This window comes from Symphalangus syndactylus, chromosome 5, assembly GCF_028878055.3.
Source record: "Symphalangus syndactylus isolate Jambi chromosome 5, NHGRI_mSymSyn1-v2.1_pri, whole genome shotgun sequence".
Taxonomy (NCBI): Eukaryota; Metazoa; Chordata; class Mammalia; order Primates; family Hylobatidae; genus Symphalangus; species Symphalangus syndactylus.
In genome coordinates, this window is record NC_072427.2 from 153,268,339 (window position 1) to 154,421,771 (window position 1,153,433).

The window sequence follows — 1,153,433 nt, forward strand, 5'->3', positions numbered from 1 at the left end:
GCTCGTGGCCTGGCTGCATCGTCCCTACAGACATTTTACCCCTAAGCAGCCTCCTTCCTTCTTCCCTTCCTTTCGCCCTTCCTTCCCTCCTATTTTCTTCCTTCCTTCCTTCCCTCCTTCCTTTCTTTCCTTCTCCCTCCCTTTCTTCATCCCTTCCCTCTTTTCCTCCTTTCCCTTCTTCCCTCCATCCTTCCTTTCTTCCCTCCTTCCCTCCATCCTTCCTTCCTTTTTTTTTTTTTTTTTTTTTTTTTTTTTTTTTTTTTGAGACGGAGTCTCGCTCTGTCGCCCAGGCTGGAGTGCAGTGGCGCAATCTCGGCTCACTGCAAGCTCCACCTCCCGGGTTCACGCCATTCTCCTGCCTCAGCCTCTCCGAGTAGCTGGGACTACAGGCGCCCGCCACCACGCCCGGCTAATTTTTTGTATTTTTAGTAGAGACGGGGTTTCACCGTGGTCTCGATCTCCTGACCTCGTGATCCGCCCGCCTCGGCCTCCCAAAGTGCTGGGATTACAAGCGTGAGCCACCGCGCCCGGCCTTCCTTCCTTTTTTATCTTTCTCCTTTCTTCCCTTTCTTCCTCCTTTAATTCCCTCCTTCCTTCCTTCATCAAATGTTTGCTGTACTGCCAACAGAGTCCATGCTGTGCTTGGTGCAGACAATTCTGTAGTGAACAGTGCGACAGATAACTGGTGCTGCCTTCAGCAAGCGTACAATCTAGCAGGCATCCTACAGTGAATCGGCCACTAGATAACTCAGCACCCATTTCCAGAGACCATCTCTCTCTCCAGTGGCTCCAACTGTAGCCGCTCTCAAGCCTCCACCATCAAACTGTGTCCTTTAGAAAATCATTGTCTTCTCCCCACCAGAAGAGACAGCTGCTAAGTGCTCTGACCCCCTTGCTTCCAGCACGTTAATACGAATTGGGATTTGGTGGCCTCACACGCATAGGCTCACGATCCTCACAGGGGAGAGGGAAGACGCCACGATTTGCATTTTACCGACAGGAGGCGCAGGAACTTGCCGGAGATCGCAGAGCAGGTTCGTGCCCAGGTGGTGGGAAGCGACTCTCAGACTGGGAGAGACACTGCCGCCCTGTCCAGCCAGTTGTTTTCCCCGGGGCTCCTGCTTCCGGACGGCCTTCCTAGACAAGAGAGCAGGCTGGGGCGGCCCTGCCTCCCAAGGGCCGCGCTGAGTGCCCAGTGCACCCCTTCACTCTGCACTCTGCCCCAGCGGACCCCCTCGGCCGCCTCAAGTTCACGGGCAGGTGCGCTGGGGGGCGGGGCACGGAAGAGCGGGCAGCTCCTCCCGGTTAGAGGCGCTCCTCCCGGCCAGGCCCTGGGCCACGAGCGGTAAGAAAGGCAGGGTCCCCATCCTTGCAGCTGCTGGGTGCTCGGCTAACCGAGCTTCAGGAAGCTCTGCTTGTGCCCTGAGGGAATCTCACGGAGGGCGAGCGGAGCACACACCGAGTCCTCTCTCCCCACAGCGGACCTCTCAGGAGGGAGGCGGGAAGTGAGGAGGGGGAGGCGGGAAGTGAGGAGGGGGAGGCGGGAAGTGAGGAGGGGGAGGCGGGAAGTGAGGAGAGGGAGGCGAAGGGGCGGCGGAACCTCCGGAGGCGCAGCTCAGGCAGAGCAGGCCGCGGCCACAGAGGGCTGGGCCTGGGGGCGAGGGGAAGCCCGGGAGGGGAGAGGAAGACAGCGGTGGGGCCGCGAGGCCAGGAATCAGGAATCCGGGCAGGGGCAAATTGGCCCAAGTCTGGTCGTTCTTTAGCCACCTCTGCAGTGGGAGAAAACAGGAAGAGAGGGCTGGACAGCGGGCGGTGCAGCGGGGGAAGGGTGAGAGGATGCACGTGTGACTCGCTCTGCGCCCGCGGAGGTGCCCGTCCGCTGGCATGGCCCCGCGGGGTGGGGAGTCGCTGCATACGGCGCCTGAAGGCAGTTCCCGGCGAGGGAGGCGGAGCCATTTCCCGAGGGCGGAGCTGCGGCCCAACCTCCCGCCTCCCGCCTCCCGCCTCCCGCCTCCCGCCTCCCGCCTCCCGCCTCCCGCCTCCCGCCTCCCGCCTCTCGCCGCCCGCGCCAAGTCCGCCGCGAGGCCTTCGAGGGGAGAGGGAACTCGAGGCTGCTGCTGGGGCGGGGTTGGGGTGACTGGCAGTGGGAGAGCCAGGCAGGGGAGGGGCGAAGATGAAGTCAGGGAGGGCACACAGCTCCGGGAGGGCCGTGCTGAGGCGGAGGGCACAGCAACGGTGGGGGTCGCAGTGGGCCGCAGCGGGGGCGCTCAGCACGGAGGCTTCAGGTCCCAAAGGAGCGATGGCGCGGTGACAGGGGCCCAGGCGCGGCTCGGCTCGCTGGCGGATGAGGGGTTGGGAGGAAGACGTCCGTGCGCCCCTGACCCTCCGTGCTTTGCAGGTGGGCGGAGGACAGGGACCCAAATGCAGAGAGGACGGTCCGGCTGGAGAGACGGCTGAGCGAAGGGCTGCAACAGTGGGGTGCGAAGACCCTGAGAGCAGCACCTCCCGCCCACGTGGGGGTGGCCAGGAGGCGAAGAGCCTTTACCCAGAGGGTTCTCAACTGAATGACATTGTCAAAGAAAAGCCAGGATCCACTAAGGCAAGAAGTATTAAAAGTATTTTAGGGAAAGTCATTTAAAGCTCTATAAGATTGTATTTTTATGGAATCTTCTAGATTCTTCCCCTGGAATCAGAGTTGGATTTTCCATTAAGTGAATGAAGCTCAAGTTTCAGGGCCTCTCCCTCGCTTTCTACGGCCTGTTCATAATTCCCTATTTGTAATTATTTAAACTGCCCCACCCTGATTATATAACTTTTAGGTCCCACAAAAGCTTAGCCAGTCTCTGCCTTTGAACTCCACGGGTTGGGAGGATGAACGAACTTCCACGTTTTGATTTCCAAACAATTTCCCTACCCTTGCATTGTTAAAAGATAAGCAGGAATAAGTGTTCTAGCTGTGAGTGAATTTTTTTTCTTAACATGTTTTGGCCTGGATACTATCTGAAGGTCTTACCCAAGCAGCTGGGTGACTTTGGTGAGGACACAGTTACCCCATACTCCCCAGCTCAGGGTGAAGGTTAGGTGGCACGTTGGCAGGACATGTGACTCACATGTACAGGTGTGTTCCGTGGGAGGAAGGCTTGGAACAGGCACCTGTGTGTGCCCAAGTGTTTCTAGCAAACACGGGGACTTGAGTGTCTAAGCACAGGCCCACTTTACAGGGGTCTCCTGAGAACTCCTCCCCCTCCTGGGAACTGTGCCTTCCCAGCCAGAAGTCACTCATACAGAATGTTCCCAACTTATGAATGGGCATTGTTCTCAGAAAGAGAATTTGTACGGGAAGGCATCTCCCCAGATAAACAAGTGTATGTGTGATCTTTGTTATTCAGGAAAGCCTAAAAGAACATCTTGTGTCCCAGAAATCAAGGACTGTACAATGGTAACAGAAAACTCCAGCTGGTGGAATCATGTGGCCCTCAGAAAATGCCTTCCAACTTCTAGCCTGAGATCCTGGGAATCTTCTCTGCTGTCACAGACCTTCTGTAAGGAGGGACGCTTCCCAGCTCCACGTCCCTGATGTGGCTGCCATGGCCTGGGGCAGAGGCCAGTGAGGAGAAGTAGCTGGGTGTAGGCAGCCAGGCCCTGGGGGCTGGGGGGGCAGAGTCCATTCCCAGAGATCCTTTCAGAGTCCGCTCCCTGTCCATGTCCTCTGAGGGCCCGGGGTGGGCCTCCTTGCCTTTGCCTTCTTGAAGTTTCCTTGGCCGGGAGCGGAGGCTCATGCCTGTAATCCCAGCACTTTGGGAGGCCGAGGCGGGCAGATCACTTAAGGTCAGGAGATCAAGACCAGCCTGGCCAGCATGGTGAAACCTCGCCTCTACTAAAAAAATACAAAAATTAGCCGGGCGTGGTGGCACGTGCCTGTAATTCCAGCTACTCAGGAGACTGAGGCAGGAGAATCGCTTGAGCCTGGAAGGCAGAGGTTGCAGTGAGCTGAGATCATGCCACTGCACTCCAGCCTGGGTGACAGAGTGAGACCCTGTCTCAAAAAAAAAAAAAAAAAGAAGATATTTCCTAAGTCTTTGATTCTTAGGACAAAGTGGTAAACAGACTGGGGACTTAAGAAAAAAAAAAAAGACTCCCATGTGGTGGGGGTGGAAGGTGGAATGCTCATTTTTCAGGTACTGGCCTCTTCTCAGGAAAGACCAAGACCAACATAGAGAAGGATGGTGGATTTCTGGGTATACAAAAGACCAAACAAATCCAGATCATCAAGGTTAGACCCCTTGCATTTGTGGTTGGCTTCAGTTGAGATGATTCCCAAGAGCTTACATAATAAACTTTACTTTTTAAAAAAGCATATTTTCATTGATCTTGCCATGATATAAGCAAGCTATATCTTATACACTTATCTGTGTCTATATAAGATATACCATTACCCTTTTCTTTTTTAATACAGGGTCTTGCTCTGTCACCCAGTCTGGAGTACAGTGGCCCGATCCTAGCTCACTGCAACCTCAAACTTCTGGGCTCAAGTAATCCTGCTACCTCAGCCTCCCAAAGTGCTGGAATTACAGGCGTGAGCCACCATGCCCAGCCTCAATATTTTAAAAGTTTATATTTTACAAAAGGCTTTCACATCCATATGATTTAATTTGAGGTAGAGAGAGTATTATTTCTGTTTTATTGCTGAGGAAACTGCCTGGAATCACTTAACTAGTTGGTTGGGAAGCCAGGTCCTCTGTACTGAATCCTGTGCCCTTGCTGTTTTTAGAGGCTGATTAACTCCTGAAAGGGAGACGGGACACACAGAACCCTCTAGCTGAAATGAATCTCCAGAGAATGTCTGGTTTTCTCCCTGGCTCTAGACTCCACTAAATTCTAAAAACATCTAAATGCTCTTATTTTCTTAAACTTCTCTGGGGAATGAAATCTATCCTCTCAGTTACCTGTCCCAGCAACAAATAGCCACTCCGTTTAGAAATCCATGCTGTAAGGCCGGGCGTGGTGGCTCATGCCTGTAGTCCCAGCACTTCGGGAGGCCGAGGTGGGCGGATCACCTAAGGTCAGGAGTTTGAGAGCAGCCTGGCCAACATGGCAAAACCCCATCTCTACTAAAAATACAAAAATTAGCCAGGCGTGGTGGCATGCGCCTGTAATCCCAGCTACCAGGGAGGCTGAGGCAGGAGAATTGCTTGAGCCGGGGAGGTGGAGGTTGCAGTGAGCCGAGATCTCACCACTGCACTCCAGCCTGCGCAACGAGCAAGACTGTGTCTCAAAAAAAAAAAAAAAAAAAAAAAAAAGCAAAAAAAGAAAGCCATGCTGTGTTTCTACCTTTGGTTTTTTTTGTTGCAAAACAGAAAAAAAGTTTGTTTAGCAGAGAAAGTGTTTTTTTTTTTTTTTTTTTTGAGACGGAGTCTCGCTCTGTCGCCCAGGCTGGAGTGCAGTGGCGCCATCTCGGCTCACTGCAAGCTCCGCCTCTCAGGTTCACGCCATTCTCCTGCCTCAGCCTCCCAAGTAGCTGGGACTACAGGCGCCCGCCACCACGCCCGGCTAATTTTTCTGTATTTTTAGTAGAGACAGGGTTTCACCTGTTAGCCAGGATGGTCTCGATCTCCTGACCTCGTGATCCGCCCGCCTCGGCCTCCCAAAGTGCTGGGATTACAGGCGTGAGCCACCGCGCCCGGCGAGAAAGTGTTTTTGACTACTTTGTTGGAAAAAAGCAATAAGGGGCTTGGAAAACAAAGAACTAGCCTGTGGTTACTGGGTCAGTTCACAACAGTTCACAGCAGAACTGAAATAATAATGAATGCAAGAATGGGATCATATACATTTTCCAGAGCACTTTCTCACTTCCTATGGCAGCTAAACTTTGCAAAAACCCTGAGCTGGCACCGGGAACTGAGGAGCAAATAAAGCCTGGAAGCCTGATCCTTCTTCCTCAGAGGCTTTTGAACAATTTGACAACAGAGCCAGGGCTACAATTCTGGTTTCTTGACCCTGGGATTAAAAAACCACATCTCTGACCTGGCACCTGGCATGGTGGTTTATGCCTGTAATCCCAGGACTTTGGGCTGCCAAGGCAGGAAGATTGCTTGAGCCCAGGAGTTTGAGGCCAGCCTAGGCAACACAGTGAGACCCCAGTCTCTACAAAAAATTAAAAAAAAATAGCTGGTCATGGTAGTGCACACTGGTGGTCTGAGCTCCTTGGGAGGCTGAGGCAGGAGGAATACTTGAGTCCAGGAATTCAAGACCAGCCTGGGCAATAGAGTGAGACCCTGTCTCTACAAAAAAATGAACAAAATTATCTGGGCGTGCTGGTGTGCACCTGTAGTCCTAGCTATTGAGGAGGCTGAGATGGGAGGATCTCTTAGCCCAAGAGGTCAAATCTCCAGCGAGCTATGATTGAGCTACTGCACTCCAGCCTGGGTGACAGAGTGAGACTCTGTCTGAAAATAAATAAATAAATAAACAAAGCAAGCCAAATTTCTCTGCCCATCAAAAAGTCAAATTGACTTTACCGATTAACACAGTTTTCACTTGGGTGAGTTCTTAATTCAGCATGCAGCCCAAGTTCCCAAGTTCAGGACTGCCGAAGACAGCCCCTGGGGACTTTCTCAAGAGAGAAGGAGAAGCCCCAGCTGGATTCTGGGCCGGTCCTAGGGCAGAGCCAGCAGCATGTGTGCAACTGGGTGGTTGCTGGCTTTTCCCTGCTTGGGCCTGCATGGGAGCCAGCGACATTCAGAGGCTTCGTTTGAGACATGATCCTTCAGGTCTGTCCAGATTTGTGAGCTGCGTGATCTTGTGCGGTCTGATTGCGAGGCTGTTCGGATGCACGTAGTCTCTTGTGCATCTCTCCAAAGCTGCAGAACCAGGTCACAGATGCAGACCAAGCTCAGGGCTTGGGTTTGCCTCACAAAACATTCCCTTCCTCATCTGACCACCTAATGCTGGTCCAACTGACCACACTGGAGGTTAGAAACAGATCCAGGCCCTGGCTACATTTCCTCTAAACCCAACTCTGCCTGCAAATGGCCATGTCACTGCATAGAAGGCTTGGTGTAGTCAAATGTAATCACATATCAACAATCCCCTATTATAGCTGCTAAGCAGAATCACCCAAGGCATCTTTTTAAAACGCAGAGTCAATCCCAGACCCCACCCCAAATTGGCTCAATCAGAATCTCAAGGCCTGGGCCCTAGGAATCTGATGTTTTTTCAATAGAGACAAGGTCTTACTATGTTGCCCAGGCTGGCCTCAAACCCCTGAACTCGAGTGATTCTCCTGCCTCAGCCTCCCAAAGTGCTAGAATTCCAGGCGTGAGTCACGGTGGCTGGCAGACTCTGAATTTTTAAATCTCCCCAGATGATTTGAATTTAGCCAGATGAAGGGATGGAACCAGTGCCTAGGATGCATGCGCTCCCTCCTTACCAGGACCACAAAAAGGGGAAAAAACCCACCTCCGTCCCCATTGCCACACATTAGGTAGCACTTGAGACTCCTCAGACCGAGGTAGCCAGGTGCAGCCCAAGCTCTGCTCCACACCCCAGTCACCTTCCCTCCCCCATAACATGTGAACACCTCCTCCCCTCACCTGGGCTCATTTTTCTCTGAGCAGGTAGAGACCGTGGGGCCATAAGGAGTCCCAAGAGCTGCTCATTCCACCTCTCTCATCTAAGACCCTCATCCCTCCACTCCCCTGCTCTGAACCCAGAAGCCCCAGGTGGGAGCTGAGTCACATAAAGACAGGAGCCACTGTTCCTTCTCTTGCCCTCTCGGTGGGTACACCAGGAAGCGAGCACTGCATTCTCCCTTGGAATCCCAATACCTACTTCTGCTTCCTACCTTCTGTCCCAGCAGAGCCTCTCGTAGAGTCCCCTGTTCCAGCACGACATGCAGTTTCAGTGCTGTAACTGGTGGGACTGCATCGCCAGCGTGTCACAGTGCCAGGGCCACACTGAGTTTAGGGATGGGGCCTTTGAGAAGCTGAAAACATGTCACTTAATTCAAAAATATTTAAGGTTGTCTCCTTGTGATAGGAATTATGCATTTGTGATGGAGTTGAGTCCTGGCACAGAGATCAAGAGGCTGGAAGAGCAGATTGGAAAAGGGAGTTCAGAAGCTTAGTCCATGGCCCTATCCGCTCAAATCAGACATGTTTGGAGCTCTTCTGAATTTTAGTCTTCACTCTTATTCGAAACCACTGACTCTTAATGCCTGGGAAAGCCAGTGGAGACAGGGCTTCCCTTTGAGTCAATTTGAGGGAAGCATGTGGTAGAGAATGCCCATGGCTGTCTTGTACAATGAAGCCCCCAGGCACCAGCTCTAAATTTCCTACCGAATGTGACTTACCCATCTAGTTCCATTGTCCAAGGCACCAGTTTTCTCTTTGTTTCAATATGTACATCAATATACTATCTTCAACTTTTGCAGCATTTTCTCTGCTGTTTAGCCCTGTATGCTTTATGTGTTTCCTTTTTTTTGAGACAGGGTCTCACTGTAACCCAGGCTGGAGTGCAGTGGCGCGATGTTGGCTCACTGTAGCCTTGAACTCCTGGGCTCAGCAATCCTCCCACATCACCCTCCCCAGTAGCTGGAACTAAAGGTATGTGCCACCATGCCTGGATTTTTTTTTTTTTTTTTTATACAGGGTCTCACTGTTACCCAGGCTGGAGGAATGCAGCGACGTGATCATGGCTCACTGCAGCCTCGACCTCTTGTGCTCAGGTGATTCTCCCACTTTTGCCTCCTGAGTAGCTGGGACTACAGGCAGGCACCACCATGCCCAGCTAAATTTTTGTGTGTGTTTTTTTTTAATAGAAATAGGGTCTCACTATGTTGCCCAGGCTGGTCTCGAACTCCTAGACTCATGCAATCCGTCTACTTCAGCCTCCCAAAGGGCTGGGATTACAGGCGTAAGCCACTGCATTCAGCCTTTTTTTTTTTTTTTTTTTTTTGTAGAAACAGGGTCTCACTATGTTGCTCAGGCTGGTTCAAACTCCTGGTCTCGAGTGATCCCCCTGCCTCAGCCCCACCAAAATCTTGGGATTGCAGGCCTGAGCCACCACACCTGGCCTGTTTACTTTAGATTTGGGATCCCCAAGTTCCCCCTGCCATATGCCTCTACCAAATGAAATCTCCCTAGTCATTCAAAATTCTCCCTTCTCATTCAAAATTCATGGTGGCAAGATGAAGAAGATTATTGTACACTCCCCGAGACTTAGAAGGAAATGGGCACCTGTTATTTCAGCTGACTAGATTCCTTACCCAGAAATCCACTTAAATTCCTTACCCAGAAATCCACCTGAAAGAGGTCTGGAGTCAGCATGAATTATTAGCCGCGTGAGGTGAAGGATGCCGCTTCACCGCTCTGAGTGTTAGCTTTCCCATCTGAAACAGGTGGATAATATTGGCTACACTGCAGAGGCCCTGAGAGGATTACATGTAATGTATGTAAAGCAGCTGGTACACAGTAGTACTCGATAAATGGTAGCTATAATTATTACTCACCTCCTTCATCATAACCTTCAAGCACGAAAAGTACTGTGGATGTCTTGAGGGTCCAGCCGAGTAGGACAAGGCATTCCTTTCATGTTTTCTTTCCTAATTGCATTGCCCTCCTCACTCAATCTTTTAAAAATAAGTAAAATAAGACTGACCTAATTATTCCCACATTTATCCAAATGAAAAATCTAGAAGTCAGCTTTGCTGCTGTCCAGATTCTGTTTTCTGCCATCAATCCGCAAGGACCCACCACCCCACTTTTTTTAAATTTACAATTTTTTTTTTTTTTTTGAGACGGAGCCTTGCTCTGTCGCCCAGGCTGGAGTGCAGTGGCGTGGTCTCGACTCACCACAACCTCTGCCTCCCAGTTCAAGCGATTCTCCTGCCTCAGCCTACTCAGTAGCTGGGATTACGTGGGTGCAGGCTACCACACCCCGCTAATTTTTTTGTATTTTTAGTAGAGATAGGGTTTCACCTTGTTGGCCAGGCTGGTCTCGAACTCCTGACCTCAAGTGATCCCCCCCCCCCCCCGCCTCGGCCTCCCAAAGTGCTGGGATTACAGGTGTGAGCCACCGCGCCCAGCCAAAAAAAAAAAAAAAAAAAAAAATTTTTGAACCAAGATGCGAGCCGGAGCTATTCGGCTAGAACTGAGAAGATAGCGACACTGTGTGGTCACAGGCAGAACTGCAGACCAGTCTGGAGTAGGTTCCGGGCTGATCATCTGCTCCGACCTAAGGCTGTGTTCTCTGTCAGATGAGACGTTGGGTCCATTAAAAAGTTTACTTTCATGTTAGAAAATAAAATGAAGGGCCGGGCACAGTGGCTCACGCCTGTAATCCCAGCACTTTGGGAGGCCAAGGCGGGCGGATCACAAGGTCAGGAGATCGAGACCATCCTGGCTAATACGGTGAAACCCCGTCTCTACTAAAACTACAAAAAATTAGCCAGGCATGGTGTTGGGCGCCTGTGGTCCCAGCTACTCAGAAGGCTGAGGCAGGAGAATGGCGTGAACCTGGGAGGCAGAGCTTGCAGTGAGCCAAGATCGTGCCACTGCACTCCAGCCTGGGTGACAGAGCAAGACTCTGTCTCAAAAAAAAAAAAAAAAGAAAGAAAAGAAAATGAAGGAAACATAGCACCTAAAAAGTGTGAGTGTAATTATTTCCTATTTCACAAATGTGTCCTGCCTGTCATAGCATTCAAGGTCTATATGGCTTTTGCTGTCAAAACAAAAAGGACAAAAGAAGGCCAGCCACAGGGCGTAAGTCAGTTTTCTTTCTTTCTTCTTTTTTCTTTTTGAGACAGAGTTTCCCTCTATTTGCCCAGGCTGCTGGAGGTGCAATGGTGCCATCTCAGCTCACTGCTACCTCCGCCTCCCGGGTTCACACCATTCTCCTGCCTCAACCTCCCGAGTAGCTGGGATTACAGGCACCCACCACCACGCCCGGCTAATTTTTGTATTTTTAGTAGAGATGGGGTTTCACCATGTTGGCCAGGCTGGTCTCGAACTCCTGACCTCAGGTGATCCACCTGCCTTGGCCTCCCAAAGTGCTGGGGTTACAGGCGTGAGCCACCACACCCGACTGTAAGTCAGTTTTCAAATGCCTGCTGGGTGTCCCCAAGAGCTGTGGAAGATTTACAGAAACATCCTGGCAACCCTCATCCCTCTCAGGTCTTCCTTTTTGGCACACTCAGGCCTTGAAGAATGAGGAAAATGTATGAAGGAAGCAATTGATACTGTAGAGTGGTCCTGTCAGAGGGAAAATAACTTATATCATCCACAGGAACGACTGGCCTTCAAATACAGCTCAGTATTGAAAAATGAATGCACCTGTAGGGCGGAATGCCAGCCAGGGGCTGTCACTGACTCTAGTCTATTCTCTGCTTCTTAGCAACTCGGCTCCCTCAACCCTGCAGGGTAGATGAATGGGTGTGTGTCCCATCCTGGGTTATTCAGAGAACAGAAGCCTTCCTCTTCACACTAGTGGGCTCAGGTTTTTCCTTATTTTAGACAATCCTCAGGACTTGTTCCATAATTATGCATTTTCACAGATAAAAGACTCCTCAGTAAAGATATCATGAGAATTTCCAGAGTAAGTACTTAGGGGTCTCATTCACACCAACCGGATTATGTGTTCTCTAGATCTAACCATCTGCCGAGGAATTTATGAGAACGTGAGGAGCTCCTCTCACCTTGATGAGCTCTTCAGCCCCTCCACTCGTGGACTTAAACCGCTGCAAAGTCATGCAATGGTGGACGCAGCCCTGACCAGAAGCCCCTCCTGGGAATCTGGGACGAGGACCAGGAGAGATTCAGAGTCCCTTCCTGGGGCTGCAACCGCGTGAGAGAGAGACACCTCAGAGGAGAGAGGAGGAAGGGAGAGAGATCCAGAGGTGTCCAGGTCAGCTCCTGAAGACCCTGGCGTCTTTGAGACTCTTGGGACCCTCATGTCATACTCCTTCTTCATAATCTGCCTCAAATTGGTTTCTATTACTTGCAATTTTGATAGAACAAATGAGATGATGGACCAGGCAGTTAATCACATCATGCCTCAGTTTCCTCGTCTGTTCATGAAGAAACATCATTCATTATTCACTCAGCAAATATCTATTGAGTGCTTTCTTTGTGCTAGGCCTGTTGTGGGTGATGGCAGGCATAGCAGGGAACAAAAGAGATATCAGGAATTCCTTTATGAAATGTAACTGCTGCTAAGAAGGTCTCTGCAAATAAATACACGAAAGACAGAACTTTCAAATCAGGGACCAGCCGAAGAGCTGGCTGACCCAACAGGCAGAGCACCAATATGGGATGGGGCCAGGGCCACTTAAACCAGTACTCACTGCTTTTGGCTTCACAGTAAGATTGGATCAAAAGGGTTCACCTTTTCTATAGTGTCTTTTCTTTCACGTCTTTCCTTGGGCCCCTGCTGAAGGCCCCTCCTGATATTCTGTTGAAAGCCTCCCCACCACCCGGTTTCCACACCAGCAAACCCTCTCTTGCCCCGAGTGATTTGAGTCTGTTCTTTCTCTCTCTCTCTCTCTGTCAATACTGCAGTTGCCTTCTGGCTTTGGCTGTGAGCAGCTTTCAGTCTATTTTCAGTTCTCCTGTGGAGCAGCAGATAATACACATACATCTGTAATTCTTAAAATCTCATTTGAACCATCCCTCCTCCCACCCAGTTGTTTATCAAAACGACTTAGAAGGCCTAAATTAACTGATTTGGCTCTGTCTTCTGCTGCTGCTTCTGGTAGGGTTGCAAATGAGCAGCGTGAAGGCCAAAAGGCCTGCAGCAAGAGGGAGGAAGCAAGGACTGGAGAATCTACGTGAGGAATGCCCAAACTCCAACAAGCTAGAAAATTCACTGTGGATGGGCTTCCGTCTTCCACACTGCCCGATGCCTGATCCTCACTGCCGGGCCCAAATCTTCTTACTTCAGAGAAAAATGGGCAAGCTCCCATACTTCTTATGTAAAACCAGAATTAAAGCACCCACCCTTTACTTACTGTTTTAGTATAAACACAATGCAGAGATTCTTACATAATAAAAAACTAACAGTAACACTTAGCAACCATGGCTCACAGCCCTTCTCAGCTCCCCAACATTCCTTCTAGAGATATGAAGCCTGTCATCACCAGCCAGGCAGAGGACAAACATTTCCAATAAAGACAGACAACCCAGGCTCTGCAACGTCTCAGCCAGAAGTGTTGAGTTGTTTTTAATGTTTTACATACTCCATGCCTCTGGTGCCTCTCCACCTCCACCCCCAAATTAATGAAAAGTATTCATTTCCAGACACACACACACACACATACACACACACACACACACACACACACACACTGAGGTTCTCCCCAAATCCATGTACCCAGTGTCAGTGGTGTCTGGCAATGGAGCAGAGCCTGTTTTAAGATGGAAACACTATTCTCCAAGCTGTCAGGGTGGTGTGGCTCTCTGCCAAGGAATAGGCTTGCCTGATAAACTACTGCACCTGTAAGATCTCTGTCTCATGGAGGACATCTTGCTAGTTCCTAAAACTCCAGGGGATGACAGAGCTTAAATAAGATACTAATGATTAAAGAGAGGAAGCAGGGCAGAATTTCCAAGGCAATAGCCAATTTGAGGTTTCAATACAAAGAGCAAGTTTTGTTTCTCACCTCCAAGGATGCAGAGTGGAAGAGAACAAAATGGGCTCTCCATGTAAGGACTTTGAATCCAAGTTCTGGAGAATTTGTCCACCATGCTTGGATGAATGGAAGCCTGCCCTAACCTCAACCATACCTGTGACTGCCTTCCTATCCTCCCATCCTCTAGCTGTCCATCTGTCTTTTTATTAAATGGAGGCAGTCAGGCATACCTTTCTCTTAACTTTTGAAGATAAGGCAAAGACAAATAGCTTATCACCTATTTGTCTTTGAAGATAAGGCAAAGACAAAGAACATATCACCTTATGATAGACATTCAGGAATTAGATCTACCCATCCTAGGCAGAGGAGGTGGAACGTCCCAGGGCAAATCAGTTCTGCTCTGTACCAGAAAGCTCTTTCCAACACATCAGAAAGGTTCCCTGGGATGGCTGGGACTGCTTGGTCGAGGCATTACACCCAATGCAATGATCTGGTTAGACTACATGTTGATTATGACACATTTCAGGTACTAGGGAACCCTGCCAGGGGCTGCAAAGAGCACTGGGCTGGCAATCAGGACCAGGCTTTCTGCCTCCATATCTGCAAGTCCAGTGTAGTCTTTGAGCTAACAGCATCGGATCCCTTCAGGTCCCAGGCTCTGCCCCAGACCAGCTGAATATGAATTCCTGGTGTTGGGGACCCAGCACTCTGCATTTTTACAAGCACACTAAGGTGTAGGACCTGCGCAGGATCTGGAGGTTCTCATCTGAAGTCCCAGAAGCTTAAGCTGTGATTGCCATGTTCCCTTCCTGCCCCAACATTCTGTGACTCTCAGCAGAAGCTCACTTGCTTTTCTCAGGCTGGTTTCCACATTCTCCAGCCACATTCCTACAGCGTCACTGGTCACTTCACAGACAGCTGTCAATCCACTAGGATTCAACAAGCAAGTGACAAGTAACTATACCCGTATGCCAACCTACTTAGAAAAATAGGTCAGTGGATGCAACAACCACGCTGGTATTTGAGCACAACTTGCTCCCACATCAGAAAGAAAACTGATTTACTCCACCACTTGCCATGACTCTGCAGAAAAACCTTACTCTGATAAGGATTATCCATCTCCCTCCATGAACACAAAAGTGACTTCTGGGGATTGTGGACAATCATTCTCAGCTAATTTCTGGGGGCTCCTAAGAACAGGTTAGATTTCAGCTCTTAAACAGTTTGAGTATCTGATACAAAGTAATTCCCCAAACCTCTAGAACTGATGTGGGGAAGAACAGTAATGTTAGCTAGTGTTTCAAAACTCTATTATCATGGTTGATCTGTGCATCTGGATAGTTATGGTTAAAGGTGGTTACGATGGTTAAATGTCAATGAATGAAGACAAGGATATGGTTTTCATCTTTTGTAGACCAATTAACTTCAATCTTTTTTTTTTTCGAGATAGGGTCTCATTCTGTTGCCCAGGCTGGAGTGCAGTGGCATGATCTTGGCTCACTGCAACTTCTGTCTCTCAGGTTCAAACAATTCTCCTGCCTCAGCCCCCGAGTAGCTGGGATTACAAGTATGCACCACCACGCCTAGCTAATTTTTGTATTTTTAGTAGAGATGGGGTTTTGCCATGTAGGCAAGGCTGGTCTTGAACTCCTGACCTCCAGCGATCCACGCACCTCAGCCTCCCAAAGTGCTGGGATTACAGGCGTGAGCCACCCTGCCCGGCCCTAACTTCAATCATTTTCTTTCATGAAAATGAAATGTCACCTTGAAAGTATCAACCAAAGGAATCTGGGTAACAGTGTGAGTTAGCTACAGGTAAAATAACTCTAGGTCTGAGGTTCTTGGTTGGGTCAGAACATTCTCCTTCAGATACTAAAGAGACAGGTAGTATGTATGGCATACATGCCCTCAGGCAGAATCTCTTTTAAGCAGTTTTGCAATATCATTTGCTCATTATAACCCAAATTAACACATTAATTATTTCTCCAGAAATAAAGTTTTCTAGAATAAAACTGATGTCTTTCTGTAATTACCGACTCACCTGCATGCTGGTCACTCTACAGCAGCCTGGTTCCGTGTCTCCCTCAATCACTCCTTCCTCCCTTTTTAGGATAATAACATCTCCCTTCCTAGATCCCCAAGCTCAGCCTTACCCTCCTGGCCCCAGATACTGGAGTCCAAAACTGCAGACAGCAACACAGAGGAGACAGCAAAGGGCATCCCGTGCTTTACCAGTGACCCAGGGAACAAGCCAGGGTTCGCTTGGTAGGCTATCAAACGGGGGAAGGGAAAGGGGGAAGTCAACGTGAGGTTTCAACTTAAATCTCTGAATTCCCTTGTTCATAGTAGTAATATTAACGGCTACCACTTCCTGAGTGTTTAACTGTGCTAGCTCTTGGGGTGAATGCCTCAATGCATCACCTTATTTAATTCTCAAAACATTCTTCTGTCCCTCTCCCTAATCACCAGACCCTATAGTCTAAGGAGTCTCAATTTCCTTACCCTCAGCCGCACTGCAGAGTTCTAAAGATCAAATAAAAAATAAAAGGAGACTCATGAAAGATCAGCGTGGGTCCAAATAAGGAAAGGGAGCAAAACCTCCATGAAGGGCATTTAATGTCAGAGAGAAACCGCACACCTGGGGCAGAGATGATGAGCGCGCCGGGCCCGCCAGCCTGACCCGTTGCAGTGTCCTATGGTTTGTGAGGCCTCCCTCGGTGGAGGAGTGACAGCAGCAGCTCAAGCTTCCCCTCCCCGGGGGGGAAGACAGTGTAACGTCCACGCAGCCTGGTCATGCACCCTGGCTTCTGCAGCCCAGGCGCAAACATTCAGTTCAGGGCTTTCCTGACATGTCAGGTCAAACGGCCCCCTTTCCTCTCCAGGCAGGAGCCAGTGAACTGTGGAGGATGAAGAATTCTCGCTGGAAAGGCAGGCCCGAAGTCCGGGAGGTGCAGATCTCTCTGTGGTCACCGGGCCAGAGATGACCTTGGACTTCTCCTTATTTTAGGGAAGGAGCCGTTCCTGCTGCACATACGCACGTGAATGAAAGTGTAAGAGAGCACCAGGCCGCTTATGGAACCCATCTACATTCTGGGCAAGACCCTGAAGATATCGAGGTTGAAGGTGAGTTCCCGCCACCTTCATAGGGCCTCTTGGCCTGGTGGCCAGGGTCACAGGCAGTCATCTAACCAACAAAGACTCTAGACTTCCAGACAAGATCATCTCCTCCATCCAACCACAACCTCCCTCCTCTAGGCCATGGTGGACAGACGGTAAATATTTCCAAGTCCCTACATCCTGAGAGTCCTCGCCAGAGGGAGAGAAAAAGCCCCGTCTCCCACCCACCAAGAGGAGAGAACCAGCAAAGTCCACTCCTCGAAGATCTCCAGCGTCTCTTAAATAAGCTTTTCCTTTCCATTTTCATCTTTTCATTATTTAGCATCCATCCATTTATTTATACAAATATAAAATAGATTTATATAGATTTATATAATATAGACCTTTGTGAGGCAGAGTGCAGGGGGGCCGGGAGCAGGCCCTCCGGCTATTTACAGATGTACTGGTCCACGATCTCCGTGCACTTCTTGCACTTGACGAAGCAGCACCAGTGGAACTTGCAGTGGCAGCGCTCCACCTGCACGCTCTTGAACTGGTTGTAGCCGCGCCCGCAGCACATGAGCTCACAGCCATCCATGCCCTCTGAGGTCTTGTTGCAGAGGCGGCCCTGCGTGCCCAGGGAGCCCGTGCTCTCGTTGCGCAGGCAGTAGTCGGGGCTGGGGTCCACGTAGACCAGGTCCTCCGGGGTGGGCTGGGTGAAGCGGCTGTTGACCAGCTCCAGCCGGCCCTTGCGGGTGACGCGCATGGCGGCCGCACTATCGTACTTCTCCTTCAGCCGGTCCCCCACCTTGCGGAACTCGGCCAGCTGCAGCCAGCAGGTCTTGAGGCTGCAGGACCCCGAGACGCCGTGGCATTTGCAGGCTACGTCTGCCATCTTATACACAGCCTAGGGGAAGAGAAAGAAGGGAGTAAGAAGGAGGATCCCGGCGGAAGAGGCCCAGAGGGTGGCTGGTAGCCACAGGCCTAGTACACAGGAGGGGCCGGTAGGGTAGGGGATAGATAGCTTTTCAAATGCATGCAACGATCTTGCCAGGATGCTCGGGTGCTCAGGGGGAAAACATAAAAGACGCACCACAGAAAAGAACCCTGGGGCAGCAAGGCGACTTGTTCCCATCAGCCGGGAGGATGGCACCAGGCACTTTCACTTTTTACTCTACTAGTTTCTCATTCCTCAAAACCTGTTACAATCAATGCATCCTTTTCACAATCGGAAAACAAAGATATCTCCATCTTGATCAAAGCCTCAGACAAATAAATAATAACCAACAAAATAGAGCCAGGCACTGTGGCTGCTGCCTGTAGTCCCAGCTAATGGGGAGGCTGAGGAAGGAGGATCACTTGCGCCGAGGAATTTGAGGATGCAGCAAGCTATGCTTGTGCCACTGCACTCCAGCCTGGGCAACACGGCAAGACTCCGTCTCTAGAAACAAAGCAAAACAAAACAAAACAACAAAATGTGTCCAGCCTTAATAGGAGCATAAGTCAGAAAAAGAATCCAATTGTATCACAAGCCTGTCACAGAAATCACTGGCATAGCCCTGGTTAGCCCCAAACTCTCCCTGATCCTGTCGAATGCCTGAGAATTAAATGGCCCCTTTCCCCATGTTGCCATGTAGTCACTAACTCCATAGAGTCATCAGGAGTCTTGCCATACGCCACCCATTTGTAAGCACGACCACTTTCTTCCTCCCTAGCAGCCCCCAGACACCCCCTTGGGAGAGGCGGAGTAACACCGTGAAGCAACGTGCAAGGGAACTGCAAGGAGCTGGGCCTGCCTGCAGAAGCAGTTCGTCTAAAACAACGGAAGTCACGGAACCACCACAACTGGAGTAGATTTGAACCTGAGTGATCCCAAACCAAAATGTAAAAGCAAGAACAGACCAGAAAGCTGCTTACGAAGTGCTTTTCAATGGCAGCATACTGACGCACCATGGCAACCAACCCTGGCAGCAGGCCCAGACGTGCAGATGGCGGGTTGAAAACGCAAGCCGGCTGCAGAGCATTTTCTTATGCACGGCTATTGTCACCAACTGGGTCAGGACTCGTTTTTCAAGGGTTTCTCTTAGATTTCTTTTCAAGAGCCCCCAGATTGTGTCTTTATTCAGAGCTAAGCAGAGACCACTGCAGGTGCAAGAGACAGCACAGCCATCATCAGTGCATATGACTGTTGGCAAAAGTCTTCCTCAGTTTTTTCTGGTATGGAATTATTCCCACTATTTTATGGTGGAGAAACTGAAGCTCTAGAGAGGCTCACTAACCTCCAAGGCCACCCAGAAAGGACTCAGAATCACAAGCACTTATCCACTCCAATCTCGGAGCTTAAAGTTGGCTTAGAGCAGAGGAGGCAGGAAGGCTCTTCCCAAGGTTAAAGGCACCAGCACTTAGCCAGGCAGCTCCAGATCCAAGACATAAAGGAACTGACACCCCATCCTGACAGACACTTCAGAGATGGGACCTGCAATTTCCCTTCCGTCCCAAGTGCCCTGGGTCTGAGCTGCAGCCTGACATTCCTCTGGACATGGTCCTTGGTTTAGAGAGGGATGACAGGCGTCTGGCACTGCTAAGAGGAGGAAACATTAAGAGTTGGAAACTGCACCTTGCCACTTAGCAACTCGGAGCACGGATAAGCATCTCTTGCAGGGGCAAACACGCAGACAGAGTTGGGGAAGGGGAGTCGGAGCAAGACTCTGCAGGGCAAGGACCAGAATTTTAGGAAAACAAATCCAAGAGGAAGTGCACCAGTTTAAACACCCCCTCCATCCTTCCCCGAATTCAAAGACATTGTAGAGATAGGAATATCTGCATTTTTTAAGTATTTTACTATTGATTTTATATATATACATATCTCCTTTTGTAGATTTATATATATATATATATATAGGCTCCTTTTGTAGGCGATAGGGGGAAATGCTGATTTTCAGCCCAGACTGCTAATTCAACAATAAAAAAAAAATGCTTTAAAAAATGTTTTAGTTCTATGATCTGTCCCTGGAAAAGCCCCCTCTCAGCTCCTCTTCCACTTCTATCTAATGGTGTGCTGAGCCTGGTGACAGACAGGAATGTTACAGGATTAGGCACCAGGCTTTTATCTGGAAAATGCTTAGAAATCCTTGAGTGGCAAAACAACATCAGCCACTGGTGTTGCCGCCACTGTCTAAGGAGGAGCTACTAGATGCTCTTGCAGGCCAAGAGAAACTTCTGGCAACGTAGCCTAAGATTTACTCTGTGTCAAGACATCAGATCCTGGATAATCTTTTTTTTCTTTTTAATCTGGTTCCAAAATAGTTGTCTATTTTCCATCCCAGCCATCACTCAGTCCTTGCTGGAGAACTTTGTGTGTAGGTGTGAGGAGGCAAGCAGTGAATACCTCTAGCCTCAGATGGTGACTGATGGCCGAGGCCTGTTCCTTGGAGAGAGGATAAAAAATAAAGAAGTCCAGGAATTCCCAACCTGAAGCAGGCAGAGGCAAAGGGAGAGATAAGGAGTTAAGGAAGAGGAGAGGTGTGGGGCCTGAAGGAAGGGGCTAAGCGGGGAGACAGACAGGGAAGGTGTGCAAGCCAGGAACAAGCCCGACGGGAGGGAAGGCTGCCAGATAAGGGCCCGGACAAGACAACAAACAATTAAGGGCAATAAAGTGAGACTGACCCAGCAGCAGGGGAAAGGGGAAGAGTGGGTGTCACCTGCCTGATCACAGGCACCTGCGGACACCACAGCACAGCTCAGCAGAGCCACAAGCAGCCTCCGTGAATCTGACCTCTCCTGAGGAGGCAACACGGAACTCCTCTGTGCATATCCATTTGCCCCACCCACATACAGCACACGGAGGGTTGAAGCAAAGGGGCAGAGAGGGCGATCCCTGCCCACAGGAACCTACCGCCAACCTACCAAGGCAAAGGTAGAGTAAGGAATACCTGAGAAGAGCAAGAACGCCCGACTGAAGATCAGGCAGGAGAAAAACTACTAACAATGGGAACTGGGGAGGGCAATGTTTCAACTAAGATCTCAAAAACTGGATCGACTTTGGGCATTCAGGAGATAAAGTGCGGATCTTAACCCCTTCACTGACATCTCTACTCCTCAGGCTCAGACACCCAAAGACGGGGGCAAATGGACTGGGAGACAGCCAGGACGCCTGACAGAGCAGGTGGCTCCACACACGCCCTGAGCAGAAGTCATCTGAGATGGCTCCAGTCTCTCTGCCCTGGGTTAGCCTATCATAATCACAGATGAGCGATTACCAGAACTCCTAACATCACCACAGACTGACACCACCTTACACACACCCTTTTCTGGGAAACAAAAGTAGCCTCTGGATAGGGAAGTGTAAGGAAGACCCTGGGCATATAACCCACTCTGGTCTCTACCTGATGTCCTATGGCTGATGATGCTATGCACACAGGTGCACCACATTCCATCTGGCCAATACTACAACATCTCCATTCAGACAAAAGACACTTCCTATTCCATTTCTTTGATATGTGCTCCAATATATGAGTTCACATTTTTTTTCTTTTCTTTTTTCTGAGACAGAGTCTCGCTCTATTGCCCAGGCTGGAGTGCAATGGCAGGATCTCGGCTCACTGCAACCTCCGGCTCAAGCAATTCTCCTGCCTCGGCCTCCCAAGTAGCTGGGATTACAAGCGTGTGCCACCATGTCTGGCTAACTTTTTGTATTTTTACTAGAGATGGGGTTTCACCATGTTGGCCAGCCTCGTCTTGAACTCCTGACCTCAGGTGATCCACCTGCCTCAGCCTCCCAAAGTGTTGGGATTACAGGCATGAGCCACCGTGCCCGGCCTCTCATGAGTTCACATTTTAAGATTTTGCTTTGTAAAGACATTTTGAGGCTTATATTCATATCCTGTTACTGAATCACCAGGGTGCCACCGTTAAACTTCTAAGAAATTGCCATTCTCATTTTTTTTTTTTTTTGAGATGGAGTCTTGCTCTGTTGCCCAGGCTAGAGTGCAATGGCGTGATCTAGGCTCACTGCAGCCTCCGCCTCCCAGGTTCAAGCAATTCTCCTGCCTCAGCCTCCCAAGTAGCTGGGATTACAGGTGCCCGCCACCAAGCCCAGCAATTTTTTGTATTTTTAGTAGAGACAGGGTTTCACCATGTTGGTCAGCTGGTCTCAAGCTCCTGGCCTCAGGTGATCCACCTGCCTTGGCCTCCCAAAGTGCTGGGATTACAGGCGTGAGCCACTGCTCCCGGCCACCATTCTCATTTTTGAGTGAGTTCATCTTTGTTACAATACCGCGCCTGGGAGCCAGAGCCAGCTGGCTTGACATAGACCCGCGTGGGGACAACACTCCGAGAAAGAAGTCCGTGCTGTTTCCTGAGAGCCCTTTTACCAGGAGAAAGAGCCTCTCACCACCCAGTGCTCAGACCTCAGACCTTTCTCAGGGGAAACCCGGGTGGATACCCATGTTGCCCTCCGTCCCTGTCAACACTGGCTATGCAGAAGCAGCAAAAGGCAGAGCTTCCTGCGGGACAGGCCCTCCAGTCTCGTGTGGCAGAGGCAGCCATGATGGGGGACAGCAAAGAAAAGAGCAGACTGGATGTGTGCTCAGAGGAGGGGTTTTCAGGAACAAGGTGCAGGCAGAGAGGCTTCACGCTTTCCCGCACGTCACCTAGGGGCCCGGAAGCTGCTGCCCAGGTGTGCTCTGCACGTACAATGAACCCAGCTCCCCTCAAACCTGCATTGTTGTTTCTGCTGAAACTGAGACTTAAAAGGCAGTTACATCTTACATGAGACTGGAGAGGCTGTTTCCTTGAGCCTTAAACAGATGGCTTCCACTTATGTCTAAAAACTCCTAGCACAGAAGTGTGTTTGTCCATTAGTACTTGAATGTGTTTTTTGACGGGGTTTCTGGATACGTGTGATAGCAGTTCTTGAAGGTCGACTCTGGTTTTACCAGAGCCTTTAACAGAGCATAAACCCTAGATGAGGTCCAATGGCCTGAACATCCAATCACATTATCTATTCAAGTCGCAAAGGAGGGGTGGCCAAGACAAGAGCTCTGCTGTAATCCTTATGTCTGGAATTCTGATCCAAACATTGCACCTAAGTCCTCTAGGAACTGTGAAATAATAAAGTAAGTAAAAAAAAAAAAAGAAAGAAAAAGCATATATGTCCATTGGGAAGTGGGGCATTTTGAAAAGGATTTGTTCAATAATGTGGACATCTAAATTTGCAACTGTAGGTAAGAATCCTCACGGTCAGACTAACCCGTTTCCTTGATGGCCAGGCCCCAGCTGGTGGCACAGCCCGGGAACAGCCCCGTAGGTCTGCAGTGCTGGGGAGGCCGGGGAGGCCCAGCTTACCCTGCGACCGGCCTCGTTGTTTTGCAGGTTCATGAGCACCCGGCCCTGCTCCTCCGACCCTCTGGCAAAGTTCTTCTCTCGCTCCCGGGCATCCACAAACTCCTTGGCGAAGCGGTAGCCGTACTCCACATTGTCCCCACAGCCACCCCACAGCCAGTCCCGGGGTAGGTGCTTGGGCCGCGCTGTCCGGCTGCAGCCGCAGGTGGAGAGCTCGCCCTCGCGGCAGGCCCGGCTGATGGCGTTCACCACGCCTGCGGCGCTCACCGCGTAGGTGAAGGCGGTCTCTCGGCTACCTGCAAAATGAGGCAGGGGCAGTAAGGGGGTGCACTGTCCTCTCCCGGAGACCTGGCCTTCTCCCCATCTCCCCCGACTGACGTTCACACCACAGCCTCCGCTGACACTCCTGGGGCAGAGGGCTCAGGCGGAGCGCTTTTCGCTTCCCGTAGCTCTAATGCTTCCCGTAGCTCTAATGCTTCCCGTAGCTCTAATGGGCTGAAATCTGCTCAGTTTTACTTCCGCCTCTTGGCCCTAGCTTAGCCCTATGAAACCATCCAGAATAAAACAAGTCCCTGGCCGGGCGCGGTGGCTCCCGCCTGTAATCCCAGCCCTCTGGGAGGCCGAGGCGGGTGGATCACGAGGTCAGCAGTTCAAGACCAGCCTGGCCAAGATGGTGAAACCCCGTCTCGACTAAAAATACAAAAAATTAGCCGGGCGTGGTGGCGGGTGCCTGTAATCCCAGCTACTTGGGAGGCTGAGGCAGGAGAATTGCTTGAACCCAGGAGGCGGAGGTTGCAGTGAGCCGAGATCATGCCATTGCACTCCAGCCTGGGCGACAGAGTGAGACCCTGTCTCAAAAAAAAAAGCTGGGTGCGGTGGCTCACACCTGTAATCCCAGCACTTTGGGAGGCCGAGGCGGGCAGATCACGAGGTCAGGAGATCGAGATCATCCTGGCTAACACTGTGAAACCCCGTCTCTATTAAAAATACAAAAAAATTAGCCGGGCGTGGTGGCGGGCGCCTGTAGTCCCAGCTACTCGGAGAGGCTGAGGCAGGAGAATGGCGTGAACCCTGGAGGCGGAGCTTGCAGTGAGCCAAGATCACGCCACTGCACTCCAGCCTGGGCGACAGAGCGAGAGTCCGTCTCAAAAAACAAACAAACAAAAAAAAAAACAAGTCCCTCCGGCCCTGGCCTGCACTAATATCCACTGTGGAAGAGCCTGTGTGACCTGCAGATTCCTAGGAGGGAGACCTCAGCGGAGGGAAGAATAGGCATTCAGAAACACACAGAACATGGGAGTCGAACAGAATGAGGCTAAGGAAGAAATCATGGGATCAAGAGTAGGACGTTGTATCCTAGCAGAAATGTCTCCCTCACAGATGCCATTTCTCACGCTCCATAAGCTGCACATCTGCACATCTGTCTGTCTGTACTGCTGCCATTATCTAGCTAGACAGTGGCAGAGGCCAGGAGTCAAAAATGAACTAGAATTACAATGTCTAGAAAAATCCAAGCTGTCTTCCTCTCTCTTCCACAGGATCCACACTGCCTCCTAACTCAGAAGAACTGGGAACCACATCTACAGCACCTACAACTCCAGACACTCATCACAGTCCCTCTAAACACCCAGATCATTTTCCAGTAAAAAATCCCAACTGTGTTTCCCTTTACTGCTGCGGTGAACCACCTAAACATACAATGTATGTTCTATTTCAGTAAAATGTCTGTTTCAGAATGCTCAGCTATCAGGGACACGCAAGCCCAAATCACATCCACTAGGATGGCTATCATCAAAAAGACAGCCAATAACAAGTTGGTGAGAATACGGAAAAACCAGAGGCCTCCCATACTGTGGGTGGGAATGGTAAGCGGTGCAGCTGCTTTGGAAAACAGTCTGGGAGTCTAAGGCTAACAGTCACAAGGTTAAACGTAGAGTTCCCATATGACACAGCAATTCCACTCCTACGAACACAGGCAAAGCTCCTCGTTTTATTGTGCTCAGCTTTCTTGTGCTGTGCAGGTGCTGCATTTTTTGTTTTGTTTTTTGTTTTTTTGAGACGGAGTCTCGCTCAGTCGCCCAGGCTGGAGTGCAGTGGCGCGATCTCAGCTCACTGCAAGCTCCGCCTCCCGGGTTCACGCCATTCTCCTGCCTCAGCCTCCCGAGTATCTGGGACTACAAGTGCATGCTGCTGCGCCCGGCTAATTTTTTGTATTTTTAATAGAGACGGGGTTTCACCATGTTACCCAGGATGGTCTCGATCTCCTGACCTCGTGAGCCACCCGCCTGGGCCTCCCAAAGTACTGGGATTACAGGCATGAGCCACCGCGCCCGGCCAGTGTTGCGTTTTTTACAAATTGAAGGTTTGTGGCAATCCTGCTACTATCAGTGCTACTTTTCCAATAGCATGTACTTACTTTGTGTTTCTGTGTCAGCATTTTTTAGCAATAAAATATTTTTAATTAAGGGATGTACCTTTTTTTAAGATGTAATGTTATTACACACTTAAGACTATAGAATAGTGTAAGCATAACTTTTATATGCACTGGAAATCCAAAAAATTCATGCAATTCACTTTATTGCATATTCACTTTTTTGCAGTACGGTGGAACCAAATCTGCAAACCCGCAATATCTCGGAAGTATGCCTTTATACCCAAGAGAAATGAAAACGTCCACACAAAAACTGACGTAGGAATGCTTCTTGCAGCATTATTCATAACAGGCAAAAAACGGAAACAACCAAACTATCCATCAGTGGGAAAATGGGTAATCAAAATGTGGTATTATCCATGCAATGGAATATTATTCAGCCATAAAAAGTGCCCGGGCGTGGTGACTCACACCTGCAATCCCAGCAATTTGGGAGGCCGAGACAGGAGGATCACTTGAAGCCAGTAGTTTCAGAACAGCTTGGCAACATAGCAATACCCCATCTCTACAAAAACATTAAAAAAGAAAAAATTAAGCTGGCTGTGGTGGCTCATGCCTGTAATCCCAGCACTTTGGAAGGCCAAGGAGCATGGATCACCTGAGGTCAAGAGTTCGAGACCAGCCTGGCCAACATGGTGAAACCCTGTCTCTACTAAAAATACAAAAACTAGCCAGGCAGGCACCTGTAATCCCAGCTACTCGGGAGGCTGAGACAGAAGAATCATTTGACCCCAGGAGGCAGAGGTTGCAGTGAGCCGAGATCACACCATTGCACTCCAGCCTGGGCAACAAGAGTAAAACTCCATCTCAAAAAAAAAAAAAAAAAAAAAAAATAGCTGGGCATGGTAGCATGTGCCTGTGGTCCCAGCTACACAGGAGGCTGAGGTGGAAGAATTGCTTAAGCCCAGGAGTTGGAGGCTGCAATGAGCTATGATTACACCACTGCACTCCAGCCTGGGCAACAGAGTGAGACCCTGTCTCAAAAAAAAAAAAAAAAAAAAAAAATATATATATATATATATATATATAGACTGCAACACAGACGAACTTTTATATATATATATATATATATATAGACTGCAACACAGACGAACTTTTAAATCATTGTGCTAAGTAAAAGGAGCCAATCACCAAAGGCCATGTATTATATAATTCCATTTATAAGAAATGCCCAGGATAGGCAAATCCATGGAGACAGAAAGAATAGGTTGCCTAGGGTTGGGGGCTGGGGTATGGAGTGACAGTTAACGGGCATGCAGTTTCTCTATGGAGTGGTGAAAATGTTATGGAATTAGATAGTGGTGATGGTTGCACAACCTTGTGAATATGCTAAAAGCCACTGAATTGTACACTTTAAAATGGTGAATTTCATGGTATGTGAGTTATATATCTCAATAAAGTTGTTATAAGAAATAACAAATGATACTTATAGAGACTTAGATATGGAGAGAAGGGAGTGATTCTTAGCAGGAAACAGATTCAATCCTGATCTCAGAGATTAAACCAGGCAGAATCCCAGAGTCTTGTCTTGGAAGGTAGAAAGGGAAGCAGTCTGAAGTCTGAAATCAATCGATAGGTCTAGAGAAATCTCCCCCTTGGCCCTACTTCTTGATTATCTATCTGGGCATGACACAGTGGAGTTTACAAACAGACCATGCTGAGTGAGTCCATTTTGCTCTATTAACTACTGGCTGCCTTCTGGTCAGTTGTGAAATAGGAACAGCCCAAGAAAAACCGAAATGATGGCAGGAAGTTACACTCATGATTCGGCCAATAGGACCTGGTCTACGGGGCTCAGAATGTGACAAGGAGCACTGGGGATGGTAAGACGGCCAAAGAGCCTCTCAAGGAGGAGGGTCTGGGCCCCACTTTGAGGAATGCATCTCCTTAAAATGCAGCCTCAACCACCTGACATGGCATCCTGGAACGGAGGGAGCCTCCCAGGCTTCAGCCCCGAGCTATCCTCCATATCCACCCGAAGCTTTCCCTCTACAGAGTTCCCCAGACAAGTGGGCTGGGTTTTCAAGGCAATCCATTCCATCTTTTTAAAATGACTCTAATCACCAGAATGCTCTTTCTTGTATTAAGCTGAAATATGCCTCCTTATGATTCCTGCCTGCTGCACTTGCACTGTGCCCTAATCCCTTTCCCATTTGACAGCTCTTCAGTGTTTGAAAACAACTATTAAGCCTTTTACGTTTTCACTTTTCCAAGCTACATATGTCTGATTTATTTCTATCATTCTTTAGCAAACATACTTTTCAGAGTTCAATCAGCCCTCTCAGAATTGCCTTCTAAGATCATGTGCCTGCAGCTGAACTAACACACCAGACATTCTGTGCTCTGACAGTTCTAACCTATCATGACTGTTTGGGATCCTGACTTGTCCTCCGGTGCGCTGTCTGCCTCTTTCAGTCAGGTCTTCATCAGAAAATGAGAGTGGGCAGCTCTGCCTTCAGGGGGCAGCCTCTGGGCCCTTGGGTAAGCCTACTAAGTGCCATCTACTGTTGCTACCTTCAGCAAGAAAGAGATAATTCAGGGCTTCAGAATGGATATGCAATGTGGGGGTTTCTCTATATATGCAACAGTTCAGAGTTGAATCTCTAACCATCTCAAGAATAAACAGCTAAAAAAAAAAAGCAGCCATGGAGCTACTAAAGGGACATGCGTCTTTTCCCTACAGGAGACAGCAGAGCAATTTCATGTCCTGTCTGTTCCATAGCAGCCCAAGGTGCCTCCAGCCTCCCTAGGCAGAAGCTGGGCAACGGGCCGAGGCTCCTCCAAGCTGCTCTGCTGCCCTCTGGTGACCAACTTTTGCAGCGGCTTCAAAGGAGAAAGGAAGCCTTAGTCATTCTCAAGACAGGGAGAGGCAGGACTCACCAGGGGCTACTCTGGGCTCAGGGGGGAGGAAGGGAGGACAGCCTCCTAGGTAGCATAAGCCTTCAGTGATGCTATAAAAAGGGAGGGGGAAAATTAGGCAAACAGAAGGGTTCCATTTTGTAACAGAACAGGGCACAGAGAGATGGGCTCTCTTCGACAGGGTTTGCTTTCGCTAGGTACCTATTGCACATCTGAACCCAGCGGAGTGTCTTTTCCTGCCAACCCCTTTCTTTCCTAAAGTATAGCCTCATTTTGGGGCCTTTATGCAAATGAAATACACATGAAAAGGATCTAGCCAGCATCAGGCCTGCATTAGGCCCCCAGTAAACATAAACTCCACTGAAGAGATGAGAGGAGACTCTGCACCTGGACCGTCCTAGTTTCCTTGCCCAAAACACAGGGCAGGGAGTGCTGCCAAGATTTTCGCCAGAAAGAAGAGACAAATGCCAGGTGGGTTTGAGAAGAATCAATAAACTGTGAGTAAATCCCACTAACCCCCCAAGTCCACTCTTTTGGGAAAGCCGCCCCAGGAACACTAGGACCTTCCTTTTATGCACCCTGAGTTGATACTGAAGGAAGCAAGAGAGCAGCAAGTTTCAATGTGTACTTTTCCCATCTTTAATTCCCTCTCTCTCTTTAAAAAAAATTTTTTTATAGAGACAGAGGTCTCACTATGTTGCCCAGGCTGGTCTTGAACTCCTGGCCTCAAGGAATCCTCCTGCCTCAGCCTCCCAAGGTGCTGGGATTACAGGCGTGAGCTACTGCGTTGGGCCTTACTTCTCAATATTGGGACAGAGAGGGTAGGGAAGGAGGTCTGGAATAACTGGGAGGGGGAAGGAGCCTTCCAAGTATCCTCCCTAAGAGAGGAGCACGAAGACTCCCCTCCCAGGCTGAAATCCCTCTCTGGGGAAACTCCAGCCTCAGGTAACCTATTGAAGGGAGGTGTTCTGGGAGAATGTCAGGCAGAAGGAACACAGCATTCTAACACTTCCCTTTTATGGCCCTGGGGATAAGACCCAGTAGAATAGGGCCGGATTTCTCAATTTCTTGCCAGAGACGGGAGGATTGCATTTCAAAAGGACCTAAAACAATTAGACCTCCGATCACACCTCCATCTAAGCAATAGGGTGGCCCAAGAATCCTTGGCCAGCAGTGGGAGAGGGGAAGGGACAGGAATCCAGAAGACTTGGCCCTCTCCCTCTCATCTTTTCTGGCCCCTTCCCCCACGTTCACACATCCCTTTCAAATGAAAAAGCTGGGACTGGATGGGGTTGGGTTAGTGACAGCTATCACCACTTTGGCCGACATTTCTATCTCTCTTTCAAAGGTTCAAGTGGAAGAGGCAAAAATCCAACAGACATTCAGGGCTGCAATTTCTAGTTCTCCACCCAAGGCTCTTTTCTGCACTGAGACACAAAGGCAGTGGCGCTGGGCGGCTCTCCTAATCCACTCTAGGTCAACTCAGATGTTCTGCCCCCTCTCAGTGAGTCCCAAGCAGCCTGCCCCAAGTGAGGCTGGAAGGCAGAGGGCTAGAGGAACATCAAGCGTGTGGTTTCTGCAGCCTCCTAGACCTGCTTCCTCGTGTGCCTCTCTCGGTGCACACTGCTGCCAAGCCTAGAGAGCCCAATTAGGCTGCATTTGGGTTCTCCCTGTGCCAGTCCTGAGAGAGCTTAATTGCTCCCAAACAAGATGAAGGCATTTCCTCAGCGGAGTCCTCTTGTAATGGCCTCTTACCTATCTGCATGACTCTCCCAAAGACAGACGCGTTGTCCACGGTGCTGCAGTTCCACCGCCGCTGCCGGAACTGGTGCTGGCATTCCTTGATGCCAGTCTTGGCTCCCTCCCCTATGTAGGCCATGTGCTCCTGGTACAATTGGCACAGCTTCCTCTGGCCAGGGGAGAGCCCGGGAAGCTGACTGCACACGGGCTGGGCACCGATGATAAACATCTCGGGTCTCTGCACCGGGTTCAAAGCTAATGACCTATGACAGCAATCCAGAAAGGGGAAAAAAAGGTCCAGGAGTGAGCATACACCTTTGTGCAGCATTAAGTCATTCATTCGGCGCATTTATTGAATGCTTCCCTGTGTACAAGGCCCTGGAAAGAAAAATTAGTAAATCAGAGTGCTGGCCTTCAAAGGACAAACTGAAGGAATCTGAGGCACAAACACAAAGGACATGGCAGATGCCAAATGTCCCAGATTGAGCTTCTGGATCTGCTGTGATCAGATAGGAAAATAGCTCTTATGGCTGAAGCGAAGCCTTTATAAGGAAATGGCCAGAATGTGAACTGGGATCGCTTCTTGGCCTTTTGGCTAAGATCAAGTGCAGAATGTGAACTGGATCTTAAGAAGTGGCGGGTGGGGGAGGTCAGGCAGGTAAGAAGACAAAGGGTAGGGAGCAGCTCTTCATTTTAAGTAGAGGGCAAACAGAGCCAAACCTCAATGGGAGAGCACAGGCTTCATTCAATGAGTAGGAGTGACTAGTTCAGTGCAGCCCAAGTACATGATAAGCCATGGAAAGCAATCAATTCCTTTGTGTGGTACTCCCCTTGTGCCTTTAAAATCCAATCACTTGGCCGGGCACGGTGGCTCAGGCCTGTAATCCCAGCACTTTGGGAGGCCGAGGCGGGCAGATCACCAGGTCAGGAGATAGAGACCATCCTGGCTAACACGGTGAAACCCCGTCTCTACTAAAAGCACGAAAAATTAGTGGGGCGTGGCGGCGGGTGCCTGTAGTCCCGGCTACTTGGGAGGCTGGGGCAGGAGAATGGCGTTAACCCGGGAGGCGGAGCTTGCAGTGAGCTGAGATCGCACCACTGCACTCCAGCCTGGGCGACAGAGCGAGACTCCGTCTCAAAAAAAAAAAAAAAAAAAAAATCCAAAAAAAAAAAAAAAAAAAAAAAAAATCCAATCACTTTACATACACCACGATCTAGTCTACGTGTTTTCACTGGCATGTCTCACTTTGAGCTTCCCCTCATCCACTCTCCACCAGTTCAGAGGCTCTCCCTGTTGCTCATCATCTACCAGCCATATAGAGTGTTAGATGAGAAGGCTGCAGATTTGCCATCTGAGTAAAAATGCTAGTGGCAGAGACCATGCAAAATAGGTGGTGATCGCCTGCCATTTCCATGTCAACTTGGCAATGACAATAGCCTTTAAAACACAAGAAGAAAGCCAGCCACCCACGGTGCTGTGAACCCCTCATCTGGCCTTCAGACTTATAAAAGAGGAATTCTATCTCCTACCAGCAAAACACACAAAACAAAGGAACAAAAAACTACCAAGTATTGATATTCTTGTTGACTCAACAGCAATTTCTAACAATTCATGGGCATGAAGGGAAGGTCCAAGGAAAAGGCATGTGGACAGGATTCGAGAAAAAAATCAAATGAACGGATCCTTTATCCTCAGGGAACCCTTACAAAGATAAGGGTTGAGACACAGAGCGTTCTTAGTTTTCCTGGCATAAAAGAGGCCCTTAGTACTCCTAGGAATCAAGGTACCATCGTGACACACGGTGCCCTTCCTCCTCATCTCAGTCGCTGAAGGAGGCCTCCGGCTGTGCAGGCAGGACCTCAGCCCCTCTCACTCACCACCAGGAGTTGGCGTCTGTCAGAAGCTGAGCCCAGCTGGACAGCAGAGCAGCCGTGAACAGCAGCAGCAGGCTGGGCATGGTCGGCCTCAGCCCTCCCCAGTGCCCTGGGACTGACAGCTTCCAGAGTAGGGCTCCCTGGAGAAAACAGAGATGGAGAGTCAGTGTGGAAACTCAGCGGATAAGGGCAGACCAGGAGCCGGGGTGAGGTGGAGAAAATTGCACCGATGCTTACATGCTGCGTGCTCCCCACAAAGAAGCTCGGCCTCTTTCCAGCCTTCACCTCCCCCGGCTTATCTTCCCACCCTAGGACTACTGTCTCTTACCCCAAACTGTGGGAACCCCTGGCAGGACCTAATTTCCAAAGAAATAATGAGCTGAGAAACCAGAAACAGAAATGAAAACAAGTAATTTCAAGAGCGGAGCTTGCTGCGTTCCTCCGTTCCGCATCCGAGAGGCCACTTAGGCTGTTGCAGCACACCTGTGCTTGCTGGAGAACATCCAAAGAAATGAGGACCATCCTATCCACTCCCCCATGTCCCCACCTCTCATTCCAGCCCAGAGACTGATTTCTCTGACCCTCAGGCTCTCCTTTGTGGGATTAAAACATTTTGGTGAATTGGATTTACCTGCACCCAAGGAGGAGTTTCCCCTCTCCATCTGTGCCCTTCTCACCCTCAGCAGGTTTTCTGAGTCCCAACCCTTGTGTACAGATCAAGGACTTTTCACTTTCTCAAGGCACGTTCTCTGAGAAATGTAAAAGCCACACCGCGAACCGCCCGCCCAGAAAGCTTTGGTGGCTGAGGTGGTGGCTCCCTAGGCGGCCCTGCCCCTCCTGGCACCGTGGTCCTCCGAGGGTGGCACTGAGCACCTTGCCCAGCAGCTGCACCGGGGACACCGCCAACGCCAGGCGGCAGCTCTGGCATCAAATGCCTGAGCTGAGGACGCATCTTCCAGATGCCACACCGAGCCTCCCACCTCTTGGCCTCCTGTCTGCTGTAACTCACGCCTGTTCCTCCATCCATCCCCGAGAACCCCTGTCCCCAGACCCTCAGACACACAGTAGATCCGTGCTGCTGGACCCTAGAGCGAGCCTACGCCTAGAGACACACGCCCCCTGCGGCTCTCCTGCGGTCCTCTGGGGCCTCCGTCTGGGAGTGGCCCGCGCCTCCAGCGGCCTCCCCGGGGCCCCAGAGGCCCCGGACCCGACGCGCGCAGCCCCGCGCGCCCCGGCTCACTGCGCCACTCTCGCGCGTCGACGTCCCCAGACTCTCCAGGAGCGGGCGGCAGGTGCTTCGGGTCATCAGCCCAGGAAGTATTTTTGTCCTGGGGCCACCAGGAGAGGAAGGTGGCCCGAGCAGGATCCAGGAGAGCTGGGACACAGCCTTTCCCCAACCCCCTTTTGATTTTCCTTCTGGAAGTCTCAGCTGGGGCGGGCGCACCAACAGGCAGGTGTGTGGGGCCGGCAGGGGGCAGATCAAAGAAGAAACTTGCTCCTTCCCTTTTGTCATGCAGAGCCAGCTCGGAAATGAGCCGGCCTCCAGCCCGGGACTAACAGCTTCCACACCCGACTCTCCTCAGACCTCCCCTCCTCTGAAGGATGCCCCTCCCCCTCTCCTCTCCCCCCCATAAATCCTCCTCGTCCCCCAGGGCAGGAGGTCTGTGAATGCACCGACTGGAACCACGAGAGATGGAGCAGAGATAGGGCTGGCACCAGGAGCTAATGGTTTTATGGAGGGGAGGGGACCAGGTCCCAAGTAGGGAGGACGAGAGAAAAGCTTCAAAGCGTTTCCTTGTCCAAATATCCTTAACTCCACCTACCAGTCCTTCCCGGGATTGCAGAGCTAGGGCTGCTCAGGCCCTCCTGCTTCTCCAGCCTCCTCCCCGCGGCCCCGAAGCCTTCTGCCCAGCCCATGCCCAGCCCACCACCCTGCCGCCTGCAACACCTACTCTCCCTGGGGACTTTGATCCTCACACATTTCGACCACCAGATAGCGGAGTTCTTCCTCCCCTCCTGTGACACTTGTCCCTCACACCAGTGCCTCTCACCTCTGTCACCCTTCCATCAGGCTCCAGTGAAATCTCTCTGGTCCTGCAGTTCCTAGGGTCAAACTAGGCTACATTGGGGGCCACCGTCTCTGAGCCAAAGACAGGCCTGGGTGCCTGCTAATGGTCACTGTGGCTTTGACTGCCCCCAGGACAGGCTGACACGGTAACTAGGGCCAGACTTCCCAGGAGCTGCTAATCCCGCCCTCAGTGCCTTATAAACATATATGGAGACAAGAATCACTCCCGCAGCTGTTTCTACTCCATCCCCCGCCCCGGGCTTTCCACCAGGCTCTCAGCCCATTAAAAACGTTTTTTAAAAAATTGCCCCCCAAAATGGCTCTAACATGTGCAGTGGCTTCTTTCTCTGACTTCCAGATGTGTGGTACCTGAAACTGAACTCCCCCATACACACATGTGCACGCGCGCGCACGCACACACACACACACACACACCAACCCCTCAGGATGCTCTCTGTCTTGGCAGACAGATGCGAGCCACAGTGAGGCCAGGCAGCTGTTGGCCCTCTCTTACATTCTTGTGCTGGGGTGGGCTGGGGTGGAAGGAGAAAGGACCCCTTAGAAAGGTAAATGCTGGCGACCAGTTTCATCAGCATGGGCAGAATGGAAACTTCTTGCCTCAACCCGACTGGGGAGGCAGGAAGCTGTATGGGGACTGATGGTTTTGTGTTAATGAGCAGGTCACATTGGGACCGCTGTTTGTGGGTCACTAGTGAGATTTATAGCAGGATTCAACCAGGGGAGGCTCTCCTTGTGTAGGAAGAATGTGGTAAATGCCCAACAGGCAGGGAAAGGCCTTTGCAATAACTACAGATTTCCCCAGGGTCTAAAAAGATTCCCCTTCCTAAGAGGCAAGTGTCAATTCAAACACACCAAACACAGTAGTTAAAAATGTGGGGCTCTTCGGGAGGCTGAGGCGGGCAGATCACCTGAGGTCAGGAGTTCGAGACCAGCCCGGCCAACATGGTGAAAGCTCATCTGTAATAAAAAAGTATAAAAATTAGCTGGGCGTGGTGGCTGCACACCTGCAGTCCCAGCTACTTGGGAGGGTGAGGTAGCAGAATCGCTTGAACCTGGGAGGTGGAGGTTGCAGTGAGCCAAGATTGCACTACTGCACTCCAGCCTGGGTGACAGAACAAGACTCCATCTCAAAAAAAAAAAAAAAAAAAAAATGGGAATCAGGGTCTCTATTCTTTAGTAGTAGTGACTAGGAGGCTGTGGGGAGGGAAAGATGCAAAATTCCCTATCAGGTTCCTTCCAGAAGCCAGAATGAGCTGGTCAGACATCTGCTCTGTTCCTCCTCTTCATTCATCCATTCAGCCATTCAATACATTCATTAATCAAATGAATTACACACTGGGTGCCTAATATGTGCCAGTTACTGCTCTAAGTGCCAGAGACATGGCAGTGAACAAATACATAATATGTTAGGTCCAGTGAATATTATGAGGAAAATAAAGAGGGGACCAGAATCAAGAATGGGAAGGGGTGGTAGTATGCTTGATGTAGGGTTCTTGGGAAGACTACCCTGAAATATCTGTGCCCCCAAAACCACTGTGTAGGCAGGATGGTGGGAGGGGATGTAACGCTGCTACACCTCCAAGACCCCCTCTAGGGCACATCCAAGGTCCCTGCTGAGATGGCACTGTCCCACTTCACCATCACAACCAAAGAGGTGCGTGTTGGAAGACAGGAACTCCAAGATCTCCTCCTTTTTCTGCTAGGACTCAGTCACTCACTTTCATTCCCTTAAGGGGCCACATCCATCCAGCCTGGAGTTAAGAGACCAAAAAGAGAGACTGGGACACGTAAAGCTGAGACCCCAAGCAAATCTGTGCTTTCCACCATACTTCAGAGCAGTGCCTGAAACAAAATCTCTGCCCCACAGGGCGAGGGGTTGATTTCAGGTCATCAGCCGTTCACACAAACCCACTGACGTCTAGAACTGACTCCCCAGCACCCAGGGACTCAAGCACCTCAGGACTCCTGCAGGAAATGGAGCCACCTCCCACATCCGCCCTTCTCCTCAGACAGGCACCCTCACACCCAGAAACCTATCCAGAAATAGCCACGAGCCTAGGTGGGGGCCCCTTCAAGGGTGCTGAGCAGGCTCCTTTGTCACTGAGGTCACACCTTCCAAGACGCCTTCCCTGACCATCCCTCCCAGAGAAGGCCCCCACCGCCATTATTCTACTTCTAGCTTCTTGCATGTTTTAGCCACAGCATTTAATGTGACATGGAATAGTGTGGCATGCTCATCTGTTGTGGTTTTGTTTCTTTCCCTCATATGCTCTGGAAACTGTCTTATTTACCATTTTTCTCCCCAGTGGATAGGATAGTACACAAGGGTATGTGGGAGGTGCTAGAAAAATATTTGTTGACTGAAAGGAAAGAAAAGCACTCTTACTTGGTCACCCAGTGGGGAGCTATAGAATGTGTAATTTAAAAATACACTTGGTGGCCAGGCACGGTGGCTCACGTCTGCAATCCCTGCACTTTGGGAGGCCGAGGAGGGCTGACCACGAGGTCAGGAGATCGAGACCATCCTCGCTAACACGGTGAAACCCCGTCTCTATTGAAAATACAAAAATATTAGCCCAATGTGGTGGTGGGCGCCTGTAGTCCCAGCTACTCGGAGGCTGAGGCAGGAGAATGGCGTGAACCTGGGAGGCGGAGCTTGCAGTGAGCCAAGATCATGCCACTGCACTCCAGCCTGGGCGACAGAGCGAGACTCCATCTGAAAAAAAAAAAAAATACACTTGGCCTGGACTAGTGGCTCACGCCTGTAATCCCAGCACTTTGGGAGGCCACGGCAGGCAGATCACCTGAGGTCAAGAGGTAGAGACCAGCCTGATCAACATGGAGAAACCCTGTCTCTACTAAAAATACAAAATTAGCCAGGCATGTTGGCACATACCTGTAATCTCAGCTACTCGGGAGGCTGAGGCAAGAGGATTGCTTGAACTCGGGAGGCAGAGGTTGCAGTGAGCCGAGACTGCGCCATTGCACTCCAGCCTGGGCAACAAGAGCAAAACTCTGTCTCGAAATAAATAAATAAATAAAAATACACTTGCGGCCAGGTGCAGTAGCTCACACCTGTAATCCCAGCACTTTGAGAGGCTGAGATGGGAGGCTTGCTTGAGCCTGGGAGTTCAAGACCAGCTTAGGCAACACAGTGAGACCCTGTCTCTACAAAAAATTTAAAGTTAGCTGAGCGTGGTGGTGCCTGGGAGGCTGAGGCCAGAGGATCGCTTGAGCCCAGGAGTTCAAGGCTGCAGTGAGTTGTGATTGTGCTATTGCACTTCAGCGTGGGTGACAGATTGAGACCCTGTCTCAAAAAAAAAAAAAAAAAAAAAGAAAAGAAAAAACAACAGGCCGGGTGTGGTGGCTCACACCTGTAATCCTAGCACTTTGGGAGGCCGAGGCAGGTGGATCACTTGAGGTCAGGAGTTTGAGACCAGCCTGGCCAACATGGCAACACCCGTCTCTACTAAAAATACAAAAATTAGCTGGGTGTGGTGATGCGTGCCTGTAATCCCAGCTACTCGGGAGGCTGAGGCAGCAGAATCTCTTGAACCTGGAAAGTAGAGCTTGCAGTCAGCAGAGATCACACCGCTGCACTCCAGCCTGTGTGACAAAGTGAGACTCCGTCTCAAAAAAAAAGAGAAAAAACAAAAGAATAAAAGTACATTTGCAATTTTGTTAACATTCCTGGCATAACAGGGTAAACCATCTTAGCAGTTTTTGGAAAGGAAATGCTTCCATTTGTGAACTCCTGGCTGCATTGCTGTTGAAGGGGGGGCCTCAGACTGAATGATTTCCATGGGACAGGCGAGGGGCAGGTGGAGGAGGAGCAGGCGTTGCGAGCTGGGGTCCTGTGGCTTCTCTCCCTTTGGCCATTCATTTCTCTTACTGTAGAGAAAGACTGTTTATGGACCTCAGAACAATAGACAAATACCTCCTAAAATGTACATCAGATTCACTCATTTCCTTCCCAATTTCCAGGTGAGTACTCACCCTTCTGGCATCTGAACACCAGAGTAGTTCTTCGTGGTCTCACTCACAAGTGCACATAGATACAATACCAGTTTTCCCTAAAATACTAATTTTATATCATAATATTCCCCTATTTAAAAACGTATAGTGGTTCCCAGTTCTTTATTTCCAATTTGGCCTCATCTTACGTCTCATTGTTTTCCTGAATTTCCCAACATGAGGTCTCCTTTCCAATCTCCTTCTAATCCTAGAACAAACCCCACTTTTCCCCCGAGACCTCATTCTGATCCTCTTCCCAAGGAAGCATTCTCCTCTGCTCTGCAGCAATCCAGATCTTAAACTACTTTCACGTCCATGCTCAAGATTCACTCCCTCCATAAAACTGTGCTTAATTAACCTCACCCCATGAGAATCTCATTCCCTGAGACCTCTTCGGCCTTTATGAATCCATGTATCTGGTCTGCACCTCCCTACCCCACTTATGCAGCCTTGGGCTGTTTTTCAGGTGAAGTATATACTTCTTACTTCTCTAGTAGATCAAATTGCTTCCTAAAGGTTCAAACTTACCTTGTCTACTTTCTCTGTGAGCCCCTTTGTGCCCAGTATGGTTTTACTCAGCAGTAACGAATGTCTTTTGATTGATAACCAGTGACAATAGCTAGTATTAATCACCGTTTATTGAGCACCTCCTAGTGCACTGCATTAGGTGTTTCACATCTATTTTTCTCATTTAATCTTTACCAAAATTTGTGGCACATGCCATTATTATTCTCACTTTGAAAATAGGGAAACTAAAATTAAGTAATTGTTCATACAGCAATGGAATGGTTGGCCCTGGCTTGGAATCCAGATCTTTCTCCTCTTCCCCAAATAGAGGTCCTCCCTGTCACTAGAGCATAACACCTTCTCTCCTTTCTCTTTTTTTTTTTTTTTTTTTTTGAGACAGAGTCTCACTCTGTTGCCCAGGCAAGTGGCATGATCTCAGCTCACTGCAACCTCTGCCTCCCGGGTTCCAGTGATTCTTGTGCCTCAGCCTCCCTAGTAGCTGGGATTACAGGCACCTGCCACCACGACCGGCTAATTTTTGCATTTTTAGTAGAGACGGGTTTCACCATGTTGGCCAGGCTGGTCTTGAACTCCTGACCTCAGGTGATCCACCTGCCTCGGCCTCCCAAAGTGCTGGGATTACAGGCATGAGCCACCACACCCGGCCTGCTTTCTTTTCTTCATTGCACCATTGCCCTGTTACTAAGGCTGCGAATAGTGTGAAAGTCAGAAAACGACATTCTGATATAGAGGAGATAACACAAAAAGCAAAGTTTACAAAACATGCAAAGTTACTAGTATTAATACACACACTTAGATACACACACAGCCTTGTGGGCAGAAAGAGCTAGACTTCTCCCCTAGCCAAAATGATATGTGGGTTGAGAACAGGCCAGGCTGCTTAATGCTGGAGGAATTAAAATATAATCGTTTTCAAGAGTTGGTACTTAGTTTTACTTTCGGATGGAAAAGACAAACCAGGTCAAGAGCTAAGGGTCTGGAAGGGTGGATCCTAGTTTGGTGTGAAGGGCTCATGGGAGACACTGGCAGAGGTGAGGTACAGAGTGAATGTGAAGAAACAAGATTTGGAGAGAACGTGGAAGGACATTTTAGATTAGCCTTAACAGTGAAACTCACCAAGAAACTGTGTCCTCAGCAAGAGAAGACTCTTACTTCGACAGCACAAAATTGTCTTGCCTTTCAGTAGATACAGCCATCAAGGAGCTCTGTTCAAAGCTTAGATTTATACGGGGCTGGGCGCAGTGGCTCACACCTGTAATGCCAGCACTTTGGGAGGCAGAGGCGGGTGGATCACAAGGTCAGGAGATCGAGACCACCTTGGCAAACACCGTGAAACTCTGTCTCTACTAAAAATACAAAAAATTAGCCAGGTGTGGTGGTGGGCGCCTGTAGTCCCAGCTACTCGGGAAGCTGAGGCAGGAGAATGGTGTGAACCCGGAAGGTGGAGCTTGCAGTGAGCCGAGATTGCGCCACTGCAGTCCGGCCTGGGCTAAAGAGCGAGACTCCGTCTCAAAACAAAACAAAACAAAACAAAGCAAAACAAAACAAAACCCTTCAAAGGTATCCTATCTCCTAAAGGATGAGTCATAACTCCTCACCCCATTACACGACGCCTTCCAGAATCTGGCCTCACCAACCTTTCCATCCTCTTTAGGATTTCATGTTGTGCTTTAGAACCCCAAACTCCTTATACCTCCTTACCCAAACCCATCCTGTTTCTCCCCGCTGTGCCTTGCTGACTTCTGGGAATGGTTTCTCCTCTCTCTGTGCAGAGCAGGCTCCTTTGTCATTAAGGCCACACCTTCCAAGAGGCCTTCTCTGACCATCCCCCCCAAAGAAGGCCCCCAGCAGCATCATCCTATTTCTAGCTTCTCACATGTTTTAGCCGCAGCATTTAAAGTGACATGGAAGAGTGTGGCATGCTCATCTGTTGTGCTTTTGTTTCTGTCCCTCATATGCTCTGGAAACGGTCTTATTTACCATTTTCTCCCCAGTGGATAGGATAATACACAAGAGTAGGTGGGAGGTGCTAGAAAAATATTTGTTGACTGAAAGAAAAGAAGAACCCTCCTCCGGCTCTCAGGGAAAGAGGAAGCAGGCCACGAAGGCCAGCCTCTCATGAAGACAAGGAGAGGCCCTTCGGCTTCCATACAACTTTGTCCATTCACTGTGAGCAAGCTGCTTGACTGTGCCTCCCCTTATCTGAGAATCCACTGCTAATTGAGATTTTGGAGATTCCTGGTCCCAGACATAACTCTCTGTCTTTTCCTCAAAGACATGAGTAACATTCAGCTTCTAAGAGTAAAGTCCGGCACTGCTTAATAAGATAATGTAAAAATGTGTAAGACCTTGGGGAGTGCCCCAAGGTGCATTAGTTTAGCTGGGGAAAACAGAATATCTGCCCAGAAAAGCATACTATAAGAAGTGTCATCTACTAAAAATACAAAAAATTAGCCGGGCGTGGTGGCGGGCGTCTGTAGTCCCAGCTACTCGGGAGGCTGAGGCAGGAGAATGGCGTGGACCCGCGAGGCGGAGCTTGCAGTGAGCCGAGATCGCGCCACTGCACTCCAGCCTGGGTGACAGAGCAAGACTCCATCTCAAAAAAAAAAGAAGTGTCAGAAAAGCCTAAGGGAGCAGCTGTAGTCAGGATGTGGGATTTGAGTAGGGCCTTGAAGAAGGTGAGGGCTTTTAACAGGAGGAAAAGAGCAGAAAGGATTTCACATGAAGATGCGGTTTGGTCAAAGAGAAAATTTCAAGGTGCTGTTGGAAGAAGAGGAGAGATAGTGCAATGAAAGAGGACTTCAACAATTTCCAATGTTTTCAGAATTGCTTGTTTGTGAAATTTATGTAGTCCCTCCAAAATCTAATATGGGGCCAGGCATGGTGGCTCACACCTGTAATCCCAGCACTTTGGGAGGCCGGGGTGGGGGGATCACTTGAGGCCAGGAGTTTGAGACCAGCCTGGCCAACATAGTGAGGCCTCGTCTCTACCAAAACAAAAAACAAAAAACAAAAAACAAAAAAACAAAAAACGAAAGCTGGACACGGTGGCACATGTCTGCAATCCTAGCTACTCAGGAGGCTGAAGCGGGAGGATCACAGGAGGTCAAGGCTGCAGTGAGCTATGATTGTACCACTGCACTCCAGCCTGGATGACAGAGGTCTCTAAAAATAATAAAAGTTAAATTAGGCCGGGTGCGGTGGCTCACGCTTGTAATCCCAGCACTTTGGGAGGCTGAGGCAGGCGGATCACGAGGTCAGGAGATTGAGACCACAGTGAAACCCCGTCTCTATTAAAAATACAAAAAAATTAGCCGGGCGTGGTGGCGGGCGCCTGTAGTCCCAGCTACTCGGAGAGGCTGAGGCAGGAGAATGGCGTGAACCCGGGAGGCGGAGCTTGCAGTGAGCCGAGATTGCGCCACTGCACTCCAGCCTGGGCGACAGAGCGAGACTCCGTCTCAAAAAAAAAAAAGTTAAATTAACATTAAAAAAAAATCTGATTTGGTATTCTCACTGATAATTCAGTATCAATTACCCAGGAAAACTCCCATCATGACGTGCTTCCAGTTTCTGGGGGCAACACTGCAGGAATGGGGTCAAAAACATAGGGGACCAGTCACCCTGGATACTGTCCTTTTGATCATAAAATGTGGATTGAGTGAATCTTCCTAGAGAGCCAAATATAGAAGTTAAAATGCTGATCGATTACACACCTTCATTTCAATCATGCATGTTCTCTGTCTTCCAGTTCTCTTCCTGGATCCAGGCCTGAAATCTTGGTATCCTTTGTGACTCCTCCCTCTCCTTTGCCTTCCACGTCAAATCAATTGCCAAGGTCTCGTGATTGTATCTCTATAGTGTTTTTTGAATATATTCCCTACGCAACATTCCTACTGTCGTACTATGAGCTACTACAAGAGCCTGCTAATTGACCTCTTTTTCTCTAACAAATCGCAAGTATCTTATGTCCCATTCTTATCTCTTGAAAGAATAAATGAATTTCCCCACGACAGTTCTCTAACTTTCAAAGTAACAGGGCCTGGCCTGGTGGCTCACACCTGTAATCCCAGCACTTTGGGAGGCCGAGACGGGTGGATCATCTGAGGTCGGGAGTTCGAGACCAGCCTGACCAACATGGAGAAACCTCGTCTCCACTAAAAATACAAAATTATCCGGGCGTGGTGGCACATGCCTGTAATCCCAGCTACTCAGGAAGGCTGAGGCAGGAGAATCACTTGAACCCAGGAGGCAGAGGTTGCAGTGAGTCGAGATAGCGCCATTGCACTCTAGCCTGGGCAACAAGAGCAAAACTCAATCTCAAAAAAAAAAAAAGTAACAGCCGGTAACCAGTTTTCTCAAAGTGTGGTCCGCTGTACCTGCATCGTTTGGAAACTTGTTAGAAATACAAAATCTTTTTTTTTTTTTTTTTTTTTTAGACGGAATCTTGCTCTGTCGTCCAGGCTGGAGTGCAATGGCGTGATCTCGGCTCACTGCAACCTCCGCCTCCCAGGTTCAAGCGATTCTCCCGCCTCAGCCTCCCAAGTAGCTGGGACTACAGGTGCAGGCTGCCACACCCAGCTAATTTTTTGTATTTTTAGTAGAGACGGGGTTTCACCGTGTTGCCCAGGCTGGTCTCAAACTCCTGAGCTCAAACAATCCGCCTGCTTCGGCCTCCCGAAGTGCTAGGATTACAGGCGTGAGCCACCACGCTCGGCAGAAATACAAATTCTTAAGCCCCAGCAAGACCTACTAAATCTGCAGCTCTGTGGGTGGGGCCTAGCAATCCGTCTTAACAAGCCCTGCAAGTGATTCCGATGCCCATGAAAATTTGAGAACCACTGTAATTTAAGCCATCCATAGAAATAAGTAATGAATTAATACACTAAGGCCTTCAAGTAACACATATGTATTTTATCTTATTATTTATGTATTTGTATATATATATATATATATATATATTTTTTTTTTTTTTTTTTTTTGAGACGGAGTCTTGCTCTGTCACCCAGGCTGGAGTGCAGTGGCACAATCTCGGCTCACTGCAAGCTCCGCCTCCCGGGTTCACGCCATTCTCCTGCCTCAGCCTCCGGAGTAGCTAGGACTACAGGCGCCCACCACCGCGCCCAGCTAACTTTTTGTATTTTTAGTAGAGACGGGATTTCACTGTGGTCTCGATCTCCTGACCTCGTGATCCACCTGCCTCGGCCTCCCAAAGTGCTGGGATTACAGGTGTGAGCCACCGTGCCCAGCCCCGTATATATTTTTGAGAAAGAGTCTCACTCTTGTCACCCAGGCTGGAGTACAGTGGTGTGATCTTGGCTCACTGAAACCTCTGCCTCCTGGGTTCAAGTGGTTCTCCTGCCTCAGCCTCCCAAATAGCTGGGATTACAGGCACCCACCACCACACCCGGCTAATTTTGTATTTTTAGTAGAGACAGGGTTTCACCATGTTGGCCAGGCTGGTCTCAAACTCCTGACCTCATGTGATCCGCCCACCTCAGACTCCTAAAGTGCTGGGATTACATGTGTGAGCACCACCACGCCTGGCCTGAACTGTATACTTTAAATGGGTGAACTGTATGGTATGTAAATTATATCTCAGGAAAGCTGTTACATTTTTAAAAAGTGTTTCTGATGATGCAGTTAATTCCACCCCACTAGAGATGTCTGTACATCAGGAAATTTGTCAAGAATAGGAACACTCTTGACCGGCCAGGTGTGGTGGCTCACGCTTGTAATCCCAGCACTTTGGGAGGCTGAGGCGGGCAGATCACGAGGTCAAGAGATCAAGACTATCCTGGCCAACATGGTGAAACCCGTCTCTACTAACAATGGAAAAATTAGCCAGGCGTGGTGGCACATGCCTGTAGTCCCAGCTACTCGGGAGGCTGAGGCAGGAGAATCGCTTGAACCCGGGAGGTGGAGGTTGCAGTGAGCCAAGGTTGTGCCACTGCACTCCAGCCTGGCCACAGAGCGAGACTCCATCTAAAAAAAAAAAAAATTAGCTGGTGTGGTGGCGGGCGCCTGTAGTCCCAGCTACTTGGGAGCCTGAGGCAGGAGAACCACTTGAACCCAGGAGGCAGAGGTTGCAGTAAGCCGAGATCGCGCCACTGCACTCCAGCCTGTGTGACAAACTGAGACTCCATGTCAAAACAAAGACAACAATAAAAGAATAGCAGCACTCTTAATAGCCTCAAACCAGAAGCAACAATATCCATCAACAATGGAATGGATAAAACAATTAACTGTGATATACTACAACAAAGAATTATTATGCAGGAAGGAAAACAAACTACAGTTACATGCAACCACATGCATGGACCCTCTGAACATAACATTGAGAAGAAGCAAGTCACAAGAAAGTATATGAACTATGGTTCCATTCACAGCAAAACTATCTTGTCTGGGGACCCACACATTGGTGGTTAAGCCGCAAAGAAAAGCAAGCAAGGAAATGGTGACATCAGGGAGTGGTTTCCAAGGGAGGGGGCCGTGATGAAGAAGGGGCTCGAGGAAGTTCCTGGGATACCAGCAGTGTTCTATTTTCCAACCTGGTGATGGATATGTGGCAGTTCACACTACAGCAGTTTATTAAGTTGTGCATATATTATGCTGTATGCAATTTTCTGCATTATATTATACAACAAAAATATTTAAAAATAAAAAAGTCTTATTAATACCTAATGGCTTGAAGGTCTTTATATATTATATTTTCTTGGCGGAAAGTACAATTATGGTCTCATGGGGCATGTGACCTTTTTTATTTTTATTTTTTGACTTAAAAAAGAAGATTCTCATACTCAAAAGGAAACATATGTTGGGAAATTTAGGTACAGAGACAACCACGTGGGATCACTATTTGAGGGCAGGTGGGGCTGGTGGGAGGGAGTTCTGTGCAAACCACATGGGTATTGCACACGCAGTGCCAGGCCTGGATCAACTGCACATGAATGGCAGCCACTACGCCAGGAGCCGACTCAGCATTTCGCTTCCTCTCTTGCTCAGTCCAGGAAATGAGGATATGGCAAAATCACCCTCTGTCTCACTTTTTTTTTTTTGGTCAGTTATTACTATTTAGTTCTGTAGCTATCTGTTTCTCTTGCATGAATTTTTTTCTGGATACCATTCTTCCCCAAAAAACATTTTTAAAAAGTGGTAACCAAAGATGAATCCAATAATGTACCAATGACTTTATCTGCAAATTCCACCACCTCTTACAAGAATTCCCGGATGCTCCTCTTTCTTCTCAGCTCAATCAACACAGCCTTTCCCTGCCAGCCTTAATTATTTCTCCTGAGGGTCTCTGTCTCTAGGTCTCTGTCTCGTTCCTCCTTCCAAGCTTTGCTCAATGAATCCTTCTAGCCCTGAGGCACAGTATTCCTTTGTGTGATCTGCTTGTGTGTGTGCATAATCTACAGTTGGTAGAAATGAAAATAAAAAATTGGGCGGGGAGAGGGTTGTACCAGCTCCACCATGATTGCAGTAGTCCTTTGGGAAGCCTCATCTCCCAAATATTCTGTGTCTTTTCTCATTATTTCTCTGGCTTGCAGGAGAAGAAATGTCTTGGGGTGGGGACGGGCTGGGGACTTCGTAGGAGTGATGAGATTTAAATTCTGGCCCTTAAGAAAAATGGTAAACTACCTTTTCCCAGAAATGTGTGTGCCATTCCCAGTGATAATGTACACCATTTGGGAAGTATATAGCAAAACAGACCCAATCACAGTGCAGGGTGGCAGGGGCGCAGAAACAAATCCTGAGGCCTTCACACTAAAATCTAGTGCTTGATGTTCCAGAGAATAGAGCTTCCCAGCTTCCAGCTCCTGGTGCCTGGAGCAGAGTGAAAGTCACCAACTCATGCTCTGTGAGAATAAATTCCACAAAGTAGGCAGAGCAGATCCCCAAGACTCTGGAACCCTGTACAATTCCCAGAAATGGCAGATCCCGGATGACTCATCTTATTTGGAAAAGCACAATTTTCTCCCCAGGTATCAAGCAAAAGTCCACTGGAAGTCTTATTCTGTGCAGATGATAAGAAAGAGGAAGTTCCCTTCTCCTGAATACTAATAAAATAGTTTTAAAATATGCTCTAGAAAAGAAGGTAGAAGTGTATGGGTCACAGGTCAGTGTGGTTTAGGAACTGTTTCAAGAGAACAAGGCTGTGGACTTTTTTACAAGGGCTGGAGGACTGAGGGGTGTTTAGATGCTCTTGTCTTGCAAGTAATCTATTTTCACCAGATCTAGAGTTCAGGGTATTGTACTATAGGGGAAAAACATTTATTTGTGCAATTGCTACTGTTTTCTGCAAATTCCTGTCTACTTAGAGTGAATGAAGTAAATAAATGGACTTCTGGATCGCCACCAAGGGCAGGTGGATAACCTCTGTCTATGCCATGCACTAATTAGAATAAAAATGTGTCTTGTGCTACCAAGTAGATGTACTACTGTGTTTGCGAAATGGAGCATATTTTTAAAGGACCTGGGGAAATCATGCAACTTTTAAAACCAAGATCACCAACTGGCAGACAGTCAGCTGTCTTTTCTTCTCGTTTTTCGAGACATCGTCTCACTGTCACCCAGGCTGGAGCATAGTGGCATGATCACAGCTCACTGCAGCCTCGACATCGTCTCACCGTCACCCAGGCTGGAGCACAGTGGCATGATCACAGCTCACTGCAGCCTCGAATTCCTGGGCTCAAGCGATCCTCCCACCTCAGCCTCCTGAGTAGCTGGGACTACAGGTGTGAGCCACTGTGTCTGGTTAAGTTTTTAAATTCTTTTGTGGAGATGGGGTCTCCCTATATTGTCCAGGCTGGTCTTGAACTCCTGGCCTCAAGCAATCCTCCCTCCTAGGCTTCCCAAAGTGCTGGGATTACAGGCATGAGCCACTGCGCCCAGCCCAAGTGTCTTTGACTAACACAATGTTTAAAAATCTTTGGAATATGAATGTCTCGGTGGGTGGCACACAGGCTCTCTAACTTTCCCAAATCCCCACTGCTCTCTGTTGTATTTCTCCTGGCTACTTCACTCATTCATTTTGGAATGTTTAGAGCATTCACAAGTCATGTTCCAAAAGACTTTCAAATTTGCCGTGTGGTTGTTTTTGCTTTTTCTTTTCTTTTCTTTCTTTTTTTTTTTTTTTTTTTGAGACAGGGTCTCACTCTGTTGCTCAGGCTGGACTGCAGTGGTGCGATCATGGCTCACTGCAGCTCTGACCTCTCTGGGGTCAGGTGATCCTCCCACCTCAGCATCCTGAGTAGCTGAGACTACAGGCACATGCCACAATGCACAGCTAATTTTTGTATTTTTTTGTAGAGTTTCACCATGTTGCCCAGACTGGTCTTGAAATCCTGGGCTCAAGCAATCCACCTGCCTCAGCCTCCCAAACTGCTAGGATTATAGGCATGAGCCAGCCCATCATGCTGTTCTTTAAAGGGGCCTCAATATACATATTATATATATATTTTATATATTACATATATGATAATCATTGTACTAAATGCATAATCACCATTTATAAATCTGGATTTTCACAGGTGGTGTTTTCTGAAAGTAGTTATATTGACTGTTTTTCTAGACAATTCTGTAATTCCACCCCAGAAACTCAGTTTAGATAAGAAGTGATGGCCTCACCTGATTCCAGTCTTCTCACTCTCTTGAAATCTTACAGAAGCAGTCAACCTTCTGCTTCAAAAATTAGCAGTTTCCATTTGGAAGAATAGGGTAATTGTTTCATTTTTGTAAACAGGCAGGAGATGAATGTTGCAGTGAATGGAACAGCGGAAGTACAGCACCCCTGGGTCCACAGCGCCTTCAACGACAAGCCCCAGGGTCTGTCTTCATCAGTCAGGTACCCAGGGGCAAGCGGCAACACGGGGGCCGCAGCTAGAGGGACCCTAAAGGCAGAGCATAGCTGAGAGGCTGCAAGCGAATTCTCCTCGACACTCACTGCTCATGCAGAAACGACACGTGGGTTTTTATCTGGGGGGAAACCAGTATCTCTAAGTCATGTGGGTCTCTCTAATGCTGTCCCCAGCTGTCACCCCTGTGTCTCAAACTGCTCCTTCGATTGTGCGGGGCAGACCTTCCAAATTCTCTGAGAGAAGAGGAACCAAGCAGCTTTCTAAAGAAAACCACAGGCAAAACAAGTTCACGCCCACTCAGGCACAGCACCAGTTCCTTGCTCACCGATGAGAACATTCAAAGCCAAGGTGGTCACCTCTCCTGTCTCCCCCTCCAATGCTAAGCAGCTCACATTCCCTTTGCCAAAACTAGAGTCCCTGCTAGCAAACCTCAGGCCAGGTTTGTGGGTCTCACAGGCCCTAGTTTTGAGAATTAAATAACTTCTGTGGCTGCCTCAGGCAAAAGCATGATCACCAAATTCAGGCCCGGGCAGGTTACAGAGGCTTTTGGTTCACCACCAAAATTCTTTAGTTTCTTTTATGGCTCTGCCAGGCTTCTTTTCACAGAACGCCTGGCCCTCTTGCTAAATTGCTCCCTCGGCTGCCTGTTTTCTTGGTGAAGGCTGCAATGATGGGGGTCAAGCCTTGCTGTCTATGCTGCCCCAACACGGGGCTCTACAGAAAATGAAGGTAACACAAGGACAGCCTCTGGGAAGCACCTAGCATTCAGCAGGCACTCAATAAATGTTAACTGTTCACCATTTAACAAATGCTTATTGTAGGTTTACTCAATACACAGTACTGTATAGGATACTCCAATAAATTAATAAAATGCTACTCTCATAGGAACTCGATATCACTGCCCAAGATGGTAGCCACTGGCCACATGTGGCTATTTAAATTAAAAATGAATTCAAATTAAATGTTCAGTTCCTCCATTGCAGAAGCCATGTTTCAAGGGCTCAGTAGCCACAAGTGGCTAGTGGCTATTGTTTCGGACAGCACGGGTTATAGAACGTTTCCATGATCACAGAGAGTTCATGGACTCTCTCACAGTGCTGGTCTGGAGTGGAAGCCAGGAAGAAAACAAATCGTCACTTGTACAAAACCAAAAGTTCCATTTGAAATCTATTGTTTAAACGTAGTGCAGTAGGAGCTTTAACAGAGTTACTTGCAAAGTACCATGACACTCAAGGTAAGGGTAGCAAACTCTAACCTACCGCCCAGGAGCAAGACCCCACCTACCAGCCATGGAGACAACCATTTTCTATTCCAATGACAACCTATACTTCCCATCACTACAGGTAATCTTTAGGAAAAGCAGTCATTCTGCAATGACCTTGAGAGCAATTTCCCAGGATCAGAACCAAATTGTTTGCTAAACAAAAAAGTTCAGACCCAGTAAAAATGCCAAAAAGTAATTTAAATGGAATTCTTTCTGTGACTCTTAATTTAAATCAACTAATATTATTGAGCATCTATTAGGTCTTACTCAAAGTTGAGTAACAGGAACTCTTAGTTGAGTAACAGGAATCTTGTAGAGGTGAGGCAAATGGATGTGATTATAATATTTAGCAGGGCAATACGTTATAATGGAGGTATCAATTACTACCCAAACACCTGAGAAAGACTATGTCGTTCAAACAGTGGGGATGCTTTCTGGGGCTGATGGTATTTGAACCCGTCCCTAAGAGGACAGGCAGGATTCTCACAGCTGGAGATAGGAGAATGAGACCCGCCCACAGAGCAAAGGCACAGAGGCCTGAAAAACGCATGACACGTAGTTTCAAGTCCAAAATTCAACTTCAGAAGACAGAAAAGGGAAGGTGGAGAGAAAGAGAGACACACACAGAGAGAGAACCAAAGTCAAAATCTAAAGACAAAAGTCATTAATTCTTCGTGAAGCAGAACCTTCCTATTGGGGCCCCCTTATAAGGAGTCTGGGTGTCTCCTGTCATCTGCAGGAGACATTCGAGGCATCTGAACAGGGGAGAGGCATCATCAGATGTGGATTTAGAAAAGCTCTGGTAATCGTTTGCTCCAATAATGATGGACGGAGTGTGGAGGGTAAGCATCTGGAGGGTGGGAGCCCAGCTGGGAGGTCTGATTCAGTAGAAACACTACAAGGGGCAGAAGGAGAGCATTGTCAGCCTGAGTGGAAAGGAGACGAGGAGGTGTGGTCTGTGCCTTACGCAGCCAAGGGATGACAAATGTCAGCAGCTGGAACAAACCACCAGCGCAGGCCTCGGGCCGCTGGTCACTGCTGAATGGAGATGAAGAGTCCTGACTATAGTCTATCCGCATGTGGCTTTGGGGAGGGCCCACCGTTTCTGTGGTCACCTCCCAAGCTGCATGAGACGGCTGGAACAGGTGTGATCTCCATGGGATCCGGCTATCTTGTAAGCACAGGCCATGGATCAGAAAGAGTCACCACTCCTGAAAACACAAACAAATTGAGATACATATCCCACCTTATTTTTAGGAATTCCTAAAATTCCTGAAGATTATCTGTAATATGTAAGAGATACATAACCCTCTTATTAAAATTAAGACAAAATGACTGTTAATAGTAGAAATAATTATTAATTATTTCCGCCCTCCTAGGCATGTGTGTATTTGTCCAATAAGTTACTTCATTCTCATATGACGTCCTCCTCCTTTGGGCCCGCAAAGCCCATTGTAGCAGAGATCACTTGATGGCCACTAAAATTGCATGCCGCTGGACTACATTACCCAGCATCCACTGCACCAAGAGGTGGTCATATGACTGGGTGCTATCAAAAGGTATGCTAGAAGAAGTGATGTCTGCAATTCCCAGGCCTGGCCTCTAAAAATCTCCAACTAGGAGACCTCCAAGCTTGCTTTTCTCCTTTCAGCTTGATGCAGACAAGCATGGTGGCCTTCAAAACCAGGCCAAAGGTAGAGTGATAAATCAGAAGAAGCCCAAGCCCCAAAATTACCAGGGGGAGACCTGCCTGATAATAATGAACACCTATTTTGGCTTTTACATGGGCTAGAAATAAATTTCTGTGATTTTAGAGCCAATTTACATTTGGGAGATTTGTTTGTTACAGGAACTGCAAGACCTTAACTAATACAACCTCTTACAACACTTATTCTGTTTTGTATTAGACTTACCTATATACTTTTTATCCCCCTTTTAGACTGTACATGCCTTATTTTTATTTGTAGTTGCTCAAGAGGTTTCTAAGATTATCAAAGGGACATCAATTGTGCAAGGATTATTATCCCCATTAAACAGATCTAGGCTGGATGTGGTGGCTCACGCCTGCAATCCCAGCAGTTTGGGAGGCTCAGGTGGGAGGATCGCTTGAGCCCAGGAATTCCAGACCAGCCTGGGGAACATAGTGAGACCCCTATCTCTACAGAAATAAAAACATTAGCTGGGCATAGTGGTGCACACTTGCAGTCCCAGCTACTCAGGAGGCTGAGGTGGGAGGATCGCTTGGCCCAGGAGTTGGAGGTTGCAGTGAGCCACGATCATGCAGCTGCACTCCAGCCTGGGTAGCAGAGTAAGACTGTATGTCAAAAATATTTTTTCTAAAGATGTAGAGGTATCCAGCCACTTGTTCATCTAAGGACAAAGAATAAATGAGGGAACAGTGCCTGATGTGAGGTCTCGGATATCTTGTCTGTCTGGAAAGACAGGGAAGCACAACATCCTTGAGGTACTGAAAACAAAAAGTTTAATCCTATATGAAGCTATTTGCTGAGAGCAAGATCTAAATAAGAACTCACGTTTTACTAATGCAATTCCAGCCTCCATACAACTGTGAGACCCTAGACAAGTCACACACCATTTCTAGGTCCCAGCTTTCTCAGTTAGAAAATGACAGGGCATCCATCCTGGTGAACACGGTGAAACCCCACCTGTACTAAAAATACAAAAAAAATTAGCCGGGCGTGGTGGTGGGCGCCTGTAGTCCCAGCTACTGGGGAGGCTGAGGCAGGAGAATGGCATGAACCTGGGAGGCGGAGCTTGCAGTGAGTCAAGATTGCGCCACTGCACTCCAGCCTGGGAGACAGAGCGAGACGCCGTCTCAAAAACAAAAAAACAAAAAAAGAAAAAAGAAAAGAAAATGATGGGCAGAGCCACATAAGCCCTAACGTCTTTTCCAGTCCTAACTTCTCTAGCATCTATTGACCACCCAACCAATAGCTTAAATTAGACCATTAAGTTTGTTGGGCCATTCATTACTCTTTCAAAATAAGTTATTTTTAGAATTCCCAACCTTTCATGAAAGTGAAGTCTAATAAAACACTAAACTGGGTGTTAGTTTTAAATGACAAAAGCTAATTAAGATGTTTGGATATTATCATTTTAAAATGCTATCAAATTTTAGACTGCCTTTCTTTGATTATTTGTGAGGGCATACATTTTTTAGGTGTTAACTAATCACTGGTATTTCCTCTTTCATCGTTTTTTTAGTTTTAAAAGCAGAACACTCACAGTAGGATAACAGGAGGAGGTATTACTGCCTGCATGTTTTAGCCAGCAGCCAACTAAAGAGGACTAAAGTATTTTGCCCAGAATTGTCACTAGCTCAACCTACTTGGAATTGCAGGACTCCCAGCATTGGTTCAGCTCTGTGCCTCTCAGGGTATGCCTGCCTTTCATTATGTGCGAAATTCAATGGAATAAAAGTGGCCGCAAGCATAGCATTGTGGGGTTCCATATTTATTCTCTTTCTGTGACAGCCGCATCCAATTTTCTCAGTTGAGAAGTCAAAGGGGTTACAAATTCCACCCAGGACCTGGAAATCCAGCTGAGCTGTTTGAGTTTTCTTCTACTTCTCCATGAAGAAAGATTCTACAGAAGGGCCCTAAACAAACAATGCTGCTAATGATGTGTGAGGCAGATGGGTCCTCAAACGCAACTGGCCGGGGGGACGCTGGCTTTGCCTGGCTAACTCCAGTGCAAAAAATTGTTTTTGCCAAAGAAACCTTGTAACTAGATATGTGCTTAAATCACACAGAACGGAAGTGTTGAATCAGAAGGCATTTTTTTTCCCTGCTGCTTTTCCGAACCTAACCATGCTTTGTGGCCACAGCACTGTCCTGAAATCACCCTCTGTTTCTAGGTGATATGGTGCTTGTGCAATGATTCAAATGATGGAAGAAAAAAAAAATCCCTCCTCGCATCTGGGTTCTATCAGCAAAATAAAACAACACTGTTAGTTTCAAAAGCATTTAGAAATTTAGTTTAAAAAATAGGCTAAAAAACTGACAGAAAGAGAAATTCTAATGCGTACCCTCTGCAAAAAATGCCCAGTGGCCGGTGTCCTAAAGTTCAAGTCCAGGAAACATGAGTAAGGGTCTCCGGCAGATCTCAGCTACTGGAGCAGGAATAAGGGAGGTGTGCTCTCTGTCTCCTGCAAGAGGGCCTCATCCTTGTGGATGTTACTGTCTGGGATGGCTGGATCTGAGGCTCTGATATACCACAAATAAATGCGTGCTGCTGGCACACGGCGTCACCGCGGTTTCCTTGTCTCCCGGGCTGCCTAAGAAAAACCTTGCTTCTCCTACTCGTATGTAAGCACATTCACTGTTCCATAGAAAGCCTATGCTCTGGGTGGCACCCACAGATGAAAGTGAGAACAGGAGCCGGGCGCGGTGGCTCATGCCTGTAATCCCAGCACTCTGGGAGGCCGAGGCAGGCAGATCACAAGGTCAGGAGATCGAGATCATCCTGGCTAACACAATGAAACCCCATCTCTACAAAAATACAAAAAATTAGCTGGGCGTGTGTTGGGCGCCTGTAGTCCCAGCTACTCGGGAGGCTGAGGCAGGAGAATGGCGTGAACCCAGGAGGCGGAGCTTGCAGTGAGCCGAGATCACACCACTACACTCCAGCCTGGGCAACAGAGCAAGACTCTGTCTCAAAAAAAAAAAAAAAAAAAAAAAGAAAGTGAGAACAGGAATGTAAAAATGCATCCCAATGACCATCTCCAACTCAAAATGACTGAACCCCTAGGAAAATCTCAGTGGTACAACGTATTCATGTTTGTGTGAAAAGAAACCACACACCCAACACTAAAAGCCAATATCAATAACCAAAAAGTCAGTGGAAAACAGCACAGTATAACATAGCCAGTGTGATATGACCCGACTTGGTTCAGTAGGGAACAGCATGGGAAGGTATGTGGCAAACGACAAAACTATTGCATTTTTCCAACATTAAGAAAACATCATCAAATACAGAGGCGAAACCAGAATGCCTTGTGCTCTTCACCCCAGCTCCTACGCAGCCCCAGACTTCTCCCCATCTGTACATTAGAAACAATCTCCCTTTCTCCCTTCTTTCCCACACTCACTGCCCACCCCAACACATATTTATTTTTAATTATTTTGAAAAAAAAAATAAGAGACTAGGTCCCACCGTATTGCCCAAGCTGGTTTTGAACTCCCGGGCTCAAGTGATCTTCTCACCTTGGCCTCTCAAAGTTGTAAGTTTACAGGCATAAGCCACCGCACCCGACCCCCAACACATATTAACCAGAGAAAAATAATCAAAATTAGAGTCAATATTTATGGAGTGCTAACTGCATACTTTGTATGGGGGGCTGAGGGATGGGATGAACAGAGGCCTGGCAAGGTGAAGGGTAATGAAGAGAAACAAAATCCTTGCCCTACGTCAGCGGTGAAAGCAGCCAGGCCAGAAAAGGCCAGGGAAGGAGTGGTAATCACAGGCAAGAGAAGGATGCAGGGTTCAGGGATACGGCCATGCTCCCATCTGTGTAAAACTCTGGGCAGCAGCCACTGTAGAATCTGTCCCTGTTTGGTTACCCCGTTTGAACAAACAGACCTTGAGATAGTTCGTATGCACAGAAGTAAACTCTTCTTGACCCATTAAACCCCTTCTGACTTAAAAAATAAATAAATAAAAACTTTTTAAAATTGAAACCAAACACACAGAGCAAAATGCATAAGTCTTAAACATACAGCTTGATGAGTTTCCACATATGCATAGACCCATGAAACTAAGACCCAGACCAAGAACCACCTAACCATGGGCAAACCAAATTGATATGCTGCAGATAAATGCAAGAGTAGAATCTAGTTGGATCTCTAATCTACCTTTTAAAAGTTGTTTTAGCTGGGCACTGTGGCCCACGCCGGAAATCCCAGCATTTTGGGAGGCTGAGGCAGGAGGATCCCTTGAAACCAGGAGTTAGAGACCAGCCCGGGCAATATAGGGAGACCCTGTCTCTACAAAAAATTTTAAAATTGGCTGGGTGTGGTGGCGCAAGCCTGTAGTCCCAGCTGCTTCTACCAGGAGAATTGCTTGAGACCAGGAGTTCAAGGCTGCAGTAAGCCATGACTGCAGCACTGCACTCCAGCCTGAGCAACAGAGTGAGACCCTGTCTCAAAAAAAACTCTGGGCAGCAGCCACTGTATAATCTGTCCCTGTTTGGTTACCCCGTTTGAACAAACATACCTTCAGATAGTTCGTATGCACAGAAGTAAACTCTTCTTGACCCATTAAACCCCTTCTGACTTAAAAAATAAATAAAAAAAAACTTTTTAAAATCGAAACCAAACACACAGAGCAAAACGCATAAGTCTTAAATATACAGCTTGATGAGTTTCCACATATGCATAGACTCATGAAACTCAAAAAAAAAAAAAAAAAAAAAAAAAAAAAAAGACCGGGTGCGGTGGCTCACGCCTGTAATCCCAGCACTTTGGGAGGCTGAGGTGGGCGGATCACGAGGTCAGGAGATGGAGACCATTCTGGCCAACACGTCTCTACTAAAAAAAAATACAAAAAATTAGCCAGGTGTGGTGGCAGGCGCCTGTAGTCCCAGCTACTCGGGAGGCTGAGGCAGGAGAATAGCGTGAACCCAGCAGGCAGAGCTTGCAGTGAGCCAAGATCGTGCCACTGCACTCCAGCCTGGGCGACAGAGTGAGACTCCATCTCAAAAAAAAAAAAAAAAAAAGGAAAAGAAAAGAAAAATGAAAATATAAAAGTTGTTTCATTGTTGTTGTTTATTCTGATATTTAGAGACAGTTTACTCCTTCTGGGGGTTTGTGGGTGGGAAGTCAACTAGCAAGGATCTAGGAAATACTAGGAAATATTCTCCTAGCAGGCACACACACACTCATTCAGGATGGTATTTTCTACCTGTTGGCTGGGCGCAGTGTCTCACACCTCTAATCCCAGCACTTTGGGAGGCCGAGGTGGGCGGATCACCTAAGGTCAGGAGTTCGAGACCAGCCCGACCAACGTGGAGAAACCCTGTCTCTACTAAAAATACAAAATTAGCCAGGTGTGGTAGCTGGCTGTAGCGGAACTACTCGGGAGGCTGAGGTGGGAGGATCGCCCCAGGAGCCCAGGAGGTTGAGGCTGCAGTGAGCCATGATTGTGCCATTGCACTTCAGCCTAGGCAACAGAGTGAGACCCTGTCTCAAAAAGAAAAAAAAAAGAATTTTCTACTTGTTTAGGCATCTCTCAGGATCCCTGACATTTAAGAAATATTTAGGAAACCAGGCTCTGACTTACTGCCACCACGTACTTTGCATCCCTAATATTTAGGAACAGGGCATGAAGCAGTTGACTTTTATATGTAATCTGGGCGCTTCCTCTTACGTAACACCACAAACTTCTCGTTCTCTCCAACTATTTTTTCCATTTATAAGACATTTCTCTCCCATGGTAGGACAGTGACAGTTGAGAGTGCTTTTTTTCCAGATCTTCCATTCTTCTTTTTCTAGCTTTGTCTTAGAATTAAAATGAACAGTTTCAAAAATAAACTTGATTTTCTTTAAAAGAAAAAAACAAACAAAAACGCTTAGTTTGGAACACAACCCATAGTTGGAAGTGAACCACCTGCTCTCTCCCAGAGCCATGGATAATTCAGTGTTAACCATGGGATAATGCTGGCCCAGGATTTCAAAATGCTCATATTTTAAGCACTTACTATCTTATATTATATAACACTGAAAAATACTAGTTAGCGTATTAATTCATGTAGTAGCCCCAACTTTCTGTCAGTTTGTGACATCTTACAGGGTGTTTTTAATAAGCAATATGTTTACAATGAAAGTTGTGCTGGTCAGGATGTTAATATAGCGTTAAGGAAGCAAATGTGTATTAAACTTGATTAGCAGCTCCTGGGCATTTCCTGTAGTGAAGCTTTACAGACTAAGACACGTTTCTGATTAAATCACAAGGCAAGCTGACTCAATTTCACCTCTGCCAGTGGTGACAATTTCTTAGTATACTATTGTTTAAAGTATGGCCTACTTTTTAAAGTAGATATAAAAGCAGGAAAATGGCTGAAAGAGGGATCCCAAAGATTGTGTTTTCCATTTTTCCATAGCACTTTAGCAGCCACTGACAATGCCTGGGGACATCCATAATCACTCCATTTGAAATTTCTCCTTTTCCTCCCTTATTGCAGGAAGATCACTGAGCAATCCTAATCACATAGCAGTCTAACTGATCAAACTTTTATGTACTGCAGCGAAACCATTCCAATTGCTCACAAATTTATTGAAATATCAAGTAAAAAGGCAACAATAGGCCAGGTGCAGTGGCTCGTACCTGTAATCCCAGCACTTTGGGAGGCCGAGACGGGTGGATCACCTGAAGTCAGGAGTTCAAGACCAGCCTGGCCAACATGGTGAAACCCCGTCTCTACTAAAAATACAAAAAAAAAAAAAATTAGTTGAGCGTGGTGGCACATGTCTATAGTCCCGGCTATTCGGAAGGCTGAGGCAGGAGAATCCCTTGAACCCAGGAGGCGGAGGTTGCAGTGAGCCGAGATCGCGTCACTGCACTCCAGCCTGGGTGACAAGAGCGAGACTCCATCTCAAAATAAATAAAGGCAACAATAGCAGATGACTGCAATCCTGAGTGTGCGCCTAGGTGAGGGGACTCAAAGACGTTCGGCAGGTCGGAGGAGAGATGCGCTCAACCGGAATTGTTCCCATGACCCTGAGAAAGTGACTTCTCATTCTATGCCTTATTTTCATTTGTAAACAAACAAACAAAAAGCAAGCAAACAAAAAGCAACCACTGTCATTAAATGTCTACACAGTGCTTTTGTTAAATATCTACACCTGCTTTGAGTGTCATCTGGTTACTAAGATTTGCTATTATGTGGCAACTCTCATTTAGGTTCCCTGAGCCAGTTAAATTAAGGAATTCTTTTTTTTTTTTTTTTCTTTCTTTCTTTTTCTGAGACAGAGTCTCGCTCTGTCACCCCGGCTGGAGTGCAGTTGCGTGATCTCAGCTCACTGCAACCTCCGCCTCCCCAGTTCAAGCAATTCTGCCTCAGCCTCCTGAGTAGCTAGGATTACAGGTGTGCTCCACCACACCCAACTATTTTTTGTATTTTTAGTAGAGACAGGGTTTCACTATGTTGGCCAGGATGGTCCCGAACTCCTGACCTCGTAATCCACCTGCCTCAGCCTCCCAAAGTGTTGGGATTACAGGCATGAGCCACTGCACCTGGCCCATTAAAGGATTCTTGATGGCTACAACAGTAGCCACTTGATTTCTTATGTTAGTTACTTGAACTCTTTGGCCTTCAATAGTAAGTTAGTTAGTTAGTTAGTTAGTTAGTTTGTTTATTTTGAGACGGAGTCTTGCTCTGTCGCCCAGGCTGGAGTGCAGTTGCTCGATCTCAGCTGACTGCAACTTCCACCTCCCAGGTTCATGTGATTCTCCTGCTTCAGCCTCCTGAGCAGGTGGGATTACAGGTGTACACCACCACACTGGCTAGTTTTTGTATTTTTAGTAGAGATGGGGTTTCACCATGTTGGCCAGGCTGATCTTGAACTCCTGACCTCAAGTGATCTGCCTACCTCGGCCTCCCAAAATGCTGGGATTACAGGCATGAGCCACCGCGCCTGGCCAAATAGTTTAAAAATAAAAAATAAATAACAAAGAATCTCACTGAAGCTTGAGATTGAAGCTCAGTCTGAAGCCCCAGGCAAGCTGTTCCAACTTTAGAGAAAATGTGGACAGGGCTTTCATGCCTCTTTAATTTCCTGCACACAAGGCAGAAGGACAGTGCTTGGTGTTACTGATCTCTTTAGGAATGGCTGGATTCAGGAAGGCAGTGGCATCATGTGACATAAAGGTGTGGTTTTATCTCAGAACCATCTTTTCTGGGGTGTGAAGAGTTAATGCTAGCAAGGCTGAGCCTTTGCTTTTCTGCCCCCTGAGATTCTGGCTGTTTTTTTTTAAACTTTTAACCCTATCCTCTTGGCAGAAAAGGGGGACCTGGCTGTGAACTCTGTAGCTGGGCTGATCCCTAAAGCTCCTCTGAGTCTGACATTATGTAAGAAATGTAAATGCTCTGGCTCATCCAGATACGACTTTCCAGCAAAGCCTGGCCTGGCGCCAGCACCGTTTCAAAAAGGGAGTACCCTTCGCACTCTGGCTCAGTCAGGCCTTGGGCGGCAGCGTCCCGCCTAACGCGGAGTTCCAAATCCGCTCTGAGTAAGACTGATCTTGATTCCCCCTTGTCTTTTGAAATATTTATCAACATGCAAAAGCCTATGAGGATCCTGATAAAAATGACCTTTACTGGCAGAGAGAACATAGCCCCAGGCTAGGCAGAAGCAGCCAAGTCAGCAGTCCACTCCACGGTGGTGAACGCTTGGAATTTAGTCAGCTCTAGGCAGTCTCTAAACCTGTGCCTACTTCCCTTGGAAAACAGAATTGAAACTGCTTCAAAACACTGCTTCTCCACGCCCTCAGTACTGACATTCTGGAAAGAGCTCTAGCTGCGGTAATCATCCCACCCCACAAACATAAAATGGCACTTGACGAAAATTGACATGCAAGAGCCTCCCTTGAGAGCGCCTTCTCTTCTCTCCTCTCCAGATGCTGTGCCTCGCCTGCTTCCCCTTCTGCTCTGCAGGGTTTCACTAATCATTAGTCCTGGTTGTACTTTACACTCTTCCCAGGCCCTGTCACTCTCTTCATGCCCAGCCACACCCCGCTTTTCCCAGCACTGTCCCTCCATGCCAAAATCTCCCTGAAGTTCTGCTCCCGGGCTCTCACTGGGAAGAGAGGTCACCGACACCAGAGTGGGCTTTTCAAGGATAAAGGGCTTATAGGGAAGTCACCGCTAGAGGGTGACATAATTACACACAAACACATTCCTGGTCATGCAAGGCCACAGCCAGCTGTGGGCCTGAAGGCATAAAACAGATATCAGCATATCTACCCTGCAGTACACACACTCACACAGGCACAAACACACACACACACTCTGTCACACAAACACATTCACTCTCTCACACCCACACACACACTCTCTCTCTCACACACACACTCATCCCCGCCCCCCACACACACTCTGACCTACTTTGGCTAGCAAACCAACCAGAGCCTTCGAGTGATGCGTGATCACCACACCTCACCGTGACCAGGTCCTGCTCACAGTATGGTCAATATCACACTCACTGTTAACTCCTGTTAACTCTATTTTTTTCCCAAGCCAAAGGTACTTTATGAGGAGTTGTTCAAATACATAATGGGACAGCAGTACTCCTAACAAGCAAAACATACCACACATTTACATGGCACTTAAAGATCTCAAAACATATTTGCACAACTTTTTTTTTCCTTTTATTTTCGGTTGGCATGTAAAAATTGTACACATTTATAGAGCACAGAGTGCTATTTCTATCCATGTATGCTATGTGTAATGGATCCAATCAGGGTAATCAGCATATCCATCACCTCAAAAACCATTTCTTTGTGTTGGGAACACTGAAAATCCTCTCTTCTAGCTTTTTGAACAAATAAAATAAATTGTTAACTATATTCGCCCTACAGTGCTTTAGAGCACTAGAACTTATTCCTCTGGTCTAGCTGTAATTTTACATCCATTAACCATCCTATTCCTGTCCTCCCCTCCCTGCTGCACTTCCCAGCCTCTTTCTTTCTTTCTGACAGGGTCTCCCTCTGTCACCCAGGCTGGAGTACAGTGGTGTGATCATAGCTCACTGCAGCCTCAACCTCCTGGGCTCAAGCAATCTCCCCATCTTAGCCTCCAGAGTAGCTGGGATCCCTGGTGCACACCACAATGCCAGGCTAATTTTTGTATTTTTGTAGAGATGGGGGTCTCCACATGTTGCCCAGGCTGGTCTCAAACTCCTGACCTCGAGTGATCCACCCGCCTCGGCCTCCCAAAGTGCTAGGATTACAGACATGAGCCACAGTGCCTCACCCCTACTTCTATTTCTATGAGCTCAGTTGTTTTTAGCACCCACACATGAGTGAGAACATGTGGCATTTATCTGTCTGTGTCATGGACCTCTCTTTATGTGGCATCATAGAGTAACTGCATCCTAGCAAGGCGGACTGCTAAACTTATGTTGTTAACACAGCAAAGCATGGTGGCCAGGATACGGGCTCTAGATCCAGATCACAAAATTCAAATTCCAGTTCGGTCAGCTGTTTGGTCTTGAGCAAGTCACTTCTCTGGGCTGTACTTTCCTCATCTGTAAAACGGAGATAGTAATGAACCCTCTTCATAGGTTGTAAAATGAGCTGTTGTGACAATTAGGGAAGTTCATATATGTAAAAACCTTAAAAGAAGGCCTACTACTCAATAAATGCTCTGTAAACATTAGGCTGTTTTCATTATGGTCTGTCACTGTACTAGGAGGTTACACACATTACCCCAGTCAACCCTCACAAAACTCCCAAGATTTGGAAATCACTAGTTCCATCTCATAGATGACACAATTGAGGCTCTTAGTGGTTAAATAACTTGTCCAGTCACAGAGCTAATAAGTGACAGAGTCAAGATTTTATCCTAGAATTCATCTGACGGTAAAACCTCAGTTCTTTTCACCATACCACTGGAGAAAATTTCAACCTTTGTAGCAGAGGAGCTGATGATCTAAAAGACAGAAGACGGAGGGGGGAGGGGGACTATAGTTTTTTCCTATATTATTTTTATTTTGCCAAAAAAGAGAGAGCTTTTAAGAAGTATAATTTAACAAAAGTTTTAAAGAAGGAAAAAAAAAGATGGGTACTAGGAGGTTCTACCAGTGATTCCCAGTTCTGTGATCCCCAGTTCCCAGGTGATGCTGACAGCAATGTGAGAAATGCAAATTCTCAGGCCTCTCCCCAGATATCCTGCATCAGGAAGCCCTAAAGTTTATTCTGATGCCTAGTCAAGCTTCAGAACCACCGCTGTAAGCAAAAGAAAGAGTAACAGTTGGGTCAGGTGTAATGACTCACGCCTACAATCCCAGCACTTTGGCAGGCTGAGACGGGTGGGTCACCTGGGGTCAGGAGTTCAAGACCAGCCTGGCCAACATGGTGAAACCCCATCTCTACTAATAATACAAAAGTCAGCCAGGCGTGGTGGCAGGTGCCTGTAATCCCAGCTACTTGGGAGGCTGAGGCAGAAGAATCGCTTGAACCCGGGAGGTGGAGGTTGCAGTGAGCCGAGATCGTGCCACTGTACTCCAGCCTGGGCGACAAGGTGAGACTCTGTCTCAAAAAAAGAAAGAGTAAGAGTCGGTAGTGAAACCATAGGTCCAAGGCCACAAGACGGATGGATGTCTGGCAGAAGAGGAGTTCTGGCTATTTCTTTGCGGGTGAATGGAACATGCTACCCTTCCTGACTTACAGAGGAGAAGATGAGATGCAAGCAGACAGCTGGCTCTACCTGAAAGATCATTCTCTTATGTGCCTACACTTTTGTTATGTTTCCAGTCCTTGAACCTGTACATTTCTTTCTTTTTTTTTTTTGAGACGGAGTCTCACTCTGTTGCTCAGGCTGGAGTGCAGTGGAGTGATCTCGCTCACTGCAACCTCTACATCCCAGGTTCAAGCTATTCTCCTGCCTCAGCCTCCCGAGTAGCTGAGATTACAGGCACCCACCACTACGCCCGCCTAATTTTTTGTATTTTTAGTAGAGACGGGGTTTCACCAAGTTAGCCAGGCTGGTCTCGAATTCCTGACCTTGTGATTTGCCTGCCTCGGCCTCCCAAAGTGCTGGGATTACAGGCGTGAGCCACTGCGCCCAGCTTCGAACCTGTACGTTTCTTTAAAACAGGAACTAAAGTTTAAAAAAAGTTTAACTGTCGGCAAATGTACATCTGTATAATTTTGAGGCACATCTGTATGGGTTTTTTTTTTTCTTTTCCAAAGTGCATCTTTATAAAAGAAAAAAAACAAAAACAGCATTTACTAGGTCCCTACTATGTGCCAGGTATGCACTAGGCTTTTCCTTTCTCGTGGACGTTTTCTTAACGAATCTCACCACAGCTCTGTGAACGGCAATCACTTTCGTTTTATAGATGAGGAAATTGAAGCTCAAAGAATTGAGTGACTTTGCCATAGGTCATGCAACAGACTACAGTGGGAGGGCAAGGATTCAAACACACAGCTTCAGACTCCAAGTGTGGTGTGAACGCAGCTCACGGGAAATGGGAACAGAAGGCACGGGCACGTAGGGGAGAGTCACACATGGACGCCGCAGGCAGGACATCCTGAACTCCTCTCTTTTTCCATCCTTGTCTGGTTCTATTGTTAGAGAGAAGAATGGGGCACATGAGGGGAGAGCTGACTAAAACAAAATTTTTTTTTGAGGCAATCTCGGTTGTAAAAACAGTTGCAAAGTCCAGACCATGAATTAAAATTTTCTGACTTCAGATACTGAATTCCAATTCCAGATACATAAGAGTTAAAATAAAGGTTTCTCTCTTTTCTCTCCCTCCTCTCTCTCTCTGTTACCCAGGCTGGAGTGCACTGGTGTGATCACGGCTCACTGCAGCCTCGACCTCCTGGGCTCAAACCATCCTCCTACCTCAGCCTCGTGAATAGCTGGGACTACAGGTGCGCACCACTGTGTCTGGCTAATTTTTTAAATTTAATTTTGTAGGGATAGGGTCTCCCTGTGTTGCCCAGGCTGATCTTGAACTCTTGGGCTCAAGTGATCCTCCCACCTCAGCCTCCCCAAATGCTGGGATTATGGGAATGATCCACCGTGCCCAGCCAGATCGCTTATTCTTTTTTTTTTTTTTTTTTCCCCAGATGTCTTATTCTTGGGAAAAATAAAAGCTAAGAATTCTTTGGGAAAGTGATTTTTTAGATTTTTTAAGTTAACTGATACCTCAATATGGAAGATCCATAACAATGTATGACAATACATGGTTGCTATTGTAATGTTCTTATTTTTTTCTAAGCAATATAAAACTTCAGCCTATTCTCTAAAAAAATTTCCACTATAATGTAATGACATTCTTCCCATCAACACCTATTCAAATTCTAGGTTTCACTATGGATCCTCCAAACTGAGAACTTTATTTCTATCACTCTGCTGGCACTTATAACACTAACAAATACTGTCACTGTCACAGGTATTTTCTAGCTCACCTGCTGGATCCCAAGTTCTTAAAGGCAAAAACATAATCTTCTACATCTTTGTTTATTTCATAGCACAGAGCAATGTATACAATTTGTATTAATATTTTCCTGAATTTCTTTTCTTGAGAGATGGTCTGGCTCTGTCACCCAAGCTGGAGTGCAGGGGGGCAAGCACAGTTCACTGCAGCCTTGACCTCCTGGCCCAGCGGTCTTCCCGCTTGCCTCAGCCTCCTGACTAGCTGGGACTACAGGTGCATGCCATCATGCCTGGCTAATTATTTTTATTTTTATTTTTTGTAGAGATGGGACCTTGCTATGTTGCCTAGGCTGGTCTCAAACTCTTGGAATCAAGCAATCCTCCCACCCTGGCCTCCCAGAGTGCTGGGATTACAGCCACCCTGCCCAGCCTGAATGACTGAATAAATTGAAAACCCATCTTTCTAAGTGTTCAGTGACCTGGAAATGGCTACATTTAGAACACATTTTATTTTTCTAGAGTTGTTCTATCTACCTGTTTTGTAACAAGTACCTAAGGTGTTTGTCAACATTGAACAAACAATACCTGATATCTGAGATTATTCTATTACTGTATTTCTAATTCTTTGGTTAGGTGCCTGAAACTACAAAAACACCTATTATAGTTAACACTCAAAAGCTGCAAATAACGAATTACAAATGGCAACCCCATTTCAAGAATAAAAGGGCGTGACCATCCATCCAGAGTGAATAGTAATAGCACAGCACCCCCTTTCACCTCCACGTGTTTTCCAGTGAACCCACATTCACCCTCACGGGAAGGCTCTGGCTACCCAGATCACAAGCCCTTATTTTTACGGTAATGGATAAAGATGATCCTAAGCCTACATTTACAAGATACAGCAAGCTAATAATTTGGGGGAACATCTCAAATATCTCAGGGGGTTCTTGGCAATCTGTTGATGTGAGAATACTTTTCACCTATTTTTCTCTTTTTTTCTCTCTTTATTGCAAAATGTTTGTCCTGCTAAAATCTTTTTAAAATTTTTAATTGTAAAGTACACATAATATAAAATTTGTCATCTTAACCATTTTTTTTTTTTGTTTTTTTTAGACGAAGTTTTGCTCTTATTGCCCAGGCTGGAGTGCAGTGGCACGATCTCAGCTCACTGCAACCTCCACCTCCCGGGTTTAAGTGATTCTCCTGCCTCAGCCTCCTGAGTAGCTGGGATTACAGGCAGACGCCACCACGCCTGGCTAATTTTGTATTTTTAGTAGAGACGAGGTTTCTCCATGTTGGTCAAGCTGGTCTCGAACTCCTGACCTCAGGTGATCTGACCTCCTCAGCCTCCCAAAGTGCTGGGATTATAGGCGTGAGTCACCGCGCCCGGCCATTTTTAAGTGCACAGCTCAGTAGTGTTAGGTATATTCACATTATTGTGCAACCAATTTTCAGAACTTTTCCGTCTTGTAAAACTGAAACTCTATACCCATTAAACAACTCCCCATTCCGCATCAACCCTCTCCCCAGCCCCTAGCAATGATTATTTTTTCTGTTTCTATAATTTTGACTACTCTAGATACCTCATATAAGTGGAATTGTACAGTATTTGTCCTTTTGTGACTGGCTTACTAACTTAGCCCAATGTCCTTAAGGTTCACCCATGTCGTACTATGTGTCAGAATATCCTTCCTTTTCAAGGCTGAATAATATTCCCTTGTGAGTATATACCACAATTTGTTTATCCATTCGTCAATGGACATTCGGGTTGCTTCTAACTTTTGGTATTATGAATAACGTTACTATGAACATGGATGTACAAATAGCTCTTCGAGCCCCTGATTTCAATTCTTTTAGGTACATACCTAGAAACAGAATTGCTGAATCGTATGGTAGCTCTATTTTTAATTTTTTGAGAAATGGCCATACCATTTTCCATAGCAGCTGCACAATTTTTTATAATAGAGATGGGGTCTTGCTATGTTGCCCAGGCTGATCTTGAACTCCTGGGCTCAAGCAATCCTCCTGCTTCAGCCTCCCAAAGTGCTGGAATTACAGGTATGAGCCACTGTGCCTGGCCCACAACTTTACATTCTCACCCACAGTGCACTAGGATTCTACTATCTCCAGATCCTTACCTATACTTGTTATTTTCTGTTTTATTAATAGTAGCCACCCTTATGGATATGAGGTGGTATCTTACTGTGGCTTTCATTTGCATTTCCCTAATGACTAATGATGTTGAGCATCTTTTCATGTGCTGTGGGTCATTTGTGTATCTTCTTTGGAGAAATGTCTATTTAAATCCTTTGCCCATTTTTAAATAGGGCTTTTTTTGGTTGTTGTTTCTGCTTAAATCTTTTATTTGCAATCAGTGAATCAAATCCTCACCCTCTCTTATCTTTAATATTCTGTCACCAAGAAGCGTCAAGAGAGAGATGCTCTCCTACTTAGAAATACTTAGCAATAGAATGAATGTTACTCTCAAGAAACCTTGAAGTTGGAAAGGCAGCATTTTATTATAAACCTCAGATTACTAATGGCTGCCCAGAACTCTCGAAGAAGTTTCGATACGTATGAAGTCTTTCATAAAGAGATTATTATTTATATTATCCATCTCATTCACTTCAGTTCAACACTGACAAAATGTCTACTACATAGCAGGCATTGTGCCATAGACACACTAGAGTTCAAGGAAAATAGACACAGAATATTTTAACTTTTTTTTTTTTTTTTTTGACAAGGTCTCTTGCTCTGTCGCCCAGGCTGGAGTGCGGTGGCACAGTACCAGCTCACTGCAACCTCTGTCTCCTGGGTTCATGTGATTCTCATGCCTCAGCCTCCTGAGTAGCTGGGATTACAGGCATGTGCCGCCATGCCCGGCTAATATTTTTGTATTTTTTTTTAGTAGAGACGGGGTTTCACCATGTTGGCCAGGCTGATCTCGAACTCCTGGCCTCAAGTGATCATCCCGCCTCAGCTTCCCAAAATGCTGGGATTAGAGGCATGAGCCACTTTGCCCAGCCTATTTTAACTCCTTTGACCCAACCCATAAACTAGACTCTGGGCCACTATTTTTGGAGAGATATATGTATACTTGAATGAGGAGTTAAAAGCTACAGAGCTCTTCTGATTTTTCCTGCCAGGTCTTCCCCTTCTGAAGGAGAAAGTACGAATCCCTAGGTAAGCCTGATCTTTGGATTGGGCCTCTCAACTTTCCCACCCTACCCAGGTGAAAAGCACATTCCATCTGAAAAATCTAGAATTAAAAAAAAAAATTCTTGGTAAGGCTTTGGAGAGACTCCTTACACAAGGCTATCATTTCTGCTTTTAAATAGTCTATAGTTCATTCAGAAAAAACCCTCTGGTTGCAACTTGTTAAATCATACACAAAAATCTCAACCAGTTTTAAAAATATGAAGAGCAAGCCACGGGATTTTCTACATTGGTATACATCTTTGCCAGACAATCAGAGTCTCCTGTTTATACACACTCTCCATATATTTTTGTGTCCTAAGTCTGAGCATAACCCAAAACTCCCAAGAAGTTACTGTATTTGAAGTTATTCTTAATATCTGGAGCCTGCATTAGGAACAATGTCTAATTCCATGGGCTAAGGAGACGACAGTATGCTAGGCTCTTGGCCTCACAGAGTGTTCCCACTGGAAAGGTCCCTGAATCACCCTGGTGTTACACAAGAAACCGAGACCCAGAAACGAGAGTCGTTTCTTCAGTAGCATAAAGTCACCAGGTGTTCAGATTCTGCATAGCGCTCATTCTATGCCCTAGTTCCTTTTCCCCAGGAATGCTTTTTCTGTGATGCTTCTTGATGCTATATTTTCCTATTTATTGAAGGTGAAAAGTCATATTGCTGAAAATCCTTATAATATATACTTGAGTGCCTTAAATAAAAGGCTCTGTGTTAATAAGATTCTAGAATTCAAGCAAGAAAAACTGTTGCTAGAACGAGGACCAGACGGCCAACTTCTAGTGAAAATGCTTCCAGACACCTCTGAATGACTCTTCAGATTTGAGAACAAAGGCCTTTCTAGAGAAGGAAAACCATTAGGCTCCTTCTTAATCCGAGGCTGGTCAGGCCCCTTGTCTAAAATTCCCCCCAAATGTGTGGGGTACTTTGGTTTTTATTAAGCAGGATTAAGTTACACTGAGGTGCTTTGGATTAAGGCCTTGACATCAACCCAAACACATCTAGGTGCACAGAACAACCAAAAAGTGACTTTCACGCAGAATTTAAGGCAAAAGTTTAGGCAGAAGTGACTGAGAAGAATAAAAGCCTAGATAACCCCCAGGAGAAGAATGAAGCCCAGGCATACCCCAGAATCGTGACACTTACTACCACCGTGCATCTGGATGTACTGGATGACTAACAGTACAGTCTATTTTTTCAGGAGGGTTATAAAAATCCATGGGCTTCACACTGCGTGTAATGTGGGTGAGGTAACAAGCTGGCGAGAATTTTTGCTTCTGCATTTCCTGATTTAGGAAAGAGGAGTGGTAGGGGTGTAAAAGGTGTATTATGCCTATTACTGAATCTGTATGTATTTGGTCTAATATTGGTTGCTTGGGCAAAAGTTACTCTCCTACACTGAATATGGAACCCCTTCCGAATCTTGTTCAGGTCCTCAAAGAATCAATGAAACCATTTTCCCTTTCTGATAAATCCGCTTGTCTTGTATCTAGTTGTGTGGATCTATACATCAAAATACAGAGGATCATTTTCTCTGATCCAAAAATTCTTGGTTTGGGGGTAGTTAAAATGAAACTTCTGAAATTCTATCCTTAGTACGGACATTTAGGACCCAGGGGCTACATCCTAGAATGGAATTGTGCCCTGTTTCCATAAAACAGTTGATAAACCAAAAGACACGACTGGATTGTCTTAAACCAAGTTCAACTGTCATTCCATTTTAATCAAAAAGTAAATTGGATTCAGCATATACGAATATATCAGTACAACTGAGCCATACAACTGATAGTCTAAGGCTGATGACAAGGAAAAAGCTCCTAAAACAAGGCTTAGGGAAGGCTGTTCCCCTCTAAGCAAAGCGGGCTGAGGGCATTGGTGGCGCAGCAGCGTGCGTAAGTAGAGGGAAGTTTTGATGTATCAAGTACCGAGGGAAACACACACAGCGTGTCTGGAAACCATCAGAAGATGCTAGAAGGAAGTAGTCATGCATAATTCTAGAAATTTCTAGAACACCGACTGGAGGGGGTCATTGTTTAAGATGAGTAAAGCCGAGTTTCTCTCCAATTTGAGACACAAGACTGGAGAGAAAGGAGTCGTAGTAAACAGCCCCAACCGGGGGAGCAGGGAGTGTGATGATGAGACGTGTTAAGGGGCATTAGGGGCAGTAAGAAGAGGCGGGTTGGGGTGATGATTATTGAGCACTGCTATAGGAGGAGGCTCTCGCAGGGATAATCAGGGGAGAGGGGTGTGAAGTAAGCGCCAGGAATTGTAGGAGTAAACTGTGGGAAGGGGCTGCGCAGACTTCAACAGCAAAGAAAAAGAAGGAACAGGGCTGGGGCGTGGCCCAGAGAGCGAACGGCTCACTAACGGGCTACGGGGTGAAAAGAAGCCGGGCGGGGAGGTGCTCTGCTGACAGCTGCCGCTCCCCCATGGCGCCCACAGGGTTAAAAATCAGGGGCCACGGGACCAGGCCGAACTCGGTTTCCAGGGCAACGGCTCCACAGTTCCGGCAGCGCAGGCCCGTACCATTGCGCGGGCGCGGGGGAGCGGCAGCGGCGGAGGGGACGCGCTGCAGGGCGGCGGAGCCGGGGCCGGCCCGGGCGCTACCAAACGCGAGGCCCGCCTGCTCGCCCGGGGTCTGCGCCGAGCCGCGCTCCGGCCGGACGGCCGCGGCGTCCTTGGTGCGGGGGCCGGCAGCTCCCAAGTGGCCGCGGACGGCGGGGGAGAAGGAACGCACGCCGCCGGCCGGGATTGGCCTCCTGGTCCCCCCGCCTGGGCGGCGGAGTGCGGGCGGCCCGGGGCTGGGAGGTTTGAAAAGCGGGCGAGAGACAAAGGCAGCAGGAAGCCTCCTCCGCGCCCGGAGCCCGTGCGCCCGGCCCCCGGGGCCCCCTCGCCGCCCGCCGGCCCGCGGAGCAGCGGCGGCGGCGGCAGGAGGCGGAGGATGCGGCAGGGGGCGTGGGCGCGGCGGCGCGGGCGGAGCAGCGCGGCCCGGGCGCGGCGTGGGTAGAGCCGAGGCGGCGGCCGGCCTCCGGGAGCGAGAGCGAGGCGCCTTCCCCGCCCGGGATGTGAGCGCCGTGCGGAGCCCGGGGCGGGGGAGGGCCGGGCCGGAGGCGCAGCCGGCAGGAAGGAAGGACGGACGGACCAGGAGGAGGAGCGGCGGCCGGAGCCGGAAGGCGGGGAGGGGCCGGCCGTTGGGCCCGAGGCGGCGGCGGCGGCGGCTGGGGAGAAGCGCTCTCGTCTCCTGCCCGAGGCCGGAGCGGCGGGGCCCGCGCCTCCTCCCCCCAGCGCCGCGGAGGGGGGAGGAGGAAGATGGAGACCCACATCTCATGCCTGTTCCCGGAGCTGCTGGCCATGATCTTCGGCTACCTGGACGTCCGGGACAAGGGGCGCGCGGCGCAGGTGTGCACGGCCTGGCGGGACGCCGCCTACCACAAGTCGGTGTGGCGGGGGGTGGAGGCCAAGCTGCACCTGCGCCGGGCCAACCCGTCGCTGTTCCCCAGCCTGCAGGCCCGGGGCATCCGCCGGGTGCAGATCCTGAGCCTCCGCCGCAGCCTCAGCTACGTGATCCAGGGCATGGCCAACATCGAGAGCCTCAACCTCAGCGGCTGCTACAACCTCACCGACAACGGGCTGGGCCACGCGTTTGTGCAGGAGATCGGCTCCCTGCGCGCTCTCAACCTGAGCCTCTGCAAGCAGATCACTGACAGCAGCCTGGGCCGCATAGCCCAGTACCTCAAGGGCCTGGAGGTGCTGGAGCTGGGGGGTTGCAGCAACATCACCAACACTGGCCTTCTGCTCATCGCCTGGGGTCTGCAGCGCCTCAAGAGCCTTAACCTCCGCAGCTGCCGCCACCTTTCGGATGTGGGCATCGGGCACCTGGCCGGCATGACGCGCAGCGCGGCGGAGGGCTGCCTGGGCCTGGAGCAGCTCACGCTGCAGGACTGCCAGAAGCTCACAGATCTTTCTCTAAAGCACATCTCCCGAGGGCTGACGGGCCTGAGGCTCCTCAACCTCAGCTTCTGTGGGGGCATCTCGGACGCTGGCCTCCTGCACCTGTCACACATGGGCAGCCTGCGCAGCCTCAACCTGCGCTCCTGTGACAACATCAGTGACACGGGCATCATGCATCTGGCCATGGGCAGCCTGCGCCTCTCGGGGCTGGATGTGTCGTTCTGTGACAAGGTGGGAGACCAGAGTCTGGCTTACATAGCCCAGGGGCTGGATGGCCTCAAGTCTCTCTCCCTCTGCTCCTGCCACATCAGTGATGATGGCATCAACCGCATGGTGCGGCAGATGCACGGGCTGCGCACGCTCAACATTGGACAGTGTGTGCGCATCACGGACAAGGGCCTGGAGCTGATCGCTGAGCACCTGAGCCAGCTCACCGGCATAGACCTGTACGGCTGCACCCGAATCACCAAGCGCGGCCTGGAGCGCATCACGCAGCTGCCCTGCCTCAAGGTACTCAACCTGGGACTCTGGCAGATGACGGACAGTGAGAAGGTCAGGTGAGGGCGGCAGCACCAGCTCCCCTTGTCCCGCCCTGTTCATCCTCCCATTACTACCGCCCCCACACACTCACACGCACACTTATGCACAGATCATGACAGCGGATGAGATGGGGCTATGACAGAAGCCCCAGGCTCGTCTTCTCCCTCCTCCAGCCCCCTCCCGGCTTCCAGCCCATTCTCTTTGCAGCTGGGGTTCCTACCCTACCCTACTCCCAGCTCCTTTTCCCCGCGGATGGAGAGATGGACTCTGCTGCTTACCCACCCACTCCCCTGCAGGGGGTGGAGGACTGATTCAGCTACTGTATCCCCACTGCTGTGACTGGAAATGGGGGTGGGGAGTGACTGGTCTTTTCAACCCTGGGGAGTTGACGAAAATGTCTGCCTTCACTTCAGCTTTCATTTGAATACTGTGATCTGGTTTTTATTTTGAAATGTGTAAAAAGCAAACCCAGCTACAAAGGCCTTTTCACCCTTCTTCCACTTTGTAACTAATCCCAGTCTCTTCTCATCACTCCTCCTCTTACAGTACTCTGCTATTCATGCTCATTTCATTTTCTTAATCTTCTTTCCTCTTTAAAAATGTTTTTTTGGAAAAAATTTGAAATCATGGTCCTTTTTTTCTGCTGAATATATTCTATATATTATATATATATAAATTATATATATATATATACATATATATGTCTGGCTACCTCGTTTTAGTTTACTTTTTTTCTGAAGCCCTGGAATTCTACAAGAGAGATATTTTGAGACGAAACATGTTTGTGCCTAGACTGGAAAGATGCCCTTGGGTTTGTCCGTCTTTTTATGTTGGCTTCTTCCCAGCCTCCATCCGTCCAGTGTGCCCCACTTCCACATTCTGGTTATAATTTCCTTTTTCTCCTTGTTCATTGGGATTTGAGGACCTGTTTCTAAATCTTAATTTATAGCACAAATATGTGGGAGCAATGAGAGTCGAACCGTTGTTTCTGTTTGAGATGCAGATTGTGTCTTGAAAATGATGATTATATATGCAAATTCTGCCCTACCCTCACCCTCTTCCAAGTTGCCCCCCAAAAAGGTCACACAGTGCGGCTTCCTGTGGGAAGCAGGAGCAGAGCTGGCCTGCAGAGCCCCTGGGGCTGTGATGAAGCTCATGTCTTATCTCTGTTCTATTAACAAAATGGGAGTTTGTGGGTTTTAAAAAATTCTGTTTCTAAATGGAGGAATAGATGACTTTCTTTATTTTGGTGGGGGTTGGGACTTGTGGCTTTAAAGAAATCACTTTTGAGTAGGATGTATATTTTTGTTGGATTTTTGTTGTTTATTTTTTTAGAATCCTCCACAGCAACATGCGAGACCATGGAGTTAAAGAAACCCAGAGACCTTTATCAATTATTAATTGTACTGTTTGTGAATTTGTATAAATAATAACAAAGATCCTCTTAAAACGTTTATATTCTTACAGTAAAAGGTTAAACTGATATTTATATAATAAAAGAGGAAATATGAAGTATGTTTTTGAAAAAAAAAAAAAAAAAACAACAGCCTTGTATCTGCGAATTATTTTTAAGGCATTGTGTGCTTGGGTACATGCCAAGGTAGGAGGTGTTGTTTGTATACTCTAAGAGGACGCAAGGTGGAGTTTGGTGCATCCTATGTAGGGGTGAGCAGCTCATGGGTAAAATTTTATTCTGTATAAGGTTTACTACTGAAATGTTTTGTTTCTAGAAATGTGATTAGACTGGAGATTTATATAATTTTTGGCTTTAAACTGTCAACAACGTGGAAATTTAAAGAAATTGAACAAAATGAAACTTTTTAAAAAACCAGATTTGTATGTAAGTCACAGTTTCCCGGAGTGGCCAGTTTTTCTTTGGGTGAAAATGAGATCTAGGGGTGATGTTGAAAAGTGGATCACGAGGTGGGCAAGAAAGATGGATTTCTTTACCCTGAGAGTGGGAGTGGGGAGGATGTGAAGGTGGAAGGACTGAAGCCATTGTTCAGAAAAGTTAAAAGAGCGCTGTCCTTGCGTGCCTGCCGGCTCAGTCATGCATACTGAATCTCCCAGTGTGAGCGAGGGTCCGGGTGGAAAGGAGGAGGGCAGCTCAAGCCCTCTTTTTAACATTCCCCTCCAGGCCCGGCTGTAAGGAAGCACTTTCCTGGGGGATGGGGAGCTTGGCCAGGATTTTGCACATTTGCATTTTAGCACTTCCAACAGCTGAGGCTGGCCGCTGGATCCACTCTGTCAAGGGTTTTTAGACTGAAATCGGGGCAGATTAATGAAATGCCAACAATTCCAGCAAAGAGTTCCCTTTGGTAGACAGTAACAAAATAATCTGACACCCTGTGGTTTGGCTGTGGAGACCTATGGGTATGAGTGCGCCAACAGGGGAGTGGTTCATATTCCTGGTTTCACATTGGTCTTGGTTGTTTCTGAGATTGTTAAAAAAAATACTGATCTCAGCAAGAGCTGATAAGAGTAGTATAAAAACTTTCCTGGATCAACCCCTCTTTCCAGGAAGAGGGCTGGAACCCAGGTTTCTCTTGGGATAAGATTGTTTTGTAAAATGTCCAAGCTTTCTGCCTGAGCATATCACAAAAGCCGCATTGTTCCTTTTTGGAGAGTCATCACAGTTGGGTCTAATTGAGCCTGACACTAGATCCATCTTCTGTTTCTTTGGGGAAGGTGTGGATCTCTTTCTTCCCACTTAGGTTACAGTGCTTAATGCCTGGAAAAAAAAATGTGTGAAGTCCCTATTAAGAAGTAGGGACTCTAAATTAGGGTCAGCTTTCTTTTTTTTTTTTTTTATTATGATTATACTTTAAGTTTTAGGGTACATGTGCACAACGTGCAGGTTTGTTACATATGTATACATGTGCCATGTTGGTGTGCTGCACCCATTAACTCATCATAGGGTCAGCTTTCTAATCCAGCATTTGACACAACTCCTGAAGGTTACACGGTTGTGGGTTCTTAGTCTGTTTTTCTTCCAAGAGACTGCATGGCTGTACAGATTCAATTGATAAAGATTTGACCACCCAAGTCTTAGGCTCTGTATTCACATTCTTCATTTTAATACACAAAATATTCCTACCGGCTGTAACGTGAAGCACGTTCTTCTGTTTTGTCTCCTTTTTATGTTAAATGTTAAATATACGCTTGACTAAAGGTCGGCAAATTAATGTTTGAAAGTTAAGACCATGGCTCTATCTATATCCTTATCCTGAATGAGGCATACTTCATATAGCTGGAGCGTCTCTGGAAAACATGATAAACCACCTAGAGTGGTTGGTGAAGGTCAACTGCTAATCTCTCAACCTTTTTGGATGGAAAGCAATTAACGTATTGAGAACCTATGTGTGTTTTACAAGGTACTTGTAAGTTTTAATCTTCAAAGCAACCTGCTGAAACAGGTATTATCCCTGTTTTCCAGATAAGTCGTAATTCCTGCCGTAAGTTACCCAACCAGTAAGTGAGGGAGCCAGGATTCAAACCTGGGCTCCATTTCTGCATTTCCCTTCCTTCCTCCCTCCCTCTCCTCCTTCCTTCCTGTCTTCCTACCTGCCTTTTTTTTTTTTTTTTTTTTTTTTGAGACAAGGTCTTGATCTGTTGCCCAGGCAGGAGTGCAGTGCTGCAATCACAACCCACTGCAGCCTTGACTTCCCAGGTTCAAGTGATCCTCCCACCTCAGCCTCCTGAGTAGCTGAGACTACAGGCACACACCACCATGGCTGGCTATTTTTTTTTTTTTTGTATTTTTTTGTAGAAACAGGGTTTCACCATGTTGCCCAGGCCAGTCTCAAACTCCTGGGCTCAAGTGATCTGCCCACCTCGGCCTCCCAAAGTCCTGGGATTACAGGCGTGAGCCACTCTGCCTGGCCCAGGCTCCATTTCTAAAGTCCAGCTCCCTTCTGCTTGATGAGAAGATTTAGTTACTCATCATACCTTGGTTTCCAGTAAGGTGACCCTCATAGAAGTGAACGGTAGCTGTTTGAACACCGTATGAACAAGCTTATGCCATAGGACAGTACTTCAAAGGGAATAAGGGTGATTCTTGGTGGTATGAAAAGTTGATCCCCACCATACCTACAGGAATGGGAGAAATGCATTGAAGAACAGAAGAGCTAAAGGACATGAGTTGATAGTACACTTTGTGTGGTGGCACAAAAGTTAAAAGGCACTCCAGGGCAGTTCTTAGAATAACAGAAAAAACTTGGTTCAGGTATTTGCTGAAACTTGAGAACTGAAAAAACATAATGTAAACTTCGTGTAAATCTTATCATCTAGAAGTAATAAACCTTAACAGAAACTGGGTAGTGGTCAAGGAACAGCTTCATTTCCCTTCTTTTTCTAAGTGTCATTGTGCGTAGCCCTTCAATGTTCTTACTGCAAAGATTATCTATAAATCACCTGTGGGGCTCGGCCAATTTCTGTAGCTCCCAAGCTAGGCCTCTAACTTGTCCAACTTAACATTTACTAAAACTAAAAGCCGGTACCAGTATAGCCTAAAAATAAACTCCAACTGATCATGTTCTTTCATGAGTCAGATGAACAACAAAGATCTAAAAAAGCAAACGTTCCTTTTTCTTTTGAAAGGTATGCACTTTCTCTTACATAAGGACATATGATATGTAAATTAAAGCATGCCCTAGCTCCCAAATCCTGCTGCTTTCCCGAAGTGGTTACTAGATAGATGCTGGTCTTAGAATACAAACAAAACCTTTCACTTTTGACTTAGAGAATTCGAATTCAGGTTTTCAAAGGGAAAGGGTAGTGGCCCCCAGGGACCACTGTGTTTCTAAAGAATAAGAACCTCTTGATTAAAAGATCAGATTTGTAAAACAAAACCAAGACCTCATGCAGCTTCTGACAACTGTCTCTTCCCAGTTCTATGAAAGGGAAAGCCCTGGCCTCTGATCTCTGCTGTGTTCTGCGGTAGAAAGGGAGGGACTATAGTAAGTCATGTAGTGGTCCCCTCTCTCTGTTCTCTTTCTCTTCCCTGCATCAAACATCACCCCTTTTAAAAGTTAATTCCATCCCTTTAGTAGAGGGCAAGACCTAAATTTTGTGCCATTATGAACCCCTGAGGAGTCAGAGGGGTGAGGCTTTTTGATGAAATAGTGTGGATCATGAGTAAAGCACAGGATTAGAAATTAGAAAGCTGCATTCAAACCGAAGCTCAGACTTGGGCCACATATTTACCTCATTTCTGTCAATGTACTTGGTCAACTATTAGGCAGCAAGTTAAATTTTTTAAAAAGTTGTAAAACAGATGGGACATGCATATTTAGGTCAGTGCCACATATTAATAATTTACTTAATGAAGTATCAAAGGTAAGTGCACAGCTGGAATAAGAGCATATATTCTTAGCTCTTGTATGGAATTTCTAGACAATTGGTAAATTTAAATGTCCACAAATGATCAGTTTCAGTTTTTTCCTCTTTTCCAGGGATTGCTCTGATTTTGCCTGGTGGAGTTGCCTTTACCAACCCAGAATATTTGGTCGTATGTAAAGCCAAGCCCTCCAGTTGAGGTGCAAAAGAAAGTAAGCTTGAGATCTTAACTGAGCAGCACTAGAGTGGGATATGTTAAACCTCCACTCCCAGTAAAACAATAGAAGTGGAATTCCTCTGCCTGCTATTTGTTAACCCAGAAAAGTGCACATATTTTCTTTAAAAAGAAGACTTAAGTTTCTATTATTTCATTACTCTAATGTTTTTTTTTTTGAGACGGAGACGGAGTTTCACTCTTGTTGCCTACACTGCAGTGCAATGGCACGATCTTGGCTGCCTGCAACCTCCGCCTCCCAGGTTCAAGTGATTCTCCTGCCTCAGTCTCCTGAGTAGCTGGGATTAGAGGCATGCACCACCACGCCCGGCTAACTTTGAATTTTTGGTAGAGATGGGGTTTCTCCATGTTGGTCAGGCTGGTCTCAAACTCCCGACCTCAAGTGATCCGCCCGCCTCGGCCTCACAAAGTGCTGGGATTACAGGCATGAGCCACCGCACCCGGCCACTTTAGTTGTTTAAGGAACAAATGCTTTATATCCTTATAACAAACTTACAAGGATACTTGCATTTGTGATAGTGGAAACAAATGAGTCTCAATTACAAAGAAGAAAACTGGGTCTGCAGCTGTGGCGCAGCAGAGAAACCCGAGAGAGACAAGGTTAGGAATGCGAGTGTGATCTGCGGAGAACTCAGTCATAACACAGTGTTGGGTTTCTCTGTCTCAACATTTTTGTTTTCCCAAATCTGGCAGATGTGGTACATTTAATTTTATAAATAGGGAAAGACGCCTAACAAAGTGGAAAAGATTTTGCCTAGGTAATTAGAGGAGAACCTAGGGTCAGAACCTGGGCTGCTCTAGACTTAACGACCAATGCAGGAGGTGACCAGCATGGAGGCGGCTCACAGAGGCACTGCAAAGCACCACCCTGTCTCTCTTCAGAAATGTGCTGCACCAAGCCAGGCACGGCACACATCTGTAGTCCCAGCTACTCACTAGGCTGAGGTGGGAGGATCACTTGAACGCAGGAGTTCAAGACCAGCCGGGGCGACACAGCAAAACCCCATCTCTTAAAAAAATTTTCTTTTGGTCTTTTTTTTTTTTTGAGACAGAGTCTCGCTCTGTTGCCCAGGCTGGAGTGCAGTGGCACGATCAGAGCTCACTACAATCTTAGACTCCTGGGCTCAAGGGATCTTTGTACTACCTCAGCCTTAAAAAAAGTTTTTTAAAAGGTGCTACACCAAAGCATGTCATTTTCATTAGGAGTAAAAAAAAAAAAAACCCAAAATGCTAAAAGTTATTACTATTTAATATGCACTACATTATGCAAACTTAAGACATGTTTGCAAGCATTATATAGGGTTATGCAGGAAACTGAAAAACTAGTACATGTTGTTAAACGGTCTATAAGGTACTGAAGTAGCTAACTGTGTCAAATCTGTTGCCTGTTGCTCTCAGAGGATTTGAGCCAGTTTCCAAAACACTGCTTTGTCACACATAGTAGTGCGGAATATTAATGCTGGGAGTACATGCTTATGAGAGCTTCAAAGCTAGGAACTCACACATATTTCACATGCTATAAATACCTGCCACACAATCCTTTTATAAAGTAGAATCAAGTTGCAAAAACTTTAGCTATTTTCTCTTCATTCAAGGGTAAAAAGGCTTGACTTTACAGATGTTTTAGTTACAAATCCCACTTGTCCAGAAAGAGTAAAAGGGTCTAATTTGTTAATACTAGGCACCTTCTTATATTTATTACTCCCCCATTTACGTAATCCACACTCCAGAAGGATCAGACCTACCACACAGTGGTGTGTCAACAATTACTCCTTACACTATGGATCTGAGACACTGGAACTGGACTGTGGGAAAACAGTTCTTTGAGACCAGGTTAATTTTTCATAAATATTAATGTAGAATTACTTAATATGGCTTGGAAAACATTGTTTTTCTCATCTAAAAAGGATATGAGGAAATATTTACTACCAAGGCTTATAATATTTCCCCTTAGGAAATCTTGACCTCAAACTAGCATTATTTATGTCCACATCTGCTACCTTTTTCTTTTTTCTTTTTTTTTTTGAGACGGAGTCTCGCTCTGTCGCCCAGGCTGGAGTGCGGTGGCGCGATCTCGGCTCACTGCAAGCTCTACCTCCCGGGTTCACGCCATTCTCCTGCCTCAGCCTCCTGAGAAGCGGGGACCACAGGCGCCCGCCACCACGCCCGGCTAATTTTTTGTATTTTTAGTAGAGACGGGGTTTCACCGTGGTCTTGATCTCCTGACCTCGTGATCCGCCCGCCTCGGCCTCCCAAAGAGTTGGGATTACAGGCGTAAGCCACCGCGCCCGGCCACACTGCTACCTTTTTCTAGCCCAAGGCAAGGCTTTTTGAGAAGTGGTCACTAAACAGGGAGGGGCCAAAAAAATTAGTCCTGCTATTTCTCAGAATCTTTAGAAAAATCACTGAGGCTAAAATTGGACACATGACTAAAGTAAGGGAGAAACTGTAACAGTTAAGCCCCTCAAATGCCCCTCGAATAAATGCTTAATGTTCTTAGATGGAAGACAACCATTTCTGCTTTCAATAATTTAAACCTTAACTTCATTGCCCAAAAATCCACTGCTGTGAACAACAACAAAAAGACGGCCACTAGGTGTGTCTTAAGCAAACAACATGAAAATGACAAGATGAAAGTGACAATTTTTACCTTTCCTAATTTATTTCAAATGCACAGAATTTAGCCAGTTTTCAGGAATCTGTAAAAGCAGGATGGTTAAGTTCTGTGGCCCCCTGAACTTCATCCAGCTGACAGCTGACGGTTGCAGGAAGCAGAAAAGGTCTTCAAGTTTCCAGAGCCTGGAGTAGATAGAGGATTGGCTCTTCCAGTCCTAGCTGATGTCTGTGCACTTGAGACAGATGCCCTGCCATTGTGCTCAGGGTCAGATGTCAACAACCAGAACAGCATGACCCACAGGAAGGCAGCTGGCCTCTCTCTTCCCTACACAGAAGGGTCTAATTTTCAATGGAATCACAAGAGGAACTGCAGAAACTCATTAACGTATGACACAGGATTTAGCAGCAAACAGCTTCATCACTGCTTTATTTATTTTTAGAGTTGGGGTCTCGCTCTGTCACCCAGGCTGAAGTGCAGCGCTGTGATCATAGCTCACTGGAGCCTCGACTTCCTGAGCTCAAGCAATCCTCCCACCTCAGCCTCCCGAGTAGCTGGGACCACAGGCATGTGCCACCATGCCCATTATTACTACTATTATTATTTTTTGTAGAGACAGGGTCTCGCTATGCTGCCTAGGCTGGGCTCCAACTCCTGGGCTCAAGTGATCCTCCCATCTCGGCCTCCCAAAGTGCTGAGATTACAGGTGCCTATAACTGCTTTCTTTAGAAATAAAAATGTGCATATGTGGGTTAAGAGGTAAAAGTCAAGCACTACACATTATTGAAAGGTAGGGCTGGGAAACTGTTACTGTCTCCTCCTGGACTGTTCCTTCAGCCTCCCCAGCCCTTTAAAAAACAACAAAAAACCCTCTTACACACGATTTACCTTCCCCATTGTGAAGCAGCTGTGCATCACATCCAAACCTGTCCTGGAGGTATTAAAGCTAGGAGTCCGACCTTGTGTTTTTCTTTACCCCAAGTTTATGAAAATGATTTTGGGGTCCAATATAAGGTAGCACAATAAAGTATGGTTAATGCAAAACTAAATATTCTCCACTGTGGAAGATAGAAAAGTGTAGAAACCCACAAAGTCTGCAAGTCCCATGCCTTGTCAGTAGGTGGCAGCATTGTCTGTGAGTTGGAAGCTATTTCCTGTGGGGAACCACAACCTCCTCCCATCTAACAAATCCCCTCTGGTCCTTTCCCTTTCACCCGCACCCGCAAAGTATTTCCTCCAGGCGTAAGAGTTGACAAATGAGGAATTTCACTTCCTGGAAAAGATGAAATTGAATTTTAAAATATCAGTGAGGTTACTCCCCAGAGCCAGGTGTTAGTTTGCAGCTCTCTGCTTTTGGAGATAAGAGAATCAAACATCAACGTCTAATGCTTTTTTTTTTTTTTTTCTCTTTAAACTTCTAATTCTTCTTAAAGGGCACTTCACACAAATCCTTCTTAGATTGCCATATCTGGGGAGTTTGGGAGGAAAAAAATGGGGAAAATTTTAGTCATACATGGAGGTACCAATTTAAACAGCAAGAAAAAAAGCTAGTTTTTTATTACAAAAGAAAATTCAAAAGTGTATTGTCTGCAATGAAAAATTCTAGAGAGAGTTTGAGGAAAAGCAATTTTAAAATTTTAGGAGTATCTTTTTTTTATTTTTTAAATTTTTATTAAAAGGAGTATCTTTATTGCCCAGATGAAGAAATCTTCATAAAATATAAGAGCGTCTATGAAGATGAAAATAATAAGAGCCCTGATGAAGAAGTAAAGTTGCTTGTTGTGACCTAAATTCCTCCTACAGCAAACTGACATTAGGACAAGGTAGCAGAACTTACAAAAATAACTTCTGAGCCAGTGTGGCCGGATTCCGTAGAATGGCACAAGAAGAGAGAGGCTGAGGGCAGAGAGGCCTTTGGGTCTTGCCCTCCTGGTACTCAACAGCCTGGCCTCAGGGAATGAAAGTGTGAGTGGGAAGGGCAGGTGTAGAAGTGGGAAAAAAGGTGGAGGCAGTTATCTCCTGCGGATGCCTCTACCAAGCTGTACTGGCCAGAGGAGCCACAGTTGATAAGCTCTGTAATATAGACGTCATTTTTGGTTAGAGAATGAATAAAAAAGGAAAAGTTTCAGGGACCTGGGGACTATGCATGAGGCAAATTATATTCCTGCACCATCCATGAAGGTCTTACGAAAGCAGAACATCTCCCTGGGCAACTTTTGGAAAGTAATAGCTGAAATATGCCATTCTTAGTGACTACACTGAAAGAATACAGATTCAGGGAAGACACCCCAAACAGAGAATACAGGTTGTAAAGGAAAGAAAAGCAAACATGTATCACCCCGCACAAAGCCAAGAAGAAGAAAACGGGGCTGGCTGAGGAGCCAGAATGAGAACGGAGTGAGAGGAATGTGTGAACGCTGAGGACCAGCAGTTCCTAAAGCTGCTCCTCGGAAGAACTGGGGGGGGCTGCTCCTTGATTCATAGCCTCCAAGAACGGCTTTCTGGGACTTCATTTCCTTCCTTCCTTCCTTCCTTCCTTCCTTCCTTCCTTCCTTCCTTCCTTCCCTTCCTTCCTTTCCTTCCTTCCCTCCCTCCCTCCTTCCTTTTCTTTCATCCCTCCCTCCGTCCCTCCTTCTTTCCTTTCTCTCTTTTCTTTCTTTTTTTGAGACAGAGTCACTCTGTTGCTCAGGCTGGAGTGCAGTGGCACAATCTCAACTCACTGCAACTTCTGCTCCCCGGGTTCAAGCAATGCTCCTGCCTCAGCCTCCCGAGTAGCTGGGACTATAGGCACCCGCCACCATGCCCAGCTAATTTTTGTATTTTTAGTAGAGACGGGGTTTCGCCATGTTGGCCAGGCTGGTCTTGAACTCCTGCCCACCTCGGCCTCCCAAAGTGCTGGGATCACACACGTGAGCCACCACGCCTGGACCTGGGCTTCATTTTCAAGAAGGTAGGCCCTCTTCCTGTGGTTGTTTGAATTTGACTCTAGACAAATCTCTTGCGAATGTGGCCACCAGGCTGGCATGAGGATGTTCGTGTGACTGAGACCTCTGCGGTCACAGCACTGTAAGCCTGAAAATGTCCTACGGGAGACATGTGGCTGTCACTCTAGTTTTGTGCTCACAGCAGTCAGGACCAACGTTGTTTTCATCCACACCCCGTTTTTGCCGGGAAGACGAGCTACAGCAACAGTGTATAGAGGACAAATAGGAAAAAGCATTTCCGGGGCAGGCCGGCTCCGACATTCCTCACATGGGTCCTTCAGGCAGCAGTTACTCTACTGGCTTCAACAGTCTCCATCCAACGCACGTGAGTCCATTTTCTGTGCTCCGTTTTGCAGAGGAAGGTATAGCTGAGGGCTCCAGTAATCCCAAGAAGACGCACGTTTCTGTTTTAGGGGACCTTTCCCAAACCCTCTCCCCAGGAGGCTCCCGTGGCTCAGTCTGCAAATCCACACAGCGTGGACACTGATTTGCAGGCCGACAGCCACTGCTGCTGCTTTCCTAACCTTCCTCTGTACTCTTTTAGCCCCTACCAGCACACCCACCCCACCCTAAAGGTGTCCATTCGCCCGTTAAAGGACTCCAGCATGGCCACTTCCCAGTTTCTGACTTTCCTATCTCCGTCTATGGAGGCTGTTGAGAGGGGTCGGGTGCTGCGGGTGGGGGATTCCAGGCGACGTGGCCACACATAACAGCAAGGAGGCCAGTCCCACGGCCGTCTACACACTGAAGCAGGTATCAACAACACCTTGCAGTCCTTCCTGATTTGGGCTGCCTTCCACTGGATGCTTCAGAGGTAAAGCCTCCCTGTGCCATTTTCAAGCCTGTTAGTTCCCACTCCTGTATTCATTCCTACCTCTGCACCTGCCAGGAACTTGCAGAGAAACTAAGGAACTTGTGTGCAAGTGGCTGCAAACACCTTCCCGCTCCTCCACTGGCGCCAAAAACAAGCCCGCTAATGCTAATCTACCCCTCACTTGCAGCCCAACAGCTTTTCTCCTCTAAGCCCCTGATAATGGTTTTACTAAAATCCCCTTTTGATGGGAAAAATTCCCAGCTGGACATTTCAGGCCCCAGCACAATATACAAGTCTGCAGGTCCCTTTCCCCACCTCACAAAGGCCTCTAATCAAGTGGAAAATGTGCTGGAGGCCAGAGGTTTGGGTCCGCAATTATTTTTTAAGGGATTACTAGAGAAGAATAGGGGGCAGCAAGGACCTCCCCCCCTACTTTGTTTTCCATTTGGTCCTGTTTTTAGACACACTGAGCCAGGAGTAGCCGTCCAGTTCTCCAATCACAAGAGCTTCATCTCTCTCTTCCCAGGTGGAAGGATGTCGTCTTTGAACACTATTGCTTCAAAAAGATGTAGAGCGTTTGGAAGCAATATGTAGGTCCTTTTCTGACCCCATTTAAGCCCTTATTTATAAAACCGCTATTGAACGGGATCCTGAGTGTGGAGAGAGCACCCATTCATTAACCTCTAACCTCTGGTCTGTATTCGGAGGGGAGAGTTCGCTCTGTGTCCATACACTGCAAGATTGGAGGTATTCACTGGGGCATCCCAGGCTTTGGAGGGCAAGAGGTCACGTTCCCAACCCTGCCAGACAGCCTTCTTCCCAGCGATACACACTGACCCTTCCCTGGACACTGAGCAAATGTCCACGTTACTCTTAATGTTTAATCTTGGGGCAAAACATGGATAAAAATGCAAAATGTTAACTTTGTATCGGTCTATTGGAACCTAAAATGTTAACTATGTGTATCGGTCTATTGGAACCTTCCTTTAAGAATGTACACTATGGAAGCCGGTTTGTCTTCCCTGTACATTGCAAAGGACCTTCTTTGATGTCATCTATGCATGAGTGTTCATTAAGGATTAATCGATGAGGATGAACATTTCAGGCTGGCCCTGAGTTCTCATCATTCTATTTCAGCATCGAGAGACTGCTCATTCCAATCCCAGCTGGTTAGTGATGTATGCAAATACCCAGTAAAAAGGAAATGACTGCAAATTCCTAAACTCACTCTGGAATGATCAAGGATGACTGTTCAGCTCTGAGAGTTAAAAGTCAGCAAAGTAAATACCAGCCTGAGTAATAATTTTCAGGTCCTTTCTTCAAAGTTCCTGAAATACTTTTGGTCAAAAACAAAAAATTGATAACTACATTTTTTTTTTTTTGAAATGGAGTCTCACCCTGTCACTGAGGCTGGAGTGCAATGGTGCGATCTCGGCTCACTGCAACCTCCCACTCCCCTCAAGCGATTCTCTCACCTCAGCCTCTCGAGTAGCTGGGGTTACAGGTGCGCGCCATCAGGCCCAGCTAATTTTTGTGTTTTAGTAGAGACAGGGTTTCACCATGTTGACCGTGGCTGGTCTCGAACTCCTGACCTCAGGTGATCCGCCCACCTCAGCCTCCCAAAGTGCTGGGATTACAGGCGTGAGCCACCGCACCCGGCCCAGATGATTTTTTAAAACCTCTGGTTTTGTTTTCATCAGTGTGATGCCTTATTGACATATTTTGCTTTACTGACATTTTTGATTTGCCCTCAGAAGATTCCTAAACAACTGAGAACTGGATAGAGTTAAGCACAAATACTACATTGAAGGTATTATATTTAATACTTAATGCAAATATCATATTTGTATTTTATGTCGGCTTTCATACTTCTTTTGGGGAGTGTTACAGGAGGAGACCATGTCATTTCCCTAAAGAAAGCAAATAGAAGTGGGTTATCTGGAGCCCCCTCCCCAGATAATGACAGGCTCGCTGAGGCACACCTGCTGCTTGTCCCAAAAATGTTGTAACAGCTTTCTCCAGGAGTGAAAAACCTTCACCCGACTTTAGATGAAGATGAGCTCCTCTAGAAAGCTGAAGGGATAGTCACGAGCAACAAAACACACAGTGGAATATCTCTAAAGCAAAGCCCACAGTGGTCTGACTCCTTAAATGAGGAGGGAACCTTGAGATAAGTCTGCGTTACAGGGAGAGCTGCTCTGAAGCCGCCTCTCATGGACACCCCTCCTGAATCACTGCACAGATGCCTGTTTAGTTCTTTGCTTATCATCGTTATTTTAGTCTTCATCATCATTCTTCAGCTTCTCTGCCCTTTCAACATACCATGTTGGACAAACTATTGATTGTTTTATTTTAGAGATGGCGTCTTGCTCTGTCACCCAGGCTGGAGTGCAGTGGCGCAATCTTGGCTTACTGCAACCTCTGCGTTCGGGTTCAAGTGATTCTCCTGCCTCAGCCTCCCAAGTAGCTGGAATTACAGGTGCCTGTCATCATGCCCGGCTAATTTTTGTATTTTTAGTAGATATGGGGTTTCACCATGTTGACCAGACTGGTCTCAAACTCCTGACCTCAGGTGATCCACCCACCTCGGCCTCCCAAAGTGCTGGGAATACAGGTGTGAGCCACCACGCCCAGCCAATATCTATTTTTTTAAAAGTCACTCTTCCTACTAGAAGAGTAAAACAGCATTTTAGAAACAATAATTTGATAAAATAGTAGCAAGCAATGCATCTCAGGTCTTTTAGGGCCATTGAAAATGTTAGTACTGTGGAATGTAATCATCTTTCAGACCCTCTATTAGAGGTAGCTAAATAATTCAAAAAACAAGATGAACATAATTAGAATTAAGTATAAAATGTGTGCTTTCCCATTAAAGAAAATTGTGTTCAAGGTCTCAAAATGGAAGGAAACTATATCGCAATTATGAAATGTTGTCAGTCTAAAGTTCACTGTGTCAAACTGGCATACCTAAAACAGGTGGGAAATGCCCCTGAATCCACGGAGAAAAGAAGTATCAGCTTCTCCCGGCCACACTAGGTGGGGTAACTGCAGGGGGCAATGCAGCCTTGCTTCCCTGCAGGTTTTGTTAGTTCCTCTGTTTATGCTCGTGATACCCAAGAGCTATCCACACTGAACTCCTCACTCAAATATGTTTAGCCTTTGTTGTATTGCTTCCAATTTCTTTTCTTTCTTTTTTTTTTTTTTTGAGACGGAGTCTTGCTCTGTCGCCCAGGCTGGAGTGCAGTGGCGTGATCTCGGCTCACTGCAAGCTCTGCCTCCCGGGTTCACGCCATTCTCCTGCCTCAGCCTCTCGGGGTAGCTGGGACTACAGGCGCCCGTCACCACGCCTGGCTAATTTTTTTTGTATTTTCAGTAGAGACGGGGTTTCACCGTGTTAGCCAGGATGGTCTCAATCTCCTGACCTAGTGATCCGCCTGCCTCGGCCTCCCAAAGTGCTGGGATTACAGGCGTGAGCCACCGCGCCCGGCCATATTGCTTCCAATTTCTAAGCGATCCCGGTTCACTCTTTTCCCATCATTTTGGGGGCATATTTATCTGTTTCACCTGCCATCTCCATGCCTGGTCACCTGAAGTCAGCATCTGCAGACGCTGCTTGGGATGGTCTCTGCACCCCTACGGTGAGCTCCCTGCTCACCCTGCCCTGCCCTCAAAGCCCTCTTGGGCATCTCCCAGCAGCCATGAATGCTCCAGAACCATTCTAACTCTGCACTCTGTTTCCTCCAGGCTGGGGGCAGGGGCAGGTGAGTGATAATGACCATCACTGTATTTGACTGGCAGTCTCTGCACCGCAGGGTTAAAAAATTATTTTTACTAAAACATGCCTGCCTATTTAAGGCTGCTCTTTAAAATAATACATAAGTCCTTTTTTTTTTTAAATCCTTATTTAAAAATCCCCCAGAATAGGACAACTAGATGATAAGGCAAAGAGGAGCTCTTGAATCTTCACCTAACCCCACTGCCCTTCCCCGAGGAGGGGCTGCGTCCTTTGGCTCCAACTCCAGAGTTCCAACAGCAGTGAGGTGGCCAGTGCCCCACACTCAGTGCTGCTAGGAGACTCTTGCTCTTGGTTTGCATACGATCATGAAATGAAGCATTTGTCTGCACAGGGCAGGCCTCCCGAGGGCCTATGATAAGCAGGCAGTATCAAGATTCTGTCTTCCCTGACCTGCTTAAGCACTGCTAGAAGTTTCTTCCTGGGAAGGATGAGGAGTTCATCCAGGCAGTGCTGACAGCCAACGGCAGGACTGATAAAGCCTGTGGCTGGCTTTATCAGTGACACAGCTAAGACAACTTTAAGAGCCCATAAAAATGCTAACAAATATTCCTGCTGACCAACGCATTGCAACAGTTCCACAATCACAAAATCCCGCCGGTTTATTGGGATTAATTGCTAACTAATAGTTAAAATGCTAACGTTTATGAATGACTTTTAAAAAATACAAATTAGTGTGGATTCAGGGCTATCTTTCACTTAGTAAATATTTATTTGGCAGCTTTGACAGGCCGAGTCCCACGCCAAGGGCTGGGGCGACAGAGCACCATCTCCCACTTACTCGTATGGAGGTCTGCTTTCTTGAGTGGGAGGGAAAGAAGTGGAGTTTTACTGGGAACTGCGCCCAACCCACAGCCTGATTTATCTGTGCCGCAGCCTGCAATCTAGATATGCCCCATGGGAGTGCGTCTCGTGTATTTTAGGGGGAAAATAGTTGGGAATTGCTGCTTTGCAGAGCTGGGTTTCAGATTCTTGGCGCAGAAGGGAGCCAGCCAGTCCAGATAAGGAGCGGGAACTGAGGTTAACATGTATTCAAGACTGAATTCCTTCTCAGTCCCCGAGCAGTAGCTCCAGAGGGTGACAGCCTCTGCACTGCTGCCCTCGTGGTCTCTCCTTACCTTCTTGAAGCTGCCCTCGATGTCAGTTTCAACCTATTTTACTGGTACAGAAATATGGAGGAGTGAGGGGCCAACCCAGCACTCAGTGACTGACAGTGCCCGCCCCCACGCTGTCCACCCCACCACGGGCACTGCCACCCTGCCTTCTGCTCTGGTCGGTTTAGCCTGTAGAGACGTTATCAGCATAGCACAAGCTAAAAAGTCTTCCAGGGAGGCCAAACCAAATCAGGTCCTTGATTTAAAAGACGATTTGAATCACTCCCTTCTTCATCTGCAGTAATTTTGTTTTATTAGATAAAGGGTTTGTGAGAAGAAAAGGAAATATTTAAGTTTCCTCCCGCTGTCCAAGGCTAGTTAAGTGTAAACAGAAAAACCTGTTGGGCTGTGCCGAGGCATTGCACACAATTTGTCATGTGCATCTCCATGAGGACAAAAACACACACACAGGCAGGCTTCATCAGCAAGAGAAGTGCCTCTGAGCATTTCCTCAGGACAGGACCTTTCTACTGAGGATCCTGCGGAGGGAGAAAGTTCAGAGTTCATGCCAAACCTGACCCCAGGATCCAGGCAAAGACGGTTCCCTAAGGACACTACCACAGAGACAGTCACCCTCTCATGATGCTTCCTCAAACATGATCCTCAAACACGATCGCACACACTCCACGCTATTTTCCTACCGAGAAACCACCAGGTGCCTTCCTAAGCTCCCACACCTGTCAGCTGCAGATCCCGACCCACAGCATGGGCAGAAGCCAACAGCAACCTCCTGCAGCAAGGATCCCAGTGTGCTTGGAGCTGGAGAGGGCTGATTCGGAGGATCCCAGAGTCCTACAGGGGCTTCAGACAGGAGATTCCGAGGGGGCGTAGAGCTGTGAGCACAGGATTATCACTGACCGATGAGGAAGAGGGTGTTTCCCCACGGGACCCTGAGCCGCACAGGGTCAGTGTCTGCTCAAAGGCCATTAACCCCAGGGATGCAAAAGATCTACTACTTATGGCTGGAATATGGAATATTCAAAACCAGATGGACAGATAGGTCGATAGATAAGACAGTAGATAAGATTAGAGAAATAAGATAGATTACATTGATAGAGACAGATTTAGACAGACATAAATACTTTCTTTTTGTTCAACTCTTAATCATCCAAACTACTTTTATCTCAAAATGAAATACAGCAAACCCAGTGAGCAAAGGAGGATGGAGCTGTAGGGGATCTTTATTTTTATTTAAATAGAAGTTTCTTCTCCCTTGGGGTTTTGTTTATCTGTCCACACGCATCCATAGAAAAATATTATTCTTAGAGTCCTGAGGCTGTTCACATTTGTTTGCACAGACTTTAAAGGGCAAATAAAAGACAAGCAGAGATATTTTTCAGACATACTGTTGTACTTAGATGATGTGTTTAGATCCCTCCTTCTAGTTCAGGAGCAATTTGTTCATCATTACTGTCTAAAAAGTACTTTCAAAATATTCTACTAAATTTATCAAAGATAATTTTTTTTTTAAAAAAGCTCCTAACTTTTCAAATAAAGTCATACCAAATCCTTTCCAATAGCCACAGTAATACTCACATGACACCGAAATGACCCTCAGGACACCAGGGGCTGTGACGAGAGCAAGTCCCCAGAGTAAGGCGGGATTCTGCTGGCATGGCCCGGTCCCACAGCCCCCTGCCCACATCCAGTTGTTCAAGCAGGCACGAGGCAGGACTGCAAAGCTTCCTGAGGTTTTGAACACTGATGATCTGGGGCATTTGAGAACTTGAATTTCAGATCCCTCAAAAGAAGGTTCTGCAAACTTTCTGGCTACTTAGCAGGGTGGCCTTTATCAGCACTCAGTTGCTATCCTTGTCCCTGCCTCCCGAGGTGCCTCTACTGCCACCAGCCTCCCCCACCACAGCCTCCATCCACACTGCTGCCACCAGCCTCCCCCACCACAGCCTCCATCCACACCGCTGCCACCAGCCTCCCCCACCACAGCCTCCATCCACACCGCTGCCACCAGCCTCCTCTCACCCCAGCCTCCACCTATACCGCTGCCACCAGCCTCCTCTCACCCCAGCCTCCATCTATACCGCTGCCACCAGCCTCCCCTCACCCCAGCCTCCATCCACACCGCTGCCACCAGCCTCCCCTCACTCCAGCCTCCACCCACATCGCTGCCACCAGCCTCCCCTGACCCCAGCCTCCACCAGCCTACTCTCACCCCAGCCTCCATCCACATGGCTGTTCCTCCAGGTAAGCTCTCTGGATGACCCACAGGAGAATCACTGGGGTACTGGCCAAAACTGCATTTTTCAGGGGGCAGGTTTCATCATCTCTGTATTCTATCCCCAGAGATTTCATCCTAAAAATGTCAGAGGATCGTAAGACTATCTATCTTGTTTCAAAGTCTCCACTCACTTCCTGTTTCATAAAGAACAAAGTCCTAACCCCATTACAGTGGTCCCAATTACACCCCAAGCTACATCTCCTGCCAGTGCTCATCCTCCTGAATCGCAGCCTCTTATTCTGGTTACACACAACCATTTCACTCTTTTTTTTTTTTTCTTTTTTTTGAGACAGAGTTTCCCTCGTTGCCCAGGCTGGAGTGCAATGGTGCGATCTCAACTTACCAAAACCTCTGCCTCCCAGGTTCAAGCGATTCTCCTGCCTCAGCTTCCCAAGTAGCTGGGATTACAGGCATGCGGCACCACGCCCAGCTAATTCTGTATTTGTAGTAGAGACGAGGTTTCTCCATGTTGGTCAGGCTGGTCTCAAACTCTTGATCTCAGGTGATCCGCCTGCCTTGGCCTCCAAAAGTGTTAGGATTACAGGTGTGAGCCACCACGCCCGGCCTCTTTTCACTCTTTTGTGCACTTATGTATGTTGTACCCATGGACATAGAATGTTCTTCCCTCCCTGTTTGACTGGAGAACTCTTCCTCACCCTTTAAGTCCTGGCTTGAATGAACACTGTGCAGCCTTCCATTGCTACTTCTGTGCCCCTCAGCGGCCTGGGGCTCCGGTATTGGCACTTCTGGCCCTGCAACGTTACATCCTCCCTACATCACTGCTCTCCCTAGAAGGACCCCCTAGTCGTGCGTAGTTGGGGTGGCATTCAGCTGACAAGGTTGAACGTATGTGCTGAGCTTCTACGAGGCACCCTGTCCTGTGATAGGTGCTGAGGATACAGCAAAGAACAGACCTTGGTTCCAGCCTAACAAAGCTTCCAGTATTGTGGAGAAGACAGACAAAAAATGTAACACCAGATACTAATGTAACCCAAATCAGGAGGCCCTGACCTGGTCTAGGGGTCAGAGAATGCCTCCCAGACGGTGCCGGCGTTTACCTTTGCATTGCTAGCACTGTGCCTTGAACTCTGGAAGGCTCTGAGTCAGTTTTCTTAGGTGAAGTGTCACTCAAATGCTAAAGACCCTCAAATATTCAGCCCAGACCTCTGGACCCACAGACCCAACTATCAGACATCTCTACTAGTGTATCCCACAGACATAGGAGCCCAAAATTAAACATATTTCCTCCTAAATCACTCTACCTGCCCAGATTTACAGCCTCCATAAAAGGCACTGCCTGGCTGACCACACGGTCAGCCTGAAGTTATGAATAACTCTTCTCTCTCTTACTACATCCTGTGCCCAAAGGATTGTCCCAGCTCTGTTGATTCTGCCTTCTGGATTCTGACTGCATTATCTCCTCTCCATCCCTCCCTCCACAGCCACCGCCCTAAGTCAGTCCTCATCATTTCTCATTTTGACCATTTTGACCCAGGTCCCAAGAGTGATTTTTCCAATGTACAAATCTGATTCTATCACTTCCTGGTCACAATCTCCAGTGGGCTCCTTCTTGCCAATAGGTTAAAATCTAAATTCTGCTGCACGCTGTCCGGGATCCTCGATAACCTGGCCCTGCCTTCCTCTCCACTGCCCCCCCCATCCCCGACCTGTATGTGCGTCAGGACTGAGCCCCTGCAGTCATGGTTCCTCCAGTGACAGACCACGGCCTCTCTGGGAATGGGGCGGGCCCCCTGGACCTGGGTCTACTAGCATATGGACTCAGACCTAAATATTAGGGTGCCTGGTGCATCTTACTTGGTAACAAAAAAAGCCAAATCAAAATGTGCTTGTGTTGAAAGGGGCACATTATTTGCGCTAAAACATACCCTGCATCCAGTTGCAAATGTACAGTAGGAAACTCTTGGGAGCCAAGAAATGTTCTGTGTTGTGACTGTGGTGCTGATTTCATGGGGGTATGCATCTGTCACAACTCACCATATTGTGCACTTGAGTGCAGTTTGTTGTACATAAATTATACGTCATAAAGTTATTTTAAAAGTTCCCTTGATCAACACTAGCTTGCATGAATTGTCATACTCTCACCTAAAATGCTCTATCTTTGCCTATCTGCATGTAAATCCTACTTTTTTCTTCACTGCCCCCTAAAGCCTTTCCTGACTCCCCCACGTACACGTGACTGCCACTTCTCTTGTTCCTCACAGTTTCAGTCATCCCTCCCCATCCTTGGTGGTGAAGCCTCCTAATTCCCTCGGTGGGAATTTGTAGTTAAGGAACTTAACACTTCATAGAAATAACAGGCTTGGGGTGGTGGGGTCTCCAGGGACTAGAGCACAGCACTGTCTTCATTCTGGTACTCCCTGCACCCAGGAAAGTGCTGGGTATATAGTAGGTGTTCAATCAATATTTGAGGAACAAGGAGATGGGAAGATCTGGAGTTGATACACTCACTACATTAGGCTCAGCTGATTCCTACCTGAGGAAGACAGACTAAGCTATTAGTAGTGACTTCAAATGGGATAGGGACAATCTTGCAGTAACCTTGCTGGTGAGAAATCCATGAAAACCCCAGCATCTGTTAAAAAGTCACTCTTTGATAACTGCTGTGTCCCTGTCCCAAGGTAATCATTTTAAAGTCAAATAAACAACATTTATGATTTGGATATTTCAAGTCTCTTTTTGAAAAGCACTATCTCTGTTTATGAAACTGAGGAGCTGTGTTGCTTAAGCTCTGATAACTAAGAAAGTACTGTTTTATACCGGTTGGGCGTAGTGGCTCACTCCTGTAATCCCAGCACTTTGGGAGGCTGAGGCAGGCGGATCACCTGAGGTCAGGAGTTCGAGACCAGCCTGACCAACATAGAGAAACCCCGTCTCTACTAAAAATACAAAATTAGCCGGGTGTGGTGGCGCATGCCTGTAATCCCAGCTACTCTAGAGGCTGAGGCAGGATAATTGCTTGAACCTGGGAGGCAGAGGTTGTAGTGAGCCGAGATCGTGCCATTGCACCCCAGCCTGGGCAACAAGAGCGAAAACTCTGTCTCAAAAAAAAAAAAAAAAAAAAACCCACCAGAAAAAAGAAAGTGTTTTACACCTACTGCCATGCAATAGCATGCTTTTGATCCATGAGTATATGTATAAAGTATAAGACATATACAAGATTCTAAAATAGTGGCTGAAGGACCATGCAATCAGGCAGTCATAGCAATGACCGATTATTAGTGATAAACATGCCACACAGAGAAAGGCCTATGGACAATAATGGCCTATTTAACCTACCGCTGTCCTGCAGCAACTGCTCACCTGGAGGAGCAGCAGACAAGGGTAGATGGAGCTGCATTATATGGCGGCACTAGGCAGCTTGGTCCACACCATCACTGCGCCTCCCATCATGACCACACCACCTGGGAGGCCCACCAAAGGGAAAAAGACCAAGAGAGACCGAGGAGAATTACTACCGCTTGGTCTCGATGATCACGTCATCAAAGATTCATTCACTGACTATTCAGTGTATGCTCTAAAATGGGCAAAAGTGATCGAAGACACTTGGGTTCTGTTCTGCTTTGCTCACTTAGTCCTTAACTTGACTGCCCTTCCCCTGCCTCACTTTTTTCACTTGCAAAACCAGACAAAATGCTAGACATTCTACTCACCATCAGACCCAGGAAAGCCTACAGGGAACCACACGGCGTGAAATCAGCGTCAGCTCAGCAGGCAGGCATTTCAGGCAGAGCACACAGCCATGCCCACCCACATTTCCTACCTGCACCCTTCAGGCACAAGACCCACCTTCTGACCACCAGCTCCTGCACTTTTTTGCGGAGCCCTCTTGCCCACCCTGGTAGGAAGGAGATGCCAGGGATGAGTGCTCCCTGTGACAGCCCTCAACCAGGGACAGGCAGGAGCCGTTGTATAAGGACACATGTTGTACCCCGACTGACTTCCCCAGCAGGTTTGGCTCCAATGGCCACAGCCATAACCGGTGTGATAACCCACTCCTGATTGGCTGTCTTCCCTTCCTTGTCTCACTTTCCCACTCTCTGATCAGTAGCTCCTCATGTCACAAGTAACCTACTGGCCTTTGAGTCACTGTTTCAGGGTGGGCTTCTGGAGGAACACAAACTAGGACAACAGGTCTTCTCCGGACAGGACACCACACCAGACAAAGCTGGGCGGGGTTTAGACCAGAGGGGAAAAAGAATTCAACTTCTTACATGCAACAACAGCAAAATTGGTTCTCTTGGAAAGAATCCGAACCTCATAAAAGCATCCTTCTTCTGTGAAAAGCTTCCTTGCAGAAGGAGCTCAGTGGGTCTGAGGGCAGGAGTGCAGCTCTCCAGGGGATGCTGGCTCTGCAACGGGCACGTGGTGTGCCCTGCCCTCCCTTGGCTCTGTGTGAGCCTCCCTTCCTTTGCACAGGGGACTCTGGGTGAGTGGCACAGCCTTCAACAAAAGTGGCTCTGCTCTTTGGCAATAGTCAATAGACAGCATAAAATGAGCATTAAACAAATAGGCAATAGACAGCATAAAATGAGCATTAAACAAACTTCGAGGATGAGCTATGCTCAACAGCTATAAAGAACCAAGTGGTTTCTTATTTAGCACATGAGAACGTGGGGTTGAAGAGGGAAGAAGGAAGAGGAGAAGCCTGGTGAAAAGGAGAGGGAATGGGAGGGAGAGGGAGAGAGAGAGAGAGAGTTAGACAACATCAGACATTAAGTGGATAAAAGTAAATGACCGCTTCACAAACAACCACTACCTTTCCTCAACCTGGAAAGGAAAATGAAAAGGAGAAAAAAGAGAAGCAAAGCAAGCATTGATTATATCAATTCGCATGTACAGAGATAAAGGTGCACCAGCTTTTCCTTTTTGTTCTGTGAAAACTTCAATGTATTCTTTATATCTCAATCCTATGAAAATATTTGTGAGATTATAATTATGCTTATATTATTAAAGATAATTATTCTGGGTTATTCTCCATGTCTCAGGACTGTGCCTTTTGCTGGTCAGCCTAAAGTGACCTCACAGAAGCAAAATTTATATCTGAAGTGGGTTTCTTGTAGACAATATATAGCTGGGTCTTATTTTTTGACCCACTATGACAATCTGTCTTTTTTTTTTTTTGAGATGGAGTCTCACTCTGTCGCCCAGGCTGGAGGGCAATGGCGCAATCTCGGCTCACTGCAACCTCCACCTCCTGGGTTCAAGTGATTCTCTTGCCTCAGCCTCGCGAGTAGCTGGGATTACAGGCGCTCGCCACCACGCCGGGCTAATTTTTGTATTTTTAGTAGAGAGGGGGTTTCACAGGCAGTATAACTTTCTTATAATAACAACATAATCCTAATTCCTCCCCCCCCATCCCTTGTAATATTGTTGTCACTCATTTCCCTTATATATAAGTATATATGTAAGGGTACGTAATTGAATACATTGTTGCTATTACTTTGAACAGTTATCTGTTAGATTAAGAATAAGAAAAATAAGTTATTATTTTGCTTTCACTTATTTCTTCTCTGCCCTCTTTCTTTATGTAGATCTAAGTTTCTGACCTATGGCATTTTCTTTCTCTCTGAAGAATTTCTTGTAACATTTCTTGCAAGGCAGGTCTACTGGCAACAAATTCCCTGAAGTTTTGTTTGTCTGAAAAAGTCTTTATTCTCCTTTACTTTTAAAGGATAATTGTGCAGGGTTCAGAGTTCTAGGCTGGTGGGTTCTCTCTCCACCCTACCTCTCACTCCACTCTCTCCTTGCTCACCTGGTTTCTGAGGATAAGTCAGGTGCATTTCTTCTCTGTGCTCCTCTACAGGTAATGTGCTTTTTTCACTCTGGCCCCTTCCAGGATTTTTTCTTTATCTTTGATTTTCTGCAGTTTGAAAATGATATGCCCAGGTGTAGTTTTTCTGGCATTTGTCCTGATTCTCTGGGATTCCTGGATCTGTGGTTTAGTGTCTGACATTAATTTGGAGAAATCTGTCATTACCATTTCAAATATTTCTTCTTTCTTCTTCTCCTGGTATTCCCATTACACATGCTACACCTTTTGTAGATGTCCCACAGTTCTTGGATATTCTGTTCTGTGTGTGTGCGCACGTGTGTGTGTGTGCATGTGTGTGTGAGTGGGTTTTCTCTTCGCTTTTCAGATGTGGAGGTTTCTATTGAGATAACCTTATGCTCAGAGATCCTCTCCTCAGCTGGGTCCAGTCCACAAATCCATCAAAGCCCATCAGTGGCATTCTTCATTTCCATCACTGTGCTTTGCTCTCTGCCACTTCATTTGGTTTTTTCTTAGAATTCCCATCTCCCTGCTTTCATTGCCCACCTGTTCCTGCGTGCTGCCTACTTTATCCATTACAGCCCCTCACATTAATCAGAGCTGGTTTCAATTTCCCGCCTGGTAATTCCAGCATCCCTGCTGTCTCTGAGTCTGGTTGTGAAGCTTGCTCTGTCCCTTCAACATGTGTTATTTGCTTCTTATTTCATTTTATTATTATTATTTTTGAGACGGAGTACCACTCTGTCACCCAGGCTGCAGTGCAGTGGCGTGATCTTGGCTCACCGCAACCTCTGCCTCCCGGTTCAAGCGGTTCTCTTGCCTCAGCCTCCTGAGTAGCTGCGATTACAGGTGCTTGCCACCACGCCCAGCTAATTTTTCTTTTCTTTCTTTTCCTTTTTTTTATTTTTTTATTTTTAGTAGAGATGGGGTTTTGCCATATTGGCCAGGCTGCTCTTGAACTCCTGACCTCAGGTGATCCGCCCGCTTTGACCTCCCAAAGTGCTGGGATTACAGGCGTGAGCCACCGCACCAGGCCCTATTTGCCTTTTAGTATGTCTTATATCTTTCTCTTGATAGCGGCTCTGACTGGGTAAAGGCAACTGCTGTAAAGAGGCCGTGAGTGTGCAGTGGGAAGGTCTATTCTATAGTCTACAATCAGGCCTTAGAGTTTTGGTGAGCCTGCGCCCCTCAGCTGAACATTCACAAATGCGTCTCAGTCCTCCCTCCCACCCCCACCTGCAGTGAGCCAGGAGATGGCTTGAGTGGGCTGGCGTGGCGGTTGCCCTTCCCCCAGGTCAGTTAGGCGCTGATCAAGCTGCAGTGGGGTTAGGGGAGGTGACCTTGTTAGGAAGAGCAGAGTGCTGCAGCCTCTTTCAAAATGGTCCTTTTTCTTCTTCCCACTGCAGGAGGCACGAGGGGATTTTTCTCCATTATTCACTGTGAGAACTCGGGGAAGCTCCAGAAGGTGAGGGAGAGGGGACGACGACTTGGTTCCTGTGGATCTTGAACTTTCAGACTTGACCGCTCTGAGCCTCCGGCACTCTGGCGTGACAGCTCAGGTTGCCCTGCCCTCTGGCACTCTGGTGGCACTCTGGCGTGACAGCTCGGGTTTCCCTGCCTCAGCACCGCCTGGCAGAGGCTGCTGCCCAGGGTTTCTCCTCCCGCACCTTGGCAAGCTGCATTCTCCTGCCGGTGTCTCCAGTTCTGGAGACGGTGGTTTGCTCTGAGACCTCGCTTCCCTCATGGATCCAAGGAGACTTGCTTTTTCAGTTTGTTCAGCTTTTTACTTGTTAGGATGGAATTGCAATTTGCAAGCTTCTTCGACAGGAAACTAGAAGTTCCACACTTTAATTTTATACATATAAATATATACATGTGTACATATATCTATGTAGAGGGGTATTATATATATACATATAAAATGATGATATATATGATGATGATATGTATTACTGAGAACGTAAAATATAACTACATACTGATAGCTGGACACACAAGGAATTCACAACTCCCCAAAGAAGATACATCTGGATGGCCTGCCTAGCAATTTCCCCATGAGATAGAGGAATGTCTCCGTATTTCATTCCCTGTTCCTGCTCTGAAACAATTTCAGTCACTTGACAAATCATTATCATTCATTAATAATGTTCACTGAGTGCCCATATGTGAAGGAAATCCACTCTACATTCCACAGATGCATTTCCTCTCCCCACGGGGTTTCCATTTTAATGGGAACAATGTAGAATATATCTGTCTTCCCTTTATAGATTCCGTTTGGGTTTTTTGTTGTTGTTTCTCGTTCTCTCTCTCTCTCTCTCTGGTCCAGAGGAATAATTTCCTGGTTTTGTAAACTAAGCCGGATCATTTCACTTCCACGAATCAGGCAATACTTTATGAAGGAATAAGGATTTACAGAGGACTGGGGATAAGAGATGGAGGGAAGCTGAACAGAAGGCAGACGAAACTGGCTGAGCCTCTTCAGAACAGAGGACAATTCCTGGTGGTGAGTCAGTTTGGATGGGGGAACGGGACACCTTACATGGGGATCAAGGAAGAATCACTGGGGTCAAGAAGAGGTCAAACTGATGACAAGCAAATGTTGCCCCAGTATTACAATTCCTGTTGCCCCATCTCAAAATTACCCTGTCAGTTTGATGGTATAAAATTCTCAGACCCCATTTCACACCACAGACACCGAGTCCCTATTCCACAGCCTAGAAGTCCGAAGAAGTAGACGGTATGTGTGTCTTCCAAAGCTGCCTACCAGAGACGATCAAGGTGTTGGAGAACTTTGTCTCTCTTAATTGTTCTGCTGTGTACAACGAGGCTAAACACTCACTGATAAGAATTCTCTCCCTGCTGCCCCAGTGCAACTTCTAGATCGTACACTAGTACACCAGTAACGCAGGAATTTGCCTACAAGCAGAAACTGGCTGACCTGGGCTTTGGGTGTAGGAACCCTTCCTAAAAACATGAGTATCATCCAGGAGTCTAAACAATTTGATGGGCAGACCTTATACTGAATCACAAAGGTTTAGGAGTAGGAATTAGCTAGTCCAGTGGGTTTTTTAAAAAAAAATTTTTTTAAAGAAGTAGAACTCCATCTTTCCACTAAAATCATATGTTGAAGCAGAACAAATAACATTTATGTAGTTGAAAATTGGGGAGGAAAAGAGATCTCCACTGGCCCTTAAGTAAGAACTGTCTCAAAGTTCTGTCTCAAAAACCACTTATCTAGCCCAATTCCTCAATTTTTATTATTTTTATTTTTTAATTTGTATTATTTTTATTTATTTATTTTTGAGACAGAATTTCACTCTTGTCTCCCAGGGTGGAGTGCAGTGGCATGATCCCTGCTCACTGCAACCTCCACCTTCTGGGTTCAAGTGATTCTCGTTCCTCAGCATCCTGAGTAGGTGGGATTATAGGCACATGCCACCCCATCCGGCTAATTTTTGTATTTTTAGTAGAGACAGGGTTTCTCCCTGTTGGCCAAGCTGGTCTCGAACTCCTGACCTCAGGTGATTCACCCACCTTGGCCTCCCAAAGTGCTGGGATTACAGGCATGAGCCACCGTGCCTGGCCTATTTTCATGTTTTTAAACAAGGTGTTGCCCTGTCACCCAGGCTGGAGTGCAGGGGCACTATCATAACTCACTGCAGCCTTGAACTTCCCACCTTGGTCTCCCAGTAGTGCTGGGGTTACAGGCACGAGCCACTGCACCCTGCACAATCCCTCCATTCCTATAGGTGAGGAAATGGGAACACAAAGAAGGCAGGTAAATTACCCAGGGTTATGGGACTAGGGGTAAATCTGGTTCCTGATGCTTAATCTTTTGCTCTTTCTACTATAATACCCTGTCTCTGAGAATCTATTCTGAACCCATGGAACTACACGTGGCGAGCTTAAGCCACAAAAATTACTGACACAGTGTTTTCATTAAGGACTTCCCCTGCCCTGTCCATTTCCTGAGAATGAGAGGTTTCTAGTTCTTTGTACCACATTAACTCCAATTGGTAATTTTGAATTCCTTCTTGGCAGAAGTAATATAGATCAGATTCCATTAAACATACTGCTACAGTGAAAATTTATTTAAAAAAAATTCAAATCCAGCTTATGGTCTACAGACTTTGGTAAGATTTAATCAGCAACAGTTTAGTATTATACTGCAAAAGAATTTGGATGGTGTTTGGGATTTTACTATAAATAGGTTTCGCCTATATTGCGTATATTGGCCTCATGTTGGCACCTTCAATAATTCTGACAGCAGTTGGCTTCCAAATCCCTCACTATAAAAGTGGTCGCATATTACGAAATCCAACACTGATATCCCAGCATCCCAAGGCGTTTATCCCTAGATCTCATTTAGTTATCTTCCAAGTAATCTGCTGTGATATGCAGTTTGTTACCCTGGCACAGAGAGGAGGAAAAGAACCATTAGCCACCCTAAGCCTGGAGTTCTGAGGCTCCCCCAAGGCTTCCATGTGGCCTTTCTAGGAGGTGGCTCTGTGATTCCAGCTTCATCACCAAGGAATCTTGGGTTATTTATGAGATCAGAGCCCTTATTAATATAATTCTGTTCAAGGCAATTTAAACGAATGAAATAGGCACGATGGTGCACGCCCATGGTCCCAGCTACTTGTGATGCTGAGGAGGGAGGATTGCTTGAGCCCAGGAGTTTAAGACTGCAGTGAGCCACGATGGTGCCACTGCACTCCAGCCTGGCAACACAGCAAGACCCTGCCTCCAAAAAATTTTTTTTAATTTAAAAAAAGAAGGGAAGATAAGTGAGAATTTGAAAGAAATGACAAACATATTTAAAGCTGCAGGGGCAGGGTGGAGGCAGCCATGGAGGACACGGCGGGGCGTCAGCTTGTGGGGCTGGAAGTTCCATTGTGAGCACCTAGAGCGAGGTCTCTCATACTCGTTCCCACACCACTGAGACTGGCGTTTCAGTAAGGACTGATTGAGGAAGCAACAGAATGAAAAAGAGGCCACAAAGAATGAGGAAACTGTCTACATGGACTACAAACTCAAGGCCAGCATCCAAGTAAAACATCAAATTGGAAAGAAAAAATCAGAAACATTTCATATGGCGACGCTGAAATTCAGTCTCTGGGATGTGGCGACTTTGGTCTCCGTCTCATGCCTGACAGTGGAGTCAGAGCCCTGTCATTTTTAGAGGCTGGGTCCCTGGCACGCGATGCCTCTGGTACAAAAGAACCCACTCACTGTGCAAGTGGTCTGCGCAGGGGACCAGGTGTGTGGGGCCAACTCACATCCCTGACTCCTGTTTCTCAGCCATCAGCTCATATCTGAAACCTGGTATCAGAACAGTTCATGTCGGGACACTCTTTGAACTCTGTTTGCCCTAGTCCTGGCACTGCTGCCCTACAAAGGGAGGAGAATTTTAATAGCATTTTTAAAAAAAAGGGAAAGAGGATGAAATACTTGTAAAGCTTTTGATAGTATCGAGTCATATACATGGAAGTATGCAAGTGGTAAGAGTACTGAATGTTCTAGAACATACACAATACAAGTTGCAGTAGAACTACCTTTTATATTACCTCATGGAGCAGCAAGGCTATGTTACAGCTGAGAACAAACCTGAGGCTTCTAAACATTTGGGGCTTTTGAATACCTCTCCCCATATATTGTTTTGGAGTGACCCCAGCTTTCTGAAGAGCATGGAGGGTGGAGCATGGCCATCCTGCAGCACTGTAGAAAGAGCAATGGGCTTTAGAGCTCAGTTATGCTGATTGTTTTCTGCATGTCACAGAGCAGATGACCTAGCCTCTGGTCCTGTTTCCTCATCTTTATTTATTTATTTATTCATTTTTATTTTTTGGGGATGGAGTGTCACTCTGTCACCTAGGCTGGAGGGCAGTGGCGTAATCTCGGCTCACTGCAACCTGCACCTACCAGGTTCAAGCAATTCTCCTGCCTCAGCCTCCCGAGTAGCTGGAATTACAGGTGCATGCTACCGCACCTGACTAATTTTTCTATTTTTAGGAGAGATGGGGTTTCACCACGTTGGCCAGGCTGGTCTCGAACTCCTGACCTCAGGTGATCCACCCACCTCAGCCTCCCAAAGTGCTGGGATTACAGGTGTGACCGTGCCCGACCGTGCTTCCTCATCTTTAAAATGAGAATATGAAAGCCTTCTTCACAGGGTTGTAGTTGGAATAAATGAAATGAGATGATGTATGTAAAGCTTCTACTATAGTGCCTGGCATATAGCAGATGCTTCGTTCATTTGATCAATATTAATTAAGCACCTTACAATGTGCCAGGCACTGTGTGAGGTGCTGGATATAAAAGTTAGTATGAACAGACCTGGCATCTGTCTTCTTGGAGCGTGCAGTGTAGCCACCCATTGTGTCATTAGCAGTGGCACTTACTGTGAATGGCCTGCCTTGACTGAGGTGCACAGGTGGTACTTACATAGGTCACAAAGATGAGCAAAGTACAGGCACTGCTTCTGAACTGCTTAAATCTGACTAAAAAGCTAGGACAACCATAACCACATAATTGGATGGCTCTGCCACTAATTAAGTGATCTTGGGAAAATTATTTAACAATTTTGGACCTCAGTTTCCCCATAAGTAAAATGAGGAAGTTGGACTGGATTAATGATTCCCAGACTTGGCTGAGTATCACAATTGCCTGGGGAAGCTTTTAAAAGTACATATTCCAGGGACCCCCCCCCCAGACTTGCTCATCAGAATCTTTAAATGTGGGGCTCAGGGATGTGTAGAAATTTTTAAAATGTCCTCAAGTGATCCAACACAGGTATTTTGGTCTTAGTCCATATGTCAGATCCCTTTTAACAAAAGAGTTCTGGGATAAATTACTATAATCCAAAGCCGAAGCAAAGAGTGCCACAGAAAAGGCACCAGTACGATGCTATGAGAGTTAGGAAAAGGCAAACATCTCGGGGGAGGCAGCAGCACTGAAGTGGAACTTGAGCTGGGCCTTGGATGAGGGCTGGAACCTGAACTTGAGGGGAGAGAGAAAGGGAAGAGGATGGAGAACTGAAGCCAAACATTTGGTGGAGGACAGACTGCTCGAATGGGAATGATGGGATCTAAGGTTGGCAAGGTAAATCAAGACAAACTCCCTTAGTTATTCCATCCATCTGTCCGTCCATCTGCCCATCCGCCCATCCATTCATTCATTTAAATGACCGTCCATCCAGGCATTCAGGAATGTCTGGCAGTGTGAAATATGTACTGTTCTAGGCCCTGAGGGTGGAAAGATAAAGACATAGTCCAGGCTGACCTAGCAGGGCTACAGACACCCAGGCAGTGACAGAAGCTAATGGTGCTAAAAGAAGTGCAGGGCAGGCTGGGCACAGTGGCTCACGCCTTTAATCCCAGCACTTTGGGAGGCCGAGGTGGGCAGATCACAAGGTCAGGAGTTCAAGCCCAGCCTGGCCAACATGGTGAAACCCTGTCTCTACTAAAAATACAAAAATCCGCTGTGTATGGTGGTGCCTGCCTGTAATCCCAGCTACACTGGAGGCTGAGGCAGAATTGCTTAAACCCGGGAGGCAGAGGTTGCAGTGAGCCAAGATCACCCCACTGTACTCCAGCCTGGGTGACAAGAGCGAAACTCCGTCTCAGGGGAAAAAAAAGTGCAGGGCAAAGGCAGCCCAGAGAAGACAGACATCTGAAAGCAAAGGAGAGATAACTGGGTGTTACAGGTTCAACTGTGTCTCCCCAAAATGATATGTTGATGTCCTAACTTCCAGTTCCTCTGAAAATGACCTTAGGGAGTATCTGAACACAGAGACAGACATGCACTGTCTTTCTGAAGACAGTGCGAAGACAGAGAGAGAAGGCCACATGAAGGTTGGGGACTGAGTGATGTTCTGCAGTCTAGGAATGCCAAAGACGGCCAGCAAATCACCAGATGGGGAGAGAGGCCTGGAGCGGCTTCTCCTCACAGCCTCAGAAGGAACCAATCCTGCCAACACCTTGGTCTTGGACTTTGGGCCTCCAGAACTGTGAGAAAGGAAACTTCTGTTGTTTGAAGCTCCCCAGCTTGGTGGTATTTTGTTCTGCAGCTCTAGGAAACCACACATAAAGCAGACGCAAAAGGAGAGCTGTTAGAGACTGCACATTGTAGGTTTGGCAGCTGACTTTTGAATTGTTGGGTTAGCCAGCTAATTAAGCAGCTAGAGTGGTGCCTAGCACACAGCAAGAGCTCAATAAACACTTGCTGGGTAACGAATGGGAGGCTGGGGAGAAGGAGTAAAAATGGGTTCCCAGGGAGAACGCTGAGATGTGGAGGAAATGCAGTCCCAGTCTCAGGCACGTTGAACCTCTCCAGAGAGAGAGATCCAGAGGCAGCTGGAGCACAGCAGTGAAGCTCGGGAGCCAGAGATCAAGTTTCCGGAATCATCCATATAGAGATAATAGATTAGATGCAGCTAAACATTATATAGAAAAAAGAAACGAGCACTACAGGCAGACACATACTGTAATTTAGGGTCTCAGAGAAGGACGGAGAAAAAGTAGAGGAAGACACAAGTCCGGCATCATAGAAGACAGGGGTGGAGGCTTCGGGGAGGAGGACCCAGCTACAAGAAAACAGAAAAGGAAGACCTGTTTCAAGTGATCTGCTTTCCATGTCACAACTGCTGTGTTGTTTTGTTTTGTTTTTAACCTAAGCCCATGACAATTCCTGAATGGTTTCCAATAGAGCAGCTTTTGAATTTCTTAAATTCAAGAAAGATTCTGGAGGAAAAGATGAAGATGTTAGTACTTTAATCCTGAGTGTTTCAATAGCAATCTCAGCCTGAGGAGCTCAACGACTGTGGGATCAGGCAAACAATCTAGGAGTGAATATTATGTCCCTAATAAAAAGGCTTGGCCGGGCGCGGTGGCTCACGCCTGTAATCCCAGCACTTTGGGAGGCCGAGGCGGGTGGATCACGAGGTCGGGAGATCGAGACCATCCTGGCTAACATGGTGAAACCCTGTCTCTGCTAAAAATACAAAAAATCAGCCAGGCGTCGTGGCGGGTGCCTGTAGTCCCAGCTACTCCGGAGGCTGAGGCAGGAGAATGGCGTGCTGCACTCCAGCCTGGGTGACAGAGCAAGAGTCCGTCTCAAAAAACAAAAAAGGGTCAGAGAAGTAAAAATTCGTGACTTAGTTTTAGGTAGAAGATCAGGTTCCAGTGAAGAGCTGGGTTCTGATTCTTGGGCAAATATTCAAATCAGAGCACCAGCCACTTATTCATTTAACACATTATTGACCACCTGGCACTGAGCTAGAAGCACAAAGGTGAATAAACTCATCAAGGAGCTTACAGTTTAATGGGGAAGACAGAGACATTATCGGGTACTTAAAAAATATGTTGAAGACCTTAGCTAAAGAAACTTTAGAAATCAATAATATGGAGGTTCCCCCCAAACTAAAAATACTCTGCCCCACTGTGTTCACAAGATCAGCATCAAGCAAAGATTAATCTCAAGCCTTGTTGTTTTTCTTGTTGGGTTTTGGACTTACTTGCAACCCCTTTCTTCTTATTTCTCCCTTTTGGAATGAGAACATCTGTCCTATACATGTCCCATCATTGTATTTTGGAAGCACATTAACTTGTTGGATTTCATGGGTTCACAGCTGGAGAGCAGTTTGCCTCAGGATGAAACAAACTTTGAATCTCATCTGTGTCTGATTTAGATGAGATTCTGCTTTTTGGACTTCTGAGTTGGTGCTGGAAGAAGTTAAGACTCTTGGAGGGGCACAATGACTCAGGCCGGGCGTGGTGGCTCACGCCTGTAATCCCAGCACTTTGGGAGGCCGAGGCGGGTGGATCACCTGAGGTCGGGAGTTCGAAACCAGCCTGACCAACCTGGAGAAACCCCGTCTCTACTAAATAGACAAAATTAGCCGGGCATGGTGGCACATGCCTGTAATCACAGCTTGGGAGGCTGAGCCAGGAGAATCGCTTGAACCCTGGAGGCGGAGTTTGCAGTGAGCCGAGATTGCACCATTGCACTCCAGCCTGGGCAACAAGAGTGAAACTCCGTCTCAAAAAAAAAAAAAAAAAAAAAAAAAGGCCAGGCGCGGTGGCTCACACCTGTAATCCCAGCACTTTGGGAGGACGAGGTGGGTGGATCATCTGAGGTCGGGAGTTTGAGACCAGCCTGACCAACTTGGAGAAACCCCATCTCTACTAAAAATACAAAATTAGCCAGGCATGGTGGCGCATGCCTGTAATCCCAGCTACTCGGGAGGCTGAGAAGGGAGAATTGGTTGAACCTGGGAGGTGGAGGTTGAGGTGAGCTCAGATTGCACCATTGCATTCCAGCTGGGCAACAAGAGCGAAACTTCGTCTAAAAAAAAAAAAGACCCTTAAGGCTACTGAGATAGAACGAAGAACAAATGTATTTTGTATGTAAGAAGGACATGAGTTTAAGGGGGCCAAGGCTGGAATGCTATGGTCTGAATGTACGTCTATACCCTCCAAATTAATATGTTGGAACTTAACCCCCAAGGTGATAGTACTAAGAGGTAGGGCCTTTTGCGAAGTGATTAAGCCCCTTATAAGAATGGCTGAGAGGAGTGCTCTGGCTCCTTCCCTCTTCCACCCCTTCTGCCATGTGAGGACACAGCAAGAAGGCACCATCTTGGAAGTGGAGAACAAGCCCTCACCAGAAGCCAAACCTGCTGGTGCCTGTCTTTTGAACTTCCCAGCCTCCAGTACTGAGAAATGAATTTCTGTTGTTCATAAATTTTTTAAAGCCTAAAAATGGAATTACCATATGATCTAGCAATCTCACTTATGCATATAGATCCAAAATCATTGGAATCAGTATGTTGAATAAATATCTGCACTCCCATGTTCATTTCAGCATTATTCATAATAACCAAGATATGGAGTCGACCTAAGTGTCCATCAGTGGATGAATGGATAAAGGAAATGTGGCACGTATACAATGGATTACTAACAGCCTTTAAAAAGGAGGAAATCCTGTCATTTCTGACAACATGAATGAACCTGGAGGATACTGTGCTGAGTGAAGTAAGCCAAGCAAGAGAGATAAATACCATATAATATCACTTATGTGTGGAATCTTAAAAAGTCAAACTTAGAGAATTAGAGTGTAGAATGGTGGTCACCAGACACTGGGGGTGAGGGGTGGGGAATGCAGAGATGTTGACCAGAGGGTAGAAAGTTCCAGTTAGACAGGAGGAATAATTCTTCAAGATCTATTACCCAGCATGGCAACCACAGTTAATAATAATGTATTATATATCTCAAAATTGCTAAAAGAATAGATTTTAAATGCACTCACTACAAAAAAGGATAAGTATGTGAGGTGATAGATGTGTTAGTTAGCTTGATATAATCATTCCACAAGGTATACATATATCAAAACATCACATTGTACCCTGTAAATCTACAATTGTTATTTGTCAACTACAAATAAAAATTGAAGTTAAAAAATAAAAAAGTAATATTCTATTGGGGAATAAATAAACAAAATGTTGTATACACACACAATGGAATATTATTCAGCCTTAAAAAAGGAAGGAAATTCTGATGCATGCTACGACATGGATGAAATATTGCTAAGTTTCATCCATGGATGAAACATGGATGCTAAGCAAAATAAGCCAGACACAAAAGGACATATTTTATAATTCCACTTCTAAGAGGTATTTAGAATGGACAAATTCATAGATAGAAAGTAGATCCACATGTGGTGGCTTGTGCCTGTAATCCTGTAATCCAGCACTTTAGAAGGCTGAGGTGGAAGGATATCTTGAGCCCAGGAGTTTGAGACCAGCCTGGTCAACATCTGTCTCTACAAAAAATAAAAACTAAAAAATTAGCAGAGTGTGGTGGCACACACCTGTAGTCCCAGCTACTTAGGAGGCTGAGGTGGAAGGATTGCTTAAGCCCAGAAGTTTGAGCCTGCAGTGAGCTGTGGTTGCACCACCGCATTCCAACTTGGGCAACAGAGCAAGACCCTGTCCCAAAAATAAATACATACATACATACACAGGAAAGTAGAAGTAGACAGAAAGAAGTGCTTGTCAGGGGCTGGAAGGCAGGAGGGATGGGAAGTTATTGTTTAATGTTAATTAAACAATAGTGTTAAATCTGAACAGAATTTCAGTTGGGGAAGACCGAAAAGTTTTGTAGATGGACGTGGTGATGATTACACAGCAGTGTGAATGTGCCCAATGTCATAGAACTATATACTTAAAAATGGTTAAAATGGAAAATTTTGTTAAGTACATTTTACCATAAATTTTTAAAAACCAATAATGTTTGTGAACTTATTTGATTATTGAAAAAACAGAAGGTCTTTTTCCATGAGTCCCTATTGGAGCATAAAGCTTCTTCAGCTCAGTGAATGACTGAGCAGATACGAGGCAGCATTGAAAGGAATGCATCTCACATTTGACTGCTCAGTTTGATAGCTAGCAGCACCCCATGGGTCAAAAGACATATGAGGCCAGGTGTGGTGGCTCACGCCTGTAATCCCAGCACTTTGGGAGGCCAAGGTGGGTGGATCACCTGAGGTCAGGAGTTCAAGACCAGCCTGGCCAGCATGGTGAAACCCCATATCTAGCAAAAATACAAAAATCAGCCAGGCATGATGGTGGGTGCCTGTAATCCCAGCTACTCGGAAGGCTGAAGCAGGAGAATCGCTTGAACCAGGGAGGCGGAGGTTGTAGTGAGCTGAGATCGCGCCACTGCATTCCAGCCTCGGTGACAAGAGAGAGACTCCATCTCAAAAAAAAAAAAAGACATGAGTCCTTTTTCGACTGTGACCTTGTGTAGCAGGTTTTACCCTGAACCATTAGGGACCAATGAAGGTGATAAATTGTTCCAGTGGGTTAAGAACCAATGCCCATTATCAAAGAGAAATAAGCACCCTCCCAACCGGCCCCTTCCCTCCCACTGCTGCATAAGGGAAACTTCTACCATTGCCCCTCAGAAAGAGACCAAACTCAGACTGCAACCCCTGCCCCCCTGCCACTCAGGCAGATGATCTGGAAGGGTCGAGGGGCTTTCCCAGCATCTCAGTCTGTCAGAGGCAAGTCAGAATGAGAATCCAACGCCTACTCAGCCACCAGAGCCTCCCTGCCACTCTAGTAGCCAGGACGACTGGAACTATTGCCTACCACAGCCTCTGGCTAAAAATACAACCTCCTCTGAGATGGTTTCAGTTATTTAAATGTTTGAGAGTCAGGCAGCACCTGGCCTGGGAACTCTACAAACATCTGGGCGCGGGACCTGCCAGAAAACCACTGGGCAGCTGGGGGTCGTGTGGGAACTGCACCCCTGCAGCTGCATGGCCCTGTCCCCCTCTCGGTACTTCTCCTTCAAGGCCTTCCTTCCACCCTTTCTTCTGCCCGATCGCTGGTCTCCTTCGCTCCTCTGCCCCATCCGGCTTCTCTGCTCTGCCCAGGATGGAATCTCTCCCACCATCTTTGTTTCTTTATTCCCTGCCACACCTCTATCTACCTTTCCACTCTACCTTCACCTGGAAGGGGTTTTCCCTCTCTTGCTTGCCAGGCCAGGGGTTTCTTCCAAGTCCTTCTCAAATGCCATTTGTCTCTGAAAGGCTTCCACAAACCTCCCACATGGGTAGCTCTCCTGCAGCATCTGCTGGCCAGTCAGCCTCACCAGGGAGGACTCATTCATTGAACAAAATCTGCCCTAGGCCGGGCGCGGTGGCTCACGCTTGTAATCCCAGCACTTTGGGAGGCCGAGGCGGGCGGATCACGAGGTCAGGAGATCGAGACCACGGTGAAACCCCGTCTCTACTAAAAATACAAAAAAAAATTAGCTGGGCGTGGTGGCGGGCGCCTGTAGTCCCAGCTACTCGGAGAGGCTGAGGCAGGAGAATGGCGTGAACCCGGGAGACGGAGCTTGCAGTGAGCCGAGACTGCGCCACTGCACTCCAGCCTGGGCGACAGAGAGAGACTCCGCCTCAAAAAAAAAAAAAAAAAAAAAAAAAAATCTGCCCACACCTGCTCCGGGCCGAGCCCTTCGTGAGGGCAGGGCCACGGGCACAGTAGTATATGGAAGGGGGTTTCTGCCCTCAAAGATGGGGGTCCGCTGAGGAGGACAAACTAAAACCAAATAGTTAAAGGAATGCACTAGGTTTTATATCAGGATTTTCCTGTAGCGGTGTCTTTGGGAGCTCTGAGGTGAAAGGAGCCTGCTTGGAGAGGTTGGGAGGTGTGAATCTTGAGTAAATGTGGTCGTCCCCCAGGCTTGTGGCTGCAAAAGGGCACTGCCAACAGCAGCAAGGCATTATGAGGACCACAAGTGTGGCTCTTCAGGCGCCATGCTCAGGAAAACGGCAGGCGGCTCTGACCGGCCGTGAAGCCGTGCTCATCCAAGAGAGATGTGGGAAATGGAACTGAATCGGAAGGGCTTGGAACTCCGTGCTCAGGAGTGAGAGTCCGGCTTCATCCTGGGGCCACAGTGCGCTGCTCACTGCTCCCTAGGAAAAGGGGTGTCACCGGATTGCATGTCTAATTCTTATTTTTCATTTGGGAAACTTCAGAGCAGTTTTCCCTTGGCATCAGTTCACAGCAGAGCCAAAACTTTTGCTAAACGCATGGTTGAAGATTCACACACATCACAGCAACTGGCACTGTCGCAGTGGCTCCTGCTGGAGCTACAAAACAGTCCCCGGAGCCGATGTAAGATGAGCAACCTCAGTGACTGACGTCAGACGCTCAGGGTGTGCAAGTGTGCTCGTCCACTGAACGTGGCAGAGGACAGATTGATGGCGCGCTCTGACGAAGGGTTCCATGGTCAAATAAGCATGGGATACACTCCCTCCTGCTCCTGAGGGAGTCACATGGCATATGAACACATTAAAGCTCTGTGGTTTTAAAAAAATGTGTTTAATTTGGTGGAAACCAGCATTTCTCAAACTTACTGGATCACACAACCTTTTTTTCCTTCAAGTGCCTATTAACCTCTCAGGAAGAACAGATGTTGGGAAATGCTGGATTAGATGATTTCCAGCCGACCTTTCAGCCATTAAAATCCACTGCTTTATGGCTTGAGTGTAAGTCACTGGGCTGGAACGTGAGTAACCAAAACATAATTGAGTTTTAGATATACTAACATTTATTCCGAGAAGGCCTCAAAACTGGAAATGGGCATGACTTTACGAAGGGATGTGATGATGACGAAGGGTCCACAGGGGGCTGGAGGGTCACGTGTGGGAGAAGAACACAGAAAGCAGGAGAAAGAAAAGGCCTGAGAGGAAGGCAGACGGTTGAAAGATTCTGATTGGAAGAAGAAAAGGATCTAGTTAAGTTAGGAAAGTTTGGAAAGTGTGAGACAGCTTCACAGAAATTATTTGGGCACCGAGAAAGGCTGAGATAGGGATCAGGAGGCCGTAAGGAGAATGGCCTCTACTTCACGGCAGAGGAAACCTGTTCCCTTGGGGGACACTGGAATGGAGAGAAGGAACCATGGGGGAGCATGGTGCGCAAGCTAGGACAGCCTAGCAGGAAAGCACACTCAGATGCAAGGAGAGAGGGACCAGATCACCGGGGGTGAAAAGGACGGAGAATGGAAGGGCTAATGAGCACCTCAGCCCACATGAAGAGCAAAGGGCTGGCTGCCTGTCATCTACCCACATAGCATGAGTAATTCCAGGCTAACTCCGTCACCTGACTCTCAATCCCTTCCCCTCTTGTGGCTGCTGGGACCTTGCCCCACGAATCACCCTCCTCTCTCGCACATCTTAGGCCCTGGCCGACCTGCCTCCATATTTCCTTTGACACTGCTGCTCCCTCCAATTACTGCCCAATTTCTATTCTTTGTCAAACTTCTTGAAAGAAGTTCCAGTGCCATATTTATAACTGCTTGGATAGACTAGCCACCTCAAAGTCAGCAGGTCCAAAAGTGGCTCCATCCACCCTCCTTCCATCCAGCCCCTAACTTATTTACACAACTGCTACAGCTATGTGCTGCCAGTCAGCCAGACTCAAAGCCACAGCCACCTCCCACGTCTAATTCAGTGACAAGTCTGACATCTTCCTCTGCAATAATCTTTTACATCCGTGACACTCTGCCGTCTCACTGCACTGCCCTGACCCCAATTACAGTGGTCTTCTGAATGTTCTCTAAGGCTGGGAGGGCAAATCCTCATCCTCACACACATGCCCCACTTCTTCCTCACCTGGAGACCAACTGGAGGACATGAGTGATGGGGCAATGGAGCTCTTTCCCATGGATGGACTCACAATCCTCTCAAATGAAGTGCATGGTCCTGGGAGGCCACCACCGGTCAGCTAAAGTGGGCATTCAGGATGACACAAGCACACATCTCATCCCAGCTAATGACTCCAAAATCCCAATAGGAATCTCAATGCTGGCAGTCAAACCATAGTCATGACACAGTTGTTACTGTCTCCAAATGGCAGAACTTGGTCCTAGTTGTCCTGTTCTTGTCACTCCAACTGAGTAATGTGCTTTGGTGGTATATACATGCTGAGTTTAATTGCCATGTCACCAAAAAGATGACAGCACGATTCAGCATTGAAACACAGTTTCAACTGTACAAAGAAAGGCATGAGTCTACATTTTACATTAGTGAATCAAATGTTTTGATTGAAGAAGTGACCAAAATTCCATTATTTCACTTCAAATCAGCAACAAAAAGCTTCTTGAGACATAAGAAAGGAAGATACCCACAGGTAGAGAAGCCTTGTTACCTCTCACTAAGATCTGCTTATCACAGGCTGTGGCTCATGGTTCTGCGGGCTGCCCAGGCTTCTGCTATGGGAAGGCCTCAGGAAACCTACAATCATGGGGGAAGGTGAAGAGGAAGGAGGCTCATCTTCACATGGCAAGCAGGAGAGCGGGGGAAGAGGAAGGTGCTACACACTTTCAAATAACCAGATCTCAAGAGAACTCTATCACAAGACAGCACTAGGGGGATGGTGCTAAACCATGAGAAACCACCCTCATTGATCCAATCACCTCACACCAGGAACCACCACCAACATTGGGAATTACTATTCAATGTGAGATTTTGGTGGGGACACAGAGCCAAACCATATCATTCTGTCCCTGGCCCCTCCCAAATCTCACATCATTTTCACATTCTAAAATGCTATCATGCCTTCCTAACAGTCCCTCAAAGTCTTAACTCATTCCAGCATTAACTCAAAAGTGCAAGTCCAGAGTCTCAACCAAGATAAGGCAAGTCCCTTTCACCTATGAGCCTGCAAAATCAAAAGCAAGTTAGTTACTTCCAAGATACAGTGAGGGTACAGGCATTGGGTAAATGCTTCCATTCCAAAAGAGAGAAATTGGCTAAAACAAAGGGGTTATAGGCCACACAGAAGTCTGAAACCCAGTAGGTCAGTCATTAAATCTTAAAGCTCCAAAATAATCTCCTTTGACTCCATGTCTCACATCCAGGACATACTGATGCAAGCAGTGGGCTCCCAAGGCCTTGGGCAGCTCTGCCCCTGTAACTCTGCAGGGTACAGCCCCCATGGCTGCTTTCATGGGCTGGTGTTGAGTACCTGCAGCTTTTCCAGGCACACAGTACAAGCTGTCAATGGATCTACCATTCTGGGGTCTGGAGGATGGTGGCCCTCTCCTCAGAGCTCTACTAGGCAGTACCCAGTGGGGACTCTGTGTGGGGTCTCCAACCCCACATTTCCCCACCACACTGCCCCAGTAGGTTCTCCATGAGGGCCCCACCCCTGCAGCAGACTTCTGCCTGGACATCCAGGTGTTTCCATACATCCTCTGAAATCTAAGCAGAGACTCTGAAGCCTCAACTCTTGCCCTTTCCACACCTGCAGGCTTAACACTACATAGAAGCTGCCAAGGCTTGCGGCTTGCACCCTCTGGAGCAGCAGCCTGAGACATATCTGGGGCCCTTTGAGCCACAGCTGGAGCTGGAGTAGCCACAATGCAGGGTGCCATGTCCTCAGGCTGCACAGAGCAGCAAGGCCCTGGGTCTGTTCAGTGAAGCCATTTTTTTCCTCCTAGGCCTCCAGGTCTGTGATGGGAGGGGCTGCCACGAAGGACTCTGAAATGCCCTAGAGCCATTTTCCTCATTGTCTTGACTATTAACATTTGGCTCCTCTTTACTTATGCAAATTTCTGCCACCTTGAATTCCTCCCCAGAAAATCTGTTTTTCTTTTTTACCACATGGTTAGGCTGCAAATTTTCCAAACTTTTATGCTATGCTTTCCTTTTTTTTTTTTGAGACAGAGTCTCACTCTGTCACCCAGGCTGGAGTGCAGTGGTGTGATCTTGGCTCACTGGAACCTCTGCCTCCTGGGTTTAAGCAATTATTGTGCCTCAGCCTCCCAAGTAGCTGGAATTATAGTCATGCACCACCAGGCCTGGCTAACTGTTTGTATTTTTGGTAGAGACAGGGTTTCATCATATTGGCCAGCTGGTCTCAAACTCCTGACCTCAACAGATCCACCCACCTCAGCCTACCAAAGTGCTGGGATTACAGGCATGAACCACTGCACCTGGCCTGCTTCCCTTTTAAATATAAGCTCCAGTTTCAGATAATGTCTTTGCTCATGAATAAGAGCATATGCTGTTAGAAGCCAGGTCACATCTCGAATGCTTCGCTGCTTAGAAATTTCTTCTGTCAGATACCCTAAATCATCTCTCTCAAGTTCAAAGTTCCTCAGATCCCCAGAGAAGGGGCACAATGCTGCCAGTCTCTTTGCTAAAGCATAGCAAGAGTGACCTTTACTCCAGCACCCAACGAATTCCTAATCTCCATCTCAGACCACCTCAGCCTGGACTTCACTGTCCATATCACTATCAGCATTTTGGTCACAACCATTCAACAAGTCTCCAGGAAGTTCCAAACTTTCCCTCATCTTCCTATCTTCTTCTGAGCCCTCCAAACTATTCCAGACTCCACTCGTTACCCCATTACCCAGTTCCAAAGTTGCTTCCGAATTTTCAGGTATCTTTATAGCAATACCCCATTCCTGCCAATTTTCTGTATTAGTATGTTCTCACACTGGTATAAAGATATACCTGAGACTGGGTAATTTACTTATTTATTTTTAAATTTTTATTATTTTTTTTTTAGATGAAGTCTCACTCTGTTGCCCAGGCTGGAGTGCAGTGGCACGATCTCGGCTCACTGCAAGCTCTGCCTCCCGGGTTCACGCCATTCTCCTGCCTCAGCCTCCCGAGTAGCTAGGACTACAGGCACCCACACCACACATGGCTGATTTTTTGTATTTTTAGTAGAGACGGGGTTTCACCGTGTTATCCAGGATGGTCTCAATCTCCTGACCTCGTGATCCGCCCACCTCAGCCTCTCAAAGTGCTGGGATTACAGGCGTGAGCCACCGCGCCCAGCCGAGACTGGGTAATTTATAAAGAAAAGAGGTTTAACTGGCTCACAGCTCTGCAGGCTGTACAGGCTTATGCTTCTGGGACGTCCTTAGGAAACTTACAGTCATGGCAGAAGGCAAAGGGGAAGCAAGCACATCTTCACATGGCAAGCAGGAGAGGGGTGGAGAGGTGCCACACACTTTCAAACAATCAGATCTTGTGAACACTCTATCACGAGACAGCACTGGGGGTTGGTGCTAAACCGTTAGAAACCACCCCTATTGATCTAATCACCTCCCACCAGGTCCTATCTCCAACAGTGGGAATTACAATTCAGTGTGGGATATGGGTGGGGACGCAGAGCCAAACCATATCACAGGCCAAACAATATGTCTGGAGGCAAGAGAAATGGACAAGTCCCCCAGCAGAGACGAAAGAAAGTGCAGAGCAGGAGAGGCTGGCACAGCTAACTCAAGTGTTTGAAAGTACTCTCTTAAAGGCATTATTTTATAGGGAATTGGCACTCCCTATAATTGTGATATAGAAAATAAAAGTAAAGTATAGACTAAAGGCATTGTAGAGTCAATGAATTTGGTTCATGTTGTCTTTAGCATTGTAGTAACTTTTACATAGTCTCCAGGCCAAAAGAAATACCTAGTATTCTCATTTATTAAGTAGTGAAATACAAACAACTTAATAAGTACTTATGTCCCAATAACATAGTGGCCATCTGAAAAGACGATACACATCAACTGAAAGAAAAACATTCTTATTCCACTCTTAAGCAACTTCATAATAATGCTTTGAGGTGAATTTTCATAGCCCGTTTAAGGATGAGGAAGTTGAAACTCAGAGAAGTTCAGCAACTTTCCCAGGGTCTTAGAGCTCCAAAATGGTTCTGCCTTGTAATATAGTACTGTGTGTAATTTTAAACTTTCCTTTTAGAATATAAACTCCTGAAAGGCAAAGACTGTGCTTCAGTCATGTTTTAGAATCTTGCCACAGAATAAAGAGTAAGAAAATCTCTCTTGGATTAAATCCTCTCTACGAAAAGCACCCTTCTTCTTATGGCACCTTTTGCATTTTTAGTAGCTAACTTTGTGCCTGCCACATTGAAGAGGATAGTGAGAAAAAGGTAAAAGGAAGTGGAAAGAAGAATGATTGTAGTACCCTGGATAGAGGTGGCTAACAGTCACCCAAGTGGTGACCCCTCATTGCTAGCAGCAAGCACACCTGGGAAGCCTTAAACTCACGAGCCACTCCTGGGCTGCGCGGCCTCCTCACATCCCCACCCGTGGTGCACCAGCCAGCTCTGCAGCACCAACATGAACAGAAGGAGTCTTCAGCCCCCCACGATGAACACCCTCAGGGTAAAACCACATCGGTGTGACTGCCAAGGAGTTAACCTCATGGATGCTTAAAGCAAGGTGCACCAGAGGACAGAGGGCGGACAGCAGAGGCTCAGCTCCAATGTCAGACACCCGAGTCTCCTCTCCACAGCAGTGTTCAGGGTCTCTGTGAGGGAGACTGAGAATTTACTGGTCGGTGGAAACAAAAGCTTCCATCACAACTATAACACGTAAGCACTGTTGCCGCAGGACCCTGACAAGGCGATGCATTGCTGAGCGGCACCAGCTGCATTTCAGGAGACCGATTTGGCTTCTGCTGTAACAACCAAACACAGTACAAGCTCGATCTTACACACTAAGCTGTGGCATGGGTGTGAGCCACACTGCCCAGTTATCTGTCCTAAAAAGGGCTTTTATTTCTCCTCTGAAGAGAGATCGCCTTTGAAGAAAGTGCAGAGTATGGTGGAGGGCAAACAGCTCTTCACAGGAATTGGTTTAATTCACTTCACGTCACGCACCCTCCTACATCCTGAACCCGAGGTCTGTGTGTGTGTTTAATACGGGGGGCTGACAGAAAATCTGTCCCCAGGGACACAGCCAAGGAGGAACTCCGGAAGGATTAAATGGATCCACCGTGCCGAAACACTGACAAACCTCTGAGGTTCTGAAATGACAGCAAGTTAAGAACACAGGATTCATAGACCTCCTGAGACCGCAGAAGCCACCCAGTGGAAGTTACATGTGAGGCAGAATGCTCAGTAAACAGGACTGGACAGAAACAACCTGGGGGCCACACAGCCCATCAGCTTGGAGACCTTGTGAAAATCCTGAAGGGGGACGCTCCCTTGTCCTTCTCTCAGGCCTCCCGCTTCTCCAGCTGCCCGTCCCCATAGGGGCAGTCAGGGCGGGCGACCTGGTGGAAAATAAACCCAGCAGCATGTCCATGATGCTTCCGGTTTGTGGGAATGGGTGCGGCGTTCAAGGCACTCTCACGCGTATCCCTTCATTTGATCCTCACAGCACCTCAGTGAGACGGCAGAGCACACATTAGCCCCCAAAGAAACTGCTACTCACAAAAGCCAAGTGTGAGCCTCAGGTCAGACCACTGAATCTCAAATCCACATCTCCTCAAGTCAAGACCTGTCTACCTCATCTTAAATCCAAGCTCAAGGCATTCTTACCACCACGCCAGCGGGCAAATGGCAGGAGAAAGCGATTTGCTCAAGTCATGCACACACACAAAGCATTATCATCTTATTACCTGCTCTTGCAAAATTCTTCCCATAGACTCCAAGGTTGCTGGCTGATTGAAAGGGCAGGCAGGGCCAAGTGCAGTGGCTCACGCCTGTAATCCCAGCACTTTGGGAGGCTGAGTCGGGCGGATCATGAGGTCAGGAGATCAAGACCATCCTGGCTAACAAGATGAAACCCCGTCTCTACTAAAAATACAAAAAATTAGCAGGGGGTGGTGGCATGCACCTGTAGTCCCAGCTACTTGGGAGGCTGAGGCAGGAGAATTCCTTGAATCTGGGAGGCAGAGGTTGCAGTGAGCCAAGATCGCGCCACTGCACTCCAGCCTGGGTGACAGGGCGAGACTCCATCTCAAAAAAAAAGAAAAGGGCAGCCATGCATGGAGATGGAGCCCTCACCACCAACAGGCGTGCCGTTGAAATGTGACTCCTGGAAATGCGTTTCAGGGTGTTTACAAGATAGTAATGTTGAATTAGAAGTTTGTATTATTCCTGATTAGCTCCAATTATTTTATGAGGTATTGAAATACAAAACTAAATTAATTTCCATTCTTCTCTATTTATTTATAAGATGGTCTTGCTCTGTCGCCCAGGCTGGAGTGCAGTGGCACAATCATAGCTCCCTGCAGCCTCGACCTCCTGGCTTCAAGCAATCCTCTTGTCTCAGCCTCTGAAAGTGCTGGAATTACATGTGTGAGCCACTGCACCCGGTTAATTTTTTTTTTAACTTTCTTGTGGAGATGGGGTCTTGATAATCACATTTCCTTAAAAGACACACACCATGTAGTATTTTGGGAGAAGGGACAGCAGAGCTGTCACAACATATAATGATATTTCCTTCCATTCCAAAAAGTTTGCTTTTATTTTTGGAGGACTTTCACTTCCGCCTAAACTTCTAAAATTGTGAAAAGATACTATGGGCATAAATTCAAATTACCATGGAATTTGAATATCCCTAAAATCCCTGAGGTCTAACCAGCAGGTGTCTCACTTAGTCAGTGCTCAGATTCAACAAGCCAATTGTCAGACGGGGCTTTGATACACAAGTCATCTGTCCCAAAGGAAAGTCCTCAGGTTTGTGAGCTCCTGAAACCCCAGTGATATCAGTTGGTGATGATTTATAGTATTTTCTACCTTTTTTTTTTTGAGACGGAGTTTCGCTCTGTCACCCAGGCTGGAGTGCAGTGGCGAGATCTCAGCTCACTGCAAGCTCCACCTCCCGGGTTCACGCCATTCTCCTGCCTCAGCCTCTCAAGTAGCTGGGACTACAGGCGCCCGCCACCACGCCCGGCTAATTTTTTGTATTTTTAGTAGAGACGGGGTTTCACCATAGCCAGGATGGTCTCGATCTCTTGACCTCATGATCCGCCCGCCTCAGCCTCCCAAAGTGCTGGGATTATAGATATGAGCCACCGCGCCTAGCCTGTATTTTGTACTTATTATATAAGGAAACAATATTAAATATGCCAAATATATGAAGATTTACATTTTGTCAATTTATCACAGCTTGACGAGATTGTCTAAAGATATTCAGGTTACTGGCCGGGCGCGGTGGCTCACTCTTGTAATCCCAGCACTTTGGGAGGCCGAGGCGGGCGGATCACGAGGTCAGGAGATCGAGACCACGGTGAAACCCCGTCTCTACTAAAAATACAAAAAAAATTAGCCAGGTGTGGTGGCGGGCGCCTGTAGCCCCAGCTACTCAGAGAGGCTGAGGCAGGAGAATGGCGTGAACCCGGGAGGCGGAGCTTGCAGTGAGCCGAGATTGCGCCACTGCACTCCAGCCTGGGCGACAGAGCGAGACTCCGTCTCAAAAAAAAAAAAAAAGATATTCAGGTTACTTCCTCCACCAATAACTAATGCAGGCTACCTCACAGATCTATATTAGCTACCTAACATGTTGCAAACTTTCGTCTTCAGTGGAGCAAGCAAGGTACCCAAAAGCAAGTAACCCACAAAATGGGAACAACTATTTGTGAATTGTGTATCTGATAAGCTACGATATACTAAGAACCCTTACAACTCAAGAATAAAATCTAATTTTTTAAGTGGGCAAAGGATCTGAATAGGTATTTCTCCAAAGAAGATATTCAAATGGCCAATAAGCACATGAAAAGATATTCAACATTATTAGCCATCAGGGAAATGCAAATGAAGACCGTAATGAAATACATTTCCTATCTGCTTAGGCTGCCATAATAAAATGTTTACCCACAGTTCTAGAGATTGGCAGTCTGACATCATGGTGCCAGAATGATCAGCTTCCAGTAAGGGTCCTCTTCCTGGCTTCTCACAGTGTCCTCACAGGGCACTACTCCCATCATGGGGGCCCCACCTTGATGACCTCATCTAACCCTAATTACCTCTCAAAGGCTCCATCTCCAGATACTATCACATGAGGGTTAGAGTTTCAGCATATGAATGTAGAGGGAACACAATTCAGTCCACAGCAATACCCTTTAGGGAGGCTACAATAAAACAGATAATAACAAGTGTTGCCGAGGATGTGAAGAAACTGGAACCCTCGTACACTGCTTGTGTGGAATTGTAAAATGGTACAGCCACTTAGAAAAACAGTTGGCTATTTCCTCAAAACATTAAACATAAGAGTTACCATATGACCCAACAATTCCATTCCTAAGTATTTGCCGAAAAGAAATGAAAACATATTTCCACTTCCACATAAAAACATATACGCAAATGTTGATAGCAACGTTATTCATGATAGCCAAAAAGTAGAAACAACCTTAATGTCCATCAACTGATAAAAAGATAAATAAAGGCCGGGTGTGGTGGCTCATGCCTGTAATCCCAGCACTTTGGGAGGCCGAGGCGGGCAGATCACCTGAGGTCAGGAGTTCGAGACCAGCCTGACCAACATGGTGAAACCCCGTCTCTACTAAAAATACAAGAATTAGCCAGGTGTGGTGGAGGGCTCCTGTAGTCCCAGCTACTCAGGAGAGTATCTCCTGCTGAGGCAAAAGAATCCCTTGACCCTAGGAGGCGGAGGCTGCACTGATTGCACCACTGCACTCCAGCCTGGGCGGCAAAGGGAGACTCCATCTCAAAAAAGACAATAAAAGGTAAAATCTCTATTCAATAAATATTATTTGGCCACAAAAAGAAATGAAGTACTAACACATGCTATGACATGACATGGATGAGCCTTGTAAACATTATACTAAGTGAAAGAAGCAAGTCACAAAGACCACATGTTCTATGGTTCAACCTTTACGAAATGTCCAGAACAGGCAAATCCATAGAGGTGGAAAGTAGATTGTGGTCAGGGAGTTGGAGAGAAATGGGGAGTGACTGTTAATGGGTATGAGTTTCTTTTGGGGAGGATGAAAATGTTCTAAAATTGATTATGTCAATGGCCACACACTTTGTAATACATTAAAAGCCATCCACTTGTACACTTTAAATGGGCACATTCTATGGTATGTGAAGTATATCTCAATAAAACTGTTACATATTTTAAAAAGTAAGTAGCAGTTAACACCCCTGGAATCCAGCTGAGACACAGTAAGCATAAGAGTAAGGACCATGGCCTAGAACAAGACATCATCTAGACCCAATCGAATAAACTCTAAAATCACTAGACCAGCAGGGTGTGGTGGCTCACCCCTACGATTCCAGCACTTTGGGAGGCCAAGGTGACAGGATCTCTTAAGCTCAGGGGTTTGAGACCAGCCTGGGCAACCTTGTCTCTATTAAAAAAAGAAAAAAATTAGCCAGGCATGGTGGTGCGTGCCTGAAGTCCCAGCTACTTGGGAGGTTGAGGTGGGAGGATCACTTGAGCCTGGGAGATTGAGGCTGCAGCGAGCTATGACTGCACCAGTGCTCTCTGGCTTGGGTGACAGAGCAAGACCCTGTCCAAAAAAAAAAAAAAAAAAAAAAAAAAAAAAAAAAAAAAAAAAAATCCCTAGACCAATAAATAAATAAATAGGAAAATGCTGAGAAAAAATAGTCAAAAGATACATGACTTGACATGGCCTAGATGTTGAACTTAGCTGACAAAGACTTAAGGCAGCTATCAGAAATATATTTAAATAGGGAAAGGAAAATATATTCAAAGAATTTTATAAAAATATGGTCTTATTATAGGAATAAACAGTGAATTTCAGCAGAGAAGTGGAAACTATAAAAGAACCAAATGAAAATTGAAGAACTAAAGAGCATGACAACTAAAATGAAAAATTCACTGGATTATCTTAACAGGAAATTGGAGATGATACAAGTGTCAGTGAACCTGGAGATATCAACAGAAATTACTGAATCTGAAAAACAGGAGGAAAAATGTATTAAAGAAAAATTAACAAAATTTTGGGAACCTGAGTGACAGTCTAATATAAGTAGAATGGGAGAATGGGAATGAGTTAGAAAAAATTTTTGAATAAATAATGGCAAAAAATTTACCAAATTTAATGAAAACTTATAGATCTAAGAAGCTCACCAAACTCCAAAAAGTATACACCAAAAAAACAAAACAAAACAAAAAAAAAACACCATGCCAGGCACATCATAGTCAAACTGCTGAAAAATAAATATAAAATCTTGAGGCCAGGCATGGTGGCTCACGCCTGTAATCCCAGCACTTTGGGAGGCCGAGGTGGGCGGATCACGAGGTCAGGAGATCGAGACCATCCTGGCTAACACAGTGAAACCCCGTCTCTACTAAAAATACAAAAAAATTAGCCGGGTGTGGTGGCGGGCGCCTGTAGTCCCAGCTACTTGGGAGGCTGAGGCAGGAGAATGGCGTGAACCTGGGAGGCGGAGCTTGCAGTGAGCCGAGATCGCACCACTGCACTCCAGCCTGGGTGACATCTCAAAAATAAATAAATAAAATAAAATCTTGAAAGCAGAAGTGGAGAGGGACGACATATTGTGAACAGAGAATGATGATTTAAAAGAAGACAGTTGACTTATTAAAAACCAGAGGCTCTGGGGTTTTGTTTTTGTTTCTGAGACAAGGTCTCATTCTGTCATCTGGGCTGGAGTGCAGTAGTGCGATCTCGGCTCACTGCAGCCTCGACTTCCCTGGGCTGAAGTGATCCTCCCACCTCAGTTTCCTGAGTAGCTGGGGCCACAGGTGTGCACCACCATGCCTGGCTAATTTTTTTTTTTTTTTTTTTTTTTGAGATGGAATCTTGCTCTGTCGCCAGGCTGGAGTGCAGTGGCGCTATCTTGGCTCACTGCAATCTCTGCCTTCAGGGTTCAAGAGATTCTCCTGCCTCAGCCTCCCAAGTAGCTGGGACTACAGGTGCATGCCTCCATACCCGGCTAATTTTTGTATTTTTAGTAGAGACGGGGTTTCACCATTTTGGCCAGGATGGTCTTGATCTCTTGACCTCGTGATCCGCCCACCTCGGCCTCCCAAAGTGCTGGAATTACAGGTGTGAGCCACTGTGCCCAGCCTAATTTTTTTTTTTTTTTTAATAGAGATGAGATTTCACCATGTTACCCAGGCTGATCTCAAACTCCTGGGCTCACGTGAGCCAACCACCTCAGCTTCCCAAAGTGCTGAGATTACAGGCATGAGCCACCGTGCCCAGCCCAAAAACTAGAGTTTTGAAATAACACTTTTAAAGTGCTGAAAGAAAAAAAGTTTATATCCAGCAAAAATATCTTTCGAAAACAAGGATGAAATAAAGATGTTCTCAGATAAATGAAAGTTGAGATAATTTGTTATCAGCAGATCTGCACTACGAGAAATGCTACATATGGAATACCCATCAGGCTGGAAACTTGGATCTACAGAAGAGAACAACAAGCACCTGAAATGGCAAATAAGCCGGTAAATATAAAATACTTTCCCGTCCTTTCATAATTTACTAAGAGACAACAGACTAAAGCAAAAGTAAACATTTAGCAGATTGTCAGACATATCTTTTAAAATATGACAATCAGCTAAGTGGGGGGAGGTAAATGGAATATACTAAGTTTATTACATCAGGGACGTGTGACCTGGGAAAAGGTACAACGCTGATTCTAAATAAACGCTGAAAGTTAAGGATGCATGTAGTTAGTCCTAGAACCACCACCATAAAAAAGGTGTGGTGGGGAGGGGGATGAATGGAAATCAAATAGCAACATGGCAGACAAACAAAACCATATCAAAAATTACATTAAATGATCAAAAGTTAACATCACCAGTAATGTCAACATCACACACTCCTTGATAGGATGCACTGAGAAGGATACAATATCCACTCATGTGATATTCTTGCCAGAACTGTATAACTACATTCTAATCATGAGAAAACATAAGACAAGCCCAAATTGAGGGAGGAACATCTTATAAATGTATCTTCAAAAATGTTGGCTGGGCACAGGGTAGATCACCTGAGGTCAGGAGTTCAAGGCCAGCCTGGCCAACATGGTGAAACCCTGTCTCTACTGAAAATACAAAAATTAGCTGGGTATGGTGGCACACACCTGTAGTCCCAGCTATTCGGGAGGCTGAGGCAGGAGAATTGCTTGAATCCAGGAGGTGGAGGTTGCAGTGAGCCGAGATCGCGCCACTGCACTCCTGCCTGGGCAACAGAGGGAGACTCTGTCTTGAAAAACAAACAAACAAAAAAACAGTCAAGGTAATAAAAGACAAAAGTAACACCAAGGCATTGTCACACACTGGAAGAGATTAAGAAGACATGACGACTAAATTTAATGTGAGATACTTGATTGAATTCGGGGCCAGAAAAAGACATTAGGGAAAAACTGATGAAATTGGATGAAGGTCTGTAAATTAATTAACAATACTGTAACAATGTTAATTTCCTGTTGTTGATCATTGTGCTATGGTTATGTAAAATGTTAGCATAAGAAAAAACTAAGTGAAAGGTACTCAATAATTCTCTAGGCTGGGAGCCGTGGCTCACACTTTGGGGGCCTGAGGCAGGAGGATCGCCTGAGGCCAGGAGTTTGAGACCAGTCTGGACAACATAGTGAGACGCTCTCTCTACAAAATTTTTAAAAATTAGCCAGGAGGCCGGGCGCGGTGGCTCACACCTGTAATCCCAGCACTTTGGGAGGCCGAGGCGAGTGGATCACGAGGTCAGGAGATCAAGACCATCCTGGTTAACATGGTGAAACCCCGTCTCTACTAAAAATACAAAAAATTAGCTGGGCATGGTGGCAGGTGCCTGTAGTCCCAGCTACTCAGGAGGCTGAGGCAGAAAAATGGTGTGAACCCGGGAGGCGGAGCTTGCAGTGAGCCAAGATTGTGCCACTGCACTCCAGCCTGGGTGACAGAGCGAGACTCTGTCTCAAAATAATAATAATAATAATAATAATAATAATAATAATAATAATAAATAAATAAAAATTAGCCAGGCATGGTGGCATACACCTATAGTCCCAGCTGCTCAGAAGGCTGAGAGCAGAGGATAGCCTGAGGTCTGGAGTTTTGAGGCTGCAGTGAGCCATGATTGCACCAATGCACTATGGCCTGGGTGACAGAGCAAGATCCTGTCTCAAAAAAAAAAAAAAAAAAAGAATGAACTACTGATATCTGCAACAACCTAGATAAATCCCACAGATATTATGCTGAGCAAAAGAAGCCAAACACCAAAAAGCTGAAAAAAAAACCCATAATTCTGGTATAAATTTATTCGTGTGAAATTCTAGAACAGACTAAAGTAATCTCGAATGACACAAATCAGGTCAGTGGGTGCCTGAGTTGGGGTGGTGGTGGGGTGTGGCTAGAGGGAAGGAAGACAAGGAGATTTCTGCAGAAGCAGAAATATCTTGATTGGGGTGGTGTTGCATGGGTGTGTATATGCGTCCAAATTTATTGACCTGTACATGTACAATATGCGAATTTTATTGCATGTAAGTTATACTTCAATAAAGTTGATTAAGAAGAAAAAGCCAATAGTACCTCCACCATTCAGCTGTGGCAACACAGGGTGGGGAGTGGAGAAAGAAATACAGAGAGGGCAGAGTGTGTGAAGCTAATGAATTTCACACAGTGCACGGAGCTAATGAATTTCACACTGTAAGACTTTCCCTAGCCCTCAACTGTGAAAGTAGGTTCGTGGTAACTTCTCAGAAGTCCGTATGCCATACTGAACGAGAGAGATCAGCAGGACACCATCTCCCCACAGCACATTTTTTGAGGGCAGGTCTCCTACGCTTTTTTTTTTTTTTTTTTTTTTTTTTTGAGACATACTCTTGCTCGGTCGTCCAGGCTGGAGAGCAATGGCGCGATCTCAGCTCACTGTAACCTCCACCTCCTGGGTTCAGTGATTCTCCTGCCCCAGCCTCCCGAGTAGCTGGGATTACAGGCACCCACCACCATGCCCGGCTATTTTTGTATTTTTAGTAGAGACAGGGTTTCACTATGTTGGCCAGGCTGGTCTCGAACTCCTGACCTCAGGTGATCCACCCACCTTGGCCTCTCAAAGTACTAGGATTACAAGCGTGAGCCACCACGCCCGGCCATGTCTCCTAGGCTTTTAAGCATAAAAGTAGGATGCTGCTTAAGACTTCAGCACATGGAGTGGGTAACAGTGAACTTCAAGAATCTCATTTGAAAGGAAATATTTTAAAGCTGTTTGGTAAGGGTCCGACCAGGATTCTTGATTTGGTTACTGTATAACATGCTGTATGTGTCGAAAACGCAATATTATTTAGGTCAGACTATTGTTAAATCGACATGTTTGTGTAGCTTATTAATGCCAGCATTAAGCATGAAAATAACACCACTTCATTCCTTCTTCCCAGACATAACCAAGCTTTTGATTCTGTCAGCAGAACCAGTCACTGGCAATTACACAATAGCGTGTTTTGTGGTTGTTCAGAAGCATAATTAGAGCCAACATTTTCTGGTGCTTTCTAAGTGCAAGGCTCAGCATGCATTTATAATGTAAGTGCTTTCTGTTCATTTCATTTCATCCTCACAACAGCTTTTTAAGATTTTAGCAGATGAGGAAACTGGGGTCAAGAAAGTTTGGCTGACTTCCTTCAAGGTCACCTCTGTGTGGTGGTCACACTGCCATGAGGTTTTGGGGCGAGGGTTGAGCCAGCACCTGTTGCACTGCAGAACTTTTTTTTTTTTTTTAGACGGAGTCTCACTCTGTCGCTAGGCCGGAGTGCAGTGGCACGATCTTGGCTCACTGCAACCTCTGCTTCCCAGGTTTCAGCGATTCTCCTGCCTTAGCCTCCCGAGTAGCTGGGACTACAGGCACGCGCTACCATGCCCAGCTAATTTTGTATTTTTAGTAGAGATGGGGTTTCACCATGTTAGCCAGAATGGTCTTGATCTCTTGACCTCCTGATCCGCCCGCCTCGGCCTCCCTAAGTGCTGGGATTACAGGCGTGAAACACCACACCTGGCCAGAACTTGATTTTTTTAAAACACTGTACATAAGAGATTAGACTTACTCTTCATGATAAATATATTTGTGTTAATGTTAACGATATTTTACCCCATATTTTCCAGTGCCAAGGCAGTGAAACAGGAAAGTATAAAATGAAAAAAGAAAAAAAAAAGCTTGCATTCTATTTATAGGATGTAATTTCTTTTTGATCCTTTGCGATACTATTTCATCTCACCAGACAAGCTTCTATAATTTCAACGTCTCTCTCCTAGAAATAGACAAATAAGAAGATAAGTGCCAGGTATGACTCAACACTGAGTCACCTGGGGCTGTGTTTTGTCAGTGAATTTAAACAAGTCTTTGGGTTACAGTTCCCTTCTGCATAGCAGGTAGGAACAGCCCTTTGTTGTTCTTAACGTTGGTTATAAAGCACTTCCCTACACACCATGTTGCTTGACCATTGCAATTCTATGAGATAGGAAGGGGTTACTTGTGTCTCCATTTACCAATGAGAAGAGGGAGACTGGCAGTGATAAGCACATTTGCTCAAGATTCTCAGTAATGCAAGGGCAGAAATCCTGGACTGCTGATTCCCAGGTGGCCCAAACAGCAGGCTCAAACATCAGGGTCCAGGGTCCATGGGACATCCAGTTTTTGCCTAGAATTTCCTCTCTCGATTTTAACATGGTTAATAGATGTTCAACTTGAAGGTGACAGGAAACAAATATTCGGTTTGGCAAAATACAAAAGTGCATTTCCAAGTGAACACCAAGGTAGGCACCAGGAAATGACAACAGGTCCCCTTAGTAAACAGTGATCAATTACCTTATTTCACCAAACCTAAGATGCTACTGGTTCTAGAATACACCATTATTTTGTACCACTAAGAAAGAAAAGTACTTGTCATCGAACTATCATACAATATTGATTCTGAGATGCATTCTGACCTCAGATATGTTGAAATGCATCTTAATATCGATGAAACGTGGTAATTATGGCTGGATTTCTTGAACCGGGGATGATAACCTGTTTAGAAGTCACTAGCTCATTAACTTGTCAATATGGCTGAGCAGCAGCAATGCTGAGTGGTGGGATTATCAGTGAGGAGAGAGGAGCCCAGACAAGCAGACATCCCTCCTGCCATCCAGGAACCCACCTCTTGGTCGGGAGGACTGTCCAGGAGCCTGGAGCTGCAGACCCTCAACAGCTCTTCGGTGAAAGCCGCTATCATGGAAGTGAATTCTCAGGTCTCCTCTGTCTCCTCAATTGTCAAAATAAACCAAATTATAAACCACTCAGTTCTTCTGCCCAAATTCTGACGAGGTATTTGAGAATCTAGGGGTCAATTTCTTGACACTTTTACTTTTTTTCAATGACGTGTTAAAGAGGGAGCCAACATTGACTAAGTATATGATATATGTTAGGCATTGCCCTAATTCACAAAATTATCACGTTTCATTCTCAAAAATGAGTTGGGCATTATTATCCCTGTTTAAACAGTGAAGAAACTGGAGTTCAGAAAACCTAAATGCGCAAGGCAGGCCAGTGAGGCTTGAACAGCTGAGTTAGTTTAAACCAAAGTCCACCTGAGCCTCAAGGCCATGCTCTTTCCACCGACAGGACGGACAGCACGGGCTTGCGAAGACTTGCAAAAGCTTGAAAATCACCGCCAGACTAAACCAAGGAAGGCTGATACCCCAACTACACAGTACATACCAAAACCTCTTCTGCTACAGGACACCTCGTTCAACTTGAGGACCTGTTTAATCAGCAGGGTGGCCGTTCATGGGTGAAGAGGGTAGCAGCATGGTCCACCTGGGAGCAGCAGGGGAGATGGGCTTGTGGGGGTGGGCCCAGGGACAAACGGCTAGTGAGAAAGCTGCTGCCATAATTCACGTCAGCTCCCCAACGGCCTGCCCTCAGCAGTAGCATGGAAATAGGATGTAAAACGGATAATAAATCCACAGGATTTAGGAGAAACAAAAACAAGGGAAGACTGTCAGGAAAAAACCAGAGGCATTTTGGAACAGCAGTCGCCTCCCAGGGTGACTCTGCTCCCTCCCACCTTCCCCAGGGGACATTTGGCAATGTCCAGAGACGTTTTTGGTTGTCATCCTTCGGAGTGGGGTGCTACTGGCATTGTGTGGGTAGGGGCCAGGTGTGTTCTCAGACATCCTACAATGCACGGAGCAGCCCTCTTCAACAAAGAATTATTGGGTCCAAAATATCCCTAGTGTCGGGGCTGAGAAACCTGACCCTGGAACAACCTTAGGGAAACAAAAGTGGTGGAGACATTGCCCTTACCCAGCAGCTCACGAACCAAAAAGGCAAAGAAATCGCAGGACTCCAGGTGCTCACCAGGAAACAGACCACGCACTTGTCCAGCCATCCCTGTGATCTACCACTGTGCGCACCCGATCCACGCCAGGCTCGAGAGAGGAGCTGGAGAGGAGGAGAACAGGCATGGCGCTGGCCCTCAAGGTGTCACCGCCTGTCCGGAGGAGACAGGCATGTGTGGAAACACGCAGCTGAGCCTGTAAATACATGTGTGCTTGTACACATAGGCAGAAAAAACCGAAAAGGAATGCACCAAAATCCTACCAATGATAACTCAAAATCATCATTTTCTTCATATTTTCAATGAAAATATGAATGAATTAAAAAATGAAAAAAAGCCAGTGTTTTTCAGCGAACATGTTATACTTTCATCAGTTCCAATAAAACAGGTATATCCCAGGGCCACATGTTCTCGCCAGCTGCCCCACCTCTGTGGTATGGCAAAGGAGGCCAAGATGGGGAGGGAGCAACAGAGCAGAGGAAGGACCTACGATTTTGTTTGCTTGTTTTCAGACAAGGTCTCCCTCTGTCACCCAGGCTAGAGTGCAGCAGCACAGTCATAGCTCACTGCAGCCTCAACCTCCCAGGGTCAAGTGATGCTCCCACCTCAGCCTCCCAAGTAGCTGGGACTACTGGTGTGCGCCACCACACCCAGATACTTTTTTAAATTTTTTGTAGAGACGGTGTCTTGTTATGTTGCTCAGGCTGGTCTCGAACTCCTGGCCTCAAGCCATCCCTCCCAAAGCACTGAGATTACAGGAATGAGCCACCACGCCCAGCCTGTTCCCACTGTTAACACTCTTCCCTGCCAACAGGTGAAACCGTTGTCTTTCATCCACTTAAGTCCTTCAGCAAATGTTTACTGAACACTCACTGCATGTCAGGCACTGTCCCATGTACTTAAGATACAACAGTGGACAAAATAGACAACAACCCCTGCCCTTGTGGTGTTTCTATTTTAGAAAGGGGAAAGCACACAGAGGACCAATAAGGGAAATATAAAATACCTGTATGTTCCATGGGTATAACAGAAAGAAATAAAGCAGAGAAGACGGCTAGAGAATGGTGAAAGGGTTATGATCTATATAGGAAAGTCACAAAAGCCCTTGCTAGGGTGAGGTCGCAGAGGTAAGTGGGGGCTGCCCACCAAGGGCTTGTAAGCCAGTGTGAGAACTTGGCTTTCTCCTGCATGAGATGGAAGGCTACTGGAAGGTTTTGAAGAGAAAAGTGACAAGATCTGACACGTCACACAGGATTGCTGCCCCAACTAACTCAGAAAGACCAACTAGGAGGTGCCTCCTAATGAGCCGGGATGAGCTGGGATGACCCGGGATGAGCTGAGATGGGAGGGGTAGAGGAGGTGAGAAGCCATCAGGGTGCTGAGAATGTTCTGAATTTGGATTTAGCAAGAATCACTGATGGATTCGATGTCGGACAGGAGAGAAGGGAAAACTCAAGACTGACTCCAGGGTTTACAGCACGAGCAATGAGGAGGATGAGATGGAGAAGGCTGTGGGAAGGCAGGGACGAGCTCAGAGGCATGTAATTCTGCAGAGGAGGTGCTGCTTCAGCAACACCGGTCTGGAGTTCAAGAGAGAGGAGCAGGCAAGACACAAAACCATGAGGTTCCTAAGGGTAGAGACGGTACTTACAGCCATCAGAGTGTACAGTAGTCACACGTTGCCTAATAACAGGGATACATCCTGATAAACATGTTGTTAGGCAATGTCATCACTGTGTGAATGTCACAGAGTGAACTTACACAAAGCTAGATGGTAGAGCCTACTATACACCCAAGTGAGATGCTCTAGCTGATCGCTCCTGGGCTGCAAACCTGCACAGCATGTGACTGTACTGAATACTCTAGGCAGCTGGAACACAGTGGTAAGTATTCGTGTATCTAAACAAACCTAAACATAGAAAAGGCACAGTGAAATATCTTATGTGACCACTGTGGTCCATGCAGTCCATCATGAACCGAAACATCTTTATGCAGTGTATAACTGTACATAGAGAAGACAAGAGGTCCAAAGAGATAGAGAAAATCAGGTGAGCTGCTGCCAAAGAGAAGAAGGGACACTGGAAGAGTGAGATGCTCTGGAAACCAAGTGAAGGTCGTGCAGCAAAGGGGAGGCAATGGGCCAGGAGTGGAGGCTCACACCTGCAATCCCAGAGCTTTGAGAGGCCAAGGTGGGGGGATCACTTGAAGCGGAGTTCAAGACCAGCCTGGACAACATAACGAGACCCTATCTCTACAAAAAAAAATTAAAAATTAGTCGGACATGGTCGTGTGTGCCTGTAGTCCCAGCTACTCAGGAGGCTGAGGCAGGAGGATCACCTGAGCTTAGGAACTGGAGGCTGCAGTGAGCTGTGATTGAGCCACTGCACTCCAGCCTGGGCGACAGAGAGATACTGCTAAGAAAAAGGGTGAGCAATGATGCCCCTGCCCATGAAACTGGAAACCTTTTTCCTATTAGTTATTTTCTAATCATATTTAATAAGACTTTAGTGAATACTGCTGCTGGGCAACCTGGAACCAAACAGATGAGTTAGAGATGGTGACGACAGTCTGGAATGAGGGCCTCGAATTGTTTCCTTCAGCAATGACTGAAAGCCTGTGATGTGGGGCACTGGGTATGGAGCCACGGAACCGCAATCCAGTTCCTTTCACCACTTCCCAATCTGATCGCACAGATGGGTGAAATAGATTCTACGAGTAATGGCAGCACCTGAGGACCTAACCTGAGCAAGGGGTCAGCTCTGTGCTTCCTCCAGGTTCTACTGCTTGGCCTGGGCAGCTTCCTCTGGCTTCCTGTTCTCTCTGCATTTCTACTCTATACTGAAAACCACCTTCCATGTGTAGCATCCCAAGTTGATCTTAGGCACAGGGTATGGGCGAATGGGAGACTTGGAAGCTTTTGGAATCCTGCACACTTGCTACTTGTACATAGTAGAAGTTATGAGAACAATAGCTCCTAAAGTTCAGGAGCTATATATTTTTCCTTTTTTTCTTTTTTTTTTTTTTTTTTTATTTTTAGAGACAAGGGTCTCACACTGTTGCCCGGGCTGGAGTACAGCGGCACTATCATAGCTCACTGCAGCCTCACACTCCAAGGCTCAAGTGATCCTCCCACTAGAAGAAACAGACAGGAACAGAGAGCAGCTGAGGCCCGTGGCTACTCCCAACACAGGGCCGTTTTGAGACACCGAAAGCTGAAGGGCAGGGAGGAGCCATGCCAGCACAGAGGGGAGCAGGGGCAGTCTGAGCAGAGGGAGCACAGATGCGAGGGCCCTGAAAGAGCATGGGGTGTTCATACAACTTCAAGGAGGCCCCCTATCAGGAACTGGGTGGGAGGGGGCACCGTGCAAGATGAGGTTGCAGAGGCAGGGGAGGCAGGCTGTGGAGGGCTTGGTAGACTACGGTGCCACGTCTGGGTTGTGTTTTAAGCTGCAGTGATGGTAAGGAGGGCATTCTAGGGAAGTGTGAAATCTCCCTATCGATATCAGGAATGACACACAAAACTGGCAGGAACGAGGACTAACTGTGTGCTTGCTCAGTACTTGATACCTCCATAAGAGATGCCATTCGCTTAGAGAAGCTGGGAGATTGGTTAGGTTAGAGCAGGGCTGGGAACAGTTGTTCCCGGGCCCTCACAAGTTAAATGACCTGATCCAACCCCCTAGATCAGGCACTCACCTCCATGCTGGGAAAGGGCCTTTATCAGGAAAGCAGGTGGGTCCCACTAGTCAGCCGGACGCCAGCTGCCTGGCAAGGTGCATGATCACTAATGAAGGCTCCCTGACAGCACCCAGCCTGTTGCCGGGTGTTTGGGTGTTTGGTAGGGCTGACTCAGTGAGTGCTCATAGATGAACCAGATGCCTTTAGGTGGAAACGCATGCGCAAGTTGGCCACAGGGAGTGGCCCTCCATTCCCTCTTGTATTCTAAGCCCTCTCCTCTTCCCTCACTCAGTTCAGCCACCCACCTGGCTCCTGGGGCCCCTGGGTGGGAGGTCCTCAAACTTTTCCCTTCACAGGCAAACTGCTCTGTCTCACGGGGTAGGCGGTCCTGGTTTAGGGGAAAAGGAAAAGTCTCAAGTAGGGTCTCCCCCACCTAGTATTTAAAGTTAATTTTTTTTTTGAGATGGAGTCTTGCTCTGTTGTCCAGGCTGTAGTGCGGTGGCGAAACCTTGGCTCACTGCAACCTCCGCCTCTGAGTTCAAACGATTCTCCTGCCTCAGCCTCCCGAGTAGCTGGGATTACAGGCACCCGCCACCACACCCAGATAATTTTTTTGTATTTTTAGTAGAGATGGGGTTTTGCCATATTGGCCAGGCTGGTCTCGAACTCCTGACCTCAAATGATCCTCGGCCTCCCAAAGTGCTGGGATTACAGGCTTGAGCCACCTCGCCCCACCTAAAGCTGATTTTAGATATGACTTCACAGAGGTTACCTTTTTAAGAATAACAAAATGCAACAAGTCAAGATTTTGGGTGATTTCCAAATCCAGGGAACATATCAGCATTTGCTTAGTTAAAACGACAGATGCCTCTGAGATGGCGGCAGCAGGACCCCTTCCTTTTCAGCCAGGGACTTGCCGGATTCTCAACTGCGCAGGATGACGCCAGCATTGAGCTCTCCTCTCCCATCAACCTGCCTCCCTCTTCCTTCCCTTCATGGCAGCCCACCCTGAGCATCTGCGCTCTCCCAGTCCTTCCACAAACCTCTCTTCCCATCATGTAATGATCAAAATGACTCCTATGCCTGATGGGACACAGTCAATGTCCGTGAGATGCATTTCCCTGGAGAAGGGCGAGGCATGCTGAATAAGCAGTCGGTGATGCTAGCGTCCCACATAAAGCAGCCTCCATCTTTCAAGGCAGAGCAAGTCCAGGGCAGGTGCCAAGGGATTCTAGCAGCCCTGCCAGCCAGCCCCCATCAATATCACCATAAAAGCTCTTGCGTCTAGAACCCCACAAGGCTCCAGGCATGGTCCAGATGCTTTATGTACACTAGTCCTAACCACCACACACCACATAGCAACCGTATGAGATAGGTATAAAGTTACTGTTTCCAGTACACAAGGAAGAAAACTGAGACACAGAGAAGTTAGGTAACCTGCCCTACCTCAGGTGACGCAGCTGTGCTGGGGTTTGCACCCAGAAGTCTGCCTCAAAAGCCCTCCTTGTCCCAGCATACACCCTGCCAGTGCAACTGAGAATGCCCCCTCTTCCCTCGCTCACCGGCCCCCGCTCCCAAGGGTGATATTCTAGTTCTCAATTTATATAAACAATCTCTTTAAAAGTTTAATTGCTTTGATTGCAGGTCTCATACCCCCAAACAAGATTTCTAAGGAAATTCAGTAATTCTTTACTCAAAATTTCTTAGGAGAAACTTCTCAACAAATACAGGTGAAATCTATAACCTTAGGGACGAGTCTATGACAGGCACTCAACTTTGCCCCAACCTCCCAGAGCAAGACAAGCCTCCTGTCATCTGGGGGATATTCACCAGTGAGAGAAATGTGTGTGGGGCCACTGGCCTCTTGCCCATGTCCATCCACTGGTTAAGTTCAGGAAGTGGCACCACTGCAGGCACGACGCCAGCAAGAGCCCAGGAGCTCTGGGCTGCTCTGCGGCTGTGCACCTTCGGTTCTGGGCCTGACCTCTCTAAGAGGAACCAGACTGAGAGCAGCAAACAGGACGGCCAGGAGCTGGCCTCAGAAAAGCTTTGTTACATTTTTCATAACATTTTATTTTTATGTTACAATTTTTGCTTCCCCAACAGGACTCAGAGCAAATCCAACAATTAATCATTTGCAGATAACTCTAAAGTGACCTTTGGGGGCTAAAGTGTGTAAACCAAGAACTTTTGAGTCCACTGCCTTTTCTAAGCCAAGGCCAGCTATCGTTTCCAAGGCCTCAGCAAATCCACTGTATAAATTAGACAGGAGTAACCTTTCAGGAGTTAGCATTTCTGGGGCTCTAGGAGGCTACAGAGGAGAGGAGGCTGCATATCCCTTTAAGAACGGTTGGCGTGCCTCCCACCCAGAACTCAGGCACCAGCCCCAAAGTCACCCAAAGCTGGAGACAGAGGCTTGTCATAATCTCCCAGATGCCAGCGAACCACAGAGGCCCCTGGCAGGCCCAAGCCCAAAGCCAGGAGCACAACCTGAGCCTCCAGCTTGACCACAAGCCTTGCCTCTGGGACCACAGCTGGTGAAACAGTAACTCTGTGAAAGCAGCAGGCCCAGAGCACCCCCCACCCCTCTGGTGGGGACACCCCAGGCCTGTCCACAGCAGAGGACTCCCAAACCTGACAGAGCTCAAGCTGTTCAGAGTGACAGGATGTTAGAGCTGGAAGGGGCCTCTGGGACCAACTAACCCAGTGCTCTCACTTTATAAAAAAGACAAGCAAGGATGGGCAAGGTGGCTCATGTCTATAATCCCAGCACTTTGGGAGGCTGAGGCAGGAGAATCACTTAAGCCCAGGAATTCAAGACCAGCCTGGGCAACATAGCGAAACCCGATTTATACAAAAAATTAAAAAAAAAAAATTAGCCAGGCATGGTGGTGCATGGCTCCTACAGTCCCAGCCACTGGTGAGACTGAGGTTAGAGGATCGCTTGAGCCCAGGAGGTCGAGGCTGCAGTGAGCCACTATCATTCCACTGCACTCCAGCCTGAGCAGCAGAGAAAGATGCTGAAAAAAAAAAAAGAAAGAAAGAAAGAAAAGAAGAGAAAAGATTACTGAGACCCAGAGAGAAGCTACCATGTGCCCCCACCCACTCAAACACCCTCCCCAGCAAAACCTCAAGAAAAGACAGTGAGGCAAAGAACAGGACATCCAGGTGGGTTGGCTTCTTAGGGGAGTTGGAGGTTTGGGGTGCCAAAGACCTTCTTAGAGAATGTCCCTGTCCCTTTAAGGGCTGCACTGCTGCCAGCACCCTACGTGCTTGCTCAAAGGGGATCCAAGAGCCTGGCAGCCAGGCTGGGTAATGATTACAGTCAGCACAGCCCCCTGAGGACCTTAAGTGACAGCTTGAGTCTAGGCTGCCTGAGATCTCCGTGCACAGTGTCTGGAAGGGTTAGGGGAGAGCATCTTCCCCCAGTACCGAACCAGGTTCCAAATCACCCAGGAGGAAACAGTTGGGAGGAAAGCCACATGGGTGGAGAAGCAGCGGGGAGCGAGACCAACTTTAGAAAGTCTAGAAGAGGATTCATGCAGCACAAAGAGACCACACTGCAACCACAGGGGCGAAGAAGTCAGGAAATGCTGCCGCAGCAGCCAGCCCAGTGGCAAGACCGCAAGCCAGTGGGTCAAACTGGGATGGAGGGGGCGGAGGTTTAAATTTAGCCAGGTAAACAGAGCCGGGCCGGGGTGGAGAGGGCCTGGTAGGGGCTGTGCAGTCACCTGCTCTCCAGAGTTGGGGCATTTCTCGCTGAAGGGAACAGTTCAGCCAGAACTGTACCAAACAGAAGATCTGTTTTCAGGGTTCCTCCAGCATGCTGCTTGGGGGAGCGCACAGGCTGCACCTCAGAGATGGACAGAAGGTTAGTTTTACTTTAAAGGGTGGCTTAGATTTAAAATGAGCATGTCTCTTCATCTTGATGGCAATATCAATGCACAATCCCTCTGCTGGATGTTTCTGGACTCGTAGATACGGTGAAGACGCTCAACAGAAACCCGCCAAGGCTGCCCTTAAGCCGAGCTCCCACATGCTCTCATTGCCCAGGGGGCTTTTACATCTACTGCTGTTGAGTGTCTTCAGAGACCTGATGGAGTTACCAAACAACCACTAATGACCACCACGACCAAACACTCTGAGGACTGCCCTCAGGAGTGGCGCTGGAGCAAAGGTGGGCTCTGAAGACCCGGTTAGAAGATTAAGGAGATAAATGGCAGGTGGTTTGAAAAGGAGCCAGAGAGAAAAAGCTCTCATGGACACGAGAGCTTTTGTGGACTGACTGGTTTCTATTTCAGAGAAGACAAGGTCTGTCACTTCATATAAAAACTTTCCTCCACGCTAGAGAAGCCAGGCTGCGGCAATCCAGACACCAGCAGAACCATCCTAGAATTAAAAATTAGAACAGACCAGCCTAGTCCTCTGCCTTTCTTGATCTTGAAGAAGAGCAAACAAAAAATCTTTCAGCTGCCACTAGAGTCAGAGGGTGAAATACACAAGGGAAGAAGAATCCCAGATTTTTTCTTTTCGCAGCATACGGCTCCCAGCAATTTTGGCAATATCCCTTTAACTTATGCTTTTCGGACAGAAAAAAATTCAGAAAAGGGTAGTTTCAAGTCAATAAGAAAGCCCTGGTGATATTACAATCACCAAATGAACTAAACAGGGGACCGCTTTCAGACACCTTGGAGAAACACACAGACACACACCCTCAATCACCTATTCATATTCAAATACATATGATATCAGAGCCTGGGAAAGTACGAAATCCATGGGTGGAAAAAGACCAGCCAGCTCCTCCGAGCCTGGCTCCTGCTCCCCTAGCAGGCAGATCCCACAGAGCGTCGCACGCTCTTGGCCTGACTGTCTTTAAGAAGAGAAAGAAAGGGAAGGGGAGATGTCTCTCCTGGCTGCCTTTGGGTATTGACCCATCCATTGTCGCTTTAGGTTCCTTTACTCCCTTCACCTCCTGCCCTGTTGTCCGCGCCACCTGCATCTGTTAGTAAAAAGCCCTGGTTTTAATTGTGACCCTTCCCTTGGACTGCTGGACTTGTCATCACCATGAAGACTCCAGCTCCATCACTCCTCTCACAAGGGTGCCTAAGAGGTCTCTTTCAGCACTGCCATCCTTCCAAGGAGACACACCTCCTCCTTCTTGCTATTTATAACCACAAATCTTGTGTGTCAAAGCGAGAACAGACACTATTTTGAGATGCAGGAAAACCACCCCTCAGTCTTCCACCTCTAATAGGTCGGCGTGTTTGCCAGGACCTGTGTGTGTGAGCCTAGGGAGGGGCGCGGGTGCGAGCTCCAGGTCTGGCATCCACTCGTCTGTGCCTGAGACGGGGAGTCTTGCCTTTGCATAAGTGAATTCTGCCGGTTAATCGGATGGCAGGAGAGGCTGGGTGCAGGAAAGGGTCCTCAGGCTTTCTGAGGGCGTGCCGGCTGCTGCCTGGGCTCTCTGTTGCCTTAGGGGCCAGCCACAGGAGGGGGCTCCCTAGGCTTCCCCCCGTGTGCCTGGATCAGTGCTGGTGGCTGGCTAGCAGCTGACCCTGCCCTGCTGAGCCAGAGTTTTCGGCTCCACACTGACGGCATGGGCACAGACGTCCCATCGCAGCTCCGGTGAGTGGGTACACTCCGGGGCCCCTGGAGCAGTTTGGGGGGTTGATTGCATGATCCCTAGCTTTTCTTCTCCAGGTACCAGGCTGAACCTCTGCCCAGGGGAGTAGCAACTGGAAGCTGTTGCCAACGTGGCCAGGTGGCAAAAGCAGTGAAGAAGGGCCCGGGTAAAGTGGAGAGCAACACCCAGCACACATACCCCTTCAGCTGAGTAACCAACCCAGGGCCGGAGCCACCTCAGTTTCCCTCCCTGTAAAACAGAGCCAGTCAGGCTCCTCGCAAATTGAACCGCCTCTCCCAATGATCTGCAGCGTGCAAATACCCGGGAGTTTGGCTCTGACTGGAGCGCGGGCCACATGTCCACCGAGGCTCCAGGAAAGTGAAGGAGGAGGTCACGTCCCGCCTCTCCCACGGCCCCGCGGGGAGCGCTGCAGCAACCGGAGAAACACAAAGCTGAGCGGCGATCGGGCTCTACCTGCCCGGCCCAGGCGGAAATGCAGGCACCGACTCGCTTCTGGCGGGTAAAGTGATCCAGATGTGGTCCTCGAGCGGGGCTGCTCGATGCCGGCGCAGACCTCGGCGGAAGGTCCAGGCTGGGCCCGACCAAACCCGGGAGAGCGAGCGCGAAGCTCAGAGGCCGCCCCTCCTCGGACAGCCGCGGGCAGTGCCGCCCCCCCGCCTGCGCTGCCGCCCCCGGAGCCCACCTGCCCGCGCCGAGCGCCCGGCGGTCCCCAGCTTTGTTCGCTGCCCCGGCCCGGGGCGACTCCCTTCCGCCCACCTGACCCCGCCGTCGCCGCCGCGGCCCACCCCGGCGCTCCCCGACCCGACGCCCGCGGCGCGCAGACCCACCCGGCGGAGACCCAGCGGGGCCGGGAAGGCGGAGGAGCCGCGCGAGGTTCAGCAGCCGGGGCAGCGGCGGGGCCGTCCCCGGGGGCGAGGGCCGCGCTTACCTGCATGTCCCGCCGCTTGTCAGGACCGCGGGCTCCGGGCTCCGCTCGGCCCGGCCCGGCTCTTCCTGCGTCCGGCTGCGCTGGGTCGGGGGGCGAGACGCGGCCCGCGGGGGCGCAGGAGGCGGCTGGCGGGGCCCGGGGCAGACCCTGCCCGCTCCTCTCAGCGCGCGGGCCGCTCGGGCCGCCGCATCCGACTCTTCATCCGCGGCCGGGGCGCAGGGCTGGCGGCGCGGGCGGGCGTGCTCAGCTCCCGGGGTCCCGCCGAGGCGTCTCGGGCCCCCCAGATGCCGGGGCAGCCTCCGAGGTGTCCACCGGAGCCCGGCCAGGCAGCCCCGGCTCTCGGAGTCTGCGCGCCCTCCTGCCGCCTGGAAGGCTCCGCGCCGGGGACCCCCGAACTCGGCCGGCGGGGACAGTCGGGGGTGCGGAGCTTGCGGCCGATCCGCGGGGAGGCCCTGGGCCCGAGGCGCCGGCTCGGGCGGCCACCGTCGGTCTCCCTGGGCTGCGCGCCCTGCTCCGGAGCGCGGGACCCGGGGAAGTTTCGGCCCAAGTTGGCTGCGGGGCGGGTGGCGGCCGCGGCTCGGAGTGCAGGGGCCGGCGCTGGGCGAGTGGATCCTGGGGGCGCCGCCGCCTCCGCCCCGCCTCCCGCGCCTCCTCCCCGCCCCCCGCGGCCGCGCCGGCCCCGGCTCGCTCCTGCCCACCAGCCGGGCCGCGACACCCTCCCGAGGGCTCCTCCCAGGCGCTGGGACCGTGACCTCCGCACCTGCCTCCCGCCCGGTTCCCTCGGCCCCTAAGCAGAGCAGCCCGGGGGCCTCGCCGGGGGGTGCGGACAGGGAGTCTCCGCCGCCCGGCCCCCTTCCCCCGGCCCCGCACGCCTGCTGCCTCCTTCTCCTGGAACTTGAGCCGGTCCTCCGAAGAAACCGCGGGTCTCATCCCGGCCAGCAGCCCCCTCGGGGCGCCCAAGGAGCCCGTACCCGCGCCCCGCGATCCTGGCACGAACGCCCACCTCGGGGTCTGCGGGGCCGGAGGCTCTGAGAGGGGAAGAGAGTTATGTCCGCTTTCTTGCTAGGCCTCCTTCTTTGAATCCCCCAAAGAAGTAGAGTGACCCGGGAACTACTTTGCCGGTTTGCAAACCCAGGTCATCCCCCTCGCAGTCCTGGGCCCTTCCCTACAGAGCCCAGCTCAGAAAGATCCCCAGGTTTGGGAAAAATGAGGCAGAAAGGTTTCAAGGAGCAAATGTGTTCTCTCAATGCTTTTGTCATGGATATAGGGCTAAATAATTCTCCTGATGTTTTATGGAGAAACTGAGGCACAGAAAAGTCTGACGACCAACCCATAGTCACTGAAGGGGCTAATAGCTTGAGAAGGTCACTAGAGTCCAGAGCTCGGCCTTAGTTCAGATCCAAGTTTAAATACTTTTCTGGAAGTCCCATATCCTTTTGTAGGTAACCTCATAGCACCCCTGGGTCAGCTGCCCAAGAGGGTGTCCAAGGAGGTGAAGTGGGTGAGCTAAGGTCCCAGTGGAGGCAGGAGCTGCTGGTCCCTGCTCCAGGCCCAGGTAACAGGGACCAACCAAGAGCAGCCAGCAGGATCCCAGGCCTGCCCTCCAGCCCCTTTGCTTTTACATTCTGAAAAACCCAGTCTCTTCCCTGAGTAAGAGGTCGCCCTGCTAAAGAAATTGCCTTCGAATGCAGTACAGTGAGGGGAGGGAAAATACAATAGCAATAATCAAAGGCTTTGCCTTTTTAAAATTAGTAACCAGACAAGGTGACAGCCTCCCCCTTTCAGTGGGGGAAGGGGCAGCAGGGAGGGTCAGGGAATGGATGGGACCAGGAACCCACCACATTGGCCAGGCAATAAGGAGCTATTGTCCTCTGGATTTTACAATAGGAGGGTAAGAGCTGTTGTAGCAAATACCCCACTAATTAGAGGGCAAGGCTTCCTTGGAACTGTGCTGGCTTGGGCCGGAGGTGCACTGTGACTTTTCTCACCTCAGGTGCACTGTGACTTTTCTCACCTCGGAGTCAATGAATGGGGTTTATGAGACCAGGTCCAGCAACCATAAATGAATGGCCTATAATTGTTGTGGGGAGCCTGCCTGCGCTGGAGGGAAGCTAGTTCAAGGCTTTATCTTGGGGACAGATGGTATAAGGAGAGGTGGCCTAAAGCAAGCAAAAAAGCTTTGAATCCACTTTGCCAAATTTCAAACAGGCTCAGTTTCTCTCTTCCTCAGAATAAAACATCAGTTCTAGTGTTAGGGTCTTTTTTTTTCTTTTTTTTTTGAGACAGTTTTGCTCTGTTGACCAGGCTGGAGTGCGGTGGCACAATCTTGGCTCACTGCAACCTCCTTCTCCCGGGTTCAAGTGATTCTCCTGCCTCAACCTCCCGAGCAGCTGGGATTGCAGGTGTGCGCCACCATACCCAGCTAATTTTGTATTTTTAGTAGAGATGGGGTTTCACCATGTTGGCCAGGCTGATCTCGAACTCCTGATCTCAAGCTATTCACCTGCCTCGGCCTCCCAAAGTGCTGGGATTACAGGCGTGAGCGACTGTGCCCGGCCATGGTGTTAGGGTCTTTGTGGGAGGTCAAGGGAAAGTCTTGTCCCCGGACCCTGATTACTCCAGAATGCAACATGGGAGAAACTGAAGATTCCCTTCATTTGTTGAGCCCTAAACACCCAGAGATGAATGAGACCAGTTCGCACCCTCAGGAAGTTTACGGTCTGAAGAATGAGGTGTGGGGAGGCCGACCTCTAATTTGAAGCTTAGAAGAAGCGACAAGGGATGACTTTGTTTGGCCCCGAGCTGACAGTCTAGGATGAGAGCAAGTGACAGACGACAGCAACCCCAGATGAATGCTCTGTAAGTCCCCTACCTCCCACCATCTCTGTCCAAGATGAGTCAAAACTTGTGGCGCAGGGAGGGAAGCTGCAGTGCCCCCAGGAAAGGAGCTTGTGGCTGAGTAGCTGGGAAAACATTTGAATGAGGAGACAGCAGAGACGTGGGCCAGATTCCCCAAGGGAAGTGGTGAGCACCCCATAGCTTGAGTCACTGGACTGCTGGGGCATCTACCTCCAGCTCTGAAGGCAGGCACTGATGGGAATGCAGACAAATCTCACCCATGTTTTGTCTGTGACTGTTGGGTGGGGTCTCTTGCCTTCTCTCCCAAATAAGGCATATCCCAATTTGGCATTTGTGATTAAAAAGAAAGGGCACAAGAAAGTAAGGGAGGAAATAGAAGAAAAAAAAAGAAAAGGAAGAATATTTGGCCCTATGCAAATGTGTAATGATCAATGCTCTTTTTATTGAGGACACTGCCCCCCGCTCCTGGTCATGCCCTCGCAGGTCCCCATCCACAGTCAGAGAGATCCCTTCCCAGCCAGAAAGTCTAACGAAAACCCTATCAGAACTAGTCAGAGAGGAGGCTGAGACTCCTGCGTGGCTTAGATCTCAATGGCTTTCCTGCCGGGCACGTCTAGGGCTGAGTGCTGGTCCTCAGGCATGCTCTTTGGTGGACTGCTCCGTTTCACCACCCCCAGTGCCGGGGGAGAAGCCTGAGGAACACTGCTGTCCAGCCGCTTCTGGGTGCAGGAGGAAAGTACCCCTGTTGCAGGGCAACCCTCTACTCCATCCCAGTGTGCTTCTCTGGCACCTTTCAAAGGTGTTCTTTAAGACGCACAGAAGGCCGAGCGCGGTGGCTCACACCTATAATCCCAGCACTTTGGGAGGCCGAGGCGGGCAGATCACGAGGTCAGGAGATCGAGACCATCCTGGCTACCACGGTAAAACCCCGTCTCTACTAAAAAGTATAAAAAATTGGCCAGGCGCGGTGGCTCACGCTTGTAATCCCAGCACTTTGGGAGGCCGAGGCGGGCGGATCACGAGGTCAGGAGATCGAGACCACGGTGAAACCCCGTCTCTACTAAAAAAATACAAAAAATTAGCCAGGCGTGGTGTCGGGCGCCTGTAGTCCCAGCTACTCGGAGAGGCTGAGGCAGGAGAATGGCGTGAACCCGGGAGGCAGAGCTTGCAGTGAGCCAAGATTGTGCCACTGCACTCCAGCCTGGGTGACAGAGCGAGACTCCGTCTCAAAAAAATAAAAAATAAATAAAAAAAATAAAAAATTAGCTGGGCATGGTGGTGGGCACCTGTAGTCCCAGCTACTCGGGAGGCTGAGGCGGGAGAATGGCGTGAACCCGGGAGGCAGAGGTTGCAGTGAGCCGAGACTGGGCCACTGCACTCCAGCCTGGGCGACAGAGCCAGACTCCATCTCAAAAAAAAAAAAAAAAAAAAAAGATGCACAGAAAATTTCTTGGGGGAACTGATGAGCCTTCAAAGCCCAGAACAAGACCGAGAGGCAGAGCTAATAATAACCTTTTATCCCAACAGCTATTTCACAGGCACTTGACCCCATTGCCGGTGGCGCTGTGTTATTCAGTGTTGTTTCTGCTTGTTGTCTGGATGTAACATAGAAGTCATGGTTTTGCTAAGAAAGAGGGCTTTTTAAAAATGGGTAGAATCTGACCCAAATATCCAGATGCTATCCATAGATTACCGCCACAGACTCACAATAGCCAAGACAATTTGAGACAGCTGGATTGGGGGAATTCTAAGTGCTGAAGGCAGCAGGGTTGGTAAGAAGGAAGCTGCTATCATGAGTTCTAATCTGGCTCTGCAGTGGACCGCTAGAGGAAAAAGTTCATACCAGGATGTCAGCAGCATAAAGGAATTTTTATAAAAGCAGAAGACAGGTCTTAACACCTCATATGTGCATAGAGCTTACCAGTTTATAAACTGCTTCTCTTTTTTTTCTTTTTTTTTTGAGACAGAGTCTTACTCTGTTGCCCAGGCTGGAGTGCAGTGGCATGATCATGGCTCACTGCAGCCTCAACCTCCCAGGCTCAAGCGATCCTCCCACCTCAGCCTCCTGAGTAGCTGGGACTACAGGCACATGCCACCATACCTGGCTAATGTTCATATTTTTTGTAGAGACAGGGTTTTGCCATGTTTCCCAGGCTGGTCTCAAACCCCTGAGCTCAAGCGATTCTCTCACCTCGACCTCCCAAAGTGCTGGGATTACAGGTGAGTGGCTGATATGGTTTGGCTGTGTCCCAACCAAATCTCATCTTGAATTCCCATGTGTCGTGGGAGGGACCCGGTGGGAGGTAATTAAATCATGGGGGCAGGTTTTCCTGGGATAGTAAATCCCACGAGATCTGATGATTATTATAAGGCCCAGTGGGAGGTAATTAAATCAAGGGGGCAGGTTTTCCCCATGCTGTTCTCCTGATAGTAAGTCCCATGAGATCTGATGGTTATTATAAGGGGAAGTTTTCCTGCACAAGCTCTCCTTTTGCCTGCTGCCAACCATGAAATATGTGACTTTGCTGCTGTGTGCCTTCTGCCATGACTGTGAGGCCTCCCTAGCCATGTGGAAGCATAAGTCCAGTTAAACCTCTTTCTTTTGTAAATTGCCCAATCTCAGGTATGTCTTTATCAGCAGTGTGTAAACGGACTAATACAGTGGCTCTCTAGCTTCATCTTAATGGAGATTCATCAGAATGATGACAGCCTTACTCATCTCACTTGGAGGGCTCTCCTCGAACCACCTCTCCCCAAAAGAGAAGTTAGTGTCCCTCCAGCGAGAAGACAGCATGGTCGCTGAGCAGGGCGCCAGGTCAGTCCTCACAGGTGAAATTCAGACTCACCACCTGTGTGATCTTCAGCAAGACACTGATCTCTCTAAGCCTCAGTTTTCTCATCTAAAAGGTAGTGGTGGTAAGATGACCTACCTATGGCAATGTGAGAAGTCGAAGAATACACATAAAGAATCCAAGTACTGGCAGGGCACGGTGGTTCACGCCTGTAATCCCAGCACTTTGGGAGGCTTAGGGGGGCAGATCACTTGACCTCAGGAGTTCCAGAATCTCCTGGGCAACATGGCAAAATCCTGACTCTCCAAAATCACAAAAATTAGCTGGGTGTTTTGGCATGCACCTGCAGTCCCAGCTGCTCAGGAGGCTGAGGCGAGCGGATCACTTGAGCTCGGGAGGTCGAGGCTGCAGTGAGCTGTGTTTATACACCACTGCACTCCAGCAGCCTGGGCGACAGAGTGAGACCCTGTCTAAAACAAACAGAAAAAAGGAATCCAGTACTATTTCTTACATATAGCATATATTCAATCAGTATTAATAATTGTATTATTATGATTAAATAGACACGACCTCATTTTCTGTTGTCCACTCTAATGGAATGCTCTATCCTTGAACTCCTGGATTTTAATCCCTATTTTTTTCTTCCAAGAGAAGACAGAGTCCTAAATTGTCCCTTTAATGAAGTACTGGTTTACTAATACCTAGAATGAAGCAGTTGAAGGTGTCACTAAAAACTGGCAAAATCTGGGGACTCTAGCCAACTGCAGCGGGAAGAGTTTCATCATTTCATCAGTACCGCTCGTCAAGGTCCCACAAAGAGAAAATGGGGGCCAGTTGCGGTGGCTCACGCCTGTAATCCAAGCACTTTGAGAAACTGAGGTGGGAGGATTGCTTGAAGCCAGGAGTTCGAGACCAGCCTGGGCAACAAAGTGACACCCCCCCCCCATCTCTTAAAAACAAGCAAACAAATAAAAGAATGGCGAGCAAATGGGAAAAACTAATGAATGCGATCCTGTTAATGAACTACTCAAATGCTTGACCAAAAAACAAGGCACTCTTTGGAATTATGATTGACAAGAAGTACCATTTTCCCTTTGGAGACTCTAACGTCCCCACATGCCTCCTCTTTTTCCCTCATCTCAACTTTGACTGAAGCCCTTTAATGCTTTCTATACTGAGGGACATTTCAGAGGAAACGGAGACAGAGTGCCTGTCCTCAAGGAGCTTTGTTCTTACGGTGGGGCCAGGACACAAGCAAATGGAAACAAAATGAACATCAGATGCCCAGGCCACATGCCTCTGGTGCCAGAGCCCCTGGCGGCTCAAGGCCATCAGGACTAAGGGTGGTGGCCGAGCTTCTCCTTCCCTCTCTCTTACTAAGGAGCTGGTATCCCCCGGGGAAGGTCACTCTCCTTCTTGGATCCTCACCTGTAAAGAGCATGGGTCTAAATACTCCCCAAGGGTAAACAAATCGATGATGGAGTCAAAGGGGAAATGGAGAAAGATGGAGGTTTGAGAGGAAGACAGTGAATCTGACGCTAAGACACTTACTTTTAAGGTCAAGGGGGCATTCAAGTGTTGATGGCAAGAAACAGGGAATGTAAGGAGCGTTGTAGGTCAGGGTGGCTGGAGGTGCAGTTTCAAAAGTGAACTGATAAATACGAAGGCCAGAGGGCAAGGCGAGAGAGATGGCAGAGTGAGCAACCTGTGTAGACAGGACCCACAAGTTTAGGAAGAGGAGAGGGCAGACTGGAGGGTGCAGGAGGGGGCCCTCGGGTCGAGTGATGTGTGCTCCACAATAAGGGAGCCACAATAAGACATGCACAAAGGCAGAGAGAGGCAGAGCCAGGAGCATCGGCTGTTCCTGCTGGTAGAGGGGCTGGGAGCAAGGAAGAGAGGGAGGCAGGAACTCAGCAGGGGGCTGGCATTCCAGAGCTAGAGCAGCCCCTTCTTCCTTCCTCTCCAGAGACTGTTAGGATGGCAGAAAATGCAGATACCAAAGGAGAGGCCAGCAAGGAAAGGGAGAAAGGATGGCCACATTGCTCCCACAAGGACACTAAAGTGGCCTCTCCAGCTGTCGGGAGGCTGACCACTCCGATGTGGCTGTCCAGGGTGGGAGGCACACCTGTGCCAGGTGACCAGAGGGTGTCTCAAAGTTGTTCACTCACAAACAGCTCCTTGAGGGGCTTCCTAGTGCACTGAGGGTTGAGTCCCTGGTGTATCAGAGTCTCCTGGGAAAGAATGTTTAAAGTCCAGTTTCCAAGGCTGTGCCTCTGGTCTGTGACTTTTAAGGCTCCACAGGTTATTCTAATCCTGAACTCAGCCAGGGATCCCGAAGGCCCAGCAACCAGTGAGGCTTGCAGGAGGGGAAAGGCTTGCTAACAGGTACAGGGTAGCCCGGAAGAGCCGTGGCACCCCCTGCCCCAGGCCCAGGAAACACATCACTTAAGTTCCCTGGGGCCACATTACAGTGGAGGGCGGCAGAGGGGCGGGTGAGAACTGGAGTCTGCGAGGTCTTCCACCATCCTGGCTTCTTCCTACTTGGCCTTGCCAGGGACCAGGTGTGCTCAACCTGAGCTGAGACTGGGTCCTGGGTTCTGCCATCATGTTAGCTTTTGCTAAATGGTACTAACAAGGATGATAAAGGAAACCCACGGGTAATCCAGACGTCTCAAGGAAGTAATGGTTTGTCTCCTGACCCAGGATTATTATCAAAAGCATTTATAGGCCAGGCGCTGTGGCTCACACCTGTAATCCCAGCACTTTGGGAAGCCGAGGCGGGCGGATCACCTGAGGTCAGGGGTTCGAGACCAGCCTGACCAACATGGAGAAACTGTCTCTACTAAAAATACAAAATTAGCCGGGCGTGGTGGCGCATGCCTGTAATTCCAGATACTCGAGAGGCTGAGGCAGGAGAATCACTTGAACTGGGAGGCAGAGGTTGTGGTGAGCCGAGATCACACCATTGCACTCCAGCCTGGGCAACAAGAGTGAAACTCTGTCTTGAAAAAAAAAAAAAAGCATTTATAAACTATTGAATTCCACCCTATGAGCTGTGATCTTTGCTAGAATGTCTTATCTGAAGCACTTGTTTGGCTTCAGAAAAAAATGATTGTATCACCAGAGACAAACAGTAATAAGTGAAAATGCATCATTGTAATGGACAATTGCTTAACAATTGAAGTTTTTAAATATTCAAATGTTAAGCTTAAAGCATTTAGCCTGGCACTCTTCTTTTCTCTCTGATATTTTTCACTCTATGTATTTAAACAATTGGCCCTCCCTATTCATGGGTCCCACATTAACAGAGTCAACCAACCTCAGATTGACAATATTTTTATTTTTTTAATTTATTTTTTTGAGACAGAGTCTCGCTCTGTTGCCCAGGCTGGAGTGCAGTGGCACAATCTTTGCTCACTGCAGCCTCCGCCTCCTGGGTTCAAGTGATTCTCTTGCCTCAGCCTCCTGAGTAGCTAGGATTACAGGTGTGTGCCACCACAACCAGCTAATTTTTTTTTTTTTTGTATTTTTTTTTTTGAAACAGAGTCTCCCTCTGTCGCACAGGCTGGACTGCAATCTCGGCGCAACCTCCGCCTCCCGAGTTCAAGCAATTCTCCTGCCTCAGCCTCCCAAGTAGCTGGGACTACAAGCGCACACCACAACGCCCTACTAATTTTTTGTATTTTTAGCAGAGACAGGGTTTCACTGTGTTGCCCACGCTGGTCTCTAACTTCTGAGCTGAGGCAAGCCACCCACCTCGGCCTCCCAAAGTGCTGGGATTACAGGCGTGAGCCACCAGGCCCAGCCTAATTTTTGTATTTTTTTAGTAGAGACGGGATTTCACCATGTTGACCAGGCTGGTCGCGAACTCCTGAGCTCAAGTGATCCACCTGCCTCGGCCTCCCAAAGTGCTGGGATTATAGGCTTGAGCCACTGCACCCAGCCTGAAAATGTTTTTAAAAAATAAAAAAATAATACAACAATAAAAAATAATATAAACAAAAAGCAATACAGTATAACAACTACTTATATCACATTTACATTGCATTGGTATTATAAGTAATCTAGAGATGATTTAAAGTATTTGGGAGGATGTGTGTAGGTTATATGCAAATACTATCTCATTTTATATCAGGGACTTGAGCATTCATAGATTTTCATAGATTTTGATATCATCAGGGTCCTGGAACCAATCCCCCCGGGGGTACCTAGAGACAACTGTACAAGCATCTGGGTCCTAATATGTAACTAACATTAGCATCCTTTGTTAACTGTTGAGGTTCCTAAGTATGTTGGTCAATGAAATGGTTCATAGAAAATAGCAGTCACTGCCAGGCTTGGTGGCTCACGCCTGTAATCCCAGCACTTTGGGAGGCCGAGGTGGGTGGATCATGAGTTCAAGAGATCAAGACCAGCCTGGCCAACATGGTGAAACCCCGTCTCTACTAAAAATACAAAAAAAAAAAAAAATTAGCCGGGCATGGTGGTGCACGCCTGTAATCCCAGCTACTCTGGAGGCTGAGGCAGGAGAATGGCTTCAACCTGGGAGGCAGAGGTTGCAGTGAGCTGAGATCGTGCCACTGCACTCCAGCCTGGCGACAGAGCGAGACTCCATTTAACAATAAAATAATAATAATAAAAAAGCAGTCAGCTTTAATGCTAATTAGACCCTAACATTCCTCCATTCCTAGAAGTCCTCCCCGAGACTTCATGCATTGGCCATAATAAAGAAGGTGAGGGCCAGGCATGGTGGCTCACACTTATCGTCCCAGCTACTCTGGAGGCTGAGGCAGGAGGATCACTTGAGCCCAGGAGATGAAGGCTGCAGTGAACCAAGATTGTGCCACTGCACTGCAGCCAGGTGACAGAGCGAGACTCTATCTCTAAAAAGAATTAATAAACAAATAAAGAGGATGATATAGACAAAGGTGATTACCGAAGAGATGGAAATTATATCCAGTGATTTTTTTCATTTCATGTTTCAAATTATGAGCCTTGAACGCCTTTGTGTTCTGACAGAAGAATGAACAGATAAATACCATAGGTTTGTAGAGGCTTAGAAAGGTATTGGCGGTGCTGATTTTCGTGCCCCAAACCTGAGTCGATAGGAGAGAAACAGATAAGGAGAGAACAGGGCAAGAAGGAACTAGCCTGGGAGAGAGAAGCACCATCTAGTCACTTTGTCCACCTGCAAAGTACTGACGATCTCTTGTACACCCATATGCCTATGTCCTCCCCGCCTCAGCTTTTTTTTTTTTTTTTTTTTGAGACAGGGTCTCACTCTGTTGCCCAGGCTGGAGTGCGGTGGCATGATCTGATCTCGGCTCACTGCAACCTCTGTCTCCTGGGTTCAAGCGATTCTCGTGCCTCAGCCTCCCAAGCCGCTGGGATTACAAATATGCACCACCACACCTGGCTAATTTTTTGTGTTTTTAGTAGAGACTGGGTTTCACCATGTTTCACCATGTTGGCCAGGCTGGTCTCAAACTCTTGGCCTCAACTGATCTGCCTGCCCTCAACCTCCCAAAGTGTTGGGATTACAGGTATGAGCCACTGTGCCCAGGCCCTCTTCCCCACTTTTAATTTTCCTTTTGCCTTTCTTGTAGCTTGATAACATGACCTGTATCCCCACCTGCCTGTTTTATTCTTGGGCTGACATTTGTGGTGCATTTTAAGCTGGAATTTCTGGAAACAGAAAGCTACAAGATCCACAGCAAAAGCTACAAAATGCAGAGGTGGAATTTCAGGCACCAGGGTATCTGCATGGAGGAGACATTCCAGGGCCCCAGAGTGGGTGCGGAAGCTGCTGAGAACCTTCCAGCACCTTCAGACCCTACCACCCAGGCAGCAACATGCCCAGAGTCCACTCCCTTAGGCGACTCCACTTAGGGCTCCCCCATCATCTAGCCGGTGGCAGGCAGCCAGGAGCTACTCGCCTTCGTTAATTTAAATGTACATCCGGGTTTGCAGTAAGTTACAGGGACAAGGGTCTCCAGGAGTCCACCAGGGAAGGCCCTGCCCAGGTAACCAAGCCCATGTCAAGCAATCCACAGTCCTCAGAATTCTTCCTCCATGGGTTGGGTTTTCAACTGTGTGTTTTAAAGATGCCTTCATTGTAACAATTAAAGGATCAGAATAAATCTGACCACAATCAGTACTTTAAAACCTTCTTGCTTTGCACTTAGAGAACCCTTGGCATGGCCCTGCTTGCCACGGTGACTGACAACAGCGACCCAGACAGACAGAGGACACTGACTCGCTACGAATGCTGAGCACATAAATATTTACTTAGGTACAAGCAATGGCCTGAGTGCCTTTTATGTGGTGGGGAGAGAGGAATGAATCATGCAGGTTGGCAGCTGGAACAAGACGGGGAGAGGAAGGGGAGTCTCTTCTCTGGGGAGCAGCTGTCTAAGAGCTGTCAGAAACAGGAGAGGGAGGACTGGAGCTGGGGGAACTTGAACATGGAGAGCCCTGAGAGGATGCGAGAGAGGGTGACCGGTGGGCAGCCCTGGAAGGACCCAACCTCTGCCTGGGAGGAGCCTCAGGCTGCTGCCTGCCAGCCAATGCCAAGGGCTGGAGGGGCCCCGGTGGAGTCTCACCACTGTTTGGAACAAAGAGTAGTAGAATCTCAGACCTGCTCCCAGAGGGCGGAGGATGGGAGGCAGGGAAGAGTACACCTGGGGAGGGAGGGTACACCACGGGGCCCCACGGAACTGCCAGGGGCCTGCAGTTCCACCCTACCCAGTCCTGGGCTCCAGAAGCCATCTGCCAAGAAGGTGGCCAGGTGTGCACCGTGCTGCAGAGGGTGTGTCTTCTCCCACGCCAGTAGCACCATCACCCCTATTCACACCCCGCCCCCAGCCTAGACCTGGTTTTTCCCACAGAACCCCACCAAGACTTTATCTTCCATCTCACTGGGGTCAAGGAGTGGCTGACTGCCTGGTAGCAACAAAGGATGTTTTGAGCCGCGGAATCCACAGGTATCAACTTGGATCCTGGGGCTGGGAACAGAAGTCCCGACACCAGGTAGGGGGCGGCCCCAGGACAAGGTGGGGGCAGCCCAGTGTGCATCCCTCCTGTCTAACTCCTCATCACTCGGCTGGTCCACCAACAAGAACTGCTTAACCTGGGGCTGCTTCTGTGACTCCCCATTTGACCACTTCTCTGCCCCAGAGGGCAGCTGAGAGAGAAGGAAGGAAGAAAGTAGACTCTCTTCGGTCCTTGCTCCCGGCTTGGGTAAGAGAAAGGAGGTGTTCGCTCCTCCTGAGCCAGGCCCTGGCCACCCCCTTTCTGCTGTCCTTCAGCAGACACCTGCGCTGTGATCCTAGGCATGGTGGCTGTAGCGGAGGTGGAGGTGACGGGGTCATGGGAGGGAACATCTCCAGCACAATGCAGCTTTAAAACCACTGCCTCTGCAGCACAGACTCTGGAGTCCAGCTCCCAGGAAAAGCTTCAGATTGGGATATTTCTATTGTTACTACATGTAGGCACTTGGTCAGTTGCACTGCAGCTTTTCTATACTGTACTGGCATGGGGTGTGAAGAAGTTAGGTGCAGGGACAGCTGCTCCCACCCAGGACTAACTTCTGCAGGAGAATTATGATGGCATCGGGAAAACAACAGTAATGACCCATTCTAATTGCGAGTTTATGGTGTACTAAGGAATTTAGTACAGCAACACGATGAGGTCGGCTGTATTATCCCACTTCACAGATGAGAAAACTGAGGCTTAGAGAGGCCAAATTACCTCCCACAATCACACAACTAGCGGGAGTCCAGGTCAGGCTTCACAACCAGTTGTAGAAAAGCCTGTCTGGAGACGCTTGCTGCTGTTTAGGCCAAATTCTGCCTCCAACTACCACAAACTGGGAATTGGTTGGTTCTTTATTCCTACTTTTCAGAGCCTACCTTCCTACAATCACTCAGGACAGGAAATCTACCACGCTGGCCCTAATTCTATAGATAGTGGAAGAGGATGCGTTGGCTGGAAAGCTTGAGAGAAATGTATACGATGAAGTGCGTTTTATATAATCTGTTCAAGTTCACAGTGAGGCAGGAAACCAATTTTCCCCAAACTGAGAACGGAGGAAAGGGCTGTCATTTGATTCTTATCTTCCTTTCTCACCCCTGTGGCCAGAGAGGTGTTGCTTTTAATAAAGCAATTTCCAGGTGGTGCTTGGAACTCCACGGAACAAAAACCCACGAGAAATGGCTTGGGGGGTGGGGGCTGCCATTTCCTTTATTTTTCTCTGTTTTCTTTTACTTCCACCAAGCTGGAGATCACAAACCAAGCCAGAGACCCCAACAAATCCCAGGGTGGGGAGCTCCCCCTAGTGGCCCAGTGGGCCGCCTTGTAGACCCCCCTGGGGTCTTGACGAAAGAAGGGAAAGGAGAAGATGTTTGGTCTAGAGTCTTGTATGAGACAGAATGGTCCACTCCTGGGCATATACCCAAAGAATAGGGCAGGGACTCAAAGAGATATTTGTACAGCCGTCCATAGTAACGTTATTCACAGTGGCCAAACAATCCAAGTGTCCATCAGTGGATGAGTTGCATAAACAAAAATGAGGTATAACCACACAATGAAATATTATTCAGTCTTAAAAAGGAATGAAATTCTGCCACAGGCCACAACATGGATGGTCCTGAAAGACGTTATGCTAAGTGAAGTAGTATAATTCTACTTATATGAGGTACTCAGAGTAGTCAAACTCAGAGATACAGAAAAGTAGGATGGTGGTGGCCAAAGACTTGGGGGAGAAGGGAATGCAGAGTTACGGTTAAATAGATACAGAATTCCAGCTGCGGATGATTAAAAATTTGGGAGCTGGTGGTTGTGCAACAATGTGTGTATACTTAATGCCACTGAATTAGACACTTAAAAATTGCTAACATGCTAATTTTATGTTATGTATCTTTTATCAAACACAAAAAATAAAAATAGAAAAGAGAGAAAATAGTTCCACCAATTTTTGTGGAAAAAGTACATCTTTTTCCAGGTTTCTAGAAATTTTGCCAAATCACTCAATTTAGGTTGAAATTCTCTATACTTAGTCTCAGCCTGGAATGAAATCTAGGGTAAATATTGTACTGAAATTTATTTCATTTAGGAGAATAAAATGTGGTCTTAGGCTGGGTGTGGCCAGCAATTTGGGAAATTTGGGAGGCAAAGGTGGGTGGATCTCCTGAGCTCAGGAGTTCGAGACCAGGAGTTCGAGACCAGCCTGGCCAACATGGTGAAACTCTGTCTCTACTAAAAATACAACAACAACAACAAAAATTAGCCAGGTGTGGTGGCATGCACCTGGCTACTTGGGAGGGTGAGGCAGGAGAATTGCTTAAAACTGGGAGTCAAAGGCTGCAGTGAGCCAAGGTCACACCACTGCACTCTAGCCTAGGCAAGAGAGCAAGACTCTGTCTCAAAAAAAAAAAAAAAAAAAGTCTTAGGGAAGGATAGACAGGTCAATGGAACAGAATAGAGAACCCAGAAACAGGCCTACACAAATAATGCCCAACTGATTTTTGTCAAAGGTGCAAAAGAAAATCAATGGAAAGGCCAGGTGCGGTGGCTCACGCCTGTAATCCCAGCACTTTGGGAGGCTGAGGCGGGCGGATCATGAGGTCAGGAGATCAAGACCATCCTGGCTAACACAGTGAAACCCTGTCTCTACTAAAAATACAAAAAATTAGCCGGGCGTGGTGGCAGGCGCCTGCAGTCCCAGCTACTCGGGAGGCTGAGGCAGGAGAATGGCGTGAACCCGGGAGGTGGAGCTTGCAATGGGCCGAGATTGAGCCACTGCACTCCAGCCTAGGCAACAAAGCGAGACTCCGTCTCAAAAAAAAAAAAAAAAAAAAGAAAATCAATGGAGGAAAAATTGTCTTTTCAACAAATGATGCTGAAGCAATTTAATCCACAGATGAAAAATATGAATCTTAACCTAAACCTCACATTTTATACAAAAATTAATTTAAAATGCATCATAGATCTAAATGTAAAATATGAAACTATAAACTTTTAGAAAACCAGGGGAAAATCTTTAGGACCCAGGGCTAAATAAAGGGTTCTTAGACTTCATACCAAATGTATGATCCATAAAAGGAAAAAAATCAATAAAGAAAAAAGCCCTGTTAAGAGGATGAAAAGACAGGTTACAGACTAGGAGAAAATGTTTTCAAACTATATCTGACAAAAGTTTATCTAGAAAATAAGAACTCTCAAGACACAACAGTAAAAAAAAAAAATCCCATTAGAAAATGGGCAAAAAACACGAACAGGTATTTCACTAAAGAGGATATATGGATTGCAAATAGGCACACAAAAGGACATTCATTGTTAACCATTGGGGAAATGGAAATTTGAAATCACAGCGCAATATCATTATACATCTATTAGAACAACTCAAATAAAAACAGTGACAACACCAAATGCTGGTGAGGATGTGAGGAAACTATATCTTTCACATATTGCTAGTGGAAATGTAAAATGGTTCAGCCACTGTGGAAAACAATTTGGCAGTTTCTTAAAAAACAGTTTCTAAACCTAGACTTACTATATGATCCATTAATTGCACACCTGGGCATTTACCCCAGAGAAATGACAACTTATGCTTACACAGAAATCTATACTTAAAAGTTCATAGCAGTTCTATTTGTATTAAGTGAAAATTGGAAAAAGCCCAGATGTCCTTCAGTGGGTGAATGGTTAAACAAACTCTGGTACATCCATATCATGGAATACTACTGAGCACAAAAAGAAAGGAAAGAAAGAAAGAGAGAGAGAGAGAGAGAAGAAAGAAAGAAAGAAAGAGAAAGAAAGAAAAGAAAGAAAGAAAGAAAGAAAAAGAAAGAAAGAAAAGAAAGAAAAAGAAAGAAAAAGAAAGAAAGAAAGAAAGAAAGAAAGAAAGAAAGAAAGAAAGAAAGAAAGAAAGAAAGACTATTGATACACACAACAATTTGGATGGATCTCAAGAGCATTATGCTGAGAAAAGCCAGTCTCCAAAGGTTACCAGATGAAAGATACTCTATGATTTTTGTAACTTCCTGTGGATCTATAAGCATTTCAGAAAAAACAAAGACTGGGATAACACCCACTGCAATTCTGCAAGACAAGGAAGAGAAGGGAAGTAAGCTTACGAAGCATTTGCCCTGTGCCAGGACGTCCAGCACGCGGGCCAGGCAGTCTGCATGGGTCATCTCATTTGATTCTTTCAGAGTCCTGTAAAGTTATGCAGCATCCCATATTACAGACAAGGAGATCAAGGCCTCAAGTGGTATAATTGTGTTTCAAACGAAGTCTGTCTGACCCTAAAGCCTCCTCTCTTTTAGGGAGCCAAAGTGTGTATGAACTTTTGAAGCTAAGTAGTCACATCAAAGAAAAATAAGTTTTGTGTTGTCTGCCAAAGTTACCACCATCTCAGAAGTGAGCCTGCGCACTTTATTTCGATCAGTCATCATTGATTGACTGGTTCATCTCCAGTTTATTCTGTTTGATATCATCCACATAAGCTAATCACAACAAAGCCCTGCCTTCTGATAGTTTATGTCCTTCCTTAAATGCCACTTTTGTTATGTCCCTCTCTAGCCCAGAAATCTAGGGAACTATTTTTTCTTTTATTGATACATAGTATTTTATATGTTTATGGAGTACAAGTGAGTGTTTGTTACATGCACAGAATACGTAACGATCAAGTCAGGGTATTTGGGGTATTTATCCCCTTGAATATTTATCATTTCTATGTGTTGGTGTCATTTCAAGTCCTTTCTTCTACTTCGAAATATATATAATATTGTTGCTAGTCACCCTATTCTGCTATCAAACATGAGAACTTATTTTTATTTATTTATTTTTTTTTTGAGAAGGAGTCTCGCTCTTTCACCCAGGCTGGAGTGCAGTGGAGTGATCTCGGCTCACTGCAAGCTCCGCCTCCTGGGTTCACGCCATTCTCCTGCCTCAGCCTCCCACGTAGCTGGGACTAAAGGCGCGCACCACCTTGCCTGGCTAATTTTTTGTATTTTTAGTAGAGACGGGGTTTCACTGTGTTAGCCAGGATGGTCTTGATCTCCTGACCTCGTGATCTGCCTGCCTCGGCCTCCCAATCTTTTTTTTTTTTTTTTTTTTTTTGAGATGGAGTCTCGCTCTGTCACCCAGGCTGGAGTACAGTGGCCTGATCTCGGCTCACTGCAAGCTCTGCCTCCCAGGTTTATACCATTCTCCTGCCTCAGCCTCCCAAGTAGCTGGGACTACAGGCGCCTGCCACCACACTCGGCTAAATTTTTTGTATTTTTTTTAGTAGAGATGGGGTTTCACTGTGTTAGCCAGGATGGTCTCGATCTCCTGACCTCTCGTGATCCACCCACCTCGGCCTCTCAAAGTCCTGGGATTACAGGCGTGAGCCACTGCGCCCAGCCTTATTTCTTCTATCTAACTATATGTTAGTACCTATTAAACGACCTCTCTTCATCTCCGCTTCCACCGACCCACCCTGCCCATTCTCTGGTACCTGTCAATTCTACTCTCTATGTCCATGAGATCAAGTTTGTTGGCTCCTGCAAATAAGTGAAAACATGCATTATTCGTCTTTCTGTACCTGGCATATTTCACTTAACATAATGACCTCCAGTGTCATTCATATGGCTGCAAATGACGCGATCTCATTCTCTTTTTATGTCCAAATAGTATTCCATTGTGTGTATATATGACATTTTTAAATTCATTCATCTGTTAATGGACATATAGCTTGTTTCCTTACCTTTGCTATTGTGACTAGTGCTGCAATAAACATGTGAGTGAAGGTATCCCTTTGATATACTGATTTCTTTTCCTTTGGATAAATACCCAGTAGTGGCATTGCTGAATCAAATGGTAAATCTATTTTTAGCTTTTTGAGAAATCTCCATACTACTTTCCATCGTGGTTGTACTAATTTACATTCCCTCCAGCAATGCTTGAGAGTTCCCTTTTTTCCACATCCTCCTTAGCATCTGTTATTTTTTTACTTTTTGATAGTAGCCATTCTAACTGGGGTGAGATGGTATCTCTTTCTTTGTAGTTTGGTTTACCTTTCCCTGATGGTTGGTGATATTGAGCATTTTTTCATATACCTGTTGGCCACTGTATGTCTTTTGAGAAATGTCTATTCATATCCTTTGCCCATTTTTTATTTTTTTGTTATTTTATTTTATTATTATTATTTTTTAAGACCAAGTCTCGCTCTTGTCACCCAGGCTGGAGTGCAGTGGCACGATCTCGGCTCCCTGCAACCTCCGCCTCCCGGGTTCAAGCGATTTTCCTGCCTCAGCCTCCTAAGTAGCTGGGATTACAGCCGTGGTGTACCATATGGTCTATTCTGGAAAATATTCCACGTACTGATGAGAAGAATGTGTATTCTGCAGTTATTGCATAAATGTTCTGTAAATATCTTTAGGTCTATTTAGCCAAAAGTCCAGCTTAAATCTGATGTTTCTTTTTGAATTTTCTCTCTAGATGATCTGTCGAATGCTGAGAGTGGGGTATCAAAGTCCCCCACTATTACTGCATTGGAGTCTATGTCTCTCATTAGATCTAGTAATATTTGCTTTATGTGGGTGCTCTAGTGTTAGATGCATATATATTTAGAATTGTTATATCCTCTTGCTGGATTGATCCCTTTATCATTATATAATGACTTTCTTTGCCTTTTAATTTTTTTTTTTTTACTGTTTTTGACTTAACATCTGTCTTATCTGATATAAGTATAGCTACTTCAGCTTGCTTTTGGTTTCCATTTGCACAGAATATCTTTTTCCATCCCTTTACTTGCAGTCTTTATGTGTCTTTACAGGTAAAGTGTGTTTTTTGTAGGCAGCATATAGTTGGATCATTTAAAAAATCCATTCAGCCAATCTATACCTTTAAGCAGAGAATTTAATGTATTGACCTTCAAGGTTATTATTGATATGTGAGGTTTTGTTCCTGTCATATTGTTAGTTGTTTTCTGGTTGTTTTGTATGTTCTTTGCTCCTTTTTCTTTTATTGTTTGTCCCTATGGTTGTGGTTTTCTGTAGTGACACCCACCACTTGAGTCTTTTCTCTTTCTCATTTGTGTGTTTGTTTACCAGTGAGTTTTACACTTTTGTGTGTTTTCATGATGGTAACTGTTGTCCTTTGCTTCCAAGTACAGTACTCCTTTGAGCATTTCTTGTAAGGTTGACCTAGTGGTGATGAATTCCCTCAGCTATTGTTTGTCTGAAAAAGACTTTATTATCTTTCATTTATGAAGGATAATTTTGCTAGATATAGTATCCTCTGGTGGCATTATTTTTCTTTCTTTTTTTTTTTTTTTTTGAGACAGGGTCTCACTATGTTGCCCAGGCTGGAGTGCAGTGGTGCGATCTTGGCTCACTGAAACCTTCACCTCCCGGGTTCAAGCCATTCTCCTGCCTCAACCTTCTGAGCATCTGGGATTACAGGTGTGAACCACCATGCCCTTCTAATTTTTTAATATTTTTAGTAGCAACAGGGTTTCACCATATTGGCCAGGCTGGTTTTGAACTCCTGACCTCAAGTGATCTGCCTGCCTCAGCCTCCCAAAGTGCTAGGATTACAGGCATGAGCCACCACGCTTGGCCATATTTTTAAACGCTCAACATCTCTAATCATCGGGGAAATGCAAATTGAAAACACAACGAGACATCACCTCACACCTGTTAGAATGGCTATTATCAAAAAGACAAATGATAATTATTAGTGAGGCTGTGGAGAAAAGGGGGCCGTTGTACACTCTCGATGGGAATGCAGGTTAGTACAGCCATTTTGGAAAACAGTATGAAGGTTTCTCAAAAAAATAAAAATAGAATTACCATATGATCTGGCCACCCCATTTCTGGGTATATATCCAGAGGAATTGAAATTGATATGTTGCAGAGATATCTGCACTCCCACATTCATTTCAGCATTATTCACAATTGCCAAAATATAGAAGTAATCTAAGTGTCCATCAATGGATGACTGGATAAAGAAAATATGGTATCTATAGACAACGGGATACTATTCAGCCTTTAAAAAGAAAGAAATTCTGTCATTTGTGACAACATGGATGGAACCAGAGGGCATTATGCTAACTGAAATAAGCCAGGGATAGAAGGACAATACTGTATAATCTCACTTACATATGGAATCTAAAGAAGTTGATCTCATAGAAGCAGAGAGTGGCAGGGCTGGGAATATGACGGGGAGGGATGGGGAAAGGGAAGAGGTTGATTAAAGGATACAAAGTTCCAGTTAGACTGGAGGAATAAGTATTGGTGACTGTTCTGCACAGTGACCTCAGTTAATAATAATGTATTGCATATTTCAAATTGCTAAAAATAGATATTTAATGTTCTAACCACACAAAAAAATGATGTTACTGAGGTAAGGGAGTGTTATTCAGATTGATTGAATCTTTCTATAATGTACAGATAGATCAAAATATCTCATTGCACCCCATAAATATGTACAATTATTATTTGTCAATTAAAAATAAGTAAAAACGATTTTAAAAAGGAACTTAAGTCTCTAGCACACAGTAGGCACTCAATACAGGCTTGTCGAATAAGTTCATTATGAACCTATCACATACGGACTTTTATTCGCATTAAATGTGTATTTATGAATTAGTTTTACCTTTCTAACCAGATGCTAAGTTCCTTGGCTCACACTGTTTTATATTCTCAACAGCACTTAGCCCAGATTGTTAAATGATTTTAAAACATCCACTAATAATGAGGGCTCATTCTCACTCTGAAACTGAGTATCCACTCTCACTGCAGTCATCTGTGTGGATGACCTTGCTTCAGACACAGTCACTGCTGGGGTGCTGGTGGCCTCGGGGTCCAGCTCACTGACTTTCTCCTCGTTCCTTCTCTGCTTTTGTGGAGAAGTTTGAGTTGCCAAGGGCCCAAGACACACAATCTCTTAGCCATCGCGCATCCACCCACCTCCCTCCTCAGTATTTCCTTCAGCAATTATAACCGTCCTTAGGGGGCTGACTTGCCTCCTTCAGTTTCAAGCCTGCATCTGGAATGAACTCAGACACCAGAGCTCACAGCCCTGGCCATCCATCTCTGGGGATGAGCACATCAGGAAGGAGCCATGGAAAGCGTAACTGAAGAAGCATGGGTTAGAGGCTGGGGAAGCGGCTGGGGCTGTTGCCATGAGTGGGCCTGACCTCACGGCCTTTCATAAATCACATTCACTGGACTGAGGCTTGAGAGAGACATGCCAGAGGGAGGAAGGTGTTTGGGAAACTCACATGACTGTGGAGAATGAGCTTGTGTCAGAGGCGGTGAGTGGGAAAAGCTGCCTCTCCTTTCCGTTACCCAGGTTCTCGGAGCCAGCATCACGGAGCCCTGGTGACCCTCCTGAGCCGGTTAGACCTTGAGGGCATCTGCTCAAGGGGGCTTTTCAGAGGGGTGTCCTGAGTGGTCTTGAGCCTTGGAGCACAGGAGTCAGGCTGGGTTTCTAGCATCCAACCTCATTCCCCAGGAAAGCACCGTGGGGTCCATGCAAAGAGGCTCTGGTGAAGGACTTGGCCACGTGCGTCTTGCTGCTGAGTCTCTGTTCAGGCAGAGGAGGAGAACCAGGATCACAACCCTGGAGACCAGAGTGACTCTGTAGTGAGAGAGGAAGGGGAAGGGAGTAAATGGCTGGACGTCCGTCTCTACTGTGATCATGTGGGTCAGGTCCAGGGTGTCAAAGGAATAGGTGCTGCCGCAGGTACATTTCCCCCGTCTCACAATAGTGTAGATACACGCAACTCTTGGTTCTTGATAACACCTCATTCCTGTGCCCCAGTGGGGCAGCACGTTAGCATAAACTGTGCAGAGCAGGCTTCATAGATCCCCAGGAGTCTAGGCCACCATGCAGAATTGCAACAAGAGGAAAATTATGGTATCCCCAAATGTTTCTTTAGGGCAGGGGTTGGCAAGCTACGCCTCCCCATCCAAATCCAGCTCAGTATCTATTTTTGTACAGGCTGCAAGCTAAAATGACTTATATTTTGAAGTGGTTGGAAAAAAATTTTTTTAAGAATAATATTTCATGACGTGAAAATTATATGAAATTGAAATTTCAGTGTGCACAGATAGTTTTACTGCAACATGTGCAATCTTTTATACGTTGCTTTAGTGCTCTGAAAATGGCATCGGAGACCGTATGGGTTTCATATGCTAAAATCAAGACTGGCCACATAATTTGAGATACAATATGCAAATGTAGAGCCCCTTGTTTAAAAAAATATTAAGAATTCCACGATGGCAATAATTGAGGATTAAACCAAGTGTGACCCCTAAACCCAGAGTCCTGGGTGACTGCCTATTAATCCAGCCCTGACTAAAATATTTACTCTCTCTCTGGCCCTTTACAGAAAAAAATTGCCAACCTTTGCTGTAGGGGCTAAAATACCAACAAATGTTTTCTCTTTTTTTTTGAGACGGAGTCTCACTCTGTCGCCCAGGCTGGAGTGCGGTGGCACCATCTCGGCTCACTGCAAGCTCCACCTCCCGGGTTCACGCCATTCTCCTGCCTCAGCCTCTCTGAGTAGCTGGGACTACAGGCGCCCGCCACCACCCCCGGCTAATTCTTTGTATTTTTAGTAGAGATGGGGTTTCACCATGTTAGCCAGGATGGTCTCGATCTCCTGACCTCGTGATCCGCCCACCTCAGCCTCCCAAAGTGCTGGGATTAAAGGCGTCAGCCACCGCGCCTGGCCGTGTTTTCTCTTTTCTTTCATACTATTAATGTTAATCTCCAGCAAAAAATCCAGGGGAAATTATTAAGGTATTTCTAGATACTTTGAAAAGGAGTTATTAAATACTAGGACCCAATACGGGTTGAGTAAAAACAAATAATTCCGAATTAGAGTCATTTTCTTTTCTGACAAAATGACCTATTGGGATGGGAGGGTGTGTAAGGCTGAGCAGGGGACTGCCATATACCCGTGTAGCAGTCCTTCCCCTCAGGCAGCCATCCACATTGATACCAAAACTATTGGGAAAACTGTGTAGTGACAGTTTCTTCATGCATGAAGTTAAATTCAATGTGTAAATATTTCTTCTTATTTTTCAGTCACCTAATAGCTCATTCAAAAGTACTTCAGGCCAGGTGTGGTAGCTCATGCCTATATTCCCAGCACTCTGGGAGGCCGAGGTGGGCAGATCACTTGAAGTCAGGAGTTTGAGACCAGCCTGGCCAACATGGTGAAACCTTGTCTCTACTCTACAAAAATTAGCCGGGCATGGTGGTGCATGCTTGTAATCCCAGCTACTGGGGAGGCTGAGGCAGGAGAATCTCTTGAACCTGGGAGGGGGAGGTTGCAGTGAGCTGAGATCGCACCACTGCACTCCAGCCTGGGCGACAACAGTAAAACACCACCTAAAAAAAAAAAAAAAAAAAAGAAAGTTATTTCCAAGTCTTGGGCTTTTTCTCAAGCCATTTTCAGAGGTTGTGAATGAAATTGAATGCATATGAGCATTTTTGTTAGATGCATTCATTGGATTTGGTACTTACAAGGCAGCAGATACAGTTTATGGCTCCAAAATGGGGAATGAGTGAATCCTGATCTTCATCCCCAAAGGCTCATGTCTATACTTTGTAGTTGCTGAATTTTAGAATCTGAGTGATGTTATCAGTTGGAAGCATCACACAGTCTTTTGCTGTCTCCACCAGATGACATCAGCTTATTAAATAAAATGTGAGATGCAGTTTCTGTAGGAGGTCACAATGGGGAATTCAGTTCTAGTTGGAGCAAATGGTATTGACCTTTGCTGTTATTTCTGATAGAACAGATTCATGCTTGTTGAGGTAGAAACGGGATGTGGGATGGGATTCAGGCTCCACCTATGACAGTGTTTAGTTGCCCCGCTCTGGAGTCAATCTTAGGAAGACGCGCTCTTCACTTCCTGTGGACAAGCAGTTTTCCAGGGCAGGGGAGCACATTGTCAGGGCTAAGGCAGGAGGAAGAGCTGGCTGCAGGGGAGCGCGCTAGCCGGTGTCCAGGTCACCCGGGGCCAGGGTGCCCCAGCTCCGAGATATTTTGCGTGCTACTTGTGGGAGCTTGGGGCCGAGGAGCAGGGTCCGGGTGCTGCCACGCATGGTCACGTGACCTTGAACACACGGCCACATATTTTGAGGCCTCCTTGTGTTTAGAATGAAGAGACTGTACAGGATTATTTCTAAGATCCTTTACTGCTCCAGTCATCCATGAGTGTTTAAGGAAGACTTTTTTACATAAAAATCTGTTCAAAAATAGAACTGGGCTGGGCATGGTGGCTCATGCCTATAATCCCAGTACTTTGGGAGGTCAAGGTAGGAGGGTCACTTGAGGCCAGGAGTTTGAGACCAGCCTGGGCAACATGGTGAAACCCCGCCTCTACAAAAAACACAAAACAAATTATCCATGTGTGGTGGCATGTGCTTGTCATCTCAGCTACTAGGGAGGCTGAGGCAAGAGGATTGCTTGAGTCTAGGAGGTCAAGGTATGATCGCGTCACTGCACTCCAGTCTGGGTGACAGAATAAGACTCTGTCTCAAAAGAAAAAAAAAAAAAGACTGGCTGCCTTCATGAGGTGGAGAGGATGTATGCGTGGAGGGGATTCTTTCAATCAGAGGGAAGTTGGGGTGACCCCCACTGCCCTCCTGCAGTGCCCTTAATAGAAAGCAGCCTTTTCTTTGTTCTTATATAAAATGAGTTTCTCAGGAGGTCTGTGCTCTAAATCAAACAAATCGAATAAAAAGTCGTTTACTCAACCTCCTTGTGCCCTATTCCCCGTTCAGAAAACAGAAGACATGTTCAGAGATGCTTGTTGACTAGGCGAGAGGGAGCCAACACAGTGGCTAGACAGCCTGGGTCCGCAGGGCTGGGGAGGTGCTGCCTCCGGACTGTGGGAAGGGCTGGGCCGGGCTTGGGGGCCAGCAGCCTCTGAACAGCCCGGGGACACCACCCTCAACCCAGCCCAGGGTGGGTACCAGTGCTGGCAGGCCCGGGGGTGCTAGGCCAGAGGTCTATCAGGGGAGAGGCCTTGGTGCCAGGCTAGCAAATTGGCTTTTAAAATTCATTAATCTTTTTTTTTTTTTTTTGAGATGCTGTAACCCAGGCTGGAGTGCAGTGGTGCAATCTTGGCTCACTGCAACCCCCGCCTCCCGGGTTCATGTGATTCTCCTGCCTCAGCCTCTCAAATAGCTGAGATTACAGGCATGCACCACCACGCCTGGCTGTATTTTTAGTAGAGACGCGGTTTCGCCATGTTGGCCAGGCTGGTCTTGAACTCCTGACCTCAAGTGATCTGCCTGCCTCAGCCTCCCAAAGTGCTGGGATTACAGGGGTGAGCCACCGTGCCTGGCCTGAATTCCTTAACTTTTTATTGTGGTAAAATGTACATAATATTTATCATCTTAGCCATTCATAAGTACACAAGCACACCAGGAATACATTTAATGCTGTGGCACTACATTCATTCATGATGTTGTGGAAACATGACCACAATCTGTACCCAAAACTTTGCCCGTCATCCCTAACAAAAACTCTACCCGTCAACCAATAACTTGCCCTTCCTCCCTTCCCCTCACTTGCTTTCTCTAGCTACCTTTCATTAAGTTTTTATTGTGAAAATTTACACAACACAGAAGTTATCACTGTAGCCATTTTTAAGTGTACAGGTCAGTGGCATCAAGTATATTTACATTGTTTGCAACCATCACCACCTTTCATCTCAGAACTTTTTCATCTTCCCAGATTGAAACTCTGTGTACTTTCAACCCTAACTGCCTGTCCTGGCCTCCCCCAGACCCTGGCAAGCAGGGGTTATACGAGGTGTATGTGGGCAGAAAGACTCCTTTGTATCTCTGTGAATTTGCCTATTCTAGGTAGCTCATCTAAGTGGGATCATACAATATTTGTCCTTTTTTGTCTGACCTGTTTCACTCAGCATGTCTTCGAGGTTCGTTTTTGTGTGGCATGTGTCGGAACTTCAACCCTCTTTGGAGACGGAATAGCATTTGTGTGTCTACACCATAATTCACAGGTCCATTCATCTGTAGCTGGACACGTGTTGTTCCACCTTCTGGCTGTTGTGAACGAGGCTGCTATGGACAGGAGTGTAAGTATCTCTCTGAGACCCTGCTTTCAATAATTTTGCATTATGTGCCCAGAAGTGGGATTGCTGGACCACAGGGTAATTCTATGTTTGATTTTTTATTATTATTATTTTTTTTGAGATGGAGTTTCGCTCTTGGTGCCCAGGCTGGAGTGCAATGGCACAATCTCGGCTCACCGCAAACTTCGCTTCCCGGATTCAAGCAGTTCTCCTGCCTCAGCCCCCCGTATAGCTGGGACTACAGGCATGCACCACCATGCCCAGCTAATTTTGTATTTTTAGTACAGACGGGGTTTCTCCATGTTGGTCAAGCTGGTCTCAAACTCCTGACCTCAGGTGATCCGCCCACCTCGGCCTCCCAAAGTGCTGGGATCACAGGCGTGAGCCACCGTGCCCAGGCTGTTTGGTTTTTTTTTTAAGGAACCACCGTATCATTTGGGGGTGGTCTTTGAAAGAGCACCACAAGCTACACCCAGAGAAGCTACCGCAGATGCATGCAAGGTGGCGAGGAGGAGCTCTGGCTTGGGTGCAGGAGGCCTGGGCTTCAGTCAGCCTGGCCGCTGCTGGGCTGCTTGACTGTGTAAGTGGCATTGCTGCTCCGGGCCTCAGCTTCCCTCGTGCTCGTTTATGGAAAGGCATTTTTATTGAACACCTAGAATGCTCCAGACACTCTCCTAAGCACAGGGATGTACTGATGATAAAGCAGATGTGGGCCATGTTCTCATTCAGCTTTGCATAGAAGGTGGTAACAGATGCAAAGGGCAAGCTCAGCCCTGACCCATCATTAGCATTTCGTGAACTCGGTAGCTGGGAGGGCGTGTTGGTTGATCAAGGATACTGTATGTTCTCATATGAATAACCTCCTGTTGTGGTTTTCACATAAATAACTCCCTTCTAATTCCCATTTTTAAAACTCAGAGATAGCCACTGTGAAAAAACACAAACAAATCTATGGGGTGCTTGGTGTGGAGCAAGGAGTCGTCTGTGTGAAGGCGCTGGGTGAAGACCATAGCACCTCACGCACAGCCTGCCGGTGCGGGCCGCCTGCGTCCACATGGGTGCGAGTGGCAGGAGGTGGCAAGGTGGGGGCCGGCTGGCCCGGGCTTGTTTGGTCACTAGAGTCCCTGACAGTGCAGTGGCTGATGCAAACCTGGGACAAACACACACCAGCAAACCTCAAAGGGCGTCTCAACAGAAGCTAGTGAGGGACACAGAACGTAAATCATGGGGCTTGGGTCAGGAAACTCTGCCACCAACCCAGCCCAGCTGCAGACAGCTGCGATTTTTGTGTCCTGGAGACCCAGGAGAAATTCCTTCCAATCTTGAAACCCGTCCTGATCAGCACCCGAATAAGGAGAACTCTGGGCCACAGGCCCCCACAATTTCCACCCTGCGGTTTCCTGATCCCAGTTGATACAAGTGGAGGAAGAGAAGAAAACATTTTTGTGGTGGGATCTTTTTAAGCATAGGAAAAAATAGAAGAGAAAGAAAACAAGGGCAGCTCTGGGCAAGTCCCTGACAGGTTTGGGGCTGGAGATGCATCCCCCAGAGCCCAACTGGCAATTATCGGGCAAGGGTGGGTGCAGGTGAGGCAGGCACGGGCGAGGTCATGCAGGTGAGGGCAGGGCAGGTGAGCCGGGGGCGGGTGAGGGTGACGGGGGTGCGGGTGAGGCAGGTGCGGGTGAGGTCATGCAGGTGAGGCAGGTGCGGGTGAGGTCATGCAGGTCAGGCAGGTGCAGGTGAGGCGGGTTTGGGTGGCGGGGGTGCAGGTGAGGTGGGTTTGGGTGACGGGGGTGCGGGTGAGGGGGGTGCGGGTGAGGGGGGTGCGGGTGAGGTGGGTTTGGGTGACGGGCGCGGGTGAGGGGGGGCGGGTGACGGGTGCGGGTGAGGGGGGCGGGTGGGGGGGCGTGTGATGGGGGTGCGGGTGAGGGGGTGCGGGTGATGGGGGTGCGGGTGAGGGGGCGAGGGTGAGGGGGCACGGGTGAGGGGGGTGCGGGTGGGGGGGTGCGGGTGAGGGGGGTGCGGGTGATGGGGGTGTGGGTGAGGGGGGTGCGGGTGAAGGGGGTGCGGGTGAGGCGGGTTTGGGTGACGGGGCTGCGGGTGACGGGGGTGCGGGTGAGGGGGCTGCGGGTGACGGGGGTGCGGGTGAGGGGGGTGCGGGTGAGGGGGGTGCGGGTGAGGGGGGTGCGGGTGACGGGGGTGCGGGTGAGGCGGGTGCGGGTGACGGGGGTGCGGGTGAAGGGGGTGCAGGTGATGGGGTGCGGGTGAGGGGGGTGCGGGTGACGGGGGTGCGGGTGATGGGGTGCGGGTGAGGGGGGTGCGGGTGAGGGGGGTGCGGGTGATGGGGGTGCGGGTGAGGCGGGTGCGGGTGACGGGGGTGCGGGTGAAGGGGGTGCAGGTGATGGGGTGCGGGTGAGGGGGGTGCGGGTGACGGGGGTGCGGGTGATGGGGTGCGGGTGAGGGGGGTGCGGGTGAGGGGGGTGCGGGTGATGGGGGTGCGGGTGAGGCGGGTGCGGGTGACGGGGGTGCAGGTGATGGGGTGCGGGTGAGGGGGGTGCGGGTGACGGGGGTGCGGGTGAGGGGGGTGCGGGTGACGGGGGTGCGGGTGAGGCGGGTGCGGGTGACGGGGGTGCGGGTGAAGGGGGTGCAGGTGATGGGGTGCGGGTGAGGGGGGCGGGTGACGGGGGCCAGGGTGCAGAGGGAGGGCAGGCGGAGCATTTCTTTCCTTGCTGCCGCCTCAGTACGGGGCGTATTCTGCCAGGGTCAAATGCAAGTACGAGCAGCCACTCCAGCCTGTGTGAGCTGTCTCGAGTCTCTTGCTATTAAGGAAGAGGAATTAAGAGGAACTCAGGAAGAGGGAGTTCACTGAATAGAAGCCCTGTTTTGCAGACGCTGATATCCAGTCAGGAGTATTTAATCGCTGTCTACAGAGACACCCACATACACACACGGGTGGGGAATGAACCCACAGTCTTTAGGTGAAGTCTCTCAGGGCCCACCCCACGCCACAGACCTTCCTCGGTTGAAGAAATTCTGGGCAAAGCATGCATGCTCTCATGAGATTATCCTGGGGAGATTTGAAGAATTTTGTGGCCAGTGCCAAGCTGTGCTGATAATTTTTAACACCTAATGCTACTACCGATACTTTTGTTAATACAGGAAAGACTGGCCAGGCGCGGTGGCTCATCCCAGCACTTTGGCAGGCCGAGGCGGGCGGATCACCTGAGGTCAGGAGTTCTAGACCAGTCTCAACATGGAGAAACCCCATCTCTACTAAAAAAAAAAACAAACAAAAAATTAGCCGGGCGTGGTGGTGCATGGCTGTAATCTCAGCTACTTGGGAGGCTGAGGCAGAAGAATTGCTTGAACCTGGGAGGCAGAGGTTGTGATGAGCTGAGATGGCACCATTGCACTCCAGCCTGGGCACCAAGAGCGAAACTCTGTCTCAAAAAATAAAAAAAAAAATAAATAAATAAAATAAAACAGGACAGACCAGTGGGTCTCCTGAAGCCATTTGGCCACTGAAGTCTTTGTGGCCAGAGAAAGACCAGCACAGAGCTGTGCCCACCACCAAGACGCCCTCCCTCCTTCTTTCGTCTTCACTGCCTCCCTCAGGCCAAGGAAATCACAGATGCCAGCTCCACGGAGGGACCGCTTTGTCACATGTAGGATGGGGTGGTCCCTGTCCCGGGTGCCACGAGGTCCTGTCCTTGGCAAGCTTATGTCGGATCGTGGGGATGAGATGCAAGTTCAGTGATGCAGAATCGCAAAAGCCCCTGGTGGTGCAGAAACGTTCATCATCAATTCTAAGCCTTCCGGAGTTGAACCGCCGAGGGGGTGACACTGAGTGGGTGTGGGGGCAGGTGCCTGAGGTGGCAGGGCACTTGTGTGGAGTCGTGGAGCCCAGTCTGGGTGGAGGTGGAGCCGGCTGTTTGCAGTGTGAAAGCTTCTCTGGCTGGTCTGTCACGCTGGATCCTGTCCCAAGCCACATGCTCACTGCGGAGTCGTGTCTTCATTCTGGTTCCTGCCCTGGGTGTGACACCCTCACAAGCAGGGCTTTCCCGTGTGTGTCTTGTGGGAGGCTGGCATGGTCCCTGCCGCTGCTGGAGCAGCACCTTGTGTTTGGAGGAGGAAGGGTGCCTCTGGGTGGGGGGTAAGGAATGGGTGTCCTTCGTTGGGGGGGACCCACTGGGACTTCGTTCTCTTGCTAGTCTAGCAAGTGGGCAATTCTGGCCAGTTCTCAGTCTTGCAGGGCTTGGCCCTCCCTCCCCTGCCTTGCTCTGGGCCCTTTAGGCGTGAAGGAGGCTCCATTTGCTAAGGAAACAGTATGAGGAGAGCAGAAGCAGGAACAGCTTAGAGGTCTTGCCAGCTCCTGCGCCACCCTGCTCTGGCCACGGGGTGGGTGGCTGTGTCGGGGCTGCGCCTCGCTCTGCCTGTCCTGGCTGGACGTGTGGGCTCACCCCCATCCTGCCGTCTTCCTCCACTCGATTCCTTCTGGATTAGCTCAGTGTAGCATTACCCCAAAGACTCCGTCCAAATTGGCAAGAATCGCACATTGGGCTGTTTGGCTTTTAATAAAGTTTATGATTTAAATCTTGTGCTCTTAACGCCTTCTTTGCAAGCCTCAGAGGGAAACAACAATATTGAAGTTGTTTACTCATTTCCTTCGTCACATGGAGACCCTCATGCCTGGCCAGGGCCCGTGTGTGCGTTAACACAGAGTCAGGTTGTGTGGCTGTACACACACACACACACACACACACACACACGTGCACTCAGAGGAGAGGAGGAATCTTTGGGAAGACTGGCTGTATTTCAGTACCTGGCAAATTCCCAGAACATCAAATGAGCCCTTAGGCAGGAAGACTCCCCTGCAGAACTAACACCTGCAGCAGATTCTGAGCGTTTGCCTCCTCACCAGAGTCAGCACTGTTTCCCTGGAAGTAAAGAAGGAGACTTATCAGGCCTCTTGTGTGCCCCTGGGAGGAAATACAAGTTCGAAGCGCACCAGACGATTTCAGTGTAGGGGAGCAAGGAGAGGAGAGGAGGCCGTGGTGGGATCCTCACACAGCTGCTTCCCTCCCGGCTGCTTGCACTGGAGATGCAGTCAGGCCCGGCATCAAGGCAGCTAAGGCTGCAGCAGACCCTGCTGTCCTGGACCCTGGCCTCGAAACAAGGAATTCTGCAGAGGCAGCAAATGGGATTCCCCTTGACATCAGGTAGCCACAGCGTAGGCTTGCACTGACCTGTCCCGCCCACAGGGGAAGCTGGGGTCATAACGGATGTCCAGGCTAATATTTCAAGGCCTGACACATCTCCAATGACATGGGCTAGAACTGTGCCAGCTGCGGAAAAGAAGGTCCTGGAATACGAAGCCCTGGGAAGCCTGCAAGTCGTCAGATCAGTGCTGATCACTTGGCAAGGTCAGCGTGTGTACAGGCATGCTCAACGGAGTCTGCAGGGGACCCAAAAGCAAGAACAGACACATGCCCTGCCCTCAAGGGGCTTGCAGTCAATGAGGGGACAGGAGAAGGAAAGCAGGCTTCTGTTTTGGGTGGGAGGCAGTGGAGATCAAAGTGCTGTCTCCCCTCGGAGGCTGCCTGGGGACTCTTCAAGGGCCTTTCTCGACGTTTAGTCCGTGTAGGGAGAGTTCAGAGATACCGGAGCCAGGGAGGGCTCGCATGCTGCAGCCTGAACCCCATGACGTGACATCCTGACAAAGAATCCAATGTTGGGCTCCAGTCTCCCTGGGTCCCCTTTGTCACAATCACTGACAGACAGGGCAGACAAGGCTGTCATTCAAGAGACCATCCCAGCCGGGTGCTGTTGCTCATGCCTGGAATCCCAGCACTTCGGGAGGCCAAAGCAAATGGATCACCTGAAGTCAGGAGCTTGACATCAGCCTGACCAACATGGTGAAACCCCATCTCCACTAGAAATACAAAAAATTAGCTGGGTGTGGTGGCAGGCACCTGTAATCCCAGCTACTCGGGAGGCTGGGGCAGGAGAATCGCTTGAACCCAGAAGGCAGAGGTTGCAGTGAGCTGAGATTGTGCCACTGCACTCTAGCCTGGGTGACAGAACGAGACTCCATCTCAAAAAAAAAAAGATAAAAAATAAAGAAAAAATAAAAAAAGAAAATAAAAAAATAAAAATAAAAATAAAAAAGAGACCATCCCTGCAGGAGGATGATGCGGCTCCAGATGGCGAGGCTGGTGGATTGGCATCTGGGCTTTTTTTCCCTCCTCAAGCAGAAACAATCTGATTGTTGGTATCTGACTTCTTGGGGGTGTGGTGGGGTGGGCACCACAGCCCTGCCCGGAGTGGCCTCTCAGGAGGGCAGGCCCAGAGGCCTCTGTGAGGGCTGGAGTGGGTCTTGGAGCAGGGGTAGCGTGAAGAGGCCGGCAACACCCTCACGGCTCCAGGAGAGCTCCCATGGCAGGCCTCAGTGCTCCGGTCTCTAGCTGGTTCCTACACCATGGAGGATTTTAGACGCAGGGAATGGCCCTTGGAATAGGGTCTGGTCAGAGGGGGATGACCTCTGTAAGGGTGATGGTCCTATTCTCAAGATTCTAGGCTTTAGGACAAACGATACGAGGGTTTCCTCACAGCCCCTGGGGATGATGCCACCGAGATACAGCAGACACCGCCCAGCAAGTTTCCAAGCAGGAGCCAGCCGGCCAAGGCCGACTGAACGCAACCATGGGTGCCCGGCCCCGCTGTGTGCATGTCGGGCCTCACGTGGTCCCCTAGTCCCTTGCCCACCGCCTTCATGTTCAAGGCCAAGGTTCCCACAATCCAGGCCCCACTTTGCCCTGACATGGAGAGCTGATTCTTTGCCATTCTGCAGGACAAGCATCCTGTCCCCCACTATCCCGGAGGCCCCACAAAGGCTGTGCTGGGGGAGGAGCGGTGAAGCGGGAGGCAGCCTCCCCTGAGACAGGTCAGTCCCCCTGGAGCCAGCCTCCCCCCATCCCCTGCAGCCAGCCCCATGGGAGTGCCCAGGCGTGACAGTGGGATGAGGAAGCCAACTGGCTTCCTGCCTACAGGGCCAGATGGCTCCTCAAAGCTGCCAGGTCATCCCGACATCAGTACTTAGGATAAAAACCAAGAACTTCGGGATGGAGAAACGTGGCACGCCTCCCGTCACCTGGACCTGCCCTGCTTGTCTACGGTCACTGCCTGTGTCCTGGGGTTTACTGCTGACCTCAAGGCCTGGCCCTGGCTGCTGCGGGAGGCACGGTGGCGGCCAGGCGCCGTCGCACGGAAGTCCTCGTTCCTGGGTTGTGTTCCCGGCACGGGAGTGCTGCACAAATGCAGAGGGAGGAGTCCAGGCACATCAGCCCATTACATCCTGCACACAGGCCAGGTCCAAGTCAAGATGCAGATTCCCACAACCCTGAAGAATGAAATCATAGTAATAAAAAAGTGTAAGCCCAAGACAAACCAAGCAGGAACCATCTTTCGAGTGTGAATTCTTTCAGATGCCAGAGAGGGCTGTTTGTTATGGAAGTTTCTCAGACATTCGATGCATTTTTTTTTGCCCACGTCTGACTCTCCCTCTTCGAAGGAGCATGGCTCAAGTTCTTCATTTGCACGACGAGCAAGGCTGAGCCGACCAAGTGCTGTGGAGACTGAGACCGAGGGGCCGGGAAGGTGCCAAGGTGGCCAAGACAGAACTGAGCGTTAACTCGGGAAGGGAAAGATGAATGTCGCACGCTGGAAGCAGCAGGAAGAGTTGGGAAGAAGAGTGCTTCACACCTGAACCCAGCCGAAGGCTGCGGATGTCCCAGGTCACCCTGTAAGCCATTGTCTATGGCAGGGGATGGCTTCTTCCCCAGACGACATGGCAAAGGAATGGTCCCTGTGGACAGGGAGGGCTGGAGTGGCATTACCAAGCCTGCAAATCTCATTCCTGTCCCATCAAGGGCCTGGAGGAGAGAACATTCATAGGGCTTCATCGCCTCATTCCCAGGAGATAAACTGCCCAGAGCCAAACGGAGCCTGAAATCCTGATGTGACTCACATCCACCGTAACGGTGACCAAGCCACGCATGTTATTTTCCTCTTTCCTCTGAAGCCCCCAGCCACAGTGTGGCCCTGATGCCTCAACCCCTCCGAGGTTGGGCATCCCTCTGGGGCCAGAGAAAGGTTCGGAAGCGATGGACCCATTCTGAACCCAGGTCCAGTTAAGTTGCTGTATAACTCAGGGCAACTTACTCTTTCTAGTTTCTCTGCCAGAAAAGCAGGTGAAGGGAGGCAAAATACATACCTCGTGTTGAGTAACTGAAGATTAAGTGATGCCCTTTCAAAAGGGCCCACCTGCCTGGATGCAGTAAAAACAATGTCACATGTCAGCTGGTGCTTTGGCTAACACCTATACCCCAGCACTTAGGGAGGCTGAGGCGGGAAGATTGCCTGAGCTCAGGATTCAAGACCAGCCTGGGCAACATAGTGAGGCCTCATCTCTACAAGAGTTTAGAAAATTAGCTGGCGTGGTGGCACACACCTGTTATCCCAGCTCCTCAGGAGGCTGAGGCAGGAGGATCACTTGAGCCCAGGAGGTCGAGGCTGCGGTGAGCTATGATTGCACCGCTACACTCCAGCCTGGGTGACAGAGGCAGATGTGTCTCTCAATGTATCAATAAGAACATCCTCCTTCCCTTAGGGAAGCACAGTCCCCTCACGTAGCTTCTCTGCACACGGCCTGGGGAGCCTCCCTCAGGTCACAGGCTGGCAGCTCCAGAATGGATGTGCCCAGGTGTGTTTCCTTTGCTTTTTTATATCAGCCCCTGGGGAGGTTTTCTTCATCGGTAGCTGGGGAGGGGTCAGGACCACTGGGGCTGTGAGATCGTGTCTCCCAAGCTGGCCTCCTTCCTACAGCACTGGGGACCCCCTTTCATGCTGCACCTGTGGCCATGGCCGCACCTCGTCGCTCTGAAGCCAGGCAGTACGCACGTCCTCTGTCCACACTGGCCACTTGCTGTCCCGAGTGCCCTCCTTGTGCTTTCCTACCTCCCTGGTCTTGCTCATCTGTCTTTTTGGCCTCCCTTCACCCCCTTTTCTGGCAAAATCCACCTGTTGAAGTTGTGTCACGAGCACTGCCTGCTCTCGTGCCCCACTGCCCTTCACTGGGCTTAGCTGTCCGCAGCAGACTGTCCTCCCCGGGAAGTGCCCACAGCAGTGGGCTGAAGAGCACGCATTCTGGAGACAGAGTCGGGTGTGAATTCCAGTCTCATCACTAACATGCTGTGTGACTCTGGGAAGGTCGTGCGTCCACTTTGTGCCTCTTCTGTAAAGGGGGGTAACAGTACCCACCTTGTAGGACTGCTATGAAGGTGAACCGACACCAAACCTGTGCAGTGCTCAGAACTGAAGCTGGCAGGTGGTCCACATGTCACTAGCTTTTATTATTTGTAGCCTGGAGTCTAGAACACAGGGAAGTACAAATTCTGAACGGAGCGCTACGGTGGCCCTTTGTGAATGCAGATTGCTTGCATCTTCGGAGGAAGAGGCCTGTATGGGCAAGTACAATTGAAGGATGTGAATATTTAACTGATGCATGAAAAATTCAAACACAAGAATAAGGAGAATGGACTTACAAACCCCATGCACCTAGTTCCCCAGCTTCATAATTACCGACCTCTGGCCCATCTTTTTGTCTCCACATCCTGCTCCTCACCCTCACTCCTCCCCGACAGACACACTGGATTATTTTTAAGCAAATCACAGATGTGAAGAAAGCAATTTATGCTCTGTAGTCTTAAAGGAAATTTCAAAAAGGAAAAAGATCACCCTATGGCACCTTCATTATGACTTAGGCTGAGGACAGGGATGAAGGAGGCATTCTTCCAGAGGGGAAGGAGAGGCTGGGAGGTCAAGGGGCGGCCCAGGGCTGCAGTCTGTGAGTGTGGGCCCTTTCCAGGACACCAGGGAAGGCTCACAAACCTCACACCAGCATACCCCCAGCCCCAGAGCCTATTTATTTTTTTTGAGACAGGGTTTCTCTCTGCACCTCTAGGCTGGAGTGCAGTGGTGTGATCACTGCAGCTCACTGCAGCCTCAATCTCCTGGGCTCAAGTCATCCTCTTGCCTCCAGAGCAGCTGGGACTATAGGCACATGCCACCATGCCCTGCTAAATTTTTAATTTTTTCTAACGAGAGAAGTCTCACTATGTTGTCCAGGCTGGTCTCGAACTCCTCGCCTCAAGTGATCTTCCCACCTTGGCCTCCCAAAGTGCTGGGATTAAGGGTTTCAGCCAGGGCACCCAGTCCCTAACTAGTTCCTAATTATTTTTGAGCCAGCCTGAGATATTCTACCTCAAAAATAAAGTACTAGTGATTTTTTTCTCAATTCCAAAAAAAAAAAAAAAAAAATCAATGGATGGAATTCTTGAAGTTTTCACATATTTTCCTTAAATCTATCGTCTGTGTCCACTTGCCTGCAACTGGGTGCTGGTAGAATGCAGGGTGAATAAATAGTAAAAAAGATGAACGGGAAACCTTGGAAACAGCTGACCAGTGTAATCTGACAGCTTTCCGTGGACACATCTGCTTGTGGTTGTGATTTTATATTGTGCAGAATAATACATGCTCTGCTAGTAAAATTGTTCCTGCTTCATGATGAAAGTACAAGCAACCTCAGCCCTGCGGCCCTGTCCACAGCGCCCTGTCTCGCAGGCACGCCTCCCCTGGCAGAGCTTCCCAACAGCTGCTCTGGCTGCAGAGAGGGAGGCCAGGGTGGGACCTGGGCACTGGGAGGGCCGACCAGGAAGAATGAGTTTGGACTCTCTTGCTACAATTCCCAAGAGCCAACACTCAGTGTGTGTGACAGAATTTACACAGGAGAGAGAAGGCATGCAGCAAGCTGGCTTGATTCCTTTCTCGGGTAGACACAGAAGTGTGGCTAAGCGGAAAAGTAATTCTCATAAAAGGAATCTCCCAGAGTAATTTCTTACTGAGCCTAAGGTCCAAGACACATCCAAAGCTGGGAATGACAGCCGTGTCCAAGCCCAGGGTTTCTCGGCTCCTTTTACTCTTGGCACTCGCACTTTGTTAACCCAGCCTGCACGCCCCAGAGTCAGTGCCTCAGAACACGCCCGCTGAAGCTTGAGTCCCAGTCCTGGGCAAAGCCCTCCCTTGATGGCCCACCCTTATGGCTCTTCTATCTTGGCACAAGAGCAACACCATCCCTCAGCGCTGGGCACCTACTCTAAGCTCTGGAACAGTGAGATCCGACATGGATAACCTGGCCCGGGGCTGAGGGTATAAAGAAGGAAAAAGGGAACCGGGAACTAACTTTTAAAGCTGCAAACCCGGAGATCAGGTGGGAAGGGAAAGGAGGCTCACTCCTCCGACGTCACAGCAGGCTGGGGGATGTGGCACCATGCCCGTCAGGGCTGTGTGGTGACTCCCACACCCACCGTAAATCCTGGGACCCCTGGCCCTTGGGCTGCCTGCCATTGGAGTTGGCCTCTTGGGCACTGCAGACTTTGTCCATCTTTTCTAGCATCTGGAGGACACATCTTGCCTAGACGATCAGCTGGGTGAGACTCAAAGAAGGACAGAGCACACAGTTTTTAAATAACTTTATAATTTCCTGGTGGATTTAGTTTGTGAATAAAAAAGAAAAAATGAACAAAGTGTTTACAATAATTATCAAGGCAAAGTTGAATATAACACAATTTCTTTGTAATGTCATTATCCTGTCAGTAACACAACTCCAGCAGGAACACACACATACAGTTGAAGGCAGCGGGTGCATTTGCATCACAGACACCACCATGGAGGCTGCTACTGTTACCAAAAGGAACTCAAGCTACAAGGGGGCAGGTGCTCCTCAGCTCCTCCACTAAAGTGCAACACTTCTCTTCTGATGCATAAGGGAGCAAGTCACAGGCCCCACTGGACATCCTGCAGTGCCCGGCAGGTGCCCGGGCTAGTCCTGCGATGGGCCAGCAGGCCAGAGTGGGTGGTGCTGCCCTCAGGATGTGTAGCTGCAGTAGATGGATGCAATACTGGCGTGGTGTGGAATGAGGGGCTGGACCCAGAGGGCCTGCTTTGGCCGGGGTGGATTCTCTGGCTTCAGCAGGGTTCACTTCCTTTCTCGACAGTGGCTTCTCTGGGGTCAAGAGAGAGCCTGGGCCTAGGAGATCTGGGGTCTAACGAAGCTCAAAGGGAAAGAATTGAGGGCCCGAAGCCAGAAGGAACTGACATGGAGGACAGTCTGTTCCACCTGGATTGCAGGCTCCAGGCTGGCCAGTGCTCACCCGTGCTGGGTGGTCACTGGATGAGATAGCACCAAGTGGGCAGGAGAGGTCCTGTGGCCTGCTGGGCAGGGGCTTCTGGGTCAAGCCCAGGTTACCAGGCAGTGTTAGGCACACTGAGCTAGAACCCACATGGGGTGAGGGTGGCTATGGGGTCACAAACTGTGAAACCTCTACCCAGAGGTCCTGAGCAAGTACAGGAAATTCCTGGCACAACTGCAAGGCTCTGAGCCCCAGATTCTCGTTCCTTTTGCTCGGCAGGTGTCTCTCGACCAGGCAGGCACTACCGTAAGTGTGCTCCATGCTTCCTAAGCTGCCAGCCGGGGGCCACCTATGCCAGCCTGGGAGGAGGAGGGGAGTGTGGCTGCCCCATAGCTTGAATTCCTTTATTAACAAGATATTGGTTTGCATTTTTAAAACACAGCTCTTTAATTTTTCATTTCTACAACTACGTTTTAATCTTTTAATAATCTCAACAACAGACACAATGTAACTGCCCCATTTCTCTGAATCACACAGACGATATCGACAAGCAGAGAAAGAAGAGGAGGTGGGATGGGACAAAAACCCGCTCCCCCAAGTCAATCCCTAAAACCACTTCTCCCCCAAGAGTCAGGAGAAGCACCTACAACAGGGTCACAGCACTTGCCAAACACATTGGAAAAAATCAGGAGACAGTTGGTTACAGTTTTGACACTAAAAAGTCTGGAGACAGTTTTTGCTTAAAAAGAGTAGGTAAAGACAGCCATTTTGTTCAGAAGGATTTCCCTGTAATGTACGTCTTTTCTTGCCTAATTCTTCCCTAATGTGCATGGGGGAAACTCCAGATTCTCTTTAAGACATTCCTTTGAGTGGTTCACGTCCCCTCCTGGCAGCCCAGGGCTGGCAGTGATGGATGGGCGGCCTTGCTCTGCGGAGGGCGCCTGCTGCATTGCAGTCTCTTCTCATCCTTCCTCCTCAGTTCCAAACCCAGGCAGGTGAAGATGAGGCCAGAAACAGATGTTAAATTACTGGTATTTGCTGACACAGGGTCCGCTGGGCTTGAGAAATGCCGTGTGGTGTCACACTCCACGCAGCGAGGTCTTCTTTGCTTGGCTCTTTCCTCAAAGACTCTGAGGGTAGCTGCCGGGCCTACACTCAAGTAACATGGTCAACAGGAGGGCGGGATGGTTCTGGGAGGAACAGGACTTTGGCAGCAAATCCAAATGCCAGTGGACGGGCAGCTCAGAAACATTTATATTTTGGGGTGACACATGATGGTTCCCTCACAACCCTGACCCTCAATAGGGGAGGGATTAGTTCAGCAGGTGGCTAAGACCGTGTCTGTGATGACTTCGCCTTCCTCTTCTCTCACTCTGGGGGTGGATGAGCCTGCAAGTTCCTCACGGAAAACCAGACTTCAATGACAGAAATCAAGGGGCAAGTCACAATGCCCCTCTCGACACTGAGGGCGGCCTTGGGTCCAGTCTGCTTTACAAGTTATTTCTAAAACCCAAGTGTGAGGGAGTCTGAGAGCCGCAGGTAGATCTTTAGATTGTAAAGTGCAAGGACAAAGGTTAAAAGGTTAGAGCTGAGATGAATTTGGTGATTCCCATCCATATATATATGTATATATTTAAACGGAGGCTCTGTCAGCCAGGCTGGAGTGCAGTGACACGATCTCGGCTCACTGCAGCCTCTGCCTCCCAGGCTCAAGCGATTCTCCTGCCTCCCGAGTAGCTGGGATTCCAGGTGTACGCCACCACGCCCGGCTAATTTTGTATTTTTAGTAGAGTCGGGGTTTTTGCCATCTTGGCCAGGCTGGTCTCAAACTCCTGATCTCAGGTGATCCGCCTGCCTCAGCCGCCCAAAGTGCTGGGATTACAGGCATGAGCCACCGTGGCCGGCCCCATCCATATTTCTTAAACATGTTAAAGCTCGTTCAAAATTTTTCCATTTCAAATGGTATCAAAATCCTTGCAAATCTCAATTGAGATACCTCATCAATGATTCAATGAGTACCGGGGGTTAGAGGTATACGAAAAGATGAGAAGCTCACGCTGTACTTCTTCAGTTACAAAACCCTGCTGGGATCACACCCACTCTTCTTCTTGCCCTCTTGATGGTGACATTGATTTGGGGTGCAGATCTTTAGGTGCTAAAGGGCAACTAGACTTGCCGATGGAGGGGTTTGGAGAAAATTAAGGGCAACCTGCATTGAGTTTTCAAGGCTACATAACTCCAGTAGCAGTTGTATGACCATATGAAACCATGACTACTAGGAGAGGGGCATGGAACGACAAGTCCTAGTGTGATGGGAGTGGGACATTTGGTTAAGTGTTGGTTCAATGATCTAGACTCAATGAGATACTCTGAAAGCTACAAACTGCATCCACTCTGCCCTACAGCCCAAAGGCAGGCCATGTTTATTATTGGACTCTTAGCCAGTCTCCAGTGCCCGAGAAGGGTCAAGAAGATTCCTTGCTGTTCATAGAGACCAGACAGATGATATCTGTCCCAGAAACTTTTCTTCTCAGAAGCACTCACAGAGGGCTTCCTTCCATCAGTTTTTCTGGAGGGGAAGTGATGGAGAATGTTGAGATGAAGAGGAGAGTCACACACCCAGTGGCTGAGAGTGGTAGGTGCTGCACCTGATGAGAAAGGCCACGTGGGTGGGATCTGGGGCACCTGCTTGATGCCTTCCTGGATAGACCAGTGAGAGAGCAGCTGGCCAGTGCCCGTGCCAGGCCACTCATTTAGGCACGGCCTCGCCTGCTTTCTTGGTTCCACCGTGGCCCTGTCAAGGCTGTTATCATACCCCAGTTCTTTATATTATGGTGGATAAAGTGAGATTCTAATACTCCTGCCTTTCAGTACTGGGAGCTTTCTACATGGTTTATGGGCACTGCAATGAACAGAACTGAGGTAATTGACCACAACGACCACCACTTACTATCTAACCCCTGCACCCCTCTCTGGCCAGCCTGGCTATCAGGAAGCATCTCAGTAAGAGGTTTATGAGCAGAGTCCATTTAACCTTCGATAAGAAACGCTCCACAGTTTCCTCTCACAGGGAGAGGGATTGTTTTACAGCAGGGAGTAGGGGGAGCTGGAGATCTGACCATGTAGGTTAATGGGACAGTCAAGGGCTGGTGGGGGGAAGTTCCTGGGCTGATGGGGCTGTAGTGACTCTACAGACTTTCAATTCTCTGAGTAAGTGGGGAAGGAGAGGAGAAAATGCAAAACAAAAACACTGAGTCCAGCAACTCTTACCAGGAGATGTGTCTGCTGGGTTCTGGTGGTAGAGGTGGTCACAGAACTAGATTTGGGTTAAGTGGTTCACTTCTTCATGCCTAATGATTTACGACTGCTGTTGTCTACGCTACATCCTTAACAATGCCAATACCTTCCTTGATCTGCAGTCTTGGGGTCAGCTTTCTGATTTGCAACATGAAGCTGGCTGAATTCCACGAGGTACATGCAGATGTCAGGAAGTGGCCACCCACAAGTAGATACTCAGAGCCTCTCTAAGGGCAACAACAAACAGCAAAAATCCAGAATCATCAAATGGAATCTTACAGGCAAGTGGGTGACTGAGCACCCCCCAAACTCATGAATTCCATTAGGGAACTTTTCTAGAAAACACACCTTTTCTTAAGATCGGGGAGGGGAAGGACATGCTATTTACTGCTTCGACGCCAGCAGGTATGTCTCACAGAATCCACCACACCTCTCCCTCACTGAGAAGTGGCCTTTCCAAGGCTGGATGACTTGCACACAGTAGGCATTTCATACATATTCTCTGAATGAAATAATCGAGGAAGGAATGTGTGTAGGACGAAAAACCTTCATTTATGCCAGAAGAAGGTTCCAGGCAATGCGCGAGGCTGAGGTTCTGAGAAGACGGGTCGAGGGCAAAGCTAGCAGGGTGAGCGAGGGATCACTGGGCTGCAGGCGCTCGGGACACGGGTGCTGGGAAGGCAGGCACCTCTTGGAGGTGTTCAGGGGAAACCTGCCCAAGAGGAACAGGCATCTGCTACTGGGGCAAAGCTGCAGGTGCGGACAACAGGGTCTCATATGTCACCTTTGTGTGTTCTCCTTTAAGTTTTTTGTAGAGACAGGGTCGTGCTATGTTGCCCTGGCTGGTGCTCTTTCAACCTCGTATGCTCTTCAATTAGAGATATCTGATCTAACACCTCAGTATGATAAGGTCAACAGTCTCAAACAGGAGAGACTGGTGGAGAACACCTCACGCCACCTTCTTGTTAACTGGCTGAGGAACAGAGTGAGGAAGGCTGGGACAGACAGGCAGGGCTGGGTGAAGACTCAGACCTTGGGGGACGAGTGCTCCCAAGCCATCGTGAGGCCTGCTCACAGCTCCCCGGTACAAAGCATCTCATGTGGAAAGTAAGCAGAAGAGACAGTAAAAAGAAGAGTCAATTTTCTCTTCCCTTCCCCCCTTCTCTTTTTCTAATCTTTTTGAGATTGTTTTTTAGGAGAAAGCACCTATTGTGATATTAGAACACTCAGCTCTCTGGTCCACTGGAGGCCTCCTCTCAGCCTGTTGAACTCCAAGTCCATTCCTGGTTTCATTCTCATGTCAGAGGACAGGAGGTGAGAGGCTCCTCTGCTCCATGGCCCTCTGTCAGGGCAGAGCCACCAGCTCCCACAGTTCTCCACTGCTGATGACCAGGTGGCAGTTTCTCAGAGACATTCGACCTTTTATCTACCCTGGACATCAAGAAGGTTAGTGTAGAGACCACATCCAAAGCAGAAAGGCAGAGTAAGATGGCAGATGTAGAAACGGTGCTGGAATCACACTTCTTCAAGTGAGCAAGTTGGGATGAAGTTTGTAGTGACTGGTGCCAAGAAGGTTCCGGGCGCCTGTTCCTCATAGTTCTCCTTTCTTGGCTCCTGGGTTGACTACCTCAGGCTTCCCCACAAAGCAGGGTCAAGAGGACTCTTCCAGGGCGTTGACCACTTGCTCTAGGATGTCAGGACAATGGTCTGCTATCTGCTGAAGAATGGCGTTGGCAAACTCTTGCAGTTCTGCATTGTCCCGTTCACCTTTCTCTAACTCATCCTGAAGCTGCAAGGGAAAGGAGAGATGGATTTCAGATACAACAATCCCATCTGCACTGAGCTAAGAATTATTTTTCATCAATAAATGACAAAGGCACTTTCTATGTGAAGTCTCTCTGCATCAAAATTAGCCATAAGAAAAGTGTAAAAGCAAATATCAAATGTGTCTTCACGAAAGTGAGGCCCAAAAAGTTAGTCACTGGTTCCAGGCCCAAAGCTGATCATTTTTTGCAGAGCTGTGACTTCAGCCCTGGCCTCTCACTCTAAACAGAATGTTCTCTCCACCAAGTCACAGGGGCTCACTAACGTGCATGAGAGCAGGAGACAGGGGCACGCGATCTCAGATAGGATCTTAACCTCGTGGAGTGGCCCTCGCCCTAAGGGAACTTAACAGTTTAAAGGACTTCTCCATTTGCCGCGTATCACTTTCATTCGGGACATTAGCCTACCCACCTGAGGCCTGCTAATTTAGCCGAAGAGATTACTTTGAGAAACACAAGATAATCCCTTTGCTTAGAAGTAAGTATATTTCTAACTTCCTGTTGTTTTTAACAACCTCTTTCACATTCCTTCAAGCATTTTAACCAACATTTATTGAGCGCTACTCTGTGCTGGGTGCTGAAAGCTGAAGGGATTTGGTCCTTGTCCTGAAGACCCATTTAGGTTAATGGAGACAAGCACGTAAACACATAAACGACCACCCAGCAGAGTGAGGCCACAGCTGAGGCTTGAGCATGTGCTGTGGCAGCCCTAAGAGTGTTTGTCTCACCCTGGAGGAATCTGAGGAAATGCCGCTAAAGACGCATGGGGTCTGGGTCTTGAGAGCTGACTAGAGTCTGTCTGGGAGATCAAAGACAAAGGAGGCTTAGCGCAAAAGACCAAAGGCTGATGCATGGAGCTAGGACAGGCCTGGCCCAGATATTGCAAAAAGGGAAGCCTCAGGATGGCAGGAATGTAAGGCACAGGGAGTGGGTGGAGAATGACAGGAAATGGAGCTGCAAACACACGTGAGGGCCAGACCGCGCATGTGAAGTGAGGGCATTCCAGTGTGATCTGCTTAAAAACCAAACCAAAACCAAAACCACAAAAAAAGGAAGTCCATCCATTTTTAAATGGTACAGTGTCATGAGCACCGTCACTTTCTTAGACTGAGCAGAAGGAAGAGTCCACCAACGGCAGCTCCTGCTCCCAGCCCAGGTGGGGGCCAGGCGGGGCTGACGCAAGGGAGGGTCGGGGACGTGGAAAGAACAGGCAGGTCTCAGCCTCTTCAAAAGGCAGGACTAAAAGGGGGAGGTGTTAAGTGAGAGAGAACTGGAGAATCATTTCTGACAATTCTAGCTGGGGATATTGGACAAATAAGACCAAAAACGAAGGACACAGCAGGTTTTAGGAAAGAAAGGAGGAAAATTAAAAATGGAATATAAAGCAGTTAAGAACATACGCTCCGGAGTTAGGCTGCCTGGGTTTCAAGGTCAGTTCTGCCAGTTAGTCCATCTGACCTTGACTTCTCTGAGTCTCAGTTTCCTCATCTGTAAAATGAGGCAGTAATAACCATGTCAGGCCAATGTTTTAAATTTTAATTTTTTGGAGAGATGGGAGTCTATGTTGCCTACGCTTGTCTTGAATGCCTGGGCTCAAGTAATCCTCCTGCCTCTGCCTCGGCCTCCCAAAGTACTTATAGTTGTGAGCTTCTGTGCCCTACCTTCTCAGGATTTAATGAGATAGTCATATAAAGTGCAGTGCAATGCCTAACAGAAAATGCTTGACAAATATTAGGTGTTCTAACTGTTATTAAATGGGTAAGATCACCCAGCAAGAGCATATAGATTAAAAAGCAAAAAGGGAGCTGCGTACAGTGGTGCATGCCTGTAATCCCAGCTATTTGGGAGGCTGAGGGTAGGGGGATAGCTTGAGCCCAGGAGTTTGAGTCCAGCCTGGGCAAGATAGTGAGACCCCATCTATCTTTCTTTTTATTTATTTATTTATTTACTTTTTTTGATTTTTTGAGACGTGAGTCTCGCTCTGTCACCCAGGCTGGAGTGCAGTGGCGCGATCTCAGCTCACTGCAACCTCCGCCTCCCAGGTTCATGCCATTCTCCTGCCTCAGCCTCCCAAGTACTTGGGACTACAGGCGCCTGCTACCATGCCCAGCTAACTTTTTATATTTTTAGTAGAGACGGGGCTTCAAGGATGGTCTCGATCTCCTGACCTTGTGATCCGCCCACCTCAGCCTCCCAAAGTGTTGGGATTACAGGCGTGAGTCACTGCACCTGGCCTCTTTCTCTCTCTCTTTCCTTTCTTTTCTTTCTTTCTTCTTTCTCTCTCTCTTCTTGTTTCTTTTCTTTCCTTCTTTCCTTCCTCCCTCCCACCCTCCTTCTCTCTCTTTCTATTAATTTGAGACAGGGTCTCCCTCTGTTGTCCGGGGGGGGAGTGCAATGGTTTGATCAGGCTCACTGTGGCCTCGACCTCCTGAGTCATGTGACCTTCCTGCTGCAGCCTCTTAAGTAGCTGGGATTACAGATGTGTGCCACCATGCCTGGCTAATTTGTGTATTTCTCTTTTCTTTTCTTTTTTTTTAGAGGTGGGGTCTAACTATGTTGCCCAGGCAGGTCTTGAACCCCTAGCCTCAAGTGATCCTTCTGCCTCGGCCTCCTAAAATGTTGAGATTACAGGTGTGAGCCACCACCCCCAGCTGAGATTCCATCTTAAAACAGGCAAAAAAAAAAAAAAAAAAAAAAAAAAAAAAATCTAGATGCTTGGCACCATAAGACAGGGAAAGAAAAAAAAGAAAAGAAAAAAAAGAATCTAGATGCTCTGAGTCAAGAATTAGCACAGTGCTTCTTAAATATACCAAAGAGTTAAGAATAGACCTAGCAATCTTCTTTCTGCTAAATGGTGACTAAAAGACCAGGACACTGAGGGGCCAGATTTGGGATTACAGGCGTGAGCCACCATGCCCAGCCTGATTCCATTCTTGATGAAATTCCAGAGTAGCCAAATCCAGAGTTGGGAAGTAAGAGTAGCAGCTGCTTGGGGCTGGGGTAGGATGGGGTGACTGGCAGTGACTGCTAATGGGTGGGGGCTTCCTTTTGCGGTGACAAAAATGTTCAAAAATTGACTATGGTGATGGCTGCACAACTCTGAGAACACACTAAATCTACTGAATTATGTACTTGCAATGCGTGAGTTGTATGTATGTAAATCATATCTCAGTAAAACTATTTAAAAATTGGCCGGGAGCGGTGGCTCACACCTGTAATCCCAGCACTTTGGGAGGTCGAGGCGGGCGGATCACTTGAGATCAGGAGTTCGAGACCAGCCTACCCAACATGGTGAAACCCTGTCTACCAAAAATACAAAAAAATTAGCCGGGCGTGGTGGCAGGTGCCTGTAATCCCAGCTACTCGGGAGGCTGAGACAGGAGAATCGCTTGGACCCAGGAGGCGGGTGTTGCAGTGAGCCGAGATCGCGCCACTGCACTCCAGCCTGGGAGACAAGAGCGAAACTCCATCTCAAACAAACAAACAAACAAACAAAACAACAACAAAAAACTCTTTAAAAAACTGACTGAGTGCTCTATGCAAAACACTCTGTAGTAACTGCCACAAATAGGTAGAGATAAAATGCTACTGCCTTCAGTTTGGACAGAAAGGAAGGCAGGGTTGCGGGGGGCAGGTATTTTGTTGACAGCAGGGGACAGAAAAGGGTCATTTCAAATGGAAACACAGTATGAGGTGAGGCACAAAGGAGGAAAGGCACTGGGCTGCTCCCTGCAATTCTGGAGCACAGGAATTGCTGGATCTTGACGGAAGCAATTCCAGCTCTTCAAGACAGACAAAAGGCCCCTGGGCTGGCCAGACATGGGCATCACTCCTCAGCAGACCCCCATTCCATTACACTGTTTCAGCGAGGCCACACCTAAGGGCACTGTGTTCCGTTTCAGACACCTCATTACCAGAAAAATGGAGACAAACTGAAGTAAGTTCAAAGAAAAATGGCAGCATGACTAAGAAGCTGAAAGAATCATTTTATGGGCAGGATTAGAAAAACTAAACATGGAGACCCGAACTAAGTAAAAACAAAGGGCAGGGAAATGTGATTATTACCTACAAATGCCAGGAGGGTGTAAACAAGAAGGGGGACGAGTGATTTAGCACTGGAGGAAGAAGTAAAACAAGAAGTGGTGGAGTAAGATTAAGGAAAAAACAACCAGAGGCAGACTATAAGGCTACGCTTTTTCCAGGGTCTAATGTATGCTATGCCTGGGAAAAGGTGTTCAAAAATAAGGGAATCACAGAATCGAAAAGTTTGGAGAAGGAGGTGTTCCTTCACTAGCTGGAGTTGCTTTCCTTCTGGGAGGCCTTTCTCTGTTCTCCAGGGATTAGGCATCGTTCAAATTTTATCTGAAAGCAGCACTAAATGTGGGCACAGCTGAGCAGGGAGAGATTTCACTGGCAATTGATCCATTCTATTTTTTCTTGGCTTGAAAGAATCTCAAGATCAACTTCTCTTGTGTAACTGTGATTACTTTTAAAATGTGATTTTTATTTTGTTGACTTTGATTGTAAAGCTTTAGTCATTCTGAAGTCAAAGGAGGACAGGCATGTGTTGTTAAAGCTTTTAGATTGCTGAGGAAAGAGAGGCAATGTGAAGAAACCAAACGAGAAACTTCGATGAATGTGTTACACAGCACAGGTGTGAAAACAAAACCTGAAATGGATTAGTACCTCCTTATACTAAAATACGGCGGCGCCCCCTTGTCCGTGGTTTCCCTTTCCACGGTTTCAATTACCCTCAGTCAACTGCAATCTGGAAATACTAAATGGAAAATTCCAGAAATAAACAATTCATAAGTTTTACAGTGCATGCTGTTCTGAGTATTGTTATAACTGTCCTATTTTATTATTAATCTCTTACTGTACCTAATTTATAAACTAAACTTTATCTCAGGTATGTATGTATAGGAGAAAACAGCATCCATAGGCTTCAGTACCATCTACAGTTTCAACATCCACTGGGGAGCTTGCAACAGACCGCCCAGGGTAAGGGGGACGTCTGGGGGCGTCTCCATGTCCTTACCATGCGCATCACATGAAAAAAGGCAGTTTTTGCACGGCTTTGGGATGCAATGGATTCCATGGATAAGTTGGGAAAGATGTATTTTAGTGTCTGAAACTTCCCCTAACAGATACTACTCGAGATATTCCTGCTGTCTTCGACCCCCTGCCCGCTACCCACACCCCCTCCCACACCTGCTTATCTTCCTCACCTCGTCTTCAAGGCAGGCCCCTTTAGGCTTAAAACCAGAAAAGAATTTCCCAAAGAGTACAAATTAAATTGTGATTTAATGAAAGTGCTCATTACATTCTAGTTACAATGAATTGATTCCTTCTTTTCCCTTCCTTTTATTGCCTTGTTAAGTCTACAAATCCAAACATAGTAATGTAAGAAGGAGTAATCCAATGAGATTTTCCATTTCCCATTCTCCATTTTCTAACACTGGCAAGTAATCCCACCACTGCAACTATTACGGTGAAAAATACTGGCTTCTTGGTTACCTTCTTAAAAACACCGTAATTATGGGCAGCACTTAAGTTTACCCAATCAGTTCCCTAGATATCATAGATATCTGTGCCATTTTCTGTGCATGTGCTGAAAGCTTTCTATCTAAAAACAAACAATAACAAAACATCTAAAAACTTCCAGAGTAAACCAATTTTCACTAACTGCAAAACAAGTTTGTTCCCATGAATTCTGCTAGCCCTTTCTATAACTTCAGCACGAAGTCTCATATCTCAGCACCTTAGTTTCCTCCATATATAACATTTCCACTACAAAATATTTCTCAAGCCTCCTGGGCACTGCAAGATTTTATTTAAAAAAAAAAAAAAAAAAGCCCCTTTCCACCAAACCTTACTTTAACTAAGATACTCTGGAGGAAAGGACTGTTGGAATGACACATGTACAAGTATGCACCTTCGGCAGAGAAAATGGAATATGCTGTTAAAATAACATGTGCTATATTCCAGGGCCTTGGAGGTGTGGATGAGGACAGCCGCGAGGGCAGCAGGGCTTGCTGCTGCTCTCAGTGCAAAGGGCACGGCTCACGACAGCTCCGTGCTGTTGACTATGTGAGCACCCGGGGAGTCTGAGGTAATGCTGTGCTGGACCCATCCTGCCTCAAAATGACCCCACCTGGCTTCTCCAGGCTAGCAGAGTTCCACACTCCTCAGGCGTACCCACACTCCAGAGCTAACTCTCCATGTCTCTGTCCCTTCAATGAACTCTGTTTCCAACCCCTCCCCTCCCTGGGTCTTTCACTACAGCTTCTGAGGGCACTGAATCCTGCCCGTCCTGAAAAGACTTTTGGAATCTGCAACTCACAAGCTAGTAGCAACTTTTCTCTTCCTGTAACCAAATTTCTCAAAAGAATAGTCTACATGTGTTACCTGCATTTCTGAGTTCTCTCCTTAATAACTAAGAATTTAGTTTTTGCTATTTCACTGAAATTGCCCTCTCGAAAGATTACAAAAGCCTCTATATTGAAACTATAAAATATCTGGAGAAGTTAAAAATGTCTTCAATGGAGGAATAAACATAATTAAGGATTGGAAGCCTCAATTCTGTAAAGGTGTGAATTCTGCCTCAACCAATCTATATGGTCGATGCAAGCCATATCAAAACTGGCAGGTGTGTATGTGAACAGATGAGCTGATTCCAAAGAGTAAGTGGAAATGCAGAGAGCCAAGAACAGCCAAGATGGCTGCCAAGAACGAAGCTGTACAAACGTTCCTCTCTGGAAGAAGACTGTCATTGCAAGGCGGCAGCGATGAACACACATAACACTGGCACGAGAGCAGACAGACCAATAGGACAAAAAGAGAACACAGAAAAAACCCTACACATATATGGCCACTTGATTGTGCATTGGGAAAGGATGGTCTTTCTGATAAATGGTGGGGCTATATGCAAAACAAATTTGGATTTCTACCTCATACCATTAACAAAAATCGATTCATGATGAATACATATATAAATGTGAAGGGTAAAATAATAAAGCATTTACAAGAAAATGTAAGAGACCATCTTTAGGGAATGTAAAGATTTCTTAAACAGAACACAAAAAGCAATAATAACAGAAAGAAAAAATTGATAAACTGGATCTACATTAAAATTAAGGATTTCTGTCTCTCTCTCTCTCTCTTTTTTTTTTTTTATTGAGATGGAGTCTCACTCTGTTGCCCAGGCTGGAGTGCAGTGGCGCGATCTTGGCTCACTGCAAGCTCCACATCCCGGGTTCACACCATCCTCCTGCCTCAGCCTCCCGAGTAGCTAGGACTACAGGCGCCCGCCACCACGCCCGGCTAATTTTGTTGTATTTTTAGTAGAGATGGGGTTTCAATGTGTTAGCCAGGATGGCCTTGATCTCCTGACCTCATGATCCGCCTGCGTCAGCCTCCCAAAGTGCTGGGATTACAGGTGTGAGCCACCGTGCCCGGCCGGATTTCTGTCTCTTAAAAGACACCATTAAGAGAGTGAAAGGGCACTCCACAGGAGAAGATACATATCTGATATATGCATATCCATAATATATAAAGAACTCCTATAAAGTAGTAACAACAGTTAATAATGAAAAATAGGCAAGACACTTGAATGACCACAAGAGTACACTGAAATGGTTAACAGACATATAAAAAGGTGGATAACTCATTAGTCATCAGGAAAATACAAGTTAAAATCACAAGGAGATACCACTAAATGACCACCAGAATGGCTAAAATTTAAAAAGACAGACAGTATCAAGTGCTGACAAGGATTTGGAACCACTTGGCCTCTCCTACACTCCCGGTGGGAGTGTAAATGGGCACCACCACTTTAGAAAAACATCTGGCAGTATCTACTAAAGTTGAATGCCAAGGCTGAACAAGTGGACTTGTAGGTATATATAAATTCACCTGAAGACACTGATAAGAGTATTAAAACCTGGGAACAACCCAAATGTCCATACTGAATAATAAATAGATGATAAACAATTTGTGACACATTCATACAATGGAATATCATACAGCAATGAGAATGAATGAACTGTATGTGTAACAAAACAGATACAATTCATAAACATGATGTTGAATGACAGAATCCAGACACAATAGAGTCTGAAACTCAGTAGAGAAAGAAGCTAGAGTTAGAATTGTGTGAATCCACACACAATTGGTATGGTGTGATTCCAGGCATAGAAAGTTTAAAAACAGGCAGAGCTCATCCGTGGTGTTTGAGGTCAGGTTATCCTTGGAGGATGAGGGGTGACTGGAAGGAGGATGACAAGGGGCTTCTAGGCACTGGTAACATTCTGCTGCTTGTTCCAAGAATTTGCTATATGAGTGTGTAATTCAGCTATATACATAGGATTTGTGTACTTTTCTGTATGCACGTTATATTTCAAAACTTAAGAGAAAAGCTAAGGACCCCCAAGGATTATCTAACTGTACGATCCAATCTGACCCTGAAAACAGCTGCTAGGCTGTCTGCCCTCGAGGCCCCTGACACCCACATGTTTCTGGTTCTCCTCTGCCTGCCCCAACATTTCTTGCCTGTCCTGGTGTTGTTCTTTCTGCTCAGTCTCACACATGCAGGGGTTTCCTGAGGTCTAAGGAGACTGTCCACTTTTCTTTCTTAGATCCTCTGCTTCGCGAAACGTGTTTACCTTTAGCTTTAAAAGGGGGGGGGTGATAATAACAGCAACTAACTTACTAGGCATTTATTATGGGTCAAGTATTATTCTAAGTGCTTTAGTGCATTAACACATTTAATCCACTTTCTTTCAAATTTATTTCTTTTGAGGTAGGTGTTTTTTCTTAAAAAATTTTTTTTATCACAGAAAATATCACATGTATAATAACTAGCATAATAACTCTTCTACGTCCATCATCTAAACGTAACCATTATGAAGGTGGATTCACACAATTCTAACTCTAGCTTCTTTCTCTACTGAGTTTCAGACTCACATCTTTCCAGTGTCTGATAGACATCTCTTGGTGAATGTTCCCTTCACACATCAAATCATACTGTTCATACTATTTAACGAATTGTTCTTTTCACCCAATAATTAAACAGTTTTTCATGTGATAAAATATTCTTCTAAAATAATTTATAATAGGCTGCATTGTAATCCATTTTATTAATATATTGTAATTTATTTAACTCCAATAGACAGTTTGTTCTCAAGTTTTCATTACTATAAATATTAATGTATTATATTTTCCCATACATAAATCTTTGCATGTCTATGATTTTTTACTTAAAATTCCTGAGTCAAAGGGTATAGACCTGTGTAAAGCTTTTGACAAGTAACCAGGCCATTCTAGAATAGCTGTACTAATATGCAGCCCATAAGCAAGAAACAAGGGTGCCATTTTCGCACTCTCTGAACATACTGGGGACTCCAACAAACCAACCAATCCCAGCCTTCCCAGTATGACAGCACTGTTTTCATTCGTAGTTCTTCCCATCTGCAGTGAAGCCAAAAATTGGGGTAAAACATTAAAAAATATATTTATTGGCAACTTCTGTGAGTTTCCTATTAATGCTCTTTCCAGACCAGGTTTCTTCTAATTTAGTTTTTTCTTTCTTTTCTTTTGAGGAGAAAGAGTCTTGCTCTGTTGCCCAGGCTGGGGTTCAGTGGAGTGATCACAGCTCACTGTAACCTCTAACTCCTGGCCTCAAGTGATCCTCCTGCATCAGCTTCCCGAGTAGCTAGAACTACAGGAGAGCGCCACCAGGCCTGGCTAAGTTTTTTTTTTTTTTTTTTTTTTTTTGAGATGGAGTCTCGCTCTGTCACCCAGGCTGGAGTGCAGTGGTGCGATCTCAGCTCACTGCAATCTCTGCCTTCCGGGTTCACGCCATTCTCCTGCCTCAGCCTCCTGAGTAGCTGGGACCACAGGTGCCCGCCAGCACGTCAGGATAATTTTTTTTGTATTTTTAGTAGAGATGGGGTTTCATTGTGTTAGCCAGGATGGTCTTGATCTCCTGACCCTGTGATCTGCCCACCTCGGCCTCCCAAAGTGCTGGGATTACAGGCGTGAGCCACTGCGCCTGGCTTTTTTTTTTTTTTTTTTTTTGAAGAGATGAAGTCTCACTATGTTGCTAAGGCTGCTCTTCAACTCCTGGCCTTAAGCAATCCTCCCACTTCAGCCTCCCATAATGTTGAAATTACAGGTGTGAGCCACCACATCTAGCCTAGTTTTTTCATTTCTGAGATCCTTGTTAACAATCCCAATTCAAGCTCTCATGTCCTACCATCTTGCAATAGCTTCATAACCACTTCAACCCTGGCGTAAGAGTAATCTTTCTAAAACAGGCCGGAACAGTTCCCTCCTCCTCTTCCAACATCTTCAATGATTTCCTTCCTACAAAATAAAAGACTAAGCTTTTTGGCATGGGAGCTAGTGCTCCAGTTTCATCTCCTGGTACACACCTGCCATTCCCTGTCTTTGCTTTTCCTTTTCTCTCATTCTAGAATGTGGACAACCTTACTTCCTACACATCTTTCTTCTCTATCTTTCTTATCCTTCACGGTTGAGCCTCTTTTCTCTGTAATGCCATCCCCAGTTAGAAGTGTAAACTGCTACAGTATTCATTTTGTCCCCTTTCAATAGTTGGTTATATGTTTAATTCCCCAACTGTTCTTCAAGCTCCTTGGTGAATTCTTTTTTGTATACCAATGTTGCCTTGTAACAAAAGGCCTGCATGTAGCAGACAATCTGAAAATGGTGAATGAAATAAAGGAATAGATACTAATTCTGGGGAAAGGCCTTGATAATGTTCTAAAGAGCTATTTAAGTTCAAATTTGAAGCGTGTCCATACCAAAACAGTCTGATGATACGGGCCTTTGGTAGACAGCAGGGCACATAAACTACACAGTGTAGCACCCCCTCTGTTTAAAGTTCTTAAGGGATGGAATACGGGACAAGTACAGGATACAAAGGTGGCCTCTGGCAGAAATTCCCTGGCTTTTGTGTGTTGAATGTTATTAAAATGCATTCTGTTCTTAGTAGCTGTTCCAGCCCTCCTTGAACTCAGAGTAGTACTATGATTTCTAGAGGGACCTGAGCCAAGAATCACAAATGCAACAGCAACTCAATCTGAATGCTCAAAGCAACATAGGCTGGAAGCATATGCAGCAGAGGGAAGGGGAGAATGCCTCAGCCCCTACCACTGTGCAGGGAAGAAACGGACAGAGGAAGCGCAGAACGGGAACATTTCAGAGATGAGGCTCTCCAAGCACATGGCAGACAAAAGCTTGGTTACGACTGGCTACAGGGGAAACCACTCAGGCCCCCTTCCCTCTTTCAGTGTTAGGATAACTGCCAGAGAACAAGCTGACAGTCTAAAGAATAAGGAATGCGAGGGGGCTGAATGGAGAAAGAGAAGCAGAGTTGAGGGGTGGGCTGCTTGATTCAGGGAGACTGCCCCAAACATTTACTGCTCAGCACAAGTCATGATTTTAGAACAGAAACAACATTTTCTCTCTAGGAAAGATGTTAGAGAGAGCTACCAGAACTCCGTGAAGTAAATTTGTAAAAGAGAAAAAACAGTTAAAAGTTCTGTGGACTTGGCCTGATTTCAAGGTAAACAACTCTATTCATAGTCACAAAGCATGAGGTGAAAGGGAGGATGTATTGATGGGTATAAAGAAGGGACGGTTACAAAAGGGGTCAGTGAATGAATTCCTCTGTGGTTGGCAGTGACTCAGATTAATTCCTTTCTGCAGATGGTTTGGTGGAGGGCAGGAAATTATTCAGAAATGCCTAGTTTGGTTTAAGTAGACAAGAATCTAAACTTGAGGTTCTAACAGCTAAGTCCCAGGATGTGTCACAGGCCATGAGGTCTGAGCTGTAATCTGGCATGATGGTCGGAGCCTTTTGGAGCTGACAGATCAAGTGGAAATGGTGCTCTTCCTGGCCAGGTCTGGCCCACAAGCCCCTAGCTTGAATCTGCAGGCTTCTTAGGAGACATGAAGACATAACATAACTTCCTAGTTTGGAATTTCACGCAACTGGAATAAATGGAAATGTATTTTGCCCTAAGAGCATCTATTGAGTAAGACATAAAACTTACACAGGGGGATCTGGAATCCCTCTAACCCTCTGCAATCCCTCTAAACCTCAATATCTTTTGCCCAGGCATCTATTTTTCTACAGGCATCTGGTCACGTTTTGACTCTACAGAATCCCTTTAGCACTTAGTACCAGGGAAAACTAAAATTGCTCTTGAAGAATTTATCCTATGGTTATTTCCCACTGATTAAAGTTAACTCCAAAGTCCTCTGTTCCTTTCAAGTCTGCCCTTGCAGCAGACTCTGTGCAAGTGGGCTGGAAGTGGTAATGACTGTGAGGCTGCTGTGGGGCCTTCTCCTTCTCCCTCCCTGTCCTTTTTTTTTTGAGATAGGGTCTCATTCTGTCTCCCAGGCTGGAGTGCGGTGGCGAGATCACAGCTCACTGCAGCCTGGAACTCCTGGGCTCAAGCGATCTTCCTGTCTTAGACCCCTGAGTAGCCGGGACTATGGGTGCGCACCACCACACCCAGCTCCCCTTCCTACTTTGTGATGAACTTCTTTGCCAGGCAATGTATGAATTTGTTTCTATAGGAAGGAAAGGCTGTTGCTTAGACCAAAAGTAAATAAGATGTTCCTGCTCTCCCATAACTAACTTTGAACAAAATGGCATAATAAAAACGAGAGTTTGGGCCGGGTGCAGTGGCTCACACCTGTAATCCCAGCACTTTGGGAGGCCGAGGTGGGTGGATCACGAGGTCAGGAGTTCAAGACCAGCCTGATCAACATGGTGAAACCCCGTCTCTACTAAAAAAAAAATGCAAAAATTAGCTGGGTGTGGTGGTGTGTGCCTGTAATCCTAGCTACTCAGGAAGCTGACGCAGGAGAACTGCTTGAACCCGGGCGGCGGAGGTTGCAGTGAGCTGAGATTGCACCACTGCACTCCAGCCTGGGCAACAGAGTGAGACTCCTTCTCAGAAAAACAAACAAACAAACAAACATCAACAAGAGTTTGGCTCCATTCGGGCCTGTCTATCCGAAGTCAAAATTCCACCGCTTAACAATTTGATAGTTTGCAACCATCTCCTCCAGATTCAAGTGGTGACATAGAGGGACTCCCTCCTTTCTTCCCCTCATGATAGAAGATGGGATTCCCTGCATGGGAGGGAAACTCAAGTATGTAATGACTTTCTTGTACTATCAACAACACTTTATGCCTGGCATGTAATAAGTGTTCATTAAATATTTATTGAGTGAATGCTAGCCATATGCCTTAGGGTAGCTAGATTTATCTTCCTTCCTTCCTCCCTCCTTCCCTTCCTTCCTTTTTTCCTTTCCTTTCTCCCTTCCTTTTCTCTCTCTTTTTTTTTTCTTTTGAGACAGGGTTGCACTCTGTTGCCCAGGCTGGAGTGCAGTGGTGTGATCATGGTTCACTGCAATCTCTACCTCCTGGGCTCAAGTGATTCTCCCACCTCAGCTTCCCAAGTGGCTGGGACTACAAGGACATGCCACCACACCCCGCTAATTTAAAAATTTTTTTTTTAGAGAGGAGGTCTCTCACTATGTTGCCCAGACTGGTCTTGAACTCCTGGCCTCAAGCAATCCTCCCACCTTGGCTTCCCAAAGTGCTGGGATTATAGTGGGGAGCCACTGTGCTCGGTCATCACATATTTCTACCATTCATTTTCAAAGGTTAAAAACAAAACAAAAACAAATCAAGAGCTTCTCTGCTTCCCAGCTATGGCACTGACAACTCTGCAACGGACACTGGCAGCCCCCAGCCCTAAAAGAAATAAAACAGTCAAGATTTCTAGTGAATCTATATAAAAACATAAATTATCGTTTAGTTTTCTACCCTGTCCCCTGTCCCCTGTCCCCAACCTGCAGCTCAGGCAAATACCCAACAATGGAGCAACGAGACCTACAAATGCTACACCCAAAACAGGCCAATTCTGAAACTTAGACTCATCAGCCCGGAAGGGAGCTACAAGAACTACCAGTTCCATTCTCTAACCTTACAAGTAAGACAGTTGAGGTCTCAAGAGGTACAGGGCCAGGTACACAGGTTAGACTGATAGATCTATCTGTTGTAGGAAAACTTAGTATGTATCTATCTAGCCTGGCCAGTGGTTAGAGGACCAGGCTCTACCGCATCCAGGTGCACAAGCTTTCCATGGAGAAAAAGAAGAAGTCTCCCTTGCCTGAGAGGAAAGCTTTACAAGGAATCTGGTCTTGCTAGCTGTCAGACCTCTTCGAGCTGTCACATCACTCACAGTTGCTTATTATTCTTTGGAAGGTTACAGTCAACGATTATTTTGTGAAAGTCAACAACTGAGAGACCAAGTAACCCCAGCAAAGGTGGACAAATGAATTGGGGTCAGTGGCAATCTATAGGACCAAGAAACACGTGTTGCTAACACCTGTCACTCCAAATTAACCTCGTGCATAGCAGGAGCTGGAACAACGCAGTACAATAGATACAACAATTCAGTTTTAAACCGTTATCTGGACAAAAACCAGCACAAATGTTTGCTTTCTGATGATTATATTTTGTATTTGCAGATGTCACCAACATACTCATATCTTAATTTCTAACTTACTTATGTCTAGACACTTCTAAAATTCTGGCTGTCTTCCTGCCTGAAGCATTCTTCCCTAGCTGAGATAATTTCAGTTTTTTCTATGTGATAGTCTGTGCCTACAGCAACTTTCCAGATTATTCTCTTTCCTGAAAAGTTATACCTTTCTAATTTTTTAGAGGAAGGGTCTCGCTGTGTTGTTCAGGTGGGTCTTGAACTCTTGGCCTTAAGCGGTCCTCCTGCCTCAGCCTCCTGAGCAGCTGGGACTACGGGTGCGTGCCACCATGCTCAGCAGGTTTTATCTTGATGTGGGTGTTATGCCTTCTCTGAACAAGCTGGGAAGGGAGCTGAATAGAACAGGAGTTTGGCAAGAAAACAGAAAACATGACTATAAAAGACAAAAATGGGAATTAAAAAAATAAAACTCAACAGGAGATGTACATTGGTCTGATAAGCCTCTATACACTAAGAAAACAGGGGACCATCTCTTGTGTAGTAATGTCCCTGGAACACCAAAGGGACTGTGACGTGGTATCCTACTCAAAGAACAAGCCAGTTACCCTTCTGTGTGGAATGCTGGGATGAAGTACAGTCCTGAAGCAAGAGATGGATGGATGGACTCTAGAAAGCTTTATCAGGCCAAAGATTTGCTGATGCAGGCTTGAGAAAGTGTGGACTATTCTAAACAAAGAAGCAGATTTCCCAGTAAGGCAGATTTTTAATCCGGTTGTCTAAGTTGATTTGGTAAATATCTCACATTATTTCTTACAAATCTATTAACTGAAGTGAACAGAGACATTCAAATTAAGGGCTTGTCATTATAAAAATGGAGAAAAATTTCCCTCCTTACCAAAGGGACCCATCAGAGCAGCAGCAGGGCTCTGGCAATCGCAGACACAGCCAGGTTAGCTAGTCCGCCTAGTGTATTTGGTTTGGCTCTCAGAAATGAAAAGTGTCAAAAGGGAGAAGAAGAAGAAAAAAAAAACAACAAAAAAACCCCCAAACCCAAACAACTAATAAGAAACCTAATGCTGAAACTGTCAGGGCGGTAAGAACAAGGCTTTGTTGCAGTCGAGATTTAAGTACTAAACCAGCACAAAGCCTGATCCATGTCCAGCCAATCTCTCAGGCCAGGCAGCAAGAGAGAAGGAAGTTTCCCCACAGCCACAGTGGCACGTGCTCAATGCACCCTCTATGTCCAGGGCTGCACTCTGCTATTTCCAGTGCACGGCATCTGATTCTAGGGCCACTGTGACAGGGAGAGACTGGAATGGCTCCCACAGAGAGCTATGGATCTTGCTGGATTTTCTTTTTTTAGTATAAATCTGATACATTCTCTGGGTGGTATCTCCTGACTCCCTGGTGAGATGACGAAATGACCCTTTAATGTGATATAAACTCCTGGCCCAGTAACTCACAAGGGCCATGGAAGGGGTTCCACGGCTGCCAGAGCTCTAGGGTCCCGTGGGCTGCTCTGAGTGACCCCGGGGCATACCTGCCCAGTTCATGGCACACCACAATGACATGGCAAGTTGTGTCTGACTTGGCTGACACTGAGGAGGATGGGGGTGGGGTGGGGTAGGGCCTGGAGTTGCATGTTACTGATTTTGGATTGCCAAAGGGAAAACACTATGTGATGTGATTTGAAAGCTCTTGGGGAAGGTTGGGGTTGAAGGAAAAATATTCCCACAGCCCCCTAAAGCTCAGAGAATTTTGCTGTGTGTTTACTTAGGTGAAGAAGGGGTGAGAATGAGGGACTCCGGGATATTTCCAGTCCAGTCTGGCTCAATGAATGCTTAAGGCTCACCACACACGTGAGCGTGGTTCCCCCAGAAAGTGTGGGTGAAGCCACGGTGCTCCAGGCCCCACATGGCTTCACACAGTTTATTCCCACACGGAGGACAGGCGAAGCCCGCACCATAGCAAGCACTCTGGAAGGATCGCCAGGTCTTTCTTTGCCTCTCTTCCCAAGAAAACAGCTGGAGAGGGCGGTGGGCCCACCCCTCCAAAGGAGCCAAGAGAGAGAGCTCCACACAGGCCAGAGGCATGGAATCACACACTGCACACAGCCCGTGGAGGCTGTTCCCAATCAACAGCTGCCCCAGCCACTCCCATGTTGCAGCACTTTCCAACGATCCCAATGCCCATATGACAGCTGCTGGCAGGCTGCAGGGTGCTACACCAGACAGTGCTCAAGAGCTGGGCTCAAGGCTCCCACCAGCAGGACAGGGACAAGAGAGCTGCGTGGAGTCACAGCCCTGCAGGAGACTCTTAATAAGATATTCTTAGTTATCTGCAAATTTAGTTAACTGCAAATTTCTTGCAGTTTTCTCCCTGCAAGAAATCCACAGTGCTTGGTTAGTGCACAACACCTAGCACAGACACGTATCTATCTGCTGTTATGCATTCCTGAAACACTCTGCTTGAGAAGGCCAATGTCCCTGCGGCATCCTGCAGAGGAGTTCATATTCGTGAAGGAGAAGTTACAGCCAGAGATGCCTCTGACGGGCTGAGGACTTTCTTCCCAAGGCTGCACAGGGAAGAAGTGGGACAAGGTCTGAAATGGAAGAAACGTCCAGTTCTAACTCTGCCATTTAGCTTTACCATCTTGAGCCTCTCTGTCCTCAGCTTCATGATGTGTACAAAGGGGAGATTAGATGATTTCTAAATTCTTTCCAGATTTAATAATCTGTGGCTAAATACAGCTCATCCCTGGTTTGCCTTATAAAATAACAGTAGAACAGTGATCCCTAACTGAGAGCCTGCAGGCTCTTTCTTTCCTTTCCTTTCCTCTCTTTTCTCCTTTCTTTCTTCCTCCTTTCCCTTCCTCTCTCTCTCTTTCTTTTTCTTTCTTTTTTGACGGGGTCTTGCTCTGTTGCCCAGGCTGGAGTGCAGTGGCATGATCTCAGCTCACTGCAACCTCCACCTCCTGGGTTCTAGCGATTCTCCTGCCTCAGCCTTCCGAGTAGCTGGGACTACAGGTGTGCACCACGATGCCCGGCTAATTTTTGTATTTTAGTAGAGACGAGTTTCACCACGCTGGCCAGGCTGACCTTGAACTCCCGACCTCAAGTGATCCACCCGCCTTGGCCTCCCAAAGTGCTGGGATTACAGGTGTGAGTCGCTGCACCTGGCCCCTGCAGGCTATTTCTAGTTGGAGTTTTTTGCTTTCGTGAAGACTTCCCCCTGCAGCTTTTCTCTGTCATATCATACAGTGCTAAGAAAACTCATTACTCCATCTTTTCCATGAGTCTTTACCTGCTTGCTAGTTGTATTCTGACATCTATCTGTGGCTTACTTACTTTTAGAAGTATTTTTTGATTCAAATTTAGGCTCAAACCTTGTAAAAGGTTGATGTGATTTCTCATATACTCTAGATCGGGAATCCCCAACTCCCAGTACTGGGTCCGTGTACTGGTCCAGGCCCTGTTAGGAAATGGGCCACACAGCAGGAGGTGAAGGGCTAGCCAGGAAGCAAAGCTTCATCTGTATTTACAGCCGCTCTCCATTGCATGCATTACTGCCTGAGTTCTGCCTCTTGTCAGGTCAGCTGAGGCATTAGATTCTCACATGAGCACAAAACCCTATTGTGAACCATGCATGGGAGGGATCTAGGTTGCGCGCTCCTTATAAAAATCTAATGCCTGATGACCTATCACTGTCTCCCATCACTCCCATATGGGACAGTCTAGTTGCAGGAAAACAAGCTCAGGGCGCCCACGGATTCTACATTATGGTGAATTGCGTAATTATTTCATTATATATTACAATGGAATAATAACAGAAATGAACTGCACAATAAATGTAATGCGCTTCAATCATCCTGAAACCATCCCTTCCCTGCCACTCCCGTCTGTGGAAAAACTGCCTTCCGTGACACCAGTCCCCGGTGCCGAAAACATTGGGGACCGCTGCTCTACATGTATCAGGTAGCCGCCTAAAGCTGGAGAATCCTAAGAATAAAGATGCTTAATCATCAGGCCTGGGATACAATGAAGAGGTTAAGCTGGTTTTTAATCTGGCCATTGGGTCCCTCCCTTTTTTGAACCCCCCTTTTCCCAGTCTCTTCCTGTTTGTATCATCCTGGGTACACTGGGCATGCTAAGCAGAAACTGACAACACGCTGCCCTTCCTAGAAAACTTGCACTTACAAAGGCAGTGCCTCAGAGAGATGCCTCATTCAAAGGAACAAATCGAACCACTGAAATTTCAGGCACGCAGGTCGGAGCCTTATCCCGTATCCCATCACACTTTTCTGTTAAGTTGGCATTAAGATGTTAGGGTCTGAAGTTTGGTTTAGAGTTTACATTAGAAAAGAGTAAGATGTTTCCAGTCTGATAACATTAAAAACTACTATTTATCTTTAACAAGAACACCACGAGAAATCCCATCAATCACAACCTGATCTTTAGGGCTATTAAGCATCATTGCACTTTACAGCAAGATCTGTTATCTTTAGTGTTAAAATTAAAGGCTCTCTTTCACTCGTTCAGCCTATGCTAGGTAGGGGCACTTCCTTTTGTGCCTAGGTGGTCTTTTGTATAAAAAGAGGTAAACAAAGCAGGAAGATAGCATTTATACAGTGTAGAAGAATACCACAATCTTATCTCTGGAAAATTCCTGATTTCATTCACTTGCTAAACAAGCATCTCCTTCATATTTTATGGCTTTATGTCTCTTACACAACTCTTTTAGAAAGGGCCAGAGACTCAGTGCTTTTCTTACAGCATTCTTTATTGAAGTAACCAGCAGACTCTGAATGGCCCCTAGGGAGTATTCAGTAATTAGTGGACATAACAGATTCGCCAGGACCCCCTACCCTTTAACAGGCAGAGCCCCATAGTTTATTTGGAATGCAGCTTCCAGAGCTTGTTTGACAGTCAGTTATTCTGAAACCCTTAACAATTACCCAAGTAGTAGTTAGGTTTGGAAGTTGTTGCCTATTTTACCCATAATGTTTGTGATGGGCTGTGCTGTGTCCCCACCAAATTCATAGGGGGAAGCCTAAATCACCAGAACCTCAGAATGATGTGATTGCATTTGGAGACAGGGCCTTTAAAGAGGCGATTAAGTTAAAATGAGGCAGGTAGGGTGGTTCCTAATCCAATATGACCGGTATCTTTGTAACAGGAGGAAATCTGGACATACAGAAAGACACTGGGGTGCACAGGAAGAGAGGACAGACCATGTGAAGACACAGCGAGTGGGCAGCCACGTGTACACCAAGGAGAGGGGGCCTCAGGAGAAACCAACCCTGCCAACCCCTTGATCTCAGACTTCCAGCCTCCAGAGCTGTGGGAAAATCAATTTACGTTGCTTACGCCACGCGGTCTGTGGTATTTTGTTATGGTGGCCCGAGCAAGCTAATTTAGCGTTGTTGGTGTGCAGTGCCATAGGACCTAACCACCATTTCGTAACAGTTTATACGCTGGAAGGCGCCTTCTGAGTTCCAACTCCAGACATCAGGATATGTCTTCACTTGTCTCAGTGGCAACAGAATTAGCCTGGTCCCATCTTTCCTACTTGGCACCAGAAGGGGGTCTGGGAGAAAACCCACGACTGTGGCAGTGGCCCCAGCATCAGGACATTCTCACAGGGCATGCAGGAGATTCTCCAGAAGGCTGAGGGAGTAACAGCAACAACAGCAAGGAGGCCTCACTAGTGCTGCTGTGGAGGGCTGGGACTTTTGGGACCAGGTGGTACTGCGGGGAGACAGGCTGTGGCCACATTGCCGCCAACTCTCTAGGGGAAGCGGGGCTTTCAGGCATGGGCACAGGGGAGTCAAGTGGAGAATGGCAGCAATGTCTGTCTGTAAACTGGAGATGGTTTGTATTTCAGGGTTCCTGTCTGATTTTACACCTGGGCAGTTATGCCCCACTGGAAGAAGGGTGTGTGGCCTCACACCTTTTTGTTTAAATTGACATTGGTTGTCTAGAGATTACTGTTGTACATAGCTACTGTTCCTACAGGAGCCTCACATCCTTCAGGTGTGCTGAGTGCCTCTGGCATGCACCACTGTAGACACTGTAAGAAATTTCAGGGAATAGGAACAGCTCCGGTCTCCAGCTCCCAGCCCCAGCGACACAGAAGACGGGTGATTTCTGCATTTCTGCTTGAGGTACCGGTTTCATCTCACTAGGGAGTGCCTAACAGTGGGTTCAGGACAGTCGGTGAAGCGCACTGTGCGCGAGCTGAAGCAGGGCGAGGCATTGCCTCACTCGGGAAGCGCAAGGGGTCAGGGAGTTCCCTTTCCTAGTCAAAGAAAGGGGAAACAGACGGCACCTGGAATATCGGGTCAGTCCCGTCCTAATACTGCGCTTTTCCAACGGGCCTGGAAAACAGCACACTGGGAGATTGTGTCCCGCACCTGGCTCGGAGGATCCTATGCCCACGGAGTCTTGCTGATTGCTAGCACAGCAGTCTGAGATCACGCTGCAAGGCGGCAGCGAGGCTGGGGGAGGGGCGCCCGCCATTGCCCAGGCTTGCTTAGGTAAACAAAGCAGCCAGGAAGCTCGAACTGGGTGGAGCCCACTCACAGCTCAAGGAGGCCTGCCTGCCTCTGTAGGCGCCACCTCTGGGGGCAGGGCACAGACAACCAAAAACTCAGCGAGAACCTCCACAGCCTTAAATGTCCCTGTCTGACTGACAGCTTTGAAGAGAGTAGTGGTTCTCCCAGCACGCAGCTGGAGATCTGAGAACGGACAGACTGCCTCCTAAAGTGGGTCCCTCACCCCTGAGCAGCCTAACTGGGAGGCACCCCCCCAGTAGGGACAGACTGATACCTCATTCAACCGGGTACTCCTCTGAGACAAAACTTTCAGAGGAACTATCAGACAGCTGAATTTGTGGTCTCACGAAAATCCGCTGTTCTGCAGCCACCGCTGCTGACACCCAGCCAAACAGGGTCTGGAGTGGACCTCTAGTAAACTCCAACAGACCTGCAGCTGAGGGTCTTGTCTGGTAGAAGGAAAATTAACAAACAGAAAGGACATCCACACCAAAAACCCATCTGTACATCATCATCATCGAAGACAAAAAGTAGACAAAATCACAAAGATGGGGAAAAAACAGACCAAAAAAACTGGAAACTCTAAAAAACAGAGCACCTATCCTCCTCCAAAGGAATGCAGTTCCTCACCAGCAATGGAGCAAAGCTGGATGGAGGATGACTTTGATGAGTTGAGAGAAGGCTTCAGACGATCAAACTACTCTGAGCTACGAGAGGAAATTCAAAACAATAGCAAAGAAGTTAAAAACTTTGAAAAAAAATTAGAAGAATGGATAACTAGAATAACCAATGGAGAGAAGGGCTTAAAGGAGATGATGGAGCTGAAAGCCAAGTTTCGAGAACTACGCGAAGAATGCAGAAGCCTCAGTAGCAGATGCGATCAACTGGAAGAAAGGGTATCGCTGATAGAAGATGAAATGAATGAAATGAAGAGAGAAGGGAAGTTTAGAGAAAAAAGAATAAAAAGAAATGAACAAAGCCTCCAAGAAATTTGGGACTATGTGAAAAGACCAAACCTACGTCTGACTGGTGTACCTGAAAATGATGGGGAGAATGGAACCAAGTTGGAAAACACTCTGCAAGATATTATCCAGGAGAACTTCCCCAATCTAGCAAGGCAGGCCAGCATTCAGATTCAGGAAATACAGAGAACGCCACAAAGATACTCCTCGAGAAGGGCAACTCCAAGACACATAATTGTCAGATTCACCAAAGTTGAAATGAAGGAAAAAATGTTAAGGGCAGCCAGAGAGAAAGGTCGGGTTACCCACAAAGGGAAGCCCATCAGACTAACAGCTGATCTCTCAGCAGAAACTCTACAAGCCAGAAGAGAGTGGGGGCCGATATTCAACATTCTTAAAGAAAAGAATTTTCAACCCAGAATTTCCTATCCCGCCAAACTAAGCTTCATAAGTGAAGGAGAAATAAAATACTTTACAGACAAGCAAACGCTGAGTGATTTTGTCACCACCAGGCCTGCCCTAAAAGAGCTCCTGAAGGAAGCACTAAACATGGAAAGGAACAACTGGTACCAGCCCCTGCAAAAACATGCCAAATTGTAAAGACCATCGAGGCTAGGAAGAAACTATAGCAACTAACGAGCAAAATAACCAACTAACATCATAATGACAGGATCAGATTCACACATAACAATATTCACGTTAAATGTAAATGGGCTAAATGCTCCAATCAAAAGACACAGACTGGCAAACTGGATAAGGAGTCAGGACCCATCAGTGTGCTGTATTCAGGAAACCCATCTCACGTGCAGAGACACACATAGACTCAAAATAAAGGGATGGAGGAAGATCTATCAAGCAACTGGAAATCAAAAAAAGGCAGGGGTTGCAATCCTAGTCTCTGATAAAATAGACTTTAAACCAACAAAGATCAAAAGAGACAAAGAAGGCCATTACATAATGGTAAAGGGATCAATTCAACAAGAAGAGCTAACTATCCTAAATATATATGCACCCAACACAGGAGCACCCAGATTCATAAAGCAAGTCCTCAGTGACCTACAAAGGGACTTAAACTCCCACACAATAATAATGGGAGATTTTAACACCCCACTGTCAGCATTAGACAGATCAACGAGACAGAAAGTTAACAAAGATATCCAGGAATTGAACTCAGCTCTACATAAAGTGGACCTAATAGACATCTACAGAACTCTCCACCCCAAATCAACAGAATATACATTTTTTTCAGCACCACACCACACCTATTCCAAAATTGACCACATAGTTGGAAGTAAAGCTCTTCTCAGCAAATGTAAAAGAACAGAGATTATAACAAACTGTCTCTGAGACCATGGTGCAATCAAACTAGAACTCAGGATTAAGAAACTCAGTCAAAACTGCTCAACTACATGGAAACTGAACAACCTGCTCCTGAATGACTATTGGGCACATAATGAAATGAAGGCAGAAATAAAGATGTTCTTTGAAACCAACGAGAACAGACACAACATACCAGAATCTCTGGGACACGTTCAAAGCAGTGTGTAGAGGGAAATTTATAGCACTAAATGCCCACAAGAGAAAGCAGGAAAGATCCAAAATTGACACCCTAACATCACAATTAAAAGAACTAGAAAAGCAAGAGCAGACACATTCAAAAGCTAGCAGAAGGCTAGAAATAACTAAAATCAGAGCAGAACTGAAGGAAATAGAGACACAAAAAACCCTTCAAAAAATTAATGAATCCAGGAGCTGGTTTTTTGAAAAGATCAACAAAATTGATGGACCGCTAGCAAGACTAATAAAGAAGAAAAGAGAGAAGAATCAAATAGATGCAATAAAAAACGAAAAAGGGGATATCACCACCGATCCCACAGAAATACAATCTACCATCAGAGAATACTACAAACACCTCTATGCAAATAAACTAGAAAATCTAGAAGAAATGGATAAATTCCTCGACAAATACACCCTCCCAAGACTAAACCAGGAAGAAGTTGAATCTCTGAATAGACCAATAACAGCTTCTGAAATTGTGGCAATAATCAATAGCTTACCAACCAAAAAGAGTCCAGGACCTGATGGATTCACAGCTGAATTCTACCAGAGGTACAAGGAGGAACTGGTACCATTCCTTCTGAAACTATTCCAATCGATAGAAAAAGAGGGAATCCTCCCTAACACATTTTACGAAGCCAGCATCGTCCTGATACCAAAACCTGGCAGAGACATAACCAAAAAAGAGAATTTCAGACCAATATCCTTGATGAACATTGATGCAAAAATCCTCAATAAAATACTGGCAAACCGAATCCAGCAGCACATCAAAAAGCTTATCCACCATGATCAAGTGGGCTTCATCCCTGGGATGCAAGGCTGGTTCAACATACGCAAATCAATAAATGTAATCCAGCATATAAACAGAACCAAAGACAAAAACCACATGATTATCTCAATAGATGCAGAAAAGGCCTTTGACAAAATTCAACAACCCTTCATGCTAAAAACTCTCAATAAATTAGGTATTGATGGGACGTATCTCAAAATAATAAGAGCTATCTACAACAAACCCACAGCCAATATCATACTGAATGGGCAAAAACTGGAAGCATTCCCTCTGAAAACTGGCACAAGACAGGGATGCCCTCTCTCACCGCTCCTATTCAACATAGTGCTGGAAGTTCTGGCCAGAGCAATCAGGCAGGAGAAGGAAATAAAGGGTATTCAATTAGGAAAAGAGGAAGTCAAATTGTCCCTCTTTGCAGATGACATGATTGTATATCTAGAAAACCCCATTGTCTCAGCCCAAAATCTCCTTAAGCTGATTAGCAACTTCAGCAAAGTCTCAGGATACAAAATTAATGTACAAAAATCACAAGCATTCTTGTACACCAATAACAGACAAACAGAGAGCCAAATCATGAGTGAACTCCCATTCACAATTGCTTCAAAGAGAATAAAATACCTAGGAATCCAACTTACAAGGGATGTGAAGGACCTCTTCAAGGAGAACTACAAACCACTGCTCAATGAAATAAAAGAGGATACAAACAAATGGAAGAACATTCCATGCTCATGGGTTGGAAGAATCAATATCGTGAAAATGGCCATACTGCCCAAGGTAATTTATAGATTCAATGCCATCCCCATCAAGCTACCAATGACTTTCTTCACAGAATTGGAAAAAACTACTTTAAAGTTCATATGGAACCAAAAAAGAGCCCGCATCGCCAAGTCAATCCTAAGCCAAAAGAACAAAGCTGGAGGCATCACGCTACCTGACTTTAAACTCTACTACAAGGCTACAGTAACCAAAACAGCATGGTACTGGTACCACAACAGAGACATAGATCAATGGAACAGAACAGAGCCCTCAGAAATGATGCCGCATAGCTACAACTATCTGATCTTTGACAAACCTGACAAAAACAAGAAATGGGGAAAGGATTCCCTATTTAATAAATGGTGCTGGGAAAACTGGCTAGCCATATGTAGAAAGCTGCAACTGGATCCCTTCCTTACACCTTATACAAAAATTAATTCAAGATGGATTAAAGACTTATATGTTAGACCTAAAACCATTAAAATCCTACAAGAAAACCTAGGCAATACCATTCAGGACATAGGCGTGGGCAAGGACTTCATGTCTAAAACACCAAAAGCAATGGCAACAAAAGCCAAAATCGACAAATGGGATCTCATTAAACTAAAGAGCTTCTGCACAGCAAAAGAAACTATCATCAGAGTGAACAGGCAACCTACACAATGGGAGAAAATTTTTGCAACCTACTCATCTGACAAAGGGCTAATATCCAGAATCTACAATGAACTCAAACAAATTTACAAGAAAAAAACAAACAACCCCATCAAAAAGTGGGCAGAGGACATGAACAGACACTTCTCAAAAGAAGACATTTATGCAGCCAAAAAACACATGAAGAAATGCTCCTCATCACTGGCCATCAGAGAAATGCAAATCAAAACCACAGTGAGATACCATCTCACACCAGTTAGAATGGCCATCATTAAAAAATCAGGAAACAACAGGTGCTGGAGAGGATGCGGAGAAATAGGAACACTTTTACACTGTTGGTGGGACTGTAAACTAGTTCAACCATTGTGGAAGTCAGTGTGGCGATTCCTCAGGGATCTAGAACTAGAAATACCATTTGACCCAGCCATCCCATTACTAGGTATATACCCAAAGGACTATAAATCATGCTGCTATAAAGACACATGCACACGTATGTTTATTGCGGCACTATTCACAATAGCAAAGAGTTGGAACCAACCCAAATGTCCAACAACGATAGACTGGATTAAGAAAATGTGGCACATATACACCATGGAATACTATGCAGCCATAAAAAATGATGAGTTCGTGTCCTTTGTAGGGACATGGATGAAACTGGAAACCATCATTCTCAGTAAACTATCGCAAGGACAAAAAACCAAACACCGCATGTTCTCACTCATAAGTGGGAATTGAACAATGAGAACTCATGGACACAGGAAGGGGAACATCACGCTCCGGGGACTGTTGTGGGGTGGGGGGAGGGGGGAGGGACAGCATTAGGAGATACACCTAATGCTAAATGACGAGTTAATGGGTGCAGGAAATCAACATGGCACATGGATACATATGTAACAAACCTGCACATTGTGCACATGTACCCTAAAACCCTAAAGTATAAAAAAAAAAAAAAAAAAAAAGAACAAAAAAAAAAAAAAAAAAAGAAATTTCAGTTACTTGTATTTCTAGGCCGTTTCAGTAAGGTTGGTACCACCAAACATTTTGTAAACAATTTAAAAGTTTGGAAGAAAGAAAACTGTGGGCAATTTATTTCAGATGCTCTGACCGGACCAGACAACTGTCATTTCCAAAGTTTCTAGTCCCACTGGCTTTAGGTTTGCAGCGTCTGTGCAGGTCACATCCGTGTCTCTGGCATTCTCACAAGGACTCATTTTCTTCTCTGCTTAGCTGGGGGAGCATCATCTCTGGAAGATGACACAGGCGACGACCGACCGGCATTCAATGTCCTGGATCATAGTCATTGTCGAGACTCATTAAAGTTCCAGGATGGTAACTAATTGTTCCTGCAGGAGCTCAGCGACTCGGGGCGGGGCGGGGGGGGCGACTTTCTTCTCCCAGGGGATACTTTCAACACAAAGGAAACAAGCAATTAGGGCAGCTAAAACACACTAAGATCTCCATAAATGCAGAGCTTTGTGTTTTATAAAATATTCCATATTCATATTTTAGGACTCTAAAGACTCCAGTGTGAGGCCAAGCTAATAAAAACTAGATTTAAAAAGGCTTTTGTGGCCATGCACGGTGGCTCACACCTGTAATCCCAGCACTTTGGGAGGCTGAGGTGGGCAGATCATGAGGTCAAGAGATTGAGAACAACCTGGCTAACACAGTGAAACCCTGTCTCTTACTAAAAATACAAAAATTAGCTGGGCATCGTGGTGCACACCTGTAGTCCCAGCTACTCGGGAGGCTGAGGCAGAAGAATCGCTTGAACTCGGGAGGTGGAGTTTGCAGTGAGCTGAGATTGCTCTACTGAACTCCAGCCTGGGCAACAGAGCAAGACTCCATCTCAGAAAAAAAAAAAAAAAAAAGGCTTTAGCATTCTTTGCTGCAAAGCTGAAGGTACGTGAGAACTGAATTCACAATAGGATGTTTTTATGTTCAGTTTTATTTAGACCTGGTGAGTCTGGGGTAGGTACCAGTAATGAGGATCAAGAGCTGCCCTAGTTGAGAGGTGGAGGGGAAGACCCGATAGACGAGCCACGCAGAACTCCCCTTCTCTAAGCTATGGAAGGAAATGACTGGAACAATCTTTTGTATCATAATGTTTTGGTCTACAGAGGTCTCCTAATATTTTCTCTTTCTTTCTCTTTCTGCACAAACAAGATTATTCTACATTTAGCACAAGGTCCCACATATACACCAAAACTCCATGAGCAGTTCTCATATCCATCGGGAGTGAATTGCAAATAATACTTAATATCTGTGTAATTTCAACTATGTAAAAGAGTTTCTTATCTCCCTTATACTCACATCCTCATTTCCTCTTTCTTTTCCCAACTTCATTTGAGGGGATTTTATCAGAAGCAAGGCAGCCATTTTGCATCGTAAGGTCCAACGTAGTACCCTGTCTTCCCCTGGACCTTTGGTATGTCTGCCCAACCTTCCCCATATTCCCTGCCTCCTTTTTTTTTTTTTAAAGCAAGCTTTTCCTGGCCAGAGATTTCAACATCCAATTGGCAAGATACCCTTGTCTTCGCATTAAAAAGTTAATGGCAGCTGTCACAGGAAGAAGAAAGTGCCAGACTATGTGAGAGCGGAGAGGAGAAAACTACTCTACAGTGTTTCTCATCAGTTACAGTGTTTCTCATCAGCTTGTCAAGACACACACACACACACAGTGTTTCTCATCAGTTACAGTGTTTCTCATCAGTTTGTCGACACACACACACACACGCATGCACACACACAAACACACACACACAGTCTCAGCCCCCCAACCCCCACCCACACAGTCTCAGCCCAACACAACACACACACACACACACACAGTCTCAGCCCCCCAACCCCTCTCTTCCCGTTCTCCAGCGCGACACACACACACACACACACACACACACACACACACACAGTCCCAGCCCCCTAACCCCTCTCTTCCCGTTCTCCAGCCCAGTCCTGATACGGACACACATTTATCTTCACAGTTCTGCAATTCTTTTTGCTGGATTGCTGGACTTGCCTCCCACAGTCTCTCACACTATGCTGCCCTTAGGTTTTTTGGACAAGAGTTCAGCATCTGAGCTGAGGAAACAAGTTCAAACATCACAAAAAGAAGAAAACCAGATCAGAAACATTCAGGCTGGGAACCAGAAGAAAGTTTGCTGCCCCACAAAGAACCATTCTTTTTTCTTTCTTTCTTCTTTTCTCTCCCTGCTGCCCCTCAGACCCTGCCCCCCAACAGCTACATCCACTTGGCTACTTGAGCGATACACGCATCTGTGCAGGCGCGTTCAGGAGGGAAGAATGAACTGTCATGTCTGCGACTGATGACTGATGCGGTCCCTGAGTGAGGGAGATGACTTCTAGGTTCTGTGCCTAACAGTGCCCCAGCATTAACACCCCCTAATCCACCACCTTGGAAAAAGAGGGGTGCAAGTTAAAGAGTGAGTGTGCAAAACCAAGAAAACAAATGGAGAAAGGAATCCAAGGACAGGATAGGTGTGAGCCAAGTTTTGGAACAATACTTCCTGCAAATTAAAAATGGGACTAAGTGCTGGGAAAGGCACCCGGAAACCAAAGCTCAATGACCCACAGAGTGGGCTGGCTGATGAAAGTTCATTCCACTGTGGTTCAGCCTCCGATGGGAGGCTGGCATTTATGGTGGAAAAAAAAAAAGAAATTTGTACTCTAGGGAAAAATTCTATTTTTAGCTTTTTAGCAGAATCTGCCTATCAGTTGTACTACTTCAAACAGTTCAAAAGGAGATTGGAGGCGGAGTACTTTTTTAAAACACTGCCATATAACAAAATGTACAGATCTTTAGGTGTACAATTTAATGGATTTTGATGAATTTATCTACCCACATGGCCATCTCCCCAGTCAAAATATAGGACATTTTCATTATCCCAGAAGGTTCTGTTTTATCCTCTTTCAGTCAATTCCTGTAAGTAATACTGTTCTAATTTTTACCACCATAATTTATTCTGTTCCTGAATGTCATATAAATGGAATAATACATTTAGTACATAAATTTTGTGTGTGTCTGGCTTCTTTTGCTTAACACAGTGTTTCTGAAGATTCAGTTGTTTGTATTAGTAGTTCATTCTTTTCTGTTGCTGAGCAGTATTCCATTACATGATATATGATCATTTAAAAATACCTATTCTCCTGTTAATGGACATTTGGGTTGTTTCCACTTTTGGACTTTTTCCAATAAAGCTGCTATGAACACTCCTGTACAAGTCTTTTTGTGGACATATGCTTTCATTTCTTTTGAGTAAGAATAGGATTCCTGGGTTTCAGGATAGATGTACATCTATAAGAAACTGCTTATCAGTTTTCTAAAATATTATGCCATTTTACCCTCTCATCACAATGTATCAGAGTTCCAGTTGCCCCATATCTTCACCAACATTTGCTACTGTCAGTTTTGTTAATTTTAGCTATTTTAGTGATATTGTAGCTCTTTGTAGCTTCCATTTGCATAAATATTTATTCACGTGCTTACTTTGTATATTTGGAGAGTCTGTTCAAGTCTTCTGGTCATTTAAAAACTTATGTTGTTTTAAATATCTAAGAGATATTAAATATCTATTAAATATCTTTTGTTACTGACTTTTAAAATATCTTCTCAATACAAGTACTTTGTCGTGTGTATATGTGTTTTTGTGTGTGTATGTATGCATTTAGTGAGTATTTTTTCCCAGTGTTGATGAATAGAAGTTTAAAGTTTGATAAAGTCCAATTTACCATTCTGTTGTCTTAAGTTTAGTGTTTTATGTCTCTATGCCTGCTGAATTGGGGGCAGTTTTAGCAATATATGTTAGGTGCCTTTTGGTTAATATCTGGAATTAAAACACATTTCTTTATTAAGGCTTAAAACAACCACCCATTGCTACAAAGGCTCAATGTTATTTTATTGTTATTATTATTTTTTGAGACGGAGTTTCGCTCTTGTCTCCCAGGCTGGAGTGCAATGGCCGCAATCTCAGCTCACTGCAACCTCTGCCTCCCGGATTCAAGCAATTCTCCTGCCTCAGCCTCCCAAGTAGCTGAGATTACAGGTGCCCACCATCACACCGGGTTAATTTTTGTATTTTTAGTAGAGACAAGATTTTCCCACATTGGCCAGGCTGGTCTCGAAATCCTGACCTCAGGTGATCTGTCTGCCTCAGCCTCCCAAAGTGCTGAGATTACAGGTGTGAGCCACTGTACCCGGCTCAAAGGCTCAATTTTAGAACCAAAAACATTGGCTTTATCTAAAATTCCTGGGTGATAAAGGTTTTAAAAACGAAAGCTGCACTTTCAAAAATATTCAATCATTCAACATACAGGTCATACATGTCTCATACTCATATATATTCCATATGGCTAATTGTATGAGATGATCTGTATCAAATGTGTACAATATTGACAAGTATGGTGAGGTTGGGTAGGGGGCACTAAGTGATGGGGATTCAACCTTAGTTTTAAAACTCTCCAAAAGGAAATTCTACAACATCCTTTTGAATTTTTTCCATGTTGCTTAGTTTTATAGTCAGACAGCTGTTCCCTATGTTTAACTAAAATATTTCTTTTTGTAATTTAGTATACTATCTTGGTCTATCCTAAGTGGAACTAGAAAAATGAAAACAAAAAGGGTCTCCTCATCGTTTAGGCAAGTCTTTATCCATGAAAACTGCCTTTTCAAAACAATTGTTCATTTTTCATTCCTCCTATCTTCCCCTTTTCAAGTATTTTACCGAGTTTATTTTTTATGGAGTTCGAGTTAGGATGTCACATTCAAATACTGTCCTAAAATTGGGAGGAGGGGGCTATTATACATCCCTGTTATACTAGATAATAGATAATCAGGGTTAGAAAAAAAAACAAAAACACCACCACCTTAGAAACAAGCTGACTCAAATCATCTTGCAATCCTGAATCCTTTTTATAACCCCACTGAGTAGCTTCTCTCCAGTCAGAAGAACTCATTTCAAATATGGCTGCCCATTCTTTTTGTGGAGAGATCTAGAAAGTTTCACTTTCTGTTAAACTAAAACCTGCCTTCTTCTAATGTTTACAATTGAAGACTGTAATGGTAAAGAAATGGATGTTGCGTTCAAACATATTTACCTCTTGTAATGGTGCAGTGATGGGTGGAGTTTGGTGTAACTGGCAGCACTGGTCATGGGGTAACACCGACTCAGTCCACACAAAGCTCCACGTGTCACGGCACCATTTTGCCGCTGCCTGTGGGTGTTACCCTGGGGTTGTCTATTTAGGCTAATACTTGTATTTTCAATACTCCTGTGCCTCTCAATTTTCACAAGAGGATTAAAATCTTAACCCTAGTTTACTAAGTTTTTAAAAACTTTTTATTTTAAAATAGTTTCAAAAGAACATCTTATACCAGAAAGTAAGGAAGTTTTCCAAGAGTAGTGGGCATATATTAGAAGGATGTGGGAAACATCTTGGAGAATTTGAGCATTGAAGTAAATGATTATAACATAACTCACTGAATAAAACAGAAATCTTTAAGTCTATTCTGGTATAGATTTCACCTGGATTCCTTAACTGCTAACATTTTACATTTGTCATATCGTTCATTAATTAATTCTCTATCTCGATAAATACACATGTGTATACACATCTGTCTCTATCTGTATCCTTATCTGTGTCTCTATCTATATCACTCTATGTATGTTTCCTGGTGTAAATTCAGGTGATGACTGTTTGGCAAGAGTCCCACCTGTGTTCTTCTCTGTGCATATGATGAAGAGGCACATATTGATGTGTCCCACTATTGGAGACGCTAACCTTAATCACTTGGTTTAGATGGTATGTGTTAGATTTTTCCAATATAAGTTAACTATAAATATTTTGTGCTAATTAACTGAAATACATTTTTGTGTGTTTGTAGAGATACTTTCAGTCTATGTCAACAGTCTGTTCTTAGTAAACCTTCACCCGGTGTTTTCACATTCATTGATGACACTTGCCCAAATCAGTTACTACTATAATGGTGACAAATGCAGATTCTCTAATTCCATAATTCTGTCTGCATTATGCTGGCATTCAACTACAGGGTAGAGTTTTCCTTTCTCCCCCATTTACTTGTTCATTCATTCATTCATTCATTTCTTTATACCATCACAGACTCAAAGATTTCTATTTTATTCAATAGAATATTGATTATTTCTAGTCCAGAGATCTGAAAGAAATTTCTCCCCCTGGGTCCTCATGAAAAATCTAATTGTAAGCAACATCTTCAGCATCCTTTCCTATATATAGCCATGAGGTTCAGAGATTTCTTTTTTAAAAAAATCTCAGCAGTATCATAATGTCAAAGTTCATTTCATAGAAACCATTTTCTAGGAGACCTTAAACTAAATATTGCTGCCCAAGTGCTCAGAAATCTAATGTATTATTTAATACAGGAAATACATTTTCAAGTCTTTGGGAAGATTTAGGCAATACTCTCTCTATATTAGTTGTTATAATCTGTTACTATCACTACTTATTTTGATGCTCAAATTCCTCAAGATTTTCCCCATGTTGTTTTGATATATCCCCACCACTCTTCGAATGCTTCCTTACTTTCTGGTATAAAACTGTTCTGGGATTATCATGTGCTTTCCCACACACACCCTTCGACTCACTCATTTCCCCAAAGAGCTCTGGTTCCTTCTGGTGGGAAAAGGCATCTAGAAACCAACGTTTGAGTACTAAGTGAGCTCTCTGTTACTGGGTATCACTGCTTCTAGGTCCCTTCAGCAGATAAGGTTAGAAAATACATACATGCTTTGGGAGGCCAAGGTGGGTGGATCACCTGAGGTCAGGAGCTCAAGACCAGCCTGACCAACATGGAGGAACCCTGTCTCTACTAAAAATACAAAATTAGCTAGGCATGGTGGCGCATGCCTGTAATCCGATTCAGTTACTCGGGAGGCTGAGGCAGGAGAATCACTTGAACCTGGGAGATGGAGGCTGCGGTGAGCCAAGATCGTGCCACTGCAATTCAGCCTAGGCAACAAGAGTGAAACTCCATCTCAAAAAAAAAAAAAAAGAAGAAAGAAAATACATACATGCGTATATATGTACACACATATACACATATATAAACACACACATACAGAGAAATCTAAATCTATCCATTAAAAACCATGAATTCATATCAATACCTCTAAAAACAATCCAATACGATGGAGTTTGTCTTCACCGTTTCTTTATCTGGTACTTTTATCTCCTATAATGACAAACACTATCCTCAATATATTAGCCCCAATATATTTACTCATTTGCTTGATCTCCTGGTATGTAACCAGTCTCTCAACCATGTGGGCCACCTTCTTGGCCCTGGCCTGCTATTTCCACTCATGCTAGCTGAATCCGCAGCCCTTGCCTCCCAAAAATATTGGCTATGTGGGTTGGTTTCTTGGTCCCAGCATGACGAACACACCAGCTATGCTAGCAGAATCCACGGTCCTGCCAAATGCCCAGGGCATGATCCTGAGGACCAGCTCCACTACCAAATATGCCAACCATGCTGGTCAAACCCAGTGCTTTTGTCCTGCCAGTCATTTTGGCTGTATCACTTGAACACTTGGCACCAGCCTCACTGACCATGCCAGCTGATTCCTCAGCCACAATTAAGGGGAAGGGGCAGATTGACTAACATTTTTTTCTTTTTCTTTCTTTTTTTTTGAGACAGGGTCTCACTCTGTGGCTCAGGCTGGAGGGCAGTGGTGCCATCTTGGCTCACTGCAGCCTCAACCTGCTGGGCTCAAGTGACCCTCCCACTTCAGCCCCCCAAGTAGCTGGGACCACAGGCATGCACCCCCATACTTGGCTAATTTTTTTTTTCCTTTTTCGATTAACTTTTAAAGCGTATGACTCTATACTTGAACACTGAATAGCTACATTCTGGTATCTGTCAAAGACTAGATCCTAAACATATTGCTGCTTAACGTATAAAAAAATTTGGTTGAGACAACTAGTATTTCGAGAGCATTGCCTAAATCTTTCCAAAGACTTGAAAATTTATTCCCCATATAAATAACATATTAGATATCTGAGTACTTGGGTAGCAATATTTAGGGTCTCCTAGAAAACGGTTTTTATGAGATGAACTTTGGCCTTATTACATTGCTGAGATGTTTCTTAAGAAAAGAAGTCTTCTGAACCTCATGGCTGTACATATGGAAGGATGCTGAAGATGTTGCTTATGATCAGATTCTTTATGAGGACCCATGAGGGAGAAATTTCTTTTTCTGTTTTTGTTTTAATATTGTGGGGTACTATAAACTGCATACTACAGACATGTCACTTAATGGTGGGGATACATTCTGAGAAATGCATCGTCAGGAGATCTTGTTGTGGGAACATCATAGACTGACTTACACAGATCTAGGTGGTATAGCTGCTACACACCAAGGGTGTATGGTACAGCCTATTGCTCCTAGGCTACAAACCTGTACAGCATGTGACTGTACTGCATACTGTAGGCAACTGGAACACAGTGGTATTTCTGGATCCAAACATATCTAAACATAGACAAGGTACAATAAAATATGGTCTTATCTTATGGGAGCACTGTGCAACATGGGGTCCATCATCAACTGAAATACTGTTAATGTAGCACATGACGATAATTAAATCTCTGACAGTGCCTGTGAGCTCACTCCCAGCTTCACCTTATTTTTTCTCTCTTCATTTTCTCTAGATTATTAGAATCACGGGGATGGGAATGCAAGGGAACAAAGCTCTTCTGGTGATTCTGATGGCCCCACCCTCTCTGAGAGCTGCCACCCTCTTCGAGAAGCACAGCTCCAGAACCGCTCACTGCATCTGGAGAACCATGAGACTCGGACCCGAGCTTCTGCTTGCTTATTCCATCTTCTGATGTGTGCTCTCCCTTGGCCTTACATTACAACAATACTATAAATGTAACTTCCAATTTTATATCCTTCAAAAGAAGTAAAAAACATAACATGAACTAGATAAGAAAATTACCTTGAAGAGATAAAATAATGGCTGTTCTTTCATATATACAAGATATTTAGAAATAATATCTTCTTGGTCATAAGATGTCTCAAATCTGACCTGACCCAAGTTTACTTAGCTGCTGGGACTTGACAAGATTGCAGCTAGGGGTAATGTGGCCCTGAATTCATTATTTCAACAACATATGCTTGGTAGAATCTACAGACAGGAAATCCAAAGAAATAGAAACCAAATACTTAAGCCTTCAAAAAATACCTGCAAACCAAAATATTTAAAGTGTGTAGAATTAACTACATATAGGTAGCCAAAACCAAATCTATTTAATCAGACTATCTGACTTTGGCCAGTTGGTGTAAAATCACGATACATAAAATTTCTTCAAATTAGGATACTCTGACTGCAAATTGGTCACCACGTTCACTTGATAACTACATGAGCCGTTGCACTGGTGACAAATGGAAAAGTTGAAGTTTATTGTTGCAGGGAAATTGTGTTACACAGCACAGTGGTGAATGAATAAGACAGCCATAGGAGGCCCATAAATGTTTCCTCACCTCATTGGAAAGCTGAACACAGTCACTTGCAGCTATGAGAAAGATCACACACATGAGTGTGGTCTTTCCAATAGCTGCACCTGTGGATATCGAACTTTCCCATTCCGTCGCAACTTTCGAAACTAAGGAATTAATGTGTAGCACATGTTCAGTACTGCCTTTTAAAATCATACACAATGTTTATGTAAAACTCACTGTGACCCCTCTCAAAGGAAGCAGGACTCAAATCCTTGAGTTCTATGAAAAAGCTTGAAATTTTGAAAATGAAAAACGGTTCGCATTTATATATAAGGGAAAGGCTATTTGTCAAAAATGTTCTCATTGAAGTTTTCTCACAATTTTCATGGAGTTTCTTAAGAGCCACTAACGCAACTCCCCGAGTAGATGTCAGTTCCATGTTAGCTGACGTCAGTGCTGGATTCATGGAGGCACTAACAAGGCTTCCTGTCCAAAAGATGGCAATAGGGCTTGGCGGTGCAACAAGCACATCTTATACATGAGGAGAAGTTCTAAGCGCAGTGCAGAACCCCTGGACCTGGAATTTCAGTGATCGGTGATTCTGAAAGCTAACTAACAGTGGTCAAATACAGGAGCATCCTAAAGTAAACAGAGAAGACGCTTAAATCTAAAACTGAACGTGAGAGGCCAGGAAGGGGGTTGGGGCATGCTGAAGAGAGGCTGATTAATGGGTAAAAATATAGTTAGACAGAAGTAAGACCTAGTGTTCCATAGATCAATAGGGTGACTACAGTTAATGTTAATCTGTTGTACATTTTATGAAGATTAGAAGAGAATTTCAAGGTTCCTAGCTTTAAGAAAGGAAAGTATTTAAGGTGATAGATATCCCAATTATTCTGATTTATCTTTACACAGCATATGAATGTATCCAATTATCCATACTCCAAAAATATGTATTTCTATTGTGTATCAATTTAAAAAACTCCTGAATTTAATAAAACCTTTTTCTTAGTGCTAAGTCTAGACACTTTGTACCATAATAGTGTTAGACCTTGACAATACCTCCATCTATTTTCTTTAAAGAAGGCTTCTTCAGGGCTTAGACCATTAAAAAAATGGTCTAAGAATCACCCTCTCTGAAAAATTTCAAGAATATGTTTTCTTCTATTATCAAATGACTAGAGGGCCTGAGTTCAGTAAGTAATAATGAACTGACAGCCTAAGTAGTATGAGAGCACGTATTTCAAATTTATATCACACTCAACAATATTGTACCTTGTTTATGGAAACGTATATGTATTAAAAAGATAAAAATACGGACTGTAAAAATGCACACTGATTTAGGACAGTGGCTGCCACTGTAGTTGAAAAAAGAAAAATACAGCTGAGAAGAGATATAAGGAAGACTTTAATTATTACTAGAGGCAGGAAAAAACAAAGTGTTTTTCCTAATCTCACAGAATCGGCACAACTCTTCTGACCCAGATTCTCCAGCAGACACCAACTGGGTGTCCTAGAATTTAATTCTGATACTAGTTACCTGGAGACAGTGTCAGACTCCACAGACTAAGGGCTCAGTCCCACAATATCCACCCTCCAGCTTCAGATGCCAATCACAGGTTTTGACCTGTGCTTCTGACTGACCAGCTATAAACCGGAGTTCCCAAGATCCCTTCCTCGGATTAGGTTAATTTGATCGAATGGCTTACGGGACTTGGGGAAACACTTTACTTATGTTTACCCATTTACTACAAAGGATGTTTCAAAGGATAATACAAATGAACAGGCAGATGAAGAGAGGCATAGGGCAAGGCATGCGGAGAGGGGTGTGGAGCTTCCATGATCTCTCTGGGCACCACCCTCCAGCACCTCCGTGTGTGTGGCTGGCTATCTGGAACCTATTTGGACACTATCCTTTAGAGTGTTTATGGAAGATTCATTAAGTAGACATGATTAATTACATCACTGGCCATGGGCAATCAACTCAACCTGCAGCTCCCCTCCTCTCTCTAGAGGCTGGGGTGTGGGCTGGAGAGTCCCAACCATCTATCACAGGGCGGGTTCCCTTGGCAACCAGTCTCCATCGAGAGCTCCCAGCCACCAGTCACCTATTAGCATTAAAAAAACACGCAGCACTCAGGAGGTTCCAAGAGTTTTAGGAGCTGTGTATAAGGAACTAGGGGCCGAGACCAAATATATATTTCTTATTATATCACAATATCATATGATATTTAGCATTAAAAAGGATCTGAAGCAGATAGGACAAAGTAATATTTGTTAATTCTGGGTATAAAGGTAATGTTATATTAATCTCTATATTCTTCCAAATGTTTGAAATATTTCATTAAAATTAATTTGATACAATCACATGCAATAAAGAAAAGAGCCTGGGGACAAAAATAGAAATTATATATATATATATAAAATGTAAAAAATGGTAAGAGAAGGTTTTCACAGAGGAAACCTTCTGGAATCCTCTGCAAATAATTTTTTGTGACTCCTAAAATATGCATGTTTAAGACTGCTTTCTTCGATCACAACATGGACACAGAATGACAGGGAGCTTGACATTAAGAAAGCCCAGAAGTGAGAAGATGTAAGATCAAATTTTCCATGCTCAACATTCTAGAACAAGGGAAAATTCCAAGGTTGATGTGGGGCTATCAGGCTGCTTCTTGGGAAAATACTAGCTGAAAATGATGATGATGATGATAAGAGCAATAACCACTACCACCTCTAAGCATTGTAATTCTCACAACAGCATTATGTCCACTGCAAGATGAAGGAGCAGATATAGAGATGTGAAAAAATTCAGATCAAATAAGAAGTCGAGGGCAAATAAAGCAAATTCAAGTCTGTCTGACTCTAAAATATGCGCCCTTACCTTCCGTCATGCACTGAAGTGGACACCACAACAAGTGGCACTCGTGTACGTCTGTCTGCCTATCATCCACGTACCCATCTACTAATTCAATTCAATCCAAATGAATATATCATGCCCAAAGAAAACTCCAAAGAGTAAAAATTTGGGGGCCAACTTACAAAATGCAAAAATGAAAAGTCACTGCTATGAACAGATTCAAGGGAGAACCTAGAAAGAAGTTCACCGTACTCTGCCAGCTAGCAATCCTGTAACTGTCATTAACTTACCACAGGAAGTCTGATAAAAAAAAACTTAATAGTTCTAAGGGTTAAATAATCTAACTTTCAAAAATGGAACGTTTCACTTGGAGTAAATCGATGCCAGTTCAGTCGACTGTATAGCACCAGGAATGAAATGACAGCAATCGTCATATTTCCTAAATGCACCATTATGGAATTCCAACACAGTGGTAAGTCTCTACTTCCTAATTCCTTCTCAGGCTCTGCCTTGAATCTATTCATAGCAGTGAGTTTTAGTTTTTCAGTATATAACTCTGACAAAAAAATGTATATTCTCATCTCTGATTTTAAGAGACAGTGTCTCACTCTGTTGCCTAGGCGAGAGTGCAGTGATGCAATTATAGTTCACTACAGTCTTGAACTCATGGGCTCAAGTGATCCTCCCATCTCAGCCTCCTGAGTTGCTGGGACTACAGGTGTGTGCCATCACGCCTGGTTAATTTATTTCATTTTTATTTTTTGTAGAGACAGGGTCTCACTATGTTGTCTGGGCTGGCCTTGAACTCTTGGCCTCAAGCAATCCTCCCGCTTCCGAAAGCGCTGGGATTATAGGCATGAGCCACTGGGGTTGGCCTAGGCTTTTTTCTTTTTTAAAGATAAGATTTATTCATCTTTCCAATCTATCTGAATTATTTTTATTCTTTATGATACAATAATGGGTTGTACAAGAACAAGTGCCAAGTGTACAACTGTCTTAAAAAAAAAAAAAAGCTTAAGGAATTGAGAAAGCTTAACTAGTCTATAGGGAGAACCTCTGATAAAGTGATTCATGATTGAACATATGGCCTGACATTCACTTGCTTTAATACACTACTAGAGGGTGTTTCTTTGTAACTATTTAGGTAATAATATCTCATTAGGCCTAAAGCAATCCTGGGGGCCAAGTATTATCCCTATTCTGGAGTTGAAAAGCCTAGGGCTCGGAAGGATTAAGAATGTTCCATATCCCAAAGCCAGAAAGTGACAGAGCTGGACTTTGAACCCAGAGTCATTATTTTTCTACTGTGCCACTCTGTGCGCACATGTGTGCGTGCGTGTGTGTGAGGGAGAGAGAGAGAATGAATATGTGTAAGATGTGGGGTCCATTCACTTGAGTATGTTCCTGGGGTTTTATTTTTACTTGGTCAAAAAAGATTTTTCAAACCGGTTGAGCAGAAGGAACACCTCAACCAGCGTTGGTGGGGGGGTGGTGGGGAGCAGAGTCTCACTCTTTCCCCCAGGGCTGAGTGCAGTGGTGTGATCTCAGCTCACTGCACCTTCTGCCTCCTGAGTTCAAGTGATTCTCCTGCCTCAGCATCCCAAGTAGCTGGGATTACAGGCGTGTGGCACCATGCCTGGCTAATTTTTGTATTTTTGCAAACAGGAGTTTTGCCATGTTGGCCAGGCTGGCCTCGAACTCCTGGCCTCAAGTGATCCGCCCGCCTTGGCCTCAAAACGTGCTAGGATTATAGGCGTAAGCCACCGTGCCTGGCCTCATACTATCATTCTTTAAGGACATGAGATGTTACCATGTTCTCTCTCTGGCTCTTCAAATAGTCCACCTCTCCTATCCAAGTAAGCACAAGTTAAAAGTACCAGTTATCTGTCAGCACTCGAAAAGCTTAAGAATGCATATGCAACGGACTGTTTTCATCATCTCTCTTTTATATGTATTCTATACAGAAATGTATTAAAAAATCGGCACATAAACTTAATAGACTACAGCTGTTCAAGTAGGCAGAGCTTGAGGGTGCTGAATAAAGAGAACTTTGTGTAAACATGTGCAAAGGACCAGGAGATGCTCAAAGCCTTAAAATAATGCCCTTTGTGTATTTTCTTCTTTTACCTTGCAAACTGACAATAATCCAAGTTTATAGGGAGTTCCATTTCTGCACAGAATGTAGAAATCCCTAAAAGAACACTGTTCTCACACCAACAAGAATATGCTGGACAATCCACAAAATCAAAACAATTGTTTTTAGCTCATCAGAGTGGCAGTCCCAAGGTGACTAGGTGAACTGAATTCACAGGTAACGAGCCCATCTGAGGAGAGATGGGACACACTCTGGTAGAGCACAGGAGGAAGAGGTGGCAGCCATAAAGTGGGTAGGAAGAAAACAGCTTGACAGATTCAAATCCCGCAGAGCCCCAGACACCCACTATCCAGCTCTTCCACTGGCTCCCGCTGGCTTTGCTGGAAAGACTGGGTGCAGGGCAGGAAACTGACAGCACTCCCTCTCTGGTGCAGAGGTGTGGGCCTGCCAACACTGAGGGCAGAGTAGGAGCACGACAGAAATGTAGCCATGCTGTGGCCTGCATGGGCACAGGCATACACGACAGAAATGTAGCCATGCTCTGGCCTGCATGGGCACAGGCATACACGACAGAAATGTAGCCATGCTCTGGCCTGCATGGGCACAGGCGTGCATGACAGCAACGTAGCCATGCTCTGGCCTGCATGGGCACAGGCGTGACTGGCTCCAGTGAGGACAGGTCCATGAGTTCCACCTGCACCCTGGGCTTTCCTTTGATATGAAGAAAAAAAAAATGTGACAGGGAAGAGACTTTCCAGATCGGGTTAGCAGAAAGAACATCTCGTTTCCCTTCTGATTCTCAGGCTATCATTGTTTAAGAACACGAGACCCAGAGAAGGGCAAGAGAGACTTCAGTGCCTGGAGCCTGGCCCTGCTGTGACAGGAAAAGCTGTGTGCTGCTGGGGTAGGGCAGCAACCTTCATGGCCTCTGTTCCTAGGCTAGAGAAAGGGGACAAAATCTACCCTACCTCTTGTGCTGACATTAGGCAAAAGCAAACTGCTGCCAGGAAGGAGACAGGGAGTCCAGCAGGCCCCCAAATTATGAACGGATTCAAACTAGAAGTCTGCTGCTACTGGGGAAGGGATAGGAAATCAGCCGACAGTCTAGACCTGTGCTGAGTAGGGGGAGATGCTGTCTGTCACTGGGGGTGGGACAGAAGCACCAAGACCAAGACTGGAGCAGGAAAATGAAGAAGCCACTCCTGCCCGACCCGGAGTCTGCACTGAGTAACAAGAACAGTCTACTGCTTAGAGAAGGACAAGAGCACGGAGAGAGGCCCTCCACAGTGCAGGCACGAAGGACATGCTGAAAGCTGAGAGAGAAGCATGAAACAGAAACATCGGCACCACAGAGCTCACATTAAGCGTATGAAAGTGGCAATCCACCACTGAAAACCTCAAGGCCTGTGGCACAATGAAGGTAACTAGAGTGGAAAGAAGCCCAAACCCAGCTCAATTAGTGAGTTATTTGACTCAGTCCCCAATGCTAATGGCCTGACAGAAGAGGAAAGTGTATTTCCAGACGTAAGTTTTATTTACCTTGGTTTCCACTGTTATTTTTACTTAGACTACTTAACATTTAATAAAAAATTATGACACACACACAAAAAGAAAGGGAACTTAAGTATAGATCAATATAAATTATCCAAACTCATAACAGAAAACTTCAAGTATAATAAGAAAATACAGAAAACAAAACAAAACAGAAATCCAAGAGATATGGGACAGTATCAAATGATCTAACAAACACGTAATGGTAGTTACAAAAGGAGAAGAGAGAAGTGGGCAGAAGATACATGTGAAGAGATAATGGCCAAGAATTTTCCAAAATTAATGAAAGACAACAAAACACAGATCCAGAGAAGGAGCTCAGAGAATTCCAAACAAGATAAATATACAGAAAAACACAACTAGGTACATTATCATCAAATGGTTGAAAACTAAAGATAAAGAGAATATTTTGAAAGCCTCTGGAAAAAAAAGAACATGGTATATTAATCAACCAACCCACCCCACTCACCCCAAAACAAAGCTACGTGAATACAGCAGACCTCCACAGTAACTACACAAGCCAAAAGAAAATGGAACCACATCTTAAAAGTAAAAAAGAAATCTCTGTCAACCAAGAAATCTGTGCCCAGAGAACATCTCAAAAACAAGGTGTACAGTTTTCTAGGGCTGCCATAACAAAATACCAGTCTGGGTGGCTTAAACAACAGAAGTTAATTTTCTCACACTTCTGGAAGCCAGAAGTCCAACACCAAAGTATTAGCAGGTTTCATTTCTTCTGAGGCCTCTCTCTCCTTGGCTTACAGATGGCCACCTTCTTGCTTTACCCTTACGTGGTATTTTCCTGTGTGTGTGTACCCTGGTGTGTCTCTTAAAACGATATCAGTTACAATGGATTAGGGTTCACCCTAATGGCCTCATTTTAACTTAATTATCTCTTTAAAGGTCTTATCTCTAAATATAGTCACACTTTGAGGTACTGAGGGGTAAGACTTCAACAAAGGAATTTCAGGAGGCGGGACACAATTCCGGCCATAACAGATGGTGATAAAAATACATTCCTTCAGACAAATAAAACACAGAATTCATTACCAGCAGACGTGTACTACAAGACATTTAAAAGGAAGTTCTTTTTTAAAATTTATTTTAAATTTATTTTTAATTTTCTGAGACAGGGTCTCATTCTGTGGCCCTGGCTGGAGTGCAGTGGCGTGATCATAGCTCACTGCAACTTTGAACTCCTGAGCTGAAGTGATCCTCCCACCTGGGCCTCCTGAGTAGGTGGGCCTGCAGGCACACACCACGGTATCCAGCTAATTTTTTAAATTTAAATTTTTGTAGAGAGAAGGGTTTCACTGTTGTCCAGGCTAGTCTTGAACTCTTGGCCTCAAGCAATCCTCCTGCTTTGGCCTCCCAAAGTGCTGGGATTACAGGCATGAGCCACTGCACTCAGCCTCAGTAAGTTCTTTAGAGAGAAGGAATATGATGACAGATGGAAACTCAGACATACACAGATAAAAAACAAAGATTTTTGAAAATGGTAAACACATGAGAAAGATATTATTTTATAATCTTAATCTCTATAAAATATAAATGATTAAAATAGGCAAATGGGACTTCACGAAAATAAAAAAAATTGTGCATCAAAAGACACTATTAACACAGTAACAGTAAGAAGGTAACCACAGAATGGGAGAAGATATTTGCAAATCATATATCTGATTAGGGATAACTATCTAAATATGTAGAGAACTTCTAAAACTCAGTAACAACAACAACAGAAAACCTGGTTTAAAAATAGGCTGAGAACTTGAATAGCTATTTCTCCAAAGAAAAAATACAAATGGCCAATAAGCATATGAAGAGATGCTCAACATCATGAATCATTAGGGAAATGCAAATCAAAACTATGTGATGCCACCTTACACCCACTAGGGTGGCTACTATTTAAAAAACACACCAAAGAGTACAAAATAACAAGTGTTGGCCAGGATATGGAGAAACTGGAACCCTTGTGTACTGCTGGTGGGAATGTAAATCGGTGCAGCTGCTGTGGAAAACAGTATGGTGGTTCCTCAAAAAATTGAAAACAGGATTAACACATAGTCCGGCAATTTCTCTTTTGAATTTATACCAGAAGAACGGGAAGCACGGTCTCGAAGAGATATTTATACACCCATGTTCATGGCAGCATTATTCGTGATAGCTAAAATGTGGAAGCAACCCAAGTGTTCATCAAGGGAGGAATGAATAAGGAAAATGTGGTATATAAAACAGTAGCCTTAAAAAGGAAGGAAATTCTGACACAAGAATTTCCTTAAACAAGGTACAACACAGATGAACCTTGCTAAATGAAGTAAGTCAGTCACAAAACGACAAATCCTGCATGATTCCATTTATGTGAAATCCTTATGGTAGTAAAATCAGAAGGCAGATGGAACAGTGGGGCAAGGGAGAAAGGGGAGTTATTGTTTAACAGGTATGGAATTTCAGTTTTGCAAGATGAAAAGAGCTACACAGATGGATGGTGGTGATAGTTTACGTTATGAATATAACATTGAACTGTATGTGTAAAAATTTTTAAGATGGTAAAATTTATGCTGTGTATGTTTTACCACAATAAAACGATAGAAAAAGAACTGATTTAAAGCAAAAACAGTAACAATGTACTATGAGGTTTATAATATATGGAGGAATAAACTGTATGCCAATGACAGCATAAAGTTTGAGACAAAGGAAATAGAAGTATACTATTGGCAGATTCCAATACTATACCTGAAGTGGTATATTTTCAAAATTTGACTATGATAAGCTAAAACTGTACACTGTAAACCAGAGTAATCACTTAAAAGGGGTGGGGAGTTGAGCTTTAAGCCACTAGTGGAAATAAAATAACAAAAAAAATTACTTTAAAAGAAAACAAAAACAGAGGAAAAAAATAGACGAAATAAATAAAGATGATAGGTTTAACTTTACTATGTCAATAATTATATCAGGTGCAAATATTCTAAACACTTCAATCAGAAGACAGTTACTGATTTGATATATGTTCTCTACAAGAAATCCACCTTAAATAGAAAGACACAGTGTGTCAGCCCGTTCTCACGCTGCTATGAAGAAATACCTGAGACTGGGTAATTATTAAAGAGGTTTAATTGACTCACACTTCTGCATGGCTGGGGAGGCCTCAGGAAACTTGCAGTCATGGTGGCAGGAGACAGAAGTGCCAGGCAAAGGCAGAAAAGACCCTTATAAATCCATCAAATCTCATGAGAAGCCACTCACTATCATGAGAACAGCATGGTGGGTAACAACCGCCATGATTCAATTACCTCCCACTGGGTGCTTCCCATGACACGTGGGGGTTATGGGACTACAATTTAAGATGAGATTTGGGTGGGGACACAGCCAAACCATATCATTTTGCCCCTGGCCCCTCCCAAATCTCATGTCCTCACATTTCAAAACACAATCATGCCTTCCCAACAGTCTCCCAAAGTCTTAGCTCATTCCAGCATTAACCCAAAAGTCCAAGTCCAAAGTCTGATATGAGGCGAGGCAAGTCCCTTCCGCCTATGAGCCTGTAAAATCAAAAGCAAGTTAGTTACTTCCTAGATACAATGAGGGTACAGGCATTGGGTAAATACACCTATTCCAAATGGGAGAAACTGGCCAAAACGAAGAGGCTACAGGCCCCAGGCAAGTCTGAAATCCAATAGAGTAGTCATTAAACCTTAAAGTTCCAAAATGATCTTTAACTCCATGTCTCACATCCAAGTCACGCTGATGCAAGAGGTGGGCTCTCAGGGCCATGGGCAGCTCTGCCCCTGCGGCTCTGCAGGGCACAGCCCCCTCCCAGCTGCTTTCATGGGCTGACACTGAGTGCCTACGGCTTTTCCCCGTGCACGGTGCAAACCAGCAGTGGATCTACTGCTCTGGGGTCTGGAGGACGGTGGCCCTCTTCTCAGAGCTCCACTAGGCAGTGCCCCAGTGGGGACTGTGTAGAGGCTCTGACCCTACATTTCCCTTCTGCACTGCCCTAGCACTGAAAAAGACAGACAAACTTCTTGTCCTGTCCTCATGGGGGTGGTGTTGGTGGGAGCATGGTGGCAGTGAAACGCATTGGAGATATGAGGTGAAAAATGCCAATGTCAGGAGCAGAAGGCTCTGCATCACAAAAACAAAACTACAAAACTGTAAACAACACACACACACAAAATAAACCAATATGCATATTTGGCAGTGACTCACATCTTCTGTTTCTTGGCCTTCAAAGCTGAAGTCAAACTCTGATCACAATACTTTCATAGGCAAGTCATTTTGTATTGTTAGCCTACATTACTTCCTTAAATTCTTACTTGGGGTAAGGAAGCAGGAAATGGGTTGGTTTCTCCACCAATCTTTAGAAGCTATGAAGAAGCTTATAGCAGGGGTTGTTAGTTATTGTATTCCTCTGTAGATGACCCATGTCTCTCGTTTCGCAGGGACTACTGGTGAGAATACAATTTCACACACCTCAAACAGTAACTTCAGTAACTGAAGTACATTCTCAGTTAAAGGGAAACATGACCGTATTAACAGAATTCATGTGTGTGAGTACAGTTGCTTTGATGAGCGCCGTAGCTTGACTGTAACAATCTGCAATGGGGAGTCTACTAATCAGGTTTCATTCACTCAAAACTTGCTGAAAAATCCTTCGTTTGAAATTTTCTATCTTGGTATCACCCTGAAGATTTTTTTTTCCCCTTGGTAAGATTAAGTAAAGTCCATCTAGGCATATTGAAAATACAGGACTGAGCAAAAGTATCTTTTCCATTTCAAAGACAAGCTGGGCAGGCATGGCCACTCATTCCTGTAATCCTAGCACTTTGGGAGGCCAAGGCAGGCGGTCTGCCTGAGCTCAGGAGTTCAAGACCAGACTGGGCAACATGGTGAAACCCCATCTCTACTAAAATACAAAAAATTAGCTGGGCACGGTGGCGCATGCCTGTAGTTCCAGCTATTCGGGAGGCTGAGGCACAAGAATTGCTTGAACCTGAGAGGTGGAGGTTGCAGTGAGCTGAGATTGCGCCACTGCACTCCAGCCTGGGTGACAGAGCGAGACTCTGTCTCCAAAACAAAAACAACAACAAAACAAAGACAAACTGTTTTACAAAGGAATAATTTAGTGCCAGTTAAACTTTAATACATTAATAAGCACTGGGTTTTTTTTTGTTGTTGTTGTTTGTTTGTTTTTCAGATGGGGTCTCGCTCTGCCACCCAGGCTGGAGCACAGTGGCACGATCTCAGCTCATTGCAGCCACGACTGCCCGGGCTCAAGCCATCCTCCCACCTTAACTACCTGAGCAGCTGGGACTACAGGCGTGTGACACCATGTCTGGATAATTTTAATTATTTGTAAAGATGAGGTCTCGCTATGTTGCCCAGGCTGGTTTTGAACTCCTGGGCTCAAGAGATTCTCCCACCTCAGCCTCCCAAAATGCTGGGATTACAGGTGTGAGCCACTGTGCCCAGTAGCACCACTTTTAAGAAGCATTGTTTTTCTGCAAAATTCTGAAGCAAAAGTCTCTAAAATGAATAGCCATGTGCCTTGTTTCCAATGGGCTTTTGGTTGCACTGTAATTATATATGTATTTATTTCCATTACATTTTTACTATATGGTTATCAATATCAAAAAGAGCTATTAGGAATTGAATTTAATACTGTCCTTTTCTTTCTTTCTTTTTTTTTTTTCACTTTAGAGATAGGGTCTCACTTTGTCACCACCCAGGCTGGAGCACGGTGGCACAATCATAGCTCACTGTAACCTTGAACTCCTGGGCTGAAGCAATCCTCCTGCCTCAGCCTCCTGAGTAGCTGGGACTACAGGTGTGAGCCACAGCACCTTGCTGAATTTAATACTGTTCATTAAATTTTTTTCCTCTTTCAAGAAAGAAAGAAATTAAAATTCCTATGGCAACATGCTAAATTTGAGAAGTAGGCCTTATCCTTACACATCAAATAAATGATGGATAACTAGTTAGGCTGTGAAATATGTCTGTGTACTACTAGGCAATATCCACGTCATGGGAAAGGAAGCACAGCTCTAAGCCTCACCAGTTTGCATTTCTTGACTTATGGGTTTTCACTGTCATCTTTAATATCACACCACAGGAAGTTCTGTATTAAATACAATTTACCTTCACACACAAGTAAACAAACAATATTTAACAAATAGAAAGTATTTAGCTAGAAATAGTGCATAGCTTCAAAGTTCTGATGAAGAGTTTTAGTAAGTTTACAACACCTGTGCATTTCTTTAGCCTTCTGTTTGTAGGATTGAGTCTATGTGGGGTAAGAAATCACTGACTTCCACGAGTAAACTAGGAGCAAAAGGAGCTTTAAGTTAATATTTCAAAAACTGACGTACTTTTCTCTTTTTTTATGTCTCAATGTTTATTTACTTTTTCTTTTCTTCACTTTCCATGTCTGTACTCTATCCCTATTCTCATCCTGTCTTCTGTTTCTTTTATTCCTGATATTTTGTCTCCAGGCTAGCCTTACCCTGTCTTTTACTGCATTAAAAATCACAACATGTAGAAAAGAGAATCACTGGATTTTTACAGGTGACAGTAAACAGAAAATGTAGTATAGGGAGTACTACAGATGGAATGTTTACCCTCCTCCCCTCAATTCATATGGTGAAATCCCAACCCCCAACGTGATGGTATTAGGAGGTGGGCCTTTGGGAGGTGTTAGGTCATGAGGTCAGCAGTATACAACAGGACAAGAAGAACCAGATACCCGCCATGCTGGGGCCCTGATCTGGGACTTCCAGCCTCCAGAACTGAGAGCAATAAATGTCTGCTGTTTATAAGCCACCCAGTCTGTGTTACTTTTTTTTTAGCAACCTGAATGGTCTAAGACATGGGATTAACCTAAACTACTCAGACTCTCCTTCAGCGGCTACCACTTCATGGAATAACCTATGGCAATGTTAACAGATCGTCCTTAGCCTTCTCTCTTATAAATCAGCCCTTTTGGATACTTGAGTAAGTTACACTCAGGCAAGAATCATACTACCTTCAAAAGGTAATTCCAAATATCTGTTCAAGACTATTCATTGCCAAGTCTTGAATCTAAGAGGAAAATGGTGGTTACCAGGGGCTGGAAAGATGTTGCTGAAGGTTATAAAATATCAATTAGACAGGAGGATTAAGTTCAAGAGATCTAGTGTACAATTGGCCAGGCGCGGTGAATCACGCCTGTAATCCCAGCACCTTGGGAGGCCAAAGTGGGTGGATCACTTGAGGTCAGGAGTTTGAGACCAGCCTCGCCAGCATGGTGAAACCCCATCTCTACTAAAAATACAAAAAACTAGCCAGGCGTGTTGGCACATGCCTGTAGTCCCAGCTACCCAGAAGACTGAGGCAGGAGAATGGCTTGAACCCAGGAGGCAGAAGTTGCAGTGAGCTGAGATCGTACCATTGCACTCCAGCCTGAGCAACAGAGCAACACTCCATCTCAAAAAAAAAAAAAAAGGATCTAGTGTACAACATGCTGACTATACTTAATAACAATGTACTGCTGAGAGTAGATTTTAAAGTGTTTTCACCACACGCACAAAAATGGAAAGTATGTGAGGGAATGTATGTGTTAATTAGCTCTATTTAGCCATTCCACGACATATACACATTTCAAAATTACATGTTGTACATGAGAAACATACATTTTTAATTGGTGAATTTAAAAAATAAAACAGTAGGCCGGGCATGGTAGCTCATGCCTGTAATCCCAACACTTTGGGAAGGCTGAGGTGGGTGGATCACAAGGTCACAAGATCGAGACCAGCCTGACCAACATGGTGAAACCCCGTCTCTACTAAAAATAGAAAAATTAGCCAGGCGTGCTGGCATGCGCCTGTAATCCCAGCTACTCGGGAGGCTGAGGCAGGAGAATTGCTTGAACCTGGGAAGCGGAGGTTGCAGTGAACCGAGATCGTGCCACTGCACTCCAGCCTGGTGACAGAGCGAGACTCCATCTCAAAAATAAAATAAAATAAAATAAAATAAAATAAAACAGTAAAAAATCAATTAAAAATCAGTTTAAAAATGGTATCTGGAAACCCCTCCCCACCCCTAAATCGTGAATCTAAACATGGAATTCCCCAAGGTAGCTCCCACTGCATCAACCTACATAGCAGCTGGATTTTCACAGGCTCTTTTCAAAGTGTGAGTGAGAGGCTCACCTGCACCTGGGTCATCTTCTGCAGCTCATTCTCCCAAGCCGCCTGGTCATCGTCCAAGTTATAGGAAGCTGGTGGAGTGAGTCCACGGAGGATCAGGGGGTCTCGGTCATGGCAGAGGGCTGTCAGGTGTCCAATGTACAACTTTAATTTACTTCTATTTTGGTCAAGTTCTAAGAGGGGCTGGATGATCTAAGGCAAAAAAATAAAAAATAAAATGAGGAAAGTCAAGGTCAGTCTGAAATGAGAGGTTCAAGTATTCTTTATGCTTTCTAAGTAAAGAAAACTGACCAGACTAAAGCTCTTCTAATCACTACTGAAATCTTCAGGATTACAGAAACATTTTCACATACTGTCACACATTTACACTGTCACACCCAGCCGCCCTTCTGGGAGACGGGAAGAGAATGCTGGCTTAATATATCCACACCAGACGGATAGCTCTGTATTGAGGCAGGGATTAAGCACAGGACTAGCTTGTTTTTACAGAGATGCTATTCCTGATACAGAAAGACTCCAGTTACTTCACAATTTCTCTTTTCACTTATTTATGAGTAGATTACAAAAAACTGCTAGTGAAACTGCTCATCTGAAAGCCTGGACTACATATACTTCAAGTTTTCCTCCGCCTCCTGGAATGGAAGAAAAATTCTGTCTCTGGAGAAAGTGCATGTTTTTCTTGGCCAAGAGATGTGATGAGGGAACTCATTACGAATTCTGTCTCATCCTGGCTTATGCTCCCCTCATTTATTTCACAGAGGTTATCCGATGTTCTTCTGAAACAGTGACTGATAAATCCCTATATAACACCAAACACCTGACTCACAGCCAAGGACTCTGAAATTCTTAGCTGTAACATGGGTTCTGTGTTTTTCTTAAGTAACAGACTTGCTCTACGTTTTTTCTTTTCTCACTCCTTTCCCCTGCTTGAACAGCTACTCCTTTGATTCCTTCTGGAAGCACATTAAATGACTGATGACTCCTGCCCCAGGATTTCATTTGACAGCTCTCGTGACAATAGTCTGGCCAGGTATTTGGTAGTCGGTCAAAGCCTGGAGTGTTGAGGAAGACAGTGGGGCCAGACCTCACATCACAGAACACTGAAGCATTAGAGCAGCACCTGCTTGACACACAGAAGCTCTGAGCACTGCGAAGCACTGCCAAAACGCTGGCAGTTCTCAGTGTGTTCCCAGGGCTCACACAGCAGGTCTGCACCTGTTGCATGTCACCAGCCTGGCAATTTTCATGAACAGGACGCCTCTGGGCTAACTGATGAATTGGGGGCTCAATAATCTTCAAGTCGACAGAAGCAACGCCTGTACCACAGGAACGCTGATTCCTCCTCGGAACCCTCAGAGGACTGCTCCTGCCACCTTCCTTTATTTCTTTTTAAACAAGAGTTTTTTAAGCAAATAAAGTTTTATGTTTTTATTATGAAAACAATATATATTTTACTCCAAAAAATTTGGGGAAAAAAGAAAAGTGTAAAGGAAGTAAGACTTTTGCATACACTTCCGTCGAGAAGTAATCATTTGGCTGGGCGCGGTGGCTCACGCCTGTAATCCCAGCACTTTGGGAGGCCGAGGAGGGCAGATCATGACATCAGGAGACTGAGACCATCCTGGCTAACATGGTGAAACCCCGTCTCCACTAAAAATACAAAAAATTAACTGGGCATGGTGGCGGGCGCCTGTAGTCCCAGCTACTCGGGAGGCAGAGGCAGGAGAATGGTGTGAACCCGGGAGGCGGAGCTTGCAGTGAGCCGAGATTGCGCCACTGCACTCCAGCCTGGGCGACAGAGCGAGACTCCTTCTCAGAAAAAAAAAAAAATTAGTAATCATTTGTAACATTTTGGTAATTTTCCTGCCAAGTCTTTTAATAAATTTATATAAATCAGCTTCTAACAGTATCATACCTCACATTTTGCTTGATACGCTGTTTATCTATTTAACACTATATGATGAGTACTGTTCACTACATTATATATGACTGAAACTATGTTTTTCATGGCTGCATAATAAATACAGCACATTTCCTTTGTTTCTAATACTATTTCCAGGAAATAATTAAAAGAGAATAAAGAGCCAGGGCTTAGTGGCTAAAACAATCTTTAGCTTACTAAAAAGATCAGAGTTCAGTTTAGGCCTATACAGTATATAACACAGAAGCTGGAGCCTGGCTAGACAAACCAGAGAAGATTAATCAATTTAGCATTACTTTTGTTTTTAAAATTCTCTCTCTCTCTAAGGATAAACGATAAACACCAAAGTGCTGCTGTGGAAGGCTCCTGGGCTCTGTAAGAGACTCCTAATCAGCAGGTTTACGGTACCAGTTCTGTGCTGGAATTTCCTACCTATGACAGGCATGTCAACACAGCCAGTCACAGAAGGAAGACAGTGTTTCAACCAAGTAGAGAATTTAGAGTGGGGGAGTTGGACAGTCTTTTGCAAACAATATCAGCTTTTCAAAAATATTGCATTTTATTTCTGGGCATGCATGTATACTTGTGGTCGGGCATGGTGGATCACGCCTGTAAACCCAGCACTTTGGGAGGCCAAGGTGGGCAGGTGACTTGAGGTCAGGATTTCGAGAGCAGCTTGGCCGACATGGTGAAACCTTGCCTCTACTAAAAATACAAAAACTAGCTGGGCGTGGTGGCGTGCGCCTGTAATCCCAGCTACTTGGGAGGCTGAGGCCGGAGAATCGCTTGAACCCGGGAAGCGGAGGCTGCAGTGAGCAGAGATCGCACCACTGCACTCCAGCCTGGGTGACAGAGTGAGACTCTGTCTCAAAACAACAACAACACAACAACAACAACAACAAAAAGTTTACTCATTGTGGAAAATTTAAAAAGGATTCCAAGTGCAGTCTTTAAAGGTAAAATTACTTTAAATGCAAATACACTTTGTGCGCCAATGACAAAACTGTCTAATCATGGTTCTATTACTACACTCCCATGATGCCAAGTAACATATCCCTATTTCATTCCTCATTTTTTAAAAGCTTGGTTTTCTCTATCTTCTTTCACGAATACATTGATTTTAAAAAATCACTTTAGGGATTTTCACTGGATTTGTGCAATTTATTCCCATTCTCTTAGTGCACGTGCGCATGTTTGTGGGTATAGAGCTGCCATCACAAATGCCACATCTGGGCTGCAAAGGCTGAAAGAGCTGATTATCTTAGGTAATTACTTTTGACTGACAAACTGGCAGAAAAAAGTATGACCACGAAGAAGGGGGACAATGTGATAAATGATCATACTGAGAAGGTCAAATTCCTTACAGTAAAACGGAATTTAAAAAGATATTATTAGCTCACTCCTACTACTACTATGACTGCAGATGCTGACTTTTTAGGTCCTTATAGTTAATAAAAAATAAATTTCAGCCGGGCACGGTGGCTCACGCCCGTAATCCCAGCACTTTGGGAGGCTGAGGCGGGTAGATCACTTGAGGTCAGGAGTTCGAGACCAGCCTGGCCAATATGGTGAAACCCCAACTCTACTAAAAAAATACAAAAATCAGCCAGGCATGGTGGCGTATGCCTGTAATCCCAGCTACTTGGGAGGCTGGGGCAGGAGAATTCCTTGAACCTGAAAAGGGGAGGTTGCAGTGAGCCGAGATCGCACCATTGCACTCCAGGCTGGGCATTGCAGCAAGATCTGTCTCAAAAAAAAAAAAATTTCAAACTGATTTAAATGCATTTTATGCTGATGGCTAATTGATTAAATAAACATGATGGCATTTGGTACTCTGAAAAATTTCAGAGTCCAATCGGAAACTTAAAAAATAAGGCTGAGGTCAGGTGTGGTGGCTCATGCCTGTAATTCCAGCACTCTGGGAGGCCAAGGTGGGTGGATCACTTGGGGTCAGGAGTTCGAGAGCAGTCTGGCCAACATGGTGAAACCTTGTCTCTACTAAAAATATGAAAAGTAGCTGGGTGTGGTGGCACGCACCTGTAGTCTCAGCTACTCAACAGGCTGAGGCATAAGAATTGCTTGAACCTGGGAGGCGGAGGTTGCAGTGAGCTGAGATCACACCACTGCACTCCAGCCTGGGTGATAGAGTGAGACTCCATCACAAAAAAAGAAAAAAAATAAGGCTGAGGCAGGGGGATTGCTTAAGGCCAAGAGTTTGAGACCAGCCTGAGCAACATAGCAAGACTCTGTCTCTATTAAAAAAAAAAAAAAAAAAAAAAAAAAAAAGGCCAGGCGCAGTGGCTCACACCTGTAATTACAGCACTTTGGGAGGCCGAGGAGGGCAGATCACAAGGTCAGGAGATCGAGACCATCCTGGCTAACATGGTGAAACCCCATCTCTACTAAAAATACAAAAAAAAATTAGCCAGGCGTGGTGGCAGGTGCCTGTAGTCCCAGCTACTTGGGAGGCTACGGCAGGAGAATGGCGTGAACCCAGGAGGCAGAGCTTGCAGTGAGCTTTCTTTCATAAAGAAAGAAAACTTTATGAAATTCTAAATTGTTTATCCAGGATAAAAACTCATTTTACAAAGAAAAGATAAATGTTTGAGGTGATGGATTACTCTGATTTGATCATTTACATTGTATAGAGGCATCAAAATACCACATACACAAAATATGTACAAATATATCAATAGAAATACAAACCTCTACTCCAAAACAAAACAAAAAAAACCTCAGTCCATGCAATGACTACAGTGTCTATTCCTTCTTCCCCTGTCAAAGGGAAATGTCTTAAAAACAAAACTATGGAGCTTACTTTGTGAAACCATATGAAACTGCCCAACTAGTATAGTCCCCAAATCTATCCGTAAAAAAAACTACTTAAGCCTCTCGGAACACATGAACCATGTCAATCATGTGGGAAATGCCCTTATCTCTTCTCTTTTCTCCCTATGTAATTTGAGCAGTCCACTTAGAAAAGAAACTGTTTCCCACAAGGTAGAACTGCCACTGCCTAATCTCAAGAGGGAAGAGGGACATTTGCCAAGTAGAAAGAGAATGCCTTACAGGACCCGTAAGTTATAACTTTTTTCCACATACAACCTCAATACATTGGCAAGGGGTCCTACTAAAAATCATCAGATATGTGGTCAGGCCAAATTGGTTGTACAGCTATAATAAACTATAGTTAAATATACTTTTCTGCACTAGGAAAAAAGAAGTTAAAAAATGAACTCGTCATGATATTTGCTTGTACCAAATATGATGCCAAAACGTCATTATGGCCCCAATGCTACATTTACAAAATTGGTGAGGAAATTTAAATTATAAAAAGGGATGAGACATTTTTGGTTAAGTACTAAGAGCTTTGTTTCTTCTTATAAGAATGTATTTGTTTATGTATTCGATTCTCAAACAGGTTTCAGAGGCCAGCATTTCATGGCATAGTGACAAGACCAGTAATCTTCCAAAGGTGTTTATTTTAACCTAGTTTCCACTTAAGTGAGGTTAGATAACTAATGGGCTTTAGGAAGACAGGTAAGGTGTTCCTATATCATTCAATACTAATAGTAACAGAAGATTCTACAGCATTCCATTTCTGCAACTCATTCATCTATGAGATCTAAACACACTTTCTTGGGCCATGTGACTTCAATACCTGGATGAAATGTGCAGAGTGAAACGTCTGTCCAATAGGCTTTTCTCTTCCCACTCTACTGTTTCTGTGCCAGATAGTTACTCTAAGAACTATTTTGAGAGGTACAACACAGCCTCCTCATAAAGACTAGATGAATAGGTACTGAATATTATTTGGGGCTTAAGGTATTTTCTCAAGGGGTACTAATATTTTGTCCTTTGAAAGATGTCATTTTTTATAATAATTTTTTTTTTTAATTGAGACAAGGTCTCGCTTTGTCACCCAGACTGGAGTGCAGTGGTGCAATCACAGCTCACTGAAGCCTCAGCGATTCTCCTATCTTAGCCCCCAAAGTAGCTGGGACTATAGGCATGCACCACCATACCTGGCTAATTTTTTAAATTTATTGTAGAGAAAGTGTCTCACAATATTGCCTAGGCTGGTCTTTAACTCCTGGGCTCATGTGATCCTCCTGCCTCAGCTTCCCAAAGTGCTAGGATTACAGGTGTGAGCCACTGCACCCAGCCCGAAAGACGCCATTTTTTAAAAGCTAACATTTATTGATCACTTATTGTCTTCCTGGCAAATTATTTTTATATCTGCTATGATTCTTCTGTGGCTAGCTCAGAGCCCTGAAGTGGCTACAAAATCTTTTTGTTCTTTTTACCTGCTGAAGTCTTCAGAGGCAAGCTCAACTGTCCATATATTAACTGCATAAATGTTAGTGGTAGTTTTGATTTCTTATTGGACTGTCATTGTACTGCTGTCCTCAACATAGACTACATTAAGAAAATCCCAGAATAACAGATTAACTTTCCATAAATATTATCATCTTAGAATGGCATTCTTGTCCAGAGGCCCCAGCTGAGAGCTAAACTCTGAAAAGTAAAAGATGCAAGAAAACAAAATTCATTAATTCTGCCTCAAAGTCTTTACCCTCAATAACTAAGATATTTTCTTAGTCAATAACGTACTTCAGGGTCAGGAAAATGAAGGATAGTGTTTCAAGCCTCGTCACAAAGGTTTGGAGCAATGTGTTATGTTCTTATTTAAACACAGCTATTTTGTGAAAGAATAGAGTTCACAAAATCATATAATTCATTTGCCACTAGGAGTTCAGGTCCAGGCACCACTAGGTCACTGAGATGAATAAATGTTAATCAGAAATCTCACTACTAATAGAAATATCTGGTTCTAAAAGTAGAAACTCTCTCCAAAGGTTTCAGATTGAAAGGGTTTTATGGTCTGTCAAAGTGTAAATGTGCCTATGAAAACCACAAAAGACTATAGGTTTTGAAATGCAAAGAAACATGAGAATCATTTTTGAAAATAACAAATGATCATTTCTTCTTAGTTTTACAGCTCACAAATCTGTTGCCAGTTTTTCTTTAAGGATGCATTACCACTTTAGCAAACAAAACAAAACAAAACATCCTTTATTTCTGGACTCAGGTATGACGAGAAAACATTATGTCCTCAAAGCTGTAAGGAGATATGGAACAGCATTCAGAATAAAATAAATCTTGAAATCTCAACTATAGAGCCACTAACTGCATTCTGCCTATTCAATCTTCATTCAGTTAAAATCGCTTTTACCTTATGCATTATAACAAATGCTACTCAAAAGAAATCTAAGGGACGTGCATAGGGAACAGAAAGAAATCTAAGGGATATGCATAGGGAACAGACTGTCAGGGGCTTGCCTACCCGTAAGGGAAGGACATCTCTGGCTGAGCATATCTATGTTATCTCTTCATGTGCTACAAAGGATGTCAAGACTGTAGGCATCTCTACACTTGCTTTAGTACTTGGAAACTTGTAAGATACATTAAAACCAGGTCATTCACCACCAGGTGGGCTAACATGTATATACAGATGAGGACAGCACATAGAACTGGGGTGAAAACTGAAGAGAATGCTGCTAGGAGGCACAGAAGCTATTATTACAAGCCAAGCAATCAAGGGTACATACGGTATACACCCTGAAAGCATGGCTGCTGAAAAGTCGATGAGATAACCAGAATCAAGAAGTCAAGAAAGCCACTCAGAAAGCCACTTACTGCTGCACTCAGAAATTCCAGGAGCAGAAATGTGTTCCAAAATTCTTTCTTGCTGCTAAGAGTTAACAAAGGTGAGAAAACACTTTCACTTCAGTTCTTGGCTTGAGGCTTGGCTCCCCACACAAATCACTCATTGTGTTTTAGTGAAAAATGGAAGAGTTAAATATAAGTGCATATATATATATATATATCAGAATGGCTTCCCTACTGTACAGTACAGTTCCAAGGCTACAGATTTATGAATGAGACATTAGGGGCAAAAATCTAGGCATGTGGAAGAAACAGGAGGCAAAAGAGGGAGAAGAGACAGTCATACTTTTGGAGCAGGCCAGCCCAACAAGGACTGACGCTGGATTTCAAAGGAAAAGCTAGGCAGGCAGTTGGTCACAGGGAAAAATGGTGGCTTTTAACTCCCTGCATGCCTGTGTGAACATGTAAACTTTGAAATTGATAACTCACACTCTATTCTGACCCTCTGAGGCCTGGTGCCTCACGTGCTGTAACTGCTGCAGTCAAGCACAACAGCACCTTTTGGCATCATCACATGTCTGCTAGATAGATGGATCCGAAAAACAACAATAGGCTTATTGCCCACAGGGCAAAACAGTGTGTTAACCTCATAATCACATTTTATTTTCTCCTTTCTCTCCTATGGCATTGGGAATGGAGGGGAATGGCAAGCGAAGTTACCCAGGGTAAACAAAAGGGACCTCCTGACCTTGATAGCATCTCAATAAACAAGAAACAACATAACAAAGATGTGAACTAACATGACGAGGAACACATTTACTGGCTCCTTCTCAGTCCGTAGGAGGACTACAAAAGAGAGCCAAGTATGATTGTCTAGTCACTATGAGATTTGATAGCTTATCTGTACAAAGGCTCCCAAAGACAGGCCAGTCTCTGGAGGAGACTCTTCTGTGAGTGGTAGCTATTTCAAGGTCAGGATAAGAGGGTGTGTGTGTGTGTGTGTGTGTGTGTGTGTGTGTGTGTGTGTGTATACGTGTGTGTCCATCTGTCTGTACATGGAAGGGTTGGAGGAGTAGGCAGAGGCAGTTTGCAGTTAGTCACCTTATTATTTGAACTCTAGTGTCAAACCAAACACAACAGACTATGCAGATATGAGTCTACCGCCGAGTGCTCACAGATAGGCCATAGCCACTGAGGGTCTCACTGCATGTCTGGAGCCTGTGATAGACGTGGCTTCTCATCAGAGTGCTTAATAAGAACGTGGCCTAAGAGGGCACAGGTGGCAGGGAAGAAGTGTTAGCTATCACCCGAAATCCAAGAGAAACTATAAATATATCTGTAGCTGTGTGTAAGTATCAGAAACGGGTAACTTTCCGTTGAAGAAAGGCAAGTCACATGCAGAAATCTGATCTGTTAATGCTAACATCGGAAACAGCCAGAAAACTGTGTCTCACTGTAGCAGGTGAGAAATGGTTGTGATTTGGTGTTTAAGAATGCATGGGGGCACGAAGTCCAGATGGGAGGAGAGATCTGAGCAAAATGGCCCTCAGCCAATATTTTCAGCTTAGTATAGCTAGTTTTCTCTGAAAATAGTGGCACAAGAAGTTTGTATCACCAAGAGGATGAGGAAATGTTTCTGTATATTGTAAAAGAGCACTTCAAGAATGAAAACAGTACCAGGACAGAAGGCACTAAAAGGGTGCCTCCCTAGCTTCTTCCTCTCAGTACTATAAACTAAAATAAAGCTGGTTTTTCAGGCGGACAGCAGCTAATTCCAGGAAAGCCATGGGCATATACCTGCCTCCCCCGACCCTAGCAGCTTTGGTTTGTTTCTATGTACTATTATTCTCTTCCTTTCTTCTCCTACCTCCCCTCTCTCCTTCTGACCTGCCCACGGGAAGAACCTTTACTTCCACTCCACAAACGCACTGAAAAATCTCATACATCTGAGAAGCTAATAAGGATCTTGGCTGCTCTGACAGAGTTGTACTTCCTGGATTTATGTTTGCTATAGTCAATCAGGAAATCATATTTAAAAGGCAAATTCTTTCTGAAAATTTTATATACCATGAACAGATCTCATGGATTAACGATTTCCAGACATCACCCCTTTCACCTTGGGAGTAATCCAGGCTTTGGGTGGAAAAAAAGATTTGGGAAAAACAAACATGAGAAAGACGGCTTTCTCTACCAACTTCCTTTATCTGAGAATAAAACCTCCCATGCAGTCACTGAATTATTCTCTCTCTCTCAAAAAGTTAAACTGCGTAGCACAACACAAACTCTGATGGTCATCACCACTTCAATATTAATAGTTGTGGACGCTTAAGCAAAGCTTTATTATTTGAAGATATACAATTGACTACGACAAAAGAGGCTCAGCACGGTCAATACCAGAGATACTACAAATGGTGGCTGATGTTTCAAGATTAAACAACCTGGACCATGATCAGCCTAAGGATCTCCAGTCAGATGACCCTTTGGGTGTACATAACACCCATCTCTGGAAGAAGGACCCACGTGCTGTTTCCCTCTGCTCCAAACACAGGATTATTAAGCAGGGACTGGAGATCAATTCTGAAGGGTAGTGGCAAAGTGGGGCAGCCCCACTGGGAAGTGGGAAATGGAATGGACAGAAAGAACAAACCCTAGCATTTGACAGACGGACTTGATACTCATGGGGGAATAGCAGAGTGCCAAGCGGCCACAGAAGGAAGTTCCAAGGGGTACATGGTGTACACATCTAGACTGAGGCACAGGTAACTACATGAGTCAATAAAGAGTAGGTAGGCTCCTAGTTTAGCTGTAAAGTGACTTGATAGTAAAAAAGAAAAAGTTAAGCTTATATAGAATCTCCATATATCTATTTTTTAATCTCCCAGGCTCTCATACCAGTGCCACCTTTTAGTACTCATAAAAAAGCTACTGCACAACGGAAGCCATGTCCAATTTTAGTGAGGAAATCCAGAGGATGGAGACCATGTTTTTGATATAATCAGAGAATCTAATATATTACGGGTGTTTAGAAAATAGGAAAACAGAATAAAGAGTGAAATGATAAAATCTAACGCTAGAAATCAAGCAAAGAAAAGGGACAAGAGGAAGCAGAACGTGCCTTTTCTGTACCATGTTAATCTGCTCTTGTTTGTAGCTGCTTTTCCCTGGTTCTCCTACCAGGGAGCATCCTTTTTTTTTTTTTTTTGAGACAGGGTCTCACTCTGTCGCCTAGGCTGGAGTGCAGTGGTGTGATCACAGCTCACTGCAGCCTCAGCCTCGGGGAGTATACTTTTGACAGCACAGACACATACTTTCACAGTAGCAATAGCTCTCTTCATGCTTTAACCAGTCTGCCCAAATATACACAACATACAATTTTGAGGAATTCTCCACACTCAGTTGCCTTGTGGGCTTCAGCAACTGTAATCTTCTTGCATGAGATGCTACTGCTGACAGGAAATAGAAAGCCTTTGTTGGACCATTCAAAGGGAGTAAAGTCTCTGCCATCTTGTTCATTTAAGCAACAAGATCTCATGCCACTGGTCAGATACACTTCTAAGAGCCAGGCTCCTCTGAACTAGGACTCCTACCTCTGCCATCTCTTGGAGCAATTACAACTTGTACCTTCCAGGAAAGCACAGCTGTTTGCCTGGATGCTTGCCCTTATCTGCTCTCATGTCAGTTACTTCCCTCATGAAATTTTTAAATTAGCCTGGAATTAAATTAATTTAGGCGATCCTCTGCTTCTTATAATCTTAACTAAGAATTGCATCTACCTAAACATTTCTTTGGCAACAGATGCTGTGGCATCACAGCACCTTGCAGTACCACACTGGATGCAGACACAGTAGTCCATCCTTTAGTACCAGGCAAGGCACAATGTGGCTCCTGTGGCTATGGCCATTTAAACACTGTACAGCCAGGAGGATGCAGGCGGTTGGCTGGTGACATCATGTTAATGACTGGGTATTCAGTTTCAGAGACTGTGGTGAAAAAAGTTTTTTCCGGCTTTTGTTTTTTAACCCAGAGGCTACCCTCACTAGAGACAGATATGTATCACTTATGTGCTATGACATCTTTGCACTGTATTGATAATTCTGTGCAACAGAGCAGAATTCTACAGAGTGATACAGTGGTGAAGAGCATGGGCTCTGGAGACACACCACATGGCTTCATTCCAGGGTCTGTTACATTCGAGGTAGGAGACCTGGAACAAGTTGTTTTGGTAACAGTATATTAATGGGGTTGTGATAATCTACGTGCCTGCCACATAGTTAAGTTCTTTAATAATTATTAACTACTATTATTTCCAATAACCTGTTTTGTCATCTGTAAAATGGGAATAATTATGCCCATCCTTGTGAAGATTACGGTACATGTAAAGACAAGTTATTCTTGGTAACTACCTGACATCCTCACCCTGACGACATTTTAATGCCACCACATGTGCTTGGCCTCACCAAGGATTGTGGATGGCTAGGGAAGGCATGTAAAATGATAAGAAGCACAACAAGAACCAGATAAGCAACACAACACTACAGTCCATGAACCAAATTCAGCACCGCCTTTTTTGTACAGCCCATCAGCTAAGAATGGTTTTTATATGAACATGAGATTTCAGTGTCTAAAGTTTATTAGTTCATAGCCACAGTCATTCATTCACATATTGCCTGTGGCTGCTTTCCCACTACAACAGCAGAGGTGAATTGCTTTGGCAGCAAGTAACAGTTTGCAAAGCCTAAGTATATGCTATCCCAGCACTCTGGGAGGTCGAGGTGGGAGGACTGCTTGAGCTCAGGAGTTCAAGACCAGCCTAGGCAAAACACGGGGACTCATCTCTACAAAAAGTTTAAAAAATTAGCAGGGTAAGGTGGTGCATGCCAATAGTCCTAGTTATTCAGGTGGCTGAGGTAACAGGACTGCTTGAGACTGGGCAGGAGGTTGAGGCTGTAGTGAATTGCGACTGCACCACTGCACTCCCTGTCTCAAAAACAAACAAAAACTGAAAGTGTAACTATATACTATTTACTATCTGGACCATTAAAAAATGTTTGCCAATTTCCATAATAGACCAATCTCGGATAACAGCATAAACATAATATTAAAGAGGAAATTCTTATAATTTTCCAACAGATTATTTTAAAAAGGAATAATAATTACTATCTTAAAAAATCCATTCACAATAAAAACTACTTGTATCAAGAATAACGTTAACACAAAATAAAACATTGGCTAAATGGAAAATTGGATTTGGCAATAGGCATAAAATGAAAACTGACAGTTACAGGGAGTTCTAATTAGTAAAATCTATGTAAAAACTGATAAGTAAAATCATTATGCAATTTAAATATGAAAAAGAACTGACACTAATTAAAATGATTCCATAGGATAAGAAAATTTAAAAATCTGAACATTTTCAACTACATGTATAAATTGATCAAGATACTAAGTTAATTTAGTTTCAGCTCCAGAAAACACTCAGTTAAAAATTCCTTGATACTGATACAACATGAATTAAATATCTGTGAACAGGTTAAATGTTTCTATTGGGTCAAATGTTCTCAAGATTAGACAAGTCTAAAACACTAATTGGATCAAAACAGCATCCTGTACTCATTTTGAGTACAGAATACAAAAGATGGAAGGAATTTTAGAGATATCTGCCCCCTTCCCCTGCCTAACTTTCTAAATGAAAAATTCAAAATCCTGAGAAGTGACTTGATCTGTAAAGATGACGAGGAGCTGAGTTCTCAGTCGGCAACGTGCATCACAGCTTGTGTTCTCCCCTGGAGCGGTTACAGAACTTTCATTCAGGCTTTATTTCATTGCTTTTCCCTGAGTAGTTCCTGTGGGCAAGTTAACTTTCTGAATTATAACTGGGCATTCAGATGGTGTTCTCTATTTTCTCAACCAAGAGAGACTGAAAACCATTTGGGACATTTCCTATAAGAACCAGAGCTTCTTGATAATAAACATATTCTCACTTATAAACTCTTCTATCACTGCACCCCTTCAGCCCCTCAGCAACACTCTCCAGGACAAAGTAGCAAGCTCTGAACTGGCTGTCCTGTTTCCAGTACTCTGCCCCGTGTACCTCCCTCTCCACCTGTCCATCCTCTACAGACTGCAATGGCATGCTGAGGTCTTCGCGATCCACCTGCTGCTGACTGCAACCACCTAATGGCTTGTTTTTCCCTCTCTGACATCCTGTAGTAATTGAAAAAATAAACCTGAGGCTGGGCGCGGTGGCTCATGCCTGTAATCCCAGCACTTTGGGAGGCCAAGGCAGGTGAATCTCTTGAGGTCAGGAGTTTGAGACTAGCCTGGCCAACATGGTGAAACCCTGTCTCTACTAAAAATACAAAAAAATTAGCCAGGCATGGTGGTGCATGCCTGTAATCCCAGATACTCGGGAGGCTGAGGCAGGAGAATCACTTGAACCCAGGAGGCGGAGGTTGCAGAGAGCCGAGATCAAGCCACTGCACTCCAGGATGGGCAACAGAGCGAGACTCTGTTGCAAAAAAAAAAAAAGCCTGAAAATTATTTAGCGTTCCTCTTTTCAAAAAGTGGTGCCTAAGCCCTAATACCCCACTCAGTGTGGGATGGTCTTAGTGACTCACTTCTAAGGAACAGAATGTGGCCAAAGTGATGTTGCATAACTTATGATTCTAGGTCACAAAAGGCATTGTGGCTTCCTTCTGGCTCTCATCTCTTGGATCACTCATTTTGGGTGAAGCTGGACTCCATGTCACCACATCCAGGAGCCCAATGGACAGGTTCCATATGGCAAGGAACGGAAGGTTCCTTCCAATAGGTAGCACAAACTGTGGGTGAGCAATCCTGGAATTGGCTGTTCTATCCCCAGGGAAGGTTTTAGATAATTGTGGTCCCATGAGAGACCCCAAGTAAGAACTGCCCAGCTAAGAAGCTGCTGAATTCCTGACACATAGAAACCATTGAGATAAAAATCATTTATTGTTGTTTTATGCTGCCAAACTTTGGGGTAATGTGTAATGTTGCAACAGATAATTGATATACACCCTAACTACTACGTATAATGAGCTACCAAGAATATACTAAATTTGTTATGCTGCTTATGCTTCTATATCTTTGCAAATCTCTTTATCTAAAATTATATCTGCCTGGCAAATGTCTACTGCTCCTTCAAGAGTTAGCTCAGGTGTCACCTTCTCTGTGAACCCCTGAATCTCTTTGGAGACCTGGGTTTTTCTATTGCATCTTGTATAATTTTTCTCTGTTGGAGGAAATCCATCATTTAGCATTTGTTTCAATGTCTTGAAACATGTATTTTTTACCATGTACCTAATGCAGTGTTAGGCACATGGTAGACGTCCCAAAAATATTTTTGAATTAATCTTATTTCTCATTTCAGTTTTAAACCAAAATAATAAAAGTTTCATATCACATGGAATTATTCTACATGAACTTGAGGATTCAGATGTAAACGATAAAGGAGTGTGGAGAATGTACTTTTCAGTTAAAACATGAAATCAGAGATAAACATCCTGGTTCAATTCTTAGAAGACAAAACAATATGAATACTAGATTTTTAAATAGTGACCAACAACAAAATGATTATGTGACCAAATGTAAGATGTTTTCATTTGATTCTAGAATACCAAAAGCAAAATTTTAATAACTTATTTCATATTCACATGAAAACGCAGACAATCTAATACTCTTCTCGGCTTGCCAAATCCCTCCTCCTGCAAAGTCTGTGATCCTAGCCTTGAAATTCAGGAAGAAACGGTGCTGTGTGTTCAGTAGTGACTATCTATCAATGAAAAGAAATGAAGTTTTGCTAACAAGTGTTTTGCCTTAAAACCTGAATTTTCACCAAAAAGAAGAAGCCATCTGTTTTGAATATTTTACAGACCAAGCCTCTATTTGTACTTTGCTTTGATCTCCTAGCATAATAGGAAGCCAGTGATACAGTCCAGCTACCCCTCAATCAAGTGTGCTCATTTAATTTCTCCCAGAAATGCCGAGCCAGATCCAGCTGGAAACTTTAGCCTCATCGTCCTAGGATCAGGAAGAAGGAGGAAGACACACCAGGGAGAAGAGCTCTGTTATTTTGGTTGATAATGCAGTTCTGTGTCTAAGAAAATATTCCTTTAACCCAAAACAGATAGTAATCCTGAAGACAGAGAGTGTGTATAGAAAACAACAAATTAGCGAGGAGCTGAGGACAAGTTAATGAAAGCAGTACTGTAGGGTCCTATTGTAAAGGGCCTGCTGTTTAGTATTTCAGATAAAACATGAGTTGAATCATATCCTCCACAACGTAACTCTATAAAATCAAAATGTGACAGAATACGCAAGTGTTAGGCCTGTCTTCCAAAACTGGTATTAAAAAAAGGTCAAATCGTAGGCTAACTGAGGGAGGTGAGTAATGAACTTCATGATCTAATATTCTAGAAAGCACACTAGGTATTTACTGGAGCTAAGATCAGCCTGGGACACTAATACACATGAATGGAATCCAATTATAGGATTACCTATTAGGGTGCAGGGAGAAACCGAAAGTTTAAAAATAGCTACTACACTGCAGAAAACTGTAAATAACATACATGCAACTTTTCTTTAGGGTAAAACTCACCAATGTTTTCTTTTAATAAATATTTACTGAGCCCTGTCAGGTGCCCACATTTTCAGATGACTGTGTGGGAAACAAGTAATAACATGAAGAGTTTTATTTTGTACAAAGTACAAAGATATTTTGTTGTCCAGGAAGAATGTCTAAATCACAAAAAACACCACAAATAGGGGAAGACAGCTCTTCCTCATTAGTAAAATGCCCATAATCATTAAGATATGAACCCACGGATCTGAGTGCATATGTTCCAGAGATGCTTCAAATGCTGTATAATTTTCAGTCTAAGAAATAAATCAAGTGAGTCCCAGGACAATGCCACCTTAAATCACTCAACAGAAACCACAGAAATGCAGGATCTACCTATGAAACACTATAAATGTCTTAAAATATATTAAGTAAAAGGTTCTACCCCAAATTACTTACAATGCACTCATGTAGCCTAAGAGGTCTCTGCCTCAATGTCACCCTCACTGTCATTTATTGAGCACATCCTATATGTCAGGCAAAGGGCTGAGTGCACTGACTACATTATTACATTTAATTCTCACCATAACCTTTGGTATAGGTTTTATGATTGCCGTTTAACAAACGAGGAACCTGATGCTTAGAGAAGAAGTGACGTGACTTGTGGGCAGTTACACAGCCACCACGCTGGATTCAAATTAGGTCTTAGGACAAAGCATACTCTTTATCACCAAGTTAAAAGGCCCTCAAATAATACAACTGCCCTGTAGGGGAAGCAAAAGAAAATATATTTTGCCAGTTATATAGGTGGGATGCAATATATTAAAAAAAAGAAGACAGGAAATTTATAGTTGCACTATTGTCACGTATCACAATTATGACACCACCACATAAGAGAAACAGTAATGCTGATCTGTGATACACCAAAATATTCACTGAGATTGCATCGGGGTGATGGGATTATGGGCGATTCTTTTTCTTTTCTATTTTCCAAGTTAAGTGGTTACTGTTGACTATAAATCTCTATTCCAATCCAACTTCCTTACGTAAAAGTTCTGATATGCATCGAGGTACCCAGGTTTCACACAAAGGAGGCCCCCAGTAGTGGTTTACACAGTATGTGTGGTGTCTGCCAGGTAGAGAACACACGTTATAAATCTAGGAGATATGGTGAGACCTACTCCTTTCTTGTCTGCTTGAGTTTGCTTTTGTCTTGATGGTCATCTAGTTCTGGAAGGGTCTGTCTGAGATTTAAGAACACAAAGAGTAGGTGAAAGCAGGTCTGAGACACTTCTAGGCTGGTGTCCAGTTATCAGAGAAATTCTAGTTAAGAATAAAGTATATAAACCTGCATGTAGTGTCCCAGGCCCTGCAGCTCTCCGGACATATATGTTCTAGTGGGCCACTAGAAGGAGGGCAGACACAGCTGTTTTGAAGGAATCCCAATGGTTTTGATACTTATATGGAGAAAAAATGGTTTTTACGAAAAAAGTGGAAGACGGAATGTGGCCCAGTCACAACCACTCTAAATTATAAAGAAAAAAAGAATGACACATTGAATTTAGAGGTACGAAGACAGAACATGGTAAGAAAAACTGGGGTAGAATTAGGAAATAAAAGCAGCATTCCAATGATATGATAATGTTGACAGAGCTTTCAAATCTGAAATAGTATGCATCACTATTACCACATTAGATGAACTACTGTAGTCCACAAAACTATTTGAAAGTCCCTAGGTAGGGGGTTAGTTGGTGGTTACTGATTGGCCTAGAATATGACTGTTTACAAAGAGTTGGGTTTCAGTTTGTTTATGTAGGAACTCAGGGCATTGGAGCCACCTTAGCCTAATGACCTCCCAACCAAAATTACACTGAGTTTGAAATAGGATTATGAAAAAATGCTGAGCATTACTAATCATCATGCAAATGCAAACCATGATCAGATACCATCACACACCAGTCAAAATGGCTATTATTTAAAAACCCCAAAAAACAAAAAATAACAAATGCTGGAGAGGATGTGGAGGAAGGGGAACTCTTACACAGTGTTGGTGGCAATGTGAATTAGAACAGCCATTATAGAAAGCAGTATGGAGGGTTTTCAAAAAACTCAAATACAACTATCATACGATCTAGTTCTTGGGGAAAAAGTACATCTGTAGTATACTAATCCCAAAATGCATTATCAGAAAGATTAAGGTCAAGGTCAACACTTAGGAGAATAGTTACAAATTAGTCCAACACACATACATTGCTACCATGGGGTCCTTTTCTACTCAGATTTTAAAAGGAGTTTATTGTTAGTCTTCATTATTTATAATTGGATATTCTTATGGGAATATTCTTAGGGGAGAAGAGATTTTCTTTTTTCATCCGCTGCTACGTTAATGGGGGGAACCCTAGAACAGAGACTAGCAAGAGAAAAACACACACGTTTATTTACTGTAAGTTTTTAGTAACATGGGAGCCTTCAGAAATGAAGAGCTCGGCTGAGCTCCGTGGCTCAGGCCGGTCATCACAGAACTTGGGAGGCGGAGGTGGGAGGACTGCTTGAACCCAGGAGTTTGAGACCAGCCTGGGCAACATAGTGAGACCCTGCTTCTACCAAAAAATACAAAATTTAGCAGGGCATGGTGGTACATGCCTGTAGTCCCTGCTACTCAGGTGTCTGAGGCAAGAGGATCCCTCGAGCCCATGAGTCAGTCCGAAGCTACGGTAAGCTATGATCATGCCACTATACTCCAGTCTGAGCGACAGAGAGAGACCCTGTCTCTAAAAGAAGAAAGAAAGAAAGAAAGAAAGAAAGAAAGAAAGAAAGAAAGAGAAATGAAAACTTCAAAAAAGAAGGAAATCTGTGTATTTTTATACTAAGATGAACAGGAGACAGTCATGGAGAAATGGATTTGAGGACAAAAGTGTATAATCTAATAATAGTAATAAACTGGGGGAATTTAGCAGGGCCTGTTTGTTGTTCTTTGTGTTCCTCTGTCTTCAGAGATAAGGACATTCTTTTCCTTCACCTATGGGGTGGGTAGCTCTGCAATGAAGGTTTTATGACTTACTTTAGAGGCAGGTCAGAAAATTCCTTTATAGCTTGCTTCAGGCAAGAAGGGTGAGGGGAAGGTCAGAGAGAGACCTTCCTGCTTCTGTTGTTGTATCCAATGCCAAGGTGCCATATTTTGGGGTAGCGTGTCCTGAATTCCATCATTTACTCTCCTCTCTCTTGTAATCAGTATGAACACAAAGGCATAATAACCTCTTTAAAAAATGCTTCTAGCTATGTATCCTTATCAGAGGTAGGTCAAGTTTTGACATAATTAGACATATCTGGCTTCAAATTTGGCTTCTACTGTGTACCGGGTATGTGAACTTGGATAAATTAGCTGACTTCTCCATGGTTCAGTTTCCTCAGCAGTAAAATAATGAAAATGGTATCTATCTCTTAGGATTGTGACACTGGTTTCAATGAAAACACGCTTACAATGTGCTTATAAACTTACAACTTAGTGTTTAGCACTTAGTAGGTATTCTTTAAATGGTAACTACTAGCACCACCCATCATTTAGTCTTTATTTCCCAATGCCTTTGTCAAAAGTAACTCTCTTTTCCAAAATCTTTTTTTTTTTTTGAGATGGAGTCTTGCTCTGTTGCCCAGGCTGAAGTACAATGGCACAGTCTTGGCTCACTGCAACCTCCGCCTCCTGGGTTAAAGCGATTCTCCTGCCTCAGCCTTCCAAGTAGCTGGGATTACAGGCACATGCCACCACACCCAGCTAATTTTTATATTTTTAGTAGAGACAGGATTTTGCCATGTTGGCCAGGCTGCTCTCGAACTCCTGGCCTTAGGGTGATCTGCCCGTCTCGGCCTCCCAAAGTGCTGGGATTACAGGTACGAGCCACCGCGCCCGGCCTCCAAAATCTTTTTTGAGTTGACATAGGTTCAAGCTGCTTGGGACCAGGAAAAAAAAACGGCAGCAGTAGCAAAACTGTTTATGTGTTTCAGCGTATGCTCATGAGATGAGATGGTGGCTTATAGGAGACAGAAGCCCACAGGAGGGACCTGCTGAGTATGGTGTGCAAAAAGGGCTGGCAGAAAGCTTGGCCTTTAATAGCAGATGGCAGAGTTCTGAGACAGCTAGTGAGAATCCAGGACAGAAGGATGACGTGTAAAGGGAGTGAACCCTCTGGAAAATAGTGAAAAGCAGAAATGAGGATTTTAAATTTCTTTGTGGAGGGCAGGGAAGGAGAGAAACCTGAAAAGCAGAAAACAGGGAGTGTGCCGAGGTCAAACAATAAACTAAAGACATTTCTGAGCACGTAGAGGAAGCACTATCAAACTGGAGTTCAGGTGATGCAAGAATAGTTTGAATCCAGAGCTGAAGAGTAAGAACTCTTCTTCAATCCTCCCACTAAATGAGAGCCAAGAGGAAGACAGAGAAGGCGAAGAAGGGAGGGGAAAGAGAAAAGCGGGAGGGTATTCATGCTGTAAGTGGTCAGCTTGTGCCTTCAGGTTAAAGTCAGCTACTAGCTAACATTAACTGAGCAACTACTAATATGTAAAAGCACTGTTCTGTTTTAAGGGCTTCATGTTACTTCATTTAATCATCAAATAGCCCTCTGAGGCAGGTATATTATTATCCTGATTTTACAAATGAAGAAAGTGAGGTACACAGAAGTTTGAAACCAAGTAATCTGGCTCCAAAGCCCACCTCTGACTAGGACCTGAAAGCAACAGAACTAGATAAAGGGACAATCAACTTAGAAGACAGCGATTCAGACAATGTCCAAAGGAAGCTGATGACTACTTTAATCCTCTGTAAAGCTCAATATGTAACTGTTCTTGTGAAATCCTCACATTTGTAGTTTGTCTCTTTGAATTATGGGTGCCCAATATTAAAACAGAAGTGTGGGTGGGGGATAACCATGGAACAAATGAAAGGACACACACACCCTCTGTTTCAGATGGGCTGTTTCCTCACCAGCCCCTACACATCATATTCTCATTCTTAGGTTGGAACCTCCTTGAAGTTAGTTCCTATCTGAAAATTTTTCTTTTCCTGTTTCATCTTCCCAAACTTTACTCAACCTCCAGGACCTACTTTTTCTCCCTTCTATGGTTCCAAATTCCTCACTAGATTCCTGGTTAGTCACATTTATCAGTGAACTCAGAAACCACTTAGTTTCTTTTCAGTGAGGGGCTGTCCTGGGTAACCTACAGATATTCCTTACCAGCAAAGACTATTTTGTTATTTCCCCAGTGAGGACTGCAGTTCAATTCAACACACTTCTATGGAGTGTCTACTATGTCCAAGGAACTAGACTGGAAAATGGAAGACTCCTCCTTTGGTATGGTGTAATGGAAACAGCAGGGGGTCTGGAGTCTGTCCTGGGTTTAAATATCCACCACTTGTTAGCTGTATAATCTTGGAAAATTATTTAACGTCTCTGAGCCCTGTATGAGATAAGATATATGAAAGTGCTGGGCCTACAGTAAATGCTTAATAAATGTTCATTTTCTCCCTCCTATTTCTCAGCAGCTAGATCCTTGTGCTTCTTGAATTCCACTGGCTTTGTTCTAAGCTTTCCAGGAAAGAAGTTTCTTGCTAAAATCTCTGATCCACTTCTGAAAATAGAGGATCAAATTCTTCCTTGTCTGTCAATCAAAAGGCAGTCCTGATATTGGCCCAAAGTGGTTTTGGACCATTTTCTCCATACCAAGAAAACAGTGCAATTCACTGCACCATTTAATTCTGCAAGATAATTTAACACCTCCCTCCTGTGGACGCATTCTCTAGAGATTTAAGGCTTCCCTTGTTGCACTATTGCAATGAGAATAATTTTAGGATGTTTCAAACTGATAAGTACATGGACAACTCCACTAAGACGGACAAAAAGGAAATGCCACAAGAAAAGGAGATGCTTGTTTCACAACACTTGTCTTAAAAGTTTGTGATAATATTTACATCACCGCTAATGAAAAAGAAAAGTGTAGCATACTGGTCCAAATCCTGTTTGAGACGCTACAGTGTGATCTAACAGGGAGGCCATTTCCAGATTTTAGTAAGTGGCATGTTCTTACACTAAGACCAACTTCTAAGCCCCTTGGTAGGTCCATCCTTTACTGCAGGGAGCTAGCACCAGTTCACACAAACCACTCCACAGCGTGAAGTCCAGAAAGAGCATACACTGCTCTTCTTGATGGCTGAGAACCATAGGTCACTCGAAGGAAAGTTTCTACCCGAAGGATTTTCAGCTGGTAAATGAAAAAGATTTCAGAATGACATTCAACTCCATTAGATTCAGTGTAAAATTTTAGGAGGCAGACTCTAGGACTTCATTGTGATTTTCCTTTAAATTCTCAACATTTCTCTAAAATTCTTTTGTTTCTATTCATCTTTCTTATCTTCCCTTTCTAGTAATAGCAGTGCTGATAATAAAGCTAACAACCAATTTCTATGCTCCTGGTTTCAATGTAAATTTTACTTTTACTTTTGTGGATTTTTGTGAATTCAGCAGTTAACTAAATAAATACACACACACACAGACATACACACATATATATTTACTGAGGACCTACTATATGCTGGGTATTTATTTAAATGATGGGAATACATAAGTAAATATATTAAAGTCCCTGTCCTCATGGGGCCTACATTCTACCGTAAGGAGGAAGGAGGAGGAGGGAGGGTAAAGGGAGGTGGGGAGAAGGGGAAGAAAGGAGAAAGAAAAAAGAAGGAAACTTACAGTAAGTGGGTAGAGAGTAGCATGGATAAACTAACTTATATAGGAAATCTTTGCTCTGGAACTCCCTGTTGGGCTGAGACTAAGTCACATTTGCACCACTGAGTTCTATGAGTCAGCAACGTCATTGCTATGAATTGAATGTTTGTGTTCCCTCAAAATTCGTATGTTGAAACCCTAATCTCCAAAATGATGGTATCTGGATGGCTTTGGGGAGATTATTAGGTCATGAGGGTGGAGCCCTCATGATAGAATTAGTGCCTTTATAAAAAGAAACATGAGACAGTTTGCTTCCTCTCTCTTAGCCCTGTGAAGACACAGTGAGAAGCCAGCCATCTGCAAAGCAGGAAGAGGGCCCTCACCAAACATCTGACCATGCTGGGGTCCCGACCTCAGACTTTCAGCCTCTAGAACGGTAAAAAATAAATGTTTGTTGTTTAAGCCAGGGGTCTCCAACCCCGGGGCCATGAACCAGTACCCGTCAGTGGCCTGTTAGGAACTGTGCCGCACAGCAGGAGAGGAGTGGCGGGCAAGCGAGCATTAGGGCCTAAGCCCCGCCTCCTGTCAGATCAGCCGCGGCATTAGATTCTCATAGGAGCGCGGACCCTACTGTGAACTGCGCATGGGAGGGATCTAGGTTGCGTGCTCCTGATGAGAATCTAACTGGTGCCTGATGATGTGAGGAAGAACAGTTTCATTGTGAAGCCATCTTCCCCAAGCCACCGTTGTGGAAAAATTGTCTTCCGCGAAACCGGTTCCTGGTGCCAAAAAGGTTGGGGACTGCTGGTTTAAGCCATCCAGTCTACGACATCTTCAATAGCAGCCTGAGCTGACTGAGATAGTCATATAAGACTTCATGGCTATTGGACCCAGTGCAATTGAAACACATTACAATACAGACATGTATTCAAGTGATTTACTGAATAGTTATATAACTTATCAAATCATGCTCAAATTCTACTTAGTTATTGAACTTAAAACACCTAACATGAATGTCTGAGCAGAAGGACATGTGAGAGAGAGAACCAATTTATTTTATTTTATTTTATTATTTTTTTTGAGACAGTCTTGCTCTTTCACCCAGGCTGCAGTGCAGTGGCGCGATCTCGGCTCACTACAACCTCTGCCCGCCAGGTTCAAGTGATTCTTGTGCCTCAGCCTCCTGAGTAGCTGGGACTACAGGTGCCTGCCATGACACCCAGCTAATTTTTGTATTTTTAGTAGAGATGGGGTTTTGTCATGCTGGCCGGCCTGGTCTCAAACTCCCGGCTTCAACTGATCTGCCTGCCTTGGCCTCCCAAAGTGCTGGGATTACAGGCTTGAGTCAGCGAGTCTGGCCCTCACATGGATTTTTCTATAGGCCAGGAGGAGAGTGAAGGAACCGTTATTTTTTTTATGAGTGGAGGCAGTCCTTGCTTCAGTCTGTGTCTTAGGAGGGCTGCTTGACAGCTAATTCTTTCAAAGATTTCACTGACTAAATGTCATATAATAGGGAATTTCTTTATAAAATTCAAGGTGTTTTCCCAAAGGAAAAAATTCCTCAACATATAGGAGATGAAACTTGTGGTGATGGAAGAGAGCTATCACCATCAATATGTCTTCACTATCTCTTTTACTCTCAGATCCTAGTTCTTCCTTCCAGACCACAGAAATGCCTGGGGACCTTAAGTCACAACTTTTAAATCTTTGTTTTGCATCCTGACCTATAAAATGAGGGCACTGGATTAGATGATGATGTTAATAACAACAGTAACTAACATGTATTGAAAGCTTACTATTTCCTGGAGATGGATCGAAGTTAATGATGACAACAGCAACAACATAACAAAGGCACGTACAGTACTGTTCAAAGCATTCTACAGATACCAACTTATTAATCTATCCAATAATCCTATGAAGTAGGCATTATTAATAAACCCATTGTTTAGATAAAGTAACTGGGGTTCAGGGAGTTTAAGTTACTTTCCCAAGGTCACAGGGCAGGTGGAGAGGTCTAGATTCAAAGCTGTGCAGTCTGGCTCTGGAGTCCACGTGTCTCACCACTTATCTACTCCCCACAACCACCTCCATCCTAAAGATGAAGAAACTGAAGTACAGCGCGATTACATACCTGTCCAAATCAGAAGCTAGTACATGGTGGTGTTAGAATCTGAACGTAGGCATCCTGCTCCAAAGCCTACACTCTTAAGCATTATGCTTTACCACCTCTCCTGAAATGGCCTAACTCCAGAACCCTTTTCAGCTCAGCACATCTATGATTCTCTTCCCATCAATGGATTATATCAAGTAAGGCTCATACTTGATCAGTATATATTAGTGTCCTAGAAAATGTTTTAGATGCAAAACATATGTTCTTAAGTTTGATAAGGGGAAATCATCAATTTCAAAAGTTTGAATTTCTAAAGAAAATCTATTTTCTGTAAAATTAGTAAGGAAACAGAAGAAGGCAAGTGGATAGCCAGTCAAAACTTCTGCAGTGTTTTAGGGGTCACTCATGCATTTCTTTAGGTAAAATCCTTATGATATAATGAGGTTTACAGCACATTTTATAAAATTGGAAACACCATATCATAGAAACTCCAGTTACAGCTGGCTAATTGCAACTGCATGGTGTTAAACCAATGAAAGTTAATATATTAGTGCAATATGCTCAATAGTGTGATAATTGGAAAAAGCAAAGAGTTATTCTATTTTGGTAGAGAAAGGAAAATGAAGATTTCAGGAACAAGTTTATGTACTGATTTGTTTACTTTCTAGTCTCCTGGTGAAGTTACCTATGGGCCTCTTTCCTAGAATACCAACAGGCTTCCTCTGATTGGCCAGAAAAAGGATTTGCAACAAAAATATAATCATGTCCACATATATGGTGCTTCCAGCTGAGGGAAGCTAAGAAGCTCCTATGTCCTGCCAAAATAGACAAGGTAGGGGCACGCTCATTTCTAAGAGACCAGTAAACTACATCCAGCTACTGCACGGCCTCACCTGCTTGATGATGACAAATACCTACCCTTGCAGAGTGCAGATAAATTAGCACACTGATTGCTCTCAGCTTTAGCTTTCTCTGACATGCAGCATTCTAACCTGAAGAGCTTTCTGGTTGATCCAGTGCATTTCAACTTCATTCATGCCCTCAGGATAAAGCCATCTGGACAGCTTCCCACCTCACAGCGCACGGCCCCCTTCCACAACTTACCTCTCCATCCTTCTTGGTTGTGCCCAACAGTTAAGAGATCTACACGTGTCCTCATCATTTTAAGCAGTTTAACACCAAGACAAAGACATTTCAGGGAGAACTGACTCCAGGGGAGTGAGATCACCGATAAGCATGGGCAGTGAATCCAGGGAGTGCAAGGCCACCAAATATGTGTGAACTTATTAATCATAATTATTACTTTTTCTAAGAAAAGGATTTCCTTAGTCAAACCTCAAGGGCATCAGATCAAAGGGAGATACTGCCACAGCTGGACTGTACTTTCCAGCCAATTGTCCTGAAAAAGAGAATCTAGACAGTGTCCTGGCAACTGTTGAACACAGCAGCAATCCATGAAAAGGGAGGGAAAAGAATTTTTAGAATGACTTCTAAAAAAAGTCTTCCTTCACTTTGCTCCTCCCTATTTTTAGGGATAGTTTGAGGGTAATGTCAAAGCCCCCGGGGATGTGTCCTAGGTGCTGACTGTGAGAGCTCATTCTTCTATAGATAGAAACAAAAGGAGGTTTTAGTTCACAGTACGGTTTTTTTTTAAACACCATGTATTTATAATTAATCATCATAAAAAGTATACCTCAAATTTAGGCCAATGAGCAAAGTACTTGATCAATTTTCTATTGCCAATTTCATATGAAGTTACTATAAACCTTGCCAGGACACTGTAAAATCACCCTAGAAAGGGTAATTAATAAAATCACAACTGGAGAAATTTAGTTACATGTCCTAGAAGTTCTCCCAAAAATGTATAAAAAGAAATTATAGAAGTGACTATTAACACACAATGAGAAAAAAAAAAAGCCACAAAATCCAAACCCCACTATGTCAGAAGCACAGCAATACACACAAGAATCATGTGAAAATGAAAAAACAGAAAGCACACCAGGGATTTCATGAATTACAGAGAAATGAGATGTGAGAGTTACTGTGTAAAAAGAAAAATGAAAACAAACAAAAAACATTTCTATAGTTAAGGAAAGCTGTTTCTCACCGTTCTGAACAAAATGGCTGAACTAAGCCTCTGATTGGCTATGCCCATATACCCTCCTCCTCATCCTACAGGGAGAGAGATGACAAGGGGGCAATGCCCCAGGGCAGCATGGAATGAAAAAGAGGTGGTTAGTATTTAAAACAAAGACATAAGCATAATGTAGCAGAAGAGAATTTCTTGACTCTTTTATACAGATTCTAATTCCCTAAACTATCAAAATTAGTAGCTAATGTTGGTCCTCTGTATCTGCGGGTTCCACATCTGTGGATTCAATCAACCGTGGATGAAATATATACATATACATACATATATATATATATATATACACACATATATAAATCAATAAAAATAACAATGCATTGATAATAAACAAAATTTTAAAAATACAGTATAACAACTATTTACATAGTATTTACATTGTATTAGGTTACAAGTAATCTAGAGATGATTTAAAGTATATGGGAGGGGCCGGGCGTGGTGGCTCATACCTGTAATCTTAGCACTTCGGGAGGCCAAGGCGGGCAGATCACCTGAGGTCAGGAGTTTGAGACCAGCCTGGCCAATACGGTGAAACCCTGTCTCTAACTAAAATACAAAAATTAGCCAGGCGTGGTGGCAGGTGCCTGTAATCCCAGCTACTCAGAAGAGTGAGGCAGGAGAATCACTTGAACCCAGGAGGCGGAGGTTGCAGTGAGCTCAGATCATGCCACTGCACTCCAGCCTAGGCAACGCAGCAAGACTCCGTCCCAAAAACAAAACAAAACAAAACAAAACAAAACAAAACAAAACAAAACAAAACAAAAGAAAACAAAAGTATACGGGAGGATGTGTGTAGCTTTTATGCAAATACTATGCCATTTTATGTAAGGGACTTGAGCAACCATGGATTTTGGTATTTGTGGGTGGGTCTATCCTGAAACCAATGCCCTGAGGATACTGAGGAACAACTGTAGTTTGTTATTACACTTCTTTTCTTCCTACTTTCCAAGATGCCATCTCTATCTCAGGGCTGGATCTGGGCAAAATTATCAAGTTGGAGGTTTTTCTTTATGTTTTGCTTTACCTTAAACCTTTCTCCGTTTGCCTCTTCCTACTCCAGGCATCCAGTTCTCTCTATTATCAAAAACCTGTTTTCATGAGGAATCAAACATGCATCTTATATACCCTGGCATAAATTCAGTTCCAGGTATCAGGAAGCAGGCAGAAAAGGTAAAATGATCTCTTGGCAGGGAAAGACTGCTGACACCAAGCAGATAGTTCTCCATTTTGCCCACATTAAATATTTATATTGTTTTCCTTCTAAAATACAAGGCTTGCCTCAACTGGCTTAGTAAATGTCATCATAATAGGACTATACCTTCTGAATCTTAGACGCAACAGCAATTTGAATACCATTGCTGCTTTCATCTGCACTATTTCTGCTGCTTCTGCTAAGACAATGCCATAGCTGTTATTTAGTGGAGATGTTTAGCAGGAAAGTTTTCCTTGATGCTTTAGTCATATGGATGTAATTACCTGACTGTTTTTTTTTCCCTTAGCTATATATTTTAAGACTTGGTGTGATAGAGATGTTAAAATTTGATTTCTGGCAATGGGATATGAGGTAATCTGTTCACCACTCTCTCCCATCCATCATTTTCAAGATTTGGGGAGAATTCCCTTCTTCCAAGAAACTAGAATTGAATATGGTTCCCTTCAGATTCATCAATGTCTCTTTTGCATTGATGAGAAGTTGAAGGCAACAATTTTCCTTAAGCACGACATGCTGGAGGGATCCACAAGGATAGGGCGTGAAGAACTAAGTTTCAATCTTCACTTTTAATAGGTAACGAGCAGAGAGTTCCTAATTTGCAATTAAACAGAAATAACCTCCAAACTGTGCCTCACTAGGCTTGCAAGGAAAGTCTTGTTTTTCTAATAAGGCACTATTTCTTTAAAAAGAGAACCAAGACAGTTAAAAATTAGTAAAGACAGTTAAAAATTACATATTATTAGTATGTATCTCTGAGAAGGTTAATTTTTTTTTCTCAACCCAATTCAAGGATTCTTTATTGTTCAAATCTTTCAAGTATCTACTCTTAAAATATCCATCACCAACTTTCTATAAAGAAACTGAATCTGTGATTTTTTTTGAAAAGAACAGTTTTCAGAACTGAATTAGCTATTCATTTTTCTTTTTCTAACTTACATCTCAGAATTTGCAACATGCTAGTACAAAACATTTCAAAATTTAAGTGTGTGGGTTTTTTAATGAAACATTCCAGAGCCATCTTACCTGGTCTGGGGAGGGCTTGTGGTTTGTCTGGTTGGAATGGGAGGGTTTGAAGTGGTCACCCTCGTAGTTGTCGGCCATCAGCTTCATTCGATTTTGCGTCTAGGAAGAAATTATTCATAAGGTTAAATTTAAGTAAAGTTTCTATGACACACTGTAAAGTAACGAGTATTTTAAGAGTTTCATAAGAAAGGATAAAACTAATCCTGTCTGCAATAAAATAAACTACATATGGGATTTCTGAGGATATTGGAAAGAGTTTAGCCAACACTATGGGCTGAATTGTGCCCCCCCAAATTCATATGTAGAACCCCTATACCCCAATGTTACCATAACCAGAGATAGGGTCTTCGGGAGGTAATTAAGGTTAAATGAAGTCATAAGGGTGGGGCCTTAATCTGATAGGACTGGGCTTTGTAAGAAGAAGAAGAGAAAAATAGAGGGATTTCTCTTTATTTCTCTGCCATATGAGGATCCAGTAATTAGGCAGCCTCTGCAAGCCAGGAAGAACCTTCACTACGAACTGAATCAAACACTACCTTGACCTTGGACTTCCCAGTCTCCAAACTGTGAGAAAACAAATTTCTGTTTGATTAAGCTACCCAGTTTATGGCATTTTATTATGGCAGCTTGGGCTGAGACTGGCAATTAAATTGATACAGAAATTTTTAGGGAAGAGGCAATATCCCCAAATCAAGCACTTCATGAATTGACTTTTAAAAAAAATAAAAATAAAAAAAAATAAAGAGACAGGGTCTCACTATGTTGCCCAGGTTTGTCTCAAGCTCCTGGCCTCAAGTCATCCTCTGGCCTCAGCTTCCCGAGCAGCTGGGACTACAGGTACACGCCACCATGCTTAATTTTAAAATTTTCTCTTGTAGAGAGAGGGTCTCACTAAAAAAATCAATTGAACAACTATTACAATTTACTACAGAGTTCAGTGAGGTGTTCAGACAGAAGCGCTCTCTCTCTCTCGTATGTGTGTGTGTGTGTGTGTGTGTGTGTGTGTGTGTGTATATCAATAGCTTTTCTTTATATCATCAATAAACAATTCAGGTCTTAAAAATAAGTAAAAAGTTCTGAAATCCTTCTCCTCAACCCTAAGCCAGAAAAGGACTATAATCCCATTGTCTCTTCTCCGTCTTTATCAAAAAGGAAGACTGGATTAGTGATTCTGTGTGGGTGGTTAATTTAGGCCTTGAATAAACGAATAATATATTGAACATTTTAGAAAATTAACTCTGCAGAGTAAGCAGCTTAGAAAATGCCAGGGCACGTGATGCATAAAATCAAATAGCAATATGTTACACTAGTAACATATTGTTAAAACTTGAAGTTTTAAAGCATTAAAAATAAACTTGCTAATACTGTATGATTTGAAAATGCTCATTATAGATAATTTGGGTTTTCTTTGTTATATTTTAGAGAGAGTCTCATTCTGTCACCCAGGCTGTACAGTACAGTGGCATAATCACTGCTCACTACAACCTCAGACTCCTGGGCTCAAGTGATCCTCCCAACTCAGCCTCCTGAGTAGCTGGGACTACAGGTAGGCACCACCACATCCAGCTAATTAAACATTTTTCTTTTGTAGAGACAGGGTCTCACTATGTTGCCTAGGCTGGTCTTGAACTCCTGGAATTATAGATAATTTAAAAAATAAAGTACAAACAAAAAAGAGAAAAATCATCTATAATTCCATCAGTGATTATCACTCTTAATATTTAGGTGTATCCATTTAGTCTCCTCCCTGTGAACATAAAAAGTGGCATGCTCTTCTGATTTATTCTATTTCTTCTCTATTTCAGCTACACTGTGATATTTTAAAAATTACTATTATCTTATAGCATATTTTCATACCTGGTAGAATATGTCCACCAATTCTACTTTGTCAAAATTTGATTGGTTATTTTTAACACATTTTCTTTTCCAGATGAATTCAAAATAGTTTGTCTAGTTTCATAAAAAAATTAGCAGAGATACGTAATGATGTCTGAGCAAGGGATTTAAAAGAGCCAAATTGCCTGAGTTTAAATTCTAGCTCTGTCTCTCACCAGCTGACTTTAGGCAAGCTACGTAAATGCTATGAGCCTCAGTTTCCTCACCTTTAAAAGGGGGATAACAATAGTTTATCCTACATAAGACTGCTGCGAGGATTAACCTGTTGAATTAACACAAGGAGAGCACCTAAAAAGGTGCCTGGCATAAAACTGACAGCCAATACATTTTAGCTATCATCATTATCATGACCATTTTTTCATGTCATTAAATAGTATTCCAAAATACAGTTTTAAAAAATTACATATATATGTATATGTGTATATTATGTGTGTGTATATATATGTATATATATTTATTTTTTGGTTTTAGAAAGTTTATGTATTTTTTTTAGAAACTTTAGAAATAGGGTCTTACTACGTTGCCCATGCTGGTCTTAAACTCCTGGCCTTAAGTGATCCTCCTGTCTTGGCCTCTCAAAGAGTTGGGATTACAGGCATGAGCCACTGTGACCAGCCTAAAATCTACTCTTAACTGGCTGTACAGCGTTCGGCTGAATAGATATCCATTTATTTAATTTGTTTTTGAGATGGAGTCTTGCTCTGTCACCCAGAATGGACTGCAATGGCGTGATCTCGGCTCACTGCAACCTCGGCCTCCTGGGTTCAAGTGATTCTCCTGCCTCAGCCTCCCGAGTATGGCTGGGATTACAGGCACCTGCCACCACGCCTGGCTAATTTTTGTATTTTTAATAGAGATGGGGTTCACTATGTTGGCCTGGCTGGTCTCGAACTCCTGACCTCATATAATCCGCCTGCTTTGGCCTCCCAAAGTGCTGGGATTACAGGCATGAGCAACTGCACCCAGTCTCCTGAATGGATATTTAGTGAGTCCCATATTGTTGAAGATTTAGGTTCTTTACATTTTCACCTAATAATGTAAGCACATTTTAAAGTCAATTCCTCCCTCTAGTATATAACGATAGAAAAAAAACCTATTAATAAATTATCTGTGAATCAAATTTCTCTTTTCTAGGAGGACTCCCAGTGACCTTTGCTGTGGTCTGAATGTTTGTGTTCCCCCCAATTTTATTTTATTTTTATTTATTTATTTATTTTTTTGAGCCGGAGTCTCGTTCTCTTGCCCAGGCTGGAATGCAGTGGTGCGATCTCGGCTCGCTGCAACTTTTGCCTCCTGGGCTCAAGCAATTCTCTTGCCTCAGCCTCCCAAGTAGCAGGATTTGAAGCACACACCACCATGCTGGCTAATTTTTTTGTATTTTTAGTAGAGACGGGGTTTTGCTATGCTGGCCTGGCTGGTCTCAAACTCCTGACCTCAAGTGATCAGCCCGCCTCAGCCTCCCAAAGTGCTGGGACTACAGGCATGAGCCACTGCGCACGGCTCCCCCCAAATTTAGATGTTGAAACTTAACCTTTGACTTGGTGGTATTATGAAGTGGGGCCTTTTGGAGATGATTAGGTCAGAGGGTGGAATCCTCATCAATGAGATTAGTACCCTTATAAAAAAGGCCTGGGGGTACCATGCAACATACCCAGGTAACAAACCTGTATATGTATCCCCCGAATCTAAAATAAAAATTGAAAATAAAAAGAAAATAATGAGGAACAAGGTTCTACGGCCAAAGTTTGTACTTTGATTTGGGAGATGTAAATATCTAGTTGTATCACTGGTAGGAAACTGAACTCCTAAAGAGGACAGTGTCTCACTCAGAAGAGAAAATATGAAAACAATGTTTTTCTTCTGTTTTTGCTCTCTGAGCACACTTTGCTTGTGAGACCAACTATAGATTTTTTCATATAGAACTGTTATCTCCATTATCAAACTGGTGGCAAATAACATACTTTTTTTTTGCAAAGAGTAGTTGTTCAAAGGATAATTGCAAATGAATGAATAAATAGATGGATGAGTAAATAAATAAACGTATCCATTATACTTGGAAAAAGGCCTGAGGGAACCTGTTTGCCCTTCTGCAGTGTGAAGATGCAGCGAAGCAGCACTATCTATGAAGCCGAGAGCAAGCCCTCATCAGACACCAAATCTGCTGCTGCCTCGATCTTGCACTTCTGGTCTCCAAAATGGTGAGCAATACATTTTTACTGTTTATAAATTACTCAGTCTGAGTTATTTTGTTATAGCAGTCTGAATGGACTAAGACAATCTTGAAAAGATGTAGGCTAATTTTTCTTATGGCATGTGGTATTTCATGGCAACGTCTTCGCAAAGCAGCTCTCAGAAAAAAGGAAAATAGAAGAAAGGAAAGAGGCATATACAGAAAGTGGGCAAAACATCTGTATCATGTCATTCAATTGGTTAAGAAACCTTTCCATGTTGACTTTAATAGGAATGTGGGTGAAAGTAGACTTGGCTAGTTATTTTCTTAGAACATGAGACAATCTTTCATATCTGATATCTAGCATAAGTTTAAAAACTTAAAAAGAAATCCTAATAAAGTACACACAAATCCATTTTCAAGGCAGAATGCATTTAAAGTACTTCTTAGGAATAAGTACGTATGCCTGCCTGAAAAAACTGATCCAAGTGGACAGATAAGACCAAAGATTACTTATTTGATCCACGTCAGAGAATGAAAAAAATAGTTTAAGAACTTACTTCTCCATTTCCAAAAGACACGAAGATGATCAAAGTTTAGTGTTCCTAGGTCTAGTATGAAGAAACTTGGTGTGAAGTCTGTTCCCTGCATAGTTATGATGCTGAGCACTAAATATCTGACAGCTCACAGAGCATTAGATGTTACACAGATCATATAAATGACTCTGTGCTCTTAAGGGGCTCTCATAGTATGCTCTTCTCAAGATAAGACCAAAAAGCAAAAGGAGTAATTCCTTCATGTTTTACTGACATGAAAGATATTTTATATCCAAATGTTTTTCCTCTTGAACCGTGCCAGGTGCATGTGCAGGGAGATGAAACCCTTGGTCCCAACGACATAAAGAATAAGATTGTCTGAAGGAAGGAAGGAAAAAGAAAAGAAAAAGGAAGAAACTTGCTGAAATAGACTTCTTTAGCTATCAATGTATATCTCCAGGTATACATACCCTCCCAGAGTTAAAAGGAGTTAGTTTTCTATTCTGTTAATCTTTTCTTCTACGACAAAAATGTCAACGTTCAAAATGTTAAAATAACTTGTTACAGAAACTATATTTCATAGAAGAATACATAAGCTAAGAAACAGGATAGGCTATCCAAACCCAGCTACTAAAAGAAAAAGTTTAAATTCTAATCAGATTTATGTTTTAGTATTGATAAAAAAAATCTGAGAGCTCAGCTGCAGGTTCTATTAACCAGAATAAAAGCAGACTAATTCTTTAGTAATAGAAGTCTGAAGGGACATCAGATTAAGTCATTGTTAAAATTATTATAGTATCTGGTCTTTTCTTCATGAACAATCTGTCCCACTATATATTTCACATCTGATTAAGTCATTAAATCCTATCTCCAAGAACCAGCTTTTAGTTTCACTGATCTTCTCTTATAGCTTGTTTTCCATTTCATTTAATTTCTGTTTTTATTTTCTTTGTTCTTTTGTGTGTGTGTGTGTGTGTGTGTGTGTGTTGGGGGGGGTTACACAGATATTCTTTTTCTATTTCTTGATTTGTATGCTTAGCTCATTAATTTTCTTTCTTTTTTTCTTTCTCTTTCTTTTTATTGAGATAGTCTCTCTCTCTGTCACCCAGACTGGAGTGCAGTGGTGTGATCTCGCTTCACTACAACCTCCGGGTTCAAGCGATTCTCTTGCCTCAGCCTCCTGAGTAGCTGAGATTACAGATGCCTGCCACCACGCCCAGCTAACTTCTGTATTTTTAGTAGAGATGGGGTTTCATCATGTTGGCCAGGCTGGTTTTGAACTCCTGACCTCAAGTGATCCACCCGCCTTGGCCTGCCACAGTGCTGGGATTACGGTGTGAGCCGCCGCGCCCGGCCTTTTCATTTTCAATTTTATGTATATGTTAAGAGTATAAATTTTCCTCTAAAACTGCTTTAGCAGCATGTCACAAATTTTGATATATAGTGTTTTCCCTGTTCTAAATATTTTGCAATTTCTCTTTTTTACAATATTTGCAATTTCCTTATTTTCTAATTTGCAAAATTTGTAATTTCCAATTTTTTAAATGTATACTTTCCTATTTTGCAATATTGGTCCTTCTGAATTTCTCCTATGGTCTTTCTCAAAACTCCTATCAGATGAATGTACCTTCTCAGTCTGTTTTCCATGCCTCCTAATCTCTCTTTGATATTTTCAATTTTGTTTTATCCTTCTGCACTGCATTTTGGATAATTTTCGCAGTGTTATCTTCAAGTTCATTAATTCTCCTTTCATATATGTTAACTTGCCACTAAGTTTTTAATTGAATAACCAGATTTATTGATTATTTGGTAAATCTACATGTACTTTTAAAAATACTTTTTTTTTCCACCGCCCTCCCTTCAAAAACAGTCAATTTCCAAGCCAACATTTATTGAATACTTACTAAGTGCCAAGAATTATTCTAAGAGCTTTAGGTAATTTAATCCTCATAGCAACAATATGAAGTTGGTACAATTTTCATGTCAATTTTATTGAAGTACAGAGAAGCCTAAATAACTTAGTGACATTCATATGATGAATAAGTCACAGGGCTAGAGCTCTAATACAAACAGTCTAGCTTCAGAGCCTGTTCTCCTTTTAAAACTAAAATAATTATACTTTATATTGAGAATTTCCAAACATACACCAGAGGAAAGAATAGACAAAACCCCATATATCCACGTCCTCCTTCAGAAACTGTTCTATTGCTCTACTTGTTTCCTTTATCCTCCCTTCCCTTTATTTGCTGCAGCATTTCTTCTCCTACTATTATGACTACTATTAGTGCTACTTCTGTTACTGCTTCTTCAATTTTTGAGAGAACTGTAAATTCACATGGGGTTTTAAAAAATACAATAATAGCCAAAACAATATTGAATGAGAAGAATAAAGTTAGGAAGACTCATACTTCCTGATTTCAGAGCCCACGGTAAATAGCAGGTTTACCTACAGTGTGTTATCAGCATAAAGATGGACAAAGAAATCAATGAAACAAAATTGAGAGTCCAGAAACAAATCATCATTTTCTTATGGTCGACTGATTTCCGGTAAGGGTACCAAGACAATCTAATGGAGAAAGAATACTCTTTTCATCCCATGGTGTGGGACAAACAGAAAGAGACATGCAAAGAAAATGATGTCAAACTCATTAAGTCTCAGTCTCAGAACATAAAAAAGAATAAACTCAAAATGGGCCAAAGACCTAAATGTAAGAGCTAAAACTATAAAACTCTTAGAACAAAACAGAAGAGTAAATCTTTGAGGCCTGGGTTAGGCAGTGATTTCTTAGATAAGACACCCAAAGAGCAAAAGTGGCGAGAGAAAAAAAAATAAATTGGAACACATCAAAATTTATAAAATTTTATGCTGTAAACAGTATCAACAAGAAAGTGAAAAGAGAACGACAGGATGGGAGAACATATTTATAAATCATATATATGATAAAGGACTTGTGTCTAGAACTCTTACAACTCAATAATAAAAATACAAATACCCCAATTAAAAATGAGCAAAGGATTTGAATCTTTTCAATCAACAAAGAAGATTCACCAATAGGCAGTAAGCACAAGAAAAGATGTGCAACATCAACAGGGAAATGCGTATCAAAGCCACAGTGACCTACAGGAACAATGGAGAAGCAATACAATATAAAACAAAACAAAACCCCACAATGAGATACCACATCACATCCACCAGGGTGGCTATTAAAATAACAAGTGTTGGTGAGAATGTGTAGGGACGGTCATATATTGCTTGTGGGATTGTAGAGTGGTATAGTCTCTTTGCAAAACATTTTGGTAGTTCCTTAAAACAGCAAACATACAATTACCATATGACTTAGCAATTCCAATCCTAGGTATATACTCAAGATAACTGAAAACATGTTTCCATGCAAAAAAGTACCCACAAATGTTCACGGATCATTATTTATTATAGTCAAAAAAGAGGAACAACCCAAATATCCAACAACTTATGAATGGATACATAAAATCTGGTGTATCCATATAATGAGCTATTAGCCATAAAAAGGAATGAAGTACTGATACATGCTACAAATATGAATGAACCTTGAAAACATTATGCCAAGTTAAAGAAGTCCTGCAAAAGGCAACATAGTATATTATTTCACTTAGATGAAATCTCCAGAATAGGCAGATCTATAGAAAGAGAAAGTAGATCAGTGGTTGCCAGGCCTGGGGGAGAGGGACAATGGCTAAATTGAACAATTTGAGCAGCAAAATCAATAATACTTTCAATTTGTCAAAATGTATTTAATATATAAAAAGCAATGACACTGAAATAATACTAGAAAAAGATACTTTAAAAAATAGGGTATTGTAGTGATGGTTATACATTTCTGTAATTTACTAAACAATATGGAATGGCATATTTTAAATGGGTAAATTGCATGGGAGGTGAATCGTATCTCAACAAAGATATATAAAATAAGACAATGTGCAGCCATGTGAGTAAATAATGCTTTTGCTCTTAAAAAACAGTAAGAGAGGCCAGGCGTGATGGCTCACACCTGTAATCCCAGCACTTTGGAATGCTGAGGTGGGAGGACTGCTTGAGCCTACAAGTTTGAGACCAGCCTGGCCAACATAACCAGACCCTGTCTCTACAAAAAAATAAAAAAAAATTGCTGGGCATGATGTCACATGCCTGTGTGTAGTCCTGGCTACTTTGGAGGCTGAGGTGGGAGGACTGCTTGAGCCCAGAAGGTCAAGGCTGCCTTGGGTCCTGATCACACCATTGCTCTCCAGCCTGGTTGATAGAGTGAGACCTTGTCTCAAAAAAAAAAAAAAAAAAAAAAAAAGTAGGAGAAAAGAAAATAAACTCATTTGTCAGCACTGAAGTTTACTAGGGAACTCATTAAATAAACAAAGGAGTAAATGAATAGATGTGTGCAAGGACACGGCGTTCCTGCCCTCTGGAGGATACAGCAACAAGGTACCATCTTAAAAGCCAAAAGCAGCCCTTACCAGACAACCAAACCCGCTGGTACCTTGATCTTAGACTTCCCAGTTCCAGAACTGTGAAAAAATAAATTACCTACCGATTTTGTTATAGCAGCATACCACACAGATTAAGTGGGAAACCACCATCTGGCTGCTGGGGTGTTTATTATTTATCATTTCTTCTAGTATGGTTCAGTCAGAGATAGGAAATAAATATTTTTTTACAAGGGAGAAAATTACTGCTTAACAGTAATGTTTTAAATTCATATTTAAGATTACAGATCTCAATCTTGAAGATTGGGTTTACTAAACTACTTTGATTTTATACTTTATATTTTTTTCTCTTATGCTGAAAAATTTTGGTTCCTAACAATAACATAATTACTTGTTATTTGTTTTCTCTAACAATATAATGCTTTTAAAATTCCAAAACCAATACAATTACTATCAATATGCCTTCAGGATGAACTCTAAAATCTATTTAGGCTAAGCACGGTGGCTCATGTCTACAATTCCAGCACTTTGGGAGGCTGAGGAGGGAGGATCACTTCAGCCCAGGAGTTTGAGACCAGCCTGGACAACATGGTGAAACCCCATCTCTACAAAAAATACAAAAACTAGCCAGACACGGTGGCTTGTGCCTGCAGTCCCAGCTACTTGGGAGGCTGAGGTGGGAGGATCAATTGAGCCTGGGAGGTTGAGGCTGCAGTGAGTGGTGATTGTGCCACTGCACTCCAGCCTGGGAGACAGAGTGAGACTATTGAAAAAAAAATCTTTGCATTTTTGTTTTTTCACTTGGAGTTTATCCTACTAATATGTACAGAGAAAAATCTGTATTATAAAGTTAGCTGAAATAATTATTTGCTCAGTGTGAATGTCAACAATTTAATATATAATTAGATTCATTTGTTTCTGTTTGTTTTTAAATTTCAAGGACTGCTTTTTTCCTTTTTTCTGATCTAATTTTATTTTTGATTATGTAATACATTCATTTGATTCTAGAGTCAAAACTGTATAACTAGGTATAATCACAGAAGCCTTGCTTCCACCCCTGTCTCCTCTATCCTGTTCCCTCCTTTTTATAGGTAACTTTTTTGGGTAAATTTTTGATTTGTCCTTCAATTGTTTCTTCTTGCAATTATTAGCAATCATATACTCATATAATTGCACGTTACTCCTTTTCTTACATAAAAAGTAATATGTTAAATACGCTATTCTGCATCTTGTTCTTTCATTGGACAGTACGTTCCGGGAGTCGCTCCATATCACTAGAGATCTTTCTCATCCCTTCTACAGCTGCACAGTATTCCACTCTGTTGGATACACTATAATTGACAACAAATATCCCACTGTGGCACAACTGGGTTATTTTGAATCTGTTGCTATTACAAATATTATAGCAATGAATTACCTTGTGTATATGTTATTTTGTATTTTTGAAGATGTATCTGTGGGACCAATTCCTAGAAGTAAATCTCCTGGGTCAAAAAGTCAACGCACAGATAAGCAATGTTACTACATATTGTAAAACTGCCTCTGTAAGAGGTCTACATTGTGCATTCCAACCAGTAGAGTATCAGAGTTCCCAATCTGCACAGCCTGCTTAATTGAGTGTGTTGTTAAATTCTCGATTTTGGCCAAAAAGCACCTCAGTTTGCCATTATCTTATTAAAAATGAGCTGAGCATCTTTTCATGTGTTTAAGTACCATGTACATTTCTTTCTTTGTGATCTTCAGGTAGGAACTTCCCAGACAAGTAGTGACATAAATTTTTAGTCTAAACCTGGGGAAGGTACAGGCTTTATAACTTTGGTTTCTTAGAGCCGACTTTGGGCTCCTTCCCAGAGTCAGGGCAGAGAAAAGCTTCTTTGTCATCTATCACTGGTAGAAGTTTGACTGAATGAGTCTTGCTTTTCTGCACAGCAAGCCTCTAATGGATCCATCTTCAGCAGAGGTTCGGTTCCAACTCCCCACCTCTTGTGAGCTCAGTGCCTCACCTCCATTCTCTGTATAGGCATTTTGTAAACCCAAGTCCTTCTGGTCATAACTAGGTCTGCTAGCCCCTGGGCAGCTGCTGCATATGCTCACACACCTCATCTTTATCTTTCAGCCCCCTCTTTGATTCTGACACCATTCTCTCACATGAGCTCAACCACACATCACACATTTTTAGAGGTGGTAAAAGTTTTTGCAGCTTCTTGAGGTTTGGAACAAAAGGCTTTCGGCGTTATCTGAAACAGATTCTAATCATCTGTTTACATATCTTTTCTTTCAATAGATTTGAGTTTATGAGGGCTGCGACAAAGTCTCATTCATCTTTCTGTCAACTCAGTACCTAGTAAAATTGCCAGCTTAGATAAAATCCTTAATATGTATGTTTGTTGAATTCAAGAATCAATTTTCCATGATGGGTGCAAAACAATGATAGGTTTGTAGCTCCCACCTTTCCTACCACTAAGAACTGCATATATTTTTTGGCAATGAGTTTAACATTTTGAATGCTTTTTCTATAAAACTCCCTTTATTAAATAATTCATTTTCCTCTTTGTATTAATCAAAAATAGATAGTTACCAATCGGAATTTAAAACCCAGTGTCACCACAATGAGTTATCTCAGTCAAAAGAAAAGAAAACAGACATTTTACCTAGCACAGTTTTTTCTCAGATAAAAAGACAATTTCTGTTCCTTACATTAGTTTCAAAAAAGAACTCTAGAATCCAAGGACTCCAGTTTACACGTATTTATAAAGTTTTCTCCTTCATTTCCTTCCACACGAATAGATTTAATATGAAAAGGAAAAGTTTTGATTATGGATATTCACTTACTTACTTTAGGACTCAGTGATTTTTTTTTTTAAAGACTCCATGCAGTTTTTCTTATCTCAGGGTATTCTTGGGCACATCACCATTTATGGAATTAAGCTCACAAAACATCTGTTCTTTCAACATATTCTGTATTTCCCATGAAAACTACTTTTTTTCCCCTCTCTTGGTAGAAAGCAAATAAAAAAACTTTTTTTTTTTTTTTTTTGGTCTATCTGCTCATTCTTAAGAAACTGTTCTCTTCCATCTCATCATGACCATTTTCGTAACCCTCAGAAACGCTTGTACGGGATTCCTGGCTTCTGTAACACAGACACATAACCTAGCTGGGCGGACTTACAAACATAGCTTATAGTTTCCTCTGAGCTGAAGATATTCCTTCTTAGCTGCCAGAATCAGTATGTTCATCTCAATGGTTAATTCCAACTACCATGTATATTTAGCACTTTCCCATATGCTGTGCAGACTTTAACTTCGAACTCTGGAGAAGAGCAGCTTATATTTTCTCTCTTCAAACATATATTAACACAAGGTAAAAACACATTCAACATTTTAAAACTGAAAAAAAAATTACAAAATTTCTATTCCACTCCTAATTTTTGAAAGATTTCCTGTTTTCTGGCAAGGCCATGGTATATAATTATGGTACATTCTGGTGAAAAAGTAACAGTCGGATCTAAAAAGCCATTCCTAAAAGCTGGTCATGAACTTAAGTTCCAGGAGTGAAGTATCTTTCGGGCCAATCTGCCTATAATGGCCCAGTGCAGTATCTAAAATGAAACTGTTGAAAAACAGAGTGATTGAGCCTTTGCTCCTGATCACTGCCACACTTTGGAGTACAGATCTCACATCCTTGCAATAAACCGAATGCAATCCAATTCTAGTTTTAATGTCATAGCATCATTTCTCCCAGCTGTATCTGTTCTCAAAGAACAGAATGTTTAAAGGGAATTATTAGCTGGATCCAGTGAGACTCAACACCATCTCTAAAGAAAAGAAGAAAATGTAGGCAAGTGTTTTCCGTTATTCTAAAAATCGGTGAACAATGGCCAGGATCCAAGAACATTTACCACAGTTTGTCTGTAATTTAGGTCATCTGAGTGGCTGAGTGTATTAGTCCGCTCTCACACTGCTGTAAAGAACCACCTGAGACTGGGTAATTGATGAAGAAAATAGATTCAACTGACTCAGTCCCTCAGGCTTCACAGGAAATGTACTGGAAGGCCTCAGGAAACTTACAATCATGGCAGACGGCGAAGGGGAAGCAAGCACCTTTTCTACAGGTGGCAGGTGAGTGACAGCACAGGTGAGGGGAGAAGTGCCGCACACTTTTAAACCATCAGGTCTCAAGAGAACGCACTCACTCTCATGAGCACAACATGGAGGAATGCTGCCCCCATCCAATCACCTCTCACTAGGCCCCTTCTCAGCACTGTGAATAACAATCAACATGAGATTTGGTTAGGGACATAAAGCCAAACCATATCACTGAGTATACAGTTGTATTTTACAGATACAGAGGCCATGAAAACAAGAAGTAATACTAAATTTCTTTGTTTGTTGTTTTTTGAGACGGAGTCTTGCTCTGTTGCCCAGGCTGGAGTGCAGTGGTGTGATCTCGGCTCACTGCAAGCTCTGCCTCCCGGGTTCACGCCATTCTCCTGCCTCAGCCTCCTGAGTAGCTGGGACTACAGGCACCTGCCACCAAGCCTGGCTAATTTTTTGTATTTGCAGTGGAGACGGGGTTTCACCATGTTAGCCAGGATGGTCTCGATCTCCTGACCTCATGATCTGCCCGCCTCAGCCTCCCAAAGTGCTGGGATTACAGGCGAGAACCACCGCACCCAGCCTAAAAAGTTTTTTTTAAAGTGTGATCATTTCCTTACTAAATATACAGAAATTAAATTGCTTACTGCTTTTTTTTTTTTTTTTTTTTTTGAGACTTAGTCTCGCTCTGTCACCCAGGCTGGAGTGCAGTGGCGAAATCTCAGCTCACTGCAAGCTCTGCCTCCTGGGTTCACACCATTCTCCTGCCTCAGCCTCAGGAGTAGCTCAGACTACAGGTGCCTGCCACCACGCCCAGCTAATTTTTTTGTAGTTTTAGTAGAGACAGGGTTTCACTGTGGTCTCGATCTCCTGACCTCATGATCCGCCCGCCTCGGCCTCCCAGAGTGCTGGGATTACAGGTGTGAGCCACCGTGCCTGGCAATGCTTTTTATAATCACATAAATACAGCATATTTTCTCCTGCTTGAAGAACAGCTAAGCAAGCAGAGAAAGTGACCTTCAAGAATCCAAGCACTTTACACACACACACACACACACACACACACACACAGTGTGTTCTCTCTAAAGGGAAAAAAAAAAAGAACTTTAGATCACAAGTAGTCCAAGCTACTCTCAGCATTGTCAACACAAGGCTCCCCAAGACCTGTCCCCTCCTAGCTCTGGAGTCTCACGTCACTGCTCAGGAGTAGTGCAGACTTGGTAATAAGAAGCCTTCTATGGCTCCCTGACCTCAGGATGCTTCATGCTTCAGCACCCCTGGCCACTGTGATCCCTCTGCCTACCAGGCTCCTTTTCTAGCTCATTCATGAGGCTCTTTTTTTTTTTTTTTTTTTTTTTTGAGACAGAATCTCTGTCGCCCAGGCTGGAGTGCAGTGGCGCGATCTTGGCTCACTGCAAGCTCCGCCTCCCGGGTTCATGCCATTCTCCTGCCTCAGCCTCTCCGAGTAGCTGGGACTACAGGCGCCCGCCACCACGCCTGGCTAATTTTTTATTTTTCTATTTTTAATAGAGACGGGGTTTCATCGTGGTCTTGATCTCCTGACCTCGTGATCCGCCCGCCTCGGCCTCCCAAAGTGCTGGGATTACAAGCGTGAGCCATCACGCCCGGCTGAGGCTAACTCTTACTAGTCTTTTAGTATTCTCCTTTCTCCAAAAATATTATTTAACCTCTTCTGCCCCCAGGCTGTCTTAAGAATGTCTTCTTTGCATATATCAACAAATGCTAGTGATTAAGCAGAGATAATGTATTCACCTTTCTCCTTCAAATGAAGGGGAACCCTAGTACATTCAGGGGCAACATGTTACCTACTCCATGTGTCAGTTTCCTGAAGCTGCCATAAGAAATGATCACAAACAACATAAACACAACATAAATTTACTCTCTCACAGTTCTAGTGGCCCCAAGTCCAAAAGTACGGTGTTGGCAGGGCCAAATTCCCTGTGGAGACGCTAAGGGAGAATCCTTCCTTGCCTCTTTTGGCTTTAGTGACTGTGGACATTTCTTGGTTCATAGCCACCCAGTCTAATCTCTGCCTTTGCCTTTATATCACCTTATCTTCTGTATCTGTCTTCTCTCTGTCTCTCACAAGGACTTGTCATTAGGGTTAGGGCCCCACCTGGATAATCAAGAATGATCTCTTCTTGAAATCCTTAATTTAATCCCATCTGCAAAGACCCTTTATCCAAATACATTTACATTTACAGGTTATAGGAACTGGATGTGGACATATGTTTTTTGGGGGCTATATGTTTGGGGAGGGCATATGTTTTGGGGGGCATTCAATCTACTACAGCCTGCCTTCTAGTCCCACCAAATTCTTATCTGTCCCATACACAAAATATGTTCACCCCATTCCAGTATCCCCAAAAATCTTAACCCACTACGGCACAACTCTAAATCCAAAATTCCATCTAAACAGCATCACTCAAAAGTCCCAAATCTCCTCATCTAATTAATCTGAATTGGGTATGAGGGAGACTAAGTATGATCCATCTTCTCCATCTGTCAATATGCGAAACAGAAAACAAGTTATCAGGTTCCAAGATACAATGGTGGGACCAGTATATGATAGACATTCTCATTCCAAAAGGGAAAAACTGGAAGAAAAAAAGGTGTCATCAGTCCCAAGCAAGTCTGAAATCCAGCAGAGAAAATTCCATTAGGTTTCAAGGTCTGAGAACAATCCTCTGGCTCAAGGCTGTGCCCTCTGCCTGTGGTGACTCCCTTGGCTTCTGCCTCTGGGTCCCTGGTTGCTCTGTTGACATAAAATCTTTAAGTTTTGATTTTTTAAGATACAACTAATTAATACTGTCAAAATTCAGTAGAGTAGTTACTCCTGCAGGAATAGGCAGGGGATGGTACCTAAAAAGGGAGTGTGTAAGAACTGGTTGCTGGGGTGTCAGCAATAATCTGCTTCCTGGATGTAGATGCTGGTTACGTAAGTGTGTAAAATTTCACTGACATGTATATTTAGACGTGTACTTTTTAATATATGTATTTTTTTTTTTTTTGAGCCGAAGTCTTGCTCTGTTGCCCAGGCTGGATGGAGTGCAGTGGTGCAATCTTGGCTCACTGCAACCTCTGCCTCCTGGGTCCAAGCGATCCTCCTGCCTCAGCCTCCGGAGTAGCTGGGATTACAGGTGTGCAACACCACAGCTGGCTAATTTTTTCTATTTTTAGTAGAGACAGGGTTTCACCATGTTGGCCAGGCTGGTCTCGAACTCTTGACCTCAAGTGATCCGCCTGCCTTGGCCTCCCAAAGTGCTGGGATTACAGGTATAAGCCACCGTGCCTGGCTGCATGCATTTCAATTAAAATTTTTTTTTGTGACCGGACGCAGTGGTTCACACCTGTAATCCCAGCACTTTGGGAGGCCGCGGTGGGCGGATCGCAAGGTCAGGAGTTCGAGACCAGCCTGGCCAATATGATGAAACCCTGTCTCTACTAAAAATACAAAAATTAGCTGGCCATGGTGGTGGGCACCTGTAGTCCCAGCTACTCAGGAGGCTGAGGCAGGAGAATTGCTTGAACCCAGGAGGCGGAGGTTGCAGTGAGCTAAGCTCGTGCCACTGCACTCCAGCTTGGGTGAAAGAGCAAGAATCCATCTCAAAAAAAAAAAAAAAAGGCTGCACTGCAAGAAGCTTTAAGCAACAGAGGAAATGATCTCTGACAAGGAGAGTAATTTCTGTCAATCATGGCTCATGTTTTTTCTTTTCCTATAGTTGTATCATTATGGTAATAAAAAGAAGGATATTTAAATTATGGCTCATCTTACTAGACGATATAAAAGTGAGGGACCCACTTAGTCTCATCTCAGATTGTTAAAATATGTATTAAGAGAAATAGTTATTTCGGTGCACAGCCATAAGAAGAGCTGCAAGTCAGTTGCTGGTAATTTCATCTACCATTCAGGAGGACAATGTGGGCTTAGGGAACATTGCTGTGACTGATGTCTTGATGTCTAAATACAAAGAGAGCTCTAGACGGCAATTAGCTGAACTAGAACCAGCCTTAAAAACAGGTTTCCTTCAGTTCTTCCTGGCTATTGTTTCTCAATAATAAGATAGATAGGAGCCAGGCGCAGTGGCTCACGCCTGTAATCCCAGCACTTTGGGAGGCAGAGTCAGGTGGATCACTTGAGGTCACGAGTTCGAGACCAGCCTGGCCAACATGGTGAAACTCCGTCTCTACTAAAAATACAAAAATTGGGTCGGGCGCAGTGGCTCATGCCTGTAATCCCAGCACTTTGGGAGGCTGAGGCAGGCAGATCACGAGGTCAGGAGATCGAGACCATCCTGGCTAACACGGTGAAACCCCCGTCTCTACTAAAAATACAAAAAAATTAGCCGGGTGTGCGCCTGTAGTCCCAGCTACTCGGGAGGCCGAGGCAGGAGAATGGTGTGAACCCGGGAGGCGGAGCTTGCAGTGAGCCAAAATCGCGCCACTGCACTCTAGCCTGGGCAACAGAGCGAGACTCCGTCTTAGAAAAAAAAAAAAAAAGATAGGAAGGTAATTGTGAGGAAACTTGTTAGGAAAAGAAAACTTGATTTATAAGAATCTTCCATTTAGCAGAAATTGAAATTAAGAAATGTTAAAACACTGTAGACTAGGGGAATATGATGCAACTGTGTCCTTTCACTGGCTTCAGGCCAATGACTGAGAACCAATCAGGCTTCTCTAAGTGTGTTTTATAATCTGAGTCTCAGGAGACAGTTTGATATTTGTTTCAGGTGTGCAATTTGGGTGTGCTCGTAAAGTGCATATGTCGATTTAAACACAGTAATAGCGATTCAATCTCTTTGTATATTTCTAATGAATCAGCTTGTTAAAAGTTAGGTAGGCCCGGACTGTACATGTTCCAAATTATTTTCTGAGAACTCATAATTTTAGATTTAACCATTAGTAGGTTGCAATTTTATGCAAGACCAGGAAAAACATCATATCCAATTCTAAATGCTCCATTCAGGAACAAGGCTGGCAATACCATAAACTTTAAGCATTCTCTACCCTGAAAATCAACTACCACAAATACTGTTTTAGTATTAAAGCTCGGCAATTTATTTCTATAAATTCTTACATTTCATATAACTTTTGAAATACAGGGGGAAAAATATTGAACTTCAGGTATGATAGATGTTCCTTCTTCAACAGTCACTATTTTCTATGAACTTTTCAACAGCTTTCCAATCACTCATCTCTATGAGCTCTTAAGTATGCAAATTAATTGATTCTTAAAAAAAAATGCTGGCGGCTAAAAGCTATCTTAATAAATGCTGTAAAATACTTTGGAGCCAGATTTGCATACATCTTGTCTATGTATATATGACAGTAATAGTATTTTAATAACAAAATTATTTCCAATGTAATTTAGGGTTATTAGCACATGGATTTTCGAACTTAGCTGCTTAAAAATCAGCTTATCATTTTACCCTCTCCTCTGCTGTATAGCTGTTCATTAATCCAGTCAACTATTTATAAGGTAATTGTTAAAATTAGAAGACATCTTTTTAATGCAAGATTTAGAAAACAGTTTGACCTGTCAGGATTCTGAATTAATTTTTTAAAACTGGGGGCAGTCCTTTACAGTAATGTATATATATTTTCACTGTAATTTATAATAAGGGTAGATTAAAGTACTATTTATTACAACAGAGTATGATGGGGTTATTAATAATATGGCTGAAGGCTATTGAAATCTCTTACCAAAAGCACATACTGTAATGATGGTAACACATTTTGCTATAGTGATTAGGAGTGTCAGCTCTGGAGTGATATGATTTGCTCTGAATTCTGGCTCAGTCACTCATGAGCTACGTGACTCTTAGGGCAAGTTACTTAACCTCTTTCCCTCTCTGTAAAATGAGGATAACTCCACTTCTGAGGGATGTAGTGATGACTAAATGAATTAATTCACATAAAGAACTCAAAATAGGGCTCAGCTGCCTAGACATTAAATAGTATCTTCTTGAGATGACTAATGGCATTAATACTGTTTTTTGGAAAGTCATGTGATAATACATTTGGTCATGTAAATTACAGCTTCTGAAAACGGCACTCAGTGACAGCTAATATTCTAGTTTAACCCCCTCCTATTATCCTTGAATGCAAATATCATTTAATTCCACATTTGCTTTGTGTGTGACAGAGTCTTGTTTTGTCACCCAGGCTGGAGTGCAGTGGTGTGATCTTGCCTCACTGCAGCCTCCGCCTCCCGGGTTCAAGTGATTCTCCTGCCTCAGCCTCCCGAGTAGCTGGGATTACAGGCACGTGCCACCACACCTGTCTAATTCACATTTGCTTTTAATGAGTATCTACTTTAGTTCAAAAGAGACCAAAAGAGGCAGCAGGAACAGATTTTTGGAATATATTGGTCTGACTGGTTCCCACCAAGAGAAGTTTAATGGAGGAGGGAACGACCCTCAAACTAATCTTTCTAGTTTTACATATGCTTAATGAGATCCTCAGACCAAGGTCAATGAGCATAGGAAAGGCAGCTATAAATCATACCACCTGACGGACACAGAAGAAACAGGGAGAGGAGGGCACCAGCATACAGGCAGGAAACCTAGGTTGATTTATCTGCATTGAGACAATTCAAGAGGGATCAGGAAACTCAGAAGATTTATAAATTAATTCCCTGTGGCATCATAAAAGGCAGCAGTTTGACGATAGGAAAGGCAAGTTAGATTTGATGCTAGAAATGAAGGGAAGAGTCTTATCAAATTGTTGTGAGGGATTTTCCTACATCTGGAATTGATGACAAAAAAATGCAACAGATGGATGAAAGGAGACTGGGATGAATCCAAGTTTCCCCACCTTCCCAGCCTTTGGATTTTTTACTTATTAATAACTCCAATCAAGCAGAATTCATCAAAATATGATCTACTTCTTTGAAGTATTCAAAAAAACCAGGATTTTTTCATCTTCAAAATGCGATACTTTTTAATAAAATAATACTTTCTTTTAAACTCTTAATGTCAGCATTTAGCAGATGATACAGCTACAGGTAAATATGTTGATTTATCAAAATACAGAAAATAACGAATTTTAGACTTTAAAATCATTTGATCTATCCACCCAATAATATAGATGAGGAAGATAAAGCCCAAAGAGGAAAGTTAGGCAGCTTGTGGCCTTATTTGTGTTAAAACAAATACAATTAAATCAGCCTTGTGGCCTGATTTATATAAAAATAAAAAATACATTAGCTGCCAACACTTAGACATAAAGAGATTTGTATAAAAATCTGAATTCTCCAGGGAAAAAGGGATGCCTGAATAACACAAGGCTCACATCTTACATGGTCACAAGAGCTGGCATTAGAAGTGCCTGCCTCTTTAGACAACACCATGTGGCCCCTAGTTTATCACAATTCTCTTTCTCCTGTGGCTTTAAACCACCTCACTCACTCCTTTTATTTATAACATCTGCCTGGCCCATACAGCCCTAGGGTTAGGCGCTATTAAGTATCTGAATAGTACTTTGTAAAGTGTGAAGTGTTTGATATTCGTTGATGGTGTTATTACGTTCAAGATTATATACTTAGTTATCGATGGAGTTGGATCTAGAGCTCAGGTCTCCTGACAGTTTAGTACTATTTCTATTGTGCCACGCTATACACACACACAGGAAAGCAAGACAGGAATGCTTACAGAATGGGAATTCTTACATTTGAACAAATAATCACACCAACAAGAATAACCTGGCTTAACATGAAGAATAAATACAATTAACTCTAGTCCAAGTGAAAAGTTTTTCTCTTTCTCTCTGCTCCCTCCCTTCCTCCTTTCTTCTCATTTGTTCAACTTAAGCCCAAGGGAAAATGAATATGTGAATGAAAAAAAGCACAGAATGGCTTTGCTAATGATAAGGAAAAATAGTGACTTCAGGCTAGGAAATTCCAACCTATGATGATGAGTCTTGAAGAGAAGTTTAAAGTGGAGCTTGAGCTGGGGAAGTGCAAGGCAATTCCAGAAGTGAGGACAGTGAATGAAACGTGGTTTGCATCTAGTTCCTTTCAAAACAATCTGGATACCATCAGTAGGAACAATCTAGTTGATCTTAGTGTTTGTAATGGTTCAGAGGAAGAAGTATATATATTTGAGTACTTAATATACACAAATTTAGGGTTGAAAGGAAGTAAAATAATTTTTAAGAGATTAACATTTTTATCTTAACTAGTCAATAGGGGCCACTGAGGCTGGTTGTGGTGGCTCATGTATGTAATCTCAGCACTTTGGGAAGTCAAGGTGGGAGGATGGCTTGAGGCCAGGAGCTATGACTGCACACTGCACTCCAGCCTGGGCAACAGAGTGAGTCTCTGTCTTTATGAAAAATAAGTAAGTAAATAAAAAAATAAGGGCCGTTGAATTATTAAATATAGACTGAACTGTAATCTTCTGTTTTTTTTTTTTTTTTTTTTCAGAATTGTATTCTTCTGTCAAATTCTGAATATTCTAACCAAAGTTTTCATTTTCTAGGATAAAACAACAGTCACCACCAAGGAGATAATATCATGCAGGACAGCTGGGAGGTTGATGCTCATGTACACAGCAGATACAGTAGGGACCATCAAGGGCAAGGCAAAGGGTTTTGGGGAATGTCTTCTCAGTCATAAAACACGCACCTGGCATTATAAATGACAGATTCATATATAAAACTAACGAGTACATAAATGCTCTCAGAGGCTGGCCTCATTATCAAGAATTTAAACTAAGTGAGATGAACAGATGTTTACAACATTTTACTTTCCACAAACAGATTCTGCAGCACTAAAGCTGCTGTAACACTTGCTATTTAATTTTCCCTTTATTCACTAACAACTCAGGAGCTCTATGTAGTTTTATTCTACCACTGTTATCTTCTTTTAGAATGTAAAACAGTTTTAATAGTATGATGAATGGGCTTTTCCAGTTGTTACAGAATTGGTGACCAAGTCCCCAAGCAGGTGACAAAAAAGAGCTAAGCAACCAACATGTATAAAGGCAGCTTAGTGGCCAGTGGCTGAAAAGGCACCACTGTCAGCAGTCCATTGCCTCAGCAGGTGCCCCTTCATCCATCTAAGACTGGTGTGAGCGTAGGGCTACTGCTGGAAGAAGGACTTGTCACATGGAGAGTGATCATTCCCAAGAGAGTCCCCTTTGCCTTAGCTAAGAGAGAGAGGGCTTAAAGAGAACCCCTCCTAAAGACTGAGTGTGTGTACAAGTCAAGGAGACTGGCATCTCATTCCATCAGACTTGTTGATTTGCCTTGTGCTTATCTGAGAAGGAGACAGATGGCAGATGGAAACAGAAGAATTGAGGCGGCCTATTTCTCACCATTTGGCATGGCAAGGATGCATGCGCTTTCTGTGGGTCAAGTGATGTTACAGAAAGCTGTCAGGTTTGCGTCTTCTGGCTGCTGCTCCGCCCCAAAGGAAACAATGTTGGCCAGAGAAGCAGCATCAGAAGATGAAGAAGGCAGAGGAGAGAGAATGAGGAGATGAAGAAGGCAGAGGAGAGAGAGAATGAGGAGATGGAGAAGGCAGAGGAGAGAGAGAATGAGAAGATGAAGAAGGCAGAGGAGAGAGAATGAGAAGATGAAGAAGGTAGAGGAGAGAGAATGAGAAGATGAAGAAGGCAGAGGAGAATGAGAAGATGAAGAAGGCAGAGGAGAGAGAATGAGAAGATGAAGAAGGCAGAGGAGAGAGAGAATGAGAAGATGGAGAAGGCAGAGGAGAGAGAGAATGAGAAGATGGAGAAGGCAGAGGAGAGAGAGAATGAGAAGATGAAGAAGGCAGAGGAGAGAGAATGAGAAGATGAAGAAGGCAGAGGAGAATGAGAAGATGAAGAAGGCAGAGGAGAGAGAATGAGAAGATGAAGAAGGCAGAGGAGAGAGAGAATGAGAAGATGGAGAAGGCAGAGGAGAGAGAGAATGAGAAGATGAAGAAGGCAGAGGAGAGAGAGAATGAGAAGATGGAGAAGGCAGAGGAGAGAGAATGAGAAGATGAAGAAGGCAGAGGAGAGAGAGAATGAGAAGATGGAGAAGGCAGAGGAGAGAGAGAATGAGAAGATGAAGAAGGCAGAGGAGAGAGAGAATGAGAAGATGGAGAAGGCAGAGGAGAGAGAATGAGAAGATGGAGAAGGCAGAGGAGAATGAGAAGATGAAGAAGGCAGAGGAGAGAGAATGAGAAGATGAAGAAGGCAGAGGAGAGAGAGAATGAGAAGATGAAGAAGGCAGAGGAGAGAGAGAATGAGAAGATGGAGAAGGCAGAGGAGAGAGAGAATGAGAAGATGGAGAAGGCAGAGGAGAGAGAGAATGAGAAGATGGAGAAGGCAGAGGAGAGAGAATGAGAAGATGGAGAAGGCAGAGGAGAATGAGAAGATGAAGAAGGCAGAGGAGAGAGAATGAGAAGATGAAGAAGGCAGAGGAGAGAGAGAATGAGAAGATGAAGAAGGCAGAGGAGAGAGAATGAGAAGATGAAGAAGGCAGAGGAGAATGAGAAGATGAAGAAGGCAGAGGAGAGAGAATGAGAAGATGAAGAAGGCAGAGGAGAGAGAATGGAGCTTGTCCCTTTCCCCTGCAGCCCTCTCAAGTGAGCTGATGAGGGGAAGAAAAGATGAACTAAGTTCTGCTTTGTTGTCTGATCTGCTTTCTTACACTGTGTAGTATGGTGGAATCATACAGCATGTACTTTTCTGTGTCTCCATTTTTGCTCGGTGTGTCTTTGAGATTCGTCCAACCTGTTGTGTGTATTTGTAGTTCATTTCTATCTACTGCCGAGCAGCATTTCATTGCATGGACATACCAGATTTGTTCGTTTATGCACTTGCTGCGGTAGTCAGGCTTCAGGACGGCTCGCAAGGGTCTCTGTCCCCGCATTCGCGTGATTGTGCTGTCCCCTCCCATGCTATGTAAGCGTTGGTCTGTGTGATCAACAGAATAAGGTAGAAGTGATGGTACGTCACTCCTGAGGTTATGGAAGACGCTGCAAATTCCATTTTGGTCGCTCTCTTTCTCTCTCAGGTCACTTCTGGAGAAGCTGGCTCTCATGTCCAAAGTAACCCTACAGAGGACCCCGAGTCAGAACCACCTACTAAGCTGCTTGCAGATTCCTGACCCTCAGTCACTGTGTGAGACAATAATTACTACTTTAAGTCACTAAGTTAAGGGTAATTTTTATGCAGTAATAGATAACTAATAGATTTTGGTATAACTGGGAATGGGGTAACACTGTAACAAAAACTTCAAACGCCGGTGTGGCTTTGGAGCTGGGCAGTGGGTGGAAACTGGAAGACGTGGAAAGATTCTAAGGAGAGAACTAGTGCAAACCTCAAGTGCCCTGAATCGGCTGTTCGCTGAAATAGGGGCTTTTAGGAGACTGCCACTGGATCTTCAAGGGAAGCGAGGAACTTGTTACTGGGATCCTTGATATGCAGTACCAGAACTTTAGCAACAATGTCACCTACAGTGAAAGTGGAGAATGTACTGAATGAACTGAGAGATCTAGCTAAGTAGATTTCCAGTTAAAGTGCTGAAGGTGTGGGCCTGGTTTCTTCTTGCTGCTTATGGCAAAACATGAGAGGAAAATACACTAGTGTGGCCACCCCAAAGACAGCTTAGCATGGTCCTTTTATGTATTTATGGGAATTTACAAACACAGCGTAAATCTAAAATACATATATTCTAAAAATTCCCTATGTGCATTACAGCAACAAACTGAAAGTGAAAAATTAGACCAAAGTATCACACAATATATTCCCTAAATTAGTCAATATTTGACTGCAAGTAGTGTTCTTTGTGATGTACTTCCCTTTGATAGTGTATTTGTCAAAACCATGAAGTCCCATAGGTATTTTATACCTACGGGAATCACAGGTATTTTATACCTACGGGAATCACAGGTATTTTATACCTACGGGAATCACAGGTATTTTATACCTACGGGAATCATAGGTATTTTATACCTATGGGAATCATAGGTATAAAATATCCTAACTATGCAATTTATTTCAAGATGTCATCTGAAGGTTCAGATGCAATAATATAACAGTCAACAAGGTACACTCTACCCTCATATTCCTTAAATTTTAAGTCTTAACTTCCTGCCTCTGTAAGAAAATTTAGTCCTCTGTTGGTTCAGAAAATAGGACAGAGAAAAGGAAGGGAGGACTGCTGTAGAAAGTAGTTAATAAAACTGACTAGACACATGTCTCTCTGGCTGACCATTACAATACAGAATAATGGCAACTTGAAGTTCTACATCATGTATGTGGCTTTAAAGGTTGATTCTCTATTATTCTTATTGGCAACAAGCTTCCATCATGGATTTCATTTCTAAGGAAAAGGCTTTAAATCACTAAGTAGACTACAGACAGGTTTATTTTCTTGGCTAGTGAGAATTTTTCATATAATTTTTTTTCATAGAACAGAATAAGTCCAAAAAGGTGATTTTCATCTAACTGGGTTCATATTAGATTATTAGTATGTCTTCACAAGATTTTAGCTTTGTTCAAAAACAATTCATGTATACTACAGACAGCCAACAATCAGTTTGACATTAAGAATCCAATTATTTATTGTCTTCCAACTTGGTGGTCCTAAATATTGCTCCAATGGGGACCGGTCAGGGCCCTGGGCTAAGACTTTGAAAATCAAATTTGAGCATTTTTTAAAAAAAGTATCTGACCCCTACATTCTTCAGATCAATGTTAAGCCAGTTCTTCCCAAATTTTAGTAAATAAGAACAAATCACATTTCAAACCAGTAAAATGATTTGAGTTTGGCTAGAGAAGAATTAATAATAAAACTGCATTTTCTCCCATAAAAGCTGTGATCAAAGAACATGTCCACCAAAACTGAAAGCTGAAACAGATACTTTATTGTTGTCATAACCGACAGTTCCTTACAAAGAGAGTTTACTGAACCTTCAAAAAGGTATTCACCTTTGTACCATAAACAAGCCTGGGAAATTTTGGTCCAAATAATGATTTATTTGGAAAGTTCCAAGTGGCTAGAGTGATGATGATAAAAGTGTCTTTTCAACCGCAACTTCATAATTAGTACACCATGCTTTCTAGTAGCCTTTAATGCCACGAGGAGGAACAGATAGATCACATACAGCCATTTAAAGGTGGGTCAATGGCAGCCCTACACCATGTGAGAAAAAAGGTTACAGTCAAAGTAAGAAAGGCATTAACCTATATACATTTTCTTTTCACTAACAACGAAGGAGTAAAATAACCCTAAATAAATGAATCAAAAGATGGCGAGTCCGTATTACAGGACAAATTGTTTCTGAGTGGGATATGTGGACAGAGCATTGAATCCTGTTCTTATGGTAACCGGCATTCGAATAGGGGTGGGGAGGTGTAAAAGCATGTACAAATGCGGGTTCACAGATGAGTGAATGTGTGCTAGAATGTCTGCTAGATTGCAGAAACAGCCAATTCAAAGCATAGGCTGGCTTTCCTGACCTAATCAGTGAACGTCAAAGTACTCAGCTTCACTGAGGAACAAGAAGTAAGAGTCAAGATATCGTACAAGGTATCATATGCAGCGCCGCAAGAGAGACTGAAAATTGTTAACTAGAGAGTGGACAGAAGCTAATAAAAGACAGTTACTCAAAATATTATTCACTTGATTCAGGTATTTTTTCATACCATACCTACTGAAAGTACTTGGGGCAATGGTGAAATACTCCTTCCATCAAGAACTTAGTGATTAGGGAAATAAAGCGGTCTTGGGAGGATTAAGCAAGTAAAATACACATAACAGTAGAAAACTACTGTATGAAAATGCCTGACTGAAGAACATGGGATCATTCTCAAGACCAACTGGATCACCTGATGTCACCTCAAGGAAGCAGTACTGGGACGACGGGACAACCACCGCGGGTACCGAAAGGTGACGCTCAGCCTGGAACAGCGAGAAGGAAAACCCAAGGGAAACAAATCACACCACTTCTTTTTTGTTTCTGGTTCTTTATAGACAGAGAGGGGAAGGGCTGGAGTATAAATAGATCCCCTTTTCTGTCTCTCGGGAACAAATGAGTATCATAAAAACATAAAATAGCATTGTTTGTATTATTCTAATTCTAATACAATCTGATTACCAACCATCTGGAATCTTCATGTAAGACGCTAAGAGTGAGAAGAGAATCAGTTCTAATTCTGGCTCCACCACTTCGTCTTCTTCATGGACATTTAGCCACAATTTTAACCTTTTTGGGTCTGAAGCGCTTCCCCAAATAATGAAGACACTCTCCAGAGCTGAGGGGAAGACCCGGTGATATAAAACCCCTGTGCCCCGCGCACTACAGTCTGGTGGTACGTGGTGGCCATTACTGTCACTGCTCTATTTTCACAGAATTCTGAAAAGTTATACTACTCGGGGATATCCAGAACGGGCAGGTAACACGCGGAAAATCACAGAACTAGAAGGCGAGTGAGATGGGATGTATGCTTGGGAGTTATCATTTTCCTAATGTTAAGGACTTCAGCCAGATGGGCATTTAAATGTTCTTCAGTGATGAAAATGTAAGATTTAAGAAAGACATATTAGAATTTAGAATTATTTTTAAAAAATTCTATATTAGAGTCATATCATTAAAAAGAACAGGTGGAAAAAGGAAGGATAAAAAGTACCTCTACCTCTTTTTCCTAACTGCCCTGAGAAATATGTTCTTCCTGAGAGGAGTGGAACGCCATGTGCTAATTGTGTAATTCTGAACACTGTGTGAGTCTGCACATTTAAATAAAGTGGCTAGAGATAACCAAGAAGTAGAGCCAGGCCGGGCGCGGTGGCTCACGCCTGTAATCCCAGCACTTTGGGAGGCAAACACAGGTGGATCACGAGGTCAGGAGTTCAAGATCAGCCTGGCCAAGCTGGTGAAACCCCATCTCTACCAAAAATACAAAAAATTAGCCAGGCGTGGTGGCGGGCACCCATAATCCCAGGTACTCGGGAGGCTGAGGCAGAGAACTGCTTCAACCTAGGAGGTAGAGGTTGCAGTGAGCCAAGATCGCACCACTGCACTCCAGCCTGGGCAACAGAGCAAAACTCCATCTCAAAAAAAAAAAAAGAACGAGATCCATGCTTACTGAGACTACCCCTCCCTCAATGTACTGTGTGTGACCTGTGGTGCCGTTCTGCCCATGAGCACAGCTATCAGTGATAGGGAATGGAAGTGGGGATTCTAAGCACTTTAGGTGTGCTATCTTATTTAATTTCACACCAACTCTGTGAGGTAAGTCTGAAGTGAATGGGTAAATAAGTTACATAATGTTTGGATGACCTGCTAAAGCTGTCAGCAGAAAAAGTTGGCAAGGCCAGGACTACCTTCTACAGAACGTGATAGGATTTGGCTCTGTGTCCCCACCCAAATCTCACCTCGAATTGTAATCCCCACGTGTCAGGGGAGTGGCCTGGTGGGAGGTGATTGGATCACGGGGGCAGATTTCCCCTTTGCTGTTAAGATAGTGAGTTCTCACGAGATCTGATGGTTTAAAAGTGTGTGGCAGTTCCTCGCTTGATCACTCGCTCTCTCTCCTGCCACCATGTAAGATGTGCCTTGCTTCACTCCGCCATGATTGTAAGTTTCCTGAGGCCTCCCCAGCCATGTGGATCTGTGAGTCAATTAAACCTCTTGTCTTTAAATTACCCAGTCTCAGGTAGTACTTTATAGCAGTGTGAACGCAGACTAATACAGAATGTCTGCCAGATGTCTAGAGCAACCAGTGTTTGATGCATTAGCCTGTGAGTTCCTTTAAGACGAGTACTGTGCCTTTGTATCCCTCACGCCTACAAAACACTGGAATCAAAGAATATATTGTGTGACAATTAATTCTAACGTAGAGGGTTACGAAATTGTAGTTGTAAACAATCTAGATTCAAACCAGATCAGTGTAAGTTTGTAGCCTTTACTTTTATACTGTTATAGTTGACTCTTAAAAAACAGAAAAAAAAAAAAAAAAAAAAAAAAAAAAAAATCCCAGCCTGTCCTGAAAAGCCCAGCCCGCTTATGACACATCTGTGTAGAGCACACGGGGCAGAGCCAGACTTCACACCAGCAACCAGCACAATATGGAGGTTGTAAAATTCTGGAGGTGAAAAGAAGAAAATAATGCTGAGAGAAAGGCCATCTTGTGACGGCTGCTGTGACTAAACAGATTGTATTAATGCTTTCCAGGGTTCTATCTGAGTTTACATTAAATCTCGTGCGGAGGCCTGACAATCACAGTGGGGCTTCTTCATGACTTAAGGTCTGAACACACTGGTTGGCACCCACCACAGAACATCTGGAGTTTGTTAGAGAGCCTTTAGTTTTTATTTTTTTCATTGGCCCTGGCCCCTTCCTCTGATGCAGCCTCTCCAAGTGCTGCTTTGCCGTGAATGAGTCAAGGAGACAAGTTACCCTGTAGGGGGTTGGGTGGGGGGTGGTTAGAGGGGATAAGTAAATTGGGACCATATTAGAAGGTGACCCCCAAATCTATATATCCCTCATTGCTTCACCTCTTTCTGACAATAGGAATCACACGTGAACGCCAAGCGCCTATCAGGCAGTGGCAGCTCCATTTGCTGGAAAGCCTGGTCAGTGCTGACTGCTTCCCTGTTAGGAAATAGCCTTTAGATTGAGGCACATTCCAGCAATTCATGGACTAGAAGCTTTAAATTAAAACAACATTGATGCCATATCCTCTTTCCAAAAGGCCTCTCCCTCGTCCAAAAGTTAGGACACACTCTTGGAGGAATTAAAGAATCAAATGCCTTTGGCAAGACTCCTTCCTTCTTGCTCACAGCATCCAGATACATTTTGAAAGGGCAGGAACGTAAAAGGGAGGCAGGAGATGACTGTAGGAAGGACTCCTGAGAACTGTTATTATTTTTCTCTTTATACAGGACACATCACTACAGAAAATTCAAGGCATATGGTTTGACATAAAGACACTGAGAATTTTTTAGCTACTTCCTTCTAAGGTTATAAGCTCAGAGATTAATTAATTTCCTTAATTTTCTTTTCTTTCTTTTTTTTTTTTTTGAGACGGAGTCTTGTTCTGTTGCCAGGCTAGAGTACTGTGGCGTGATCTTGGCTCACTGCAACCTCCACCTCCTTGACTCAAGTGATCCTCCTGCCTCAGCCTCCCAAGTATCTGGGACCATAGACGTACACCACCACATCCAGCTAATTTTTGTATTTTTAGTGGAGACGGGGTTTCACCGTGCTGGCCAGGTGGTCTCGATTTCCTGACCTCATGATCTACCCGCCTCGGCCTCCCAAAGTGCTGGGATTACAGGCGTGAGCCACCACGCCCGGCCAATTTCCTTAATTTTCACATAATGAAAACACGTGTTCTTCTGAGGCCAGTAATCAAAAACCACTGTGAATGAGGTATGGTATTCTGGTCTGCTAGATATTCAATTCTATTTGGTGTCTTAAGTGAAGTGATCATGAACTGCTGAAATCATAGGCCTATGTATTCAAGCCTAACTACTTAAGATAACTGATATCGCTAAATATATAAACTCGCACAGCAGTGAACTCCTTTCTCCAAAAATATCCTCCAATTTGCTATTATCAGCTTTGATAAGCCAAATTTCAGTTTTCAGCTACTGGATGGATGTCTTTAATAATAAGCATATTCTTCCTATTTTACATAACAGGTAGTCAAAATATTAGACGACGTCCTCTTCTTGCTAAAAAGTATTTTAGGACCCTGGAAAAATTTTATTTCACTTGTGAATAGGCAATGGGTTACTTTCAGCTGGTCAACTATCCATCCTGCAGAAAAAAGACATCTTTTGGTATTTTCTCAGCAAAGTGTGCAACATAAATACATACAAAGTCTATTTCTGGCTGGGCGCGGTGGCTCACGCTTGTAATCCCAGCACTTTGGGAGGCCGAGGCAGGTGGATCACGAGGTCAGGAGATCGAGACCACAGTGAAAGCCCATCTCTACTAAAAATAAAAAAATAAAAAAATAATTAGCTGGGCGTGGTGGCGGGCGCCTGTAGTCCCAGCTACTTGGAGAGGCTGAGGCAGGAGAATGGCGTGAACCCAGGAGGCGGAGCTTGCAGTGAGCCGAGATCGCGCCACTGCACTCCAGCCTGGGCGACAGAGCAAGACTCCGCCTCAAAAAAAAAAAAAACCCCCCAAAAAAGTCTATTTCTAAGCAGTTTTAATTTGATCCACAGAGAAAATAACTTCATTGATTAAATATTGATTCTTGTTAATATAAACATTATGCCAAAATACCATCAATTGACGACTGACCTCCAAAAATAGAAGAAAAGAAATTTCTTTACTTGAAAAGCTCTTTCTCAGTCTCATTACTTGAGGGCGAAGAGCACACCTGGGCAGCCAAAATGTACAGACAACGTGACTGGGAGCACAGGAGACGGCCGCAGAGGCTGGGACGCGGATGCTGCACACAGCCAGGAGCACTCAACCAGGGGCACGGCCGCTCAAGACGTAAACATCCAGCACTCTCCTTACCTTCCAAGGGAAATGTTTTTCCCCATTTCTTTATTGTGGTACAATATGTCTAACATAAAACATTATCATTTTAACGATTTTTAAGTTGATGGTTTTATGTATTAGGTACATTCATACTGTTGTGCAACCATCATCAAAGGGGAAACTTTTAGCTTTTATTTTCATAAACAAAAGGTGTTACATGAGTATTAAGCATTAAATTTTGAGAGCATTTAGGCTGGAAAAGAAAAGGGCCAACCTTTGTTCTTATCTTCAGAGCTTACCCAATCCTGAATAACTGAAAATCTTTCCATGAGAATATCCTTAGTGGCTGCTGTCATAGAAATCTTGCTGGATGTTTTAAAAAAGAAAAGCCTTTTCATGTCAAATGGGCTAATTACACTAATTTCTACAACCCATTGTACAAAGTTAAAAAACATTCTCATAGAAGACCCGTGACATTGTCCAAAACAGCCCCCTTACCAAGAATGCTCTGCATCTCCTAGACACAGATTTGTGGGGATAAAATGTCTCTTATGATGGAAACTAGCTCCAATGATCAGATGTCTAATATGAAACATGAGACCTTCAAGTACAAGCTGGCAAAGACCTGTGTAGAGAACGGTGTGAAAGCTGGCCCCACTGACCCTCCTCCTGGCATTTAATAATACCTGCTGCTTAAGCTGCTGTACCAGACGATCCTTCTCCCGCTTCAGTGCAGCCACTTCCTCTTGGGTCTTTTTCTTAGAGGATGAAAGCTCCAAGAGAGCTATATTGGCATCTTTTTCACTAATGGCAGCCAGAAGAGCTTCTTGTCTGTAAAAGAAAGAAAATGCCAACAGTGTGATTTACCCCTTCTAACAATTCTTTAAGTTACTATTATCATTACCCCCATTTTAAGGGTAATAAAACCAAGACTTTCAGAGTTTACACAGCTTGCCCAAGTTCACACTTGGAGTAAATGGTACAGCCAGGAATCCCATTCAGGCTAACGTGACTCTAAATTGTCTTTATCATGTTGTTATATTGCTATCTTAATAAGTTCCCCTATATTAGACTAAGTTAAATAAGCCAGTCACAGAAGGACAAATACTGCATGATTCCATTTACATGAGGTATCTAAAACAGTCAAACTCAGGCAAACAGAGGGTAGAATGGTGGCTGCAAGGGAGAGGAGAGAGGGGGAAATGAGGAGTTCCTATCAGTAGGCATAAAGCCTAAGTTACGTAAGATGAGTAAGTTCTAGAGATCTGCGGTATGACATTCTCTCTATAATTAACAATACTATATTGTACAGTTAAGTGATTAAGAGGGTAGATCCCATGTTAAGCCTTCTTACTAACAATAAAATAAAGTTTAAAAAATATTTAGGCCAAGCATGGTGGCTCGCGCCTGTAATCCCAGCACTTTGGGAGGCCGAGGTGGGTGGATCACTTGAGGCCAGGAATTTGAGACTAGGCTGGGCAACATGGCAAAACCCCACAAAAATTAGATGGGTGCGGTGGCACACGCCTATGGTCCCAGCTACTCACTACTCGGGAGACTAAGGTAGGAGGATCTCTGGAGCCTGGGAGGTGGGGTTGCAGTGAGCTGAGATGGCGCCATTGCACTCCAGCATGGGTGACAAAGTGAGACCCTATCTCAAAAAAAAAAATCAATGAAAGTTGTTAACCTTTAAAAAAAAAACTATATTAGTAAGAACTTAGTATTTCATTTTATATTTTAAGAGTTCCTATAGTTGTAGTTGAACTTGAAAAGTAAACGAAGTTACTTTCTGTAAGAATAATCCTGTCACTTACATACTTTATCCATTTAATTTATTCCTTTGATAATTATTCTGTAGCTTCCAGACCATTTGAGGCATTACTGACACTGAAGACATTTTCATGCATACAGTGTACAACAAACTGCAAACTTTAATAAAGTGGATATAGAAACACAGCCATCTATTCCTGGTGCATTATGAACCTCAATCATTCTTTTTATCTCATCAATGCAAATAAGTTTGCAGTTGTGGCTTTATCAGCAATGATCTGCACACTTTGAAACAGTAATTTAAACTTTAGAGATTCCTTGTCATTTAGCTAATAATTACTTTATGGTTTGCGTCCAAAGGAAAAAAAGGTGGATTTAGTGGGGAGACTGACGTAAGAAATTTACAAAATAATCACAATGAAGTTGGTGAACAATTAGTTTCATAATCCAAAATGCATTTCTCAGTAGCTCATCTTTTATGAAAGAAGACATATTTGATTTATAGGAACTATATAAGTAGCCTGAGCTTTTGACCTGAGGAAATGCTGAATCTGAGAATGCATTGCCCAAGTTTAACCTTGCTTCTGTCTTTTGTTAAGATAATTGAGCTTCAATAGCAGTCATATGGAAGAGTTTTAGTTTAGCCACAGACTGGAAGACTGTCTACTGAATATTCTAACGGACATTCTTTATTCTGGATGCGTAGGTCTATTCAACTCTGAAAGCAATACTAACAAATAGAAGATGTATACCTGGTTTACATCGTGGAAATAAAGATTTGTTTCACTAGTTTTGCTGCCGGAAGAGGAGAGAAGATTCTCATCGCACTGTTCCCACACTACGTAATTCTAAGAAATGGCAGGCAACTTATACCACGAGGATCCAGTCAACATTAAAGGGATGACAGTCTAAATATATCCACTGACCACTTGAAAAAAATATGTTAAGTGGTGAAATGAGCTTAAAGGTGAAAGGGTTCAAGAAGGTCTAACTATGCAGTTTCCTGTTGACTGCGGTCATCTGTTCCCTTTCGGGAAGCTCAAAGACTGACCAAGCTGGAAAAGGCAGCATGCTTTCCCAATAAGGGTGCTACATTTCTGTGCACCAATAGTCAGAATCACACATTTAGTAGCAGGCAAGCAGGAGCAGGTGAATGACAGACAAATTACTCTATCTAATTAGATTGAAATAGCAGCAGCAGATGAATGACAGATAAATTACTCTATCTAATTAGACTGAAATACCAGCACCTTTGCTGAATGCAAAATACAAAGGTGATCGGACTTGAGGCCTATTTTGTGCTTAAGGGAAATACTGTAATATGACATAGTAAAAATGATTCCATATTGTTGAAGCTTCTTGACTGAATTCCAAACTCTTTCATAAATGGTATGCTTGGACAGCTAGTGTGGTGCAGTTAATCTCTGGGGTAAAATGTCAAATTTGCAAATCACAATATGAAATAACAGACGACAATTTAGATTTCTAATTTCAAAGTTTTGAGGAATGTGGCATTGGAGTCTGAGCCATTTGAATAATGTCTTTTTAATAAGATATATAATTTGAAGTATTTTTTATGCAATTCAAATAGAGATTTTATTTCATTGATGCTATTTTTTTTTACTAAGCAATGATAATATGCTATGGACTATACAGAATCAAACTGTCCTATGACCATGGCTCTCATCCTCAAAAAATTCCCTAACAGATCATCATGTCTTTGTCCTTTCCATTTAAAACGTATACTCCTGATATTGATTTCTACATGTATAGGCGCCTAAGAAGGAAATTCATAGTCAAGAAAATAAAATGTTTTGATTATATATTGTACATATAATCATATGAATTCTGAGTAATGTCTATCTTTGATAGGTATACTAACTTTTAGGTTTTTCTTTTATTTTCCAAAAGGGACAAAGACAGTATTGTTCTCTTGGTTACAATTCTGGTAAATTTGAAGTGGATAGTATGAGGGAGAACAATCTCTTGAAAAAAAATTGGAGGATAGTGAAGAATGTGAGAGCTAGTAAACAGTAACAGCAAAGATTTTAGGGAATACGAAAAATTGTTGTTCCTCTAATATATCTCACAGAAAAGACCATACGACATAGTTGAACTTACCTGATGAAGTTTTACATGGCACACTTGAGAGTGTCTCAACTCAAAAATGTTATTAAAATACTCTGCTTTTCAGAGGGAAGGGAATTCACAGTGGAAAAAAAAAGCAAATTGAAAAAGAATTTTATTTTAATAGCTGTCTACTTAATATAATTGCTTCTTTGAAAAAAAGTATTTTCTGATAAAAGTAGTACACAGTCATTGAAGAAAAACTGAAAGATACAGAAAACTACAAAGAAAATAAAAATTACCAGAAATAATTTTTTATAACTTCTTTTAATCTGAGTCAATGGTTTGAGATCACCTATTCTAATACCGATATAAATATTTTAAAGAAATTGAACCTCAAAGGAATTAACCATTGACTTTAAGAGCTTTACTAACTGAAGACTATCCACAGAAAGGGGAGGCTTGCTAGTGCAGCACATTCTGACTTCATTCCCACGAGTCCCCAGGGAGTAATACAAGCACATAAAATGTGAACGGTAATATATGTATGCCACAAGCCCAGGGCAAAATAAGAACGGCAGTGCTTTTCCTGTCAAATTACTCTCCTTGTTCTGTTCCCTTCTTTTCCACAGTTTAAAAAAAAAAAAAGGAAAACGTGGACACGAAACCTTTCAAAGTGATTAGTAATCCCGCCGCCCGCATGACCAACATGCACATTACTAGCATAATGAGTAGGTAGCAGCAGAAATCCAACTTTAAGTCATTACAGTCGTCTATTCACTCTATCCCTGGTGCTTTAAACTACCAGGCCAGTTGAACCTGCCCTTTGACCTGCAAATTCTAATAGAATCAAGATGTCTCTGAAAGGACTCTGCGGCGGCATCTGGGCTTCAGGAAATAGTAAGACCACCCCCTCTATCCCCTTCCCCCATCTGGGCAAATTTCAGAAACTGGAGGCAAACATCAAAGGCGAATGGAGCTCAAAATGCTTTTGAATAACATTCCTGAATCCTTGAGAACACCACAACATTAGCCTTCTATTGCTAGTAAGTAAGAGATCATAATTAGCGTTGGAATATGGTGGTTAAAAATCTGAATGAGTCCTAAGTACGTGTGTGTGTTTAACAGAAATGCAAGACAAAAAGAGGAGTATGAATGAAGGGATGTTACCAAGGTTTGTTATTCGCTCCTCCTCCAACTGAGTATGTCAAATTGAATGATTGCGTAATCATGTTCTATCCATTCTATAATACTGAAAACACGTGGAAAAATACCAGATTAAAACTAGAACAAGATTAAGTAGCTTTGGACATTTTAATGTCACGGACATGTAGGAATAGTTTAATTTAATTTTAAGATAAATCTGAAATCTAGATCATCTTACCAATGGACTAAATAAACCTTTGATTCTGCTACCTTCCTTGTTACTTAACCAATTAACTATCCAGAATGAGTAGTAAACTACCAATATATCTCTTCTACTCTTCTCTTTTCCTGAAGAAATCCTCTAATGACTAGATTCTTCAACTTCCCTTGCAGAGGTTTCAGAGATTATGGTAGATACACTACTTAAATAAACTCTGTGAAAACCATAGACCATGGGAGAGCCTCTGTGGGTGGACCTCACTGAAATACCTGCCCTCGCAAGCTTTGGTCCCTGTACATCTTATGTCTTCTGTAGGTCATGTTTATTAGGTACCCAGAAATATCTCTTTAATGTAAAATGTCAACACTAAATTAACTTTTCCTTCCACCGTAACAAATTGCCCTTTTAATGTTAATAGAGCCATCATATTCCTGGATCCACAGGCTGACAACATTTAGTTTTTAACAGACCCACTGTTTTGTCTGTGCACGTCACTCCCACCCTTTTATCTTGGGCCTGCATTACTCTTAAAGCCTCTTCTCTGATTTCTCCATCATTCTATACTGTCCTACTTCTCCAAGGTCATTGTCATTAGGTCTCTTGCCATAGAAAATATTTTTGCCTAATATTCAGGATCACCTACAATTTTTTAACCCATTTCTTCCTTATTGTCTTCCAAGGACTCTGTCATAGAGCTGCTGTGTGTTTTCACTTGGGTTTATGTTATGTCCTCTGCCTGAAATGCCTGTAGCTTTCTCTCCTTCAAAATCTGGCTGCTCACTTAACTGCTAACTTCTCTCCATTCAGCATCTCCTTTCAGCACTTACACAATTTGGATGATATTAACAGGCATTTGCTCTGTAAATGTTTTTTGATTCTTTTACATGGGTAGGGTCTGTTTCTCTGATTATAGTATGTTTATGATTTACCTCTTCAAAATTGATTGTTTCTGGTTTATTGGTCTTTCTATTTATTAGCTCATTAATTTTTATCTTTCAGGTTTTTTTTTAGTTGTGGTAAAACACACATAAAATTTAGCATAACCATTTATAAATAAACAGTTCAGTAAAGTACATTTAGATTGTTTTGTGACCAACCTCCAGAACTCTTTCCATCTTACAAAGGTGAAACTATACCAAGAACAGTAACTCCTCTTTTCCCCTCCTCCAGCCTCTGGCAGTCATCATTTACTTTCTATCTCTATGAATGTGACTTCTGTAGGTACCTCGCATAAGTGAAATCAAACAGTATTTGTCTTTTTGTGACTGGCTTATTTCACTTAACATGATGTTTTCAAGGTTCATCCATGGAGCATGTGGCAGAATCTCCTTTTTCAAGGCTGAATAATATTCCACCACATGCACACACCACATTTTGTCTATCCATTTATCCATAGTGGACACTTGGGTTGTGTCTATCTTTTAGGTATTATGCTGCTATTTTTACATTTTAAAAAATGTCTTCCTTCTGGAGTCTTGGTTCATAAATTTGAAAATTAAAAGCTTTCAAATATTGTTAATGTTCTGCATTGCATTAGCCTAAACGGCTTAAGCTTTCTTGTTTCATTTTATTTAGGGCTGCGGTTACTCTATATACTCTATACTCAATACACTCTGATATTATTTGCTAGTCTTCATTGTTTGCCCAAAGCGTGTGCTTAGGAACAGGTGGAATACACACTCCACAAAGACAAGATCTTGTCTGTTTTATTCCGTAATGTATCCCAAACACTAAGAATAGTTCCCAGCACAGAGCAGGCTCATAATCAATATATCGTGAGCCAACAGCACCTCTGATTCTGACTTCATTTCTATCTGTTGTGGTGGTTCCCAGCTGTTCAGTGTTTTCACCTATTCTGAAGCTGTATTTCACTGTACTTTTAAGGCATTTTTTTTTTCCAGGCCAGTACCATCTAGGCAAGTGAGCAGAGCGTGTAAGGAAGATAAACATAGACCACAACTAGAAAGAAATGATGAGCTTTGGGCAATTTACATTTCATTTAAAGAAAAAAAGAGTTGTGTTTTTCTCTAACTGAACACCTGACATCTAGTTCACTAGGTTCAATTCTATATGCCATAATTTAAGAGGGGGTACACAAGTAGAAGGTATCAAAGGAAGATGACATAGTGGGATTATATAAGGGTGTGTTAATCTAAAAAGATCTACTAACATAGCACAATCATCGCTACCAAAATTTTTAAGGTAGGCTTTGCAAAAAACAGAACATTGAATCTGTGTTTGTCCAGAGGGCACAATTGTTACCAAAGCGGGGGAAGTCACAAGAGAGAGATTTTGGTTTATAAAAGGAACATCTAGTGTATTAATATTTGTAAGTAGAGTTGGAAAGCTAAAAAATTATAGATCTTCCCATGACTAGGTGTTTAAAGAGATTATCAGAGATACTGTGTAAGTAATTTTGTTTTCAGTGGTGAGACTGTCCTTGTCAACTCTATGATTTTAATATAACTAATGAGATGAAACAATAAATGATAAATGCCAAATATACTGTACGGGCAGTAAATGCTGAAGTAGTACAGCAGAGAGAAATCACCTTAGGCTAAGGATGTGGGAACTGAGATGGGCCCTATTTTGACAGAGAAATAAGAAAGACAGAGTGGCAAGTGTGAAAGCACCAGTCACATGTGAGGGCACATCGTAGAAATGGATTAGAGAGTGTCTACAGGGACAGGAAATGGCAGAGAAGCTGAAGAGGCAGCTCTAAATCAGAGTAGAGATGGTCTGGAATGGTGGCCTAAGGAATAAACACAGAATGTGAAACCCTCCAGGGTTCTAACCAGAGCCCAGCAGGCAGAGGGTACACAAAAATGCCGAATGAGAAGTGATTTGATTTTGTGCGTAATATAGAAATACCAAAAGTTTTAGAGAAGTAAAGCAAGGTCTTAGAAAGACTGAGTTGAAGGTAATGAGGAGAGATTAGAACATTCTGCAAAGGTTAAGGCCAGGATGCTACTACTGGAGATGTGTTAGAAGTAAAAATCTTACATTACAAAAACAGTTTCTAAAGAACGAAGAATAAAACGCTGCTGTCTGACTCTTGGATTCAAGAATTGCAGGTAGGACTCTAAATGAAAGACTGCTATGCTAGTCAATGAATATGCAACACAAAATAACTATCACATTTATGCTTAAATGCTACAAAGAAACTTTCAAAGGTCACCAAATATAGACTATTTTAGGACATTGTTCCAACAGTGCATGCTGGGGTCCTGCCTAGCACAGCCTTCCTGCAGCACAATGGCCAGTCCTGTGCAAAGCACAATGTCCAAGTTTTCTCATTTGCTGCTCATCTCATGTTTTTCTATCTCCTGAAACAAGGGAAAGGAACTGACCTACAGTGAGAAATACACTCATGGTTGGGCTCGGTGGCTCACAATTTGGGAGGCTGAGGCGGGTGGATCGCTTGAGCCAAGGAGTTCGAGACCAGCCTGTGCAACATAGTGGAACCTCATCTCTGCAAAAAATAAAAAAAAACTAGCTGGGCCTGGTGGTGCATGCCTATAGTCCCAGCTACCTGGGGACTGGGGTGGGAGCATCCTTTGAGCCCAGGAGGTCGAGGCTGCAGTGAGCCGTGATCGCACCACACTGCATTCCAGTCTAGGTGACAGAGCAAGACCCTGTCTCTAGGGGAAAAAAAAAAAAAAAAAAAAGGAAAGAAATACACTCACAAGGGAATGGGTAGAGAAGTCATCCCAGTATGGACTGACTTCCATTTTTCACGAGTTCTTGAAAAAAGATCAAAATTAACATTATAAAGGCAGAAACTGCTGGTGATTATAGCTTAGTAAATGACGCTGATTGAACAAAACTGTGGGTGGAAAACTTGCGTTCAGTTTTTTCCTTCACCTTTTCTGAAAAATGAGCATGTTCATAAGATTATGGCAAGTTTAGAAGACTTAGTTTTACTGTGCTATTGAGACTTTTGCTGTAAAGCCTCTACCTGCTCCTCAGATGGGCAGAAACTCCACATCTGTATCTCCACTTGTTAAAAAACAAAAGTTTATACATTCCAAATTTGTTTAAAAAATATAAAAATGAACTGTATTCTGTTCCACAGGGATCACAGGCAGATCGGTCGTTGCCAGGGACTGCAGTGGGAAATGGAGAGTGACTGACTAGAAAGTGACTAGAAAGTGACTAGAAAGCTCCTGGAGATGAATGTAGCTTGACAAACTCACCAAAATGTACGTCTAAAATGTTTGCACTTTATTGTACTTATATTACTCCTCAATCAAGTTACTTTAAAAACCACAAAATCTTCTGAATGAGGAATGTTCTCATACAGCAAACATGGTAAGTATAAGCACTTTTTTTTAACCTATGGTCAAATATAGATAACATAAAATTGACCATTTTAAACCACTTTAAAGTGTATATTTCTGTGGCATTAAGTACACTGATATTGTTGTGCAACTGTCACCACCATCCATATCCAAAGATTTTTCATTTTCCCAAAAAGAAACTCTACACCTATGAAATGCTAACATCCCTCCTCTGCCCCTTCCAGCCCTTGGCAGCCACCATTCTACTTTCTGTGTGTTTGAATCTGACTACTTCAGGTACCTCATATAAGTAGGATCACACAGCATTTGGCCTTTTGTATCTGGCTTATTTCACCTAGTATGATTTGAGCACAATGTATTTTTATGCTTCCAAATTTAAATAATGTGGAAGATACAAATTACCCTATGAATATTTTTTCCTCCAGTCTTCTTTTCCAATTCTGAGAGAGAGAGAGAGAGAGACAGACAGATCTGAAGATCAACGGTTCTTATCTAGCCACTGCTGGACTAAGAAGGCAGAGCTGGCAAGTGCCGAAATCAGATGGACAGAGCAGATGACAAAAGGTCTAGGGCAGAAGAACTCCTAAGACCTGGTGAATGCTGGCAACTTTGCTGGGGTCCTGATGTCCTTTTTCATTAAGTCTAGTTAAAAATATACAACCACAGCTTCAGTGCTGTCAGACTGAATATGATGCAGAATCTCTGTGAATGACTTGTTTTTGGCCACTTAGTGTTAAATAGCATTTACGGTGATACTGAAAATTTGTTCAAGAAACGAGATATTTATAGGAATTCTAATATTTGATTAAAATTCACATGCACAAATAGTGTGTCTTATCTTCTACAGGGATGTAAGATAATGACATCTGAAGAAATACTAGCAACTACATAAAACAACTTGGAGATAAAAGGTCTAAAAGCAAATAACGAACTGCATGGAAAAACAGAATGACTTTAAGAAGCATTGGAATCCAGGTGCTTTTCCGTGAATACTTTAAATAAAATTCAGCCCCATGGCTCTAAAGAAGGTCCCAGTGAACTCTGGACATTCTTTTCACTCTTTCCCCCATACTTCATACGGAAAGTCAAGCTGCTAGTTTCATCCCATACTGTTGATGAGTTGATAGTAAGTAAAGGCCTTCCAAAAATAACATCCTGTTTTTAAATGAATAATCATGGTCTTATCAATGTGGTGCTCTGTGGCCCAACGTTCCAGAGTTTTGCTCTCCTGGAGGCACTTTCATGAAAACCAACTTCATGAGAGATTTTCATTCCATATTCATGACGGTGGAATGCGAATTTAGGCTAAGTTTTTAGATCTAGGTCTTAGTTTTAGTGCTCAAGATTAAGGAGGTAGCAGGGCTCCTAGTATGTAAGCACAGTTCTAGCTTCCCTTATGAAGGTGGCACCCAAAACTCATTTAATCAAATCATGCATTTCTACAAATTGTTTACTAGTTTAATAAAAACAGGCAATTATTTTATTTTTTTATGTTTCTTTTTTTATTGTTATTATACTTTCAGTTTTAGGGTACATGTGTACAACGTGCAGGTTTGTTACATTTGTATACATGTGCCATGTTGGTGTGCTACACCCATTAACTCGTCATCTAGCATTAGGTATATCTCCTAATGCTATCCCTCCCCGCTCCCTGCACCACGCAACAGTCTCCGGTGTGTGATGTTCCCCTTCCTGTGTCCATGAAAACAGGCATTTTTTTTTTTTTTAGGCCAGAGACTGATATAGCATATCCTCAATTTTGTGGGTCTATCTTTGAGTATCTTCCATTCATCTTCTATGCCCACCTTTTTTTTTTTTGAGACAAAGTCTCACTCCCATCACCCAGGCTGGAGGGCAGTGGTGAGATCACAGCCAGCTGCAGCCTAGATTTCTCAGACTCTGGTGATTCTCCCACCTCAGCATCCCAAGTAGCTGGGACTACATACCAAGTAGCCGGCATCACCATACCCAGCTTGTTCTATTCTATTCTATTTATTTATTTTTATTAGAGAGGGGGTTTCACCATGTGGCCCAGGCTGTTCTCTGGGGCTCAAGTGATCCTCTTACGTTTGGCCTTCCAAAGTGCTGGAATTACAGGTGTAAGCCACTGTACCCAGACCTGTATTTCCTTAAATGTTACTTTAGCAAAAGGTATCTAGCTGCTTCCTTTATAAAATATACTTGTACTTATATTTGAAATGAAAGATATGTTCTTCAGGGAATTAATTTTGGGAAGTTACACAAAAATTTATTCTAGTGATGCTGCCAAATTTCTCTTTAAGCTGGCTTCACAGTTTTATTGCATTATTTAAATATTTGGAATTATGACAAATATCCTTTTTATTAACTGAATTTTAATTTTGACACCAAGTCTTGTGCACAATGAATCAGAATGATATGTTTTGGATTACAGTGAAGTGTAAGTACACATTTATTTTTAGGGGCATCCTGCAAACTGGCTCTGAAAGCAATTTCCAAGAAAAAGATCACAAATATATTTGAGTCATGACAGCCCCAATGAATTAAGTGTAAAATCACCTATATGACTATTGTGAGACTCTATTGGATCTTAAGTTCCAACATTCTTATTTTTTGATAGAAAGATTCTTCTACTTCATAGCCAAGCTTATTTTCTTCATGACTAGAGAGTCCCTTCTGCTGAATAGGACATCCAGATCCTTGTTTATATTCTAAGCTTCTTTACTTTTGAATTATACTTAATAATGTCTGACAATAGTAAAATAGACAATATAACTGAAATAAAAAAATCAGAAGAGAAATTAAGAAATTACAATAAGCCTCAGAATGCCTTCTTAAACAAAGAAAGAAAGAAGATGCCAGAGGAGAAAGGAGTACCTTGTTACGACAATGCCTGCTCATTTGGTATTTACTGTTTAGAATAAGATCCACTAAAAATTTTTAAGATTTACATTAATTTGCAAAATAATGGCACATAGTGTCTTTCTTTAAAAAAAAGCCTAATCCATAGAATTAGTCAACTATCAAATTGTATATAAAATGTATCTATATATTCCGCATGTTAGAAGACTCTAAAGATGATGTAACTCTTGTGTGATACACAAATATATACAGACCAATAGTCCTTTCAATATAATATGTAGGGAACTACAATTTATGGTGAAACACTATAATAGAAAGGAAAACAACATCAATTCAGTGACTGGGCCAAGGTTTGACTATTCCCTCCCAAACTCATGTTGAAATTTAACTGCCTTTGTAACAGTATTGGTAGGTAGAACCCTTAAGGTATGTGAGGCCATGACCACTGTGTCTTCATGAATGGATTAATGCCATTATTGTAAGGGTACGTCTGTTAACGAGGAAGCGGGGTCTCTGTAAAAGAAGGAGTTTGGCCTCCTTTTACCTGCCTTCTGCCTTTCTCTTACCCTCTCTTTGCCCTTCCACCATGGGATGACACAGCAAAAAGACCCTTGCCAGGTGTCGGTTCCTTGCTTTTGGACTTTCTAGCTTCCAGAACCAGAAGCCAAAATTTCTGTTCATCAGAAATTACTCAGTCTGTGGTACTCTATTACTGCAGCAATAAAATGAACTAAGACCATCTTAGACTGTCCCTACAGTCATAGTTCTAGTGAGTTGTCTCTGTTTCTGTTGAGTGTAGAAGTGATTCCTGGATTCTACCTAATGTCTACCAATTTTGACAGAACTCGTATAGCAAATATGTTTAATTTGACCTAAAATGATTGATTATTCAACCCCTTACCATGCTACAATTACTGATGCTCAGGGAGAAAGCCTCGATGAGCCTACTTTTCCCTAAAGCTGTTATGCTTTCTCTTTCCCCACCTTGGTCAAAGTTTTGAGGACTCCAATATAGTACTAATGACAATTTTGGATTCCTGACTTCAAGGCAGCAGAGCAAAGACCTATAAGTGACATTTTCCTCCAGAAAATTACTCCCAAACACCAGAATGAAAAAATGAAGCAAACCCTATCTTTGTCGATGTAAGATTTATGTCATGCCAAACTATAACGGTTAAAGTGAAAATGGACATGGAAATTCTATATGATTTAGTGTATGAAAATCAATCCAGAGTGCGAACCTACTACTTAGCTTCATCTCTTGAGGCTCAAGCTCAGCTTCCCCTCCTCCAACTTCATCCCCAGATCTCCAGCACAGAACAGTGGATTTAAGACATAATTCAGTCTATGAGTGGGAAGGAGCTTTCTCCTGCAGAACCCAAGAAAGGCTCAGAAATAGGTCGATGGCTGTGGAGTGTTGTATAGCTTATTACATGGTATCAGATTTGCTTTACAATGGTGGTTCTCAAACATGAAAGAAATTATTCAAAATGGAAGTCTGTGCTCTACTCCAGACCTACTGAGTTTCCGGAATGGACATCTATACTTGAGATCCACTGTTTTCGAGGAAGATGAGCTGATTTAAAAGACCAACAGTAAGGTATTGGATACCTCTGACTCCCTACATCCTTGCCAAGACTGGATTTTTAGCATTTGTATGTACTTTCCTAATTCAATAAGTATATAAAAAGAATCTTTCAATTCCATAGTGAAAATGATCAAGGGAACGTTCAATTCTTAAATTCTGATGATATTGCAGGCACTCATAATGTTGATCATTATTGGACTTAAAAATATTATGCAGAGATGACTTCTGTGGGTTGGTTTTATCTAACATATTATTTAAAAAAAAAAAGAAAAGAAAAAAAGTTTAGTTTTTTTTTTTTTTTTTAAACAGACAAGGCCTTGCTATGTTGTCCAGGTTGGGGTGCAATGTTTTTTCACAGGCATGATCACAGCTCACTGTAGCCTCAAACTGCTGGGCTCAAGCCATCCTCCCAAGAAGCTGGGACTACAGGCATGTACCACAAGAACATCCTATAACACATTCTTGGGCAAATCTCCTCCTATTTTCCTGGCAAGGGCTATCACAAGACAGATAGGCGAATTTAGGATCTTCTGCTTTCTACATATCTGCCTTTAAAAATAGCTGGCAAGCCAAGGGAGTTTCTGTTAGAGATTTACTCAAATCCTATCAAAATCTCTACTGAATTATGTCTTAAACCCACTGATCTGTGCTGGAGATCTGGGGATGAAGTTGGAGGAGGGGAAGCTGAGCTTGAGCCTCAAGAGATGAAGCTAAGTAGTAGGTTCACAGTAACATCTGGAGATGGTCTGATAAAAAGATTTATATTGGCCTTTTCTCTCATTTTGTCTTTATTATTTTACAGCAGTATGTCCTTTACTCTTCATGTTTGATAGTGTATGTAACATGAACAGAAAATTTCAGAATACAATCTTCCCATATGAAGACATAGTCCCTTCAAACTAAGGTACACCTGTTGTTATATATGTCTACTTTTGGACTACACCATTTATCTTGTCTTCTTTCCTTAGGAAGTCTCTGTCTCCAAAAGAAAATAAAGTCTTCTTACATTGTCTCTCAGAACTCAAACTCCAGAATGCTTCTACTTATTTAGATGTCTGTTTTAAGAATTATTGAATGCTTTCAGCAATTAATCTCTGCATTTTGTCACTGTCCCACTGTTTATTTAACCTTTCCCAGTTTTAGATGGAGAACATGTCCATACCAGCTGTCCACACTGTGCTACTGAGGGGGCTTGCTTGCCTTTCTTTAGCCTGTGCTGCGTTCCACGTCTGTTTGCTATGACATTTGCTAGAAGAATGCCAGCAGTGTCAGGGCACTCAGTTCTCCACCTCCAGCAAAATCAAGATCGAACTGCGTCTTAATCCATAGAATTGCCAACATTATATAGAACATCCAATTTTGGGATTTGTGGTACACTTAAAAAAAAAGTAGGAACTGCTCCAATGAGTAAGTATCCAAGATATACTCCTATAGCTGTATAGGAAGCTTATGAAAGCTGTCAGGGATATATACGAGTGCATGCTGGGATGCTGAGAGAGAACCGAAGACATTGGGGCTACTGAGATCTTGGAGGTCACCAAAAACATTTGTCGACCAAATGGATGAAAACAAACCCGGTAATTTATTACCTTCTTGCATTAATGATTCAACAATTTTATTATTCATCAGCTATCAATTTGTTGGCAAAAACTGTAAGAGTCCCTTTTCTCTTACACAGGTTTGGAATGAGACACCTGGTATGTAAATTCTGTGGGAATGGGCAAATGACTATGCTTGCATCAGGTAGATAAGTTATCATCAGCTGGGATGGTCCCATCTTTTCTGCATCCTCCTATAGGTTCTAGCTGCTTGCCAAATGCCAGACAAAATTTAAAAACAATGTTTACTACACCAATTTTTCCTTTTAATAAGGGGCATACGGTTAAAGTAGGCATAAAAAGATGGGAAGTGCAGACTTTTAAAATTAAAGTGTTTTTGTTTTTAATTTGAAAGTTCTCTGCTTAGCTAATAAATGGCATTATTTTTATTAGGGAAAAATATGCTCAAAATAGTAAAGCAATAACCTTTACTGCCTACTGAGTCACACATCCTACTTCTCAAAGATACAAAAAAAAAAAACCCAGCAACTGAAAATATTATTTCAAAGCAAGTTTTAGAATTTTATTATACATAAACTCAATTAAGTTTTAAACTTTTGCATATTTCAAAACAATAGCAGTAAAGATGTCAAAACTATAGAAATGAATACCTATTACTGTGTATATTTTGCATATGACCTCTGGATCTCTTCTTCCTCTCAACGGAATATAAATATATAAATATATACACACACACACACACACTTTTTTTTTTTTTTTTTTTAAGACAGAGTCTCACTTTGTCACCCAGGCGGGAGTGCAGTGGTGTGATCTCAGCTCACTGCAGCCTTGACCTCCTGGGTTCAAGTGATCCTCCCACCTCAGCCCTGCAAGTAGCTGGAACCACAGGCATGTGCCACCAGGCCTGGCTAATTTTTTGCGTATATTTTGTAGAGACAGAGTTTCATCATGTTGCCCAGGCTGGTCTTGAATTTCTGAGCTCAAACAATCCACCCACCTCGGCCTCCCAAAGTGCTAGGATTACAGGCGTAAGCCACCGCACCCAGCAGGGACCGAACATTTTATCTCACTCAGAGCACTTCTATTTTACCTTACATTAAAGCCATTTTTCCCATTTCTGAAGCTGGTTGATGGAATTAACTTCATCATGTCCACCCTCAATTCAGCCAATCTTCGACTCAGCTTTAGTGGTTCACTGGTGCCCACCTCATAGAGTGAATTCAGTTTCCCAAAATACCATTCTGTCTGTGACCAGTTGGAGCTGATGATCAGAGGAAGAGGAATAAAGACAAGATGCTTTCTCTTATTATTTACAGTCTGCTCCACAGGCCAAACTTTACCTCTGGCATACATAGCTATTCTCTAGGTCAGTATTTCTCAAAAGCACATTCCACAGAAGTACAGCAAGAGATAGTAACAAATAAGCATGAGAAAAGATTTCCATGGTCAAATATGTTTGAGGAACACTGGTCATAATAGCACTGCTGCAGAACTTAGAAAAGCTTTTTATGGGGTAGGTTGCATATCTTTAATAGGAGGCTATATTTTAAAGCAGGAATCAGCAAGCTACTGCCACTGATTGTCAAAGCCGGCCCATGGCCCATGAGCAAAGAACGGCTTTTCCATTTTTAAATGGTTGAAAAAAAGAAAATAATAATCCTTTTGTAACCCCAAATAATATAACATATAATAATTACATTTTGTGAAAATTATATGAAATTCAAATTTTAGTGTCCACAAATAAAATTTTAGTGGAACAAAACCTTGCTCATTTGCTTACATATTTTCTATGGCTGCTTGCGTGCTACCAGAGATTTGAGTAGTGTTACAGAGACCAAATGGCCCACAAAGCCCAGTAAGTTTACAATCTGGCCCGTGAAAAAGTTCCAACCCTACCTATAAAGTATTTTCCAAAGTTAATTGATCATGGAACCCCACCTTCTCTTTTTTCTGGGTGGAACATCACTTAACATCTTGAGGGATACTAGTACACAAGAAAACCGTTTGGAAAGTGGTGATTTAAAGATAAATCAGTGGGCAGACGGCTGTAATCCCAGGATTTTGGGAGGCTGAGGTGGGCGGATCACCTGAGGTCAGTAGTTCCAGACCAGCATGGCCAACTTGGTGACACCCCGTCTCTACAAAAACACAAAAACTAGCCGGGCGCACTCCTGTAGGCTCAGCTACTCGGGAGGCTGAGGCAGGAAAATCAACTGAACCTAGAACACGGAGGCTGCAGTGAACTGATACTGTGCTTCGACACTCCAGCCTGGATGACAGAACAAGGCTCCGTGGCGCCCTGACCCAAGAAAAGGATAAATAAATGATTCTTCAAGAGTATGAATGAACTGGGTAAAAACTCACTATAATCAGCATTGCCAGAATGATTACTATAGAGCCAGATATTCTACTAGGCACCTTCAACTAAGTAATTTTTTTTTTTTTTTTTTAAGATGGAGTTTCACACTTGTCGCCCAGGCTGGAATGCAATGGTGCAATCTTGGCTCACTGAAACCCCTGCCTCCCAGGTCCAAATGATTCTCTTGCCTCGGCCTCCTGAGTAGCTGGGGTTACAGGTGCCTGCCACCATGCCCAGCTAGTTTTTCTAATTTTAGCAGACACGGGTTTCACCATGTCGGCCAGGCTGGTCTCGAACTCCTGACCTCAAGTGATTGGCCCACCTCTGCCTCCCAAATTGCTGGGATTGCAGGCGTTAGCCACCACACCTGGCCTTAACTAAGTAATTTAATCTTTACATCAACTTTATGAATTTGGGGAGATACCTAGTAGGCAGTTGTACTGACATTCCTGCAATCAGGACCCGATTAAAGACTACGTGGGAATGATCAGCACTGAAAGTAATTGAAATCACAGGAGTACACGAGACCACCAAGATAAGGTGGGGCACACAGCACTGGCGGAAGAAGTCTATGAAGAACTGAGGGGGAATGGTCTTAGAGGAAAAAGAAAACAAAAAGAAGGTGGTCCCTTGGAAGCCAAAGATGAAGAAAGTTTCCAGAAATAAGAAGAGATTAAACATGTTAAAGATTCACAGGCAGGTCAAGATAAAGAATACAAAATTTCCACGGGATTTAGCTTTTCGAAAGTTACTACTTTGGAGAGTAGTTTCAGGGCTGGAGGCAGAAGCTATATTGCAATGGGCTGAGCAGAAAACAGCAGTGAAGTGGAAAGAGACCATAAATCAGTCTTTCAAGATCACACAAAACAAAACCAGAATCACAAACTCTTAGCATAACAAGAGACCTTACAGATCAGATCCATTCAAGAAAATCATGGCTTTTGTTCCACACCACATGGCTGCCAAGTGACCCTCCAGCCCATGTTTAAACACACTGAATGAACCGGGCCTATACCAGCTTTGACAACCTCTTAGAAATTGCTTATAGAACTGATCCCAAAAGCTCCCCATTTTTAAGTTTTATTTATATTTTTTATTATCTTGCATAATTATTAAGACTGAAAGAGCTGTCTCTTTGTAACCTTAGTTCTATTCCTTTAAGCTCCATGAAAGAAGTTCAATCACTCTTTCAAATAACTGTCCTTAAAATATTTGAAAACGTTCTCCTGTCTCTTTAGTGTTAAGGAATTATTTGTAGGCTGGGTGCGGTGGCTCACGCCTGTAATCCCAGCACTTTGGGAGGCCGAGGCGGGCGGATCATGTGGTCAGGAGATCGAGACCATCCTGACTAACACGGTGAAACCCCGTCTCTACTAAAAATACAAAAAATTAGCCAGGTGTGGTGGCGGGCGCCTGTAGTCCCAGCTACTCGGAGAGGCTGAGGCAGGAGAATGGCGTGAACCCGGGAGGCAGAGCTTGCAGTGAGCCAAGATTGTGCCACTGCACTCCAGCCTGGGCGACAGAGCGAGACTCCGTCTCAGAAAAAGGAAAAACAAAAGAAAAGAAAAGAAAAGAAAAGAAAAGAAAAGAAAAGAAAAGAAAAGAAGAAAAAAGACTTGATTGCTTCTCATGCCCAATAAATTTTATCAAGGTGAGAGCTAAAAGATCTGACTGAATATACATGCTTAAATCACACTCATCTATATTTTTAAAAGAAAAAAGCCATTTCAAACTTAAAGTAGTCCTATTCTAGAGTAAATACACATCCCCTTACATAGGATATAATGAATATGTATTTGTATGTACTTTGAAAGAAACAAAAAGAGAAAAAGCAATAGAAAGAATAAAGTAAAAACAAGTGCTACAGTCTCCAATAACAATCTCTCATTAAACATATTATTTTCATTCTCTCAAATGTCTGCGACTGCTACGTGCATGTGCAAGTGTACTACAGAAAACTGCATTAAGAGCTCAGACTGAAGGTCAATGAGGACAAGAAATTCTTCGGGGTGGGGGGTTTACTGACAGATTCAATGTGATGTTTTCTGAATTAAGAAGATAAATTCTAAGAACATTCTAGCTATTACAATATAAAAATTCACCCTTCTATGAGAAAGGCAAGTATATATAAATACATAAACTATACATGATGACATTCAAATCATTTGCAGTTTGGCTCCAACTTAAATTTTCCAGCCTGATGGTCCAGTGATTTGGAAATTTCTCATATTCCCCCAATACATGCTGCCTTTCCCAGTGTCTTTTTAATCCTTTTCAATTAAAATGGCAGTCTTTTAAATCCCTTTTGCCCTTGCTGGTTCAGCTCAGTTCAGCACACATTTATTAAATGCCTTCTGTGTGACAAAGGGCACCAGGAACACTGAGAAAACTAGGATGGGCGCTCAATCTTGAAACGCTATCCTGAGAAAGCTCCTAAGCAACAGGAACAGGGTGATATGACGAAGGCTTGTGGTAGAAGGAGCCTGGTGAGATCTAAGAGTCCTTGAGGCAATGAGATGGTTAAGGCCTGGGGACTCTTGAAACTCTGGGGAGAATTGGGTATTTCAGAATGCTGTGCTGGGTTAAAGCTGGAGGCCTAATGGATCCTTGGGCCCTTCGAAGCAGTATATACTCAGCAGTGATTTACTTACCAACTGTTTAACCATTATTATAAATAATGTACCACTAATTTATAAATAATATGTGTTTAAATATTCAAATATTAAGAGAATGAGAAGATAAGCCACAGAATGGGAGAAAATACTTGCAAAAGATACATTTGATAAAAGACTGTTATCCAAAATATACAAAAGACACTTAAAATTCAACACTAAGAAAATAAATGATCTGATTAAAAAGTGGGCCTTATGATACACTGCATGTATTAAAACATCACTATGTACCACATAAACATGTACAATTATGTTGTATCAATTAAAAATTGAAAATATTATAAAAAAAATAAAACAAGATAAAAGGAAGAAAATGCACTAGAGACGTTAACGGACACCTCACCAAAGAATACACACAGACGGCACATAAGCATGCAAAAAGATGCTCCACTTCATATGTTATCAGGAAATGCGTATGAGAACAACGAGATACCACCACACACTTACTACAGCGGACAAAATCCAGAGCACTCACACTACCATATGACGGCACGAATGCTGAGCAACAGGAATTCTCACTCACCGCTGTGGGAATGCAAAGTGGTACAGCACTTTGGAAGACAGTTTGGCAGTTCTGTACACAACTAAACATACTCTTAAGATCTGGCCATCGCACGCCTCAGTATTTACTCAAAACATAGAAATTATTTGAAAAACATGGGCAACACTTTATAGAAATAAATCCAAGAGAAAATACCAGTGACAACAGGACTAGACTACATTTCAGAGCTATTCTTTAGATTTGTAAGCAGTAAATCAAAGACTGGATAAACACAGCACACAAAAAGTCCAAGGATATTGCTATGGTGTGGATATGGTTTCTCTGTCCCCACCAAAACTCATGTTGAAATTTGATTCCCAGTATGACGGTGTTGGGAGGTGGGGTCTAATGGGAGGTGTTCAGTTCATGGGGGGGCGTGAATCCTTCAGGAATGGCTTGGTGCTGTTCTTGTGGTAGTGAGTGAGTTCCCACTCTGATGAGACTGCATTAGGTATTGCAGGGAACAGATTAGTTCCCAGGAGAGTGGGTTGTGATAAAGCCAGGACGGACCCTCAGGTTCTCCTGTTTGCATGTGTCCCCTTCCCCTTTGACCTTCTCTGCTATTTTGTGACGCAGCATGAAAGCCCTTGCCAGAAGCCGGGGCCATGCCCTTGAACTTCTTAGCCCGCAGAACCATGAGCTAAATAAACCTTGTTATATTATAAACTACCCAGGCACAGGTATTCTTTTATAACAACACACAACAGACTAAGACAGATACACTCTAAGAAGGATGAACTTAATTAGCTCTAGAACTGTTAAGTCCCTATAAAACAGGCAGAAATCTTGTACACGACATGAGCTCCTGCTGGCTCTGTCCTATCTGACTTCATGGATTTATGGCAGTTTCCCAGTTAAAGGCCCATCCCATAGACCATGTGTGGCTTACATATTTGCCATTCCTACTGTGGTATGGCATAAATAAATCATGAGGCTTGGGTCAGTACAGCCAGCCTGTAAAGTGATTCATGGAGCCAGAAGTACCATCCCCTAGGACTGTGTACTTTATTACAGTAAACCTCAGAACAAGATACAATTTCCTGACTTAAGCAGCTGCCTTTAAATCAGGACACCTGGACAGCCTTGGAACCACTTAAAAAATACAATAGGTCTCAACCCACCACTGTTTCTCAGTGCTGGCCTACGCCTGCCGCCCCAGGCCTGTTCTTTTAACGCTAACTACTAAATTCAGAATGAGTCCCTTCTGGGTGAATTACTGTGGTGAAAGAGCTACAGAATAAATTTAATGCATCCCATCCTCTTATCTCCATTGTTTTCTGTTTTTCCCTGACTTCACTTACGCACTACGGAAAGTAACATTCCCCATGACGAACTTTTCCCTCACCCTTTAAAACTCATAAACCAGGAGGAGCCCCTTTTGGTGCCAAAAGAAGAAAGCACAACACTGAACCTAGTTTCCCTCCTCAGTAAGGAGCAGTAGAGTGGACCTGGGGACAAAGCTGTCAGAGCGTTCTCTCCTCGGAGATCTATGCTGCAGTCAGTGCTATTTTATGTAAATCACATATACTTTAAACCAACACTGGCAAGAGCGCCATACTCTTGTTTAGGAAAGCTGGAAGTCTAACCAGTTGTAAAGGTTATGTGTTTGATGAACTCCTAAAAGGTTTTTAAGGTCTAAGTATAATCAAGCTATCTTTTACGTTCTCAACTCTTTGAATAAAATGCTGGAAGCAGCTAAAATGGCCAACACATTCCAAGGTATCAAAAAGAACTTTTTTTTTTTTTTTTTTTTGAGACGGTCTCACTCTGTCGCCCAGGCTGGAGTGCAGTGGCACGATCTCGGCTCACTGCAACCTCTGCCTCCCGGGTTCCAGCAATTCTCCTGTCTCAGCCTCCTGAGTAGCTGGGACTACAGGCACATGCACTACACCCGGCTAATTTTTGTATTTTTTAGTAAAGACAGGGTTTCACCATATTGGACAGGCTGGTCTTGGACTCCTGATCTCATGATCCACCTGCCTCGGCCTCCCAAAGTGCTGGGATTACAGGCGTGAGCCACTGTGCCCGGCCAAAAAGAACTCTTTTTAAGCCAAGATCTCGAACACTTTTTAGCTAGGACAACAAGCTATTAATCCTAATCAATCTCACTTTACGGATTTACTGAAGCCTCGAAGCCAAAGGTCAGTCACATACGAACACTGTTTTATGCTTCTTCTTGTAGAAACCCTGGAGAAAAAGAAGTGTTGGGACTCTGTTATAAACATGGAACTGACTCCAATGTCGTCGTTTTCTTGGGTACGACTGAGAAAATTTCTTTTCAATAGATGTCTACTTGTTGAATATGTTTTGAGGACATTCAGCCAACAATAGACACAAAAAAGACACAGTGCATTACTACATTCCTTTACAATAAGAACACAGGACAGGAGAAAATATGAAGTCTAGCTCAGCCTCTTCACACCTCCCCATCAAAATGACTGGACTGTATAAGCGCATGAGGTGTGCAGAAATGTGAGCACGGCAATGGGAAGAAAAAGTATATGCAAAAATCAAATCAGAAATATTTCAAGGCTTGAAGCTTTCCAGTGAATCACAAAATAGAGGAAGGAAATGAATGTAGGAATGCTCAGCAGTTACCAAAAAACCTACATACTGGTGACCCATGTATTTTAAGAGACACAGGTCTTTGTAAATCCTGAGTAGGAAATCTTGTTGCATTATATTGTGAGACATTATACGTTTTTTTTTTATATTGAGACATTATACATTTTTTTTTTTTTTTTGTGAGATGGAGTCTTCGCTCTGTTGCCCAGGCTGGAGTGCAGTGGCACAATCTCGGCTCACTGCAACCTCTGCCTCCAAGGTTCAAGCAATCTCCTGCCTCAGCCTCCCGAGTCACTGGGACTATGTGTGCCTGCTATCACGCCCAGCTAATTTTTGTATTTTTGGTAGAGACGGGGTTTCACCATGTTGGCCAGGCTGATCTTGCACTCCTGACCTCAAGTGATCTGCCCGCCTTGGCCTCCCAAAGTGCTGAGATTACAGGCATAAGCCACCGCGCCTGGCTGGACATTAAGACATTTTTTCCCCTTAAGCTGATTCTTCATCACTGGCCATACAGGCAATGTATGGTTCACTAAGTTTCCTAAAAAGAATTCAGTAACAAAAATTCTTTAATGAATAAATATAAACACTCTTGGAAACAAGAGTGGCAGACATATTCCTTCTTAAAGATGTCTGGCTCACTTCTTATATCCGTATTTTGCTAGGAAAGAAATCCAAACCAGGAAGAGGCAGTGGTAGATCATTTACACTGGTCACATAGTGGTTCCTTATTAGCAAATGCTACCAACCTTTGTAGCATGCCAGACAATGTAAATAAACACTGCAGACAACACATTGTAAAATGTATCACACTCTAGAGAATCAACTAAGTGGAGAGACATACAAGAAACCTGTGTTCATTTTTAATTTTAATTTTTTTTTTTTCTTGAGACCGAGTCTAACTCTGTTGGCCAGATTGGAGTGCAGGGGCACCATCTCTGCTCACTGCAACCTCTGCCTCCCGGGTTCAAGCAATTCTCATGCCTTAGCCTCCTGAGTAGCTGGGACTACAGGCATGCGCCACCACGCCTGGCTAATTTTTGTATTTTTAGTAGAGACGGGGTTGCATCATGTTGGCAAGGCTGGTCTTGAACTCCTGACCTCAGGTGATCTGCCCGCCTCGGCCTCCCAAGTGCTGGGATTACAGGCATGAGCCACTGTGCCCAGCCCTGTGTTCATTTTTGTAAGTCTTGAATTCTTAACCTGGGAGCAAAAAGGACAATTTATGTGGCTAACGTGAAAACTGGTATCAATCACAAAATTAATACTGTATTTTCTTGGAAATACATCTTAAGAACCTTCAAAATAGACAAGCCTGAGTTCTACAGATTTTCTCTATATAGAAATTACTACATCTTGAAAATTGCTGAGTATAGATTTTAAGTGTTATCACCATGAAAAATGATAAGCATGTGAGGTAATGAATATGTTAATTAGCTTGATTTAACAATTCCACAAAATGTACATATTTCAAAACATCATGTTGTAGATGATGGACATACGCAATTTTTATTTGTCAATTTAAAAAAACTGTTTTAAAAATAAATTTATTTTACAGCAATTCTGTACCATATTATCTCCACTTCCCTTTTCAGCTGATCTTAGCCAAATGGCCAAGAAGCGATCAATTTCCCTTTTCAAATAGTTAATTTTGATTAGGATGCATTTTACACTGACTAATAAGCATACTGTGAAACAATAAAATACCTAAAATGTACGCTAGTATTTCAATCATGCATTTCAACGAAGGTACATTTGAAAATTGCCAGGAGTGACTCTCGACAAAGATAAATAATTGTGTTTGTCTCAATTTTATTATCTTGTCATAATTCTAAATACCTTCTCTGTACAACATACCATCCTCAAAGGATCAAAACAAACAAAACCCAAAAAACCTGAAAATCGTCATCTCTTAAATAAACAAAACACGCTCTGTTTCCTATACACTATAATAACTGACTGATAGAATCTATTTATTCTATTAGGGTCAATCAGTTGTTCTCCTAGAAATGAAAGAAGGTTTGTCAGTGTTTTTGTTGGGCTGCAGGTAAGAAAATCAACAAAAATTTTGGTGAAAAATAGTGTTGCTCTTTACCCTATTCTAATCCCAGAAACAATTCAGAAGTGCAGTGATAAAACTGTGAGAATTCCCAGTAATATCCCCAAATGTGGAGAAAAACAGATAGAAAAGGGTAGATTGGTGGTTTAAGAGATGAGTCAGGACAAAACATTTCACTATGGCAACCTCATAAAGGAAGAAAAATTACTAGGATATGCTGTTTTCCAGCAATCTCTAAAGACCTTCAGAGATGACCTGAACCTACTCATGCTTACCAGGATGAATACAGGGTATTTATCAAAATTTCAGGAAAAAACAAAACAAAACAACAACCTGAGTCCAGGCCTTCCACAAAGACTGTGGAGATCCCTCGCCGAGCATAGTCCTAGCTCCTCACATTTCCCAGGCTACAGAAAAGCAGACTGAAGGCAATTCCTGGCCCTTCTGTTCTAACTCAGAGGGGTGACAGCAGATACAGTGATGGTAGGAAGAGAGCATCAGGGAACATTTCATCCACTCAGCATTAGAAGAACACACCTAAGAATTTCATAACCAGCTAAGTAATACTTCAAGTAGAATGGCAAATAAACACTATCAAGCATGCAAACATAAAACAAGAAAACCAGAATTCAGCATCAGTCTTTCTTGAAATAGTCAAGTGAAGATAAAATTAAATAAGCAAAACAATAAAGCAAAAAATTCAGGGATAGAGAAAATGTGGCAAAAGGTGTTAAGTGCTGAATTTAAGCAGCCTGGGAGTTATAAAATAAGATGTAAATGTTATAAACTTTGGTAAAGCTGATATAAAACTATATCATTAAAAACTGGTGAGAAGTCATAATTTCTTCATCTTTTAGAGCATGGCATGAATTAATACTGATTAAAATAAAAATAAAAGATGCTGTTGTAAAACATAACCCCAATCTCTATCTCTTTTCTTAAACTTGGAAGGATGGCTTAGGAATTCTCCTTTATAGTAAAGAAATATTCTGGCCAGACGTGGTGGCTCACGCCTGTAATCCCAGCACTTTGGGAGGCCGAGGCGGGCGGATCAAGAGATCAGGAGATCGAGACCATCCTGACTAACACAGTGAAACCCCATTTCTACTAAAAAATAGAAAAAAAATTAGCCAGGCGTGGTGGCAGGTGCCTGTAGTCCCAGCTACTAGGGAGGCTGAGGTAGGAGAATGGCATGAACCCGGGAGGTGGAGCTTGCAGTGAGCCCAGATCACACCACTGCACTCCAGCCTGGGCGAGAGAGTGAGACTCCGTCTCAAAAACAAACAACGAAAAAGAAATATTCTGCTGAAATTCTCTGTTTATTCTGCTAATGTCAAGTAAAATTAAATTCAATTTTTATTTAAAATGGCATGTTATATGTTAATTGTTTTCTATATGTGCATAGGAATGACAGGAATCCTGCTTACCTACTACAAATAATGATGATTTTCTAGGCAATTGACTTTGGGGCTGTTTTTTTTCTTTATTCTTTCTACTTTGTACTACTGATTAAATTTACAAAAGAATAACAAATAAGTAAATCGTCTAAGTGACTGAAGGAGCACAAAACACACAAGAAAAAGCATGTGCTCTGAAGCTGGATAGTGCCACTTACTAGCTGTATGACCCTAGACAAGCAGCTTCCTGAACTTCCTTGTTTTTATCTGTCAAATGGAAATATAAACGTGTCAACTTGCCAGAGTTGTTATTAAGATTGAGATAGTATAAAATAATAATTATACCTCTCTTACAGATAGGAATCTGGCACATGGCAGGCCCTTAACAAATGTTAGTTTTCCTAGAGAGCTCACGTTCCAACAACAGAAAGAGAAAGAAAAAGTGGAATTACCACTCTGGGTTTTAGATTTCCTTTTAATTGTATCTTTTAACCTTTAGTCAAGAGTTAAATGAATACTTGTTTTAGTTCCCAAGATTTGTGTGGCTGAGGATTGTCAGCTTTGTTAAAACACAATGATCAAAATGTACCGTCAAGGTTTCAGGGTTTCACAGCACAAACCTTCATGTGGTTCCAGTCTCTCCTTTCCTCCTTGAGAGATCAACAGCTTCTTCACTCAACGGAAAGAGAATATTGTATTAAAACCCCTCTTTCCCCCACTGAGATGCTGACTGAATCTGCTGCATACTCCAAGTAAAGCTCATGATTAGCGAAGAAAAGCCACACCACAGAACTAGGCCAGATATCTTTCAAAAATAAGGAAATAAATGACAGACCCCACCCCAACCCTGACTCCCCTCTGAGTCCCATAAAAGTATTGTTGTATAATCAGATGTCTTATTTATAAACAAAGATGAAAATGTTTTTACAGGCTGAGTGCGGTGGCTCACGCCTGTAATCCCAGCACTTTGGGAGGCCGAGGCGGGGGGATCACAAGGTCAGGAGATTGATATCGTCCTGGCTAACACAGTGAAACCCTGTCTCTATTAAAAATACAAAAAATTAGCCAGGCATGGTGGCGGGCGCCTGTGGTCCCAGCTACTCGGGAGGCTGAGGCAGGAGAATGGTGTGAACCTGAAAGGCAGAGCTTGCAGTGAGCTGAGATGGTGCCACTGCCCTCCAGCCTGGGTGACAGAGCGAGACTCTGTCTTAAAAAAAAAAAAAAGAAAAGAAAAGAAAAAGAAAATGTTTTTACATATGAAATCTACAATGTAAATGATAAGCTTCAGAACATACTTTATTTCAGCATACTGGCATGTAGTTTAGAAGCCTTAAAGGAAAGTCCTGTAGTCACTGGCATTATATGATGTGTTTAATCTTTCCTAGTAATATAAAGAATGAAAAAGCATCTAAGACTTGGGTGAGAAGTGAGACAGCATAAGTGGCACAGATGTTCAGAAAGGGTAGTTAAATGAATGAGTGATGAAAACACTGAGCCACTAACCGCCACAGAACTCTCTAAAAATAACTCAATATCAATACTAAGATAAACTCTTAAGTTACAAGAGAATCTGCTTCAGGGAAGAACAGACATACGGTTTTTGTATTAGATACGATATTCCTGGTGCAGCTCAGAGCAACCTTTTGAATTAAAAGCAGCATGATGACTGTATGGGATATTTTCATGCCAAAATAATCAGCGGAGCACTGGAACTGAAATATAAAGACTAACACCAAAGCTGCTATAATTTGAATGGCCCATGAACTAATGTAGCATTAGTGATACGGATAGAAGGGGGGAAAATACTAGTTGGGACGAATGGCACTCTCTTTTGAAGGACGAAGTCTATAATGGAAAAGAAATGGTCATTTGCTTATGATGCTTGTTTGCACAGGGCTCTGTTGGCCTCACGTTCCCTACATGAGAGAACCCCAGAAGAGCTGTAAAGCCTGCTTGAAGTCCAGGTGCTCCGACTCCTGTCTGTCAAAACAGGACTGTTTTCTTAATAAACATTTCAAAGCTGTCTAATGCCTGGACTGATTAGTTTAGGAGCTGGAAGGAGTTGTGAGGACCGCATGAGTGACAGGCAAAAAAGGCAGATAACATAGATACTGGTATTTGTTTCATTAAGTGTGTTTAATAAATTTTGAGAGCATTACTGTCTGCATTCATGTAATGGATTATAGCGTCAGCATGATCTTCCTGAAGTATGGATTGGATCACATCACTTCCTTGCTACAGAATAGCAATTTAAATTAGTGGCATGGCACACAAAGCCCTTCTAGCCTTTTCCCTCAAAATTTTCCTCAAACATTCTTTGTTCCAGCAATACTAAATTTCTTATAGTTCCTCAAATACACATTAATATTAATATTTCATACCTCTGTGACTTTTCATCTGCTATTTTATCAACTAAGAATACTCGCAATGCTCTCTTCTCTGATTTACCCTTTAAGAGCCAGCTGAGACTAGGAGGGTCTGTACAATACCAGGTAGACGTGGGATGATGTCCTCTCAGATCTAGTCTAGGTTCTACACTGAAATTCAGCACTTATCATCCTTTGCCATGCTTTCTCTATCCCTCAATTTTTTGCTTTATCTCTCTTTTTTTTTTTTTTTTTTTTTTTTTAGACAGAGTTTCGCTCTTTGTCACCTGGCCAGGAGTGTAATGGCGCGATCTTGGCTCACTGCAACCTCTGCCTCCCAGGTTCAAGCGATTCTCCTGCCTCAGCCTCCCGAGTAGCTGGGATTACAGGCGTGTGCCACCATGCCCAGCTAATTTTTCTATTTTTTTAGTAGAGACAGGGTTTCACCATATTGGCCAGGCTGGTCTCAAACTCCTGACCTCAGGTAATCCACCGGCCTCGGCCTCCCAAAGTGCTGGGATTACAGGCGTGAGCTACCGCACCCGGCCTGCTTTAACTTTTTGCTTACTGAATTTTATCTTTACTTGATTTTTTCAGGAAAAACTCTCTCTACAAGCTCCCAATGAAACCTGTTCATACCTCCTTTATATTATTACAGTATATTATTATTATAATCTCCTGTTTTGTGTATTTCTCCATAGATTTGGAAAGGTAAAAACCATGCCCTTTCATCTATGAATTCCCAGAAGAGAGTGGAAACTGTTTACCATTCAGTGAAATATAAAAAGAAATTCTTATTTTTCTTAAGTTCAAACGAAGTTTTGAATATCCATTCAAAGTGATTCAGCAAGAAACTGTCAACAGAATTTATGCAAAGTATTCCAGGCTGATCTCAAAGCTTCAAATTTCTTTTTTAAAAAATTATACTTTAAGTTCCAGGGTACATGTACACAACATGCAGGTTTCATACACAGGTATACATGTGCCATGTTGGTTTGCTGCACGCATCAACTCTTCATTTACATTAGTTATTTCTCCTAATGCTATCCCTCCCCCAGCCCCCCACTGTGCCACGACAGGCCCCGGTGTGTGATGTTCCCTTCCCTGTGTCCAAGTGTTCTCATTGTTCAATTCCCACCTATGAGTGAGAACATGTGGTGGTTGGTCTTCTGTCAAACATTCTTTGCTCCAGCAATACTAAATTTCTTATAGTTCCTCAAATACACATTAATATTAATATTTCATACCTCTGTGACTTTTCATCTGATAATCAGCGGAGCACTGGAACTGAAATATAAAGACTAACACCAAAGCTTCATCCATGTCCCTGCAAAGGACATGAACTCATCCTTTTTTATGGCTGCATAGTATTCCATGGTGTGTATGTGCTACATTTTCTTAATCCAGTCTATTGTTGATGGACATTTGGGTTGGTTCCAAGTCTTTGTTATTGTAAATAGTGCCGCAATAAACATATGTGTGCATGTGTCTTTATAGTAGCATGATTTATAATCCTCAGGAGATTGGGACCATCTTGGCCAACGTGGTGAAACCCTGTCTCTACTAAAAATACAAAACAAATTAGCCGGGCATGGTGGTGTGCACCTGTAGTCCCAGCTACTCAAGAGGCTGAGGCAGGAGAACTGCTTGAACCCAGGAGTCGGAGGCTGCAGTGAGCCGAGATCGCGCCACTGCACAGCCTGGGAGACAAAGTGAGACTCTGTCTCACAAAAAAAAAAAAAAAAAAAAAAAAAAAAAAAAGAATAAATGGACATTCAAGGAAAAATAGAAATGTTAATATTCTGTGTTTTAAACCAATCTGTATTTATTCCTCTGGAAGAAGGTAGAATATACTGGCAATATACCCCTTAGAATGAAAATAACAAGAACTGGAAAACACATCCTTAAAAGAGAGTACTAGGCTGGACACGGTGGCTCATGCCTGTAATCCCAGCACATTGGGAGGCCAAGGCAGGACGACTGCTTGAGCCCAGGAATTGGAGACGAGCCTGGGCAATATGGAGAGACTCTGTCTCTATATTAAAAAAGAGGGGAAGGACAATAAAGCCTACTAAAAGCAGCCAGGTGGAACAGCTGCCAGCGAGAAACCGAGCTCGGCAGTGAGAGTGGATGGAGGGAACACACAGGAGCTAGGCTCAAAGGGGAGGATGCTGGGAACCCTGCACCGGGCTACTGCACACAGGGACTCGTTCCTAGCCCCCAGTGACCCTGAGGGAACGAGTGAGTTGTACTCACAAACAGTAATCTGCTCTTGCTACGGGCCTCTGGAATTCCAGCAGAAGATGACCCTCAACTCCCACAGACCCTGACTTGGCAGGGAGAGCTGCTTAGAGAAGTAGGGGCAGCGCATCAGCTGAGGTGGAACCCAGAGGGTTTGGTGTGGTAGAGTCTGTAGCGGAGCATGGCTTGGGAAGCCCATCTCGCTAGGCTTGACTTGTGCCCATAGAGACTTTAGCCCCAGGCGAACAACTGGACCCAACCTCTGCAGGACCTGAACACTGGAGGTCTTGCCCATCAGATGGGGCTGGTCCAACCTAAGCACCCCTTGTTCTGCTGGACTCTCTAGGGACCACAGCCTAGCTGTGCCTGCTTGCAGGACAGCCTTGGGTACCCTGGAGGCTGTCATTATAGCACCTGTGCTGGTGCACTATGCCTGACTGGCAGAGAACTCCAGCAGGCTGGGGCCCCCACGGTCACACACTGGCCACGCACCAGGCCTGCCCGCTTTCTCCACACACTGCAGCTTCCCCCAGGCCTACAGCAAGCCTCCACATCTCTTTGCCAGCACATGTTTACGTGGGCAGATTTTGCTTTCCCTGCCCTGCCAGTGTGCATATGTGTGCGCACCCTACCCCCTGTTCCCCCTCTGCTGGACCGTCACTGTAGTTGGAGCCTTGGTGGGCACAGAGCCAGCCAGCCCTGCCCTTGTGCCAACACTGCCATGGGAGTGAAACCAGGCACAGAGGACAGCAGACCCTCCCCAACCCTGAGCAACCACCCCTGCCCGGGGCACACAGAGACCAGTTCCCACCAGTAACCCTCATCCATGTTAACACAACCACCAGTGACATCACATGCACGGTCACCAGCAAGGGCTCCCTAGCCCCCCAAGCTGAGCTGCCTCTGCCACTGCGGTGAATGCCTACATGGGGGCAGGCACCCTGGTACCTGCTAGCACCCTGTCACAGTCGTCCAGCTGAGCTGCCTCTGCCACTGTGGTGAATGCCTACATGGGGGCAGGCACCCTGGCACCTGCTAGCACCCTGTCACAGTCGTCCAGCTGAGCTGCCTCTGCCACTGTGGTGAATGCCTACATGGGGGCAGGCACCCTGGCACCTGCTAGCACCCTGTCACAGTCGTCCAGTGTGCACTCTGCTGCGCTGCTGCTGTTGCTGGCATGTGCAAATGAGGACGGATCCTGCTGCCACCACACTATGAAGCACTTTGGCAGACACCACCCATTAGAGTGTAGTGACCAGTGATCGTGGAACACCTAGGCCCCACCAGCACAGTGGACTCCTAACCTCAGAGGAGCCAGAGAACAAAGTCATTGCCCAATATAAGTCCCCCAAAGTTAGAGCATACAGTCTAGAAGATCAGAGCTGAGTGTTGGCCCCCTAAAATCTTCCAGAAACAGTCAGTTGGCTGAATCCACCTTATACCACAATCAAACACTGAAGGTCATCAATTAGTATAAAAGAAGAAGAAAAAAAACTATCCAAAGGTCAGCAAGTTCAAAGATTGAACAAACATTAGCCCAGAAAGATAAGAAAGAACCAATCCAAGAACTCTTGACAACTCAAAAAGCCAGAGTGCCTTCTTTCCTCAAAATGACTGCACCACCACTCCAGCAAGGGTTCTGAACTGGGTTGAGATGGCAGAAATGACAGAAACAGAACGCAGAATATGGATAGGAATGCAGATCGTTGAGATGCAGGAGTATGCCGAAACAAAATCAAGGAAGCTAAGAATCACAATACAACAACATAGGAGCTGACAGACAAAATAGCCAGCAAAGAAAAAAATGTAATCAACCCGACAGAGCTGAAAAACACGCTATAAGAATTTCATAATGCAATCACAAGTATTAACAGCAGAATAGACCAAGGTGAGGATAGAATCTCAGGGCTTGAAGACTGACGTTTTGAAATAAGGAAGTCAGACAATAATAGAGAAAAGAGAGTATAAAGGAATAAACAAAACCTCCAAGAAATGTGGTATTATATAAAGAGACCAAATCTATGAATCACTGGTATCCCTGAAAGAGATGGGGAGAGTGTAAGCAACGGAAAACATTATTTCAGGATATCATCCATGAGAGCTTCCCAACTCTAGCTAGAGAGACTAATATGCAAATTCAAGAAATGCAGAGAACCCCAATGAGATCCTTCATGAGAAGGACATCCTCAAGACATAATAATAAGATTCTTGCAGGTTAAGATGAAAGAAAAAAATGTTAAAGGCAGCTAGCAGGTAAGGTAAGGTCACCTACAAAGGGAAGTCCATCAGACTAACAGTGGACCTCTCAGCAGAAACCCTACAAGCCAGAAGAGATTGGGCACCAATAACCAACATTCTTAAAGAAATTCCAAGCCAGAATTTCATATCTGGACAAACTAACCTCCATAAGTGAGGGAAAAATCAGATCCTTTTCACACCAGCAAATGCTAAGGAAATTCATTACTATCAAACCTGCCTTACAAGAGCTCCTTAAGGAAGCACTAAATACGGTAAGGAAAGACCATTACCAGCCACTTCAAAAACGCGTTTAAGTAAACACATGAGTGACACTATAAAGCAACCACACAAACAAGTCTGCATAATAACCAGCTAACATCATGACGACAGGTTCAGATCCACACGTATCAGTATAAACCTTGAATGTCAACGGGCTAAATACCCCTATTAAAAGGCACCAAGCAGCAAGCTAGATAAAGAACCAAGACCCATCAGTGTGCTATCTTCAAGAGATCCATTTCATATGCAATGACACCCACAGACTCAAAATAAATGGAGAAAAATCTACGAAGCAAACAGAAAAAAGCAGGATTACATCCTAATTTCAGAAAAAATAGACTTTAAACCAACAAAGATTAAAAAAAAAGAAAAAGAAGAGCATTACTCAATAGTAAGGGGTTCAATGCAACAAGACGACCTAACCATCCTAAATATATATGCACCTAACACAGGAGCACCCGGATTCATAAAGCAAGTTCTTAGAGACCTTCAGAGAGACTTAGACTCCCACACGATAATAGTGGGAGACTTCAATACCCCACTAACAGTATTAGATCAAAGATTAAGGCCAGGAGGAGTGGCTCATGCCTGTAATCCCAGCACTTTGGAAGGCTGAGGTGGGCAGATCACTTGGGGTTAGGAGTTTGAGATCAGCCTGGTCAACATGGCAAAACCCTGTCTCTACTAAAAATACAAAAAAAAAAAAAAAAGCACGCATGCTGGTGCATGCCTGTAGTCCCAGCTACTGAGGAGGCTGAGGCAGGAGAATTGCTTGAATTCGGGAGGCAGAGGTTGCAGTGAGCCAAGATTGTACCACAGCACTCCAGCCTGGGCAATGGAGCGAGACTGTCTCAAAAAAAAAAAAAATTAATGAAGATATTCAGGACCTGAACTCAGCATAGGATCAAAGGGACTTGACAGGAATCTACAGAATTCTCCACCCAAAAGCAACAGAATATACATTCTCACCTTCACATGGCACATACTCTAAAACTGACCACATAATTGGACAGAAAATACTCCTCAGTAAATGCAAAAGAACTGAAATAATAAACACTCTCACAGACCACAGCACGATCAAATTAGAAATCAAGACTAAGAATTTTGCTCGAAACCATATCATTATATGGAAATTGAACAACCTACTCCTGAATGACTTTTGCATAAATAATGAAATTAAGGCAGAAATCAAGAAGTTCTTTGAAACTAATGAGAACAAAGATACAACATACCAGAATCTCTGGGACACAGCTAAGACAATGTTAACCGGGACGTTTATATCATTAAATATCCACATCAAAGAGTTAGAAAGATCTCAAAATAACAACTTTACATCACAACTAAAAGAACTAGAGAACCGAGAGCAAACCAACCTCAAAGCCGGTAGAAGACAAGAAATAACAAAAATTAGAGCTGAACTGAGGGAGACTGAGACATGAAAACCCATATAAAGGATCAATGAGTCCAGGAGTTTATTTTTTTAAAAAAATTAATAAAATAAACTGCTAAATAGTCTAGTAAGAGAGAAAATCCAAATAAACACGATTAGAAATAACAAAAAGGATATTATTACCGAACCCACAGAAATACAAACAACCACTAGAGAATATATGAACACCTTTATGCATTTAAACGAGGAAATCTAGAAGAAAGGGGTAAATTCCTGGAAACATACACCCTCCCAAGACTGAACCAGGAAGAAACTGAATCCCTGAACAGACCCATAATGAGCTCTGAAATTGAGGAAGCAACAAATAGCCTACAAACCACTAAATAAATAAATAAATAAATAAGCCCAGTACCAGATACAGTCACAGCTAAATTCTACCAGATGTACAAAGAAGAGCTGGCACCATTACCACTGAAACTATTTCAAAAAAACTGAGGAGGAGGGACTCCTCCCCAACTCATTCGATGAGGTTGGCATCATCCTGATATCAAAACCTGGCAGAGATAAAACCAAAAAAAGAAAACTTCACCCATATCCTTGAGGAACGTCAATGCAAAATCCTCAACAAAATCCTGACAAACTGAATCCAGAAGCACATCAAAAAGCTTATCCACCAAGATCAAGTAGGCTTTGTCTCTACGATGCAAGGTTGGTTCAACATGCAAAAATCAACGTGATTCATCACATACAAACAGAACTAAAGACAAAAACTACATGATTATCACAACAGATGCAGAAAGGGCTTTCGATAAAATTCAACATCGCTTCATGTTAAAAACTCTCAATAAACTACGTATTGAAGGAACATACCTCAAAATAATAAGAGCCATCTATGACAAATCCACAGCCAATATCATACTGAATAAACAAAAGCTGGAAGCATTCCCCTTGAAAAACTGGTATAAGACAAGGATGCCCTCTCTCACCACTCCTATTCAACATAGTATTGAAGGTCCTGCACAGGGCAATCAGGCAAAAGAAAGAAATAAAGGACATCTAAATGGGAAGAGAAGAAATCAAACTATCCCTGTTTGCAGATGACACAATCCTGTATCTAGAAAACCCCATCGTCTTGGTCCAAACTCTTCTTAAGGTGATAAAAAACTTCAGCAAACTCTCAGGATACAAAATCAATATACAGATATCACTAGCATTCCTATACACCAACAGTCAAGCCAAGAGCCAAATCAGGAATGTAATTCCATTTACACGTGCCTGAAAAAGTATAAAATACCTATGAATACAGCTAACCAAGGAAGGGAAAGGTCTCTACAAGGAGAACTACAAAACACTGCTCAAAGAAATCAGAAATGACATAAACAAATGGAAAAATATTCCATGCTCATGGATAGGAAGAATCAGTATCATTTAATGGCCACACCGAACAAAGCAATTTATAGATTTAATGCTATTCCTATCAAACTACCAATGACATTCTTCACAGAACTAGAAAACTATTTTAAAATTATATGAAAACCAAAAAAGATCCCCAATAGCCAAGGCAATCCTACCCAAAAAGAACAAAGCTGGAGGCATCACGCTACCTGACTTCAAACTATACTACAGGGCTACAGTAACCAAAACAGCATGGTAACTGGTACAAAGACACATAGACCAATGGAACAGAAGAGAAAGCCCCAAAATGAGGTTGCACATCTAGAACTATCTGATCTTCAACAAACCGGACTAAAGAAGCAATGAAGGAAAGGACTCTCTATTCACTAAACGATGTTGTGGTAACTGGCCAGCCACATGCAGAAGATTGAAACTGGACCCCTTCCTTACACCCTATACAAAAATTAATTCAAGATGGATTAAAGACTTAAATGTAAAACACAAAACTACAAAAAACCTGGAAGACAACCTTGTCAATACCATTCAGGACACAGGAATGGCAAAGATTTTATAACGAGGATGCCAAAAGCAACTGCAACAAAAGCAAAAATTGATGAACAGGATCTACGTAAACTAGAGAGTTTCTGTACAGCAAAAGAAACTTTCAACAGTATACAACCTACAGAATGGGAGGAAATTTTTGCAAGGTATGCAGGTGACAAAGGTCTCATATCCAGGATCCATAAGGAGCTTAAACAAGAAAAAAAAACCCCATTAAAAAGTGGGCAAAATACATAAACAGACGCTTTTCAAAAGAAGACATACATGTGGCCAAGAAGCACATGAAAAAAGCTTAACATCAGGGATCATTAGAGAAAAAATTGAAACCACAATATTATCTCACACCAGTCAGAATGGCTTTTATTAAAGAAGCAAAAAATAACAGGTGCTGGCGAGGTTGTGGGAAAAGGAACCTGAACACTTATACATTGTTGGTGGGACAGTAAATTAGTTCAACCATTGTGGAAGACAGCATGATGATTCCTCAAAGAACTAAAGACAGAAATACCATTTGACCCAGCAATCCCATTATTGTGTACATAATAAAAGGAATATAAATTGTTCTATTATAAAGACACATGCACGTGTATGTTCACTGCAGTACTATTAACAATAGCAAAGATACAGAATCAACCTAAATGCTCATCAATGATAGACTAAAGAAAATGTGGGGCCAGCTGCGGTGGCTCACGCCTGTAATCCCAGCACTTTGGGAGGCTGAGATGGGTGGATCATGAGGTCAGGAGATCGAGACCATCCTGGCCAACATGGTGAAACCCCGTCTCTACTAAAAATACAAAAATTAGTCAGGCGTGGTGGCACATGCCTATCATCTGAGCTACTCGGGAGGCTGAGGCAGGAGAATTGCTTAAACCTGGGAGGCAGAGATTGCAGTGAGCCGAGATTGCACCACTGCACTCCAGCCTGGTGACAGAGCGAGACTCCATCTCAAAAAAAAAAAAAAAAAAAAAGGAAAATGCAGTACATATACACCATGGAATACTATGCAGCCATAAAAAAAGAATGAGATCGTGTCCTTTGCAGGCACATGGATGGAGCTGGAGACCACTATCCTTAACAAACAACACAGGAACAGAAAACCAAATACCACATGTTCTTACTTATAAGTGGTAGCTAAATGATGAGAATACATGGACACATAGAGGGGAACAATAGCCACTGGGGCCTAATGGAGGACGGAGGGTGGGAGGAGGAAGAGGATCAGGACAAGTTATAAAATACCTAAAGGGTACTAGGCTTAATACCTGGGCGAGGAAATAATCTGTACAACAAGCCTCCATGACTTAAGTTTACCTACATAACAAACCTGCACATGTACCCCTGTACTTAAAAGATTTAAAACAAGTCTATTTCGAATAGCTGCAATAGTTTCCCCTCCTCACCTCCCTACGCTCTTATATAGGACATGCAGTTTATTATTTTCCCCACCTATAACAAGTAAGCAAAGAAACCTGAAACGATCTTTTCTATGATGCTAAATAAACCTACTGAAATGATCTAGGACTGCTTATATCACAGTTGGTGCCCCAGAATAAATCCTTTTCATTCTCAAATTTCGGGGGTGCCTCCAACCTAACAGTGGAACCACACCATCCATCCTAAAGAGACGTCTACCAATGGACAGGTTCTGCCAGTTATACAAAGCTGCTAGTCAGCAGTATCGCCCAGAGCAGAGGCCTGGCAGGGAAGCAAACCTGCAAACACCACCAAAGGAATTTCAATTTGGCCACGTACCACAATCAATCCAGTTCTCCTTAAACATGAAGGGACAATGAAGAATTGACTAATACATGAAAAACCTCTGAAATAAAAGAGAAGATACATGAATCTAACAACTAAGGCTGTAGGAAACACAAATAATTCAGGAAATAGAAGAACATTTTTTTAAAAGGTCTAATCAATTTCCTAAGAGAAATCTGAGAAGAGACTAAAGCTACAAAACAGACACAGCAGGCTATGAAAAAGAACATTCCAATTGTAAGAAAGTTAAAATGCTCTTTAGCAAAATAAAAAAATTCAAAAGTACTGTAAGATAAAGTCAAGGATATTTCATCCCCCCAACCAAGAACTAAATGAAGAAAAGGAGATAAAAAATATGGAGTATAAAATTTAAGAGAAATCTAAATCCAACAACTAAAAGTTTTAGAAGGTGAGAATAGTGAAAACGAAGGAAACGACCAAAGAAGTAATACAAGAAGTTTTCTGAGCTTAAACAAAGGAAGAAAAAAAGAAGCCATAAATACATCCCTAAATCCAGGAGTCTTCAGATTCAAAGAAATACTTCTGGTTAAGATGGTTTAGTAAAGTCATGCTCTGAGATATAAAATACACAGCAATGATTATAAGGAGAGATCTAGAAAGCTATAGCTGGGCTCAAATACAACTTAAACGTATGTGTGGTGCATAAATGGAACAGAGTTAGCCTGCCAGGAATATGGATCCGAAAGCAGCCTTGGGAGCTAGAAATCTCACTCCTACCGGATGATGGGACTAACGACACTGTATAGAAGATACACCAGGAACTACAACTGTGTACTCACCTCCTGTCCCAGTTACTAATTATTTGTTAGGACCAGGGCATAACGAATCAAGCAGATGGATTAAGAACAGAAACAGAACCAAGATATCTACCGGCTCTGTGACTGGATCTCTGTGACAGCCTCACTATCTCCCTGGGTCAAGAACCACTACTGTACTGGGAATGTTCATGGTGCCACTATCTGTAAAAGCCCCAAACTAAATGAGCTCTGTCTCCATCAACAGTGAATAAATAAGTAGATGGATAACTGCTAGACAAATAAATATTGTATAGTCACCCAATGTAATACCATATGAGATGAGATTGAAAGAACTATTGGCTACATGTAAAAACGTGAATAAAACTCACAATGCAGAGTGAAAGAACCCAGACACAAAAGAGTACTTACTTGATAACTCCCTTTATATGTAACACAAAACAGGCAAAATTAAAATATGCATTCAGAAGTCAGAATAGTGATTACTCAAGGGAGGTGTTACTCACTGGAGGGAAGCACAAAGAGGGCTTCTGGAGTATCGGGAATATTCTGTTTCTTGATTTGGGTGTCAGGTTACATAAATTTTTCAGATTGTAAAAATACAGTGAACTAAACTGATAGTACACATATTCTTTCAGAGGTATAGTATACACTTCAATAAAAAATTTCACAAATATGTTAGTAAAATTACAGACAAAAACTGAATAAGCAGGCGACAGTACACTGAATGTAGCTGGAGACAGAATCAGTGAGTTGAAAGATAGTACTAGGAATTTACTCAGAACATGGAGCAGAGACATAAAGAGATAAAAAAGAGAAGATAAATTAAGAGACACGTAAAAAAGACAGAGACTCTAAGTCTACTAGGAGTTGCCGAACAAAACATTGGAGAAAACAATATTTGGGAGAATTGTTCATAATTTTCCAAAATAGAAGGACAAGATGAGTCTTCAACTTTAAGATATTGCTGCATGTCCTGTGTAAATGAATAAAAATAAAAATTCAACTGTCAGAAGTTAGGGAAGGGGAAGAGAGAAGAAGGGAGGGGAAGAAAAGTGGAAGGAAGAGTAGAGGTACTGATAACCTTATTTTACATGGCACTAGGCAGAGAGCCTGTGGGAAGATGATAAAGAGAAATTAGAGTTTTAAGTGTATGATTTAAAGTTACAAAGGTAACGAACAGGAGTAATAAAATAATGATAATAATAATAATACAAAAACTGGGAGAAGAAGTGAGGGAAAACAGGCAGCGATCTAAGTAAGCTAAATATTGACTGTAGCAAGGAGTCAATAAAAAATAACATTATGAGTCTAAAGTTTTGAGTGATGATTGCTTCTCAGCCTTAGCTAAGAGCAAGTGCAAAGTTTTGAGTGAAGAAAGCTCAAAGGATCATTCACTCTAGGATGTGGAAAGGGGTACAGAAAGGTAGAGGTGTTGGTGCTTTTCCTTATAGGCCTTTCTGTACTATCTGACTTTTCACCATTATCGTGTATTATGTTGTTTATGCATTTCACAGAAGAAAATAAAATGTTCGTCCTGTAAAAGGTGAACTTGCTCTTCCTAGTTAAATAACATGATACTGGTTCTTAGTCATAAAACAAAGGATACTACTTGAAACTTCAGGGTTGAATCCACTGCTGCTGGCTCTAGGGTTTAAATATTCCCATCTCAGCTTTTGTAATTTACTTCCATTGGGAACTGTTAAACTATTCTCCAGAATCTTTTTAAAGGAGAAACCAAGCACACTAGAAAAGTGGGGTCAAAAGTCCTGGGAGCTTTTAGCTTAAATCATCTTTAACTCCTCCCTTTCCTTCAAATTCCACATATCCCTTTGTCATTAAATCTTCTGTTCATTCTACCTCCTCAATATTTCTTTATCCTCCACCTCTGACATAACCCTAATTCATAATTTCTTGCCTGAATTACTTTAACATCCACTTATTTTGGTATCTTATTCACATTTTCCCCTTCCCCAGCTAGGTAAGATCTGGAGGAGCAACATTAGATAGCAAAAGGAGACCAAAGTTACGGATCTGTTCCTTTCCATTTATTAGTATAACTGGGAAAATTACTCACCTTGTTACAGTCTCAGTTTCCTCAACTATAAAACGAGTATAATGAAAGCAGCTTTCTCACAGGCTCCTTGTGAGGCTTTCATAATATATACATGGAAAATGTAAAACAATATTTATTATTGTTCTATTTATTGCCTCACTTTGCATCCCAAATAGGGATAGAAGGCCATTATTAATATGTGTGTAGTTGATTTTATTTAGGCTATTATAAAATTATTTTGAGATTAGATGAATCTATATTGAAAAATTTAGAAAAAAATATAACCTTTTCTAAGGCTTTTCTTTTTTCTTTTTGATACAGAGTCTTGCTCTGTCGCCCAAGCTGGAGTGCAGTGGCGTGATCTTGGCTCACTCCAACCTCCGCCTCTGGGGTTCAAGTGATTCTCCTGCCTCAGCCTCCCAAGTAGCTGGGATTATAGGTGTGTGCCACCATGCCTGGCTAATTTTGTATTTTTTAGTAGAGATGGGGTTTCGCTATGTTGGCCAGGTTGGTCTCAAAATCCTGACCTCAAGTGATCTGCCTGCCTCGGCCTCCCAAAGTGCTGGGATTACAGGCATGAGCCACCGTGCCTGGCCTCTAAGGCTTTTTTTTTTTTTTTTTAGTAACTTTTAAATAGACATTTATTTATTTGTCAGATCACCTCTAAAAAGTTCCAAGAATGAAAAAGACAAGGACCCTCCCTCCCCAAGAACAGAGGCTGTCTTATTCCAGGTGATACTGCTAACACATAGAACCATGTCTAACACGGAATTAGATGCTCCTAATTCAACAGAAAACATGGACACAGATATTTTAATCCATGGTAAGAAAAAAAGAAGCAGCAATAGGAGAGGTTCAAAGCAAACTCAGAGAAAGAAATGACTTCCTGCTGTAGCATCATTTGTCATGGAAGAAGTAGCATCTTAATTGAGGGAGAAAACGGGAGAGGGGGGAGAAAGGAAAAAGGGCAAGAGGGGGAAAAAGTGAAAGAGAGAGAAAGGAGAAAAGTGAGGTAATACGGATGTGGTGCACAATAGGAGGAGCCAGATTATGGGGAACCTTCAACGCCAGGCTTAGGAGTCTGAATTTTATCCTGAAAGGGTAAGAAGCCTTTGGAAAATTTTAAGGGGAAATAACGTGACCATATACGTGTTTTCCAAAGTATTAAGGGCAGGTGCAGTGGCTCATGTCTGTAATCCCAGCACTCTGGGAGGCTATGGTAGGAGAACTACTTGAGCTCAGGGGTTTGAGACCAGCCTGGGCAACGAAGTGAGGCTTCATTTCTAACAAAAAAAATTAAGCTGGGCATCATGGCATGCATCTGTGGTCCCAGCTACTTGGGAGGCTGAGGCAGAAGGATGGCTTGAGCCTGGCAGGTTGAGGTTACAGTCACCAGTGATTATGCCAATGTACTCCAGCCTGGGTGACAGAATGAGACACCATCTCCAAAGGAAAAACAAACAAACAAACAAACAAACAAACAACCAAGTATTAACCTGGAAGAAGCAGAAGAAAAGGACTGGCAAAGGGTAAAATTAGTTAGAAATTAGCTAAGATGCTGTTGCAAAAACAAAGTGATAAAACAGAATAATTCCTGTGAAGAGAGAAACAAAATGATGTGGAGATATGTCTCAAAGGTTGAAAAAGCTATGAGAAGCAAGGGAAAAAAAGTTGTTAGGAACAATTTAATTAGTTTCTGGCTTGAACAACTGAGTAAACTACATTTATTGATGATGAAAATACTGAGGAGCATATTTGTAAAAAAAAAAAAAAAAAAGATGAGATGATTTTAGGTATGTTGAGATTGTTTATGGAATGTTCAAGCTGTCAGGCGCAGTTGACAGTTGATAGGGGCCCAAAGTTGGGAAGAGAGATATGGGCTAGAGTAAACCACCTGTGTATTTATTTGTACTTGGACGTCGTCATGAGCATGTATCAATAGCGGCTGATGCCACTGAACAGATAACACTACTTTGGAAAAAATATAGGGGAAGAAAGTATAGAAGGAGAAGAGAAGGGAGCTAAAAGTGGACTCAAGGTGACCATCGGTTGTAAGGGAGAGAAAAAGGAGACTTTTAGGGAATGGCTAAAGACGCAGGAGGAAAATCAAGGTAAGTATTGAAAGAGCCAAAGATCAACTGTCACGTGCAGGCAACGTGAAGAAGTTCCTACGGAAAAATTTATTTGGGAGCTACATATCGCTTAATGTTATATAATCATGGGAATAAAAGACCTCCAAATGCTGTAGGTAACTCTAAAACACTTATGTAAATATATTAGGTTAAAAAAACTTCATTGTTAGAACATAAAGATATAAGACATGACTCTGGGGGATGGATCCACAAGACACATAAAAATCACTCATGACTTTAATAGAAATGTCTAGTATTTTTCTTTTCCAGAGTGCGCCTCAAATCATAAAGAGGTTATACATTTGAATTAATATGGTAATTTGTAACTTAGGACACAAGATTTAGAATCAAAACAAGGCCAGTAATGTGGTAGATGAAATAATGTTAAATTGTGTTAATTTTTAATATTAGGTATAAAAAGAGTTAAATTAAAAAACCCCAGCATTTATGAACCAATGACTATTAATGAGGTAACATGTTAAGACATACATTTGTCACAAACTGAAATACCTTAGTTCTAGTAGGATGTACATCAGCTTATTATACATTATCCACAGATTTTTGGCATTATTAAAAAAAATCCACAAAGTGTCTATAATTGAGCCTAGAGTAATGTGACTACGTCACACACTATTTCAGAGAAAAACATGCAGAGACAGGGAGTTCTACTTTCTGTTGGCAATCTATAACCTTTCCAAGAGGGAGAAATAATGAGTTTAAAATGACTGACAACACTACCCTGTGAACTATTCATAAACAGGGAAACTAAAAAATATCAACTTTTCAACCTAAAACATTTGCCCTCATAAGCAGTTTCTTTCAAAAACTCAAGGGAGACTTTTTGTCTCTACGTCTAAAATATCACCTTTCAAACACCAAGAATTATAGTACCTAGCCTGTTCTTAATTCTTCTTGCATATAGTCTTTCTGGCTTTGATAAAGAATGCTGGACAAGGTATAACTGGAAAATGGTACTATCAGGCAGGATCAAAACTTAGTTTGCATCCTTTTTTGACGCAGATGAATTGCTCTTCTGCTTCACAGGGTGAGCTTTGTCATGAATGCCTTCGGCACCGTAGATTCATGATTATCCCAGTCTGACTAGAAGTTATCACTTGATAAGCAAAATTGGAGAAATAATGGGACTTAACGCAGTTCATAATTAAATCTAATTTGAGAGGTCAAGGACTTGGGCCAGACTCTGACTTACCTTTTTAAATTAGTGGTCTTTGAGTAAAATGTCTTGATTCTAACACCTTGTTCACTTCACCAGAGTCTGCAAATCAGTAAAATGGTGAGGATTTTTCTACCTTACTTTTGGAAAATAAGGATTCAAAGATAAACTGGTGAAAGTTTCTGGCATTCTTTCATGAAAAGAAATCAAAACTTATTTCCAGGATGACTACTAACTTAGGCTCATTTTCTCCAAGGGAACAAGAAGTTTTTGAATCATGAACGTCAAAGTAGAAGATTGGTAGTTTCATACCACAAGCACATCCCTGAAACCAGTAAGGTTTATCTGACTTCAGCAAATATCCAACTAAAGAGACTGTATACAACGGTAACAATTGATCAAATAAAGAAATCAGTCACAACCAAAGATGCAAACAGGTTTGGAGAAGCAAAAAGGAATGAACAGACAAACTGGTGCATATCTTGTATTATAAAAGAGAAAAGAGAAACTGTACTCACGAAAGAAACGAGTCAAAACTATCATCCTTAGATTACTCTTTAGATGTCTACAAATTTTTGTTTATTCTATTTGTTTTTCAAGAAAGAGGATAAATGGTAGGGTCAATTCTAAGAATTACAATCTGAAATACCTAATTTGAAAAGTGAATGGAATCAAAGGAAGTTAAAATATATATAAAATTTTCTTTATTGAACTGTCTTCTCAAACTTCTGTCCTTCTAATATTAAATTTATAGAGTTTTAGGAAACATGCCTCATTCTTATGCTTACCAATAAAATCAGTTGTTGTGGTTCCTAAGGACTGTTTTCTGACAGCAGAGAAAATGCCAGTTAAACAGGATAAAGAATAAAGCCAAACTCAATGGATACTTGGCACAACTAACAATGTTATCCAAACCTCTGGATACAAACTCTTCGCATTTTTTCAACCTCGAAACTGGTTAAAAATAGTACACTGTGTGTTCCTTGAAATTTATCATCAAGGGAAACTAAACCAGAAAGGCCCTGACAATTCAGCAATACAGACTCCCAGACCATTGATACATTTAATTACAGCTTAAAGACAGAGGGAAACATGGGTGGGAATAATATAATTTTTAAAACTTCTCAAAGTCCATGTTCTGCCGAAAACCGAAAATGGGAAGTTGAAGAGCTTCTTGAAGACTACCCCAAAGCCAAGTCTTTACATAAGGAACGCTGCGTCACAACAACAATAATTCATTTTTTTCTACAAACGATTATTTTTAAAGTTTACAGACTTTAAAAACTCACCAATATTCTATGTTTAACACACTTCCAGTAATTAACTGAAAACATTTTATGCATTCACATTAAGTTGCCTCCTGTGTGGGCTACAAAATGTATGTGTATGAGGGGTGACTACCAATGTGAAGGGGGGATGAATAGACTTGAAAATACTTCATTCACTTCTGACACCTGAAGAAAAATAGGCAGTGGAAGCCTAAACTGAATTTGGAAAATGAAAGATTCGCCGACATTCATAACTGGAATCAAAATTGGAAGATTTACCTTAGGTATACTCATTGTCTCCAATTAAGTTTGAGACTGCTAAGCAACATTCTAGGAATCAAATAAACAGGAGTAGCAAATAATTCTGGAAGGTCTAATCTGTCATACCGTATGTATTGGATAATAATTTTAATGGAAAGAAGGAAAGAGTTACTTTAAAAAATGAACTTTGTATTCAAGCCCTGTTTCGGATGCTTCCTCTCTGACTGGATTACCCCAGTGACCGTCTGAGACTGAGGCCTCTGGCTTGTTATGTTGAGAGAAATAAAATATATATTTGTCTTTCGTATCCATGAATGATAAGTTACACTTCTGACATGCATCCAGCAAAGTCTACCTGTTAACCTCCTTGAAATGAATTCTACGAAAAATAAAAAATCCTGGCAGGCTCCAAAGTGAGACATGCCTTCTGTCTGGGTTCTTTTCCCACCAGTTGCTCCTAGGGTAGACTTTTGAGTTCATTATCACCTCATCAGTAGGTCTGTCAGCTGCCAATGACAAGAGAAGACTAAGCCAGTCACTAATTCCTGGCCCTTTTGCCTTCTCCAGAGCAAAACCAAATCCAGAATAGATGGATACGTTTTAAACCCACTATATTCACTTGCTCATTGTAATTTATCAGATCAATTAGCTTAACTCAGAATAGGAAATGACTGACATTAGATATTCCTCTAAAGGGGCACTGTTCAAATACAGTTCAAGAACATCAAGATATGAATTAGCAGGGAGACAAGACCACTGACCAATCTTTGACGTACTGCTAATAACAGGGAGGCGGGAGGGCAGGAGGTGGTTCAAATACGGTGACAAGGGTTCACAGCTTAGAAGGTAAAACAGCAGAGGTGAAATTCCAGTAAAAAGGGTGAAGACGTTGGGAAGCAGCAACAATCAGCCATACAGCTTTCAAGGTAAGGAGTGGTTTCATGTTGCACATTTAAAAGAAAAAATTGAAAAGACAAAAACAAAGAATAATCATTCCTTCTAAGCAAAATATTTTCCTAATGCCTTTTGTATTTTGGAATGTGGCTTCAAGTCTTTAATTTTTCCCCGAGTAAAATGTGGTCATAGTTAATTTTCTGCAACAAATTTGCTATACTTTACCTGACCATACTCAGAGAAAAAAACTTAAAAGAACAATGAGAAAATGAACTCTAGGTATAACATGTAAGTGAATGTATTCTAGGTATGATTTGTGATTTCCTTGTACAAACAGCATGTGAGTCTCAATATTCACAAAACTCATGGAGTAATAAATCTCTGTGGCCTTCTTCAAATGGTGTGGCAGTATAAGAATTATAGACAGTGACCATTTCTTTATTCTGAAATATAATTTATACAGATACCACATGTGTACAAAAGTGCCTTGAAAAACTGCAATATGTAAATATAAGAAGTTATTTTCCATGTTAACTAATATCTTACATTGGCTGACAGGAAAGCTAATATTCAAAGTGAAGGTACAACAAATCGCATGTAATTTTATGTAACACAATACCTTTGGTTGTAGGCTTTTTTTTTTCTATTACCAGCAAGCACCATACTTCAACTCATCAAGTGCGTTGACATTAAAATTAGAATTATTCGGGTTTTAGACATTGCACACTTACGTCCAAAATTATCTGTCAAACATTGAATAGTCACATAATTAATTCCTCACAAAATATATAGTCTATACCAATTTGAGCCCTCTTTTATAAGACATAACATTACAACATAATTTTTCCTATCATAGTGAGGAAACAGCTTGGCGATAAGAAGAGAGATGGAACAGAAAGCAGGTTTCCCAATTCCTAGGTCAGTTTTCTTTCTATCATCCACGTTAGGGCATACAAACTCTTATTAATCTATAATCAACAAAACTAAGGAAAATCAGGTGTGAAAAGAAGTCAGAGTTAATTTCAGATAACTGAATTAATCCAGCAAAATCAAGGATATTTTGGCTGTTCTAAAATGGACAAATCAAGGTTGCCAAGCTGGAGAACCAAGTTAAAAGTTAAGTTTAGAAAATATAAGCATGCTCGGAATGGAAGAATGATGACCGAGACAAGTTACATCACATTTCAATCAGGATAAACAGCTTAGAATTGGAATATTTTATCAGGTGAGAAAAGGTCAATCTAAAAGAAACAGCTGAGAATTATGGAATTATCATTATTAAAGATGTTTATACTAGAACTCAACATCCACCTCTCTGGCATAGGTTTATGTAATAAATGCTTACTTCTAAGCAATTTCTGTAAGTGCTAGATTTTATCAGGATTGAAGAAAGATGAACTGATAGCTGCTGCTCATTTTTTCTCATAGAAAATTGTACAAATGAAAATAAATTACTATGGATGCTGCTTGGCATAATGGAAAGAATCTAGCTGTAATCACAGTGATGGATCCAGTCTCAGCTCTATCACTAAACTGGCCTTTTGACTATGCACAGATCACTTAGCCATTCTGAATATCAGTTTTCCTAAGAGAATGGAAAGGAAGAAGGAAAACCAGCATGTAGTGAGAGCCTACTATCTACTGTACATTCTCAGTTAATAATACTCATTTTATGTTTACAGTATTCTTATGAATTAGTTATTATTATGCTCCTTTTAAGTGATAAAACTTGGTTCAAAAAGACAGATTTGCCCAAGATCACACACTTTTTTTTTTAAACTGGTGAAGTTTGTATTAAATCCAGAGAAGTAAAAACCATATTGTGAGGAACTGGGGGATGGGGCCACCAAGGAGTGGGAGTCAGGCCACCAGGGGAGTGGGGATGGGGTGACTGAGGACAGAGAATGGAGCCAGGCTGGACTGGCCACCAAGCTCACACTTTTATGACAGGCAGCTGAGCAGACTTTGTATCTTATCTCTGTTTTTCTCTGAATTCCATAATAAAATATTAATTGCCTCTTAACAGCCCCCAAAGGTACCAGTAGCCTTAATTCTCTGTGGTTTTGCTGGTTAGAGATTTGCCATCCCTACTGCCATCAAGAGTTTTCTACTGGCATACTCTGTGCCAGCTCTGAGAGGGTCTCCTGTTCCCAGTCAATAACCTCCCTCATTTAGTTCTTACACTGTTACCACAGTGATACTCCTATGAAATACGAATGTTTTATTTTCACATCCTTGAACAAAGGCTCCAAAGATAGAAAAAAATGCCAAAATCTTTGGAAACACATATGAATGTCTTCATAGTCCGTTTTCAACTCTCCCTCCTAATTTCACTGTGATGGTTAATATTAGGTGTTAATTTGACTGGACTGAAGGATGCCCAGATAGCTGGTAAAGTATTGTTTCTGGGTGTGTCTATGAGGGTGTTGCCAGAGGAGACTGACATTTCAGTCAGTGGACTGGGAGAGGAAGGCCCACCCTCAGTGTGGATGGGCACCATCCAATTGGCTGCCAGCATGGCCAGAATAAAGGAGGCAGAAGAAGGTGGGATACGCTGGCTCAGTGAGTCTTCTGGCTTTCATCTTACTCCCGTGCTGGATGCTTCCCGCCCTTGGGCATCAGACTCCAGGTTCTTCTGCCTTTGGACTCCTGGACTTACAGCAGTGGTTTGCCGGGGGTCCTAGGGCATTCAGCCACAGACTAAAGGCTGCACTGATGGCTTCCTTACTTCTGAGGCTTTTGGACTTGGACGGAGCCACTACTGGCTTCCTTGCTCCTCAGCTTGCAGATGGCCTATTGTGGGACTTCACCTTGTGATTGTCACTGTGAGTCAATTCTCCTCCATAAACTTTTCATATATACATATATGCTATTAGTTCTGTCTCTCGAGAACCCGAATACATTCATCATCACTCCAGTCAAAATGACCTATGTGCTATTGCCAGAAAACATCTACGCCTTTAGGAAGGCTGAAGATGTGCCTGGCATGCCGTTCCTCATGCAACCAGACAGAAAAAACGTCCTTGACTTTTAAGTGTAGTCTGTTTTTACCAAGGACTGTAACTTCCTCCATGCAATCACCATGCTGACCAATCCAGACTGTATTTCTTCCTCTTCTCTACGGCAAAATCTCAATCTTCAAAATGCTACTCAATTGTCACCTCCTCTGTGACTTTCCCCTCCAAACTTCCACTGAGCTGATTCTTCCTCTGACCTTCCATATAGCATGTCATGCATACCTTTATAAGATACTATCTTACATTAGTTTTTGAGCCTGTCTTCTCTATTGTTCTCAGGCTTTTACTTATCTTTCCATTATTGTCCTTCTCTTGTCACCCAGCAGTGTCTAATAAACAATAAATATTAAATTTAAGTTTGTTAAATGAATTAACAAATTTGGAAAGGATAATGCTTTCCTTATCAGTAAATATTACTTCCTCATTGATACTGCAGTGGCCCCATTTCCAGCAAGACATCAAACCACAAGAGGTCAAAAATCATCTTGTTTAGGATGTATGTGTATATGGTGCAAGAGTAAGGGGAGAGAGAGGAGGAAAGAAAAGGAAAAAGGAGGAGGAGCTACAAAGACGGGCTAGGAACAAATTGTGCAGGGCCTAGTGAGGTTAGAGAAGGGACACACTGCAGGGGCAAGGAGGGGTGGTCAGGAGTAGGAATCAAAGTTTTAAAGTTTAGGGAACTGGGTGGAGGTTAGTACCTTTTCTTTTTTGAGATGGAGCCTGATAATAGCAGAGGACAGTTTCGAGACGGCTCGTGAGAATCCAGGACAGAAGGATTAGGAGTAAACGGAGTGAGTGTTCTGGAAAATCACGAAGAGCAGAAGTGAGGATTTTAAATTTCTTTTTGGGAAGTGGGAGAAGGAGAAACAAAGGCAGAAAGCCTAGGACAAAGAATAAACTAGTTAATGACATTTCTGAGAGTACACAGGAGACATTATTATATTATTATTATTATTATTATTTTCCCGAAGACATGGTCTCACTCTGTCACCAGGCTGGAGTGCAGTGGCACAACCAGAGCTCACTTCAGCCTTGAACTCCTGGACTTAAACAATCCTCCTGCTTCAGCCTCCTGAATAGTTGAAATTACACATGTGTGCTACCGTGCCTGGCTCATTTTTGATTTTAATTTTTGAGATAGGGTCCTGCTCTGTCACCCCAGGCTGCAGTGTGATGGCATGATCATTGCTCACTGCAGACCTCCCAGGTTTCAAGAGATCCTCCCACCTCAGCCTTCTGAGTAGCTGGGACCACAGGCAAGCACTACCATGTTTGACTTATTTTTATTTTTTTGTAGAGACAGGGTCTCAGTATGTTGCTCAGGCTGGTCTGGAACTCCTGAGCTCAAGACATTCTCCCGCCTTGGCCTCCCAAAGTGCTGGGATTACAGGCATGAGGCACAACGCTGGGCCTAATTTTTTATTTTTTGTAGAGACGGGGACTTGCTATGTTGCTCAGGCTGGTCTTGAACTCCTGGCCTCAAGTGATCCTCCTGCCTGGGCCTCCAAAGCACTGGGATTACAGGCATGAGAGCCACGGTGCACAGCCAATACCACTATCTAAGATAGGAAATACAGAAGGCAGGATACATGCACAGGCAGAAATAATGAGTTAAGCTTTAGTTTAAAATTCCTGTAGGGCACTTATCTGAAAATGCCCAATGGCCATATGAAAATTTAAGTCCAGAGAGCTTCAGGATAAAAGGTTTGGAAGTTATAGATACATACATGGCAGCTGAGGGTGAAGAAGAAAAAAACAAGCACTATTATCTGACACTGAATAAGGGCTTTCTAATGCCAGGCATGATTCTAAGAACAAACGGGGATCAATGCATTACATCTTTAGACTACAGGAAGGAATTTTTATTATCCTCATTTTAAAAATAAGGAAATAGAGATGAAAATATTTCTAGTATTATCTTGCCAAGCTTACATGGTTAGAAACTGGTAGGGCTGGTATCTGAACCCCGGCAGTCTAGTTTCAGAGATCCCCTCTCTAACATAACTTCTGAGTAGTTAGTATAAGAGAGAAAAAAATGTCCAAGGTGAACCTGTACATGGGAGATGAGCAACTCAGGCTGGAAGGGGAACACCAGCATTTAAGGAGTGGCTATAGCTCACTTCCATAAACATTTACAAAGCATCTACTACATAACAATCAATATGTTCTAGATATTGGGAGGTAAAAAGATAAGAAACAATGGGCCAGGCGCAGTGGCTCAGGCCTGTGATCCCAGCACTTTGGGAGGCCAAGGTGGTCGGATCACCTGAGGTCAGGAGTTTGAGACCAGCCTGACCAACATGGAGAAACCCTGTCTCTACTAAAAATACAAAATTAGCTGGGCGTGGTGGTGCATGCCTGTAATCCCAGCTACTTGGGAGCCTGAGGCAGGAGAATTGCTTGAACCCGGGAGGTGGAGGTTGTGGTGAGCCGAGATCGCACCACTGCACTCCAGCCTGGGCAACAAGAGTGAAAACTCCATCTCAAAAAAAAAACAAACAAAAAAGCAAAAAAAAATGCACAGTTAAATAGGAGAAACAGACTTCTAAACAATGAACTAAAATACATAATGATGATTCAGTAAAAAAAGGGCCATTATCAAAGGATTAAAAGGAATAGTTGAAGTATGAGAGTGAGGTAACACAGAATCCAAGGGAGGAAACAGTTTCAAGAAAACATTTTAAAAAGAGTATTTAGTGGGGTGGCAAATGATACCGAGTAGCCACATAGAATGAGAATCACATAAATGATATTGGGCTGTTTCTTAACTTTTGAAAGGAAACACGTTCTGAAAAAAGCGGCATCTCTGGTTAAGTATTTTCTCTCAGGTATAGATTAGAAATTCCTGGCTGGGCGCGGTGGCTCACCCCTGTAATCTCAGCACTTTGGGAGGCAGAGGCGGGCGGATCACGAGGTCAGGAGATCGAGACCATCCTGGCTAACACAGTGAAACCCCGTCTCTACTAAAAATACAAAAAAATTAGCCGGGTGTGGTGGTGGGCACCTGTAGTCCCAGCTACTCAGGAGGCTGTGGCAGGAGAATGGCGTGAACCCAGGAGGTGGAGCTTGCAGTGAGCCGAGATCACGCCACTGCCCTCCAGCCTGGACGACAGACCGAGACTCCGTCTCAAAAAAAAAAGAAATTCCCATTATTCTAAACCCTACATAATAATTAATTCAAGCATCGAAGACTTTAACAATATGGGATCTAAGTTGTACTGGTTTCCTCACTTGCATCAGTGAGGTATATTATCACTTAAGTATATATATAATCCTGTGTGAGCACAAGGACACTTATTCAATCTACTATCACAAACTTAAGAGCAGATGACTGCTTCTCAAAGCATCAAAACACAGAGGATGCCTTGATTAGTGGGTATAAAACATATTACCACTGCTGAACGTGGTATGGAAAGATGGAAAGCTGTTCACCTCTATTTCCTTATTTTTAAAATGAAGGTAGTAAAAACTCCTTCCTGTATTCTAAAGAGGTAATGCATTGATCCCCGTTTGTTCTTAGAATCATTCCTTTCAAGGAATATGCTATGAACTTGGGAGTAACTTCGTCTTTTGCTTAATTTTATTAGCACAAAAGGAGATAAATGCTTCTCACAGCATAGATGTGTACAGTGAATTCAATAAACTTACAGAAGAGATGTAGGAAATGGTTACGAAAGCCAAACATTCTTTTTATATTGAACACTCAAGTATTATTTATAAAGCCTTCTAAAGCAACTGCATGCTTTCCCAGTATATCACCTGAAGCCATGAGTAAGATACTCCATTTGAAGAGCCCAAAGAGAACATTCATCAGGAAGAGAACAAGCTTTAGAGGTGTCAAGTTTCTAGGAGCGAAGCCATTTTGCCTTTAAATTATACTCAGAAGTAAAACATAATTCAAAACAGAAGCTGCATTTTCCATGCTGACAACTCTATGTATAATTGATTAAATAAAAGCATCATTGACAGGTAGGCTCCGCATTGTATGAATACAACAGGCAATTGCTACCTTTACAAGAAATATCTGTGCCACATATGGCACAATATAGAGCAAAAATATACATATAGAGAGAGAGAAAAAAAATTAAGCTGGAGAAAATCTGACACTGAGAAAATGAGAATGTATCTGGCTTATAATACCAGAAGTAAGAGGCAATCAAATACCACTGATGCTCCTTATCCACGATAGCTATGTTATATAACATAGCCATGAACACTGAATTAGCAAACACTGAACCACTGGTCCTACGGGAAACACAGGATTAGGTTCCTGGAAGCCACTCGCCACAACTTTTCTGTCATTCCATCAATGCATAACCTTGTTTTATATGTGCTTCTGTTTAAAAGCATCTTATTTAATATATGTGTGCATGTATGTGTATATAAAACATATATATTTGATACATTTGAAATCACAGCCAACAGCACTATAACTCATGCGTGAAAGAAGCGTATTTAATACCAGTGTTTTCCCTGTAAGGCACATATCAGAGCCTTCCTGTGCTTACGAAGAGTAGATCGGCCCTTCAGCGCTATGCTTGGGGGCCATTTTTTAAACAGGGAAATCACCAACAAAACATGCAAATAAGAAGTATGTGAAAATGTGGTGCTAAACAGACCATGAAAAGGACACTGGATTACTGAAGGAGAGCTGAAACAAAAAGGCAGAGCATCACCTTGGGTTTGTTTGTTTGAGACGAAGTCTCGCTGTGTTGCCCAGGCTGGAGTGCAGTGGTGCGATCTCTGCTCCCTGCAACCTCCACCATACGGGTTTAAGCAATTCTTCTGTCTCAGCCTCCTGAGTAGCTGAGACTACAGGCGTGCACCATCATACCCGGCTAATTTTTGTATTTTTAGTCGAGACAGAGTTTCACCATGTTGGCCAGTCTGGTCTCGAACTCCTGACCTCAAGGGATCCGCCTGCCTCGGCCTCCCAAAGTGCTGGGATTACAGGCTTGGGCCACCGCCCGTCTGGCTCATCACATTGTTTGACTGCAGCTGGGAACATGAACGTTGAGGGACCCAAAATTTTTTGCTGCTCTGCCCATGTACGTGAATGGCTGTGAAAACATGATGAGTATTGATTTGGGCATTACAAATACATTTCAGCAACAAGGTGAATTCACAAATAAGAAATCCACAAATAATGAGGATTGACTGTACTTGTTTCTAAAATGTATCCCATAAAAACAAGCTTTAATTGATTTTCCACCCCATTAATCAATACTGCTTCCTATCAGAGTGACTATATCTGACAGGGCCCACTTCCTCTTTCTGCTTCTAGTTTAGAAAAGAAGCAGTGAAGCTGCATATCAAGAAACTTGTCCTAAGTCTAGGACAAAATATCTGAGGGATCTACCAGAACATCACAAAGTCATGAATAAGGACATGTAAAAAAATTGTGGGTAAATAAAGACCAAATGTATAAATGGATCCAAACAAGAAATTAGAATTCACAATTCTTTACTCCCTCAGGTTACACTTCACATGATAAGGATTCTCTTCTGCCAATTCTAAGATAAATTTCACTCCTAGTGGATTCTTGATAGAAAGGTTCAGAAAGGTAAAGGTCTGATCACAGCTGTTATCAGTGTTCTTCCAGCAACTGTAAGAGGTTAATTTTATAAGTGAATACTCTACCACGGATTTCATGTAGCCAACTTTGCTTCTAAGTTAGAAATAAAAATGTGTTAAATGGTCGTAAGTAATAGGAGAATTTGGTTAAAATATGGAAAAGTTGCTGTTTAAACAAATCCCTACTGTTTACTAGAGAGTTAACTTTTCCATTACAAAGCCTATAAGTGAACATAAACTACAGTAAAGAGTCTGAGAAACAGTGCAGAATTTTTTAAAAAAATTACCACTCTAAGAATGGCAGTGGGTATTGTCTAATTTCTTACAACAATAGAGTAACCTCCCTCCTCTTTCCCTCTATTCTTTCAGAAAACACTCTTTGCCATTTAATGCACTAGAAATCAAAGTTACAAAGATAAAAATAACATGCCTTCAATAAGCTCAGAATCTGTTGGAAAACACTATAAGAGGCAAATAAAACATAATGTGGTCTATTTGTATTATGCCCAAACTGCAACAACTCAAATTTCCATTTATGGTTGAATGGATAAAGTGTAGTATAGTCATAGAGTGGAATACTACATACCAATGAGAATAAGTGAACTACTATTACACATACGGGTAGCAGAAAGCAGGGACGTATCACAAAGAGGTGTATATGCATATCAAGAAAACATATTTATTTATTTATTATTTATTTACTTTTCGGGTGAGAATGATGACAGGGGCGATGGGGATACAGAAAAAGTTTAGGTGGAAGATTCAGCATACCTGAATTTTATGCCAGTAATGTTGGCAGGCAATGTGAAGAATTTATCACAATGGGACAAGAAGACCCATTAGGAGGCCATTAAGGAAATAAAAGCTAGAATGATCATGAAGACACAAATTCAGTGGTGACATCAAGGACTTGTTTAATACTGGAATCTGTTCTGTAAAAGTATTTTTGAATGTTATATAAATTGAATAGTTCTTCTATACCACACAGGTAGAATGGGACAGAAATAGGAGAACTGCATACCTGCTCCATAATTGTGTATGTATGTTGTAGTCCACATGCAAAAACCATAATATTTATAGAAAACCGAACTATATGCAGGCTGACCTTATATGGATAATATTTGAAAACCACTGAAGCTACATCTTCAAAGAGTTATTAACAATAGAAATACTGGTCAGCAGAAATTGTGATAAAGTAAAGAACATGGTAGTATCCGTTAATTCAGTGCAGTTCTAACTATATTAAAACACATGAAACAATACCTGAATGTTCTGCATGTAGACTGGAAAAGTATTTCTTAAAACCTTTTTTCAGAAATATAGAAATGTAGTGTGTGTGTATACATTCTACATTCAGATATTTTACTGAATTTGAATAAAGGTCATCCAAAAATTTATAAGAAAAGTAGATACTATATTTAGAATAAGTTACAGTGTTTGCATATGTTTCTGAATATGAATTGTTGTAACATTTCAGAGGAAGGTCTACAGAACAATCAGATTAATGGTTTATCAAGTCAATCTAATTATGGCACCTATAATCACCTTCACCCTGTTCTTTCAGCAGTAAATATAAAAAGAGGGGCTTTCAGACCAGGCACGGTGGCTCACGCCTGTAATACCAGCACTTTGGAAGGCTGAGGTGGGCGGATCACCAGGTCAGGAGATTGAGACCATCCTGGCCAACATGGTGAAACCTTGTCTCTACTAAAAATACAAAAAGATTAGCTGGGCGTGGTGGCGTGCACCTGTAACCCCAGCTACTCGGGAGGCTGAGGCAGAAGAACTGCTTGAACCCAGGAGGCAGAGGTTGCAGTGAGCTGCGATCCTGCTACTGCACTCCAGCCTGGTGACAGAGTGAGACTCTGTGTAAAAAAAAAAAAAAAAGGGGGGGGGGTGGTGGCGCTTTCAGAACTACACATATATTTGTGTCAGTAAATAACTCACTATTACAAATTCTGACTATCTGAAGTGGCAAAAAGTTATCAGGTAAGAGTGGACTGGGTAATCTGAAGCATATCCAAGCAAACTGATACAGAGAAAAAAAAGATAAAAATTAGTATAAAATATACAAAATTTTAGCAAGAGCAAAAAGGAAAAAAGAAAGAAAAGAATTGCACTAGAAAAAAACTGCACTCAGGGTTTCTTCAATTCTTTTGGGTTGGTAACTATGCTCAAGGGCAGCTTGGATGTCAACAAACATTGCTAGGAATAAACTTTTTAGCAGTCTTTTCTAATTTGACATCTTTGTCAAGATAAGTTTTATGAAGTCTTTGTGATTCAAATGATTTGGAAGGGAAAGGTAAAGGAGTAAATCTGGAAGAACACCAGACATTTAAAAACACTGTTAGTGATAACATGCACTTGTTATTTAAGAGAGTTGATATTACTGCACTGTGTGTGTGTGTGTGTGTGTAATTCAAAGTTTATTTCTGTAGGAATTACCCAAAAGCTAAACTGGCTAAACTGCACTGGCTTATAAGCAGATCCAGTTCTCCTGTACACACACACACACACACACACACACACACACACACACACAATTCAAGAGTATATACACATGCCTGGTAACCTATGAACCTGGCTTAAGGATTGCTTGCAGAAGCCATAGCTTCTGAGTAGGTGTTTTCCTCACTGAAGTACTATACCAGCTCTATTCTATACTCATTTTTTTTTTTTTTTTTTTTTGAGATGGAGTCTCACTCTGTCACCCAGGCTGGAGTGCAGTGGCGCAATCTTGGCTTACTGCAACCTACACTTCCTGGGTTCACGTGATTCTCTTGTCTCAGCCTCCCAAGTGGCTGGGACTACAAGTGCTTGCAGCCACGTCTGGCTAAATTTTTGTATTTTTAGTAGAGATGGGGTTTCACCATATTGGCCAGGCTGGTCTCAAACTCTTGACCTTATGATCCGCCCGCCTCAGCCTCCCAAAGTGCTGGGATTATTGGTGTGAGCCACCGTGCCCGGCCTCTATACTCATTTTTAGACCTATCAGTTTCCTACTCGTGTTCATTTTTCCACTGTCTGGTAACATTTTTATGACTTCTTTTAAAGTCACTGTCTTGCTGCTTTAGTTTTTTTTTTTTTTTAAAGACACTGTCAAAATCAAGTCAGGGTTAATGGCCTCCTTATCCATATTTAAAAAGAGAAGACTAGATAACAGACATTCCGTGACTAAGTTTTCTCTCTCTAAATATAACCTCTCAGGGATTTCATATTACAGAAATAGCTTTGGCAGAATGAAAGAAATCTAAAAGAACTTACTATTTACTACATGTATCATATGCTGGTCACTGTGTCACATAATTTCACATACAATTTTGCATTTAATTCTCATAATACTATCAAACAGGCATTTACTGGCTTCATTTACATACATGTGGAAACTGAAGCTCAGAGTAAATTAAATGTTTATGTTCTGTTGTGACCTAAGTCACACTGTACCCTTAATTTTAGTTCTAACTTCAAAGCTCATTTTCCTCCGCACTCACCGTGTTAACATGCATGCCTGCACATGGATATTCTTATACCATTCCTCTTGTAAACAAATGGTAGCATACTGTTTTCCATCTTCCTTTTCCATTTAACAATACCAACTAGAGGCTGGGCGTGGTGGCTCGCCTGTAATCCCAGCACTTTGGGAGTCCGAAGCGGGCGAATCACGAGATCAGGAGATCTCGTGGCTAACACGGTGAAACCCTGTCTCTACTAAAAATACAAAAAATTAGCTGGGCGTGGTGGTGGGCGCCTGTAGTCCCAGCTACTCGGGAGGCTGAGGCAGGAGAATGACGTGAACCCGGGAGGCGGAGCTTGCAGTGAGCCGAGATCACGCTACTGCACTCCAGCCTGGGTGATAGAGCGAGACTCCGTCTCAAAAAAACAAAAAAACCCCCCCAAAAAACAACAAAAACCAAAAAACACTATCAACTAGAATTACAAATACATACTCCCTCTGTTACATTTTGGAATTTATCCTGCAGACATACTTGCATACATGTGAAATGACTTTTGTAATAAGGTTATTTTTATACTTATGAAAATTTTGCATTACAAATTTGTTAAGATTTTGTAGCATCAAATGTAATGGCAAACTGTTAGAAGTAACTTAAATGTTCATTAATGGAAGACTAATTAAATATAATACTATGCAATACTACTCTGCTGGAGAGAAAAGAGTGAGCGATGGTGTAGAAAGATATCTCAAATATAAAAGTCAGCCAGCAAAAATGTAAAAGATGGATAGTATCCACTACACCTAACAGTGTAAGGAGATGCACACTCTCACACATTTGGGTGAGAGCACATGTGGGGTAGAGCCTTTTATAAGAGTGCTTGAGCAACATTTTCAAAATAAAATATGCTATTGTGTTTTGACCGAGCAATTACATTATCTATCCTAGAAAAATATGCTTACATATGTGAAAAGACGCAAGTACAATGATTTTCTTTACAGTATTGTCTACAATATTACACAACTGGAAATAACCTAAATAACCTTCAACCAAGAAAGGATTAAATAAATAATGCAATATCTATACACTGGAACACAAAGCAGTTGTTAAACAGAATACAGCAGATCTTTATGCTGACATTAAAAAATAACCATGAATATTCTTCCACTGAAATGTAAACTGCAGAACAATATATCTAACATTGTCTATATAAAATCAGAAAAACAAAAGGTAAAAATAAGAATCCCCCACCCCCCCGCATACAAACACACACACAAGTATTCTACACGCTATTCCATTTCTATCATAGCTTTAGATACTTCGAAAAGTTATTACAGGTAAGGGAAAAAAATACAGAATTTAAATATGCCAAGCACATTTTTGTGATGGTCCAAAACAATTACCAAAATTCTGAGGCTTTCATTTTCTAATGATGAACTCAATTCATGAATTTGTTCCAATAATGATACCAAAATGTAACATATATGAACCTAAATGGAAAGACAAATCTGAAATACGTCATTACAATGAAGTCTTGCTAATAAGATAATCCAAGTGATATTTTAGTAATAAAATTTATGGGACTGACCAGCTATGCATGGATATTGGTTGTTTATTTACTTGAAAAAAAAAATATCTCATATCGTACCTAACAGTATCCTGCATATACAGAGAGCTTAGTACATAAATAAGAAAAAGCAATGTAAGAAACAGAAATCGTGTAATATAGAAGCTCAAACTGAATCATGTGATAACAGGCACATGCTTTGGGGGTGAATGAGAATTTTTCTATTTGGTATATGAAGGAAAGCAGAAAGCTATCAAATAGAGGTAAATACTATCCTTAAAGCGAATATAAAAAATATACTCATATATAAATAGGATGAATTAAAATCAAAATTTATTCTTAAAGTTTCACTCTTAAGCAGAACTGGATAGTATCACTGTTGACTTTTAAAAATTGGCAATAAAACTGACACTGACTTGAGATGAAGGGATGAAAAATGAAGAAAATATCACTATAGAACATAAAATAGCAGAAATAATAAGACAGCTATCATAAAGCAAGCATCAGTTCAGAAGTCAGGAACATGGAATAAATAGGCCAAAGTTCTGTGCTTTGTGAACCTTCCCCCTTTATAGGGGAATGGCATTTTCTGACACATAATTACTCCCACAGAGGAAATGCTTTTCCATAACCTCTTCTTCAAAATTACAAAGATCTGCGAATTACACAGTAAATTTTTGGCAGTTAACTTGGAGAGACTGTTGCTTGGAGCTGCTGCACCCAAACACTGAGCTTCTCAGCAAACATGGCCTGCTGCAGCCCATAAACTAATCTCTGTGGAGGGCCCCACTGAGAGACCCACATGTTCTGCAGCTCAGTGCCAACACCCCTTTCAATACTCCAAAGGTTCACTTGCAACTCTGCATAAATTGCCGGTTTCTCTTGGCTCCAGAGACAGCTTCACCTGCAGGGTTTCACTTTTCTGTTTGACACCTTAATGTTGATTTTCCTATGCACTACAAAAGAGCCCTCTCCAGTGCTTCTCACACAATTACACAATCACTCTATTGTAACTCAGAAGAGGATTAATGATTGAGTTTTATTTGATTATAGTCTTGATTAATCTTGACTTTGTTTAATTTGTGACCTTTGCTGGAATCCCAAGGGCTGGGAACTAGAAAATGCACACTGTGCCACTGTACTCTGAACAGTCTGAGCTTGCCAATTTATTTCATGCCTCATTAGCCACAAAAGCTATAAAATTTTAGTCCAAAAACAGTTCCACATTTTTTCAGAGTACGGGTACAAAATTTTGTATGAGCTTTTCATTTTGATTTAAATACAGTAAGCCAATAATTAAGTCTACCCTAGTTATACCCATAGGGTTCTAATTCCAACTGGCAGGTATCTCAGCAAAATACCAAATCCCAGGCAAGTCATATCATGATACAGCTGCCCTGATTTCCCAAGGCTCAGAATTAGATTTTCGGAAGGGCAGAAAAAATAAAATCTGCTTTTAAAAAATCCTCCCCAATTACAATACTCTTTGATAAATAAATCTTAAAAAAGATATCACATTATGGAAATTTTAGTTCTAACTTGAAAGCTCATACATACTTATTTACTATTTGAGAATAGTTTTGTAATTTTTTAGTTATTTACTATTTCAGAATTAGGTCTTTTAAAACATTTTAATAAATAATTTACAATATACACATGCTATATAAAATATTTACCTTTTAGAGTTCCCAGAATCAGCAAATTAGTTATGAGAAACTATAGAAGAAGCCCTTTTATGTGACACTCAAGTCTGCTGGCTGATTAACTAAAAGATTTCTTAAAGAATAAAAAAAGTATATGGAGAAGTGTTTTGCTGCTTGAAGCTGCTTTGCTGGTTTTTCATGTAGACAAGATCCAAAGATCACCACATAATCTGATGACTTAGGTTCAGTATTGTCTTTTTCACATCCTTTTCAGTTCTGGTTTTGTGAAAGTGGGGCTAGTCAGTATGTAGCCATTTGAAATCCAATGCCAGTTTCAAACTTTAAGGTTTCAAAAAGTCTCCCAATATTCAGTAACTGTTATCTAATTCAACAGCAGCAATTTTTTTTTTGATTTAATTTTTTTTAAAATTATACTTTAAGTTCTGGGATACACGTGCAGAACGTGCAGGTTTGTTACATAGGTATACACGTGCCATGGTGATTTGCTGCACCCATCAACCCATCATCTACATTAGGTATTTCTCCTAATGCTATCCCTCCCCTAGCCCCTGATCCCCCGACAGGCCCAGTGTGTGATGTTCCCCTCCCTGTGTCCATGTGTTCTCACTGTTCGGCTCCCACTTATGAGTGAGAACACACGGGGTTTGGTTTTCTGTTCCTGTGTTAGTTTGCTGAGAAACCACTCATTCTTTTTTATGGCTGCATAGTATTCCATGGTGTATATGTTACACATTTTCTTTTTTTTTTTTTCATTTTTGAGACAGAGTTTCTCTCTTGTTGCCCAGGCCAGAGTCCAATGGCACGACCTCGGCTCACTGCAACCTCTGCCTCCTGGATTCAAGCGATTCTCCTGTCTCAGCCTCCGGAGTAGCTGGGATTACAGGTGCCCGCCACTATACCCGGCTAATTTTCGGTATTTTTGGTAGAGACGGGGTTTCACCATGTTGGCCAGGCTGGTCTTGAACTTCTGATCTCGGGTGATCCACCTGCCTCGGCCTCCCAAAGTGCTGGGATTACAGGCTTGAGCCGCCACACCTGGCCATGTGCCACATTTTCTTTATCCAGTCTATCATCGATGGGCATTTGGTTTGGTTCCAAGTCCTTGCTATTGTGAACAGTGCTGCAATAATAATCATATGTGTGCATATGTCTTTGTAGTAGAATGATTTATAATCCTTTGGGTATATACCCAGTAATGGGATGGCTGGGTCAAATGGTATTTCTGGTTCTAGATCCTTGAGGAATCGCCACACTGTCTTCCACAATGGTTGAACTAATTTACACTCCCATCAACAGTATAAAAGCGTTCCTATTTCTCCAAATCCTCTCCCACATCAACAACAGCAATTTTTAAATGACTTACCTGCATCCTTTTTCCAAAACATTTTGCTTTATTTCACAGAGATATTTTTTCATATGAGTATGTCATTGGTTTCTTATAATAATAAAAGTAAATAATTAAAATGTCAAGAATAGCTGGAATAAATAACTTTTCAGCAATAATACAACTCAACAGCTTAACAGAGCCATGCCTGCTATATGTGACAGTAATCTAGTAGCTTTTCCAGCATGCTCTGGGCAAAAATTGGCATGGTTAACAGAGAAAAGAAAGTCTCAACCTGGCAAGTAGTTATGAGTTAAGTGGAAGGTGGTTTAAAAAGCTTCTCATATATTTAATAGTGTTCACTGCTCAGTTAGCCTAAAAGTGCCCATTAGCTATAAAAAGATGTTTACCGGCCGGGCGCGGTGGCTCAAGCCTGTAATCCCAGCACTCTGGGAGGCCGAGGTGGGTGGATCACAAGTCAGGAGATCAAGACCATCCTGGCTAACACGGTGAAACCCCGTTTCTACTAAAAATGCAAAAAATTAGCTGGGCGTGGCAGTGTGCGCCTGTAGTCCCAGCTGCTGAGGAGGCTGAGGCAGGGGAATGGCGTGAACCCGGGAGGCAGAGCTTGCAGTGAGCCGAGGTTGCGCCACTGCACTCCAGCCTGGGCGACAGAGCGAGACTCTGTCTCAAAAAAAATGTTTACCATTTCAAACTGTACATTCACGTTTCTAGAAATGATACTATTATGAGTTTTGTAAAGTGATGAAACACCCATGATTCACTTCACTGTCTTTCTATGAACTCAATTATACCATCGGTCCCATCTTGTCTCTTCTTTCCCCTTTCTCCCTCTCTTTGGTTTTCTCTCTCTCTAATGTGCCATTCAGAAATAAAACTAGTAAAAAAATAAATCTGAGAATAAATTTGGGAAGAGGCACAATTTCATGTTTTAAAATACTGTAGATCCGCCCACCTCAGCCTCCAAAAGTGTGGATCACCGGAGGTCTGGAGTTCGAGATCAGCCTGGCCAACATGGTGAAACCCTGTCTGTACTAAAAATACAAAAATTAGCTGGGCGTGGTGGCGGGCACCTGTAATCCCAGCTACCTGGGAGGCTGAGGCCGGAGAATAGCTTGAACCTGGGAGGTGGAGGTTGCAGTGAGCCAAGATCACACCATTGCACTCCAGCCTGGGTGACAGAGCAAGGCTTCATCTCAAAAAAAACACAACACAACAAAACAAAACAAAAAAACTATAGAAAACTTCTGAATATGGGCTAGGTGCAGTGGCTCACTTCTATAATCCCAGCACTTTGGAAGGCCGAGGTGGGTGGATCACCTGAGGTCAGGAGTTCAAGATCAGCCTGGACAACATGGTGAAACCCCATCTGTACTAAAAATACAATTAGCCAAATGTGGTGGTGCACACGTGTAGTCCCAGCTACTTGGCAGGTTGAGGAAGGAGAATCACTTGAACCCAGGAGGCAGAGGTTGCAGTGAGCAGAGAGAGTGAGACTCCGTCTCAATAAATAAATAAAAAAGAAAGAAAATTTACTGACTAAAATCCAATGAAGACAGAAGCAGAAGTCTTTATGGCATTAGACCACTAGGCAAGTTTCATTTGGAAATACTTCATTGACATAGTTAGAAAACTACTTCTGAAAGTTGGGAGAAGAGTTAGGAAGACTGGTAAAGATAGAGCCCAGAGGTAAAATAGACAAGACCAAAATGGACAGACAGATTGAAACAAAAATAAAGATATGAACAAAGAATTTTCATTTTTAAAAGACTGCCATAATCTTCCTAATACAATGTAAAAGGAAAACACATTAAATGTTCATGGCTTAGATTTTCTAAAAGAAAAAACTTTGACAGTAAATTACATATGTACTTCTTAGAAAGCTTCACACAAATTACTACAGTAAAGAAAAAACTGGCTGGAGTTAAAAATACCTTATGTCAATTTACCAGGGTCAATCATTGTGTGCTTGTCAAAAATTTAGGTAGGAAAGTTCCCCAAAGTAGAATTGCAGGGTCAAAAGTTTTTGCGCATTTTTTAAAACCTTTGATAAATACACCTAGTTGCCCTGGTTTACTACTTCAGACTATCTTTACACTAAAGTACTTGTTTCTTTATATTCTTATTGCCACTGGGTATTACATCTCTGCTACTATGTTACATTTTTAGAAAGGGACTTTTTATTTAAATTTAATCTTCTTTTGTCATAAGTGAGGCTTAATATTTTCTTATAGTTTTACTGGTCATCTGCGTGTATCATTTTGTGAATTGATTGATTATATTCTTTGACTACTTTTCTATTATGATCAATGTTCTCATTTCACAGATGGAGAAACAGAGGCCCAGATAGGGTAAGTATTTTTCTTAAGGCTCTACAGTAAATGAATCACCTCTATGGAGTTAAAATTTAAGGAACCTTCTCATCTTTCTAATACAATAGGAAATACTGATGAAGTAGACAGGATGTGGGTTACCATGTCAGCAACACAGACTCACCATACCCTCCAGCCCATTACCACTACCACACACAAAAAAGAAAAAACAATTTTATTTAACTTATTATTATTATGTTTTTAGACACAGTCTCACTCTGTTGCCCAGGCTGGAGTGCAGTGGCGTGATCTGGGCTCACGGCAAACTCCGCTTTCCAGGTTCAAGCAATTCTCCTGCCTCAGCCTCTTAAGTAGCTGGGATTATAGGCGCCTACCACCATGCCCGGCTGATTTTTGTATTATACTAGAGACAGGATTTCACCATGTTGGCCAGGCTGGTCTCAAACTCAAACTCCTGACCTCAGGGGATCCACCCAGCTTGGCCTCCAAAGTGCTGGGATTACAGGCATGAGCCACTGTACCCAGGCAAAAAAACAATTTTAGAATATTTAATACTTCCAGAAAAATACTGAAATGTCATGGGATAAATCAAAATGTTTTCGATCTTTACATGTATTTTTTTCAATTTTTTGTACAATTTGATTTACATATGGGAGGTGATTAGCCTCTTTTCAGTGGTTGGTTAGTGCCTCTAAAGGTCTGATTCTAGTCTTGTAAGTCTATCTAGGATAGACAGAATTAAAGCAATATATGGAGTTATACCATGTTTCTGAACAGGAAATCTGCATCTCTGTTTAATATCCATCCACTCCATCATCAGCCTTTACTAATGGGATCTGGATTTTGCACTGGATAGTCACTGCCCAACTAAAACGTGTGTATAGAGGGTGGGTCTTTGATATGGCTATTGTTGTTTAACCAGTTGGCCCGCCCCTTTTTCCCCTTGTCTTTCTTCATATTCTGGAATATGTATGAAAGGCTTCTGTTTGCCACCATTTTGCAAGCAGGAGGAAGAAGGCCATATACTAAGGATAGTGGGAAAGATAGAGCTCAGAACCATTTGGTATCATGGAGCCACTGCAGCAGCCCCAAATTGCCTATTAATAGAATAAACCCTTATTCTATTAATATTTTCTTATGCTTTTATTGCAATAGGAGCATCTTTTGGATTTTCATTAAAAATGAACTAAGACAAGCCTAAGTGATGCTGCTGTAACCTGTCAAAAGTAATGGCTGAGAGTTAAGAAGACTGGCCGCCAGGAATAACATGATAAATGTCACAGTGAGAGTGGCTGCAGCAGAAACAGAAGGGGACTTTAAAAGTAAAACTTTTAAAAACAAGCTCAGCTCATGAAAGAACTGACCAACTCATAAATATAGTGGATGATTCAAGCCTAAAAATAAATGTAATTTAACAGAAGCAATTATCTTGGAAGTGAGGTAAGAATCAACCAAAGTCAATATATTAAATGCCTATATTTAAAAAAAACTGCTTTGGCCAGGTGTGGTGGCTCACGCCTGTAATCCCAGCACTTTGGGAGGGCAAGGTGGGCAGATCACTTGAGGTCAGGAGTTTGAGACCAGCCTGACCCACATGGTGAAACCTCGTCTCTACTAAAAATACACAAATTAGCCAGGCATGGTGGCAGACACCTATAATCCCAACTACTTGGGAGGCTGAGGCATGAGAATCGCTCAAACGCAGGAGGTGGTTGCAGTGAGCCGAGATCCCGCCACTGCATTCCAGCCTGGGCGACAGAGGAAAAAAAAAATTGCTTTACTTCTCTGAGAGACAAATAATACAATGTCAAGGAGTCAGAGGTGCCATCAGTGGGTTAGGAGGACACAAGCAAACAGACTGACTCTGGCAACCGATTTTCTTTGAGACCTTTGCTGCTTAAAGCTAGAGGTCAAGCTCGAGGTATTGAAGAGGCAGTCAGCAGCACTAACTTCAAAACAGAAAGTCAGTATGGGGTATGTGATCATACCACTGATTACAGAGAGATGTCAGGAACCCCACTTCTTCCTGTAGCTGTTGATGAAAAAATAGAAATAGTAGCTACAAGCAGCAGAAAATGTGTTTCTAAGAGAAGAAATTACGCTATCCAACCCCTGCACTGAGATGCAAAAGACAAAATTATGTTCTTCAGGAAAAGTGGGGATATAGTTTTCAAATAATAAACTATATATTGGGTAACATAAGAAACAATTAGTTTAATTTTACATAGTGGAAATTCAATCATATAAAGCCAATGGGAAAGTTTTCATATTGGTCAAATTTTATCAAAGTTCCTATCATCCAGCTGGTGAAAAGACTTAGTTTTGGCCATGTATCTCCATAGAAAAAAAGACAAAGCACGGCTACTTCAAGTGAAATAGCCAGAAAAATAACTGATAACTCTGAGTAAAGCAATCGCATCTTTTGAGGAAACAATAGAATAGGGCTTGCAAATTTTATGCCAACTGGATCGGTACTATTTCCAAGAATTTCTGGTCTAAAATAAGTTGTTAGTTGCCCGATACATGAGAAAAACTATTACCACTTCACATACATAGAAAAAAAAGACTGTTTCAGATGCTCACAGGAAAAAAAGGTCCCCATTAATAGGACAACTATGTATTTAGGTTAGAAGTTACAATAAAAATTAGGTTAATAAATTATTTTCCTATAAATAACAAACATCAAAGGCATATCTCTCTTGCTATCTTAGGCATATAAAATCCTTCTTACTAATCAACTAAGGCTGATCTCATACCTCTAATCAACTAAGGCTGATCTCATACCTCTAACACTACTGAAGTTTGACAAAAACAAACATTGATTAATTTAATGTTGTATCAACAGAACAGGGGAGAGAAGTCAGTGGTCAATTTTTCTTGCAAAGTAGTTTTGCCTGTTTTACGGCTCTTAGAAATTCTAGGATGCCTGAGCCAGTGCAATTAAGTGACACAGGCAGAATCCAAACCCTGGTGTATCTGTTTTTAAAGTTCATGCCAGAAATGATACCTAACTACAGAAAGTTACAAAACACGAACTTGATTATGGGCCTTCTGTATCCTTATAAAATGTTCCCTTTGTTAAGGTGATATTCTCATTCTTCACATTTCTGTGCCTATGTTTCCAGTCTCCCTCCCCTGTGAGTTATATCATTGGCAGATTTTGAAGAAAGAGGTGAACACACTCAGTTCAGCCCCTTCTGCTCTCCTCTCTTCAGACCTGGCTGCCTATGCAGAAGGTCCATCCTGTTCTACTCTCTGCCATGCAGTAAGAAGCCTGCAGTTACTCAGCTCTGCTGGTGGGCAGATCTGTCTACTTCAGGAGTGATATACTAGTGAAGCTACTTGGGTGCAAATATAAAGTCATGTTCTCTAATCAGCTTTGTCAGTAAGGATGATAGTATTTTCATCTCCCTTATTTTGACTCCCTTTTACTACTCAACTGGATCCAGATTCAAGAGGAAAAATACGGCAAATCTTTGGCAAGGGAGACACAATCTATCTGCTCGAGAGTAGAAATTCAGAAAAGCCTTTTGACTGTATGTAGTACCCTTTAGAGCATAGAACTACTGCATCTCTCTAATTTCCCAAATGTTTTAGCCTCTGATTATTCATTGAGATTCTAGTAATAAAGCAGTAATTACTGATCAAGAACTGTTTAAATGGCCAGGCGCGGTGGCTCCTGCCTGTAATCCCAGCACTTTGGGAGATCAAGGCAGGCAGATCACCTGAGGTCAGCAGTTTGAGACTAGCCTGGCCAACATGGTAAAACACCACCTCTACTAAAAACACAAAAAAATTAGCTGGGTCTGGTGGCGCACACCTGTATTCCCAGCTATTTGGGAGGCTGAGGAAGAGGCAGAGGTTGCAGTGAGCCGAGATCATCCCATTGCACTCCAGCCTGGGAGATTAGAGCAAAACTCTTCCTCAAAAAAATAAAATAAAATAATAAATAAATAAATAAAAAGAACTGTTTAAAGTGTTTTATATGTATTAACTTCCTTAAAATTCCCTCAGCACTAACACGGTGAAACCCCTTCTCTATTAAAAATACAAAAAATTAGCCAGGCATGGTGGCGGGTGCCTGTAGTCCCAGCTACTCAGGAGACTGAGGCAGGAGAATGGCGTGAACCCGGGAGGCAGAGCTTGCAGTGAGCCGAGATCGCACCACTGCACTCCAGCCTGGGCGACAGCGCGAGACTCCGTCTCAAAAAAACAAAACAAAACAAAACAAAACAAAACAAAACAAACAAATCCCCTCAGCAGTAGGTACTATTACAAATTACCATTCTATAGACGAGGAAACTGAGTGACTGAGAGGTTAAATATCTCGCTTACAGTCACATAGATAGGAAATGGTGAAGGCCATTTTAAAGTCAAGTCAGTACCTCGAGGCTGTGACCTTAACTAGTTTTCGTCAGTTCAGTAGGTCTTAAGGAGACATTAAAAAAAAAAAAAAAAAAGAGTGCACATAGTAAGAATATTGTTTTGTTAAATACTTATTTCATTATGTGTGCGTCTGTTAGAGTAAGAGTGAGAGATAAAGAAGAGACAAAAAGGCAGAGAGAAGGGGGAAGGTACAGAATACTTTTCTTATTGGGGTCAGAGTAAAAACATAGGCCATGCTGTCTCTCCACAGGTGGGTGAAGAAATTCATAATCATTCTGATAACAACCTAGTATATGATTTACTCACTTCCCCTATAGTCTGACATACTAGTAATTATTCCTAAACTAAGATGCCACCAATACTTATTATTAGATAATCTTACTATCTACAATACTACCACAGTTCCCAAACTGAGCACTGCAGCACCCCAGGGAACTCACAGGGGTACCGCAGAGTATTTTAAATTTTGAGAAACACAGTGCTGTCAGACAGTGTGCAAATTACTAGCTTGTGGTATTTCACAGCTCAGTACGACATTATGCAAAATTATTGTTCATGATATTTCATCTCTTCGAAATTGAGTTTTTGATGGTTGCTGAGTATCTTAGTCTATTCAAGCCGCTGTAACAAAATATCATAAACTAGGTAGTTTATAAACAACAAAAAATTACTTCTCGCAGTTCCAGAGGCTGGAAAGTCTAAAATCAAAGTGCTGTAAGATTCAGTATCTGGTGACAGTTCACTTTCTGGTTCACAGATGGCATCTACTCACAGCTTTTCTCACATAGTGGAAGCGGCAAATGAGTTCTCTGGGGTCTCTCTTACAAGGACACTAGCCCCATTCCTAAGAACTCCACCTTCAAGACCTCATCACTCCCAAAGGCTCCGCATCTCCTAATATCATCACCTGGGGGGTTAGAATTTCAACATATGAATTTTGGGGAGACATAACCATTCAGACCACAGCACTGTGACTAAAAGCACAACACAGTTCTGCACAGAAATTAGTATGGAACAAGAAATGAAGTTGGCAGTGGCCAATCTGATTCCAAGGTTTAAAAAACTGTGCCATGCCCAACAAGCACACATTTGATTAGTAAGTAATAAGAAATTAAAATATTTTCTTTCAATTTATTATTACTAATATGTCGATTATTTTTTGACATGATTATAAACTGTTGGAACATAACAAACTGTTAGGAACTGTTAAGTATTTATTTTGGCCTAAAAGTCACGAAAAATTTAGTGATTGTGCTAGAACCAAGTAATGTTGGGAACCTCTGTCCTACTGCAAAGAAACTGACTTCCTTTAAGAAAGCTGTGAGATAGTGTCTACCATTCATGCAAATAATAACAATAATAACAGCTAAAGAAGAAACAGAACCTCAACTACAAAAACATTACTATTTGGCAGCCACTGATTCTCATCTAACCTCTAGCCCTGTCAGAGGTTAGGACACTGCCCTATCTTAAGAGCAACACTGCTATTTTTAAAATAATAAAATAATGTCTTATATGCACAATGACCATTCACACAAAGTGACCTCTGAGGTTTATCTCCTGATGTTTTGAACTATGCTGTCAGTATTCAGATGGGATTTACAATGAATCAAAGCTACTACTGTTCACACTACATTACATCTACAATAGAGTGCAATGAGATACCATAATATTTTCATTTGGTACTTTTTATTAGCCTACAGTTCAGTTCAGTTCAGTTCTAGTCAATGAAATACACAGTACTTTTTAGGTTGAAATCCTCTATTTATAATATTGCTTTAAGAAGCTTAGATGGAGGAGGAATACCACAGAGGACATTGATCCTCCGACCTAAAAAGCAAGTTAAAAATGCTCAATTTTAAATAAAAAAATCTTGGGTAGCATAAAGGAATCATCAACTTACCTAAACAGTGATTGGTGACTAACTAAAGGGGCGCTTGGGCATTAGTTTAAAGCAGAAACCAAACACAGCTCTGGAACCATCTTAGGTTTTAAAAGTGAAAACAGGAATATAATTTTTAGCAGGATGCAGAAAGGATGCACCCACAGCTAAAAGTAGTAGGAGGAGAGAAGCAGCTGCAACAAAGAAACTCCTTCAAACCAATGACATCCAAGTTAACTGTGCAGAAAAGTCACTTCACTCAAATTCAATGTGCAACTTTTATTTAATCCCAACTACTAATAAACAACAAACACCTCATCTAACATGTTTACAGGGCCTGTGGACTCATTATTCATACACCACCACAAAGTAGGCGGCAGGGAGTTGAAAAGAAAGAAAATTCATGCCAACTCAACCCAGGGTCAAATCACAAAGAACTTATTTTACGCAATACTTATTAAACTCAATTATTCTTTTACTTATTGGTCCAGAATTAAATGACCTGATTAGCTATCTTCAGGAAAAAAAACAAAAAACAAAGTTGATTCATCTTTCCCTTTAAGACAATCAACCCAAAGAAACTGAAAACAGCTGAGCTTTATAAAATAGCTATCTTCTTGGCGATCAAAGAGATGAGACACAAATGAACACTGGCGTGTCATAAACAGTCTCCAGGGCCTCACTTGCTCTGGAGCCCGTCAGCACTTCCCCAGGATGCCAGCTGGGAAGAAGAGGGCATGTGCCACAGTATCTCCATGTAAAACCTCCCAACTACAACCATGCCAAAGTTCACCTATCGTTTGCCTGTGATGTATCCATAAAAGTTTATATACATAAACTTTGCAATTATTTGGGTACTTTCTAACAGATGAAATTACAATAAAGTGAGTAATTAACCCACTGAAACATGTATATGTGTCTGGTCAAAAAACTTTCTGGGCCGGGAGCTGTCTCAAAAAAAAAAACAACTTTCTGATTAGGCCTCTTCTACAATTGGAAATTACTGACAGCTTCACAGTATATTATTTCATACAACAGGATCTCATCCCTAGCAAGCAGAGCTGCAGCATCTACTTAATAACATAACAATTTCATTCATCTCCTGATGTCTTAAATTGAAGCACCGAGGGGTTTAGCTACATGAAGTCTGCCAATAAAATAAAACAACAACAAAAAAATCAGACCTAGAAATAAAAAGAAATGTTTTCCAATACAGTTTTACATGGAGAGATGGAAATACACAAGCACAGTGTGACTGTCTTATCTCCGCAGGAAATTAGCAACTGAACGAGGTTTACTCCTCCAATTTCTACTTCAGTATTAACGGGTTGAGCAATTGCCACATGGAACAAGCCCCTTTAATACCACCTGGTCTACTTCCCAGCAGTAAGTTCCACTCCCAGGCCTGTCATGGCTCATTTAAATAGTACAGTATGCTCCCTCTGTAAGTCTGCTCCTAGAGCTTAGAGAATTTAAGATACAATGAGATACGAAGGTGTTTATCATGAGGTAGAATGGAACTCCGAGCCAAAGCAACAGGAGCTGGATGTCATGAGCAGGCTGAGAACAGAAGGTTTTTTTTTCTTTAAAGTATACTGGAAAAATAAACTATTCCAGAAGACATCATAAAGTTTGAGTAAAGGCAGAAGTTTTAAGCAGAAGTAACTCTTACAGAAACTCAGGGAACAAAATAAGATTTCAGAAATAGAGATGAAGAGCAGGAAGTACATCTTTCATCATTGCCTTCTGCTGTCTTTCCACAGAAAACTGTTGTTTAAGAGAGTTGTAATTCATCCCATCCCATACGCAATGGCAAAAACTTTGCAACAGATATATATCTAAAAAGCAACAATCAAATCCATCTGATGGATTTTGAAGACTTCAGGAAGAAAAAGAATGATTATAAAAATAACGGCTGACAAAAATTAGGAGAGAAGGGGAAAAAAAAACCTAACAGACTGAAAATAAATTAGTTTAAATTGGAACTTGTACTTGTGATAAATATTGTGAAGGAACCCAACATGACCCTCCCCTCTTGCTCCAAACTCATAAAAATAGTGCATAAAAAGAAAATAATAATTAGGTATTGAGCTTTAGCCAAACCAGGAGAAGTGCTAATAACAAAGAATTCAGTTATAGCTGACGAGTTTAAGTGGAAATAACTTATGGGGGTGGGACGAGGGAGCGGTAGGTAGAAAACTGGGTTATAAGCCTTAGGGAGGAGATCCCAGGATCGGGGCTCAGGAGGAGATGGAACTAACCTTTCTGCGTAAAGTTAAAGAAAGTCACAAAGGTTGACTACCCCTGTAAAAATAGAGACCTTTAGAAAAACGTTACTTACTAGCCCAATGAAGCAACAAAGACTCTTAGGCTATGGGTAGGAATATAATTACTCATTAGAAATCATGGATGCATGAGAGACACACAGAATCCCAAGCATAGAAATTAACATAAAAACTAGTCCAGAAAGAGTGAGTGTACTAAGTCCCCAGAGAGAGAACCTGGAAGCTGCTCTGAAGGAACAGGACTCCCAAGGAAAGTAGCTCCACAGAAGCACAGCTACCAAAGATTAGAAAACAAGTCGTCATTTAAGAGTTACAACAAACAGGCCGGGCGCGGTGGCTCACGCCTGTAATCCCAGCACTTTGGGAGGCCAAGGTGGGTGGATCATGAGGTCAGGAGATCGAGACCATCCTGGCCAACACGGTGAAACCCCGTCTCTACTAAAAATATAAAAAATGAGCCAGGCATGGTGGTGGGCGCCTGTAGTCCCAGCTACTCGGGAGGCTGAGGCAGGAGAATGGCGTGAACCCGGGAAGCGGAACTTGCAGTGTGCCAAGATCACACCACTGCACTCCAGCCTGGGCGACAAAGCAAGACTCCGTCTCAAAAAAAAAAAAAAAAAAAAAAAGAGTTACAACAAACAGAAGACTTCACATTGTAAAAACTAGAAATAATAGAACTGTGTTAAAGGGCCTTTAAATAAGTATAACAGAGGTTCTCCTAACAGAATGCCAATTATCAGACTCTCCAGATCAACCAATATTCTTTCTCCCTCCCAATAAATTGGCTGATACTCAGGCATGTTGAAAGATAGCAACTCAGAGACAACTGAAGACTCTTTTGGCTGCTTAACCAGTTGTGCTTCCAACTGTTTTTCATGCATCTCGCCTTCGCAGAGTGCCTTAAAGACTATCTCTAAACCTCAGAGGTAGGTGCTGATTAGATTAAGCCAAGAACAATAATCCCACTTTCCCTCCTCAATGACTTGGCATGGGACTCTGTCTAGCCTAACAGATGTTGAGTAAAAGTCTACTGTTGGGGGAAGCTGGATATCAGGACTTCTGAGAAACATTTTCAAATATCTAAGGAAGAGACTTAGGAACACTCAAAAGGATGGCATCACTTGACACCAGCCTGGGGACAAAAATCAACAGATAGTTCAATGCCAGTACATCTGGTCAGTGGATAGTTTTTAAAATCTTGACTGTAGTTGTATTTACACCTCCTGTGCTTTCCTTTTATAGACTATGTTTTTTCACCACAATACAATAATACTGTGAACTCCACAACAAACACCTCTCTCCCAACTCCCAATTTTATGAAATGAAACCACCACACCCTAGATAGATTAAAAAGAAGCACTCAGAAATCCAAAGACTTCATCATACATGAGAAAAAAAAAATCTAGATAATATATAAAACCTTGGATATAGTTAATGGAATTCTTTTTTTTTTTTTTTCTGAGATGGAGTTTTGCTCTTGTTACCCAGGCTGGAGTGCAATGGCGTGATCTTGGCTCACCCTAACCTCTGCCCCCTGGGTTCAAGCGATTCTCTTGCCTCAGCCTCTTGAGTAGCTGGGATTACAGGCATGTGCCACCACACCCAGCTAATTTTGTATTTTTAGTAGAGACAAGGTTTCTCCATGTTGGTCAGGCTGGTCTCAAACTCCCGACCTCAGGTGATCCCCTGCCTTGGTCTCCCAAAGTGCTGGAATTACAGATGTGAGCCACCACGCCTGGCCAATAGAATTTTTTTTTTTTTTTTGAGATGGAGTCTTGCTCTGTCACCCAGGCTGGAGTGCAGTGGCGAGATCTCAGCTCACTGCAAGCTCCGTCTCCTGGGTTCATGCCATTCTCCTGCCTCGGCCTCCCCAGCAGCTGGGACTACAGGCGCACGCTGCCAGGCTGGCTAATTTTTTTTTGCATTTTTAGTAGAGACAGGGTTTCACCGTGTTAGCCAGGATGGTCTCCATCTCCTGACCTTGTGATCTGCCCGCCTCGGCCTCCCAAAGTGCTGGGATTACAGGCGTGAGCCACCACACCCGGCCGGTAAAGCAGCATCAAGATTGAGAGATTGACTCCGATTTTGAAGGAAGTTCTACTGTGGGTAAAATGCTTATCAAACAGCATTCCACGCTTCAGAAAAATCTTTTGTGAAAGGAAGAGTCCATTGATGTGGCAATTTTATCACTGTCTTATTTTAAGAAACTGCTACAGCTACCCGAACCTTCAGCAACCACCACTCTGATCAGTCAGCAGCCATCAAGAAGATAGAGGCAGGACCCTCCACCAGCAAGGCTCAAGATGATCAGGAGAATTTTTTTTTAAATAAAGCATTTTTAAAGTATGCACATTTTTTAAGACACAATGCGATTACACACTTAACAGACTATAGCATAATGTACATATAACTTTTTCTTTTCGAGACAAGATCTCACTTTATCACCCAGGCTGGAGTGCAGTGACGTGATTACAGCTCACTGCAGCCTTGACTTTCTGGGCTCAAGCAATCCTCCCACCTCAGCCTCCCAAGTAGCTGGGACCACTGGTGTGTGCCACCATGCCCCACTTTTTATTTTCTTCTTTTGTAGATACAGGGTCTCTCTTTGTTGCCCCGGCTGGTCCTGAACTCCTGGGCTCAAGCAATCCACCTTCCACGGCCCCAGAGTGCTGGGATTACAGGCGTGACCCATTCCACCCTGCTTACATATAACTCTTATAAGCACTGGGAAACTAATAAATTTGCATGACTCATCTTACTACAATATGCACTTTATTTCAGTAGCCTGGAACAAAACTTGCAGTATCCCCAAACTATGCCTAAAATGCCCTAAATAACCATGTTTATGAATACATACGTTTTAGGATTTTCTTTTGAATTTTATTCTTTCTCCCTCCTTCTTTTCTTGCATTACTAGGATCTCCAATATAGTATGGAATAGGGGGATATAGACATCCTTATCTCTTTCGCAATCTCAGGGTTCAGCATACATCATTAGGTATGACGTCAGCTGTAAATTTTTCATGATGCTCTTGAGCTGAATTACTTTCTATCTCTAGTCAGCTATTTTATCATAAATAGGTGTTGCCTTTTATTAAAAGCCTTTTCTGAATGTTCTCAGGTGACTAAAGGATTTTTTTCTGTATTTTGTCCAGGTAGTGAGTTTGATTCATTTTTGAATACTGAACAAACCTTGCATTCTAGAAATAAGGCCAACCTGGTTGTGATATATTAGCTTTCTTATTTATCTTGAATTCAAGTTGCTAAGGTTTTGTTAGGGACTTTTATGTCAATGTTCATGAGTGACACTGACGTGTAATTTATTCTTTTGTAATGTCTTTGTCAAGTTTAGGCAGGAGGGTCACAATGCTAAGCTGACTTGGTAAGTATTTCTATAATGCCTTCTTTATTTTGTGAATGAGTTTCTCTAAGACTGGTATTACATCTTGCTTACACATTTGGTAGAATTCAACAGTAAAGCCATCTGGGCCTGGAGTTTTCTTTGTAGGAATGTTTTTGATTATAAATTGAATTTTTCTTTTTCTTAATTTTTAAGTTCAGCGGCACATGCGAAGGTCTGTTATATAGGTAAACTAGTGTCATGAAGGCTTGTTGTACAGATTATTTCATCGCTCAGGTATTAAGTCTAGTACTCATTAGTCATTTTTCCTGATCCTCTCCCTTCTCCCACCCTCCACCCTCCAATAGACCCCAGACTCTGTTGTTCCCCTCTATGTGTCCATGTGTTGCCATCATTTAGCTCCCCTTGTGAGAACATGTGGTATTTGGTTTTCTGTTCCTGCGTTAGTTTGCTAAGGATAATGACCTCTAGCTCCAACCATGTTCCTATAAAAGACATGATCTTGTTCGTTTTTGTGGCTGCACAATATTCCATGGTGTGCAGGCACTACATTTTCTTTATCCAGTCTACCACTGATGAGCATTTAGGTTGATTCCATGTCTTTGTTATTGAGAACAGTGCTGCAATGAACATATGTCTACATGTGTCTTGTTTTATTTCAAATAGCTTTTGGAGTGTAAGTGTTTTTTTGTTACAAGAATGAGTTATATAGCGGTGAATTCTAAGATTTTAGTGCACCCATCAACTGAGTACTATATATACATGGTACTTACTATATAGTTTTTTAATCCATATCTTCCCTCCCCCACCCCCTCGGAGTCTCTAAAGTCAATTATGTCACTCTGTATGCCTTTACATACTCATAGCTTGGCTCCCACTTTTAAGTGAGAACATAAGGCTTTTGGTTTTTAACTCCTGTGTTACTTCACTTAGAATAGTGGCCTCCAGCTCCATCCAAGCTGCTGCAAAAAACATTATTTCGTTACTTTTAACGGCCGAGTAGTATTTCATGATGTACATATGACAGAACGATTGATATTCCTTTGGGTATATACCTAGTGATGGGATTGCTGGAGCAAACTGTATTTGTTTTTAGGTCTTTGAGGAATCGCCACATTGTCTTCCACAATGGTTGAACTAATTTATCCTCCCACCAATAATGTATAAGAGTTCCTTTTTCTCTGCAACCTCACCAGCATCTGTTATTTGACTTTGTAGAAACAGCCATTCCGACTAGCATGAGATGGTACCTCATTGCGGTTTTGATTTGCATTTTATCTAATAATCAGTGACTTTGAGCTTTTATTCATATGCTCATTAGCCACACGTACGTCTTCTTTTGAGAAGTGTCTGTTCACGTCCTTTGCCCATTTTTTAATGGGGTTGTTTTTTTCTTGTAAATTCGTTTAAATTCCCTATAGATGCTGGATATTAAACCTTTGTCACATAATTTGGAAAAATTATCTCCTATTCTGTAGGGTGTCTGTTTACTCTGTTGATAGTTTCTGTTGCTGTCCAGAATCTCTTTAATTAGATCCCATTTGTCAATGTTTGCTTTTGTTGCAACAGCTTTTGGCATCTTTGTCATGAAATCCTTGCCTGTGCCCATGGTACTGCCTAGGTTGTTTTCCAGGGTTTTTATAGTTTTGGGTTTTACATTTAAGTCTTTAATCCATTTTGAGTTGATTTTTGTTTATGGTGTAAGGAAAGAGTCCAGTTTTAATCTTCTGCATATGGCTAGGCAGTTATCCCAGGACCATTTATTGAATAAGGAATCCTTTCCCCCACTGCTTGTTTTTGTCAGGTTGGTGGAAGAGCAGATAGTTGTAGGTGTGCAGCCTTATTTCTGGGTTCTCTATTCTGTTCCTTTGCTCTGTGTGTCTGCTTTACGACCACTACCATGCTGTTTTGGTTACTGTAGTCCTGTAGTATAGTTTGAAGTTGGGTAGCATAATACCTCCAGCTTTGTTCTTTTTTTGCTTAGGATTGCCTTGGCTATTTGGGCTCTTTTTTGGTTCCATATTACAAATTCAATTTCTTTAATAGATAAAGGCCTGTGCAATTTTCTATTCCTTCTTGAGCCAGTTTTAATAAATTGTATTTTTCAAAGAATTTGTCTATTTATTAAATTTATTGGTATAAGGTTGCTCAAAATATTCTCTTATCTTTTTACATGTCTTTAGAAACTGAAGTGATAACCCCTCTCTCATTCCAGGTATTGGCAATTCATGTGCTTTCCTTTTTCCCTTGATCCATTTGGTAGGGACCTATCAATTTTTTTAATTCTTTAAAGAACCACAGTTATGAATTTTGTGAATTTTCTCTGTTGATTCTCTGTCTTCTATGTGTTTGATTTCTGTTATCTTTACTATTTCTGTTATCCTACTTACTGTGGTTTACTCTGCTTCTTTTTCTGGTACCTTAGTGTAGAAACTAAGATCAACGAATTTCAACTTTTCTTCTTTTCTAATATAGGTATATAAGGGTAAAAATTTCATTCTAACCACCTTTTCAACTGTGAAACACAAAATTTCACATTTGAATTTTCATTCAGTTCAAAATGATTCCTAATATTCCTCTTCTCTAAGCCATGGTATTTAGAATTATGTTATCTAATTTCCAAACATTTTCTAAGTATCTTATTAACTTCTAACTGAATTCTACTATGGTTAGAGAACAACTTCAACATATCTCAGTCTTCTGAGACTTACTTTTAAGGCCCAGCATATGTTCTGTATCTGTGAAACTTCCATATGCACTTAAAAAACATATATTTTCTTCAGTTGTTAGATGTAGTATTCTATCAATGTTAAATAAGTTAATAGTCTTTAGATCTTCTATATTTCTGATTGCTTTTGTTTGTTTACTAATTCTATCAGTTTCTAAGGAATAGAGGTCAAAATCCCCAGTAATGACTGGTGACCATAGATTTGTTTTACCTTCAGTTCTGTCAGTCTGTCCTTCATGAATTTTGAAGCTCTATTAGATATATATTTATTAGGATCATTATGTCATTTGGATGTGTTGTCCCCCTTATCTTTATGATATGCTCTTTTTTATCTCTGGGAATACTCTTTGTATGGAAGTCTCCCTTGTCTGATATTAATATAGCTATGCCAGGTTTCTTAGGATTACTATTTCCAAGAACTACCTTTTTCCGTTAATTCCAGCCAGTGTTTATGACAGTACAGGTCTTTTATGTACAGCATACAGTTGAGCCTTGCTTTTTTTTTTTTCTAATACATCCATTCTAATATCTCTGTCCTTTATTTCGTGTGTTTACTATATTTCATTTTGCCATAAATATTGATATGGTTGAATTTATGTCATTCATTTGTTGTTTCTGTTCTTTGTTTATTTGTTGTTCCTTTTCTGCCTTTATTGGTTGGATATATGAAACAATTTTTAGCATTGCACTTTATTTCCTCTATTAGCTCTTCAGGTGTTTTTTCTTTGGTTTTTTTTTTTTTTTTTTTTTTGTGGCAGAGTCTCGTTCTTTCGTCCAGGCTGGAGTGCAGTGGTGCCATCTTGGCTCACTGCAACCTCTGTCTCCCAGGTTCAAGCAATTCTCCTGCCTCAGAATCCCGAGTAGCTGGGATAACAGGCACCCGCCACCACACCTGGCTAGTTTTTGTATTTTTAGTAGAGACGGGGGTTTCACCATGTTGGCCAAGCTGGTCTCAAACTCCTGACCTCAAGTGATCTGCCTGCCTTGGGCTCCCAAAGTGCTGGGATTACAGGCATGAGCCATGGTACCTGGCCGCTCTTCAGGGTTTTTAAAATTTTTGTTGTTATTATTTTGGTAGTTGCTCTACAGCTAACAACATGCACCTTATCAAAGTCTATTTAGATTAGAAATTGTACTACTTCACATCTAACACTTCATAATCTATCTTTCTTTCTTTCTCTCTTTTTTTTTTTGTTAGAGACAGGGTTTTACTCTGTCAACCATGCTAGTGTGCAGTGGCACAAACAGAACTCAGTGTAAACTCAAAATCCTGTGCTCAAGTGATCCTCCAGTCTCAGCTTCCCAAAGCACTGGGATCACAGGCATGAGTCACCATGCCCAGCCAACACTTCATATTTTCCACTTCACGAACGTAATAACCTTACAATTCTACCTCCTAATATTTTGGGATACTGTTGTCCTATCTTTCACTTTTACACATATTATAAATGCCAACTCATCATGTTATTTTTGCTTTAAATGGTTAGTTGTCTTTTAAGGGAATTCTGAGAAGAAAAAATACATTTTCTATATGTATCAACTGATTTACCATGTCTGTGTTTTCTTTTTTTTTGGTGGGGGGACAGAGTCTCACTCTATCACCCAGGCTGGAGTGCAGTGGTGTGATCTTGGCTCACTACAGCCTCCATGTCCTGGGCTCAGGAATCCTTAGTCTCAGCCTCCCAAGTAATTGGAACAAGAGGTATGAGCCACCATCCTCAGCTAATTTTTTTTTTTTTTGTAGAAACAGGGTTTCGTCATGTTGTCTAGGCTGGTCTCAAACTCCTGGACTCAAGTGATCCTCCCACCTTGGTCTCTCAAAGTGTTGAGATTACAGGCATGAGCCACAGTGCCTGGCCCATGTCTGGTGTTCTTCATTCCTTCCTGTAGATTCATGCTCCCATCTGGATTCATTTCCCTTCAGCTTGAAGAACACCCATTAGCATTTCTTGTAGAGTGCTTTCTAGAGATGAATTCTTTTCATATTTGTTTATATGAAATTGTCTTTATTTAATCCTACTTTTTTTTTTTTTTTTTTTTTTTAGTACCCTGAAAGAAGTTCCATTGTCTTCAGGTCCTCACTGCTTCTGATAAGGACTCAGCTATCATAGTTTCCCTTTATGCACTGTGCCTTTTTTCTTAGGCTGCTTTTATTTTTCTCTGCATATTTTGTTTCCAGCAACTGGATTATGATATTTCTAGTTGTGATTTTTTATTTTGTGTATTTATCCTGCTTGGTTTCACTTAGTTTCTGGGATTTGTGAATCAGAGATTCATGGTTTCAAATTAAATTAGAGAAATATGTTGGTCATTTTTAAAAACTATCATCTGCTTCATTCTCACTCTTTTATCCTTCTAGTGTTCCACATGTATGTTAACCCATTTGAAATCGTCCTACATGTCATTGAGGTTCTGTTCATTCAGTAAAAATCCTGTCACTCCCTGTTATATAGATTGAATAATTTCAATTGATCTATTTTAAAGTTCACTGACTCTTTCTTTTGACAGCTCTAATTTGCCATTAAGACTATCCAATAGGCCAGGCGTGGTGGCTCACGCCTGTAATCCCAGCACTCTGGGAGGCCAACCTGAGGTCGGGAGTTTGAGACCAGCCTGACAAACATGGAAAAACCTTGCCTCTAGTAAAAATACAAAATTAGCTGGCTGTGGTGGCGCATGCCTGTAGTCCCAGCTACTTGGGAGGCTGAGGCAGGGGAACTGCTTGAACCCAGGAGGCGGAGGTTGCGGTGAGTCGAGATGGTGCCACTGCACTCCAGTCTGGGCAACAAGCGCAAAACTCCATCTCAAAAAAAAAAAAAAAAGACTATCCAATAAACTTTTCATTTCTATTTCAATTATCAAATTTCCATTTTCATTTTATGATTATTACTTTTTTGAGATAGGGTCTCGTTTTGTTGCCCAGGCTGGAGTATGGTGGCACATTCAAAGCTCACTGCAGCCTCAATCTCGCAGGCTCACGCGATCCTCTCACCTCACCCTCCCAAGTAGTTGGGACTACAGGTGTGCACCACCACACCTGGCTGATATTTAAACAAATTTTTGTAGAGACAAGTTCTCACTATGTCAAATTTCCATTTTAAAACAGTCTTCCTTTCTCTGTTGAGATTTCCTATCTATGCCATCACCAACATGACATTTTCCTTAATCCTCTGATGTATATTTTTAGGGTGAATTTAGTTTCTTCTGTTAAACCAAAAGGACTCCTCAGAGGTGATTTCTACGGCACGCTCCTTTTCTGCTCCATAGATCGTATATTCCCGATTCTGTGCCAGGTCTGGATTTAACCTTTCATATGCTGATCTGCTGACAGCTCAGGATATTTCCCAGGCTTCTCTATCTCAGTGAGACTCATCGTCCAAATTTGGTCTACCCTGTAACACTTAACTGAGGCCTTGTTTCACTAGTCTTAGCCTGGGTCTAGGGTAGGCCTTACATTAGAGCATGGTCCTTGTTCCTAAAACCTATCTTTTTTGTTATCTCAGCTAGAAGATAACTGAAGTCAGCAAGGATTTCTCCATGCTGACTGGGTTGGAACTCCAGATTCCCCACTGCTCTATCTCTAATACTACAATTCCACTCTCATTCTGCAGCATCTAATCTCTGGTAAGCCTTGAGCAGTCTCATTCAGTGAACACGGAGCCTAGTCCTCAGCCAGGAGTCATGCTATCTGGCCTCCAGCTTCTCCTCAGTATACTGTTTGTATGTGAATTACTTCCCTGATTTACACAGGACATTTACAACTACACAATCAGGGACCTCAGGAGGTCATCTGACCAAAGTACACGATTTTTAAACCGATGGGGGACCTTAGAGATTTAGGGAACCCTTTCGAATCTGAGTGAGAAGACCGCAAACCTGAAAAGTTAAGTGATTTCTCCAGGTACCAACACAAAAGTACAAACTGGATTTTCAGCTGTAAATATCATGCTTTGCAAGCATTCAGCTTTACCAACTTCAACATGTTTTTTTTAATCTCATTTGATCCTTACAACAACTTCATGAGGTGGGTCTAAGTATTATTATGCCTGCTTCACAGGTAAGCAAACTGGCTGAAAATGTAAGCAAATCCTTTGCTACACAGAGCATCTTTTAATCCTCTTTTGTTCAGTAACTTCTGTAAGAAAAGCTTATGATTAAATGGATAGATTACTATCTTTGACATCCACAGCTTGAGGGGAGTTTCACCTATTTGGAGAGTGAGTAGCTACCTATAGGGTACACTCTGGAGGACAATGAAAAAGATGGTCCTGAAAGGAAAATTAAAAAACAAAAAACAAAAACATCAAAAATCCAAACAAAACCAAAAAAACCTGACATACTGGTAAATTATATATCAGATTTTCTTCAAATGGGTATTGCAATTAGGTTAAGGCATCAGGTTACCTACCTGCAATAATTAACCTTTTAAATGATTCATTTATATTTAACAAAAGGGATCAGGGTTGATCCTGTACCTCCAACAGAGAAAAAAAGAAAAGATAAGGAGAAAGTAGGACAATAATCTCACTTCCTTCCTCTTGTGAGGAGTAGATGACAGACAGTCTCAATTTCATCTCTACACAGGTAAGCACATTTTTACATGTGAACCATATATTGATAGAGATAGAGAAAGAATTTTGAAAGCTGAAAACAAGAGGGACTTTCGGGGCCTTTACCTGAAAAGTTTAGTTCTTTATTTGTTATTTAGACCTTATTCCAGCCACTTGAGGCTTTTTACATAAAAAAATGATTAGAAAGCATGGATTTTTTTTTTTTTAAACATAGTTTCTTCTATTTGGAAGTTATGTCTGATCTTAAAAAGCTAAAATGTGGAATAAGTTTAAAATTTAAAGAAGGAGAAAGGCAAAGAACATTTAGGGTTATTTGTAATTTATTCCAATTCAGGTCACAAAAAAGTAAAGAATTTCTATAGGGTAGGCCGTATAAAAGCACTCAATATCAGGGCAGAGTAAAAGGGGGCAGAATGAGAAAGTTAAGCAAAACTGAGGAGGAGTCCCAAGGGATAGTTGATTGTAGACAGAAACTTTGCTTTATAATTTTAACTAGTCCCAGACCCACCAATGCTATTTGTTTATAGCTACACTATACAACATATTGTTTTCTTTTTCAAGTGTAAAATAATTTTATATTAATTTATGTGGGTTTCCTACATAACATTCAACCTCAGTATTCTAGCCCATTGTGAAAAATGCTTCCAAGTCCACTAAAAGTCCTTTATCATATGTCTACAGACTTTAAAAAAAAATGGCTTTTGGTGGAAGGATAAATAAATATGGCTTTGTGAAGAGTAAACATGCTCTTATGTAACTCAGAATGCATTTTCATTTTTATTTTCCCCCCTAAATTGTTACTAGGATATAATTTGGATAACTATTTACAATTTTGTGGTTAATTTGGAACACTATGTCATAAATCCCTAATGAGATTTTTTTTGAATGTGAACAACCCCACAATTTTTTTTTTTTTTTTTTTTTTTTTTTGAGACAGAGTTTCACTCTTTTTGCCCAGGCTGGAGTGCAATGGCATGATCTCGGCTCAGTGCAACCTCCGCCTCCTGGGTTCAAGTGATTCTCCTGCCTCAGCCTCCTGAGTAGCTGGGTTTACAGGCATAGACCACCACGCCTGGCTAATTTTTGTTGTTGTTGTTGTTTTCTGTTTTTTTTTGAGATAGAGTCTTGCTCTGTCACCCACGCTGGAGTGCAGTGGCGCGATCTCGGCTCACTGCAAGCTCCACCTCCTGGGTTCACGCCATTCTCCTGCCTCAGCCTCCCGAGTAGCTGGGACTACAGGTGCCCGCCACCACGCCCGGCTAATGTTTTGTATTTTTAGTAGAGACGGGGTTCACTGTGTTAGCCAGGATGGTCTCGATCTTCTGACCTCGTGATCTGCCCGCCTCGGCCTCCCAAAGTGCTGGGATTATAGGCATGAGCCACCGTGCCCAGCCATGCCTGGCTAATTTTTTTTTTTTTTGAGATGGAGTCTTGCTCTGTCACCCAGGCTGGAGTGCAATGGCACAATCTTGGCTCACTGCAACCTCCGCCTCCCAGGTTCAAGTGATTCTCCTGCCTCAGCCTCCAGAGTATCTGGGATTACAGTGTGCACCACCACACCCAGCTAATTTTTGTACTTTTAATAGAGACAGGGTTCACCATGTTGGCCAGGATGGTCTCGAACTCCTGACCTTGTGATCCACCGGCCTCAGCCTCCCAAAGTGCTGGGATTACAGGCGTGAGCCTCCGCGTCCAGCAAATTATTTTATATTTTCAGTAGAGACGGGGTTTCGCCATGTTGGCCAGGCTGGTCTAGAATTCCTGACCTCAGGTGATCCACCTGCCTCGGCCTCCCAAAGTGTTGGGATTACAGGTGTGAACTACCGTGCCCGGCTTGTTAACAGCTCTCTTAATCACAATTGTACTCTACTTTTCTCTCCTAACAGTCAATAATTTTTTAAATGTCAGAATTTAGTACTGGACTCTTCTTAGGTACATATGAAAATTTATTCTCTGTTTCTGGGAGACCTTTTTTTGGCCAGAAAGCATCTCATGAGTATATAATTTAACACAGAGATACTTGGATTTCGCCGCCAGCTTTACTTGTTTCCAGAGAAGACCAGTCTTCTAAACATGTCTGTCTAGTCAGTTCAAGAGATTCTAATATTTTTCATTTTTCACCTGTGTTGACATCATCTTTTAAATCATATTTATTTATTTTTTAAGCTCCCAATGAGCATAGTGATTTGTTTAACGTCTCCTCGTTGGTTTCATTCTTTAAATGACTTACAACTAACTGCCTGCATATAGGAGGCTACATATTGAATAGCTCTAAACTCTCAATGAAACCAAAGAGCTCTGCCACCCCTTCCCTGAACAAACCAGTTGTCAGGGCAGTCAAATTTACAGCTTAATAAAAATTTTATTAAAAATAAAAAATGGATCTTATAAAATTTATTCTGAATGCTAATGTAGGGTGGGACTGCAGGAGGAGTTTGAATGCAGGGCAGTGTCGAATGAACTAGCTCATCTACAATTCTTAACAGTGAACCTTATGACCTCAACTGATACTTAAAATTTATTACAGTTATTACAGTTGTTATTTTATTATTTCTCCCCTGCTCCCTTTTATCCCTTCTTTCTTAAGGGAAAAAGGCTAACATAAAAGCGGAATAAAAAAGTAATGGTTAACAAAACCACAGCATAAGGAAGAGAAGAACCATTGTCGGATCTGCCAGTAAAAACGTTCCTTCTCTTCAGGGCTGGCTAACCAACGCAAATGTTTCTAATGCACCACTGGCAGGCTACCAAGTGAACCGTTTTACGTCTCCCCAAACTTACGGTCACCATTTATCTGTAACAGATGCTCAAAAATTACATTAATATACACTAGGAATGGAAAATAGCTATTAATTCATTTCTCTTGGCTTGATGAGGTCAGGATTATTCCAGAAAACAAAGCTATTCCAGTGCTTTGCTGAAGAATTTTCTATACAAATGGGCCAACCACCTTTTCCTCCGGGAAGACTCTGTCTTATTCTAGCTCCCGAGTCACACATATGCATGTTTCAGTCTCCCTGCACATTTCATGCCCCTCATATTTCTGCCTCTCAAGTTCTCTAGGTAGACTAAGTCTTTTTACTTGTTCGATGATCAATAATTGAATAATTTAAACCTTTAAAATATGGTGGGTCCTCCAGTGACTACAGAGTGAAGAATCTAGTGTCATTGCCAACAGCCACAGGGAGGACTTAGATTCTCCACTTAAATTTGCAAGCTTTTTTCTCATGATGCTACTCGGAACTCTAACCTCTCTTAATTCTCCCCCATGCCAATCCACCTCCGGCTTCACTTACGCATTACTTCCAAGACATATCACTTGTAATCCTTTTATAAAAGGATAGAATCTCGTAGCCTTGCACTATAGCCCAAGAATGTGAAAGCACAGAGGACATCTCAATATTCTTGGGTTGCAGTCACAATATCGCAATCATCATGTCCCATGAGAATTCATGCTAAGGTATCATGGCAAGATTCTGTACAGCTCTATTCTTCAGGTTTAAAACTTCAAAGTTTATTGATAGTTCAAAGTAGCAGAAAAGTAAACTGATGTCAGTTTAAAGCACTAGTTGGAGTGAAAAAATTTTATTTTAGGCCAAAGACAGACTGTGCATTTATGCAGAGAAGAAGTGAGCAAGGATTATGTGAGAGAGAACTGACAGCGAAAGGCTGCTGAGGCAGGGACTTAAAATCTGTGACAGAAATAAGACTCTGTCCTTATGAAGGAGAAAAAAACCTATCCTCTGAGACAGAAAAGAAGATAACAAAAATAAAGATAACTGCTGACATAACGAAGGTAACTGAGGGATCCCAGGATAGACTTGGTTTCAGTAAAATAGCAGTAGGGCCTTTAGGTAAGGGGAAGGGTTAGGAATGGTAAATGAGAGGGTACAACTGGATTTTCAAAAGAGACGTTTGTTTTAAACAGAAGGTCACTGAGAAGAAAAAGCAACATCTACTATGTATTAGCAGACGTATACATGCTTCACAACAGCTTATAGTCTCAGCAACCTACAAAATGTGGGGGAAGCAGGAAAATGTTTATAGCAAAGTTCTGCTAAAAATGACAATTTTCTAAAACTTGGCTTCCAGTGTGTCAAAATGCTAAGTATTGAATCTTGGAGACAGGTATATGGGGGTTCATTCTCTCTACTTGTGTGTACCTTTGGAAATGTTTACAATAAAAAATGTGTTTAAAAATTGCCTAGTCTTCATACCACTTCAGAACCAACAGCCCTCTTCCCCAGTAAGCTCGCCATTTTGCCTGAACTTTCCAGAAGATTTTAGGAATTTCAGAGAGGTAATTACACACAGATATGTATAAGCCAGAGGATTTAAAAATTCATTAAAGAGGAACCAAAAATATTTCTATATGATCAGGATTTGTTCCACCTTTGACCAAATTTATTCTAGAGAGTGAGAAACACAAGTTAGCATTAAAATTAAGTAAGTGTATTGGGGTAATAAACAGAGCCAGAAGATGAATGCAGGGAGAAAAGGTATTTCCACTAAGCATATGCTTGAAGAATAAGACTACAAACACTTACTTCATCTCCAGAACTTCCTCTAAGTGTTTCCTTCTCTCCGCCCGAAGATTAGTCAAGTGAGTTTCCTTTTCTGCCAGAGACTGCTGGGTGGAGGACAGCTTTGCTTTCATGGATTCTAGTTCCTGCTTTACTTTCTCCATGGCCATCAGTAATTCCTCCACCTACCATAAATATGGGAAAGAGAAAAATAGAATATCTTGATCAATTAAAGTCAGAGGACCTGGGTAACAGGCAACTCCTGGGTCCAGAAAATTGAAGAGACACAGGAACACATTAAAAATTCTGTACTCTTTCTGGATCAGATATGTGTATGTATATATCAAGAATCAATACAGCAGATAATAACATCCCTACAGTATAATTCTTTTCAGTTTAGGTCAGAAAGAACTTAATATATGCAAGGGCATACGAGTCATCAGTTTAAGAAGTTGCACGCTGCCACAGACAATACCTTTTAAGGAAGTTCTTTGGAAATAACCCAGAAATTTCCATGGAAATAATACAATAAAAATATAAATATAAAAAAATACAGAATGATTTTAGGAAATAAAAGACATAAACCTGACAAATTCCTTTATACATAGATTTCCTTTATACAGATTTCCTTTATACAAAGATGAATAATTTTTAGTCCTCTAAACTAAAATTTTCCTATTTACATCATTAAGAAGAATTTCTTTTTAAAGAAACTGCTAGCATTCAATCAGACAATTTCTTGCTCTAAATCCAGGTAGGTAGGGTTTCTTTTCTAAGGAAGGCAGGAAGGAAATATATCCCTATATACCTATATAGTTATGTGTGTGTATGTGTGTGTGTACACACACACACATACACACACACATATATATATACCAGATAGAAAGGAGACAGAATGCTTTAAAAATGACATGGAAAAAAAAAAATCCTTGACAGAAACAGACCTGAAAAACAACAAACAAAAAACCACCAGAGAAGAAAGACAAAATGCTAAAACATAAGGAAAAGAAACTAACAGAGCAAGGTAAGTACTTTATCAGTAATTTCCACTTATTCCAGGTGGCTACCAAAACAGAATTATTTAAATAAACCTGTTCATTTTAACTCAGAAGCAAATGTAATCAAACAGCCAACTGCATCAATTACAAGAGTCTATGTTAGGTTGTTAATTGCCAAGAGATAATCTTGGTAATAGCCAGTCTTTTCAGAAGTAAAAGGTAGGGCAGGTTGAGGTGGGGCATTTGACATGCATTGACTCCTACATAAACCCCATTTGTGTGAAGCTAAAATAGAGAAACCTGGAGTCAAAAATCAGCATGACAAATCAAAGTTGTTTCACTGACCCTTGGCAATTAGTGCTTCATACCTAAACAAAGTTTCCATGTTGATTGGTTAACAGCTGTTAAACAATGACAGTAAGCAGATACATTTAGTTTTTTTGGCACCTGAATTTTTTTATCCTTCCAGAAGTGAGCAAGTTAAATGTCTTCAGCTAACAGCACCCTCACAGTCCCAGCTGCCATAAGAATACATTGTTACGGCCGGGCGCTGTGGCTCATGCCTGTAATCTCAGCACTTTGGGAGGCCGAGGTGGGTGGATCACCTGAGGTCAGGAGTTCGAGACTAGCCTGGCCAACATGGCAAAACACTGTCTCTACTAAACAAACAAAGAGAATATATTGCTATGTAATATATTGGGATATGTATTCACACATCTGCAAGCTTTACATGAACATATACCATTGATTCCATTTTACCAGTTTAATTCATGTAAAATTTTATCTCAAATTGGGTACAAATAATACACCAAGCTATCTTTTTATAACAAAGTCAGTAATGGATAAGAATCATTTATAGGAGCTCCAACACATAAAGCATAGGATGTGTCCATCTTTTATGAACTTAAACAGATCTAAAAAAAATCTTCCTCCCATCCTGTCTTTTGCCACTCCAGGCAACCAACATTGTCACTTTCTTACATAACTTGGACAGATATTTTACATATACACAAGCAAGCATGTACAAATAACCTATTCCTCCTTTTTCTACACAAATGGAAGCCCATTCTATACATACTCCTATGCATTTAAACATTTTGGGAAACTTTTTATTAAAATACAAAATAAACATAGGAAAATACACAAATAATAAATATACAGCTTTAAGAATTTTCTGAGTGAACACACCTATGTAATCAGCACATAAAACAATAAACTAAACGTTACCAGTACCCCAGAAACTACCTGCATATCCCCCTTCCAGATAAAGAGTAACTGGAGTAAAAAATTATTCTGCCTTTTAACACTCTAGATTAATTTTGACTGCTTATTTTTAATTTATACAAATGAAATTATGTAGTATATAATTTTACAGATTTTTAAACTCAGTGTACTATCTGTGAGATTCATCCAGGTTGTGTGATGCAATTATCATAACTGTATGGTATGCCACTGTGTGAAAATACCAACATTTATTTAAAGCACTTGTAATAATGAGCAGTTCCTAATTTTAATGGAGTTTAATCAATTTTCTCCTTTATATTTCTTATATGCTCAGAGCTTTTCGTATACTGAATAAGATTTTCTCTACTTCAAGGTCATGAGAATATTCTTCTATTCTTATAAATTCTTTATTGTTTCATGTTTTCATTTACAATATATATGCAACCGATTTTTGCATACATTGTAATGGTTAAAATTGATTTTTATTAGTATGAAGATACAATTTCAAAAGTCATGGTTAGAAGAAACTTTCTATCTACTTTGCAAAATATTATAGCTTTAAAGAATACTTATAAATTGTAGGAAAAAATGTAGGGTCCAGCCCTACCAGGCCTGTGGGTTTTCTCTGTGTGCGGAGACGAGAGATCGTAGAAATAAAGACACAAGACAAGAGATAAGAGAAAAGACAGCTGGGCCCGGGGGACCACTACCACCAAGACACGGAGACCGGTAGTGGCCCCGAATGCTTGCACACGCTGCTATTTACTGTATTCTAGGCAAGGGGGCAGGTAAGAAGTGTGGGTCATCTCAAATGATTGATAGGGTCAAGCGAGTCACGTGTCCACTGGACAGTGGGCGTTTCCCTTTAAAGTAGCCGAGGCGGGGAGGAAGGACAGCATACGTCAGCATTTCCTGTACGCACTTAACAGAAAGATCAAAAGACTTTAATACTTTTACTAATTCTGCTACTGCTAAGAGGAGGAACCAGGTGTACAGACGGAACATGAAAGTGGACAAGGAGCGTGACTACTGACAGCACAGCACCACAGAGACACGTTTAAGCCTCCGGATGACTGCGGGCAGGTCTGGCTAACGTCAGGCCTCCCACAAGAGGTGGTGGAGCAGAGTGTTCCCTAACTCCTCCAGGGAAAGGGAGACTCCCTTTCCCAGTCTGCTAAGTAACGGGTGCCTTCCCAGGCACTGGTGCTACCGCTAGACCAAGGAGCCCACAAGCGGCCCTTATCCGGGCGTGACAGAGGGCTCACACTCTTGTCTTCTGGTCACTGCTCACAGTGTCCCTTCAGCTCCTAATTCTGTATGGCCTGGTATTTTCTTAGGTTATAATTATAGAACTGAGGTTATTATAATAATAAAGAGTAACACTACAAGCTCATGATTTATAATATTCATACATAATCATATCTATATCCTATTTCTAGTATAACTTTTATTATTCTAATTATTTTCTTTTTTATACTGGAACAGCTTGTGCCTTTGGTCTCCTGCCTCGGCACGTGGGTGGCTTGCCTCCCACAAAAAAAGATTTAACAATATTTTATATTGCATATAACTACCTCAAATTTTATGAATAAGCAATGTAAAATATTGCATGCAAAAAAAGGGGCCTACCATATGCATGTATTTTAGAATCAAGAGCAAAAGCACCCATCTATATACTTACTACCCAGGAGCTTTGCAAATGCAGTTGCAACTGTATCCCGCTGAATCTCCCATGAAAGGTAATCAGCATTCTTAGTGTTACTTATTCCCTTACATGTCTTTATTTTTACCTCTAATGTATATATGCCAAAATAAATCAGATTATTTTTATCAGTTTATGAACTTCATATAAACAGCATTTTCTTATTTCATCCAACATTATGCTTTTTTGATGTGCTTTTTTTTTTTTTTTTTTTTTTTTTTGAGACAGAACACTCACTGCAACCTCTGCCTCCTGGGTTCAAGCAATTCTCCTGCCTCACCCTCCCGAGTAGCTGGGACTACGGTGCATGCCACCACGCTTGGCTAATTTTTTTGTATTTTTAGTAGAGATGGGGTTTCACTGTGTTAGCCTGGATGGTCTTGATCTCCAGACCTCGTTATCCGCCCACCTTGGCCTCCCAAAGTGCTGGGATTACAGGCGTGAGCCACTGCGCATGGCCGATGCATTTTTTTTTTAAAGGCTCACCGTACGTGAATATCCCAGAACCAAGAGCAAACACACACCTGTGTATTCACCTCCCAGAAGCCAAAAACAATTGACCACACCACCACCCAGATTATGGTTTGCCATTAAACTGAACAGGCTCCTTAGAAAAATGACTGAGTCCAGATTTGGAGCAGGAAATTTATAAGATGAACTTTGTACATCTTGTGCTGGAAAGCAAGAGAAATAGGGATCATGGCAAAAGGACACAGAAACCCTGATACCAAAACCAGCCAGGAAGGAAGGGAACTAATTGACTACAGAGGAATGTCTCCTATACAGATGCAAAAATCCTCAACAAAATATTAGAAAACCAAACCCAACAAACATGTAAACATTGAGATTTATCCCAGGAATACAAAGGTGGTTTAACACATAAAAATGAATCAATGTAATTGGCCTGCTTTGAATATCTGTCCCCTCCAAACCTCATGTTGAAATTTGATTCCCAGTGTTGGAGGTGGGGTGCCTAGTGGGAGTTACGCGGGTCATGAGGCGGATCCCTCATGGATAAATTAATGCCCTTCCTTGGGGATGAATGAGTTATCATTCTATTAGTTCACTGAGAAAGACCTGGTTGTTAAAAAAGAGCATGGCACCACCCCGTCTGTCTTGCCTCCTCTCTCACCATAAGATCTCTGCAAAAGCTGGCTCTGCTTCACCTTCCACCATGAGTGGAAACACTCTGAGGCCCAAACCTGGTACAGATACCCGTTCTTGAACTTTCAAGCCATCCTGAATCGTGAGCAAAAGAAACCTTTTTCTTTATAAATTACCTCACCTAAGGCATTCCTTTATAGCAACCCTAAATGGACTCAAGGCTACTGGATATCACATTAATAATACACTGTATTAATAGAATACAGGAAAAAAAACTCTATGATCAACTCAATCGATGGAGAAAAAGAGTTTGACAAGTTCTAACATCCTTTCATGCTAAAAACACTCAACAAACTAGGAATGGAAGAGGACTTCCTCAACTGATAAAGGGCATCTATGAAAACCCCACAGGTAACATCATCCTTAATGATGAAAGGCTGAACGTTTTTCCTCTAAGACTAGGACCAAGAACAAGACCAGAATATCTACTGTTATCATTTCAATTTAACACTGTACTAGACATAATAGCCAGGGATATTAGGCCATATAAAAAATTAAAAGGATCCACATTAGAAAGGAAGACATAAACTGTCTTTAGCTTACAATGACATGCTCTTGCACACAGAATGATCCTAAAGAATCCACTAAAAATCACTTACAATAAATGAGCGTTCAAATGTTGCAGGGCACAATAGCAATATACAAAAATTAACTGTATGTCCATACACAGCAATGAAAATGAAATTAAGAAAACAATTCCATTTAAAAGAACATTAAAAAGAATGAAATATCTAGGCATAAATTTAACAAATGAAATATAAGATGTATATACTGAAAATGACAAAGCATTGTTGGAAGAAATGATAGACTTAAATAAATGGAATCTTTATGCTTATGGATGAAAGACTTAATATTGTTAAGATGGTCAATACTCTCCAGGTTCAACATAATCTACACTGATCTACAGGTTCAACATCATCTCTATAAAAATCTGAGCTGTCGTTTTTTTGCAGAAATTGACAAGCTGATTCTCAAATTCACATAGAAATAAAAAGGAGCCAGAATAGCCAAAAACATCTTGAAAAAGACAAAGCTGGAGGGGTACTCATACTTCAAAACATACCAGAAAGCTTCTGGGTTGGTACTGGTTTAATGATGGACAAAGATATCAATGGAAAAGAAATGAGAGTCCAGAAATCAATCCTAACTTTCTAGGTCATAATTTTGACAGGGGTACTAAGCCAATTCAATGGGGAAAGAATATTCATTTGAACAAATGGTGCTTGGACAGATGCCCCAGTACTTCATACTTCTAATTTCTTAATGGCATTAACTTCCTGATGACACTGGGTCACTTGTCCTGTACTATGTATCACATTCTGGATTCCACTGACTATTTCTTTTTTCTTTTTTTTGAGGCAGAGTCTCACTCTATCGCCCAGGCTGGAGTGCAGTGGTGCAATCTCAGCTCACTGCAACCTTCACCTCCTAGGTTCAAGCGATTCTCGTGCCTTAGCCACCCCATCGCCAGCTAATTTTTGTATTTTCAGTAGAGACAGGGTTTTGCCACGTTAGCCAGGCTGGTATTGAACTCCTGACCTCATGGGATCTGCCTGCCTTGGCCTCCCAAAGTGCTAGGATTACAGGTATGAGCCACCGCACCCGGCCTTTGTTGACTATTTCTTAATGGTACCATTTAATCTGTTCCTCTTGTCCTCATTTTTCTTGTAAACTGAAAGATTTAAAGGCGTTAAGTCTTCGTTAGATTTTCGTTCTGTATTTTTGGTCTTTTTGACAGTAATATTTCATAAGTAAGGCTGTGTAGTCATAGTATATCACACGAGATACATAACTGGTTTTCTTTCCCATTTTTAACAATAACATTGATTAGTGGGTTCAGGTGACAGCAGTATGATATAAATATTTTTTATTTTAATTAATTAATTAAATTTTTTTTACACAGAGTCTTGCTCTGTTGCCCAGGCTGGAGTGCAGTAGTGTGACCTTGGCTCACTACAACCTCTGCCTCCTGGGTTCAAGCAATTCTGCTGTCTCAGCCCTCCAAATAGCTGGGATTACAGGTGCCCACCACCACACCAGGCTAATTTTTGTATTTTTGGTAGAGAAAGGGTTTTGCCATGTTGGCCAGGTTGGTCTTGAACTCCTGACCTCAGGTGATCTGCCCGCCTCAGTCTCCCAAAGTGCTGGGATTACAGGCATGGGCCACCACACCCAGCCTGATAGAAATCTTCATTATAAATTTATTAATTAATCTTTTGTCAAAGTATTTAATCATCTAAATAATAATCAGTGAAGTTACACGTTTTATTTGTTTAGGAACCATTTATACTTCTTCTTCCTTCAAATTCCTAGCCACATCTATCCCCACACACCACCAACAGCTTGTTTTCCTTAGTCTTGTTGATTTAAAGGAGTTATAAACATATTAATGAACATATATTCTAGATAACCACCCTTTATCAACTACATGTGTAGCAAATTTATTCTTCCAGTTTATGGCTTTTTCTTTCCATTCTACTGGTTTTTGATAATCAGAAATAAAGTTACATACTACGTAATGCTTTACTCAACAATGGCCCACATATATGATGGTGGTCCCATCAGATTATAATGGAGATGAAAAATTCCTATTGCCTAGTGATGCTGCTGCCATCATAATGTTGTAGCACAATGCATTACTCACGTGTCTGTAGAGACGCTGGTTAAACAAACCTACTGCACTGCCAGTTATATAAAAGTATGGCACATACAATTATGTACAATACTCAATGATAATGAACTGTTACTGGTTTATGTATTTATTGTACTATACTTACTACTTCAGAGTGTACTCCTTCTACTTATTTTTTTAAGTTAATTGTAAACCAGCCTCAGGCAGGTCCTTCAGGAAGTATCCAGAAGGCACTGACATCCTAGGAAGATGACAGCTCCCTGTGTGTTACTGTCCCTGAAGGCATTCCAGTGGGACAAGATCTGGAGGTGGAACATCGTGATACTGATGATCCTGACCCTGCGTTGGCATAGGCTAATGTGTGTGCTTATGTCTTAGTTTTGGGAAAAAAGTTTTAAAAGGTCATAAAAAAGTAAAAATTTTTTAAAATAGAAAAAAGGTTATATAAAGATATAAAGAAAATTTATTTATGTATTTGTACAGCAGTACAATATGTTTGTGTTTTAGGCTAAGTTATTTTGTGTTTTAGGCTGTTATTACTATAATACTATAACAAAAGAGTCAAAAAGCTTTAAAAAATTTTTAAGTTTATAAAATAAAAAAGTAAGCAGCTGGGCATGGTAGCTCATGCCTGTAATCCCAGCACTTTGGGAGGCCGAGGTGGGCAGATTACGAGATCAGGAGATCGAGACCATCCTGGCTAACACGGTGAAACCCCGTCTCTACTAAAACATACAAAAAATTAGCCGGGCGTGGTGGCGGGCGCCTGTAGTCCCAGCTACTCGGGAGGCTGAGGTAGGAGAATGGCGTGAACCCAGGAGGCAGAGCTTGCAGTGAGCTGAGATCGTGCCACTGCACTCCAGCCTGGGTGACAGAGCCAGACTCCGTCCCAAAAACAAACAAAAAAAGTAAGCTTAGTAAGCTAAGGTTAATTTATCATTGAAGGAAGAAAAACATTTAAAAAATAAGCATAGTGTAGCCTAAGTGTTCAGTGTTTATAACGTCTACAATAGTGTATAGTAATATCCTAGGCCCTCACATTCACCCACCACTCACTCACTGACTCACCCAGAGCAACTTCAAGTCCCACAAGCTCCACTCATGCTAAGTTTCCTTAACAGATTATCTTTAAAAAAATCTTTTATATTGTACTTTTACTGTACTTTTCTATGTTTAGATGTTTGAATACTAAAACACTTACCTTTGTGCTACTACATTATTCGGTACAGTAACGCTTTCTACAAGCTTGTAGCCCAGAAGTGAAAGGCTATACCATATAGCCTAGGTGTGTAGTAGACTGTATCATCTAGATTTGTGTAAGTTCACTCTATGATGTCTGCACAAGGAAGACTGCCTAACAATGAATTTCTCGGATGTAATTAAAGTCTTTGTTGTTAAGCAATGCACGACTATACCATATATTAATATATTCAAATTTATCAGACATTTATTTTAGAATGTGTGACATTTACATTCTGTTTAACAAATCCTTTCTTGTACTCAAAGTCATATTTCCTACTTTTATACTGGTTTCATTGGTAGACTAAATTAGTGGTCTCAATTATTCATTCCTTTATAATAAAAATGTACATCTATATCCTTGCTAGGGGCTTATGATAGGCAAAGTACCCTGAGTACCTTTGGCTAGGCTATGTGACTTGCTTTGGGTAAAGAGATGTTTGCAGATCTGACAGAAGCTGAGGCTTACAGTCTGAGTGGCTGAGTTGCATTTCTACCACTGCCAGGAGAACAACATTTTGCATAGCTGCTGCCCCTCAGTTGGGCCCTAGAAGGAGCCACGTGGATCAGAGCCACCCGAGTTAAAACCTAACTCAGAGCCAACCATGCTCACCCTCCATGTATGTGAATGAGAAATAAATGCTTGGTATTGTATGTACCTTAGTCAGAATTCTCCAGAGAAACAGAGTGTATATGTGTAAATAAAGACTCATTATAAGAAACTAGCTCATAAATCACAAGATCTATAGGGTGAGCTGGCAAGCTGGAGACCCAGGAAAGCCGATGGCATAGTTCCAACCCAAATCCAAAGGCTTGAAAAACCAGGAGAGCCAATGGTATAGTTCCAGACTGAAGGCTAGCAGGCTCCACACCCAGGAAGAGCCAGGGTTTCAGTCTGAGTCTGAATGAATGCAAGGAAAAGCTAATGTCCTAGTTCAAAGGCAGTTAGGCAGAAGGAATTCTCTCTCACTTGGGAAAGATCAGTTTTGTTCTACTCAGGCCTTTAACTAATTGGATAAGGCCCAACCACATCAGGGATGGCAATCTGCTCTACTCCATTTTGCTGACTTAAATGTTAATCTCATCCCCAAATACCCTCACAGAAACACCCAGAATACTGTCTGAGCAAGTATCCGGGCACCCTGTAGCCAGTCAAGTCAACATATAAAGTTAACCATCACAATATGCTACCGATATTTTGTGGTTGTTCGTTATATGATATCTGATTGATAAACTTTGTAAGAGTTTTAAAGTATTGCTTTTCATGTTTAGTCCTTAATCTATCTGGAATTCATTTTTGTATACGGTATGAGGCAGGGGTCTGATTTCATTTTTCCCCATATGGATAGCCAATGTGCAGTACCATTTATTTAAAAATCTATTCTATCTTAACCTTTGATATATATCAAGTATACTCATAAGCATGGATATTTCTGCACTTTCTATTATGATCCACTTTTTGCCTATTCCTATACCAATACCACATTCATTATCTTAATTATTATCACTTTATAAGGCTTAATATCTAATAAAATAAGTCTCAGCTTGTTCTCTTCAAGAGCATCTTAGCTATTCTTGAACTTCTGCAAAAATATTTAGATTTTATCATATGCCAGGTGCTGTTCTAGAATAGGTAATGAACTGGATATACTTTTAGAACTTTAATATCTTTCATAAAGTTTAATAATTTTCTCATTAAAATGTTAAACAGCCTAATAATATTTATTCCTAGGTACTTTATATGCTTCTTAATTTTCTAGTAAATAGTATCGTTTTTACAAAAAATGTAAATTTTCTGCTTAGTGCAGATTATGGAAATTGAATTTTTTATATTGATTCTGTATCTAGCAGTCTTCTTAAATGCTCTTACTGACAGATTTTGAAGTTTACTATATAGACAAATATGACAGTTTTCTTTCTTTTCTTGTAATTCTTACAATATTCATTTCCTTCACTTGCCGTGCTGCATAATCTAGAATGACTACTACAACGCTGTACAGACATGGTGATAGCATGCATTCTATTTTATTCCTATCTTTAAAAAGAATCCTTTATAAGTTTTATCTATAAGTAGTGTAATTTTTAATAGATACCCTTTATTAAGTTAAGGAAATTCCCTTGTATTGCTAAGTAGTTAAGAATTTTTGAAAATTATAAATGAATGTAAATTTTCTGCATTTCTTGAGATGACCACTTAACTTTTCTTCTATCATCTTTTACTGTGGTAGATTATAGTAATTAGTTTTCCTTTTTTTTTTTTTTTTGAGACGGAGTCTTGCCCTGTTGCCCAGGCTGGAGTGCAGTGGTGTGATCTCAGCTCATTGTAACCTCCGTCTCCCCGGTTCAAGCAATTCTCCTGCCTCAGCTTCCCAAGTAGCTGGGATTACATGTAGGCACCACCACGTCTGGTTAATTTTTGTGTTTTTAGTAGAGACGGGGTTTTGCCACATTGGCCAGGCTGGTCTTGAACTCCTGACTTCAAGTGATCCACCTGCCTTGGCCTCCCAAAGTGCTGGGACTACAGGCGTGAGCCACCGTGCCCAGCCAGGATTACAGTAGTTTTCTACTGTTAAGCCAACCTTGAACTCTTGGAATAAAACTTGCTCATGCACATTTTTCTTGTGTACACTAATTTTGGATTGGGGTGATTATGTTTAGGAATTTTTCTACACGTTCAGGATTGAGACCGGCCTAAGCTTTTCTTCTCCTGTATTAACTTGTAAAGTTCTGATATAAAGTTATGTGAACCTTATTAAATAAGTTGTTGAGTGATTGTTCCCTCTCTTTTATATTTCCAAATTGTGTCTAAGATTGAAATTATTTGCTCCTTGTATATTTGCCAAAAGTTACCAATATAAATCTCTGGGCTTGAAATTTGTAGGAAAAATTTTTATTACTGCCTCATTTTTCTCAGGTTTTCTTTTTCATATTTAGCTGGCTTTGCTAAGTTCAATTTTTCTTGGCATTTGGTCATTTAGTCTAAATTTTCAAATGTGCTGGCAAAGATATCTTTGTATCTTTCTAGCACCTACAAGACTAGTAGTTGTCAACCCTCTATCATTCTAAAATAAATATTGTTCATTGTGCCATCTTTCTTTTTTTCTTTTAGTCTCACCAAAGACCAGTTGACTGTCTTGGTGTTTTCAAAGAATGAATTTTGGGCTTTGTGGATTTGTTTTATAAAAGGGTGAGAGGGATTTGGTTTCCCACTTGACTATCTTGGGCTGCCTTGATCTTTTCTTTTATCCTATGAAGATATAAAACCCAATGTTCAATAGTTATCAAGTACTTATTTTTGAATGCCCTACCTGTTCATCCCTTGACCTGAGAATTTCTCACCTTTTTGCCAACATATAAATGCAATTTTATTGACCATCTTCAATTGTTTCTGTGAAAGTTACTTCCCCAGCATCAAGTCTGTCGTTAGACACATTTTACCCTTCATTCAAAACTCTTACATCCAAAACAAAAAAAAATTCGATTAAAATATAAGCAAAAGATCTCCATAGGCATTTCTCAAAAGAAGACATAAAAATAGCCAAAAGTTATATGAAAAATGTTTGACATCACTAATTATCAAAGAAATGCAAACCAAAACCACAGTGAAGCTGGGAGTGGTGGCTCATGCCTGTAATTCCAGGAGGCCAAGGCAGGAGGGAGGGGTTTGAGGCCAGCCTAGGCCACAGAGTGAGACTCCATCTCTACAAAAAATTAGCCAGGCACGATAGTGTACACCTGTAGTCTCGGCCATTCTGGAGGGTTGCTTGGGCCCAGGAGTTTGCAGCTGCAGTGAGCTATGATCACGCCACTGCACTCCAGCCTGAGTAACAGAACAAGACACTGTCTCTACCTCAAACTACTCCTAAAAAAACCCCACAATAAGATACTATCTCATCCCAGTTAAAATGGCTATTATCAAAAAAGCAGAAAGTAACAAATGCTGGCAAGGATGCAGAGAAGGGAGAGCACTCACACACTGTTAGTGAGAATGTAGTACAGCAACTATGGAAAATAGTATGGTGTTTCCTTAAATAACTAAAAATAGAACTCTCTCATGATCCAGCAATCCCACTACTGGGTATATATCCAAAAGAAAGGAAATCAGTATATCAAACAGGTATTTGCACTCCCATGTTTACTGTGGCACTGTTCACAATAGCCAAAATATGGAATCAACCTAAGGGTCCATCAGTGGATGAATGAAGAAAATGTGGTATGTACACACACACACACACACACAAACACACACACACACGAATACTATTCAGCCATAAAGAGAATGAAATCCTGTCATCTGCAGCAACACGAATGAACTAGAGAACATTATGTTAAGTGAAATAAGCCAGGCACAGAAAGACAGATGTTGCTTGTTCTCACTCACACGTGGGAGCTAGAAGAAATTCGATTTCATGGAGGTAGTGAATAGAACGGTGGTTACCAGAGGCTGGGAAGGGTAGGAGGGAGAGGGGGATGAAGGGAGGTTGGTTAATGGGTACAAAATACAGTTAGAAGGAGTAAGTTCTAGTGTTCAATAGCACAGTAGGGAGACTACAGTTAATAATCATTTATCGTGAATTTCAAAATAGCTAGAAGAGAAGATTTGGAATGTTGCAACACAAGGAAATAATGGATGTTAGAGGTGATGGATACCCCAGTTCCCCAGATTTGATCATTACACATTGTATACATATATCAAATATCACATGTACCCCATAAATACGTACAACTATTACATATTGTTAAAAAACTTAAAAATCTCTACCTTCCAGATTTCTGTTAGTAAAATCATTTTCTTAAAGATTGCTTAATTTTCCCAACCATTTGAGTGTCAGACCCTCAAAGTATTTCTGCCTCAGATTATACATATATCCAAGTAAGTCCTAAAGCATTTTGGTATTCAAGGCAAGAATGGTACCATAAACCAGGATTTCCCATCAATCATCTGATTTGCTCTCTGGCTCTAAGCCAGGGAAACAGTTTCAAAGTCAAATTTAATTACTTCATTTTCTGTTACGTTTCCACAATCTAGGAGAACACTTCCAGCTAGAATCATCTGGTTCCATTTCATGCCTACCAATGAGCAGCTGTACAGCACTGGGTACAGCCAGAGAAATGAGCGTAAAGACCGATGAGTAGAAGAAAAGAAGAGATAAACCCTACACTAAACAATGAAGAAATTATCCACACTTTAAAAATATACTCCAGGTCACAGCACAATTTTCAAAAGCAGACGTTTTAAAACGCAGAAAAGCTCAGGCCAGAGCTGGGACTCAAATATGTAACTTAACTGCCTCCAGTAACATGTTAAGGAGAAAGCACGGGGCTTGATAGTGTGCAGTGCCAGCAGGACCAGATGGTTTGCTTAAATCACAAGCTAATAAACCTTTTGCTCAGAATAAGAAGGGAACAAATTATGACTTTACCACAGACCTATTTTCCTTAAGAAAGCAGCACAACAGGGGGCTTCAGAGGCTGGCAAAGCCTGCTTCTCCAAGTTTCCCACCTTCTTCTGTTCCACAACCAGGAGAAATATACTTTTTGTAGTTTCCAAGACGCGTATGGAAAATCTTGTTATACTCTCTCGGGAGAGTAAAAGGCATAAGTCTCCACAGGAAGAAAACAATTAGAAGAAAAAGGGAGTGGTACAAAAAGATTATCTAGAGGTTCAGCAGTCATCATGCAAGCCAGATTGTCACTTGAGAAGTCCACTGGTTTCCCTGACTAGAACAAAATTCCAGATTAAAACCTACTCTCTGTTTTATAATTACGAAGAAAAAAAGGTAACAAGCTCTTGGGTTGAGGAGCATTTTTGAAGTATTAGTGAAAACATATATACATATATACCTACATACATAAATTCTATCATCCTTTCCTAGGAAATTCCTTTAGGGGATCTCACAATCATTGCTGATGAAAATTTGAATTTACATTTTCCAAGAGAGCTTTAGGCTATTATTTACATTAGAAATCTCTTTTTTCCAGTGTGTTCTTTTTGCCAACTCATGGTAATTCTTTGACAAGATATATTCCAGTAGTACAGTATTTTATAAGCATGGAATAGCTATAGTTATTGCAATAATAATTACTTACATTATTTGACTACTTTGAAGTACACTGTTCTAAGTGCTTTAGATGTATTGTCTCATTAAAGCCTCAAAATGATCTTATATGGCGGGTATAAAGCATTATTAACCTCATTTTTATGGCAAAACAAACAGGGTTAGTGGGTTTAAGTGCCTTGTCCAAGGTCATACAGTCAGAGAAGGCAAAGCTAGGATCCCAAGCTAAGTAGTCCAACTCCATCCTGCTATACACACTGAAGTGCTGCTTTGCTATAATGTGTCAGTGTTCACCAAAATCATCCACAATGGTATCTAATGAGTCACTCTGGGGAGTATTCCCATTCCCCCTCTTTTTAAAAGAGAGTGGAAACATATTAGTGTGAAAGAAATGCTTCTTTTTCAAGCCATTTCAATTTTCCTTTTCTTTTTAAAAAAATCAACTCAGAAGGCTTAGGCAGATAAATCCCGTACTAAGCACTCATCATTCCTAAGTAGGGCTTGAAAATCAGACACAATAAAATGTGGATGCACATTTTCAAAGCAAACATCACCCTGCTGCTATGACTCCCAGTATCTTGTGCCACTGACGTTAGGAAGAGGCTAAGATGGGCCAATGTTTCATCACTGCCAATTCTATTTAGGTGACTCTCGCAGCATAGCATCAAAACTAAAAAATAAAAACCTGAATCAATGCACTGAAAACAAACTATTTTTTCAGCAGAATATTATTTATTTCATTTTTCCTATTTTTAACTCAGCCTACATCATGCTTTGACAGCAAAATATTATTTATCTCCCAAGATTTGCTTATTTCAGCAACCGATTGTAATGGAATCAATTAACACTAAAAATTAATGATCTACTGGGTACACATAAGCTCCATGGTTCTTCTTTCCTCCTGGAAGAAGGGAGGACAGAAATAATCTCAGTAATAGACTGCATTTTCTTCCTCCAGCACTAGTAACAAAGATGATGTGACAACCACCATTTTATGCTTTCTTCTGTATCTGGGTCTGAGAGCTCTTAATATTTCATTAGGGTTTGTGACAAATGTCTAATTTAGGAAATGAAATATGAATAGAGGTGGAATGACAAAGACCATCCCTGTAACTCTGAGCTCTGATAAGTTCTCTTCTGAAAAGGCATTTTTTTTTCCTGCTTTGCTAGGGAGTTAAGACAATAGAATAAAGCAGGTGTTGAATGGCTAATTTGTCCAGGTTTTGGAAAGAAATTTCCTTCTTAGTTGAAATAATCTAATAATCTCATCATCTCAAATGCAGAAAATATTTATTGCATTTTATTCGGAAAACAGCAAACAAAACAGATAATGCAGGGATTCAGCCCTTCTTCTAAGATCAAATGAAATAATGTGAGTAAAACAGACTGAAACTCTTTCCTTAAGTTTTCAACAAAAATAAAAGTTCACTGCCATTTTAACTGGAAATTTTAATTCTTCTCATTTGCAATGGTGAAAAAACCAAACTGCTACCTAGAAATAAATAAAGTTGACATTTCATTAATTAGACACACATTTTGTGGAGAAAATTTATTTCAACATAACCCTGGACAGTTGTTAGAAACACAATGTTAGCAAATAAAATGACACTTACTTGACCTTATCAAAAGTATACTATTAGCCAAGGGAGAAAAGTAAAAGGATGGGATTTTATGTCTGGTAACCCTAGGAGACCAAGAGGGAAACTCATAAACATCACGTAAGTGCGTGTATTAATATGTGTATGTATGTGCATATATGATACATGCATGTTTGTGCATGTCTGGTGTGTGTGTGTGATTTTTGGCCATAAGAAGGCTCAACACTTGTATGCTGCCTTTATAAGCTACTAAAACCCTTGCAAATACTTATCTCAATGTGAGGTAGTGAGTGGATACTTGTGGGGATAATAATTTCTTCCATCTAGGTGAGGTTACAGATACTTGGAGAGATTACAAAACTTATGCCAAATCACTGTCAGTACACAGAACAAGGATTAGAATCCACGTCACTTGACTTCTAATCCAAAGCACTTTACATTAATTTTATTGCATCTTTATTCATTTATTAAAGAGAGTGGAGGTAAGAGGAAGGGACAACTGAATGTCAAAATAGGGCTTGGGACATGACACACACAAAAACTATCTGTTGAATAGGATAAATCCCACTGTGCACATTTCTCCAGAAAAAAATATCTTTCATTGAAACATCCAGGAAGACACAGCCAAGGAGAATATAAACTGCATATAAAAATCAGCAGGAAGCCATCTGGCTCCCAAGGCTTTACTTTCAGCCGTATCTTGGATGACTGCTTCTATAGATCAATAACTTGGTTTATCAAACTTCTCAGTAGGAGAAAAGAAATAGGAGCCAAACACCCCAAGAACTCATTACAAGTAAATGATATATCCCTTGTTACTGATCCACCACATAGACTCCAAGAGTGCTTCCTGGTACAGAAGTTGTTCTGCAGTTTAGATAGAGTATAGGGTATAAAAACATGTCTGGTCGGGCACGGTGGCTCACATCTGTCATCCCAGTACCTTGGGAGGCTGACGAGGGCGGATCATGAGGTCAGGAGTTCAAGACCAGCCTGGCCAACATGGTGAAACCCCGTCTCTACTAAAAATACAAAAATTAGCTGGGCGTGGTGGCGCGTGCCTGTAGTCCCAGCTACTTGGGAAGCTGAGGCAGAAGAACTGCTTGAACCTGGGAGGCGGAGGTTGCAGTGAGCTGAGATGGCGCCTCTGCACTCCAGCCTGGGCAACAGAGCAAGACTCCGTCTAAAAAAAAAATTCTGCTTTGAAAACCAGTATCCATAGACTTCTGGCAGTCATTGCTGGGATTTAATTTTGGATGTGCCAAAGGTTTGTTTCCACTGTAGTTAATTTTTTCACATAGCTGTAACTTTTGAAAACACAGATATAGTCCTTTTGCTGAATAAAATGAAAACTTGAGCCTAAATTTAAAGGCATAGATACTTCCTGAACTTCCAGGACAGTATTATCATGTACTACTTTGTCAAACAAGTTTTCTGGAGGTTTTTCTAGAGGAAGAAACTAAGATAACAACAAAAAAAGACAAATCCAAATGCATTACTTGAAGAGCGACTACTCATGTTTCTAGAGAATTTTTTGGTCATACCATGTCATGGGGTTATTTCCTGGGGCTTCAGTTCTGCTTCAGAATTTCTTTAGTAGTTATCTACTGACCCCATCTGGCAAAATTATAGAGGAAGTTATAGTTGTTAAAGCTTCTGTCAACTTGATTTCTAAAAATTTTATGTAAAGAGAAATTTTAAGAGAAATAAGAAAATAGGAGATCAGGGCAAATGAATCTAAAGATCTTTAGCTTTATCTTCCTATACACATAGGATGAGAGAGAAAACATACAATTAGGAAAAGGTCATGCCATTCACTTAGAAGGAGTTTAAATTGCAACTAATTTACACTCCAAGTTCATATCACATACAAAATCTCCACTTTTTTTTTTACCGTTATATTATTTATAAAGTTTTCTGCTTTCTTTTTCAAGTATACTAAACATTACTCCATCTTTTAGGGCTATCCGTATTCTAAAAGAAAGAGTTCATGTAGCTGCCTTTTCCCTTGTAATTCTTGAAGATGATTGTTAGTACTCTGACCTTTTATTAAGGGTTCTATTAAAACTCTGAGGCTTTTTTTTGTTGTTTAATATAAACACAAGGTAATTATTTTAAAATTGTATTCAGCAGAAAGGGATGAATATAACTTTAAATATAGTAAAAGGTAGCTTTAAACTTTAAGTACAGAGTTACTAAAAGTGGAGAAATGTCCGTTTTAACCATGAAATTTAATCTTATGATTAAAGATTTGTGTTGTTTTCTAATCTATCAATGTTCAGAATCTGATTCTATTAAAAGGGTTAAAAATTACACGAAGAAACGGAAAGTTTTAAAAACACACTGAGTTTCATTTTCTTCCATACTATTTCCAGATTTTTTAAGGTGGCTACAACAATACTATGAAATTTCAACTCTTTTTTTGGACAGTCATTCTCTGAGACATAGAGTTTTTAAACCTCCTGTAATTAGAACATATTTGGGTAATTTCCATTAATAAATGGATCAAAATGCAGAATGCTGGGCTGCCATCACTAGACTTTGTCATTCCTCTAACTTAAGTCATTTCATACATCTTCCGAAGATCAAAAGAAGAATTCTAAACATGGAGACTTCTGGTAGGGCAGGGCACAGCCATTTAACAACTTCTTTCAACAAGCCAGAGATGGCAGAATTCTCTTTGAAGTGGCAGCCCCGTTGGCCTTTGAAGTCCCTTGTCAATTGCAGAATGGCTGTGGTGGGGTTTGTTTTGTAACCAGCTGTCACCATGAAGGCAGACATGACGTATTTCCAGCAGTCTCACTTCAGGGTCTGTCAAGTGACTGATTTCATAACCAGTCACCATAACAAAGGGGATTCAAACTCCTTGACAGTAGAGCAAGAGTCTACAATTAAACCTACTAGGTTCCTCTTGACAGAATTTGATTTAAAGACTGAACTGATTACACAATGGCAAAGAGAAAATGATTGTGAACTTAACTGTCATATCTCTTAGGTACCTGAAACATTAAAAATATATTTTCTATATGCCTACCAATATCATGTTCCATAATAACATCTTACATTTTAAAAATGAAGTATCTTTGAACAACAGTATCTACAATCTGTGCATTGACCAAACATGATAAACTTCTGCAGAAACCAGTAAACTGCTTTACAAGCACAGTTTATGTTACCAACTTAACACTACATATTTTTTGTAAGACAGAATGATTCTACATAGTTCTGAATAACGTTTGTATCTGTAACACTTTTGGACTGCTTAGCTACTCATTTCAAGAATCTCTCACAGAAATCAGTTTAAGACTTATAAGACCAAGCAAAGAAAATGAATTTAGGATATGTTAAGAAGAGATTTCTGTAAACTATTAAATGTAACCCATTACGGCACTATATGAAATGAACCAGTCTTAATAATATTATGAACCTATTTCCAAGTCCGGGAAAGATGAGGTAAATCTTGAAAAACCTAACGTCAAATTTACCAGTGATGATCAGAAGCATCAGTCCCACTAAAAGGAAATAAAGTAGGATCAAAAAGATTTTCAAACTATTCTAATCAGTTTATATCTACTCTGCAGAATGTTTTGAATTATTACATGTTTTCATAAACATGGTGGCCTGGTATTTCAGAGTGGAAGGCTCACTGCTACATAAGACTTTCAGCTAGTTCCCACTAGCTAAAAGGTCAACAACAGTGGGCCTAGAATTTCGCACATTCACTTTTTGAGACATATAAGCTCTCTGTTTTCCCAGTGAAGGACAGGTCAGGGATAACAATGATTTCTAAATTTTATTTTTCCACTCTGGCTACCATTCTTTAAAATCAAGCACAAAAAATGTAAATAACTTTCACATAAATATCTATTCTAATTCTTTAAATCTACAATTCTGACACCTTTAAGTTCTTCTGTTCAGATGAAGAAGTACTTTATCAAATCCAGTGGAAAAGCAGTTGCAACAAAGAAAACATTTCAAAACACTGTTTAGGTAAGTATAAAAATATGATAAAATTATCATTAAATCCTAAGTTGTTTAGTAAGTACAGTGATGCTGCAAACATTAAGTCAGAACAAATTTCATTTATTCACTCATAATTTAATTACTTAGTAAATATTCATTGAATGCCATTGTGTACTAGGCACAATAGTAGACATTGAGGATACAACAGTAAATAAGACACAGCTCCTGCCCTCAAGGAGCTTTCATTCTAGGAGACAAAATGGAGACAGTCTCTTAAAGCAATAGGTAATAAACACGTAATAATAATGCAGTGTTATTAAAAAAAAAAAAACAGGACTAAGTACAAGTGCAGTTGAAAAATGAGAGGCCGGGCACAGTGGCTCATGCCAGTAATCCCAGCATTTGGGAGGCTGAGGCGGGCAGATCACCTGAGGTCAGGAGTTCGAGACCAGCCTGGTCAACATGGCGAAACCCCATCTCTACTAAAAATAACAAAAAACTAGCTGGGTGTGGTGGCAGGTGCCTGTAATCCCAGCTACTTGGGACGCTGAGGCAGGGATAATTGCTTGAACCCGGGAGGCGGAGGTTGCAGTGAGCCGAGATCATGCCACTGCACTCCAGCCTGGGCAACAGAGCGAGACTCCATCTCAAACCAAAAGAAAAACAAAAACATGAGAGAGACATGTAACTCAGACTTGGAAGGTCAGAAAAGGTTTTATGGAAGAAGTAGGATTTTTCCAGACAAGGGAATAAGGTAAGGTTGAAGGGACTGCTTCACTCAGAAGGAACGTGTAATTTAAGACATGTAAGCCATTCTTTACTCTTCTGAAAAAGGACCCAACAAGAACTGGCACTTGTTTTCGACCTAGAAAATATTACATATATCTGAGAATCTGTTGTTTAACAACTGAATAATATTACAAAGAAATTATGTATCACAGTGACTGGCAGACAGTAGGTAATCAGTAAGTGTCAGTAAATCTACAAGAACTGTAGTTTGTATTAAGAATAAAAGGTACTCTGCCTTCTGACACAAGTGGAAGCCTCAGACCCTCACCAGAACCAGATGCGGGCATCATGCTTCTTGTGCAGTCTGTAGAACCATGGCCAAATAAACCCCTTTTCTTTATAAATTACCCAGCCTCAGGTAATTCCTTTATAGCAACACTAAATGGAATAAGACGACCATCCACTTAAAGATCCTCATGAGAAAAAGCGTAGAAATCAACCTTGCCACTTCCCTCTCCTCTCCCTCATCATCAACATGCAATCGACCAGCAAATCTTGCTGAGTCTATCTCCAAATAGACCTCTCCATCTCCTTTGCCATCACCCTACGTGTCCTTGGATTATATGTCTTCCTAACATGTCCTCAGCCCTTTCTACCCTTACTCCCCTATTTATTCTTCATATAACTGCTGGAATACTCTTTATTTTTGAGATGGCGCAATCTCGACTCACTGCAACCTCTGCCTCTTGGGCTCAAGTGATTCTCCTGCCTCAGCCTCCTGAGTAGCTGGGACTATAGGCATGTGCCACCACGCCCAGCTAATTTTGGTATTTTTAGTAGAGACGAGGTTTCACCATGCTGGCCAGGCTGGTCTCGAACTCCTGACCTCAGGTGATCGACCTGCCTCAACCTCCCAAAGTGCTGGGATTACAGGCATGAGCCACTGTGCCCAGCCTGCAACACTCTTTTTAAAACAGGAAATAAGTCTTACCACTCTTTGGCTTAAAATTACTTAAAAGATAACCACCGTGGTTAAGATAAAACCTAAAATCATTAACGTGACTATCCTATATATTCTGGTTTCTGCCTACCTCTCCAGTTTCATGCCACACCATCCATTCATTCACTCATTTATTCAATCACTCGCCTACTATCCATAGAGCTACTGGCTCCCTTTGACTTAGTACACTCCATGAACTCTGGTTTTCTTTTGATTTCCGGACTATGCCAAGCTATTTCCATCATTAGGGTCTCCACACATGTGGTTCCTGCTGAAGTAAACTATCTGCCATTCTTAATTTCACTAATTCCTACTTACTTTTCATTTTCATTTCTCAATTTAAATATCAATGTGTTAAGAGATGCCCTCCAGCTAGGCACGGTGGCTCACACCTGTAATCGCAGTACCTTGGGAGGTCAAGGCGGGCGGATCACAAGTTCAGGAGTTCGAGACCAGCCTGAACATGGTGGAATCCCGTCTCTACTAAAAATACAAACATTAGCCGGGTGTGGTGGTGCATGCCTGTAATCCCAGCCACTTGGGAGGCTGAGGCAGGAGAATTGCTTGAACCGGGGAGATGGAGGTTACAGCAAGCCGAGATCGCACCACTGCACTCCAGCCTGGGCAACAGAGCAAGACTCCATCTCAATAAATAAATAAATATAAAATAAAACAAAATAGAAGAGATGCTTTCCCTGACCACTCGCTCTAAATGAGGTCCCCTGTTATACACTTTATAAAATACTATACTTTTTTTATTTGCATGGATCAAATTTTAAAGCATATGTTTATTTCTGTGATCAATCTCCCCCACTAACATATAAGCTCCATGAGGAAAAGGACCATACTCATTTGGTTCAGTAAAGGAATCTCAGTTTCTAGGAGGATCTCGATAAACAATGAATGAATAGTGAAATGAATGGATGATAGATAAACTTTTAACAATGCTGGGGTGGCATGCTCTCACTATGGACATCTAATGTAGATGACTCTCATTTCTGTAACTATTCTACTCCTTTTTCCTCCACTAATTCCATCACTCATGTCATAACTTTAAGCATCTACATGATGCTACTACATGAATATGGAAGAAAACACTCATATACAATTATAATATCCCTTGAAAGTGATCTAGTCTTCCACCATTATTTCTTAAAGGAAAAATTACTTTTGACAAACATGGTTTTAGGTCACAAATGTTTTTCCAAAAACAAAAATTTAAAAAATGACCAACAACTATATCAGAAAATGCTTGTATTTGAATATCCTAGTATCACAACTCTGTCAGGCTTAGGAGGAAAAACTAACTAGTATCTACTAACTATGTATATGTAGATAGATAGATATCCATGTATCTATCTGTCTGTCCATCCATCGGACTGTCTGACCGACCATCCATCCATCTATCCATCAATCCATCCATCCACCCATCTGTCCAACATACTATAGAGTTGAATTGTCCAATATAGTAGCCACTAGCCAGATACGGCCATTAAAATTTACTTAAAATTAAATAAAAGCAAAATATCAGTTTTTCAGGTGCTCTAGCCACATTTTAAGTGTTCAACAGAAACGTGGCTAGAGGCTACCATCTTGGTAGAACAGACATATAACATTACCACTGTTTTAGAAAGTTCTATTTGACAGTGCTGCTATAGACTACAGAGGTTTCAGAAGCCAATAAGCACTTGTGAAGAAAAATGTATACTTACAATATTCACTTTATGCCAAAAAAGTAACTTTTGTTTAGATTTCAAGTCCTTCTAATATTGAATAGTATTTAGAAACCATATCTGACCACTACAAGTGAGCATTGCTACTAAGAAGATGATTTGTTTTCTAGGTATTTGCAGTACATAGGAAATGCATGTATGACTGTGTGTTTAAGAGAAAAAAGTCATAAATTTAAACAAATGTTTCCAATTCCAATTTAAGATTACAGAGACTAAACCCTTAAAACATTTTTACAGTTTTAAAATTTCTGTATCTTCTTGCTTCTAGGAATAAGATCTAAGGATAATGTTCTAAAACCAATACTTTGTTTTAAATAATGCTAAGAAAGTATTTTCCCCCTCTCTCCCTTCCTTCTGGAAACTATAGAACATCTGGCTTAGTAAAACTGAAAGACAGTATTAGAACTGGATTTTATAGCATATATTTCTAGCAGTTTACTAAAGCTACTCAAGCTTTTTTTTTTTTTTTTTTTTTTTTTAGATGGAGTCTCACTCTATCACTGAGGCTGGAGTACAGTGGCATGATCTCAGCTCACTGCAACCTCTGCTGCCCTGGTTCAACCAATTCTCCTGCCTCAGCCTCCCAAGTAGCTGGGATTATGGGCACCTACTACCACGCCTGGCTAATTTTTGTATTTTTAGTAGAGATGGGGTTTCACTGTCTTGGCCAGGCTGGTGTTGAACTCCTGACCTCGTCATTCACCTGCCTCAGCCTCCCAAAGTGCTGGGATTACAGGCATAAGCCACAGCGCCCGGCCTACTCAAACTCTTTTTATGAGAAGACCATGGATGTAAAATGGGAAATAATGTACAGATTAAGAACCTGTATTGATCTAAGACAGACTCTCAGAGAATAAATAAACCAGTGATAAGAACAATGTCCATCTGATCAACATATTAGGTGGCTGTGTTATTCTCAGTTGATGCAAATCTACAACTTCTAGAACATGAGACCAGAATGAGGAGAGGACAAGAATTTCCTTGAGTCACAGTATTAAAACTTGACATATGTAAATTAGAATTTAACAGTAAGTTTGTCACTGCTGGTGCTGAATCAACCAGACAGGGTCTAGAAATACGACATTTCTCTGGGGCCTTAAGCCAGCCGGTGAGAGCAGTGCCTCCCCTTGGAACCACAGAGGGCAGTGGTGGTGACAACAGAAGTACCAATAGTGGTAGATGTTTACTATGGGTTTACTATGTGTCAGAATCTGTTAAAGGTGCTTTATACAGATATCATCTCTTTAATGTGGCAGATGTAATAACTATTTCTTTTACAGCTCAGGGAACTGACCCACAAGTAACTTGCCCAAGATCATAATTTGTAAGTGGTGGAAGCCTAATTCCAACCAAGGCTTCTAACTCCAGAGTCCACTTTCTTCGCCATTATGGAATATAGCTTCCCTAAGGTTCTGGAATGATCTTTTGAACTGGAAAACCACAGTATAAAAATTTCTGTACCTAACTATCACTTCTGCCTTTCTCAGACTCGACTTCCCTCACATTCAGTGAGCCTACTTTCAGCTTTGTAAGATTACAAAGAAGTCCTCTCAGATGAGATGAGCAAGCCTGGGGGAAAAACTGATTTGAAGGCAAGAATCAAAAGATTGAACTTAGTTTCTGGTTATCAAGGAAATATTGGTGTAAAGATATGAAATGGGATGTTGTCTATTTCATAAGTTTGGATCTCAGAAGAGAAAACTGGGCTAAAAATATAAATTGTGCACGCATACAGTCCCAGCTATGTGGAAAGGTAGCTTGAGCCCAGGAGTTCGAGGCCATAGTGTGCTATAATCATGCCTGTAAATAGCTACTATAGTCCAGCCTGGACAACATATCGAGAACTCATCTCTAAATAAATAATAAAAATATCTGATGTGATAACAATTCTAAAACTGACGATAATGTAGCTACCATTTCTTTAATACCATGTCTTGCTTCTTGTCCTCAAACAAATTTTTCCCTCAGGCTTTCTCATCTCAAAAAATTGTACCACTATTCTCCCAGTTGGCCAACCAGAAATCCAATGGCCATCTTTGTTTTCTCTTCTATCCTTTATCCATACATGTAATTCACCAAGTCCTTTTAGCTCTATTTCCAAAAGACATATTAAATCCATCTATTTCTCTTTATCTCCACTGTCACTGTGGAATCTCTTCAGCTATTGCCTGATCTGCCCAACCTCTTGCATAGACCAAGAGTCTCTCTACACGTTTTTGCTTGTTTACCTCCTAAAAGAGTTTATACAACTATGATTTTTTAAATGTATTTTTTATACTTCTTTTTTTCTGCTCACAAACATACTGAGACAGAATGATTTTAACTTGATATATAAATTTTTTACATTGAAAGTTTAAAGAGTCACAAAGATTTAATTTCTTGGGTATTAAAGACTGTTTTTAAAAAAGCATCATTTTTTTTAAAGAAAAGGAAGTATCCAATAAAATACAAATACCATACTTGATATCCATCATCATCTATTCAAAAACTGTAAGGACAAATTAGTATTTACATTTTCCTTTTTCTCTTTATGTTCTCTTTATGTTATGTTTCCATTCTACTTCTCCTTAGAATTTTATACTAATGTAATTTGCTCTGTGCTAGATGGCTTGCACGGATCCTTCCTTGTACTTTTCTCAATAAAAATATTTATATACATGTAAATCTGATATTTTAATATTTTCCTGTGGTCACAACCCTTAAGAATTCTTGTGGACTGAGTTATCATTAGAATCACTAGTTATATAGCATCAATCAAAACCAATATATATAGTCAATATTATAAGAAAATAATTATTAAACATGAATACATTTTAATTAAAATGTATCTTATTAAACATATTTATCTTAATGAGATTAATGGGGCTTTTATACTTTTATTAGTTTAGATATCCCTCGTTAATATTACTATTAATAGAAAGATAAAAGTTCAGGCCGGGCACAGTGGCTCACGTCTGTAATCCCAGCACTTTGGGAGGCAGAGGTGGGCGGGTCACCTGAGGTCAGGAGTTTGAGACCAGCCTGGCCAACATGATGAAACCTCGTCTCTAACAAAAATGCAAAAAAATTAGCCAGGCGTGGTGGTGGGTACCTTTAGTCCCAACTGCTTGGGAGGCTGAGGCATGAGAATCGCTTGAACCCGGGAGGTGGAGGTTGCAGTGAGCCAAGATCCCACCACTGCACTCCAGTGTGGGTGAAGTGAGACTCCATCTCAAAAAAAAAAAAAAAAAAAAAAAAGATAATGGTTCAGCATCAATTCTATTGGTATGTTTCACTTTTACAGATGTAAGCACTAAGAAAGCCTCATCATATAAATGGATAGGAATGGAAGGAGTTTTGTTGTAGCAATATAACTCTTTGCATTCTTTCAGAATTACATGCCCCAAACCAGATAGTAACCCATCATCGAAAATTATTTATAATAATCTACCAACTGGCAACTTAATTAGGTTTTATTTCAATTCTGCTGAAAACAACCTGAGGGACTTATCCATTATCTTAACACCAATACGCTGAATGGTCCCTTTGTTAACATTCCAGAGTTTCTTCGCCTCTGAGGAACAGAGGATAGTAAGAGTCAGGAGAGTTGTAAAGTGAGGGGTGCAGAACCATGAAGGGGAAAATGAGAAAGGAGAATCTGCACACCTTAGGTGCCTTTTGAGCAGATTCATTTCAGGGATAAATTTGTTTAGAGGCTGAGAGCCTGGTCCACATGCCTTTTGGGAAAGTGTTCATGCACTTTCAGGTGTGTGCATACCTCAGTTAGAAGACGTCCAGCCTAGGCTACTTTAATAGCCCATCTGATCCTCCCCCTTCCAATCTTACCCCCTTCTAATTCACCCTCCGACGCCCAGAACGATCTTTTAAAAACATCAATCAGATGATCACGCCCTTTTTAAAACTCTTCAATGACTTCCATCCCTCTTACGAAGCACAAACTTCTGCCATGGCTTATATAAAAGGCCCTGCATAGCTTGCACTGTTCTTGCCCGCCAGTCCTATTAGTCTTCCTTAGACATGTTCAGCTCTTCTCCACCTTATTACCATTCTAATTGCTGCTTCTGTCCCACTTGTCACATGGCAAGCTTCTTCTTAGCCTTCAAGTCTCAGGACAAAGTTACTTTCACAGAAGACCCTCTCTGAGCACTTCATCTAAGATAGCTGCTAACCCTCCAACTTCCAAGAAATTACTGTGTATTTCTGAAAACCTGTTCCTTTGTCATAACTAGTAATTAAATGTTATCTGTTGGGTTAGTGTCTGTGTCCCTATCTGAACTGTAAGGTCTCAGGCAAGAAACTACACCTACTTTATCAGTAAGTATTATCCAGGACTACCATAGCACCCACTGAATAAGTTATAAAGATCTGTTGAATGAATGAATGAGCAAGTAAACTAATAATAAATATTGTTCTTTGCTTCAAAGGTTCTCTACTTCCTTGAACATAAGCTTGAACATGCTTCATTCAGCATGATCTGACTGTGCACACCGGTACAAAGGATCTCTCTTACTGTCTCATCTTTTTCTCTTTTTTACATAGTTCTTGCCATTCCTATTTACACTCAACTGTAGCTACTAACCACAACTTGGTTTCCTAGACGCTTCCAGCTTTCAGCTCTGTTCCCTCTACAAGGAATACGTTGAACATCTTTCACTTCTTTGCCTAATTCTTTCTTTCTTGTTTTTTTTTTTTTTTTTATACGGAGTCTCGCTCTGTTGCCCAGGCTGGAGTGCAGTGGCGCGATCTCAGCTCACTGCAAGCTCCGCCTCCCAGGTTCACGCCATTCTCCTGCCTCAGCCTCCCGAGTAGCTGGGACTACAGGCGCCCGCCACCACGCCCGGCTAATTTTTTAATTCACACATAGACATCTCCTCCAGGAAGTCTTCTGTAGACCTCCCAAATCTGGATTTCAGGCTTGCCCCTCTTCTTCTATTCTTAAAGCTCTGTATTAAGACCTCTACCATGGTAGTTATCAAACAGAACCATAATTGTAAGTTCATTCTTCAGTTTTTCCCAATAAACTACAAGCTTCTTGAAGACAGAGCCTGTATCTATTACCTTTTCATTTTCAGTGCTTAATGTGGCATTTGGAAAAGCACAAGATATTTTTTAAATGTTGGCAGGAAAAAAGGCACAAATGAAAGTATAATTTTATTTTCAGAGCATCACTGCCATTTAATAAACAATGAGGGAAATATAACTTAATATTCAGATCAGTAAAGAATTATGTTTATAAAAGTAAAGAATAAATTGTACACTCTGGAAATTGCTAAAAGTAAAAAAGCCAATAAGAAAGACTAAGGAATACAATTATAGTTCTGTTAGTGCACATCATCTTCTACAGACATACCCTCTACCAGTTCTGCTTCTGTAGTGGCAACTGTTCATTCTGAAAATGAACTTGGGTATTCTGGTGATAACTGCTGCATAAATGACAGGGGAGATTTTCGGCCGATTAAGAACTTTATACATTAACAACAACAAAAAAATACGTAATCCTTAAAAATGCTCATTAATGTATAATTACCTAGCAAACCACAGATATAATCCTATAACCTTGAACATCAATAATTTATACTTTATAAGCCAAATAATGTCAAAATGGCAATCTGAAAAAATATCACTGCTTATCACTGAATATCACTGTTAAAAATGGGGCTTTTAAAAGAAAAATTAAATTCATATGTGCAAACATGTTGTTATTATTATTATTTTTAAAGACAGGGTCTTACTCTGTTGCCCAGACTGGGATGCAGTGGTACAATCATGGCTCACTGCAGCCTCAAACTCCTAGGCTCAGGTGATCCTCTCACCTCAGTCCCTCAAGTAGCTGGGAATATAGGCATACCCCATCATGCCCGGCTAATTAATTGTTATTTTTGTAGAGACGAGGCCTCGCATTGTTGTACAGGTTGGTCTCGAACTCCTGGCTTCAAGCAATCCTCCAACCTCTGCCTCCCAAAGTGCTGGGATCACAGGCATGAGCCACTGTATCCCGGCCCAGTGAAGATATTTAAATCACTCTTTTAAAATGTTAAAAGAAAATTCAAAAATTTAAAGTTCATAACATCATAGCTGAACTAAGCATACTGCTCCTTAGCCCCTGGCAATTCTGAGACTTGTTTAGGAGAGACCTTGTTTAAGAAAAGTGACACTCACATTCAATAAAACACAAAACCCACCAAAAGTTAAACAGATAAAGCTTCCAGAAATAGAATCCCCATGTGGAAAGGGACAAACCAAAAGTAAAGGAGCTGTTGGGTTCTCCCCTGTGGGGATCATTCACTTCCATCTCTCAATTTGCTCACACAGGTTAGGGGGCACCTTCCTTCATTAGGTCATTACACAACTTCTCTAAATTTCTAGCATGGGCTCAGTGTGGGGCAGCATGTATTAGGAATAAGTAAACTGTACTGGGATTCTGTGAGAATAAAGAAAAGGCATCAAGAGATGTTTTCTTAAGGGAGTTCTTCCTTGCTTGAACTTTGGAAGGTTCTACATCTTATATTAATAAGAGCTATGGCTCCCAAAGAATTTTACTTTGTTCTTGGAGGAATTAAGAGATGTAGATATCCTACCTTTATCAGAAAAAGTCATTCTTTCCCAGAAGCTAAATTTAAGTGAGAAACAGGTAACTTCTGAATCTGAGAAAGGTAATAAGAATAATGTTCCTAAACAAAAAAGCCTCATTTAAGCCATTTTGAAAGAACATTTGTAGATTATCTCAGCACATATAATTAACATACATAAGTAAAATTAATAGTGGAGCTAAAAGACGGGCCGAGCGTGGTGGCTCACACCTGTAATCCCAGCACTTTCGGACGCCAAGGTGGGCAGATCACTTGAGGTCAGGAGTTTAAGACCAGCCTGACCAACATGGTGAAACACCGTCTCTACTAAAAATACAAAAGTTAGCTGGGCGTGGTGGCACATGCTTGTAGTCCCAGCTACTTGGGAGGCTGAGGCAGAAGAATGGCTTGAACCCAGGAGGCAGAGGTTGCAGTGAGCTGAGATCATGCCATTACATTCCAGCCTGGGCGACAGAGCAAGACTCCATCTCAAAAAACAAAAAAAAACAAAAAAACACACACAAAAAAACCCAGGAAATGATAAAAATAATAATAATAAATGGGAGAGGAGAGGACAGTAGATGAAGGCTGTAAGGCTTCAGAAGTATAAACGTAAAAGCAATTTCTTCATACCTTGAACCACTTAAAGTTCAAATAACTGGTCTCATGCAATATTTCACGCAAGAGGTTCAGATAGGCAGTGAGAAGCAGAAAGGTGGAAGACAAGAAAACAGAAAAGAAAGAAGTATGCAATTAAAAGCAAAATATATACAGCCACTTTGGGAGACTGTTTGGCAGCTTTTTCCAAAACTCTTACCATATGATCTTACCACAGAATCCAGCAATCACACTCACAGTTATTTACCCAAATGAGCTGAAAACTTATATCCACATAAAAGTCTGCACGTGAATGTTTACAGCAGCTTTATTCCTAAGTGCCAAAAATTGAATAGTACCAAGATGTCCTTCAACAGCTGAAGGAATGAACAAACTGTGGCACATCCATACAATGGAATATTATTCAGAGATAAAGAGAAATGAGCTATCAAGCCAAAAAAGAAGAACCTTAAATACAGATGCTAAGTGAAAGAAGCCAGTCTGAACATGCTACATACTATATGACTCCAACTATCAATAAAGAAAATGGCAAAACTACAGAGGCAGTAAAAAGATCATGGACTGGGGAGATGGGGGAGGAATAAATCGGTGGGGCATGGTACTTTCAGGGCAGTGAAACTACTTCGTATAATACTGTAATGGCAGATACATGTCATTATACATTTGGCAAAACTCATGGGAGTGTGCATCACAAAAAGTGAACCCTAAGCTATGGACCACACAGTTAATAATAATGTATTAAAACTGGTTCATTAATTTTAACAAATACTACACTAACACAATATGTTAACAATAAGGGAAACTGAGGTAGAGAAAGGAGTAAATGGAAGCTCTTTGTACTTTCTGCTCAATTTTTCTGTAAACCTAAAAACTGCAAAGTCTATTAACCATAAATAAAACACACCCCTAAAGCATATTATAATCAATTCACACAATAGCCTCAAAAAGGAAAATTCATAACAGAAGTCTATATCCCATAATGACATGATCTATTATTAATTGCCAAAATCTCTGCATGATCTCAGATGTTTAATACTTGTCAATAAATAATGAGGCCAAAGCAGAAGAAAAATCTTTATTTGAAAAATAAAGGAGAGAATATAAAAAGGGCAAAATCAAGATTAAAGGAAATTCCTCCCCACCCTTGGGTGACACAATGGCTGTCACCATCCCTTCTCGGAAGCTCTCCACTACCCAAGCTCTATGCGATTGTGCATTAGGAACGTATTTGAAGAAAGAGTAGACAAGGTATTTATCTAGGAACAGGGCACTGAAAGGCACTCATTCTGCAAAAAGTTCATTCTCTCTCAGCTTTGCCAGTGAAGCTGGTCTTTCTATACTTGACACAAAAGAAGCTGTATCTTTGTATCTCACAGAGCTATGAAGGGACTCCCTGGGGCACATGCTATGTCTGCCTTGGAAACATACCCTTCTTTACTATAGCTACCTTAACTCAAAGTAACATCAGTGGTCTGACCAAGGGTTCCTAGAAAGATTCCTGCCACCCTCTCATTGAGTATTTTTTTCCTGTTTAACATTTATAGTTCTCCCACAAAGAAATGGAAAGGAAACAACTACTGCAAAATTAAGTGTTATGAACCTCTGTGTCAGATAGATTTGAAATCTTTTCTTTTTTGTGAGACAGAGTCTCGCTCTGTCACCCAGGCTGGAGTGCAGTGGCGCGATCTCGGCTCACTGCAAGCTCTGCCGCCCAGTTTCACACCATTCTCTTGCCTCAGCCTCCCGAGTAGCTGGGGCTACAGGCGCCCGCCACCACGCCTGGCTAATTTTTTATATTTTTAGTAGAGACGGGGTTTCACCGTGTTAGCCAGGATGGTCTCGATCTCCTGACCTCAAGTGATCAGCCCACCTTGGCCTCCCAAAGTGCTGGGATTACAGGTGTGAGCCACCATGCCAGGCCTAGATTTGAAATCTTCAATCACATTCTCATAATGGGAGCTGGGATTATAACCTTCACTTGTTAAAGCTATTTCTTCCATTCACATTTCCCATCTGTAGTTATTCTTCCTAATGAAAAGTCAAAAGCAAGAGTATGGAGATCCTAAAAGATGCAGAATATATATAAAACAAGCACCACAAATTGCCACAGCAGCACTCCAGCAAGGCCCTCCGAGGCTGAGACATGCTTATCTGGGACTCAAGTGCATGGTTTCCACGTCCTTCATACTCACTGTTAACCTTGACTTGTTACAACCTTAACTCTTCTCTTCAATGAGGCAGGATATGAAATGAATAAACTATTAGCTATTTGAAATTAACATTTTTCAGTCAGAAATGTTCATGTCTTTTTTTTTGGCCGGGCACAGTGGCTCACGCCTGTAATCCCAGCACTTTGGGAGGCCGGGATGGGTGGATCACCTGAGGTCAGGAGCTCGAGACCAGCCTGGCCAACATGGTGAAACCCCAACTTTACTAAAAATACAAAAATTAGCTGGGCATGCTGGCAGGTGCCTGTAATCCCAGCTACTCGGGAGGCTGAGGCAAGAGAATCACTTGAATCCGGGAGGCGGAGGTTGCAGTGAGCTGAGATCGCCCCATCGCACTCCAGCCTGGGGGACAAGAGCGAGACTTCGTCTCAAAAAATAAATAAATAAAATAGAAAAAAAAAAAAAAGAAACGTTCATGTTTTTTCTTTCCGTTTTTCTTCCCAGGGTTGTGTCCAGTCTTGTAGCAGACAAACAAGCTCCATTTCATCTAGTCCAATATATTAGCACATGCTACATAAATATGTATGGGATCAGACTTAAGTTATTAATGCAGAGACTTCTGTGTTAACATGAGTCAATTCTCATACAACCTTATTTCAATTCTTATTTAAGAAAGAGTAGACAAGGCATTTATCTAAGAACAGGGCACTGAAAGGCACTCATTCTGCGAAATGTTCAATTCTCCCTCAGTTTTGCTAATAACGTTGGTCTTTCTTTCTATACTTGACACAGAAGAAACCATATCCTTGTATCTAATACCGCTATGAAGGAACTCCTTGGGACTTCTCCTCTATGAAGTGTTTTTGAAACCCTATAAACATGCAATATGTATAGTTTACCTAAACTATACTGGTTGTGTTTTACCGTTTGGTTAACCAGCAGCATTGCTTGGAACTGTATAAAATAGCAGACCTGTTTTTCAGCATTGGTCCTGGCTGATTCCTCTTGTGCTAGCACCATTTCCCGCTCTGCAGTTATCTGTACACTTTCTCTTAGTGCTTCTTCCAGCTCTTCAATCCTGTCATCCTTCTTACGGAGACTGTCCTAGAAAATGATGGAAGACTAGGTGAAGTAGATTAATTACTTAACCGAGGGAGAGCCTATTGATTAAGAAAGGGCTGTTTGCTTATTAAATGTTCTTGCCATCAGAAGCAAATCCAGGTCAACAAGATATCGTCACAGATGACACAATAAAGAAGGCAAGGAAAGAAAAGAAGTAAAGGAGGCTGAAGAAGTGTATTATTAAGAGCAAAGGGTCAAGTTAGTTAAGCAAGATAAATGTGAGGAATCTGCTCTCTGTAACAGAGAGAATAAAACTGTGTTAGACAGCAGAGGTGGCAAGGGCTTGATTAATTAAAAGCACAAAGTTGTTTTTGAACTACTCTCTAAGCATAAAGCCAGCTTTGATGAGATAGTAATTAGACTGAATATCAAAACATTCTCTTTTCCTGCAGTTAAGCCTAGATGAAAAAAATGCAGTAAACAGCATGATCTTTCACATTATATTCTTCATAGACGATTGTTGGCAAACAATTTCTTAAAAGACATTAAAAAGCAAGTGATGCATCCTAATATTTCAAGAATGTATGGTTTTCTCATAATCTCATAGGAGAAAACCAAAAATGACAACTGGATATAAGTGACCGGTCTGGCTAAGAATGAGCAATTTTATTAGCCAACCAAGCAATTCCCAGCCCTGATGTTCTACACAAGTTTAAAACACAGATTCTGGAGAGGTGAATGTTGATCTATCAGAAAGTCAAACAAAATCCTACAGAACGTTGAGTTCATGTAAGATAGGAGAGATCTTAAGAAGACAACATGAAGAAGAGTTCAAGTGGGATGGAAAACTGGAGTCATCAGGTTATTATAAGCACTTCCTTCTTTAACTTCCTATGAAACTAGAGGATTAAGAATAAAGTGCTTCCTTTTAAAAATCCATAAAACAAAAGAACAAGATTTGCTAAACCATTCTCTAATTTTCAGAATACTCACATCAGGAAGAGATATCCAAGAATTTTTTATTTTATCTAAGAAACTCAATTATACCACAGCCCACTTTTGTAAGTCCTTTTTGACAACTTCACCTTCAAAAATCTAGAACTTGAAATCTTTCAAAGATAAGTCAGATTTTTCTCCCCACTTTGGAAGGACAGCATCTATTATTTAACATTCTTCTTAATAAACAGTTGATAAATCTTTTGCTCTCTCATTTTTCTAAATTTTTAAAAAATGAGAGAAAAAAATCCACATTTTGGTGATGTACGTTATGTTCATGTTAAAAGTTTTCATTCTTCTCAGAGAACTGTGGTTCTTCACAGTTATAAAATACTGTGATCTATTCCCATAAGTAAGGTTCTGTTTTATGTAGGGCAGTTTAGCTGTATCCAAAAAACAAAACAAAACAGAACAAAAAACGCTCTTTGTTGAACTCTTCGTTCCCTCTGTTGACTTGCCGTGAACAGCAGAGTACAGAGGAGGTTTTTAAAGGGATGCCACGCAGACAGACAAGGAATGACGCCCGTCAAAACAAAGGCCAAGGTGGTTTCTTCAGAATCAAAGAAAACTAAACATAAAAGAAGGATTATGAAGTAAGAGATGGATGAAATGATTACTTCAGTCTTCTCAAACCCTCTAATGAATGAGAATGACTATTTTGGAGTAATATGGGATTCTAAAATACAGATTGCTGTAAGTATAAAGAAGCATAAAGAAACATTATTAACACATAAAGTTGACGTTTCTCATTAGCAACTTATGGAAAACTCAGTATTACGTCTTTGTGCAGTCTATCCCATCCCACTCTTAAACTGTCTTTTGGAAGTCTCCTGAGAGACTTCTATTATCTAAATCGAGGCTCGAACAGTTAATTCCAAATAACTTCCCAGGAATCTATTTCAAACAAACAACATTACTTGTACATCTGCATAGGGTAAAAATAGCTTTGTGGCTGTATCAATAAAAAAACTTTTAGGGAGAAAATGATTAGTAATTTGTCATAATGCAGAGAATCAAGTTTTCATAATATTTCATTATGAAACTCATTTCATAACTTTATTTGAAACCAGCAGTGAAACTAGAGTCTACCACATGAGCTTAGTGTTCATGGCCTTATTTAAAAAAAGATTTCTGGAATTAATGGCAAAGCCTGGTTCAAAATCTTTCTCGATAATAAGGATGAAAAACAAAAGCCAAGTGAAAGTATAAATAAAAGGAAATGGCTGATAAGTAATATTTATGTGATATCATAAGTCACATAACATTTCGATGTAAAGCTAAGTATGGAATCATTTGCTCTAACACAACTGTATCAAACTAGGATAGCATAATACAAGAGAAAAAAGACAGCAAATATCTCTCTCACCTTCATTTACAAAGTCCAGAATTACTTAATCTATCAAGTGGGTAAAATCTGGCACCAGTTTTAGTTTTTGGAATTTTGAGAGCTCTACTAAAATAAACCAAGGAAGTTTCTCTTGTGTTGAACCACAGCTTGAATCTCCTATTTAATTTAATAAAATGTTGAGCCACTGTAAGAAATAAACAGGAAAGCCTTTGAGTCCTACAAATACCAGAGTACCAACAGCATTGCTAGGTAATATTTATAATCATTCTTTCTCATCCTCGCTCCTGCAAAAAGATTAAATCCACCATTTGGTGCTTAGATGATAATATGAATACTCTTTTTTTAAAGTTTAGAACACTAGAGGAAAGAAAACATCTTGAAAACTTTTAGAAAGGCCAAAAAATGATCACTTGTCAGATCAAAAAAATCAGAAGACATTGGAGTTTTTAAAGGCAACACAGGAAACTACAAGACAATCTGAGCAACGCTTTCAAAACTCTAAGGGAAAAAAAATGATTACCAATCTAGAATTCCGTATCTAAACTACCAATCAAATATGGGAGTTGAATGCAAAATCCCCCCCAAAAAGTATCTCACTCAACAACTCTCTCAGGAAGCTACTACGGTATACTCTATGAAAATGAAGAGGTAAACCTGGAAAGAAGATGTGGGACCCAGAAAAAAGGAGCTCTACCACAGGTGAGTGGTGAAGGGAACCACAAGGATGACACAACTTAGAGACTAAGTACACATTACAGCAGAGAAAGGAAATGAATGTTTCCAAGAAAAACAGCAGATGTATAGATTATCTGAGGGAAATTAGTAAGGGATGATGTATTTTTACTGTAGTAATGATATTGGGAGGAATTTTACGGGTATAGAAAGGAATCTGGGAATAGATACCCAAGACAGGAAAAACAAGAGGAAAACTAAAGTACCCTAGGAAAAACCAAAATGTAAATCATAATATACTATGTGCCTCAGTTTTAATAATGACCTAGATATAATTATATTGGAAGGATAGAAAGAAGGAAGTGTGTGTGCTGGTTTGTGTAAAAACACTAATTCCTCATCATCTATGATAAGACGTCAACAGATGATGCCCAAATAAGAAAAATAATAGAACAATAATATAAAAATGTCATTTGGAAAGATAAAAATAAACAACAGTAAAAACAACCAAAAGAGATGAAAGTGGTTATCTCAGAGGAAGAGGAATCAGAGTTAGACAAGAATAAGTGACTATTATTCTAAGACATGTAAGTATTATTTGTGTAAATAATATAAAATACATATTGTTCTAATATAAAATCAAAAGCAAATTGAAAAATATGTTAAGAGAGTATCTTGCACTGCAAAGAAATCAACAGGGATATAAAGACCTTCTGGAAATAGTTACAAGTGTCATTGTTCAGGTAACTGACATCTAAATATGTAAGTTAACTGTTGACTGTGAAAAGAGAAAAGCAGAGCAGGCAAACACATCCTCAGGCAGCGCTCGTGATCAAAGCAAAGGCAGAGAGAACAAAACACGTATGGATTATACGTCATTGTGCTCTTCAGCTTTTTATTCAAAAGTCCTGTGAATTTCTTCACAGCAATATTTTACAGAAGTGGGTCAGAATTATGATAAGAAATTCCTTTCAAGTCTTTTGATAACCATGGGATATTCTAAATAACAACATCTTTTAAAAGGGACAATATTATCACAGTAAGTTCTTCCATAAATTCTGAAGATTCTGAAGATAAATCTCAAACTTAAAAAGAAAAACCTCTAATCTGTCAATGCCAGACTTTGAGCTGAAGAAGTGACAGTTATCACCAGCTTCCTTGAAAGGGAGTGAGCCAATAAGATGTCATATTAGGCTTGAGAATTATGAAATGCAACAGACTTCACATACTTCTGCTCTCAGGACATCTGATGAAGTAAGGGGATGTGCTAGAACCCCTGGAAGGTGGCTCAAGTGCAAGAGTGATTATACCATGTGTAGCCTGAGGCTTGGAATATATGATTTACATGCTAAAGTACATTTTCTCCTTCAAAAAGTCTATATTCACCAACCTTCATGATAAACTACGAGACAGTAAAAGCCATTCTGAGTCTGTAATGCTGAAGAAATCTACATATAACATCTACTATCCCTAATTCCTCCTATCCCTATATTCCTTAGGTTTGAAGGATCTGAAGCATCCGGAAATTAGGAAGTTGACTTACTGGAACTAAATCTAGCTAGAGATTAAGGCAGGACATGCCATACTTAATTTGAGAAAATCATACCTGTTGTTTATAGGCATTCTTAATCTGCTGCTAGCTTAGAAGAAAATATTCTTCTTTGGCTAATATACTATTTGTACTGTCCAATGCAGGAGCTAGCAACAAGTAGCTACTGAGCGATTAAATGCGGCTAGTCCAAATTGAGATGTGCTATTAACGCACACTAAATTTCAAAAACTTAGTCTTAAAAAAAGGAGGTACAACACTTCTTTAATAATTTTCATATTGATTATATGTTGAAATAATATTTTGGACATATTTGATTAAAGAAAACTATTAAAATTAGTATCTGTTTCCTTTTAGTTTTTTTAATGAGACTACTAGAAAATTCAAAATTATACATGTGGCTCACATTATATTTCTACTGGAGAATGTGGCACTAGTTAGAGCAGTTTTTACATATGAAATAAATCTATAAAAGGCTATATGACACATCATGTTTTACATACATTTGTAACTCTTTTCCCAGCTTACAGGCTATCAGCAGACAAATATGAGTTATATAGGTGATAAACACCAAAAAAAGGCTCCAACGGTACCCAACCCTGATAATTACCATGGTGATAATATGAATAAAACAATTTAAAATAGCATTTATTACTCTAACAGAGAAAACTAAACTGTGGATTTAGGGGCGAAAAAATCAGACTATGGTAGATCACCTTAATACTAAAAATATAAAATACCTGTAATCATTGTTTATTGTTGTATTAATGAGTTACTTCAAAACTTAGCAGCTTAAGACAACAGTGAATACTGATTATCTCAAACAGTTTGTGTGGGTCAAGAACTTAAAAGCAGCTTAGCTGAACAGTTTTGGTGCCAGGGTCTCTTATGAGGTTGTAGTCAAGACGTCAACCAGGCTTCAGTCCTTTCCTTCCACTGAGATGGCTGGCAAGGTGGTGCAGCTATTGGTAAGAGGCCTCTGTTCCTCTCCACAGGGCTGCTTGAGTGTCACTACAACATGGAGGCTGGCTTTCACCAGGGCAAGTGATTCAGGAGTGCAAGGCAGTTGCATCAATGTCTTTTGTGATCTAGCTTCAGAAGTCGGAGCCATGACTTCTGCCTTCTTGTACGGTTCATACAGACCAATCCTGACAGGGTGTGGGAGAGGACTACACAAGGGCATGAACACCAGGAGGTAAGGATGATTTGGAGTCAAACTGAAGGATGGGTATTATACAACCTGAAGATGTAGCTCCAGTAAAACAAAACTGGATTATCGATGAAGACAAAATTTCTTCTCAAAGAAAAATGCCTGTTAGGCTAACAGGACCTCAATTACAAAAACACAGCTGTTGGTATGAGACTATATTAAAATGGAACCCAAACATACCTAAAATATAAAGGCAGATATTATGGAGACTACAGAATTGAGATATGGCTCAGCATTTCACTGAATGTGAAACCAGCAAGATATGCATTACATCAGGAATTATTCAGAATAAACTCTGCAAATGATCTGAATTCTAATAAAATATTTTCTTGTGACTATGATTACAAATTAGAGTAATCCAACGTATTCATAAATAGTTCAACACCAAGAATACTCAGTGATAGGCCAATCATCAAAGTTCAGCTGAAAAAAAATTGGGCAAATGTTTTAAGAGATATACAACGGAGGTTTATCAATAAGCTTAGTCATCACATTTGAGTGAATCTTCACATTTGACTGGGGAATCAACTTTTTTTTTTTAAAAGAAATATGAGAACGAAATACTCAGAGTCTATTGGCCCCCAATGAATAAAGACCCTCTTTAAACTCCTGTTTCCTCATGAATTTTCAATATAACTGCTTCTAGTCTTAAAGTAGATAAGGGAAAAAGTTAAAAAAAAAAAAAAAAGCCAAAAAGAGAGTCTAATTTTAAATTACAACTGTGTATTTCAAAATTGTTTTTAAAGAAGTAGATTTCATCAGAGTGAACAGGTAACCTACAGAACGGGAGAAAATTTTCGCAATCTATCCATCTGACAAAGGGCTAATATCCAGAATCTACAACGAACTTAAACAAATGTACAAGAAAAAAGCAAACCCCATCAAAAAATGGGCAAAGGATATGAACAGACACTTCTCAAAAGGAGACATTTATGCAGCCAACAGACATATGAAAAAATGATCATCATCACTGGTCATTAGAGAAATGCAAATCAAAACCACAATGAGATACCATCTCACACCTGTTAGAATGGTGATCATTAAACTCACACCTGTAATCCCAGCACTTTGGGAGGTTGAGGTGGGCAGATCACGAGGTCAGGAGATCGAGACCATCCTGGCTAACATGGCGAAACCCCGTCTCTACTAAAAATACAAAAAAATTAGCCGGGAGTGGTGGCGGGCGCCTGTAGTCCCAGCTACTCAGGAGGCTGAGGCAGGAGAATGGTGTTAACCCGGGAGGCAGAGCTTGCAGTGAGCTGAGATCGCACCACTGCGCTCCAGCCTGGGTGACAGAGTGAGACTCCGTCTCAAAGAAAAAAAAAAAAAGTCAGGAAACAACAGATGCTGAAGAGGTTGTGGAAAAACAGGCATGCTTTTACACCGTTGGTGGGACTGTAAACTAGTTCAACCACTGTGGAAGACAGTGTGGTGATTCCTCACGGATCTAGAACTAGAAATACCACTTGACCCAGCAATCCCATTACTGAGTAAATACCCAAAGGATTATAAATCATGCTGCTATAAAGACACATGGACACGTATGTTTATTGCGGCACTATTCACAATAGCAAAGACTTGGAACCAACCTAAATGTCCATCAATGATAGACTGGATTAAGAAAATGTGGCACATACACACCATGGAATACTATGCAGCCAGAAAAAAAAACGATAAGCTCATGTCCTCTGCAGGGACATGGATGAAGCTGGAAACCATAATTCTCAGCAAAATAACACAAGAACAGAAAACCAAACACCTCATGTTCTCACTCATAAGTGGGAACTGAACAATCAGAACACATGGACACAGGGAGGGGAACATCACACACTAGGGCCTGTTGAGGGGGTTTGGGGCTGGGGAAGGGATGACATTAGGAGAAAATACCTAATGTAGGTGATGGGTTGATTGGTGCAGTAAATCACCATGCCACGTGTATACCTATGTAACAAAACTGCACATTCTGCACATGTAACCCAGAACTTAAAGTATTAAAAAAAAAGTGGATTCGAGATGTTCTCACCACAAAGAAATGACAAGTATGTGAGGTGATGGATATGTTAATTAGCCTGATTTGATCATTCCACAATGTATGCATGTATTCAAACATCACCATACATACGTACGATTATTTGTCAATTAAAAATTAAGCTTGTAATCCCAGCACTTTGAGAAGCCAAAGTGGGTGGATCACCTGAGGTCAGGAGTTCAAGACCAGCCTGGCCAACATGGTGAAACCCCATCTCTACTAAAAATACAAAAATTATCCGGGGTGGTGGTGCACACCTGTAATCCCAGCCACTCGGGAGGCTGAGGCAGGGAGAATTGCCTGAACCGGGGAGGCGGTGGTTGCAGTGAGCCAAGCTTACGCCCCTGCTCTCCAGCCTGGGAGAGGGAGTAAGACTCTGGCTCAAAAAATATATATAAAATAAAATAAAATAAAAATAAAATTTAAAAAAATTACAAAGGGGAATTATTAGGTTGGTGCCAAAGTAATTCTGGTTTTTGCCATTAACACATGTACTGTTTGGAGATAAGCCATTTTATAGCACTCATTAATTAGAAAAAAGCACCAAATTGGCAGCCTAGGGGAATAAGACTAAGTAGAGAGACAGTTTTATTTCATGCACCTGCCCTAACTTGGCTATTTTACTCTGCTTAAACAATTCAGGCAACCCAAAATTTAGAAATGTACTGCGTGTCACAGACATCTCACTTAATAGCTATCTAGAGAAAGTAAAGGAACACGCTTTATCATTTTAAATAGTTCATATCACCTAAAATGAAAGCAGTATCTTTAGAGTTTTACTTCAACTGCTATTAACCACATTTGCACTCACCAAAACGAACCCAGATCATTTTCCTACCATTGGATTAAATTGTAACTGAAACCTACTTTTGCCAGCCTCATATATTTGCTGAAATCAAATACAAATACTTCACTCAGAGTATAGGGTTCACGGCAGGAGGTTTGTGTGACTACTTTGAGGGGTCTGGTAGAGGGAGAAGAAGGAAGATCTTTCACAGAACTCCTCATCTCCTTAAAGAAGAAGCCCCCTATATTCAGAGACTAGGGCAGAAGTCAGGACGGCCTAACTATATAGCTCACTCAGGGGGTTAACAGGGAGAGACTGGACTCTACAGCAACTCCCAGTTGGGACGGCCTAACTATAGCTCACTCAGGGGGTTAACAGGGAGAGACTGGACTCTACAGCACCTCCCACGATACCACTTCCAATACATCTCTCAGAACTTTACTTCTTGATGTCAGCTCTGTCAACACCAATCTACACGTCACCGCAGCTGTAGGAGTCTAGCCTCCGCTGCCTTTTTTTTTTTTTTTCTTTGAGATGCAGTTTCCCTCTTGTTGCCCAGGCTGGTGGAGTGCAATGGCGTGATCTCGGCTCACCACAGCCTCCGCCTCCCGGGTTCAAGCGATTCTCCTGCCTCGGCCTCCAGAGTAGCTGGGATTACAGGCATGCACCACCACGCCTGGCAAATTTTGTATTTTTCGTAGAGATAAGGTATCTCCATGTTGGTCAGGCTGGTCTCGAACTCCTGACCTCAGGTGATCTGCCCGCCTCAGCCTCCCAAAGTGCTGGGATTCCTGGTGTGAGCCACTGCACCCAGCTAGCTGCCTTTCTTTCCAATCAAACATTCAATCAGAAAAGCAAAGGCAAAGGAGAAACTGCAATGAAAATTTAATTTGTTCTTCCCTCAAACATCTCCCTCAAAAATTGTTAACGAGGCTCTATAGTATAGTAACATAAAAAAGAGCTACCTGATAATGGTAGATCTTCCTATGCTTTTGCATTTTTCTGCGGCAGAAAGAAGGCCAATTCAGATTTCACAAAGATTATCCAAAGTAACAATCTCTCACATTCTCTCCTCCCTCTCCCAACTCTCATTCTGACATGGTAATGGAAGTCATTTATTTGAATTAATAATAAGAGCTGCTTCCTTGGAAGTAAACACCACTTACCAGACAGACTTTAACCTGTTCTGAAAGATATTAATGTTAACTGTTATCCATTATCCTTAATGTAAAGAGACAGTAATTCTTTATTACCTTCAACCCCACTGCTTATTCTGCCTCCCTCTTCCCCATCCCCTAAGCATATATACACATCCAGAAGATTTCATTAAAATCATTCAACATGTCAGAATTCATTTACCAACTTCTCAGATGCTTTGTGGGGAAAAAAATTGAAGCCAGATGCACTGATGAAGTGAAAGCTAGCATAACACAGAGACAGAATTTGGTTACACACCAACTACTTTAAGGCAATACTGTGGGTTAAAATTTAAAAATATTCTCTCCCTCCTTCTCTTTAAAACTCCTCAAATATCTCCCCTCAGTTAAGAGTGGTGCTCTGTTATAACCTCAATTGTTAAAAACCAAAGTCAAAACAAAAGCAGATGTATTTCATTAAATAAACAGAAAAGTACACATATAAAAATGATGCTTTATATCAATAAATTTTACAGCGCATATAGTAGAAATATCCCATATAGACTGGGAAGGTTCTCATTTTGAAAATCATGGTAGCTGAGTATGAGAAACGTGGGCAAGGACATGGAGTTTACCTAATCCTAGGACACTATAAATCTTTGATCTGTAATGCTTATAAAAAGAACAAGCATACCTTTTCAAAGTCTTTACCAAAAAATCCCAAAAATATCTTTTCCTTAAAATAACGGACAACTGATGTGGTCCATAAGAGGCTGACCTTTGCCTCTGAGGTCTTAGAAAACGGACTATTTGCATACCTGCTTCTGTTCTCTTAAAAAATAAAAGGACTAGTATTCAGTGGCATAATAAGGCAACTATAATTAACAACACTTCGTTGTACATGTTAAAATACCTAAAAGAATAGAATTACAATGTTCCTAACACAGAGAAATGATACATGCTTGACGGGATGAGTACCCTAATTACCCTGATCTGATCATTACACATTACATGCTTGTATCAAAACATCGTGTGTACCTCGTAAATATGTATAACTATTATGTATCCATTATAATTAAAAATAAAGTTTAAGAAAAACAAGAATCTCCTTGGAGACTTTTCCTTCCAAATGCAAACCAAGAGGAGTTCACACAACACAAAGGAGTAAACCATTCATTTCACTAAAGTGAGAACTTGGTAGTCCACTTTTTAATAATGTTAGTGCCTAATAAAATTTTATTCATCATTTTACGGAGAGCACATTAGTCCTATCAATAAAGTCTTTCAATAAATTTCACTGCTATTAAATTGAACTGACATGTGGCCAGAGGGAAAAGTACTATAGAGTCCATTTCGAACATTGCAGAATTTTAAAAACTAATGTTAAGACGTGTTTTTGCTTTCTTTCTAAATGGTAAAAAGTGGCCCAGTTTGAGATAGGAGTTTTTAAAAGCTGCACACAATTTGTGTAGGTGCTTCACCTGCAGTAAAGGAGAATTTTCATGCGTAATTTCAGCAACTATCCACAGGGATGTAAAAACAGATGCTGATTTATATGCACACTTTTCCATTGTGATCCGTTACTCTAATATTCATTAAGAACACCATAAAAACTCACCTATGACAATATTCTATATAGAAAAAGCCCTGTTTTACTAAGAAAAAATTTTTATTAAAAAAGAAGAAATGATACAGGATTAAACATTTAAATAGGTGAAGGAGAAGTTCTAGAAACAGGAAATCAAAATTTATTTTTGCAAAAACATTAATATATTAGCTGTATCTAGCATGTGACAAATCACATACTATTTCTAGAAATAGTATTACTAAAAAGATGTCAGACAATCTTAATTTTTATAAAAGGCTTTCTTAAATAATTATCCCCCAATCTAAAAATGAAGGATAAGTAGTGTTCATCTCAGAAAGGAAAAAAATCTCTTATCAAAATGAAGAAACTGTTTTTGTAGACAGAGTTAAATCAAATTACAGAGAAAAACACAAATGTTTCATTGACTATATATCTAAGAAGAGAATATGCTTAAATATATGTAAAGCTGATTTTCCCCGTCTCTATTTCCATTGTTCTCACTTTCTTTGAACTTTATTCTTAATATTCACTGGTTTCGGGAGAACTGACTCACAGCACCACAGCATTCTTTCAGCAGTTCCACGAATCTCTCTCACAACAACCTCTTTCAAGGTTAAATTCAGATACTTATCTTTGTTATAAAGAAAAACAAAGCCCCAAACCACTATGATAGGAGCCTCCTTTCAGTCCACTCTACTTTGCATTATTAGGATGTGACTAAAACTTACAGCCTTGTTGAAAGGTATATCTGAGTGTTACTGCCCAAAGAATTAATATTCTCAACTAAGGGAAGATGGCATTTCCTGTGTTAAAACATATAAGGCTCTTAAAGGATGGCCTACAGAATTTTAGAGAATATTTATTAGGATGCTGAACGGAATATCATTCAGTTCCAAAAAAATTATAACTAAATTAAATTTTATTATTTATAACTCAATAAGTACAGCTATAATTAATGAACCTATGTAAAACAATGTTAGGACTTCATGTCTAAAACACCAAAAGCAATGGCAACAAAAGCCAAAATTGACAAATGGGATCTAATTAAACTAAAGAGCGTCTGCACAGCAAAAGAAACTACCACCAGAGTGAACAGGCAACCTACAGAACGGGAGAAAATTTTTGCAACCTACTCATCTGACAAAGGGCTAATATCCAGAATCTACAATGAACTCAAACAAATTTACAAGAAAAAAACAAACAACCCAATCAAAAAGTGGGCAAAGGACATGAACAGACACTTCTCAAAAGAAGACATTTATGCAGCCAAAAACCACATGAAAAAATGCTCATCATCACTGGCCATCAGAGAAATGCAAATCAAAACCACAATGAGATACCATCTCACACCAGTTAGAATGGCCATCATTAAAAAATCAGGAAACAACCGGTGCTGGAGAGGATGTGGAGAAATAGGAACACTTTTACACTGTTGGTGGGACTGTAAACTAGTTCAACCATTGTGGAAGTCAGTGTGGCGATTCCTCAGGGATCTAGAACTAGAAATACCATTTGACCCAGCCATCCCATTACTGGGTATATACCCAGAGGACTATAAATCATGCTGCTATAAAGACACATGCACACGTATGTTTATTGCGGCACTATTCACAATAGCAAAGACTTGGAACCAACCCAAATGTCCAACAACGATAGACTGGATTAAGAAAATGTGGCACATATACACCATGGAATACTATGCAGCCATAAAAATGATGAGTTCGTGTCCTTTGTAGGGACATGGATGAAACTGGAAAACATCATTCTCAGTAAACTATGGCAAGGACAAATAACCAAACACCACATGTTCTCACTCATAGGTGGGAATTGAACAATGAGAACTCATGGACACAGGAAGGGGAACATCACACTCTGGGGACTGTTGTGGGGTTGGGGGAGGGGGGAGGGACAGCATTAGGAGATATACCTAATGCTAAATGACAAGTTAATGGGTGCAGCAAAACAACATGGCACATGGATACATATGTAACAAACCTGCAAATTGTGCACATGTACCCTAAAACCTAAAGTATAATAATAATTTAAAAAAAAAAAAAGATTTTTTTTGAAAAGAGGTTTAAACAACAAAATGTAATAAATTTCAAAAGAAAAATGACTGAAAAAGAAAAAATACATAACAATCATCATTCCTTGATGTAATTCATAACATATCAGTTCAAAGTAGGTGATATGCAAAGATCTTCATGATAGGTAGCAAATGTAATTAAAATTTACACAGAAATTTCAGATAATAAATCATTACATGTGAAAAATGGACAGTGTCACTGAACAAATAAAATATAATAACTTGAAGACACCATTATATGTAAAATGAGCAAAAAATTAAATAGAACCAAAGTGGCTATGGGGAAAACAGAATGCCTGCAAACTGCTGAGGGTACTATAAATTAGCTCATCTTTGGTAATAAAAATTGAAGAAAAGCTACAATACTTCATATACTTTGAGTAAGTTTGCTCTGAGTAATAGCCAAAGGAAACCACCAAATTGGGTACAATTTATCTGTACAAATTTGCTCTGTGAAAACTGAAAATTAAGAAATGTCCAGAAAAAGAGGAACGTGTATAAAGCTACTGAACTCTGGATTCAACTGAAAATAATAAGTACAGGCATCATTATGAAACATACAACTCATGGAAATGTTTAAATGACATAAAGTTTTTAAAAAGCAAAATACAAAAGAGTGTATATATATTACTATTACAAATAAGTAAAATTAAAGTTTAAAAGAAAATGTAGAGGGATGTAAACAAATATATATTATGGATTAATTTTTCTAGTATGTTAATTAAAAGTTATAATTTTTAAACGAAAGCAAAGGTATATGACCAAAGGTATATGACCTTCAGTTTAAAAACAGAAGAAACCAACTCTATGAAATTCAAGCAAAGATAGGAAAAAAGAAGTTACTTGGAAAATATAGAAAATATTTCTCAAGTAAAGGGAAAACACAAATAAGGAGTTTGGCTAAGAAATGAAGCCAGAGTCAAAGGTTCCATTCCAGGGCTACGTAAATATGGTTAAAAAGCTAGCTTAGAACTGAAAGACACACTAAAGTCTAAGGAGTGAAGTCTTATCTGTCTTAAGACTTATTTTAGAGATATGAAAGTTTCAAGGGGTTAAGTGATATCTTTCTTTTTCAGCATTTTATTAGGGACAATTTCAAACATGCAAAAGTATAGGAAAGATAATATCATACACCCCATGTCACCATCACTCAGCTTCAATAAACTATCAAAAAATGGCCAATGTCTCCCCAAATTTTAAAAAGTAAATCCCAGTGTTAGGGCATTGGTGTCCCAGCAATCTCCAAATTATTTTTATAGTCTCACCATGAAGTTTCTGGATTTAAAAATACTTTATTTGTCTTAAACAACTGTACTCATTAGTCTTTCTTATGCTCAAACTGTCTATCCTAGGCCAGTGATAGCCCCTTCATTCTTGCTCCTCTGTCCATCCTTATATGACCCCAGTAGTCTTTGATAGGTTCTTAATTTTTCATATTGCATGATGCGATAGTGCAGTGATTTTTCAAAATGTGGTTCCTGGTCCAGGAATGTTATCATCACCCAGGAACTTATTAGAAATGCAAATTCATGGGGCTTTCCCCAAACTTACTGAATCAAAACCCCTAGGGACAGGAGACAGCAATCTATTTTTCTAATAGCCCTCCATGTAACTCCAACGCACACAAGTTTGATAACCACTAATTTAGGTTTATCTTGTACATTTCTTGCTCTAATCCTGGCATGAGTAATTTCTCCAAGAATTCTTAACTTCTTTTATTTTTATTTATTTTAGAGACAGGGTCTTGCCCTGTCACATATGCTGGAGTATAGTGGCACAATCATAGCTCACTGCAACCTTGAACTCCTGGGATAAAGCAATTCTCCAGTTTCAGCCTCTAAAGTAGCTGGGACCATACGTGTACGCCATCCTGCCAGGCGAATTTCTTAAATTTTTTTAGAGGCAGGGTCTGTGTTGCTCAGGTTGGTCTTGAACTCCTGGTCTCAAGTGATCCTTCATCTCACCTCCCGAGTCACCAGGATTAGCATAAGCCACGATGGCCGGCTCTATTTCTTTATTATGTTGTTGTAAATGACAACCCGGTGGTAGGGAGTACCCCTAACACCCAGATTTCGATCTCTAAATATGATCCATAGGGCCAGGCACAGTGGCTCACGCCTATATTCCTAGCACTTTGGGAGGCTGATGCAGGAGGTTCATAGGGAGCCAGGAGTTCGAGAACAGCCTAAGGCAACATAGTGAGACCTTGTCTCTACAAAAAATTAAAAAATTACAAGCCTGCAGTCCCAGCTACTCAGGAGGCTGAGACAGGAGGATCACACAACTGCACTCCAGCCTAGGTGACAGAGTGAGACTGTCTGTCAAATAAGTAAATAAATAAATAAACAGAAATATACTCAAGTAACTGAGTAGTTAGTAAAAGAACTGAGATCAGATCCTAAGTATCCTAACTTGTAGTCCAGTGCTCTTTTCATGGTATTTGAATGAATTACATCTCTGTGTAACTTGCACATGGCCATCAGCTATCTTTTTCATAACATTGATATCTATCTTTTACTTACACACCCTGGGGAAGTCAGTCATCCACTCTAAATTAGTTTTCCCTGTATGTAAAATATAAATAATATAATCTATCTTATTTATCCTTTAGTTTATATAAAAAGGAAATAAGAGATTACATATGAAAGCACTTCTGGTGTTATAACAACTGACAGAAGATTAGAAGAGTATCTTTGGTTTATAAAGACAGACTGCTAAAAGAAAACATTAAATGATGAGCAGGGAAAGAAAGACAAATGAAACAGTTAAAGTGCTAACATAAAGAGGGGCTTGCCTTATCATAAAATAAATACTTTCCACAATTAAACAACAATGAGGCCATAGTTCAAGAAGGGAGGTTAAATTGAAATCCTAGAAACAGACTCATCATCAATTTCATGAAATATAAAGACATCAATTCAAGTTTGTGAGCAATGAAATAATTCCCTATAAACATTCTTGTGAAGTTGTTAGCAATAAAGAAAAAATATCCTCACCACACAAATACCATAAAACGAATTAAAAAGTAAAGGTAAAAATATGAAAGCACAGAACAACTTAAAAGTATTTATGTGTAAATATATACCCTCAAAATGGGGATAAACTAAGCAAAAAATCCATGGGAGGAAAAGTTAACAATGGAAGAGAGATTTAAATTACATTAACAAACAAAAGAAAATTCAAGACTTGAAAAAACAATGTCATTGGTAATCAGAGAAATATAAATTAACACAAAATGAAATATTTTCCACTCATCAGATTCGTATTTTGTTAAAAAAAAAAAAAAAGGAGGAAGAACAGAAAGATGAGAAAATTGCCAATATTAACTGTTATTGGCAAGGATGAGGAAAAATGGGCATGCTGCTTTTTTCAAAATTTGGTGCATTTGAGGAAATTTATACTTTTTCTATAAATGTAATCAGTAAAAGTTACATAAAAGAGGAATGAGAAAAAGAAGTAAAAAGTAGTCTTCTTCATATGTTAAAAGAATTTGTTGTAAAGCCTCAAAATGGCTTCTACACAGTAACTCCTCCAAATCTCTCCAGTAAAGATTGTAATTGTGGCATATACACAATATCAGACCCAATTAGAAATTGTTAACTAGAGAAAAACAATCTGGCAGTGGCTTAGTCTTAGCATGAGTTTCAGAGACTCCAGCACGTTTATGGTATTCTTCCCTATAATCTAAACCTTCATTCGGAAGCATTATGATCAAGACAAAGAGGACACTCTACAGATTCAGGAAGTCCCAGTTAAAATCATGGCTGAGCCATTTAGAAGTTGTGTGCATTTACATCAGTAACGCAATGTCTCTGAATCTATTCCCCCCGGTGCAAAATGTATACAATACCACCTGCTCCACTTGAATTACTGTGAAGGTTAGAATAAAATGAATGACCAGAGCCTAGTTTCAAATACTGAGGACCTAACTGGCACTTATAATATGGTAGCTGCTACTGCTGTTATTGAGTAGGTTTAATTAATCTGTGAATAATTAGGTTTAGGCATCAATTATCACTCCACTGAAGTGAAAAAATACAGTTTATATGTCACATTCTGTATGACTGTAAAATATTCTTGCTAAATTGAATATTTAAAAAGAGGAAAGGAAGGAAAGATGGAGGGAGGTTAGAGAGGTAGAAGGAAAAGAAAAAGGAAGAATGGAAAAAAGGAAGAAAGACACAAACCAAGATTAGCAATCCATTTTAATGAATGGAACTGGCAAAGAGGTATACTGACAACCCTGAAGCCTAATATAACCCACTCATTAAACTGTCATTGAACTTACCAATTAAGTGTGATCAACTTGAAGCAAGATGAACTTTCTCCTATGCTGACGTGTCCTCAGAAAGCTGTGGAATAAAACTTGCAATTTCTATTTAAAGCCATTCCTTCATTGCTAAACAGTTGGTCTGAGAGGAAGGCAGCAAGCAGGGTTAGAAAGAGAAAAAAGAGGAGGATAAAGATGAAGAGAAAAACAACATGCGATTATGGATCAAATGTCTTCACCCGATCCTTTCAGATTCTCCTTGTGTTCTAACCTGTAGCTGCTGAGAGCTGTCGTTGAGATTGTCCTCCCGTCGTCGCGCCTCCTCTAACATTTGTGCACTCTTCTTTTTTTCCACCTGTTCCTTGTGCTTCAGATTTGCTACCTTCTTATTCTGGTCTTTCACTTGCCTAATGACAGAAGGAGAAAAATCAAGCTTTGCATATGTATGCATAGAAACAAATAGTTTATTTAGAGACTTACACCAGTGACAATAAGGAATCGTTGAAAACCAACAAATACATGCTGCAAAATTGTTCAACAATTCCAAATTCGTTCCTGTCAATGGTAGCACATTTGTTTACAAAAATAAGTTTTCCCATGAAGAACATGTATTTCAGCATGTACTCTATGAAGAACAATGAAATCATAAAACAAAAGAAAGGCATGGGATAATCTGAAATGACTAAAAAGAAACCAAGTCAGAGATTCTGGAAACACGGAAGCAGTCTCCTGACACTGACGCACTAAAATATTAGAATGGCTGACAGAAAAAGAAAGCTTTGTAAAACAACTCCAATTTTACCGTTATTAAATATTTCAAACATTCAATACACTGTATATAATGTAGATGTGTATGAAAATAATGACATAAAAATCTATAAACCTAGCTTAAGAAATGGAACATCCTATTGACTTCTGAAGGTCCCTACTGCGTCTCTCTCTACTATCGGTCTCTCCTCCATTAATAAGAACAACCTGTATCTCAAAATTTATGTTTAAAATCCCCTTGCTTTTACTACTGTTTTGCTACATATATATATATATATATATGAACTGTTCATTTACAGTTTACATGTTTTTGAGCTTTATAAAGATAAATAATTATTCGTTTTTCTTTTTAGTACAGAATGATATTCAATATTATTCCCTTTCAATAGGTTTCGAGACTTAGACCATTCAGAGTGTAATTTATCTTTTAATCTTCTCCACTTTCACTGAGGTATGAAATATTATATGGCAATCATTTTAATCTACTCCCCAGAAGATGACAATTGAGTTGTTTCCATTTTCTTGCTATTTTAAATAATGCTGCTAGGTGCACTCTGATATACCTGGGCAAGAATATCTCTAAGGTATAGGCCTAGGAACTGAACTACTAGGAAATACAGTAGGTACACCTTATTTTATTTTATTTTCCAAGAAGCTATATTAATTTATATTCTTGCTAGCTGTGCATAACAGTGGGCATTATACCTCTCCACATCCATTAACACATGGTACCGACTTTCTAAGTGTTTCCAATCAGGTAGAAAAAAAATAGCACCTCATTATAGTTTTAAAATGCATGTTTCTAACCACCTAGGCTGAATATCTTATACAGTATTTGGTCATTCCTGTTTCCACTTCTGTGAAATAGCTATTTGTGTCTTTTGTCCATTTTTTAAATTAACATATCTTTTTCTTAATGACTTGTAGGTATTCTTCATACATTATAGATAATAATGCTTTATCTGTTTTATGTTATGTAAGTATTTTCTTCTAGGCTATGATTTCTTTATATCTTTTCATTGATAGAATTCAATTTTATTTTTTTTCCGAGATGGGATCTAACTCAGTCGCCAAGGCTAGTGTGCAGTGGCACAACCTCAGCTCACTGCAGTCTTGACCTCCCAGGCTCAGGTGATTCTCCCACCTCAGCCTCCTGAATAGCTGGAATTACAGGCACATGCCACCACACCAGCCTATGCTGGTCTTGAACTCCTGGACTCAAGCAATCCACTGGCCTCCGCCTCCCAGTGTTGGGATTACAGGCATGAGTCACCATGTCCAGCCTAAAATTTTTAATTGTTTCATATGTATCAATCTTCTCCTTTATAATATACGATTTTGTGACATTTCCACAAAATCTTGTCCATCCAAGTTCATAAAGATATTCCCCTAAAACGACGTTAACTTTGTCTTTCACATTGTAGTCATTAATCCATCTGAAACCGATGTTGTATATGTTATGAGGTAAAAACATACTTCCATTTTGGAGGGTTTGATATAAGAATAAAATTCCATATTTTACATGTATTTATCATGAATTTTCCCAGGAATATTTACATGCATTGCCACTTCCGGTGTGTACCAAGTTTTTATATGCATGTGTACCTGTTTTGTGGCTATGTTTGTGTATTTCTGTGCCAGATCTATACCACCTTAATTACTATACCTTTACAAAAAGTAATTAGTAAGGCAAGGCTCCCTACCTTTTTCTTCTTCAAAACTGTCTTGGCTATTCTTGGTGCTTTATGCTTCTCACAGAAATTTCAGAACTAGCCCGTCAAGTTCCACCAAACCAATCAACCAACTACGGCAACAAAAAACCCAACAGCAGCCTCTGGGATTTTGATTCCAATTACATTGAAGCAACGTCAGTTTGGGAAAAACTTCATGCTTTTGGATCTTTCAGTTCATTAACATACTACAGATGCTCCTCAACTTACCATTGGGCTATATCCCAATAAACCCACCATAAGTTGAAAATATCCTAAGTCCAAAATGCGTTTAAAACACCTAATCTGGAAAGTAGCAGTTGTTTACTCTCCTGGTTGTGTGGCTAACTGGGATCTGTGGCTCACTGCCACTGTCCAGCATCACAAGAGAGTATCATATTACATACCACTAGTACAGGAAAAGATCAAAATTCAAATATGGTTTTACTGAATGTGTATCACTTCTGCACTATCGTTAAGTTGAAAACTTGTCAGTGTGTTTATCTATTTGTTTAGGTCTACTTAAAAGGCTTCTAACAAAGCATTGTATCTTCCTCCATAAAAGATGTGTGTATATTTTATTCCTATGTACATCATACGTTTTGCCATCATTTAAAATTCCAGACATCATGTCATTACACCCTTATACATGCTTCCTTATGCATCTCCAAAAAAGAGCACTTAACAATGTAAATTGTAACAAAATTAACAATTCCTCAATATCAATATAATATACAGTCCACATTCAAATTTCCCCATTCGTATCAGAGTTTATTTTTTTACAGCTACTTTATTTGAATCAAAATACAAAAAATACCCATACATTGTGCTTATTTGTTAGATCCTTCAAATCCCTACTAATCTAGAGAAAAGTCTCTTACCTCCTCCAATGTACCCTTTTTGAATGCCAGTGATTTTTTTTAAAAGGAAATCAATTATTCCATACAACAACTCACATTCTGGATTGTACGTTTGCTTCTTCATGATGAAATTCAACTTGTTTCTCTATATCTCTTGCTTTTTGTTTGTTTTGACACTGAATATTAGCTTTAAAGGGTTGAATATATTCAATTTTCATTTTTAGGTAAAAATAATAATTAATGGTGTTGTGTAACTGACATTGCCTCACATCTGAGAGCATATAATATAATGTCTGGTTTTCTTACTCTTTTTTTTTTTTTTTTGAGACAGGGTCTCGCTCTGTTGCCCAGGCTGGAGTGCAGTGGTGCAATGTTGGCTCACTGCAACCTCCACCTCTCGGGTTCAAGCCATTCTGGTGCCTCAGCCTCCCAAGTAGCTGGGATTACAGGCATGCAACACCCCATCCAGCTAATTTTTGTATTTTTAGTAGAGAAAGGGTTTCACCATGTGGGCCAAGCTGGTCTCAAACTCCTGGCCTCAAGTGACCCACTTGCCTCGGCCTCCCAAACTGCTGGGATTACGGGCATGAGCCACTGTGCCTGGTCCTTGGTTTCCTCACTCATAAAGAGGCTAAGATTAACCAGTGAGTTAAGGCAGCGACAGCCTGGTCTCTTCTGTGTGTAGAGTTCACCTTTTATCAATCTTTCACCTAATGGCTCCATGCACTAATGAACTTTCCCTGAATAAATTATTTTAATAACTTTTTAAAATTACATTTTCTAGTGGCTTTTTGCTGGCATATAAGCAGGAAGATGATTCCCATATATGGGTATTATATCTAGAAAACCTGTTAAATGCTCTTGCTAATTCTAATTATTTTTCTATAGATTTTTTTTCGATTTTTCTATGTATTCAGTTTACAGTTACACATCACGAAGTAAACCAGTAAACCCAGAGGACTATAAATCATGCTGCTATAAAGACACATGCACACGTATGTTTATTGCAGCACTATTCACAATAGTGAAGACTTGGAACCAACCCAAATGTCCAACAACGATAGACTGGATTAAGAAAATGTGGCACATATACACCATGGAATACTATGCAGCCATAAAAAATGATGAGTTCATGTCCTTTGTAGGGACATGAATCAAAATGGAAACCATCATTCTCAGTAAACTGTCACAAGGACAAAAAACCAAATACCGCATGTTCTCACTCACAGGTGGGAAATGAACTATGAGAACACATGGACACAGGAAGGGGAACATCACATTCTGGGGACTGTTATGGGGTTGGGGGAGAAGGGAGGGATAGCATTAGGAGATATACCCAATGCTAAATGACAAGTTAATGGGTGTAGCAAACCAACATGGCACATGGATACATATGTAACAAACCTGCACATTGTGCACATGTACCCTAAAACTTAAAGTATAATAATAATAATAGTTAAAAAAGAATTCAGCCACAGACAATATAATAAAATCAGCTATCACTAGAGGAAATAAAAAGAAAAATCATGTTTATATTTATTCTCCTTACTCTATAATTTTTTATTTCTCATTTTAACAATCTGATATCAATCATATTAACTAATGAAAAGGCAGACTGGCTCCTGGCATTCGAGAAGACAAACAAATGGAGAAAAATTCTGTTTTTATGAATCAAATTGCTTCTTCTCAAAATTAAGTTCCTCATAACATTCATTTACTAGATGCAAAAATTTTGCTCTGTTTTAAGAGAGAGAAAAAAATTTAAATGGTGCAGAAATTCCTTTCACCTTGCATTTGTGAATTATTCCAGATGGTGCTGGCAACCTTTAATGCCAATAGCAGTAGCCTGCTTATTTGGGGCATTATGACACATGGAATAAATAACTGAATTAAAACTACTAGACTATGTTTTGGTTGGAAGGTAGATATTTAATCCAATCAAAGCCAATTTCATTCCTCAGCACTTTTCATCACAATTATATCAAAGAGTAAGCGATTTTAAAAATCCTACTTTACCTACAAATCATAAAGCTAGGTTATGGTGTTTTTAGTCATGTTTCAGAAAAAACAATTCAAGAAATTCATTACTCTCATCCTATCCAATCAACCACTCTGTGCGTGTGTGTGTGTGTGTGTGTGTGTCTGTGTGTCTTTATGTGTGTTTGTTTTTTAAGAGACAGCCCCATTTTGTTGTCCTGGCTATAGTATAGTGGCGTGATCATATCTCACTACAGCCTTGAACTCCTGGGCTCAAGTGATCCTCCTGCCTCAGCCTCCCAAGTAGCTGGGACTATAGGCACACATCACCAAGCTCAGCTAATTTCTGTAGAGACAGCACCTTGCTATGTTGCCCAGGCTGGTCTTAAACTCCTGGCCCCAAGTGATCCTCTCGTCTCAGACTCCTGAGTTGCTGAGAGTACAGGTGTGAGCATTCCACCTGGCTTACAGACATACTAATGACTATCTCCATCAACTCCAAAAAGACATAATAAAATGAGAACTAAAGAATACAGAGCATGATCCCAAATGTATGCATATACACACATATAATGAAGAATATTAAGATGGGCAAATTAAGCATGTTTTTTGAAAATTCATTTTTTTTTCTTTCTTTTTTTTTTTTTTTAATACAAGGTCTCACTTACTCACCTAGGCTAAACTGCAGTGGCACAATCATAGCTCACTTCCCAGGCTCAAGTGATCATCCCATGTCAGCCTCCCAAGTAGCTGGGACTATAGACGTATGCCACCATGCCTGGCTAATTTTGTTATTGTTGTTTATTTTTTGTAGAGATGAGGTCTCACTATGTTGCCCAGGCTGGTCTCAAACTCCTGGGCTCAAGCAATCCTCTAGCCTTGGCCTCCCAAAGTGCTGGGATCATAGGAGTGAGCTACGGTGCCCAGCCTATCTTTTTTTCTTTTTTATCTTTTTTCTACAGTTTCTAAATTTTCTACTTTAGACATAAAATATTTTAAATTTTTCTTTAGAAGTTGTTTTTAAAAAGAGATACGGTTGTATCTCAAAATAGGTTGTTTGCCTATATCAGACTAGATATACAAAGCAGTACAGTATGGCACTTTTTTTGGTCTTTGATTCTTTTATTTTCTTAATCCATTTTATTTTCATATTTTAAATTTCCTATCTTTAGTTTCACCACTATTATTTCTTCACCTTCACTCTACAGGCTAAAGGATGACTATCAAGATAAAATGGTTTTATCTATGAGAGGCAACCAAGAAAAGTACAGAAAATTGTGAGATAATTAAATCAATCTCTTGCCTACCACCACTCTTGTCTTGTGTATGCGTGTCTGTGTACGTGTGTGTGTGCATGCACGTGTTTATGAATGTATCTATAGTTCTGAATTCATGAATTAACTAGAAAAGATGAAAACACACAATGATTTTCTTGCCTCATTATTATCCTTTTCAATATTGTTTCTCTGGGAAGAGATATAAGAGGGAGTATCATCTAAATACACGTTAAAAGAGTAAAAGGAGGGTATTTCTGGAATGTATATTTAGGAAAAAACATTCTGAGACATAACAGAACTTGTGAAATGAGGAATTTCCTTCTTTTTCCTTATAAATAGATTAACATCTAGTTTGATTTGAATCTAAATTCTCAAGAAATCTAGATGTTAGTAAATTCCTATCGTGAGGTGCCATAGATTTAATGGTTTAGTAAATTTATTAAAACTCTCTCAACTGCTGTTTTGCCTGAACTAATCTGAATTTAATTCAAAGTGAATGTAGAGGTTTTACTATTCTTCAAGCAGGAAGAGGAGAAATTAGAGCAATTCATAAATAAATTAATGCTTTAAAATTAGATTCACAATTGCTAAGCTCCCAACTATTATAACAGTGAAATGATGAATAAAAGATTTAACTCTCTCCACCAGCACACAGACGTAAGCAAACAAAAGTGTAAGAGAGAAAAACAAAGATGGGAAAGAAAACAGCAGTTGAATTTTCACTGGTTTCTGCCACCAGAAGTTTTACAAAATGTGGTCCGTCATCTTTATCCATGAACTTATATCACGAGTATCACCTTAGTGCTTGGTAGAAACACCCAATCTCAGGTTGACGCCAGACCCATTAAATCAGAATCTGCGCTTTAACAAGGTTCCCAGGGGATATGAATACACATTAAATGCACACTGTTAAGAAACAACAGTCAGTTCAGACTATGCCAGGCAGGCTTTGCCCATATTTACTTTGTTATTGCCGCCCTAAGCCTCTGTCTCTTCAAATCCAAACTCAAATTGAGGTAAATCTATTAGATCACAACTATTACGGCTGCTCCTAACTCCAATACCACTTCAACTGAATCTATCTTATGACATGTTCACTTGTTCTCCGTATTAGGGGAGGGAGTCTACATACCTGTCTTACTGTACTTTATGGACACGCCTTCCTAGAGGTTAAAGTCCTCCTCTGATATATTTTCAAAATCCACAATTCCTAGCACAGTTCCTTGTGGTTTGTAGGTGCTCATTAAACATTTGTTGAACAAATGCATAAAAAGGAAACTAATCATACCCTACTGATAAATCCACCCAAAACAAAACTCTGAGGGAAAACACATTTTGTTTGAAGCTCTAAAACAATGGAATTACTAAAAAATAAATATCTTCCTTATATCTTAAACACCTACCAAAATTAATTGGTAAAGGAATTTTTATTATCTGTCTTTAACTTACTCCTTCCTCTTAAGAAACTAACATTTGTCAGAGGCTACACTTCTACTGGCTGTTTTGCTTTACCAAAAAGAAAGTTACATATAGTTAGCGTCATATGTTACTATACCATAAAATCTCCCACACAAATTTAAGAAAAAATAGGATGCTTCTATTGTCAAATTTAAAAAAATATTATCAATCAAATTTCAGTCAGGTATTTGGGTTTTCACTCAAGAAGGGAAGCTTAAGCTAGGGCTTAAATATACAATAATTAAAAATAAAATGACATTGCTAAAGCACTGTGTATATTACATATAAACATCTACAATATTTATAGAATGTTACATATAGAGAATATGGGCCAGATGTGGTGGCTCACGCCTGTAATCCCAGCACTTTGGGGGGACAAGATGGGTGGATCACTTGAGGTCAGGAGTTTGAGACCAGCCTCAAAACCCCGTATCTACCAAAAATACAAAAATTAGCTGGGCATGGTGGCACCTGTAATCCCAGCTACTCAGGAGTCTGAGGCACAAGAATTGCTTGAACCCAGGAAACGGAGGTTGCAGTGAGTCAAGATCGCGCCACTGCTCTCCAGTCTGGGTGATAGAGCGAGACCCTGTCTCCTCAAAAAAGAAAAAAAAAAAAGAGAATATGTACACTCATAATAGTCATACAGCACATAATGATAATGCTTTGGTCAATAATAGACTGCATCTTATATGCAGATGCATATAAGATTATAATACTGTATTGTTACTGATGTTTACATGTTTAGGTACACAAATGCCACTGTGTTGTGCTGCCTATAGTATTCAGTACAGTAACATGCTGTACAGGATTATAGCCTAGGAGCAATAGTCTATACCTTACAGCCTAGCTGTGCAGTAGGCTAGACCACATACGTTTGTGTTAGTATACGCTATGATATTTGTACAATGATATCACATAGTGATATGTTTCTCAGAACCTATCATCCCCATTATTCAATGACTCATGACTATATACATTGCACACGTGCACGCACATACACACACACTCTCTCTCTCTCTCATTTTACCTTCCCCCAAAGAGCTCCACTCACAGGTAACATAAAAATTAAGACATAAAATTTTATAATACTACCTAAATACCTAACTGTAGCTTTAAAAAATACCTGCCCAAAAAATAACCAAAAGACTAAAAATAAAATGCTAATAGTTTCACTTGTTATTTATCTAATTAAAATGCTTTTGACTATTTCAAAGCCATTTTAAATATGGGTTTTATTTTCATGGAACCATATCCCTAATTGTCTAAAGAAAATAAGTCATAATGAAAAGGAGAAAAGATATCAATACAGAACATAAAACTGTTAATTACTTGGAGTTTTACATAAACACTTTTAACTTCTGCAAAAATATTTTAAATGATCAATTCAACATTTTTTTAATCAGCAAGGAAACTGCATGATAATTAGTCTCATCTTACATTTAGTGTCTTTTATTTCTATGCTTATTCTCACGACTACACCGATTTATTTGAAGACAAGGACCTGATTTTATACAACTCCATAGATCTGAGATGAGGACTGTCTTATGGCAATTAATCAATGTTTACTGAAGTGTTTTGACTTTTTTTGATGCTGGTTCTCAAGATAACTTTAATCTATGACCATTAATTCAACAAATATTTAATAAAACCTTCTTATGGGCCAGATGCTATCTTTGAAAATATGGCCGTGAACAAAACAGACAAAAATCTCAGCCCTGAGTTTACTGTCCACTGGAAAGAAAGAGAACATAAGTAAAATACATGGTATGTCAGACAGTGATAAGTCCAATGGGAAAAATAAGAAAGGAGATAAGGTGTGTAGGAATGGGTGGTGGGATTGGAATTTAAATCAAGTGCTCAGGAAAGGCTCCACTACAAAGGCAGCAGCTAAGCAAAGAGGTGAAGAAAGTAAGGGAGTGAGCCTGAGTCTTCCTCACGAAGGAAACAGCAAATGCGAATGGGCACGAGGCCCAGGTGAAGCAGACGGGAGCAGCAGGCCACTAATGAGGAAGGCAGGTAATGAGGGCCACCGCCTCCAGCAAGGGTTAGCAAACTTTCCTTGTAAAGGATCAGAGAGCAAATATTTCACATTTTGTGAATCATGTAAAATCTGTCTCAAATATTTTTCTTTTTTTGTTACCCTTGAAAAGTGTAAAACCCATTCGTAACTTGCGGGTTTTACAAAAATAGGTGCCAGATGAGCTGTAGTTTGCCAATCCCTGCTGAAGAGCTTTGCAGGTCACTGGAAATGTCTTTTTCATTTGGAAGCAATTACTTGTTATCACAAAGTACAAAAGAATTGCTCAAAAACATGAATAAAAATAACAGTAACCTAATAAACATTCAGGTTTCTCTCAACTGATGTAAAGCCACATATTTGTCCATAATTTAAAACTAGCATGCATTCTCGACTGTCAACTTTTTCAGAAAAGAGCCAGCCCTCGCTCATCTATTCAGCAAATATTTACTGAATGCCTGCCAAGAGTTAAATACAGCTAAGGAAGAAAAAAGAATACAATGTCCCCACCCTCAACAAACATATTGAACTTATTTTTAAAAGGGGGAGGCGGGAACATAAACTAACAAGAAAGTACGTCATAGCACAATGACATGTGCTAGGAAAAAAATCAAAACAGGCAATGTAATGGAGACGCTGGATGTGACAAACAGTGTATTTCAGCTACAATGGTCAGGGAAAAGACATATAATGATCTAGGAGAAGAGGCACAGAGAATCATAACTACAAAGGCTTTGAGGATAGAAAATACTTAGCTTGTTTTAACAACAACAAAAAAGCGGATAGGTGGAGTATATGGAAGGGGAAGTTGAGGCGGGGTTATAGAGGTGGCAAGAAGCCAGAGGACGCAGGGCCTCAGCTGTGGAAGGAGCTTGGGTTTTACTGTGTATGATGGGAGAACACAGGAAGGTTTTAACCAAGGAGTGACAGTGTCTAAGAGTTCAGTTCAGGCCAGGTGCGGTGACTCACGCCTGTACTCCCAGCACTTTGGCAAAACCCTGTCTCTACAAAAAAAACACAAAAATTAGCCAGGCATGGTGGTGTGCACCTGTAGTCCCAGCTACTTGGGAGGCTGAGGTGGGAGGATGGCTTGAGCCTGGGAGGCAGAGGTTGCAGTGAGCCAAAATTACACCAGGGTACTCTAGCCTGGGTAACAGTGAGACCCTGTCTCAAAAAAGAAAAAAAAAAAAAGAGTTCAGTCTGATTGCTACAGAGACGGGACTAGTACAGAAGTATGACATAGAAGCAAATGGCCATGGGAAACGGCTGCAGTAGTTTTGAGCAAGGGATAATGGTTCATAGAGAGAATTGACTTAAAGATACGTTTTTGAGGTGTGATCGGGCTTACTAATAGACTTAATGTAGGGAGTAAGAAAAATCAAGGATTGCTTGGTGATTTATTGCCTGCACAATGAGTGAATGGTACTACCATTTATCGAGGGTGGGAAACTGGGGAAGAAGAGGTTTTGAAAAGGGTGGGCCAGATCAAGAGATCTGTTCTGAGTAAAATTAAATTTGATATTTAACTAAAGACATTGTGTAGGTAATGAGTAGAGTATCCTGGAGCACCTTGTATATTATTAATCTGGTAGCTATTGCTGTGTTTTTGATAATGAATGCCTTAGACATGAAGAAGTCTTGAGGCCAGGCATGGTGGCTCACGCCTGTAATCCAGCACTTTGGGAGGCCAAGGCAGGTGGATCACCTGAGGTCAGTAGTTCAAGCCCAGCCTGACCAACATGGTGAAATCCTGTCTCCACTAAAAATATAAAAATTAGCCGGGCGTAGTGGTACACGCCTATAATCCCAGCTACTCAGGAGGCTGAGGCAGGAGAATTGCTTGAACTTGGGAGGCAGAGGTCGCATTGAGCTGAGACGGCACCATTACCCTCCAGCCTGGGCGACAGAGTGAGACTCTATCTCAAAAAAATAGAAGTCTGAGAATATATATATATAAAAAAGAGAACAGGACTAAGAGTGGAGCCTTTTAGAGGTCTAGAGGAAAGTGGTAGAATCAGAAACACCACAAAAGAAATGACAGGTGAAAGAGGGAGAAAATAAGGAGACACTGGTATCAGAGATACCAGAAGAAAACGGTGTTTCAAGGAAGGAAATGTGTAGAATCATGCTGAAAGGTAAAGTTAAGATGGGGCCATGGAAGTGATTTTTGTATTTGGTAACATGGATATTCATGATAACTTCACAAGAGCAGTTTCGTAGGAGTACTAAAAATAGGACCCTGATTAAACAAACTTGAAGAAAGGTAAGGAAAGGCAGATAGCAACTACAGTCAATTTTTTAAATAAGATTTGCTGAAAAGGGAAGAGAGAAACAGGGTGGCAACTAGAATAAGACATCACATCAAGAGAACGATTTTTTTTTAAGACGTTAAGTGGAACTCTAAAGGCAGGTTAGTGCACTTGTGAACCAGGAGAAGCAAAAATCTGAAAGGAGGGAGAAGGATAATGAGGGAGAAGCATCTTTAGGTTGGGCAACTGGGACAGGATTAAGAGAAAAGGCAGCAGAGGTGAATTTAGGAATAGTGGCACTATTGAGGCAAAGGATACAGGTATAGATGCAAGTAGGCTGGTAGATTTGATGAGGAGACACACTGGGTAGCGTCCAATTATTTTAATTTTCTCAAAGTAATATCAAGTGAAGCCAGAAACTGAGTGGAGGCGAAGGATTTGCAGATTTGATAAGAGAAGAGAATGATACAGTCACCTCTGAGAATGGGAAATCAAATCTAACAGTCCTCTTAACTAGGACTGCCTGCAGAATTAGGAGCAATTTGAGATCTGTGGCCATAAATTCAATGTGAGCCCTGTCTACAAAGCTTTGTGACTCTTCTTGCCCGGTAATACGCAGCTGCTCAGGGCAGAGGCAGTGTAGGAAGACACTTGCTTTAAATCAGGATTGAGGTTTTGCAAGCAAGTGTGACAGAAGAGAAAAGCAATTAAGTCAAGGCGATTTAGAAGGGAGTGAATATAGCACTGGACCATGAAATCTGACCCAGGTAAGGAAGGAAGTGTGAGGCCATCCGAGGTTCAAAACAAACAAAATTAGTAGGTTGTTGTTTCAAGGTCCTAATTAGATGGAATAATTGGAGTGGAGACGAGAGTAAGTCAACTGGGAAGACAGGAGGTGTTGGCCAGAGCTGAACTGTATCTTTCAGCATCTCCATTCCGCGGTGGAGAATTCTGACGGCTAACAATCTATTCCACAGTTAGGGCACGTTTACTCTACCCAGAACAGTTACACAACGCCCTAAATCAGAGAAATGACACTATCTAGGAATGGCAGCAGACTAGAGGAAAAGCAAAGCAGAGAGCCCACTCCCACTTATCACAGCACAATTTATAGAGCTGTTTTTCCAAAACAGTCATTGTCCATTTCCCAAACTGTGTAAAGATAAGAATCTAGTACTGCTGGTATAGTCAGAATCAATTTATAAAGTCTGATAAAACAGACCAAGGATATGACACAATGCTATGACTGTACTGTGCCAAGAAATTTGAAGATGTGGTTGAGAAACAGAAAACCAAAGAAAACCCTGCATTAAAATGCAGACTTGGCTTTTTGGATCTATGACAGAATAAATATACTGTCAACTTTTTTCACTGTTTAAAAAAAGGAGGAGAGGGAATAGTTTTATGTTGCTCACTTCTGGATTTCTTGCTGATTAATTCATAATGACAGAGGAAAGCATTGAGCACTTTTATGGAGCAAAGCACCCATTTCTGTTAAGCATTATCATAATTTTTATCACGGTATAAAAGAAGACATGCAACCTTACACTTCTGAGTAAAATGTTCATAGTAAGAGAAGTAAGTGTATATAACCTCTTCCTCTACCTCTATTATTTTCTCCCTTAATTGTATTATTATTCTCTAACACTCCTACTTCATTTAATTTTCCTCTCTCTTTCATGTTTCTTGTTTATATGCCTCAGGCCTCACAGGATCAACCAGGGATTCAACCCTTCTTGGTAGAAGTCAGACATACAGCGGTTGCTAGCCCCATAACTTTGGAAAAGTAATGTACTAGTTAATACGGCCTTTTATTTCCTGTTATCTTGTTTCACTCTTCCCAGCTGAAAAGTGTTTTTGTAGATATCATTCCATTTACTCCCCCCTCCCGCCAACGCTATGTCAATGATGAAAGTTGTGAATGCTACAGTTTAATTATACTGCACCAATAGCATATGAAATTGTATATGCAGGAATAATATGCCATCCATATTTCTCCACCTGGTGATTTCACAGGCTCAGCTTAAAAACTAATTTAATTTGGACATTTCACTCTAACATGCATAATACAGAAGTAACAGCTGGAGGCTAACTGTGGGAAATCAAGGCATAAATAAAATAATTAATAAAAGCAGATTTATTAAGTAAATAATAGTAACACCTTTTTCTGTGCAAATAAATATTAGCGATCAGAAAATCTCATATGTAGTTTTCTCAATAAATATTAGTTAAAATAAAATAAAAATCATTAAATCAAATGGGTAGAAGACTATTAATCGCTAAAGTATCCCAGTGAGACGGGAGAGAGGAATAAAGTTACCAGTTTCTGATTTCGTTATTAAAGGATGTGCCTAGAGGAAAAGAAGGAAAAAAGGGATGAACGGAAAGAAGGAAGGAGAGGGGGAGACCAAAAAAAAGGTAACTTATAAATCTGAAAATTTGGGGACAATTTATTTTCACACAAAAACATTTACATTCCATTTCCAAATAGTCTTTAACCAATAAGATTCTGGTTTCATGTAAAACATGACTTAATTTACAAAGATTCCATATGCACACAATTGAATTATAAAAGTTGTTTATATTCCCAAACTTTTTGCTTTTTTTGGATTCATACTAACTACGTAATAAAATCCATATCCCTTAATTAGCACTAAAGGTCTTTAACAATCACCTGTATTTTTAACATTCCCTCATGCGGTAAGCATGAGGAAAAGATTCTTTTGTGTTTTTGCCTTTTCAGATGTCTTCATGTCCCTGCCCTTTCCCTTACCCTGTCTTTGCCCAGCATAAGAGCATACATGCACTCATTCTGCAAGAAGCAGCTTAAATGGCAGTATCTTGGCAAAGCTTTCCAGCACTCCCCTAAACAGAACTAATTCCTTCATCTCCATGAGCTAAAGGGTCTGTATCTAGATTACAGTATAATATAGTATAATTGTAAAAGAAAATATTTTCTAGATCCACTGATAAATTGTAATACTGTAAAAAATGCAAATATTAGATCTAGAGTTCCCAAATTAAATGCAATTCAAACCAAAAGACATAATGCAGAGTACCAGTATTAACTGAATATGCTGTTAAATTGCTGCTCACAGTGCACTCATGGTGCTTATTACTATGGTCCAAGTTGTTTTGTTTTGAGCCATAAGATGATCCAACTGTCTCAGAAATTTTGTCAGATTACTTTTTTAAAAAAGTTTGCTGCTTATAGTACATTATGACATCATTTGAACTCTGCTTGGTTAAAAAGCAACAGTATGGATTAGGCCCACCACTGTTCTTTTCCCATTGGCCCATGACAATTACAACAGTAACACCTGAAGACAATGAGATGATATCCATAAATATAAATGAAACTACATAGGGTATTTCATCGTAAGATATTCACCCAGGTGATCCAGAATATGTATATAAACTTTTTTATTGTCACTGAAATGAAAATACAAAATCATAAAATTTACATGGTAACTTGTAAATCTCAGAATATGTTCAAGGTCTCCCAAGGGATGTGAGGACCCCTAACAGGAATACAAATGGTAGAGTGGTTAAAAGCAAAAGTTTTAAGGGCTAAAGAGCTCTAGGTTAAATGTTGGTTCACTATTCATTATCTATATGATCTTTAGCCTCTCTAAGCTTCAGAGTGTTCTTACCTTTTTTATTTCTGACATGGGAACAATGCCCATCTCTTACAGAATTGTGAGAAGTAAATAAAATAATGCATGAAAAATGCTTAGCGTAAGATTTGGCACACTGCCAGAGGTTACTAACATATCCTTTCTCTCCTCACCCCAAACATGTATGTGTGTGTGTGTGTGTATATGTATACATATACATAAATATGTGTGTGTATACATATACACACACATATTTATCTGTTTTATATATTAATATATAAATTTAAATATCTAAATTTGCCCTTACATTAAGATCCAAAGAAACATGGAATATGCTGCTTCTTCACTCTTTGAGGGGAGGCAGGGAGGGGGGGGAGTGGAGGGAAGGAGGATACTATTGAAGTTATGTGTTATATGTTTATATCTAACTCTAACGCTATGCTAAATACTATAATAACCCTTTTAAGTACTTATTATATACTAAGCACCTTAATGTTTATCACAGCATATTTATCATCTTATTCAAAATGTTTTTAAGGTTTTATTAACTCCACATTAAAAATGAAGAGCAAACCTTCAATAAAATTTAATCATTACCCAAAATCAGTTTTAAACATCCTAGAACTAGTACTCAAACTCAGGTCTGTCTGACTGTAACTATGATACTTTTAACCTCTCTGCTATAGAAATTATGAGCAAACACTGTTCACCTGGGAGATCTGATGCCAAGTATTACATGAAGATGGCGCACATAGTACATAAATCAGAAGCAGAAACCCACTGCTCTGCAGAGTTGTTACCTTACCAGGACTCTATTACCACGGTTAACAGCACGTATTCCTCTGTTCTTAGGAAATTTCATCTCTCAGTGTCTTTTTTCTTTCCAAAAGCGCAGCATATCCAATGATGGAAGTACCCTGGCATTCTCATATGGATTCATTTCCTTTTTTAAAAAAACTTTTCCTTTTTTTTTCTTTTTTTTTGGAGACAGAGTCTCATTCTGTCACCAAGGCTGAGTGCAGTGGTGATCTCAGCTCACTGCAACCTCCACCTTCTGGGTTGAACCGATTCTTGTGCCTCAGCCTCCCAAGCAGCTGGGACTACAGGCATGCACCACCATTCCCGGGTATTTTTTTTTTTTTTTTTTTTTTTTGAGACGAAGTCTCACTGTGTCACCTAGGGTGGAGTGCAGTGGCAGTGATCTTGGCTCACTGCAATCTCCGCCTCCTGGGTTTGTGACTCTTGTGCCTCTGCCTCCCGAGTAGCTGGGATTACAGGCATGCACCACCATGCCCGGCAATTTTTTTTTTTTTTTTTTTTTTTTGAGATGGAGTCTCGCTATGTCACCTAGGGTGGAGTGCAGTGGCAGTGATCTCAGCTCACTGCAACCTCTGCCTCCTGGGTTCATGAGATTCTCCTGCCTTAGCCTCCCAAGTAGCTAGGACCACAGGTGCCCACCACCACAACCAGGCAGTTTCTGTATTTTTAGTAGAGATGGGGTTTCACCATGTTGGCCAAGCCAGTCCTCAAACTCCTGAGCTTGAGTGATCCGCCCACCTCGACCTCCCAAAGTGCTGGCATTACAGGCGTGAGCCACCACACTCCATCTTAAAACTCAACTCCTCTGAAAGCAAGCTTCGACTCTAAAACAGTATTTCTATGCACTTTTCCTTTTAAAAGCTACCACTTTCTTTCCACTTGAAATGATGAGTATGACCAGATGAGTTCAGTTCTTCCATAGAACGTAACTCTTCACTCACATTAGATGGTGAAAGTGAAAGTGCACTTTAAGCTACTAGATACTAAATAAATGTTAAGACACTATGGGCTTTTTTTCCCTCTTTATGTGAATAGTCAAAACGGAAGCCAAAGGATTTAGGCAGAAAGAGTCAGGAAATAATTTTACATCTAGAAAAAACTACCGGTAAGTCAGAAAACTAGACTAAATGCTAGGTTACAGGTAAAGGTGAAGAAGACTAACCTCACAAAGGGCAGAATCACGATTACTAGACAACTAAAAAATATGCTTTAGGCATTGCCCAGGAGAAAATAGGCTCTGGGATGTAAGAGGATCGACATTTATCTAAGCTTTGACAGCCTGCTAAGTTTTTTACATATTCACTACTCATTAAATAGACAAATATTTCATTAAATACTACCATTATATATCAAACGCTGAGGATATAATTTGGAGAGAGCCAGGTAGGAAGGGGTCCCCAGAGAAACGCCAGCCAGTGGTGCCCTGGGAGGAGGGCACAGTGGGATGGAGCCACAGAAACGCCAGCCAGCGGTGCCCTGGGAGAAGGGCGCAGTGGATGGAGCCACAGAAATCCCAGCCAGCGGTGCCCTGGGAGGAGGGCACAGTGGATGGAGCCACAGAAACGCCAGCCAGCGGTGCCCTGGGAGGAGCCTGGCCCCTCCTTTTCATGGGTGTAACCTGGGATTCGATCTGCAAGGCAGGAAGCACTCTAGCAAGGAATCTGGCCTGTGGAGAGGCCCTGTTCCCCCCTTTTCCTTTTCACCCAATAAAACCCTGTCCTACTCACCGTTTGAATCGCATGCAAGCCTAAATTTTCGTGGCCGTGTGACAAGGACCCCGTCTTTAGCTGAACTAAGAAAAATTCCTGCAACAATTTCATGAATAAAAAACTGTTCGTGCTCTCAAATACTTCCCAGGCATCTAAGGAAATACAGTATATAGTAAGTGCTGTTAGAGTGGACAGGAAAGAGACCTAAGCTAGTCTGGAGGTGGAGGTGGTGGTGATGATCAGGAAAAGGCTTCCTGGAAAAACAATATCTGAACTTTCCTAAGGGATTAGGTCCAAGTTACTAGGCAGGTGATCCAGTACTAGGCAGAGAAAAACTATGAACAAAAACCTGAGGAAAAGAAAAATGTGTTACCTTGAGGAAAACCTCACGGTTCAGAATGACTATAGCTTAAAGTTGGAGGAGAGAGTAGAGAAAAAGGAAGCTAAAGGCAAGCAAAGCCAAACAATTATACGTGAAGCAAGGAATCTGTAGCTTACCCAAAGTATATAGGACTTATATAAAGAAGTGATATAATCAGATTTCCCAAAATTTGGAACAAGCTGAAAGGGAAACATAATGAGAGTGGACGGGAGGATGCATTAGATAGCTTTTGCAGTAATGTAGGAAAGAATCAACTTACTCTACTGTTGCATCAATCAACTAATAATGACAATAAGCAAGCTACTATGGTTTATATTTAATTGACCTCCTTAAATAAGGTAAAGACAGCCTGTGGTGAATTTCCCTCTCACAACACATTGTATAAAACTTCTGATTATGGCTGGGCGCAGTGGCTCACATCTGTAATCCCAGCACTTTGGGAGGCCAAGGAGGGTGGATCACCTGAGGTCAGGAGTTTAAGACCAGCCTGGCCAACATGATGAAACCATGTATCTACTAAAATACAAAAAAAAAATTAGCTGGGCATGGTGGTGAGTGCCTGTAATCCCGGCTACTAGAGAGGCTGAGGCAAAAGAATCGCTTGAACCCTGGAGGCAGAGGTTGCAGTGAGCCGAGATCGCGCCATTGCACTCCAGCCTGGGTGACAAGAGCGAAAATCCATCTCAGAAAAAAAGAAAAAAAGTTCTGATTATATCCAAGCTATATCATTATGATCACTTCCCCAAGCCAATTGCTCCTTCTAGTTTTCTTGGAAAGTCATCTGCAAAGTACTTTCCTTTTAACATCTCAACTTAGGCCAGGTGTGGTGGCTCACGCCTGTAATTCCAGCACTTTGGGAGGCCGAGGTGGGTGGATCACCTGAGGTCGGAATTCGAGACCAGCCCGACCAACATGGAGAAACCTTGTCTTTCCTAAAAATACAAAATTAGCCAGGCATGGGGGTGCATGCCTGTAATCCTAGCTACTCCAGAGGCTGAGGCAGGAGAATCGCTTGAACCCAGGAGGCGGAGGTTGCGGTGAGCGGAGATTGCGCCATTGCACTCCAGCCTGGGCAGTAAGAGCGAAACTCTGTCTCAAAAAAAAATTCTCAATTTAAAAGATTGCATTTGAAGAGGATTATTTTTCACTAACACTTTCAAAATAGTTGTGCAACATACTTAAGTGATTTTTGAATATAGAAACCTACAATAACATTGAAATTTGTAATATCTAGGCCAAACAGCTAGCTAAATTTTTTTTTTTTTTTTTTGAGACAGAGTCTCACTCTGTTGCCAGGCATGACACAATCTCAGCTCACTGCAACCTCCACCTCCCAGGTTCAATAGATTTTCCTGCCTCAGCCTCCTGAGTAGCTGGGACTACAGGCACGTGCCACCACACCCAACTAATTTTTGTATTTTTTAGTAGAGACGGGTTTTCACCATGTTGGCCAGGCTGGTCTGGATCTCTTGACGTCGTGATCCATCTGCCTCGGCCTCCCAAAATGCTGGGATTACAGGCGTGAGCCACCATGCCCAGCCCTAGCTAAAGAATCTTAAAACTGTCTTTTGTAGCCATTGAGAGCAACTATCCCAAACACATCAGAAAATAATAACAATAACAATCCCATATTAATGAATGAAAACGAAGTAAAGAAAAATTAAACATGCATTTCTCTCCTGCCTATGACAGAAGTCAAGTTCTGAATCCCATTACACTATACCTTAAAGATGAGATCTGCTTGCAAAAAGAACTAGTTTTGCGATCTTTGCTCTCACGCTCAAACATCAGACAACCCAGACAAGAGCTGAAAGGTTAAAAGAAAAGAATACAACTTCACCAACAAAGAAAATGCCAACAGTGGATAAACACTCTAGCTTAAAAAGACCGTCTTAAAGACAGAGCAATCCCGATATACACACAATTAAACCAAATCACTTAGAGGTCTGCTCGCTGCCAGTGAAGGCCACTGACTTCCTCATCTGTTTCTCCCAAAGTACAATCTCAAATTCTGAGACCTTAAAGCCACATACATGGATAACAGAAACTGGAGGTTGGAAGGAAGGTTTCTGCGAAAGCATAAGCCATACCCAAGAAGCCAACTCAATAGTTTTGAAGTCTGTGACTCTTTTCTCCAGTTGCCTCACCCTAAATTTCTTGTCACTTTGTTCCACTGCTCAATATGCTTTTATACATTTAAAGTAACAAGGCAACAGGTGCCAGTGAAAACAGTGCTTTTGCTCTAACATCCTGAAATCTTAACCTGACTCTTGTACCCATGCCAACAGAAAAAACCTCAGACACCCTTTAACAAAGGCAAACAGTCACCTTGATATCCTAAACCCAAGGAAAGGTCGATTTTTATAACAAGTTCAAATATGAGTTAGTATAAATAAATCAACAGAGATATTGTTAAATGTTTGTGAATTTTTTAAAAAAGGAGAAAAATCTATTCAAATTTTTTTAAAAAGGGGAAAAATCTATGCAAAAACACGTTAACTCACTAAAGCCTTGTGACTCAAAGCACACTCCACAGACCAACAGTACCAGTACCAACTGGGAGCTTTTGGAAAGGTAGAAAAATTCAGGCCCCAACCAAATCCATCAAATAAGAACTGTATTTTAACAAGCTCCCATCCAATTTGTATGACACTTAAGTTTGAGAAGCACTGTTCTAAAGGATCTTATAAAATAATCAAATTACCCAATATCTGAAATACAAGTTGTGTTATAGAGCATTTCTTGAGCAAGGCAGAAAATGTTGATAAATAGGACAACACAAATGAAGGAACTAGTCAATACTACAGGAACATCTCATACAACAGGCTATAAATGGTGACAGACTAGCCAATCTCACCTAAGAATTAGAGCAAAAAAAAAAAAAAAAAATGCTATGAAGAAATCCCAAACATTACTACACGAAAGCATAAGTTTGTTTAACTGTGTGAATTCCAAATGTATTGATAATCATAGGGAACAATACATACCAATAGCCCCCTTCAAAATAAAGCCATCATGAGACTGCTTTAAAAACAGTTTATCACGCCTGTAATCCCAGCACTTTGGGAGGCCGAGGTGGGTGGATCATCTGAGGTCAGGAGTTCAAGACCAGCCTGGCCAACATGGTGAAACTGTGATGGGCGGATCATGAGGTCAGGAGTTCGAGACCAGCCTGAGCAACATGGCGAAACCATCTCTAGTAAAAATACAAAAATTAGCCGGGCGTGGTGGTGTACCCCTATAATCCCAGCTACTCAGGAGGCTGAGACAGGGGAATCACTTGAACCTGGGAGGTAGAGGTTGCAGTGAGCTGAGATCACGTCACTGCACTCTAGCCTGGGAGACAGGGCAAGACTCCATCTCAAAAAAAAAAAAAAAATTAGTTGGGCGTGGTGGCAAGTGCCTGTAATCCCAGCTACTCGGGAGGCTAAGGCAGGAGAATCACTTGAACCCGAGAGGCGGAGGTTGCTTGAAACCAGTGAGCTGAGATTGCGCCACTGCACTCCAGCCTGGGTAACAAGAGAAAGACTCTGTCTCAAAACAAAACAAAAAACAGTTTAATTGCTGATTGTAATATCATTATTTTATTCAGAATTAATCAATTTCCCATACAAGACAGGCTTAGTATAATCAAAAGAAGACACAACTGGAACATGCCAACAGCTGCCAAATAAGAGATAGAGCTGCACGCAGTTTCCACTCCAAGAACACACATTCTGCTTCTCTGGATACTGTGCATACCAAACAATACAAGTAATCCAACCCTCCACCCCATGCTCCAAGGATCTAAAAAGCATAAATTTAAAAAGGTATTACAACCTACATGTCATCTCTAGATGTCACAAAAACATAACAGAACAAGATATAGAGCAGGGGTGTCTAATCTTTTTGCTTCCCTGGGCCACACTGGAAGAGTAAGAATTGTCTTGGCCCACACATAAAATACACTAACACTAATAATAGTTGATGAGCTTAAAAAAATGCAAAAAAAAACTGATAATGTTTTAAGAAAGTTTACAAATTTGCGTTAGGCCACATTCAAAGCTGACCTGAGCAGCATGCAGCCCCATGGGCTATGGGCCATGGGTTGGACAAGCTTGATACAGAGGAAACGAAAGTGTGAAGTAAACTTGAAATCAGACAAACTAGATTTGTACCCTAGATTCTGCCGCTTAGTAGCTATGACCCTAAGTAAATCATCTAATCTCTCTAAACTCAATTTTCTGATCTGTGAAATGGAAAAATGTCATCCAATTCATATAGTTGTTACGAATTGAAGTGAGATAAATAATGTGATAACATTTTTAACAGTGTCAAACCATAATTAGAAATTAGACGTGTTTCTGTGGTTTTATTGAGATGGGGGGGTTGCCAGAGTAAGTATGGCCCAATAGTTATTATAAGACATACTAAAAGATGATTTGTGGTTTATATGAAATTTAACTGGGCATCCATATTTTTATTTGCTGAATCTGGCAACTCTATAAAAACTCAAATTTTGGCTAATTTAAAAATTATTCTTTCTTCCCTTCTCTGTTGAATTTGCCATCTTCAGCTGATTTACAGAATTTGTGGTGATCTACAACCATGGTGATCTACAATTGCTATCTAGAAAAACATTTACCATTTATCAATGCATGATAATATAAAACTATCATTTTCAGTAGAAGAGTTAGGAAGATCAGCACAAGTCTGCATTCACATATTTTTTTTCCTACCAATGAGTTATTCAAAAGAGTACACTACTACACCAGCAGATGTTATTTAACAGAGAAGATGCTACACTTGCTTGTGCAGACTATTACAAAAACACTAGGCACTATTATTTGAAAGAAAAATAATAAGAAATACACTCCTGAACAATAGAGTTGCTTAAGAAAGCTAAAGGAATGAAAACTGGAAGCTAAAAATGCAAATAATAACAGATCATTCTCCTGGGTTATAAACTCTTGCCCATAAGTCAAACTCCTTATAAATAGATTTTATGGGGTCAGAAATTTTCTAGGGCCTATAAAAAAAAAAGCTTTAGCTAAAAAAATAAGAAATTAACCCTTTCAAAAATAGAATTACATCTATTTTTGTGAGTGATATATCTTATGATAAGGTTTTAGCAACTAGTGCCTTTTCTTAATGAAATCAGACAATAATGTAAAAACTCTTTTAAAGTGTGTAATCAGAGAAATAACTATCTGAGTTAGATTTTAGAAATTAATGTGAAATGTTTTCATCAAACTATATAAAAGAGACTATAACAATGAGATTTTTGGGGGGGCAAAATATAAAAGTATTTTAACTTTTAGCAACATAGGGACTCTGGTCTTAACCCATTTATGCCTAGTGTTCTATTATTGGAATGCTAAGCTTGTGGGAGTTATTTATATCCTACTGCTCAAGGTCATCACGAAGCTCTGATTTTTCACACACAAAAAATGTGCAACCTCTGGTATAAATGGGCTAATGAAGTTGGTAGGAACTGTCACACATATTCCAAACACTTGTTTTAAAAACAAGTCTACAATGGTAACTGATAATTAAAACATAGATATTAATAATATCGAGCTCAATTTTAGACCTAAGTGTTGAGAATAAAGAGATGACATTTATAGCTCTCACCTCTGAATGACCATTAGCCAAAAGAAGAATTCTGAACCAAATCATATATTTTCATCTATACATGGAATAATTTCTTTGTATTCACTCTCTGGTGCTAATATCATTGAACAGGAAATAAAAAGACGTGTATGTCTGAAGACAGAAAATGTGAGTCTTCAGTCAGTATCACTCTAAATAAAATCTCACTACTCTGTACGGAATGCAAAGGAAGACAGAGGAGAGCAGGGGAAGAAGACAAGGGAGAAGAGAGGAATAAAAATAAACCTCTGCAAAATAGAAACGTTTAGTGGAGACACTAAAATACAAACACTACAGCTAAGCATCACTATTAACACAAAACAAGTGGTTAAAATAAACATTGAAAGGTTAAGTATCTTGCCCAAGGTCATATAATGAAGTCACCCAAACAATCCAGTATCAAAGCAGTAATAAATTACACTCTCTCTATGACCTATTCAACTGGACTTGTCAAAACCATAATTAAAATGGTAAAATGTTTCTATCTAGAAAAAAATACTGCACTAAATCATAATCTGGAATGAAGAAAGACTTTAAACTTTTGCATACTACAGCTAAGATGATCTTTGCCACTGAAAAAACAATGACTATTTTATTTTGTATTCCTTGGAAAATAAACTTATTTAGAAATAAGTATGATTTAATGGCATTTGCTGCTGGGTAAAAGTTAACTAAAATAAACCAGCTAACAATATTATAATTAATATAACCTGTAACTCAGTGAATTATGTATATACCAATGGCTTCACGGTCAAATTCTTCTGAAGCTTTTCCCAGGGTTTCATTTAGAGAGACTGAGAGCAAAACCAGTCATGCAAAGGACTAACTATGGGACAAATGATAAAACTTCCCACTAAAACACGCGTCAGCTTGAAGCTTAAGTTAGAGATGAAAGCTCTCTAAATACAAGGCAAAACACTTCATGAAATTTTTATACTAAAACTCAACTGCTTTCAGATTTTGCCACCTAATTGGAATTACTTAAGTGGTACCCATACTGTTCTACTACATTATGTGGAGAAAATGTTTAGAATAGAAATGGGAAAATCTATTTTTTAAATGCAGTATTTGTGTTTGCTATTTTTATTACAAACACTTTAAGATTTCTTCTGTAATGAATACAGCTTACTCAAAATGGGGGGGGGCACAAATTTTTTTCAATTTATTTTCTTTTTTGGGGGGCTAGCTCTTTAACACAGTGTAACCCATATGCTAGCTGTTGAGAGTCAAAAGAGATGCTTTTATAAACAGCAAATATATATATATATATATATATATATATATATATACATTACACACACACACACACACATACACACACACAGATATATATATATACACACACATATATACACACACATATATAATCACTATTATTATTAGGTAGTTGCTAGGTAAAACACATATGATATTAACAGGCTCATTTCTGAATCCTATCAGAAATCCTCACACTTTATATTGCCACAGCTCATATGCAAAATAAGTAACTTTTTAAATGCAGATTTCTGACTGTTTTGTGCCGCTTCTCTTACTATTTACTTACTAATGAAGATGGGCAAGTTACTTAATGGTCTCTGCACTTGTGCTTTTTCACCTAAAAAATCAAAATAATAAATCTCTATTCATAGTTGCTAAGATCAACTGAAACAAAATATGTTCTGCTACAGTGCCTCTGGCACACATTAATAGCAGTAATGGTTGTTGTTTTTGTTACCACTAGTTCTATCACCCAGCAGAGTCACAAAATGAAACCAAAATTTAAAGGATATGGGTGTGCGTGTGTCTGAAAGTTTGTCTCAGTAAATAATTCAGCGTTTCTTCTATAAAGCTATACAGTTGTGACTTTCCCTCCATGATTTTTGCTGTACTTTATCCCGTTTAATAGCCAGAATGTCTCTATTGAATGTTTGATTAAATTAACACAATTCTTTTTCCCCTCCTCTTTCCTCTGATTGCTCTTTTCATCTCCACTTTTCTCTCAGTCAAAACCTGGCCATCTGGTTCTTGCTCTCTGACTACTCACACTACCTTTTCAAAGCACAAAAATCTGAACACACTCTTCTGATAAACCCAACACCCTTGACGTTTTATCCTCACAGCTAGATTTCTAGATATCTCTCTCCTGAAATATGTTCAGTTCCCTATAAGAATTCAAGATAATGTTAGCAAACAATGCTCCATCACATAATCTTTGTTTTAGTGCAAGCATACTGACCTTGAGGTGAGACTGAAGGAAACAGCAAATCCAGGAAGAAAATGTGAAAAAGAAAGTTAGAAAGAATTAATAAGGACAATATTCAGAAATATTATTCATGGACATCATAAAATGCAGGATTAGAGAAAGGAAGGAGTCACAAATTCTATACAGGCACTAAAAAAGAATTATTTCAGATTTTCAACTCTCAACAAATTTACTTTCTTATTAGATTACACCATTGTATTTTAATGAAAGTTTCTAAAGCAAAAAAATTTGTTTGAAATTTACCATTTCCTGGGGCAGGAAAAAAAAACAATTTCTTAAACACTAAGAAAAATAGAGACGGTTAGCCATCTCATTCTAAGTAGTCAGAGCTGGCATTGAGTAACTGCACAATTTTAGTCTGCTTAGTTTTATAGACACCCACCTTATAACTAACTATGCCTTAACCACCCCATTCCATTAAGAGGATTCAAGTTATCTAAAAGCAAAAGCAGAAAAACACAGCTTCTGTAGAATACAGAACTTTAATTTACTTGGAAGAACTTGAAATAATTTTCTCAAATGTTAAAACATAATTTTCTCCTAATAACAACTAGTATTTCTCACTCCAAATCTACCAAAATCCTCAAATGGTGCAATCTAAAAGCAACAATGAACAAGAATACACAGGCCTGTTTACATCAATTCATTTCCAATGCTGCTGAGCAGTAGGAGATTTAAAGCAGTCATACTCAATATTCCCGCATAGCATGCAGCCCTTACAGTTCATTACTGCCTTTTGTAACAACAAGCAGTTTTTTTTCTTTTTTAAAAAGTAATCAGTTTCACTGAAATTAGTATGATCCTCCAAATAGTTAGGGCTTCTAATGACCAGTACCATCTGGATTATCTTCATGGTCTAAATTTTACCTTAAGAATCTGAAACCAAATATTTATTTCTTGAATGCAAGCACCATTTCCATTTATACTTTAATGTTTTCTAAAACTTAGTGATTTCTTGCAAAAGTATAATTCAGTACTTACAAGTTTTAAAATGTCATTGTGAGAATAAAAAAAGATAAGAAGGACAAGATTTGTTACCTTGTAACATGAAGAGATGAAAAACAGAAACAAAACAACTTGCTGGCAATCACATGGTGTGTGATACAGAATAAGAATGTAGCAGCCGGGCTGGCTCAGTGGCTCACACCTGTAATCCCAGCACTTTGGGAGGCCGAGGCATGCAGATCACCTGAGATCAGGAGTTCGAGACCAGCCTAGCCAACATGGTGAAACCCCGTCTCTACTAAAAATATAAAAATTAGCCAGGCATGGTGGCACACACCTGTAGTCCCAGGTACTCAGGAGGCTGAGGCACAAGAATCGGTTGGACCTGGGAGGTGGAGGTTGCAGTGAGCCGAGATTCTGCCACTGCACTCCAGCCTGGACAACAGAGCGAGACTCCGTCTCAAAAACAGTAAGAATGTAGGTCTGCTGACATCTCACCTGGGTACAATTTATATGTTTTATGATGCTTCCTTAGAAATCTATAAAACTCCATGAACCTTTAGCAGCTATAACGCAGTGTAAAATGCAGACAATGTTCAAAGGCAGAAAGAAGCCAATCTCTAAATGATTGTTCCCAATGATCCTTTTTGTTTCATTGGTCATGACACAGGAAGTCAAAATAATTTTAGATGAATAAGGACATTAACTGAATCTTCTTTGTATGCAAGTTTTTATATAAAACATAGGTAAATCCATGGGAAAAAACTGAATGTATTCCTGCCAGAGAGCAACTTTAATTATTAATTTTTTACCTATTTTATTATTCATGAATCATATTTCACTTTAGCGTCAAATTACAACTCTTTTTTTTTTTCCCTTTTTTGAGACAGGGTTTCACCTGTCACCTAGGCTAGAGTGCAGTGGCGCAATCTTGGCTCATTGCAAACTCTACTTCCCAGACTCAAGTGATCCTCCCATCTCAGCCTCCCAAATAGCCGGGGCTATAGGCAAATACCACCACACCTGGCTAATATTTGTACTTTTTGTAGAGACGAGGTTTTGCCATGTGCCTAAGCTGGTCTCGAACTCCTGGGCTCAAGCAATCCACCCACTCCCAAAGTGCTAGGATTACAGGCATGAGCCACCACATCCGGCTAAACTGTAACTCTTGGGAAATAACTTTAGGAGAAAAAATCTGTACATCGAATTATATGTAATCCTGATGTTCATACTTTTAGGTAAAACATTACAGTAGCCATTAAATACAGATTCCTATAAGACCACAGTAACAAATTACAAGGTGCTGTGCCCACAGGAAACTTTGGGAAGATAACCTAACAGAACTGACTACAAAAAGCTTTGTAACTTATTCTTCTTTTAAAGGAAATCTATGATATTCATCAAGGAGGAGGAAGAAAGAAACAAGCAGCTTCCTCAGAAAGCAAGCTGAAGCAAGCAGTATCAGACAAAGAACCAGTCATTTTCATTTGTAATATGCTGGCATCTTTCTTTTCCTTTTTAGTTTTTGCATTTGTTTACACACAGACCATTCTCCCTCAAGCAAGAACACACATTATAGAATTACTCTGAGCCACCATCCGCAGCCCCAGTCATCTCTCTTCCACTCTAACCACATTAAGGGCATATTCTCCGACACTGTAATACTTCATGGACTGAAGATGCATATCCATAAATTTAAAAGTAAGAATATTTTTCTCTAAAGAGACACTTTCCTCATATAGCAGTTTATGTCAAACTTGCATACGGCTTAATTTCTATATGGTAGATCTTTGAAGACACAGTATATGAGTATCAATTCAAAATTTGAGGAAAAATATTTACAAGAATAAAGACTAAATACCTAGGTTTACATTTTCAGGTCACACTATGCAATAGATGTCTGAATATAATGTGATACTAACATAAAGTAATATCATAAAGCCCATTTTGCCAATGAGATGGTCCAAAAGAAACCGTTTTGGGTCAACCTAAATAAACAAATTCAGCATATAGGTAAACCAGTCAAATATCTAATTTATAATTTACACTAGTAAATACATTCACTTGGTTACTACACGTACATTTAAAATGAAATATATGACAAAATAATATTAATTTAGAAATACTACTTTCTCCTACTCCCACATTCAACAAAACAATTTAATTCACTCTTTGAACGCATTCTTAACATCAATTAACCAAGGATAGAAGATGCATCATAGTAAAAAGTATTTTATATTACTGAGAAAGAAAAAAAGTTATACCAATTAGATTATACCATGCCATTTATTGTATGTGTATCCAAATTTCAGAGATGTTAAAATACAAAAACAAGGTCAGAATTGGCCTTTCATTGTGACAAAAAGGAGAAAGGGAAAGTTATCTACACTTTTGTTTAATCTACAAATCTAAAAGTAATTCAATTGAATTATATTAAATTGTATAAGAATATAGGCATATGAATGTACTTACATTTGTATAGAAGGAAAAACATGTAAATATATATGTATGCATATATAAGCATGTACATGTGTAAACATACTATGTACATATAAAAGAAATATAAAAATATTTTCAATATAATATCAAGGTATGGGAGACTACTGAATCTCTTTTTAATTTCTAAAGGGTCTGAATATTATGGGCGATGGTAAGAAAAGGAAATGTGGGCCGGCGTGGTTGCTCACACCCGTATCCCAGCACTTTGGGAGGCTGAGGCGGGCGGATCACGAGGTCAGGAGATCGAGACCATCCTGGCTAACACGGTGAAACCCCGTCTCTACTAAAAATACAAAAAACTAGCCAGGCGTGGTGGTGGGCGCCTGTAGTCCCAGCTACTCGGGAGGCTGAGGTAGGAGAATGGTGTGAACCTGGGAGGCGGAGCTTGCAGTGAGCCAAGATCGTGCCACGGCACTCCAGCCTGGGCGACAGAGACTCCGCCTCAAAAAAAAAAAAAAAAAAAGAAAAGAAAAGGAAACGTGAGATGATTAGATAGCAGAATGAGAAAAGAGTGCTACTTCTCTTTTTTAACATATATACATTGGTCTCTCTAATGTACAGTCACAGGACAGAATGTGATAGGTACTACTGGAAGGGCACAAGTAAAGGAAAGAGAGATTACCAGCGAAAGGAGGTCAGTAAAGTTTTCTTTTTCAAAAAAGTAACAGTTAAAATGGGTTAGATTCTCACAAACAAATAAAGGGAACAAAACTTTTAGTCAAAGAGAAAAGAATAAGCAAAGACAGATAAGAAAAAAAGCATTCATCTTCAAAATTCGACTTCTACTTTCTAAGAAAACAGCAAATTCTTCTCGGACTATCAAGCCAAAAATTGGTAATACCATCCTATAAACTAGTTCAAGTTTGCCAACACATTTTAGAAGATTTATGAAAACCTCCATTTTCATTGTATAAAAATTTTAGAAACTACTTGTAAAACCTTTAAAAGAAAATTCAAGAATTCAAAAGGCAATAATCTTTAGGAATTAAGTTGAAGCCTAGCAGCTATTTTCCCAAATGCCATCATAAAAGTTCTCTTTCTCTTACACATACACACGTGCAAATAACACTCCCAGATTAAAAATCACTACTGCCATGAGAGGAAAATGACCTCATTCATTCTTTGTGTTCCAAAAAAAAAAAAAAAAGTTATGTAATCTGTTCATAGGATTTGGGCTAATCGTTGATTTTTGTTTTTAATCAAGGGTGTTCTTAGTATGCTCAGAATTTAGCCCAAATCTTATGAACAGATTACATGACTTTTTTTTTTTTTTTTGAGATGGGAGTTTCATTCTTGTTGCCCAGGCTGGAGTGCAATGGCGCGGTCTCAGCTCACTGTAACCTCTGCCTCCCAGGTTCAAGCAATTCTCATGCCTCAGCCTACCAAGTAGCTGGGATTACAGGTGCCTGCCACCAGGCCCGGCTAATTTTTTTTTGTATTTTTTAGTAGAGACAGGGTTTCACCATATTGGTCAGGCTGGTCTCGAGCTCCTGACCTCAGGTGATCCACCCACCTAAGCCTCCCAAAGTGTCGGGATTACAGGCGTTGAACCACCACGCCTGGCCATAACATTTTTTTAACAAAGTCAGTTGTTTATAAATCAAAATATAGCTCCCTTAAAAACAATACTATAGATACACACTAGGTTGTCTTGGTAGTCCACAAAACTAAAGTTTAATCATGATGTAAAAGCCAAGAGCTAATAGTTCCAGATGAGTGACATGGTTTGGCTCTGTGTCCCCACCCAAATCTCATGTTGAATTGTGGTCCCCCGTATTGGAGGTGGGGTCTGGTGGGAAGTCACTGGATCATGAGGGTGGTTTCTAATGGTTTAGCATCATCCCCCTAGTGCTGTCTTGTGATAGAGTTCTCACAAGACCTGGTTGTTTGAAAGTGTGTAGCACCTCCCCCTTTGCTGGCTCTCTCTCTCCTGCCGGCCATGTCACCTTCTGCTATGACTGTAAGTTTCCTGAGGCTACTCCAGAAGCAGAAGCCTGTATAGCCTACAGAAACATAAGCCAATTAAAACTATTTTTTTAATAAATTACCCAGTCTCAAGTATGTCTTTATAGCAGCATGAGAACGAACTAATACAATGAGGTATGGAAAAGATGGTTGGCAAAGAAGATAAAATTCACCACCATAAAGTAGAAAAACAAAGTTACCTCCATCATAACTACTCCCAAGGCTAGCCCTAAGAATTTTATGTATATATGAACAACAAAAATGATCTCCAGTTCTCCTATCTTTCTCAGAATAATTGTAGCAGTGCAATATCTTGGCTTTCCCTCTGTATTCTGTATCTCTCTACTAGAGTTGGAGGACCTGAAATTAGTATTAATAGTTTAGGATCCAAAATTACTTATTAGCTTTCCAACCAAATAACCTCCCAAGCTACTATCATTTAATATTGGCTTCAAAAATGGAAAGATCAAAGACTTAAGAGTCCAAATTTCAGGGCTGGATGCAATGTCTCACCTCTGTAATCGTATCACTTTGGGATGCAGAGGCAGATGGATCACTTGAGCCCAGGAGTTCGAGACCAGCCTAGGCTATATGGCAAAAACCCATCTCTACAAAAAAAAATACAAAAATTAGTTGGGCATGGTGGCATGCGCCCCTAGTCTCAGCTACCCAGGAGGCCAAGGTGGGAGGATCACCGCTGAGCCCAAGAGGTCAAGGCTGCAGTGAGCCGTGATAGTGCCACTGCACTCCAGCCTGGATGACAGAGACCCTGTCTCAAAAAAAAGAAAAAAAAAGTCCAAAGTTCAACAAGTCCTTTCTTTTTGATACTGCTACATTCTGCACATGATAACTGGGATGACCAGCCTCTGCAGTATGTTAAGTGATACCTTCCAGTAGAGCTCAACCAGACCTTAAGGAACTAAAATTTCATCACTGGAATTTCTAGCTACTGGACAAGCTATAGATAAACGCCAATGCTAGCATAATCTGTAAGTGCAATGACAATAGCTTCTGTATTGATGGAGTCTTAGTCTCTTTGAGCCAGATGTATCCCTTTAACTGAGTCCAGACTGAGAGAGGCACTAAAAAGTACACGTGTAGAAAAACTGGCCCCTAGCAGCAAAACAACCCACATGCCAGTTCCACAGTACCTGTCCTGTAAGTGGGCACTCCAGCATGTGGGAAAGACTTTGGCCTCAGTAAGATCCTCAGGTGAACAGACTCTGAATCGTCTGTCTACAGCCTCCTCTTCTAGGAGGTGAGGTCATTAATGAAAACTGAACACCTGAAAAGGATTTCTTTTCAGGAAGGAGAGACAGACACTGGAATTGTTAGACATTACTCTGCTACCTACTTACGTAATGCAGGACCAGTCGTTTAACCTCAAACATCTGTATAACAAAAATCTAGGCCAGGCACAATGGTTCATTCCTGTAACCCCAGCACTTTGGGAGGCCAAGGCAGGCGGATCACTTGAGGCCAGGAGTTTGAGACCACCCTGGCTAACATGGTGAAACCCCATCTCTACTGAAAATACAAAAATTAGCTGGGCTTGGTGGTGTATGCCTGTATTCCCAGCTACTCAGAAGGCTGAGGCACAAGAATCGCTTGAGCCCGGGAGGTGGAGGTTGCAATGAGCTGAGATCATACCAATGCACTCCAGCCTGGGTGACAGAGAGAAAATCTGTCTTTAAAAAAAAAAAAAAAAAAAATATATATATATATATATATATGTAGAGAGAGAGAGAGAGAGAGAAATAGCACGTGCGCACGCACACACCAGGTGTGGTGGCTCATGTCTGTAATCCCAGCACTTTGGGAGGCCAAGGGGATCACTTGAGCCCAGGAGTTCAAGACCAGCCTAGATAACATAGTGAGGCACCATCCCTACAAAAAAATTTAACAATTTGCTGGGCATGGTGGTGTGTGCCTGTGGTCCCACCTACTCAAGACACTGAGGTGGGAGGATCGCTTGAGGCTGGGAGGTCTAGGCTATAGTAAGCTGTCATCATGCCACTACACTCCGGCCTGAGCAACGGAGTGAGATTCTGTCTATAAAAACACCTACATAAGAAACCTTTCCAACACATACCCCCAAAACCCAAAAAGTCATGATGTAGATGGGGCAGCAAATATGAACAAATATAACTAAACAAATTGCATTAAAATTTTGGGATATCTTTCTTAGATTCAAAATACATCCCCCTTTAAAGTAGTTGCCTGCCTAGTCGGAGGCAAAAATCTGCTATATGTATTCCTCTCAAAAGATGAAAGGGTGAGATCTGTTCCAGGCATTTGGGTGGGGGATGAAGTGGAGGCAGAGACAAAGGAGAAGAAAGAGGACTAAAACAAAGGAAAAGTAGGACTGACACCTGAGTGGGCTGATTTGAAAAGAATGGCACAGAATAATCTAGGACTGGTTTAACTGTTACCCTCAAATTACCACCTTATTTTAAAAGAACCAAAATCAGCACAGTGAGGAAGTTATTCCTGATTTGGGGGAGTAATTAAAATACTAGGGAAATTATTTTTTGATTTCGAAGGTATTAGGTAGACAAAGAAATCCCAATTTGGTCAGGGCCCCTGTGTTGTCCCGGCTTTCAGCAGCATTGATCCTTATTTGACTTACCAAAAAACTTTAACTCTTTTCAAAATGATTGCTTCCATTACAAAAAAAAAAGGGGGGTGGGGGTGGAAATAAGTACATAATTATATCCATTTGAATGCACTGGGTTGCAAGTGACGGAGAACCTGATTCAAACTGGCTTAAACAATCAGAAATTGTCCTATCTCACGTAACAAGCAGCACAGAGGTAGTTTCAGGAATATCCATTTCAGTTCCAACTCTGTTTTGCTGAGATTTTGTTAACTGTCACTCTCTGGATGCTGGCTTCATTTTAGGTTGGTAGAAGTAGCTGCAGCAATTATGGGTATCACATCCCGACAAGATAATGTTCAGGAGAAAGGGGTCATCTTTCTTCTTGCAAGTCTGTCTTATAAGAAAATCATTCCCAGAAGCCTCGCTGTGGCTTTTCCTTCGAATCACTAATGCGTACGTGCTCAATGCGTAACTAGTCACTAAGAGAATGCCATTATCCTGATTGGCTTTAAAAAATCAGAATCTACTTCTGGAGCTGAGGAAATAGGGAATTACACACACTTGTGGTTGTATTAGAATGGGAAAGTAGAAAACTAAATGTTAAGGCTAAAGGGAGAAACTGAAGTTTAATGTATAAAATTAATTTTAAAAGTAGGTCTCAGATCTGCAGAGGCTGGGACTAGGGTTGGGAAGAGATTTGCTGTAAAGGGGCAAAAGGGAACTTTTGGGGATGAGGAAACGTTCCACATATGCTGATCATGTAAGTGTATAGATTTGTCAGACCTCAAACAATCAGCCTAAAATGGGTGCATTTTATTGCATGTAAATTATACCTCAAAGTTGTTGAGGTCTTTTTAGGGGCTTCTGCGGACGTCTTATAGAGCCCCTCCTTCAAATCGCTGCTCATCTATCAATAACTTTATCAGACAGGTCTTTCTCGACTATCCCATAAATAATCACTTGGCTGAATTTCAAAACAGACCACCCCCCAACATCTATATCCATTAAAATCCCGGTTCTTATATTCCCTCAAATCAGGAAATATAGTAAATCCACAATTCCTACTAATCTTTAGATCACACAATAATAGACTCTACTATTCTTTGGATCACTGAAAATTTCTAACTTTGATAAACCAAAGGCAACCTTTGTTATCTAAATTATGTGAAAATCAGATGGCTGCCATTCTCTGAATACAAGATTTGAATGGCATATTGAATCTAACAATCTCATATTAGAGTAAAATTGAGCATTTCTGCTGCAAACACTAAACTCTGTGAATCCATTAGTCATGGTATTAGAAAAAAGGTAACAAAGCACATTAAAAAGCAAAATTATATGGCACAATACAATATACGGCACATGGGACAATGTTCCCAGTGTGGTGCCATAACATAGGCACATTCAGTCAAGAGGGACAGCACGAGTGAAAAAGCAGACAGCAAACAATCCTGTATCAGCCTCCGGTATGCTTTTAAGTACTTTATTTTATTATTTTATTTCATTTATTTTTTGAGACAGAGTCTCACTCTGTCACCCAGCCTGGAGTGCAATGGCGCAATCTTGGCTCACTGCAACCTCCGCCTCCTGAGTTCAAGCGATTCTCCTGCCTCAGCCTCCCCAGTAGCTGGGACTACAGGTATGTGCCGTCATGCCTGGCTAATTTTTGTGTTTTTAGTAGAGACGGGGTTTCACTATGTTGGCCAGGCTGATCTCAAACTCCTGACCTCAGGTGATCCGTCTGCGCCAGGCCTCTCAAAGTGCTGGGATTATAGATGTGAGCCACTGCGCCTGGCCACTCTAAGTATTTTAAACATTATACCAAAGAAAAGCCTACTCACTATTAATCTAAATAGAAACTCTAATATGCTCATTTTAGGAGAGAAATTCTCAGTTACATTCAGGGTTCCTGAGGCTAATCTAAATTTACCTACTTATCTAACGACTTTTCAAGCTCTGGTTTGTTTGTTTTTTTCTATACTATCTAGAACCATCAGATGATGACTTTTTTGAAACATTAACTTGTCTATGTTACAGTGCCCAGTTACTCCATCAAATATTAATCTAGATGGTGCTTGTGAAGGTAGTTTGCTGACATAATTAAAGCCGCTAATCAATTTAAGTAAAAAAGACTATCCTAGATAATCCCAATGGGCATAAACGAATCCTTTGGAAAGATTCCAAAACAGGGCTGAGGTTTTCCAGGAGAGAAAAGAAATTCTGCCCGTGGACCACAGCTTTGGCTTGTGCCTGCAACAGGTTCCATCCTGCTCATGATCTTCTCTTCCTGATAGCCTGCCACAGGGATTTCAGTCTTGCTTAGCCAGCCCCACGATTTTACAAGACTATTCTCTGCAATAAATCTCTTAATATATGTAGGCCTATATTAATATATATAAATACACGTATAAATCTCATAATATATGTATGCTTCTGTGTGTGTTTATATATGTGTATGTATATATGTATTTATCTATCTATATATGTGTGTGTGTGTGTATATATATATATATATATCCTACTAATTCTGCTTCTAACTGAATTCCAACTAATATGCACCACAGTATGGAATGTGAATTTAGAAGTACTACTTCTTAGATTTAATTGGGGAAAATATTTTATATTTATAGATGTATTAATGGGCTTATCCAATCCTCTTTTTAAAATTGCAGTGAGTCAAGACAGTAGTACAACACCATATCACCTTCTGACAAGAACTACTATTTTCTGTAACAGCCAGCATGGGAAGGAACTATTCATTTATTTCTTTAGATCACAAAGAACAGGCCTGGGAATCCTTCATATTACAATCTGAACCATTTAATATTGGAGATCCTTTTATAAGAAGCAATATAAAATGCAAAGAATACCAAGGATTTTCTTGAGTTCAATTATTGTAACAGTCTCCTTTTATTTTTGCACTTAGTGGGTTGCTGAACACCCTTAAGAAATTAATTCTACATGCTGAATCTACAGTGTGGCACTACAGTTACATTAGTTGAGGAACTATTTAAAGAGTAAAACAAAGACTAAAACAATCACAACTGGCAATATCAGAACTTTACCAGAATGAACACAGACTGATTTTATCAAAAAGCAGGGTACCTAAAGAGGTATAGTTCAACTTGACACATAATCAGCTGTTCTTTAATTCTGATCAAGCAAAATTCCAAACAAGCCCCAGCAGTAGCAAGAACAGCAGCAGCAATTCACTCTAGTATAAGACTGTAGCCTTATATAACACCCACTTTCCCAGGAAGTCCCGAACAAAACCCCCTGATGGTACAGGGACAGAAACCTGGCATGGAGGGTACAATGTGCACGAGACTGGCTTTCTGAGAAACAGCCATGGCCAAGGGGCAGAAGGAGCATACACATATAAACACACAGACACCAAAAACCCCAGTGGAACAGGACCATGGTAAGAAAAAAAGAAAAATGAAGAAACTCAAATGATAAATTACAGGGAGCCAGACACACGCATAGGAAATAGTGGAATGGCAACATAAGAAGCAAATGATTAGTAAGAAACACAGCAGCCACACACATACAAATCAGTACTAAATCTGGGAACAAGAGGTATAATATAATCCCAACTGTCTTTGACAAAGAATGCACTGATTATCTCCTAAAATAAGCAGAGCTCAGTTTATAAAAATGGCATTCAAGAGCATAAGTGAACCCAAAATCTACCTTAGTTTGTAAGCAAGCCATAATACTAAATATAATCACTTCTACTTAAGACTTTGGGTCCAGATGGGGTAAAAGAATAAATCACCTAAGGGTAGGGAGCCTTCAAATAACAGTTGCCAGGAAGTCCAAAAAGCACATAACCAGCCTTGGCAGAACAGAAAGAAAATTGATTTGGAATTTACAAACCTCATTCTATTAGCTCTGGCTTAACCACTGGGTCACTTCAGCAATAACTTCTCTGGGTCTCGGTTTCCTCTTCCATAAAACGCCATGCTAGATCACTTTCACAAATTCTACGATTCTACTGTTTATTCAACATCTTAAACTATGTTACCAAGTAACAAACTACAAAGCTGGTAGCAAAAGCTGAGTTATGAAAGCTGTTTCCTTTTTTTTTTTTCCAGTAGCCAAGAAACTGTGTTAAATCCTAAAACAAAATTATAATGCTCTAGGGCCAGAGGACAGAACTGTACAGTGCTTTTTCCAACTTTTATAAGAGTTACATTCTGTGGAAAGAATAGATCATTTACAACTCTTTCTCAAAATGTGAGAAATATAGTGGCTAATAAAAGTTGCTATTTGGTGTGCTCTGGATATCAAATACAGACTTAGTCCTATTTCTTACTCTCCTTCAGTTCACATGCATCTCCCAAAATCAATATTGGCGCCAAAAATGAATCAAAAACGTTTTCAAGCAAGCTGCCTGGAATAGCAAGCAATAATTTCAAATGTAGATTTCTAATAAGAAATCAAACCATAAAATAAAACTTATTCAAGGAATTTCTTTTCTCAAATATATTTAGTGGGAAGTCACTAATCAATCAAAAGCACCACATTTTTATATCTGTGCAGTACTGTTGCAGATTTCAGGCCTTTCCAAAAGCAAAGAGAGGCATGTATTCACGTAAGTACGTAATGGGTGAGGAGGTATATACACATGTGAATGTGTGTGTTGTGGGGAAGGGTGCAGTGCAAAAATGAAGACATAAAAAATGCACATAATCTAATCTTGAGGCTATGGTAACTTTAAAATTCTGACTTAAAGAATTTTATCCATACATCTTATCCAGAACTGAACGAAATGAGTAGAGCTAATACCAAAATAAGAGGAAATAAGTGAGCAGGTAATCAGCCTGTGTTATTTACACTTTCAGTACAGTGAAGGAGAACTGTGAAGGTTAGACTTTATGGTTTTGGTTTCTTGAAAATTAAAATTCTATGACTATAGAATAGGAAAAAATAATACCTTCAGAGGACAGTATCAAGTCTACCACTAACCCCAAAACTTTAAAACTTAGTAAAAAATTTATGGAAGTACTCTAATACTTCTCAGCCTTCAAGATCATAAAAAAAAAAAAAAAAAATTATTCTTAAGGATCAGTCCCCAAAAGGCCAAGTAGATTAGTGACGCCATTCTGTCACTGTCAGTCTTTCTGGCTGTTCAGAATATAGGTAATTAACAAAGTTCTACTGGCAGAGTTGTTTCTGCACAGTTGTACATTTATGTTAAATATGTGGTGTAAAAGAAGAGGTCAAGAGGCACATGCTTGACCTTTAGCATAAAATATTAAGAAAACACACCAAAAAAATTCTAGGAGACCTGTCTGCCTAGATCTGTTCAAACACGGAATATTCTGAAGAATTCCAAGTCAGAGACAGCTTCATTAAAAACATATCCGTGGCTCCGAAATTGTCCTCAAAGTGTCTCTCCTCCTAATTTTGATCTAATGCACTGAAGTAGCAGCTTGCTTTTCAACAATAAAAACTGTGAAAAGTCTAAAAATTTATAGCCCAACAGAGCACAAGCTCAACAACAAAGGTCTAAACCAGTGACAGAAGATTAACTTCTTTGCGTGAGGATCATTTGCTCATTATATAGAGAAATTAAAAAGTAGACATTTGTCCTCTCTTGATTTGCCAGTAAAAAAACTTTAATTTTAAATTAATGAATACTCTCTTTTTGCCAATCAATGATGTTACAGCCCATAGCTTCCCAATTTGTTCCCACTCTATGTTGCCTTTCAGCTACCACAACAAAGAACGTACACTGACCTAGAAAAAAGGCAGCCAATACAGTAATAGCAAGAATTCGAGAACCTAAATTCAGAGTCAGATATATTGAAAAAGTATGTCCCCAAAAGTATACTTTTAAAACCATACTTAAACCTTATGAGCCCCAATCAGCTTCACTTTCTTACCTTTCCAACTCAGCTATCTTCTTATCTTTGTCATTCTTCTCATTTTCCACCTCCTTCAAGATTTCTAAGAGTCGATCAACTTCTGCCTGGGCCTTACTAGATTCATCTTTGTACCTGGTGATCTCTCTCTCCAAGTGCTGTATTCGGTCACTCATCTCTGGACTGGCTCTGGCTTCCAATGCTGCCTCATGTGCCTACAAAGAAAAGCATTTCAATCCTATCAGATACACACAGGTGGCAATGGGCAAACCATGTTCCAAATAATGATTTATATTCTAATTTAAGTACAGAATTATCAAATATCTGAACAGTTAGTTTGTAATTTATAAGGTTTTTATCTGCTTAAGTATTATATAGACAAATATTAGTAATAAATGGAGAATTATCTTAGGTTCCAAGTAGATTAGTTGTTTTAAATAATACATCTCTGAATATTATGAAATCAAAAACCATCATAAGCCAAAAGATGCTTCAGAGTTTAGTGAGACAAACTAACAAGTCATTGGACTGTTGCTACTGATCTCTCCAAGAGAATATCAAAAGGCAACACCAGGGACTCACTGCTGATCGGACAGCCGGACCAGTGCAGAGACCTAATTCCCACTAGACCCTAACTTCCACTTCCATTTCCTACATACTGCTTTACCTAACGTGTGAATCACATGGCCTTGGGCATCTAGAATCATACAGAAACTGTGAGTGTGATGCCATAAAAATGTGAGTTAGGTTAAGAAAATAGCTGCTACCATCACACAGGTACCTCCCTCATGCAAGGATTAGGGAATTTACAAAATAATATGGGACAAACAAATGAATTCAGAAATCGAGAACCACACTTAAGGATGGGCTCAGTGGCTTGAGCCTGTAATCCCAGCACTATAGGAGGCCCAAGCAGGGGGATTGCTTGCGGCCATAAGCTGAAGACCAGCCTGGGCAACACAGCAAGGCCCCATTTCTATTGGAAAAAAAAATGGTTTAAGAAAAAATTTTTTAAAAGAACCACACTAAGATCTGAGAAAAAATTTTTATTCAGGATCCTACAAAAGTCAACTAATATTGTTAATGCATTGTGGAATACAAAGCAGTTTCAATAATTACAAACTAGTTTTCAAGTCCTTAGCTGTCTTCTGGAGTCTCTAAAGCCAAGTATGTATAATGTGTTTAACGGGAAGACAAAAGCTAAGACGTTTTATTTTTTCTTATTCAATAGACAACAGAATATATTTAGTCCCTTAAAATGGTTTGAAAAAATATTAAAGGAGAAAATATATATTTTTAGGCAATATTTCAGAAAGCTCTGAAGCAAAGTACCTTGAGTAAGTGAGAAATGTTTATATAATTGTATTAAACGCTTGGTGAAAGTAACAGCTATACTCTTCAGATAAGTCCTTTCCCAAGTTGATTTGTTTAAGGCTTCACACATGTAGAAAAAAATCTTTTATCTCTCTTAAATATAGGCTTCCCTAACCCTTAACCTTGATACACACATGAAGTATATTTTAAGAAACAAAAACCATGTAAGTTTGGACGGTAGGAAGAGAGCACTGTTCTGCACTCAATGTTGTCAATGTCTAAAACCAGTTGTTTCACGAGGTTTCCCAGTTTTTGAGTTGTTAATTGTAGGAGGGAAATTCCTGTAGCAGTCAATCCTTCATGGGCAGGAGAAGGCTATATATAAATAATAAAATAAAGGCTAGAAAAGGAGAGAGGGAAGAAGAGTATAAGGAGTACCAAGATCAGGGGATACTTCAATAGAAAGCTGATCATATTACACATAAAGAGAGGGGACAACAAAGGGGAAGAGATTGAAGATGCAAACAAAAGCAGAAGTAACTGAGAAAATTCTTAGTATCCACAAAGAAAGAAGGTGATGAAATAGGCAATAGGAGGCAGCTTGATGTAGGGGCACAACAGATGATGGTGTAAACAAACGCGACGGCCAGCTGCCATTTAATGTCACTGAGATAATTCTGATTTCTAATAATTTATTATAAATTATTTATTATAACTCCACAAATATAAATGTAACTACTGCATATCTGCACTCTGGGCCTTCATACATGCTGGTGAGTCCTTACTTTGAGGTCTCAGCTTAGAAAGTGTCACTTTTGTTAGAAGGTTCTCCATGACCTTGACCTAAGTTAGTTCTCCTTGATATAAGCTTCCCTCACACCATGTGATTGACTACAATTACCTTGTTAAGTGTCTATCTTCCTGATAGAGGCTATAAATTATATGAGTCAAGGGACAGGTCTGTCCTGTCCACCACTATATATCCTCAGTGCACAGTGTGGTAACTGACAGAGTAAAAACTCAATTATTTGTAGAAAAAATGAATATGCAAAAGCAGTGGGCTAGTTTCCATTTGATTTAAAACAGCCCATAGGCCTAAACGGTGGGAAAAGAAAAATGATTGGGAAGAAGAGAAATTATCAGTAATTAAATATAAGTGCAAGATTAAATGTAGCCGGAATATTATTAAGAATATCAAATGAGGCCAGGTGCAGTGGTTCACGCCTCTAATCCCAGCACTTTGGGAGGCTAAGCTGGGAGAATTCCTTGCCCAGGAGTTCAAGACCTGCCAGGGAAACATAATGGGACCTCGCCTCTACAAAAAAATAATAAAATAATAACAATAAAGATAATAAAAGAATACTAAATGACAATCTTTAAAGACAAAATAAATCAAGCTAGGAAAAAAAAAAAATCAAAGATACTATAAACCTTCCCTTCCCTTATGACAACAAATTCTATATCAGCGTAGTTTATATCTAAACTCTTGCTGAGTTAATTTGTACTTCAAAATAAAATTCTAAGAATTTTAAACCACCTTAAAGACCTTTACAACTTTATAAATTATAATACAGGTGCAGTGAGTGGCTCACACTTGTCACCCCATCACATTGGGAGGCCGAGGTGGGTGGTCACCTGAGGCCAGGAGTTTAAGACCAACCTGGCCAACATGGCAAAACCCCATCTCCACTAAAAAGTACAAAAATTAGCCAGGGGTGGTGGTGCACACCTGTAATCCCAGCTACTTGGGAGGCTGTGGCACGACAATTGCTTGGAACCCAGGAGGTGGAGGCTGCAGTGAGTCGAGATTGTGCCACTGTGCTCCAGCCTGGGTAACAGAGTGAGACTGTCACAAAAAAATAAATAAAGATAAAATGGATTTCTAAATTGTGGAATATGACATTAATTCAAGATGTTAAGCATTTCTTCTGTCCGTAGAGTCACTTATCGTGGTATCAATATGAAAGGTATTTTCTGGATGAAGGTGTTTAATTTCATGCCTTCATTTTCTTCTCCCCCTTCTTACCCATTAAGTTCTAACCATACGTTAACCTATGCTTTAAAAATGCAGATACTCTCTACACCTTGCTTTTAGAATGTGAAAAGGTTAAGAACATTCAGAAGCAAAAGCTGCAAACTTTAGTGAAATAACAGTATTTGTATAAAATATCACCTTTGGACAAGAGAGACACATAACAGTGAATAATCCTCCTTAAAATACTGAGTTAAAGGTTAAGCTCTCCATCCACAGGCCTTGCTCTACTGAAAAACACCTACCTTTAACATTATTAAAACCTCAGTACTCATACACTGGAGGCAAAGATTCTGTTCTTTTGTATTTCATACATGTCACAGTAAAACACGTAAGATTACAAAACCATGCAGATAATCATATTCCCACAGAAATCAACATTTTCACCACATAACCTATTTAATGAGAAAGTAAAGACTAAGACAAGTTTTTTTCCTTATTCAATAAACAACAAAACATATTTAGTCCCTTAAAATGGTTTCAAAAAATATTAAAGGGGCAAACATACATACTTAGGAAAGCTCTGATTCAAAGTACGTTGAGTAAAAGAGAAAGGTTTATGTGAATTTTGTTAAATGCTTTGTGGAAGCAACAGAGGTACCTTCAAGATTAAGTCCTCTACCAATTTCTTTGGTTTCAGGTTTCATCAGCTGTCAAAATTCAGTTACTAAGCACGGCCTTTACAAAAGACTCTATTGGCAGATACATATTTTAATGTGTTAGCAAAACTGTACCCTAACCTGGTGTGGCTAAAAGCCACAACATGGTGGAAATAAAAACAAAGAGAAGCAGTCCTGAATGAATTAACTCACTAGGAACAAAACAAGGTAAAAGCAGCAGAAACGCAAACACTTTCCAAAGTCTGAGGAAAAATTTTGGTCTTAGAGAAGCCTTTCTATTTTGTAGTCACCTCAATATACTTCAGAGAGGAATCATTTGAAAAAACAACAACAACAAAAAAAACCCAGAGTTCCTATTTCGGGAAGGGAGAGATGAGAAGGTTAAGTATATTCATTTATCTACAGGGTGATAAAAATGTCAGTCACACAAAAGCCAGAAAAAAAACTACCAACTGGGACTTAATGACAACACTTGGCTAGGTCACTCACTGGCTTGGATGAGTGCCTCCACACTATTCCAGGATGCTAAAGACAGAAGCATCAGGGAGAAAAGAAGAAAGAAAAGTAAAGAAAATGGTTTTAAGAGTAGGATAATCAAGGGAAAGAAAATTAACGGTTTAAAAAAATGGTGAAAAAAAAAGCAATAAAAAAAATTAGAGTACAGAAATAAATATTTCACTCTACAAGGAAAAAAAAAAGAATTAAGCATTTTTAAAATTCTGGTAACTCAAGGCTGAGCACAGTGGCCTTCCTCCCAGCAGTTTGGGAGGCCGTCGCAGAAGGATCTCTTGAGGCAGGGGTTTAAGACCAGCCTAGGCAACATGACAAGACCCCTCTATTTAAAAAAAACAAAAGGCCGGGCGTGGTGGCTCACGCCTGTAATCCCAGTACTTTGGGAGGCTGAGGCGGGTGGATCATGAGGTCAGGAGTTCAAGACCAGCCTGGTCAAAATAGTGAAACCCCATCTCTACTAAAAATACAAAAATTAGCCAGGCGCAGTGGCATGCACCTGTAAATCCAGCTACTCTGGAGGCTGAGGCAGGAGAATCACCTGAGCCCGGGAGGCGGAGGTTGCAGTGAACTGAGATTGCACCACTGCACTCCAACCTGGGCGACAGAGTGAGACTCCATCTCAAAATTAACTTAGCCAGGTGTTGTGGCATGGGTCTGTAGTCCCAGCTCTTTGAAAGGATGAGGCAGGAAGATCACTTAAACCTAGAAGTTTGAAGTCACAGTAAACTATGATTACGCCACCACACTCCAGCCTGGACGACAGAGCAAGACCCTGTCTCTAAAAAACAAAGAAAAAAAGACAAAAAAATCTGATATCTCAAAAGTTGAGTTTCAATCCTTTACTTAATAAATTCTGAGGATATTATCTCATGCTGAAGACATGGAATGCCAATATTCAGATACAGGACATAAATTCTTAAGCTACAAATAGGTCAAAAATGACTTCAATTATCATTACCTCAAGACCAGTCATTTCCTACTCCAAAGAAAACAGAGAAGAAATCTACTTTAAAAATTTCAATGATAGGACAGGCTTTTGAATAAATGTAAATTAGAACACTAATAATATACCAGTAATAGATTCCAAGAAGAAAATATGCCAAATAGTCCTTCATGTAAATCTACACATAAGCTATAAACCAAAAAATAGACCCTAATGTAGAAGGTGAAGATAACAAAATTCTAGGACCAATAAGATGCTAAGAAAAATTAAAAATATAACAAATAAAAAAAACTTTCTGACAATATGTGCCCTGTCTTTAAAAAAAATGCTAGGAAATTAACATTCTCCAAAATGAGATAAAATCTGAAACAGGATATTTAACAATTGTTCTGAGTCTCAGATCTTACCACATATGTTAAATTAGAAAATATGCTCTCACTTATTCTCTTTTTTTTTTTCTTTTTTTTTGTGAGATAGAGTCTTGCTCTGTCACTCAGGCTGGAGTGCAGTGGCGCAATCTTGGCTCAATGCAAACTCCGCCTCCAGGGTTCAAGTGATTCTCCTGCCTCGGCCTCCTGAGTGGCTGGGATTACAGGCCTGCGCCACCGCACCTGGCTGATGTTTTTGTGTTTTCAGTAGAGACGGGGTTTCGCCATGTTGGTCAAGCTGGTCTCGAACTCCTGACTTCGTGATCTGCCCGCCTCTGCCTCCCAAAGTGCTGGGATTACAGGCGTGAGCCGCCGTTTTTTCTTTTTTTAAGAGATGGGGTCTCACTCTGTGGCACAGGCTGATGGCCAACTCCTGACATCAACCTCCCAAGTAGCTGGAATTACAGGCACAAGTTACTGCACCCGGCAGAAGTCTGATTCTAATGGAAGGAAAATATCAGGTAACTGAGATTTTTACACTGTGGTCTCATATTTTACCCACAAGGGAGTTGCATATTTCAATCTTTCTCTGAACTGTCAATTTTCGAAGATGTGGGGATTATCTTGAATAAAATAAAGTAGGATAAGAATGCTAAGATAACTAATTCAGGTATACATGGTATTTTAAAGTTTGGGGGATTATTACTCCAGTGGTAAATTATTCCATATAAACATGCTAAGGTTATCTACTATGCTCTTATTTAAAGCAAAGCAAAAAAATGTGAAAATTTTTCTTTAACCTTTTTCAATTGTGATTCCATTTTCAGACACTCCTCCTTCTTCTGCTCCAAAGCAATCTCTAGTGTCTTAAGCCGTGAGTCCTTTTTCAGTCCTGAGGATGCCAGAGAAGAAGCATGCTCTTTCAGATCCAAAAGTGAAGCCTAAAAGAAGAAACACACATCTAGAATAAATAATTATAAACAAAAGAGAGATTTAAAATTTTAAATTTATTGTGGTAGCTGTAATTTCCTTTCCATTACCAAATGCTGACATATCTCCATTTCAAGGAAATTCATTCACGAAATATAAAACAATATTAGCTCTAGCCTTCAACTTTTAACAAATAAGATGGATTCTCAAGAAATATCCATTGAACAGTGATGTAAAGAGTTCTGTCAATACATAATAAACCAAAGTAGATGAAGCTTTGTGAATGTAAGTAGTCAAACCTCAGTAGCTACATTAACTTAAACAGAAAACATTTTTCGGCCAGATACCTGTAAACCCAGCATTTTGGGAGGCTGAGACAGGGGGATCACTTGAGGCCAGGAGTTCAAGACCAGCCTGGGCAACATAGCAAGACCCTGTCTTCACAAAAAAAAAATTTTTAACTTAGCTGGACAGGGTAGTGCACACATATAGTCCTAGCTACATGGAAGACTGAAATAGGAAGATCCCTTGGGCGCAGGAGTTCAAGACTGCAGTGAACTATGATAATGCCACTGCACTCCAGACTGGGCAACAGAGTGAGACACTGTCTCTTAAAAGAAAAAAAAAAATCACATTTTTCCCTATTAAAAGAAAAATCTACTAGGAATTTAAACTTCCGTAACATTTCCTAAAGATATTAGAAAGAAAATCCACAGAAAGATGCTAAAGCTCATGCATTATCATCATCTGATTACATAGCATGAGGCATCTTTGCTATTTAGCTCATATTAAGAGGATTCTCCAAAAACAAGATCAAAGTATATTAAGTCACCTAATTTAATAGCTGTTGTGTTGATAGTTGCTATACATAAAATTTCCTCCTTTTGCATATTCCTTTTATCTGTCAACTTTCTTACCTTTAGCACACTATTTCTCCAAATGTATCTGAGCTTCAGTTATTTTAGGTCTATAAAAATATTATTAAGTAAAAAACCAACATAAAACATAGTGAGTAACACTTAGAAAATGAATGAACTAATCCACTATGTCTCCGCAAAGCTTTCTGAAACATTCCTTAAGGTACTCACAAAAGCCTGCTAAAAGAATATTAAGAAAATCTTCCATCGAATACTTTTTTACATGCATTATGTAAACACCAACAACATACAGAGACATGCAATGATTAAGCAAACAAACTAATTCCATTTTGGGGAGCTTAACCTCTTTCTCTGAAAGGTCGCCTTGCAATAGGCTGACTTTTTCCTTCAAGTCTTTAAGATCTTTTTTGTAGTTATCAATTTCCTCTTGCTTCTCTCGCTCATCTCTGTCCCTCTGCTCCTTTAAGCGTTCAATTGTCCGCTCCTGATGAGAGAATATATCAACATGTGAAGAAATTCCCTTTTGCACTTATATGACTGTAATTCTGCTTTTAGTAGAATTTCAAACTTCTATATTCAAAAGACAATGGTAAGTTTTTAAAGAATCCACTTTTTTTTTTTTTTTTTTTTGCGACAGAGTTTCACTCTTGTTGCCTAGGCTGGAGTATTAGTAATGGCACGATCTTGGCTCACCACAACCTCTGCCTCTTGGGTTCAAGCGATTCTCCTGCCTCAGCCTCCCAAGTAGCATGCCACCACCCCTGGCTAATTTTGTATTTTTAGTAGAGACAGGGTTTCTCCATGTTGGTCAGGCTGGTCTTGAACTCCCGACCTCAGGTGATCCACCCGCCTCGGCCTCCCAAAGTGCTGGGATTACAGGTGTGAGCCATTGTGTCTGGCCAGAATACACTTTTTAAATAATTCATCCTTCTTATTCATCTTGCCATAACAAGGATGTAGGTTTATTCATTTTAATCCCAAGGTTTCTTTTCTTATAATCTCAACTAGTATTTGATATCACTAAAGTATTCTTTTGGAATACTTCCATTTATTCAATTTCCAGGTAACTAAAAGCTTATATATACACCCTAACGACAATAACTAACAAATATTTCTTCTCTATTTATTATTCACATGTTGCCCACAAGGCAATGGAAACAACTCACAACTCACACACCAAAAAAAGGGGGAATGGGAAAGATTTTGATATATTGAGCTTCAAATATAAAGGAAGGTAAAGAAAAGAGAAATCATCAAAACTTTCTGTCAACAGATACCCAAGAAGTTTGAAGATTAGAGCAATTTGGCCAGGTGCAGGGGCTCATGCCTGTAATCCCAACACTTTGGGAGGCCGAGGTGGGAGTTCAAAACCAGTCTGGCCAACATGGCAAAACCCTGTCTCTACAAAAAATACAAAAAAGTAGTTGGGCACGGTGGCTCATGCTTGTAATCCCAGCTACTCAGGAGGCTGACGCAGGAGAATCGCTTGAACCTGGGAGGTGGAATTTGCAGTGAGACAAGATCCCGCCACCGCACTCCAGCCTGGGCACAGAGTGAGACTCCATCTAAAAAAAATGTTTCCCTTCACACTACGTATGTCAGCAATAGCATACAGCAGCTCTTTTCCCTTGCGCCCACAGGGATTTCTTTTGTATTCTATACCCAGTCTTAGATTAATGAGAAAGCAGAAAACATGTATGGAGAGTCGGGGCCAGTCACTCACTTTCTCTGCAAGGGCCTCCTCCAAAGTTGTCAAAGCAGTGTCAGTGTTGGTGGTGTCAGCCTGCAAGGATTTGACCCGTTCTTTCAAGCTGCTCATCTGCTTTTCCTTGTCTCTAAGCTGCTCTTGAAGATTTTCAATCTAAATGTACATAAATATTTAAAGGAAAAGAGAGGACGTTTATAAAAAAACAATAGCACAATCAAAATCATTTCAATTTGAAAACAGATAGCTCAGGGTTGTCTGTGTGTGTGCATTCTGTAGAAATCATTTAATCCTAAGAGTTTCAAAATTACGTGCAAAACCTTAAATTTGTAGGCAAATTAAATTTGTAGGAATTTGTAGGCAAAACAAAAAAAAGGTACACACGTGTATGGACACACACACACACCCACACACACACACACACACAAATCCCTAACAAAATAAGAAAAGTATTCAGCAGAAAAGATCCAGTATAGAGATGGCCATGTGGCGAGGAAAGCCATGAGGACTAGGATGACTTCTAAAATGACATTGTAAATGCCAAGAGGGATTTCTTCACAAAGAACAAAGGGAGGACAGAGAACAGAGCAGCTAAACAGTGAGAAAGACAAATCAGCTATATAAAGAAAAGGCTGTTCTTAAAGGCTAGTGTTATGTTAGTTTTATACCATCTTTTATCTAAGCAGCAAACATTTTCTTAGCCATTCTTTCATACATACTTATATGCATTCATTTACTTATATCATCTTTTATCTAAGCAGCAAACATTTTTGTGGCCATTCATTCATATACACTTATATGCATTCATTTACTCAAAAAACATTTGTTGAATTGTGTATTACACGTCAGACACTATGGATATAAAGAAAAATGAATAGACTCATTTTTATTCTACTATGAGATAGTAAGAAAATGCATCACTATACAGCTGAAGCCAAGCTATAAAACAGCTTGTGTGCCAACCTAAGGAGCACAGATTTTATTCCAGAGAGATGGAAGCCATTACAGATTTTTAAGCACAGAAATGGTCTGGCCAGTTCTGTACTTTAAATAAGTAACAGTGCCAGTGTTGGCAGTGTCAGCATGCAAGGATCTGACCCATTCTTTCAATGAAATTTTAAGAGGACTCACATATCGACATGGAAAACCATTGGAGTTTGTATCAGTTCAGGTAAGATTATGGGGACTCAACATACTGTGAGAGAACACTGTGGAAATAGCATGTTATCACTTGAGTACAACAAGCAGCATGTTATCACTCAAGTACAAGGAGACTCAAGTACAGTAAAAAATTATTATTCAAGTATAATAAAAAAATCAAGCAAACTATGAGGAAATTCTGAGGAGCTATCCTTAATAAGCTAAAGGAAAATTATAAATAAACCAACTACTCACAAAGTTCATTCATTCACTATATACACACGAGTTCAAATTCCACCACAGATCAGGCACTTTTCCAGTTGCTGAGGAAACAGTGTAATGAAAACAGACCAAATCCCTGCCTTCATGGAGCTTACATTCTAGTAAGGTAGACAAATAAATGATGGAGGGAGGGAATGAGTGATTGAACAAATGAATGAATCAATATAGCATAGGGCAGAGATAAGTTCTATGGAGAAAAATGAAGCAGGAGGATATAATCACCATCTCCTCTTGAGCTGACACTAAAACTACCTGATTTTTCTACATGGTTTTCAAAATGCAAGATAAACATTATCTCCTCTAGGAATAGTTTGTTGCCCTCACCCCCACGAGAAAAACCTGATCATTGTCTGTACCCCATTAATGACACATATACATGTATATATTACGTATAAATACACACTCCTCCATTCTTCCACGTATCTATATATTGATCACACATCTCCATTCCTCCATCTATCAATCATTATAGCACTGATTAGTGTATGTAACCATATGTAATTTGTTTTATACATGTCTCCACAAGTAGACATGGATCCTGCCCCTCCACCTGTTTTGTACCTTCCTATACAGTACACCTCAGATCATAGTAAACATTAATCAATAAATGAATAAAATATAAGTTTGGACTTCCATAAACTATGTTCAGGGATTCACAAAAACTCCTGCCAATAACGGAATTACAAAACAATCCTGGATCCAATTGTCAGGTAGTTTCTTACATTAATAAATTTAGTACAAGCTCTTTAAGGTACCTCTCTAGAGTCAAGAAGAACTCGACAGGCAGAACAAAAAAGCTAAGAAAGAGATTTGGTAAGTTTAGAATAGGGCACGTGAATATGCTGAAGCTTACATTTCCACTTTTTAACAAAGAGATAATCATATGGGTGAACCACGGAATTGCCCAGTAAGAGACCAAAGCCCATTGTAAGAATTGAGTTCATCCGAGATGGAAAGCATTAGTCTTCCCTTGATTTAATCAGACACTACTATTGAAATCTCATATGGATCAACACTTAGGTAAACTCATAACCATTAAAGAGAATTTTGCCACTCAAAAATTCAGTACTCCATACACGGGTATACCTTGATTTCTTATGCTTTGCTTTATTGCTCTTCACAGATACTGGTTTTTTACTTACTGAAGGTTTGTGGGGACCCTGCATCGAGCAAGTCTATCAGCACTACTTTTCAAGAGCATTCTAACTTGGTGTCTCTGTCACATTTTGGTAATTCCTGCAATATTTCTTTTTCATTATTATTGTATCTATTACGGTGATCTGTGATCAGTGATCTTTGATGATACTATTGTAATTTATTTGGGGTGTCATGAACTCTGCCCATATGAGATGGTGAACTTAAGAAATGTTGCATATGTTCTGACTGTTCCACTGATCAATCACTCCCTCTTCTCTCCCTCTGTGTCAGCCTTCCTATTCCTTGAAACCCAACTACAATGAAATTAGGCCAATTCATAACCCAACAATGGCCTCCAAATAGTCAAGTAGAAGGAAAAGTCGCACATCTCTCACTTTTACTCAAAATTTAGAAATGATTAAGTCAAATGCTACGTGCAGAGTTTGAAAAGTAAAAAAGATTAAGCTTAGTGAGGAAGGCACGTCAAAAGCCAAGACAGGCTGAAAGCTAGGCCTCTGGAACCAAACAGTCAAGTTATTGAAGGAAATCAAAAGTGCCACTCCAGTGAACACACAAAAAAGAAATCAACCTTATTGCTGATATGGAAAAAGTGTACTGGTTTGGATACAGGATCAAACCAGCCACAGCATGCCTCAGGCCAAAGCCTAATCCAGGGCAAGGCCCTAACTCTCTTCATTTAAATGAAGATTGAGAGAGGTGAAGAAGCTAAAGGAGAACAGTTTCAAGCTAGCAGAGGTTGGTTCATGAGGTTTAAGGAAAGAAGCCGTCTCCATAATATAAAAGTGTAAAGTAAAGCAGCAAGTGCTGATGGAGAAGCTGCAGCATGTTATCCAGGTCTAGCTAAGACAATCAATGAAGATGGCTACAACAAACAATGAATTTTCAATGTATTTAGCTGGTGCAAAAGTAATGGCAGTTTTGCCATTGAAGTTACTTCTGCACCAACCTAATAGATGAAGCAGCCTTTTATTGGCAAAAGATGCCATCTAGAACTTTCATAGCTAGAGAGGATAAGTCAACGTCTGGCCTCAAAGCTTCAAACATTAGCCGGGTGTGGTGGCCCATGCCTGTAATCCCAGCTATTCAGGAGGCTGAGACGGGAGAACTGCTTGAACCCGAAAGGCAGAGGTTGCAGTGAGCCAAGTTCATGCCACTGCACTCCAGCCTGGGCAACGAAGCAAGACTCTCTCTCAAAAAGAAAAAAAAAAGAAAAAAACAAAAAAAACAAAGCTTCAAAGAAGAGGATGACTGTCTTGTTAGGGGATAACGCAGTTGGTGACTGAAAGTTGAGGCCAGTGTTCATTTATCATTCTGAAAATCCTAGGGCCCGTAAGAATTATGGTAAATCTACTCTGCCTATGCTTTATAAATGGAACAATGAAGCCTCGATCACAACCCATCTGTTTACAACATGGTGTACTTGGTGTATTAAACCCAATGTGGAGACCTACTGCTCAGAAAAAAAGATTCCTTTCAAAATATTACTGCTCACTGACAATGCATCTGGTCACCCTAGAGCTCTGGTAGAGAGGTACAAGGAGATTCATGTTTTTCTTATGCCTGCTAATACAACATCCACTCTGCACCTCATGGATCAAGGAGTCATTTTGATTTCTAGTCTTACTGGTTAAGAAATACATTTTGTAAGGCCATAGTTGGTGATTCCTCTGATGGATCTGGGCAAAGTAAATTGAAAACTTTTTGGTAAGGATTCACCATTCCTGATGTCATTAAGAACATTTGTGATTCACAAGAGGAGGTCAAAATATCAACATTAACAGGAGATTGGAAGAAGTTGATTCCAATCCTCATGGATAACTTTGACAGGCTCAAGACTTCAGTAGAAGTAGTCACTAAAGATGTGGAAATAGCAAGAGAACCAGAACTAGAAGGGGAGCCTGACGCTGTGACTGAACTGCTGCAACTTCATGATAAAATTTGAACAGATGGGCCGGGCGCAGTGGCTCACACCTGTAATCCCAGCACTTTGGGAGGCCAAGGCAGGCAGATCACTTGAGGTCAGGAGTTCAAGACCAGCCTGGCCAACATGGAGAAACGCCGTCTCTACTGACAATACAAAAAGTTAGCCAGGCGTGGTGGTGGGCGCCTGTAACTCCAGCTACTCGGGAGGCTCAGGCAGAAGAATCACTTGAACCTGGGAGGCAGAGGTTGCAGTGAACCAAGATCATGCCATTGCACTCCAGACCGGGCAACAATAGCAAAACTCTGTCTCAAAAAAAAAAAAAAAAAAAAAAAAAAAAAAAAAAAAAATTTGAACAGATGTGGAGCTGCTTCTTCTGAATGAGTAATAAGAGTGGTTCTTTTTTTTTTTTTTTTTTGGAGACAGAATCTACTCTTGGTGAAGAGGCTGTGAACATTGCTGAAATGACAACAAAATATGTAGAATATTAATAAACTTAGTTGATAAAGCAGTGCCAAGGGTTGAGAGGATTGACTCTAATTTTGAAAGAAATTCTACTGTGGGTAAAATGCTATCAAATAGCACTGCGTGATTCAGAGAAATCTTTTTTGAAAGGACGAGTCAATTGACGCAGCAAACTTCACTGATGTCTTACTTTAAGAAACTGCCACGGCCACCCCAACCTTCAGCAACTACCACCCTGATCAGTCAGCAGCCCCCAACACAGAGGCAAGACATTCCACTAGCAAGAATATTACGAGTTGCTGAAGGCTCAGAAAATTAGCATATTTTGCAATAAAGTATTTTTAAATTAAATTATGTACATTTTTAGATATAATGCTATTGCATACTTAATAAACTACAATATAGTATAAACATAACCTTTTGTATGCTCTGGGAAGCCAAAAAATTTGTGTGACTCGTTTTATTGTGGTGGTCTGGAACTGAATCCACAATATCTCCGAGGTATGCCTGTATATACAGAACACAATGCCTTGCTGTTTACATGCTTAACCAGCTGTGCAGGTCATTCCAGTTGCTAACATATAGGTCTTACACAAAGAAAAGCTACGGTCATGCTGTTGATTAGACTTCCCTGTCAAGAAAGGGCAATACAAGAAACATTATTTAAAATGACATTTCACAGAACCAACCAAGTTTTACATACAAGAAGACAGATTTGTTTTATGAGCCTACCTAATATACAAACACCCCTTACATACATAATAAGGATAATACCCTTCTTTCTACTCCATCATCTGCATCTAGGGAGAAATTAAGGAATTAAAATGTTAACAGTTTCACTTTTATACCTTATATGTAGTTAAACTATTAAAAGAATCCATTATTCTTTGCTAGTAAACACTTCTGCTGATATACTCAGGTGCAGAAGCTGCTGAAACAGGTAAAATTCCGTCAGCAAGTTCTCAGCAAGCTACTTTCTTTTTCAATTACCCACTCTAGACAGGCTGACTGTTGAGTCGGAGTGTAAAGGGATGGCTACTCTTAGACTCTTATTTACTTCTAAAAGAGGAGAAACAAACATTCCATAGTGAAAGGATCTCACAAAATAAAAAAATAACAGTGGACACTAAGATTACCTCCTCTGACCAAGCTGCCATCAGTGAGGAAGACCTGAAATAGACACAGATGGGTGCAAACCAGCTGTGTAAGCACTGAACAAACCTGAAACACACAGGGGGTGGGAGGTAGGTGTGTTGGGTGAAATGTGTGTCCATAAAAATACTTCTCTTTCCGTTTATCCAGCATCATGATGGGTAACAGGTGAAGCCCACTGAATCCAGCATCATGATGGATAACAGGTGAGGCCCACTGAATCCAGCATCATGATGGATAACAGGTGAGGCCCACTGAATCCAGCATCATGATGGGTAACAGCTGAGCCCCACTGAATCCAGCATCATGATGGGTAACAGCTGAGCCCCACTGAATCCAACATCATGATGGGTAACAGGTGAGCCCCACTGAATCTAGCATGATGATGGGTAACAGCTGAGCCCCACTGACTCCAGCATCATGATGGGTAACAGCCGAGCCCCACTGACGGCTCCTGTGACATATTCTCATTTTCGTTGTGATCAAGGACCTCGGTTTATATGTGTCACTAACCAGCTGAAGAATGAATGTTACCACATTATTCTTGTCATTATTCTCTTCTTTTTCACCAAGCTAATGCTGAGGTTATAAATGTTTATCTGATAGTCCCATATTATATTATTTCAGTATGTATTATGCCATTTTTATAAAATATTCAGCAGAGATCCTATTCTATACTAAGTACCCATAGGATCTGAAATATAAGATTTATAAGAAGCTTTGAACAGCCAAGAGAAAAACTGGATCCATTATACACATACTAGAACATAAAGATAAAAATGATTGTTCAGAATCGCGTTTAGTGGAAAAATACCCTTTTAAATATGAATACCCAGTTTTTAAAAACTCTCCATTGTTTAGGACTATAAACCACAGAACCCCTAAAATACAATAACAAGAACAACAATTATAACAGTGGTGGTGGGGAGGCAGATTACAGGTGCAGCCAATACTTAAAAACATGCCAGGTACTGATGTAAGGACTTTATATGTAACAATGATTTAAGCATCACTACAAGACTATGAGAAAATCACTAGGCAGTCTAGCTCCAGAATCTACTCTTAATTACCACCCTATAAATAATATGTTCTATGGTGAAAAACTGAAAAAGTAATCACATAAAGCATCTTTCCATAAATGATTTCTTATGATTATAGTGTTCATTAATATAGTATATCATTACTACGATCATGTACTTAAAATGTACCCCCTACTGAAGCGAAGAATCAAACGAACCCCCAAAGAATGAGGTACCAAACCACTGCAAATGGAAGAGTACATCCTTCATGGATGAAACATGTATCTAATCACCATACACTAAAGCTGGTGGACAGAGCCAAAGATGCTTGACATTAAGGATTTCAGGACCACGACGTTATGAAAATAATCTGTGTAGCCTAACTTTCAAGGTTAAAGGAAGCTAGTTTATTTACAGACAGGCGGACCAAGGAGGACCTTACAATAAAACATTTAAAAGGTTTTTCTTCTGTTACACAAATTAGTTTTAAAATTGAAAATTAATAAAATAATCGTTACAGAAAAGGATACATTTTATAATCCCATGGGGTTTTTTTTGTATAAACTCTCCCTGACATAGAAAGAAATCACTACCTATTAGCATGTATTCAATTTCTGTACAAGCAAAATTTCGTAGTGATCAAAGGAACTGGCACTTATTCTACACATCTGTGCTGTCAATGATAACAGAAGGGGGGTGATATCAAACAGGTTTATATATACAGTTTACTATCATAGATAATTATCATTATTGAGTAGTAAACTCAAGAAATACATATTTGTTTGTTCTGTTTCTGAGACAGGGTCTTGCTCTGTCACACCAAGGCTGAAGTGTGACAGTGGTGTAATTGCTGCTCACTGCACCCTTGAACTTCTGAGCTCGAGTAATCCTCCAGTCTCGGCCTCCGGAGTAGCTGAGACTACACATGCATGCCACCACACCCAGCCAATTTTTAATTTTTGTAGAGATGAAGTACTGCAACATTGCCCAGGCTGGTCTCAAACTCCAGGCCTCAAGTGATCCTCCCACCTTGGCCTCTCAAAGCATTGGGATTACAGATGTGAGTCACTGTACCCAGCCCAAGGAAGAAATATTTTTAAATTAACTGTCTGTAATCATGGTACAGTTCTGTTTACTAGGGTGGAAAGAAACAGAAATAAAATGGTTATTTTATATAGAGGCTTTCTTGTCCTCGTACAATTTTTATTTTAACAAGAAAGAAAAACTGATGAAATCAGAGGAAGTCTAATGCTGACTGAAATGCTACATAGTGAATTAATCAAATCTGCATACTAATTCCACATTGGCACAGATTTATTGACATCTTTTGTTTTGGCTTTTATCAGCACTGCCCAGTTGTCAGGAGCTATCATGTTTCAGTGTGGGTGATTTATTTCTAGTCAAGTGGAACTGATTACTCTGCCTTTGAGGCCCAAATCACTGGGCAAGTGCAGAAGAGACTTCCTCTAAGACACAGTTCTGAGGACAAGACAGCTCAAAACACTTCTTGCAATCACCTGGCTCACTTTAAATACCATTTAAAGGAAAGGAACATTTTTGAGGGTGCCTCCACAGCTCTTTTAAATAGCCATCAGCATCAAATTTATTGTATGAAGTCAGTTATTCAAAAAGGCTCTGACCTTTACCTTCTTGGTTAATAATACCTTTCAGTATTGATGGCAGAAGTACAGTCTGGATGAACTGGTCATAATCAGTTGGCAAAGAGGGATCTATAGTAATTAATAGTGAATTTTTCCTTTTCAGGTTCTAAGTCCCCTGATTTCTGGTCAACAGTTTGTCCACCATCAGACACTCGGACAAAATGTGCAAACAAGGCAAAACTATAATTTACCAAAAAAAAAAAAAAAAAGAATGTTTTGCCCAGACTATTGTTGACATCTAAATTTTGCTTCTCCACTTGTTTCCAGTGATGAGAAGCTGCAAGACTGACAAAACCATAAGAAACTCTAAGCAATGTTTTAAATTCAATTTGGGTTTTTAAAAGTTTTCATATCAGTATTCTCAATTACTGCTTATGGTCCTCAATAAGCCCAGCAAAGATGTCGGGCAGCAACTAACATTTCCTTGGTTGGGTTTCCCTGTCAGTCGTCCTCTTCTCTCACAGTACAGATTACGGAGTGAATTATTGCAATGAATGACTAGTTACGTGGCATTGAGCAAATTGCTTAATCTTTCTCACCACTTTAACTGTGAAACAAAAGACTAGTAATATCTCTTTCAATTATAAAATATAACTATTCTTCCAAGGAAGATGAGAATATTTAAAAAGTAATAAACTTCACCAGAATACTACTACATTTTATCTTCAGCACTGCTCAAATTTAATTATACAGGAATGGTATAGCCCTTAAGAAAATACATTTTCAGAGTCCACTGCTCCAGGTAGATTTTATTAATTGCTGGTAGTAAAGAAAGTTCCTTGATAGATTTGCTCATGGTACAGATCATGGAACTAGGGGCCTCTTGCATTAGAACTGGATAAAACGACACAAAAGCTGGTAACACCAAAGGTCACTGCCAGTCAAGATCTGCCTGGTAGATAATTATGGAAAATAGCTCAAACTCTTCTTTTTATATCTAGTCGGCATATATAAAAAATTGACAGACCTCCCTGTGTTAAATTGCTCAAAAGACAAAAAGGGCACATAAATCCACAATGGCAATCCTTCTGTGGCAGTAGCAATGATGAGATTTCACTGAGGCCCGCAATTCATATCATCTATGTGAATGGCTTCCCTTGAAGTTGTTCAGTTACAGTGGCTGTCTAGGTAGCCCAGTCTCAGTTCACTACATTTTAGTGATGAGAGATCCAATATTTTTTTTTAAAAACTAAAGCAGGCACAAGAGGCTTAATTTTTAAAAAAATCCATTGTATTGTAATAATTTAAAAATTGGGAATAATTAAACACATAACAATAAAAGGCTAGCCAAATTAAATATGGTCTATCCACTGGGTGGAAAGAATATTATACCATTACAACTCATATTCTTGAGAATTAAGGATACAAAAACTTGTTTATTATACACTATTACATGAATAAGACAGGTCACCAAAAAGTATGTGTAATATTATACCAATTTCAGGTGAGGAGAAGTTTATTTTTACATAGATTTTTTCTTTTTACAGCTTTTCCATACTTTTCATATATTTAGAATGGATATCTATAATTTTAATGATAATGACAAAACCAAATATTTTCTAAATACAGTCTAAGAAATCTTGGCAAAAGGAGATTCTCTTATCATATTCACCTGTCAACAAGAAAACCTCTAGGGGTTTCTTTGGGGCATGTAAGCAACTGTATTATTTAACCCATACCTTTCACAAGTTCATAATGTGTAACCAAACAAATCAAGCTTTCAGAGATTTGGGGAGTTTTTTTCAATGCCAAAGAAAGACTGAGAGACACAAATAAATTCAAAGAAACCAAGACTTTGAAAAACTACTTGAATATAAGGTCTGAAGGAAATATGATGAGATGTTTCACTTATTTTTAATTTAAATTCAAGTTCATCTCATTGAATTTTTATTTGTGCCAGGTCTACTTTTACAGGTTGAAAGATGCTAACTTGTACTAATATCCTACCCTATATTCTACCCAAGACTGGGTTTCCCAGAAAGTAGACCCTGAGACAGACATTATCACGCAAGAAGCTTATTAGACTGGGTTTCCCAGAAAGTAGACCCTGAGATGGACATTATCACGCAAGAAGCTTATTAGAGGGTGCTCTTTGGGATCAGTGTCAGTGGAAAGGAAGAGAAAAATCAGGATTGTACAGAGGGAGCAATTCAGCTGCCATGAAGTCCCAAAGGATTCTGACAACCCCACGAGGAGCTCTGAAGCTGCTGTCCCAAGTAGAGGGAAGGAATTCAAACCATGGCACCTCATAAGGATTAATCACTGGATGTCCATGGGAGGGGGCATGCCCTCGGGCAAGGTGGTGTCTTTAGCCAAGACAATCTCTTTTTTTTTTTTTTTTTGAGACGGAGTCTTGCTCTGTTGCCCAGGCTGGAGTGCAGTGGCGCAATCTTGGCTCACTGCAAGCTCTGCCTCCCGGGTTCACGCCATTCTCCTGCCTCAGCCTCTCCAAGTAGCTGGGACTACAGGCGCCCGCCACCACGCCCGGCTAATTTTTTGTATTTTTAGTAGAGACAGGGTTTCACCGTGGTCTCGATCTCCTGACCTCGTGATCCGCCCGCCTCGGCCTCCCAAAGTGCTGGGATTACAAGCGTGAGCCACCGCGCCCGGCCAGCCAAGACAATCTCTAGGGAAAGTTGAGGGCTTTCTGTTGATAACACTTCCAGCGATCTGGGGAAGTAAGTCCTTCAACACTCAGGAGAGATCTAGGTTGCATCGATCGTCGCAGCATCCACCATACCCGACAGCTACACTCTTTCTAGTTAAATTATAATTAACATGAGATTGTAGTTGCCATGAATTTTTGTTGTATTTGAACCATAAACATATTTTATGATTTTGTAAAACCTAGAAACCAGTGTATATCACCAACTTGGTTGTTCCATAGATGGTGTTTTTATTTATTTATTTTTTTCTTCACCATGTCATGGTAAAAGGTGGGTGTTTTTAATCAGAAGTTCATGGATAAACTTTAAGGTGTATATTATATCTCAGTTCACACAAATGAACTATGCACACTTTTACCTGGAGAAAGCCCATGGCTTTCATCAGACTGTCAAAAGCATAAGAGAAGTTACAAATCATTAATCGGTGGCATTCTTTTCAAGAATCCAGAATGTTGTTTAAAATGACCAGTCACAGCCGGCGCGATGGCTCACGCCTGTAATCCCAGCACTTTGGGAGGCCGAGGCGGGCAGATCATCTGAGGTCAGGAGTTCAAGACCAGCCTGGCCAACATGGCAAAAACGCCATCTCTACTAAAAATACAAAAAAATTAGCCGGGCACCTGTAATCCCAGCTACTCGAGAGGCTGAGGCAGGAGAATCGCTTGAACCTGGGAGGCGAAGGTTGCAGTGAGCTAAGATTGCGCCATTGCACTCCAGCCTAGGTGACAAAAGCGAGACTCCTCCTCCAAAAAAAATAAAAGACCAGTCACTTCATTTAAAGTTGTTTGCTTAGCTGCTTTATAAAAGTGCCAAATTTGGCCAGTGCAGTGACTTACACCTGTAATCCCAGCACTTCATGAGGCTGAGGCGGGTAGATCACTTGATCCTAGGAGTTTGAGACCAGCCTAAGCAACATGGCGAAACCCATCTCTACTACAAAAAGTATTAACAATCAGCCAGGCATGGTGGTGTACAACTGTAGTCTTAGTTCCTTGCAGCACTGAGGTAGGAGGATCACCTGAGCCCAGGAAGTTGAGGCTGCAGTGAGCCATGATCTCACCACTACACGGCAGCCTGGGTGACAGAATGAGACCCTGTCTCAAAAAAAATAAAAATACCAAATTTGCTGTGTGTAAGGCAGAGTTCAGCCTGAATGGGATGCAAGGAAACAAATCTAAATATCAGTTCCTTACCGATATGCAATGTATATAAGAAGCCCAAAGACTGACAGGGCGCAGTAACTCAAGTCTGCAATCCCAGCACTTGGGGCGGCCAAGGTGGGTGGATCACAAGGTCAGGAGATAGAGAACATCCTGGCCAACATGGTGAAACCCCGTCTCTACTAAAAATACAAAAATCAGCAGGGTGTGGTGGTGCGCTCCTGTAGTCCCAGGTACTAAGGAGGCTGAGGCAGGAGAACTGCTTGAACCCAGGAGGCGGAAGTTGCAGTGAGCTGAGATCACGCCACTGCACTCCAGCCTGGGCAACAGAGTGAGACTCCATCTCAAAAAAAGAAAAAAAAAAAAGAAAGAAGCCCAAAGATTTTACAGAATTTTACAAATTTTTCTCTGTAAACTTACGTGATTTTTCTAATCTGAAAAACTCCTTTAGAAAAAAAATCATTAGGAGAAAAAATTGAGGAAGTCTGACAATTACAGGAAGATAAAACAGATAAAGAACAAAATACATGTCTGATTCTTGAAGCTATTTTCTGGTTAGGATACACACACTGCTGTAGCAGGAAAAAGGAAGAGCATAAAAGGCTGCTTCATCAGAGTCTGATTTAACAACTTCTTCATGTGGTTAGTTATTTCAATTTCTCTACTAGAGCTGACAGATACCTGGGCATCTAATCAAACAGCCATTCCCACAGATGAGAATACAATAGAAGAGAATTCATATCAAGTTATAAGCAGTTTTGAAGCAGAAGAAAATATTGACTCTGCTTTAAAACTGTGACCAGGCACTTTTCCCTAAATCCTTTGTCTTTTTCTAGGTATGTGTCTGTATATTTATTACTCTGACAAGTTCCTGCTACAGGATCTCCTGAGAAACAACTAAGAACAATCTTTGTCAGAAGAGGGATCTGATCCCTCCTTATTGACTTGTTAATTATCATTTTTCAAGTTTAAAATGTGTGCTCAGCCAAAACACTCAACTAGAACTTGAAAGACTCCGAGAACATTAATGTGGCTAACAACAGATGAGAAAGGACACAGACAAGCACAAATCCTCAAATTATTCACTAAGTTACTTAAAAGCCCAAAGAAATAATGTTTACTAAGAGTCAAAATTATTTCCATGAGTCAAAATATTACAATATAAGCCTTTGCATACATCCATTTATATTACACCTTAGCACTTGAAAATTAAGCATTTATCCAAAGGCTATATATTCTCTCAAGTCCATTTCTATTGTCTCCATAATAATGCTGATAGAACAAGTTTCTACATTCATCCAGCTAAAAAACACAAAGCTATTTAAAAACACATCTATCTTTACCCAGGAATGCAAGGTTAGTTTCAAAACACAAAAATCAATCAATATAATGTACTACATTAACAGAATACAGGAGAAAAACCAAATGATCATCTCAATAGATACGGAAAAAGAATTTTATAAAATCCAACATCTTTTTATGATAAAAACATGCAACAAGCTAGGAATGGGAGGGAATTCTCAACCCGATAAACAGTATCTATGAAAAACCCACAGTCAACATCATACTTCAAGGTGAAGACTGAAAGCCTTCTGTATTTATCCATTTTCATGCTGCTAATAAAGACATATCTGAGACTGAGAAGAAAAAGAGGTTTAATGGACTTACAGTTGCACATGAATGGGGAGGCCTCACAATCATGGTGGAAGGCAAGCCACCATATGACTTGCTTGGAAGGCACCAGGCAAAGACAGAGAGAGCTTGTGCAGGGGAACTCCTCTTTATAAAACCATCAGATCTCGCGAGACTTATTCACTATTGCAAGAACAGCACGAGAAAGACCCACCCCATGATTCAATTGCCTCCCACTGGGTCCCTCCCACAATACATGGGAATTGTGGTTATTACAATTCAAGATGAGATATGGGTGGGGACACAGCCAAACCATATCATTCCAACCCAGCCCCTCCCAAATCTCATGTCCTCACATTTCAAAACCAATCATGCCTTCCCAACAGTCCCCCAAAGCCTTAACTCATTCCAGCATTAGCTCAAAGTTTACAGTCGAAGGTCTCATCCAGTATAGGCAAATCCACAGAGACAAAGAGGAGGTTAGTGGTTGTCAGAGGATGAGGGGTTGTTATTGCCAGCAGGTGTGAGTTTCTTTCTGAAGTGATGAAAATGTTCTGAAATTGGACAGTGATGATGGTTGCACAGCATTGTAAATATTCTGAAAACCACTGAATCATATAGTTTAAAATGGTAAATTTTATGATCTGTGACTTCTATCTTGCTTGGAAAAAAATTCCATCCAAATTAACCCCTCAGTGCTAGGTCAAAGCAATATCCATCAATGAAGTGTGAAAACACTCTAAGTTCTGAGATGTATCTTGCTTTATCCCCCTCAAATAACACAAAACAGTTTAGCCATGTTTATTTCTTCTTAATGTTCTTAAAAATTCTCACTGGGCGTGGTGGCTCACGCCTGTAATCCCAGCACTTTGGGAGGCTGAGGCGGGTGGATCACGAGGTCAGGAGATCAGGACCATCCTGGCTAACACGGTGAAACCCCGTCTCTACTGAAAATACAAAAAACATCGCCGGGCGTGGTGGCGGGCGCCTGTAGTCCCAGCTACTCGGGAGGCTCAGGCAGGAGAATGGCGTTAGCCCAGGATGCGGAGCTTGCAGTGAGCCAAGATCGCGCCACTGCACTCCAGCCTGGGCGACAGAGCAAGACTCCATCTCAAAAACAAACAAAAAAAATTCTCCTGCATTCTGTGTATCATCTATACACACTTCTATCTTCTAAAAGGCAGTCTTGTAGCAAGCACACTGGTTCTTGTTACATCACTAATACACAAGAGTTTTCATCTACACAGTTGTGCTTCTCACCCAAGGGGAATCTCCAAAATCAATAAGTAGCATTAATTCACCTTCTGTTAGTCCTGGTCCTTTCCACATACCTTATTCTTCTGTACTTTCTTCCTATGAATTACATTTATATTCTGTGGTAATTCCTGAATTAGGTAAAACAACTCTTAAGTTGTTCAGAATTCTTTCTGGTTTGGAGTAGCTTGCTTGAAAGCAACAGAAAACAGTAGAAACCCTAAAAATAACAGATTAAAACACTGAGCAGAACATAGAAATAGAAGCATTCCACTTCCATTCTGGTTAATAAGGCTGCAATATCATAAGACAACAGAAAATGGGATAAGAATTTTATTGCCATACCGCACAAAAAAATCTCACTCTTTGATTTCCAATCCCTTATCCAATGTTTCATTCTATTGAAGTAGATATTTTCCAAAATGGTCACAACAATGTCTCCCATCTCACATACTCTCTGCCATGAACTCTGCCCCTTCTCAGGAAAAAGCTGGAGTCCCATTCTTGACACCACCACCACCCTGCTTTAATAAGGGCAGGTTCCGGCCGGGCGCGGTGGCTCACGCCTGTAATCCCAGCACTTTGGGAGGCCAAGGCAGGCAGATCATGAGGTCAGGAGATCGAGACCATCCTGGCGAACAAGGTGAAACCCCGTCTCTACTAAAAAAAAAAAAAAAAATTAGCCAGGCATGGTGGCGGGCGCCTGTAGTCCCAGCTACTCAGGAGGCTGAGGCAGGAGAAGGGTGTGAACCCGGGAGGTGGAGCTTGCAGTGAGCTGAGATGGCGCCACTGCACTCCAGGCTGGGCAACAGAGCGAGACTCCATCTCAAAAATAAAATAATAAAATAAAATAAAATAAATAAAATAAAATAAAAATAAAAAGGGCAGGTTCTGTGACTACTATGACCAACAGAATACAACAGAAGTGACCTGCTACTTCCAAGCCACTTTCAAGAAAAACCCTTAACTGACCAAGCAGCTTCTGCTTCTAATATCTATAAATCTGGAAGCCAGCTTCTACATTAGAAGTGTGACTACTCTCCCCATGCCATGAGGAACCCAAGGCACCTGCAGAAGCTGGGGCAAAAGACACCATGTAGGCCAGACATGGTGGCTCAGGCCCGTAATCCCAGCACTTCAGGAGGCCATGATGGGCAGATCACTTGAGGCCAGGAGTTTGAGACTAGCCTGGCCAACATGGCAAAACCCCGTCTCTACTAAAAATAAAAAAATTAGCCAGGTGTGGTGGTGCACGCCTTTAATCTCAGCTACTGGGGGGCTGAGGCATGAGAATTGCTTGAACCCAGGAGGTGGAGGTTGCAGTGAGCTGAGATTGTGCCACTGCACTCCAGCCTGGGTGACAGAGTGAGACTCTATCTCAAAAAATAAAAATAAAGAAAATAAAAATAAAAACCACCACGTAGACAGAGGCTAAGGAGCAAAGACAGAATATATGCAAGTGAATAGGCCATCTTGGTAGGAGATCATCCAATCATAGACACTTCCAGGTGAAAATACACAAATCAAGAACAAACTATCTATGTGAGCCCTTCTGGAATTCCTGATTCACAGATAAATAACCAAAATAAAATGGTTGTTTATGCCACTGCGTTTTAGGGCAGTTATTATGCAGCAATAGAGTTTGCTAGATCTATCACAATACATCAATTTTTATTGTTGTTTTAATCACTTATATCTGAAGTTTATTATTTCTAGATTATCACAATGTAGGGATGAGGGGGTATTTTGTTATTCTGTAGTATTTTTTCTAGAGAGTGTTCTGGAAGTGGAAGGAATACTGCTAAGGAACATAAAATAATTAAAAGATTTACATTATAACAAGGTAAAAAAAAACCTCCCTTTCTAAGAGAATATTCAATAATTATAAAATATCACTTGCATAGGATCAGCATCATTTATAACCAGAAACCTGTTGACATACAGAAGTTAAATCATACTTTGCAAGTTAAACTCTCCACTTCCTTAAGGTTTACTTTTAAAAAGGGAGGGGAAAAAAGTTGTATGAAGCAAATAAATTTACACAGAGTATACTTCCTTAGCTACCAGTAAAAATATAATCATCAAATCGAACTTCATTTACTGTGCATTTCTGCAATAAAATGATATTTTAAGAGTTTAACTATACATATTCTCCATCAACAAAGAACTGCAAAGTGAGTTCTATTAGACAATTATAAGTAAAGGAAAGAAAAGGAAAAAATTCTAATATCTAACTAAATTATGTTTCAGACGTAAACTTCAATCAGGACGGACACAGTCTTCTCTAAACTTAGCTTGTTTCACAGCTGGGTTAAGATTTAAAATAATAACATTCAGAAAATATAGGAATTGATCCTTATTAAAAATAAAAAGGCACAATTTAAAAAATAAAATATTTTCTCAGAATATATTAGGAAATATTGTCTTTAATTGAAAAAACAACAACCTTACTCTCCTGTCCAATTTTATGATATGGAAAAAGTGAAGAAACTAACAACTGTCTTATCCAAGACTTCACAGAAAACAAACAGAACATACAAAGGACCTATTCTTTCTGACCTCCTACCCAAAACAAAATAGAAGAGACTTAAAGAACCAACTAGGACAAAAAAAAACCCTATATATCAATTGGCTTTCTGCTCCTGCTAAATCTAAAACTCTAAATATCAAAACCTAGGAAACTGGAGATGCAAGCAAAACGAAATAAACAGAAGTTACAGAAGCATGGAAGGGAATGTTGATAGCATCTGTGTAAGCAAATTAAACTCCAAGCTACATTATCATTTATAATCAATCAAGCAAGAAGCTGTACAATTTTAACACAGATTTTGAATGCAGCTCAGATTCAAATGCTCAATTACATTTTCCAGGTCAGTGATTTATTATAAAGATAAGAAATTTACTGTAACACAAAACTACTTTAAACCATAGGGGAGAACCCTGGGAAGGAGGAGCCCAGTACTAATCCCATTGTACAGCACGCTTGGCCATCTGCTATTGTGTCGTTTCATTCTCTAAGCACAGGGTTACCCTAGTGCATACAAATATGTATACTACCTAGAAAGCAAGGAAGACTGTGGGTGGACAGTGGTGGCCCAGACAGAGCCAGAGACAGTCCACAGTGTGTGACTAACTTATAACCCAGCGGTTACCATAACTGCCATTGTGCTCAGAAGAAAAAATTTCTTTTAAGTATATCTAGATAAATGCCAAAATAACATAGTTTCTCAGTACTGCTCCCTAAATATTACAATATTTAAATGTTGTTTAAATATACAATTATAATATTCATGAAAGAAATGATTACAGAATGTAGACACCAAAGAACAAGAAAAGGATAAATGTAGTGTTACCTTACTCTTCTTCCTTAGGGAACAAGTGTCTGAATCAAGAAGCAAAGTACAGAATTTAATGCTTTTTTGTACAGAATTTAATGCTTTTTTGTACAGAATTAAGGCACCTCTACAGAGATATCTAAAGTCCTGCCTTAAAAGTTATACCACAATATCCCACTGAAGATAAATTTCTAAAGTTTTTGATTGAAAATCTTCTGGGACAGAGGAAAGAAAAACTCAACTGTTTCCTAAATTAACAGGTCAATAAAGATGACTACATTCACTGAAATCTTTCTCATTATGTAAAAATTGGGTATAATTTTCCCTGGGAGCAAGTGATTTCAGAGTTCGTAATAAGACAGAAACGGCATTCATATGCAGAGTTCTACCAGAAATTTTTAAGAGCGTATATTACAAATGTTTAAAGAGCAGAAGTGAAATGCCAGGGCATGACACAGTGGAAAGGAACACCCCTCCTCGTTTTTATTCACACTGCTCTCTAGGCTTAGATGCCCCCTTCTCCATCTACCTTGCAAACTTTCAAGACTCAGCTCCTAAGACTTCCTCAGACTCCTTTCACATAGGGCTAAATCTAAAATTCCTTGTTTTTTTGCCCTACTGTATACCATTCATATCATAACTTTCTAACCTCCCATAATTCTGGGACTCCTGAGAGCAGAGACCACATCTATATGTCTTTGCACTTAACACAGTGCCTAGCACATAGCAGAAAATACTATGCGGAATGAGGACAGTTTAGAAAGACTGGGAAGACTGGGAGACCCACAAGGACATAATTTTGACTGTACAACTATAAATGTACTCATTAAGGAAAAAGAAGAAGAAACAGCAAAAGCTATTCCAGTGCATACATTGCTTAGAATGCTAGGAAAACGTGTAGGTGGTGGTCCTGAAAAAGCCAAAACGGTTGGGTATGCTGGTGGTTCACTATCAAGGCATCATCATTAGAAGGAATTTCAGGCTGGGCACAGTGGCTCATGCCTGTAATCTTCAGCACTTTGGGAGGCCAAGGCAGGAGGACTGCTTAAGACCAGGAATTTGATACCATCCTGGACAACACAGGGAGACCCTGTCTCTACAAAAAGAAAAATAAAATTTAAAGAAGACGGAATTTTACAGGCTGATCTTAGATTTTTGTTTGTTTGTTTGTTTGTTTGTTTTTGGCAGAGTCTCATTCTTTCGCCCAGGCTGGAGTGCAGTGGCACGATCTCAGCTCACTGCAACCTCCACTTCCTGGGTTCAAGAAATTCTACTGCCTCAGCCTCCCCAGTAGCTGGGATTACAGGTGTGCACCACTATGCCCAGCTATTTTTTTGTATTTTCAGTAGAGACAGGGTCAAGCTCCTGACCTCAGGTGATCCACCCTCCTCAGCCTCCCAAAGCGCTGGGATTACAGATGTGAGCCACCACGCTCAGCCTGATCTTAGATTTTTAAGGGTCTTATTGAAGAACATATGTGAAGGACAAATAGGAATATAGATTTATAAAATCCTGGACCTGCAAACAAAGTGAGCTGACAAAAACAAATTCTACAGGCAAAAAAAAAAGCTTTTAGAATTGTTGCGATGGATATATCAATCTGATCAGCAGTTTCTTACAATGTATCACCTAAATCTTTTGGTGGCTTGTTCAACATTTTATTGCCTATATGAAAGTATAAAGAGCACGTTTATAAATGGGTAGAAGGCATGAAATTGAAAGACTGACAATCCTTCAATCAAATCAAGACTAAACAATTTGTTAGTCTAAACAATTTGTTAGTCAAATCAAGATTTGATTGTTAGACTAAATAACTGTTAGACTAAACAATCAAATCAAGAGTCAAAAGATCCTCCATGATTCTAAATTCAGAGTAATTGGCTGAATTAAATTTAATGAGAATAAATTATATTGATACCTCATATCCTGAGTATATACCACTTTACAGGTTCCAAGGTGCATGATTTCATACACATTACATCGTTCAACAAGAACCTCCTTAAGTAGCTATTATATCCAGTCTACAGATGAAAAAACTCAACGTTACTGAGTTTCACTGAGTAGCCCACATTTCAGCTAAGGGCCACGTACGGAACATGAATCCCATTTTAATCATCTCTCTTGCAATTAGATCCAAAATTCTAACTAAACAAGTCAAGATGGAAGAAAAATCAGTTTAGACACATAAAAGTCATCAGAAAAAATAACCAAAGCAAGTAAGAACAATGAGGGGAATAAAAATACTTCATGTAGGATATTAAGATTTGGGGGCTGCCAAAGAGTAAGCTCCAAATATCTAAATATCATGCAGAAAAAAGATCTGACTTATTCACTATGGCCCCAAGTTAATCTCAATCAGCAAATACTCTAAGGCAGGGGTCCCCAACTCCTGGGCCATGGACCAGTGCCGGTCTGTGGCCTGTCAGGAACTGGGCTGCACAGCAGGAGGTAAGCGGTGAGACAAGTGAGCATGACCGCCTGAGCTCCTCCTGTCAGATCAGCGGCAGCATTAGATTCTCATAGGAGCGTGAATCCTATTGTGCACTGTGCATTCGAGGGATCTAGGTGGCACGTTCCTTATGAGATTCTAATGCCTGATGATCTGATGTGGGACAGTTTCATCCCAAAACCATCCCCTGCCACCTGGCCTGTGGAAAAATTGTATTCCACAAAACTGGTCCCTGGTGCCAAAGGCTCTAAGGAATCAATTCCGGTTAAACAAAAGAGGGTCAAGAGGGTCAAAACTGTCCAAAACTGATACATGCTATCTGAGAGGAAATCAATTCATTCATCATAGTTGGACATTTTTCTCATATTTATTTGCCATATGTACTTCCTCTTATTGAACATGTATAAATACTAAAATCAAGTATTAATCTCTGGGATAGAATAAAAAGGAATACTATCAAGGAGAGATATGCCAATGAACTTCAACAATATTTGAAATGTTTACTTAACTTGAGTGATTATACTCAGTATATTATTCTCTATACATTTTTTAAAATATAAAAAGATAACATAAACACATGGTCAACAAACAAGGAATTGGGAAAGCACCCATAACCCTTCATATAAAACAATTCAAAGAAATTCCTGGGCAACCAAAAATTAAAGTTTAAAACTTAGGAACAGCCGGGCGCGGTGGCTCACGCCTGTAATCCCAGCACTTTGGGAGGCCAAGGCGGGCAAATCACCTGAGGACAGGAGTTCGAGACCAGCCTGACCAACATGGAGAAACCCCATCTCTATTAAAAATACAAAAAAAAAAAAAAAAAATTAGCTGGGCTTGGTGGTGCATGCCTGTAATCCCAGCTACTTGAGAGGCTGAGGCAGGAGAATCGCTTGAACCCAGGAGGCAGAGTTGCGGTGAGTCGAGATCGTGCCACTGCACTCCAGCCTGGGCAACAAGAGCAAAAGTCCTTCTCAAAAAATAAATAAATAAATAAATAAAATAAAAAAATTGGGAACAGTTAAGCTGTTTTTAACGACTAGTGATGAGCATTAAATACACTGAAATTCAGAAATAAAAGCTAAATATGAATCATAATTACAGTAAGCAATGTTTCTCCTTTAAAAAGCAACACAATATAAAACTGAAAAGTACTATGAACTCAGCAAAATATAACAAAAGTTTACCAACAAAAATCAAGAAGGGGGATTGGTAATATAAATAAACTACTTTTAATAAAAAGTAGTCAATAAACGTGGCTTCATTTTTAAATGTGTTACATCAAGACACAGAAAGTTTTAAAATATTGTTTAAAGTAATAGATAATCACAGGAGAAACTAGGCACAAACTACAAACTTTCCCCACTCTGTTGGACATATAGTAAAATTAGATAAAGTGACGGATTACACTTTAATTTCGCCATATGTCCACTTATAATGAATGAATGGATTTCCTCCCAGGTAGTGTGTTGTCAGTTTTGGACAGTTTGACCCTCTTTAGAATTGACTCCTTAGAGTATCTGCTGATTGAGTTAATGTGGGGCCATACTGAACAAGTCTAATCTTTCTTCTGCATGATGGTTTTTTAGATATTTGGATCTTCACTTTATTAAAGCCAATAGTCAATTTTCATTTTTTTTTGTAACTCATCAGCAGTATTTGAAAAAGCTGATCATCCTCTCCTCTTTGAAACCCTTTCTTCACTTGAATTCTGAGATACCACATTCAATAAAAAAAGTAACAAGGTCATTTTTTGGAAGAGGAAAATTTGACAAAATCATACTAAGGTTCATCTGAAAAAGTAAACGAGTGAGAAGAGTGAGAAATTCCTGCAAAAATAAAATTAATACAGCAAAACAATCTACTAATCTGATAATTTATTTGTGGCATTTCAAATCAGAAGAGAAAGGGTGGATTACTTAATAAATACTATAATGACAACTAGCCAGTCACATGTAAAAACATAAAACTGAACCATTAGAGTAATATATAAATTTTATAAACTAATTTTTAAGTGTAAAAAAAGAAACTTTAAAAGTACCAGAGAAAAGCATGTATGAATTATTTAATAACCTTGGCAAGAGCAGACTGCTTGAGCCCAGCAGTTCAAGGCCAGCCTGGGCAACATGGCAAAACCCTGTCTCTACGGAAAGCTAAAAAATTAGCTGGGCATGGTGGTGTGTGTGGCTGCAGCCCAGCTACTCAAGAGTCTGAGGTGGGAGGTTGGCTTGAGCCTGGGAGGTAGAGGTTGCAGTGGGCCGAGATTGCGACATTGCACTCCAACCTGGGTGACAGAGCAAGACCCTTTCTCAAAAAAATATAAAAATAAAAATGACTTTGGCATGTATAAGGGCTTTCAAAGTGTGACCTAAAACTGAGAGGACATAAAGAAAAGTACTACTAAATTTGGTGACATAAACCCCCAAATAAATACATAAATGAAGTTAAAAAAAAAAAAAAAAGGAAAATGTATTTGTAAAACATAGAAGGAAATAGACCAATGTATTTACTAGAGAAAAACTTCCTATAAATCAACAAGAAAAAATACATCATCATCAAACAGAAAAGAAATGAACATATACCTCCCAATTAAGACAAAACAAAAACCTATGAAAAAATGCTCAATGAGAACTCAACTTTAAATAAATACTAAGCAAGAAAAGAGACACTTCAGAATTGCCTACCAAGTCAGTGGAAATTTAAAAAGGTTTGATAACAAATGTTTAATGAAACTGTGCAGAAAAACATTCTCAGCGTAAATCAGTGAAAGACTTTTGGTGGACAATTAAACAGCTATCAATATTTTAGATGCATACAATATTAACTCATGAATGAGATGGTTAGGTCATTATGCTATAATAAACATTATACTATAATAAACAAGAGGCCGGGCGTGGTAGCTCACAACTGTAATCCCTGCACTTTGGGAGGCCGAGGTGAGCAGATCATGAGGTCAGGAGTTCGAGACCAGCCTGGCCAACATGGTAAAACCCCGTCTCTACTAATAATACAAAAATTAGCCAGGTGTGGTGGCGCACACCTGTAATCCCAGCTACTCAGGGGGCTGAGGCAGGAGAGAATTGTTTGAACCCGGGAGGCAGAGGCTGTAGTGAGCTAAGACTGCACCACTACATTCCAGCCTGGGCAACAGAGCGAGACTCTGTCTCAAAAAAATAAAATAAAATAAAATAAGAAAAACCCCTATCTTCATCTACCTGTAAAGCTTAGGTGAAATTTAGTTAAATTATGGTAGAAGTGTGATTCAGAAAACCATATAGATATTTTTTAAGTGAGATAAAGCAGCATATAAGATACTAAAATGTTTATTTTTAAATTAATAAAAAGTATGATTCCAGTTGTTTTTTAAAAGGTATATAACACATAAATGCTTGATATGCATAGAAACTTTATGAAACGGCCCACAAAGAACTGTTAACCACAGCTAATATCCCTAAAGAACTGCACTGAGAGGAGCAAAGGATGGGAGAAGGAACTTTAATTTCACTCCATATGTTTTGGCAATTCTTTTTTTTTTTTTTTTTTTTTTTTTTTTTTTTTTTTTTTTTTTTTTTTTTACCTCGAACACGTATTACTCTCATAATGTTAATACTAGTCATTATTAAAATCCTACACTGTCATTTCTCAGGGCTTTTAAAAAAATACTTATCAGCCAGGTGCAGTGGCTCACGACTGTAATCCCAGCACTTTGGTAGGCTGAGGCGGGCAGATCACAAGGTCAGGAGATCGAGACCATCCTGGCTAACATGGTGAAACCTCGTCTCTACTAAAAATACAAAAAATTAGCCGGGCGTGGTGGTGGGCGCCTGTAGTCCCAGCTACTCGGGAGGCTGAGGCAGGAGAATAGTGTGAACCCAGGAGGCAGAGCTTGCAGTGAGCCGAGATCACGCCACTGCATTCCAGCCTGGGCGACAGAGAGAGACTCCGTCTCAAAAAAAAAAAAAAGTTTAATTTTCTTTATCCATTCATTGGTTGATGGGCACTTAGGTTGATTCCACATCACAGATGTCTTTTTTTTCAGAATGACTTCTTTTCCTTTGGGTAGACACTTAGTAGTGGGACTGCTGGATGAAATGATAAATCTTTTTTTGTGTGTGAGATGAAGTCTCGCCCTGTGAGTGCAGTGGCACGATCCAGGCTCACTGCAACCTCCACCTCCCAGGTCCAAGCAATTCTTGTGCCTCAGCCTCCCAAGTAGCTGAGACTACAGGCACGCACCAATATGCCTGTCAAATTTTTTTATTTTTAGTAGATATGGGGTTTCGCCACGTTGGCCACGTTGCCAGGTTTGTCTCGGACTCCTGACCACAGGTGATCCGTCTGCCTCAGCCTCCCAAAGTGCTGGGACTACAGGTGTGAGCTACCACGCCCAGCCTGAAATGATAAATCTACTTTTAGTTCTTTGAGAAATATCCATAGAGTTTTCCATAAGGGTTGTACTAATTTACATTTGCTCCAACAGTGTGTAAGAGTTGCCTTTTCACCACATCCATGATACCAGCTATTATTTTTTAACTTTTTAATAATAGCCCTTCTGGATGGGGTAGGGTGGTATCTCATTGTGATTTTAATTTGCATTTCCCTGATGATTAGTGATGTTGAGCATTTTTTCATACATTTTTGGGCATTTGTATATCTTCTTTTCAGAAATGTCTATTCATGCTATTTGCCCATTTTTTATGGCATTATTTATTTTTTTCTTGCTGATTTAAGTTCCTTGTAGACTGTGGATATTAGTATTTTGTTGAATATGATGCAAATATTTTCTCCCATTCTGTAGGCGGTCTATTTACTCTTCTGATTATTTATTTTGCTGTACAGAAGCTTTTTAGTTTAATTAAGTCCATTAAGTCCCATTTATTCATTTTTATTTTGTTGTGCTTTTGAGATCCTCGTCATAAATCCTTCCCCTAAGCCAATGTTCAGAAGAGTTTTCCCTGTGTTATCTTCCAGAATCTTTATGGTTTCGGGTCTTAGATTAAGTCTTTAATCCACCTTGGTTAATTTTTGTATAAGGCAAGAAACAGAAAGTGTGTGTGTGTGTGTGTGTGTGTATAAATACACAGGTATATATACACACACACATACATATACAGATACATATAGACATACACACACACACACACACACACACACACACACCATGGAATACTACTCGGCCATGAAAAAAAAAAGAAATCATGTCTTTTGCAGCAACCTGTTTGGAACTGGAGGCCATCATCCTCAGTGAAGTAACTCAGGAATGGAAAAGCAAATACTGCATGTTCTCACTTGTGAGTGGGAGGCAGTGCTGACTACCCAAAGGCATACAGGTGGTATAACGGACACTGGAGACTCAGAGCAGGGGGAGGCAGGCAGGGGAGAAATGAAAAATTACCTATTGGATACAATGTACATTATTCAGGTGACAGGCACACTTGGAAACTTCCCAAACTACTCCAAACGAATAAAGTTATTAATTAACAAAAAAGAAAAAAGAAAAGGAGTATCCCAAAAGTGCAGGAAGGGAAAGGGCCAGAGGAAGGTGCAGGGCTGGGGGCTGTGATCATGTAGGCCAGAATCCAACCATGTGAAGAAAGGAGGGCCCAGGAGGGCAAGCCCAGCATTCCACACGCACAGCCAGGGAGGGGCTTCGAACACCTGCCCCTCTTGGCAAACGCACAGTGATCCGTTTGTTTTACCTTCTCTTGCATTCTTCAAGCTTCGGTAACTGTAATGTTTGTCTTTTCAGGCTCAAAAACAGTCAGTGGAAAAGGAACCAAAATTAAGTACCAATCATATGTCAGGATTCACCTAGGAAAACTATGAGCTGTTGACTGGACTTCTTCTCTGAATAAGCTGGTACTCCCTTTTGTCTCTAATTTTAAAAGCTCCCAGGCAGCAACCTGAACCCACAGTCTCTTTGGAATAGGATGGGAAATATTCTGAAGGCACAGTTAAACACGTATAAAGTCTCAAGCCTTAAAAAGAGTCAAAATGCCAAAGGCAAGAAATTGTGGAGCTTTGCCCACAGTGGTGTGATAACCTGCAATTGTCTAACATATTCAGCATGTGTCTATCAGAGTTCCAGAACATAGGGACATCTTGGGATTCATCTGATTTGGGAAAAGCCTTTAACTGTAGCTAGGAGTCACCTCAGTGTTCTTCATGTAATCAAGCCTTGGAGATTTTCTGTTGTGGTTTGCTCTTCTGATGTACACAGAAGTAGGAAATGGAAAGATGACCTTTTACAGACAACTGTGAAAGGAGAAGCTATGACTGTGGAACAGAAAGCTCCCTAGAAGGCACCATCCAATGGAAGACATCCTCCAGCAGGCCTCCAACGGATCCCTTGATACTACAAAAATACCAGAGGCTTAGGAGCTGGGAGCTTCCAGGGGCTAGAGATCTCTTGCTGTGGTCCTTTCCATCATCACACTGACAACAGCTCTCTCCAACACCTTTCTGCTTACCACCATCTTCCTCACCAGGAAGCTACATACACCAGCCAACTATCTCACTGGCTCCTTGGAGCACAAGTCCCTTGGTTTTCATCTTGTTCATATCCATGAGCATCACATATACCATCACACACATCTGGAAATTTGACCAACTCCTATGCAACATCTGGCTGTCTTCTAGCATCACGTGCTACATGGCCTCCAACCTATATTTCTGTCTGTTGCTCTGACCAGGTACTGGGCCATCACCAATGCCCTGTAGTATAGTAAATGGGCCATCTCAAATTGTATCTCTTCTCCCAGTGCTCTTCTCCTAGATCTCCTGCACCACATACTCCACATGTAAGACCTTCTACATTCTGGCTGTGTTATTCATCATCTTCACACATTGCCCAACAAGAACATCCAGAAGCCATCATCACAGCACCACTGCCCAGGTCATCACAGCTCACTCTGCTCCCTCAACCCCAGCCTCCGTGAGAGGCAAAGGCACTTAACTGGCTCTCCTCTGCTTGTTAACCACATGAAAATCAAGCATGCTGATAGTGTCCTAGAACAATAGGAAATTCACTTTCAAACAAGGAAAGCCATAGAAACCCTGGGGATGATTTTAGGGGCTTTTATCATCTGCTGGCTGCCCCTCTTTATTGTGTCTCTGCCAGCCAAGATACCCAACCATATTAAACATCTTCATCTTGCTGAGCTTTTTTTTTTTTTTTTTCGGATACCAAGTCTCACTCTTGTCTCCCAGGCTAGAATGCAATGGTACAATCTCAGCTTACTGCAACCTCCGCCTCCCGGCTTCAAGCAATTCTCCTGCCTCGGCCTCCCAAGTAGCTGGGATTACAGGCACCTGCCACTACTCCCAGCTAATTTTTGTATTTTCAGTAGAGACAGGGTTTCACCATGTTGGCCAGGCTGGTCTCAAAATCCTGACCTCACGTGATCCACCAGCCTCGGTCTCCCAAAGTGCTGGGATTACAGGCATGGGCCACTGCACCCAGCCTTGCTGAGCTGTTTTTAAACTCCATCATCAATCCAGTGATGTACATTCTGTCTAATGAACAGTTTCACCAAGCATTTCAGAAAGCTGTCTTTTTTGCAGAAAGCCTCCTAGTCTTATTTGGTGGCTACTTGGTTATCTTTACCTGTTATCTTCTGAGCCACCAAAAGTTGGGCAGTTGTGTGAAATTAAACGGGATTGAAATTTGTCAACAGCGTTAGGTAGAAACACGGCTCACAGGGTTACCTGTTGATGTAATTCACATAGAAAAGTGCCTGGCACTGAGAAAGAACCCTGGCTCAAAAGACGGTTTCCCAGAGCCCTCAGAAATGATGCCGCATAGCTACAACTATCTGATCTTTGACAAACCTGACAAAAACAAGAAATGGGGAAAGGATTCCCTATTTAATAAATGGTGCTGGGAAAACTGGCTAGCCATATGTAGAAAGCTGCAACTGGATCCCTTCCTTACACCTTATACAAAAATTAATTCAAGATGGATTAAAGACTTATATGTTAGACCTAAAACCATTAAAATCCTACAAGAAAACCTAGGCAATACCATTCAGGACATAGGCGTGGGCAAGGACTTCATGTCTAAAACACCAAAAGCAATGGCAACAAAAGCCAAAATCGACAAATGGGATCTCATTAAACTAAAGAGCTTCTGCACAGCAAAAGAAACTATCATCAGAGTGAACAGGCAACCTACACAATGGGAGAAAATTTTTGCAACCTACTCATCTGACAAAGGGCTAATATCCAGAATCTATAAAGAACTCAAACAAATTTACAAGAAAAAAACAAACAACCCCATCAAAAAGTGGGCAGAGGACATGAACAGACACTTCTCAAAAGAAGACATTTATGCAGCCAAAAAACACATGAAGAAATGCTCATCATCACTGGCCATCAGAGAAATGCAAATCAAAACCACAGTGAGATACCATCTCACACCAGTTAGAATGGCCATCATTAAAAAATCAGGAAACAACCGGTGCTGGAGAGGATGTGGAGAAATAGGAACACTTTTACACTGTTGGTGGGACTGTAAACTAGTTCAACCATTGTGGAAGTCAGTGTGGCGATTCCTCAGGGATCTCGAACTAGAAATACCATTTGACCCAGCCATCCCATTACTGGGTATATACCCAAAGGACTATAAATCATGCTGCTATAAAGACACATGCACACGTATGTTTATTGCGGCACTATTCACAATAGCAAAGAGTTGGAACCAACCCAAATGTCCAACAACGATAGACTGGATTAAGAAAATGTGGCACATATACACCATGGAATACTATGCAGCCATAAAAAATGATGAGTTCGTGTCCTTTGTAGGGACATGGATGAAACTGGAAAACATCATTCTCAGTAAACTATCGCAAGGACAAAAAACCAAACACCGCATGTTCTCACTCATAGGTGGGAATTGAACAATGAGAACTCATGGACACAGGAAGGGGAACATCACACTCCGGGGACTGTTGTGGGGTGTGGGGAGGGGGGAGGGACAGCATTAGGAGATACACCTAATGCTAAATGACGAGTTAATGGGTGCAGGAAATCAACATGGCACATGGATACATATGTAACAAACCTGCACATTGTGCACATGTACCCTAAAACCCTAAAGTATAATAAAAAAGAAAAAAGAAAAAAAAAGATTATTTTGTTATGAAAAAAAAAAAAAAAAAAAAAAAGATGGTTTCCTCGTGTACCTAAGATTTGTATAAACCTCCGAGGAAAGCAGAGGAGAATAATGACCTGAATTGAAACAGAATTTAAGAGTTCAAATGGAGGGGTCCATTCCACATAACACTCCCCACTGGAATATAACAGGGATTTCTTGCATTGAGTCTTTCTTAGATCAAATCTGTCCTGGTTGTTCATGAGGTACTCAATATTGGAGTGCAAATGGTTTATGGTGACTTGGAGAGAGATCCGGAAGCCAGGGGCAAAGAAGACAAACAGAATTAGGGTGACTACTTTGTAGCCTTCCTTCTTCCCCAATAAATTCATACGACCTTAATGTTCCGAAGGCAAAAATCCCTGATCTCCTCTACTGAAGTATTTACAGGTTTTGGGTCCACCAAACTTTGAAAAGAATGCCATTCCAAATTTTTTATTTTTGAGCTCTCTCAAAATCACTGTTACTTTGTTATTCTTAACCCTAATACACTGCCAAATTTGAATTGATTTTTTAAATGCACTTTTTGTTCAGAATAGTTTTGGATTTGCAGAGAGGTAAGGATGGTACAGAGAAAGTGATACAGAGTTCCTGGGAACCCAGAAGCCAGATTCCCATACTGTTAACATCTTACATTAGTATGATACATTTCTCACAATTAATCAACACAGACACATTATTCTCAACAAGAGTCCGTGCTTTATTCGCATGTCCTTAGTTTCTGTCTGCTGTCATTTTTCTGTTTCCAGACACTGCCCAGGATATGTCATTATGTTTGGATGGCATGTCTCCTTGGGCTCTTCTTGGCTGTGACAGTTTCTTGGACTTTCCTAGTTTTTGGAAGCTTGGCAGTTTTAACTACTACTGGTCAGGTGTTTGGTGAAATGTTTCTTAACTAGGATTTGTCTACTGTTTTGTTCATAATTGGACTGGGGTTGTGCGTTTTGGGGAAGAGAATCACAGAGGTGAAGTATCATTGATCATATCAAGTGAACATACTGTCAAAATGACTTATCATTGTTAACAATGACCCAATTATTTTTTATATCCCATTCTCATTAGGAATCTTAAGATGTTGACTCATCAAATAAAAAGCTGGAAATATCATGATCCAAAAATAAGCAATATAAATAATTAATAAAAATGGTAATAACTGCTCAAAACACATTAGACTAGCTATTTTTATTTGATCAATTTATATGTAATGGTTTGAAGATAAGAGAGTTGTAAATAACTCTGAATTTATCCTTTCCCTACGAATATGTTCTGCTTCTGGAAAATATTTTAGTTCTACTGTTCTATTTTTACTGCCATGGCTATTAGGAGAAGCCTCTGACTGGGGGAGAGAGGGTAGGGGGTTGTTGCTACTCAGTAGTAAACTATGAGATGGATAGTCTCCACACATAAGTGTGCCTAAACTGCACCTGAGTTCCTTCAGTAGGAAAATCTCCTGTGCTGTCTGAGGGAACTGCTTCAAAGACTCTGTTTAAGGATAACACACAGAGTTATGAACATTTTATCCCACACCAAAATGCTTCGTAATGTAAGCTGCAGGGGAGTGCACTGTAAATTCCCCTAAGATATTCAAAACAACCTTCCCCTAAAGCAAAATCTTGATTCGATTCTTCTCAGTCTTGGTGATGGCCAAGGGACTATGGTCCCACAGATTAGTTGAAGTAATATTAAGCAGGTGAAATTTTCCTATGTTGTATCTACCACCACCCATGTCATTCCTAATACCTCACAAAGCAGGCAAATGAATGAAAACTAAAGAATAATCATATTCAATCTGAAGTCTTGTTCAAGTAATTCACTTTATCTCCATGACTTTTTGCCTGTCAATATCTATGTATTTGTCTCTATACATCATATTGGCTGAGTTTCAGAAATAAATAAATGATAACACAAAATGAAAAAAAGATGTCTGGCATGGTGGCTCATGCCTGTAATCCCAGCACTTTGGGAGGCCAAGGCGGGCAGATCACTTCAGTCCAAGAGTTCGAGACCAGCCTGGCCAACATGGTGAAACCCTATCTCTACAAAAAATACAAAAAATTAGCAGGGCGTGGTGGCGTGTGCCTGTAGTCCCAGCTACTCAGGAAGTGAGGTAGGAGGACTGCTTGAGCCCCAGACACAAGGGTTGCAGTGAGCCATAATTGCACCACTGCACTCCAGCCTGGGCTGTTTTTGAGACCCTGTTTCAAAAACAAACAAATCAACCAATATATATGTATAGATGATACTGTATTAAAACTAAGTTTCAGCTGTAAGCACTACTCTTCTCTCCATGGTCCTACACAAAATTTCAAAAGTTTAAACAGTAAAAATATGGCTAGAATAATAAATGCTGTTTTGACCTTTGTTCTCTGGATGGAAGTGTGGAAAAAGTTGTTACTCCTGCCTAAAAATACATAAAACTGCATGTTTTACCAAGAAAAAAAAAATTATTACTTTAAAGTTATTTTTATATAATTTTTAAAAAATACATATATCCCTTGAGAACTTTAAACTGTCTCTAAACCTACTGTATTCATTTTATTTTTTATGGATACTAAATTTAAAGCTATCTCTATTTTATCAGCCAACAATGGTGCTGGAAATACATCACAAATGTTGATTCTGACCACATTAATACAGTAACGTCAACAAAAAAAGTACACAGAATGGGAAGGATCTGAGCACTGAAAATAAAAGGCATAAAGGTAATTGTCTACAAAGCAGTACTAGGCCAAACTAGGTGGCTCATACCTGTAATCCCTGCACTTTGGGAGGCCGAGACGGGGGGATCATCTGAGGTCAGAAGTTTGAGACCAGCCTGACCAACACGGTGAAACCCCGTCTCCACTAAAAACACAAAAATTAGCTGGGTGAGGTGGCAGGCGCCTGTAATCCCAGCTACTCAGGAGGCTGAGGCAGGAGAATCACTTGAACCCAGGAGGCAGAGGTTGCAGGGAGCCAAGATCATGCCACTGCATTCCGGCCTGGGTAACAGAGTGAGACTCAGTCTCAAAAAATAAACTAATTAATAAAATAAAATAAAAAAGAAGCACTAATAACATAAACAAATTTTGAAAACAGTTGTACTAACTATCTGGTAAGTTTTAAGACACAGAAAAGTCTGTAACGTGATGAATTATTGGGGCAGTGTGGTGTACTAAGAGAGCACAATTACTGATCCTCTGCTCTGCTGCCTCCTGTGAAGGATGAAGAGGAAGGACAAAGAAAATATATACAAGATTTGCATGATGTGTGTGTGTGCGTGTCTGTCTCTCTCTCTCCTGCTGCCATGTAAGATGTACCTTGCTGCCCCTTCACCTTCTGCCGTGATTGTAAGTTTCCCGAAGCCTCCCTAGCGACTCAGATATGGAAATGTGAGTCAATTAAACCTCTTTTCTTCATAAATTACTTAGTCTCAGGTAGTATCTTTATATCAGTGTGAAAATAAACTAATACAAAAACTTTTCTAAAAATTTTTACCTAGTTAAAAATAAGAAATGCGTTACTTCCAAACAATCTTTGAATTCTAACCAGTATATCTTTTCTCCCAGTAACATTAATCATCTAAGGCTTTTTTAGTAGCTTGCTGTCATGTTCTCATGATCTGAAAGGCAAAGTTTAATGACTGAAGACCCATGCAATCTTTCAACACTTTGGTTTTAAATGAAGTAATCCTTACAGAATGAGAGCGAAGAAAATAGGAGCTGCAAAATAAATGTTATAAAATATATGCCCCTAACACTTATGACCTAATGAAAGTGATAATCCATCATGTCACCAACATTTTGGGTATAATCAGCCTAGAGCAACAAACAGGCTGCTGGCACAGTGGTTAATCAAGTCTTTGTGCATCCAGATGCCTTCAGAAACTTGCACTGTATGAAATCAAATAATTAAATCACTCCCCTCCTCACAAACTCCACAACTGCAATAACCAGTGAAATTTTAAAAATTCATATTTTACTAATAATATCCTACACTTAAAGAAAAGTTTAATAGGAAATGGAGCCCAAAAGGCTTACACATTATTAATCATAGTAAAAATTACAAGTAACTTCTAATCCACTAAAAGTTGTCTGGTCATATTTCTTACCAACATGCTATTGTGCCTAATAAGAAGTAAATGTATGAAAACTACACAATGATCAAGTGCATTAGAAGTGAAAAATGTTTTGAAACTATTAAGTCTATTACTTGAAAATATTACTATTGAAAGATCAAAACTAACACAAACAAAATAAAACAAAAATCAGATGATCATCTCAATAGACCCCAAAAAAGCAGTTAACAAAATCCAGCATCCCTTTATGATTAAAACCCTCAGCAAAATTGGCACACAAGGGACATACCTTAAGCCATCTATGACAAAGCCACAGCCAACATTATGCTGAACGGGGGAAAGTTGAAAGCATTTCCCCTGAGAACTGGAACAAGATAAGGATGCCCACTTTCACCACTTCTATTCAACAGTACTGGAAGTCCTCGTCAGAGCAATCAAACAAGAGAAAGAAATCAAGGACATCCAAATCAGTAAAGAGGAAGTCAAACTATCATTGTTCGCTGATGATAAGGTCATATACCTAGAAAGCCCTAAAGACTCATCCAAAAGCTCCTAGATCTGACAAATGAATTCAGTAAAGTTTCAGGATATAAAATTAATGTACACAAATCAGCAGCACTACTATACACCAATAGTTACCAAGCTGAGAATCAAATCAAGAACTCAACTCCATTTACAATAACTGCAAAAAAACAGTAAAAGACCTAAATAAGGAAATGAAAGACCTCTACAAGGAAAACTACAAAACTGCTGAAAGAAATCACAGACGACACAAACAAATGGAAACACATCCCATGCTCATGGATGGGTAGAATCAATATTGTGAAAATGACCACACTGCCAAAAGCAATCTACACACTCAATGAAATTGCCATCAAAATACCATCATCATTCTTCACAGAACTAGAAAAAACAATCCTAAAATTCATATGGAACCAAAAAAGAGCCTGCATAGCCAAGGCAAGACTAAGCAATAAGAACAAATGTGGAGGCATCACATTACCCAACTTCAAACTATACTACAAGGCTATAGTCGCCAAAACCAATCATGGCACTGGTATAAAAATAGGCACACAGACCAATGGAACAGAATAGAGAACCCAGAAATGAAGCCAGATACTTACAGCCAACTGATCTTCGACAAAGTAAACAAAAACATAAAGCAGGGAAAGGACACCCTATTCAACAAATGGTGCTGGGATAACTGGCAAGCCACATGTGAAAAATGAAACTGGATCCTCATCTCTCACCTTACACAAAAATCAACTCAAGATGGATCAAAGACTTAAATCTAAGACTTTAAACCATAAAAATTCTAGAAGATAACACTGGAAAAACTCTTCTAGATGCAAAGACTTCATGAACAAGAACCCAAAAGCAAATGCAACAAAAAGATAAACAGATGGGACTTAATTAAACTAAAAAGTTTCTGCACAGCAAAATAAATAATCAGAAGAGTAAACAGACAACCTACAGAATTGGAGAAAATATTCATAAACTATGCATCTGACAAAGGACTAATATCCAGAATCTATAAGGAATTCAAATCATCAAGTAAAAAACAAATAATCCCATCAAAAAGTGGGCTAAGGACATGAATAGACAATTCTCAAAAGAATAGACAGTTCTCAAAAGAAGATATACAAATGGCCAACAAACATATTAAAGCTCAACAAGGGCTGGGTGTGGTGGCTCACGCCTGTAATCCCAGCACTTTGGGAGGCCGAGGCGGGTGGATCGCCTCAGATCAGGAGTTCAAGACCAGCCTGGCCAACATGGTGAAACTCCGTCTCTACTAAAAATACAAAAAATTAACCAGATGTGGTGGTGGGCACCTGTAGTCCCAGCTACTTGGGAGGCTGAGGCAGGGGAACACTGGAACCCAGGAGGCAGAGGTTGCACTGAGCCGAGATCGTGCCACTGCACTCCAGTCTGGGTGACAAAGTGAGACTCCATCTCAATAAATAAGCCAAACAGGAAGAAATGTTTAGAACTCACATCAGACAAAAGAGCTAATTTTTAAATTGGGAAGGGATTTCTACAAATCAACTTTTAAAAAAGCAGAACTCAAAATAAAAATGGGTAAAGCATATAAACAAATAACAAAAAATACAAAGGATTTTAAATATAAAAATACGTTCAACTTTACTTATAATGAAAGAACTGCAACTACACTGACATTGTTTGCTCACCTATCAGATTGCCAAAAAGTAAACAAGTCTTTTAACACACTCCGTAGACAAGTATGTGGGAATATAACACTTTCATCACGGATAGTAGAAATGAAACTTGGTACAGTCTCTTTAAGGCTACTTGGCAAAATCCGTCAAAATTATAAATGCATATCCTTTCACTCAGCAGTTCAACTTCAAGGACTTTATCCTAGAAATATACTTGACTTGACATATGTATAAACTAAACATGTACAACATTTTTTACAATTAATCATTTTATGTAAAGGAAGAAATTTTTAGCAAAATAAATGTCTATCAGTAGAAATTTTGCTAAATATAGTACATCCATACAATGCTATTAGTAACAACAATGAAGAAACCCTTGGAGAGAATACCAAAATATATTAACTGAAAAAAGAGGAAAGAACCAGCACTAAGGAACAGTAAGATTTGTACTGAAATACATAAACACACACATTTTTTTTGCTCATATATGAATTATGTGTTTGTCTGGATGCTACTGGTCTCAGCTTAAAATTGTCATCTTATTAAACCCATAAATGAAGTTGTACCATCCCAAGTCCATGTACTAAACCAATTTAGTACAGTTTCAACAAAAGATAGAAGGGGCAAAAGAATGTCAGTTCAAACACTTTGGCAATTTACAAGGCACTTTTGATAAACAGCATGAAAAGCACTACTGGAAGATACTAACAGTGTTTAAATTTTTAAAAACTGGGTATATAGAGCAGTCTTAACAATCTACCTACTGCAACAACAGTTCCAAATTACTAATCACAAAAATATACACTGAAGAATAAGCAAGAAACTCAGACAGCATTTAGAAATAACTTAGTGGTAGGAGTGAAGATGTATGAGGAATGGGCCACTGAACTCAAAACACCTGCACCTTACCTTCTTCTGAAGAACATTAACCTTCCGCTCCTTCACGTCCAACATGTCCTTGAGGTCATGTATCTCTCCAGCTTGTGTCCCCTTCTCTTCAGCCATATCCTGAATTTGTTTCGTCTTTTTATTCAACATGGTTTCCTTCTCTTCCAAACGCAATCGGAGAGCATCCACCTAAGAATGTAAGAGTTTTACAAGTGATGAATTCAAAAGAAAAGAATGAAATTCCTTTCAAATAGATGTGTTATAAAGGTTATAAAGAGGTTGAGTTTTGTTATTCTATAAAAGTAGTATTATCCACATCTATGTTTCTCTGGAGTCAGAGTCCAGTGTGCTCACCGTTACCCAACGGAACCTCTACAACTATGTTTCTCAAACTTCATGCGCATCAGAATCACCTGGAGGGCTAAATCAAGCCCCTAGTTTCTGATTCAACAGGGTTGGGGTTCAAAATCAGTATTTCTAACAAGTTTCCAAGTGAAGCTACATTGCTTTAGAAAATCTAAAACGAGGAAAAGGGAAAAAAAGCATCACCAAGCATAACACTGGCTCTATCAGATAATACAATCTAGCCATAGGCTGAGGCTTTTATGAAAAACAACCCCATAATGCACTTAGATATCCATATAAAGCAAAAGCAAAGGTCTACTTTTTAGACAGCAAGACTAACCAGCTAAAAAGTTTGGTAACTAGTTACCTTTATCCCTGAAGTTTAATGCCTTTCATTAGATGTAACTTTAAAATAACAAGAAATCTAATGATATTTATTTTAAAATCCATTCACAGAAAATTTTATTAAGCTTTTAGCACCCCATACATAGATTCAGTGCTGTTCAACAGGAAAATAATGAGTCATATTTTCAAGCCGAAAATTGTTAATAAGCTGTTTTACATTCTTTTTTCATTAATGTCATTTCAAACATATAACCCATATAAAAAACTATTAATGAGCTATTTTATATTTTTTCATACTAACTCTTTGATATCTAATGTAGATTTCACCTTTATATCACACCTCAATTTGGGCTAGCCACATTGCAAGTACTTAATAGCCACAAATGGCTGGTGGCTACCACACTGAACAGTGCAAATCTAAGAAATCAAGTATGGTTCTATGGTCTCTCATCTTTAACTTGTCTTATTTTTCCTCTCTGAACATGCATTAAACCACAAAGAAAATATGAATAATGTTTCATATTTAGGGTACATCAAAGCACTCAGGAAGATCTAATACAGGTTGAGCATCCCAAAATCAGAAAATCCAAAATCCAAAATGCTCCAAACTCCAGAACTTTTTGAGCACTGACACAACACTTAAAGGAAGTGCTCAATGGAACATTTTGGATTTTCCAATTAGGAATTCTCAACCAGTAAGCCTAAGTATAATGCAAATATTCCCAATCTCAAACTCTGAAACACTTCTAGTCCCGTGCATTTTAGGTAAGGGATATCCAATGTGTAGTGTATCTAAACTACAAGGTATCTGAGAACCAATACTGTGTGTGTGGTGGTACTTCCTGTTCAGTTAAGTAGTATGGAAAATTTCTTAACAAGACTAGTCTCATTGGAGACTGCTATAATAAGTGCTTGCTACTACTGTAAGTACTTACCAATTATGTTGGACCGTACTGGAAAGGAAAAACATGTAGATAAACCACATTTCACTCTGCTAAACAACATTTCTACCAGCTACTTTTATGTGACCAGTCTCACCAAGCCAGAAAGTAGGGAACAATCATTTGAGCTCCCATTTGTAATTATTCACCACAAGTTCTACCATGCTTCTTCAAAAGAAAATTTCGTCTGTAATTTACCTCTATTCTGCTTTAATAAATATACATAGTTAACCTAATTATAATCTGGAAAGATCTACCTGAGAACTTTCAAACTCTAATTTTTTTTTCTGAATCACAAATACTATTCTTTTCTTTCTCCTACACCTACTAAATCTACCCTTTGTCCATAGCATGACCTCTGATCTATCATCCTTCTTTTTTTGTCATTCACCTCTACTCTGGTTTTTTTTTTGTTTTGCTTTCTTCCCAGCTTAAGCAATGATTTCAGTCTCGTATCAACTCCTTAAAAAAAAAAAATCATACCTGTTTTACTTTACTACTTTATTTCTGAATTAAACAGTTTTCTGGGCCTTCCTGCATGTGTTCATGTATATTTTTGTTACCATATACAGTAATCCTCCCTTATCATCAAGGAATATAATCCAAGACCCCAGTGGATGCCTGAAACCACAGACATTGTCAAACTCTATACACACTATGTTTTTCCTCTATATACATACCTATTACATAATAAAATTTAATTTACAAATTAGTCACAGTAAGAGATTAACAACAATAACTAGTAACAAAATAGAACAATTATAACACTATGCCAGCATCATTATTCTTGTGCTTTGGGGCCATTATTAAATAAGGGTTATGTGAACACAAGCACTGAGATACTGCAACAGTCGATCTAATAACTGAGACAGCTACTAAGTGACTAAGGGGCAGGTAGTGTGGATACTTGGATACACTGGACAAAAGGAAGATTCACCTCCAGGGTGGAATAGAGCAGAATGGCACAAGATTTCATCACACTACTTAGAAAAAAAGCTTAACTTAAAACCTGTGGGCTGTTCCTTTCCAGAATTTTCCATTTAATATTTTCAGACCACAGGTGACCACAGGTAACAGAAACCAAGGAAAGCAAAAAAGCAGTTAAGGGAGGACTACTGTATATACATTAAAATCCTCACAGTTCTATTCTCAGGTATCGTATTTTCTTCCCTTGCATTCTCCCTGCGGGAAACTTCACACTCTTTCATGGCAATGTGGGAAACCGGGCCTTAGAGGAGACAGCAGGCCCAAGATCTCACAGCTACAAATAAGCAATGGAGCAGAGATTTAAGATTAAGTGGTCTTGCCTCCAGATCCCACACTCTTAACCACTAATTCTCTAACACCACCCTAACCCACAGGATCCCGGCAGGGAATTCAAGGTCCTCCATGGTCAGATGGTCCCAATGTACCAGCACTGCCTAACCTTTGCCATATGCCTCCTTGCCCCACTTCCAGTGGCTCTCTATTCCAGCAGTACTGCCATTCTCTGAATAAATACTATACTTTCCTTCTTTCTTGTCATTGTTCACATTTTGTCCTATGCTTGTAATATCCTTAAGCCCTACCACTTAAAAAAAAATCTGCGTACTGAACACATCTTTCAAGGCCCTCTTTCTATGCTACCATTTTAATAAATATTTTCCAAACCCCCAAAAGACAAGTACTATCTCCCTCATCCTTTCCCAGGGTATTTTGTTATAGAATTTAACACTTTTTTTCCTACTTATATAACTTAATAACATTATCATACAGAACTTACCAATATATAATATATATTATATACAATATACATAAATAATATATAATATATATTTTTTGTTTTTGTTTTGAGACAGAGTCTTGCTCTGTCACCCAGGCTGGAGTGCAGTGGCGCAATCTCAGCTCACTGCAACCTCTGCCTCCCGGGTTCAAGAGATTCTCCTGCCTCAGCCTCCCTAGTAGCTGGGACTACAGGTGCATGCCACCATGCCCAGCTAATTTTTTTTGTATTTTTAGTAGAGACAGGGTTTCGCCATGTTGGCCAGGCTGGTCTTGAATTCCTGACCTCAGGTGATCCGCCTGCCTCGGCCTCCCAAAGTGCTGGGATTACAGGCATGAGCCACCACGCCCAGCCCATATTTTGGCCACCCTTTTATCCTCAGTAATCCTATCTCACTTAAAACATTTAGCACTGTAAAGTAGCTAACATCATCTCCCTATTTTGAAAGATGATAAAACTGTAACTCAGGGGAGTTAAATAGTTTATCTCATATTATATTAAAGAACTGGTGAGTAGAAGGACTACGGCTGGGCATGGTGGCTCACACCTGTAATCCCAGCACTTTGGGAGGCCAGGATGGGCAGATCACGAGGTCAGGAGATAGAGGCCATCCTGGCCAACATGGTGAAACCCCATCTCTACTAAAAATACAAAAATTAGCTGGGCATGGTGGCGCATGCCTATAATCCCAGCTACTCGGGAGGCTGAGGCAGGAGAATTGCTTGAACCAGAGTTGGAGGTTGTGGCGAGCCGAGATCGTGCCACTGCACTCCAGCCTGTCAACAGAGCAAGACTTTGTCTCAAAAAAGAAAAGAAAAGAAAAAGAAAAAGAAAAAAGAACTGGTGAGTAGAAGGACTGGAACTCAAAGTCTAGATATGACATCAAAGATTATAACCTGTTATCACATACCAAAGAATACCAGCATAAAGGAACACAGGTGAACACAGGCAGGCATGGAAATCTCTTCTATGTCAAAAGAGTCAGGAAAGTTTTCTAAAAGAATAAATGTCTGAACCAGTTTTTGAATGATGAAGAGAACATCACTAGATACAAAAGGGAAGGCAGAGAGAAATGCATGGATATCCAGGAAGAGGAAATAGAATACTTAAAAATCTAGAAACATGAAACAGCATGATATACTTACAAATTCATTTGGTATTGCTTAGCATAAAGTAACAGAAGGAGGACAAGAGACAAGCCTGAAAAGGCAGTAGATCATAAATCCTTGCCTGACAAAATAAGATGCTTAAATTTTATCCTACTTGCAAATGGAAGTCAGTGAAGATTTTTAAGCAGGAGAAAGTCATGGTATTTGTATATCGGAAAAATTATACTGGGCTAGTTACTGGAGACACAAAGATAGCTAAGATATTCCCTGTCTTCTGCTGAAGTTACAACCTAATGGAGAAGAATGTTGCCAAAATAGATCACATAAATATATTATAGAAAGTGCAGCAACAGAAGTGTAGAGAATATTTTCTTGAAGTACAGAAAAGAAGCACTCAGCTTGCCTGGAGATACCTCAGAGCAGGTAAAGATGAGCAGAAGATGGCTGGTGAGGAAGATAATGGAGGAACCTTTGAGCAGAGACACCAAAAGTAATGAAGATTAGAAAGGATGTTAACTTCTCCGAGAGCCATGAATAGAGAACTGCTAAAGCACAGAATAGGTGGTAAGTTATGTGAGGTGCAGCAGAAGACAAGGCCTTAGCCACGGAAAGCATTAGTGTCATGTCTAGGAGCTTGACTTTTATCGGTTGTATATAAGGGATAAAAGAGAGAAAAGTCAAAGATGGGTTCCCAGGTTTCTGATGAAGAAGCCTATATGGGTTTTAGCTTTGAGAGAGAATAAGAACCTTATTTTTGGTGTGTTATTCCTGACATGACATATATTTTAACAGCCTCCCTGATAATACCTGAAATGCTTTGATAATAACCTGAAAATATCTGATAATGACCTGAATATGAGCTAGAAATCCAGAAAAACCTAACTGTTTTACTTTCTTAGGACTGCCCTAACAAAGGACCACAAACCAGGTGGCTTTAAACAACAGATTTTTTTTTCTCTCTCAAAGTTCTGGAGTTTAGAAGTCTGACATAAAGGTGTCAGCAGGGCCTTGCTCTCCATGAGGGCTCTAAGAAAGAACCTTCCATAAATACCCGCACAGCACTGAGAGAGTGTCAAGTATGAATTGGTGACTGAAAAGGGAAAGAAGAAGAACTCTCATTATAAACATACAAACTTTAGTATAAGTGTGGCTGGAAACACAGACTTTGATACAAAAAATAATTCATATTATAAATATTAGGCACAGAAACTGCCCCAGTCCATACCCCTAATCACTAAATGATCTTTTCTTTACTAAGTATTCAGTTCGAATCACCTGTGTACACTTTTTCTTAGTCTGCTTTTTTGTGCAGTACAGAATTTAAATATGCTAGTCTGGAGATTTGAGATAAAAACCACCACAAAAACCACTTTGCTACTACTAGATTAACTGCTCTGAATTCTACACTGATCTTTTGGTTTGGAGTGAACTAAATTTGTAGTATAATTTTGCGTGAGGTCCATATTTTACAAACCACAAAAAACATATTCAGGAAAACCCGTCAAAGAGCAGCAGGACACACAGTCATCGCCTTAACACCAATCCTGGCAGAAGGAATAAAATCTCGTTTATTCACATCAGTGGAGCTGGAGGAACAGCATTTACCCAACTTGCCAAGTTTGTCTGTGGCAAACAGGTCATGCCACCTTCAATAAAAACAGAAGGCTTTTGTCTACAAGGTTTTCTCTACCAATGGAAGTGAACAGAAAATGGCTACCCTACTGTTTTGGCCTTTCACTTCTAATCAAAAAACAATTAATTCTGGCTGGGCGCGGTGGCTCACACCTGTAATCCCAGCACTTTGGCGGGCCGAGGTGGGCAGATCACAAGGTCAGGAGATCGAGACCATCCTGGCTAACAGGGTGAAACCCCATCTCTACTGAAAAAATACAAAAAAAATTAGCTGGGTGTGGTGGTGGGCACCTGTAGTCCCAGCTACTCAGGAGGCTGAGGCAGGAGAATGGCATGAACCCAGGAGGCGAAGCCTGCAGTGAGCTGAGATCGCGCCACTGCATTCCAGCCTGGGCGACAGAGTGAGACTCCGTCTCAAAACAAAAAAACAAAAAAAAACAAAAAAAACAATTAATTCTCTCAACCTACCTTAACTTCTCTTTGTTTTAAATCAGTAAATAGATCTATCTAAAGGCAAATTAGTAGTAATAATTAATTGCATGGATATGTGACTTGTTTCCTATCATTCCTCTCTTGGCTTTGCCAACATGACACTTTCCCTTTCCAACTCTGTGATCACACCTTTTCAGTGTTCTCCATCCTCTGTCATTTCCTCCTTCTCACATCTCACTGCATGGAACCTCCTCTGGAGAAACTAATCCAATCCTAAGGCTTTAACCACCACCTCCACAGCTTCTAAATCTTTATTTCTGGCCCCAACTAGTTCTAAAAACCTAAAATTCTAATAATTTTTATTTAAACTACATCTTCCATTGATTAGTTTAGAATGAGACATTTTAAAGAACATTTATTTTAACGTATGTTAAATCTGACTGGTATCTATTATATTTTCTACATTTTTCCTGTATTCTGCAGTATTTCATAAATTTTTTAAGAGTTAAATAACTGAATTTAAACTCCCAACTTTAAAGCTGAGAAAAATCAAGGCCCAAACTAATTAAGTGACTTGCTCAAGTCCACTCTAAATGATATATCCTATGATTGCATTTCCCATTGTTCCCACCTAGATGGGAGGCTGAATGCTAGGCGAAGGGCACTGAGCCATGGGACTGACAGCATTACAGACCCCACGGAAGTAAACCTTTTTACGGTACTCTTTCAACAAACTGCACTGAGCTCTGTTTGATGTCCCATACTTGACAAAAAGATGAAAAGCTCAGATATCAAAATAGTCAAGGTAGAAATGAGTCATTCTACAGTACACAGTTTAAAAAAAAAAACTATACATTTCTCAAATTTATATTCTGAAAAATTAATGTTGATACCTTCACTCACTTTCCCTTGAAAATTCATAGCAGACAAAGACACAGTATTGGCTATACAAAGTATACTGCAGTAAGTAGTATTCAGGTATGCAGCCCCAAGAAACTCTTGGCCTCTGCAAACCTGATAAAGCATGGCAGTCAGCCAATCTACTTTGACCCCTTTAAGCCAACACATAACGTAACACTTCCTTATTCTGGTATCAGAACTAAGATCAACAAAGGCTTATAACTCTATGTGAAAACCCTCACAGAAAGGGAGAATTCTTTATAGCTTTTTCTATGTGAAAACCCTCCTGGGCTCAAGTGATCCTCCGGTCTCGGCCTTCCAAAGTGCTGGAATTATAGGTATCAGTCACTCTGCCTGGCCACTGCAGAGGTCTTTATGCTCTCTTACAATTTCTGTCTTCACACACCTTGAGCTTCATTTTCATTTTGCCACTGTTGAAATATATATTCCATTTATTTCATTCCTATGCTCTTGACAGGGAAGACAGAAACAATCTAGACGCAGAATTCCACCTGCTCTATTATTTAGCAACATTATACCAACAAGGAGAAGCAAGAGACAAGCTCTTCCTTTTGTGATCTTTCTCTGAAATTCTTCACCTTTACTGAATAAACCTCAATTGATTTGTGAGTTTTGGCTGTAATGACACTATTACTGTAAGGTCTATGCCATACTATCATATTGATATTAGATTAGTTTTTCCTGTTACATTGATGCCTTTTCGTCTCCTGTTTTTTTCTTGCATCTCATTCTTTCCTTCTTTCTAACATATACCTTTTAACAGTGCTTTCCATAGGGATCCTGGGTAGTAAACTCTCATTTGTATTAATCTGAAAGAAAAAGTCTTTCTTCTATCTTTACTGAAGAATGAGAGTTCAGCTTGGTACAGAATTCTGAGTTGCCAATGTTTTTCACTAAACTTTGAAGATTTTACACTACCATATTCTCACTACTGTTGTTGCAACGGAAAAGTCTGATGTTGGCCTAATTGTTAATCCTTTGTAGGTAATGTATTTTTTCTCCCCAGCAGGTTGTTTGTTTTCTTTTTTAGAGGCAGGGTCTCGCTCTATTGCCCAAGCTGGAGTGCAGTGGCACAATCATAGCTCACTACTGCCCTGAAGTCCTTAGGCTCAAGGGATACTCTTGCCTCAGACTTCTGAGTAGCCAGGACTACATGTACACACCACCATGCCTGGTTAGTTTTTTTTTGTTGTTGTTGTTGTTTGTGGAGACGTGGTCTCACTATGTTGCCCCGGCTGGTCTCAAACTCCTGGTCTCAAGTGATCTTCCTACCTTGACCTCCCAAAGTACTGGGATTACAGGCGTGAGCCATCATGCAGTCTACCTGGCAGTTTTTACGATTAGTTTATCTATGGTTCCACTATGCTGTATGTAGGTGTAGATATTTTCCTGCTCAAGAATAATTTGTTCCTGAATTGAAGAATCCGTTCCTATCATCAAAATCAGAAAAATTCTCAGCAATTCTCTCTTTTAAGATTGCCTCCCATTCTCTTTATCCTCTCCTGAAACTCCTACATATAAGTTGGGCTCAATAATTTCTATCTTCCTATCTTTCCTATTGTTTGCTGGGTAATATCTCATCAGATCTATGTTCCAATTCACTAACTGTTCCTGCAGGTCTCTATAATCTGCAACTACACTAATATACTGAGTTTTCCACTTTAGTTACTATATATTTCATGTCTAAAATCCTGTTTTGATCTTTTATAACCCGGTTGGTTTTAATTACAGTGCCTTTGTTTTTCTCTTCATGTTTTAAATCCTTCCTTTATGCATTTATTAATGATAATAGCTAATATTTACTAGTGTTACTGTATAGATAATTAACATTTAATTCTCACAACATTATGAGCTAAGGCTATTATTCTTCTCACAGATGAGAAAACTGAGGCAAAAAAGTATACACTCATACAGCAAGTGGCAGAGCCAAGATTCAAAGACAATATACTAAACAGCTAGTGCTAGCTGGGCACGGTGCCTCACGCCCATAATCCCAACACTATGGGAGGCTGAGTTGGGAAGATCACTGGAGTCCAGGAGCTGAAGACCAGCATGGGCAACATAAGGAGGTTCTGTCTCTATAAAAATTAAAAATTAAGAAAATAAAAATTAAATACCTAGTGCTACTTCAGCTTTTGCTCTCAATAGTCATGAAACAACATCCCAACAAGTCATATCTGATCATCCATTCTGGAGAGTGTTCCCATGCCTCCTAGTCCATCCTTTAATCATTTAGTTTATACTCTCGTTCTATTATCCAATGTTCCTAAGGGTCTGATCACTCCATTTGTTCTTACTCCCGTTATTGGTTCAGGGGAGATTAAAATTCACAAGTGATTAACTCATGTGGAATTGTAAATTCATTCTAAGCAATGCTTTTATCTGTGGGAATCTACATGTACTAGCTGAAAGAATGTCCCTTCGAGCAGTTATGTCTATTCAAACTCAAACCTGCATGATGAGAGACCTTTCTCCACAAAATCAAAGCCAAGGAGAATAAGTCAGTCTCTCATATTGCCACTAATACTGGTAGGAGGAATTTTTTTCTCATCCAACCTTTCTCAGGAGAGTACTAGATTTATGCAGAGGTCTTGGCTTCAGATCCCTATCTCATTTAGGACCAAGGTCTATCTGCTGTCCACGTGTTATCGTTGATTCACATAAAGTTCTACTCTTGTTTTGTTTTACTCTTTTTCCATTTATGTCCAATACCCATCCCTCCTTCAATACGCAGCTATTCTAATACGTTTTAATATGTTCCTGAATATGTATCTTAGAAACACAGAGGGTGATTTTTATATTCATACATGTTTTCAATTTATATTAATGCTGTATACCTCAACCTGTTTTTTACTTTTAAAAAACGGCATGGATGCTATTTTTTAAACAATACACTGCTTGTAACAAGTACTATAAAGTGAGCCGAGACTGCGCCATTGCACTCGAGCCGGGGCAACAAGAGCAAAACTCTGTCTCAAAAGAAAAAAAAAGCAAACATGGATAGTACTTATATCTATCCCAGCTTCTGCATCACTGCTTTTGACTTTTGTACAGTATTCCATGGTACATATCCACAATACTTTATTTATCCAACCCCCTAGTAATAAACACTTATGCTGCTTTTAGTTCCTTGTTCCCACAAATAATACTGTGGTGAACATCCTTATACATGTCCTTTTGTGGACCAGTAGGAAAGCTTTTCTGGGAAATATACCAAGGAATGGGATTACTGAAACTACCTATGTCATTTGTGTTACTGTTTGCCCAAATCCTCACAAGCACTGAATGTTATCTCATATTCTAATTTTTCTCAATTTGATGAACAAAATATAGTATCTCATCATCTTTGAAATTTGCATTTCTTTATTTACTAGTGAGATTGATGATATCATGGCATAGTTGTTAACCACTTAGGTTTCTTTATCTGTTAATTGTCTATTCAAATCCTTCCTTCTCCCTATAGTCTCTATTTCTTAATGATTTTCAAGCTTTTTTTTTTTTTTTTTTTTTTTTGAGAGTCTTGCTCTGTCACCAGGCTGGAGTGCAGTGGCATGATCTCAGCTCACTGCAACCTCCGCCTCCTGGGTTCAAGTGATTCTCCTGCCTCAGTCTCCTGAGTAGCTAGGACTACAGGCACGTGCCACCACGCCCAGTTAATTTTTTTATTTTTAGTAGAGACAGGGTTTCACCATGCTGGCCAGCATGGTGTCGATCTCTTGACCTCATGATCCGCCCGCTTCGGCCTCCCAAAGTGGATTACAGGCATGAGTCACCACGCCTGGCCTCAAGCGTCTTTTTTTTATTCTTTATCTGAATCCTTACTATTTTAAGAGGCTCTAAAAAAACTCTTCTCCCAATCTCATTCGTTAGCTTTGCCAATGGTTTTCTTTCTTGAACAGAAATGCTTAAATTTGATGGAGTCATTTAAGTTATCTTACCCAATATATTCCTACTAAACATTTTCATTGATTAGCTTTACAGTTTCTCTTTAACACTGAGGTCTTTAATCCATCTAGAGTTCACTGTTTCATCTAGCATGAAGTAGGTGGCCAACTTTATTCTCCATATGGTATGTCAGTTTTCTCATACTTGCTTAATTTTGTACTAGTTTATGACTGACTCTCTCTCCACATAAATGTTTCTGATTTCACACTCCCTGTTTTTTCACTATCTGCTCCTTCCTGTGCTAGTTACCGCACTGTTCTGAGGTGTACGGTTTGGTTTCGTTTGGTTTACGACTTTGTATTTTCATGTCTCACAGGGCAGAGTTCTCCCATCTTCTCTTCTCTTTTTGTTTAATGTTAGAATAGCTTTATTCATCCATATACATTTTTAAAAATTTAATAGTGGTAAGATATACAGACATAAAATTTGCTATCTCAATCATTTTAAGTCTACAGTTCAGGAGTGTTGAGTATATTCACACTGTTGTACAACCAATCTCCAAAACTCATTTCATCTTACAAAACTAAAATTCTATACCCATTAAACTCCACATTCTCTCCTTCCCAGCCGCTGGTAACCACCTTTCTACTTTCTGTCTCCATGAATTTGACTCTAGGTATGACAAGTGGAATCATATATAGCATTTGTCTTTTTGTAACTCCTCCTTACAAAATTTAAAATAAAATGAATTCCTAAAAAATACTGTTTGTTTTTTGTTTGTTTTGTTTTGAGACAGAGTCTCGCTCTTGTCACCCAGGCTGGAGTGCAGTGGCACGATCTCGGCTGTAACCTCCGCCTCCCAGGTTCAAGTGATTCTCCTGCCTCAGCCTTCCGAGTAGCTGAGATTACAGGCGTGCACCACCGTGCCCGGCTAATTTTGTATTTTTAGTAGAGATGGGTTTTCACTATGTTGGCCAGGCTGGTCTTGAACTCCTGACCTCAGATAATCCACCTGCCTCAGCCTCCCAAAGTGCTGGGATTATAGGTGTGAGCCACTGTGCCCGGCCTACTGCTTGGTGTTTTAATTGGAAATGCAAAAGAATATATATATTAACTTCAGGAAAACTGATATCACTGCAGGATTAAATTACACCATCTGTTGATACGCAGTATCTTTTAATTTATTTATTTTTCCTCAAATCCTTTGGTAGAGTATTAGGCTTTCCTGTTTTTTCTTGGGGAGTGGGGAACAACTTGAGGATGAAAATGACTATTTTTAAATATTTGATAGAAAATATCAAATATTGGGCCGGGTGCGGTGGCTCACGCCTGTAATCCCAGCACTTTGGGAGGCCAAGGTGGGTGGATCACAAGTTCAGGAGATTGAGACCAGCCTGGCTAACATGGTGAAACCCCATTTCTACCAAAAATACAAAAAATTAGCTGGGCGTGGTGGCATGAGCCTGTAGTCCCAGCTACTTGGGAGGCTGAGACAGGAGAATCACATGAACTTGAGAGGTGGAGGTTGCAGTGAGCCAAGATCGTGCCACTGCACTCCAGCCTAGGTGACAGAGCAAGAATCTGTCTCCAAAAAAAAAAAAAAGAAAATATCAAATATTTTCTCCTTGAAAGCCATCTGGGCCTTAGGATTTGGGAGGGAAAAAGGGATGAGGTTGATTACCATTTCAATTTCTACAACGACTGTTGTTCATGTTTTCTCTTATCTCTTGAACTTCTTCTGTCATTTTATATTTTTACAGAAATTTATTTGTTTTTCAAGCTTATTCAAATATCATTGTTTAGAGTTGTCTTATATTATTTTTAAACTCTGTAGTACTAGTAGTTACTTTTCCTTTATCATCTGTAAGAGCTGTTCCTGGCCTATTAACCTTTTTCAAATAACTACCTCTTGGTGTTGTTTTATTCTCCATTAATTTCTCACCTTATATTTATTACTCTTTATTGTTTCTGGATTAACTCTGTTCTTTCTAAGTTTCCTGATTTGAACACCTAGATTACTTGCTCTTCTTTCTTATTTTCTGATAAATATGTTAAAAACTAGACATTTCTCTCTAAATACTGCTTTAGTTATATCCCACAGATTTTTTTCTAATTATGTTCCACAAATTTTTATATAGAGAGCTTTCACTGCCACTCATTTTTAAATGTTTATATTTCTCCTTTAACCCACAGGTCATTTCGGTAGTATGTTTCAAGATTGTAGACTTATTTTGGTTTTCTGTTGCTGTTCTTTACTATCTTTATTACTACTTTACTATCTTTACTCCTGATTTCTAATTTTGCTGCATTAGGAGTGCAAAGTCATGTGACTTTGACTCTTGCGAATTTTAAAGTTTCCTTTATGATGCAGTACATGGTCATACGACTGTTCAGTAAGTTCTTGAAAATATTGTTTACTCTGTTAGTACAAAATTCTATATACACATCTATGAACTTGAGCTTGTTAATGTTATTAAAACTTTATGTTGATGCTTCTTTATTTGATCAAAATTCTGACAGGAGCACATCCAAATGACCAACTACAATTGTTGATTTATCTATTTCACCTCATTGCTGCTATATATACATTTATTTATTTATTTATAGACAGAATCTTGTTGTGTCACCCAGGGGCATGATCTTAGCTCACTGCAACCTCCACCTCCTGGGTTCAAGCAATTCTCCTGCCTCAGGCTTTCAAGTAGCTGAAACCACAGGTGCATGCCACCATGCCCAGCTAATTTTTGTATTTTCAGTAGAGACAGGGTTTCACTATGTTGGTCAGGCTGGTCTCAAACTTCCAAACTCAGGTGATCTACACACCTTGGCCTCCCAAAGTGCTGGGATTACAGGCGTGAGCCACTGTGCCCAACCTGCTTTACATATTTAAATGCCATGTTGTTAGATGCATCAATTGACACAATTATATTTTCTTGATCTACTGTTTCTTTTATCAGCATATAACATTGCTCTGTGTGCCTTAAAAAATAATTTAATCAATATTAAAATAAATCATATTTGGGAAGGTCTATTTTATAGCTTTTATTTTTATATATAGATATATATAACTATATATCTATATACATAAACATATAAATATGTAAATAAAAATAAAATATATAAATAAAAGATATAACTTTTATTTTTAAATTTTTTTCTCTCTCTGTATTTTTAACTTTGCTGTATTTTTTGTCTCCGTTTAACTCTTGTTGACAGTATATTTCTGTATCTTTTTAGCCCAAGTGAGATTTATATTTTCATTTTGATCCAAGTACTTGTTTGTATTTATTGACTTTCCCATGATTTGTACTTATCTCAGCCTTCTTTTTCATGGTGTCCACACGCTATCACATTTCTTTCTCTCCCCTCCCCATTCTTCTCTATTCTCCACTGGGTAAACTGAGTTTTACTCTGACGGTTTGAAACTTATACATTCCATTTTGATTTTTCTAGTGTATTAAGAGCCATACTTACGCTTGTATTTTCTTAAGCTTATCATTATCTTCTTAAGTAACTTAACGTAACTTCTTAAGCTTATCATTATCTACATCTTTCCACAAACAAGACATTACCCCATCACCACCGTAGGCAGTGCCATCTCACCAGATGGAGCTGGGGGAGTGGCTGTGGCAGGAAGCAAGCCTAGAACGCTTCTGGTATGATCATCTGTGCCGCTGCTACAACAAATGCTATGCCCCAGGTATGGAGAGGATGCTGAAAGAGGAAGGAGCACTCCAAAGCCAGTCTACTTTCACAAGCAGACTTGAATATCATGCCAATGTCACCCTGCAGCACCCGCCCCCAACCCCTACCCCATAACTCATACAATCCACCTACAACAGTAAGAGAGAAACACATTCATCTGAAAAAGATTCTAAGCCCTATCCCTGTTCATAGTACCCAGTCCTCTTTTATTCTGAGCAGCTATTTCAGAGATATAGATATATATATACACAGATATATTAATAGATACAGATAGAGATATAGATATAGATCATCAGCCTTTCTGTTTTATTTGCCACTGTATCCCCAGTGCTCAGAAGAGTTCTCAGCAGGTACTCCCAAAACCATGTTGAATGAAGAGATCAATCAATACATCTTTCTTTTCTTTCACAATCTCTTGTCATAAAAGATGCCTATCTTTCTGAGGCTATATAATTCCATCAACCTAAATCCTTTCTTCCTCTCTACCAACATGAATTGTTTCTTCTTCTCCCCATCTTTCTTTGTGTCTAGTCCTCAACCTACCAATCAAACAAGAGTCATGGTCGTCTATGCACGTCATAATTAGCAAAGTCAGAAATGATGAATTCCAGTCCCAAAACTAATACCAAGTAGTTGTATAGGCCTTCAGCATGTCACAATATTCTCTCTGCACAGAGAGGAATTGCATTATGATCAAGAACATAAGTCTGGGGGTTTGAATTGATTGGGCACTAGGTCATGTAACCTCAGTCTAAGTTTTAACTCCCCATCTGTAAAATGTTACAGCAATTCTTATTTCTTAGAAGGTTACTCTAAGAATTAACTGGGAAAATGAAAGTATACAAACACTCCATGGTACACAGAAAGCACTCAGGTTAGATATTATCACACATATTCTTTAAATTACAGAAAGACTGGATGATCTCTAAAAATGCCCTCTAGTTCTAAGAATGTATTACTAACTCTTAGTATGCTGAAGAAGTCAGAACTCTAGCTGCAAGTGGCACTGGGCTGGGACTGCAAGCAGGGGGTGCACGTCAAACAACAGCATCCTAGCTCTAGTGCCTAAACATCTTAGAGCAAGGGCAATTCCTCACCTTGTGCTAGACGCTGATCTCCTGAGCACCTCTGGAAAAAAGAACCACTTCCTCCTACTAAGATATAGATTATATTCCTTACCTATAATAAACAGAATTCCAAAACACAATTTCCTGGAGAAGGGGAAAAACTGCACTACTTTGAAGCAGTAAGGTCTACATTATTTTGGCTTATTGATAAAATCAGCTCTGCTCTGCACATTGAGAATTCATCCTGAAAATACATTTAATGGTAGGTCCCTAGTATAGCATCACGATTTTGGAACAAGAAAAGAACTTTAATTCTTGAGAATACTGTAACTGATATATCAAAAGTCCCAGGGTTACTAGTGAGAATAGCCTCAAGTGCCAATCAAAAGTGGTATGTTAATAAGCAGTTCACAAAATTCTCAATTATAAAAGCAAAACAACAATACTTATCTTGTCTAACCCATGCCACTACTATGAAGAGCAAATAAAACAATAAAGATCAAATCAAATTAAAGTGTTATAAACTGTAAGGTGTTTCAAAATTTTTTTAACCCACTCAATTTAAATTTCCCTCCATGGCTGGGCACAGTGGCTCTTGCTGTAATTCCTATGCTTTGGGAGCTGAGGTGGGAGGACTGCTTGAAGCCAGGAGTTCAAGAACATCCTGGGCAACATAGTGAGACCTCGTCTCTACAAAAAATACAAATTAAAAAATTAACCAGGAGTGGTGGCCTGCATCTGTAGTCCTAGCTACTCAAGATGCTGAGGTGGGAGGATCACCCGAGCCCAGAAGTTCAAGGTTACAGTGAGCTATAACCAAGGTACTGCACTACAGCCTGAATGACAAAGTGAAACCTTCTCGCAAAAAAAATAAATTAATAAAATAAATGTCGTTCCATATTCAGATGAGAATAAACAACTAGTCATAAAAACCTTAGGAAGTTGTTATTATCATTATCCTCATTTTATAGATGAGGAAATGGAGGCTTAAAGAAGTAAAGTAACTCCTGGATGGATGCGGTGGCTCACGCCTGTAATCCCAGCACTTTGGGTGGCCGAGGAGGGCGGATCACCTGAGGTCGGGAGTTCGAGACCAGCCTGACCAACAGGGAGAAACCCCATTTCTACTAAAAATACAAAATTAGCCAGGTGTGGTGGCGCATGCCTGGAATCGCAGCTACTCGGGAGGCTAAGGCAGGAGAATCGCTTGAACCCAGGAGGCAGAAGCTGCGGTGAGCCGAGAATTGTGCTATTGCACTCCAGCCTGGGCAACAAGAGCAAAACTCCATCTCACACACACACACAAAAAGAAGAAGTAAAGTAACTCTTCTAAGGTCACACAACTAGTAAAGGTAGAGGACTGGTTTTCAAGCCTATGTCTGACTCCAAAGACCATGCTTTTAACCACTATATTACTAAATCCAGACCACCTCTGTGAAGGTCATCAGATTAAAAGAGATGGTTACAAAATGGGAGCGATTCCATATATACTGTACATTGTATAACACCAGAAGCCCTCATTCCATGTACCCTGAATAGGGGAAAAACAAACAAACAAAAAAAAAAAACCAGATCTTCTCACACGTAACTGTTTTCCTTAAAGGATTTTTAAAATTTTTTTAAACTCCAGGCTAGGCACAGTGGCTCATGCCTGTAATCCCAGCACTTTGGGAGGCAGAGGCAGGAGGATTGCTTGAGCTCAGGAGTCCTAGATCAGCCTATGTAACATAGTGAGACTCTGTCTCTGCAAAAAGTTTTAAAAATTAGCCAGGTGTGGTGGCACATGCCTATAAGTCCTGACTACTCAGGAGGCTGAGGCAGGAGAAGCGTTTGATCCCAGGAGTTCCAGGCTGCAATGGGCTATTAATATAATCGTGCCACTGCACTCCAGCTTGGGTGACAGAGTAAGATTCTATCTCTAAAAATAAAAATGAAAGAAAAACTCCATGATACATGTTCTTTTTTCATATATACTTAATTTAGTAATCTGAGTGTTAGATCGAAGTCTAGGATAGCTGCAGAAAAGAAGATGAAATCAACTAAGAGCAAATTACAGAAACACATGAAAACTTTCAAAGAGCTGGTATAAACTGCCTTTTACTGGGCTCTAACACTGGCAAGTTGCATTGGAAAAGGTGACTCTTGTCAAGTGTCACCAGAGTAATTTTTTAAGTAATGCTGATAAATAGACATATTACATTCTTAAAATCATCCCAAATTCCAAAGAAAGTTAGCTTTCATTCTTTTATCTTTTATGATGACATGGTCCTATTTGAGCAGTGGCCCTAGTAACTTACAGAAATAATCGCTGAGACTCAGCTACTCCTGCAATGGCTAAAAACTAAAAACCATTCATGAATGACAACAAATACAATCTATTCTCTATGGTACAAGAAACCAATCACAAGCCCATCTGGGTGAGACCTGGCTAATAAGAACATTATTTGAGGGGGGTACAAAGAGAAGCATGGATTGCCAAGGGGGAAAAGTCATTGATTAGACTGTGACAAGCTTTTAAATGTTTGCATTATCATTAACCAACTGCTTGGTTCTCTGGTTTGCACACCTGCCACCTCCATCCAAAGCTATTACAGTAGCAAACCTGGAAGTACGGCTGACCTCTAGAACACTGGCACCCTCTTCTGACCCTTTTGCTGTATTGCATGCACTCAAGCTACTGAAGCGAGAAAGTACTGATAAAGCTACTACATTTTAAAATAACTTAAAGAGTGTAAATGGATTGTTTGTAACTCAAAGGATACACGACTGAGGGGATGGATACTGCCATTCTTCATAATTTATTTTCACATTGCATGCCTGTATTAAATATCTCACATACCCCATAAATATATATACCTACTATGTACCCACAAAAAATTTTAAAAATATAGCTGTAAATGAATAACTTTGCAGGTAACATTATCTAGATGATTTCATATTTATAATTCCCTGAATAAACCTAAGTTTAGCTTAATAAAAATAAGAAAATGCAGATCATCTAAATACTATGTTCTCTTAACATCTCAACAGTATATGTATTAGTTGATTTTATTAGAAGAATTATAAGATGATGACAATGACGAATGTACAAAGACTTTACTATGTGCCAAACACTGGCAGTAAATAAACGAGTTTAATTCTAACAACAAACTTATGAGTTAAGCACTACTATTCTCTTCATCTTACAGATGTGAAAAATGAAGTGTAATGAAGTTCAATACATTCCTAGGATCACGCGACTCACAGTAAGTGGTAAAGATGGAAGTCCAAAATCAGTACACATGACTCTAGAGCCAAAGCCTTAGCCACTACTGCATCTCATGATTTTATACCCAAAATATCTCTGTGAGGTAGAATGGAGCTGATATCATAACAAAATGAAACATAATTAAAATAGAAAAAGTGTAAGTTATAAGAAAAATGACAAATATGTCAGCTAAAATCTCCCATTTTTAACAAAGCCCCAAATTGTACAGATAAAAATATTACATGCAACAGTTTAGGTTCCTTCTTCATTCTTCCTTACTTGAAGATTCTTGTCTTCTAGGACTACGATGTTTTTATTCTTTCTTTTCCTCCTCATTCCTTTTTTCCACCAAATTATGTTCTTATTCTTCTTTAAAGAAAAAAAGCTAATCTACATCATATGTTTTATGTTTCTTCTATAAAGCAAAACTACTTATCTATTCTTAAATTACCTATTTCACTGTGACCTTTAAAAAATATTTATATTAAGACAGTAAATCCACATAGCATCATCAACTCTTTCTCTTCAATCATTGAAAATAAGATAAGAACCGATCTAGGATTATTTAGCAATACACTAAATACCTATCTGAAGTCATATACCTATCTGAAGATGGTCAATACCTAACTGAAGTCATAGCCAATAGTCTAGATAATCTTCCAAGATTTCTAAAAACACTGCCCGAGCATGGTGGCTCCTGCCTGTAATCCCAGCACCTTGGGAGGCCGAGGTGGGCGGATCAAGAGGTCAGGAATTCGAGACCAGCCTGACCAATATGGTGAAATCCCATCTCTACTAAAAATACAAAAATTAGCCGGGCGTGGTGGAGTGCGCCTGTAATCCCAGTTACTCAGAAGGCTGAGGCAGGAGAATCACCTAAACCCAGGAGGCGGAGGTAGTGGTGAGCCGAGATCACGCCAAGCCGAGATCACACCATTGCACTCCAGCCTGGGCGACAGAGCGAGACGCTATCTCAAAAAAAAAAAAAAAAGAAATTCTAAAAACACTAACTTTATTTTCAAACAGGGTATGAAGACACATTGTCTAATAATCTGTGGTTTAAAATTAGACTATCTAGAACTTTAACAGATTCCAGTTTCCCATATACAGTTATTCATAATATCACAACTTAAAAAACACTTAAATGTACTCCAAACACAGTGTAACCAAGTTCATTGTTATTCATGACTAGAAAATTCACCAGTGGTTGAACTGAAACTTCTAAATCAATGATTTCTCTTTTGCAATTATCCTTTTATTTTTAATACTGTTAGAGTTTACTTTGAAGTGCAGACTTAGTGAAAGTTTAAAGAATTAAAAACACAAACTGCACCTGTTTTAACTTGTTAGATCTAAGAACAACTGAAACAAGATGGTTATATTTTAGCACAGTAACTGATCACGCTGCTGAAGAATTAATCATAACATTACTCATATTTCCCAATTCTAAACATAACAAAAACAGCACAGGTAACGCTTATGAAAAGGTGCCAAGAAACCAACTCCCCACAAATCCCAGAATTCTTTCTACCTCAGTCTGCAGGATGGCAGCCCTCTGCTCCTTAGCAGTCAAGGACTCCTTCAACACTTCAATGTGCTGTTTACTATCTGAGAACTGGTTTGTGAGTGTTTCTAGCTTTGTCTGCAGGGCGAGTAGTTCTGTGTCCTTTCTGGACAGCTCCTGTTTCACCTGGCCAATCTAGAAAAGAAGTAAAACACTTTAAGGAAAAAAGAAATAAAACAAACACCTCTTATCTGGATCTTTGACAGATCTGAGTCATAAAATACAAAACTAAATGCAGCACAAATTATGTGATAGGTCACATTCATCTTTTTGCATCACATAATCTTGGATCTCCCCCAACCCTGCGCCAAAAAAAAAAAAAAAAACTAAACTTATTCAACCAATAGGGAAATGTCCAGTTTTCATTTATTGTGTCTTCTAAATATTCTTTGAAACCTCTTAGAAAAGGAATGGAGGGAAAGGAAATTCCAATTCAATTAGATGACTATGAGACAGCAGTAAGCAACCGAACACCACTGTACTGATAAAATGGTTTTCATTTTTCTAGGTGAGACCTCTTCAGAACACGATGGATCAAATGCAGGAGGAGTGTAGATATAACACAAAAGGTTTTAGAAACCTCCTAGTACTACTATTTAAAATTTAAAATCTGTTGCTGTTGTGCTTATTTCTCACTGTTATCTTTTTCATTCTCAAAAGTTTGCATAAAATTCTTATCTTAAAAAGCTACTTTCAATGTTATACATACGTGGTTTTGTAAAATCCTATAATTTGATGTTATGTGTATTGACTAATTTCTCTCTTAACATTGAAAGTATGTTTTCTAAGAATTTTAAAAAGTTTTTTACCCTAAATGTAAGCTATGTAAACAGAAATTACATCTGCTTTTACATTATGTCTATCACCTAACAAGGAACTAAAAAAGATACTAATTATTGGAAGTATACATTTGACAAGTCAGTAATTTTGGTGTCACTGATAAAACAAAAAGTTATCTTTTCATTTCCAAAAACTTGAATGTATCTAAAGTATTGTAATTGTAATAATCTTAGGTATAAGGGATAAAGCTTTTGAGAACAATTTCCCATGAAGAAATAAATTTCACATTAATTAAAATTAGACCTTTGAGGAACACCAAAAATAAATTTCCAATTTAGCCTTCTGTTTCAAAAAAGATTAAGTATTTTTCTCATATGCATAAAATCTCTTCTTAGAGATATAGTTATTCATTCATTCAACAAATATTTCTGTATGTTTATTGTATACAAAGTACCCGAGGATACTAAAAACATCAGTGGAAGATAATTTTAAACGGTGGCTATATTCATCCTGCAAAATAGTATGTACCCAAGAGTTACCACACACTGTAACAACGTGGAGTCTTTTATGACATCCATTTACCAATAAAAACAACCCATTAATACTATTCCATTCCCTAACACACTGATTGTAACAAAAACACATTTGTTGTATGAATGAATATTTTGGGGATGTTCAAAGTGTTATCATTTTCTCAGCTGAAGAACTATGACTTAAAGATTATTCAAATTTCCAGCTACCTCCAATTATGTGGTCAAAAGTAAATATAAAAATCTGTTTCGTCATCATCTTCATTATTAAGTAAGCTTCAAATAATGCTTTATTGACCTTAAAGACTAAGAAAGAAAAGAAAATGTTTTAAATGAAAAGCAGGGTTTAGGCCGGGTGCAGTGGCTCACGCCTGTAATCATAGCACTTTGGGAGGCCAAGGCACGTGGATCACAAGGTCAGGAGATCAAGACCATCCTGGCCAACATGGTGAAAACCATCCCTACTAAAAATACAGAAGTCAGCTGGGCATGGTGGCGCATGCCTGTAATCCCAGCTACTCAGGAGGCTGAGGCAGGAGAATTGCTTGAACCATGGAGTCAGAGGTTGCAGTGAGCTGAGATTTCGCCACTGCACTCCAGCCTGGTGACAGAGCAAGACTCTGTCTCAAAAAAAAAAAAAAAAAAAAAAAAAAAGAAAGAAAAAGAAAACAAGAAAAGCAGAGTTTAGAAGCACAAATTTTCCCTAAAGACTGAGAAGAGATTATAAAGAGGAAGCAAATATAATACAAAGCTTAGGAGCACAACGCTTTGCAGACAATCACACATCAGAACTAAGCTAGCTATGTGTCCCTGAATAATTACTTTCCTAATCAGTTTCCTAATCAGTAACAAAGAGAAATTATACGAATGCCACTGTACTATTTATGGATGCAATAAAATAAAGTATGAAATGTGCTTAGCCTGTTGTCTGACTCAATGCAGAAATTACTAATAGTAGCTATTTTAAAAAGGAAGTTATCGATCAACCTTCCCTCTAGCCAATATATGGTTTCCATAAACCAAATTAGACCCTTTCCACCAAAATATTTCCCTTTTTAATATAAAGTAGACCATAAATAGCAAATCTACCAAAGTAGCCCAAGTTTGGTTTTTTAAATGCTGTATTTTTTTATTCCAGTCTTAGCCACAATTATTTTCAGAAGCAGTTTTTGCTGACACTTTGACAAATGTGTGCACAGCCTAGTATAGGTCAGTACAGAATGTGTAAGCAGTATGTAGAAGACTCTGCTTGTATAAAACCTCTGCCTCGTACTGGCTGTGTTTTCCTAGGCACCACTCTGTCACCTCAGTTTCCTCGTCTACAATTTAGAGTTGATAATACGTCTAACTCAGCGTGTTATAAAATGTTTATAGTAAGTGTGCAAGTGTTAGCTACTTTATTATCCAGCCATCCCTCGGTATCCATGGGTCCATGGGGGACTGGTTCCGAGACACAGCTTGGACACCAAAATTAATGAATGCTGAAGTCCCTGATATAAAATGATGTGGAATTTGCATATAACCTATGCACATCCTCCAGTATACTTTAAATCATCTCTAGATTACTTGTAATACCTAATACAATGTAAATGCTATGTAAATAGTTGTCATACTGTATTGTTTAGGGAATAATGACATGGGAAAAAAGCCTGTACATGTTCAGTAAAGACACAACATCCATTTTTTTGCCCTGAAAATAAAAAACAGTTGGTTAAATCCACAGATGCAAAATCCACAGACACGGAGGGCCAACTGTATTTATTTTATTATTATGTTCTGAATTGAAATTTTAAGTTCATTAGAATATTGAACTAGATTTAGATACCTGAAATAAGTCTCTTAGTAATTTTAATTTACTAGATACTTTCTATACATCTGTCCTAAAGAAAGTAACATTTGTGGCAAAATCACTCACTGGAGACTTAAAGATAATGTCTACATAAGAAGGTAAAGCACTTTACTCGAGTTTCAAATTCAAATAAACTCTAGGTGATGGGCCTAGAACAAATGCATATATTCTTGTACCTAGGAAGAAAAGAAGGCCACCATTCATATAAATCAACAATAAGGGGTTGAGAAAAAAACAGGCTTTGAAATACCATCCACAGAGTGACAAAAGCAACAATAAAGTACCAGGTATAAGGCTTCCAGAACATGTGAAGGCTCACTGCACACGAAGTGACATGTGGGTCAAACTAGTGAACAGGAGTCAGTTAAAGAGCAGAGCAGGCTGGTTAGTGCTAGTAATGGGCAAAGCTGCCAACCATAGAGAATGAAAGGGTAAGCCACCCAGAAGCCATAGAGCTAGCAGGGTCCCACTGTGGGATCACTGCACACAAAGAGGTAAATCTTACGGCAAAGACCTCAGCCTGAAGACCAGCCGCTCTCTTTTTCAGCTCCTCCCATTGAGCCTCTTTCGAACTTAGTTCCTCCTTCAGTTGTTCTACCTGTCACGACATTATTATTCTTTTTCACTTATGTGTCAACTTAGGTCTTCTTCTTATCTACTTTTGAGGCAGAATGGTAACTGGAAATAACAATAACTTATATAATACAATCAAATCTGTTCCCCTCATTCCCTCTTCAAAGAGCCATAGCTAGTTTCTCTAAGTTCACAGGTTTTTTCCCCCCACAGTGGACTGGAATGTGCTAATCAACAAATGAAAAACATAAACACAGAGATCATACTGCACTGTCTCATTCTCAAATTAGGGTGAAAAATCCAAACTAATAGAAAGTTGGTTATGTGAGGCCAGGTGCAGCAGCTCACACCTATAATCCCAGCACTTTGGGAGGCCAAGGCAGGAGGATCACTTGAGGTCAGGAGTTCGAGACCTGCCTAGCCATCATACTGAAACCCATCTCTACGAAAACTACAAAAATTAACTAGGCATGGTGGCGGGCGCCTGTAATCCCAGCTACTCGGCAGGCTGAAGCTTGAATCCTGGAGATGGAGTTTGCAGTGAACTGAGATCACACCACTGCACTCCAGCCTGATCGACAAAGCATATCTCCGTCTCAAAAAAAAAAAAAAGTTGGGTATGTGAGTTTTTAATTTCTAAAACTGAAATGAAAGTAGTAGAAATAATTAATAATAGAGTCTGAAGGTGGTTGAGGAATATTCTGCAGACTTATATGCCAGGTATGGGCACCACGGCAAGAAGCCAGAAACTGGAGGGGAAGTGATGATTATCATTCCTTCACACTACTGGGATGTTTCAGTTTTCATTTCTAAGAACTTGGAGAATACAATTGGGAAATAAAGGGGGAAAACACTTATTTTCTGGCTAAAACTTTATAACTACAATCATAATGTTTAATTAAACCACAACAAAACTGGTAAATTGATAATTGTGATAAACTAAATCCTCCAGCTTGCCTAAATAGTTTACAGAATCAAACTAAATGACTTTGGATACAAGGAAGGAACATTGTGACTGATTATAAACACAGACTGATAGGTCTTGGTGGTATCTATCTTTGTCATATTACACCTGAAGTGCACATGTGGAGCAATAAACCTGACAGCGAGTGGATCTTCCCCACAGGACAGGGCAAAGAAAGGGCTTTCCTTTACAGAACTGTATTTGGAAGGGAAACGTTAACTTCATTTCACCCATTTCATTAAAAAGCCTCTTAGGGCTGGGCATGGGGGCTCACACCTGTAACCCCAGCACTTTGGGAGATCGAGGTGGGTGGATCACCTGAGGTCAGGAGTTCAAGACCAGCCTGGCCAACATGGTGAAACCCCATCTCTACAAAAAATACAAAAAATTAGCCAGGCGTGGTGGTACGCACCTGTAATCCCAGCTACACGGGAGGCTGAGGCAGGAGAATCACTTGAACATGGAGGCAGAGGCTGCAGTGAGCTGAGATCATACCACTGCACTCCAGCCTGGGTGACAAGAGTGAAACTCCATCTCAAGCCTCTTAGGGTTTTGACTTTTTAAATAATTCACAAAAGGTAAAGAACTTGATGTTTCATATAGTGAGAAAAACTCATCTGGAAGTTTTTCGGAAGTACTAATAGATATGAAAAGTTAAACCGTGACAATACATATGTAGCCTCATACAGAGAATTGTCTTTATAAGTAAAAACTTGTAATAACTATCTATGTCAGTAATTCTGACTTTAATTCTGGAGAAGTTTCATTTGAAAGAACTGTGCTAAAAGTATTCTTCCCTGAAACCTGATAAAATAGTGTAAAATACAGCTTTATCATCACTAGAGAAGTAAAAAATATGCATCAATTTTTCAAACCCCTTTTAAGAATCAAAAGTCTCACATGCCATTACCTTATTTTTCATAAATTTAGAATGGCTCCGATACACTTCCATTTGCTTCATTTCTTCTTCCCTTTCCTCAGTACTCAAAGCCCCATTCGATTTCAGCATCTGAATTTCCTCTTCCAGGTCTCGGAGCCCACGCTCCATAGAGGAAATTTTTGAATCCTGAAGACAATGGAAGATTTAGTGATTAAAGTATTCACAAAAACCCAGAAAAGCTGAATAACATGATATTTAAAGAAGTTACATTTAATAAAGATAGACAAATATACAGAAAAAATACTGTCTGGCAATTGGTGCCTTGCCTCCTTTTTTTGAGGCAGAGTCTCGCTCTGTCACCCAGGCTCGAGAGCAGTGGCGCAATCTTGGTTCACTGCAACCTCTGCCTCTGGGTTCAAGCAGTTCTCCTGCCTCAGCCTCCCAAGTAGCTGGGATTACAAGTGTATGCTACCACGCCCAGCTGATTTTTGTATTTTTAGTAGAGACAGGGTTTCGCCATGTTGGCCAGGCTGGTCTTGAACTCCTGACCTCACGTGATCCACCTGCCTCGGCCTCCAAAAGTGGTGGGCTTATGGGCGTGAGCCACCATGCCTGGCCAGTGCCTTCCTTCTAAAATACGTCCTCCTTTACAGCCATTTGAGTGGGAGGAGAAGCACTCATATTCACAGTGTGATTTTTCCTCTATGGCTGCCTCCAGTTCTGCATCCTTTAAATTAAAGGTGAAAATAATTACTAAATTAAATTAAATGCAATGAAAAACTGGTTAAAATTTCTTTGCATCAGAAATTACAAATTTCTGGTGAAAAAAATTTCCAATATTAATAGTAAAGCCTTTTCTAGTTCTAATATTTTATCATTTTACTTGGTGACCCCTAAAAAAACATATTATGCCCCAAAGGAGGGGAAAAAAGTAAGAGGGTTTCAAAGATTTATACAGTAACGTGTACAGCTATATGTGCAGTAATAAAAATTACATAACATCCCATTGCAGAAAAACGGGGGAATAATTAAGTTGTTATTTATCATGCTAGAAATCCTTATTGTCTATACTTCTCCATACATTTAAAATAATTCATAATTTTTTAAAATCACTGTCCTTATAAATCATCATCTCTACCACAAATATCATCTTCCAATAGAACATTATCTCATATTCGATTTGATTTTGTTTGTCGCAGTACCTAGTTTCTCCCCAGACTACTTTACATGTCATGAATTACAGAAAGACTCCTACACGGAATGAATAGTTTTATGTATCTGTAGCTGCATATGCTTACTCACCAAAGAAATAGAGACCTTAAAGAGCATAAATTAAGTGCAGCTTTATTTCACTTGGAGTTTTAGATAAACCATTCCTTTGGAAGCTATTTTGAAATTATCTCCTTTTCTACTTTACCTCAATAATTTCCTGGTTAAGTCTCCTTAATTCTCAGAGCATGAAGATAAGAGAGATTAAGGCTTTATGTTGAGAAAACTACACCTAGCTATTTTCAGGTTCAAGGGAGGGGAGAAGAGAGGATGTATTCCTCTGTCTTGCTCATCACATGACCTTTAAAAAGATCGCAACAAAGATTTTCTTTTATAAATTCATTCAAATTAAACTTAAAATGTATCTGTTCAAAATCCATTGTACTGAATTAAGACAATCAAGAGTCATTCTATACCTAAACCAGGATTTTGATTTACTCATGTGGAATGACTGACCTTCATAAAGTACTACTTCAATTGCACTACCTGAAAATTCACTTTTAAGATTGCTATAAAATTTCTCTGGAAATATCAGAACACAGCCCCTTAAAAAAGACTAAAATACTAGGCATAAGCATATGACTAGCCTACAAATGAAAGAAAATGAAAGTTAAATGTAAGTTCCCCTCTGTCATTAGCCTGAGTGGTAATGAAACTGGACCGGCTGAAAGAGGGAAGTGTATCTCCAGCAGCACTGGGGCTCCACTCAAGACAATTTAGTCCCAGGTAAGAACTCCAACTCTGCACATCACATGGCAGCCTGTACCTGTACAGAGCCTCTGGAACGTCTCTAAAAGGCCCTTAAAAAATATTATCTATCTTCTCCCCTACCCTAAACACAAAGGCAGCTTTTGACAAATTAGCACCCTCACTACCAAATCATGAGCCATAAAAACTTCTTCCCAAAAAGGGATCATGACTCCAGCTCTGAAAACCAGGAGGCAGGTACTGACTGACCAGAAAAAGAACCTACCAAGGAAATCAGTCCAGAAAATTAAGGCCTGACACTCTCAACTAGTTCCAGCACCAACCCAACTGGTACCAATGCCGGGTTTGAGGAGAGTCATTCCAACCAGGTTTCCTATTCCTAGAACGTGTAACATTTAAATAAATAAATTCCTTTTCACTTTACTACTCTGTACTTCCCCAGCCCCAGCCCTTCCATCATTGACCAACCAATCCCACTGGACTTACTGAAATCCTCTGCTCTTTGTCAAATTCTCCAAATTCTCAACCTTTTCCCCATGAACTCTCTCCAGTGAAGGCCAATAATACCCCAACACCACAAAGGAGCAGGGGAAAGGGTTGATATTCTCCTAGTTCCTCAAGGCTGTTTCCCTTTATGGAAAGCTCATACTCCTTTTCATCCTACTGTCCCCACTGCTGCCATCCAGGGACTTCTCAATCACTCCTGCCCATTTTTGGAAGTCTTTGGCACCTGGCTTACAATATCCCCTTCAATCACCACTCTTGCCATAATCCGAGGATTGCAATGTCAGAATTCCTTGACACCCTTAATTGCAATGATCTCATCCTCCAGTCCACTTCGGTGATCCAGTTTAGAAGACTGTACTCTGGATCCTATCATCATCCAGAACTCTCTTCCTCTGGCCTGTCATACCCTCACTCTGGTTATTTCCTGTTCAACCTCACAGAGAATTCCACTTTCCTAACTTTTACATTTTCTCCCAACCTGTCAGTCCACCTGAATTTTATTCTTTCCATATCCAGGGTACAGTCCGGGACCAACCTCCAAACTACCCTGTCATCATCATCCTCAATTCATTTGCATCCCAATCACTCACTCTGCTCTATCTATCCCAGCAAAACTCTAACCCTAGAGCGGTACAGTAATTCTTCCCTGTTCCTCCACTGGTAAAGGAAAAACAAACAAACAAAAAAATAGTAGAGAAAGGGGAGGAAGAGAAAGAGAAGAAGAGGGGCAAAGAAGGAAAGGCTGGAATGAGGGAAAATGGTGGGAGAAGGGATAAGAAGAGGAAAGAGAGGAAGAGGAGGAGGAAGAAGAGGCAAAAGAGGAGAGGCATCACCTTCAAGATTACTGGGCTGTTTTACTTCAATCATCTTTCTTCCCTATTTTCCCTAAAGACTACTCTAGATTTTCATAATTCTCTTAAGCGCATTCCACATTCTCAGCAACATAGCGATTTCTGTTGTGATTTCAGCATCACATCCTCTTGACCCCACTGGGCCACCAGAATCTTCCTCCTTCTTAGCAGAATGGCTGAAGGTTCACACAACTTAAAATGCATCCACTGCCACCAAGTAATACTATTACTCGTCCCATTCTGTCAAAAGGTGGTTAAAGAAATAATTCTGTCAACATAGGTACATTCATGTGTTTTATTCTTAGGTGTTACCAGTGATCAGGAAATAACACGACAAACTTGTGGTAAATGTGAAAAAGGTAAAACCATGCAACTGAACGATTCTAAAGGCCTTTTACAAGATTATACTCAAGACTACCAATTAACTACAAAGAACCCAGAATCCACTAATTTGGAATTTGTTTGGTAAATCCTTTCCCCACCAAGAATAAAGATGCATACAATATAAAGTTTTAAGAGGAAATCATCTAAATTAAGACAACAGTTCCCATAACTACTTCAGAAGTATCTATTTACATAAAATTATTTATTTACCATTAACTAAACATTCTTGTCATATCAACAAATATTAAATGAAGGCCCACAATGCAAAATACAGTATTGAGCTTTCTTTTTCTTTTTTTTTTTTTTTTTTTTGAGACGGAGTCTCGCTCTGTCACCCAGGCTGGAGTGCAGTGGCGCAATCTCGGCTCACTGCAAGCTCCGCCTCCTGGGTTCACGCCATTCTCCTGCCTCAGCCTCTCCTTGTAGCTGGGACTACAGGCGCCCGCCACCACGCCCGGCTAATTTTTTGTATTTTTTAGTAGAGACGGGGTTTCACCGTGGTCTCGATCTCCTGACTTCGTGATCTGCCCACCTCGGCCTCCCAAAGTGCTGGGATTACAAGCGTGAGCCACTGCGCCCGGCCAGTATTGAGCTTTCTAGTGGATAAGAAGAAGTAGTTGTGGGGGGAGGTCCCTAACTACATGAGCTTTTATGAGAAAGAATAGATTGTTAACAAAAATAACAGATGCAACAGCTAGTATGGATTGAATGTTTACTATGCACTAGGTCCTGTTCAAAGTGTTTTTACATGTTTTAATTAATTTAAACGTCAAAACGACCCACTGGATGAGTACTATTACTATCACCATTTGTTGATAAAGAAACTGAGGCACAGGTAATTTGCTCCGTATCTTACAGTTGGTTAAGTGAAGCGAGATTTTGAATCCAGGGAGTTTAACTTAGAAAGCAAGCTCTTAATCACTATACTGAACAGCCTAAAGATTTCTAAATATTCATTAACTTAAGGCAGAAGTTTTCAAAGGATGGTCTATGGAACCCTCAGGGTACCTCAACCCTTTCACAAAGTATGCATGATCAAAACTATTTTCATAATAATACCATGATGCCACTTGACTTTTCCACTGTCTGCACTAAAGATATAAAGCAACGATGGGCAAAACTGCTAGTGCCTTAGCACAAATCAAGGCAATGGCATCAAACCATACTTGTAGTCATTATATGAATATTTGTCACGTCAAGTACTTGTAGGAAAAAAATGAAAAATAAGAAATAAAATTTTTAAAAGACTACTTCATTTAAGACTGTCCTTGAAGAAGCAGTAAAAAGTATTACTTTTAATAAACCTCGGCCGGGCGCAGTGACTCACGCCTGTAATCCCAGCACTTTGGGAGGCCAAGGCAGGCGGATAATGAGGTCAGGAGATTGAGACCATCCTGGCTAACAGGGTGAAACCCCATCTCTACTAAAAATATAAAAAATTAGCCAGGCGTGGTGGCGGGCGCCTGTAGTCCCAGCTACTTGGGAGGCTGAGGCAGGAGAATGGTGTGAACCTGGGAGGCGGCGCTTGCAGTGAGCCAAGATCACACCACTGCACTCCAGCCTGGGCGACAGAGCAAGGCTCTCTCTCAAAAAATAAAAATAATAAAAATAAATAAATAAATCTCAACTCTGGAGCACATATACTTTTAATATTGTGTGTGACAAAATGGAATGAAGCTGCATACTGAAATACGATGGCTGTCCCTAAGCACAGGACTCATGTGTTGCTTTGAATTGTACACTGAATTCAGTATTTTCTTCACGGAACACTATTTTTACCTGAAAGAACAACTGGCAAGCTATGGTTACCCAGATTTGGTATCTGGCAGACATTTTCTTAAAATGAAGGAAGTGAGTCTGTCACTTTAAGAGAATGAAGGGGTCCTGAGACCAAGACATTTGCGAATAGCTGTTTTAAAGAAATTCTGTTCAACTCTTTTTGGTCCAGTTTGAATTAGGGTCTACAAGTAAAAGGAAATAAAATTGAAATTCTTTTAAGATGTCATTTTCATTGATTCGCACTCTTAATCTCCAAATAAGTGAAATACTATTACGTGCCACTTCCTAACACTCACACATGGAAGTTTTTGGTCACTTAGAAGTATAAGGTGATTCACAAGATTCTTTACTGTTGTCTCACTTACCTTCATCTCAATAACAGTTTGCAGAGCTTTTGTTTTGGCAGAATCAGAAGCATTCTCAAACCTTCGATGCATCTCCTGTAGAAAAGAGGCAAAAAGAGATTCAGTGCTCTCCCGTTCACTCTCATTTTTTTCAAAGAGCAGCGAGAGCTGATGTATGCAAAAGATCACTACAGCCTTATGAGACACTGACCCCTTCTGTCTTACCAACCTTTCCCTGTGAATCAGGGAATCCACAGGCTGCATTCAGGCTCTCTCAACCATGCAGGCATAGGAGGATCCCTATCTCTGAACACCTAGTTATTTAAAATCAGTCACACAGACGCCAGCTACCATAACAGCTGAAACTACTATTTCACATCCTCAGGTTGTGTGTCAATCTTCCACACAACTCTGAGAAATGTAATCAGAATTCCAAATGATCCAAAAAGGAGATTAGAAATGCTCCCTTTTAAAAGGAGAAATAAACACCATCACAATCAGTCTGCATTGCTGACTGCAGCTATGGAAAGTGATCTGTGTTGACAACATCCTTTCCACGGCATCCACCCCCAGAATAACAACCACCTGGTTACCTACGATGACGATCTCTCTCTCTAGTGGTGCTACAGTTAGGAAGAAAAACATGACACTGTTGAACAAGTTTCCTAAGTAGTTCCGGTTCAGAAAATGTCAGAAAAACATAGCCTTCTTTTTTTTTTTTTACCCAAATTTTACTGAGTTCAGGATAGAAAAGCAAGGAAGGGATATCAGAGTCTTCCAGGTTACCGAACCGCCTCAGTGATTTTCTTGGCAGACTCTGTGAATGTCTCTAGATAAATCAGTCAGTACTTTCAAGTACCCTGGGGACAGGCTCTTGAGAATCCAGGGAATACAGAGATGAATGCTTTCTGCTACCTCTCTCCCTACTTCCAGCTTTAACTATCCACCTAGTTATCCCATGTTCATGTCCAACAAACATTTCAAACTCTACGTGCTCAAAACTCAACTCCTGGCCAAGCGTGATGGCTCACACCTGTAATCCCTGCACTTTGGGAGGCCAAGGCAGGATGGTCACTTTGGCCCAGGGGTTCGAGACCAGCCTGGGCAACATGGCAAGATGTCATCTCTACTCCTGATGGTGCCCCCAAACCTGCTCCATCCCTCCTGTTACTCAGGCCAAAAACCTATGAGTCTTCTTAATGCCTTCCTTTTGCTCTCAAGCCGCAGTCAGGAAATCCAGTTAGCTCTAGCTTCAAAACATACCCAAAATCCAAGCACTTCTTGCTGTCTCCACGGCCACCACCTGGAATGAACCACTAAACAAAAATATACCTTTTAATCTGTAACGACCTTGCAACTGAGCTCTGCTTCATCTTGCTCCACTACGGTGTATTCTTAATAAACACTTCAAGTGACCCTTGTAAACGTAAAGTTGTCCTTGTCAGTCCTCTGCTGAAAACCCTGTCATGGCTCCCCATTCAACTCAAAGTAGAGCCCAAGTCCTCTTGGTAGCCTGCAAAGGCCTCATCTCATTGTCCTTCCCTGGGTCTCCATGCTTTAGCCACCCTGGACTCCTTGCTGCTTCTCAAATATGCTAAGCATGCTCCTGATCCTTAAGCCCTTTGCACAAGCTGCTAGGGGAAGACTTCACTTCTTTCCAGTCTTGGCTCAAATGCCTCTTTTGTATTAGCATTAGGTTTAGTCGTTGTGATAATGCCATTGTCGTTATGCAAGAAAACGTCCATATATTTTAGAGACGCACATTAAAGTCTGCAGAGGACAATGACGTCATGCCAGGGATTGGCTTTAAAATCTTTGGTAAAGAAAAGAGGAAAAAGGAAAAAGCATACATGGAGGAAGTGTGGCAAAATTTTCGAAACTGGTGCATCTGAGTGATTAGTATATGGAGATTCATTATGCAGTTCTTACTGCTTTTGTGTAGGTTTGAAATTTTTCATAACAAAATGAATGTTCAATGTTTTCAATATAATCTATACCTTATTTTAAAATTTCACACAGCCAAAAATGAACACGTGTCCTTTCCCCTTCACTCTACTTTTTCCTGTATATAGCACTTACCCTCTAACATATTTAATGATTTATTATGTTTACTTATTATTCTCTACGAGAATGTACGCTCCACAAAAGCTAAGATCTTTGTTTCATTCATTCACTGATGGATCCAAAGCACCTACAACAGTAGCTGCCACACTGGTAAGCGCTTAATAGACATTTAAGGAGTGAATACTGAATGAATGAAATGGCTACCAAACGTTCAAGAATTAGCTAGAAAGGAAATATTTTAGTCCCTTCCTACTCCGGTGCTGAATTTTGTACACCTCCTATTTCTCATACAGCATGCTACACAGCTTACATAGCTCCATTAGCACTTACCCCATTGTATTAGCAATAATTTTTCTTCTCTAACATACCATACTGTGAACTCTAAGGATAGAAACTGTCTTCTGTATTCCTCAGGCACTGTCTGATATGTAAGCAGTCATTAAAAATTACTTCTTCTCTCTATCTGTTCTTCTTTGTTAGATGAAGGAATGAATGATAAATGAATGAATGATCAGCCAGTTTCTATCCTCACCTCTCAACTGAACCATACGATCTAACATAGCAAATAAAAAACCTCCTTGTTTCTAAACCTAGTAGCTATTGTCAGTTCACCTCCTTTGCAAACTCTAGCTGGTACCGGAAAAAAAAAATTTAAAGAAGGAACGTCTTTAAAATTTTCAACTGGCTTCCATTAAAGAATTATCCTAGCTCTAAATTCTTATTCTGCACCTTTTCCTCTCCTACCTGCAGACATTTTCTAAATTCCTGTCCTCGGAACATCTGGATTCTACAGCCTGAATCCAAAGCCTCCACTAATCCACAGAGTAACTTTACGTGAATTAGAAAAAAAGCAACCCTTCTGGGGTAGATGCAACATCACCATGAAGCACAGGCTGAATTTTAGGGCCTACGTGCTCCATCAGCAAGAAGCTCTTATTTGGTGAACAACCCGTATAAATAACCATCCAAAGCAGCCCTTCTCTAATCCTATGGTTTCAACTATTACTTTTCACGTATACCCCACAAAATCTATTTATCTTGCACTGTGGCAGGCATTCATCACTCTTCCTCGCCGTGTGATATCTGAATTCCTTAGTATGTGTGGGAACTCCACATTTTAAGGCAGAGTCTACCTCCCACAACAGAAACTGAAAATGCCACATACTTGTTGCCCAGCCGTGCTTGTAATTAAAGCCCAGGTACATGACCTAATCACTTCAATCAGACACATTCATCACATACTTTGAAACAGAATCCTGTGACATGAAGAAGCCGGGACATGAATATTTACAGACAATTCCAGCAACAGGTGGCAGAGGCAGCAGCTACCTCAGGCTTCCGGACACACCAACAGCAGAGACTCCAGTGGTGGTGAGCAGTGTCAGTGATGTCGGCGTAACACACTAACATGTCTATGCCACACAGCACTGTCATCACTAAACCAATATAGGAGCATGATTGATTCGAGGCATTATTCTTGTCTACATAACTTCGGAGCCCAGTTCTCTAGTCCTCCCAGAGGCTCCTGGGACCTATGTATTTATCCCATTTATGCACTCCAGGAACTAAGTTTTGGAGATATAATAATGAGAAATAACATATTTGGTCTCTTTTATCATGGAAGCTTTAATAGGAAAAATAGAGTTTAATCAAATAATCATCTACGCAATTCATCAGGGTCACTGACGACCTCCACATTGCTAGCACCCATGATGTATCCTTAGTCACTGTACTTGATCTATCAGCAGCATTTTACACAACTGCTCAATCCCTCTTCCTTATTCTACTCTCTTCCCTTGGCTTTCAAGATATGGCACCCTAAGCTTCTCCCCCTATCTTACTGGTTCCTTTTCTTCCCAACTCCTCAGGAGTGTCCCAAGCATCAGTCCTTTGTAGTCTTCTCTTCTCCACCTATAGTCATTCCCTTGGTATTTACTGTTCAGTATCATGCACATACTGATAACTCCCAAATGTTTACCTCCTACTGAAATCAAATGTTTACCTCCTACTGAAATCCATACTTCTATGTACCTTTGCTTTACTGGAGTCTCGAATATCTGCCCCACTGTTAACACATCTACAAGTGACCTCCTGGCCTTCCCCTCTAAACTTGCTTCACTCATCCTGCCTTGACTCCTGGTATGCATCCAGCCAGTTGTTCAAGCCAAAAACATAGCAGTCTCGTTTTTTCTAGCACCTATATCCAACTCATCAGGAAATCCTGCTCTTCCCACTTTCAAAATATATCCTGAAACTGACCACCTCCGCCGTCACACTGCTCTAAGCCACCATAATCTTTTGCCTGGATTACACCAACAGTCTCCCAATCTATCTCACCATTCACAATAGAGCATCTAGAGTGATCTTTTTAAAACAGAAGTCAAAACATGCTTGCAATTATCAAAAGCTTCTTGTTTTACTCACAGTAAAAGTCACAGTCCTTATGCTGACCTAGAAGGCTATACCTCTCTGGCCTCATCTCTTATACTCCTCTCTCTCATCCAGTCGGCTCTGGCCAGACTCGCCTCTTTGCTTTTCCTCAACATGTCAGTCACCCTCTTGACTTAAGGCCTTTGCACTCACTGCTCCCTTTGACAGGCTCTCTCCTTCCCTTAACTGTTGAAGTCTGTTCAAAAGTCAAAGTCTCGGCCGGGAGCAGTGGTTCATGCCTGTAATCCCAGCACTTTGGGAGGCCGAGGCGGGTGGATCATGAGGTCAGGAGTTCAAGACCAGCCTGGCCAACATGGTAAAATCTTATCTCTACTAAAAATACAAAACAATTAGCTGGGCCTGGTGGTGCGCACCTGTAATCCCAGCTACTGGGGAGGCTGAGGCAGGAGAATGGCTTGAACTCAGGAAGTGGAGGTTGCAGTGAGCTGAGATGGTGCCACTGCAGTCCAGCCTGGGTGACAGAGCAAGACTCTGTCAAAAAAAAAAAAAATCAAAGTCTCAAGCAGGCTCGTCCTTATTACCCCATTTTTACTTACAGTTTGACTCTAATATACACTCGCAATCTCCCTAACCAAGATCTACTTTTTTCTTGGTATTTATAACTGTTTATTGTTTGTCTCTCCTATCCCAGGAATTTTTCTTTTTTATTCTCTGATGTATATCGGCACCCAGAACAATACACAGTACAATGATAGTACTCAAATATTTGTCAAATGAATGAAAATACTTTTTAAGTAGCTGTGTAATTCATATGTAAAAAGTGTTATAAAGAAAATATCCACAATACTGTAAGAGAGTAATGAGGAGATCCTGACCTAGTCTTGGGATCTTGTAAAGTTTCCTAAGGAACACCTGAGAGCTGAAGGATGAAGAGGAGTTAGAGTGGGCAAAGTGCAACCATAAAAAGGGAGGACAAAGATGATCTCACAGATATGTTTTCGGCCAACTAAAATACAGAGAATGACACGTGGGAGTTGAGAATCTGAAACTGCCCTGCACACTGCCCACACACCACTGCAAAGTCTTTGTGAACTCTAAGGTGTTCAAATACCTACCCTGAAGACAGCTGGTCCACATCTGGTATCTCTCCTTCTTCCTCTCCCATCCACTCTTTTTATTTTAATTAATTTAAAAATATTTCAGACATACAAGATCCCTTTACCTCATAAAAGCAGCCTAATCTGGCTTCTTTTTCTAGCCCTCCATTGAAACAACTTATCAAGACTACCAACAAATTCTAAGTTACCAACTCTAAAGAACACATTTCTGTCCTCATCTTCCTGGAACTCTCAGAAGCATTCAAAGCAAGGGCTCAATCCCTCCTAGACACTTGTTTTCTCTTGACTATTATGACATCACACTCTCGTGTTTTTAGTTCTCGCTCTCCAATTGCACTTTCTCTGTTTCCTTCACGGGTTCTTCCTTCTAAATTAGACCTCCGGGTCTAAATTAGACCAGTGACCAGGTGATCAGTTCTAACCTTTTTCTCTTTTCCATCTAAACTCTCTAATCTACTACATGGTTTAAAATACAATGGAAATGCTGATGAATTTCTAGGCCTGCCCTCTGCTCTGATTTCAGGACTCATACATCCAACTGCCCATCTGGCATCTCTATTTAGATGTCTAACAGGCAACTCACACTTATTTTATCAAAAAAATTTCTTGATTTCCTCTTCTTCAATCTCACCCATCATCTGGTGACTCTGATGAGAGATGAGTCTTCTCTGTCTCATTAAATGGCACTGCCAAACACCAGAGCTCAAGTGGCTCAAGCCAAACACCAGAGCTCTCCTTTTTCTCCTCCTGATCTTCATTTCCCACAACCAAGTCAACAGCAGGTCCTAATTGTTCTCGTGCAAAAGTATTTCTTGAGTCTAACCATTTCACCCCATTTCCAATCTAGTTTGCAACAGCCTCTAGTTAGCTTTCTTCCACCTCCTTTGTCTATTTTCAAGAGAGCACCAGGGTGATCTTGACAAAATATCCACAAATCATGGCATTAATCTGCTTTAAATCTTTCAATAAATTTACCATTATACTTCTCACTTTGACTGTAAGGTGAGACGGGCCCTCCTGTCGTAAACTATCATAAAATTAAACAAAATGCATGAAATAACTGTTTTCAGATCCTGGATAACAAGCAATACAGGACTATGATCCTTGAGAGAAAATAAACAAGGTGATGGCCCAGATATGTCTAGTATGGGGCGTAGGGAGGGGAAGCCCAAACAAAGAACAGCAGTCTTGCAAAGCTCCAAAGACAGTTCAATGAGTAAGGTTCCCATTAATCTGTGAAAATTTGCAGAGCAAAATACCAGAGGTCTGGGCACCATGGCTCATGCCTGTAATCCCAGCACTCTGGGAAGCCAAGGCGGGCAGATCACTTGAGGCCAGGAGTTTGAGACCAGCCTGGCAAACATGGCAAAACCCTGTCTCTTCCAAAAATACAAAAGGTAGCTGAGCACGGTGGTGGGCACCTGCAATCCCGGCTACTCAGGAGGCTGAGGAAGGAGAATCGCTTGAACCTGGGGGGCAGAGGTTGCAGTCAGCCGAGATCGCGACACTGCACTCCAGCCTGGGCAACAGAGTGAGACTCTGTCTCAGAAAAAAAATAAAATAAAATAAAAATTAAAACAAAACACAGAGAAGGAAGCTCACCAGAAAAGCAGCACTGTCTAACCTGACAAGGGTCCCCCAGATACTAAGCTGTGCACGTATAGGGCAAGCCCCACAAGGTAAGATCAAGAGCTAGTGGAGAAAGAGCAACTATCAGAGAGCCATGAGTTAAGCAACTACCTGAACCCCATAGGGCTGGGAAAAATTCAAGTTCCAAATAGTGGGGAGAACAGCAGCGGCATTTCGTAGAGACACTAAAAGGTCAAGCCTTAGGAGTAGAGCTGATGTGGCCTAGAGAAAAAGCTATTCTAAACCAACCCTGACACAGTTTAAAAGCAAGTCTTGAAAGGATCAAGTTAATCCCCAAGTAAATTAACTCTTGCTAGACAAAACAACCCTTCATTAAGGAAGATACCAAAATCCAGATACTCAATCACCTAGTGTCCATAATGTCCATCATACAACAAATTCTATACACACAAAGTAGGAAAATACAACCTATAACCAGGAGACAAGTCATTCCACTGAAATAAACATGGATATTACAAAGATGATGGAATTGTCATTCCAGCTAATAAGCCAAGAAATGCTCGAACTGCATGAGAAAAAAAAAGGAGAAATTAAGGGCAAATCTGTAATTAAGAGATTTAAAGCATATTTTCGAAAAACAGACAAAACAAAGCCATAATTCTTAGGGATGATATCTAAGAATGATATTAATTTAACATATAATACAATATAACAATACTATGATATTAACGATCAGATGTGATAAATATAATAAGCAAAGGCATGATAACTACAAAACCCAGAATACTGGTTACTTTTAGAGGGAAGGGAGAGTTCCTGCAGGGCTTCTGGGTAGCTGTGAAAGTTCTATTTCTAGACCTATTTAGTGGTTATGAGGGTGCTTACTTTATAATTTACTTAACTATACACCTGTTTTACTCTATTTTCTACATGTATTCTATATTGTATCAAAAAAGAGTTTTTAAAATCTCTTAAAATTATTTGTTTTCCTCCATCCCAACACCTAACACATTAATTAGTTTAGGCCATAATAATCTCTCGCCTGCCTTAAAACGACACACTCATCAGCCTCCTCCCAGCCTACAGTTTGTCCACGTTGAATCTGTCCTGCACACTACAAGGTGATCAACTGAGCACACAGTAGGCATTTAATAGTATCTGTTCAATAAATGAGTGTCAAACTTTAAATTGAGTAAAAATAAAATGAACTCTGCTAACTGTAAACAATCTTCATTTATTAACAAAATTTTATAACCTATATTTTACAACATTTTTATTTGGTATTTCTATATCTACTTGAAAATATTAAAACTGCATTTTTAAAAAATAACACACAACTTAGATTTTCAACTCATTTCATCTGATTTCTCCTCTTTAGCATTTTACCTAATTCCAAATCGGTAACTCCAAACTGATTCACTTTCAGGTGAAACTACTGTAATTTCATTTTTATGCCCTAGCAAGCACACAAGCAAAATATAAAGAAAACAGAAAAATCCATTTGAATAAAAAGTCCTGACTGGGTGCGGTGGCTCATGCCTGTAATCCAAACACTTTGGGAGGCCAAGGCAGGCAGATCACTTGAGCTCAGTAGTTCGAGACCAACCTGGGCAACATGGCGAAACCCCATCTCTATGAAAAATACATAAAACTAGCTGGGTATGGTGGGGCTCATGTGTAGTCCCAGCTACTTGTGGGGGCTGAGGCAGGAGGACTGCTTGAGCCTGGGAGGTGGAGGCTGCAGTGAGCCAAGATCATGCCACTGCACTCTAGGTGACAAAGTCAGACCCTATCTCAAAAAAAAAAAAAAAAATCCTTCCCTGCATACAATAAAGAATTGGGGTGTATTTTAAACCCTTCATAGGCATAAAGCTTTTCTACAAAGACATTTTAAAACCCATTGCTCAAAACAAACTCCCATTCAGAAGCCTGCACCTTACAGTTCACTATGAACACATCTTCCAGTCAGTGAGCTGATGAGCTCCCCTTTCCCACCAAGCACATCAAGCCTATGCCTCCCGCATTGTCAATAAAGAGAGAAGACTGGAAATACAAGTACTATTAAAAGAAGTGTAAGAAGTAGAATATGCTATCTGGTCACTTTATTTCACTCCTTTTGGGCTGAAAATTTTCATTCAAAAAAATCAGAGGTAGAGTTATCTGAATCTTGTTGTACTCTATTTGTCTTTTTTTGTCTTAGTCCGTTTAATGTTGCTATAATATACTTTCAACTGTGGTAGACTATAGGAAATATGTTCATTTTCTCTCATTAATTAACTAAAGAATAATGACTAATTTACAGTTAGAAAACAAACAAGTTAGAAACGAATTTTTTTTTTTTTTTTTTTGGTGCAGTGGCACCATCTCGGCTCAGTGCAACCTCCGCCTCCTGAGTAGTTCAAGCAATTCTCCTGCCTCAGCCTCCCAAGTAGCTTGGACCACAGGCATGCACCACCATGCACCTGGCTAATTTTTGTATTTTTAGTAGAGATGGCGTTTCAGCATGTTGGCCAGGCTGATCTTGAACTCCTGACCTCAAGTGATCTGCCTGCCTCAGCTTCCCAAAGTGCTGGGATTACAGGCATGAGCCACCACGCCTGAAAAACAAAATTCAGTAATTCTCCTTTTCCCTAGTTGTTTCTTTGTAAAAGTAAGTCAACTTTTACTTGCACACCTGAGAGAAAGAAGTATGTGTGATTAAAAAGGGGAACATCACACTCCGGGGACTGTTGTGGGGTTGGGGGAGGGGGGAGGGACAGCATTAGGAGATATACCTAATGCTAAATGACGAGTTAATGAGTGCAGCAAACCAACATGGCACATGGATACATATGTAACAAACCTGCACATTGTGCACATGTAACCCAAAACCTAAAGTATAATAATAAAATAAAAGAAAAAGAAAAAAAAAAGAAAAAGTAAAACTTATGTCTGAAAATGTCTTTTCAAGTTTCAAATCTTAGCCCTCAGCACCCTTTGTTCAAGGGTAGAAGCTCCACATTGTTCGTGAAGTCCCTTCACAGATTCAGTCCTCCACACAAGTTCTGAATTTATCATACTCACAACACAGCGGAGACAGAAATAAAAAAGAAAGGAGGGTAAATGGAAAGAACTGTCACCACTTTTTCATATCTTAACTTGCCCAGTGTCACGCACCATTGTACCTGAACCCACTACCTTCTCTGGTAATAGCACTGTGCTGAGACAGTGTCACCTTGTCAAAATGGAAATGAAGGACAAATGATGTAATTTAAAAAGGAGAGGAAGGGCCAGGCACAATGGCTCACGTCTGTAATCCTAGCATTTGGGAAGCCAAGACCAGCGGATCACTTGAGGTCAGGAGTTTGAGACCAGCCTGGACAACTCAGTGAAACCTCATTTCTACTAAAAATACAAAATTAGCCAGGCGTGGTGGCACATGTCTGTAATCCCAGCTACTTGGGAGGCTGAGGCAGGAGAATAACTCGAACCCAGGAGGCGGAGGTTGCAGTGAGCCAAGATCACACCACCGCACTCCAGCCTGGGCGATAGAGCAAGACTCTGTCGCAAAAAAAAAAAAGAAAAAAAAAGGAGAAATAACTTTAATAAGGTATGCAACTGTTCTCATTTTCCAAAATTGCTACAAAAGATAAACTAAGAATTTCTTTTTCTTTTTTGGCCGGGCATGGTGGCTCATGCCTGTAGTCCCAGCACTTTGGGAGGCCGAGCCGGGAGGATCACTTGAGGTCAGGAGTTTGAGACCGGCCTGGCCAACATGGTGAAACCTCATTTCTACTAAAAATACAAAAATTAGCCGGGCGTGGTGGCAGGCACCTGTAGTCCCCGCTACTCAGGAGGCTGAGGCAGGAGAATTGCTTAAACCCGGGAGGCGGAGGTTGCAGTGACTCCAGCCTGGGAGACAGAGCCAGACTCTGTCTCCAAAAAAAAAAAAAAAAAAAAAAAAAAAAAAAAAAAAATTCCTTTTAAATTCCTATTTGTTTTCTATTTTTTTCTCTATCTATCTATCTATCTATCTATCTAATCTATATGTTTCTTTTTTTCTCCAATCTCCTCTGTTCATACCTTCTAACTGCCAATAATACTGACAAGCAGTCCTCAGATATGCTAGATTCGGAATTCCCTAGCCTAGAACATATTCAAATATTAGCACTTTTAACCTCAAAAATTTTTGCAAACCTAACATGATAGCAGTTGTTGATTTAAAATAGAGACAAAAAATCTAGCAGGCTGCAATAATGTTTTAAAACAAAGTTGTATTTTATTAATCACAATAGCATCTACCAGCATTTAAATAAGTAGGAGCACATACTGAAATATATTATTTAGTTGGCCTATAGACAATGTTTGGTATGCATATGGATTGAAGACCCAAAAATTCCACAGCCAACTTAGGTATCCTCTGCTAGCGGACTGAAAACCAAAGTTGGGGCCTCAAATGTTGGTGTATAACAGAATCACCTGTCAAGCCCCCAGCACTAACCAAGTCTTGCCTGTAATTCAGCATTTGTCCAATAGATGTCCCCACTCTTCTATCAATCAAATGAAAGGAGCTACAGCAAAATAATACAAAATCTAAGAATAAGCAGTCACACAACAATGTGATTTGAGTACAAACAGAAAATACAATGCTTAATTGAAATCTTACTTTTTGTCTTTTGGCTTTTGGGGGGGAGAATTATTTACCTGCTATCTACAAAATCATGTTCATAAAGAAAATGTAAAACTAATTACAAATGTTACTATTAATAGCTACAAATGCCATTTTAATGCTACTTTATTTCATCAAATCTAAGATGCCACTGATTCTAAGACACACCACTGTTGTACGTGCTGAAAAGAAATAGTGGAAATGCCTCCAAATACATCATGACACAAAACTTTATCATTTAGGGTTTTCTTTGTTTTTGAGGCAGAGTGTCACTCTGTTGCCCAGGCTGGAGTGCAGTGGTGCAACCCTGGCTCACTGCAACCTCCGCCTCCTGGGTTGAAGTGATTATCATGTGTCAGCCTCCCAAAGAGCTGGGATTACAGGCGTGCACCATCACACCCAGCTAATTTTTGTATTTTTAGTAGAGACAGGGTTTTGCCATATTGCCCAGGCTGGTCTCAAACTCCTGGCCTTAGGTGATCCGCCCACCTTGGCCTCTCAAAAGTGCTGGGATTACAGGCATGAGCCATTGCACTCAGCCTAGAATTTTTACTTAATACTGATTGCAAGAGTTAGATTTTTTTAACTAATTTAAACAGAGTTTAATCACATATCATCAGAAACTTTTCATAACTTTCTCCATACCCAGTAATTTTGTTTCAATGCTGATTCACAGAATATTTATGCAGAAACACTGAACAACAAAGTTAACATGGGAAATGCCAACACAATGCTCATACCTCAGCTGAAATGATGACAAAATGAATGGACATGATTATATTTGTGAATACACAGGCAAATAAATATACCAGGACTGCTGCTTTGCTGATAGAGACTGTTAACATGACACCAAGTGTTAACACTTAACTCAATTTCATTGTTAAACCAGGGAAAGCTGTGACCTTTAGAACTGATTAAATGCGGGCCAGGTGCGGTGGCTCACGCCTGTAATCCCAGCACTTTGGGAGGCCGAGGCAGGCGGATCACGAGGTCAGGAGTTCGAGACCAGCCTGACCAACATGGTGAAACCCGTCTCTACTAAAAATACAAAAATTAGCCGGGCCTGGTGGCACACACCTGTAATCCCACCTACTCGGGAGGCTGAGGCAGGAGAATCGCTTGAACCCAGGAGGCAGAGGTTGCAGTCAGCCGAGATTGCACCATTGCACTCCAGCCTGGGCAACAGAGCGAGACTCCATCTCAAAAAAAGAATTGATTGGCCGGGCGCAGTGGCTCATGCCTGTAATCCCAGCACTTTGAGAGGCCGAGGCGGGCAGATCACGAGGTCAGGAGTTCGAGGCCAGCCCGACCAACTGGCGAAACCCGTCTCTACTAAAAATACAAAAATTAGCCGGGCCTGGTGGTACGCACCTGTAATCTCAGCTACTCGGGAGGCTGAGGCAGGAGAATTGCTTGAACCTGGGAGGCAGAGGTTGCAGTCAGCCGAGATTGCACCATTGCACTCCAGCCTGGGCAACAGAGCGAGACTCCATCTCCAAAAAAGAACTGATTAAATGCCAGTTTTTTTTAAAGATGGACAATAATTCAATAACTAATGAAATTTTTGGATACCCTAGCATTGCCAGCCCATAATTCTTTGTGCTTCTTGATATGCTAGTGATATTCTGTACATCTCCAGCAATCATTTCAAGTCCCCATTCCCCTAACCTAGATTACAGCAGTTAAATTCCTTACTATACTCCCTTGTTCACTCTTCTCTCCTTCCTCCATTTATTCTCAGCACAACCAGAGTAAATTTTAAAAGCTAAATCAGATTGTGTCACTCCCTTGATTCAACAGTGGAATGGTTCTCTCTCCCATTTTTAATAAAATTGTTGCATCATCTGCAAGGATCATAAAGGCAGGTACTTTTTCCTCAAAGACAGCATGGATTTGTTTGCTGCTATATCCTTAGTGCTGTGCACATGGTTGGTGTCCAATAAATATGTGATGAATCTGACTCTGGCTACCTCTCCAATTTCGCATCTCATTAAGTCTTCCCCTTATACAGTACATTCTTGCCCTCCAGCCTCCCTCCTGTTTCCTCAAAACTCCTTCCTATGAGGTCTTTAAAACTGTTAACGCTTCTTCATGAAATGATTTTACTTGGCAAAGCTGGCTTCTTCTCTTCAGATCTCCACTGAAAGGGCACATCCTAAAGGACACTTACCCTGTTACAAAATCCCCTTCCCAACTTAATTAGCACTCCACCCAGAAAGTCTTACTCAACAGTGCTGATGCACAGTACTCTATCCTTGTAAGAGAAAAAAAGAAACAGAAATAATGAAGGAATGTATAAATGATAAAAATGGGGCTGGGTGCACTAGCTTACGCCTGTAATCCCAGCACTCTGGGAGGCAGAGGAAGGTGGATCACCTGAGGTCAGGAGTTCGAGACCAGCCTAGCCAACATGGCGAAACCCTGTCTCTACCAAAAATACCAATTTTAGCTTGTGCATGCCTGTTGTCCCAGCTACTCAGGAAGCCGAGGCAGGAGAATAGCTTGAACCCAGGAGGCAGAGGTTGCAGTGAGACAAGATTGCGCCACTGCCCTCCAGCCTGGGACAGAGCAAAACTCTATCTCAAATAATAATAATAACAATAATAATAATGGGCCAGGCATAGGCATACTGCCTGTAATCTCAGCACTTTCAGAAGCCAAGGAGGGAAGATTGCTTGAGGCCAGGAGTTCAAGACCAGCCTAGGCAACATAGGGAGACTCTGTCTCTACAAAACATTTTTTTTAATTTAAAAATTAACAATGCATGGTGGCATGCACCTGTAGACCTACCTACTAGGGAGGCTAAGGCAGAAGGCTCGCCTAAGCCCAGGATTTCAAGGCCGCAGTGAGCCATGATCATGCCACTGCACTCCAGCCTAAGTGACAGAGTGAGACCCTATCTCTAAAAATAAAAATAATAAAAATTTAAAATTAAAAAAATGACTGGAAGCATATACATAAGTTAATAATTATTACTAGGTAACAATACCTTGAGTTATAAGTTTTTGTTAATCTATTTTCTAATTTTACTACAATGGATTTCCAGGGAAATAACATCATGTTTTTAAAAAACAATGATGTTCTACTTCAAAAATAAAAATTCCCTCACTGTTTAAAATAAAGATTTCAGACTTTTTACAAAAGGAAAAATTATAGAACAACCTACAAATTTAGAAGTATTTTTTTTTAATTATTATTTTGCTGCTTTGGGAATATGCCATTTTTTTAACCTCCTTCCTCACATTTCATTTAAAAAGGAATTATTCAGACTCATACTAACACAGATTGGGGATTTATTTTCCCCTGCCCAAAAGTGAAAATTACCTGAAGTCCGACTATATATAGAAAGTTATTATGGCTATTAATTTTTTAATTCAATATAAGATGATTTCCTTTATGCCTTCTTAAAATGATACATTATTTAGAAAAGTAAAAAATTATCAGTAGTCACCTAGGTCAGCTAAAAATAAGTAACACTGTGTCTCTACATCACTCTCTCCAGCTATGCCTCCATGGCAGCCAATGATTTTTATCACGTATCTTTTACAGCAAGGCAACAGTTTCCATGGAAACCACAGGGCAAATATCCATTATTGCTGCCAAGGACTTTTATAAGCACATATAAGCTGAGATAACCGCTTACCCTCTTTTATTAATATTTTTAAATTGAGCAATGGTTAGCTACTCTGATTCTGGTTTTGTTGTGTTTGTTGTCTCTATGAACAGATCTAGAGATGAGTGAAAAATCAAGTAATTTTTGTACCCCTTTAGCAACAAATGAACTCTCAAAATCAGAGGAGCAGGAGAGAAAAGACCCAGAAAGTCACTGAGCCAGCATACATACCAATGTCATCCCATACAACAGGGCAAATCAGAATAGAAATCAGTGACGCACTTAAATACAAAAGATGAAATTCTCTTCCACTAGCACAGCAGAGCACGTAGATTCCTTGGGGCCAAGATGCTGATTAATCAGGGAAAAAAAAGATAATCAATAAATCATAAAACTAAAAAAGTAGTCACATACCTCTCTCAACATATTGTTCTCTTTTTCCTTCTGCTCCAAAAGGCTTTCTAGGTGATGAACGTGCATCTCTGCCTCTGCCAGTCGTCTTGTTCTCTCATGGTCTTCCTCAGTAGCCTTGGCAGAAAGTCCTTTGCTCTGCAGCATTTCCAGAAGCTTCTTAATGGATTCATCCCGAGCATTTAGGGTCTGCTTTTGAGTCTCAATACGCAGCTCCATTTCCTCCAATGTCTTTCGAAGAAGAAACAGCTCTTTGGCCTGCCGCTCATGCTCAGCATGAAGCCTCTGAAAGTTCTCCTCTGTCAGCTCTGCTACACAAGGTTCGCCAGTCCTACTGCTACTATCCTGCTGAAACAGCTGATTCAGGTCCCTCTGGATCCGCAATTCATCCTGGAGAGCCTGGATCGTCATCTGCATGTGCTAGAACCAAGACAAAAAGAAAACCCCAAATCAGCTTTCCTCCTCAAGCAGCAAATCAGAGCAGCCTGCAGGAATCAAAAATAGCTACAAGGAATCTGCATCTAGCAAATTAGGATTCACCTTATTCTGTTTTACAGGTCCTTAAAAAATGATTGAGATAATATGCAAAATGTCAGTAATTTAACTTCAGTTTATTCCCAACAGGAAGCAAAATAAGTATGGCACTCACTCCTCACTTTGCATAAACTATAATAAAGACACTGTTCAAAATTAATAGAAGATATTACACAGAAACTAAAGTTGAGGGAATATGGGAAATGGGAAATCTACAGGAATATGAATACACTCATTCAAAAAATTTCATCAAAACGGCCGGGCGTGGTGGCTCACGCCTGTAATTCCAGCACTTTGGGAGGCCGAGGTGGGCGAATCAGCTGAGGTCAGGAGTTCAAGACCAGTCTGACCAATATGATGAAACCCTGTCTCTACTAAAATACAAAAGTTAGCTGGACGTGGTGGCATGTGCCTGTAATCTGAGCTACTTGGGAGGCTGAGACAGGAGAGTCGCTTGAACCTGAGAGGTGGGGGCTGCAGTGAGCCAAGATCGCACCCATTGCACTCCAGCCTGGGCAACAAGAGTGAAACTCTGTCTAAAAAAAAAAAAAGAAAAAGAAAAAAAATTCATCAAAAAATACAAAGGATGGCCAGGCGCGGGGGCTCACACCTGTAATCCCAGCACTTTGGGAGGCCGAGGTAGGCGGATCACCAGGAGTTCAAGACCAGCCTGGCCAACGTGATAAAACCACATCTCTACTAAAAATAAAAAAATTGGCCAGGCACAATGGTTCACGCCTGTAATCCTAGCACTTTGGGAGGCCAAGTCAGGCACATCACGAGGTCAGGAGTTCAAGACCAGCCTGGCCAACATGGTAAAACCCCGTCTCTACTAAAAATAGAAAAATTAGCCAGGCATGGTGGCATGAATCTATAATCCTATCTACTCAGGAGGCTGAGGCAGGAGAATGGCTTGAACTGGGAGGTGGAGTTTGCAGTAAGCCAAGATCACACCACTTGCACTCCAGCCTGGGTGACAGAGCAAGGCTCCTTGTCAAAACAAACAAACAAAACCAAAAGACAGCGAAATACAAAATGACTTTTAAGTATTATAAACATTAAATAATAAATATTAACATTTAACAAGTAGTTTGTATATGCCAGATTGTGGCACACATTTTTTATGTTATTTAATCTTCATTATGACACATGGACTCTTTTTTTATCTTACTGTAGTAAAAACCCTTAACATGACACCAACTTTCCTAACAACTTTTCAGTGTGCAATGCATTACTGCTGACTACAGGTACAATGTTGTACATCAAATCTCTAGAGCTTATTCATCTCAACCAAAAGTTTATATTCCTGCTGATGAGTAACTCTCCATTTCCCCCCACCCCTGGCAACTACCATTACATGCTTTGATTCTGTGAATTTGACTATTTTAGGTACCCAACACATGTACTATTCTTTAATTTTATAGATGAGGGTGCGAGGCTTAGAGAGGTTTAAGCACTTGTCCAAGATCACAGAGTAAGTGATAGAGCTGGCATTCAAAGCAATCCTTGCAGCCCACTAAAACTAGAACCAAGAAAAAAAAGAAAACTCCAAATCAGCTTTCCTCCTCTAGTAGCAAAAACAGAGCAGACTGCAGAAATCAAAACTAGTAATGCCCAAAGATAATAATATAGCAAAGTTTTTTTAATTAGAATATGCAAAGCTTTGTATACAGGGGACGATAACAACATGGGTCACTAATTAAAGGTATTAATGCAGATGAACTACTAAAAATGTTTGAGAGGGCGTATCCTTAACTTGTATCCCTAAAGAAGGTATATGAACCTTTAATCTGAATGGTTACGTAAATTCCAGCACATTATACAATGAATTCCAAAAGGCTGTTACATCAAAAATCTTCTTTTTAGGAATGAAGAAGCAACAATAAAAGATCATTCCTTGTATTCAAGGCCTAGCAGTGTACCATACTGGGAAGAACACTAAACTGTGATGAGAAAACACGAGTTTTAGTTCTGGCTCTCACATTGACTAGTTATGACATTTAGACATGTCACCATCTTTCTGGGTTTCAGATTCCTCATACTTTAAATGAGGGTATAAATACCTGTATTATCCATTGAAAAAATCTTTTTTTTTTTTTTTTTGGAAACAAGGTGCCTGCTCTATTAGTTCGTTTTCACGCTGCTGATAAAGACATACCCAAAACTGGAAACAAAAAGAGGTTTAACTGGACTTACAGTTCCACATGGCTGAGGAAGCCTCAGAATCACGGCGTGAGGCAAAAGGCACTTCTTACATGGCGGCAACAAGAGAAAATCAGGAAGAAGCAAAAGCGGAAGCCCCTGATAAACCCATCAGATCTCGTGAGACTTATTCACTATCACGAGAATAGCATGGGAAAGACAGGCCCCCCATGATTCAATTACCTCCTCCTATGGCCCTCCCACAACATGTGGGAATTCTGAGAGATACAATTCCAGTTGAGATTTGAATGGAGGCACAGCCAAACCATATCACCTGCTAATGATTTTCAGCCTTAAAAAGGAAAGAAATTCTTACACATGCTACAACACGGATGAACCTTCAAGGCATTGTGCTAAGTGAAATAAGCCAATCACAAAAAGACAAACCCTGTATGTATCCATTGACATGAGGTATCCAGAGCAGTCAAACTGATAAAGAAGGAAATAGAACAGTGGTTGCCAGGACGTAGGAGGGGGACAGAATGAGGAGTTACTGTTTAATGGGTATAGAGTTTCAGTCTATCAGGATGAAGAGAGTTCTGGAGATAGATGGGATATACTGAATGCCACTAAACTGTACACTTCAAAATGGTTAAGATGGTAAATTTTATGTTATATATATTTTACCATAATAAAAAAATTGGTTGGAGAGAAGATGTTGGTCATAAAATTCCACTTATGGATATTTTAGGTTGGTTCTCATTTTTCACTATTGTAAGAGGCACTTTCACATACATATCTTTACACATGAATCCACATTCTTCTTGGGAATTCTCAAAGATGGAATTGCTGGATCACAAAGTATGCACAATTGCAATTCTGATACATATTACAAATCATTTCTATATGTATCTTTGTATATCTACTTTTGTGACTCCTCTCTTCTTGTTCTTTGCCCACTTTGTTATTGAACATTTTTTCCTGATCCATTTTAAGAGCTCTTCATATTAGGAAAATAATCTTTCACCTGCTGTGTATGTTACAATATTTTTCCAACTCAGCCATTTTTCTTTTAACATTGTTTATGATGACTTTTAATAGATTTTTTTTTAATACAAAGACAATGACATTTTCCTTTATTATTTCCGGTTTGGGTATTATGCTTTTAGCAAGTAGTGAACTTTCAATTCTGGTAGTCTTCAAACACTTGAAAAACACTGCTATTTCTTTCAAAGAATAAACTCGCCAAAAAAAAAAAAAAAATCAGGAATTTAAATTCATGAATATAAATTTAAAAATGCATTTCACTACCAGCATCATCTTTTAAAGATTAACAGTTGCTGGAGTTCAAAAGACTCTCAATAAAAACGCTAATTCTCTGAAGCCTAGTTTCTTTCCCTTGGAAGTCAAAAAAAATCCCGACACTCCTGAGTGAATATATCCCAAAGGGAAATACCAGAAGTGAAATTCAACAGGGAAGCTGATTTCTAGGTAGGACTGTTCCTCCCTTTTTGACCATTCGTCATTAATTCATTCAAGTCAGGAGAAATATATGTTGGCTACAGCTAATAGTTTCACACACGCTTCGGCACATATGGCTAAATGTAGCATGGCAATTACTATTTTGGTAAAGAAAGAAAACGTTAACTGCTAGTGTGTCTGGTTCTTCAGCTCCGCCTGCACCCATTTTACTGTGGTATAAAAATAAAACAATGCTCTGACTGGCAGCCTACAAGCTATACAGCAGTTTCCTCCACTAAAATATAAACCAACATTTCCTCTTTTGGCTACAATCAGGCTAGCTTTATTTTATAAAAATTCCTGCCAACTCCTTTAGAAGAAGGAAAAAAGCAGACTACAAGCAAGGCTACTCTTTCTCCAGCATATTCATACAGAAGATAAAATGGGCATATTCACACATCACAGACGTCTCTAATGATCAACCAAAAACAGATACATTGAGTTTAAGGCAAGATCGAGTTGTAAGATAATACTAGAATGTCTATTTGGGAAGTCTCTTCCCGACACACTGCAAAATGATCTCACGCTCCAAATTTTATAGCAACACCCACTAGTCTACTTCTCACTCTAACACTCAGCTTGATTTTGAAAGGCTGGGAAAGTCTTTGTCTAAAATTTACTCCAGGGACTGTACTATTATTACACCAAGCTATATCTCAATGAAATGGTAGAATACTTTGAACAACAATAATGAAAATTCTTAACTGTCTGACAGGGCCTATGACTTTTATTACAACAATAATATATCTGCAAAAACAATGACAGATCACAACTACTACTCATACATTTTAGGTAAATATCAGAAGCTCTTATGAGGCAGAATTTCCAACAAATAAACTGTCATTAGTTTCTTAGAACAAGAGTACACTTTGATCCCATTTATTCTCATTCCTAAAAACAGAACTATGTAGTCTAGAGATATTTTTAGAGAAAAAAAATTATGGATACGTGAAATGGTCATGATTATAAACAAAATATATCACAGAGAACTCAGTACACTGTTTATCAAGAAGATCAGAGTCAGAGAAAACACCAGTATTGTACCCTTTTATAAATGTTAAATTAAGAACAATTTTTTCTTAAACATATAAATACATGTATTAAATAAACTTTATTAATGTAACATGCAAAAGAGTTTTAAATAATTCTTAAGTCAACCAAGTCAAGCTTCTGGTTTGGTTGGGCTATCTGATGTGCCCGTCTGTGCTGCCCAGGGCTGTATGCTTTTCCATAGAATAGCACTTATCAGACTGATCTGCAATTTAATTATTTGTATTTATCATCAATAAACTTTCTAGGACTTAGGACTGCCATCTTTTTACCCTGGGCACAGCACAGTACTTGACTACTGTAAGTCCTCAATAAATTTTTGATGAAAAACTGACAAAAATTAAATGTTGAGAAATTATGTTGAAAGTAAATGGCTACTGTATATTAGCTGCATTTCAAGTATCTGGGAAGTTATACCTCTTTCCTTAAAAAAATAATGCAGTGAATTACTCTTACTCTAAAAAAAACACTCGTGCCTATAATCTCAGCATTTTGGGAGGCCAAGACAGGCAAGATCACAAGGTCAGGAGGTCAAGATCAGCCTGGCCACCATGGTGAAACCCCATTTCTACCAAAAACACAAGAATTAGCCAGGCATGGTGGTGCGTGCCTGTAATCCCCGCTACTCAGGGGGCTGAGGCAAGAGAATCACTAGAACCCGGGAGGCAGAGGTTGCAGCGAGCTGAGATTCTGCCACTGCACTCCAGCCTGGGTGACAGAGTGAGACTCCATCTCCAAAAAAAAAATAGAAAAAGAAAAAAAAATCAGTTTTACACCAACCAATACAAATAATTCTTAAATCCAAACTGGCCAAAATACAAACCACAGTCCTAATAAAAATGTTAATTATATGCTCTAGGTTTATTCAATATTTGACCTGAAGCAAAAAGAAGCATTTTCAGATAATTAACAGTCAACAAGAATCTTTCATAGTTGTAGTACTATACAAAGCACAGCAAAAGTACAGGATAAAGTTCTTATCAAAAAATAAAGCTCACAAATGGGTAAAACATAAGAGTTATAACCTATTACAAATTTTAAATTAACAACAATATTCAAGAAAGACAAAAGGAACACAGATAAAGCACTTATTTTACATGCAATATATTCAAATGAAGCTTTTTTTTTTTTTTTTTTTGAGATGGAGTCTCGCTCTGTCGCCCAGGCTGGAGTGCAGTGGCGCAATCTCGGCTCACTGCAAGCTCCGCCTCCCAGGTTCACGCCATTCTCCTGCCTCAGCCTCTCCGAGTAGCTGGGACTACAGGCGCCCGCCACCACGCCCGGCTAATTTTTTGTATTTTTAGTAGAGACGGGGTTTCACCGTGGTCTCGATCTCCTGACCTCGTGATCCGCCCGCTTCGGCCTCCCAAAGTGCTGGGATTACAAGCGTGAGCCACCGCGCCCGGACTCAAATGAAGCTTAGAACCTATAAGATCACTATGAGCTAAACTCATAAAACTTTAATATATCTCTATGAAAACAAAGTACAGTTGGCCCTTGTACCACACAGGTTTGAACTTTGAGGGTCTGCTGACACATGGATTTTCTTCTGCCTCTGCCATCCCTGAGACAGCAATATCAACCCCTTTTCTTCTTCCTTTTCCTCAGCCTACTCAACACAAAAATGATGAGGATGAAGATCTTCGTGATGGTCCACTTCTACTTAATGAATAGTAAGTGTATTTTCTCTTCCTTGTGATTTTCTTTTTTTTTTTTCTTTTCCCCCTGAGACGGAGTCTTGCTCTGTCTCCAAGAGCTGGAGTGCAATGGTGCGATCTCAGCTCACTGCAACCTCCGCCTCCCGGGTTCAAGTGATTCTCCTGCCTCTGCCTCCCGAGTAGCTGGGATTACAGGTGAGCGCCACCACGCCCGGCTGTTTGTATTTTTAGTAGAGACGGGATTTCACCATATTGGCCAGGATGGTCTTGATCTCTTGACCACGTGATCCACCCGCCTCAGCCTCCCAACGAGCTGGGATTACAGGCATGAGGCACCAGACCCAGATAATTTTCTTAATAACATTTTCTTTTCTCTAGCTTGCTTTAAAGAATGCAGTATATACATAAAATACATGTTAACATATACAAAATATGTGTTAATCAACTATGTTATCAGGCCCCTGGTCAACAGTAGGCTAGTAATAGTTAAATTTGGGGGGAGTCAAAACTTATACACAGATATAACCCCACTTTGTACAAACGTCAACTGAATTCTAATTTCCATCATTTTAAAAGAAGAAACATTTTAAAAGAAGAAACTAATTTAATGAGTCTGAACCGCAGAGAATGAGACAGGGGAAGAGCCTCCAGGGTAATTTACTCCTTATTGTTAGTTTAGTATTCTTTGAGTTAATGACAGAGATTTATTTCCTGTACAGCAAAGCACACTGAAAGCCCTCAAATATTAAACCAAATCAAAGTTTTCAGACTAATCTAAACACAAGCAGGAGACTCACCAAAATGCAAAACAGACCCACACTAGAACTCAAATGGATAGATTAAATTGTTTAACACTCTCGCCCATTATCTGGAGCTTACTAACCAAAGTTATTTTCCTCTAAAAAAAAGATGTCAGAGTCAAGAAAATGAACGAGCAATTACACTAGAATTCTAACAACTACTCTCTGCCTCTGAATCCAGGAAAAATAAGATCATCTATCTTTTTGCTCTGCGAATGCTGTACATAAATCTAAGTAGCAAGATAATCGCTGGGGAACATCAAAATTTGGACAACAGGTTTATTTCAGCAATAAACATAATCCATCTTTATGCTACCACAACCCAGAATAGAAGTTAAAGAATAAATGAAAATGTGGTCGGGTGCAGTGGCTCATGCCTGTAATCCCAGCACTTTGGGAGGCTGAAGTGGGTAGATGACTTGGGGTGGGGGAGTTTGAGACCAGTTTGACCAACATGGTGAAACCCCATCTCTAAAACTACAAACCTTAGCTGGACATGGTGGCATCCTATAATCTCAGCTATCTGGGAGGCTGAGGCAGGAAAATCACTTGCACCCAGGAGTTGGAGGATGCCAAGATCACACCACTGCACTCCAGCCTGGGTGACAGAGTAAAGCTCTGTCTCGGAAAAAAAAGAAAAAAGGAATAAACGAAAACACTATCAAAATGGGGAAGTCCTGCTGTCATAAAATCATTCTATATACACCACATAATGACGTTTCAGTCAATGAGAGACTGCATGTATCATGGTGGTCCCATAACATTACAATGGAGCTAAAAAATTCCTATCACAGGCCAGGCACGGTGGCTCACACCTGTAATCCCAGCACTTTGGAAGGCAGAGGTGGGCAGATCACGAGGTCAAGAGATCAAGACCATCCTGGCCATCATGGTGAAAGCCCGTCTCTACTAAAAATGCAAAAATTAGCTGGGTGTAGTGGTGCGCGTCTGTAATCCCCGCTACTCAGGAGGCTAAGGCAGGAGAATTCCTTACCCAGGAGGCGGAGGTTGCAGTGAGTGGAGATCACGCCACCGCACTCCAGCCTAGCGACACAGCAAGACTCCGTCTCGGGTGGGAGGGTGGGGAATTCCTATCACATTGTCATAGCCATCATAATGTTGTAACACACGCCTTACTCATGTGTTTGCAATGATGTTAGTGTAAATAAACCTACTGGGTTGCCAGTCATATGAAAGTGTGGTACATACACTTATATACAGTACATAATACTTGATAATGATAATAAATGACTACGTTACAGGTTTTTGTTGTTAGCTGTTTTTATTTCCAAGTCCTTTCTGTTTTGAGACAGAGTCTCGCTCTGTTGCCCAGGCTGGAATGCAGTGGTGTGATCTCGGCTCACTGCAACCTCCACCTTCAGGGTTCAAGCCATTCTTGTGCCTCAGCCTCCCAAGTGGCTGGGATTACAGGTGTACGCCACCACCCCCTGATTTTTGTATTTTTAGTAGAGATGGAGCTTCGCCATGCTGGCCAGGCTGGTGTCAATTCCTAACCTCAGGTTATCTGCCCACCTCAGTGCTGGATTCAGGTGTAAGCCACCTCATCTCTTAGACAGTAGCATTTTATTGTTCTTATATCTTGTGTATATTTTCCACACATTGCTGAAAAAAAATTTTTTTTTATTTTTTTTTTTTTGAGACAGAGTCTTGCTCTGTCGCTAGGCTGGAGTGCAGTGGCGTGATCTCGGCTCACTGCAACCTCCGCCTTCTGGGTTCAAGCGATTCTCCTGCCTCAGCCTCCCAAGTAGCTGGGACTACAGATGCGCAGCCACCATGCCTAGATAATTATTGTATTTTTAGTAGAGACGGGGTTTCACCATATTGGCCAGGATGGTCTCGATCTCTTGACCTCATGATCCACCCGCTTCAGCCTCCCAAAGTGCTGGGATTACAGGCATGAGCCACCTCGCCTGGCCTGAAAATTTATTTTTAAAGTATTTATTGGCTGGACACAGTGGCTCACGCCTGTAATCCCAGCACTTTGGGAGGTCGAGGCACGTGGATCATGTGAGGTCAGGAGTTAGAGACCAGCATAGCCAACATGGTAAAACCCCATCTCTACTAAAAATACAAAAATTAGCCGGGCATGGTGGTGCACGCCTGTAATCCCAGCTACTAGGGAAGCTGAGGCACGAGAACTGCCTGAACTCAAGAAGCAGAGGTTGCAGTGAGCCGAGATTGCACCACTGCACTCCAGCCAGGGTGACAGAGTGAGACTCTGTCACAAAAATAAAAGTAAAAATAAAAATTAAAGAAAAAACAGAAAGGACTTGGAAATAAGAACAACTAACAACAAAAATGAAAAAACTTGCATAGAGAAGACCACACATTTTTCTTGGAAGCAAAACACCATATTATAAATATAAACATTTGTACACAAACCCTTAATATTTTCCATGACAATCATCAGATAAGATGTGTCTGAGACTCTTTTGCATATGTGTTTGTAACGACATTAAGCAGATAAAAGAGCTCCTCAAGAAAACTAGCGAAGAAAATTTTTGAGAAATTAATGCAGAGAAAGGCAATCAATGTAGGTAGTAAACAGTACAAAAGATTACTTCATGTTTTCATATTTAAAAGGAAAATAAATTTGCTTTTCCTTCGTAAATTTTCCTCCATTTTTAAAAGGAAAATAAATTTGCTTTCCTGGTTATCTGCCAATTCTCTCACACAAACCCCAATAAATACGTTTGTTACCATTCTTTCCAGACAGACATTTAATTCCTGAATCCATACTGCAGAGCTTTTACACACCAAGTTATATTTGCAATTCAAACGCTTAGGTCTGTGATCACAAAAGCTTTCATATCACTTCAGCTGACTTTATACTTTTTTTTTTTTTTTTTTGAGACAGAGTCTTGCTCTGCTGCCCAGGCTGGAGTGGTAGCGGCACAACCTCGGCTCATTGCAACCTCTGCCTCCCAGGTTCAAGCGATTCTCATACCTCAGCCTCCCGAGCAGCTGAGATTACAGGTGCCCGCCACCAAGCCCAGCTAGTTTCTGTATTTTTAGTAGAGATGGGGTTTCGCCATGTTGGCCAGGCTGGTCTCAAACTCCTGACCTCAGGTGATCTGCCAGTCTCGGCCTCCCAAAGTGCTGGGATTACAGGTGTGAGCCACCGTGCCCAGCTTCAGACTTTATACTTTTAAGGGAAAGATGTGGATGGTTTATGTTAGGAAGCACTAATGATAAAATTTTAAATTTACAAATTAGACTTCAAAATTTTTAATTTCTGCTTATCAAAAGAGAACATTATATCTGTTAGGTAACAGGGGTACCTTAATGGCGCCGGTTCCGGGTTCTCCTCCCCTCCTTGACCGGGCAGTGTCTGAACCCGCCAAAGGAGGGCCAATCAGAAAGAAGCATCTCCCGCCTTCCCTTGGGCCCGCCCCACGTAGGCCCAAGGGATATAAAACCCAGCACACCAGCAGCTCTCTCTCTTCTCTTCTCCTCTCCTCTCCCCTCCCCTCCCCTCTCCTCTCTTCTCCTCTCTCTCTTCTCTTCCTTCTCCACTCGATACCTCCAATAAAGATCTCTTGACCATGACCAGTGTAGTCTGATCCTTGCCCGGCCTCTTTCAATATCATATGGAAGGAGTGATGAGGAAAAATTTTAAAAAGAAAGAGACCACTATAAAAATAAAATTGGCATGCCACATATAACTGTTAAAGGACTTGTATCCAGAATATATAAACTACTTCTACAACTCAATTAAAAAAAAAAAGCTTTTTAAAAGTGGGTAAAAGACTTAGATACTTCAAAAAGAAAAATACATTCCTGGGCAAGATGAACGTTCTTCTAAGGACAATAACCAATTGAACTAACTAACCAATAAGCACATGAAAAAGTGACTTGTATCTTTAGTAACTGGGGAAATGCAAATCAAAACTACAATAAGATACCACTACACACCCACTAGAATGGCTAAAATTTAGACAACTAACAATACCAAATGCTGGCAAGAATGTTAAGCAGCCAGAACCAACACTGAAAATTGGTCTGGTAGTTTCTCATAAAGTTAAGTATGCACCTACCCTAGGACCCAGGAATTCCACCCTTAGGTATTACCCCAAGAGAAATGAAAACATGTACCAATAAACACAACCATATAAAAATGTTTACAGTGGTTTTATCCATAAGAGCCAAAAACTGGAAACAACACAAATGTCCATCAACAGAAGACTGGATAAACTGATAGTACTGAGAGGTGATGGCATGCTGGCAGTCCTCACAGCCCTCGCTCGCTCTCGGTGCCTCCTCTGCCTGGGCTCCCACTTTGGCAGCACTTGAGGAGTCCTTCAGCCCACCCCTGCACTGTGGGAGCCCCTTTCTGGGCTGGCCAAGGCGGGAGCCAGCTCCCTCGGCTTGCGGGGAGGTGTGGAGGGAGAGGCAGGAGCCGGAACCGGGGCTGCACTCAGCACTTGTGGGCCAGCTGGAGTTCCGGGTGGGCGTGGGCTTGGTGGGCCCCACACTTGGAGCAGCCAGCTGGCCCTGCCCGCCCCGGGCAGTGAGGGGCTTAACACCTGGGTCAGCAGCTGCGGAGGGTGTACTAGGTCCCCCAGCAGTGCCAGCCCACCGGTGCTGCACTCAGTTTCTCACTGGACCTTAGCTGCCTTCACGTGGGGCAGGGCTTGGGACTGCAGCCCGCCATGCCTGAGCCTCCCACCCCCTTCATGGGCTCCTGTGCGGCCCCAGCCTCCCCGACCAGCGCCACCCCCTGCTCCACGGCGCCCAGTCCCATCGACCACCCAAGGGCTGAGGAGTGCGGGCACACAGTGTGGGACTGGCAGGCAGCTCCACCTGCAGCCCCGGTGCGGGATCCACTGGGTGAAGCCAGCTGGGCTCCTGAGTCTGGTGGAGATGTGGAGAACCTTTGTGTCTAGCTCAGGGATTGTAAATACACCAATCAGCACCCTGTGTCTATCTCAGGGTCTGTGAATGCACCAATTGACACTCTGTATCTAGCTGCTCTGGTGGGGCCTTGGAGAACTTTTATGTCTAGCTCAGGGATTGCAAATACACCAATCAGCACCCTGTGTCTAGCTCAGGGATTGTAAATACACCAATCGGCACTCTCTATCTAGCTGCTCTGGTGGGGCCTTGGAGAACCTTTGTGTCCATACTCTGTATCTAACTGATCTGATGGGGACATGGAGGACTTTTATGTCTAGCTCAGGGATGGTAAACACACCAATCAGCGCCCTGTCAGAACAGGCCACTCGGCTCTACCAATCAGCAGGACGTGGGTGGGGCCAGATAAGAGAATAAAAGCAGGCTGCCCAAGCCAGCAGTGGCAACCCGCTCAGGTCCCCTTCCACACTGTGGAAGCTTTGTTCTTTCGCTCTTTGCAATAAATCTTGCTACTGCTCACTCTTTGGGTCCACACTGCTTTTATAAGCTGTAACACCGTGAAAGTTTGCAGCTTCACTCCTGAAGCCAGCGAGACCACGAGCCCACCGGGAGGAACGAACAACTCCAGACGTGCCGCCTTAAGAGCTGTAACACTCACTGCGAAGGTCTGCAGCTTCACTCCTGAGCCAGCAAGACCACGAACCCACCAGAAGGAAGAAACTCCGAACACATCCGAACATCAGAAGGAACAAACTCTGGACACGCCGCCCTTAGAACTGTAACACTCACCGCGAGGGTCCGCGGCTTCATTCTTGAAGTCAGTGAGACCAAGAACCCACCAATTCCGGACACAGTACCACATTCACACAACGGAGTGTTACTCAGTATATAAAAGGATAACTATGGATACATGCAACAACATGGATAAATGTAAAAAACAACATGCTGAGCAAAAAAAGCCAGACACAACAGGGTACAGACTGTATGATTCCATTTAAATGAAGTTCTAGAACGCGTAAAATTAAAGTGAAAGGAATCAGAACACTACCTGTGCTGGGGGGCAGGGATGATACTAACTGGGGAGAGATGCAAGGGAACTTTGTGGGATGATGAAAATGTTCTGTATCTTGACAGAATTGTGGATTACACGGGTGTTGGCATTTGCCAAAACTCATGGAAACAAGATACTTAAGGTGTGTGCATTTCACTGTATGGAAACTACATCTCAACCAAAATATGTTTTGAAAAGAAGTAAAAGGTATAAGGTTTAAAAAGGGAAAATAAATAAATATTCAAGAGAATCTTTTAAGTAGGAATGACTTGGATTAGAAGAAAGAAGAGTAGACCAGGCACAGTGGGTCACACCTATAATCCCAGCACTTTGAGAAGCTGAAGAGGAAGGACTGCTTGAGCCCAGGAGTTCAAGACCAGCCTGGGCAACACAGACACTGTCTCTACAAAAAAATTAAAAAATTAGCTGGATACAGTGGCATGCATCTATAGTCCCAGATACTCAGGAGGTTCCCCCGAGCCCAGGACTCTGAGGCTGCAGCGAACCATGATCATGCCACTATACTCCAGCCTGGGCGACAGAGTGAGACCCTGTCTCAAAAAAAAAAAAAAAAAGAAAGAAAAGAACGAAAAGAGAGAGAGAGAAAGAAAGAAAGAAAGAAAGAAAGAAAGAAAGAAAGAGATGATAATTTAAATGATTTTAAAGAACTCTTCCAGTTCTGACATGCTTTGTAGCATACTCTTATTGCCTAACTCAATGTAACCTTACATTCTTAAGGTAAAACAGAAGGTTTAAAAGCACAAGTTTGAGGTTATAAAGACACATTCAAACATACAATAAATAAAGTAAGAAAACCACTACCAATAATTTGCCTTATTTGCTTCAGAGCTCTCTGTCTCACTGTTGCACAAGGTTATCTCTGCAACTTCCTTTTGTTACTTAACATAATATGCTTGAGATTTATCCACATCGATACATGTAGCTCTATTTCATTCATTTTATGAACTGTATAATACGGGTTTACAATTCTTTATCCAAAAATCTAAAATCCAAAAAGCTCTTAAGTTTTCCCATAACTTAATTTAAAAATGTAATTAACCCAAACAGTATGAAGCCATTTAAAATCTATCCCACTTAATATGAATATTCATAAATTTTGCTACAGAAAAATTAGTATGTTTGATTATGAAGTGTTTCCCAAATCCCAATGGGAGTGTTATACAATAAATGGTATACATACTGAATTACCTTTAATCTTTAAACATTTCTAAATTCCAAAATACATCTGCCCTAAGTATTCTGGAGAAAAGGATTGTTTACTTGAATTCCACTATATGAATAATATCAATGTATCCATTCACTTACTGAGGAACAGTTAAGTATTTTTGTACTTATTCACTATTATAATAAATACACCTCCATCTATCTAGATCCTATCTAGATTACTATTATAATAAATTACACCTCCAGCTATCTAGATCCTTGAGCACATGGGTAAAAGTTTCTCTCAAGAAAACACAGAAATAGAACTGCTGGGTAGCAGAGTGTGCCTCCAACTTTACCAGTCATTTTATAGACAGCTAAGTACATCATGCAGATGATAAAAGGAGTCAGATATCCAGCCTGGAATGTTTCTATCTAAGGAACTTTTATATCTAATCATACAGCACTAACTTTTGGTATAAATGATGAAATTGCTATTTCATAAAAACAAAACAAAAAAAAACCCACAAATGATTGTACATTCAAGTCCATCAATAAGGAATAAAGGCACAGCATTTTCAAAGAAAGCTGTGAATTACAAAGCTGCCTCAGCAGAACCCTCACTTCATTCTGAGACAGGAGAGATATTTTTAAAATTATATCTATGGAATATTAAATAATTCTACCTCTCAATATAAGACCTTATGTTTCTCCATTTAAACAAAGAACGATTCACCAAAAAAGAAATAACCTTTTGTGTCTTAATGTGCTACTCACTGCCATTTTCAAGACAGTTTAGCTTACTTAAGAAGGTATACATAAAGACGCCATCTTCACACTCTACGTATGCAGAGACTATGCAATGCTCCAATGAGAACACAGTGTAAGAAGGTGAAAATTCCCTGCTGAAAAAAACTTAGTCTGCTAATTGGATCATTCTCAGACAAAAGAACCAAATTGATAAACAATCAGGCATAAGAGGAGAAATCAATAAATTTACCATGCTGGTATATTTTGAGGTTTTGTTCACTTAAAAAACAAAATTATCAATAAAATCAGAGCTTCAAGGGTATGAAATGGAATTAATTTTCATTTTTTTCAAGGGCTTTTAACATCATTTTACTGTTAGAGGGATAAAAATTATTCCACAAAACAATGCTAAGCATCAGTAAAGAATCATTTGGCATTTTGTAGGGATTCTCAGGGAAAGAAGAAAAACTTGAACATCTCTCTCCAAAACTTAGAGTCTTAATTAAGATCTCATCATCGCCGGGCGCGGTGGCTCACGCCTGTAATCCCAGCACTTTGGGAGGCCGAGGCAGGCAGATCACAAGGTCAGAAGTTCGACACCAGCCTAAGCAAGATGGTGAAACCCCATCTCTACTAAAAATACAAAAATTAGCTGGGAGTGGTGGCAGGCGCCTGTAATCCCAGCTACTCAGGAGGCTGAGGCAGGAGAATCGCTTGAACCCGGGAAGCAGAGGTTGCAGTGAGCTGAGATTGTGCCACTGCACTCCAGCCTAGGTGAAGGAGTGAGACTCCGTCTCAGAAAAAAATAAAAAAAAATTTCATCTCATCATCATCTCCTCAAAAACCTAAACATCTCTCTCCATCTATATTCCTTCCCACCTTGCTGCTTCCTCTTTTCACCTATAATCTCTCTCAAAGAAGGAAAGAAAGAGGAAACAGAAAAGATTGGGAATAATTCTAATTTCTCCCCTCCTTTCACCTAACATCATAAAATAACATATTTCCCTGAGAATCCCTACAAAATGCCAAGTACTGTTGTACTTGTACGCTAAGGTGCCAAAATTTTGACCTCAAAAAATCCCTGTAAAATTATCTTGGAGATAAGGAATCTAAAGGCTTAAAAGACACAACAATCGAGTTTCTCTTCTGGTCCTTTCTTATTTATTGCATACAAAAATAATTACTTTTCACTTTAGGAATTAAAAAAAAAATTAAGTGGTCACACAGGGATACCCGATTCTTTACTGAAACTTAGCATTTTTTTAATCCAAATATATGAGCTGGGATAGATGCTTATATATTTCTTTATTCTGATAATTTCCTGTGAGTGTGTGTGTATCTATGTGTGTGTGTGTGTGCATGTGTGTTTAATAGAGAGATGGGGGTTTCGCTTTACTGCCCGGGTTGATCTCAAATTCCTGAGCTCAAGCAATCCTCCCACCTCAGCCTCTCCTGAGTGGTTGGGACTGCAGGCATGCATGCCACCATGCACAGCTTTTTCTGACAGTTTTAAACAAAATTTTTGGTCCCCATATTACAGGGGTAATTGACATTTCAAATAAAGCTACTTGTTTAACCTTAGGGTATCTACACAAAAACAAGAAAACTTAAGTGAAATGTTCACACAAGAATATTAAATAACTTTAGTGAACCTAAAATTTTCATGCCAGAAAGAAAGGAAGTACTCAAAGAATAACAGGCACATGTCTGACGGACACAGGGGTGAGCTTGAATGGGCTCCTACTGGCCAACTCCCGGACAGACTGAGCATCAAATTCAATAATGGTGGTTACATACAAACTACTGAAAAAAACAGAGATCTATAAATCCATACGGATATGACACAAATAAATTGAACAGTCGATGAAGAATGAGATATGTATATAGTCTCAAGGTATCTCTTCGCAAAATAAGCATTAATTACAAAAGGAGAGTAACTGCCCAGTGGAGAAGCTCACGCAATCAAAGTGGTCATCTTCGGTAATAAGACAGCCTGACAATCATGTGCCACCTGCCAGGGTACAATGACAAGAACAGAGCATCACTTCTGTGATATTCTTTTCAGTGATATACAACCTGAGCATATAATAAGGAAACATAGGACAGTCCATATAGAAGTATATTCTATAAAACTACTAGTCTGTAATCCTTCAAAGTATCCAGGTCATGAAGCCAAAAACAGACAGAAAGTGTCCCAGATTGAAGGAGATGAAAGAGACATGCAACCTGTGGATTGAAGGAGATAAGACAGATATGTAACCTGTGATTCTAAACTCAATCTTTTTTATTTACAAAGACTATTTTTGTTTATTAGGACAACAAATGAAATTTCAATTTAAAGGTAATTTCCTGAATGTGATGGTTATGCCAAAGGTCCCTTTTTGTGGGAAACATACACTGTATGAAGGGGAGAGGTATGATGACATATAGGTTGGCAATTTATCCCCAAATGGTTACAGAGGCAAAAAAGTTATTTTTACCATATTTGGAATTTTTCTCTAAATTTGAGATTGTTTCAATTTTTAATTACTCAAAAAATGTGACAGGGAAAAAATCCATTCAAAGTAGGAAAAAAATTTTTTACAAATTACACAGGAGTAATCTTGACAAGAAATGTGCAACACTTAAATGAAGAAAACTGCTGGAACAAGTAAATAAACTTTTAATCAATAAAAAATAAGCCATACTTTATTTTTATTTTTTTGACACAGGGTCTCGCTCTGTCACCCAGGCTGAAGTGCAGTGATGCGATCCTGGCTCACCGCAGCCTCAACCTCCTGGGCTCAAGTGATCCTCCCACCTCGGCCTCCACAGTAGCTGAGACCACAAGTGTATGCCACAACACTTGGTTAACTTTTTTATTTTTTTTACAGATGAGGTTTCACCATGTTGCCCGGGCAGGTCATGAAGTCCTCGGCTCAAGCAATCCACCCACCTCAGCCTCCCAAGGTGCCGGGATTAGAGACATGAGTCACTGTACCTGGCCTAAGGAATACTTGAAAAATAATTTGTAGGTTTAACACAACCCTGATTGTGGTTGACTGAGAAAAAGAACAGTTCTAAAGTTCATTTTTAATTTATTCAGTGATCCAAAATATATTTATTGAGTATTTACTATGTGTCAGGTACAACGGATACAGCAGTAAGCAAGAAAAATAAGATCTTTACCCTCATGGAACTGAAATTCCAATGAAAAAGAGAGTAGGCAAACTCTCTTTACAGATTGTGATAAATGACATTGAAGAGAGAGGATAATACGGCAGATTGGGTACAGGATTTTCTACTTTAGACAGGGTTGGGTTCAGGAGGGCCCTTTGAAGAAACAGCATCTGAGCTGAGCCCTGAGGCAGCTGGGATATAGAAAGAGTTGGGTAAGAGTATCTGGCAGCACCTAAGAATAAAAAGTGAGAATGGCAAAAATACAGATATGGGAGGGAAATTTTTTTAATGCCCAACTGGCCATTAATACAAAATTATAAGCCTGTAATAATTAAATCAATCTAGTACTAGAAAAAAGTACTAGAAGAAAGGATAACAAACAGAAAAGTAGATCTTATAATATACAAGCACTTAACAACAACAACAAAAATGCCACAAAGGAAGGGCACTGATCATTTACCATACAATGTGTAGAACGTTCTTCAGTTATTAGGAAAACATCACAATAAGTTTGTCTCCTCACACAAAAATACAAAATAAATTCTTAAGGAAGATTAAAGAACTAAGACTAAAATGCAAATTAATTAGAAAATAAAAAATATATATACACATTTAATGATATTCATTCAGATAAAGAAGGCCTTTCTAAGCAAAAAAGAAACGTAAGGAATTGCAAAAAAAAAAAAAATGTGGTACATTTTACTGCTTACCAATATAAAATGTGTATACATCAAAAATATAAAAACTAAAGGGCAAATGACAAACACTGAAAATTATTTATAACAAATGTGAGAGGAAAAACCTTATCCTCACTATATAGAGCCCATATAAATTAAATATTAAGCTCTTCCGTTCCCCAAGAAAAATTAACAAAAAATACACAATTCACAGATAATACCCAAATAGCCAGTAAACACATGAAAAAAATGTAAACCAAAAAATGCAAATTAAAACAAAATAATACTTTTTAACCTATAAAACAGGCAAGATTTTTTTTCAGGGAAAACATCTTTAAACATAACATTAAGATGTAAAGTGAGACAGGCATTCTTACATACTGCTAGTGAGATGGTCTAATCTTTATGGAAAACAATTTTGTCAATAGGCATATCCAGAACAGCCTTTCTAAACCAGTACTGTATTCTGCTAAAGAATTAAGCCCTACATAAAATAATTTCATGACTGTTTTCCCAGTTCTCTCAAGGATAATTCAAGCCAGTAGAGTTCAAGATGCACAGGAAATACGTTAATTTCACTACACATAGTAGATACCTCAGGGCATCAGAGATTAATTTCCTCAAGGACCGAATTGAGAAGGGCCGATCAAGAGCTACTTTAAAAAGATGTATTCTTTAAGAATATTATAATACACCTCTTTCATTTTATAAGCACAATTGTGTCATCATCAAGAAGTAGAGACTGTATTTTAGCAATGTTGCTTTTCTCTCCAAACACAAGGTAGATAATATAATAATCTGTGGACTCATTTTTGTAACATTTTTTTCAGTACAAAGTAATGAATAATATGTTAAACACTTTAAGAATATATAATGTATATGGGGGAAAAAAGGACTCTCCTGTAATTCGTTTGATCATCTTTGACAAATAGGTTCAATTATTTAGCAATCTACCTTAGGAAAATAATCAGAAAATGTGAAAATGTATTAACAAAGATAGCCATAACAGTATTATAATAAAAAGAAGGAATATCTTAAGTATCCAACAATAAAAGAACGGCTAAAAATGACATCATTTCGTATAGTCATTTAAAATAACCTTCCTGAAGAATATTTAGTAACATAGGGCAGATGCTCTAAAGTTTTTAAATCAGTTCTTTAAAGTCATATAAAGAGTGTGTGGGCCAGGTGTAGTGGCTAACACCTATAATCCCAGGACTTTGGGAGGCTGAGGAGGGAGGATTGCTTAAGGCTAGGAATTTGAGACCAGCCCAGGCAACAGAGTGACACCCTATCTCCATAAAAAAATTTTTAAAAATTAGCCAGGGCTATTGGTTCACACCTGTAGTCCTAGCTACTCAGGCAGCTGAGGCAGGAGGATCACTGGAACCCAGAAGTTTGAGGTTCAGTTTGCTACGATTGTGGCACTGCACTCCAGCCTGGGCAACACAGTGAGACCCTGTCTCTATAAAAGAACGAAAGAAATGTGTGTGGTATGTGTACACATGCATGCATAAACCCAGCTGAGTATGTCTATGACACATAGAAGTATAGAAGGTTTTTTAGTATTCTTAAACATTTTTTATCATATGTTAATATTGCTTTGTAATGAGGAAAAAATATTAAAGAAATAACTCTACAAAGTACTATGTTATCTACTCCGCGTTTAGAGAGAAGTAACATTGCTAAAAGATAATGAATGCTTCCTGAAGATGGCACAATTGTGCTTATAAAGTAAAGGAGGGTGAATAGAATATTCTTCATAAAGACAGAGATCAGGCCAGACGCAGTAGCTCACGCCTACAATCTCAGTACTTTGGGAGGCTGAGGAGGAAGAACTGCTTGAGCCCAGGAGGTAAAGACCAGCCTGGGCAACACAGCAGGGCCGTTTTTTTGTCTCTACAAAAAAAATTAAACATTAGCCTGGTATGGTGGCACGTGCTTGTGGTCTCAGCTACACAGGAGGCTGAGATTGGGGGATCACTTGAGCTGGGACAGGCAAGGGTACAATGATCCATGATTGCACCACCGCACTCCAGCCTGGACTATACAGTGATACCCTGTCTCAAAAACAAAAAATACACAGATCAAGCATCTTAACAGTGCTACCCTAAGAATACACTCTTCCACATACTCCAAAGTCAGTTCCAAAGTTAGTCTCCAGTCGAGAAACAATGAACACTAAAACTAAGAAATTTGCCAGACCTTCAAATGTACACTAATGAGGGACATTTTAAAGCTAGAAAGCAATAGTTGTCCTTGAGACTTTGGCCTGTAAGTAAAATCCGCCTGCTTTTTGAAAATCCCTTACCTACTCAGTATTATCAAGGTTCTAATCAGGTTATAAGTTCACTTAAGTATTAAAGTTAGGCAGCGAAAAACCTGAAATCAATACATGAAAGGTTCATTAGGCAATATAAATATACTCTTTAGAGTCAAGGGAAACTCTCATTTAAGCACTATACACAGAGTTTACAGACAAAATAAGAAATAAGCCAGGCGCGGTGCCCCACGTCTGTAATCCCAGCACTTTGGGAGGCCAAGGCAGGCGGATCACAAGGTCAGGAGTTCGAGACCAGCCTGACCAACATGGAGAAACCCTGAATCTACTAAAAATACAAAAATTAGCCAGGCATGGTGGTGCCTGCCTGTAATTCTGGCTACTCAGGAGGTTGAGGAAGGAGAATCGCTTGAATTCGTGAAGCAGAGGTTGCAGTGAGCCGAGATCACGCCACTGCACTCCAACCTGGGTGACAGAGTGAGACTTCGTCTCAAAAAAAAAAAAAAACAAAGAAAGAGGCCAGGCACAATGGCTCACGCCTGTAATCCCAGCATTTTGGGAGGCCAAGGCGGAGGGATCACGAGGTCAGGAGATCAAGACCATCCTGGCTAACACGGTGAAACCCCATCTCTACTAAAAATACAAAAAATTAGTAGGACTTGGTAAAAATACAAAAAATTAGCAGGTGCCAGTGGTCCCAGCTACTCGGGAGGCTGAGGCAGGAGAATGGCAGGAACCCGGGAGGCGGAGCTTGCAGTGAGCCGAGATGGTGCCACTGCCCTCCAGCCTGGGCGACAGAGCGAGACTCCATCTCAAAAAAAAAAAAAAAAAAATTATAAAATCATCTTATATAATACTCTTAACAAACAAAGCAGCAGTGAGTTTATGCCTATCATTCAAGAACCATGAATTCACTGTTTGACATTTGGCAAACGACTGTAATACAATCTTTGAAATTAAAATGTCAAACTGACACAACCAGCTATGGCAATTACTCTAAAAAGCAGTGGCTAGGCCAGCTGCAGTGGCTCACGCCTGTAATCCCAGTACTTTGGGAGGCCAAGGCGGGCAGATCACAAGGTCAGAAGTTCGAGACCAGCCTGGCCAAGATGGTGAAAACCTGTCTCTACTAAAAATACAAAAATTAGCTGGGCTTGGTGGTGGGCGCCTATAGTCTCAGCTACTTGAGAGGCTGAGGCAGGAGAATCACTTGAACTCAGGAGGTAGATGCTGCAGTGAGCTGAGATCGCATCTCTGCACTACAGCCTGGGTGACAGAGCGAAACACTGTCCAAAAAAAAAAAAAAAAAAAAAAAGCAGTGGTTAAAATGAAATACAGTAAAATTGACAAACTACACTGGACACACACACAGTTTTGCTCTAAATATATATTTTACAATATAAATTAGCTCATACATGATCATGGTAAATAGAGATCTATCATTATAACAAAGCTGTGCTGATTCATATATACCTTTTCCTAGGCAAAAGAGCTAGAAAGACAGGCAGAATTACAGCCTTCAGCAGGAAAGGAAAATGCCCTCAGCTTGGCTGCTGAATAAATAGTAATCCTTTCAGCTCTATTTTGAGAAAACTAAAAAAGAACACCTGCAACCAGGGCTCCCTTCCTACAGGGGCACACCCCTGAGCGCTCATGGCCCTCTGCTCAAGACAGGCTGCACTTTCTCCTGCACTCAGAGATCCACTTCCATCAGCATTTTCCCGGCACTGTAAGCAAGCATTTCTACTCAATTACTTCTGTGAGTTTTCAATATATGTTGAAGCATTCTCTGGCTACTATGACCTGGCATCCTAGAGCTATCCAAGTAATCTCCTGAGGTACCATTTATTAACATTACTTCTGTTTGTGTTATGATTACAAAGTTACATATATTTAGAACAGTCTTCCCCAAACCCTAACTTTCCAATAGTAAAATTTTATAGAACCTGATGCTCTTCGTCGGACAGCAGAAACACTGACATTTTACACTAAAAACTTTTCAAACTGGCTTGTTATAAAATGAGTTGTAAAAACAATTAGTGGTTGCCAATCTTTTTTCATTAAAAGAAAATAAAACATCTAACATCGCCCATAGAGCAAGTGTTATATCATAAAACTTATGTTTTGGCTGGGCACAGAGGCTCACACCTGTAATTCCAGCACTTTGGGAGGTGGAGGCAGGCAGATTACTTGAGCCCAAGAGTTCAAGACCAGTCCGGGCAACATGGCAAAACCCTGTATCTACAAAAAATACAAAAACTAGCTGGGTGTGGTGGCACATGCCTATAGTTCCATATTTTCAACTACAAAACTTAAAACTGAAAGATAAAATACAGAACTCAAATAAATATAAGTTCGTAATCAGATGCTAAAAATAAAAATAAAAAATAAAAAAAACTAAAAGTAAAACAAGCATATGATCCATGGTATTTGTCATGTTTGCCATGTTTCCTATGCTAAATTATGAACAGCTTCAAGATAAAATAACATCATCTATGTAGACCATTCAATATCATTCAAATATTTACTAATTTCCTAGCAATAAATTCTAGATTTTGTTGTATCATTGATACAGGAGGTAGAAAGAAATTACTTAGGCAGATAATAAGGGCAATAGAGTCCTCGGCAGAATAAGCAGCCCCAAAAGAATTTCTTTTCTAACAAAGAGCAGCCTGAAAAATCCAACATAAAAAAGCAAGCTGGAAGCTTGCACAGGTGAACGTCAGCAGCTATGCTAACAGAAAACGGCTACCTGGGGGCCAGGTATGTTCAACATGGAGGCTCCACCTTCCCTTTTCTTTGTCACCACGTGTATAGTAAAGAAACAGACATTGCGCTGGCCAGACAGAGAACCCATCTGCATGATAAAAGATTAGGGTAGGGGAGGCCAGATTTTTGCACCCTAGGCAAATGGAACACCTAGCCCTAACCAGTTTTCCAGAATGGCACACCTGGTCCAACCAATCTTTCATGCCCTATGTAAATCATGACACCACCTCCTCAAGCTTATCTATAAAACCCCTTGCATTCCACCGCAGAACCAGCAACCAGCCTCTCCAGGACCCATCTCTGTCGCAGAGAGCTCTTCTCTTTCTTTCGCCTATTAAACTTCCGCTCTGAACCTCACTCTTTGTGTGTCCGGGTCCTAGTTTCCCATGGCCGTGAGACAACGAATCCTGGGTATCAACGACAGACGACACTTCTTCATAAGGATTCATAGAAATATTCAGACTAAATCTTATTCTTCATTATCTTCTACTTTATCACACTAGAAACGTGTTCGTTACGGGGGAAAAAGGAATTACAGATAAAAAGAAAAATTCATAATCCTATGAATCTGAGAAAAATCACTAAAAAAAATTTTATGGATATCCTTTAAAACAGTTTTTCTCTGCTGACATTCACTTTTTTTTTAAAAAAAAAAAGGCTACAATAAAAGTAATAATGTTGACGACAGGCCAGACCATGTTCTATTTTTATTTTTATTTTATTTTTTTATTTTATTTTTTAGAGACGGGGGTCTCATTATGTTGCCCAGGCTGGTCTCAAATTCCTGGGCTCAAGGAGTTCTCCCGCCATGGGCCTCCCAACGTGCTGGGGTTACAGACATGGGCCACCACGCCCAGCCAGCTCCTTTTCTGAATGCTTTATCCATTCTAACTCATTTAAACTTTACATCTCACTCATGATGTACCATTATTTTCATTTTACAAAAAAGGCAACAAATAATAAAATCCACCTGTCCCTAGGTCAGTTGGAGAGTAAGTGGCAGAACCATCCAGCAATTTGACTCCATAGTTTGCGCTTTTTACACTATGCTGCTTCCAAAAATTGATCACTGTATGTGTATATATATATATATATATATATATATATATATATATATATATATTTCCCCTAAAATAATAGGAGCATCTTCCTATTCCAAACATTTTTTAAATGCTGAGATTGTGGGAAATTCATTACATATTTTAAGATACACTAATTGTGTAAGTTTATATATCAAATACCACATTTAAAGAAATCCTTAACAAGCCAAGTATGGTGGCTCACGCCTGTAATCCCAGCACCTTGGGAGGCTGAGGTGGGCAGATCATTTGAGGTCAGGAGTTCGAGACCAGCCTGGGCAACATTGCAAAACCCCATCTCTACTAAAAATACAAAAATTAGCCAGGCGTAGTGGCGCATGCCTATAGTCCCAGCTACTGGGGAGGCTGAGGCACGAGAATTGCTTGAAGCCGGGAGGCAGAGGTTGCAGTGAACAGAGATCGCGCCACTGCACTCCAGCCTGGGTGACAGAGTGAGACTCTGTCAAAGAAAAAGAAGGAAAGAAGAAAGAAAAGAAAGAAAAAGGAAAGAAAAAGAGAAGAAAAAAGGAAAGGAAATCCTTAACATTAAACATCTCTCTTACATGAATAAGTTGCACCTCAATGAGGAAACAATTCATTCTTTTTGTTTTTGTTTTTGTTTTGTTTTGTTTTAGGTAGGGGTCTCCTGTCACCAAGGCTGGAGTGTAGAGGCACTGCTCACAGCAGCCTGGAACTTCTAGTTTAAGTGATTTTACTGTTAAGAATAATTCCATTCTTGAAGCTAATGTGGGCCAAAATACTCCAGAATTCTGCTCCTCCAGAAATTCATGTTTATAAAACCACACACGGTATATATATTTCATGTTAACGTTATTTTAAACTCAAATGCATGTTTCTCCTTCTTTCTACCGTGCCCCCTTTTGAAAAAAATCTCTCAAAGTACACAGCATACTACTGGGTATTCATAGTAGGCACTCAATAAATATGTATTGATAGACTGATTAGACAATGCTTTGTTAAAGCAGAGAATGTGTAGAAACAAAGGTCACCTTGTGAGAGTGAATGCAGCCAGACCTCCCTTCTCTCATTGGGAAACCATACAGATACTCACAAAGCATGCCATCCCAGATAACGGACAGTGACATGCCAGGAGAAAAACAGCTAACACTGCCATCCATTTTGCCTAAATGCTGAACTCTGACTGCAGCACTGTCTAAGGTCAGTTAAATCTATCTAGTAGCCAAACAGGCAAAGGACAAACTAGGTAAATTTTTTAAAAAGAGCTGGGGGTGCGGTGGGGAAGAATCCTAGTGAAATATAAGTATGCTAAAACAAAAATCTTAAAGGAATCCCAATATGCAGTTCCTAAACAAGGGCAATTGCTCTGTGACATTCATCATACTACATAATATACCCGGGCCCTGGGAAAGCACTGGCCTTAGAATGGCCCTCTACAAAGAAGAAAGTTATTGATTAGGCTTTAATTTGAATGTCTGGCAAATCCTCATGAATCCAGAATTGTGATAGTACAAACTTTGAATACATGATTTTTACAGCACATAACAGTCAAGATAATTTTCTCTTTGTTAGTTTTGGAATTCTTTTCCATAAATATAGGGAATCCAGTCATAAAAATAATAACCTCTTTTTTTTCTGAATCTAGAAGATCAGGACAATACAAATAACATAGGCAGCGTGCTTTTTTTGATATACTGGTCCTAATTACTGCAAACACATGAAAGATAAGCACAGACCACCCAAAAGGTCAAGGCTAGCTTAAAGATCACACTCTCATCTGCAAGACAAAACAGAGGTGGTTTCCAGGGAAAGAGACCAAGCTCCCAGACTTTGAAAACTGAAGCAAACATACCATAATTTGCAAAGTATTTGCTTTCATCTGTCTTCTACTACCTGCATATATTATGAGTTGTGAAAACAAGCCGGCCTCCCTGTTAAAGGAAACATGGGAAGGACTCTTTTCTTCAAGTTTAGTTAATGAGTGAAGATAGAGTTCTAGCAAGAGGGAACAAATAGTCCAAGAAGGAAGCAGACAGAAGAGTCTAGAAAGACTAAATAGAAAATAAACAAGTGTGTCAACAGAATAGTTTCATGAAAAATAAATAGATAGGAGGGAGGACAATTGAAGCTATACAAGGATTTTCATGAGACAGTAAGTCCATACTTTCCCTTGCTTCAAAGAATGCTGAGGAGGATTTTTAGAAGCCAGCAAGTTCAGGGAATCCTAGTATTAGCTCCGAGATGAAAAAATACATACATTCTTCATGAGAATATAAAAACAGCATTATTTCTATCTGACAAAACTAACCTGGCTGGGGTGATCTCTTCCTGAATGAAGTACATATTTAATGCATAACAAAAAGTAGGCAAGACTGATGAAAACTACTTGAACTGTTCCATAATCAAGTTGACAGTCCCGAATATAAACTCAATGTTTGCTGAATAAATAATACCCATTTATACTTTTTCCCTCTTGACCTATATCAAGCATAGAGGAAACAAGTCATTTTAGAATTGAAAAAGTGTTTTAGAATTGAAAATAATATTTTCACAACACTTTTAAATTTTTTACACCATACATAGCAGTTTACCCTTCCCCTCCCAAGTTTCTAGATATAGAAATAAATTCAACTTATTAATCCTATGAACTATTCAAATAAACTATTCAAACAGAAAAACAAGATAAAATGATTGCAGCTGACAATTTTTTTTTTTTTTTTTTGAGACAGAGTTTCACTCTTGTTGCCCAGACTGGAGTGCAATGGCACCATCTCGGCTCACCACAACCTCCACCTCCTGGGTTCAAGTAATTCTCCTGCCTCAGCCTCCTCAGCAGCTGGGATTGCAGGTGCGTACCACCATGTCCGGCTAATTTTTGTATTTTCAGTGGAGACGGGGTTTCACCATGTTGGCCAGGCTGATCTTGAACTCCCAACCTCAGGTGATCCGCCCGCCTCCGCCTCCCAAAACGCTGGAATTATAGGCATGAGCCACCGTGCCTGGCCAACAATTTCATTTTCAGATACGTAATCCTTTTTAATGTTTTTCTCTCAGATGGAGTATACAATCTAGACTGTACTGTTTTTCTTTGCTTATCTCATTTGGTTGCCTAAAAGACTGATGAAACGAGTTAATGGAGCACTGTTTTCTCTTCGGTGTTAGAGCTTAACCTAAAGAGCACTTATCTCAAGCCCAGAAAAGTCATATTTTTTTATTCCTTGTACTCAGAAGTGTGAAATAAAACACAGCAGCTTATTATCACCAAAAAGGGAATATTTATTCATAATTAATATTTATCCACATACCCATTAACATTTACTAATTTTAGGTGATGGAAACACAGGTTTGTGTTTACGTAATTATTTTTAAAGTTCACTGGATATATATAAAATACATAGAGACAATAAATGTCAGGCTAATGTTCTAAGTTTTCAGCTTGGTTAACTAGATGAGTGTTTCAAGCGTGGTTCCCTGACCAGCAGCACAAGCATCACCTGGGAAATTAAATCCTGTGCCTACCCCAGACCTACTCGATCAGAAATTCTGAGGATGAGCCCCAGTAATTTGTGTTTTAACAAACCTTCCAGTTAATTCTGATGCACACTTAAGTTTGGGGACTAGCTGACGACTTAAAAGATCTTGCTATTCATCAAGAACAGAAAACAAGCAAGCAGAAGCAGAGGCGATCATAAGGACAAGGTGCCTTAGTGCTTTATTAATTCACCTTCTTTTCCCCTCCCCTGCCCACATCCCCCAGGTGGTCACTGTGGTGTTTTTCATTCTTGTTATAAGAGGCAGGGTCTCGCTCTGTCACCCAGTGACAGGATCAGAACTCACTGCAGCCTCAACCTCCTGGGCTCCAGCAATCCTCCCACCTTAGCCTCCTGAGTAGCTGGGATTTGCAGGCACATACCACTGCGCCTGGCTAATTTTTCTTCTGCCCTTTTTTTTTTTTTTTTTTTGGTAGAGACGAGGTCTTGCTATGTAGCCCTTACTGGTCTCAAACTCCTTGCCTCAAGCGATCCTCCTGCCTCGGCCTCCCAAACCACTGGGATTACAGGCATGAGCCACCACGTCCAGCCAGTCTTCTTTATTTCTAATTATACCCAGATAAATTTATTTTAGTATTCATGAATTTATGCTTCTTAGTCTAACTGCATTATACGCTTTTTAACCTCTAAATCCTCAACCCAGAATATACATTACAATTACCTTAGGAGAGTGTTTTAAAAATCCTCATGTCCAGGTTGTATGTAGCCTACACCAATTAAATCGGGGGATGGGGGCTGACCAAAAGTATTTTAAAAGTACCCCAGGCAATTCCAAGTGTGCAAAGTAGCTGAAAATCATGCAATCCAAGTGAAGCTTTTTGTCTCTAGTTCAATATTTCTCCAAGTATGATGACAAAAAACTATCTGTATCAGAATCGATAGAAGTATAGTTCCCAAAGTGATATTAAAAATAATCTTCAGAGTGGTACATATATGACTTTTTTTTTTTTTTTTTGAGACGGAGTCTCACTCTGTTGCCAGGCTGATTTCGGCTCACTGCAACCTCCGCCTCCCGGGTTCAAGCGATTCTCCTGCCTCAGCCTCTCTAGTAGCTGGGACTACAGGAATGCACCACCACGCTCAGCTAATTTTTGCATTTTTTGTAGAGATGGGGTTTCACCATGTTGACCAGGATGGTCTCGATCCCTTGACCTCGTGATCAACCCGCCTCGGCCTCCCAAAGTGCTCGGCCTGACCTTTTTCTTAATAGTTATGTATTTCCACTTTCATTTTTTATTTTTTGGCAAATGTTTTCCACGTGTAGTAGTGAGAGTTTCATTTCAAAATAAAATTCAGTTTTTTAAAATGAGTCAATTTGTGGGACAACCTCTTGTCCCACATCCATTTGCTTTTCCAGCTACCCTCTGAAGGCAATTCTTTTAAAATGTCATTGGCTGGGCGCGGTGGCTCACGCCTGTAATCCCAGCACTTTGGGAGGCCGAGGCGGGCAGATCACCTGAGCTCAGGAGTTTGAGACCAGCCTGGCCAACATGGTAAAACCCTGTCACTGCTAAAAATACAAAATTAGCCGGGCATGGTGGCACGCGCCTGTAAATCAGGAGGCTGAGACAGGAGAATCACTTGAACCCGGGAGGCGGAGGTTTCAGTGAGCTGAGATCGCACCATTGCACTCCAGCCTGGGCAACAAGAGCGAGACTCTATCTCAAAAAAAAAAAAAAAAAGGTCACAAAACACTGGTAAATCATCCCATGTTACTTGTCATTTGTCCTTTCAAATTCCAATGATAACCAACCTCTATCCATTCAAATTGCAAATTGTTTACATATTGTGGCATGGTTAGAAAATCCCCTCACTAGACTGAGGATGGCAAATACATTTCAGTTCATACTACCAACTCTTATCCATTTGTAGTAGCCAGTGGTTCTCAACCAACCTTGACTTCACATTAGAATGACCTGGGGAGATTTTTTAAATCTCCACAGCAAGACCACCCCCAAGCCCAATTAAATCAAATTACCTGAGGGTTTGGGTGAGACTCAGGCATCAGGTTTTGGTTTGTTTGTTTTTTTAAGTTTCTCAGTGATACCAATATGCAGCCAAGGTTGAGAACCACTGATCTGGGTTCAGCTAGAGATGTTGTCAAGAGAGATTTAGAGATGATCTGCCATGAGCGGGCAACATTTTTGCCAATCCTGCACTATTCACTCAGGCAAATACAGGAGACTCTGACAGAACAGTGACTTCTGAGGACAGAAATGTCAAATTCCAGTATCAATGAGGGTAATATGCAAATATTTGTTTACATTTATCTTGGGGTATTTCTTGACAAAAACATTAAAAAAATTTGTTTACTCTGGCCTGCCAGGTTTTTCTAAAAACCAAACACCATACCTCCAAATACGCACAGTAGCTTTATGAAATTAAGCTGTCTCAGATACTTATAATTTTCAACAAGGCCTAAGATGGTGAAATTTATAAATTATTTAGCTGAATCTACTCAAGGGGAGATATAAAGCAAGAGAGTTAAGATAGACAAATACTACTGCCTATAGGTACTACAAAGCATATGCAATCACAAGTTCAATACCACACATCACAAACAATTCCAACTGTTTCTGTGATACAGAAGTCTCTGTGATACAGAACCCTTTCATAATTATATTTATTATACTAGTGCAATTAGAGCTACTCATTCACTGTCTTGCACAGACTATAAATCTTTGAGTATGTGAAATTCAGATTTAAAAATCTATTTTGTAACAAATTTGCCACCAAAAAATTTTTATAATACAACATTACGGGAAAAGCATATTGTAAAAAGTAATAAAATTTAGCTTTACTCTTGATGTGACAGAGAAATAATGTTTAATTTTAGGAAGCACAATTTTTCTAATAAATGAACACTTGGCACAAAGCATCGCAATTGTATCCACTTCCTGCCATAAATGCCAGCAGCAAGTACATCCTATTTCAAGTTCCTCTGAAGCCAATGAGTGGGCAGAACACAACCAGAGCCAAAATGGGGAACACATGGTATTCATTCTTTGAAAAAAATCAGCAGTGGATTACAACCAGGAGGGGAAGCCATCTGTCACAAGAAAAAGAGATGGCAGGAGCTGTAACATGCCACCTCAACCTGCACAGTCACATTTTAGATTTTAACCCTTGTAACGAATGATAGTTTTCAACATTATTAGCGTCAAGGTTATGGATGGAATGGGAAGAGGAAGAAAAACCACTAACACTGTAATTCTACTAATACCATAACCCTATCTCATACTGGGAAGAGCAACAACATAGCACCAAAGAGAAACCAAACAAATGCAAAAAAATCAGAAACAAGTCAACACTTTGAGAAATTCAATGCCCTCTAGTATGGGAAGTGCTGGCCGTTGTTACCTGCATTATCTGCATCTAGCCTAAGAACATTACCCAAAACTTCAAAATGAACAAAAGAAGGTGACTTTCAAAATTTAAAGATGAAAGCGAACTACAAGTCAAAAATCAACCTTTACCACTGTCTCAATTCCCCCTACCCTTTACCCACCCTAACTCACCCATCATCACCTTCAATAAGGTAAAATCACAGAACAATTAAATGATTGAAAAAGGAATCTTACTAAAGTTTCAGTCCTATCTTCTCTGTGGTCTTAAACCCATTAAAACCCGTTTTAGACATACATAATAGGTTTCTAACCTTCGGAGAAGCACAAAACTAACATTAGTTACTGTCATTTTTAAACCCAGAATATAGTGAGGTTTAACTAAGAAAAAGTATAGCCACGAAACTTCTATTCATTTAAACTAGCATTTTATACTGCCATAACAATGTAGGAACACTGTTCGTAAACACATTATTTGTGAAATCAGAAGTGGCCACACTAATTCTAGTTTATTCCCTCACTTGTCAATATTCTTTCATTCAACCAGTTCTTGAAACCTTACCTCCTCCACCCAAAGCCATCTCTAAAACGAAAATAGTGATTTCCCCTTGAACAGATTCAGCCAAAAATCCAACTACTGGTAATGTAATTCTTCTTTCAGGCTTTGGCATACAATGGAATATATATAGACATATATATTCTACCCCCCTCCCAAAAAAAGAAAAGCCATTTAACAATTTTTAATTAAAATATTTCCGTGTCAATAAATGTTTTATTTTTAAATTAAATCAATGACGGGGGGTTATGCCTTATGCTCCTTAAGAACAACACAATACATATTTATGATAAACAGTTACCCTCCACCAAGTTAATAGTATAATTATTCTAATTACACCAAAAATGAACTCAATAGTTCAGATATAACAGATTTATTTGTTCAAAGTTCAATAAGTAGGATATCAATAAGTAGGACATTTCAATCAACAGACCTCTGGGGAAAATCCACTGGGTCACATAAAAATACACCAAATGTTCATGCATCATGAAGTAATTAATGCTGAATTCTTCATTCAACTACTCAGTGATAACACTTTGGGCAACTATAGAATAAGGCTACTTATAAGGCTACTTTCCTCTTTTCCTAAAACAACTAAGGCAAATGTGAAGGGTGCGTCACATCCTGAAGTCTCTGATTCCCTTCTCTGCTAGCCAAGTGCAGTGATAAAGCACATACCGTGGAGCAGCACCATCTGGTTGGAAGGCTGCCTCTGCCACCTAACAGCCATGTGACCTTGGGCAACTTACTCTCAGCCTCAGTTTCCACTTCAATAAAATTAACAGTACCTACCTCATAAAATTGTTATGATGGTTAATAACACAGAGCACATAAAACAGGGCTTGTTTCTTAGTAAACACTACGCAAGTGTTAGCTATTATTATTTACTCTGTTATCTAAACCAAGTATTGAAAAACTTTGTAAAAGGCCAGAGAGTAGACACTGTATTTCAGGTCTAGCAAGTCACATAGACTCTATTACAACTACTCCATCTACCACTGGTGTGAAAGCAGCCATAATAATACAAAAATAAACACAGCTGTGTTCCAATAAAACTTTATTTATGCACACTGAATTTTGAATTTCATATAATTTTCACGTATCACAATATATTAATTTTTAATCATTTAAAAATGTAAAAGCCATTCTTTGCTTGTAGGATGTACAACTCCTGTAGGAAGGATTTGGCCACAATAAGGGCTACAATATGGTGATCCCTATTATAAACTAATGCTTCTCAAAGCCAGTCCATGACCAAGTTGCCTTAATAAAACTGTCACTACAAAGTTAAAATCTGTATTTTCTTGAAAGAACTGTCTCTTATTGTGAAATGATGAACAATTCCTTTGGTGTTAGATTGACTTTCCCCTTATAAAATAACAGTAATACTATGTAGTCATTTATCATTTTTTAATTGTTTTTATTTGACAATCCTATGCCAGTCTCCCCCACTTTCTTTTTGTTATTTATTTTTTATTTTGCTAGTGTGTGAAATGCAAGTCTGGGAATCATTAATCCACTGCTTTCTGCCTAATCAAAACAAGAAAAGTACTGATGTATGTCCTTTACACCTGCTGATGTTGACTGATTATTTAAACTAATAAAATTATATTTATCATCTTCTCAACTGATCACCTATTATCTCTTTTCTCTACCCGTTCTCTCAATGTTAACCCCTTCTCAGGAGCCTTTGGATCCTACGATACACCTATTCTTGTATTTCCTCCTCCAACAAAAACACAGGAATTTTAATGCCATCTTTTACATTTAATAAATGACTGAATATTAATTTTTCAATAAATATTTTAAACAAGTATGTACACTTCATTCATTTGTCCTTAGTCAAAAACACAATGACATTTGGCTTTGTAGCCAGACGGACCAATATCTGTCACTTGCTAGATGTGAAACCTGAACAAATTCCTCTCTTAATTTTCAATTTCCTCACCTATAAATGTGGACATTTCTTACCTACAGAACTGTTAGTAAGGATTAGAAGCAACGTATATGAAAGCATCTAGGATGGTATCTATAAATGTTCTGTAATAATTATTACTAGCATCTATAATAGTCTAGATATATTGGCATCTATATCTACAATAGATAGTAACACCTTCTCTAGTTCTCCATCATAGGTACTCAGAGATGCATTTGATAACAGCATCACAGTAAGACATCATTTTCACTGACAAATCTATTACACTATTTTCTAAAGGATACAACAGCAAATGATACATAAAAACCAAAGGGAGGGCGCGGTGGCTCACGCTTGTAATCCCAGCACTTTGGGAGGCCGAGGCGGGCGGATCACAAGGTCAGGAGATCGAGACCACGGTGAAACCCCGTCTCTACTAAAAATACAAAAAATTAGCCGGGCGTGGTGGCGGGCGCCTGTAGTCCCAGCTACTCGGAGAGGCTGAGGCAGGAGAATGGCGTGAACCCGGGAGGCGGAGCTTGCAGTGAGCCGAGATTGCGCCACTGCACTCCAGCCTGGGTGACAGAGCTAGACTCTGTCTCAAAAAAAAAAAAAAAAAAAAACCAAAGGGAACCTCGGATGTAATGCTACAATTTTAATGTCAGTGGAGTAAATAATAGGGATATTGTGAACAAAATATACCTTTTAGTGACACTGATCATGTAAGAATTTTAAAAGCACAGTACAGGACCACAGCACAAAAATTAATAATTTAAAATCAGCAGAATAAGAAAATACAAGCATTCTATGTTGCCCATTTAAGAGAAATCTAAACTGCCTTGTTAAGGTTAAGTCATCTTCATACAAAAGCACGTACTTTAAATTATTTGCAGAGAGTTTTGGGCCCAACTAACCAACCAGGAACCCCTCACCATAGAAAGAAAATAGAGCAATAAAAAATTTATTTCCAGCAATACTACATTCCTTTTGGGAAAGCACTCCATAATTCATGGATGAGTCATTGTGGAAATAAAAATGTTAAATAATGAATATGACTGTAACTGAAAATCCTGAGAGCTAATTACCCTATTCAAAGTTCCTGATAACTCCTACAGGAATATTAAGGCTGGGCTGGTAGTGATTAGTTATCCAAATGAAACTTATTATCCACTGTGACCCACTTTCTAAAAAAATTTTATAGGTCCCATGCTACTGTTTGCCTCTAGCAGCAGATCATGTAAGGTATATTTCATACTTCAAAATATATTATAAAATGTATTCGTATTTAAGAAATGTTTGACTTAATTTTAATTCAACTTTTATTATACTGCATACCTATTATGTCAGGTAGTCTTGTCCATAATTTATAAATATTACCTTCTTTAATCTCACTTAAATACTGCAACAACAATACAAGTATTATATCCCCATTTGTCAACTGATGAAATTCACAGAAGGCTCTTTGCCCTTTATATGTAAACACTGATTTTATGCTACCTACCTTGAAAAGAACTTCATTAGTCATGTATTTCTCATTCCCAGAAGCACTCAACTTGGTTATATGAATCAGTTTTGAATTTGGGCATTATGATCAAAGTGAACAGACTCTTAGAGAATTCCACTAGGATAATTGACAAAAACAAAATCAAGTAATTTCAGAAGAAAGAATCTCTAAAGATCACCTAGTCCAACTCTCTGGGTTTTAAAGATGAGGAAACTGGCATTCAAAATGCTTAAATATTGCCATGGCTACACACCTGGCAAAGCCAGGATCAGAACTAGAATGCAGATCTCCAGATTCAGTGTTCCATCTACTACACCAGTGAATTTCAGGTTTATCAGACTTAATACTCTCCCATTTTATAACAAACATTTTGTAAATATGCCCTTCACTCTCCTGAAATGCACAGATAATAAGTCCACTCCCACATATGGTTTCAAAAAAAAAATTATATAATGCTGTATGAAGGAAAAATGAAAAGAAAGAATTTATAATAAAATAGTATGTATGTTAACATGTAAATGCTAGGGCACAACTACACCAAAAGACATATGCAAACAGAGGCTAAAGAGTCAGTAGCATTAGCAACAACGCAATGTTGCTGTTGAAGTGGTTTTCCAAAATGGCAAAAGCTCTAGGTAAAGTTACAAACAAAATGAAGTATAATCTTCTATCAACTTCGTCCTCAGTCAAACGATGCTAATGCACTTACACACACTTATTTAGTTATAGGATCTTGGCTCAAATGACTGTAAGCAGATTTTTTTTTACCTATCAAATTCCTAGCAAGACATATGAAAATCATATGGTATGAGGGAAAGCTTTTCAGTATGCAGACCTGTCCTAAGCAGTGAGGGGAATGTGGTCACTTTAAGCCCTCTCCACCCTAAATCCTAGAAACACCTTCTGCCCCCAGTTATTCTAACAGCCAGTGTTCCCATAACTTTCCAACAATTGAGACCCAATACACTATCCCTTTAAAGTAAGTATCTTTCATCAGAAATACCAAGAGAAATCCAAAAATTTATCTGCTACCATTTAAGTAAATAACCTTTTACCTGCTTCATCTCTTGAAAATACTCTGTACAGGCCGGGCGGGCGCAATGGCTCATGCCTGTAATCCCAGCACTTTGGGAGGCCGAGGCAGGCAGATCACAAGGTCAGGAGTTTGAGACCACCCTGACCAATATGGTGAAACCCCGTCTCTATTAAAAAATACAAAAACTAGCCAGGCGTGGTAGCAGGCGTCTGTAGTCCCAGCTACTCGGGAGGCTGAGGTACGAGAATCGCTTGAACCTGGGAGGCAGAGGTTGCAATGAGCCAAGATCGGGCCACTGCACTCCAGCCTGGGCGAGAGAGCAAGGCTCTGTCTAAAAAAAAAAAAAAAAAAAAAAAGAAAAAGAAAGAAAAAGAAAATACTCTGTACCATATATAACATGTTTTCATAGAAAAATAAGAAATAGACCCTCGTAAAATTACAAGATAGGAAAGGCTGGAAACACTCATTACAATATGCTTCTCTCCTGAGAATGTAGCACCTACTTTAAGTTCCTATGCCCACGAAGAAGAGTCATGTGAAAAGAAGAAATTACTTATTATGCAGGTTATCAAATCCATGAAAGATAATCAAAAGAATATTTTTTGAATGTATTCTCCCAATTTTTCAGATTTTAAGTCCTATAAAACAAACTTAGTTCCCAAAAATGTTTCTTTGAAATGCAACAAATGCTGTATGTAGGTTTATCACATAAATACAATGCAACGGTGTTTAAAAAAAAAAAAATTAAAAATACTAGGCCGAATGCAGTGGCTCACACCTGTAATCCCAGCACTTTGGGAGGCCAAGGTGGGTGGATCACTTGAGTTCAGGAGTTTGAGACCTGGCATAGTGAAACCCTGTCTCTACTAAAAATTCCAGAATTAGCTGAGCGTAGTGGCAGGTGCCTGTAATCCCAGCTACTCTGGAGGCTGAAGCAAGAGAACCAGTTGAACCCAGGAGGCGGAGGTTACAGTGAGCCAAGATCGTGTCACTGCACTCCAGCCTGGGCAACAGAGCTAGACTCCACCTCAAAAAAAAAAAAAAAAAGAAAAAAACAACAGGCCGGGCGCGGTGGCTCACATCTGTAATCCCAGCACTTTGGGAGGCCGAGGCGGGCAGATCACGAGGTCAGGAGATCGAGACCATCCTGGCTAACACGGTGAAACTCCGTCTCTACCAAAAATACAAAAAAATAGCTAGGCGTGGTGGTAGGGGCCTGTAGTCCCAGCTACTCGGGAGGCTGGGCAGGAGAATGGCACGAACCCGGGAAGCGAAGCTTGCAGTGAGCCGAGATCGCGCCACTGCACACTCCAGCCTGGGCGACAGAGCCAGACTCTGTCTCAAAAAAAAAAAAAAAAAAAGGAGAGTACTGGTAGGGCCAGATGCAGTGGCTCACGCCTGTATTGCCAGCACTTTGGGAGGCCGAGGCGGGTGGATCACCTGAGGTCTGGAGATTGAGACCAGCCTGGCCACCATGGCAACACCCCGTCTCTACTAAAAATACAAAAATTAGCTGGGCATGATGGCGCAAGCCTGTTGGTTAGCCAACTACAATATAAGGGCTTCCTTAAGACAGTCCACCCAAAGAACGTCTCTAAGGGTCAAGAAATACATGCTATCAACAACAAATCAACAAGGATACCATTCTTCACCATTACTCACAGCATTTTCCCATTACTCACTGTTACTAAAGAACAATGTAACTTCCTAACCCTTGACCAAGAAGCCAGATACTTGTTAATCCATGTTGATGTCACAGGTCATAATATTTTATTACAATACTGAACAAATAACAGAGATCTTAGCTAAAGAGTGACCTAGTGAGGACTCTAGTGGCAGCCTCTTACCGGAGGCAGAAGACCCACATAAGGCCTTTAGATTTGTAGTCTTCCTTTCCTTAAAGAGACATGCAAAACTAGGCCGGGTGCAGTGGCTCAGACCAGTAATCCCAGCACTTTGGGAGGCTGAGGCAGGTGGATCACCTGAGGTCAGGAGTTTGAGACCAGTCTGGCCAACATGGCAAAACCCTGTCTCTACTAAAAATACAAAAAGTAGCCAGACATGGCGGTGGATGCCTGTAGTCCCACCTACTTGGGAGGCTGAGGCAGAAGAATCACTTGAACCCGGGAGGCGGACGCTGCAGTGAGCCAAGATCATGCCACTGCACTCCAGCCTGGGAAACAGTGCAAAGGCTCTGTCTCAAAAAAAAAAGAAAAAAAAAAGAGAGAGACTTGCGAAACTGTTTTTCATTTTAAAACGTTACTTATGATTACATTTATTAGGTTTATCGTTTCTAAATGTATTAATAAATATTTTTATTTTAGTATCTAATATGACAAATATTGGTAAATATAACCTACATAAACAAAAGCTGCTTAGGGTCCTTAATAATTTTTACAATATACAGAGGTCCTGTGGCCAAGAAGTTTAAGAATTACTGCTACAGAGGACTATTCAAGTATCTGAGGATCATTTAAGATCAGAGCAGTTATCTCAGATTGACTTCAAAGCTAAACAGATCTTTGAATATCACATTCTCTGAACGTACATAAACTATCAGCCACTGGTAAGAGATGGCACACTGTGTACATTAAGGCTGAACTATCTCACTTTCTCGGCCTATACAGTCACCACATATGAAATTAAGCATCATGTACATGATCTCCAATAAACTTGTTGTTAACTAAAACAAAATAAGGTTGGCCGGGCACGGTGGCTCACGCTTGTAATCGCAACACTTTGGGAGGCCGAGGCCGGTAGATCACGAGGTCAGGAGATCGAGACCACAGTGAAACCCCGTCTCTACTAAAAATACAAAAAATTAGCCGGGCGTGGTGGCGGGCGCCTATAGTCCCAGCTACTCGGAGAGGCTGAGGCAGGAGAATGGCGTGAACCTGGGAGGCAGAGCTTGCAGTGAGCCGAGATTGTGCCACTGCACTCCAGCCTGGGTGACAGAGCGAGACTCCGTCTCAAAAAAAAAAAAAAAAGGGACACCTAATAGTAGAAGTTTGTGAAAAAATCATAAATCAATAGTAACTTTTTAAAATAAATAATAACTTTCAGGAATTGAATCACTCGAGGTATCTGCCGTCAAACAAAAATACCACAATAAAGACAGAGAACCAAAACACGAATCGAGCTGGATGAGAAAATATATATAAAATTGTATCTTCTAATGGCTTCTCCCTCTCCACTTCTTACTCCCATAAGCAGAGGCATGTAGCTGATACTGAATTAACTAGAGAAGTGAGTTCCCCAACATTAACAAGCACACCTTTATAACATCTATATGCATGTACCTGAGGTTACAGTCATTAGTCTCTCATCTCGAAATTCTTACGAAAAACTTTTATTCAAATAATTAAAACCAAATTCATCATTCCTTACTCTAAATTTAGTTCCACTTTCTAATCCATTTCCGTTGTTAATCATTGGGAAAAAGAGTTCCCTAATCTCAATACCATGGTTCATTGTATTCTTCTCTCTTGCCGTCTGTATCCAAGTATTTCTTTTCTTTCTTTTTTTTTTGACAGACTCTTGCTCTGTCACCCAGGTGGAAGTACAGTAGTGCACTCACAGCTCATTGCAGCTTCCACCTCCTGCGGTCAAGCCATCCTCCTGCCCGAGCCTCCCAAGTAGCTGGGGCTACAGGCACATACCACCGTGTCAGCTAATTTTTTTTTTTTTTTTTTAAGAGATGAGGTCTCACTATTTTGCCCAGGCTGGTCTTGAACTCCTGGGCTCAAGTAACCTGCTCACCTTGGCCTCCCAAAGTGCTGGGACTACAGGCACGAGCCATCGTTCCCTGCCTATATCCAAATATTTCTTTGAAATCTCAAGGATGTGCACCTTCTTCTCCATTCCTATTACCCTGTTTAATCCAGGCCTTCTACAAGAAACTCATTTCCTTTCCCCACCTTTTCTTCAATCCACTCTGCTGACAGCAGTAAAAGCTGCTTCTAAACAGTATTTTTTATTACATCATTTATGCCCTCGTTCAAAAACTCCCTAGGGCAACTTACTATTACTTTCTTCAAAATCTTCATTGAGTAAATCAGATTAAGAAAGAAAAGGCTGGGCACAGTGGCTCACGCCTGTAATCCTAGCACTTTGGGAGGCCGAAGCAGGTAGATGCCCAGGTCAGGAATTCAAGACCAGTCTGGCCAAGATGGTGAAACTCTGTCTCTACTAAAAATACAAAAATTAGCAGGGCGTGGTGGTGTGTGCCTGTAATCCCAGCTGCTGGGGAGGCTGAGGCAGAGAACTGCTTGAACCCGGGAGGCGGAGGTTGCAGTGAGCCGAGATCCCGCTACTGCACTCCAGCCTGGGCAACAGAGCGAGACTCCGTCTCAAAAAAAAAAAAGAAAAAACTATACTTTAAAGGGTGAATTCAATTATATCTCAACAAAATTGTCATAAAAGAAGGAAAGGAGACAGGGAGGGAGAAAAAGGACAAAAGGACCTGGGAGGATGGGGTAAACTCCCTAAATGTTTCTCCACAAAGTACCACTTTATTCCATACCACCTTGGGCATTCTGAAGAGTTCAATGACTTAGAGCACCCACGCAGCTGTCAAAAGGCAGTCTGACCTCCCAGTGACCACTTCTAGTGATGATGAAGCATTACTTTGTGAAACTGTTCTTTCATCAAATGGAAATAGCTTTTTTCTTCGTTTTTTTTTTTTTTTTTTTTTTGAGATGGAGTCTCGCTCTGTCGCCCAGGCTGGAGTGCAGTGGCGCAATCTCAGCTCACTGCAAGCTCCGCCTCCTGGGTTCACGCTATTCTTCCGCCTCAACCTCCCGAGTAGCTGGGACTACAGGCGCCCGCCACCAAGCCCAGCTAATTTTTTGCATTTTTAGTAGAGATGGGGTTTCACCATGTTAGGGGTCTCAATCTCCTGACCTCGTGATCCACCCGCCTCGGCCTCCCAAAGTGCTGGGCTTACAGGCGTGAGCCACTGCGCCCGGCTGGATATAGCTTTTTTCAAAAATCTATTCCTCCTTGCAGCCAAAATTTAAAACCTTAATATTTGCACTCATTTTTCCAGTGTTTGTTCTCCAAAAACAATACCAACAAAGAAAGAAAAAAGGAAAATCTTCTTCAACATGGCTGTCCATCAAATACTTAAGAGTATAATTAAAATGTTGCAAGTCTTCTCTTCTTGAGTTCCTTCAGCCATTTCTTATAAAGAATGGTTTCTAGGCACCTCCTATACTCTTCTGGGCATAACAGAGCACTCATAGCAGATGTCAAGTCCCAGAAGGTGGTACGATTTTAAATGTTAAAAAATGAAACTATGACCTCCACTGATTAACTAAACCCATTTTCTGATTTCTTTTGCACAATAAAAAAGACCCCCAAATTATATTAAGATGCTATCTGCAAATTTGCTGTAAATTAGCAAATCTCTAAAAACAATTTTATTTCACTGAGATGAGATCACACACCACACTGCACTGTGAAATCCAAAAAGACAGACGAAAATAAAAAGTGAGAGAGAGACTGCAATTATCTGGCAAATTCTGCCCTTATTTCTTCATATAAGCCCTATCTCATATTTGTGCAACATTTTTATTAGATCTGCTTAATTATTTTTCATACTTCACTACCTTCCAGATAACCAAACTTAGCAACTGTAAAAGAAGCAAATTTCCCATACTGATTTAAATACCTTCACATATGTTCAAGACCTGATAAATGCATAGTTCAAATTTCTGTAAGCCATACATGTACAAATTTTGCTTCTCGAAACGATTGTTAACTCCCCAAAAGGAACATTATCCATTTTACATTTGATTTCATTTTCTCATGGCACTCTGCATAATGCCTTTCACACATTCCCCTTCTGAAACAACAAAAAAGATTAAACTTATCTGGGCAATAAACAAGGCTACGTATTTATCTACATCTCCTTGTTAAAACAGAATTATCAAAAAGAAAATTAAAACAATAATCTAGGACATAGATCCCAAATTTTAAGATCGGACTTTAAATGACAGTGAAAACAATTAGCAACCTCATGAAAAAGTTTATTTAAGGCCAGGAGCAGTGGCTCACACCTGTAATCCCAACACTTTGGGAGGCGGAGGTCGGCGGATCACCTGAGGCCAGGAGTTCGAGACCAGCCTGCCCAACATGGCGAAACACCATCTCTACTAAAAATACAAAAAATTAGCCGGGAGTGGTGGTGTGCACCTGCAGTTCCAGCTACTCAGGAGGCTGAGGCAGGAGAATCGCTTGAACCTGGGAGGTGGAAGCTGCACTGATCCGAGATCGCACCATTGCACTCCAGGCTGGACAAGAGCAAAACTGTCTCCAAAAAAAAAAAAAAAGTTTATTTAATGGCAAATAATAATGGCTTTTATCATGCGACAAATCAAGCTATGACCTAAAATTATATAAATGTTAATAGTAAAAAGTCTCCGAATAATGAGAAAAAAAAATGACAAAGTATTACACAAGGTTATCTTTTTGCATTTCTGAACTAGAAATTCTCTTGATTCTTAAGTAAATGAGAATCATAAAAATCAGACTCCAAAAAGAAAAGAAACACACAAGGCAAGAAACATTAAAATCACCTGCCATCCTATAATATTAAACAGTATTTTGTTCATGCAATATTTCAATGACAGTGCTTTAAATAATTATTTTTAAAATAAGCTTCCAACTAAACTCAACATACAGAATTATTTCAAGGCATAATCAAAAAAGAAGTATGATGATAATCTGGTTAAATGCTGTTTAGAATAAAAAAATATATAAATCATCCAAAGTCTGTTTTTTTTTTTTTTTTTTTTTGAGACGGAGTCACGCCTTGTCTCCTAGGCTGGAGTGCAGTGGTGTGATCTCGGCTCACTGCAAGCTCCACCTCCCGGGTTCACGCGATTCTCCTGCCTCAGCCTCCCGAGTAGTTGGGACTACAGGTGCCCACCACCACACCCAGCTAATTTTTTGCATTTTTAGTAGAGACGGGGTTTCACCGTGTTAGCCAGGATGGTCTCGATCTCCTGACCTCGTGATCCGCCCACCTCAGCCTCCCAAAGTGCTGGGATTACAGGCGTGAGCCACTGTGCCAGGCCCCATCCAAAGTCTTAGTAGCTCTGCAGTTCCACCAAGCTCACAGCTAGATTTTCATTCTTTGTCAAACATACACTAAAAACCTTCCTTACTCCCAATTTTAAAAAAGAAAAAGCCTTCCCTGTTACACACTATTCTAACTCTCCAACCAGCAGTATTTGAAAGTTCAGTAACAGAAGAAGGATGGGACATAAAAATTGCTGAGTATTTATATTAGAAACATCTTCTAAAAGAACTCCGTAATAAAGAACCACACACATCAAGCAATTCTAAGCAAATGTGTCTTTACATCTGACAGGATCCTAGAACAAGGTCTCTATGGTCCAATCAGATCAAGTATTTCGAATGGACCTAAATCCCCAGTCTCAGACCGAAATGGGGAGATATTTAATTACTGTAAATCCTATTAAACCAAACTTCTTTATAAAGTGGAAGATGCCTGACCTCTGAGGGCTACGGAGGGTATAATGAATGCAGAGTTTAATTAGGCCCCACTGCTCGCTGACTATAATCTATTAATTAGCATTCTCTGTCTCTGTATCTCATTGCAGTGATTCACTTTACTTTAAAATTGCACCCTTTGTTTTTTGGACCAAAGTTATGCAATTTTAGGATTGTGTAGTAATTACAGTGGGTATACGAAGAATACATCGCTGCCAGCACTGGTGTTTAATGAGGGCAAGGGGTGGAATCTAGATACGGTGGTGTTCACCATTCTTCAGCACATATGGGTTTTTTGGCATGAAAATCCTGTGGACTGTTTCACTGGAACTGAACTGAAGTATTCAGAAGATTCAAATATTTTGTCTTTGAATGCAGACTGATACTCAGAAAGGATATTACATATTTTCCACACAGCTTCTGAAGTATAGGCACAAACAACTGCTTCAATTATTTCAAAATGAACAAGTACGCCAATAATTTTTTTCACTAAAATTGACATTTCTGAGTCACTTCATAATAAAAACCATCTTAGTGAGGGGCATAGTTTCAGCATCATCAACAAGGTATAACGGTGACTAGCTAATTCCAGGTATAATGGTGATAAATCCAGTAACTTGAAATCTACTCTAAATTTGATACACACACACACACACACACACACACGTATAATCTTATATACACATACACTGTCAATCCATTCTTGAAAAGTACAGCCTTTAAAAAGAAGTGTTTATTCATATGCAATTTTTCCACAATATTTCTTAATTCTTTTAAATTTTTATTTATTTTTATTTATTTTTAAGAGACAAGGTCTCCCTATGTTGCCCAGGCTGGACTCAAACTCCTGGACTCAAGGGATTCTCCTGCCTCAGCCTCCTGAGTAGCTAAGACTACAGGCATATACTACCATACCCAGCTCACAATATTTCTTATAATAAAAAATTATGTCTCAGCCACTTTTCAATTAAATCAAACTGTGATTTTTTTATTAACAATACATTTGAAATTGCATAATATTCAAATATGACACACCATGATAATTATCTAAATACATATAAAGAATCTCATATTTGGGCACTAGTATACACCATTACATACTCCAAATTTACCAATATCATTTTTACCAAGAAAAAAAAAAAGAACCCAATACAACCCCTAAAAATACAGATACAGTTTCCAAGACCTAGGTTATATTGATACTTAACCACAAAACTAAAGAAAGCAAACTCATTTTTTTCTTCTAATATTTACAATTCAATACCAAACTATAAAAACAGAATTTAAGCCAGGCATGGTGACTCATGCCTGTAATCCCAACACTTTGGGAGGCTGAGGCAGGCAGATCACCTGAGGTCAGGAGTTTGAGACCAGCCTGGCCAACATGGCAAAATCCTGTCTCTACTAAAATACAAAAAATTAGCCGGGCGTGGTGGCACGTGCCTGTAATCCCAGCTACTTGGGAGGCTGAGGCAGGGGAATCGCTTGAACTCAGGAGGTGGAGGTTGCAGTGAGCTGAGATCGTGCCACTGCACTCCAGCCTGGCAACAGAGCAAGACTCCGTCTCAAAAAAAAAATACAAAAATTAGCCAGGCATGGTGGCACACGCCTGTAATCCTGACCACTCGGGAGGCTGAGGCAGAAGAATTGCTTGAACCCGGGAGGCAGAGGTTCCAGTAAGCCGAGATTGTGCCATTGCACTCCAGCCTGGGCAACACTGAGACTCCAGCTCAAAAAAAAGGCCAGGTGCGGTGGCTCATGCCTGTGATCCCAACACTTTGGGAGGCCAAGGCAGGTGGATTACCTGAGGTCGCGAGTTTAAGACCAGTCTGGTCAACATGGTGAAACCCGTCTCTACTAAAAATACAAAAAATTGGCCAGGCACGGTGGCTCACACCTATAATCCTAGCACTTTGGGAGGCGGAGGTGGGCGGATCATGAGGTCAGGAGATTGAGACCATCCTGGCTAACACAGTGAAACTCCACCTCTACTGAAAATACAAAAAATTAGCTGGGCGTGGTGGCAGGTGCCTGCAGTCCCAGCTACTCAGGAGGCTGAGGCAGGAGAATGGCATTAACCCGGGAGGTGGAGCTTGCAGTGAGCCAAGATCGCGCCACCACACTCCAGCCTGAACAACAAAGCGAGATTCTGTCTCAAAAAAAGAAAAAAAAATTAGCCAGGCGCAGTGGCACACACCTGTAATCCCAGCTACTCCACAGGCTGAGACGGAAGAATCACTTGAACCCTGGAGATGGAGGTTGCAGTGAGCCAAGGTTACACCACTGCACTCCAGCCTGGGTGACACAGTGAGGCTCTGTCTCAAAACAACAATTAAAAAAAAAAAACTGAGAATGTACTATTATTTCATATTTAGGAATGATTTTTTTTGGTGTTGTACTTCAACTGACAAATTCAACTAATTTACTTGGTAGTGCAATGCAAATTAAAAACTAAAGTCAGTATTGTACTGACAACTCAAAAATGTCAAATGAAGAAAATGTACTTCACTGTTCTGCTGTCATGTTATCATTTGAACATTTATCTGGTGCATCAATGATTCACAAGGTGAGGAGACATCAAAATCACCTGGAGGGCTCTTTTTAACTAAACATATCTAAAATTTTAAACACCCTTTTCCCCTACACACACCCCATCCACTGAGGGTCCCTGTCACAGTTAATGATCATTATGAACAAGAGCAGGTCACATCCCTGAGATGGAAAGTGGTAGAATAAAGGATGAGACACACTGAGCAAAGGGTCCCTTGTTTCTTTTCCTTTCTTTTATGGTTGAGCTCAAAAGTGCCACAACAGAACCATCACAAATTGACAAACAGGCAACAGACAAGTTTAAGACTTAGATTTACACCCGGCGCAGTGGCTCACGCCTATAATCCCAGCACTTTGGGAGGCCAAGGTGGGCGGATCACGAGGTCAGGAGTTCAAGACCAGCCTGGCCAACATGGTGAAACCCCATCTCTACTAAAATACAAAAATTAGCCAGGTGTGGTGAGGGACACCTGTAATCCCAGCTACTAAGGAGGCTGAGGCAGGAGAACTGCTTGAACCGGGACCCAGGAGGCAGAGGTTGCAGTGAGCCAAGATCGCATCACCGTACTCCAGCCTGGGCTACAGAGCGAGACTCCGTCTCAAAAAAAAAAAAAAAAGAATTAGATTAGATTTACTAAATTCTAAAGATCCCAAGAGTGGTTTCTCATCAGAACCACCAGAGAAGCTGGTTCAAAACATAAGTTCCTGGACCCCATCTCCAGAGATTGTACTTAGCTGGTATGAAGGAAGGCCTGGCAATCTATGTTTTAACCAAATATGCCTGTTGATGTTGATGTTTCTGAGCCAGCATTTAAGAACCCTGTCCTTAATTTCAGACTCCATCAGTGGGGTCTATTTTAGCTTTTTTTCTTTCTTTATGCATTCTTAAAGTCTTAATGACTCAAACTCAAAGAACTTCCTAAGGAATATTTTTTAAAGGACAATTTATCTTCTTTAAAGAAGCTAAGTCTCCAAGAAAGAGATTTAAGTATATTAAAACATTCAAATTTTGAGTACTGACAACTTAAATTTAATAACTGATTAAAAAGTAAAAGCAAAGTAGTTTGAAGTTACAATGTATCTGAGAAAGAATAAAATTATCATAATTTCTAATTACTTAGAAATCTGATTCAAATGAATTCAAGGTTTTTAATTTGCGTTGTACTACCGAGTAAATTTGAAGAATTTTGGCCCTGTGATATTAACTAGAATAGATACAATAGAATAGTAGGAGGCATTAAAAATAATGATTTAGATATATACTAGAGGCCTTTAATATACAGTAGAAATGTTGTTAGCTAAAAAAAGGTCACAGCATAATACCAACAGTATTCCATTCAGGTAAATCTGTTATGTGTATATGCACAGAGATATTTCAGTAAAGAGAAATGTCAAACAGTGGAATAGCAAAGTTGTCAGTAGATGGGAGGATCTGGAATATATTTTGCTTTCATATCTATGCTTTTCTGTTTTATATTTATAAACAGAAAAATTGAGCTATTTTTATTGCTGAAAATGTGTCTGGAGCTTTACTAGAGATCTTCAAGTAGCCAAAACAGTAGATCTGAATATCTGGACTGCATATTGGTAAGAATGGTAAGACAATCAACAGAAATCTTAAATTAGATTTACAGTCATATGTCGCTTAATGACAGAGATATGTTCTGAGAGAGGCGATTTCATCATTGTGCAAAGATCATCAAGTGGACTTATACAAACCCATCTGGTACGGCCTACCACACACCTAGGATATAGGATATAGCCTACTGCTGCTAGGCCACAAACCTGTACAGCATGTTACTGTGTTGAATACTGTAGGCAACTGTAACACAATGGTAAATATCTGTGTATCTAAACACATCTAAGCATAGAAAAGATACAGTGAAAACACTGTATTATAATCTTTGTTTTTTGTTTTTAGAGACAGGGTCTCACTCTCACCCAGGCTGGAGTACAGTGGCCCAATCTCGGCTGACTGTGGCCTCAACCTCCCAGGCTCAGGTGATCCTCCTGCCTCAGTCTCCCAAGTAGTACAGGTGCCCACCACCAAACCCTGCTAATTTTTTTCTATTTTTTGCAGAGACAGGGTTTCACCATTTTGCCCAGGCTGGTCTCAAACTCCTGGCCTCAACCAATCCGCACCCTGTCAGCCTCACAAAGTGCTGGGAGTACAGGTGTGAGCTACCACACCTGGCTAACACTATATTGTAATCTTATGGGACCATAGTGATACATGAGGTCCATCACTGACCTAAACATCTTTGTGTGGCAGATGACTTCTTCATCAGAGACACAGATCATTTCTGATTGCTTCTTTACTTCTCAGTATCATTTAAGAACACTGCAGAAATTGATATCAGTTGCTTTCTTTATAATTTTTATTAACCTAATCCAAAAAATAAAGTGTAATACCAACAATGAGGTAGCTAATTACATATTCTCCTTTAAGAATATAAGACAGAGGCCGGGCGCGGTGGCTCACGCTTGTAATCCCAGCACTTTGGGAGGCCGAGGCGGGCAGATCACGAGGTCAGGAGATCGAGATCACGGTGAAACCCCATCTCTACTAAAAATACAAAAAAAAATTAGCCGGGCGTGGTGGCGGGCACCTGTAGTCCCAGCTACTCACAGAGGCTGAGGCAGGAGAATGGCGTGAACCCGGGAGGCGGAGCTTGCAGTGAGCCGAGATTGCGCTACTGCACTCCAGCCTGGGCGACAGAGTGAGACTCTGTCTCAAAAAAAAAAAAAAAAAAGAATATAAGACAGCATTTTTAAGGAGGAAAAAAATTCAAACTTGCAAGTTTAAGAAAAATTCTAAAAGTATAGACAACTTGGGCCATGAGGGAAAAAAATGTGAAAAGAGAAAAATTCTAAAAATCTTTTAAACAAAAACTATGGGCTGGGCATGGTGGCTCACGCCTATAATCCCAGCACTTCGGGAGGCCAAGGCAGGTGGACCACCTGAGGTCAGGAGTTTGAGACCAGCCTGGCCAACACGGTGAAACCCCGTCTCTACTAAAAATACAAATATTAGCTGGGCGTGGTGGCAGGCACCTGTAATCCCAGCTACTCAGGAGGCTGAGACAGGAGAAGCACTTGAACCTGGGAGGTGGAGGTTGCAGTGAGCTGAGATTGCGTCACTGCACTTCAGCCTGGGAGACAGAGCAAGACTCAGTCTCCAAAAAAAAAAAAAAAAAAAGTATGTTTAACATTTTAATTAGTAGAGCCTGAATATGATTTGTTCACATCTTTGGAGTCATCAGCTTCCTCACTGAATGTGACACGGCTATCACCAAACATCAACTATAACCTGGAGGAGCACAGAAAAATAAGTGAATATTTCCTGTAGCTAAGGTGACAGCACTTAGCTCTCAAATTGCAAAGCCCCGTAATTAGAATGCCCAGTCATCTCATTTATTTTCTACAAGTAAACAATCACACCAAGTTGCCTTCCTCTACCTTAAATGTAAAGAAAAAACAAAAAGCTACAAAAGCATCCTGAAGTTAAACTTTCATGAATGGCAACAAAAAGAACAGTTACTTATTGTTCGTACTTAATAAATACATAATCAACATTAACTTTTTTTTTTTTTTTTGAGATAGAGTCTCACTCTGTCACCCCAGACTGGAGTGCAGTGGCGGGATCTCAGCTCACTGCAACCTCCGCCTCCTAGGTTTATCCCAGGTTTACGTGATTCTCCTGCCTCAGCCTCCTTAGAAGCTGGGATGACAGGCACACGCCATCACACCTGGCTAATTTTTGTATTTTTAGTAGAGTCGGGGTTTCACCATGTTGCCAGGCTGATCTCGAACTCCTGACCTCAATAATCCGCCCACCTCGGCCTCCCAAGTGCTGGGATTACAGGTGTGGGCCACCGCACCCGGCCAACATTAACTTTTTAAAAGTAATTTCTGTTCTCAGCTGACAGCACTGATTTATCTTGTGATAGTCATTTTGTTTTGTTTTTAAGAATGACTTTTTGACATTATGACAAATCTTAATGGTATACCTTACACTTAAGTTACCTAGTCTAAATACATTTGCTAATAGATATTAGAGTGTGTGGAAAATTATACTCTCAGAAGAATTGAAAAAAAAGAAAAGATAACATATGCTGAAAGTAAAGACACAAAGAGAAAGAGAAACCAGAGAAAAGAATCAAGCAAGAATGGGAGCAAGCAGACATGGGCAACTAGAAAAAACAGGGCACAGGACCAGATTTGGAAAGGGCTGAGAAATGGAGGACACGAAATAGTAAAATCAACAGGAAAAAGGAAGATACATATACTACGAAGGGAAAAATCTAGGAGAGGACAAAAAGGCTATTTCATTTATATACACGAATTCAGCCAACAAAGGTAAACACACATGTAGAACTTACCTGGTTTTCCTCCTGTACAACTCTGTACTGTTCCTTCCAAACGGTGATTTTGGAAGCTTCATCCTTTCTCAGGGCTCGTTCTTTCTTCAGCTCTGGGCTCCAGAAGGTCTTGATGCTATTCATTGAAGAACTCAGTTTGCTCTCCTTTACTTCCACATCCTTCCGCAAGAGATCATTTTCCCTTAACACTTCTTTCAGCTGTGTCTGCAGATCCATGATTGTGTTATCTCTCGCCTGACGAAGGGAGTGAGGTACAGTGGATGCCATACTCACAGGGGGGAGGTGATGCTCTCCAAATGCTATGGTGTCACTAGCAACCCCACTGCTAGCTATATTGGGGCTACTACCCATAGCAGTCATCCGAACACCGTAAGGCAGACGTCCCCCAGAACGGCCAAGTGTCATGGTGCTTTTAGGTGTTTCTGAACCCACATTTTCATGATCACTTAGATACATAGGGCCAGAGGTGGCATAGGCAGCATTTAAAGATTGTATATTTTCCATTGAAAGGGTTTTCCCACTGCCACCTCCAACACTGCTTCCCGAACTCCCTCCTGTACTATTGGTTCGACGATGACCCAAGCGAGGGGAACGTGGAAGCCTGGGTGAACGCCCAGGGCTCTGGTTGCTCGGTTCCACCTTCCCAACAGAGCGAGCACTTCCATACATGGTTGCAAGGTCAGAAAGGGTGTAAAGCAGAAAATCGACAAAAACAACAACAAAAATGGGAACTTTGTGAGGTGTCTCTATGGCTATAAGTTGGTTTAAGGTTAATCAGAAGAAGGTCCCCAAGCTGTCCAATCTTGAAGAAGTATCTTACACCGTATCTGTAATGAAAAGATCACACATTAAATCCTCCAATAATAAATATTTCCCTTCTCAGAAACTTTCCATTACCCCCACTTAAAGAAGATCTAGCCCTTCTACCATGTATTTACTCATGCATTCAGAATGTGATTACAGCATAATGTACTCATAGTAAACAATATTTTAGAGATGTTTTAGATGTCTCAAAACTGAATGCTGAAAACATACCATGCAACTGGAAAACAAACAAAAAAGTGCCAGGTGCAATGGCTCATGCCCATAATCCCAGCGCTTTGGGAGGCCAAGGTAGCAAGATCGCTTGAGGCCAGGAGGGCAAAACCAACCTGGGATACATAGCAACACCCTGTCTACAAAAAATAAAAAGAAAAAAAACCAAGAAGTATGAAGATTGACAAGGAAAAGCTTAAATTCAATGTCTGAATATGTGATTTGCTAACTGAAAACCCAAGATAACCAACTGACAAGTTATTAGAATAACAGAACTCAACAAACTGGTCAAACTCAATATCAATATATAAATATCAATGTATACATCAGTACTAACAACTAGAAAATGCAGTTTCTAATTTAAAAGAAATTTTAAATCCCATTCACAACAGCAACAAAACCATAAAAGTACTTTTGATGTAAATCAACAGAAATGTGCAAGCATTATGGGGGAAAAAACTGTAACATTTTACTGAAAGACCTGAAAGAACACCTAAACAAGTTATCTGTGTTCATGGATGAGAAGACAAACACTGTTAAGATTCAGTTCTTCCCCAACTACTTAGCACAATCCCAGTGAAAAATCTCTGCAGCATTTTGCTAACCAGCTAGAGATCTCTTCCTTTCACAGGTGTTGAAGGATTTTTCAAGTAACTCAACAAGCTGACTCTAAAATTCAAATGGAGAGTAAAGATACAAGAGTAACCAAACAATTTAAAATAGATGAACAAAGGAGGAAGACAGCCCTCAACGGCAAGATAAATTACAAATCCGTAATTCTTCATTTGTACTGCAAAAATCCAAAAACCTCTGAAAATAAGTTTTTCCTTTTAACTCATCTAGCAGCAAAACTTGACCTGATCTGAGCTTACTTACTGTTTATATGTAGCCCACATAGTGTGACTTCATATATTTCATTAAAAAAACAATGTGTGTGATTACTGGATACTACATAATATCCCCTAAGTATTACTGGAAAAAATTCCTGACAACAAAACCGCATCTGACCTGCCAAGTTTCTCATAAAGTATTGTAGCCTTGTAAAACTATAATAACGAAAACTGTATAGTACTAGCCCAAGAACAGGGTCTAAATTATATATGGGAATTTAATATATGTTAAAAGTAACATTTCAAAACAGTGAGTGATATGGTTTGGCTGTGTCCCCACTCAAATCTCACCTTGAATTGTAATAATCTTCATGTATCAAGGTTAGGGCCAGGTGTACTTAACTGAATCATGGGAGCAGTTTCCCCTCTACTGTTATTGTGGTCGTGAATAAGTCTCATGGGATCTGATAGTTCCATAAATGGGAGTTCCCCTGCACAAGTTCTCTTGCCCGTCACCATATAAGACATAATTTTGCTCCTCATTCGCCTTCTGCCATGATTGTGAAGTCTCCCCAGTCATGTGGAACTGAGAGTCCATTAAACCTCCTTCCTGGCAGGGTACGGTGGCTCACACCTGTAATTCCAGCAATTTGGGAGGCCAAGGCGGGGGGATCACCTGACGTCAAGAGTTCGAGACCAGCCTGACCAACACAGCGAAACCCAGTATCACTAAAAGTACAAAAATTAACCGAGCATGGTGGCAGGTGCCTGTAATCCTAGCTACTCAGGAGGCTGAGGCATGAGAAGCTTGAACCCAGGCGGCAGACATTGCAGTGAGCCGAGATCGTGCCACTGCACTCCAGCCTGGGTGACAAGAGTGAGACTCCATCTCAAAAAAAAAAAAACTTTCTTTTTGAAATTACCTGTCTCGGGTATGTCTATATTAGCAGCATGAGAACAGACTAATACAGTGAGAAAACGAAAAAATCACTCAATAAATGAAGTTTAAATACTTGTTACTCTTCGAGAAAAATATACTCGTCTTCACATAGTACACCAAAATAAATTCCATATACGTTAAAAGATATAAATTTTTTAAACCATTAAAAGTACTAGAAGAAAATTTTGGAGAATATCCTTGTGAACTTGAGTTAGGAAAAGGCTTCTTAAATAAAAAACCAGGCCAGGCGCGGTGGCTCACGCTTGTAATCCCAGCACTTTGGGTGGCCGAGGCGGGCGGATCACGAGGTCAGGAGATTGAGACCATCCTGGCTAACACGGTGAAACCCCGTCTCTACTAAAAATACAAAAAATTAGCCGGGCGTGGTGGCGGGCGCCTGTAGTCCCAGCTACTCGGGAGGCTGAGGCAGGAGAATGGCGCGAACCCAGGAGGCAGAGCTTGCAGTGAGCCGAGATCGTGCCACCGCGCTCCAGCCTGGGCGACAGAGCGAGACTCCATCTCAAAAAAAAAAAACAAAAAAAAAAACAGAAGCAAAAACCATAAAAAAAACAACCAATACATTTAATTATGTCAAAGTGACAAAGTATTATACCAAAAAATACTGTAAATAAAATTAAAAGATAAACCAAAAGCTAGGTGAAAAATACAGTCAACGTAAGTATAATGATCTGTAAACACAGTATGTAAAGAATTCCTACATAAGAAATGCCAATTTTGAAACAGCAATAATTAGAGGGAAGGAAACTTGTGTTATGAAGGGGAAAAATGTTTGTGGAGGCTTTAGCTCAACTTATAAAGCTTTATACTCAAACTACCATAAAGCACCTGAATTTTTTTTTCAAAAAAGAAAACATGTTCATACTCTACAAGTCTAATTAAAACAAATTTTAAAACCACAGGCAGTTGTCCCTTGGTGTCTGCTGGGGACTGGCTCCAGCAGAAAGTATCCAGATATCCAAGACCTCCCCAGACGACAAAAATCCCAGGATGCTCAAGTCCCTGATTCAAAATGACATAGTAATTGCATAAAACCTATGGATATATTTCAGTATACTTTAAATCATCTCTAAATTACTAATACTTAAAACAGTGTAGATGCTATGTAAATCGTTGTTATACTTATTGTGTTTTTATTTGTATTATTTTTCCATGTTATATTATTTTTTCCCAAGTATTTTTTTTTCCACTGTTTTTTTTCAAGGTGACTTTAAGATTCCTTCCCAAATATTTGTGGTCCACAGTTGGTTTGATCTGTGGATGCAGAACCACTATACTATAGCTATCAACTTCATACACTTCTTTCAAAGACAATACAGATCTAAACTAGATCTCTCAGATTTCCTGGCATCATTTCAAAGAATTGGCCTAGGTCAAGTAACAACAGGCTTCGGCATATTAAACAATATTTTCCCAAAATCCATTGTTATGTAAATAGATTCTTATAAGTGTTTCTTCATTGAAAATAGTACCCAAGTAAATCATATTGTCAAAAATAAGATTCTAAAGACAGTATCTATTCTGGTCAAACTCAAACAGGTTAAAAATCCTCAAAAATGTGAACACACAGGTGGTCTCATCTCTACATTAGTGAACCAGTAAAGAAATCTCAACAAACAAGACAGGAAATACACAGAACCTGACCCTTTAAGGAAAGACTCCAATCTCCCTCCATCTCAGAAATTGCTACGGCACACTAAGTTCAGAAATTGCAATATTTTAATAGTAATGTTATGAAATTCCTTTCCAGGACTAACTTAGCTCATGAAGTAAAAATTCCTTTCCATGAGTAATCTGGACTGTAAAGTGGGTGACAGGTAGTAATCTACAAATCACTACTTAAGATGAATTCTATTTCAAGATCGAAAAGGGATACAAAGTTTTTTCTAATTTGAACATTGCTTAAAATAAGAGAGCCATTAATTATCTGGAATCCTTTGAATAACAAAAGCTAATATTTAGTGAGTGTTTCATATGCCAGGCACTGTACTATGAGTTTTATAAGATTTAATATTTATATTAAATATATTCAATATTCATTTATAATTTAATATTTTGTATGAATAAGTAAGATGGGTCCTATCATTTCCATTTTACAGATAAAGAAAGTTGAGACTTAGAGGGTTTAAGTGACTTATCTAAAGACACAGCTATTAAATGGTAGGGTCAAGATTTGAATTAAGGCAGCCTAATTCCAGATCCCTGGAGGCTGTTAACTATCATGCTTGACCACCATCATCTGCTGAAGTGTCCGCAGGAAATTAAAGGTTCTCACAATTTTAAGGTGGTGTATCCTACTAATTTACCACTCTAAACTTCAGGTTACAGCTTAGATTTTCCCAGGTGTAAAACTTAAACAATCACTTATATCTTTCTATTAAGTAGGAGAAAGTCTTTTTTAAAAGATGGTAGGCAGAACAAAATAAGTAAAATAATAAAATTATTCAGAAATTCAAGAGTTTCAGGAATCACACCATGAGAACTTTAAACTGCCACATTCACACACACACACAAAAATCCCAACTGTGCTGCTGTGCGGAACTCTATTTTCATGTAGTGGTGTAACTAAATCACACTAAATAGGCTAAGATCCAATAACAAAAATTCACAGTTTTCAACATTAGCAGGTGCACATTCTAATATTCAAGACACTTTCAAATCCAAAATCGTATTTCCAAGTGGAGTCTGTTATTTTCAGAACTATATTCATTTATATGAAAAGGGAAGGAATTCACCAGCTCTATCTGAAGGAAGCCCTCATATCAGCTTTTTAATCTCATGAGCTTTAGGGAAGACAGTGTTTTTAAAAAATTCTTTTTAAAAATATGGAAGAAAGCCACAAAATAATAATTCTTGCACTTTAAACAATTTGACCAAAAATATGACCAAATAAGTTACACAGTATGACTCAATTTATGTAAAATTCTAGATTTATTATGACAGAAAGCTACTAAGTACATGACTAGGGACTGGGTAGAGGGAGGCATGGAGCATAAAGGAGCAGGGGGAAACTTCTGGGGGTGATTAAAATGTTCTCTATTGTGTTTGGGATGATGGTTTCACAGGCATATATGTATGTCAAAACTGATCACACTGTATAAATATGTGCAATTACTGTATATAAATTATACCACAAGAGTTTGGGGAAAATTGTATTTTAAACTCTCTAAATTAAGCCAAAAGAAACACCTTCATTGATTTATATACCTAGAGTCCCGATTGCTGCTAGAGAAAATCATGCAGCTGTTCAGTTTGATTTCCTATCTCAGCTGTACCCATATTTCTCCCCCAGAGCCCCACAAGTCCCTTAGTTAGCTTCCTATGCAATATTTGTTATGGTAGGTTTATTTCAAATCTTGGCCTTCTGCCTCTCACTTTCAGCAAATGACTTCATATTATGGGATGAATTGTGTCCCCTAATCCAAAATTCCTAAATTGAAGTCTTAACCCCCATACCTCAGAATGTGACTGTATTTTAGATAGGGTCCTTAAAGAAGTAATTAAGGTTCAAGGAGGGTATTGGGGTGGGCCCTAATCCAATATAACTAGTACCCTTATAAAAACAGATTAGGACACAGGCAAGCACAGAGGAAAGACCATGTAAAGACACCAGAAAATGGCCATGTACAACCCAAAGAGATAGGCCTCCAGAAGAAATCAACCATGCCAACACCTTCGTCTCAGAATTGTAGCTTCCAGAATTATGACAAAATACATTCGTGTGCCGGACACGATGGCTCACGCCCGTAATCCCAACACTTTGGGAGGCCACGGTGGGCTGATCACCTGAGGTCAGAAGTTCAAGACCAGCCTGGCCAACATGGTGAAACCCTGTCTCTACCAAAAATACAAAAATTAACCGGGCATGGTGGCGACTGCCTGTAGTCCTAGCTACTCCGGAGGCTGAGGCAGGAGAATTGCTTGAACCCAGGAAGCGGAGGTTGCAGTGAACAGAGATGGCGCCACTGCACTCCAACCTAGGCAACAGAGCGAGACTCTGTCTCACAAAAAAAAAAAAAAAGAAAAGAAAAGAAATTGTTGTTAAGCCACATCGTCAGTGGTCTTGTGGGGGTGCGGGGTGGAGGGGCGGGAGATGTTTTGTGTTTTTGTTTGTTGAGACAGGGTCTCCTCTGTCACCCAGGCTGGAGCGCAGTGATACGATCATAGCTCACCGTGGCCTCAACCTCCCAGGCTCAAGCACTTCTCCCACCTCAGCCACTCGAGTAGCTGAGACTACAGGCGAGCATCAGCACACCCAGCTAATTTTTGTATTTTTGGTAGAAGTGGGGTTTCACCACGTTGCCCAGGCTGGTCTCAAACTCCTGGGCCCAATGGATTTGCCTGCCTCAGCCTCCCAAAGCACTGGGATTACAGGCGTGAGCCACCGCGCCCAGTTGATGGTACTTTCTTACGGCAGCCCTACAAAACTTATGTATCTCACCTCCTACATTACAGAGAAACAGAGAAATCAAACAGGAACTGTCTCAACTTCCTCTCGCCACATGTTCATTTACAGCAACAACCATCCTTAACTTCCTCTATGCTGATGGAGGTGGGCTACAGCTAATCCTTCCACAGAGTACTTTAATCCCCATTCCCTCTGGCTTCTCCAGAGAAACCTCAGTTAATGATCGCTTTTCCTCTCTAATGCCTTTTTAACTTCTGTCTATAAATACATCTTGTTTCTTAAGCACTCCCAATTTTTTGACACTCTCCTCTCCTGGTTTCTTTATATCATATGCTCTTTTCTTCTAACCCTCCTCCTTCTTTGTTCGCCCCTCCCTTAAATGTTTCTGATCTTCATCCCTATGTTATTCTCACACTACAATATCTCCTTAAGAAATCTTTTCTCCCTGCCTCCACCAGCTTAAAATAACATATGTACAACGAAGACTCCAAATTTACTACTTCTCCAGTACTTTTTTACTTCTCCTTTGAGAATCAGAACTATGTATCCCACTTCTGGACATCTTCGCTTATACTCCTCACATGCACCTCAAATACGCCATGCCCCCAAACTGAACTTCACATCAAGGTCTCCCCATTCCAAAACCAGATCTGCTGCTGCAGGGGGAAAAAAAAAATCAAAAAAAGAACATGGCAGTGGACAACGTCTATCCAAATGAATAACATCAGCTGCTCAAGCCAGAGCCTGAGAGTCTTTCTGAAATCTTCATACTCCATATATACACATATTATCAAAAAAATACAACTCCTGTTTCTTTGATTTCTAGGAAATCTTCATACTCCATATATACACATATTATCAAAAAAATACAATTCCTGTTTCTTTGATTTCTAGGTACCTCTTAAATTGATCCTCTTCCTCCATTCCCACAGTTATTACCCTGGTTTATGCCATCCTATCCTACCTGAATTAAAACAACTTTCTAACCTGCCTGCCTGCCTCTAGCCTCTAGTCCATTCTCAAGCTCTATGTAGAACTACCCACAAGACTGGGCAATTTACAAAAGAAAGAGGTTTAATTGACTCACAGTTCTGCAGGGCTGGGGAGCCCTCAGGAAGCTTACAGTCATGGCAGAAGGGGAAGCAAACACATTCTCCTTCAAGTGGAGGCAGGAAGAAGTGCCAAGCAAAGGGGTAAGGGCCCGTTACAAAACCATCAGATCTAGGCTGGGCACGGTGGCTCACGCCTGTAATCCCAACACTTTGGGAGGCCAAGGTCAGTGGATCACTTGAGGTCAGGAGTTCAAGACCAGCCTGGCCAACACGGCCTCTACTAAAAATACAAATATTACCCAGACATGCTCACTTGAACCCAGGAGGCAAAGGTTTCAGTGAGCCAAGATTATGCCACTGCACTCAAGCTGGGTGACAGAGCAAGACTCTGTCTCAAAAAAGAAAACAAAAATCGATCTCGTGGGCACTCACTATCAGAACAGTATGGGGTAACCGACCCCACAATTCGGTTACCACCAGGTCCCTCCACAACACGTAGGGATTGTGGGAACTACAATTCAAGACGAGATTTCTGGGGACACAGCCAAACCATATCAGTCCCCTAATCAGTGTTTTTCAAACTTAGAATTATGACCCAATAGGAGGTTGTGAAATCAGCTTGATAAGCTGCAACCAAGCTTGTTTTCTTGTTTGTTTTAAATTAAGTAAAATCACTTGATATCCTGAGCCAGAATCACCCAACATACTCTTCACGAAATCTGAGATGTTTGTTTTTCAAATCCAGTAAGTTCTGAAGTAATTGTAATGCAACAAGAGATGACAGTGTTGTTTTCTGCAATGTTTCAGGTGTGCATATGCATGCACATGTGCATACTGGATCACAATATAAAATGCACTTCTTGGCCAGGCACAGCAGCCCGTGCCTGTAATCCCAGCACTTTGGGAGACCAAGGCAGTAGGATTGCTTGAGTCCAGGAATTCAAGACCAGCCTGGACAACATAGCAAGATCCTATCTATAGGAGAATAGAAATAGGATCTCTAAAATAAACAGATAAATAGAACAGAAAATAAAATGTATAGCTTATTTTCACAGTGTATCACACTAAAGTAAACATGAGCATTGTTGAGAACTGTGAAGGAACTAGGATTTTATTTAACCTTACTTACAGGTTAATACATTAGCCTATGACCATTTCATGGATACTGACAGAATACATGAGTCTCCTGGGTCAAACACAAAGAACTTTATTACTCACAGCACAGCAAGAATGAACACATTTGCACTGTCTCCCTGTTACCCCCAAGTCCCATAAGGTGACACGGAGGGGCTCAGATGGATGCTACACATGCAGTGGATTTGCATCACAGCTAAGGAACATTGGGCTTAGGGAATCCACTTTTTTTTTTTTTTTGAGACGGAGTCTTGTTCTGTCGCCCAGGCTGGAGTGCAGTGGCACTATCTCGGCTCACTGCAAGCTCCGCCTCCCGGGTTCACGCCATTCTCCTGCCTCAGCCTCCCAAGTAGCTGGAACTACAGGCGCCCGCTGCCACACCTGGCTAATTTTTTGTATTTTTTAGTAGAGACGGGGTTTCACTGTGTTAGCTAGGATGGTCTCCATCTCCTGACCTCATGATCCGCCCGCCTGGGCCTCCCAAAGTGCTGGGATTACAGGCATGAGCCACCGCGCCCGGCCGGAATCCACCACTTTTATAGTAAGTAATAAGTAGGCCTGCTCTTTGTCTCAATGGAAGACATTACCTCCTCCCGCAAAGTGGCCGGCTGCAAACACAGTCCTGAAAAAAGGCCTGGGTTAGGGACAGTCGAGGCCTTGCTTGCATTCCTGGCATACTCAACAGGGTGTATATGAAATAAGAGTCTCAGCTGGGCGCAGTGGCTCATGCCTGTAATCCCAGCACTTTGGGAGGCTGAGGCAGGCGGATCACTTGAGGTCAGGAGTTTGAGACCAGTCTGGCCAACATGGTGAAACCCCATCTCTACTAAAAATACAAAAATTAGCCGGGCATGGTGGCACGTGCCTGTAATCCCAGCTACTCAGGAGGCTGAGGCAGAAGAATCGCTTGAACCCGGGAGGTGGAGGTTGCAGTGAGCCCAGACTGCAACACTGCACTCCTGCCTGGGTGAAAGAGCGGGACTCCGTCTCAAAAAAGCGAAATAAGCTCATGGAAGATTCGTTCTCCTGACAATTATTTGTGGTAGTTTTAAAGTATGTTCATAAATTATTTAACGCTCCTCCCTTCAAGAGGGAGAGTAAATTTCCTCTCCTTGAATGTGGACTGGACTTAATGACTTGCTTCCAATGATGTACTTTCATGACTAACTCTTAAAAGACACTGGAGCTTCTGTCTTCATCACTCTCTCAAATCACTCTCTCTCAGGAATCCAGCTGCCATGCCATGAGGATACTCAAACTTCAAACTACCCTGTGAAGAGAGTCACATACTCAGGAACTGAGGTCTCCTGCCAACAGCCACGTGAGATAGCTTCAAAGATCCTCCAATCCCAGTCAAGAATTGAAATGAGTGTAAACTCAGGAGTCAACATCTTGACTGCAACCTCACTAGATACCCTGAGTCAGAATCACCCAATACATACTCTTCATAAAATCTGAGAAGTTTGTCTTTTTGTTTTGTTTTGTTGAGAAGGAGTCTCACTCTGCTGCCCAAGCTGGAGTGCAGTAGCACAATCTTGGCTCACTGCAACCTCTATCTCCCAGGTTCAAGCGATTCTCCTGCCTCAGCCTCCCAAGTAGCTGGGATGTGCCACCAGGCCCTGCTAATTTCTGTATTTTTAGTAGAGATGGGGTTTCGCCATATTGGCCAGGCTGGTCTCAAACTCCTGATATCAGGTGATCCATCTGCCTTGGTCTCTCAAAGTGCTGGGGTTACAGGCATGAGCCACTGTGCCCAGCCAGACATTTGTTCTTTAAATCCAGTAAGTTTTGAAGTAATTTGTAAAGCAGCAAGAGATAACACAGTCTTGTTTTCTGCAATGTTTAAGGTGTGCGTATCGGATCACAATATGAAATGTCCTTCTTGGCCTGACACAGAGGCCCATGCCTGTAATCCTAGCACTTTGGGAGACCAAGGCAGGAGAATTGCTTGAGTCTAGGAGTTCAAGACCAGCCTGGACAACACAGCAAGATCCTATCTCTGCAAAAAAATTTAAAAAAAAAAAAAAAAAAAAAAATAGCCCAGCATAGTGGCTCATGCCTGCAGCCCCAGCTACTCAGGACGCTGAGGCAGGAAGATTGCTTGAACCCAAGAGTTCATGGCTACAGCGAGCCATGATAGTGCCACTGCACTACAGCATGGATGACACGGCAAGACCCTGTCTCAAAAAAGCAAAAAAAAATGTGATTCTTTTTATAGGTTCTAAACAATTCTCAACCCCAGTGCCATAATGATCTTCTAGTATGATTCTCCAAATGGGTAAGGGATTCCAGGGGTGCTCGAGACCCTTGCAGGAGGTCCATGAGGGCAAAACCATTTTCATAACAGGATGATGTTACTGGCCTTTTTCACTGTGATTCTCTCACAAGTGCATAATAGTGTTTTCCAGAGCTACATGACATGTGATAATATCCCACTGACAGCTAATGGAACGTGTGCTTGTGTATTCTCACATTTTAAAAATGTCTTGGCTGGGCATGGTGGCTCATACCTATAACCCCAGCACTTTAGGAACCCGAGGCAGGACGATCACTTGAGCTCAGGAGTTCAAGACTGGCCTGGGCAACATGGTGAAGTCCCGTTTCTACTAAAAATACAAAAAAACTAGCTGGGCCAGGTGGCATACACCTGTAATCCCAACTACTTGGGAGGCTGAGGTGGGAGAATAACCTCAGCCCAAGAGGCGGAGGTTGCAGTGAGTAGAGATCACACCACTGCACTCCAGCCTGGGAGATACAGCCAGATCTTGTCTCAAAAAATATATTTTTTTTAATCTGAATCCCTTGGTAGTGCATATGAGATTTTCCATCATTTGGCCCTGCCTATCTCTCTGAAGCTACTTCTTATCCATTGTCCTTCTCCACGTGACAACCATAATCAGGTCTATGCAATTCCCTGAAATACCAAAAGCTGTCTCCGGTTTCCATGACCTTCTTCTGCCCCATCAACTGGCTAACTACTGCTCATTTTTCCAAACTAAGTTCAACAGTCACAATCCTACACAAACCTTCATGCCCCTCAGTCTAATTTAGGTGCTCCTCTGGGGTAACCAGGGGCTTTTAAAATAATGTAATTATTGTTTTAGTTAATCACTCCCTTAAAAGTAAAGGAATGTCTTACTCCATCTCCAAAACCTAGCACAGTGTCTAATATAAATCAAGCAGGCAATAAGTGTTTGCCAATGCCACAATTAACCTAAATCCACATAAAAACCATTAGATAGTTCATATACATTTAAAAAGTAGTACTAATCTTGAATGTAGTTTATGGAACATGCAACTAAATGTAATCTAAAACAAATATAATGAAAGCAATTTTTAACACTTTCCTCAAGTTAAGAAAGTTTTCTCTATTTTTAAACGGCATCCAAATTTTATGAATTAGGCCGGGTGTGGTGGCTCACGCCTGTAACCCCAGCACTTTGGGAGGCCGAGGCGGGCGGATCACTTGAAGTCAGGAGTTCGAGACCACCCTGGCCAACATGGTGAAATCCCGTCTCTACTAAAAACACAAAAATTAGCCAGGCATGGTGGTGCGCACCTGTACTCCCAGCAACTCCACAGGCTGTGGGAGGAGAATCACTTGGCGAATCGCTTGAACCCGGGAGGTGGAAGCTGCAGTGAGCTGAGACCACGCCACTGCACTCCAGTCTGGGCAACAGAGTGAGACTCTGAATAAAAATAAATAAAACAAATTCCATGATCTGACAACCTCCTTCTGTACATGTCTTGCTATTTATTTTTGTCATCTATCCCCGGAAAATAATAAACTAACTAAATGGGCAAGATTTCAATTTTTTAAAAAACTGTTCTTCCTGCTTTAATAAAAATACAAACTTCTGTAGCTAAATCTTAATTCCAAGAAGATGGCATAAGCTTAAAAACAGACTAATGCCTCGCATCTAAGAAAGAAATTAAAAATTCACATACACGGCCGGGCGCGGTGGCTCACGCTTGTAATCCCAGCACTTTGGGAGGCCGAGGCGGGCGGATCACGAGGTCAGGAGATCGAGACCACGGTGAAACTCCGTCTCTACTAAAAATACAAAAAAATTAGCCGGGCGTGGTGGCGGGCGCCTGTAGTCCCAGCTACTCGGAGAGGCTGAGGCAGGAGAATGGCGTGAACCTGGGAGGCGGAGCTTGCAGTGAGCCTAGATCGCGCCACTGCACTCCAGCCTGGGCGACAGAGCGAGACTCCGTCTCAAAAAAAAAATAAATAAATAAATAAATAAAAAAAATAAAAATTCACATACACACAGAGCAATCACATGCAGAAAATATCACGTCTGTGGGGACAAATGGGTTCTCAATACTAAAAAAATCTCTATTAAACTCTATGTCAGAGACCTACCAAGCTAAAGATGTACCAAGCACTTACGATGAATTTTGTACCCTATATTTTGAGTTTTTTAAAAATACCAGATGAGCTGGGAGTGGTGGCTCACGCCTGTAATCCTAGCACTTTGGGAGGCTGAGGTGGGCAGATCACCTGAGACCAGGAGTTCGAGGCTAGCCTGGCCAATATAGTGAAACTCCATTTCTACGAAAAATACAAAAACTAGTGGGGCGTGGTAGCGTATGCCTCTAGTCCCAGCTACTTGGGAGGCTGAGGCATGAGAATCACTTGAACCCGGGAGGTGGAGGTTGCAGTGAGCAGATACTGTGCCACTGTACTCCAGCCTGGGTGACAGAGCAAGACACCGTCTCAAAAAAAAAAAAAAGAAAAATACCAGAACAGCATTTAAATCTCTGTAAGCTTTCCAGGATTTACATTTAGAGAAATTTTCTAAAATCTAATTCTGAGAAGAATATTATGAGATATCTGGCTTATCTTAAATTATGTGTTTATTAACAATACAGTTTCATTATCAATTCACTACTATTCACATCACAAAGCCTGTCAGAAAAAAACACAAGGAATATTCAGGACAAGCACGGTGGGTCACGCCTGTAATCCCAGCACTTTGGGAGGCCGAGGCGGGTGGATCACCTGAGTTCAGGAGTCTGAGATCAGCCTGACCAACATGGTGAAACCCCGTCTCTACTAAAAATACAAAAATTAGCTAGGCATGGTGGCACATACCTGTAACCCCAGCTACTCAGGAGGCTGAGGCAGGAGAATTGCTTGAACCTGGGATGTGGAGGTTGCAGTGAGCCGAGATTGCGCCACTGCACTCCAGCCTGGGTGACAGAGCGGGATTCCATCTCAAAAAATAATAAATAAAAATATTCAAAAATTCCAGAATCATTTTTCCCTAAGAAAAGCACTGAAGCCGGGCATGGTGGCTCATGCCTATGATCCCAACAATTTGGGAGGCCAAAGCAGCAGATCACTTGAGGTCAGGAGTTTGACACCAGCCTGGCTAACATGGTGAAACCCCATCTCTACTAATAAAACAAAACTTAGCCAGGCATGGTGGTACATGCCTGTAAACCCAGCTACTTGGGAGGCTGAGGCAGGAGAACTGCCTGAACCCAGGAGGCGGAAGTTGCAGTGAGCCAAGATCGCACTCCAGCCTGGGGTGACAGAGTGAAACAGTCTGTTTTTTTGTATTGAAAAAAAACAAACAAAAACAAAAAACAAAAAAAAACAAACAAAAAAAGAAAAGAAAAGAAAAGCACTGATCCCAATGGTTATATACATACTGTGAGAGAAAACCAGCCCCGGTCTCGCCTCACCCCACAGAAATCCATTATACTCAGAGGTCTAAAAATATCTACCCACAATGATTGTATGTTAGCCTTTAATTCTCACTCTTCCCACAAATAGCTACAAGCATAACATGCAACTGCAGACAGCAATCTCTCACTCTCCTCATAGATTAGAGAAATAATAATAGCTCATTATGAACTGAGTCTCCAAAGGAACACCAAATATTCTTAAGACAAATGAAAGCAAAAAATTCTTTAATAGCAACACAGTAGCTTACTTCAAATTAACTACAATTGACTAGGCTGACATAGATGTGCTATGATATTTGTAAGTTGAACCAGAAAATTTAATATACCACCCATTAGCTATTTAAATAATTATATGTGAAATTCTGACATAAATCTCAAAATTACTAGTCCAACCTGATGTAATGGGGTTATGCTCACCAACAAGTCAAATATTTTTAATACTGTATTTCAACATTTTTAAAGATCCTGTTCATTTTCTTAAAGGGTTATAAATATTACTAAGGACGAGAAATATGCTGCTATCCTAGGCTCCCTGTGAAAAGATGAACAATAGACCAAAATTTTAAAATCCCAATGAAGTACAATTTGGCATAATCTATCAAAATTTAAAATGTGCACACCGTTGAACTACAAGTTTCACTTTAAAAAATATTCTCCATAAAATATATTTTCACGGGTTCAAGGACATAATGTGCAATGATATTCAATTATTGCATTGTCTGTACCAGCAAGGAGACAGCTTAAATTTCCAACGAGATTAGTTGAATAAATTTATGTATCTCTCAACTATAAAAGACAATGTTGCTGTTTAAAAAAATTTTCTTTCAGACAATCCTAATTAAAAAAAAAAAAAAGAAAAACAATGGCCAGGCATGGTGGCTCATACTTGTAATCCCAGCACTTTAAAAGGCTGAAGCGGGCAGATCATTTGAGGTCAGGAGTTCAAGACCAGCCTGGCCAACATGGTGAATTCCTGTCTCTACCAAAATACAAAACTTACCTGGGCAAGGTGGTGTGTGCCTGTAGTACCAGTTACTCAGGTGGGAGGATTGCTTGAACTCCAGAGGCAGAGGTTGCAGTGAGCTAAGATCATGCCACTGCACTCCAGCCTGGGCAACAGAGCAAGACTGTCTCAAAAAAAAAGAAAGAAAGAAAAAGAGGCGGGGCACAGTAGGTCATGCCTGTAATCCCAACACTTTGGGAGGCCAAGGTGGGCAGATCACTTGAGGTCAGGAGTTCGGGACCAGCCTAGCCAACATGGTGAAACCCCATCTCTACTAAAAATACAAAAAAATTAGCCGGGCATGGTGGCGCACACCTGTGATCCCAGCTACTTGGGAGGCTGAGGCAGGAGAATCGCTTCAATCTGGGAGACGGAGGTTGCAGTGAGCTGAGATTGCACCACTGCACTCCAGCCTGGGTGACAGAGCGAGATTTCATTTCAAAAAAAGGAAAAACAAATGAAAACAAAAACAAAAATTTAAGTAAATATCTATATCTGACATGCAAAAACATATTGTGAAGTGGGAAAAAAAACAAGTTACAGAAGAATGCTTAAAAGACAATCTCCTTTGTGTACAAAGGATATATATACGTATGTTTGTATATACACAGAAATGATTTGAATGGTAACAGCCTATTTCTGAAAGACCAGATGGAATCACCTTTTTCCTTACTTACATACTTTTCTTCTCTGTTCCATTTTCTTTTTATAGTGAGTGTGTATTACTTTTACTTTTTTTTTTTTTGGCCTGGTGCGGTGGCTCAGGCCTGTAATCCTAACACTTTGAGAGGCCAAGATGGGTGGATCTCCTGAGCTCAGGAGTTCGAGACCAGCCTGGGCAACATGGTGAAACCCCGTCTCTACCAAAAATACCAAAATCAGCCAGGCATGATGGCACACGCCTATGATCTCAGCTACTCAGGAGGCTGAGTCATAAGAATTGCTTGAACTCCAGAGGCAGAGGCTACAGTGAGCCAAGAACACACCACTGTATCACAGCATGGGTAAGAGGGTGAAACCCTGTCTCAAAAACAAACAAAAAAACTTATATTTTTTTAAGTCTCATTATAAACTACAGGTTTAAATAAAGACCTCCACAACCATTCAGCACTAATTTACACAGTAATTAATGGGCTAGGCACAAACAGATTGCTAATATCTCTGTAAGTAGCAGGAGGTTTAAAAAAAAAATCACCAGGCACATGGCTTATGCCTATAATCCCAACACTTTGGGAAGCCAAGGCAAAAGGATCACTTTAGATCAGCCTGGGCAACACAGTAAGACTTCGTCTCTACGAAAATTTTTCTTTTAATTAGCCAGGTGTGGTGGCGCACATCTTTAGCCCTAGCTACTTGGGAGGCTGTAGCAGTAAGACAGCTTGAGCCCAGGAGTTCAAGGCTGCAGCAAAATATGATCACATCACTATACTCCAGCCTGGGTGACAAAGGAAGACAGACAGACCCAAAGACCCAAAGATCCAAAGACAGACAGACAGATAGACAGATAGACAGACTGACAGACAGACAGAAAGAAAATAAATAAATCTACAAGTTAATGAAGTCACAGATTTCTCTGCTTCTACACTCAGCATGTAACTAAAGTGTATTAAGTTTGCTAACACTATGCATCTAGTTGTATAACCTTAATCTGATTCTCCAATACTGACTAGAGACTAAAACCATACAACGGTGTGGCTAAAGCAGCACTGTTTCAGGGCATACCTATCTCAAAGGCCACCTCTGCTTGGAGCAGCAATGACACATCAATTGTAAAGGAGCGATCTTAACACTTGTCAGTTACTATTTCGCCTTTTTTTAATGGAAGGGTAGCTCAGTTTACAATCAAGTTAACTGCAGTTTTTAATAATGCTTATCAGTTAATCAAGTTAATTTTAAGTTCTCTCAAAGTTCTCATCATGACAAATATTTTGTCAAGCTAGATACTTAGACATAAACACAAGGTTGTTAATCATAGTTGTTCTCTAGTTATAACAGCAATCTGTGCCACTTAGTTGAAACAAGTCAAGTTCTAGGTTGTGTAGCCTTCCCCAACGACTCTAGTGGGGGAAATCACTGATAACCTGATTTCATAAAATCCTAAAATATTAAATTGTTTGGACATAAAATTATGTTATCTTGCATTTTATACATCTCATACTACATCGTGATCAGCTCAACACAAAGTTCAACAAATTCTACCAGTGATTAAGCTGAACAAAGTAAAACAGATGTACCTGTTCACAAACCTCTATTCACAAGTCTGAATAATAAAAATGTCTAAAAATCCAAAAATGTGTAACTAATATGGCAGTAAAACCAGACCTGGACTGGGTCAGTAATCCCAAAGTGTTTGATGAAGAAATTAGGGACCATTCCCAAAACATGCTTGAAAAGTTAGATTATATATAATATATGCACATCACCTGTCTAAAAATCTGAAAAAAATTCTGAATTCTGGTCCAAAAGAGCTTGGATGCAGATCTGAATTAATGGTTAAGATTAAATATCTGCCAGGAGCCGTGGCTCACGCCTGTAATCCCAACACTTTGGGAGGCCAAGGCAGGCAGACCACGAGGTCAAGAGATCCAGACCATCCTGGCCAAAATGGTGAAACCCCGTCTCTACTAAAAATACAATTAGCTGGGCCTGTAGTCCCAGCTACTTGGGAGGCTGAGGCAGGAGAATAGCTTGAACCCAGGAGGTGGAGGTTGCAGTGAGCCAAGATCATGCCACTGCACTCCAGCCTGGTGACAGAGCAAGGCTGTCTCAAATAAAATAAAATAAAAAAAATCTACATCACTGTTGGTAAATACAGACATTTATAATCAGGAAGAGCTGCACAGGAATTTTAACTCTATAACTGCTTATTTCTTAAGCTAGGTGGTAGGTACACAGATATTAATTACATAATTCTCTATATCTTTTTGCATGTCTGAAACATAAGTTTAAAAGGGTTTAAGAGAAAAATTATAGGTACCCAGTAAATATTGTTTCTTCCCAAAAAAAATAAAAGGATCTGAGAAGCAGCAAGTTTGAAAATGGTTACAGAAAGGGTCTTAAAAACATATCTTTTGATCCAGTAATTCTATGAACAGGAAAAACCAATCTACTCAAATGATCCAAAATGTAGAGAAAAGTTTATAAAGATACATCAGCTTTATTAGTACTCATTTCATTGAGAAATGTTTAAGTGAAATCTTTGTGACAACATGAAGGCTACAAAAACCATTTACAAACCAATGTCTGCCATTTAAAAAATGTTTATAATACAATAATGAAAAAGGATATGCTTTTTTTTTTTTTCAGAGTCTCACTCTGTCACCCATGCTGGAGTACAGTGGTGTGATCTTCGCTCATTGCAACCTCCGCCTCCTGGGTTCAAGCAATTCTCCTGCCTCAGCCTCCCAAGTAGCTGGGACTACAGGCATTCGCAACCATACCCAGTTAATTTTTGCATTTTTAGGGGAGACAAGGTTTCACCATGTTAGCCAGGCTAACCAGCCAGGCTGGTCTCGAACTACTGACTTCAGGTGATCTGCCCAACTTGGCATCCCAAACTGCTAGGATTACAGGCATGAGCCACTGCGCCCAGCCTTCAAGAATATATTTTAATCTACAGTATACTCTCAATTTTGCAAATATAAGCACAGCCAAAAGATGAGATGAAACCTAGTTTTTTCCTAATAGTTGTCAAAATTTTCCAAACAGGTAAACACTACTTATTTAAAAAGGAGAATGTTGGCCAAACAAGGTGGCTCACACCTGTAATCTTGGCACTTTGGGAGGCCAAGGTAGACAGATTACTTGAGCCTAGGAGTTTTGAGACCAACCTGGGCAATATGGAGAGACCCTGTCTCTACAAAAAAAATTTTTTTAATTAGCCGGGCGTGGTGGTGCATGCCTGTAGTCCCAGCTACTTGGGAGCTGAGGTAGAAGGACAGCCTGAGCCCAAAAGGTCAAGGCTGCTGTGAGAGTGAGCAGTGATGGCACCACTGCACTCCAGCCTGGGTGACGGAGTGAGACCCCGTCTCAAAAAACAAAAAAAGGAAAAATGTTAAGAAGACTTAAACAGAAACAAAAGGAAAGCCGCTGTAATTCCACGGTGAACATTTCGTCCTTTTGTACCTAGTCTCAAAGTCATTTTCAACACAGCACTTGCAGTTGCTATCACCAAATGTAGTTGGCACATATAAAATGTTTCATTATTTCCAGTAATACCGATGTAAAATGCCCAATATTATCTCAGAACTGAGTGGGTATACTGAAACTACCACAAATAAGGCAGTAAGGTTTCCTAGTACACACTGTGTATATAATGCAAGGGTAAGCATTATAAACATGTTTCTTGTCTTCTCCAAAAAACTGGTGGAATGGCACATTGCCAGAAGATAAGACTTAAGAAAAATACCTCAGAAAAGAATTTGCAGAGCATTAAAAATCATATAGGCAGCCGGGCTCAGTAATCCCAGCACTTTCGGAGGCCAAGGCGGACTGATCACCTGAGGTCAGGAGTTCAAGGCCAGCCTGGCCAACATGGTGAAAACCCGTCTCTACAAATAATAAAAAAAAATTAGCCAGGTGTGCTGGTACACACCTGTAATCCCAGCTACTCAGGAGGCTGAGGCAGGAGAATCACTTGAACCTGGGAGGCGGAGGTTGCAGTGAGATGAGATCGTACCATTGCACTACAGCCTGGGCGACAAGAATGAAACTCTGTGTCAAAAAAAAAAAAAATCATATTTCCTTTCTCTCTCTCTCTTTTTTATTTTGGAGACAGAGTCTTCCTCTGTCACCCAGGCTGGAATGCAGTGGCATGATCTCGGCTCACTGCAACCTCTCCTCCCAGGTTCAAGCGATTCTCCTGCCTCGGCTTCCCAAATAGCTGGGATTACAGGCACCCGCCACCACGCCCAGCTAATTTTTGTATTTTTAGTAGAGATGAGTTTTTATCATGTTGGCCAGGCTGGTCTCGAACTCCTGACCTCAAGTGATCCGCCACCTCAGCCTCCCAAAGTGCTGGGGTTATAGGCGTACGCCACGGCACCCAGCCAATATTTCCTTTCTCTTCAACCTGGAAAAGTCCATTTTCCTCCCCTAGGTTACCATGCTTCTCTGAATAAACTCGACCAAGGCAGTTTTTTAAATAGTAATTCTTTATATGTGTACTCACTAAGGTAGAATTACAGACTCAAATTCTGCAGCTTTAGCCTGCAGAAATCATAAATTTAAAAGTATCCAAAGAGATTCAAGCAGAATTCAGTGGTTCCTGAAACAACTAAAAAAGGGAGTTATATCATCATGCATTTTAAAGTTTCCAGAAGAGATTTATATTGCAGAATCTACTTAAATGAAACTTCGTAACAGAAATATCATATTGCATTGCATATTTATAAAAATCAAACCTTTTACAACACCATATAAAGCATTTAACACACTATCTAGTTTATAAGGAACACTCATCAATATTAATATTTTAAGATAAAGTTTTTCATATTTTAAAGTTTCTGAATTGGGATGCAGCTTATAATTAACATGTATAACTAAATTATGTTTCTTTTTTCCTAAAAAGAATGAATTATTAAGTTGATAGTACACGCCACCAAAAAGAAATGGCAACTTAAAAGTAAAGAAATACGGTATTATATGCAGTAAACACTTCTCACAATATTTCATTTAATCCCAACAGCAAACCCCTTTCAAGGAGAAAGATTTCATTAGGCCCAGTAAGTTGCCCAAGATCACACAGCTCTATCAAACTCTAAAGTCAAAATCTTTACCACCACAAGATACTGCATATTCATCTACTATTATACTCTCACCAAGATGCTTTTATCGATTTTGTTTTAAATGGAGCACCAAGGTTAAAATTAGTTTGCTCAAAGTCACAAATTTTTTTTTTAAATCCCCATGTTCCTCACAGCTCCTCCCTACTAACTTCTGTTTTGCTACCTCTCTCCTAAACTCCAGACCTGAATTTCCAACCATCCAGTGAGCAGTTATTCCAGAGCTGTGTTGTCCAATATGGTAGCCACTAGCCATACGCAGCTGCTGAGTGCTGAGCACTTGAAAGGTGGCTACTGAGACCGAGGAACTGAATTTTTATTCTTATTTCATGGGAATTGAAACTTTAAAATCCGATACTTAATTCCATTACTGGAAAAGTTTTAAGCATCTTTGGAATAACCTGGGCATATAAATCTACTTTTTCAACTGTAAATTTTATGATTTACAGATATAAATACAGATGAAATATTTCTGATAAAACTTGGCATTTGAAAATAACGAAAGAACAAAAAAATTAGCATTTCAATTAAGATATACTATGAAAGTATACAATTGATTTCAAAGATCTAGTATTAAAAAATAATGTCGCAAGGACAAAAAACCAAACACCGCATGTTCTCACTCATAGGTGGGAATTGAACAATGAGAACTCATGGACACAGGAAGGGGAACATCACGCTCCGGGGACTGTTGTGGGGTGGGGGGAGGGGGGAGGGACAGCATTAGGAGATACACCTAATGCTAAATGACGAGTTAATGGGTGCAGGAAATCAACATGGCACACGGATACATATGTAACAAACCTGCACATTGTGCACATGTACCCTAAAACCCTAAAGTATAATAAAAAAAAATAAATAAAAAAAATAAATAAATAATAATAATAATAATGTGGCCGGGCATGCAGGCTCACACCTGTAATCCCAGCACTTTGGGAGGCTGAAGCGGGTGGATCACTGGAGCCCAGGAGTTTGAGACCAGCCTGGGCAACATAGCAAGACCCTGTCTCAAAAAAATAAAAAAAACTTATGTGAATAGATCAATAACTTTTAAACGTTTTAATTGTTGTAAATCATATTTTGGACATACTGTGTTAAATAAGTTATAAAATCCAATTGTTTCTTTTTACTGTTTAATGTGACTACTAAAAATTTTTTAATTACATATGTGGCTCATATTTCTAATAAACACTGCTTTCTAGCGGCTACTGTTGTCCCCCACCACAACCATCAATAGCTCAATGAATGACATCACCATCTCTCTAGCTCAGTGCTGTCCAAAAGAACCTTAGCTCTGATTACAGAAACGTCCTATATCTGATGACTGGGTGATGGTGGTTGACAGTAGTAAGACGGTATCTAGCAGAATCCCTGGGTAACAATATCACACAACAGAATACTGTGGAACCAAAGTTCTTAGGAGATGAGAGAAAACCACCTGTTATTCTGACTTTCCTCCTGGGGGGGGGGGGAAGAAAGTAGAAACTAAAAACTGCAGACCACTGCTGTCCCACTGAACTTTCTGTAATAGAAATGTTCTGTATCTGCACTGTCCAATACAGAGGCCACCAGCCTCATACTGCTGTTAAAGGTAATACCTGCTGTAGCCAGGTATTATTTTCCGCTTGAATCTCTATGGATACTCTTGAATTTATAACTTTATAGTACTCTGGACTAAATCTGCAGAATTTAAGAGTCTGTAATTCTATATTTGTGTGACTAGTGCAACTGAATAACTGAATTTTAAATCTTATTTTACTTAAATTAGTTTAGACATACCTTAATGGCCATACGTGGCTAGTGGCTACCGTACCCAACAGCACTGTTCCTAGCCTAGGGGACCCAACTGAAAGTCTGGGAGTCACTTAGTCTTCTTCTTCCCCATCAACTGTCCTTTCCCCACAAAGTGTGTACACACACACACACACACACACACACACACACAGAGAGAGAGAGAATTACCCAGTGAGAGAGAGAGAGAGAGAGAGAGAGAGAGAATGAATTACCCAGTGAGAGAGAGAGAGAATGAATTACCCAGTGAGAGAGAGAGAGAGAGAGAATGAATTACCCAGTCCTGTTAAAGCTTTCAACTCTGTACGCGTCTCTATCCCCACTGTCACTACTTTAGTTTTTAGGCTTTAGTGGGAACAGGTCCACAGCCTCCTAGTTGGCTTCCTCACTTAGCCTCCTCTTACCCATTTGTTGTAAAATACAAATATACACCTGTTATTTCCTTTACTCAAAAGTCTCCAAAGTCTTGCCATTGCCCCAAGGTAAAAGTCAGGTTTTAACAGGGTTTACAAAGCCCTTCATGATCCAAACCCAATTTCCAGCCTCTTTCGCCACTGCTTTAAACCTTCCAGTTCTTGCACGTGTCATTAACCCTTATCACACTCTACTGTAATTGCCTGTTTACTGTCTCCCTCCCTGGTCACCAGCATCCCGAGGGCGGAGACAGTGCCTCAAACACTGTACTGCCAAGATGGAACACAATACAGAGTCATATATATACACACTATACTATATATACACACTGTATATATACTATACACCATATATATAGTATATTGTATATACTATATATATACACATATATATTGTATATTAGATTTTCCATAAATATTTTTTGAATGAGGAACGAGAAAAAGAAAAAAGGAAATACATGTGTACTCTTGAACAACTATAAAAATGAAAAATTTATAAAGCAGACATATTTGCTATACTATTTATAAGTATAGTATCCTAGGGCTTTCGGAGGCCAAGGCAGAAAATCACTTGAGGCTAAAGAGTTCAAGACCAGGCTGGAGTGCAGGGCCCTGTCTCTATTAAAAAAAGAAAAGGCCAGATACAGTGATACATGCCTGCAATACCAGCACTATGGGAGGCCAAGGTGAGGGGATCACTTGAGCCCAGGGTTTTGAGACCAACTTGGGCAACATGGCAAAACCCCATCTCTTAAAAACAAAACAAAAAAAATTACAAAAATGCGCTGGGCATGGTGGCACGCCCCTGTAGTCCCAGCTATGCAGGAGGCAAGGTGGGGAGATTACTTAAGAGTGGAAGGTCAAGACTACAGTGAGCTGAAATTGCGCCTAGGTGACAGAGTAACACTCTGTCTCAAAAAAAAAAAAAAAAATTTTTGCCAGGCATGCTGGAGCGTGCCTACAGTCCCAGCTACTTGGAAGGTTGAAGCACAAGGATCGCTTAAGCCTAAGAATTCGAAGCTGCAATGTACTCCAGCCTGAGAGAGAAAAATCTGTCTCAAAAAATAGTAATAATACTGGCCAGGTGCAGTGGTTCATGCCTGTAATTCCAGCACTTTAGGAGGCCAAGGTGGGTGAATCACGAGCTCAGGAGTTCAAGACCAGCCTGGCCAAGATGGTGAAACCCCGTCTCTACTAAAAATACAAAAATAAGCCACGCGTGGTGGCAGGCGCCTGTAATCCCAGCTACTCAATCGGGAGGCTGAGGCAGAGAATTACTTGAACCCGCGAGGCAGAGGTTGCAGTGAGCCAAGATCGCGCCACTGCACTCCAGCCTGGGCGACAGAGCGAGACTCTGCCTCAAAAAAAAAAAAAAAAGTAGTAAGAATTTTAACATAAACTGTTAAGAATCTCAAAAAGAAAAGTAATAATAATAAGAATTTTAATATAAACTGTTAAGAATCAAAACCTAATTCTGAACTTTGGAAGGAAATCCTGATTGATGATTTAAAATATATATGTATATACTTGCTGTACAGAAATATAATATCATTATACTTTACCTGCATTTGTCAAGTTCAAACTTAACAAATAATTTATGCCCATTTTCAATTAATTTATTTTAAAAATAACAGGAAACCAGATAAGAACTGCTGCTCTACAAAAATTATCCAGCCCAAAGCATAAGAATAAACAATCACATTATTCAGAATGGATTCAGAAACTTGGCAATACTGTAAAATTGACTACAGTAACCACCAGAAAAATCACATGAAATAGCCAATAATTATCTACCTTCAGTAACTTTTTCTGTTTAATAACTTTATATCTAAATGCAAGGGAGAATAACATCAAGCAAAGGTTTGCCTAAATTTCATATAGAAGTTTAGAAAAGAGGCCAGGTATGGTGGCTAATGCCTGTAACCCCAACACTGGGAGGCCAAGGTAGGTAGATCACTTAAGCTCAGGAGTTTGAGACCAGCCTGGGCAACATGGCAAAACCCCATCTCTACAAAAAATTAGCTGGGTGTGGTGGTGCACTCTTGCAGTCCCAGCTACTCGAAGGCTGATGCAAGAGGATAGCTTGAGCCTGGGAGGTCGAGGCTGTAGTAAGCCATGATAGCACCGCCGCACTCCAGCCCGGGTGACAGAGTGAGACTCCAGGTGAAAATAAATAAATAAAGATTTCTTTAAAAATGTTTTAAGTTTAGAAAAGGGATGGGAACTAATTTGAAGTACTCAAAATTACTTGCCTTTAATGAAAGCAAAGCGAATACTACCATGAAGGTAGAAAAGTCACCTACGTGGCATCTGAAGATGTAAAACATGGCTTCTTCTTACTTCAGAAGAAACCCCCATGAGTCTCTCGGACTATTAATAATAACTTCTTAATGATGAATCGGAAGTTAAATATGGTCTTTCTTCCTTGAAAAGTTCAGCAACCTGAATTCTATATGAACAATGAGAAAAAATAAAAATTTACACACACACACACACAGAATATAGAACAATGAGAAAAAATAAAAATTTACACACACACACACACAGAAAAAGGCAGGCGGCCGGCCGGGCGCGGTGGCTCACGCTTGTAATCCCAGCACTTTGGGAGGCCGAGGCGGGCGGATCACGAGGTCAGGAGATCGAGACCATGGTGAAACCCCGTCTCTACTAAAAAATACAAAAAAAAATTAGCCGGGCGTAGTGGCGGGCGCCTGTAGTCCCAGCTACTCGGAGAGGCTGAGGCAGGAGAATGGCGTGAACCCGGGAGGCGGAGCTTGCAGTGAGCCGTGATTGCGCCACTGCACTCCAGCCTGGGCGACAGAGCGAGAGTCCGTCTCAAAAAAAAAAAAAAAAAAAAAAAAAGAAAAAGGCAGGCGGCCACAGAGAAGAAAGTCATCAACAGTAATTTTTTTTGAAGTAAGTAAAATCTTTCAAAGGAAAAAAATGCTTAGAAATTTGTTAACCAGCTGAGCGTGGTGGCTCACGCCTGTAATTCAAGCACTTTGCAGGGCCAAGGCGGGTGGATCACAAGGTCAGGAGTTCGAGACCAGCCTGGCCAACATGGTGAAACCCCGTCTCTACTAAAAACACAAAAATCAGCTGGGCGTGGTGGCGGGCACCTATAATCCCAGCTACTTGGGAGGCTGAGGCAGGAGAATCGTCTGAACCCAGGAGGCGGAGGTTGCAGTGAGCCGAGATCACGTCATTGCACTCCAGCCTGGGCGAGAGGGCAAGAAGAAAGAAAAGAAAGGAAAGGAAAGGAAAGGAAAGGAAAGGAAAGGAAAGGAAAGGAAAGGAAAGGAAAGGAAAGGAAAGGAAAGGAAAAGAAAGAAGGAAGGAAGGAAGGAAGGAAGGAAGGAAGGAAGGAAGGAAGGAAAAGAAAAGAAAGAAAGAAAGGAAAGAAAGATGAACGAAAGAAAGAAAGGAAAAGGAAAGGAAGAAAGGAAGAAAGAAAGGAAGAAAGAAGGAAGGAAGGAAGGAAGTAGGAAGGAAGGAAGGAAGGAAAAAAGGAAGGAAAGAAAGAAAGAAATTTGTTAACCAGCAGAAACGAATTTTTAAATCCATGTAATTGGCCATAATAATGGGTTGAAAGGGGGGAAAAGCGTCCAATAGATATGAAACACACTGGACGGATTTTAACATTTACTAATGAATAAAAATCTAGGTATAGGAGGAAACTTTCTTAATCTAATAAAGGACATGTGCAAAAGCAACTATAACATCTGTAGGGCAATAGTTCCACCATGGTGTTCTGGTGACCTGCAGCTTATCTGAGTCTTGGAGGAATGCCCTGTGATCCTCCCAGAACAGGAGATGGTGGAAAGCCTACATGGAGCTCTCCGAGGTCACCTCTTCCCTATCTTCCTTAGAAGCTGTCATGAGAGTTTCTCATGGCATCCTGGGTTCTCACAAGGCATAGAACCTTCAGCCCTGCCTAACTTGGAACAGCGCTGTAGAATACACCACCACTTAGCAGCAGCCTAGGATAGGCTCCTCATTAATAGAGTATCCCCCAGCTCACACTGCAGGCATCAGCCCCTTTTGCTGTGGTGTTACCCTTTTTGGTATGTGGGACAAGGATCACAGGGAGCAGGCACCTTTGGCTTATTCTTCGTTCTGCTGACTACATAACAGATAAACTGAGTCTAAAGAGGCTCGCTGCGTCTTTGCCAGTCAAAGGTCTTAGCCCTGCCTTGTCTTATGTAAGTGTACTTGACAACATCATGCCTAACAATGAAAAGTTGAACGATTTCTTTTTGAGATGGGAAACGACAATGACGTCTCCTATCTCTACTCAACAACATGCCAGAAATCTTAGACAGTGAAGAAAAGAAAAAGGTGTAAGAATTGCGAAGAAAAACAGAAAACAGTAATTATTCACAAATGATATGGTTATATAAGTTGGAAAGCCAAAAGGATCTACAGATAAAATTATTATAAGGCTTGATTAGCAAAATACAGTCAGTACTCAAAATTCAGTTTTATTTCAATATACCAACAAGAAATGGAAAATAACATTGATCTTAGAATTCTATTTATAGTACCATCAGATATCTAGGACTAAATTTAACAAAAGATGTGTAATACTGAACAGAAAACTATAAAACATTACTGAGAGATATGAAATACAACATAAATAACAGGGATATCATATTCAATTAGTCAAAGATGCCTCATTACAAAAAAGTAATTCTACCCAAATTAATCTACAAATCCAATTAAATTCCAATTAGGGTCCTAACGCATTTTTTTTTTTTTTTTGAGTCTTTTCTTTTTTTGGATTTTTCACAGAGATAGGGTTTCACTATGTTGCCCAGGCTGGTCTCAAACTCCTAGACTGAAGCAATCCACCCTCCTCAGCATCCCAAAGTGTTGGGATTACAGGCATGAGCCACGGTGCCTGGCCTCCTTAAGAAGTCTTAAATGGCAAGCCACAGAGTAAGGTGGAAATATTTGCAACACAAATAAACAAAGAAGGGGTCATATCCAAAATATATAAGGAACTCCTATAATAAGAGAAAAAAGATAAAAATTGGGCAAGACATTTGAATAAGCATTTCACAAAAGGTTTCCTAAGAAACCAACATAAAATTATTCAACCTCATTAGTAATAAGTGAAATGCAGATTAAAACCAAGAGATACTACTATAAATCCACCAGAATTGCTAAAGTTAATAATATTGACAATACTAAGTACTGGCAAAGATATGGAACAAAATGAACTCTCAAACACTCTTTGAGGCACGTAATTTGTACAACCACAGAGGATGAATACTGTTTGGCAATTATCTAAAATTGTACATATGCATATCCTATGACCCAGGACTTTCACTCCTGGCTAAATACACAAAAGAATTACACACACATTGCACTAAAAGACTTGCACAAGGCAAGGTGCAGTGGCTCCCACCTGTAGTCCCAGCACTTTGGGAGGCCAAGGCGAGCAGATCACTTGAGCTCAGGAGTTCAAGACCAGACTGAGCAACATGGTAAAACTCCATCTCTACAAAAAAGTACCAAAAAAAAAAAAAAAATTAGCCAAGCATTGTGGTATGCACCTGCAGTCCCAGTTTCTTGGGAGGCCAAGGTGGGAGGATCACTTGAGCCCAGAAGGTCAAGGCTGCGGTGAGCACAACACAACACTGCACTCCAGTCTGGGTGACAGAGCAAAACTGTCTCAAAAAAAAAAAAAAAGCCAGGCACAGTGGCTCATACCTGTAATCCCAGCACTCTGAGAGGCTGAAGCAGGTGGATCATTTGAAGCCAGGAGTTCGAGACCAGCCTGGTCAACATGGTAAAACCCCATCTCTACTTAAAATACAAAAAAACAGCTGGGTGTGATGGTGGGCACCTGTAATCCCAGCTACTCGGGAGGCTGGAGCAGGAGAATCACTTGAACCCAGGAAACAGTGGTTGCAGTAAGCAGAGATCGTGCCACTGCACTCCAGCCTGGACAACAGAGCAAGACTCTGTCTCAGAAAAAAAAAGACTTTACAAGACTAGTCATAGTGGCATAATCCATAACTAGAATAGTTTGGGCATAGGCCAAAACTAGAAACAACCTAAATATCCATCAATAACACAATAAACTGTAGTATATCTATACAATGGAATACTATTTAGCAATGAGAATGAACAGCTACATACAAATCTAAATCTTACAAACAAAATGTTGAGTCAAAGCCAGACATGAATACGTACAATATGATTCCATGCATATAAAGATGCAAAACAATCAAAACTAAGCCAAAACTAAAAAGGTCTACACACACAAAAAAAGCAAGAAGGTGATTCCCCTACAATCAGGACAGAGATTACCTTTACGAGAGAAGGACTGGTTTGTGATTGGGAAGCTTCAAGGAAAGCCTGTGGAATGCCAGTAAGGTCCTAGTGCTTGACCTACATCATAGTTACACAAGTGTCTGATTCATAAATTATAAAGCTTTACTTTTGTTTTACATACTTTTCTACATATGTGCTACATTCAAAAAGGGCTTCAAGGCCGGGCACAGTGGCTTATGCCTGTAATCCCAGCATTTTGGGAGGCCAAGACAGGAGGATCATTTGAAGCTATGAATTCAATACCAGCCTGGGCAAAAAAACAAAACTCAGTATCTACAAAATTAAGTTTTAAAATTGGCCAGGCAAGGGCGCAAGCACCAGCAGTGTGGCTCACGCCTGTAATCCGAGCACTTTGGGAGGCCGAGGTGAGCAGGTCACCTGTGGTCAGGAGTTCGAGACCAGCCTAGCCAACATGGTGAAACTCCATCTCTACTAAAAACAAAAATTAGCCAGGTGTGGTTGCCCATGCCTGTAATCCCAGCTACTTGGGAGGCTGAGGCGGGAGAATCGCTTGAACCTGGGAGGTGCCGTGAGACGAGATCACGTCACTGCACTCCAGTCTGGGCTCAAAAAAAAAAAAAAAAAGTTAATTAAAAATAAATAAATACATAAACAATGGCTTCAAGAAAGAATTCCTTCAAAAGGTAAGTTATATTCCTACAGTAAAATTATGTTTAAGGTCTGAATTTTATTTATTGAGAAGTTTTTACAATTTCAGACACTTTTTTTGTTTTGAGACAGAATCTCGCTCTGTCACCAAGCTGGGTGCAATGGCGTGATTTCGGCTCACTGCAACCTCTGCATCCCAGGTTCAAGCGATTCTCTCGCCTCAGCTTCCCAAATAGCTAGGACTATAGGACTACAGGCACACACCACCATACCCAGCTAATTTTTGTATTTTTAGTAGAGACGGGGTTTCACCATGTTGACCAGGATGGCAGAGACACTTAATTTAAGTTCACACAAATTTTCATCCCAAAATTTTCATCCCATTGGGTTATCTTTTTTTTTTTTTTCTGAGACAGGGTCTCGCTCTGTCACCCAGACTGGAGTGCAGTGGTGCAATCCCGGTTCACTGCAACCTCCGCCTCCAGGGTTCAAGCAATTCTCGTGCCTCAGCCTCCAGAGTAGCTGGGATTACAGGCGTGCACCACTACACTCAGCTAATTTTTTTATTTTTTAGTAGAGATGGGGTTTCGCCATGTTGCTCAGGCTGGTCTTGAACTCCTGGTCTCAAGTGATCCACCCACCTCAGTCTGCCAAAGTGCTAGCATTACAGGCGTGAGCCACTGCGCCTGGCCTGATTATCTTATTTCCATGCAAAAGGGCTTCCAAACATAAATGCATAACAATGAGAAAAAATGAAAATAATATATACAAAAGGGCTGTCACATAAAAATTATCTATTCATCACTTAGCACACCATAATAAAGAAAGTTAAAAAGAATACAGGTGTTTAGTTTCATTCTTTGGTGAACAACTAAAAATGACTGTTCAAGAGTTGCCACCTTTCTGAAGCACAGCCCTAATCATGTGTCTCCTACTCAAAAATCTTCAATAGCTACACACGCAGTATCTCAAGATTGGAAGGAACCTTAAAAATCACCTAGCGGGCCGGGCACAGTGGCTCACGCCTGTAATCCTAGCACTCTGGGAGGCCAAGACAGGTGGATCACCTGAGGTTGGGAGTTCGAGACCAGCCTGACCAACATGGAGAAATCCCGTCTCTACTAAAAATACAAAATTAGCTGGGCGTGGTGGCGCATGCCTATAATCCCATCTACTCGGGAGGCTGAGGCAGGGGAATCGCTTGAACCTGGGAGGCGGAGGTTGCAGCGAGCCAAGAAGGCACCATTGCACTCCAGCCTGGCGACAGAGCAAAACTCCATCTCAAAAAACAAAACAAAAAAAATAACCTAGCACCAGGTTCAATGCTTGCAACCTGGCAGAGGATGCACTACCTCATAAAAACATTCACACCATCACTGAACAGCCATGGCTTTAAAAAAATAAAAAGGAATAGTAAAATGGAAGGTGGTGGAGAGGGAGAAATCAAGCACACCACACACATTTCCAGCTTAAGCACCCAGTGGTGTCATTTAAGAAATTAAGAAACACCAGAGGAAGTGCAGGAATCATACATTCCGTTCTGGATGTGTTCGGTTTAAGGGGCGTCCAATGGAAACATTCAGTAGCAATTAGATATAGTGGTCCTCAGACTCAGGAGAGAGGTTAAAAACTGAAGACATAAAAATGAATACTCAGCACACAGATGAAAAATGAAATAGTGATGAGAAAGCCCAAAGAAATTCAAACATTTAATAAATGAGCATAGAAAGACTCAAAAGGTGACTGAGAGGTCAGGCACGGTGGCTCACGCCTGTAATCCCAGCACTTTGGGAGGCTGAGGCGGACAGATCACCTGAGGCCAGGAGTTCAAGACCAGCCTGGCCAAAACGGTGAAACCCCATCTCTACTAAAAATACAAAAATTAGCTGGGTGTGGTGGTGCACACCTGTAACCCAGCTACTCAAGAGGCTAAGGCAGGAGAATCACTTGAACCCAGGAGGCGGAGGTTGCAGTGAGCCAAGATTGTGCCACTGCACCCCAGCCTGGGCGACCGAGACTCTACCTTAAAAAAAAAAAAAAGTGACAGAAAAAGAGCCCAGAGAACCAGCAAGAAAAACAGAAAAGTGCTCTGAAGGCCTCGAGAAGAGAGAACTTTACAAAGGAAGGAGAGGTGTCCACTCTGTCAAATGCTGCTGTGGTAGACAGTCCTGAAATGGCTATGAATGATCTCTGCCTCCCAGTATTCATGCCATTGTGAAATCCCGCCTTGAGTGCACTGGACCTAGTGACTGGCTGATAACAGAATACAACTAAAGTGATAGCACATCACTTCCAAGATAAGGTTACAAAAAGATTCTGGCTAATATCTGTCCTTTTTTGAGGACAGAAGCAGTGAGATACCATATTTTAAGTAATCGTACGCAGAAACCCAAATGACAAGGGACTCATCTCTCCAGCAAGCAGCCAACAAGGACCTGAGACCTGCCGATTGCCGCATGAGTGAGCCTGGAAACAGCCTCCCCAAGTAGCGCTTTGACATGACAGCGGCCTTGTGAGAGACCCTCAATCACAGGTGCCAACCGCACCCACATTCCTGACCTACAAAATCTGTGAAACAATAAATGTTTCTTAAGTTAGGGGGTAATTTGTTACATAGCCAATAGACAACTAGTAGAGCTGCTAAGAGGTTAAATAAGAACAGGATAGTAAAATAGACATTGGCTATTTTCTTTTTTTTTTTTTTTTTTTGAGACGGAGTCTCGCTCTGTCGCCCAGGCTGGAGTGCAGTGGTGCGATCTCGGCTCACTGTAAGCTCCGCCTCCCGGGTTCACGCCATTCTCCTGCCTCAGCCTCCCGAGTAGCTGGGACTACAGGCGCCCACCACCACGCCCGGCTAATTTTTTGTATTTTTAGTAGAGATGGGGTTTCACTGTATTAGCCAGGATGGTCTCGATCTCCTGACCTCGTGATCCGCCCGCCTCGGCCTCCCAAAGTGCTGGGATTACAGGCGTGAGCCACCGCGCCCGGCCGACATTGGCTATTTTCATACATATTTTCACTAGCTATTTTCAGTTTCACTGAAATGATGGCGATAGAAACAAGACAGAAATAGGTTGAGAAGTCACAGGTGAAGAAATGGAGATATACAGCAAATGCAGACAACTCTAAGTCTGTAAAGCAGAGAGCGACTTAGAACAATAAAGTATGAATCTGGAGTTTTTTATTAACATGAAGAGACATTTTAAAGTTTAAATGATGATGACATGAAGCCAATACGATGGAAAAATACACTCTCATGGAACTTCATTCTTTCATCAAGAAACTCCTCTAAAAGTTCTCAACTTCCTTGGGAAATGTTCTTGCTAACTCTCTGCCTTAACTAAAACCTGACTTTCCAATCAGGACACCTCTTCTCATATAGTCCTTTTAAGTGTAAGCTACTCAGTCTCTTACACTCCACGCCCAATATTGGGAAATGAGGTTGGTACCTTCCTTTCTGCCAGTGCCAGTTCCAGACCACTACTCCCGAACCCTCACGTAAAATCTTAGTCTAATTCTCATGCTATTCAGCAGCACAGTCTTCAACCTCTACCTCTTCACTATCAGCTAATGACCACCTGGACATCCTCCATACTCAGGATATGCTGGCAACGACTTCACAGCTGCCATTGTCCTCTGTGCCACCAGTCTTGCTACCATCCTGTGTCATTTCAATAAATGTATGGGTGAGTTGTCTAACACCAAGTTCCTCAAACCCATGATCCTCAATAAGCACCTCTATTTCCTGGGGATAGCCATTCAACAGGTTGTGAATTCACATTACTATGCTAGCATCCATTCATTCATCAAGTATTTAATACGTATCTAATAGACAGTTCCTGTTCTCAAGAAATCTAGGACACATATGTTCATACTTTCCACAAAGATGGCATGAAAAAACCTAGCTGTTGTATACACAAATTCCAACTACTGCATTTCCTTTATTTATCAGTCAAGTAACCAAGTCAATTCTAGGCAACTACTGTATGATGTGACTTAGCGAATCCATGTTTGATCCTAGCAGTCACTATTTCCCTTGACAGGCTTCTAAAACTACCTTTTAAATAATCTATTCTAAAATAGTGCCTGGGCAACATAATGACGCCTTGTCTCTCTACAAAATTTTTTTAATTAGCCAGGCATGGTGGCACATGGCTACAGTCCCAGCTACTCTGGAAACTGAAGTGGGAAGATCGCTTGAGCCCAGGAATTCAAGGTTGCAGTAAGCTATAACCACACCATTGCATTCCAGACTGAATAACAGACCAAGACCCTTCTCAAAAAGTATAAAATATTGCCAGTGGTCAATATCAGAGTGGAAGATAAAATGTTTCTTATATTTATGCAATTTTAGAATAGGTAATGTCATATTACACAAAATTTCACTGGTTAAAAAGAAAAAACAAGAAACTGCGAACAGTGATTGCCTTCAGAAAGAACTAGATGGGATAGGAGAGACTTTTAACTGTGTATTCTCTTATACCTTCTAATTTAGTACATATATTACCTATTTCTTAAAATAAGTGTACATAAAATTAACAACAACAATAAAAAGTCGTACCTTTCCTTAGCACTCCCAGGTTGCCTATTTTGTTCTGAAAAGAATGATTTTTTTTTAATTTAGAGATGGGGTCTCACTATGTTGCCCAGGCTGGAGTGCAGTGGCTACACAAATATGCAATCGTAGCACACCATAGCCTTGATCTCCTGGACTCAAGCAATCCTCCTGCCTCAGCCTCCAGAGCAGCTGGAACTACAGGCATGTAACACTGTGCCTGGCTGAAATATTTCTTAAAAATCAACCAGGAGAATAAGGCCAGGCGCGGTCACTCATGCCTGTAATCCCAGCACTCTGAGAGGCCGAGGCAGGCAGATCACGAGGTCAGGAGATCGAGACCATCCTGGCTAACACAGTGAAACCCTGTCTCTACTAAAAATACAAAAAAAAAAAAAAAATAGCCAGGTGTGGTGGCGGGCACCTGTAGTAGTCCCAGCTACTCTGGAGGCTGAGGCAGGAGAATGGCGTGAACCCAGGAGGTGGAGCATGCAGTGAGTCGAGATTGCGCCACTGCACTCCAGCCTGGGCAACAAAGAGAGATTCCGTGTCAAAAAAGAAAAAAAAAAAAAAAACACAGAGAAGTAAAAAACTAAAAGACTCTTACATTTGTCTCATCTATCTCACACTAAAACGTATTTAGTCATTTCCCTGTTATTAGACATTATAATCAAGCAGAATTCTCTCTTACTCAACATTCTGACACAACTTGAAACAATGACACAGCTGACTGTTCCCTCCTTCTTGAAAGCTTCCTTTCCTTCACTTCTAGAATATCATACTCCCCTGGTTTTCCTCCTAACTCAATAATTTCTTATCACTCTCGTTTACTGGTTCCTCTTGATTTCCCCCCATGTATCTAGAAGGTAAGTTCCACGAAGGTTAAAATTTTTGTCAGGTTTATATCCCCAATGCCCAAAAAGGTATCTAGAAGAACCATACTCACTAAGTAACTTATGAATGAATAAGTGAATGAATCAGTCCCCAAAGCTCAGATGTTTGGATCTCTTCTCTACCAAAATTCACTCCCCTGATGATCTCACCTATCTCATAATCATAAATACTACAAAGAAGCTGAAAACAGCCACATTTTTCACTCTTCCTGGACATCACCCTGAATTTCTGGTTTCTCCACAAACATGCTCCATGAATTACCATCTCCAATTCAGTTACTGGCAACTTTATTCTTCTAGTTATTCAGGCCAAACACCTTATTCTTTATTCTTCTGTTTGTCCCACATCCCACAATCACCAACAAATTCTATAGGTCTACCCTCAAAATATATACAAAATCCAACCCCTTCTCACCATTTCACCTTGGTCAGAGATACCCTCACCTGGAACAATACAACATAAGCTCCTGACTACTCTCCTTACTTTTATTTATTTATTATTTATTTGAGATAGCCTCCCTCACTCTGTCGCCCAGGCTGGAGTACAATGACGGAATGACAGCTCACTGCAACCTCGAACCCCTAGGTTCAAGTGATCCTCCTGCCTCAGTCTCCTGAGTAGCTGAGACTATAGGCACATACTGCCATGCTTTTTTTTTTTTTTTTTTTTTTTTGAGACAGTCTTGCTCGGTCGCCCAGGCTGGAGTGCAACAGCGTGATCTCCACTCACTGCAACCTCCGCCTCCTGGGTTCAAGAGATTTTCCTGCCTTAGCCTTGCGAGTAGCCAGGATTCCAGGCACGTGCCACCACCCCCAGCTAATTTTTTGTATTTTCAGTAGAGACAGGCTTTCACCATGTTGGCCAGGCTGGTCTCGAACTCTCGATCTCATGATCTGCCCGCCTTGGTCTCCCAAAGTGCTGGGATTACAGGCGTGAGCCACCGCGCCCGGCCTAATTTTTTTTATTTTTGTAGAGAAATGGTCTCACTAAGTTGCCCAGACATCCTCCCACCTCGGCCTCCCAAAGTGCTGGGAGACCTGTTCACTACTATGATACCAGCATCTCGAATATGTGGTACATGATATGTATTTAATATATACTTTTTAAGTAAAAATAGTATTCACAGTAAAACTTCAAATGACGTTAGTGAACCAGCTAATTATGTGCCCAAACTGTTCTAAATACATGAATTAATTCATTTGACCAGCTTAAGAGGTTAGGTACTACTGTTATTATTTCTGTTTTGCAGATGAAGAAATTAAGGCACAGGTTAAGGTTGGGAAATAAACAACATTAAGCAGTTTGCCCCTACATCATACCATGGCAAAGCCAGGATTTGAACTCAGGCACTCTGACCCCAGAACCCACACTCTTAATACACTGAAAGACTTGGTGAGCAACAGATTTCAATTATATTCCACAAAAAAAGAAAAAAAGAAAAAAACAAAATTATATTCCACATAATCTGTATGCTGTTTATTTTACTGTATGTCTCTGAAAACTGATAATCAACGTACTGATTCTTAAACCAAAATACTTCATTCCTTGATCTTTCTCCATTAATGTTTCTGATGAAATATGTGTAAAATACACATTTAACAACTCTCATACTATTTCTAAATGTAAACAGTGTAAAACCGAGCAGCTGTTGCTATGAAAACCTTCACTTTTTTTTTTTTTTTTTTTTGAGACGGAGTCTCGCTCTGTGACCCAGGCTGGAGTGCAGTGGCGCAATCTCAGCTCACTGCAAGCTCCACTTCCCAGGTTCAAGCGATTCTCCTGCCTCAGTCTCCTGAGTAGCTGGGGTTACAGGTGTGCACCACCACAGCCAGCTAATTTTTATTTTTTATTTTTTTTGAGACGGAATCTCGCTCTGTAGCCCAGGCTGGAGTGCAGTGGCATGATCTCGGCTCACTGCAGCCTCTGCCTCCCAGGCTCAAGCAATTCTTCTGCCTCAGCCTCCTGAGTAGCTGGGATTACAGGCATGCACCACCACACCCGGCTAATTTTTATATTTTTAGTAGAGACAGGGTTTCACCATGTTGGTCAGGCTGGTCTCGAACTCCTGACCTCATGATCCACCCACCTCAGCCTCCCAAAGTGCTGGAATTACAGGCATGAGCCACCGTGCCCAGACTAATTTTTGTATTTTTAGTAGAGATGGGGTTTCACCATGTTGGCCAGGCTAGTCTCGAACTCCTGACCTTGTGATCTGCCTGCCTCGGCCTCCCAAAGTGCTGGGATTATAGGCGTGAGCCACCGCGCGCAGTTGAGAACCTTCACTTTTTTTTTTTTTTTTTTTTTTTTTTTTTGAGACGGAGTCTTGCTCTGTTGCCCGGGCTGGAGTGCAGTGGCGTGATCTCGGCTCACTGCAAGCTCCGCCTCCCGGGTTCACGCCATTCTCCTGCCTCAGCCTCTCCGAGTAGCTGGGACTACAGGCGCCCGCCACCACGCCCGGCTAATTTTTTGTATTTTTAGCACAGGCCGGGTTTCACCGTGTTAGTCAGGATGGTCTCGATCTCCTGACCTCGTGATCTGCCCGCCTCGGCCTCCCAAAGTGCTGGGATTACATGTGTGAGCCACCGCACCTGGCCAAGAACCTTCACTTTTAAGTTTGCAGTATTAATGCTGAATTAACAGACTGGCATACTTATCTATGACACAGGTAATGAAGGAAAAAAAAGAACACCTCAGTAGACTCAACAAGGGTATCACAAGTAATGACTAGCAAGCAACGTTTTTTGAAAAATGTAGGCATAGTTTCAGGCACAAGAAACGCTAAACGAAATAGCTTACTTTTACCTTAGACTTTCCCCAAATTATGTGATTTCATTCCTACAAGGACAAGAATCACAGCTTACTACCAGCCATGCAAATGTCATTTTAGGAGTACACACAAGTTTTACCCAGTATCTTAGTTCACATTTGTCCCAATTAATTAAGTCTACGTATAATTTAAAAGGGAAAACTAGATATGTCAATTTTGTTTTCCTTCTAACTAATCCAAAGTCAAAACTATTCACTTTACCACATGAATTAACTGAATACAGTTAATTGAATCTTTTATTTATAATTATAAATTGGAACACACTTTCTCACTTAATACCTATTATGTCCCTCCCATACCTCTCTACAAAGTAGAAGTATTTTCTGGAAGACAATAATCTGCTCATTAAGTAGGTAGTTAGAAAAAGCAACGATCTGCAACTACTGAAATTCTTCTCTGTGTATTTCTCTTTTGGGTTACAAGAAAGCACTTCTCTGGCTATTTTCCCAAATAAACTGGGTAAGCCTTGGGAAAGTCACTGCTTAAATCCCACTTTCTGACAGCTTCTCTTCCTCCGTAAATGAATTATTGAGAGCCATGTCTACTTCCATCCATTACATAATACACGTCCATCATGGGACCTGTTTTCTGAACAAGAAATAGCTTAAATGACACTAACTGATAAATAGGGCCAGTGAATACTGTAATCTAATAGGGAGCAGGAATCCAGAAAAGAAGATTCTGATTTACAGTGCTAAGTTGTGAAAGAGTGATGTGAAGAACATTGAACACTGCTTACTCTTGGTAATATATCCGTACAAAGTGAGACAACTGCCCCCAAAATGTGTTTAAAGCACTTGACTCCAAGAACATTTCTCAGAAATTGAGGAGCCTACCAAACAAAAGAGTTCCATTTAAAGTGTTTCAATAAAGACCGCAAGAAATATAACTGCAAATGAGAAATAAAATTTCATCAATTTAGCATTGAACACAAAATGTCTAAAAGTCAAGGTCTACTGAGCAACACGCTGTAAAAGACGGTTGTACTTTAAAACATTTAAGCATTTTTCATATAATTAGCTCCAACAGAACTATTCAAATTGTTCACTTTATCCACCCAAACCAGTCAACCACAACCACCTGCAACTATTATTCAGAAACGTGCCTTCCAAAGCAACCACCTGACTCTGGGGCCTTCTCTCAAGGGGCCAGGATAAAGCCCGTAAAAGGGTGGTATAGAGATCTTTTAGGCATAGGGGGGAAAAAAACTGGAAGACACCACCTTGAAGGAGCTAAGTGTAATGCGACCCAAATGGTGGCTACCAGAACGAAGTTGTCTAAACCGAAGATCTCCCTCTTCTTGGGTGTAAAACTTTCAGATACATCCACGCTCACAATTTACCTGAGCCAAAGTAAGGGGATCCTCTTCCGTCTCCGATCCCCCACCCACCCCGCCAGAAGAAAAAAAATCGAACCCTAAAGTAGAAACGTGAGATCCAGTGCAATGAAATAGGTTCTCCAACTGCCTCAAAGGCAACATGCACAGCTCATCGTCCTTTTGAAATACAACACTTCATCTTTTATCTCACCATTTCATCAAAAAGAAAAGAATCATCTTCAGCATTTTACATCACTCACCTAACCCAAAGATCCACCCTGACCGCACCCCAATTTCATGGCTCCCCAATTTCTCCGTCTCCCCACTACCTCGTCCGCAGCTTCACTAGTCCTAAGCCTCCCACCCTCCTCTCCCCAAGTGCCCAGAGCCCCAGTCCCCAGTCCCCCGCCTCCCGCCCCAGGATCCCCACATCTACCGCCTCGGCTCCCGCCCAATCCCGGAGCCCGGCTGGGTGGAGCCCGTGGGTGGGCGCCGGTGGTCTGGGTGGGGCCCGTCCCTCCCCACCCCCGGGCTGGCGAGGAGGGGGAGGGGGTCGCGAAGCCTCACCGACAGCTCCGCCCCTCCCCGGGGGCGCGTTGCCCTGCCCAGCCCAGCCCGGGCCGTGAGCAAGAAGCTGGGGAGGAAAGGCGAAAGCCTCAGCACTAGCGACAAGGGGGAAGCTCTGGGTCCCGCGCGACTTTCGCGCTGCCGCCGCCGTCTCACCGTCCTCAGGGCTGCCGCTACTGCTGCCGCTGCCGCCCGGGCACCACCGCCGCCGCCGCCACTACCACCGCCGCCGCCACTACCGCCGCCGCCGCCGCCGCCACAGCACGGCCCAGGCGCCCGCGACGTCACCGCGCCCCGCCCCCTGCGCGAGACATCTAGCCCCGCCCCCAGCCCCGCCGCGGCGCGCAGCGCGCCTCCCCGGGCTCGCAGCTCGGCTGCCTCCGTTTCCCTCAGCCTCCCGGGAGCGTGACGCGGCGGCCCGGGGGCCTCCGGGCGCCTTCCGGGGCACGCGGGTGAGGAACTGGGAAGCGGGGAAATTCGGCGCCACGGCGGTCGATTAGCACCGAAACAGAGTGATGGGCGCGGAGCGTCCCTGCATTCACACACACACACACACACACCACACACTCACACACACGACCCCTGCGGCCACGGGAGGGGAGAGCCGGGGTCGGCTCCGCGAGCGCAGGGTGGCGCTTGTCTCTTCCCGCTTGCCGTAGGAAGTGGACGCTGGAAGCCCGAGGAGCCGCTTCGTGTCTTCCCAAACCTCAGTGGCGCCCCACCCCCTTCTTCTCGGGGCCCGTTACGCCCGGAGCCGCCTAGCGCCGCGGGAGCAGCGCCGGGATCGACCCTGGCTGCTGGGGGAACGCTTTCTCCCAAGAAAGCTGGTTTTTTGCCCCTTAGCTTCGCGGAACGTGGTCGCGAAATCAGTGGTCATCTGACCTGAGGCTCGCGGGGCTGCGCACACGGGCATCGCCGAGGACCCCAGCAATGGACGTCGTGTTCTGTGGTGATCCCGCCAGGACGCAGGGGAGCGTGGGCGGAAATCAGTGTCCACGTTCCGACCCTGCGCTGTGCTCAACACTGATTCGGGAGCTGTTTATTTAGCCTCCGACAGCTAGGCGGGTCGGCGGGCGGCTGGGGCCTGGTGCAACCCGATTTTCTCGTGCGGACTCGCAGCCGGTTTTGCTTTTGTTTTGTTTTGTTTTGTTTTTTTTTTTTGAGCCATGCAGAGGGTAGCTACAGCCATTAATTTAAGGATGTAGATAAGCTATCTCTAAACCAAGAAAGTAAGAATGGTGTGAATTATATTTATTCCCAGCCTTCCAGTGTTTATTAAAATAATTTTCCATGTCCTTGAGAGGAGTTAAAAGCCATCATTTTACTCCTGCTTACCTCCGCCACCATAATTAACCACTTTATACTGCCTCATAATCCCATTAACAGATTCCAGTCGCTCCTCAGCGTTCACATTCATTCACTCACGAGTTTCTACTGTTTCATCCTGCCCAGACTCTAATTGTTCCCTCCCAGGATCGACATGCACTTGGATCATTGCAGTTCCTGGGCCTGCTGTCATCTCTCCCTTCAGTACTTCCCACATATGACTACCAACTGTTAGGAGGATGTGCTGCCAGACCAGCATTTCATTTCTTGGACATCCGGCTATTTACCCAGGAAAAGTCATCTTTTGACTATTTTTCATGACCTTTCTCATCTGACTCGTGATCTGCCCATCTTGTTACTCCCTAGCAGTGTGGTAAGGTAAGAGAAAATTCAACTAGGAGTCAATAGATCTTTCTGTTCTCATTCTTCCACTGTCTACTTGTGTGACCTCGGGCAAATCACTCGACTTGTAGTCTTACTTAACTGTGAAGTGAGGTTTGAAGTAGGTGTCTGAGATACATCATGTCCTTAAAATATGTGGATCTGGAGAGTTAAGTTGCTAAGCGCTATGTTATACACGGAAATACTATCCTAACACAGATTCAGATTTTTATTTTTTATTTTTTATCACCACACTGGCAAAAAGTATTATTTCCTGCCCTGCTCCAGATATCTTTTTTAAAACCTACATTAAGGATTTTTTATTAAAGCTAGCTAACCGAGCACATGTATTTATTGCCTCTTCTTCCTGAGACCCCATAAAATAATGAGAAATAAAAATGATACAAAATAGAAAATGAGAAGGGGGACATCGGAAGATAATTTTTTTTTATTTGACATGCAAAAATTAAGTGTGGTCTGACAAAATAAAATGGAGAAACCCGTAATGTAGAATGGGTGTAGAGGGTGCTGCAGAAAGGAAGGGGGGCCTTTCAGCCCAGAAATGCTTTAGGGAGACCGAGATTTGGAGATAACTACCAGACAGAGCAAGAGTGAGAAGCAGGGTTGAGAACAGGGAGACTAAATAAAGGTCTATATAAGGAAGAGCAGAACCCTCCCTATATCTCAGATACAATATCTAGGCATTTATCCAGGCTAAAATTAAGCGTTCTGATAATCTGGGGAGATTTGGGTTAACTGAGTATTGAATGACCTAAAAGTAAAGTATTCTTTATCCTAGCACAATAGCTGGTTTCCTACCCACCCACTTTAAAGTGTAGTTGGGCAAGTTGGCAGGAACTTCCTGCTATGGTTTGGATATGGTTTTTTGTCTCTACCAAATCTCATGTTGAAATTTGATTCTCAGTGTGATAGTATTGGGAGGTGGGTCCTGATGGGAGGTGTTTGGGTCATGGGGGCAGATTCTTCATGAAGGACTTGGTGTCATTCTTACAGTAGTGAGTTCTCACACTTGCAAAACTACATTGGTTATCAGGAGAATGGATTTGTTCCTTCGAGAGTGGTTTGTTGTTAAGCCAGGACTCACCTCCTGTTTGATTTCTCTTTGCATGTGCACAGACACTTTTCCTTGACCTTCTCTGCCATGTTTTGATGCAGCACAAAAACCCTCACCAGAACTGAGCAGATGCTAGTGCCTTGCTTCTTGTACAGCCTGCAGAATTGTGAGCTAAATAAACCCGTTTTCTTTATAAATTACCCAGCCACAGGCATGCCTTTATAGCAACATAAAATAGACTAAGACACCTCCCAAGTTCACAAGACTCCCCATCAGCATTCCAACTGCCTCATCTTATGTATGAACAGACAACTAAGCGTTATTAGATATTTAAGAAAAGTCTCCAACATGGAGTGTGGGGGGAGATAAACAGAAACTTCAGAGAATTTAGAAAGGAAAACCTAATTAGTATACTGGGATACTCAGATGAAGTAACAATCCAAGGTTTAAAAGTAGATCTTGAAATTTAAAATAAATTGCCAAATTATAAATTTAAAATATTGAAAGATAAAGTCACTGAACTTTTAAAGAAAATAAAAGAAGCCTGGGCAACATAGCGAGACCCTGTCTCTATAAAAATGTTTTAAAACTTAGCCGGGTATGGTGATGTGCACCTCTGGTCCTAGCTACTCAGGAGGCTGAGGTGTAAGTATTGCCTGATCCTGGGAGGTCAAGGGAGCAGTGAGCCAGGATGGTGGTGCTGCACCCCAGCCTGGGTGACAGCGAGATACCTTACTTCAAAAAAGAAAAGAAAAAGAAAATAGGGCTGGGTGCGGTGGCTCGCGCCTGAAATCCCAACACTTTAGGAGGCCAAGGCAGGCAGATCGTTTGAGCCCAGGAGTTCAAGACCAGCTTGGGCAACATGGCAAAACCCTTTATCTACAAAAAAATACAAAAATAAGCCAAGTGTGGTGACATATGCCTGTAATCCCAGCTACTCAGGTGGCTGAGGTGGGAGGATGGCTTAAGCCCAGGAGGCAGAGGTTGCAGTGAGCTGAAATAACACCAATGCACTCCAGCCTGGGCAACAGAGCCAGACCCTGCCTCAGGAAAGAAAAAAAGAAAAGAAAAAGAAAACAGAATAAATATACAAAGAGGTGGAAATTGTGAGAGAAAATAAGATAAAGAATTAGTTCAACAGGACTAATATCATGTGAGAAAGAGAAAACAAAGTCAATGAAGGACAGAAAATTATTGAAAAAATAATGCAAGAAAATTTCCTAGAACTGAAAGAATCCACTAGTACAGAACTAAAAGAAAAAAAAAATTCAACCATGTGAAATGTTTGAACTCTAAATATAAAGAAGATTCTAAGTTTCCAAAGAGGAAAAAAAGGAGCCCATAAAAGGACAGAAATCAAACTGGCGGGCCAGGCATGGTGGCTCACACCTGTAATCCCAGCACTTTGGGAGGCTGAGGCGGGTGGATCACCATGTCAGGAGTTTTGAGACCAGCCTGGCTAACGTGGTGAAACCTCGTCTCTACTAAAAATACAAAAATTAGCCAGGCATGATGGCGGGCACCTGTAATCCCAGCTACTCAGGAGGCCGAGGCAGGAGAATCACTTGGATCCAGGAGGCGGAGGTTGCAGTCAGCTGAGATTGTGCCATTGCACTCCAGCCTGGGCGATGAGCAAAACTCCGTCTCAAAAAATGAAAATAAATTTAAAAAAAGAGTTACTTAAACGTGTGCTCAAGCAAAATGAGGGAGAAATCGGTATCTGACAACATCCAGTAATCACTAGATCCAATTCAGGAAAACAGTGAAGGGAAGTCCCAGAAACTAAGTTAGATTGGAACAGAAGGGTAGGAGTTCTGGGAGAGAAAACTCCTGGAAAAGAGAAAATTAAACAGAATAATTAGTTACTATGATTAAAAAAAAAAAAAAGCTTGGAAGATGCTGCTTTTAGGGGTTTCAACTTTTACACCCAACCTATTAATGAAGCATAGCTAGTCTTGCTATTGTTAAAACAGTTTAGGCCAGGCACAGTAGCTCACATCTGTAATCCCAGCACTTTTGGAGGCTGAGACAGGAAGATCACTTGAGGACAGGAGTCAGAGACCACCCCAGGCAACACAGCAAGACCCTGTCTCTACAAAAAAAATTTTTTAAATTACCCGGAAATGGGTAGCACACACCTGCAGTCCTTAGCTACTTCGGAGGCTAAGGCAGGAGGATCCCTTGAGCCCAGGAGTTCAAGGTTGCAGTGCACTATAATGGTACCATTCTCCAGCCTGGGCAACAGGGTGATGAGACCCTGTCTCAAAAATAAAGACAAGAGCAGGCTGGATGTGGTGGCACACTCCTGTAATCCCAGCACTTTGGGAAGCTGAGGCAGGAGGATTGCTTCAGGCCAGGAGTTCAAAGCCAACCTGGGCAACATAACGAGACCCTGTCTCGTTATGCCTGGAGACTCATTTGAACCTGGGAGGCAGAGGTTGCAGTGAGCCGAGATTGCGCCATTGCACTCCATCCTGGGCAACAAGAGTGAAACTCTGTCTCAAAAAAAAAAAAAAGGCCAGGTGCATTAGCTCACGCCTATAGTCCAGCACTTTGGGAGGCCAAGGCGGGTGGATCACCAGGTTAGGAGTTTGAGACCAGCCTGCCCAAGATGGTGGAATACTAAAATACAAAAATTACAAAAATTAGTTGGGCGTGGTGGTGGGCGCCTGTAATCCCAACTACTCAGGAAGCTGAGGCAGGAGAATCGCTTGAACCTGGGAGCCGGAGGTTGCAGTGCGCCAAAATTGTGCCATTGCACTCTAGCCTGGATGACAAAGCAAGACTCCATCTCAAAATAAATAAATAAATAATTTTTTTAAAAAAAAGTGGTGTTTGAACAATTGAATATCACATGCAAAAGAATGAAGTTGAAGCCATACCTCACATATATGAAAATTAGCTCAAAATGAATCAAAGACCTAAGTGTAAAGCTAAAGCTAAAATACTCATAGAAGAAAATATAGGTATACAAAAAATTAGCCGGGTGTGTTGGCGGGCGCCTGTAGTCCCAGCTACTTGGGAGGCTGAGGCAGGAGAATGGCGTGAACCCAGGAAGCGGAGCTTGCAGTGAGCCGAAATCACGCCACTGCACTCCAGCCTGGGGGAGAGAGCGAGACTCCGTCTCAAAAAAAAAAAAAAGAAAAGAAAATACAGGTATAAATCTTCATGACTTTGGATTAGGCAATAGTTTCTTAGCTGTGAGACCAAAGGACAAGTAACAAAAGAAAAAAATTGAGACCAGGTGCAGTGGCTTCATTCCTGTAACCTGAGCACTTTGGTGGGGCCGAGGCAGGAGGATCACTTGAGCTCAGGAGTTCAAGACCAGCCTGGGCAACATAAAGAGACCCCCATGTCTGCAAAAAATTTAAAAGATTAGCTGGGCATGTTGGCATGCACCTGTAGTCCCAGCTACTTGTGAGGCTGAGACAGAAGGATTCCTCAAGCCCAGGAGATCAAGGCTGTGGTGAACCATGATTGTGCCACTGTACTTTAGCCTGGGTGACAGACCAAGATCCTGTCTCCAAAAAAATAAAATTAATTGGACTTCATCAAAATATAAAACTTATGTATTGGCCAGGCGCGGTAGCTCACACCTGTAATCCCAGCACTTTGGGAGGCCAAGGCAAGGCGGATCACGAGGTCAGGAGATCGAGACCATCCTGACTAACACGGTGAAACCCCATTTCTACTAAAAATACAAAAAATTAGCCGGGCGTGGTGGCAGGCGCCTGTAGTCCCAGCTACTCGGGAGGCTGAGGCAGGAGAATGGCGTGAACCCGGGAGGCGGAGCCTGCAGTGAGCTGAGATCACGCCACTGCACTCCAGCCTGGGCGACAGAGCGAGACTCCGTCTCAAAAAAAGAAAAGAAAAGTTTCCCAACTGGTTTTTGTGTTTTCTTCCCCTTTCCCCCGTTGATTTAAAAGCTAGGTTATATTCTGTCACTTTCTTGTGCAAAATTCTCCAATGGCTTCCAGTCTCACTCAGAGTAAAATCCAAATTCTTAGGATGGCCTATAATGTCCTACAAAATTTGCCCCCTTATTGACTCTTTGACCTCATCTGCTAGTCTCCTAGCTCATTCTGCTCCAATTTCCCCAGTTTCCCTACTGTTCCCCCAACCATGCCAGGTGTGCCCCCACCTCAAGAGCAGCCCTTCTAATGGGCACAGTTTTCTGCCAGGTTGCCTCAAGGCTTGCTTCCTTACTTCCTTCAGGTCTCAGATGTCACCATCCCTGAGCCTTCCCTGGTGCCCCTGTGTGAACAGCCATTTCCTCATGCACTTTCTGTCCCCATATCCTGTTTTATTTTTCTCCATCTGATACACTGTGTGTATTTATATATATGTGTGTGTGTGTGCTATGCTTGCTTATTTTCAGTCTCCCCCACTGAAATGTAAGTTCCATGAAAGAAGACTTTCTTGTATTACCTGTTTCACCCCTAGTGCTTGGAACATAATAGGCACTTGAAAAGCATTTCCTGAATGAATACATAAACAAACAATATTGCGTATTAGGGTTGCCTCGAGATTTGTGCTAATTCCTTCCATATTTTGTGATTAATTCCCCTCTACCTACTCCCAAAATGAGATTATTAAATCAAACGGTAGAGGTACTTTGGGAGGCCAAGGCAGGCGGATCACGAGGTCAAGAGATCAAGACCATCCTGGCTAACACGGTGAAACCCCATTTCTACTAAACATACAAAAAATTAGCCAAGCGTGGTGGCAGGCGCCTGTAGTCCCAGCTACTCGGGAGGCTGAGGCAGGAGAATCGCGTGAACCCGCGAGGCGGAGCCTGCAGTGAGCTGAGATAGCGCCACTGCACTCCAGCCTGGGCAACAGTGAGACTCTGTCTCAAAAAAAAAAAAAAATTACCAAATAGCTTTCAAAAACAAAGCAATTATGTAGAGAGTATCATATGAGTTATATGATGTTCTTGTTAAGCATTGTACTTTTAAACTTTTTCACAAATTTTATAGAAAAGACTAGCAAAATTTATTATCTTTCCATATTTATTTACAACCAATAATAGTACTTTTGAATAAATAATGTAATTTTTTTAAAGTATTTAAAAAACTAAAATCTTGTCCAAAGGCTTTCTCAGGTTTATTCACCTTTTTGGCTGTAATCTGACCATGGCTGCCTGTAACCAAAGGTGAACTTACTAATCCCACTCTGCACACTGCTGCTTATTTTCCTCCGTTAAGCGCAATACCTGCCTCCCCAGTTCACGACTCTATGTCCTATATATTAGCTTATCTTTATATCTTACTATATAATTCTCACATTAGAGGAAAAGGCAGTCTTTTCTGGCTCAATGACTATGTTTTTAAAAAAAAAAAAACATGCCCTTCCCCACAATGTTTTCTGTATCCTCTAATAATATGAAACAAAACAAAAGGTTGATTAAATGAACATATATATTGGTTGCGTCATAGTCACCCCAAGGGAAATATTAGGTCCCAGTGAAAGTAAAGACATATAGGTTCCTTTTCTTCTCCAACCAAAGGAGCTTGCTGCTCAGATTTCAAAATCTATATTTTGCATATAGATTATCTATATTTTATCTTTGCATATGCAATGATAAAGTTCCATGGAAAAAAATGGTGACATATGCACATAAATCCCCTTCTATATACATACACTTTGACTCTTAGAAACAGCTACTATATAACACAATCAAGTATCAATTTATTGCCTGTCTCTCTCTCTCTACGTGTATATTTTTTTCAAAGTCTCAGCAAGAGATGTACCTGGCTTTGGTTATTGATGAGAAAAGTACTTAATATAACATTCAGTTTGCTATGATACCCTATCCAAAATAGCTCAGTTGTTAGTTCACTTTCTTCAGATACCTCCTTGTCTCATGAACCACCTACTTGCTCCCAAATGCCATTCTGAACAACCATTTGTAACCACCTCCTCCCAAATGCCTTCTCCCAACTGCCTTTCTAAATCAATGTTTCACTGTCCTAATTTCTCACTGTTCTTTGCAGTTGTCATTTTAACCTAAGAGCTAATTATCTTTGCCAAACACCATTCCTAATAGGCCAAACTTTCAAAATGATAAAAGAGTCTTAGGAAGTCTTTTGGTAAAAAGAAATGTTCCCTTATTTTTGGTTATTAGTATTTTGTTTTTTATTTTCAACTATGGATAGTTTCTTGACTGCCTAAGATGGTGTACATAAAAATCCAGTAACCACCCTCATCAGCAAAATGAGATAATAAAACAATCCCAAAAGGAATGTGAGTAGGACTAAATTATGACTTTTGTTTTTTTTTTTTTTTTTGAGACGATGTCTTCTTTTGTTGCCCAGGCTGGAGTACAGTGGTGCCATCTCAACTTACTGCAACCTCTGCCTCCTGGGTTCAAGCGATTCTCCTGCCTCAGCACCCCCCTGCCCCACACAGGTAGCTGGGATTACAGGCACCCGCCACCACGCCTGGCTAATTTTTGTATTTTTAGTAGAGGTGGGGTTTCGCCATGTTGCACAGGCTGGTCTCGAACTCCTGACCTCAGGTGACCCACCCACCTCCGCCTCCCAAAGTGCTGGGATTACAGGCATGAGTCACTGCGCCCAGCCCTAAATTATCATTATATCACCAGAAATGGAGTGGGATATATGAAGACAATGTGTCTCACTTCACACTGACGCAAAGTCCGTCAACAGAACGGAAGCAACAATTCCTGAATTAAGTTATCACCAGTATATATGGAATGCTGTCTGATAAACCTCTTTACATAGTTTCTTCATTATACTTTTCCCAGATTTTGTACTTCACTCTTAATGTCGTATACACATACTACAATCTTTTTTTTTTTTTTAAGAGTCAGGGTCTTGCTCTGTTGCCCAGGCTGGAGTGCAGTGGTGTGATCATAGCTCACTGTAACCTCAACTCCTGGGCTCAAGATATCCTCCCACCTTAGCCTCCCAAGTAGTTGGGACTACAGGAGCATGACAGCATGCCCGGCTAATTTTTAAATTTTATTTTTGTAGAGACAGGGGCTCCCTATGTTGCCCAGGCTGGTCTCAAACTTTTGGGCTCAAGTGATCCTCCTGCCTCAGCCTCCCAAGGTGTTGGAATTACAGGCTTCAGCCACCATGCCCAGCTTAAAATTCTTGTAATGAGAACTATGGTCCAATGTAATAAACTGTGATTATATATATAATAAAATAAGTAAAATGTCTATTTCATATAATTTATATGACAAATATAATACAATTAGTGCAGCCCCACCAAAGTCTCATCTAAATAAAATTATCGACTATTATACTTTTGGTATGAATCAGTTCTCATTGTGAGAATGTTAAATAATTCTTTGGTGTTCCTGGGATGCAAATATATATAGTTGTTCCTCAGTATCTGTGGTGGATTGGTTCCAGCACCCCCTTTCAAAACCAAAATCTGCAGATACAGTTGCTGATATGAAATGGCATAGTATTTGTATATAAACTATGTACATCCTCCTGTATAATTTAAATCACCTCTAGATTATTGTAATATCTAATACAAAGTAAATGCTATGTATATTGTTATACTGTATTGTTTAGGGAATAATGCCAAGAAAAAAAAGTCTATACATGTTCAGTACAGATGCAGCCATCCATTTTCTTGTCCAAATATTTTTTATCTCCAGTGGGTTGAATCCATGGATGCAGAAACCACGGATACGGAGAGCTGACTCTGTGTGTGTGTGTGTGTGTGTGTGTGTGTACTCACCAATTCTTTATTCAACATACATTTATTGAATTTCTACTATGTGTGAAGCATAGTTCCCGATCCTGGGGATATAGTAGGCAAGCTCCTTGCCTTTTTGAGCTCACATTCCTGTGGAGAAGGGCAGGTTCAGGGCCTTCTCAGATCTTTGCTGGGCATGCACACAGCCCTATGCATGTGCTGCTTTGTAGATTCCCAGAATGAGTTGAAGCTTTTCGAAGCTCCTAGGGACACACCATCCTCTGGCTTTTCCTTTTGAGCTTTAGGTTAGCTCAGTATCACCCACTACTCAGGCAGGAATGAAGTCAAACAATTGTCTTGAAATGTTTTCAATAAACGCCTCTGGAGAAAAGGGTTTTTATTTTTTTAGCCCTGGGTAAGAACCTAGTTAGGTTAAATAAAGGCAGCCTTGCAAGTGGGGTCTTCCAGGGAAGCACCAGACACACAACTAACTACAGTACCATGAAAATGAAGCTTCGAAGGTGCTCCAACCCCATTCTGCCTTATCCAGTGGCTGCCAGGTTCCTGGGGTCACCAAGATGGTGGACTGTTGGTTTCCAAGGCTGCCAGGGAGCTGGAGAAAGGGGGATGGAAATAGGGTAGTTAAAATGCCACAAACCTCTTTGTTTTTACTAAGATTCAACCATTTGTCTTGATAAATGCTTCCCACATTGCTGCAAGCAAGCCTTTGGTTAATTTCCAGAGTTCTGATAAACTTAATACTAACAATTTTTGTCAGTTTTCTACTTGCTTTTATGGAGAAAAGAATCATGGGAGTTTCTTTGTCATTTTCACTGCTAACACTCATAGGGATGAATCTTACAAACTTAATGTCATGGAATGAAATGGGAAAGGCATAAAATAGTACATAGGGCATAATTCCATGAATATAAAGCTCAAAAATAGGCCAGACACAGTGGCTCACACCAGTAATCCCAGCACTTTGGGAGGCTGAGGTGGGAGGACTGCTTGAACCCAGGCTGGAGAGCAGAGGTGCGATCTCGGCTCACTGTAACCTCCCCCTCCTGGGCTCAGGTAATGCTCCCATCTCAGCCTCTCAAATAGCTGGGACTACAGACATGTACCGCCACACCCAGCCTCAAAAAGTTTTTTTAATTAGCTGAGCATGGTGGCCTGCATCTGTAGTCACAGCTACTCAGGAGGTTGAGGAGGGAAGTCGAGGCTTCAGTGAACTTTGGTCACACCACTGAACTTCGGCCTGGGTGACAGAGAGCCTGTCACACACACACAAAAGTTCAAAAATAGGTAAAACTAAACGACATAGGCAGGGATGTGCATATAGGTGATAAAATGCTAAAGAAAATGAAGAGCACGATAACTGTACAATCCAGGATGGTGCTTCTTGAGGAAGATTGGGAAGGGTTACCCACTAGCGCTCTAGGGCTGCAGCCAAGCTGTGTTTCCTGAGCTAGGTGATGGTTACATGGGCAGTAATTTCACACCCATTTGTTAAATTGTACTTACATGTTTTGTGAAAAAAAATTTTTTTTTTTTGAGACAAGGTCTTGCTCTGTCACCCAGGCTGGATGAGTGCAGTGGTACAATCTCAGCTCACTACCACCTCCGCCTCCTGGGCTCAAGCGATCCTCCCAACTCAGCCTCCCAAGTAGCTGTGACTACAGGCAGGCGCCACCATGCCCAGCTAATTTTTATCTTTTCAGTAGAAACGGGGTTTCACCATGTTGGCCAGGCTGGTCTGGAACTCCCTACCTTAAGTGATCTGCCCACCTCGGTCTTCCAAAGTACTGGGATTACAGGCATGAGCCACTGTGCCCAGACCACATTCCTTTATGTGTATTATATTTCACAATAAAACATTTTAAAACTGATACTTCATTTATAATTTGCACCAAGCAGGAAGTGAACACATTCCACCCACATAGAACTCAGTTGTATGCCATCGTATTTAACTACAGCACAGGGAAAAATAAGGAAGTATAGCCAAAATGGATTTTTTTTTTAACCTTGTGACACAACAGTAAAATAGATGTTATAATATCTACGCGTTCAAAGGAGAGCCTCGCCGGCCTTATTTAAAGGCTATTTATTTTTATTAATGTTTAACATACTTGGTCTTCTGTTTCCTCAGTAGACAGTAAACTCCTCAATATTATTTGAGCTCCTACGACAGATCCGTGTCTGTTTTGCTTACAGTAGCATCTCTAGCACTTAGCCAATTATAAGTGCTCCATGATCATTAAATCAAGAATGACTGACAGCAAATTAGGAAAAAAGGGAAAAAGTTGATGTAAGCAAGTGCACTGACTGTAAGTCAGGAATGGAAAAAAAAAGCCAATAGAAGACAAAAACAAACAGAAAATCATGAGCATTAGAATGGAGTAATGGCTTAAACAAGTTATCTTTTCTCATATAAAAAAAATGGAGGTGGCACGGCAGACTTTTGTATTATCAGGAGCCCAAGCTCCCATCTTTCTGCTTGACCACCCTCAGTTCATGGTTTCTAGTCTTGAGGTCACCTCAGGGTCCAAGATGGCCATGAATATTCCATTATTATATCCAGGAATAAGGAAGTCAAAGTAAAGAGGAGCACACCATATTAAGGTGATTTCCAGAAGTTCCATACAACACCCCTATTTACCTATTGGGCCCATCGTGGTGGCTCACGCATGTAATCCCAGCACTTAGGGAGGCTGGAGTGGGAGGATCTCTTGAGGCCAGGAGTTCAAGACCAGTCTGGACAACATAACAAGACCTCGACTACACTAAAAATTTTTTCAAAATTAACCAGTTGTGGTGGCACATGCCCGTCCAGAGGCTGAGTTGGAAGGATGGCTTGAGCCCAGGAGGTCGAGGCTGCAGTGAGCTATGATCGTGCCACTGCACTCCAGCCTGGGTGACAGAGGGAGATCCTGACTCAAAAAACAAACAGCCAGGAGCAGTGGCTCATGCCTGTAATCCCAACACTTTGGGAGGCCAAGGCGGGCAGATCATGGGGTCAGCAGTTCGAAATCAGCTTGGCCAATAGGTGAAACCCCGTCTCTACTAAAAATGCAACAATTAGCCAGGTGTGGTGGTGCATATGTGTAATGCCAGCTACTCAGGAGGCTGAGGCATGAGAATCCCTTGAACCTGGAAGGTGGAGGTTGCAGTGATCCGAGATCGAGATACTGCACTCCAGCCTAGGCAATAGAGTGAGACTCTGTCTCGAAAAAAAAAACAAACAAACAACAAAAAAAACAAGCAAACAACAACTACAAAAATCAAAAAACCCCAAATATATCTTATTGGCCAGAACGTAGTCACCTGTTCAAATGTAGATATAAGGAAAGTAGGGAAATACAGTCTATTATCAGGGCAGCCAATACTTGGGATTCTATTCACTAGGGAGGAGGACAGATTAGATTTGGTAGGCAGTATTAGTCTCTGCCACAGGGAGAATTTAATCAGAAAGCAAATAGATGAACCTGCATGCATCAAGAGGTTCTGAGTACAGCATAACTCTAATACATAACAATACAAAGCAATCATACTTGTTAATAATGCAGATTCTGAGACATCAAGAAAAATATTAGATTACGTGTACCAATCTTCTGTAAAGAAAGCAAAGATGTGGCCGGGCACGGTGGCTCACGCCTGTAATCCCAGTACTTTGGGAGTCGAGGGGGGCGGATCAGGAAGTCAGGAGATTGAAACCAACCTGGCCAACATGGAGAAACCCCATCTCTACTAAAAATACAAAAATTAGCCGGGCATGGTAGTATGCACCTGTACTCCCAGCTACTTGGGAGGCTGAGGCAGGAGAATCACTTGAACCCAGGAGGCGGAGGTTGCAGTGAGCCGAGATGGCGCCATTGCACTCCAGCCTGGGCAAGACAGTGAGACTCCGTCTAAAAACAAAACAACAAAAAAGAACGAAGGAAGGAGGGAGGGAGGGAGGGAGGGAAGGAAAGAAGGAGGGAGGGAAGGAAGGAAGGAAGGAAGGAAGGAAAGAAGGAAGGAAGGAAGGGATGAGTATAATACATTTTCTGAAGAAGTATATCCAAACTATTGAAAAATATTGAATATTTAAAACTTAGAGCATATAGAGGCTGGGGAGGTAGGTCACATCTGTAGCCCCAGCACTTTGTGAGTCCCAGGCAGGAGGAACACTTGAGCCCAGGAATTTGAGACCAGCCTGGGCAACATAAGGAGACATCATTTCTATAAAAATAAATTAGCCGGGCATAATGCATGCGCCTGTGGTTCTAGCTTTTTGGGAAGCTGAGGTGAGAGGATCTCTTGAGTTCACAGTGAGCTGTGACTGTGCCACTGCACTCCAGCCTGGGCAACAGAGCCACTGTTGTCTCTCTATAGCCCAAGCCACTGTTGTCTCTCTATAGCCCAAGCCACCATTGTCTCTCTATAGCCCAAGCCACTGTTGTCTGTCATCCAGATCATCGCAGTAGGAATCTAATTGGTTTTTTTGTGTTGTTGTTTTGAGACGGAGTGCAGTGGCGCGATCTCAGATCATTGCAACCTCCACTTCCTGGGTTCAAGTGATTCTCCTACCTCAGCCTCCTGAGTAGCTGGGATTACAGGCACACACCACCACACCTGGCTAATTGTTGTATTTTTAGTAGGGACAGGGTTTCGCCACGTTGGCCAGGCTGGTCTCGAACTCCTGACCTCAGGTGATCTGCCTGACTCGGCCTCCCAAAGTGCTGGATTACAGGCGTGAGCCACCACCCCCAGCATAATTAATCTGCTTGTTTAACATCTTTCCCCCTACCTTTCTTTTCAACATAGCAGCCAGCAAAATCCTCTTAAAACTTACATAGATAAATGTCACTCTTCTGCTCAAAACCCCTCAGTGGCCTTCATTCTCAGAGTAAAACCAAAGTCACATAGCCTAAACGCTTTATCTGAACCCCAAACCTTCCTGATCTCACCTGTGCTTGCCTCCTGGTGCACTTGACTCAAGCCATTTCCTACTCATGTTGTACCTCCAACACTCCAAACGTGCTCTATGCTGTTCCCTGTGTCTGGAACACTCTTCCCCCACTTCACTGTGCCCTTCTCACTCATTTCATTCAGTTCTTTGCAAATGTCACCTGATCAGACAGGCCTTCCCTAAGCAATCACTCCATCTGAAATAGTACCGCTGCCCTCATCACTCTCTAGTTCTGCTGCATTTTTCTTTTCTTTCTTTTTTTTTTTACTTGCAGATAATTTTATTGCTTACATAGAACATCCAAGAGTATTTAATGATAAATAGAACCCCCAAAGTTTCAGAAAATTATTTGGTACATAATTCATACATAAAAATGAGTTGCCTTCCTCTATGCCAGAAGCCAACAGTTAGAATATATAATTTTATAAAAATTCTACTTACAGTATCAACAAAAACTTTTAAATTCCTGATAGAAAATATAATTAAAGACATGTAAAGTATTCATAAAGAAAATTATAAATCCTTATTGAAAGGAATCAGTGGAAAGCTATACCATGTTTATGGATGGGATAATTAAAAATCATTAATTTGATATCCTGCATTTTTCTTTATAGCATTTACTTTTACAGCCACACTCTAAATTTGTTTACTTGCTTATCATGTCTATCATGTCTCTGCCTCCTAGAATACAAGCTCCAAGCCTGGACTTTGTTTTGTTTCTTGCTCTATTCTCAGTTCCTAGATCAGTACCTTTCACATGGGAGTGGATTAATAAATCTTTATTTAATGAAGGATGAATAAACGAATGAATGAGAGATATTAACACTGTTTACTCTGCTACAGGAGTCTTTGGCTAAAAAGATTGAGAACCAGTCAGTATGCTATACAACACTCTATGCAAAATGAAAATCACCCGTACTTTTCACATGGAAGCATAAGACAGTTTTTTTTTTTTTTTTTTTTGAGACGGAGTCTCGCTCTGTCCCCCAGGCTGGAGTGCAGTGGTGCGATCTTGGCTCACTGCCCTCCCGGGTTCATGCCATTCTCCTGCCTCAGCCTCCTGAGTAGCTGGGACTACAGGCACCCGCCACTACACCCGGCTAATTTTTTCCATTTTTAGTAGAGACGGGGTTTCACCGTGTTAGCCAGGATGGTCTCAATCTCCTGACCTCGTGATCCGCCCGCCTTGGCCTCCCAAAGTGCTGGGATTACAGGCGTGAGCCACCGCGCCTGGCCTAAGACAGTTTTAACGAAATAAATGAAAACTTTTCTTCCAAAAAAAAAAAATTACTCTTCTACTTTTGTTTCAGTATTTCATTTACACTCCTTAAATCTAGTAAGAATTAGGCAGCCAGGCACAGTGGCTCATGCCTGTAATCCCACCACTCTGGGAAGCCGAGGCTGAAGGACTGTTTGAAGCCAAGAGTTCAAGAACATCCTGGGCAACATGGCAAAACCTCATCTCTATAAAAAGTGTAAAAAATGCCAACAGAGTTAAAATGTAAAAGTGAAAAGAAAAGTACAAAAAAATTAGCCAGGCATGGTGGCACATGCCTGTGATCCCAGCTACTCAGGAGGCTGAGGTGGGAGGATGGCTAGAGCCAGGGAGGCAGAGGTTGCAGGAAACTGAGTCATGCCACTGCACTCCAGCCTGGGTGACAGAGCCAGACCCTGTCTCAGGAAAATAAATAGATAAATAAATAAATAAATAAATAAGGCATGCAAACATACTCGAATATCTATCTTAAAAAATGTCTTCCTTGGGCCAGGTGTGGTGGCTCACGCCTGTAATTTCAGCACTTTGGGAGGCCGAGGTGGGTGGATCATGAGGTCAGGCGATCGAGACCATCCTGGCTAACAAGCTGAAACCCCATCTCTACTAAAAATACAAAAAAAAAAAAAAAAAAATAGCTGAGGGTGGTGGCGGGCGCCTGTAGTCCCAGCTACTTGGAGAGGCTGAGGCAGGAGAATGGCGTGAACCCGGGAGGCGGAGCTTGCAGTGAGCCGAGATCGCGCCACTGCACTCCAGCCTGGGCGACAGAGTGAGACTCCATCTCAAAAAAGAAAGAAAGCGTGGCATATAGGGGCCACCTCTAACTCCTCATTGCGCATTCTCTCGAGTCTACTCATGCTTCCAGGAAACTGCTTTTATTAGAGTTGGTAAGATATCTTGTTTCCTTGCTGGTGGTCACTTCTCCATCTTTATTTGCCCCGTCTCTTGTCAATGTCCTACACAGTAGACCATTTATCTTACTGGAAACGTTTTCTTCTCGTTCCTTCTGGAGTAAAATACTGTAGTAGTTTGCTAGGGCTGCCATAACTAAATACTATAGACTGGGTGGCTTTAAGAACAGAAGTTTGTTCTAGAGGCTAGAGTCTAAGATCAAGGTGTCAGCAGGTTTGGTTTCTCCTGAGGCATCTCTCCTTGGCTTACAGATGGCCATCTTCTCACTGGGTTCTCACATGGCTTTTCCACTGTGTGGCCACATCCCTCTAGTGTCTCTCTCTCTCTTTTTTTTTTTCTTTCTTTTTTAGATACAGGGTCTCATTCTGTCACCCAGGCTGCAGTGCAGTGGCTCGATCTTGGCTCACTGCAACCTCTGCCTCCTGGGCTCAACTGAGTCTACTGCTCCAACCTCCCGAGTAGCTGGGATTACAGGTGCATGCCACCACACCTTGCTAATTTTTCTGTATTTTTCATAAAGACAGGGTTTCGCTATGTGGGCCACGCTGGTCTCGAACTCCTGGCAACAAGTAATCTACCCACCTCAGCCTCCCAGAGTGCTGGGAATACAGGCATGAGCCACTACCGTGCCCAGCCATAGTGTCTCTGTGACAAAATTTCCTCCTCCTTTAAGGACACCAGTCAGGTTAGATTAGGGCCCACCCTAATTCTTCATTTCAACATTTCAACTTAATTATGGCTTCAAATGCTCTATTTCCAAATATGGTCACATTCTGAGGTATTGGACCTCAGAATATTAGGGGTTCAACACATGAATTTGGGAGGAACATAATTCAGCCCATAACAAGTAACTTCCTGGCTTTCTTCTTTACCTCACTGGCCCTTCTTTTTTTTTTTTTTCTTTTTCTTTTTTTTGAGATGGAGCATCACTCTGTCGCCCAGGCTGGAGTGCAGTGGAACTATCTCAGCTCACTGCAACCTCGGCCTCCCAGGTTCAAGCGATTCTCCTGCCTCAGCCTCCCGAATAGCTGGGATTACAGGTGCCTGCCACCACGCCCAGCTAATTTTTGTACTTTTAGTACAGGGTTTCTCCATGTTGGTCAGGCTGGTCTTGAACTCCTGACCTCAGGTGATCCGCCCACCTCTGCCTCTCAAAGTGCTGAGATTTTAGGCATGAGCCATCATGCCCAGAGTTTTTGTTTTCGTTTTTGTTTTTTTCAGAGACAGGATCTAACTCTGTCACCTAGGCTGGAGTGCAGTGGTGCAATCATAGCTCACTGCAGCCTCAAATTTCTGGGCTCAAGTGATCCTCCTGCCTCCTGAGTAGCTGGGACTATAAGTGTGCGCCACTGTGCCTGGCTGATTTTTAAAATTTTTTGTAGAGATGAGGTCTCACTGTGTTGCCCAGGCTGGTCTTGAACTTCTGGGTTCAAGCAGTTCCTCTGCCTCAGCCTCCCAAAGTGCTAGGATTACAGGTATGAGCCACTGCACCTGGCCTGACCATTCTTTTTCAGTTTTCTTTTTTGTTTGTTTGTTTTTGTTGTTTTTGTTTTTTCTTTGGAGACGGAGTCTCGCTCTGTCGCCCAGGCTGGAGTGCTGTGGTGTGATCTCGGCTCACTGCAAGCTCCGCTTCCCCGGTTCACACCATTCTCTTGCCTCAGCCTCCCGAGTAGCTGGGACTACAGGCGCCCGCCACCATGCCCAGCTAATTTTTGTATTTTTAGTAGAGATGAGGTTTCACCATGTTAGCCAGGATGGTCTTGATCTCCTGACCTCGTGATCCGCCTGCCTCAGCCTCCCAAAGTACTGGGATTACAGGCGTGAGCCACCATGCCCGGTCTTTTTTGTTTTTGTTTTTGTTTTTTTTGAGACGGAGTCTCGCTCTGTCGCCCAGGCTGGAATGCAGTGCTGCAATCTCGGTTCACTACAAGCTCTGCCTCCTGGGTTCACGCCATTCTCCTGCCTCAGCCTCCCGAGTAGCTGGGACTACAGGCACGTGCCACCATGCCCAGCTAATTTTTTATATTTTTTAGTAGAGATGGGGCGTCACCGTGTTCGCCAGTATGGTCTCGATCTCCTGACCTCGTGATTGGCCAGCCTCTGCCTCCCAAAGTGCTGGGATTACAGTCATGAGCCACCGTGCCCAGCCCCTCTTTTTCGGTTTTCTTTGCTTATTTCTTCTCTGTCTTGCCTCTATGTGTTGGAGTGCTCAGGACTCAGTGTTGGGGCTCCTTCTCTTTCTACTTCACTCTTATCTACTCCCATGGCTCCAAATAATATCTATGTGCCAATGACTTCTTTATGTATATTTCTAGCTCTGCTCTGCTCTTTGTCCTGACTTCTGATTCACATATTAAGTTGACATTTTCATCTGGATGCCTAACAGGTAACATATTAACATATTTGAAACAGAACTTTGGTTGGGTGAGGTGGCTCACATCTATAATCCCAGCACTTTGGGAGGCTAAGAAGGGAGGATTGCTTGAGGTCAAGAGTTCAAGACCAGCCTGGGCAACATAGCAAGACCCTGTCTTTACAAACAACAACAACAAAAATAGGGTGTGGTGGCATGTGCCTCTAGTCCTAGCTACTGAGAAGGCTGAGGTAAGAGGATTGCTTGAGCCCAGGAGTTCGAGGCTGCAGTTTGCTATGATCGAGTGCAGCTCCAGCCTGGGTGTCAGAGCAAGCAAACAAATCCAAGAAAGTCAGACCTCTCCATTTCCTCTAAAGCTGCTCCTGCCTCTGTCTTTCCTACTTCAGTAAATAACACCAACATTTACTCGGTTACTCAAGTGAAAAACCCAGGTATTATCCCTGATTCCTTTCTTTACCACCGTTATCCAAACTATGGTCAAGTCCAACAGTTTGGATCCTCTGTAGATTCTCTATGAACACATTTTCCATATCTGTTATTTTCTCTCCAACTTCACTAAGCTACCATCTCTCAGCTCCTAGCTGGTGCCCCTGCATCCACACATTTCCCTACAATCCACTCCCCATACAACAACCAGAGTGATGTTTCTATTCAGATCAGGTCATTTCCCTGCTTGAAATCTCGAAAGTGCCCTTGTTCCTTTATGGATGGTCCACCTTATAGGGGTCCCATAAACTTAAACCCCCAAATCTTTACCCTGGCTTATAAGGCCTGTGCCCTCCCTCCCTACATCTTGTACAAATCTCCCTTTGACCCATTACCCAAACTCCTTCCCACCTCTGGACCTTTGTATTTGCTGTGCCCAGTGTTAAAAGAAATGAATTTGGAGAACATTAGGCTGAAACAGCGTCAGGGCCACAGGTTTCTCAAGTAAGCAAACTAAAGCCCGTGTAAAGGGTGAAACTTCAGCTTAACCACCCAGAAGCCAGCAACCAACCCTAACTAGGGACGTTACTGATCAGAAACTTCCAACTCACCTTTAACTAGAGACTTTCCAATGTCACCAGTCAGATACGTTGTCTTTGTCTTGCTTCTGAGAACACCTTATGAAGGTTTCGCTCTTGCACATTACCCTAGTGGAGCACTGGACTTCTTGGATTCTGGTGCCCCCTGATTCATGAACCACTGTCTGCTGAAATACACTTTTGAAAATTAATTTTTTATTTTTTATTTTTATTTATTTTTTTTTTGAGGCAGAGTCTCGCTCTGTCGCCCAGGCTGGAGTGCAGTGGCGCAATCTCGGCTCACTGCAAGCTCCGCCTCCCAGGTTCACGCCATTCTCCTGCCTCAGCCTCTCCGAGTAGCTGGGACTACAGGCGCCCGCCACCACGCCTGGCTAATTTTTTTTTGTATTTTTAGTAGAGACGGGGTTTCACCGTGGTCTCGATCTCCTGACCTCGTGATCCGCCCACCTTGGCCTCCCAAAGTGCTGGGATTACAAGCGTGAGCCACCGCGCCCGGCCACTTTTGAAAATTTAAATGTACGTAAGTTTATCTCAACACCAGCCAGAACTGCTCTTCCCCCAGCCTTAGCCATGATTGGCTTTTTCTTGTCACTCAGTTATCGACATAAAGTCATTGTCAAACATCACTCTCATTTAATGTCATCATAACATGTGACCTGCTATTTTATTGTAAGCTTCGTGACAGTATAGACTTTATCTCCTTCATTCACAAATGTATTCTTAGTGCTTAGAACAATGCTCACTCCTGATAGGGGCTAATAAATATGCATTAAGTGAATCAAATTATAGATTTAACCATAATAAGGTGGTATAGCTAAGAGGCACTGCAATCAGCCTTGGATTTGAGACTCCCTAACCTTGTCAATTACTTCACATCTCTAAAATGCAGTTTTCTAACTGTGAAATAGAGATGATACTAGTGCCGGTTCTTAGAATCCTTTTGAGAACTAAATGAGATAATGCACTCGGCTGAGTGAACAGTTAATGTTAGCATTATTCTTATTTTTTTAGAATTCTCCTGTGAAAGTATTAAGTCATATGCCTAAATGCACCTTTCTCTGGTGGGCGGAGTGACAGCGCCTGGATCAGTAGTACAGCTGCTATCACACAATAGCCAAGGACAGGAAACAGAAAGAATACTTTATCCCCTGAGGATCGCAGGGGAATTCAAAGACACACAATGTTATGACTAGATTTGGAAGCTAGCCGAGTTACTAATACCACCATAGGGTGCTTGAGGAAAATGCCCCCAACCTCCTCAAGCCAGCTTCCATCCTAGCTGAGTGCCCCACCCACCTCCACTTGTAGAAGGGCCTCTGAATCGCCACATCTACCCTGCAGGACCCAGATCCTTCCCATTTCAGCCTGTGTTCCGCGTGAAGCACACCATAGGCTGCCAGACACTTCATTTCCTGGCCCAGACCATCAGGATTCTGTGGCCAGCAGCATTTTCCAAAAACGGCTGTAACAACAGCACCGGTTCCACGTGTTCTTCTTCCACGTGACTTCAGCAGTCTCCCAGTGAGAGGTGAGGCTGTGTTTTCTTCTCAGGCTAGGTCATAAAAGGCAATACAGGCTGGGTGCAGAGGCTTATGCCTGTAATCCCAGCACATTGGGAGGCCGAGGCAGGCGGATCACTTGAGGTCAGGAGTTCGAGACCAGCCTGGCCAAAATGGTGAAACCCTGTCTCTACTAAAAACACAAAAATTAGCCGGGCGTGGTGGCAGGCGCTTGTAATCTCAGCTACTTGGGAGGCTGAGGCAGGAGAATGGCTTGAACCCAGGAGGCCGAGTTTGCAGTGAGCCGAGATCTGGCCATTGCACTCCAGCCTGGGCAATAAAAGCGAAACCCTGTCTCAAAAAATAAAATAAAATAGAAGGCAATACAGCTTTCTGACATTCTCCCGGAATGCTCACTCTTAGAACCCGGTCATGCACCCTGAGAAATCCCATCTGTTGAGAGGCCCACATGGAGAGGAACCCCATGTCCCTCCCAGCCCCTGAGCCCGCTGAACTCTGGGCTGGGAGCCAGCACCTCCTTGCTGGCCATGTGAGTGAGCCATCCTGAAGAGCAGATCCTGCAGCCCCCAGTCAAGCCACCAGCTCTTGCCACAGGTGCAGGGGCGAGACTGCCCTGGTGAGCACTGCCCAAAACGAGATTCAGCAAAACAAATGATGATTCTGTCTCCAGAAAAATATTCCTGGTAATAAAGTAGACAATTAATGTGCATAAAGCCCATTTTGGCTAATGCCTAAGCCAAACGGCAATTCTCTTTTTGTTTTTTATTATTTATTTATTTTTGAGATAGGGCCTCACTCTATTGCCCAGGCTGGAGTGCAGTGGCGCGATCTCCACTCACTGCAACCTCCGCCTCCTGGGCTCAAGTGATTCTCGTGCCTCAGCCTCCGAAGTAGCTGGGACCACAGGTGTGTGCCACCACACCCAGCTAAAATTTTTTTGTATTTTTAGCAGAGATGGGTTCCCACTATGTTGCCCAGGATGATCTCGAACTCCTGGACTCAAGTGATTCACCCGCCTTGGCCTCCCAAACTGCTGAGATTACAGGCATGAGCCACCATGCCCATCCAAAATGACAATTCTTTTTTTTTTTGAGACGAAGTTTTACTCTTGTTGCCTAGGCTGGAGCACAATGGCACGATCTTGGCTCACTGCAACCTCCTCCACCTCCCAGGCTCAAGCGATTCTCCTACCTCAGCCTCCCGAGTAGTTGGGACTACAGGCGCCCACCACCAAACCCAGATAATTGTTTTTTTGTATTTTTAGTAGAGACGGGGTTTCACCATGTTGGCCAGGTTAGTCTCGAACTCTGGACCTCAGGTGATCCACCCGCCTCAGCCTCCCAAAGTGCTGGGAATACAGGCACAAGCCACTGCGCCCAGCCTCAAAATGGTAATTCTTAATAAGTGAAAATTTTATTTCCTTCTTTTCTTTTAATTATTCAATTTACTTGTTAAATATTTGGCTTTTTTAAACAACTGAGATCCGAAGGTAGTTGGCCCAGATAAGGACTTTTGTCTGCATGGAATTTTTATGCTTCTCTCCTTTCATCAAGTGGGTTCATTGTAAGGTGTGGAAGTGAAAAAGAATACAATTAACATTACAGAAACATCGATTAAATGTCAGATATTAAGTGTGTGCTTTATATCTCATCTAATCATAACTATAATCTTATAATCTTATAACTCATCTAATCTTCCCACAACTCTAACTAGTAAATGTTATTTATTCTCACTTTAAGAACAAGGAAATGGGGCTGGGCACGGTGGCTCATGCCTATAATCCCAGCACTTTGGGAGGCCGAGGTAGGCAGATCACCTGAGGTCAGGAGTTCGAGACCAGCCTGGCCAACATGGGGAAACCCTGCCTCTACTAAAAATACAAAAATTAGCCAGGTGTGGTGGTGGGTGCCTGTAATCCCAGCTACTTGGGAGGCTGAGGCAGGAAAATCACTTGAACCCAGGAGGTGGAGGTTAGAGTGAGCCAAGATCACGCCACTGCACTCCAGCCTGGGCGACAGAGCGAGACTGTCTCAAAAAAAAAAAAGAAAAAAAAAAAAGAAGGAAATGGTTTCGAGGTTTAGAGCTTCTAAAATCCAAAATTCATGCTCTTTACACAATTTCAGGCTTTTTCCCCCTGGAGACTCCAGGAAATATTACTGTAGGTGAATCTTGCCCCAAGTTTAAATACCATATCAGAATATGTTTGGGCCTGGTGCAGTGGCTCATGCCTGTAATCCCAGCATTTTGGGAGGCTGAGGTGGGCAGATCACTTGAGCTCAGGAGTTCAATAGCAGCCCGGGCAACATGGTCAAACCCCATCTCTATCAAGAATACAAAAAAATTAGCCGGGAGTGGTGGCATACCTCTGTAGTCCCAGCTACTTGGGAGGCTGAGGCAGGAGGATTGCTTGAGCCCGGGAGACGGAGGTTGCAGTGAGCCAATATCGCACCACTGCACTCCAGCCTGAGTCAAGGAGCAAGATTCTGTCCCAAAACAAACCAAAACAGAATGTGTTTAGCTATAAGTAGCAGAAAACCCAATCAACAGTGTTTTCATCCATAAGGATATTTACTGTTAACAAAAGGATTAGAAATAAGAGATTCCAGAATTTGCACTGTGGTTCCTATCAGGAGTAGCTATACAACTTGGGAGGCCCAATGCAAAATAATAGAACAGGGCCCCTTGTTAAAAATGATTAATAACTTACAGCAGCATAGAACATTAAACCAAGCACAGGGTTGTTCTAAGTGCTGAGGCCTATACGACAGGTTCAGAGGCTGAACCTGGTTCTAACGACGTCAGAATTATGGGTTGGCTTCTGAAATTTTCTTGTCCCTGCTTATTGCGTCGGAAGATGGTTGTTGTGGTGCTAAACAGAAGAGGATAAACAAAAAAGTTTCCAGGAGACTTCCACTTGCTTCTGTTGGCCAGAGCCGAGTCATGTAGCTGCCCCTTGTTCAAGGGAGTATAGGAAGGGCAGTAGCAGGCAAAGGGGAGTAAATTGCCGCAATGCACTTAGATCAATCCAGATTTAAGCTCTACAGAAGAGTACATTGGGCTGGGCAGCCAACATGGTGAAACCCTCTCTCTACTAAAAATACAAAAATTAGCCGGGCATGGTGGCGCATGCCTGTAATCCCAGCTACTACGGAGGCTAAGGCAGGAGAATTGCTTGAACCTGGGAGGTGGTGGTTGCAGTGAGCCGAGATGGCGCCACTGCACTCCAGCCTGGGCGCAACAGAGCAAGACTCCGTCTCAAAAAAAGAAAAAAAAAATGCCCAGGTGCGGTGGCTCACACCTGTAACCCCAGCACTTTGGGAGGCTGAGACAGGCCGATCACAAGGTCAGGAGCTCGAGACCAGCCTGGCCAATATGGTGAACCCCCTCGCTAATAAAAATACAAAAAATTACCTGGGTGTGGTGGCGTGTGCCTGTAGTCCCAATTACTCAGGAGGCTGAGGCAGGAGAATTGCTTGGACCTGGGAGGTAGAGGTTGCAGTGAGCTGAGATTGCGCCACTGCCCTATGGCCTGGGCGACAGGGTGAGACTCCGTCTCAAAAAAAGAAAAAAGAGTGAAAAAGAAGAAGAACAGTACATTGCTGTCCCAAATCAGGGTTCTATTAGCAAGATAATGGGTTGGGGTCATGGCCGTTGACTAAGCAATCACTGTATCTTCTACAAATATCTTTACACAGTCAGCACACACTAAACCTTCCTATATCCTGTGGTTCAGCCAAACTGGATTATACTGTAAACATACTCTTAATTTCTTGCCCTTGCGTTCTTACTTATGCTTTATTCTCTATTTAGAAGTCATCATACATAGGATTTTGTATGCATATAAATCTTACCCGTGCTTGGCAGTCTATTGAAAATGTCATTTCTGTCATGAAGAATTATCTGGTTCCCCCAGTAGGGTGCAATTGTCCTACCTCCTAAATCCTTAAGAATACTTAACTTTAAATTCTAATTAATGTGTTTATTTACCTTATCACCCCTGTAGTGAATATTGTTTTGTCTGCCTAGCACTTAGTAAGGCATCTTGCTAATTGGGCCATAATAATGGGCATGCAACCCAATCCAGTGAGTCAGACTCTTTCCCTGTAATTTTTCAAATTGGATCTAGGGAAAAGAATCCCCTTTCCTCATTGGTCACAGAATTAAAAAGTTGCATAACTGGAATGCTTTAGATATGTCCCTAATGTATCCCTAACCAATGCCATGTATCAAGGAAAATTCTAAATGAAAGACCTAATTAAAGAGAGTACTCTATCAAGGTTTAATTTAGAATTTTAATAGAAAAATGTTAAGTCAGTATTTTTGCGACCTACAACCAGAAAGAGATTTTAAATACAATTTTAAAAGGATTAATCAATAAGGAAAAATATCTGTGACTGTTATTACATTTTTTAGGGGGGGGACGAAGTCTTGCTCTGTCACCCAAGCTGTAGTGCAGTAGCATGATCTCAGCTCAGTGCAACCTCCACCACCTGGGTTCAAGTGATTCTCATGCCTCTCAGCCTCCCAAGTAGCTGGGATTACAGGCGCATGTCACCACACCTGGCTAATTTTTGTATTTTTTGTAGAGACAGGGTTTTGTCATGTTGGCCAGGCTGGTCTCAAACTCCTGACCTCAAGTGGTCCACCCGCCTCAGCCTCCCAAAGTGCTGGGATTACAGGCATGAGCCACCGCGCCCAGGCTGTTATTATATAAAATTTAAGGATTTCTGTTTAGGAAATGACACTATGGACAAAGTTAATAAGCAGCTAACAGAGTGAGAGAAGATATTTACAAAGTCAAAATCTGACAAGAGATTAATATCTAGAATTTCAAAGAATACCCGCAAATCAACAAGAAAAAGGTAATGACTACATACGGAAATGGGTGAATGATATGAACAGCCAATTAAAAAAACAGAAAACCAAAAACTAAGCATGCACAGGAAGTGCTTAAAATCATTACTAATCAGAAATGTAATTAAAAAAAAGATAATATTTCGCACTCATTACACTGGCAAAAGTTATAAATCAGCATGATGCCAAGAATTGGCAGGGATGTAGAGATACAGGAAACCTCATGCAAAGGCTGTGGAGAGCAAGCTGTCATTACTTAGGCAAATAAAATAGACGTCTGTCACCCAACAGTTCCACTGCCGTGTATATGGAAAGTTCTCACACAGTTTATAAAGGAACATGTAGGAATATGTTCACTGTAGTATTATCTATGATGCTCACAGTGGGGAAGGTAGATGGGGAAATATGGTGGATGTACACCATGGGAATTCTGTGGCAGGCAGGCACAATGGATAAGAAATAACACTGTTATTTCTTAACATCGTAACAAACTACCACAAACTGGGTGGCTTAAAACATCAGAAATTTCGTTTCTCTCAGTTCTTGAGGCTCTAAGTCCAAGATTAAAGAACTTGGCACGGCCATGTTATGAAGTAAATATTACTACAGTGAATATGTTCATATATGTCCCTTTGTAAATTGTATGAGGCTTTTTTGTACACTGGCCTTTTTGTACACTGGGTCATAGACATACACTTTATTTGACTAAGTAATGACAGCTTGCTCTGCCAGCAGAGGAGGGTACTTCCTTGCCTCTTCCAGTTTCCAGTGGCCTCATGTTCTTTGGCTTCTGGCATAATGGCTGCAATCTTTGCCTTCATCTTCACATGGCTGCCTTCCTTCTGTCTTTGTCTCTGTTTTCTTATTTTTATTTTTATTTTTTTTGAGACTGAGTCTCACTCTGTCACCCAGGCTGGAGTGCAATGGCACAATCTTGGTTCACTGCAACCTCCACTTGCGGGTTCAAGCAATTCTCTTGCCTCAGCCTCCCAAGTAGCTGGGATTAAAGGTGTGTGCCACCATGCCCAGCTAATGTTTGTATTTTTAGTAAAGATGGGGTTTCACCATGCTGGCCAGGGTGGTCTCAAACTCCTGACCTCAAGTGATCTGCCCCCCTCCCAGTGCTGGGATTACAGGTGTGAGCCACCTGGCCCGGGCATCTCCCTTCCCTCCCTCCCCCTCACCTCCCCTCTCCCCTTCCCTCCCCCTCCCCTCCCCCCTCCCCTGCATCCCTCCCCCTCCCTGCCCCTTCCCCTCCCCTGCACTCCTCCCCCTCCCTGCCCCCCTCCTCTACCTCCCCTCCCCCTCTCCTCCCCTCCTCCTTTCCCCTTCCCCCTCCCCCCCTCCACTCCCCTTCCCTTTGCTTCCCTCTTCCCCTCCCCTCCCCTCCACTCCCCTTCCCTTTGCTTCCCTTCCCTTTCTTTTGAGACAGAGTTTTGTTCTTGTTGCCCGGGTTCAAGTGCAATGGCTCGATCTCTGCTCACTGCAAACTTCACCTTCCAGGTTCAAGCAATTCTCCTGCGTCAGCCTCCCGAGTAGCTGGGATTACAAGCACCCACCACCATGCCCAGTGAATTTTTGTATTTTTAGTAGAGATGGGGTTTTACTGTGTTGGCCAGGCTGGTCTCTAACTCCTGACCTCTGGCGATCCACCCGCCTTGACGTCCTAAAGTGTTGGCATTACAGGTAGGAGCCACCGAACCCAGCCTGTTTTCTTATAACAGCAATTATATTGAAAAGGGTCTATCCTGAATTGAGTATGACCTCATCCTACTTGATTACATCTACAAAGACCCCATTCTAATTAAGGTCACATTCACAAGTACTGGAGGTTAAATTTCTACCTGTCTTTTTTTTTTTTTTTTTTTTTTTTTTTGAGACGGAGTCTCGCTCTGTCGCCCAGGCTGGAGTGCAGTGGCGCGATCTCGGCTCACTGCAAGCTCCGCCTTCCGGGTTCACGCCATTCTCCTGCCTCAGCCTCTCCAAGTAGCTGGGACTACAGGCGCCCGCCACCATGCCCGGCTAATTTTTTTGTATTTTTAGTAGAGACGGGGTTTCACCATGGTCTCGATCTCCTGACCTCGTGATCCGCCCGCCTCGGCCTCCCAAAGTGCTGGGATTACAAGCGTGAGCCACCGCGCCCGGCCTTCTACCTGTCTTTTTGAGGAACACAATTCAACCCACAACAAAGAACAGCAGGAACTATTTTTAAAATGTAGTTTTTAGAGCTGAGCATGGTGGTGAGCACCTGTAGTTCCAGCTACTAAAAAGGCTGAGGCAGGAGGATTGCTTCAGCCCTGGAGTTTAAGACAAGCCTGGGAAACACAGTAAGAACTCCTCTCTAAAAAAACTTTTTAAAATTAATTAGCCAGGCATAGTGTCATGCACCTGCTGTCTCAGCACTTTGGGAGGCCAAGGTGGGAGAATTGCTTGAGGCTAGGAGTTTAAGACCAGCCTGGGCAACATAGCAAGACCCTGCCTCTATCAAAAAAATGTTTTTTTACTTAGCTGGGCATGTAGCCCCTGTAATCCTAGCTACTTGGGAGACTGAAGCAGGAGGATCACTTGAGCCCAGGCATTTGAGGTTGTAGTGAGCTATGATCATGCCACTTGCACCATCGCCTGGGCAACAGAGTGAGGTGCTGTCTCTTAGAAAAAAGGTTTTTCGTAAAAAAAAAAAAAAAGAAAACAATATATTATATTCAATAACATGCAGGTAGGTAACTTTAAAATATATTTATCCTAAAAATTATCTTTCAGAATTTATAAAATTCAGCTAAAGGAGTTCTTAGAGGAAAATTTATAGTTTAATAGTTTAAATGCCTTTACTTAAAACATAAAAAGGTTAAAATCATAGGTTTAGGTTCCACCATAAGAAACAAAAAGAAAGAAAAGTAAATTAAACCTAAAGTGAGCAGAAGAAAGGAAATGATGAAGATAATGATGAAAATCAGTGAAACAAACAAATGGAAAAACAATTGTAGTAATTAATGAAACCACGAGCTGGTTCTTTGAAAAGATAGGTAAAATAATAAACATCTAGCTGGACTAGTGAAAAAAGGAGAGGACACAAATTACCAAAATCAGAAATGAAAGGACACAACAAAGAAAACAATTAACAGAGTGAGAGAAAGTATTTGCAAACCATATATCCAATAAGGGGTTACTATCCTATTCTAAATATGTAAAGAAAACAAACAACTCATAGCAAAATCAGATCACACGACTACAAAGGGGGCAAAGGGCACCAGTTGCACTGGTTTACACCTGTAATCCCAGTGCTTTGGAAGGCTGAGACAGGAGAATTGCTTGAGGCCAGGAGTTGTGAAAAGCCTGGACAACATAGAAAGACCCTGTCTCTACAAAAACATTTTAAATTAGCCGGGTGTGGTGACATGTGCCTGTAGTCCCAGCTACCTGGGAAGCTGAGGTGGGAGGATCACTTGAGCCCAGGAGTTAGAGGTTGCAGTGAGCCATGATTGCAGCACTGCAGTACAGTCTGGGCAACAGCTTGACAGCTTGAGACCCTGACTCTAAAAAAAAAAAAAAAAAAAAAAAATCGTTTATCAAAAGATGACATAGAAATGATCAACAGGTTCATAAAAATGCTCAATATCGGCCGGGCACAGTGGCTCACGCCTGTAATCCCAGCACTTTGGGAGGCTGAGGTAGGCAGATCACCTGAGGTTGGGAGTTCGAGACCAGCCTGACCAACATAGAGAAACCCTGTCTCTACTAAAAATTCCCCAGAGGCTGGGGAATAAGGGGTTGGGGGAGAGAATGGGGAGATGGAGATGTTGGTCTCAGGGTACAAAGTTACAGTTAAACAGGAGGAATACAATTTTGAGATTTATTGCACAGCATAGTGACTATAGTTAATAATAATTTATTGTATCTTTCAAAATTTCCAAGAGAGTAAGTTGAAAATATCTCGCCACAAAAACAATGATAAGTGGGCTAGGTGCAGTGGCTCATACCTGTAATCCTAGCACTTTGGGAGGCTGAGGCAAGAGGATCACTTGAGGCGAGGAGTTCAAGAGCAGCCTGGGCAACATAGCAAGACCCTGTCGCTACAAAAACCTTTTTTTTTTTTTTTGAGACGGAGTCTCGCTGTCTCCCAGGCTGGAGGGCAGTAGCGCAATCTCGGCTCACTGCAGGCTCCGCCCCCGGGGTTCACGCCATTCTCCTGCCTCAGCCTCCCGAGTAGCTGGGACTACAGGCGCCCACCACCACGCCCGGCTAATTTTTTGTATTTTTAGTAGAGACGGGTTTCCCATGTTGGCCAGGCTGGTCTCGAACTCCTGACTTCGTGATCAGCCCGCCTCGGCCTCCCAAAGTGGTGGGATTACAGGCCTGAGCCACCACGCCCGGCCCCAGGGGACATTCTAGAGGGGACTTCGCCCCCCAAGACGCACTTCTCCATTTCCCTGCGGTCGTCGCTAACCGAAGGCGCCATCCAGTGACGACTGGATGTGCGCGGCGGTGGTGAGGGGCCTCGAGAACCACCAGGTCCACCGCTGCCTCAGCCCGGGCGGAATCTGGGAAGGTCTCTGACAACCATTCTTCCTCAGATTTTCCCAATTGTGCATGGGTGGGCGGGCCCCGCATCCTAATGGGCACTGGGCATGTGAAGTGTGAACCACCTGGGCCTAACTAGCCCCTGAAGGCCTGACGAAACCGCCATGCCCACCTGGGGGCAGCAGAGATCCGACGGCCGCGGACCGAGGGAAGCTGGAGGGAAGTAGGAGGCAGAGGGCGCGCAGGGAAGCGGCAGGGCGAGCGGCTCAGAACGTAAACGCCAGCACGGCGCCTCCAGGTTGCTTTACGGCTGCCGCAGACGGCTTTGCGGCTCTTTTCCCCTCCGACTTGATTTACGGTTCCTTCGCTGGTATGTTTTTTCTTCCCCTCCCGCACTGGGCGTGGGTTCGGACCTTCTTCCCAGAGACGCTCGCACGCCCTTCCCATTCTACCCTGCGCGGCCTCCATCTAAGCTCTCTTCCCCTTGTCCGTAGCCTAGATCGAGCTCCCTGTGTGTACGGCGCCCTGCCCGAGGCGCGTAAGTGGGGGAGGAGAGCGGCTTCCCCCGGGGTGGTTCTAGCCGTGGGTGTGGAGCGTGGGAAGGCTCAGCTTCCGGGTCGAGAACCTGGGGCTGCGGTGGAGCTGATCCTGAGGTCTCAGCGTAGAGATGCTGAGTCCAGAGGCCTGTTCTAGTTCAGTGCAGTGAGGGGCTCAGTATCGGGGCTTCCCGAGAGATGGGTAGGAAGGCGGGGTACAGGAAACTTGGCACCAACGCGCCGGGACCCCGCCGCGGTGCGGACAGCCAGGTGTCCGTGGTGGCGCTTCCTTGGAGATGCTGCCCGTAGACAGGTGTGGGGAATCTGGTTTGTGTTAATAGCTAAACGAAGTTCAGTTGCAGGGAGCGGGGGACGCTGGGAAGAAATGATTGATTTAAGAGGAGTTTGACGCCGGGCGTGGTGGCGGCATGCTCCCGTGTTCCCGGGAGGTCAAGTCTGCAGTAAGCCGATATCGCACCCGTACCACCACACTCCGTCCCGGGCGACAGAGCGAGACCCTGTCACGGGGGAAAAAAATAAAAATTTGACGCTGTTTAGCTCAGTATCGAGCCTTGTAAAATCGAGATAGAGGTCTGGCGCGGTGTCTCACACCTGTGATCCCAGAACTTTGGAAGGCCGTCGCGGGAGGATCGCTTGAGTCCAGGAGTTCTAGGCCAGCTTGGCTAACAGCGAAACCCCGTCTCTACTAAAAATACAAAACTAGGCAGGCGCGCCGGGCGCGGTGGCTCAAGCCTGTAATCCCAGCACTTTGGGAGGCCGAGGCGGGTGGATCACGAGGTCAGGAGATCGAGACCATCCTGGCTAACACAGTGAAACCCCGTCTCTACTAAAAAATACAAAAAATTAGCCGGGCGTGTTGGCGGGCGCCTGTGGTCCCAGCTACTTGGGAGGCTGAGGCAGGAGAATGGCGTGAACCCAGGAGGTGGAGGTTGTGGTGAGCCGAGATCGCGCCACTGCACTCCAGCCTGGGGGACAGAGAAAGACTCCGTCTCAAAAAAAAAAAAAAAAAAAAAAAACTAGGCAGGCCTGGTGGCGGGCGCCTGTAATCCCCGCTACTCGGGAGGCGGAGGCATGAGAATCGCTTGAACCCAGGAGGCAGGGGTGCCAGTGAGCCGAGATCGCACCACTGCACTCCAGCCTGGGGGACAGAGCGAGACTCCATCTCAAAAAAAAAAAAAAAGTTATAATTCACATACAATTAAATTCACTCCCTTTTAAAAAAAAAAAAAATGGAGACGTAGTCTCGCTCTGTTGCCCAGGCTGGAGTAAAGTGGCGCCGTCTCGGCTCACTGCAACCTCGCCTCCTGGGTTCAAGCGATTCTTTTGCTTTAGCCTCCCAAGTAGCTGGAATTACAGGCGCATGCCACCACACCCAGCTACTTTGTGCTTTTCACCATGTTCGTTGGGCTGGTCTTGAACTCCTCGCCCTTCCAAAGTGCAGGGATTACAGGTGTGAGCCACCACGCCCAGTCTAAATTCACCTTTTTAAAGTGTGCAATTCAGTGGTTTTAGTATATTCACAGGGTTGTGCAACCACCACCATTATCTAATTCCAGAACATTTTTATCATCCCTAAAAGAAACCTTAAAACCATTAGCAGACACCCATTATTTCCTCCTACTCCCAGCAGCGCTAATCTATGAATTTACCCATTCTCAGTACTGTATTATACAATATTTGTTCTTTTGTGTTTGGTTTATTTCACTTAATGATTCAGAGTTCATCTATGTTGTATGTAGCATGTATCAACTTCATTTTTTAAATAACTGGATTGTTTATTGTGTGGGTATACCACATTTTGTTTCTCCATTTTTGATGGATATTGGTGGTTTTCTAGGCTTTCTAGGTCTAGTCCTCCACAGAACTCGCAGTCTGAGGCACAGACATTTAAAACTTAAGTTTTTGGAAACTAGCATTTAACTCTTGGGTTGGGTCAGGTAATTCAGTGTCCTCAGGTCTGGTATCGTTTAGGGGAGTTTTTTTTTTTTTTTTTTGAGATGGAGTTTCACTCTTGTTGCCCAGGGTGGAGTGCAGTGGCGTATCTGGACTCACTGCAACCTCACCTCCCGGGTTCAAGTGGTTCTCCTGTCTCAGCCTCCTCAGTAACTGGGCTTACAGGCACATGCCACTATGCCCAGCTAATTTTTGGTATTTTTGGTAGAGATGGGGTTTCACCATGTTGGCCATGCTGGTCTCGAACTCCTGACCTCAAGTGATCCACCCGCCTCGGCCTCCCAAAGTGCTGGGATTACAGGTGTGAGCCACCGCGCCTGGGCAGGAGTTTTGTTTTTGTTTGTTTTTTTGGGGGAGTGGAGTGTTTGTCTGTTTTTTTGCCCAGGCTGGAGTGGGGTGGCGAGATCTTGACTCACTGCCACTTCTGCCTCCCGGGTTCAAGTGATTCTCCTGCCTCAACCTCCCGAGTAGCTGGGATTACAGGTGTGCGCCACCACGCCTGGCTAATTTTGTATTTTTAGTAGAGAAGGGGTTTCTCCATGTTGGTCACACTGGTCTCGAACTCCTGACCTCAGGTGATCCTGCCTTGGCCTCCCAAAGTGTTGGGATTACAGGCGTGAGCCACTGCGCCCCTCTGGGAGTGTTTTTTAAAGTGTTCTATTCTCAGTTCAACACTTAACAGGCCGTTAATTATAGTGGTATCAAGCAGAGAAATGTTTGTGTGCTGGTCTTCTCAGGGAGGCAGAAACCGTCAGAGATTGCTGTTGTGTAATGTACACCAAAACGTGTTATCTTGTAGTATAAACGGTGCAGTTGGAGATGAGTGTATGAAAAATGTAACTGAGCTAGCTGTGGGAGAGAGTAGTTGTGAAAAATTTTGAGTCACCCACTGTACATTTTCCCAGCTGTGTTCAAGTAAGGTGACACTCTGCCTTCCTGTTTCAGCTCTAAAACTGTTCACAAGTGTTCTTTTGGCTGTATACGTAGTGCCATTTTTTTTGTATTTTTGTGCTTTTGGCAATTTTGCTGTTTACAGTGGCCTCCAAGAGTAGAAGTGCTGTCTAGCACTTCCAAGTTGAAGGCTGTGATATATCTTATAGAGAAAGGATAAGCTTTTAGATTCGCTTTGTTCAGGCATCACTTTTGTTGTTGGCTGTGAGTTCAGTGTTAATGCATCAACAATATATATTAAATAAGATATCTTTAAACAAGCACACATAAAACAAGGTTATGTATTGGCCTGTTGAGTAACCCTGTATTTCCCCTAGGAGCAGTGGCTCAGTATTTGCTAGTTCAGTGTTCGTGATCATGTTTTTATTTCCTCTGGGAAAACACCTATCAGAATTTTGGGATCATATGACAGATATATATTTAATTTCTTTCTTTCTTTCTTTTTTGAGACAGGGTCTTCCTCTGTTGCCCAGCCTGGAGTGTAGTGGTATGATCATGGCTCACTGCAGCCTTGACCCCTTCCTCGCCCCCGCTCAAGTGATCCCTCCACCACAGCTTCCTGAGTAGCTGGGACTACCGGCATGCTCCACCATGCCTGACTAACGTTTTACTGCTTGTAGAGACAGCCATGTTCCCTAGGCTTGTCTTGAACTCCTGAGCCTCAAGCGATCCTTCCACTTCAGCCTCAAGTGCTGGGATTACAGGCGTGAGCCACCGCTCCTGGCTACTTAATTTCTTTCTTTCTTTTTCTTTTTGAGACCGAGTTTCGCCCTTGTTGCCCAGGCTCGAGTGCAACGGCACGATCTCGGCTCTCTGCAGCCTCTGCCTCCCAGGTTCAAGCAATTCTCCTGCCTCAGCCTCCTGAGTAGCTGGGATTACAGGCATGCGCCACCACGCCCTGCTAATTTTGTATTTTTAGTAGAGATGGGGTTTCTCCATATTGGTCAGGCTGGTCTCGAACTCCCTACCTCAGGTAATCTGCTTGCCTCGGCCTCCCAAAGTGTTGCAATTCCAGGCTTGAGCTACCACACCGGGCCTAATTTCTTTCTACCACACCTGGCCTAATTTCTTTCTTTCTTTTTTTTTTTTTTTTCTGAGACAGAGTCTCGTTCTGTCACCCAGGCTGGAGTGCAGTGGGGTGATCTCGTCTCACTGCAGCCTCTACCTTCCAGGCTGAAGCAAGCCTTCCACCTCAGCCCCCTGAGTAGCTAGGACTACGGGAACATGCCACCATGTATTTTTTGTAGAGATGGAGTTTCATGACGTTGGCCAGGCTGGTTTGAACTCCTCACCTCATGCAATCCGCCTGCCTCAGTCTCCCAAAGTGCTAGGATTACAGGTGTGAGCAACTGCACACGGTGCGCCCAGCCCAGACCTATTTTCAAAATTAGAAAACCGTGAGGCTTCTGGAAGAAGATGAGAATAATATCTTCATGACCTGACTGTATGCAAAGGTTTCTTAGGGCTCAGGATGCCACAGAGTCACTTAAAAAAACAAAACAAAACAAAACAAAAAACAAGACCACACACAAAGATAAATATGATTGATTACATCAAAAGGTAATCACAGACTACTCTAAGAAAATGAATGGGGAAACACAGGGACCTATTTGACAAAAGACTGATATTCAAGATATATAAAGAACCAATAGGCCAGGCATGGTGGCTCACGTCTGTAATCCTGGCACTTTGGGAGGCTGAGGCGGGGGGATCACTTGAGCTCAGAAGTTCGAGACCAGCCTGAGCAACATAGTGAAACCCCATCTCTACTAAAAATACAAGAATTAGAATTAGCTGGGCGTGATGGCACGTGCCTGTAGTCCCAGTTACTCGGGAGGCTGAGGCTGGAGAATTGCTTCAATCTGGGAGATGGAGGTTGCAGTGAGCCGAGATTGTGCCACTGCCCTCCAGCCTGGGTGACTGAACAAGACTTCGTCTCAAAAAACCAGCAGGGCTCCAGGCCTGGGATTGGGCCTCTGCTGCTCTACTCCCTGGGCCTGTGGCTCAGTCCTTGGAGTCGGCCTTTGTTTTTCAAGAAGAATAGTGAGTGGTTTTATCAGCCTGTTTCCTGCCAACAGTGTATGAGAGTTCCAGTTGCTTTACATCCTTGCCAACGTTTGGTGTTGTCAGTCTTTTTAGTGATTCTGATGGGTGTGGTGTGTCATGGTCTTAATTTTAGTTCTCAGTCACGAATGGTCTTGAGAACTTTTTCCTGTGCTCATGACAATGTGTGTCTTCCTTTGTGAAGTGCCTGCTCAAATCTTTTGCCCATTTTACATTGGGTTGTGTGTCTTTTTATTACTGAGTTGTAGGAGTTATTTATATAACCTTTATATCCTGGTTACCTGTCTTGTGTCTGGTTGCCTATTCATTTTCTTAGAGTTGTCTGATGAACAGAAGTTTTACATTTTGATGTAATCAGTTTTCTCTTATATTTTCTTTTATAGTTATTGCTTTCTGAGTCCTAGGAAATCTTGGCTACCTTCAGGCTGTGACGATAATCTTTCATGTTTTCTTCTGTAAGTTTTGCTCTATCGTCCAGGCTGGAGTGCGGTGATGTGATCTCCGCTCACTGCAACCTCTGCCTCCCAGGTTCAAGTGATTCTCCTGCCCCAGCCTCCCGAGTAGCTGGGATTACAGACATGCGCCACCATGCCCAACTAATTTTTGTATTTTTAGTAGAGACAGGGTTTCATCATGTTGGCCAGGTTGGTCTTGAACTCTTGACCTTGTGATCCACCCATCCCGGCCTCCCAACATGCTGGGATTACAGGCGTGAGCCACCGTGCCCGGCCTATAAATTTTGTAGTTTTAGTTTTATGTTTAGGCCTATCATCCATCTCTAGTTTATGTGAATGGTGTGATACATAAATATTAATTTTTTTCCGTATAGATATCCAGTCATTCCAGCACCGTTTGTTGAAGATGCTGTTGTATTGCATATTGTAAGATGACTGTACAAATGGTAATTGATTTCTGCACTCCCTTTTCTGTTCCATTGTTCAATCCTTGTGTTAGTACCACACTTTTAATTACCGTAGCTTTTTAGTAAGTCTTGAAATCATGTAGTTGTAGGTCTTCCAATTTTGTCGTTTTCAAGCTTAATGTGAATATTCTAAATCCTCTGCATTTCCATATAAATATTAGAATTATCTTTACCAGTTTTACAGAAAAGTCTGGTAAAATTGTGATTGGGATTGCATTGAATCTATGGATCAATCTGGAAAAAAATGACACCTAAACAGTATTGAGTCTTCAAATATATGAACTTGGTGCATTTTCCTTCTTATTTAAGCCTTTTAAAATTTCTTTTTAAGCTGGGCACGGTGGCTCATGCCTGTAATCCCAGCACTTTGGGAGTCTGAAGCGGGCAGATCACCTGAGGTCAGGAGTTCGAGACCAGCCTGGCCAACATGGTGAAACCCCATCTCTACTAAAAATACAAAAATTAGCCAGGTGTGGTGGCGGGTGCCTGTAGTCTCAGCTACTTGGGAGGGTGAGGCAGGAGAATTGCTTGAACTTGCTCAGGAGGTGGAGGTTGCGGCGAGCTGAGATGGTGCCATTGCACTCCAGTCTGGGCAACAAGAGCAAAACTCTGTCTCAAAAAATAATAATAATAAAAATAAAAATTTCAGGCCAGGTGTGGTGGCTCACACCTGTAATCCCAGCAATTTGGGAGGCTGAGGCGGGTGGATCACCTGAGGTAGGGAGTTTGAGACCAGCCTGACCAACATGGAGAAAAATACAAAATTTGCTGGGCGTGGTGGTGCATGCCTGTAATCCCAGCTACTCAGGAGGCTGAGGCCGGAGAATCACTTGAACCTGGGAGATAGAGGTTGCAGTGAGCCAAGATGGTGCCATCGCACTCCAGCCTGGGCAACAAGAGGGAAACTCTGTCTCAAAAAAAAAAAAATTCTTTTTAGTTCTGTTTTATAGTTTTCAGTTCAGAAGTGTTATACGTATTTTGTTAAATTTATTTGTAGATATGTTTCTTACCTTTATTGTAAAATGGAGCCATCATTTGCATCATTCATTACTCCGTATGTAATGTGTTATTATTCTCTGCCTGCTTTCAAGATTTTCTCTTTATTTTTGTTTTTTAGCAGTTTTTGCCTGTGGTGTATCTAGGTGTCATTTTATTTGTATTTATCCTGAGATTTATCCTTGAGATTTGCAGAGCTTCTTAAATCTGTAAATTTATGTCTGTCGGCCAGTTTGGGAAATGTGGAGCTATTAGTTTTAAAAATATTTCTTCTGTTCCATTCTCTTTCACTTCTTCTGGGACTTCAATTATATGTGAGTTAGACATTTTGGTATTAGCCCACCGGATCCTGAGGTTCTTTCATTCTTTTCAATCTTTTTTTTTTTTCTCAAAGTTTGCATTTTGTGAGCAGGAGTGACAATCATTCAGGATGATTTTTGAGATTCCTAGTTCAAGAGTAGTTCCTGGCTTCTAATTCTACTAGAAGGCTTTTTTGTCAGGGAGGTGGTTGTATGTCCTTTGGCTCTCAAATTTTCTTTTGTGTCTTTCACAGCACAGTTTTCAGAGGGTACCCTTTCTCTTTTTTTTTTTTTTCTTTTTTTTTAGACGGAATCTTGCTCTGTCGCCAGGCTGGAGCGCAGTGGTGCAATCTTGGCTCACTGCTACCTCTGCCTCCCGGGTTCAAGCGATTCTTCTGCCTCAGCTTCCTGAGTAGCTGGGACTACAGGCACGCGCCACCACGCCCAGCTAATTTTTGTATTTTTAGTAGAGACTGGGTTTCATCATGTTGGCCAGGCTGTTCTCCATCTCTTGACCTCATGATCTGCCCGCCTCGGACTCCCAAAGTGCTGGAATTACAGGCGTGAGCCACCGTGCCCGGCCAACAGAGGGTACCCTTTGGGTACCCTTTCATTCTTTTTCTCCTTCTCCCCAGAAGGCTTGCCTTTTCAAAACTACCTCAAGTTCTGCATGTGTTTAAAAGTGTCTCTCCCCGGCCCTCCCTTCCTCCCTCCTGATTTAACAGAATTCTTTGTTGGTGTTTTCCCAATTTAACACAATTCTTTGTTGATGTTTTCATACTTACCATGAGTTCTTTTTCAGGGAGATATTTTAGTTCCATCTCAGGCTCTCCATTCTCCTCTTCTCTCTTCTTTTTTTTTTAGACAGAGTCTCATTCTGTCGCCCAGGCTGGAGTGCAGTGGTGTGATCTCTGCTCACTGCAACCTCTCCTCCCAGGTTCAAGCAATTCTCCTGTCTCAGCCTCCTGAGTAGCTGGGATTACAGGCGCACACCACTACGCCCCGCTAATTTTTGTATTTTCAGTAGAGACGGGGTTTCACCATCTTGGCCAGGCTGGTCTTGAACTCCTGACCTCATGATCTGCCTGCCTCGGCCTCCCAGAGTGCTGGGATTACAGGTATGAGCCACCACGCCCCATGCGCCCGGCCCTCTTCTCTCTTCTTTGCATCTGTCTTCCTATCTGGATCCCTCTTTGCTGTCCTTAAAGAGCTAGGACGAGAGGTTGAGAAACATCTGTACAAGAAATTGATGTTTTTCTACTTACGGGTAATTAGAAGCTTGTAGTATTTTCAGTCTTCTGAGTATGTTGAAGATATGAGATGTTGGTGATTTTCTTTGTTTCTCTGGTTGGTTGGTCTGTGTAGTTTTTGGAGGATGTGTTTGGCTGTTTGGATTTATATAGCTGCCATAATCTTGGCTATGCGGGTGGTCTTTCCCAACACTTCATCCTGAAAGATTTGAATCCTTTGGACAAATTTTACAATGGGCTGGGTGCAGTGGCTCACGTCTATAATCCCAGTGCTGTGGGAGGCCGGGCAGGAAGATTGCTTGAGCCCAGGAGTTTGAGACCAGCCTGGGAAACATAGTGAGACCCGTGTCTCTACGAAAAATAAAAAATTAGCCGTGTGTGGTGTTATACAACTGTAGTCCCAGCTACTCAGGAGGCTGAGGAGGGAGGATCACGAGCCGAGGAGTTTGAGGGTACCGTGAGCCCTGATCGTCTCACTGCACTCCAGCGTGGGTGGCACAGCGAGACTGTCTCAAAAAAAAAAAAAAAAAAGAAAATTTACGGTTAATGTCTGCATATCCTTCACCTAGGTTCATAAATTTGTTACTTTTGCTTTATCTACTTGCCTTTTTCTCACTCTCTACACACACACACACACACACACACAATTAGTTGAATGAATTGAGAGTAAGTTGCAGAAAACATGACACTTTACTCCAATACTGCATCATACATCTAGTGATAGGCCATTGTCCTACAGAATCATGATATAATTATCACACTAACCAGCGGTGGTGGTGCACACCTGCAGTCTAAGCTACTCGGGAGGCTGAGGCAGAAGGATCCCTCAGCCCAGGAGGTTGTGGCTGCAGTCTCGTATTCATTCCATCGTCAGATTTCTCCCATTGTCCTAATAATATTCTTTATAGCTTTTCTTTATCCCTGATCCAAAATTTCACTGAAGATCACACAGTGCATTTAGTTGTCATGTCTCTTAAGTCTGTATTTATTTATTTATTTATTTATTTATTGAGATGGAGTCTTGCTCTGTTACCCAGACTGGAGTGCAGTGGTATGATCTTGGCTCACTGCAACCTCCACCCGCTGGGTTCAAGTGATTATCCTGCCTCAGCCTCCTGCGTCGCTGGGACTACAGGTGTGCGCCACCATGCCTGGCTACTTTTTATATTTTTAGTAGAGGCGGGAATTTTACCATGTTGGCCAGGCTGGTCTTGAACTCCTGAGCTCAGATGATCCACCCGCCTTGGCCTCCCAAAGTGCTGGGATTATAGGCGTGGGCCACCGCACCCAGCCTTAAGCCTCTTTTAACATAGAAGAGTTCACCAGCCCTTCTATTTTGTTTTGTTTTTTGAGACACTGATGCTTTGGAGAGTCCAGGCCAATTGCTTTGTAGATTTCAACTTGTTTGATTATTTCCTCATGATTAGATTGGTAGAAATACTACCTAAGTGATGTGACCTTCTTAGTGCATCCATCAGGAAGCACATGATGCGACTATAATTGGTGACACTAAGTTTGATTACTTAATAATTAAGGTGGTAACTCCCAGGTTTCTACATTGTAAAGGTATCTTTTGCCACCCTCCTTTTTATTCCCAAGTAGTTTATTTGGAGATTAGTACTTTACACAGTAGAGGAGCGGGGAAGAGAGACAGGAAAGGAAAGTTTGACAACAAAGGGCGAGTTATCAAGCCTGTTGCCACTGGGGAACCTAATTCCGCTGGGGAAGCTCATGGCTTGGTGATGTCCCGCAGAGGGTAAGAAATTTAGGGTATTTCAGCACCAGCTCCTGTCAGGCACCATTTGAGGGCTGCTGCCAGGGTGGTTCAATTTTCTGGTGCTTACAGCTTGCCATAAACAGGTGCAAAGTAGTCTGGATACCAAAGAAAGCTGTCAGGTAACAGGATGCAGATGTTGGCATCTGGAAGTCAGAATAGGGTACACTATTGTAGTAAGAGCTGAAGGGATGGCCGGGCACGGTGGCCCACACCTGTAATCCTAGCACTTCGGGACGCTGAGGCGGGTGGATCACCTGAGGTCAGAAGTTCGAGAGCAGCCTGGCCAACATGACAAAACCCCGTCTCTACTAAAAATACAAAAATTAGCCAGATGTGGTGGTGGACGCCTGTAATCCCAGCTATTCGGTAGGCTGAGGCAGGAGCATTGCTTGAATCTGGGAGGTGGAGGTTGCAGTGAGCCGAGATCATGCCACTGCACTCCAGCCTGGGTGACAGAGTGAGACTGTCTCAAAAAAAAAAGCTGAAGGGATCATTAGTAGAGCATCCGTAGTGTCTGCTATACCTAGGTACCCTAGAACCTAGAGAACCTACAGCTTGAGGCAAGAGTGTATGTGCTATTATTTTTTCAAGAAGTGTACTTTCAGGAAGCAGAGGTAGGGGAAAGGTGAGTGAAGGGAGAAGGAAGATTAAGTCAGTTCAAGGGTGCATTTTGAAGTTGGCCACCCTTGGTGCAAGTATAGTTGGTTGCTTGTTCTCCTAAAGTTGTCTCCCAGGAGGATGTATACATAACTGCATTCCAGGGCAATCCATCTAAAGGAAGGGTGGACGGACCCCTCAGCTTCTGTATCTCATTGGAAAAGGGTTTGCTTCATGGCACATTAATTCCCATAGACTTCTATGTTGTGCATGTGTGGGCACCAGGTGGGTCCCACAGGCCCTCACACCTCCAAGGCAAGCGGCAAGCCACGGGTGGGAGGTGATAGGTATCCAGTATGAGCAGGAGGTAAGAGACCGGGGGGTTGTGCCTGTGGGCAGTTGGTTATAACCCAGACGTGTTTGATCAGCCCAGTGACAGCTGGAGTGGACAAAGTGACCAAGGGCCTCAAGGACACACAAGGCCAAGAAGATCTGAAGTGCTGCGTAAGATATGCCTAATGCATTTGGATTCTACCTTTGTTTAACAAATATGCACACATAAAAATCACTTGAACTCCTTGAGCCCAGGAGTTCAAGACCAGCCTGGGCAACATAGTGAGACACTCATCTCTGAAAAAATTTTAAAAAAATTAGCCTGGCACGATAGCACTCACCTGTAGTCCTGTCTACTCGGGAGGCTGCAGTGGGAGGATCACCTGAGCCCTGGAGGTCAATGTTACAGTAAGCTATGGTTACACCACTGCATTCCAGCCTGGGTAACACAGCAAGACCCTGTCTCTTAAAATTTTTTTTTTTTTTTTTTTTACTTTTATAATGGAAAAACCATTGTAGACAGTTTTAGGAAGGAAAGCAGAACAGTAAGACATCTTTTTCAAAGTAAAAGAGCAAAAAAGGCAAAAAACATTTCATGTTTATGGATGAAGACAAGATTGTCCTTCAATAAAAGACCGATTTTTTTTTTTTTTTTTTTTTTTTGGAGAAAGAGTTGCTCCATTGCCCAGGCTGGAGTGCAGTGGCGTGGTCTCAGCTCACTGCAACCTCCGCCTCCTGGGTTCAAGCAATTCTCCAGCCTCAGCCCCCTGAGTAGCTGGGACTACAGGCATGCACCACCTCATCTGGCTAGTTTTTGTATTTTTAGTACAGATGGGGTTTCATCGTGTTGACCAGGCTGGTCTTGAACTCCTGACCTCAGGTGACCCGCCTACCTCAGCCTCCCAAAGTTCTGGGATTACAGGCGTGAGCCACCGTGCCCGATCTGGCTGAATGTTTTAAGTTATTTATAGACGTAGAACAAGTTGCTCTTTATTTTTTATTATTATTATTTTTGAGACGGAGTCTCATTCTGTTGCCCAGGCTGGAGTGCTGTGGCATGATCTGGGCTCACTGCGACCTCTGCCTCCCAGGTTCAAGCAATTCTGCCTCAGCCTCCCTAGTAGCTGGGATTACAGGGGTGCATCACCATGCCCAGCTAATTTTTGTATTTTAGTAGAGACAGGTTTCACCATATTGGCCAGGCTGGTCTCGAACTGCCTACCTCAGGTGATCCACCTGCCTTGGCCTCCCAAAGTGCTGGGATTACAAGTGTGAGCCACTGTGCCGAGCCACAAGTTGCTCTTTAAATGTGAGAAGTGTTCTGGCATGGTGGCTCACACCTGAGGCGGGCGGATCACTTGAGGTCAGAAATTGGAGATAGGCTGGCCAACATGGTGAAACCCCGTCTCTACTTATTTATTTATTTATTTATTTATTTTGAGATGGAGTTTCACTCTTGTTTCCCAGGCCAGAGTGCAATGCTGCAATCTCAGCTCACCGCAACCTCCGCCATCCGGGTTCAAGCGATTCTCCTGCCTCAGCCTCCCGAGTAGCTGGGATTACAGGCACGCGCAACCACACCCAGCTAATTTTGTATTTTTAGTAGAGACGGGGTTTCTCCATGTTGGTCAGGCTGGTCTCGAATTCCTAATCTCAGGTGATCCGCCCTCCTCAGCCTCCCAAAGTGCTGGGATTACAGACATGAGCCACCACACCTGGCCCTGTCTCTACTAAAAATACAAAATTTAGCTGGGCACGGTGGCGCACACCTGTAATCTCAGCTACTCAGGAGACTGAAGCAGCAGAATCACTTCAACCCAGGAGGTGAAGGTTGCAGTGAGCTGAGATCACACCACTGCAGGGCAGCCTAGGCGACTAGCGAAACTCTGTTGCAAAAAAAGAAAAAAAAAATGATTCCCAGGTGATGGTGATGCTGCTGGTTAAGGAAGTGAAGTGGCTTATTGCTCTGTGAGCCTTCCTGAATGTTAGGGTCTCCTGCTCTTCATTCGTTTCATTTCTATGAAGTCTCCTTCCAGCTCTCTTGTTAGCTCCTGGAAAGCATTTCAGTGATTGTGCCTTCTGTTTCTTTTTGACCCCACAGTGTCCAGGGTCATGCTGCCTATAGAGTAGTGAGCAGTAAGTTGAGGTTTTAAAAAACTTCATTATTATTATTTTTGAGATGGAGTCTTGCTCTGTCACTCAGGCTGGAGTACAGTGGCACAATCTCAGCTCACTGCAACCTCCGCCTCCCGAGTTGAAGCGATTCTCTTGCCTCAGCCTCCTGAGTAGCTGAGACTACAGGCGCCTGCCACCACATCTGGCTAATTTTTTGTATTTTTAGTACAGATGGGTTTTAGTACAGATGGGTTTAGTACTATGTTGGTCAGGCTGGTCTCTAACTCCTGACCTCAGGTGATCTGCCCGCCTCAGCCTCCCAAAGTGCTGGGATTACACAGCCTCCCGAAGTGCTGGGATTATAGGTGTCAGCGACTGTGTCTGGCTGATAATTGCATTTTTCTCTTGGAGAAGCTGAATAAACTGTGTGTTGTGTGCCTGCCCTTTTTTTTTTTTTTTTTAAGACAGAATCAGACACTCTGTCACCCAGGCTGGAGTGCAATGGGGTGGTCACAGCTCACTGCAGCCTCAAACTCCTGAGCTCAAGTGATCCTCTCACATCGGCCTCCTAAGCACCACGCCTGGCTAATTTTTAAATTTTTTGTAGCAATGGGGTTTTGCTGTCTAGGCTAGTCTCAAACTCCTGGGCTCAAGCAGTCTTTCTTCCTTGGCCTCCCAAGGTGCTGGGATTATAGGTTTGAGCCACCATGCCTGGCCATTACCTGTGTTTTGACTATAACACATCATGTTGGCACTTACAGTTATAAATGTAATATATTCTTATTGTAAAAATCACCTTTAATAGCGCCACCACAATAGCAAACATGTTAACAGAAAGGTAGAAGCAGACCTTAAAGAATCTTCGGCAGCTTGAGAGACCATAGCTAACCACTGAGGAATTCTGTTCTGGATTGGAGGAGTGCTTAGACGTTTATAAATCACTCTTAGGATATTGCATGTGGACTCTATTTATTTATTTATTTATTTATTTATTTATTTATTTATTTTTTCTGAAATGGAGTCTCGCTCTGTCACCCAGGCTGGAGTGCAGTGGTGTGATCTCAGCTCCCTGCAATCTCCGCCTCCCGGGTTCAAGCAATTCTTTGCCTCAGCCTCCTGAGTAGCTGGGATTACAGGCACCTGCCACTATGCCCGGCTAATTTTTTTGTATTTTTAGTAAGGGGATTTCACCATGTTAGCCAGGATGGTCTCCATCTCCTGACCTTGTGATCCACCCACCTCAGCCTCCCAAAGTGCTGGGATGACAGGCGTGAGCCACTGTGCCTGGCCGCATAAGGATTCTTTATGTGATTTTTCAGTAGAGGCTCTTGCTTTTTACTTTAAACATTCTTTGAGGGTTGTTTTTTTTCCCCTTTATTTATATAGAGGTCAACCAGAATCAAGATGTCTGAGACTGAGGAAGCAATTCTTGGAGGACGTGGCAGCCATCCTACTGCTGGCGGCGGCTCGGTGTTATGCTTTGGACAGGTAACTGTGGTTCCTTCATGCTGGGAAAGAATGAGGTGAAGTGAGTAAAGTTAGGGCAAGGCAGTTTGTAGAGCATTGTAGTACATGTGTGAGTAGTACCTAGTCCATTAACATAGTACATGTGTGAGTAGTACCTAGTGCATTAACATAGTACATGTGTGAGTAGTACCTAGTACATTTACATAGTACATGCGTGAGTAATACCTAGTCCATTTACATAGTACATGTATGAGCAGTACCTAGTCCATTAACATAGTACATGTGTGAGTAGTACCTAGTGCATTAACATAGTACATGTGTGAGTAGTACCTAGTACATTTACATAGTACATGTGTGAGCAGTACCTAGTCCATTTACATAGTACATGTGTGAGCAGTACCTAGTCCATTTACATAGTACATGTGTGAGCAGTACCTAGTCCATTTACATAGTACACGTGTGAGCAGTACCTAGTCCATTTACATAGTACATGTGTGAGCAGTACCTAGTCCATTTACATAGTACACGTGTGAGTAGTACCTAGTCCATTTACATAGTACATGTGTGAGCAGTACCTAGTACATTTACATAGTACACGTGTGAGTAGTACCTAGTCCATTTACATAGTACATGTGTGAGCAGTACCTAGTACATTTACATAGTACACGTGTGAGTAGTACCTAGTCCATTTACATAGTACATGTGTGAGCAGTACCTAGTCCATTTACATAGTACACGTGTGAGTAGTACCTAGTCCATTTACATAGTACATGTGTGAGCAGTACCTAGTCCATTTACATAGTACACATGTGAGTAGCACCTAGTACATTTACATAGTACATGTGTGAGTAGTACCTAGTCCATTTACATAGTATATGTGTGAGCAGTACCTAGTACATTTACATAGTACACGTGTGAGCTATTTGTTGTTATTGATTTTTCCTTTAGATGCATTTTTTGGGAGTCTTTTGTGAACTCTGGAGGGCATTTTGGAATGTTAGCTATCAAAAGACTGATAGTACTGGGGATTAGATTTAGATTTTACATTTTTTTGGGGGGGATAGATAACATATTTGTATGACATCAAATTCAAAATGAAACTATGTGAAAATCTCCCTATTTCCTATTGCCCCTGTATGCATGCCACCCAGTTCTATTTCTTTTTTTTCTCGAGACTGAGTCTTGCTTTGTCACCCAGGCTGCAGTACAGTGGTGCGATCTCGGCTCACTGCAACCTCCACCCCCTGGATTCAAGCAATTCTCCTGCCTCAGCCTCCCAAGTAGCTGGGATAACGGGCATGCACCACCATGGCCAGCTAATTTTTATATTTTTAGTAGAGATGGGATTTAACCATGTTGGCCAGGCTGGTCTTGAACTCCTGACCTCAGGTGATCCGCCTGCCTCAGCCTCCCAAAGTGTTTGGATTACAGGCGTGAGCCACCATGCCCGGGCTTAATTTTTTTGTATTTTTAGTAGAGATGTGGTTTCACCATGTTGGCCAGGGTAGTCTTGAACTCCTGACCTTGCGATCCGCCTTCCTCAGCCTCCTAAATGCTGGGATTACAGGCATGAGCCACCGCGCCTGGCTCCAGTTGCCTTTCTTGGAGGCATGGAAAGTTACTGGGGTCATATTCCTTGTAGGGACATTGTGTGCATAGAAAAGAGTTTCTTGCTTTGTCCACCCAAACTCCATCTTTGTCTTTAGCAGAGAGTTGTGAGTATTCATCTCATCCGAACAGGGCAAGAGGGACAAAACCCAAATCAGCAAGCAGTAGCGTGTTTCTGTTTGTGCAGGATGGGAAATTGTTGCATTGGAGAAGGCGTCAATCTCTGGAAAGGACAAATGGAAGCAAGGCTTCCTAGCCCTGTGCTCTTTCCATCCTCGCTTCCTGTGCTGACGTCATTTACAGATCTGGAGGCAAGACATTTTAGCTTCCTAAGCTTCAGAAACATTTATAAGGATGGTAGCAGCAGCTAAGGCAGCAGTTCTCAAAATGTAGTTCTCGAAAACTCTGGGGTTTCTGAAGATCTTTCAGAGTCCAGAAGGTCAAAATTATCTTCCTAATAATACTGTTTGCCTCTTTCACACTCGTTCTCTCAGGAGTGAACGGTAGAGTTTTCAGAGACTGCATGATCTGTGGCGATGTCACTGCCATGATGCCTAATGGCATGCATGCCTTAAAAGTTTCTCAGTTTTAATTCCTAATAGGATAAATATAACCCACATAAACAAAGGTTCTGGGGGGTCTTTTTAAGAGTATAAAGTCTCCATAGAAGATGGAGACTCAGCGATGTGAGGAATGGTGGAAGTGTGAATTTAATTTTCTTTTTTGGGGTTGCAGTGCCAGTACACAGCAGAAGAGTACCGGGCCATCCAGAAGGCCCTGAGGCAGAGGCTGGGCCCAGAATACATAAGTAGCCGCATGGCTGGCGGAGGCCAGAAGGTAGGAGAATTCATGTGCCTGGAAAGCAGACATCCATACGACAGACTGATGGTCTTGCCAGTTCCCTCTCTGGGTCCTCAGGGATTCGGAAGTCTCCTGTTAACTATTCCTGGAGGCCTCCCAGTGCCCCTGGGAGGGGATGGTTTCCAGACTTCATTCTCATCTGAAGGGGCCCGGGCGTGGTCTTGACACTTGCGTAACCGCCATCTTAGGATTTTTACATCATCTTTTTTTTTTTTCATTTTTAAAGACAGGGTCTTGCTCTGTCACCTAGGCTGGAGTCCAACCAGTGGTGTCATCTCGGCTCACTGCAGCCTCCACCTCCCAGGTTCAAGTGATCCTCCTGCCTCAGCTTCCTGACTAGCTGGGACTACAGGCACCCGCTACCATGCCTGGTTAATTTTTAAATTTTCTGTAGAGGCGACATCTCGCCATGTTGCCCAGGCTGGTCTCGAACTGCTGGGCTCAAGTGATCCTCCCACCTCAGCCTCCCGAGTAGAATGCTTAAGGGCAGTTTATCCAGAAAAGTAGATGAGGAATAAATTAAGTAAATTTTGATTCACATTTAAGTGTGGTAAGGAATTAACACAGCTTTTCCTGAAAAACATTTTTTTTTCTAGGTATGTTACATTGAGGGTCATCGGGTAATTAATCTGGCCAATGAGATGTTTGGTTACAACGGCTGGGCACACTCCATCACCCAGCAGAACGTGGGTGAGTACGCTCTCCAGCAGTGGGGACTTTTGCATTGTCCAGCTCCTGGTGAAAGTGTGCTGTGGGTGAGGAGGTAAGGTAGGTAGATTTCGCTGCCAGCAGGAGGAATGGTTGTGGCCCAGCGGTCAGTGTCCTCTTCAACTTGCTCTCTTTCCCACTCCTAGATTTTGTTGACCTCAACAATGGCAAGTTCTACGTGGGAGTCTGTGCATTTGTGAGGGTCCAGCTGAAGGTGAGGGGGATGGAGTAGACCTGCTGCCCGGAAGGATCAGTGGGTGGTAGGAGAAGGTGAGCAGGTAGGGAAGTAGGTAGCTGGACAAGGACCCAGGCTCCAGAGTTGTGTGTCAGCCAGTGTTCCCTAGAATGGTGGAATTCAAATACTCCTGCTCATGTGCGCCCTAAAAGAATGGAAAAACTGTTTTCTTGCACACTTTCAAGTTGACACCTAAAAGTTTTCACCATATATAAAAATTGTTGCAAAGGTTGTATTTTTTGGCATATGGTAAAATCTGACATTCTAAAATACAATAATTTTACCATCACTGATAAGTTTTCGGAAACTCAGCTTTAGGCAAAGCAGGTCCTTTTGTTATAACATTGATAAAAACGAAAATTGGTTTTGTTAATAAGCTGTTTCGCTTAAAGTCACAGTTATTTAAGATGTTAAGGCCGGGCGCGGTGGCTCATGCCTGTAATCCCAGCACTTTGGTAGGCTGAGGCGGGCAGATCACGAGGTCAGGAGATCAAGACCATCCTGGCTAACACAGTGAAACCCCGTCTCTACTAAAAATACAAAAAATTAGCCGGGCGAGGTGGCGGGCGCCTGTAGTCCCAGCTACTGGGGAGGCTGAGGCAGGAGAATGGCGTGAACCCCGAGGGGCAGAGCCTGCAGTGACCCGAGATCGCACCATTGCACTCCAGCCTGGGCAACAGCGAGACTCTGTCTCAAAAAAAAAAAAAAAAGATGTTAAGTGAGGACTTACCATAAATCTGTTAGATCTTTGTTAAATATTCCAGTGGACTCTAAATACTATAGAGGATTAGATCTATCATTTATTTGAAGAAATACAATGAACAAGCTTTTTTTAAATCATTAGAAATTTTACATTGTTCTTTCTTTATCTGAACTCATATTTCTATTCTATTTCCGCACTGATTTTAATCCCAATACATATTTATGGTTGAAAGTTTGGCTAGGCGGGGTGGCTCATTCCTGTACTCCCAGCACTTCGGGAGGCCCAGGTGGAAGGATTGCTTGAGCCCAGGGATTTGAGACCAGCCTGGGCAACATAGCGAAAGCCCGTCTCTACTAAAAATACAAAAAATTAGCTGGGCATGGTGGCGTATGCTTGTAGTCCTAGCTACTCAGGAGGCTGAGGTGGGAGGCTCACTTGAGCCCGGGAAGTCGAGGCTGTGGTGAGCTGTGCTTGCACCACTGAACTCCTGGGTGAAAAAAAAGGAAGTTTTTATTGGTAGCCTTATTATGCTTCTCTGCCTTTGCATGTGTATAAAAATAAAAATTTTTGGTAAATTTTCAGTGCACTTAAGCCTTTAAATATTAAAATATTTCTTTTGGGTTTAGTTGTATTACAACTGCTGTTAACACACGATTGACCAGACAATTGTGTTTATGGTGAAGAGAAAACATAAATATAGCAAAATTTTGATACTTAGAAAAATTAAAGATATGAAATCTTGCCACAAAAATAAAAAATTTAAAATATAAAATTTATGGAAAATGTGTATCTTAATGAGATGGATGGTGCTGTTTTTTCTTTTCAGTTTATATCTCCATATATCCATAATTGAATAGTACTTACTTCTTTTTTTTTTTTTTGAGATGGAGTTTTGCTCTTATTGCCCAGGCTGGAGTGCAATGGCCCAATCTCAGCTCACGCAACCTCCACCTCCCGGGTTCAAGCGATTCTCCTACCTCAGCCTCCCTAGTAGCTGGGATTACAGGCATGTGCCACCATGCCTGCCTAATTTTTCTTGTGTGTTTCTAGTAGAGACTTGGTTTCTCCATGTTGGTCAGGCTGGTCTGGAACTCACAACCTCAGGTGATCCACCCACCTCAGCCTCCAAAAGTGCTGGGATTACAGGCGTGAGCCACCGCACCTGGCCTACTTATTTCTTGAATGAACAATTCAGCATTAATTCTATTCTGACTTATTTTTCTAAATAGTACTAAAAAATCTTGTATCTATGAGTGAGTAGCTGAGAATGGAAAGAATTTTGTTATAGTGTCACTCATTGAGTGCTTTCTGAGTTATTTTTTAAAAATCACAGAGTGCTAGCATCAAACATTGTATTTAATTCTCAATCAGCGAATGATTTGCTCAGGTCCACCTTCACTTTTGGTGAAAGGCAGGAACTGGATGCCACCTGACTAACAAAAAGATTTGCTCTCCAATCCTTAGAGACCATTAGATCCAATATTCAAATTATCCCTTTGTTTGATATCCCAGAGGTTTTTTTTTCCAAGACATAGTCTCACTCTGTCGCCCAGGCTGGAGTGCAGTGGCACGATCTTGGCTCACTGCAACCTCTGCCTCCCAGGTTCAAGTGATTCTCCTGCCTCAGTCTCCTGAGCAGCTGGGATTACAGGCGCATGCCACCACACCCGGCTAATTGTTGTATTTTTAGTAGAGATGGGGTTTCACCATGTTGACCAGGCTGGTCTTGAACTCCTGACCTCAAGTGATCCACCTCCCTCAACCTCTCAAAGGGCTGGGATTACAGCATGAGCCACCATGCCCGGCCTGGCCATCCCAGAGGTTTTTTACCTTAGGGTAATGCATGCTGATAGGATTTGGGGTGGGTTTCTAATGTGCCCTTTGTGTGCTGGGAAGTTGGGAAGGGAGGATCGTCTTGACACCTTGACCACAGGCACATGTTCAGGCAGACCAGGTCTAGGAAGCAGCATTGGCAACGGATTCTCTCCCAGCCTTCTGCCTGTGCCCCTGTAGTAAGGCTGCCACATGGGAGATTCCTGCTTCAAACTCTGCTGCTTGAGGAACGGGGAAGTTGTGGCGCACCTGCCGCTCTCGTGTTTGAGTTTGAACTCCTTTTCTGCCCCCAGGATGGTTCATATCATGAAGATGTTGGTTATGGTGTTAGTGAGGGCCTCAAGTCCAAGGCTTTATCTTTGGAGAAGGCAAGGAAGGAGGCGGTGACAGACGGGCTGAAGCGAGCCCTCAGGTGAGTGCAAGGCTGGAAGTCTAACCTGCGTCATTTCAGCTCTTGCTTCAGAGCAGGTTTCAGTTTTTTTTGGAAGAGGTAATACATCCACACGGTTCAAAAATCTAAGCAGCATGGAAGGTAAGTCTCACCCCTGCCCTGGTTCCTGTCTGCCCTGTTTTCCCACTTTTGTTAGTATGTTTTCGATGTTTCTGTTTCAGGCTTCCCTTGCTGGGAATAAGTGGTAGAATCCTGTATTCTCTCTTCTCCGCGCACTCAGTAATGTGTGCCGGAGGCCTTGCCACTCCTACTGCGAGTGCACAGACAGCACCCTCATCTTCTCCGTGCTCCTCAGCAGTCCTCCGCTACGCACAGGTAGCACAGTTAACGTAGTTACACAGTCACGCGGATGTCCGTGTTAGTCCATTTACGTTGCTATGCAGGAAGACCAGAGGCTGGGGAATTTATAAATAAAGGAGGTTTGATTGGCTTATGATTCTATGGACTGTACTGGAAGTCTGGTGCCAGCATCCACTGCTGGTGAGGCCTCAGGAAGCTTCTAATCATGGCAGAAGGCGAAGAGGGAACATGGAGAGAGAGAGAGGGAGCAAGAGAGAGAGGGAAGGGGCCCCAGGCCTATTTATTTATTTTACTGTTGTTTTTCATTTTTTGAGACAGGATCTTGCTCTGTTGCACAGGCTGGGGTGCAGTGGTGCCGTCATCGCTCAATGCAGCCTTGAACCCCTGGGCTTAAGTGATCTTCCTGCCTCAGCCTCCCGAGTAGCTGGGGTCACAGGCACATGACACCACCCCCAGTTAATTAAAAAAAAAATTTTTTTTGGAGAGACAGGGTCTCCCTTTGTTGCCCAAACTCCTGGGTTCAAGTCATCCTCCTGCCTCAGCCTCCCAAAGTGCCGGGATCACAGGCACGAGCCATCATGCCCAGCCCCACACTCAAAAGCACCAGGTCTCTCATGAGCTGAGTGAGAACTCACTCAACACCAAGGGGATGGCACTAAGCTGTTTATGAGGAATCCGGCCCCAGGATCCAGTACCTCCCGCCAGGCCACACCCCCGGCGTTGGAGGCCACATTTCAACATGAAATTTGGAGGGATAAACATCCAAACCATATCCGTGTCTTTGAGAATTGAAGTGAATGGAACCAGAAAAGCCTATGAGTTCTGTGGGGGAGCCCATAGATCCCAAGTTAAGAACTCTGGTCATGGGAGGTTGTTCCCAAGTGTGTGTTGCCTACTCCTGCTGGGAAATTGGAGCAGCCTTTGGGGGAAAAAAAAAGAAAAACTCTCTGCAGTTTGTTCTCCATGTCAGGAGGTGGCTGGTGGGTTTTGTGAATGGCACCTTAATCTTTTCAGACTCATCGTCTCTGTGAGGGTAGGGATTTGTGTCTTGTTCTCACTGCAGTATTCTCAGAAAGAACACAGTGCAGGAACATGCTAGATGCTTATGAGACATCGATGGGGAATGCAGGTTAGGGTCCATTCCCTCTGCTGCGCCTGAGAAGCAACCTGTACAAAAGTTGTAACTCTATTCTCTGATATTCATGTGTAACAATTCTTAACCCTGTTTCACTTTTTTTTCTCTTGCCCTTAGGAGTTTTGGGAACGCACTTGGAAACTGTATTCTGGACAAAGACTACCTGAGGTCACTAAATAAACTTCCACGCCAGGTATATTAGACATGGATGAGTGGAGTGAAGATAATGCAGCAAACTCTTCTGTATCATGGTTGGAGTATTTGGAGGATGCAAAGAGAAAAAGTGAGGACGCAGCTATTTAGAGGGTTGGGAATTTTTATTTCAGATTTCGAATGTCAGAGATAGCAGGAACTAATCACAAGATTTTACTTTTTTTTTAAAGTCACATCATTTGGGCGGTGGCTCACGCCTGTAATCCCAGCACTTTGGGAGGCCGAGGCGGGCGGATCACGAGGTCAGGAGATCAAGACCATCCTGGCTAACACGGTGAAACCCCATCTCTACTAAAAATACAAAAAATTAGCCGGGCATGTGGCCAGGTGCCTGTAGTCCCAGCTACTCAGGAGGCTGAGACAGGAGAATGGTGTGAATCCAGGAGGCAGAGCTTGCAGTGAGCCGAGTTCGCGCCACCGCACTCCAGCCTGGGCGACAGAGCGAGACTCCGTTCCAAAAAAAAAAAAGAAAGCCACATCATTTGACAGGAACGTGAGGTCTAGAGGATTTGTGTTATGTGTAGGTAGAGAACTGTGGTTGGGGGTAGTGTGTGAAGCCTCAAAGTGAGCACACAGCCCTCTGCAGCACCACTGTCCTTCCCAGACACTCCCAGCCTCACTGTTGAGCCTTCTTTCTTTTCCTTAGTTCTGGTGTCATTAAGATTTAGATGTCCATTATTTCTGTCAATACCTATAAGGTGATATGAGCATTTGCCTTTGGAGAATGGGGTCTGTGGCTGGGCAGCCCTGGAGTCACACCTGACTTGCCATGAGTGGCTTCTGGAGTGTTCCTCCTGCCTCATCTGCTCCCCGAGGACCCTGCCGTGTCGCTCCCCAGGGCAGCAATTCCCATCCTGTGCCTGACAGATTCTTGTCCTCGTGGAGCCCCACAAGGTATGTGTCACTGGGCATCTGTACAAACTCCTTTAAAAAAATCATTTTTAAACATTATTGGATTCAGTTGGCTAATATTTTGTTAGACATTTTTTTTTCTTTTTGAGATGGAGTCTCGCTGTCACCCAGGCTGAAGTGCAGTGGTGCGATCTTGGCTCACTGCAACCTCCGCCTCCTGGGTTCCAGCAACACTCCTGCCTCAGCCTCCTCAGTAGTTGGGATTACAGGTGTGCACCACCACGCCTGGCTAATTTTTGTATTTTTTTTTTGAGACGGAGTCTCGCTCTGTTGCCCAGGCTGCAGTGCAGTGGCGCAATCTCGGCTCACTGTAAGCTCCGCTTCCTGGGTTCATGCCATTCTCCTGCCTCAGCCTCTCCGAGTAGCTGGGACTACAGGCGCCTGCCACCACGCCCAGCTAATTTTTTGTATTTTTAGTAGAGACGGGGTTTCACCGTGGTCTCGATCTCCTGACCTCGTGATCCACCCGCCTCGGCCTCCCAAAGTGCTGGGATTACAAGCGTGAGCCACCGCGCCCAGCCTAATTTTTGTATTTTTTTAGTAGAGACCGGGTTTCACCATCTTGGTCGGGCTGGTCCTGAATTCCTGACCTCATGATTTGCCTGCCTCAGCCTCCCAAAGTGCTGGGATTACAGGTGTGAGCCCCCGCGCCCGGCCTTTGTTAGGCATTTTTGCATCTATGTTTATGAGAGATATTAGTCAAGTTTTCTTTTTCTTTTTCTTTTTTTTTTTTTTTTTTGAGATAGTCTCGCTCTGTCGCCCAGGCTGGAGTGCAATAGTGCGATCTCGGCTCACTGCAACCTCCGCCTCCTGGGTTCACGCCATTCTCCTGCCTCAGCCTCCCAAGTCGCTGGGACTACAGGTGCCAGTCACCATGCCCAGCTAATTTTTTTATTTTTAGTAGATGGGGTTTCGCCCTGTTGGCTAGGCTGGTCTTGAACGCCTGACCTCAAATGATCCGCCTGCCTCGGCCTCCCAAAGTTCTGGGATGACGGGCGTGAGCCACCACACCTGGCCTTTTCTTTTTTTAAATTGTAGTAAAACACATCACATTTTAACTACTTTTAGTGTGTGGTTGAGTAGTGTTAAGTGTATTCACATTGTTGTGAAATTGATCTGCAGAACAGAGACCCTGTACCTGTGAAACAAGACCTCCACATTTCCCCTTTCCTAGACCCTTGTAACTACTTCCACTTTCTTTCTTTTTCTTTCCTTTTTTTAAAATTTATTTTATGAAAGATGAGGTCTTGCTCTGTCACCCAGGCTGGAATGCAGGAGTGCAATCATAATTCACTGCATCCTTGAACTCCTGGGCCCAGGGGATCCTCCTGGATCCTCCTGCCTCAGCCTCTCAAGTGGCTAGAACTACAGGTATGTGCCAGCACACTTAGCTAATTTATTTTTTAAACAATTATTATTTTTTTTTTGTAGAGACAATTTCTCAGGGCTGGTCATGAACTACTGGGCTCAGTGATCCTCCTGCCTCAGCCTCCCAAAGCGCTGGGATTACAGCAGGGGCCACTGCACTTGGACCCAGCTAATCAACTTTTCTTTTTTTTTAGAGATGAGTTCTTGCTGTGTTGCCGAGGCTGGTCTTGATTTTTTTTTCTTTTTTAAAAAATTAGGTTGGGCGCTGTGGTTCCTGCCTGTAATCCTAGCACTTTGGGAGGCCGAGGTGGTTAGATCGCTTGAGCCTAGGAGTTTGAGACCACCCTGGCCAACATGGTGAAACCCTGTCTCTACTAAAAAAATACAAAAATTAGCTGGGCATGGTGGTCAGCCTGCCCGTAATCCCAGCGCTTCTGGAGGCTGAGGCGTGAGAATCGCTTGAACCTGGGAGGTGGAGGCTGCAGTGAGCCAAGATCGCACCACTGCACTCCAGCCTGGGAGACAGAGTGAGATTGTGTCTCAAAATAATAATAATAAAATAAAAATAAAATACTTTTTTTTGTGTGGGCATAGAGTTTTGCTGTTGCCCAGGCTAGTCTCAAACTCCTGGCTACAAGCAATCCTCCCACTCAGCCTCCTTAAGTGCTGAGATTGTAGGTGTGTCTACTTTCTGTTTCTATGAATTTGTCGACTCTGGATACCTCATATAAATGGAATCACATAATTTTTCTTTTTTGTGACTGGCTTATTTCACTTAGCATTAATGCCCTTAAGATTCATCCATGTAGTGTGTATCAGAATTCCCTCCTTTCTGTGGCTGAATATTCCATTGTATATATAGACCACATTTTGTTTATGCATTCATTTGTTGATGGGCATTTGGGTTGCTTTCAACCTCTTGGCTATTGTGAATAATGCTGCTGTGAACGAGGGTGTGTAACTCTCTTTGAGATCCCGTTTTCAATTCTTTTAGACATTCTGAAGGGGATTGCTGGGTCATATGGTAATCCTATTTTTAATTTTTCGAGGAGCTGCCATGCTGATTTTCATAGCAGTTGCCCAATTTTACAATTCCACCAACAGTGCACATGAGTTCAGATTTTTCTAAATCCTAACCAGCACTTGTTATTTTCTGAGTTTTTGGGTTTTTTTTTTTTTTAGCCAACCTAATGGGTGTGATATTTTATTGTGGTTAGGATTTGCATACCCCCTGATGATTAGTGATGTTGACCATATTTTCTTTTTTGAGATAGTGTCTCACCCTGTTACCCAGGCTGGAGTGCAGTGGCACAATCTTGGTTCACTGCAACCTCCGCCTCTGGGTTCAAACAGTTCTCCTGTCTCAGCCTCCCAAGTAGCTGGGACTATAGGCGTCTGCCACCATGCCCAGCTAATTTTTGTATTTTTAGTAGAGACAGGGTTTCACCATGTTGGTCAGGCTGGTCTCGAACTCCTGACCTCAGGTGATCCGCCCGCCTTGTCCTCCCAAAGTGCTGGGATTACAGGTGTGAGCCCCCGCACCCAGCCAACCATATTTTCATATGCTTATTGGCCATCTGCTTATCGTCTTTGGAGAAATGTCTATTCAAGTCCTTTGTCATTTTATTTTGTTTTATTATTTTAATTTAATTTCTTTTATTCATCTCATCTCATCTCATCTCATTTCATGACAAGGTCTCACCCTGTCACCCAGGCTGGAATGCAGTGGTCTGATCATGGCCTGGCTCACTGCAGCCTCGACATCCTGGGCTTGAGTGATCCTCCCACCCAGGCTGGAGGGCAGGCGTGTGATCTCAGCTCACTGCAGCCTCTATACCCCGGACTCAAATGATCCTCCTGCCTTAGCCTCCCAAGTAGCTGGGACTACAGGCATTTGCCACCATGCCAGGCTAATTTTTTTATTTTTTGTACAGAATACAAAAAATTTTACCATGTTGCCCAGGCTGGTCTCAAACTCCTGGCCTCAAGTGATCCACCTGCCTTGGCCTCCCAAAATGCTGGGATAACAGGTGTGAGCAACCACATGTGGCCCAACTCCTATTTTTATTGAGCTTTTTCGTATTGTTTTTGTATTCTGTCTTTCACTTATGTTTGCTCTCATCCTTTTAGAATTTCCTTTCTTCTAGCTTTGGGTGTAACTTTTTTTTTCCAGTTCTTTGAGGTATAACATAGATTTGAGATCTTTTTTTTTAAATGTGTGTGTAACTTCCCTCTTGAGACTTCTTTCACTGCACCCCAGAGGTGTGGTAGTTGTGTTGTAGTGTTCATTCGTCTCAGGGAATTCTTCTAAGTCTACTTGTTACATTTCCTTTGACTTTAAGAGTGTGGTGTTTAATTTCTACTGATTTGTGGATTTTCCAGTTTTCTTTTTGCTGTTGATTTCTAGTTTCATTCCATTGTGATTGAAAAGATATTTTATATGATTTCAATCTTGAATTTGTTAGGACTTGTTTTGTGGCCTAACATGTGGTCTGTCTTGGAGAATGTTCCATGTGTACTTGAGAAGAATGCATTTTCTGCTGTTGGTGGGTGGAATGTTATGTATATGACTGTTAGGTCCAGTTGGCCTATAGTATTGTTCAAATACTCTATCACCTTATTCATCTTTTGTTTGGTTGTTTTATCTATTATTGAAAGTTGAGTAGTGAAGTCTCCTACTATTATTGTATTGCTTTTATTTCACCTTACAATCCTCTCAAAGTTTGCTTCATATATTTAGGACCTCTGGTGTTTGGTGCATAAATATTTATAATTGTTATATCTTCTTGGTGAATTGACATTTTTTTTTTTTGAGACGGAGTCTTGCTCTGTCACCCAGGCTGGAGTGCAGTGGTGTGATCTCGGCTCACTGCAAGCTCCGCCTCCCGGGTTCACGCCATTCTCCTGCCTCAGCCTCCCGAGTAGCTGGGACTACAGGTGCCTGCCACCACACCCGGCTATTTTTTTGTATTTTTAGTAGAGACGGGGTTTCACCGTGTTATCCAGGATGGTCTCGATCTCCTGACCTTGTGATCCGCCCGCCTCGGCCTCCCAAAGTGCTGGGATTACAGGCGTGAGCCACTGCGCCTGGCCAACATTCTTTTTTTTTTTTTTGAGACAGAGTCTAACTCTGTCGTCCAGGCTGGAGTGCAGTGGCACCATCTCGGCTCACTGCAAGCTCTGCTTCCTGGGTTCACACCATTCTCCTGCCTCTGCCTCCTGAGTAGCTGGGACTACAGGCGCCCGCCACCAAGCCCAGCTAATTTTTTGTATTTTTAGTAGAGACGGGGTTTCACCGTGTTAGCCAGGATGGTCTTGACCTGCTGACCTCGTGATCTGCCCACCTCGGCCTCCCAAAGTGCTGGGATTATAGGCATGAGCCACTGCGCCCGGCTGACATTCTTATCATTATATAATACCCTTGTCTCCTATAATAATTTTTTTTTTTTTTTTGAGACGGAGTCTTGTTCTGCTGCTCAGGCTAGAGTGCAGTGGTGCAATCTTGGCTCACTGCATCCTTCGCCTCCCGGGTTCAAGCAATTCTTCTGCCTCAGCCTTCTGAGTAGCTGGAACTACAGGTGTGCGCCACCACGCCCAGCTAATTTTTTGTATTTTGTAGAGATGGGGTTTCGTCATGTTGGTCAGGCTGATCTCCAACTCTTAACCTCAGGTGATCCGCCCACCTCAGCCTCCCAAGGTGTTGGGATCACAGGCGTGAGCCACCACGCCCAGCCCACTTTTTTTTTTTTTTTTTTAGACAGAGTCTTGCTCTGTCGTCCACGCTGGAGTGCAGTGGCGCTATCTTGGCTCACTGCAACCTCTGCCTCCCAGGTTCAAGCGATTTTCGTGACTCAGCCTCCTGAGTAGCTGGGACTACAGGCACCCGCCACTACACCCAACTAATGTTTTGTATTTTTAGTAGAGTGGGGTTTTGCTGTCTTGGCCAGGCTGGTCTCAAACTCCTGGGCTCAAGTGATCAATCCACCTGCCTTGGCCTCCCAAGGTGTGAGCCACTGAGCCTGGTGTGAGCTACATTACAGGTGTGAGCCACTGAGCCTGGCCCCAAATTTCTCCTTTTTTTTTTTTGTTGAGACAGAGTTTCACTCTTGTCACCGAGGCTGGAGTGCAATGTTGTGATCACTGCAACCTCTGCCTTGTGGGTTCAAGTGATTCTCCAGCCTCAGCCTCCCAAGTAAGTGGGATTACAGGCACCCGCCACCATGCCCGGCTAATTTTTGTATTTTTAGTAGAAACGGGGTTTTGCCATGTTGGCCAGGGTGATCTCGAACTCCTGACCTCAAGTGAGCCACCTGCCTCAGTCTCCCAAAGTGCTGGGATTACAGGCACGAGCTACCATTTCATAAGTGAGCACAGCTGTTCACCTCCCAGATCGGGAATCAGAGCTTTACCAGCAGCCCAGAAGCCCCATTTTGCCCTCTTCCAGTCACTGCCTTGCTTTCCTTTTTTCAAAAGTAACTACTGTCCTGTCTTCTATTCTGACTTCCATGGATTATTTTTTCCTGTTTTTGAACTTTATATATGTAAAGTTCACAAATGGAATTGTACTGTAAGTGGAATCGTACAGTTCATATTTTAAGAAAATTGACCGAAGTATTAAAAAGAACATATAGACATGTAGACAAGTGCACATATCATCCATGCTCAGCTTGATGAATTTTCAAACCAAACACATCCACATAGCCAACATCTGAATCAAGACATTACTAGTACCTAGAAGGCCCAGCTGTGTTCCTTGCAGTCATTGCCATCCCCTGCCCTCCTTCCCACTCTGAGCAAACCACTTTTAACAACACAGATTGGCCAGGTGTGGTGGCTCACTCCTGTAATCCCACCAGTTTGAGAGGCCGAGGAAGAAGGATTGCTTGAGCCCAGGAGTTGGAGACCAGCCAGGACAACATAGTGGGACCCTGTCTCTATGAAACAAAAATAAAAATTAGCTGGGCCTGGTGGTGGTGCCTGTAGTCCCAGCTGCTTGGGAGGCTGAGCTGGGAGAATCATTTGAGCCCAGGAGGCCCAGCTGCAGTGAGCGGTGATTATGCCACTGCACTCCAGCCTGGGCTACAGAGCGAGACCCTCTCTCAAAAACAAAACAAAACGAAAACAAAGAAAGCCACCAATTTGTTTTTATTGTGATGTACTTTTTTGGAATCCTGCAGTTTGAACTCTTTGTATCTTACTTGAATCCAGCATGGTGGTGAGATTCATTCACCGTGCACGCAGCAGTTTCATTGCTGTATAATTTTCTTTTGCATGAGTATGTGGCAGTTTATTTTTCTAGTCTTTTCCTAGTAGACATTTTGGTTTTTGTAGCTTGTGGCTGTTTTCATGAGAGCTGCTGTTAGCATTCTTTTGCTGTACACTCGGACTCATTTTTGTTGGGAATTATTGGGTGAGAAGATAGGTACATGTTTAGTTTTAGTAGGTTCTTCCTGTTTTCCTGTATGGTTGTATTAATTCACGCCCCACGTGGCATTGTGTAAGTTCCAATTGTTCCATATCTTCGACAGTACTTGGTATTGCCAGTCTTTCATATTTTTCAAAGCTCATTTCTTTTTTTTGAGACACAGTCTTGCTCTGTCGCCCAGGCTGGAGTGCAGTGGTGCGATCTCTGCCCACTGCAACCTCTGCCTCCCAGGTTTAAGTGATTCTCCTGCCTCAGCCTCCTGAGTAGCTGGGATTATTGGTGTGTGCCACCATGCCCAGCTAATTTTTTTTTTTTTTTTTTTTTTTTTTTTGTATTTTTAGTAGAGACAGACTGTTACTCAGGAGTTCCTTCGATATTTTTTTGTATTTTTGTATTTTTGCCATGTTGGCCAGGCTGGTCTTGAACTCCTGGACTCAAGTGATCTGCCTTGGCTTGCCAGAGTGCTGGGGTTACAGGCATGAGCCAACGTGCCTGGCCAAAGCTCATTTCTTTTTAAACTACTCATTTATCTTTCAATGTAGATATGAAATCTGCACTATAATTTTCACTTTCAGGTCAAAATCTTAATCATTTTAATCCCTCATTAAATTAATCATCTTAATCCCTCATATTCAAACAATTATTCCATCAGCATCAGTTTTATGAATTGAGAGATGTTTCCCCAAGTAAAAATGTTCTGGATTTCTGTAGGAATCCGTGTGGAAATGAAATCATTTGCCCTGTGCCACGCAGCACGGGACTGTCCCTTCTCATGTTGATGAGATGCACAACAGCCCCGTACTGGAAGAGTCCTTGCAGCCTTGGCTGGCAGCCGGCGTCCGTGCCTCCCGTGTTCCTCCCTCTGTCGTTTGAAGGGTTCTTCGTGATGCCACAGCGTGCCCGAGGCTCCCTCAGTGACGAGTGCGATTTGCAGGGGTGGCCCCGGCAGAAAGGGTTGAGAAGGTGCAGACCTCCACAGAGACTGTGTGCTCATTTCCATGGAAAAAGGACAAGGAGGCAGCAAAGACAGACCCAGCTGCCCAGGAAAGATTCAAATTCGATTTTACAGAACATCTGCCCTAAGTCAAAACCAAAGAAGGATTCCTTTTTATCAAAACTTCACTAACAGAACATGAAATTGTCTGGCTCCTCCTCCTCATAGTTACAGGACCTAGAAGGCGTGATGGATAGAGGATGTCAAATGCGATTTTCCAGGAATCTAAATCTGTGAGTCAGGGAGAAGAAGCGGAGGGCAAGAGCCAGTTGAAGGAACTTGTTTTTCTCCTCTCTTTCCTTACTAGTTGCCTCTTGAAGTGGATTTAACTAAAGCGAAGAGACAAGATTTTGAACCGTCTGTGGAAGAGGCAAGATATAACAGCTGCCGACCGAACACGGCCCTGGGACACCCACAACTACAGGAGGTGACCTCCCCTTCCAGACCAAGCCATGTTGTGATACAGGCGGACAAGGACTGCAGCTCCCGGTATGCGGCCCAAGTCCCCTTCCTCTGCTGCCCCTTCCTATGTCACTGGGGCTGCCTCCACGTCCTCCTTCAGAGCCAGCCGTGTGCTGGCTGCGTGTGCTCCCAGCAGCCACGGCTGTGGCTCGGGAGTCCCCCCTCACCGTTGTCCTCTCATGCAGAAGCCTGACCTCATCCGCCGTGGAGAGCGAGGCCACGTACCAGCGGAAGCTCCGGCAAAAGCAGCTGCAGCAGCAGTTCCGGGAGCGGATGGAGAAGCAGCAGGTTCCCGTCTCCACGCCGTCCTCTGAGAAGAGTGAGGGGTGTGAGGGGTGGGAGCGGAGCCCTGGGAGGTTCTGCGGGAGGAAGTCTAGGCAGGGTGGCCTGATTCTGCCGGTAACCCTGGGCCGGCTCCAAACCAGGCCTCGCTGGGACTTCTCTCAAGCTACACGCAGGAGAGATGAGCCCAGGAAATTCAGGTATTTAACTCTGCTGTACATTTTCCCGTTTCTAAAGACAATGATTTTTTTTCCCCATGGAACTAAGTGGGCCTTGATAAAATCTTCTAGAATTAGAAATTTCAGGGTAAAGAACTTTTTTTTTGCTTCAAATACTTTGGCCATCTCTACATTAGAAAGCCTTGGCCAGGCATGGTGGCTCACGTCCGTAATCCCAGCACTTTGGGAGGCCAAGGTGGGCACATCACTTGAGGTCAGGAGTTTGAGACCAGCCTGGCCATCATGGCGAAACCGCGTCTCTACCAAAAATACATAAAAATTAGCCAGGTGTGGTGGTGTGTGCCTGTGGTCCCCCCTACTCGGGAGGCTGAGGCAGGAGAATTGCTTGAATCCAGAAGGCAGAGGTTGCAGTGAGCCAAGATCGTGCCACTGCACTCCAGCCTGGGCAACAGAGTGAGACCATGTCTCAAAAAAAAAAAAAAGCCTTGCGTTTCTGAGATATCTTCGAATACAAGGCAAAATTGGGATTGAGAATAACGGGAACTTTTGGCAGATTATTTATCAACTTTAGTTCATTTCAGAGTCCAGATTCAGTGGGAATAGTGATACAGACGCCTTCTTCTCTTTCTTCTCTGTCTCCCCACCTGTTCTCTCCTGCCCATCCAGGGGTAGGTAGTCCGTACTCAGAGAGTGGAAAGATCCATCCAGCTTGTGCTCAGTTTTTCCCTACAAATTGTGAAGAAGATTCACAGAGGACTTGCTTCATGCTTGGTTCATTCATATGCCCCTCAGCACCACAGGCTGAAATTAACATAAAAACCAAAGCAGAACCACTTCCTGTCCTGTGGATATCCTTACTGTTGAGTTACTGTAGGTGTTTAGCTTCTCAACCATTGCAGAAGCTCCCGGGTAGATTGTGGAGGAAGCTGCCCTCCAGGCCTTCCCTGCCCCTTGACAGACAACCTGAGCCATTGTTATTTTAATCCATTTCACACATCAGATTTTGGCTGAAGATTTTGTTTGCTGGTTTGTTTTCAGACAGGGTCTTGCTCTGTCACCCAGCCTGGAGTGCAGTGGCGGGATCAGGGTTCACTGCAGCTTTGACCTTCCTGAGCTCAAGTGATCCTCCTTCCTCAGCCTCCTGAGTAGCTGGGACTACAAGTGCATGCTCCCACACCCGCTAATATTTTATTTTTTGTAGAGGTGGCGTTTCGAACTCCTGGTTTCAAGCGACCCTCCCACCTTGGCCTCCCCAAGTGCTGGGGTTACAGGTGTGAGCCACTGTGCCTGGTCATATTTTAGTTTAAGATTTTGTTTGAGCAAGGGTTATGGCTGTAACAAGCAAGCCAGACACTGGATTAGATGGCCTGTAAGAACCCTTTTACTTTTGGTGTGAAAGGAGAAAGAAACTTGTTTTTCCCACTGGTGAGAAGAATTCAAACCACAGACAGATCTGTAGGTAGGACTGGGACTCGGGAATCTGAGTTCTTTTTACTGGCTGAAGCAGCGTAGCCCCAAGCGGTGTTGTCCTTCTGAGAGTGTTCCCTCTAACGAGAGGGGAGTGCCTCACGCTCTGAAATCCCATGCAGTGATGTGATTATGACTTGTCCTTTCTCTCCTCTGTGAACCGTAGCAGCGCCTCCGGCCCCTCCTCTGACGCACAGCACTCCTGTAACTGCCGTCTCAGAACCACTCCTGGAGAAAGACATCCTTGCAGGAGTGACTCAAGAATTAATCAGTAAATACCTTGAAATGCTTGTAAGCTACTGTGCTGTATGTTTTTAGTAGCCACAGAATACCTTTTAGGCAACATAAAAATCCTCATTTTCGTGTGTTTTTGTTGAGGGGGTTCTGGCTGATAGCATATGTCCAGTTCCTCTTTGGTCCTAACCAAAGGGAAGTGTACTTTTAGGGGGAGGGGAGAGAAATTCCAAAAACTGTCAGAAGGTACTCAAGACATGGAATTTCTGACGGCCAGTTTTTCCAGTGCTTTCTATGAGAATACTTCATTATTTGCTGATGACGCACTTTTCCTTGACCTCTGTAGAGACTCTTGAAGACAACTCTGAAAAGTGGGCTGTGACTCCAGATGCAGGGGATGGTGTGGTCAAGCCCTCGTCTAGAGCAGACCCAGCCCAGACCTCTGACACACTAGCCTTGAACAACCAGATGGTGACCCAGAACAGGACTCCACACAGTCTTTGCCACCAGAAACCACAAGCAAAATCTGGATCTTGGGACCTCCAAACTTATAGCACTGACCAACACATAACAGGTAGCAGAGAGATGTTCAGGCACAAAAATTAAAGGGAGATCCTAGCTTTAATTCTGGGAATTTTTGAGGAAGGATGACATTTCATTTAAAGTTTGATAGAATAGGGAACTTCTATTAGGGAATGAAACTGCAAGTAGAAGATAATTGGTTTAAGAGCCAGAACTTTTCCTTTGGGCTCCTGACTTCAGGTGCAGCCCTTTTCAGCTCCTGATAATAGCAGGAAGCGGAAACTTGACTGCATGGAGAGCTTTCCCTCCTAGCAGCAGGTCTGTCATGAGCACGATGTCACTCGGTCTAGGAGAATGATCTGCCTTCCTCCTAACAGTAATTCTCATTCTTGGGCTTAGTCTAAATTAGGATCATTAGTATAATCCAGAAATCATTAGCTGTCAGTTTATTTTAAAATTATGGCCATTTTGTCTTCCATAGGAAACTGGGAATCTCATAGGAAGAGCCAGGACATGAAGAAAAGGAAATATGATCCATCTTAACTGAGGCTCAGGCCACGTGATTAGACTCTGTCACAAAGGGACTTTGGAAAACTACTTTTTGGTCATGAAATTGTTCATCACTCCTGGAGAATGAGCTTCATTGCGATTTATCTTGCTTCATTCTGAACCTTATCAAGAGGATCTGACTGAGAGCTCACTGCAGTTAGAGCTGAGCACTTTGGAAAAGCTTGACCGCCACTCTAGTAGGGAGAGGCTCTGGACAGATGAATACCTTTTCTTCGGCTTGTGAGGCTTCCCACTATTTATTACTAAACTATCATGTTAATAAAGATGGACATTGTAGGAATCACTAATGGCTCCTCGCCCTCAAGCAATATAGGCCAGACTTGGTCCTAAGCACCTGCCTGAGCCATTGCCTACATTCAGTGAGTTGTTTTGCATAACGTCTGCCTTCTTTCCTTTAGGGTCCATGCCTTCAATGTTGTCCACATTAAGCACTGTGGATCACGACAGGAAAAAGGTTGGAGTAGTGCCTTTTACTACTTTGTATCAATCCAGGCTACAGTCTTCATTTAATATAAATAAACTCTAATTTATGGGTTTATGACACTACAATCCTGCATTCTTTCAAGACTTCAAGACTGACATTTTTTCCTAAGGAAGGAAATAATCATCTAAGACCAAGAAAAAAGGCTGTTTTTTTGAGACAGGGTCTTGCTGTGTTGCCAGGACTGAAGTTCAGTGGTGTAAACACAGCTCAACCTCCTGGGCTCAAGTGATCCTCCCACCTCTGCCTTACAAAATACAGGGATTACTGGTGTGAGCCACTGTGTCTGGCCAGAAGAGGCATTTTTGAGAAAGCAAATCATATACCTTATAACAAAATATATATATATTGCTTATCCCCTTATCTGAAATACTTGAAACCAGAATTGTTTTGCATTTTTTGAATATTTGTATACACGTGATGAGACCTTGGGGATGGGACCCAAGTCTGAACGTGGAATTCACCTGTGTTTCATATATATACCTCATACACATAATTTTGTGCATGTAACAAAGTTTTTGTATAAGATATACTGCAGCTGAAGGGGGCTGGGTCTTTTTTTCTCTTAGGAATAAACTTGTATGCCTGGTGCTTTGTGACTTGTCACACAAGGTCATGTGTGGAATTTTCCACTTCTGGCATCATGTCAGTACTCAGAAATTTTCTGATCTCCAAGCATTTCAATTAGGGATGCTCAAACACGACTGTTTCTGAAAGAGGCCGGGCAAGGATCAGACTACACCGGTCGCGGTCAAGAGATCGTTATTGGAGGTATCGAGCGGAGAAGGAAGAGAAGAGAAGAGAGAGCTGCTGGTGTGCTGGGTTTTATATCCCTTGGGCCGACGTGGGGCGGGCCCAAGGGAAGGCGGGAGATGCTTCTTTCTGATTGGCCCTCCTTTGGCAGGTGCAGACAGTGCCTGGTCAAGGAGGGGAGAAGAACCCGGAACCGGCGCCATTAAGGTACCCCTGTTACCTAACGTTCCTCCCTTTTTTGTTTTTTAAGAAGTGGAGAAATGGGCGTTGTAGTTCGTCTGGCTACTTCCTGCTGAACGGGTGTTGTGGGGGAGGGGTAAGGGAGGACTGTGAGGGTTGTGGACAGGGCACAGTAGGAGTATAAGGCCAAGTAGTAGGGCGCTATATATGAACACCTCCTCGGGTGTGAAGTCTATGAATGTTCCTTGTAGGTATAGGTCGTCCAAAGCCGTGAGCCAGCCAAGGGGCAGGGAGGGGTCTGCGATGAGCCAGCTGTCCGTGCAGAGGTCATCTAGGAACTGGTGGTGCTGGACCTAGGTTTAGCCCAGAAGGAAAAGAGAATGATAGTTATTTAGGGTGTTTGGCAGACTCGACCCTGGAAATGGCTGGATGAGGGATGTTGGATGAGGGGTTGTTATGGTAGATCTTATCTGACTGGTGTCGGCTGACTGGCGTATTGGTCATTGACGTAGGCCGTCTCTGGAGTCCTCTGTGTCTTCACAGGTTGCTAAAAATTGGTAATTTCTGAGGAGAAGCTGGTTAAAGGTTTGGTTAGAGATGGAAACGATGAAGTTAGTGGGGGCAGAGGAGTTATTGGCAGGCATAAGGGGACAGCAGCAAGAGGGGGCTTTGACTGTGAAAAGGTAATAGGGCTGTGAAGGGGGTTCGCTGGTGGAGGAAGGTGAAAAGATGTGGGAGGCGGTAAGAGGAGGTCTGTTAAGGTTTGCACATAGAAGTGGAACTTGAGAGATGAAGGGGGGTTGTGTGTTCTCCTGTTGGTAGTGTAGGTTTCTTTGATGGTGAACAGGTAGTAGGGTTGTGGGGAGAGTCTGTGTTTCTGGAATAGGGGGAAGAGAAGGTGTTTTAGAGATGCGGATTTTGAGTGGGCTGTTTGGCACAGGTGTGCAAGTATATTTTGTAGGATGGTGTGGGACCGGTGGGCTTCTTGACTGATCCGGGTTGGTGGCTGGCTTTAACCTGGAAATATGAAGCCAGGGGGTTAGTTGTCCTGGAGATTCCTGGAGTCTGGCGGCAGTGGAGGTGCATAGTACGATTTGGAGGGGCCCTTTCCATTTTGGGGCCAGAGTCATTGAATCGGTGTGCCCGGGTGGTGAATAAAATACCCAGCCACCAGGCGTGAGGGGGAAGGTAGTCTGTATGTTATTAGTGTCTGGTTGGAGGCCTTCCTGCCTTTTCCAAAGCTCGCAACGGATGAAGGACAAGAGGGGATAATTAATATGTGATGGGATCAGTGGTGAGGTGGGATTAATGCCAGGAGGAAGTGCTGTACGACCATACATGACTTAAAAAGGAGACATGAGGGTGGGTTTCTTTGGGAGAACTCGAAGCCTGAATAAGGCTGTGGGGAGTAATTTCACCCAGTCTAGATGCAGTTCTAAGTAGCTCGGTGAGGGTCTCTTTGAGTGTGCGGTTGGTCCGCTCGACTTTTCCGGAAGATTGTGGGTGATATGGGATGTGAAAGTGCCAAGGTATGTTGAGAGCTGTTGCTATATTTTGTGAGATTTGGGATGTGAACTCAGGACCGTTGTCAGTTTGCAGGGAGGAGGGGACCTCAAACCGTGGGATGATTTCTGATAGGAGAAGTGAAGCAACTGTGCTTGCTCTCTTATTGGTAGTCGGGAAAGCCTCAACCTACCCGGAGAAAGTGTCAACTAGAACTAGGAGGTATCGAAATCTTTTAACTGGAGGCATGTGGGTAAAGTCAAGTTGCCAATCGCTGCTGGGGAGGTGTCCCCAGGCCTGATGAGTGGGGAAGGTGCCTGGCCATAGTGGGGTTTGTGGGTTAGTGCGTTGGCAGATGGTGCAGGTGGACGTGAGCTGTTGGAGGAACTGTAAATCAGAGGAGTCTAAGGTGAAAAAGTAAGAGAGGAACGCCTTCAACGTTTGGGGGCTGGTGTGGAAGATGGAATGAAGGTTATGTGAAAAGAGTGTGTTTTGACTCAGTTGACAGGTGTGGGCCTGATGGCTCTGTGGTGACTAGCATTAAGGTGGGGGATAGGGCCGATAAGGCTGCCTGTCGGGCTTCTTGGTCTGCTTTGCTATTGCCTTGGGTTACAGGGGAGGAGTCAACTTGGTGGGACCTGCAGTGAACGATTCCGATTTTTGTGGGAAGTAAAGAGGCTTGGAGGAGATGAGAGATGAGGCTGGCATTGGTGACGGATGTCCCTTTGGTTGTGAGTAATCCTCTTTCTTTCCAGATAGCCGAGTGGGAGAGGAGGATGTGGAAGACATATTTAGAGTCTGTGTAAAGCGTAAGTGAGCTGTCTGCCGCTAACTCGAAAGCGCAGGTGGCCGCAATGAGTTCTGCCTGTTGATTAGTGGTATTTGGTGGTAAGGACTTTGCCTCTATGGTTTGGGTTAGAGAGACTATGGCATATCCTGCAAGGCACTGCCCTTGTAATGTGAAAGAGCTGCCATCTGTGAACCAGGTGTGGTCAGGACTGTCTAAGGGTCCTTCGGTTATATGAGTCGGACAAGGGAGGAGGGATTCTAGGATCTCAATGCAGTCGTGTTGAGGAGGGTGGTGATTGATTGGTGGGAGAGTGGCAGGATTGAGGGGAGCACATGGCTGGAAGGAAATAGTTGGGTTGTGAAGGAAAGAGACTAGAAGTGAAAGTATGCCACAAGGAGGAAGGGTTTGTAGACTCTTATATGTGAGGAGATCTTTAAGTTGGTGTAGAGAGGCAATAACAATGCTTGCCCCATAGGTGAGTTTTTTTGATTCTAAGAGTAGGAGGTAGGCGGCTGCTAGGGCCCAGAGGCAGGGGGCCCACCCTCACACTGTGGGGTCTAGCTATTTGGACAAGTATGCAATGGTGGCAAATGTGGGTCCTTGCATTTGACCTAGGACTCCTAGGGCTAGGCCATTGTGTTCATGTACATATAGGGTGAAGGGTTTTTGGAGATTTGGGAGATGTAAGGCTGGAGCCTTTAGAAGGGCCTGTTGGAGGGCTTGAGAAGGTTGGGTGACAGTAGTATCTAGGGGCTCAGATGGAGCTCCACGGGACAGCTCATAAAGTGGTTTTGCTAGGAGAGAGTAGTTGGGAATCCATGTTCTGAAGTACCCTGCAAGCCCTAGAAATGAGAGAAGTTCTTGCTTAGTTTTGGGGACCGGGAGACTCCGGATGAAGCACTTCCGGTCTAGAGTGATGGCCTTGGAGTTGTGGGAAAGGAGGACTCCTAGATAGGTCACCTGTGTGGAGGAAAGTTGGGGGGATACCCGGTATCCTTTTCTGCTAGGAAGTTGAGGAGAGAAATGGTGTCAGTTTGAGAGGCTGTTAAAGAGGGACTGCATAGGAGGAGATCATCTACATATTGCAGGAGAGTGGAGTGAGGGAGGTGTAGTAGTCTGAGATCTGAGGCAAGGGTTCGACCAAAAATGTGGGGGCTGTCTCAAAACCCTTGGGGAAGTACTGTCCAGGTAAGCTGTTGTGACTGTTGGGTATCTAGGTTAGTCCAGGTGAAAGCAAAGAAGTCTTGGGACTGCGGGGAGGGGGAATAGTGAAAAAGGCATCTTTAAGGTCCACCACCGAGAAATGTGTTGTATCGGGTAGGATAGAGGAGAGGAGAGTATAGGGATTAGGGACTAACGGGTGGATGGGCTTATTAACAGCTTCATTGATAAGCCGCAGATCTTGAACTAGGCAAAACTTTCCATTGGGTTTTTTTACTGCTAGAATGGGAGTGTTGAATGGAGAGTGTGTTGGCCTAAGGAACCCCTTCTGTAGAAGTTCTGAGATAAGGGGTTGCAAGCCTTTGAGGCTGGTAGTGGGAAGGGGATATTGGGGCTGACATGGAAAGTGGTGTGGGTTTTTTAGAGACATTTCAACAGGAGTGCAATGAGCCAGTGAGGGGGTGGCAGTGTCCCAGACTGTGGGGTTGACAGATAGGGACAAGGAAGACGGAGTGTGGGGTTGGTCAGCTGAGTTGGCAACTAGGGCGAGGAGGGAGGCAGAGTCTGGGAGAGCTATGGGATTAAAAGTGATGGCTGCTCTAAACTTGGAAAGGGTATCTCTTCCTAAAAGGGGAAGGGGGCACTGCGGCATAACTAAAAACCTATGAGAGAAGAGGTGACCTGAGAAGGAGCAGGATAAAAGTGGGGTAGTTCTTGGGTGCATGGTTTGGCCTCCTACCCCGACTATAGGAGGGCCGGAAGTGGAAGTGACACCCCAAAATTCCCGCAGAACCGAGAAAGTAGCTCCTGTATCGAGGAGGAAGGTGACGAGGTGCCCATCTACTGTGAGAGGCACCCTGGGCTCCTGTGCAGTGATAGTGTGCGTCGGGGGGCGGGGAGGGGAGTCCCAGGGCTCCGTCAATCGTCAATGGCCAGTCCTAAGAGGTCGGGGGCAGGGCCAGGGTCTGGCCCAACCCCCCTCCGGGAGTTGGGGCAGTCAACAGCCCAGTGACCGGGCTGATGGTATTTTGGACACGGCTTGTATGGAGGCCTGGGATTGGGACACTCACAGACCCAATGCCCTTCTTTGCCGCACTTGAAGCAGGGCCCAGGGGGCTGACGGTGGGCAAGTGGTGGCTTATGGTCACCAGTGTTTATAGTTGGCCGAGGAGGGGCTCGGAGAGCTTAAGCCAGCATTTGACACTTTTGCCTCCTCGCCTGCTCGTCACGGTTACGGTATACCTTGAACGAGGTGGCCAGAATCTCAGTCTGCGGGGTGAATTTGGCTCTAATGTCTGGGAAGCTTTGCATGAAAAAATGGACATGAGAAGCTGCCTGCCATCGGGGCTTCTGGGTCTATGTTGGTATATTGTTGGAGTGCCTGTGTAAGGCGGTCAAGAAAGGCGGATGGGTTTTCATGTTTCTCTTGTATGATTTCGTGAAGTTTTTCAAAGTTGACTGCCTTTTGGGCTGCTTTACGCAGCCCGGTTATTAAGCAGGTGGTGAAGTGGTCCCAGGCAGCGACGCCAATTTGGGTGTTGTAATCCCAGTTAGGCTCTTGCGCGGGGACTGCTTGCGCCCCTGTGGGCAGGGCTGGGGTTGTTTGGTGGACCTGGTCTGCGTAAGTGCGGGCTTGCTCTCAGACTCGCCGGCGCTCCTCAGGGAGAAGGGTGTTACAGAGGATCATGTAAATACCGTGAAAGGTGAGGCTGTAAGATTGGAGAAGATACTGGAATTCTTTGATATATGAAGCAGGGTTGGAGGTATAGGAGCCTAAGCGTTTTTCGATTTGTGAAAGATCAGCCATAGAAAAGGGGACATGGACGCGAACGATGCCTTCTGCCCCTGCTACTTCTCGCAGAGGAGCGAGGACAGGGAGGTGAGATCTGGAGCGAGTAGTAGGAGGGCTGAAAGGTGGAGGAAAGGAAGTAGGAGAGGTTGGAGAGGACGGGGAAGGAAGGCCGGGGTTGGCGGAAGGAGGTGAGGCTGCTGCCGCGGGCGGGGCCCTTGCGGGCTGGGCGGCAGCGGTGGGAAGGGCTGTGGATGGTGATATGGCGGGGGCTCATCGGCGGGATCAAAGTCAGGAGCGGAAGGAATGAGGGGGGTCGGGGAGGGTGACAGTTTGAGGGCCTTTAGGAGGAAAAACCCGTGGAGGTACGGGATCTCTGCCCATTTTCCTGTTCGCTCACAATAGTTATAGAGATCCTGGAGGATACCAGGATTGAGGGACCCATAAGGGGGCCACTTGTTTTGGTTATCTAAGGGGTAAGTGGGCCAGTCTTGTGTGCGTTTTGGTTTGAGGTCGGCCGCTAAGCCTAGGGCTGACAAATTGTTCAGGAGGCATCGTAGGGGAGAGTCGGCCGCCAGGGATGCGGAGCCTCCCATTGCGGGGCTACGAGAGGATATGCAGTGAGGGCTAAGTAGGGCGTCCCCTAATAGCCGAACACTGCGACATGACTCAGAGCTTCCGGTTTGGTCGTCACCAAAGCGAAAGGACTGAGGGGCCGACTATGACCGGGGACCGTGGGCCACCTGGTACCAGGAGTTTTGAGACGAGAAAGGGAAGGGGGGCCCAGGCCAGAGACGTGAGGAGGAGAGGGAGAAAACTCCATTCCCTGCAGGCCGAGTCTAGAGTAAGATTGACGGCGGCCGAGAGCGGGCGGCTGAGACGGGAGTTGGTCGGCTGGTGTTGGACACCAGGAGGGGAGACTTACCGAGATGAGGCCGGTGTTGGGTGGAGAGGTCGGCGAACAGGAAAATGGGCGAAGACCGGCCGGGGTCTGGACCGAGCCTGAAGAGGGATCGGGATCCCACGGAAGGGTGGGGTGTTCCCGATCCGAGTCACGGCACCAATGAAAGAGGCTGGGCAAGGATCAGACTACACCGGTCGCAGTCAAGAGATCTTTATTGGCGGTATCGAGCGGAGAAGGAAGAGAAGAGGAGAGAGAGAGCTGCTAGTGTGCTGGGTTTTATATCCCTTGGGCCTACGTGGGGCAGGCCCAAGGGAAGGCGGAAGATGCTTCTTTCTGATTGGCCCTCCTTTGGCGGATTCAGACAGTGCCCAGTCAAGGAGGGGAGGAGAACCTGGAACTGGCGCCATTAAGGTACCCCTGTTACCTAACAGTTTCTACTTCCCCATTTCAGATGTGAGGTGTAACCCACCTTGATCATAAATTAGCTTTTCAGTGTTCAGATGTTTCATAGTTCTTCCGCCCAAATAATGAAGTTTGCAGTTTAATTTTTTTTTTGAGAGGGTGTCTGGCTCCATAGCCCAGGCTGGAGTGCAGTGGTGCGATCTTGGCTCATTGCAACCTCCGCCTGCCGGGATTCAAGCAATTCTCCTGCCTCAGGCTCCTGAGTAGCTGGGATTACAGGCACCCACCAAGACGCCCGGCTAATTTTTGTATTTTTAGTAGAGGAGACGGGGTTTCTCCATGTTGGCCAGGCTGGTCTCAAACTCCTGACCTCCAGCGATCTGCCTGCCTCAGCCTCCCAAAGTGTTAGAATTATAGGCATGAGCCACCATGCCCAGCCAGTTTAATTTTTTTAGATGTATTCTGGGCTGGGCTGTGCCTAATCTTGAAGCAGTGACTTCTTATTTTTTGGCTCACAGACCCATTTGGGAAGCTGTGAACCTGAGATAAGGAAGTCTGAAAGTACTAGCTGGCAGCTGACCGTTTCTATTCCTTTGGAAGTTGAAGAAGCAGCAAAGGAGCTCCCAGGAATTAGGAATCCAGTTATAAATTGCACTTAAAATAGTGCCAATGAGAATGTGAAGGAATTTTCTGGAAATGAAACCCCACAGCTCAACAAAAGCAAGTTTGGTTTATTTGAATGGTTTCATTAAATAAGTCTACAAAGGTAACAAACTGAAGCACAAAGCGCAATCTTACAAGAAGCGCAACACCCAGAGTTAGTGCAAAATGTACAATTAACGGCTGCTGAGAAACCCCCAAAGTTGAATTTTTATTTTTAAACGGTGTACATTGTTAAATAATGTAAGGAAAACATTTATAATTCAGAAAGTTTTTAATGTGGAAAAAGATACTCAAAGTGTACTATTAACACAAAATAATTTAAACAAACAGTTCAGTAGCACTAGTTCCTTCCTCTAGGCTTTAGTTATCTCATCCACAGGAGGATGAAATCAACAGAAATAAAACCAGTTCTGACTTTTTGTGTATGAGTGAAAAGATGTCAAAATTACTAAACCCAAATAACAAATGATAATGTGCTGCATGAGGCTCCACTGCTCCTCTGGTATAAAGTATGTTTCACTCTTGGGTGACCCTTTCTCAGCCACTCGGCCCCGTGTTGGTTCTATCCTTACCCTCTCCACAAGAAATAGAAGCAGAGAATAAATTAATCATTTTAAAGCAGGGGTTGAAGCCCTTGCCCTTTTCCTTTCTACCTTTTAAAAACCTTCAGCTCTCATTTGCATATTTAGGGCCATAGACCAACTTATTAAGGGAAGCAGGGCCCTTAAGGAATGAACAGGGTACAGGAGCCTCCAGCCTCTTTCTGTGGTGGTGATTCCCGGAATATGCCACTGACGTGGGTAAAAGGTTGGAAATATTTTCAGTTTCCGAGTCAAGAAGCAGCCCAAATTAAGAGTCCTAGCTTCTTTGTCTTCAGAGATGACAAAGACCCTAAACATGGCCAGTTAGGACAGTATTTCCGGAAAGCTCTGAAAATAACAACTACTCATTACAAGTAGGCATAGCACTAAATAACACTGATTGGTTGCAGTTATTACTTACTTACGAGGAGTATTTATTTGAAAATGTGAACATATTAGTTGTACTTCTAGAAATAAAGGTGGCACAACAGATTATGATCCTGCAACCATTTGGACACCATAAAGGAAATGAGTAAGTATTCTTTCCTATAATGATTAATTCAGACGTGGAAAGATTCACTCTCCACAAAATATAGTACCCCAAGCTGAGAAATATGCATGGTACATGTGCAACAAGAGGAAAGCAATCCAAACAGTTTTTCTGAGAGCAACTTTCTCCATCTGTGACTTTTCACTATCAGATTCCCCAACTTGAAAACTAGCCCCCACCCCCTTCTCTTTATGTTCAATTTCTTCTAGGTCACGTCTGTTCAAGCCTAGCTCAAATAAGAAAGGTTTATATGACAGTCACTGGCCAGGCATCATGTATCTTCAAAACAAGTTTGTTTCCTCATTCTTTAGTCTCTGTCTTTCATCCAGCACACACCATTCTTTCTTTTAAGTTGCCCAATTTTGTTACAACACCCCCTCCTCACTATTCCTGAAACAGAACTTTGTTTTTCACCACTGATGCCAACTTAACTTCCCACCCTACTCATCTTACACCTGCTCTAGACAAAGTTGTTGAATGACTTAAAAAAATGCTTTTTCAATTTCCCTTTGGCATAACCACTGCTGGACTGCTGGGGTCCCATGGACCTAAGATTTCCTTCCACATGCCCTTTATTGATCTGGGGTCTGATAAGTTGATGCTAATGGCAGAAGCAATAGAAGTCCAAGGCACTAAAATGTCCAGCAAGCAACACTGGGAAACAGAAGTATTCAAGTACAGTAATTTATACAATTTTACATTCACATTTATTTATCTAATACAATGGAAATACAAAGGAAAAAGTTAAAGTGTCTCAATAAGTAAAGGACAGAGCTAGCTTTTTTTGGAACTTTTTTAACGTTTCATATTTTACTCTTAAAACTACTGTTGTCCAACAACATTTTATATATCACAGTGTTTCCACATCAAAACTGATGGCAAAGTTACATGTCCGCAGGGAACTTAATTTTTTTTTCCTAATTGCTAATGCTGCAGTCAAAGCTGCTAATATCTTTTGCTTAAAGCACTAATGACCTATCATAAGAAAGAGTTGCATCCCAGTCCCCTGGTATTTTTCACTGGGTTCTAAAGAGCAAAGAAAAACAAAATAAAAAAGAGAGGGGTAAAAAAAAAGTGAGGAGGGCAGGGTAGGAGAGAGCCCAATAGGTTGTTTTTGTCTTGTGGTTCAGATTCTTGAGGGGGTAAGGGATTTGGGGCATGTACCAAAATCAAGAGCTCCACCCACTCGGAATTACAGATGGGTTTGACTTTACATTGAGTTCTCTGGCGTCCTTATGAACAAGACTTTCCTAGCCCTCATCCTCATTACTGAGTAGAGATAAACAGGAAAGCATGGTCTGAGGCTGCCCCTTTACAAAAAAGCTGTTCTTTCCTTCCTCTCCCACTCCAATAACTGGAGCGGGGGAGACTCTCCATTCTGAGGGCTCAATGCAGTATTAAAAACATTCCCCTCTGGCAAGAAATAACCAGTTAAATGCAGCACTAGTAGTTAGTATATAGGCTACTTCCCACCCCCCACCCACTCCCTCAGCATTCCATCTCCTGCCCCCAGATCTATTCAGTTAATGTCTCTAGGTCTAAGTGGTCCGCAGGTTGGAGCCTGGGGGGTTGCTGATGGATTTCTGCAAATTGCTGATGTTGAAATTCTGCAAGGAGGCAGTTCCCACAGGTTGGAACTGGCCAAGTGGCTGTGGTGCTGGGCCACCCGTCCCACTCCACTGAGCGCCAAATGGGGTAGCTGGAAAGCCATACTGCTGTGGGGGGCACATAGACTTGGTGAAGTGACCTAGAGAGGTAGCTGATGCTGCAGAGATGGGGGCAGAGCCACCCAGGTTCGAGGTCATGGAGATGCACAGTTGCCCAGGTGCAGAGAACTTCCTTGCCATTCCAGGGCCCTGAAAACAAAACCACCACGTGTCAAGACTGGTGTGGGCCATGGGTATAAAATGTGTGGCGCTAACATACTTCTAGTGTAATCCTGTAAGATACAGCAAAACAGTCTTCTGTAGTATTTACTGGCTCTTTATATTCACCACGTAAGGGTGAAAATAATCTTGATGACAGGGGAGGGATGTCATGTGCGTGTGTGTGTGTGTGTGTGTGCGTGTGTGTGTAGTTCAGGATGACGAAGGAAAAACGAAGAAGAAGAAGTTGAGCTGACCAATAAGAGATTAGGAATTCAGGGAAAGAAAAATAAAAGGGTACCTGGGAGATTTTTGCCTTGTTTTTCCAGTGTTAAAATTCATGAGCTACTGAAGAAGGTCGTGGTGTAAGACGTTAAGCAGCAGCTTAGTTGTTTCTATCTTGATTCAGATGTGTGTGACGGATTCTCTGTGGCAAAAGAGAGACTTACCTCATAATTCATGTGCCCTTTGCTTCCTCTCCTGCCTGAGAGATTCATGGCATCTCGGGCCCAATTGTCTACCAACTTGTGCAAGTCATCTGTGAATGTGCCCTTCCTGCTGGACGTCATGGCAGGAGGCTGAGCTTGGGCGGCTTGGCTGTTCACTGTTGCCCCAACAGTGTTTGTGCTGCTGGTCCCTATTATAAGCAACAGAATACAAGCATTAAAAGAAGCCTAGGTTACAATTTCAGGAAGAGGGAAAACTTCACGGGATGATGAATGGCAAGCCACAGAATGGGGAGAGGATGAATTGGGAAGCCATGCAAGAAGGGAAGATTCCAAGGTTTTGTTTAGCCATTTGTTTTGGTATAATAGGGTGATGAAAACGGTTTCTCTTCAGTAGCTGCTGATAAGGCTGAACAACTCAGGATGATGGTAGGTACACAGGCAGGGGCCTCTTTCCATTCACAAAGCACCTAAGAGTACTGGAACTGCTCACCAGTATGCTATTCCCAACATCACGTTGATGATGGAGATGTGATACGATCAGCAAGGCTAGTTGCTCTGGAATTTTGCAGAATGCAGGGCAAAAGAGGTTTTCTTGTGCATTGGACAGGGTTAAAGTAGGAGTAGGAGAAGATTCTTGGCTAAGGAGAAGGTGGGTTTCCAAACCATGTGGACACTGCCACATTCTTGAGCCATTGTTGTTTTTGTTTTTTTGTTTTTTGTTTTTTTTTTTTTGAGATGGAGTCTCACTCTATTACCCAGGCTGGAGTACAATGGTACGATCTCACCTAACTGCAACCCCTGCCTCCTGGGTTCAAGCGATTCTCTTGTCTCAGCCTCCAGAGTAGCTGGGATTGCAGGTGTGCAACACCATGCCCAGTTAATTTTTGTATTTTAGTAGAGACAGGGTTTTGCCATGTTGGCCAGGCTGCTCTCAAGAACTCCTGACCTCAGGTGATCCGCCCGCCTTGGCCTCCCAAAGTGCTGGGATTACAGACATGAGTCACCGTGCCTGGTTTTTTTTTTTTTTTTAAAGGAAGGGTCTCTTTCTGTCACCCAGGCTGGATACAGCAGCACAATCACATCTCATTGCAGCCTCAAACTCCTCCTGCCTCAGCCTCCCAAGTAGCTTGGGACTAGACATATGCACTACCACACCCAGTTAATTTTTTATATAGACAGAATCTCCATATGTTGCTTACTCATGAACTGCTGGGCTCAGGCAATCCTGCCATGTCAGCCTCCCAAAGTGCTCGGATTACAGGTGTGAGCCACCCTGCTCAGCCCAGCCATTCTTTAAATAGAGACAGGTAATAAGAGAAGTAGCATGCTGTGTTCAGAAAAGTTTTTCAAACATGAATTTGCAAACATAAACTTGGGAGGGGTTAACCTCTCCCAATTTCCTATGAGTGAAGAACAAGATTATTCATGAGGAAAGGACTATATGGTATGCCTGAATCTTTCAACTTCAGGAAGACATGGTTTTCCTGAAGATGACCTGTTTCAATTGGCTCAAGGATTCCCACCGCTTCTCCCCACTCTTCCCAGAACAGCAAGCACTCCCATGTAGAAGCGACAAGAAAATGCAGCAGAGGCAGGGTGCAAAGGGGAGGAGAAAGCTTTGCGGTTATGATGAAGGAACTCTATTTCTGCGGTTTGATGAGACAGGAGGAAGGAGTCTATGCCTGCCTGATTTCGGCTCTGCTGGAGGGCACACTGAAGATTATTCCAAGAGGCACGTTTTGGGGAAGAGGGAAAGAAGAGTCATGGTCTTGTCTGTTTTCCTTACCCCCCACTGTCTTACCAGATCTCACATGTTACAGAATAAATAAAAGCTACTAAAGTAAGGTGTGAACCACTAGTCCTTAAGGTACCCAAGTAATGCTGGGGGTAAGTAAGTGCATGCGTTTTCCTGCTTTCAAGGTCAAAGCGGCACCAGATCACAGCAGCACACCTAACGCAACCCTGCCACTTAAAAGCCTGTTACTGACCATCACTGGTCTCAAGTCAAGCTTATATCCTACCACCTGGGGAATGGCACACACAAGCATGTCTGTGCTGGAATAACAGCTAATTCTGAGGTGAAGCTGCAGAATGAGGAAGGTCACATGCTTCTTACCACTATGGCAAGACATGGAACTACTGCAGTGTGAGTGAGTGTCAGCTCACTTCTTGGTGCCTGCTGGAGCCACAAGGGGATTGCTATTGCACATACAGTGTGAAGGGAAGAGTAAGTTCCCCTACAGTACAGAAAACCCAAGTGGAGAAGTATGAAAGCACAGAAAACAGCCTTCCATGAACAGCAAATGTGAGAGAGTGGTGAAGTGGGAAGCACAGGCAATGAGGATGGGCAGTCATGACAGTGAGTGACTCAATCTAGAAAGCAAGTGTATCACATGCATGGGGATTGTCATCCTGTTTGAACAATTATTGCTTGGTGAGCTTGATGTGAGAGACAATCAAAACAAAAAACAGAAATAATCACAGGGAGCAGGGCTGTCAAAAGCTAAATACAAGCAGCTCAGGAGACACGACCATTGCTTATCCACACAGAGCTCATGCTGGGAGACACACCTCTCTAGTCTGATGCTAGTCTGTTGCCCCAGTGCTGCGAGGCCCCTTTAGAACCAAATTTCACTTTTCATTTTAACCTACATTACCTAATACAGGATTCTCTATGAGGAATGAGAAACCACAAGGAAGAGTCAGCCATACAGCTACACCTTCACATTCTGGCTTCTGTGTACAGGCCTCCCATGAAAGAATGAAACAAGCCTATCCTTTTCTGACCAGAAATTAACTCCTAAGAAAAGGAGACTTGACTATAAAAGCCGTAGAAAGGCCTTTGAGAGAATATGCTAACTTCTTAACCTTTTTTAGTTCTTCTGAAAAGCCCTAATAAGTAGTATAGACTTACCCCAAGATTCATTTTTAAACTTCCTCCTGCCCTTATAATACATTTCCCCTACTCCCACATCACCAGATCCTACTAACAATAACCTATTATGAACCATAACTTACAGCCCAGCATCCCAAGTACAGAATTTCCCTGTTGACCCTACCTACAACACTGTAAGTGGCCTTCTCATTAAAGTATGAGAAGCCACAGTCTAAGAAGACAAGCTCTAGAAAGTGGTGTTTTTCTCCTCGTCAATCTAGCACACATCTCCCACTTCAGTGTGAACATGGGAGGGCATGGACTGAGTTTCCAGTTGGGGTGATAACACTGCCTGGCACATAATTGCTGACTAAAGAATCGCTCTCCCATGTGAACTAGGCATCCCTGATCTCCCTATATACATCCATGGCCATTAGCAATCCATGTCTGTCACAAGCTAGGCTCACATGGGGTTATCACTGAGGGCACCGACTAGGAGATGATTTCTCAATTAAGCATGTTAAATATTTATTAGAATAGGATAGAGAGAGAGATGGAAGTTAGGAATCAGGGAGCTATGAGACTGCAGGGTTGAAAGAACTCGTGGTTAACAGGCTTTGCAATCAAGGACCAAAAATAACAGAAAAGATAATTACTACAGAGCTGGTTGCAAGGACAGACTTTTTTCACCATCTTCCCTGAAGCACAAAGAGAGAAGCAATGTGTTAAAGAAACATCAGTGTAAAATATTTAGAATCTCCAAACAGCACACAAATGCCCAGCAAGAGAAAGCAGGAGGGGAGACAGGTAGGTAGGACCTGGTAGCCCTTGAAGAGATACAGTTCTACAGAATGTTTTGAACTGGCTGTTAGCCTTAACATGATTATCTGATGGGCTGTGTTACCTGGCTGACAGATGTTGAGTTTCTACACCCAATCTTTGTATCTAAAAGAGTAATGCCCTGTATTGAGGTTCTGGAATCGGTGAGGAACTCCAGTCTCTCAGGTCTCACTGCTTGAATTTCAAATACCCAAGCAGCGATTCCACTGATCGTGTCCCACTTCCTGTTTCTCCAGCTGGGCTGTTAAAAAGCACTCAATTAAATGCATTAGCAATCCCACCACAGTAGACTGATAGTATCATTGTTACAGTTTTAAGTTCATTTAAATTGGCTATTATATTTCCACATCCTAGATATATATATTAACCCCTTCCCTTCCAGAATAATTTTTAAAAGTACGTGGAAAACAAGCAACCTCTAAACATAAATATAGCAGTAAGCCAAGCCGTGCTTCCAAACCATTATCTATTTTGAGAGCATAGAATAGTACATCTCAAGCTAGTAAGGTGCCCTACTCTTTCAAGTACCTGTTTCCTTTCCATGTTTCAAGTCTGTCTCTTGGGATTTGTTCACCAGGCTTACATGATGTATCCTGATGTGACTTCAAAAGATGTAGGGCCTTTCATTTTGCACCCAAAGGGAAGTGACAAGATTCAATATTTCTGACCACTTTCATTTGAACAACAGGGGTAATAACACCTACCTTTAAAAATGGGATGAGAATTTATAGAATTTAACTTAAGTGGTATTTGTCACATTATATTTCAGAAACAGAAGCTTTGGTTCTCTTTCTTCCCTCTCAGACACTTCAGGCTGTAGACCATAGGCCTGACATGTCACATTCTACTTCAAAAACACCCAGCTCCTACGGTTAATGTCCTTGCAACTTTCTAGGTGGACATGCAAATTAAATGCTTATTCAACTGTCAAAGTGCTAATATGCACAGTCCAGGAAAGTCTGACCAGAAAAATTATTGATCTGATTCCTCAAAAAAAAAAAAAAAAAAAAAAACAAAACACACAAGCCTGGAAAACGATCGAATTGGGTAATGCCTTCCACCCGCTTGTCTGTTAAATAGCCTGGGACTACTGCATGTGGGGAAAGTCAGTAAAGACTGCCTCTCAAGTACAGCCAATCCATTACTAATACAGGTAAAAATAATAGGGGTGCTGGAAGGAGCCAATCCATTTCTAATGCAGTAAAAATAACGGGTATGTGTGAGGGAAATGGCAGTTAAATGTGTTATATGCTTCGCTTTAAATCTGGTCACTACAGAGAACAAAGGGAGGTGTAAATTCTTCCCACCATGAAGAGGCCCAAGGACCTCTGACCCATACTCAGAAACAGTGATGGCCTGAGCACATGCATTTAAAAAGCACTTCAATAATCACATCAGAAGTTTGAGGCCTTAACAGGGAAGATCTTTATTCAAATTATAACAAAGGTTCTTCTACTTGAACTATGTTTTTGTTTGTTTTAAGCTTTTCTTCAACGAACAGTTATTGACTACCTATTCTGTGCCAGGTAGGCACTGACTCATCAGAGAGAAATCACGAGTGCTTTTCAAGTGCTACCTGTTTCTCTGAACATGATCTTAACTTGATTTGTACGATGGCCTTAGGACACTGGCATCATCTTCATTTCACATATGGGGAAGATGGGGTGACTTGCTATTGTGCCTTGTTTTTAAGTAGAAAGCTGGGAAATCCCAGAAAGCATGTTAGAAGGAGAATTTTCACTTGCAGATGCCGGGCTTTGGTCTTTATTAGACTAAGTGTTTTATCGGAATAACCAAACTAAAAACCCCTTTTGATTTTATGGGGTTAGAGGACAGTAGTGGTGGAATGATCCAATGGAGAGATTCTAGCACCTTTTCAACTGGTAGATGCTTAGGCTTAATAGAGAAGAAAAATAAGATTTCAATCTACTCTGACAAAGAATGGAAAAAAATGGTACACAATTTTTAACTGCTGCCAGGATCTAAGAGCATCATTGGTCAAAATGCTTTCTGTCACATTTCGTTCTTTTTTTTTTGAGATAGAGTTTCACTCTGTCGCTCAGATTGGGGTGCAGTGGTGCAATCATGGCTCACTGCAGTCTCAGCCTCCTGGTCTTAAGGTGGTGATCCTCCCACCTCAGCCTCCTGGGTAGCTGAGACTGTATGTGCACACCACCACGCCAGGCTTTTTTTTTTTTTTTTTTTAATTTTTTTTAGAGATGGGGTATCACCATGTTGCCCAGAGTTGGTCTCGAGCTCCTGGCCTCAAGTAATCTTCCTGCCTCAGCCTCCCGAAGTGCTGGGATTACAGGTTTAAGCCACCGTGTCTGGCTGATTTCTCTCATTTCTAATGCTAGGGCAGAGACAGCACTGACTATGACTGTGGAGTTCGGTCTTCGTTATTCTAATTGACCCGGCAATCTACTGCCTAGATACCATATCCACTCTCTGTCAATCTATGAAGAAGCACTTCTACCAGACAGTTACATGGAAATTTGTAGAAACTTGTTATTTTGACATTCGTTATCATAATTAATGTAGGGGCCCAAACTTCTGAGGGTAACAGTAATTCAGCCAAGCCACTGAGTAGATGATATACAAAAAGACAAATGAAAATGGACTGCGTGAAACATCAGATCCAAGCAGCAGAAAAACAAGGACAAGGAAGGAGTAAAGGTGTTACACACAAAGAGCCAAGCAGGGCGTACTCAGAAATCGGGTCCTCCTGCCACCAGGTTTGAATGTCACCTGTTCAGATGCACAGTTAAACTTCGCACAGCCTGTGAGAGGGGAAAAACAGGGAAGAACAGAGAGAGGAGAAGAGACAGAACACAACTACAAGATGTTAGAAACTTGAGGCTGGAGTGGTGAAATGCACTAAGATGGCACACAGAAGAACAAGCTTCTGGGGGAAGGTCAGATATGTAAGAGATGAAATATTAGGTCTTAATTCTACCCATCTGCAAAATGCGGAAGCTTTTCGTAGTTGGAATAATGCTAGCTAGTTTGCCCTCCTTACCAATCAAGTGCATTCTTCCTGTGAAGGGACTAATCTCCAATTTCTGTGAAACTGTGGCAAAGGCACATAAGCCAGTACCTATATTTTTTTCATTCTTTTCACTCAGATGCCCAAGTCTTTTCAATTCTTGTTCTAATATGACTAAAAGCTCTTTCCTCTGCAGGAATTTTTTCAGCAATCATTAATAAACAGAGCTATATTTGGAAAGTAGATTATGGATAAAAAACTGAATTGTAAGGTTATTCATTTTAGTATGCCACTCCCGTACTTAAAAGTAACAAAATTCTACAATGGCTAAGAAAATGCATTAGCTTTCAGAAACTGCTAAAACGTCTTAGAATTTCATCCAGGAAATCTCAGCCTAATATTAAAGCGTTAAGTTCCAAATCCCAAATAAGCGAGTCATATAGGCCACACAGATGTAACTTTTCACTGTAATTCCTTGAAAAAAAGTAATTTCACCTAATGGGAGCAACGAGCCCACCGATTATCACTCCACTTCCCTTTTTTCCCAGATTCTTCAGTGTAAACACACAGGCTGTGTTCTGGTCAGCTAGTCTCCCAACCCGCCTTAACAGGCTTTTGTCCCAGGTATGGCAACATCTCCATTTTATTGTTTTTGGATGATGATGGGTGCTTTATTACCTTGACCTGGAGCAGAAAGGCTTGGTACTGAAATGGCACCATCACTGGTGAAGGCTGAATAGAGGTTGTCACTGGAGGGAGATGGCTTAAGGGGCTGTAACAGCTGATTCTGCCCAGACTCTGGGATGTTGCCAGGAGGGTGGAGGGTCTGCTGGGGGTGCAAGACTGAAGCTGCACTCTGACCAGACAGGTTACCTGCCAAAAGATAAAGTGGCATGAGGAAACATGTCCAGCTTTCCCCATGTACTCATTAGGCACTGTTCTTATGCATTTGGTTTGTTCCACTGAGTGAGGAATGATGGGTCAAAAGCTATAAACTGATGAGAAGAACAAAGTCCTCACTAACGGGAGAAGTGAGGAATGACACTAAGAATCAACAGATAAGCTGGGTGTTGTGGCTCACGCCTATAATCCCAGCACTTTGGGAGGCCAAGGCGGGCGGATCACCTGAGGTCAGGAGTTCGAGACCAGCCTGGCCAACACGGTGAAACCCTGTCTCTACTAAAAATACAAAAATTAGCCAGGTGTGGTGGAGGGTGCCTGTAATCCCAGCTACTCAGGAGGCTGAGGAAGGAGAATTGCTTGAACCCAGAGGCGGAGGCTGCAGTGAGCTGACATCATGCCACTGCACTCAAAAAATAAATAAATAAAATAATAAAAAAAAGAATCCATAGATAATAGGGCCATATGTACTATTCCAGAAGCTTTTTAGCTTTAGAAAACCTAGATGGGCCACATGTCTGAGCAGATTAAGACCAGAATATGTAGTGGATACCCAGATTCCATTTTGCAATTCCACAATTGCTTTTTTTTTACCCTGTTAGAAAATGTGTTGAATCATTATACAAAAAGGTTTGCTAGGCAGTCTGCTTAGACTTTCCTATAAACATGCATCAGAAAATACAAAAGAGATGCCAAAAAATGATGTAGGTCACTACAGAGCAATGGACGTTTAAAATTATTTTTGGTAGGTTGCTTTCAATAGGTCAGTTGTCCTAAAATTGACTCTCTGTTCCCTGGTTCCCAGCTGAATTCAAGTCCACTCAAAAAGTATGTCAAAATTGGTATTAGAATTTGATTAGGATCATAGCTGGGCATAGTGGCTCATGCCTGTAATCTGCACTTTGGGAGGCTGAGGCGGGCGAATCACCTGAGGTCAGAAGTTTGAGACCAGCCTGGCCAACATAGTGCAACCCAGTCTCTACTAAAAATACAAAAATTAGCCAAGTGTTCTTATACATTTGGTTTGGGATTACACGCCTGTAATCCCAGCTACTTGGGAGGCTGAGGCATGAGAATTGCTTCAACCTGGGAGTTGGAGGTTGTGTCACTGCCGACTCTGTCTCAAAAAAAAAAAAAAGATCTGATTGGGATCAGATCAGAAATTAGCTGATTTCTCTTACAATCACATCTCTACTAATGGTCTGCATGAATTGGTCCTAATGTGCTAGATTTGGATATCTGTGAACCCTTCCAGAGAATGGAACTGCTAAGAAGTTTGCAACTGCTTTTTAACATATTTTAACCGTCTTTTACTTTTCAACTAATTGTGTTAACACTACCATCATTTCACCAAAGGATTAGAAACTCTCTATCTATCCCAATTAAAATATAGTCCACAGCCGGGTACGGTGGCTCACACCTGTAATCCCAGCACTTTGGGAGGCCAAGGCGGGTGGATCACCTGAGTCAGGAGTTCGAGACCAGCCTGGCCAACATGGTGAAAACCCATCTCTACTAAAAATACAAAAATTAGCCAGGCATGGTGACGTGTGCCTGTAATCCCAGCTATTGGGGGGGCTGAGGTAGGAGGATCCCTTGAAACTGGGAGGCGGAGAATGCAGTGAGCCGAGATTATGCCACTGTACTCCAGCCTGGGCAACAGAGCGGGATTCCGTCTCAAAAAAAAAATTCAAAGTTAGCAGGGCATGGTAGTGTGCGCCTGTAATCCCAGCTACCCAGGAAGGTCCTAGGAGGACCACCTAAGCCTAGGAGTTTGAGTCTGTTGTGTTCTGTGCTATGATCACACCACTGCACTCCAGTCTGGGCAACAGAGTGAGGCCCTGTCTCTTAAAATAAATAAATATATATATATATATTACATTACAAAAGAGTCTCACTTAACTATTTCTTTGATTTTAATGACTAGCAAGTTATTTTTATTTATTTATTTATTTATTTTTTTTTTTGAGAGAGTCTCGCTCTGTCGCCCAGGCTGGAGTGCAGTGGTGCAATCTCGGCTCACTGCAAGCTCCGCCTCCCAGGTTCACGCCATTCTCCTGCCTCAGCTTCCTGAGTAGCTGGGACTATAGGCACCCGCCACCACGCCTGGCTAATTTTTTGTATTTTTAGTAGAGACAGGGTTTCACCGTGTTAGCCAGGATGGTCTCGATCTCCTGACCTCGTGATCTGCCTGCCTCAGCCTCCCAAAGTTCTGGGATTACAGGCGTAAGCCACAGTGCCTGACCAATGACTAGCAAGTTCTTTAACCCAGTATAAATGAAATAAAAACCTTAATCAAGAAGTTACCACTTAGACATACACACAAATATCTATATGACAATTACATTCATCTAAGTTGCAATTATGACTAAGTCATCCATTAAAACAAAGAATCTACCCAAGTTTTACTAAACAGAGAATAATGTATTTTCTTCCAACTGCCCAAGAGTTTGGTTAAATGTGAGTTATATGAGTTAACAGGCAAAGCTAAATGTCTATCCTTAAGAATAACTATAAAGATTACCAGTAGATAGCAATATGGATTACAATGGAATAAGCCATTGTATTCACTAAATCTACTTCTATAGACTCAAAAAGAGGTACAATAAATGTAAGTACAGCAGTCAAGGAAGCAAAAATATCAGGAGAGCCAAATTCCTTTGAAATTTAACAAAAATAACAAACGTTCAGCAGGTCACATACAGTTGGAGACAGAAACAAAAGATAGGACAGCTGTGGCTGACCTAGTCCAGGGCTTTTTACCTGAAAGCTGGGGGCTTTTATTCCCCAAGGAACTGCTTCGACTAGATTTGCTGCCTTTGCTTTTAGTGGGTCGTCGTCTTCTCCCTGAAAGGGGAGCAGCTGGGGGAATAATAACAGCAGGGGGCACCTTGCCCAGTTTGGTATACAAAGATTCAATTTCATGCTTCTGGCGACTCTGCAGGTCCTGAATCTCTTTGAGATGTCTATGAAAGATAACCAAACATAATTCAAAATACCATAATCCTCTTCATTCAAACAAGAATTAACAGCGTATTCCTGAAGCTGCTTTCAAGTATGTACTAGTTACTAATGAACCTTTTCCCCAAATGTACTATCATGAGATTCTAGTTCGTCAACTCACCTTGCTGGCCTGCATTACCCAAGCCATATTCCAGTAAGCTCCTAGCCAACAACAAATGGTTGATAATGTTTTAGGAGAAAAACATTTCCTGACTTTTGAGGCCACGCGCACAATAGCTGAATTTGCTACTCTGATCCAATTTGCCAAACAAAACCTGCCAACATAATCATACATCCCAGTGCCATTACCAGATTCATTTAGTGGACTAATAAATAAAGAGCAGTTAATAGTAATAAAATATGCTATTAATAAAAATAATAATATAACAATACAGTAACAATAATACAGTAATAATACAGCAACAATGAAAAGTTCTAGAGCTAGAAATGCTATGGGTCTGTATGAGTGCAAGAGAAGCTGCCTGTGCCTGTGAGTCAGTGGCTGGGAATCGTGTGTGTGTGTGTGTGGTGGGGTGGGGAGGCATGGGGTGGGGCTTCTGTGGCACTGTCTCTTTAAAAGAAATGAGACATTAGCATATTGTGGCAAAAAATATTATTAATCTTGGCCCTAGGATCTAGGTCTTAAAACCTTATCTGACATTCTTTCACAAGAGAAAATATACTTACTTATCTCGTAGTCGTCGCAGCTCTAACTTTAAGTCTTCATCTTCGATATCTGACTCATTGTCACTACTCATGTAAGAGGAGTTAAATGAATTACTAAGGCTTTGACTTAGATTCTGGATAGGAAGGCTCTTTGAGCTCAGTTGATGGGGGGAGTTTGGACTACCTGAACCATCATCCACATCCCTACTTAAAAAAGCGGCCTCCAGGTCAGAAGATGGCCCATTTAGATGTGAAGGCTCTGACAGTTCAGGCTTTTCTTTCTTTGGTATCACAGCAGGAAGAACAGCTTGTTCCAAATCCATAAAAGGAGGAGATGTCACTGGTCCTTCTTTCTTTGTGTCAGTGATCTTGTCCTCAGTTTTTGATACAGAGAAACGACCCACTTTGTTTGCTGTAGTTGTCACCTGAAAACGTCCAACCTTGGTAGGCTGCCCAGTGTCTGACTTTGCCTCTGAAGCAGCAGTTTTGTGGGCACTCTCTGGCACATCTGAAGAGATACCAGGGATGGTTACCCCATTCGGCTCTGGTTTCACCAAGGTACTCTCTGGACTACTACTTGATAGCACCGAGGACTCTGAAGTGCTGGATTCAAAATGAACAGACTTTGCATCTTCTGACTTATTTTTACCCTCTTTCTGGGCATCGTCTGCTGCAACTGAAACCTGATGAAAAAAAGGACAAAGATTAAAAACTTAAGTTCTCAATATCCAATTTCTATCACAGACAATTTAAAAAAGGAAAAAAAGAATCACTTTATTTCCCTGTCAATGAGTAGGCTGATTATCTCTTTACATAGTGCCTCCATCTTTGACTATGAAGAAAAATTGAATACCATCATAGAGAACACATGTGTACTGAGATGCAGATTCTGTGTGGCTGGCTACGTTTACAAAGTAAATAATTTACTTTCGTATTTGATGTCATACACAGAATTCAGATTTATGTCTTAGTCAACATATAAATAACAAAAGGTCAGGGCCAGGCATAGTGGCTCACGCCTGTAATCCCAGCATTTTGGGAGGCTGAGGCAGGCGGATCACTTGAGGTCAGGAGTTTCAGATCAGCCTGGCCAACATGGTGAAACCCAGTCTCTACTAAAAATACAAAAATTAGCCAGGCATGGTAGCGTGTGCCTGTAATCCCAGCTACTTGGGAGGCTGAGGCAGGAGAATCACTTAAACCCGGGAGGCAGAGGTTGCAGTGGGCTGAGATCATGCCACTGCATTCCAGCCTGGGTGACAGAGTGAGACCCCGTCTCAAAAATAAATAAATAAATAAAAATAAAAAAACAAAATAAAATAAAAATAAATAAAATAAATTAACAAGACATTGTAGAATTTTTAGGGTTGCCTGTGAATAAGAAAAACTACAAGGTAAATGTTAAATGCCTGCTATGCCTCAAGAATCAACACAACTAACTGGTAACTAAAAAAGAGGATCCAGATCCTTGTTCTGGTTTGTCCATGTGTTTACAAATGCAAACTCAGCCCACCTATGAACGCTCAGGACCTGTTTACAAATGAGAAAAATATCACCTACTCTCCCCAGCCAGAAGATGCCCACATGTTGGACAAGCTGGTAAAATAAAGTGATATGGTATCATGTGTTTTAATTTAAAGAATTAATCTTAGGACAATTATTTTAAATGTGGAAAACATTTTTATACACAAAGGTGTTTGCTGTTACATAACTTATTATGTTGGAAAAATCAGAAATGACGATGGAGACTGGTTAGGTAAACCAATTACCAGATGGGAAAAAAAGCTGTAACATTTGGAACAGGAGACATGGTAGTCAATTTTAGATAAACACTTGTACAGAAAACAAGGAGTGGAAGGAAATACACCCCAAAAAGTAATCTTGGGAGGTGGGCGGATAGATAGTACGACTATCTACCGTGTCTCTACTAAGTATTTCTATATTTTATTTAGTATATATTACTTTTATTAGGAAAATGCTAAAAAGAGCTATAAAGTACTATGTGGCAGAAATCACTAGACTGGCAATTGTGTCCCAAATAGGTAGGCAGTAATTTTATTATATAGACAACTCCTCCAAAGGAAGGAATCAAGGCAACGCAAAGTGACTGTCTTACCTGAAATCGTCCCATCTTAAAAACACCAGCTCCTGAACTAGTTGCTAGGACAGGGCCTTCTTTGACTTGAGAAACTGAAACAAATACATGGATGAAGAAAACATAAGTGTCTCTTTCCAGTTAACTTATTTTTCCTTTGGCTAGAAATACAGCAAAATCAAACTACACATGAGGAAAGCTGTTAGAGGCAAAGAGAACTTCTTTATCTCCTCCCTCCATGAGGCTTTGTCCAACAGGGGAAAAGAGTTATTGTTTGCTCTACTACTAGATACCAAATACAACATTAATATATACTATAAAAACAAAGGTTAACAGGCATTAAAAACTCAATTACTCATTCTTTAATTCAGATATATAAGTAAGTGAAATGAAGGATGAGATTTTACTGAGGACGTTAAGGACCCATCTTTATTTTATTTTATTGAGATGGAGTTTCGCTCTGTTGGCCAGGCTGGAGTGCAGTAGTGCGATCTCAGCTCACTGCAACCTCCACCTACTGGGTTCAGGTGATCCTCCTGCCTCAGCCTCCTGAGTAGCTGGGATTACAGGCATGTGCCACCACACCCGGCTAATTTTTCTATTTTTAGTAGAGACGGAGTTTCACCATGTTGTCCAGGCTGGTCTCGAACTCCTGACCTGAGGTAATATGCCTGCCTCAGCCTCCCAAAGTGCTGGGATTACAGGTGTGAATCACCATGTCCAGCCAAGACCCATTGTTAAATGAAAACCAGCTAATTTTATTTTCTCAATGTAACACAGGCAAATTCTAGAATAGGACAGTACAGTTCTCAGAATTATTATTATTATTATTATTATTATTTGAGACAGAGTCTCGCTCTGTTGCCCAGGCTGCAGTGCAGTGGTGCGATTTTGGCTCACTGCAAAGCTCCCAGGTTCACCCCATTCTCCTGCCTCAGCCTCCTGAGTAGCTGGGACCACAGGCGCCCACCACCATGCCCGACTAATTTTTTGTATTTTTAGTTGAGACGGGGTTTCACTGTGTTAGTCAGGATGGTCACAATCTCCTGACCTCGTGATCCGCCCGCCTCAGCCTCCCAAAGTGCTGGGATTACAAGCATGAGCCACTGCACCCGGCCCTCAGAATTATTGATAAGTATTTTGGGCAATTTAAAAGCCTTTCCGGGGAACAATGCTTTGAGTTTCTTTCTAGAGATATATTTATTTTATACAGCTAGTAGAACATTGAGCGATTTTTATGTTTTCATGTAATTCTGTATCTTTGAGATCATTCCATATCAATGCCTCATTCTTTTTAATGATTGCATAGTGTCATACTCTATGTATATACCATATATATATTTCATGTTTAATCAGGCTTCTACTGATGGGCATTTAAATTATTCAGACTTTCTTTTCTTTTTTCACTGAGACAGGGTCTCACTCTGTCACCCAGGCTAGAGTACAGTGACGCCATCACAGCTCACCACAGTCTTGACCTCCCAGGTTCAGGTGATCCTTCCTCCTCAGTCTCCTGGGAAGCTAGAACAACAGGTGCATATCACCACATCCAGCTAATTTTTAAAATTTCTTGCAGAGATGGGGGTCTCACTATGTTGCCCAGGCTGGTCTCGAAATCCTGGGCTCAAGTAATCCACCTGCTTTGGCCTCCCAAAGTGCTGGGATTAGAGGTGTGAGCCACCATGCCCGGCCCAGAATTTCTTGCTATTTTAAAAATAAATATTCTCTTATACATCTGTACAATAAATATACCACAATGAAAGTGCTGAATTATTTCCATTTAAGACTGTAGTAGACATCACTATTATAAATTGATCCCTCAGAGGCTGTACCAAGTCACTGGTGGCTATTAGACTCCTGAATTTACCAATGAGAGGTGGGAATTGCTATCACTTGCAGCCTTACTTTGTATTTCTATCATTATGGACATTAAATATTTTCACATCTAAGTTTCCTTTTCTGTTATCATTTGATTGTTTTTTGGTTCATGTTCAATTTTAGGAACTCTTTGTATTAGCGAAATGAGTTCTTTTTGTGATATGACTACACATACCCCTCCTCCTCCCACAAATATATATATTTCCCCAGTTTTTCATTTATATTTGCAATCAATGGCACTTTTCTTCCATGAAGAAAATTTTATATCTATTACTACTTGTTTCTAGATTAGACATTGAACTTAACACCTCTATTAAACTTATCTGAGAACTCCAAACTGATCCATGGACCAAATTCAGCCTACTGCCTGTTTTTGTAAATAAATTCTATTGAAACACAAACTCATTTATTTATGTATTGTCCATTGCTACTTGTGACATCTGAGTAAGTTGCAAGAGACTATATGGTCTAGAAAGTCTAAAATTTTTACTATCTCGCCCTTTACAGAAAAAGTTTGTCAACCCTGCTCTAGACAGTTGAAAAAAATCCCCCTGGGAGGGGGGAGGGATAGCATTAGGAGACACACCTAATGCTAAATGACGAGTTAATGGGTGCAGCACACCAACATGGCACATGTATACATACGTATCAAACCTGCACATTGTGCACATGTACCCTAAAACTTTAAAGTATAATAATAATAAAATTAGAAAAAAAAAAAGATTTCCAAGCCACAAAAAAAAGTTAGTTATAATGTGGGATCTGAAATAATAGTAATAAGATATTCGTAACTGTGGCCATTAAAATCCATTGACCTATAGATTTTTTTGTTCATGCATCATTTTTTTTTTGAGACAGGGTCTCACTCTGCCACCCAGGCTGCATGCAGTGGCAAAATCATAGCTCACTGTAGCCTGGAACTCCTGGGCTCAAGCAATCCTCTCGTCTCAGCCTCCCGATTAGCTAGGACTACAGGCATACACCACCATAGCTGGCTAAATTTTTGTCTATAGTGAAAAACGAAAATAATGTCTTAGTTTTACTGTAAAATAGTGTTACCCTCATAGGCGCCCCAAAAGGGTCCTAAGCCCACACTCCAAGAACTGATGCCTTAATACTATGCAATTCTCAAGTTGTTATTACAAATAAATTAAAAAATTTAAAAAAAAAAAAGAAAAAGAAAAAATCCCCTTATGATTTCATGTAGTACTATTTTATGATATAATATTTCATCTTTGGTCCACTTGGACTTTACTTATGTCTAGGCTAGTGATCCACCTTTGCTTTTTTCCAGATGGCTTTCGAGTTGTTCTAAACCACTTATAAAAATATTCCATCTTTCAGCCAGGTGCGGTGGCTCGCGCCTATAAACCCAGCACTTTGGGAGGCTGAGGCAGGCAGATCACCTGAGGTCAGGAGTTCGCGACCAGCCTGACCAACATGGAGAAACCCTGTCTCTACTAAAAATACAAAATTAGCCAGGTGTGGTGGTGCATGCCTGTAATCCCAGATACTTGGGAGGCTGAGGCAGGAAAATCGCTTGAACCTAGGAGGTGGAGGTTGCAGTGAGTCGAGATGACGCCACTGCACTCCAGCCTGGGCAACAAGAGCAAACTCCATCTCAAAAAAAAGAAATATTCCATCTTCCAATGATTTGAAAAGCTACCATTTTCATATTCTACATTCTCTTTTTATTGGTAATAAACTTTTATTATTTTCATTGTACATATTTGATACTCTACATATTTTGATAACCTACATTCCCCTTTCATTTTTCCATTTCTAGACTGTTCTAATGATTTGCAAATCACTTTTAAAATGAGAGCCAATTGAGAATATAATTGCCTTGAAAATAAAAATGTTTAAATTGATTAACTGAAATCTTACATTTGTATTTCCACACAAATATATGTCCAGACTATTCAAGCTTCTATCCCTATATATCCAGTGTCACAAAAGCTAAGAGGTTATCAGTAAGTTAACTTTTCTAAATACAGTATGCTTTAATTTCCTAATCTCTAATAGCAAGGATCTGGCATAGCTAATAATGAAGGGTCTTATCATTACCTCCTGTATAACCTTTCCTCTGCCAAATAATAACAGAACAGACTTACCAATTTGCTAATCTTTCAAGCTTTAGATATTACTACCAATGCTCCTCAGTTATCAAATACATGGAAATGTGTCTTTGAAACAGTAAACCTCCTGAATCAACTACAGGTAGGACTGGAATTAGTAATATAAAAGGAAGAAGGATGTTTCTCACCATCCTTCTGAGGCTGTGCTCCTGCTTCTGTAATTGCTGTTGGAGCCACCACGGACACAGGCTGTAAAACATACACAGACAGACACCACAAATCTTTAGCTTCAGTCACTCAAACTTTTGCCTCGTTGCCTTTCCTATGGTCTTTGTAAAAGGGCAGAAAGACAGTATATGTGATGAAACACTTATATCTAAGAAAATTTTATCTTCTTTCCTTTTTCTTTTAAAGTCTAAAAGTCTGATGTAAAGAAAGGCACCTTTTAGGGCCGGGCATGGTGGCTCACACCTGTAATCCCAGCATTTTGGGAGGCCAAGGTGGGCAGATCATTTGAGGTCAGGGGTTCGAGACCAGCCTAGCCAACATGGCGAAACCCCGTCTCTAATAAAAATACAAAAATTAGACGGGTGTGGTGGTGGGCACCTGTAACCCCAGTTACTTGGGAGGCTGAGGTAGAAGAATCACTTGAACCTGGGAGGCAGTGGCTGCAGTGAGCCAAGATCGTGCCACTGCACTACAGCCTAGGTAACAGCGCAAGACTCTGTCTCAAAAAAAAAAAAAAAAAAAAAAAAAGGCACATTTTAAAAGAATGAATTTCTACTCTTAATTCTTGATTGCTTTCTTAATTTTTCTCATAGGATGCTTAAGGGTATAACTTGGATAGTCACAGAAAAACAGTTTTAATCAAAACACTATTATTACTATTTTTGAGATGGAGTCTCGCTCTGTCGCACAGGCTGGACGGCAGTGGTGCAATCTCGGCTCACTGCAAACTCTGCCTCCTGGGTTTTACGCCATTCTCCTGCCTCAGCCTCCCGAGAAGCTGGGACTACAGGCATGCACCACCACACCTGGATAATTTTTTGTATTTTTAGTAGAGATGGGGTTTCACCGTGTTAGCCAGGATGGTCTCGATCTCCTGACCTTGTGATCCGCCCACCTCGGCCTCCCAAAGTGCTGGGATTACAGGCGTGAGCCACTGCACCTGGCCCAAAACGTTATTTTATCTGACAAAATTTAGCCTCCTCTAAAACAAAAATACGAAATCCATAGAATTGATCTGTGGCACAATCTAACCAGACGTACAACTAGAAAAGCACCTTTCAAATAAAATCTTTTCCATAGTGATACTCCTGAGTCAGCATTCATCTTTCATTAATCAGTCTCATTTCTTTTGGCTAGAATAAGCAGGAACTCTGAATACATGTTAAAGGTATTAATAATGGTTTAGGTTACAGTTTGTGTCCCAGGCATATAATATATTAGGGTTATGAGGAGATTTTATCAAGATTTTCAAAACTTACACCAACCGCAGAAGTCACTGTGATAATCTCTGGACTAAGAGTTCTTCTCAATTGAGCATCAAGATCCTCTAGAGGTTGCTGGGACTGAATGAAAACAATCACAGTACATACAGTTTCTTGGCACCTTCAGAGTCACGATATATAGCCAATTTAGATAGGACACACTGTTTTATGCTTTATATTGGCACGACATAACATCTGTCTTTACAGAACATATAAAACTATACTCAAATTTAGTATACTGCTTCGATTATTTTGCCAGTTTCTCAAGATTGTATGTCAGACTCTCAAGGCTTAGAGTAGTTCATGTTTTTGCAGTTTAGGTCTTATTACATTCTATGTTTGATGTTACTCAAAATGGTAGAAAGAGTTGTTTATATGCGCAATCTTTAAAATATATTGTGAAAAATGTACAAAGATCTACTGGCAGATTCACTGTATCTCATGTTCCCTCTTTTCTTTCTCAGTTTTATACATCGTTCTGGGAAGGTGCCCCTATGAATAGAAGATGGCATTAACATATTCTGTCACTATCACAGGGTGTTATTTTCTTCTTTCTTACATGTATGCTTCTTCCCTACAGATGGTGGCAAGGAGGTCTGGGTATTCCATTCTGTTAACCGTTCCATCCACCCCAAGCACACAGCTTCCTTCTACCCTTCCACAGTCTAATCCTACATCTGTCTTGGCTTCTATCAATCTATTGTTGCACAGCCTTCGCTTATGCCTTTCCCTCTATCTACGCACTAGCTATTTACCCTTACCCCTCCACATGTCTCACTTGCCGTTTTTCATCACACTTTATACTCCCTTAGAAATCTGAATCCATGTTTTTAAATGAGAAAATAAGTTTAAAACTGATTTTCTAACTCCTGATTTACGGACTTTCACAATGCACTTTCCTGCAATGTGACGGCTGATGGAGTGCTTTCTCTGTTGGGGTTTTTACTTCATTGTGGCAAGTTCCTTAAATAGTGTTCCCCTGTACACTGGGACCAAAGAAATAGGGATAAATTCCAACTCAGCTTCTCAAGTAAGCAATTTACCATGTTTTTCTTATTTCTTATATATGATTCAAAAATAAATTCCTAATTTAGTTAAAAGTTTACTGGCTTGTCTCATGTCAGAAGCTTTTTCCTGGTCACAACAGATTCACAATTAGTACTTTTCTTATGGAAATTCAATTAAATGTGTTGGTGGTGGGCTGGGGTGGGAAAGATAAATAATAAATATTACAGGTAATTCTGTCCACCACTGCACTCAAGTGAGCAGAACTGACTGTGAGATGGGAATCTCAAGTTCATGAGGCTAGTCTCAGTTCCTCCATGAGTAATCTCATAATGTTAGCATCTCACTGAGCTCAGTGGCTTTTATTTTAAAAGATACAGCACACATCGTTTTCACGAAACATCACCCCTATACCTACCTATAAGTAAGCTAATTACTTCATTAGGTGGCTAGTGAAAGAAATGATAAACATTCAAGAAAAAATTGGTTGCTCTGGACTCACCGAAAAAGTTTATCAGTTGCCATTGTGCTTCTCCTTTCTAAGGCACTCTCAAAGTTAATTTTGATTATATATGCAATTTCACTATTCTACAGAAGTGTGAATGATAAAGGGAGCTATATGGGTCTGGCAAAACGTTAGCTTTGCTGTTTTTTTCCATCATAAGATATAAAAAAAATTAGTATCAAGTGTTCCCGGATAACCGGAAGCAACATTACAAACAAAAGAGCTATGAAGCTTCTTACTTAAGTAGAACCTGGGTCATTGGTTATAACGTTTTAAAAGAAAGGTGTTACTAAGTCAAAGCCAAACAGGCAAAAGCCAAGACCACGCCGTGGAGAACTTCAGCAAGCTTTGTCAAAGAAAGCAGGGCACAGGAAGAAATTTGTCAAGTCTTGAGGCACCTGGATTAGAGAAGGTCCTGGAAAAGGTGGCAGCTGCTCGCTGGATAGAGTACCTGCTGGAAGTTCAGTACCCACCGGCAGCACCTACAGACAACAAAGGGAAATTCAAGTCCACGAGACGCTAAATACAAAGACTGCATACTGAAGAGCAAATCAACTAATTTGAATGCACAAACACAAGAATAAAATATATACAGTTAAGACATGTTTATCACTGAGGTTACTCTCTGGTATCTGTCTTAAAAAAAGGGTGTGACAACCAATGATGTTATTATAGGGGTTACTACAATATACCTATAAAATGAATAGTAAAATACAGTAAAAAGTTGTCCCCCAGGAAGAAAAGAACAAAAGCTATTATGTATATAAGTGGCAGTGTCCAGATATTCTTGAGCTACTTATTTGGTGCAGTATGTATCAGACTTTCGCCACGTAAAACAAGATTTTCTGAGAAAAGAAAACAGTAGCTGGTTAATAAATAACCAATGGGAAGGTCTGATAACAAAAGGCATCAGAAATCTAACACTATTATCAAGAATTTCTATTTTATCTGACTGAAGATTCTGCATTATCCTACTATAAAGAGAACCTCACATAAATGGCAATGCAGAAAGAGGCTGAAGCATACAATACAGTAGACATAACACAGCCTTGTTATTTGGAGAAGGTGGCAGAACAAGAGGAAATCCACCACAGCATAATTAGATAATAAATTCTAGTTACTTCAGTCCCAGGATTAGATTATTTCTTCCTCCTCTGTATCAATTTCCTTATTGACTTCCAATTTTTTATAACCCCCAAACTGTACAACTGTGGAATCTACAACAAGGCCAAAAATTTGCTTCATTCTCACTGAAACAAAAATTATGAACTGCTGTTATTTACGTACATTTTGCTGACAGATGCACTTAGCTCCCTTTTGGGATACAGACTTCTTCAGTTTGTACCAATTCAGAAGAAATACCTGTATTTTACCCGATAATTATACAATCTTGGAAAACTGTGCAGCATAATTAACCCCAAAATCCTGCCACACTTGAAAAAAACAATCTCATATTCATTGTAGATATACCCTCAAACTGCTGTCAATTTAATAAATACTATAAGCCAGGTACCTTTATAACTATGTTTCTAACTTGCAAGGCTGAATTGAAAAATGCACTTATTAGGGAAAAAAAAACTGATCATATTTATCTAATTATTTTATAACAATAATTTTACCGGAGCCTTAGTTAAAGGTGGCTTTGAGGGAGCAGTTCCAGGTTTCACTCCTGATGTAGTAGTGCTGACTGGGGTAGAAACTTGCCCAGGTGTGACCACTGGTGTAACTGGCAAAGCAACTGTTCCTAGTGGTAAATTGGTTGGTGGTAAGCAAGTACTTGTGGTGGAAGTCAGGAGTTTGCTTGGTGCAACAGCAGTAGTTGGGATGCCTGGTGTGACGGTGCTCTCTATGACTAATGAGGTCTCCAGTGAGACAGAGGCATGCTGAGCTCCAGATGAGCTGTGTTCACTGAAGAGAGACCGCAGCTTTTCTTCTAGAGTCTTTATGTCATCAATTCCAGGAGCTTTGGGTTGTGTATCAGAATCTATTTCAGGACAATGAGTATGGGGCTGGTTGGGAAGCAAAGCTGGTTGAGGCTGACTATGAATTAGTGTCTGCTGTACAGCAGGCACATTGGCAACAGGCTGTACCAAGGGTGGGATACTAGGTACTTGGGGTAATAAAGGTGTAGAAGTAGGTCCTGCTGCTTGGGGAAGAATAGGAGTAGAAGCTATCACTGATGGAATGACCAAAGGATGCAGCCCACCAGGCTGAGAAATAGAACTAGACACTCCTGCTCCAGGAGAGGAAGAGGAAGATGGTGCAGACAGGGAGAAAGCCAATCCAGTTGTACTGCTATGAGATGTCTTATCTAGTGAGTGTGCACTAACTACCACGGTTTCAGCTAAAGTAGGAGTAGAAGTACTGCTGCTAAGCTGAATGGACAGCTGTGAAGCTGTGCTTGGGAATGAAGTGGTGGTAGAAACTGATGTTAATGTGGCTCCCACAGTAGTGCTGCCTGCTGCCTGCTGAGATACTACAGCTGGAGGCTTAGGACCTGGGGTAGCAGTACTGCCCCCTGCAGAGGCTGAAGTTGCTGAAACTGTTACTGAAGGATACAGTGCTGTACTAGAAACAATGTTCTCAGATGTGGATGTGGGGACTTGAAGTGACGGGGATGTAGTAGATGTTGAGACAACTGCAGGTATTGTGATACTTGAAACTACACTGGAAACTACTGGTGATTCGGACACAGGTGGTATGGGGAGACCACCTGAAGTTACCACACCCATGCTGGTGGCAACTCCAGCAATCCCCTCTTCAGTGGGCACTGTAACCTCAGACTGAATTACTGATGTGGAAATGTCATTAGGAGGGCTGCTTGTTGCAGGGACTGGTACTGTGGCTGCTGCTGTGGTTGGGACTCCAGCAATGCTACTTAAGAAAGGAGGTACTACTGGAAATGTTGGTCCTGTATGACTAAAGTTTGGAGGTGCTGTATTGGGTCCTTCTGTCATTTGGGCACGTCTAAGTTCAGAAAAGGCCTGTTGTAGACTAAGGGATGATGCAGAGTGAGACAAGTTCATTCCAGGGCTCTGAGAGGTAGAGGCAGCAACTGCAAAGGAATACAAAAAAATAAGAATCAGCCCATTTTAAAAAGATGGATTCAAAAGATTGTCCACTAGCCTAAGTCAGCTCCCACAAATATCTGTTTTTGATAAAAAATATGGAGTAATCTTAAAACATAGACAACAGTACTAAGTGCAGAAATAAACACATACTACAATATCTATTATACAGGCTGTATCTTGGTATGGCCATGCTTCTTGGCTTTTTCTGTAATCCTCTGTATTCTTCATCTATTTCCCTCTCCCATATGTTTATCTGTTGGTTATAACTTCAATTTTCTATTCTTTTTTATTATCTGTGTCATCATAAATTACTGCTTTATGATTAAGCTTTCAACATAGCAGAGGCACTGTAGAATTTACATAACAATGTGGCAGAATCAATCCCTTACCTGTATCTGTTGTTTCACTGGGAAAAACTTTTGATTCTCGTAATCGGCTTTCTGGCACAGGACTCACTATAAACCGTCTTCCGGCAGAATGAACAACTTGAGTTAAAGAACTGGTAGGAATGCCTGGTCAAAAACAAACAAACAAACACAACTTAATAGCATTATTATTATAAATATTGTTAGACTTCATTATTGGCACACACAACTGCTTTGAGGCACAGTCTCACTCTGTCACCCAGGCTGGAGTGCAGTGGCGTGATCTCAGCTCACTGCAAACTCCGCCTCCTGGGTTCAAGCGATTCTCGTGCCTCAGCCTCCTGAGTAGCTGGGACTACAGATGCCTGCCACCATGCCCAGCTAATGGCTTCTTAAGTCAAAGGTAAAAACAAGGAAAGAAAATAAATTCACCTATTTGCTGTGGCATGGAAGACGCAGGAATTGGTTGTTTGAACTCTCCTTCCAATTTCTACAACAAACAAAAGTGATTAAATACATTCTCAAATGCAATCTCAATGACTAGGCAAAGCAAACTGCCACATGTGAAGAGAACATAAAAGTTTGTTGTTGGTCATTGGTGTCAGATGATATCACTGGACATTTTGCATAGCAAATTTAGAACTATGAAAATATTTTAAATCAACAACGTTTCACTATGGGAGTGGTGAACCTACCTGAGAACCTGAAAAGCCATAGTCATCCTTTCCTTGTAGAGTCTCCAATCCCTGGTCACCCTCTGGTTCGACACTGACATCCTCACTGAGCATTTCATCAGCTTTTTCAATAATTTCTCGCACTTGATCCACAAATGACTCTCTCTCTATTGCTAGAATAAAGTCATTGTTCACCTGTAAAAGAAATGTGATGTCAGTCTAATTAGTGTCATTTCTCAAACTTTATGTCACTTTTATGACTTCTGTCCTATCTGCATACTTACTTATATTTTTATTTATTTTGTACTCAAGTTAGCTCTTCTCTAAGAACTTCAATATCTAGTTAGACATAGCCTAGACAAAAACATCACTAAATCACAGGTTGGGTGTGCTAGTTTTATTCACATTGAAGTAAACGCATAACTTTAAAAAAACATGGATTACAAAATATGGCATATTTGCCTAGAGCAATGGCTATTAAGATCAAGTACTAAGGAAAAACTTAGAACTCCAAATGCAGACATACCATAATTGTTGCTATCTCCTCGGGGTTGTCACCATCTAGGTCAAATTTGAATGTAACCATTTTCCTATTATGAGTCTCTAATTGACATTCTACTACTCGGTCTCCTTTATTTGAAACCTAAAAAGAAAAAAGGTACATCATCTCCAAAGACCATATTCAGCTTGATTACTGAATTTCAGAAAAGCAATGCAGATTAGCACTTGACTTTATGTCTAAGGAAGCATGTTATCACTGTTCCTTGGAGCACTAGTACTTTGTCTCTTAAACTGGCAGCAAGAAAAATCCTTGAGAAGATGTTAGCCTTAGAGCTACTTACTAAAACTCTCTATTCTTTTTCTAAAAGATAAGTAGTGCTTTATCATAGAAATGTGGAATATAAGAATATCATTTGGCTAATTATAAGATCCTATACATTCATCAATTCATCTAAGCCTTAAGAAATATTTAAATGATATTAACTGCTGGCCCTATCATAGCTTTATGAACTACCTTTTCATTTTCCTAAAAATGTGATATTTAAGTCAAAGAGACTGTGGGCATTAAACGAGAAGAGTACTGTATAAATTATCTGGCTGGGTGCCTGTAATCCCAGTGTTTTGGGAGGCCGAGGCAGGTGAGTCACTTGAGGTCACGAGTTTGAAACCAGCTTGACCAATATGGTGAAACCCTGTCTCTACTAAAAATACAAAAACTAGCCGTGCGTGGTGGGGTGTGTCTGTAGTCCCAGCTACTTGGGAGGCTGAGGCAGGAGAATCGCTTGAACCCAGGAGGCACTGCAATCACAGTGAGCCGAGATCATGCCACTGCACTCCAGCCTGGGGGACAGAGCGAGACTCCGTCTTAAATAAATAAATAAATAAATAAATAAATTATCACACACAGATAGTTATCTTTATTTTATGAAGTGAGTGGTTTGGATTTGATGACCTCTAAAATCTTTTTCAGTGTCAAATTCCTTTAACAACACGAAACTCACAAATCAGGAATACTTACATTCAAAATTCTTAATTTTGGGCGTGAAGATTTTTCATGTCGAGAGCGACTCCTTACAGATTTTCGGTAATGCCGTTTTGTAGTTCTTCCTTCATGCCTTCCACTGGAAGATGGGACATTCTCATTGCCATCACTCATACCTGAAGCAACATCTGAATGTGCACTTTGAAATTTAAAAAGAAAAAAAAAGTGCAGTTTATAATACGACGAGATTTAAAGGTCTGATAGTTTGGCGTTTCATACCATCTTATTTACCAGTCAAGAAAGGAGAATTCTAGTTTTACGTACCTGTCTATAGAGGAAGCCAAAGTGGTCGGCTGGGTAGGCTGTGGCTGTGCTACTGGAACTGGCTCTGTAGGAGCAACCTGAGAGACTCCCTGAGTACTCTGTGAATCGAAAAGATAATTCAAATCTTGGTAGTAATATATTTATCATTCACTATCACCAATAATCTACTTATTTTTTTCCTTATCCCTCCCCACTAAGTCCTAGAAGCACTAAATTTACTAGTAAATTCTCAATATTCAGCATCTAGAGATAATGGTCTTAAAATTCCAAAGAACGTTTCTAAAGCTAGTCTCTGGTATAGACTGCATGGTATGAAGTCAGCCAACATATCTGCTAGGCAGTGTGAACCTACAACTTGCCATGCAGCCAGCATCTTACCAAGAGTGTGCAATAGTGCAGACAGTGCATAGTACAAAGATGAATTCAGATCTTCTCCTAGCAGGGCAAAAATGATTGCTGAGAGCACAGGAGGGTAATACTCTTATGACTGCCAATGGAAAAAGTTTGTGAAAGGACAAGAATAATGGCTAAAGTACTAGCTAAAGAAGTGAAGTGCTAATAGGGTTAATCTTTTCCAAGGCACACTCACTTCCCAACAGAACAGCCAGTGGAAACAAGGACCCCACAATGGCATTTCATTCTGCTGTAAGAAAAAGTCGTGCACAAGTTAGTTTGACATGGTCTCCAAATAAGTTCTAAACCAGGGGAGCCTATGTTTCTTTCTCCTTTATCATTTTTGTCCAATTATATATATATGTTTTATATATAAACACGCAGTAATTCTATTTACCTCCAAAACTGCTTGCTGGGAGGATGTAGTGGGGGCTTGTGCTAAACTCACTCCTGGCTGGGACACTTGAACCTGTCCTCCTACACCACCCATAGGAACTAAAAGATTTGATTCCACATAAGGCTGCACCACTGTGGGAAAGTACCCAGGTGTAGCCAGTACTTCTGTCGGCATGGGAGGGGATAGGACTGCAGAATGGATGCAAACAGAAGCCACGTTGGAAGAGGGAGCAATATTTGAATCTCCTGGGTACTGTGGTGGCAGTCGAGGTGGGAAGCCCTGTGACAGAAATGAGGAAGGTGAGTTAGAGCAGGTTGGGGGGTCATTAAATTAGCAAAACAGCAAGACATGCAAAAAAAAAAAAAAAAAAAAGCACACAGCAAAGAAGAACAGTAGCCAATCTCCTTCTAATAATCTAACGGGCATATAAAGACCACATTCTTGAAATGAAGTAGTAGACTGGTTCCAACAGAAGAGGCAGGACTCTACAATAATACTTTATTGTTGGTTATCTTCACCTAGAGATGATTTAAATAGGAGGAACACAATTTCTTCCTAGCCAATCTTAAATGGAAAAATGCAAAAATTCTTCCACATAACAGTCATATCATGAAATGCTAATTTTCCCAATCTAAACCCTGAAGCTTTTCGTTGATACCATGTTGGCTATTCTATTTATTCTACCCATATATGTAAAAGTTGCCAGGTGTACTATTAACCACATCTAGCATTCATTCAGCTTACACTGAATACTGAGAGAACCATTTTTCTCTGAAGAACTGTCTTGAGAAAAATGGATCAGGAATCACTGAACATCATTACCCAATCCTTTCTCAGAATTTTACTATTTTGCTTCTCTGGTTGACATGTTATTTCTAGTTATTCTGACACTCAACTATTAGATTTCCATGTTCTTGACGCTCTACTAGGATCAAACTCTGTGGTGCCCTCTTTTGCTAGCTAACACAATACCTGGTACAGAACATCTCCAGAGGAAAGTGGAACCTCAGCAGCTTGTCCAAGGTTAGCCGGTATTCCCATGGACTGAACTGCTGGTTGTAGGAGCTGTGGGTGAACCTGATTTGGCAGCTGAGTCACAGGCTGCAGAAGGGTTGGAAGCTGACTAGGAACCACAGTTGATACCCCCGGGATCGCAGCTGTTGTAGCAGATGAAGCCAATGTGAGCAGAGGCTGAGTAATGCCAGCTGCCATTGTGATGGGAAGGGATGAGAAACCTGCCTGAGCCGTAGACACATGAGGAGTTGATATGGGAATTTGAGAGACAGGGTACTGAGGGAGCAAGGAAGTAGGGAGCGGCTGTCCCACTGGAAGGAAATGAGCACCAGAGTGGACTGGAACAACCGAGGGTTGTGTTGCAACTGGGATCTGAGGTTCGCGTTGGATAGCTGGTACTGGCTGGGAAACTGGAAGCTGGGAAGGTAAAGAAAAACAAAACAGACGGGCTTTAAAAAAAAAAAAAAAAAAAAAAAAGCAAGGCTGCCAAAAGCAAGATTTATGTATTAGCCAAAAAGAAGGAAAAAACAAAACAAAAAAAACACCAAACCAACAAAACCCTGCATACATTAGTGTTAATATGCCACATAAGAATATGGAAAGGAGAGCAGGAGAGAAAGAGGCTAAATAGACTATTACTGTTCTACACTTTTTGTCATAGAAATATTTGCTAATGCCTCAGCATTTGGCAATAGAAGAGGACCCTTCCATAGACAAGGGGTTGGCTTTTTTTTTTTAACAGCTTTATTGGAATATATTTTATATACCATAATGCTATCACTAAAGTTATGACTGCTATTACAGTAGTTACTGGAATTCAAATGAATTCCTTGCCAGTGGAATTAAGATTTCATTCATATTATTTCTAAAATTCTTAAGTCTAACATGGCTCAATAAAAATTGGTATAATTCACATATTTCACTCATTCTAGGATACAATCATCCCTCTCCACTACCTGATCATTTTAACATGTGAGAAATTGGGATCTACCTTATAACTGATAATGTAGTACATAAAATATGGTACATTTTAAAGTTGATAGCATCTCAGATGTGATGAAATACTAGGGTAACAATACACTGTGCACATGCATGCACAACAGTACTCAAAAATAAAGTTGAAAAAAGGTCATTCAGAAAAGCACACCTTCTACAGGGTACTTTCAAGTGATTAGGAGGACTACTTAAGAAAAAAAAAAACATTCCACATAGTAAACAGTGCAGAAATCTACATGAAAATAAAGTATAGTTTCAAACCTAGAATATCAGACATAGCTGACACAATTCTAGGGAATGTCATAGGTTCAGTTACTAGAGCGCCTTTATTTAACCTATTATTTCTAATACCTGTTAAATCGGTTTTGGACTGGTAAGACTAAAAGTGAAACTTTGGATTGTCACTGCTGTCAGTAACGTACCCATTTACATTAAATAATGCATATGCACCAATGAGGTGATCTTCACTTCATTTCTGCAATGAGATTAATCTACTTCAAGGGTTGGTTACCCTTAGAAGAAAGGGTAGAAGTCTATCCACATGAAAGGACAAGTTACATGGAGATCCCTTTTAGCATCCTTTCAGAAATTAAGAGTTTACCTGTTTAAAAAAAAAAAAAAAGTTTACCTGTTTTCCAGCTGATACTTGAGGCAAGACTTGTGGAGCTTGAGGTTGACTCACTGGCTGTGCAGTAGTGGCCTCACTGGAGGTTGATGTCTGTGAAAGTGAATACTGCACTGTCTGTTGAGGAGGGGCTGTCTGCTGTATTCCCTGCTGCTAAGAATAAAACACAATGATTCAGTTTTATTTCACATCAATAACAGCATGTTTCTAAGGAAGCAGGTTTACCTAAAGCCTTCAGTGTCTGTAAATAATGATGATTTTGGTAATCAAGACATGCACAAACCCAAATTTATCAATTTCCATTATATATTTGTTTTCCCTCTGATGTTCTTTGTGATGGTGCCACCAGGAACAATTAACCAATCTTTTAATACTCGAGTTACCATTGGCTCTTCACCCAATTATCTCCCTCACCCCAAAAACAGGTCTTTACAGAGACATTTAGATTACATATCCAGACAGTTCCTTTCCCCATCCCATCCCTGCCATTCCCTTTTCCCTATCTCTTGGCATCAACTCTCACTTTGGCACCTATATCAGATAGATCCAATGGCTTCCTTTAATCTTTTTTCCTTACCCTATTTTATCAACTGTATAATTAATATGCTTGAAGAATAGCTTTGATTAGAGCTACAAAATAGTGAGGAAAGCACTGGATTTGGAGTAACAGACATTTTCAAATTTTAGCGTTAATATTTACTAGCTGTTAATGCCTTAGATTGCTTATTTTATTACAAAAATGAAGCTTCTCTTTTTGAAACAAGGACATTATTTTTTAACTCAAAGTGGGGCAAAGGCAATGACACCTGGGAATCTACTATGTACTAGGCACTCAAGTGTAATTTAATGCATGGCATGTAATTAGACACCTAATTTAATGCATGGAACATAACTGTACTCGAATACTAAATTCTGTAATAAATCAAGCAAACAAAACCAAACAAAACAGGACTATGACCCCTAGAGTACTGCCCCTTCTGCCTAACAAATAAAAACTTGAGGCTGGGTGCGGTGGCTCACGCCTATAATCCCAGCACTTTGGGAGGCCGAGGCGGGCAGATCACCTGAGGTCCCGAGTTCAAGACCAACCTGACCAACATGGAGAAACCCCATCTCTACTAAAATTGCAAAAAGTTAGCCGGGCATTGTGGCGCATGTCTATAATCCCAGCTACTCAGGAGGCTGAGGCAGGAGACTTGCTTGAACCTAGGAGGCGGAGGTTGCAGTGAGCCGAGATTGCGCCATTGCACTCCAGCCTGGGCAACAAGATCGAAACTCTGACTCCAAAAAAAAAAAAAAGAAGTTTATGGCTGACTTTCAAGATCCTCTAATACCTAATTTGTATTTTTCTTTAATACAACATCTGCTTGTAATAAAAATTTTAACTAGTACATCATATTATAAAGTTAATGAAAATAGCCCTAATTCTCCAGAGGTAACCACTATTAGTTGTTTGGTGCAAACCTTCATGGATTTTTTTCTATGCGTAAGTGGCCATTTTCAGTTTCCATTTTCACAGTTTTCTTTTTTTGTTAAAATAAACAAAATAAAAACATGCCTTTACTATACATAGTGTTCTATAGCATACTACTTTAATTTCTAAGTGGCATCCGTCTCCTAATGATAAACACTTTGGTTGTTTCATTTTTGCTACTTAATGCTGCAACCAACAGCCTTTTACGTATGTGCTGGTATATCCACACAACTAATTGGTTACTGCTGGTATAAAGATAAGCTATTTATTTGTACATTATGTATCTTGCCACCTTAATAAGTGTCTTAGATTTTGTAGGTGATAATCTACAAATAATATTTTTGCTCTTCTTATATTTACATCAGTTAAAATTACCAAAAGAATGCTAAAATATAATGGCAACAGCAGTCATGTTTGGTTTATTCCTATTTAATTATTTCTGATAATGTATTCTTGTTTTTTTTGACACGGAGTCTTGCTCCGTTGCCCAGGCTGGAGTGCAGTGGCACGATCTTGGCTCACTGCAAGCTCTGCCTCCCAGGTTCACGCCATTCTCCTGCCTCAGCCTCCTGAGTAGCTGGGACTACAGGCGCCTGCCACCATGCCCGGCTAATTTTTTGTGTTTTTAGTAGAGATGGGGTTTCACCATGTTAGCCAGGATGGTCTTGATCTCCTGACCTCATGATCCACGCGCCTCAGCCTCCCAAAGTGCTGGGATTACAGGCGTGAGCCACCGCGCCCGGCCTCTCATAATGTATTCTTATTTTAACTTTTAAAAAAGCAGAAATGGCTGCTTAATTATATGAAATTTATTTTCTGCAAACTAAGATATATCACATGTAGCCAATTCTAAAGGTGCTCTGAATATAAGACAAATTTGTTAATTTCCCACCTGAGAAAAAGGAACTAAAAAACCAGAAAGCCTTTTTTATTTGCCAACTTGAACATATTTAAACTTTAAGGAATGTGAATGAGATATCTATAATTATCTAACTCATTAATTTACACACCTAAATAAGATTGCACATTAAATATATTAATTCAGAAATACTGCTCCCTCTCCCCCAAACTCTTCATAGGTAAAGACACCAGCATCTTTACCTTCACTGAAGCTAAATTATGAATGCTCCTGCAGTTTCCTGGCATAACATAACACATTCCCTCTAAGTTGTGTCTTCAGGTAAAATGTGCAGCAAAAAGCACCTATTTACATAACATTAAAATAACTAGATTTTTTTTTTGGATTTCTCTTATAGGTTTTTATTCATGTAACCCTTATATTGACATCTTAAAGAGATCTTTAAACCAGTTGTTTAAGATCACATACAGTCCCCCCCAGAATACTGAAGTCATATTGCTGAGACTAAGGACTAAATTTATATTTATTGCTTAAAAAAAATTCTGTCTGATGTTCTCAATAAACATTTCTAACTACATGAGCTAAAGTCTTTGCAGGCACATTTGTTCTCACCTGTTTCATTTTATTTCATTAACCTTTTTTGGTTTGCTGTTGTTCAAAGTAAAAGACAGTGAAAACCCTGTAATATGAGAGTACGATAAAGGTCTGAATACCTGGTGATTCCCCTCTTTTCTAAAGGATAAATTTGAGGAAGAATTCCCATGTTATCTTTGGACATATGGTAATCATATGCTCCCAGCCCCCAATACATCCTCCTTAATTCAAAATTATGCTCATATCAAAATTTAGACTCTATCAACTCTTTCCTGAACTTATACCTTCACATATTTATGCTCTAGTTAAACCAAACTAAAGGCACATTTGTTTTTGTCCCCTATTTTTCTATCTGAGGGCCTTTCACTTTGCTCACAGTTTAATTTTTTTATCTTCTGGCCTGGAATATTCTTTATATCTACATCTGAGTCTAACTTATAATCAAAGTCCATTTCAAATGGCTCCTTTTTCCTAAAGTCTTCCTGATACTCCCTTTCCTGCTTGGGAGAGATGTTAATTTCTTCCCTTTTTTTGGACATAATTGGGTAGTAGTCAAACGGTGAGCTGTGGAATTAGATTATTTGGATTTAAATTCTGTTTTTACCTCTTATAAGCTGTAAGTTTGGGTAAACTACTCACCTTCTCCAGATCTCGGCTTTCCCATCAGTAAAATGGAAATAATTATAGCATCTATACTTATAGGGTTCTTAAAACAATTAAATGAGAATGTAGGTACAATGTACAAAGCACTTTAATATTAGCTATTATCCTTATTTTTTAGAAATTTACATATATATTTACTATATTATTTAGACTCTTTCAAAGTAGTCATACCTGGTCCATCTTGGTAGACCTTCAGTATCTGAACTCAATTAGGAAAAAAAGCTGAAAGGACTGTCAAAAATGAGCAGTTTTATGGACAAGTTATTTCTTTGCTTAAGATAACTGAGAGGCATCTATGACAGTAACCCTTGTATTAACATCTTAAAGAGATCTCCAAACCAGTTGTTTACAATGGCTAATGGTTAATGTTATATCTTAGAGCATTTGGGGAGAAGTGTCACCTCTGGATATACCAGAAGTACATGATGATCTGCTGTGCACAGTCTCACTGACTAATAATCAGCACTTCAGCCAGGCAGGGGTGGTCTAGCTTAACGGTTTAGCATCATGCTTTGCCCAAGCTTGCCTCATGAAACCAGTTCAAACAGACTTTATGGATAGTAGGGTAGGTAGTTCACAACTTCAGTGCTTTTTTTTTTTTTTTTGAGATAGGTCATGCGCTGTTGCCCAGGCTGGAGTGCAGTGGCACTATCATAGTTCACTGTAGCCTTGAACTCCTGGGCTGAAGTGATCCTCCTGCCTCAGCCTTCCAAGTAGCTGGCACTGTGTCTGACAAAGTTCACAACTTTGTTTGTGGTCATAAAGCTTTTCAGCAGGAGGCAGCTATTTTTGGTACCTTGTTAAGATCTAGCATATCACTATACGAGACCCTATAAAAACACACAAAAAAGTAATTCCTCATTTACTATGTTTAAGAAACGCATGAAATAAAGTAAATTTTAGCAAAAGTATATTTCTTTCCTCACTAAAATAAGAGATATGGTTCTCTAAGGTGGGATTGGGACCTGAAAGTATGTAAAACAAAAATCATGTCTAAAAATAGACTATTCATATAGTACAAAAAGTTTTCAACCTTTCTTTTTTCAAATGTGGAACTCCAATAATTAAAACAAATAAAGACAGCTTCTGAGGTACATTTGCAGAATCATTAAGTCCCTGTAGAACTTTATTCAAAATGGAAGAAACAATACTATTCTAGGAATCTTGAATTCTGGGTTATAATTTGTAGCTCCCTTATTATCTAGGTGACTTTGGAGAAGTTAATTATTCTAGACTGAATACACTTCCTATATATATCGAGGGCTCAATTTTATGATTCTACAACACATGCTATGAAAGTATCTAAAACAAAAACAAAAACATCACTGAAACAAAAACTAATTTTTGTTCCTGCTGTAAAGATAGCATTTAGCCATATTTTTTCTCCTGGAGAGGTAGCTACCTAATTCTTTTAACCTGACATTTATGGTACTGCTCTCTTCTATCCTCACACTCTTTCTTAACATGAAACTCAATGAATTATTTTATTATCTTCTTCATTTGGTAGTAAGTATACATATATATCCTCAAATACAAGACATATACCCACTTCCTTTGGAAAAGAAAAAACAGAGCACATACAATTTGCTCAGTTCACTGGTGTTTGTCTATATCCAAAGATAAGCAACTTAGGAGATTAGTACTCAGTACCTGCGTTCTCAACCAGCTTTATGTGACTTGTAATTTGCATTCTAATTAGGAACTGTTAATAGAATAAAACAGATTTTTGTTAAGGTTGGCAAAAATATGTTTACTTGAATTTAACCAGTCTTGTTTGGAAGAAAGGACAGGTGCAAAACAAAGCATATAAGTCTCAGCCCTTCAGTTCTACAGAGGTATTGATCACGGAGTGAATGCATGTATAACCAAACTAATCAACTGTTTCTGTAGAAAGTGCCTTTAAATGATTTTCATCTTGTACAAGCAACTCCTGATCTTAAACCAGTATCGAATGACTACATGACCATATGTTGGACTGAAAAGGGGCCATTTGTAATTAAGAATGAAAACTTTGTTTCAAAACTAAAAAACAAATAGAAACAGAAACCAGTTTAGAGTTTGGTGATTAAAAAACCCACATGGGGAACTAACATTAGGAAGTTTGCATTACATACATAGTGGCTACAATTTTATGTAGAATAGCTAATAAGTATTCAATTATGCCAAAAATGCATTATTCCCTTGCAAATAATTACTATTAACTAATATCAGTGATACACTATAAATATTTAATTTTAGAATTACCAGTTTTACTGTTGGATGTATCAGGATTATACTAATCTCTTGAATTCCTTGAACTTTCTGGAACAATCCCCCCAAAACAAAAGTTAAAAATATTTTGGCTGGGCACAGTGGCTCCCAGCACTTTGGGAGGCCAAAGCGGGTGGATCACTTGAGGTCAGGAGTTCAAGCCCAGCCTGGCCAACACGGTGAAACCCCATGTCTACTAAATTAGCCAGGCATAAGTAGAACCTAATACAAAAATTAGCTGGGCATAGTGGCACGCGCCTGTAGTCCCAGCTACTCGGATGGCTGAGGCATGAGAATAGCTTGAACCTAGGAGATGGAACTTGCAGTGAGCCAAGCTTGCACCACTGCACTCCAGCCTGGGCAACAGAGCAAGGCTGTCTCAAAATAAAAAAAAAAAAAAAACAAATAAATAAATGTTCTTGAAGTAATTGTTCTTAGGCTTTCATTAGATGCTTCTTAGCGTAAAACCTTACACATCATTCTACAGATTAGAAATAATTAAAAAGAAGTGCAGGATTAGTAGAGGCAAGCACAATGAAGGTAATGACAAATCACTGCTGCAAGCAGTGGAAAAAAAAAAAAGGAATGACATATTCTTTATACTATAAATTATGTGTCGAATCCAGGCTGGGTGAGGTGGTGCATGCCTGTAATCCCAGCACTTTGGGAAGTCAAGGAGGGTGGATTACCTGAGGTCAGGAGTTTGAGACCAGCCTGGCCAGCATGGTGAAACCCCGTCTCTACTAAAAATACAAAAATTAGCTGAGTGTGGTGGCAGGCACCTATAGTCCTAGCTATGTGGGAAGCTGAGGCAGGAGGATTGCTTGAACCTGGGAGGTGGTGGTTGCAGTGAGCCAAGATTGCACCACTGCACTCCAGCCTAGGTGACTGAGACTCTGTCGCCAAAAAAAAAAAAAAAAAAAAAAAAAGTGTAGAATCCTCTTTTAAAAAGATAATTACGGCCAGGCACGGTGGCCCACGCCTGTAATCCAGCACTTTGGGAGGCCGAGGCGGGCGGATCACGAAGTCAGGAGATCGAGACCATCCTGGCTAACACGGTGAAACCCCGTCTCTATTAAAAATACAAAAAATTAGCCGGGCGAGGTGGCGGGCAGGCGCCTGTAGTCCCAGCTACTCGGGAGGCTGAGGCAGGAGAATGGCGTGAACCCCAGGGGGCGAAGCCTGCAGTGAGCCGAGATCACGCCATTGCACTCCAGCCTGGGCGACAGCGAGACTCTGTCGCAAAAAAAAAAAAAAAAAAAAAAAAAGATAATTACATCAGTAATAATGTATGTCTACTACATTGTTCAAAAGTATATTAAACAAAAGAGATTTTTCTGAAACACAGAAAAGTCTTTTTTTCTTTGTTACTGAACACAAGATATGGTATGCCTCTTAATTTTCCTTTCAAAAACTTAGCAGGCCATTTATATAACGAATCACAAAAGTTAAAATAGTGTTCTGGCCACTGCTAATTCATAAAATGTTGCAATGCATTGTTCTCACCTGCTGAGGATGTTGTATGGGTTGGGAAGATGAAACCCCTGTTAAGCTACTTGAGGATGGCTGACCCTGGCTCTGCCCCTGTGCCTGAAGGAAAGAAGTGAACACAACAAATTAGAGAAGGCCTAAAGTGTATAGAGGTCAGGCTTTTGCAATGAATATTTAATCTCCTCAGAGTTTGCTTGATCAAAATGAAACATTAACCTGATTATGTATGGGAGAAGCCTCTGGGTCATCTTTTGTAAGAAAAATTTAGAGAAGGATCATACCACACAACATGTTCTGATCCCAACCCATGCAAAACCCACTGATAGTGAAAACCTAAGCTGTCAATGCTGCTCAGGCTGTAATTTTAGCTGGCTAGAATAGTCAGATTCATAATAAAATTTGTTATTAGAAATACAATAATCAGGAACAAAGTGTTAATACTATCAATCTGAAATTTATCTGAAAAATTAAAGAAAGGTATTTGGTAATGCTAATTTGGTAATACTTCTTGTAGTGCCACAATGACTTTTATCAAAAGTATCAAAAAATCTGTTATCATCAACTGCTAAGTACCTAGGGCGATCATTGCTATCCAGGAGCAATCCTGCCACCCCTAGGGGGGGCACTTGGCAATATGTGGAGACATTTCTGGTTGTCACAACTGAGGGAGATGGCTGCTATTAGTATTTAGGAGGTATAAACCAAGGATGTTCTAAATAGCCTACAATACATAGAACAGCCCACCACAACAAAGAATTATCCAACCTCAGATGTCAACAGTGTTGAGTCTGAGAAACCCCAACTAGACTGTTCTGATTATTGAGAAGTCCAAATTAAAACAAATGAGAAAGTGAGAAATGATGCAGGACTATATATAGGTACGTTAACGAAATGAAAAGGCTACCACTTTTGTCATTCCATTTCAGTTTACAAGGGGTTCCTTAAAGCTTACATGGATATAATATCACATTCCACTGCAGCTTAACTATTATAAGTATTGATTCCTTCTGTAGTACGTCTATAAATTAACTAGCTGGTTTTTTTTACTTTGGAAAGTCTAAAGGATAATTACTGGCAATACATTAAAATTTATAATAGGGGCTGCAACTTGAATACTGATGTGAATATACTGCATGCCCATGTATAGTTGTCAAGCTTCTACATCTTTTTGTGTCTTAGTACAACTCTAAATAATTGATAATTTGTGCACATTTTGGGAGTTGTTTATGTTCCTGATGAGGGAAGAACATAGGAAGAAAGTAGGAAGAACACCACATAGTACTTTTAAAAAGAGTAGAATATGTAGGGTATCCAAATGTCTTCAATATATAACTGCATAGTCTTCTATGTAGATTTTACAAGATGTACACATTTGATAAAATATACCAAATGAATATACGAAACAGTAAACACTGACTGTACTTTTGAATTCTATTACATTCATTATATTGTCTTTATTTGCTAAGTGTGTATATGCTCATACACATAAATAACTAAAATTAAATTTGTCGAGGAAAATACAAGGCCTGAGATGTCTACTGTTCCTTAGCTTGCAACATATCACAAATTCTTGTAACAAAAAAAAAAAGCCCACCACTCACTAGATTGTTAGCTGCTAGAAATTAGAATCAGTCCTTAATTTTATGAATTAGCATTTTAGTTGGACATATAATACACAGCAACTTGCTTGACTGATGCCATTTTAAAAAGGCATTTTCATTTGTTAAGGCAAATTCCTAAACTGTTTCCTTTTCTATCTTTTTTTATTCCCATGATATATTTTGTCTTTTTAGATCCTTCTACACTAATGAAAATTCTGTGTATTATTAATATTACTCCAAAAACAGCATTCTCTATTTTCCATTTTTTATATTTTATAGAAAAAAAATTTATCCTATTTTTTAAAAACTTGTTTGGAGGAAGAAAGTAATACTTAAGATTTATATTCCTAAATAATGCTGGGTCAACCATACATTATATACACTTGCATTTTCATTACTGGTTGAAAATAACGTGCATGGGATAGAAGTCGATGATTTTGATGAATGACTAAAATTCTAGTTTTTGTGTTTTTTCCACTGGTTTTCACATACAATAGATAAATCAGGTAGCTTCTCTCATATTTTGTTTTTAAATACATATATGTAGTTCACAACCCCCCCAAAGATGGGGAAACTCTACTGATAAAATTAAACAATATTTCTCCAAAATCCATGATTCAGGGAAATGAGGAATAGAAAATTTAAATGTTATGGTGCAAGGGAGGGTAGTTTAAAATAATTGTGGAAGTTTTCCTATAACCTGTGGATGAAGTGCAGATCCTCCTGAAGAAAATGAGGCAGTTAAGACCTGCTGAGATGTGGTTCCTTGGGGGAAACAGAAGAAAAGTGGGGATTCTTGTAACACTGTCTGAGGCAGATGGATAAAGGGTAATGAGACGTCAGAGCCAAAAGGTGCAGCTGCTCCCCCTGTAGGGGGAGGTGACTGAAAATCACTGGGGTCTGAAGAAGTGATTTGTGAGGAATCACTGGAATATTCTGGGCTTCCTATTGGCCAGTTCTGTCCGATAGGCTCTACCACAGAAACGGTCAATTCTGGGGCATGGTAATTATGCTTTTCTTCAGTCACAGGCTGCAAGTAGCCATGTAATCCAACTGAATGAGGAGGCAGTTCTTCTTGATTCAAGTCCACTGCAACCTGCCGATTTCGGTAAACACGCTGAGGTAAAATTCCACCTCCTTCTCCTGAAGAGGAGCTTGGTGTTTGAACATGAAATTCAAATACACAGTTGCTTCTGCTCTCATTGTTATGAGTTAACACAGCGGGCGCAGAATGAGGAACAAAGACAGGGTGAAATTTCAAACGTGTAGCATCTGTACTGATAGGTGCAGAAATACTAGAGAGGGGAGATCCTGGACTCAATCCAGAATCTAATCTTAGATTCTGAAGGTGTCCTACCAGGAAAGCCTGTCCAGATGGAAATTCAAAGACAGAACTTGAAGTAGGGCCCCCTTGTACTGGCTTCTGTTCAGGTATCTGTTTCATAGGACTTGACAGTACTGATGAGTTGTATGGAATGCCCTCATACTGTTCTGCCACCCGGGCCTGGTAATGTACCCCAGCTACATACACTGCTTCCTGAGGAATAAAATAGTGAGCTTCTTCTGGAAGTACTAGTCCAGGTCTATAGTCACTGTAAACTTGAGATGGTTCAAACATAGGATGGACCTGTATCTCACATGACTCTCCAGTTACTCTACTGGCTGTAGTACCCAACATAACTACGGCCTCTGGTGTCCAGTTAGTTGGGCTGCCACCAGGTGGAAGAAGACTTTGGCCAACAGTCCTCAGCAGGGGTTGGAAGTGGTGAGTTTGGGCTTCCAGGAAGGAGGTGCTCTTACGCCGCTGGGAAATGGCTACTTTCGGTGGGCAGGTGGGAGGTGGTGAAAAAGAAACTGGACGTTCATGAATAGTTGGGAAAGATATCTGTGATTCTGGGTATGTTGGGGTCCCCCCACACGGATGCGCCATGGACTGAGGCTGTATCAACATGAATAAGACAAGTAATTCATACATTCATATGTGAAATTACATCAGACATGCACAACTGGGTAGTTCTGTGTAACCCTATGAAATGGTTACACTAAATTTATAATTAATAAATAAATAACAATGCTTCTGGAAATTATGTGCATAGTAAAAACCCATTAAATACATCCAGGGCCAATGAAATCCATCTGTGGGCTCTTTGCTTTAGATAAGAGCTGCTTTTCCATAACTTTCCTCTCTCAAAGGAAATGGAAGAATTGAACTTTGTAAGTAATTATTTTGTTTTTACCCACACTTAAAAAGTTCACCCTTAAGCATTAATGTAAATTACATCAACAGAAAAAGAAGAGTAAGAACTAAAACAAGGCATAAAAGCCCGACTAGTTCTATACTGTAAGAAGTGTGCTTTAATTTAAACTATTGAACTTTCCCTATATTCTTATTACCCTGTGATATGTTAGAGGCCTTCAGTTTTATTTTCTTATCAATTAACAGTATGCCTTCTAACCAGAAATCAGAAGACATTTTTGGTAGATAGTAAAAGATATATAATTTAACTAGTGACAGTAACGTCTTTCTCCTATCTCTCCCAAACTAGATGATTAATAGTTTTACTATATTTTTACTACATGAAGCATTACAGAATTAAATCACAAAACGTCCACTTTTCTGATCCTAAATAAGAGTTGCATAACCATGAAATTCCTTTTTTCTTTTTTTTTAAGATGGAGTCTTCCTCTGTCGCCCAGGCTGGAGTGTAGTGACACAATCTTGGCTCACTGCAACCTCCGCCTCCTGGATTCAAGGGATTCTCCTGCCTCAGCCTCCCAAGTAGCTGGGACTACACGCGTGCACCACCACGCCCAGCTAATTTTTGTATTTTTAGTAGAGACACATTTTGCCATGTTGGCTAGGCTGGTCTCGAACTCTTGACCTCAGGTGATCTGCTCACTTCAGCCTCCCAAAGTGCTAGGATTACAGTCGTGAGCCACTGAGCCTGGCTGTAACCATGAACTTTCTGATTCTGACATCCTGGTGTTCTAATCAACTGAAAAGGGTAATATAAGTGACAGCCAATTTTATTTGATAGCACTTTTTATTCAAGAAGCAGTTCTAGATTTAAGACTAAATTTAGAAACACAGCTTGACAAATGCAAACAATATACACTATAATAATTCACTATCCGCTGGGCGCGGTGGCTCACGCATGTAATCCCAGCACTGTGGGAGGCTGAAGGGGGTGGATCACAGGGTCAGGAGATCGAGACCATCCTGGCCAAACATGGTGAAACCCATCTCTACCAAAATACAAAAATTAGCTGGGTGTGGTGGCATGCGCCTGTAGTCCTAGCTACTCGGGAGGCTGAGGCAGAAGAATCACTTGAACCCAGGAGGCGGAGGTTGCCATGAGTCAAGATCGTGCCATTGCACTCCAGCCTGGCAACACAGCAAGATTCGATCTCCAAAAAATAAATAAATAAGTAAATAATAGTAAGAATTCACTATCACAGACTCCCCTTTTTAAAAGAATTCAGTTTCATTCTTCCACAGGGAAGATCCTTATCAAGCTGGCAAAGTAGATCAACTGTTCACAATAGCTAAAATAGGATTTCTATTTTCAATCAGAATGCTCATTTTTTTTTTTTTTTTTTTGCTCATTTTATTGTTATTTACTCACGGTATGTCTCAAAGCCATCACACTGTACAGTTCTTCATTCTCCTAAGTAAAAATCTGAAAATTCTGGGGTTGCTAGTTCAGAAAGTTAACTATATCCTTTATTTGGAAAAGCAGCAGCAAGGACCCACATGCTTAAAATAATTTTAAAAGATAGATCTTTTATAAACATTAATGGAGCCAAAGAAAGTCATACATACTATATATGTATCTAATGTATTCATTAGAGCTACAGTCCCACCTTAGGTTGAAACCTAAGGAAAAAATACTTCCATTGGGGAACATTATGTAGCTCTTTGGTTTGCTGATACATCATCTTACATAAATGATTAAATTAAAATAAATGTTCACTCCAAGGTTATTCTTTGCTGACTAAGGTTATTAAAAAAAAAAAAAAAAGGACTCATCCAGTTTTATTAGTGGCTCCTTAGAATAAAGTGAGAAGAAAAAATGTTTGGGTAATGTTTGATAAAATTTGCTTTTGATTAAGGCAATAACTTTAAAATTAATGCTTTTAAAACTAGAATATGAAAATGAAAGAATTTTATGTCAACAGGAAATAAGAAGACATAATAAAAGGTAAATTTTATTGGACACATGCTGGTATGTGCCAAGGACATTATAGGTATTCTCTCTCATTACCTCCTTGCTTTTTATTCCCCCTTAAAGCCTTATTACAAAAAAGTTTCCTATAGGAATAACTGGTATCCTAGAAGCATAATATAACCAAGTTTAGTCCTGTTCTTTATTCAATTTTAATTAAAATTCTTGTTGCCTGGATGTATTCATTGGTAATAATTGTTCATTTGTCAGAAGTTTACAGTTACATACAGTACTGACAAAGAGGGAAGGCAGGCTGGAGCGTCGGTGCTTGCGCTGAGAGGCAGAGTGCATAGGCAGGACACTCTCCAATGCTTTAGAAAGCTTTTCAGCAAAAGTTTCCTCAGGGGCAGTCCGAAGGAGGGAAGGAGAAAGAGGTGCTGACAGCACTGGTGGTGGGGTGGAAGGAGCACTGGGAGAGATGCGGGACAGAGAGGCAACAGCAGAAAGATGGGGAACACAAACCGACATGCTACGGCCACGACAAGGCTAAACAGAAAACAAACACACACATGAAAAACACAGTACTTTGAAAACAAAATAAACAAAAGTACAATGATAACAGGGCATAGTTCCATGAAGAAATGTTCCACAAAGTCAGTTTTTTTTGAGAGCTATAACTCAACATAGCACATCTGACAGATCACAACTATTCACAACTATTCTATGTTGTCAGTCAAGTGCAGGTTTTTTTAATGAATGATCATGATAATGATCAATTATCACGCTAAATATTCTGAAGTAACACCAAGTGTTACAAGTGTATGAATTTAAGAATGACCAACTGACTGAAGGGTGCAGACAGGGAAAACAATGAATATTAGCTTGCAACTTTGGCAAACTTAAGATTCAACAAGAATGAATTCTATTAGTTTAAAGTACATTAAAAGATACAGAGAATTTTAAGATTGGATTATTTTGCAAGATCTCTGGAAACCTCAGAAAAAGATTCTCATTTCTATTTTAGAAGACATGAGATGGAAAGTTGCTGGCTCACAGTATTTCTTATACTTGCCACTCTTTATTTGTAAAGGTAAAAAAGTCATGATCTACTAGGAAAAAGTTTAGCTTTCTGGAAGAAATTCACAACTGGATATAGGAAATATTTTGTACTTTTACAAAGTAATCAGTGGGAGAATATCTTCAATCTGAATCTCTAAAGAATAATTTAGGCCGGGCATGGTAGCTCACACCTGTAATCCCAGCACTTTGGGAGTCCGAGGTAGGTGGATCACTTGAGGTCAGGAGTTCAAGACCAGCCTAGCCAACATGGTGAAACTGTGTCTCTACTAAAAAAAAAAAAATACAAAAATTAGCTGGGAGTGGTGATGGGTGCCTATAATATTAGCTATTGGGGAGGATGAGGCAGGAGAATCGCTTGAACCCAGGAGGTGGAAGTTGCAGTGAGCCAAGATCACGCCACTGTATTCCCACCTGGGAGACAGAGTGAGATGCTGTCAAAAAAAAAAAAAAAAAAAAAACAAACTTAAAAAAATGTTCAGGCACAGGGTTTAATATAGCCATAAGGCAGTATGATCAATACTATAAAGGTTGTCTTGAATAAGACTGTTATTTTCCTTTTAGATGTTGTGAACTATGAAACTATGTTATCATTTCCAACACTTGGCTGTGTAGAATTCTTTGGGTCAAATCTGTGGCCCTCCAATAGCAAGTATTTAAATATCATCATATAATTATTTAGTTTCATTCCTGTTTTGATTTCTCTCCAGCCTTATTTCTTTTATTCTAATCTCTAAAATTTCACTTATAATTTGTCTATATTATTGTAAGCCACATTCCTGAAATGAGACAATAGAATTAGACAAATTTTTAAATTCTCAATATTTAATAATTCTTCATAATACCTCCATAGAATATTGCCATTAAAAAGCAAGAACGTCTGCTTTTAGAGCATCAATAAATATAGCTAGATTAGTGGCTCAAATACTTAATATCTTCATGTCATTCTATTTGCTTTCTAAAATAGAGACCTAATGCTCCCCCATGATGAGTATAGACAAGAGAAAATTTAAAAAAAAAAAGTTTTAGCAAAATCTAATTATAATAATCCAGAAAAAAATCAATTAAAGGTAGAAACTGACAAGAATTGCTGACAAGTAATATTTGTCAGAACACAGAAATATATTTTCTGTGCAGTCTTTATAAAGTTCTTCTATCCTACCCTCACTTAATTATTTTAAAGACAGAAAGTAGATTGTTTAAAAAAAAGTTAGTATATTAGTTGTTTTTTATTTGTGTTACTGTGGCCATTCATTTCGAGACCTAGCCAAAGCAGGATTAAACGGACTCTGAAACAAATGAACATCTTTTATTCCAAGCTGCAGGATAAAAAATCAGAATAAGCAGAAGTATTTTCTTAACAGAGAAAGATTTTCATTTAAAGAAGAGCAAGAATTCCACAAAGTTTAGATTAAAAGCTTTCTGAGAAGGAGGGGAAAATCTGTCTGCTTAAAGATCTCACTAAACAAGTGCTACACGGTGACAAGTTACTTATTTTCTAATACCTTTCAGAGGCAGATGACGTATTTTATTTTCCTCTGAGGTCAACAAAAGAAATGGGGTATTAGCTGATGATCTACTTTAACATTCTCTATATGAGAAGCAAGAGTGTCTAATGTAAGACATAGGATAATTGTGTGTGTGTTTGTGTGTATACAAGCATAAAATGTTTCAGGAAATAATTTCTATAAGTTGATTCTGAAAATAAATCAGTAATAAAACAGTTACCAACTAAAGGGAAAAAGCAAAAGAACATATACTGGGGAAGGAACTTGTGTCCAACACAGACTTTAAAAGGCAGGAACACACACAGCAACTGATGATTAACTCAACGCAAGCGCTAAATTAAACAGTCATTCAAATAAAGGATTCCCTCAATCTAGAGTACTCACATGCAGCATTCTATAATGGTTTGAAGGTCTTACCTGTGTTTTGTACAATAGGGAATCTTACAGGAAATACTTAGCAATTATTTTAATAAGCTTTTGAAAAACTCTCCTTGCCCCACCCGCAAAACATCTGTATGTCTAGCTTTTGTTGCTGTGAATAGTTTCAACATCTTAAGTGCTAAAGAGAGCACTACCTTTAGTAAAAATGCAGACTAATCTAAACCTTGTACATAGTTGCTTCATGTAGGCAGTTCAGTTAATGCCCACACATTAATGTCTATATCCTACTCCACCAGGACTACTCTAACTCTATAATAAGGATTTAGAGATACAGCATTTTATATTTTCTACTTCAGACTCATACTGCTACTTGGTTTGTACAAAGAATTTTAATTTAGCAGACTATCCATTGGCTCTCACTGTAGTATTACATGCTCTTAAGCATTTACTTACCACACTTGAGGGTGGATATACCCCATGGGGCTGAGATTGTGCTTGGACAGTAGAAGGTATATGCCCTGGGACTGTGCCTGTAGAATGTGCCTGTTCATGTTGGGAACCATATGAAACTGTCTGTTGGCTGCTCACTCGAGATTCTGTGAAGACAGAGGATCCCTGACCACTGTCAACCGTCCCATCAGCTGAAGGAAAAATGAATCACCGAAAAAAAAAAAAAAGAGAGAGAGAGAGAGACAAATCACAAAATGGAGGTTCACATTTTCTCATATTTTAGACCGATTATATTAGGGGTAGCTAGTTATTCCTTGCACAGATTTGAACTAAATAAAAAATGAACTGTAGCCATATTCAGTAGATTTCTATATTTAAATGAGGAATCCATATGGCTATCACAGAATCTTATCACCTGAGGAGTAAGGGAAACAACATGGAACACTGTAAGCCTTAAATCTGACACAGCTTTCAAAGTCTTAACTATGGAGGCCAGGAGAGTCTCAGTATTAAACAAGTAATTAAATTAATAACCAGTGTTCCCATTAGTTTTTAGTCTATATACCATTCAGCTTTGCTAAAAGAGCTCAACCAGACTGATGGGTTCAATTTTAGTAGCCAAGCTTGTTCATTCTTCATTATTCTATTTTATTTAAATAAATTGTGAAAAGTAGAAATCGACAAATTGAAACCTCCAAGATGTTGAAGCTTATAAAATTATTTGTATCCTAATCACATTTCCTTACCACCCCATCCTTCTATTCTCCTAGTCACAGATATAAGAATAAAGAGAAGCTAGACGACAACCATTTCAAATTGTGTATAATAGTAGGATTCATAATTCAAAACCAAAAAGCCAGTGCAAAATAACAAGACGCTAAAAAAACCAATTAGGAGAATCATTTGCCTATCTGTCCACTTCCCAAGATACGTACATAACACAGATATACTGGGTTGCTGGTACTGTAGTTGTTGATGTTGATCTGCCTCAGGTTCTTCAGGTTCTACTTGTGTAGAAACTGAAGCTGAAGTGGTAGAAGCAGTAGGTATGCCGGTGCTAGCAGAAGGTAGCTGCTTGATTCCTGTCTGGGAAGCACTGGATTGTTCTACCTGCTGTTTGAGACTGCTCTCTTCCTGCTTTTTTTTTTCTTGCTCCTCCCGTACCAACTGCCGCTGCTCTCGTTTCCTCTTAATTAATGATACTCTGTCTTTGATAGCTTTAGCCATGGTCTTGTGATCACCTTCACAGACATACCCAGACTCTACCTACAGAATAAAAGGGTAAATTAAGCAGTAGTATACTGAAAGAAAACAACACCCCCCACCACCACCACCCCCCGCCAAAAAAAAAAGGCATTGTAAAAAAAGTAGAGAAGAGGAGGAAGAAAGAATTCTCTCAGGACTGGCCTTAACCGAACTGTAAAATCTGCATTATGCATTTCCCTACCATCTTTGTAGATACTTGAGGGGTGGGTACCACCATTTTTGCAGAAACTCGAAGGGTGGGTATACCTTCACTCCTTATAACAAACAACAAAACAATGGGGCAACTAAAACCTCAGTTCCTAAACCAAGTAAGGTACTCTGTTCTATTCACTGTATTTCCCCCTCACACGTAACCATTAACATTAACCTGTGTTGATTTTACTTTCTTTTACAAGGCAACTACTTAATCTGGTAAAACAACTGTGGTACGAATATGAAGATTTAACACTGCTCCTCCCCTCCAAAAAAGCAAAAAAAGCTCAGACAATACAAACAGCTAACAATTAAACACAAGTAACTCATACCTGATCTCTTCTCAGAGGCAACTACCACTTTTGAATGGTTCTTATAAATCCGAATAGAGATATTCTGAGTTATCTTTCCATAATAATTAGCTATTTTGGGCACTATGGCAAGCATAAATTTGGGGAAGGGTTTCCTTATAGAAGAGTGATCTTTTAGACATACTTCAAATAATAATACATCAAAGGCTTCCTACTAATATTTGATCAGGAAAACTCTCTTCAAAGTAAAAACAATTCATTGTCCTATGTCTGTTTATACAGTTCATCCAGATAACTGATCAAAGGCTAATGTACCAATATGTAGAAACATAACTTGTCATTCTAAATGAATGATGCTTATACAAACTGGGAGTCACTCAATCTCACAGACTTTTCAAAATGACTTCGGAATGCATTCTACTAGTTCTACCTATCTATCTCATCTATCTATCCCTATGTATATATATATCCACATATTTTCTCAAAAATAACTTTTGGCCAGGCGAAGTGGCTCACTCACACCTGTACTCCCAGCACATTGGGAGGCTGAGGTGGGAGGATCACTTGAGATCAGGAGTTTGAAACAAGCCTGGCCAACATGGTGAAACCCTGTCTATACTAAAAATACAAAAATTAGTCGGGTGTGATGACACGCCCCTATGGTCCCAGCTTCCTGGCAGGCTAAGGCAGAAGGATTGCTTGAGTTCAGGAGTTTAAGCCTGCAGTAAGCTATGATTATCAGGCCACTGCACTCCAGCCTGGTGACAGAGGAAGACCCTGTCTCTCTCTCCCTCAAACAAACAAACAAACAAAAATTTACTTTTAAAAAGGACTATAAAATCTAACACCCATTATAAAAGCAATACGAAGAAGGGAGTTTAAAAAAAGAAAAACACACACACACACACACACACACACACACTGGAATATCCCACTAATCAAAGATAACTTTCAGGGCCATCACAATTTTATGTCAATGGGATATGCCACACATGGCACTTCATCAACTGCTTTTTTGCTTAATGATAGTATTGATGTATATAAGTCTAAATCAATTTTAAAATGGCTAGTTAATGTCAATTTACCATTTCTTGAGCAACATCTTCTGGGACATCTCTCTCTAAATCAAAAGAAAACTCAATAGCTTCATTATCTTTGTATTTTCCCTTTAATTTCTTAATATCTTCAATACGTAGCCATAATTTTATGGCTATTTTTTCTCCATCGTCTTCTTCTGCTAATTCTACCCGTACTCCTGTTTCCTCTTGGAAGAAGGCATGGTTCAAAAGGTCTTTGATGGAATATCTTCCAAACAGAGGGAAAAGAAAAGGAACAAAAATAAAATACCATTAGTTTGAAAAAATAATTTTCAAATGTGGCCAATTATTGTTATTCACAGAAGAAAAAAATGGGAAAAAATACAGGGGAAAGTTTATAACTCATTTTTACATTGCCACATTTGAAGGGTGACTACAGAGGTTTACTCTGAAGTTATAGAACATCATAACAATCTCATTCATGAATAAGAGCTGATAGTGATAATTTTTAAATCCAATGATCTCATTAGTAATAATATACTAGTAATGGCGAGCTAACACAATTGTAACATAATTTTTAAATCCAATGATCTCATTAGTAATAGTATACTAGTAATAGTGAGCTAATGCAATTGGCTCTATTAAAGCTTCAAAATACCACATGATCATTTATATAGCATTTTATAAGTAACACAAATCTTCATATTTATGATCTTGTCTGACCAACACCCAATTCAATATCATCTCCTGATTATTAGGAAATGGAGGCTCAGAAAGGTTGAGAATCTTGCTCACAGTTATAAAAGCTGCAAATGCTGAAATAAAAACTAGAAAATAAATATTTTTGTTTCTAGTTTGGTACCTTCTACCACAGCAAGCTTTATTTACACCAATAAGTTCTCTTAATTCCTTGTTCAATAATTTGTGTACTGGGCAAGCAGAAGTCTGATTGTGAAACAATCTTAAGATAAAATGGTTTCAATATGCCAGTCATCTAATAAACTGCTCTCCATCAAGAGTTGAAATAGGCTGGGCTCAGTGGCTCACACCTGTAATCTCAGTACTTTGGGAGGCCAAGGTGGGTGGTTCACCTCAGGTCAGGAGTCCGCAACCCGCCTGGACCAATATGGTGAAACCCAGTCTCTACTAGAAATACAAAAATTAGCCAGGCGTGGTGATGTGCGTCTGTAGTCCCAGCTACTCAGGAGGCTGAGACAGGAGAATTGCTTGAACCTGGAAGGCAGAGGCTGCAGTGAGCTGAGACTATGCCACTGTGCTCCAGCCTAGGCGACAGAACACGACTGTGTCAAAAAAAAAAGAGTCGAAACAAACATTCCTTTGTTTATAGTAACAAGTTCTGAAAGAGATTTAAGTACCCAGCATATATAAAAATGAAAACTCAAACTAAATTTTTACTTAATAAAGGCTTAAAAACCATGAAGTTAAGCTCTTCTAAATAACGATGTTATAAAAAGAATGAGACTGGAGAGGTGAAAAGATGGAATTCTTTAATTTGGTTGATATATCTGATAGCTCTCATTCTTCAAGTGGTAGATTATGCTCAATTTGCAATTTATATTTGTACTAGCTGGTCTCCTTTTTCTTTTTTGGAGGATGGAAGGGGGTGGCAAAGATAGACTGTTTTTCAAAAACAGACACTGGACCTTCGCCATGCCTAACGGGTGATGAATCACCTATATGGCAGATCAGATACTTGCCACTCCTCTAAGAAAAGTCTAGTACAAATGACTAAGCCACATCTCTTTCTAACCCCTGGATGAAGTCTTCTCTTTTTACTCAAGGAATTTTGATGTTTTGCTCTTCTTTAATTCTGGCGTAAGGACAGCAAATCAGACCTGTAATAGTTGAGCTGACTTTAAAGAGCCAAAGTTTTATATCACCATTTAGAATTCAATGGTAAAGGACTAAGAAAATATTTCCTGTGTTAGATATTAAACTCTTTCTTGAGTTTTATAAATCATGCTGATGTTTTAAGTAAGCAGTTCTCATGGAATGTAGCTATGTTTACGGTGGTTCTGGTTTACTGAAACTCTACCAAACCATATTTTTACAGTGTTTTAGTATATCAAATCTGAATAACCACAATGAACAAAACCCTACCTTTAAAAATGTTACAGGCACAAATAGAGAAACCAATCACAAATATTAAATACACCATAGAATGAGTGTTGTACTCAAAGCACATTACTTTTTAGGTTTTGTTCAAGTATCACCCAGATCAAAAGAGGCAACTTACCTTTCATCTTTGTTTTGTCGTATGCATCCTTCAATAATTTCCTTCACTTCAGGAATTGCTACTTTGTCAAAACTGGCTGGCTTCACCCCCTGAAAACCATAAACAGAAATACATTAATAAAAGCAGGGCCTTTGAACTTTTTAAAATTTCCAATTAAGATTCTTTTAGGTTCCTTTCTTACTATCCTGGCTTTTTTTCTGACTCGCCTGCAGGAGTTGGTCCATGCAGTGTCACAGTTGGGTAGTGGCAATTTAGCTCTTCACAAGAAAACATGGAACAGTGACAGTGGGGTCACTTACTTCTGTATGTGACAACGAAAAAATTTAGGCAGATGTTAATATCTTCTACTGTGTTTCAAGTAAAGGAATTTATTGCCTAAATAAGAAAGCTAAATGTTCTAATTGGTTAGAAGATCTTTTGTTCAACCTTGTTCCCTAAACACATCAATCAATACAGCATTTAACTATTTTGAACACTGAACCCATGTGTGGGCATGAATTCACATGCTTAGTTTGGCAGGCATTATATTATTATAGTAATCTTTAACAAACTCAAAGGAGTTGAGGATTTATATTGTTTTGATATGATAACTGAAGAGCAAATTGTCCTGCACAAATAAAATACAATGAAAAGTAATATATTGGACCCATACAAAAGACAAGCTCTGCAATTAATCTCAGAAGAAAACTCATTACCACTATTACATGTGATACTACATAGTAGTCATCATAGTAATAGTTTAGAATCTTTATAAAGTATAAATAAATTTTTTTTTTTTCCTCAAGATGGAGTCTTGCTCTGTTGCCCAGTATGGAGTGCAGTGGTGTGACCTTGGCTCACTACAACCTCTGCCTTCTGGGTTCACACGATTCTCCTGCCTCAGCCTCCTGAGTAGCCAGGAGTACAGGTATACGCCACCATGCCCAGCTAATTTTTGTATTTTTAGTACAGATGGGATGGGGGTTTCTCCATGTTGGCCAGGCTGGTCCCAAACACCTGACCTCAGGTGATCAGCCCTCCTCAGCCTCCCAAAGTGCCAGGATTACAGGCGTGAGCCACCATACCCAGCCAATAAACTCTTTAAAAATAAATTTTCAGGTTGGGTGACGAGGCTCACACCTGTAATCCCAGCACTTTGGGGAGGCTGAGGTGGGCAGATCACGAGGTCAAGAGATCGAGACCATCCTGGCCAACATGGTGAAACCCCGTCTCTACTAAAAATACAAAAATTAGATGGGCGTGGTGGCGCATGACTGTAATCCCAGCTACTTGGGAGGCTGAGGCAGGAGAATCTCTTGAACCCGGGAGGCAGAGGTTGCAGTGAACTGAGATCGAGCCACTGCACTCCAGCCTGGTGACAGAGCAAGACTCCATCTTTAAAAAAAAACGAAAACAAAAACAAAAACAGCAATACGTGGAAAATATACATAAGATGTAAGAACAAAATGCTACTAAGAGGTAGGGTGAAAGAGAAAAAGATCTCATCTATTTTGACCTCATCTAAGTCACCACACGGATCAAGAGTTGAAGCACTGATATGCTGTTCAAGTGGCACTGTAAGTCAGCAGACACATAAAACAAAGGGAATGGAGTTGGGGTAGGGTGGTCAGAAAAGTTATTAAATATACATAAATTCTGATTATAGTCTCAGTGACAGATATAGTAGAACAAAGTTAGTGACTAATAAATCACAGAAATGCATGTAATCTCACACAGATCTAAATGAAATAAATGAAATACATAAAATGATTAGCTCTAAAGTCTTTTAAGTACAAGAGTTATATCCAAAGCTGGATAATGCTCAATTACTCATTGTATTATTCCGAAGACCCAATTTGGAGAATTCTACTCCCAGGGCTAACTTTTCACAGCAAGGAACTGTGTAGTAGGGCTGACCCTAAAGTTAAATTCATGTATTTAAAAGCTTCATTTATGAGAATGACTACAAAGATCACTATCTGTATTTTCCTCAATCTTATTTTTCCAACTCCATCTAAGTTTTTCCCAGCTTGTTTTTATCTTCATATAATTCTAGTGAAAACAAAATAATGCTGCTGAAGCAAAAGGCTGCTTTAATTGAGCAAGCTGGTATTTCAAACTTAAGACTTATGCAAATAGGAAATGCAAGAAAAAAATGAATGCCACACACTAAAAATTCTCTGATAGTAGAAAAACTGAGTACAGTTGGCCCTCTTTATTCATGGTTTCCACGTCTGTGGATTCAACAAACTGTATATTGAAAATTCAAAAGAGAAAACTGTATCTGTACTGAACACATACAGGCTTTTCCCTGTCATTATTATCTAAACAATACAGTATAACAACTGCTTACATAGCACTCACAGTGTATTAGTTTTGCAAATAATTTTTACATGTAAATACTACGGGTCATTTTATATTTCTGGAACTTGAGCGTCTTCAAATTTTGGTATCCACAGGAGTGTGGGGTCCTGGAACCAATTCCCCAGACAGGGAGGAACAATTGTATTTTGGTTTACATTTGGTTTTAGTTTTCTACAATAAACAAATAAAAACTGCATAAACTTTTTTTTTTGTAAAGGTAAGTTCTTGGCCAGGCATTGTGGCTCACACCTATAATCCCAGCACTTTGGGAGGCCGAGGCAGGTGCATCACCTGAGGTCAGGAGTTCAAGACAGCCTGGCCAACATGGTGAAACCCCACCTCTACAAAAATCCGCTGGGCATGATTGTGGGTGCCTGTAATCCCAGCTACTTGGGAGGCTGAGGCAGGAGAATCGCTTGAACCCAGGAGGCAGAGGTTGCAGTGATCCCAGATAGTGCCACTGCACTCCAGCCTGGGTGACTGAGCAAACCTCTGTCTCAAAAAAAAAAAAAAAAAGGTAAGTTCTTGCTCTGTTGCCCAGGCTGGAGTGTAGTGGTGGGATTGTGGTTTACTGCAGCCGCAAACTCCTCCTGCCTCAGCCTCCCAAGTAGCTGGGACTACAGGTGTGTGCCATCATGCCCAGCTAATTTTTTGTCTTTTTGGAGAAACAAAGTCTTGCTATGTTGCCTAGGCTAATCTTGAACTGCTGGGCTCAACCAATCCTTCCACCTTGGTCTCCCAAAGTGCTGGGATTACTGGCGTGAGCTAACACAATTGGCCCTTCTGATTATTTTGATAGCATTTTAAAAGTCTAGGGCCAGGTGTAGTGGCTCAAACCTGTAGTCCCAGCACTTTGGGAGGCCAAGGCAGGAGGATCGTTTGAGCCCAGCTGTTTGAGACCAGCATGGGCACAAAGCAAGACCCTGTCTCTCCAAAGAGACAAAAAACTAGTGGGGTGTGGCAGCACATATGCCTGTAGTCCACCTACTCAGGAGGCTGGGCCAGAGGATCATTTGAGCCCGGAAGGTAAAGGCTGCAGTGAGCCATGATCGTGCCACTGCACTCTAGCCTAGGTGACACAGTGAGACCTTGTCTCAAAAAAAAAAAGTTCCTTCTTCAATAAGCACATACATTTCAGGTGAATGTATGTAGCCTACTGGCAATAAAACTAGGTATTAATTTAACAAAGCAAATGTATACTAATCCTTCTGTTTTAATCTAGCATAGGCACACTGAAAGGACAAAAACATTTAACAATAAAAGACATTCAGTGTGAACTGGACAAGCAGAAGTAGTTCTGAGCTTCAGGTTTCCTGTCTGTCTAGCCAATAATGATAACACCTGTCCAACCTGTCTATCTAAATTTACAACAACTGAATTCAAATGTCGTATCTGGGTTCGAAGCTCTTTGAAGTATTAAGTTTGCTGACCCAAGGCTAACTCTGAGTATAAAGGCAATCACCAAAGATAATAAAGGAAGGAAAATCTTCTCTTGAACCTGCTTTCATCCTTGATTATCCTTAATAATAATCCTCTTGTTAATCCTATCCCTGCAAACATATATGAATTCATGACTTTACAAATAGGAATACTTACTGAGCAAAAGATATTAAGATACAGCAAAACCAATAACTGTACATAATACAATCTTAAATTTAGTAGGTTATGCTGCTTTTTCAACCTATAGCCAAGAGTTTTGTATAGAAAATTCCATACCAATGCTATACCACATATTTAGATACTACTACTGCCTTAAAAAATGCACCATAGGTGCCAAGTTAGCCAATAAAACTGAGACACACCTTACCAGTCCAGTAGCTGGTATTAAAAGATTAAGACTGCTTAATGCTACCCACTTAAATAATGAAAAATATAACAAAGAATTTTACCAGTCAGCAACCATCAATAAGCCAGGATTATTAAAATACCGAGCAGAGGGATTCTGAATCATTTAAGAAGCAAGCATATACAGGTATTGTATACTAAAAGTAAATGTGTACATGGAATGATTATGAAACCTCACTGATCCTAAAAGTGACCCACAGAAAAGTCATCTGGGACATGTAATAGAAAGCTGTTTAAAATAAATACAAAATTACAGTTTTTAAAATATACTCACAGGTTTTTTGTTCTTAAGACATGAGAACTCAATGTAATTTTTATAACTGATAATTTTTGAAAGGTGAACTAGATTATTCTAAAACACGATTTTAAGCACCAGACAGAACAAAGTAATGATAACAAGATGTTTTCATGATAAAAGAAGAAAAAAGAACTAAGCTAGATAAATTGGGTTACTATCTTACACAGAACAAAACTAGAGTTTGTTAAGGACATACAGCCCTCTCATTCCACTCCTCCAGAGCCAACAACTCACTGGCTCTATAGATATTTTTCTCTTACTTTTCTAATTCACAAGAGTTATCTTTAGGCAGTAGTGTCATATGCTTTTTGACATGGGACAGTAGCTTATTTTTCTTCATTAATTGTAAGTATTTCTTGAATATCTACTGTACACTCATTACAAAACACAAAGGCCACTTCTGCACAATTTTAAATGGGGTACAAAAAAATGAACCGTAACTCTATAATAGCACATTGAGAGTCTGATGTACGACAAATGTTTATCAAATTTTATGTTGCGTTATTTGAACTAAAAAAAACCCCACAAAAATATATGCACATTTTATAGGCTGACTTCTCATTTGAATTCTATATACTATGTTTTGTCAACTAATCTGCTAGAAAAATAAAAGTGAGTCATAATATGGAATTCTCTGACACAATCTTTCAGATCCTAAAAATTGCCAGCACTTGCTTCTTAAAAGCTTATGCTTCAAATGTGGTAGGGTAACATTAACATTAACTCTTAAGGTAAACTTTTCCCTAACCATTCAGAATTAACAAAAACCTACCCCCTCCTCACATAGAATACACTATAAATTCACTAAATTACAGAACTCTAAATATTTTTTAAATATTCTCAAGTTAACAATTTCAATACTTTAACTGAAAGTTAACAATTTCAATATTTTAATGGAAATTTTCTACCAGTATCACCAAAAAGGCTACAATATAAACTGTTATATATACTGGAAATTCTTACCTACCTCATTTACACAATCCTTTTGAGGGCAGCAGCAGCAATGAGAATTTATGATGACAAATACTGAGCAAAAATCTTTCTTTGTAATATCCATCAGAAAAGGCAAAACAGATTTCTTATTGGAGGAAAATGAAGGAAAAAATGTCTCTGATGTACATTAGCCCACAGCATAAGGAGGGCAGACATCAAAGTCAGATTGAAACACAGTTTCTTGTTTAACACTAGCCATGCTTCTCCAACTCTCAGACATGAATTTGCTCTACTCAGCCAACAATAGATTTATTCTAGATGGACAAAACTGCATGCCCAACAGCAGGAAAACTATTCTGTTAATATTCCTTCTGCTTCTCTGCCAACAGGAATAGATCCCTGGACAAGCAAAATGAGATTTTTACTTGCTCAATGCTCCACCTACTTTGTGCACAGGTTCTACCTCCTTGACCTTTCTTGGATGCTTAACTCTATGTACACTAGAAACCCATTTACCAAAAACACTCCCTTCCTCCAATCATTTTGAAAGTGTACTTTAAAAGAAAAAGGGGATTGAGTTCAATGAACAAAGTGTAAACTCAGAATATGTAGCCAAATGAACACTGGACAGGGAATCACAATACTGGGGCTGGGTTCTCAGTTCAATCCATCATATACTATGTTTGCATGAGCTGGACCATATCCCTTAAATTCGTTTTTAAAGTGGAGATAATAGTTCCTCTGTTCACCTAATTTAAAAGGCAGTGATATTAAGGTAGACTGCTTTACTGCTCTTTCACAGTACATTTTTAAAAAATCAACAGTATTACTACAAGGCTACAGTAACCAAAACAGGATGGTACTGGTACCAAAACAGAGATACAGACCAATGGAACAGAACAGAGCCCTCAGAAATAATGCCGCATATCTACAACAATCTGATCTTTGACAAACCTGACAAAAACAAGAAATGGGGAAAGGATTCCCTATTTAATAAATGGTACTGGGAAAACTGGCTAGCCATATGTAGAAAGCTCAAACTGGATCCCTTCCTTACATCTTATACAGAAATTAATTCAGGATGGATTAAAGACTTACATGTTAGACCTAAAACCATAAAAACCCTAGAAGAAAACCTAGGCAATACCATTCAGGACATAGGCATGGGCAAGGACTTCATGTCTAAAACACCAAAAGCAGTGGCAACAAAAGCCAAAATAGACAAATGGGATCTAATTAAACTAAAGAGCTTCTGCACAGCAAAAGAAACTACTATCAGAGTGAACAGGCAACCTACAGAATGGGAGAAAATTTTTGCAATCTACTCATCTGACAAACGGCTAATATCCAGAACCTACAATGAACTCAAACAAATATACAAGAAAAAATCAAACAACCCCATCAAAAAGTGGGCAAAGGTTATGAACAGACACTTCTCAAAAGAAGACATTTATGCAGCCAAAAGACACATAAAAAATGCTCATCATCACTGGCCATCAGAGAAATGCAAATCAAAACCACAATGAGATACCATAATCTCACACCAGTTAGAATGGCCATCATTAAAAAGTCAGGAAACAACAGGTGCTGGAGAGGATGTGGAGAAATAGGAACATTTTTACACTGTTGGTGGGACTGTAAACTAGTTCAACCATTGTAGAAGTCAGTGTGGCCATTCCTCAGGGATCTAGAATTAGAAATACCATTTGACCCAGCCATCCCATTACTGGGTAAATACCCAAAGGATTATAAATCATGCTGCTATAAAGACACATGCACATGTATGTTTATTGCGGCACTATTCACAATAGCGAAGACTTGGAACCAATCTAAATGTCCAACAATGACAGACTGGATTGAGAAAATGTGGCACATATACACCATGGAATACTATGCAGCCATAAAAAATGATGAGTTCATGTCCTTTGTAGGGACATGGATGAAGCCGGAAACCATCATTTCTCAGCAAACTATCGCAAGGACAAAAACCAAACACCACATGTTCTCACTCATAGGTGGGAATTGAACAATGAGAACACATGGACACAGGAAGGGGAACATCACACACCAGGGCCTGTTGTAGGGTAGAGGGAGGGGGGAGGGATAGCATTAGGAGATATACCTAATGTTAAATGACGAGTTAATGCGTGCAGCACACCAACATGGCACATGTATACATATGTAACTAACCTGCATGTTGTGCACATGTACCCTAAAACTTAAAGTATAATAATAATAAAAAAAATCAACAGTATTTATGTACACAAGTGGTACAAATTTTTTGCCTCTTCTTCTCCCTCCTATGAAAGGCTCAAAATTAAGACGTTCCATTTGCCAGGAAGATCTCATAGACCCAAATAAAAACTACTTTAATTTTAGTCATTAAGGGAAAGTTTTTCTTCAGGGCATTAACAAAGATTGTAGAAACAGCATTGCTCATTGCTTTGTTGTAATGGGTAACAGATTAAAGTCCTCTCTCCCTTGTAATTTTGTAAGCTTGAATCCTGATCAAGACAGTGAATGCTAAGGCTTCAATTACCAACAGTAGCATAAGATAATGGCTTGGAAGCTGTTTGGAAGTAATATATCTGAAGGTTAGAAATGCTACTAATTCTAACAAGCTATCTCAAAGCAACTACCACTAATCTCTGGCTCAACACAATTTGTTACTACTAAGTAGTCTAGGATGTCAGGTATTGCTCAGAAATGCAGCAATCTGTGCTGCAAAAGTACAGCCTACCTCTAACTTAACTGTATGAGCAAGCCTGTGTAGGACCATGGTTGGCTAAATGAAAGAGCTAGAAAACAAGTGCCACGTGTCCTGCTTCAAAGGTCCATCAGATATAAAGATGTGGGTAGTTTTAAAACTCTATTAGGCAAATAAACAAAACTGAGGGGGCTTTTGGGGGCTTGAGGAGACAAAGGTATGATGTAGGCACAAATATCTAGACTCTATAAAGAGCGACCTTTTCTATAAATCAAAATAAGAGTTTTCAATATATACAACAAAAATACCATTCACAAATAGATAACAGTTTACATATCTAAACTAATTCCTCTTTCCCTCAAAGTCAGTGCCTTTCTCTGGATTTCCCCTATTTCTTTCAATCATGTCATTATTTCCATAGTCCAGAGAAGAAACCTTAGTCATCATTGGATGCTTCTTCCCCCACAATATTTAAGTACTACTATTATTCTCTACGGGCTCTTAACACAAAGATAAAGTTAAAAACAACTGGGAAATGGTTTTGTGACTAGTATTCTTACTCTTCTCCAACAGCCAAAGATCTCTGACCAAAAAGGTTTTTACTGGCTTCTTTGCTGCCTCTCAAGTCATTGTTTTTTTATTACAAAAGTAACCATGAAAGTTCTGATTTCTAATACCTCATCTCTTTAAGCCTAGACCAATTTAAGATGGGCCTCATATTTCCACTCTCTTGATCTCCAATTTGTCTTTTACATTGTGGCTAGCTCCAACCATCTGACTCTGTTTAAGCATCTGACATTTAACCATTTCCAATCATCTGGTATCATTTAACTCAATCACACTGCTCAAAAATGGTTACTAGTTCTCCACACCTACTAAATGATCACAGGATCACAGATCTAGAATGAACCAGATTAAGAGTTCTTCCTTGTTCAAATGACAGAAATGTTAATTCTATGTCAAAGTTAGAATTAATCCATTAGGCAGCCAGGTGCAGTGGCTCACGCCTGTAATCCCCACACTTTGGGGGGCCGAAGCAGGCGGATTCCGAGGAGGTCAAGAAAGACCATCCTAGCCAACATGGTGAAACCCCGTCTCTACTAAAAATACAAAAATTAGCTGGGCATGTTGGCACATGCCTGTAGTCCCAGCTACTCGGGAGGCTGAGTCAGGAGTATCACTTGAACCTGGGAGGCGGGGGTTGCAGTGAGCCAAGATCATGCCACTGCACTCCAGCCCGACGACAGTGTGAGACTATATCTCAAAAAAAAAAAAAGAGAGAGAGAGAATTAATCCATTAATTCAACTAGTTGACTATGGAGTGTCTCATCTAGTCTAACAGCTATCAGGCAATCTGCTAGATACACTGCACCACCTTCAGCACCTAGAAGATAAATAAAATCTATATTCCAGTTAAGTACGGGCTGAATCAATGGTAAAACAAAAACTAGAATCCAGATTTTCCAGCGTCTAGTTTAATGTTATTTCTAGTCCATGTTATTGTGCTTTTAAAGGTGGTGTGCAAATCATTATCTAACTTCCACCCACATCTTTACTCAATCTCCCCAAAGTAAGTTCAGTCAAACTGGTTACTTGTTCACTGAATACTTTAGTGAACACTTCTACCAACAAGAATACTTTTCCTATTCTGCCCCCTTTTTTCAGTCAACTGAGTCTTATGCTTCTTTCAAGGTATATCTCAAATCATATATACATACAATCCATTAGAGAAAGTAGCAATTACAAAGTATCTATATGAATCCTTTAGCATTTAGGTTATTTACAGTATATCAGAAAACTCAGTACTGCTGTATTTAAATATGGAAAACAATCTTTCTATATCCTTTTTTATTCTGTAGTCTACTGCTTGTGAATTACAGATCAATATTCAGGATAGGTAAGTAAGGTCAGCTTTTTCGAGGAATCCTGAAATAATGATTTAATAATTATTGTTTAGTACCTAAAACACTGGGAATGCTACCACCTTTAATCTTAAATCACAGTAGAATAATGAAATGCTTCTGAAAATCATGCAAAATGCTCCTAAGATACAGCCCCTCAATACTGGAACTTTTCTTTTACATTTATAACCTAAATTTGCTGGATGGACATAGAAACAAAATTTACTAAGGAACCAGTTCAGCTAATTCCAATAGATTTTCACTGATAGCACAACAAATTCTAGCTGCTAAAGAAATAAATACAAAGTTTCCTTCAACTTTTCAAACACCATCTAATCAGGAATCAGTCTCACTTGTTTCAGTAAAAAAGTAGGGTGAACTGCAATCTGTTATATAAAAACTAAAAGGAATTTTACCCTAATGGCTTTGGTTCTGTTTTTTCCCAGACAAAATGTTCAAACCTTGCAATCCAAAAGCTAATGGAATCAGTGACAAAGTCAAATTACACAAACAAAGTAATTAAAAATCCCCATTATTTCTAACTTGGTTGTTATAGGGCTGGATTCAGCCAGATTCTTACAGTTATGAACCATTAGTTTACAGGAATTTGAACATACCTTATGATCCCATTGGAAAACAAGCCTCTTCGAACTCCCTACCAAATCAAGCTAGCTCTATCAAAGAAATTAACTTACTCATGATTCCCCAAGGCTTGTTACTCTCTGAATACAAGAAAGCTTGTGTACTGCTCCAGTTCAAATGCACTATCCTTCATATAAAAAGTTGATGTCATTGCTTGCTACACTTTTTATTATTTTAAGAGCACACCAAAGTTGTGCTAAGTATATTCCTAATTTTACCTGGATCTTCTCATTATCAGTGGCATAGATTTTCATGATAACTGGGTCAAGACAACAAGTATAGCATACAATTAAGAAGTTTTTCTCTGTTAAACAGGGGGAATGAACCTTTACTCAGAGCTCAAAACTGCAGTACCAGACTTTTGCTACTCACATCTCCTAAACTTTTTACCCTCAGTTTTCTTTGCGGTCTAGAAAACAGGTTAAAAACAAAACAAAAAAGAGGTAAAGGAAAATAATGTTAATGTTTGTATTAGTATCATGTTAACAGAGCCTTGATTTCTGACTACTATTATTTCTCCTGCATGTCCTTAGGCAAAATGCTTAAACTCTGAGTCTATTTTCTTACTTGTGAAATGAAGACATTATCTACTTATCATGATGTGAAAGATTAAAACAGTACATGTAAAGCACTTTGCAAGGTGATCGACAAGATTACAAATAAATGTTAGCTCGTTCTCTCGTTTAAAGCTTGATTTTATGTGACACTTATGAAGCACTTTTAAATTAATGCAATCTCCTGAATGTCACTGGTTAAAATAACATAAAAAGAGACACCTTATTTCACTACTAAATATGTATTAATAATAATGATGTTGATGATAATGGTGATACCTATTAGGTACTGATTGATAACTGTATGCCAGGCACTTTGCCTTTCTCATTTAATCTTCACAAATACTTTAGGCTCAGAGAAGTAAATAATTTGCTCAAGGTCTCACAGCTAGGCAATGACATTACTGGAATTTGAAAGGAAGCAGATTCAACTCCAGAGCCTATTTCTTCCACCTAAAAAGGCAATCCTGAGCTGTTAAATACAAACTCTTCTTTGAATCCTTTTTCTAAGTTAGTACTAAATCTACAGAAGGGGGAGAGTGGTTTACTGGTTACTAATAGCCAGAGTATACACAATAGACCTGGGATGAAAACCAGAAATCTAGAGTGGCTGGGGTCTGTGGGTGTGTTTGTATCAGGAAGCCCTAGGATCTCTTCCAATGGATAACCACGCATGTTTCTTTAATAAGTATGGAATAGTTAAGCAGACTGACGCTAACATATTTTAAAATTAGTTAAATTTACTAACTAAAAATTTAAATCACAAGCTGACTTAAGAGAAGGTACAGTATTTCAAGGCCTATTTCAACAAAGAATCATGATTGCTTAATTATATAAATTATATTATCTAAGAACTTATTTAAACCCTCCACATGGGAATGGAGATTGGTAAAATCTAGACAGTATTTCCTAGGCAAGAGGTATGGTAATGGACAGTGCAGAATTAGGAACAACTAAATTTTCATAGCTTAGAGGAAAAATAAAGCACAAATATATGCCACCTGCGGCATCCTTAGAAACTAGGGAATCTAGCACAGTTCCAATTGACTTACTCTCCAAGTTTTTTATTTCACATTTTCTACAGCTTGATTTACTGGTTTTCCTTTTTAAAAAGCAACAACCAGGCCTGGCGTGGTCGTTCACGCCTGTAATCCCAGAACTTTGGGAGGCCAGGGCTGGTGGATTGCTTGAGGTCAGGAGTTCGAGACCAGCCTGGCCAACGTGGTGAAACCCCCATCTCTACCGGAAAATACATGTTAGCCGGCTGTGGTGGCACATGCCTGTTGTCCCTCCCAGTTACTTGGGAGGCTGAAGCAGGAGAATCACTTGAACCCAGGAGGCGTAGGTTGCAGGGAGCCAAGATCGCACCACTGCACTCCAGCCTGGGTGACAGAGCAAGACCGCGTCTCAAAAAAAAAAAAAAAATAAAGAAAAATTTAAAAAAGCAACAACCAAAAAGGCAGAAAAAATGCAAAATTGCACATAAATGCCATAATAATATAATTCGTAAGTCAAATTGGTTACTTACAATGCTACTTAAAAGTTTACATGAATGACTGAACAATAGTTTATTTAAATAATATTTTGGCATTATACTATATAGCCTACTTTTTATTTAATTAACCAAATAAAGGTACATGGAACTGAAAAAGACCTTAAGGGATTACTGACCCAGCTCATACTTCTCAAACTTTAATGTACATATGAATCACCCTTGGACTATGTAAAATGCAGATTTTAATTTAATAGGCCTGGAATGGGGCCAAAATTTTACATTAAATACAAGCACCCTGAGATGCTGATTCTGTTGGTCTGAGGACTGCACTTTGCATGGTTTGCTAAAATTGTGGTTCTCAAAGGTGTGGTATAAAGACCCTTCAGGGTCCTCAATATCCTTTCTTGTGGCCTATAAAGTATTTCCTTTTGCAACTACATATCTGCATGAGGTCAGATTTTCTTCATATACTTCAACCCAAACAACATATTGTAAGACTGAATAGAAAAGCAGATATGAGAATTTAGCAATCTTCTTTTAGACTAGACATTAGATTTGCAAAAATGTGGAAATGCCCCTCTTCTCAATAAGTTTTTAAAATTTGTTTTGGAAAATAGTTATTTGTCATAAAAATGTTATTGATGCCAACATATACAGGGCTTATGTTATTTATCATTTTTAAATGCTTTTGAAAATTCTATTTTAATTTACAATATGGTAAAGTAGATAGAACACAAGTAAATAAAATCTCTTTGGGGTCCTCAATAACTTTTAAGAGTGTAAAGGATTACTGATACCATGCTGAACTAATCACTGAAGCCTGGGCCAGGCGTGGTCGCTCACACCTGTAATCCCAGCACTTTGGGAGGCCGAGGCGGGTGGATCACTTGACCTCAGGAGTTCCAGAACAGCCTGGCTAACATGGTAAGACCCCCGTTTTAACTAAAAATACAAAAATTAGTCGGGCATGGTGGCAGGTGCCTGTAATCCCAGCTACTTGGGAGGCTGAGGCAGGAGAATTGCTTGAATCCAGGAGGCAGAGGTTGCAGTGAGCTAGGATCACGCCACTGCATTCCAACCTGGGCGACAGAGAGAGACTCCGTCTCCAAAAATAAATAAATAAATAAATAAATAAATAAATAAATAAATAAATAAATAAATAAAATCACTTGAGTCTGTTAGCTGTCTTGATCCCTTCTCAAAAATTCTCAGATGACAGAATCTCAAACCTTTACCACCAAGGCCTCTGCAATATTATACAATGTTGCCAAGTTCATTATGTTCAATTGCATAATGCATCTCCCTCTTCGAGTAACGCATATAAGCCCCTTCCCTCAAGAAATTCAAAGGAACAAGTTTTACAAATTGACAATGATGGGTCTTGACAAAAAAGGACTCCTAACATTAGAAAAACTGTCTTGAAACATTTTAGGGACTACCAAGTGAAATTACAATTTGGTCTGCCCTATGAAGTCTCAGGGAAGAAAGAACAAAGTGAGAGTAATTATAGGGTAAATATTATGGGGAAATACCTAAACAAATAAAATAAAATTAAAATAAAATAAAATAAAATACAAACCTAGCCCCATAATGGAAAGAGTTAAGCTAGCTGTTCAGAAATTACAGCTGAGATTTAAGAACCTACAGAAGAGCCTTTCTAGTCCTGGGATAGCCTTTCTACCTATTATTGTTTTCTGCTTTATTTGCACAAAATAGTTTTTCCTATTCTATTAGGTTCGTGCAAAGTAATTGTGTTTTTTGCTATTAATATAAAATATATTGCTTTTATAGGTACATCAGTTTCTACTTGCTGCTATTCAACTTCATCTTAGTAGGATAATTCTGAAGGTCACCTCAAATTTCACTTCTCTTTCATAGAGTAAATACAACTCTCCCAAATTTACATGTCTGATTTTGACTATATTTGACATTCCTTTGAATCACTTATTCTTCAAAATATTAATGAGTGCCTATGGTGTGCTGTGCACAATGAATACAAACAACAATATAATAAACCTAGCTCTAGGACAATACCTTTTAAGACACTATATATTTCCTCCTTCATGTATGCTATAGTCTGAATGTTTGTGTCCCCCTAAAATTTTTATGTTGAAATCTAATGTCCAATAAGATAGTATTAAGAGGTGAAGGTTTTTGGGAGGTGATCAGGTCATGAGAGCACATCAGGTCATGAGGGCAGAACTGTGAAATGGATTACTGCCCTTATGAGTCCTGAGGGAGCTTTTTGACTCTTTCACCAGTGAAAATGACATGAGAAAGTCCGGTCTATGAGTAACAGAACCTCACTAGACACCAAATCTGATGGCACCTGATCTTGGGCTTTCCAGCCTTCAGAACTGTGAGAAATAAATGGGTGTTGTTTATATACCACCTGGTTTATGGCATTTTTCATATAGCAGACCAAATGGACTAAAACATTGCTCTCAATCTCTCTCCAGATTAAGAGGCAGCTATAGAGTCAAGCAGTTTAACACTGAGAAAAAGAGGAAGAAACTAAAGAACTAAACGGAAATAAAACTCGCTGAATAGAACAAAATGTAGTATATATATGCAATGGAATATTATTTAACTATTAAAAAGTACTGATACATGCTTCCACACGGATGTACCTTGCAGACATTTTGCTAAGTGAAAGAAGCCAGACACAAAATGCCACTTATTGTATAATTCCATTTACATGAAATACCTAGAATAGGAAAATCAAATCCAGAGACAGAAAGCAGATTAGTGGTTGCTAGGGGATGGGTTGGAGAGGAGAATGGGAAATGACTGCTAACTGGTACAGGGCTTTATTTTGGGGATGATGGGAAGGTTCTGGAATTAGTAGTGATAACTGCATTAACATTGTGGATATACTAAAAACCAGTGAACTGTATACTTAAAAATGGTCAAAATGGTTAATTTTATGATATATGAATTTTGTCTCCGTTTAATAAAAAACAAAAGCTGCTGAACAACTGAAAATAGGTTAAACACTATACTGAGAATACAGAAAGAGTGACACCAGTCTTTCCAGGTTCTGTTAAACTTACTATCAAAGACATCTTTCATTTAAGAAGATTTTCTTCTCAACTGAGCTTTTGAGTTTGCATTTGGCAAATAAAAATGTTAAAGTTTTAGTTCTACTCTTAACAGAGAGAAAAGACTGCCTATACATTTTCTGACCTGTTAAGTAGCTACTTGTTTGCACCAAGATTCTCATGTCTATTACAAGTACAGAGGCTAACGCATTCTTATAGAAGAACATCACCACACTTTCGTAATCAGTAATTTCTTACAGAACTCTACAGGGGAACATGTTTTACAAAGTTCTGGTGACATATGTTTAGCACAGGAGTAAGTAACTTTTCCTGTTAAGGGCCTAATAGTAAATACTGTAGGCTTCATGTATCATACAGTCTGTTGCAATTACTCAACTCTGCCATTATAGTGTGAAAACAGCCATAAATAATATGGAAGCAAATGAGTGTGGTTGTATGCCAGAAAAACTTATTTACGGGCACTGAAATTTGAATTTCATGTAGTTTTTGTACCATACAAAATAGTCTTCTTTTGACATTTTCCCCAAACATTAAAAAATATAAAAACCAGCCAGTCATGGTACTCATAATTGTAATCCCAGCATTTTGGGAGGCTAAAGTAGGAGGATCACTTGAGGCCAGGAGTTTGAGACCAGCATGGGCAACATAGTGAGACCCCACCTCTATAAAAAAAAAAAAAGAAATAGCTGGACATGGTGGCACATGTCTGTAGTCCTAGTGATTCAGAAGGCTGAGGCAAGAGGATCACTTGAGCCCAGAAGTTCAAGGCTACAGAGAGCTATCTATGATTGTACCACTGCACTCAAGCCTCGGTGACAGAGCGAGACTTTCTCTCAAAAAATTAAAAACAAAACCAAAAACCGTACTTATGTCATGGGCTGTACAAAAATGGGCACCAGGCTGAATCTGGCCAAGAAGCATAGTTTGCTACTCCATTTAGAATATGACAGAATGGGCCAGGCGTGGTGGCTCACGCCTGTAATCCCAGCACTTTGGGGGCCGAGGCGGGCAGATCACTTGAGGTCAGGAGTTCGAGGCCAGCATGACCAACATGGTGAAACTCCATCTCTACTTAAAAAAAAAAAAAAAAATTAGCCAGGCATGGTGGCAGGCGCCTGTAATCCCAGCTACTCAGGAAGCTTGAGGCAGGAAAATCACTTGAACCTGGGAGGCGGAGGTTGCAATGAGACAAGACTGAGCCATGCACTCCTGCCTAAAGGACAGAGTAAGACTCTGTCTCAAAAAAAAAGTAATGATTGGTAAGTTAGTAAATAAAATATATAAAACATTTCATATACAAATTATAAATTTTATAGTCCCCAAATCTAAATTTATATATTTAACCTCACAATCAGGTTTGATATTCTGTTTGATCTTAAGTATATATATGTACATGAGCATTTATTTTCATAAATGTTAAGTGGAAAAAAACAAATGAGGTTAGCTCAAATCTAATTCACAAACAAAATCTCTCTAATCCATCCACTTTGGCCTTCTCTCTTACAACTCCTTATTACAGACTATTAGTCATTTCCCTTAGATCACTTCAATACCCTTTTAACTGGGTTTTCAACATTTAGTCTTTCCTCAGAAATCCATTCTTCATTCTGCAGTCAGAAATAGTCTTTCTAAAATTTAAGTCTGTATGTGTTGACATACATGATAGCTACCCACTTGTAAAACAGTCCCCTCAGTGCTCTACATTAAAGTCTAAGCTTTCCTTTTGTCTCTTATCCCTTGCCTCTTCCTTTTCCTACTTCCAAACTTGACAGATATTCAAAATTATGCATCTTCATATATACCACTATCTTAGTCTTTCCCTAATTCTTTAACACCATATCCCTAACCTGTCCAAACTTGATTAGGTACCACTCTTACATGCTTTCATTAAGTACCTATCCCTAAAATAAGTGTTTTCTATTGTATTGTAACTTTGCTTCATTTGTTTGTTCCCCTTCCCTTGGTAAGTTCTTTAGAGACAGGGACTGTGTTTGACATAACAATAATATTCAATATCTAGGATCTAGAAAACTGTCTGGAACATAGAAGAGACTTGAATATTTGTTGAATGAACCCATGAATTGTTATGGGGTTGAACTGTGTCCCTCAAAAAGATATGTTGTGGTTCTAATCTCTAGTACCTTACAATATGAATTTTTTTGGAAAAAAAAATTAGTTAAGTAATTAGTTAAGATGAAGTCATCTAGGAGCAGTGTGGGTCCTTAAACCAATGACTGCTGTCTTTTTAAGAATAGAAGACACAGGCTGGCACAGTGGCTCACACCTGTAATCCCAGCACTTTGGGAGGCCAAGGCAGGCAGACTGCTTGATCTGGGGAGTTCTAGACCAGCCTGGGCAACATGGAAAAACCTCGTTTCTACAAAAAAATACAAAAAAATTAGCCAGCGTGGTGGTGTGTGTCCGTGGTCCCAGATACTCAGGAGGCTGAGGCGGGAGAATCACTTGAGCCCAGGAGATGGAAACTGCAGTGAGCCGAGATTGTGCCACTGCACTCCAGCCTGGATGACAGAGTGAGATTCTGCCTTGAAATAATAATAATAATAATAATAATAATAACAACAAGGATTGGCAAGAATATGAAGAGATCCACATTCTCTTACACTGACGGTGGGAATGTAATATGGTACAGCTATTGGAAAATAGGCTGGCAGTTCCTCAAATGGTTAAACATAGGATTAGCATATACACATGGCAATTTCACTTCCAGGTATATATCTAAAGGAAGTAAAAACAGATATTCAAACAAAAACTTGTACATGAATATTCTTCGTAGGAGCTCTATTCACAACAGCCAATGGTAGGAACAGTCCAAATGTCTACCAATGGATAAATGGCTAAACAATTGTGTTTATACACACACACACACAGACACACACACACACAATGGAATATTACTACTCAGACTTAAAAAGGAATGAAGCATGAACATTTGCTACAACATGGACAAACCTTGAGAACACTATACTAAGTGAAAAAAGCTAGTCACAAAAGACCACATATTAAATGACTCTATTTAGATGAAATGTCCAGAACAGAAAAACCTATAGTGACAGAAACATATTAGGGGTTGCACAGGAGTGGGGCGAATGTTTGTACAGAAAAGTGATTGTTACAGGGTGCAGAATTTCTTTATCATGTGATAAAATTATTCTAAAGTTGGCTGTGGTGATGGTTGCACATACTTGTTGTTAAAGCAAACTAAATATGGCCCAAGAAGGACTTTGTACTTCTAATTTGAGTCTGTGTGGTCTAACTGCAACCTAACTTAATAGGTAGACAAGACTGAAAACCTAATTTAGGAGTGTGCCTGTAACAACTGCTGAGTCTTGGCCAATCCCAACAGCCAAATTTCTGTCTTTTTTCTTTTTTTTTAACTTTTTTTTTTTTTTTTTTTTAAGACAGGGTCTCACTCTGTCACCCAGGCAGGAGTGCAATGGCATGATCTCGGCTCACTGCAACCTCTGCCTCCCACGTTCAAGTGATTCTCCTGCCTCAGCCTCCCAAGTAGCTGGGATTACAGGCACCCGCCACCATGCACAGCTAATTTTTGTATTTTTAGTAGAGACGGGGTTTCACTGTGTTGGCCAGGCTGGTCTCAAACTCCTGGCCTCAGGTGATCTGCCTGCCTCAGCCTCCCAAAGTGCTGGGATTACAGGCGTGAGCCACCGCGCCCAGCCCTCATGGCCATATTTCAACCACTCATACATGGCTTACTGTTCAAACTGTGTTCAAATAAGGCAAACATCAAGCTGTAACCAATCCAGTTGTTTCTGTACCTCACTTCTGATTTCTGTATGTCACATCCCTTTTTCTTGTCTATAAATCTGTTCTGACCATGAGGCATCCCTGGAGACTCTCTGAATCTGCTGTGATTCTGGGGGCTGCTCAATTCACGAATCGTTCATTGCTCAATTAAACGACTTTAAATTTAATTTGGCTGCGGCCGGGCGCAGTGGCTCACGCTTGTAATCCCAGCACTTTGGGAGGCCGAGGCGGGCGGATCACAAGGTCAGGAGATCGAGACCACGGTGAAACCCCGTCTCTACTAAAAATACAAAAAAAAATTAGCCGGGCGTGGTGGCGGGTGCCTGTAGTCCCAGCTACTCGGAGAGGCTGAGGCAGGAGAATGGCATGAACCCGGGAGGCGGAGCTTGCAGTGAGCCGAGAGTGCGCCACTGCACTCCAGCCTGGGCGACAGAGCAAGACTCCGTCTCAAAAAAAAAAAAAAAAATTTAATTTGGCTGAAGTTTTTCTTTTAACACTGTGAAGATGCTAAAACCAGTGAATTATACACTTTAAATGGGTTAATTATATAATATATTCAGTAGCGCTGATAGAAAAAAACCTAAACGTACATTTTTAGAGTATGCACATACAAAAAAGAAAATTATTCCTGATTAATACTCTGACTTGGCACATTATGCCATGCAGAGATCAATAAAGTCCCCAAAGGTCTTCTAATATTTAATACGATAAGCACAAAATATTCTAGAAACAAACTTCAAAAATTCACTGAAGGATAGAAAGCAGACTTTAAGGACTACTGAAAGCCTACAACTTGATTATGTAATCAGAATCATACTTTTAAGTTTTAATATCTAGATATTCATCTCCACACAGAATAATTTGTCATCTATTTACTTTTTTATTGAAAAGTTGGAGGCATTTTTAAAAATAAAATTCCTTGAATATATCACAATCACAGATTTTGTAACTTCTGTGCAAATATGAGCCTCATTACACTTAAAAAAGCCAGTTACTGCTACTATCCTCCCAATCTTTTGTGGCAGAAACCCTAAGTCAAACCCTTCTGAAACATCAAGAATCTATTGAGATAGAAGACATTTCAGAGTCAATCTAGTTATATGTCAAATACAACAAATATATTTCTCAACTTTTTCAAATGTACTTTCTTATATAATTTCAACAGATTTGTTTTTCACAACCTTAGTAGGCCTGGCTGTTATGACTACCATAATCATATGAGGAAATTAAGGCTCAGGAGTCACATAACACAAACACCTGTTACTGTTTAGCAATATCACTCATATAGCATGTTGATCTACAAATCTACTTTGATCCACTACAACTTTTGTTATTTTTCCCCTCAGTTTTGAATCTACTGGCTTATATTTCCTCCCTAATTACTTCATTACATGGTTTAATAAAAAAATCAGATTGTATCAGTACCTAGTCATACATTTCGGGCAAAAAAAAAAATGATTGAATTTGCTGTGCTGTAACAATAAACCTAGTTCAGCTTCTCACCCTCTATCTCCCATCTATTCTAGACACAAACCTTATCACTCTAATAGTTATCAATTTTTTTTTTTTTTAGACCAAGTCTTGCTGTCACCCAGGCTGGAGTGCAATGGCGCTATCTCAGCTCACTGCAATTTCTGTCTCCTGGGTTCAAGCGATTCTCCTGCCTCAGCCTCCCAAGTAGCTGCAACTACAGGCACATGCCATCATGCCCAGCTAATTTTTGTATTTTTAGTAGAGACTGGGGTTTCACCATGTTGGCCAGGCTAGTCTCAAACTCCTGACCTCAACTGATCCCCCAGTCTTGGCCTCCCAAAGTGCTGGGATTACAGGCGTGAGCTATCACGCCCAGCCAACTTACCGACTTCTATCAACATTTTTTTTTTTTTAACAAAACTGAATGTAAACTCCAGGTGAGGCACAACTTTTTGACTTGGTATATCCCCAATACCTAGTATAGTGCCTGGTCACAGTTTATAATTAATAAATATTCACAAATACACACATGAAACTTATTAAGTAGAAAATACACCAAGTAAAATTAACTTTTCTCCTATGAAACCTAACTCATTTATGTCAATAAGTTCTATTCTATTCTTCAAACCCTGATACACAGAATTCAGAATATAGAAAACTGAGGACTACTTTAGCAATCTAAGCTATTGTGGGTTTTTTTGTTGTTTTTTTAAGAGAGGCTTTCCACTCTATTGTCCAGGCTCGACAGCAATGGCACAATCTAGGCTCACTGCAACCTCCACCTCCCCGGCTCAGGCGATCCTTCCACCTCAGCCTCCCAGTGGCTGGGACTACCGGCATGCACCACCACGGCCAACTATGCACCACCACAGCCAACTAATTTTTGTATTTTTTGTAGAGATAATGTTTCATCATGTTGCCCAGGCTAGTCTCGAACTCCTGAGCTCAAGCAATCTGCCTACCTCAGCTTCCCAAAGTGCTGGGATTACAGGCGTGAGCCTAAAGGCCCAGCCTATTATTGGTTATTCACAAGGAAGAAGTATGTAATAGGTAAAAATTTGCTCTTTTCCACTTGCATACACACAGACACGAGTACAAACGATATATTCATTGTTTACATAATAGCATTTATCAATACTAAAAAGGAAGATGCTGGATGCCTGGTGCTGCTTCACAATTATTATTTCCTAATCAGTTCAAAGTTTCATAGATGTTATTTTAAACCTTTATCATCCTTAAAGGCCATCTTTCATTCTACACACACCCCTAAGAAGATGACAACTCATATTTCATAGAAAATAACCAGAGCCTACTATCAGTACCAGTACCAGCCACTGTACTAAGCAATCTGTAAGAGGGTAATGGTATCTCTTTTACAGAGAACAAAATAATTGAAGTATAGAGAAATTAAGTGAATTGCTCAAGATAGTATGGCAATAACTAGCGCAGGGATGTGAACCCAAGACTTTGCTTCCAAAACCCATCTTGCTTCCCTTATCTCAGGAGAAAACCTTCCCTATCAAGACTTACCATTATACCATGTCACAAGCCCACTGAATCCTGGATATTACTCTACCCTATCCACCACCACCCACCATGATTTCTACTTCTCTCTCTCTTCTTCTTGCCCCTTCCAAAAGCCTATAAACAGATAAGGTCTCTTTCACCATTAAAATACAACAATATAATAGCAGCAAAAATACACATATCAGGAGTCAGAAGTTTGCCTCTTAATTACCAACCCCAAACTCTCTGCTCTGAGATGAGACAGGATTTGGGAGCAGGAGAAACTAAGTAGCAATTGATTTGTCCCTCCTTTACAACCACAAGACAACAGCTTCACTCTGTTTGATCAATTTGCCTTTCCTTCCATTGTACTACGGTGTTTGGCATCTCAGCATTCATGTAAATCCTATTCCTGCTTCTTAGAATGGCCTCTCACCATTCTTCTACCTTCTCTTTTTGACAGTTCATACAACAGCTCTTTTTGTGAAATCTTCCCTAATCCATAGCAGGGTTAACCACTGTTCCTCTACTCTCCTTACTGCTTGTCTCCATTACAATACTCACCATAATGTAATTATAATTCTTTGTTTACATATTAATCTTCTATATTAGAGGTAGTTTGCTGAAGACAGGGAGTATGATTATTCACCTTTACTTAGTATCAAGCTCTGGGCATGGGACATAGCAGGGATTCAGAAAATGTTGCATTTATTGGCACTGAGATTTATTTTGTATTTAGGATAGTGCTACAGATAAGGATGAAATTATACAGATGTACTAGATTAAAATATTTTAAGGAATATAAAGCAATGAAAATAATAAGCAGTAAGTACATTAAATGAATTTATGAATTTATACGTAGAATAACCACTAATAAACAAAATTTTATAATTCATATCAATTGAGAAGAATCAGCTCAGAAAAGGCAAAGATCATTACACAGTGAAACCAATCAGATAAAATGTCACGTAGGAAGACTGTTAAGTGTACGGATTGACTGGATAGCAGGAAAGCTTATAGTGGAGGTACAATATTATATAACATTTACAAATGGATAGGAATACAGGAAAGGATGTGGCATATGTGCGAGATAATGAAGAGAACTGATTTAACTAAAATAAAGTGCTTGGATGAAGATGAAGAATAGCAAAGATTAAGAATTTGTACTTGCTCTGATATAAGCAAACTGGTATCGTAAGTTCCTTATACCAAGAAAGGAGAGCAAGAAAGCTCAACAAGTTTAAGTGAAATGAAAAAATAAATTCACAATGTAAACTACTTCTGGAATATAATGCAAGGTGTGCAGTAAGGAAGATGTGAAATCAGAGTTGTGGCAATGGGAATGAAGAAGGCTTGCATCTAAGAGGTATTCTGAAGCAAGAACCTTATAAACTGGAAGTAGTGGAAGCAGTGAGCAAAAAACAATAAATCAAATATACCTCTTAAGTTTTCTACAATTTTAAACAAAATAAAGGAGGAAATTACCCAATAAACAGTTGACTCTATGCTCAAAGGAAAAAAAAAAGAGAGAATGTAAATTACTACACATCAGGGGAAGAAAGGGGAATAATAAGAGACATGAACTGGGAATGATGATACAGAACTCTCTCAGAACTCTCTCAGGCAAAGCAGATGAGCTTTCTAAGGGCATAAATGTAGAATAATGATCAGGGTACTGATCAGAATCATCTGAAGGCATAAAAAAATTTCTCCTGATCCCATTCAGCCCAAATTGAGAGTCAGTGCTACAGGGATTACAATTATATCGTGTATTAGAATCTGGGTGAGTATTAAGAAGAGGTTAACAAATTTAACAGTAAGGCCTCAGGCCAGAGACTTGTAGACATACACCCAATAATAATAACTGACAAAATACCATCCCAATTACAAAGCCAGAAGTAACTTGAGAGTTATGTGCTTTCTCTGTAAACAATAGCTGTCATTTTTACTGGGTATGAAACCTCCACCAGTTCTTATACTTCATATGAAATTAAACTAATTGTCCAAAGTAGCTCCATATCCATCAACAACAGAATCACATACAAATATACAACAAGGATATTAAAGGAATATTCACAGCAATAAATAATTATAGTTAATCTTTGACTCCAAAGATTTCTTCCAAGCCTTTATGAAGAGGTAAAATTTGGTCTACCTAAAGCAAAATGTTTCCTATCAGTTTTTAATAATAAACATTTCTGGCTCATGCCTGTAATCCCAGCACTTTGGGAGGCAGAGGCGGGTGGATCAGGAGGTCAGGAGATCAAGACCATCCTGGCTAACACGGTGAAACCCCGTCTCTACTAAAAATACAAAAAATTAGCCGGGCGGGCGCCTGTAGTCCCAGCTACTCAGGAGGCTGAGGCAGGAGAATGGCGTGAACCCGGGAGGCAGAGCTTGCAGTGAGCCGAGATGGCGCCACTGCACTCCAGCCTGGGCGACAGAGCAAGACTCTGTCTCAAAAAATAAATAAATAAATAATTAAAAATAAACATTTCCATTCTGTTCAGCTGTCAAAATCTAAATAAGCAATTTATAATTACATCTCCTATATCAAAATTCAATTAAATTACATTACTAAAAATGAGATAATGAGATAGTATGAGCCTCTTAGTGCAATATAACATATACAGCACCACATATTAAGTGTCCTTGCAAAAAATGTTTAGCCTAAATTTTATCAAGACTTTTGAACAGTGGTTCTCAAACTTCTGTCTCAGGACCCCTTTATACTCTTAAAATTAACGTTTTTGGGGACCTCAGAGGGATTTTGTCTATGTGTGTTACATCTATTAATATTTACCATGGCAGATGGTAAACCTGAGAAAGTTTAAAAATATTTATTAATTCATTAAAAATTATAATTCATTGTTACAAATACATAATATTTAAAATTAAAAATTCAGTATTTTCCAAAACAAGAAAAATTTAGTCATAAGACTGGTATTGTTTTACATTTTTGTAATCTTTTTAAATATATGGTTTAATGGAAGACAAATGAATTTTTTTTTTTTTTTTTTTTTGAGACAGAGTCCTACTCTGTCACCTAGGCTGGAGTGCAGTGGCACAATCTTGGCTCACTGCAACCTCCACCTCCCGGGTTCCAGAGATTCTCGGGCCTCAGTCTCCAGAGTAGCTAGGATTACAGGGGCACACCACCACGCCTGGCTAATTTTTGTATTTTTAGTAGAGATGGGGTTTCACCATGTTGGCCAGTCTAGTCTCATACTCCTGACCTCAAGTGATCCACCCACCTCGGCCTCCCAAAGTGCTGAGATTACAGGCATGAGCCACCGCGCCTGGCCCTACAAATGAATTTTTTTATCTGCTTCTGTATGTACTCTGCTGCAATATTATACGGGCAGTATTATATAGCCTCTGGAAAACGACAACGTTCACTCTTGGATGAATGCGAGTAAAAAAGACAAAATTATTTTTACATTGTTAACTACCCCAACTATTTTAAGGTAAACTTCTCTTTACAGAAATATAGAAGAATAAACCAGTTAAATGACACCACAAGGAAAATTCAGAATGTGGAACATTCCTCAAAATAATCTAATTTTCTCAATAAATCTCGGACATGCAGAAAAAGAAAGTAAAAGCAATAGTTCTAGATTACGAACTACTACAACAATAAAATACATTTTGTGGACCTTGATGGAGCCTATTTTGAACACTGTCAATGGACATTTTTGAAACAATGGAGAGAATATCTTAACAGGTTCAGGGTGTTGGATGATGCAGAAATGATTGTTAATTTTTTTCAGGCATAATATGGTTATGTAAGAAAATGTATTTTAGAGTAGCATAATGAAGTATGTAGTGATAAAGTAAAGTGAATCATAACAACTACCTTTCAGGTTTCAATTAGACAGCTGTAGAAAATATCTCTGTCAGCAGACATGAACTACCATGGGTAATTTAAAGTACAATAAGGTATTTATTTATGCCTTAAATATTGTAGGTACTAATACATAAGATTTAATAAATCAACTCAAGTCATTCAGAGAAAAGTCAGTGAACAAATTAATTTGACAAAGCATCTTGAATTAAAAACATTACTTTTAACTCTGACCTATGTGGTGGGAGACAATGGGAGTTTAGCTGAATTAATAGGGGGTTAAAAAGTAGGTAATGAGGGTGTGTTTTTAAACATAAAAATAAAGATTTAAATGAATGCAAGGTGGGTACAGGATAAACTAGTGGTTCTTTGATCTTTATCTTTCCCTGTATCATGAGCAATAGCCTTACACATACCTCGACACCATCTCCCCACAACCCCAACAGTTCACTCAGTATGCCTTCCACTATTGTCCTCTTTTACATGGTTTGATGTCATCCACCTTGGGATTGTTAGATATGACCCAAGTTCAACAATCAGTTAGGGGAAGACTTACACTGGTCACGCGACGGTAGATCTGCGCAGCATTTTGGCACTCCGAGTAAGGATATTCAGATGTAGCCATCTCAAGCATGCACATCCCAAAAGCATAAACGTCAACGGATTCATCATATTTCTCCTCATACATCTCAGGGGCCATGAACTCTGGGGTACCTTAAATTAAAAGAACGATTCAGACTCAATGCGAGCAGAAGCTTCAGACGTTACTCACCAGGGTGAGAAGCAGAGGGGTTGACCTGTGAGAGAGAAGAAATTGGAATGGGGAGAAAAAAGGAAAGGGGGAGAAAAGAGGAAGGAAATCTTCTCAGTCAGTCTGTTCCATCAAATGTCTCATAAAAGATCTTCCACTGCAAGGCCTTTATATGAAACTGGAATATGGTCAAGGATCTATTTATTGGTTTACTGTGTAAAATGAATTTCTTTATACAATATGTCAAAATAAAGCCTTGGCTAAGATATAAACTAATATAATTCATATTGAAAACAAATAGAAGGAAAAGGAAAGACACTCTGCAAGGAACAAAGCAGATATAATGGTACATCTGTAAGATAAGATGATGGGTTTAAAAAGAGCAAGATACGGCCGGGCGCGGTGGCTCACGCTTGTAATCCCAGCACTTTGGGAGGCCGAGGCGGGCGGATCACGAGGTCAGGAGATCGAGACCACAGTGAAACCCCGTCTCTACTAAAAATACAAAAAATTAGCCGGGCGTGGTGGCGGGCGCCTGTAGTCCCAGCTACTCGGAGAGGCTGAGGCAGGAGAATGGCGTGAACCCGGGAGGCGGAGCTTGCAGTGAGCCGAGATTGCGCCACTGCACTCCAGCCTGGGCGACAGAGCGAGACTCCGTCTCAAAAAAAAAAAAAAAAAAAAAAAGCAAGATACTTGTGTGCCCACTAATGTATGGTAGCTGTAGGGTTAATATTTACAGCTACACTCTTGGGATTAACACTCAATCTGATTAGTTTCACTTTTTAAGAAGGCCTTGCAGTGAAAAACCCGATATTCAATACATTTTTTAAAAAATGAAATAAAACGTAATTGTCTCCAAAGGCCACTTACCAGAGCCCTTTTCTTCACATACTTACCATCCCACCTGCAGTACACAAATAAGCCTACTACAGACACAAGAAATATAGTGAGGGACATCCTACAGGCAAAAAGACAAACACATACACAAATATAGAACCCAAATACAGACTGATTTATGAGCACAGTGTGTGATCCCACAAGACTAGGTTTTGTAATGCTTCCAGAAAATTAGATGTGCATACCTCAAATTATAAGGCATTTCCAAGAAACAGACATGCACACTATGATTTAATCAACAAAGAAAATAAAAACTCTATTGGGCCAGAGATTTCAGGATGCCAAAGACAGTCAAAGAAATGTTTCCTGTGAAGAAGGCAAAAAAAGAAATTCAGCTTTAAATGACACTTTTCCCATTCTTCTTGTGAATGTATTATAAGAAAATGTGAAAGCATTCCTAACCCTAGTTATCATAATATTCCAAGGCGAACACTATTTTTGAAAGATGTACAAATAACTGGTGTTCTGTGCTTTTCCTAGTAATACTTAGTATCCAAGTTCACTCAAAAATTAATGGGTTTCTTTTGTTATTGTCACCTTTTGGAGGGAGTAAAAAGAGTGTTTATGAAGACTTCAAGTTTTTAAATTGTGATACCCTCTTCATAGAGTGAAGGCTTATCAAAATAGGCATTAAATTATTTTTCCAGCTTTGAGTTTCTAACATATAAAGTCTGAAAGGGACAGCCTTGTTCTTTAGATAAGTGATTCTCAACAGGGGGCAATTTTGTCTTCTACGGGCCGTATATAGCAATGTCTGGAAACACTTTTGGTTATAACAACTAGAAGTCAGGTACACAGGGAGCGTGCTACTGTTATCTAGTGGGTAGAGGCTGGGAATGCTGCTCAAGAGTCTTACAACGTACAAGACAGCCCCTTATAACAAAGAATTGTCCAACCCCAAATCTCAGTAGTACTGAGGTTGAGAAACACTCTTTTAGATAGATCATAACTTCTGAAGAGTAAGACTAAGAAAAAAGTTGATAAAACCAACTTTTCAGAATGAATTGTCATATTTATTTTCACAAAATGTTAGGAGGCTATTCTTTTTTTTTTTTTTTTTTTTTTTTTTAATTTTGGAGACAGAGTGTTGCTCTGTTGCCCAGGCTAGAGTGCAGTGGTGCAATCTTAGCTCACTGCAACCTCCACCTCCCGGGTTCAAGCGATTCTCTTGCCTCAGCCTCCTGAGTAGCTGGGACTACAGGCACCCACCACCACACCCAGCTAATTTTTTTTTTTTTTTTGTATTCTTAGTAGAGACGGGGTTTCTCCACGTTAGCCAGACTGGTCTCAAACTCTTGACCTCAAGTGACCCTCCCACCTCAGCCTCCTAAAGTGCTGGGATTACAGGCATGAGCCATTGCGCTTGGCCAATATTCTTGAATATACATATATATCCAACAGACATTTTATATGTTTAAAAATTTAATTTTTATCTTTTATTAGAAAGTAAAACTAAATATAAATTCCATTTCTTTCATGAAGTGACATACTATATGTATTACATAAATAGTGCATAATGTTAAGTATCAACAGAGTGTAATGAAAAGATGGCTGGCTGGGCGGGGTGGCTCACGCCTGTAATCCCAACACTTTAGGAGGTCAAGGCAGGTGGATCACTTGAGGCCAGGAGTTCGAGACCAGCCTGGCCAACATGGTGAAACCCCATTTCTACTAAAAATACAAAAATTAGCCAGACGTGGTGATGCATGCCTGTAATCCCAGCTACTCAGGAGGCTGAGGCACAAGAATCGCTTGAACCCGGTGGGTGGAGGTTGCAGTGAGCTGAGATCGCACCACTGCACTCTAGCCTGGGTGACAGAGAGAGACTCCATCTCAACGACAACAACAACAACAACAACAACAACAACAAAGGCTGTTACATTAGGTTTTATCAACAAAGTTCACTTTGTTTCTTGTAATGTAATGTTATCAATAGTCTCTAAGATGACTCCAAGAAGCACAAATATAGAGAATCCTACATCTCATAAGTAGAACAGATCACCTCCTGAGTTCAAGCTATGAATTTCTTAAAAGGTTTATATCACTTAAGACTCTGACAGGGCCAGGATTCTAAAGAAAAGGAATATCAGAAAGCCAGTCAGCCTCCAAGGTACACCTGAAACATACCTATCACACTCTTGGCAAAAGAAGCCCGCTTCAGGGTTGCCAGACCAAGGTCTCCAATCTTGACTGAGCCAGTAGGGCCGGTGATAAAGATGTTGTCACATTTAAGATCGCGGTGAATGATAGGTGGAGTTCGAGTATGAAGAAACTGAAGTCCTTTAAGGATCTGACGGCACCAGCTTCTTAGAACTTTGATCTTCATCACTTTAAACCTTTTCAGATACCTAGAAAAAGCAAAGTATACCAAACAAGTTATCAATGATAGGAGTTTGTTGCTTTGAAGAATTCCATTAAATTCTAACATGACTGGAGATGGGAATATCAAATTTAGCATACTAAGATTCAGTAACATTAAAGGTTAGTAATACTTTTAGTAAGCAAGGCTATGGTAGTTTAAAATAAAAATTCTATTAAGAGACACAGAAAAATAAGTCTTCCAAATGCTTTTTCATCTAAACAATGACAGTATTAGGTAACTAGTTTTTTCTTAAAGAAATGGGAGATCAAGTTGGCTATATCAGCTAAATATTTCAGGCCAAAAATATTTAATTAGTGATTGGTAAGAGAATTATGGTAACAAAGCACCAAATATGAATTCCTTAAAATTAGGTTACCATTTAAATGATTAAGAGGTACAGTTCTGCTTCTGTTAAATAGTGGAGTAGTTCTATCAGACACAGATGTATTTATAAACTCTAGTCAAAAATATACAAAACAACTATTACTTGAAGGCTCTGGAGAGCAATCAAAATCAGTCATAGTTGGAAGGGACAAAGGGAAAGCACTGCTTGAGTTTCCTTCTTTATAATACATTTTTACCTAAGAAAAGGCCCTGTTCTGATTCTGCAGGTCTGCTAAACCCCAGACAGAAATGGCGACTAGAGTTTCAAATGACCACAGCATCAAGAACAGTGCTGTCTAACAGACCTTTCTGCAAGGATGGTCTGTCCAATAAAGTTGCCACTAGCCAAATGTGACTACTCAAATGTAGATTAACTAAAATAAAAAATTTCATTTCTCAGTTGCACTAGCCACATTTCATGTGCTCAACAGCCACATGAGGCAAATGGCTACCATTCTGGATGGTGTATGTTATACGACATTTCCATAATGGCAGAAAGTTCTACTGGACAGCACAGATCTAGAAAGGAAAGGAGGAAATCTCAGAAAGCAGGCACCAAAGGAGAGCCCTAAATTCTGTATATTCACTCTGCCCAAATCTCTAGTTGATCTCTGAAATACATGTATGTAGGAAAGATTCCAAGCAGCCCAAGTATGCTAAAAGAACTGAACAGAGACCTCTGGTGCTACCCACTGTAGAAAAGATACATCTGGGGATTGAGTTCCAATGCCTATTTTATCTGGAAATATTCAGGAAAAAAAGAGCACTAAAAATGTTAAATAGAAAAGACTACATTTTCCTTTCAGTATCTTTAAAATACACACACAATTAGTTAAAGGAAAATCTATAATACCGTGATATATATGATATGCTTACATATTCTATTATATAGTTATTGTTTTTCAGTTCCTGAATATGTTTAATTTTTGTAATTTCTATGTCTTTACTGATATTCTCTATTTGTTGAGCTAAAATTTTCTATACTCTTAACATTTGGCTGTCACTGTTTCCTGCATTTAGTATTCCAATTTTGTTGAATAGGTACTATAATTACTCCCATTTAATAATGACTTATCTATGTACCTGTATAAGATATGAAATTACTTCTGTAATCTTGTACTTGTATAAAATATGCAAATTACAGCATACAGAACAAGTGGTAGAGGGGTTATATGAAAACTTTATTTGTGCAAAGGTCTTATATTTTACATGAAATTGTACAGTATTAGTCCTAAATAAATTGTCAAAAGTAACAACGTAAATGTAATCTTCAGGGCAACTACTTAAAATGAAAAACATGCAGAGATCCAGATCTAACTAAAAATCAAATAGTAGAACTAAAATAAAATTTTACTTCATTTGGGTGGGCTAACTGAAGAAAACTAATAGCAAAAGTGCGTTTTATGGTTTAAAAAATATATCAAAACAGTCATGCTGGATGGAAGGTAAGGAAAAGGCTGCCTGGAAAGCGGCATAAGGGCATTTTCTGATATGATGGAAATGTTCTCTATCTTAAGAGTTTTGGTTACACAAATGAATGCCTTTTCAAAACTCATTCAATCGTACAATAATAATTTATTCTATCTTGATGCTGTTTGGAGGTAAAAGAAAAATAAAGTACACAAATACTGGAACTCTAATGAAATGCATACTGAAGGGTTTACGGGTGAAGCATATTGAATTATTTTATTTTAGAATTTTATTATGGAATGAATAAGATGGATGGAGGATGAATAAATGGACATTAATAATATGGTAAGGCAAGTGATGCAAAAAGTTAGTAACAATAGAATCTTGGTGCTGAGTGTGTGCTCACTGGATGCTTCTTTTGCCTTTTCTATATAATTTTTAGAATTTTATAATAAAATTTTGGAAAGTTTATTTGTCGTTAGTCCTCCTTACAAACATCCTATTTTTAAACAAAAGGGTATCCTACTATGAACTTTATATTACTTCTCTCTCTCTTTTTTTTAACTATTCCCATAGCACCTCCCTAATTACAGAAAACCTGTCTATCCTTTAAGATCTACTTAGATTGTATCTATCATTTTAGTAAAGACCTTCAAGATTATCCCAGCTAGCAGGAAGGAATAATATCTTTGTCTCAATTGCTATTCAAGTGAAAATTACACATATATTATGATTCACATTTCATTTCAGGAACCTATTCTACGGGAATTGTGTACAAACATGATTATTGTCGCAATGTTTATAAGGAAAGTATAAGGACAAGAAGGAATCCAATCTGCTCCATATTACAAACGGAACATTTCTAAACTCAGAGAAGCTAAGTTTGGTGAGAATGAAAAGTGGTTCTAAAAACATGAATATTAATTAAAATCACCATAACCAACCACATCTTGAGAAAGAAAAGTGGCACCATCGGTGCAGACAGGACAAAAAAAAAAAAAAAAGATGTCTCTGCCGGGTGCAGTGGCTGAGGCTGGCTCGCTCCCAGCACTTTGGGAGGCTGAGGTGGATGGATCACCTGAGGTCAGGAGTTCAAGACCAGCCTGACCAATATGGCAAAACACGGTGTCTACTAAAAATATAAAAATTAGCTGGGCATGGTGGCATGCGCCTGTAGCCCCAGCTACTCGGGAGCCTGAGGTTGGAGATCGCTTGAACCCGGGAGGCGGAGGTTGCAGTGAGCCGAGATCACGCCACTGCACTCCACCCTGGGCAACAGAGTGAGACTCCATCTCAAAAAAAAAAAAAAAAAAAAGATGTCTCTGATACATCAAGCACTTCAGGGTCTTCCATTATGACTGATTTTTGCCCAACCACATTGAAGACAAAGCCCAGTTGCTGAAAAGCTCCACTCTCATAAGCAGAGCTCTTAATCAGTTCTTCAGTACTAAGATATTTACTAAAAACAATCAACTCATGGTTAAATGGGGATAATTATAGTACCTATGCCAAAACTTGGCAGACTAAATGCTGAGAACAATGGCTGCTAAATGTTAAGAGTACAAAGAATATTCCATTGAAGTAGAGAATATTGGCCGGGCGCGGTGGCTCACGCTTGTAATCCCAGCACTTTGGGAGGCCGAGGCGGGAGGATCACGAGGTCAGGAGATCGAGACCATGCTGGCTAATACGGTGAAACCCCGTCTCTACTAAAAATACAAAAAATTAGCCGGGCGTGGTGGCAGGCGCCTGTAGTCCCAGCTACTCAGAGAGGCTGAGGCAGGAGAATGGCGTGAACCCGGGAGGCGGAGCTTGCAGTGAGCCGAGATTGTGCCACTGCACTCCAGCCTGGGTGACAGAGCGAGACTCTGTCTCAAAAAAAAAAAAAAAAAAAAAAAGAAGTAGAGAATATCAACAGAGACAGAAACTTTAAAAAGGAACCAAGTAGAAATTTAGGTGCTGAAAAATACTGTGAAGATTCACTAATAGATTTCAACAGCATATGTGAACACACAGAAGAAAAAGGCAATAAACTTGAAAATAGGAAGTGAAACCGTACAGTCTGAGGAGCAGAAATGAGCAGAGTCTAAGAGATCTGTGGGACACCATCAAGTTGACCAAAATATACACAATGGGAGTCCTAGATAAAGAAGACAGAAAAGAGCAGAAAGAATATTTAAGAAAATAATGGCCATAAATTTCCCAAACTTAGTAAAAGACATGAATCTACACATCCAAAAAGTTCAACAAACTCTAAGGATAAATGCAAATAGATCCACAATGAGAAACACTATATTCAAACTGTTAAAAGGCAAAGACAAAGAGAGAATCTCGAAAGTAGCAAGGGAGAAGTGACTTATCACGACCATGGGATCCTCAATAAGATTATGAGCTGATTTTTCAGCAAAAACCATAGAGGGCAGAAAGCAGTGGGATGACATATTTAAAGCGCTAAAAGAAATAAAAGCAAAACCCCAAAAAAACCTTAAGACTGCCAACCAAGAATCACATATCAGCAAAATTATACTACAGAAATGAAAGAGAAATTAAGACATTCCCAGGTAAATAAAAGCTGGAGGAGTTTGACAGTAGTACACCTTCCCTATAAGAAATGCTAAAGAGAATCCTTAGAGGAAATAAAAGAACACTAGACAATAACTTGAAGCCATAAAACCAAATCAAATCTCTGGCAAAGTCCATCACACATCTAAATATTAAAACCAATATTAATGTATTTTTGGTTTATAACTCCTTTTATTTCCTACATGATTTAAAAGACAAATGCATGTAAAATAATGATTATAAAACTATGCTAATGGGTACACAATGTATAAAGATAAAATTTGAGACAATGAAAACATAAAATGGGAAGGAGGAGTGAGGCTGTATAGGATCAGAGATTTGTATGCTATATTAAAGCTAAGTTGGTATCAATTCAGGGTAGACTGTTGGAGGTTTATGATGTTAATTGTGATCCTCAAGGTAACCACTGAAAAAAATATCTAAATATATACACAAAAGGAAATGAGAAAGGAATCAAAGTGGTATACTACAAAAGAAAAATAAATATATTTAAAAAGGTAGTAATGAAGGAGATAAGGAGCAAAAAACAGTACAAGACTGTCTCTAGGAATGTGATATATTACGGCTGGGTGCAGTGGCTCACGCCTGTAATCCCAGCACTTTGGGAGGCTGAGGCGGGTGGACCACAAGGTGAGGAGTTTGAGACCAGCCTGATCAACATGGTGAAACCCCATCTCTACTAAAAATACAAAAATTAGCCGGGCGTGGTGGTGGGTACCTATAATCCCAGCTACTCAGGAGGCTGAGGCAGGAGAATCGCTTGAACCCGGGAGGCAGAGGTTGCAGTGAGCTGAGACTGTGCCACTGCACTCCAGCCTGGGCAACAGAGTGAGGCTCCATCTCAAAAAGAAGAAGAAGAAAAAAAAAAGGTACAAGACATACAGAAAACAAACAGCAAAATGGCAAATCATTCATTTTGACTAATTAAATGTAAATAAACTCTCCTACCAAAAACAGAGATGGGCAGAATGGATTTTTAAAAAAGAAAAAAAGCCAACTATATACTGTCTACAAGAGACTCATTATAGATCTAAGGACAGAAATAGGTTGAAATTCAAAGGATGAAAGAAAAATGATATTCTATGCTAATAGTAAATAAAAGAGGGTGAGGTAGCAAAACTAGTATCAGGCAAAGTAAGTAAAAATACTGATGCAAGAGATAAAGAAGAGCATCATGTATTGATAAAAGGGCCAATCCATAAAAAATAACAATTACATACATCAAACAATAAAGCCACCAAATAATGAAGCAAACATTGACAGAATTAAAGGGAGGAAATTAGTAGACACTACAGTAATAGTTGGAGACTTCAGTATTCCACTTTCAATAACAGATAAAACATCTAGACAAAAGATGAATAAGAAAACAGAAGACTTGAACAATATTATAAGCCATCAAAAGGTAACAGACATATATAGAACACACTGCCCAACAACAAGTCAATATATATTCTCAACTGTACGTGGAACATTCCTTCAAGAAATCTCCAAAGAAAAGTCTAGGACTGGATGGCTTCAGTGATGAGTTCTACCAAATATTTAAAGGAGAATTAACACAAATCCTACTCTTCCAAAAAGCAGAAGTGGAGGAAACACTTTCTAAATCATTGTGAGGCCAGTATTGCCCTGATACTGAAGATACCACAAGAAAACTATAGACTAACACCGTTATTAATGTAGATGTAAAAACTCTCAACAAAATATTGGCAAGCCAAACCCAACTGCATAGTAAAAGGATTATACGCCATTTATCTATGAAATGCAAGGGTGATTCAACATAAGAAAATTAATCAGTATAATATATCACACTAATAGAACAAAGTGGTTTCATGATTATCTAACTTGATGCAGAAGAGCGTTTGACAAAATCTAACACCTTTCCAAAAAAACAAAAAATACTCAAGAAACTAGGATAGGAATAGCGGAGAACTTCCTCAACATGATAAAGAACATTTATGAAAAACTCACAGCTAACATATACTCAATGGTGAAAGACCAAAAGCTTTCTCCTTAAAATCAGTAATATGACAAGGATAATCAATGCTAATCATAATTCAAGTTCTAGCCAAAACAGTAAGAAAAGAAAAAGAAATAAAGGCATTCAAATCTGAAAGAACTATCTATTCACATATGACTTGATCCAATATATAAAAATCCCAAAGAATGGCTAGGTGTGGTGGCACACACCTGTAATCTCAGCACTTTGAGAGCCAGAGGCAAGGGAAATCACTTAAGGACAGGAATTTGTGACCAGCATAAGCAATATATTGAGACCCTATCTTTATGAAAAATTTAAAAATTAGCCAGGCATGGTGGTACACACCTGGAGTCCCAGCTACTCAGGAGGCTGAGGTGGGAGGATCCTTTAAGCCTAGAGTTCAAGTCTATAGTGAGCTATGACTGCACCACTGCACTCCAGCCTTGGTGACAGAGTGAAACCCCATCTTTAAAAAAAAAAAAAAAAAAAAAAACCCCAAAGAATGAACACACACACAGACGAGCTAATACAAGAATTCAGCAAAGATGCAAAAGTACAAGACTGACACACAAAAATCAGTTGTATTTATATATACCAGCAATTAACGATCTGAAAAGGAAATTAAGAAAAGAATTTCATTTGCAATAGCATATAAAGGATCTAGGAATAAATTTAACCAAGGATGTGAAAGACTTGTATAATGAAACTACAAAACATTGCTGAAAGAAATTAAAAAAGACATAAATAAATGGACAGACACCCTGTGTTCATGGATTAGCAGACAATATAGTTAAAGATGGTGATACCAAAGTGATCTACAGATTCAACACAATCTCTGTCAAAATTCCAACAGCCTTTCTTGTAGAAATGGAAATCTAATCCTCAAATTCACATGGAATTTTGAGAAGACCCCAACTGTCAAAAACAATAGTGAAAAAGAAGAACAAAACTGAAGTCACTTCCAATTTTCAAACTTTACAAAAATTACTACAGTAATCAGAGCAGTGTGGTACTGGCATAAGAACAGACATGTAGGCCAATGAAATAGAATTGAGAGTCCAGAAATAAACCTATACATATGATTAAATAATTTTTGAGAAGGGTACCAAGACCATTCAATGGGTAAAAGTCTCTTCAACAAATGATGCTGGGATAACTGGACATCAACATGCAAAAGAATGAAATCAGACCCTACCTCACGGCATATACAAAAGTTAACTTAAAAATGGAACAATAACCTAAATAGAAGAGTTAAATTGATAGAACTCTTAGAAGAAAACTTACGGATACATCTGTAAGCCCTTGGTTATTTATAACAATGGACTCTTACATGACACCAAAAGCCCAACCATCAAAAGACAAAACAGATACATTGGATTTTATCAAAATTTAAAACTTGTCACAGGCTTGAGCATCCCAATCAGAAAATCCAAGATCCAAAATGCTCCAATCAAAAATCTGAAACTTTTTGAGCACCAACATGACACACAACAAAAATGCTCATTTGAACATTTTGGAGTTCAGATTTAGGAGGCTTAACTGGTAAGTATAATTCAAAGTTCCAATATCTGAAAAAATTTAAAGCCCAAAACACTTCTGGACCCACGCATTTTGGATAAGAGATACTATGCTCAATCTGTACATCATAGAAGATTATCAAGGAGCAAAAAAGGCAACCTATGGGAGAAAATATCTGCATATCATGGATCTGGACAAGGGTCTAGTTTCTAAAATACATAAAGAACTCTTATAAATCAACAAAAAAACAAGCAATCCAATAAAAAATGAGCAAAGAACTTGAATAAACATTTCTCCAAAGAATAGCCAATAAGCATATGAAAAGATGTTCCACATTATTAATCATTAGGGAAATGCAAATCTAACCCATAATGAGGTACGACGTCACTCCCAGTAGGATGCCTCCTCAAAAAGTTAAACAAAGATTTCCACATGACTCAGCAATTCCATTCCTAGTATACAGCCAAAAGAAATGAAAACAGGTACTCAAAAAAATACTTGTGCACAAATATTTATAGCAGCAGTACTCACAATAGCCAAAAGGTGGATACAGCCCAAATGTTCATCAATGGATGAATAAACAAACTGTGATATTTCCATGCAATGGAATGTTATTCAGTCATAAAAGCGGATGAAGTACTGATGCGTGCAATCACGATGATCCTTGAAAACACTATGCTAAGTGAAAGATGCCAAACACAAGGATCCATAACATACTTTAAGTCTATTTATAGGACATATCCTGATTAGATAAATCCATAGAGATGGTAAAAGGTTGGTAGTTGTCAGGAGCTGAGGGTTGGGAGAAATGGGAAATTGTTCCACGGGCATAGAGTTTGTGAGATGAAAAGCATTCTAGAAACTGCACAGAAATGTGTATGTATTAACACTACTGAACTGTACACTTAAAAATGGTTAAGATGGTAAATTTTATGTTTTTTACAATAAAAAAATCCCATCCACGAATGGATGGTCCCACAGATCAGGCAGTCCAACCACTTGTTTTACATACACATGGGGAACTGAGGCCCAAATAAGGTTAACTATTTGCCCAAAATCACAGTTGGTCAGAGGCAGTGCTGAGAGCAGTCACAACTTCTACTCCAAGTCTAGCGCTCTTTCTACTTAATAAACCCTCCTGTTGGCACAAGCCTCTGAAGCTCAGAAACTGAAAATTTCTTTTTAAATGTAAAAAGAAAAAGAACTTAGATAATGTGCAATTAAAGAAAAAATACGCTGCCTGGCTGGAGGAAGGGAAATGCGGAGTAACTGCTTAATGGGCACAGAGTGTTCTTTTGAGGTAATGAAAATGTTTAGTAACTTGATAGATGTGGTACTTACAAAACATTGTGAATGTACTAAGTGCCACTGAATTGTACTTTCTAAAATGGTTAATTGTATGATATTTGAATTTCATGTCTATTTTAAAAAAGAAGTCTAAATTTATTTCAACTTTTAATCCAAATTTTTTTTCTTTTTCTTTTTTTGAGACGGAGTCTCACTCTGTCACCCAGGCTAGACTACAGTGGCACAATCTCGGCTCACTGCAACCTCCACTTCTGGGGTCAAGCGATTCTCTTGCCTCAGCCTCCCGGGTAGCTGGGATTACAGGCGCCCGCCATCATGCCCAGCTAATTTTTTGTATTTTTAGTAGAGATGGGGTTTCACCATGTTGGACAGGCTGGTTTTGAACTGACCTCAGGTGATCCTGACCTCAGGTGATCCACCCGCCTCGGCCTCTCAAAGTGCTGGGATTACAGGTGTGAACTACCACGCCTGGCCTTAATCCAAATTTTCTAACTTATACATTCACATCTTATTTTTCAGCTATGGGTGTTTTATTTGCTTCAATGTAAATATACATAGAGAACAAAAGTAGAAACTCAAAAGGTCCAAAAAGCATGCATTTTGGAATTAATTCCCATTCCTTCCCAATTTGCCTCTCCAAATGCTGCCAATGGTCCTAGTTATCCATTCTTCCAGAAATGAATATGAATGTTTTCAATCTACTTGCTTAGGAATCTGTATAGATCCTCAATCAGAATTCTTAAAATTTTAATGTTCTTATTTCTAGAAGTTCTTCAGAAGCTTTTAAATTATGCCTGTCTTTCTTTGGTGTCTTATTCCTTCAATTCCTTCTTTTCTCTTTATACACTTCATATACACTTAACATATATCTTTACTGACATCATTATGTAAATAATTGTTTGTAATCACTTTCAGACTTGTCCATAGTATCTTTAATTGTTGCAGTGCTATTTTCTGGTTGTGTCTATTCCCCTTCATTGGTGTGATTTGTAATTTAATTGTGAGGTCATCTTCTTTGGAAACTGTTTTGCCTCTGGACACTGTGACCAAGGAACTGTGAAAATGTCCCCAGGTGTTTTCTTTCCGTTCCTGATCAATTATGATGTATGTTCTTTGGTTTGGGATTCCTGTATCAAGTAGATGGTATAAATTTATGTTATAGCGCCATCTACATATGAGATGGAAGAATACCAAACAGGCTGGGCACCGTGGCTCATGCTTATAGTCCCAGCAGTTTGGGAGGTCAAATCTGGATGAGGCCAAATCGGGATGAGCTCAGGAGTTTGAGAGCAGCCTGGGCAACAAAATAGACACTGTCTCTACTAAAAAAAAAATTGTTTTTTAATTAGACAGGTATGGTGGTGAGCAACTATAGTTCCAGGTAGTGGGGAGGCTGAGGTGGAAGGATTCCCTGAGCCCAGGAGTTTGAGGCTGCAGTGAGCTATGATTGTGCCGTTGTACTCTGTCCTGGGCAACAGAGTGAGACCCTGTCTCCAAGAAAAGAAAAAGAAAAGATTAGCTTACAGAATAATTAAGAACACTGGTAGCATTTGATGGGAATTTCTATTTTTTCACAGGTCTCCCCTCTGATCCACAGTCCTCTGCACACAGGTAAAACTCTTTGCAGCTTTCACTGGCTAGGGCACTGAGGTCTCTCTTTTCATAGATAGTTCAGTTTTTTGGCACAGGCTAAGTTCTAGCTCCCCTCTCTACCTAGTTCTAAGGCTTTCTGTCCTTGCATGGACATTAAAACTAGCATCAACTCCTCAACCAATATATGGTCTGAAATCCCAGAGTATAAGTTCCTGTTTTGGCTTTGAATTATCTCTGCTTACTATCTGGAGGTTAACCTTTCTTTCCTTAAAGCTTAGATATGTATTGGAAAAAACTTTTATTACATTCCACATTGCAGTTTGTTGGTGTGGGACAGCCATTCCACAGGGGCTTACCCCACTATGTTACCCAAAGCTCAATATACCATTGTATTTTAGAGTAATCTTAGGCATGCCAGACAAACTGTTGACAACCAAGTAAGTATCCAAACCAGTGGAAAGAATCTCAAGATGTACACATAATTATTACCACATAATTCTCCTTAATTCATTCAAATACTTATCATTCAGTATTAGATACTTCCACTAGAATGTGGTATCTAGCACTTGTTCATAGTGCTAGGTATATAGTGCTAGTTAGCACATTCTAGTGGAAGAAAAGAGAGTATCAAGAAGCCTGTCTAACTAGGATAAAGGTATTGCCATAAACAAGAGTGGAAGTTGGATAAAGAAATCAGAATTTGCAGGACAGAAATGATCTGCTGATGTTTCAACATGTTAACCATAAGCATTTCAGAACACATGCAAGTGACTATATCCAGGTGCTGTAACACTATATTCCAATGATCTGGAATTAATCAGCTCAGCAGTATTAACTTGAACAATTAATAAAGAATATATGCTACAGTGACAATTTTAAAATATCCAATTGCATCAAATAAAAAATTTATACAAGGTAACTTACAACAGATTCTTCTCTGAGTAAAAATAGATCCTCTAAGACACCAGGGGTCCCCAATCACTGGACCACAGATTGATACCAGTCCATGGCCTTTTAGGAACCTGGCCACACAGCAGGAGGTGAGTGGCAGGCGAGCAAGCAAAGCTTCATCTGTATTTACAGCCGCTCCCTCATTGCTCGCATTACCACTTGAGCTCCGGCTCCTGTCAGCAGCATTAGATTTCTTCTCATAGGACCATGAACCCTACTGTGAACTGTGCATGCAAGGGATCTAGGTTGAGAGTTCTTTGTGAGAATCTAATGCCTGATGATCTGCCTTGTCTCCTATCACCCCGAGATGGGACAGTTTAGTTGCAGGAAAACAAGCTCAGGGCTCCCACTGATTCTACATTATGGTGAGTTGTATAACTATTTCATTATATATTTTAATGTAATAATAATAGAAATAAAGTGCACAATAAATGTAATGTGCTTGAATCATTCCAAACTTCCCCAGCCCCACCCCCTGCACCAGTTCATGGAAAAACTGTCTTCCATGAAACCAATCCCTGATGCCAAAAAGGTTGGGGACTGCTGCTCTAAGAAACCTGGGATTACAAAAGCATACTCCAACTCTTACCAAAAGCTCTTTACAATAAGTAATGGGAAATTTCTGCATTAAACCTATTTCCGTGAAAGGAATGACAGAACTAGCTATTTGGGGATTAACTTCTGATGTTATGGGAAATGGAACTACAAGTATTTTTTAAGTGATAACTGTCACAATATAATCTGCATCTGATATAAAAGTTGCAGGGATATAGCAAAGCACAATACAAATGAAAAAAATAGGTAGTTTCTCAATAAACCTTAATCTCATTTTAACCACTAGAGGGCTACCTTGACATTTGATTTCTGATCCCTTAGCCACTCAATTTTTTTTGAGACAGAGTCTCACTCTGTCACCTAGGCTGGAATGCAGTGGGGTGATCTCGGCTCACTGAAACCTCCACCTCCTGGGTTCAAGCGATTCTCCTGCCTCAGCCTCCTGAGTAGCTGCGATTACAGGTGCATGCCACCATGCCTGGCTAATTTTTGTATTTTTAGTAGAGACGGGGTTTCACCATGTTGGCCAGGCTGGTCTCGAACTCCTGACCTCAGGTGATCCGCCTGCCCCAGCCTCCCCAAGTGCTGGGATTACAGGCGTGAGCCACCATGCTCGGCCATAACTTCTCATTTCAATACTTACCAATAAATAATTATCAAATCACTTTATATACCAGAGGACTTTGTGGGCAAGGAAATATGCTAATACAGTAACAGTTGGAAGGATTGTTCCCTTCTTAGTAGGCTGGACAACAAAAGTAAAACTGGTAGACCTGAAATTTAAAAAATCAAATTCTCTCATACTTCTTGGTCAGCTTTTGTAATATTGATGAACTTACGTTTTAAGTGTTCCAGACGTCATAAGTTCAGTCACCAAAACAATGCACTTCTTTCCTTTTACTGTGGATTCCCAGGAATCATAAAATCGAACAATATTGGGATGCTGAAGACCTTTTAACATTTCAGCTTCTTCTTTAAATCTCTGCCTCTCAGACTTTGTTAATTTTCGATCCTAAAATCAAAAACCAAAACAGAATGTGGTTTAAAATGATAAAACACCAAATCAGACAGTTAATCTTAGATACTTAAACATTACTAAATCATGATCGATGGTGTTTAAAAAATGCAAATGCTGAAGTTATAAATGATAGATTTGGATTATATAAATTCATGCTTGAGATCACTGTAGTATCTTTACTGTTAATGTGTAACTCAGATATAGTCTCATTTTTGTAAGGTGCAGTTAACTTTCCACATCCAACATAAGTTATCAATTGCTAGACATGCAATTTAATGTCACGAAATGAACACAGGCTTTGGAGGCAGAAAGACCTAAATATAAATTCCAGTTCTATCTTTGCCTTGATTAAAATCAATCTATCTTTAACCAAAACATTGTTTTTATTTTTGTTTGTTTGTTTAAAAGACAGGAGCTCACTCTGTGACCAAGGCTGGAATGCAGTGGTGCTATCATAGCTCACTGCAGCCTCAAATCCTGGGCTCAAGGGATCCTTCCACCTCAGCCTCCAGAGTAGCTAGGACTACAGGCATGTGCCACCTTGCCCAGCTAATTTTTTAATTTTTTGTAGAGATGAGGTCTTGCTATGATGCACTGGCTGGTCTTGAACTTCTGGTGATCCTCCTACTTTGGCATCCCAAAGCCTGGGATTACAGGTGTGAGCCACTGCATGAAGCCTAATTTTTTTTTTTTTCTTTTAAGCAGTAACTTAAATACTCAAGTATTTGTCTTCAAAGCAGGAAAATTCTCAGTTATTATCTCTCTAAACACTGTCTCCTCTCATTCTCTTTTTCTCCCCTTCCAACTCTTTTCTTTTTAAACAATTTTTAAATGTGTGTGAGTATGTGTATAACTTTATTTTATCCATAATATCCTTAAATTTCTCTCTCATTTTCCATTTCCTTCTGTATGCTACTTTCTGGGCAATGTTTTCTGATCTACCTTCTTGTTCATTCATTTTTCTCTTATTACATCAATTATTAATTGAACTTTAAGGTTCTCACTCTGTCACCAAAAGTACCCAATGAGGAATGTAATAAAAGGAAATCAAGTTACTACTCCTGTTTCTACTATGCCCAATAGCATCAAAACCAATGGATACTATGTACATGCCTCTTACATAACACTTAATCACAGGCAACATTATATTGACTCTTATCCCCCATAGAATAAGCCCTCAGAGGCTTTGTTACAAAAAGGCAGTGACAAAATACCTTTTTGTGTTCTATCTTTAGCACCTGACAACCTAGCATAGTGACTTCTTTAACAGCCATTTGTTGAATGAATTCCATAAATGTCTTTTCCCCTCAATACCCCTTTAAAAGTGTGTGTGTGTGTCCTTAATAAGCAGTTAGCATTTCCCCAAGGATAAAAAATTCCTGTGACTTAAAAGAAAAATGAGAATTGAAATTGGGCCTCTGAGTCTCAGTTAAGTCCAATACAACCCATACAGAATGATCACAAAGGTCATAGCTTTTGATTTTTAAAAATGGTTTGTAAAAGCTTATTGTAAAAAAGCTGCCAACTACTTATTTATAGCAAAGCATAGAGGGAAAAAAACAGGTGGGACTTCTTTGCCATCAAAAATCGGTATTTAATTTTCCTTGAGAATACACTGAATGGCAATCTAAAAATTCCATACAAATATTTAGATTATTTTATCTCTAATTTGCCCAGAAGACATCTATATTATAAATACAGGCTACTTTATATATCTAAGTGTTTTTATCCTTTCTGAAAAGTATTATTTATTTTAAGGGATCTGAGAACCCCTGCTTAATGTTTGAAGTTAGAAATACAGTTGCATGACAACAGATTATCATCAACAAAGCAGGAAATACAGGAAACCTAAACAAATAATTTGGGGCTTCTTTCAATAATTTGTCTACTTGTTCCATCTATAACTAAATCTTGTTTTTTTTTTTTTAAATCTAGGAACATTTCATAAAATATCTTAGAGAAGTACATTATTTTAGCACCCAAAAGACTTTAAGACAATAATAAAGTAGATCAAAACTAACGTAAGACACAGATCAGAAGGAACATCTGGGGTTTTAAAAATAATTTTTGCCAAGTATTTGCTATTTACTAGTTGGCTGCTTTACTTCATTTAATTCTCAGAAAAATGTTGTGAGATGAACTGACTCACAAAATTTTATTATCTCCCTCAAATTCACATGAAAAACAGAACTAAGAGACAAATGAAGATTTGGTTCAAAGCTCATGTTTCATTGACAACAAACCCTAAATATTTTGCAAAACTTCTAAAATAATTTTCCTCTCAGAAGATCCATGTTTGTTATTATATAATAATTATTGAAAAGAAATAGGAACTTTATACTAAATTACAGCTGAAGGTAAAATAAGATGAACCATATATTGTTTAAATATTACCAACTGTCAATCAAATTATCATGAATACAATGATAAAATTTTAAAAGACCATATCAAAAGGTAGCATTAAAACGTCAAGTGAGACTTAGAATGGATTAGCCACTGTTGTTTTTTAGAACCTTCTCTTCACCATTATGGAGCTGGATATTCCTGGGGCCTTAATATACTATACTATCCCAATTGCAGCATTCATTACCTTCCATATAAACTAAGGCTGATACAGCTAACCCATTCTATTCATTTCGTTCATTTCTTTCCATCTACATTAAGTTGTTTTGACAGGATAAATGAGCAAAACCAAGGATCAGTGTCACATGACCTCTTCATAACATGCACAGTTCCAAGCTACTGGGGGTGGGGTGGGGGTCAGGCAACAACTAAAACAATTGTTCATCTCAGTACTACCCAAATTACAGTGCTCAGTAGATTATCCATTGATGTAATTTCTTCTGGAGTGAGAAGCACAATGCTAATGTTTAGTACAATGACCTCATAACCATTTGCACATCTTCCGTCCCTTGCTTTTAAGAAGCTATTTCATTTTAAACATCCTCTGACAGACATCTCTTTACCCTCATATTTTAGTATTTTTAAAGTAGCAATTCCATCCTTTGCTGTTGTTCACTTTATTTGCCCAGAAGCAAACCTTCCAAACCAATTGTGCTAATGAAGCAGTGAGACTGGTTTTCATTCATTAAACTTGAAATTTTTACTTTACAGCTAACAACCGCATCCCCAAAATTATCTGGTTCTCAAGTCTTATTAACATTTAAATTTCTCTAGTATTATATATATGCAATATTCAAAATTTTACTACTAAATTAAGACCACATATGATAAGTCTACATATCAAAATATGGGTGGAGAAAAGTGTCTGGAATTCTTGATTAAAATATTTTAGGTCAATATTGGAATACTCCCTCCTTATCATTTTCTGCACCACACTGACTTAGCAAAGACATGGGCATCTATTTCATCTTTTTTTTTGAGACGGAGTCTTGCTCTGTTGCACAGGCTGGAGTGCAGTGACGCAATCTCCGCTCACTGCAACCTCCGCCTCCCGGGTTCAGGCAATTCTGCCTCAGCCTCCTGAATAGCTAGGATTACGGGCGTGTGCCACCACACCTGGCTAATTTTTGTATTATTAGTAGAGACAGGGTTTCGCCATGTTGGTCAGGCTGGTCTGGGACTCCTGATCTTGTGATCTGCCCACCTCAGCCACCCAAAGTGCTAGGATTACAGATGTGAGCCACTGTGCCCGGCCTCTATTTCATCTTTTAAAGTGATACTAATTGTTGTTGGGTATTATGATAAAGAAATAAAAACTTGTCTTCAGGCAGAGGGTACAGCAGTTTGTAACATTGCTTTCCAGGGCAGCATGGGTTCAGTTACAGTTTACAGAGAAAAAAATTTTTTAAAGAATTATTCTGTATGTTAAAAGAAATTAAGCATATAAATAATTATTTAAGTCTGGCAACTCTCTCTCATAGGCCTATATGGTATAACAGCAATTCAAAGATGACAGAAGTATTAACTGTAGGTAACTAACTCTTCTTAAAAACTTCAGAATTAGAGACTGAAGGCCTGGGAAAGGTTGGAAAAACTACTACTAGAAACAAAATAATAATTCTCATGCAAAAATTCTTAACTGTTAAAGATAGCAAAAAGACTAACATGGCTTTCAAGGTGTTTTGAAGTATAATATAAAAATTACACCTGCATTTTATGTGGCCAAATCTACAGATTAAATTCCTACTGCAGATTTCTTTATGACCTTCCAGTCTGGTACTCTTAGAGATGAAACTCGGGGTCTATCCCATAAAGAAGAGAGTCTATGTGAGCCCAACTTTCCTCAGTAGGTGAAAAGATATGATAATTATGGGGGGGAGGGGCAGGTAAACATGGCATCACATCCCCTGCTTCTCCATGGAGACTTTTACCTATCATTCTGAAATGGTACCAGTTTCAGAAACACCAAAAAAAGAGGAAAAAAAAATCTGGTAACCGCGTTGTTATAACTCCTCTATCAGCCCCTTCTTCCCAATATGGCTCACCTTTATACACTTTATTTACAAAAAGTTTCTGTTTCAAAGAAGCAAGAAGAAAAGTCTACTTATAAGAGAGATAGGAGGCCAGGTGCGGTGGCTCACGCCTGTAATCCCAGCACTTTGGGAGGCCGAGGTGGGCAGATTACCTGAGGTCAGGAGTTCGAGACCAGACTGGCCAAGATGGTGAAACCCCATTTCTACTAAAAATACAAAAATTAGCCGGGCGTGGCAGGCGCCTGTAATCCGAGGTACTCGGGAGGCTGAGGCCAGAGAATCACTTGAACCTGGGAAGCAGAGATTGCAGTAAGTCGAGATCTCGCCACTGCACTCCAGCCTAGGCAACAAGAGCGTAACTCCATCTCAAAAAAAAAAAAAAAAAAAGATACAGTTTTCTCAAGCCAGATGTATACGAATGTATAGGTTCTATTCATTAGGCACCCTTCACTTAATCCCCAAATCTGGGCCAAGAGTATGTAAAAGTTGGGGTCTAAGAGGTTCTCTCCACCCCTCTTTGGAGGGCATAAAAGCCACATGGGATTCTAAAATACCTGAGACTTGGCATATACAGGAAGCTTTAGGTTAATGCTAAAGGTAGCAGATATATATAATAGCTGAACCACAAAAAGAAAAAAAAACACGTTTAGTTCTATTAGAAAATGGCTTAGAAAATGTGGAAAAAGGCAATAAATAAAAATACATTAATAAATAAAACGAAAAATAGCAAACTAGGGCTGGGCATGGCGGCTCACACCTATAATCCCAGTACTTTGGGAGGCTGGGGCAGAAGAACTGCTTGAGGCCAGGAGCTTGAGACCAGCCTACAACATAGCAAAAACCCCGTCTCCAAAAGAAAAAAGAAAAAAAAAGGCAAACTAGTTTCACTAAGTGACTTACAGAATCTATTGCATAGCAAAACTTAGAACCATACCTAGTCATTCACATAAATTTTTAAAGTTTTTTATTAAAGTAGATTAAATTGATTTGAATGTGAAAGCAGCTAACTAACAGGGTTAAACTCAAACTACTATAGGTGAGGTCTTGCAGGAGATCTTCCTGAAGAAAGCAAGAAGGCTGAGAAGGGGAGAAAAAGGAAAGATAAATGTGAATGAGAGTAAAAATAGAAAAATTATTGCTCCCTACTGGAAGGAAATCTTACACTTCAGAGACAAATGTTACTCTGCAGCAAATGGGGAAGAAACAGTTCCCAAAGTTTTTTGAATAGGGTAATGAGGGTTTGCCAAAGGGGAAACCAACAAAACAGAACTGAAAAGCTCAAATGGAGTTATTAGCACTGAAACTTAGTGGGTTATCCTGTAAGAATCTGCCACCACAGGAAAGCAAAAGTGGTTGTGCACATCACAAAGACAAGCATCTCAAAGAATTGTTTCATTTTGTTCAAGAAAGAAATCAAGAAAAAAAATAAGCCCAGTATATAAAAACAAAGAGTTAGGTTTTCAGTGTGCCTGATATGGCTTTCACTTAAATAAAAGCAAAAGAGGGAGGACTCATTAATTTCAGGAAAAAAATAATTGAGACAGGGTCTCACTCTGTTGCCCAGGCTGGTCTAGAATTCCTGGCCTCAAGTGATTCTCTGCCTTGGCCTCCCAAAGTGCTGGGATTACAGGCATTAACCACCACACCCAGCTCTTGTTAACTTTAAATACTGTGTACTACCTTCCCACCCCCTCCCCACACCCCACCCCCACAAGGATCTTCTCCTTATCAGCTCAATCTTAACATTTCTGTCCCTCTTTTCCATGCTTACTTGGGGAATAAGGAATAATTATTTCAAATTTACAGGGAGATCTAGCCCAGAAGCCCAGCGAGAAGATTTGAAGAGTCAGGAAAAACAAAACCTGAAGGCAGAATTTCTACAACAAATGCAACCTGCAACTGAGTTTTATATTGAGAATATACGATATTGAGAATGAACATAACAATATACAATATCTTTATGCCTGGCAAGGTCTGACTTAAGTGTAATGTTTTACTAATTCTGGAATTCAAATTAGATTTCCAAATATCTACTGGACATTTTATGAGCAAAAGACTCAATATATGTCCAAGCCTATAAAGTCTCTCCACAAATCACTCATTCCCTATTTCCCTTTGTCTTCCCAGGCAATCTCTATAATTCCATGATTCCCCATATCTCATTTCCATGGTCGTAAACTAATAAAAGCCACAACTACCTCATATCAAAATAAACATTGCCTGATGACTCTCTTTACCCTTCAACCTACCCTTTAGATAAAGATATTCCCCCAGACACTATTTTCATGACACCAAGCTCCTTGCTCAAAAATAGTAAATGCATAATTAACCAATTTTGCTTAAGTATAAGCATCTTCAGGGGCACTTGTTAAGGAAGGATTCTAGGACCCTGGCCCCAGTCTCCAAGGAAGGGATTTCTTATGACCAGTAAGTTTGGAAAATACTCTATTACATCAAATCCAAATTCCAAAGTCACTTGGATCCAGCTTATTTCTCAATACTTTCCAAAAACAACCCACTACAGATAAGGACTCTTGTTATTCTCACATGCCATGCCTATTTCTTCTTTTCCTATTTCTAAAGTAACTGCCATAAGTTTTAGTTTTCTTGCTTGTAAAATGAAAACACCATCTTTCCTGAATAGCTAAGAATTATTTTGAGGATTCAACATATTGTAAGTGTGCTTTGAAAACTGAAAATAATTACACAAATTAAGAACATTATTTTTATGGCAGCTACCCCATTCACATTGATTTATTCTCCCATAAGTATTCCTGAATATGTTTCACAGGCTGAAATAGGCTGAAGAAGTCATCAGGAGAAGTTAGCATTTCCTTAATTTTGGACTATCGATATTATCAGCGGTGGCAAAAAAGAATTTTTTTTTTTTCTTCTTTAAATTTCAGAAAAAAGAATTTTGGGTTCTAACTTAGACAATTAATTAAAAATAAATATATGTATATTGTGGCTCATGTAGGTGACCACAAGGCTTCATTAGGCAATTTGCTTTAAGAATCATATTAGCAACCAAATAATAACCTAAATGACAATTTATAAGTTTGACACATTAATCATTAATTTTGTTAATTAATTTTGACTATAGGTAGTTTGGCACGTCCTAATGTCAGCAAACTTCCCTAACTATATACTCTGAATTCTTTTACCAGTTAAAGTTTCTGCAGTTATAATTTGTAACTGAAATAGATACTCTCACATAAGACTAAGTTATTTATAAAGGAAGACAGCCACAATTTGGTTTACACTGTCAAAAACATTAATTTTAGTCGGTTTTAATTAGCACTTAAATTAAAAATTGGTTTTGCTGTTATTGCTGTGTTAGCTCGTAAGTCACAAGGAGTGTATATGTATTTTTTCCATTTACACATACAATGTTTTAACAATTTAAGTCACATTAAAGAACTGTCCTTTCTTCCTTTAAAACATGTCTAGCAGTAAGATACCACTTCACACCAATCAGGATGGCTATTACCCGTCCCCCCCAAAAAATAGGGCCAGTAGGGAAACAAAAAAGTGTTGGCAAGGATGTGGACAAACTGAAATCCTCGTGCACTGCTGTGATTGTAAAATGGTATAGATAATGTGGAAAAGAGCATGATAGTTCCTCAAAAAGTTGAACACAGAATTACCATACAATTCAGCAACTTCACTTCTAAGTATATGCCCCGAGAAACTGAAAGCAGGCACTCCAACAGATACATGAACACCAATGTTAACAGCAGCATTTTTTACAATAGTCAAAGGGTACAATAACCCAAGTGTCCATCAACAAATGAACAGAAAACAAAATGTATACATATAAAGGAATATTATTTAATATTAAAAAGGAATGAAATTTTGACACATGGTACAACTCCGATGAACCTTGAGAACATTACGCTAGGTAAAATAAGCCAGACACAAAAGGATAAATAATGTCTGAGTCTACTTACGTGAGGTACATCTAGAATATGCAAATTCATAGAGACAGAAAGTAGAAAAAAGGTTACCAGGGACCAGGGAAAGGGGACAATGGGGACTCAGTTTTTAAGAGATAAGAGTTTCGGTTTGGGGCAGGGCACAGTGGCTCATGCCTGTAATCCCAACTCTTTGGGAGGCCAAGGCAGGTGGATCACCCGAGGTAAGGAGTTTGAGACCAGCATGGTCAACATGGTGAAACCCTGCCTCTACTAAAAATACAAAAATTAGCTGGGCGTGGCAGCGGGAGCCTGTAATCCCAGCTACTCGGGAGGGTGAGGCAGGAGAATCGCTTGAATCCGGAATGCACAGGTTGCAGTGAGCCGAGATCGCACCATTGCACTCCAGCCGGGGCGACAGAGCAAGACTCTGTCTCCAAAAAAAAAGTTTCAGTTTGGGATGCTGAAAACGTTCTAGATATGGATGACAGTAATTGCACAACATTGTGAATGTGCTTAATGCCACAAAATTGTATACTTCTAAGTTACTTGTAAATGGTTAAAATGGTAAAGTTATGTTATGTGTATTTCACTGCCAAAAAGGCTGAACATTACTTGATTTTGACAAACCTTGCCCTTGTCACTTAAGACTATAAAATGAAATGTAAAATTCAGGACAGGGGAGGCAGGGAGATGTTATTAGGGAGAAGTACACTGAGAGCTTCGGAGATACAGATACTGTTCTACTTCTTATACTTGGTAAGGACTTGATGTACATGAGGAAAAGTGTCTATTGGTCATCTTAGGTCTTTATATAAAAGCTTAAAATTTTACATTTTCTTATTTGCAAAGCAAGTAAATAATTCAATACTAACCTCTTGATAAGTGCAACTAGAAAACAGAGTTGTCTGCATTAATATTGTTATAATTTAATCCAACTGTCATTTCGCTCGATTGGTTTTAGCATATTACTTTTAAAAAGTCACTGTATACATTAGAAAAATTTACATAAACGTTTTCAAGCATACAGAAATGTGGAATATATATATGTCCCTCTGATATTTGTCACTTCTTTATGTTTTGCCATATTTATTATTTTTATTTTTTGAGACAGAGTCTCACTCTGTCACGCAGGCTGGAGTGCAGTGGCACAATCTCGGCTCACTGCAACATCTGCTCCCTGGGTTCAAGTGATTCTCCTGCCTCAGTCTCCTGAGTAGCTGGGAGTAGACAGGGTTTCACTATGTTGGCCAGGCTGGTCTCGAACTCCTATCTCAGGTGATCCACCCACCTCGGCCTCCCAAAGTGCTGGGATTACAGGCTCGTGAGCCACTGTACCCAGCTGCCATATTTCTTTTAGATTATTTTCTGTGAAATAATACCACTATTCTTCTCTCCACGTCCCCAGAGCCACTACCTGGAATATGGTATTTATCATGCTATTGTATATTTTTATAGTTTTACAACACATTACTTATTCATGAATGATTACTATACTGTTTTGCACTTTGATTTTTATATAAATGTTATTTCTGTACTTATATTGCTCAATCCTGCTATTTTGTTTATGATCTTTAAAAATGAACTAATTTTGTACCCCAACAGAGAAGGCCATCCTTAGAGTGTAACTAAATAAACACATTTCCTTGTCAAATCAGCAGCATTTACTGTGGATTTTCAAAGTAACCATTATTTATCTAACTACAGTTTACAATACATAAAACTAACCTTTGAATTAGCATACTTTTAGAAGCTGCTTATCAATCCAGGGAAAAAAGAATACATACATTAATTTTTTCAATTTTATTCTTTTTCTTTTTTGTGTGATATCCCTGAGTCATAAGAATATGCACATATTTTTTGGCTAAACCTTGCTCATCATGTTCAAAATATGAATACTATGGAAAATGGCTCTTATTTATTGAACATATCCATCTAACTTTATGAAACTAGTTCTGACTACATTTATTTATGGCCTCAGGCTGGCTGCAGAGTCTGACAAAAAGAAAATCAGTTGCTGCTTCAAAAATATCTATCTCATTTACTGCCCATCTTCACACCGTAGTTTCAGTTTATGTATAATCATAACATTTTCATTTAGAAACAAATATAATTCCCCAGTCTTAACCTTTAAACTTTGTGACAAGAGATCAGTTCCAACCCCCTACACTTCCAAACTTTGTTATTCAAAGAAGAAACTGAAAATTAAGGATTTTTTTTTAATTGTCTTTTTTTACTTCTAGAGGGAAAAAAAGATTCAAACGAAATCAGGATTTGTTTAGTATCAGGGCTTCAACAATAAGTCAAAGTCATTTCCATATCAATCATAATAGAACTTCTATATTGAACAAGGATAGATCCTCCAAACCTACTGTTTATGACCCCACTGTCTGACACACAAGTGGAAGTCAAACTCCCTTCTCATATTTACAAATGTGATATGTGTAAAAAGCAGTACTATTGCCAGTTTCTAGCAAGCTTTTATCTAGAGGAAATGTTTCTCAAGTTTCTGTCATTTGTCTACTACTTTCACAATGTTTTGCCAAAACTAATAACCAGCTATAATATTTACTTGATATTTTTAACATCATAAAACAGGTACTTACTACCTATTTTAGCATCCTCGTAACTAATTAGTATTGCTGTTAGTTATTAAAAGAAATTTTGGGGCTTTAAAACGTTCATTCACGTACAACCTAAAATATCTACTATTTCTAGAAGTATATGTACCATATTTTGGATAATAATGCCCAAGTATACTACATGTACATTATCAGCTTCCCATTTCCACAGCCCTCTTCCCCATCACTCTAATTTTACTAATATGCTTATATGTAGAAAAACTGTGAGGGGAAGTTGATGACTGCTCAATTTTCTGGTTAGCAGGGGCTCCAGGTCTGACTTTTGAACAAACAATGGGGACAGACAAGGATTTTTCCTCCTGGTAGTCATCATTCAAAAAACAAAATAAATACACATTGTGCAAATTGAAATTTATATAGTATTTCTCTGATTCAATCTACCTCATCATTAGTACCACTTACTCCCAGAGTTCTGTCTTTATATCTGTCAATTTTCATTTGTAGTAATGATTGGAGCTTTCATTCATTCCTGATTTTATGATTATTTTAGTGGGAAAATAGGAATGGTTTGCTGTGCACAATGGCTGACGCTTATAATCCCAGCACTTTGGGAGGCCAAGGCAGGAGGACCACTTGAGGCCAGGAGTTCAAAACCAGCCTGGGCAACAGAGCAAGACCTTGTCGCTTAAAAAAAAAAAAAAAAGTCAGGCATGGTGGCACATGGCTGTAGTCCCAGCTACCAGGTAGGCTGAGGTGGGAGGATCCCTTAAGCCCAGGAGGTTGAGGCTGCAACGAGCATGATCATGCCATTGCACACACACACACACACACACACACACACAAAGAAAAAAGGTTATATTGGGAGGTGCTAGTGAGATACTATCCTGAACCAAATATATACATACACCTCTGCCTCCTCAATTTTCAACGCTGCTAAGCAAACAACCAAAGAGCGATACACAGGACACCAAAGAACAGGCTTGTCCCTCCATACTGAAAGGTGATTCAACATCCATTAATATCATTCAAGAAGTCTGTAGGGGCTTACAATTCAGAATGACAGTATAAACAGCTTACTTTACTGTTACCTACTTTCCCTCCAGATTCTATTAACATAACTCAAGAAAGTTACAGAAATAAAATATTAAATGCAAACAATAAAGAGGATGAGAGAGGAGCCATCAGCAGATACAAATGGCGAAATTCTGGCCCAAGAAGTAACAGCCTAAAATATGTTGGAGGGTACCTGAGAAAGGAAGCAATACCTTTCCTCCAAAAAACAATGAGAGATCCAGTAAAGCAGAAATGAGACATGAGATTTTTAAAAACGAAGAATCTGTAGGACTGACTAATCAATGCCTCTTACCTTCTGTGCGCACAGCAAAATGATCACCCAATGCTTACCCTTGGGTAGGCAGGAAATTAAGGTTGTACTCTAAAGATATCAAAACAACTAGTAGGGCCATTAGAGTGCAAATTAACATCTCAGAACAAAACCAGTTACCATCTGTTATTTTGGGGGTTCCCTGACCATTCACCTGAGAATGAAGGCTGACCATTAACAAGTAATGAGGCTTACTATGAGCTCTAAATACAGACAAACTCTAAATACAGAGTTTGCCTCATGGTAAGCCTCATTCTTAAATATCAGCAGGCCCACAGATCATCACACTTGAGAACTCACAAAGATAAAACACTCTTCCCATCAAAAAAGGGAAATTGCCTCAGAGAAACAAAAAATGCAGGAAATAGAATATACTTTTTAAAATGGTAAATTTTAAGTTATATATTTTACCAAAATAAAAAATAATTATAGCAGGCAATTAAAATAAAAATTATTGACACCCATACAGCAAAAAAACCTGAATGCCAGAGGAAAGCTATATGATCTTTTTATTTTCTATATATAAAGTATTACAAACTCACTGCCAAATAAAAAGGTGATCAAAGAAGATGAACCCAAAAAATGAAGGAAAAGTAAAAGTAGGATGTGTCCGGTACTTAATAAATTTTTTTTCTGGATTTTGTGATTTTTTGATATGACCTCTTTTAACTTTATAATTTGTTGTCATTTCTTCTTTCAGTCCAAATAAATATTCAGTTTTAATTTTTTTTTTTTGACACAGGGTCTTACTCTGTTGCCCAGACTGGAGTGCAGTAGTCCAGTCCTAGACCACTGCAGCCTTAACCTCCCAGGCTCAAGCGATCCTACCATCTCAGCCTCCTGAGTAGCTGGGACTATGGGTGCGCACCACCATGCCTAATTAATTTTCTTTAAAAATTTTTGTAGGACGAGCGCAGTGTAATCCCAGCACTTTGGGAGGCCAAGGCAGGTAGATCACTTGAGGTCAGGAGTTTGAGAACAGCCTGGCCAACATGGTGAAACCCCGTCTCTACTAAAAATACAAAAATTAGCCAGGTGTGTGGCATGCACCTGTAATCCCAGGTACATGGGAGGCTAAGGCAGGAGAATCATTTGAACCTGGGAGGCAGAGGTTGCAACAAGCCAAGATTGTGCCACTGCACTCCAGCCTGGGCAACAGTGAGATTCAGTCTAAAAAATAAATAAATAAAAACTTTTGGTAATGGCAGGGTCTCACTATGTGCCCAGGTTGGCCCTGAATTCTTGGTCTCAAGCAATCCTCCTGTTTCAGCCTCCTAAAATGCTGAGATTACAAGGTGTAAGCCACCCTGCCCAATCTACTTTTATAATTTTAAAAGAAATCTTTTACTTTAGAGAAGGCATAAAAATACTGTAATATAAAGCAAGAAGAGAAAATGATTGGGGTGAGAAAATCAGAAGAAACTCTTAGAATGAAAGACATGCAGGCCGGGTGTGGTGGCTCATGCCTGTAATGCCAGCACTTTGGGAGGCCAAGGCAGCCAGATTGATTGAGCTCAGGAGTTCATGGCCAGCCTGGGAAACAGGGTAAAACCCCATCACTACAAAAAAAATATATATATATAAAAATTAGACAGACATGGTGGTGCACGCCTGAGGTCTCAGCAACTCAGGAGGTGAGGTGGGAGGATTGCTTGAGCCCAGGCGGGTGAGGCTGCGGTGAGCTGAAATTGCGCCACTGCACTCCAGCCTGGGCAACAGAGCAAGACTCTGTCTCAAAAAAGACATGCTCACCAAAACAAAAATTCAATGAAAGCTTGCAAAAATAATGTCAACCTAAAATGTCAGGCAGTTGGGGATGGGGGGAAGGTTGTTACAAGAATTCCAACATACAAATATATGCCCCCAAAAAAAGAGAATAGAGAAAAATGAAGGACTGAAAATTATCCAAGAATTAGAACACTTCCCAAAACAGAAAAACATATTTACAAGGGTCTATTTAACAACCCAATACAATAGATGGTAGAGAAAAAGTAAAAATTAAGAGAAGTTTCCAAAACCAAAAAATAACTAGGAGATAGGGAGAAATACCACGAGTGTCAAGGAGGAAAATGAAATAAACAGAATCCTAAACAAAACCAGATTTTTTAAAAAAGGAAAAGTATTTTCATATGTGGAGGCAAAGTTTATTATACATGCATATTTTCCTACTAGCAAGACACTTAAATATGTATTCATAGATTTTTAAATAATTTATTAAAAAGAGGAACACAATTAAAGGAAAAAAAAGACAGTTGTGCAGCATACTCAGAAAGCAGTAAATTCGGATTAGCAGGATAGAAAAGTCTGAAGAATTCCCTAGGAAGGCAGAAGACTTGATATACTGGATGGGAAAATGAAAACTTTGAAAATGCAATAAGAAGGCCGGGCGCGGTGGCTCACACCTGTAATCTCAGCACTTTGGGAGGCCGAGGCGGGCGGCGGATCATGAGGTCAGGAGATCGAGACCATCCTGGCTAACACAGTGAAACCCCGTCTACCAAAAAATATAAAAAAATTAGCCAGGCGTGGTGGCGGGTGCCTGTAGTCCCAGCTACTCGGGAGGCTGAGGCGGAAGAATGGCGCGAACCCGGGAGGCGGAGGTTGCAGTGAGCCGAGATCGGGCCACTGCACTACAGCCTGGGCAACAGAGCCAGACTCCGTCTCAAAAAAAAAAAGAAAATGCAATAAGAAAAAAACTAAGGCAATTTGAAATGACAGGAAAAACAGGAAGCAGAACAAGGAAGTACAAAAAGGAGCTATATCCATAACTAGTTACCTTAGAGAAATGTCAGCCAGACACACTTGATTTTCACTTTTAGACATTTTTAAAACACAGAAGGCAGATATTAATATTACTCATCTTCACAATGTAAAATACATAGAATAGAGGACAGTGATTTTTTTTTTTTTTTTTTGAGACAGAGTCTCACTCTGTTGCCCAGGCTGGAGTGCAGTGGTGCAATCTCGGCTCACTGCAACGTCCACCTCCCAGGTTCAAGCGATTATCCTGTCTCAGCCTCCTGAGTAGCTGAGATTACAGGCACCCACCACCATGCTCGGCTAATTTTTTTGTATTTTTAGTAGAGATGGGGTTTCACAGTGTTGGCCAGGCTCGTCTCGAACTCTTGACCTCAAGTGATCCACCTGCCTCAGCCTCCCAAAGTGCTGGGATTACAGGTGTGAGCCACCGCCCCCCTGGCCAGATAGTGATTTTAAGAGAGTGAGAGTATTATGGTCATCTTACAAAGTAGAGAGTAGAAACTGTCTGCATTTGATGCAATAATAAATAAAAGTATGGCATAGGTAGAATACCTAAAGTTGAAATTGACACCAACTGAATGCCGATAATTTGCATACTATCATTAGGATTGCTGCTGTATTATTATGATCATTTAAAAATCTAACGTTCCCCCAAAACCTATCTTTTTATAAAACTTAAATTTATTGGTATAAAGAAATTTTACATTACAATACTGATTCAAAACCACTAATCTGATGTTTCTCTTATATAGAAGGTAATCATAAAAATGTTACTAAACTCTAAATTCTGCCAATCTTTATTGAACACAATATCCATCCAACAATAATAGCTACAGCCTTAAAGAACACAGTAATCACAGTAAGAATGACATAATCATTATGAGAACGTATAAGTACAACAAGGAGACAAAAAAGAGATTAATTTCTGAGAGGATTCTTTAAAGAAACATTTATTTATTTTCATGAATATGAGTCTAATAGGAATGCAAAAAGAAGAATGTGCGTGTGGAAATGAAAATCAGCATGTGTACAGTAACTTAAAATAAAGTCTGGGAATTGTTTATATAATTTTAGAAGAGATGGTAGGAGAGAAGATTGGATAAACACTAAAATCTTGAGAACTTCACATAACAATAAGGTGGTTAAAATGTATACTGTGGAGAATAGGGCACCACTGAAAATTTTAAAAGATGTGATCGGCCGGGTGCGGTGGCTCAAGCCTGTAATCCTAGCACTTTGGGAGGCCGAGGTGGGCGGATCACAAGGTCAGGAGTTCGAGACCATCCTGGCCGACATAGTGAAACCCTGTCTCTACTAAAAATACAAAAAAATTAGCAGGGCGTGGTGGCGGGCGCCTGTAGTCCCAGCTACTCAGGAGGCTGAGGCAGGAGAATGGCGTGAACCCGGGAGGCGGAGCTTGCAGTGAGCCGAGATGGTGCCACTGCACTCCAGCCTGGGGGACACAGCCAGACTCTGTCTCAAAAAAAAAAAAAAAAAGACGTGATCAGATTTGCATCTTCATAAGATTGATCATGCTTGCACTGGTGTGGAACAGAGAAGTGTAATTAGACTTAGGAAGATCATTCTTGGTTGATATATTGGTACAGATGAGGGAGAATCAAGATGACAAGGTGGCTGATTAGAAATGGAAAATGAAGATGTAAAGGAGGAAGAGAAGTCTAGGATGATTCTCAGAACTTTCTGGTTTTGTTTTTTAGGGGCAGGAAAAATGGTTAGGTAGGGAGACTTCTTGAAATAGATCTGTCTATAGCCACAAAGAAATTTAAGTTATCCCAAATTGATCACTCAACTTCAATTTGAGATTTCAGCTGGGTGCAGTGGCTCACACCTGTAATCCCAGCACTTTGGGAGGCCAAGGCAGGTGTACCACCTGAGGTTTCAAATTTCATTAAGAATTCTGATTATATTCTTTCTGAATTTCTCATATATTCATTTCCCTTTCCCTTTCCAATTATCAAGCTCCTTATTGCATAATACAGGAAAGTATGTGTTTCCTACTCCTCTGCCATATAATTTCTCTGGTTCCTATACTTCAGAAAAACACATGACAAGTAGCACAACGGATGGAATAAAGGAATTAAAAATACACTGTTACAAGGTCCTTATACTAATCTTGAAGGGTAGAATATTATTTGAAGGTAGATTAATTTAAAATGTATACTATAAGCACAAGAGCAACCACTAAAAAAATTAAAAATAAGATACATGGTCAGGAGTGGTGGCTCACGTCTGTAATCCCAACACTTTGGGAGGCCAGGAAGGGCAGATCACTTGAGCTCAGGAATTCAAGACCAGCCTGGACAACATGGTGAAACCCTGTCTCTACAAATGCATACAAAAATTAGCTGGGCATGGTGGAGGGCTACTCGAGAGGCTGCGGTGGGAAGGTCACTTGAACCTGGGAGGCAGAGGTTGCAGTCAGCTGAGATTTGCACCAGTGCACTCTGGCCTGGGTGACAGAGTGTGACTCTGTCTCAAAAAGAAGGAGAAAAGAAGATACTTGTTAAGCCAATGGATAAAAAGAGAAACGTTAAATGACCCCTAATGCATAAAAATTTTTTTCTTTAAAGGAACAAAGAGAAAACAGTAAGCAACAGTATCAGTAAAGCTACTACATTTACATGGCCTATTATAATGGGCAAACTTCAAGAAACTGTATAGCAAGAGAGTAGATAGATAAAACGGAAAGAAATTCCTAGAAAGACAGGAACTATAGAAACTGTATTAGTCGGTTTCCATGCTGCTGATAAAGACATATCCAAGACTGGGTTTAACGGTACTCACATTTCCATGTGGCTGGGGAGGCCTCAGAATCATGGCGGAAAGCAAGGAGGAGCAAGTCATGTCTTACATCAATGGTGGCAGACAGAGAATGAGAACCAACCAAGCAAAACAGTTTCCCCTTATCAAACCATCAGATCTCGTGAGACTTACTCACTATCATGAGAACAGTATGGAGGAAACGACCCCCATGATTCAATTATCTCCAGCTGGCCCCGCCATTGACACGTGGAGATTATTACAATTCAAAGTGAGACTTGGGTGGGGGGATACAGAGCCAAACCCTATCAGAAACTGACTCAAGGAAAAAAACAAAAACAAAAACATAAAATCTGAATAGACCTATAACAAGAAAGGAGACTGAATTAGTAATTTAACAAACTTTCCACAATGAAAAGCCCAGGCTCAGATCACTTCACTGATGAGTTCTATAAAACACTTAAATAATTGGTATCAATTCTTCACAAATTCTTCCAAAAAATATAAGAGAAATTCTATGAGGCCAGTATTAACCTAACACCAACATCAGATAGAGAAATCACAAGAAAACTAAAGAACAGTATCTTGGCCAGGCATGGTAGCTCATGACCGTAATCCTAGCTCTTCAGGAGGCCAAGGCAGGAGGATCACTTGAGGTTAGAACAAGACCAGCTTGGGCAACACAGCAAGACCACATCTCTACAAAATTTTTTTAAAAAATTAGCCAGGCACGATGATACGCACCCATAGTCTTAGCTGCTTGGGAGACAGAGGTGGAAGAACTGCTTGAACTCAGGAGTTTGAGGTTATAGTGAGCCATGATTGCGCCTCCGCACCCCAGCCAAGATGACACAGCAAAACTGTCTCTAATAAATGAATATATAAATATTTTAAAAGAATAATATTCCTTATTAATACAAACACAAAAATCCTTACCAAAATACAAGCAAATCAAATCCGGCAACTAATAAGGATTATTTCCCATGACCACATGGGATTTATCCCAGCAAGGTTTAACATCCAAAAATTAGTGTAGTACACCCCATAGAGTACAAAGCCTATACGATTATCTCCATAGACACAGAAAAATCACCAAAGTCCAATACCCTTTCATTTAAAAAAAAAAAAATTCAACCAACTAGGAAAAATGAACATCCTCAGTTGAATAAAGGGCATCTAGGAAAACCCCACAGCTAACATTATGCTTAACCTTATTAGTGCAGATGAGGATGTAGAGAAATTGGAACCCTCATTCACTGCTGAAGAGAATGTAAAATGGTACAGTCACCTTGAAAAACAGGTTGGCAGTTTCTTAAAAAGTTCAACAGAATTACCATATGACCCAGCAATTTCACTCTTTAGTATCTGCTCAAGAGAAATTCAAGTATATGTTAATATAAAACCTTATAAATGAACGTTTATAGCAGCATTATTCATAATAACCCAAAACTGGAAACAACACAAATGTCAATCAACTGATGAATAAACACAATGATATCTCTATACAATCAAATATTACTCAACCATAAAAATGAAGTGCTGATCCATGCTATAACATGGATGAACATTAAAAACATTACACTAAGTGAAAAAAGCCAGTCACGAGAGATCACATATTATATGGTTCCACTTATATAAAATGTCCAGAATAGGCAAATCTAGACACAAAGTAGGTTAGTGGTTATCCACACAACTGGAAGAGTTGAGGGAATATGGGGTTTTCTTTTTTTTTTGGAGGAGGTGATTAAAATGTTCTAAAATTTAGTACTGTGATGGTTGCATAATTCTGAGTATACTTTAAAAACCACTGAATTGTATATTTTAACCAAGTGAATTGTATAGTATGTGAATTATCTCAATAAAGCTGTTTATAAAAATGCAAATGGCAAGTTAACAATAAAATAATGCAAACCATCATCATATAGATTTAAGAACTGCCATATTTAGTCAAACCTATAGTGCTTCTAATCCAGTGTTCTGTCTCAGGGCCAGACAATACATATATAGTGAGAAGAAATGGCCCACTTCATTTAGGAAGAATAGGGAAGATAGTTCTAAAACCATACTGTCACCCAATATGAATGAATCTCTATTATCCTGATCCTTTTGAAAACTGTTAACAACCTCTCTTTTCATTTGGAATAATTATTTCCAATGTTTTACTACCAACTGAAAAAAGAAATACTATCATTATTTTTTACCTAAATTTACTATTTAGCTCTTGTAGGCAGTCTCCTTGTTTTAATTTACATTAATTAGGAGAACCAACACATTTTCTCCTTTTTAACTTTATAGGCTTTTCTAGTCACCCAACTTCAGTAAACTCTACTTTATAAAGTTCTTCCATAAAACAGCTAAGAATTTGGTATCTCAATAATTCTAAAAACTACAGAGAAAACGTCTGACTCATTCATTCATCATAAAAAGCCTATTATTTGGTAACAGTCATTTTTACTAGGCCACATGAAGATGTTATTCTCTAAAATTAAATGGCTGGCTGATTGTGCTCTATTGCTATGTTTATTTCTCAGGTACAGGAGGATCATATAGAAGTATGTTAGCCTTGTTTATTAATAATAGCAGCTACCGTGACTTAGTTACCCAGACTTAGTTACCAGGCTAAGGTGTCCATATGTAGTCTCATTTAAACCTTGTAATAACACTAAAAGATAGATGTCATTACCCTCATTTTACAAATGAAGAAAACAGAGGCTTAAAGGTATTTATATCCAAGTTGTGTCTCTTGTCCTGAGTTCACTAGACCTGATAAGAACTCTATGAATTAAAGAAAAAAAAAGTCATAGAATAATATGTTTACATACATTTTTTTTAATGTTGAGTACATATTTGTGTAAAAGCATGAAGAACTGGAAATACATACAAATATATGGTTGCCTCTGGGCAAAGGAGTAAAGGAGGTTAGGGTCAAGAAGGAACTTTCAGGTTCTGCTGTAAATTTTTTATATGGCTTTAATCTTAAACAAAACAATGTAAACGTATTCCTCGTTGTAAGCTTTTTCGTTACAAGAATAACAGTATCGGCTGGGCATGGTGACTCACGCCTGTAATCCCAGCACTTTGGGAGGCCAAGGTGGGCGGATCACGAGGTCAGGAGTTCTAGACCAGGCTGGCCAACATGGTGAAACCCCGTATCTACTAAAAGTACAAAAAAATTAGCCGGGCATGGTGGCTGGTGCCTGTAGTCCCAGCTACTCAGGAGACTGAGGCAGGGAGAATCACTTGAAGCCGGGAAGTGGAAGTTGCAGTGAGCCGAGATTGCGCCACTGCACTCCAGCCTGGGTGACACAGTGAGACTCTGCCTCAAAAAATAAAAAAAATAAAAAAAAATAACAGTATCATAAAAATTGAAACATTTATTAATCAGAACTAATATATATACTACCGTAGTTCTGTGCCAAGCTCTCTCTCACCTTTAGACCTTTGCTCTTCCTAAGCTCACAATATACACTGTTTCCCTCTCCCATTTCATGTGGCTTCTTCTTTCAGAAAACTTCGCCTTGACAAGCTCTCTCACTTTTCCGGGGCTAGCGTAGGGGAGTAGGAATGTTTAGCTATAACCAAGATAATTAAAAAGTGCCTGTCTTTAGGTCTACATAGGGAATAAAGGCAGGAAGGCCAACCAACAGTTTGTTGTACTGGGAAATCCTGCAATTCCCCTCATCTGTTGTGCGCCCTCTGATAGGACCTGGGTAAAATGAAACTGCTATTCCCTATTGGAGCCTGGGAAGTGGAGGCAGTGACATTATGATGTGTTCTAAACCCGGCTTAATACATGACTCTTGGACCACCATATACATAAAAATAAAACGGCTAAAAAGAAACATCATCCCCCAATTTAAGATGAGATAAAAAAATTATCAAGAAAGGGCATCATTTATATTAATGTCATATATTTTAAGCACAATGTACTGTGCTAAGTAAGCTGTAAATGACAATTTTATCTGCCCTCTTCAATATCTTTCACAAAGTGAAACCATTAATAAATACCTGATGAACTAAAACGGATTTCCATCTTAGGGTGGCAGGCTAGATATAAAATGTAATAGGAAATGTAGTTTTTTTAAAAAAAGAAGCTCTCTCAAAGAACCTCTTGCGTCAAGTATAAGCTGAAACCCAGAAGAGGATGTTATTATAGAAAAGCAAAGATCTACGTTTTAGATAAATTAAGAACCATACTGTACAAAAACTGATTTTCACATACATGATATAATTTATAACAGCACTTTATGATCATTATTTATAACAGCACTCTGTTATCACTGAAATGTTGTGCACATACATGAAAATTTCCAGATAGGACTCTCTATTCACGTAGTAATTATCTTTTTCTTAGTTATAAGAAAGTCCTTTATTATGTGTTCATAATTTTGTGTGTGTGTGTGTGTGTGTGTGTGTGTGTGTGTGTGGTGAGAGAGAGAGAAACAGTAAAATTCTGTTACTGACATTTCTAGATTTCTATTCTAAGTATGTTACTTAATTATTATATATTGTGGTACTATGACATCCACAATATTTACTACGATCTGCCAATCCTTAAAAAAAGGTTTTATACCTCCTTTTTCAAATATCAAGCTGTCTTGGGTCTAGAAGATTTTTTCTATTCTAGAGAATTGTCTCTAGAATCCAAACATAGCACATTTCCCTTATTCTTTCACTACAGCTATAATTCATTTCCATAGAAGACCTGGTTAAACCTAGCTTTTCTAGTCAAATGATCAAGCAAATCCTCTTTGGACTTCTACATCTTCATTTCTAAAATTAAGAGGAAGAGATCAGGCAAAAAGAACCAGAAGATGTACTTAAGTTCCCTTCCAAAAGAAAAGGAAAAGAAGGAAGGAAAAAAGAAAGGCAAGACAGAGTAAACACTAAACAAAATAACAGGCTATAAACTCATAGTAACACTAAGATAAGAGACATCAAAAGATTGTCTTTTTAAAACTGTGATTAGCAGTTTCTTGTAAGCCCTTAATCTCACAGAGCATGTTGCATTCAACTGAAAAAAAGTCCACAATGCAGCTTTTACACACACATACACAGGTCAAGACAGATTCCTTGGGAAATGTTAAGTATGTTTACTATCCTTAAAAATGAAAACAATCAACAGTACCCATAGACAACCAAGGGCTCAGAAGGATAAGGAAAAGTCTTTCTCCCTAATAATCTCCATTTGTCCACAAAACTTAGTTTACAAACCACTTTCTCCGGATGGGGCACGGTGACTTGTGCCTGTAATCCCACCATTTTGGGAGGCCGAGATGACAGGATGGCTTGAGGCTAGGAGTTTAAGATCAGCTTGGTCAACATAGCAAGACGCCATCTCTAAGTAAAAAACAAAATTTAATAAAAACTAAAAATATGAAAAGATAAAAAGAAATCACTTTCTCCAAAAAGTCGTTTCCTTCTATTCTACTATAGCCCCAACCCTCAAGACTGTGTTAAGTATCTTACTTCCCCATCTCGCAAGAGTGAGTTAAGTAGCAGGCACTGTTTGCAGTCTACCACTGGGTCATTCCCAAACCCCCTCCTCTTTGCTAACCATAATCCTTCATTTGGTTTAAGTATCTATCTTGTACTAGAGGAAAGGCAAGCCCCAACTCCTGTCAAGACAGTCATAACTGGCTTAACCCAATCATGGAAGTTCCATTTTCAGTATTTGATCTAGACAAAGCCACGTGACCCACAACTCTGACCAGTAAGATATGAGGCATTGTAAAAGAAATTGCCGTTTCTGCTGTTGAATGCTGTCCAGGATGAATGTGATGGCTGAAAATAGGGCCATAAGGCGCATTAGCCTCAAATACATGCTGAGAATGGCAGAGAGACATTTGATGACATAACTGAATCAATCTGACACTGCCTTACCGTCTATGAAAAATTATAAAAACATCCTGAAAACTCTGTGCTTTCAGAAGATGCTTTATCAAGGCAGAAATATCACAGAAAATATTTCTATTACAGGATTTTTCTCACTCCATTTTAACAAAGATTATTTGCAACTCAAAGACAGAGAATAGCCTCTGGATCCTTGCAGCATCTAAAATCAGAGTATACACCCTCAATACATGTTCCCTGAATAACTGTGCTAGTGTTTGTGTGTACGGTGGGAAGAGGAGTTGAGGCTAAAAAATGCTGGTTGACTGAAAAAGACTTAACTAAGTTAAGCCCGGAGTTCAAGACCAGCCTGGGCAACACACAGTGAGACCCTATCTCTTTGTTTTATTGTGTTTTTGATTTTTGAGACGGAGTCTTGCTGTGTCACCCAGGCTAGAGTGCAACGGCACGATCTTGATTCACCACAACCTCTGCCTCCCAGGTTAAAGCAATTCTCCTGCCTCAGTCTCCTGAGTAGCTGGGATGACAGGCACACACCACCATGCCCAGCTAATTTTTGTATTTTTAGTAGAGATGGGGTTTCACCATGTTGGCCAGGCTGATCTCAAACTCCTGACCTCGTGATCCGCCCACCTCGGCCTCCCAAAGTGCTGAGATTACAGGTGTGAGCCAGTGCACCCAGCCTAGAAGTTTTTTTTAAAAACTTAGCCTGGCATTTGGTGGCATACACCTGTAGTCCCAGCTACTCAGTGGGAGGACTGCTTGAGCCCAGGAGTTCAAGGCTGCAGTGAGTATTGAATCACTGCATTCCAGTCTGAGTGACAGAGTGAGACTCTGTCTCAAAAAAAAGTAGTATAACCACACAATTTCTACTAGGACACTGAACAGAGAACAAAGGACTAATAATACAGGTATACAGGTAGAACTGGGGACAAAATCTAAATTTTATGACTAGCAGCGTGTACCATTTATTAGTATAGTACCATAGTATGCTAAGTAAAAGTTATTCTTTCATTTTAACAGCAAAGAATTCTATGTCTTTTACTTTATTCTTATCTACCTATACATAGTACACTGTTAAGCTTCTCAATGAAGAACTAGAATGGAAAATCATTGGGGTTTTGTACTTCAGACTATAACTTTTACCAAATTTATGATTCTTTATCATAAATCAGGAGCCCTGTTTGGTGCCATCAACAAAAAACTACTTTCTCTCAAAATTATGGGCTAAGAATCTCACCTCCCCGCTTCCCAATCTGTATCTGTTCTAGTTTCTACCCTTTCCTCTACTCCTGATTTCACCAACAAAGATGAAATGTAGCCTCAGTATGTTCTTTCATTATTATGCCTTAATTGAAGGAAGTATGTGGCCTTCATATTTGAGAACCAACTAATAAACTTTCCCACAAAAACTGTTATAAGCAAAGGTTAAAGTCTAAACTATTAATATTACTGTCACCAAACAGATGTTTGCTCACTTTCTTCCCCCCGCCCCACCCCGAGACAGAGTCTTGCTCTGTCACCCAGACTGGAGTGCAGTGGCACGATCTTGACTCACTGCAACCTCCGCCTCCTGGGTTCAAGCAATTCTCCTCCCTCAGCCTCCTGGGTAGCTGAGATTACAGGCACCTGCCACCACGCCCGGCTAATTTTTATATTCTTAGTAGAGACGGGGTTTCACCATTTTGGCCAGGCTGGTCTCAAACACCTGACTTTGTGATCCACCCGCCTTGGCCTCCCAAAGTGCTAGGATTATAGGCGTGAGCCACCTCACCTGGTCCTCTCACTTTCATTTTTAAATATATTTTTCATATGTAACATATTTCAGATATACTGTCTGGGTATCAGCTTTTGCTGGTTATTCTGGGAACAATCATTTCCGGTACTGGCATTATAGGCCTTTTTCACTTAAGTCAACAAACAACTAACAAACTTTTAGAAATATGATCCATTAGTGCATAAGTTGATCTCATGTTAGCAGAGTATAACTATAAATTATTATTTTACTAAAAATATGGACAACGTTTAATTTCCATATAGTATTACACACAATAGCTTTTTTTTTAATTTCAAGAAGCTGATGTGAAGGACAATCTATCATGAAACAATATACCCATCTGTGATGGTTAGTTTTATGTTACAATTTTGCCACAGTACTCAATTATTCTATCAAATACTAACTAGGTGTTGCTATAAAGGTATTTTTGTAGATGTGGTTAAACCTACAATCAGCTGACTTTATGTAAAGGAGACTACCCTCAATTATGCGGGTGGGTCTCATCTAATCACTTACAAGGCAGGAAACTGGGATTTCCTGAGAAATCCTGGCTAAAGATTGCAGCATCAGCTCCTGTCCTAGAGTTCCCAACCCAATGGCCAGCTCAACCAGAAGACAGATTTCAGACTTGCCAGCCCCAACAACCAAGTAAGCTAATTCCTTGAAATTACATATAATATCTGTCATATACAAAATCTCCTAATGGTTTTGTTGCCTTGGAGAAACCTGATACCATTTTTCACACTAAAATTACACACACACACACACACACACACTCTATGTAAAGCATCCACATATCCATGACAACATCCAAGTTTTTAACTTTTTTTGTTGTGCCTGTCCTGAGATGGACAAAGAGTGGAAATGCACAGAGGTCCTCAGCCCAGCAGAAGACAGACGGTCTTTACAATAGAGCAGCCTACATACATTAAAGTGTGTAAGAATAATGAAAACCGACTTACACAAAAGATAAAGATTTTTTTTAAACACACAGAAAGCTAATATAGGTGAAGAACCAGGCAAGCATTAAACACAGGAACCCACAAAAACTACGCTAATAATGTAGTTTCAAGCTTTTGTTAATAACTGACACCTAATAATAGCTAACATTTATTGACTTCCAGACCCTGTTCTGGTGCTTTACATATATTAACATATTTAAACTCAACAACACCTCTGTGAAGTAGGTACCTACGTGGGCTTGGTGGCTCACGCCTGAAATCCTAGTACTTTGGGAGGCTGAGGCAAGAGGATCACTTGAGCGCAGAGTTTCAGATCAGCAACAGTGACACCCCATCTCTACTTTAACCAAAAAAGAAATGGATGAACAAGAGGATTACAATAAAAAAGTGGCAAAGCCAAGCCAAGGTGTAAACACAAGCTGCCTTGTTCTAGAGTCTGTGCTTTGCCATTCAACAATACCACCTATGAAAGTAGAGAAATAATTTTATTTTTATAAAGTAGATTTATAGTCTAATATGTAGGTGTTTTAAAAACTAACAATGAAAATTAATTTCATTTAACTCACTTAAATAATGAAAATTACATAAAAGACTACTAGGTGTAAAACGCAAAGAAAATAACTATCTAAGAAAGGCAAGGCAGAAATAAAACACATAGAAGGCAGGAAGACCAACTCCAAACATACCAATTATTACCATAAATGTGAATACGTTAAAGTTCTCTTATTACAAAAAACCTGTGGAACAGGCTTTAAAAAAAAAGTCTAGCTAAACATTGTTTATTTATAACAAACACATCAAAATTAAAATGACATAAAAAAGAAGATAAAGGGCCGGGCACAGTGGCTCACACTGGTATTCCCAGAACTTTGGGAGGCCAAAGTGGGTGGATCACCTGAGGTAAGGAGTTCGACACCAGCCTGACCAACATGATGAAACCCCGTCGCTACTAAAATGCAAAAATTAGCCAGGCCTGGTGGCGGAAGCCTATAATCTCAGCTACTCAGGAGACTGAGGCAGGAGAATCGCTTAAACCCAGGAGGCAGAAGTTGCAGTGAGCCGAGATCGTGCCATTGCACTCCAGCCTGGGCAACAAGAGTGAAATTCTGTCTCAAAAAAAAAAAAAAAAAAAAAGGAAGATATAGGAACAAGTAAAACAAAGGTGAAAAAAGAATGACAATATAAAAAGGGAACGTGTTAAGCAAAGAGAATCATTTGAGAAAATGCTGCATATTTTATATTGATAAAAAGTACAATTATTTAAGTATATAACATTCATGCTTAACTCAGCCTAAATATAAAGCTATGAATATATAACATAAAAACTGTTAGAAATACAAACAGAAATTGACAAATCCACAACTATTTTGTAGGGCTGGCACATTTATCAAATATCAGCTAATCAAGTAGTCTAAGGAAACAAAAATATATGAAATTTAAGCAATACAATTAACAAATAAAGAATTTTTTCCCTTAATAAATACTGTTTTCAAATAAACATAGAACTTTAATTTTTAAAACAGCATACATTAGACTATAAATAAAAAGTTTTAATAAAATCTCTAAAGTAGAAATCACATAAAGCATAAGTTATACTTTGGCATATAAAACTAGGGATCTGAGTAGCATAAATGAACAGCTCTGAAGATCCCAACATCTGCATTTCGTAAGATGCCAGAACAGTACAGTCAGATTACACTGAGGCCCACAATCAGCAAACCCCATCCACTGTATTTATCAGTTTTCAGTGGCCAACTCAAATGCGACAACCAAGGCTGATGGGATTACTTGAATAAAGCCTTTAAAGAGCATCCAATCTACACGGGAAGCAAAAAAATAAATAAAATTAAAGAGCAACTAAAATCAGTAACAAATAACAACAACCAAAAAAAGGAACCTGGAAAAGGCAGGGTCATGTGGTTGCTCACGCCTGTAATCCCAGCACTTTGGGAGGCTGAGGCGGGCAGATCACGAGGTCAGGAGATCGAGACCATCCTGGTGAACACTGTGAAATCCAGTCTCTACTAAAAATACAAAAAATTAGCCGGGCGTGGTGGCGGGCGCCTGTAGTCCCACCTACGCGGGAGGCTGAGGCAGGAGAATGGCGTGAACCCGGGAGGCGGAGCTTGCAGTGAGCCGAGATCGCGCCACTGCACTCCAGCATGGGCGACAGAGCGAGACTCCATCTCAAAAAAAAAAAAAAAAAAAAAGAAAGGAAAAAAAGAAAAGAAAAAGGGAAATACAAAAGGAAGTGAAAACTTCGAGAAGGGAGAAAACCCTCTAAAAGGAGAAAATATTGTATACATTAACAAGAAGCTATTAAAAATTTTTAAAAAGCCGGGAGCGGTGGCTCACACCTGTAATCCCAGCACTTTGGGAGGCCGAGGTGGGTGGATCACGAGGTCAGGAGATCGAGACCATCCTGGAGCACATGGTGAAACCCCGTCTCTACTAAAAATACAAAAAATTAGCGGGGCAGCGTGGCGGGCGCCTGTAGTCCCAGCTACTTGGGAGGCTGAGGCAGGAGAACGGCGTGAACCCGGGAGGCGGAGCTTGCAGTGAGCCGAGATCAGGCCACTGCACTCCAGCCTGGGTGACAGAGCGAGACTCCGTCTCAACATAAATAAATAAATAAAATAAAATAAAATAGAAAAAAAATCTCTTGGAAGTTAAAAATATATAATGGCAAAAATGAAACTCAATAGGTTGATCAAGCCATGATTTTCCATTAGGAAATCTCACTGAAAACAAAACCAAAAAATAATGTGAGAAAAAGATATGGACAGGCTGGGCGTGGTGGCTCACGCCTGTAATCCCAGCACTTTGGGAGGCCGAGGTGGGTGGACCACGAGGTCAGGAGTTCGAGACCAGCCTGGTCAACATGGTGAAACCCCCATCTCTACTAAAAATACAAAAATTAGCTGGGTGTGGTGGTGGGCGCCTGTAATCCCAGCTACTCGGGAGGCTGAGGCAGAACTGCTTGAACCTGGGAGGCAGAGGTTGCAGTGAGCCACACCATTGCACTCCAGCTCTGAGTGACAGAGCAAGACTCCATTTCAGGGGGTGTGGGGGGAGAAAATGATATGGATATTAGACCATTGGTCTGGGAGAACCAATATATATGTAACAGGGGTTCTAGAAGGGGCAACATAAAAAACAGAGGGCAAGAAATGAAATGAGTAGAAGGTAAATTTTCAGAACTGATGGCCAGTGAGTTTCCAGACAAAAAGACACAATGGAAAAAAGAGACCCACACCAAGGCACATTGCTGAAATTTCAAAACGCTGAGGACAAGACAAAAAACCTGAAAACTTCCAGAGGAAAAAAAAATAGGTTACAGGGAACAGAGAATCCTACTAGCCTCAGACTTTAACAGCAATACCGGAAGCTAGAAGAAAATAGAATAAATGTCTTTAAAATTCTGAAATAAATTATTTCCAATCTAGGATTTGTTATCCAAACTACCTATTAAAGAGGAAAGGGAAAGGAAGATGAAGGAAAATATTTTCAGACATGTAAGTTCTCAAAAATACAGTTATCTCCCAAATGACCTTTCTCAGACAGTTATGAAGTTATTCTTTCACAAATGAGGAGACCAAGAAAGGTAAAGAAATGGGATTCTGGAAGCAGGATCAAAAACCAGCTAGATATAAGAAGAATCTCCAAAATGAGAATGAATGAAGATCCCCAACCTAAGCATCAACCTAGAATGCAACCAGTACAAATGGTGAAGTTTAGAAGTTTAAGAGAGGTTATCTCCAAAAAAGAAGAATATCTAAAAGTTTTAATGTAGTGACAAGAGATTTACACAACTAGGAGGGAAGACTTCAGGAAAATAGTAATAAATATCTTAACTGTGGTGATGGTTTCATGGATGTGGACAACTTATTAAATTTGTACCTTTTAAATAGGTACATTTTATTATGTCAACTATACTTCAATAATGCTATTTTTAAAAATAAAAAATAAATGTCAACAAAAATATTCATATTAAATGCTAACATATTATAAAATAAGACACAATCACATCAAAGGCAAAAATTTAAAGACTGTAATTCATTATTGATAGTTTTTATCACCAACTTCTTGAGATGGTAGGGAAAGGTTGTTGAACAGTTTAACAAGAGGTACTTGACATTCAGAAATTGAGCTGTCCAGTAATAGTAGCCATTAGCCAATTAAAAAAAAATTCCTTCAGGATTCACACATCTGGGCTGTAAAAATAAAATAAATAAAATACAATTTCTTTAGAGGTGGGAGTCTTGCTCTGATGCCCAGGTTGGAGCACAGGGGCACGATCATGGCTCGCCGTGGTCTCAAACTCCTTGGCTCAAGCAATCCTCCCACCTCAGCCTCCCAAAGTGCTGGGATTCAGGCATGTATGTGTCACCACGCCTAGCCCCAAGTATGGTTATTGAGTACTTCACTGAAATGTTGCTGGTGTGAACTGAGATATGTTAAGTGTAAAACACACAGCAGATTTTGAAGATGTAATAGAAAAGAATATACACTATCTTTATAATTTTTATACTGATTATATGCTGAAAGATGTTTAGGCCAGGACAGTGGCTCACGCTTATAATCCCAGCACTTTGGGAGGCTGAGGTGGGAGGATCACTTGAGGCCAGGAGTTCGAGACCAGTGTGGGTAACATAGTGAGACCCCACCCCCACCATCTCTAAAAAAAAATTTAAACATTAGCAGGGTGTAGTGGCATGTGCTTGTAGTCCCAGCTACTTGGAAAGCTAAGGGTGGAGGATCGCTTAAGCCCAGGAATTTGAAGCTGCAGTGAGCCATGATCGTGTACCACTCACTGCACTCCAGCCTGGGTGACAGGGCAAGACCCTGTCTCAGAAAAAAAAAGAAACAATGTTTGGATATACTGGGTTATATGAAACATATTATGAAATTAATTCCACCTGTTTTTTTTAAATGTGGCTACTAGAAAATTTAAACTAGGTTGGGCGCGGTGGCTCATGTCTGTAATCCCAACACTTTGGGAGGCGGAGGTAGGTGGATCACTTCAGGTCAGGAGTTCGAGATCAGCCTGGCCAACAAGGTAAAACCCTGTCTCTATAAAAATACAAAAATTAGCCGGGCGTGGTGGTGCATGCTGTAATCCTAGCTGCTTGGAAGGCCAAGGCAGGAGAATAGCTTCAACCTGGGAGGTGGAGGTTGCAGTGAGCCGACATCGCTCACTACAATTTTATTTCTATCACTTTCTCCTTGGATTTCAATTAGATTTCAAAATTCCCATTAATTCATAGACTTAGGAACCGCAGAGTAATATATCCAATGTTATTCAACTAAGCTTTCTAAGATTAGATCTCTGATTTTGGAAACATTATTCTATCAAATAGTTCCCTTGGTTTTCTCATCTATAAAATAGGAATGACAACATACTATGTAGTTATTGAGAGAACTAAATAAGATGTACTACAGGACAGCTTAGTGGCACTGTTAGGGACTTGCTAGATCAGTCACCCAGCAATGTAAATACTTCTATACTATTTTCTCTCAAAATGCAACATTCACATTCAGGCCTAATAAAATGATAATTAGGTCATAAACTTTCAGGGTCGCTTCAGACCAAAAATCTCACAAGTTACTTTCCAAAGTCAGTCTATGACAATGACTTAAAATTATATGAAACTTCAAACTCAAATGTTAGTCTACCACAGTTTTTGTTATTTGTTACTTAAAATAATCCAGCCAAGTATACAAAATTGTCATTTTCAGATGAAGAAAAAGGCTTAGAAGTGAGGAGGATATCCAGATTCACACAAATATTAATATTGCTAGAAAACTTCATTTTAATCTTTGGATTTTAAAAATAAGCCACAAATCCCATAAGAACTCAACCACTGGGAGGGGGAACAAAGAAATCTGACAGAACTAGAGAAGACTGGGAATTTTAATTTAAGTTCTCAAAAAAAAAAAGTTATCTCAATCATTAGAACACAAAGTATAAAGCCCATTTGTTTAAAATAAGAGCACATTTATACTTTAAAATTAAATCTGTAGTCTCCACAAAATATCTTTCAAAAACTCAAATCCAAAAAGGTTCTGAAGATTTTTAGTGCCATTGGTTTGTGTTATAGCTAATGCCAGTATTGTGCCTATTAATAAGAGACTAAATAAAAAGCAAAAATAAAACAGATCATTTAATTAACAGATCATTTAATTATAATTTATCTAATGAAGACCAGAAATTATAAAACTTCACACGCACCTAACTTCAGTTGTTATAGAAAATCATAATCATTTGTACCTTTCTAAGAAGGAACACTGTGTTCAGAGCTTATGTTATGATTAATGAACAATGACAGGAGCTAAAATTCATATAGCCACTATATTTTCATTTTGTGGCAAATAGCTGTCAACAACTTACCGTATGATTTAATTAAGTGGTTAAAATGATCTAGCTTCAAGTTTATGCTCTAAGTAAAATGTTTTTCAAAGAGTAGGCAGTAAACAGTTTTTTCCTCCTGTGGAAAAGCAGTTTTTCATTCTTCCAAAAATTGTACCAAGGTAAAGCAAAGCTCTAGATGATGCAGGCATGTTATGTAGGCGTTAGCAGTACTGCCCTCACTATGTGCTCATTGGACAGTAGTGCAACCCCAAGAAAAAGATGGTTAGCAGTTTTTGTTGTTGTTGCTAATGAAATAAAACAAAAAACAGCTCATTGCTAGTAAGGAAACTATTTTGTGAAACTTTCTTCTTTTTATGTGTGCATATACTAAGTCACAATGTAAATGTATTTCTTAGAATGAGTCTCAGAAAGGTTTGAAAGCCACTGCAAAGTAGTCTGTCTATAGCAAACTACTATACATTCAATAACTGGAGAGATGTTGAAGGAATCAGACTGTACCAAGGTAAAAATCCTTTTTGACTGTGAGAGGATAAGAAGCATATTTAAGGCATGTGCCTAAAGCTGACAGGATTATCCAACTCTACGACTCAGTTTACTAATTAGACAACAAACTCACCCAAGGTCATTCTTCTATAGTTTGCATTAGAACTAAGTCTCCCACTCTAAAGCTCAAAATAAGCTCCACAAAGACACTTTAGCATGTAAGTATTAATTCAGAATTTCCTATTTGGTTTTCAATAACCAAAAGAAACTGCAGCTTAACACATGGAACTGTTTCCTCAAATACTATTCTACCAGATTAATGACCATGCCAGCTCTCCCATTAAAAGCTTTTTCTAGCTAGTTACTTGGTACTTAGGTTTTTATAGCACTTTTCTTTTCCCATTATGCTCAGTAGTGCATGCAACACACTACACTTAGGAATGCAACACACTTCCTTTGGGAATGCCTAACTGTGGCCATAACTATGACTGAAATTTTTGTGAATTTCTATCGTCTGTCTAAACTTAGAAGCAAAGTACCACAAAATCAAGTTAAATCAGACCATATTTTTGTGATTAGTGTACCTCACTATTAAAACATTATATGTATTTTAACAGTTATCATTCAAAACTTGAAGTATATCCAAAATACTCCATTCCCATCTCCTAACGAATCTTCACTGACAACTGATTAAGAAGAGAAACATGTTAAGGACAGAAGTTAAAACGGAATTAGACAAAGATGGGGCAGATTATCACAGCTTCATACTACAAGCAAAGGTTTATTTCTACATCCTCTTTCCTAAATATCTATAATAAACTCATATTTCTTGCCAAGAACTCCAGAAAAGATGCCTCAAATTATTTCCATAAAGAAAACAACATTACCCATTAAGCAACTCTGTTAATGATTATCCACAAAATTCCAAATTTTAAAAAATTGCTTAACATTGGGAATGGCAGAGGTACTGAGCCTTATTATGACTAATCAAGCCAGTGAAGTACACAAAAAACGCAGGCAAGAGAAAAAGGAAGCTGAGTCAAGTTCAGTGTTCTTCGCATCTACAGAGAAAATGCTTTATTCTTTATTTCTCAAACTTGCAGTATAAAGATAAAAAAAAATCCACTATTTTAATTTCACAGTCCAGTCAATTCACGTGGCTGTATGTGAATTTTTCTTTCAGAAAATTAAGGGAAAGGAGCCAGGCGCGGTGGCTCATGCCTGTAATCCCAGCACTTTGGGAGACTTGAGGTCAAGAATTCGAGACCAGCCTGGCCAACAAGGCGAAACCCCGTGTCTACTAAAAATACAAAGATTAGCCAGGTGTGGCGCGCACTTGTAATCCCAGCTACTCAGGAGGCTGAGACAGGAGAATCACCTGAACTCAGGAGGCGGAGGTTGCAGTGAGCCCAGATGGTGCCACTTCACTCCAGCCCGGGCTACAAAGTGAAACTATGTCAAAAGAAAAGAAAAGAAAAGAAAAGAAAAGAAAAGAAAAGAAAAGAAAAGAAAAGAAAAGAAAAGAAAAGAAAAGAAAAGAAAAGAAAAGAAAAGAAAAGAAAAGACGGAAGGAAGGAAGGAAGGAAGGAAGGAAGGAAGGAAGGAAGGAAGGAAAGGAAGAAAGAGAGAAAAGAAAGACAAAGAAAATTAAGGGAAAGGGAATTTATAGTGTGTCTGTGCATTTTAATATTATAGTCACAGCAACATAACCTAAATTACTATCCCAACAGGGAATTCGAAATCTGAAAGCAAATACCACTCACATGTCAAATAAAATAACTGCCAAAAACTTACTCACTCATTTTTCTAAAATGTTATAAAAATGAGTACATTATTCAACTCTTTTGGAGAAAAGTAGACAATATGATTTAGAAAAAACATATAATTAGTGGCAATTTTAACAGAAGAGAATGCTCTCCCACTGAACTTCGTAAAAACAAAAGAAAATCCAGACTTCATCTGTTTTACTTTTACATTTTAGAGCAGTAAAATTCTTAATTTCTTATTTCCCAAACAATACTCCCCATTATTGTTTGCTCCCCCTGTAATGTTTATTCCTCCCTGAGTTCTGAGATTCCCAGGTATGGAATTTGAATTTCCTGGTAGTACCAGCTTTTACTCATATTTTTAGAACCTTACTGTGACCCTGTGGTGGTGTTCACCAGAAAGAGCATGAGAGAGAAGTCATACCTGTATTAATAACTATTACCAGTATTAGTAAGAATTTAAAATGTGTTCTAGAGTTTACACATACTGTCCTTATAATTTTATATTTTAATAAGTCATTCAGAATCTTAAACTAATTAATAACAATGAGTGTTAGCATGATAGATATTTCCTTCCAATTTCTACGAATTACTTTTTTTTTTTTTTTAAAAAAAAAAAAAAGACCATTGGCCAGGCACGGTGGCTCACACCTGTAATCTCAGCACTTTGGGAGGCTGAGGCAGGTGGATCAATTGAGGTCAGGAGTTTGAGGCCAGCCTGGCCAACATGGTGAAACCCTGTCTCTATTGAAAATATAAAAATTAAGCCAAGCGTGGTGGCATGCCTGTAATCCCAGCTACTCAGGAGGCTGAGGCAGGGGAACTGCTTGAACCCGGGAGGTGGAGGTTGCAGTGAGCCAAGATCGCGCCACTGCACTCTAGCCTGGGTGACAGGGCGAGACTCCGTCTCAGAAAAAAAAAAAAGAAAAAGAAGACGAAAAAAATTAATAAAAAAATTAAAAAGAAAATTTTACATAAATTTCAAGATTTTCAATGCCTTTTAAAACTAAAACATCAAACCACAATCACAGGTATTAAAATTCTAAACATTCAGTAGTATAAGGGAGTAGCTTTCTGGTTTCCCACAGGTCAAGTAAACAGTACAAGCAAAATTTAACCCTAATTATAAGCAAAGAGGTGAGATTGCTTTTAGGTTGGTAAATGAGTCCTTTTAGGTGAGAATATCATCATTTAAATCATTTAAGTAACCAGGACTCAGCTACTACTTACAGATTTGATAGCTAGAGCACTAAATACAAAGTGAGGTTTAAAGTCTTTCTAAAGTAAGTAACAAGGCATCCATTGCCAAAGTTTTGGATTGTGTTTTAGAATCACATTTACCACATGAAGCTTGTGTTTAATATGACAAATCTACCATAACTGAACAGCAAACAAAGACAGATGATAAATACTGTAAATTGTTGGAAGTCAAACACTGTAAAGTTTCCTGAGTCTGTGGTAAGTTATTTTTCTTAAATAGCTACCATGTAGCTATTGATGTGTTTCACTGAGCAACTACAGTGAACTTTAATAGATACTATTTACCACTTGTCATTTCATGAAAAATACCAGGAGCTTTGCTTTCACTCTTTCTCTTCAAATGCTTCCCAGTTCATAATATACTAATACTTCAGAAATTACATAGCTGAATTATGTTCCATGGTAGATCACATCTAGCTCTATCTCAACATTCTAGCAGACTACGTTTGGTCCAAAGTAACACAAGTGCCTAACTCTATGACAAAATCATATCTTTCACATAAAAACAAATCTAATTCTTTAGCGACTTAAAAACTCCAGGATGGGCGCGGTGGCTCACACCTGTAATCCCAGCACTTTGGGAGGCCAAGGCAGGCAGATCACGACCTCAGGAGAACGAGACCATCCTGGCCAACAAGGTGAAACCCTGTCTCTACTAAAATTACAAAAATTAGCTGGGCGTGGTGGTGCGCACCTGTAGTCCCAGCTACTGGGGAGGCTGAGGCAGAATTCCTTGAACCCAGGAGGCGGAGGTTGCAGTGAGCTGAGATCACACCACTGCACTCCAGCCTGGTGACAGTGCTAGACTCCATCTCAAAAAAAAAAACAAAAAACAACAACGAAAAACCTCCAAATGAAAAAAAGCACAGATGCTGACTAATTTTATCCAATAAGAAAAGTAACTAAAAAGTTAACACTGCACATCAAGGAATGAGTTTAAATATACACATAATTCTCAATAAATCACAGAATAGTAACAATAAAGGGACCAAGAGGTCATTTAGTACAGTCTTTTTATCTTCAACACTTCTGAACGAATAGCTACTCTGTGTGAATAAGTCTTTGTAAACACTAGTCGGTTATTATGACTCAAACATAGCATTATGGGTCAATTCTCTATAGTTCACATTCTAATTTATAATAAATCCTAATTTTCTTTTACTGTCTCTTGGAAGTCCTTGGACAACCATACAATGCAACTTCTCTCCCAAAGCACCAGCCCAGGTACAAACACCATATAGAGCAAGAACACACTGAGATCTGGGCCAGGCGCGGTGGCTCACGCCTGTAATCCCAGCACTTTGGGAGGCCGAGGCGGGCAGATCACAAGGTCAAGAGAGCAAGACCATCCTGGCCAACATGGTGAAACCCCGTCTCTCCTAAAAATACAAAAAATTAGCCAGGCATGGCGGCACGCGCCTGTAGTCCCAGCTACTTGGGAGGCTGAGGCAGGAGAATCGCTTGAACCCGGGAGGTGGAGGTCGCAGTGAGCCAAGATCGCGCCACTGCACTCCAGCCTGGCGATAAAGCGAGACTCTATCTCAAGAAAAACACACACACACACACACACACACACACACACACACACACACTGAGATCTGACTTTAACTTCACATTTTTAAAATGTAACAACAAACAGCAGCTTGAAAACTGAAAAAGGCCACAGTGTCTCACATCTGTAATCCCAGCACGTTGGGAGGCTGAGGCAAAGGATCACTTGTGGCCAAGAGTTCGAGACCAGCCTGAGCAACATAGCTTGACCCCATCTCTACAAAAAATTTTAAAAATTAGCCAGGCATGGTGGTACATGCCTGTAGTCCCAGCTACTCGGGAGGCTAAAGGGGAAGGACTGCTTGAGCCCAGGAGTTCAAAGCTGCAGTAAGCCATGATCCTGCCACTTCACTCCAGTCTGGGCCACAGAATGAGATCCTGTCTTTATTGTCTTTGGGGTCACAGATAACCTGAGCTATTAGTTTTAACGTGCACTACAGGGTAATCATAAAGTTTGAAGAGAAGCATGCTCGGCTTTTAAAACAAAAATGAAAAACAAACAAACAAGAATGATCTAGGCTCCACTCCCACTGCTATGTTGAACGCAAGCTTGGCAAATTACTTCATTTCAGTCTTCACTCTGTAAAATGGGACTGATACCTCATTCAGGTGATATAAGAATATATGACACAAGAATAAATGAGAATACATATAAAACACAATGTCTGGTTCATAAATAGTATCAAATCGCCACTCTTTTCTCATCATTTTGAGAACACAAGTCCTTCAAACATACACAGTTCAAACTTTTTTTTTGAGACAAGGTGTTGCTCTATTATTGCCCAGGCTAGAGTAGAGTGGCACGACCATAGCTCACTGCAGCCTTGAACTATAGCTAGGACTCCAGGCATGTACCACCTCACTCAGCTAATATGTTAATTTTTTTGCAGAGATGATGAGGTCTTGCTATGTTGCTCAGGCTGGTCTCAAATTCTTGGCCTTAAGTGATCCTCTGGCCTTGGCCTCCCAAAGTGCTGGGATTACACGTCAAACTTCTGATCAAACTTTACATTAGGCCCTAAAAAAAGCTGCCACTGAAAACACAACTTGCCATAACAAGACAAATTTAAAGACAACGGATCTAAGAACTCATTTCTGTTGCAAGAAAGACTATTACTTGATAAGCTATTTATCTCATTGTATTCAGTAATGTCTTAATTTACTCTCTACTCGTAAATACAGAAATAAGGGAATAACCATTTTTGTAACTGCAAAAGTAAAATTTTAAACATTGATAAGGAGCTAGTATAAACATTTTAAAAATCTTTTTTGTATACTAAGTTCAATTTTAGATTTTAATACTATATAACATAAATATATCCATAAAGATAAATCTATTTTAAACACCAATATCAAGAAGATAAAAAATTAGAAATTCACCTATCAAGTTCAAAGATTCACTATACTTAAATGAAAAAAAGAAAAACAATTAAGATGACTAACCAATTTGATGGTATAAACAATGCTATACTATTGACATTAAATTCTCGGCATTGAAAAATATTTGCAGAAAATATAAAAGGATTCATTCTGATATAAGGAACTTACGAAAACTGGTTAGGGGAGAAAAGCACCTGAAGGCAAAAATATAACAAAAGACAAAAGAGGAAATACAATTAGTTATTATTATCAAAGCATATGGGGGAAAGTTCTGCTGACATAAACTATAGTTTATGAAATATTTAATAGTACTGATAAATGGCATTAGTAAAATAAGAACTCTCACTTGGGTCACTGAAAATCTATATAACTCTTCTGGAAAACAATCTTACAATGAATAGAAAGTATTTAAATGTTCATGCCCTTAGAACCAGTAATTCCATTTCTGAAATTTAATCCTAAGAAAATAGTTCTAAACAGTGAAATCTGAGGTATTGATCAGTGTTTTTGTTCACAAGGCTAAGTAGGTAAATTCCCTTCTCCTATTCCAAGCCCTTGTGGGCCTCTAGCCTCAAGACTGTTATTTTAGAACCAGCAATTAGAAGACAGAGAAAGATCAGCTGGCTTCTGTCTGAGACAGTCCAGGCCCAAAGGAAGGAGTTTGGTTGGATTATACTCAAGAGGGAGGGGATGAGAATGGAGTTGGAGAGGTACGTGCTGGAGGAAAGGGATTAGAGGATTCATCCAGACAAAATCAATACACTCACCCTCCTTGTGAGCTGCAGGGAGAAGGGAGAGAAAATAACACTAAAAACTTTCCTTTGGAAAATTATGCAAAGATCCTATTACCCAATATTCTCTGTAACAAGGCCTTAAAGAAACCTTCCAGACTTACATAAATGGGCATGTCAATGACAAGCAGTGTAGGTGAAAGACTGGAGGAAAGCCCTTTCCTAATAAAAGTTCTGGAATGTACGAAGCTCACCAAGGATTAGAGGGAGGGGATTTGTGCAGGGAAATAATGGCCAACTCAATTAGGTAAGGATACAACACAGATTAAATTTAGTTTTCATAAAACAGAAATATTATTTCATGGTTACAACCTTGTGGAGTAAGACCCTCGCCCACTATATTTACAACAGAAAAAATAACATACTTAACACTGCAGGAAAATGAAGGAAATTATGGTATATGCACATAAGGAACTGTCAAGCAGCTATTAAAAATATTTACACTAATTCTTATGTTACACTGAATTATAAAATTTTCAAGATATAAAATTGCAAACATACATCTATGATCCCACTAAAACATAAGTTTCACGAGGGCAGAATTTTTTTCTCTATTTGCTACCTGAGACTGCCTCAAGCACATAGGAGTACAATAAACATTTGGTGAATAAATATTAAAATCCATCACGAGAGGGAGGAACAGGCAAACATTCTAAATGATATATCGACATTGTCTTTTAGTGATGAAACTTCAGTGGGACTATTTTGGTTTTTATTTATCCTTGTTTTCTAAGATATCTCTGAGCATACATTACTTCTATGATGGGAAAAAAACTGATTGGGAAGTAGTTCCTTTTAAATGCATTAAGAATTTCCTATATTTTCAAAATATCTTTGGTATGCTCTAGAGTAGATTTAACAGTTTAAATAAAGGAAGCCAACTTAGGTTATCTTGAGTGGGTAGGAAGTGGAAAAGGCACACTAAGGCTTTTCCCCCTATAGCTTAGTCAATATACGAAACTAAACTTCTTCAAATAACTTTATTTTTTTTTTTTTTGAGATAGAGTTTTGCTCTTATTGCCCAGGCTGAAATGCAATGGCGCGATCTCGGCTCACCGCAACCTCTGCCTCCCGGGTTCAAGCAATTCTCCTGCCTCAGCCTCCCAAGTAGCTGGGATAACAGGCATGTGCCACCACACCCAGCTAATTTTGTATTTTTAGTAGAGACGGGGTTTCTCCATGTTGGTCAGGCTGGTCTCAAACTCCTGACCTCAGGTGATCTGCCCGCCTTGGCCTCCCAAAGTGCTGGATTACAGGTGTGAGCCACCGTGCCTGGTTCCTCAAAGAACTTTCAATGTACTGTTATTAAAGCCCCTAACACTTGGCTTTTACAAATTTCTGAACCACACAGTACCACTATTCTAAAAACAAACTACTGATAATACCCCAAATTGTATGTGAAGCAGTGAATGGACTTTCTTGCAAATCTCTGAACAAAGACTGGAAGTGAAAAAAATAATTTAGCTTTATAATATATCAACCATGACTTCTAAACTTCTGTTCAGGGTGATCAAATGTATTAATGATCAATTTACTAGATTTAGTTCTAACTAAATGTTTGCATCTGTGGGACAAACATTCTAATATTCTCTTACTGAGAATTAAAAATATATATATACTCAAGAATTCAAGTGTTTTTTAATATATAACTTCAAAATTTTAATGTGGGAAATGGTTTTTCTATAAGGTAAATCAGGCAAATTAATGCCACCATACAGCAGCATAACCATGTGTGTGCATACGTATGTATACACATAATTACGTTGCTGTATGGTGGCACACAGATACATACACATACACACACCCCTATACATACATACACACACACATACATACATACACACACCCCAATTATGATTACTGTGTACAAATATCTTGCTGCTTTTTAATCTAAAAACCTCAAATTCTTAAATGGGAAAATGCTTTTGCTATGTGGTAAAACAGGCAAACTGTACAACCATACAATATAATGATAACTATAAAAACAGAGTTCAAACACACAGAAACCAGTGTGTCATACACAGTAACAATGCTTATCTCTGGATAAAGATACTGACTGCAGGTGATTTTTTATTTCCTTTTTCCTCCTCTAATTTCCTAATTTTTATAATGAGAGTGTTTTACTAATTTTTTAAGGCATCTTTTTTGTGTATGATTGAAGGATGGTTACAATAACTAAGGTGGAAATAAATGAAGTTTATAACTCAGATAATTTAGTCAAAATCAAATTAGTTTGTAGCCATAAACAATGACTATCAAAGGCCCTTATGCAAAAAGAAAGTAAGCTTCTGTAGTCATTAAGAGGGTTTCTCAAGCCTGTAATCTCAACACTTTGGGAGGCTGAAACAGGAGGATTGCTTGAAGCTAGGAGTTCAAGACCAGCCTAGGTGACAGTGTGTAACCCAGTCTAAAAATAAAAAAAAAATTTAAAAATTACCATTAACAGTCTGAAGAGAATGGTCTTGCCATCTCAAATATATTACAACTTTATTAAAATAAAGCAGTTAAGGCTGGGTGCAGTGGCTCACACCTGTAATCTCAACACTTTGGGAGGCCGAGGAGGGCAGATCACCTGAGGTGATCAACCGGGCCAATATGGTGAAATCCCGTCTCTACTAAAAATACAAAAATTAGCTAGATGTGGTGGCGTAGTCCTGTAATCCCAGCTACACAGGAGGCTGAGTCAGGAGAATCACTTGAACCCAGGGGGCAGAATAAGACCCTGTCTCAAAAACAAACAAAAAAATTTAACTATTCTAGAAAAAGTCAATGCTAATGAATAGCTGAACTACAGTTTTTCTTTCATAAGCAAGAGACAGACACCAAAAACCAATTTAACCCATTTCTCAGTATCATTAAGATATGAATATGGACACTAAATTAATCAACAAGCTTAAGGAGCCACAATGGCCATAAATTACTAAAGAATATAAAGCGCCGAGCACAGTGGCTCACACCTGTCATCCCAGCACTTTGGGAGGCGGAGGTGGGTGGATCACGAAGTCAGGAGATGGAGACCATCCTGGCTAACACGGTGAAACCCCATTTCTACTAAAAATACAAAAAATTGGCCGGGCGTGGTGGCATGAACCTGTAGTCCCAGCTACTCAGGAGGCAGAGGCAGGAGAGTCGCTTGAACCCAGGAGGCGGAGGTTGCAGTGAGCTGAGATCACGCCACTGCACTCCAGCCTAGGCGACAGAGCGAAACTCCGTCTCCAAAAAAAAAAGAAAATATAAAGCAGTAAGTAATACAAAAAATTAGCCGGGCGAGGTGGCGGGCACCTGTAGCCCCAGCTACTCGGGAGGCTGAGGCAGGAGAATGGCGTGAATCCCGGGGGGCGGAGCCTGCAGTGAGCCGAGATCGCGCCATTGCACTCCAGCCTGGGTGACAGCGAGACTCTGTCTCAAAAAAAAAAAAAAGGCAGTAAGTTTATGTATTTAATGTATTCCAAACATACACCAGCAGTTTATCTGAAATAAATCAAAATATTTCCCAAATATTTCAAGATATTTACAGTAAACACTTCTAATATTCTGTCAACAACAACTAAAGTACTCAAAGAACAAAGCCATAAAGAAATGCCATTTCTGATGACTGGACATGCTGGCAAATAACAAAAGATAATATTTTAAAGGATGAGGATTCCAATTTTCTTAACAATCTGGTATTAAAAGCATCACAAACCACTAAGAGTTTAAAACCCCAAATTTCTGTGTTCAGCAACAGCAAAGAATTATGGCCTGTAAAGGATGCTAATGCAAGAAACCACAAAAAGGAAGGTGTTAAGATATTTTTTAAAAGGAAGTAGTAAACTTGCTGTAGCATCAACTTTCACAGCATTTTAATAGAATAGTCTAAATTAGCGATGGTCAACAGAAACATAACGTGAGCTAAATGCAATTTAATTTTCTAGTAGTCACACTGAAAATGTAAAAAGAAACAGATTAATATATTTAACAAATATATCTAAACATCATCATTTCAGTATGTAATCCAATTTTTTGAAAACGTTTTTCTTTTTCATACTAAATTTTCAAAATCCAAAACACACATGCTTACTTATAAATATTTCCTAACTGCTATGGTCTAAATGCTTCCTCCCCACCAAATTCATGTGTCAGAAATTTAATCCCTGGCCGGGCGCAGTGGCTCACGCCTATAATCCCAGCACTTTGGGAAGCCAAGGCAGGTGGATCACCTGAGGTCAGGAGTTTGAGACCAGCCTGACCAACATGGAGAAACCCTGTCTCTACTAAAAATAAAAAATTAGCCAGGCATGGTGGTGCATGCCTGTAATCCCAGCTACTCGGGGAGGCTGAGGCAGGAGAATCGCTTGAACCTGGGAGGCGGAGGTTGCAGTGAGCTGAGATCACGCCATTGCACTCCAGCCTGGGCAACAAGAGTGAAACTCCGTCTCAAAAAAAAGAAACTTATGCAATGTAACAGTGTTTTGGGAAGTGGGGCTCTGCCTCCATGAATGAATTAATGCAGCTATAAAAAGGGCTTTTGAGAGTGGGTTCACACTCTCTTGCCCTCAGGCCCTCTGCCATGTGAGCATGTGGCAAGAAAGACCTCAACAGATGCCTTTGTCTTGCTTGGAATTCTAGGCCTACAGAACTGCGAGGAAATAAACTTCTGTTCTTTATATATATGCTATAGTAGTGCAAATGAACTAAGACACTAATTCTTCACCGAAAACAGGCCCAGTAGCCAAGCACACCTGGCACCCAGATTTTTCTGAATACCTTTCTACAACAAAAAGAACCAGGGCTCTAGGAGAAATCGCTGCTGCAGGACTGGGGTGGGGAAATAATAAAATGAACTGAGAACAACTTGTACAGAAAGTAAGGATGTCATCAAAAAATGATAGGGACATGTTAATAACAAGGACACAGAAGGGGCCAGACATGGTGGCTCACACCTATAATCCCAGCACTTTGGGAGGCTGAGATGGGAAGATCACTTGAGGTCAGTCAGGAGTTTGAGACCAGCCTGGCCCACATGGCAAAACCTGTCTCTACTAAAAATACAAAAACTAGCGGGTCGTGGTGGTATGCCCCTGTAATCCCAGCAATTTGGGAGGCTGAGGCAGGAGAATCACTTGAACCTGGGAAGCAGAGGTTGCAGTGAGCCGAGATTGCACCACTGTACTCCAGCCTGGTGACAGAGCAAGACTCCGTCTCAAAAAAAAAAAAAAAAAACTACATCCATTACATGAAGAAAGGGAAAAATTATATTGTGTAATATTTAGCTAAGTACTGGTTGTTGAGGAACTTAACTTTACTTATTAAGAGAATAAGAATGGCAGATGTTTAAATCATTAATGAGGTATTCACACCAAGTACACACTCAATAAATACAGATTTGTGAAAGCCTATAATAGTGATATTTATGGGTAATATGGCAGTTTCACTTCTGCCCTTCTAAGAGGGATAGAATATGGTCAAGATTCTCATCACAGAAATCAAACTATGCTTTAGCCAGAGGATGATCACTAGCAAAATATCTCTATGCTCCCCACTTATGTCCATGAAAACAAAAAAATCTGTGGAGACATAAAGAAACTGATACAAGCAGGCTGGGCATGGTAGCTCACGCCTGTAATTCCAGCACTTTGGGAGGCCAAGGCGGGTGGATCACGGGGTCAGGAGTTTGAGACCAGCCCGACCAACATGGTGAAACCCTGTCTCTACTAAAAATACAAAAATTAGCCGGGCATGGTGGTGCGCGCCTGTAATTCCAGCTACTCAGCAGGCTGAGGCAGGAGAATTGCTTGAATCCGGGAGGCGGAGGTTGCAGTGAGCCGAGATTGCGCCACTGCACTCCAGCATGAGGGACAGAGCAAGACTCTGTCTCCGAAAAACAAAAAAAACCTATCAACCCAGATAGTCTGCCACAACAGGAATATTTTAAGAAATCTGCCTTACTTTGACATAAGCTCTTATGTGTCCAAGTATGGATTACCCCTGGTGTAAGAGAGCATGAACCTGTCTGACCACAGAGAACTATTTTAATCTAAAGAACATCTAGGGCCAGGCACGGTGGCTCACGCCTGTAATCCCAACACTTTGGGAGGCCCAGGTGGGCAGATCACTTGAGGTCAGGAGTTCAATATCAGCCTGGCCAACATGGTGAAACCCTGTCTCTACTAAAAACACAAAAATTAGCCGGGTGGGGTGGCAGACACCTGTAATCCCAGCTGCTTGGGAGGCTGAAGCAGGAGAATCACTTGAACCTGGGAGGCGGAGGCTGCAGTAAACTGAGATCATGCCACTGCACTCCAGCCTGGGTGACAGAGCGAGACTGTCTCAAAAAAAAAAAAAAAAAAAAAAAGAATAATCAATTACTGCTAAAGCAGTAATTGGCTTGGAACAGACTTATGATAGATACCAAAGCAGACAAAACACGACAGTTCAATGCTTCAACTTTTAAAGACCTTTTCCAGCTCATCTATCCATCTCATCCTTGATCATGCTTTCTACTTACCCAATCTTCCCTGAACTTATTCATTTAAAATTATCAGAAGAAACAGCCTACACTTATTTTGTTCATGGTTTTATTTTTTAATTTTTATTTACATACATATATTTTATTATGGATTCAGGGGGTACACGTGCAAGTTTGTTACACGGATATACTGCATAATGGTGAGGTTAGGGTTCCTAGTTACCTAACCTTATCACCTTATCACCCAAAATAGTGAACATTGTACCCAATATGTCACCCCAGCCTATACTTATTGTCTCTACTTTCTAAACTTCCTCTCATCCACTCATTAAACCCACTGCAAATTTTCCCTTCTGAAACTGTAAGGTCACCAAATATTTCAAGTAACTATGACATATTGTTAACCTTTATTAATTCTGCATGTATGTTTGTGGTAACCTCCTTTGTACAGTTTCCCAAAAAATAACTATATTTTATTAATAGAGTATACATATTTAAATGTGTAACTTCAGTTCTAAAAACAACACTCTATGTACTTTGAAAGGATGAACTTTTTGGTTAAAGTTGAACTTTTTGGATAAAGTTATTATTTTTATTTTTAAAATTTTTTGGAGACCCAGATCTTGCTACATTGCCCAGGCTAGTCTTAAACTCCTGGCCTCAAGCAATGCTCTCACCTCGGCCTCCCAAAAGTGCTGAGATTAGAAGTATGAGCCACCATGCACAGTCCTGATATCGTTATATTTTTAAAAAGCACAACTTGACCCAAGATCTAGATACAGCACATTCCAAAAGAATTTTCTGCAATGATTAAAAAAAAATTGTTTTTGAGACAGGGTCATAGCTCTGTCACCCAGGCTAAAGTGCAAGTGGCATGATCAAGCTTCAATGCAGCCCTGACCTCTCCAGTTCAAGCAATCCACCCAGTTCAGTAAAGTAGCTGGGGCTACAGATGCACACCACCAGGCCCAGCTAATTTTTTAATTTTTTGTAGACAGGGTCTTGCTATGTTGCCCAGGCTGATCTTGAACTCCTGGGCTCAAGCAATCCTCCTGCCTCAGCCTTCCAAAGTGTTGAGATTACAGGTATAAGCCACCATGCCCAGCCTGAAAATGTTCTTTATCTGTGCAATCCAATATTGTAGCCACACGTTGTCACTGAGCACTTGAAATGTGGCTAGTACAAGAAAATGAAGTTTTAAATATTTCATTTTAATTCATTTAAATTTAAATAGCCACATAAAGGCTGGACGCAGTGGCTCACACCTGTACTCCCAGCACTTTGGAAGACTGAGATGGGTGGATCACCTGAGGAGTTCCAGACCAGCCTGGCCAACATGGCAAAACCCCATTTCTACTAAAAATACAAAATTAGCTGGGCGTGGTGGCACGTGCCTGTAACCCCAGCTACTCAGGAGGCTGAGGCAGAATTGCTTGAACCTGGGAGGCAGAGGTTACAGTGAGCCAAGATCACACCACTGCACTCCAGCCTGGGTGGCAAGAGCGAAATAGCCACGTGAGGCTGGTGGATACTGTATTAGATAGTGAACAGTGCAGAAATCTAGGGCATTACCAATGACTTACATGTATTTATGTGCTTCTCTCTTATTCAACCTCCCCCTTACTGAGGCAACTTTAAATTTAATTGTTAATGACTTTTTTTTTAATTTCTTTTTGTCAGGGCTGTTTCTCAGTGTGAATGTTAATGTTTTCTTTTTTTTTTTGAGACGGAGTTTCGCTCGTTGCCCAGGCTGGAGTGCAATGCTGCAATCTCGGCTCACCACAACCTCCACCTCCCGGGTTCAAGCGATTCTTCTGCCTCAGACTGCCGAGTAGTTAGGATTATAGGCATGTGCCACCAGGCCCAGCTAATTTTTGTATTTTCAGTAAAGATGGGGTTTCTCCATGTTGGTCAGGCTGGTCTCCAACTCCTGACCTCAGGTGATCTGCCCACTTCAGCCTCCCAAAGTGCTGGGATTACAGGCGTGAGCCACCGTGCTGTGTTAATGATTTCTTAATAGCCAAGTGCAACAATTTCAACAGCCTAACTACTACATTTCTTTACTACTACTTGTTATATTCATCTCCACAATTACTACTATGAAAATAGAACTTCTCTGATGTATTATTTTCTTGAAATTTTATTCCCTTGGTAATTGTTACTATTTTGCCTAAGGACCATTATTCTTCCCTCTCCCCCTCTCTAATTTTTCTATCTCTTCACATCCTCTCCCTAGCTTATCTCATTTACTTCCATTATTTCAGCTACAATTAATACAGACATTTTTGGGAATCATCAGCTTTTATCTTCATCGCAGACCTAGTCTTCAAGTTTCAGTAATATATCCAACTGCCTATTGAACTTCTTCCGGGAGATTGCACAAGAATCTCAAACTCAGTATGTCCAATTGAATACATCTCCATACCTCCTCCCATCTAAAAAACAAAAAACCTTTGATTTTTCTCTCTCAGTTGACAGCACTATCATCCCCTAACCTCTTATCCATGCTTCATTTTTCCTCCAAACACCAATTAATCACTAAATTATCCACTAAACCCTAAATATTTTATCTCCGAAATATTTAAATGTTCTATTCCTTCTATTATCTCCCTAGTTTAGGTCCTAAAAATCTCACACTCATATCCTAACTAGAGTAGCCCTCCCTTACTTGAGGCTTCACTTCCCACCGTCCAAAAATATTAAATGGAAAATTCCAGAAATAAACAATTCATAACTTTTTTTTTTTTTTTGAGATGGAGTTTCCCTCTTGTCGCCCAGGCTGGAGTGCAATGGCGCAATCTTGGCTCACTGCAACCTCCACCTCCCGGGTTCAAGTGATTCTCCTGCCTCAACCTCCCAAGTAGCTGGGATTACAGGCATGCACCACCAAGCCCAGCTAGTTTTTTTTGTATTTTTAGTAGGGACAGGGTTTCACCATGTTGACTAGGCTGGTCTCCAACTTCTGACCTCAGGTTATCCACTAACCTCGGTCTCCCAAAGTGTTGGGATTACAAGCATGAGCCACCATGCCTAGCCAACAATTCATGACTTTTAAATTGTGTGCCATTCTGAGTAGAGTGATGAAATCTCGAATGGGACATGTCATCCCTTTGTTCAGCATATTCACACTGTTAATGCCACCCACCCATCTCGTCCTTTAGTCACTTAGTCTAATGGGTTATGGGATGGAAAAAGCAAAGTATGCACAGGGTTCAGTAGTGCCTGTAGCTTCAGGTATCCACGGGAGGTCTCGCAAACCTCAAAATAAACAGAACCAAAAGATAAAAATACGGACCAGGAGTGGTGGCTCACACCTGTAATTCCAGCACTTTGGGAGGCTGAGGCTGGCGGATCGGCTAAGATCGGGAGTTGGAGACCAGCCTGACCAACACGGAGAAACTCCACCTCTACTAAAAATACAAAATTAGTGGGGCATGGTGGCGCCTTCCTGTAATCCCAGCTACTCGGGAGGCTGAGGCAGGAGAATCCCTTGAACTTGGGAGGCAAAGGTTGTGGTGAGCCGAGATCGCGCCACTGCACTCCAGCAGGGCAACAAGAGCGAAACTCTGTCTCAAAAAAAAACGAAAAGCAGAAGAAAAAAATAACCATTATCCCCTAAGAAGAAGAGTGAGGACTACTGGAATCTCTACACTTCCCCCTGTATGCCTTTAATCTATTCTTGGGCAATTACTGCTATGCAAATCTAACCAATTAACTTCTCTGTTTAAAACTCAACTCTTCAGTTACTCCCTACTTTCTATACATAAGAACAGTCCACCCTCCACATCCTCAGGTTCCATATCCACAAGTTCTGCATCCATGGATTCAACTAACTGCAGATGAAAATATTGGGGGAAAAACAATAACAAAATACAATAATAAAAAACAACATGAATTTTAAAACACTACAGTATAAAAACTATTTACATAGCACTTACATTGTATTAGGTATTATAAGTAATTTAGCGATGACTTAAATTATACGTGAGGAGCCACACCTGCAATCCCAGCGTTTTGGGAGGCAGAGGCAGACGGATCACTTGAGGTCAGGAGTTTGAGACCAGTCTGGCCAACATGGTAAAACCCCGTCTCTACTAAAAATACAAAAATTAGCCGGGCATGGTAGCATGTGCCTGTAATCCCAGCTACTCGGGAGGCTGAGGCACGACAATCGCTTGAACCCAGGAGGCAGAGGTAGCAGTGAGCTGAGATTGCGCCACTGCACTCCAGCCTGGGCAACAGAGCAAGACTCAGTCTCAAAAAAAAAAAAAAAAAAAAAAAACAAATTAAAAAAATAAACTATACAGGAGGATATACTACTGTAGGTTATATGAAAATACACCATTTTATTTAAGAGACTTGTGCATTTGTGAATTTTGGTACCCTGGGGTGGAGGCTGTATGGAACCAATCTCCTATGTATACTGAGGGATGACTGTGTGTGAGAGGGGCAATATGGAGAGTTCAAAGAACATTTTAATACGACAATGATATCTAGTACTCTTTAGCATGTTAAAGAGATAAATCTGTTGCATTTCCCGATTTACCTTAATCCACAATAATCTACCAGTCCATGTAAGGAGATTATCCACATAAAGATAGATATATCAGGTTATGTAGCTCAAAACTCTTAGCCATGAAAATGATCTTATCCCAAGAAATCTGTTAATCTCTATCTAGTAATAGAGAATGTGCACATTGATAATTTGATCCACTAATTAATTTCATCTCTCACTGTTTGGTTTATACATTAGTGTGTGTTTGATTAACTAGACCATCTACCACGTATATACTGACAAAAGTAATATTGTCTCTGAGAAGCTGAACCTCAGTTGCACAAAAGGTATCTACAGGAATGACAGTATGGTTTTTCTTAACTAACCTGAGTATGATGATTATAACAAGCAAATTTCCAAACACTCTTAAATTCAAACTGTTAAAATTCTTAAGAATTCTTACATTCCTGAGAAAATTATTTGCTTGTTATGACTAACAGCTTATCTGAGGACTCTCTTCTAAAAAATCATTCAGCACATTCATTTAGCATAATGTATTTAATATGGTAATTTGGCAAGGCCAAGATTCAAGTCACAACACTAAAAAGTAAATTATTTATGAAACCCCACCTGAAAAATCTAAATGAATATAAATGAAGGTGGAGATATTATATGATCAATTAAGTTGGCCACAAAACCAAAGCTTACTGATGCTTTTCCTCTTACGTAAAAATCACAAATAACCAATCTTTTAAAAACTACATATAGACCAGGAACAGCGGCTCATGCCTGTAATCCCAGCACTTTGAGAAGCCAAGGCAGGTGGATCACCTGAGGTCAGGAGTTTGAGACCAGCCTGTCCAACACGGTGAAACTCTGTCTCTATTAAAAATACAAAAAAAAAAAAAAAAAAAAAAAATTAGCTGGGTATGGTGGTGGGCGCCTGTAATCCCAGCTACTCTGGAGGCTGAGGCAGGAGAATCGCTTGAACGCAGGAGGTGGAGGTTTCAGCAAGCCAAGATCCCAAGATCACGCAACTGCACTCCAGCCTGGGCTACAGAGTGACACCCCATCAAAACACAACAACAACAACAACAACAACAATAAAAAAAAAACTACATATAAAATTAAGTCTGCTACCTAAGGCATAATCCTCTTCCAAACAAAATATTAAGAGCTTCTGACAATATTTCTTCAAACTGAAAAGCTCCCCTTTTAAGATTTGAGAAATTAAATTGACAAAGCAAAAAGCTCCTAAAATCCAACTAAGTTTCATATATTCCATCTGTAACAGGTGACAATTTATAGCCTTCTGAATGAATATTTAAGTATCTTTTGTTATATTTTATATAACACTTAACATTTTTCAAAGTACATTCACATAGTATTTCAGTGGATCTTCAACAATCCTAAATCAGTAAGACATATTGCTAATAAATGGGCATTATAGATTAAGTTCCTTACTCAAAGGTCAGAAAATTGGGTAATCTAGAACTCAAGGGTTCTGCCTTGGTGCTCCTTTTCATTGTATAGTATTCTATTACACCATAGTGAACTTTCCAAAGACTAATGGATTAGACAAAGTATATAAACAATTTCAATATGATAAATAAATACTGTAAGAATTATAAATGAGATCCACCAAAAGAAAATATGCTTTCCAGATACATGCAAAGAAGATGAGACAAGGATCTTAGCAGATTCTGAAAATCAGCAGTTCAGAAAGGTTGGCATTTGGGTGATGGGTCACAAAATTAGAATGTTAGGCAAAGGCCAGGTAGAGCTAAGGAATTTAAAAGCACCAGTAACATAAAGATCAATACCTGCTTACCTCCTCCTCCAAGAATAGTAGTTAAGTTTTGCTATATGATTTTTCAAGCATAAACATAAACAAACAAAATCTTCACAGAGTCCCTCAAAAGGACAACCTAAAAAAGATGCTGCATCATCACAGTTAATATTTATGTGGCAGGCCCTATCAACATGTTTTATATATGTTCATTCACTCAATCAGCACAACTCTATAAAATGGGTACTCTTTTTTACACCCATTTTACATACAGGAAACTGTAGCACAAAACTTGCTCAAGGTGACACCATTATGTAGCTGAGCCTTGATTTGAGTCCAGGCAATCTAGTTCTTAACTACTATGTTACAAGGCAGAAAAATGGCCTCTTCAAACATAAACTGAGGTCATGCTAAGTCTCACCTATTCCTGCAGACCGGGTTTTAAAACAAAACAAAACGGCTGAGCATGGTGGCTCAAGCCTGTAATCCCAGCACTTTGGGAGGCCGAGGCAGGCAGATCTCGAGGTCAGGTGTTCAAGACCAGCCTGGCCAACATGGTGAAACCCCATCTCTACTAAAAATACAAAAATTAGTTGGGCATGGTGGCGCTCGCCTGTAATCCCAGCTACTCAGGGGGCTGAGGCAGGAGAATTGCTGGAACCCAGGAGGTGGAGGTTGCAGAGAGCCAAGATCGCGCCACTGTACTCCAGCCTGGGAGACAGAGTGAGACTGTCTCAAAAACAAAAAAAAACAAACAACTCAAATAAAATGCAAGTTACTAAATATATAATTTAAATTATCAATATAATTTAAAGAACTGGTATAGCAAAGGTGTACTAACTGTAATTATGAATTATTTCATAGTATGCTAAATATTTTCAGAAATGATAATTGAGTAAAGCTACTCTTGCTGCTTTTACAGCTTTATCTAAAAAAAATGTAAAAACTACCAGAAAGCCCAAACAACAGGTTTAGGATGATTTCTGAAAATGAGAGCCCAGTTTTAGTTGAATGTTTCCATAGGGATGAACTAAGATGAATTTTATTTATATTTACATACATATACTATTTTTTTGAAATTCTTTGATAAGCTGCTGGTGGAATAAGATGAATTTTAAATGACTAGGATCTTGCATCAAAATTTGAATGTCAAGAAATGAATTGTCACCAAGCAACAACAGATTCCTAGTTTGTTTTACACAAAAACAACCTCTTTCCAGGTTTTTTGATTACTTCTCAGACTGTGTTACTATGGGTCAGAAAAAAGGTAAGAGAAAAAATTTTGCCAATACTCCTAATCGGTTACTTTGAGGATTTAAGAACAAACTCCAAAAACTATTCCGAGACGGAAAGTTACGCTGATTCTCATCCTAAAAAATAAGGAATGTGGCACAAATTTAAAAGATAAGAGGGAAAAAATCACCAACATTCAAATAGAGAGATTCAGTTCAATTAGATATTTTAAGAACTATAGCAAAGAAATAAATGATGGTTTCTTAATCACAGAACCACATCCCATTTCTGTAACACTGCTAAACTATTCACAAAGTATTAATGTCATATACTCATGACACACAGTCTTAATAAAAGACAGAGAAAAATAAGCAGTTAAGTATATTGGAGCTTCAACAAAAATATGATTTGACCTCTCTTTTCAGGTAGATGTGGAAACAATCTCATCAACATATAATGCATCATGTGAACTCTTCAGAGGCAACTTGGGAAGGTGCTTAAAATAAATCATTCTTAAATCTGTGCATCAATGTTTTCTTTCTTTTTCTTTTTTTTTTTTTTGAGACAGCATCTCACCCTGTCGCCCAGGCTGGAGTGCATTGGCGCGATCTCGACTCACTGCAACCTCCGCCTCCCGGGTTCAAACGATTCTCCTGCCTCAGCCTCTCGAGTAGCTGGGACTACAGGCATGTGGACCATGCCCAGCTAATTTTTGTATGTTTAGTAGAGATGGGGTTTCGCCATGTTGGCCAGGTTGTTCTCGAACTCCTGACCGCGTGATCCACCCGCCTTGGCCTCCCAAAGTGCTGGGATTACAGGCGTGAGCCACTGCACCCGGCTGCATCAATGTTTTCTTAAAGGAAATTATGCTATCTTTTTTGAAAAACAAGATCCCTTTCTAGAAAAGCAACGTAAACTCTGCAGCCAGAGCCCAAGACTCTGACCAAGACAACCAAATATTAAAATTAAGGTGCACTACTTGTCTAATAAAACCAGTTAAAAATATCTGCATCTTAAACATCTCGGTAATTACTGAAGATCCTGTGGTATCAAAATATTACCTAGGTATTATTTACTAAGAATTGATGCTTGTAATTAGCTGGGTGTGGTGGGGCACACCTGTACTCCCAGCTACTTGGGAGGCTGAGGCAGGAGAATCGCTTGAATCCAGGAGGCGGAAGTTGCAGTCAGCTGAGATCGCACCACTGCACTCTAGCCTGGAGATAGAGCAAGACTCCGTCTCTTTTTTAAAAGAAAAAAAAAAAAAAAAAAAAAAGAATTGATGCTTGTTTTACCAAAGTGCAATGCATAGCATGACATGACTCTAAAAAATTAGCTTGACAGAAAATAGCTTGATTTGTATACCATATTCACCCATCCACAAAAGCCTATTTATATATCAATTTGAAGTAATAAAAATCAATACCCAAAACAGAAGCCTGAAATCTGCCATGGGTATAGGACCGGGTTTCTCCAGAAATCCAACAGCCACTTCCACACCAAAACAATATTGCTTCATTTGAAATTACTTATTAGCCATCTACTGGACTACAAATGCTTTATCATCTCCCAAATTATTAGATCCTAACTATCTTTTGTTCTTCATCTACCTAATCAGGTTATTTACCTGCTCTATGATTTCAGGTTCCTTATTTGTCAAATAAATAGCTGGACAGGATAACCTAAGATTTCTCCCAGTTTTAATACACTAAGATTTTTAACTCAACAACTTAACTCAATATTCTCCTGTCTTGCTTCAGAAATATATGTACATTAAAAGGATACATTTAGCAAAAAAGTTTCTATCTTCCCAGTGCTTTAGTAATCCCTTGGCTTGTCCTTTAACTTGGCTCCAAAGATAAAAGTTCAAACACTGACCCACTGAATACTTTTATTAGGCATGTAGTGCAAGTGTCCTGGTCAAAAAAAACAAAAATACTGCCTAACTACTGCTATAAAGGATTTTTCAGATAGGATAATCTTTTCAAAATCAAAACAAAAAATTACAGAAGCGTAGACAAATGACATGGAAGCTTCTAAACCAGGTACCACTTAATAAGCTAGGATTCATCTAGTTCTGCAGCCAAATCCTAAAATGGCTCAAAAATAATATGCGATATAAGATTTTCTTTAGTTTGGTAATGCCCATGCCTAGATAGAGAATTAAAAATCCAAAAAGACGAGTTCTAAGAAAACCTGAGAAGCTCAGACAAAGTTTTTATCGTGACATTAGACAAATTAAGTTTTTTTTCACTGTATTATCAGTTCCAAGATAATAAAGTATCAGAAAATTCCAGGTGATAAAGGGAAAACACACATCACATTCTGAGAAGTCTCAGAAGTGAAATAATTAAAACAAAATTAATTCATAAAGTGCTCAACGAGTAATTGGGTCCAGTCTTAAAAAAGTAAGGTAACCGGTTACAGAAAAAAAATTGTTAAAAAGCACCAATTCAAATATAAAACTATAACGGAAGAATAAAATTCCAGCATCAGTATCAACAGGCATCGATAGTACAACAAAGAAATGTGTCTACCTGTAAATTTCTGCCTGGAAACCAAAAGGAATCAGACATGTTTTTTGTTGTTGTGGTTTTTTTTTGTTTTTATTTTTTTTAAGACGGAGTCTCGCTCTGTCACCACGCTGCAGTGCGATGGTGCGATCTCCGCTCACTGCAACCTCCACCTCCCTGGTTCAAGCTATTCTCCTGCCTCAGCCTCCCGAGTAGTTGGAAGTACAGGCGCGCACCACCATACCCGGCTAATTTTTGTATTTTAGTAGAGTCGGGTTTTCGCCATGTTGGTCAGGCTGGTCTCGAAATCCTAACCTCGTGATCCACCCGCCTTGGCCTCCCAAAGTGCTGGGATTACAGGCGTGAGCCACTGCGCCTGGCCCAGACTAAGTTTTTTGAGTATGACTGACCAAAATGAATAGTTTTCGTTTGACAAGGTTTTTTTTTTTTTTTAAAGATCGTCACCTTTTCAATTCTGAAATACTATAAAATTAATGAGTAGTTTTAATTTCACACTACCTTAGAAGTTCTACATCATTAACTGTAAAAGTTAAGAAATGATTATGTTTGTAAAGAATTTCTTAGTTTTTAAGTTTACTTCCACATGCTGTGTTAATTTCACATTTGATATGGCCTTAGTTATTTGGAACCTGATATTCAAAGGGTTACGTGTTAACATATTAGTTCATGGATAAAATAAATTCCAAGATCACTCAGTTATTTTCATATCCTGTATAAGGCTGGTCTATATTCTTGGCAAGATTACTATCAATAATGGCATTTTTTATGTATGCATAATGTGGTTGACTTTTTTCCTTCAGTATAAACCTGCTCCTACTAATAGCCTATGTTCACCTACGCCCAGTCAGGGCAATATTTAAGCAAGCTGCTTCAGTAAGTCAAGCAACAAGTAGCCCAAACTCAGCTGTTTAAAACTAGAATGTACTAGTCAACCAGAATGACACACCATTATTTACACCACTAGAGGTTAAAAAAGGAAGTATGGCGACTCCTTCGAACTCTTGGGAAAGTTTAGCTTAAAGATATTTTATAAGATTAAAACAATGATGATGACATTACAACTCTCAAAGCACTTACACAATTCTGCATAGGCTCCTGTACTATTCGCTGGGCTGAAAGACATTAGTTTAATGAACAACGTCAGAGCAATGCTGGTACTGTAAGGCTTAAGCATCATTAGGTAGAACAACATCAAACATCCAAAAGGGGCAGAGAAGAGTCTTTTTTTATAATTATTTTACACTAAATGTCTGTGCAACCATCAAGCAAAATACATCCAAAGGTACAACAAGGTCGTTCTCATTTAAAAAGAACAGCCTGATCTCAGGAATGGAAACACGCTTCTACACCCAGACGCAGCTCATCACTGCAGAGCCTTTGATGAAACTGAAATGCACAGAGGAAGAAGCATCTGTACTTTCAACTTCTCCACTCATTCCAAGTTTCTTGCCAGACACTAAACCAGGAGACAATTCTTTTGTACTAAGATGACCTTCACCACCGCTGCCCGGTAGCAAATCCCTCTGGCTACCAATAATTCTTACCCTATCCCAACACCTAGGCACATGCTCCACATTCTCCTAATTTCAGCCCCTTTCAAAAGTTGGCCTCCCCCTCCCACTCGGAGTCCAACAGAGAATACCAAGTGAAGGGTGAACTCGATCAACTGGCTTCGCCAAGCCAAATCTGGAATCCAAAGGACTGTCAAATAAAGAAGTAGGTGGGGCTTTACCTGCAGTTCACACCAGGCGACTTCCACAGTGGTTTCAGTGTCCAGACCTTTGTAGACCGTCTTAAACGAGCCTCTGCCGATTTCGATGTCAAACTTGAGAAAGCGGCCATCGTTAGACATTCCCACGGCCTTGGTCTCCAGCTCTTCGATATCATCCTGCTGCTGGCTCCGTTCCTCCTGTGGCTCCTTGGCGCTGCCGCCGCCGCTGCCACTTCTCGCTGGCGGCGGCTCCTCTTTGCTCCCCACAAGGCTAGGCTGGGACACTGGGCGGTCTTTGCTGGTACTGCTGGGGACAGTCGAGGGGGCAGGGCCCGCGACGGCCTGTTCCCCAGGAGCGGCAGCGGCTGGAGGCTGCTGGGCTACCTGGGAAGTGGCGGTGGCGGTCACGGTCTCTTCCCGGTGGGGCTCCGGTGGAGCACTCTGCGGGACAGCCGCGGGGATGCTGGGCTGGGGGAGGGAAAGAGGAAGGCCGGGAAGCTCCAATGCAGTGGCATTGGAGTCGCAGATGACACTTCGGCGGAAGAAGCGGTGCTCAGTGGTGGTAGTGGTCGCGGCCGCCCCACGGCTGTCCTTGTCCATAGTGTGGCGGCGGCGCCTGTACTCCTCGGTCCTGCCGGTCACAGCGTCGGCGGCCGCGGCTCCCAGTTTCTCCCCCACGGAGGAATCGGAGCTGGAGCCATTCTTGGGGGCAGGAGCCGGCGGCGAGAGGAACAGGGAACCGGGAGTGCTGCTCTGCTTCTCTGCGGCGCCGCCAGACATGGTCGGTTCGCTAGAGCGAGGCGAGCGGGCTCGGATTTGTGAATGAAAAGGGCGTGAAGCGCCGAGCCGCCCGCGCAGAGGTCTGCAGGGCACCGCGGCCGGGCGGGTTCGCGCCGACCCGGACGACGCCTCACTCAGCACTGACAAGCCGCAACGAGGGAGAGGCGGACCGCTGGGCCCAGCTGCGGCGGCTGCAGGCACCGAGACTGTGCGGCTCACGAGGAGGGCTCGAAGGCGGGCGATTCGGGAGCGGAGCCACGGGGGTTAGCGCCGCACGGTCCGCATCCATTCTGCGGCGGGCGGCGGCCTGGCGGGCGGTGGCAGCAGAGGCGCCGCAGTCATGAGGGGAGGGCCAGGGGCCCGCACCGAGTCCAGGCGGATGCGGCCGACGCGGCTCCCACTGCCGCCGCTCGCCGAGCTGGGCGGGCTAGGCCCAGAGGGCGGCGGCACCGCGGGCACCGGACCAGGTCCGACGCCCGGGCGGTGGCAGCCCCGGGGCAGAGGAGTGGGAGGGGCCGAGGCGGACGAGGGAAGGCCGCGGCCCGGCTCCCGGTCACTCAGGCGGCCGCCTCCTCCCACACGCGCCCCCAGCGATGGGGACCTGCCTCACAGGTCGCCCATCGCCCAGAGGCGAAGGGCCGGAGCCTCGGAGCCTCGGCGCCTGAGGAGCGGGCCCCCCCTTCCCCGAGGCCTCCCCGCCCGCCCCAGGCCTGGCAAACCCGTCTTCTCCCGGGCCGGTGCCGGGGGCTGACGGAGGAGGGAACGGCGGGGAGGGGAGGGCCGCTCACCGCGGGGCCCGAGCTCCGCTGCTTCTCTGAGGCAAGAGGAGAGGAGACCTAGAGGACTGGGTGAGGGGGAATAGGGAGAGAAAAGAGCAGTCACCCCCACCGGGCGCCTTCTGTCACCGAAGATGGGGGTGCGGAGTGGCCGAGAGAGGAGCCGCGTCCACCCGGGAAACTCTCTGCGCTAAATGGCGCCGGGAGTCTGAAGCCTCCACACAGCCCGCTCGGATCCCGCCCCCCGCCGCCCGGGGCAGCCCCACCCCCCGCCTCGCTCCGGGGCTTTTGCGCAGGCGTGCTAGCCCCGAGGCACCCTGGGACTTATAGTTTACGGGTTGGCGGGGATGAACAGGACCTAGAAGAAAAGTGCCTACGACTTCCGTGATGCCTTGCGGTTGCTGTAGCCTGATGCCTCGTGGGAGTCGTAGTTTTCTTTGGAAACCGTCCCTTCTGAAAGGCTGATGGGAGCGTCATCACGGGTCGCTCAACCCCATCCCGAAGTCCGCGCGAGCTTAGGAAAATCATTATTTAGAGATTAATTGTGGAAGAAGGGAAGGAAGGAAAAAAAAAAAAAAAAAAAGAGGAACGGGGGCGGGTGGGGGGAGGTGGAAAGACTCCCATCATGCTCTGCTAAGCGAGAGAGCTCTTAGGGTTGCCATGCAATGAAAAATGATCTGTTGTTCATCTTTAATGGAGAGAGCCGCAGTAGTGTTGAGTGACTGCAGGGCTGTGGGGGTGGAAGGGAAGGGCAAAGCAGGATAACCGGAGCCTGAGCTCTGAGTCGGAGGAGGGGAAAAGAAACTTTGTGAAGATTGTGCATGAAATTAATAGTGATTAAATGGATTGGAGGAGACAGGGAGGATTATCTTCCATCCTCCTCCCCTCAACAATTAAGGCCACATTCTCAGCTCCTGGCCGAGACTGGCTCTCAAAAAAGGGCTGCCTTACTGAAATCGGGGATCCTAGTGAACTCTATCTTTGCTTTGTCTGAAAAATAATAAAAGGCGGGTTGGGGGAGCGGTGGATTCAAGAAAAGATAAGGTCTACGGATCTACGGGTCTTTGACCACACTTGGGGGGCTGGGCTGACTTCTGCCTTTGTAGTTGGTTGAAACTTATTTTCCACCTTTCTTCTGCTTGGTGGCTTCGTGAAACAACACCCCCTCTTTCTCTAGAGCTCCTGAATGTCCACATGTAATGTCTACCAAGGCTCTGGGCCCGGGAAATGTGGATCCATGCGGCTTGCCGCCATGGAATGTTTTTCTTGAAAGCATCCTTGTCTGCCTGGACCCCTGTGCTCCTCGCAACTACTCAAGATGTGGAGGGGATGAGCACCAGGGGGCACCAGACGGAGTAGGAAGCCGGACTCGGGAGCAGACGGCAGTTTAAAAGCCTCAGTCCAACCGGTGGAGAGCGGGAAGCGCTGAAAACGTGCGCAACCGCATCAGAGCGTCCGTCTTTCTTCAGCGCCCGCTGCGGAACCAGCTCGGAAGCGCGCGTCCGGGCCGAGGACCACGCTGCGAGCGAGCAGCTAGCAAAGAACTTGGCAGGAGGTTCCTTAGTACAGTTATCGAATGAGCTCCACCTACAGAAGTCTTGCACTACAGTTCATGTTAATTCATCTGATACATAAGATAGTTAACGCTATTTTCCTTTTCTTTCTTTTTTTTTGTTATCACAAGCTACACTTTCAAGTTTACAAAAATGTTTTAAACCAATGATTGTTAGGTTTCATGAAGCTGACAGGTTATGAACATTTTAAAATGCCAATTCAGTAGGGACAGCTACAGTACTAAAATATTAGTGTTCCATTGCTTTAGAAAATGTATCTTTCATTCGTTTGCTATTGGTAATGGTAAATAATCTCATTATGGTAAATGGAATTAAGAGTGTTTTTCTAACCGTAAACCTAATGTCAGCAAGGGAAGAAATGGCTGTAAAATACATTTTTATTGTACTTTTGAGTAAAATAAAACTTGCCCAATTGTTGCTTCACTAGGAAAAATAGTCTGATTTTAAACATAAGGCAGCTAATTACAAATTGGCAAGTTAAAAGAAGATCAGTAAATCATTATGTTCCCTTTTGGCACCATGAAAAAATTAGGATATTTTTGTGTGAGTGGTTGTTAAAGGATTTTATTGCCTGTTCCTGTTTACTGAGCCCTGAAACTTTGGCCACACTGCACTGGACACAAGTCCCTTGATAATCACCATGCCCTATCAACATGTCTTTTCAACCAGGAACAACTAAATTCATTGTAAGTAATTTAATTAACTGTTGACTTAAAACCACACTTCCTTGGAGACAGCTTTTCCCACTTGTGTAATGTTAGCTTTACAATGAAAACAGATACAATTTTAAGTTGAATATAATCTTATTATGTACAATGATTAGATTTAAAGGTTATGTTATTTAGTGTGCGTATTTTACTAACAAACACTTTTTTTGCTCAGTTTTTTTTTTTTTTTTTTTTTTTTTTGAGAGAGTCTCACTGTGTCGCCGGGGCTGGAGTACAGTGGCTTGATCCCAGCTCACTCAGTTCTTTGTAATGCTTACCAACCTACCTCTGGGTAAATGATATTTTCTGTTACTCATTACTGTAATTCCTAATAGTACTTTTCCTTTGTCTGTCACTTCAATTATCAAGTAAAGAATCAACCTCTCTATGTTCCACATAAAACATCAAGTGACTGTAAACAGAGATAACAACCCAGGATACAATGAATGCACTAAGCTCAGAGGTTTGACTTCCTGACATTTGGTTCCACAAGAAGAATACGAATATGTTATTCCGTCTCACCATGTCTCTATTCTCTCTAATTCTTGTTCGTGTTCTCACATTGATTGATTCATGTTTCTTTATATTCCCATCCATTCACATTTTTTTGTTTACCTGGTTTCTGCCATTAGTAACTAGCTAGCAATGAAAGTCAGAGACACCTTTGATTTAGACAGTGGCTGAAATATCCTGAACACACAAAATCTACCTTACTTTGAATGTGGCAAAATATTGATACATAAAGTTGCTTCTTGAAGTGTAGGGGAAAAATTGTTCCATCTTAAGAGCATTTCTCTTTTTTGTCTCCTTTCCCTCATTTTCCCATGCTCCTTTGTCTTGCCTATGGGTAATTTTTATTTTACCTCTTTGTCATCTGGAAACCTGTCATCTGGAAGTAGGAAGTGAGAATCAGGCAGCTAAACAATGAAGAATAGTTTTTTAAGAACTTTATATTATAAATGAAATAAAGGGGATGGGATTTTCCCTATATCAAAGTATATTATAAAACCATAAAGTTAAATCTTTATGGTATTGAGATAAGCATAGGCAATGGAACAGAAGAGAGAGTACAGAAACAATCTCATGTATGTATGGGAATTGCATATAGAAAATGGCATTTGAAGTCAGTAGGGCAAAATAATAAACAGTGTTTGGACAATTAGTTATTCGTTAGAAAACTAAATGAGGTCAGTGTTTACTTCAGACTGTTCACAAAATTAATTTCCACATGGATTGAAGAACTAAACTTTTAAAAAATATCTCTAAAGAATTTTTTAAATATAGGAGAACATAGGGTACTAAAGGGCTTCAAAGAACAATCCAAGAGCCACAAAGAAAAATATTTGACAATATCAAAATTGATAATCTATTCAACAAAACACAAGTGACAAACTGCCAGAAAAACTCTGGAGACTGTATAACAAAAGATTAATATCCAAAAGATATGGGGGGCAAAAAACCTCTTAAATCACTGAGAAAAAGGCAAACCACTGTGTAGAAAAAGAGGATATGAAAAGATAATTTACAAAGCAGTAAATGCCACGGTGGCTTACACCTGTAATCCCAGCACTTTGGGAGGCCTAAGTGGAAGGATCACTTGAGGTCAGGATCTCGAGACCAGCCTGGCCAACATGGTGAAACCCCGTCTTTACTAAAAATACAAAAATTAGCCCGGGCATGGTGGTGCGCACCTATAGTCCCAGCTACCCGGGAGGCTGAGGCACGAGAATCGCTTGAACTCAGGAGGCAGAAGTTGCAGTGAGCCGAGATTGCACCACTGCACTGCAGCCTGGGCAACAAAGCAAGACTGTGTCTCAAAAATAAAATAAAATAAAATAAAATAAAATAAAATAAAATAAAATAAAATAAAATAAAATAAAGCAGTAAATGCAAATAACAAAAATAAACATGAAAAAGATGCCGAAACTCAGTAACTAGCAAAATGCAGATTAAAATATAATATTTTCTCTCATAAAATTGAAAGATTATCTTTTTTTGAGACAGAGTCTCACTCTTTTGTCCAGGCTGGAGTGCAGTGGTGCAATCACAGCTCACTGCAGCCTCATACTTCTGGGCTCAAGCCTGCCGAGTAGCTGGGACCACAGGTGTGCACCACCATGTCCAGCTAATTTTTAAATTTTTTGTAGAGATGAAGTCTCACTATGTTACCTTGGCTGGTCTGAACTCTCTGGACTTAAGCAGTTCTCCTATTTCAGCCTCCCAACGTGCTAGGATTGCAGGCGTGAACCAGCACGCCTGGTCTAAATTGAGCAAAAAAAAAAAAAAAAAAATTTTTTTTTTTTTAGTGTCCCCATCATGGCAATTTGCAAAATTTTTAGGGATTCATAATATCAAGTGTTGGCAAGGATGTGGGGAAACGTGCTGTTAATGATACAGTAAATTAGTACAACCTTTTTTGAGGGCAATTTGTCAGCAATTATTAAAATGTACAATGTGCATCGTCTTTTTCTTTCTTTTTGGTACCTACCTTGGAAAAATACTTGCACGTGTTTCCTAAGAAATATCTATAAGAGGCTGGGTGCAGTGGCTCACGCCTTTAATCCCAACACTTTGGGAGGCCAAGGTGGGTGGATCACAACGTCAGGAGTTCGAGACCAGTCTGGCCAACATAGTGAAACCCCGTCTCTACTAAAAATACAAAAAATTAGCTGGGTGTGGTGGTGTGTGCCTGTAACCTCAGCTACTCGGGAGGCTAAGGCAGGAGGATCACGTGAACCGGGAGGTGCAGGTTGCAATGAGCCAAGATCGCGCCACTGCACTCCAGCCTAGGCAACAGTGCAAGACTCTGTCTCAAAAAAAAAAAAAGAAAAAGAAAAGAAATATCTATAAGAATATTCACTATAGCCAGGTGCAGTGGTGTGTGCTTGTAGTCCTAGCTACTTGGGAGGTTGAGGTGGGAGGATTACTTGAGCCCAGGAGGTTGAGGCTGCAGTGAGCTGTGATCACGCCACTGCACTCCAATCTGAGTGACAGAGCAAGACCCTGTCTCTAAAAACCAAAAACAAAACATAAAACCTTTCACTATGGCTTTATCTGTAACAAAAAATCCAAATGATCTGCATGTTCATCAATAAGAAAATAGTTAAACTACGGTATTTCCAGTTTGGGGTACACCATGCAACAGTAGGAAAAAAGGAGGTAAATATGTATGTGGTGCCATAACTATTAAGTGAAAGACTCAAGTTTCAGAATAATATGCACTAGATCACATCTTTCTTTTTTTTTTTTTTTGAGACAGAGTCTCGCTCTGTCGTCCAGGCTGGAGTGCAGTGGCGCAATCTCGGCCTACAGCAAGCTCCGCCTCCCGGGTTCATGCCATTCTCCTGCCTCAGCCTCTCCGAGTAGCTGGGACTACAGGCGCCCGCCACCACGCCCTGCTAATTTTTTTGTATTTTTAGTAGAGACGGGGTTTCACCGTGGTCTCGATCTCCTGACCTCGTGATCCGCCCGCCTCGGCCTCCCAAAGTGCTGGGATTACAAGCGTGAGCCACCGCGCCCGGCCTGTATTTTTTTTTTAAAGTTATGTTTCTATGTGTATTTAAAGGCATGCAGAAAAAGTCTAGGTAGTACACACCGAAATGACAAGGGGGATTACTTCTGGGGAATACTCAGATCTTTTTTATTGTTTCTTTTTTGAGATGGAGTCTCGCTCTGTCGCCCAGGCTGGAATGCAGTGGTGCAATCTGGGCTCACTGCAACCTCTGCCTCCCGGGTTCAAGCGATTCTCCTGCCTCAGCCTCCCAAGAAGCTGGGACTACAGGCGCCCACCATGCCCAGCTTATTTTTTTTTTTTAGTAGTGGTGGGGTTTCACCATGTTGGCCAGGCGTGAGCCACTGTGCCCAGCTGGATACTCATATCTTTATTTTGTGAATTTCTTAATACATTCTCACTCATTGCAGATAATTTGAATGTTACAGAATAAAGTATAGAAGAAAGTGAAAATTACCAGAAAATCTACCCAGCCATAGATAGCCACCTTTAATATGTAGGCGTATTTCTTTCCAGACAGATAAAAATTTTATAATTATGTCGTAAGCTTTTCCAGTGTATTACATACTCTCTGGAAACATCGTTCTTTAATAGCTGCATAGTATTTCACCATATGACATTACCAAGTATAAGTTTTTCACATTATCTGGAAAGAACATAGGGGAAAATATTTTAAAATGTCCCAGGCTTTAACATACTCTCACAAGAAAAGATTTATCAGCATCATCTAGGAAGGTTTTAGAAAATACACCTGTTGGACTGTTTCACCACTACTCCTCATCCAACCTAGATAAATTTTTTGGTGAGAGAATTCATTGCAAGCAGACCTGCATTGCAATAATTTTTTTAAAGGAAAGTATTAGTATATTAGTAAAAGGATTAGTAAATTAGGATTTAAACAAGGAATGAAAATACCAGAAAAAAAATATGTTAGAAAATATAAAAGGCCAGAAAATAAAAAAGAAAATAAATAAAAGAAAACATAAAAGGCACTTTATTAGTCATGTTAAAAGGTAAATGATGGTTTCAAGCAAACGTATTAACAAAAGGTATAATATGCATTATAATATATGAAGAAGTAGGTGGGACATGGTGGCTCATGCCTATAATCCTAACACTTTGGGAGGCCGAGGTGTGAGGATCACTTGAGGCCAGGAGTTTAAGACCAGCCTGGGCAACATAGTGAGACCCTGTCTCTAAAAAACAAAAAATATTTTAAAAGTAAATAAAATTTAAAATATATATATATATATATAGAAGTAAATGTATAATGGTTATAGCATAAGGGACAGGAGGAGGAAATGGAAGAATAATGTTATTAGGGTCTTATACTATATATGAAATAGCATAATATTATTTGAAGGTAAACTGTAATAAGTTCAAGTTGCATATTGGAAAGACTGAAGCAATCGCTAAAATTATCAAATACAGAGGTATAGGTAATAAACCAGCAGTAAGGGTAAAATTGAATCATTAAAAAATACTTAAATAAGGGGCCAGGCTCGGTGGCTCACGCCTGTAAGTAATCCCAGCACTTTGGAAGGCTGAGGCGGGCGGATCACAAGGTCAGGAGTTTGAGACCATCCTGCCGAACATGGTGAAACACCGTCTGTACTAAAAAAAAAAAAAAAATTAGCCGGGCGCGGTGGTGGGCACCTGTAGACCCAGCACCTCGGGAGGCTGAGGCAGGAGAATGGCGTGAACCCGGGAGGCGGAGCTTGCAGTGAGCCGAGATTGCGCCACTGCACTCTAGCCAGGGCGACAGAGTGAGACTCCGTCTCAAAAAACAAAAAACAAAAAGAATACTTAAATAATTCAGAAGAAGGCAGAAAAATAACAAAAAGAGAGCGAATGAAATGACTAGAAAACAGACCAACAAGAGGATTTTAGTTCAACCACACTGACAATTATGTTAAAATTAAATGGCTTAAACTCTTTTAAACTCTCCAATTCAAAGGAAGACATTAAGAGATTGGATAAAAAACAACACCATACTACATGCTGCCTATAAAAAAAAACTTTAAGGATTAAGACACAGATTAAAAGGATGAAAAAATATACACCAAGAAAACACCAATCAAAATAAAACAAGAGAGGCTATATTAATACAAAACAAGGACTATTGACAGGGATAGAAAGGGATCTCTCATAATTACGAAGAGGTCAATCCCTCAAGAAGACATTTCAATTCTAAATAAGGGTTAAAATTGTAACACTTCTAGAAGAAAACAGGTGAAAATCTTTGTGACTCCGGGTTAAGCAAAGAATACTTTTTTCTTTTTTTTTTGAGACAGAGTCTCGCTCTGTCGCCAGGCTGGAGTGCAGTGGCACGATCTTGGCTCACTGCAACCTCCACCTCCCAGGTTCAAGCGATTCTCCTGCCTCAGCCTCCCAAGTAGCTGGGACTACAGGTGCATGCCCCCACGCCCAGCTAATTTTTGTATTTTTAGTAGAGACAGGGTTTCACCCTGTTGGCCAGGATGGTCTTGATCTCTTGACCTCGTGATCTGCCCGCCTCCGCCTCCCAAAGTGTTGGGATTACAGGTGTGAGCCACCACACCTGGCCTAAGCAAAGAATTTTTAGGTCTGGCTGCAGCGGCTCACATCTGTGATCCCAACACTTTAGGAACCTAGGAAGATTACTTGAGACCAGGAGTTCAAGACCAGCTTGGGCAAAATAGCAAAACCTTGTCTCTACAGAAAATAAAAATAAAAGACTTTTTAGGACACAAAAAGCACAAACCATAAAAGAAAAAATTGTTAAACTGGACTTCATCAAAACTGGAAGTTCATGTTCTTTTTCATTTGGTTTGTTTTTTATTGAGTAGAGACAAGGTCTTCCTGTGTTACCCAGGCTGGTCTCAAACTCCTAGACTCAAGGAATCTTCCTGCCTCAGCCTCCCAAAGTGCTGAGATTACAGGTGCGAACCACCGTGCCCAGCCAGAAATTTTTGTTCTTTAAAGATGATATTACAAAAATGAAAGGGCCACAGACGGGGAGTCAATATTGCAAAACAAATATCTGAAAAAATATTTGTAAACAGAACATATAGGAAACTCTTACAATTCAACCTTAAGATAATAGTACAGTAAAAATGTGTGCAAAAGATTTGAACAGATACTTCACCAAACAATATAAATGAAATGATAACTAGGCACATGAAAAGATGCACATCATTAGTCATTAAGGAAGCGAAAATTAAAATTACCATGAAATATCACCACATACCCACTAAAATGACTAAAATTAAAAACGGTTGGTGAGGATGCAGAGCAACTAGTTTCTCATACGTTGCTACTGGGAGTACAGTGGTTCAGCCACTTTGGGAAATAGCTTGACTCTCTAATAATTAAAGTTGAACATATACTTACCATATGATCTAGCAATTCCACTGCTAGATATTTACCCAAGAGAAATGGAAACATATGTCCACACAATGACTTGCATGGAAAATTTCATAACAATTTTACTCATGATAGCCAAAAACTAGAAACAAACTGAATATCTGTCAACTGGTGAACAGGCAAGTAAATTGTGATGTGTCCTTATGATGGAATGCTACTCAGCAATAGAAATAAACAAAGTGGTATGTACAATAATATGGACAACTCTCAAAAGCATGATGCTAAATGAAAGAAGCCAGACACAGAAGTCTACTGATTTCATTTACATGGCCATCTAGAAAACCCAAAACTGGTGGCAGAACGATCAGTTCTGGGGTTAGAGGGGGAGGAAGTGAACTGCAAAGGAGCACAGAGAACTTTTTGAGTGATGAGAATGTTTTCTGTCTTAATTTTGGTGATGGTTACATGACTATATTCATTCAAAACTCATTAAGTGGGTGATTATACTTTTCTTTTTAAAGACAGGGTCTTGCTCTGTTGCCCAGGCTAGAGTGCTGTGGTGCGATCACAGCTCATCACAGCCTCAAACTCCCGGGCTCAAGCGATCCTCAGGCCTCAGCCTCCTGAGTAGCTGGGACTACAGATGCACACCACCATGCCAAGCTAATTTTTTTTTTTCGTGGAGATGGGGACCTTGCTATGTTAATGATTATCCCAACTTGGTCTCCCAAAGTGCTGGGATTACAGGTGTGAGCCACCGCACCTGGCCCTGACTATACTTTAAATGGGCATTTTTTATTGTATATAAGTTATTCTTCAAGAAATCAGATTTTTTAAATGATATTTAGTTCTGCCAAAATTATTGAAACATAATATACTCTATAAAGCATCCTATTCTGCTTACAAACTATTTGTCTCAATACGCAAGAGATATGAAACCTACCTGAAAAGTCTACATACACTTTATGGTAAAAATGAAAAAATGATATTACTAATTCAGTTTGAAAAACCTTTAAGCAATGGTCATTTTCATCCATTTCGATGGTTTGGAGGGATAGGGATAGCTATCAAGACAGATACTGAAGATTCTGAACATAAGGTTCCTCTGAGTACCTCCTCACCAGTAAATAGAAAGACGAGCTTCCCACCTCCTCATGATCGCTAAGATTTGCTTACATTATTAATCATTTGTGGTCAAGGCACATTCTGTATGCTACTTATATATCCATAATTTGACATTCAGTGACAATTTTTTGAATCTTTTTTTTTTTTGAGACGGAGTCTTGCTCTGTTGCCCAGGCTGGAGTGCAATGGCGCAATCTCAGCTCACTGCAACCTCCGCTGCCCAGGTTCAAGCAATTCTCCTGCCTCAGCTTCCTGAGTAGCTGGGATTACAGGCACCTGCCACCACCCCTGACTAATTTTTGTATTTTTAGTAGAAATGGGGTTTCACCATGCTGGCCAGTCTTGTCCCAAACTCCCGACCTCAGGTGATCCGCCCACCTCAGCCTTCCAAAGTGCTGGGATTACAGGCGTTAGCCACCGCGCCCAGCCAATTTTCTGAATCTTAAGATAATTTTACTGAACATACTTTGCTTAATTAACCTCTACAGTCAGGTTAATTCTGTAACTAAAAAGAGTATTTAGCAAATTCAACAACAGCAATAATATTATCATCTTGCAACATCTGCCTGTGTTTAGACCAATTGAAGATACGGTAAATTGACTCCCTTAGAATAGCTAGGAATTAGGAAGAGTGCCAACCTCTATAGTGGGTAATACTCCTCAGTAGATAGAAATATACATTCTCTTAAGACAGTAATAATACTCTTTAAATAGTAGTCTCGGCCAGGTGCAGTGGCTCACACCTGTAATCCCAGCACTTTGGGAGGCCAAGGTGAGTGAATCACCTGAGCTCAGGAGTTCGAGACCAGCCTGGCCAACATGGCAAAACCCTGCCTCTACTAAAAATACAAAAATTAGCTGGGCGTGGTGGCACGCACCTGTAATCCCAGCTACTTGGGAGGCTGAGGCGGGAGAAGTGCTTGAACCTGGGAGGCTGAGTTTGCAGTGAGCTGAGATTGCAACACTGCACTCCAGTCTGGGAGACAGAGCAAGACTCCTTCTAAAAATAATAATAATAATCGCAAAGCTCATGAAATTATACCAGGAAACAATAGGGGAAGAAGATGAAGAAAAGGAACCTGGGCCACTGAGGTCCGTGGTGAATGAGATCTTAGCAAGCTGACCTTCCCAGAGCTGAGCCCTTCGTTGAACTGAATTAATAAGTTGGCATTCCATTTCAGAGTGGCAAGTTACCTCAACCTACTCCCTTTGGAACCCACTTCCTGTGAAGTTTCTTACTTGAAAAATCCTAAAATGATTATTTATTTCACCCTCCTGTGTTTTCCCTCCCCCACTCTTCCTAAGATACTTTGAAATGTCTTTTGCATGCATATCTAGATGAGGTTTCCACTGGAGAAGAAGCATGTTGAATTTCACATCTTGTATGCTATGCAATTTTCACTCTTCAATAAGGGTGCTAAGCAATAATTACAGTCATGATGATAAAGGGGCCAGGCTATGGATATGCATGTGTACAAGGAAACTAGATATGAATGTGGGGTTCCTAGAAAAAACAAGGTAGTGTGGCCCCATAGCTTAGTACAGGTAGGGAGTAGCTTCTCAAATTAGACCCTGTCAGCTGCCAGACTGATTTCAGCTCTCTATCTATGCATCTCTACAGCTCTCACCACGGAGCTTTGACAGAGGTATTACCTTATGACAGGATAGGACTGGGGGATCTTATCACTTGTCTCTGCCTATAACAAGCCAAGACAGGTTGAAGTGTTGGATTGGCTTCCAAAAAGAATCAGGACACCAGGGCTAGGTCTTGATTAGAAAAATAAAGTCTGTCAGGCTGTCTTTGCCCACAGGTAGTTATTAGAAGGAAGCCTAGACGGCGGAACACTGGCCCGAAGAGCGATGTGAAGCCCCTTAAAGACTTAGCCCTTATTGCCAAACCTATTCTCTTTTTTTTTTTTTTGAGATGGAGTCTCGCTCCGTGGCCAGGCTGGAGTGCAGTGGCGCGATCTCGGCTCACTACAAGCTCTGTCTCCCGGGTTCACGCCATTCTCCTGCCTCAGCCTCCCGAGTAGCTGGGACTACAGGCACCTGCCACCACGCCTGGCTAATTTTTTGTATTTTTAGTAGAGACGGGGTTTCACTGTGTTAGCCAGGATGGTCTCGATCTCCTGACCTCGTGATCCGCCCGCCTCGGCCTCCCAAAGTGCTGGGATTACAGGTGTGAGCCATCGCGCCCGGCCATGCCAAATCTATTCTGATTCAATTTTTGAAATGGAAAAAAGAGTGTTACCTCTGTAGACACCTGTGATACGTGGCCACCACATAAAGATAGATGACATTCCAAAACAGATTTCCTAAGAGGTTTTCAAGCGCACAGATCCTCTCAAGAAGCATCTTCTAATGATGGAGTTCCATGAATGAAAACCTGTGTAGCAGCTTGTTGAAAAACTTGTCAGCTAACCGGGAGGATGGTCGTTGACATTCCTACGTATTTCCGCAATCAGATGTAAGCCGGCTGAGAATCAGGTCTATGCCTCACACTTACTTGTGACCTCCCTAAGAAGGCCTTGGGCACAGCAGATGTTGATTAACTACGTGATTGACTTAAAATGTTAAATTTAATTTTGTGCGGCCGGGCGCGGTGGCTCACGCCTGTAATCCCAGCATTTTGGGAGGCCGAGGCGGGCGGATCACGAGGTCAGGAGATCGAGACCATCCTAGTTAACACGGTGAAACCCCGTCTCTACTAAAAAAAAATACAAAAAATTAGCCGGGCGTGGTGGTGGGCGCCTGTAGTCCCAGCTACTCGGGAGGCTGAGGCAGGAGAATGGCGTGAGCCCGGGAGGCGCAGCTTGCAGTGAGCCGAGATCGCGCCACTGCACTCCAGCCTGGGTGACAGAGCGAGACTCCGTCTCAAAAAAGAAAGTTAATTTTGTGTATCCAAGCCCACCCTCACACACATTTGTGCGCACTTACACACACACACACACACAGAGATAACAAACTAGGTTTTTTAATAAAATGTGTTCATCATAACAGTAAAAGACATACATGTATTTATTTTTTATTTTATTTACTTATTTTTCTTGAGATGGATTTTCGCTCTTGTTGCCCAGGCTGGAGTGCAATGGCGCGATCTCAACTCACCGCAACCTCTGCTTCTCGGGTTCAATCAATTCTCCTGCCTCAGCCTCCCGAGTAGCTGGGATTACAGGCATGTGCCACCACGACTGGCTAATCTTTGTATTTTTAGTAGAGACAAGGTTTCTCCATGTTGGTCAGGCTGGTCTCGAACTCCTGACCTCAGGTGATCTGCCCACCTCGGCCTCCCAAAGTGCTGGGACTATAGGTGTGAGCCACCATGCCCGGCCAAAGACATACATTTAAAAATTACATTATCTCTTCAAAGGCCAGAAAATCATGATGTTTCAATTTGTATTTATTGTACTCTTTTAAAAAGTAACTTTCATTACTTTTTCATTCCAGCAGTAATACATGTCCTTTTTAGAAAACTTAAAAAATAAGAATAAGGCGGGGTGCAGTGGTTGACGCCTGCAATCTCGGCACTTTGGGAGGCGGAGGTGGGCAGATCATGAGGTCAAGAGATTGAGACCATCCTGGCCAACATGGTGCAACCCCATCTCTACTAAAAATACAAAAATTAGCTAGGCGTGGTGGCATGTGCCTGTAGTCCCAGCTACTCAGGAGGCTGAGGCAGGAGAATCGATTGAACCCGGGAGGTGGAGGTTACAGTGAGCTGAGATCACGCCACTGCACTCCAGCCTGGCAACAAAGTGAGACTCCGTCTCAAAAAAAAAAAAAAGAAGCCAAAAAAAGTAAAAGCTACTCATAATTCCTACCACAGAGAGATAACCTCATTAACATTTAATATATTTCTTTGCAATATTTTTCTATGCTTTTATGTATGGGTATATGTTTCTTTTTTTACTGTATATTATTTTCTTATAATTTTTATCTAACAATATACTTTCACTAAGTTTTTAATTATAATATTTTAAGTTGTAGCATAGTCTTATATCATATGGCCAAAACAAAACATATTTTATTTTTATTTTTTTCTGAGACAGAGTCTCGCTCTATCACCCAGGCTGGAGTGCAGTGGCACAATCATGGCTCACTGCAGCCTTGACCTCCCAGGCTCATGGTATCCTCCCACCTTAGCCTCCTGAGTAGCTGGGACTACAGGCATGCACCAGCACACCTAATTTTTTTTTTTTTCCATAGGGACAGGGTCTCACATATTGCCCAGGCTGGTCTTGAACTCCTGGACTTAAGTTACCCTCCTGCCTTGGCCTCACAAAGTGTTGGGATTACAGGCATGAGCCACTGTGCCCAGCCTCAAAACTTACTTAAACACTACCCACTTTGGGACTTTTAAGTTGTTACTAATATTTCTCTATTATAAGTATGATGCATTTTGAAGATCTGTCTTTATCCCCAGGTGTGTAAGTGGAAGTTATGTGCAGTATAGATAGAGATAGGGCAGAAATACAAACTGATCCACTATCACAGAGACCTCCTTCCCCTGTCCTCAGACCTCCTGAGGACACAGGAGGTTCCCCTGGCACAGCAACAGACCTCCTTTAAGAAAGTTTTTTAAAATTATGGCCAGGTGTGGTGGCTCACACCTGTAATCCCAGAACTTTGGGAGGCTGAGGTGGGTGGATCATTTGAGGTCAGAAATTCGAGACCAGCCTGGCCAACATAGTGACACCACTTCTCTACTGAAAATACAAAAATTAGCCGATGTGGTCACGTGCACCTGTAGTCACAGTTACTCAGGAAGGGAGGGAAGAGAGTCGCTTGAACCCTGAACCCAGGAGGCGGCGGTAGCAGTGAGTCGAGATTGTGCCACTGTGGTCCAGCCTGGGTGACAGAGCTAGACTCTGTCTCAAAACAAAAAAAGAAAAAAGAAAGGTTTTAAAAAATTGTTACTATTATTATTTAAATACTAAATATAAGATATAGAGCTTCATATTCATTACTTCTCCACCCCAGCTTGACTAACCCATTCATCCAATCTCCTCTAGCTCAATCTCACATTCATTCCTCCATTGCAAAGTTCGGTTTCTCTCTTCACTCTAATATTAATGATATTTTGTTTTATATGGAGACCATTTCGAAGCTTATACAATCTGATCATCTTGGTACATTTTAATTACATGTAGAACATACATAATTGGACTGAATGTAATCACTAGAGCATTGTGGTGAGGAGCAAGGGGAAGACCAAAATGAATTCCTTAATGAGTTTTGTGTTACAGGCTTTTCCCTCTTACTATTCACAGGCTCTGTAATGAGCCCAGTTAGAAATAGTCCAGTAAGGAGGAGGGATGACCTGCCAGTCGGTGTTGTTTTTGATCACATTAAGGCACTCAAAGTAATTTTTTTTTCCCGTGACCACTGAGAATAACAAGAGTTGACAATGGGGAAAAGGTGGGGAAGGAAATAAGTAGGAAATTGTGACAAATGGACATGAGAGCCAAGCTCCATTTTAAAGGTCAACAGATCCATTTAGATATTATGATAGCTTGTCAGCTTCTAACACACTGTAAGCTTTTAGTATTTACATGATATTAACTGGGGTTTTAAAAGGCCTTCCCAGTCAGTTTTTATATTTTTTTAGGTAAAAATGAAAGCACAAGGGACACTCAATGTTGTGTCAGATAAAGTCTGACCTGCTTCCTGATCCTGACAACAGTCCACTTCACAGTTAAAATCCCTCATTAACAATAGTCCCTGAAGTTATAGTAGGCAATTTATGTGACTGTACTTTAAATGAGGATGGCAGGCCTAATCCTCATGTTAAATTTAGGATTAGTTTTCTAGCTGGGCTTGCATGTCTGTATTTTTAAAAGGTGATGCAATGGCCCACTCAAGTTGGTTATTTTACTGTAGTTTTATTTCCAAAACGGTGTTTATTGGTCTTTTAAAAGTTTTTTCTTTTCTTTTCTTTTCTTTTTGTCAAGGGCGGGCAGGGTATCACTCTGTCGCCCAGGCTGGAGTGCAGTGGCGTGATCTCGGCTCACTGCAGCCTTTAACTTCTGGGCTCAAATGATCCTCCCACCTCAGCCTCCCCAATAGCTAGGACTACAGGTGCATGACACCGCGCCTGGCCTGTTTATTGGTCTGTAATGGCTTATTGTTCAGGACAGATAACTTCTAATGGCACCTTGTATTTTTCTAGTATCTTTTTCTCAAACTCATACACTTATCCTCCTTCTCCAACAGTCCCTTTGAGGAAGGGTGCAAACTGGGATAAAATAGATGGGGAAACTGAGACACAGAAAGGGAATGAGTTCAGCCGTAGAGTCACCTACACAGTGACTAACTTTACTAGTAGGTTATTGTATGTCCAAATATAACCTTCATCTAAACCCAAGACACTGAATCTTAGTGAATCTTAGGATTTTCCCCCTCTCATATTTACTGGCTAGAAAGAAACTTTCCTACCTTAAAACATATTTTTCTGGGCAAATAGCAAGTGCTAAGGATGCTCTATTCATTCTCTTTGACAGGTAAACAGGGTGGAACCAGGATAGACATCCTGAGAGAAGAAACCAAATTTGCAGATAATTATTAAAAGTTCAGTGTTCCTCTGAGATTTTAAAATTACTGGGCTGTATATGCACATGAATTCTCTAGACAAACCCTGGGTTCAAACCCTGGCTCTGTCACTTAGTAGCTACTTGTCCAAGCTCCTTAATCTTCCTGTGCCTTCTCCCTTATCTATAAAATGTGGATAATAGTAGCACCCACTGCATCAGTTGTTAGATTAAATTAGTAAGTGGGTGTAAACCCTTTAGAACAGCCTCTATTAGTGAGTTCTATATATGTTGGTTATTATTCATATATTATTTGCACAAGTCTTAGAAGCACAGCTGTTGCATAAAATGATAAATATGGCATCAACTCTAAAACTAACTCCTTGTTACAATGCCCATTTCCTTTTCTGATAAGAACACTAACCTGCTGAATCAAGGAACTGCTATAAGACATGGTGTCCTTTCATTTTTATCAAGGCTTATTACGACGTCTATTAGGATATTTTCATGGGCACGATGGAGAAATGTGAGCTGGAAGATACCAAGAGCACAGCTGTATGGAGGGAGGACCTCAGGCACATGCCAAATTTTGTCCTTGATCTGTACTATTCAACACCTTAATGACTCAGTAAACACTAAAAGAAACACCAACTAAATTTTCAGAGACACAGGCTTGGCTGGTTTGTTGATTCATATTAACACCATGCCTCAGCAAATAAAGAATTTTGTGTCTATATTCTTTTATAGGAAGGGTGCATAGTTTTCACTGGACTCCCAAAGGTGTGTTTGACCCCCACCTCCTCAAAAAAAAAAAAGCTTAAGAGCCATTAATAGATAGTATGATGCTCAGTTCTGGCCACTATATATATTTTTTAGTTTTAGAGATGGGATCTCACTATGTTGTCCAGGCTGGTCTTGAACTCCTGGGATCAAGTGATCCTTCTGCCTCAGCCTCCTAAAGTACTGGAATTACAGGTGTGAACCACAGTGCCCAGCCCTGACCACTATTTAAAAAAATTTTCTTTTGGAAACAGGGTCTCGCTCTGTCACAGTGGTGTGATCACGGCTCACTGCAGCCTCAAATTCCCTGGCTGAAGTGATCCTCCCACTTCAGCCTCCCAAGTAGGTGAGACTACAGGCAACACCACCACACCCAGCTAATTTTTTAATTTTTTGTAGAGACAGAGTCTCGCCATGTTGTTCAGGCCAGAATTCCTGGGCTCAAGAAATCCTCCCACCTCGGCTTCCGAAAATGCTGGGATTACAGGTATGAGCCACTGCACTCAGCCTGATTACTATTTTTAAAGAAGAAATGGACAAAACAAGTGCCAAATATTGGAGCCTGGGATGGGAAAAGGTTTGGAAATCACATCCTGTGAAAGTTGTTGAAGAAACCTGGGAAACACAGCGCGGATAAGATGATTTGCGTTGGGGACAAGATGACATTCTTCAAATATCCGAAGGACCTGTGTGTGTAAAATGGATGAGATTTATTCTGTATGGTTCCAACAGGCAGAAGGGTGGAAGTTACAAGGAGGCAGATTTCAGCTTTAATATAAGCAACAATTTGCTAATGATTAAAGCTTCCCTAAATTGGAATCGACTATTGTGTGAGCCAGTGAACTCCTTGCTATAGAAAATGTTCAAGCAGGAGCTGGATCATCAGTCAGCGATACCAAGGGCAGTTTCCACACTGGACCTTAGGCCGGAATGAATGGCCCCTAAGGACCCTTTCGACTCCAGGAGTCTGTCATTTCCTAATCCTTGTCTTTGTTAGACAGATTCCTTAGCACCCCTTCCCATCATCCCAAAATAAGAACAAAAAGTGTTTTTTATCTACCTTGTATTTTTTCAGTTGCATTTAATGGAGCATATAAAATAGTACCTTCCCGGCCGGGCGCGGTGGCTCACGCTTGTAATCCCAGCACTTTGGGAGGCCGAGGCGGGCGGATCACGAGGTCAGGAGATCGAGACCACGGTGAAACCCCGTCTCTACTAAAAATACAAAAAAATTAGCCGGGCGTGGTGGCAGGCGCCTGTAGTCCCAGCTACTCGGAGAGGCTGAGGCAGGAGAATGGCGTGAACCCGGGAGGCGGAGCTTGCAGTGAGCCGAGATTGCGCCACTGCACTCCAGCCTGGGTGACAGAGCGAGACTCCGTCTCAAAAAAAAATAAATAAATAAATAAAAAAATAAAATAAAATAAAATAGTACCTTCCTGGAGAAAAAAAGTGACTTAAATGGAATCATAAAACAGGGTCTTAGAAGAAGCTTGAAAATAATTTAGAGTTAAATCTAGTCCTATTTGGGACCCCAGCCACTTTTCAAAAATAGATAAGGAAACTGTGGCTTAAGGAAACAAAGTTATTTGCTCAAGATCCTGACATTCATTGTATCATAATTCCATTTATTTGTTTATTTACTTATTTATTTGAGACAGAGTCTCTCTCTCTGGAGTGCAGTGGCGTGATCTTGGCTCACTGCAACCCCTGCCTCCCAGGTTCCGGTAATTCTCAAGCCTCAACCTCTCTAGTAGCTGGGACTCAGGAATGCGTCACCACATCCAGCTAATTTATGTATTTTTAGTAGAGACAGGGTTTCACCATATTGGCCAGGCTGGTCTCAAACTCCCGGCCTCAAGTGATCCACCCACCTCGGCCTCCCAAAGTGCTGGGGTTACAGGCGTGAGCCACCATGCCTGGCCCCTGTAATTCCATTTACAATAGCATAAAAAAGAATAAAACACTTAGAAATAAGTTTAACAAAAGAAGTACAAAACTTATACTCTAAACTTATTCTCAAAACTTATACTCTAAAAATTACAAAACTTGACAGATCTTGTAAACTCCCTAATATATTCTTTCCCCTTCTCACTACTGGACTCAACTAGTCTTAAAAACAAAATTACAAAACATTGTGAAAAGAAGTTAAATGCCTAAATAAATATAAATAAAAAGACATCTCATGATCTGTTTAAAGACTTAATATTGTTAAGATGGAAATACTTTCAAATTAAACTACAGATTCAGTGTGATCCCTATTAAAATTCCACTTGGCTTCTTTGCCAAAATTGACAAGCTAGTACTAAAATTTGTGTAAAATTTCAAGAGAATCATCAACACAATTGTGAAAAGGAAGAACAAAGTTAAAGCACACTTCTTGATTTCAAAACATTCTACAAAACTACAGTAATCAAGACAGTGTGGCATTAGGATAGAATAAATGTAGAGATCAATGAAATAGAATTGAGCATTCAGAAATAATTCCTCACATTTATGACAAATTAATTTTCAAGAAGGGTGGCCGGGCGCAGTGGCTCACGCCTGTAATCCCAGCACTTTGGGAGGCCAAGGTGGCCGGATCACGAGGTCAGGAGATCGAGACCATCCTGGCTAACACAGTGAAACCCCATCTCTACTAAAAATACAAAAAAATTAGCCGGGTGTGGTGGCAGGCGCCTGTAGTCCCAGCTACTCTGGAGGCTGAGGCAGGAGAATGGTGTGAACCCAGGAGGCGGAGCTTGCAGTGAGCTGAGATCACGCCACTGCACTCCAGCCTGGGCGACAGAGCCAGACTCTGTCTCAAAAAAAAAAAAGAAAAATTTCAAGAAGGGTGACAAAGAATCCAATTAAATGGGAGAAAGAATAGTCTTTTCAACAAATGGTGCTCAAACAATTAGATAGCCACAGGCAAAAGAATGAAACTGAACACTTACCTCACACCATACACAAAAGTTAACTCGGAATGGACTATAGACCTAACTGTAACAGGTACAACTATAAAATACTTAGAAGAAAATAGGAGTAAATCTTTGTGACTATTAGGCTGCTACTCGAGAGGCTGAGGTGGGAGGATTGCTTGAGCCCAGGAGTTCGAGGATGATTGAGCCACTGCACTTCAACCTGGGTGACAGAGTGAGACTCTGTCTCTAAAAAAACCTATACACACACACACACACCACACACACACACACACTATATATATATATGTATATATATATACTACATATATATATATACGTATATATATATACAGAAATGTTCAATTAACACATGAAAAGATGCTGCTGGATTGATGATAGTCAAAACCATAATGATGTACTGATCACATCCACTAGGATGGCTATAATCAAAAAGAAAGATAGGCCGGGCACAGTGGCTCATGCCTGTAATCCCAGCACTTTGGGAGGCTGAGGTGGATGGATCACCTGAGGTCAGCAGTTCGAGACTAGCCTGGTCAACATGGTGAAACCCTGTCTCTACTGAAAATAGAAAAATTAGCCAAGTGTGGTGGGAGCTACTCGGGAGGCTGAGGCAGGAGAATCGCTTGAACTGGGAGGCGGAGGTTGCAGTGAGCCGAGATTGCGCCACTGCACTCCAGCCTGGGCAACAAGGGCGAAACTCCATCTCAAAAAAAAAAAAAAAAGTCTAAGTGTTTAGTAATTTCTGAAGGGAAAGTAAATTTGATCACTGTTATTCCATCTTAATAAGAAGTAGACATCTACACTCATGCTATGTTTAGCAAAAAAGGTAGAATTAATTGGCTCACGTAATCCAACCATAGCAAGGAAGAAAATATGCTGGCCTTAAGGTTAACAGGATAGATCATCTCAAATTACAGCAGTATGGTTTCTCCTTCTCCATCTCTCCAGCTGATCTCTACTTCTATATGTTGACCACATTCTGGTGAAGACATGGCTACTGATAGTTCTAGAATACCAACCACATAGCCAGAATGCCAGAGGCCAATGACAGAACTCCTTTTCTATCTCCAGCTTGCATAATTCTATAGGAGCGGCATCTCATGTCTGTGTCTGATAGCAAACACTAAGGTCAAGAGAATATTACACGGATTGACCCAGCAAACAAACAAAATGTACATGTTGATATGGTTTGGATTTGTGTTCCCGCCCAAATCTCATATCGAATTGTAATCCCCAGTGTTGGAGGTGGGGCCTGGTGGGAGGTGACTGGATAATGGGAGATGGATTTCCCCCTTTGGTGCTGTTCTGGTGATTGAGTTCTCACGAGGTCTGGCTGTTTAAAAGTGTGTGGCACCTCCCGCCAACTCTCTCTCTTCCTTCTGCTCCGGCCATGTAAGACAGGCCTGCTTTAAATTCGCCTTCCACCAGGATTGTAAGTTTTCTGAGGCCTCCCAGAAGCAGATGCCACTATACTTCCTGTACAGACTGCAGAACCATGATCCAATTAAACCTCTTTTCTTTACAAATTATCCAACCTCAAATATTTATTTATAACAACGTGAGAATAGACTAATACATATATCATCTACATTGCCATTGTACACAAAGTTTTGGGCATTTGTAAGTATTCTCTTGGAATAACTACCTCAAAATAAAATTGCTGTGTCAAAGGTTTTGGACAAATTTTTTTCACATGTTGTCAACTTGCCCGTCAAAAAGTTTACACCACTTTACATACCCATCAACGATGTGTAGATGGCACATTCCTCCTCACCATTACGAACACTGGGTATTAATTTTTTTCATTATTGCCAAGCTGACAGGTGAAAATGATATATCACTGTTATATTTTAATTTGTAGTTCTTAGATTAGTCCTGAAGTCAAACATTCTTTCATAGGCATTTATTCATACGGTGGCTATTTACTGTATGTGTACTATGTCACATACATAACAATATTTTCAAATTTAAGTTATCTGCCTTTATTTTGCTTTTAATATCTTATTTTTTTCTTTTTAGAGGTGGACTCTGGCTATGTTGCCCAGGCTGGACTTGAACTCCTAGTTGGCCTACTTTTTATAACTTTGATGTACAACTTTTTATTATCTTGGGTCAAGCCTATCAATTGTTTTCTTTATGATTTCTGCCTTTTATGTTGATACAGGTTTCATTCACTTTTAGCTGGTCCCATTTGGTATGACAGCCAGATTCTGTTAAGACTTGCCAAGTCATATGTAAAAATCAGCTTTTGGCACATATCTCTTCTAGATCTTAATCGGCTCCTGCTCTTAAAAGATTCCCAGCGCTATAGGCAGCAATTCAAAACATAGTTTCTCCCAAAAGGCTAATTAAGAGAGGCAGTACTTCTGCTGTGTTTACCAAGTTAATCAATGACTTGGCCTTTAAGCAGACACTCTAGTTGATGATGCTCTCTGATTATTAATTTAAGGAAATCTATGAATAATAATACTAGTAGTGATATACACTCATTTTTCATTTAGGAGCTTTTACAATTTTGCTTGCTTTGGACGGATAGCTAGCTTATTTTCTGGTAGTCCAGAAGGAAAGTAGAACAATTGCCTCCACAAACGTAGATCCACAAAAGCTGCTTCTTTCATATCAACTTGTTTTTCTGGAACAAAGATGCCTTCTACCTTTTCATCAAACGCCTTGCATATTCAGTAAGAGTAACAGATGAACAGGAAGACTGTGGCTTGGCTATGTCAGAAGGGGCCTTCTAGGGTTTCCTGGCAGTTTCCCAGCCTCAAACATAGTTTTTTTTTAAAGCTGTAAAATAGTTTTTTTACAAGCTCTCTTTTGCTTGGCAAAAGTGATGTCCAACGGAACGTTCTGTGATGATGGAAATGTTCTATATTTGTGCTGTTCAAGATGGTAACTATTAGCCACATGTGGCTATTGGGCACTTAAAATGTGGCTAGTACACTGAGGAACTAAATTTTAAATTAAATTTTAATTAAGTTAAATTCAGATACTCATGAGTAGGGTTATTAGATTTAACAAATAAAGTACAGGATGCTCAGTTAATTATCAGTCACAAATAAGCAACACATAATCCTGTAGCTGAAGTACACTCCAAATATTGCACGGAACACACTTATACTATAAAATTATCCTTTTTTATCTGAAATTCAAATTTAACTGAGCATGCCATATTTTACCTAACAACCTTATACTTGTGGCTAGAGGCTATATATTGGGCATTGCAGGTACAGAGTGTCCTGTTTTTTGCAAAGTTCTTCGAAATTACTCACAGACTCCTGTAGAATCTAAATCAAGGAGGAAAAAAATCATTATGGTCATATTTTGACAAAAAAATTAAAAGCTGCCTGACTTCTGAAAGAAGGCCATTAGATACCACAGCCAGGACTACTAAACCAATAAAATTCAATTCAAAATTGGATGCCTTCTATGTGTAGAACAAATATTCAGCTCTATACACCAATATTGCCAGCAAATTGCTTAAGACCTCTGTCAGTTTGAATTGGTTGCTGTCTGTGCTGTACTGAGTGTCAACTATTATGAATATCATCCTTCACTAGGAGGAAAATGGGATAGGTCTCGAGATCTTTCCAGGAACTCACAACAGATGGAGAAGTCAGACACCAGCTCCAAAAACAAACAAACAAACATTAGCAAGCAATGGATTTCTGAAAAAGAAACAAAAAACAAAAAGTTATTTAATGTAAGACAGAGTCTAGGTGATATACACAAGAAAAATGCTTTGAGAATATAAGGGATCAGCCATAGAGGGGAACCACTGGGTGGGTGATATTGCTTGTCTAATTCTTTTTTTCCTTTTTTTCCCAAGACCTAACAAACTCTCATCTTTTCTTCCAAGGGATTCCAAGGGCTTGACAAATAAGGGTATTTTGCTGTTGTTGTCACCCAGGCTAGAGTGCAGTGGCGTGATCATAGCTCCCTGTAGCCTTGACCTCCCAGGCTCCAGCAATCCTTATTTGTGAGGCTGAGGTGGTAGGCTTGTTTGAGCCTAGGAATTCAAGGTTAAAGTGCCGCTGCACTCCAGCCTGTGTGACAGAGACAGACCTTGTCTCTAAAAATAAAGAATAAACCAACAAACCAACATTTCTCGTAGATTTTGAGTTTTAAATATGACTCAGAGTTGCACAGCAGGCTACGGTGGATACTCGGATCCTCGCACTGGTAGCTGTTGGCGCCTCATAGCTGAGTCTATCTCCCGGAATGGCTCTCAGCAAGGGCCTTGCACGAGGCTACACCTCTTCCCTGGGGTCAGGCAGCATCAAGTGAATGGTCACTAATGGATACGAAGGCCCACACCTTGCCTCATCGGGGGTAACTTAGCACTTTTGTCACTCTGTGCCCCGTAAGCCCAGCTGAAGCCTCTGTAGCAATGATACTATAGTTCAGCTTCTCCCTCTGCCCAGTTCTGCTTCCCTGACTCCCAGGAGTTGCCACTCTGTACTCCCCATGAACAACAAACCAACGAGCCCTGCATGCACATCTCTGTCCAGGAGTCAGTTTCTGGGGAGCTTTACCTAAGACATAGGTTATTGAAATATCTTTTAAGTAACCTTCCAGATTCTTGGGACAAACTTCTAGCTTTACTGAGATTGGCTTTTTCTACTGCTTGGGAAAAATGAGACCTGAACTGCCTTTTTCCAGACAGATGTGCAAACTTCGCAGAGTCAGGAGACTTAGTGGTTTCTGGAATGAGAGAGGAATTTTCTGGGGCTGGTTACATTAAGTGGGATGACTAGACTGGCAGGTGCCCACAATTAATCTTCCCATTCTTCAGTAAAATGCAGACAACTCAGTGAGATCTGTACATCTTTGAATGCCCTTAAACCAATCCAATTCTGGCCAACAAAATAGTCACTCATCACAGTAAAAGAATCTCAAGGATGAATTTCACCCTCTGCTAGGAATAAATACTTCCTTTTTCTTCCATTAGGCCTCTCACTGATCCCTCTCCTGCCTATAACTTTTCCTGCAAGACTAGAAGCTGCTCTTTGGAATCTTGGGAGTGGACCTTGACACCTCTGATTCACAATCACGTAACCCTGTGGAATCTGACTAACATCTCTCGTGTTGCCAGCTGTCATCTTTCATCTCTCCTCTTGGCTCTGTGCCTTCTTTCAGCTTAGCTGCAAAGCAGGGATGAGGCTAGAGGGGAGGGTAGTGTTAACGTGTGAAGTTCTTTCTATGTACCAAGCACTGTTCTGGGCACTTCACATTATCTCATTAAACCTCACAATAACCCTATAAGGTAGATACGGCTGCCCTCTCCCACTGACACACACAACAAACACCACAGTTCAAAGAGTTACGTAATTCAGTTCTTTGAGATGTGTAACGTCTCCTTTTTAGGAAGTTATCAGACTCGGTTCGGTCTGCATGGCACTGTGAAGCAGTGTCTTGGGTTAACTCTAACGTTCCTAATGTTAGCCTTGGAAGAACTCAGTTTGATAGTGGTTTGGATATGAAAGGATCTAACCCTGATTTTATTCCTAAGTCCTTTACAGTCTTAGCCATCTTAAGGTGGAGGTCAGAAGAGGTATCTGAAACTGGCATGGTCTCCTAACAGCTGCCCAACATCCTTGGATCATGAATGAACTGATTAATGAATTCATGTAACAGGTGACCACTGCATCTTGACTGCTGACAATGTGCAGAAAGCGTTATTCAGGGGTGCTATGGCCCAGTGGTTAAGAGCAGAGACTCTCAAGTCAGGCTACTTGAATTCAAATCCAGGCTGTACCACTCAGTAGCTGTGTCACATTATACCAGATATTATATTAACCTTGTGGGACTTCAGGTTTATCACTTGTAAAATGAAGATGAAAATACTTCATGGCAAGTAGTCGTGAGGCCTAAGCAGGATTGTCCGTGTAAAGGGCTTGGCACACAAGTAACTGCTTGAACCATGGTAGCTGTTATCTTATTATAGGACAAAGCGAGCCATGGAAGAATGGATCCAAATCTTAGGAAACACGGAGTCTAGGAGGGGAGATGAGATGTATGCATAAATAACTGTAACACAAATTTAGAAAGTGATGGATGATGTGGAGGTAAAAAGCATATAATAAAACTTAGAGAAAGAAAAGATTACTTCTAGGTAAGGAGATCAGGGAAGGTTTCATGGTTGAAATAATATTCAAGCTGATAGATGATAAACACAATCAGTTTTAAACCTGTGAGTGGAAACCCTGCTGTAAACCAGCAAACACTAACTGAAGTCGAAAATAATACCAAAAGACAGGCTGCTGGTGCAGAGTCCTGGAATACAGCATTGCACACCTGGGTGCCTGTGGGGCAAGATCAATGGAGGGCGAAACCTGTCCAACCCACAGATCTGCCTTCCAGTCAGTTCCACAAGGGTCATTCTGACCCAGGCAAGACTTCTGTCTAGTGATCTTCATCAGGACTAGCTCTGGAGTAGACTCCAAATCAATGACTGTCAGCAAGGGTTCATTAAGTGGATGCCATGAGCCCAACACTGCAGGTATGGGAAAGGGTACCACATGCACACACAAGTGACTCCCTCTCTCAGGGAACTTACATAGTCTTGTTAGGAAGATAAGATTAATATACTACATGATTTTCATGGCATTTGTTGTTCTTTTTCCTGTTCATTAAGAAATACGAGTTCACTGTAGAAAATTCAGAAAATACAATTACATATAATAAAAGCAAATTTATCCCAAATCCCACTATCCAAGATTAACCATAGTTAGTTAAAAATTCAAATTATGAATTTGTACAGCCCTGTCCCCCGAGACAGGCATCTTATCCCCACCCTCGCCTAACACTTGCTCATAGGAGGAGATTCTTGTGCAAGTGGATCATTCATTTTCTTGTTTCTTCTTTCCCGTCTGGATATGTCTGCCTGGGAATGCAATTTGGCTTCAAGTACAGAGAAGAGAGTTATTTGAACGCTATTTCAGGTTCTCAGTGTAACCATCCATCAACAGGCAGCTCTGGGAAGGCTCCTGGTTTTGCAGGTAGGCCTCTGGCCTGGTGCTGCCATATAAGGCAAGGAGAAAGGAAGCAACTCACACAGCCCTGCACAAAAAGACCTAAAGCACTGTTCCCGTTTGGGCAGGGGAAGGGTCAACACATATTATGTTGCATATAGGGAAATGGTTTCCTTCCATAATACAGCTCCAAATTACACTGTATGTCAGAGACAATAATTGGGCATGCCTGTGTGCGTGTGTGTGTGTGTGTAATTCTGGATGACTAAAATGAAATCCTCATTCTGCATTACTCAGTGGCAGTGAGATGTTAAAAAGGACTCATAGGCCATTTTGGACTGATCTGCTGAAGGGAAGGCCCCCTGTGGGGGTGGTCTAGACCAGAGATCCCAAACCAGGAGCCCCACACTGTGTTGGCTTGTACAGAGTGTTTAAAAATCAAATTAGTTTTCAACATGAAACCTTCAGGAGATATCGTATAAAAATTTGGAATTCCAGCTTTGAAAGGAAGAAAGAGAGAGAGAGGATGAATGACTCTGGCAACCTAAGGAAATTAGCTCTTTGAGGGTCATTATGTTTTCCCAACTTAGTATTTTTTAATTGATGGGGGGAGCTTTTTATTGTTGTTGCAGTTTGTTTTTGTTTTTATGCAGAAATTTTCCGTTTTTATGCAGTTAAATTTATCAGTCATTTCTTGTACTGCTTCCGAACCTTGTCTCTTGCTTAGAAAGATTTAATCCCCATATTGGTTTGCTAGAGCTTCCTTAATAAAGTACCCCAGGCCGAGTGGCTTAAACAACACGGAGATTTATTTCCTCACAGTTCTGGAGGCTAAAAGTCCAAGATCGAGGTGTAGGCAGGGTTGGTTTCTTCTGAGACCTCTGTCCGGGACTTGCCAGGTACCTTCTGCACGTGTCTTCACACGGTCTTGTCTCTCTGCTTGACTGGGTCCTGATCTTTTCTTATAAGGACACCAGTCATATTGGATTAGAGTCCATCCTAACAACTTCATTTTAACTTAATTTCCTTTTTGAAGACCTATCTCTCAATACAGTCACATTCTGAGATACTGGGGGTTACAGCTTCCAATGTGAATTTTGGGAAACACAATTCAGTTTATAACATCACCCAGAATTATTTTTTTTAATTCTTCCATGTTTTATTTCAGTACTTTTATGGTTTTATTTTTAAATGTTAAATATGTGATTCATCTGAACTTTATTTGGTATAAGAAATGAGATAGGGATCCAATTTTATTTTTTTCTGGTTACTAAGGTAAATGATTCAACTCCATTTATTAGTAATCTTTTCCCTCAAATCTTAAAATTCTACCTCTGTCTTATACTCCATTTCCAGGTATATTTGGGCTATTTCTGTATACTGTTTTGTACCATTAATCTGTCTATGCCTGTGCCACTACCAAGCTTTCAATTATGACACTTTTATATTTTTACCTTCTAGGGTAAATCTTCCTCTGTTATTTTCTGTTTCAGAATTTTCATCATGTTTTTGCACATTTACTTTTCCCAATTTACTTTAGCGTTGCCTTGTGTAATCCTAAAATATTCTGATAGCATTTTTACTGGGATAGGGTTAAAGATATAGATGAATTTAGGAAGACTTTACATGTTTATGTTGTTGAAAGACTTAATTAGCATTGTATATCCTTTGTACTGCTGGAATTTTTAACCATGTACATGTACTATTTTTATGAAAAGGAAAAATTTAATCTCATTCTTAAAAAAACAAATAAAAGAACACAGCAGAGGTAAACAACGATTAGCAGAGATAAATTTATCTAGAGGAGCCATTTTGGAGCTCCTTAAATTCTAAACCCCACAATTATAACTTCTCCTCTGTTTATGGATGCCTTACTTTCTCACGGTTAGAATAAAATAGATTCGGCAACTCATTTTGACAGTCTGCATGGTGTACTAAGGAGAAATGTTAGTTCTCCCCTCTGTTCTGTCTCATTTCTGCCAATTCAAGAGATATGCTCCTCTTTCAGAGGTTGTCTAGGCTGAGAGGCAGACTGCAAACTTGGCAGGTTTCCCTAACATTCCCCAGCCAAGGAGGTCATTGTCTGGCTAAACCCAAAAGGGTCAGGTTTCTAGTGACAATGAAGCTGCCTAGGTCTTCCTCCTATCTCACCAGCAGCCAGCTGCTGCTTTTCTCTCATGAGCTCAAGTGTCTTCCCTGCCCCTCCTGCAAGCCTGAGGAGAGAGCTGCAGCAAGCAACGCTGGCACCTTAAATGGTCTTTATGTCTGTAATGTGGTGAGGAAGTGACCCTGGAGTTACACTTCTCTCTGAGTCTTCCTATTTTCTTTCTTTCCTTCCTTCCTTTTTTTTTTTTTTAGAAGGAGTCTCGCTGTGTCACAGGCTGGAGCTCATTGGTGCGATCTCAGCTCACTGCAACTCCCACCTCCCGGGTTCAAGCAATTCTCCAGCCTCAGCCTCCCCAGTAGCTGGGATTACAGGCATGTGCCCTCATGCCCGGATAATTTTTGGTTTTTGTTTTGAGACAGAATTTTGCTCTTGTTGCCCAGGCAGGAGTGCAATGGCACAATCTCGGTTCACTGCAACCTCTGCCTCCCAGGTTCAAGCAATTCTCCTGCCTCAGCCTCCCGAGTAGCTGGGATTACAGGCATGTGCCACCACGTCCTGCTGATTTTGTACTTTTAGTAGAGACGGGGTTTCTCCATGTTGGTCAGGCTGGTCTCGAACTCCCGACCTCAGGTGATCCACCCGCCTTGGCCTCCCAAAGTGCTGGGATTACAGGCATGAGCCACTGTGCCTGGCCCTCCATTTTCTTTCTTGTTTCCATTTTCTTCCATTCACTCCTCTGTTTGTTCACTCGTTCGCTCACATTCAGCACATGAGAGTGATCCTTCTAGGATGTAAGCCAGAACCCTGGCATCCTCTGCCCATAGCCCGGCACTGGCATCTCACCTTGCTCAGAAGAAAAACCAAAGGCAAAGGCATTACAATGGCAGACCTAGGCTTCACATGATCTGTCCACCATCCTCACTACCCGTGACCTCATCTCCAGCTTCTTTCCCTGTCATTGACTCACTCTACCACACTGGCCTCCTTGCTGTCTCCTTCATGCCTGGAATGCTCTTACCTCAGATGGCCACATATTCTCACCTCCTTAAGTTCTTGATGCAAATATCACCATCTCAGTGGTTAGGACGAGTGTATAAATAGAGAAAAGATAGGGGCTATGGCTCAGCCCAGTGGCTCACATCTGTAATCCCAGCACTTTGGGAGGCCGAGGCAGGCGGATCACCTGAGGTCATGAGTTCAAGACCAGCCTGGCCAACATGGTGAAACCCCAACTCTACTAAAAATACCAAAAAAAAAAAAAAAAAAACAATTAGCTGTACACGGTGGTGCACGCCTGTAGTACCAGCTACTTGGGAGGCTGAGGCTGGAGAATCGCTTCAACCTGGGAGGCAGAGGTTGCAGTGAGCCGAGCTCATCCCACTGCACTCCAGCCTGGGTGACAGAGCCGGACTCTATCTCAAAAAAAAAAAAAAAAAAAAAAAAAAAAAAAAAAAAAAAACAAGAGATCAGGGCTCTAGGCGATATGGTTTAGCTCTGTGTCCCCACCCAAATCTAATCTCAGATTGCAATCCCCACGTGTGGAGGAAGGGACCTGGTGGGAGGTGACTGGATCATGGGGACCGTTCCCTCAAGCTGTTTTGTGATAGCGTGTGAGTTCTCAGGAGATCTGATGGTTTTAGAAGCGGCAGTTTTCCCTGCGCGCTCTCTCTTTCCTGCCGCCATATGAAGAGGTCTCTCCTTCCCCTTTGCCTTCCACCATGACTGTAAGTTTCCTGAGGCCTCCCCAGCCATGCAGAACTGTGAGGCAATTAAACCTCTTTTGTTTATAGATGACCCAGTCTCAGGCTGAAAACAGACTAATACACTAGGACTGAGCCCTGTATGGTTTAGTTACTTCATCTATCACACTATTAGAGTTTGCGTAGAACACAGGGGTCCTGCAAAAGAGAACAAAAGCAACAATCAGAGACCTAAAGAGTAAAACAAGGAGGTTGTGGGGTCATTGAAGCCGAGAAAGGTGCTTGAAGAGAAAGAGAGTTCCCAGCTATGGCGAATGTTGCCGAGAGGTCCAGTAGTAGAAATGAGTGCAGATTCATAGGTTCAAGCAACAAGCAAGCTATATATTGTTGAGAAACATAACAGAATCCATTTTTCAGTGAAGGGATGGGAACAGAAGCAAGGTAGCATAACCAAGTATTCACAGTTTTTTTCTAAGAGATATTTTAATTATTTTTTCTCTCTCTCTTCTTTTATCACTCCCTTGGTTGCTCATTTCCTACTTAGCCTTTTAGAAATGCAAATATATGGCTCATGCCTGCAATCCCAGCACTTTCGGAGGCCGAGGCGGGCGGATCACAAGGTCAGGAGATCGAGACCACGGTGAAACCCCGTCTCTACTAAAAACACACACACAAAAAATTAGCCAGGCGTGGTGGCGGGCGCCTGTAGTCCCAGCTACTCAGGAGGCTGAGGCAGGAGAATGGCGTGAACCCGGGAGGCGGAGCTTGCAGTGAGCCGAGATTGTGCCAATGCACTCCAGCCTGGGCGACACAGCACGACTCTGTCTCAAAAAAAAAAAAAAAAAAAAAAAGAAATGCAAATATAGCCTTTTACTTCCCCTTCACCAGACACTCCCTACAGGGCAAGTTCTTCTAACTGTGCTTCCAGACCGAACTCTCCTAGACAGTTAACAGTCCATTTGCCGACCAAAGTATGCCCACAATGGAACTCTCACCCTCCAGGAGGTTGCCTAGGGAGATAGCAGTCAAAAAGCATGCCCGCTACTCTCTCCCACTTGGAGAGTTTTCAGCCTAGTAAGATGCCAGCAGTCACCAGCTCGGCTGCCCAGTAGATAAGGCCCGGCCTTGCTTGCTTCCTCCCCTGCCTTTTAAAAGTGCCTGCTTTCCGCTTCAAAAGAGAAGTGCATGTTTAAAGGCAGGATGCCTGTGCCTCTTCCCCTAAGCTAGCTTTGGAAATAAATCACTTTCTTTCCACCAGACCTCACTCTTGTTAATTGAACTCTGTGAGCAGAGCGACTGACTCGCACTTCAGTCACAGCAGGAACAGGAGGAAGGGGAATGGAAGGCAAAGGAGTAGTGTGTGAAGACTTAACTCTCCCAAGAAGGTTGCCTCTGAGGAGATCAGAGACAAGGAAGGCTCCTGGAGAGAGATGAGAAGTCGAAGAGGACAGAAGCGTGTAAACAGTGGTAGATGGAGTGAAGTTAAAGACACAGGAAAAGGAAGGGATAATCAAAGAAGCCAAGTCCTTGAGAAGGTGAAAGGAGATGACATCAGGGACACAGGTGCAGGACGAGAAAGGTTTATCACAAAGTCAGTGAAGCCAAAGACCTAGGGCTCCTCGCTTGCATGGGCCTAACTGTCAACACTTACATTTTATTTATAATTTTATATTCTTTTTCTTTCTTTCTTTCTTTCTTTTTGAGATGGAGTCTCGCTCTGTTGCCCAGGCTGGAGTGCAGTGACACAATCTCGGCTCACTCACTGCAAGCTCCGCCTCCTGGGTTCATGCCATTCTCCTGCCTCAGCCTCTGGAGTAGCTGGGACTACAGGCGCCTGCCACCGTGCCAGCTAATTTTTTTGTATTTTTAGTAGAGACGGGGTTTCACTGTGTTAGCCAGGATGGTCTTGATCTCCTGACCTCGTGATCTGCCCGCCTAGGCCTCCCAAAGAGTTGGGATTACAGGCGTGAGCCACCGCGCCCGGCCATAATTTTATATTCCTTTTCTTAAAGAGGCCCCTCGAGTTACGTAGGTTTCAGGCCCCCACAAAACATGGTTCTGTCGCTGTGTGGAGGGATTGACCTTTGATAGGAAGAGAGATGCCCCAGTGTTTCTTAAACTTGACTGATGACAGTAAAGTAAAGCAACCCCAAAAAGTCTAACCAATAGAGAAACATAACAGAAGAACCCCAGGCATTGGTGTCCCTGTGTTTGAGAACCACTGGTCTGCTTGAGACATTCACACACCTGATTGGGAAGCACGAGACCTGAGGTCTATGCCTGGCTTTACCTGTACCGTGTAAAGGGCTGGCTTCCTGGGCAAGCGACATATACAGGGCCAGAGTTCCCATCTCCGCTGTCACCATCTTCAAATTCCTTGTAGCAATTGAACAAGGGGTCCCACATTTTCCTTTTGTGAATGGAAATTCTGTAGATGGGCCCTGTAAATTCTGTAACTGGTCCTGGTCAAACATTATGATTTAATAATCTTATTTTGTGACCTTGGGCAAGATACTTGAAAAAAAAAAATTGACCAGGCCGGGTGCGGTGGCTCACGCCTGTAATCCCACTACTTTGCGAGGCCAGGGCGGGTGGATCTTCTGAGGTCAGGAGTTTGAGACAAGCCTGGCCAACGTGGTGAAACCCTGTCTCTACTAAAGATACAAAAACTTAGCCGGGCGTGGTGGCACGCTCCTGTAATCCCAGCTACTTGGGAGGCTGAGGCAGGAGAATCGCTTGAACCCAGGAGGTGGAGGTTGCAGTGAGCGAAGATCATACCATTGCACTCCAGTCTGGGCAACAGGGTAAGACTCCGTCTCAAAAAAAAAAAAATTAGCCGGGCGTGGTAGCACATGCCTGTAATCCCAGCTACTCAGGAGGCTGAGGCAGGAAAATCACTTGAACCTGGGAGGCGGAGGTTGCAGCGAGCCACTTCATTCCAGCCTCGGCGACAGAGTGAGACTCTGTCTCAAAAAAAAAAAAAAATTGCTCTATGTCTGGGTGTGATGGCTCACCCCTCTAATCCCAGCACTTTGGGGGTCCAGGTCAGGAGGATCACTTGAGCCCAGGAGTTTGAGACCAGTCTGAGCAACACAGGAAGACCCCCTCTCTACAAATAATTTAAAAGTTAGCCAGGCACGGTGGCACGTGCTTGTGGTGCCAGCTACTTAGGAGACTGAGGTGGGAGGATGGCTTGAGCCTGGGAGGTCGAGGCTGCAGTGAGCTGTGATTACACCACCTCACTCTAGTCTGGGCAACAGAGCAAGACCCTATCTCAAAAAAAAAATGAGGCCAGGCACAGTGGCTCAGGCCTGTAATCCCAGCACTTTGGGAGGCTGAGGCGGGCGGATCACGAGGTCAAGAGATCAAGGCCACCCTGGCCAACATGGTGAAACCCCGTCTCTACTAAAAATACAAAAATTAGCTGGGCATGGTGGCACACACCTGTAGTCCTAGCTACTCGGGAGGCTGAGGCAGGAGAATCACTTGAACGCAGGAGGCAGAGGTTGCAGTGAGCCGAGATGGCGCCACTGCAGTCCAGCCTGGCGACAGAGAGAGACTCCATCTCAAAAAAAAAAAAAAAATTGCGATATCATTAACATACTGTAAATACTTGAGTTATTTGTGCCTCAGTTTCCTCATCTTCAACAAACCATAATAAATCTCCCCTCCCAGGTGGGTCGTGTGACAATGAATGCAAGTTGTCAGTGAAAGACAATGAAAGCTCTGTGAGCTCCTCCTGCAGGTGTTCTTTCCACGAGGCGAGTGCTCACTCGTGTCGCAAACCCCTGCTTATCACGCCTGGGCTTCTTGCAGCTGCTGATGAAGCTTTCTATTCTTAACCCACTCGGACATGCTTTTTTTCTCCCTTTTAACACCCAACAACTTTTGCCAAATGAGACTTAAGTACATTGATCACATCATACTCTTTCCCAAGCTGTCTCTGCTCACTAGAGTTTGAGTCTGTTGGTGATTCTCCTATATAGAAGGCATAGCGGATACAAATGCAAGACAGGAAAGGGCAAGGTAAGTGCTTTGGGTTCTCTTTTTTTTTTTTTTTTTTTTTTGAGACAGAGTCTCGCTCTGTCACCCAGACTGAAGTGCAGTGGCGCGATCTCGGCTCACTGCAAGCTCCGCCTCCCGGGTTCACGCCATTCTCCTGCCTCAGCCTCCCGAGTAGCTGGGACTACAGGCGCCGCCACTGTGCCCAGCTAATTTTTTTTTTTTGTATTTTTAGTAGAGACGGGGTTTCACCGTGTTAGCCAGGATGGTCTCGATCTCCTGACCTTGTGATCTGCCTGTCTTGGCCTCCCAAAGTGCTGGGATTACAGGTGTGAGCCACCGCGCCCGGCCGGGCTCCCTTCTTTTAATGAGAATGCTAAGACCGTACCTCAGCAGAATTGGCAAGAAGACGAAGAAGAGAGAGGGAGAATTGCTTCTAACATTTGCAAGGCCCAAGGCACAGATGAAGAAAGAAACTCTAGACTTGATATTTAAAATGTATACATTAAGCAAGCACATTGTTAACATTTTATATTCTTCTACCTTGACAAATATGCTGTCATAATGTTGACCAGGTTTAAATTTAGAAGTTTGGATCTCCTTGTGGATCACGAGGTCAGGAGATCGAGACCATCCTGGCTAACACAGTGAAACCCCCTCTCTACTAAAAATACAAAAATTAGCCGGGCGTGGTGGCGGGCACCTGTAGTCCCAGCTACTCGGAGAGGCTGAGGCAGGAGAATGGCGTGAACCTGGGAGGCAGAGCTTGCAGTGAGCCAAGATCAGGCCACTGCACTCCAGCCTGGGCAACAGAGCGAGACTCCGTCTTGCAGGTACACAATTGCGTGAGGTGAGCCAGACTCTGGTCCTCTCCACTTCTTTTTCCATCCTTGGCTCAAAAAATTTTAGGGGATGATAGAGAAGTAGCCACAGAGGGCCAGAAGACATAGAGGATAAAGAACTTTCACACTTTTCCAGGCTCAGTGGCTAAATGCCTGTAATCACAGCACTTTGGGAGGCTGAGGTGGAAGGATCGCTTGAGTCCAGGAGTTCAAGACCAGTTTGGGCAACATAGTGAGACCACCCCCCTTGGTCTCTACAAAAACAAGTAAAAAAAAATATCTAGGAAGGCTAGCATGTGCCTGTAGTCCTAGCTACCCAGGAGGCTGAGGTAGGAGGATCATTGTGTGAGTTCAGGAGGTTGAGGCTGCAGTGAACCGTGATTGCACCACCATACTCCCACCTGGATGACAGAGAGACCTGTACTAAAAAAAAGAAAAAAAAGGCCGGGTGTGTTGGCTCATGCCTGTAATCCCAGAGCTTTGGGAGGCTGAGGCAGGTGGATCACCTGAGGTTAGGAGTTCGAGACCAGCCTGGCCAACATGGTAAAACCCTGTCTCTAGTAAAAATACAAAACTTAGTCAGGCATGGTGGCGCATGCCTGTAATCCCAGCTACGAGGGGGGCTGAGGCAGGAGGATCACTTGAACCTGGGAGGTGGAGGTTGCAGTGAGCCGAGATCATGCCGCTGCACTCCAGCCTGGGCAACAGAGCAAGACATCATCTCAAAAAAAAAAAAAAAAAAAAAAAAAGGAGGCCAGGTGCAGTGGTTCATGCCTGTAATCCCAGCACTTTGGGAGGTCAAGGTGAGAGGTTCGCTTGAGCCCAGGAGTTCAAGACCAGCTTGGGCATCATAGTGAGATCCCATTTCTATTAAATATTAGAAGAAAAGAACTTCCAAGTCTCATTCTTGAATTGAGCTGAGCTTGTGAAGGCATCCTAGTTTTTATTACTGATTTTATTATGGCTTGGATGTTTGCCCTCTCCAAATCTTATGTTGAAATGTGATTCCCAATGATGGGCGTGGGGCCTGGTGGGAGGTGATTGGATCATGGAAGTGGATCCTTCATTAATGGCTCAGCACCATCCCCTTGGTGGTGAGTTCTCACCCAGTTACTTCACGAGAGATCTGGTTATTTAAAAGTCTAGGACTTCCCTGCTTTCTCTCTTGCTCTCGCTCTGGCCGTGTGACATGATGCCGGCAATACTCTTTGTGTACAACCTGCAGAACCGTGAGCCAGTTAAACCTCTTTTCTTTATAAAGTACCCAGTCTTGGGTATTTCTTTTTATTATTTTTATTTATTTTATTTATAATTTTGAGACACGGTCTCATTCTTGCTCAGGCGGGAGTGCAGAGGTGCCATAACAGCTCACTATACGCTTGACCTCCCAGGTTCAAGTGATTCTCTCACCTTGGCCCCCCAAAGTGCTGGGATTACAGGCGTGAACCCCTGTGCCCAGCCTCAAGTATTTTTCTTTTTTTTTTTTTTTTTTTGATAGAGTCTTGCTCTGTTGCCCAGGCTGGAGTGCAGTGGTGCAATCTTGGCTCACCACAACCTCCACCTCCCGGGTTCAAGCAATTCTCCTGCCTCAGCCTCCCGAGTAGCTGGGATTACAGGCATGCGCCACCACGCCTGGCTAATTTTTCTATTTTTAGTAGAGATGGGGTTTCACCATGTTGGCCAGGCTGGTCTCAAACTCCTGACCTCGTGATCCACCCACCTTGGCCTCCCAGTGTTCTGGGATTGCAGATGTGAGCCACCACACCCAGCCTTAAAGTATTTCTTTACAGCAACACAAGAGTGGACTAACACAACCATCATTGTAGGGATCCATGTCTTAGTATTGAAAAGACTAAGTGCTATGTTAGTACCATGAGCCCAGCAGGAATGCTGGGGCCAGCTGAAGAAAGAGCTCACGTGTGCGCTCTACACAATGCCCTGCACACCACCTGGCTCAGCCTCCTGCACCCTGAGGTCCTCTTCCAGGAATGCCTGCCCAGCAGAACCAGACCCCTTGCAGGACAGAAGAGCAGCACCGAAGCAAAGGTATGAGAAGGAAAGGAATAGCAGGCAGTGTCAAAGAACGGGTCCCGAAACACGATTATTTTCCAAGCATCCTACAGGTAATTTTCACCGACGTTGCCAATAAGAGCAGACAGGTTTCGGTGCTTGCTATCTGAACATGAGTTGCAGGTTGGTGAGCCTAGCTTTCCACAAGAACTTGTGTGGAGAAAAGTAGTGACACTGTCGTAGTGGGCGGCTCTGAGGGTGTCTCCAGAGTTCCCACCGTGATGAGATCGGCTTTAGCTGGACGTTAGGTTACTATTGTTCCCAGCAGATTGGTGAATACAACTTAGTTGCCTTGCTTTCTCATGTTTATGTCAAAGAAGTAACGACAGGAAAGGGAGCTGCCAGGGAACAGCTCACTGCCAGGTGAAAAGAACCTTTCTGAGAATAAAGCCAAGACAGAATAAAACAGAGCCCTTCGAGGCAGGAGGACACTAAGCACAAGTGCACAATCTGATGACCATCACCCCAGCCTCGCCTGGATCTTAGGCGCTCTAATACTGAGAGCCAAATACATTCCTCTCCTGCTTTTCTTTCTTTTTTTGGTGGGGGGGGAGGCGGGCGGGGAGCAGGGTACGCATAAATTAGTTTAAGTTCGTTTTCTGGCACTTGAAGCTGAGAAAGTCCTGACTAGCCTCTGGAATAAGGCTGTCTAAGCATGCACAGATTGAGAGGAGCTGAAGAGCACAGGGAAGGTCCTCCTGGTCTGTGAACGTAGCTTAGATCGGCTCCATCACTTTGAATAAGAATGGATTTGGCCAGGCGCGGTGGCTCACGCCTGTAATCCCAGCACTTTGGGAGGCTGAGGCGGGTGGATCACAAGGTCAGGAGTTCGAGACCAGCCTGACCAACATGGTGAAACCCCCATCTCTACTAAAAATACAAAAAATTGCTGGATGTAGTGGCGCGCGTCTGTAATCCCAGCTACTCAAGAGGCCGAGGCAGGAAAATCGCTTGAACCTGGTAGGTGGAGGTTGCAGTGAGCCGAGATCACGCCACTGCACTCCAGCCTGGGAGACAGAGAGAGATTCTGTCTCAAAAAAAAAAAGAACGGATTCTTCTCTTCTCGCCCTCTGGAACTCTGGATGAACACTGTACCAGAGGATTAGGTAGCCACTCTTCCTAATCCCCATCTCCCTTACGCCACCACCCACCAACCGCCATCACCATAATGTCTATTCCCCGTGATATACACACACCCACAGCTTCTTGAATTTCTCCAGCATGTTAAGTAAGGAAAACAAAGAAAGCTATATATATGTACATGTCCACCAGCCAGCTGACAGTAACACTGTTTCTGTACTGGCTCCCAGGATAAAGGACATATTGTCTTAATTACACATTCACACACAAATATTAGGTGTAGGCATTAATGTAGATACTGTGGCAGATGCTAGGAAGTAGAAAACTCTTCCTTCCTTCAAGGAGTTTATGAAGTTAATCGGGAGATAAAAACCTGTGAAAGGAAAATGAAAACTCAGTACCCCAATTCACTCTGCAGAAAGAAAAAAAATAAAACTGAAAGCTGAGTCATGCAAGAAGCAGCCTTTCCTTTTGTTCCTAAGCAGAGAGTTACAGAGAAAAGGCTAAAGACCTCCACAGGTAGCTACCCTATGTTCACCTTCTCTTATGTACAGTACCAATTTACTGAGTATCGGATGAACACCTAATTGACTGTTCCCCTACCTGCTCCTTTTTCTTGCAACATATGGATCACCACACCTTCCTCTTTCCTCTCCATCCCACTTTTCCCTTTTAAATATTGAAGCCTTCAAAATCATCTTTGGAGAAAGGCATAGACCACAGCCTGTTTCTGTGATTCCATGTTATTCTCTTCCGGGCATTTCCTTAACCTTGGCAAAATAAACTTCTAAATTGATTGAGACCTTTCCCAGACACTTTTTGATTTACAAACCTAAATAGTATATCTAGAAAGTTAAAAATACATATAAGCACTTTTGAAAATAGTTGAACAGTTTGGCAGTTCCTCAAAAAGTAACATGGAGGCCGGGCGTGATGGCTCACACCTGTAATCCCAGCACTTTGGGAGGCTGAGGCGGGTGGATTGCCTGAGCTCGAGAGTTCGAGACCAGCCTGGCCAACATGGTGAAACCCCATCTCTACTAAAAATATAAAAAATTAGCCGGGTATGGTGGTGGGCGCCTGTAGTCCCAGCTACTTGGGAGGCTGAGGCAGGAGAATCGCTTGAACCTGGGAGGCGGAGGTGGTGGTGAGCCGATATCACACCACTGTACTACTCCAGCCTGGTTGACAGAGTGAGACTCTGTCTCAAAAAAAAAAAAAAAAAAAAAAAAGTAACATGGAATAACCATTTGATCCAACAATTCCATTTTTAGGTATTTACTTAAAAGCAATGAAAACATGTCCACACAAAAACTTGTACATGAGCGTTCACAGCAGAATTGTTCACAATAGCCCAAAGGCAGAAACAAGCCAGATGTCTATCAGCCAAGGCATGGATAAACAGAATGTGGTATACCCAAAAAAAGAGTATTACTCAGTAAGATATTATTCATTCAAAGGAATAAAATATTGTGGTATAATAAGAAATAATACAATAGTACAGTAGGGGTATTCTAGTTAATAATACTTAATTGTGTATTTCAAAATAGCTAGGAGACATTTGTAATGTTCCAACACAAAGAAAAGATGAACGAAGTTGGGCGCAGTGGCTCATGCCTATAATTCCAGCACTTTTGGAGGCTGAGGTGAGAGGATCACTTGAAGCTAGGAGTTTGAGAGCAGCCTGGGCAACATAGCAAGACCCCGTCTCTACAGATAATAAAAAAATTAGCTAGGTGTGGTGACGAATGCCTGCAATCCCAGCTACTCGGGAGGCTGAGGTGGGAGGATTGCTTAAGCCCAGAAGGTCAAGGCTGCAGTGAGCCGTGATCGTGCCGCTGCACTCCAGCCTGGGAGACAGAGCGATATCCTGTCTCAAAAGAAAACAAAAAAGAAAAGAAAAGATGTACGTTTGGGGTGATGGCTAGCCCAATTACCCTGAGTTGATCATTACACATTGTATACAAGTATTTTTTTTTTTTTTTTTTTTTTTTTTTTTTTTTTTTTTTTGAGACGGAGTCTCGCTCTGTCGCCCAGGCTGGAGTACAGTGGCGCAATCTCGGCTCACTGCAAGCTCTGCCTCCCGGGTTCACGCCATTCTCCTGCCTCAGCCTCTCCAAGTAGCTGGGACTACAGGCGCCCGCCACTACGCCCGGCTAATTTTTTTTTTTGTATTCTTAGTAGAGACAAGGTTTCACTGTAGTCTCGATCTCCTGACCTCGTGATCCGCCCGCCTCGGCCTCCCAAAGTGCTGGGATTACAAGCGTGAGCCACCGCGCCCGGCCTGTATACAAGTATTAAAGTATCACAGATGCCCCCAAAATATGTATAACTAATATATACGTAATTTTTTTTTTGAGGCGGAGTCTCGCTCTGTCGCCCAGGCTGGAGTGCAGTGGCACAATCTCGGCTCACTGCAAGCTCCGCCTCCCGGGTTCCCGCCATTCTCCTGCCTCAGTCTCCCAAGTAGCTGGGACTACAGGCTCCCGCCACTGTGCCCGGCTAACTTTTTTTGTATTTTTTGGTAGAGACGGGGTTTCATCGTGTTAGCCAGGATGGACTCGATCTCCTGACCTCGTGATCCGTCTGCCTCGGCCTCCCAAAGTGCTGGAATTACAGGCGTGAGCCACCGCAGCCAGCCTACGTAATTTTTTAGGCTGGGCATGGTGACTTACACCTGTAATCCCAGCACTTTGGAAGGCTGAGACAGGCAGATCACCTGAAGTCAGAAGTTCGAGACCAGCCAGCCCATCATGGTGAAACCCCATCTCTACTAAAAATACAAAAATTAGCTGGGTGTGGTGGTGCACACCTGTAATCCCAGCTACTCAGAGGCTGAGGCAGGAGAATCTCTTGAACCCAGGAAGCGGAGGTTGTGGTGAGCTGAGATTGCTCCACTGCACTCCAGCCTGGGCCACAGAGTGAAACTCCATCTCAAAAAAAAAAAAAAACCATATATATATATAATTTTTTTAAATATAAAAATTAACATAATGAAAATAAAATAACTAAAAAAGATGGGATAAATCAAAATTTCCGTTTGCTAAAAAAAAAAAAAAAAAAAAAAAAGAAAGCCAGGCATGGTGGCTCACGCCTATAATCCCAGCACTTTGGGAGGCCAAGGCAGGTGGATCATGAGGTCGGGAGTCCAAGACCAGCCTGACCAATATGATGAAACCTCATCTGTAGTAAAAGTACAAAAATTAGCTGGGTATGGTGGTGCGCGCCTGTAATCCCAGCTACTCAGTAGGCTGAGGCAGGAGAATTGCTTGGAGCCTGGAGGCAGAGGTTGCAGTGAGCTGAGATCGTGCCATTGCACTCCAGCCTGGGCAACAGAGTGAGAGCACGACTCCATCTCAAAAAAAAAAAAAAAAGAGAGAAAAGAAAAAGAAAACATATAAAATATATTTGGTCTTTGTTTCTGCTTCCTGGCAGAAGCTCCTAAAACCCTTGTGATAGGAGGATTGGAGTGTCTTTTGTTGTTCATAATGAGCTTCTTTCAACCATAGCTGAGTTTATACTAACGAGATACCTCTTGCTGGTGGGAGGTGGGTGTTGATAGCTTCACCATGGAAGCTAGTTGCCAACCCTTGATTACAGGGTTTCACCCTCACCTCCCACCTCCAACCTCCAGGGAGGGGAGAACGGCTGGAGATCTAGCTCCCAACCACCAATGGCCAACAATTTAATCAATCATGCCCGGGTAATGAAACCTCCACAAAACCCCTAACGACAGGGCTCGGAGAACTTTTGGGTTGGTGAACACATCGAAGTGCTGAGAGGATGGTGCCCTGGAGAGGGCAGGGAAGCTCCACCCTAATGAATATGGGTTTCTGCTTGGAATGGTCAAAATGTTTAGGAATTAAATAGTGGTGGTGATTGCATGACTTTATGAACACACTAAAAACCACTGAATTGTACACTTAAAAAAATTTTTTTAAAGGCAAGAGGAAAGAGTATGACACAGTTCTATATGAAAGATTATCCCACCCGCTCTCCACATAGAGCAATGTCTTGTGAAGAAGGCACTGTAATGACAGACAGTAGAAATTATAGCTTCCAGTTGACTGACAGTGACTTCCAAGTAAGAGTGGCTATTTTCAGGCTATTGCCTTTGCTTAGCGCAATACAAAAATCAAGTATTTCTGTCTTAATCACATAGCAAATCCTTTGCAATTCCCAACAGTCACTTTCCTCTTAGTCTTACATCACTGGTTGCAAGAAATCATTTGTTATTTTAGACTTAAAAATATATATATAAGAAATGGCTGGGCACGACAGCTCACACCTGTAATCCTAACATTTTGGGAGGCCAAGGTAGGCAGATTGCTTCAGCCCAGATGTTCAAGATGAGCCTGGCCAACATGGTGAAACCCCATCTCTGCGAAAAATACAAAAACTAGCCAGGTTGGCCCGACACAGTGGCTCACGCTTATAATCCCAGCATTTTGGGAGGCCGGGGCGGGCGGATCACGAGGTCAGGAGATCGAGACCATCCTGGCTAACACAGTGAAACCCCATCTCTATTAAAAATACAAAAATTAGCCGGGCACAGTGGCGGGCGCCTGTAGTCCCAGCTGCTGGGGAGGCTGAGGCAGGAGAATGGCGTGAACCCGGGAGGCGGAGCTTGCAGTGAGCCGAGATTGTGCCACTGCACTCCAGCCTGGGCGACAGAGCAAGACTCCGTCTCAAAAAAAACACAACTAGCCAGTCGTGGTGGCATGAGCCCGTAGTCCCAGCTACTTGGGAGGCTGAGGCAGGAGGATTGCATGAACCCGGGAGGTCAAGACTGCAGTGAGCCAAGGTGGTGTCGGGAGGGGGAGGAAGAGAGTGATCTCATGGAACTCGGAAGAATGAAACAGGAAAGGAGGAAAAATCATCATAAAGGCATCTTCTCAAATTGTTCACTGTGGGCAACTGGCACTCTATCTCTCTGGGGCCTTCTGGGGAGCCATGCAGAATGACCTCGGAATGATCCACCTGAGGTAATAGGAGGATCCTATTTCCTGGTTCCTGTCCCCACTGGTCAAGGTTTGCCCCATGGACATGCTTGCACGGGTGAGTGGTGGGTTTTGCAGGCGTTCCCCACCTCAGTCTTCAAGTTCTAGGACAGAACACAAGAATTATGCTCAAGAAATGTCCATCAATGATAGACTGGATTAAGAAAATGTGGCACATATACACCATGGAATACTATGCAGCCATAAAAAATGATGAGTTCATGTCCTTTGTAGGAACATGGATGAAGCTGGAAACCATCATTCTCAGCAAACTATTACAAGGACAAAAAACCAAACACTGCATGTTCTCATCCATAGGTGGGAATTGAACAATGAGAACACTTGGACACAGGAAGGGGAACATCACACACCAGGGCCTGTTGTGGGGTGGGGGGAGAGGGGAGGGATAGCATTAGGAGATATACCTAATATAAATGACGAGTTAATGGGTGCCGCACACCAACGTGGCACATGTATACGTATGTAACAAACCTGCACGTTGTGCACATGTAACCTAGAACTTAAAGTATAATAAAAAAAAAGAAAAGAAAAGAAAAGTCGGTTGCCGGCCAGGTGCTCATGCCTGCAATCCCAGCACTTTGGGAGGCCAAGGCGGGTGGATCACCTGAGGTCAGAAGTTCGAGACCAGCCTGACCAACATGGTGCAACCCTGTCTCTACTAAAAATACAAAACTTAGCCGGGCGTGGTGGTGGGTGCCTGTAGTCCCAGCTACTCAGGAGGCTGAGGCAAGAGAATTGCTTGAACCTGGGAGGCAGAGGTTGCAGTGAGCCAAGATTGAGCCACTGCACTCCAACCTGGGCAACAGAGAGAGACTCCATCTCAAAAAAAAAAAAAAAGAAAAGAAAAGAAAAAAAAGAAAAGTCAGTTGCCTCAACAGTGACTGGAGTGAAAGGTTAATTTCAATAACTTTGATGGTTTAAAAATTTTTAATAATTTAAGAAACATTATAGACAATGAATGCTAAGAGATGAATGAAAGAAAGGAATCACTCTAGGCTGAGGCAGGGCATCATAAATGAGGTAAAACTTAGACTTGCAATATTAACCTAGCTCTATGTAGTAGTTACCCAGTTTAATTCTTATATTTATTTAAATGTATGTTGCTTATGCATTGCTTACAATTTTTGTAATTACTTTTCCTTCCATAACAAGGAAACTAAAAACATGTAAATATAAAAGAAATTAAGCCTGAGAAAGGACAGTCTCTTCAACAAATGGTGCTGGGGAAACTGGATACCTACAAGAAGAGAATGAAGTTGAACTCTTATCTTACTGCATTTACAAAAATTAGCTCAAAATAGATCAAAGACCTAAAACTGTAAATGTAAGCACTACGACTCTTAGAAACTCTTGGAAGAATTAGCGTAACATTTTTATGACATTGGATTTGGTAATGATTTCTTGCATATGACACCAAAAGCACAGGAAAGAAAACAAAAAGTAGGGCCGGGCGCGGTGGCTCACGCCTGTAATCCCAGCACTTTGGGAGGCTGAAGAGGGTGGATCACGAGGTCAGGAGTTCGAGACCAGCCTGGCCAACATAGTGAAACCCCGTCTCTACTAAAAATACAAAAAAATTAGCCAGGCATGGTGGTGGGTGCCTGTAATCCCAGCTACTCGGGAGGCTGAGGCAGGAGAATCGCTTGAACCTGGGAGGCGGAGGTTGCAGTGAGCCAAGATGGTGCCACTGCACTCCAGCCGGGTGACAGTGTGAGACTCCATCTCAAAAAGATAATAATAATAAAAGTAGATAAATTGGACTTCATCAAAATTGGAAACTTTATGCATCAAAGGATGCTATCAAGAGAGTGGAAAGGCAACCCATAGAATGGGGGAAAATATTTGCAAGCCATATACCTGATAAGGGAATAATGGAAATAATATCCAGAATATGTAAAGAACTCCTACAACTTAACAGCAAAAAACAAACAAACAAAAAAAACCCACACATAGAAAACAGAAAACCTCATTCAGAAATGAGCAAAGGATTTGAACAGCTATTTCTACATAAAATGTCTATCATAAAGAAAATACACAGATGGCCAATAAACACATAAAAGATGCTCAACACCACTAGTCAATAGAGAAATGCAAATTTAAAACACAATGAGATACCACTTTATAATCATTAGGATGGCTATTTTTTTTTTTTAAACACACCACAAAATCAAAAGCTGGTAAAGATGTATAGAAACTAGAACCTTTGTGCATTGCTGGTAAGAATGTAAAATGGTGCAGCTGCTGTGGAAAGCAGTTTGGCAGTTCCTTAAAAGATTAAACATAGAATTACTATTTCATCCAGCAGTTTTACTCCTGGGTATATACCCCCAAAGAATCGAAAACAGACACTGAAAAAGACACCCATACACCATGTTCACAGCAGCATTACATCCGCAATGTGTAGCAGCAGTCAAAAGTTAAAAACAACCCAAATGTCCATCAATAGATGAATGGATAAACAAAATGTGGTATACATTTATAATAGAATATGATTCAGCCTTAAAAAGGAATGAAGCTTTGATACATGCTACATGAATATACCTTGAAAACATGATGCTAAGTGAAGCAAGCCAGCGATATATTTCACAAAGGACAAATACCGCATGGTTCCACTTATCTGAGGTAGAGTAGGCAAATTCATAGAGAGGGAAAGGAAATGAGAGGTTACCAGGGCTGGGGGTTACTCTTTAATGGGTACAGAGTTTCTATTTAGGGTCATGATAAAGTTTTGGACAGAGATATTGGTAATGGCTGCATAATACTGTGAATGTACTTAGTGCCACTAAATTGTATTGTATACTTAAAAATGGTTAAAATGGGCCAGGTGCGGTGGCTTATGCCTGTAATCCCAGCACTTTGGGAGGCCAAAGTGGGCAGATCACTTGAGGCCAGGAGTTCGAGACCAGCCTGGCCAAAATGATAAAACCCCATCTCTGCCAGAAAATACAAAAACTAGCCAGGCATGATGGCGCATGCCTCTGGAATCCTAGCTACTTGGGTGACTGAGGCAGGAGAATCACTTGAACCCAGGAGGCAGAGGTTGCAGTGTGGCGAGATCCTGCTACTGCACTCCAGCCTGGGCGACAGAACGAGACTCTGTCTCAAAAAACAAAAAACAAAACAAAATAAAAACGGTGAAAATGTCCAGGCATTATGGGATACATCTGTAATCCCAGCTACTCAGTAGGCTGAGGCAGGAGGATTGGTTGAGCCCAGGAGTTTGAGTTCAGCCTGGGCAACATAGTGAGACCCTATCTGTAATAAAAAACAAAACCAAAAATAAAACCTTTTTTAAAGGTAAATGTTGATATGTATGTTTTGCCACAAGGAAGGAAGGAGGGAAGGAAGAACAGAAGGAGGAGAGGGAAGGAAGAAAGAGAGGAAAGAAGAAAGGAAGGAAGGAAAGAAGGAAGGAGGGAGAGAGGGAGGGAAGGAAGGAAAGAAGGAAGGAGGGAGAGAGGGAAGGAAGGAAGGAAAGAAGGAAGGAGGGAGAGAGGGAGGGAAGGAAGGAAAGAAGGAAGGAGAGGGAGAGGGAGGGAAAGAAGGAAAGAAGGAAGGAGAGGGAGAGGGAGGGAAAGAACGAAAGAAGGAAGGAGGGAGAGAGCGAAGGAAGGAAAGAAGGAGGGTAGGAAGGAAAACAGTACTTAAAATACTCCAAAGGGACCTCTTCAGCAACATCCAGGGCAACCTATATCATCTTAACTGTATTAAGGCAATGTTTAAGGGCCTTTGGCAGATGAAACAAGGTGGATTTATGAGCTGGACAGGTAATTGTGATCTGTGCATTACATAGGGCATTTCTAGCTTGGGCACCTGGTAGTGACAATGCCTTGAGAAAGTGGTTCCAGGTTGACAGTTGGCTGGGGTTACTCTGAAATCGAACCCCTACAAGGTTTAGCTTTCCTCTTGATTTATCTGTTTGGCTCCTCTTTCACTGTTGTGAGCCAAGGCCAAGGCCAGATCAACATCTGGCACCCAAGGACGCAAGAGAGACTTGGATCCATGATCACAGCGTCTCTTCAGCTCCTGTCCCAGGCTACTAGAGTCCACACACTGATCCATGCCTGTTGTCATCTTTGCTTTCCTGTTTTTTTTTTGTTTTGTTTTTGTTTTTGTTTTTGTTTGAGATGGAGTCTCTCTCTGTCTCCCAGACTGGAGTACAGTGGCATGATCTCAGCTCACTGCAACCTCCACCCACCAGGTTCAAGTGATTCTCCTCCCTCAGCCTCCCAAGTAGCTGGGATTACAGGCGTGTGCCACCACGCCTGGCTAATTGTTGTATTTTTAGTAGAGATGGGGTTTCACCATGTTGGCCAGGCTGGTCTTGAACTCCCGACCTCAAATGATTCATCCACCTCGGCCTCCCAAAGTGCTGAGATTTCAGGCGTGAGCCACTGTGCCCGGCCCGTCTTCACTTTCCAAACCTCAGTCTTGGAGCGCTTTGAAGCATTTTTCTCCAGAGGCGCTGAATGGCGTTTCAAGAATTGTTTTCTGGGTTCTTCCTGTTTAGCACCTGCTATTGTGATTACCCTCACAACAAAGTCACAACAGATGGCTTTTCCTTCCAGTTTATTTTGGCTGTGGCATGCAGCTAACTACCTTCAGTTAGTTTGCAGCCCTGAGTGAACCCAAGGGCTTGCTCCACGCTGTTCCTCATTCTTCCTCACTCAGCGTACCCTTGCAGGACCCAAGAAGTGCCTGTCCCCTCAGACACCACACATCATCGCTTGCGGCTTATGGCAGGCACGCCTGCACTTGGCACTATTTCCCCTGAGAAGTTCCTGCTTGTTCTTTTTCTTCTTTTTCATGGTTCTTCAAGGCTTTGTCTTTCTCTGGTTGCATACTTTGGGGAAAAATTTACATCTCTCTTTCCAAGGCTTACAACTGGGCAAGATCTCAAATTTATTACCATTTTTGGAGAATTATATACCCTCAAGCAAGTATGAGAAAGGCTCTCTCAAAAATGTTCCCTTGCCAAAATTTAATTTTGAAGTCTGTCCTCATGAAGGTTTTTTTTAAATTGAGATTAAAAAACACATAACATTTACCATCTTAACCATTTTTAAGTGGCTCATGCCTGTAATCCCAGCACTTTGGGAGGCCAGGGCGGGCGAAACATCTGAGGTCAGGATTTCGAGACCAGCCTGGCCAACATGGTGAAACCCCATCTCTACTAAAAATACAACAATTAGCCAGGCGTGGTGGCAATCCCAGCTACTCGGGAGGCTGAGGCAGGAGAATCGCTTGAACCCGGGAAGCGAGCTGAGATCGCACCATTGCACTCCAGCCTTAGCGACAAGAGCGAGACTTCGTCTCAAAAAAAAAAAAAAAAAAAAAAAAAAAAAGAAAAGAAGCCGGGCGCGGTGGCTCACGCTTGTAATCCCAGCACTTTGGGAGGCCGAGGCGGGCGGATCATGAGGTCAGGAGATCGAGACCATGGTGAAACCCCGTCTCTACTAAAAATACAAAAAAATTAGCTGGGCATGGTGGCGGGCGCCTGTAGTCCCAGCTGCTCGGAGAGGCTGAGGCAGGAGAATGGTGTGAACCCGGGAGGCTGAGCTTGCAGTGAGCCGAGATTGCGCCACTGCACTCCAGCCTGGGCGACAGAGCGAGACTCCGTCTCAAAAAAAAAAAAAAAAAAAAAAAAGAATCTTAGTGGTAGCAAAGTTGAAAATTGCTTGGTATTCCCATCCCTCTTCCTCTTTGCAGCCATCCCATTCTCTTCCACCTTCTTCCTATGCATTTTTCAAGCCCCAGCCCTCTACTGACCAATTTCTAGGAACTGTCAAAGTAGGCACATTTCAAATGCAAATACAGTGCATTCTCTTAACATAACACAGGCGTCGACGGGAGTGGAAACCTGTAAACCTCATGGTGAGAAAATAGTCCCTCCCATCCCCTTTACACGGAGCCATCACGTGTCCCAGAGGAAGGAAACTCTACCTGCGGGAGTGTAATAGAATCATCAGGAGCACACGGAATTGGTCTTGATTCTGTGACAGAGTGAATGAAGACTGTGATGACATACATAAAAATCACACATTTTCCAAGCTAGAACTTAAAAAGTTTAGAGCATCTTCGTATACTTAACTGACAATCATCTTTAATTGCTCTGACTAAATGAGAGTCCTGCCACTATCCCATCTGTGTGAGCTGAACCTCTTCCCAGACGTTAGTCCTGCTATGCTTACGCTGTGGGCTGGAGGATTCTGAAGAGTTTACCCCACCCACCCAAACCTGTGAGGATGGCGTTCCCTTTATCAAATAGGTATGGTCTGAGTTCCAGGCCATTTATTTGTATTCTTCTTATTATTATTTTAGAGACCTGGTCTCGTTCTGTTGCCTAGGCTGGAGGGCAATGGCATGATTATAGCTCACTTGCAGCCTTGATCTCCTGGGCTCCAATGATCCTCCTGCCTCAGCCTCCCATGTAGCTGGGACTACAGGCATGCACCACCACACCTGGCTAATTTATTTTTTGTAGAGAAAGGGGGTCTCACTATGTCACTCAGGCTGGTTTTGAACTCTTGGCCTCAAGCAATTCTCCCACCTCGGCCTCTCAAAGCGCGGGGATTACAGGATGTGCCACCATGCCTGACTATTTGCATTCTTAGTGTGTGCATGGTTCAAGGTTGTATTGGATACTAGATTCCTCCCCTGGCTTCCCAGCATATCTTTGAAAAGTGGCTGTGCTTCTGAGAATACTCAAAGAAAAGAGAGGAGCGGGAACTGATCCCCAAGTTCAGAGCCCCATCTTTAGCTGCTATGCCAACAATGGAAGTATTCTTCTCATCCCTCCCTTAGCAGGACCCATTGTTCTCTGGTTACAACAGGAGTGAGATAAACAGCAGCTGCAAGGACCCTGCCCTTCCTCCCTCCAGGCCCAGGCACGGAACGTGAGAAGCCTGGCATTATTAGCACAGAGGCTTCTGACAGTTCTTGAGGGACAGAGTTGATGAAGATGGGACATGAGATTCACTTTTTACAGACAAAATGTCGTCTATAAGGATAACAGGAGAAGGCTGAGATGGTGCAACAACTCTTTTCCCTAACCATTTCCTGTATTCTGGCGTATCAAATAACTAGAGAAACAACACGATATGTGACATACTGAGACCCCATCCTGTACAAAAAATAAAATTTTTATATTATATATATATTTGCATTTGCCAAGTCTTTGAGTCAGTTTTCAGGTTTTTTCCATTTTTTTTTTCTTGTCTTGATTTTTGTGGTTCTTTCATGTGCCTTGAGCCTGAGCCTTCAGATCCCTACGATATGCAGCCGATCCTCATTTTCCATAAGGTTACTGTGAATACTGAAATGTTGCTCGTAGGGGCAACACAGGGTGAGGTTCCTGTGAACCTCTGATCACATTTTATTATTTATTTATTTATTTTTTTTTGAGACAGAGCCTCGCTCTGTTGCCCAGGCTGGAGTGCAGTGGTGCGATCTTGGCTCACTGCAAGCTCCGCCTCCCGGGTTCACGCCATTCTCCTGCCTCAGCCTCCCAAGTAGCTGGGACTACAGGCGCCCGCCACCACGCCCGGCTAATTTTTTGTGTTTTTAGTAGAGACGGGGTTTCACCGTGTTAGCCAGGATGGTCTCGATTTCTTGACCTCATGATCCGCCCGCCTCAGCCTCCCAAAGTGCTGGGATTACAGGCGTGAGCCACCGTGCCCAGCCTCTGATCACATTTTTCATCAACCAATCAATTATGTGTGTTTGTGTTTAAAGATACTTATTATACATTGTTGATTCATTAACGTTAGATCTATAGCCAACAGCACTATAACTCACGCCTGAATGAAGCTCATCTAACACATATATTTTCTCCGTAAGGCATATTACAGCTTTCTTGCACTTAGGAACAGTCGACAGCACTTCAGCACTATGCTTGGGGACTATTTTTTAAAGAGCAAAATCACCAACAAAAAGCACAAAAATGTCAAAACCTAACATTACATGTACTGCAAATAGGAAGGACACTGCGTTACCGTGGAGAGCTGAAACAAGAAGGCAGGGCCTGGCTTTGTTTGACTGCAGCTGGGAATGTGCATCACCGTGGTTTGAGTGACTCAAATTTTTCACTTCTCTATGCATGTCTGTGAGCGACTGAAGGTACTGCAAGGATGGATTTGGGAGTTCCAAATAAATTTCAGAGAGTAGCAAATTCCCAATATGAAATCCAGGAATAACGAGGATTGATTGTAACCATGCACATTCAAGAATGAAAATACTTTGTGGGTGAAATCTTGCAGTAGAATCAGAAGTCAAGGACACATGGTTCTAACTCTCAGAACATGGGGAATTCTATTCTAAGGGCACTTTGGGATGTGTTAGCCTTCCCATACGAGAGTGACACTGTCACATTCCCTGACTCCACTGTCATTAGAACATGAACTGGGAAGTGCTTTTTCCATTCCTGGAGACCATTAGCTCTAAGGTTGTTAATCTCAAAGTGTGGTTCTGGATGGACTGACACCTTCTTAGAAATGTAAAGTATCTGGTTCCACTGCGGACCTACAGGACCAGAAACTCAGAGGTGGGGTCTTCTGTGTTTTAAAAGGCTCTCCAGGAGATTCTGCTGCGTGCTCAAGTCAGAGAACAGTGCTCTAAGCCACCCAACTCATCCGGCCCCTCTAGTGGCTAACGGCCTGTAGGATGCCTGACTGATTTTCCTGTGGTGTGGAAAGAGCCAGGCCTTGATAGAAGAATCCCACTTCTGCCTTTTATAATGGAGAGAACTTGTTACTTAAATACTCTGACCCTCCAGTTTCCTCACGTATAAATATGTGGAGATTAAAAGAAACCATGAAGGAGAAAGTGTCTAGTTCACAAAAGGACCTCAGTAAATGTCAGCATTCTTTGTCTTCCTCTCTTTTATTATTCCTTCCTGAATAAGACACGAAGGGTGAAGAAAAAAATCCTAGAGAGGAGTTTTCTTTCCTTAGCAGAGAGCTCAGGTTTTTATCTCAGAGGAAACAGTCACCATCATTTCTCATTTTCATCATTGCCTCTCCCCCTTCTCACTCCCTTTCTCTCTCTGCAAGGAAAGCTGGTACTCTGGTCTCAATGTAGCTATAGGAGGAAAAACACACTAAAGTCATTCAAAAAGAATGCAGAATATTTGAGTTCTTATACTTTAATATACAATTAAAAGCAAGTCCTCTGAACTCATTGCCTTCTGCCTATTTTCCTTCTACCTTCACATAGCAACTTTTTTTTTTTGAGACGGAGTCTCACTGTGTCACCCAGGCTAGAGTGCAGTAGCGTGATCTCGGCTCACTGCAACCTCTGCCTCCTGGGTTCAAGTGATTCTTCTGCCTCAGCCTCCTGAGCAGCTGGGATTACAGGCGCCCGCCTCCATGCCCAGCTAATTTTTATATTTTTAGTAGAGATAGAGTTTCACCATGTTGGTGGGGCTGGTCTTGAACTCCTGACCTCAGGTGATCCACCCACCTTGGCCTCCCAAAGTGCTAGGATTACAGGTGTAAGCCACCACTCCTGGCCCACATAGCAACATTTTTGAAAAAAATCATTGTTTAAATTATCGAAATGGGGCCTCACTCTGTCACCCAGGCTGGAGTGCAGCCCCATAACCAGAGCTCACTGCAGCCTCAAATTCCTGGGCTCCAGCAATCTTCCTGCCTGAGCCTCCCAAGTAGCTAGGACTACAGACATGTATCACCACATCTGACTAATTTTATTTATTTAGAGACAGGATCTTGCTCTGTCACCAGGCTGAAGTGCAGCAGTACAATCATAGCTCACTGTAGCCTCCAACTCCTAAGCTCAAGCAATCCTGCCTTCTCAGCCTCCCAAGTATCTGGGACTACAGACATGTGCCACCATGCCTGGATAATTTTTTTATTTTTTGTAGAGACAGTCTCACCAGCCCAGGCTGGTCTTAAACTCCTAGCCTCAAGTGATCCTCCCTCCTTAGCCTCCCAAAGTGCTGAGATTACAGGTGTGAGGCACTGGGTGCCCACCCCACATAGCAACTTCTGTGCTCTTTTAGCCTGAGGAACTAAGAATTCCTTTCAGTTGGCTTACTAGGAGCCTTAAAGACTTAATTTGAAAAATGGGTGAGTACAGTATACTACCACCACCCATTCCTCCAACTCTCCCTGGTTGTTAGTGAAGGAGAATTCAGGTCTCAAGTTACCAGCCCTTTATCTTGAGCCATACAGTCAATTAAAATCAAGATAGAGGCCAGGGAGTTGTGTTCAGAGATTGTAATTCTGCATCTTGGAAGGATCTTTTCTTTGAAATGGACTATTCTGGCTCCCATGTTTGTAGTTCTTGATGACTTGTACAACACATTTTGGTAAATACTAGTCTCAGACTCAAACCCAGTGCCCTGAACAGCAGCCCTGGCCTAAACGATCCTTGTTAAAATTCAGCTAAGTCCCATCCCTTTTCTATCTTCAGGTTCAGTTCAGGTGTCTATGGAGTAGCAGTCACTGGGATAAACCATTTCCTTCCCTCTAACATACTAAAGAGGAAGAATTAGAATTCAAACTGCCTGTATGCTAATTTAAATAGGCACCTTTTAAAGTTATCCCTCATCACTTTTTCAGGAAAACCTTCAATCCATTTGTTAAAAGAGGAAAAGCCACCATAGTCACATGATACATTTCTTTCATAAGTTCATTCCTGTGGCTGCGTGCAGTAACTGTCTTCCTGACTTTCTCTGCTGGACTCAGCCTTGCAGCCCTGCTATTACTACCAGTGTGTAAAGTTGTGTTAGAAATGCTTGTTCCCCAGTGCCGTAAAGAAATAGCACTTAACATAAACTTAATTTCCTCAGCAAGGCCATTTTTACTTTCTGCAGAAAGGGTACGCTTGCCAGCAGTTTTGCCATGAGAGTGCACCGAAATGACAAGGTCATTTATAACCTGAAGCGTCCTCCCTACTGCTGTGTCCGGTTTCCATTGGCTGGAACAGGACCTCACGTTCTGTATTTGTCCCGATTGGTTAGCAACTTAGAACTTTTCAAAAGAGGCAAACGCAGAGGAGACCAAAGGAAAGAGGAAGTAATTTGTGGAATGCTGAGAAAGGTAAAAATACCTACAAATAAGGAAGAAGAACAGGCTATGACCTAATGCTTGCTTGGACCAGTAGAAGCATGGCAGGGCAAATACTTAGGCTAAATTGTGGGAGCTAAGAACATAAAGTACATTGATTTCTTTATTACGGCCAGCAGATATTTAAGAATATTAACACAGGTCTTTGAATAAATTTTGCTTCTAAGAGAAGTTACTGTTTATTCCTAATTAGACGGGGAGGAAAGTCTTTGAAGAGGAACCTCTACTTTGCTTTTTACAATTGTTTCTTCTAATCTCAGCTAGTTTCTCCTGAGCATTGGTCATGTCCAGTAGTGGCTAACCAACATTTACAAAGAGGAAGAGAGGGCTGTGACTTTGGAATTTTAATGGTAAAAACCAAAGGGATTTTAATGGTAAAAACCAATTGCCCTGTTCTAAGCCAGGGAAATTCCTTAACACAGGTTTCAAGATACCTCACCAGTTTTCCCCAGCCTTCCTCTCGCTCCAGCCCACCTTAATTTTTTTTGTACTTCAACTTAGACTGCTTCAGCTAGACAACCCGACTGCCATTTCCTTTCCCATGCAACTTCCTTCTCTGAAAAATAGAGCTGGAGGAAGTTGAGACCCAAAAGAGAGACACAAGTTACCCACACCACATTTTGGTCCAGGTTTTTCTCCAGCATCACACTTCTATTCCTATAGCTCAGCGGGGGTCTCTAGTCACCCTCCCCACAACCACCTATATCCCCCAAACCCCACCTCCATGCCCCTGGGTGCAATTGTTTAAAGGCATTTTGTTCTTTCCTTTCTTCCCTGTAGTTTCCTGACTAGCTGCCTCCCCGATTACCTTCATGTTCCTGGGATGTGTGATACAAATAACAATGTATAGCCCAATATCTTATGTTATTTTTATGTAAATTCTTGGTAAATCATTTAGGAACTGCCTTTTTCTTTTCCTTTAAAAGAAGGAAAAGGCTGCTACCACTTGTACCTGTTAGAAGAAATAAAGTTCCAGAAAAAGAAAAGAAAAGAAAAACCCACGTGTAGGCAGGTGCAGTGACTCCCGCCTGTATTCCCAGCACTTTGTGAGGCTGAGGGGGGGTGGACCACTTGAGCCCAGGAGTTCGAGACCAGCCTAGGTGACACGGTGAAAGCCCCATCTCTATCAAAAATACAAAAATTAGCCAGTCTCTTAACCCAGTCAATAAATAAATAAATAGATTTAAAAACACACACACACATACAACTACTGCTACTGGGAGGATAGATTCAGGGCAACTTGAATGTATGCTTCTGGGTTGCAGTCCTCAAACCTGGCCCAGGTAAACTCTCAACTCAGAATGTATTTTCCTTTAGGTCGGTATAGCTGGCGTAAGTCATCAGGATTCAGAGCGAATCCCCCACACCAACCACCCATTGTTTTTCTCTGAAGGCAGTGCTTGGTTCTCCTGAATCCAGACCCCCTTTTCTTTGGTGGAGGTCTAGACTTTGTGTGAGTGGTTTCTCTTTGACTCTCTCTGAATGAGGGTTCTGTCTCTGACTTTCCTATTTAAGTCAGGCGATCAGGATATTTTTCTGGCAACTCATAGGTCTGGAGTTGGCAGTTTGCTTTCATTTTCGGCCAAGACATTGTTGCATCATGACCTTTCATTTTGGAAATCAAACTTTTATGCATGACCAACCTCTCTTAGATTCCCTTTTTCTAATGTATGAGAGTGGATTCTTCACTCCAAAGATAAAAGGTACTTGCTCCCTCCAGCCCGTTACGGCACCCTAAATAATTAGAGACTTGCTGGGGGTATTGGGACTTTCGTGCCTTAAAAGGTTTCCTCTCTCAGGAGAACATCCATAATCTCTCTCACTCTGCCAACAAGTGCACATAAAGGCTGGCCACTTAGCACTCGTGAGGGCTCTGTGACCCTCTGGGGACTCAACGTTTCTGAGACACATAAAAATGTGGACACAACTCAGCAGTGACACACTAAGGAGTTACATGCACAAGCAGCACATTTTGACCCGAAACACAGCCCAGAGCTTGGCTGTGGGTGATTCAGGCCTCTAAATTATGGGTAACAAAGCACTGAAGTCTGAAGACTCTCTAACGACGCAGCCTCCCTTGGAAACGTCGGCTGATTTTCTGTATAACACTTACGGAGCTTTGTCTTGCAGACATTTGAACAAATGGGCCCACAGGACTTCAGATGACCCTAAATTACGATAGCCAAAAGGGAGGTCCTTTGATAGATCAGGAAAAAAAAAAGCTATTTTAGAACCAAACAGAATGGGAGACCTACCTTCTATTTGTCTTGGCTGAAATCTGATAAAAGATTTGAAAAGTTTTTTTTAAAGAGCTCTATGGTTAGAAATCAGCTTAATTAAAAGCTGATATTCAGGCTATAATTTTTATTGACAAAAAGGGCCTTTCTGCTTTTTCTCCCTGGGATCCCGTTTCTGGGAATTCTTTTTTTCAGTCGAGTGAAACTCCTTTTGAGAAAAAAAATGTTTAATCTCTCTGTTTGCTTCCTGTCTTGTTGGCATGATTTTGCTGAGAAAAACGTAAAACTTCATTGGCCTTTCAGAAAATTTAAAATCTTTCCAAATTAGCCCCTCTAGGCCTTGTTCTTCCATTTCCTTGCACTTCGACTTCTCCTTTCTTTGGCCACCTTCGATACCACATGAAGAAATCTAGAGGAGACTTCTAGCAGAGACTTCTGAGACCTCTTGAACACAGGAAAAGGCACCACACACACACGCGTACACACACATGCACGCACGCACACACACGCGCACACGCACAGACACGTGCACACACGCACACACACTCGTGCATACACGCACACATGCAAACAAGCACGCACACGCGTACAAGCACGCACACACACGTGTGCACACATGCACCCACGTGCACACACACATGCACACACACACGCTCTCTCTCTCTTTTGGGGTCTTCTCTTTCTTTCGTGAGTCCTGAGAATTGTGGGCATGCTTTTCTCAGGTCTAAAGCTCTGCTGTCTTTGGCATTGAGCTTCCTGATCTCTGGCTTTTGGAGTACAAAAGGATTACTTTGTATTGAGAGGGAATTTGACCTTTGTGTGTGCAATGGCTGGCAAGTCACTGGCAAAAGCTGCACTTTTAGAAGTAGCTGACAGCAAATGCAGTGAATGGTTATTACTGCAGGGGGCTACTTGTTTGTGTGTTTAGATAAGAAAGGTGAAGTTCAAATGCTTGGAGGTTATGAAAACATTCTCCAACAAGGGATAAGACTCCTGTGGGGGATGGGCTGACGTTGCAAGGAGCTCTGTGGAAACATGTGTGGCCCTGGACCCACGGCATTCTTTACTCTTTTGGGGACCTGCGATTCAAAGTAAAAGTGGGATTCTTGATTTTTAAAGATCTAGATCACCTTCCCAGCTGTGCCTGCTTTTCATGTGTTTAATTATTAGGCCCTGAGAACTACAAATACTTTCTTGGCCCTATTTGTTAATGGGCTCCACCCTAAGCTCAGGAATCCAGTCAAGAAATGGAAAACTAAATTTAAAAATCCACCTATCCAACTAGACTGGTCTTCAAAATACAACTTTCTGGCATTTGGCTGGCTATTTTGAAAAGGTTTTGGTTCGGGACAAGCAAGCCCCAAAATCAGGGCTTAGCCCGGGAGGGTTCCCAGCTTTGCTCAGGAAAGAACTCAGCAACTTTTACTGAAGTAGCTGTGTACAGCAGCAGGAGAAGGGCTGCTCCTGTGAAGCAGGGCTGCCCCAGAGTAGCAGCTCAGAGGTGGTTTTGCTCTCATCTTTATACCCACTTTTAATTATATGCAAATTAAGGGGTGGTTTATGTAGAACTTTCTAAGATGAGGGGAGTAACTACTGGATCCTCTTGTTGCTGCCATGAAAAGGGGCAGTAACTTCTGGGTGTTGCCATGGTGATGGTAAACTGACATGGCACACTGGTGGGTGTGTCTTATGGAAAGCTGCTTCCTCCCTGGACCTGTTTGAGCTAGACTTCAGTTTAGTCTGGTGTCCAAGCCCCACCTCCAGAGTTGAGTCCTGCCTCCTACCTCAGTTTCTGAATTTTTTTTTTTTTTTTTTTTTTTTGAGACAGAGTCTTGCTCTGTCCCCCAGGCTGGAGTGCAGTGGTGCGATCTTGGCTCACTGCAAGCTCCGCCTCCCTGGTTCACGCCATTCTCCTGCCTCAGCCTCCCGAGTAGCTGGGACTACAGGCGCCCGCCAACACGCCCGGCTAATTTTTTGTATTTTTAGTAGAGACAGGGTTTCACCGTGTTAGCCAGGATGGTCTCGATCTCCTGACCTCGTGATCCGCCCGCCTCGGCCTCCCAAAGTGCCGGGATTACAGGCTTGAGCCACCGCGCCCGGCCAGTTTCTGAATTTTTTCTAGGCCCATCTATGTATTTCCTTGTAAAACTTTCTAGTGAATTCCTATGATTTTGCATTATCTTGACATCCACTTTTAATCTTCCTTTAACACATCCAAACTCCTTCTGGAAAATGCGTACATTCTCTCTGCTTTGAGACGCAAATTTGCTTCCCTGTTTTCTCTTAAACTCCATAAGGGCTTGCAAAAACTTTAATCTGTTCCATTTACAGAGACAGAATTTAATCCAACTGTCCTTTTAAACTAGTGAGTTTTACCTGTCTGATGACAAATTTTAAACTCAAAGCTGTAAAAATCTTTTTTTTTTTTTTTTTTTTTTTGAGACAGTCTTACTCTGTCACCCAGGCTGGAGTGCAATGGCATGATTTTGGCTCACTGCAACGTCTGCCTCCTGGGCTCAAATGATTCTCCTGCCTCAGCCTCCTGAGTACCTGGGACTACAGGTGCACGCCACCATGCCAGGCTAATTTTTGTATTTTTAAAAGAGATGGGTTTTTGCCATGTTGGCCAGTCTGGCCTCAAACTCCTCACCTCAAGTGATCCACCTGCCTCAGCCTCCCAAAGTGTTGGGATTACAGGCATGAGCCACTGCACCCAGCCAAAGCTATGAAAATCTTAATTTGTGACTGTGTCTTTTTTTTTTTTTTTTTTTTTTTTTGAGATGGAGTTTCGCTCTTGTTGCCCAGGCTGGAGTGCAATGGTGTGACCTCAGCTCATCGCAACCTCCGCCTCCTGGGTTCAAGCAATTCTCCTGCTTCAGCCTCCCGAGTAGCTGGGATTACAGGCCTGTGCCACCATGCTTGGCTAATTTTGTATTTTTAATAGAGATGGGGTTTCTCTGTGTTGGTCAGGCTGGTCTCAAACTCCCGACCTCAGGTGATCTGCCTGCCTTGGCCTCCCAAAGTGCTGGGATTACAGGCGTCAGCCACCACATCCAGCAGTGTCTATTTTTTATGTGTATCTGTGTACATGCTGTGTTTTTATATTGTCTACATGATACCAAGTTGACTTATAAATAAGTGAGCACTCATAAATTAAGTAAATAAGCCCAAAAGCTTTTCAAGTTCACACAATTTTTAGTAACCTTTGGTAAATAAAACTAGTTTTTAAATTGTTGTTAAAATTAAATTAGAAAGTTTGAAGACTAAATATAGTTCAGACATTTTTGCCTGGTCTATTGGTCAAACAGATGTATACCGTCTCTGCTAGATGTTTGAAGATTATAAAACTGTTGCCTCAGCTGAGTGCGGTGGCTCATGCCTTTAACCCCAGCACTTTGGGAGGCAGAGGCGGATGGATTACTTGATTAGCTAGGTGTGGTCACACCTGTGATCCCAGCTACTCAGGAGGCTGAGGCACTAGAATTACTTGAACTCGAGAGGCAGAGATTGCAGTGAGCCAAGATTGTGCCACTGGGCTCCAGCCTGGGCAACCGAGTGAGACTCTGTCTCAAAAAGAAACTCCAAAAAACAACAAAAAAACCCCTGTTGCTTCTGTGATATTTTTGATACCTGCTGAATTTGTCTGTGACCTAAAGTGGTGAGGGCTGGCTGCTGGGCTTCCCCCAACCCTTGCACACAGTTTACAGTGAGCTAACACCTTTGGTTTTGAGCCTTTAGGTTGTGGGGTCTAGATAGGTGGCCTCGGTGAGGCCTGAAGACATTGGCATGTCCATAGCACCAAGGACACTAGCTGCAGGCAGGGCCAAACGCAATATGTCCTCCCTCCCAGGTGTGTCTCCTGGGGACATGCTGGGAAGGGTTGGCCTTTGTAGGCATCTTTACATCTGCGTCCTCTTTCCTGAGCTCTATACCTGGTATGTAAATTCAGGACCCAGATGGTGACTGCCCTTTATAGCCGCTCTGAGTGCCATATGGGTACTTGGGACCCAGGACAACTGACGGAGACATTAGGGAGGGTACTTGTATAATAATTTCAAAATTGCTTTCAGGAATTTAAACTCTTAAAATAATGTTATGTTAAGGCCAATTGTTATGGTTTACGTCTGTAATCTTAGCACTTTGGGAGGCCAGGAGTTCAAGACCAGCCTGGGCAACATAGCAAGACCTATTTCTAAAAAAGAAAAAAACAATTAGCCAGGCATGGCAGCATGTGCCTGTGGTCTCAGCTACTAAGGAGGCAGAGGTGGGAGCATTGCTTGAGCCTGGGAGGTTGAGGCTGCAGTGAGCTATGATTGCACCACTGTACTTCAGCCAGTGCAACAGAGTGAGATCCTGTCTCGAATAATAATTGACCTTATTTGTGTAATCTGTTTTTTTTTTTTTTTTGAGACCAAGTCTCACTCTGTCACCCAGGCTGGAGTGCAGTGGCATGATCTCAGCTCACTGCAAGCTCCACCTGCCGGGTTCACTCCATTCTCCTGCCTCAGCCTCCCAAGTAGCTGAGACTACAGGCGCCCACCACCACACCCGGCTAATTTTTTGTATTTTTAGTAGAGATGGGATTTCACCGTGTTAGCCAGGATGGTCTCGATCTCCTGACCTCGTGATCCACCTGTTCGGCCTCCCAAACTGCTGGGATTACAGGCGTGAGCCACCATGCCTGGCTGATTGTGTAATATTTTTAATTCTTAAATTGATTATGTCTTATGTTTCTAAATGTCTAAAATGTGAATCAAAAAGTACCTGAGACAAGTCTCAATCAATTTAGAAAGTTTATTTTGCCAAGGTTAAGGACACACCTGTGACACAGTAGGAGGTCCCGATGACATGTGCCCAAGGTGTTTGGGATATAGCCTGGTTTTATACATTTTAGGGAAATGTGACACATCAATATATATAAGATGTACATTGATTTGGTCTGAAAGTCAGGACAACTCAAAGCAGGCTTCCAGGTCATAGGTAGAGAAGAGACAAACAGTTGCACTCTTCCTTTTATTTTATTTTTATTTTTTTGAGACAGTCTCATTCTCCCAGGCTGAAATGCAGTGGTGAGATCTCGGCTCACTGCAACCTCTGCCTCCTGAGCTCAAGCAATTCTTTTGCCTCAGCCTCCTGAGTAGCTGGGATTATAGGTGTGTGCCACCACGCCCAGCTAATTTTTGTATTTCTAGTAGAGACAAGGTTTCACCATGTTGGCCAGGCTGGTCTCGAACTCCTAATCTCAGGTCATCCCACCTGCCTCGGCCTCCCAAAGTGCTGAGATTACAGGCGTGAGCCACCGCACTGGGCGGGTTGCATTCTTTTGAGTTTCTGATGAGCCTTTCACCGAATACACATTTTACAGGAATAGTCACTTATGCCTTAGTCCAGCTTAGTGAGACAATAGGACAAAGGAAGTAATTAGATCTGCATGCTTTTGTCTCACGTGAGCAGAGGAATGACTGAGTTCTGGCTGCCCTTTGTCCACAAGGAATTTCCCTTTGGGCAAATTGTGACGATGTATGTAATTTTTTTTTTTTTTTTTTTTTTTATCTTTGTAGCTATCTTATTTAGGAATAGAATGGGGGTCATGTTTGCTGGATGCAGTTCCCAGCTTGATTCTTCCCTTTGGACTAGTGACTTTGGGGTCCTGAGGTTTATTTTCCTTTCACAAAAGCCAACGACAAAAAAACTAATCATGATAGCTAGATGCTTAGAAATGATTCAACAGGGGTGGGCACGGTGGCTCACACCTGTAATCCCAGCATTTTGGGAGGCCAAGGTGGGCAGATAACCTGAGGTCGGTGAAACCCTGTCTCTACTAAAAACACAAAAAGTTCACCGGGTGTGGTGGCGCTTGTCTGTAATCCCAGCTACCCGGGAAGCTGAGGCAGGAGAATTGATTTGAATCCGAGAGGTGGAGGTTGCAGTGAACTGAGATCGCACCATTGCACTCCAGCCTGGGCAACAAGAGTGAAACTCCGTCTCAATAAATAAATAAATAAATAAATAAATAAATAAATAAATAAAGAAGTGATTCAACATACCGTGGCTCCTTTGTAAGCAGATGACATGACTGAGGTCTGTTCCTTTGTTACCGGACGGAAGGTCTTGACTGTGAGTTGTCCAGGTTCTTGGGGTTTCCAACAAAGAATTAAACAAAACGCACAAACAAAGCAACAAAAGAACGGAGTAACAAAGGCACCGACTTATTGAAGAAGCAAAAGTACAACTCACGGAGTAAAGGCGGTTGTGAGCAGGCAGCTAAAGCGACTCCTCAATTAGGGTGTTTATGAAGCTGAAAGAACTTGGCCATACCCCTAGGTGCCCTTTAGAGGCCTCCGATTGGTTACACCTGTGAAGGATTGGCCCCGACCAATCAGAGGCTGAAGTGGAGGCTTGGCCTGCAGTCAATCAGAAGCTGAAGTGGAAACTTCTGTCTTGTTACTACAGAAGTGAAGATGTGGCCTGCATGCTGCCCAATCTTGCCTAGAACTGGCTGCACTTGCTGTTCTCTTGCTTATGAGAACTGGCTGCACCTGCTATTCCTTTGCTTATGCCCCAACACTTGGCTACCCTAATTCCCTGTTCTCCTACCTCACCTTTGTGCTGCCAATCAATCTGGACTTGAGACTTCTCTATGTTCTTGAGCCATGGTACCTGCTTCCTCTTTCCCTTGGATGTGCTTCATGGTGATGTGGGACAGACATCTAAAATGTTGATCATCAATACTTTTTTTTTTTTTGAGATGGAGTTTTGCTCTTGTTACCCAGGCTGGACAGCAATGCCACCATCTCGGCTCACCGCAACATCTGCCTCCCAGGTTCAAGCGATTCTCCTGCCTCAGCCTCCTGAGTAGCTGGGATTACAGGCGTGTGCCACCACACCTGGCTACTTTTTTTTATTTTTAGTAGAGACAGGGTTTCACCATCTTAGCCAGGATCGTCTCAATCTCCCAACCTCAGGTGGTCCACCCGCCTCTGCCTCCCAAAGTGCTGGAATTACAGGGCATGAGCCACTGTGCCAGCTAATCATCAGTACTTTTAGAAGAGAAAAATTCTGATCAAAAGGGAGAAATGAAAAAGATAAATAGCTCAGAGCAGTCAGAGCTATGTGAGCTATGCAAAATTTATCTGGCCCAGAGAGAAATGAGTATGGGACTTCAATCACATGCATGCCCCACCCATACCCAGGGGCAATTATTTGAAGACATTTTGTTCTTTCTTTTTTTTGAGATGGAGTCTCGCTCTGTCGCCCAGGCTGGAGTGCAGTGGCGCAATCTCGGCTCACTGCAAGCTCCGCCTCCCTGGTTCACACCATTCTCCTGCCTCAGCCTACCGAGTAGCTGAGACTACAGGCACCCGCTACCAGGTCCGGCTAATTTTTTGTATTTTTTAGTAGAGACGAGGTTTCACCGTGTTTGCCAGGATGGTCTCGATCTCCTGACCTTGTGATCTGCCCGCCTCGGCCTCCCAGAGTGCTGGGATTACAGGCGTGAGCCACCGCACCTGGCCTTTTCTTTCTTTTTTTCCCTATAGTTTTCAGACTGGCTGCTTCAGCCATTGTCTTCATGTTCCTGGAATTTTCGATACAAAGAAAAATGTATAGCCAATGAATATTTTATATCATTTTAATGTAATTTCTTGGTAAACAACTTAGGAACTCGTCTATTCTTTTCCTTTAAAAACTTTCTTGTAACTGCTGCTAATCAGAGCATACATTCAGGGCAACTTGAATCTATGCTTCCAAGTTGCAGTGCTTAAACTTGGCCCGAATTAACTCTCTGCTTACATTTTCGGTTTTTTCCCTTTAGATCAGCATACTGCCAAGCCATTATCTTGGGCCCTCTCTTCTACCCCAGACCTTGCCTTTTCCCTTCTACCTGTAAATCAAAAATAAAATTCTAAGGCCCCATCCAACCATCTGAATGGATCCCTTCTCTTGGCCAAGTGAATTCCAAAGTTAACCTGAAAAACGAGTTCAGGCCATGATGGGAAGCAAGGGTCTGACATTCCTCATACATGCTCCTCCCTTTTGGAATTCAGGAAGAGCTGACCAGCATTAACATTAACACAGACCTTAAGTCTTGTTAGTCTAAAAAGAAACATTTGTAATCTATTCTCTCCGAAGCCTGCCACTTGGAGGCTTCATCTGCATAATAAAGTCTTGGTCTCCACAACCCCTTATTGTAACCTAGACATTTCATTCTATTGATAACTCTTCAACCAACTGCCAATCAGAAAATGTTAAAATCTACCTATAACCTGGAAGCCCCCCATTTTGAGACGTCCCACCCTTCCAGATCAAACCGATGTAAATCTTACATGTGTTGATTGAGGTCTCATATCTCCCGAAAATGTATAAAAGCAAGCTGTATCCTAACCACCTGGGGTGAGACTGTGTCACGGGTGCATTCTTAACCTTGGCAAAATATACTTTTTAAATTGAATGAGGTTTTCTTTCTTTCTTTTTTTTTTTTTTTCGAGACAGAGTCTCATTCTGCTGCCCAGGCTGGAGTACAGTGGTGTGATCTCGGCTCACTGCAACCTCCGCCTCCTGGGTTCAAGCAGTTTTCCTGCCTCAGCCTCCTTAGTAGCTGGGGTTACAGGTGCGCACCACGATGCCCAGCTAATTTTTGTATTTTTAGTATAGTTTCACCGTGTTGGTCAGGCTGGTCTCGAACTCCTGACCTTATGATCCACCCACCTCGGCCTCCCAAAGTGCTGGGATTACAGGCCTGAGCCACTGCAACTGGCTTGAATGAGATTTTCTCAGATACTTTTGGGTTTGCACACCAAAGGCTGTCCTCACGCCTTTTGAATCTCTTGAAGATTCATCCCCTAAGAAATCAGACCTTGCTAATCCCCACCTGGCTCTAATCACCTCATTTATTCCAAGATCCACTTTGTCCCCCAGGCATAGAATTATAGACTGTAGGACCCCAGAAATTTCTGGCTTAGAAAGTCATTTCTATTTTCATAGATATCGACCACAACTAGCCAAGTGATTAGTCTAAGATCGCTACGTGAATGATCTTAACTCATGTAGTTAAGGGACAAAAACAAGTCTAGAACCCAAGTCTTTGAGTCCTTAGCTCAAGGTTATTTTCACTACATGGAGATCTATTATTTGTGCTCCTTTTCTCTATCTGTATTCTCATGTTTTTTCAGGAGACCCATCCTTCTCAATTCTTTTATTGCTGTTACCGTCATCTTTAGCATCATAACCAACATCATCACTTCAGCTGTTCCCAGATCCCCCCACACAGTGCCAGTGGGTACTCTGTAACCATTCCTGACAGCACAGCTTCTTACCCCTTTTTCTCTATGCCAAATGATGACATGTTTATCGCCCTGTAAGTATCAATCGTCTTCAAGACTCAAGGTGACCAGAGTTGGTAGAATGAAAGAAGCATTGTTACTGATGCAAGAAACCCAGTGCTTTATTTCAAATGTCAAAATACAACTTGCTATACTGAAAGAGCAGGAAAGCTGGGACTATAGTGGCCTCAGTATCAGGGAAGTTGACCCAGCTCTTGCCTGTTAGAACTCACAGGAACCACGGAGTGTGAGGATGCTGGATTTCAGAAGGGCCTGTTAATTGCTTACATCGTGACCTACCCTAGCTATAATGCACTGTGCAGCAATGAACTCCTGACTCTAGCTGGGCCAATCTGACTTGCTAATGGCAGCTTAGAATTGAGGCCTGGAAGCACTGGGCCTTGTCCGGTAGGGGCTAGAATTGTGAAGTGATGGCCGGGCACAGTGGCTCACACCTGTAACCCCAGCACTTTGGGAGGCCGAGGCAGGCAGATCACGAGGTCAGGAGATCAAGACCATCCTGGCTAACATGGTGAAACCCCATCTCTACTAAAAAATACAAAAAATTAGCCAGGCGTGGCGGCGGGCGCCTGTAGTCCCAGCTACTTGGGAGGCTGAGACAGGAGAATGGCGTGAACCCGGGAGGCAGAGCTTGCAGTGAGCCGAGATTGTGCCACTGCACTCCAGCCTGGGCGACAGAGCTATGACTCCGTCTCAAAAAAAAAAAAAAAAAAAAGTGATGTAAGGCTGGGGCCAGATGGTCATGCCTGGTGAAGCTCAGAAAGAGAGAATGAAGGAGAACCTCAGAGAAGCAGAGATGAGAGACCCCAAAAAACAAACAGCAGTCATGGGTCCTGACTCCCACTCCAGCTCCCATCTTTTTGTGGTCTATACAAAACCCCGTATCTACAAAAGCCCTTCTTTCTTTTTTCTGCTTGACTGAAACTAGTTGAGTGGGTTGCTTTTGCAACCAAGGAGTCTTAACTAAGACCCTCCCCTTCTCCACAGAGCTGAAAGATGAACCAGGCAGCTGTGCACAGTTGGAAGGTCAGGGAGAGGGTTGCCAAGAATTTAAAGATACTGTTTCCTTCTCTGTAGGAGATGGTGCTTGTCAGTCTGTGATTTTCTGTGAATCAGATCTCACAATCACAGACATGCCTCTCTGCCCCCACCTCCCCACCGCAGATAAACATAGCAACCGTTGCCAACTTTCAGCCTTCACTGAACTTCATTTCCTCTCTTGCACTTGAGCCTAGAGGAGTCAGAAACAAGCTCAAAGCCTTGTTAATGTGAATCTGCCAGGCATGGTGGTGCACGCCTGTAATCCCAGCTACTCGGGAGGCTGAGGCAGGAGGATCCCTTGAGCCCAGGAGTTCAAGGCTGCAATGAGCTATGATCACACCACTGCACTCCAGCCTGGATGACAGAGTGAGAGTCAAAACAAAACAAAATAAAACAAAACAAAAAGCCTCGTTAAGGTGAATCTAACTGGGCTTTGGCTTACCTTCTCTTTTTTGGGAGGTAGAAGGTTTTTCGAAGGTAGAAGGATGTATTGCAATGATTCCCCAACTTCAGTCACTAGCATACCACCTTCATGATTTTTGACATTTCCATTTATCAGTTGTACTATTATTTTCTTAATTAGACTTTATTATTTTCTTATCTTCACCTATGGTATTTTTGAATGAAACCATGGCTTTGCAATACATATCATGTTTTTTCAAATATACATTAAAATGCAAAACTATTAAAATAATTTCTTTTTTTACCACCTAAGATCATTTTATGTGTACTACCTTAGGAAACAATGTCATGTAGGCTTTGGAATCAGGCAGGCCTGTTCAGGTAATACCTGTAAGTCCTTGGGCAAGCCACACCCTCTAACCTCCAATTTTGTCATAAATGTGTCTTCCTTAGGATTTTGGTGAGGGCTAGATGGGTCAATTTGTGTGTGTGTGTCTGTGTGTGTGTTGCGTGTCTGTGTGTGTAGATGTGGGTCTCACTATGTTGCTCAGGCTGGTCTCAAACTCCTGGTCTCAAATAATCCTCCTGCCTCGGCCTTCCAAGTGCTGGAATCACAGATGTAAGCCACGGCACCCGGCCCTAGATGGGATGACTTAAACACCGTGTTTCAACTGCCTAGCGTATGCGTAACACCTAGTAAGTACTCAGTCAATGTTAACCATTACTGTTGTTCCTGCTTTCTCTATTTCTTCACTTTGTCCGTTTCTCTTTATTTCCTTTCTTTCCTTTTTGGTCTGTTTGAAACAGGAACCAGCATGAAACGGGTTTGCTTACCAGAGTATATGAAATTTATATAAAGCCCTCAGGGACCAGGACAGAAAGGTAAGTGTGGAGCCTCTGCTGCGTCTAGGTGTGTATAATAGAATCTAATGATGTGACTTATTATCCCATTGTGCTTGTGTGGTTGAGACAATAACATTGTTTCTATAGAACCTGCTTTAAAGGTTCAAAGCCCTCATGGACATCATCTAGCTCATCTCTATTAAGTGTGGACAAGTGTTATCTTCCTCATTTTTCAGGTGGAGAAATCAAGACCCCAAGAGAGAACTGACCCAGTTACTCAGCAATGCTGTGGCAGAAACACACACAAGAGTCCGTGGCTTGTGATTCACAGGCCAAGATGTTGCCTTAGCACAGCACTCCCCGTGTTGACGTGGAAGGTGGTAATGGCAGTGAGCAAAAAAGTGATCCATGCACAGATAAATTTGTGAACCCCGGATTAAACAAAGTGAAAATAGGTGGGTTTTTCTCTGTAGGATTGCTCAGTCTTTCATAAGATAACATGCGTGGTGATTCTCCGAGAGAGATACAGCATACGTAATTTTCCAAATGTGACCACCAAGCATACCTACTTAGGAACTCTGAAGAGGGAGTTCCTTAGAGCACTAGTTTGGGAAATAGCGTCTTAGTTGATCATACTGTCTTGAAAGCTACTCTTCTAATTCCTTTATGTTATAAAAGAAAGCTGCTTCTGGAATGCTAAAACAAAAACAAAAACAAATCCCATGTCTGAAATCATTCTACCCCCATATCACCCTAGTCCCACCCTGGGGACTAAGATTTCATTCCTGTATCACTTGTTCCTACACGCCTGGGGAACTGCCTACCTTTGATCACATACTTACTAATGTGTAATATTTCAACTCTATTTGGTTCTTAAGTTATTTTATTTTATTTTATTTTATTTTATTTGTGAGATGGAGTTTTGCTCTTGTTGCCCAGGCTGGAGTGCAATGGTGCAATCTTGGCTCATTGCAACCTCCACCTCCTGTGTTCAAGCAATTCTCCTGCCTCAGCCTCCCAAGTAGCTGGGATTACAAGCACACACCACCACACCCAGCTAATTTTGTATTTTTAGTAGAGACGGGTTTTCTCCATGTTGGTCAGGCTGGTCTTGAACTCCTGACCTCAGGTTATCTGCCCGCCTCGGCCTCCCAAAGTGCTGGGATTACAGGCGTGAGCCACTGCCCCTGGCCAAGTTATTTTTTTAATTCGTAATTTTTCTTTTTTTTTTTTTATTTTGAGGACTAAAACAATACAAGAAAATAATAACTTCTAATTTTTAAAATGAAAGTATTGATAGAAAGTTAGTGTTAGGAGAAATGTCATATTATACAGAAAGGACGTGAAGTCCTACAGAGAGGCCAGGTCACATGGCAGGACAATAGCATACCCATAAATAGAAGAGAAGTATCCTGTCTCTTGGCACAGACTGTTTTTCACTACTGAAGTGTTCCTTTGCTTTGATTTATAGGTGAGGTGTATTGCTGAGCCATTTGAACGATCTTGACTCTGTGTTTCTCATTTAGATATTTAATATAAAATACTGTGTGGGAAGAAAAGGAAGTCACGGAAGCGTCTGTTTTACAAATATATGAAGTAGACACAAAGCTTTATTTCCACGGAGAGCACTCCTTTATTATACCAATGTGAGAGGTCAGAACCAATCCCACATTACAGGCTCAGCCTGCTCACACTAGGCTTTTACGTAGCACAGTGGCCGTGTTAAGGACTGATGAGCAGGTCTCTCCTGCAGTTGAGGTCCCCTTGCTGTAGGAGAAATGAAGCATAGTCAGTGCGGAGGACCTGAAAAGGAGACGATGTGATAGAGGATTCACACTTTATCACTTTTGTTTTCTGAAGAGGTTTGAGATGGCTTAAAATGAAGAACATGCATATCAGAATTGGTTTTTTGTTGTTGTTTGTTTTGTTTTTGTTTGAGACAGAGTCTCACTCTGTTGCCCAGGCTGGAGTGCAGTGGCACCATCTGGGATCACTGCAACCTCTGCCTCCCGGGTTCAAGCAATTCTTCTGCCTCAGCCTCCTGAGTAGCTGGGATTACAGGCATCTGCCACCACACCTGGCTAATTTTTGTATTTTTAGTAGACACGGGGTTTCACCATGTTGGCCAGGCTGGTCTCAAACTCCTGACCTCAGGCAATCTGCTCACCTCAGCCTCTCAAAGTGCTGGGATTACAGGCATGAGCCACCATCCCCAGCCAATTCCAGGGGACTTTAAAAAAATGTTCACAAAAAACGAAAAAGAATGAGGGTAATATAAGACTCAGCACTCTCCATTCAAAATGAACAAATGTTAACACTTAGTCATATGTTCTCTAGACCTTAAAAATAAAAAGAAAGAATGCAACATTACAGATAAAGTTGAAGTCCCTGTATCAATGTGATGGGCTAGCTATGCTACAGTAACAAACATATACTCCCACAATTCTAGTGGCTTAAGGAAACAGAGATCCATTTCTCAGCGATGCCTCATGTTCACTGTGGGTCATTTGGAAACTCTTGTACACTGTCTTCACTCCAGGACCCAGTGGATGAAGTGGACTGAAACACTCAAATCTGAAACATTGATGAGCACTACAGCAATGGGAAGAGCTCGGTAAATTGCCTTGGCCTCCCAAAGTGCTGGGATTACAGGTGTGAGCCACCGCGCCCGGCTGGACTATGGACATTTTCAAGTTTTCTAGATATTGTCAAGTTATTCTCACAAATGACCTTGTCATTTACACTTCTGCCACATGTGCATGACAGTTGTCATTTTCATACCTCTTTGCCAACATTTGCTATTGTCAAATATTTTGCTTTTGGCCAGTTCCATGGGTGTGAAATTGTATCTTATTGTTGTTTTTAAATTGTATGTCCCTGGTTGCTAGTGAGTGGAGCCTTTTTTCATATTTGGTCATTGAGTTTCTTTTTCTGCTGCAGAGTACTGCTCAAATTCTTTGCCCATTTCTCTGCTGGGCTGTTTATGTTTTTCCTTTTTTTGTTGTTTTTTTTTTTTTCAGACGGAGTTTCACTCTTGTTGCCCAGGCTGGAGTGCAATGGTACGATCTTGGCTCACTGCAACCTCTGCCTCCCAGGTTCAAGTGATTCTCCTGCCTCAGCCTCCCAGGTAGCTGGGATTACAGGCACCCTCCACCACACCTGGCTAATTTTTGTATTTTTAGTAGAGGCAGGGTTTCAACATGTTGGTCAGGCTGGTCTCGAACTCCTAACCTCAGGTGATCCACCCGTCTCGGCCTCCCAAAGTGCTGGGATTACAGGCATGAGCCACAGCGCCCAGCCCCTTAGTAGCTCTTTATACCTTTTGAATTGAACACTTCATCTGTTACACATGTGGCCATCTCCAGGTGATTCTGGTATACTCTCCCCCTACACATCAACCACAACCACCAACCATTCTTTTTGTTGTTGTTTTTGAGACAGGATCTCCTCACTCTGTTGCCCAGGCTGGAGTACAGTGGTGATCTCGACTCACTGCAACCTCCACCTCCCAGGCTCAAGCGATTCTCCTGCCTCAGCCTCCCAAGTAGCTGGGACTATCACACCTGGCTAATTTTTGTATTTTTTGTAGAGACGAGGTTTTGCCATGTTGCCCAGGTTGGTCTTGAACTCCTGAGCTCAGGACTGTGCTTAACCCAACACAAGCTTGTCCAGATCTAGCCATTCAAACATTTCTTGCAATTTAGGCAAGTACAGAATACATCCTCTGTTCATGGAGGGGGTTACTTAGGGATAGAAGGAATATGTAAAATGAGTCTATATATTTTTTTATTTCAAATTTTTTTAATTTAAAAAAGATTTTTTTTGGTTTTGTTTTTTTGTTTTATTTTTTGTAGAGACAGGGTCTTGCTATGTTGCCCAGGCTGGTGACAAAATCCTGGGCTCAAGAGTCTCTGTATATAGACTCATTTTCTCTATTCCTTCTATCCCTAAGTAACAGTTACTGTTATCCAAAGATCAGCCGGTCCAAATGCCCTTCTCATAGAGGCCTTCTTTGACCTAGCAGGCAATGGAAGTGTTCAAAATAAGCTGACCAGTTCCTTAAATGAAACTGAATTTGTGGCTACTCTCTAACAGACCAAGGCTGAGCAGTCAGTGGTGCCCTGTGCTCATGAACGGACAGTAATGTCTTGCAAAGGGACCATGAGCTGAAAAGACATTCTTAAGTGCAAAAATAGTGTGGTAATTATAGGAGTAAGTGGAGAGTCAATTTCTTCTTAAAACATCATCGTTATTAAAATAGACTAAATGCAGGGGTGTTGGGATTATGACGTTATTTACGATATTTTTTTCCCTTCTCTATTCTCCAAGCATTCTATAATGAACTTACACTATACTAATAATTCAAAAATCATGATGAGAAGTAAAATCAAAATGTAACCCACTGTGACGATAAGGATTCTCAGTTTCTCAAGTAGGTGTTCATCTCAAGCAGTAAAGGGGGCGGGGAAAAATCCAAGGCAGAAAAGCATAAGGGTCTTTCCCATTTGCAAGCTTTTCAAAGTCAAGTTGAAAGTGCTAGAAAACTGAAGGTTTACGTGGAAAATGGAGTAGGACATAGCCAGATGCTGTGACTGAAAAGTATAAAGAGGAAGAACTGCTGATGGAAGGGGAGGAACAGAATGGACGAGGAAGGAAGAGGGAGGCTTGGCCAAGTTCAAGGGTATCCTGGAATAGGAGGTGTGTATGCCTGGGGCAGCAAGGCAGCATGGAACAGAGGAAAGAATACAGGGAGATTTGATGTCCAAGACTCCCGTGGAAGCCGTGGCTCTGTCCTTTGCTAGTGTTTGGCCGTGAGCTCTTGGCACAGCCTGGTCTGTGAAATAAAGGGGTATGCAGGGTCGTCCTGTGACCCATGTGTGATGACATTATAGGAAAACATTTGGGGAACACAGAGGTTCTGTCCGCAGGTTACGTAGTCTTAATGAGAAAAGGGCTTGACCTCAGCCTCTTGAAGAAGGTACAAAAAGAGAGAGAGAGAAAAGGGCACCAGAGGAGTGCTAGTAAAGAGCAGAAAGAGAAAAAAACTCCCGGCTGGGGCACAGTGGGAAGAGTGCACGCGAGAACAGCGCCAGAGCCTCCAAACACAGGGGCCCACCCATCGCCATCCCTTCCTCATTCACTGCGAGTGACCTGGGGTTATGTGCCTGCTGGGCCTCAGGAGACAGATTTAGGGGGGACACTGGACATGCACTGTATGTATCTAAAGTCTAATCATGTTATTTTTCAAAATTTCTTTTTCTTTTTTTTTTGTGTGTGTGTGTGTGATGGAGTCTTGCTCTGTTGCCCCGGCTGGAGTGCAACGGCGCTATCTCAGCTCACTGCAATCTCTGCCTCCCAGGTTGAAGCGATTCTCCTGCCTCAGCCTCTCGAGTAGCTGGGATTACAGGCACGCGCCACCACGTCTGGCTCATTTTTGTATTCTTAGTAGGGGCAGGGTTTCACCATGTTGGCCACGCTGGTCTCAAACTCTTGACCTTGTGATCCTCCTGCCTCGGCCTCCCAAAGACTGGGATTACAGGCATGAGCCACCACACCTGGCCCTCTTTTTCTTTTTCTTTTTTAAGACAGAGTTTCACTTTTGTTGCCCAGGCTAGAGTGCAATGGCCCGATCTCAGCTCACCACAACCTCTGCCTCCCGGGTTCCAGTGATTCTCCCACCTTAGCCTTCCAAGTAGCTGGGACTACAGGCATGCACCACCACGCCTGGCTAATTTTTGTATTTTTAGTACAGACAGGGTTTCTCCATGTTGGTCAAGCTGGTCTTAAACTCCCAACCTCAGGTGATCTGCCTGCCTCGGCCTCCCAAAGTGCTCCGAAAGTGCTGGGCGCTGTGAGCCACCGTTCCCGGCCTTTTTTTTTTTTTTTTGAGAGAGAAGTTCTGGCTCTGTCACCCAGGTTGGAGTGCAGTGGCGTAATCATAGCTCACTATAATTTACCACCATGCTCAGCTAATTATTTTTATTTGTTTCTTGTAGCGACGGGGTCTTTCTATGTTGCCCAGGCTGGTTTCAAACTCCTTGGGCTCAAGTGATCCTTTTGCCTTGGTCTCCCAAAGTGCTGGGATGACAGGCCTGAGCCACCATGCCCAGCCTCTTATTTCTTATTAAATCTCTTTGCACAACATTGGGAGAGCTTGCCAGCAAAGGGCAGCAAGTCATCTAGAAAGATGCATTTTGATAGGTGGAAACTTAACACCAAATGAAGAGGGATTTTTCTTTCCTGCCCCAGTGGCCCTCACTCTCTGTGGCCTGAAGCTTGTGTCCCTTAGCTGCTGAAATTCCCCAAGGCTCAGTTGACTTCAGGGGCAAATCACTACCTTGGTGCTGTCTCCCTCGTACACCTTGAAAGCTGAGGGTTGTGTTTTGGTTGTTTTCTCTCCCTAAAAGGTAGCTGTATTCTGTCTTCCTTTTAACCACAGTTCCCTAGAAAATAAGAACTGTGACAAACAAAAGGAGATGGGTACAGGAACAGGCCTTACTCCTCTTCTCCCCCAGTTCCTCAGCCCTAGATCCCAGGGACCCTAACCATGGTTGCAGTTTTCATTGAAGAATTAAGGCCTACAAAGAAAATCTAATTCTCAGTAACCTAAGCTTGACTCTTGGCTTAGAAATCCTGGCTTTAGGAAACGCCTACCTGTTAGGTTCTTTCCTCATTCTGTTGAGGTAGCTCTTATGAGCTCTGTTTTACACATGTGGCTCCTCAGACTTAGAGAGATTAAGTCAATTTCCCAAAGTCTGCAGTGGTGTATAGTAACATTTTTAATATTACCTTCAGTACTGGCTCTTTTGTACATGTAACTCAGTGATTGCCAAGGAAGATGGGACTGCACACCCCCATAAGGGTATTCGAGCGTGTGTATGTGTGTGTGTGTGTGTGTGTAAGGAGGAGGTTGAAAATTATATAATTATATTCCATATAATATTATTTATGCTTGAAAAAGAACCCATTGCTTTCCTTTTACAATGAAACTTTTACATTTGTGAAAAGTAAAATTGGACAGAAATCTTCTTGACTGTTGGGGATCTGCAAAGATACCCTCTTTAATGTGGAGGATGTTCAGAGCAGGGAGAGTGAGATGTTTATATTCGATTATCAGTGGGGGGCTGTGGGTTAAATACAGCAGCCTAGCCTTTGCCAAGTCTCCACTGGCCACATGCTCCTGCTTTGGCTCATTGATGTTTTGTATTTAATCTAATCTTGCAATGAAATTCTTCTCAGAGCTTTGTCATTTATGACTTCACTCTTTCTCATAAATAGCCACAGTTTTTCTCCTCTATTTAATAACAGACGAAGAAGAAACAATCGTGATATAAAACGAAAAAGAATGCAATATAAGATTTTATGTATAGTATAATCTCAACTTTATTAATAATTTTTAAATGAATTTATACAAGTTAATATGAGGGCCGGGCGCAGTGGCTCACTCCTGTAATCCCAGCGCTTTGGGAGGCCGAGGCGGGCGGATTACGAGGTCAGGAGATCGAGACCATCCTGGCTAACACGGAGAAACCCCGCCTCTACTAAAAATACAAAAAATTAGCCAGGCATGGTGGCGGGCGCCTGTAGTCCCAGCTAGTCGGGAGGCTGAGGCAGGAGAATGGCGTGAACCCGGGAGGCAGAGCTTGCAGTGAGCTGAGATCACGCCACTGCACTCCAGCCTGGGCGACAGAGTGAGACGACTCCGTTTCAAAAAAAAAAGTTAATATGAGAGGGAATGTGCTGCAATGGAAAAAGCACGGACCTGAAGCCAGAAAGACTCAGGTGTGAATATTGTCTCTGCCTGACTAGCTGTATGAACTTGGGCAAGCTACTTAAACTTTCTGATCCCCAGTTGTTTTATCTGCAAAAATGGGGAGGGGGAAGAATTGTATTTATATCAGAGAAGCTGAATTAAATTGTAACTAATTAAATGAAATACTTGACACACAGAGAACCCTCAATAAATGATCTTATTATTCTGAGTAGGGAATACAAAAGCCCGCTTGATGGGCACGTGACCACGCAGTCAAACAGGACTCCAGACTGGGTTCAATGCTCTGCTGTTGCCTTCTTAAAATTCTTCATAATTTGGGAACAAGGGGCCTAGGTTTTCATTTTGCATTGAACTCCGCAAATTACACACACACGGCACACACACAGAGAAAAGATTAAAAAGCAATAAACCCATTACATCAATTTTTTCTATTTTCTATTTTTTATTTTTATTTTTAGAGAGTCTTGCTCTGTCACTGTGGCTGGAGTGCAGTGGCTTGATCTTGGTTCACTGCAACCTCCACTTCCTGGGTTCAAGTGATTCTCCCATCTCAGCCTCCCAAGTGGCTGGGACTATAGGCGCCCGCCATCACGCCCGGCTAATTTTTGTATTTTTAGTACAGGCAGGGTTTCACCATGTTGGCCAGGCTGGTCTCGAATTCCTGACCTGAAATGATCCACCCACCTCAGCCTCCCAAAGTGCTGGGATTATAAGTGTGAGCCACCACGCCCGGCCTACATCAAAGGTTTAATAGAAATAAATAAAAACAAAAAGCAGTAAACCAAAATGTAAACAATGTTTAATCTCTGGATGGTTTTCTTTTTCCTTTTTTGATTTTCTGGGGTGGGGGGTGGGGGTTCGCTGTGTCGCCCAGGCTGTAGTGCAGTAGCACAAGCTTGGCTCACTGCAGCTCTGCCTCCCAAGTAGCTGGGACTAGGCATGTGCCACCACGTCTGGCTAATTTTTATATTTTTTGTAGAAACAGGATTGTGCCATGTTGCCCAGGCTGGTCTGGAACTCCTGGACTCAAGTGACCCACCCACCTCGACCTCCTAAAGTGATGGGATTACAGGTGCGAGCCACTGTATCTGGCCTCCGGGTGGTTTTAAGTGGGGACTTTTATTTCTCACACATTCTTCTGTATATTTTATATTTTCTACAAGAAACATATATTGCTTTTCTAATCAGGAAAAAAAGTGAATATATGCATGTGCCTTTACAAAATTGTTCTCATTCTGCAGATGAGTGAAACCAAGGTAACAGATGGGAAGGAAATGACTCACGTAAGATCACACAGCAATCGATGTCACATTATGACAATGTTCAGGAAACTGCACTTCCATTTTTGCACCCCACTCTCTTGGGTCTGAGTTACCCACAGCTTTTCTAACAAGAATCTCATTGGCATCTGACTTGACTTGGGGACCTAGCACTACACTATGCAGAAGGGGGCCCCCCTCAGAAGCCCGGTATCAGTTAGTATGTGCTTATCTGCAGGGGCTCACTGCTATGGGAGTTTCAGAAGTAGAAGCCACAGTCTCTGTTCTCAAAAGGCTTACAGATGGGTACTTACAGTTGCATATGAAACAGTGATGTCAGTACTGTTGTGCAGACTCTGAATGCTGTAAGAACAGCAGGGGAAGGAACTTCTTGTCAGAGGAGCAACCAAGAACCGTTGGCACAGAATCTTTTTACCAGGGTTGTTCACAAAAGAAAAAAATGCTGGAAGCTCTGCTCTTTTTAATTTCCCCCAGCTACCCTGTGGAGGCACCTGAAGGTAAACAGTATGAAGGAGAAGGGGATAGAAATGCACAAGATAGTTCTCATTTTGCATATCCCATAGTTCATAGTATTGAAGGTCTTCTTTGACAAACCCCACTGAAAAAAGTTTCTTGATTTCACCTTCACCATGGCTAAAAGCAGCAGCTCGCCCCCACACTTTGATTTTTCCCTTCTGTACTTTTTCTTCCCCTTCTATTTCTCTTGGTGAGGGGTCCAAATTGGAAACTGGTTTTGTCCCACAGACCACCATAAGTGTTCATTCTGTGAACTTATGTCTATTGCATCCCTGCTTACCTAACAGCTCTTTCCCCAAGAACCAAACTTTAAGTTCCTCTCAGCAGCACAGTAAATCTTCAGAGGCTAATACCTGTTTTTTTTTTTTTTTCTTGAGACAGAGTTTCGCTCTTGTTGCCTAGGCTGGAGTGCAATGGCACAATCTCGGCTCACTGCAACCTCTGCCTCCTGGGTTCAAGCGATTCTCTTGCCTCAGCCTCCTGAGTAGCTGGGATGACAGGCACCCGCCACCATGCCCAGCTAATTTTTGTATTTTTAGTAGACACGGGGTTTCACCGTGTTGGTCAGGCTGGTCTCGAACTCCTGACCTCAGGTGATCCACCCGCCTCGGCCTCCCAAAGTGCTGGGATTACAGGTGTGACCCACCGTGCCCGGCCCACAGACTAAGATCTTTAAGGAACTTCTAGAAATCATCTCTGGCCAAGTCATCCAGGCGCGAACGAGAGGTTCTGGGCTGAGATTAAAGAGAACAAGGGGAAGATTCGGCAGTTACACAGCCGGGCTCAGACCGAAGGGATTCGCATGAATATTAGCATCATCTCCATTTACTGGGTTCTTTTACCCCGTGCCAGGCAGGCAATTTGCTTGACATGCGTGATCTGATTTAATTGAGTTCTCACAGTGATCTTTCTAAAGTAGGCACTACCATCCCCATCTTCACAGGCAGAAAGGAAGCAAAGTAAGTTGCTCAAAAACACAGCTAGTCAACACCCCCAGAATGTACCATGCCAAGAGTGAACTCTAATGTAAACTGTGCACTTTGGGTGATAATGATGTGTCAGTGTGGGTTCAATGATTGCAGCAAATGTACCACTCTGGTGTGGGATGTTGACAGTGGGGGAGGCCATGAGTTGGGGTGATAGAGGAGAACTCTCTGTACTCTCTGATTGATTTTGCTGAGAACCTAAAACAGCTCTAAAAAACAAAGTCTATTTAAACACACACACACACACACACACACACACACACACACACCCCTAGTAAATAGCAGGACCAGGAGTTAAGACTAGGTCTGTCTCCTTAGGTGATGATGAGTTATTATCAACAACATGTTGAACTCCACCGTACGGGTAGCAATAATGACGTGTGTGTGTGTGTGTGCGTGTGCGTGTGCACATGTGCTGTGCATGTATTGAGGATTGAGGGGGTCTGTGTTAAGAAAGAAAGGATTGGAAGGAAGAAATCTCAAACTGAGTCCTGGCTCCATCACCAGCTGTGTGATCCTGGACAGGACACTTTGGTTTTAGTCTCCTCATCTGTAAATTGCTACCGGGTCATTGTGAAGATCAAATAAAATATGTACAAAGTACTCTGAAAGCAACTATTTCTGTATTAGTTTCTCTCTCTCTCTCACACACACACACTCAAATGTACACATCTGTGTGATTAAAGGGATAGCCAGGAAACTCATCTCGTAAGTCTCAAGTCACTGAACTACTTCTCTCATTTGTAAAATGAAGTGGTGGTTGAACCGGTACCTCCATTGGAGGGTTTGTTGTGGTTTTCTTGAGGCTCTAAGCTCTGATTTCCGTCCTCTTCTCAGAACTCCATTCCTATGTCCCCGCCCAGTCTTAAAGCCTTGGCTGCTGTCTCTTCTGTCCACTCTCCACTGCCACCTTCGAGCTTGCATCCTCCCCACACCCCGACCGGAGTCCCCTGTGCAATTCGAGACACAGTGCATCGGTGACATTCAGACATCTCTGTCTGAGGAACACTTTGTGGTTTCCCCGCCATTTAGAAAAGCTTTTAGTTATAGAAATTTTCCAACATACACAAAAACAGAGAGAGTAATATACCTTCATGTGCCCAAAACCCATTTTCAAGAAATATCAACACACAAGCAATCTAGTTTCATCTGTATTCCCACTCACCACCCTACCAGTGGATTATTTTGAAGCAAATACTATACATCATATTGTTCCATCTAAAATAATCTCTAAAAACAATGACTCTTTTTATTAACATAACCAAAATGCTGACCGGGCGTGGTGGCTCACACCTGTAATCCCAGCACTCTGGGAGGCCAAGACAGGCAGATCACGAGGCCAGGAGATGGAGACCATCCTGGCTAACACGGTGAAACCCTATCTCTACTAAAAATACAAAAAATTAGCCAGGCATGGTGGTGGGTGCCTGTAGTCCCAGCTACTCGGGAGGCTGAGGCGGGAGAATCGCTGGAACCCGGGAGGCGGAGCCTGCAGTGAGCCGAGATCGTACCACTGCACTCCAGCCTGGGTGACAGAGCAAGACTCCATCTCAAAAAAAATAAAATAAAATAAAAATAACTAAAATACCATATATCACCTAAAGTTAACAAAATATCCTTAATAATATTAGATATCTAATCAGTATTCAAATGTCCCTGGTTATCTGATACAGGTTTTATTATTCAGTTGGTTTGTTTGCAACATAATACAAACAAAGTCTATATGCTGTATTTGGTTGATATGTCTCTTAGGTCTTTTTCTTTTTTTTGAGATGAGTCTCCCTCTGTCACTCAGGCTGGAGTGCATTGGCATGATCACAGCTTACTGCAGCCTTGAATTCCTGGGCTCAAGCAATCCTCCCAACTCAGCCTCCCAAGTAGCTGGAACTACAGATGCTGGCCACCACACCAGGCTAATTTATTTTTCGAGACAGAGTTTCGCTCTTGTCACCCAGGCCAGAGTGCAATGGCACGATCTTGGCTTACTGCAACCTCCGCCTCCTGGGTTCAAGCAATTCTCCTGCCTCAGCATCCCAGATAGCTGGGATTACAGGCACGCGCCATATGCCTGGCTAATTTTTGTATTTTTAGTGGAGATGGGGTTTCACCACATTGGCCAGGCTGGTCTCAAACTCCTGACCTCAGATGATCCATCCGCCTCAGCTTCCCAAAGTGCTGGGATTACAGGCTTGAGCCACCATGCCCAGCCCAGGCTAATTTTTTAAAAAAATCACTTGTAGAGATAGAATCTCCTTATGCTGCCCGGGCTGGTCTCGAACTCCTGGACTTCAGTGATCCACCCGCCTCAGCCTCCCGAAGTGCTGGGATTATAGATGTGAGCAGCTGCACCCGGGCCTGTCTCTTAAGTTTTCATCTATGAGTTCCTTCTTCTTTTCTTTTTTCCTCTAATTTATTTGTTGAAGAAACCAGGTCAGGTTGTTTGCACTATAGAATTTCCCAGGTTTAATCCATCCCTGAGTGTCTTTAATATGTTCCTGTCTTCCCTGTGTTTCCTATAAACTGGAAATTAGATCTAGAGCATATTCAGTTTCAATATTTTTGGCAAGAATGCTTCATAGGTGGGGTGTCTGAGGAACACTTTGTCAGTTAAAAAGGCCCTGTGGGCCAGCATCCTGTCTGCTGCCTGGATAAGTGGCTATAATTTTGACTGTGCTTTGTAAACCTTCTTTTTCCTCTCTCTTTCTTTCTTTTTCTTTCTTTCTTTCTTTCTTCTTTCTTTTCTTTCTTCTTTCTTTTCTTTCTTCTTTCTTTCTTCTTTCTTTCTTTCTCTCTCTTTTCTTTCTTTCTTTCTTTCTTTCTTTCTTTCTTTCTTTCTTTCTTTCTTTCTTTCTTTTTATTTTGACGGAGTTTCACCCTTGTCACCCAGGCTGGAGTGCAGAGGCACAATCTTGGCTCACTGCAACCTCCGGGTTCAAGAGATTCTCCTGCCTCAGCCTCCCAAGTAGCTGGGATTACAGGCACCTGCCACCACTCCTGGCTAATTTTTTGTGTGTGTGTATTTTTTTTTTTTTTTAGTAGAGCAGGGTTTCATCATGTTGGCCAGGTTGGTCTTGAACTCCCAACCTCAGGTGATCCACCCGCCTCAGCCTCCCAAAGTGCTGGGATTACAGGCGTGAGCCACCACGCCCGGCCGGAGACTCTGTTTTTAATCATTCGTTGAACAGTGAGTCACAGTTAAAATCCCCCTCCTCTGAATGCGAAAGAGCAAAGGGAAATTTTACTCACCACCACCAAGAGCATCCCCAGGCCTCATGGGGCATTCCCACAAGAGCTATGTGCCCTGACTTTCTATTTATGTGAAGTCAGGCCCCATGAGCATCCTTCAAGGCGTGAGCAGCCAAACAGAAGTGACACATACACTGACAGAATTCTAAATGTAGAATTTTGGTTGATAGCTCCACTGGCCAAGAAGGTAGCTACTAGCTACTTAAATGTAACTACTTAAATGTGAGTGTAGAGGCTGGAGGCACGGTGCTCACGCCTGTAATTCTAGCACTTTGGGAGGTCGAGGTGGGTGGATCACCTGAGGTCAGGAGTTTGAGACCAGCCTGGTAAACATGGTGAAACCACATCTCTACTGAAAATACACAAAAAAATTAGCTGGGCATGGTGGTACATGCCTGTAATTCTGGCTACTCAGGAGGCTGAGGCATGAGAATTGCATGAACCCGGGAGGTGGAGGTTGCAGTGAGCTGAGATCACGCCAGCGTACTCCAGCCTGGGGGACAGAGTGAGACTCTGTCTCAAAAAAAAAAAAAAAAAAAAAAAAAAGGGTGAATTTAGGCCAGGCGCAGTGGCTCATGCTTGTAATCCCAGCACTTGGGGAGGCTAAGGTTGTGGATTACTTAAGCCCAGGAGTTCGAGCCTGCAGTGAGCTATGATTGTGCCACTGTACTCCAGCATGGGTGACAGAGTAAGACCCTGTCTCTAAAATAAATTTTAAAATAAATAAAATCAAAATATGTGAATTTATTGAAACTAAATCAGATTTAAAATTCAAATTCTTACTCAGCCAACCAAATTTCATGTGCTCAATTGGCTAATGTGGCTAATGGCTACTATATTGAAGAGTGAAGATGGAAATGTTCAGTAACATTTACTGCACTACCAGCTCCCGCCATAGGCCCTCAGAAAGCTTCGCTTTGCCATCCCTGTTGGCCCCGGGGTTCCTGGAGAAGTGAATTTGAAAGCAGCTGAGTTAATGTGTAGATGGGCATAGGTGAGTTTGTAAGAATGTTTTGAAGTCAGCTTTTATTCTCACTTCTGTGTCTTGTTTGACGTGGGTCTCCATTAGCAGAGGCAACAGATAATGGCAATTTTCCCTAAAATTTTTCTAATTACATAAATTTTCCATCAGGGAGGGTCTTATTGGTAAAATTAAACTAAAAGCATTAGATTCTTCTTGCTCTGTTTCAATTTTTTAAAAAGCCAATAATTTCTAGCCCTCAACTTTTACACACTGAAATTCAGACCTGTATCTGAGATTTTATACTGTTACACAGGAAGTATTTAATATAAACTTTTTTTTTTTTTTGAGACAGTGTCTCGCTCTGTCACCCAGGCTGGAGTGCAGTGGTGTGATCTCGGCTCATTGCAACCTCCACCTCCTGGGTTCACGCCATTCTCGTGTGCCTCGGCCTCCCAAATAGCTGGGATTACCAGCATGCACCACCACGCTCAGCTAATTTTTGTATTTTTAGTAGAGAGGGGTTACACCATGTTGGCCAGGCTGGTCTCAAACTCTTGACCTCAGGTGATCTACCTACCTCGGTGCTGGATTACAGGTGTGAGCCACCACACCTGGCCAAAACACACATTAGAAACAGAATTTAAGAGCTGGAGGGATCTTAGGAATCAACTCTTTTGATAGCTTCACATTCACAAAGAAGAATGTAAGCCCCAGAGAAGTTAAGTGACTTGCCTAAAAACACAGTGGCTCAGCACACAGAGAGGAATCCAGGCCACCTGGCTTTCACCCTAGAGCTTTTCCCACGATTCAGAATTAAAGGATCTTCTTGCTGCTGCCTTCTTCAGTACCCTACAACAATGCTTTTCTCCTTCTACATAGCAAGATCCCTAGGGTCTCATTGTAGACCCCTCATTCCATGAAACTAGACTCAGAGTAGTTTCTGAGTCACTCTGAGTGTCTACTTTTCTGTAAGTTCAAGGATATTCTAAAATATACTTTCCAAGAGACAGTCTCCCTAAAAATGTCCCTCTGGCTTTACACCACAAAAATCACCCTAGCAGTAAAGAAAAATAGAAACCATTTCCATCCGCAGTGATAACCTCCACGTAGGTGCAGTTTCAGCACCAGCTAAATGTCAGCAACACTCTTCACTACAGCCTCCCTTGCCATGAAGTGTCTCACCAGGGCATGCCTGTGGTGCTTTTATATCCCCACAGTGTTTAACCCAATATCCACGTGGTAGAGACTCAGCAGTTGCCTCTCAAGTGGGGATTAGACTTCAAAGACTCTGATTAAATTCTAGAGCAGGGGTCAGCAGACTACAACTTGTGGAGCCAACTCTGGTCTGTTTTTATGAATATCTGACTCTTTTTGTAAATAAAGTTTTATTGGAACACTCCCACACTCATTCATTTACATGTTGTCTATGACTGCTTTCACATTATTATAGAATTGAGTCATTGCAGCAGAAATCATATGACTCACAAACGCTAAAAAATATTGGCTCTCTGGCCCCTTACAGAAAAAGTTTGCTGGCTGGGCACGGTGACTCACGCCTGTAATTCCAGCACTTCGAGAGATCGAGGCAAGCGGATTGCTTGAGCTCAGGAGTTCGAGACCAGCTTGGGCAACATGGCGAAACCCCCGTCTCTACAAAAAATACGGAAATTAGCCAGGCATGGTGGCACGCGCCTGTAATCCCAGCTACTGGGCTGGAGGTTGGGGCCTGAGGTGGGAGGATCACTTAAGCCCAGGAGGCAGAGGTTGCAGTGAGCAGAGATTGTGCCACTGCACACCAGCCTGGGTGACAGAGTGAGACCCTGTCTCAAAAAATTAAAATTAAAATTAAAAAAGCTTCATATAGCAATTTGAATTTTATAAAAAAGAAAAATGAAAAAGAAAAACTTTACTGACCCCTGGTCCAGGGTTACAGCGTGACATGGTAGATAAACCATTTTCCAAAGCCTTTTCTCTGTTTACTTCCAAATGATGCTTATGAGATGGGGAAAGGTCCAAATCCAGAAAGATCTTGCCAAACCAAAACCATTATTATAACCAATTACAGCTGTTTCCTTTTCAAACCAATGTGCTTATTAATAGGAAATTTTTTGAAATACATTCAAGTACTTTTCTCTTTTGCATTTTTTTGTTCCTGTTTCCCTCTATTCAGCCAGATGTATCCATATTATTTAAAAGATAATGAGGATTTTCACAGCAGGAGTGCAAAGAGAAATAAACAGTTAATATTTTGCTTCTGGCATCCAAAATAAGGTTTTCCAGAAAGTTTTTTTTTTTTTTTTTAAGACATGGTCTTGCTTTGTCAACTCAGGCTGGAGTGCAGTGTCATGATCACAGCTCACTGCAGCCTTGAGCTCCCAGGCTCAAGCAATCCTCCCACCTCAGCCTCCCAAGTGCCTGGGTCTACAGGTGCTGCAAGCTGCCACATCTAGCTAAATTAAAAAAAAAATTTTGTAGAGACAGGATCTCACCGTGTTTCCCAGGCTGGTCTTGAACCCCTGGGCTCAAGTGACCTCCTGCCTCTACTTCCCACAATGCTGGGATTACAGGTGTGAGCCACCATGCCCAGCCAAAAAGTTCTTGTACAGATGGGATCTCACTATGTTGCTCAAGCTGCTCTTGAACTCCTGGGCTCAAGAAATCCTCCTGCTTTGGCCTCCCGAAGTGCTGGGATCACACGTATGAGCCACACTGCCCAGCCAAGACAATATTTTTGACAACCAGGTTTTGTTGAGAGAGAGGATTTTCTAAATTTCTTCATTTCCCTTTGAATTGTTGTCATAGAGTTCTACATCAGATACATCCCAGCCAAACAGGAAAAAAAAAAAGAAGACAAAGTGTACATTTTCTGATCCTAGATTAAGCGGACTATGGGAAGAAGTAATCTCAGCTACTCGGGAGGCTGAGGCAGGAGAATCGCTTGAACCCGGGAGGCAGAGGTTGCAGTGAGCTGAGATGGCGCCTCTGCACTCCAGCTTGGGCAACAGAGCGAGACTCCATCTTGAAAAAAAAAAAGTGCTTAGAATAGTGCTTGAGACGTAGTGGTATTATTATGAGGGAAGGGGGTGATAGATATTACTGGTAGACTTTTTAAGGAGTGCTGAGAAGAGTGGGTTCCATGTCTCATTCCCATTTGGGAATGTGGAAGATCACCTCACGGGCTGCCCTGTGCCAACTGGAGCAGCCACATCAGAGCAAACTCTGCTGGAAGTGGGGCTGAGCTTGCCTTTCCCCTGCCCTTCGTCAGCAGCCCTCCGTTCCCATGTGCCCAGGGGGGCTCAGAAGCACTGGTCAAGCATCTCACAGGAAAATTTCGCGGGGCTTATCTTAGAGATGTGGGCCACTGAGCGGATACAGTGGGATGGGGGCACATACAAGTCAAAGCCAGGTCTCAGGACGGTCCACACTGCCACGAGCCAAGGTAGCGCAGACAGCAAGGGAGACCACTGGATCTCAAAGGCAGAAAGAGAATCACCCGTGAGTGACTCTGGCCCAATGTCACACATCAGCCACCAATGCCAGCAGGAGACCCAGGAGCAGGACCTGTGTCTCCTCAGCAGTCAGCAATTCGGGCGGGCCTGTGGGCCCAGCAGCTCCAGAACAGAAAGGAGCCAAGACGGACAGGCCACAGGATAGATGCAAGAACCGTCCCCACCCAACCCTCTCGTGCACCTAGATGCCATCTTCTGCATCCGAAAGACTGAGCGTTGTGTCCAAAGTGGACTGTTTACATTTAAATGATTAAATCCAACTATGCTTCACAGATTAGACTAAAATATGGCCCCCATCCAATCGTCCAACCCTCCCTCGCACCACTGTCCAGAGGGATGGGAACTTACAAAGGCATTTCATAGAACTGAAGAAATCACCTTTTTTTTTTTTTTTACATTTGAATGTGGCGAGGGTAAACGTGTGACTCTGCCTGTCTTCCTCCCGCCCGCACCTCTTTAAGCCCTGAATTGGATTACAGGTTACCACCCTGCCATGTACGTCTGCGGACATCTCCACACCCACACGTGCCCAAGCTTGTGTCTCAACCTTGCATCAGGAACAAGCCAGAAGAGTTTTGGGTTCTAAGGTAAACAGGAGAGAAAAAAAAAAAAACTTTCTAAAAAAAGACTCACTCCTGGTAATTTTATTTTAAAAGTAGGGAGAATACCACTACTTGCGTAAACAGGCTTCGAAGGTACAACTACTCCCTGCTCCCTCTATGGCTAATCAAGGGAGGAGTTGAAGGAATCAAACAATCCGTCAATAAAAACGTATTGTTCACTCACTTTGTAGAATGAAGCCTATGCTTTGGAGCCTATTAGGTAAACTACAATTTTTTTAAAAACTTTTAGGGATATAGGGAACAAAGCAAAGAACAACGGAAATCCCTCTGCCTCGGTATTGAGACTGTGCTGGAGGTCACTCCACCCGTGGCGACTGGGGACCGGACTCAGCGGTGAAGTCAGATAGCGTTGTCCTCAGGCTGTTTTTCAATTTCCTTGATAAATACGCAGGATTTCTTTGCCAGTCGTAAAGCTACTAGCTCAAAGCAGGCTGGGTGACCTCAGATGGCTCCGCTGGGACTGGAAGGTCACTGGAACCACTGGTGAAAATGATGCTGTCACTACCAACTCAAAAGGCGCCATGTGCCACCTCCTGGAGCACACACATGTGCACACACATACACTCACACGTGTGTGCATGTGCACACCTCCCCCAGGGGCTGCAGCCAAGACGGGCATCCCACATCAGAGGGATGAATGGCAGGTCTGTCCCGCCAGCTGTGTGCTCTCTCCCACCCGAAGAAAGCAGCAGAGACTCAGACGGCGGAGGCTGGAGGAGCCCACGCAGTCTGTTCCCGGCACCCGGTGCGTGTGAAGGGACTTGAGGGCAGCGAGATGGAATCAGCAAGAGAAATCATCGACCTTCAAGTAAGTTCTCTCTGGAAGAGGGCAGAGGGGAGACCGGGAGTAGAGGTGAAGCTGGAAGAACAGAGGGTTGATACTTTAGTCACTTGATATTCTCCCTCCCCGTTCTCTTTCTTACTCACTCCCTTCTCCAAATGCTCCCTAGGCTTTGTCTCTTTATTTTCTCTTTCTCTCTGTTTCCCTATCTGGTTCTTCACTTGTTTTGAAATATCTGAAAAACAGATTGGTTAAATCCCTTTTGGCCTCTGCTTCCTCTTGTCAGTTAAAGAGCTAATTAGATCCATATTACCAGAAAATGATTTCACATTCTGAGCAGTGTTTTCCCCAAGCCCCAGGACGGTGGAGACTTCTCTTAGAGCTGCCGGGCAGTTCTTTGGAGACAGGAGAGATGTGAGTTTTGAGGCTAGGAAGAGAGGCAGCTGGCCAACTTTGCATTTTACAGGTTGGAAGAACTTGAGCCGTTTCTCGGCTGTCTTCACAAAGCTCTACTGTGTAGGACAGAAAGCGTCTCATTCGGACAGTGCAAGGAAAGGAAATCAGTCTAATCTCCCAGGAAGAGGCAGAGATGTGTGTTCCTCTGTAGCTGGGATGGGCTTGGAAGGCGTCAGAAGTTCCAGTCCACTGCCGGAGGGGAAAGGGGTGGGCTGTTACGGTGAGAGGAGAGCCAGATTGCTGGGAGCTGCACTCTCTGACTCCCTGCCTATGGATAGAATAGAATCAACCCTTCTGTGACCACTGCTGAGGTTATGTAACATTGCAGAGAATCAAACAAAGTGTGGAAAAGGACTTTTGAGATCAAGAATTTCTGATCCCTGAACCTGGTCCTCAAAATCTTAAGCAGCCACCCAATATATACTTCAGATTAAAGAAGAGCTGTTTTGTTGAAGCAGAGTATGTGCGTGCGTCTCTCTCTCTCTCTCTCTCATTGTGTGTGTGTGTTTTGGGCAGGGTGGCGTGAGTCTGGCAGAGTCTCTGTCCTTGGCCCCTCTGCCCTTGAGACACCACCAGGGAACTTGTAGGACTGCTTAGTGTGCTGTGTCAAAACCATTCACCTAGTACAACTGCATACCCAGTGCTGTTTTCCTGGATTGGCAGCCAGCCCCGAGAGCGGTCCCACCGCAAGGCTTGCTGGTCCCTCTGTCTGGAACCTTCTTTCCCTGGCTTATCTCCTGGCTGGCCCTTCCTAGTACATTCAGGTCTCAGCTCAAATGTTACTTCCCCAGGGAGCCCTTCTCTGACCAGCCTCTTTACAGGATGCCTCCTCCCCAATTCGTCTTTATCATTTGTTTAATTTCTTTCATAGCACTGCTCACCACCTAAAGCTACATTGCTTATTTAGTATGTATTGCCTGTCACTCTCACTCGGACACAAGATCTCAGAGCAGGGCCTCCCCTGTTGTATTCACTGCTGCAGCCCTAGTGCATGAGGCAACTCTTGGTACACAGTAAGTGCTTTAGAAAACATTTGTTAAATGAACGAGTTAAGGAAGCCATGAGTTGGAGAGGCTCTGAGATAGGAATAAGGTCACTTAATTGGCCCAAGAACTCCAGTCCACGTCTTCTGTCCCTAGTGTGTATTTTTGCCTCTACACGATCCTTGGTTGTTAAGGAAATTGTGTTGCTGCTTATTTTCATTCTCAGAAGAGCAAGTTTCTTATGTGCTGATGGGTTGAACAATCCAGAGTTACAGGCTAAGGACTCTGCATCTGAACCAGAGGTTCAGAAGGAAAGAGGTGGTGGGAGGAAGGAGAAGGAAATGGCTGCCTCGGCTTGATGAACGTCTCTCTCTCTAGCAGGTAACGAAGGTGTTAGTGTACCTTCTTCTTCATTTATCATTCACTCTCTTCTAATATGCTATTTAATTCTTGTATCTTACTCACATCTTCCTTTGCTCAGAAGGTTATCCATTATTTTCTACAATTTATTGTCCACCTTTGCCTGGGCACGGTGGCCTACACCTGTAATCCTAGCATTTTGGAGGCTGAGGCAGGAGGATCACTTGAGCTCAAGAGCTAGAGACCAGCCTGGGCAACATAGCAAGACCCTATCTCTACTAAAAATTTAAAAGTAATTAGCTAGCCATGGTGGCATGCACCTGTAGTCCCCACTACTCGGGAGGCTGAGGTGGGAGGATTGTTTGAAGCCAGGAGTTCAAGGTTGCAGTGAGCTACAATCATGCCACTGCACTCCAGCCTGGGCGGCAGAGCCAGACCCTGTCTCTAAAAACAAAACAATGGCACTCTTTAGTTAAAACAATGTTTCCCCAAAATGTGGTACAATTATCACCAATGGGTAGTAAAGGTACTATCAATGGCTGACACCTTTTTAATATAATGTTTATTTTTACAGTTTTTTTTTTGAGACGGAGTCTCACTCTGTCGCCTAGGGTGGAGTGGAGTGGCGCGATCTCAGCTCACTGTAACCTCCGCCTCCCGGGTTCAAGTGATTCTCCTGCCTCAGCTTCCCAAGTAGCTGGGATTACAGGCATGTACCACCACACGTGGCTAATTTTCGTATTTTTAGAAGAGACAGGGTTTCATCATATTGGCCAGGCTAGTCTTGCACTCCTGACCTCAAATGATCCACAAGCCTCGGCCTCCCAAAGTGTTGGGATTACAGGTGTGAGCCACTATGGCTGGCCATCTTTATAGTTTTAGTATTCATTAGAAAGAGCATAACAGGGCCGGGCTAGGTGGCTCACGCCTGTAACCCCAGCACTTTGGGAGTCCGAGGCGGGCAGATCACGAGGTCAGGGGTTCCAGACCAGCCTGGCCAACACAGTGAAACCCTGTCTCTACTAAAAATACAAAAATTAGCTAGGCGTGGTGGTGCACGCCTGTAGTCCCAGCTACTCAGGAGGCTGAGGCAGGAGAATTGCTGGAACCCGGGAGGCAGAGGTTGTGGTGAGCTGAGATCGCGCCACTGCACTCCAGCCTGGGTAACAGAGTAAGACTCTGTCTCAAAAAAAAAAAAAGAGAAAAGAAAGAAAGAGCATAACAACTTATCAGACCTGTGATTCCTTTTTTTTTTTTTTTTAAGAGACAGGATCTTGCTCTGTCACACAGGCAGGAGTGCAGTGGTGCAATCTCGGCTCACTGCAGCCTTAACCTCCTGGGCCCAAGTGATCCTCCTACCTCAGCCTCCCAAGTAGCTGGGACCACACATGTGCACTACCATGCCCAGCTAATTTTTTTTTTTTTTTTTTTTTAGAGATTGGGGTCTCACCGTGTTGCCCAGGCTGGTCTCTAACTTCCGGGCTCAAGTGATCTTCCTTCTTGGCCTCCCAAAGTGTTGGGATTACAGGCATGAGCCACATGTCCAGGCAATTCCAACATTTTTATTGCTTAGGATGAGCCTAAAGTAAGTGGCAGAAAGTTTTTTGACACCTTTATGCAGTCCTTGCACATGACCTGGGCATACCCTCCAGGTCTCAGTAACTGTTTCTGTCTGACCTGTTCAGAAGTATGGCAGCCTTGGGTGACATGGCTCACAGGTGTGTGTGCCCGCACCTACTACTGCACTGAGACACTGAAATCCTGAACATGGCACAACTGAAGTTTGGGAAACTCTAATCTAAAATAACATTAACTTGAGCCTCTATAATCAATGTTGTAGATGTGTCTCCAGGTCAAGGCCTGTGAAACTGGCATGGGTAGCAGCAGCAGAGCTGGCTGTGAAGGGTGGCGCACAGCACTCAGGGCAGGTGGCCTCCACCAGCTGGGTGCCTGGAGCTGCTCCTTTTCTTCTACAGCCTGTTCTCCCTGCCTTCACTGGTAGCCCTGCCAGGGAGCTAAGCCTGCGCATCTCCCAGAGTCTGGATGTATGAAAGGTTGAGGATAATCGCTTTCTTCCCCTTTGAGCCAGCGTTGCAACCCTACCCCCAAGTACAGAGTTTAAGCCCCTAGCCTGGCTTCTTCCCAAAATGCAGCCCCTCTTGGGCTTCCAGGTTCCCCAGGCAGATTCAGTTATTGGCCCCTTTTTTCCCACCTGTGCTGCATGTTGATGGAAATGTGAAGATGATCTGCTAAAAGAGGAACTAAGACTTGTCCACACCGAATGCATATTCAGTATAGCTCAGGTTAAGTATAGCAAGATACAGATAGAATGAGACGGGAGTGGAGGTAAAAATACTTATGAATAGAAGAAGGTCTATAGACAAAGTACTCTGGGAGTATTTTTGTTTTTTTTTTTGTTTTGTTTTGTTTTGGTTTGGTTTTTTTTGCTTTTAAAGACATATATACAAGCAGTTATATATAATATATAATAGCAGTTATATATAGAGAGAATAACAATTGTATATATAATAGCAGTTCTAGGCTCATGGCAAAATTGAGAAGGCACAGAGATCTCCCATATAGCCCCTCACCCCACATGCATAGACTCCCCATTATCAACTTCCTCCATCAAAATGTACATTTTTTTTTTTTTTTACAACTGATGAGCCTTACATTGACACATCACTATGACCCAAAGTCTACAGTTTACATGAGGGTTCACTCTTGGTGTTAAACATGCTATGCGTAATAACACGTTTCCACCGCTATAGCATAGTATAGTATAATAGAGAAGTTTCACTGCCCTAAAAATCCTCTGCATTCTGCCTGTTCATTGCTCCTTCTCCTCTCAAGCCCTAGCAATGACTGACTTTTTGTTTTGCCTTTTCCAGAGCGTCACGTAGTTGGAATCATACAATACGTAGCCTTTTCAGATTGGCTTCTCTCACTCAGCAACGTCATTTAAGTCTCCTCCGTATCTTTTCATGGCTTGATAGCTCATTTCTTTTTAGTACTGAATAATATTCCAGTGTCTGGATGTACTACTGTTTATTTTATTCACCTACCGAAGGACATCTTGGTTGCTTCCAAGTTTTGGCATTATGTATCATTCTGTATAAAGCCACTCTGGCTGGGCGCAGTGGCTCACACCTGTAATCCCAGCACTTTGGGAGGCCGAGGTGGGCGGATCACTTGAGGTCAGGAGTTTGAGACCAGCCTGGCTATTGCTAACGTGGTGAAACCCCACTTTTACTAAAAATACAAAAATTAGCAGGGCATGGTGGCACGTGCCTGTAATTCCAGCTACTTGGGAGGCTAAGGCAGGAGAATCGCTTGAACCCGGGAGGCGGAGGTTGCAGCCAGCTGAGATCGCACCACTGCACTCCAGCCTGGGTAACAAGAGTGAGACTCTGCCTCAAAAAAAAAAAGGCTGTGTAGCTGTTTGTCTGTTTGTGTAAACATAAATTTTAAATTCATTTGGGAAGATACCAAGGATTGCAATTGCTGGATCATATGGTTAAGAGTATGTTGAGTTTTGGAAGAAACTGCCAAACTGTCTTCCAAAATGGCTATCCTGTTTTGCGTGCCCACCAGCAATGAATGGGTGTTCCATATTCTCATCAGCATTTGGTATTGTCAGTGTTCTGGATGTTGGCCATTCTAGTAGCTGTGCAGTGATATCCCATTTTTGTTTTAATTTGCATTTCCCTAGTGACATAAGATGTGGAGAATCTTCTCATATGCTTATCTGCTACCTTTGCATCTTCTTTAGTGAGGTGGCTGTTCAGGTGTTTTGCCCATATTTAGTGGGGTTATTTTTAAATTTTATTTTATTTTATTTTTTTCAGAAGGAGTCTCGCTCTGTTGCCCAGGCTGGAGTGCAGTGGTCTGATCTTGGCTCACTGCAACCTCCGCTTCCTGGGTTCAAGCGATCCTCCTGCCTAAGCCTCCTGAGTAGCTGGGACTACAGGTGTGCGCCACCATGCCCGGCTAATTTTTGTATTTTTAATAGAGGCAGGGTTTCACTATGTTGGCCAGGCTGATCTCAAACTCCTGATCTTGTGATCCACCCGCCTCAGCCTCCCAAAGTGCTGGGATTACAGGTGTGAGCCACTGTGCCCGGCCTTATTTTCTTGTTGTTGAATTTTAAGATTCTTTGTCCGTTTTGGATAACAACTCTTTATTCGATGCATCTTTTGCAGATATTTTCTCCTAGTCTGTGGCTTGTCTTCTCATTCTGTTGACATTGTCTTTCACAGAGTAGAAGTTTTTAATGTTAATGAAGTCCAGCTTATTAATTATTTTTTTATGGATTGTACCCTTTTGTATTGTATACAAAAAGTCATAAGCATATTCAAGGTCATCTAGATTTTCTCCTGTATTATCATTTATGAGTTTTATAGTTTCACATTTTACATTTAGATTTATAGTCCACTTTGAATTAATTCTTGTAGACGGTGTAAGGTCTGTGTCTAGATTCATGTTTTTACACGTGGATGCCCGGTTATTCTGGCACCATTTGTTGAAAAGACTATCTCTGCTACATCGTATTGTCTTTGTTCCTTTATCAAAGATCAGTTGGGTCTATTTCTGGGTTTACTATTCTGTTCCATTGATCTATTTGTCTATTCTTTGCCCAAAACACATTGTCTTAATTATTGTAGCTTTATAGTTTTTTTTTTTTTTGAGACAGAGTCTTGCTCTGTCACCCAGGCTAGAGTGCAGTGGCATGATCTCGGCTCACTGCAACCTCCACCTCCCAAGTTCAAGCGATTCTCCTGCCACAGCCTCCCAAGTAGCTGGGATTACAGGCGCCTGCCACCACGCCCAGCTAATTTTTGTATTTTTAGTAGAGGTGGGGTTTCACTATATTGGCCAGGCTGGTCTTGAACTCGTGACCTCAAGTGATCCGCCCACCTCAGCCTCCCAAAGTGCTGGGATTACAGGCGTGAGTCGCCATGCCTGGCTGAATTTTATCATTTGTTAATTTTAAAAAAGGATAGGAAAAAAAGTTTTTCTTTTACCTTCATTTATTCTTTCTTTGATGGTTCCCTTTTCTTTACATAGATCTGAGTTTCTGACCTATTTCATTTTCCTTCTTTCTGGAAGTCCTGGCCTCAAGTGATCTGCCCGCCTCAGCCTACCAAAGAGCTGGGATTACAGACATGAGCCACCATGCCCAGCTTCATGTTCCTTCTTTCTAAAGAACTTCTTTCAATATTTCTTGCAAGACAGAGCTACTAGCAACAAATCCTCTTAGTTTTGTTTGTCTGAGAAAGTCTTTATTTCTCCTTCCCTTTAGAGGGATAATTTTGCAAGACAGAGAATTCCAGGTTGGTGGATTTTTTTCCTTCGATGCTTTGAAGATTTCACTCCACTTTCTTCTTCGCGTGTGTCTGAGGAGAAATCAGATATAATTCTTATCTTTGTTCTTCAATAGGTAAGGTTTTCTTTTTCTTGTGGATTCTTTCGGATTTTTTGTTTGCCTTCGATTTTTTTGTAGCTCTTTAGGTATTTGTCCCGCTTGATTTTTTCTGAGTTTCCTGCATCTATAATTTGGCATCTAGCATTAATCTGAGAGAAATGCTCAGTTCTTATTGTTTCAGATATTTTTCCTGTTCCTTTCTGCCTCCTCCTTCAATTATTTCCATCACACATACATGATACCCGTTGTAGTTGTCCCACAGTTCTTGAATAGTCTGTTCTATTTTTCTCAGCCTTTGTCTCTTTGCTTTTCCGTGTAGGGGCTTTCTATGAGATATGCGTAAGCTCAGAGATTCTTTCCTTAGCCACGTCCAGTCTACTAATGAGCCCATCAATGGCATTCTTCATTTCTGTCAGTGTTTTGACCTCTGGCATTTCTTTTTGGTTCTCTCTTGGGGTGTCCATCTCTCCACTTACGTTGCCCATCTCTTCTTGCATGCCATCTGCTTTATTCATTAGCACCCTTAGCATATTCATCATAGTTGTTTTAAATCCTTGGTCTGATAAAGTCCAATATCTCTGCCATGTCTAGTTCTAATGCTTGCTCTTCTCTTCCAATTGTGTTTTTTGCCTCTTAGTATGCCTTGTAATTTTTTTCTTGATAGTCAGGTATGTATAAGGCAAAAGGAACTGCTATAAATAGGCCTTAGTATGTGGTGGTAAAATGTGAGGGGAGGGGAAGTATTCCACAGCTCTATGATTGGGTGTCAGTCTTTTAGTGAGCCTATGCCTCTGGACTGAACATCACAAATGCTTCTAAGTACCCACACCTTAGGTGGGTCAGGATAGCTACAGTGCGCTGCAATCGGATCTTCCCCTTCCCCCAGTCACTTGGGCTCTAATAAAACCCCAGCAAAGTTTGACTCTGGTTAAATAGTTCTCCTGAGGTCAGGCCTTGTTAAGAAGAACTGACAGAATGCTCTGGCATATTTTGAAATGTTTCCTTCTCCCTTCCCCCCACCAGAAGCATGAGGAGATTTTTCTCTGACATTTACTATAGAACTTGGGCAGCTCCTAGAGGTAAAACTCACAAAAGCATTTCCTCCAATGCCCACCCCCATGACTGGGTCACCCTGGAGTTTTTAACTCTCAGACTTGCCCATTCTGAGCCTCCAAGCAGTTTGTCGACTACAGTTCAGGTTTTCCTAGCTGGCACGAACTCCTGAGGAGAACTGCCGTTGTGAGTCTGCCCCAGTAAGCCATGACTCCCTGTATGCACCTGTCTGTCTCACTGATGTTAGGGGCAGTGGTTTGCCCTATGTCCTTACCACTCTTTTGGATCCAAGAAGAGTTGCTGATTTTTCAGTTTCTTCAGCTTTTTACTTGTTAGGATGGAGTGGCTAATTCCAAGTGCCTTACATGCAGAACCAGAAACCAGAAGTCTCCAGAAGTATTTTCAAACGGAAGTTCCAGAAAACAATTTGATAGTATATTATGTGTCAAGATATCCATATATAGACTGAGTCTCACTGTGTTGCCCAGGCTGGAGTGCAGTGGCACAAACTCGGCTCACTACAACCTCTGCCTCCTGGGTTCAAGCAATTCTCCTGCCTCAGCCTCCTGATTAGCTGGGACTACAGGCACCTGCGACCACGCCCGGCTAATTTTTGTAATTTTTGGAAGAGACAGGGTTTCACTATGTTGGCCAGGCTGGTCTCGAACTCCTGACCTTGTGATCCACCCGCCTTGGCTTCCCAAAGTGATGGGATTACAGGCGTGAGCCACCGCACCTGGCCTTGAGATTTTAAAATGACTTGCCAGGAGCAGTGGCTTACACCTGTAATCCTAGCACTTTGGTACATCACCTGAGCTCAGGTACATCTCCTGGTACATCACCTGACCTCAGTTTGAGGCCAGCCTGAGAAACACAGTGAAACCCCGTCTCTACTAAAAATATAAACCTAGGAGGCAGAGGTTGCAGTGAGCTGAGATCACACCACTGCACTCCAGCCTGGGCGACAAAGTGAGACTCTATCCCTCGCCTCCAAAAAAAAAAAAAAATCTACTAATCTACTAATCTCACTTCTAAAATCAGCCTAAGAAAATGATTGAAGTTGTGTTTAGATATCCAAAGATGTTCATTGAAATATTATTCATAACAAAAAATGGAGAGTCCAATAATGAAGAAATGGTTAAAGTTTGATATATCTGTAAATAAATATGGAATAATTTTTTATCTTTTGGAAGAATAGTTAAGGGAATATCAAAATGCTAATCATATGTTAGGTTAAAGAAGTAAGATACACAAGCTCATAAACACTTCATCTCAATTTCCTTTAAAAATCATATAGAATAAACATGTGTAGGAAAACTACTGGAAAAAATAAACCAAAAGGTTAATACTAGTTATTTCTGGATTATGGGTTTATGAATGATTTATTTTTATCTATTACTTTTCTTTTTGCTTTTTATTTCCTTTGCACATTTTCTACTAACCCATATATTATATTTAGAATAGAAAAAAACTTGTAGTTTAAAAAAGAAAATTAGAGAAGCAGGTGTGCCTATATGCAAATGAGTAGATTTCATGGGCTACTATATATACATATATATATATATATATATATATAGTATATCAGAAACAGTGAATGTGTATGTGTGTGTGTATATATATATATATATCAGAAACAGTGAATAAATATATATATACACAAACACACACACATTTATTCACTGTTTCTGATTACCATAAAAAATTAACAGTTTATACATGACTTGTGTATAAGTAGGCATCTCCTTTTAAGTGGCTGCTCCACTTTTTAATAGTTTTACATACGACAACTCTTATTTTTTGTATCTGAATATGCTCCAAGACTAGAAATGTGACATCCTGGCTGGGCACGGTGGCTCACACCTGTAATCCCAACACTTCGGGAGGCCAAGGTGGGCAGATGACCTGAGGTCAAGAGTTTGAGACCAGTCTGGCCAACATGGTGAAACCCCGTCTCTAGTAAAAATACAAAAATTAGCCGAGTGTGGTGGTGCATGCCTGTAATCCCAGCTACTGTGGAGGCTGAGGCAGGAGAATCGCTTGAACCCGGGAGGCAGAGGTTGCAGTGAGCCGAGATTGTGCCACTGCAGTCCAGCCTGGGTGACAGAGACTCCGTCTCGAAAAAAAAAAAAAAAGAAAGAAAAAAGAAAAGAAAAAGATAAAATCACTTAGATAGATAGATAGATAGATAAATGGATGGATTTGGGATGACTTCTTTGAAAAGATAGTCATTGAATGAGCTGTGAAGGATGAATAGGACTTTGACTAGTGCAAGAGTATTCTAGTGCCGAAAACAGTGTGAGCAAAAAGCTGGAGGCAGGAAAACACAGGGCATATCTGGGGAAGGATGAGTAGATAGATTTGTTTAGACTCTAAGGTGAATGGAGGAGAAAAGTGAGAAATAGGATTAAAAAGGTAGGTTGGAATCAGACCATGATGGACCCTGAAGGCCAAATTTGGTTTATTAGACTAATAGGCCTTCCAGGTCCTGTGTAGAAGTCCAACTCTGATGGGGGGTATGGGGTGGTTAGATTCGTAGGTAACAGCCCAATTTTTTATTCCTCGCCCAGGCCTTTCCTGGACCTCCGTCTGAGAGCCCAGGTGCCTCTGCAGAGCAGAGAACACTCATGAACACGGCCATTCATTTGGTCAGTTCATCCCCGATGAACGGGTCTAGCCCTTGTTTTAAAGAGGAAAAAATCGAGGTCCAGAGATGTGTGATGTTTAACTGGGCCTTAGAATCTTCATGGCATTGGGCAGGGTATCTAATGAACAACAGACGGACTACTCAGTAAATATGTATTTGTTAGGCCATGCCTGTAATCCCAGCACTTTGGGAGACCAAGGCAGGTGGATCATCTGAGGTCAGGAGTTCGTGACCAGCCTGGCCAACATGGTGAAACCCCGTCTCTACTAAAAATACAAAAAAAAAATTAGCTGGGTGTGGTGGCGGGCGCCTATAGTCCCAGCTACTTGGGAGGCTGAGGCTGGAGAATCACTTGAACTCAGGAGGCGGAGCTTGCAGTGAGCTGAGAATCACACCATTACACTCCAGCCTGGGTGACAAGAGTGAAATTCCATCCAAAAAAAAAAAATGTGTTTCTTGACTAATTGATGTGTCCAATTTGCCATGCACAGTGACAGCGTATTTCAAACACATGATTCAAACGAATCCTCCCAACTATCCAGTGGTCATTACTACACCATTAATGGATGCAGAAGTAAAGCTCGGGAAGGTCAAATACAAGACCACAGAGCCTGGAAGCGGCAGGGCAGGACTGAAATCTAGGTTTTCTTTTTGCTATACCCGAACTCAGTGGTTTTCAAATGTGATCCCTGGAACAGCAGCACCCCATCACTTGTTAGAAATGCAAATCTTTAGACCCACCAAATCAGAAACCCTGGAGATGAGGGTTCCCGCAATCTGTATTTTCACAAGCCCCCTGGTGATCCCGATGCATACTAAGGTCTTAGAATCCTCACTTAAATCCCTAAGTGACTGATGTATGGGGGATATGGAGACTTCAAGACTGGCTCCTTTCTCCCAGGTAGTCCTGTAGCACCTGCACTAGACCTGGAGTAAGCAACGCACCCAGAGTCACGCAAAGATGTCAGCAGATCAAGGGGCCCAGGTTGGAACAGATGCCAGGGAAGAGCAGCTGCCAGTCACTTTCTAAGAAGACAAAGGTTCTAAGCCTCTCAAGTCCAAACTTCTTGTTTCAGTGTGGGGCACCACCACACTGTCACTGCTACTATGTGCATGCCACATACTTGTGAGATTTACAGCCACTATGATGAGAGGTGCTTTGGGATTACTCCAACCTAGGAAAGAGACGTGTTTGACAGGCCCACCCCCACTAGAAAGATTAAGCATAATGAAGGGCTCGGGTGAAGACGAATGTCTGTCTCCTGTCACCCAGCCTTGCGTCTCAGGAGAGGGGACAGAGCTACTGAAGGCAAGAGTGGGCTTTCCCACGGGGCACCTGGGCACAGACACCTGAGGGATGGGGGAATATGCCTTCTACAGGGGTGGAAGACAAGGAACAGAGGGGCCTAGCACCCCTGAACAGTTTGAGGGCCTTGGGAACACGGGTAGGGAGGGCAGGGGGCAATGTGGAAGTCAGGTGGGAGAGAGTGCCAGCCCAAAGTCTGCAGCATCACCTCCAAGCTTCTGTGAAAGAGCTCTCAGTATCCTGGAACAGCGAGCCTCTGAGCTAGAAGCTGACCAGGCTCCACGCCAGGAGAATGGAAAACCCTTGCGCCTCTCCAGAGGTGAACTCCCTGTTTCCACAACCCTCGTCCAGGGAAGCAGGTTTGTTTACCCTCAGGTTTGAGGGGTCAGGCTTCGGTCGTTTTGTTTTGTGTGCTTGTCTTGTGCCTCGGGTGTGGAGTCCAGAGACCAATTGTCTGCCCGGATACACATTTTCAGTCCTAATCTGTACACAGCCTCACTCACACAGCCAGGACCTTTCCTCCTCAGCTGCAGTTTCCTAGAAATGTGACCGCCCAGTGTTATGATTCAAACAGGGCTCAGTCCCACGGGATAGTGGGGCAGGGTGGGGTTGGTAGCATTGGATCTTTAATGCCGCACCCTTCCTCTGTCCCTCTCTTTTTCTCTGGTTTTCACAGTGATCTACGTAATTTAATGCTCACCCACACTCCTTGTTCTGAACTGCCTTCACCAGGGTTGGGAAGGGGAGCAGGAATCTTGCAAAGCCCTTGACCTAACCCGGTTGCTGCAAAGGAATCTCTGTAAATGGGATCCTGGGCTGCTCCAGGCACTCACGGGCAGTGCCGTCCCGCCCCACAGAGCTTCCCTGCAGAGCCCTCAAGGGGCAGTCCACCAGGTGGAAGCTCCTAGAAAAGCTGAGATTTCGCTTCACCACATAGGAGAAAAAAATATCCTGGGGGCCATGGAGGAGCCTGAAGAGGAGGCAGGTGGGATGGAGGGGAGCACAGGGTAGACAAGGCTTATCCTCAAGTTGCCACTAGTGTCCTCAAGTTCCAAGAAATCAGTATTGCCTGTGCTGTTTCCAGAATGCTAGTCACAGTGGTAGTGGCCGGCAGGGGGCTGTCCCTGTGAGACTGTGTGAGAGAATTAGGAAAAGAGAGAAACCCTGTTATTTTGTTTTCCATTCTCCATGTGACCTGCAGTATTTTTCCTCCTCCCGTAAGAAGTCAGCTTCCTCCCTCGCCATCCCGATGTGACCTACTTATCTGCTCCCTTGGAAGGGAGGCACCCTGGAAGACATCCCAGTCTGGGGCGGTTCTGAGTCTCAGAAACAAGCTCTTTAATAAAGAGAATCCAGAAGCTATAAAACTGGGGGGAAAGGTATTAGGGAGGCTGGAAAACGTTGGAGAAGAAGGTAAATGGAGGCTAGTGGCGCCACAGCAGAGTATTCAGTGGTGTGCTATCAGCCCTCACGGCTGACTCATGCCATGACTAAGGGAAATCGGTCGTGGAGCCATCGAAGAGGGCAAATGTCAACTGCTGGAGAGACTGCATGGACGGAAGAACCAGGAAAATAAAGTCCAGCTCTTCCAGCCTGACCACCTTGTGCCCCTTCTTCACAGAGCTGTGGTCTAATCTCTAAACCCTTTTCCTTGTCTGTAAAATGAGGATAATAATTTTTATCTCAGAAGATTGATGAAAATACTAAATAATTTACTCTACCCTCTGTTACTCCCTAGAGAAAACCTGGGCAGATTTCAGAACAAAGGCACATAAATTATAATGGCTACCATTTATTCCTAAGTACCCACTCCGTAAGAAGCCGTACATACGTAGTTTTCTCACTTAATTCTGTGAGGAATCGATTATGCTCATGTTACCAATAAGGAATCCAAGGCCCAGAGAAGTTAAATCACTTGTGCAAAGTCACATAGCTAGCAAGCAGCAGAACTGAGGCCTGTACCCATGTCTGTCTGGCTCAAGGCATATACTGATTGACTGTAACATCATTCGCCTTCAAGGATTTGCCAAAAACCCTTGTCCCCAGATCTCAAGTAAATTTAGAATGCTGAGTCAGATTGGGGTCGAAGGAATCAAAGAATAATTGGGTTATATAATGCTATGATTTTATGCTCATCTTGGCACTAAAGAGAGATTGTCTCGCAATCTGGAAAACTGTAACTGCCTATCTGGTCTCTAGCCACTGGGCCTCCAGTCTGGCCTCCCTCCAATCCATTCTCCTCACTGTAGCCACAGAGAACATTCTCCCGCTTCTCTCAGCGGTTCCCAGCTGCCCTCAGGATTATATCCAAACCCACTGGGGCCAGGGCTTGGCCTGTTCTTAGTAGGCCCTACCCCGTTTTTAAAATCAAATGCATTAAAATATACCCATATCACTTACTAAATATGAATTCTACCATGTAAAATTTTTGAAACAATTCAGGATTTGAATTTTAGAATTATTAATTTAAATGTTCATTTTTCCGATGTAGGTGTCAATACATTTTTTTCAGGTCTCAAATACTTGGGAAGCCCATAGAGCCAAGTACTGTGCATATAATGTCTAATGGTGAAACAGCCCCGTGTGCAGGCCCCGTCCCCCTGCCCTGTATGCCAGGCTTTCTGTAAATCCTTTTTCCTCTGCCTAGAACTTTGTTTCTGCACTGTACACTGCCCACACTATTCTCCCCTCCCTCCCTGCCCTGCAGTCTATTTATTTGGATGTAAGTTCATATATGCTTAATCTCTGTTTCCTCATCTGTAAAATGGGAATAGCAGTGGTATTTCATAGGATTATTAAGAAGATCGAGTAAGTTAATACACCAAAGCCTTTCTACACAAAGTATCCTGGGAGCTTGTTGGAAATGCAGAATCTCAGGCCCCACCCCAGAGGTATTGAATCAGAAACTGCATTTTACCAAGATCCCCTGCGATTCAGACCCACATTTATGTTTGAGGAACACTGCACTCACACACTGAGAACAATGTCTGTTATATAATAAGCACTCGATAAATGATGGCCAGTATTAAGGTGATGAAAGGTCAGGTTTTTACAGTTGTTTCTGGTTTTCCTTCTTACCTTACTTTAACTTGCAGACTCTAGTTCACTGGTACTCAAATGGTGGGAAACTCTGGTACCCTGGGAGCCGGCCCATGGCACTTCAGCTAATGCTGAGGCAGCACTGAAGACCATGGTTCCTGCGTTCAGGCACCTTCACTCCATCTGCAGAGGGAGACAGACAAGGAAATGGGCAATTGCAATAGGTGGTATTATAAGGGCTATCAAAAACGGAAGTAGACGCGCTGGAGCACCTTGCGGGGTCAAGGAAAGTGTTATCTAAGACCTGAGAGATGAGTTGGTAACTCAACATTCCCCCCAAAAGTGGCAAAATAGTTTCTACTGGAAGAGTAGCCTGACTGCTCCCATGATGTGAGGGGGGAGCAAGTTCCAGAAAAGATGTGACCTCTTGGCTGATGGCAGAGTAGTTGCGGTAAGGCGTGGCTCAAACTAGCGCCGCTAAGAAAAAATGTTGGCTTTGGCTTCGTTGCAAAGCAGCCGCTCAGTGGCCGCACAATGCTTCATCTCTCCGAGCCTCGGTTTCCTCATCTCCAGCCCTAAAATGACGACACGCCCCACAGGTCTTGTGAGGATTAAGTGAGGGGACGTGATGTGCAGTTCCAGGGACAAAGTCGTGTTCCCGAATCGGGTCTTTCTTCCCTTCTCCCCTCCCCAGTTTGTTTGCGCGTCGCAGCGGAGCGGATGCAGGCCCGAGGGCTGGCGCGACTGCAGCTGCGACCCCTTCCTCCGCGGACTCAGGAACGCCGCCCTCCCCTCCCCACCCGGCACGAGGCTGGGAGGCTGCAGTCTCCAGACGGCCGCGCCGCCGCAGGGCGGGACAGGAGGGTCACTGGGGGTCACAGCCGTGGGCCAGAAGAACGGGCCTGGGGCGTTCCTGGAGCCCTCGGTGGCCCTTGCTGGGGGCTTGGGCAGCTGCAGGGGGACGGAGCGGCGCAGGCAGCAGGGGAGCCGGGTCCGGAGGTGAAGGCGCCCGTCCTCGGGAGGTGAAGGGTCCCGTGCTCCGCAGGCGGCCGTAGCCCGCGGGCCGACCCGGGGGAATGGCAGGAACGCCCGGGCGCTGGGCGGAAGAGGCCGCGGAGGCCGGGCTAGCTGCGGAGGGAGGGCCGGGCCGGCGGGCGCGGAGTGGGGCGCGGAGTGGGGCGCGGGGCGGCCGGGAGAGCGAGGGCGCAGGGCCCGCGGAAGCCAGGTCAGCTGACGCGGGAGCCGGGCGGGGAAACGGGGCCCCGAACCACTTCCCGCATCCGGTCTGCGGCGCGCTCGGGCCCGGCTTTCAGCTCTGTCACGTGGCTTCATTTCTTCCTTCCCCCGCGGGAGGCCCAGGGCCGCCCTCACCTTTTCCCGACGCAAAACGAGCCCGCAGCTCCTTCGCCTTCGTCTCCCCCGGATCCCGGACTCCCAGCCCGCCCCCTCCGTGGGCAGCGCCGCCAGCCGCAGGGTCCGGGGAGCGCCAGTCTGGGCTATTTCGGTTCCTTTTTTCTCCCAAAAGTCCTTGATTTCCTGCTGAGTTTTCCCTATAGGCTTCCCTTAGTTATTAATAAGAATAGCGCCGGGCGCGGTGGCTCACGCCGGTAATCCCAGCACTTTGACAGGCCGAGGCGGGCGGACCTGAGGTCAGGAGTTCGAGACCAGCCTGGCCAGCCAGCATGGCGAAACCCCGTCTCTACTAAAAATATAAAAATTAGCCGGGCGTGGTGGCGGGCGCCTGTAGTCCCAGCTGCCCTGGAGGCTGAGGCAGGAGAATCGCTTGAACTCGGGAGGCGGAGGTTGCAGTGAGCCAAGATTGCACCATTGCCCTCTGGCCTCAAAAACAAAAACAAAACTACCACTTCTGGGCTCTCTGAAGCCGGAATTTTGCATAGACTTTTTTTCTCTCTGATTTTTTAGGGCCACAGTGTATTATTAACCCCGACTTACAGATGAGAAATCTTGAAGTTCAGGAAAGTTAATGTGCTCAAGGTCACAGCTAGTCAGTGGCTCAACTGGATTCACATCTCAGGCTGTCAAACCGAAACTATGTGCCCTTTTCGGCCTTCCACGCCCCCCCAAGGGGAGGCCATGCCAGGACCATGTCAAAAGGTGGTGTTCTGCTAGATTCTACCCTAAAGCGGCACTGTCCTCAAAGACAGATACTTTCTGAGGCAGTCTAGGAAATAACCTAGCTCCAGGGCAGTGTTGGAAGAGACTTCTCTTACAGCCTGTTTTTTTTTTTTTTTTTTTTTTGAGACGGAGTCTCGCTCTGTCACCCAGGCTGGGGTGCAGTGGCGCTATCTTGGCTCACTGCAAGCTCCACCTCCTGGGTTCAAGCGATTCTCCTGCCTCAGCCTCCTGAATAGCTGGGACTACAGGCGCCCGCTACCATACCCGGCTAAGTTTTTGCATTTTTTAGTAGAGACGGGGTTTCACCCTGTTAGCCAGGATGGTCTTGATCTCCTGACCTCGTGATCCACCCGCCTTGGCCTCCCAAAGTGCTGGGATTACAGGCGTGAGCCACCGCGCCCGGCCCTAGCCTGTTTCTTTAGCACAAGAGTCTGATCAGAGCTAGTGATCTGGGATTCTTTCCTGACTTCCAGGAGAAGCATTTTGATTTGGGGCACACTCCTGCCATCCTCATGGCCTCTCCCCACTCCTTTCACCCTGGGGAGAAAAGTAGGCTTTGCTTTTGTCAGAGACTCTCCAACTGGAACCCACCTGCAGATCAAGGTAGACATCAACCTAGAAAATATGCAAAGCAGGAGGTGGAGGGGGTTGGGTGGGGGGAGGGAAGGGAGACAGGAGGGGCAACTTAGTGCAGCCACTTTCCCATGCCCCCTTCCAAGTGGGAAGGTAGGGCTGTTCCAGAAGGGAGAAGCGGTAGTTTTGAAAACCAGTGAGCAGTCTGCACATGGAAGGCAGAATTTTTGTTCTGATGAGACATTAGTAAGGCAATGGCTGATTTTCATTATTTGAAAATAGTACAAGCACATTGTCAAATAATTTCACCTCATAAACAGGTTACATAAGAGAACAGCCTGAAAACCACCTGGAGGACCCATACTTTAAGAACTCTAGACACAGGCAAGGCAAACAATTTATGAAGATCACTTCTAACCCCAGTCTCCTAAATTGCAGCCTTCCTTCCATTCTTCCGGGACTGAAGTTGGGAGTGTTCTGCAGCATTGGAGCTATTGGAGGGGTTGGAGTGGGGTGGTGGAATGGGGGTGTGATTCTCCTTTTCTGTATGAGTAAACAAAACACAAACAGAACAATTAAAAATAAAAATGTGGCCTAGCACAATGACTCACACCTGTAATCCCAGCACTTTGGGAGGCCGAGGAGGGTAGATCACTTGAGGCCAGGAGTACAAGACCAGCGTGGCTGACATAGTAAAGAGACGGGGGTCTCTACTAAAAATACAGATATTAGCCCTACGTGGGATGCTGAGGCACGAGAATCACTAGAACCCTAGAGGCTGAGGTTGCAGTGAGCCCATATTGCACCACTACACTCCAGCCTGGCTGACAGGGCAAGACTCAGTCTCAAAAATAAAACAAAATAAAAACAGGACCATTAAGAAGAAAGGAGGAATAGAAGTCAAGTACCAGGGATGAATTAAGGACTGTAGTTGGGACTAAAGGCCCTGCTGTCATTGAAAGGGAGGTCTGAATGAATTGTACTGGAAGAACTACACTTTAACTTTGCTCAGGCAAGGAGCCCGGAGGCCTACCTTTTTTTTAAAGCTTCAGTTGCCACATTTGTAAAACAAGGACTTTGGATATGATGGTTCTTAAACTGCCTCCAAGTTTGGAAACTTCTGATTCTAAGATGCCAAGATATTTTCATTAAGTGATGCCCAGTTCTTCCATCTCAATACCTTGGTAATCATGTGACTGACTGCTCAGCTTTCCTGCTTTTGTGAGATCATTACTGCCAGTTCCAAGTGCATCTGGCTGCTAGAGAGCAAACATCCCGTGTGTGAACTGGGGATACATATTGCTGTGACAGTAGGTCTGGCACGTTGGCGGGATGCTGACTTAACCTGAAACAGCGCTAAACACAGTGTCATCTCCAATACACTATTTGGGGGCCTGGGCCTGGGCAAAGCCTCCTAATTTGCTTTTAGATGGCATCAATCTTCATTCCTTAGGCCTTTGAAGAGCCAAGAATCAGAATCCTAGGACCCTTATACTTTGTATCTATGTTTCTATAAAAGTTAGCGGGTCTACCCCTGCCGCTTTCAATCAGGTGGGATTTGTTACACCTGGACCATCATTAGCCGGCTTAATAGCTGAAGTTGTACTTGATATGATCTAGGGTTGGGGCTGGAACCTGTCCTCAGGGGGCACTTGCTGGGGAGATCTATGTATATCACTTGACTAACACAGTCACAGCAAATGGTCCTGTTCTCTTAGAGCAGCCCACACATAGTTTCCAGAAGGCATCAGCAGCTCCTTATAGGTACCTCAAACCTGCAAGTCCATAAGCGGAGCCATAGGTTAGGGTGGGAATGGGGATTTTTTTTTCTTTTCCATTCATTCTTACACAGCATTCTGAGTGCCATCACTGAGGCATACACAAAAAGTATAAAAAAAAGGTCGGGTACGGTGGCTCACGCCTGTAATCCCAGCACTTTGGGAGGCCGAGGTGGGCGGATCATGAGGTCAGGAGATCGAGACCATCCTGGCTAACACGGTGAAACCCTGTCCCTACTAAAATACAAAAAAATTAGCCAGGCGAGGTGGCGGGCGCCTGTAGTCCCAGCTACTTGGGAGGCTGAAGCAGGAGAATGGCGTGAACCCTGGGGGGCGGAACCTGCAGTGAGCAGGGATCACGCCACTGCACTCCAGCCTGGGCGACAGAGAGACTCTATCTCAAAAAAAAAAAAAAAAAAAAAAAGAAAAAAAGAAGAGCACCTTCAGCATAAGAGGTCAAGGACACAGACTCCTGAGCTAGACTATCCAGGCTTGAATCCTGGGTCTGTCGCCTCCTTGCTGTGCTGTCTGACCTAGGGCAAGTTACTTCACCTCTCTGTGCCTCAGTGTCTTGTAAGACTATTGTGAGGGTTAAATGAGTTAATTCATGTAAAGCACTATGAGCAATGACGGCCCCATATAAGTGTGACTATTACTGTGGCAAGTCCTATGGCAACTGACTTAGACATTTATTTAACATTAACTGCAGTTCTTTTTGAAAGGGAAAATACAGGAAATTACTGAGTTCTGCCACACTAGATTCTAACAAATGTCTGCGACTAGGGATACGTAGGAGGAAGGAAATAAACGGATGGACCAGGCCCTTGTTTCTTTTACTTCCTTCTACATAAAGGGTTTTGTACTGTGCCTGAATGCTTTAATTTTTTTGGACAAAATAATATGGATTGGAAATCTCTCCATGTCAGAATACATAGATCCACCTTATTATTTTTAACTGTTGCAGAGTATTACTTACTATGGATATACACTAGGTTATTTACATATTCCCCTATACTGATTGATACTGGTCTCGTGTTCGCTATGTACTGGATGTGGGAGGGAACATAGGTGTGAAAGCAGGTTTGAGCACGGTTCCCAAGAGGTTTGTAATTTTGTGGGGGGAATTCAAGACTTACATAAAATAATTGGAAACCAGTACAAGAACCTGTGTATAAAATATTTTTTTTTTTTTTTGAGAGAGAGTCTTGCTGTCGCCCAGGCTGGAGTGCAGTGGCACGGTCTCGGCTCACTGCAGGCTCCGCCCCCTGGAGTTCACACCATTCTCCTGCCTCAGCCTCCCGAGTAGCTGGGACTACAGGCGCCTACCACCATGCCCGGCTAATTTTTCGTATTTTTAGTAAAGACGGGGTTTCACTGTGTTAGCCAGGATGGTCTCGATCTCCTGACCTCGTGATCCGCCCGCCTTGGCCCCCCAAAGTGCTGGGATTACAGGCGTGAGCCACCACGCCCGGCCAAGAACCTGTGTATAAAATATTAAACTGGATTTAAAGCTAAGTGTCAATGCTAGTGTAATACTCAGTGGTGGGTGAAAAGATCAAATTTAATAGGAAATAACAACACAATGTATGCATATATTGGAGGGCCTGGCTCCTGGAAGCCCTGGCTGGAGTAGAGAGGAAATTTACCCTCTAGTTCTTCCAGCCTCCCTGAAAAATTACTCAACACAAGAAGAACAAGTCTACACTCCCTTAACAAGCTACAACACAGGAGCACACAGGTGTCTCTGCAGGAGGTGGAATGCAGCAGGCCTAGGTGCTCTCCTGCAACTGGCCCGGCATGTGGGCAGCACCTTCCTCCTAAAGCACAGGGGTGCAGGGGAGAGTTCCCACTCCCACCTTCTGATAGAGGCCTTTGTTGTTTTCCCTGAAGCACAAATGGTGCCGGTCCTTCGAGGTACAGTGACTCTGCTGAAGGAGCTGGAATGAGAACTCCCTTTTTTTGAGGTCCTTAATCCTTTGTTTGGCCCTGATTCCTTGGGAAGAACTCACAGGGTTGTGAGAACAGTTGCCCCAGAGGGCCGAGCTGGGGACATTCTGTGCCTAGGTATTCATAAGCCGAGGCTGTATTTCTGTTACCCCACCCTAAGCACTAATCACTAACCTAAACCAGCAACACCTGGTTGCCATAGGGAATTGGGTTGTGTCAAATTCCACACTTAGCATTCCTTCTGCAAGGCCCTACCCAACGGCATTTGGGGTACATTAATTGGGGTAAACGTTTTTCTTTTTCTTTTTCTTTTTCTTTTTTTTTGAGATGGAGTCTCACTCTGTCGCCCAGGCTGGAGTGCAATGGCACAATCTCAGCTCACCACAACCTCTGCCTCCCAGGTTCAAGTGATTCTTCTGCCTCAGCCTCCCGAGTAGCTTGGATTACAGGCACACGCCACCACACCTGGCTAATTTTGTATTTTTAGTAGAGATGGGTTTTCTCCATGTTGGTCAGGCTGACCTCGAACTCCCAACCTAAGGTGATCCACCCACCTCGGCCTCCCAAAGTGCTAGGATTACAGGCGTAAGCCACCATGCCTGGCCTATTTATTTATTTATTTTTATACAGAGTCTCGCTCTGTTGCCTGGGCTGGCGTGCAGTGGCACAGTCTTGGCTCACTGCAACCTGTGCCTCCCAGGCTCAAGCGATTCTCCTGCCTCAGCCTCCTGAGTAGCTGGGATTACAGGCACCTGCCACCATGCTTGGCTAATTTTTTTTTGTTTTTATTAGAGACAGCGTTTCACCATGTTGGCCAGGCTGGTCTCAAACTCCTGACCTCAGATGATCTGCCCGCCTCGGCCTCCCAAAGTGCTGAGATTACAGGCGTGAGCTGCTGTGCCTGGCCCCTTTTCACTCTTTTAATAGTGTCCTTTGGTGCACAAGTTCTGTATTTTGATGAAATCTAATTTATCTGTTTTTTTCTTTTGTTGCCTGCGATTTTGCTGTCATATTCTAGAAATCATTGCGAAGTCCAATGTCATGAAGATTTTTTAAGAGTTTTACAGTGTTAACTCTCAAGTTTAGGTCTTTGGTTCATTTTGAGCTAGTTTCTGTATATGGCATAAGGTAAGGGTCCAGTTTCATTCTTTTGTATGTGGGACTATCCAGTTTTTCCAGCACCATTTACTGAAAAGATTATCCTTTCCTCATTGAGTGGTCTTGGAAGCCTTGCTGAAAATCAGTTTACCATATAGCAAGGGTTTATTTTGGGGCTCTATTCTATTCCACAGGTCTATATGTCTGCTCTATTGCATTTACAGAAGTATACAGGGGCCGGGCATGGTGGCTCATGCCTGTAATCCTAGCACTTTGGGAGGCCGAGGCAGGCAGATCACCTGAGGTCAGGAGTTCAAGACCAGCCTGGCCAACATGGTGAAACCCTGTCTCTAGTAAACATACAAAACTTAGGATGTGGTGGCACGTGCCAGTAATCCCAGCTACTCAGGAGGCTGAGGTAGGAGGATCACTTGAACCAGAGAGGCGGAGGTTGCAGTGAGCCAAGATCATGCCACTGCACTCTAGCCTAGGCAACAAGAGCAAAACTCTGTCTCAAAAAAAAAAAAAAAAAAAAAAAAGTATATGGGGACTGGGTGCAGTGATTGACACCGGTAATCCCAGCACTTTGGCAGGCCGATGGGGAAGGATTATCCTGAGCCCAAGAATTCTAGACCGGCCTGGGCAACATGACCAGCTCCTGTCTCTATGTTTTAAAAAAGAAGTGTATGGTTTCTTCCACCCTCTTGTACTTATACTATTTCCTCAAAGAGAAAGAGAATTAAGAGGAAATGTCTTAAACACAAAGGAATTTAATGTTATGGTGCCCTGGGTTTGAATGCTCTGAAGAGGGCAACACTCTGGAGGTGCCAATTTTCAGATGAGCATTTAAAATGTCAGGGTTGGGCAAACATTTTATTTTGTCTTGAACTCATCCCCCCTTAATATCTTAGGTACAACCGTTCTCTACATTTTCTCTCTGTGCCACTAGAGGACCCAAGTCAGGATTGGGAGGAGACTGATTTTGTGTGTGTTTGGCCTTTACTGTAGAAGAAAAAGAACTGCAACTAGGCTGGGCGCGGTGGCTCATGCCTGTCATCCCAGCAATTTGGGAGGCCGAAGCAGGCGGATCACGAGGTCAGAAGTTCAAGACCACTCTGGCCAACATAGTGAAACTCCGTCTCTACTAAAACTACAAAAAATTAGCTGGCTGTGGTGGTGTGCGCCTGTAATCCCAGCTACTAGGGAGGCTGAGGCAGGAGAATCGTGTGAACCTGGGAGGCGGAGGTTGCAGTGAGCCGAGATCGTGCCATTGCACTCCAGCCCGGGAGACAGTGCAAAAAAAAAAAAAAAAACTGCAACTAATCAACATTTATTTAGTGAGCACAACTTATGTGAGGCACTATAACTTACATAAGTTGTGCTCAACTCATGGTGGCTTATAGTCTATTTGGGGAGGTATATATATCAAGGCGTGACTTGGTAATTACTTGGAGATGGAGAAATGCAAATTGAAGTAGCTGGCCAAATATCCTAAGGTGGGGTCTTTTGGTTTTGTTAAAGAAGAATAAATTCAGATTCAGGAATGAATGTGAAGAAAACTGGGAATGAAACAGGCAGGAATGAGTAAGCTATCTGGGACAGTGCAAAGGCCTTTCTGACCAGATCAGACGGTGTGTGTGTGGGGGGGAAGCACAACTGGATAGGTGGGGTGGGGCCGAATTATAGGGGATTTTTAAATAACCAGGCAAAGGAATGTGTACTCGATTTAGCAGACAGTAGAAAACTCAAAAGTGGTTTGTTTTTTTTTACACAGTCTCACTCTGTCGCCCAGAATAGAGTGCAGTGGGGCAGTCTTGGCTCACTGCAACCTCCGCCTCCTGGGTTCAAATGATTCTCCTGCCTCAGCCTTCTGAGTAGCTGGGACTACAGGCATGTGGCACCACGCTCGGCTAATTTTTGTATTTTAATAGAGATGGGATTTCGCCATGTTGGCCAGGCTGGTCTTGAACTCCTGGCCTCAAGTGATCTGCCCGCCTCAGCCTCCCAAAGTGCTGGGATTACAGGCGTGAGCCACTGGGCCCAGCCTCAGAAGTTTTTTTTTTTTTTTGAGACGGAGTCTCGCTCTGTCGCCCAGGCTGGAGTGCAGTGGCGCAATCTCGGCTCACCGCAAGCTCCGCCTCCCGGGTTCACGCCATTCTCCTGCCTCAGCCTCTCCAAGTAGCTGGGACTACAGGTGCCTGCCACCACGCCTGGCTAATTTTTTTTTTTTTTTGTATTTTTAGTAGAGATGGGGTTTCACCGTGGTCTCGATCTCCTGACCTCGTGATCCGCCCGCCTCGGCCTCCCAAAGTACTGGGATTACAAGCGTGAGCCACCGCGCCCGGCCAGAAGTTTTTAAATGACATGATTTTTTTTTTTTTTTCAGAGACAGTCTCGTTCTGTTGCCAGGTTGGAATGCAGTGGCACCATCTCTGCTCACTACAGCGTCCACCTCCTGGTGGAACCAGTGATTCTCCTGCCTCAGCCACCCAGGTAGCTGGGATCACAGGCACGTGCCACCATGTCTGGCTAATTTTCGTATTTTTAGTAGAGACAGGGTTTCACCATGTTGGCCAGGTTGGTCTTGAACTGCTGACCTCAGGTGATCCATCCACCTCGGCCTCCCAAAGAGCTAGGATTACAGGTGTGAGCCACCACGTCCGGCCTTTTTTTTTTTTAATGGAGGAGTGGGGCACAGTTTTAGGGAGGTTGGTTCAGGAAGGGATGCAATATAGATTAGAGGGCAGGAATTGATTCAGTTCTCAGAGAACTTCCCTGGAAAAGAAAGTCATAGATCTTTGCCCCAAGCCCAATGCCAGACTGAGGTATATTTCACGACCTTTCTGATTGAAATCTACTGACAGAAAATACCCTGGATCTAAGATCTTGTGAGATCTTGCCCAAGCTCAACCCAGCCCACTAACCTTTCGTGCTAATGGCATGAAATGCCCACACTCGGTTCTGGTTTGGGCTGGCACCTTCCCCGGCTTGCTTCACTGTGGTGCGATGTTTCCAAAGCTTCCACACTCCAGAAAGGGCTATAACTTTAGTTTCCTCATTTTTACAAAAGGTCAAGTTTTCAAAAGCTTAGATCTGCTGGGATTTGCCTATGTTGATGAAGGTACATGAAAACTGGGGGACATTGCAGTTGACCTTTAGAGCCCTCTCTCCACCCCCACCCCCATCTCCATTACCCCAGAGTTAAGCCTCCTCAGGACCTAGTACTTCTCTTCATTGAGTGTTTTCTCACACTGCTGAAAACTACCTGTGACTCATACAAGTGGTTCAAGCCCCTCAGTCCCAGACAGGAATGTTGAGTCTTGCCAGCTGACATGTTGGGGTCACAAGAAAGAGAGAGCAAGTGTCCTGTGGGCTGGAATCAGGGGAGACGCACAGACACCCTGCCAACATTCCAGAGTGCAGGGCTGAAGAACGGCCTGAACGGAGCCGTTAGACTGATTTCCCTGTGGTCAGAGGCTAGTTGCAATTTTACCCTCCCTTCCCTGCCCAAACACTCCTGACATTGGAATTTCATCAAATGGCTACTGTATTTGGTTTTCAACCAGGACAAACAAAGAAAAGAGATTTGTTTTCCTGTCTGCTTTTGCTGAATGGAATCTCTGATTCTACTTACCAGCGTGCCTCAGACACCCTGGGGCTGGTTAGGACTTTAAAGTCTAGGCACACAGGACTCCCAGCTTTACTGAATCTTTTTCCATATCCTGAGCCCGGGTTCAAACTTCATCCTCCCGGTCCCCCACGTCCCTTCAATGTCTGATTAATTCTCCAGTCAGCTCCCTGCTAATAGTCCACCCACAAATTGCTATTTCAGCTGAACCTCCCCAAAACTTGAGCATCCTTACCAAATACCTTGGGCTTCCTCACAACCTGGTTATCTTCTCATCTGCATGCCTTTCTGGAATAATTTTGAAGTGTTAAAAAAAAACTCCTCTAATTGTCCAGCGCATGCAGGAAGCTCAGCCCCTAAGGAGCATTGCAGAAATCTGGAGTTCTACTCTGTTTATACCTACATCTAGCCTTCCAGGAGTTTCAGACAGTTTCCTGGAAACATTTTGTGCTTTGTGTTTTTCACCTTTCTCTTGTAATTGAAAATGGGGTGAGGAGCAAGAAAGGGGATTGTGAATTACAATTACAAACAGTACACACATAACACAGGGATGATCTTTGCATTTCTCATTTCTGATCCCAGGGATCGAGAGGTAGAGGCAGGCCGGGCGCGGTGGCTCACGCCTGTAATCCCAGCACTTTGGAGGCCGAGGCAGGCGGATCACGAGGTCACGAGATAGAAACCATCCTGGCCAACATGGTGAAACCCCGTCTGTACTAAAAATACAAAAATTAGCTGGGCGTGGTGGTGCGCACCTGTACTCCCAGCTGCTCGGGAGGCTGAGGCAGGGGAATTGCTTGAACCTGGGAGGCGGAGGTTGCAGTGAGCAGAGATCACGCTACTGCACTGCAGCCTGGTGACAGAGCGAGACTCCGTCGCTAAATAAATAAATAAATAAAAATTAAAAAAAAAAAGGTAGAGGCAGCTCTCAGGTGAGTAAATTCGCAGATGCCCACGCATGTCTGGAGCATACCCCAGTGGTCATTAGAGACTGCCCAGCAGAGGCGGGAGGAGCTTCCGTTTGGTTTTCTTTCAGAACGTCTGTCCGGAGAGCATCCTGTTCTGTTATATGCACATCCCCCTCCGTCTCCAAATTACTAGGTTGAGCACAGTACTCAGTGCCTGGCGTTGAGTTAGAAATAGAAGATGAGCTGGCGAGTCCCGGCCCGAGGCTGTGACAGGAGCCATTACTGAGCCCATTCCCCGCCAACCTTTCTGCTGTTTAACTGACTCTCCTCCTTCCCCTCTAGATCCCAAGAGCTTGACCCCTACCTCTTCTAAGGCTTTTTGAAAAGTTTGCAAATGCACCCTTGATCCTAGCACGTACTTAAGAAGCGGCTCCCCACTAGAACGTCAGGCATGAAGCTGACCCCCTCTTCCTCCCGCGCCGTTTGGGTCTGTGCACAGGGCCCGAGGCCTGCTGGGGAGGGCACGAGGGGGGCTGGGGCCTCTCCGGAGGGAGCCCGCCGCCCCACCCAGGGCGTACGCCTCCAGCCTCTGAGGGAGGAAACTGAATGGGGCCACAGGCTGGCCTTCTTTGCGGATTTGCATTATACAGGCTATATTTAGAAGCAGCGAACGGGAACGGTGGCTCACGCCTGTAATCCCAGCATTTTGGGAGGCCGAGGCGGGCAGATAACCTGAGACCAGGAGTTCGAGACCAGCCTGGTCAACATGGGGAAACTCCGTCTGTACTAAAAATACAAAAAATTAGCCAGGCGTGGTGGCCGGAGCCTGCAGTCCCAGCTACTCGGGAGGCTGAGGCAGGAGAATCGCTTGAACCTGGGGGATGGAGGTTGCAGTGAGCCGAGATCACACCACTGCACTCCAGCCTGGGCAACTGAGCGAGACTCTGTCTCAAAAAGAAAAAAAAAAAAAAAACCCAAGAAAAAGAGAATAAAAAAAATAGAAGCAGCTTTCTTCTTGCTGATAGAAAGCACTGGATCACGAGGTCAGGAGATCGAGACCACGGTGAAACCCCGTCTCTACTAAAAATACAAAAAATTAGCCGGGCGTGGTGGCGGGCGCCTGTAGTCCCAGCTACTCGGAGAGGCTGAGGCAGGAGAATGGCGTGAACCCGGGAGGCGGAGCTTGCAGTGAGCCGAGATTGCACCACTGCACTCCAGCCTGGGCAACAGAGCAAGACTCCGTCTCAAAAAAAAAAAAAAAAAAAAAAAGAAAGCACTGGCCCACTTTGCTATAATTACAACTGAAGAGTCACTTTCTTTCAAAAACTCTATTTTCAGATGTTTACCACTTTCTTGAAAAAGGAAAAGAAAAATTGCCTCAAAGGCAGGCAGTCCCCAGGGCATTTCTGGTCTCCTGGGGAAGACACCTAAGAGTGGTTTGGTAAAATTCCGTTTTGCTATCTTGGTGTTACCTAAGGGCAGGAACCGAGGTGGGGCTTTGGTGACAGCAGGGACTGAAGAGTGTTCTTCATCATCCAGGGTGTCCAGTTGTTTTGTTTCCCTGGGCCACATTGGAAGAATTGTCTTGCCCCACACATAAAATACAGCAACAGTAACAATGGCTGATAAACTTTTAAAAAATCGCAAAAAAAGGTCATATATATATATATATATTTTTTTTTTTTTTTGAGTTTTGCTCTTGTCACCCAGGCTGGAGTGCAACAGCGTGATCTCGGCTCACTGCAACCTCTGCCTCCCAGGTTCAAGCGATTCTCCTGCCTCAGTCTCCTGAGTAGATGGGATTACAGTCATGCGCCACCAGGCCTGGCTAATTTTGTATTTTTAGTAGAGACGAGGTTTCTCCATGTTGGTCAGGCTGGTCTCAAACTCCCGACCTCAGGTGATCCGCCCGCCTCGGCCTCCCAAAATGCTGGGATTACAGGCATGAGTCACCGCGCCCGACCAAGAACTCATAATGTTTTAAGAAAATTTACGAATTTGTTTTGGGCCGCATTCAAAGCTGTCCTGGGCTGCACAGGGCCCACAGGCTTTGGGTTGGACAAGCTTGCTGGACTGTCATGAAGTTTTGAGTAAGTTAATTGTGTGGAGAGACCTGGAAGACAGGGTCCTGGGTTGTATTGTACTCTCTCCGCGATTGGAGCTGTGCTCCCTCCACCCAGATAGCATCGCAGTGGCCAGTGGAGAACAGAGCCAGACTGCCTCGGTGCAAATCCCAGGCTCCTAGTCCTGTGGACCACTTACTGCTTGGGTGAACTTGGGAAGCTCTTCATCCTTTAGGCTTCAGTTTTCCCACATGTAAAATGAAGATAATAATGGGACCTACCTCAGAGGATCATTGTGAGGATTAAATGAATTACCACATGAAAAGGGTATCATTACCGGAAAGGGGTCCCGATTCAGACCCCAAGAGGGAGTTTTTCGGATCTTGTACAAGAACTCTGGGCTGGTCCATAAAGTAAAGTGAAAGCAAGTTTACTAGAGAAGTAAAGAAACACGAGAATGGCCACTCTATAGGCAAAGCAACCCTGAGGGCTGCTGGTTGGCTATTTTTATGGTTATTTCTTGATCATATGCTAAACAAGGGGTGGGTTATTCATGAGCTTTTTGGGAAGGAGATGGAGATTTTCCCCCTCCCCCAGTTGAGGACTCCTCCTTCTTTTAGACCATATAGGATAATTTCCAGGTGTTGCCATGGCATTTGTAAACTGTCATGGCGCTGGTGGGAGTGTCTCTTAGCATGCTAATGTATAATTAGTGTATAATGAGCAGTGAGGACAACCAGAGGTCACTTTTGTCGCCATTTTGGTTTTGGTGGGTTTTGGCCGGCTTCCTTACTGCACCCTGCTTTACCAGCAGGGCCTTTGTGACCTGTATCTTGTGCTGACCTCCTATCTCATCCTGTGACTAAGAACGCCTGAACTCCTGGGACCCAGCAGGTCTCAGCCTCATTTTACCAGCCCCTATTCAAGATGGAGTCATTCTGGTTCGAATGCCTCTGACATAGACACATATTATATATGCATTACCATGCTTGTTCTTTGCTTTCCCTGTCTGCAAAATGAGGAAATGCTATTAAACTGTTATGTTGGTCACTCTGTACCAGAGCTAGGAAGAGTGTCCATTGTGTGCCAGACTCTTGTAGGTGACGCTGTGAGGAGACGCAGAAGTAAGGAAAGACCTGGCTCCTTCCTATGTACTCTGAGATCTGTATGAGGAGCCTTCCCCCTTCCCCTCTAGGAAGACTCCTCATGGAGCTCTCAGAGTACATACGAAGGGGAAACATCCACACCCAGTTTTCCCTGGTGGAAAGGTGTGACACAGAGGCCTGCCAGAGGTTCATGGCCCCTTCTCCATCCAGAGCAGCATCTCAGCTCAACCTGGGGATCCAATAAAGCGGTGCAGGGATCCTGCAGGCTCTGGCAAACTCAGCCTTGACCTTTGGATCCAGTTCTCTGTCCCCATGGCCAGTCTTTTCACTGCCAGGCCTTCTCTCTGGCACAGGGTGTGAAAGAGGAGCCGGGGGGGTGCAGGGCGGGGAGGATGCAGCAGGGACAGGGACAGGACAGGAAGGACTTGGCCTAGCTGATTGAGATTTTTTTTCTTTTTGAGACGGAGTCTCGCTGTGTCACTTAGGCTGGAGTGCAGTGGCCTAATTTCGGCTCACTGCAACCTCCACCTCCCGGGTTCAAGTGATTCTCCTGCCTCAGGCACCCAAGTAGCTGGGATTATGGGGCATGCGCCACTGTGCCCAGCTCCAGTTGAGATTTTGGCAGGGGTCTCTTGAGCAGCTGATGGGCTCCTGTCACTGTGCCCAAAGTCTGTCCCAGGCAATTCTGGCTCCACTTAAGCCCTGTCTTCCGGCCCCACCCTCAGAGTCCAGGTCTGGGCACAGAGGTGCCATCCTTAGTGTGTGTGCAGTATGCTGCAGCTGTGCCCACGAAGTCTGCCCCTGCCTCTTGTGAACACCCAACCCATTTGAGGCTTCAATAATTAGAATTTTCCTTGCTTCGCTTTATCTATCTAAATCCTATCGAACTTGTCAAGGGCTACGTCAGTCTCACCTCCTACATGAAGCCTTCTCTGATTGCCCAGCTGACATCAGTCTCACTGTTCTAAGTTTCCTAGTTCTCTATTTCATTCGTTTAGAAATTAGAAAGTAGAAATGAACTTAACTGTATTCTCAAAAAATATTTGAGCACCTGTTTGATTGCAAGGCAGCGGGGGTGGGTGTTGGAGCATCCATGAAAATACAGGACAGGATCTTCTAACAAGAAGCTTAAATTCTAAAACGATGATAAAAATTCTAAAGGCATTGGCCTAGAAAATTCCTTATTGCCATATGTTGCTTTTCAGGTTGGATGCTATGATTCAATTCAAAAATAATAGTTAACAATTATTAGGTGCTTGCTATGGGCCATTACTGTATTTAGCACTTTACACAAATTATTTTATTCAATTAATGTATTTTTTTGAGATGGGGTCTGGCTCTGTCACCCAGGCTGGTGTACAGTGGTACAATCATAGCCCACTGCAACCTCGAACTCCTAGGTTCAGGCGACCTTTCCGTCTCAGCCGTTTGAGTAGCTGTAACTGCAGGCGTGTCTTACCACACCTGGGTCATCTTTTACTTTTTGTAGAGACAGGGTCTCACTGTGCTGCCCAGGCTGGTCTTGAACTCCTGGGCTCAACCACTCCTCCTGCCTCAACCTCTCAAAGTGCTGGGATTATAAGCGCAAGCTACTGCACCAAGCTAAGTTATTTTATTTAACTCTTAATAGTACCCCATTTGGTAGATACTATTATTATTATTATTCCTACTTTAGAGATGAGGAAACTAAGGGGCAGAAAGGTTGAGTGACTGCCTAGTGTCAGCTAGTGAGAAAGCCAGGATTTGAACCAGGCACCCTGACTCCATTGTTTATACCCTTAACCGCAGTGCCATGTTTCTTCTGTGTTTCACCTTTCATGTTCAGCTGGAGTGAAACTCTTTTAAGTCCTGGAGGGCCCTGTGGCACTTAGTGCATCAATGCCTTTGTAGGTAGGAGGCACTGGTAGGAGGTAGTCAATATTTAGGGATGCCTTGATGATCAGGCCCTGCGGCAGAGAGAAGAAGAGAGTGTCCACAGTTTCTTAGTTCTGGGCAATAGAATTGGGAAAAGCAACCAGGAGTCCAGCACCTAAATATTGCTGTGTACTAACTCTTAGCTCCCACTACCTCCTCACTAACGCAGCTCTGTTTTCAGGCCTACACCAAGGTTCCCATGAATGTAGTCAGCAGATATTAGGAGGCCTTCTTATGAATACCTCTTCACTGGGTGGACACAGTCCCATTAGGAGCAGGCCCAGAGGCCTAGTGACTTCAGACTAATGTTTGCCAGGACCAGTGAGGTCAAAACATTACCCAGAACTGGGGCTTGATGTCCTTTCTCAGGGACAAACTCATCCCATCCTATCTGCCAAGTTATAGTAATTGTACTTCTGAGAACAGGGAACACTTCAGGTAAGAAAATGTCAGTCCTCGTTCAAAGGGAATGATTCTCCCAAATTTAATGAAACTCTTACAGCCTGATCCCTCACCGATCATGATATCTATTTATTTCATATTCATTGATCATCTACTTGGTACAAGAAGCTGTGGCTTCCTACCCATAAAGGAGGTGATCCCAGTTTTAGACACACATATCTACAAGATGTCATAGGATAATGGTTATCCTATCAACTGTTTATTAAAAATTGCTTATCCATTCCCTCTGTGCTACTAAGTGTTTTGATAGACTCTATCTCATTTAATCTTTAAAACAAATCTGGATATAATTATTCCACATGGGGAACCAAGCTCTGAGAAGGTACTTTATAGAAGAGTCTGCTCCTGACAACTCTACTCTCTTTCTGTACTGCCCATGAGAGGTCCAGACAGTGAGGACCATAGAGAACAGAGGCCAAGGTCCCTTTTGGCTTAGTTGACCAGAAGTAGCTTGCTGGAAAAGGCTCCTGTAGATGTTCCCTCTTCTAATACCCCTACCCAATGCTTTCTTTTTCTTCCATGTAGTCTCCAGAGAACTCCCAAATTAATTTTTCTAGGATACAGCTATGATCACCACGAACTCTGCTTAAAAACCTTCAGTGATGCCCCTAAAATTCCCAAACTACTCTTCATCCTGAAATTCAAGGTCTTGACTTCACCTTGGCTTTCTGACCTTCTCTCTGTCTACTCCATCTCCCTGTGTTCTTGCCAAATAGAACTATTTGCTAGTCGCATGTTGGTCTACCCTGCTGCTTCCAAGGCTCTTGGCATACCATTCCTACCATCTAGATGCCTTTTCCTCATCTTTGTCTCTCTAACTCTTACCCATCCTTCAGTGTCCAGCTTAAATATCACTTGCTAATGATAGTTACTAAGCTAGGGCAAATATATATATATATATCTATATCTATATATATATATCTTTTTTTTTTTCTTGAGACAGAGTCTCGCTCTATCTCCCAGGTTGGAGTGCAGTGGCGTGATCTCGGCTCACCGCAACCTCCATCTACTGGGTTCAAGCAATTCTCCTGCCTCAGCCTCCCAAGTTGCTGAGATTACAGGCACATGCCACCACGCCTGGCTAATTGTTAGTATTTTTAGTAGAGATGGGGTTTCACCATGTTGACCAGGCTGGTCTTGAACTGCTGACCTCAGGTGATCTACCTGCCTCTGCCTCCCAAAGTGCTGGGATTACAGGTGTGAGCCACTGTGCCCGGCCATATATATTTTTTATACCATGTGTTGTGGTTTATTTATATGTAATTTCCTCTACTAGATGGCAAGCTCCTTGAAAGTGAATCCAGATCTCATTCATTCATATATTTTCCCATATTCCAGTATCCTGGTATATCTTTGTATTTTTCTGTATCCCCATACACTAGTATCCCAACCCAATTAGAGCTCCATAAATATCTATTGGATAAATTGATTTTTAAAATCAAAGAATAACATACATAAGCAGAAGGATTGGCCTTCCCTGCCAATCTTCCTTTGAAGTGCTCATACCTTTACACATAGGTTTGGAGTCCTACAAAGCTCAGATAGAATTGAACCCAGCAGGGTAACATTGTAGAGAACAATGAGTCATTTGCATAGTACGTTGTAGAGTAAGAGGATGGGACGTAGAGTTGAGGATGAGGGTAGAGGAAGGGAAGGGCTGTAATAGCAATGAATTTCATTCCTTGTTTTTTGTTTTTGTTTTTGAGACAGAGTCTCGCTCTGTCACCAAGGCTGGAGTGCAGTGGTATGATCACGGCTCACTGCAGCCTTGACCTCCTGGTCTCAAGAGATCCTCCTACCTCTGCCTCCTGAGCAGCTGGGACTACAGGCATGTGCACAACCACACCTAGCTACTTTTAAAATTTTTTGTAGAGACAGGGTCTCACTATGTTGCCCAGTCTGGTCTTGAACTCCTGGGCTCAAGCGATCCTTCTGCCTCAGCCTCCCAGAGTACTGAGATTACAGGCATGAGCCACCATGCCCAGCCTCACTCTTTGAAATATTGCCCAACATCCTGGTATTTGAATTCACCTCCCTTGCCTGGTGCAAATTGTGGCACCTCAGCTAAACCTAGCAGCCTGGCCTGTCACTAGTAAACCCCAGATCCCTTCCTAGCCTATCGCCTCTCACTCATCCCAGGGTACATGCTGGTTGCAAACAAGAGTGGATTTGGGCTCAAGTTGATAAATAACAACTGGGCTTTTAGATTCGGAGTTTGGATGATGAGAAAAGTGAAGTTTTGAGTGGGTGGAAAGAAACCTTCCCTGATTTTGGCTGGTACATTCATAGACTCACAGCACTAACAGACAGGGCGGGCTGCCGGGGCAGGAACCCTGGGGAAAGGTGTGTTCACACAGGGCCTGAGGTGAAGGGAGAGCTGCTGTGTAGCAGTGGGGGAGGGACACAGAGGCTGGGAGATCCTTCCTAGAGAAGGGAGCGGATTTCCACTTCAAGGACCACAGGTCTGCAGGCCCACAGCTCCTAGGACAGAAACTTACAAAACTGTCACTGTCAGGAGGGAGTGCTGGCTCTCGGACGGACTCTGTTCCTGAGCCCGCCTTGCTTCCATTCACCTCGCACCAGCTGCCCAGAGAACCCAGCCTTGAGCTGACGTCTACCTTTGCGGTATTCCGCCTGAGTGCATGCTGTCTTTTGCTGACCTGGTCTTCCAAAATCTAAGAAGCCTACAACAGCATTTTGGGATATGAGACATTTAGAGGTCTCATTACAAGTTCCATGGGACTTTTAGAAAAAGCTTAGATCTATGGACAACTAAGAGAAGGCAAATTTAAACTTGTTTGAAGCAACCCACACAAGAGCTGGTTTTCCTCACCTGGGCAGGGGTGTCCATAAATTCCCAAGGGGGGCCATGTGAACTCAGGAGGTGATGAACCTGCTGAAATTATGTGAAAAGTTATTCATGAAAAAAATAAAAATGAAAAAAAGAAAAGTTATCCATGTGTGGCTACATTTAGGGTGGAGTAGGGGGTCCGTCACTTTATCAGATTCTGAAAGGGTCTGTGACCTCAAAAGTTAAACAAAACAAAGCAACACATTTTTCTAGAGGATGAAGGTGGGAACTGGGTGTCGGGAATGGAGGACATTCTAACTCCTCCCACTTCCCATATACTGCAAACGTGTGCAGTAGGAAACAACAACAAATACTAGGAAGTGGTAAGCATTTCTTAAAATGGGCCTTTAAACAAATAGAATCCTGAGCATTTCCCAGATTTTCTTATAAAAGTTGTCTTCCTCTCTTTAGGTAGCCCCTTTCTTTCTTTCTTTTTTTTTTTTTTTTTTTTAGACAGAGTCTTGCTCTGTCGCCCAGGCTGGAGTGCAGTGCAGTGGTGAGATCTCAGCTCACTGCAGCCTCCGCCTCCCAGGTTCAAGCAGTTCTCTACCTCAGCCTCCCGCGTAGCTGGGATTACAGGCACCTGCCACCATGCCCGGCTAATTTTAGCAGAGATGGGGTTTCGCCATCTTGGCCAGGCTGGTCACGAATTCCTGACCTTGTGATCCACCTACCTCGGCCTCCCAAAGTGCTGGGATTACAGATGTGAATCACCATGCCTGGCTGTACACTACTCTTTCTTACTTGTCTCTCCTTCTAGTTTGTCTTCACTGCCACAGGGGAACCTCTTCTAGTAGCTGCTATTTCTTCAAGAAGGATATGAGGCTAGAGACTCAGGAGTGCTTGTTTGTTAGGTTGAAATGAGGAGCCATGTCCAGGACAGGCTGAGTAAATCCTTCATCTCATCCAGTGGTAGCCAAACTTTTCAAGCCTGAGTACCTCTTTAAGACTTCAAAACCTTGGCCGGGAGCAGTGGCTCATGCCTGTAATCCCAGCACTCTGGGAGGCCAAGGTGGGTGGATCACCTGAGGTCAGGAGTTTAAGACCAGCCTGGCCAACATGGCAAAACCCCGTCTCTACTAAAAATACAAAAATTAGCCGGGCATTGTGGCAGGCACCTGTAATCGCAGCTACTCCGGAGGCTGAGGCAGGAGAATCGCTCCAACCCAGGAGGCAGAGGATGCAGTGAGCCAAGATCGCGCCACTGCACTCCAGCCTGGGTGACAGAGTAAGACTCTGTCTCAAAAACAAACAAACAAACAAACAAACAAACTTCAAAACCACTTTTGGATCCTTCCAAGTAATCGTAATTGTACTTTTAGTATCTACAAATGAAGAACTGCATGCTGATAAAAAGCTACCATGTATTCAATAATACTTTTTACATGTATCTTAAAAATTATAGCAGCACCTCTGTGCATTTGACAAACATCACAGCCTTTATGTGTGAGACGCATCATCTATTTGTTCTCTAGGCAATGTTTGCTGTGCATCTGGATTCAGGGACCCCATACTGTCCGAGACCCTCTCCCCTTCCTGCAAAGCGGGGATCGCTGGTCTAATTTAAGCTGTTTATTTTATAGATGAAGAAATTGTGGTCTAGGAAAACAAAGCTCCTAGTGAAGTAGTTTGGGGCCCATTTCCATCCAGGTCTCTTGACTATGTCCTGGGCCCACTGCAGGATGCCCGCGAGCTATAGAATGGACACCCAGCTACGACACCCAGTTTCCCACTCCCGCACTGCCTGCGCTCTCCCCTCACTAGGAGGTGTCCAAAGGGCACCTGAGGGACGAAAGGACGCTTCAGGGCTTGCCTGATCTGGGAAACAGTCAGACAAGAGAGTGAAACATGAAACACCAGGCCCTGGCAACAAACTGGAGCACACAAAGCCATGACACGGCTGCCATGGGCTGAGGGGGCCAAGCCGGCAGCTAAGCCCTCCCTCACTTAGTCCTCACTATAACCCTGACTGTTAAGGAATATTATCTTCACTTTATAGATGAGGAAACTGAAGCTTAGAGAGGTCAATGACAATGTCACACAGTTACTAAAAGCTGCAGAGGTAGGATTCGAAGCCAAGTCTAAATCCAGACCCTGAAATGGTAGTCACTATGCAATACTACTTTATGTAAGGCTGCTGGGCTCAGGATACTTGGGGCTTCTTTAGGACAAAGTTATTTTGCTACCCCTTTTCCCAAGGAATCATTCTAAACCCAGCCACAGCTTACCAAGAATGTGTAAGCCCCTCTCTTCCAGGAGACTATCTGCAGCGCCAAGCATCCTGGCCACATCCTGCAAGGGCCCAGGAGGAGTCCGCAGGCAATATGCAACCCTTGGAGGACACAGGGTTCTTTACGTTCTAATTCTAGCTCACAGCCTGTGTACAAAGGAGGTTAGAAAGGGTGAGTTCCTACGCTCATTCCCACCTTTCTCCTCAGTTCACACACTGACTGCAGGGTGTGGGACGTATAAAGATTGCCTCACTCCATGAAGCTCTTCAGAACTAGATGAGCCCTCACTGATTTTTCTCATTCCTTCTAAAGCATGTTCTCTTTGGCCATTAACATAGCTTCTGCCTTTTCTCTTTTATGAATCACATATGAGAGTCTTATATCCCCAGCAAGCACCTTGCAAGCAGGGGCCAGGTTCTCAACGTACTCTGTATCCCCTACCCCGTGCCCAGCTTGGGGCTGGACACACCATCAGCTCCTGATAAATACTTGCTGGACTCCATCCAACGGTCCTGACAATAAACTGCGTCCCTCCTGGACCATTCCTTCTAGCCACTGCTCTCCTCAAAAGAAATTGCCGGCACCTCACTCCGTAACTATTTCTCCACAAGGCACATGACCTTTTGAAGTTCTGGGATTTAGTTTTGCTGCCCTGTCAGAAAGAAGCCTGACCTTTCTGATAATCTGTTGTTTGTGCGGACCCGTGGAGACGACAGGAGACCAGTTTTTCTGCCCCTGAGCAGGGCTCTCTGAGAGCTCTGAGAGGCCGTTGGAGGCCTTGGCTCTAAGCCATCTGAGTCTAGAGCCGAAGCCAGAGACGAAGGGAGTTGGGTGTTTGCTCTTCTCCACTCTTGCCACCTTCTCAAGGGCTCCTGGTAACCAAGTGTGTTTGCCTTTTGCTACCCTGGGAGGCCGAGAGCCTCCTTTTCTCCGCAGACGGAGACAGAACTTCTGCGATAAGAGGCAATTCGGCGCCTGATGCAAAACTGCAGTCTCCTTGGAGCCCGAGGCCCTGGCGCTGTGACTGAGAGGGCCCTGGGCCACAGTGCTGTCAGAGTGACCTTCACTGGGTCAACCCAGATCACTAACCAAAGCCAGGTCCCTCCATGGGACTCTTAACCACACACTGCAGCCACACCTTGGCATTGTCCAGCCAGGAGCTCCTATGGTTCAGATGGTCCTATTGACAGAACAGGGTTGCTGCTACCTAGCACCCTAGAAAACTTCCGAAGGAGAGAGAGGAGGCTTTTATGCAGTCTGACATTAAATGTGTAAATCAGAATCCTCCCTTATCCCTTTCAGACTACCAGAGTACTTTATTCACTGAATAGTGTTAAAAACTAATAATACCTGAAAATTTTATCTATTCTTTATTGTTGATAGAGTGATTTTACATCTATTATCTCATTGTAAAATCCTCATGATAATCCTATGTAGAAGATAAGGATTGTTGTTTCTATTTTACAGACCAGATAAACTGACCAACTTACCTAAGTTAGCCAACCAGAATGATAAAGCTGAGGGTGGGTGCTCTGTGTCCTAAACAGAAACCACAGGGACCTAGAAGCCAGGAGCAAATCCACATCCTCTTGTTTTTTTGTTTTTTATTTTTTATTATATATATATTTTTTAATCTTTTAAATGTTAAAAAAATATATATTTTCATCCTTCTGCAGTTTTTTTGTTTTTTGAGATAGGGTCTCACTCTGTCACCCAGGCTGGAGTGCAGTGGTGCAAATCACAGCTTACTGTAGCCTTGAGCTCCCAAGCTCAAATGATCCTCCTACCTCAGCCTCCTGAACAGCTGAGACTATAGGCACACACAACCACACCCAGCTAATTTAAAAAAAAACTTTTTTTTGGACAAAGTTTCGTTCTTATTGCCCAGGCTGGAGTGCAATGCAAAATCTCGACTCACTACAACCTCTGCCTCCCAGGTTCAAGCAATTCTGCCTCAGCTTCCCGAGTAGCTGGGATTACAGGCAAGCGCCACCACACCCAGCTAATTTTTGTATTTTTAGTAGAGACAGGGTTTTGCCATGTTGGCCAGGCTGGTCTTGAACTCCTGACCTCAGGTAATCTGCCCACCTTGTTCTCCCAAAATGCTGGGATTACAGGCGTGAGCCGTCGCGCCCAGCCTTTAAAATTTCTTTTATACAGATGGGGTCTTGCTATGTTGCCCAGGCTGTCCTTGAACTCCTGGGCTCGAGCAGTTCTCCCTCCTCGGCCTCCCAAAGTGCTGGAACTGCAGGCATGGGCCACTATGCCCACACTTCCTTTTAAGGACACTTACTTTGCTGTGAGAGAACTTGGTGTAAGCATTTGAAAGAATAATCTCAGTGTTATACAAATTATATGCAAATATCATGCAAACTTGGCTCTGGAGTGTTTGAACCAAGAACTTAGAAATATTTTACAAAGGAACAATGCAGGGTGGATTCTGTTCCTTCCCACAAGCAAGAACCAGAGGAAGCAGAAGAGATGGTGAAGGAAGAGGATATTGGGCCATTCCAGCCTGCCTTTTTTTAGCTTTGTTCTTTTTTTTTTTTTTTGAGATAGAATCTTGCTCTGTTGCCCAGGTTGGAGTGCAGTGGCGAGATCTCAGCCCATTGCAACCTCTGCCTCCCGGTTTCAAGGGATTCTCCTGCCTCAGCCTCCTGAGTAGCTGGGACTACAGGCATGCGCCACCACGTCCAGCTAATTTTTGTACTTTTAGTAGAGACGGGGTTTCACCATGTTGGCCAGGCTGGTCTCGAACTCCTGAGCTCAAGTGATCTGCCTGCTTCGCCCTCCCAAAGTGCTAGGATTACAGGCATGAGCCACCTCGCTGGCCCTGCTTTGTTCTTTCTTCTGTTTTGTTTGTTGTTTTTTGTTTTTTTGAGACGGAGTCTCTCTCTGTCGCCCAGGCTGGAGGGCAGTGGCGTGATCTTGGCTCACTGCAGCCTCCGCCTCCCGGGTTCAAGCAATTATCCTGCCTCAGCCTCCCGAGTAGCTAGAATTACAGGAATGTGCCACCACGCCTGGCTAGTATTTTCTATTTTTAGTAGAGACGGGGTTTCACCATATTGGCCAGGCTGGTCTCGAACTCCTGACCTTGTGATCCTCCCACCTCGGCCTCCCAAAATGCTGGAATTACAGGTGTGAGCCGCTGTGCCCAGCCTGTTCTTTCTTCTGATAACATCTGTGGGAGGGAGAGGGAGGCCTTTGGTCAGTCGGGGCTGGGGAAGACAGAAAAGAGCTCCCTGTGTTTGGTGCTGTTCCCTTCCTCTTCTTGGCCTGTGGCTCTTGTCTGGAGCTAGGCGGGATACGGGAGCCCCACGGAGAATGGAGGCTATGGATTCCCTCATGAAGCCCCATGCCCTTGGGCGTGGTGGGGACGCCAGTACACAGCTGGGGCAGAGGAGGGCTTCGGTCTCTGTGCAGTCTCTCCACATGCCCAGGTCTCTGGTTCCTGCCCCAGAGGAGGCTCCCTGTGAGAAAATGGCAGAGCTATTCTCGCTAGAAAAGAAAACACTGAAAATGGCCACCAAGGTAAACTATGTAACCACCTTAACTCGAGTGAAGGAACATGAGGTGGTCCTTAAGAAAGCGAAGCAGGGCCGGGCGTGGTGGCTCAGGCCTGTCATCCCAGCACTTTGGGAGGCTGAGGCGGGCAGATCACCTGAGGTCAGGAGTTCGAGACCAGCCTGACCAACATGGTGAAACCCCGAAAAAAATATAAAAATTAGCCAGGTGTGGTGGTGAGCGCCTGTAATCCCAGCTACTCGGGAGGCTGAGGCAGGAGAATCACTTGAACCTGGGAGGCAGAGGTTGCAGTGAGCCACCATCGTGCCGTTGCACTCCAGCTTGGGCAACAGAGGGAGACTCTGTCTCAAAAAAAAAAAAAGTGAAGCAAAGCCGGTGTGGTCTCTCACGCCTGTAATCCCAGCACTGTGGGAAGCCGAGGCAGATGGATTGCTTGAGCTCAGGAGTTTGAGACCAGCCTGGGAAACATGTTGAAACCCCATCTCTACAAAAAATCAGCCAGGCGTGGTGGCGCATGCCTGTAGTCCCAGCTACTTGGGAGGCTGAGGAGGGAGGTTTGGTTGAGCCCCCGGAAGGCAGAGGTTACAGTGAGCTGAGATCATGCCACTGTAGTCCAGCCTGGGTGACAGAGGGAGACCTCGTCTCAAAACAAAACAAAACAAAACAAAACCCAACCAGCCAACCAAACAAAAGAAATTGAAGCAAGACCTTCATACACACAGCACAGTCCTGCCCGGAGAAGCCGATCAGGCGAGCTCTGGGCCCTCTCCTGTGACTTTATGTACCATCCCGTAGGCCCAGTCAGAAAGTGTGACCGTCCTGAGGCAGGAAAGGCACTGGATGAGGCATGAGAAGCTGTTTTTTTTTTGGCTCTCCAAGGGAGACTTGCTGATCTGAATCCATAGGGCAGCTGCTGTGAGGCCGTAGCGGACAATACTTCTCAGAAGATGAAACCACTTTGCCCTCACTTACCGGATGCCAGCGCTTTAAACAAATGATTACATTTAATCCTCCTCTCTCTGTAACATAGGAACTATTCTGAACTTCATTTTCCTGGGGTGTCAACGTCAACGTCACACAGCTAGCAGGTGGCAGGTCAGGGAGGCGACCCCAGAGCCTGCATTCCTGACCGGGGCACAGCACTGCCTCCACGTGAGAGCTGTTTGGGCGGGACAGTGCCCACAGAAAGAGGCACCTGGTGTTGGATGGACTTGAGTGTCAGGGCCCCGGGGTGAGCAAGGGCTCTGGAGAACAAGTGACTTCAGACTGACCTGTGAGGGAGAGGCCCCTTCTTAGGAGGCAGGGCCCTGACCTCGCTGCCCAACGGAAGTTGCCCAATCCCTGTGGCTAAACAAAGAGAGCTGAGATGAGGAAACCAGAACATCCTGGGGAACGAGCACAGAGCACAGAAAACACGCCGACGCCAGCGGGGCTGAAGCTGGGAGTGCTCAGCCAGCCGGCCTTCTGCGTAGGAAACCCCTGGGGGAGCTCAGGGACCTGTGAGAAGAAGCACAGCAGCCTGAGCCTTTTATCCCCAGGAGCTTGTGAGCCGCACAGGCATCCCCTAATGACAAGGCCAGGAAGAAAGGGGATGTGAACTGCTACGCTTCAGCCAGGACACTTGCCTCATCAGCTGTTGTGGAGACAGGTCTGGAGGCAGAAGGAATGCTTGGGCCACGGATATGCAGGGGCAGGATTAGAAAGAAGGATTCTCAGCACGCGGCCAGGGCTTTAGGGAAGCCTTTGTGAGGGGAGGCCATGCTCTGACTGCTGTGGACTCTTCCCCCAGTGTCTTTCCTCTGTTGTCCTCTTAGCACATCCCAGGCTTTACTACAGCAACTTCGCTTAGGTTAGGCACCTAGGACAAGAACGGGGTGAACACACTTCTTTTCAAGATGGAGTCTTTCTTTGTTGCCCAGGCTGGAATGCAATGGAGTGATCTCAGCTCACTGCAAACTCCGCCTCCCAGATTCAAGCGATTCTCCTGCCTCAGCCTCCCAAGTAGCAGGGATTACAGGTGGGTGCCACCACATCTGGCTAATTTTTGTATTTTTAGTAGAGGTGGGGTTTCACCATGTTGGCCAGGCTGGTCTTGAACTCCTGACCTCAGGTGATCCGCCTGCCTCGGCCTCCCAAAGTGTTGGGATTATAGGCATGAGCCACCGCGCCTGGCTGAACACACTTTTTTAAAGAACTGGAGGCAATGCTAGCTTTCCAAGTGCCTGAGATGCCAAGGTAAGCTTTTAGGGTCTTTTGATCCTTCATTGGTTCAACTAGGGATTCTCGTCTCCAGACTTAGGTCACATAAGATGCTACTGTGTAGGAAGGTGTCTCATTCTGGATAAATCTTAAAGGTACGAGAGAGGAGAACACTAGCAGCTTCCTGACACCACTCAGAAGTCTTGCTTCTAATTTATAAGTTGGTAGCTAGGCCCATTTTATAGTCAAGATGTCCCTTTTCTTGGCATCGTGGCCTCTCTCCTATTTGGAGAGGGAAGGGGGTGGGTTTCCTGGTGATGCTGTGCAACCTGCAGTGCTGTCACCATCATTACCCTGGGACCGGAGCAATCCCACTGTTCACTGTAATGAAGTTCACGCACAGATGATCGTCCAGATTCCATCTCCAAACATTTTGTTCTGCCACCACCCAATGACCCGGTCTTATGTTCTCCCAAGACCAAACCCCTGGACCTATACACAGTCCTCTCTCTCGTGCAGTCTAGAATATTCAGCAGAATGCAGGAAGTCATGAGGTATAAACCATGGTGGAATTAGTAACTTACAGGACACAGCCTGGTTACTCAGTGCAGCTTGACACAGTTTATCCCAATGGTAAGTTCATTACCATGGCCTTTGCTTCCTTCTTTCCTCCTCCAGCCTCTGTACGTGGAGAAGTTTCTGGAGTATTCCTGACTATAGGACTTCGCTTCAAAATCTAGTCCAGGCAACCCTTTGAAATGGCAATGCAGTCCTGGTTTTTTTATACTCAGAAGTTTCCTAGAACCGGTCCTTTACCTTCCTGAGAACTTCCTTTACCCCAACAAATTCTTATCAGCTTTCTCTAACTACTATACCTCTGGCCCATTACAAGTACTCCTTTCTGTAGCCCCTCACCCTAGCTAAAACCCCCTGGAATGATATTCTAGCTCTCAGAGAGTGTGCCTCACTTTTCCTTCAGCCCTTTCCTCTCACAGGCTTCCTACATCAACACAACCGCTCTGCCAAGTGTAGGATTTTCCCTTGCTTGTCAGATGACCCTGAAAAGGGCATGTGAAGTCGTGTGAGGCACATTTCCTGTGCTTGGGATGCATGCAGCCCACGGGATGACAGTCCCACACATAGCCCTCTAATAGCCCATGGTACGTGCTGTACCAGTGGAGTGAAGCAAATGCTTTGGGAGAACTGAGAAAGAGGGATAAATTTAGCCGATGGGAGCTGAGGAAGGCTTCCCAAGGGCTGTGACAGTGGAGCTGGGCTTTGAAGGGTGAGCAGAGTTTCTTTTTTTTTTTTGAGATGGAGTTTCGCTCTTGTCGCCCGGGCTGGAGTGCAATGGTGTGATCTCGGCTCACTGCAACCTCCGGCTCCCAGGTTCAAGCGATTCTCCTGCCTCAACCTCCCGAGTAGCTGGGATTACAGGCATGCGCCACTATGCCCGGCTGATTTTGTATTTTTGGTAGAGATGGGATTTCTCTGTGTTGGTCAGGCTGGTCTTGAACTCCTGACCTCAGGTGATCCACCTGCCTCGGCCTCCCAAAGTGCTGGGATTACAGGCGTGAGCCAGAGTTTCTTAGTAGAGAAAAGAATGAGAAGCAGATCTAGCCTTTGGAAAAGCTGTCAGTCATTTAAAAAAATCATGATCCTCTTGGTAACTATAAGGTGTTCTCATTTAGCACCCTGATTGTTGAGATTTGGATGTAGCTTCCTAATGGGGCCTGCATATCTCCTTTGAGAGTCACTCATTTATCAGAGATGAAACATGACTGTAGATTATTATTTCCATAATCCATAATGAAATCAGAGAGTCCTCCCCTACCTTACACATTCACACAAACGGCTCTCCCGACATTTCAGAGAGACCAGGGGAGTGCGGAACCCTCCTGGATCCTGCAAGGCCTCTGTGGCTGGTATCAGGGACGTGGGCTTGTGTGCTGAATGGAAGCAGCTGAGACCTCAAGCCTGCATCTTTTGAGCTCGGGACCGCAGCCTCCATGAGCCAGCAGCGTCCTTGTCTTTGCATAACTGCTATTTGTTTTTCATAGAGCGCTGACAATGCACACTGCCCGGCGTGTGAAGACATGGTCCTGCCCCTAGGCCTCTGGGAACCTGAGCTAGACAGACACTCAGCTCTGGGTGCAAACACAGCTCAAAAAACAGGCAGGCTGAGCCCTGAGGTGTCAAGCCTTTGTTCCCTTCTTTGGAGGAAGAAAAATGAGCTAACTAAGTGACTTCTCTGGATAAGAGGGAAGCAAGAATCCTCTTAGAGCACAGGTACTAAAGAACGTCTAGGGATGGAGGAGGAAGACGTGTACAGAGGCAAGTAGGGAAAGCAAGGGGAAGAAGAGGGAGGGAGCCAGGCCCGGCAAGACTGTGAGGGAAGAGTGCCATCTGCTGAACCCCCCGTGGGCACACAGGCACACCGCCCCCCCCACCCCACCATGTCCCCTGGGCATGAAGCTGTCGCACAGATGATCATCTAGATTCCATCTCCAAACATTTTGTTCTGCCACCACCCAACGACCCAGACTTATGTTCTCCCTAGAACAAGTCCCTGGACCTACACGCACTCCTCTCTCTCATGCAGTCTAGAATATTCAGCAGAATGCAAGAAGGCATGAGGTGTAAACCATAGTGGGATGAGTAACTTCCCAATACCCACGGACCCAAACCAAGCTGAGCAGGTGCCTGTGGAGAAGGCTGGAAAGTGAAGGCAGCAACCATCGCTGAGGATGGTCTTCTTTAGGAGGCAGTAGGACATCGTGTAAGACACTGGGTTTCCAGCCAGAGTAGCCAGGGATCCTCCCTAGCACTGTTCTTACTAGCCACGTGCTATGGACAAGTTGCTTGGCCTTTCTCCACCCCACATGCCTGTGGCTTCTGGAAGGGCTTAAATGAATAGCACCTGGAAGGAAAATGCCAGCGTGGGGCCTGGCACATGGTGGAGGTACCGTCATTGCTCCTTCCAGAGAAGAAAGGCCATTTTAAATTAATTAATTAATTTATTTATTATTATTATTTTTTGAGACCGAGTCTCGCTCCGTCGCCCGGGCTGGAGTGCAGTGGTGCGATCTCGGCTCACTGCAAGCTCCATCTCCTGGGTTCACGCCATTCTCTTGCCTCAGCCTCCTGAGTAGCTGGGACTACAGGCGCCCGCCACCACACCTGGCTAATTTTTTGAATTTTTAGTAGAGACGGGGTTTCACCATGTTAGCCAGGATGGTCTCGATTTCCTGACCTCGTGATCTGCCCGCCTTGGCCTCCCAAAGTGCTGGGATTACAGGCGTGAGCCACTTCACCTGGCCTATTTATTTATTTTTGAGACAGAGTCTCGTTCTGTCTCCCAGGCTGGAGTGTAATGGCGTAATCTTTGCTCACTGCAACCTCTGCCTCCTAAGTTCAAGCAATTCTCCTGCCTCAGCCTCCCAAGTAGCTGGGATTACAGGTGCCTGCCACCATGCCCAGCTAATTTTTTGTACTTTTAGTAGAGATGGGGTTTCACCATATTGGCTAGGCTAGTCTTGAACTCCTGACCTCAGGTGATCCACCTGCCTCGGCCTACAAAAGTGCTGGGATTATAGGCATGAGCCACCTCGCCCAGCCCATTTATTCTTTAAAATGCATGATGAGATTTAGAATTAGAGAGAAAGACCCAGAAAAAGGAGAAAAGGATACATTTTCATTTGTCTTAGGAGCCACAGATATGCTTGATTTGACATAGCTGTCACAGGGATTTTGCTCATTAGCACGGGGAAACTATTCCTGGTATGTCAGAGCACCCCCAAATTGGGCCAGCCAGGGATGGCAGGGGAGGAGGAGTGAACCTGGGAGTGCTGGGCTGGGGTCCAGTTGAAACCCTGCCACTGAATTGCATGCTTTGGACATGTCACTAAGCCTTTCTGGTCACACCTTGCCTGATGCCTTTTGTCCCTTTCACCCTAATTCTGTGATTCCATGGGGCCTGTTTAGCATCCCTTGGAAGACCCATGGATTGATTTATCAGTCAGCCAATCAGGCGATCAATCTGTCAATCCACCTAGTTCACCTCAGGACCTTCTATGATTGCAGTAATGGAGAGGACCAAGTATGCCAAGGGCGTGCTGCAGACGCATGGGTCCCCTGGCTTTTGAGGATACACAGATCTTTACAAGCATCAGAAGAGACTCAGGCACTTTGGGTGACAGGTGACAGAAAGGAACCTAAAGCATCTGAGACCAAAAGAGGGAGTTTATCATAAAGTGTCACGATCTCTCCCAAGAACCACACGGTAGGGAGATCAGGGAGGTCATCCAAGTGTCTGGGCCAGAACCCAGACAGCTCCTTCTCTCTGCTTCTCTGGGGCTGCCTGGCCTCTCATTTTTGCTTCTCCTGGTGCGTCTTGATTCATGTAGTCCGTGGAGGTTGAATAGCAACAGTGAATCTCAGTTCCAGATTAATGGAAGGGAAAATCTGATTGGCCCTGCTTGGACAGGACTCCTGCCCCTACTCTACCCAGCCTGAGCCAGATATTCCTGGACCGGATATAACGTCACTAGGCTACCTCCTATGTGCGTGGAACTAGGGGTTTCTCAGAGAACGGGAGGTTGCGACTGCCCTGACACCCCACAGAGTGTTGTGTTAGGATGCAGGTTTCACTGACACAAGACTCCAAATAATAACAGCTTAGACCAAAATGGAAGTTTATTTCTCGCTTGTGTGTAATAGTCTGCGTGCAGACAATCCAGGGATAATACAGTAGCTCCATGGTGTTTGGGACCCAGGCTCCTTCTAGCTTGTTCCTCTGCTCCTGGGATATGTACCTTATACGCATGATTGAAGATGCTCACCGCAATCTCCACATTCCAGCCTGGGAAAGAGGGAGGAGGGGATAGAGAAGACAGGTGCCTTCCTTTTAGGGCCACAATTCTTCTTGCTAAGTTCTCATTAGCCAGACCTTGGTCATACAGCCTTGCTGCTGCAAGACAGATTGGGAAATGTTGACTTTAGCTAAGTGGTCATGCATCCAGTCAAAAATTCTACCATCCTGCAAGAAGGTCAAATAGATATTGGGGGCAACCTCCTACAACAAGTAATAATGGCCTCGCTTCCTGGAAACTCACGGAAGTTTTTCTCTCTTCTGACTTCTAGCCTTGGGAGCAGGTTATTTATTGCCAAGAAAGAGGTATGGTGGGCATGGGAAGAATATCTACATGGAAAGGTGTGACCAGGAGGAGTTTAGACTAAATGATTTCTAAAGTCCTTTTTTACTTTTATGCCACTTCAAGAAAGGCCGGGGAGCTGGGCACAGTGGCTCATGCCTGTAATCTCAGCACTTTGGGAGGCTAAGGCAGGCAGATCACTTGAGGTCAGGAGTTCTAGACCAGCCTGGCCAACATGGTGAAACCCTGTCTCTACTAAAAGTACAAAAATTAGCTGGGTGTGGTGGTGCGCCCTTGCAATCTGAGCTACGCAGGAGGCTGAAGCAGGAGAATTGCTTGAACCCAGGAGGTGGAGGTTGTAATGAGCCAGGATCGTGCCACTGCACTCCTGCCTGGGTGAGAGAGCAAGACAAAAAGAAAGAAAGAAAGAAAGAGAGAGAAAGAGAAGAAGGAAGGAAGGAAGGAAGGGAAAGAAGAAAGAAAGAGAAAGAAAGAAAGAAAGAAAGAAAGAAAGAAAGAAAGAGAAAGAGAGAAAGAAAGGAAGAAAGAAAGAAAGAAAGAGAAAGAGAGAGGAAGGAAGAAAGAAAGAAAGAAGAAGGAAAGAGAAAGGAAGGAAGGAAGGAAAGAAGGAAGAAAGAAAGAAAGAAAGAAAGAAAGAAAGAAAGAAAGAAAGAAAGAAAGAGAAAGAAAGAAAGAAAGAGGGAAAAAAAAGAAAGAAAAGAAGGAAAGAAAGAAAGGCAGGCAGGCCTGGGGATGATGTGCCTCTTCCTCTATCGTAACTTAGGGCCCAGAAAAGGAAGTTCTTGGGACAGATTACAGAAGTGAATTTGGTAACAGAGTTCTTTAAAGAATAGATGTCCAGGCCAGGTGCTGTGGCTCATGCCTGTAATCCCAGCATTTTGGGAGGTCGAAGCAGGTGGATCAACTGAGGTCGGGAGTTTGAGACCATCCTGGCCAACATGGTGAAACCCCGTCTCTACTAAAAAGACAAAAAATTAGCCGGGTATGGTGGTGGGTGCCTGTAATTCCAGCTACTTGGGAGCCTGAGGCAGGAGAATCACTGGAACCTGGAGGGCAGAGGTTGCAGTGAGCCGAGATCGCACCATTGCACTCCAGCCTGGACAACAAGAGCGAAACTCCGTCTCAAAAAAAAAAGAATTGATTTCCAGTGCTGTGGTTGTCCTTGTCATAGCCCAGTTCTGCTAAACAAGGGTGAGTTGAAGTTGTCTCCTTCAGACTCTAGAGCCACATATTAAGTCCCTGCTTGGTAACCCCCTCCTGCGGCTAGGCTGAACAGAGTCGCTCAGAGCAGCTAACCCACCAGTGAAGCTGTGGTGGGCATCTGCTGCATGCAGGGCCCTGGGCTGGCTGCTGTGAGGACCCACGGGGGCAGAAGGCTGTGCTCGCTGACCCTCTTCCTCTTAGCCACCAGGCTGACCTCGTTTTCTGTTGAGACTTCCTGTTCTCCAGTAATTGCTTGGTGGGGCAAGAGGCTTCAGTTCCAAGTCAGCAAATGGGATCTGAGTCATGATGTATATGGTAAGTGTGCCTCTGCCCACGGTACCTTCACCAGCTCAGCACTGGGTGCTGGGCGCTGGGGACTGGGCAGGTGAGGACGGCTGCCAGAGGGGCTGATTTTCACTCACGCAAAAGCATTGATTCTGTGTCTGCTGGGTGTCCGGCAACGTGTGTGTGCATGTGCACTTGTCAGGATGGGGAAGGCAGAAAAGTGGAAATGACTCTGAAAAGTTAGGGCCCAAAATGGACTTTGTAGCTTTTGGCCCCAGTGATGCCAAGATGAAGTAGGCTAGTAGGACAGCTGGGAGCAGAAAGAGGCCCAGACTTGGAGTCAACTTGGGATCACGCTCTGGCTACAACTAAAATGTGTGACCTTCCATGGTCAAACATTATTTCTCTCCTTCATCTTTTTTTTCTTTTTTTAAGACAGGGTCTTGCCACTCTGTCGCCCAGGCTGGAGTGCAGTGGTGCCATCATGACTCACTGCAGCCTAGACCTCCTAGGCTCAAACAATCCTCCTGCCTGAGCCTCCTGAGTAGCTGGGACAATTCCCCTGTTGTTGTTGTTTTCCCCTATTTTTGTTTGTTTGTTTGTTTTTGAGACGGAGTCTCACCCTGTCGCCCAGGCTGGAGTGCAGAGGCGCGATCTGGGCTCACTGCAAGCTCCGCCTCCCGGGTTCACGCCATTCTCCTGCCTCAGCCTCCCGAGTAGCTGGGACTACAGGCACCCGCCACCATGCCTGGCTAATTCTTTGTATTTTTAGTAGAGACGGGGTTTCACCGTGTTAGCCAGGATGGTCTCGATCTCCTGACCTCGTGATCCGCCTGCCTCGGCCTCCCAAAGTGCTGAGATTACAGGCGTGAGCCACCGCGCCCGGTGTTTTCCCTATTGTTTTAAATAAAAGGATGATGACGCCTTGCTTGGCTCACAAAGACTACAAAATGGAAAAGAGAATTGGGCTGTGAGCCTTGCGAAGGCCCGCTCTGCGTTTTACTCATCTTTGCAGCCCCTTCAGCACCTAGCGTGGCGCTGTGTGTGTGCATTAATTCTTCTGTGAGCGAGTGTTGCCTAGATTGAATTAAACAACAACCCAGAAAGTAGCTGGTCCACTTTCCATATTAGAAAACAGAGACCTAGAGAGGGACAGTGACTTGCCTCAGGTCACACAGGCTAGCTGGGAAGATGAAACAGGGACCTGACACGTGCCCTGCATTCAGTCGGCGTCAGTGTCCTTCTTTTCCAGGTGGCAGCATCAGGACGTAGAATCCAGATCTTTTCCTCTGACACCTCCGCTCTTGCACCTCACCACATTGCTGAGTTATTCATATTTAGCTGAAGCCAGCTGGCTAGTGAGGGCTGAGATGGGATTAGCTGGCAGGAGGACTGTTGCTGACACCTTGTCCACCAAGCTGCCCCTGTGCCACGGCTTGGTCCAGTGGCTAAAGGGCAGGAGCTCTGGAGCCAGCTTGCCTGGGTTGGACTCCCAGTTCTGCCGTTTGCTAGTTGTGTAATCTCATTTAATGTCTCGTTTATGTCTCAGCTTTCTCATCTGTAAAATGAGGATTGCAATTGTATTTGACCTCATGAAGTTGTCGTGAGAACTAGATGAATTAAAATATGTACTTAGAAAAGTGCCAGGCAGGTAATAAGCACAGTATTAAGTGCTTGCTATTATTCAAGGGGAACGTTCGGCTTTTATTGCCGTAGTGGTGGTTGCAGAGTTGATGACTATCGTCAACTTTCACAATGACGGCCGTTGGATGATGGTAGAGTTTGTTGTTGCTGAATGGGATAAGATTCCTAAAGATAGTCTAAAGGACTGGGGACTCTAGCATATAAATCCTTGGAGGGCTGGTGTGCTTGGTAAAGACTCTTAAGGGTTGAGTACGGTGCCACGTAATTGGTGGATAATTCGAAAACAGTGACCGCTAGCTCCTAGGGAGGCTCCAGACCTTGGATACTCATCCTCCATCCGTCCACAGCCACTGAGGGCCCAGATGGGTGGATACTGATCCTCCATCTGTCCACAGCCACAGAGGGCCCAGATGGGTGGATACTCATCCTCCATCCGTCCACAGCCACTGAGGGCCCAGATGGGTGGATACTCATCCTCCATCCGTCCACAGCCACCGAGGGCCCAGATGGGTGGATACTCATCCTCCATCCGTCCACAGCCGCCGAGGGCCCAGATGGGTGGATACTCATCCTCCATCTGTCCACAGCCACCGAGGGCCCAGATGTGTGGATACTCATCCTCCATCCGTCCACAGCACACCGAGGGCCCAGATGGGTGGATACTCATCCTCCATCCGTCCACAGCCACCGAGGGCCCAGATGGGTGGATACTCATCCTCCATCCGTCCACAGCCACCGAGGGCCCAGATGGGACACTAGATCCTACAAGCACATTCCCCTTTAAGCCCCAGCTTCCATTCAAATTTGCTTGCATTGGAAAGTCAACGGAACCCCCAGCACAAAGACGGTGGCTGACGGCCAAAGGACTGGAGCCAGGAAAACTATGTGACAGGCAACTTTGCTTCTGCCAAGAATGAGGATGTGATTTCCTACCTCCACCCTGTAGCAGGCCCCCAGCCTCCTCTCATCCCCATTCCCCTTCCACCCCCAGTCCTATGGGCCACAGGTTTCTGCCTGAAAAAGCAATTTGGAGCTGCTCACACAGGATATCCCTCCTGACCTACTTCCTGAGTGCTGGGGCAGAATGCTTGCTCTGCTGAGAAAGGTGGCATTAGCTCAGCATTCCCCCAGCCAAGCATCATACCGGATCTGACTGTCAATCACTCACTCACAGCCAATGGCCACACCTGAGAAGGGTTTTCTTAATGGCTTTCCTATGTCAACACCTGGGCTGAGTAACCCAACAGGCTCCTGGAGTAGAGCTGAACCTGTTTCTTGGGATATTGTGCTTTCTGTCTTTTTGGTTGTGTACATGCTTTTGTAATTTGGTGCAAAGCCACCATTTCCCATGGTCCCAGGAACTCTTTCTGAGGTTGTAATTCCAAAGTATTTCTACTCCAGTCATCATCATCATCCCTTACAGAGTACCTACTATGTGGTCAAATATTTTACCTATTATCCCTAATATGCTCGCCACCGTACCTTGCAGGGTGGATATATCAGGACAGTGCTTCTCGGACTCTGATGTGGCTGTAAGTCACCTGGGAATCCTGCTAAAATGCAGATTCTGGTTGAGTAGATCTGGGGGAGGCCTGAGGTTCTGCATTTCCAGCAAGCTCCCAGGTTCTAATATCTTGATTAGCAATATATCAGGAGAAATTTTTTGGTTGCAAGTGACTGAAATGCAATGTGAACTAGTTAAACAAGAAGTGGAATTTATTACAAGGGTATCTGGTGTCTCACAAAGCCAAAGGACAGGATTGCAGCTGGGCCTCCGGGAGAGTTGGGGCCAGGGATTCAAATGCCAGGAGGAGCCTCTTGGTCTCCTGACGACTTTCTCCATGCACCCAATTCAAAGCGTCGTCCTCTCTCCCTCCCTTCCTTTGCTCCACTCTTTCTTCCTTTCCCCTCTGTTCTGCTTAGTGCCAAAGCAACTCGGCCCACAGTCCTGTGGGTTCCACGTCTTCGTCCTTGATTTTGGTGGCGCACATCTTCCAGTAACTCCCTAGGAAAGTGAGCAAAGGAAGGACAATTTTTGTGGACTAACTTACCTAAACCGTCTTCCCGCAATTGCTAGTGGGTTGAGTATAGAACTGTAGCTTCCAGTGTGGCTGCTGTGACATCCAGTGCCATTTCACTCCTCTGTCCTCTGGAGCTCATGTCTGGAAGTTGTTAGATTCCTTCTGACCTCCAGTTCCAAAAGTTGACAATGATGTGGCTTGGGGTGAGTTGTTCCTCATTCATTATATGGGGCACTTGGTAAGTCCTTTTGACCCCAAAATTGATGCTTTCTGCTCTAGAAAAATCTGAATTGTTTATTTAATAATTTTTGCCTTTCTCTTTTCTTTGTTCAACCCATCTTGAACTCTCAGTGTTAGGGTGTTGGATCTTCTGATGTGATCCTTTAATTTTGTCTTTTGAATCTAATTTTTTATCTCTTTATCTTTTTGTTTTACTTTCTATGAGATTTTATAAACGTTTCTCTATCTTAAGTTGAATTTTTAGTTTTTATATTTTTAATTTCATATTTTTAGTTTCCAAGAGTTCTCTTTTCTTTGATCTCCAAATATTCCTTTTTGAAATAGAATATTGGCTGGGCAAGGGGGCTCATGCCTGTAATCCCAGCACTTTGGGAGCCTGAGGCAGGCAGATGGCTTGAGGCCAAGAGTTCTAGACAAGCCTGGGCAACGTCTCTATTAATAATTTTTAAAAATAATAAATAAACTACAATAAGACAATTCTTTTTTCATTGATGGAATAGCTTCTCTTTTTTCTCTGGAGATATTATTATTCTTTTCCTTTTTTGCACTTTTCTTCTGCTCCCTACATTCTCTCTCTCTCTCCTCTCTTATCTATTTTGGTCTCCATCTCTCATGTAGGCTTTTTGTGTATATTAAAGAGTGAGGCACCAAAAAGCTTACTGGAAGGAGAACTAAGTTGTGAAGGACAGAGTGGAGCTTTTCATTGTACCTTTTGAATCTTTTGAGTTCTGAACCATATTAATATAGAACCCATTCAAAAAACAAACCCCAAAACCCCTCATCTTCAAGGTTATGTGACGCTTTATGTGCATGGGTAGGGCTTGTTTGCTGGGGAGCTTCACTGCAGAAATGTAGGGTGGGTGTTAGCTTCTTTGCTGAGTGGACTCCAGATGTCAGTGTCTTAATGTCATCTCTCTAGGTTCTGTCATCTTTTTTATTTTTTATTTTTGTCTCGCTCTGTCTCTCTGGCTGGAGCGCAGTGGTGCAATCATGTCTCACTGCAGCTTCGAACTCCTGGGCTCAAGCGATCCTCCAGCCTCAGCCTCCCAAATAGCTGGGACTACAGGCACATGTGCTACTCCCAGCCCCAAGGTAGTCTTTTCTGATAGGAATCGTCTGGACTTCTGTCTGGGGATAGGTGGTGGGGGAGGGTATAAGCCTAGCTGCCAGTTTTCGAGAATGCAAGTGGGAGGACAGCTGGGTATCCCAGTGTTCTGAATGCAGATTTTCAGCAGGTGCCTCAACCCTCTCCCCATTACGCACAGCTGAGCCTGCCGGCCTCTAGAGCAGCACTTTGCAGACTATCTATGGGGAAGGCGCAGTTTTGAAACTCCCATTCTGTCAGGGACATGTATGTGGCCCTGCCGGGCGTGAGTAGGCCGCATCTCACATGGCACACATCTCACTCTGGGAGTTCAGACATCCAAACTGGCCTGTATCCTTCAGCCAGGAGAACCCACTGATCACACACTGAGTGCTGAGGCAACGTCAAACTTCCGTGAAAATCCTAAACACACATTCTTGCTTCCTGTACTTATCTTATTGGAGCTAGTAACAGTTTGTGGACCTCAACCAGTTCCTGGACCACACCGCAACAGCACTGCTCTGGGAAATACAAACCTCTGGTCACTTGCCTTGGGGAGGATCTGTCAACAGGCTTTGAGGGGGCGGTGAAGGAATCGGGAGGGTTGAACTGCTCTGTAAATAGACTTTCAGCCCATCCTCTATCTCAGGTCTATACCTCGTTCCTACCTCCCTTGCACCTGTGTCTCCACATCCAGTGCCTTCCTGGATTCCTCGTATCCTGTTTGTTCCTTCCTGCAAGCATCAGGCTCTGGCTTTTTTTGCTATTGTTGTTGTTGGGACTGAGTCTTGCTCTATCGCCCAGGCTGGAGAACAATGGCAACATCCCAGCTCACTGCAACCTCTGCCTCCCAGGTTCAAACAATTCTTGTGCCTCAGCCTCCCGAGTAGCTGGGATTACAGGTGCCCACCACCACACCCGGATAATTTTTGTATTTTTACTAGAGCTGGGTTTCACCATGTTGGCCAGGCTGGTCTCGAACTCCTGACCTCAAGTGATCTGCCCACCTCAGCCTCCCAAAGTGCTGGGATTACAGGCGTGAGTCACCGCGCCTGGAAAGGCTGTGGCCTCTATTGCTTGGCCAAGACATTCATTTACTACTGCTTGTTCTACTTATTTCCTCTCCCAGTCTATTTTGTTCTCACAGCTTATACTTTAAAAAATCCCTTTACTATTGTTAAGATAGCAATACTCCCCAAATTGGTCTACAGATTTAATGCAGTTCCCATCAAAACCCCAGCAGACTTTGCAGAGCTGATTGCAAAACTGTACGGAATTTCAAGGAACCCAGAATGGCTCAAATGATCTTGAAAAAGAAGACTGGAGGACTCACGTGTCCCAACAGGAAAACTTACTACAAAGCTACAGTAATCAAGATACTGTGATGCTGGCATAAGGACAGACATATACATCAATTGTACGACGATTCAGTGGGGGAAAGAATGGTCTTTTTGGCTAGGTGCAGTGACTCATGCCTGTAGTCCCAGCACTTTGGGAGGCTGAGGCGGGCAGATCACTTGAGGTCAGGAGTTCGAAACCAGACTGGCCAAGATGGCAAAACCCCGTCTCTATTAAAAATACAAAAATTAGCCAGGTGTGGTGGTGCGTGCCTGTAGTCCCAGCTACTCAGGGGGTTGAGGCAGGAGGATCGCTTGAACCTGGGAGGCAGAAGTTGCAGTGAGCCAAGATTGTACCACTGCACTCCAGCCTGGGTGACAGAGTGAGACTCTGTCTCAAAAAAAAAAAAAAAAGAATAGTCTTTTCAACAAATCGTGCTGGGACAACTGGATGTCCACATGGAAAAGAATAAAGTTGGACTCTTACCTCATACCATGTGCAAACATTAATTCAAAATGGATCATAGACTTAAATGTAAAAGCTAAAATCTAAAATTCTTAAAACAAAATATAAGTAAACCGTCATGCAGGAAAGCCTTCTTAGATATGACACCAAAAGCACAGTAACAAAGGAAAAATACATTGGGATTCATGAATATTAAAAAATGTTGTGTTTCAAATGGCACCATCAAGGAAGTGAAGAGAATCCAGATAATGGGAGAAATATTTACAAATCATATATCTTATAAGGGACTTGTATACAGAATATATAAAGCACTCTTACAACTTTATAATAAAAAGACAAATAATCAAATTTTAGGGCAAATGAGCTGAATAAACATTTTTCCAAAGAAAATATACAAATGGCCAATAAGCACATCGAAAGATGTTTAACATCATTAGTCAGCAAGAAAATATAAACTCAAAACCATAAACAGGCCCAGTGTGGTGGCTCATGCCTGAAATCCTAGCACTTTGGGAGGTGGAAGCAGAAGGATTGCTTGAGCCCAGTTGAAGACCGGCCTGGGCAACATAGTGAGATCTCATCTCTACAAAAAAAATTAAAAATTAGCTGGGCATGGTGGCCCATGTGCCTGTAGCTCTAACTAGTCAAGAGGCTGAGGTGGGAGGATCACTTGAGCCCAGGAGGTCCAGGCCTCAGTGAGCCATGACTGCACCACTGCACTCCAGCCTGGGCAACAGAGTGAGATCCTGTCTCAAAAAATAAAGCAAAAGAAAACCCACAATGAGACAGCACTTTACACTCATTAGGAGACTGTTATTTTAAAAAAGCAGATAATAACAAGTATTGGTAAGGACGTGGAGAAACTGGAATCTCCTACATTACTGGCCGGAATGCAAAATGGTGCAGTCACTTTGGAAAACAGTCTGGCAGTTCCTCAAAAAGCTAATCACAGAGGTACTGTATGACCCAGCAATTAACTCCACTCCTAGGTATATACATTCACACAATGAACCAGTGTGCATAGCAGCATTATTTATAATAGTGAAAAGGTGGAAACAACTCAAATTCCTATCAGCTGAGGAATGTATAAGCAAAATGTATATCCAGTGAAATATCTATTCAATGATAAAAAGAAACGAAGTACTGAAACATGCTACAGCATGAATGAACTTTGAAAACATTATGCTAGGCCAGGCACAGTGGCTCAGGCCTGTAATCCCAGCACTTTGGGAGGCCGAGGCGGGCGGATCATGAGGTCAGGAGATCGAGACCATCCTGGCTAACATGGTGAAACTCCGTCTCTACTAAAAATACAAAAAATTAGCCGGGTGAGGTGGCGGGCGCCTGTAGTCCCAGCTACTCGGGAGGCTGAGGCAGGAGAATGGCGTGAACCCCGGGGGCGGAGCCTGCAGTGAGCTGAGATCGCGCCACTGCACTCCAGCCTGGGTGACAGCGAGACTCCATCTCAAAAAAAAAAAGAAAACATTATGCTAAATGAACATCACAAAGGACCACAGAGTATGTGATCCCACTGATAGGAACTATCTAAAATCGATACAGACAGAAAGTAGATTAGTGGTTGCCTAGGCCGGGGCTGGGATAAGGAAGGGATGGGCACTGGGTTCCTTTTGGGGATGATGAAAATGTTCTGGAATCGATTGTGATGATGTTTGCACAACTCTGTAAATACTAAAAGCCACTGAACCGTACACTTTAAATAGGTGAATTGTGTGGCGTGTGATTGATGGCTCAGTCTGCAGTTGTCCAGTGTCATCCCCACTGAGTGTGGAAGCCTCCAGCGTACCTTATGCATGGGGCTCCTCAGTCATCACCACACAGGACATTGGATCTGAAGTGACACAGCTGTTCTTAATTGAATGGTTATTTAATTAAGGGATTGCTACTGGCTTCATTTGGGGATGTCAGTAACTTAAAATGGTGTTTATCAAGTCAGGCAGATAAATAAACTGGGTCAGACTCTACTCTCTTATTCCCATGGAAATCATTTTATTTTATTTATTTATTTATTTATTTATTTATTTATTTATTTATTTATTTTGACACAGAGTCACACTCTATCGCTCAGGCTGATCTTGGTTCACTACAACCTCCGCCTCCCAGGTTCAAGTGATTCTCCTGCCTCACCCTCCCGAGTAGCTGGGATTACAGGCACCTGCCACCACACCCAGATAATTTTTTTGTATTTTTAGTAGAGATGGGATTTCGCCATGTTGGCCAGGCTGGTCTAGAATGAATTCCTGGCCTCAAGTGATCTGCCCACCTCAGCCTCCCAAAGTGCTGGGATTACAGGCATGAGCCACCGCACCTGGCTATTTGTTTTATTTTTTATTTTTTTAACTTTATTTATTTATTTATTTTGAGACGGAGTCTTCGCTCTGTCGCCCAGGCTGGAGGGCAGTGGTGCGATCTCAGCTCACTGCAAGCTCCGCCTCCCAGGTTCACGCCATTCTCCTGCCTCAGCCTCCCGCATAGCTGGGACTACAGGCGCCCGTCACCAAGCCCGGCTAATTTTTTGTATTTTTAGTAGAAACGGGGTTTCACCATGTTAACCAGGATGGTCTCGATCTCCTGACCTCGTGATCCGCCCACCTTGGCCTCCCAAAGTGCTAGGATTACAGGCGTGAGCCACCGCGCCCGGCCTGTTTTATTTTTTTAAAGTTAATTTTTAAAAAGATATATTTTTAAATTCATAGTAAATAATACAAAAAGCACCTACCTAGTCACATGCATTCTAAATGAGGATGCACACTCAGTTCATGCATTTATTCCACAAATTCGGAGCATTCACAACGTGCTGGCTCTTCCGCCAGGTTCTGTAAACGCAGGAGAGAGCAAATCACTGGGAGGAGAGAGCTAAATAGTAAGTCTTCTGGTCAGGTGGACCTATTTTCAAAGGTCAGAGATCTCCCTACCAAAGGAATTGGGAGTGTTTTAACTATTGAGAGTTCAGATAGATTTCTACATATCTTCTTTTCACCCTTTGAAAACCCAAGATTGATTTTTTTTAATTACATAAATACTAGAACAACCCTAACAAATAGAAAAAAAGAAACTTACAATTCTGGGCCGGGCACGGTGGCTCATGCTTGTAATCCCAGCACTTTGGGAGGCCGAGGCGGGAGGATTGCCTGAGCTTGGGAGGTCAAGGTTGCAGTGAGCTATGATCACGCCATGCACTCCAGCCTGGGCAGCAGAGGGAGACTGTCTCAAAACACACACACACACACACACATACACACACCAAAAAAAATTCTGCCACCCGCCTTGCCATCCGTCTAATTTCAAACTTTCTCCACTCCACACTTTTTAATTTAATTTAACTTTATTTTATTATTTATTTGTTTTTTGAGGTGGAGTCTCCCTCTGTTGCCCAGGCTGGGGTGCAGTGGCACCATCTCAGCTCACTGCAACCTTCACCTCCCAGGTTCAAGTGATTTTCCCGCCTCAGCCTCTTGAGTAGCTGGGACTACAGGTGTGCATCACATCCATGCCCAGCTAACTTTTTTTGTATTTTAGTTAGAGATGGGGTTTCACCATGTTGCCCAGGCTGGTCTTGAACTCTGAGCTCAGGCATTCTGCCCGCCTCGGCCTCCCACAGTGCTAGGATTACAGGCCTAAGCCACCGCACCTGGCCCCCACCCATTTTGTAAAGCCTCTAGCTCCATCTCCCTCGTTATCTTGACCACCTTTTCCCCTCATAGCCTTGACCACCTTCATTGCATGTCTCCCAGAAGGACCCAGCTGCAAGGACCTCCCAAGATCACTGAGAAATTCAGCCCTGAGGAATTGAAGCTTGGAGGTAGCCAAGACCCCCCAGTGGCTCAGGCGTTCGGAAGAAGTAAAGGAGTAAATGTGAATCTCAACGCCAATTTGCTTCTGGGCACATTCCTCAGACTCAGAAACCAGGCAGGGGAGGGCTGAGTATCGGGGCCCTGGCAGCTGGACAGAAGGAGGGGGGCCGGGCCAGAGCTGTGCAAACCTTGGCATCAGAGGTATCCTGAGTGCACGGCTGCTCCTGTGCCCAGAGATGGGCGATGACAACACTAGCACTATGGTGAATCGGTGGCGGCATCTCAGGGAGGAATACGAGCCCCCCGGGCACGCTGGGGTGCAGGTCTGACCAAGCTGAGGAGGAGAGGCAGTAGGCCAAGCGCAGTCATGGGGCTGGAAGGGCCTCCACACTTCCAGCCTTGCTGGGACTGAGTGGTCCCAATCCCCCAATTCTACTGAGGCAAGTCAGGGTTCAAATCCCAATAAAGCCACAAACATGCGTGGCATCCTAATAAGTCTCTTAACCTCTCTGTGTTGTTTTCTCACCAGTAGATGGGGAGATAATACCCCCTTGTAGGATGTTGCAGAAATCATGTGGTGAAGTCTTACGCAGCTCTGCTGCTCAATGCATGATGGCTTGTGCTGTGGCTAGGACACTCACCCTTTTCTTGGGGGCTATGACCCCCCCAAATGTCTAAGATTTAGCTTTATTTTTCTCATTTCTTATCCGCTGACAAATTAACTGGGGCAGGGGGAGGAATACTTTTTTTGAGACGAAGTCTCGCTCTTATCCCCCAAGCTGTAGTGCGATGGCGCAATCTCGGCACACTGCAACCTCCGCCTCCCGGGTTCAAGAAATTCTCCTGCCTCAGCCCCCCGAGTAGCTGGAATTACAGGCGCCTGCCACCACACCTGGCTAGTTTTTTGGTATTTTTAGTGAAGACGGGGTTTCTCCATGTTGGCCAAGCTGGTCTCGAACTCCTGACCCCAGGTGATCCACCCGCCTCGGCCTCCCAAAGTGCTGGGATTACAGGCATGAGCCACTGTGCCCGGCCTGGAATACTTTCTAAATTTGTGCTTTATTTATTTCAATATTTCTCTCTTTTTTGGCTGGTACAAGAAATACATCCTTGTAACAAAAATACAAGCATTGTAGGCTGGGCGCGGTGGCTCACGCCTGTAATCCCAGCACTTTGGGAGGCCGAGGCAGGTGGATCACTTGAGCCCAGGAGTTTGAGACCAGCCTGGCCAACATGGTGAAACCTTGTCTTTACCAAAAATATGAAAACTAGCCGGGTGTGGTGGTGCACATCTGTGGTCCCAGGTACTTGGGAAGCTGAGGTGGGAGGATCGCTAGAGCCCGGAAGTCGGGCTGCAGTGAGCCGTGATTGTGCCACTGAACTGCAGCCTGGGTGACAAAGAAAGACCCTGTCTCAAAAAAAAAAAGTTAAAATTAAAATATTGTAGAAAATAATATTAAACAGGATTTAAAATTTTCCTTAATTCTATCAGCCAAAGATAATTGCTATTAACAGTTTGCTGTCTATTAGGTGGACCTCAAATGACTCTAATTAGATTGAATTGATGACCACGTTTTAAATGTCTCCCTCTTTCTCCTCATTTCTCACAGCCCAAGCTGAGTCATGGGTGAGCTCCTTCGAAAGTGGCCTGTGGCCAGGTCCACAGCACTCACACCTTAGCCATAGCCCTGTCTGGTAAGATGGGCAAGCTCGGGCAACTCTCTCCAGTCCTCTCTGGAATCCACTGCCAGTTTCCTCCCTCTGGGCAGAGGAAGGGCAAGGAGGAGGGTGGAGGCGGAATGGAGCTGTGGACACAGCTACCTGCTAAAGGTAGATCCGCACTTACCCCCTCGGTGCCCCGGGGGATGTCAGTGAAAACACCTGTGAAGCAGCCAGGTATGGAAACATCCTTGCGCATACCAGAAGCAGGGTGTTGGCAAAGTGCTGTCTGTACGTATCTATACACAGACACACACGCATACACACACATTATACACGATTGTGTGTGTGAGCGGTTCTTCCCTTTCCCACCTGTTAACAAGCTCATTTCCTTACAGGAAACATATCTGCAGATGCTCGTGTTTCTATATGAGAGACCAAGCTTTCTCCACAGGGGGCCTCCTACCTACACAATTTAGCCCAGAGCTACCAAGAAAAATCCTACTAGTGATAATAAATGTTCCTTTAAACCAGAAGGGTCCAGCATTATACTACAGGGCTTCAACAAGGCAAAGGCCTCTGGCCCCTCTGGCCTTTAATAGCCCAGCATTCCCCAAAAGCAACAATGCCCCAGACCCTCCACACCTTCAATGCGGAGTTGGCTGTACTGCAGAGGTGCAGCCAGCCTCCTGCGATACTTCTTGGTGTTCATTGTTAATGGCAACTGCCACTAATACATTCACCTCTTCTTCAGCTTCGAAGATTCTATCTCCTCCATGAAATGTTCTTGGCCAATGGCAAGAGAAGGGGAAATTTCACTTGGCCCTACTTTGCCTCAAGGCACAATGTCTCGAGACTTCTTCAATTCATCATATACAAGGAACAGCTCCTTGGTTTTATGTAACATGAATAATATGTGCTGCCTTTATTCTTTGATTTGTCTGACCTATTTTCACTTGTTTGTTCCTTATAATCTTTAAGTCTGTCCATGTCAGACTACGTTCTCCTGTGTCACCATGTTCTTAGTACAACCCTTAGTATCCTGGGTAAACAGTGGAAATCTCAAAAGCCCGTCTGTAAGAAAACGTATAATAGCAACACTAAGATTTATTGAGTGCCGCACACTCTTATAAGTACTTTACATGCATTAACCCATGTAGTGCTCATAGCAACCCTGTCAGGAAGGCACCATTACCATTTTCATGCTACACATGGGGAAACTGAGGCACAGAAAGGGGAACTGACTTGCACAAGATCACACAGATGGTGGAACCAGGCATCAGCCAGAAACCCACAACCTACAACTGCTAACTATGTAGTGTTTCGCCTTCCATTTTTCCCCTTTGTATATAAAGGCATTTTGTTTTATTTTAGAAAACTGGGATCATAATTGTACTTAATAGGTGTGTTATTTGGTTTAGGGTATAAATTTGGAATAGTTATGACTTTTTCATGTGACAGAAGCTTAACTTTTTTATGTTTATTAATCTTTTCCACTGTGAATTCTGCCATTTTTTTCCTTTTTTTTTTTAAACAGGGTCTCAGTCTCGTCGTCCAGGCTGGAGTGGGATGGTGCAGTAATGGCTCACTGCAACCTCGACTTCCTGGGCTCAAGCGATCCTCCCACCCCAGCCTCCTGTAGCTGGGACTACAGGCACACGCCGCCACGCCCGGCTAATTTTTTGTATTTTTGGTAGAGACAGGATTGTGCCATGTTCCCCAGGCTGGTCTCCAACTCCTGGCCTCCAGGGATGTCCCTGCTTCAACCTCCGAAAGTGCTGGGATTATAGGTGTGAGCCACCGCACTCAGCTTGCCACTTTTTTATATTTGGAAAATTCTTCTCCATTGAGTCACTACTCCTGTCTTTGGTTTTATTGTTTGTTTCTTTCTTTCTTTTTAAACTTTATTTTTTTAGAGTAGTTTTAGATTCACAGAAAAATTCACAGCAAAATTGGGAGGAAGGTACAGAGACTCCCCATATGCCTCCTGTCCCTACATACGCACGGCCGCCCCCATTATCAACGTCCCCCAGCAGAGGGGTCCATTTGTTGCAGCTAATGATGCTGCGTTGACACATCATTATCACGCAACATCTATTGTTTACATTAGAGTTCGCTCCTGCTGTTGTATGTTCTACAGTTTTGGACAAATGCATAAGGACGTATTTCCACCATCATACTCTCATACAGAGTATTTTCATTTTGGTAGCTTCCAAGTTTTGGCAATTATATATCAAGCTTCCGTAAACATCCACGTGCAGATTTTTGTGTGAACATAAGTTTTCAGTTCATTTGGGAAAATCCCAAGGAGCGTGGTTGCTGGATCGTATGGAAGAATATGTTGAATTTTGAAAGAAATTGCCAAACTGTGTTCCAAAGTGGCTGTACCATTTTTCATTCCCACCAGCAATGAACAAGGATGTTGTTCCACATCCTTGTCAGCATTTGGTATTGTCAGTGTTCTGGATTTTGGCCATCCTCATCAAATTGTTGTTTTAATATGCACTTTCCTGATGACATATCATGTGGACATCTTTTTATATACTTACTTGCCATTTTATGTCTTCATTGATGAGGTGTCTGTGAAGAGGTCTTTGGCCCATTTTTTCAAATCAGGTTCATATTCTGATTGTTGAATTTTAAAAGTTTAAGAATTTACATATTTTAGATAACTGTCTTTTATCAGAAGGTTTTTTTGTTTTTTGTTTTTTTTTTTCCCCTGAGATGGAGTTTAACTCTTGTTGCCCAGGCTGGAGTGCAATGGCATGATCTCGGCTCACCGCAACCTCCACCTCCTGGGTTCAAGCCATTCTCCTGCCTCAGCCTCCTGAGTAGCTGGGATTACAGGCATGCACCAACACGCCCGGCTAATTTTGTATTTTTAGTTGGCCAGACTGCTCTCGAACTTCCAACCTCAGGTGATCCACCTGCCTTGGCCTCCCAAAGTGCTGGGATTACAGGCGTGAGCCACCATGCCTGGCCAGTATTTTTTGCAAATATTTACTCCCAGTCTGTGTCTTACCTTCTGATTCTCTTCACATTGTCTTTTACAGAGCAGAGGCTTTTAATTTAATAAAGTCCAGTTTATCAATTATTTCTTTCATGAATCTTGCATTTAGTGTTGTATATAAAAAGTCATATTGTTATGACACAACAATAACCTAGGATGGAAATCCTGCATCATCCTATCCTATGTTACGTTACGTCATCTGGATTTTCTCCTATGTTGCTGTCCAGGAGTTTTATAGTTTTGTGTTTTACATGCAGGTCTATGATCCATTTTGAGTTAACTTTTGCGAAGCGTGTAGGTCTGTGTCTAGATTCTTTTTTTTTCTTTTTGCATGTGGATGTCCAGTTATTACAGCACAATTAGTTGAAAAGAGTATCTTTGCTACATCGTATTATCTGTGCTCCTTTGTCAAAGATCAGTTGACTCTATTTATGTGGGTCTATTTCCGGACTCTATATTCTGTTCCATTGATCTACTTGTTTCCCCTTTTGATAATATCACACTGTGTTGATTACTGTAGCTTTGTATTAAGTAAGTCTTGAAGTCGGCTGCTGTCAGTCCTCTGGCTTTATTTTTTTCTTTTAATATTGAGTTGGCTATTCTGCATCTTCTGCCTCTCTGTGTAAACTTTAGAATCGGTTTGTTGATATCTACAAAATAACTTGCTGGGATTTTGATTGGGATTGCATTAAGTCTATAGATCAAGTTAGGAAGAACTGATGTCTTGACAATATTGAGTCTTTCTATTCATGAACATGGAATATCTCTCTATTTATTCAGTTGTTTTCTTTCTTTTTCTTCCTTTTTTTTGTTTTGTTTTTATTTTTTTTGTTTTATTTATTTTTTTTTTGAGACGGAGTCTCGCTCTGTGGCCCAGGCTGGAGTGCAGTGGCGCAATCTCGGCTCACTGCAAGCTCCGCCTCCCGGGTTCACGCCATTCTCCCGCCTCAGCCTCTCCGAGCAGCTGGGACTACAGGCGCCCGCCACCACGCCCGGCTAATTTTTTTGTATTTTTAGTAGAGACGGGGTTTCACCATGGTCTCGATCTCCTGACCTCGTGATCCGCCCGCCTCGGCCTCCCAAAGTGCTGGGATTACAAGCGTGAGCCACCGCGCCCGGCCTATGTTTTGTTTTTATTTTTTTTTTTTAATTGAGATGGGATCTTGCTATGTTGCCCAGGGTGGTCGTGAACTCCTGGACTCAAGTGATTCACCTACCTTGGCCTTCCAAAGTGTTGGAATTACAGTCATGAGCCACAGCACCTGGCCCAGTTCTTTCATCAGAGTTTTGTAGTTTTCCTCATATGGCTCTTGTAAATATTTTGTTAGATTTATATGTCAGTAGTTCATTTTTATTGATACATAATATCTGTACATATTTATGAAGTACATGAGTAGTTGATTTTTTGAGCACTAATGTAATGGCATTGTGTATTTAATTTCAGATTCCACTTATTCATTGATGATATATAGGAAAACAATGGACTTTTGTATATTAACCTTGTATCCTGCAACCTTGTAATAATTGCTTATTAGTTCCAGGGATTTTCTTTATTATTTTTAGACTTACTTTATTATTTTCGATTTTCTACATAGACAATCTTGTCATCTGTGAACAAAGACAGTTTTGTTTCTTTCTTCCCAACCTGTATACATTTTTTTTCTCATCTTATTGCATTAGCCTGGAGTTCCAGTATGATGTTGAAAGGGAGTGGTGAGAGGGGATGTCTTGCCTTGTTCCCTGTCTTCGTGGAAAAGCTCTTAGTTTTTCACTATTAAGTGTGATGTTAGCTACAGGTCTTTTGTAGACATTCTTTATCAAGTTGAGGAGGTTTCCCTCTATTGTTTCTTTTTTACTTTTATTTAAGCTATTTGTAATTTATTTGATAAATAATTTGCCCCCTTCCCTGATAAGTTTGTGATGCCACTGCTGTTGCTGCTGCTGCTTTTCTTTCTTTTTCTTTTCTTTTCTTTCTTCCTCTTATTCTTCCACTTCCTTCTCCTCTTCCTCCTTCTCCTCATCCTCTCCCTCCTCCTCCTTCTGCTCCTCCTCCTCCTTTTTGAGACAGGGTCTCACTCTGTCATCCAGGCTGGAGGCAGTGGCACACTCACGGTTCACTGCAGCCTCAACCTCCTGGGCCCAAGTGCTCCTCCCACCTCAGCCTCTTGAGTAGCTGGAACTACAGGCCTGCACCACCACGCCTGGCTAATTTTATTTTTTGTAGAGACATGGTTTTGCCCTGTTGCCCGGGCTAGTCTCAAACTCCTGGGCTTAAGTGATCCTCCTACCTCAGTTTCCCACAGTGCTGGGAAGCTGTGATGAAGATGGGAGCTTCATCCTTGTAACTCACAAATTTCTGATGAAGCTGGGAGCTTCACCACAGGCATGAACCACTGCGCCCTCCCGTGATGCTTCTCTAACACTCACTAGGTTTTCAGATCTGTTTCAGAGTTGACTGAGAAGTAAATGTTGACGTATTGCAGGGAATTCTTGCCTTCTTATTCTTTTCTTCCCTTAAGAGTTGTTAGTAATTGTGCCTTAATATTTTACCAAATGAACAATGTAGTCATTACACCAAGTTAGTATTGCAGTGAACCTAATAAATTGAGAATGGGTCCTATATTTAACATAGATTTCTGGATTTTTTCCATTAAAAAATCTTCTTTCCTACTATATTTATAACATATGTATCCACTCTACTTTTGTCTATTCATTTTTTTCCCTGTTTTTTTCTTGATTGCATTTTTAGGGAGAGGATTTATTTTCCTTTTCTTTAAAAAAATCCATTCTATAGTTTCATTTACTCAATCTACTGATATCCTTGTAACTCACAAATTTCTGTAATTATCTTAATTTTGTTCTTCCTTGCTGTTTTCCTAAGGTGTGTTTTATTGTTCTTTTCATAACTTTTCCGAGATGAATTTCAGTTGGCTTATTTTCACTAATTTTTATAAAGACAGTATTTATCCCTGAACAGAGCTTGGACTTGGACTACATTCCTTAGTATGTTCTGGTTCTTACAACTCACCAAATCATCTGTAATTGAATTTTTTTTTTATTTTGAGATGGAGTTTTTCTCTTGGTGCCCAGGCTGGAGGGCAATGGCACAATCTCGGCTCACTGCAACCTCCACCTCCTGGGTTCAAGCAATTCTCCTGCCTCAGACTCCCAAGTAGCTGGGATTACAGGCATGCGCCACCTCACCCGGCTAATTTTGTATTTTCAGTAGAGGCGGGGTTTCACCACGTTGGCCAGGCTGGCCTTGAACTCCTAATCTCAAGTGATCCGCCAGCCTCGACTTCCCAAAGTGCTGGGATTACAGGAGTGAGCCACCGCGCCTGGCCAGAGAAGCTAGTTATTCTGTTTCTTCATAATCTGTGTCTAATATCGTTCTCCATTTGTTCAACACCTTTTTGTTGGATATTCACAAGAATGTACCATGACGGGTCCACTCTGAATCCCTCCGGCAATGATAACTCTGTCATGTTATCTAGCAGCACCGAACTATTTTATATGTAGTGTGTCCTACTGTTGTCACAGCAACCCAGTGAGGTAGGGACTATCATTTACCCCATTTTGCACTTGGGGACACTATGGCTCAGACAACATAACTTGTCCAAGGTCACCTAGCTAGCAGGTAGTAAAGCCAGACTTGACCCCATTCTGACTTGAAAGTTCCCATTTTTCATGTCACAGATTAATGGAAAGTTCACCAAGAATGCAAACAAGATGTGCGTTTGGCTGCAGCCCGGTGGCTGGGGCTCCAGGCCTTCAGGCTAAAGGAACAGTTGGAAGGATGAGCAGAGCACGAGGGGCAAGGGGGTGACCTGGGAAAAATGCCTGGGGCCCTCTGTTTGCTCAAAATTGACTAGTTAAGTCAGCACCACACCTGCCGCCGGCCACTTCACTCTTTCAGAGGCTTTCCTGTTCCAGTGAGGCCAGAACCTGAGAAATATCTCTGAAGAAACACCCTTTGCCCTCGCAGCCAGCTCCCACAAAGCCTGGAGCACCCCAGCCCAGCTGCACGATGAGATAAGACGTGCCCAAGGGACCTGGGGAGAGAAGCCACACTGGTGACACCACACTGCTCCCTCCGTGACATCTGTTCACAGCAGACACTGTCCCTCCAGGGACTCGGAGCTCAGCCAAAAGGCCCCTGCTTTTAAGACCGGCTCTATGGGACTCCGCTAGCACCGCCCATAAGGCCAGCTCTATGGAACTCTGCTAGCACCGCCCATAAGGCCAGCTCTATGGAACTCCGCTAGCACTGCCCATCCAGAGGGCTTCTGCGATCAGAATTGCCCCCGACCCTCTGACCAACGTAGTAGATGAGTCAGCACTCAGTCCTGGGCAGCAGGTCTTAGTAGTCATGACTAGGAGAAAGGACCTTGCATCAGGAGAGCGCACAGCCCCAGGTTGTTGAGGTGTGTGCAGCTGGGCATGAGTGGCAGGGCTATTTCTGCCCAGCTACGTGCTGTCAGCAAGCAGGAGGTGAGGGGAGATGCTGCCGGGAATTGTAAGATCTAGGCATGGCACCCGCTGCTTGAACCCTGCTAAGGACTGGGGCCCCAACACCCTGCAGTACCTAAACTGCCCTGATGGTTGGTTCACACAAACCACACGAAGGTGAGAGACCCTCACAACACTGAATCCAGAAACAGGAGCCAGAGAACCTAGGGACTGTCATACCATTTTGAAAAGAGGCACCACTCTCGCTGAACTTCTTTTCTCTGCCACCTCCCTGTAACCTTCATAGTAAGTGCTAGTGTCCTGGGTTCTGATCAGCTGTAAGCATCAGACACAAAGGACTATGCCCTTGACAGGCTTCCAAGCGCCCTGGGCAGTGGCTGGGCAGACTGCTGTCATCCCACCAGGCGACGGCGTCTGTGCAGATTACCGAAGGTGCCCCTTTTACACAAGAGCCACGTTCCTGGAAAGTTGTTCACCAGCTGAGTCCTACTGGGGCTGCAACGCTGAGGGTGCACTTTTAGACCATGAAGGCACGAAGTTGCCACCCAGCCAGAACACAGGCTGTCGCCCTCCACCCCTCCCTTTCCCCACCCTCAGCATCCAATCGCTCACCCAGTCCTGCCAGTTCTGTTTCCTCACCCTGTCTTGGGGCAGTCCCATTTTTGTACCCACTGCCAGTGCTGTGCTGCAGACTCCAGCAGGGCTCCGCGCGCATGGCTCTCCGCTCCAGCCCATCCTTTGAGCCGCTTCCATCATGTTCCTGCTAAAATGCTGCCGCAGCACATGGCGAGGCTGACGCAGGAAGACCGCTTGTTTGAGACCAGGAGTTCCAGACCAGCCTGTGCAAAATAGCAAGACACTGTCTCTACAAAAAATAACAAAAATGAAAAATAAAATGCTGCTCTAAGGATGCCACTAGCTGAGGATAACCTTCCTGCTGCTCCCTGCTGCCCTCAGGACAAAGCCTAAGTACCTCATCAGCCCCTCCCTGATCCGCTGCCCCACACCGCGCCACCTCTGCCTTCTACCCGTACCCTAGGGCCCCTTGGGTCCTGACAGGGAGATCTCGTCCTCTCTGAGACGGCCGCCACAGCAGCCCGTCTGCCTCACCCCACGGAGGAAAACTGAGTCCAGGAGACAATCTCCCCCAAATTTACCATCTGTCTCCCCCATTCCAGACGTTTCTTGACAGCAGGAGCCGTAAGGATCCATCTCTGCATGTCCAACCCGAGACATCAGTGCCGAGGACTCAGGAGGCAAACCCAGCACATGCTTGTAGAAGAAAGAAAGAAACAGGGAAGGGTGTTTTTTGCTATTTATCGCATATTTAATTTCATCATTATTATATTCTTCCTGATTATAAAAGGATGATGTCTTAGTTGTGAAAAAGGAGAAGCGGAAGTGTTACAGCCCTTTTAGAGTTTGTCTAGCAGGTTTCCTGGTTTTTACTGAAACCAAACTCCCATGAGAAAACAACCTACAATTGGGAAAATACATAACTTAGAGAGAAAGGGAAAGTCCTTGGTGTGATGTAAATTCCTCCCGTATCTGCTTTGTATGCTTATGCTAATACATAGAAATATAAATATAAGGTAGATCCTCTGAATATTTTGTTTCATTTTTACTAATATAAAATCATATCATGTTCTTACTGACTTGCTCCCCGCTAAATACATTTTTGATATCTTCTGTATCTACACATAGGGATCTACCTCACTCTTTTTGTTTTGTTTCGTTTTGTCCATTGTTTTTTACTGATTGAACAAGAACACCTCTCCCTTTTCAAAGACATATGTAGTATTTAATTGGGTGGTTGTGGGCCAGTTTATTTAGCCCACACACCATTGATTACAATTAGGCTTATTCTCAGTTTTTGACATTATCAATAATGATGCATTGAATAGCTTGTCTTTTTGAGCTTTGGGGAGCATTTTCTGCAGGAGACTTATTCTGTGGGAGACTCCTAGAAGTGGACTTACTAGGTAAGACTATTTTAAATTTTAATAGATAATTGTCAAATTGTCCTCCAAAAAAATGACTGTAACAATTCTGGTACATTTGGTAGTAATTTACACTTCTACCAAGGATGTGGAAGTGCTTGCTTAGCCGTGTCTTCACCAACACTGAGTATTATCAGTCTCTTAAATCTTCAGCAATCATGTAGGCTATCGTATCTATTATACACATTTGTGATGTTTCTTCAGGGGCTTGCTTGTTTGTACTCATTTTTTCTGTTGGCTCATTTTTAAGGCCTCCACAGACTTCAGGATAATCAGTCCTTTGTGCTCTGTGCAGCAGTGTTCCCCCCGTTTTTCTTTGTCTCCTGATTTTGGGTGGTGTGTGGTGGTTGAGGAACTGGCTGGAGCACACACTCTGAAGGCAGGCTACTTGGTTTTGTCTGTAGCTTACTAGCTGAATGACCATAGTTTAGTTACTTATCCTCAGAGTCCCTCAGATAAGGACAGTACTTATCCCAGGGGTTGTTATGAGAATGACACGACTTCAGATATACAAAGTGTTCTGTGCAGGGTTTCACATGAAATGAGCACTATAAGGGTATATGATATTATTATTTTGCATTCAAATAATTTTAATTTTACGCAGTCAGATGTATTGATCCTTTATGGCTTCCAGATTTGATGTCATGGTTATAAAGGTTTTCCTCATTCTAAGGTTAGAAAGCAATTCACACAGTGGACTGTGTGAAGGAGTCTGCAGGAGTCCATTTGCAAGACGGCTCCTCCCGTCCTTCCCTTCCATCCCTTCCGTCCCTTCTGTCCCTTCCGTCCCTTCCATCCCTTCCGTCCCTTCCATCCCTTCCATCCCTTCCTTCCGCCGTTTTGCTGTCTTGTAAATTGATTTGGCTTTTCACATGGTGGGAATTTTTTTCAAGGGGAAACCTGTCTGTGTTTACATCGTGGAAGGATGACACACTGGCGGGGGACTATGTTGTCTGTCGCTTCGTGTTTAAAATGTAGGCCTGCGTGGGTCGTCCCCTCCCTTCATGGATAAAACAGCTACCAGTTGGCCGGGCGCGGTGGCTCACGCCTGTAATCCCAGCACTTTGGGAGGCCGAGGCGAGCGGATCACGAGGTCAGGAGATCGAGACCATCCTGGCTAACACAGTGAAACCCCGTCTCTACTAAAAATAAAAAAAAAAAATTAGCCGGGCGTGGTGGTAGGCGCCTATAGTCCCAGCTACTCGGGAGGCTGAGGCAGGAGAATGGTGTGAACCCCGGAGGGCGGAGCCTGCAGTGAGCCAAGATCACGCCACTGCACTCCAGCCTGGGCGACAGCAAGACTCTGTCTCAAAAAAAAAAAACAGCTACCAGTTGTCAGTAAGTGCCAGGCTCATACTATGGCTCCTGCCCTGAAGGAGTTCCCCGTCCAGTGAGAGAACAGATAGTGGGCAGGTGGGCGGTGTCACCAAGGCCCTGTGGTGGAAATAACTAGCTGATGGAAGGAAGAGCTTCCTGCGTGGATGGCGAGGAAGGGCCCAGAGGGCTTTTCAAACACGGGGGATGGGGCGTTGAATCTGCTCTACAAATCCTGGTGACCTGCCTGTGATGCGCGGGATCCCTGGCCACCCTCTCCCCCAACCCGCACAGAGGCCCCGGGGCAGGGAAGAATGGCCCAGTGCTGGGCAGGGCGAGGTGGAGAGTGGCCAGAGGCCAGACCACAAGCATCAGACCAAGACTAGGAAGGCCCAGCTCCCCTCCCAGCTCTAGAACTTCACTGGTCAGAGAGACTGAAGAGCCCTAAGACAAGGACTTCATTCCTCCCGGGTTCCCTTTGCGTGTCCTTACAATGCAGCCTCAGCTTCTGTCCTTAGGCAGCTGTGCAAATTCTGCAAGACGGCGCATGTGCAGACATTCTGTCCTGCACGATCAACAGTGGACACCTTTGGGGCACTTCCTGCCGCCGCGTGACCGGGAGTTGCTCCTGCCATGGGGGCTGTGCTGTGGGTTCAGCCTGTCTGCATTCCCAGGGCTGCCTGCTTCCTGTGGAAGGCAGCTTCACCCTGGATGCAGACCTCCCCGTTCGCAGCCCGTCCTGGTGAGCTGACTCTTGCCTCCTGATGCCCTAGTCTTTTCGTTGGCCCAGATCAGGACTCTAGTCCAATACTGTTGAACCCTGGCAGGGTTCAACCCACAGGAAGGGCTGAGCCTCCTCCTCCCACAGGTGTTTAGTAGCGAGAAGAGAAACTGCACTTTCCCTTTGGCCTTGTCTATCCCAGGTGTTGGTATGAACCCCTCTTGGCACGGGCAGGGGTTCTACCATCTGCTCACACTAAGGGTTAAAGGCCTGCAGAGGGGACAGTGAGCTCCTCCATCCAAACTTCAACTCCGTTCCGCAACACCAGAGCCCAGTGAATGGAGTCCCCCGTGGGCAGCAGTGATTCTCGTGCGAGCAGGTCCCCGAAGAGGAAGGTCACTACAGAGGGATCCCCACACCTGGGTCCCTTCGATCCAGTCAGAGGGCACAGAAAGGCACCTGGCTGTTGGGGAAAGGACCTGGTGGGAATCACAGAAGCCTTTGTCCCAGTTTCAGCACTGCCCAGTTCTGTTGCCTTGGAGAGGTCCCTTGCCCCGATGATTCTGTGTCCTGATTGATAAGACGGGATGGTTGGACATAGGGCTGAAACGCATGCCCTGTGGGCGGATGGGAGCTTATGCACTTTGAGGTTGGATGCCTTTGAGTGGGCGTGCGCTGCCTGGGGAGAAGCAGCTCCCACCCCTTCCACCAGCGAAGGCCTTGGCGTTTGCATTTTGCGCTGCTCCCTGGTCCTGGCTTTTGAGGGAAGAGCCAGCAGCCTCTGGCCTTGTTGACGCCGTCATCTGAGAGCGGCAGGCCACCAGAAGGAAGGCTAAGGACAGAGCCAGATCCGGCTGGGCCATCTCACCTCCTGGAGGCCGACCTTGACCCAGGATGGAAATAATGAAGCAGTCACTGGCTTTCCCAAGGCCTGTGATCCTCTTGGTAACCAGAAATCCCAAATTCTTATCTCCTGCTCCTCCAGGTAGGCTGGGCTGGCTTCCCAGGGCCTGTTCAGGAGCGCCCCATGCTGAGAAGGGTCCTGCGTTTGGTCTAATTCTCTGCTTTTGCCATCTTGAAATTCTGAATCTTTTTTTTTTTTTTCCTGTTTTAGGATTCCTGAGGCTTACTCTTAATCAGTTTGAACGAGGGGCCCCATATGTTCATTTTTACTGGGCCATGCAAATTACTGTGGGTTACATTAACGCTCATTTGGAAACCTTTTACCAGTCTCCTCTATTAGGGTTCGGGTTCCCAAGGCAGGGCTTCTGTGATTACCAGAACACTGAAGGAGTCTTCTTGTCTGTCTGGAGCCAGCTGAGATGGCCCTGAGATCCACAGAGCCTCCTCCACGCCCCTGGATGGAGGCGCTCCTGCTCTTCCACCCTTTGTATCTCTCACTTGGCACCCATTCCTGTAATTAATCACAAACTCCGTCTGAGCTATTCCTCTCTGAGCCATGCCCTCTGTACTCTGACTTGCCCCAGATAGACAGATGCTCAATAAATATTTGCTGATCAGCTGGAAAGCAAACAGAGCTATCATCTCAGCACAGAGTTCAGGACATTGCACACAGTGGGTGCTTAATCAATGCTGCTGACTCATCCACAGAGCAGGCCAGGGTGCAACACAGTGTGGCCGTGCCTGTGCTGAGCCCAGGCTTCACATCTCCAACCATTCCCTTCCTCCAACCGTTGCCTGCTTGATGAGGGTAGAACTGACACTGAAATCCTGGGTGACGCTGTTGAGTCATGGGGCTTCCTGGTGTGGGATTGCCCCCCGGCGAACCTAACCTTTCCCTTTGGCCTTGTTCACTCCGGAAGTTGGTATGGACCTCTCTTGGCATGGGCAGTTGTACCATCTGCTCACGCTAAGGGTTAAAAGCTTGCAGCAGGGAAGGCCAGAGCCCCAGAGCCCAGAACAAACACCACCAGAGCCCAGTGAATGGCGGGGAGAGAACCACTGGCGGCAGTGGTTTGTGTGAGCAGGCTCCTGCAGGTGAAGGTCACTGCAGAGACGGCCTCCATTTCAGGGCAGTGGAAACGTAGCCTTAGCAAAAAGAAGGATTTGCTTTTATTTATGTGTTTATTGAGATGGAGTCTCGCTGTCTCCCAGGCTGGAGTGCAGCGGCGCGATCTCAGCTCACTTCAACCTCTGCCTACCCGGTTCAAGCGATTCTCCTGTCTCAGTCTCCCAAGTAGGTGGGACTACAGGGGCCCGCCACCAAGCCCAGCTAATTTTTTTTAATTTTTAGTAGAGGTGGGGTTTCACCATATTGGCCAGGCTGGTCTCGAACTCCTGATCCACCTGCCTCTGCCTCCCAAAGTGCTGGGATTACAGGTGTGAGCGTGCCCCTGGCCTGCTTTTATTTTTAATTCAATTTTTGTTTTTGTTTTTGTTTTGAGAGACGTCTCGCTCCATCCCCCAGTCTGAAGGGCAGTGGCGCAATCTCGGCTCGTTGCAACCTCCACCTCCCAGGTTCAAGTGATTCTCCTGCCTCAGCCTGCTGAGTAGCTGGGATTACAGGCACGTGCCGCCACACCCAGCTAAATTTTGTATTTTTAGTAGATACAGGGTTTCACCATGTTGGCCAGGCTGATCTCAAACTCCTCATCTCAGATGATCCACCTGCCTCTGCCTCCCAAAGTGCTGGGATTACAGGCAGGTGCCACCATGCTCGGCTAATTGTTTTATTTTTAGTAGAGATGGGGTTTCACTATGTTGGCCAGGCTGGTCTCAAACTCCTGACTTCAGGTGATCAGCCCACCTCAGCCTCCTATATTGCTGGGATTACAGGCATGAGCCACCGTGTCCAGCCAAAAAAAGTTTTTTGTGGAGACAGGGTCTTGCTATGTTGCCCAGGCTGGTCTAGAACTTCTGGGCTCAAGTGATTTGCCCGCCTCAGCCTCCCTAAGTGCTGGGATTAAAGGTGTGAGCAGCGCATCTGGCCAGGAAACGATTCTCTCCCCATCCATGTAGTTCCAAAACGCCCTTGGAGAAAAGTGTAAGAACTATTTACATTTGCAAAGAACTTTACAGTTTGTAAACCACTTTCATAAACATGATTCTCAAACTGTTCTGTAAGTCAAGACAAATACTTAAGTACTAATTATCGGGTCGTTGCTTTAACATTTTGGGTTTTTTTTTTTACTCCAAATGTTCATTGAAGAAAAATTAGAAAATACAGGTAAAGCAAAAAAAGAAAATAGTATCTGATATCCTATTGCCTCAAGATGATACTTAATTTTAGTCTGCATCCTATCAGATTGATCTAAGTATATAAATATAGGTCTTTAAAAGTAGGTTAATACCATCACTGTTCTGTAATCTTACAATCCCCATTTTTAGTAGGTGACTGAGAGAGCTCTCAAGCCATGCAGCTATGAAGGGGCAGGCCCAGGTCTTCACTCCATTGTCCTGGCTCTAAGTGTCCACGTCCCCAAGCCAGGCTGCCACTCACACTCCGAGGCTTTGCAGGGGTTGACCGCCTCCATTTCATGGTTGTGGAAATGGAGCCCCAGCAAAAAAGAAGGGTTTGCTTTGATTGGGCTCAGGGCTGGAGACCCCCAAGCTGTCCTGGCATCCCACAGTTCAGCATGGGCGAGGCTGGGCCAAGCTGTGCTGGCTGCTCAGGAGTCCCCACCTCTGCCAAATTGGACTTTGCCTTGCAGTGAACAGTCACAGTGATGACAGGGGTCAGCTGTCAGGCAGGAGGCCCAGAGGCAGCAGGTGCCAGGTGGCAGCCTCGTGCTGTGAAGGACTGACCCCAGAGAACAACTGGATATCTGTTTGGTGGCCTTGGAGGTCTCTCGCTCGTTGGTATTTTTAGAAAGAGGGTGAGGGCACAGCAGGGACCTGACACTTGCCTGGCTGCCCTGGGGCATCGCCCTGAGCTGTGGAAAGGGCGCTTCTAGCCTGAATCTGGGCCAGCGCTAAGGGCAGGACTAGCATGCCTGCCTGCGTCCATTCATTCATTCCCTCCTGAGCACACGCTCACAGCCAAATTCTGTGTTAGGCACTGAAGGAAAGGTTTCCCCAGGGCCCTGGCCTAAGACCTGCAGAAGGAGGAACACAGTGGTGAGGACAGACCCAGGTTCAAGTCTTGCCTCTGATCTCCCAGGCGTGTGACCTTGGGTAGGTCCCGTCCTCTCTGGAGCCTGTTTCCCCTCACAGGGCCTCTGTGAGAAGTGAACGGGGATGCACAGGGAGCCTGGCCGCGCATGGGGTCAGTGCAGGGAGCTAGGGGGAGGCTGTGGATTGGAATCCCTCTGGGGCTGGGCCGTCTGTGTGTTCAGAGTCCACGGAGAATCTGGTTCTCAGGACACCTTGGGGCTGAGTGAGACATCGCCTGGGACTTACGTTGACTTTTGCTGAGGGTTTTGCTGAGTTTGGCAGCAGCTCTCCTATTTCACCAGATACTAGCTTCTCACCAGGAGGAGGAGGGGGCGTCTCCTCTTTTTACAGACGAGTGAGCTGGGAAGCACCGAAGCTGCGTGAGCTGGACGGTCAGCAGCACCATGGGATCCCTGCACCCGCTTGCCGGCCCTCCCCCGCTTACCTTCTCCCCAGACCAGACCCTGGCCCACTTCACAGAGCTGCTGCTCAGGTGCAGGTGTTGGCGCTGGGAGAATGTGCGACTGGCCACATTCGAATCCTGAGGGAGGACAGGAGAGCCCCGGTGTGAGGACCCAAGCTGGACCTGCTTTGCTGGCAGGGAAAAGGCATGAGTCCTAGGGCCAGGGCAATCCAGGCAGGCTGGTTCCAGGCCCAGGCCTCCTTGGATTGGCTGAAGCTGGCAGGTGCAGCTGATTCAGGCTGGCCCACCAATCAGGACGGGCTTTGATGCCCGGACTCAGCGCTCAGGGACTTCTCTATCTGGACCTCCTGGGCCCCCGGAGCTCCCTCCGGATAGTGCATCAGTCTGTAGCCTGCCTCATCTATGGGTCTATGGCCAGGACCCAGGATACTGCTGAGCTCAGGGACAATAGACACACACACGCACACAGAGACACACGCACACTCACACAGACACACGTACACACACAGAGACACAGAGACACGCACACACACAGAGACAGACACACAGACACACAGACACACGTACACACACAGAGACACACGCACACACACACAGAGGCACAGAGACACGCACACACAGACACAGACACACACAGACACATACACAAGACATGCACACACACATTCACACAGACACACGCACAGAGACATGGACACACACATACACACAAACATGAATACACACAGGCACACACACACAGACAGACACAGACACACAGACACATGCACACACACACATTCACACAGACACACACACACAGACACACACACACACAGACACACACAGAAAACAGATTGTGGCTGCCGTGGCATACGGAGGGGAGTCAGCAGCGCAGTCGAGGTGTTTGTGTACTACAGCCATTGGCGGGCACCCCCAGAAGGTGCCACAGAAGAGGTTCATGGAGTTCAGCTCCCCCTGGTCCTGCCTTTGAAGTCTCTTCTGAATGAATACAGTGAATGACAAATGGATCTTTTTTTTTTTTTTGAGACAGGGTCTCTCTCTGTCATGCAGGCTGGAGTGCAGTGGCGTGATCTTGTCTCCCTGCAACATTTGCCTCCCAGGTTCAAGTGATTCTCCTGCCTCAGCCTCCTGAGTAGCTGGAATTATAGGCACCCACCACCACATCTGGCTAATTTTTGTATTTTTAGTAGAGATGGGGTTTCACCATTTTGCCCAGGCTTGTCTCAAACTCCTGACCTCAAGTGAAGTGATCTACCCGCTTCGGCCTCCCAAAGTGCTGGGATTACAGGTGTGAGCCACCGCGCACTGCTGACAAATGCATCATTCATTCACTCCTTCATTCATTCAGCATGCCAGGCGAGGCGCGCCCCCTTGTTCCCATGAAGCTTTTCCACTGGGGAGGGATGGATAAGTTCTCTATCTCCTGGCTTCCCCCTTTATACACTTATTCTCTGCTAAGCTTTGTCATTTTAGGGGATTAGGAGAATAGAATGTAAACCGAAACGTGACTGAGGCAGATCTCCATTGAAGAGAGATTTATTTTGCCAAGGTTGAGGGTGAACTCAGAAAAAAGAAACACCGTAGGATCTGTGACCTATGCTTTTTCCACGGAGGATTTTGGGAATTTCAATATTTAAAGGGAAAGAGCAAAGCAAGAGGGGAAGATTTTTTAAAGGAGGTTGGGTAGGCAGTGAGGCTGGGGGTACATTCTTGTGAGGCTCTGATAGTACTCAATGAATCTACATTTTACATGTGACAAGAGGGAGTGGGGGGCGGATCAATTATGGATTTGTCCTGGGCTCAGTGAATCCGCATTTTAAGTGAGGTAAAGTAAGCATGTGAAATGACTGCTGTTTGGGAACACAAGGAAGGCAGTTGTTTTGTTTTGTTTTGTTTTGTTTTGTTTTGTTTTGTTTTGTTTGTTTTGTTTTGTTTTGTGTGACTCCATGTCCAAGCTTAACTTTCTCTTTGGCATAGTGAATTTGGGGGTCCCAAGATTCTAGTTTTCTTTCGCAGGGGCTTTGGGAAGGCAGGGATCTTCGTTGTATCCTAGATGCCTAGCTCGTGCTAGGAGCTGGAAACAGGTTTGTTGCACTGAACTCAACAGGAATCTTGGCAGGCTGTCTGCAGGGCTGGGTGGGGTGGGAAATTCACCACCTTCCCTTTTTCCCATCTCACTGTCAGATCTGATCTACTTCATGAGGTCTCACCTGGACTATAGCCAGAGACTGTAGGCTCAGCTCTCATTGCTTCTTATTCTAATTGCCTTAAATCCTGAGGAAATAACTCTTACCTTTTGGAAATGTATAATCTAGTGGGGACATACAAAACTCATATACACCCTTACGTGGAATGTTGATATTTTGCTTCATGATTAATTGTTCTGAAAGTCCTTTCCACTTACCCGTGTTTAGGTTTCCTGTCTGGATTGAGGCTCCACCACAAAATCTAAGGTTCAGCAAAAAAGAGAGGCTCTAAGTGCTTCTGAGTGAGGACATGAAAAGGATCTGGCAATAAAAGAACTAGACCCTTACAGACTCACGAGGAGCAGCAGCCGGCAGCACTGGGCCAGGAAGACAGGAGCTGCTGGGGCCTCTGGCTGCTGGTTCGAAAGATGGTTTCGATCCATTCACTCCTCTCTGGAATGATCTAGATATGCTACCTATAGATATTTTAGACTGGTCCCCATCGTTGAGGGACTTACACAGCCTATGCTTCCAGGGCTGTAGCAGTTAAGGACACAGAATCCAGAGCCTGGCTGGGTTCAAAGGCCAGCTCTAATACTTAAAAAATGGGTGCTCTCAGACGGGTGCAGTGGTTCATGCCTGTAATCCCAGCACTTTGAGGGTGCAAGATGAGAGGATCCCTTGAGGCCAGGAGTTCAAAATCAGCCTGGGCAACATAGCGAGACCACATTCCTACAAAAAATGTTTTAAAAATATAGTGTCGTGGCACGCACTTGTAGTCCCAGCTACCCAGGAGGCTATCGCAAGGGGATCACTTGAGCCCAGGAGTTTGAGGCTACAGTGAGCCATGATTGCACCACTGCACTCCAGCCTGGGTTGTAGCAGGACAAGATACAGGCAACACCCCCAGACACTGAGTTAAAGAAAGAAGGGCTTAATTCGGCCAGGAGCTTCGGCAAGATTCATGTCTCCAACAACCGAGCTCCCCGAGTGAGCAATTCCTGTCCCTTTTAAGGGCTCACAGCTCTAAGGGGGTGCGCGTGAGAGGGTCGTGATCGATTGAGTAAGCAGGGGGCACGTGACCGGGGGCTGCATGCACCGGTAATTAGAACGGAACAGAACAGGACAGGGATCCTCACGGTGCTTTTCTATACAAATAACTGATTATGTCAGGGGTCGATCTTTAACTACCAGGCCCAGGGTGTGGTGCCAGGCTGTCTGCTTGTGGATTTCATTTCTGCCTTTTAGTTTTTACTTCTTCTTTCTTTGGAGGCAGAAAATGGGCATAAGACAATGTGAGGGATGGTCTCCTTCCGTAGGGTGACAGAGGGAGACCCTGTCTTAAAAAAAATAAAAATAAAAGGGTGATCTCGGGGCCTGGTGCAGTGGCTCACCCCAGTAATCCCAACACTTTGGGAGGCTGAGGTGGGAGAATTGCTTGAACTAAGGAGTTCAAGACTAGCCTGGCCAACATGGTGAGACCCCATCTCTACAAAAATTTTAAAATTTTTCATTTCTAGTGAGTTTTCAGATGATGTTGCTGCTGCTACTTCAAGGAGCACATGTGGAGAACCACTGGCATATAGGAGAAAAAACGCAGGCTTAGGATTTAGACACTGGGGCCATCCCTTAGTATCTGGTGACTTTGGGCATTTGACCTCTTTGAGCCTCAACTTTTTTTTTTTTTTTTTTGAGAGGGAGTTTTGCTCTTGTTGCCCAGGCTAGAGTGCAATGGCACGATCTTGGCTCACCGCAACCTCCTCCTCCCGGGTCCAAGCGATTCTTCTGCCTCAGCCCCCCGAGAAGCTGGGATTACAGGCACGCACCACCGTGTCCGGCTAATTTTGTATTTTTAGTAGAGATGAGGTTTCTCCATGTTAGTCAGGCTGGTCTCGAACTCCCAATCTCAGGTGATCCGCCCACCTCGGCCTCCCAAAGTGCTGGGATTACAGGCGTGAGCCACTGTGCCCGGCCTAGAGCCTCAACTTCTTCACTTGTAGAATGGGACTACATCCCAGCTACTTGGGAGGCTGAGACAGGAGAATCACTTGAATCCAGGAGGTGGAGGTTGCAGTGAGCCAAGATCGTGCCAAAAAATATATATATATACACATAAATATATACACATATATATACACATAAATATATACACATATATATACACATAAATATATACACATATATACACACATAAATATATACACATATATATACACACATAAATATATACACATATATATACACACACATAAATATATATATATATACCCACATAAATATATACACATATATATATACACATAAATATATGCACATATATACACATAAATATATACACATATATATACACATAAATATATACACATATATACACACATAAATATATACACATATATATACACACACATAAATATATATACATATATATACCAACATAAATATATACACATATATACACATAAATATATACACATATATATACACATAAATATATACACATATATACACATAAATATATACACATATATACACATAAATATATACACATATATACACATAAATATATACACATATATACACACACATAAATATATACACATATATACACACATAAATATATACATATATACACATAAATATATACACATATATACACATAAATATATACACATAAATATATACACATATATATACACATAAATAGATACACATAAATATATACATATATACACATATATATGTGTGTATATATATATATGAGACTACTGTTGCTTCTCAACTTATGATAGAGCTACATTCTGATAAACCCATAGTAAGTTGAAAATATCACAAGTCAAAATGCATTTAATACACTTAGCCTACTGAACTTCATAGTTTAGCCTAGCTTAACTTCAGTATGCTCAGCCCACTTACACTAGCCTACTGCTGGGCAAAATCATCTAACACAAAGCCTACTTTATAATAGAGTACTGAATATCTTGTGTAATTTATTGAATAATGTACTGAAAGTGAAAGAGAGAGTGGTTGTATGGCTACTCGAAGCACAGTTTGTAAAGTGTATCACTTACGATGGTGCAAGAGCTGGGGACCATCTGTATTAATACCTGCTTCGTGGAGTCATGCCTGACGTACAGCAATATCATTATTTAATTATTACTGTCTAAATTTTAGCAATTTTGTTAGCCCTTGAGGGATGAGTAGGATTGAAGTCAGCAGAGATCGGCTGGGAGGGCTTTGGGGAATGTCTCTGAGAACCTCAAAGCTAAAGTGGGCATAGAGCAAAGAGCAAAAGGCCAGATGGGTCTGGAAGCCCCAGGACAGAGCGCTGATTGGTTAGTTCTCTTGTTTAGGGTGGATATGGAGAGGGAGCAGATCGATTCTTTGGAAATTTCTGTGTGGTAGGTAAATCCACGATTAACTTTGAACTCCGAGATGGCAACAATCTTTTCTGAAAGCCACTGACAAAACGGCCTCTTGCAGGGGAGGTGGAAAAAGCTCCCTAAGAAAGAGCAAGGAGGCCGGGGAGGCGGCTCGCGCCTGCAGTCCCAGCACTTCGGGAGACTGAAGCAGGAGCATCGCTTGAGCCCCGGAGGTCCCGCTGCAGTGAGCTAGGACTGGGCCACTACACCGCAGCCTGGGGACAGAGCAAGGCCCTGCCTCAAAAAATAGTAATAACTAAAATAAATAAGCAGGCAAGCAGGCCCGAGTTCCGGTTCCAACGCGCGTGCGTTCCTGTTCTTCCCCACACACTCTGCTTCTGTCTGTAATGTACGGCCCCCTTTTGCTGGAGAGAAACCCGTCCGTCTCCTCCATCACAAAGGGGTCAAAGCCTGGGCGTGCCCGCGCTGGCGGGTTGAGCCGGGACCTCGCCACGCTGTTTCCTGGCGCCCCCTGGTGGACAACGGCGGCGCCGCAGGCCTTCCGGGGAGGCCTCGCCCCACGTGGCCTCTCGGGGCTGCAGCTTTAGGCCCCAGTTTGCAGCTCGGGGCAAGGGCTGGAGCTGTCAGTGAGACAGTGCCCAGGGCTCAGAGGAGGTTTCTGGACCAGTTCCGTATTATTGCTGGAATAACACGCAAAAGACACCCCACCCCGACGTGGATTAGAGACTGTTGATTTTTAAGGGCGAGATCACTGCTCTTGGCAGGGGAAGGCTGCAGTCAGGGAGCCTGCATGCGGCCTGCCCCAGACAGAAGGCCTCAGGGGTCTGGGCTTTTACAGCTTTTGGCCTGAAGACAAGCTGCAGCTTCCAGCCCCAGTCATCCATTCCCTGAGGCTCCCTCAGGACTGCTGAGCAAAGGCAGGATCCAGGGAAAAAACGGCTCTCTCTGCAGTGGGGGCGTTTAGTTTAAGAGCGAAGAATCACTCCCCAAACTCCTCTCCCCCACCCAGAAGCCACAGTGCTTGAAGCCCCACCCTTAAAGAGCCTGCCTTTTGCCTTCTTTGAAAAAGCTGTCTCATAAAAATTCAATGCGATCATCATTCATTGTGTACCTCATGTGGGCAAGGTGCTGAGCTGGGCTCCTTGGAGACTCAGGCCTGTGGAAGATGGGGTCCGTGTGCTAAAGTGGGCAGCAGAAGGAGCCGTCTCAGGAGGTCTCAACAACGCCCAAGGCCAGCACAGGCCAGGGAGCAGGCAACCTTCTTTCAAACAGGGCCTTGGGGACAGGGTCTAGAAAGGAGGGGAGGCTTTCCCCGGGGGGAACATGGTGAAGAAAGAAAGGCCTGTAGTCCTGGAAAGAGCAGGAGCAGCTGGGAAGGGTGGGGTGTGTTCAGGGAACAGTGAGTAATGTGGTGTGGCCCCGCACGTCTGAGCATCGCACAGCCTGGCACAGGGTTCGCTCCTCAGGGGTGGGAAGAGGAGCTGGGGACCAGGCTAGAGGGTGGGTGGGGGCCCCAGGAGAGAGGACGACGCTTGAGTAACAGTGACGCTGGAGACCCAGTGCAGGCGGGCTTGTGTGGGCGTTTCCCTTCCTGCAGGCGGCTCGAAGGCGAGAGCCAGCAGGAGCAAGGAGAGAAGGTGCCCAATGGGTACAGGAGGCATTTCAAACACAATGGAAGTTGTTAGGACCATAAATGGTGCCTACTTCGAAATCGGGGCTGGGACGGGCCCTGAGTCACAACACAGTATTTAAAATGCCTCTAGGCCCACACGTGGGAGTATAATCCTGTGTGGGATAGATTTCCCTCTCATCTCATATTTGTTTAATACTTCACAGTTTTCAAAGCACATTCACCCACATTATCCTATTGATCTTTCTAACAGCCCTTTGTGCTAGACAGGGCAGATATTATTCCCACTTCAGAGGAGGACCAGCTAGGGTCTGTGTGAGATTAAGTCATAAATTCAGTTTTGTTTTAACATGTTAATTTTAACCACTGGCCTTTTGGGGGTATGTCTTGGTCTGCTTTGTGTTGCTATAACAGAATAACTGAGACTGGGTGATTTATAAACAATAGAAGTGTATTTGGCTCATGGTTCTGGAGACTGGGAAGTCCAAGAACATTGCACTGGCATCTGGGGAGGGCCTTCATGCCACATCCTTCCCTGGTAGAAGGTGGCAGGGCCAGAGAGCTTGCAAGCACAAGAGAGAGGAAGGGAGCCAAGCTCATCTTTTTTTTTTTTAATCTTGAGATAACCTGACCCCCTGGTGTGATAATGGCATTAATGCATAAATGAGGGCAGAGCCCTCATGACCCAATTGCCTCTAAAGTTCCCATTTCTCAACAATATTACAGTAGGGATTAAGTTTCCAACCCATAAACTTTAGGGGGCACATTCAGACCATAGCAGAGTGCATATTTGCTTTTGTTACAAATGTATTATTTATTTTTAAATTTTTTTTGAGATGGAGTCTCGTTCTGTCACCCAGGCTGGAGTACAGTGGCACAATATCAGCTCACTGCAACCTCCCTCCATGCCTGGCCTATTTATTTATTTATTTTAGAGACAGAGTTTTGCTCTTGTTGCCCTGGCTGGATTGCAGTGGCACCATCTCGGCTCACTGCAACCTTTGCCTTCCCAGGTTCAAGCGATTCTCCTGCCTCAGCCTCCCAAGTCGCTGGGATTATAAGCATGCACCACCACACCCACCTAATTTTATATTTTTAGTAGAAGACGGGGTTTCATCATGTTGGCCAGGCTGGTCTTGAACTCCTGACCTCAGGTGATCTGCCCGCCTTGGCCTCCCAAACTGCTGGGATTACAGGCATGAGCCACCTTGCCCAGCCACAAATTTATTTTTTAAGATAGTTCATTCACACGGTTCAAAATTCAAAAGGTACAGATAAAACTCCTTCTCTCAACCCTATTCTTCCAGTCACCCAGCTCCCTTCTTACCAGCTGGAACCCAAGCCTTTTGCCTTTGGGTCTAGTGCCCCTTCTGCAGCAGCAGTGCAGGGGCTCAGTGACACAGCCCCACTGCAGATTCAGGAAAGCCTCGGACAAGTTTCACTCAGGAAGAGGTTATGCCTCCTCTTAGTAAGTGTGCACGTGCACCCGATGGGACTAGTCTTCTTTCATCTTAGGCTGCATGTTTTGTTTTTTATCTGTCTTTTGTTTGTTTGTTTTTTGTTTTTCTGTTGTTTGCCTTTTAGATGGACTCTTGCTCTGTTGCCCAGGCTGGAGTGCAGTGGTGCAATCTTGTCCCACTGCAACCTCCACCTCTGAGGTTCAAGCCATTCTCCTGTCTCAGCCTCCTGAATAGCTGGGATTACAGGCGAGCGCCACCACGCCCAGCCAGGCTGCATGTGTTTATCTTTCGATCTTAAACTCCTTGGAGTAGGGAGTATGTCTGCCAGTTCTCGGGGGCGGTAGAGTAAGGGTGAAAATTACAGGCTCTAGGCCGGGCGTGGTGGCTCACACCTATAATCCCAGCACTTTGAGAGGCCAAGGCAGGTGAATCACCTGAGGTCATGAGTTCGAGACTAGCCTGGGCAACACTGTGAAACCCCGTCTCTACTAAAAATACAAAAAAATTAGCTGGGCGTGGTGGCAGGCGCCTGTAGTCCCAGCTACTCGGGAGGCTGAGGCAGGAGAATGGTGTGAACCCAGGAGGCGGAGCTTGCAGTGAGCTGGGATCACGCCACTGCAGTGCAGCCTGGGTGACAGAGCGAGACTCTGTCTCAAAAAAAACAAAAAACAAAACAAAAAAAATTAGCCAGGTGTGGTGGCACACACCTGTAATCCCAGCTTAGCCAGGTGTGGTGGCACACACCTGTAATCCCAGCTACTGGGGAGGCTGAGGCAGGACAATCGCTTGAACCCAGGAGGGGGAGGTTGCAGTGAGCTGAGATTGTGCCACTGCACTCCAGCCTGGGCAACAAAAGTGGAACTCCATCTCAAAAAAAAAAAAAAATTACAGGCCGTGGCACATAGAGGATTGGGATTAAAAACTGTGCTGTGTGATCTTGGGCAAGTTACTTGGTCTCTCTGAGCCTCCATTTTCTCAACTGTGATGATGATGCCCTCACCTACTTCGCAGAACTGTTGTGAGGACTACATAAGCTGACTCATGTCCTGTGTTTAGATACAAGGTACGTCCTCTGTAAGTGGAACCACCATCGTTCCAGTGCGCTGAGAGCCCACTGTGTGTGTGCACACAGTGGGACAGGCCCAGGCACCCTTCCCAACTGAATTCTGACAAGGGGACTGACACCGAATTAGAAGCCCACCTAAGCCCCTTCCTTTGAACGAATCACTCTTCCCAGGCTGGGACCCACCCTTTCCCTTTGTGAGAAATCAGCTTTCCAAAAGCCTTGGTTGCCACTCTCCCCTTCTCAAGGGAGGCCTGGCTTTCCCGGGCAGTCGGTCATTGTGAGGCCACCAGAAGGGTCACAGGCCCCTATTCCTCTGGGCCTGTCTGGTGTGTAGCCCTGACTGTGAGCTGGCACACAGCAAGCTCCCATGTGGGTCTTCTCAGGGCTGGCAGGAATGACTCCTGGGAGGGTCACCCATGCCCTGCAGCAGTCTCTCAGCTACGTCCTCAGGATTCTCCACTCAGAGCCAGCTTTCCCATCTCTAGATCACTCTGTGCTAGGAAGGACCCAAGGAAGCCTGTGTTCCAGTCCCTTCAATCTCGCAGATCAGAAAAGGCGCCCAGTGCTCCCGGCCGGGCTTGCTCACTCATTAAAGCAGGGCTGGATGTGGTCAAGGTGCCTTTGGTGACGCCCTCCGGGCTGCTACAACTCCCCCCACCAGGCCTACACCTTCCCATGGGACACACACTGCCTGCCACAGGCCCCAGGGCCTAAACACACTGATCTGTGGGCTCCATGGCTTTTTGGTAGGGCAGTTACTTACCACTCTGGGGTTTACCCAACCTCCACGGCCCTCTGGGAGAACAGCCCTGTAATCTTGTTTCCAAGAAAGAGTAGAATGATCTGTTGGAGCTTATGGTCCCTACTGACCATAAAGTCGATAAACAATGTAAAAACATGTTTACTTTTCCGTTAAAAAAGGCATTCCTTTCCTATCCAACCTAAGTTCTGTAAATAAACAAAAATACAAGCCAACAAGGATTAAGGGATAAACGGCTGTCTGGCAGAACAATGAAGCAATCCTTGAGTTCAAGGGATGGAATCGCACCAGCCTTAGGAGCTGGGACTTGGCAAGAGGCCTAGGTGACAGGGAAGTCTGAGCTGGAACGAGAGAGGGTGTGGAAGAGGGAGGGTAATGACTGTGCCGGGCAGGCCCGGGAATGGGGCAAACCGCTGGGTCTGTGGTGTCCCCCGCCCCCTGCCTCATCCCATGCCAATCACCACCCCACCCCCTGCCTCATCCCAATCACCAAACCAAGTCCTCTTGTTGTCCAGAGGTCCAGGGGCGCCCGGATCAAACTCTGGATCTACTCCCACCTTCCCTGCAGTCGCCGCCCTCCAGCTTCATGCCGCCCCAAACGCCCCGTCTGTCCAGGTGTCATTGGTTGGCCAGATTTTGACGGGCAGCCTTTCCCACAGGCAACCGCGCCTTGAACAGGGACTCTGGGAGCCCAAAGCAGTGAGTCCTGGGTCAGTGTCCTGCCGCCCTTGAGTGGCAGGGGAGGGGCAAGTGGGGTGGGGCAGAATGAGACCTGAGGAAGATGGCAACGAGAGCCAGCCTCACTGCGAGAGGGATCTCAGCCTGGGAAGATGGGAATCGCTTGGATTCTGACCTTCTTTCTGTGAAAGAGCAAAGTGTCGCTCTGCTGTCCATGGCCTCTGCCCTCCAGAGATGGGATTTGACCACAAAGTGCCAAGCCCAGAGGCAGAGCTAGGCCCAGAAACCAGGCGTCCTAGCCCACGGGTCCCCTGCTCCTCGAGGATCAGCACAAAAGGGGCGGGGAACGGGCAGAGCCCTGTGCGCTTGTGGCGGGTGGAGGCCGCCAGCCCACCCGGGCCAGCTCTGCAGGGAGGGCGCAGAGGCCGGGGCCGGGGCCGGGGCAAGAGGAGGGCGGCAAGCGAGACCCGGCGGTGAAGAGTCCGGTGAAACAGGAACAACTCATGCTGGGCGGCTCCGCTCGTCAGTCCCGCCCACATTCCCGGGTCTCTGTTCCCGACCCGCCCGGGCCTGGCCTTAAAGGGCCAGCTCCTCTGAGCAGGAGCGGGGGGACCCCCTGCTGCGCTCCCCACTCCTCTATCATCCTGGCCCCTGCGGAGTTGCTCCCAGTCCCTGGGCTGTGGGCGACCAGGGTGACCCCCTGCAGGATTTAGGGCTTTATCTGATCCGCTCCTCCCACTATAAGGGAGGGCCCTCGGGTCATTCCAGCCATCCCTCTGCCGCTGAGCAGGGCTGCACCTAAACTGGCCCACGAGGATTAGAAGAACCCGTTCCCTGCTTTTGAAGATACTGCAATGAGAGGACCCTTTCCAGACACCTTCGCGCAGGGCCTCCCTGCCGGCCCTTCTACCCGCCGTCCCCCAGGCTGCAGGTTGTGCCGGGGGCCCCTCCCTTCTCGGTCTCCCCACCCCACGCTGGCTCCATTTCAGCTTCGGCTGATTCTTGAACTCTGGCTTGACACACGCGTTTGGTGGGTTTCAGTTCGGCCCATCCAGACTTGTGGGCGAGGCTCCCGTCCTGGGCCTCGGAGGGGTCCAGGTGTCCCATTAATCCCGTCCTGCGCGTGGGTTCCCCGGGGTGGAAACACCATCCGGCAGCCGCGGGGCCCAAGTCACTTCTCTGGCCCCTGGCGCCACCGTGTGGACACTCTGGAGAACTGGCGCCACCGTGTGGACACTCTGGAGAACTGGCGCCACCGTGTGGACACTCTGGACAACTGGCGCCACCGTGTGGACACTCTGGAGAACTGGCGCCACCGTGTGGACACTCTGGCCCCTGGCGCCACCGTGTGGACACTCTGGAGAACTGGCGCCACCGTGTGGACACTCTGGAGAACTGGCGCCACCGTGTGGACACTCTGGCCCCTGGCGCCACCGTGTGGACACTCTGGAGAACTGGCGCCACCGTGTGGACACTCTGGCCCCTGGCGCCACCGTGTGGACACTCTGGAGAACTGGCGCCACCGTGTGGACACTCTGGCCCCTGGCGCCACCGTGTGGACACTCTGGAGAACTGGCGCCACCGTGTGGACACTCTGGAGAACTGGCGCCACCGTGTGGACACTCTGGACCCTGGCGCCACCGTGTGGACACTCTGGAGAACTGGCGCCACCGTGTGGACACTCTGGCCCCTGGCACCACCGTGTGGACACTCTGGAGAACTGGCGCCTGCGGGGCAGGAGGGGAACGCCCTGATCCCGCCCAGCACCCGCCCTGAAAGGCGGTCCTGAGCCGGCCCTGCATTGAGAGAGGAAAGGATGAGGCGCACCCCTAAGCACACTGCGAGCCTCACATCCTCCGTGAAACAATGGGTCTTAGACTGATTTAACAACAAAAGCCAACCAGCTCTGTTAAAACTTACAAATAGCAATACTTTCCATAGAGGTTGGGAAGACTGTGCCGCCGGAGGACTCACCCCTTCCACCCCCCGCCACCCCTTCCCCCACCATTTGGTCAGTGATCAATACATACCACTAGAGGTTTGGGTTTACGGTTTTGTCCACTGTTAACACACTTGGGGGGAAGGGGGTCTGTCTCCCTCTGAGCTAGACCAGGAAGGAGAAAGGGCAAAGCTTGCTGCTACTGGACAAACTGGAGGATGGGGAAGAGAGAGGAGGGGTGGCACAGCCATGGGGCAGGGAGGCCAGGGGGCACAGTTGAGCCTGGACAGAGACACTTTGAATTTGGGGGCAGGGGGTGAGACTCTCTTGCCTAATGAGTGCTCTTGGAGACGGAGGACAAACCTTCACCAAATGGGCTATGAGCACAGGTTGCAGCCTTGGGGCTGACAGCGACCATGGGCCTTTGTGAAGTGTTGGCCCCGGGATCCCTGGCCCTAACCAACCAGGCCAGCTGGCCCTAGACAAGCCAGCCTTGCTCGAACTGGATTTCCAAAGGCCCTGAACACTGTGTGGCCTCCCAAGTCCATGCAGGTCCTCATTCACCCTCTGTCCCTACCTCCTCCAACCTCACTGGCTGCCCCCAGCACCAGCTGAAACCCCGGCCCCAGCAAAATCAAATATGAAGGAAGACGGGAGAGCACTCCATTCCTTTCGTGCCTATGGCCTTTTTTCTTATTTCTGTGGGCCCTGGGCCCCAGCCTGATTTGGTGGCTGTCAAAAGGAGTTTGCCAGGGCCTGTTGTGAGCAGCCTGTGGCCCAGTGCTTACCCGGGATCCCAAGGAGGGGCAACAACTATGCCTTGTTTGGCATTGGGGTCCTCACAGCCCCAAGCACTGCCTGGCATGTACACTCAATCTATTGAGTGAATGCTACCCGCTGGTCTCCATTCTAATCTCCCAGACAAAGTGTTTAAATTGCTCCACTGGCCAAAGTGCACACTCCTGATTACCCTCTGTGAGTCCTGCCCCAACCAGAAGTCGAGGACACTCAGAATCTCGATAACGAACAATCCAGGTGCAGAGAACTGCCCCGTGTAGAAAGCTGATGGCCTGGAGTGTGGTCAGAGTGAAAGAGCCACTCCTATATGTTTGATCCTCCTGTGATTGGTCCACAGAGTCAGAGAGGGGCAGCCTGTGGGGCACAGGCTGCCAGGGTGGATTCCGTCAGAGCAGGTGCTGTTAGCACCCATGACCACCCTGTGCCTCTTGAATGTGTCTGTGCGTGCGCACCCTCCTGGCAAACAGAGCAAAGGGTCAGGAGCTTGGAAAGGAAGCGAGAAGAGCAGGGTGGAGACATGGGGCTGAGCTTTGAAGGCAAACGTTAGAAGGACTGGGGAAGAAAGGCTGCCTTCTGTTGGCCTAAGGAGAGGATTGGTCCAATCTGTAGCCGGGCATGTGGATTAGAGCTGGGTCTCCAAAGACGAGTGTCCGAGACCTTATTTTAGGATAAGAAAATTAAACTTCTATTTATATTGAATTTTATGTGAAATCCTTTCAAATGTTTCTACTTTTGCATGTTTTACTACATATATATATTAGTCCAATAAAATATGTATAGTTGATAATGGAAGAATGTACATATATTGAGGATGCATGGCCAAAACAGTTCTTAATGCTGAGATTACACTATCAAGAAAGTCTGGACACCACTGCATTTCAGAGTTTTGTTTTTGTTTTTGTTTTGAGACAAGAGTCTTACTCTGTCGCCCAGGCTGGAGTGCAATGGTGCGATCTCTGCTCACTGCAACCTCTGCCTCCTGGTTCAAGTGATTCTCCTGCCTCAGCCTCCTGAGTAGCTGGGATTACAGGCGTGTGCCACCACACCCAGCTAATTTTTTTGTACTTTTAGTAGAGACGGGATTTTGCCATGTTGGCCAGGCCAGTCTCAAACTCCTGACCTCAAGTGATCCCCCTGCCTTGGCCTCTCAAAGTGCTGGAATTAAGGGCATGAGCCACCGCACCCAGCCTCATTTCAGGGTATCCTAAGGGCTCATAGAATCCAAAGGTTCTGATAGATAGGCTAAATCAGTTAGTCTATGTGTAAATCAACTGTCCTCTGTGTAAATCCCTGAGGTACAGAGAAGCAAAGTGACTTGCTGGGGCTGCACAAAGTACAAGGAACATTCCAGACCCTCTGAGACCTGCCCATTCAATCATCCATGCATCCATCCATCCATCCACCCACCAGTTTCTCCATTCATCCATCCATCCCTTCATCCATGAAGCTTTATTTTATACTTCAAAACAAAATCAAATGTAAATTATGCTTCAATAAATCCTAGCCAAAAAAATTAAAAACAAATTAAGAGTGTTTAACTAGTATGCATCACTGAGCATATATAGGCATGCATCCATCTATCCATCCGTCCCCACTCAGCAGGCATCTGTCCTGTCATGGATCTGCTGGGTCATCTTCCCCACCTCCAGGCTGTAGTGTCTTTCAGAGTCCTCCATTCCTTCTTTCTCACCTTGCTCCACTTCAGTTCCTTTTCACTCTGATCCTAAATCAAGACTATAACTTTTAAATGACTCTCCCTGCTTCTAGCCCTTCCTGGCCCAATCTGTTCCAAGCACCACTGCTAAATCAATCTTCCAAGTACTCTTGAGTGACTGCAGATTGCCCTTGGTCATGGCGCCCAGTCTGAATTTCTTGGCCCAACCCAGAGGCCCACAGCACATGCCCTGTATTGTGATTCATCTTTTGGAGTTAGTGGCTTCTGGAGAAGCTTTAGCAAATTATGCTTCAATAAATCCTAGCCAAAAGTAATGATTAAAATGACTTGAGTGTTTAGTGTGCATTACTGTGTGTATACACTCATGCGTGCTGCATGTGGATGCTGACAGCCTGCGTCTGACAGCGTGTGTGCCTGAGCGGGCGGCAGCTCCAGTGCTCCTGAGGGATGGAAATCCAGCCGATGATCAGCTGCTGAGCTGTGCACCCTGCCTTGGGGGCCACGGCATTCTGCGAGAGGAGGTGCCCTTCTCTATTTCACCCAAGCCTCCAAGCTCCTTTCATTGCCTTCCTCTCAGAGGAAAAGAAAACAGCCCAAAGCTGAGGCCTGGCCCAGGTAAAATAGCGAACAGCATGAGGAAGGTGCATTTTACAGCAGCAGAGAACCCTCCCGGCTTTCTCCAGCCAAATGTGCGAAGGTGTGAGGGAAGGGGTGACTCTCCAGGAAATATCCACTGCAACAGAATGTCATTTCAGAGTGCAGAGGTCCTTACGGGTTCTCTAGTCCAACCCTTAATTTTATCAGGCCATGAAACTAAGGGTGTCATTTGCCCTGAACTTCCCATTGGGTTTGGAAAGAGCTTTAAAACCTCTCTCCTCTCTCCCACCTCTCAACTGTTTCCCATCCAGAGCTCCCCTTGGTAAGTCTGTGCTTTCTCCCCTACAGCCCGGAAGCTCCGACCCCAGGAGGAGCCAGCCCATCAACCTGAACCATTACGCCACCAAGAAGAGCGTGGCGGAGAGCATGCTGGATGTGGCCCTGTTCATGTCCAACGCCATGCGGCTGAAGGCGGTACTGGAGCAGGGACCATCCTCTCACTACTACACCACCCTGGTCACCCTCATCAGCCTCTCCCTGCTCCTGCAGGTGGTCATTGGTGTCCTGCTCGTGGTCATTGGTGAGGAGCCCAGCCTGCAGTCAGGCCTTCTGCCTCGGCACCTGCGGCCGGCAGAAAGGCCCCACGTGTTCCCTGGGCCACCCTGCATTGGCGCATGCAGCTTCGCAACCACACGCTGAGCTGCAGTGAGCCCTCTGCTAACAGAGGCCCAAAGAACAACTTCTACCCCGCGAGGGCAGGTGCCCTGTCCTATCTCCTGGTATCCCATGGAGCAGACCCTCCACAGTACCTGCTGAATGACTGTGTCAGCACCTCTCTAACTGCTAACTCACTCACTTGCTCACCGCTTCTTCCGTGAGCACTCGTCCCCACGCTTAGAGGACCCAGCTTAAGTTCCCAGTCCTGGTGGGATGAAGCACGCTAGGGTGCTCCATGTACTGGTTGGCGAGGACAGAGGCATCTCAGCCCGATCATGGCCACCTCCCTTATTTCTGCCACATGGGTTTCTGAAGGGCCCCTCTCTCCACGCTCTGGTGGGTGTTGTGCGGGCAGCTCCGTGCGGTGGCTCCACCTCTGACCCTTTCCCCCACTCCACTTCCCTGCAGCACGGCTGAACCTGAATGAGGTAGAAAAGCAGCAGCGACTCAACCAGCTCAACAACGCAGCCACCATCTTGGTCTTCCTCACTGTCGTCATCAATGTTTTCATTACAGCCTTTGGGGCACATAAGACAGGGTTCCTGGCTGCCAGGGCCTCAAGGAATCCTCTCTGAATACAGCCTGGGACTCAGGTGAGGGAGGATGGAGAAACCCCAGCTCCAGGGGCTCCCCAGGTGGCCCTTCTCTGTCCTCTGGGGCTTTGGGGCAAGAAACAGATCCCTTGCCAAACAAAGGGGGAAGGCCTGTAGCTCCGAGAGCAAGGAGGGGATATGCGAGAGCCTGGCCTCAGCGAGGCCTGCACAAAGCCCCACTGCTGTGTTAATGGCTCTCGGTTCTCAGGCTCAGGTTTTCCCACGGTCTGGGACAGGGTGGAGGTGATGCCATTAGTGGTTGACTCTGCCCCTCTGGCAAGAGGAAAGGTGGAGATGGGGAATTTCTCCCTGCCATTGTCTAGCAGCTCTTGCTACTGACTGTGGTCCATGGGCCAGCAGCATCCACAAACCACCCAGCAACTTGCTGGAAATGCAGAATCTCAGGCTCTGCTCCAGACGGGCTACAGGCACGTGCATGAGTAAGGTGGCCAGGCGCGTCCTGGGCATGCTGAAGGTTGAGGGGCGTTGATCTGGCCTGCCCTCCTCATTGCCTCTTCTCTGCTTCCCCAACAGGTTCTGGGCCTGGAACTCCTGCCTCCTTCCTCCGTGATCTGCCAGGCTCATGGGCACTTTCCACAGCCCAGGAGAGCTTCTGAAAGGACAGGATAGCTGCCCTTGCTCCCTACCCACAGCACCTGAGTTAAAAAGTGATTTTTTTATTATTGGTCTAAGGGACTTCCATCTTGGTCTGGAGTCCCGAGCTCAGACGCAGGTACTGCCAGCCATACCTTCCTGGTAGCATCTCCTGGACCTAAGTGAGGCATGTCTGTCTAAGGCCAAGTCTGCCCGGCTTAAGGACCCTGGTTCTGACTCTACCCTACTGCTTCCTTCTGCTCCAGGCCTCAGTTTTCCCTTCCTGTAAAATGGAATCTATATAAAGGTTTCTTCAAATCCACTCTTGAGTCCACTTATTTGTCTAGTCCTGCAGGCTCAGGCATCCAGGCTGGTCTCCATCTGTGCCTTGGAGAGGGCTCAAGAAAGCAAACCCCAGGCCTGGAGGGTGGGAAGACTTTTCAATTACTTTCTCCTCGGTGGGTTCTGCTCGGAGCCACTGTTCCTGGCCCAGATGCTTTGGGCATGTCGTCATCTGCCCCATCAACTGTAGATTAGTCCATTGCAGACGGATGCACATATGCACAATCTTCTCCACGAACCTGCTGTAAGCTATTCTAGCTTTCAGTCTCAGCTTCCCTTAGGCATGTGTTTAAGGACTGCAAACTCATTTTGATCTTTGCCTGGGCCAAATATAACGAGGAAGGTAAATCTGTAAAGCATTAGCAAAGCATTGCCAACTCAAACAGAAATGATTTTTAGACGGTCTGCCAGTTTAGAAGCAGCCACTCGTCGGCTTCTCTCCACTGCTCACCAAACCATTCTGGCCCTATATCTAGCCTTCTCCACCCAGGGTATCCATAGCTTTTCTCGACTAAAACCACCAACCTCCGTTAATCTGCTGAGCAGAAGATGCCTAGTCTACTATATGGTGAGCTGCTCAGACAGGAACGATGTTGTCTTCTTCCTGAGTAAACCACAGTGCAGAGAAGGCCACAGTGCAGAGAAGGCCATCGCACACACAGCAGGCAACACACTTGTGCTAAGGGTGGAGGGTGGTGTGGGAGGGTCCTTGGCACACCCACCTGGGCCCCTCAGCCCAATCCTTTACATCCGTGAAGAGCAAGAGGAAAAGACAAGCACCTTTTTTTTTTCTAAGAAGTTGCTGTATTTAATGCTTCCCCTCCCACCATCCCACACCCTCCCCTACCCAAGACATTTCTCTAGGGAGTAGGGGCCTTGCCCAGCCCTTCCTCTTAAGGCAGATGGTGTGGAGGTAACATCAAATGCAAGGCACTGGCCCAGGGTGCAGGGGTGGTGGGCAGGGCAGGAGGCTGGGCTGGCTCCTGGTCATTGGAAGTGAAGCAGGCGGGCAGTTTGGGCTGGTTCCAGCCTTCCAGTGCAATGCCCGAGGACAAGAGTGGTCCCAGAAGGAAACTGGCAGCCCCACTGGCCAACTGCAGCCCTAGCCTATGCCCTGCGATCCTTCTCCAGGGGCCCGTCGGCCTCAGCAGGGACCAGAAAAAGCCACAGCCCAGGGAGCAGGTATGGCCTTCCTAAGCCACAACCTACAACTCAAAAGTCTTTGTCCTTCATGATTCCTTAAAGGGAGGCAGGGATTCTCCCCGACCCCCAGTAGGTTCTCCACGGACTCCATTCTCCCACGTGCCAAACCCATGCGCTCGGGGAACGCAGAGCCCGCTAGGCAGAGCCTGCAGCTCCAGTGCTGCGGTTTGGACCGTCACAGCCTGGAGCGGGGGCTCAGTGGCCTGGTCTTCGGGGCCCCACCGCACCTCCCCCAGCCCAGTGCTCACCTCCCTAAACAGACTCTGGAGTTCAAGATCCAGTGTCCAATGCACCATGGGTGAATTCACAGCAGCAGCGGAGGCAGCAGCAGCAATAGAAAAACCCCCAGCTACAAAAGCACCGGGGGTTATTAGTGCAAGAGAAGTACAAGGTCACCAGGTGACAGAAAGGGTGGCGTCGACTAAGAAGGCCAAGGGTTGTTTTCCCTGGAACTGCCCCACTCTTCAGTTCCTCCTGCCCCCACTCCTCTCCCTGCTTCCAGGGGGTAGCTCAGGGCAACGTCCCCACCTCCCCAAACCTCTCATCCCGCCCCCTTCCTATCCTGCTCCCTGTTCCAGGGTTTTACCCCCATTTACCCTTTCCTCTTCTTCCACTCAAGGCCAGGTGGCCAGGGCTCTCCCTGCAGAGGGCAGGTCTGCAGCAGAGCTGGACTGTGAGGCTCACAGCTTCCCCTTCCCTTTTCGTCCCTTTCTGTCCAGCCCCCACCCGCTTCTCGTCTAAGGAAATTGACAGGTATGTCCACATCCTCTTTACCTCTTCTCCGTGTCCTCTCCGGAGGCCTTACCCACAGGCACGCCGGGAAGGGAAAGGGCTTCTCTCCCCTGCCTTCATCACCCTGCCTGTTCTGCAGGCCTGAATGTCCAGTGCCAGGGAATGGCAAGCCCCCTGCCCGCCAGCTCCCCACCTCCCAGTGCCCAAGCACCAGAAACAGCCCGTTCTCTGCTTCTGGTCTGAAGTGAGCCATCCGGAGGAAGTTAATGCCTTAATCAGTGGCCAGCTGCTTGGTGGCTACTGGGAGATGTGTGTCTCTGGAAGGCACAAGCCTGGGGTAGAGCAGAGAACTGCCCCACGTGGGACCAGCCCCGCAGCCAGGGACAATGCCCAAGGGACACAGGAGTGGGCGGGAGGCCTGCACGTGGGGACAGTCCCTCAGTGCACAACCTCACCCCCGCTCTGGACAGCAGTTTTGGTTTTCTGTTTTTAAAATCCCCGCCCCCCAATAAAACATGTCCACTAGAAGAGTGTCTGGTGGTCAGCGCTTGGTGTGAGGAGTGCTTGGTGGATGTGAGCGTGCACCTTCGCGGATAAGGATGGTGTCACTCGGTCAGATCTCTTCTCCTGGCCTCTCTCTCAAAGTCCTCCCTTCTGAAGGCCCAGGAGGCAGAGACAGGAGCCCTGGAACCTGCCTCTGTGAGGGGACAGCTCCAGGTGGAGTGGGCTGTCAGCTTCGAGGCCTCTTGGGGACCAGCCATCACCCCACTCCCCATCCCTGAACAGTAGCAGGGCCCTGGGGAGCCGCTGCTAGTCCAGGAACGGGAAGTGTGGGCCCAGCGGACACCCTCCGGCTACAGCATCTTCATCTGGCGGCGGCTCCACATGCCTCGCTTGGAATGGAAGTGATGGAAGAAATTCCTGAGGGAGAGACGCTCCACTTCCAGGCCCGCTTGGAGGATCCTGAGGGAGGAGGAGCCGGATGAGCCAACAGAAGCACAGGAGGCAGCTGGGGGCCCCTCTGCATCCACCACAGACCCTCTGCTCGCTCCCCAGGGGGCAGGGAAGGCAGGTGCAGTGGAAGGGCGTGGGCTTTGAAGTCAGGCGGCCTGGGTTTGGATCCCAGCTGCACGACTGGGTAAGTCACGCCTTCTTTCAGAGCCTGTCTGCTCGTCTCTAGAAGGATGATTATCACATATGTGTAATGAGAGGATAATGTGTGATACAGAATTCTATCTATCTAATATTAGACATACTGTATACACATCAGAGGTGGTGAAGACAAGAAGGATGGATGCTGAGGGCTCAGCACAGCTCCTGGCACACTCTGAGTGCCCCATACCTGGCGCCCAGCCTCCAGGGCACACGTCATAGATGAAGGGAGGCAGGGCTGCTGCACTGGGACACCTGGAACCCAGGCCCTCCCCATGCCTTTTCTGCATGCACAGCCTGCAGGGTGATCCTCTCACAGGGGGACCTGCACTTCTGGCAGGGCCGAGAGTGGCCGAACGGGATCCCTGAGCCTCCGAGGAGGCAGGAGGCTCAGGGCTGCACAGGAGCCGTGCATTGCAGCAAAAGCCCAGCACAGAGATCAAGGTGGAGGTGACTGCCGGACCCAGCTTCCCAAATCAAGGCTTCCAGCTGCCTTGGGGGCGCCTTTGATCTAAGACTCTTTATATGAGATCCCAGTTACCTAAGTTCCTTTACCTTCCCCCTTTTCACTCAAATTCTCTTAGTGTGTCACCTTCCTTTTCTTTCTTCCCTCAACGGGAAAAAACACCAATAGACTTAGTTTTCAAGCCTCTAACACTTTAGTGAGTGAGATTTGGGGCAAGTTATTAACTTCTCTTCAAGACTCAGCCTTCTCATCTGGAAAACGGAGGTCACGACGCCTACCTCACCGAGGTCTGGGGAGAAATAAGCGAGGTAACGGATGTGGATGGCCTGCCCCTTATAGGGACCCAGTGACTGGTGGATGCATTTTGTCCTGCCTCTCGGGAAGAAGTGAGCGTCTTCGTGTCGAGGTTCCGCCCCCAGTGCTCCTGACCTTGCTCTGTCCACCTCCTGTGGACGCTGTTCCAGCACTTATGCCCTTCTGAAGGGCACCCTCCCCTCTGCTTTGCTCCCTCCCCATAGGCTCAGATCTCAAGGCGGCAACCTCGCACAGAACAGCCTCCGCCTCCTCACCACCCATGGCCTGGTGTCCCTGCCCAACCTTGCTCTCCTTGTCCACCTGCCAAGGCAGCAGCTTGTACTGTGTTCCCCTCTGAGGCTTTTCATCTCATTGACCCTTTCCTCCTGCTCCAAACCCCCAGGTCCCTTGGTGTCTCATGACCCGGCACCTCCTGGATGTCCTCTTGCCCTTTAGTGGTCGACGCTGTCTCTTCTGCTGGCCCCGACGTCTTTCCTGACCTTTGCCAGGTCTACTTATCCATTCCCACAACTCTGGGCTCCCCGCTCGGCAGCTGAGGGGAGGCGTACTACCCTCGGGTTGGGGAGGATGCAGTCTCTCCCACAGTGCCCTGCTTGGTGCTGAGAACATTACGGTTTATGTCTACACAGCTTGGTGTACCTGGTACACAGTGTACCAGGCATGTTAATTTTCACACCAACCCTGTGACACAGACAGAGGGTGAATCACACCCCTCTAATAGAGAAACTGAGTCCCAGCGAGGCTGGTGATTTGAGGGTGTCCTCCGAGTCGAGTGCTGTTTACCGCGCATTGGGACTCTGCAGCCGCAGGGGACAGCTAGGCTGCTCTAGCCTGGCTCCCTGCCTAGAGCGCCTGAAGGGATGGATTCCCAGGCCTCGTGGATGCCCTCCTCTTCCCCGTCACCTGTCCAGCAGCTCCCAGTCTTCCCCGCCCCAGCGGTCTCGGAACTCCTTGGTGTTCATGCCCCCAATCCTGTCCAGGTCAGACTTGTAGATGCCAAGCAGCCCGAACCCATTCACCTCCCAGTAGCCTGTGGACAGACAGGAGCTTCGGGTGAGATGAGCCAGAGGCCAGAAGGAAGAAGGAGGCTTCCAGGCTGCGTGCCTACAGCCTCTTCTGAAAGTCAGAAGCTGGGGGTGAGGGAGGCTGAAAACTGTCTTAGCTGAACGAGTACTTTGCCTGTTTTGGAGGAATGCCCCCTAACTAAGGTTCAGGGCTCAGCAGTGCTACCAGGCTGTGCCCACGGGCTGCCGACAGCCCTTCAAATGGATCGGACAGCAGCAGCCACTGAAGACGCAGCTGTGTCAGTTTACGTGTCCGTTTCCCTTCCCACAGGCAGGGAGCCTACCTTTCCATCTTTGAATCCCCACAGGGCAGAGCATCTGGCACACAGCAGTGCTTAGTAAGTGTGTGATGAATGAATGAAGGAGAAGAGGGGGCAGGAGGTGTGCACTGCTGCACCTGCTGCTGTGGCTGTCAGCTCAGCCCAAGGGGACCTTGTCTGGTGAGCTTTCCAGGGGAGTGAAGGCCACAGGAGCACAGGGTGGGGCAGGGGAGGAGGATGCTCATGCTCACAGATATGACTGTTTCCAGCTCTGGAGTTAAGAGCCAAGATCAGAGAAGTCTTTCCTCCCTCCCCAGTCTGAGCAGGGCTCACCCTCAGGCCACTGGGGGGTGGCCCCACAGTGCAGCCTCATCACCATGGGGGCAAAGGCCATCTTTCCCTCCACACAGTGCTTCCGAATGGCATCGATGACTCCAGCTGGGAAGTGGATGTGGAGGTCACAGAGGAAGATGATGCTGTGCGGGTCCTGGGGACAGATGTGGGCAGGGTCAGCAGACCCTGCAGACCAGAGCTAGGAGGGCAGGTCGCCGTCCAGGAGCCTCGGAGTCTTCCCTATTGAAGTGATTCACAAACTCCCACAAAACCAGCTGCTGGGCAGAGTTCCACAGTGCTGAACATCGGAGCACAGTTCTTAACCATCACAGTGAATTCTGACTCCTCCCCACTCTTTATGGGCTCCAAGGATCCTGGACAACTGGGCAAATGCTCCACTGTGATTTGCTGATTCCACCCTAGCACTGGCCTGCGGCACAGCAGAGAGGACCTCCTGTGTCCTCATTCCCATCCTCCCTGAGGGGCTCACCACCTCATACACCCCAAATGTCTCTCTACCTCTTAACCAGCCTTGAATTCCATCTCGCAAGCCCCATCCAGGCCCTTTACCTTCACGAGGTCTATGCCAGCCTGAAGTCCAGCTGAGCGTTCAAAGTTTCCACTTAGCTTCACGTACTGGTAGCTGCAGGAAGGGGAGAGAGGGCTGAGTATCAGGACTCAGCTCTGGTGGTCCCCTGGAGGAAGTTGGCAGGCATAGAATAGAGATGATGTGTGCTCCTGGGATGGGATTACGGGCAGGTGAGCCCTCTGGGAAAAGTTAGAGACTAGGAAACAGGAAGGCTGGGCAGGACTCCTGGCTCTACCCTGGACCCAGCAGCCCTAGGACTTTAGGACGGACGTGGCCCATGCCACCCCCTGGCTGGTGGTCCCCCTCACCTCCGCAGCTTGGACCTCTTCAGCGCCATCTCAACATCCATGTCCTCGCTGCTGTAGTCAGTGATGACGATGTTGAAGTGTGGGTCGCCGGTGACCTGGAACAGGCTTTCCATGTCTTTGATGAATTGCTGTACCCAGCGTGCCTGGTTCTTCACTGCCCCAGGGGGTCAGGCAGGAGAAAGGAACACAGACAAGGCAAAGACGATGAGCGCCTCCACTCCCAGCTCCCACGTGAGTCAGGAGTGCCCATCAGACCTCGGCTGAGGAGACGGTGCAACTCTGCAAAACCATTGGCAATGCAGCACAGAGACATGAGGCAGAGGGAGTGCTCACCCGTTAAGGGGACCTCTGCATCCTGCTCCCATATTCCCTCCCCCCAGGCAGGGAGCCCACGAGAAGGCCTTGGCTGGGGCTCATCGTCAGTAGCCCTACCACGCTCTACTAGTGAAACCCTGTTATCTGCCCTCTTAGTATCGTTGTCCTATCCCCATCGTCCTATCTCCACTGTTACACTTCTGCCTGTTGTGTGTTCCTCCTTCTCATATAAAACCCTGCTAATCACTTCATTAAGTACCCTCCCTGTCTTACTTCCCCAGACCAATGATCATCCCCAGTGTTAGCAACCCCAGTTATCACACCCAACCCTGAAACCTAGTATGAGAGAAAGAGCACTGGCCCATGAGGCGGTGTTTGGTTTTAGCACCAACATTTACTGGCCACATAACCTTAAACCAGTGACTTTCCTTTTGTGACCCTCAATTTCCTCAACTGTAAGGTGGTCTTTCTCAGAAGTGCTTCTGGGGTCAAATCAGTGAAAGCAGATGTGGGCGCTCCTGACAGTGTTAGCAGCCCTCCCCTGGGAATGCCGAGGCTCGGCTTGAGGCTCACCAGGCACGACGAAGTGGACCACGGCTCGGTGATTCCAGGAGAAACCCTGAGGCCAGCACAGCTTGGGTTCTTGGGCCTGGGTATTCAGGACCTGTCTGCGACGGTTGTGTGGGTCCCAGACCAGGCCTTGCAGGTTCCGGGCCTCGGCCTCCTCCCCACCAGCTGGATCGATGCCCTGCCAGCCTCGCGTAGACACATACTCCGAGAGCCGCACCACGCGCTGGCCTTGTTCCAACAGCTCAAGCTCCAAGAGGTAGCGACCCCCACGCAGCTGGTCCTGACGCTTTTCCACGTTCACAATGCGCTGTAGCTGGTACCTGCTATGGCAGAAAGTGTGGGAGGTTGAGTAGTTCCTTTCCACACTGGGAGGGTAGCACGGTGTGTTAGAAGCCTGCAAGGCTAGTTGTCGGGAGACCCTGGTTTTTGTCCTAGCTTTGCCACTGGCTGGCTGTAGGGCCCCAGGCAAGATTCGCAATCTCTCTAGGGTTCGCTGCCTCCGTCTTTAAAAACGTACCTAGAGCTGTGATGATCCTGAAGGTCTTTTACAGCTCCAAGATTCTAAGTCCATGAGCTGAACAAGAGGCTCACACTGAAGAGGTTCCCTGAGAAACTGACCCTCGACAAAAATGGTCGAATAAACAATCCATAAGACAAAATGAGTTGTAAGATAGATGTCAATTGGTTGGCTCAAAATCATTAGTCACGAGAGAAATAACAATCAAAACCACAGTGTGATACCATTTCACACTCACCAGGATGGCTATTTAAAACAAAACACAATGCCAGGCGCAGTGGCTCACGCCTGTAATCCCAGCACTTTGGGAGGCCGAGGTGGGTGGATCACAAGGTCAGGAGATCAAGATCAGCCTGGCTAACACGGTGAAACCTCGTCTCTACTAAAAATACAAAAATTAGCCGGGCATGGTGGTGGGCACCTGTAGTCCCAGCTACTCGGGAGGCTGAGGCAGGAGAATGGTGTGAACCCGGGAGGCGGAGCTTGCAGTGAGCCAAGATCGCGCCACTGCACTCCAGCCTGGGCGACACAGTGAGATTCCATCTCAAAAAAAAAAAAAAAAAAAATTAAAATTAAAATAAAAAATAAATAAAACAAAACACAATGAAATGAAAAGTAACAAGAGTTGATAAGGATGTCGAAAAATTGGAATCTTCATACACTGCTGATGGGAATGTGAAATGATGCAGTTGATTCAAAAAGCAGAGTGGCAGTTCCTCAACATGCTAAACAGAATTACCATATGACTCAGAAGTTCTACTCCTAGATATATACCCAAGACAACTGAAGGTATGTTCACATAAAAGCTTGTGCATGAATGTTCATTGCAGCATCTTATTTGTAATAGTCAAAAAGTAGAAACAACCCACATGTCCTTCAACGGATGAATGGAAAAATGTGGTATAGCCACGCAATAGAAGATTACTCAGCAATATCGAGGAATGATTTAATAGATTCCACAACACGAATGAAACTTGTGCTAAGTGAACATTCTGCAAAAAGCGCAATATAAAGGCCACACAATTACATGGTTCCATTTGTATAAAATATCCGGAATAGGAAAATCCACAGAGCTAGAAAGGAAAGTAGTTACTGCCAGATACTACTGGGGGTAGGAGGAGGAATGGGAAGTAACCACTAACACATATGGTTTCTTTTTTTTTTTCTTTTCTTTTCTTTTGAGACAGAGTCTCACTCTGTCGCCCAGGCTGGAGTGCAATGGTGCGATCTCAGCTCACTACAACCTCCATCTCCCGGGTTCAAGTGATTCTCCTGCTTCAGCCTCCCAAGTAGCTGGGGATACAGGGGCGTGCCATCAAGCCCAGCTAGTTTTTGGATTTTTAGTAGAGATGGGGTTTCACTATGTTGGTCAAGCTGGTCTCAAACTCCTGACCTCAAGTGATCCACCTACCTCGGTCTCCCAAAGTGCTGGGATTAGAGGCGTGAGCCACTGTGACTGGCCAGTATAATTTCTTTCAAAGGTGATGAAAATGTTCTGGAATTTGACAATGGTGATGCTTGCACAACACTGTAAATATACCCTTAAAACCACTGAAAGGTACACCCTAAAATGGGGATTTTAATGTTATATAAATTTTATCATAAAAAATGTTGGTTGAATGAATGGATGAATGAATGAAAACACAGAGAACTCCAGTCATGCATCATGCCCTAGCCCTTCCAGCCCACATGCGGGGTTTTAATTTGTATTTTTTAGCCTCTGTTTTGCCTGTTTGTCTATTTACCAGCTCTTTCCTTGGAGGAGGGGACGTCATCTACCAAGTCCTTCCAGCCCTCGACACACGTCCTGGGCCAGGCACCCAGGAATTTCAGAACCTTGCCTAATGGTGGGACAAAGACCTGCCTGGTCAAGATCCTCTCCAGGGACAGGGGCCCTGGGCACTTGTCCTTCCCAGGAACCTGAGGTGGGGGCGAAGTTCCAGCTCTTTCTGCAGCAGGGGGAACCCACTACCAGCCCCCAGGCCCCTGCCTTCCAGGCCAGCTGGCCGCCATGCGCCCCAGTCCCTGGCCCCAGGAGAGCCCTTTACCTTACCCCCGGCTCCTCTGGTTGAGCTTCTTCAAGAAGACCCGCGTGACCTCAAGAGCTTCCTGCTCTGGAAGCAGCAGGTTGCCAGATGTGTTACAGCTCAGGTCAATCCAGTCGGTCCTCAGGGCTTGGAAGTCGAGATTCCGGGCACTGAAGGTCTGGTCCCAGTTTACGACCGGGTCAAACATAGGCAGGTACTCGAACATCTCACTCATATCCTCTTCCTCTTCCTCTTCTTCCCCCTCTTCCTCTCCCTCTACTTGTCCTTCCTGGCCTGCGGCCGCCACCACTTCCTCCTCCCCATGCCAGCCCCTCCCGGGGGCCTGAGGCCGCATCCTGTCGCCCCGTCTCTGCTCTGCGATGTACGACTCCACCTGGTTCAGCCACTGAGACTGCTCTAGAGTCCTCCGGGGGCTGTCGCCAGCGGGCCTGGGCCTGGGCCCCCTGATCTGAGGCAGGTTCTTCGCAGGGTGCCCAGGAGGCCGCTTGTCAGAATGAGGTAAATCTTGGCTGGGCTCAGGGCTGGGTTTTTGCTTCCTCTTCTCTGGCTGCTGCACCGCAATGTGGCTGGTCCTCCCTGGGAAGGACGCTGTGGAGTTCCCCTTGGAGAAGGGGGCCAGCAGGCCCTCCCGAGGCCGAGCCAGGAGTCTCCGCAGGCTTCGGAGGCGGTAGTCAGTGACATCTTGCTCCAGGGTGGAGGCAGGTGTCTGTCTTCCCTCGAGCATCCTGGCATTCTGGTCGTTGGAGGCAGGGGTCTCCTCTGCCACTTCCCCATACTGGGACTCTTCTAGGTTTTCCTCAGAACCTGCTGTTAATAACAACCATTCCTCATGTCAGGAGTTTCTAACAAGACATACAAGACAGAGGATGATCACATGTGTGACGCACCATGGGGCTCCAGACTGGGGTTGAATCCAGGTTCTGTCACTTACTGTGTGACCCTGGGCAAGGTACCCAACCTCAATTAACCCCAGTTTCTTCATCTGCATAAAGGGAATAATACTGCATCTCCCATGGGTTTGTGAAGACTGAGTGAGATACACGGCATCCCATGCCCAGCAGGTGCATAGCACCTGAGGGACCCAGCAGATGGTCCCAGCCATGCCCTAATCCCCCAAGAAAGGCCCCAGAAGACAGTGCTTCTCTAAACCAGAACCTCCCAAACGGTGCGCCAGGGACAGCGAGCCCCTCCAGCAGTCCAAGTAACCTGCCCCGGGGCTCTCACTCTCCTCCAGCTGACCCCAGCATGCTACTAAAAATAGTGTCATTTTCCACATGTGCCTGGATACGGAAAAGGCAGGAGTCATGCTCTCCACTCCCTTGGGTATGAAGGGAGAGGTCATGTGATCTGGATCTTGAGCTCCTGGGGGCGGGGCTGGCATGGTCCGAACTTCCCTGGAAACAGACCATGGTCGCCCCTCTCAGTCTGACCTGGAAGCCTCAGCTGTCACTCTGTACCTGGCTGCTCCGGCCCCTGCTTCTCAGGCTGGTCAATCTTGATGTACTCCTGAAAGCTGAACCTGCAGGAGGAAGGGAGGTGTGTCGGCACCTGGTGCCCTGCGGGCTCAGCCCTGGCTCTGCTGGAAGTCTCAGCCGGAGTCTGATGTTTGCCCCAGACTACAGTGGAGGAAGGAGGTTGGGTGAGCGGGGTGTGTGTGTGTGTGTGTGTGTGTGTGTGTGTGTGTGTGTGTGGTACTCAGGAAGAGCAAGAGCAGACTCCTTGGGCTGGGACGCCACCATGGCCACCCTGGGCCAGGCAGCTCTCCTGGCTCCTGCAGAGCCTCCTGCAAGGCCACCTTCTTGCCCCACTCAGTGTCTCTCACCTGTCTTGGTAGTAGGCGTTTTCCTGGTAGAAACATTTATTGTGGGTCTCCATGTGGCTCAGGCGGGTATAGTCATTGGGGTAAACAAAAGACAGATGAACCTGGAAGTGGAAAAATCAGCAGCAAGAGTAAGAGAGTGAGATCTTGGTAAGAAATCAGCCAGCCAGGGTTAAGCCTGCCCCTGGCTGGGATCGCATAGGGCTGCTAGGGACCCGCCCTTGACAGGGAGAGGAGTTGCTTTGAGTGCTGAATGAAACATGTGGTGATGCAGATGGGGCTCTCATTCCCCTGGTTATGCCAGCGATCCCGGGCTCCATGGACCAAATGCAACCCCTGGGTCAAGCCCCTGGTCCACATCTCCCCTCCTGAACCAGCTCCCGTCCCTCAGCTTCAGCCAAAACCATTCCTTCCTCCCTCTGCTACCTGATCCTCTCCTGAAACCTCTGAACCTTTACCTGCAACCTCCCACAGCCCTAGAACAACCCCTCTTCCTATTTCCTTCACTACTTCCTTTGTCCCCCTTAAACATGGCTCGTGGTCACCACCACCAAAGAACTTCTCAATTACACCCCAGCCATTCTCTCACCTGGTGATGCCTCCTGACCTTCCTTCTGCCCTCTAGCCCTTCCTTAGAATCACCTCTAGATCTGGATGGACAGGAGAGTGGCCACGCTGCCTGTCAGGATTCCACATGGGTTCTGGGCTCTTCAAAGCTAACGTCCCCTCCATAGTTCTTGTTCCCCCCGTGCCTGGTCTCTGGGTTTCATAAGTCCTGCTGGCTCACTAGCTGGCGGGACTGACCAGGCAGGGTAGGGTTGTGTGGCCCTTAGAGCAGGGAGCTTAAGAAGCCTCAGCTAGGCCGCCTGATATCATCACGGGGCTGAGTTGGGGTGTGGGGGGGCCCTGAGGCAGAGCACCCACGTGCAGGCTCTGCTGGACAGTCTATTCAGGGCAGTTCATCTGGGAGTGCAAGTTCTTCCCAGCCTAGGGACCCGTGAGGCCGTCCTGTCTGCTGGGATGGGACGTCGGGAAGATGGGAAAGTCAGCATCACCACCTCCCATCCCAGTCACGGGCAGCAATCCCTCTGCCAGCCCTGCTCTCCACGAACCAGGCCCAAGACTTACAAACCGGAGTCCCTGGTAGCGCTGCAGAGGAAGCCCATCCACCAGGTAGCTGGGTTTGTAGGGACAGTCAGGCAGGATGTGGCGGAGATGCGACTTGGGGATCAGAGGCACTGAGGAGAGTGGAGGAGGAGGAATGAGGGTGAGGGTGGGTCCTGAAACAGGGGCTGAAGTCCTCTGCCCTGAGTAGGGCCCTTTCTGTATTCGCAGGTGGCAGCTGTGTTCTGTCGATGTCTGTGGCTGAGGCTGCCAGCCGGAGGCTGCCCCACGCACCTGGGGCAGGGCCATTTGAGGAGCACCCTGGCAGCAGAGGACTCAGCACACAGCCCCTGGTACAAGGCACCGTTTGATTTTAGAGTCACTGTGCAGGGATAGCCTCAACAAGGTCTAGAAACTTCTAAGAGGCCAGAAAGGCTCCTCCCTCATGCAGCACTGATAACTGGATTTCCTACCATGGGCTGAACGTCCCCTTAGCGTCAGTTGTCATTTTTTTGAGAGGGGTGAGGAGTAAAGAAACTTTGTCTTTTTTTTTTTTTTTTTTTTTTTGAGACAGGCTCTCACTCTGTCGCCCAGGCCGGAGTGCAGTGGTTCAATCACAGCTCACTGCAGCCTCAACCTCCTGGGCTCAAGTGATTCTCCCGCCTCGGCATCCCAAAGTGCCAGGATTACAGAAATGAGCCACTATGCCTGGCCATCTTTGCCATCTTTTAAAATTTAAACACTCCCAAGAGGAATAATGCATTAAGACTCTAACACTGTGGTGTCAACATATTTCTTTCATTGGATGACAAGAGTTGGAATGCAGTAAGAGGCGGGGACGTGTGAGATTGGGAAGGCATGTGTGGGGGACTTCCGGGTTCTAACTCTATTTCTTGTCGTGGGTGGTGGTTCCACAAACGTTCGCTCTGTAATGATATGCAGAATTGTAAAGTTACACGTAAATATTTTTATACTTATTTACATACTCTCTTTTCTGTATGCATGCTCTATTTTATAAGGAAAATAAAAGGTTTTACAGCGTTTGGGAGACTGTAACAGGTCTCTCAAGCCTTCTCCACCATCAGCAGTGGACCCGGCAGTGCAGTGTCCCCAGAAAGGATGCCAAGCGCTGGCTGAGGCCTTACCTCGATAGAGGGTGTCCCGTGGGTCAGGCCGAAGCATGTCAGCGGGTGGCTGCTCATCCCAGGGAAGCGCGCTGGAGGAGCCCACGTGGCTGGCTGCTGTCTGTGGGATGTGGCCCACCTCATCCATCTGTAGGGACGTCTCATCTGGGCGCAGGGAGGAGAGAACAGCAGGAGGCTGTGTGACCTGGAGCGCAGCAGCCCACTGCCCTTGAAGGGGAGGGAAGAGACGTAGACGGGGCTCCTGACTCCAGGGCCACCGTGTAGAATGTGCGCAGCCCCCACTCACTCTGGCCCCCGTCACAGCAGAGGCTTCACGATTCATCTACCTTCGGCCCCCTCTGCCAGCCCCATGGCTGACCCACATGACTGCGTTGCGTACTTGGAAAAAGACACCTCTTTCTCAAGATGTGTTACTGCGGACTGCTAGAAGTTTGGCATTATGTATGCCTAATTTATTGAACACTTACAGAGCACTCAACAATAAGCCAGGCCCTGCTCTAAGAATATCCCAAATATTAACCCATCTAATCTCCAAAAGCACCACTTGCCTTCTGTTCTACTATCATTCCTAGTTTACAGATGAGGAACTTTGGCATAGAGAATCTAAGTCATTTGCCCAGCATCATACAACGGATGGGTGGCCAAGCTGAGTTTGAAGCCAGGTGATCTAGTTTCAGCATCCAGGTTAAAGCAGCCACAGAGAAGGGGGGTGGGGGGCTGGCTGCCTCCTTGCTCTCTGTCTCCTGTGTTCATACATCTGTCTACACCTGCCACGGAGGCCTATGGATGGCATGTTTTTCAGTGGGGCCTGTGGATGGAAGTCTCACTGAGGAAGTGATATGAAATGGAAAATGCCATTGAAGAAAGAGGTCACTTCCTGCACACTGAAGGCAGGTGAAAAGGTTTCCTCTGCCCTGGCCACGGCTTTGCAAGAACCATGGTTACCTTATCTGGAAAATAGGGGATTGGACCCGCTCAGAGGTTTTTTTTTTTTTTTTGTCTTGTTTTGTTTTGCTTTTGAGGCAGGGTCTTGCTCTGTTGCCCAGGCTGGAGTGCAGTGATCCAGTCACAGCTCACGGCAGCTTCAGCTTCAAACTCCTAGGCTCAAGTGATCCTTCCCAGTAGCTGTGACTACAGGCATGTGCCACCACGCCCAGTTAATTTTTTAATTTTTTGTAGAGATGAGGTCTCGCTATGTGGCCTGGGCTGGTCTCGAACTCCTGGGCTCAAGCGATCCTCCTACCTCGGCCTCCCAAAGTGCTGGGATTACAGGTGTGAGCCACTGCACCCAGCCTCAGAGTTTTTAAATCTGGTGTGAGCCTCACAGTCTCTGGACTCCCTTGAAGTTGTATTCAAAATGTTGTGTGTGGGTGGGTAGACAAGGGCATTTTTCTGAGGCAAGGGCTCAGAGAGCTTCTAGCAGGTTCTCAAAGGGGTCACTGACCCTGCGGAGTTACGGACTCCTGGTCACAAGGTCCCACTCTTGTTCTGGTCTGGACCCCTTCATACCCAAGCATCGTGAGCTTCCTTCCTCCCCTCCTCCCCTGCCAAATCCCCCGGGGAAGGCTGCCCCACCTGGCCTCCATCTCCAGGGCAGGGCCAGAGCCTACTCACTTGTGAAGAGGGACAGGGAGAGGGAGTCAATGATGGTGAACCTGGCTCCGGGGTTGTTCCGTCGCCACTGGAAGAGGAGAGACAGGGTAGATGCAGAAGGCGGGAGGTAGCTGGATTTCCAACAGGGGTCAAGGGACAAGGGGAGATGAGTGCCAGGAACTGAGCTGGGAGAGGCGGGAGCAGCAGGAAACTCACCGCAACTTCCACATGGTCGGTGCCCTCCTCATTCTGCTTGTGCAGCACCTCGAAGTAGTACCTGTGGGAGGCTGACAGGCTGGCGGGAGAGAGGGCAGGCAAGCAGAGCGGCGTCTCCATGGGCCTAGGGTCGCAGCTCTGTCCCAGCCCCTTCCAGCACCTTACACTCCCTCATCCCTTCTCCTTGCTCTTAGAATGCCAGGAGTTAACTGCCTAGGTTCGAGCCCCCACTCCATCACTTGCTAACAGTGTGAGCTGTTTTCTCTTGGTGAGATGGGCACAATCAGAGTACCTACTCCACGGGACGATCGGAAGAACCCAAAGAACAGTCACAGAAGCCGTTAGAGCTCAGAGACTGTGGCAGATACTGTTTTTTTTTTTTTTTTTTTTTTTTTTTTTTTTTTTTGAGACGGAGTCTTGCTGTCACCCAGGCTGGAGTGCAGTGGCGCGATCCCGGCTCACTGCAGGCTCTGCCCCCTGGGGTTCACGCCATTCTCCTGCCTCAGCCTCCCGCGTAGCTGGGATTACAAGCGCCCGCCACCACGCCCGGCTAATTTTTTGTATTTTTTTTTAGTAGAGACGGGGTTTCACTGTGTTAGCCAGGATGGTCTCGATCTCCTGACCTCGTGATCCGCCCGCCTCGGCCTCCCAAAGTGCTGGGATTACAGGCGTGAGCCACCGCGCCCGGCCATGGCAGACACTGTTCTAAAGGCTTTCTATATGTGACCTCATGTAATCCTTGTTCGTAGAGGAGAACACAGAGGCACACAAGGCTTGGGTAGTTTGCCAGGGCGATGAGGGGTGGAGGTGGGATTCCGCCGGCAGACTTGCCCCAGGGGCCATGTACTAGCTGCTCTGCGGAGCTCTACACGGCAGCTGGCACGCAAGTGCGCTTTGCAAGCAAGATTGTCTCCTTAAAATGTTTAAATTTATTGTTATTGATACGTAATCCTTGTGCGTATTCATGGGGTGCACACGGTCTTTTGTTGCATGCATGGGATGAGTAAGGATCCAGCCTGGTGATTTAGGATCCCATCACCCACCTCGAGTACTTGACATTCTATGTTGTGGGAATATTCCAAGTCCTTTTCTCTAGTTGTGTGAAAATATACAATGCATTGTTGTTACTATAGTCACCCTATCGTGCTGTCGAGATTAGAACGTATTCCTTCCATCTAGCGGTGTCTGTACCCCCTCTCCTCACCCCCAACACGTCCCTCCCAGCACTAGCCACATCCAGCAACGCGTGCTCTTCCCGCCTGCGTGAGCGCGTGCGGGACACCAGGTGGCGCTCTGAGGCCGCGCTCCGCTCCGCCCCCCGCAAGGGAACGGGATTCCTCTCCCCAGAAGACAAGGGACCTCGGCGAGAAGCCCCTGCAGCCCGGGTCCGGGGTCCAGGCTGTTGCAGGTGTGGAGAAACGGGGGAGGGCAAGGACCGGGAGGAAGGAGACCTGTTTTCCAGTCCCGAGTGTCACCAAATAGCTGCGTGACCTGCAATAAGTCACAGCCTTCTGGGCCTCAGTTTCCCCATCTGTGAAATGAGGACGGATGGGCCCGTGGTTTCTGAGCCAAAGACCCGGTTGCCTAGAACGTGTGGGTGCCGGACACGCGGAACGTCTGGCGTAGGCAGCTGGGCTCGGACAGGGGCACAGCCCGGCTCCGCCCAGACCTGGGCTCAGCATGGAGGTGCTCGCGGCGCCTGTCGTGACCCTGACTCACCTCACTGGCTTGGAAATTTGGCTCCGAAATTTCCCAAACTCTCCCGGGGCGGTCCACTCCCTTCCAGTCTAGAGGTGTGGAGGAGAGAAGAGGAGGGAAGGCGGGAGGCAGAGAAAACAGGAAGCACGCGAGGCGGTGAGTGGAGACCAGGAATGAGCGGCAAGGAGAGAAGTGAGAGAAAAACGGAGGAAGACAGGAGGGATGGAGGGGAGAGCGGTAGGAGAGAAAACAGAAAAGGGCGAAGCAGAGTGAGCGCCGCCCACGCAGGAGGCAGCCGAGGGCCTGCAGTGCGACTCAGCACCCGGCCAAGGCCAGAGGGCCCCGAAGGCGCTGCGCTGGGTGTCCCACAGCCGGATCGCGGTGCTCCTTCCCCAGCCTCAGACTCGCTCCCCACTCCTCCCCGGTGCACACGCTCTGCCCCACTCCTCCCTACTCATTACTCCCCAACCTCCCTTTTTCCACTCCTCCTCCTCTCCCCTCCCCACTCCCCCTCCTCCCTACACCCCCTCCCTTCTCACTCCTCCCTCTTTCTCACTCTCCCCTCCTCTTCCCTCCTCCCCACTCACCCTCATCCCTAAACCCCCCTCCCCACTTCTCACTCCTCCCTCTTTCTCACTCTCCCCTCCTCTCCCTCCTCCCCACTCCTTCCCACTTTTCCCTCCTCCTCACTCCCCACTTTCCCACAACCCCCCACCCTAACTCCCAACTCTTCCCCACTCTTCACTCCTCCCCACCCCTCACTCCTCCCCACTCTTTACTCCTCCCCACTCCTCTCACCTCCCCACTCCTCTCACCTCCCCACTCCTCTCACCTCCCCACTCACTCCTCCCCACTCCTCGCTCCTCCCCACTCCTCTCACCTCCCCACTCCTCACTCCTCCCCACTCCTCACTCCTCCCCACTCCTCACTCCTCCCCACTCTTTACTCCTCCCCACTCCTCTCACCTCCCCACTCCTCACTCCTCCCCACTCCTCACTCCTCCCCACTCTTTACTCCTCCCCACTCCTCACTCCTCCCCACTCCTCACTCCTCCCCACTCCTCACTCCTCCCCACTCCTCTCACCTCCCCACTCCTCACTCCTCCCCACTCCTCACTCCTCCCCACTCCTCTCACCTCCCCACTCCTCACTCCTCCCCACTCCTCTCACCTCCCCACTCCTCACTCCTCCCCACTCCTCACTCCTCCCCACTCCTCTCACCTCCCCACTCCTCACTCCTCCCCACTCCTCACTCCTCCCCACTCCTCTCACCTCCTCACTCCTCACTCCTCCCCACTCCTCTCACCTCCCCACTCCTCACTCCTCCCCACTCCTCACTCCTCCCCACTCCTCTCACCTCCCCACTCCTCACTCCTCCCCACTCCTCACTCCTCCCCACTCCTCTCACCTCCTCACTCCTCACTCCTCCCCACTCCTCTCACCTCCCCACTCCTCACTCCTCCCCACTCCTCACTCCTCCCCACTCTTTACTCCTCCCCACTCCTCTCACCTCCCCACTCCTCTCACCTCCCCACTCACTCCTCCCCACTCCTCGCTCCTCCCCACTCCTCTCACCTCCCCACTCCTCACTCCTCCCCACTCTTTACTCCTCCCCACTCCTCACTCCTCCCCACTCCTCACTCCTCCCCACTCTTTACTCCTCCCCACTCCTCTCACCTCCCCACTCCTCACTCCTCCCCACTCCTCACTCCTCCCCACTCTTTACTCCTCCCCACTCCTCACTCCTCCCCACTCCTCTCACCTCCCCACTCCTCGCTCCTCCCCACTCTTTACTCCTCCCCACTCCTCTCACCTCCCCACTCCTCTCACCTCCCCACTCACTCCTCCCCACTCCTCGCTCCTCCCCACTCCTCTCACCTCCCCACTCCTCACTCCTCCCCACTCTTTACTCCTCCCCACTCCTCACTCCTCCCCACTCCTCACTCCTCCCCACTCTTTACTCCTCCCCACTCCTCTCACCTCCCCACTCCTCACTCCTCCCCACTCCTCACTCCTCCCCACTCTTTACTCCTCCCCACTCCTCACTCCTCCCCACTCCTCACTCCTCCCCACTCTTTACTCCTCTCCACTCCTCACTCCTCCCCACTCCTCACTCCTCCCCACTCTTTACTCCTCCCCACTCCTCACTCCTCCCCACTCCTCTCACCTCCCCACTCCTCTCACCTCCTCACTCCTCACTCCTCCCCACTCCTCTCACCTCCCCACTCCTCTCACCTCCCCACTCCTCACTCCTCCCCACTCTTTACTCCTCCCCACTCCTCTCACCTCCCCACCCCTCACTCCTCCCCACTCCTCTCACCTCCCCACTCTTTACTCCTCCCCACTCCTCACTCCTCCCCACTCCTCACTCCTCCCCACTCTTTACTCCTCCCCACTCCTCACTCCTCCCCACTCCTCTCACCTCCCCACTCCTCTCACCTCCTCACTCCTCACTCCTCCCCACTCCTCTCACCTCCCCACTCCTCTCACCTCCCCACTCCTCACTCCTCCCCACTCTTTACTCCTCCCCACTCCTCTCACCTCCCCACCCCTCACTCCTCCCCACTCCTCTCACCTCCCCACTCTTTACTCCTCCCCACCCCTCACTCCTCCCCACTCCTCTCACCTCCCCACTCCTCACTCCTCCCCACTCCTCTCACCTCCCCACTCCTCACTCCTCCCCACTCCTCACTCCTCCCCACTCTTTACTCCTCCCCACTCCTCTCACCTCCCCACTCCTCTCACCTCCCCACTCACTCCTCCCCACTCCTCGCTCCTCCCCACTCCTCTCACCTCCCCACTCCTCACTCCTCCCCACTCTTTACTCCTCCCCACTCCTCACTCCTCCCCACTCCTCACTCCTCCCCACTCTTTACTCCTCCCCACTCCTCTCACCTCCCCACTCCTCACTCCTCCCCACTCCTCACTCCTCCCCACTCTTTACTCCTCCCCACTCCTCACTCCTCCCCACTCCTCTCACCTCCCCACTCCTCGCTCCTCCCCACTCTTTACTCCTCCCCACTCCTCTCACCTCCCCACTCCTCTCACCTCCCCACTCACTCCTCCCCACTCCTCGCTCCTCCCCACTCCTCTCACCTCCCCACTCCTCACTCCTCCCCACTCTTTACTCCTCCCCACTCCTCACTCCTCCCCACTCCTCACTCCTCCCCACTCTTTACTCCTCCCCACTCCTCTCACCTCCCCACTCCTCACTCCTCCCCACTCCTCACTCCTCCCCACTCTTTACTCCTCCCCACTCCTCACTCCTCCCCACTCCTCACTCCTCCCCACTCTTTACTCCTCTCCACTCCTCACTCCTCCCCACTCCTCACTCCTCCCCACTCTTTACTCCTCCCCACTCCTCACTCCTCCCCACTCCTCTCACCTCCCCACTCCTCTCACCTCCTCACTCCTCACTCCTCCCCACTCCTCTCACCTCCCCACTCCTCTCACCTCCCCACTCCTCACTCCTCCCCACTCTTTACTCCTCCCCACTCCTCTCACCTCCCCACCCCTCACTCCTCCCCACTCCTCTCACCTCCCCACTCTTTACTCCTCCCCACTCCTCACTCCTCCCCACTCCTCACTCCTCCCCACTCTTTACTCCTCCCCACTCCTCACTCCTCCCCACTCCTCTCACCTCCCCACTCCTCTCACCTCCTCACTCCTCACTCCTCCCCACTCCTCTCACCTCCCCACTCCTCTCACCTCCCCACTCCTCACTCCTCCCCACTCTTTACTCCTCCCCACTCCTCTCACCTCCCCACCCCTCACTCCTCCCCACTCCTCTCACCTCCCCACTCTTTACTCCTCCCCACCCCTCACTCCTCCCCACTCCTCTCACCTCCCCACTCCTCACTCCTCCCCACTCCTCTCACCTCCCCACTCCTCACTCCTCCCCACTCCTCTCACCTCCCCACTCCTCGCTCCTCCCCACTCCTCTCACCTCCCCACTCCTCTCACCTCCTCACTCCTCACTCCTCCCCACTCCTCTCACCTCCTCACTCCTCGCTCCTCCCCACTCCTCTCACCTCCCCACTCCTCGCTCCTCTCCACTCCTCACTCCTCCCCATCCTCAGTTTATCCCTTTGTAGAGGGTTAGGGGTGAGGGAGACTTCTTTTCCACCCCTTCTTCCCCGCTGTCACACCAGAGATGCAAACAGTAATGAGCAGCTGCTGGCGGACTCAATGAACAGGCTCCAGGAGCAGATGGGAGGGCCCGGGGCTGAGCTGGCCCTACCTTGCCCACACTGGCCAGCAGCTGGAGGCCTGAGACCTGGTCATCGAGGCTCAGCCAGAACTCCGCGTTGTCATCTGCAGCAATGGCAAACTGGATTTTCCCTGGGCAGCGGGGAGAGTTTCCCGATGAGGGCAAGGAGGGCATCAGCATAAAAAGCTGCAGGCTTTTGTGAGTGTCTTAGCGATTAAATTCCCTTCGGGGCTTGACGCTGTGGCTTCCCTCTCTGTAAAGTGGGGCTTTCTACATCCTGGGAGACAGTGTGAAGATGGAAAAGACTTTGATACAGAGAGATGAGCTGGTTCCAGGCTGCAAACCAGGGAGCGAAGCAGCAGCCTGTGCGAGTTGGACAAGACCGCAATGTGACTCAATTTCCCCCTCTTCCTGAGGGGGGACTAACAGGAAGTTAGTCCAGTCTACCTATAACCTTGTCTTATGTTCTTTGGGTCCCGTGCAGAACTCTAGAGCAGGAAGAAGGATGGGGTTTTGGGGCTGGCCTCACCATCAGTAAAGGGGTGCAGGTAGCCAAAGATGCGGAGGCCATAGTTGGTCCATTTGGGGGACACAGCCAGCTTCCTCAGGGTTGTGCGAATCTATGCCAAGAAAGGGGAAGGAAACAGTTACCCAGAAGAGGGAAGAGGAAACTGGTCCTCCCAGGATTGGCGGGAAGACCAGGAGGGGACTATGACAGGAGGGACCGGGGCTGTGGCTTGGAGTGCAGTGCAGGCTCAATTTCAGCTCCCATTTGCCTCTTTGTCCAGGAGACCTTGTACAGTGCACAACCAGCACAACTGTACATGGTGGCCCTGGGTACACCGTATTGTGGGCCTGAAACTGAAATGATGCAGGGGATGAAATTCAAAGAATCCCTAGGAAGGAAACAAGGGAACTATTACGGGCAGACAAAGAGAGAGCTCAAGAGATAAAGGAGAAAATATGGACCAGAAAAGCAGCAAGGCAAGATGAGAGGCAGAAGTGGGCAGAGGAGGCAGGTGTGGAGGGAGGTGGGCAAGGCAGCCCTCAGGCACTCACGTGGGGGTACAGTGGGAAATGCAGGTTCCTCCTCAGCTGCTGGATGGAGCTGCCGCACCAGTCCTCAAACACATGCAGGTTGGCATGGCCCCGGAACTGCAGGGCGGAGGCGCAAGTGGTGAGTGAGCGTGAGCACCCCATGCCCGTCCCAGCTCCTCAGCTCCGGGAGCGTGAGCACCCCATGCCCGTCCCAGCTCCTCAGCTCCGGGAGCGTGAGCACCCCATGCCCGTCCCAGCTCCTCAGCTCCGGGAGCGTGAGCACCCCATGCCCGCCCCAGCTCCTAGGCTCCGGGAGCGTAAGCACCCCATGCCCGTCCCAGCTCCTCGGCTCCAGGAGCGTGAGCACCCCATGCCCGCCCCAGCTCCTCAGCTCCGGGAGGCTGGGCAGAACGGGGCTGGTGCTCCTCTCACTGTGCTGGTCTGGCCCACTCTATCCCACTCCAAGCCCAGCACCCAGCACTTCTTTCAGGAACCTCATGCTGTTGTTCACCCCATGGCCTGGCCTTGAGGACAAGGTCTGCTCTGGCCATGCACACACACACATACTTTCCCTGGTCCTCCCATGCAGGAAGGGGGCTGGTTTTCATTCCCCAGGCAAGGGGGGCAATGGTCATGACAGAATAGCCGAGAGGACAGGGAGCTGGGAGGAGCCGGCTGGGGTTTCAGGAAAGACTCGCTCTCCTCCCCTCCCCGTCCCTGTTCCTGAGGAGAGGAAAGCACCACAGCTGCCTGCCTGTGAAACCTCCTCCAGCCAGTGGTCTCCACGCTTCTGGCTCCCCTTGGGAAGCAGCTGGGAGGCACTGCAGGAGTGAGCTGGGGCCCATCTGGGCTTCCCAGCGTCTCGGTCTCCCACAGCTCTCTGAGGCCTCCTAGACTCATTCCGAGCAAGCCGCTCCTGGGACAGCCTCGGGGCAGTGCCAGTTGGGTCGGAACCCCTCTCTCCTCTGCAGGACTGGGCTTGCAGGCCCCGAGCAGAGGGCTCCCTTCCCCAGAAAGGGGTAAGGCAGGAACCAGCATTCTGAGTGGGTGGCAGGGCTGGAAATTTGAGAGGAGAGGGGAAGCGTGGGGACTTTGTGCCAATCATCCTGACAGTGGGCCTCGGATCACCCCAAGTCCTCCCCTCCCCCAGGGCTTCTGTCCAGGTTGTGGGAGGTGGGGCCTGATGACTCCCTACCAGCAGCCTGCCCTGGCCTCCCTGCCATGCCCACCAGATAGCAAAATCTGGGCTGCCCTTAGGAGCTCTGAGAGGACACCCAGATAAAAAGAAGTGGCACAAGTTCTGCAAGAGATCTGTAGGAGGGAGGATGGGCAGGCGGGGAGAGGAGTGGGGCAGGGGTAACTCCTCAACAGGAGTGCCCGAGGTCCCAGGTGTGGCTGGTGGGGTGGGCGCAGCCTCTGGGGAACACTGCTCCAACGCTGGATGCACAAAGACACAGGAGAGCCTGTCTCTCCCCGCCCTGCAGCAATGTGGTGCTAACGGGGCACACTGGCCTGGTCAATGCCAGGAATGTGGGCCTTGGGAAGCAGCTGTCACTCACAGAAAGAGAAGTGGGGGACTGGAACGGATGGAAAAGGGAATGTGGGCTGGGAAGGTGGGTGGCGGGTTAAGGCTTCAAGGAAGGAAAGAATGGGGACATTGTGCTACTTCGGGGGAAAATCCTTAAGTCCGGTTTATAAAACTCAGCTGTCTCCTCCAAAGGCTTCTTTCTGCCCCCTCCCTAGGAGATACAGATCCCAGGAGGGAGGGCAGTGGGGGAGGGCATGCCACCAGAGAAGCCTGTTGTGTTCAGCCTGGAGGCCAGAGGCCACGGGGGGACTGGGCAGGGAGAGGAGGGGCGAGGGAGGCACTGGCTGGCCGCTCCTGCCTCACCCTCAGGGCCTTTCTTGCCTGAGCAATGGGTCATCAGATGCTGCAGGCAGCCCCAGGCAGAGAGGCTGGGAGTGCGGGAAGAGCAGCTACCTGCGCTAAGCTCAGGCCCTTCCGCAGCAGTAGGCTAGCCCTCAACCCATGCTTCACCCACTCTCAGGCTGTAGGTGGGGGTCTCTGAGGGGCCAGAGGGCACCCTCTTCCTCCCTAGGCCTGGGATGAGAACCACCCCATCCCCCAAGGATTTGTGTCCCTCTGAGTTTTGGAGACTTTGTATCTGGCAGGGAGGTGGGACTCCAGCACACCAGCCCTGCCCTCTGCCCACTCGCTCCGTTGTTCAGCAGTGACTAAGGCCTCGGGAGGGGCACTGGTCACTCCAAGCGCCAGAGCATGTCTATGGCCAATGATGGTTTTGAAACTTCCAAAGTCAGCAGTGCTGGAGAAGTTATCTGTTGGAACCCTCTCATTTTAAGGGTGAGGACATTGAAGCTCAGAGAGGTAAAACGACTCCCCAAGGACACGCAGCAAGTAACCTTGGGAGAGGGGAGGGCATCGTGCAGGGGTGTGGGTCACACAGGAATATCCACTGGGCCGCAGCAGAGCCTCCAGCTGGATCTCAGCTTCTCCCCTACACGGAGTCCTCACCGTCTCCAGAACTGTCGTTCTAAAGCTCAGATCTGACCAAGTCACCCTGCTGCTTAAAACCTCCAAAGCTTCCCAGAAGGCTTCAGAATGGAGCCTCACCCAGCATACGGAGTCTGACCTACCTTTTCCAGCCTCACCTCGCACCACTCCCTGCCACACACCTTTGCTCCACCCACACCAAACCCATCTTTGCCAAAATCGTCATGCTGTTTCCCTTCTCCATGCTGTTTCCCTTCTCCATGCTTTTACAAATGCGATTTCCTGATTAGAAGGCCCATTCATTTCTTCCTTACGTGGCAAACTCCTGCTCATCCTTCAAAGCTCTTCTCAAATAGTTCTCTCCGAGGCCTTCTATGACGTCCCCAGACAGAGGGAACAGCCCCCTCCCCTGTGTTCCCTGCACATCCTAATTATTTAAATGAACAAATGCTTGGAGGAGCTAAGCCCAGAGCAGTATCTTCCTCCATTCTATAAGCACTGAGTGTCTGCACCGTACCCCTTAAAGATGAAAGAGAGGTTGGTCCTCAAAGGAGGCAGACATGTAAACAAAAGGGTGTCACCTGCGCCAGGGGCTCCGGCAGAGGTATGAGGTTCAGAGGGGCACGAAGGCAGGCGCCGTCAGCCTCCTCCAGGAGCACTCGGAAGCCCATCGCAGGACGTGAGCGCTGACTGGCCCTCTGCTTCTGCTATACTCTCTGCTACTCAACCAGAGTCAAACTCGCAACACAAAGCATACCTGGCTAGTGGTTCAGTTTTAACTCATGGGGCAGTGGGGCCTCCCTCGGAGGAACACAGCAGGGTGATCAGGTCACCGGTTCCTACTCACCAGGAACTCCTATGTCCTGTTCAGAGTTTCAAGGTACTCGATCTATTTTATTTTATTTTATTTTTAAGGTCAGGGTCTCACTCCGTTGCCCAGGCTGGAGTGCAGTGGCACAATCATGGTTCTCTGCAGCCTCAAACTCCTGGCCTCAAGCAATCCTTTTTCCTTAGCTGCCCAAGTAGCTGTAACTATAGGTACATGGCACTACACCTGGCTCATTTTTGTATTTAGTAGAAATGGGGTCTCCCTATGTTGTCCAGGGTGGTCTCAAACTCTTGGCCTCAAGTGATCCTCTCGTCTTGGCCTCCCAAAGTGCTGGGGTTACAGGTGTGAGCCACCACACCCAGCCTTGAATTGTACACTTTAAACAGGTGAAGCGTATGGTATGTGAATTACAGTTCAATAAAGCTGTTTTGTTTTGTTTTAAAGGAAAGGCTGAGAACAGGAAGGACTCTGTGTCACAGCTCTGTCCACAAAAGAGAGACACTGCCTTCTCAAAGCCTGTGTGAACAACCCACGAGAACTCTGATCTCACTTGCTTTGATCTGACTTTGTACTCACCAAATTTCTTTCTTGTAACTATTTTGGGTTTGGGGAGTGGCCTGGCTAGCAGACATGGCATTTTGGTGAATGGAGCAGTGTATTTACCAATACATGAACAGATGGGCACTGGGGTTTATTAATGAGTGTCTTGTGATCAGTGTCGGTGTGAACAAGTTTTGAAACAGTCACTCCATGAAGCCCAGGCCCCTAGCCATCCAGTCTGATCAGCCAGCCTCTGGTGCACCAAGTAAAACGTCTGAGGCTGCTGAGTCTCCAGAGTGACTTCTGGCCTCAGAGACCCTGGGCTGCCAGCCAAAGCCCGGGGCAGGGAAACAGTGAAAGAGGAGGCCATTGTCATCTTTCTCATCTGCTGCCCTTGCTACCTTTACAGCAGGGCCCTGCAGTAACTCTGTGACCCTGAGCTGACCTCTCTGAGCCATTATCTGGAAGAGGGATAACAGAACAACCTGACAGCTCCTGGACAGTAGTAGATGCTCAATAAATGACCTGTATTATTCACCTGCTGGCCAAGGACAGGCAAGGGGATGGGAACAGAAGTCCTCAGAATGTGGAGAGACCGCAGGGCTGGGCTGGAAGCCAGCTGGCACCGTGATGCAGCTGTGTGACTGCTGTGTGGTTTGGCCTCTCCAGGACCTCCCTTCCTTGTTCTCCTCATTGATAAAATAAGAGGATTGGATCAGTGAACCCCTGAACATCCATGAAGACTGTAATGAAGATTTTGTAAGCTATTTTTAATATTCAAAAATGGAAATCAGTCATTTACCACCAAAAGGCCATACACGCTTATTAAAATAGCCAATATTTTTTGTTTTGTTTTGTTTTTTGAGATGGGGGTCCTCTCTGTCACTCAGGCTGGAGTGCAGTGGCATGATCTCAGCTCACTGAAGCCTTAACTGCCTACACTCAAGCAATCAGCCCCCCAAGTAGCTGGGACCACAGGCGTGCATAACCATGGCTAGCTATTTTTTTATTATTATTTGTAGAGACAAGGTCTCACCATCTTGCCCAGGCTGGTCTGGAATTCCTGGGCTCAAGCAATCCTCCCACCTCGGCTTCCCAAAGTTCTAGGATTCCAGGCTTGAGCCACCAAGCCCAGCCCAATTTTGATCACTATTTACTATTTGTTCACTGTTTTTGTTTCATTATATGTTTATACATATGTCCTTGATTGGCAAAAACAAGTGGATAAATTATTAATAAATGCAGAATGTTATGGTGCTATAAGCTTTCAAAATAATTGGTTTATTAAGAAAAAGGATCCAAGCTATCCTTAAAGGAGAGAAGGCTGGATCACCAGACCAAATGATCTGTAAAGCAAGTTCTTTTCAAAGTGCTATCTCCAGGTAGGGAGGGGCATAATTACCTGGTGATGTTATCTAGTGCAGGTGTGCCAGCATTGTAATCCATCCTCTCCCAGGGCTTTAAAAGGAGGTAGTTTCAGTGTGGATAACTAACGTCACATTCAGTACAATACTGCCTCCTTCACTCCTGCACCAGAGCAAGTGGGTGGATTGGAAATAAAACCCCCAGGCTGAAGAGCTCAATCTATGATAGGGATGGATGGAGACAATGAGCTAGCCAGCACCACCCAGCCAAGAAAAGTAATCTGTGTCTGCAGGGCCTCGAGACTAAAGACCCTGGGTTCTAAACAAGTTGTAAAATAGGAAACTCAAATTTTCATCCCCAAAGCACCGTGCTACTCGGAAATCTTGGCATAAGGATTTATTTACTCAAGGTAATCTTGTGTATGTTAATCAACTTCCTTGAGCCTCAGTTTCTTCACCAAAAGAAAAAGAATCTGGGGCCAAGATGGTGGCTCACGCCTGTAATCTCAGCACTTTGGGAGGCCAAGGCAGGAGGATCGCTTGAGGCCAGGAGTTTGAGGTCAGCCTCGGCAATACAGTGAGACCCTGTCTCTACAAAATTTTTTTTAAAAATTAGCCAGGCAATGGCGGTACGCCCCTGCAGTCCTAGCTACTCAGCAGTTCAAGCTGCAGTGAACTATGATTGTGTCACTGCACTCCAGCCTGGGAAACAGGGCAAGACCCTGTCTCTAAAAAACAAAAAACCAAAAGAAGAAACACAATCTATCAAAGCCTGTAAAAATGAAAGGTATTATGAGGGTTCTGATAACTTTTATTCACATTTAACTGCTTCCTGTAAGTTTTCTAAAGCAGAGTTTCCCAATGCATGTTCCTTAGAGCATTTCTATGAAACCTCGAGCACTAGTTTCATAGAGTATAATAGGCATTTCATGGAAAAAAGCAATTCAGTTTGAGGCATGCTGAGCTACACCAAGTTAAACAGATGGCTGCAGAACTTCTCATACTCTTTCATCTGCTAATGTACATTCCCAGGAAGGCAAAGTAGTATATCATAGTTTTAAAAGCTTATTTAACAATGGACTCTTTTCTTCCTGGAGTATCTTGCAAGATTTAAGATAGTGGCCCAAGAAAGACAGTTTGAGATGCTTATCTTTAAGACTGGGGATTGGCATGGCCATGAAAGTCTTGTAGCTTTCCTGAGCCTTGTTTTTCCACCTATAAAATGAGGATAATGATACTATGCCACAGGATCGCAAAGCTGAGATGACATGATCCACAAAGCTGAGATGACGTGATCCACAAAGCCTGCCACATGGTAGGCCTTGGGCAAATGTGATTGTTCCTTCTCTAAAGAGAAATTGAATCGACCTGGAACGCTCAGAGTGAAAAATTTTCATGAAACCACTAAGCTGGGTGTAGTGATGCCCACCTGTAAACCCAGCTAGTCAGGAGGCTGAAGCTGGAGGATCACTTGAGCTCAGAAGTTTGAGACTAGCCTGGCCGACATAGTGAGACCCCTTCTCTAAAAACAACAAAAAACTAACTAAATAAATAATTTAAAAATTTTTTAAATTCACTAGTAGAAAGTTTTCTGTGATCTCTGGAATTATCCATAAAAATTATTTTTTAGCTCTCTCAAAGAGCAGGTACAGTAGAAAGTCCCTTACCTCTGAGAGCCAGGGGACAGGCTTGTTCCACTTCAAGTAGCTGCTATTACTGCTCCCACCTTGGTCAATGTCATGGTCCTAGGGAAAGAATGAAGAATGAACTTGGTAGGAATATTACGATGAGAAGCTATGGGCAGGACAGGGGGCACGGTGCCTGCTCCCAGGAGGCGTTGGCTCAGAGCACGCTGCCATCTGTCATTCACACTGTGTCCCTGGGAATCCATCTCCATAGTTTCATCAGTGCATGCTCCTCAGGTTCCTTCACTTTTCTGAATTTTCTGTCTTCCCCATATGGGAAAACAGTTTACTCTCATTAGGTCAGGACCTCTTGAGGGCAGGGACCTCGGCACCCTCTTCCTCCTTATCCCCCAGGTCTCTAGATTTGGGTTCCAACAAGTGGGAGCCCCTCGGGGACACCCCCAAACCCTATCATGCAGGTCCATAGGTTCAGTTCGGCTCTGGTCCAGCTCTGGGATCCATGTCTGTTCAAGGCTCAGCCTTGGAGCTCCTGAATGAATTAGACCCCAGCTTCTCTAATCTGCCTCCTTAGGGATCGTTGGTTCAAGAAACACTACAGGGAAATGCTCCACTACAAGTCTACGGGCAGGGAGGGGTGTCCATCCACCTCATCACCTCTGATCTCAGCAGCAAGCACAGCACAGCCCAGCCCTCACCCTAGTGAGAGGCACCACATGCCATTGGTGATGGAGGTCACAGGCCGGAGTGGTTCTGGCAGGGGCAAACTGAACTAGGGGACAAGGGCACACACCAGAAAACCAGGCCCAGTGGCAGCCCCAGTAAAAGTTTCCTTTCACTGGCTTTGAGGAGGCTGGATGGACATCTGTATGGCTCAGCTAGGAGGTCCTGAGGCCAGACTAGGATTCTGGGGGCTGTTTATCCTCTGCCTCTCCTCCCAGAGTAGCAGAGGTTACCCTTAAGGCAACTGGGCAGAGCACCTGAGGACCTTTGTTAAGGCATCAGCAGGGACAATGGACTGGCTGGTCACCTACCTGGAGGCTCAGCCTCTGGGGATGGTAGAACTGGAGGTGTGGATCCACAGCTGGAATGTTCCTGCTGGCCAGAGCCTTGGCCAGTTCTCTCCAGCTGCCGTACCCTGTGGAAGGGGAAGAGAGAAGCCCTCCGGTCAGCGTAATCTGGAAACCTCATACACCTAAAAGATTTGGGAGGTTAATGGAGGGAACCATCTTCCCTTCTCACCTCTCTTCAGAGGGTGGGTGGGAAGAGGGCTGGGCTGGGGGCAGGAGATAGCTGCAGATTGGCCAAGGTCCACAGGGCAGAGAGAGGAGATGAGCTTACATCCCATCAGCAGTCACCGCCTTCCAGTAACCAGAGAAGGAGCCAGTCCAGGTGAGCATGGACCACGGGCCTCCCACTACCAGCTCGTTCTCCCCCGGCTGGAGGCCAATTTATCCCAAGAGCTGCTGTGGAGAGATGGTCGGGACAGGCAGTACATTCCTCCATTCCTGCTCAGTCTCTGTGCCCTGAGCCCACGGAACAGCAGGGGCTTACTAACGGGTGGGGACCCCCTACCATTGATCACTGGGTTGCTGGATGGAGCCAGAGCTGAGAGAGGCAGGAAAGAGTGGGCCTGCGATGTGGTGTCTGTCAAACAAATGTATAAAGCACTGGAGATACAAGCTTAGAGGCCCTGCTATTACTGGAGTGACTGGGAGGCTCCATGTGGCTGATGCTGTCTGTACCCTGAAGGCTCTGGACCAGGTCGGCTTACACACACCTGGGAAGGCAAGAAGCCAAACCATGGCGAGAGGGAGGGAGGGAACAGGAAACTGCAGGGTGCACGCGCATTCACAAGTCAGGAGGCAAGGGGATGCACGAGGGTGAGGGCCGGGGAGAATCAGTCCGGTGGCCGGCCACTGCTGACACTCCTGAGGGCTGGGACTCCCATCTCAAAGGAAATTGCTGAGATTTGAATAAGTGGAACCAAACCACTGTTAGTCACAAACCAGAACCATAGACCACTGAAAGCTAAAGAGGCTTTCAAGATCATCTCGTCCTCACTTCAAGTGAAGAAAATGGGACCCAGGCTGGTCAAATGGCTGATGAAGACTCACTTGGCCAGTAGTGGCAAGGCTAAGACTAGGACCCCCGTGTGCAACGGATTTCCACTGAGCCTCCCCTTTCCCTCCAACAGCTTCACCATGATGCCCCCAGGATGCTGTGGTGGGCACTGCTTGGAAGGAATTAGCCTGACAGTTCCCGACCCCTGGGAGCCAAGAGTCAACAGTAGGCAGAAGTGTCAGAGGAACCCATATGTGAGCACCAGCAGAGACACAGACAGCCACGCAGACACAGAACACAGAGCACCACCCACGAATATGGGCTTCACCGAAGGTGGCCACCCACGCTATGCACGAGTGCTTCTGTAACAGGCCTGGGGAGGGGGTGGGATCAGGGGCTGCACGCTGGCATGCAGGTGTGGGGTGAGAATGCTTTTCTTACACGATTATGCTTTGTGTGGGCCCTTTTGTGCTTACTGAGTGTCCCACAGGCGTGATTTCATCCGAACCTTCTAAGAATCTCCTGAGAGGCCAGCTCCATTACCCCATTTTACAGATGCAGAAAACGCTCAGAGTTTAAAGTCACAGAGCTGGTCGATCCGCAGCCAGGATTAGAACAGAGAGCTCCCCTGTCTCACAGGCCCAGGTTTTCTCATTCTGCCCACATTTTCTCCTGCAGACACCTTCTGGCATAGACTTTGAGGAGTGCCGGCGCAGAGGCCTCAGCAGGGGATCTGTCTGTGGGTTTCTGCAGATGTTAACCCTCCACTCGTGTTATGGTTGCAGGAGTCCCTGCAGCTTTATCCCTCTGCCATCAAGGTCTCTCCTGTTTCCAGGCTGGCCCAGCTGGCAGGAAGATGTCTGGCAAGTTCCGGGCAGGGGTGTGTTCTGGGGAAGCAGGATGCTGGGGCCACTGAAGTGATGTGAAAATATGAGGAGTGAGCGAGAAAGAGAAAGAATGCTCCCAGACTATACCCTCCATTTCTGGATGAGCTCAGGGGAAAACTGCTTGTTCATCTGCTAATCCCAACCCAAACACATGATCTAAAGCAAGAGCTCATCCCTTCCCAGCCCCGAGGATCTGCTGGCTAGCAGTTGTGGGTTCAGGCGTGCCTGGGTGACACATGAGTTACACTGTGGGGAGGGGGAGGACGGGCCCTGCCTTGCTCCTGCATCTGAATGACTGGGTCATTTTCACTCTTATGACTAAAAACTTCTTACTCAAGAGAAGCTTGTGGGGAAACACCCACGAAATGCTGCCTGCCCCATCAGTGGGAGTTACAGTGCATCTCAGGTGCACATTCCTTCTCCAAGACGGTCTTCAGCTCAGCCAAAGTCCTTGACGTTGGGAGTCACACCAAGGGGAGATGACTTACCCTCACAACGAACTAGCATTGTGGGTCTTCAGCTGCCCTTGTCCTGGCATCTGCTGGGAAGTGACAAGGACTCTCTCCTTGACGAAACCTTAGATGCTCCTCTGAGCACTCTTTTTTACGAGACCTCATCCTTGGGCCCTGTCCTGGGCCTACCTAGTCCAGTTTTCAGCAAGAATTCTGCTAGGTCAGTTTAGCAGAACCCGCCACCCCCTGACATCTGACCAAGCTTCTCATCTCCCACCCTTGCCTTTAGCAAGAGTCCCATTAGGCCATTTCAGCAAGAATCCCTCCATTCTTGATGTCTCAGTCGTTTTCCAAACACTGACCCCTCAACTCTGCTGGTTGGCTATAAATCCCCAGTCATCGCTGCTGTATTCAGAGGTGAGCTCAGTTCTGTCCTGAAGCTTCTCTCCCATGTTGCAGCAGTACTCAATAAAATTCATCTTCACGACCTGTAACTAGTATGCAGTTCTGTTTCTCTTTAAAAGAAGGTAAGAGGCAGCTCTCTCAGTGACCAAAGACAAATCCATTTAGGGAGGTGAGTGGATTACAAGTAGGAAATGCAGTGAAGTTAAACCCAGTCAGGTCTTGCCCCTGGGTAACAGGTGAGTCTAGGTGGCTGTGAGATACATCAAACTTGGGACAGTCAACAGCCCAACCTTCACGGATTTAAGGAGTAGGAAAATTCCTTTGCAGGCCTCATGACAGAGTAGGAAGACAAATAAGCCTTCTGAGTCAGAAAGATCTAATCGTGGCCTGGCGTGGTGGCTCATGCCTGGAACCCCAGCACTTTGGAGGCCAAGGCAGCAGGATCACTTGAGCCCAGGAGTTTGAGACTAGCAACATATGGGCAACATAACAAGACCCTCCCTTTTTTTTTAAACAAAAATCATAAAAAATAAACATCTAATTGTATATCTACCACTTATAAACTGTGACTGCTTGAACAATTTAACTTCTTTGGCCCTGGTTTCTTCATCTGAATGGTGGAAATAAAAACACCTGCCCCACAGGGACTGCTGTGAAGATTAAATTATGTGGGCCAGACCTAGTGTGGCGTCTTAGTACCCAATAAATGTTTTCTTCCTAAAAATTTCTGAGTTTGAGGTTTTGGATTTGGGATTTGGAAGATATGAGTTTCAACTCCTTTAAAAAATACTCAGTTATCTCTCTGACTCTTTTCTCTCTATGCTTCTTTTTTTATTTTTCTTTTTTTTTTTAAGAGACAGGATGACCCAGGCTGGAATGCAGTGGTACAGTCATAGCTTACTGAAGCCTCGACCTCCTAAGCTCAAGCAATCCTCCCATCTTAGCCTCCTGAGTAGCTAGGACTACAGGTGCATGCCACCATAGTTGGTTAATTAAAAAAAAAATTGGGGCCGGGCGCAGTGGCTCACGCTTGTAATCCCAGCACTTTGGGAGGCCGAGGCGGGTGGATCACGAGGTCGGGAGATGGAGACCACGGTGAAACCCCGTCTCTACTAAAAATACAAAAAAATTAGCTGGGCGTGGTGGCGGGAGCCTGTAGTCCCAGCTATTCGGAGAGGCTGAGGCAGGAGAATGGCATGAACCTGGGAGGCGGAGCTTGCAGCGAGCCGAGATTGCGCCACTGCACTCCAGCCTGGGCGACAGAGCCAGACTCCGTCTCAAAAAAAAAAAAAATTTTAGAGATGGAGTCTTTCTATGTTGTCCAGGTTGGTCTTGAACTCCTGGGATCAAGTGATTCTCCCACTTCAGCCTCCCAAAGTGCTGGGATTACAGATGTGAGCCACCGTGCTCAGCCTTCTCCATGTTATTGACCAGAGTAGTAAGGAGTGGGCCAGCAGTGGCAGCATGGCAAAAGGTAACACCCCCTCTTTGTTTCACAGTGTTGCTCTTTGCCCCCCACCCTCCCGCATTCACTAAGCGCCTCAGGTGTCAGGCGCCTGCTGTGCATTGGGGTATTTCCTCTTCCCGTATCCTTGCCTCTGTGTTAATCCTGCCAGTGAATAACCAGGCATTGCTTAGCCCCCCTGGGGGAATGTGGAGCTGAAAAATGTGCTGATTTAACTACTGACATTTGTCACTTACCCTCTGGTAAGCGAACTCCTCCTGCTCCCAGCCAGACCTCTCCTCCCAGAGCGCCAGCTGCCAGGGCCTGTTTCTGCTGCAACAGGTGTCACATTTGTGCCAGGAGACAGACACCCCAATCTCAGGTGACACATGAAGCACCACCGTGGGCCTCATATTCCCTCACAAAGCTGGGCTATCGAATTCACCATCAGCCAGAGCTTTGCCAACATCCCTCCTCTGTGCAATGCACACTCTTCAAAGGCCTGAAGATTACCATCTTTCTCGTTGGTAAAAATATGGCACGCATACATCCCCTTGTGCTTTTTCTAAGACTCTCGCATATGTTATTTCATTAGCTCTTCTCAACCTCCCTGTTAGGTATTGTCCTCTCCATTTTAGAGATGAAGAAACAGAAAGGCAAAGTCATCCGCTCAAGGCCACACAGTGAACAGGATAATCCATGTCGAGGATTTATTACCCAGAACATAATAAGCCCTTAACACATGGCAGCTTATTATTTGCATTATTAGTCATGATGCTGCAGATCTGGAACTCACAATTATTTCTCCTGACGCCTGGTCTGATTCATACCCAAGAGAAAGGAAGTCTCTCGCTGCCCAGGCTGGCAGTGGTGTTACAGATTCTGTGCTGGAACTGCAGGCCTGAGCCTCCCAACTCCACTCCAGGGCGAAAACCCTTCAAAGCACTTTCAACTTAGCAGGCAAAAAATTCAGACTAAGTTCTCATGTAAGTATAAATCCTAAACCCTGTTAATAAAGACCCGGGACTAACTAGCTGACCCATAACACGCCAGGGCCATGGCCCATGACAGGAAAATCTTCCCTAAATCAGCCTAAGACATAGCAATGCTCAAACTTCTGCCAATGCCCAACAGGGCATTTTACAAGGTACATGGCAAGATGTATTGCTTTTGCTCCTAAGTAGTTGTAATACTGGCAATATTCATAGCAGCTAACCTTTACCGAGCGCTTATTATATGCAAGGCACTATGCTAAGAGTTTCATTTCACTGTGTAAAGGGGCAGATAATGTGCCATGTGCACACATATCACTTCATGGTAAATGGCAACGGAGCCCAATATATATCTCCAGAATCTGTTCAAATCATCTGCTGATCTACGCTGGGAGTAGTATCGTCGGCCCCAAATGAGTTAGATTCACCTCACCCATCACTCCCACATCTTATTGCTTGCTCATGTGGAAATGAACTTTGCCCGCCTACAGATGTAACTGGGTGGAGACTGCTCAACCCAGTGGATGGTGCAAGTCCATCACAAGGGGGTAAACAGCGGAGCTAAAGGGTTAACCCCGACCCCATCCAAAAGCAAGCTCCCCATATCAGCACGGAACCTGGAAGCAACTCATGAATGCCAGCGGGAGAGGTGGGGCTGAGAGTAAGCCCGAAAAAGAAGTGGAAGCAGTGGGTGTGGGGGTAGCACCTGCAGGCAGAGACGCAGAAAGGTCTTTCTGAAGCTCTTTTGGGGCAGGGCTCCATTAGAAAGGGCTTGCCCCTGGGCAAGGGTATGCAAGAGGGGAAGGACGGGCCCTACCAGGGCCCTAGGAAAGCGAGGGAGAAGGAGAGGCCTGGGAGCTGGTTCCATGTACACCACCACATGCAAAGGACCTGAAGATCCAGGGTGAACGTAGAAGATTGGCGAAGAAGCCCCAGAGTCTGTAGAGAGAACTGTCACCAGACACTCAAACTGCAATGAGAAACGGTGACGAAATCCAGAGGAGCTGAACAGAAACACAGCCCTTCTCCCACTACAGAGCAGGAGGTTGTCAAGGGAATGAACAAGAGGCCATGACATCCAGGGTGCAGTTCCACAAATGCCAGGAACCAGCACTGAGTCCTGGGATGGAAAAGCAGGGGCTGCGGCTCTGTCCTTGGAGAGCACGTGGGACCAGTCACATGTCCTCAGCAGGACAAAGCTGCTAAGGCTAGAAGCCAGCAGGGCCTGAACCCCACCAGAAATCTGAAGTGGCACAGAGTCAGGGGTGAAGCCAGGGGCCTGTCACCTGGGAGGGAGTCCCTAAGACAAACCCGAGGCTCCAATGGCAGAGCCGGGGTGTGTGGCTAAACCTGTCCTTTCTAGTCCATGATGCCCCAGGGAACTTGATGCAAGAGAAATTATTAGTAATACAACAGTAATGGTTAACACTTATGCGTTAGGCATTTATATATACATACATATGCCTGTTACATTTATATTAAATGAAACATCGGGTGTTTTATTTAATCTAATAAACCGGCTGGGTGCAGTGGCTCACACCTGTAATCTCAGCTACTCAGGAGGCTGAGGTGGGAGGATGGCTTGAGCCCAGGAGTTTGGGCTGTGGTGTGTTATGACTGCACCTGTGAATTGCCACTGCACTCCAGCCTGGGCAATATAATGAGACCCCATCTCTAAAAACATTTAAAAATTAAAAATTAATAAAATAAACTGGAAAAGAAGCCTTAGAGGTTAAAATTCTTGCCAAAAGTCACATAGGCAGTAGGTGACCAAGCCAGTATTTGAACCCAGGACAAAAACCTGTGTACTAAATTCCACTACTCTATATTGAATGTGCTTGAGAATTTGTGTCTGCCTCCACTATCACCATCTTATCACCTGGTGTCAGGAACCCACTGAGTCACCAGCTACCCCATTCCCCTATCCCCTCTCCAATGACCTCCTACTCACCCGCCCACCCACACTTCACACACACACACACCCCCAGACCATTTCCTTATTCTCTCTCATTTGACTAACATCTCTCCATTTAAGCCCCCAAAATGCAAGGGAGAGTGTGGAGACTCAACTCTATTGTCCCATAGCCCCAAACAGCTGGAGAATTGGACATGAGAGCATTTGAGTGTGAGCCTGCTCCCCTCTTCCTGGCTCCCAAGCTCTTCCTTCTCCACGTAAGCCACCCAGCTGTGTGTCTGCAGGCAGACACTGCCCCTGGCCCCATCTCATGCTCCCTCCCGGCACAGGTGTGCATGGTGGGGGGCAAGTGAGGAGCAGCAGAAAGGTGCAATCCTAAGGCCTCCCAGTTCCTCTAGATGAGCAGATGGATATGGGTGGGGCCGTGATAAGCCTCTTCCCCGACCCTGCCCTGAGCCTGCTGATGCTCACAGCCAGGGCCAGGAACCTGAAGAACAGCCAGCTGTGCTTTCCCCCAGCTTCCTGCCAAGCTAGCACCTGAGCTACTGAAATGGCTGTGGCTGCAGGCAGGCTGAGGTTTGCAAGCTACAGGCAAAAGGGACTGTACCTACTGCCCCACTGGGTGCCACCTAAAGGGGGCCCACGAGAGGGCATCTGAGCCCGTGCCAGGTATTTCTGCCCTGCTGTCAGTGCTTCCTACTCACCCAAACAAACATCCACATTAACACATAAAACCAGCCGGGTGTGGTGGCTCACATCTGTAATCCCAGCACTTTGGGAGGTGGAGGGTGAACGATTGCTCGAGCTCAAGAGTTCGAGACCAGCCTGGACAACATGGCAAAACCTCATTTCTTAAAAACAAACAAAAAAAAAACTAGCTGGGCGTGGTGGTGCGCACCTGTGTTCCCAGCTACTCGGGGGGATTGAACCTAGGAGGTGAGGCTGCAGTGAGCCACAAGTGTACAACTGCACTCCAGCCTGGGTGACAGAGGAAGATTCTATCTCAAAAACAAACAAACAAAGACAAAAACACAAAGTCTAAAACCAAGGGGGCAGATAAGGAGAGGAGGTAGGAAGAGGGGGCAGATGCCCTTTCTATTCTGCTGCCGCTGCTCTGGGAATGTGGAGTCTGTCTGGACCCCGCCCAGCTCAGTTAATATCCATTCCCCAAGCCATGAATTTGATCAGAAGAGGCCACAGAAGGTTTAGCCAGGCCATGGGGTCACCTCTAAGATATCATCATTATCATCATCATCATTACAAAAAAAAAAAACCAAACACCTACAACATTTAAGGGCCCATTTAGTAGTAAGTGTTGTAACAATTACAGCCACAAACGCAGTCCTGCGAAGGGGAATTTTGACTTAAGACTCTTGATACAATGGGGTGATTTAGGAAAGTCTAGACGTAATAGGGTCCGGGACTTCTGAGACTGGCCAGAGCCCACGGACCCAGAGGAGGGCCACAGAGGTGTTTCCAGGATCCCTCAGATCAGTACTGACTTTTCTGAACCCGCTAGGCTTGTCTATTCCCATCTTCTTTCTGGCCTGGGACAGGGTAAGTTTCTGCACGCAGAGGGAAGATGTGGGGCAATCCTTTTCCTTCCTGGAGTCTTTCAAAGAGGAAGTTTAGTGGTGGTCAGGAGTAAGCGATCAGCAGGCTGAGAAAGAATGAGCAAATGAGTCAATGCATCAACCATCAGCAGGCATTTACTGAGTACCTGTTGTGTGCTGTACTTCATCCTCTGCTAACCGCTGTGATATACAGAAAAGTACCAATGGACACATTCAGCTCCACCCTTCCCTAGGTGCAGTTAGGACGGACATCCATGGACTTGTGAATGTGCTCTGGCACACATACTCATGCCCCCATACAGGGCACACACAAGCCAGTTCTGCATTATGCAAACAAGCAGACACTCATTAGACATCAGGGCTAACTGGATGCTAATGACATGATGTTGCTCAATAAGTTTCCGTTTCTTAGGCCTGCAGGAACCTCGGGCAGAATGTTCTGTAAACATTTTCTGGGATTGGAAAACTGGTCTTCAGTGTCCTAAAGAGTCCAGGAAAAGCAACAGAGCTGTAGGAAAACCCTGACTCTGTAAGATGGCAATGGAGTAGTTTCAGCAGAAACATCTCCAGAACTCACCTCAATGTTTACCATTGCCCAGGGAAGCTCTGAACGGTTTAGGGCCACAGTGGGACAGTAGCCCCGTAGCTAGTCAAAAGCCTGTGCTCTTCCTCCTATTCCTTTCCAGGTGGAAGGAGGGAGCAGGAACTCTTCCCAGCTTGGCGGAAGTAACTCCACCCTGACTTGAGGAGGGAGGCAGTTTCCATAGTTGGAGAGCCTGCAGGGACACACACCTTATAGAAACAAACAGAAGGAAGCCGAATGAAAAAACTGAAGATTGGAAGAAGAGTGGGAGAGGAGAAGAATACAGTCAGGAGTGTGGCTTTGGAAAGGAGAAAAGAGAGCATCACCTCCCCAGCAACGGAGACAGGAGAGACATGGGAAATACTGGATGATAACTGTGTTATTGGCCAGGCACAGTGGCTCACGCCTGTAATCCCAGCATTTTGGGAGGGCGAGGTGGGCGGATGACCGGAGGTCAGGAGTTCGAGACCAGCCTGACCAACATAGTGAAACCCCATCTCTGCTAAAAATACAAAAATTAGTGGGGCGTGGTGGCACATACCTGTAATCCTAGCCACTCGGGAGGCTGAGGCAGGAGAATCGCTTGAACCCAGGAGGTGGGGGTTGCAATGAACCGAGATCGAGCCACTGAACTCCAGCCTGGGCGACAGAGCGAAATTCTGTCTCAAAAAAAAAAAAAAAAAAAAAATTAGCCAGGCGTGGTGGCACACACCTGTAATCCCTGCTACATGGGAGGCTGAGGCAGGAGAATTGCTTGAACCCGGGAGGCAGGAGTTGTAGTGAGCCGAGATCACGCCACTGCACTCCAGCCCAGGTGACAGAGCGAGACTCCATCCCAACAACAATAAATAAATACATAAATAAATAAATAAAATTGTGTTATTTATGAAGAGGTTAGACTTGTAGGCTGACTACAGTAAGATGCCAAAAGGGACCTGGGTGGGAAACGATACTGTTTACAAAGCCCTCCTCCATACATTAACCCACTGAACCCACCAACAAGTTCAACAGAGGATAGTGGCACGTTTAACACAAGTTTAACCCACCACATGCATTTAACAGAGGATAAACACAACAGCTAACGAATGTGCATTTGCGCGGGCCAGCCATCATGCTAAGCACTTGACATAAATGGTCTCATTTAATCTTCCTAACAATCCTTTTGGTAGGTGTTATTATTCCCATTTTACAGATGAGAAAACTGAGGTCCTGACTGGTAAGAGAGTGCACATCTGCCCAAGAACTACAACATCTAGATAACAGAGCTGAGATTTAACTCGTTTATTTTCTTTTCTTTTTTTTTTTTTTTTTACATCTCTTAACAAGTATCTTACACAGACCCTTTTATTTGTTGAATGCAAAAGCAATGGAATCCAAGGAAAGCAGAAAGAGGTATGGCCCTGAGGCCAAAAAAGTTTTCCAGGCCCACACAGGGACTGGGTTTGGGACCAGCAGCCAGGAGCCACAGCCACCCTGCCCTCTCCCCACCTGATGGCTCCTTTTGGAAAAACACAGTCTTTTAAGTATCTTTTTAAGCGCTTTCTCTTTTCTGCATCAGGCTTGAAAACAAATAAGGTACATTATCTGATCTGGAGGGTTGCCAGCTGCTAGATCTGCGAGGTCTGATGATTATAACTTGCCAAAGTCAAACTGAGTTGTTGTAACCTGTCCTTGGTAGTGATAAATAGGACGGGGAAGGCATGTGTGACAGTAACTTTGTTCTCCAAGAAAGGAATATGGGGATCTGCTTTCCTCCTCCCCATGAAACATCATTTTAATGGAACTTCAGGTCAGACCACATCGGGGTGGAGGAGTGGGTTGTGTGGTTTAGTCAACCGTCCCACCACGGATAGTCTATCCGACGTGTGTTTTTTTGTTTTTGTTTTTGTTTCTGAGATGGAGTCTTGCACTGCTGCCTGGGCTAGAGTGCAATGGCACGATCTCGGCTCACTGCAACCTCCACCTCCCAGATTCAAGCAATTCTCCTGCCTCAGTCTCCCGAGTAGCTGGGATTACAGGCACCTGCCACCACACTCAGCTAATTTTTTGTATTTTTAGTAGAGACAGGGTTTCCCTATTTGGCCAGGCTGGTCTTGAACTCCTGACCTCGTAAGCCGCCTGTCTCAGCCTCCCAAAGTGTTGGGATTACAGGCATGAGCCACTGCGCCTGGCCTCCATCCGATGTTTTCTACTGCAGCTGATTCATATTCTTAGTGTATTCTTATTTTTATCCCAATGCCATAAATCATTCCCATTTTGCTGATGGAGACATAGAGACCTGCAGAAAAGGTAATTAATTTGTTCAATGTCAAAGGGAAGCCTGTGCTAAGGACCGGACTAGAGCCGAGGCCTTTGATCCTTGGCCCAAGACCCCGTGCACCACAGCACAGTACTTAGCCATAGCTGCTGCAATTAACTAAGCTGCAGGTAGAGCAGTCCAGGGAGGATGCCAGCTGAGCCCAATCTAGAAAAGGGCTGAAAATTAGCACAATGCAGGCAGAAACTAGGTCTTGTTTGTTATTGGATTCTCACTGTATGAGTTAAAATTAGTAGTTTCAACACATCCCCGCTTCAGAAAAGGATTAAATTGCCTGGGCCTGATTTTATATTCCCACTATATAAATCAGGCATTCGATGCATGTGGAGTGAATGAATGAAGGAAGGACAAGGAGGGTTTAGTGAGAGGCCTGGCATATTTATCACGCTAGAACCGATTAGGCATCTGCTGGTCACGATTCTGGGCTGGGGACCGAATGAAGTGACAGACACTGGCCCTGACATTGATAAATTAACAACCAGCTGAAGACGGTCTCAGCACCCTGTGGACACTCACAATGGCACAGATGTCAAAGGCACAGTCCAAAGGTGCCTCGAAGGAAGTGCTTTCTTTAAGGAATGCTTTCTCTCTTTTTTAAATTTAATTTTTAGGGGGAGTGTGTATTTAGTAAAATACCTGTAACATAAAAGTTACCATTTTAACCTTTTTTTTTTTTTTTTAAACAGAGTCTCCCTCTGTCACCCAGCTGGAGTGCAGAGTACAGTGGCGCAATCTCGGCTCACTGCAGCCTTGACCTCCCAGGTTCAAGCAATCATCCCACCTCAGCTCTCAGGTAGCTGGGACCACAGGCGCATGCCACCATGCCCGGCTAATTTTCTTTTCCTTTTTTGGTAGAGACAGGGGTCTCTCTGTTGCCCAGGCTGGTCTTGAACTCCTAGGCTCAAGTGATCCTCCCTTTGTGGCCTCTCAAAGTGCTGAGATGACAGATGTGAGCCACCATGCCTGGCCCATGTTAACCATTTTAAAGTGTACAGTTTAATGGCATTAAGAACATTCACACTGTTGTGCAACTGTCACCACCATCCACCTCCGGAACCTCCCCATCATGCCCAACTGAAGCTCTGTACCCATTAAACACTAATTGCCATTTCCCTTCCCCCAGGGCCTGGCAAGCGCCACTCTACTTTCTGTCTCTATGAATTTGACCTACTCACAGAATTTGACCTCACAGCAGTGGAATCACACAATATTTTTCCTTTTGTGTCTGGCTTTTCTCACTTCACGTGTTCTCAAGATTCACCCATGTTGTGGCTTGTGTCAGAATTTCCTTCCTTTTTTAAGGCTGAATATCCCATTGTATGGATGGACCACACTTTGGTTATCCATTCATCTGTCATAGACACTTGGGCTGTTTCCACCTCTTGCTACTGTGGAAAATGCTGCTGTGAAATGAGTGTGCAAATATCTCTCAGAGCCCTTGCTTGCCATGCTCTTGGAAGGTGTATTTTTTTAAACTGCACACAAGGAGCAGGTGCTGCAGGCCAAGGGAGGCCAGGCTGCTCTCTTCTTTGGGGGCAAAGCTCATGTTTGATGGAGAAAGCAGAAAGTCTGGGAAGCCTTGGGTGGAAAGAGGAAGGGTGGCAGGTGAGCAGAGTCAGGTTGGGGCAATCCCAGCCAATAAGTTAAAAAAAAAAAAAAAAAAAAAAAACTTCTGAGCGGACCTGGAGTAGGGCTCTCCCCAGGGACAGGGAGGTCCTAGTCCACTAGCCTGCGTGGAAATCAGCAGTTCCAACACACCCTAGCTTCAGAGACAGGCTAAGTTACCTGCTCCCACAGAAGCTCCAGCTCAGTGCCGATAGAGGTCTGCAAACTGTTGGCTGCCTGTCCAAAGTGAGGCCGGTACAGGAACTTACAGCGAGCATGTAGAATTAGTGCAATTTGACACTGCAGCAACATCAACGTGTGACGGTGGAATCATCCCATTGAATATGGCATTTTGAATGTTTTGAACCCCTGTGGTGAGCAAGCCGCATACCGGCATTGTGTAGCAGGACCATGTCACTCAGTGACGGACCAGGAACTGAAAACAGAGGACGGTAAAAATGGTCCTTCACTGTAGTTTCTTCCAGTCAACATCATGGCTGCCTCCCTGCCCTCTCCTCCTCCCTAATTCAGGCCAAGAGTAATTTTGGGAAAGACCACAGAGTAGCTCACAGAATCAAAGACAACCACACAACTGGGCCCCAGAAACGCCAGGAACTGCGGCAGTGATAAGAATCTCAGCAGCAACCCAATGAATGACCCGGCTCCAGACACCTCAGGGTGTCTCTGCTTAGGATTCAAATTCCCAGGACAGTCTAAGTGACTTTAGGATTTAAATTCCTGGGAAAGAGGGTCTAAGTGACCCCAGGATTCAAATCCCCAGGTGTCCCATGGTGGTGGAGGGGTGGGCCACATCGGGAGGAGGGATGATGAGAGTGCTGCGGGTAGAAGGACTGCACATCCTTCTAACTCCATTAGACTCATGGGTGAGGAGAGGGCGATTTTCTCGATCTTCCCCATGAAAATAGCTTAACTGTGAATAACTGATTGTTATTCCTAAACCAGGGGTGTGACTTCTCTGAGAGTCATTACATTTTTAATGCAAAGGCACATAAAATGCAGCTGAAGGTATCAAAGATACAAACATATGGAATTAGTTTTACAATACTTAAGAAACTTTACAGGGCACGTGGAAGATGGAAGAGCTGACTATTCAGAATATCCCCTGGAAAAGTGAGTTCCCGGGGAAAAGTGAGTTCCCATGCAGGTAGACAATGTGCAAGTATTTCTTGGAAAGTTGAGATAAAACAGTCAGAGGCTTTGAAAGCGACACTCCAATTCATATATATATATATATATACTTGAGACGGAGTCTCGCTCTGTCACCCAGGCTGGAGCGCAGTGACACAATCTCGGCTCAGTGCAACCTCTGCCTCCCAGGTTCAAGAGATTCTCCTGCCTCAAGAAAATCTCCTACTCTCCTCAGTAGCTGGGATTACAGGCAGGTGCCACTACGCCTGGCTAATTTTTGTATCTTTAGTAGAGACAGGGTTTCACCATGTTGGCCAGGCTGGTCTCAAACTCCTGACCTCAGGTGATCTGCCTGTCTTGGCCTCCCAAAGTTCTGGGATTGCAGGCGTGAGCCACCACGCCTAGCCTCCAATTCATTTTTAACTGTAGTTTTTTTAAAAAAGAAAATTTAAGAATTGTTCCTGTCTGGAGAAGCTGAGAAATCATCATTGCAAGCTCCAACATTCGACATGTTAGTAAACTGAAGCTTTGAAGACAGAGACTATCGTCTGATGTAACAAAGCAAGTTAGAGGCAGAACCAGGACTAGAGCCCAGGTCTCTGCCCTCTGGTCTGGGAATCTTCCGTTCAGACCACACATCCAGTCTCTAACATGTGGGGCTGTTCTCAGGTTGTGAGCCTGATGAGGAAGGCACAGCAGTGTCAGGAGTGGTAGTAAAGCATTTAATAGTTTGGAATCCTAAAACTGAACACAGCCCCTCTTGTGGAAAGAGTCCAAGTCTAAAGAGGCAGCCTGGAGAACAAGCTTTTTTGATAATTTGAGACCCGACAAGCTGAAGTCCAAACTAATTATAAATCTAGAATCTTTTTTTCTTTTTTTGAGACAGAGTCTTGCCCTGTCACCAAGCCTGGAGTGCAGTGAGGCAATCACGGCTCACTGCGGCTTCTAACTCCTGGGCTCAAGTGATCCTCCCGCCTTAGCCTCCTGAGGAGCTGGTACTACAGGCATGCACCACCACGCCCAGGTAATTTTTAATTTTTTTTATAGAGATGGGGTCTTGCTATGTTACCTACCTTGGTCTTAAACTCCTGGCCTCAAGTGATCCTCCCATCTTGGTCTCTCTAAGTGTTGGGACTACAGATGAAAGCCATCCCACCCGGCCTAGAATCTTTTATCATATAAAGACAAGCTTCTGAGCTCTTCAGAAGCATAGGCCATGTAACACTCATCTTTGAGCCCTCCTTTGGCTTTAGCCTAAAAACTTTTCCCATGCATTCACAACTGTGCATTCTTGGCTAACTGGGGTACAAAAGGCCTAGCTTTCGGCCTGTCTTGGCTTTGGACATGCCTTCCTCACTAAGCTTAATCATTTCCAGCTTTTGACTTAAAGGAGAGGTGTGGGACTCTCGCTGTCACTTGAACACTTGGAGGCCAGTGCAAGTGTTAATTGGCCTGATTTCAATATTGTTGTGTCTCAGGGAAGAGGCAGGTCTGAAGAGAGGGAGAGAGATGGGAGAACAGTCCACGAGTGGGGCAGCTGGAACACGCACCACATTTATTAAGTTCACCATCTTATTTGGGTATAGTTTGCGGCACCCCAAAATAATTACAACAGTAACATCACAGATCACAGATTACCATAACAGACGAAATAGTGACGAAAACATCTGAAGTATGGTAAGCGTCACCAAATGTGACAGACGTGGAACAAGCACGCACGGCTGGAAACGTGGGGCTGCCATGACCTTCAATTTGTAAACAACACAGCATCTGTGAAGTACATAAAGCAAAGCATGACAAAACGACGCCTGTGCTGCTCTGTGATCGCTCGTAACACGCTACATGGAGGGAGAAAATACCCGTATCTGTGCACTGACAACTACTTTTTAAAATAAATGAGCAAATGCAAGTATACTTGAGAAGAGAGAGGAATGGAGACTCAGTGGGAGGAAAGGAAGCTAGGAGGGAGCACCAACAGGCAGGTCGTCAATGCTATTTATGTTTGCTTTCTACATCTACAAATAAGAATCTGTTCACTGGACTGCAGTGTCATTGTTGAAATACCCACTTTAGTTCAGATACTATTAGTCACAATCCCATAAGATAATTTCTACTGATCTACTCTTACCTTTCAGCAATGCAATGAGACATCGACCGTTATGATGGCTGATTAAACTACTGAGCAGGGTTTTTACATCCCATACAGCTCTATGTCTACAGGGAAAAGTATAATAATAGAAAAGTGAGAACCTTACTAAATCAACTGGTTATTTGGTGTGTTAATGACCATATTTTCTGAACTCAAAATCAGGATATGTGGTCTGGCTATGGCAATAGAATGTCTGAAATAGTTCATCTCTCCTGGAAAACCAGGCCAGTTACATTGTTTGACACTGTTATCAGTTTCAAAGATCTCTATCGTCCTTAGCCTCACACATTTGCTAAAATCACTGGTCAAAGGACCAGACAGGACTGCTCTATACAACTCTATCTAACCCATGTATAGCTGGGTCAATAGAAATGTTGCTAAGACGCATGGATAGCTTTAGAGGATAAAAGTGTACTCCAAAACCCTCTATCCCATGTCCTGTCTTGCCCCTAACCCCCAGCAATTTCTCCCACCACTCCCTTTTCCCTGAGCCAGCACGTCGATCCAGGTCTAACTCCATGCTGGAAGGACATGACAGCTGGCCCAAACCATACACAGTGGAGTATGAAGTGGAGACAGCAATAGAACCAATGCCAGGTCAAATATATGTTGAAATTCCCCCACACAGAGGACATCACGAGAGGGTAGAAAGCTGAGAACGTGAAAGGGACTAACCTGGCCAACGAGAGAGTACTTTCTGTGGAAACACCCTGGGGTTATGGCAAGCGCTGTTGAGGACTGAGTGGGGAGCTCCCCTCTGCCCACCTTTTGCTGATGAGACTGCAGTTGCCAAGTTGCTAAGAAACAGCAGTCGTTCAACCTAAATTTGTGTCCCTGATTCGGCTGAAAGAGCCTCAGTGAACCAACACATCAACAAGGTCTGGTGGGAATCAAAGAGAAAATCAAGGATATCTAAGAAGATGAGCTGATAAAAACTCTCGGGATGGGATGGATGACTCTGATCCTTACCAAAAAAAAAAAAAAAAAAAAAAAAAGCAGAAAGGAAAGGAGAGACGCTTTGGGGAAGGAGCCAATGCTAGGAGAAAGCTCCAGGAGGTAAGGGGAGGGAGCCTTATTGCCACTGAGCTGCGTCCTGCCAGCGGCGAACATTTGAACCCTTCAGATCTGTGTGACTCTCATTTCACCTGCATGATGCTTAAATGGTTTCTGAAACGTTCTCCTAGTTGGGTATTTGTGAAGACAACTGAGGCACAGAGAAGCTGGATTGTTTTTCTTTTGGCTTCTTGAGCATAAACTTTGATATTTAATGACCTGTGATAGCTGCCGGTATCCTAGTAATACATAAAACCCTTGAGAAGCTATTAACTGTTTAGCCTTCCCAGGTCTTAGGGGAATATGTTTTCCATCTTTCAAAGAGCCTGTTGTAGGTAATTTGTAGGGTAAGATGCAAATGGTCCCTTGAGTGGGCTGAGGCACGGAGCTAGGTTTCCCTGGAGTTCACCACCACATAAAAGCAGATACAGTCTTCTCACAAAGACTGCACAGTCTGATATTTATTTTGAATTGGCTTCTTGGATCAGTTTATTAGAATTCTGACGGTTGCACGAAATGGCTTACAGTGGGAAGGAAGCTTTAAAAGAGACCTTACAGAAGAAGCCACGTGGGCAGACAACAAGCTAGATTTTCTGAGCATCTATTATGTATATCGTCAGTCCTTGGTATACACAGGTTCCGCAGGTTTCATATCCGTGGATTCAACCAGTAGCGATTGAAAATATTCAGAAAAATAAAAATAAAAAACAATACAATAATAGAAAATACAAGTTAAAAATATACAGCATAACAACTATTTACAATGCTATGTAACTGCAAATGCTATTGCATTGTGTTAAGTATTAGAAGTAATCTAGAGATGATTTAAAGTATATGGGAGGGGCTGGGCACAATGCCTCATGCCTATAATTCTAGTACTTTGAGAGGCTGAGGTGGGAGGATAGCTTAGAGCCCAGGAGTTGGAGACTAGGCTGAGCAACATAACAGACCCCATCTTTAAAACAACAACAATTAGCCGGGCATGTGGCACACGCCTGTGGTCCTAGAGGCTGAGGAGGGAGGATTTCTTGAGTCCCTGAGTTAGAGGCTGCAGTGAGCTATGATCACCACTCATTCCTGGGGAACAGAGTGAGACCCAGAGTCTTAAAAAAATTATATGGGAGGACATATGTAGGTTATATGCAAATACTGCACCATATTTTATATAAGGGACCTGAGTATCCTCGGATTTGGGTATCCATGGGGAATCGTGGAATCAATCCCTTGTGGATACCAAGAGACAACTGTGCATAGCTGTCTTGTCTGGCTCTGAGCGGATGATCAGTGGTAAGAACCACTTTCAGAGCCAGAAATATCTGGAATTGAATTCCCGCCCTGCCACTTTTTAGCTTGTGACCTTTGGCAAGTTCCTTAATATCTTAAAGCCCAGTTGTTTCACCCCTCTACCCCCATAATTCAGCTGGAAAGATGAATTAGGTACGTGAATGAATTAATTTCCAACGCACAACAGCCCTGTAAGGTACTATTCTCCCCATTCTCCTAACGATAAAACTGAGGTTTAAAGAGTTTACGTGATTTGCCCCAGATCTTAAAAGTAGCTAAACTGGGATTCAAACTAATTCTGTTTGGTTTCAAAGACCACACTCTTCCCACTACTGCCTGGTTAATCCTCATTCCAATCCCTTGAAGCCAGTATTGTGGAGCCCCATCGGTGAGGAAATGGTAAGTCACGGCTGACGGTTCTGCCATGGCCGCTAATGCATGGCTGGGCTGGAGTTCACACCCAGCCTGCCTCTCTTATGCTTTCCCCATGGCACAGCCCTGCTTCATGCAGGAAGGATGGGTTTGATAACATGGCAAGTACATAACTGAGCACTGAGCAAAGTCTCCTGGAACCCAGAGAGGAGGATCCTGGTGGTCAGGGAAGACATCGTGGTGAAGTAGGTCATGAATGGGCATTTTGGGGAAGGTGGAATTGCTGGGTCTGGGAATGTAAATAAATCACTGAAATAAAATAAAATAGAAATAAAATCACTGTCCCTAAAGAGACCTAGATTTTACAGGGAAACCTCCAACCCCCCTTGCCTCCCACAAGACACCTGTCTTGGGTCCCCAACTGGAACCCAGAAGCTTTGTTTCTAAAATACAAGTAACATATGTTTACCTCCCTCCCCCTAAATCAAAGAGTACAGAAGTGTGTCAAGCAGAGGTTATGATTCCCCTGTAATCCCTGATCTTCTCCCATGGGCTACTCCTCATCCTTTTGCTAAATGCTCTTCATTTCTCCTTCAACCTTTAAACACTGGATTGCTTACCTTAGGGTCAGTCCCTGATACTTGCCTTTGCCATCAACACTGCTGCCTTGCTGATCTCAGCAGGTTTTTTGGAAAACCACCTGTACGTCGATGACTTCCCTAGCCTTAGCCTGACCACTCCCTGAACTCCCCGCTTATACAGTGAATTTTCTTACTCACTCTCTCACTTGGATATCAAAGGCATCTGAAACTTAACTCTTGATTTTTCCTCCCAAACCTGCACCTCTCCGTCCTGCAAATGACAACTCCAGCCTTCCAACCACCCAGGTCAAAAACCTTCAAACTACTTGATTCCTCTCCCCATATCCAATCCCTCAGCAAGTCTCATCAGCCACACTTTCAAAAGCCATCCAAAATCTGATGACTTCTCCCTCCTCCGCCTCCACCACCCCAGTCCCAGACATCATCGCTCTTCCAGTCCCCTTGTGTCCACCCCTGCACCTATGGTCTAGTAGCCAGAGGAACCCCACCAAAATGTAGGTCAGGCCATGCCAATCCTCGCTTGGAACCTTCCAGTGACTTCCCACATCACTCAAATACAATCCAAGATCCTTCTGATGGCCAATGAGTAAAGTTTATTGGGGAAAGACCCAGTTTACACTGGTTACCCTGACAATTATTAATAGTACCTGCTTTCACTCTCAAAAATATTCCAATTTAAACAATCAGTTATATGGTCGCTCAACTAATAAGGCCTTACAGATTAAATCTCCGACCTCGTCTCCTATCTCTTTACCACCATTTCATTCCAGCTACCCTGATCTCCTTGCTGTTCTTCCAATATGCCAGGCATGCTGCACCCCGGGCCTTTGCACGTCGTCTACCTAAAACACACTTCCCTGAGAAGGTTTCTTGCCCTTTTTACTCAGATCTCTGCTCAAATATCAGAAGCCTTTCCTGATCATCCTATCTATAATAACACTCTACCCCCAGCCTATCACTCTTTATCTTTCTAACTCTGTATTATTTTTCTCAATAGCATTTATTACCATTTGACATATTATGTGTGCATGTGTATAAAATCTATCTTCTCCCCACACGTATACATTTGAATATATGTTCCATGAAAGCAGGATTTTTGTCTACTTTTTTGATTATGCTTAGCACATAGGTACTTGTTCAACAAACAATGTTACTGATAATAGTATCCATCTAGGCAGTAGGGTGAAGAACTTTAGAGTCAGGTGCTAAGACATCTAGCTTAATCTCTAAGCCTTGGTTTTCATCTCTGTAAAATAGCTATATTAGTACTATTTCCCAAATGGGGTTATGGGGATCAGATGAGAGTGGCATACGGTAAATGTTCGATAAATACGAGATGATAAAAATAATAAGAGCTAACACATTTAGCACTTACAATATGCCAGGCAGTGTCTTAAACATCTTACAAATTTATCCCTTTTAATTGTCATAAAAACCCTTTGAGGCCGGGTGCGGTGGCTCATGCCTAAAATCCCAGCGCTTTGGGAGGCTGAGGCAGGCGGATCACAAGGTCAGGAGATTGAGACCATCCTAGCTAACATGGTGAAACCCTGTCTCTATTAAAATACGAAAAAAAAATTAGCCAGGTGTGGTGGCGCCTGCCTGTAGCCCCAGCTACTCAGTACTTGGGAGGCTGAGGCAGGAGAATCGCTTGAACCCGGGAGGCAGAGGTTGCAGTGAGCCAAGATTGCGCCATTGCACTCCAGCCTGGGCGACAGAGTGAGACTCCGTCTCAAAAAACAACAACAACAACAACAACAACAACAACAACAAAAAAAACCCTTTGAGGTACGTACTATTATTGTCTTCATTTCACAGATGAGGAAATTGAACTTCAGAGAGGTTAAGTAACTTGCCACATGGCTAGGAAGTTGTGGAGCCAGGAACTCAAGGTCTTTGGTCCAGAATTTGTGTTCTTTCTTTCTTTTCTTTTTGAGACACAGCCTTGCTCTGTGGCACAGGCTCAAGTGCAGTGGTGCGATCTCGACTCCACCTCCCAGGTTCAAGCGATTCTCTTGCCTCAGCCTCTCGAGTAGCTGGGATTACAGGCTCCCACCACCAAGCCTGGCTAATTTTTGTATTTTTAGTGGAGACGAGGTTTCACCATGTTGGCCAGGCTGGTCTCAAGCTCCTGACCTCAGGTGATCTGCCCGCCTTGGCCTCCCAAAGTGCTGGGATTACAGGCGTGAGCCACCACGCCCAGCCCAGAATTTGTGTTCTTAACCACTATTCTGATTCAATTCCAAATTCTTCTTATACATGGACCCTTTTTTGTTTCCTAGAAATCCCAAGTATTCACCACAAGCAGTGATCAGACATAAATATGAAAAAAAAGCATCTCTTCTCCTTCTCTGCCTCCCCACCATAACTAATGTTGACAGTGCAACAACCTTCCATGCCTTCCTCCTTGCTCTCATACTAACAGAATTTATTAGTCTTTTGTTTAAAAAAAGTAGGCTGGGCACGGTGGCTCACGCCTATAATCCCAGCACTTTGGGAGGCCGAGGAAGGCGGATCACGAGGTCAGGAGATCAAGACCATCCTGGCTAAGATGGTGAAACCCCATCTCTACTAAAAATACAAAAAAATTAGCTAGGCGTAGTGGCAGGTGCCTGTAGTCCCAGCTACTCGGGAGGCTGAGGCAGGAGAATAGCATGAACCCGGGAGGTGGAGCTTGCAGTGAGCTGAGATCGCGCCACTGCACTCCAGTCTGGGGGACAGAGCGAGACTCCATCTCAAAAAAAAAAAAAAAAAAAAAAAAACAGACAATAACAAGTGTTGGCAAGAACATAGAGAAATTGGAACCCTCATACATGGCTGGTGAGAATGTAAAATGGTGTAGCCGATTTGGAAAAATCTGACAGTCCCTCAAAACATGGAGTTACTATTTGACCCAGCAGTTCTATTCCCAGGTATACACCCAACAGAAATGAAAGCCTCAGAGCAGCATTATTCCTAATAGCCAAAAAGCAGAAACAATGCAAATGTCCATCATCAACTATGAATGCAGAAGCAAAATGTGGTCTATCCACACAACAGAATATTACTTAGCAATAAAAAGAAATGGGCTGGGCACAGTGGCTCACGCCTGTAATCCCCATGCTTTGGGAAACTGAGGTCAGACGACTGCTTGAGGCCAGGAGTTAGAGATCAGCCTGGGCAACATAGGGAGACCGTGTCTACAGAAAAACGTTCGAGGCCAAGGCCGTAGTGAGCTATTGTCAGAGGAGCTAGAGCTACTCCACCTTGAACAGGGGCTGGCTAAAATAAGGCTAAGACCTGCTGGACTGCATTCCCAGTAAGTTAAGCCATTCTTAATCACAGAATGAGATAGGAGGTATAAGATAGGAGGCATAAGATACAGGTCATAAAGACCTTGCTGATAAAACAGATTGCAGTAAAGAAGCCGGCTAAAACCCACCGAAACCAAGATGGTGATAAAAGTGACCTCTGGTTGTCCTCGCTGCTATGCTCCCACCAGCACCATGACAGTTTACAAACGCCATGGCAACATCAGGAAGTTAATTGTATATGGTCTAAAAATGAGAGGCACGAATAATCTACACCGTTTAGCATCTAATCAAGAAATAAGCATAAAATGGGCAACCAGCAGCCTTCAGGGCTGCTCTGCTTGTGGAATAGTCATTCTTTTACTCTTTTACTTTCTGAATAAATTTGCTTTCACTTTACAGATTCGCCCTCGACTCCTTGTTGGCAAAATCCAAGAACGGTGGAAGAAGGTGGAACGTACCAAAAAAACCACAAAAATTGGCCGAGTGTGATGGCACACGCCTGTAGTTCAGCTGCTCAGGAGGCACAGGTGGGAGAATACCTTGAGCTCGGCAGGCAGAAATTGCAGTGAGCTGCCACTGCACTCCAGCCTGGGCAACAGAGTAAGACCCTGTCTCAAAACAAAAAAAAAACAACAAAAAAACAAAGAATAGGCAAATCCATAGAGACCAAAAGGAGAGTCGTGGCTGCCAGCGCTGGAGGTGGGGAGAATTGGGAGTGACTGATAATACGTGAGCTTCCTTTTTGGGGTGAGGAAAATGCTCTGGAATTAGGTAGTGGCGATGGTTGCACAGCCCTGTGGATACGCCAGCACCAGTGAATCGAATACTCAGATGGGCACACTGAGAACCTGAGGCTGGCCAACTTGTAGCCTCTACTCCTCTTTCCACTTCAACGTCTGGGGCTCTCTGCCTTCTCCCTACTTCCCAAAGCATCTCCACTCCCTGTTTAACTGTGACCATCCCTAGAGGGCTGGCAACAGGTTTCTTTTCAAAGCAGCTCTGCAGGGTTGGCCCTGCCCCTCCCTCTCATGCCCAAACCCCTCCTCATTGTACTCAGACCGTTTACTTATTAAACCAATTAAATTAAATGACTCACATTGCACCCTTGGGCATGAGGCGGGTAAACAGCTCACAAGCGTCTGACTTGCTCCTGTTTCCCTCCCAGCCCAGCCAACTCCCCTGACCAGCCCCACAGCGTCCAACCCCCCCCACGGAGTGTTTCTCAGGTCACGGTAGGAAGAGGGTCAGGGGGAGCTGCTAGCCCTTCCCACTGTGCTTTCTCACCCCAAGGAAGGCCACAGCCCCTCAAAGAGTGGACACAATAGCCTTCTTATTCCACTGCTTACGAAGCCAGCAGGCAGCTAGCTCAGCATGGCGGAGATCATCTGGACCCCTCTTGCCCGCCCTTTGCTGCTACATCTTACCCCTACAGCAGTACCAGTGCCATTTCTCCAGGTGCCCCGTCCCTGTCAATGCCTGCTTTGAGCTGGATGCTCTGGAGATGCCATGCAGCTAACCAGGTTAGGCAACCTGGGTCCATCGCTCATCTTGCCTGAAGACGAAAGGGAATGGTTCCGATTATTTCTCCAGGCTCTAAGACCTGTGAGCTTTCAGTTCAATAAATGTGGACTGAACTCACTCGGCCATGGAAGGGAACAAAGCCAAACAAGGACTCAAGGAGGACACAGTAGGTCTCGTAGGGGCGAGTGGATAATTTTAGTGAAATAAAGCAAGGGATGAAACTGGGTATGTGTGGAATAGAGATGTCCTGGTCTCCTCTCTTTCTTGCTCCCACCACCCACAGCACACTTCTCTGCCCTGCTGAGCATGACACTGGGTGGGGTCACACATTAACAAGTCTGGCAAGATCTTCCCTGGGCCACGCTTAGAATAACCCAGCTCCGCTCTCAGCACCTCCTTCCAAATACCACCTCGGAGGCATCCCTCCTGACAGTCTGCAATCCAGGAGGGAAGTGTGATTTGAGTCAGATCCTGTCCTGGAGTGGAACCATATCCTCTCGCCACCCCCCTACCCAGGCATTTCCGGCTTTGTGTATTTATAAGACTCTCTTGAACTAGGTACCAGCAAATAGGAGCAGAGACCTGATTTAGGTCAATGAAATCAGCACTTCGGAGGGTAAAGACACTCTGAGAGCAAGTTGGTATTTTTTCTCCTGTTCCGTATCCGGGTTTCAGTATCATTTAAATCCCCCAGAAAGCCTCCCTCTCTTCCCATTCAGTGTCGCTTCCCAAGTTTCTCCTGCCCTGGAAATCTCCTTTCCTCCTGTCCTCTCCACGCGCATGAGTTTCCCAAAGCACAGCGGCCCCAGGCCACCTTCTAATGTGCATTTACGATTAAGCAGTTGCATTTTGCAAAGCACTTCGCAGCTGTTAACAAGCCCATCCATCCCCTCCTAGGCGGGAACTGAGTTCTCAAAGGGGGTTGGGGGTGGGGCAAAGGTACAGCAGTAGGTTAGTAGGTGCAGGTGTGCAGGGGTCCTCTGCCCCATCAGCCTCAGACACGCTGTCCATCATCTTTGAAGTGTTGGATGACAAGCAGTGATGGGGAAAGCAGTGTTGTCTGAGTGTGTCTGTCTTAGACACCTGCTGGGTAGGAAAAACCAGTAGAGTGCACCTCCACCTCTCCTAAGTGGGGCACCTCCCCAGCAAGGCTGTTAAAGGCATGCGCTTCTGCCCAGGCATGGGTCACAGGGCTGCACGAGAGGAAAAGACCCTGGTTCCCTGGCTCTTTACTGAAAAATAATTGTGTATGGAAGCCCTGCTGGGGTACTTTGTAGCGTGAGACAAAGAGAGTTGTCTTGTTCTCCCTTACTTCGGCTGAAGTCCTAAGTCTGGGAGGGTCAGTCCTCAAAGTAGTATGTTTGTAATCTCTGCTTGGGCAGGAACAGTCTGGAGCTGTGCTGGAAGGGCCTGTGCAAATCAGAGGTCAGAGGGAAAAGGTCATGGATGAAGTGTTGAACATGGGGTTTGGAATAGTGGCAAATATTAAGTGAGAGGAATAAAGCTGATCGGAGGCTGTGCCCAATTCTGGGGGACATCTGCAGAGAACCAAACCTCAGGTGTAATTTAAACATTAAAAAGCTGTTTTATTGCTTGAGACCATGAGTTTGAGACCAGCCTGGGCAACATAGTAATACCCTATCTCCATAAAAAATTTTTAAAAATTAGCCAGGCATGGTGGCACACACCTGTAGTCCCAGCCACTCAAGAGGCTGAGGTGGGAAGATTGCTGAAGGCTGGGAGTTCGAAGCTGCAGTAAGCCATGATTGCATCACTGCACTCCAGCTTGGGTGACCTGGGTGATGGAGCAAGACCCTGTCTAAAAAAAACAAAAGTAAGTTGTCTCAAAATATGTACTGGCCCTTCTGAGGTAACAGAGACACCTTGAAGGATCTGGAAGCTTTCTCTTCATTAACGAATATGAATTGGATGTCCCCCTAGGGACAGGTCTGGGCTGGCGGGGCCAGCAGAAAAGACAGTAAGAGAAGACATTCTGTCTCCACTGGCTGTGGGACCTTGGGCCAAGTCATTTTTCAGATCTCTTCCAGTTATAATGGATGATCATGAGAAATTTCTTTCACAGGTTAATATCAACGCTCTACTCAAGCACTCCTGACAGGTGTCCACCAAGCTACTAGAATGTTCCACCTGCCAGTCACGGGCCCTACAGCTGGATGATTCATGTTGCTACCTAGTGCTTTGGTAGGGCCTCCTAGAATAAGCCCTACCCTTTTGTGAGAAAGTGCTTCCACCACAGATGTAAACTCTTGTATATGAACACAGAGCCACTCGCAGGGTGTAGGGTGTGGGGTGAGGGATGTGGGGTGAAGGACGTGGGGTGAAGGGTCGCCACAACGGCAGTGCCCCAGGCCACGTGGCTCCTTTTCTCTGAGCTCTGTCAGGTCATTTACATCCATGTTCTCTGTTCCCACAGTGTCCAAATTCCAAGACAGTGGAAGCGTCTGTCTAATCCACCAGACAGCACCCAGGCCCAGTGACACTTCCAGACAGGGGCTCTGTGCCAAGGGCAGTGTAAAATGATGGGGTAGAGCCACTCAACAGAACACTGTGGTGACTTAAAAGGGTGTGGAGGGCCACACACACTAACCCAGAAAGGTGTTCAAAACATATAGTTATGTGAAGAAAGGTTGCCATATATATTATGGAAGTGACGCGATCAAAAAAACGCTTAACTCTGTCATGGCCAGTAGGAACTTAGAGAGACCCGATGACTACAGAGGTCCTGGAACAGAAAAGGGACATCTGAAAGGAATTCAGGATACAGTATGAACTTGAGTTGATAATAACATCAATATTGGTTAATTAATCATGACAAATGTACCGGGGCTTAATGCAAGATGCTAATAATAGAGGAAACTGGGTGTGACCTAAGTGACAGCTCTCCAGACTAACTTTGCAATGTTGGGTAAATGAAAAACTCTTCTAAAATTAAAAATGCATTTAAAAATGCACTTACAAGATAGGAGCTTCGATGTGTATGTGTATAGGCATCACAGAGGCACAGAAAACACTTAGAAGGCATAATTGAATTTTTTATGGTGCTTACTTCTGTGAAAGCACCTTTTAATATTACATACCTTTGAATTTTAAAAAGTAGAAATAAAATGTTTTTAAGTAGAAAAAAGAGATGGAAATGAAAATATAGGAAGATAACAATTTTAAAATTCTGCCATATTTCACTGTTCCTGTGATTGAAAGAGCAGGGGGCTAGAAGTTAGGAGATCAAGGTTTTGGTCCTTGTTCTTTCACTAGCTTTGTGATCCCAGTGACCTCCTGATCCTTGGTTTTCTTAGTTATAAAATGATGATATTTAAGGACCATTGTGTTACCCTCTATGATTTGATAATAAACACACATAAATGAAAGAACTATTTTCCTGTTGCTAGCAGATCCATCATGGATGCCTGAAATAATAAAGCCTTCCTAATGAATTTAAAATATTTCAGTTCCTAAAAAAAAAATTGAACTGCACAGAATGTTTCAGGGACATATCTATAGGTATACTGTACCCATGCTGTATTAGAGGGTAAAGAGAATGAGACAGACAAATTGGGTTACAATCTGATTTATCTGATTTATAAGAAGAGTATCAGCTGATGCTTACCTGGCTCAGATCTATGCAAATGAAAGAAGACAAAAATAGATGGATGGAGTTGCAAATGGCAACTCTCCCACTTGTCACTGATCTAGGGCTCTTCATGGGAGAGGGTTTAAAATCCTTGGCGGGTTCCACAGAGCTTTGTCTCCAGCTCCTCAGTCTCCTCCCCCAACTCCTATCAACCCCAGAAGCAGGATAATTTGAGAGGCAGACGTATTCAGACCCCTATCTCTCTGCCGATAGCAATCCTGGGCCCCAGTAACATGAAACAAGGGTCTTCAGGACACTCTCCCCCATGACAATGAAGTGTGGCAGGGAGACAATACTTCATGCAGTGGGAACATTCTGAAAATGGACAGGAAAGCATGAGAAAGGCCAGAAAATGCAAAAGCCAAACTCAAGGATGGGGCAAATGTTCCCCCAGGCAAATCTCAGCAAGCGCCAATTCTTGATTTCAGGTTTCTCCAAAGCAATTCTCCAGTCCAAGAAGGATCAGGGTTCAAATGGCTGGGCAGACGGCCCTTCCTTTCCCCTCTGGGCTTAGGGAGTTCAGGGTTGGAGGCTGCCGTGGGAACAGAGGTTGGCCTGGTGCTCACTGTCCCTCTGCTCTTTCACCAGCTGTTAGTTAATTCTAGGAGGAGAGTGAAGCCCCAAGTTGTCTCAAAACAGAGCTACCAAATAACTAATTAATTCACTCATTACATAGTATAGAACATCTGTTAAAACCTGTGGTGAGGCCGGGAGCGGTGGCTCACGCCTGTAATCCCAGCACTTTGGGAGGACAAGGCGGGCAGATCACAAGGTCAGGAGATTGAGACCATGTTGGCCAACATGGTGAAACCCTGTCTCTACTAAAAATACAAAAAAAATTAGCCAGATGTGGTGGTGAGCACCTGTAATCCCAGCTACTCTGGAGGCTGAGGCAGGAGAATTGCTTGAACCCAAGAGGCGGAGGTTGCAGTGAGCCGAGATCGCGCCACTGCACTCCATCCTGGGCAACAAGAGCAAAACTCCACCCCCCCCCAAAAAAAAAAGCTGTGGTGAATTCTTTTTAAGACTACTACATATTCATATAAGGGTTTTTGTGGGGGAGGGCAGAAGGGTTAAGAAAGACAGAAGGGTTAAGGGAATTAAGGGCAGAAGGGTTAAGAAAGAGAAGATTTGACAACATAGTGACAATAATTAATAATAGTATGTGGGGTTTTTTTGTTTGTTTGTTTTTTTGACAGAATCTCACTCTGTGGCTCAGGCTGGAGCTCAGGGGTGCAATTAAAGCTCACTGCAGACTCAAATTCCTGGGCTAAAAATTAGCCAGCCATGGTAGCATGTGCTTACAATCCCAGCTGTTTGGGAGGCTGAAGTGGAAGGATGGCTTGGACCTGGGAGGCGGAGGTTGCAGCGAGCTGAGATCACGCCACTGCACTCCAGCCTGGGCAACAGAGTGAGACTCCATCTCGGAAAAAAAGAGTTCGGGGGCGGGGGGGGGGCAGCTGCGGGGTGAAGAGAAGAGGCTGGATTTGAGACACATTTCATGATTGTATAGAGGTGAGAGGACTAGTGGTTTTTATATTTTACTTAAATTCTGGTGTATAGTGTTGGATTTCATTTTCTTTTTTTTTTTTTTGAAAAAATTGTGGTTGTTTTTTTTTTTTATAGACAGGGTCTCGCTGTTGCCCAGGCTGGAGTGCAGTGATGCAATCTCAGCTCACTGCAGCCTCGACTTCCCAGGCTGAAGTGATCCTCCTGCCACAGCCTTCACTTTTCTTTCTTTTTAAGCAATGAGCATGTGTCACTTTTACATTTTTTTTTTTTTTTTTAATTGAGACAGAGTCTCACTCTGTCTCCCAGGCTGGAGTGCCTTGGCATGATTTTGGCTCACTGTAACCTCTGTCTCCGAGGTTCAAGCGATTCTCCTGCCTCAGCTTCCCAAGTAGCCGGGACTACAGGTGCCCGCCACCACACCCGGTTAATTTTTGTATTTTTAGTAGAGACGGGGTTTCACCATGTTGGTCAGGCTGGTCTTGAACTCCTGACCTCAGGTAATCCACCCACCTCAGCCACCCAAAATGCTGGGATTACAGGCGTGAGCCACCATGCCCAGCCACTTTTACACTTTTAAGAAGAAGGCAGTAGGTGGTCAACAGTATCAAACGCTGCCAGGTGAATGGGAGGCAGCTGTTCAGAGATCAGTGGATTGGGGAACTGAGGTCCACCCAGGTTCACAGACCTTAAATGACTTGCTCTGGTCATCATGAGCTTATCTGTATGGTAAACAGTAAGAAAGGAAGAGCAGGGCTTGGCTGTTAGGAGTGCAGGTGGGGGTGGAGGAGCAAAGCTGACTTTGGCATCTTTCATCCAACAAGCAACAAGTTCCTTAAAGACATTAATTCACTGCTCCACACAGCAAGGAGGCGTGAGCAGTGAGCCTGAGGTTCATTTTACAGGTCAGAAATCTGAGATGCAGACAGGAAAAATGCTTTGTGCAGGAGCCTGCAGAGGATTTGACAGCTGATCACAGAGAAGTCACAGCTCCCAGGAAGCATGGGCTTTGAGGAGGGAGGTGGCTGTCAACAGAGTGAAAAAGAGGCTGTGAGTGGCAGCCACGGCTTGGTGGCTGGGGCAGAGTTGAGATCATGAGGTGTGGTCACTGAGCGGATAGGTGTGTCGGTGAGAGAACAGGTATGCAGGGCTGGGACTGTAAACCAGGGTGGCTGTGGTCCTGTGAGTCACTGCACACATGTCCACAATCCCCAGGGTTTCCTTGATGGGAAACAGGGTAGAAAACATCGGCCAGCAGCTGCAAACCCACAACTTCCTATTATTGCCTGTTGAGTACTGCATCTTGTCTAGCTACTAGTTCCTACTCAAGAACTTGTTGAGGAGGGCACAGTGGCTCACACCTGTAATCCCAGCACTTTGGGAAACCAAGACAGGGGAACAGCTTAAGCCTCGGAGTTCGAGACCAGCCTGGACAACACAACAAGAATCTATCTCTACAAAAAATAAAAGTAAAAAAATTAGCCAGGATAGTGGCTCACGCCTGTAGTCCCAGCTACTCTGGAGGCTGAGGTGGTAGGATTGCTTGAGCCCAGGAATTAAGGCTGCAGTGAGCTATGATCACACTACTGCACTCCAGCTTGGGCGGCAGAGCAAGACACCCTCTCAAAAAGACAAAATAAAAGAACTTGTTTAAACAAAAAGGAAAAAGTGCTCATATATGTCACTCCTCCTGAAACAATAGCAAGGGTTACTACCCTCTGCAAATCTGTGCTAAGAACACCACTCACTGCCTTCCAGATTTTAACTTCCCTTGCTTCATGTCTTTCTTGGCCTCCCTCTTCCTCAGTCTTTCTCTAACATTTCACCTTTCACCCCGCTTGTTTCTCCTTTCTCTTTCCAATCCCTTTGTATCTGTCTCTTAACATGTCTCTCAGCCCTGTGTCCCTACACCTCTTGCCTATCCTCATCATTTGGAACGAATGCAACCCTGGGAGCAGACCCCTAAGGCTGTGATATAATGTTTAACCTTCAAGGGAGGCCCCAGGGTGTATAATTAGGAGGCAATGAGCACAGCTGCCAGGCAGAAGAGGCGCTTAACTACGACAGTTGCTGCAAGTCAGAGCACCTGACGCCGAGGGCTGCAGGATGCTGGGACACAGGAAGCCCTGTCAACAGGTGGTCCACACAAGGTCAGCCAACTGGGCCCATGCCCTGGGGTGATGCAATGGAGAACACCCTCATAAACAAGTTAATCTGCCTAGCTCGGATCTCCACCTCCCGGGAAGGCAACCCAATCCTCATTCTGTGTGTCTGGTTTATCCTGAAGCCCAGCAAGAGGCTGAGGCTTGTTCTCCTCTGTCCTGTGCTCTCAGACTTAGGAGAGGCCTAGATCCCACGTGGGAGACGGAATGAGGTCTGTGACAGAGGCAGCAGTAAAGGGCGAGGGGAAGGCCCTGCCTCAGCTGGCCCAGGTCCACTCATGGATTCACGTGAATCCATCAGGTCACCCCGGTGGACTGGGCACCTGCCGTAAGTACAGTACCGCCTGCACCGGTTCTGTGTGAAGAAGCAGAGACAGAGATGACAAGAGAACAGCATGGTTCCCAGATTCTGCTCTTCAACAGGATCATCGCAGGGCACTTGGTAAAAACAATAAGACTCCACCCAGACCTCCTGAATTAGAATTTCTCGTTCTAAATGTAGAGGCATCTGTATTTAACAGCCTCCCTAGGTGAGTGGCCAACTGGGCACCACCAACTTTTGGGACCCAGTGGGTCACGTCACCGTGCAATCCTCAGCCTCTAGTTCTCTGACCCCTATTTCTTTTTCCTTTTTCTTGTTTTGAGACAGGGTCTCACTCTATTGCCCAGGCTGGAGTGCAGTGGCGTGAACATAGTTCACTGCAGCCTTGAACTCCTGGGCTCAAGTGATCTTCCCGCCTCAGCCTCCCAAGTAGCTGGGACAACAGGTGTGCGCCACCACACCTGGCTCATCTGATCCCTATTTCTCCAAGCCTTTGTATAAAGATAAGGTACAAAGGATGCTGTTTGCCTGTTTAGAGCATAGAAAATAATAACAGCCTTATCTCAGTTACACACTTACTTTTCACAACAACCCTGTAAATAGATTAGTTTTAGTAGTAGTATTCCTCTTTTATGGAGGAAAGACCCTCTTTTATGGAGGAAGGAAATAAGCTGAGAGACACTGATTAAGTAATTTGTCAGTAAACACTTAGCCAAGTAAGAAGTGGAGCCAGTGCAGTGGCTCACATCTATAATCCCAGCACTTTGGGAGGCTGAGGCGGGTGGATCACCTGAGGTCAGGAGTTCGAGACCAGCCTGGCCTATATGGTGAAATCCTGTCTCTACCAAAAGTACAAAATTAGCCGGGAGTGACTGGGTGTGCCTGTAATCCCAGCTACACAGGAGGCTGAGGCTGAGGCTGAGGCTGAGGCAGGAGAATCGCTTGAACCTGGGAGGTGGAGGTTGTAGTGAGCCGAGATCTTGCCACTGCACTCCAGCCTGGGTGACAAAGTGAGACCCTGTGTCAAAAAAAAAAAAAAAAAAAAAAAAAAAAAAAAAAGAAGTGGAGCCAGGATTCAAATTCAGATTTATTCAGGGGTGAGTTCAAAATGCTTACAGCACCATAATACGGGCATTGACCACTGAGAATGGATGCCAGCCTTGGCCTTGGAGACACACTATAGCCA

General features: G+C 42.9%; 8 protein-coding genes, 4 long non-coding RNA genes and 2 other non-coding genes across 85 annotated transcripts in view; 8 read left to right on the top strand and 6 right to left on the bottom strand.

The window, feature by feature from the left end:
- The first annotated feature begins 897 nt into the window (after positions 1-897).
- Positions 898-13,970, top strand: LOC129483552 (uncharacterized). Of its 3 annotated transcripts, none has more exons than XR_010120932.1 (3): positions 898-1,345; positions 2,399-4,273; positions 11,643-13,970. It is a non-coding gene; the product is annotated as an uncharacterized lncRNA (long non-coding RNA). The 3 variants fall into 3 exon arrangements; XR_010120933.1 differs by lacking the exon at positions 11,643-13,970 and having other exon boundaries at positions 2,399-3,542; positions 4,179-4,355; XR_008658085.2 differs by lacking the exon at positions 11,643-13,970 and having other exon boundaries at positions 2,399-4,355.
- A 2,253-nt stretch (positions 13,971-16,223) lies between these two features.
- On the bottom strand, positions 16,224-141,481 carry WNT5B (Wnt family member 5B). 4 transcript variants are annotated; one of them, XM_055281186.2, is made up of 5 exons: positions 141,349-141,481; positions 31,971-32,107; positions 30,108-30,355; positions 23,066-23,358; positions 16,224-17,627 (listed from the first exon to the last, which is right to left on the bottom strand). In XM_055281186.2, the coding sequence occupies exons 1-5, from the start codon at positions 141,352-141,354 to the stop codon at positions 17,169-17,171; spliced, it is 1,143 nt and encodes a 380-aa protein (XP_055137161.2). In that variant the 5' UTR covers positions 141,355-141,481; the 3' UTR covers positions 16,224-17,168. The 4 variants fall into 4 exon arrangements, with proteins under 4 accessions (XP_055137161.2, XP_055137160.2, XP_063496016.1 ...); XM_055281185.2 differs by lacking the exon at positions 141,349-141,481 and adding an exon at positions 140,721-140,741; XM_063639946.1 differs by lacking the exon at positions 141,349-141,481 and adding an exon at positions 33,208-33,437.
- Positions 70,575-104,261, top strand: FBXL14 (F-box and leucine rich repeat protein 14). Of its 7 annotated transcripts, none has more exons than XM_063639921.1 (3): positions 70,575-72,554; positions 98,907-98,965; positions 99,884-104,261. In XM_063639921.1, exons 1-3 carry the CDS (start codon positions 71,361-71,363, stop codon positions 99,903-99,905), a joined length of 1,275 nt encoding a protein of 424 aa, XP_063495991.1. In that variant the 5' UTR covers positions 70,575-71,360; the 3' UTR covers positions 99,906-104,261. The 7 variants fall into 7 exon arrangements, with proteins under 7 accessions (XP_063495991.1, XP_055137158.1, XP_055137155.1 ...); XM_055281183.2 differs by having other exon boundaries at positions 70,575-72,512; XM_055281180.2 differs by lacking the exons at positions 98,907-98,965; positions 99,884-104,261 and adding an exon at positions 77,996-78,091 and having other exon boundaries at positions 70,575-72,559.
- A 38,204-nt stretch (positions 141,482-179,685) lies between the features above and the next one.
- Positions 179,686-670,014, bottom strand: ERC1 (ELKS/RAB6-interacting/CAST family member 1). 10 transcript variants are annotated; one of them, XM_055281160.2, is made up of 19 exons: positions 669,790-670,014; positions 627,689-628,515; positions 575,847-576,263; positions 560,030-560,104; positions 554,197-554,352; positions 552,264-552,347; positions 548,558-548,725; positions 527,657-527,824; positions 490,081-490,218; positions 488,701-488,841; positions 487,350-487,490; positions 480,781-480,974; positions 440,435-440,570; positions 422,403-422,534; positions 388,059-388,219; positions 298,156-298,300; positions 265,861-265,959; positions 236,484-236,672; positions 179,686-185,446 (listed from the first exon to the last, which is right to left on the bottom strand). In XM_055281160.2, the coding sequence occupies exons 2-19, from the start codon at positions 628,355-628,357 to the stop codon at positions 185,309-185,311; spliced, it is 3,351 nt and encodes a 1,116-aa protein (XP_055137135.2). In that variant the 5' UTR covers positions 628,358-628,515; positions 669,790-670,014; the 3' UTR covers positions 179,686-185,308. The 10 variants fall into 10 exon arrangements, with proteins under 10 accessions (XP_055137135.2, XP_055137136.2, XP_063495934.1 ...); XM_055281161.2 differs by lacking the exon at positions 669,790-670,014 and adding an exon at positions 669,064-669,202; XM_063639864.1 differs by lacking the exon at positions 669,790-670,014 and adding an exon at positions 668,908-669,185.
- LOC129483553 (uncharacterized) lies at positions 250,799-270,201 on the top strand. Its single transcript, XR_008658086.2, has 3 exons — positions 250,799-250,898; positions 259,695-259,804; positions 269,850-270,201. It is a non-coding gene; the product is annotated as an uncharacterized lncRNA (long non-coding RNA).
- On the top strand, positions 669,237-737,626 carry RAD52 (RAD52 homolog, DNA repair protein). Of its 9 annotated transcripts, none has more exons than XM_055281175.2 (13): positions 669,237-669,359; positions 670,381-670,611; positions 715,997-716,098; positions 718,421-718,522; positions 719,143-719,236; positions 719,401-719,468; positions 722,319-722,437; positions 724,029-724,104; positions 733,131-733,312; positions 733,471-733,604; positions 735,380-735,484; positions 735,794-736,021; positions 736,451-737,626. In XM_055281175.2, the coding sequence occupies exons 3-13, from the start codon at positions 716,015-716,017 to the stop codon at positions 736,510-736,512; spliced, it is 1,254 nt and encodes a 417-aa protein (XP_055137150.2). In that variant the 5' UTR covers positions 669,237-669,359; positions 670,381-670,611; positions 715,997-716,014; the 3' UTR covers positions 736,513-737,626. The 9 variants fall into 9 exon arrangements, with proteins under 9 accessions (XP_055137150.2, XP_063495983.1, XP_063495984.1 ...); XM_063639913.1 differs by lacking the exon at positions 669,237-669,359 and adding an exon at positions 669,967-670,136; XM_063639911.1 differs by lacking the exons at positions 669,237-669,359; positions 670,381-670,611 and adding exons at positions 701,225-701,334; positions 707,151-707,222.
- A 6,669-nt stretch (positions 737,627-744,295) lies between these two features.
- LOC134736690 (uncharacterized) lies at positions 744,296-750,483 on the top strand. Its single transcript, XR_010120941.1, has 2 exons — positions 744,296-744,511; positions 750,156-750,483. It is a non-coding gene; the product is annotated as an uncharacterized lncRNA (long non-coding RNA).
- Positions 745,214-903,607, bottom strand: WNK1 (WNK lysine deficient protein kinase 1). Of its 39 annotated transcripts, none has more exons than XM_063639822.1 (32): positions 901,832-903,607; positions 843,369-843,541; positions 830,015-830,235; positions 826,796-826,953; positions 799,851-799,939; positions 797,642-797,861; positions 795,723-796,053; positions 794,791-794,978; positions 787,906-789,144; positions 785,620-785,703; positions 778,277-778,423; positions 776,611-777,069; positions 775,639-775,917; positions 774,849-774,946; positions 774,561-774,723; positions 773,568-773,684; positions 773,063-773,236; positions 772,800-772,857; positions 772,392-772,514; positions 770,551-771,986; positions 769,330-769,413; positions 767,419-767,502; positions 766,120-766,180; positions 761,997-762,070; positions 759,902-760,563; positions 758,975-759,177; positions 755,990-756,184; positions 755,013-755,105; positions 752,142-752,183; positions 750,297-750,323; positions 748,611-748,798; positions 745,214-748,152 (listed from the first exon to the last, which is right to left on the bottom strand). In XM_063639822.1, exons 1-32 carry the CDS (start codon positions 902,588-902,590, stop codon positions 747,835-747,837), a joined length of 8,547 nt encoding a protein of 2,848 aa, XP_063495892.1. In that variant the 5' UTR covers positions 902,591-903,607; the 3' UTR covers positions 745,214-747,834. The 39 variants fall into 39 exon arrangements, with proteins under 39 accessions (XP_063495892.1, XP_063495893.1, XP_063495891.1 ...); XM_063639823.1 differs by having other exon boundaries at positions 755,034-755,105; positions 778,277-778,426; XM_063639821.1 differs by having other exon boundaries at positions 778,277-778,426.
- LOC129483784 (U4atac minor spliceosomal RNA) lies at positions 876,507-876,632 on the bottom strand. The gene has a single exon (XR_008658279.2). It is a non-coding gene; the product is annotated as a U4atac minor spliceosomal RNA (small nuclear RNA).
- An 87,885-nt stretch (positions 903,608-991,492) lies between the features above and the next one.
- Positions 991,493-1,009,375, bottom strand: LOC129483559 (basic proline-rich protein-like). 2 transcript variants are annotated; one of them, XM_063639959.1, is made up of 2 exons: positions 1,007,588-1,009,375; positions 991,493-992,320 (listed from the first exon to the last, which is right to left on the bottom strand). In XM_063639959.1, exon 1 carries the CDS (start codon positions 1,008,878-1,008,880, stop codon positions 1,008,026-1,008,028), a length of 855 nt encoding a protein of 284 aa, XP_063496029.1. In that variant the 5' UTR covers positions 1,008,881-1,009,375; the 3' UTR covers positions 991,493-992,320; positions 1,007,588-1,008,025. The 2 variants fall into 2 exon arrangements, with proteins under 2 accessions (XP_063496029.1, XP_063496028.1); XM_063639958.1 differs by having other exon boundaries at positions 991,493-992,360.
- NINJ2 (ninjurin 2) lies at positions 991,504-1,089,342 on the top strand. The gene is made up of 4 exons (XM_055281202.2): positions 991,504-992,309; positions 1,087,465-1,087,696; positions 1,088,242-1,088,426; positions 1,088,961-1,089,342. Exons 1-3 carry the CDS (start codon positions 992,139-992,141, stop codon positions 1,088,406-1,088,408), a joined length of 570 nt encoding a protein of 189 aa, XP_055137177.2. The 5' UTR covers positions 991,504-992,138; the 3' UTR covers positions 1,088,409-1,088,426; positions 1,088,961-1,089,342.
- LOC129483652 (U7 small nuclear RNA) lies at positions 1,063,772-1,063,831 on the top strand. Its single transcript, XR_008658159.1, has one exon. It is a non-coding gene; the product is annotated as a U7 small nuclear RNA (small nuclear RNA).
- An 801-nt stretch (positions 1,089,343-1,090,143) lies between the features above and the next one.
- B4GALNT3 (beta-1,4-N-acetyl-galactosaminyltransferase 3) overlaps positions 1,090,144-1,153,433 on the bottom strand; it is a 104,882-nt gene continuing 41,592 nt past the window's right edge. The window contains exons 2-20 of one of the 5 annotated variants that reach the window (XM_055281194.2): positions 1,119,979-1,120,082; positions 1,118,969-1,119,046; positions 1,112,078-1,112,173; positions 1,111,548-1,111,638; positions 1,111,049-1,111,149; positions 1,106,831-1,106,898; positions 1,105,112-1,105,190; positions 1,104,917-1,104,983; positions 1,103,303-1,103,446; positions 1,102,182-1,102,291; positions 1,101,057-1,101,157; positions 1,100,692-1,100,753; positions 1,099,240-1,100,038; positions 1,096,673-1,096,992; positions 1,095,785-1,095,938; positions 1,095,458-1,095,530; positions 1,094,888-1,095,041; positions 1,094,134-1,094,260; positions 1,090,144-1,092,260 (exon numbers count right to left, since the gene is read on the bottom strand). In XM_055281194.2, the coding sequence (XP_055137169.2) occupies positions 1,092,152-1,092,260; positions 1,094,134-1,094,260; positions 1,094,888-1,095,041; positions 1,095,458-1,095,530; positions 1,095,785-1,095,938; positions 1,096,673-1,096,992; positions 1,099,240-1,100,038; positions 1,100,692-1,100,753; positions 1,101,057-1,101,157; positions 1,102,182-1,102,291; positions 1,103,303-1,103,446; positions 1,104,917-1,104,983; positions 1,105,112-1,105,190; positions 1,106,831-1,106,898; positions 1,111,049-1,111,149; positions 1,111,548-1,111,638; positions 1,112,078-1,112,173; positions 1,118,969-1,119,046; positions 1,119,979-1,120,082 (2,837 nt within the window). In that variant the 3' untranslated portion in view covers positions 1,090,144-1,092,151. Of the gene's footprint in view, positions 1,092,261-1,094,133; positions 1,094,261-1,094,887; positions 1,095,074-1,095,457; positions 1,095,531-1,095,784; positions 1,095,939-1,096,672; positions 1,096,993-1,099,239; positions 1,100,042-1,100,691; positions 1,100,754-1,101,056; positions 1,101,158-1,102,181; positions 1,102,292-1,103,302; positions 1,103,447-1,104,916; positions 1,104,984-1,105,111; positions 1,105,191-1,106,830; positions 1,106,899-1,111,048; positions 1,111,150-1,111,547; positions 1,111,639-1,112,077; positions 1,112,174-1,118,968; positions 1,119,047-1,119,978; positions 1,120,083-1,153,433 lie in introns of those variants that run through there. The other 4 variants (XM_063639870.1, XM_055281193.2, XM_063639871.1 and 1 more) reach the window with 4 other exon arrangements.
- LOC134736694 (uncharacterized) lies at positions 1,106,125-1,111,255 on the top strand. The gene is made up of 2 exons (XR_010120945.1): positions 1,106,125-1,106,519; positions 1,110,960-1,111,255. It is a non-coding gene; the product is annotated as an uncharacterized lncRNA (long non-coding RNA).

Excerpts from the sequence above, each read along its gene's own strand:
- WNT5B (XM_063639946.1), bottom strand. The coding sequence starts at position 33,273 with ATGACCCGAAGCACCTGCCGCCCGCTCCTGGAGAGTCTGGGGACGTCG. Across the intron at positions 32,108-33,207 it reads CGACGCGCGAGAGTGGCGCA|GGAGCCCTACTCTGGAAGCT; the intron begins GTGAGCCGGGGC and ends TGTTTTCTCCAG. Across the intron at positions 23,359-30,107 it reads TGGGAGAGTCATGCAGATAG|GTAGCCGAGAGACCGCCTTC; the intron begins GTAAGAGGCCAT and ends CTCATTTTGCAG.
- FBXL14 (XM_055281179.2), top strand. The coding sequence starts at position 71,361 with ATGGAGACCCACATCTCATGCCTGTTCCCGGAGCTGCTGGCCATGATC. Across the intron at positions 72,560-73,877 it reads ACGGACAGTGAGAAGGTCAG|AATCCTCCACAGCAACATGC; the intron begins GTGAGGGCGGCA and ends TTATTTTTTTAG.
- ERC1 (XM_055281160.2), bottom strand. The coding sequence starts at position 628,357 with ATGTATGGAAGTGCTCGCTCTGTTGGGAAGGTGGAACCGAGCAACCAG. Across the intron at positions 548,726-552,263 it reads CGGCTGGTCTTCAGGCTGAG|ATTGGCCAGGTGAAACAGGA; the intron begins GTCTTTGCCGTA and ends CTTCTTTTCTAG. Across the intron at positions 440,571-480,780 it reads AAGATAGCTGAGTTGGAAAG|GCAAGTGAAAGACCAGAATA; the intron begins GTAAGAAAGTGA and ends TTCTGTCATTAG.
- RAD52 (XM_063639909.1), top strand. The coding sequence starts at position 701,169 with ATGTTTTTTCTTCCCCTCCCGCACTGGGCGTGGGTTCGGACCTTCTTC. Across the intron at positions 701,331-715,996 it reads TGTACGGCGCCCTGCCCGAG|AGGTCAACCAGAATCAAGAT; the intron begins GCGCGTAAGTGG and ends TTATTTATATAG. Across the intron at positions 733,313-733,470 it reads GACAAGGACTGCAGCTCCCG|AAGCCTGACCTCATCCGCCG; the intron begins GTATGCGGCCCA and ends CCTCTCATGCAG.
- WNK1 (XM_063639821.1), bottom strand. The coding sequence starts at position 902,590 with ATGTCTGGCGGCGCCGCAGAGAAGCAGAGCAGCACTCCCGGTTCCCTG. Across the intron at positions 826,954-830,014 it reads TTTTGCCAAGAGTGTGATAG|GTACCCCAGAGTTCATGGCC; the intron begins GTATGTTTCAGG and ends TTTTAATTTAAG. Across the intron at positions 769,414-770,550 it reads CACCTTTAACTAAGGCTCCG|GTGCTGCCGGTGGGTACTGA; the intron begins GTAAAATTATTG and ends TGTTGTCTGTAG.
- NINJ2 (XM_055281202.2), top strand. The coding sequence starts at position 992,139 with ATGGCAGGTCTGTCCCGCCAGCTGTGTGCTCTCTCCCACCCGAAGAAA. Across the intron at positions 992,310-1,087,464 it reads GAGAAATCATCGACCTTCAA|CCCGGAAGCTCCGACCCCAG; the intron begins GTAAGTTCTCTC and ends TCTCCCCTACAG. Across the intron at positions 1,087,697-1,088,241 it reads TGTCCTGCTCGTGGTCATTG|CACGGCTGAACCTGAATGAG; the intron begins GTGAGGAGCCCA and ends ACTTCCCTGCAG.
- LOC129483559 (XM_063639959.1), bottom strand. The coding sequence starts at position 1,008,880 with ATGAAGCCACGTGACAGAGCTGAAAGCCGGGCCCGAGCGCGCCGCAGA.